Genomic DNA, 1,153,433 nt, shown 5'->3' on the forward strand with positions numbered 1-1,153,433 from the left:
GCTACAGAGGCTCCTCATCAGTTTTCAAACTTATTGTGACGCAAATGACCTAACAACAAATGAATAAAAGACAGATTCGGACAATCGGCAAGGTGTTTACTAAGAAAGACTCTGCATTTAAATGGTCCATTGGTCACGAGAATATAGAAAAGGTCTCTTCTATTTGTTACTTAGGAATACTTTTTAACAATTCAATAAGAGAGTCAGACTGGTTGTCAGATCTAAAAAAAATCGCACGGACAGCTTTGCCTTACAGGGAGCCCGCATACATGCAGAATACGGCAAATTCACAACAATTCCAGTGTTGACATTCTACAAACAGAAAGTCGTCCCGGCGATCAGCTTCGGTTCTGAAGCGGGGTGGAATTTGAGCTTTCACTGCTGGGAAACATTAGAAGGCAAGTTCTGGAGACGTGATCTTAAGCTTCCGGTACATGTCTCAATAAAATTGATCAGACACAAGCTAGGCCTTGATTCCTTATATGCTTACGGTGCTATGGAGATCAATCTTAACTGTAAGGAAAATAAATTTGAACGAAGCTGCACCGGCGTATAGAATTCTGTCAGCATCTACGCAAAGACCCCATGAAGGACTGCTGAACTGTTGGGTCAACAAAATAAAGTTAATTGTTGACTCTGCCGACATTAAGTGGAAAACTGTCATGGCTACCCCACAATTAGCCATAAAGAAATTACGTCAGTGGAGTTGGATACAGAACTCAGAAATTTGTGCTGTTTTGAAGACTTCATTGGACTTAGGACTAGCGGCAAATAGCTTAGATCATCTACCAAAATATCTAAAGCAATTTCCTTCCAGATATCACCACAATACATTCCTGAGACTACAGCTAAATATTTACCACAAAAAAAAATGTGCTTTGGACTAGACACCGTGTCAAAACAATGGATAACATCTGTAGATTCTGTCAGGCCTCAGAAGAATCCTTGAAACATTTAATAACGGAATGCGACGAGATAGTTCATGAACGTTCCCTGTTCCTAGGAAAATATGCACCTATAAACGACAATGTTGATGAGTGGTGGTTCATGATGCTATCAAGCAACAATGTCCATCTAACCTGTGTGGTGATTAATTTTTTAGAAAAGATTGTACCAAATGAAGAAATGAAATGAATAACCACAGGGACAGGATGGATAGTGCTTTCTTGTGTTTCTGTCTCTTGTTTCTGCGTTCTGTAATAAAAGTTTGAATAAACTAAAAATTACAATAAAACAAATAAAATAAACAATGTATCCAAAAGTGCTTGAGATTTAAAACACCAAAGGGGGGGGGGGTCGTCTTTGAAGCAACACCTCCAAACAAGGGAGGAGTGGTCCAAAATCCTCCATGGAAGAATAATGCAACCTTGAGTTGTGTAGTATTTCCCCCCAGTTTAGAAGATTGTCAATCTGTGAGTGCATTTTGTGAACCAACAAGTAATATGTAAATTCCTCATCGCCTTGGTGGACTGTCCTACACAAGTCAACTAGTTTGAGATCCTCCATTCCCTGACAAACTGTCATTGTGCAAGCCGATAGGGCACTGGAACCATTATAGGAACTGTCCAATGTGGTATCTAAGACAGTATGGAGGTCCCCGGCCCAAATTCTTCAAAGGGCAAAGGTACTTAGCACATTTAACCAAAAGGAGACACTGTAATACTGTCTCATCTATATTTGGGGCATGTGTTGATTGTAAGAGTAGAATGGGCTTTAGTGCCAGTGACTATCACATAATGGCCCTCTGGATCTCATTTTAACCCCTGCACCTAAAATCAGAGAGATTTGTGAATTAGGGTAAGGACCCAACACAAGTTGGTAGATAATTATGTATAAAACCTAGAGGAGATCCAGGATTTAGCAAAGGACTCCATGGCGAGACCCGTTAGGTGAGTTTCTTGTAAAATTAATTATTTTTGCCTGCGTGCCTTTCACAATAGGCTTGAACTCTATGTGCCACATACGTAAGACTGAAATGGGAGTGATATGAGCTCTTGTTAAAGAGGTAGGAGCCATAATATTAAGTCAAAATCAACTATGGGAAACCTTGTGCTGAACAGTGACATGTATGGATACAAAATAGTTTTACATTTCACCCTGCTCACCAAGTAGGACCACCCCTTCCTACCCACAATGCCAACCCCCAACATGCAGTGACATTACCCACCCAAAATTCCAAATAATCTGCCTCTAACCTTGGGCACCCATGCAGCTTCATACTGAGTGGGAGGACACACAACTTCTCACACTTACTAAAGTTGACATTTGCAGGGGGCATTTCCCCATTTGACTCCACCTCAAAAAGAAAAGCAAAACGAAAACCCACACATCATACAGGGCCTACAGGTAGCATCATAGTAAATTTCAACTAGGGCAGGTCATCCCGGTGAGTGTTGTGACCCAATTCACACATACTGCTCATCCCATCCCATGGGACATCAGAATGACTGTTGATTCAGCAGGGTGGGAGGGAGTCGACTAAAGAGTGAGCCTGCTTAGGGTTGGTGAAGTATGTTTTGTGGCCTCGAAGCACACAAAGCTTATATGGTTGCAACATAGCATATTTCAGACCTGCGTCTCTTCATTTTAGCTTCAAGGCAGAGAACGACAGACGGGCCATCTGGATGGAAGAGGTAAAGTCTGGTTAGAAGGATCTCCTGGCCTCTTGGTATTGCAAGTCAGCAAGTTCTCTAGCATGACAAAAAAAAAATAACGAGCCGAAGAGCTCAACAACCAAACTATCACCGGACAGGATATCTGACCCGGTTGAGATTAGGGCAGGCCACTCTGTGCACACTATCCACCAGGAATTGCGTAGACAGCGGAGTTATGAAGGACGTCCCTGATAAAGGGCTGTAAAAGATTCCATGTTGCTTGTTAAAAGTGATTTGAGTATGCAGACCATCCAAAAAATTATGTCTTCACGATCTTGCCTCTAAATCTTCATTCTTGGCCTGGCTCCCCCAACCTCTTATTGCAGCGCTCAAATGACCTGGCTCATCTCAGAGTAAGTATTTTAGGATCCCAACTCTATGTTCCCCCTCCGATATGCACCCATTTTCCTTCTCAGTTCTTTGCTGCCTCCTGTAAACTTTGAACACCATTTTGCCCAATTTGCTGTTGACTGAATCAAATCTAGATTTCATTTGAGCAAGTATGATGGCTAGCGTGGATTGAACCTCATGTGGCTAAGGAGGCATCGAGGAGCAGGAAGATCCAGGCCACCACAGTCTTGATTATGCAGAGGTGCCTGTCTGGGGCTTGGGGCTATGAAAAACAAAGTGTGTCTCACTCGCTAGTCCTCTGGGACTTGTCATCCAGGTGGCCAGGACGCAGCCAATGCTTTTAGATCCAGTTCATAGGGATGGCCCAGTAGGGGAGAATCACCTGGGTGAAGGGTCTTTGGGTAGTGGGGGTGAGACAGTGATGCTGAGACAGTATTCCCCCCCGTTTTGTTTATCCAACCAATCCTATCCTATGTTTTAGGGTGCTCCAAAGTCCCAACTCCCTCACCATTTCTTCACAAACAATGGGCTGAGGAAAGAGGATGACAGAGCAACCACACTAACTCACCTCGTACTGGACATGTCCTTTTAATCGGGTCAGGCAAAATCAGGCACTTTACACCAAGTACATACACCTGATACCAAATAGTTCCTCACACAAATAAAAGGCAACAAGACACACTAAGCAAGGCAAAACACGAGCAGAACTTCACGGATGAGGGCACACCTACTGGAGCAGAGTAATGGGCCAAGGGATGAGAGCAGTGGGCCGAAAATTCCAACGGTTCCTTACTAGAGGTCATTGCCTCAGACCGACCGTGAAAGACAAGTGGAGAAGGCCAGATCCCATAAGTGAAGATTGCTGTTCACCCGGGAGGGTCGCTGGCATCCTTGGAACACAATGCAGAGTAGGGGCAGCAAGGCCATGCCTGTGGTACTAATCTGGACTCGTGAATTGAAAATAGCCAAACAAAAAAAAGGCGCACAAAGCCGGTGAGTTGGCAAGCAACCCGAGAGACTGGTGTGTGTTAAAGCAAATGACATAGCAACTTTATATCACAAGTGAAGGCTGCAGGCATGTGGCTGAGATGCAAAGAAAGGCAGACAGATGAATGAACTTTGAAATAAAAAGCAGCTGTGAGATCAGCAATACCAAGTAATGGAGTCGGCCGACAAAAGGAATTAGCCCATTTGAAAGTCTCTATAAGAGGTACATTGTTTGAAGTTACAAAGCAGACAGCAAAAGCAAATTAAGGCGAAATGGTCCTGCAGTGGTCTGGTAAATGCGCCACGCACATTCATACGTTTTCGAAAGGGGTCAGAGCCCTATTGAGGGAGACCCGAAATATAATAAACTTGGGGAGCCCCTTGCAATTTGGGTTGAACTGTGACGCGAGATGTCTGAGCCCGGCAGAGGGCGACCTTTGTGAACTTTTTGTTGGAAATACAATTTTGGAAAGTAAAAAAAAGAAAAAAAGGACTTTAACGTGGAAGGCCAGGCAGGCCTCAATCCACGGTTTTGGATTGCTTAGAAACCAAGCCAGAGTGCATCATCCTGCCTACAGGGACAGCCTTACTCTGTAAGGTGTAACGCGAGGACAAGAGCTGGTTCAACTACCATTATTCTTTTGAACACAGATTTGTACGTTTGCATACATTTCTCCCTTTACACTTTTTATATAAGAGATAGGGCAGGCATTAGGTTTTGTTAGCACAGGGCATTTTGATTTGACTGATGCCACTAGGATTGTTTTTTTTATCGTTTGATGGTCGAGACTACTCCCATCTTCTTTATAGAGCAAATTAGGAGCTTCTCCGACCAACATTTTCAATAAAGATTTTACTAATTGTACCCATTGTGTCAGTGTCATACTTGTGATACCATGCCTTCCCTACAGGTCCTCTTTCTAAGTGTATTGGACAAGTCCTTATTTGAAAAGGATAGTTTATACTGCTTTTTCGTGCCTTTGTTCATGGGAGGAGACTTGGAACACCAGCTTCCAACACCAAGAGAGTAGTTTCTTACCTGTAACTCCATTTCTCCAGCGTTGGTATCTTTCATGGATTCACATCTGTGAATATTTCCCGTCAGGCTGGGAAACCTCAGTAACTTTAACTTAGCATTTTCATATGGAAAACATTGACACTTTAGTGTCCTATCAACATTCTTTTTTGGGTGCTTTAGGCTACACCAATAGGGCATCTGATATAAATAGCCCGACTACCATTCAGATTTTACCCTTCAAAGAAAAGGGAACTCAAATCAAGGTTTGCCTGCAGGAGTGGCCGGCGGACACGTGAATCCATGAAAGATACCAAGGCTGGAGAAATGGAGTTACAGGTAAGAAACCATTGCCTTCTCCAGCATTGGATCTTTCATGGATTCACATGCTGTGAATAGATTACATAGCAGTATGGCCAATGTGTGGCGGTGCATCACAGGAAAACCATATAATAACATCCATTAATATGCATGAGAACAAAAAGCAGCAATTGACAGAGTAAAATAGAAAACCCCCGAAGCTGCTGGGCTTACCTTGCTGAAACAGGCATTGGAGGACTGCCCGTCCCACCTGCACATCTTCCACCATGTTGCTGCTCCAGACAGTAGTGCCTGGTGAAGGTATCCTGCACCGCCAAGGAAGCTGCCTGGCAAATGTCCACGAGCGGTATACCAGACAATAGAGCCGCAGATGATGCTGTGGACCGTGTAGAATGGGCCTTAGGAGTGCCACTCAAAGGCTTGTCAGCCTTTGCGTGACAAAATGAAATTGTAGACGAGTCCCCAATGGGAAAGTCCTTGCTTGGAAATAGACCGCCCCTTTTGGAGGGACCAAATGCCACAAACAGCTGCTTCGACCTCCGGAAATCTGGAGTATGGTTTAGATAAAATTTCAGTGCCCTCTTAACGTCCAGAGAATGCAGGGCTTTTTTTCTGCTGGCATGGACACATTGGCAAAGAGTGAGGATAAGGCAATAGAAGCCTGTTTGTGAAATGCTGACGGCACTTTTGGGATAAAGTGCAGATTAGCAGCCAGGAGAACCTTGTCCCTCAAATCTCAGATAAAGCGAGTCAACGACCAATGTCTGTAATTCAGACACCCGTCTGGTCGTGGTAATCTCAACCAGAAATGCAACTTTCCATGAGAGGAACTTCAAGGAAGCCGTCGACATGGGTTCAAAATGAGGCTTCATCAGAGCAGAGAGAACCACATTGAGGCTTCACACTGATGCAAACCTCATCTCCGGGGGGGAATGTCAGAAACAGTCCTTTCAGAAAATGTTTAACCAAGCGATCACTAAACTGTGGAGCAGCATGGCGCTGTCTCGTGAACCTAGAAATCACCACCAAATGTACCTTGATGGATGAGAACGCCAGGCCCCCTTGCGCAAGACGTAACAAGTACAGGAGAACCTGGGCTGGAGAGATGTCCAATAGCTGTATCTCTGGGTGACACCAGGCACAGAATCTTGCCCATTTATGACCATACCATACATTGATAGAAGGGGCCCTTGATGCCCCCAAGATCCAGCGACACTCCTGGGAGATACCTAGATGACCGAACTCGGAGTGGTCAGGAGCCACGCAGCCAGGCTGAGAGATACCAGATTGTGATGCCACACTAGGCAGTCGTCCTGAGACGGGAGATCATGGTCCGCTCCTGGACGAAATGGCTCTTCCACCACTAGGTGAAGGGAATCTGAAAACCACGTTTGTCTGGGCCTGAACGGGGCTACCAAAATCATCCTGCACCGGTACTTGCGCACCCACTGGATAGTTCTCCGAATCAGTAGAAATGGCAGAAATACATACGTGAAGAGGCCCATCCATGGGAACAAGAACACGTCCCCCATTGACTCTGGATCAGCCCCTCTGCTGGCAAACTCTGGACACTGTTTTCCATTGTGGCGATCAAGTCTATTGGGGCAGACCCCCATTTTCGGAAGATTTTTCCCACCTGCTGCGTCTTCAGTCGCCACTCATGAAGCTGACTGGCATCTCTGCTGAGCTTGTCTGCCTGAACATTCAGAACTCCCGGCAAGTGGAAAGCTACAATATGGATCCCTTGAGCCAGAGACCAATCCCAGATGACCTGAGATTCCTTTGACAGAACCTGGGAATGTATGCCGCCCTGCTTCCTGAAATAGAATATCATGGTGGTATTGTCCATCAACACCTCACCACTGTTCCTCGAATGTGAGTGAGCAACTACTTCAGAGTCCAGAGCACCGCTCTCAACTCGAGCACATTGATATGCACCAATGTCTCCTCCCGAGACCATAGGCCCTGTACCTGTGACTTGTTGAGGTGCAACCCCCCAACCCATCGGGGAAGCATCTGCCACGATCATGAACTGAAACTCCGGATCCAGCAGGGGCATGCCCCATACGAGATTGTCTGAGCAAGTACACCACCAAACTGCTTCCACCAACCCCTCATCAGCAACCATTTCGTCTTACCACAACCCTCGGCCCTGCGACCACCTGTCTGCAAGGAATTCCTGCCCTAGTATCATGAACAGGCAACAATTTGGAATGAGCAGAATACACAACCCCATGGTTCCCAACAGCGACATTTAACTTTGGACCGAGACCACTGTACCACCGCCCCACTCGCCAGCTTTGGAACGCAACTTCACCACTCTTCACTGGATGGTTTCACCAGATTGTCCTGGGTAAGAAACGGCGCCCGAGAAACACCAATTCCCTGGATGGAGTCAAACAGGATTTTTTGAAGTTGACAGCGAATCCCAGCCGTTGCAACAGGCCCGTGGTCGCCAGGAGAGACTACCTTGTCCGTATCAGTGACATAACCCTTACCAACCAATCTTCCAGGTAGGGGTACACAGGATGGCCTTCGATGCAGAGGAAGGCAGCCACCGGAACAAGACACTTTGTAAATTACTTCAGGCCAAACAGGAGGACACAGAACTGGTAATGATTCTCCCTGACCACAAAACACAGAAACTTGGTGTTTTTGCCTCATCAGGATGTGAAAATAGGCATCTTGCAGATCTAACGACAGCAGGAACTCACCCGGTTGCCCCGAGCGGATGAACTCCTGAAGTGTGAGCATCTTGAACTTCAGGCCTTGCGTATTCTTGTTTAGTAACCGAAGATCTAGGATAGGCCTCCACTTGCCATTTTTTTTTTTTACGACAAAATACTGGGAGTACACCCCCTAGCCCTGTTCCAAGACCGCAACTGGTTCTAGCGCCCCTTTCACTAGCATGAGTACCACCTCTTCCCACAAGACTGGAAGATGCAGTTGTGCCACATAAAAGGGCGGAATAGTGACCGGAGGACGCCGAAACTCCAAGTGGTCGAGACGTACTGTATCCAGCACCCAGTGCTCTGAAGTTATAGGTTGCCACTCGCCAACGTGGTTCGCCAACCAGCCCCCCCCCCACAGCAGATTGCCCATATGACAGTCATTGTTGAGACTTCGACTGCCTCCCTTTAGCAGCCGAGGCTTGTGAACCTTTCTTGCACTCAGCTTGAAAGTCTCTGCTCTTCTGAGCAGACTTTAATGAGTGCCTGTAGCCTTGAGACAAGAAGCTGGAGTGCCCGTAACTCATCACGGGAGGAGGCAAACCGGGCATTACCAGAGGTTCCACGAAAAGCCTGAAAGGAGCAAAAAGACTGGCCACTCTGCAGGGAACCTAAACACTTTCCCGTCTCAGTATCCTCTTTCATCCCCTTCAGGGCCTCCCCCAACAACTGGAGCGTATTCAACACCTGCAAGGATAGCAGGGACTGAGGATTCACCAACGGGTAAAGGGGCAGCCCAGCCCCTACCCCACTGGATTTCAACGGCCGTGCACCTTGCAGACCCAGAGCCGACAGATTGAAAAGCGGCTCTTGTTCCTCTTCCATTCCAGAGGAAACCGTATATGCAGCCGGTTCCTGTTGCAGAATGTCCACCGGAAGCATGAGCCCAAAGCCGGCAGACTGTCACGGTCCTCCCGTCTACAACAAGCCTTCCGAATCCATCTGCGTCAACAACAGCGGACCACTGTCGGTCACAGTCATGGACAGAGACGATGACACCACCGACGGAAAAGCAGAATGTACCACCACAGTGGACGAGAGAACATCAGTCGATGCCACTCTCATCATCGGAACCGCAGCCTCCATGGTCTTAGCCTTCTCTGATGACAGACATTTTGGAAGAAGAACCTAAAAGGTGCTTCGAAGAGTCCCGGGTGGACGAGGACCTATGATGATCTTTAGATGAGTGCTAAGAGAAAGACTCCTTCAGCTTTGCCGCTCCTTTGTCAGACATCTTCGACTTCTCGGGCCTACCACCAGACCTCTTGGACTGGTCAGGCTGATCCGACTTGGACAGCAAGGAGCTACTTTCCCCTTGCAAATGATGCAACCTGGACCTAGGTGACTTGCTAGGCAACTCAGTCCGTTGCTTCTTAGCAGGGGGTTCCGCCGACGCCACCCGTCGTTCAGAGTCCTTCACTGCCATCACCAAAGACTGGCTCCCCCAAGCCGAACACACCTCCGAAGACGGGTAAGTGCCCTCCTTCAGCCAACAGATAAGCCGATGGTTACAGTCCTTCAAAGTCTTTTGCGAAATCCCTTGGCATATCTCACAGGCATCCACTGAATGATGGGGAGACAGAGTCTGTATGCCCATCCCCTTCGAAGACCAGTGCCACAGATGACACACTGGCCCGATGCGAAAAGCATGTGCAAAACATGAGAAACACAAGGTGATTCCAACAGTTTGGAGACAGCTGAAATCTGAAGTGAAGCTGTGGGGGCAGGGTTGTTTATATCAGACGTCCTATTGGTGTAGCCTAAAGCATCCAAAAAGAACGTCGATAGGACACTAAAGTGTCAAAGTTGACGACGGGAAATATTCACAGCATGTGAATCCATCAACGATCCAAAGCTAGAGAAATACAGACTACCCTTGACAGCACAGCTCCCCTGGTTTGCCTATATTCGTGGCAAAGACCTTAATAACCTGAAAGTGAGATTATGTAACCAAATGGGGCAAATAAACAGGGCAGATTTAGGAGAAGCAGGGACCACGGATAGATCTGCAGTTAGTGGGCATCGTCTTGAAGACAGAATGCAGTTACAGCCAGCAAGGTTTCTACCACTGAAATACTGAAAGACAACCCACACACCCCAGTTTGATCTTACCTCTCCAGCGCTTAAAAGGAAGTAGGCCGGCCGGCGTATACCACCACAATTTGTGGTGCTTTGACTGACTGAAAAAGCACAGAGCAGGACTGTCTAGCTGCGCCGCTCTCTCTCTGAAATCCTCCTCCGAACCTGTGGCTCGAGGAGAGCTCCCCAGCAAATGTGCAGCAGCATATCGGTGGGGGACAGCAGGCAAATTAACCAGGCTCACCAAATGCCTGAGCGAGACAACTGAGCCTCTGGTGTGCGCCAGTGTGCACGTCGGGGTAATCAGCGTGTCTAGCCAATCAAGTCTAGAAATCATTGAGGGATCAGAGCAGTCTGCTCCAGCCATACATATGGTTACAAACAGGCGATAGTGCGATCATGCCATAGAACTGTCCTGGTTTCCCCTGGTTCGGAGCTGAGAGTCAGGCAGCCATCTGGTGCACATGCTTGTGAGCACCACTCCACCCATAAGATTAATGGCGTTAGTATTGAAAAGCTAAGGCCACAAATAGGTTGCGAGAAATGGTAGGAAAAATTGAAATGGCTTTTTCTGCACCATTCAAAGCTTAAAGTTCAACTGATTCCTCATGGGGTGAGCACATTTAACTGTAATCTTAAGAGAAAATGAATTTCATCAGATGCTGCAAAGGGACTGGAAATCCATTTGTAACACTCAATTGCAGGTTCCTCAAAATCAAGAACAAATTCATGGATCACAAAATGGTTCATGCTCCGTCTTATTTTTCCACCTTCTGCATGTCTTCAAACAGTAATCCAAAAGTCTTCCTGCTATAACTACACATTTATTTTAACTGCATTTTATGTATCCAAATACTTTGTATGTTTTTATTGGGTCCTTGTCGTTAGGAAAGATTTCTATTTATGGGTAATTTTCCCTTCAGTTGTGTACCCCCAAATTTTTGCTGTTGTCTGACCATCCTAGCCTGACTTACCCGTAAAGCCCAGCCATTTGCTGTGCTCTGCTGGGCTTTTGCTCATTTTGTAATGGGGAAACCCACATGCCCTGAAGACTGCCAGTACTGGGAGACTTTGTTTGCCTTAGTCTTTTACTTTGTTGCCATTCTTTAGTAACATTTTATCGGCACACCAAGTACCTTACAGTGCAGTGCGATGGGGCCCCCTTTTCATTTTTAAGTCCCTAGACAGCCTCTAAGGATCTGTGGTGAATGTAAAAGTGTGCCCTGGACAGAGCTGGTGTCAGCTGTTACTTTGGCCGAGGACCCTGCCTAAAATGGCCATGCCACTCAGTCCTTGTTGTGTCCTTTGGCTATCTTGTCCCTTTGCCTTCCTCAGGTCGGGCAGACCTGAGAAATTCCTCATTTGGTCATGCAGACCCCCACACAAACAGAAGCTTTTGCAGGCTTCTGCATGCCTTGTGTGTGCCTCCATAATGTGGGCTGGAGCTGTCTAGTTCCAATACACATCCTGGGTGCCAGGATGTCTGGTGTGCTGGTAATGACTGGTATCATTGTGGTCCGGGATTAATCAAATTCTGGAATGGCTGTATGTGAGCAGATCTCTTATTGGCTCTTATTGGCTTTTCTTTGTTTTGGCACAAAGGGGATTTTGCCTAAGAAGACATTTTACACCCATTCCAGGGCGATCTTCTGAGTTCACAGCAAACTTAGTAAAGGAGCCAAGTATCCTGAAATGAAGAAGCAGCTCAGTGGAACCACTGGTGACCTGCTGTAAGTTTTGGCACCCTAACCCGGCTGTCCCGTCAGACCCCCCTGTTTCTGATCGAACCTAGAAGGCCTGGAAGGGTGCTTTGACCCATTGGAATAATTTGACCAACTATTCTCGGCACCTCCTGCTTAACCTGCAAACAAGCCTGCTTGGACGTGTTCCTGGACCACCGGGTGGACCGACCAGCTCATACGGGAACTTTGGCCTGGAACCGCTGCCGTCTTGCGTTTCAACTTGAGTCTTTGGATCCTGTAAACTCTGGGTATAAGGCATTCTCCATCGAGTTCTGTACACCCAGCATTCCCAGGTCTGGAATTAGGAGATTACGCCTGAATCCAAGCATACGCGGTCACCGTGTCGCTCACCTGTGGTGACGACCTAGTGGGTGCCTTGCTGCTGTGCCCCCCTGTGCACTCAGACTCGCTGCAGTGGAACTGGCCTGATCCCTTTACCAGGAGCAGAGAAATCACTCCTGTTATGCCACAGAATCGATTTTGGATGCAGCCCCTGAAAGTCGCAGAACCGTGCAACTGGAGCATTTGAACCGGGACTGGAGTGGGCTTGACTGCAGAAGTTTGGTTCAAAGTGCACCGAGAGTCTATAAGTACGTGCAACCCTTACCGGTGGCCCCTGGCGCATCCATAGACTTACACATGTGTGGCCACTCTTCTTTATCATGGTAGCATATGCTACTGAGCTACTCCCAATCAATTCTTGGATCCTGTTCTGCCCACTTGGGGAGAACCTCCTCGAAAAGTGGGAATTTATTCTTCACTGCCTCACCCACCTTCCTGGGTCCCTTGAAGAGACGCAGTTTTGAACTTAACTGCACAACGGCGTGCACCAGCACCGAATGTATATTTGAGCTCAAGGCTCCACTGATCTTAGGGACTGGACTGCCTCTTAGATAGGGTTTGAATTGTGAAGGAATGCCTAAAAGATAGTTGCGCTGTGTGACCCCCCCTTTCTTCAGCTATTTACTTTGTGTTTGACTTAAAAGGCCTTTAATAAATGTATATGTATTTTAAGAAATACACATGGCTGAGTGCAATTTGTAGTGTTTGCTGTGTTCTCATTGTGGGCATTCAATGACTCTCACCCCTCCAAAGACCTAGTCTTGACAGCCACTGATGCTACCTTAATTGGTTTGGCTTGTCCAGAAGGTTACCCTGCTACAAGAAACTAGGCTGGCCTTATGAACCTCTGCCACCAGGTCAGAGTTCAGAAATCCATCTTAACACTTGCCTCTTTAAGGCTTGAACCATTGGTGTTTTTAAACATCTGCCATAAAAGTAAGTTCAGACAAAAGTGATTATCAGTCACTTTTGAAATCATCAAGAATTATGGAATGTTACACAGTTACAATATCCTCGCTAAAAAGTATTGTAAAAAATTGCTTGTTAATCTCAATATTAAGTAAGGTTTACTTACCTTTAACTATTGTTCTCCATCATGGGTCTGACATGGATTCACATGCTCATGAATATTCCCGGTCATCAGGCTGGAAATCCTCAGTGAAAAAAAATAAAAATAAAAATAAAAATGTTGCACTTTAAAACTGCATTCCTCCTCTAAACCAATCACTGTCCTTTGGGTCATATTTCCCACATCCAATTATTGGCCTCTCCCTAAGACCCGCCCTCTGACAACCATCTTCAGATTTGGTAAGCACGTAAAGTGGCAGTATGACGAAAAGGGGCAGAGGGAGGGTTTTCCTGTAAATCCATGCCAGACCCATGCTGGAGAACAATACTTACAGGTAACTAACTTAAACCTTCCCCAGCAAGGGGTCTGGAATGGATTCACATTCTCACGAACAACAAATACACAGCAGTACACTACACAACCCCAGGAGGTGGCAAGACTCAACCAGAAGCAATTAACACTTCCCCCTGGAACAGACTCACCTCAAGCAAACAGGTTACATAACACTGCCACAAGTCCTGGTCCTCCTTGGAGTGCCGGGGATCGATTGCCCCCTGCTTCCTGATGTAGAACATGGTGGTGGTGGTGTTGTCCAATAAGATCCACACCACCTTGCCTGTCAGACATGGTAGGAACTACTTGAGGGCCCAGAATAGCACTAGTAGCTCCAGGATGTTGATATGCAGATCCTTCTCCTCCAGTAGCCACAGGCCTCTGGCATGTAGACGTCCAGTGTGTGCTACCCAAACTTCTAGGGAGCCATCCATGGTGACCGTCTCATGGTATGGGGGGTTGAAATCTCGTGCCTTGGGCGATGTGGGAGTGGACCCCCACCACTATCACCCGTCGGAACTCGTTGAAAGGGATTTTGTCTGTGAAACTTGTGGACACCTGTAAACGGGCCTACAGAATTTATGTAGGGCATCCTGTAGAGGATAGGCAAGGTAGATGCAGGTTGACTTGCCCAGTAATGATGACCTGCACTGTGGTCATCTTCGGCGATAACAGTTGTTGAACCTTTCCTTGAATGGCTGTTAGCCTCTCCTCTGAGGGCGTTGCCAAGGAAGACACTGTTGAGTCTGTCGCCGAGGAACAGCGCGTTCTGTTAAGGACGTTGAGCAGCACTATGGTTAGTTGACAGAGAAACCCAGATCTGTCAATATTCAGACGGTCACCTTCGTGTGTTTGTCGGCCTGCTCCCATGAGTGGGCGCGTATCAGACAGTCATCCTGGTACAGATATATGTACACTGGTAGGGCCTTGAACAACCTCAAGAAATCCCCTTTCTCCAGTTGGCTGAGCATGTGCTGCAATGTGACCATTCTGAATTTGTGGGACTTTCAGACGTCATAAGTCCAGCCCCGTAGATGTTGGGGAACTAGATCCATCACCCCTTTTTGTAGCATGGCTCATACCTCATCCAAAAGCTGGGGGGATTTGCTGCTCATGGTGGAGACCTGGCACAATATGAGGACACCTGCATTGGAACTCCAAGGTATGCCCGTAGGCGAGAGCGTCCAGCACCCATCTGTCAGTGGTGATCCTTCTCCCCTCACTGATGAACCTCATCTGCTGGTCTCCCACTGGGTTGCCTGAGTGGGTTCCTGATGTCTTGGATGGTTCAAGCTTGTTGGGCACTGGCGTCCTGCCCTGTGGGCAACGCTGTCCTCTGCTACCATAGGCCTGGGATCAGTCTCTGTAGGCTTCTTGAAATGAGGACTGGGAAGGCTGGCTGTAAGACTGAGAAACCTTTCAATAACCTGCTTGATTTTCCCCTAGAGGAGCGAAAAGACGAGCCATGCTGCTGGAAAGTGCAGAGGGAACAGGCCGTCTCTGTATCTGTCTGGATAGCCTGGAGGGTCTCATCAACTGACTTCCCAAACAGAATCTCCCTGTCAACAGGGCATGTCCAGTGCCTTCGCCTGGACTTCCAGACAGAAGTTAGTGGCCTTCATCCATCCCTGTTGAAGGCACACTGTTCCCCATCTGATGGAACCCTGTGTCGGCGAGATGGCATGACGGATGCCACTTCTACTTCGTGGAAGAGGGTAAGGGCTTCCATCTTCTTATCAGGGAGGAACTCCAGAATCGGTCCTAACTTGTACCACAATTCCCAGAGTATTGGTTGCCTTGATTGTGGATGCTGCCATGTAAATCACTTTCTTCCCCATGGCCTCCATCCTTTACCACTCGCTGTCTGGAGGGATTGATGACGAAGACGGGTTAGCCAACCGTTTTCTTGCAGAAGGCGACACCACCAAGTCCGTTGATGGCTGGGAGTCTGGCACCCTATACTTCTGATCCAGCCTGTCCCTCTTTGCTGGAGCAGTGGAAGGGTTCTTCATGAGGGACAGGCCCTATTCCCAAATATCATCCAGAAAGGTCACTGCCATGATAGCTTTCCTTTTGGCCTCTCACCTTTGATACAAGAATCCCTCCTCCTTGGTTTCCTCAGGTACCAGCTGGAAGAGCTTGGATGCTCTGGTGATCATGGAGTGGAATGATTCCCACCTCCTCCAGTCATGAAATCCCTATAATGAGCATCCAAATGTGGCGATTCACTGTCCAGCGGGACAATGCCTGCATCCTCATCTGTCGTCATGGCCATATCCATCCCCGTACCTGCGTCAGGGTCTGCGGAGAGGGGGGTGTTGGGGCCCGCCATGGTAGAGATTGATATGAGGGTGTCAAATTACACTCTTCATCAGTGGTTGGCCGGGGACCTGGGGCACTGCCGGTACCGGAGCCAGGGTCATCCTCATCTGGATCTCGTGCACCAAAGTGTGGAGAGTCGATAGAATGTCCAAGGGAATGTCCCTCAGCTGAGATGTTAGAGAAGGAAAACTAAGCCTTATGCATGGACTCTTGTTCCTCATCACCCATGGACTGGTAGGACCGTTTCAGGGCCTCCTCCCCCTTTTTCTCCCTGCTTCTCCTCCATCTCCCACTCCTCCCCCAAGGGGCCTGCACCAGGAGCTGGGTCGGTGTCTTAAAAGCTTCTGGGGAGCATCCAGCCTTCACCAAGGCTTCTGCGGCAGTGTTGTGCTGTGGGGGCAGGGACACTTTCTGCACCACGGGAGACCCTCATAGGATCAGTGCCTACAGCTACCGCGGTAGCCAGAGTGGAAGACTGTCGGTTGAGCCTGCTTGGGCTGTGCGGCCTTAGTCTCCTCCACCCTTGGTTTATCGGATCTCTCCCATAGCTGTGTTAGGCAGAGGGTGATGTTGATTGCACCTTATCCACTTTGGGACCCGCATTAGCGGTGAACCCTGTGGATGTTGGCCTCATCTTGGACCCCCATGTATGGGGCGCCCTCAAAGGACTTAGACTGATCCTGGGACTGGCCGGTGCTGGGCAAGGCATGACCCTGCTCGGAGAATGTACAAAAGGCCTTGTTCGAACTGAGCCATGCGTCCAGCCCGTCTTCTTGGAAAAATCTGGGCATATCTCGCACTCTACCTCCTTATGCATTGTAGGTGTTTGTCTTCTACAAACACATTCCGTAGGCCGTTTTTGGTGCAGGGCCTGACTAGGGACTATCCCTCCTCAGAAATGGTGGGAGGGGGCAATGTAGGTCCAAGAGGACCTTTTAGGGTCTTCGATGAAACTTCACCCTTGAAGGGTGCCGAAATTCACAGACAACGGATCCCTGTTGCCGGCAGATGAGGAAAATAGCACACAGGCTCTCTGGAACAAAAATTGAACTTTTCTAAAAAAAAAAAGCAAACAATCGAACAAATAGCTCGAAAAGCAAACACGAGGACTCAACAATGAAGCGTGCGGTACACATCTGAAGATGTCTGCCAGAGGCGGTGTTTGGGGAGAGGACTGTCATTGGATTGAGGTAGTATGACCCACAGGACAGTGATTGATTTAGAGGAGAAATACAGCTTTAAAGTGAGAGTGAAACATGTTTTTCTTTTACAGAGGATTCCCAGCCTTGACGACGGGGAATATTCATGAGCATGTGAATCCATGCCAGACCTCATGCTGGAAAAGTGAGAAGGCTATTCAGCTCTCATTTCTTCACAAATAATTTTAAATATCTGACAATGTGCAGTTTTTGATTTTCTTAAGTAAATTATTTTGACACATTCACTTAGTACTCATTTGAATTTCTATGGCAAATTCCTACCCAACATGATTTCACTGTGGTACAACAAGGACACTTTTCTTTGCATTTCACTTTTTGACTTGAGCTGACAACTTTGGTGCATCGAGTCAGCGTGTTCATTCTGGTATTTGCAAAGAACAATGTTTTTATGGAGCACCCATCCACAGAACACAAAGTAGCTATTAGTTGGATGTGGTTGGTGATTTCCGTTCATTCAATAACTTGTCAAGAAGTATCTGTCAATGTGGGGAGGAAGGAGGGCTCAGGGCCAAGGCTTTGTCTTGGAAGCAAGACAACGCGGTGCAACACAGGTTTGAATCCAAATCCAATGCTTAGAAAACATGCGTTGGTATTAAGTGCTTTATAAATGAATAAAATAAATGTTCAGGATACGGGTGGCACTGCACACACCTAGCACCATCTTAAGGCACACCAATGTGCTTAAGCGCAGAGTAGGGGGGGAGCACCGCACTATACTACATGGATAGTGTGGGATACTAAGAATGGTTTCTCAGTAGAAGTATCAGTAGAGGAACAGGCTTTCTGTTTGTAAATTCGTACTTGCTCTCCCTGCATTATGTCATTCTAGCTACACCTGAAAGCACGTCCACCCACTTGGTACGATTAGTTACTCCAGTCTTTAAGCAATCAGGGGAGATAGAAATATTTAGTTGTACAACTGTCACATGATTGTATTTATTTAATTTGTGTGTTTAACTGTAGCACAACTTCTGATTATGGTTTAGATATGCAGAGCAAGTAAAGAGTGAATACAAGTCTTTATTTCACGATATTAATATAACAGCCACTTTGATTGACTTTGAGAAGGCAATGTTTAATTGGGGGGGGAACAAGAGGGGAGGGTTTTGACTTTGATTGTGTTCTTGCGGTCCACTATATTTAAACATGGTACCTCCAGTTTCACCTTTGGAGACTAAGATATGAACAATAAAAACAAACCATTCATGTGCCCAGATTTCTCAAAACAGGCAATAATGCACAGCTTCTCCCAGTGCCACAATTTAAGATAGAAGGAATTTCGCAGACAGGTGTGTTTGATGTATTTAAAATGTTTGCCATTAAAATTGTTGCCTAAACAGTAGTCAGAGGCTAGTGTGCTGTGCATAGTAGATATCGGTTAGTCTCTCCTACAAGGCATTAAAAGTGGGACTTGTCTTGCACCAATTTTGGAAAAGGTAAATCTGAGCTAGCTGCTTTTACATTTCTCCTGAAAAATAGAGAAACATGCACCTATCGTGCTAAAAATAGAAAAACACTTTCCAGTCAATTAGTTAATTAATTTAACAGTGCTTAAATATTATGCTAATCTAACACAATAGTGATTACAACATTTAACCTTGTGAAAGGAGGAACAAAATGTCAAATAGGAAAATTATGCTTTGTTTAATCCCTTTTGCCAATATGGGATTATTTCATTGCATAGCTAGTGGAATTTTTTGGATTGGTCAATGTAGCATTACTTTCACTTCCCCATTGGAATGGAAGAGTTTTTAGAATATTTGAGTAATACAAGCTGCAATACAGTGTATTAATATGGACATTCTATAACAGTATGACTATATTTAAATTTCTGAAGCAATACCAAGTAGTGTCATGTTGATCACATCATAGCAGAACTCCATAACTTGACTCATTGACCAGATGTAATTTGGGTACAATTGTTTTTTTCTGCTCAATGACTTTCCCTCCACAACAAACCTAAATCAAACTAAAAGTCTGGCACGTAAAAATACACGCTATAAAACCAATACCAACCATTTAGGAAGCAGTTAGGAGTGACAATATTTATCGGTTTAGGCTACACAGAGCTTGCTCCATTGAGCAATGAACATTTAGTAGATGCAATTGGTGGCATAGCCTTGATGAAGTTGAATGCTGTAAATAGGACTTTCAGAAGATGCAAATGGAGAATGTGACTAGGTCCAGTCTGTTGATCGAAATATAAATGATTTACTCTATGTATAACCAAGCAATACAACTGAGTAGTGTCCCTAATATAAACAATTTGAAGATGATTTACTAGGAATCTTTAACCATACACACCATGCAAACCGCTCCATTTACATTATATGTAATTAAGTAACCATGGATTCATCAAGGATTTTGAGAATTATTTGTGCTGCAGTTTGATTAAACCCAAGTGTGATCTTCCTTAATAAAGAAATCAAATTGATGAAACGGGATGTGTAAAAGCATGCAGGAAATCATTGGGTATATGAGTGCCATTACATTTTAAATCTCCAATATCAAAACAAACTGCGTATTGAGGTATTACAGGTTGACTTCATAAGACAATTTGCGTTAAGTTGATATGTAGTTTTTATTCATAGTTATGAAAATAGAAAATATTTAAATAATTTTAGTTTCACATAAGTGCCTTTCAATTTAATGTTCTATTCTCATTTTTCGAAAGAAACAGAACATAGAAAAGTGTTATTAATCGTAGTATGTCTTAGTTTCAAACTTCAACAGACAGGTAGAAAAACTGAACATGTCAAACATGCACAGACAGTACTATTGGCATTAATTAATCCCTTTTCTTCTTAACATCTCAATCCTCAATTGAATAATTTGGGTTGACGACAAGGAATGGATCATCTTCTTGAACTGCCTCATCGACACCGGATTTAAGTGCTTTTAGACCAGTTTTGTTGAGCTCCAGCAAAATATTGTCCTGAAAGTAAAGTAATTTCACAATCTTAACAGAGTTCAAGAAATTAAATTTTCTAAACATTAATGGCAAAAATGAACAACATGTTTTTGTATTTCTTTTAGTTAATACAATGCCTCTTAAATATTCTGAATACACACCAAAACTTAATGTGCCCTAAAACAACAAAAAAATAATATTACATGTATACCATCTGAAGCAGGCAAATATCAGAAATATCTATAACGTATATATGGAATCTAAAATATTCACTGACAGGAGTTTGCACCTTGTAGTGAACCTATACATTTGCTTGAATAGTAGCTTGTCAGAACTTCATTTATAAGTTCATATATAAAGTTGAATTGAAGATGGCAGGCACAATTGTAAAATAAATGCATTTTGTATTTGATATATAATGGTGCTGTGGAAGCCTTGAATTAAGTTTACTTTTATGTTAAGCGCAGTTTAGATGCTCATTCCCTGTGCATGCACAGAAATTACATTTTGCAAACACAAAGCACAGCAGTGGTTTCTATATTATTCAGGTCACAGATAGATTTCAGAGTAACAACTCTGAAAGAGATGGGACAACTTTCTTAAACAGTCACCTTTTGCCCAAGCACTTTGCATGCACGCTATAGGGCGAACATCACAATCCTCCCTGTATACGAGGGAGGATAACTAAGAAGTAGCCCTAACTAAGATAGAACATGTTGGCAACATACTCTGAGGGGGTTTAATCATTTGTCCCAAACACACTTTGCACATGCAATTTAAACAGATTTACAAAATACAAATATAGGAAAGACCAAACCAGAAATTTAAACCGGAGATTAAGTGTCTTCTTTTTAACCAAAAATGAAAACAAATTAAGATGCATGAACAACATCCAGACATGAGCCTGCTGTTTTATCCAGGCCCCACAATCAGACAAACACTACATTGGAAGTGGGGCACACTGTTACAGGAACAAGTGAACAGGCTAATCCATTTGCTTGTGAAGGTATCAATATTGGGCAAAACTATTTGGATAAACTGAAACACCCAACACATCTCTTTGGGCAATAATACAAATAGGATTTCTTTGAATTTTGGCCTCCATCCATCTTGTTTGGTTGAAGCAGGAGGTGGCTTGAACAGTTTGAAGTAGGATTTTGTTTTAGGGCAGATTGCGAAATGAACAGTACTGAGTTAAGGAAGGGTTTCGAAAATTAAGCCTTTAAGTAACTGGTGTAGATAAACAAATATGATGGGCCATTTTTGTCACAACAGCTGACTATCCATGCCTAGAGGTGTATTTAGGCTTTCTGCTGCCTTAGGCCCAACAACGTGCATTCCACCACCCCCCACAAACACTCCAATACTGCCCTTTTGGAGACTCTTACCCCTCTTAAGGGCTTCACCCCTTTCTTGAATTATGAAATACAGATAGGACCAAATATACCCAATAGTCAGAGAGGGACTCGGAGATGGGTTACCTTCTCCGACTTCAGTAATTACTCTCCCGGGGAGGACCCATACGATTACGCCTATGAGCAAAATCAGCGGTCAAGAGGTCAGATGGCTTTTTTAGGCAGATGTTTCCCCTTGAGACGGATCATGGAACTCCTTCAACCCAGACTATCCCTGTGAGGGGGGCAGGAGGCGACAGAGGTCCTGCAGTAGGACATACAACATATAGACATTGGGGCTTCACACAGAAAGAGAACGAGCAGTGTAGGGAACAATATTCAACCTTTCAGGTACAACCCTGGCACCAGCCCAACTACAAGTATTTTCCAAGGGGTTGCCATTTTTTCCAGATGAACCAAACAGATTGGTTTGCATTGGAGATAGAACTTTAGTTTTTCAGAAAATCAAGGCTCAAATGTTTCTTTCAAGATCAGGAACTAAGACAACATGGACAACAATAGTCTACACATACAGTCTTCCTCTACCTCTATGGACAACCCAATTCCCAAGGTGTTAATTCTTTTTGAGAATTGTCTCTCTGGTGATTGAGAACCCAAAAACAAAATTTCAGGCATAATCTCTCAAATACCTAGAGAAAGGCCCGCAAAACACTCATGGCAGACCTAGGACGGACTATAAAACCAGCGGATAAGGGAGGAGTAGTATTGGTTTTAGCAATGCCCAGTATAACATGGTCTTAGAACTATTGGAGGATGACGAGATGAAGAAATATTAGAAACTCCCCAATTTGCGGTAGACAGGGGATGGATCACAAAATAATTCACATTTCTTTACCACTACGAACAAAGAACTATCACATTCTATGCCATCACCAAAATGCATAAGGATGCAGCCAAACCCATGTGCAGACCGATTTCTGGTTGTGGCTCCATTTTGGAGCTGCTGTGCACATTTGTGGATATGTTTATGCAACCTATTAGCAAGGACACCCTGACTTACATCAAGGACACAATTGCAACAAACTCTTTGAGGGCCTGGAGTTCAATTTGAATTCCTGTCTATTTGTTACCATGTACATCAAATCAATCTATACAAACATAACGCAAGAACAAGCAATTGATACAATCAGTGAGCATCAAGTCCATGGGGGCCACACAACAAAGGATACCAGGAGAATTAATCATTTATTTGATAAGCCTAGCATTACAAACACTTTAAATATGCCAATCAATTCTACCGGCAGTCACAAGGGCTGGTCATGGGCACATCGGTCTTGCAAAAATATTTATGGCATCATTTGAACAAGAATTTGTCCTCTCAGCCAACCCGTTGAGGTCCCAAATCACGGACTGGTTCCAGTATATAAATGACATCTTCATCTGAACAGGGAGTCGGGAATCTCTTTTCAACTTTTTCAACTGTTTGAAAGTATAACATCCAACTATTACATTTAAAATGGCGACTGACCATTATCAAATACACTTCCTGGACCCGATCATAAAGATGGGAGGCGGCCACCCGAGGTGCTAGTTGTATAAAAAGATGACAAATATCAAACTCCACTTCTCCAGCTCCCACCCTAGAACCCTCAAGGAGAACCTGCCTATCGCCCAGTTCTTGCACCCAAGACGCAACTGTACATTATTAGAGGACTATTATGAGCATGAAAATAATCTTCGAACCAATCTAAAAGAAAGGGGTTACCCTAAGAAGAGAATCTACAATTCCATGAAAATGGCATGGTTCGTACCGAGGGAAACCCCGCTGGAAACGAAAGATCGGAGAGACACAAAACAATTTAACCTGTGTTACAGGATATAATACCAACTCCTATCATATTCAAAAAATGATTAGGAAATACTGGCCAATGGTGGGAACATGTATGTCTAAATATATGGATACCCCTTTTTGCTTTCAAGCAATCACACAATTTGAAGGATAAATTAGTCTACTTGAGGCCCAAAAAAGAGGGCCGCAAACTCTAACTGGGACCTACTCCCTTTAAGGGGTCTCTTCCCCTGTGGAAACTGCAAGGTGTGTAGGTACACCAAGATTATGCAATCTCAAGATCAAGGACAGGTTGTGAGAACTCAAGGTACTTTAAAAGTTCAAAAAATCCAATGTGGTGTACTGCATACAGTGCCAATGTGAGCTCTGGCATGTTGGCCAGACCACCAGAGCAGTCCACATCCAGATCAATGATCATTCAAGGATTTTGTGCAGAAGCATATCTGCCCAATAGTTCCCCACTTCATGGAACCCCAACACTCTGCAGAAGACCTGCTATGGTGCATGATGGATATTGTAAAACATGTGACAAAACCACATAGAATTTGCCTGAATAAGGAGGCCCGGTGGTTACCCTGCCTCAATACCTTAGAAACAGTTCTCAATGAAGAAATGCCACTTTATTGGTAATTCCATTATTAAACTATCTTTGATAATACACAGGTCACCCCTTACCCCCATCGCCATCAGGGAGTGCTTTTTGTAATTCTACCACACCCATGATAGGATACCTGCAATGAACCCCTGTCTTGGGACTTGGTTCTCCCTCTATCATTTAGTGGCTAATTGTGGTAGAGGTTCCCCACAATGGCAATTTGTCATGCAGGTCTCCACTACTGACATTAGAGGGCCTCACATTACCCTCACATGCCATTAAGCTCTCAGTAGCCCTCCTTACAGGGGATAGTACGGGCATGCAGCATGGCAAATACTGTGTGAGCACGCACCAGTTACTGCTCTTTTCATAGTTTGCTAGCATGCCTTACATTGTGGAAGATACATACTCATATTTTAACATGGCATCCCTTGTTTGTTCTCTTGATAGGTGATGTGCACACACAATCCAGGCTGTGCCATGCAAGACGTTAAGGGTTGTGTGTCTCGCTACCACATCGTTGTTACCAAGCCAACTGGCACGCAGCGGTTGCAGACATTTGGAAGACTTACCCAATCCAGAAGGATAGTGTTACTCAGATTTAGCATCGGCGCTTGCAAAATTCAGGCTGCAATGATTATACATGTGGCAGCAGCTTTCGTCTTCACTCCCCCTTTTCTTTACTCTGGTCTCAAAGGAGGCAGTCCGACACACGCGGCTGGGAGCGGTTACCATGGGATTTTGACGCTGAGACGTTGATCAACCATGAGTTTACTTCTAATATATCAGTGATTCTCGTGTTATACAGTTGCCATCTATTGCTACTGTAGAGTCTGCAGAGCATACGAATATAACCTAGTGGCCACTGTTGTGTGTCGGTCTCCCTCTCCCATAGCGAATGCTTGGGAACGTAGTCTCTGCAACATGTGCATTCTGGACACGACAGAGGTCACAGTTTCTAATATTGTGAGATTCGCTCCATACGGCCATTTTGGTCAACTACATGATAGGTATGTTCTGCACCTTCCAGGTAGAATTAAGGATGTCGGTTCACAATGCATCAGTCTTTTCATGTATAAGTTCCCGTAATGTATCCCCTCCCATTGTAGGAACCCAGATTTGTCTCACTTGCACCTTGGGTGCCTTCTTTGCATATGTGAACACTACGAAAAAGGACTTTTGTTTTCAATTTTGAAACAGCCCTGGAGACACTTCCCCCTTACAATAGAGGGCGAGTCCACTAGATCTGCGTGGTACCTCACTTACTTGATAGAGAAACTAGCCACGAGATTACGATTTGATTTTGGTAATGTGTCCTATTTTTTTTGGTGCAAGTGTCACAAGGTTGTTTCCTTGGTATAAAATTGAGGTGTACAAACTATCAGATGTCACAGTTTTTTCACCCAGTTAAGTCAAGAACACTTTTCTTACCATTTGATTTTATCCTTCGGTTCTCAGGGGTTCCTTTTTGGTCCCGAGGAAGGCAGACCATTACTACCTTTGCCGTCAAAACATATAGCCCCCTGTGAATCACACACTGGTGGGGCTGCACAGCCATAATGACTGGAACGTAGCTCTATGTAGACCCCTGAGCCCATGATTAGATCGATGTGTTGAATTTATGTTTAGTCAAATAGTGAGGCGATTGTCCAAATAATGGTCTGTAAAATATCACCAAATTGTTCCGGGCCCCCTCTGACACCAGACTTACATATTTCCATTTTGTGAAGAAATGATTTTTACTGCTGAATATTCACTTTTTTGAATTTCCATTGGATTATACGTAAAATATATACATATATGTGTGTCTAACTATTTAACGAGATTGTGCATCAATGAAATAAGTCTTGAATCCCATAAGGTTCCTGTGTCCAGGGCTTTTGATTTAGACTGCCAGGAACTAGAACAACCTACCAAGCACTCTGCCACCATCAACACCAACAAGTTATCAGGAATGTGCTTCCATTGAGAAATAGTTTCCTGGCGACACATTTCTGGTATTGCGTCACACCTTTCTATTCATCTTAAAGTCATAGAAGCGAGAAAAAAAATAACCCATTCACAGGTTATGATTTATCACCACTATGCTGAGCAAGTCTTGACAAATTACTTTTGGTCCAGTTTTATGCAAGTTATGGGTTCTCAGATTTTGGGAGGAAAATATTAAGTAAATGATTATGCACAGTCACAATTTTGATGTTGTTTCAACCAGCGTTGATGTGCAGGCAACTGGTTGATTTAATTAGAAAATGGGTTAGCCCATGTAAGCAGTAACCTCGCAGCAACGTTTTAACTTTTTACTGAACAATACTCATGATTAATAAGGCCTTTAACATACATACCACAATTCACTTTATAGTTTGGTTTTGTAACTAAATGCCTTTTTTGGAAGTAGTTGTTAGCGCTTTATTCAATATTAAAACGTAGTGACCCTGGAGCAGAGGCTTACACTCACCATTATAACTGTATATTTACATTTTACCAGTATCACACCATGTTGCACATGTGGGGATGCTGATATTAGAACACATGTGGTCCCATTACTAAATTCTAGATCTGGAGACAATATGCGGACATTTCCAGTCAGTGCTCTATGTTGTGTTGTGCCTGCAAAGCCCCTAGTGCCTTGTGTGAATGGCTAACGCCCTTGGAGGTAACAGTCTGGCCACTGGTTGGCAATAGGTTTGAGAATGTTGCCTTGTTTGGGTCTGTTACTATACCCATACGTTCCTGTAGTCAGGAAAGCTACGTGGCCACATGTTCCCATGCATGGCTCTATTGCATTATATAGTGGGTGTGTCCAAGGACTAGCCTCTTGGGCGCCTGGGCAGAGGCCGTAGGACATTATGGGTTCCCATTGTGTTGTGGCGGTGGGAAGGGGTGTCAATGGCCCGAGTACGTTTGTATGGTGTGGCGCCATGTGGCGGCATGATCCCATGCATGCCTCCATTGTCTTGTAGTGGTTGTGGGCAAGGCCTAGGTTTTTGGGTGCATGGGCGGAGGTTAGGGCTTGGCCACAGGCTTGCTTCAGGAAGGACAGTAAGACATTGGAACATGAAAGGATTTTTTTACCGTCAAACTTTTGTGACATGGACCATGTACGCAGCTACTGACATAATTCATTGTCGGGTAGCTGCACAGGTGACTACCTTCAGAGCCCATTGGGGATGGAGAGAATATTGCAGATATTGGGATTTTCAAATTAGTGTACTATGTTATGCTGGGAGTGGGAAGCCCCTCCTGCCTTGTGTGCATGGCTAGGGCCCTTTGAACCAACAGTCTTAACACTGGTAGGAAGTAGGTTTCAGAATGTTGCCTTCATTGGGTCGTTCCTATACTAATATGTAACTCCAGCGTACACTCGGAAATATGCATGTCTCCTTTGGGTGCTCACCATTACAGAATGGGTGTGGAGGACATTTTGCAGTTGGTACACCATCTGAGGTGGCGTGAAGTGCCTGCACTTGCAAATGGTGTACTTCATTGGACTTGTTTCCATTCACAGACTGACATGCGACTATTTGTGTTTTGTATGGTGTGCCCCTGATAATACCCTGTGCTTTGAGAGTGAAGGAAGATATTGCGACATGACACGAGTTACTAAGCATTACACATTTAAAGTGTGCATAATGTACAGACCGATCCACATACATTTGCACCAGACAAAATCATCAACGCTGTTAAGTCCTGCCATATACAGAATTGCAGGCTATCTGACTTGACTTCCTTTTGCATACTTGTTGAGATGGCCAACGAACGCGGTTGGCGCTCCCCCTGTGTGCAATTGTAAATCACTTCCATTACCTATACATGTGGGTGGCATAGACCATTGCAACAGTCACTGGCATAACCGACTTTTAATTGTGGAGAGTCGTTGCTCATGGCGTGCATTCCAGGTATTTTCGATAGGTGCATGGCAAGTGTAGTGCACTCTGTCATGTGAGCACCTAGCTCCGAAAGGAACATAAACAAAAGCAAAAGCAGACATGCACACAAAGAGCGTACAGTTCCAGACTATTCCCATACTTTACGAACACTGAATTGTTGCAAGTGCTTTATTTTGCTACAGAATGTTCATGAAAACGTGTAATGTGGCTGAAATCACCGCTCTAATTTTGCAAACAAAATCCACTGTGAAATGCAGTGTGTACTTTTGTTGTCTAGCCAAGTTGGAAAAGGATTTGTTTGTGGTCCTTGGTGGCCCATGTGGAAAAACACATTTTCTTTGCAAGGTAGACAAGGTAGCAGCTGTTGCCTCTGGGATGCTTTACATCATAAAGGTTTGCAAGATGGTTCGTATTGTCGGAACCGAAAACTGACATACAGGTCCATATCGGTCAGCCCTGATAACGATGGAAAACACATTGCTTATGGTAATCTTGCAATGCTTGGTCCACCACCCGCCTGTTGGAATGTGGAAGGTGCAGTAAGGTGTATGGTATCTGAGAAGAAAGAGGAATAAGAACAGATGTATGTAGCCGTTATTAGTGGCAGCGTACCGGACAAGACTTTGCAAGGAGGATGTCGTAATAGGTGGCTGCCTCATGGACCATGTACTGTGTGTTATTGAGTAGTGACGTCTGCTAACCCACTGACCTGCTCTCGGTTTTGTACAGGATACAGTCATTGTGCCACTCCACACAAGCAAAATGTCTGAAATGTTGGCACAATATGCTCCTTTCATGTGTTGTCTTTTAACAAAAAATGACAGTGCTAGCAAGTGTTAGACCCACGGCACAATGTGCGTGTCCAAAGAAAACAAACAAATAACCCTCATGGGGTTCCCCTTGGTGTGCAGGAGAATGCAGGAGTGGGTTTGCTAAACAAAGCAACATTGAAATGTGAGCTGTCAATGTTTGTGTGCCAGTCCGACTGCTGCGTTAACCTGTGGCCGTTATTACTTTCAATACAATGAGGGTGTGTCGAACCGATAATTGTTTGAATGGGCATAGTAAGGGCAAAACGGGGAATGTAGCACTACATGAGTGAGCATAAGGTGTGCTGTTTCAGTACACAAATGTGTTCCCTTTTCTTGTCCTTTAGGTCTACATTTGCAGGAGCTGGGGAAGAATGCCAACAAAACTAAGTACGATCATAGTTGCAATTTACGGGGAATGGTGGAGACATGGCACTGAAACGGCATGTTAACGGCGCGTGATTACTGCTGTCACAAACCTCCGTACAATGCACACAGAGAAAGTGTGCAGTAAAGCAAAAGTATAATTATGCATACAGAACTGCAGTTTAATACTTTTTAATCTTAATACACGTGATGTTAAATTGTACTTGCATAACTTCAGCAAATTTCATGCTTGTATTGGGTGGGCGACAAATTGCAGTGCACGGCATATGGAATCATTGCAGACTACCTTTGGGGAACATGGGCAGAGCAACAGCACTGTAAGTTATGTATCATTTTTTTCTACAATTCCATACAATGTCTGACCTTGGAGCTAACAGTCACTAAGGAACATTTATATGTGCAGGGTGTAATGAGGGAATGGTGGACAATGGTAGACTGTGTTCACTGCCTCAGCATACATGTGTGGCTGGGTCATTGTACACAGTTTGGTGTCTTGCAGCATGAACATGTTTGGGGCTGTAGATCAAACAAAAGGAATTACTGTGTACGTCCTACAAACTTTGTAAGGGGGTTGCGGTGTTCAAATAGGGTTTCCATTATACAATAATAAAGGGAAACAAGTTTAAAAATGTAAGGAGCAACACAGTGTTTGAAATATGGCTGCCGAGCTATGTACCATGTGCTGCAGTGAAATGTGTTGGATACCTTCTTTTGAAATGGTGTGCATAACAATGAAGGTGACCTAATGGCCTAAACGTTGCCAGTGGAATGAGAGGAAGGAAATGTGGCAGCAGTTAGGACAGTTACGCAAGATATATGGATGCACTGATAAATTTGCATTTGTGTGATTGTGCAGATTATCAGGGAGGTTACTGTAGTGCATTTAGTGTCCACTTATAGGCTTAGGTGAACAGTGTACATAGGAAATTGTGTGTACTAAATGGCAGGCAATGTCAACTGCAGTGGCAAAGGGGTAGGTGGCTGTGTTTTGTGTGGGGTTAATGGTACGTGGATAGATGTGTATGCATAGTTGTATAATGTAGCGGCTGTTGTGAGCAGGAACAATATGGAGTACATGGTTGGAGCACCTACACTGTACTGGTTGTAGTGAAAGGTGTAGGGGTAGGCACAAGCTGAGTAGTGTAATCTAGGTGTGAATTGCAAATTGTCTCATTGCTATGTGAATTGCACATTGCACTGTGGACATAGAGAAGTACGATACCAATAATTGCATACTTACGGTTTGGATTGGGGGCTGTGCTGTTTTTTTGTGTATGGAATGTGAAATGTAGTAATCATTGCTGCATTGTCTGTGGGAACAGAGAACAGAACATGTTAGAGTAGGTATTACGTTACTTTTCAGTCCACTACATTGCATATATTTATTTACTTTGTGGACCCTAATAACTAGTACTTCATAAGTACTATGCATTGAACCAGTGTACTGTGCATATGAGCGCAGTTCCTGCATTTCTTTGCATAATCATTGGGTCTGTGGGGAAACAAAATCCATGCTGGGTCAAACAAAATTAAAATTTCTTTGCCTATGGTGCACAATGAATTACAGTAGCGTTTGGAGTGGTTACAGCACTTTTTAAGGTGTACTCTGGAAGTAGGAGGACATGTAATAGTTTACGTTTTTTGGCCTATATATGTTGGTAGGATGGGTGGGTATAGCAGTTGGTGTTTTGTAAAGGTTTACCTGCTTCCTTTTTGTAGAACTGTTTCTTTATGAGTTTGGCTACTGTTGCTGGTTTGCAAGTAGTGTGGCATTGCACTATGCTTCTGCAGAATTGTGACGTAGTTACATACCTGTTGGTGTACTGTAACTGGTTATACTTTGGAAGTGTTTGAGGATATTTGGTAGCACAGTCATCGAAGGTTGAGTTGGGTTGTTTTAATGCTGCAAATAACATTGTAATATTCTGGTTGCAGTTAGATACCAGGTGGCATATTCTACCTTTTTACAGTATCCCATTCGTAAAGGGTACGTTTACAAGCTTGAGAATTCCTGTTGCTACTTTCACATCTGTGTACATTCTGAAGTGGTAGTCTACCATTATGGGTTTACGCAGTGATAGTTCCATATGTCTTGCAGTTGTACGAGTACTCTTAGAGAGCTGGTGACTCATTTACATACTTTGTGGTTTCAGAGGTTACTGAGGATAGTTTTGAACCCTCACACTTAGTACTATCCCTTTTAAGTATACTGTGGGAAATACTGCTTCTGTGATTTGTTTACACTCATTTGTGTGAGTGTACTCCTTGGGTTCAATGGGGAAAAATTGTCCAACACACTTTAATGCATTTCTTCAATGCGTGCTGTATGCTAATTTGCTTTAGGTCGACAGTGTGGAAGGACATGTGTTCTGTGTGCAATTACAAAGGTACTGGTTGGTGCTGAGGAGTAAGGTATAGTACGTTTGTACATCAATTACTAAATTTTGGGTTCAAAAATATTAAGTAGGCATTTGCAAGATTTCTCTGCTTTGAAATGATGGAAATATCATTGCATTCCTACCATGACCATTGCTTTCTAATGTATGCAGTATACTGGCCTGCATTGGTTGTGTCGCCTGTGTGGTAGATTATAGCTACTGTTGAAGGTTTTCTTCCCAAGTGATACCTGTCTGTGTGTGAAGGCAGTAAGTTTGCATTTGTTTTTGGTTCAATCAGCATTTTATCTTAAGAGCATTAATATTACACATTGACTATGTGAATGTATATGTAGCGTCAAACTATTATCAGCGGTGTACAATGGGCTATAGTTCGCATTTTGCACCAGTTGCTGAAATGGAATGGAGTCAGTTCGGTATTGCTACATACATGAAACATTTGTTAGGGACTTGTTACTGAATGACATGGTTGCAGAGACTGCATGTATGTTTCTACATGTAGGAAAAGTGAAAGATTTAATTTATGAGTATGTTTTTCCTTTCCAGTACTTGTTGTAAGTACATTAAAAATTCCTACGGATCTTCTTGTCGGCTTCAAGTGAATTTCACCATTCCAGCACAGTAGTCCAATTCTTGCCTTATTCCGGAGACACAGCAAATGTTGTCAGGATTACATACTGCATCTCTGTGAAGGACGAGCATTTGCAAACACAACTGGTCTGTGCCATTTAAATAAATGTTTTCAACAATTGCTGGCATTTGGAATAGAACATTCATTGTTACATTTGCATAGCAATTAACACCTGTTGTATTGGAAAATTTGAATGGATCAGGTACTTCTGTGTCCGATTACTTTGATGGAACAGTACATGGTTTCTTTGAAGAGGCAGTGTGTGTGGAGTTGGGTATGTCTTGTATTTTTTACTCCTTTTGTCTGTGCTTTTGGTAGTTGATGTAGTATGAGTTGATTTCAATTTCTTTGGTGGTACTGTTGCCAAATCGTTTACAACTTCTGATTGAATGAGCCTTCTTTTCATACCTTTGGGTTTGTGAGGAACAGGTTACATTTTCAGATGGGGTGTTTACAGTGCACATAATCTATGATGCAAGGAATGTCTGTGCTGAATGCAGTTGAATCAAAATTCACTAGATACAGTCCTTCCAGTGAACGTAGCCACAACAGTGCTACGTAACTCATGCTTTCTTTAAATATTGTGCTGCCAATATCAATAAATGCTTGATCTAAGGTTATACCTTGCGATTTATGAAGAGTTACTGCATAGGCTGGCGACAGAGAAAACTGTTCTCTGCATACAAATATTTCTTTGAAAATAAGGAATTAAGCTGTTTTGCATCCTATCTTTTTAACTTCTGAAAGTTTGTCAAACTGGATGATCACAAACTGAATGCTGTTGTACCATGGTTATGTCTGGAAGCCAACACTGTACCAAGTGCTCCATTAACTAAACCTTGCTCAGCGCCAATGTTCTGCTTTAGCATCATTCTACAGTTCCCACATAATGTTACAATTTACTCCAAACCAGCTGTGTTGGAGATAGTTTTCAAAGGTATTTAGCCGTGCTTTGGCTTGTTGACACATAGGTATTGTCATACCGTGAACGTCCAATTGGTCTGTGGCATGAATTTCCGCTAGTGGTTGTTTCTCTTTTTTCAGCATTGTTGCATTGAATTGTGCACAGCTTACTAGAGTTGGCATTAAGGACATAAAGGCACATTTTTGTGAGCCAATTGTTCCATGACATCAGCAGCACATGTGTTACGTCCGTACAGCTCATGGATACATCTAGTATTGAGGGTAGACTGTGCCTCCTTTGATAGTACACCAATCCGTATGTTTTTTTAAAAAGTTGGCATAGGTGAGGTCTGCAGACTGACACATGTTTTGAGTTAATTCTCTGTATTGGAAATGTTGCCAGAGATTTACATTCCTGATGCTTCCAAGACTTTTACGACACACTGTGTCCTAAGGTTTTGAAGATCGGTTCACCTTTCACTGGTGTTAATTGAAGGAGATCTCCAAAAACAATGATGAGCAAGTTACTTACCAACTGTAACGTTCTTTCGATTTGATGTTCCTCCCATATATTCCTCATCTTAGATATTCGTAAAATGCGTAAAGTGTGCTCGAGGTCGTAGTGTCTATGTCCCTTGAGGATGTCATCCATAGTATAAAGGGCTCGAGCCGCGCTCGGCTTCAGTTTGGTTTTTCCGATATGTTGAAGTGCATCAGGTGACCAGGCATTCATTGACCTCCAGCTCTTAAGGAATTTAGAGAGCAACTAGCGTAAACTGGACAGCGGGGTAGGCTGGGAGAGTCGATGAGGAATACGTGGGAGGAACATCCAATCGAAAGAATGTTACAGTTGGTAAGTAACTTTTTCTTCGAAGGGATAGTGTCCTCCCACGTACTCATCTTGGATAGGCTCCCAAAGCAGTATGAACTCGGAGGAGGGAGTACCAGAAATATTGTTAATGAACAGTGGGAAGGACGGTTTTGCAAAAATTCCGACTTGAGATGATGTTGAGTCCAAGCAATAGTGCTTCACGAAGGTGTGCATTGACGACCACGTGGCGGCTGCACAAATATCTTGCACCGGGACACCCCTCTGAAGAGCAGTTGAAGTCGCCATGCCCCTAGTTGAATGGGTCCTTAGCCCCCCTGGAGGCTCTTTACCAGCCAATTTATAGCATTCCGTAATTGCCAAGATAATCCATCTGGACAGTGTTCGCTTTGTTACTGCCAAATCCAATTTGTGTCCAGTAAACCTGACAAAGAGTTGGTCACTTTTTTTTAAATTTAGCCAATCTGGAGATATAGAAACTAAGAGCCCTTTTCGGGTCCAGTCTGTGTAGCCTTTCTTCCTCCTTATTTGCATACAGAGGAGGATGGACATAAGCTAAAGTAATTTTCTGTGACAGGTGGAAGTCAGACTATTTTTGTTCAAAAAGGAGGTCTGACCCCAACAGTAACTTTGTCCCTATGGAAAATGGTGTGAGGCGGCTTACAAGAGAGCGCCTGCAACTCACTCACCCTGCAGGCTGATGTAAGTTCCACTAGCATAATGGTCTTTAAAGTGAGGAGCCTTAATGGTCAAGAAAGTAATGGCTCAAAAGGGAAACATGTGAGAAATTTTAGAACAAAATTTAAATCCCAAATAGGAACCTGAAAGGGTGTTAGTGCGTACACATTTGTGAGCCCTTTCAGAAATTGAATAACTGAGGGAATTTTGAAATAACATACTTCTTCTGAGGAGCGCTCAAAAATAGATAGCGCTGCTAAGTATCCTTTTATTGTACCAACTTGGAGCCCCAAATTGGCCAAGAATAAAAGGAAGGAAAGTACTGTAAGAGTATTACAAAAGAAAGCATCCACATTCTTATCCCTGCACCAGTTACTGAATTTGTTCCCGGCCTTCTGACCGAAAGCAAAATCTATTACCTCATCTGAGAGGTCCCAATCCTTCTATCTCAGCCTCTCAAACCATGCGTGAAGGCTTAGTGCCTTCACTACTGGATGGAGAACCTGATCTTCCTCTTGCGAGAGAAGATACTCTCTTTGTGGAAGACTTATTGGAGGGCAGATGGACATGTCCAGAAGGTCCGGGTACCACGTCATCATGGCCCAACCCACAGCAGTTAGGATCATGGATTTCCTGAACTTTCTCAACCTCCTGATTACATGAGGAATCACGGGGACTGGAGGAAATGTGTATAGGAGTGGAAATTCCCAGTCCATGAACACATCCCCTAGAGCACCTCTCAGAGGAAATTCTCTTGAGCAGTACAGTTAGCACTTCCTGTTGACACTGGTCGCTAAAACATCCACTTGAGGGGGTCGCCAAAGGCCAAAGATCTCTTGAAAGACTTCCTGAGCTAGTTCCCACTCATGGGAAACTGTGCTCTGCCTGCTCAGAGCGTCCACTGCTATGTTCTGCTATCCAGCTAGGTGAACTGCTGACAGATTCCTTCTTGCATTGCCCAGAACCAGAGCTGCATTGCCTCTCTGCACAGTGGTAGTGACCCTACGCCTCCTCTCTTGTTGAGGTAGTACATGACCACTGTGCTGTCCGTCATTATCAGGACATTCTTTCACCATACAGAGGGCAGAGGCCTTCAGCGCTTTTCTGATTGCCCTCGGCTCCAAAAAGGTTGATGTGTATTTTGAACTCCGATGGAGACCAATGACTGCTGATTGTCAGATCATTGGTATGAGCTCCCCAACCCGTGAGTGAGGCGTCCGCCACTACTGTCATCTCCGGCCATGGTTGCCAAAAGGATTCTCCCTTGAGGATATTTTCCTTGCAAGCCCACAATAGAAGATCCTGGCCAGAGTGGCTCAAGGCTTGCAGAATATCTGAAATATCCCCTGAGAATTGTGACCATTGAGTCCTGAGGGCTCATTGAAGGGATCTCATTCTCAATCTGGCACCAGAAAAATGCAGGATGCCATGAGGCTGAGCAATATCAGAAAATTGAAGGCCGGTAGATGTTGACCATTTGAAACCCTGTTACAATCTGTAGAATGTGGTGAGCTCTCTTCTTGGGAGGCGAGGCTTTGCCCAAGGAAGTATCCAGGACTGCTGCAATGAATTGGAGCTTTTAGAGTGGAATCATTTGCAACGTTCTTGTAGTTGAGGGAGATGCCCAATCTGTGCAAGAAGTGGCAGGTCATGGTCAGATGTTCCTGGGCTTGTTCGGGTGAACTTGCCCTGATTAGCCAATCGTCCAGGTAAGAGTAGATGTGAATCCCCCCCTCTCCTGAGACTCGCTGCCACCCTTGGTGAAAACCCTCTTACAGAGGTCAGCCCAAAAGGTAGAACTCGAAACTGATAATGAGAACTGCCAATCGCGAACCTCAGGTACTTTCTGTTCTTGAGATGGATCAGCACATGAAGGTAAGCATCCTGAGGTCCAATGAATGAACCAGTCTGAGTTGGAGAGCCTGAAGGATCTGAGAAAGGGTCACCATCTTGAACTTGTCCTTCCTGGGGAATTTGTCCAAGATGGGCCTCAATCTGTTCTTCTTGGGAATAAGAAAATAAGGGGAGTACCAACCCTTGTTCATCTCTGCTACAGGTGCATGTTCTATTGCACCTTTCTCTAACAGGGTTACAATCTCCTGCACAAGGAGCGGGTCTGGAATTTTGATAGAGCTGGCTCCCGGTAGATGGTCCTGAGGCCTTTGTTGAAAAGGAAGACGGGAACCATGGGCCACTGTTTCTAGTGCCCAGGCATCTGAGGTAATGCCCCGCCATTCACCATTCATTCAGATACTGAGTGATGCTTCCTCCCACCGGGGACTTGTGGGTCAAGGCCTCAAAGTGGCTTTGCAGGGGCTACAACAGTGGCTGAAGGGACAGATGCCGCTGCTGGGGCTGATCTAACATGCTTTCCTCTTCCACCATGAGAACATTTTCTTTGTGGTCCCTTTTGATTGGCCTGTCCTTTCCCTCTCCCAAATGAGGAATAGAATCAAAAAGTTAGTTACCTCCAGGAAGATGACCCCGAGTAGGAGTGTTGTTGAGGCGGTTTTATAGAGACGCTAAGTGGTTTAGCTGCTGCTTTCGAGGTCTGCAGCTTTTCTAAACTTTCATCCGCCTTGCTGCCAAACAACCTCAAGCCATCAAAAGGCATACTGAGTAATCTGGATTGCACATCCGGTGCAAAACCAGATTTCCTCAGCCATGCAAATCTGTGCAGGACTGTGCTAGACGCCATGGACCTGCTTATGCTGTCAGCAGTGTCCAAACCTGATTGGAGGCATTACCCCATAGCCTAATTTCCATCTCTGATGGTTGGAAGGAAACCTTCCCATTCCTCGGCTTCAAGAATTTGCTCAGCCGCTGCGGTCATACAATCCCACAGGGTGTGGGTGAACCTTGCAAGGGTGCAAGTCACATTCATCGATTTTAAGGCCATACCGCCCGAAGAAAAGACCTTCCGGTGCCCGGGCATCAATCCTTTTGTCGTCCCTATCTGGGGGGTTGGGAAATCGAAGGGCAGGCCGAATGCCTAGTAGAGGTAGCCACCTGCACCACTAAACTCTCAGGCAAAGGATGTTTTGCTAGGTATTCTGGGTCAGAAATCGAAAGGGCTGTACTTCCCCATCAATTTTTTATTTATAGCTGGGCCAGAATCTGGGGTTTCCCATGACACTTTTTTGTAATGCTTTATGAAAGGGGAGGACAGGGTCCTTTTGCGGGCCCTCATTAAGGATGTCCGTCATGTCATCTTGATCAAAATTAGGGCAACTAGATTTCCATCCCATAAACTCAATGACTATTTATCAAATTTCTGTACCCAGTGTCTGCATGGTCTGCAGGGTCGGGTCTATCAAAAACTACTTCAGGAGAAGTATCCAGGTCACTGGCTGTTTGTAGGCATTCATACAGTTCAGCCATGTTAGATCTAGGGTCTATTAATTCTTCAGGGACATCTCTAGTGCCAAATTTAACTCCAGCTGGAGTAATGTCCTCTTCAGAGGAATGCTCCTCATAAATGGATGAAAAACCTGAAAAAGTCTCGCCTAGGTTGTGGCTGGTAGATCTATCTGGGTGACTCAATAGGCATCAACCTCGGCTTCGACAAAGGTGTCGATTTTGGCACTGGAACTAAAGTTAGCCTCGACAATGGCATCGAAGGGATCGATGTCATGGTCACTGGCTTTGACAACATCGAAGGTGCCTTCGATACCGTCGAGGAAGGCGTAGACGCCACCTTCGAAGTTGGCTTCGAGAGTGCTTTCGACAGGTACGAAGTATCCTTCGACATCGACCTCGATGGCAGATGGATTCCCGGCACCATCTTGTTAGTCCCTTCAGATTTATGCACCGGTAGGTCTGATCTTTCTTTACAAGGTGTCCGGGAAATTTCTTCCGACTACACCTTTGGTCACTTGTCATCGGATTTCATGCATCTGGTCTTTCACCTCCCCCGTCACTTTTGGAGTGAGATGGGGCATGGTCTCCACATGGCTTTTTCGAGGGGGTCTGGGGCGCGTTCTCAAAAATGTTCATCGAAGCCCTAAAGGCCTCCCATTTTTTGGGGGAAATCATGTTTTGAAGGCTATGGGATGACCTTGCGCCAGCCGATGAGGAAGCAGACGAAGGAGATCAGTATTGTCTTTTCTTTGATTTCCTCGACCTACACTGGGATTTTTCACTCTATTCTCTAGATTCTTTTTCCTTTCTCGAAGACGACTTCAAGGACTCCTCCCCCACCGCTATTTTACCTCTACATTCCTTAAGAGTCTTGCTGGTCATAGCCTGACAGGAGCCGCACTTGTCAACCTGATGGTCAAGGCCTAAACACCAGAGGCAATTTCGATGGGGGTCGGTGAATGCCATTTTCTTCCCACACTTCTGACATTTCTTAAAGCCAGACCTCTTGCAATCTGAGGTGAATCAAAGCCAACATTAGGTTGGAGACCATGCTCACCTCATCGATAATCAGCATTTTAATTTGTTTCAAAACTCTGCGTAGCTTCATAGCAGATTCTGCTGAAGGTTTACAGTACTCTAATTTGTTTTGGTGTTCTACTGAAAGTAGCAATCACTGTAGAGTGACTCCACCCATGTTGTAGGCAGCCAAACCTGTGGGGGTGGTTGCAACAGCTGAAATGTTGTTTGTTAATTGTTGGAGGTAGTTTGATAGTTTTTATTAAGAATGTTTTCCCTTATCAAGCTTCACCACTTGCATACAGCAGTACAGGTTTGTAGTTGTCACAGGTGCAATTTTTACTTCTGTGGTGTATACCATGTTCAATTATTTCTAGAAAAATGGTATGCTGCTCATTGTTTAGCTGGGATTTGAGTACACCCAACTCTTCTGCAGACTGCTCGTACTGAAGCATGGTGGTGGTTACTTCGGTCATAGCCAATTCTGCCTCATTTGCTATGAGTGGCTTGCCAAGTGGTTCTTGGCTGCCTGTTACAGAAGGTTCACTGCTCTCAGAAGGGTCTACATTTAGTTGTGCTTGAAGTTCTTGTTGGCGTTCATTGTCCAATATGGTTTTGTACCGTGTAAAGTTTATCTGTAATTGTACTTTCACTTGCATCCAAAGCATTTTCATAGGAGGCATGGGTGGCTAATAAATCTTTTCTCCATGGTTTGAAATGTTGCAGTAAAGCCATTGTAGTACAGTTCTTTGTGTTGATTATTTAATGACAATTTCATAAGACAAATTAGGTTGCGTTTGATAAGTTTCACCAGGCTGACTTCACAGCTTTCCACTCTGTATCTACCTTTTTCTCATCTGGTTTAATGTAATTTTTGTATGCAAAGTTTTGAGGAGATCTGGTACAGGCACAAGGCTTCTAAAGCAATATTCCTGTTAGGGTAGTATGTGTCCAATAAGTTGTTCTTCAAAAACGTCCTGGCTGCTGGGATCGTTTTTGGCTATTGTTTGTATGTCTTCGTACGATTTCAGTACTCTCTCTCAATGCAGCAGGACCAAGGCTTAGCCACACTATGTTTTCAGATTTCCCAAACAAGGCAGTGCCGGTTAAACGTTATGCGGCTGCGTAGGAGCTACATTCTCTATGAGACAGCATTTTTATGCCAAAGCTGTACAATTTTTGTGCCAGTGTTTTGTCAGATGATCTGTCATCCCAGAGGTCTTTGAGCTCGGTTTTCTCTGCTTTGGTTAAGTAGGCTGTGGCATAGCATGCAACTCTAGTGGAAATGTCTGCAATGTACTGTACATCAACATTAGCATTCCATAGGAGGTCAATGATTGCATTGTAATCATTGATGTACCATGATGCTTCGCTCCTTTTTATGCAGTATGTGTTCTTAGGAGATTTCCCTTTCACACTGTCGAACTGAAGACATGAAGCCGTTTACTTACCCTGTTGAAACTGGTTTAGGGAAACCAAAGTGGCATTTGGTGTAGTATTTGCCTCTGTTCTTATATTTGCACCAACAATACTTGCAACACTTGTGTATTGTGGCAGCTGGGGAGCAGGTGTAAGTGGATCTAGGTCACCTGGCCTAAGCACCACCTACCTTCTTAGCCCTGCTTCTTCCTTCCTGGTCTTAACTCTTAGACCAAGGGCATCCAAATTGAAGGGCAGTCAAAGAAATGGGCAAATCCTGTTTGGACCTTTTCGGACCAGGAGGATCCAGGTGTCACGACCCTCGGCCAAAACCCCCTCTGGCAAACCCATTGGCCAGGTGGAGTCAAACTCAGGCCTCTAGAGCCTGGCATCCTCTTCAAAGGCCCTCATGGGGCCAGTCCTGGCACCAATGGCGCCAGACTCATACACCGTGAAAAACAATGTGCTTGGGAACTACTTTATTGTATTGTCAGCCAACATGGAGGCATCCACATAGCTTGGTTCCCAAAAACCAAGCTATGCGGTCTAGTGTTTTGGGTGTCGTAGCCTAGGGACTACTTTACCTGGACTATTTTGTTGGGGCTATTTAAACCACACCCGAGCAAGACAACATGCTTCGTGCTACTTTGCAGCTTGCAACGTGACATGCACCGTGTCCAGCTATTCCCTCGAACCTCGGTGAAGCAGAACCTGCAAGGAGACAAAAGGAACTTCATTAGCAGCAGCATCTTACCTGCAGTCTTCATCTTTAAACACTCGCAGCTACTGAGAACAGCTTCCTCGAATCTGCACGCCTCCCGGACAGAACAACCTGAAAGAGGAAGATCGAGGCAACATTAAAGAAAGCAGTAGAAACATTTACAAATTACAAACTGCTCAAAAGGCTTACCTGGCTGGTCGCCACTTGGCTGGCACCACTCCGGACATTCCACTCACGCTGAAGAACACCGCAACCTACAAGGAAGGAAAACGCAAGTTAGCAAAGGCAAGACCTCGCAGTGCTGTGCATAGCGCTTACTTACCGCATCATAGCGCTCTTAATGCGCCATCATTTACCAGCAGGGCTCAACTAAGCCAGTTCGCCGTGCTGAAGCTCTGCATACCTAAGGGAGAAAAAAAAAACATTTTAAACAAAGAAAGGCATGCAGGATAGCAACAAAACTTAAGAACAGCAATAAGACCTACCTGAACAATATCAAACGGGCCGGCGTCAGTGAAGTAACTGGACCGCACTCTCCCATGAAAGACAACGCACCCCTGCAAAGAAGGCCCTTCCCTGCAGAACACATCAGGGCAAAGCTGAGAAGCATACCAGCGAGTAACCCGGCTGGGTGGTGTCCCTGTGGATACCAGGTGAGCGTAACACCAGGGCCCGAACCCCTGCTCAGACAGCAGGCAAGCATGCACCAACATGTGTTTACACCCTCTGTCCCCACAGGCCATCCCCACCTCTCTGGTCCCCCCGTGTTGTTCCCTTGTGCCCCCCTTCGTCCACACAGGAGTCTGTCCTGATACATTCTGGTTTCACCATCACCGCCTTGTGGCCAATGCTGGATTTTACTTTTATGGACTTCATTGATTCATGGTGTGTCACCCTTTCTCATGGTGGCCCTGAATCATGTTGTTCCCATCTGCATCTTGTATCCTGGATTGCAACATTGTGTGTTACTTGCGACTTTTGCAATTGTATTCACTCTCTCCTCTTGCTTCTCCACTCTTTTTGACTGCTTACTCTGTTCTCTCCTCCCCTCCCCACTTCCTTTTCCTATCTCCTCCCCTCACTTTCTTCTATGCACTTACTCTATCAGAATTGTCCCTGAACCTAGTATGTTAGCAACCTAGTCTGTCGCTCCCCCATCCTTTTATTGTTCTCCCCCCTCCAGCACTATCTGAAACATTGTCAGGCCTAGTACAATAGTCGCTTGTTTTGTTCCTCCCCTCCCTTTCTGCACCCCTCTACCTCACCTTTTGTTTTTGTTCGGCTCTACCAGAAATGTCATCAGGCCTAGTATGGTACTCGCCTGTCTGTTTCCATTTCCTTCCCACTCTCCCCCTCCCTTCCTCATCTATGTCTTAGCTCTTGCACTATCTGAAATGTCGTCAGGCCGAGTACGATCGTGAATTCCACATCCTTACAGTTCATGACCTGTAAGAAGGTCGTATTTTCCCCTTGTTCCCTTCCTTGCCTTGAAGCGCTTTGAAACACTGTGTATAGGCGCTATATAAATAAACTCACATATCATTTGGAACTGCAAAATTTGTGCACATAGGTCACTATGTGTACTTTCCGAAGGGATTTCGCAAGCAATATAGTTGTGAATGAACTGCAAAACAGTTTCATCACTCTCCTCACCAAATTTAGGAGCATTTTTAATCCACAAAAGCATGTGGATGTGTGGTGCTCCTCTGGCTTGATATTCTGTTCTCCAAAAGAAGTGTTCCACTTCTCAGAGGGGAGGAAGTTCTTTATTGCAAATGAAGTGCAGCATGGCAAGGAAGCGATGATGGAAGAACCGTGAAACATTTACTGGATCAAGAGAGCAAAGTTCTCCTGGTGTTTTCATGTCTACACCGGATTTGTTTGTTTGCTATGCGTAGGAAAGTGTGCAAGTCTTCACATGCATACTCTGCACAACTTAAAAGGGACAAATCATGTGGGTAGGCCAAGGTTGCATAGCATACACTGTACATCTGCATGCCATTGGAACCAGTACTCTTTCGTACCATGCATGTTTGCCAAGAGATTTGGAATACTTGACTGCAAAACTTAATCCTTCTCTTGCACCTTTCGAAGAAGCTGTGTAGCAGACATTTTTTTTTAAATCGGAACCTGTTTTCAATGAGTGGGCAACTCCATAACATAGCGTTGCTAGTTCACTTTCAGAGGGTAGGTGGAATATGTACTCCACGTTCTGTCTAAATCTAGGGTCTTCAGAATGCATTTGTAAACAGTGGTATTCCGATGCTGTTATTTGTGTGCATCTTTCATCGTATCTTGCACCTTTTCCTGTTGAGAAGAGTAGAGGAAAGGCTTGTGCTTCTACACTTTTTTCCCATACACTGATTGCGCTCATTTGGCTTGCCACATTTGATATGTTTCTAGTGCATTGTCTATGGTGTCTTTGGAGTGCAGCGGGTGAATTGTATTGTGGTCTAAAATATTGGAGGCTGCACTAGGATCTAGAAATTCAAATTGGCCAGTTGTTGACGAGTCCTGAATTATTTTGGTTGTTTCTCAGGTTTTCTTCAACATTTACTTTTGTAGTATTCATCGTTTTATGTTTTTGCAAGGCTTCCCTAACTTTGCTTAAGTCCACTAGTTGCTGCCATTTTTTTTTTCTTTTGTAGGTACACCATTTACCAGGATAATCAAAGATTCTTCTATTGGCCTTTGCATCCGTAGAGTGTCTACATTTTCTTTGAGATATAATGGTAAATAAACTGCTTTCGCATGAATGCCTCTCAGTAATTCGGTGGGAGGCAATTTTGCAGTTTTCGGTTGAAGTCGTATTACTGTTTGAAATGGGTGCACTGTTTGTATTATAATGCTCTCATAAAAATGAAGCTGCTGTAGTGTATTTGGCATTGGAAATACTTCCAAATGATTACTGATTGCCCATGAAGGCCTTTGATTATTGTCAAGTTTTGCAGTGCAGTATGTGCACAGTATGGAGGTGTTCATAGGTTTGTATTTGTTTTCAGAGATAAGGTACAGAGCTAATTAAAACCATTGGGATTCCTCATTGCCTTCTATTTTCTGTATTATATCTATAATTTTGGTGCTCTTTCTATAGAAAGTTCTACAACAACTTATTAGGTATTTCAGCAGATGTGCTTTTGAACTTTTGTATTTTTTTTCGGTATGTGTTATATAAAAAGTTGATCGCTGCAATGATGTCAGTACTGTTGTCTGAAAATGCTGGAGTTTGTAAGTGCTCTTCAGTTCCACAATATTTCTTTTGGACGTGCTCTATTTCTTTGAGCACTTGTTTGGCTGTACCGTGTAGGAGAATATCATTTAAATGTTGCAGTGCTAAAGCTGGACTTTTTGAATAGTACAGTTTGTAAACTAGATTTCTGACTGATGAATTGTGGGTTGCTAAAATGTTGATATGGTGGAAGGCACAAGCAGGCCCAGAGGTACAGGCTAAGGAATGTCCTTGTATTCCTGTGTAGTTCTGCACTGGGCAGGAGTCCATAGTTTGTAGCATTTTTCTTTTTCTCTTCTCGTTGCCTTTGACATACTGATTGAGGAATTGCTACAAAGATTTGATTAAGCATTGTCGAACGATACACATTGATGTGCAAAGCCATTTGTAGGGGAGGCGTGTTGGTTTGTTGGAAAGGAGAGTTGCATCTAAGTTTGATGTGGATATTTCTGAAAGCAGTGTTTCTTCTTCCATTCATACCCTCGTCCACTCCGATGTAAGGAAATTTGGTTTGTTTGCTCTTGTTTGATTCTTCATTGAAGTATAGCTCTGTGTTGGTGTGCGACTCCACTCACCTGTACAGATGTGGCCAAAGGTATCTATGCTGATATTGTTTGTTTCAAAGTAGTGCTTGCAGTATACCAATAAATGTTGTTAGTGGTTTCATTCTGTTCAAAACTACTATAAATAATTGCCATTTCACAATCATTGCACTGTCTATAAGAGCTTCCAAGATTACTTTTCTAAGGTAGGTTATGAGGGTTGAGCGGGATTGCTGTCCTCTATTTATAAGGTTCTGAATGACTGTGGTGGAACATTTTTTGTAAAAAAAAAAAAAAAAAAAATTGGAATGCTTGCTTGTGGTTACAGTACCATTTGTATGTGCTCTGTTAGCAGTAGTGTGCGTTGCACTGTTATTAGTGCTTCTTTCATTTTCAGATAATCTACACTGTCTTCACTGGTAGATGCATCAGTTTTCCTTAATGACTGGATTAGCTCTTCGCCTTCAACTTTCTGTAGAAGTTCTGCTTACAGTGGATGGCTACTTTCTATGTTTTTAGGTTGCATGGCTCTATATCTGCGTTGCTTTCTACGTAGCTGCAGTTTGGTAGACATTGTGTAGTAGCTGTTGAGAAGAAAGGGAAGTGTGGGTGTGCAGATTTTCAAATGTATACGAGTGCAATGTGCATGAGTGGGTCAATAGGAGGGTAGGCATATAAATGGAAGTGTGTCACTGTGTAATGACCTAACTTTCAGTTGGGGACAGTATCTTACTATGTGGAGATTAGCCTAATGGCGCAGAGGTGTCATGAATAATAATGAAGTACATACTGGTAGATTGCCTCAAATCTATATGCTACAATATAACAATAGTGCACTCTTCTAGTAAGACGTACAACATTATGATGGTATTTTACTTCCTGTTTTGCTTGTTGAGAGTAGGTTTATTGCAGGTTGTATTTTGAAGTGCATACGGCAGTGGCTTTCGGAGAGAGGTGGGTACTGCACCTGTATAACAAGATGGTAGGAAAATATGTTGGCTAACGGCACAGTGCTTACATTTGTACAATGCATTCTTTAAAACTATAGGGCGATGTCTTGGCAGGAAGAGAAAGTGTGTGTGTTTGTAAATGGATGGTTTACGATATTTTTAAGGGGGTAGGTGAGTCATTTGGGATTGTATTGTATTACGTCCTATCAAACACATATTAATGTAGGACTATTTACTTTCAAAATGGAATACTTCGCATTGTGGAAGGATGACAAAAAAGTGTGAAACAATGTACAGAGTGCAAAGCAGAATGTTTTTCTGTGTGCATTTGCAAGTTCTTCTCTGCAGAAATATGCTTGTTACATGAGTGAAGCCATTGTTTCCAGTCTTTAATTTCCTTATGTGCATTTATGAATGTTACTGTTGTCAATGCACACATACTTTTTTTTCTTTTTTAAGTAATGTTGCAATCTATGAAGTGTGAAAGGTAAGTGGTAGGAAACTGGTTATGCATGCAATGTATGCACTTGGCTTAATTTGGTGGTATACGCTGACTGATCCTTGTGTGCAATTTTTACAGATTTGATAGGAGGTGCATTAATGAAAGCATCATAAAATTGATGAAACAAAAGAGCAGAGTAACGGTTTGCATATAACAATGGCTGCTATGGGCCAGCACCTACCACTGTATGAGCCATTTCATGGTAGGTGATGGGAGAAATAACAGTATGAATTTTGAGTATGTTATGGACAATCAGTGCCAGGTACCCTGTTGCAACTAACTTAACAGTTGCAAGTGTACTGTACGAAAAGTAGTGATACCTATGAGGTGTGGTGATGGGTAGCAATGCCAATGTATGTGGATGCAGAACTCGTAGATTGTTTTACAGTACTTTCCTGTGCAGGTGCTTTTGATTTACAGGACACTTAAAATCTGCATTTGGTATGGACTGTTCAACAGAGATGATAGCGTTAGATGCAGAATTCTTCTATGTAATTGGTTGATACATTAGTGGCCGTTTAACAGTAGCCAATGAGGTAGTGCTGGAAAAAGACTGCTAGAAAGCGAAGGACTGGCCCGGATTTACAGGGGCTTAGCCCTTGCAGTAATTGGGGAAAAGTGCACATGCTACATGCTGTCCTTAATATGTTTGCCATGGAAATGGGACTACGGATTATCGAATCGGGTGTATGTCTAGTTTTCTGTTCCATGCTAGGATGTTCTTCTGTGCCCATGCAAACCTTAGTGCTTCTAGTGTGACGGTGGAGCGGATGTATTTTTCCCCCTATTAAAATTAGTCTTCCATTCCACAATGTAAAATGTAGGTTGCAGAAACTTGTGTAATAATGTAAGGAATAAAAGCAGAGAGCAATCCCCAACAACTACCACACAAAAAGGTGTTTCTTTACACCTCACTTTACAAAAATAAAAAATAAACACTTATCACAACTACCAACAAAACAGCCATTCTCTAAGATGCTTCAAATGGGTTTGCGCAACCCCCCACACAGGACAATATGTTTGCGAAAGCTGCGGCCTATGGAGGTGTGCACATGCTACATACGGGTCTTTTCAGGGTGGCTGCAATGGGACTGTGCAGGAGTTGGAATGGCTCAATTCGATTTCTTGGGTGTGGTGTGTAGCAACAGATTCTGCCAGAACGTGCGTTTGCAAATAGGAGTGGATATGGCTACGGGTATGGTTGTGCCGTTCAGTAGGCAGGCTATTTGGCTTTTCAGCAACTCCGGGATAAATTGGGTACAAGTGTACGCAGAACGCTGTGCACGGGCAGCATAATGTCGATGTGCACTGATACGGGCTACATGGGATGAAGTGGGTCCTCTTTTTGGCAGTTTGGTAACACTCGCTCATACAGACATTATTATTGTTCATTGTGGAGGGAACAGTTTAGGATATGTTAGCGGCATCTCACTGCAGTTTGCGATGAATGTGACATTTCGGCAACTCATGGAAAGGTTACCAAAATCACACATCATTTTTTCTTGCATTGCCCAGAGACAGATGTGGCTGCATTCTTCCTCGTGTGGGCCACAAATGGAGAAAGCGCAGCGCAATGTGAACAAGGCTGTTTGTGTTTTTTTGCAAGACATTTTTCATTCAGATGGAGTTCACCTGACAGATTGCTGGCAATGAGCTGTTTCTGTGTAACATCCAAAATGCAGTGCAGCACTTCAAGCAAGTTTAGCAAGCATTTTCCCTGTGGGTTTCACCACTTCGAACGTTGCAAACAAAAACAGCACAAAAAGGCTCTTTTCAGAGGCACCACTTTGTTTTGCGAATGTAGACAATGTTTTTGCATATCGCCACCCATTGTTAACGATGTATGTGGTGCTTATAGGCGGCGCCACCACCTGCATGCTTTCATTCTAATTCTATTTTTGTACGTGCAAGGTGGCTCTAAAGGAGCCTTTCTCTTCCACCCACCCGTTCTGGTTCTGTTGCATTTTTCCTGTTATAAAATGGACAGGAATGCAAGGGAGGTTTGCCAAAGGGTACCAACCACAGGGATAAGAAATTGCATGTGGTGAGCAGAGGAGGTTGGGTGGATCTTATTTGGGTTGGGGGAATTCTTTGTCATGCTCCTGGACCAAAGCCTCAAAAGCACTTAGAAATTGTTCCCCCCTGCACAGTACCGCGTCCCAGTACATGCACAAGACAGTGACCTTTGAAAGGTATGGGTATGTTGCAGTGCATATGGCCTGCAAGGCAGGTTGTGGGACGTGCTGGCCCAATGGAGTGTCCCTAGTGGTAGCAGGAGCAGATGTGGAGGATGCTATAGAGGAAAGTAACCCTACTGCCTTCTTGGAAGTGGACAACCCTCCGAACAGCTGCCTTGTGGTTCGCTTTCAGGTGCCGCCGCTTGGAGGTGGTGGCGTAGCTGTACAATCCAGGTTTTCCGCGACTGAGTGCACTCAGAGCATTTTACCTGGTTTGCATGAGATTTGGGCACATCGCCAATGGTCGTAAATAGTTTCTACACCCACGACTCACTCTGGTTGCAGGCAATGGGGATTCCCTCTACTTTATATCCTCGTTTTTCTTTTTGATGTCTATCCACATTAACACGCCTGTTCCCTTGCTCAGGCCCTTCAGGTAATACTGCTGTTTTTTTTCCTTACTTTATTTTCCGTGTATATTTGCTCATATTTGAATGTATTATGCGCTCTTTAGGTTGTGTCAAGTAGTACAATTATGTAGTAAGTGAGGCATTATTACGTACTTACTGGTTTATAGTGACTTTTTAGAATGTCACATTTTCGAATGCCTTTCTCTCGACACAAATATGGCACACAAAATGGAATTATTTTTTATTTTATTTGGGGGGTTCCACCCAACCCCGTTTCTTTTTATTTACAATTTTTTACTAACTAACTAAAATAATCATTTTACCATCGAACTTGCCAAGATTTTGTAAATGTATCCTCTATGGTGCATGCTGCAGACAATTCCTATGCTTCTACATGAGTAGGTTCATGTAATGGAAAGAACTCTGTAATGCAATGGTGTTTATAGCAAAGCACTGCTTAATAAACTATGCATGTCAAAATAGTTCTATGAACTCTGATAGGTTTCTGCCAACATAATGACAATCGCGTGTGGAGGCTTTTCATGAAATTAACTGCACATGTGATGTCATCAGTGATGTTATCAATGACATTTGTTATGGCATCTTTCATGTCATGGGTATTAGTGTTAGCAGTGCACAGTGGTGGTGCAAGTTATGGTTGCTTAGCTTACCATATCTGGCAAATGTCTGGTGTTTTTCAGTTTTTCTTGTAACCATAATATGGATAAGTTATTAGTGAAAAGTATGTATAATGTTACTTTCATGTTCTTGTTGCACTGAATTTCACAGGTTCTTTCCTAGGACAACTGAAACATAAGGTTCCTTTTTGTCAGTGAATTTCAGTGTTTTTTAGTAGGTCACTTTAACCAGAATGTTCCTTTGGCATAGTTTTTCAATAAAGGTTATATGGTTAAGTTGCCACTAAAAACCTAACGTTACTAAGAATGTTTTTGTAAGTTAATATAAAAAATATATATATGTCCATAAATATTCCCTGAAAAAAACTTTGGTAAAGGGATATTATGGTTACAAGTAAACTTGAAAAATCCCAGAAATTTGCCATTTATGGTAAGGTAAGCAACCACAACTCACACCACCACCATGCATGGCTAAGACTACCACCCAGTGTATTCAAAGATGACATCACAATTTTCATTAATGACATCACTGATCACCTCAGAAATCTGGCCCTTTGGTTTTGTTCACTGACATGAAAGTCATTGACTAAGAATGTTTAAAATAGAAAAGTTGTTATATATGTAGAACACAACCTTTGTATAGATTGTAGGAGTATTTTCTTTAGGGTTTGGCATCAGCTCATGGTGCACAGATATGGGCCAATAAGCAGGCCGCCCACACAAATCGTTTGAGTACTTCATGATGAAGTACAATGTTATTGACATTTTGTATTGATGCGGTTTCGGTCTTCTATGCAGTAGTTTGCCTGTATGTGCCTCCAACGTGATGCATTGTGGGTCTTTATATGTATTGTTTGTACTAACACACATATGTAGTAAGTCTTGACTTATTACCTATGTATTCCATGCTTACCATTACTGAAAACTCTGCGAGGATAGGTTTCATTATTGTACAAAGCAAAATTACCAGAATATACTTCTACAGTGTATGCTGCACCCATTTCTTACGTGTATGTTTGATTACCTTCCTGTAGTAATAACACTAATATAAAATTTAGTTTACATAAGTACATTTGTTCATACATTGAGTAGTTTTTCATAGCTCTCCCAATCACCACCAATACCTTTTTTTCCAACATTATAAACAGAACCTCTTGTAAGGACTTGAAAATTGTGATGTCCTGGGTGTTAGTTTTAGCAGTGCATGGTAGTGGTGCGAGTGATGGTTGCTTACCTTACCATAACTGGTGAATTTCTGGGTTTTTTCGATTTTACTTGTAACCATAATATCCCTTTAACAAACTTTTCCACTGAATTTGTTAACTTTTTAATAGTGCAACTTCACCAGAATGTCCCTTTAACATGTCCCTGACATCATACTGCTCCCTTGCCCCCAACAGAATAGCCAGAGTCCGGAGACTGTGCGACTGTCCACAGACTTCAGATAGCATTCACACTGCCCAAAAGCACACGGGTTACCTTACATTGTTATATCCTCCAACAGGCAAAAACATGTACATGAAACTTTAAGAGATATTTGTACCACATCCAAAATGAATATGTATAGAAAGGTTGTACTTGAAAAACCAGAAGTATGTTGTTGGAGGTTGCACAACCTAATGGAACAGACCAAGCACAAAGGTTTACTGTAGACCTAACAGTACCACCTCAGTGGAACCTTCCTTAAACACAGAGAAACAGCTGGCAATTATTATAGAAGAAACACTTAGAGAAATAGTAAGTGTACTATATTTCTTTCTGTGCCATTACAATTTATTATATATACTAAACTCGTAAGAAGTAGCAGTATTGTTTTCTTTCAACAGAAAATGGCAAGCACCGTGGAGTGGTTGGAGAAACATTTTCCCCTATGACTAAATGAGTGAAGGAAACAGCTCTAATGGTACAGAATACATTTTTAAACCAGAAAAAGTGATGTAAAATATTTGACATGTCACTAAAACATGGTTTTCTTTTTTAACAGTACATAATGCAAATGAAGAGTGGCCGTCTATTGTTAAATGGCACAGAAGATGGCCACAGACAGGCCTTAACCCCAAATGTAGAAAATGAACTACCAAACCCATCTACAAAAATGGATGAATTCAATAATTTTACAGTTAATGACATTTGTTAAAAAGCATGTCAAAGAATATATTCGCTACCATTGCCCGACTCAACCAATCACCCCATCAAATTCCCTAAATGAAAGATGCTATGATGAAACCTCAATCCCAACCTCCCCTCATGAACAGTGCATAGAAAACCCCAATTCCCACATATATGTTTCTGATTCTGCTACCCCATCTCTTTCCCAATTGATTTTATGTGCTTGTTTTAATAATATGTATGTATGCACTGTTGGTACATGCGTTTTTATTTTATTTTTAAAACCCAATTTGGATTTGCAGACAGTGCGACTGTCCGTAACTGTAAAAAGGTGCCCCCAGACATTGGGCCTGTCTGAAGATGTCCGCCAGGTTGTGTCGCACTTTTAATTAATGCAGGGACTCCACCCCTGTCCTGTGGATACTTGCACGCTTGCGTACCTGATCTCGCTGTGCCCCTGAACACAGCACCTGTCCGGACTGGTCTGCTCGCACATGTCGCACTTTTAATTAGTTCAAGGACCCCACCCCTGTCTGACAGACACTGGCATGCATGCATGCATGCATGGTCTGCCGAGCAATAGGTGTCCGCAGGACAGCCATCCTATCCGCGGTGATCCGGGGACATGTGACCATACCCATGCTGCGCATAGGAAGTATCCCCAAACAGTTTTAAACTGTATTTTTGGCCAATCCACAGTGTTTAAAGCTGAAACTTCAACCTTGCAGAGGTCCTAGACCATGTCTTAGTGGACTTTTGGAATCCCATCTGTGGATCGAACTGTGCGTGACTAGTTGCGCAGTCCATGGACATTCCCTCCAAAATGGGACTCGCCCACTACTCCTCATTTTGTTTTTGGCTGTCCAGGAGAGAGCACCTGCTGGTTCTGCTGTCTGTTGGCTATCACTGCTTCTGTACATCTTGACAGAATGGCTTCCATGGCTACTGCAGCTGCCCCTCCACCATCATCATCATCATCTGGAGGGCCTAGAGTTGGGAACAGGCATGGTGATGCAGAGGTGGATCAGGATGACGTAGTGTGGAAGCTTTTTACCAATAATTGGGGGGTACCTAAAGCTTGTGCACACAAGGTTAGATGCACTGAGTGTATCTGTATATCTACGGGACCAGAGCAATGCAGCGGCGCTGCCGGTCGAATCACAAGGGAGCAGTGAGAAAGGTTGTACCTTTCAAAGGGGCGAGTAGGTTGACTGCCACTATCGCACCCTAATCATCCGCTCCTGCCACCACACGAGACACTTCTGTGGGGCAGAGGGTCCCAGAGGAAGCCTTGCAGGCCACACATGACAGTCTACCCTTATCTTTTGAGGGCGACAGTGCTCTGTATGTACTGTGACACACCGTTCTTTAGGGGAGCATAGTTTCAAAGTGCTTTCTAGGCTACCATCAGGGACCATGAAAAACACTGTCCCCAACCTAATTAAGGCACACCCAACATCTTCCTCTCTCTACCTGCTTCTTCGTCCCTGTGGTTTGTGCCCCTTCCCCTCCCTTGTGTCGCCTGTGAAAAAACCCAAACAAATATAAAAACACAACAAATTAAAAAAAAAAAAAGGTTCTTTTCAGAGCCCCCTTTCACAGTTCAAAAATAGAAGTATCCAAACAAGTTACAGGCCCCTTCGCAGCCTGGGAAGTTCACGGACAGCCCGGTAGTCTGGGCACATCTTAAAAAAAATGTAGGTGGTGGTGGCATTAATAACATTAAACTCTTTTGCATGGGAACGTGAAGGCTCTGAAAAGACCTTTTTGTATTTAAAATTATTTTGCAAGTTTTTAAGTAAACTAAGCAAAATTCTAGTGAACTAAATTTTTTCTTTCAACTTCAAAAAACGTAGGCATTCTACTTTCGCTGTGCTTCCATGCAATTTGTTCTCTTCTACCAGAAAAGGCTTTCTATATTTACATAAAGTGCTTCAAAGCATTTTGAATATTTTGAAAAAAAAAAAATGATTACGAGCATCAGTCAGATGTACTCCATCTCTGTGGAAAATATTGGCAGTATCAAATGTAATATTTTCATTATGAAAGAAGTCATGCCAACATCTCCCAAAAACGCACACAGCATTGTAGACATTGCACCTTGCTTTCTCCAGTTGCGGACCAAAATAACTACAGCGCATCCACATCCGTCTCTTGGCAATGCAAGAAAAACATTGAGAGTTCGACAACATTTCCTTCATTTTGCCAAACATCTCCTTCATTACACACTGCATTGAAATTCCAGTTACATACCCTAAACTGTTCCCTCCACAAAGAACAATGATAATGTCTGGATTTTGCAGTGTGTGCAAATTGATATAAAATGGGAGAAAGTCCACCCACTTTGTGCATCGCAATCCATACCACTTCACATGAACATGATGAAATACAAGATGTTCAACCACTCCACACTGCGCTACATACACCTGCAACCAATAGAGCCATGAGTCCCCCAAAATTCACACACTCTGCCTCTTGAAATACACAGCCATAGCCATCTGCAAACACCTTCTGCCACACTTTCTCCTTGCATACCAGACCCAGGAAACCTGATTGGCTAATCCACTGGACTAGACAGTCCCATTTCCGTGCCTGGCATCATTAAAAGACCCGAATGTGGCACATGCTGTCTGCGAACTACTGCAATGTCTGCAAACAGATCGTCCAATTCAAGGGGGTGGGGAGGGAAATTAAAACACAAGTTAAGTTATGTACTCTTTAGTGGTGTATTTTGATTTTTGGGAGGGGCTTTTCAGATTTGATTTGCTACACCTACTCACATGCACTCTACATTTTCAGAATAACTTTGCGAGTGCATTCTGAATATAGGCAAGAAAGATTGCATTGCCACAATCTGTAATCACAAAACAAAGTATGTCCACCATCCTTCAAAATGTTCTCATTTGGGAAGGATAACATCCCAACACTGTACAAAAATGAACACACCCCTTTGTTGACACGACACCTTCCTGAGTCTTGTTGCTAGTGAAAGACATTGGGGTATCTCCATAGTGCCCTGGGAGGTAAATGCAAACATACTACCTTTCCACATTGAAACAGCTCCATTAGTGCCTTCAGGAATTCTTTCAACGCACACTGCAAACTTATTGCACTAATACACCCCACACCCTGTCCTCCACAATGCACCACAATGACATCTGGAGTTTGGAAAACAGACATTTTTCTAGAGTGCAAATAAACTCTTCAAGTTTTGGCCAGGCACATCACACCAAAAAGATCTCCAATCCAAGGTTAGCAGAAATTCCACATATTTCTGTGTACAGTTGCAAATTAACCAGGTAACAATCTCCCACCATCCACACAGTAAGCCTTTTCATCTCTGCAGCCATCGTCCCTACACACAGCAATGAAAAAAAAACTATTACCCCCCTCTTCCTATAAAGCACAACCTGAACACCCGATTGGCTAATACCCACAGTTCCCTTTCCATGCCAGACATCCTGAAAAGACCCGGATGCGGCACGCCCTGTCCGCCGACTACCACAGTGTCTGCGGACCCCATAACACAGGACAGCCCTTCTTCCCTTTCTTTCAAACTTTGCAGCACTTCCTCATTGGTTACTGTCAAGCAGTCACACCCCCATCTACCAATCACATTCAAAAACCCTACATCTAACTCCGTCATCTCAGTTCCACATTTCACATGTACTCTTGAACACCCAGAGTACATGTCTCGTGCATCAAAAACTATTAAAATCTCGATGTTTTCCATTTGCAGATTCAACCACATCTGCATCCTTCAACACAAAGTACAGGTATGCATACATTTTGAAAAGTACATTTCCAACATACAAATGCAAATAAACAGGGTTCCTGCCACTTACCCTGCACAACCTATTCAATAATCATACTCTCGTTTGTCCCATCTCCTGACATCAAGTGGCAGTTATTTACAATGCTGTGTGCTTGGAAAGAACCTTTAATAAGCATTTTCATTAGTTTCAAAACACATTTCCAATTTCAGCAGCACTTTTTATGTCTTTTGTGAAAAAAAGAACCATGTTTAAAATATTTTCCACAGCATGTTTAAGTGCCAGATCCTGTGTGAAAGATAAACATATTACCAGGACATTGTAACCCTCCCCTGGAATCCACAGGGACGCCACCCAATCTGGCTGGACTGCTTCTGACCTGGATCCACCTCCCCCGGGATCTCGTTCTGCCGAGGATCTAATCTGGAATACAGGGTTTCGATTTAGCCCACAATCTCTTCCTCTCTGGGACCACCTCCCTTGAGAACCCAACGACCCCCTTAGAGCTTTCCTCATCTTGGATTTCGATATGGTGTGCTCTCTGTCCTGCAGTTCAGTGCAGGGGTGCGTAGTGGATGGGCGCTTCGCCGCTGAGTTTGCTTCACTGACACAGGCCCGTGAGTCCAGACCTGCTGCGACTCAGTTCTTCATGTAAGTCTATGGTTTTGATAGTTTTTTTGTACTTGTTATTGCCCCCGTTAATGTCTTTCCTTCTCTCTTAGGTGTGGGAGGAATGATGATGCACCAAGCTGGCTGGGGCTGTGCTCGAGATGGTAAGTGAAAGCGCGGAGCGCAGCACTATGTGCACTTTTTTAGTGTGCTAACCTGTGTTATCCTTCTCTTGCAGGCCACTGTGATGTTCTGGATGGTAAGCTGCCGGGAGGATGTGGAGCGATGAGTAGATGTTGTCCGACTCGCCGTCAAGTATGCATATTAATCAGCCTTGCCTTTGTTGCCGGTTGATGGAAGGCCGGAACGAGAATAAACCAACAGCGAGTTCCGCTCAGGTAAGCGTGCTTCCGAATGTTGTTTAAATGAGAGATGCGAACGCTTACTAATGCAGTCTTTCTATTTCTTTCCCCAGGTTGCGGCTTCAAGGAGAGAGAGAGAGCATCCACCTAGATGCTGGAGGTTCGGGTCCCTGGAGCGAATGACAGGAGCTGGAATAACTAGCAGGTAAGGATGGCTAATGACGTTCTTCTTGCAGGTGCAAGCCTTGAATGCAGAGGACAGACCGCGGTGAACGTCACGCCGCGAGTGCAGAGCAACGCGAAGCGTGTTCTGCAGCTCGAGTGTGGCTTAAATAGTCTGCAGGTATCCTAGGTGCCTTCAGGCCTGACCACACCTTAAATGCTAGACTGCATGGTTCAGTTCTGGAACTGAACGATGTGGGGGCATCCATGTTGTGCTATTGCCATTGAAAGCTCCAGGCCTCCCTTTTGCCATATGAGCCTGGCACCAAAGGCGCCAGGACTGACTCCAAGAGAGTCTTGGGGGGCATGATTGGGCCCATGTAGGGACACTAATGCGGCCGAGAGGCCCCGAGTGCAGGGGCCAGGGGCAATGGTCATGAAAGAAAAGCATACTTGCCCATATCACCATTATAATGTACAAACTGTCACTTAACACCACTTCTCCCACTAACAAAGTTACACTAAAACTCACAAACTGCAAACTCCTAATGGAAACTGCATGTATGTATATTACTAAAGCATGGCATATACATGGAATGAAAAATAGCAAAATGCAATATGTTTAAAACTATTCATTTCAGCACCATTTCAAGTAAAACAAATATGCATGTATACATTTACAACAGCGCTGTGTGTAATTTATAATAAAGAAAGAAAGCGGTAAAAGAAATTCCAGCATATTGCAATAACACTCAGGTGTGTCCAATTTCATTAGCTTTCTCACACATGCATACTTGCTAACATTCTCCTTTCTAATATGTACATGCCTTCTCAATTTTTCTGTGCATTCTGGGACTTGCAGTGCACCTTTTCTAATGCAAATAGTGCAACACAACTCCCACAATACAAACAAAAGCACTATCATTTACTGCCCAATACTACTTCATCAGGCCTTACACTGCTGAGAAACTCTCGGCTTGGTGCTAGATTTTCACATACACAGATTCCTAAAACTAATATAACAGCTACCACTCCCAATGACTTCCACCTCGAGACCAATGAAAATTGATAATTGTAAATTACAAACACTATCACCTAGTAACATCACTAATACCATCAAAAGCAGGACTCATCAACGCCAAATCCCTTCAAGCACATGCCTTTGACATAGTTGACATTTTAACTCTCCACAACCTTGATTTCATTGCTATAACGGAAACCTGGCTAAATTCCACATCTGGGCCTTCACTAGCACTGGCCATTCCAGACAATTACACCATTTTACATGCAGATAGAGGGGCCAACGCTGAAGGGTGGTGGGACTGCGTTCATTTATAAAACAGTACTTAACCTAAGAAGGATCAATAAGCAACAAATCCCATCTGCTGAGCTATTCTCTATTAAACTATCCACCTCGACCACTTCCACCATCACCATGCATTGGATATACAGACCCCCTGGCGCTACCTCCACCTTTGAAAATGATGCATCACATCTACTGTCCGCCAACACCAAACGTAAATCCCAAGTTATTATCCTAGGAGACTTCAATCTAGGACTCAATGACCTAAAGACCCCAAAGCCTCTGCTCTTAAGGATACAATCACAGAGCTAGGATTTACACATTGAATAAAAGACCCTACACACAAAGGTAGAATACTAGATTGGCTAGCTGACCTTAACTGTAGCATCAATGTACTGTCCAATACGCCATATGCATGGACTGACCATTTAATGTTCACCATTAACAAGACAGTACGCCTCAATACACAAACTCAAGCACCAGCTATGATGACCAGAAGTGAACCTCACTTTAGATAACCTAATACCTCTACTCCGTCCTCAGACACATCCAAGTACCTTACATTCAAACCCATCTGAATTAGTGAACCTATATAATGACACTAGCCTCAAGGATATCAACACTATAGCACCCCTTAAATTGCAGATTTAGGAAAGGGAAACTATCAGCGGAAACCGCCTGGAAAAATTCCTCGTCAGAGGTCAACAAAGATAATTTCACTGCGGCTTCACTTACCTATAAATTAGCCATTGTTCAAGCCAAAAAAGATAATTTCAATGACCGCATTGCCAAAGCTAATTCCAGCACCAGGGAGTTATTCAACATCTTGAAAGAACTTTAATCGCCTGCCCCTATACCCGACACCTGTACGACAATGCCATCCCATTAAATGTGCCCTCTCCCCCTCTTCTAACTTTCCTCAATTCAACTTTAAGCCCCTTTCTACTAAAGAAGTATAACTAATTATACTTCAACTTGAACCCTCTAACTGTAAGGGTGATGTCTGCCCGGCCTCGCTTATCAAGGAGGTGGTTAATGTACCCACCCCTTTCATTACATCATTTATTAATGCATCATTTGACTCCAGTACCGTACCAACTAATCTGAAAGATGCCCGAGTACTTCCATTATTTAAAAAAAAAAACACATCTCTAGATCCAAATAACCCCTCCAACTACAGAACTATCATTACTGTCCCTTTCCTGTTAAAATACTTGATCGTGCAGCACACATCCAGATACCACAGTACCTGGAAACAAATAACCTCAGACAATCAGGATTTAGACCCAGACATAGGACTGAAACAGCACTCATTGACTTGGACACAAATTCAGATTTTAAATAACAAGGGTAAATCTGCCTTACTATTATTACTCGACCCATCAGCGGATTTTGATTTGGTGAATCATGACATTTTATGGAACCACCTGTCATCTGCTGCACATTTCACGGACCATGCCAACACTTGGATTAAATCCTTGCTCAGTAACATATCTATGAGGGTCTTTGCACCTTCTGCCTCAGACTTACCACCACCAGTCACCTGCGGAGTCCCACAATGTTCATGCGTGTCCCCACCCTCTACATTGTATTCACCAAAAATCTATTTGATATACTTGATTATCTGGGTGTCACATATACCAACTACGTGGATGACAGTAAAACTCTTAACATCTACAGCACCATACAGCTATGGATGGCTAAGCATGGTTTATGTCTAAACAACGCCAAAACCAAACTACTCCTCTTGGGCTCTCCCAACAAATTGAATAAACTATGGACCCTCTGCAAATCCTTTAACATTGACGGTCATATCATTAAAAAAAAAATTGACGTTTTACTCTTTCCCTCCAACTCTCTTCCCCCTTCCCCCTCCTCCACCATTCATTCACTTTCCTCCTTCCAATCTCCCCATCTCTCTTCAAGCTCGTAATTTAGGCATTTTCTTTGACTCCTCTCACTCCTTCTCCCAACATATTTCCCTCACCTGTCGCTACCACCTCTTCAATTTTGGCAAAATCCGTCCTTCTCTCACTTTCCACGCTACCTAACTCTAAATCTACTCCCTCATCTTCTCCCGCCTTTTCTATTGCTCTTCCCTACTCTTTGGACTTCCTACTTCTCATCTTGCCCTGCTTAAATCCATCTACCACTCTGCTGTTCGTACCCTATGTCTACTTACCTCCAGTGACTCCATCTCTACCTCTCTCTTACCTTGGCTGGCTTCCTTTTCACTCCCAACTTAAATTTCAATTTCTCTGCCTTGTCTTCAAATCTCTCCATGGTCTCGCCTCCCCTTATCTCTCTTCCCTTCTCTCCTTCTACTCCCCCCTCCCATTGCCTTTGGTCCGCTGACCATTTCCTTCTTACTGTACCTCCGTCCCCTTGTACCTCCTCCCGTTTCTGCTCCTTCCAACTCCTAGCGCCTCTACACTGAAACTCCCTTCCTCTTGCTACTCGTTCTACCCCCACCTTCACCTCATTCCCCACTTACCTTAAATCTCTCCTCCTCCATTCTCCTCCTTGAAACTCCTTCCCCCTTCTGCTTCCCCCTCCTTATTCTTCCCCAGACTATCTCCCCCCTCCTCCCTCCCTCCCGCCTCCCACCCTTCCCCCCCTGCTACCATTCTCCACCACTCCACCCATCCACTCCCCTTTTCTCCCTATCCCCATCAGTTAATTGCGCTTCTCACGGTTTTGTTGTTTGATTCATAATGTAATTGTGTGAACCGTTTTATTGGTTGTTTTATGTATTATGTTGTTCCATTGTACAGCGCTTTGGTGTAAGGCGCTTTATAAATCAAATACAAATAAAGTAGCCAATGATGTGAAAACATTAAGAATGTACACTGACTCAACACTCTCACTCAAGACAAACTAATGCCCTAGCCTCATCCACTGCCTATACTTGCAAGCTTATCACAGCTTGCCGTCCCTTCCTGACTACTTCCAACTGCATCTCAGTAGCAAGAGCTCTAGTTTCATCCAAACTGGACTATTGCAATGCACTCTACCTGGGCACATCTCAACAAAATATCAATAAATTGCAAGTTATGCAAAATAATCGGCCTGCAATATTCTGAGGCATTCTGAGGCAACAACATATCACTGCAACCAGACACAGCATAACTTGGCTTACATTAAGCACAGAATAGACCTTAAGTCACTTACTCACAAGTGCCTTAATAACCAGGCACCTATATATCTGATACCTTCACATGTCGCAGTACAACGTGACCAACTAGAACACTGCGTTAACATCCCTCGATTCAACCAGCAACGCACGGGTGGAGCTAGCATTCCAGTCTTGGCTGCAAATAAAATTGAAAGCTCTTCCTGTCTCCATAAGAGAGGAACCATCATTTTCGCTATTCCGTAATAAGATCAAAGCCTGGTTCTCTGAGCAGGAACAGAACCCACTAACCATCTAAAAGTATCCACACTATACCAGATTGTTACGCCAATAGCTTCACTTGTTGTATATGGTTTATAGTCATTCCATCGACAGCCAAAGCATCTAATGCCATAACATCTAAAAAAAAAACATCTTAAAAAAAAAAAAGCATCTAATGCATTTATTTTCCACTTTTTTAATGGGGGGGTGCCCCTCAACCCCCCCATTTTTTACCTTTTTAGATGGTGTGGCTGTCGATGCTTCGGTTGTCAATGCAATGACCTGATACAGTTGTACATATGCATTGAATTTGTATATTGCCTTTTTGTTGTCAAATTGCCTAATACTTTCGGCAACATTATACATAGTGCATTGTAATTGTTATGTGTTTGTTGAAATTTACATGTTGTTAATTGTGATGTAAATTATCCCATTAGGTTGCTGTTATACCCACCATGTGGGTCTAAATCTTGGGTCATATTGTATGTGTTTTAAACAAGTTTTTTAGTAGTGTTTTACCAATTTTGGAGAATTAAAATGGTCAAATTTATAAGAAAGCTTTGTGTATCAAGTCCATTTTTTCAGGACCAATGGTTATAGATCATAATTAACATCCTCCGTTAGACATTTGAGACCTATTAGATTAATTGTTATGCACCCCCTTTCTCCTTTTTGTATAAATAAGGATGGTAAACCCTGAACTGTGGAGTTAGGTTCTCTATGGGGTATTGGATTAACCTTAAGTATAGTGAATGGCAGGTCGTGATCCATTTCATGGTTTTATTCGGTTTCCAAATTGCCCAGATGGTTCCGAGTATAGGATGATTTCGAATGGTGTACCGCATTTGGTGCCCCGGGACCCATAGCCATTCACCAACAGCGTACGGACAAAGGTGGAAATTGTCCAGGGCTATCCAGTGTAAATCCGCTTGCTGTCTCAGGTGTGGGATTATTATACGCAACTCGGCTGCTTTGTAATATGCTTCCAGATTGGGAAGACCCACTCCTGCGTCGTCTTTGAGGTAAAGAAGGGATTTGAGGACTCTTGTTTTTTTTTGCCTTGCCATAGGAAGGCCATCATGGACTTCGTTATTTCAGTAAAAAATTCTTTGGGTATCTTTATGGGGAGCATCTGAAACCGGTACAAAATTTTGGGGAGAATCACCATTTTGATGGTGTAGGCGCCCCATCCATGAGATCGTGAGTTTAGCCCATTTTGCCATATTGTTTCGCAGTGTCAATAACATGGGGGGGGGGGGGTTGGCATTATACAGGGTGTCGAGGTCTCGTGTAATGTTGATGCCCAGATATCGCAGGGTAGTCAGGCTCACTTTCATTCCTAGTGGGGTGAATCTCTCCACCTCATTGTCTCTGCTTTTGTCGAGCGGGAGGAGGATTGATTTTCCGGTATTGATTTTCAGGCCCGCCATCTGCCCATATTCCTCAATGATATTCAGAGCTGCCGGGATGGATTCAAGTGGGTGAGTGAGATGTAGCAGTATATCATCGCCATAAAGGCATAGTTTGTATTCCTCGTCTCCCACCCTGATCCCCCGGACACCGGTGTCTAGTCTCAGTCGCTGCGCTAAGGGTTCAAGAGACAGGACAAACAAACAAAATGGCAGACAGCGAGCATCCCTGCCTTGTTCCTCTTTCCAGGGGGAACCATCTGGAGTAGCCTCCGTTGACTGAGACTGATGTTCGCGGGGATGTATAGAGTGCCTTTATGGCAAGGTGCAGCTTTGGGCCGAGGCCAACCTCGGCGAGGACCTTTTCCAGGAAGTCCCAGTCCACCCTGTCGAAGGCTTTCTCAGCGTCCAAAGACAGAAGGGCTGGGTCCCCCGGCATGATCCGAGCCTCGTGAATCAGGTGGAGCGTTTTCCTCATGGTGTCAGCACCTTGTCTTCCCATCACAAAACCCACTTGGTCTGTGTTCACCAATTGTGGTAAGTGGACTTCTATACAGGCTGCTATGACTCTTGCGTATATCTTGGCATCAATATTGAGGAGCGATATGGGGCGATACAATCCACATAGTTTCGGGTCTCTGCCTTCTTTGGGTATGACAGTAAGTAGAGCTTGTTCGAAGGAAGGGGGTGCTTTGCCTGTTTCAAAGATATCATTGAAGAGTGTTGTTAGGAACGGAACAATATATGAGGAGAACGATTTATAGAAGCCTGGGGTGAATCCGTCATCTCTGTGGAACTTCCCTGATTTGAACCGCTTGATAGCGTCGGCGACTTCCTCCTCACTGACAGGAACGTCGAGAGCTTCAGATTCTGCGCATGTTAGCGATGGTAGTTTGACGTTTTTGAGGTATGCATCTATGGAATTTGGCGGTGAGGGCGGGTCACACGTGTATAGATCTTCATAGAAGAATGTGAAAGCTTACTGAATCCCCTGGGGAGAGGTTTCTGTGGTGTCCAGGAGTGTGCCGTCCATCCTTTCTATGGTTTCCACCCATCTCTCGGCTCTGTGCGCGCAGCCTTGCCGCTAGGAGGGCGTCTGCCTTATCACCCTTTTCATAGAATTGTTGTTTTAGGTATTGTAGGGTTTGGGTTATTTTGACCAATGGCGTAGCTCAGGGGGAGTCAGATCCCCACCGGGGCCCCAGGTCTCAGGGGGATATTATGTACTCTACTCACGGCTGCGTCTCTAGGGGGTCCAGGGCTCCGCCGGGCTTCGGTGCCGTATTACTTTGGCAGGCCAGATGTGTGTTCAGGGCAGCGAGTGTGTCCTTCCACTCTAATGGTGAGCCTGAACCCCGAGGCCCCCACCGCCAGTCCGGGGACGAAGTTGATGTGCGCATGGGGGGGTGCCAGTTCCACGCCGTGCCTCAGAACTCCTCCGCTGTGCGAGGCCGCTCCCGGTTCGATGCAGGACTGTAGCGGAGCTCCGGCTGGGCGGGACTCGAGTTGCGCGCAAAGCTTGGATTCAGGCACGGGGACGGGGGCCACCTCAGTTGGTCGTTTTGAAGCAAAATCTTCACCGATTCGCTCCGGGATTTTGCCACTGGTGGGGAGAACGTTCATAGAGTTTCATGCTTGATGTCAGCCATGGGGGGGTCCTTAAAGCGGGGGCTCAGACCTACTATGGGACTGTTGTGGCATGGGTTCAAGCGGAGTACGACATCATCCGCGCGCCCCTGGTGGTCCTCCGACAAAACCACTTACCTTTCATGTTCAGCCTCGCATATATGATAGCTTTTTAAACACTCAGCAATTTCCATTTCAATTGTTTAAATGTCACTTTTTTGCTACGGCCCAGTGTGGCATACTCATCACGGAGCCACCAGCCATATTAGCAACGCTGCCAGTGCTCCCATATCCCCATTTCCATACAGTGCTATGCAACTCCACAGAAATAGGGACTTGCATTTTCCACCACCTGACTTTCCAGGCCAACATGGCCTGTGATGTCCTGGTGCCACTGGGAAGCTAGCTGCCGACCAATTATTAGGAATCTGGTGGCAACACGTCTGCAGCAATGGCAGGGTTACCAGGATACACTTAATCACGTCCAATGTTACTAACTCTTCTTCCCAACAACTCCTACATTGCAAAATAATGTCTTGCACTAAAACTTTGCCATAACCATGCATAACCACTAATTTTCTTCTTTCCTAATTGCAGTGAAGAACAACATCCTGGAAGACAACAACCTACCTCCTTAGAAGACAACCTTAAGAAATCTACTATTCACATCCTACAAAGTATACTAGTGTAGTAGTATTCTGTTACTCATACAGTACAGTGTAGCCGCATATTAGCTTACAAAATTCCTTTCAAACCAACATTTATTTCACTCTTATTCATTGCACCTCAGCAGGTACACTCTTTGTATTCTCATCTGAACACCATTAGGGTAACACCCACTATTATTGTGAAAAAATCGTAATATCCTTACCTGTTCTTGTACACTAGCACTCTTATGCACTAACCCAAGCCCTTCACACATCTACACAGAGCTACTTTTACAACCTTTGCAACCAGAACTACCAGCCCATTGCATAATCACACAGCCCTCTATGTAAGTCTGCCCTCATATTCACACATGCATTCACTATGCAGAGCCGCCTCCACCTGACACTATCACTGGCTCACCCAGACTTATATGAGAATATATAAATGCTATTCACTCTTACTTAACAGCTGCTCTGTGTCCTGCCTTGCGATTTGTAAATCGCAATGTAATGCACACTATGTCAGTCTAGCCCTTCCAGAAACTGCCTAGTGTAAATTACCCTATGCTGAAAGCCTATTTGATGACTACTGTGAACTGCCTAACACTGAAATAGCCTGTTTCTCGACTGCTTAGTGTAAACTGCATTATGCTGAAATATCCCGTTTTCTCCTCTTAAATGGCCCCATGCTAGAACAGCCTAGTGTATACAGTGTATAGAAACAGCACAGATAGTCCCATACTAGTACTATACACTATACTGCCACAAATGTATCCTCCCATGTCCTACATATTGGCACAACCACACCAGCGCACCTTACCTCACTCCACCCACCGTGCCAAGTCCCTCATCACACTCGCCCTTTGGTCCGTATGCACCATGCCACTTATGCACACAGAAGTCGCACCATCACTAGACCACAGCCATGCCACCTCATGCCCCTTACAGAAATCCCAGCCCAGCCCTCACACCATCAAGCTATACAACCACAAAATCCTCAACCGTAGGCTCTGCAGACTTAGGTCCCGGACCAAACTACTTGCCACCCTCCACAGCACTCCACCCACCACCACCTCAGAAACACTAGACTTCGCTCCTGCACTCCAATTACACGCAAACAACTCTCACAACACAAACTGCCCAACACCCAACCCCCTCCCTTTGGCACCTTGCCCAACCCCATCCCCTCACATCCACACACTCACTCAACCACACCCCTTAGCCCCGACCTCAGCACCCATGCCAAACATCCACCCACACCACCCCACCCAGAACTGAAATGTGCGCTTATCAACACCTGATCCCCTTCCAGCACATGCACTGGAGATCAACAGCCTCATCACTACCCTCTAACTCGATTTAATAGCCATCTATGAAACATCAGGTTCCTCCCTCTTCCTTGCGATACCCCAAGGATACACTATCTCGAGACAAGATCGAAAATCATCCAAAGGTGGAGTAGCCCTCATTTTCAAAGATATCCTATCCATTAGACTTTGCAACCAACAGTGGGAAAGCAACTCTGACCTTCTCACTGCTAAACTCTCCATCTCTCCCAACTGCACCATAAACATTGTATTCACCTATAGACCACCTGGCCCACCGCAAGACTACCAAAAGCACCTCCTCCAAATCATATGTAATAACCTAAAAAGTTCCACCAAAACGATCCTTCTCGGTGACCTTAACTTAAGCCTCACCCACATTGGGTTTGAACATAAAGTCACGGCAGCCACTCACTGCAAAGGCCGATCCATTGACTGGATCGCAGACCACAACTGTGCCTTGTCCATCACTAACATCTCAGCTCTCCCAAGGACAGACCACCACCTCATCCAATTTGCTATTCCCACTACCCCTAAATACAAGATACTTGCATATGCCCCACCTGCCAAAGTCAGAAGCTCTAAAAAAACTAACCAAAACCAACCTAGCTCCGCTTCTCGATATCCCTGAACTCAAAACTCCTTTCAACAACAACCCCATCTCTTTGGCCAACACATATGCATGCGTGCTCACCCAAGCTATCAAAACCATAGCTCCTCTTGAAGACAACAAAAAGAGGAAAAAAAATCAATGCACTACAATTCCTGGTTCACTGAAGAACTCTCTGCCATATGCATTAAAAAGCGTCTTGCACTAGCCAAATGGCAATCATCACCCGACCAATCCTCCCTAAATGAAAGATCTCATCCACATATAAAAAAGCCATATTCCTAGCCAAATCTGAATCATTCAACCAAAAAATCGCCAAAGCCAACTCCAAATCTAGGGAAATGGTCACTATTTTCAAGGATCTTACCACCCTTGCTACTATCCCGGATGAAATAAAAAAAAGACAAAGCCTGGTGCATTCTGAACGCCCTCCTCAAAGTCAAAATGCTCCAAGAAAAAGTAACAGCACAGCGTAAAGCCCTTCCTAAACAGGACTCTCTGTCCCTGCCCACCTTATCTAATCATCTCTCTCAAATACCCCTCTTTGTCTTCAGAGACATCACCGAAACAGAAGTGACCAACCTTCTCAAAAACATTAAACTGTCCACTTGTAAAGGAGACATTTGTCCCCCCCCACCATTATCAAAGAATGCAGACACTCGCTCACCCCCATCATCACAGCATTCATTAATGCTTCCTTCTCCACTGGAATAGTTCCATAAAGCCTAAAAGAAGCATGGATTCGCCCACATATTAACAAAATCTTCTCAGACCTCGCCTACCCCAACAACTATTACCCTATCACTACTGTTCCATTCCTCCTTAAAATCCTGGACAAAGCCGCCCACATCCAGATCTAACAATATCTGGAATCTAATGCCATCCTATGCAGAAGACAATCAGGCTTCCGCAAGGGTCACAGCACTGAAACCACCCTTGTAGATCTTAAGAACCAAATCACTAAAATAATGGATACAGGCAAACCTGCCCTCCTACTCCTCCTCCTCGATCTCTCCGCAGCGTTCGATCTTGTGGACCACGACATCCTCACCTCCCACCTGCCTAACGCCGCCCACTTCTCTGACAAAGCCACCTCTTAGATTTCATCCTTTTTAGAAGGAAGGGCCATGAAGGTTTACTCTGACCTAGCCCATGCAGCCCCTACCACCATTAATTGTGGAGTCCCCCAGCGTTCATGTACTGCAACTACCCTCTACAGCCTGTTCACCAAACCTCTTTGACATGTTGGATGTGCTCGGTATAGCATACACTAACGACACCCAAGTCCTCCTCCCCCGCACTGGAGACTATGACAACGATTTAGAAGCTCGCCTCCAAATATTTGCCACCATCCAAACATGGATGGCAATCAACAGTCTCTGCCTAAACGAGGATAAAACTGAGATCATCATTCTAGGCCCCAAAGAAATCTTCTCCAAACTCAACAAATACACCCACTTCACCATCAACCACACTACTATACCAGTCTCCACGTCTGTAAAGACCATTGGTGTCTACTTAGACCCCACACTCAATGACAAGACAGGTCAGTGCCATCTCCTCCACCTCTGTGCACAAAACTAAACTCATAACTACCACCAGACCTTTCCTAACCACTCAAAACTGCCTATTCAAAGCTAGAGCTACAACAGGAGCCAGACTCTATTATTGCAATGCCCTTCTGGCAGGCACCGCCACAAAAAAATCAATAGACTACAAATAACACAAAACTATGTGCTCCACGTAGCACTTCACATTCCCAGAAATTACCACATCTCCCAGGCCAGACGTGAAGCCCACTGGCTCCCAGTCAAGGAAAGAATCAACTTCAAAATCCTCACCCTCACATATAAGTGCATCAATCTCTCCGCGCCATCCTACTTATCAGAAACGATATCCAAAAACATCTCTGCCCGCCCCACAAGAAGTCACCTTGCTAATCAACTCCACGTAGCCAACATAAAAAAGATTCAACGCCGGTGGCATTGGTTTCCCACACATAGCGCCAAAACTTTGGAATGCCCTGCCCAACGCACTAAGGGCAGAACCCTCCCTACTTGCCTTTCGCAATCCCTTCAAGAGCACACTATTCATATAACCCTCTCTGCACCAGAGCTCCCGGACAACCCACTAGCTGCAACCCACCATGCTAGTTGGATCCTCAAGATGAACCGTAACGCAAATTTATGTGCCTGCTTTGTACTTTGTAACTCCAAGATGAACCGTAAATGCAAATACCAATGTAACCACTAAAACCTTTTTGTAACCAGCTACACATATTTGTAAAAGCGCCACAATGCCTTTGGGCTGCTGTGCACTTTAAAAATATAAATAAATGAATTCACAATGCATGCAAATATATTCCACAACTTTGAAACCCACACTTTCCTTTTTTCTCCAACAGACAGAATGTCTAGTAAAAAGCAACTCTGAAGAAAACAAAGAAAAAAATAGAGCAGATAAAAATAAAAGCATACTCATCCACCTCTAGCATAATTTATAGCAAATGTTCAAACAAAACTAATACAGTCAGTCAACAAAACTGAACCAGCTAGAAGTAAAAAAAACTAGGGCCCCTCTTCCAAAAAGTAAAAATGAACAAACATATATATATATAAAGAAGAATAAAACTGCTAATAACGCTACCACTTTATCTACCAATGTTAGCATAGCCACAGTTCGGCATTCCAAAATATAAATTTTACAAAAAATGTTCAACCATACAGTACTTCAAAATCTTAGAAAAAACTGAAGACCAGTAACACTCAACCCTTAGAAATGACCGCAGACTAATCCTGGAAGCTCTCATTGACAGCACACTGCTCAGCAAAAGAAAATTGTTTATATTAATTTTAAACAGAATGAAACCACTAACAAAATTAATCCAAACACGTGCAAGGTCAACAGATACATTTGCAAACTTCTGTGCAGGTTAATCTATCCAGACAAACAGCACAGAATAACAAGTTACTCTCTTACCTGGTAACGTTCTTTCGATGGGATGGTCCACCGACGTATTCCATATCTATGACAGGTAATCACCACAGCTGTGCTGCTCCGGAAACTTTTTTCGGCGTCTGTGTCCTGCGTCGATGCGCCGTCGTCGAGGACCTCCTCCGACGTCCGACGTCATCCGATGTGATAAGTAGGACGCACAACGCCCGTAGCCTCAGTTGTAGTTTTTCCCCCAGAACGTGTGACATTAGTCTACTGCCAGTCAGACACAAAGCCTTGTGGAACGTAAGCTGCAATCGCATAAGAAATTCTGCAGCGGGGAAGGTAGGGAGGGAGCGATATGGAATACGTCGTCGGACCATCCCATCGAAAGAACGTTACCAGGTAAGAGAGTAACTTGTTCTTCTAGGGGATTGGGTCCTCCAACGTATTCCATATCTATGACAGACTCCTAAAGCAGTACCAGAGCAAGGAGGAGGGAAAGAATTTAGAACTAAAATTTAGAATTGCCAAATAGCAGAGCAAAGGACCGCCTTGCCAAAGGCCAGATCCTGTCCTCGGATGGAATCGAGGGAATAGTGACGTACAAATGTATGTACAGAAGCCCAGGTGGCTGCATCACAGATGTTGCGAATAGGAACACCCCTCTGCAGGGCAGTAGATGCAGCCATACACCTGGTAGAAAGGGCCCGCAAGCCAGCCGGTGGGTCCTTACCCGCCAAGCGGTAACACTCCGAGATGGCCAAAATAATCCAGCGAGACAAAATCTGTTTCATCACAGCTTGTCCCAAACGCTTTCCAGCGTAACCAATAAAGAGTTGATCGTCCACTCTGACCCGGGACATGCGTGAAACATAAAAGCTTAAAGCTCTCCTAGGATCAAGCCTATGGAGCCTCTCCTCTTCCTTACCAGGATGCGGAGGAGGATAGAATGCCGGAAGAACAACCTTCTGGGCCAAATGAAATTCCGTCACTGCCTTCAGAAGAAAAGAAGAACAGACTCTAAGGACAACCCTGTCCTTATGGAAAACAGTGAAGGGAGGCTTAACTGAAAGTGCCTGTAACTCACTCACTCTGCGAGCGGAAGTGACCGCAACTAAAACTACAGTTTTAAGAGTCAACAGTCTCAAAGGACAAGAGTGCAAAGGCTCAAAGGGAGCACCCGTTAGTAACCTGAGAACAAGGTTCAAATCCCAACCGGGCACCAGGAAAGGTGACGGAGGGAACACATTAGTGAGCCCTTTCAGAAACTGTGAAATTAAAGGGATTTTAAAGTAGGAACACTCTTCAGACGAGCGCTTATAGATGGACATCGCCGCCAGGTAACCTTTAATGGTACCCACTTGCAAGCCCCTGTGGGCCAAAGAAAGTAAAAAGGACAGAACCATGGGGATGTCACATGAAAAAGGATCCACATTCTGAACTCTGCACCAGTCGCTGAATTTACGGCAACGGTACAGAGACTTTGTTGCTGGCCGTCGGGCCGAGAGCAACACCTCCATCAAGTCTTCAGGGAGGTCCCAATCCTTATACCTCAATCTTTCAGAAGCCAAGCGTGAAGGTTGAGGGATGTGACCTCTGGATGGAGAACCTGACCCCCCTCCCGTGAGAGCAGATCGTCTCGGTAGGGAAGACGACGTGGAGGGCAGATGGACAAGTCGAGAAGGTCCGGGTACCACGTCCTCCGAGCCCACGCCGGAGCAATGAGGATCATCCGAGAACCGAACTTCCGTAACCTGCGCAACACTTGCAGGATGACGGGGTCTGGAGGAAACCCGCACAGCAGTGGGAATGACCACTCCACCACGAACGCGTCTCCTAAGGCTCCTTTTGGAGGAAATTCCCACGAGCAGAACCTCTCGCACTTCCGGTTGACACTGGAGGCGTCCCCCAAAGGGCGAAGATCTCCAGGAGAATCTCCTGAGCCAACTCCCATTTGTGAGAGATCGTGCTCTGCCTGCTCAGAGCGTCCGCCGTCACGTTTCTGTCTCCGGCCAGCTGAACTGCCGAGATCGAAACTTCCTGCTGGATGGCCCAGAACTCGAGCTGCATCACCTCCCTGCACAGAGGAAGTGACCCTGCCCCCCCCCCCCTTTTTGTTGAGGTAGTGCATGGCCACTGTGTTGTCCGTCAGGATCAGGACATTCTTTCCTCGCACAGTCGGCAGAAAAGCCTTCAGGGCTAGCCTGACGGCCCTCAGCTCCAACAGATTGATATGGAGTCTGGACTCCGACAGAGACCAGCGACCGCTGACTGTCAGCTCGTTGGCATGAGCTCCCCATCCCGTGAGGGATGCATCCGTCACGATCGTAACCTCCGGCCAGGGAAGCCAAAACGGAGCCCCCTTCATCAAGTTGCCTTCGACGGCCCACCACAGAAGGTCCTGGGCGACCGAGGGCGGCACCTGAACCGGGTCCGACATCCTGCCGTAGGACTGCGACCATTGCATCTTGAGTGCCCACTGCAAAGATCTCATCCGCAGGCGAGCCTCTGGCACCAGAAGAATGCAGGATGCCATGAAGCCGAGCAACCTCAAGAACTCGAACGCTGGGAGAGTCTGGGCATGCTGAAACTTGTGCACCATCTGCTGAATGTGAAGAGCCCTCACCTGGGGAGGAAAACACTGCCCCAGGGAAGTGTCGAGCACTGCTCCGATGTACTGGAGCCGCTGTGTTGGCATCAAATGGGACTTCTTTAAATTGAGGGAGAAGCCCAGCCTGTGAAGGGAGTGGCAGGTGACTGACAGATGATCCAGGACCTGCTCAGGAGAGCGCGCCCTGATCAACCAATTGTCCAGGTAGGGGTAGACGTGAATCCCCCCCTTGCCTGAGATGTGCTGCCACCACCACCATGAGCTTGGTGAAAACCCTCGGGGCGGAGGTCAATCCGAACGGCAGGACCCGAAACTGAAAGTGTGACTCGCCAACCGCGAACCTCAGGTACTTCTTGTGCTTGGGATGGATCGGCACATGGAAGTAAGCATCCTTGAGGTCGAGAGACACCAACCAGTCGTGAAGCTGAAGGGCCTGGAGAACTTGAGAGAGAGTAACCATCTTGAACTTGTCCTTCCTGAGGAGTTTGTTCAAACCGCGCAAGTCCATGATGGGTCTCAATCCCCAGTCTTTCTTCAAAATCAAAAAATAAGGGGAATACCATCCCTTGTTCCTTTCCGCTACAGGCACCAGTTCTATGGTGCCTTTCTCCAGCAGGCCTTGAATTTCCTGCGCAAGGAGCGGATCCGGACTCTTCAAAGAGAGATTCCCTGGTTGATTGTCATGAGGCCTCTGCCAGAAAGGGAAGACAGTAGCTGTGGGTTATGATCTCCAGAACCCACACATCTGAAGTAATGGCACGCTACTCTACAAGATGCTGCGCCAGCCTTCCCCCCAACCGGCGAACCATGGGACATGGCCTCATGACTGAGTGGTAGCGGCTGCGGCTTTACCTGAGGGCAAAGAGGCAACTGCCCGAGCGGCCTTGGCACCACGGGTACCCTGTCGTCCACCTCTGGTACCCCTGCGTTGGCCTCTTTGACTGCCAGCTCCTCTCATTTTATCAAAGGAGGACTAATAACGAAAGGAACCACTCCTCTATTGCTGTCCCCTAGGACGAAAAAGCTGAGGTTGCCTGACTGCAGCACCTAACGATTTGGCTGCAGCTTTAGAGGTCTGCAACCTCTCAAGGCTCTCATCAGCCTTGCTGCCAAAAAGGTGTTCACCGTCAAAGGGCATATTGAGGAGCCGGGATTGCACATCAGGAGCAAACCCCGACTTCCGCAACCACACAAACCTGCGTATCACAGTGCTCGCTGCCATGGACCTGCTGACGCATTCAGCCATGTCCAAACCTGACTGAACAGACTCACACATGGCGTCCTTAACATCCTGGACCATAGCAAGGAAACCATCCCGTTCGTCCCCTTCGGGAATATGTTCAGCCGCTAACCCAGCACAGTTCCACAGAGTGTGTGTGAAACGAGACAAGGCACATATGGAGTTGGCCGCCTGAAGCGCCATACCACCCGAAGAAAACACTCTTTGCCCAGCCATCAAAACGTTTGTCGTCCCCATCAGGAGGGATGGTAGGGTCCGACGCCTGCTTTGCCGGGGCCGTGGCCGCCTGCACCACCAAACTCTCCGGAGTGGGGTGCCTGGTCAAGTAGCAGGGTTCGCTACTGGCTGGACGGTATTTTCGCGACAAGGACCTGCCCACCGCCGGGAGACTCTCCGGAGCAGTCCAAGCCACTGCCACCCTACTCTGTAGAGCCATATGAAATGGCAGTACCGGGTCAGTTGGGGGACCAACATCAAGGATGTCCGCAAGATCATCCTGCACAAACTCCCCTGGGGGAGCAGACCATCCCAAGTACTCGGAGACCCTAGCCATAAGGCGCCGTTACGAGGAATCGGCATGAGAGCCAGGCTCAGGCCTACAAAACTCCACCTCCGGAGAGGTGTCCAGTCCACTGGCATCATGCAGTGGCTGCCTCAAATCGTCAAATTGGCTAGGTCCAAGACCATCTCATCTGGAACCTGACTAGGAACCAGGCCATCAGAGTCCTCATCCACCTCCGAAATATATTCCAGGTGGTGAAAAGAAGGCACTCGAGAGTGCTTACTCTTAGCCAGAGCCTTTCTAGGGGGTTCCCCCGTGCCACGGGGTACCTCCGACACCCCGGCCTCGAAAGGCGTCGAGGGTGTCGAGCGAAACGACACCAGCGTCGAGAAGATCGGCGTCAGATGCAGCGCCGCCAGCGTCGACACAGTCCTCGAAGCCGGAGCTCCGAGGGTGTCCTTAGACTACCTGAGCGTCGACGGCTTCAACGACTTCCTCGGAGCCGGAGCCTCGAGAAAGCCTGTCGACGCCCTCGACGCCTTAGGCGTCGATGTCTTCCTCGAAGACATCACAGGTGCACACGGTCTCGAGCGTGTCGAGGACCGGGATCTGGAACGGGTACGTTGAGAACGAGTCCCCTTGTCCGAACAGGACCTCTCCCGTGACTCGTGCCGACCACTCTTGCGAGCGTTGTCTCTCGACCTTTCACGGCCGACCACACTCGGGGGCGCAGACGGCTTAGTACCCTGCGACTCGAGAATCGGCAGCATTTTCTTCCCGAAGGAAGCCCATTCCTCTGGCATCGCACGGCTGGTGGGGTAAGTGACGTGCCGGGTAGAGTCCTCAGAAGAGGACCTGGAAGACGACCGGTGTCGGCGCTTCCGGGAATGAGGCCAAGGAGTGGCGAGACCGACTCCTAGAAGGAGACCCACGAGACTGCCGACGACGACGCGGAGAGTCACCTCTCGAATCATCCGTCGAAAGCCCCGCAGACTTCGACTTCTGGGGCTTGGACACCCGACTTACCGACAACAACTTTTTACGTTCCCGTAAGGCTTTGGACGTGAGCGACTGCCAGTCGATACAATCATCCTTGTCGTGGGCCTCCCAGAGGCACCAGAGGCAGGCGTCGTGCAAGTCCGTCACCGACATCTTGGACCCACACTCCCCGCACTTCTTGAAGCCTGGACCCAGACATCTAACGAAGGATTTTCTCACAAAACCGAACAGGTTCGAAGAACCGAGAAGAACAGAACTCCAAAGAGTCGAGGCGCAACCGAGATTCACGAAGCAACACGTTTGCGGAAAAAACGGAACTGAGGCTACGGGCGTCGTGCGTCCCACTTATCACATCGGATGACGTCGGAGGAGGTCCTCGACGACGGCGCATCGACGTCATCGGCGCAGGACGCAGACACCGAAAAAAGTTTCCGAAGCAGCACAGCTGTGGTGATTACCTGTCATAGATATGGAATACGTCGGAGGACCCAATCCCCTCGAACCATATTTCAATTAAGATGCTATAAACAAGAACATAGAAACCCATTTGCCATACATAGTATTGGCCGAGGCAAAGAAATGCTAGACAACACCATAATGGCACAAGACACCCTTATTGAAAAAATCGTCCACTTGCAATCAACTGTTCCTTCCACCCAACCAATCGTCCAGTCTACAAATGGTCATGCACCTCCATGTATAACATACAGAAACAATCCTTCAAATCTTTACAATTCCTCAATCACTATGTGAAAGTTAAAGACAAAATTAGAAAAGACATTTTAGAAGCCATGGACTCATGTCTAGTGCGCGATTAAACTGGACTGCAAGGACATTAGCCTGCATTTTGGGACCTGCTTGAAAAAGCACCTTCCGCCACATCAAAATGTTAGCAACACACCATTCCACTATACAGAATCTTCCCCAAAAACTGTACTATGTAAAAAGTCCTGCTTTACAACTGCCGCATTTTAATAACATTCTCCTAAATGGGCCTGCCAAAGAGCTCCTTCAGCAAATAGACCACATCCAAAGTACATACTTTAGAAGTGAAGATCACTTAGAAAATGCATTAACTGTAGTGAACATTGGCCAAAACCTTACAAATTCCAATCTTCTAATAAACACGTACAAAAAAGAAAAAGCAAATTTTAAAACCACATCTGCTGAAGTACCAAAACAAAGTATGTGTGTTGTCACAGAACTTTTTATATAAAGAACACAACAACTGTAGATATAATGTACACATTAGAAGACAATGAGGAATCCCAAAGGTTCCAATTAGCTCTATATCTTAAAACAGAAAACAAAAAACAAATACAAAATAACTGACCCATCAGTACTTGGCACATACTGCAATACAAACCTTGATCATAACCAAATACTTTAGTCCTATGGCCACATACTTGTTTCCAGTCTGTTTCACCCGCAGAGTGAAGGGTTTAACTGCGAGAGGGAGCGGAGCCTTGAAGAGGTGCTTTCTATTCAAAAGGACTTTCCAACACGGAGCGCGCAAATTCCTTTTAGTCCATTTAGTCCTTTGTGCTCTGTGTGCCCCATTTATTTACAGACCAGGCAGCTGTTGCAACCGGCTAGGAGGGACACCTCGTCCTCAATGTACTGCGAGAGCCACATTAGTTACTGCAGTGGGGCAGGGGGAGAGTTGGACTATGGTGAGTTGGACTATGGTGAGTTGGACTATGGTGGCTCCTTGAGCAGTTGGGCGTTCTCCGTCCACTTTGATCTTCTGATTTGGTGACAACGTGGCCATACTTTTACTGGGAATCGACCCCTCCCCCACCTTTACATTCTGTATTTGCTCTGCATCTGTTCTGTTCAGTTCAGTGACTGCCCAGTGTAAATCAAGAACATTAAGGACACAAGTAAACACAATTTAATAAGCGTTGGAGCATTTTCTATTTTTGATCCAAAGCCTGAGGCTGTGGGGTTGTGAGGCTGGGGGGCATTGTGATTGCCTCCTTCCGTCTTCTACACAGATACACTCTGGTGGACAAATTCGTTTTTTTTCGTATTTAGTTGGTTCATTCATCTGTTTAACTGTTTATTTGAACTATCTGGTCAAAATGTGTGATTGTAGTAGGGGTTTTAAGTATTATATCTCCCTTCTGGTCTGAGAAAAGTGAAAGGAGGGCTGCAAGATTTTATTTCTCTCCCTCCTTTCCTTTTTACTCCCTCTTAAATGTGCCAAATGTGTTTACTTTGAGTGCACCACTTGCCTACCCAGTGCCTTATGCTATGTTTTTGATTTTTGTTTTTGCACTGCACGGATTGCGGGGCTGCGAGCCTAGCACTGTCCCCACTTGTGGAGTGCAGTCATATGAGCATATTGTTCTCTGCATTTGTTTTTGGGGAGATATGCACTTTTTCATTTGTCCTTGGGCATAATGTGTGTGGTGCAACATATTTTCATACTCCTTACTGCTTTTATCATTAGTGCTAGTACATTTTTTTAGTCCAAGTACGCCTTCTTAAACTGACACCTGGCACTGACCCCCCGAGAGCAATCTTTTGCATATTTGCACATCTACGCCCCGCACTTTGGCGGTTTGGTTTTCCCCATTTGCCAGCAACACCGGTTGGCATGCCTGGAAGTCATGCTGTTCATTTTTCTACTCTTGTTTTCTCTCGGCTAGCTCCTTGTGAAGCATTACAGGGGAGTCTGTGTAAGCTGAGGTGATAGGTTTGTAAAATGGTAAAGCGAAAATTGAGAGAGGAAGGGACTATGGCTACCAGTGCCAAAAAATTAAACACAATAGATCCTCCAAGACCATCATAAAGCCAGCAGCTAGGGCTTTTAAACCTAGACAAAACGTCAGTCAACTCTCATTGGACTCCCACTTAAAAAACCATGGCAGGTAGAATTCAGGTGACAGAGAAAGCCATTTGGAAAGCTGCCTCCACAAAAGGGGTGACAAACCCTATCGCAGTAGGGGAGTTGGTAGTAAGGCTTCCTGTATCTAGTACCCTGCTTCTTTAGAGTTCAATAGTGATCGCCAGGGGGCATCCAGAGGTGCTGGCAATAGACAGGGATATTGAAACATTTAATATTCCCAGTGCAAGTGCTTTACTCCCAGCTTCTCCTATGAAGGTCGTTGAGCACCAATGCACTCAGGGGACAATATTGCTATCTAGGGATGACTCTTGCATCGCATCATCCTCAAAAGATGACAAAACATAGCTGAGGCGTTTCTAGATAGTAAATTGAAACTCCTGTTCTTTGTTAAATGCAAATCAGGGTTCTTTGTTGGGGATTCCTCCCCCGGATGTCTAAGGGCAAAATAGTTTGGAGGACATCTTTTCATTATTGGAATCATTGAAAAAGGGGTTATGAAACCTTGACAATAATGGATGATTCTATAAGAGATCAAAAAACCAAAGTTAATATCTCCCTAAACGCCAACGGCCTGTGTGCAGAGCAAGCCGTAACCAGTGTAGGTAACCCACTGGGGCAGAGGGAAGGGGAGGGCATTCTTGCTGGCCATTCCCATATGGGGTCCATTTCTACAGCAACACCATTAAATCACATAAGAACAGGGCTACCTACAGCAAGGACTACTCATCCTCAGGGTGCTCAGCCCAACACCTTGCGCAGAGAAGGGAAAGAGGGGCTGGTGTCGTGCTCAACCTTCCTCCGCAGGCAGCCCCCTTGGTGGGTATGATAATGGGGGTCCAGTGTCTTTCTGAAGGTGCGACTGAAACTACTCCATCACTGATGAATAAGGCAACACATTGGATTAATTCAAACCTAAGGGGGCCAAGTATTAATCCAAAATCTGTTTTAATGGCTAGAAGAGTGGGCTGGGTGGGTCCCATCAGGAAATTTATTTAGGGTGATTGCATAGTGGTTTCTTTTTCAAATTCTATATTAGTCAACCATTTGGGCTCAAACTAGAGAGTAGACTGGTGGGCTTGAACCATTTTTCCCACCAAGGGAGGGGGGGTGTCAGCCCAACCGGAGGGTAGAAAGAATTGGCCTTCACAGGCAGTGCTATACCAAGGCGAGGCCGTCTCCCCTGGTATACCCAGTGCGGATCCTGTGTCTTCATGGGTTACCGTCGGGACCAGTGGCCGTGAACAATTGGGTCGGGCTGTTGTAGTTGAGAATTGTGCGGTAATGAATTGCTTTGAGCCTCTGTCTATGAATGCCCAGGATTAACAGGCGGCAGTTCACTGCCCCTCCCCGGCGGGGGATGTGGGTACCATCGTAGGACTCGCCCAGATGGGAACTTTGGCGGGGGACTCTAGCATTCCCATTAGCCCTAGATTTAGTGGGGCCGAGAAGGCACTTCAATTTCTTTCATGGAATATAGCGGAGAAAAAGGAATAAATTGCAATTATTGAGAACGTGGAGTTTTTGAAGCTTCACAAGATCATACTACTGCAAGAAACATGGGACTTGGAGCTGCCCCGCCTTGATTGTTATGCATCATATGGTATCCCTGCTAAAAAGAACAAGAGAGGGCAGAATTTGGGGGGTCTGGTAGTGATTGTCAAAGCCTCCCTACCCTGTCGGGTGGAGGTGGAAGAGACCAGGTATGAATTCTTGCAACTACTTAGGTTTAAGTTTCCTAGCACAAAGGGGTTCACTCTATTGAATTTGTACAATAGCCCAACAGGGCAGAGGGGGTGGTCCGGTGCAAACTAAAGAAATGTGTAGATCCGTATATGGACAATCCCAAGAACTTGAAGAGAAGACTTATCTGGGGAAGGGATTTTAATGTTAAGATGGGCTGTGGTCTCTCCAAGGACCTGTATGAACCGACTGAAGACGAAATGTCTATGGTCTTCGAACCAGAAATGGTAGATAAAAACATCTGTTCCAGAGGCCTCCAGCTGAGTTCTTGGCTCATTGAGCGGGGCCTGCACTCAGTGAATTGGTGCATTAACCCCAACATCGCTGGAAAACACATTCAGTAATTATGTGGGTTCCTCCACCATAGACTTTTTTTGTCTTTTGTTAGATCTATGGAAACATCAAGAATTTTGATGTACCCAGAGTGAGGAATAGTGACATCTACCCTTTGGTTTTAACTCTGAAAGGCATTATTGTTGTTGGCGCTTGTGCATCTAGCCTTTCGTGTCTGGTCAAGGGTGATGTGGTTTCTCGCAGAAGAATCAAATGGGGGGAATATGGGATTCCGGCTTGCACCAGGAAATATTGGCCAGTCAACAAATGTTGGGCATTTTGGATGAATCAAGTGATGAACTGGAAGTAGTGGGTTTCCTTTTGGGTATTCTGGAGGCACTTACGGAGGGATTTACCATGTTCTATAGACCATTGGGTTCAGCAGGAAAACTGTTTGGTTTGATAAAAAGTGTAGGCTGGCAAAACTGGCTCTTTTGGATGCCCTAAAGTCCCCTGTGGTGGATAGGTGCAGTTTTGTTCAGGCGCACACTGCCTATCGTAGGATGATTGAGAAAAGGAAATTGGAACTGGAGGCTTTGGCCTGGGAGGAATTTCTGGAAGCAATTAGGGTCAATGATGCTAAGGATTTTTGGGACTTTGTATCAAAGGGATCTTGTGACAAGGCAACTCAAGGCCTCTCAGGAACTCATGTGGGGGCATCAGAGTATCTCTTATTTTGGAACCTTGTATTATGATGGTCAACCCAGAGAGGCCAATCAGTGTGGGGGTGTGGCTTTACGATTCTCTCTAGAGGAGGTGACCAAGGCAATTGAGGCACAGTCCCGCAATCGAGTTCCCGGCCCAGATGCTATACCTGCTGACCTCTTTATGAGCCAGATTGAACTATGGGCTCCATTGCTGACCATGGCCTGTAATGCCTGTTTAAGCTCAGGGCATTATCCACCGTCATGGAAGACCGCAACAATTTTTCCCATTTTTTAAAAAAGGGGATATTTCGCATCGCCCCATTTCTCTGCTGGATAAAGGTTTTAAAATATTTGGCTGAGTTCTGCTGGGCCATTTGGAGTGCTGGCTCACTGAGAACAACATTCTAACTGAAACACAATTTGGCTTTCGCCCTGGTTTGGGCACCATGGAGCAGGTGCTCAATTTGTATTTAATGATATCCAATTTTGTTTTGTGTAAGGGCGAAGTGGTTTATCTTGCCTTCATGGACCCAAGCACGACCTTCGACAAGGTAACTCATTTAAAGTTGTGGGCTGTGCTCGAGTCCATGGGGTGTCATGCAGATATAGTGAAAGTCTTGTTGGCGGTCCATTCGAATGCTAAAGGCAATGTTCGGTTTGGACCAGGGCGTAGGTGTACTGAATGGTTTGATATTTTAGGTGTACATCAGGGGTGTGTACTGGCCCCTTTACTTTTCACCTTATACATTAATGGGTTGTTGCAGGCATTGTTGAACACTGTGGTGGACTTTCTGCGAGTGGGGGGCAGGCAATTCCTGGTCCTGGCCTACGCGGACGACAGGGCTCATGGCCAGAATGCAGACACTTCAGGCGTTGGTGGATGCTTATGCCTCCTTCATGACTAACTTAGGTCTTAAAATCAATTCTGTGAAATCAGCATTCATGAGTTGTAGTGAGGACAGGAAGTCAATTAATATGTGCCCTATTAATTGTAAAGGTGATATAATTCGGAGGGTAATGGAGTATGACTATTTGGGTGTCAGATTTTCTGAGTCTTTGACAAGCAAGGCACGTGTAACCAAACCGTCTTTGAAACTGAGCCAATACCTGGGGGGCCTCACCAGTTTTTCCGCAAGGTCCAAGGGTCAACACTTGGAATCGACTCTTAAAGTATACTCCATGCAAGCCAAGGCGGCCTCTCTATGGAGCAGCACTCTGGCGGCACCGAAAGCCTGGTGACATGAAGGCTAAGGAAAATCGTTATTTTAAGAGGCTATTGGGACTCCCTAGTTCTTCCTCCTATGCATAAAACACTTCTGGAGGCCCACTGTATTGACGTGGGATTACTTTTTTTCGATTAGTGTATTACATCAATACATTAATCGAAAACTAACGAGTAATCCCACATCGATACAGTGGGCCTCCAGAAGTGTTGTATGTGCAAAAAAAAAAGTGTACTTTATCTAACACTTCAGGCCGAATGATAAACTGTCAATCATTCTCTCCCTGATTAATCTTGTATCTTCCTCCTATGCATTAGTACCCAGAGAATTGGGGATGACTTTTTTGGAGGACGAGTGGGCTGCTGCACCTAGCCTGTTATAGCTTACAATTTGGGGCAATTAGAATGCTCTGTTGTGCCACTTTATTATTAAGGCAACCTTGACTAAGGACCTGTGGCACAAAATACCCTGGATGAAATGTGTTAGAGAGCACATGTCTATGGTACATTTCGTGGCAGTGCCTCCAGCCACCAGGGTGCTTCAACCGAGGGAGGCAACATCCTCTAAGCAGGAGGTTACCAGGGTATATGCGGGTATTCACTTTAATGCAGCACAGGCTTCTAACACTGATGGCAACCACCAGCAGATAAGTGGGATCCACGCCATTCAGCCATATCTGACTTGGGCCAGGGTGGGACACCAGAGTTGGCTCATTACAAGGGCCAGGTTCAATTATCTGCATCAGAGGGGTAACAGCAAATTGGACAGGGTATTCTGATGATCCCTGTTTAGTTTGTGGAGCACCTGTTGAAGACCTGGCCCACTTCATTTTGTTTTGCCCGGGCTATGGTATCATTAGAGATTGGACCATACTGCACATTTTAAGATGTACTGACCTGCGTCAATATAGGCCAACACTGTCGTCCTTACTAAAAGCTGAAACAAAACTAACTGCTTGGGCTTTGAAACCTTCAAATATGTTAACAATGTGTTTAAGAATGGGTTTTCTGAAAGGGCTGGTAACCGTATCGTAACTGTGTTGTAATGTGTATGCATAATGTGTTGAATATATGTATCTTATTCGTTTAAGTATTATTGTATGTGATATTTTATATGCACTTGTTTAATTCATATTTTTATTAATTGAATAAACATTTCAACAAATGCCTTCACTGGCTATCACTAAACTTGGAAATATTCCCCCTTCCCAAACCTCTCCAGCAGCTTAAGTTGTATGAGAGCATTATAATTCAAACAGTACACCCATTCCAAGCTATATGCTTTGAACCCAAAACAGCCTTCTTAATTACTTAAAGACATTAGTGCCAACGTAGGTTATTTGCAATTAGATCTGAACAAAAAACTCTAGGAGTGCAACGACCACTAGATCACTACGATTACCCGGGGTAATGGTGTACCAACGAAAGCCAAAAAGATTTGGCAACAACTAGTATACTTAAAATTAGAAAATCCCTACAATATGTAAAACTAAACAACAACTACTACAAATATATAAACATTGAACAAACTTAAGGGAAACCATCTAAATAATTAAGGATTCCTCACCAACTGGCCAAGTTGAACTTGGGGATCCTATTACAGCATCCAATATTTTAGACCAGTATACAATTCACTGACTGCACTCCAAAGACAGCATAGACTATGCATTAGAAACATATGAAACGCGTCAAGCCAAAGTATCTCCAATCAGCATATGGGAGAAAAGTGTAGAAGCACAATCCTTTCCTCTACTCTTTCCTACAGGAAAAAGGGGAAAGCTATGATGAAAGTTGCACATAAATAACAGCATCAGAATACCGCTCCTTACAAAAGTATTCTGAAGACCCCAGATTCAGACATGTCTAATACATATTCCACCTCCTGTTCAAAAGTGATCTAGCAACTGTATGTTACAGAGTTGCGCACACATTGAAAACAGGCTCCAATTGTTTACACATGTCTGCTACAGAACTACTTCCAAAGATAAAAGACAAAGATGAAGTTTTACAGTGAAGTATCACAAATCTCTTGGAAAACATGCATGGTACAAAAGAATACTGGTTCCAATGTCACACTGATGTACTGTGTATGCTAAGGAACCTTGGCCCATCCAAATGATCTTCACTTTAAGTTAGAATAGAATATGCATGGGAGGACTTGCATGACTTCCTGCGCATGGCAAACCAAAACGAAGAAGGGAAAGACCTAAGATAACCAGGAGAACTCTTCTCTCTTGACCTTGTAAATGTACCAAGATACATTCAACACCACTGTATTGCGATGCTGCACATCTGTAATAAAAATATTCCTCCCCTCAGAGAAGTGGAACACTTCTTTTGGAGAAAAGAATATAAATCCAGAGGAGCACCACACATCCACATGCTTGTGTGGGTAAAAGATAATCTAAATTTGGACATGACAGTGATGCCACTGTTTTGCAGTTTATTCATAAATACATAATCTGTGACATCCCTTCCGAAACCACACAGTGAGCTACATACACACATTTTATGCTTCGAAAAATGTAAGGGTTGCAAATACTGCAGACGCAGATATAAAAACAAAGGTAAATACTACACCAAATGCTGCTTTGGTTTCCCTAGACCAGTTTCAGCAAAAGGACACGTAAACCACTTCAAATCTTCTCTTAGACACAGTGTGAAAGGCAAATCACCTAAAAACAGTGCATAAAAGAAATGAAGCTTCAAAGTACATCAATGATACAATGCAATCATTTATCTCTTGTGGAATGCAAACAGACATACAATACATTGCGGACAATTCCACTGCTTTTGTAAGATATGTCACAGCATACCTAATCAAAGCTGAGAAAACAGAACTAAAAGACCTCTGGCATGAGACATCTTGCAAAACAATGTCACAAAAATTGTACAGCATTGGCATAAACATTCTCCCGTCGAGAATGTGGATGCTAAGGAGCTGCAGACAGTTTAACAGGCACAGTCTTATATGGCAAATCTTAAAACAGTCTGGCTAAGCCTTGGTCCAGCTGCATCAAGAAAAAAAGAGTGCTGAAATAGTACAAAGACATAGAAACAATAGCCAAAAATGATCTCAAAGCCTTTTGAAAAACAATTACACGCATACTACCCAACAAGAAGTACAGCTTTGTAAAACATATGCCTGTACCAAATAGCCCAATATTTCTCATACAAGAATAATGTTACACCAGATGAAAACAGTGGAAAATATGTGGTCTCGGCTTGTGAAGGGAGCCTCGTCAAATTTACAAAACCCAGCCTAATTAATCATATGAAGTTATTTAAAACTCCTCAACATAGAGAACTTTACTATATGGACTAACTGCAATTTTTTAAACCATGGTGAAAAGAAGATTTATTAGGCACGCATGACTCATTTGAAGCCACATTCAATGCAAATGAAAGCAGTATAACTAATGTCAATTTCAAGCAATACAAAAACATGTTGGACAATGAATGCCAATGAATGCCAGAGGAAGAAGTTCAAGCACAACTAAATGAAGAGACCCCTGAGGGCAGTCAAACTTCTCTTACAGGAAGCCAAGAAACACTTGGACAGCCACTCACAGTAAATGAAGCAGAATTAGCCATGACTGAAGTAGAGAACACCATGTATCAATATGAGTAATCAGAAGAAAACTTGCCACTGCGGAAATGGCAAATAAATGAGCAACTTAGAATTTTCCTAGAAGTGACTAAAGAAATTGAACATGGTTTGCAGTATGAAAGTACAACTTGTAGCTGTCCAAATGATAAACCTGTACTCCTCTGTGTAAATAGTGAAGCTGGTTATGGAAAAACATTCTTAATAAAAATCACCAAATTTCTAAAAAGTTAACAGCCCCCCACAGGTGTAGCTGCCTACAACAGAGGAGCTGTTACTTTACACTGACTACTGCTCCTTCCAGTAGAACACCAAAACAAATTACAGTACTATAAACTATCAATTTAGTTTGTAGTACTGTGCTGAAGTATGTAGAATTCTGAAACAAATGAAAATGCTCCTAACAGAGGAGGTGAGCATCGTCTCCAACCTGATGTTGGCTTTAATTCACCTCAGATTAGAAGCAGTCCTTAAAACAGACTACAAAGAACTCTTTGGAGGAAAACATGTTATTTTTGGAGATCTCCTACAATTAACACCAGTGGAAGGTGAACCTATTTTTAAAACCTTAGGACACAAAAGGTGCCATAACACACTTGGCAGCACAGGGAATGTAAATCTATGGCAACATTTCCAATAAAGAGGACTAACTCGAAACATGAGTCAGTCTGCAGACCTCACCTATGCTAACATTTTAAAAAACATTAGGACTGGTCTTCTTTTGAAATATGCACAATCTTAAATAGTAGACCCATCCATTAGCTATATAGGCATAACACATCTGCTCCCGATGTCATGGAACAATTAGCACAAACAATGTATGTTCTTAATGCCAACCATAGCAAGCTGTATGCAATACAATGAGATTGTTAAAAAAAAGAAATGCAACCAATAGTGTATTTTAGCTCAACAGACAAACTGTACGTGCATGCCATGACACTCCCTATGAGTCAACAAGCAACAGCACGACTAAACTCCAACACAGCTGATTTGGAGAAAATGTTAACTTCGTGTTTTAACTGCAGAGTAATTCTGAAACGTAACCTTGACGTGGAGCAAGGTTTAGTCAATGGAGCAATTGGTATAGTCGTTTTGCTTCCAGACATATCCACAGGACAATATTCAGTTTGTCAATATCTACTTTGACAAACTTTCAGAAGTTAAAAGGATAGGAAGCTCAACAGCGCAATTCCTTTTCAGACATGCATGTTTGCAGAAATCAATTCTCTATCTCTTGCATATGCAGTCACTATTCACAAATCACAAGTTCTAAACCTAGAGAAAGAATTGGTTGACATTGGCAGCACAGTCCTTAAAGAAGATACGAGTTATGTAGTACTGTCATGTCTACGTAGACTGGAAGGAATATTTCTAGTCAATTTTGATGCAAATCAAGTCAAGGCTGACATACCTTGCATCCCAGAATACAAAAGACTGTGCACTCTACACACCCCATCTCAATATGGACCCTGTTCCTGAAAAAAGAAGACTTTTAAAAAGAAAATGAATGCAAACAGAACTTTTAAGAATTCTCCAAACAATACCACCAAAGAAACTAAAAATAACTGCTACCCAGTCAAGTAGTACAACCACAAAACTATGTAGTACAAACGCAAGTGCACATTCATCAGCATAAATAAAGAGGAATATGTCTTCTAAAAAAACAAGTGGAGGGCCAGCAAATGACTGACAGAACTCTCCGGTCCATTTACATTTTCCAATACAACTGGTGTAAATTGCTATGCAAATGTAGTAATCAATCTTCTGTTCCAATTACCGCTAATTGTTCAAAACATTACTTGACAGCTCAGACCAGTTGTGTTTGCAAATGCTCGTCTTTCATAGAAATATGACAAATAATCCTGACAACACTTAATGTGTCAGGAATAAGGCAATAATTGGACTACTGTGCAATGGTAAAATTCACCATAAACACACAGGAAGATCCACAAGAATTTACCATCGTCTAACCTAGTTGCACTCAGTATCCCGCACACCACATCCATGGCCTCCACTTACAGACTTGCGGATACCTACCCAAGCACTGCACCACAAAACCACAACATCTACCTCAACGACCCGGCCTTATGGCTTGACCATTTCGCCAAAAAACCCTCACCCAACCAACTGTGCACCGTCGCTCCAAGAAACAAAAGTCTAGGCTCTAGACTCATGGGCAAGAAGGGTCACCCCATGTACCTGAGCCCACATCTGAAAACATTAACGCTCAGCCCGCCCCCACAAACACCCACCTCACCCACGCCCCATCGCCTCCAGACCAACACAGCTTCAACAAGCAACGTTGGTTTAATCAAAGCCTCCCTGATCAACCCAAGGTCCTTAGCTGCCCACGCTTTGGACATCGCTGACCTCATCAAGACTCAGGAACTTCACTTCATCGCCATTTCTGAGACCTGGCTACATCCAGCATCAGGCCCTGCACTCTCTCTGGCCATCCCCACAAATGACTCCATTATCAGATATGACCGCACCTCGAGAGGTGGAGGAATCACATTTATCTCTAGAAACTCATTAGGACTCAGAACCATCCCAAGCACTAAGATGGAATACACAGAGCTACTCTCCGTCAAACAAACTCTCAGCCAACCAAACAGTCAGCATCCACCTTTTATACAGACCCCCCTGGTCCACCCACTTCCTTTGTGGATGACATCTCTGCCTTAGTACTTGACAATGCTAAATCCAGCTCTCAAACCATAATTCTTGGTGACCTTAATGTAGGACACCAAGACCCTAATGATCTTGCGGCCCTCAACCTCGCTAATACCTTAACAGATTTAGGATTCTCACACCACCTACAGGACTCCACCCACATTAAAGGGCGGTCCCTTGACTGGCTCAGTGACCCCAACTGCAATATTAGGGTACTATCCAATGCCCCTTGCATTTGGTCGGACCACCACGTCATCACCTTCAGTATTGAAGCTGCCTCACCACCCACGCCTCCGGTCGCCCCAGCCACCCTCACTAGAAATAAAAAGAACATTACCACTGAAAAACTACTCCCCCTCATCCTTACCACCTTAAATAATCCTACGAACACTTGTTCAGACCCTACCATCCTAGCTGACATGTACAACCAGCCAGTGCTAGCAGCCATGAACTGCATTGCCCCACTCAAACTGAGGAAACCCAAACACGGTCACCTCAACTCGTGTTTCACTCCCCAGCTCAGAGTGTTACGTAAAGAGAAACGTACCGCAGAGTCATGTTGGAGAAGTCACCACTCTGACGTCCACAAGGACGGTCTTCTGATAGCCACCCTTAACTACAAAGAAGCTCTACTCCAGGCTAAAAAAAGATTCCTACAACAACCACATTATGTCAGCCCAGTCTAACACCAAGGAACTCTTTAATATTCTTAAGGAACTTGAGACACCTGCAGCACCCCCCTGACTCTTGTACCAAAGATGGCACTTGGTTCACGAATATTCAGTCAACACTCCTGGGTAAAATTGCCACCCTCCAATCTAAAATCAGAGACAAACAGAAATCCTTACAGTCTGACCAACCACTGATCACACCCACATCTAATACTCACCAAGTTAATCCCTCTCATAAACCTTTCTCTTTCTCCCTGCTCACCACCCTAGAAGTAGAAGGAATCATAAACAACTTAAAACTATCCAATTGTCAAGGTGACCCCCTGCCCAGCACCTATTATCAAGGAAGCAACTCACGAGTTAGCCCCGTTCATCACAGCATTGATAAATGCTTCTTTCAAGACGGGTATTGTCCCGGATAACCTAAAGGATGCATGGGTTATCCCACACCTCAAAAAACATTCCCTTGACCCTAACATCCCAACTAACTTCAGACCAATCACTACAGTCCCATTCCTGCTTAAGATCCTGGATCGCGCAGCTTACCTGCAGATTCAGGACTACCTTGAACTCAACAATCTCCTGGGCGTAAGACAATCAGGATTCCGTCCTAAACACGGCACGAAATCAGCCTTGATTGACCTGAAAACTCAGATGGACACTAAAGGACAATGGGAAGTTAGCGCTTCTTCTCGACCTCTCCGCGGCTTTTGATTTGGTCAACCACCAAATACTCTATCAGCATCTTAAATCTGCAGCCCACTTCTCTGACTCGGCCAATGTCTGGATCCACTCATTCCTGAGCAACAGATCTATGAGGGTCTTCTCACCTACGGCATCAGCTGACCCCTCTCCTATTCACTGTGGCATCCCCCAAGGCTCGTGTGTATCCCCTACATTGTATAACGTATTCACTTAGCCCCTCTTCAATGTGCTTGACTATCTGGTGTCTCATACACCAACTATGCGGATGACACCCAGATACTCATCCCTATCAAGGGAGATTACACAGCTGACACTAATGCCCTTAACGATGTCTACTTGGTCATTCAGGCCTGGATGGCACATCACAAACGTTGCCTTAACGATGATAAGACCAAGCTCCTACTTCTAGGATCAAACGATCGGCTTAAACTAGATCATACCTACAAATCCTTCATTATCAATGGCAACGTTATTAAGGTCTCCAAAGACACTAAGAATCTAGGCGTCTATCTCGACTCCACGCTTTCCCTGAACAGACAAACTAATGCAGTCAGGTCGGCATCCACCTACACTTGTAAACTTATCACCGCCTGTAGACCCTTCCTAAACTATACCAACTGCATCACCCTCACAATTGTCATGGCCAAAATTGATTACTGCAGTGCTCTCTACTTAGGGACCAGCCAGTCTAACCTCAATAAATTGCAAACTGTACAAAATAATGGCGTAAGGGCAGCCTTAAACATCCAGAGACGCTCCCATATCTCCTCTGTCAGATCGGACCTACGCTGGCTCCCAGTAAAACAAAGAATCGCCCTGAAAACACTAGCCTTGACTCACAAATGCCTGAACAACAATGCCCCACCTTACCTGTCCGCTCGCCTTACACTCCACATATCCTCTTGACCCATCAGATCAGCCCAAACTCACAGCCTCACCTTGCCTAGATTCAAACTCCAAAAAGCAGGCGGGGAAAGTTTCCCTGTCCTAGCTTCCAAACTTTGGAACACTCTGCCCACGCCTACCAGAACTGAACCATCGTTCCAATCCTTCAAGAACAACGTTTGAACATGGCTGTTTTCCCATGATTTATGAGACCCTCACTCAGTCCAGTGCCCTTGTGTATTATAGGTCATGTATTTACACCTGCACTGTACTTGTACCATTATCTGCTAAGGGTACCCTTCTTGTATATTGCTGTATATTTGTGTACATTTACTGTGTACTTACTGTTTTGTAACATGTCCTCAAGAGTATGCGCCCGGTTGCCCCAGGGCCTGCTTTCTGCTCTTTATAAATACACTAAACTCTGCTAGAGATGGATGCTTATTTTGGACATTTTTATTTTCATTTGCTCCATTTCTGCGTTGCCTTCTATAGACTTGGTTTCTGGTAGGCATTCTGTGTGGTCTGTTGAAAAAAAATAAATAAAAGGTATGGGTTGGGCTGTTGTGAAATGTGTGTGCTGTATGCATGAGTGACTGAGAATGATAAAGATGTATGTGGTCTTGTGGAATTGTGCACTGGGCAGCTACAATTAGTTGGGAAGGCTATTCTTCTATTTGTGTGCTACTATGCTGCGGTTCAGATGACAGTAGAAAGTGAGCTAGAGGTGAGGAGAAGCACTAACAGTAAATCTAATGGTATACAATTTAAACAGTTCTTTGTTTTGTAATACTAACATTCTAGGTGTTGAGTTATGTCATTTGCGTTAAAAAAAAAACGGGGATTTGTGTGTCATTCTGCCTGCTAATCCCTGTTTAATAAATGGTGATTTTATGAGCAGAATGGTGCACAAATCTGTTTTTTTGGTGCACAAATTACATGAATCAACCGCATAACAAAACAGTAAGTATAGCAATTAAAATGAAGCGGAGAAGGTGAGTAGTGCAGTAGAACTGAGAGCGAGAGGAAGGGATGGCGAAGAGGGTGAGGGTGGAAACAGATGGGGTGAAAGGTGAGAATGGGGGCGGGGAGGGAGATGATCAAGGAGATAAGGCAAGGGTGGGGGGTTTCATAGCAGGAAATTGAGAAGGAGAGATTTGAGGAAAAGTTAGAAATAGAGCGGAGTGAGAGTGGTAAGGAGTGCCAGTATAGAAGGGCTAGGAGATGGAAGGAGCGGAAACGGGATGTGGCACGAAGGGAAGGAGGAACAGTGAGAAGGAAGTGGTCAGCAGACTGAAGGGAGTGGGAGGGAGTGTAGAAAGAGAGGAGGGAGGAGAGATAAGGGGGAGCAAGACTGTGGAGATATTTAATGACTAGGCAGAGAAATGAAGGTCATATTGTACTTATGGTTTTTTTTTGTGGAATGAGCAGGTTTCTTTGGAGTCGTTTGTAGTTCAGATGCTGCCGTTTTCCAGGAGAGGGGTCTTCAATGCAATTGTTAAAGAAAGTTAGTAATTTTATGTGTTTATAGCACTGATGTTAATTGAGATGTTGATTTTTATGTTTTTGTAATAGTATTCTTGTTTGATATCTGAACATAGTGTATGCATGTAGTTTCATTCGACTATGTGCAGCATTTATATATTATTTACAATATCTTAGTTCAACATGCTTTGCAAATTAGTAGAATATTAACTGTATGAAACTCACTTCGTTTTGTACAGCTGTTTTATAGGATGTTAGGAGAATAGAAATAATTATATATTTATTTTGCAATTTTTATAAGATAAATGGCAGACATTGTATAGAAAAGCATGGAACGTAGGCATTTGTAAAGGTGGGGTAATAAAGCACAAGTATGTGATTTACAGATTGTGGTGTTATTGCAGCAGGGAGGTTTTCAATGATAGTGTCTATGTGTGTGAGTATATGAAGATGCATGACCTTTTACTGGCTGTGTGTAATTATACAATACACTACTAAGTGTTTTTCCACAATTATATTGTTATTTCTCCCATCTTCTAATAATATCATTTTTTAGAAAGGTGTGTGTGTAAAAAAAAATAATTAGACACACAGGTTTGGAAGTGACAGTTGATTATAGCAGATGGGAAAAATGACAGTAATACAGGTTAAGTTGCAGTTACTCCGTTGATATGCATTTATAAGAGTTGTACATGTACTGTGCAGAAAATATTCATACCTGTAGTTTGCATTCATGCATGTGGATATGCATGCAGCTACAAGTAGAAATCTTGGAGACTTGTACAGTAGTTTTTGCAGTAGGTGCTTTCCAATGATATGAGACTTGTACTCAGAGTGATCAACAGTACATTTGAAGTGCTGAACTCTGATGATGGAGTTCGATGTAGAGGTCTTGGGTGTGATTGGTGGATGGTTGTGTGACTGGTTAGCTGTATCCAATTAGGGAGTTACCATATGTCCGCAGACATCGTGTATTACATACAGGGATTTTGGGGTGGAGAGGCATGGATATGGAGCAGAACAAGGGATTGGTCAGTAAAATGTACTGGGTGTGTTGTGTAAGGAGATAGTTTGTCAGAAAGACTTTTTCCTGAGAGAAGAACAGCTAGCTATGGCTGTGTGTTTCAGAAAACAGATTATCTGGATTTTGGGAGATTCATGGATACATTGGTTGGAGGTGCATGCAGAACGCTGTGGAGTAGCTGCAGATCTTGGATTCCCTCATGTGGAAGTGCACTGGCATGGAGTGCGTGGAATGAAGTGGTTGGACTTGGTACCTGTCTGTGCTACTTTGGAGTCAGTGTCATCCAGACATAATTATAATTCATTGTGGAGGGAACACTGGGACATGTGTCAGGAATGTATTTACAATTTGCAATGAAAGAAGGACTTGGGAAGGTCATAGACATGTTTACAAATTCCCAAGTAAATTTTTAGCTGCGTTCTTCATTTGGTCCACAAATGGAGAAAGTGAGGCGGAATGTTAATAATGCTGGTTGTGCCTTTCTAAGAGATGTTGGCATGTCTTCTTTCCACAATGAAAATATGTTTCGTAGCACATACATTTTTCGCAGAGATGGAGTCCATCTTACTTATGCTGGTAATCAGATTTTTCTGAGAAATGTACAAAATGCATTGCAACCTTTTGTGGAATTACAGCCATCCAGTTTGCAGTAGGTGTTGACTATTTCAAGTTTTTCAAACACAAAAAACCACCACCAAAAGGCTCTTTTGAGAGCCACCACTTCCCCCCCAGAGTAAAGTGCAATGGTTTTGATAGGGCAGCACCCCAAAATTTTAGATGTCTGCCGACTTCTAAAAAATGCACAGGGCCCTACTTCATTTAATGGTCACTTCTATTTTTAGACTGTCAAAAACTGCTCTGAAAAGTGCCTTTTTTTTGATTTTTGTTGTATATTTTTTCGTTTTTTTACACACGACACTAGGAGAGGAGCAGAAAGGAGGATAAGGGGGACACCGAAACACAGGGATAAAAAAGGGCAGGTGGAGAGAGGAAGAAGTAGGGTGGGCCTTACTTAGGTAGTGGGAAGGTCTTCTGGTGCTCCTTGACTGCAGTCTCGAAAGCACTTCAAAGTCTCTACTCCCTGCAGAGTACTGCGTCCCAGTACATACACAAAACTGTGACCCTCGAAAGGTAATGGTCATCAGCATCATGGATGGCCTGTGAGGCAGCTGGAGGGATGCGCTGTCCCACAGGAGCGTCTCTTGTGGTGACAGGAGCGGAAACAGAGGATGTGGTAGAGGAACTCAACCTACTACGTTCCTCACAAGGTACAACCTTCCGAACGGCCCCACCGTGGAACGACCTTAGGTGTCACTTCATAGATGTTGTACCAAAGCTGTACGAACCAGGCCTCCCACGTCTCAGCACCATTTTGCACTGGTTGCAGGTGACCTTGTTCGCACATGCTTTTGGTACGTCACATTGAATTTTAAATAACTGCCACACCCAAGACTCACGGTGAGTGCCGATAGTAGGGACTTCCACTACCTCATCCTCGACATCCTCTTCATCCTCCTCCTCTACATCCTCACGCACGTTCCCCTCTTCAGGCCCTTGGGGAGGTGCTGGTGGTGGAGGGGGTGGAGGTGGTGCTGAGACAGATATAGCACCAGTTGGAGCAGCAAGTATTAATGCCATCAGATCTGATGGAAAGCAGCAGCAAGAGCAGCACAATCTGGAAGATTACCAGCAAAGTAGACAATGCTCTGTCAGATAGCCAGAAGCACAATGAGGATGAGCTCTGGAGTGTGGCCTTTTATAGGGGTGCCTGTGCGCACTTCACGGACACCCGTGCTGTCCACGGACAGATCGAATGCCCCAAAAAGGCTCAAAGAGTTTCAAAAAGTATGTAGAAAGTCAGGGTCATTGTCTGGGATATGTGCTATGGTGATTTTGTACTAGAACATACTTTAGATTGCCTGAAAAAGTACTTTTTAAATGTTCGGTGACTCGGACAGTGTCCGCGATTCAGGACACATGCTCAGCGTGGGTGCGGACACATGATGACATCACAAACACGTCCGCAAAGGGAACAGGTGTCCGCAGGACACCAAATGTACGGGAACATATGTGCGCATGCGCATGGGTGTTCTACAGTGTTCGGGTCCTGAAACTAATTAAAAGTGCGACTCAAGTGAGACGGACAGTTACGGACAGGCGCGATGTTCGTAGGACTTATGGATGTGGTGCGCATGTGCGTAGATTTTCTACAGGCAGTACGGACGGGTATAGTGTCCTTAGGACACCTCCATTTTGGTTAATGGAAAACCAGGACACTGCATGTTCTTAGAACAGTTTCAACTTGCTTGCAGACAGTACGGACGGGTATAGTGTCCTTAGGACTCTCCATTTCGGTTAATTGCGGACATTCCGGACACCCGCGCTGTCCGCGGACATCTTAACTGACTTTTAAAAAAAAATAAGACACAAAGGACTGAAATAAAGCACATCTAATATTCTTTTGATTATATACGGATATAAAATGTATGCAAGGGAGGGGGAAGCAGAAACTGACACGCAGGACTTGGGGGTTTGGAGAGGATGGATGGGAGGAGATAAAGGGATGAAGTCTCATTGTAACGTTTTTTCTTGGTGGGGAAGGTTTGGGGATAGTTGCCTGGACATGGAGAAGGGGAACAGGACCATGTGGGACAATGATATTTATTGATTTCTTTTACGTGGTCCTCCACAAAATGTTTCAAAACATTGAAATTTTCCATTAGCATGTCCATTGTTTCTTCCATGCGGTGCAGAGTATGTTCTAATATGTCTTTAGGTGTATTATTCTCAATGTTTGTATGTCTGTGAAAAAAAAAATGTTAAGTACACAAAGTTATGATGATTAATGTGGTTATATAGAGAAGTGTCTACCATTAGTAGAACTATCTTCAGTCATTTCCTCACGTGGAAAATTTTCCTCAAGCCATTTTTTAAGTGTACCTAATACAGAAAGTTTAGAAATATATAAGAAAAATGAAGTTTACTTACTAGCTTCTGGTAAGTTGTGTTCTTACTATTGTGTACGCCTGCTGTTGCTCCTAGCTGTGCAGTTTCTGTGAGGTAATTATGTTGGAGGCATATCTTTTTTGTTTTCGTATATTCTATTTTAGCACATATGGTATTTAAATGGATGGTTGATGTGTTACATATATAGGTTCCACTTCTTATTTATTATTACATATGTGTTTATATGCTGCTTTTTGAACTTGTGCAGTGTTTATATGACTTGATAGAACAATTTAAGAAACCCCTGAGTTTTTGGGTAGTGTTGCTGCTGTCAGTGTCCGTCGACTGACATACGCACAGTCCGCGGACATTAAAATCACTAGCAGGGGGTTCAGTATGTTATATGTTAAATGTATATAAAGTCAGGGAATCCTAGTAAACATCTATCAAATTCACAAAATGAATATATATATTCAATAAAATACAATTTGATAAATGAAGGTTATGGTTCAGTTGCGCTACTAAAAACCTATGAAATTCAGTAAAAGAAATCTGTTTAAGGGACATTATGGTTCCAAGTAAAACTGAAAAACCCCTGAAGTTCGCCAGTTATAGTAAACTAAGCAACCATAACTCATGTCACCATTGTGCACTGCTAAGACTAACACCCAGGACATCAAAGATGACATCATAAATGTCATTGATGACATCACTGATGACATCACATGTCTGGCTCACTCTTTTTTCCTTTACTGATATATCTAGGCCAGTAACAGGCCGGAACTAAAAATTCACTATAGTATAAAGTACTATATTTGGAGACATAATTCAAATATGTTTTTACAGTAATTCACGTAGGGTCCACTCAAAGCATATGAAACATATACAAAGGGGAAAACACAGACTTGGAAGATAGAAAACATTGCTATGTATGAAGATGATTAGTAAGGTTATCAACACTGTCTTATAGTTCTGTTTTTTTACTACTGCACTTTCCCTGGATATGCTCATATTTGTACACATTGCTCTTACACTACTTTCCTTGGGGTCTAGTCACGATATGCGATAGTTATACATAGGGAAGTAGTAGCTTTGAAGCAGAGCAATCATTTCTGTGCATGAAGATAATCAGTTAGGTTCTGAAGATTGTCGGGTAATACTGCTGTTTTTTGTTTACTTCACTTTCCCTGCATATGCTCCATTTGTATGTGTTGTTTTTATGTGTTGTTGTCTGTTTGTGTTTTGTGTGCAGTCATGCAATAATGTAGTAAGTGGGTTTGATTAGGTACTCAGTATATATATATATATATATATATATATATATATATATATATATATATATATATATATATATATATATTTTTTTTTTTTTTTTCCACTGACAAAACTTTGTTAAAGGGATGTTATGGTTAAGTTGCACTAATAAAAACCTATGAAATTCAATGGAAAAAAACGTTGTTGAAGGGACGTTATGGTTTCAAGTAAAACCAAAAAACAGCAGAAATTCGCCAGCAGAGATCTTATTTTGAAGTGCGGACGGGTTCTCGGACATGTCATCATGCCGCGTGTCAGCGTATGGTCATGTGGCACTGTCCGAAAGGTCCGCTATGAAATCAGATATTCGGAGACTTCTACGGATGAAGAACTAGCTGAAATAGTTGCAAAAAGTGTATGGAAGTGTTAAAAATGATTCCAGAAGGTGGGAAATGGCAGAGTTTTAAGGTGACACTTTGTAAATTGGACACACACATAGCTATATTGAGTAAGTAGGATATTAGTAAGTTGTAGGAACGTAAAATGCACTGGTAAAAACCTATGAAATTCACTGAAAAAGACTTTCTTAAAAGGGGCTTTATAGTTAAGTTGGACTAATAAACCAGTGAAATAAAATGCAGCACCACCCTAGGATGGATGTTCTAACCTTGTCCTTCACAGGGTTCCGAGTTTGTGGATGCAGAGTGTGGTGCTGCAGGGTCGGGATCAAGATCACTGGATGTCAGGAGATGAGCCTGCAGAAGAAGCAGCAATGAAACACCGGTTTCCTGGAGGCGAGTATGCAGGAGAACGCCTGGTTTCAATCGTAAGTAAACTGGTCCAAGCGGCGGTCAGCGTAACGTTTCAGTTGAGTGCACAGTAACGTGAAGAACCAGACTTAAGGATGGCCCAGCTTACATAGCTGAGCTTCTGAAGCCCCGCCCACCAGGTTCAGCCTGCCTGCCACACAGGATGAGTCAGCTCTTGAAGACCAGGCCTAGGGAGCCACACCCAATGAGACAGCACATGAGGATGTTCTCTGGAATAAAGGCTTTCAGCTCCTGGAAAGTTCTTGTAAAATAAAAGCACTCCTGCACTGAAATAAAGTGTTCCTGCTCACATCTCTATATGAGCCTGGCGCCAAAGGCACCAGGACTGAGTCCAGCCAGGTCCCCTTTGTTTATGGGTCCCAAAAGGGACATAAGTGAGTCAAGTGACCCATTGCCCCATCACTACATGGAGTGGTTAATGTGTTCTGGGGCCTGTGGCTATGACAAACATATGTAACCTATTGCTCACGTCCAGTGTTCCTAAAGGGCGTTACTACATAAAATGTATAAAACTACAATAAACATGCCCTTATGCAAATCGACTTAAAAATGAAACATTAGGTACCTCTAAGATTATAATCACTCTCAGATAAAATGTCACTGCAAAACATATTTTAGTGACCTAATTCGTCAGCCAACAGTTTACCCATAAATCACCTCCCTCCTCCTTTAAATAATAGTTTACATTATTTAACCCCATGTGCTATAAATGCAATGCTATTTGACAATAACAATGTGACTCGCTGATCATTTTAACATGACTTTATGAAAACCCTTCATTCCTTAACCACCAAGCTCTACCCAGGCAGTTTATCACACTAAGAACAGTGTTCAAAGTTGGCGGGAGCGGTTGTAAGTGGCGCTCCTCTACTTTTTTAAATTAAGTTTTACCATTCCTATACTTTTATTTTAAAAATAAACCGATCCAGAATGTTTTTGTTTTAAAATAAAAGCATAGGAAGAAGTTGGAACGTGCACTTTCAGTGCACTGAACATTCCCTTAAACAGCAGGCGCATGTGTTTGGGGATTTGTATTTTGCGTGGGAGGGGGTGTAGTGATGGGTTTGGTAGGGAGAGGGGGAAGCAGTAGGGAACATAGTTCCACAACTTCTATTCGTACACTTCAACCACTGACAAAGTATCAGGCTTGTTGTTCCTACACAGAAAATATATACAAGGCTTCCTTGACAGTTCCAGTATTTAATAATTTGAACAAGCTATATTCTTTTAGGAGCAGTGTATTTAGGGCATAATATTGCAAGGTTTTCCCCATTTTCAATTGTACATGGGAACAATGTGCAGCAGTCATCTGAATAGGGTGCTGGTAAATCATCTTACATCTTCACCGTTTCTGTTATGCTAGTGAAATCGGCCTGTAAGGTTGAAAGAATAAATATAAGGATGAACCTACTGTTATTTTACACTTCCAGAAAGGTTCTTGTGATAAAAACCCAGGTAACTCTTGAACCATTGGTACTACACCATGACTTTCATTATCCACATATGGGTTGCTATAAGAAAGAACACAGGTAATTATGAGATGAAAATGAATGACAGATATAAAACAAGAAAATGTAAATGTAATGTAACAGATGAGTGACAATACTCTATTTACCTATTTGTTGTAGATGTGATAACTGCACATGAAAAAGGATAGACAACTCCTGAAGAAGGGGATAGAATACCCCGAAACGCGTAGAGACACAATCTAATATTGGATGTTCAATAAGAAGTATTATTGAAAGGAATGAAAAACTATCTGATATTAATGATTTGAATGTGTTTATCCATACTATGTTGGAACAAAACATATGTCAAAAGCTAATACCAATTTCGAAATGCACTTTGTTTGAATAGTAATGAAGATTGGAAAAGAATGTTCTTTTTACTATAAATTGATTGATGAAATACATCACAAGATTGTTTGACACTATTTTTTTGAAATTTACGTTTATAATAAGGTTTGAACCTATAAAAAATATATTACCTTTTGGTTGCATTTACAATAAACATTGGGTGTGCAGGGGACGGGAGAGATCCACAAGGTTGTGGACATCTGTTGTATTGTATCTTAGTACCACAACCCAGTGCCAGGGTTGTTTTTGTCTCCCCCGCACCCCATTACAGTACATATAGACAATTTAAAGATTGAAAGTCACTGAATGTATTGGGAGTGCACTAGGACTATCTAGATTTGGTATTTTTAAATATATTTGTCCAAGCACACCGTCCATGGACGATGGCCATACTTCATGCCAGTTACTGTTGTAATTTAATTAGTGATGTCACAGTGATGTGATAGGCTGTGGAACAGGGGGCGCAAAGTTAAGGTGCCTTTAGCTGGATTTAATGGGTTTTGTTGCATTAAGTTCACACCTTAACGTCCCTGCAACAACAGTTTTTTCCTTGAAAATAAATAAATAAATATATATATATATATATTCAATGAAAACACAAGTTGCACTAATAAAAAACCTTTGAAATTCAGTGAAAAACACGTTGTTAAATGGATGTTATGGTTATGTTGGACTAATAACCTATGAAATTTGAAATTCAAAGAAAGAAAACTTTGTTACAGGGATGTTGTGGTTTCAAGTAAAATCGAAAAACCCCAGAAATTCGCCAGTTATGGTAAGCTAAACAACCATAACTCGTGCCACCACTGTGCACTGCTAAAACTAACACCCAGGACATCAAAGAGGACATCACAAATGTCATTGATGACATCACAAACCAGTTCATGCTATTTTCCTACAACTTACTAATATCATACTTACCCAAAATGGCAATCTTTGTGTCCAATTTACAAAGTGTCACCTTAAAACTCTGCCATTTCCCACATTCTGGAATCATTTTTAACACTTCCATACACTTTTTGCAACTATTTCAACTAGGTTTGCATCCGTAGACATCTACGAACATCAGACTTCATAGCGTACCTTCCATTGCACTTTTCTCTAGGAGGAAGTGGTGGCTCTGAAGAGAGCCTTTTGGTGGTGATTTTTGGGTTTGAAAAACTTCAAATGGTGAACGCCTACTGCAAAATGGATTGCTGTAATTCCAAAAAAGGTTGCAATGCATTTTGTATATTTCTCAGAAAAATCTGATTGCCAGCATAAGTAAGATGGACTCCATCTCTGCGAATAAATGTATGCATTACGAAACATAATATATTCATTGTGAAAAGAGGACATGCCAACATTTCTTAGAAAGGCACAAACAGCCTTATTGACATTGTGCCACGCTTTCTCAATTTGTGTCTGCGCAATACGAGAAAAAATTACTTGGGAATTTGGAAACATGTCCATGACCTGCCCAAGTCATTCTTTCATTGCAAATTGCAAAGAAATTCCAGACACATGTCCTAAACTGTTCCCTCCACAATGAATTATAATTATGTCTGTATGATGCCGTCTCCCCAAAGTAGGACAGAGAGGTATCAAGTCCAGCCACTTCCTTCCACGCACTCCATGCCAGTGCACTTCCACATGAGGGAATCCAAGATCTGCAGCTACTCCACAACGTTCTGCATGCAGGTCCAACCAATGTATTCATGAGTCTCCCCAAATCCAGATAATCTGTTTTCTAAAACACAGAGCCATAGCTATCTGTTCTTCTCTCAGGAAAAAGACTGACATCTCTCCTTACACAACACACCCAATAAACTTTATTGACCAATCCCTTGCTCTACTCTCATTTCCATACCTTGCCACCCCAAAATCCTCAAATGTAATATGGGGTTTCAGCGGACTACCGCCATGTCTGCGGACATATCGAAAATCTGAGCGTGGTGAATTTAAACTTAAATTGTGTGCCCTATTTCCCCTTTTAGGTTGGCTCTGAAAAGAGCCTTTTTTTTGTTTTTTTGCAGATGTTTGAGAAACACCTGTTATTATGTATTTTTTTGTTTTTTTTCTTACTTTACTCCTAAAATCTTCACAATCTTCTCCAAAGCAACCCTTACATTCAAGAACAGAATGACATTTCCCATAAAAGATAAAGAAATGTCAGCTTCTTTAAAATAAACAGCATTACTGGAATCAATATTCTCATTATTACAGAAGAACATACCAGCTCCAAGCAAGAAAGCACACATGCCTCGCTTGACTGCACATCTAGCAATGCGTTGCTGAGGACAAAAAACAGAACTATTGTCCTAGGTACTAATCCAGAAAAAAATTACTTTGGCATTTGGAAGGATGTTCATTACTGCTTGAACCAAGTGTTTCAAATCTGCCAACAAAGTAGGAGCACTGACATAGCCCAAATGGAAAGCACCATAGTGCAAAACTACCACATGGGGACTGCTCATCCTGCCCATATCTTCACAAACTTGTACAATTCCCTGTACATTGTAATCAGGCAGAGTGCTCCACACCACCTCCACTCCTTTAACATCAAAATTGTTTGCCACATGCCGTAACTCTTAAAACAGCCCTTCTACCCTTTCCACTTCACTCTGCGCCATTCCCTCATTGGATACAGCTAAGCAGTCACACAACCATCCACCACCACATCCAAGACCTCTACATCTAACTCCATCATCAGAGTTCAGCTCTTCAAATGTACTGTCGATCACTCCGAGTACAAGCCTCATATCATTGGAAAGCACGACTACAAACACTACTGTACAAGTCTCCAAGATTTCTACTTGCAGCTGCATGCATATCCAAATGTATGAATACAGACCACAGGTATGCATATTTTATGCACAGTACATGCACAACTCTCATAAAAGCATATACACAGTAACTGCCACTTAACCTGTATAACCTATAAAATGAACTTACTATTATTTTTCCCATCTGCTATAATCAACTGTCACTTCCAAACCTGTCTGCTATCTAAATTATTTTTTTTTTTACACACACACACATCTAAAAAATTATATTATAATATTAAAAGATGGGACAAATGACAGTATAATTGTAGAAAAACACTTAGTAGTGTATTATAAAATTACTCACAGCCAGGATAAGTTTATGTATCTTTATACACTCACAGAGATGTATCCCAGCTCCCAGCTGAAATAACACCATTGCCTGTACATCACACCCTTCTGCTTTATTACCCACACCTTCACAAATTCCATGCTTTTCTACACAGTTTCTGCCATTTACCCTACAAAAATTGCAAAACAAGTACATCATTATTTATTCTATCTCCTAACATGCAACAAAACAGCCTTAAGAATCCAAGTGAGTTTCATATACTTATTCTACTCATTTGCAAAGGATGTTGAACATATTGTAAATAAAATATAAAGGCTGCACATAGTCAATGAAAACTGCATGCACACACTATGTTCAGTTATCAAACAATACTACTACAAAAACAAAAATCAACGTCTAAATTAACATCAGTGCTATAAACACACAACATTACTAACTTCTTTCTTTTACAATTGCAGTGAAGACCACTCTCCTGAAAGGCAACAGCATCTGAAGTACAAACAAAAACTCACAAGAAACCTGCTCATTCCAAACAAAAAAGTAAGTACAATACTACCATAAAATTCTTACTGTTACTGAAACACAGTGGGGTAGATTCATGGAATGTGTGCACCGAAAAACAGGGATTTGTGTGCCATTCTGCCCACAAACCCCCATTTGTTATGATTTGCAGGGAAATTGGCGCACAAATCCCCATTTTTTGGCACACAAATTCCAAAAATCAGCCGCTAGAATGTTAGTATTGCAGAACAAGATTTAGTATTAGTGCTTCTCCTCACCACTAGCTTACTTTGTACTGTCATCTGAACCCCAGTATAGTAATGCACAAATCGAAGAATAGCCTTCCCAACTAGTTGTAGCTGCCCAATGCACAATCATACACCACCACATACATCCTTACCATCATACTCAGACACTCATGCACACAGCACACATGCAGTGCAGAACAGCCCAAACCATACCTTCTTTTTTCAACAGACTCCAAAGAATGCCCACCAAAAAGAAAGTCCGTAGAAAGCAACGCAGAAGTAGAGTAGAAAATAAAAGTGTCCAAAATAAGCATCCTTCTCTAGCAGAATGTGTACGAAAAGTTCAAACAAAAGATCTAATCGAGTCATTAAGCGAAACAAAACAAGCTTCCAATACAAAAACTTTGCCTCCTCTTTCAAAATGTAAAACAAAACAGAAATGGAGTAACAAGAATTCAGCTACCACTCCACTACTGCTAACACTACTCCTATAAATCTTGATGTAGTGGCAAGTAAACATACAAAAAAAAGTATTTTACAAAAAATGTTCCGCCACAAAGTCCTTCAGAATCTTATAAAAACAAGAGAAATCATGCACAACCCTCAAAACCTACCGTAGAAAATTAATCTTAGAAGCTCTCATAGACAGTGCAATCCTTCTCAAAAGGAAGTTAATTATTTTAGTGTTAAACAGAATGAAACCACTAACAAAACTAACTACTAAATTATAAAAAAGACTTCTCAATAAATGGAATGTCAACAAAAATAACTTCTTAATTATCTGTGGAGGTGAATGGAGTCACACCACGAGCACAGAACCATATTTCAATGAAAAAGCATATAAACAAAAGCAAACAAACAATTGCCATATATAGCAGCGAACAAGGGTATGAAAAACGTAATACCATTATGGAACAAGAAACGCTGCTCATTAAAATATCCCCAGAAAATTCAGTATCACCTCTCCATCAGACTGAACCAAACGTCCAGTGTACAAATGGACGTGCACGTCAATGTGTAACATTGACAAAAAATATTTCAAATCTTTACACCGGTTCCTCAATTAATATGTAAAATGCAAAGAAATTCAAAATGAAACCTCTGCAAAATATGGATACCTGTCCAGTGTGTAAACACACAGGACAACAAGGACATTCATTAACCTGCATTTCAGGACCTAATTGCAAAAGCACCTTCGATCATATCAAAATGATATCAACACATCATTCAACTATAAGAAATCTAGTGCATAAATTGTACTATGCTAAAAGTCTGGCTTTCGGATTAGAGAATTTAAATAATCTTCTACATGGTACAGCTAAAGACCTACACGAAGAAATAGAGAAAATACAGAGAAAATATTTTGGAAGTGAAAACCACTTACAAAATGCAATAGCTTTACAACAGACTAGCAACAATTGTACAGATGGCAACCTTCTACTACACACAAACAAAAATGAACTACTAAAATTTAAAAGTGCATCTGCTGAAGTACCAAACCATGTGTGTGTTGCAGCAGAACTTTTAGCACAAAAACTGTAGACATAACATACAACATAGAAGACAATGAAGATTCCAAATGGTTTGAATTAGCTCTCTACCTTATAGCAGAAAACAAATATGAAATAAATGACTCCTTAATACTTAATTACTACACTGCAAAACGTGACAACCACCAAACTCCTTCACGTGCTATCACAAATAACTTGGAATTATTCCCACTACCAAAACCCTTGCAACAACTCAATTTATATGAGAGCATCATAATTCAAACAGTGCATCCATTTCAAGCAATAATACGCCTTCAACCAAAAACATTAAAAATTACCTCCCTCAGAATTAGTGAAAGGCATATGTGGCAAAGTAGTTTATTTACCATTAGATCTGAAAGAAAATGCACACACTGTAGGAGTGCAATGTCTAATAGAGCAATATTTAATTGTCTTAGTAAATGGTGTACCTACAAAAGAAATAAATGTATAAACTACTCGTAGACTTGCATCAAGTTAGACCAGCCTTGCAATAGCTAAAAGACAAATACTACAAAGAAATTAATATTGAAGAAAATCTGAGGGAAACTACTGAAATAATTCAGGAGTCACCAGAAATTGGTCAATTTGAACTTCTTGATCCTGCTACAGTATCAATATTTTAGACCATTATACTATATATCTATTACACTCTAAAGACACCATAGATGATGCACTAGAAACGTACCAAATGTGACAAACCAAAGGATCACCAATCAGCATATGGGAAAAAAGTGTAGAAGCACGTGCTTTTCCTCTACTCTTTCCTAGTGGGAAAGGAAGAAGGTACAATGATCGACCCACTCAGATATCAGCATCAGAATACCGCTCTTTACGAATGTATTCTGAAGATCCACATTTTGTCCAAATCTGGGAATACATATTCCACCTACTCTTTGAAAGTGAACTAGCAACTCTATGCTACGGAGTTGCACACAAATTGAAATCAGGTACCCATTTTCAATATATGTCAACTACGCAATTACTAAAAAAAGGGCAAGAAAAAGATGAGGTTTTCCAAATCAAGCATTACAAATCTGTTAGCAAACATGCGTGGTACTAAAGAATACCGGTTCCGACGTCATGGAGATGTACATTGTATGATACGGAACCTTGGCCCACCCACTTGGTTTGTTACATTAAGTTGTGAAGAACATGCATAGGAAGATTTACATGATTTCCTTTGCATATCAAACAAAAACAAAACAAACAGATATACTAACACTTTGAGAACTTTGATCTCTAGATCATGTGAATGTTTCAAGATATTTCCATCATCACTTCATTGCTATGCTGTTCCTCCCCCTCGGAAAACTGCAACACTTCTTTTGGAGAAAATATTACCAAGTCAGAGGAGCACCACATATCCACATGCTTTTATGGATTAAAGATGCTCCTAAATTTGATCAAGACAGTGATGCCACTGTTTTACAGTTTATCGAAAAATATGTCACTTGTGAAATTCCTTCAGAAGCAACAAACCGTGATCTTCATGCACAAATTTCAAAGACACAAATGTGGGAAATATTGTTGTCGCAAATACAAAAACAAAGGGAAATACTACACCAAATGCCGCTTTGGTTTCCCTAGACCAGTTACAGCAACAGGTCAAGTAAATAACTTCATGTCTTCAGTTAGACAGTGTTAAAAGGTAAATCACCTAAGAACACATTACATAAAAAGAACAGAAGAAGCAAACTATATCAATGATTGCATTCCATAAGAAGGCAATAATTGTATTTTAAACATAGATGTGGAATACATTGCAGACAATTCCACTGCAGTTGCAGGATATGTTACAGCCTACTTAACAAAAGCAGAAAAAAAGAGCTTCAAGCGCTCTGGGATGACTTATCATCAGACAAAACACTATCTTAGAAATTGTACAGTTTAGGCATAAAAACGCTCTCTCATAGATAATGTGGCTCCTATGAAGCTGCATACCATTTAATTGGTACTGCTTTGTATGGAAAATCTGAAAATATAGTATGGATAAGTCTTGGTCCTGCTAAATCTAGAAAAAGTTCTCAAATCATATGAGGACATAGAAACAATAGTCAAAAATGATCCCAACAGCCAAGAAATTTTGAGAAACAATTTACTAGACGCATGCTACCCAAACAGGAGTACCACTTTGGAAACCATGTGTGTATACCACATAGCCCAAAACTTCACATACAAAAGTAATACCAGATGAAAACAAAGGTAGATACACAGTGACACATTTCATTTTGAAGGCAGCTTAGTGAAATTTACCAAACAAAGCTTAATCATATCAAATAATCATCAAAAACTCCTCAACATAAAGAACTGTATTATATGTCCCTGCTACAACTTTGTAAACCGTGGAGAAAGGAAGAAGAGTTACTATGACTTATGAAGATGCTTTCAAAGCAAATGAAAGCACTATAACTGATGTAAACTGTACGCAGTACAAAACAATGTTGCACAATGAACAGCAACACGAAGAACTCCAGGCCCACCTGGATAAGGACACTCCTGACAGTAGTCAACCTTCTGTAACAGGAAGCCAAGAACCACTGGGACAGCCGCTAATAGCAAATGAGGCAGAATTAGCAATGACATAAGTAGAAAACATGATGTGTCACTATGAAGAAGATACAGAGACTTTAACTGTACTGCAATTAAAACTGAACAATGAGCAGCATAGCATTTTTCAAGAACAAAAGAAATTGCGCATGTTGTAAAACATGAAAATAAAGAATGTAGCTGCTAGAATTACAAACCTATACTACTATACGTCAGTGGTCAAGCTGGTTCAGTCAAAACATTCTTAATCAAAATCAGCAAGTTCCTTCAACAATTGACAAACAACAAACTGTCAGCTGCTGTAACTGCCCCCACCGGTTTAGCTGCCTACAACATACAGTGTCACTTTACACCGATTACTACTTCCAGTAGAACACCAAAACAAATTAGTATATTACAAACTTTCTACAAAAGCTGCAATGGAACTACGCAGTGTGTTAAAACAAATGAAAATGCTACTAATAGATGAAGTGAGCATGTCTCCAACCTAATGTTGACTTTGATTCACCTCAGATTACAAGAAGTACTTAAACCAAACTACAAAGAGCTCTTTGGATGAAAACACATTGTTTTTGGAGATCTTCAATTGACACCAGTGAAAGGTGAACCTATTTTTAAAACCTTAGGACACAAACTCTGCCGTAAAACTGTTGGCAGCATAGGAAATGTCAACCTTTGGCCACATTTCCAATACAGAGAATTAACAGAAAACATGTGCCAGTCTGCAGACCTCACATACGCCAACATTCTGAAAAGTATTAGCGTTGGTGTACTTTCTCAAGAAGCACAAGCAATATTAAAAACCTGGCACATCCATGCACTCTATGGCCATAACTCTGCTACTGATGTCATGGAACAATTAGCACACAAAAATGTCAATTGTGTGTCCTTGATGCCAACTCTTGCAAGCTGTTCCAAGTTCAATGAAACAATGTTGAAAAAAGAAATGCAACCAATAATTGTAAATTGCTCCAAACTGGATGTACATCATATGACACTACAACAAGACTACATACCTTAGAAAACTGTCTCCAACACAGCTGCTTTTGGAGAAAATATTAAAATTATCTTTAAACTGTAGAGTAATGATCCACGTCAATGTTACGTTTAAGCAAGGATGAGTTAATGGAGCACTTGGTATAGTTGTCTTTCAAACATACCCACGTGACAACATTCAGTTTAGCAATATTCTCTTTGACAAATTATCAGAAGTAAAAAGGATCGGACGCTCAACAGCTGGATTCCTTCTTTTCAAAGGCATGTATGTACTAGGAGAACAATTTTCTCTAACGCTAGCATACGCAGTCACCATTCACAAATCACAATGTCTTACACTAGATAAAGCATTTATAGATATTGGGAACACAGTATTTAAAGAAGGCATGAGCTACGTAGCACTATCACGCTTACGTACACTTGATGGTCCATTTCTAATCAACTTTGATGCAAGTAAAGTAAACACTGATATTCCATCCATTTCAGAATACAATAGACTACGTTCACTATACACCCCCATCTAAAAACCTATCCTGTTCCACAAAAAGCAAAATGTTGTAAAGAAAATAAACTACTTCAAACAGAAATGCAACAGGATCTCACTGCAAATCCTCCAAAGAGAGTAAAAGATGATAATACTTCATCAATTACTACAAACAAAGCATCTACTACTCAAAGTAACTCAGGTACTTCTTCAAAGAAGCAACACACACTCCAAAGAAATGACTGGACACAGAACTATCTGGTTCATTCAACTATAACTGGTGTAAATTGCCACGCAAATGTAGCAATACATATTCTATTCCAATTGCCACCAATTATTAAGAACATTTACTTACACAAAGACCAATTGTGTTTGCAAATGTTAGTCCTTCATAGAAATGCAGCAACAATCCTGACAACACATACAGTGTTCATGGAATAAGACAAGAATTGGACTACTGTGCTGGACTGGTGAAATTCACTATAAACTCACAAGAAGATCCTCAAGAAATTCTAGTGTACTTACTACAAGTACTGGAAAACAAAAGCATACCTATAAATAAAATCTTCCAGATTTCATACATGTGGAAACATACATGCACTCTGCACCAATATGACACAGGAACAAATCCCTAATGTACACTTTGTGTATGTATCCATACCTAACTCTGAATATGATCCATTTCAGCAATTTGTACAAAATGCAAACCATGGCAGATTATGTACTACCTGCAATTCAGATAATCGCTCCACCTTACAAATGCAACCACATAGTAACTACGTAATATTAATGCTTCTACGTTACAAGGCAGATGGTACCAAATACAACTGCAAGCTGACTGGATTCACACATTGTCAAGTATAACTTGGTAAGAAAACCGTCACAACAATAGGTATAATCTACCACACAGGAGCCACAACCAATGCAGGTCACTACACTGCATGTATACAGAAGAATTGTGGATGGTTCGAATGTAATAATACCATTACTCTAAAGCAGAGATTACGAGAAAATCTTATAAATGATTTAATATTCTTAAAACCAAAATTGAATAACTAATCTGTACATAAACAATATAAACAGTTAGAATATGCCATCAGATAGCTAACTGCCCCAAGATTCTGCAACAACGAAACAGATAAATCAAGAAGAACTAAACAGTTAGAATATGCCAACAGCTATCCAACTGCCCCAAAAATCTTAAACAAACCAATAGATAAATGAGCAACTTGAAAACATAAATAAAAATAAAAAAAAGAATACGCCAACAGGTATCTAAAAATCTGCAACAAGCCAACAGATAGAACATTAGCCAGAAACAACAAACACTGAAAAGAAAGAAATGCATTGTACCATGACAAAAAAGGTTTTTATTTAATCCAGCATGGATTTTTTTCCCACTGACCCAATGAATTAAGAAAAACACAGAACCTGAGCAAATTGCACACTACACTGGTTTTTAAACTACTAAATGAGGGCAGAAAAAATGCAGAAATGCCTATTATGCAATGCAATAACTCAAACTACCTACACTAACATGAATTTTTTTATCACAGAAAAAAAGGGAACGGAGTGGACAGAGTGTTTCCTGTGTGGGGCAGTCTGTCATCCATTGCTATACTGGAGAGGAGGAGCCAGCCATTAAAATCCCCCAGCAAAACGAAGCGGAGCGCAGCAGAGTGGACAGAGTGTTTCCTGTGTTCCCTGGTGGTCCGTGGAGGTCCGGAGAGGTTTGGATACTCTCACCAGCAGAAGGCAGAAGGTGACACGATCGCAGTAAAGAACTGGTAAGAGCAGCTGCACGTGCACCTTCCCCCTATTTTTCTGCCCGCTGTGCCGCGTTTACCGTGAGTGATCTCTGACAAGAAAAGAGAAGTGCGCTCTGTGTGAGGAGCGTTTGGAGAGATCCGGAAGCCTCAAGGATGAGGACCGGAGACACTGCTCCACCCAATACGCGAGCACACGCAAAGCGAGGGAAATTAATGTCAAATGCCCCGATGAGGGACTTACATACCCCTATCATAGCGACGCGTAGAAAGTCATCAACGGAGGTGAGAGGAAAGAGGCCCAACATGCAACGAGCACGATCTCGCCGTACCACCTCGCTGCATGTTCTGAGCCCCACGCTGAATCATTGAGAGCAAGAAATGTGAGGAATGACCTCTCAATTTTAACCCGAGCGGTAGAAGTCGCTAGCTCAGCTAGTGATGAGTTGAGCATTGCAAGTGATTGCGAGGGGATAAGTGAATCAGAGCACACCGATGGCGCTGATGAATCTATGGAGGGGGATACTGGTGGCTCAGGGGAGTGGGCTTACTTGAGCGAGGGATGTGAGAGTGATTCAAAAGAAGGGACCCCCCCCCTCCTTCTCTCCGATGCAAATTGAGGAAACCAATGACATGATAAGGGCTGAAACAGAAGAGTTGCAAACACAATCGGAGATAAAAATGGGGGTTGAGTCGAGTGAATATTTGCACTGCTATGGTACATTGCGGCTCTGCAGCGACAACGTCAGGTGTCGGAAATCCATTCTTCCGACCCACGAGCGAAACAATCGCAACTACGACTGAGAGGAGAAGGTCTGTGAACGTTACCCCAAATCCTATCCACATGGATGCCCAGACCGGACTCAGAGACCACTGACAAAATCAAGGAGAGCGTGGATTTACCTAAAGACGAATCACACAACAATAAGCAGAGGAAAGAACTGAATAAAACGACTTGTGCGTCAGAAGAGGATACAGCAGCAGAGACGTTTGATCTAACAAAAGAGTCATCTCCAAGGAGTGTGAGAGGACAAAGTGTGTCCCCAGCAGGCCACGCGGCTATCCCCTCAGAGACTTTATCAAAACCAATACACACAGGCTCTTCTTTAAAGATACTGGCATGGACAAGAGTGGCTACAATGCACAAGGAGGATCACAAAATATTAAATCTACAAACTCAAAAGGGGAAAGAACACGTATTAACAAGCAACAAAGGAAGAATATCGGATTCTGACTCCTGCCTCTTAGAGTCAAGCGAGAAAACCAGCATCGCTGTGACAGAAGGAGATTCCAATGAGGAGTGGTCTCGCGCTGCGAGATGGAAAGAAAGACTTACAAAGGAAAGAACTGTTGAGGCTCCACGTAGAAGGGACTCAGTAGGGCTTGCTGGCCAAGTCCTGAGAGACCTAGTGGAAATGAATTCCAACCTATCGAAACGACGAAGGAATTCAGTAACACATTCATGTGGAAGGACATCTCCACAAGCAGACTGGCAAGGAGCTAAAGAAAAGAGCCTACACCATGTGATGACGCTAGAAGCGAACACTCCATCCTTCGAGTCTAGAAACTAAGAGATTGTAGTTTCACAAAAAAGGAGCCGAAGAAAATTAAGCTCTGACTTAGAACTCAAAGGTGGACACAAAAGATTTACAAGTAACACTAGACGGAGTCTGACTCCCATACCGAAGAGACTAAGTGAGCAAGCAATGAGTCAGGCATCATCTGAGTCTGAGGACGAAGCAAAGTCTCTCCCTCCAAGAAAGGTGAGACAACAGTCTGAGCAACCCCCATCTCCGATGGCTCCTCAAAATCCTTATGAAGTCACGACACTCGTAGAGACAATTGGAAGGTTGAGCCCCATTTTAATGTCTGCAACGACGATAGCGGTGGCCCCGTTGTTGAAACTTTATGAAAATCTAAACGAGAGCCTTCGCGACCAAACAACATTGGTCGCCCTTCTGAACTCGAAAATTGTAAAACTCGAACTAGATCTGATAGACATGACGGCCCAGGTCATTGAAACTAGAAGAGGCAATGACATATCTTTAACAGTGCTAAGAGAGTCCTTAAAAGCAACAATCCAAGACAAAAGACTCTTGGCAGAAGTGACGAAACAAGCTCTGACGCTCTTACAAAAAGATCGCGAATATAGAGTGGATGCAATTGAGAATTGACTTCCATTAAAAATCCAACTGAACTCAAACACATGCCACGACCTTAACAGACAGTGACGTTGTATCACTAACAAATGAGAAAACGTCAAAACAAAAATCTGTGTCTATAAGAGCAAAGAAGAATAAGAACTGCTGTTCTGAAGCAGACCTGGAAATGTCAATTGTGACGAGGGTCAGTCCAGAGAAAACAAATAAGATAAAGTACTCCTCTGACGAAGTGAGTGATAGAAACAGCAAGGAGTAAAACAATAAAAAAAAGGAACCCACTAAAGAGACCAAAGAAAGTGTCAAGGTCACGAGGGAAAATACCCTCAAAACTCGAACAAAAAAAAAAAGAGGGCCAAAGAAATGGACCTAATTGAGATTGTACAAATTGAAAATGACGAGGGAGGAAGTGAGAGTGAAGTTTTAGATGGTCCAAGGCTGAGTATGAAAGAAAAAGATGCGAGACAGACGCCACTAAACAGCAAAGTCGACGCTATAACTGAAAAGAAGAACGAAACTGAATGGTTTGACATTTGAGTCTAGAAAATCAAAAGGGAGCGTGGGTCAAAGTGTGAAAGGCAGGTCTGCCGACACAAATCAGAGTAAACAAAAAGAAATCTAAAAACCAGCAAGTGCAGAAGAACAATAATCTACGAAGTTCTGCAAACTTCTTCCGAAACATTAAAGCGTTAACCATCACAGTAAACAATACGGAGCCCACGGGCGCAATTAACAAAAAATGTAGCACAGACTCCAGTGAGGCCGCAAGAACAACAGCCACAGAAGATCCAGCTAAGAGCAAGACCAGACAGATGGAGACAAACGAAAAAGGAAAAACAAAAACATCACTGGCAATTGAGGATGAAGTTGAGGATGACGAAAATGTACTGAATATGTCAACCTATAGCTCACCGATTTGAGGTAGACAACGCCACTGAGACAGTTGATGAATGCGAAGTGAAAACCCAACAAGATAAGACGAGAGGAGTGCCAACTTCAACATGCAAGACCCCTATCGAACCTGAAGAGAGAGCGACAGGTCAACTAGGAAAAACAGCCTTCTTATGGCCTGTTACTCCAAAAAAAAGCAGAATCAATGTTAAAGAATAAAGAGCCCAAAGAGGGAAACGCTAAAAGCTTTTGCAAGTTGGAGGAGAAACGTGTAAGAATTATACAACAACAAAATAAAAATGTTGTCTGTAGTCCAAGTGGGTTATCAACTAAACCAATAAGCAATGACTTGAAGTACCAACCGATGGTGGGGGTACAATCAGTAACAGCACTTTCTCCGAAAATTCAAAGAAAAACAGCTAAACCCATTGATCACAGCTACAAATCTAAGAAACATGACAATTCCACCCGATACAGGGTACTGGTGGAAAAAAAAAAATCGATCTCAAAAAGAGTGACCCCGCTTTAAACAGATACACGATATTGCAGATATTCCAAAAGATCCCGGTGCTAAGAACTCTAAAGAGCCCACAAATTGACAGGGTTGAAATTTTAGCAGATTCAAACCAGAAATTTGTACTGCTTCACATTGCTGAGAAAAAAGTTGTGGAACTGATGATGTTGAGCGAGAGGCAATTGTTGAACGCAGGTTACCAAGTGTATGAGGCAGATAATGCACTGGGAGGAAACGACTGATAATTCAATAGATAAAGGTACTCAGTTGAGAATCGAAAAGGAAATGCAATTGAAAAGCCATCAGGAGAAAGCCTAATAAATGAAGACCAAGAACTAGACAAAAATGGCCGGGATGAAGAAGATGGGGGTACACAACACTCGCTGGAGGAGATAAAGCAGAAAAAAAATCAGAACAGTAGAGAACACTCAGGATTTAAAGAGGGTGAAGCGCAAAAACACACTGAATATTGAAGACGAGTCCCAATCATGGGGATGGATAGCAAAATCTTTAAATGGGTCACAAATGAGCTAATGCCAAAGGGGAAAGCTGGTGATAACCTCTTGGAACACGAGGGGGTTCAACCATTTATTGAGTTCAACACCAGAGTTCTTGAGAAAAGCCGATATTGTCTGCATGCAAGAAACATGGTTAACATGTACACCGTACAAAGTAGTTTTCAATCCAGCGATTAGCAAAGGAAAAGGTCGCCCAATGTCGGGACAATTAACCCTGATCAAAAGAAAAAGCGGTCTGAGAATCAAAGAAGCTTGGAATCTATCGTCCCATCTGCAAAAGATTTGCATTGAACCAGTGTGTCTGTCAACAACTAACAATCAGACCATCTACATTTTAAACGTGTATTGGAATATAACAGCGAAATTACATCTAAAATTTGAGGATGACATCTTAGATGCAATCGACAGCATACTAGAAGGAGAACCATATGCACTAATAATACTGTGTGGATACCTTAATATGAAACTGATCGAGATCTCTCAATTTAAGGCAATAGCGAATCACAGAGAAAAAATAAACTGTGATCGCTGGCTTGATGAAATGTCTCTAAGAAACCTAGTAATGCTGAACGGAGCGATAATGGGTGATACTCCAGCCAAACCAACCTGGATACGTGGAAGTCAAAAGTCAATATTAGATTACATTTTTGTCTGACAATCTATTCCAGGAAATTGACTCTTTCTACGTGGTTATGACTAACCACAGCGACCATAACATGGTGGCAGCTGAATGGAATAAGAGCAACTCGGTGGAGCGTAGGCAATGGAGACAAGATCCATCTGTGGTTCCTGGTCGTAATAGACTGCATTTGAAACAACGCGACATTGTGTCAATCACTGAATCAGTAAAGAAATCTGAAGAACAGAACCTCCCGAGGTCAATGGAATACCAACAACTCCTTGAGATCTATAAAGTCAAAAAGAGAACGTCTTTGACGAGATCGGAGCACCGAAAACACCAGTATGACCCGGAAGTAGCACGAAGAAAAAGAGAATTAAGGAAATTAATACAGAAAATTAGTCCCCAACACGCAGTGGACATGGAAATGCAGATAAAAAAGGTGAAAACCCAATACAACAACTGGTATAAACAGCGTAGAGCAATATTTGAACAAAGACACAGAGTCAATGCTGAAGGCGCTAAATCGAAAGAACACCAGAGGCTTTTGGGACATTATTAACGACACACAGAACTCCGACAAGGCATTGCTATCAAGCATGGTGCACAAAAAAGAGTGGGTAAATCACTACACAATGTTATTCAAAAGGAGAAAAACGTTTGATCCATCAAATGAAGATACTAGACAGCCGTGGGAAATTCACATGGAAAGAGAATACATCCGAGCGACCATCAGGAGATGCAACACCTCCCGTGCAGCGGGACCGGATGGCCTGTCAAATGCAGACCTAAAAGAAAATATTGAAGAATGGTCAAATTTCTGTCATACACTTTTCAACACAATAAAAAAGGAAGGGAAAATCCCTGAGACATGGAAATCTGGGATTATCGTTCCGATCTACAAGAAGGGCATCCGCTCAGATCCTTCGAACTACCACCCAAAAGCCCTATACGATGTAGTGGGGAAAGTGTTTGCATCGATGCTGTTAGCTCAACTGACCACGTGGATCAACCAAAACAAAGTATATGACTAACGTCAGTCGGGCTTTGTCAAAGGTGTAGGCTGTAGTGTAAACTTGTTGATATTGAACCTGCTAAAAATCGATGCCATCAGATCAGGATGAAAAATATATCTGGCGTTTATTGACATGGCGAATGCCTTCAACGGTGTAGACAGAGAAACTTTATGGGAAAAACTCAAAGAAAGAGGATGCAACGCGAGCCTTATACATGCTATTAAAGATCTATACTCCGACACCTATATACAGGTGAGACTAGATCGTGAAGGAAATCTAACTAATCCTGTACCAATGGAGAGGGGTGTGAAACAAGGGTGCCCGTCAGGAGCTACCTTGTTTAACTTTTATATATCGGAAGTTGGAACATCACTGTCATCCGTTGTCTCATTTCCGCCGCTCATAAATGGAGTGCCAATAAATCATATCATGTATGCGGATGACATGGTAATTATAGACCAGACCCCCATAGGGCTCCAAAGAAAACTCACAGCACTAAGAACTTTCGCTGAAGACTTGGGTCTTGAGATCAATGTGGCCAAATCAGAGATTTTAGTATTAGAAAATCAAAGGGGAAGAACTGCAAGTAAAAAAAAACAACTTGGTCAATAGGACCAAATAAATTAAACAAGGTGCCGCACACAAGATATTTAGGAACCATGATTAACTCCAGCATAAATGACACCCCAATGATAAAAAAAACTCCTAAATAGCTGCAAACTATTAACAGCACAGGGTACCATTCTACAGCAAAAATATGGCAAATGTTCCTATGAACCGGTAAGAAGATTTCACCAAAGTAAAGTAAGCCCAATTCTCAACTATGGTGCCGAGAATATGTTTGGGTGTGATCACAAAATATGGGCCCGTTGTGAAAGCATCTTTTGGAAAAGGATTCTACAGATCCCACTAAGCACACCTATAGCATGTGTACTGTTTGAGATAGGAATCTCTACTCTTAACGCGAGAATCACCTGGAACAAACTGGCTCTGTTCAGGAAAACACACTTAGTAGCAAACCTACCCTCCGTTAAATTCTTGATAGATTACAAAGGACAAGGAAAATCAGCATTGTGTGAGTGGAAGCGCCAGTGCAAAGAGATTCTAGTACAATTGGGTTCAGACGAAGATACTTTATGGCAGAATCCAGATCTAGTAAAACGAAAACTATTAGACTGGGACTGGATAGAAATCAATGAAAAAAGATCTTCTCAAAAATGTATGCTAAACACTCCACCTGAAGCCAAAAGACGCAATACACTTGCCAAATATCTAACGCTATCACCATGCAAACTATTACAAAGACTGTACTTAAAATTTCGCCTAAACATCTATGAAACCAAAGAGATCCTAATCCATCGGAGGAAGATTGCGGCTGGAAACTCTAAATGTAGGTTCTGCTCAGAGGAAGACGAAAATTTAAAACATCTGGTCCTGCGTTGCCCCGAACTTAAAGGTCAATGAGAAAATTGCTTAAGGAAGGAGAGGAGTCGAGTCCTGTCGTATGGTTCGGAAGAATGGTGGTTACATCTTCACATTGGGAAAGTAAATGCCTGCTGATTGCAATTATGCGATTCCTTGATCAAATGCAAATTCGGTTGGAGGAGACATCTCCATATTGCGAGGGTAAGACAACCGCAAACGATCGACTTGGTCAAGAGTGAAGACACTGAACAAGAAAGCCATTTATTATATACACATAGATCCGAAGACGGAAGGTGTAAAGAGTACAGAAATAAACGAGAATTAGATGAATCTCCCGAATGGAGACATACCATGGTCCATTTGTGCTAAGCTAAGAGAAAGTTCGTCATCTAGTCGTACTTCCTATTCTTGTTTTTTGGACTTTATTTTATGTATTCTAAAAGTGTTTTTTTAATAAGTTAAAGTTTTCAAAATGTTTTCAAAAAGTTTGTAAAAAGTGATCGAAAATAAAAAAAGAATAAAAAAAAAGAAAATGAAAAAATATCTACTCCAGTTACCCAAGTCATGAAAAAAATATATCCAATCACAAAAAAATCAAACAGTAAGTATATTATAATTCAACTCACAATACTGCTCCATAACACAACCACTGAAGCAAACATCTAACCATACACCACAATTCAAAATGTTTACTTCCATGGATATGTTATATTGCAGTGCTTGTTCGGCCATGCACCCAAGAATCTAGGCCCTGGCCACAACCACCACAGCATAACACACCCATAGAATCAAACATTTTAACTGTGCTATATGGGCATTATTTATGTCCACGGACAGCTGCGGTGACCGCGGACATGACAAACATCAGGGGCGCCTGCCACCTAAACAAATACAGCATTTGACCCATGTCTTACTCCCCCACCCTCCCAAGCACTCTTACACACTACCACACTCCCCAAAGTTGTATTTTTCCCCTGTTAGTTGCCGCGATGTCCTCAGATCCAAGATGGCAGACGCATCAAAACAATATGACGCACCACATGCTTGATACCAGCCAATCAGCGAACGCTTTGTATGTCTGCGGACATGAAGCAAGTCGATTAGCTAATCGGTGTCCTGTCTGCGGAGCGAACAGAGAAATGTGTCCGCGGAGCGGACATGGATATCACATTTTTGACACCTACTTTTTGGTCATTTTTATAAGAAACTACTGGACAGATTTCCACCTAATTTACAAAAGCATGCTTTCGGACCACGCCGCTGCTCCAGCCGCAAATTTGGTGAAAATCCATCCATCAGTTTGGGCTGTAGGCCTGAGCAAAGTTTTTTCCCCATTCACTCTATGGGAAAAAAGGAAACTTTGAGACCCCCCTATAACGTTGCCCCCGCTGGACAAAACCTCACCAAACTTTGCAAATAAATTCAGAGTGGGACATATACTTTTTTTTGCAAAAATGTTTGTGGATCGTCCACGGGGAGCGAAGTTGTATGCCGCCCAAAATGTGCTCTTCCTATGGGATTAGAAACTTAACCATAACTACATGGCCACTACTGTGGGATAGATAGATATATATATATATATATATTCAGGCAGGACCATGATAGTGATGTTCACCTTCTTACGTTTTTTTGCTGTGGCCCATGTCCCGACTCACTTGAGAGGAGGTGACCGAACCCTGAAACTTAGACAATTGGAAACCAGTTCAATTTTAGACTTTGATACTAAATACCCCAACGGTAACAACGTGGATGAGGAGTTGCATACTTTTATGGGAATCTGATGCTTAGTTCCTTTCGCTCCAGTTCTTCATGTTCTTGCCTGTCTGATTTTGGTTACCTAATATTGCTTCTCTTAGGTACTAATAAGACATATTGCTCTGGCCTGGAAATGCCTTGTTTATTTTAATTTTTTGGTTTCACGGCTGTCTTGCCATTCTGACACATTAGGGGAACTTTATGATTATGATATAAGTTTATTTTAAATCTATCTTTTCTATGGATATTGCTTTTTTTCTTTCCATGTTTTGCCTTCTCTCCTTGTCTGTTATTCTATAAGGCTGAGTACAATGTGGATTTCTTGTTCTCATATTTGCTTTTGACTGTGTGGGCACCTGATCAACAAAAAACCAACTACTTTTTAAAGAATTTAGTGTATATAGTGTTTTTATTTAAACCCTAGCTTGCAGCCATATGTATTTCGATATGGAATTTTATCAGAATATACTTGTACTTGAACTTCATGAGTACCAAAAAAGTTTGCTTGTTTGTCCACTGCTGCTAGGTCGGTATGTTTACATAGAAATGCACTTGCACTTTATGCTGTAGCTGTGGGCTGCCCCACTTATCAGATCTTTCGTTATTGCACTTGCACTTTATGGCCCATTTTTAGAAACATGTTTTATTTTGATGGTCGCATTTTTCTGATAGTGATGCATTTATTTTTAACAAGCCACCAGCGGCCTCATATCTATATTGTTATTCTATATATGGATTTCTTTAACTCTAAACTGCTGCTATGTTAATATGTTTACATAATATTGCACTTGCACTTTGTTATAGCTATTGGCTGCACGTTTCGGAAAGTGATGTTTTCATTTCCCAAAAATAGATATCTTCATGTATGCATCCATATCCATAATCCTTAATTTTTAATTATGGGACATATTTCAGTATTATGCTTACCTCCTATTTTGTGACATTTTAAACATGTTTCACGATTTATTTTACTGTTCAATGTGCTATACTGATATATCAAACTTTTTATATCATTGATATGTATTGGACTTTACTCCAGTGTAATATGGCCGCCGTGGTTTTTACGGCATAGTGGCTGACTTGTGGAGACAGACAAAATGGAAGAGGGACAACTGTGCAATATGTATTTAGTTTTTCACTCTGGTTCCCCAACGTGTCCAAGCGCTCAGGGAAGCGAGAAAGGCGTCTGGTGAGGATTCGTCCAGGGGGGGCAAAGTTATAGGGGGGGTCCCAAAACCTTTTTTTTTCCCCAAAGACTGAATGGGAAATTTTTTTTGCTCGAGCCTACAGCCCAAACCGCTGTACGGATTTCCACCAAATTTGGACCAGGAGCAGTGGCTTGGTCCCGAAAGCGTGCTTTTGCAAATTTGGTGAAAATCCAACCAGTAGTTTTTTTAAAATGACCAAAAAGTAGGTAAAAAAAAAATTGTGATATCTGTGTTCGGTTCGTGGACACACTTCCCTGTTCGGTCCGCGGACAGTGTCCTGATTGGCCAATCGTCTTGCGTGATGTTCGCGGACATGCAACATGTTCGCTGATTGGACGGCGTGGAGCGTGAAGCGCGTCAGATTTTTCGGTAGCGCCTGCCATCTTGGATTCGCGGACGTCCGCAGACAGCGCAGTGAAACTTTGTTCAAAATGTGTATTTTGTACAGTGTGTTGGTGTGTTGGAGTGTTTGGGGAGGGTGGGAGTGTATGAGATAGGATGAAAGTTGTGTTTTTTATGTGTTAGACGTTCTTTTTGTGTTCGATTTGTTTGCAGACATCACGGGTGTTCTGAAATGTTCTAAATAAACAAAATGAGGGTGTTCTGAAGACGCTTCACTCGCGGTGTCCGGGGAGTGTTCGCAGGGGGTGTCCTGAGGACGCTGTCCGTATTGTTCTCTGTCAAGTTGAATGTGTTCTAAAAACACCCGCAGTGTCCTGAAATGTTTGCAAATAAACAAATGGGGGTGTTCTGAAGACGTTTTTGAGAACACTCCCGGTGTCCTGGAATGTTCGTAGGGGGTGTCCTTTGGACGCTGTCCGTATTGTTCGTTGTTAAGTTGAAAGTGTTCTAGGAACTATCGCATTGTTCTGAAATGTTCGTAGGGGGTGTCCTGAAAACGGAGTCCGTATTGTTCGCTGGCAAGTTCAAAGTGTTGTAAGAACACTCACATTGTTCGCGGACATTAAAAGTTTCCCATAGATCATAGTTGAAATGTTTGACTCTATGGATGTGATATGCTGCTATGGTTGTCCTTATTGTATACTTACTGTTTGGTCTAGTAATGGGAGTCCATGTTTTTCTTCTTCATTTCTGTGATAAAAGAAAATAGCATGTTAGTATCAGTATTTTGCAATGACTTATTACATTGCATAAGCAATATACTTTTATTTTTTTTCGACCCTCATATTTAGTAGAGTACAAATCAGAGTACTGTGCAATTTGCTCAGTTTCTGTATTTGTTACTAAAATCATTGGGTCTGGGAGAAAAAAAAATCCATGTTGGATTAAAAAAAAACCTTTTTCTGTTATGCTACAGTTTCTTTGTTTGTTTGTTTTCAATGTTCACTTTTTGTTTCTGGCTAATGCTTTATACTTTGCTTTGTTGTTTTTTTTTTGGAGCAGTAACAGATTCTTCATTTGTTTTGATATTATAAAATTTTGGAGCAGTTAGATACCAATTGGCGTATTCTAACTGTGTATTTTTTGGTCTAATTTAGTGCTATTCATTTATCTGATTAGTTGTTGTAGAATCTTTGAGCAGTTAGATAGCTTTTGGAGTATTCTAACAGTTTATATTTTTTTTAACACAAATTGACTTAAAGGTTTAAATACAGTTTATTTATCAAATTTTGGTTTTAAGAACATCAAATAAGCGTTTGTAAGATTTGCTGGTAATCTCTGCTTCAGAGTAATGGTACAATCATTACATTCAAACCATCCACATTTCTTTTTTATATATGCCGTGTAGTGCCCTGAATTGGTTGTGGCTCCTGCGTGGTAGATTATACTTATTGTTGTGAAGGTTTTCTTACCAAGTGATATTTGACCATGTGTGAATCCAGTCAGCTTGCAGTTGTTTTTGGTACCATCTGCATTGTAACGTAGAAGCATTAGTATTACGTATTTACTATGTGTTTGTATTACTAATGTGGAGCAATTATCTGAATTGCAGGTAGAGCATAATCTACCATGGTTTGCATTTTGTACAAGTTGCTGAAATGGAATGGATTCACAATTTGGTATTGATATATATATATATGAAGCGTTCATTGGGAATTTCTTGTGTCACATTGTTGCACAGAGTGCATGTATGTTTCCACATGTATGAAATCTGGAAGATTTCATTTATAGGTATGTTTTTGTTTTCCAGTACTAATAGTAAGTACATTAGAAATTCTTGTGGATCTTCCTGCGAGTTTATAGTGAATTTCACCATTCCAGCACAGTAGTCCAATTGTCGTCTTATTCCAAAAACACTATATGTGTTGTCAGGATTGTTTGCTGCATTTCTGTGAAGTACTAACATTTGCAAACACAAAGGGTCTGTACTGTGTAAGTAAATGTTGTCAACAATTGGTGGTAATTGAAATAGAATATTCATTGCAACATTTGCATAGCAACTTACACCAACTATATTTGAGAATTTAAATGGTCCAGGTAGTTCTGTATCTAACTGCTTTTTTTGGAGTGTGTCTTCCTTCTTTAAAGAAGTACCTGGTTCACTTTCTCTAATTGATTCTTTTTTGTTTGTGGTACTTGATGAAGTATTAGTTTCTTTTACTCTCTTTGTGTAACGCTCACCTGATTCCCATAGAGGCGCCGGTCTTGACTGGGCGTATACCGTATCTTCAAAGGTGATGTGTAACACACGGCTGGCTCTTTGGGCTGGACCTCTGTGCACTGTATGTCTGACTCGAAGGGTAAGATGTCTGCAGATAGAAAATATGGGATTAATGAACTGGGTTATTGAATGTCTCTCTCTTCTTCCCTTTCTCTTCTCCTGTAGAACCCCAAAGGTTAACGCTCTCACCAAAGGTAAGTGAACGCCGTGCTCTCCATCTGCCTTGGGGCAGGGTGCAGTAACCAGTTTCTTCGCTGGATAAGGGGAGCAGGCCTCTTGACTTCAGAGGACTGCTGTCCGTCGTTTACTGCACGAACGGTAAGTTTCGAGTAATTCTAATGTCTTTAAAAGTCTTTAGTAATGATGTCTCTTGTTTTTGCAGGGTTCCGGCGATGGCGGATGACGGGCTGAAGTGAGTTGAAGATGGAGCCCGTGTGATGAATGGAAGCGCCTGGAAGCACGTAAGTAAGCGCTTGTTGCCTGCTTCACAATGCGCTCTAACTGTCTTTTTATTTTGCAGGTACAAGTTCGGAGCGGCTGCAAGGTGCCGGAATACCCACTGGGTTAGATGTGGAAAGGAGTAATGGCACGTGAGTATTAAAGTTCTCCAATGTCTTTAAACGCACCTTGTTTTGTCTTTCAGATGCGGGATGCAGCGCCGAAGGCCTCCGGAGCGTGCGAAGAGCTGGTAAGCTTTTGTCTTTCAGATGCCGGAATGCAGTGCGAAGACCTCCGGAGGGCACGAAGAGTAGGTAAGCCTTTGTCTTTCAGATGCCGGAATGCAGCGCGAGGCGTTGGTGACAGCCGATGGACCAGGTAAGTGAAGAGCTGTCACTGAAGACCGTAATGCTAACCTGTTCTTTCTTGTCTTTTTAGGTGTTGCTGAAGACTGGATTCAGGATGGTAAGCCTTTTTCCTTAGGCCCAGGATCAGATGCAGAAGACACGATGAGCGTTCTGCTGCAGAGGATGCAGAATAACGCAAAGCAAGATTCATCCATCGGGTGTGGTTTAAATAGCCTCCTGTAGTGCTTAGGTGTCTCCTTCCACAGCCACGCCTAGGTAAGAAAAGAGTTCATGCTTTCCAGAAGGGTTCCAGTGTTCTGAACCTAGGGAGTGGCTCCTGCCCCACCCAACAGGAAAAGTAGTTCCAAACAGAAGAGGATCAGAGGCTCAACTGGCAGGCAAGTAAGCAGAATGGTCTGCTGCAGGAAAGTCCACCCAAGCATTATGAGCCCGGCGCTTCCAGCGCTGGGACTGGGCATATTTATGAGCCTGGTGCCACTGGCGCCAGGACTGGGTCGAAAAGGTCCCAATTGGGACTGGTTGGCACTCGGAACCTGGGTTATGGATCTGCTTCCAAGGGAGTTGGGAAAACCCTGACCTTTTGGAAGCAGAGATCATGACACTTTGGAGGATTTGCAGTGACGTCCTGTTGCATTTCTGTTTGATTTAGTTTTCTTTTACAACGTTTTAGTGGAACAGAATATGTGTTTAGATGGGGAGTGTATAGTGAGCGAAGTCTATTATATTCTAAAATGCAAGGAATATCAGCGTTTACTTTACTTGCATCAAAGTTGATTAGAACTAGACCGTCAAGTGTACGTAAGCGTGATAGTGCTACGTAGCTCATGCCTTCTTTAAAGACTGTGTTACCAATATCTATCATTGCTTTGTCTAGGGTAAGATCTTGTGATTTATGAATCGTGACTGCGTATGCAAGAGTTAGAGAAAATTGTTCTCTGCGTACATACATATCTTTGAAGAGAAGGAATCTAGCTGTTGAGCGTCCTATCCGTTTTACTTCTGAAAGTTTGTCAAAGAGTATATTGACAAACTGAATTTTGTTGTCACGTGGGTATGTTTGAAAGCCAACAACTGTACCTAGTGCTCCATTAACTAGTCCTTGGTCCACGTCAAGGTTACGTTTAAGCAATACTCTGCAATTTAAGGATAATTTTAACATCTTTTCTAAGCCTGCTGTGTTTGAGATTGATTTTTCTAAATTATTTAGTCTTGTTGTGGCTTGGTCACACATGGCTAGTGTCATACACCATGTACATCTAGTTTGTCCGTGGCGCTAATTTCCATTATTGGTTGCATTTCTTTACTTAACATTATTTCATTGAATTTGAGACAGCTTGCAAGAGTTGGCATTAAGGCCATACAATTGACATTTTTTGTGGGCTAATTGTTCCATAACATCTGTAGCACATGCATTATCGCCATAAAGTGCATTAATGTGCCGGGTTTTCAATGTTGCTTCTGCTTCTTTAGAAAGTATACCAACTCTCAAACTTTTTAAAATGTTGGCATAAGTTAGATCTGCAGATTGTCGCATGTTTTCTGTTAATTCTCTGTATTGGAAATGTTGCCAAAGGTTGACATTTCCAATGCTGCCAACAGTTTTACGGCAGAGTTTGTGCCCTAATGTTTTAAAAATAGGTTCACCTTTTGCTGGTGTTAATTGAAGCAGATCTCCAAAAACAATAATGTGTTTTCCTGCAAAGAGCGCTTCATAGTCTGTTTTGAGTACTTCTTGAAATCTGAGGTGAATCAAAGCTAACATCAGGTTGGAGACCATGCTCACTTCATCTATTAGTAGCATTTTCATTTGTTTCAATACTCTGCGTAATTCCATTGCAGCTTCTGCAGAAAGTTTGTAATAGTCTAATTTGTTCTGGTGTTCTACTGGTAATAGTAGTAATCGGTGTAATGTAACACCACCTATGTTGTAGGCAGCTAAACATGTGGGGGCAGTGAACAGCTGACAGTTTGTTGTTTGTCAATTGTTGAAGGAACTTACTAATGATTTTGATTAGGAATGTTTTGCCAGAACGAGCTTCACCACTGACGTACAGTAGTATAGGTTTATAATTATGGCAGGAACATTCTTTATTTTCCTGTTTTACACCATGTGCAATTTGTTTTGTTACTTCTTGAAAAATGCTATTTTGCTCATTGTTTAGTTTTGATTGTAGTATAGTTAAGTCTTCCTTATCTTCATACTGACACATGGTGTTTTCTACTTCTATCATAGCTAATTCTGCCTCATTTGTTATTAGTGGTTCTCCCAGTGGTTCTTGGCTTCCTGTTACAGAAGGTTGACTACTGTCAGGAGTATCCTTATCTAGTTGGGCTTGGAGTTCTTCTTCATAGTGCTGTTCATTGTGCAACATTGTTTTCTACTGTGTAAAGTTTACATCAGTTATAGTGCTTTCATTTGCTTTGAAAGCATCCTCATATGAGTCATAGTTATCTAGTAATTGTTCTTCTTTTCTCCATGGTTTGAAGAGTTGTAGCAGGGACATGTAATATACTTCTTTATGTTGAGGAGTCTTCAATGACAATTTGATATGATTAATTAAATTTGGTTTAGTGAGTTTAACTAAGCTGCCTTCACACTCTGTCACTCTATATTTACCTTTTTTTTCATCAGGTTTCATATTATTTTTGTATGTGTAGTTTTGGGCTATTTGGTATAGACACATGTTTTCCAAAGTATTACTTCTGTTTGGGTAGTATGGGTCCAATAAATTGTTTTTTTTAAATGTCTTGGCTGTTGGGATCATGTTTGGCTATTGTTTCTATATCTTCATATGATTTTAGAACTCTTTTTCTAGATTTAGCTGGACCAAGACTTAGCCATATTATATTTTCAGATTTACCATATAATGAAGTACCAGTTAAACGATCAGCTGCTTCATAAGATCCACATTCTCTATGGGTGAGCATTTTTATGCCCAAGCTGTATAATTTCTGAGATACTGTTTTATCTGATGACAGGTCATTCCAGAGGTCTTGGAGCTCTGTCTTTTCTGCTTTAGTTAAGTATGCTGTGACATATCGTGCAACTGCAGTAGAATTGTCTGCAATGTACTGCACATCTATGTTTGCATTCCATAAGTGGGCAATGATTGCATTATAATCATCGATATATTTTTCTTCTTCTTTTCTTTTTATGTAATATGTATTTTTAGGTGACTTACCTTTAACACTATGTCTAACTGAAGACATGAGGTTGTTTACTTGACCTGTATTTGTAACTGGTCTAGGGAAACCAAATCGGCATTTGGTGTAGTATTTGCCTTTGTTTTTGTATTTGCGACGACAATATTTTCCACATTTGTGTCTTTGAAATTGTAAAATGTGTGCATGAAGATCACCATTTGTGGCTTCTGATGGAATTTCATAAGTGACATATTTTTCAATAAACTGTAAAACAATGGCATCACTGTCTTGACCAAATTTAGGAGCATCTTTAATCCATAAAAGCATGTGGATATGTGGTGCTCCTCTGGCTTGGTATTCTTTTCTCCAAAAGAAGTGTTGCGCTTCTCCAAGGGGAGAAACAGTTTTATTACAAATAAAATGTAGCATAGCAATGAAGCTATGGTGAAAATATCTTGAAACATTAACAGGATCCAAAGAACAAAGTTCTCCAGGTGTTAGAATATCTATGTTTGTTTTGTTTTTATTTGATATGCGTAGGAAATCATGTAAATCTTCCCATGCATATTCTGCACAACTTAATGTAACAAACCAAGTGGGTGGGCCAAGGTTTCTGATCATACAACGTACATCTCCATGACGTCGAAACCAGTACTCTTTAGTACCACGCATATTTGCTAATAGATTTGTAATATTTGATTGTAAAACCTCATCCTTTTGTTGCACTTTCTCTAATAATTGTGTAGCTGTCATATTTTGAAAGTGTGATCCTGATTTTAATATGTGTGCAACTCAGTAACATAAAGTTGCTAGTTCACTTTCAAAGTGTAGGTGGAATATGTATTCCACATTTTGTCTAAATCTGGGATCTTCAGAATACATCCGTAATGAGCGGTATTCTGAAGCTGATATTTGAATAGGTCTATCATCATACCTTCCTCCTTTGCCAGTAGGAAAGAGTAGAGGAAAAGCACGTGCTTCTATACTTTTTTCCCATATACTGATTGGCGATCCTTTTGTTTGGCGCATTTGGTAAGTTTCCAGTACATCTTGTATGGTGTCATTACAGTGCAAAGGATAAATTGTATAATGGTCTAAAGTATTTGATATTGTAGCAGGATCTAGTAGCTCAAATTGACCAGCTTCTTGTGTTTCTTGAATTATTTCAGTTGTATCTTTCAAGTTTTCTTCAATATTAATTTCTTTGTAATATTCATTATTCTCTTTAAGATATTGGAAGGCTTGTCTAACTTTATATAAATCTACCAGCTGTTGCCATATCTTTTTGTCTTTTGTAGTTACTCCATTTACTAACATAATTAAAGATTGCTGCATTGGATGTTGCACTCCTAGAGTATGCACATTTTCTTTTAGATTTAATGGTAAATAAACTACTTTTCCACGAATGCCTTTTACCAATTCAGAGGGAGGTAATTTTGCTGTTTTTGGTTGAAGGCGTATTATTGCTTGAAATGGGTGTATTGTTTGAATTATGATCCTCTCATATAAATTAAGTTGTTGTAGAGGTTTTGGTACTGGGTATAATTCCAAATTATTTGTGATAGAACGTGAAGGAGTTTGGTTGTTGTCAAGTTTTGTAGTGCAATAACTGCAAAGTATTAAGGGCTCAGTTATTTCATATTTGTTTTCTGCTACAAGGTAGAGAGCTAATTCAAACCATTTAGAATCTTCATTGTCTTTTATTTTGTATGATAGGTCCACAGTTTTTGTGTTACTTTTTAAAAAAATTCTACGGCAACATACACATACATGGTTTGGTACTTCAGCTGATGTACTTTTAAATTTTAGTATTTCTTTTTTGTATGTGTTTAGCAAAAGGTTGCCATGTGTGGAATTGTTGCTTAATTGGTTTAAAGCTATTTCATTCTGTAAATGGCTTTCACTTCCAAAATATTTTTTCTGGATATAGTGAATTTCTTCAAGTAGGTCTTTTGCTGTACCATGTAGAAGGATGTTATTTAACTTTGCTAGTGCTAAAGCAGGACTTTTAGCATAGTACAGTTTATAGACTAGATTTCTTATAGTTTAATGATGTGTTGATATCCTTTTGATATCATGGAAAGTGGTTTTACAAGTAGGTCCTGTAATGCAGGCCAATGAATGTCCTTGTAGTCCTGTGTACTTGCTCACTGGACAGGTATCTATATTTTGCAGTAATTTAATTTTGATTTTGTCTTTGCTTTTTACATATTTATTGAGGAATTGGCGTAAAGATTTGAAACATTGTTTGGGAATGTTACACATTGACGTGCATGGCCATTTGTACACTAGACGTTCTGATTCAGTTGAATGGAGGGGTAATTCTAAGTTTTCAGGGCATATTTTTGTAAGGAGTACTTCTTGTTCCATTATGGTATTATTCACTTTTTCATAACCTCGACCACTGCTATTTATGGCAATTGTATTTGTTTGCTTTTGTTTGTACGCTTCTTCATTAAAATATGGTTCTGTGCTCGTAGTGTGATTCCATTCACCTCCGCAGATACAGAAGTTCTTTCTGTTGACATTTCGCTTATTGAGAAGTCTTTTTTGTAATTTAGTTATTAGTTTTGTTAGTGGTTTCATTTTGTTTAACAGTAAAATAAATACATTTCTTTTGAGAAGAATTGCACTGTCCATCAATGCTTCTAAGATTAATTTCCTACGTTAGGTTTTAAGCTTTGAACCTGATTTCTCTGCTGTTTTTATAAGATTTTGAAGGACTTTGTGACAGTATATTTTGGCTAAAATACTTTTCTTGGTATGCTTACTTTGCACTATATTAATATTTGAAGAAGTAGTTTTATCTGTACTGATAGCTGATTTTCTGTTAATTGTTTTTTGGTTTGTTTTACATTTTGATAGAGGAAGCGAAGTTGTTGTACTTGAAACTTCTTGTGTTTCACTAAATGATTGTATTAGCTGTTTTGTTTCAACTTTTTTTACAAATTTTGCTAGAGATGGATGCTTATGTTGGACACCTTTATTTTCATTTGCTCTACTTTTGCGTTGCTTTCTACGGACTTGACTTTTGGTAGGCATTCTTTAGGGTCTGTTGAAAAAAATAAAGAAGATATGGGTTGGGGTGTTCTGGACTGTATGTGTGCATGAGTGTTTGAGTAAGATGATAAAGATGTATATAATGGTGTGTGATTGTGCATTGGGAACTAAAACTAGTAGGGATAGGTATTCTTGAATTTATGTGTTACTAAACTGGGGTTCAGATGACAAAAAAAAGTAAGCTAGTGGTGTGGAAAAGTACAAATAGTAAATCGAAAGTATACAATTAAAACAGTGGTTTGTTCTATAATATGAAAATTGTAGTGGTTCAGTTGGGTAATTTGTGTGTCCAAAAATAGAAATTTGTGGGCCATTCTGGCTGTAAATCGCTGTTTAAGACAAAATGGTACAAAATCTCTATTTTTAGAAACCGAAATAGCTTGTATTAACGTTATAGTATATTTGATTAATAATACAAATATTATGGTGATATTTTACTTACTTTTTTTTAAATTAACAGGTAACAACTTAGTTTTTCTTTCTTCTTCGAATTCGGCTGCTTCTTTTCAGGAAACTGGTCTTCACTGCAATTGTAAAAGCTTCAAATTAGTAACTGTTTGTATATAGCACTGTTTTTAATTTAGATATTGATTTTTTAATTGAAATCCTCAGTTCCCTCTGTAAAACCATTAAACTAATTTATTTACATAAGATACATTGCATCAGTTCAGTACATATGATATGTTCTTAATGAACAAATTGTATTGAATGACTAACTGTAGCAAAAAAAAAATATCTTTACTATGTCTTGTGAAATTTATAATATATTGGTGAATACCACTATTTCTGTAAGTAAACTGTTCTAGGTAATAGCACCTCAATGTCATGTCTAATTTAAAGTAATTAAGTAAATAAATAAATAAAAACAAAAAATATGAAATTGTATAAGTATTTTTATAAAGGTTTAAACAGATTGTGTTTGCATGCAATTTTGTTTGAATAGATGTAGTCTATATATTTCATTTAAAAAATGTTAGTTTAACATGATTTGAGTGTGTGTGTATAAAGAAAGTAAATAGTATAAAGGTTTATAAGTGATAGTTCATTTTAGGAAATTGAAAAAAGTACAGTAAATTCATTTTACAGATTTTACAAGGTAAAAGTCTGTTTGAAAATGTGTTCATCTACTATACAGAAAATATGCATACCTGAAGTTTGTGTTCATGCATATGGATATGCATGGAGCTGCAAGTAGAAATCTTGAAGACTTGTATAGTATTTCTGGTAGATGGTGCTTGCCAATGATATGACACTTGTACTCAGAGAGATTACGAGTACATTTGCAATGCTGATCTATGATGATGCAGTTAGATGTAGAGGTCTTGAATGTGATTGGTGCATGGTCATGTGATTTTTGAGGTACATCCAATGAGGGAATGGCAGAGAGAGTGTAGTGGAAATGGTAGAAGGGCTGTTCATGTTACGATATGTCCGCGGACATGGCGGTAGTTCGCGGACATCGGGAGTTACATCCGGGGATTTTTGGGTTCAGAAGTCATGCAAATGAGAATAAGCACTGAAAGGGATTGGTCAGGAAAGTTTGGTGGGTGTGTTGTGCCAGGAGAGATTTTCTCAGATACTCTTTTTGCTGAGAGAACAAAAGATAGCTATGGCTGTGTGTTTCAGAAAACAGATTGTTTGGATTTTAGGAGATTCGTGGATACATTGGTTGAAGGTGCATGCAGAAAGCTGTGGAGTAGCTGTAGATCTTGGATTCCCACATGTGGAAGTACACTGGCATGGAGTACGTGGAATGAAGTGGTTGGACTTGTTACCTCTCTGTGCTACTTTGGAGACAGAGCAACATCCAGACATAATTGTAATTCATTGTGGAGGGAATAGTTTAGGACATATGACTGGAATTTTTTTGCAATTTGCTATGAAAGAAGGACTTAGGAAGGTTATCGACATGTTTCCTAATTCTCAAGTGATATTTTCACGGATTGCGCAGAGACAAATGTGGCTTCGTTCTTCTTCATTTGGTCCACAAATGGAAAAAGCAAGGCGCAATGTTAATAAGGCAGTTTGTGCCTTTCTAAGAGATTTTGGCATGTCTTCTTTTCACAATGAAAATATTATGTTTTGTAGTACATACATTTTTCGCAGAGATGGAGTCCATCTTACTTATGCTGGCAATCAGATTTTTCTGAGAAATGTACAAAATGCATTGCGACCTTTTTTGGAATTACAACAACGATTTTGAAGTAGATGTTAAGCATTTACAATTTTTGACTTACAAACACCATCCAAAGGCTCTTTTCAGAGCCACCACTTCTTTCCAGAGAAAATTACAATGTTTGTGATGGAGTAGCAACCCAATTTTTTTAATGTTCGCGAACTGTCCGCGGACTTCTAAAAAATACAAAGAGCCCTGCTTCATTTATTTTCACTTCTATTTTTTAACTGGGAATGGCGGCTCTGAAAAGAGCCTCATTTTTTTTTGATTTTTGTAATTTTGTATTTCTTTGGGTTTTTCAGACACGACACTAGGAGAGGAGGGTAAAGGAGGGTAAAGGGGGGGGACACCAACCAAAGGGATAAGAAAGGGCGAGCTGAGAGAGGAAGATGTAGAGTGGGTTTTATTTGGGTAGTGAGCAGGTCTTCTCGTGCTCTGAGACGATAGTCTCAAAAGCACTCCGAAGTCGCTCCCCCCTGCAGAGTACTGTGTCACAGTACATACATACAACTGTGACCCTCGAAAGGTAAGGGTCATCAGAATTCTGTATGGCCTGTGAGGCAGCTTGAGGAAGACACTGTCCTACAGAGGTGGTCCTTGTGGTGACCGGATCAGAAACAGAGTGTGAAGTAGAGGAAATCAACCTGCTACGTTCTTCGCAAGATACAACCCTGCGAATAGCCCCAGAGTGAAATGACCTCAGGTGTCTCTTCATAGTAGTGGTCCCAAAGCTGTACTTACCGTGCTTCCCGCGACTGAGTATCATTTTGCACTCATTTCAGGTAAGACGGTTCGCACGAGCCTTAGGAACATTACCATGAATGGTAAATAACCGCCACACCCAAGACTAACGCCTAGTGCGGGTAGTAGGGTTTTCCTCTACCTCATTCTCATCCCTCTCTTCCTCCTCCGCATCCTCACTCCTGTTCCCCTCTTCAGGCCCTTGGGGAGGTGGTGGTGGTGGAGGGGGTGGGGGTGGTGCTGAAGCAGGAGCAGCACCAAGTGGCAGTTCAGCAGCCAAGGATGCCATCTCGATGATGGTGTAGTCTGCAGGTGGCTGCAAAAATCACTGTGTTCTGAAGAATAGCCAGAAACACAATGGGAATAAGCTCTTGGGCGTGGTCTTTTATAGGGGTGCTTGTACGCGGTTCGCAGACATGCGCACTGTCCGCGGACAGATCGAACACAAAAAAAAGGATCAGAAAGTTTCAAAAGGTATATAGAAACTCAAGATTGCTATGTGGGACTTGTGCCATGGTGAGATTTTATTGAAAAATATTATGGATTAACTGAAAATGTACTTTTAAATTGTTCGGGGACATGAACAGTGTCCGCATTTCAGGACACACGATGAGCGTGGGCGCGGTCATATGATCCGTTTGCGAACTAGTCCGCGAAGGAAGCGCCTGTCCGCAGGACACCAAGTGCACGGAGATTGGTTAGCGCATGCGCATTGATGTCCTACGGACACTGTTCGGGTTCTGAAGTAATTAAAAGTGCGTCACACGTGAATCGAACATTTCAGGACACCGCGTGTGTTCTTAGAACAGTTTCAATTGGGTAGCGAGCACTACGAACAGGTATAGTGTTCTTCAGGACACCTCCATTTTCGTTTAGGTACGAACATTTCAGGACACCAATAGCGTTCTTAGAACAGTTTGAACTTGCTAGCGAACAGTACCGGACAGGTATAGTGTTCTTTAGGACACTATAATTTTTGTTTGTTTACGAACAATTCAGGACACCTTGTGCATTCTTAGTACAGTTTCAACTTGCTACCGAACAGGTGTGGTGTTCTTCAGGACACCTCCATTTTCGTTTATGTACGAACATTTCAGAACACTCGCACTGTCCGCGGACACTTATTGTTTTTAAAAAAAAAAAACGGAAACTATTCACAATACAATATAAAAATTAAACTTTATTTAACATATATTAATAATTTATGACAGAGAAGGTGAGGCAGAAACAGAAACAAAAACAGGAGAATTTGGGGTTTCAACATGATTGGTATTAGGTGAAGAAGGGATGGAAATCTCATCAAAACGTTTTGGATTATGGAGAGGGTTTGGGGATAATTGACTGGGATATGGTGAGGAGGGACAAGTACATGTGGGGCAATGGTACGAGGTTTTTGGTTTGAAATGATTTTCTACAAAAGTTTTTAAATTATTAAAATTAGCCAACAATACATCCATTTTTTCTTCTATATTGTGAAGACTGTTCTCCATAACAGGGTTTTCTGAAGTTTTTTCTATTTTGGTATGCTCTGTACAAAAAAATAATATATATGTTAAATATATATAAAAAAAATAATAAATGGTTTATATTATAAAGTGTTTACCATTAGTTTCACTATCTTGTGACATTTCTTCATGTGGGAAATTGTCCTCTAGCCATTCCAGAGTACTAGACATTTCTGTGAGAAAAAAAAAAAGATAATATATTTTTTAATCTAATACAGAAAGTTTATAAATATATGAGTAAAATGAAGTACACTTACTATTTCTGGTAAGATAAGTCCTATGTATTCAGTGGGTCTGGTCTTGTTCTCAGTTCTGTTGTGTCTGTGAGGTAATTATGTTGGAAGCCAATTTATCTTCTTGTGGTATATTCCATTTCAGAACATATTGTATTTAAATGAATGGTTAGTGTGTTACATATATGGGTTACATTTCTTATGTATTACTAAATATAATGTGTGTGTGCGCTACTTTTTGAATTTGTTAAATGTTCCTATATTATGATATAACAATCAAACATACCCCACCACCCCCCCACAGTTTTTAGGTAGTGGTACTGTTCTCCGAACATGTCCGCGAACATTAAATAAGTTTGCGGACATCAAGTTCATAAGAAGAGATCTAGTCAGTTCCATATTACATGTATATAAAGTCAAAGTCATTGTTGTTAAGTTGTGCTACTAAAAACCTATGAAATTCAGTGAAAAAAACTTTGTTAAAGGGACGTTATGGTTAATTTGCGCTACTAAAAACCTATGAAATTCAGTGAAAAAAACTTTGTTAAAGGGACGTTATGGTTATAAGTAAAACCTAAAAACCCTTGAAATTCGCCAGTTATGGTAAGCTAAGCAACCATAACTCGCGCCACCACCGTGCACTGCTAAGACTAACACCCAGGACATCAAAGATGACATCACAAATGTCATTGATGACATCACTGATGACATCACATGTGTATGTACTGCTCATGAAATATGTGTAGAAGGGATTCTTATTATGTTGCGAAAAAAGTGTCAAGAATCATTGCAAGAAATATACCCTAATAAGTGCATTGAACGATGCATTGATATAAATAGCATCCTATTATGGGGTTCTATCTAGTATACTAAGCTACTCATACAGAAACATAACATGGTGTGCAGCGTACAAGATGAAGGTATGATATTCGTAATGTTAATATGTTGAATAATGAAATGATAATTGTTTTCTTAATAGATTTTTGTGTACTGTGAAATATGTAATAAGTAGCTAATAAAACCCATGTATTACATAATTGCATTACTATATACAAAACACAAAGACACAAGAACACATACCAATATGGGTATATACAGGGAAAGTGAACTTAGCAAAAAAGCACATGTAGTAGCAGAAACAATTCATAACTTAACTGATTAGTTTCATGCAAATAAATGATTCCTCGGTTTCAAAGCTGATATTTACTCTATGTATATGTATCACTTGATGTGATTGGACCCTAAGGAAAGTAGTGTGAGTACAATGTATACAAATATGACCATATACAGGGAAAGTACAGCCATAAAAAAAACAACAGAACTATCAGAAAGTGCTCATAAGTCTAGTGATTATCTTTATGCACAAAAAGGATTGCTGTCTTTCAAGCTTGTGTTTTCCCATATGTATATGTTTCATATGATGTGACTGTACTCTAAGGGAATTACTGTAAGAACCTACTAGAAGGATATGTCTACAAATAAAATAAAATTCTTAGTTTCTGACTGTTACTGAAGAAAACCATGTGGCCTAGATATGTCAGCAAAAGAAAAAATAGTGAGCCAGACATGTGATGTCATCAGTGATGTCATCAATTACATTTGTGATGTCATCTTTGATGTCCTGGGTGTTAGTCTTAGCAGTGCATGGTGGTGGCGCGAGTTATGGTTGCTTAGCTTACCATAACTGGCGAATTTCAAGGGTTTTTCGGTTTCACTTGGAACTATAACGTCCCTTTAACAAAGTTTTTTCACTGAATTTCATACGTTTTAGTAGCGCAACTTAACCATAACGTCCCTTTAACAAAGTTTTTTTCACTGATATATATGTATATCAGTGAAAAAAACTTTGTTAAAAAGGGGCGCTATGGCTAAGTTGCACTAGTAAAAACCTATGAAATTCAATGAAAAACTTGTTAGAGACTTTATGGTTACAGGTTAAACTGAAAAAACCCAGAAATTCACCATTTATGGTAAATTAAGCAACCATAATTCACAATACCACTGTGCACTGCAAGGACTAACACCCATGACATCAAAGATGACATCACAAATGCCATTGATGACATCACATGTGTATTTCGATTTCATGAAGTTTCCACAAGGGATTGTAATGTTGGCAGAAACCTATCAGCGATCATTGGAAAAACATGTGTCACACTATTAATCTGTCCAGAGATCCCAACGGTGTGCATAGGACACCTATGCACATGTGCACAAAGTTTTTCACCCAAAACATGTCCTGTGGACAGCCGTCCCAATCAGGAACATTTACGATGTCACCATGCGACGGCACCCAAACTGCGTGTAGGCCCTTATTTCGTGGACACGATCTGGACCCTCGGACAGCGGAAAAGTAGAGTGTTCTGCAATCTACGGAGTGTACTTGGGAAAGTACACAGTTACAAACACCCCACAATGTGCCAATGCACATGTATGTTTGAATGATGTAGGCCTGTTTCCTGGGTGCAAGGTCTTCACAGCAGCCCTACAAAAGGTCGCACCCCAGAGCTGCTCTGAAATCTTTTTGTAGCTTTTCAGAACAGAGTAGCGGCCCATATAGCTTTGAGCTGTAATTGATGTCGGACCACATCTGCTGTGCTAGATTACTTTTGCAAGCAATGGCAACCAAGTCAGGCCGGCTCACGACGCACAGTAATGGAGAAAAGTATTAACGCCCCTTCCTGTGAACCACACCCTCAGTACCGATAATCCCCACTGTCCCATTCCCATGGGCAGCATGCTGTAAACGGTAGTATGTGGCATGTGTGCTTCCCCAACTACTGCGAGGGCCGTACCCCACTAAAGCAGAAACAGTCCTTCCCCTTCCACTATTTTCTTTCCAGCATGCCCTCATTGGGTACTGTTAAATAGTCACACACGCATGCACCAAGCACATTGAAGAGCTTTCCATGTTACACTATCAGTTCTGTACAACAGTCCTCTGCATACACACCACACCCACAAAAGTTATTGAGCAATCCCTTAGCCTCCACAGTCCAATTTACTTGCCTGCCATTATCAAAAGCCCCGGATGTGGCTTTCATGCGGGCATGGGGGAATACACTGCAATCAGGGTTGGGGATTTCATCTGTAGTGGTGTCTCTGAAAACCTTTTGTTTTTGTTTTTTAGGTGCTTCTAGATAAACACCTTTTTAAAGTTTTTTATAGGATGTTGTGTTTTCTTCCCCTCACATTCTTAAAGTAAACTCTTCAATGCATTCTGTAGATGGGCAAACAAAACAGCATTACCAATGAGCGACAAATAAATGTAATTTGCATGGAAAAACTCTGCATTTCGAGAATTAATGATATCAGTGCTGCAGAAGAATATCCCACGAGCGGACAAAAAACACACATGCTTCTGTTGACCCCCTTCCAGCCTCTGGCTAGGAATAACCTACATTAGGATAGTCCCATTGTAATGCTCACCTGGTCTCTGCAGAGGCGTTGGGGCACGGTTGCAGCCCTCCTTGGTGTGAGGTTGCTCAGGTCCGACTTTGCCCTCTGTGCTTATGTGGTGATTGGTGGCAATAGGTGATGCTGCTCGGAACTGCTCCTGTGTAGAGAATAGGGAGTGCGAGTATGCCAGCTTGTGCGCCTGATCCCATTACAGACCCCTTCTCCCAAACTGTGGTACCGATTGGATGCACTGTCCCTCGAAAGCTCACCTGTAGATTAGTTTTGGCAATCACTCCGTCCTGCTGCTTCTGGCAGGGGCGCTCATATGATCTGGACATAGTTCCTTCACTAGTCCCTTGCACGTGGTAGTCCAGTCCTGCTACAGATGCGCCACGATACTTCAGGTAAGTGTTCCCATTTGCCTTTGTCTTTCCTCATCTGTTGTTGTATTGTAAAGTTAGTCGTCTTGTATTGCTGTCTGTTACACTTTTGATGTTTGCTCTTTTGCCTTCTTTGCTTACAGGTGATGTTGCCAGCCTGGCAAAAGCTGCAGCGCTTGAGGCGGCAGCCGGAGGGAATGAGGAACAATGCTGCAGCAGTACAGTGACTGGTAAGTTGTTACTAGGGGGCACGCGGGGTTCAAATGCGGCACAGCTCTAGTAAGATTTTCAAACCTTGTCTTTCTTCTTCTTCACAGTGTCCGAGTACGTGGATGCGGAGTATGGTGCTGCAGCATCAAGATCACCGGATGTCAGGAGATGAGTCTGCAATGAAGCGATGAAGCACCAGTTTCCTGGAGGGGAGTATGCAGGGAACACCTGGTTTCAAAGGGAAGTAAACTGGTTCAAGCTGCGGTGAGCATCGCGTTGCACACGAGTGCACAGTAACACCAAGCACTGGCCTTAAGGATGGAGCAGCTTATATAGCTGAGCTTTTGAAGCCACGCCCACCAGGTTCAGCCTGCCTGCCACACCCAATGAGTCAGCACATGAGGATGTTCTCTGGAATAAAGGCTTTCAGCTCCTGGAAAATTCTTGTTGGGCAGTGGGAAAAAGCCTCTTCACTGCATTCATCAACCTCTTCAGATCATGGAACAAACGTGAACAGCCATGTAACCCAAATGCATGCCGCCATAGTGCACAACAAGAACATTAACAGTAGCGAACTGGCCACTTGTCTGCAAGGTGCAATCAGAGCGCCGAAACTGCTGACATGAACAGTGCACCACAATGCTTCCACTCCATCCAAACTGAAGTAGCCATCAAAGTGTCTTTCCTGCACATACTTGTGCAGATCCATCACAAAGGCATCACCCAAAATCTAAACAAAGCGTCTCTCAATGTCAGCCCGCCTCATTATGCAGAGTAATGAAACAGTATTACCGCCCCTTCCTGTGAACCACACCCTCAGTACCTGATTTAACTCCCCACAGTCTCATTTCCATTGGCCAGCATGGTGAGAAGTGAAGAATGTGGCACGTATGCGTCCACAAGTACCACGAGGGCCATGCCCCAGTAAAGCAGGAACAGTCCTCTTTCCCTTTCCACTATTTGTCCAGCACTACCTCATTGGGTACTGTTAAATAGTCACACACGCATCTACCAATCACATCCAAGACGTCAGCATTTAACACTGTCAGTTCTGTAGAACACTCCAGATGTATCGTTACACATTCAGACTGCAAGTGTTGTGTCATTCGAAAGCACATTCAGTAGAAAGTTCAGTAAAACTATGCAAGATTTCTGCATCCATATGGCCACCCATCACCACAAAGTAGAGGTATGAATACTTATTCTACAGTATGTTTACAACTCTGTTTAAAGTGCCTCTGTACACGGTATCTGCCACTGAACGTCGATTACGTACTTCAAAAACACTTTCTCCCATCACCTACCATCAAGTGGCACTTCAATGGTATATGCCTTCAACATTTTCAATTACCCATATCACCCATTGTAATATCTAAACAGGAATTCTCTTCTTTCCTTCCAACAATGCTACCAATTTGTTGCCGCACTAACCCCATCGCCTACATAATTGATATATATTGATATATATATAGCACAAAAGTAGCACTAAATGCATCATTGCAACCTAAACCAAGCACACATTGCAAGCATAAAAACAGGATGCCTGCCACTTTCCTTGCACACTTCAACCATAGGTTTCGGCCTGTCTCTGTACAAATACACCTTCTGCCACAGTTTTTGCATACACACCACACCCAGAAACCTTATTGCGCTATGGCTTAGCCTTCAGTCCCATTTCCATGCCTGCCATCCTAAAAAGGCCTGGATGTGGCAATTGTAATCCTGAAACTATCGCAGAGTCTGCAGAGTTATCGTGCTACGAAAGGGAGGGCGTGGAGGGAGTGACATTTGAAACAGGGTAGGGGATTTTGTTTTTAGTGGTGGCTTTGAAAAGAGTTATTTTTTTTACGTCCTTGCAAAGACCCTTTTTTGTTTTTTTTTCTCCTTGTAGGACTTTCGGTTTTATTGTCCTTACATGTTTTCTGAATTCTAGTCAACGCTTCTGGCACAGTGTTAAAGAAAATAGCATTATCAATGGTGGACAAAGAAATGTCATTTGCGTGGAAACAGTGCATATGTTGTGAATTCATGATCTCATAGTGGGTGGAGAACAGCCCATCAGTGCACATAAATGCACACAAGCTTCTGTTTATAAGACACCTTTTCGAGCTCTGGCTGGGGACAAATTACACCAGCATGGTCCCATAATCCTCTTGGTGGTATGCATGAGAAAACCACCTTCACAGTAGGAAAAAATCTGCATCACTGCATTCATCAACTTGTTCAGGTGACAGAGCAAACGTCCACATGACATGTAAACCAAATGTTGATACCCATAATGCACCAGGACAACTTACCTGTAACTGTTCTCCAGCATGGGTCTGGCATGGATTCACATGCTCATGAATATTCCCCGTCAGGCTGGGAATCCTTGGTAAAGAAAAAATCAGTATCAGTTTTGTTTCTGATCTGTCTTCCTTAGTAGTAACAAATCACTGGTCTCTGGGTCATACTGCCCACAGCCAATGACTGCCCTCTCCCTAAGCCCCGCCTCTGGCAGACATCTTCAGATTTGGTAGCACGTAAAGTGGCAGTATGACCAAGTGAAGAGCCGAAGAGGGGTAGGAGGGAGGGTTTGCATGTGAATCCATGCCAGACCCATGCTGGAGAACAACAGTTACAGGTAAGTAACTTGTTCCTTCACCAGGATGGGGTCTGGCATGGATTCACATGCTCATGAATATAAGAATACATATCAGTACACACATGCACAACCACGGGAGGTGGCAAAAGGCTCAACATTAAGCATTACATAAACTCAACATTAAGCAACTCTTACCTCCCCACCAGGCCCACCTTCAGGCGAACAAGTTGCGCAGCACTGCTGGGCCGACTCTGGACTCCTCCCTGGAATCCTGGTCGACGCAGTAGAATCTTGTGAAGGTGTGCATCGACCTCCACGTAGCAGCCCTGCAGATGTCCAGCAGGGGCACACCAGACAAGAATGCCGTGGTAGCAGCGATCGCTCTGGTCGAATGGACTCTCGGATGGCCGGGCAACGGTCGGTTTGCCAACCGGTGACATCTGGAAATAGAAACCTTTGAGAGAGCCTTCCCTTGGTTCCAGGTCCAAAGTCCACAAACAGCTGTGACATCTTCCGAAAACTCTTTGTGCGGTCCACGTAGAACTTCAGCGCTCTAGCCACATCCAGCGAGTGCAAAGTCCTCTCGGCTGGCGACAAAGGCTACGGGAAGAAAACTGGTAACACCAAGGGCTCATTGAGGTGGAAGTCTGTTAGGCAGAAACCTGTGCAGTTCCCTTAGGGACCACTGCAAAAGATTTAAGACTAGAGGTGTTGGCAGTAAACCCACTTGGTAGCAGTCTGCACCACCCAGATTTACCTGGTAGATGTGGCTGAGCAGTCAGACTTCCCTCAATAAGAGTTAGGCAATATGCAAAGTATACACAATAGGCACTCAGATACAATAATACAAGCAAACACTGACCAGAGCTTTGGTATCAAAGCATATCATTATTTATTTAAAAACACACAGTTGAAACACTCCAGCACTCTTATTGTAAAATATTCTAAACACAGTTACTATTGTAATATATACACCCCTTTTTCCTTTTCAGATATGTCACAGTAAAACCACTTATTTTCATACAGAGGTGAGCGCTTAACTAGATTGCACTCCAATAAGTTTGTGAGAAAGGGAGGGGAAAAAGACAGAATATGGAAAGGTACACCACTCTAAGATTCAGGAACACTGTTTGCAAGGCAGAAGAGCAAAAGTCACTGGTGAGCCAAAGTCCAAAGGCTGGGCCCACTCAGAGAGAGCAGAGCACAAATGCGCCCAAGATCACACAGTTACACTAGGCTTAGAAAGTCTTGCAGAGGGTTCAAAAAGAGTAGAGAGGCTTTAGGAAAGTTTAGCCAGGGTGTCCCAGACTAACCCAGGTTCGAAAGCGGGGGGCTAAATCTACCCCGTACAGTCGGTAGCAAGGGAAGCCAGGCGGGACACAGTAACTTAAGTGGGAAGGATCCTCCAGCGGTGGCAGTTGTTCCTGGTAGTGGGTGCAAGTTGCGTCGTCATGCAGGGGAAGAGAATATCTCGAATTGGAGGAAAGATGAAGGTCGTTGCACTACCAGGGAAGAAACCAGCCGCAGAGTTTTCCGGTTAAAGGTGGTACCTTTGTTTCGCGGTCGTGGTAAAATGTGGTATCCCGGTTGCCGGGGTGCTTGGCACGGGCAAGGCGGCCACGAGGTACATCGGGAAAGTGAAAAGACGGTGAAACTGGTTATCCCCACCAGTCAAAGGAAGAAGACTCTCCGGCGGGAGATCTCCGTCATTGGGAAAAGTGGTGAGGCAGTCCAGCAGGGCTCCACCGGTGGTGGTGTCATGGCAGGTCGGCTCAGCTTCTCCCTCGTCGGATTCTTAGGTCCTGTGGCGACTTCTGAAGTTCCAGTCCCCAAAGCCCTGCTTTTATGCAGCAAACCCCCATTCACTCAGCCTAGCTGTCACTCAAACATGCTAAGTGGTGAGCCGGCCGGCTCACCACTTGGGCCAATCAGGATGGAGTGCAACTTGAGTTGCCTAGGCAACTCAGTCAAGGGTGCCTAAATTTCCCTCCCCCCATCCTAAGTACCCCAGACAGAGTGGCACCACTTTGGAGGGCTTCTGTGGAGAAGCCCGCCAAAAAGTGGAACAAAGGGCTCGACTTGGGTTGGAGTCACAGAAGAGAACACAAACGCCATTTTAGAATCAAGTTTCGGCAAAAAATACCAACCAGAGAATTAATATTAATTAAATAAACCGGCGGTATGTTCGAGGCTACCGTAAATAATTAAATAAAGGTAGTAGCCTAAAACAATGGGAAATCCCATAGGAAAAAATTTGCGGTAGAATATAAAAAGTAGTATCCACTGCCACCAGTGACGGAGACGTGCCCCCTCGACTAACAGACCCCGGGGCAATTGAATTGCCCCAGCCAGTACGTCCACAATATGATGGTTTGTACTGGTTCTGTTCAGAATTTAAGACTAGTAAAGTCAATGGTGACTTTACATGCACTGGGAGACAGTAGTCAGTCCCAGGGTATGGAGTCTGTACTGGGGGGAGTCACTATGACACCCCTGTGTCACTGCACTGAGGGTGCTGTGTAACACACATCACAAAAACACATGAAGCCCTATGGAGTAAAAGACCCCATAGCCCATTAAACACATCTAGATTCAAAGAAACGCACTCAAATCATGCCCAAGAGTGAGGGTAAAAGAGTCTCACTATTGGCAGGAGAAAAAAATAAACCCCAAAAATCCAGCAAAGCTGCTGGGGGACTCACTAGGTTAGGAAATTCAGCCTAAACAGAGAATTCGCCCTAACAAAGTCCGCCGGCCCCTTGGGCATAAAGGAGGGGTGCATCCTCAGCACCATCCTCGTGTCGTGAAAAGTCAAGTATGGAGGCTTGCAGGATAGGGCCTGGATCTCTACCATTCGTCGTGCGGAGGTGATGGCCACAAGAAAAGCTGTCTTCCACGACAGGAACTTCAACAGTGCCGAATGCAGAGGCTCGAATGGTGCCTCCATGAGCCTACACAGCACCACGTTGAGTTCCCATGCCGGGGCAGGAGCCGTCACCGGCGGGAACGATCGGAACAGTCCCTTCATAAATTCCTTCACCAGGCGATGAGACCACAAGGACACCCGTCCTGTAGCTCTGGTGTATCGGGAGATCGCAGCCAGATGTATCTTGATGGAAGCGTGAGCTAGTCCAGCCTTGGCCAGCGACAGTAGGTACGGCAGTACTTGAGGGGCTGTAATCCGCAGAGGGTTAAACTGTGCACGGCACCAGACAGAACCTCTTCCACTTATGTCCGTAGCACTTGAGAGTTGGACGCCCTGGCCTTTGCAAGAACCTCTCTGCAGTCAGCCCGGATATCGTACCCTCCAAACTAGTGCTGCAGGAGCCAGGCCTGCAAGTTCAGCGACTCCGGGGCGTGATGAAGGATGGCGCCTCCTTCTCTGGAAAGAAGATCTGTGTCCATCGGTAGCTTGATCGGTAGGGATGCCGACAAGGCCAAAAGGTCCAGGAACCAGATCTGCCTCGGCCACATCGGTGCAACGAGGATCATCCTGCACCAGGACCTCTTGAGCTGGTTGATGAGTTGGAGCAGCAACGGCAACGGAGGGAACGCATATAGGAAATGGCCGTCCCAGGGGAACGAGAAAGCATCGCCCATGCTCCTCGGTTGGGGAAACCTGCTGGCGAACCTCTGGCACATGGAGTTCGTCGCCATCGCAAACAGGTCGATCTGGGGTTTGCCCCATCGCTGAAAGAGTCGGTCCACTTGAACCTGGCGTAGTTCCCACTCGTGGCACGAGCGCAACTCTCTGCTGATAGCGTCGGCGATGGTTTTTATCGCTGCCAGATGAAACGGCACCAGAAACATCCCTTGGGAAACGGCCCAATGCCACAGATCCTGTGCTTCCTTGGATAGGGCTGGGGATCTGGTTCAGCCCTGCTTCCGGATGTAGAACATCGTGGTGGTGTTGTCGGTGAAGATCCTCACCACCTTGCCCTTGAGGGACGGGAGAAAGGACCCGAGGGCCCAGAACACTGCTCGGAGCTCCAGGGTGTTGATGTGGAGTGGCTTCTCCTCCGGGAGCAAAAGGCCTCTCGCATGAAGGTCTCCGGTGTGTACTCCCCACCCCTCCAGGGAGGCATCTGTCCTCACCGTCGCCTGGTGGGCCGGGGTCTGAAAGTCTGTCCCTGCTGCTAGATGAGCACGGGTGCCCCACCACCAGATCGCTCGTCGGAAGGTCTCGTTGAGAGGGATCCTGTCCTCAAAGCTGCCCGTCTCTTGAATCCAGTGGGCGTTGAACTCCTGTAGAGGGCGCATCCGCAGCCTGCACACGCGCATGAGATAAATGCAAGAGGACATCATCCCGAGGAGGGACTTGATGGACCTCACCCTGGCCACATCCGTGGCCAGCAGACGCTGCACCTTGCCTAGGATGGCCTTTGTCCTTTCCGCTGACGGCGAGTCCAGATGCAGTGTGACGAGAGGGGACCAGGTGGGACTTGGGGAAGTTGGAGAACCCCAGGTCCGTGAGCAGCTGGACGGTCTTCGCTGTGTGTTCTACGGCGAGCTCCCTTGTCCTTGCGTGGATGTCCAGGTAGGGGTAGACGTGGATCCCCTGCAGGCGCGGCCGTGCCGCCACTGGGGCGAGGCACTTGGTGAAAACACCCTGGGTGCCGACTTCAATCCGAACGGGAGGGCCTTGAACTGGTAGTGCCGCCCTTGGACCACAAACCTGAGGAACTTCCGGTGTCCTTTTTGAACGGGAATGTGAAAGTATGCATCCTGCAAATCCAACGACGGCAGGAAATCGCCCTCCTCCAGCTGTCCCAGCACGTGCTGAGGGTGACCATCCGGAACTTCTGTGCCTTGATGTACTTGTTCAGTCATCGCAGGTCCAGGATGGGTCGCCACCCTCCTGTCTTCTTTTTCATGAGAAAGTACCTAGAGTATAATCCAGAGCCCCGGAGCCTCTTTGGGACGAGCTTGATGGCACTCTTGAGCATCGCCCTTACCTCCAACAGTAGTTGAGGGATGTGGTTTTACTTCCTGGAATGCGGGGGCCCTTTTTTAGAAATTCGAGGGCGTGCCCATGGGCCAGGGCGTCCAGCACCCAACGGTAGGTGGAGATGGACTCCCACACGCTGACGAACTTCGCCAGCCGGCCTCCCACCGGGGTGCCTCGGTGGGGGCCCGACACCATGGTCGGTTCAATCTTGCTTGGAGGCCGCCTTGCCGCCTTGGCCTCCCTGGCGACGACGGCGGGATCCACCCGACTTGCCTCGTCCTCTATAGGCTTCCTGCGACGAGGAGCGGGCCGCTTGGCGGTACGTAGAGGAGCCACCGCCGAATCCCTTGGAGGCACCCTGCTTGCCTCAGAGCTCCGAAAGGACAGCCTTCGTTGCTGGAGAACTCCTAGGGCCTTAGCTGTGTCTGTGTGTGCCTATATGGCTTTTAGGGACTCATCCACTGTTTTCCCAAACAGGTTGCTCCCGTCGAACGGCATGTCCAAAACCTTGGCTTGTATGACCTGGCGGAAATCCGTTGCCTTGAGCAACCCTCATCGTCTGAGGCAAACGCTGTTGCCTAGCTGGCGGAAACCGGTGTCGGCAATGTCCGTTTGCACCGTTATGGCGTGATCCGATGCCACCTCACCTTCCTGCAAGATAACCAGGGCCTCAGCCCTCTTGTCATCCGGTAGGAAGTCCAACAGGGTGGCGCGCTTGTACCATAACTCCCTGTTGTAGCGGGCCACGATCGCGAGGGCGTTGGCTGCCTTAATCATTGTTGCCGCCGACGAGATAACTCATCGTCCCATTGCATCCAGCTTCTTTCCTTCGCCGTCTGGCGGGGAAGTTGACGTTGAGGCTGATGCCCCCCCGCTTTCTTCTTGGCCGCCGCTGAGATGACCGAGTCAGGGGTCAGTTGCGCCCTAAGGCACAAAAGGGTTGCGTCGGGGACCCGGTACTTCTCGTACTGATCCCTCTTGGCAGGCATCGTAGACGGGTTCTTGAGAAGGGTGAGATCCTTCCAGACCGACCGGGGCCTCTCCAGAAGCTTTGCCGGGTTCTCGGCTTTCTTCTTCCCTGAGCGAGAGAGCGTTGGCTCGTGGTTGATGGTGCTGGAGAGGATGTGCCCTGCCTGGCAGCCGAGGAGCCCGACTGTTCAGCGCTCCTGGTGCCCGCGGTGCTTTGCCTTATGTTGGGCCCCCGTCACTATGGCGCCCTCACATGACTTAGAAGGCCGCTCAGACGACTTCTTCTCACCTGATGGGCTCTTTCCTTCCAGCCAGTTGGAGAGACGAAGATGTCGATCCTTGATGGTCCGTTCCGACATGTTGCCGCAAAACGCATAGTCCTTCTCCACGTGTGTTTTGTCTTCATGAAGGCAGTAGAGGCACTTCGAATGCTCGTCCTCTTTGAACACATTCTGCAGCTGGCATCCAGGGTAAACCAGCTTTCCGGGCGTCGAGCTTCCTTTCTCCTGGGCCATGTCCGGGGTAGGCCACAGAAACTTCTGGACTCCTCCGATGAAAACTTCACCCTTGAGGGGTGTAGAAAAATCTGAAACGGGTCCCCGTTGATCGGATGTAGAAACAGTGGAGCTTGAGGCTCTATTTGACCGAAAAATTAGAAAATCTCTTTGAAAAGTGCAAAAACGCAGCAAAAAAAGCTTGAGAGCTAAACACGAGGACTCCCAACACTTGAGCGTGTGGTAAAAATCTGAAGATGGCTGCCAGAGGTGGGGCTTAGGGAGAGGGCAGTCATTGGCTGGGGGCAGTATGACCCAGAGACCAGTGATTGGTTACTACTAAGGAAGACCGATCAGAAACGAAACGGATACTGATTTTTTCTTTACCGAGGATTCCCAGCCTGACAAAGGGGAATATTCATGAGCATGTGAATCCATGCCAGACCCCATGCTGGAGAACAGTAGCATCAGACACCACATATCTGCAAAGGTGAACCATACTGCCGCAACTGCACTCATATGCTCGACAAAGCCTGCACTCATTTCAACCCGAAATTAGCAGCAATGCCTCTTTGCATGGCATACCTATGCAGATCTTGCATAAAGGTATCACCCACGACCAGAACTGACCGTTTCTCCATCTCTGCCAACATCAGTACACAGCAGATTGGGGAAGAATAGTAGTCCCTTCCTGTGAACCACACCCTGAACGCCTGATTGGATAATCCCCACAGATCCATATCCATGGCAACCATGCTCAGAAGCACTGGATGTGGCATGTGCCCTTTTACCAGGTACAGCGAGGGTCGCGCCCCAGTAAAGCAGAGTGTCCTTCCATTTCCACTGTTCTGTTTGCAGCACTCCCTCAGTGGGTACTATGAAATATTCATACACGCATGCACCAATCACATCGAGACCTCTGCACCCAACACTATAATTTCTATACAGCACTCCATAAGTACCGTGAAACATTCAGAGTGCAAGTCCCAGGTGATTCGCAAGCACCTCCGGTAGAAAGTTCTGTGAAACTATCCATGACTTCTGCATCGAGATTCATCCACATGGCCATGAGTGGGGGAAAACATTTGAAGCAGGGAAGGCGATTTTGCCTTTAGAGGTGGCTCTGAAAAGAGTTTTTTTATTATTTATTTGTTTACATGCTTGCACAGAACCTGGTTTGTTTTTGCTCTTTAACTCAGTTGCTATTTTCTTTTCCTCCTTACATTTTTACAGGGTTCTCTTCAACACTTCTTGCACAGTGTAAAACAAAACAGCATTGCCAATGGCGATCAAAGAAATGCCATTTGCATGGAAACAGTGCAAATTTCGCTCATTAATGAGGTCATAGTCGGTGGAGAACATCCCAGCACTGCACATAAATTGACAACATGCTTCTGTTTATGAAACACCTTTCCGAGCTCTGGCTGGGGACAAATTACACCAGCATGGTCCCATACTCCTCTTGGTGGTATGGATTAGAAAACCACCTTGACAGTGGGAACAATTTGCATCACTGCCGTCATCAACTGCTTTAGGTGACTGAGTAAACATCTACACAACATCTACCCCAAATGTAGTGCACCATAATGCACCACAGCAACATCAACATTACCGACGGAGGCCACACATCTGCAAAGATCCACCATAGTGCCGAACCTGCACTCATACACAGTGCCCCATAAAGCCTCCACTCCTTCCCAACACAAAATTAGCAGCAATGCCTCTTTGCACGCCATACATGTGCAGATCTTGCACAAAGCTATCACCCACGATCAGCACTCTGTGTAGTGAGGTTGGCAGAAATGAGACAGAGTATTGGGAATTTCTTTATTTTAATGCCCCTTCCTGTGAAGCACACATCCAATACCTGATTGGATAATGCCCACAGTTCCATGTCTATTCCCACCATGCTTGGAAGGCGCTGGATGTGACACTTGTGCATTCCCATCTACAGTTCGGGGCACGCCCCAGTAAAGCAGGGACAGTTCTTCTCTTTCCACTATTGTATTTGCAGCACTCCCTCATTAGGTACTATTAAAAAGTCACACAGGCATGCTGCAATCACATCCAAGGACTCTGCATCGAACACTGTCATTTCTGTACAGCACTCCATATGTACCGTTACACACTCAAAGTACACGTCTTGTGTCATTTGAAAGCACCTCCAGTTAAAAGTTCTCTAAAAGTATCCACACTTTCAGCATTCAGATTCACCCAGACAGGCACCCATCACCACTAACTACAGGTAATAATATTTGTTTTTCCTCCCAGCACTGTAGCAAGAGCAAAGAAGCAATACTCTAAAGTGCAGTACAGTAGTCAGTAATCTGCTCAATGCACACTCCCAAGGACATAAATGATCCAATTGAACCCTATCCACTTCTGTACAAACAGTTTTTCAACACAGCAGTCAGTGGACACACTGCAGAAGTGTTCACTCCATAAGCTCCAGCCATGCACTAAAAACTGTAGGACGTGCTAACAATCAGCAAACCCATGGAACCAACAATGTATGAAATGCTCACAAACCACACAGAACACAATATGAAGCCAACTTTTAAGCAGGCCACATAGTTGTCTGTGCAAGGGATCCAGCCATGCATCCAAGATGCTAGAGCCTCACAACACACCATAGTACACCCCATGTTTAAATGATCATGTCATGTGCAATGCACTCTCCATCTGCAATTGGTCCTGCAAACTTTTACCCTGGCCACATCTTTGCATGCATGGCTGCATGACGTTGCGTTGGGTGTGGTGATAGTCATGTGGGTGGCTGTGTACATAGTTCATATTTTAAATGTGTCATGCAGAGGACTTCCTTTCATGGGGCAATATGTTAAAGCACTTCCTAAAGCAAGGGTCTCATGAGGGGCAAAACATAGGAAACAGAAATGGTCACATGTGGCTCCCTAATGTGCAACACGTGCAATGACCTACAACATATGGTAATGAAAGCATGTCTCCTCACATTGGGTGTTCTACCAAGTCTAAAATGTTCTCCACAACCATTCTTCAAAGGTCACCACCCTCAGAGATGCAGTGTTAAACCTTTGGCCATGCACCCAAGAGTCGAGGCATTGCCGACACTCAGAACAACATAATAGAGCCATGAATGCAAACATGTGGCCACGTACCATAATCCACAAAAGTAACATAGCAAGGGTGTTACAAAGGGCAAACAATAGCAAATGCAAATGGTCACATGTGGCTCCCTAACATGCAACACGTGCAATGACCTACACCACATGGTAATGTATGCGTATCAGCTCACTTCTGCTGTTCTACCACGTCTAAAATGTCCTCCACAACCATTCTTTAAAGGTCACCACCCTCGGCGAGATGCATACTTAAAACTGCATGGCTGCATTATGGTGTGGTGGCTGTGGTGAAGGACTAGGAGCTTGGGTGCATGGCCTACGGTCTATGGCCTTTCAACATGCACCCAGCAGTGTATGCCTTGCCGACACAGCACAACATAACAGCCATGCATGCAAACATGTGGCCAGGTACCACAAACGTAACATGGGCAGTGACACTTCTACCCAACTCCCGCACCATAATACAGCGATTCATGCAAACATTTAACAGTTAGCAGAATCCACAACATACCAGTCTCTGGCACCCCTACCCAATTCTATGCACATAGCTTTGTATTACTGGCAACCCAACCACAAAATCTTCACAACAGCAGCCCTGTTCCCAGCACTCTATTAAATGCACAAAACCAATACTTCATAGTGAAGTGTAGTAGTCAACATTATGCATTTCAACCCTATTCACTTCTATGCACACAGTACTTCAACACTGCACCCAGTGGACACACTGCAGGACTGGTCACTCCATCAGGTCCAGGCATGGACTAAACACTGTAGGATTTGCCAACAATCCCCAAACCCATGGAACCAACAATGTATGCAATGTTGACAAACCACACACAAGGCAACAAAGGTAAACCTACTTGCAACCAGGGTACATATTTGATGCAAGGCCTCCACCCATGCATTGAAGGTGCTACGGGTTTACCACATGCATCACACCACAGTACACTGTATGTTAAAATGTTCATGTCATGTGCAATGCACCCCTTCAGTGATTGATCTGCCATCAGTCGCCACAGAAAGATGTCGCTGCATCAGCTATCATGCCGTAATGCAGGCTGCCTGCATTCACCACACAAGGTAGTCGCCTGTGGACATACCCACGAATTGGCGTAATACGCATGGATACTGCAAGCACACCACTGTCTTCTTCCACCTAATCAGATATATCAGATGAAACACTTCTCACTCCCCCACCCTTTCCATCCCCTCTTCCCACCACCACATGGTGTAAAGTAGGTTTTCCAGGCCCTTCCAGTGCTGCACTGTCCTCCGATAAACCATGGCGGCATTTCCCAAAAAAGTTGACGTACAGCATACTTCCCTCCATCCAACCACTGGCTATGGCCAATGTTTGCCAGCATCACGGCATACTGCAAGCCAATGAGACTTTTGTCCGGGGAGCGAACAGGGAAATGCGTTTGCAGAGCCAGATAAAACATTTTTTTAGACATACATTTCAGTGCTTTCCAACAAAAGTACTGGTCAGATTTTCACCGAACACACAAAAGCAAGCTTACGGAACCAAGCCCCCGCCGCAAATTTGGTTACAATCCATCCAGCCATTAGGCTTGTAGGCATGCGCAAAGTTTTTGCCCATTCAGTCTATGGGGGGAAAAAAATGTGGGACCCCATATAACTTTGCCCCCCCCCCCCCTGCAAGAAACCTCGCCAAACTTGCTAATGAAATTTAGAGTGGGCCATATACTTTTTGTGCAAACTTTGGTGAGGATTCTTCCAGGGGGAGCAAAGTTATAAGCCACCCTATAAGTGGTCTTCCTATGGGTTTAGCAACTTAACCATAGCTACACGGCCAGCTATATCAGAACAAACCATTGGTGCTCAATGTTCAACCTTATACTGCCTGTATGTAAATACAGGTAGTGCAGGATAGGCAGCAAACAAAAAAAATAGGACACTATCTGCACTGCAATTCACTCGTGATTTATTTCCAAAACACCAATGTGTAAAAAGTACAAAGACATGGACTTAATAAGGATTATAAAGTCCTGGAGTAAAACACTCCTAGTTCATTAGTTCACTACACATTCAATCCTCAAAAGCTGGGACTTTGTCAAGTGCAGTTCCATTCCCAATTTTCAGGTGTTTTGTTAAAAAGTAGTCTGGAAGTGTAGAGGCAGTCACGTTACTCTGACTCAGAACATGATTGTTAAAGGTGCTGTGTCCTACGTAAAGCACAGCCCCATATTGGAACACAATATTCTAGTATTGTCTGTGCCTCTTGTAGCTTAGGGTCCAGTGAACATTCCATATTGATGACATCAATTCAGGTGTGACTGAATAATACACATACCGTGCCTACATGAAAATCAACCTGAAGGTTGTAAAAAAAATAAAAAAAAAAATCTACCCAACTTTTATAGTTAAAAGTAACGTGCCAGTGTACTAAAAAAAGGTTATCCAATTCCAGGTCTTAAGAGGCAAAACGCTTGACAATCTAGCCTTATTTATGCACCTTCATTCGATTAACTTAATGTCAAGGTGTTCTTCGTAATCCACTTTTAATTGTGGATAACCATTGAGGTTCTGCCCCAGTGGGCTAAACATTTCATCCCATTGGTTTCCCATAATACGTTTTTCTGAGTCTTCATAGCCATAAATAGAAAGACTAGATGTTCTTGTAAATGTTCCCAATCCGCAACCACTCTGGTGTACATCTTGGCTTACTGGATGGAGGAGATGCATGCATATAATCAAGAAAAGGGGGGGATTGGTATTAATTATTCAGCAGATGTACAACTATTTCTTCATCTGTGTTGTGTCCTAACCGTTTTAGCCTATTACACTTCATAAGTTTGGACCCCAATTGTCTGAGCCGTCTTTCTCTGTTGCCCTTTCTTCTATGTCCAGGGATATGGGCCAGCGATGTGTATTTCAGTAATATGGGATTACTGGAGTGTTTTTCCTCAAAATGTACTGCCAATGGGTAATGTGTGTCCTTATTCTTTATAACTCTAATGGTGGAGGATACTCATTTTAGAGGACATATCACTGATCCAATGTACATTAAGTTGAAAGGACATAAAATTCCATAACGACAAATCTGGTAGTACAAGTGATGTGTTGATTAATCTGCCATTTGGATTGTTTGTCTTTCCCATACTGGACTGTGGTACCAGTTTCCGCCAAGTCACATCTTATTTGTTACTCAGCCAATTGCCTTGTTTGTTCTTATAAGAATCACTGTGGGCAATGTATTTTTTTTATGGATTTGTCTTTGGAAAAGGTAATGCTTGGTTGTGGTCCAATGTAGTTTAGCAGATCCTTATCTGATTGTAGTATGGGCCAGTGGTTTTTTTTAAATGAATCTCAATTCTCCTGCTCTTTGGGAGAAAGGGCTGATAATTTTCTGTAAAGCCAATCCTAGGTCTTGTGCATTGTATCCTCTGGCTTTGAACCTTGCATTGATGTTTTTGATTTGTCGTCTTAGTCTTCTCTTGAGAAATTCCTCTTTGTTCTTACAAATCCACCATAGGGTATGCCTTTGATTAATGCCTTTGGGTGATGGCTCTTGGCATGCAATATAAAATTAGAGGCACAGGGCTGCCTGTAAAGTTTACTTTGTAATTGACCCTTCTATGGAAACACCACATCTAGGAATATTATATTCTTTTTACTATTGGTCACATAGTTAAGTGTAGGTTCAATTAATTGGTGTTCAGTTGTATGTATTCATCCAGTACTTGTTCTGAGCCTTTCCAGACTATGAAGAGATCATCAATAAAACGATACCAACATAGGTGTTCAATATAGCCTTCATATTTTTCAGACCATGCTTCTGTAAGCTCCCACCATCCCATGTATAGATCGGCGTAGGTTGGGGCCATGCATGAGCCCATTGCAGTTCCGCGTTTCTGTCTGTAGATGTCATTTTCAACAAGAAATATATTATGTTCAAGACAAAAGCATAGCAAATTTATGATAATTTCATTGTTTGTAGCTGATAGATTTATATTTCATGTCCAGAAAATATTTGCAGGCTGTCAGACCACCTTGATGCTTTATGCTGGTATAAAGTGTGGTTTCGTTAAACACCAGGATGGAATCTTCCTCCCATACAAAACCTTCAATTTTGTTTTACAGGTCTCCTGTGTGTCCGATATATGATCTCTAACAAAGGGTTGTAGGAATAAGTATGTATTTTGAGGTGTTCTCTAGTAGCAGTCCCTTTGAAGAGTGTTAGGTAAGAAATAGTGCAGTGCAAATGGTGTGGGACTACACAAAACATCTCTTGGTATTAGGTAACCCACCTTTTAATATAGGCCTGTACTACACAAGTTGGTAGTGTGACCGAGCAGCCAGGCTTATCTAAAGATGGGTAATGTGAGCTGTAAAGCTGTACAATGAAATCAGTAAATACATGTATCCAATTAAACTCTTACAAAGTTAAAGTTTCAAAGTCCCTCCTTTGGAATAGCTACCCTCTCTACCTGCACCTTGAGCAGGATCTTCTCAAATTCCAGAAGCTTCTTAGTACTTTCCCTCTTTTACTCCTTCCCTCCTTCTCTCCTCTGCTAATCTCACAGGTGTTTTATTGGTGTCCTTGGTCCCTATGAATCTTCGAGGCCTTGACCTCCCACAACAATTTCCTCCAGCTCCCGTCTTCCACAACACTTTGCATCTGCACACCTACCGCCCTAGAGACTCGTACTTACACCTCCTGCAGCCCAGGCTGTGTAGCCCTCAATCATTCCTAGCACGTTGTCCATGTCGCTCCTGCGAGCTCGGACCTCCTAGCACTTACCCCCTCTTCCTTTTTACTTTCTGCAGTGCACATTGTGAATACTCACAAGGCATAGTAGGTTCGTCCCACCCCCTTAATAGTGTGTTGTAATTGTATTTCCATTTACTTCCTCGCCCTGCCCTGTGGGCGCTTTGAAACCATATATTCTTATTGTACAAGCGCCATACAAGCAAACAAAAAGTTATATATTACATTTATTTATACACAAAGATATTTAAAGCATTTAAAAAAAACTAATTCATTGTAACAATAATTCCAAGTTCGGATTCAATTCAAAAAAGTGAACAATAAAGCAGGTGAGTAATTCATTCATATTTTACACATGTTCCAGCACCCGAGGTCAGTATAATATTTATATAGCATCACCTTTACAATATTTTGTTTTCAAGGAATGAAAGGTTAGGGTTATATCAGAAGAGACTGATATATTAAGAACTGTTAGATTCTCCCAAAGAGATAAAGGCAGTCTATTATACCAGCATTAAAAGTGTTCAACATTTATAGCCTGTAAGGGAACACGCCTTAAAGCCAATAGGTTGAGAAGGAGGCTTTAGGGGTGGGAGGGCTTCACAACAGCCAAAGTTATTGTACAAAGTCAAAGCTCCGATGCTCTTCTTAGAAATAGGTTCGTAAATAGTCAGTGCTGAAAAGGAAAATCACAGCAACTCAAGGAGTTACCTTTGGAAAGCACACGCTGCAAGGCCAATGCAGGTAAGTTGAGATCAACTTAGTGTAGGGTTAAATTGCACTCCCAAAGATTTGAAGTACCCCAAATGGTAAAAGGATAAAGCACCCAAGGCCCACAGTACCTTTGAAACAAAGTGGTTGTTCCAGCTGGTTGCCTTTATGATGCAAGACAGTAGACACTCGTTCCTAGTCCTTGGTCGTGGTGACAAAAGCGAGGACGTCTGGTGGGCTCCTGTGGCAGCACGAGAGAGGCACTCGGTAGCAATGTAATTCCATCGATTCAGCAGCTCTGTGTGAATTTGGTGCCTTTTTCTCAGTGCCAACTAAGAACGAAAAGCTCTGGTTAGGATTTCTTTGATCCCTCAGTCCTGCACTCTGGCGAGGGGACTTTGGGTGCAGGTTTCATGCTTCTGTAGAGACCTCTGGATGCCCATGAAGATCTAGCCGGATTCAGACTATGGAAGACAATTCACTCACAAGTGGTTGAGGTACCCCGGGTATTGGGCTTCTGTAACCTTGGAAAGTCACAGCAAGTCAGGCGTTGCACCGAAATAGTGTCTCGAGGCTAGTTGGTCCCACCAGTCTAAGGGAGGAATTGGTGCATTACGGGTCTTCCCTGTCAACTCGAAAACTGGGTCAGCACAGCTGCAGGGCTTCACCGGGCACTTTGCAGTCCAGGAGGGTGCTGCTGGCGTATTCTCTCGTCTTCTGCTTTGGATGTGGTCCTCCAGTGGTCAAACTCTGCTCTTAGTCCCATAAACCTCACTTTTTATGCACGTTCCCATTCATTCACAGCCCTAGGGGCACCAGCAAAAGGTTTCCAATGCAGCAGATCCATATACTTATATCACATAGTGGCATTTACTAGCGCACTGCTACTTCACAACCTCCAGGTTTTCCTTTTACTTTCTCAATAAGCTTCCCGATGAATAGAGGCTTGTGATGAATCTGTAGTTTGCTAGGTCCTCTGGGTCACTGTGAAGGGGCTGTATGGGACCTACCTTCAACATATCTGGAAATGAACCTTCATTGAGTGCGGCTTGTACAATGTTGAGCAGTGCAATGCCCTGAAAGATTACAGCACTGACAGCAGACCCTAAGATTGGGTCATTTGGCACATTGCCATTGATAGCACATAACCAATAATACCTGCTACAACATTAATCAATAGCTTTCGACATCTCAGTGAAGTTCTCCATCTGCTGAACATGTCCAATATGGTGAGGGCCCGGGCTCAGGCAGGTGATAAAACCCAGCTGGTGAAGGAACTACTTTCAAACTGGAGATGTTATTCACTGGCACTTTGCCTTAAAAGGCAGCCTTGGGTACCTGCTGGCTTCCTTTATAGAACCATGGTTTTTAAGGTTAAAGTAGCCCTTATTCAGCCAGATTTGTCAGAGGTGTAGCAAACATCAGAAGGAAGAACTACTTTGCAAGTGTGCAAGGATGAGTTCCTGCAACAGTTGCAACATAAACTGCACATAACGCAGATCACGGGAGGAACACCCATCCCATTTGTTGATAACTACCTCTGGAATAGAAGGTAAAGCAGGTGAACCACACTCATCGAACGTGTTGTAGCAAAGACAGAATTGCACGTCTGTCCTGTCCTTTAAAGCAACATCAATCCATACAAGAAAAATGTTAGTCTTAAATGTCGTATAAAATAATGTGTTACATTGAAGTCTCTCAATCTGAACCATGTTTTCAACACAATTATGCTCATGATTCAACGTAAAGATTACATATTTCAAAACTATTCAGAATTTCATTTTTCTTAAAGAATATCCTAGGTCACAAACATATTTGTAATCTTATAAATCACATGATCATTAGCAATCAAAATAAATGTTCACACTAAAAAATAAAGTTTATAATGGCAAAAATAATTGTTTGAAAATAAATCACGTTTTGACTAGAACCCTTTTTTCACCCTTGTTGAACACTCTAGCTCCAAAAGTTTTGGGAGACAAAATTACAGGTGGGATCAGTTTCTTTTGGCATAGCAGATGTGAGCAGATACTCTTCCCGGCTCTGTTGCATGCCAAACATACCAGTTCAAAGGCAAACATATTTATAATCTAAAAATAAACTATATATGTTCATTTGTTAATGTTTCACCCCTCAATGTGCCTGTTCTTTAAGCTCTACCACCCCCATTCCTATTATTACCAAACATGCATATATTCAATAACTGGTCCATACTGATTAACCAGTTTTGCCACCATGCTGCTTCACTGTGGCCAATCCTACTCCATTTCTGTGCTGTTTGAAAGAATTCCCCAAAGTATCATTTTCAATTGAGTCTTGAAAACATGAAACGTTGTTAACACCGGACCATAAAATACATGTACATCCCTTACTGTATTTTCTGAATTGGCCAGGTTTTGAGATTTAGTGTTACGCGAGGTGCCAGGTGTGAATAATATTGCGCATGCTGTGCTGAAATTGCAAATTCCCCCCACCATTGCATCATCAGTAGTAGAATTCAATTAATTTGGAAGTTCATTCACCACACACAGCAACATTGTCCTGCACATTTCCACAACCCAACCTTCCAGCACACAGAAAGCAAAGTAGGTGGAAGAAAATAAAAACGAAAGGATCAATATTCTGTAAAACTTGCCCTGAAAGCTCCCCCCATTTCTTCTGCAAAATTGAAGCTTGCTGTTGTCATTTAAACTCACCTTTTACATTTGTGATATTTTAACTCAATTTCACATCGCAAAATATAATTCAGGTCGTCTTTGGTTCCTCCACCTCGACACAGAATTATTTGATCAACATATTATTAATTGCAATTGATGAACTTTACATTGACTTACATAATGAACAAGCCGATGGATTATTTTCTCAATAAGACTTTTCTTCAATATGAGTTCTACTTCAGTGTCAATTTCACCCTCCATTTCTTTCAGATACCAATTTACCAGGTCACTTTTCCTTAAAAAGCATTCCTCTTCCACTGTAAAAAAAAAAAAAAAAAAAAAAAAAAAAAATCAAACAAGTCGATGTTACCCTAAATGGATGCAACCATATTGAAAAAGAAAAGGTGTACACCAAGCACCTATATGTAAAGAACATTAATAGCATAGAATCTTTATAAACTTACTTCTCTCAATGCCAAGGCAAAATACGATTTAATTTTAACATTTCTACAGCTTGGATACAGACAAGGAAATGGTCAAACATTGGAGGAAGAGAAGAAAAAAAATGAGGTGTCCAAAGAATTTGAGAGGAAGAAAAGAGAAAGAGGGGGCAAGATGGAAAGGGGGTGTTAGGCAAGATTGTACTTAGTAACCCTGTGGGAGACTAAGCCAGCCGTGCCCTCTTGGCAATAGGTAACCCAACCTTTGGTATAGGCCTGTACTACACAAGTTGGTAGAGTGACTGAGCAGCCAGTCTCATCTCAAGATGGGTCAATGTGAGATTTAGGGTTGTAACAGAGATTCACAGTGACAGGTATTCAAACAGCACATACTCAAGGTTTCTTGATAAAATGGTTATTAATTTGTCAGTTTTAAAATCAGCTTTTTTTGGAAGGGGAGCAATACGCAACACTTAAATACACTTCAACAATACACTCCTTCAGTTAAATAAAGTAGATACCCTTTTGGGATGGCACACAGATACTTCCTACACCCCGATGTGACTTCAATAGTTAGGGCACTGTGGACATTAATGTCTCACCTTTCACACTAAAATGGTAGCACAGAGGTTATTGCAAAAAGGAAAAGGTAAGGGAAGGAAACAAAGGTCAACAAGTTTTTCAAACACGTAAGCACTTTTCAATCCCTCAATGAAATATTGGTTAACCCTTTCCCAGCTATACAAGTAAGATATGTATACAATTGTGGAGGGACAGATCAACAAATAGTCAGAGGGTAAGAAGAGTCTTCAGGGAGCTAGGACAGCCAATGACAATTGAGCAAAGTCTAGGGGAGCTGAGGCACTTCTTGAAGCTAGCACAACAGTCTTGCACAATGTTAAAGAGTTTTGTTGTAAAAAGAAATCATTGATGGGCCATAAACTGGGAGGCTTGTGAAGGGCAAATCTGCAAGCAACTCTGCAAAGGGCATCCAATGCAAGTCTCCATTGAGAGCAAGCAAGCTGCACACAGGAGGTAAGCACCAACACTTTCACAGTACCTTGAGTCTGAAGAAAAGGTTCCAACTGGCTTCTGTTCCTGTTGTAGTGCTACAGATCCTGTTCCTGGGCCGCCGTTGTGGGGACAAGAGGGAGGATGTCTGGGGACTCCCGCACTATGGTTTTAAGGTCAGCAGCGGCAATGGACTTGCTTCAATCAACGGCACTTCGCGTTTCAGCTACTCATAAATAGCACCACAGTGGTTCTTGGACACATTGCAGTCTTTCCTTGCTTCTGGCGTCTAGCACTCTGTTGAGGTGGCTCAGAATTGGTTAGTCCTGCTTCAAGGGAGGCCAGAGAATCTTCCTGAGATCATGCACGGCATAAAGGTAATGCACGCGATTCAGGTGTTCCTGTATCCTGGCACTCGGTTCCTGCAGCAGCAAAGAAGTACAGCCAGCAGAGAGAGGGGGGTTCCAGTCGAATTAGTCTTGGGGCTGATCGGTCCCACCAACCCAAGGGGAGATGTCCTTTCCAAGCTTCTCTAGTCCATTAGAACTTCAGAGATTCAGCACTGCAGCATGGCTTCACTGGGCAAACCAACGGTCCAGGAGGGTGCAGCAAGCTTTTCTTTGTTTCTTCTTTGGTTCCTTCATCCAGTGGACTGCCTTCCTTGCCATTGACCTTGCCTTTTATGCAAGTTTCTCCCATTCATTCGCAGCCAAGCTGTCACACACAGCAGGGTGGCTGCCCTCCAAGCACAGCCAGCTGGCCAATTACCTTTGGGTGCTTTCCTGTAACTAAGGAAACTAAGCACAGGGCGTTTTGGGAACCTCCCTCGCTTCCTGCCCTGCCAGGCATGCTTGAGCCAGAGTTCACCAGCAAATCTCTCCAAAGGCAAAACTAACAAAGCGATCAAACCTGGTTTGGCGCACAGTAAATTGAAAGAAGGGACTTTCCAACAAGAAATGGCGAAAAAAAGCAATTTTTACAAAATGGGCACCCATGGGTGCAATACTGCAGCTGTGGATTCTGCCTGCGGTAAAAACGCACAATGGTAGGAAAAAATAAACCACAACCACCAGAGAGAAAATAGTGAAAATGGTAAGTAAAGTCAACTTCGCTTTACTACTCTTGGAAGCAGTAGTTTATCCAGGAGAAGGTATTTAAACCTTAGCAGAAATCCAAATGACTTCTCTGGGCCTCCGCACTGAAGTTGCTGTGTGTCACAAGATAAACAGATGATGCATATGGAGTTTGTCAGACTCCAAAACCAAACGAAACAGGGTCCAATTTAAAGAAAAATACATGGGAGAGTGGGGAAAAGGTATCACTCTCTCCAGGATAAAAATGAAGTCTCAAAGTCCAGCAAAAGAGCTGGGGTTTCCAAGGTAGACGAGAATTAGCAGAGAACTGAAAATTCTCCCTAACAGGGGGAATGCGAGGAAAAGTGAGAAAGAGCACAAGAGAAAGCACGAAGGAGAAAAGCTAAAAAGGAAACGAAAAAAGAAAAAAAATGTCAGGGGCCCAGCCATATCATAAATAGGGCAAGGAAGGGTGAAGAACTAAAATCCATTATAATAAACAAAAGTGCAGGCTTGTGTGAAAAGCGCCCACTCGTTTTCATTAGCCCTATAACCGTGTGTCAACAAGATTTTGGAAATGTGAGCTCTATATTGGGTTCAATCCATTTGCTGATCCCTCAGCTGTTGCAGGAGCTAGATACCCAGACGTAGGGTATGTGGAAAGGTTTTATTTTTTGTGTCATGAAATATTGTTCCAATTCCTATTTCGCAACATATGTTGAATAGACGCCAGAGGCAGCCAACACATGGATCAGAGATGGGCATTAGGTCGCACATTTATGGTCATTCATGAAGTCTGAGATTAGGAAAATCTGTCCTCACACCGCTTAAAGTAGGTCTACATAATAAAGAAAAGTTTAACAGCAGTTTAAGGATTATGCAACGCAGTCTTCAGAAAACTAACATATTAGCCATTACCGAAAGATTTAAGGTGAGTACCATACCCATTTTGACTGTAATGAACATTAACTATTTAAATGCAACATTTTGAAATTAAAATAGGATCTTGAAACTGTACTGTATTAAAAGCATTCATAAACACTGTGTTCTCCCCAAAATGTATGTAAAGAGTTAAAAATATAGGGCCTCATTAGGAGGTTGGCGGTAACCCGCTGGTACGACCGGCAGGGTTACTGCCGACCCCGTAACACTGGATCCGCTGCCAACATTACAAGTCCGGCAGAGCCGGAAGTCATGCGGCAGATCTTGTAAATTCCCATTTCCATGGAGTGCCATAGGACTCCTGTGCTGGTGCTTCCATTGCACCTCTGCCTGCCTGGGCTGCTGCCCCCGGCAGGGTCATACATGCCGGGCGCAGCAGCCCCGGCAGGCAGACTCTTAGTGTGGCATAGTGTGTGGTCCGGAAATAAGGGTGCCGGTAAGCTTGTTTCCGGACCGCCACACTTTTAATGAGGCCCATAGTAATCCCAGTTTGAATACCAATTGAGCAGCCAAAAATAACTATGCGACTGCTTACTACTGCTGGTAGATTCAGCTGTGTAAACAGACTTGCTCTACCGATCATTCACCGTTCTATGGTTTGCCTGTCAAAGGGAAAGTAAGGTCACAACTAAGGAGCCTTAAGCACAAAGACAGTAAGAAATTTAGAAAGGGCAATAATCCCATTCTGATGTATAGCAAATACTCAAGAGTATACTTCTCCTTCTGAGATTGCATGTATCTAGAGGGAACATAACATCAATTTGTAATTCAATAGCACCCTTGCGCTGCCAACTTGGAGACAGAAGAATGTTAAATGGCAGCTTCTGATAGACATCAGAACACTACAGATATTGACGTGAAAGGTGAATAACTACCACACACCTCATCTCACTAAACATTTCTCCTAGACTTGGCTTCTAATAGTTCAAGCAGCTCAAGCAACTTTGCTCACAATATTCTAGAAATCAGAGCGAGTTACTCCTTATATACGAGAATCATGTTCCTATAACATTAAGATAACAATGAAAAGGGTTTCTGGGGATGCAATCAAGTCGCACCCCATTTCGAGCATTAGCCCAGATAATTTCAGGGGGTACCAGTCTATGCTAAAGGTCTCCATACCAACAACATTCCACTGAAAGCATTTACAATGCACACCTTTGGTAGGTATTCTCCTTGGCCAAACTGTTTCATATATTTTTGTGAGCATGTGAAGCCAAAATATTGGATCCTCAAACAACTTCTGCAGAAAAACCTACCCCATTTTAGCATTAGTTATGATCCTGAGATAGACTAGAAACTTGGAACCAGAACCACTCCTTAATCATTAGCAAACCAGGTGCATATTGCAAGAGGGCAGTGAGCCAACAGAGTATGGAGGAATGTTTTATGAAAATTGGCAAAATATAATTTGCAACAATACGTTCAGAATAAAAGGTCAGAGCTCAATCATGGTCACGTAGTGCATTTGAATGCCCTTAAGTACTGGGAATAACAAGAGCAAAGAATAAACTAGTTCTTTAAAACCTTGTAGTACAGACATGCCAGTTTGCCTTGGCATGAATTGATGTTTAATGTTGGCTTCCTGAAACAGCAATCGGAATCCTTCATTCTGCATTTAGTAAATATGCTCCCATATGTATGATCTGGTAGGAATTTAAGAGGCAGTTGTGGCATCACCCACTGCGCTCCAACAAATTCACTCATGACTTGCATCCTTAAAGGGAAGAAGGCTTCCTAAAAAGGGTGGAAAGGTTAGGAAGATGTAACACATAAATGTGAGAGCAGGGGAGTGGGTTAACCGAGGGTCCAAAATACTATGAAATGTGAAAGGACGGACCTCAGAAATGTGAGGCAATAACAGAAGGCAAAGCTAAGAACTAGAGATTAAGGGAGAAAGAATAATGAAGATTAAATTTAAGAGGGCGAAAAGAGGGGGTTCTGGAATGAGCTGAAGAAAGAAGGATAATCAAGAACAGTGAATGAGAAGAGCAGCTAATAGGTACCAGTTGAGGATGTAGTCCCAGCTAAAGGAAAGAGATGAAGAATATTAATGCATTGAGATGGTGTAGGTGGGGTGCACATGAGTGCAGAGGTAGAAAGTGGGCGACAGCTGTTCAGGGTAGAAGAGGGCAGTTTTGGAACATAATATGAAGCTAAGGTGAGGTTTCTAGGTAGCTATGATGACGAGGAAAAGTAGGTAGTGGTAAGAGACCGAGAAGGAATTACACACATGGAGAACGTCGCACAAAATAGTTCTGCTGAGACACGTACGCAGCTGCACGTTCCGTCTTCAGAAGTTGCTTCAAATTTTGGGGAGAATTTTGAGATTAATCAACACGTGAAGGCTCAAACCTGATCGGGGAATACCCATGAAAATATTTAGGGTGCATTAATTCAATAAGAGAAATGAGAAATATTACTCATCCAATGAGTCAGATTACATAAACTGGGCTGGGCAGTACAATTTAAGATTCTTGTATTGGGTTGTAGATCTGCTTTACTCCAGGCGAGGTCATTTCTGAGGAGAAATATTGCACATCAACGTGCCAAATCGTGCATGCTAATACAAAATCATGCATGTTGCTTGCAAAGTGGTTGAGGGAGCATTTCTCTCGGTGGAGGAGGGGGTTCCTCATCAGTGAATGATACTTCTGCATGGCACTCTCGGAATAGATGTTCAAAACTAAAGTGTGAGCTTTTTGTGGGTGTGGGGCGGCGGGGCTGCATCTCTGAAACCACCATAGCCAACGATCGTCCCTAGCAGCCAATCAGGTAAAATAAATCTCTCAAAAGGAAAATCAATCACTATTTCTATCATTTTAGGATTACAATTTGTTTGTAAAAACTGTACAGGTCTCAGAAATAGTAGGAGGTTCTCCAGAATGACTCATCAATTCTGCATAAGTTCATCATGCCCAATCCAGAAAATAAGCAAATAATGCTGGTCTGAATCTGAAGCAGAATTGGAGGACTGCATAACAAATCACTTGGGTAGTTGCTTACTTTCAAACAGAAATGCATCCATTGTAGCTAGCCTTTAATATTATGGCTAGTATGAAATGTTAATGTAACTATACAGATACCATGTTACATACTTACAAGCTTCAGTCTTCTGCACATAAAACACGAGAAGGTTGGATATTTGCTTATATTCAGCAAAGGACAACTTGAGCGACGGCTGTGCAGCAACGGCTCTCGCAGGTTTGGCTCCTTCTTGATCAATTTCCATGGCAGCCTCCCCATTCATCTGACTGGGCTCCATAGCCTGGTCATTTTCACCACCTGAAATCACAACACAACTGGACATTGTGCTTTTAAATTTAAAAGCGATTGCAACAGTTGTCACAAGTATGCTTTAATAGACTAAACACCTTTGGTATTTATCTGAAAGTCTCTAATCTGGCTCCATTTAAATTAAAGGGGTTCATAATAGCTAGCAACCCTTTACTCATACATCCTTTTCATTAACTGTAAAGCATGTTTAAACTAGAAGATGCTACTTTCACGGCGGGTTCTAGGAGTTATGCTACTCTATATGTAGGGTCATGTTGGTGCCTCTCCCGACCAAGGCAGAACATGTTTCTATGTTTAGGGACAAAATGGCGCCTCTTGACGTCCTACTTCATACCTCCCAATTGGCGTCGTACACGGCCAACTACAAATACCTTATTGGAGCCTCAGCCCCGGCTGCTTTACTCAGTTAACTTTTAAAGAATTTGTGAATTGTAAAGTTGATCTCGACTTCGGGTCAAAGAGAGGCACGTGTGTGTTAAGAATCAGGGCCAGGCCACAAATGTACACTTCTAGATATTTATTAGATTAAGCATAAGGTGACAGCAGGCACTGCCTGAAGCAGCAGGCACCAACTGACTTGATACGGAATGCTCTCAAAGAGCAACACTCTGAAAGGAATACATTACGTCACAGCAAACGAAGCAATATACAAAAGATTACATGTGTAGATGCATATTAAACCATTAAGAACTGATGCTTAACTCAAGTGAGAAAACAATATCTCAACACACATCTCCTCCCCCACAATGTTGAAATTATTCAAGATAATAATCTCTTAACCAAAGGTTTACTCCTCACTCTCTCCAAATTCACATTCACATTGTTATCCTCTAATACATTTTTGTTCACCCTTTTGTTTGCATTTGAACTAAATGACAAATCATCATCATTTTCCTCTTCAGTGCCTTCACAGTCCTCAACCGGACCATTGTTACATTTCACCAACCTTGACATGGACCAGCACTCCCCTCCCTCCATGATGGCTACATTTCCCCTCACTACTGAAATTCTTTTTGGCCCAATGAATTTGCTCTCAATACACTTAGGAGACAATCTAGGGTTTTTGATATAAACCATATGTCCTTTCCTCCAAACTATGGCTTTAGATTTCCTTTCTGCATTCGCCCTCTCCATGTACTCATCTTGAGCCTCTCTTATCAGTGACAATCTTAGTTCTGTCCACATAAGTACTCTTCGCCAAATCCAACCATCCCGGACACAGTTTGGCCCCTGGTTGCCTACCTTTGAGGGACATAAAAGGAGAAATTCTAGTAACAATGCGGGGTCGTGCATTAATTCCACACCATTTCCCTCAAAACAGTCTGCCATTTTAGACCTGATGCCATGGCTAACTGTAACCCTCCTTTTATAAATCTGTTCGGCCTCTCCACCAAACCATTTGCCCTAGGTTGGTAGAGGGCCGTTCTGTAATGTCTGATACCAAACCTCCTAAAGCAGTCTACCATTCTGTTAGAGCAGAAATGAACTCCATCGTCTTATACCAGCTCTGTGGGGAATCCCTCACTATAAAATACCTCTTCAAAAAATGTGATCATTTGAGCAGTGGTAGCCTCTCTTATCACCTTCCATTCAATCCACTTTGAGTGGTAATCCACAAGCCCAATCCAGTACTTAAAGTCATCTCCCAAATCTTGAAGTCTACTGCAACCTTTTTCCATGGCTCGCTTGGAACACTCACGGGTCTTATGGGAGTCTCCCTAATGACCTTACTCTTGTCACTCTCTTCACATTCTCTGCAACCTCTCACACATTTCTCAACCTCGCTGTCGATTCCCGGCCACCAAAAACATTGTCTAATATGTCTTTTCGTGCCATTTATGCCCAGATGACCTTGATGTGCAATATTCACCAACTTGGATCTAATATTACACAGGGGAACCACTCTCACTCCCTTCCTGAGCTGAAAGCCATCCTCTGATGAGCTCAATTCCTCCTTTATACCATGGTAACACTCCTATTTCTTCTCAATGAGATCCTTCCTGGGCCAACCTGTTTTGGTCCACACTTTTACCTGTTTTAGCATTCCATCCATATCATCGGCAAGCTTCCAGTCATCTCTTCCTATGGCTTCATATTCAACCTCATAAATGCCTAAACCCCGTTCAATACTCACTTCCCTAGAGTCCTTGTCTTGTACAGGCAACCTTGACAAACAGTCTGCCACAATGTTGTCTTTACCAGGTATATACACAACCCTAAAATCATAAGCTAGCAAATCAACCATCCATCTGGATATTCTGGGAGAGCCTTTGGCCCATTCCACACTCCCCAATAATTGAACTAGTGGTTTGTGATCCGTTCTCACAGTAAAAGTCTGACCCCAGAGGTAAAACTTGAAATGCGCAACAGCCCACGAGACTGCTAAAGCCTCTCTTTCTACAACAGAATAATTTTTTTCAGCCCCCCTCAAAGGTCGAGAGGCAAAAGCAATGACATTTTCCACCTTGCCAGCATCAAACTGAGAAAGAGCAGCAACCAGGCCCAGGGTACTCGCATCCACTGCTAACACAGTTTTCCTATTAGCAACAAACCCCCCCAAAGAGGGCACACTCACAATACAATCTTTGATTCTTAGAAAAGCATTCTGACGCTCATTAGTCCACACATACTTTGCACCTTTCTTTAACAATTCTCTCAAAGGAGAGGACACGGTGGCAGAACCATCAACAAACTTGTGATAGTACTCCACCAACCCCATGAATGAGCGCAACTGCTCCTTATCTTGGGGTTGGGGAGCACATCTAATACTGTCCACCAGAGATTTCTTAGGGGAAATTCCATCACATGAAATTCTGTGGCCTAAATAATCCACTTCTTTTACAGCAATTTTACATTTCCCCCTCTGAACTGTCAAACCAGCTTCTTTGAGTCTAACAGCTCTCAACATCTCATGTTCGATTTCATTCTCCACAAAAATAAGAATGTCATCTTGAAAGACAGTGACTTTTCTTAAACCTTTGAGAACTTCCTCCATGACCCTCTGAAAAACAGATGCCGCGGAGGCCAAACCAAATGGCATGCGGTTGTACTGGAACACACCCTCGGGAGTGATGAAAGCGGTGAGGTGCTGGCAATCCTTGGATAACGGAACCTGATGATAGGCTGACGAAAGATCAATGACGGAGAATAACTTTGGTCACCCAAGGTCGACAGTTTCAGAAATGTTCGGCAGTGGATGTCTCTCAATGACCATGTTCTGGTTCAGGCTGCGCAAGTCAACGCACAATCTCAGTTTCCCATTGGCTTTAGCTACCAGAACAATAGGCGACAACCATTCGGTGCCCATCACCGGTTCAATAACACCCTTACTGACCAAGTTATTCAACTCCTCCTTGAGTTGATCTCTCACTTTCAATGGTACTTGCCACACTTTGTGCACAGCAGGCTGCGCATTACTTTTAAGTTTTATATGATGCTCAAATTTCTTGAGCTTGCCCAATCTTTCAGAAAACACTTCTGGAAATTCCTTGGTCCAAATATCTTCAACTTCTGCTATAGTTACCGGATTAGGAGCACTGGCCTGTACTCACACCCCTAAATTCTTCTGTTCCTCCCAACCTAATAAGGAGGTGCCTTTCTTTGCCACAAGTACAATAGCTTGACAACTTCTTTCCTTATAAAGTATCTTTGCCGGAAATTCACCCAGAATGTCTATGGCAGATTCTCCGTAGCCACAGGCCCTGACACTGGTGAGGCGAATTATCGCATCACTCTTCTTCAAAACACCAACTAAGGTGTCTCAGGATATAATAGTCCAAGGAGAGCAGGTGTCTACCTTCATGACAAGCTCACATCCATCAATAAGGAAAGTGTCCACTGGGCCCTTCGTCTCCCCAGATGGGGCTGAAATTTCAAAAAGATACTTGGTGCTTGATTCCCGCACATCCGACACTTCCTGTTTGTCATATCCCCTCCTAATATTTTCTTCTTTGTTGTCTTCTGCCCGGAGTTCCACGAGGTTGACAGAAGTGGCTTTACAGGCGTTGGCAAAATGTCCCTTGCCCCTGCATTTGAAGCATTCACCAAACCTAGCAGGACAAGATGGGAAATTTGCGCCGTGCCTGGAGCTCCCACAGCGAGGACAAGAACTTCTCATGTTCCATTTCCCTTTTTTTTCCAGTGAAAAGATTAGACTTCTTCCTTTGATCTACGGCGCACACAGCCACTGATGGAACAGGATTATCTACCCTGAGTTCTTTGACATACTGCGACGTTTGCTCAATACTCCTGGCCAGCTTCACCGCCTCATCCAGACTCATATCTTTGGCAAGGAGTTTCTCTTGAACTCTGACATTGTTGGTGCACCTGAGTAATTGATCTCTGATTAATGAGTCAGCCAACTGTTCAAACTGGCAGGAATTACTCAGGGACCTCAGGAAGGCAATGTATGATTCAACAGGTTCCGACTTTTCCTGTACCCTCTGAAAAAATGTGTGTCTCTCAAAACTGACATTCTTTGGTTCAAAATGTTCTCGCAGCCGACCAAGAGCCAACTCATACTCATCCAAAAAACTGGTCACACACTCCAAACTTTTTCTGGGCCAACGTACACAGTTCCTTATTGTTTTTCCTTAGGCACCTCCTTTTCAAGCGTCCAAAAGGGCATCACTGTAGTGAGACAGCTCAAGGACACAGAGAGGCAGAGATACAATGTGTCAGCTCCAAAGCAGAATGAATGTTCATCAACAAAGGCAAGAGTGCACCGGCGTGCGGAATGAAGTTGCTGCTAGGCAACGTGCGCCACAATGGCAGGGCCCGGCACACTCCTGAAGTTGCAACTCCTCTGGCATCCAACAAAGGGGAAAACAAATTGTGCGTGGGCGTAGCTCGCGCACAGTGCGGCTCGAGAGCTGCAAAGCCTGATCTGGCGCTCGCGCTCGCGCTCCCAGCACGGCTTGAGGGCTGCGAAGCCTGAGCTGTTGCTCGCGCGCTCTCCCTTTGGGGATTGGCGCACCCTGCCGCCTGGGCCCATACCCCACTCGCCTGGATACTGGCAGCGTCTGTGTCCGTCTTCCTCCTCCTGCGGTTTCCTCCGCCTGCTGTCACACTCGCAGAGAGGATGGGGCTCCGACACGGGCAGAGGGCAAAACACGTACGCAGAGGCAGCAACGCAGTGGATCCTTTAAAGTCCTCGTCGCCAATGTTAAGAATCAAGGCCAGGCCACAAATGTACACTTCTAGATATTTATTAGATTAAGCATAAGGTGACAGCAGGCACTGCCTGAAGCAGCAGGCACCAACTGACTTGATACGGAATGCTCTCAAAGAGCAACACTCCGAAAGGAATACATTACGTCACAGTGGAACAGAATGGAAACGAAGCATGTGTAGATGCATATTAAACCATTAAGAACTGATGTTTAAGTCAAGTAAGAAAACAATATCTCAACAGTGTGCCATTAATGCAATTAATCTGTAAGTTAGCAGAGTTTGTGTTCGATTTTGGTTGGGTCTTGTGTTTTTATTTAGAACAGGTTATTTTTTATTTGACAAAGTAGAGCAGAGAAAGTCTTGAAACTATGCCTATGTGACAAGGCGGTGGAAAGGAAGGAAGATCAGAGCCAGGACAAGACCTCTAGCAAGAAGCCAATCAGACCTTGGGGGATGAGGTCATAATGGAGGGAGGCTACAACCTGGGAGACCTTGGGGGATGAGGTCATAATGGAGGGAGGCTACAACCTGGGAGAGACAGACAATTGGACCAATGGTAATGCTCTAGAACAAGAAAGATTCCAAGGATGTCATACTGATACAGGTCTCTGGTGTTTGTCTTTTGAATTAGAGAGAAGAGTTGGAGGAGGGCCCGTGGCATGAGGAGGAGGTAGCCTATGAGTGGGCCTATTGAAGTCCAACCATAAGGAAACAGTAGTCCAAGTTGCACCCGTTGTGCCCTATCCTGTTATAACCCGTTTATAGAGACTTAGTAAGACATTTATCCCCAAAGAAGAAGTTAGCCATAGGAGAGTTGCTGCTGACGACCCTAACGGCACTTGAGACCCAGCTGGAGGCCTCTGTCATCCGGAAACAAAGGTGAGCGTCAAGTGAATAAGAGGAAGACTGAATGAACAGAGAGGCAGAGGACCGTGCTAACAGTTGTCCAGAAAGCCTTCCCAACAAGGGGAGGGGCTAGGCCAAGGAGGCTGGAGTACAACCAAGACCAGTGAAGGTGTGAGCTGGAGACCTCATCTCTGCAGAAAAATAGAGAAATTAATAGGGTGGCTTGAGAGACAATACGAGACTTTAAGGAATTGATGATGAATGATACCTAGGAAAACAGTTTCCAGAGAATAAAAGGCAATAGAGTCTCATCTCCTGGAGAAGACTCCCGAACATTGTTAGCCTCAACAGAATGATTCGTGAACAGTAGCTTCACCTTTTTGAGAAAGAAAAGCAAACGGCATGTCACCCATTTTCCCCAGGATTAAAGAAGCTTGTTGTTTCTGCAAATAAAAGTCAGTAGGTCTAAAGTGTTGAAGGCTGGTCTTCTCATTTCCAAATACCTACAGCCTACAATTAGAAAATGATGCAAGATTGCTTTAACAAGAGCTCATTGTTCACCTTGACCATTTTACTAATTACTAACCATTCCTCCAATTATGTCAAGAATTATTTGGAGTATTTTGATCATGTTTCCACATACAATTGTAGTACAATTGAAACATGCAATTGTGTCAAATATTCACAATAAACCCTTTACTAAATTGACTGAGTGGTTTTGGTCTCCTTTAATAACCAAGGATCACTACTTTGGCTGGACAGATGATTAATGTATGGTTACCAAGTTTGAGCATGAGCAGAAACCAGCTTTCCTGCTGCCTGCAGAAGGTGCCCCTCCAAGCCAGTGAATTGTGACATTGGTGCATCTTGGTCAGAGGGTCTTATGCAGGGCCCCATACACCCTATCTCCCCCAGGAGCCTAGGCTAGATGTGACAAATTCACTAAACAGCCCCCCATACCCTCCAAAAAATGAACTTAACAGGTCACCCAGATAGCTCTAATGACCTAACTTCTAGACTCATTCTAGCAGGTGGTCTACGCTAGCCAGAGACCGACTTCACTGAATCTTGATCACAATTTCATGCTACTTATGCATTTCATGCTTAAAGAGATGTCGGAGGTCAAGAAAAGCAGAAAGGAGCAACAGGTTTCACGGATGTAGGACTTAGTTGGCTCCACCAGAATGGAGTACATGATGGTAGAGCAATGACAGCACCTTTCTCTAGTATATGTACTCATTGGAGACTTTTTGGTCTTGCATCTAGTAAGATCAGTTTGCCTTGTCCTCCTTGCGTCTTCCTCTCCCATGCATGGTTGCACTTTAAAACACTTGTCTATATGCACATAATACATAATCAAGTTCATTCAGGTCTTTCTTGACAAGGCCTTTACAATACATTGGCAAATGGGTAAATAAATCACTCTGATTTGTCGAGTAGCTGCAAATGAAGACCCACTTATTGGAATAGTGCAAACATGCACATTTTTCAAAAGCAAACAATTTACTGCTGGCTGTGACTTTGCCTCCTGCCTATCCATTATGGTGTTGGGATACAAATCAAGGAGCTGAGCCGGTTCTGTGATATTTTCTGCATTTTAAAGGGCGAACACAAAAAATGTGACCTTTTTTATGTGGCCTTAAAAATGTAGAAATATCATATACGCCACCCCCTCCCGCATTGCACAAGGTGATCTCGTCCCCACCCACTCCCCTGCTGGTTGTCCTGTAAATCGGGGGGTTTAACTCCCCTAAATCTCCAATTTCCTAACCCACCACCCCTTCCCAACTTACCAACACACACACAGACTTACTCCCTCAATCACATATGCATGCACACACACACACACACACACACACCTTAGTACCCTCAATGCACATTTCCTCTCCTGCCCGCACTCGTCAGCCCCTGCATGCACTGTGTGGTCACAGAGCAGTCTTTCTAAATCAATCTTTTTTTCCCCGATTAAGTGAAAAGTTTTAAGTTACTTACCTGTAACTATTGTTCTCCAGCATGGGTCTGGCATGAATTCACAGGCTCATGAATATACCCTGTCGTTAGGCTGGGAATTCTTGGTACAAAAATAATAACAATAAGTTTCACTTTCACTATAAATCTGTATTCCTCCTCTAAACCAATCACTGTGCCCTGGGTCATATTGCTCTCATCCAATGACAGTCTTCCTCCTGTGCTCCACCCCTTGTGGCTATCTTCAGAGTTGGTAAGCACGTAAAGTTGCAGTATGAACCAAGAACCACCACAGAGGGGAAGGAGGGAGGGTTTGCATGTGAATGCCAGACCCATGCTCGAGAACAATAGTTACAGGTAAGTAACTTCAACCTTCTCCAGCATGGTGTCTGGCATGGATTCACATGCTCATGAATAACAATTACACAGCAGTACATATACAGAACCACAGCAGGTGGCAAGGCTCAACAGAAGCAATAAACACCTCTGGAAAAGACTCACCTCAAACAAACAGGTTGTGCAGCACTGCATGGCTGACGCAGGACTCTTCCCTGGAATCCCTGTCGACACAGTAGAGCCTCATGATGGTGTGCATGGACCTCCGCATAGCAGACCTGCATATGTCAAGCAGGGGCACACCAGAGAGAAACTCTATAGCTGCAATTGCTCTGGTGTTGTGGGCTCTCAGACGGACTGGCAGCAGCCTGCTAGTCAGTCGATGACGGTGCATGATGCAGTCAAGAGCCAGCTGCAGATGGAAGTCTTCAACACAGCCTTTCCCCAATTTCCAGGTCCAAAGTTGACAAAAAAACAAAGTCTTCCAAAAGTCCTTTGTACGTGCCTTGTTGAATTTCAATGCACAAGTAACGTCCTGCGTATGCAAGGCAATCTCCACCAGCTGCGACTGATTCGGAAAGACCACCGGTAACACCAAAGGTTTGTTGAGGTGGAATTCCGATGGTACATTTGGCATAAAGGTGGGGTGTGTATGCAGTACCACCCTTGAAGCATGGAAAGGCAAATAAGGCTGCTAGCAAGATGGGGCCTGGATCTCCCTGACCCACCTGGCCAAGGTGATAGCCATGAGAAAAGCAGTCTCCCACAAGAGAAACATGAGTGCAGCCTGATGCATAGGTTCAAAGGGCACTTCCATGAGCTTAGTTAGCACAACATTGTGCTCTTCCAAGCCGCGGCCGGAGCCTTCACCGGCAGAAAGTCCTGAAGAGCCCCTTGAGGAGCTCCTCGACGAGCCTGTGAGACTACAGTGAAGGTCTGCCAGGAGACCTGGTGTACCTGGATATGGCGGTAAGATTTAACTTGAGAGGCATGAGCCAGTCCCCCCCCTTGGCAAAGGATAGCAAGTATAGTAGAAGTTGCAGGGCTGTGACACGCAGAGGAGTAATCTTCCAATTCCAGCACAACACGGAGAAGTGTTTCCATATATGTCCGTAGCACTTTAACATTGACGAGGCTCTGTCCCTGGTGAAGATGTTCTTACATTCCGCAGGTAAAGCCCAACCTCCAAACTCTAGGGCTGCAGGACACATGGCCTCAGGTCCTGTGACTCTGGGTTGTGATACAGAATGCCCCCCTCAGACCCCCTCCTCTCTGGCGATAAGGTCTGGAGACAGCAGCAGCTTGATGGACAGGACCACTGACAGATGTAGGTCGGAATACCAGATTTGCCGGGGTAACTAGTATCCTGCAGTGACACTGGGTGTGTCGAGCACACTTAAGGAGTGGAATCAGAGGGAAAGCATACAGGAACCGTCCCTCTCCACGTGAACGTGCCCCACCGCCCCCCCCCCCCGTCAAGCTGCTCAGCTGAGGGAACCTGCTGGTGAACCTCTGCCACTTGGCGTTTGCTGCCATCATGAAAAGATTGATCTGGGGCTTGACCCATTTGCTGAATTGAAAATTCACCTGGTCCTGGTGAAGTTCCCACTTGTGGCAAGAACGTAGCTCCCCACTGAGTGAGTCCACAATGGTGTTCTTGACTCCCGCTAGATGAAACGGGATGAGGAACATGCCTTCACAAATGTCCCAGCGCCACAGGACCTGGGCCTCCTTGGTAAAGGATTGTGAGCAGTCCCCCAAAACCCCTTGCTTCCAGATGGAGAAAATGGTGGTGGTGCTGTTTGTAAAGACCCTCACCACCGTGCCATTCAATGAAGAAAAAAAATAAATTGAGGGCCCAGAATACGGCCCAAAGTTCCAGGACGTTGATGTGGGGGTCTTTCTCCTCCGGTTGCCAGAGGTGTTATGTTGTTGTTTGAACTTTTACAGAACAGGCTCAAAGGTATTTTGGGAGATAGAAAGAGAACCAACTATCTGCCACCGTTTGTTAAAATAAAGTCTTTAGGGGCCTTCTAAAGGCCAAATGATTTGATAAGTCCTTAACTGATGGAGGCTGGGCTTTCCCCTAATATGCTCACAGTGATTAGGGGCACTACCGATGCAGAGCACAATGAACGGGGAGAGCAGTAGCAAACAAACTTGGAGTGAAGGTATTCTGCCCCCGATCCATGGAGTGGTCAATGCACAATACAGAGTGCCTTGAACTCAATTCTATGTCTAATAGAGAGCCAGTGAAGAGCACGCAGCACCAGGGAGATATGAGCTCCATACAGTGACCTTGAGGCTACCCGGGTGGCCATATTTTGTAGGTGCTGAAGCTATTGGATCAGACCTTTAGGCTGTGCAAGATATAACGATTTGCAATAATCCAGCCGGCTGAGCACAAAGGCAGCAACAACCGGTTTATGGAGAGAAGCCAAGAACAAAGCAACCCTCTTCAATGTCTTAAGATGGAAGTGACCCACTTTGCACATGGCAGAGACTTGGTCTTTCATAGACAGAGAGGGTCACACCAAGATTCTTCACCTGCATCACTGGAACAGGAACAGGACCCAAGAAAGAGGGCCAGAAAGAAGACACCCAAAGTGAAGGATCGGGGGAGGGGGGCGCCTACCACCATCACTTCTGTCTTGTCCCCATTCAGCTTCAACCAGTTCTGGCCCGTCCATCAACCTAGGGCAGCCAGGACTTGGAGACGCGATGACACCTCAGCCGGATCAAGACAGATCAAAAACTGGGTGTCGTCGGCATAAGAGTAGCACCTGATGCAGAGGGAGTGGATGAGACAAATTAGGGACCAGATGTATATGTTAAAGAGAATGGGCGACAAGGCAGAGCCCTGTGGAATGCCACAGGTGTGGTGGCAGGAGAGCGAAAAGAAAGGAGGAAGACAGCACCAAGTGCGATCAGCCAGGAATGAAGAGTACCAGGCTAGAACTGACCCACAATCCCAATCTGAGACAAACGGGTCAGCAGGGTGGGGAGGTCAACGGTGTCAAAGGCTGCTGATTGATCTAAAAGAATCCGGTCCCCACCCCACCTGCAACAACCAGCCTGGCCATGTCATCCTGAACTGACACTTTCGGTGCCCCGACCAGGCCTAAAGCCTAATTGGGCAGAGTCAAGCAGTGTAGAAGATTCCAAGAAAGAAGGAGATACCAAAGACTCCAACAGCTTCATAGAAAAAGGAAGGAGAGAGATGGGACAGAAATTAGAAAGAAGAGAAGGGTTCAGTGAAGGTTTCTTCAGAAGGGGAATCACTGTGGCAATCTTAAGTTCTGCCGGAATGACCCCATCTGACAGGAGGTATTTACCGTGATAATAAGTTCAATAAGTACATCAGAGATCTTTTCATGACTGCTAGTGGAACCACAACAGACGGTGAGCCTGATTTAATGCGCTATATGGCCTCCATAACCATTTCCTCAGTAAAAAGGTGGAAAAGTAGACCACTCTCTCACTTCAGTCGGTTCACCTATAACATATAGTCCTCCATTCAGAGCGGTAGCCAAGGACGACGCTTGGATCGCAGTGCGAATAGCCTCAGTCTTTGAGATAAAGAACTGGGCCAAAGAATCACAGCGACCCTGAGAAGGACTAATCTTAGGAGTAATTTTCTCAGAAGAAGAGATACAACCACTCCTCATCCATCTAGAGCAGCGTTTTTGGTGTCCGTCTCCCGGTAAGGGGGGGGGGGCCTGCTACGGTGCTCCCTGGTCAAGATGTGGCCGTACTTCCCACCACTGTATTGCCCGATGAAACTCCTTGTTGAGCTAGATCTTGTCCCCAAAGTTCCGACACCTGCATCCACCTCGCATCCAGGAACTCATGGAGAGGTCTCATGTGAAGTCTGCACAGACAAACGAGGCTGATTCAGGACATCATGCAGCGCAACAACTTTATTAACCAAACCACAGCAGTCTCCATTAATGACAAGCACTGTACACCTTGCCCTGTATGGCGGTTGTACTCTCCTTCATGGGCGACACCAAACAAGTCACTGTGTTGAGTCGGGTACCTAGAAACAGCGTATCCTGAGATGGCATCAATCAAGACTTTGGATAGTTTATGGAGAACCCCAACTCTGTCAACGGATGCATGTCTTCGATGTGTGTTCTCCGACCAGGGCGCATGAGCCCGAACGCTCCAGCCAGGCGTCCTGTAGGGGTAAACATGGATAGATGTAGATTCAGATGTGCTGCCACCTGGGCCAGGCACTTTGTAAACCCCTTATGTCATTGTCCAGCACCCATCTGTCTGTGATCTTTTCCCACGTGCCGACGAACTTCGCGAGCCAGCCTCCCACTGGTTGCCTAGGTGGGGGCCCCGAGGCCATGACAGATTCAGGCCCGATTGGGGTGGGGGTGGGGTGGGAGTCAGAGTGGCACAGTCACGGTCCTCCACTGCCTTGCGAGTGACCCCTGTATGCTTCCTTAGAGGAGGATAGAGGATGGAGGTACATTGTATATCCCTTGGAGGATCTTCCTGGTTTACCTCTGGAAGAAAAGGATGGCGGCCATCGCTGCTGTAATGTTCCCAAGGAGCGTGCCATCTCCTGATCGGTCTTTATTGCTAGCAAAGACTCGTTGACCGCCTTGCTGAAGAGGTTCTCACCGACGAACGGCATATCCCCTACCTTAGTCTGAACGTCCAGGGGAAAGATAGCCGTCTTCAACCAATCTTGATGCAGGGACAAACGGTTCCCCATCTAGTAGAAACCAGTGTCTGCGATGCCCACTGCCACTGATGTCATGATCCAAGGCCACCTACCCCTCCTGAAAGAGCTCCAGTGACTCAACCTTCTTGTCTTTGGTCGTAACGGTACAAGATGGCTAGTGCTTCCAGCTTCTTCCCCTCCTGGTCTGTAGGTACCATGGCTGCAGATGATTGGTTCACCGAGCAGTTCCTGGCTGCTGCCAAGAACAGTGTCATACAAGGGCTAAAACCTTAAGCTCCTGGGGGTTTAATCCGGAACCCTGTACTTCTCCAGCCTGTTCCATTTGGTTGGGGGCACACTGATTTTTTTTTTCTTTTCCAATCAGCACCAAGCCCTCCTCCCAGATGCAGTTCAGGAAGGGAAGAGACACGATTGTCTTTCTTCCCGACTCACGTGGTTGATTATAGCAAGCCACCTTGGTCTCCTCTGGGTTAACTGAAACAGCTCAGCGGCCCTTGATATGACAAAGATAGGATACAACTTCTCTGGATGGGGAGGCCTTATGGGGCTTATCCAGGTGCAGTCTCTGCGCGATTAAGTCGTCCTCGCTGGTGGCTATCCAGGGCTTTGGGTGGGCTCTTTTCACAAAGAGGTGGTGGAGAAGTCGGATGATGGCTAGGACCAGCGCCCCCTTTGGTCGCCTTCTTTCGTGGGGGTGAGCTTAGCCTCGGACTCCTGCGTATCCCTGTGAAGGCATAGGTCCTGGAGGCATCCTCTCCTGGATTTCGATTACCGGTGTGTGCAAGGTCATTAGAATATCCAGCGGCATGTCCCTATGTCTCCATGTCTCCGGGTGAATGGTGCCAGCGGTCCGGTCAGATGGGACACGCCTCCTATTGTGACCAGGTGACTCCTCGTGATCAGTGTAGCAATTTTCCAGGAGATCATTGTCCTCATTGGTACTGGAGTAGATCTGCTCTGGTCTGTCTGGAACAGCTCCCTGATCCAGGTAACGGGAAAGCTCCACCGGAGGGAGTGTCTCTCTCCCTCCTTTTCAGGTGGGAGTTGGGTCTGTGCGGCCACTGGGTCCATCCGCGGACACAGTTCTGCCAGGTTAGGAGACTTCCTCTTTGTTAGGGAGAATTCTCAGAAATGTGCCAATTCCCTTCTACCTTAGAGACCCCCAGCTCTTTTGCTGGACTGGAGGACTTTTCATTTTTATCCTGGAGAGAGTGAAACCTTTTTCCCACTCTCTCTCATATATTTCTGTGATTTGAGCTCTGTGTTTCCTTTGGTTTTGGAGTCTGACAAACTCCATAGACATCTTTTTACATTGTGACACACAGCACCTTCAGTGCAGTAGCACAGGGAAGTTTTTCATATTTGGTGGAGCTTAGGGGAAGACTGTCATTGGATGGGGGCAGTATGACCAAGAAGACACTGATTGATTTAGAGGAGAAATACAGTTTCAAGTCAAACGGTTTTTGCTTTTACAGAGGATTCCCAGCCTGACGATGGGGAATATTCATTTGGATGTGAATCCATGCTGGAGAACTATTTTTTCACTTAATACTGCTGAGTCACATACAACATGATGACATGGGGCCCAGGCACATCATGGGGAAGATCCTCTCATCTCCGCCCACAATGTGGGCTTGGGCTGAAGGGGATCACATTGGCTTCCCTACCCCTTTCAGAGTGACCTTTGGAAGAACAACTTACTTACCTCTGTTTTATAATGGATTTTACTCCCATGTATTCCTCATCTATAATTGCATCTATGATATTCCTATCCCCAGTGCAGCTGTTCTTGCCATTGGTGCAGCACAGTGACGCAACAGCTACATCTGACGCTCTACCCATCAAGCACTGTGGGTGGAGCAAGAGGTAGGTAATTTTTTCTTCTAATAGATTCTTTCTTCCTACAGATTCCTAATCTATGATAAGACTCCCAAAGCAGTAGGTAAATCTTAAGGAGGGAGGAAGCATGGACACCATCTACATCAGTAAACTCTGGAGACTGCCCTAACAAAACAGGCACCCTGTCCTGCAAGGAAATCCAAGCATTAACTCTTGGAAAACATGTGCCAAGACGTCACCATTGCTGCCTGGCAAATATCCATAACAGACTTCCCACTGCATGTCAGAGGTGGAAGCCTCTCCCTAGGTAGGAGCGCAGAGACCTGCAGGTACATTCTTCCCAGACATATTGTAGCATTCTGAAATGCATAGAAGGATCCACCTTGACAGGGTCTGTTTCGGGACAGCCCTTTCAGGACGAGCACAAGTGTACCCCAAGAAAAAATCCTCAGCCTTCGTAGCCTTTGATGTCAGACATGATAGCAAAGGGCTTGCACCAGGTCCAGCTGATGGAAACGCTCCTCTGCCTTCGAAGGACGAGGTGGAAGAAAAAACACAAGATGATTTATCTTATTTTAGGAGAGAGATGAAAATCGGACCACTTTTGGGTGAAAAAAGGGCCTCACTCTCAAAGTCATCTGTTTGGAGAAAACCAAATGGGGAGGTTTAACAGACAAGGATTGGAGCTCACTCGTCCATCTCACGGAAGTGATGGCAACCACGAATATCATTTAAAAAGGTGAGCAATCTAATAAAACAGTCATGAGGGGTGCAAATGGAGTCAAAGCCAAATTTAAATCCCACCCCGGAGCAAACTGGCATGGAGGAAAATGGTACACAACCCTGCAGAACAGTAGGGATTGTGTAGAAAAAAGTTCTGTTCTGGGGACCTCTTTAAAACCAAAATAGCAGTGAGCTAGCCCTTTACATTTCCCTTCTGCAGGCCCGCTTGGGCCAAAGACAGCAGAAAATCAAACATGGAAAAAAGGACAGGATAAAGGGTCCAAGTCTCTGAACTGAAAATGTATGCATAAAGTGACTGTGTGGTGGACCACTGAGCTGAAATTAGTACATTGTACATAGAACATTGAGGACATTGTCCGATGTAGCGCAGCCTCTCAGGCCAAGTATGAAGGTTCAAGCTACTGAGGTTCAGGTGGAGCACCCCACCCCCTCCGACTGGGAGATCAAGTCCGCTCTCCTCAGAAGGCGCCATGTAGGGTAGACAGCCATGGCCAGCAACTCTGGATACCATGTTTCCACGGCCAGTCCAGAGCTATAAGAATCAGCGTGGTTAAATACAAGCACAATCTTGGAACCAGCATAATGACTGGGATCAGTGGCAACAAATAAATACGTTGTCGAATGTCCACTCGACCGTCAGTGCGTCCCCCAGAGCGCCCAAATGTGGTAATTCTTCCCTAGAGAAGAACTTGCACTTCCTTTTGACATTGGTAGGGAAGGAGGTCCACTTGGAGTCCCAGCAAGAGAAAATTGCCTCCAGAACCTCCTTACGTAGCTCCCACTTGTGGGAGGCACATGTCTGTATGCTCAAGTCATCTGTGATGACATGCCCTCTTCCCTGCAAGATGGGCTGCCATCAGAGATGCTGTGCTCCAGAGCTCAAAGCCACATTGCTTCCCTGCACAGAGGCAAAGACCACACACCACACTGTTTATTGAGACAGCTCCAGCAAGTTAATGTGTTACTGGTGACACAAGTCTGCTCACAGCCAGATCCAACAGGTGATCAACTCCACCAGTCGGACTACTCTGACTACCATCCCTTAAGGCCAAGTTTGGCAAAACAATTAGTCCTTCTGCATGTTTTCTCTCACAGCCCACCAGGCTAGCTACTATTCTACCTGGTCCGAGACATGAAAAGAAAAAAAAAACGCCTGCATGTGGTACTGAGACTGACCATTGTCAAGGGAGAAGCCACTGAAATGATGGCATGGACAGTCTTGCCCCCAACACCACTAGGATGCAGGTAGCCATGAGTCACAGAAGGCGCAAAAAGGCTGAGGCTGGAACTCTTTCCTGGGGCTGCAAAACATGGACCATCTGAAAAAGGTTCACCACTCAGACCTGAGGTGGGAATGCCCTGACCAGGTAAGTGTCCAAGACTGCTTCGCTTCGATGAATTGGATGGCCAAACCTGCAACTTTTTGTAGGTTAGGTAAAAAGTACAGGATTTCCAAAAGGGTGCGTGTGAAGAGAAGACAGATACCACTCGTGAGCCATTTCGGAAAGGAGTGTAATCCAGGTAGGGAAAGACATGGATGCCCTCTTTCCTGAGGCGAGCCGCCACCACTACCACCACCACCTTGGTGAAAACCCTGGGCACCGAGGCAAGACTGAACAGCAGGACTTTGAATTGATAATGCGGTTGGCCCACCATGAACCTCAGGTACTTCCTGTGTCTCTAATGAATCAGAACATGGAAGTATGCACACTGAAGGTCCAGTGACACCAGTTCTGCAGGTCGAGGCCACAAACCCTGATGTCCTCAAACAAGAGTCATATCTGACAACCATCCCTATGGCCGTGGACCTGCCCAAACAATCTGCAGTATCCAAACTGGACTGCAGAATCATGTGAGGCATACCTGCCATCAACCACTAGAGCCTGGAAACCAGCCCCCATCATTCACGTAGGTATGTGCGCAGTCGCTCCTCCCACTCAGGGATGTCCTCAGCCACTGCTTCCACAGCAGACCATATGCAAAAAAGAACTTTGCTACAGCATTAAAAAAAAAAAAGTGTTCACCGCACAAAGGGCAAGGCTGCCCAACGAGAACACCTTGCGTCAAGCCTCAGGCTCTCACTGTCAGGAGGGAGGGAAGGCAAAGTGGAGGCTATTAAGTTTGCAATCGCCGGATGAGCCACCAAACCTTAATAGGGGGGACAAACATCAAATATGATGGTGCAGGGTGGTGTTTCCTCACCAGTTCTCAATTTTATTTCATTTTGTTGCTTATATAGCACGCTTAACCCTAAAGGCATCTGGGCGCTTTCTTACAAGTAATGTTACAAATGTTTACATGGTTACGTATATACAAAGTCCTCAACAATAATAAATACAGTTAGTTGAAGGGTGATACATTATTTACAAAGTTACATAAAACAGTCAACAGAGCACTTGTGAAGGTATACTATAAACAATAGACATGTGTGCAGAAGATTACCCATGATTTGTGTAAAGATGTAGGTTTTCAATTGTTTGCGAAAGAGCCAAAAGGATTCTTGGGCCCTAAGTTGCACAGGCAGGGTATTCCACTGCTTGCTAGCAATCGTACGAAAACTGCTGCCACTGCTGTCTGGAGTTTGAATATAGGCGTGGCGAGAAGGTGCATGTAAGCTGCTCTTGTAGGCCTTGCAGAATGGGGTTTTGGTATTTTGTCTGATAGGTATGAAGGGGCCGCTCGGTTAAGACATGTGTGTGTCAAGGTGAGTGTTTTGAACATGATCCAATCTTGTACTGGGTGCCAATGGAGCTTCTGTCTAGTTGAGGAGATCTGTGCGGATCTGGGGGTGATAAGGGCAGCTCTAAGGGCGTTCATTTGCAGAACATGGAGTTTTCTGATGTTGTGGATCTTACTGCCAGCATATAAGGGATTGCAGTAGTCTAGTCGAGTCAGGACTAAGGCTCTGGTCAGAGTGATACAGCTGTTGGGTGACAAGAATGGTCTGCAGGCATTAATAAGTTTGCAAGTGTAAGTTGTAGCTGATATGGTGGCATTTACTTGTTTTGAGAGGGTGAGTGATGAGTCCAGTAAAATCCAAGGGTTTTTACCTCGGAGACTTTGATTGTGTTACCATCGATGTTAAAGAATTTGAAGGCATCATTTAGTTTGGCAAGCCGAAGTTGTGAGCCTATCAGGAGCAACTCGGTCTTGTCGTTGTTCAGGCATAACCCATGATGAGGCATCCATGCTTGGATAGTTAGGTAGATGGCATGGAGTGTGGCGATGTCAGTAGCATGGTCCCCAGCGATAGGTATGACGATTTGGGCGGCATCTACATAATTAGTGTAGGTGACACACAAGTCGTCAAGGCGGATGAAAAGATGTTTAGTAATAATGTTGGAGATGCACACGATGTTGTATAATGTTGGAGATGCACACGATCCTAGATGTGAGACAACAGTGGGTGGTGCTTCAGCCTTAGGGGAGAAGACCCTCATTGTTCTGTCTGTTAGGAATAATTTTATCCATTTGGTGGCGTGAGGAGAAAAATGTGCTGCTAGGGCCAAGTGTTTGCAAAGGATATTATGGTCAACGAGATTGAATACAGCCGAGAGGTCAAGGAGGAGAAGTAGGGCTATCTTCCCTCTGTCTTTTGGATTTTAAGTCCAGTAGTGCCGTTTCATCCCATGTCTCAGGTGGAATCCTGACAGTCGTAATCCAAGGATATTATCGGCTTCCAGATATTTCTGTATTTGGAGGTAAGCTACTCTGTCTACAATTTTCAATAGAAAGGGAACTGTAGTTATTGGGTGGTAGTTGCTAGGTATGTTTCGGTCGAGGGTGTTTATTTTTTTAGCAGGGGTAACACCCATGCATTCTTTAATATGGTAGGGACGCAATTGTTTTTGAACAAAGTATTGATAAGATTTGTGATGAAAGGAGTGATTTGAGGGGCTTAGTCTGATGACTTGCCAGGCATGGGTCACCTTTGCACCTTGAGGATTTCAGACTTGAAATGATTTGGAGGACTTTAGAGTTTGTGACCTTGGTAAATTCAAATTGTGGCACTTCATGGTCCAGCGAGATGAACTATGTATTTTTGTGGTTTAATTTTCAAATGAAGTAGTGTGATTTTGTCTTGGCGAGCATTCTGGATGTTCAGACACCAGATTGCGTCCTTGTTGCAGCTTTCCACTGGGGATTCTAATTCTCTAAGGATTGAGAAGAGTTCCTTTGTTTTTGAGTTAGCCTTGGTGATTCTTTCATTGTACATAGTACTTTTTGTTAGGAGGATGTTTGGATTCAAGGGCGACTGGCGAATTCTCATTCATTTGGTTCAGAAGGACATTTTTACCAGCAAGATTCAGCTTTTCTCTTAGCACTTAGTGCTTTTAAGGTAGGATTGAACTACCCATTTAGGTGGGCTGGTTGTTTAGCTTTGCGTAAGGCAAGAGGAGCTAGTTTGTCTATGGCTGCCAGTATAGTTTCATTGTACTGGTTGGTCATTTTTGTCGGGTCAGAATTACCAGAGTTTTGTAGTACTAAAAAAGGTCGCATCAGGGGTAGTACATTGTTAGCTGGGATGTTTTGTTTGTTACTCGACAGGGCAGGCTAGGCCAGTTGTAGGGAGGTTGGAGCAGCTCATCTTCGTATCGATATTGAATGTTATAAGATGGTGGGCCGACCATGGACAGGGAGAGTTCAAGGTAATGGGAAAATTGCAGTTGAGATCTGCAAGCCAGACAAGGATATAGCCTTTGGCATATCTAGGGTTCTGGATACGGTGCGAGAAGCAGAGTGCGGACATAGTGTTGGCAAGTGATAGGATTTAATCTCCCAGTAAACAAAAACTCTAAGCTGAAGTCACCCAATATAATAGTTTGTGATTTAGGTTTGGACGATAGAATTTGTTTTACATATTTTTCAAAGGTATGTACAGGCCCAGGAGGTCCGTAGATGAGGTGGATATTCAATTTACCAGTAAGGGACTAACATTGTGACTGAAATTAGTGCTCCCGATGTCATAGGAGCGATAGGCGTTTCTCTCATGTTCAAGGTGTTTTTTGTAATGATGGCTAAACCTCTGCCTTTGGTCGAGGGTCTGTCCATCCTACATAGTAGTTATCTGGCACACCAAGGGCAAGGGCTGGGCCAGCTGCCACGTGGAGCTAGGATTCTGTGATGGCTAGGAACTCAAGATTGTGCGTTGTGATGATATGATAGTTTATTTATATAGCGCCTATACACAATGTGTTTCAAAACACTTTAAGGCAAGGGAGTCAACAAGGGAAAATACAACATTCTTTCAGGCCATGAACAGTAAGGAACAGTAAGGATGTGAAGCGAAGACATAGATAAGGAAATGGAAACCGACAGGCGACTACCATACTAGGCCCAACAACATTTCAGATAGTGCTGGAAGGGGGGGTGAACAAGTATGGGGAGGAGGGCGGAGACAGACTAGGTTGCCATCATACTAGGTCCAGCGACAATTCTGAGTAAGTGCATAGAAGAAAGTTAAGGGAGGAGAGAAGGAGATGGGAAAAGGGAGAGGAGAGAACAGAGTAAGCAGTCAAAGTGGAGAAGCAAGAGGGGAGAGTGAATTGAAGTCAGTAGTAACACAATGTTGCAAGCCTGGATACAAGATGAAGATGGGAACAGCATGATTCTGGGCCACCATGACAAAAGAGTGATGCACCGTGAATCAATTGCTGTTTCTAAGTATTATTGGACATTGGCGACTGGCATGGGGTGGTTAGCAAGATGGCAGCTCGTTTTATCATTTGTTTGGAGAGTTTTGAGGTAGTGGATGAGAGCTGCGGGAAGGAAGAGTTGACAGGATGGATCAACTGCTGTAACAGACAGGTTTCTCCCAGACTTCCATCACAGGTGTCTCCATTGCTATATTAAAGGGCAGCAGCGTCCTTCTTTGGGGCATCTTCCAGGATATCACAAAGCTTGTATTGGATCTTTGGTCTGGATGGAGCAAAAAGACCCAAAACATCAGCTACTTTGGCCAACATTTACTGAAAATCAGCGTGAGGTTGGCCTGGAGTGGGAACTGGCAAGATGTCCATCTCTGGAGATGTGCCAAGGCCAATGGTCACCTGCAGGTACTCAGCCAGTCCCATCACATCCTCAATTTCCTTATAGAACTCTTCAGGGATAACTCTCTCCCCACTGGAAACCATAGGTTCCAAACCGTATGGTATTTGATCCCTTTGTCATAGATTGAGTCCATCTTGGACATGAAGGATTCTCTTGGGAGGGCAGCATGCTTCTGAGGAGCTTTGACTTCAACGTCGATAGTGCTGATGGCGTGTACATCGAGGTCAGACCTCAACGCTGGGACAACCTTTCCTGTAGTTGGGGTCATCCAGTGCCTAGACCCTATGGTCGTTGGTGGATCCAGGCCCAAACTCAAAGGAGATTTCTCCAGAGGGTGCCCTGCTGATCACAACAGGTGTGGGATCCATCAGCGCACCGGACAAAGCCAAAGGTGCATGCGCAGAGGCGGAACCCTTCAAAGCCTTGCCAAAGAAGTCCAGCATCTTAACGGAAAAGGTCTCCCATTCCTCTTCAGTGGAAGCATATCTGCATTTCCAGGCCCCCCCACCCCTCGAGCGGTGGCTCCTCTTCTTAGAGGATAAAGAAGAGTGACAGTGGAAAAAACTAATGGGAGAGCAGTACCTCTTCCGGTGCTGCTCCTTTTACTCTTTGCATGAAGCTGGTATTTCGGGACAACACTCCGTCGTGTGACCTCAAACGAGAGTGCTTCGCTTTATGGATAAATGTGAAGAGTTTCACTGCTCTTTCCTGGAGGGCCTTCGGGCGCCTGAACTGTAATGAACCACAATCCTGGGTGTTGTGATACTCGACCAAGCATTAAAGACAGATCTGGTGCAGATACGAAAACATCTGACTGCCACAATCCACACTTGGTTTAAATCCTGAGGCCTTTGACGGAGTTGGCATGGCTTATAGAAATGTTATTTATGTATTTATTTCATTTGTATAGGGCACATACAACCCGTAGGCATTGAGACGCTGTTGCAGGTACAAAGTATTGTTAAGGCTTATTATGATACAGGCATAGTTTCATACAGGCACATGGTGAAGAGGTATAACCAAATGGCAGTTATCCTCGAAAACATACATAAGCATACATTACATAGGTATACAACCAGATGGCTGTGCTCTTCAGAGCAGGCAATTGGGTAATGGGACAGGGAGGTTTCCTAGGGTTGAGGGTGGGAATTATTGAAGAGAATATGTTCCAATCAGCAAACAGTGTGCAGAAAAAAGGAACTGAGGTTACAGGGCGCGACGCTTCAATATATACTGGCCCAGACGTCATGTCCGGGGCGTGGTGTGTGTAAAGGCATCAGACTGAGCTGATGCAGAGTCGCACCGCTCTCCCTGGCAGTGGAAAATTTGAGTACTGCTGCACTGGGGATAGGATTATCATGGATTCTTTCCTCACATGGATTATGTAATAGAAATAAATGTTAATTCTATAGCCCTTTGCATATGGATCTGCTGTGTGGTTCTCATTTTTCAGACTGACAACATTGCCCTCGAAATGACTGCTTCAAATATGATAACTGCATACATGAGTGTGCGCAGAGATGAGCAAAGCCATGTTAGCAATGCCCCTCCTTGCCAGTGTGTAGACTAGGAAACAAGAGGGCAGACCAGCCAGATTTAAGCTTGGCCACTACTGCCTTGAAAAACCCAGAAATAACCCATTCACAACACTTGATCCCATTGCAGGGACGTGAAGGTGAAAATGTAACAAAACTCCTGAAATTCGGCATATAATTCAGGCAAAGCCACTGTTTGGTAAGATTGTATGCAGTACCCCTTTGGTGCACTACAACAACCCTGACCTCCTGGCAATAGGAACTCAACCTTTGGTATATGTTTGTACTACACAGGTTGGTAGTGTGGTTGAGCAGCCAGGCTTATCTCAAGAGGGGTCAATATGAGCTGTAGGGGAGTTACACAAATTCACAATGACAAGTCTCCAAATAAACTCTTGCACACAAGGTTTGATTAAACAATTATGAATATATTTAACAGTCAGTTTGAATAAGACTTCTTCAGAAGGGAGCAATACAAAGCAACACAGAAATACACTTCAAAGATGCACACTCTTAGTTTTCTAAATCAGCAAAGGCCCATTTGGGATGACCCAAAGGCACTACCTACGCCCTCAGGTGAGTTCAAAAGCTAGGGTGTTGTAGACATTAATATATCACTGTTGCATTTAGAATATTCTTGAGGAATGCCAAAGAAAAGATGTTTCAAAATAAGGTAAGAATTTACACAATTTTTCTTCACCAAGTTAAATAAAAAACAATGCAAAGCCAGTCAATCCTTTCCTGGAAGTCAAAACACATAAGAGGAGAGAAGTCATTCAGGGAGCTAGGCCAGCCAATGTTAAGTTAGCAAAAGTCAAGGTGAAGTGAAGCACTTCTTGCAGGTAGCATCAAATGTAGGGCCACAAGCTGTTAGACCTGTGAGTAGTAGCAGCTGCGAGCAACTCTTCAAGAGCAACGGAGAAAAGTCTCAACTGAGATCAAGTAAGGTGGCACAACAAGAGGTACGTTCTTAGACTGTACAGTACCTTTAGTTTGAAGAACAGTGCAGCAGATGGCTTCTGTTCCTTTGCAGCTCTGCAGATCCCGGTGTTCTTGTACCTCAGTCATGGGGATAAGAGGGAGGACTTCTGGGGACTCCTGCACTGCAATGGGATGGTCCCCGATCGCAACCGGCAATCTTCAAACAAGTGGCACTTTGGTGTTTCAGCTGGTCGCGTCTACCGCAAATAGCAACATAGCGGTTCCTGGCTGTCGAGATGGGCTTTCATTGCATCTGGGGTCCAGCACCCTGTTGAGGTGGCTCAGGCTCGGTCAGTCCTGCTTCCTGGGAGTCCAGAGGATCTTCCTGGAGCTCTTGTTCATTTTATAAGCAACGCACATGATTATGGTGTTCCTCTCCCTGGCTATTCGGTTCTAGCAGCGCCTGCAGTGAAAATTTCAACCAGCTTTCGAGAGGATGTCCAGGTGGCTTACTTCGAAGTTGATTGGTCCCACCAATTCAAGGGTAGAAGTCGTCCTTGCGGGACTTCTGTCGATACGAATTCAGAGCTTCAGCACAGCAGCAGGGCTTCACCGGGCAAACCAACGGTCCTAGAGTTGCAGCAGGCATCTCTTCCAAGTTCCTCTTCGGATTCCTTCGTCCAGTGGTCGATTGCCTTAAAAGCCAAAAAGACTAGACTTTTACACAGGTTTCTCCCATTCATCCCAGCCTAGCTGTCATTCACGCTGCAGGGTGGCTGTCCTTGCCGGAGAGCCAGCTGGCCTATCACCTAAGAGTGCATTCCTGTCTCCTAGAAGATCAAGCACAGAGTTTCGAGCACTTCCCTCTTTTTCTGCCCCTGCCAGACACCCTGTAGCCAGAGGCAGGCTTCACTCATGAATCCCGCCAAAGACAAATCGAACAAAGGGACCAAACCTGGTTTAGCATGTGGAGTAAATCTCAAGAAGGACCTTTCCACAAAGAAATGGTGAAAAAAGAAGACAGGGCCATTTTGACAAAAATGCCACCCTTGGGTGCTTTACTGCAGCTGCGAATGCAGCCCGCGGTAAAAGCACACCACGGTAGTAAAAAAAAAAAAAAAATAAAAAAAAAACTATGCCACCAGCCATTCGTCGAGGAAAGGGTAACATAAAAATGTTACATGAGAAGCTAGACAAAGGGGATACTAAGTAACGCCTCCAGCACCAGTGGTCAAAGTGTACGAAAAGAAGTAGTGGAACTATGTTCCCTACTGGCCTGCACCTTTCCCCACAGACCCCATCGCCACACACCCTCCCATGCACAAAAAACGTGCCTGCTCTTTAAGGAAAACGTCCTGTACAGTGCACTGAAAGTGTACGTTTCAACTTATTCCTACACTTATTTTAAAACTAAACTGTTCTGGAATGGTTTCTTTTAAAAATAAATGTATAGGAACGGTAAAACATAATAAGTAGAGGAGCACCGCTCCCGCCCACTTTGAATACTGTCCAGCACCCTTTTGTAAGATAGTGTGTGCTGGGTCTAGAAAGTTACAAATGTAAGTAAAGTCAATTTCACTTTACTGCTCTTGGAAACAGTAATTTATCCAAGAGAAGGTATTTAAACCTTGGGAAAATCTGAAAGACTTCCCTGTGCCACTGCACTGAAGGTGCAGTGTGAATGTAAAAGATGAGGCGTATGGAGTTCGTCCGACTGCACAACCAAAAGAAAAAGTATTCAAATTCACATTAAAATACATCATGAGTGGGAAAAAGGTTCTCGCTCTCTGCGGGTTAAAAATTCAAGTCCTCAAAATCTAGCAAAGTTTCTGGGGGTCTGTAAGGTAGAGAGAAATTAGCACATTTCTGAGAATTCTCCCCAACAGCCACCTTAACGTCATGCCCCATGTTGTGCAGTGTATTAAAATGACAGATGACATCACTAATTAGATCATATCTGACATCACTTATTAAACATTGAAAGGTTTTGTTACAATGTATTGCACACCTTAATGCCCCTGCAACTAAAGTTTCTTCAGTGACTTTCAAGGGTTTTGCATAGCACAGCTTTTTACGGACCACTAGCCATTGCCTTTGGCCGTATCCACCATACATTTTCCCGCAATAGGTTTATTTTGGAACCACTAGGTGGCTACGGCCTTTGGCTGTGACCACTATACATGTCTTTCAGGTTCACTAACCAGGGTGTTCGTAATCTCTGTCATTGTGTTCTTACACTGCACAACAGGAGGTGTGAAGTTAAGGTGTCTGCCTGAATTTTGTGCGGGATTTCAGGGCTTTTGTTACGTTAGATATTCACCTTAACATCCCAGCAACTAAAGTTTTTCTTCAGTAAATTTCAAGATTATTCAAAGCCATCTTTTATTCTTTTTATTTTTTATAGTCCACTATCCATGGTTTTTGGCCACTGTACAGGTACTCCTGACACGCTTCCTTTGGGCCCACTAGGTGGCTATGGCATTCAGTCAAGACCACTATACTTGTCTTTCAGGTCCACTAACCAGGCCCAAAGGCCCTTGCTATGGAGCACAGCATTTGGCCGTCCCCACTGTATCTTGTCAACTATCCATGCTCTCCCAACCCAATAGGTGGCAATGGTATTCAGCCGTGACCACTGTACATGTCTTTCAGGCCCACTAGCCAGGCCCTTCGCCCCTGGCCAGTGAGCAATGCCTTTGGCTGTGTCCGCTATCTTTTACATCTCTACCATGTCACTAGTCATGGCTTTCAGCCGTGTCCACCATAAATATTCCCACGCTCGGTTTTCTTTGGCCGTGACCATTGTACATGTCTTTCAGGTCCACAGTACATGTTCCCCCACGCCTCACTGTAGCTGTAAAATTCCACCATTTTGTATTAGCCATTTTTTAACTTCCAAAAAAATGTTCCCCATACCCACAGTTATATTAGCAACTTACCACAAGATCAAGCATGCACCCCATACCAAACCATTCTACATGATCCATTCCATACGAGCATAACGGAACGTGGACACTTATGATTAAACCATCCCAAAGAAGGTTTGCATGTTGGAGGGTATAATTTCATGTGGCAACATTCATTACCACGTACACACACCAACAACTTCCCTTTCTCTCTATTGGAAAACAAATGGGAGTAGACTGAAAACTGTGCATATGTGTTTTCTTGGTAACTAATTATTTGACTAATTGTTCCCACCATTTCCAGTTGGGGGTTTACGGGGGCCTTTCAAAAAACGCTTTCCTTCGAAAAAAAATATCAAAATTCATTCAGCAAGTCAAAAGTTATTCGCCTTGCTGCTGTAAAAAGCATCAAAGCTGATCAAAAGGTTTCAAGGAGAAGGGTGCAACCCCTTCTCTGTCGAATATGTTCACACTGGATGGATTTACACCAAACCAGTCAATAAATGTAAGTCCATGCTTTGTGTCCAAGTCGTTTTTTATTTGGTCCAAATCTGCTAAGGGGTTCACATGTTACAGCTGTTCAAAAACAGTACTTTTTCTCCATGGGAAAATTAATGGGCCGATTACTGAATATGGTGTTTTGTTTTCTAATAACTTTTTTCATTTTCTCACGTTTTGTTCACCAAATTTGCAGTCTGAGGTCCAGGGGGACTTGACAAACCTCGTTTTAAAAATGTCATTCAAATCAATCCAGCAGTTCAAAAGTTATTAGCAATATAATTTTGGGACAATGGCAGCTTTTTCATTTCTGAAAAATGCCCGTCAGTCTACCTGCTGCAAATCACCATGAGCTATATCTATAATTTTGGGAGAAGGGGGCACCCACTTCTCAAACATTTTAAAAAGTGTTGGACGCAATAACCCCCAAGCCCCCCCCTCCGGATAATGAGTAAACGCTTCTTGCCCAACTGGTTTTGTACCTGGTCCATTTCCGTCCAGCGGTTTCTTCGGTGTGCGCGAGCGGGGCAGGAAAGCTTTTATTTTAGACTGTTCCAATATTAGGTGATATAATAGGACTACAGATAGCTGAGGGGATCTGTAGTTCTATAGAACAAAATGTTTTTTAAAAAAATGATCACAGCTACAGTGGATTTAGGTGTGAAAAGTAATCGCTGACCACGGCCAGTGGCAATAGGCATCCTTGGTCTCCCATCCATGCAGTAACCGGGACCAACTCTACTAAGCATCAAAGCAAAGAAGGGGACTGAGGGGAACAGCCCCTTCCTCATTCTGATGCTTACCAGAGATGTGGTCTTTGTCATTGTGATTCTGCCTCCTCTTTGGTGTTCTCTGTTTGCTTGTAATAGTTTTAAGTTGTCTGGTTTGGCTTTGTGGGTGATTGTCTTGTAGTTGTTCAATAGCCATGTTTCAGTGAAGAAGTGTGTTGGTGCCGCCCTTGCTTAGGAGATCATACATTTTTGTTTTGCCATGGATCTTCCATCAACTAGGCTGCAGTGCCAAGTGTGCGTTTTTCCTTGCATCTCAGATGGGGTGACGTTTGTTGGGTTTTCATTTCTTGTGGTGTTCTCTTGGGTAAGGTTGTTTGCTGAGATTGTGGTTGGGGCCTCTGTCTCTTCATGGAGAAGTTCAAGTAGGTTGACAGAAGGATTTCTTTGTTCTAGTTCATGGAGGCTAGTTGTCGGTACATGTAGGCCTTTCCATTCTTTGGTTATGTAGGGGTTGTGGATGTTTAAGGATTCAAGATTGGCTCTGTTTCTTAGTGGGGTCTTCTCATGGGTGTTTTTCAAGCTGCTGTGTTCTGTGTGTTGATGTATTTGGTTTGGCATCCTGTTGGGGTCCTGGTTTGCTCGGGTCCTTGCTGGTAGGTTGTTCATCAGTTGTTTTATGTTGAGTTACAGTTGTAAGTGGAGAGGTAGCATGAGATTTACTCCATGTTTGATATTTTCTTGGTCCGTATCATTAGTCCGTTTAGTGGTGTCTGTAAGGGGACTGTGTGGTGTTGTGAATTCTGTTTCCGGTTCACAGGGGGTGCAGTTTCCTTCCCGTTTTCCTTACTTTTTGCTTTGTATTTCTTGTATTGCGGCATGTTGGAGGTCTATGTTCAACGTTTTGGTATTGGGTATTCAAGTAACATGTGCCCTCCTGGGTGTATTTCTTTACTTGGAATAAGAAGTGCAACCTTCTGCAGTGTACAGTGGTGTCTGCCTCACTATGGCTGTTGGTAATAGCCTCCGTTTTGGGGACAGGTTTGGACTGTGATAAGTTGTAGTATATTTCCATGGGTGGTGCCCACCTGGGTCATTTTTTTCCTGGTCTCCAGTTAGATTGGTGTATTTCAACACTTTCCTGGTTTCCTTTTAAATCGGTGTGCTCCGATGTGCAGTGGCATTGGCCTCACTGTGATCGTTGTGTTGTGCATCTGTTTAAGGTTAATGTATATATTTGTATGTGGCGATTGTATCTCACTCTCGAAATCTCATAGGGTCTGGGTTCTCCAGTTGCTTGGGGTTTAGTCGTAAATGCCTCTTTGTGGTGGATGCATTATCTTCTTGGAGTTTCTTTTTTATGGCTCTTGAGCCTCCTATGTTGATGAGTGACTTGGATACGGTTTTCTCGCTGGTTTGGTCCGTTAGTGTGTTCAAGGATGGCTTGGCTATGTTCTCCCACTGGTTTGGTCTTAACTTCAGGGATTCTGTATGGTTTTTCTTGTGCGGTGGCGTAGTTCTCCCAGAGGGGGTTTTGTTTCAGTCTTTTGCAGTCTCGTGGGGCTTTGGCTCCTCAGGTCGCTGGGGTCTTAGTATCGAAGCCTCTGTGGTGGTTGCATTTCTGTCTCAGAGTCCGTTAAGGGTTCTGATCCCTCATGTTGATGAGCAACTTTGGTTGGTTTTTATTCTTCTCATTAGAAGACCGCTTTTTGTACCAGGGTAATGTAAGTGATTTAAATCCGGCACTTCACCTAAGTCAATGCCTAGCGTGCAAAGCACGACCGAAATCCTTATTTGTATCTAAAAGTTATTTTATTCTGAACGACGATGTGCCACTTATATCACGCCCCTCTCTTGGAACCCCCCCGGTCACACTGAATCAGGCTGGTTTGCAAAGTTAAAATATTTATTTATATATTCACAATATAATCGCACTTTTTTTAATGGGGATACAAAGAACACCAATGGGGTGATGTCACACTAAGCAACCTCTTTAATCACAAGGAGTAATAATGAGCAATAACAATGCAGCATAGCAATAATACCTTTGTGAGTGTGTGTTCAAATCAAATAGCAATGTGGTTACTATTTGCCCCTGCACACCCCTCAACCCCCCCAATATCCCCCAGCAAACACAAGAAAGCGAATTGATTAGCAAACTGTCCAATGGTTTTAAAGTGGTCTTTGAAGGGAATAGGCTTAAATCACTGAAATTGTTTAAATTCTAACGGAGCAGCTTTATATGGTTGCAGACAAACACTAGCAATGATTTGAGAGTCATAAGCAATGTGAAAACTTAAATTTGAGGTCGGGGAAATTGAAAGCTGTTTTACACGCGATAGATTTTGCCAAAAGGAAAATGCGCTGCAAACTTTTCTACACGCAGTAATCTGTTCTATACTCTGGATACTCACTATATATATTTGAACAGAACCGTCAGAAATTCTGGTCAGTCAAGATTTCTGGACAGGAATTCTGCTGGGCACACTGGACTGGACAGGCTGCTGGGCACACCGGACTAGGACAGCAAGGCACTCTGGTCTGCACGGCATGACTGGACTGGGTCTGCAATGGCTCTCTGGTCACAGCATGGCATGGCACAGGATTGAGTTTAATCTGCCCGTCTCAGTTTTGAAGATCATTTTTTAGCAGGAATGCGGTTACAGCACAGCCTGGAAGTTCTTTGGTTCCAGTTAGAGGTCTGGGGTAAATTCTGGTTTCTGGAAAATTAAGGCCTAGCTGCGAATGGTTCAGCTATAAAGTGGGCCTTTCTGCTTTGCCAAGTTTCTGGAGTCTGGAGCAAGGAATATAGATGGATCTTCTTCAGGGTGTTTCACCAGCGATTGGTTAGTGGGTGAATCTGTGTGTCCTAAGTCCTCAGCTATCTCTATGTATGCATTTGATATAGGGGTGTGTATGCTGAATTATCCTAAGCACACCCCCCTTGACAAGCTATAGGTTAGAATCTCCCCTCTCACTTGATTGGAGGAGAAACCAGGGTGTCACCATGATGATGTGGGTTTATGATTCAGAGAACCCTCCCCTTGGCTTTTGAACATGAAATCTACTTTTAATATAATACATATTTACAATTTTGCAGACCTTATAACAATAACATATCTAGATCAGATATTTTGTGGAGCAAATGCTCTTCAAAGCCCCGTCGCTGTAGGATCTTGGGTCTGGATTTGACAGAATTTTGCACTTTTTGTCCAGGACACTATCTAATTTATCAAAAATGTGTACATGAGTGCATTGAATATGGGCATAAGCGTGTGAAGTTTCATGCTTCTGACAAATGCATTTGCTGCAAAAACAGAATTATCACTGTGCCTTCCCAGAACATCGCACAGAGTTCTGGCATCTCTTGAAATGTGCACACAAAAATCACATTAACAATGCTGTTAATTCTATAATTTTTACAAATTTGCACAGTCATTTATCAGTCTTTTGAAAAATATGCTTTCTGTGCTTGTGAATCCACAAATGGTTGTCTGTCCCCGCCTCCTTTTCCTCCTGGCAGGTCTGAAGCAATCTGCCCCCTTCCCTTCCTTCTGGGAGAGGCCATTTTTGACACTTCACAGTCTGCATATGGTTTCAGCCAGAGAAAGTCCATTGTCCCCTTCTGCTGCAGCCCAAGATCTCCTCCCCTAATCTAATTCTCACAAAGGTGCGATTTCCTGGCCTTGGTGGGAAGCAGAAGGGAGGTGCCTTTTGTTCGGGGAAGTTGTGGAACTGGTTTGATGGCTCCGAGTTCAGCTTAAATTCAATGTCATTGTATTACATTTTTCTTGGTTTAAAACAAAACTTACAATTTACAAACAAGCGGCTACAACTCCTATTCCAGCTTCTAAACCATGGAAATTAAATAGTTACAACCTACGTTACTCCTGATAACACGTCACTTAGTTTCCATACATTTGATTTCAATTGCACAAGTTTAAACTTCTGATGCAAACTACTGCCCGCTGACCTACAGGTGGCCACTGGTACTGCGCCCATATTTGACAGATTTCACAGGCAGGCAAACTTGTGCTGTGGGTGTTTTGATGACCAATTCAGCTTTCCAGGATATTGCATTTTCACAATGATTTCTTGAATTCAGTAAAATGTGACACCCAGCAAGAAGATTGGATGTTTGTGGGTGTTTTGGACCAGCATTCTGTATCTTCAGCAACCAACAAAAAGGTTTTAAATGCAAGAATTTGGATTTCTTTCAGTAAAGCGCTGCTTTTCATCTGTGCTCCACTTTTACTAGTTGGGCAGCCCAATTACATGTTTTAGAAGTGAGGTCTCTGTTCCACCACTGACAACATGCATGGTAGATTTGGCAGCCATCTTTTTGTGCTTTGTAGAGCGCAATTTCCATGGGTTTTGCGGCCATTTTGATGATTCTGGTACAACCAAGACACAGGGGTGCCGCAGGGCAGAGCATAAGTGGGTTAATCCATCCCACAAAGCCCCCCCCCCCTCGCAAATTGACTTTTGACCACCCATCAAGGGGAAGTCGGGAGATTGGGATGTTCAGTTTTTCTTTTTGGTCCAAGTGGAAAAATGTGTCTGCTTCTCCCATCTGTGGTGGATCAACAGGTTTTCCTCGCCGGTTCCGGATGAGAGTATGGAGTGATACCCGGGCCCTTTGGGTCTTGCCTTCTGGTCCCCGAGTGGTCCTCCTTGGTGCTTAGCATCCTTGGTTTCAGTCCTATGATGACAAAACTCAGCATATTTCTGGACATTTCCCCACCACTATTCATGTAGTGGGGCAGACGCATACATTTGACATATAAATGACAATCTTTCCCGCTTATAATTATACTGATTATAACAGATGGAATGGTTTTTACAGTCAGAATTTTCTAGGGAGCTGGAATGCCCCCCTCTGCGTTTCCAGATGAATCCTCTACTTGCTGCAGAGTATGCCTAGGATGGCAACACTTCAGCTGGTTGATGTGGAGCAACTTATCTTCCCCTTCTGCCAAACTGCCTTTGGGGATACGGATTTTGTAGGCGACTGGTGAGATTCTGTCTACAATTTCAAAAGGACCCCACCAGCTAGGAAGGAATGTGCGCTGTTTGGCCTGGTTCCTTTGGATATTGTTCAAGTAGACCCGGTCTCCTACTTGGTATTCTTTTCTAGTTGTCTTAAGGTCATAGTGGGTCTTCATACAGTCTGCAGATCTTTCTAGATTCCGCTGAGCATAGGCAAAAGCATGTTGAAGGTGTTTTCTCAGATTCTCAACATACTCATGAGTTGTGGAGACATTGATCAAAGTCTGCTCTTGGGTTCTGCAGAGCAGATGCTGGGGAAGCACCATCCTTTGTCCCGTCATCAGCTCAAACTGATGTTTTTGTTGCAGAAGGGGTAGATATGATGGCCATCAGGACAAGAGGTAATCGAATGTCCCAACTTGGCCCAGAATCTGATCTGCCACAAACTTTTTTAATATGCTCACAATTGTCTTGTTGTATCTCTCAACTCCACCACTAGAGGCTACCCGGTAGGCAATGTATAGTTTCCTTTTGACCCCAAGTATCTCCCACATCTTTGTCATCACTTTGCTAGTGAAGTGGCTACCTAGGTCTGACTCAATCCTTTGGGGTAGTCCAAAATGTGAAAAGATATGGTTGATCATCAGGGAAGCTGCTGTTTCTGCCTTGCAATTTGGGGCCGGGAGACATTCCACCCATTTAGTGAACAAGCGTGTCACGGTCAACATGTACTTGTTCCCCCTAGAGGAGCGAATCACGGGCCTGATAAAATTGACTTGTAAATCTGACCAAGGCAGAGTCATCCCCCTCTTTTGGAGAGGTGCACGGTATGTGAGTGATGTTTGCTGAAATTGTGCACATACAAGACACCCTTTCAATTATTGGTCGAGGTCCTGCCCCATGTGTGGCCAGTATGCTCTCAAGATTTCTAGTGTCGTATGAAACCCCCGATGACCGGCTGTGGCTGCATCATGGGCATGACTTAGCATCAGGCTTCGGAATGAGGTAGGGACCACCCACTGGTCATGGCCAGCTACGGATCTCCTCACCAACAAACAGTCTTGGATTCGGAACATTTTTGGGCAGGTCATCAACACTCGGAGGTCCTCTTTCCCTATGTAATCTGCTACTGCTTCACAAGTGCTTTTATTACTGGAACCTATTCCCGTGCCACACGTGTTCTTTCATTTGCAGCACTGCGAGCCTCTGCTCTTGCTGCAGGCCGCTTCCCCAAGGAGGAGGAGCTTGTTTTGCCACATGACGCATCACGTGACACGGACTGCCCTGAAAAGCATCGCACAGCCACCCTTGCGGCGTTAAGCCCTGGAAGCTGTAAGGGCTGGAGCCGCTGTTGTGCTGTTTGGCTGTGTCTGTGTCCTTGTGCGGTGAATACTCCAGTTTGGAGGTTCTTTGTTCTAACAGCTGCACAATCCCCCAATTGTCACAAGGGTAAGGGGGGAGAGACAGACTCTGGCAGCTCCTTAAGCTGTCAGGCGTTCCTTACCCTGTGGCTGGATAAGTCGTGAACTCATGCTTGTATTATGAGAACCAAGTGCCTGTTGTATTCTATTTACAAGCGTTCTATTCTAACTTCGAAGGTACCTAATTCAACCGCTGTGTGTCTATTGTTGTGGTACCATTGAGAAAAATTCAGTTTTGTATTTTATCTAATTTTACAAATTTGAATTGTTGGGCATTTCTTACTTTGTTTCACATGGCCTATTTATTAACTTCTGGTATGCCTCAAAATTTACGTCAGAAGGGCTTGACAATACCTGCGGCACGACTCCCTAGTCTCTCGTAGGATTTTTTCCTTCTGTTACTATGTTAGCCAGCTCCCATTGCACAAAGATTCCATCAACCCTTGAGCACATTAGTGAAGCTCTTCCAAGTTTTGACACTCTGTCTCCTTATGAGCCCATAACGAAAGAACACACTAAAAGTGACGCTATGAGAGCGGCACTCCCACTCTCAGACAACACAATGTTGCATACACCCTTGCCAAGTTTGACTACTAAAAGAAGAGGCGCTAAGCACTTAGATAGACCTTTAATGTCCTCTCCATGTTTTGAGCCTGAACTCTCACTACATGCAAGACACTCTGGTTCGAACAATTCAATACTGCAGGACTCTCAGAGCGTAATTAATCTTATTTCAGCCAGTTTACGCTCGGAGTGTTCACCAAGTTCCCCCTCAATCTCCTTTGTCTATCCGACTCCCCGCAGAGTCCAAATACAAGTCCCACAGGAACTTTCTTTTCAAAGTGCTGTGGGTAAACTCACTTTTCAGAATCCATCTGATACTTCATTATCTAATAAGGTGGTCAAAATAAACGTGCCGTCTAAGAGCCTATCTTTTGTTGCAACAACATCACCAGTGCGGACTGTATTACCAGTTGACTCACATCTCCCTCCAGCTATCTTTCCAATAGAGGCCAGGGTAGCTCTTTCAACATCCGACATTACTTTGGCCGCTATGCAGCTAAATCTACAAAGTCTGTTCAAACTAGTTGAATGTTTAGTTGCCAAAGTTACTGCTCATTCAGTAGAAGCACACGAAACCCTAGTACTACTCAAGACTTTAGCTGATAATCTGTCATCAATTCCCTGCGATCCTTGTCCAACTAACACTGCTCATGATGACGATATTTCAATCGTGACCATCGGATCAACAAGTCCCCAGTCCCTTAATTTTCCACCTCCCCAGATTATACCTGCATTTGCGGATATTATTACTTCTGAAGGATGACAATCCTACCACCACTCATGATCCTGTGAATGACACACACACTATTCTCCCAACTGATCCTTCTACCCTAGTGTTCTCACCCCCCTCAGTCCCCATGTCTGCTGCGATTACTGTTGAGAAAGGAAATGATATTCCGTCCCCAACAGCAAGAAGAAACAGAAAAAAGACCTCCAAAAAATTTCTTACAATACCCAGAAAAAAAACAAGAAAAACTCTAACCTGTTTACTCTGACATTACAGAAGCAAACCATGAAAAGTTTCTTTCAAACTTTGATCCCGGTACCTGAGTCTTTGGTAGCTAGACAAGCCTCTCAAGATTCAATACAAATGCCAGTGTCTAAACAACTTTCACCTATGCTGGCTCTCGATTCAGCTTCTACTATTAGTAGTGTAAATTCTTGTCCTTTGTCCCAAGCCCCAATTGCTGCTTTGGCACTAAGCCAGTACAACCTCTCGATTCTACACGACCGATAGCAATATCTACTTCTTTAGTGCCTTCTACCTCTGGTCTGCAGAATCCTAATTCCATTTTGGGACTTACTACTGTACCCATAACTAATACTGTAGTGCCCTCTCCAAACCTCATTTTAATTGCCCCACCTCTGTGTCAGAGCCCTTTACAGTCCAATATTGGGTCTATTATCCCAGTGTTGCCTCCAGTGCCTATTACTACCATGGCCTCTAGCCATCCTCCTTTAGATGCTTTGATTCGTGAACTTGAGTTAGCCTCCTCTTGCCAATTTCCAAACAATTACAAAGGCCAAACAAATCTAGTTAGTGACAAAATTGTGTCTTCAGTCACCAAAAAGAGCATCGACTCTTCCACCACAATCTCGGCAGAACAAATACGTGAGGCTGTAGATGCTTATTTGGCCTCCTGCTCTCAGCCTATCCCTTCTAAGCTTCCTCAAAAATCAAGTGGTCCAACTTCGTCTCTGAGTCAGTGGCTCTTACCGAGTTCTATGCCAACATCCATAGTAACTCAACAATCTTCTTTGCGTACTGACAATCACCCTCATGCTATCTCATCTCACGTTTCAGATCTATCTAAACCTAATCTAAACGATCCTTTTCATTCTGTTAGCCACAAATCCCGAAATAATCCCCTAGCGGTACCCACTTCTCATTCCCTTGGCACGGCGTAAATGTCATTCTTTAATTTTGAAGTGTCGAGGAGGAAATTTTGGCACCTACGATTTGAACCGTCGTAGTGTGCTCAACATTTTCTCTGAAGTGGTGGAGCTTGAAGACATAAGTTCGAGTGACATTGAGCAGATTGAATTTATTTCTGAGAATACTCGTTCAGTGGTGCATTTGTGGATACCTTCGGGTATCATTCTAAATACCATCTGGAAATCAAAAATGCAATTATATTCGATGGGTTTCTTATTAGAACAAGACCCAGCATTTATGAATGAGGACTCTAATGTAAAGCAACCATCGAATCAATCTAGCACAAGCTTCCCTTTGATTCAGAATATTGGTCATGCCGAGTCGTTTATGTCATAACCATTAGAAACATCTAGAGACCATCTCATTAATGTTGCTAGTTGGAACACTAGAGGTCATACACATCTACAAACCTCCATTGCTAACTTTCCAGCTGTTATGGACATAATAGCATTACAGGAAACCTGGCTCCTGCAAACACCTTTCTGGAACAATTTTGAGATTGTTCTCCTTCCAGCCATTGCGAGTCAAAGAGGTCGACCATCATCAGTATTATTGACAGGAGTGAACATATCCAGTGGTTTCACCATTGAAGCCTCGGATTCTGTTTCTGCCTTTATCCAACTTGTCAAGATTACATGTCCAGCACATACTATTGCATTGATTAATATTTATCGCAATCCTTTAGGGTGACTGATACTGCCTTTTATGCAGGTTTGTCCAGACTTTTAGATTTGGTACTCCTTTCCCAAGATATTACGGATACCCTTATCGTAGGTGATCTTAACTTGGACTGTATCAATCCTAAAGGAAAAATCACAATGGAGAAGGTTAAGCGATGGACCTCCTTTATGTCAAATCGCCATTTTCACATGACCAATGGTGAAATTCAAGGCAATATTCCGGCTCAGCCCACATGGCATAGGGGTTCCATATCTACTACAATAGACTATATGTATACACATACCAACTTAACTGGACAAATAAGCACTTTTAAAATATTTCCACAAGTACATAGTGATCACCTACTTGTGCTTACAATTAAGTGGAATTATTTAACTATCAAAAAGTCATAAATAGTCAATAATGCTAAAATGCGCTTTCGTTGGTCAAATAGTAATTTGTCATCTCTAGCTTGTCTAGTTATCTCAAATGATAGCTCTATTTATCCAAAACAGTATACCCACCTTCTCCTTACTTTTGATTTCTGTATGAAACCATATAAAAAAAAAAGAGCTTCATCTACACAAACATACCTTCAATCCACTAATCAAGGCTAAAAAGACTGAATATCATCGTGAAAAAAGAATGATTTTCAAAATGAATTTGCCTAATTCCATTCAACAGTTGCGAATCGTTAAAAACAAATTCCACAATTGGATGAAACATTGTGCACACATTTTACAAGTAGATGGTGAACATATGCTTAAATTAATAGCAAACAAGAATACGGCCGAAACTTGGGCAATTTTCAACCAATGTGCTAATAAATCTCAAGGTACTTTACAGGCCTCCAGTGTTACTGAGACCCAATGGATCAAACACTATTCTAGCCTATATGCAGACTCGTCGTTTGTGCCTCTGGTCAAGCTACCCAGTGATTCCGAGCGTTGGTCTCTTGCTTGTTCCCCACTTATACTTGAAGAATACATCAGACATATTAGCTCTTCTCGGGCCAAAGGCCCGGATGGCCTTAGTAATCATATGTTTAAATTGAACCCTACAAAGTGGACTGAAATATTAAATCTCTTCCAATCTATCATCAGGACTCGCGAGATTCCCAACTCATGGAAAACATCTATTATAGTTCCTATTCACAAAAAGGGCGACCGCACTTTACCGTGCAATTATAGACCCATTGCCCTTCTTGATGCCCCCGGAAAGCTTTTCTCCAAACTTATTTTGAGGGACTTTAACATCTGGACCAAAGTAGCTCATGCAAGAGACCCGTTTCAAACGGGTTTTCTTGCGGGTCTAGGAACAAATATTAACTTGTTCTGTCTTAACGCTCTTAAATCTCAAGCGCAAAATACCAAACAAGCACTTTATTTTGCCTTTGTGGATCTCCACACGGCATTTGATGCCATCTCTCATCCGATTCTTTTTGCAAAACTTACCAGAGATAAGTGTCCGTCCACTCTACAACAAATTATTCAGTTGTTGCATGGGGAAACCTCAGTGCGCATTAGACTGAACCTAGAAGGTCTTCTATCCAGAGCCATTCCTACTGCTCGCGGCCTTAAACAAGGCTGCCTTCTTGCGTCAGCAATTTTCAATTACTTTATGTATGATGTGCGAAAGGTCTTTGAGGAAATAACATCGGACTCCCCCAAGATAAACAATTGCCAGATTCAAACTTTAATGTATGCCGACGACTTGGTGTTAGTTTCCAAAACTCCAGTTGGACTACAAAAACCTCTTGATGGCTTTAATAGCTATATATTGGCCAATGATTTACGTGTGAATACAACCAAAACCCAGGTTGTTGTCTATAGAGCACGTAACACAATGAGATCTCTTTCATCTTGGTCCATCAATCACATAAATCTGGAGATAGTATCAAGCTATGTTTATCTTGGTATGGTCTTTGATGTTAGTGTCTCGACTAATGCTCACCTCAAGGCTATTCAGTGTAAGCTTAATTCGGCTATCTCCCAAACAAAAATTATAATGCATCAATATGGTGCTTTTTCGATGCAACCAGCTGTGCTCTTTTGGAAACAAAAAGCCACCCCATGTATTCTATATGGTTTGGAGTCTCAATCACCATGGCTACCAAAAGTCTTTGATAAGCTCGAAGGCAAATTCTGGAAAGCCATTCTTCAGCTACCTCAATGTATCCCGATAGCCTGGATACGGTATGAATTAGGTCTCGCTTCTCTTTATGCTCAGTATCAGTGGAGAATATGTGCCTTATTGCGGAAAACTCTTCTACCTCACTGTGAGCACAATATTCTACAATTTGTCGAATTACATTTTCCATACTGAACACTCTTTTGTCAAACAGTGGTTGCGGGCAATTTATCGCACTTTGGTAGAGGCAGATGCGTCGCTTAAATTGCTTTTGACCAATCCAAACAAAGTAAAACAATTTACCGCCATGATTGGATTAATACTCGTAACAAATGCTTGCAATATAAGTCCGCAATCCCTGAAAAATTTCGACACAAGAGGTTGGGATGTATTGAACCTGATCTCTTAAAATTTCCCTGTAAGAGAATACGCTCAGCCATCCTCAGAATGCGCCTGAACTTATGGCACACTCGTGAACTTTTGGCCAAACGGAAGGGCTGTGAAGAGGTGGCCTCTTTCTGTAGATTTTGTGGTGATACTAAAGCCATAGAAACCTTAGAGCATATACTCTCGCTATGCCCTTCGCTAGTTCAAGAGCGCTTGAAATTTCTCTCATGGCACTGTAGCTACTTAGGGAACTTAGAATCAGTGGAAAGATGGTCCACATTACTGCTGACGACCAATGTTTCCCTTCAAATTGCCATTGTCAATTTTCTTTATGGAGTGAACTTAACTTGTTAAACAATTGTTGCTGTTTACTTGAGCTCTCTGTCGTTTATCTAGGAATGGCATGTTGAATCCTCGTTCTCAGTATTTCTGGTGAGACTTGTTTTATATGAACTAAATTGAATAACTTCTTCTCCTTTATTGTTAATGAGAATTGTACATCATCCTTATGTATCAATTTTAATGCTTCAATCTATCATAATGAATTCTTTCTTAATCTTGTGTACTTTTTAAGCTCAATTGTATGTGATGTTTTGTATTGAAAAGTTGATTTATTTCAACGATATCAATAATAAAAAAAAATTAAAAAAATAAGTAATCGGTATCAATCAGGGGAAAACTCTCAGGGTCCTCAATGTGTTGATACAATTTACCAGTTATTGGATCCCCTTTTTGAGCCATAATCTAATCAGCATCTGGGGTCTCCTTACTCTATGGTGCAGTTGAGTTCATTGTGAGCATTTGTTTGGGACATAGTGATAGCAGTGACCTGGATTTCGCCCAACGGGGTCTCGATCTCAAGTAGATCCCCTTGGATGGCTCCAGTTTTTGCCAGCTGATCAGCCAGGTCATTTCCAGTTTTGTCTGGTCTCTCTACTTTGGAATGACCCTTGATCTTTTTCCAGTAGATGGTCATCCCATTCGAGGTGACCAGATCATCAATATTTTGGATTTATTTCCCATGTTTCAATGGTTTATTAGTACATAGCATGCCTCTGGTTTTCCAGTTAACCAGGTGCTCCACGAACCCGTTCTGTACATAATCCGAATCTGTGATTATGACCAGTTCGTAGAGTTGGTGTTGGACAGCAGTGAAGATGGCTTGATGCACAGCCATCAACTCTGCCACTTGACTACTTCGGGGACAGATCTTGTACACAGCGGAGGCTTCTGGGGCATCATTCACCCACGCATTCCCTACGCCAGCCACAAGTTTTTTCCCCCCGTTGTCTTCAACATGGTAGGAGCATCCATCCACATAGACCGTGGGCAATCCCTCACACTGGTCTTCTTCAAAGGTTTTGTGTGGGGAATTAAGGTATGCCTCCATGTTGTCATTGATTTTAAGACTTTCGTTCTCGAGACAGTTTTCTCTGGCACAATCATTCAAGTCAGCCAGACCTTGCACGAGGGGACTCTTCTTGTTTTGGCCATATCTGACCCTCACAGGAAAGCCTTGCATTGACAGAATCCAGGAAGTAATTTGGGAATTACTAACATTTCCGGCCGGGATTCTGCCACTTTGGAGATATTGCAGAGGCTGGTGTGGCGTCTCCACTATAATGTGATCCCCCAGGATAAACGGGCGGCAATTCTTCAATGCCCACACCGTTGCCAGGAGTGCCTTTTCACAATCATTGAATTTTTCCTCCACAGAGGATAAAGTCTTATTTGCATAGGAGATTACTTTATTGACCTTGTGCTGCTTTTGATATAATACTGCAGTCAAGCATGTATTTGAGAACCCTGTCTCCAAGAAGAACTCCTTGTTTCTTATCGGGAAAGCTAGACAAGGCGTGTGTGAGGCTTCTTTTGAGTTTTCCTTCTGCCTCAGCTTGTTCTGGGCCCCACTCCCACTTGACCCCCCCTTCAAAAGATAGATCAGGGGTCTTGTGATCTCTGCGTAATCCTCAATGAACTTTCTGCTATAATTAGTTAGTCCAAGGACGCTCCTTAGTTCCCGCAGAGTTGTGTGGTCTTAATTTCTGGAGTGCTTCCACTTTCTTTTCCTGGGGACAGAGACCCTGAGGAGTAATCCCATGCCCCAAGAATTTGACACTGGTTCTGCACCACTGTGCCTTTTGAAAGGAGAGTTTTGCTACGGCAGCCCTCAACTGTCAGAACATAACGGATCTCTGCTATGTGTTCCTCCACAGTTGAGCTTTTGACTAGATCATCTACATAGGCCAGGTTACCCCTTTCTCCCAGGTCAGGCATGGCCTTGTGTTGAAAAATGTTAAATTCATTGCCGGAGTTGATGTATCCAAAGGGAGTCCGGGTCCATGTGTAATGCTGCCCCCCAAAGGTAAAGGCCAGCTTGTATTGGTCATCCCTACTGACCGGTACAGTCCAGTACCCATTGGTCAAGTCAATGGCGGTGAATACCTGTGACCCCTGGACCTGTAGGGAAGAGGCCATCGGGAAATATGCACCAGTTTGTTGAGCTCCCTAAGGTCAGCACAGAGTCTCCATTGGCCGTTTGGTTTCAAAATCCCCAGCACCGGATTATTGAAGGTGCTGTGGACTGGGCGAAATATCCCACGGGACTCAATGTTCTTAATTATTTCAGTAAGGGACTCCCAAAGATGAGAGGCAAGCGATATTGCTTCTCAAACACTGGAGTCATGCCAGGGTCCGTGGGAATTGTTGTGTGGATGTCAGTCCACCACAAAGATCTTAAAAATCTAAAAACTCATTTCAATTTTTGCTTTTGCTCCAGAGTCTCTCAGGCATCAGCTAGGTTGGCTCTCTCTTCAACCATCTGCCTGAAGCCTGGAAAGACTTCCGGTTTTACTATCTCAGCAGCCTCCTCCAACTGGGTGGAGAAGTCCCTGGTCAACGTGCTGATTTGGACTGGTGGCTTTAGGTGGGGAAGGCAGCCCTTGTGGACTTGGAAGATCACCTCATCCCTCCTGAAGTCACAGGTCATATGCTTCTTACCATAAGGGCAGGAAGTGTACACCGGGAAATTCGCCCCCATGCCAGGTGAAGATCCTGTCTGGTGTTGTGTCATCATCGCTATCACTGTCAAAACAGTCCTTGGGGATTGGGACAGTTCATTACCTAAATCTATGGAAAAATGTCAGTCATCAACAGCCATTCCAATAATGGTGCCTGCGGCCAGAGTGATACTCTTTAGGTCACTGCTATCCACCTCTATTGGAATGGTGTCATGTTCAATGTTGACTAGTGGTGTTGGGTTTACCCCCAATCCCTGCTGTTGGAAATGAGCATTCAAATGCACATAGGCTTCAGGGTTTTCAGTTTCTGTCCTCTTAACTTTCACAGAGAATTGTCGGGTCCGTTCTTGGATGATGACTTGCTCTCCAATCTCAATTTCAACTGCATTAGGCAGCAGTTTAGCTGACCTAAATGCTTCCTCTGGGCCATCAACGTCCATGGGATTACCCGCTAATCGGGACCAGGCTTTGAAGTTTATTAGGTCCAAACTAATGGCAAAGCAATTGAGAATGTCACTGCCTAAGTAAAATGCAGCAGGGACATCTCGCACGACCCAACAATTATGGACAATGCTCTTGTTGTCTATGGAAATTTTGAGAATACACCTGCTAGGCAGGAGATGTTTAGAATTCGGTGTTTCCAGGTCCATTTCCCATTTGTCTAACAGTTTAAAAGTGGGAATGGCTGGATTTTTTGGGAGTTTGCGGAACATGGCTTCACTGATGAAGCTCTTAACGTTGTTCACACATACTAAGGTGAGAACAGAGTCCTTCCCTTCATTTAACTGAATAGGGATGAACAACTGCTCTCCAATTTTCTGAATATCAGCAAGGCTTTGAGCCGATTTTCATCTTTCTGGACTATAGGAGTGCGATTTTCTGATTGTGAATTTGTAAAGAATTTCAGAGTATTTCCTGCCAGTGTGTAATGCCACCTTAGACTGGAAGGAAGTTTGATTTTCAGAAATAGAGAGGACTCCTCCCCCATCACCAGTTTGTGGTCCTACTGCAATTACTGTCACGTCTGGGATTTGATTGTTCTGGAAATGAAATTCTATTTGGTCAAATTTTTGTTCAACCATGTGGCATGTGCCGTTTAAACTAACATGGTTGACACTCTGTTTCAATTTTATTGGTCGGCTAGTCTGTGTCCAGAGGACCTGGTTTCAACAATCTATGAGGGGTGACAATCCAGGCAGGATGTCATTTCCTAGTAACAAGGGGTGCCCTCTGGAGTCACAACTACGACAGGGTGCTTCACCTTGTGTCGCCCAATTTTAATGTCCAAATCTGCAGTCCCCTCGACGGGAATTTCCTTCCCGTCAAAGTTCTGAACTTGTCCAGGAAGAGGGGTGAGAGGAATTTCGTATTTCTCCCCCATTCCTGAATTCAGTTGATCAAAGGCCCTTTTTGACAGAAGGGTAGCTTGGGATCCAGTGTCCATCAGTGCCAAAATTGTACATTGCTCCTGTATTTGGACCGGGGCATAGAATCTTCCCTCCTCCTCCTCCTCCTCCTCCTCAAGGGGGCAAAGATAATGTACATTTTTGGACAACTGGTGGGTTAGTTTCTTGGTTTTGGATACTGAAAGAAAGGTAATTTGGAAGGATTCTGTTTGGAGTCTTGAGAATCTGGAAGAAAAAAGGTGACAGATATGGGGGGAAGTTTTGGGTTCCCCTGGTTCTGGGCTGCCCCTCCCTTTTTGGAGGCAGTCACCAGGATGGCTTTGAACCAGGGGATTTTCATGCTGATGATTCTGGGCTTTGATGATGGGCGGTGCTAACTCAGTCCCCACATCTACCCAGTCTGGATTTCGATCCTTGGGTCCCATTTTTATTTGGGAGGAATTCCACCATCCCTGAAGGAGAAGATCCTTTTTTCCCCACGATCCTCTTAGGATCCCTCTCCTTCAAACTGGAAGATTTGTACCTCCTCCACAAAATGGGTCCTTTTGGGCTCTTATTCCTCCTACCCCCTCTCTGCTCCTTGGGTTGCAGACTTTCGGGGGCAGGAGATTTGGTTCTGGTTCCTAGGTTTCCAGGGGCTTTTTACAAGAGGCCAAGGATGCTTCTTTCAAGGCTTTACACCCCCTTCCCTTTGTGCTTCCTCCTTGGGAACCGGTGGGCTGTCGGGGTTCTTCCCCCGTCAATGCTCTGGAACACATGGTCCAGGATTTGAGGCATTCTGAGCCACCATGCTCATCTGAGGGTTCTGTTGAGCCATCAGCATGCGACCCAGATTGTGAGTCATGTTCTGGACCTGGCGCTCTAGTTGTGACACCCGCTCTGACTGGTACGGGGTCCTCATGTCTCCCCTGGGTTGATCCCGGGAAGGATAGCTATCCCTTCTCCCGAAATACCCCAGGTTAGGAAAGTTTGGGTACCCCTCCACCCTTGGCCTCCCCTCTCCCGGATCGGGCTGTCTGGGCTCAGGATAGTGGGGAAAGAAGGATGGGTTGTTTTGGGGGTTGAAATTTGGCAGGTACCTAGGAAGGACATTTTGTCCAGTATTTGGGGGGTTACTGCACTCCTGGGGGAAGTGAGGAGGGAAGTTCCCTGGGTTTCCAGGTGGCAGGTTGGACCCCCCCTTGGGCTGGAGGAGCCCACACAACCCAGGATGGGTCTATTGCCCTTGTAGCGTGGGCTGATGTAGTCAGGGGAGTTAGGGGGCCCATTTGTGGGATTAACTCCCTGGCTCCCTGTTTGTGATTAGCCCAAGGGCCTTATGGGTTTGGGGTTGCTTTGATTCTGTGCAGGCAGGTTTTTAGCCCCCCCGCCCCTCATCTCTAAATCTAAAATGGGGGCAACCTTAACTTCGGCCACTTTAGCAGCAGCAGCAGGGGTGTTGCTTGTTGTGGGGCTTTTTCCATTATTTTTATTTTCCACCGGCTTTTGCACCTCATAAATGCACGTGGCTTGTTCAATGACCCAGTCTAGCGATCTTTTCTCGTGAAAGTCCCTCACTAGCTGGGTCATGATATACTTAGGGAGAGCATGAAAAAGTGTTTACAAATTCTTTGCCGTCAGTGCACACCCTTCTAGTGGTCTGCTCAAAGGCACGTTTTAACTCTTGAACAAATTCTTGTGGGACCTGATCTTCCCCGCATTGCAAGTTGTAGGCTGCCTTGCGAGCCTCCTGAGGATTCCTGTGAATAGAAAAGTGTTTCAGGATGGCCGCCCTATAGGTGGACCATCTGGAATGATTCTGATCCTCCAGCCCCGCAAAGAAGCTGGAGTACTCTGGAGAAAATGTCCACTTAACATATTGAATACAGCTTTGGCTGTCCTTCACATGGAAAGTTTCCATCATTTGTTCAAATAGCTCAAGGTGCTCCCAAACCGAATATTTTGCATTCTTGTGATAATGAGTGATGATGCTCCTAATGGCTTTTATTTGTTCCAGGGGGTCCTTGAGCAAGGTCCTTTTGACCTTGTTGGCTTTTTTAGTTTGGGTGACCCTGGTCCACTCATCCTCTGACTCAGAGGCACTACTACCAGAGGTGCCTGTCTTGTCTTCTAGGCTCTCCCGGATTCTGCGATCTTGGGAATGGCTGGCAGAATGTGGGGGCCTAGTTTGAGTCCTGTGGTGCTCAGAAGAGTCTTCTGATTCTTCCTTGCTCCCAGGATTGGCTGAGTACCCCCCACCACTGTCCTAGCTTGGAAGAGGTTTTCAGGATGCCCTTAGTGGGCCTACTCTCATGGAGGTCCCCACCAAATGTTACCATCGGATCTCTGGGTAAATTATATTTTTGAGGATCCATTTCTCGGATCCTCCCCTCATTGGAGTCTCCCTGATCAGAGAAGATGATCCTAGCACTTGGGAACCCATACACAGATGCCCGCCCATCCATTCCTGGGAGGCGCTGATCTATGAGCCCCATATTCCCCATTGGGTTGAAGTCTGCCATCCCTGTGGCCCTTGGCTCATGTCCGCCAGTGGACATGGGGGTGGCAGAGTCCCTGGAGTTGAAGAGATGAAAGTCTCTGGTACCAGGGTTCCTGAGGTTATGCTCAGGTGTTTCCGTCTCCCAGCGGACCTCATCTCGCTCAGCCCCTACTCCCCGTTTCCATGCAAGAACCTGGCCCTTTTGTTCTTCTATCAAGGCCTTACTAGTGTCTATTAGTCGTTCCTGCATAGCTACCTGTTTATGGAGCCTGTCATTTTTCTCAGAGAGCCTCATTGTCTCTCTGTGCTTCCTGTGTAATTTTGGAGTATTGGGCCAATTTTTGCTGCAGGAGGGTTACCTCCCGAGTCCTGTCCTTACTGGCCTGGTCATTCTTTGCTAGAGCATCTTCCATCCTCCTGGTGTGCTCTGTTTTTCACAGTCTTTTTGAAGCTCACCCAGTCCTTGAAGGGCCATGTGATTTTCTTCCATCTTGGTTTTTAAATAACTGACCACCTGGCTTAAGGTGTCCCTTTACTAAATTAGAGTACCCCTCTGTACAGCCAGGTTGTCCCTTTGTTTTTAGAGTGCACAAGCTTTCTGGCACTCTTCATCAAATTCAGTTTGGGAGTCAAGGTCTTTCAGAATTAATTTATTATGTTCCTCTTTTGAGGATTCTAGGCGATTTTGCAGGGTGACTATCTGCTTTCCCCAGACTCGATTATAGTTCAATTGCTGCTTCAGCTTTTGTTGGCTCCGTAGTAGGGAGTCCAAACTTTCTTGGCACTCTTTTTGCAGCGCCAGTACTTTGGTATCCTGTTCTACCTTCTCTTGCTGCAGGATATCCAGATCTCCTTTTACTTTCATCAAGTACTGTCTGGTTTCATTTTCTGGTTCTAGGCTCTTTTGTAACCTTTGCTCTGCACAGTCCAAATCAGTTTTTTTTTCCAATGATTGTAGTTGCCCATTTGCCGGATCTAGGTTTTCGGCATGTTTTTCCTGTTTTGCTCCAATGTGGAGGTGCAGATATGTCGCTATTTTGGCAATTTTACTATGCTCTTCTTTCACCTTAGGGGCCATGCTCAATTCACCAAGTTCCATGTGCAATGGACCCTGATCCTGCCATGTATCTAATCCGGGGGCAGTGGCTTGTTCTTTGATTTCCTGCAACCAAACATTCTGATCCTGCTCTGTCCATTCACCCTTGACAAATAATTTGTGCAGTAGTAGTTCTTTTGTAATATAAATTTCTACTGGGGTTGCCATTACGGAATATTAATTTCCTTTCTGACTTACAGGAGTTATTTTATTTTTACAAAACAGGCCAACTCCTTAGAGCGTTCCTATTGAAGGGTGCTTTTACAGTGTAGCACAGTGTGGTAGCCCAACAGCGTTTATGTACCAAATCAGTTAGCACGCTGTATTAGACTGTCACAAGTGGTATGTCTAATTCAGAAATCGCGAGACGAGCCCCCAATCTAAGTGATTTCAATCCGGCACTTCACCTAAGTCAATCCCTAGCATGTAATGCACGACTGAAATCCTTATTTATTTATATCTAAAAGAGCTTTTATTATGAACGATGTACCACTTATATCACACCCCTCTCTTGGAACACCCCCCCCTCCCCGGTCACACTGAACCAGGAATCGGGCTGGTTTGCAAAGTTAAAATATTTATTTATATATTCACAATATAATCACACTATTTTTAATGGGGATAAAATGATTACCAATGGGGTAATGTCACACTAAGCAACCCGTTTAATCACAAGGAGTAATAATGAGGAAAAACAATGCAGCACAGCAATAATACCTTTGTGGTTGTGTGTTCAAATCAAATAGCAATGTGGTTACTATTTCCCCCTGCACACCCCTCAACCCCCAAATATGCAATGTAGAGAGATAGGAGAGAGAACAGGTTTCAGGAATGCAGAATTCAAATACTATGTCAATCTGAATTTCCCCCAGCAAACACAAGAGAGACACAGAATCGATTGGCAAACTGTCCAATGGTTTTAAACTGGTCTTTGAACGGATTATGTAAAACACTAAATATGGCTTAAATCACTGAAATTGTTTAAATTCTAACGGGAGCCACTTTATATGCTTTCAGACAAACACTAGCAATGATTTGAGAGTCATAAGCAATGTGAAAACTTAAATTTGAGGTCGGGGCAATAGAAAGCTGTTTTACACGCGATAGATTTTGCCAAAATGAAAATTTGCAGCAAATGTTTACACACGTGGTAATCGCGATTGCGGGAGAAATATAAGGATTTGGAATGCGGTTTTGGATTCTATATAAAGAGAATGTTAGTTACAAGCAGACATTTAAATTCCGTTTCTAGCATAACATTTGAAGAAGTTATGGACATTTTAGTGGAGGTAGTTTTTCTGAGATAGGCGAATGAATGGGGAAAACAGAAGAGCTTTTAAAAGACACAGGATTTCTTTACACTATGGAATGACTATGAAGAAGAAAATACTACATGCAAGCTCAGACACTAGACCAGGGCGACTGCCTGCCGAGAAGCTTGCCTTCTTCAAATGAAATATATCAGTACAAAGATATGTTTGACAATACTATTACAGAACGAAGATAGTAGGGATGAGATAGAGGGTTCAGGCAATTCAAATAATTCGAACAATGCAGTTCTGGATATAAGAGGATGGATTTGAGATGGGGATTTACTATTGATAGTACATGGGCTAGTGACAGTTTTATACTCTGAGATACTCACTATATATATTTGAACAGAACCATCAGGAATTCTGGTCAGTCAAGCTTTCTGCACAGGAATTTTGCTGGGCACACCGGACTGGGACAGCAAGGTGCTCTGGTCTGCACGGCACAGCATGACTGGACTGGGTCTGCAATGGCTCTCTGGTCACAGCACGGCACAGGATTGGGTTTAATCTGCCCTTCTCGGTTCTGAAGATAATTATTTAACAGGAAAGCAGTTACAACACAGCCTGGCTGTTCTTTGGTTCCCCTTAGAGGTCTGGGGTAAATTCCCGTTTCTGGAATTTTAAGGCCTAGCTGAGAATGATTCAGCAATAGAGTGGGCCTTTCTGCTTTGCCAAGTTTCTAGAGTCTGGGGCAAAGAATATGGATGGATCTTCAAGGTGCTTCGCCAGAAATTGGATAGTGGGTGAATCTGTGTGTCCTAAGTCCTCAGCTGTCTCTATTTATGCATTTAATAAAGAGGTATGTATGCTGAATTATCCTAAGCACACCCCCTTGGCAGGCTATAGGTTAGAATCTCCCTTCTCCCTTGATTGGAGGAAAAAACAGGGTGTCACCATGATGATGTGGGTTATGAGTCAGAGAATCCTCCCCTTGGCTTTTGAACATGAAATCTACTTTTAGCAGAATACATATTTAAAATGCTGCAGAATTTATAACAACATATCTAGATCACATTTTGTGGAGCAAATCCTCTTCAAAGCCCCGTCGCTGTAGGATCTTGGGTCTGGATTTGACAGAATTTCACACTTTTTGTCTGGGACACTATCTTATTTATCCAAAATATGTACACATGTGCGCATTGCATATGGGCATAAGCGTGTGAAGTTTCATGCTTCTGACAAATACATTTGCTGCAAAACCAGAATTTTGACTGCCTTCCCAGAACATCGCACAGAGTTCTGGCATCTCTTAAAATGTGCACCCAAAAATCACATTAACAATGCTGTTAATTCTATAATTTTTTTTACAAATTTGCACATTTATCAGTCTTTCTAAAAATATGCTTTGTGTGCTTGTGAATCCACAAATGGTTGTCTGTCCCCGCCTCCTTTTCCTCCTGGCAGGTCTGAAGCCATCTGCCTCCTTCCTTCAGGGAGAGGCCATTTTTGACACTTCACAATCTGCATATCCTTTCAGCCAGAGAAAGTCCATTGTCCCCTTCTGCCCGCAGCCCAAGATCTCCTCCCTTGATCTAATTCTCACAAAGGTGTGATTTCCTGGCCTTGGTGGGAGGCAGAAGGGAGGTGCCTTTTGTTGGGAGAAGCTGTGGAACTGGTATGAATTTAAGCTGACTCAAAGCCACCAATGTCATTTTATTACATTGTTCTTGGTTTAAAACAACACTTGCAATTTTCAAACAAGCGGCTAGAACTCTTATTCCAGCTCCTAAACCATGGAAATTAAATATTTACAACCTAGGTTACTCCCAATAACAGGTCACTTAGTTTCCAGACATTTGATTTCAATTGCACAAGTTTAAACTTCTGATGCAAACTACTGACAGCTGTCATTCATGCAGCCGCTGGTACAGCACCCATACTTTGACAGATTTCACAGGCAGGCAAACTTGTGCCGTGGGTGTTTTGATGACCAATTCAGCTTTCCAGGATATTGTTGATAAGTTCACAATGATTTCTTGAATTCAGTAAAATGTGACACCCAGCAAGAAGATTGGATGTTTGTGTGTGTTTTGGACCAGCATTCTGCATTTTCAGCAAGCAAGAAAAAGGATTTAAATGCAAGATTTCGGATTTCTTTCAGCAAAGCACTGCTTTTCATCTGTGCTCCATTTTTACTGGTTGGGCAGCCCAATGACATGTTTTAGAAGTGAGGTCTCCGTTCCACCACTGACAACATGCATGATAGATTTGGCCGCCATCTTTTTGTGCTTTTTAGAGTGCAATTTCCATGGGTTTTGGCGCGCATATGAGTTTTTGTGGCCCTTTTGATGATTCTGGTACCACCAGGACACAGGGATGCTGCAGGGCAGAGCATAAGTGGGTTAATGACTCCCACAGTAACCTTTGCCCTAGTGCTCTTTGCACTTGCACCATACCAACAGTCCTATAACATCAGCCTCTGTGACTAATTTGCAAAGTTGTACATAAGTTGTGTAACAATTAAAGTAGGCAAATATAAAAGTAAAACCTATTAATTTCTCCACCACACACATGATGTTCATGTTCAAATGTTCGCTAGTCTTACCTTCTATATTGTTTCCTTCATCTGGATCGAAACTAACGTCTGGTGTATCCACGCGAATGATCGATTTATTTAGCAATCTGAAGGCTTCCTTCACATGTTTTGGATGAACCTTAATAACCAAAGCATTACATTTCATTAGTTTCATTTTTCAAAGATTGGAGAAGAAAAACATCTTTATACATAATGGTCTGAAGCGCTGCAGGGCTGCCAATAGTTTCAGACATACGCTATGCAAGAACACTTTCCATTGCATTATCATTTAAGATTTAAGATGTGGTAGTCTAGAATTGGATTGAACCGAGGGACATTTTGCCTGTGCCCAAAGCAGCACACGAGCTGTAAAATCATGTGTAAACTGTTAAAGTATGGCTTTATGCCTCGTGTACTGCTCCAGGTGATTTTAAAGTATGAGGTGTTTGGGGGGCGGGTAGGAGGCACAGAACAAATTGATCAACCCCGTCTGATAAATATGGGAGTATCTCTTCCTGCATGCAATTTTGACGCTGGCAGATTAGTTATGGATTCTGATGCAATGCGGGGCTGGCTCTAGGTGTGTGCAGCATGTGCGGCTGCACTGGACGATGTGCCTGCAAGTGCCCCGCATCCAGGGAGCCATTGACTTCCTCTTGCAGGCTGCAGCATGTATCGCATGCTCAGAGTCCATAAGCTTGTTGCAGTCCACAGCGCACGGGCGGCACGCGCTGCAGCCTGCATGATGGGGAAGCTTGCCGGCAAATCTTTTTCAAGAGCTGATGTCCGTCAAGGTTTTTGATTCTTTTGGTGAGGTAACTTGTCAACTGTCAACCTCCTGCTGCGACTCAAATGACACACCCCTCCCAGTGGCCCAATAGACTGTGGGGGCCTCATAAGCACAGCGGATCACTTTCTTTATTAAAGCAGAGTGTTTAAAGAGGGTGCAATTTGCTATTGGTGGCCTATTTAAGAGAACATTGTTGTGTTAGGAACTGCAAAGGGGCATTTATATATTGAAAGCACATGCAAAGCAGCAGTTAGCCATCTACAATTTGTGCCTTCTTCCAGCACAATTAAATATATTGCACAAAAACGTTTTAGCCAGTTGCTTTATTTCCAGACGTTTATATTTACCAAGCCAAAAAGCGTTGAAGTAGAATGTGACATTTTCCTTACATTGTATATGAAGCATGCAAGTGAGCCATGCATATTTACCAAGGATGTGACAAGAGGTTGTCATCCTGGAGGGGATATTTTCTCTGGTTCTGGCCCTGTACTGATTTTCAGGGCACAAGTCAATAAATGTGGGTCGACATCGTCCGCCCACTTTAACGAGTAGACGCTACCCCGGTTCTGTGTTTTTGAGGGCAGCATTAAAAAAATAAAGTCTGATTGCTTAAGTGTTCAGCTATTAGTATTTCACTCCCGGTCGTCATGTTTCCAATGCAGACACTTACCCACAAGACCACATAAAAGTGCCATTAATGCACACTTCTCATGTTTGGATTTTGTTCTCTTTGGAATATTTCATTGTACATTGTTGGACTTTAAAGTTGGGCACCTTTTACACTTTGCTAGTGTAGTTATTGGAAATTCTCCTCTCAGATTACTATGTTTTTGCAGCTGCCTACACACAGTGGTTATTATCTTGTGACAGCAGATCTTGTGATGTCACTTCCTGTGAGGTTATTAAATGCTAATTAAGGGGCCCTGCAATTCATTTGTCTCACTTGGGCCCACAAATCCTTGGGCCCGCCTTGATGCAATGCACGGAATTTCTGCATCTGCAAAAGCAGACCGATTACAGGATCTCTCTACATTCCATCCACCACGAGTGCACACACGCACGAGGCAGTAGGCATTTACGATTGCCTTCATCACACAAGGTGCAAAAAGAAAAAAACGTGTATGGCAAGTCCAGGCCCTCACGGATTGCCATGCAATATTTCCACCTTGTGATGCAAACAATCAACACTTCACATCGGGGATTTAATGCTCACTTGTGCAAACAAATGTTGTCTTGTCAATGCACCATGTAGAAGTTCTCCAAATGTCGCAGCTTTTTAGTGGAGCTATGTTCCAGTAAGTCCTGGCCTCCGTTCAATTACATTGTCAGTGCAAGGATGCAATATGTGTTCTAAACGCGCAATCACAGATACAAAGTAATCGTAGCAACACGTGTGTTAGTTGTGGTGACATTGCTTCAGACAATTAATTTAAACAAAAGCTTCCGTAATTACAGAGAAAGAATTCCAAAAGTTTCTATCCGAGCCAAGGGTTAGTACTTCCAAGTAAACCTGCTTGCTTAAAATGACCTTCAAACATAAGACATATATATGCATGTTGCCAACTTGTAAATGTAAAACATGCACACTGACAACATTATAAATGCAGTTCCAGCGGGCAGTTTCTAGCCAACTTAGTGCCCAGGTCGAAACACCAAAATCCGCCCCCTCACCCCCAGGCACACGTCACTCCCAAACACCTCAACTCCACAAACAAGTAAAGTAAAAGTAAAACTATGTGTTGTGGGACAAAACCCCTCTGCAACATGAATAAATAATTGCTATATAAATGAAGCTTGTTTCCTTACATTGTAATGCAAGTACTTTACAGAAGAATTCTAATTTATTTATTTGGATTTATAGAGTGCCCAGCGGCCGGGAGGCATTGTGGCGATGCTACATAATCTCTTAATACAGGTTAGGACAGATATTTCAGAGGCAGCAATACAAATTCAATGACAGTGTTGAAGGGCTGTTCCGCGGTTAGAGAGGAACACTGTCCGAGACTGTACAGTGTGGTAACGGTCTAGTTAAATAACTTTGTTTTTAGCACCGTTCTGAACACCGAGGGACTTTATTTCTTAAGCTGTGCGGAAGCGCGTTCCAAGCTTTTAGGGCTAGTACTTCAAAGCTGGTGCTGCCAGCTTTGGCTCTGTTGAATGCTGGGACTGAGAGTAAGTGAGAGTATTTGTCACGTTTTGGTCTGTAGGCCGGAGACTGGTGAATTCTTTCCGATAGGTATGCTGGGGCAGTCAGAGAGGCATCTGTGTGTGATCGTGAGGTCCTTGAATGTTATGAATTCTTTGATCGGGTGCCAGTGGGCATCTTTTCTTGCCTGGGAGATGTGCTCTTTTCTTGATACTAAAGGCGACTAAGGGTGCTGCTTTGCGCAATTTGCAATCTGTTAATGTTATTGTCGGAAGTGCCTAGGAGTAGAATGTTACAGTTGTCAACTTTGCGCCAATGGTGGCTCTAACCATGTTAAGGCAGTTATTTGGCGACAGGTGGGGTATCACTAAATTTATGATTTTTCTTCGAAGTGCAGCCAATGATGAAGTGGCGCTGACTTGCCTTTCCATTTATCAAGTGGAGTCCAAGTATACACCAAGTGTTTTCACTGCAGCAGAGTCTGTAATAGCAGTGTTCTTAATACTGAAAGAGCTGTATTTGTAGTGTGTTTTTTTTTTTTTTAAGGACTCTTTGGGACCTACCAGTAGGATTTCTGTTTTTTTCCCAGTTTAGACATAGGCCATTGTCTGCCATCCAGGCCTGGATGCGCACGTGTCTTCTGGAGGGTGTTGAGGTCTTGCTCATAGTCACCTGTTAAGGGAGAAGAATTTGTGCATCATCGGCATAGTTGGTAAAGGATATGTCGAATTCTTCTAGGTCGCGGAACAGAGGAAGAGTGAATAGATTATAGAGAGTGGGGGAGGTACAGTGTCCTTGTGGGTCTCCACACCCAATGGGGATGGCGAGGCTGAGGCCTGGTCAGAAAAGACCCTCATAGCGCAGCCCTCCAGGAAGGTGATCCAGGCGGTAGCTCCTTGGGAGAAGTGAGCAGTGTCAGTGAGGTGTGGTCAACCAAGTCAAAGGCAGCCGAAAGATCCAAGAGTAGGAGGAGTGAAAATTTGCATTTGTCCATGGCTTCGAGTAGTTGATTAAGGTCCAGTAGGGCTGATTGTGCCGTGACGAGGGCGGAAGCCAGATTGTCATCTACCGAGGATGTTGTGAGCTTCCAAGTAAGACTGAATCTGTAGATATGCTGCCTTGTCAAGAATTTTCAGCAGGAATGGCACGGTGGCAATTGGACAGTAGTTTGGGGAGTCAGGGTCAAGGGTAGGTTTCTTTAATAATGGCTGAACCCAGGCTTCCTTAAGGGCGAGTGGGACCATGCTCGTGGTGAAGGAGGCATTGATGAAGGTGGTGACAAGTGGGACCAGGGCTGCCGCACAATCTTGGACTAGGTTGGCTGGGCATGTGTCACCTTTACATGGCGATGGTTTGGTACGGTTCATGATCAATAGGACTTCAGGAATTGTTACTCCCAGAATGCAAATGGTTTGGGTGTTTTTGTGCCATGTAGAATGCCTGCGGCTGGCAGGGTGGCAGAGCGCTTTGATGTGAGTGAAGTGGCTTTAGGCAGTTTGTCGAATGGAGTCTTAATTTTGTTCTGGAGTGTTAATCTTGTCTAACATGGCGTGCTGAATGTGGTTACACCATGTTTCGTTTTTCTCGGTGGGTTGTGCGACGATGGGGGGATAGACAGCTCATTATAAATGGCGAACAACTCTTTGGATTGGAAGTTAGCTTTCTCAGTTCTGGAGTTGTACGTGTCAGCTTTAGCTTTTGAAATGGCCTTTTTATATTGTTTAGCAACTGCAAGGTAGGTATCTCTTGTGGTCGTGGAGGGGTTCATTTGCCATGCGGTTAGGGCATCCAGGAGTTCTTGTGTGATCCATGAGTTCACATGAAGTATATGCTGGTCTTTTTTTTCTTTTCCAGTCGGGCTACATCGTCGAATACCTCTTTAAGTGGTATTGTAGATCTCTACTAGTTCTGTGGGGATGTTAGATGTGGGATGAGCCAGCACTGAGGTTTCAAGGAGGGAGGATTCTGTCCACGTTGAGTAGTTTTCTTGACCTGGCCATAGTAGCTGGCACAGGTGGGCTTGGGTTCCCTCCTATTTTTGAGGGTATAATGAAGTGCAGTAGATGGTGGTCAGTCAATGGGCATGGAGTGTTAGAGCTGCCGTCGGCCACACAGTTGTGATCCGCTATCCAGTCTAATATGCAACCTTTGGCGTGGGTCGGGTTGTTGACTAGTTGGGTGAAGCCTAAATCTTGGAGAGCTTTAGCGAGGGCTTTGCCTTTCTTATCTTTGGGGTCTATGAAACCCAGGTTGAGGTCTCCTAGGAGAATGGCTCTTGAGTTCGTTTTGAGGTTGTGCCCTAAGATATGAGCGATGTTAGATTGGAAAGCGAGAGCTGGGCCTGGAGGGCAGTAGACGATGTGAAGTGTTATGGTGTCATTTGGCGAAGGAGATATTTTTACTAATAGTGTGTCAAAGTTGTCAGCCTCAGCGGCTTTCAGTTGCCTAGTGTTAAGAGTTTCCTTGAGAATTAGGGCGGCCCCTCCTCCTTTACTAGAGGTTCTGTCTTGGCGAAGAATGATGTAGCCTGGTGGTAAGGTTTGGTAGACGGCTGGACCGGAGGCTTCATGTAGTCAGGTCTCGGTAATGGCTAATATGTCTAGGTCCAGTGAATCTCTGTGACATGAGCTGGCAGGGAGCGTGCGTTTATAAGTGCACATTGGAATTGTGTTTTCTGGTTGTTCCCCGATTTGGTTTTGGTAAGGATGAGATGAGGAGTGGCAGTTTTACTGAAGGTTTTTGCCATGGGGTTGGCGGTCGGTGATGGCGGGTGGTGGGGTTGCTTTTCTGAGTGTGTTTTAGGAGTGGCTGAGAAGCGGGCAGAGCGGGAGCCTAGCCTTTGATTTCTCAGGTGGAGAGGCATGGGGTGAATGTTAGCTTGTGTACTGTGGAGTGGTTTGGGCAAGGTGGTGGTGCAGTTAGACAAGGGAGCTGGGAAGGCAGGCTTCAAACTTAGGTTAGATATGCCTGTGGGAAGTGCCGGTAGGAATGGTGTAGGTGGTACATTGTGGGAGCATGGGAGTGTGGGTGACATGTTTCAGAATGGGTGCCCCTGAATGTTCCGGGGGTGATTCAGTCAGTTACCATGAACTAGTGTTTAAATGGGCTGTCGTATAGTTCTATACGGTGGTGAAGTACTGATAAAAGTTGAATTGGTGCAATGTGCAGCAATAATTTTCGTAAATTGGCAGCAGTATTTCAAAGGTGGGCAATAGGCATTTCAAAAAATGGGCAACATACATTTCAGAGTGGGCAGCAGCATTTCAAGGTGGGCAACATGAATTTCCAAATGAGCAGGAAGTGTTTTATAGGTGTATTCCGTGGAGGGGGCCGAGAGCGATCTTCAGCTATCAAAAGAAGAGGCTAATTACTAGGTTGAAAGGTAGATTTAATGGCGAACATTTAACGATCACAGAGGCCGTCAGGTAGGAATGCATTAGTGGTTAATAAGCAGTGCAGAGATGGGCACCAAACATTTTTTGCATATATTTGTAGTAAGAGGGGGCTCAATGTGCTGCTCAATTCTAATGGTAAAGCACAGCTGTTGATGTCCAAGTTAAGAGTTTTTCTGTCACCTGCCCTTAGGAAAGGCCTTGCCTGAATGCAGTTTCAAACTGTCCATACTGGCACACTGCAGTGTGACCAGCCTATCGGGGTCTTAGGGCCCACTGGCCCTGTATTGCAGGTGTTCTGTTTGTACCACCTCACTTGTATTTCGCAAGGGGCAATACTAAACTAAACATATGAATCATTTTCTGATGAAAGGTTATCCTTCCAAGATGGACAGTCTGGTACACTCTTATTGTACTTTTTCAAAATACCTCTGAACGCGGTAAAGTGGACAAATGGCACCAGTGAGGGTTCCTGTATGCTTTGCATTAAATCGCAGAGCCTTTCAGGACTATAACCATGATCCGAGATCTCTATGATGGATAAACAAGTCTGTGATAAATGGATTCTATGTGTGATTCTCTAAATTCATAACAGATGCATGGCTTGGTGCTCGCATCACTGTTCACAACACTAACCCCAACAATAAAATGTTCATAACCATAAACCATACATACTCATTTCGACAGTAAGTTTTTGGAGGAGTATAAAATGGCTGCAACATCAGGCACTCAAATGGGGTACAAGGGCTTTTTTTCTTCTCGTTTCTGAAGAATTTTAGATGAGTAAGAGCTGGGACTCAGTGGGAGCATGCACAATACAGAAACATTTTGTAAATGATATCTATAGACACAACAGGATACCATACAAGATATGATATGGCATTTATAACGCGCCTATACACAAGTGTTTCAAGGCGGGACGAGGCAAGGGACGGGGAACAAAGGGAAGACCGCAACAACCTTACTAGGCCAGGTGACATTGAGATTGCACAAGTGCAGAGGTGGGCGGGGAGGGGAGTGCGAAGAGAAAGGGGAGGGGGCAGTGCAGTACATGGGATCAAACAGTAAAAATAAAAAGTGAGGCCAACTGGTGGCAAGTGCAAGACCTAGGCCCGAGATCGGAGGGTAGCCAGGTGACAAGTGCAGTTTCAGTTTTAATCCAGGAATTCAGCAAGGGAGAGTAAGTGAAAGCAGAAGAAAAGAGTAAGGCCGTGAAGTGCTTCCAGAACCAGAGATGGTTCACCTAAACTTTCAGAGAGGCAGGGAGGCCCCAGCCAAAGAAAGATCTACAACCAATTCGCTGGTTGGAGAAGCCACTGACCCTGAGGGAGTTGGAGGAGCGAAGAGCTTGAGAAGGAAGATATTCACGAAGAGCGAGTTGGAGGTATCGAGGCCCCAGGCCCCAGAATGGCTTGTGGACAATGCAGAGGGTTTTGGACATAGTCCTCGCAGCCAGTGGGAGCCAGTGCAGAGATGCCAGTGCTGTAGAGAAATGATCCCAGGGCTTGAGGCCAAGGACAAGTCTTGCAGTTCACTTTTAGATGAGTTGCAGAGGACAGAGTGTAGAAGCAGGCAGATTTAGCAAGAGGCTGTTGCAGTAGTCCAGCCTAGAGAGTACCAGAGCAGAGCTATGGAGACTGAGTTTCTGGGGGAAGGAGAGGAAAGGAAGAATACCTCTGAGGAGGTGTGGTTGGTAGTTTGACTTCTTAGAGTCGTCAGATGTGAGGAGAGCAGGAGAATGTGGAGTTGAAGATGATCCCAAGGTTTTTAGCCTTACTGGTGGGAGCAGGAAGAGGGCCAAGGGAGGCCAGCCAGAGTGAATGGAAAGGAGGGAGCAGGTGTGCCGATGATGAGAATCTCTGTCTTACTGGCATCAAGGCAGAGATCGTTGGTGGCACACCACTCCTGTATAGCAGACAGTCAGAAATGAGAGAAGAGGTGGCGGAAGGGAGCTTAAAACAAGCCGAGTATCTGCAAATCGCTGAAAGTTGGGGCAAAGAGCATGCAGTGGGAAAGAATTGCCAGGTATTGGTTGAACAGGCAGGGAGAGAGGTTAGACCCCTAGGGAACACCACAGGTAGAGAGAGAGATAGAGGGAGGAAGGACCCTAGTTGGACGTGGGAGGGTCGATCAGAGAGGAAAGAGGTCAGCCATGCCAGGGCCTGATCGGTGATACCCAGGTTATCACGGAGACTGTTAAGCACGATGGCTTGGTTGACTGTCAATGGCAGGAGAGATCAAGTAGGATGAGGACACAGGCAGGGTATTAGAATCTAGGTTGGAGAGCAGGTCTTCATGGAAGTTCAGGAGAGCAGTTTGTCCTTCTGGCTGCTCTGAGGCCAGCCCAAAAGATGGTCATGGAGACAACCAACAGATTTAGTGTGAAGATTAAGTTGGGAGATGGCCAGCTTTTCCAGGAGTTTGCCCAGGAAAGGAGTGATGGAGATCGGGCGATAGTTAGCCGAGCAGGAGGGGGTCGGCTGAGGGTTTTAGGGTGTAAGAGAAGACTCCAGCGGCGAAGGAGTAGCTGCAGAAGTCAGCCAGAGCAGGGGCAAGGGTGTCAATTTGATCGATGGCTTTGGAGGCACAGGGGAGAACCTGTTTTGACAAGACTTTCATAGTTCACACTCGTCTAGAAACCTCATCGGGGGAGAACAGGGGAAAGGCAGAGAAGGAGGGTGGAAAGGTGGCCACAGGGGGGAAGAGCAGAGAGTAGAGCAGGGAGCAGGAGAGGAAACGAAAGAGGACAGGATGTTCGAGTTTTAGAAATGAGAAACCAGTGCCGTGGGAGGGGAAAGGAGAGGTAGAGACTGCAGCAGGATTGGCCAGCTCCTTACGGAAGAGACCCAATAAACGATGTACAGAAAGGATTGGACCTCTTACAAACTTTAGTCTTACAATGAATATGCAGATGTATCGCTTTAAACAAAACCAGCTTCTAAAGCATGGTAAAGGGTCCACAGCTCCTCAGCCACAACCTCCTCACCATTGCGCAGCCTCAAGGGTTATTTCTACAAAATCTAGCAGGCCCATGTTTTATCTAACAGAGCTGGCAATAGTATCTCATTAGTGCTGGCCTACAGCTAGTGTAAATATTCGTGTGGCAGTGTAGAAATGGTGTTTGTCCGAGTGGATATACAATTTTAGGCAACTTCTTTGTTTGCGTTAAAGTGTGGTCACAATATTGCATGCTTGTCAGAGCCACATACACAAAACGGTCCATTATGCTACTGTGTGGAAATTGGACACAGAAAAACAGGCATATGTGCGGTTACATACGACAGCACCACAGACGCCATTAACCAACAGGGTGGTGGCTTGTGCAGCGCTAAACATTGCTGCACACATCACTGCATTGATTTGCCATGGACTGAGTGCATGGTGACTTAAACATTAAGTTGCCATCTGGTGTGCACACTAGCAGTCACTGGCTTGTTTAGAAAACGAAAAGACCTATGATGCTAAGTGCACACATTTATTCCATGTCCCAAAGCAGCCACTAGAATACTTAAGCAAGAAAATGACAGTTAACCTTCCCAAGCATGCGCTATATGTAACCAAAAAGTAATATACAAAAAAAAACATTTTGCTATGTCAAATGGAGACATGAAAATAAATAAAATAGTTTTAGAAACGCTCTGTGGCATTTTAATTCTCTTTGAAGACTGCGTAGGTTTGGTCAGCTAACTGACTATTTATGCTGGCCTGGTGAATAAAAATGCTCCATGTTCAGTTCTCAACACTGAAATGTTAAGCACATACTGTGTAAAAACAATGACTTGTTAAATGAGCCAACACTTGAAAGGCTGTCAACATGAAGAATGAGGGGCACTGGATGTGTGACTCCAGAGCATCTACACGCTGCGTTTGGAATATGCTTTCCTTTGTTTGCATTTTCTGAACGCATCGCAGTAATCCACAAGTCAGCAGAGAGCAGCCAGCTGAACAACTCTGAGGCGCAACCACGGCACAGCAGGCTGCTTAATCTGGCAAAATCAGACTCCGCTTTCTGGTTGGGCTCCTTAATGCACACCCTCCTGAGCTTTTTAGCTCTGCTCCCAAGCCCGTCGCCCGCTTTGCCCGGTCAAGAAACGGGGCCGAGTTCCAGTTATAGAATGTAATCGGACACAGCTCTTTAGACATACCAGTTTCCTACCTCATCTGAGCAATGCATCCGCGCCATGCTTTCAGACAGCCTGATCATGCTCTCGAGTTGTCGGACAGTGATCCTCCAAGCAGACTTGGTTATGCCACTGCCGTCCCGCTGCCTCAGGTGCCGATACTTGTCAACAATAAATTCCTCAGCCTCCTTGGTTATCTGCAAGAGGGAAAAACAATGTGGCGGGCACACAGTCAAATGATTTAGACTACAATAACATACGTCAATTAAAAGAAAGAATATGGACTAATTAGATGAAACATTGGATCTACACAAAAGGAAGGGGCCTAATCACTATAAAGAAGACTTTCCTCATTTTGGAGTGAAATGAAAAGGCACTAAAAATGTTGGTCACGTTCAAAATTCTTGAATTTTTATTCGGCCATCGATCAGTTTTCAATAAACCATTAGACTGCAATGTCAAATAATGAAAATACAAGGATGCCAATATGAGATCACCAATATCTATTAAATTAAGGATCATGAAGCTAAGCAAAAACAGATTTTCTTAATGTAGCTATGATTAATATCCAAATTTTAAAATTTCAAATGAACAAAGTATTCAAATTTAGTTTTCAACAATTCAGTGAAAAATGTGTTAAGTGTCACGAAATGACACCCATCCTCTCCCAAGAACCTATAAAGTCATTAGTTCATTGTCTATTCTGTGTTCAGAAATGTTAAAATAAATAGTACTAATCTGAGGGATACAATGCCAAGACAATTCAGGGTTCTGTCACCATTGACACTCCATGGCCCTCATTACGACCCTTGCGGAAATCAACTGACATGACCGCCATAGCGTAAATAGCGTTTCCGCCACTGCACGATGGAGGAAAGTGCGGCTAATTCTGACCCATCGGGCACGAGCATTACGCCATGGCGGAAGTGCAAAGTCCGCGATGGCGGAAATGACCCCAAAACGCCCCTTACCGCTGTCGTACGTCGCCCTAGGTGCAATTCCGCCACCCATCTTAGCCGTCACCGTAATGAGCGGTCAGCGCTAAATACGGTCACCGTAAATATACGGAAACGGAAGTAAAAACATGGGGCCGGAACGGGAAACAGCACGCCGTACACCTATAAGAGCAGAATCCCAACACAACCATTAAAAATCCGACCCTGAGACACATCCCAACCAGTTAGCCACCCCAGTTAAAAAAATAAATATGGGAAAAGTTGCTAAAAAAGCGTGCGACCGCAAGCGGCAGGTCCACTTCTCCCACGAGGAACTCACCGTGCTCACAGAGACCCTCCAGGAGAACGCTGCCGTCGTCTTCTCGATGCAAATGACCAGGACGGCACTTGCGAACAAGAAGGCCATATGGGCGCTGGTGGCACAGCGGGTAAGTGCGGTGGGGACCGCACCCCGCAACCCACAGCAATGCAGAAAGCGATGGGACGACCTACGGATACGCGTCCGGAGCATACTCTCTGCCAACCGGAACATTGCCACAGCTACCGGGGGAGGATCGGAATCACCCATCAAGTTGACCCCCTGGGAAGAAATCTGTGCCTCCACCATTGGAATGGAGAGCATAGAGGGAGTCGGAGGGATGGAGAAAGGAGTGCCGACATCAGAAGAATCAGGTAGGTGGCCCAAATAAAACCATGCCAAATCCATAATTACCAACCATGTGAAGAACCATGTGTCCCCATAGTGCACTAGAAACACATGTCCAGGAGAACGACCACATACATTGCCATGACAGCGCCCCTTAAAAGTCAGATTAAATAAATAAATATTAAAAAATCCAAAAAACACACTCTACATGTGCAGCATGCACACCCTAACTGCAGACTGCAAAACAACTGCATCCCCAATGCACACAAAAATGAGACCACCTCCAAGGCCCTGACCCAAATCACCCCCAGGTACCACCCCAATGCATGCGATACAATTGCCATTACAATTACCACAGACCCATGAATAACGCTCGCCCTCCTTTACTCCACCACAGGGTCAGATTCCAACGACGAGCTTCAGGACACCCCCACCAGCACACCTGCAAAGAGGGCCAAGACCAACGGCCAAAGACCCTCCACCTCAGCTGCACGGATCAAGACACGGCAGCAGCACAAATCGAGTGGCAGCACACTGGAGGGGACATCAACAGGCACCCCAGCAGCCAGCATGTCCACAACAGCAGCACCACAGGTCCCCCCAATGGATGCCACAGAAGGCACTGCTTCTGGTGGCAGCAGCACCATAGGTGACACTGCTTTCATGCCAGCATGCTCCGACACAGAAAACGGTGCTGTAGATGTAGGATCCATCCATGACCTGTCCCAATCCCCCTGTATGTTTCATCCCATACACCATGAGGACACCACGCAGGGGCACCCACAAGACGACAACTGGCCAACCCCCGCAAGGCCTGTTGCAAGGCAACATGAGGCGTCCAGCCCCTCTGTGACACCACCGCAAATGGGCATGGCCCAGCAGAGGCAACAGTCCCTCGAGCAGGTGATAGTGCAACAGCAGCAAATGGCCACGCTCCTCAAGGAGCATGCTGATGAATGTGGGGGTTCTAAGGCAGCCATTGAAACATCTACTGAGACACTTAGGGCAGAAATGGAGCGTAGTACAGAGACACTAAGGGCACAAATGGAGAGAAGCACCGAGAGCCTGAGGGGACAAATGGAGAGAAGCACCGAGAGCCTGAGGGGGGAACTGCATGCGACGTCCAAAGACGTATGTGGTGAACTTGCCGCTGTGCGCCGTGTGCTCACTGAGCTCTCACAAACCCTTGGGGACATGCATGGACGTGAACAGGCAGAGACATCATCCGTTGCAAGTTCCGTCCAGGGCAGCCCCCAATGTAGATCTGGGAGGAACCGGCACTCCACAGGCAGGGGTGCCCCTGATACCCGGAGAGGGGGCTTGCAATAGCGTCTGCCCACTGACGATGAGCGTCTTCGGACACTGGTGTTCGGGGGGGAGGTGGGAGGGTGTAGGGGGTGTGTTGGGCTTCATTGGGTGGCGGGTCGATTGGGTGTGTAATGTCATTTCACATATGCAATACAACTCTTCACAATCATCCAATGAGATGTGTGGACATTGATCATTGTGCACGAGGCCTATCTATGCGTACAGTCCACATTGTGCATGTTCCAGACACACACAGTGCCACAAGTCCCGTGTCCATGTAACAGCCACCAGGCGTGAGTGCTAGAAGCATGCATCTATGAGATTCTGACGTAATTCACGGGCCTCCTGTGCCTCGCGGACCCCTTCAGGTGCTGCCACATCCCCACCCTCATCATGACCATCTTCAGGTGCTAGCAGTTCTGCGTCGGGGGGCATGGCCACATTCCTACGTACGCACATGTTGTGTAGCATGACACATGCCATGACCATCTTTGCCACCTTCTCATGGCGGTACAGGAGTGCCCCGCCAGACCTGCTGAGGCAGCGGAAACGAGCCTTCAGTAGGCCGAATGCCTGTTCTATGACCACACGGGTACGTGAGTGGGCATGGTTGTAGTCCTCCTCATGCTGGTCCTGTGGGTTCCGGATTGGTGTGAGGAGCCATCTCTTCAGTGGATACCTGCAATCACCTGTATGTGGACAAGAAAGGATGTTTGTGGAATGTCATTGCTACGTACGCACCCCCCCCTTCCTGCCAGGTCATTCACGCATCACCTACCCCACATACTCATGCATTAAATGAGACTCACCGAGTAGCCAGGATCGGCGCCCTGCGTGTCGCTCCATGTAGCGTGGTATTCTAGAGTTCCGCAAGACCATTGAATCATGTGTTGATCCTGGAAATCGGGCAGAACAATGTGTAAAGAGCCTGTTGGAGTCACACACCATTTGTACATTGATAGAATGATATTGTTTCCGGTTGCGGTACTGGGCCTCCATGGCATGTGGGACAACCAATTCCACATGGGTGCAGTCGATGGCACCAATGCAACCCGGTATGCCGCCAAGTGCATGGAATCCCACTTTTGTGTTTGTAAGCTCCTGCTCCGAGCGTGGTAAAGTGATGTAGTCGTCTGAGTGCTTCAGGAGGGCATCAAGCACTTGGAATAGTGTCCGTGAGAATAGGGGCTGTGAAATGCCATGCAACTGTCCGACTGTGTGCTGGTAGGTGCCTGTGGCCAGGAAGTGGAGTACAGACACCACCTTCAGTAGGGGTGGGATGGCGGTTGGGCTATCTATCATGCTGATTAAGTCATCGCGTGTCATGTCAACTATGGCGGTTATGGTGTCCCGGTCCAAACGGTAGAGGGTGTGGATCTGCTCAGCTGTGAGGTTGAACGGATTAGCTCGGAGGCGTGGGATTGCGGGCTGCCTGCGTGGTGGTAGTGGCTGTGCTGGTGGGGCTTGCTGGCCATGCCTTGCCCTCCTCCTCCTCCTCCTGCGTCTCCTCTGTGCGGCCGGTTGTTGCAGTCGTTGGCGTTTGTCTTCTTCTTGAAGTTGGAGTACTTGCAGTGCAATCAGGTCCCCCAGGCCCAACATCGCTAGTCCTGCCGGTAGCATTCTGGAGTGGTTGTGGGAGGGGTTTGGGTATGCAATTTATGTGTCTTCAGGCTGTATAGCCTTCACCTGTGGTGATTCATTCCACCTGTGTCAGCTGCAATGCCTTTCGTGCGAGCACGTCCCGCACACGACGCTGCAAATCGACGCATGGCATCTTGCATTCGCATTCATGTTCTTAATCCCGAAGGCTGTGGAATATTGGTTTATATGTTGATTCTGCTATGGTCCCATTGTTGCACATACGATATTTGCATTCGCGAGCAGACTTGTGAAGAGTCAGCGGAATGTAGTGCTCGATCAACGGTGGACCCTCATGCAGCACTGTACCGAGGTTCACCGACGGCGGGGAGTCCCATCAGTGATTGAGGGCAGTTGCCATTTTCACACACAGACGCACTGCATAGATGTATTTGTGAATACTAGCGTTCACAGATGCCTTTTCAACGTGATGTTGCAAATTAGGAATTCGAAGGACAGCGCCTTCGGTTTTCAAGTAGCGGCGTGGAGACGCCCACAGGTCTGACTGGAAATGTAACGTTCTATTGTTGAATGTCCTTGGGACAGGGCCCATGACGGGAATGCAATGTATGATATGATTTGAATGGGATGCGCTATAGCGTAGTGGACGATAAGGCAGGACGTTCCGTAATACATGTGACTTCACTACACAAGGAATCCGGGCAGGAGCACAGTGGATTTTGAAGGCTGCATTACGCACAGACTCAATGGAAATTTCGAATGTGATGTGAGTGAATATTCAGGCGTTTTCATTACGGGATGAGGGAATGATGAATGGATGCATGGGAAGATGTTTTAATTGGGAGTCGGCCATGTACATGGCTATTTGGAATGTATCCCCTTCCCCTGCGCTATGTGATGCAAGGCTGCCATAGTGGGACCATCGTCTGTCTGCCCTTGTTGAACCCTCCCTGTCTCGGCGCGCCTTCAATCACTTGTGTCTATGCACGTTGATGATCCCATCTGATGGATCCTGTTCTGACAGGCGCATGCACACAGACACTCGTTTGAAATAGTGCATTTACCTCGATTTGTGTCGTAATGATTCGCAAGTGAATTTTGAGTGCAATTGATCCTTATGAGTGGGCTAGCATGCATATGGTTGTAGGTTTGGTGTGTTGGATGTAGTGAGTAATACATATGAAGTTCGGATGCCCATGCTGTATTTTTTTTCATTTGGGTGACAGGTATCTCCTCCCCTTCTGCCGCTGCCATCTGTACGCCACTCCTGCAGATGGCTTCTACAGTCGACACCTGCAGCTTCGAGTTAATCAGTGGAGCACCATTACGATCTTATGGGACGATCGGCAATGGCCCACATGCCCTTACGCAGTACTAGTGGCTAGGTGCAGCATACCTAGCTTCCAGCCGGACTAGTGCCTACTTCATGGGACGGGCCTGCGGTCCTAGGCGCTTCCATGTTGCCTTTTTGGACGTGGATGTAGCCCCTGTGTGCCATGGAGGTACAGGGCGTCACACATGGGGAAGCTGGTCATTTATTGCGGATGCAGCCCACAGTAATGCTGATCATTTGTGAGTTTATGCTCAAATGGCTGTATGGCCTTGGTGATTTTGATGTGCATTAAATTTATATTCAGATATTAACCGTGTAGCGTTATTCTTTGCTAGTAATGTGGCATATTCCGATTTGTGGCGCGATGTATAGTGAGGTGTTCTGCATTGGGTTCTGGCTTCTGGGTACAGTTGTGTGGTACGTGCTTATGCTGATGGTTGGATTGACTACTGCCATGTGTACAGGGCTGGTGCAGTCTCCCTCAGGTTACTGCTTTGACTGTTGGTTTACACTGGTGGCAAGCGATGGGGGACTGTTGTTTTGTGTCATGGAATTTTCAGTTCATTTTGATGTACTTGCACCTTCAGATGCCTGTGCTGCATCAGTACGGCAATGGTGTGTTGCCAATTGTGGATGGCCACTCACAGGGCACTTGGGGCCCCTGCATGCATTTGTTCGTTGGCATGCATGGGTGACTTGTACATTTCACTGGTTGCATGGTGTGACTGCATTGCGCCTACGAGGAGTTGTGCAATGTGGCCAGGGAGTGGAGTACAGGCACTCAGTAGGGCCATTACGGTTGGTTCGCGATGCCGTAGTTCTCGCCATGGCGGAATGGTACTTTCCGCCATGCTTGATGGCGTTAGGTGAATGTCCGCTGGGGTCAGCATTCGCGTACCGTTGCGCCATGGCGGATATTGCGGTTTTGCAAGGCGCGCGTGCGCGTACTTGGTGCAGTTAGCGTTGGCGTTCATTACGGTGTCGCTAATCGCATCGTACTTTACGGTGACGGGTCATAATCGCAACGGGCGGTATTCGATGGCGGTATTACATTTCCGCCATCGTTTTTCGTATTCCGCAAGGGTCGTAATGAGGGCCCATATGTTTTAGACAACAGCTCACATTAGGCTATAGAACATAATGCATTGCGAGGGACGATGGGAGCCATAGTCCAAGCCCTCTGGAGAGCACCAGGTTGCAGACCCCCGAGACAGCAAAATAGCCTGTAGTTGCCGGTGAACATTGATTTTCTTTGCTTATTACAGCAATCACAATATTAACGTGCCTACATTGGCATATCTCCATTTTTATGGAGTGTTGTGTTAATAAATATGATCGATCATACCAAAGGCATCTTAACACTACACTGGAAGCTCCTCACAGAATTTTCTCAGAGGCAACTACATTTTCCAAAAAGAACGTTCTAAAAAAACTTCCTAAAATGAAAATTGTCATTTAAAAAGGCAGAGCTTTTCTGGAAGAGTTTGGCAACTTGTCCACTTTGACAGAAAACACATCTATCTGTTCCAGTGTGGTTGTCAAGCGGAACAAAACATCCACCATCTCATGTTGGATAGCAATTTAGAAGGTATTGACTATATATATATATATATATATATATATACATATATACATAAAAAAGAACTCTTGAAAGGAGCTCTGTACGTGGCACAGGACCTTCCTTCCCTTCTTCTTGGCCACTGGAAATCAATGGAAGGCCTTCATCACCAAGGAAAATAATTCAAATAGCACAATGTAAAAGCAGTAGCATTCACCATTTGAATGACTGAGGACATATTAAGGAATACATAAACATATCTTATGTGAGCACTTATTTTGATACAAAATAAAATACAATTTCTCAAGATGGTCCATAAATCAATAGATTCACATCAGATTGCATTTCCACTATTCTGGTCCACAGAGGTTCAAAAGATATGCACACTTGATGCACAATTGACAGGATATTGTTTTAGGAATTGTGACAAATCCAGGAAATTCATGCCACCTCCTTTGTGACTAGGGAGGGGAGCCAGTTAAGCTAGACCACCCCTGAGGGGAAGGGCATGCAGGATCCCACCAGGGGTGACACCCCTTAGATCACAGACAATCCCTAGATCGGGTCTCAATAATTCTATAGTTTTGTGGATTCTATGTCAAGACCAGAGGCGAGCATTATGCTCAACTTCTTTAATTACTGCTTCCAACAGCACTTTACATTTTGTTTAAACTTTTTTTTACATCAGCTACTGGCTGTAAGACAACTGTGTATAACCAAATTCATCATGAACCTCTCCTGTATGGTAGTCCTGAGCCTCAGTCCCAGTACTCCAATCAGGGCTCATCCATAGCTACATAGCCTTGTCTCCCCAGGTCCTTGCCTCTTCTTTTTTGCTGCTCATTGACATTTAAGTGACCATTATATTTCTTTCCACATGATACATATTTCAATAGGCTAATTGCGTTCGTTTAGCGCGAGAGCATGTATGCAGAGCGCATGCTTACTTATCCGAAGGGCGCAGCAGTAGATCTGTTAAGCAGACTGGGCCTGCCTGCGAACACGCTCGCCTCAGGGCTCCAGTATTCATATGCATTGGACAAAGGCCCTCCCCATTCTACTAGGCCATGTAACGGTTGCTTTCTACGCGCCTTGCCACAGTTAAGGAGCCTACCAGTACAAGCAAACACTTGGCTCGATTGCAGCAGCTGGTGGAACAGTTTTAAAGAAAGGAAAGATTCTAGTGACACGCTAGCATTACGCTTCAGGAGGCACCAGAGACACCATTTAAAAAAAAATAGAGGCAGGAAAGATTCTTAGGGCCCAGGCACTGGTATAATTTAAAGTGAAGGTGTATTTTCTCCCTTTAGCCTACACATCACTGCCAGGGAGCTACTATGGCACATGGAGCGAGGACAGTGAACAGGACATGGGAGAAGCAGCAGACCTCTCACTGAGCTTCAAAAGGGTTTTGGGAGACGCCTTAGTAAGAGCAGACACCCAAGGAGTGAAGCCTCTATAAGACAGACTACAGGTCCTGGAGAACTTATTGGGCAAAGGAGCCGGCAACATAGAAGACCAAGGTGAGGAACCTTCCACAGATCAACCCCCAAGGGAGGGTGTTAAGGGGAGCAAAGCAGCCAGAAGAGAAAGGACTCTTCTACTTCCCTGGGTACGTTGATGGGTATAATAAAGAAGCCCCAGGAGGCAGCAGACTACTTTAATAGGCTTAAGAATGCATTTCTATTCAAATCAGCCATGCCAGCCTCTTACCGCCCTACCCCAGGAGTGAAAAATACAGGGGAAGCACAGTAATCATCCAAATGGATTGATCAGTATGAGGAAGATGATGACAATGTGAGCACTGACACGCAAAGGAGGTCTAACTGCAAGCCTAAAGCCAGCATTGTGTAGGTACACCCGGAAGAGGACAGGTGGGTCATGTTCGAACCAGACTATTAGACACCCCAGATCTACTGATTGGGCCCCGTCACCAAGGGTGGCACTTCACATGGCGCAGAAAATGCACAAGCCTCTGGAGAAAGAGACCAGATTTTGTCTAAAATCGGAGTGCCCAAGACCACAGCTAGCAGGGAAGGTGGCAGATATGCCAGAACTCGATCCTTAAACGCTCATGTTTGTGAACAAGGTGGGAAAAGACACCAAGAAAGGCATGATCGAGCTTGGAGATCCTGTCAAGACAAGATCCTAGGCTTAGCCAGCCCCATTGCAAAGATTATGGGCCTAGCAGAGAGTGCCAAGGATACATGAGAACCAGTTGACCCTCAAGTGCTAGCAAACTGCAATCAGCGAGCTGTATGCATGCTAGGGAGTGCAAATTATGCAATCTCTCCCGAGAGGCGCAGGACCATGCTCCTGAAAGCAGATAAGCTGGGAGACCTAACCTTCTATGAAGAAGGGGATGAAGCCCAAGTATTGCTCTTTGGCTGCCACAGCACTGGAAAAATCCCAAGCCCCCATCCAGAAGGTTTTCCCCGGGAGAGATTTTGCAGGGGCCGTCCGAAACTGGGGCCGTTCGACTCGCCATTTTAATTCCCAGAGAAGGCCCCAAGGTCCTAGAGCACAATATTGGGAATCAAGGCAGCAAGATGCTTTCCTCTCCAGAGGTTGATGATTTTTCAGACTGCAAGGAAGTAAAGCAGGTGAGTGTGTGCTGCACAGACTGTCCTCCAGTGGGAGGGAGAATAAAACCTTTTGTAAGCTACTTGCGTGAGCCGTCTTCCGACATGTGGGTCTTGCAAACTATAGAGGGGTTCAGACTAGACTTCCTGGAGATTCCCAGACAATCTCATCCTCCCCCACACATACGCATTGCACAAGCAGAGGGAATCCTATTAGATGCAAAGCTACAGCTGCTAGTGCAGAAGAAAGCTATAGGAAGGCAGACTTTCACACCTGTTTTCAGAGCAACATGTTCTTAGTACACCGCAGAGGAAAGGTGCGCCAGTAATACATTTTGAAAGAACTAAACAGTTGGCTAGTGTACAGACATTTCAAGATGAAGGAATCCATCTGCTAAGAGACAGGCTGAGGAAGGATGACTGGTTAGCACGTCTAGACCTGAAAGATGTATACCTTACAATACACATGGCGATGGAGGACTGTATCCTTGAGGTTCACCTGGAAGAGAATGACCTGGCAGTTCAAAAGTAGCCCATTCGGCCTCGCCTCAGTCCCCTGGGCCTTTACGAAGCTGATGAGGCCAGTAGCGACAGCGCTATGAGAATATGGTATCCGGAAGACCATCCATCTAGACTACATGCTATTCATGGAAATAGACAGAGAAAGGCAGGTGCGGTGGGTGATTGACAAATCAGGGTTAGGTTTCCTAGTAAACAAGGAGAAATACGCTCCAAAGCCGAGCAGGAGAACAAAGTTCTTAGGTTTCACGATAGACACCCGGAAGGCAACCTTAGAGCTGCCCTCTCCCAAGATGAGTGATTAAAAAAGGATCCGGGAGTCCTGTTATATCGCTTCAGAATCTAGCCAGAGGCTGGCCCTACTCGCAGCATCTATCCAAGCAATCTTTCCCGATCCCATTCACAATCAAGCCCTACAGAGGCTAAAAATCCCATTCACAATCAAGCCCGACAGAGGCTAAAAATCCAATCTCTTCAGAAGGGTATGAGACACCAGTTAGTGCTGCTAGATGAGGACAGCAAGGCAGAACTCCTTTGGTGGCTTCACAATATGGAAGCGTGGAACAGCAGAGCCATTTTTGGAGACGTTCCAGAACTACTCAGAGTCCGACACCATCAGATCAGGGTGGAGGGCCAGGTGTGGCCAGACAGAAATAGGAGGAAACTGGTCTCAAGAAGAATTCAATCTACATATCAAGTGCCTGGAGCATCTGGCAGGCTCTTTTGCAGTGAAAGCGTTCATCAAGGACAAAGCGCAGTATTGTATACTTCTGCATATGGACAACATCTCAGCAGTGAGAACAAGTTACTCTCTTACCTGGTAATGTTCATTCGATGGGATGGTCCGACGACGTATTCCATATCTATAACAGTAATCACCGCAGCACAGCTGTGGTGATTACTGTCAGATATGGAATATGTCGGAGGACCCAATCCCCTCGAAATATAAAGTTAGGGGGGATGAAATCCAAGATGCTAGCAGAGCTGGCAACAGACTTCTGGCATTTTTGCCTGGAGAAAAAGATCTCAGTCACAGAGGAGTATCTGCTGGGAGTTCAGAATACAGTAGCGGACTGGAACTCCCGCCATCTCCTAGACTCGAGCGACTGGAGACTACACAGATCAGTTTGAGAAATTACAGCAGTTATGGGGTCCCTTCCATGCAGAGCGTTTCGCCTCAAGGCTCAACACCCAGCCGCCAAAGAACTTCACTTGGAGACTAGATCCCAAAGCCCTTGGGACGCACGCCTTCCTACATAGTTGGGAGGAGCATCCACTATGCGTTATTCCCATTTGTGATGTTTGCGACGGTACTAGCATATGTTCACAGGGACAAAGTTAGTGATAGTGACACCAGACGAAAATCACAAGCCTGGTTTCCAGTTCTGATGGAACTTGCTTCGGATTTACCCCAGTGGATTCCGCAGAGGGCGGATCTCCTAACAGATACAGCACTCGCTAGTCCAGGGTCAGACGCTAACATTAATAGCATGGAGAGTTTCCTTCCACCTTTTGGATCTATAGTTCTGTTTGGCAAGACTGGGAGTTATGGTGCAGGGGGAAGAGTCTTCCTCCAGTTTCAACCCCTATATAGTGCGTGCTAGTAATAAACATTCTAGCGAGCCTGCCCAGTCAGAGGAGAACATTCAGAACAGTAGGGATTTATAGATCAGGCATCTCAGCCGGGCACAAGCTAGTAGACGGAGCACCAGTAGGAGAGCATCCGGCCATAGCCAGATTGATAAAATGAGTGAAAGTGAGCAGACCCCCTCAGCCGAAATGTTATTCTTTGTGGGATGCTAACAGGGTTCCAGGTTTGTTGTAACAATGGGATAGTAACAACCTCCTGTTGGGGAAACAGTGATCAGGGAAGTTGGCCACTTTACTTTGCCTAGTATCCTGCAGAAGAGTTTCGGATATAAAGGCTAGAGATTGACAGAAAAGTGTTTTATCCAAAAGGGGTAGCATTCAATATTGCACAGCACAAAAACACAGGCTCCTCTGTAATCTCCTACCCATACTTTCTGAACAGCAATTTGTGTGTAGCCCAGTTTATTGAGTTATGAAAGAGCAATAGCAGCCGTAAGGCCACAAAGCGTGGAGCAGTTATTGATAGCGTGCAGGAAACCATATCACGCAGTAGCATCAGCTACCATAGCAAGATGGGCGAAAGAAATGATGGCCTTAGCAGGAATTGATATTTCTTTATTCAGAGGTAATTCAGCTAGAGGAACTATGGCTTCCAAGACTTTTGCAGCAGGGTTTAGCTGCAAGAGATAATGAAAGCAGCAGATTGGTCTAATGACTTTCAGAACTTTCTACTTTAAGCCGGTTTCCACTATTAACACGGCTGTGTTAGAGAGCTTTGAACAAGCATAAGGCTCTCCTCCGGTCTTGACACAGAATGAAGATTACCCAAGTGCACAGTCCAGGAAGTCTTAATTCTATTAAAAAGACAGAGGCGAGAATTATCCCACCCAGAGGCTACACTAGTTTGGTTCATTGGACAGTATGTTTATCTAGGATTTTAGGATAGGATCTAGGATTTTAGAAGTAGCGTATTCCCCTAACTGTATCTCTCTATTAATGCAGCAGATGACTAGAAGAGCATTCGAGAATAGCCGCCCACAGGGACAGCAGGAAGGATTACCCGTTGCCCGAAGACATGAGCACATGAGTGGTTTCAGACGACTCATAAGAAGTTACCTGTTCTTGTTACTAGACCTTTAACCAGAGGTTCTGGGGGATGCATCTAAAAAGAAGAGGAAAGGACCTTGGGAGACAGTTGTCTTACGGCCAGTAGCTGATGTAAAAAAAAATGAAAAGTTGAAAACAATGTGAAGTGCTGTTGGAAGCAGTAATTAAAGAATTTAAGCATAATGTTTGCCACTGTGTCTTTAATAGAATCTAGACTTCCTGCGCTGTGCGCTTGGGTAATCTTCATTATATGGGAAATGGCAAGTGTAAGGCGTTTAGCAAATTACCCACTATTTTAGTAGACTTGAGATGATCAAGGAAACTTAAATTAAATTTGGGTGCAGGGGAGGAATACCGACCTTGACAAGGTCGTAATATCAGAAAAATTCAAAATATTCCAGTGGGGAGTGGGGTACCTAAAAATGACTATTACATCTTATTGATAATTAACAGATCTGGTACCGTTGGCCACTTTGTAGGTTTATTGTGACAGAAACTAGGCCAGGTAGTTTAAATACTCCCTCACAGAACACTAGTAGTTGAGTATTTATTACATTAGACTATCTTTTCATTGGTTGGACAGTGCCTTTCACATCACTTTTGGTTCACCATTATACCGTATAAATATCCTGTACACCCCTTGGCATGTTGTCACGGGTTTCAGTGGATACTTTGGGAGCTCTCTAAGAACAACTATGTGTTCAGATTTTATATGGATACTGATTGTTTCTTATTTTCTCTTCCCGTTTCTTCTGCAATTATTTTGTTTTTCTTCTCCCTTAGTGTGAATTGCTCTTGCAGGGGAGGGTCCTTCACGAAACGCGTTTAGCACACATTTCATTCATTGCCCCCCCCCCTTAATAAATTCCAAATGCATAAAATATGCTTTGAATATTATAGTAAAACTTTATTATATGCATCAAGAACTGTTTGTACAGAATATAAGTTGAACCTTTTGACTGTTCAGTACCCGAGTGTGCAGGGGACGGGAGGGTCCAAAGGTTTGTGTTATCAGTGCAAAGATCCATGGTTCGTAAGGTTTCTGACCCTCTGAAACCGTGGTCAAATCAAACTAGAGAAGAAGATAACCCTGCACCCTCCTCACTACCACAGAGAACAACCCATCCACTTTGTTAGAAGGCCAGAGAAAGCACCAGTGAGCCGTATGGGAGAACCCTCCTCATGGGAGCAGTGGCTTGGAGAGCGATGCCGGTATGAGACCAAGCTCAGGCCCGTGGTGGAGCATGTGGAAGGCTCCGCCAAAGAGCTACAGAGGAAAATAAGGTCCAGCACAGGACAGCCCGGTGAAGGGAGCTGGACACTGTTAGGGAGAATTCTCCAGAATGGCTAATTTTCCTTACCTAGTGGGCCCCTCAGCAGCTTTGCTGGATTTCTGAGATTTATTTTTTCACCTGGTAAGAGTGTGAGCTTTTTTTTTCCCCCACTCTTACATCTGTTTTGCTGTGTGTGTTTAACATTTTTGTGTTCACAGACTGGAGCCTCACCTACTCCATAGGCATCATCTTTTTACTGTGTGTTACACAGCACCTTCAGTGCAATAAAACAAGGTTGTCTTTCAGACTTTGCAACCGAAACTCCATTTTCTGGGACCGACTACTGTCTCCCAGAACATGTAAAGTTGCCATTGACTATTAGTCGTTTTAAACTCACAGATCCAGTACAAACTAATTCCCAGAGATCTGGAAAGGGTTAATATTTATCCCTTTTTGTCTGTGTCTCATGGAACATTGCTTCATTCCCTTTTCATAAAAATTTGGCTGGTGGAGGTGGTAACTACCCTATTTTTCCCACTGCGGTTATTTTAAATAGCCTTGGTATTGTTTTAGGCTTTCTTAGTAGCTTCAAACTTAAACCCGCTGGACAAGGTTTACTTTTATACCGTTCTGACTGGGTTTATTCACCATTTCTTTATGTAAAAGTCTTGTGTTTTACTCTGTGCGCCAAACCAGGTTTGATTCCTTTGTTCACAGACCTTTGGTGGGCTTCTCCACAGAAGCCCTCCTTAGGCGACTGAATGTCTGATGGGGACAGGAGGTGAGTGAGGGGTTTCAGACTCCCTGCACAGGGTCTCCTTGGAGATCCATGTCACACTCTGGTATGATTGGCTGTGGTGGCTGTCCGGCGGGACAGCCACCCTGCTGTGTGATTGACAGCCAGGCTATGTGAATGGGGGAAAAATGCAGGTCTCTAGGACAGAGAAGGCAGAGTCGCCACTGGATCGAGAGAACAGAACAGAAGCGGACATAAGAGCACCTCTACCATGACTGAACCTCCTGGTGAATCCCTGCTGCAGGTCCAAATATCCAAACAGGTAAGATCTGCAAGGTAGCTTCTCCCCTTGAGCTAGTGGGAACAACCAGTTCGCCAAACTGCAAGCCAGGCCTCCCTACCTCTGGTCGAATTTGCTGTGCACAACTACAGTGAACCAGATAGCAAGGAAGGTCGAACCTTGCTTGGGTTTTAAGGAGCGCACCTTTTATTTGTCGCTTTGCTCCGCTGCTGGTTTCTTCCATGGGTAGTGCAGGACCCTCCAGCCTTCCTCCTCTTTGTCAGTCCAACAGTTGCTTCAGGAACCGTGAGCCTGCAGGACCTGCCAGGAACGTCTGCCTCAGCTACAGCATTCTTCTGCTTTAAAGGTACTGTGCTAACCCGGTTGTTCATTTCGTCCAGCTGCTGTGAAAGTGTGTGAAATCTTTTGCCAATCCGAGGGCTTCTACTTCTCTACTCTTTAAAGTTAATTTTCGTCTGACCAACTTCGTTCTGAACTCTTGGCAAAGACTTAACCGCAAACTACCCTGAACTGCGTGATCCTCTGCAAAGACTTTGGTCCATTGGCTTTGGCCCTGGCCTCTTGATTTCCTCACTGAAGTTCTTTCTTCTAGATTGTCCTGCGTATTTGTTGGTGCTGCTCAACTTCTGTCTAACTTTGTCTTTCCCTACCTTTTAAATTACTGGAGTGCCATTTTGCTCACACTTCATTTTCAGCCTAACTTGTCCAGAATCTATTGGTTGTGGTGTAGTGTATTAGAATCGTGATTTTTTGACTGCTTAATAGTGAAATGTTTAATAACTGATGTGTAAATACATGTATATTCTTTTACTCAGAAACCTTGAGTCAGTGTTTGTTTGAATCATAGTATTTGCTGTCCTTTGTGCAACTATTGATACTGCTCACTTTAGTCTGGCTGCTCAGACATCACTACCACTTTACTGTGTAGTACAGGCTTGTGCCAAAGGTGAATGTGTACTGTCACTTGTAGTCCTAATTGTGTGTGGTGTTCCCAAAGGGTACTGCATATAATTATGCCAAACAACATAGTGTGAAGAGGACCACAACTAAACGTTGAGTCAATACCAAAACCCTGCTAGGAGTTAGTTGGAAGGGAGTCCGGGGACAACTGCTACTTTCTGCAATGTTGCATCTCCCTTAAACACCAAGGTAAGCAGTATTTTTTAGGGTAAACTTCAGAATCGGCATTGACGCAGGTGATTTTTACAGCCTCTTCAAAATCTATTTTCTCTGTGTAAATGAAGTCCGAGTGGATGTCTGTATGTCTGCTGATGGAGTCAAACAGGGCATTGGCCCTGGTTTGGTTTACTCTGACCTGTTTGCAGGTCCGAAAGGGACTGGTTGTCGGGGGTGGACTGGGAACTGAAAGTGGCCCTGGATATGTTTGTGGGAGTTCTCCTGGAAGAAAACCAATATTTTAACATCAAATTGCATTTCACTATGCTGGTCCACAGATCTTGAGAAGGCACAAACACTTGAAGTAACATTGACCAATGATATTGTGATGAATCCAGAGCATTCATCTACTCTCCAAGGGGGAGCCACACATCCGGGCCTTGCCTAGCTACATGCACAGATGAAATACTTATTATGTCTATAGGTACAATATTCTGAGTGATATACCATTCATATCACACCCATTTCAAAATTCCCCCCCAGGTCACTGTGGACCAGGAATCAGGCTGGTTGGTAATGGTAATTATTTATTTAAAATTCAAATCAAACAGCAATTTTAATAGATATATATATATATATTCAGTGAAAAAACTTTGTTAAAGGGACGTTATGGTTCAAAGTAAAACCGAAAAACCCCTGAAATTCGGCAGTTATGGTAAGATAAGCAACCATATCTCGCGCCACCGTGCACTAACACCCAGGACATCAAAGATGACATCACAAATTGGAAACGACTGTGCGCATTTGGCTATGCACCCTGTAACGTCAAGGAGAGAGACAGGGAATATAAATGCTTTGATAATGTCAGGCTTAGAGGTGGGAGATATGATTTAGTGTCGCACAAACAGGTCAGCCAGGTCGATGGGGCAAGTGATAGGATTATCACATAATATCGGTGCACAGCAGCCTGATTTCTCGTTTGTTTAGTGGACAAAAAGTCAGGTAAGGCCCATAGGAAATTGTAATGTCAACAGACATATGGATGGTTCTTAGAACACTTTCAACCTGACAGCGAACAATACGAACAGCGTACTCAGAACACCCCCATTTTGTTTAATTGCAAACATTTCAGCACCGCGAGTGTTCTTAGAACACATTCAACTTGCCAGAGTATAATACGGACAGCGTCCTCAGGACACCCCCGTTTTGTTTATGTACCCACATTTAAGGACACCGCGAGTGTTCTTAGCTCAATTTTAGCTTGCTTACGAACAAAACGGACCCATACTCCGTCCTCGGAACACCCCACCATTTAGTTTATATAGAAAATTTCAGAATAGCCGTGTTGTCCGCAGACAAATCGAACACAACAAAAGTGTCTAGCACATAAAAAAACAGAACATTGAACCTCTCTCATACTCCCCCACCGTCCCCAAACACTTACACACCAACAAACTCCACTAAATACAATTTTTAATCCAAGTACCACTGCGCTGTCCGCGGTCGTCGGCGAATGCAAGATGGCGGGCACCACAAAAAATCTGAAGCGCTTCACGCACCACGCCGTCCAATCAGCGAACACGTTGCATTTCCGCGGACATCAATGTCAAGGGTTTTGACCCATGTTGAATTATTAGGCGACAACAAAAACTGAATCAATAGACTGGGTAGATGTGGGGATGAGCTGTTGCCGCCCATCATTCTATTCCAGAACCAGGAGAACCGCGCAGTTTTGCGCACACCAAAATGGTCACCTAACCTGCCACCCACCAGTGCAAGCGTGATGGACCGGAAGCACCAGGGGTGGAAGGTGGTGCCAAAGGAAAAATAGCTGTGCCTGTTAGATCAAAAGCGCCTTGAAATCACTGCCGTTTCTCTGAAGTGCAAGCTCAAAATGTCCATTTCAATTTGTTCAAAATCCGTTTTTAATTGATGTCAAAAAGTTGCTAAAATCATGGGCACAAGACCACTCTAAAGATTCAACCTTCTTGTGGGGGGTTCCACATCACCACTCTACTGTAAGGATGCCCATCAAAACAATGGCAGCAAGGATTAGAGCTGTCAAGCAAAATCCTCCTGTCAAATTCAAGACAACTCCTCAAAAAAAATGGGTGCAGTACCAGCTTTGGACACAAGCTGGCGCTAGTGGTCTAAACTGACAGTAGAACTGTATCTCAGGAATGCAAGAGGATCCTGAGCTAACTGGGACTTCAAAGGTTTGTTCCCAGGAGGCAGGCTGATTCAATTAACAGTTCAAAGGGCCCCTGTCCATGAGAAGCATTCACACCAGCCCTTACCAGCAACAGCCCAGGAGATCACATGGACATGCTAACCAAATGCAGAGTGGCCCCCTGGCCTGCTGACCTAAGCCGACACAGTAGACTCTTTCCATTGAATAGGATATGCCGATTTCAGTGTTGACTGTAAACAGAGCTCTGCCTGGTAGGAGACACATGTGATCCCTGACTCTCCCAGTTCCTAAGGGCGGGCCAGACTGGAGTGTGAATTCATATTGCAGAAAATGTATGTTTGATTAAATTGCTTATAAAATCTTGTGTTAAGCTCACAGAAATGTGCAATTTGGGGGTCCACAAAATGGACAATGTACCTACAATTTAAGTCTAAACTCAATTCCGTACGATGCTCTAGGACCGAACCCCGCTAATTATTAATACTGCAGACACTGTGCTTATGCTAGAGACCTAGTAAATTACTGGAATATGTGGTGAAGGGGGTGTACATTTGTGTAATTTTGGGTAAAGATTTAACATTGGTAAACCAACTAAATACGAAAATAAGTTGCCATTTTTGAATGCAAGCCCCCAGGAAGATCAGAGTTGGGCCAGAATGTACCTTAAGTCATCTGCAATCTGTACGTGTAATGTCAACCACTTGTGTGTTTGGGAAATATGTTTAGTTATGAGAATTAATTCTAAAGCAAAAGCAAAGGGGCGTTTCTTCAATAGATTGTAAATGGCAGCATCACCCTGACTCATAACTCAGTTCCCCCAATCAAGGGAGAGAGGAGGAACTGGCCAATGATAAGTTGAGAGGGTTGGGCATGCAGAATGAGCCGACCCACCCACTTTCTAAACACATAAAAGGAGACTGTGCAGGACAGGTAGGGACATTCCATTTCCATTTCCTTGCGGAGCACGCCGACAGACGACTTCCCCATCCAGAGATCCGGACTGACTCCAGCAAGACAGAGACCAGAACTTAGAACTCTGACTCCAGAACTTAAAGCAAAGGCCTAACCCACAGGCCGAGTTCTCTTCAGCATGCCTCCAAATCATTTGCAACTATTCAACAGCCGGGCGAGCTGTTTGAATTCTTTGCCAAGAACTTTTGCCAGAACCGGTAGCAGACCCAGAGGCAGAATTATCCAGAGAGACCAGAGTTCCAGAGAGACCAGACCCAGACCAGATTGCTGAGAGCGGACCCAAATCGCTGTGCGCAGAACCAGTACCCAGTGGCGAGAGAACCGCAGCCAATCCTGACCCGATCCGTGACGAAGTCGCATTCCTGTCCAAAATATAGTGTGAGTACTCGGCCAGAACTGTGCAAAACCAATCTCTTAGTTTAAAATAATCTAATTCAAACTATTGTAACCTATCTAGAACTACACCATAGCATTGTATGTCCTTCTGTGACTTTAAAGCTGCAAAACTGTCATCTGTCATTCTGAAAGTTTAAATTTTAATTTCGAGAATCTACCTTCACGAAATCGTCCGTATCTCCGGAACTGTTTGTCCTAGGAACGAAATTTAACTTTCATTTTAAAGCTGAGATTCTAAGTTTCCAAAGAGCATCTTTCCACTCCTTATACTTCCTCCATAATTGCGCTCGGCGCACGCAACTAAGTTTCTACGATTTGACATTTTGCTTCATTCCACCCACGTGTAAAAACATTTGTCTTTTGCTTCTGTCACGGAATTTTGTTTTCAACTTGATAACAATCCCTGAATCATTGATAGGGCTGGCCTGAACTGATTTAAAGTAGCTATCGCCCACCCTGAATCTCTTATAGGGAATTAAAATCATCTTTAGCATATTTTTCCCTTCTTTGCCTACCATCTTTAAAGTACTTAGCCTGTGTTTACAATCATCCCTGTTTCTCCAAGCTTGCTGGGGGGGGGGGGGACTGAATTCGTATTGTACTGTGATTGTATTCCTGAAGACTGTGTGTTACTTCCATCTCCTTACATTGCATGGGGGGAGAGTGAATTGTCAAAGAAAAAGTGATCACATTATCTTTTGCTGAAATCATATCAAGTTTATTTCTGTACTGCCTTTTATTCATCTTTGCATCTCCTTGAAACCATAAAGCATTCTCTGATACCTTATTCCCCTGTTCCTAGTCATAAGTCACCAGAACTGTGCTATTGTAGGATTACCTATTGCTGATTACTGTTCATATTCACAAGTGTGATATCAATTATTAATTTATTATAAAAGTGCGATATATATATACATCTTGTTTAATTCTCAAATAAACCTTTTAAATTTGCAAAACAAACTTACTTCTTGGCTCAGTGGGGTCAGGGGGATTCTAAGAGAGGGGTGTTATATAAGGGTTGTCATCCAGAGTACACGAACTGGACATAAAAATATATAAATAAGGGCTTCCCTTGGGCATCCCAGACCAGGCACTGACTTGGTGGGATTGCTTGATTGGAGTCTTTAACAGAGTGGGGGCTCGTAGCCGGGGATTCTGGATTAGATCTATCACTTGTGCAGATTAATACAGTGTGCTAACTGACAGAATATATAAATTCTGTCGGATCACCACGTCGTGTTACACTGTAAAAACACCCCTCAAAGGAACGCTCTAAGGAAACTGTCTCTTTTGCAAAATAAAATACAAACTTCTGTAAGTCAGGAAGGAAATCAAGTTCCAGAATGACGACCTTGGTAGATATGAAGATAGCTAGGGAGCACCTCTTACATAAACTGTTTGTGAGAGGTGAATGGTCTGAACAGGACCAAAATGTATGGTTGCAGGCGATCACACAACAGGTCACTACAACTGGGTCAGATATGTGGAGAGATCAGGGTCCCTTACATGTGGCCCTGAGTGAACTATATATGGCTCCTAAAGCCAAAGATGAACACAATAAGATTGCCAGGATAGCGGCATATTTGTATCTATATATGGGAGCCATGCAGGAGTAATGTGCTGAAAGCCAAGATCTGGCAAATAGGCAACAGATGGAATTAGAAAAGGCCCGATCTGACCTGGACTCTTCTGAGCAGAGGCTGCACAGGAGCCAGGAGTCAGAAAATGATAGACAGTACATCATTAAAATAAAGGAGGATATGGATATCCTGCAACAGGAAAAGGCTGACCAGGATACCAGAATTCTGGCTTTGCAGAAGGAGCACCAAGACCGTTTGGACTCCTTACTGCAGCGCCAGAAAAAGCTGGAGCAACAGATCCATTTCAACAGGGCATGCACAGAGCAGGTAGCCACCCTGCAAATCCAACTAGACAGAGAGAAAGAGGAAAGCAATAAAATGATTTTGAAAGACCTGGATACCCAGGGCGAGTTTGATGGAGTGCCAGAAAGCTGGTGCCCTTCAATGGCAGAGGGACGACCTGGCGGCACAAATGCAGGCTCTTACTCAGGAAAGGGATACCTTAGGCCAGGAAGTCTGCCACTTAAAAAGGAAAATGGAAGAAAATCACCTGGCCCTCCAGGGGCTGGGTGACCTCCAAAAAGAGCAGCAGAACTTGTTAGAGCACACCAGGAGGGTGGAAACTGCTCTGGCAAGAAAGGAGCAGGCCAGTAGGGATGGGACTCAGGAGGTAACCCTCCTGCAGCAAAGACTGGCCCAGTATTCCAGGACCAATCAGGAGGCACAGAGAGAGAATGAGGCTCTCTGTCAGCACAAGGATAGGCTCCAGCAACTGGTAGCCATGCAGGAGAGACTGCTAGAGTCTAGTAAGGCCTTAACTGAGGAACTGAAAGCGCAGGCTCTTGCATTGCAACAGGGAGTAGGGGCTGATAGAGATGAAGTTTGCTGGGAAAGGGAAACACCTGAGCATAACCTCAGGAGCCCTAGTACCAGAGGCCTTCATCTTTCCCAGTCCTTGGACTCTGCCACCTCCATGTCACCTGGCGCACATGAGCACAGGGAGGGCAGATTACTATCCGGACAAAAGTATGGGTTTCATAGGCCAGTACCTCCCAAGAATGGATGGGCAGGCATCCGGACATGGGCACCTAAGCACAGTGCAATTTAGTGGGGAACCCCAGGAGAGTAGGCCCACTAAGGGCATCCTGAAAACCTCTGCTCAGTTAGGTCAGTGGGGGGTGGGGGGGGAGGGAGAGTACCCATCAAATCCTGGCAGCAAGGAGGGATCTGAAGACTCCTCTGAGCGGCCCAGGACACAGGAGACCAGGTCCCCACATTCTGCCAGCCATTCCCAGGCTCGCAGAATCCGGGAGAGCCTAGAAGATCAGACGGGCACCTCTGGGAGCAGTGCTTCTGAGTCAGAGGATGAGTGGACCAGGGTTACCCGAACCAAAAAGGCCAATAAGGCAAAAAGGGCCTTGCTTAAGGACCCCTTAAAGCAGATCAAGGCAATAAGGAGTGTCATCACGCCTTATCACAAGAACAACAAGTATTCTGTTTGGGAACACTTGGAGCTCTATGAGCAAATGATGGACTTTCCATTTGAAGGAGAGCAGTAGCTGCATTCAGTATGTCAAATGGACATTCTCCCCAGAATACTCCAGTTTCTTTGCAGGGCTAGAGGACCAAAACCATTCAAGTTGATCCACGTATAGGGCGGCCATCTTGAAACATTTTTCTGTTCACCGGAATCCCCAAGAGGCTCGCAAGGCAGCCTACAATTTGCAATGTGGGGAGGATCAGGCCCCACAAGAATTTGTGCAAGAAATGAAGCGTGCCTTTGCGCAGACCACCAGAAGGGTGCGCACGGACAGCAGAGAATTCATCAACACATTTTTCCATGCTCTCCGCAAATACATAATGACCATCTCGTGAGAGATTTTCACGAGAAAAGATCTTTAGACTGGGTCATTGAGCAAGCCACCCGCATCTATGAGGTGCAGAAACCGGTGGAAAATAAGAGTCAGCCCAAAAACCCCAAAACCAACAGCACCCCTGCTGCTGCCAAGGTGGCAGAGGTAAAGGTTGCCCTCGTTTTAGATTTGGAGATGGGGGGGCCTAAAAACCTGCCTGACCGAACATTTCACAGCCCAGAAGGCCCTCTGGCCAGTCACAGACAGGGAGTCAAGGAGGTAATCCCACGAATGGGGTCCCGCGCTCCGCTGACTATGTAAGTCCCCGCTACAAGGGAAACAGACCTATCCTGGGTTATGTGTGTACTCCTGCAGCCCAAGGGGGGATCCAGCCAAGCACCTGACCCAGGGAACTTCCCTCCCAACTTCCCAGAGAAGGGCAGAAATTCCCCAAACACTGGGCAGACCTTTTTTCCCCAGGTATCCACCCAATTTCCAACCCCAAAACCATCCATCCTTCTTTCCCCAATTCCCTGAGCCCAGACAACCTAATCCGGGAGAGGGGAGGCCAAGGGTGGAGGGGTACCCAAATCTTCCCAACCCAGGGTATTACCAGAGAAGGGATAGCTACCCTTCCCGGGATCAGCCCAGGGGAGAAAACAGGACCCTGTATCAGCCAGATCGGGTTTCCCAGTTAGAGCGCCAGGTTCAGAACATGGCACAGGATTTGGGCCGCATGCTGAGGGCCCAACAGAACCCTCAGATGGGCATGCCGGCACAGAATGCCCCAAACTCTGGACCTAGTGCTCCAGAACAATGACGGGGGCAGCACCCCGATAACCCACTGGTTCCCAGGGAGGAGGCACAAGGGGATGGGGGGGGGGTGTAAAGCCTTGGAGGAAGTTTCCTTCCCCACTTGTAAACAGTCCCTGGAAACCCAGGAACCGGAAACAAAATCTCCTACCCCTGGAAGTCTGCCGCCCAAGGAGCAGAGAGGAGGTAGGAGAAACAAAGTACCCAAACAGACCCATTTTGTGGAGGAGGTACAGGTCTTCCAATTTGAGGGCGGGGATCCTCAAAGGATCCTGGGAAAAGGATCTTCTCCTTCAGAGATGGGGGAACTCCTCCCAAGGAAAAATGGGTCCCAAGGGATTCCAACCCAGACTGGCTAGATGTGGGGATTGAGCTGTCGCCGCCCATCATTCTATCCCAGAACCAACAATACCAAAAACCCCTGGTTCAAACCTATCCTGATGACTGCCTCCAAAAAGAGGGGGGGGGGGGCCGCCCAGAACCGGAACCAGGGGAACCCAAAACCATTTCCAGTTGCCAACTTTTTCTTTCAGATTCCCAAGGCTCTCAACAGAACTCTGCCCAAATTTCTTTTCTCTCAATGTCCTAAACCAGAAAATTAGCCCACCAGTTGTCCAAAAATGTGCATTATCTGTGCCCCCTTGAGGAGAAGGAGGGAAGATAATAAGCCTGGTACAAGTACAGGGGCAGGGTACAATTTTGGCACTAGTGGACACTGGATCCCAAGCTACTCTTCTGTCCAAAAGGGCCTTTGATAAACTAAATGCAGGAAGGGGGGAGAATTACCGCATTCCTCTCACCTCTTCCTGGACAACTCCAGAACTTTGACGGGAAGGAAATTCCCATCGAGGCTACTGTATATTTGGACATCAAAATTGGGCGACACAAGGTGAAACACCTAGTCATAGTAGTGACTCTAGAGGGCACCCCTTGTTTACTACGGAATTACCTCCTGAGAAAGTTGTCACCCCTAATAGATTGCATAAACAAGGTCCTCTGGACCCAGACTAGCCAACCAATAAAATTAAAGCAGAGTGTCAACCATGTTAGTTTAAATGGCACCTGCCACATGGTTGTACAAAAATCTGACCAAGTAGAATTTCACTTCCAGAACAACCAAATTCCAGACGTGACAGAAATAGCAGTAGGACAACAGACTGGTGGAGGGGGGTCCTCTCTATTTCTGAAAATCAACCTTCCTTCCAGTTTAAGGTGGTATTCCACACTGGAAAGAAACACTCTGAAATTCTTTACCAATCCACAATCAGACACTCCCACTCCTATAGTCCAGAAAGATGTGAAATCAGCTCAGAGCCTGGCTGATATTCAGCAAATTGGAGAGCAGTTGTTCATCCTTGTTCAGTTAAATGATGGGAAGGACTCGCTCGAGTGTGTGTGAACAACGGTAAGAGCTTCATCAGCGAAGCCATGTTCCGCCAACTCCCAAAAGATCCAGCCATTCCCACATTCAAACTGATCGACAAATGGGAAATGGATCTGGAAACATCCAATTCGAAACATCTCCTGCCAAGCAGGTGTATGCTCAAAATCTCCATTGGCAACAAGAGCATAGTCCATAATTGTTGGGTCGTGCGAGACGTCACTGCCGCCTTTTACTTAGGCAGTGACATTCTCAATCGCTTTGCCATTAGTTTGGACCTTAATAAACTTCAAAGCTTGGTCCCGATTAGCGAATAATCCCATGGGCTTTGATGATCCAGAAAAAGCATTTAGGTCAGCTCAATTGATACCTTATGCAGTTGAAATTCAGATTAAAGAGGAAATCACCATCCCAGAAAGGACCCGACAATTCTCCCTGGAAGTGAAAGTTAAGAGGACAAAAATTGAAAAACCCTGATGCTTATATTCATCTAAATGCTTTTCTCCAACAGCAAGAGTTAGGGGTAAACCCAACACCATTAGTCAACATAGAACATGACACCATTGCAATAGAGGTGGATAACAGCGACTTAAAGAGTATTACTCTAGCCGCGGGCACCATTATTGGAATGGCGGTTGATGACCGACATTTCTCCATTGATTTAGGAAATGAACTGTTAGGACCAATCCCCAAGGACTGTTTTGACAGTGACGACAATACAACACCAGACAGGATCTTCACCCGGCATGGGGGGGAACTTCCTGGTGTACACTTCCTGCCCTTATGGCAAGGAAGACGTGACTTGTGACTTCAGAAGGGATGAGGTGATTTTCCAGGTCCCCGAGGGCTGCCCTTGCCACCTGAAGCCTCCAGTCCAAATCAACACTCTGAAAAGGGACTTCTCCACCCAGCTGGAGGAGGCCGCTGAGATAGCAAAACCAGAAGTCTTTCCAGGCTTCAGGCAGATGGTGGAAGAGAGAGTCAACCTAGCTGATGCCTGTGTGACTCTGGAACAGAAGCAAAAGTTGAAACAAGTTTTCTTGGATTTCCAAGATCTCTTTGCAGTAAACTCATATGACTGTGGTCGCACCGACATCCACACAACAACAATTCCCACAGACCCTGGTATGACTCCAGTGTTTGTGAAGCAATATCGCTTGCCTCTCGCATCAATGGAGTCCCTTACTGAAATAATTAAGAACCTTGAGTCCAGGGGAATAATCTGTCCAGTACACAGCACCTTCAATAATCCGGTGCTGGGAATATTGAAGCCAAACGGCCAGTGGAGACTATGCGCCAACCGTGGGGAGCGCAACAAACGGGTCCATACTTCCCGATGGCCTCTGCCCTACATTGACCAAGGGCTGGCCCAGATTCAGGGCCAGGGGTCACAGGTATTCACTGCAATAGACCGGACCAATGGATACTGGACCGTGCCTGTCAGTAGGGAGGACCAATACAAACTGGCTTTTACCTTTGGGGGCCAGCAGTACACAGGGACCCGAACTCCCTTCGGATACCTCAACTCCGGCAAAGAGTTCAACATTTTCCTACATAAGGCCATGCCCGACCTGGGTGCGAGGGGTAACCTGTCATATGTAGATGTCCTCATTAAAAGCTCAACTGTTGAGGAACACATAGCATGAGATTACTCCTCAGGGTCTCTGTCCCCAGGAAAAGAAGGTGGAAGCACTCCAGAAACTAAAAAAACCCACAACTCTGCGGGAACTAAGGAGCCTCCTTGGAATGACTAATTACAGCAGAAAGTTCATTGAGGGCTACGCAGAGATCACCAGACCCCTGATTCATATCTTGAAGGGGGGGGGGGTCAAGTGGGATTGGGGTCCAGAACAATCCGAGGCAGTAAGACAACCCTCACAAGCGCCTTGCCTAGCTTACCCTGTCAGAAACAAGGATTTTCTCCTGGAGACAGGGTTCTCCAATACGTGCCTGACGGCAGTATTATACCAAAAGCATGACAAGGTCAATAAAGTAATCTCCTATGCGAGCAAAACTTTATCCTCTGTGGAGGAACAATTCAACGATTGTGAGAAGGCACTCCTGGCAACAGTGTGGGCATTGAAGAATTACCGCCCGTTCATCCAGGGGGAACACATCATAGTGGAGACTCTACACCAGCCTCTGCAATACCTCCAAAGTGACAGAATCCGGGTCGGAAATGTGAGTAATTCCCGAATTACTTCCTGGATTCTGTCAATGCAAGGCTTTCCTGTGGAGGTCAGATATGGCCAAAACAAGAAGAGTCCCCTTGCGCAAGGTCTGGCTGACTTGCATGATTGTGCCAGAGAAAACGAGGACGAAAGTCTAAAAATCAAGGACAACATGGAGGCATACCTTAATTCCCCACACAAAGTCTTTGAAGAGGACAAGTGTGAGGGAATGCCCACTGTCTATGTGGATGGATGCTCTTACCATGTTAACAACGGGGAAAAAGAACTGGTGGCCGGCGTAGGGAATGCATGGGTGAATGAGTCCCCAGAACCCTCCGCTGGGTACAAAACTGGTCCCCGAAGTAGTCAGGATGCATCAAGCCATCCTCACTGCTGTCCAACATCAACTCCACGAACTGGTCATAATCACGGATTCGGATTATGTACGGAACGGGTTTGTGGAGCACCTGGTTAATTGGAAAACCAGAGGCATGCTATGTGCTAACAAACACTTGAAACATGGGAAGTTGATCCAAAACATTGACGATCTGGTCACCTTGAATGGGATGACCCTTTATTGGAAGAAGATCAAGGGTCATTCCAAAGTAGAGAGACCAGATAAAACTGGAAATTACTTAGCTGATCAGCTGGCCAAAACCGGGGCCATCCAAGGGGATCTAATAGAAATAGAGTCCCTCTTGGGGGAAATCCAGGTCACTGCTATCAATAGGTCCCAGACAAATTCTCACAATGATCTTTCAACTGCACAATGGACTAAGGAGACCCCAGGTGCCGATTTGATTATGGCTCAGAAGGGGGATCCAATAATTGGTAAGTTTTACCAACACATTGAGGACCCTGAGAACTTTCCCCTGACGGATACCGACTACGTTGGGAAAGAGGACCTAAGAGTGTTGATGAAATGTCCAAAAATGTTCCCAATCCAAGACGGTTTGTTGGTAAGGAAATCCCAAGCTGGCCATGATCAGTGGCTGGCCCCTACCTCATTCCGAAGCCTGATGTTAAGTCACGCCCATGATGCGGCCACAGCCGGTCATAGAGGGTTTCACACAACACTGGAAATCTTAAGAGATGTTGAATACTGGCCATACATGGGGCATGACCTCGACCAATACTTGAAGGGGTGTCTGGTGTGTGCACAATTTCAGCCATCATCCCTCACACACTGTGCACCTCTCCAAAAGAGGGGGATGACACTGCCCTGGTCAGATTTGCAAATCGACTTCGTAGGCCCTGTGATTCGCTCGTCTAGAGGAAACAAGTACATGTTGACGGTCACATGCTTCTTTACCAAGTGGGTGGAATGTCTCCCGGCCCCAAACTGCAAGGCAGAAACAGCAGCTGCCCTGATGATTAACCACATCTTTTCCCATTTTGGACTACCCCAAAGGATTGAGTCTGACAGAGGTAGCCATTTCACCAGCGAGGTAATGACAAAGATGTGGGAGATACTGGGCGGTCAAAAGGAAGCTACATATTGCTTACCGGCCAGCTTCTTCTGGGGCAGTAGAACGCTACAACCGGACCATTGTGAGCATATTAAAAAAGTTTGTGGCAGATTATGGGCCAAGTTGGGATATCCGATTACCTCTGGTCCTAATGGCCATCAGATCTACCCCTTCATCTGCAACCAAAATGTCACCGTTTGAGCTGATGACTGGACGCAAGATGGTGCTTCCCCAGCATTTGCTCTACAGGACCCAAGAGCAGACGTTTATCAATGCCTCCACAACTCATGAGTATGTGGAGAATTTGAGGAAACACCTCCAACATGCTTTTGCCTATGCTCAGCGGAATCTAGAAAGATCAGCTGATAGCATGAAGACCCATTACGATTTGAAAACTTCCAGGAAAGTATATAATGTGGGAGACCGGGTCTATCTATAAAATTTCCAAAGAAACCAGGCCAAACAGCGAACATGTTTGCTTACATGGAAGGGGCCCTTTGAAATTATAGACAAGGTCTCCCCAGTAGCTTATAAGATCTGCATCCCCAAAGGTAGCCTGGCGAAAGGGGAAGACAAGTGGGTCCATATAAATCAGCTAAAGTGTTGCCATCCCAGGCACACTCTGCAGCAACTGGAGGAGTCCTCTGCAATACCAGAGGGGACCACTCCAGATTAATTCAGTTCCACCCTAAAATATTCGACATATAGCCTATAAAATTCTATGATTCTTTAATATGTTCTTGCCTCCTGATTTAAAAAAATGTACATGTTCATGTGTTTGACTATAAAATGTATATGCCGCCCAACTATATCAATAGTGGGGGAGAAATGTCTACAAATAGGTATTGCCGCTTTTGTTTTATCATCCTAGGAGAGATAAAACCATGGAGACTGACCAAGGAAACGACCCAGGGACCGGGAGCCAAGATCCGAGGGGCCCGGGGTACCACCCAATATTCCCATCAGGACTGGCGAGGAGAACCAATCGATCCAACTGGAGGGAGGAAAAGATGCTGAACTGTGCCATCTACGGAATTGGAAGAAGATGATGAGGACATACCAGCGCGTGGATCAAAACATCCTTTGCACCAGACTCCCCCTCGACTCGAAATCAAAGCACAGTCGGGCGGGGGGGCTTGTCAAGGGTTTTGTCATGAGCACTGCTCCCGAGAAGCCAAGCCCAGCATCCCCGGAAGCAGGCTCACGACCCTCGTCCCCGGCTCCAGCAAAACCCTATTGGGGCCCTTTGGACCATGTCCTGGCGCCTCTGGCGCCAGGCTCATAAGGAACCTCAGTCCCGGCGCCAGGGGCACCGGGCTCATAATTCTTGCAAAGGTGCTTGGGTGGACCTACCTGTAGCAGACCATGCTGCATACTCACCTTTGCAAATGCTGGCAGGATGAAGTCCCCAGCCTTCTGCTGGGAGGAACTATTCCCTGAACTGGGACTACTTTCTTACCTGCGTGGGGCTGGTGCCACTCCTTAGCTCTGGAACACAGGAACTCTTTTACCTGGGCGAGGCTGAGGAAGAAGACACCCAATCACCCCAACTCTATTTAAACCACACCCGATAGGGAAAACGTGCTTCGTGTTATTCTGCATCTGCAGCAGGACGCTCACAGAGTCAGCTCCAGCATTCCAGTGACATCTCCAGCTTCAGCTCAGCAACCTGTGGAAGAAAGACACGAGAACTATACTTACCATCCAGGAATCCAGACACCGGCAGAACCTGCAAGCAAAAGAAACATAAGGTTAGTAAGTTGCAACACGTTCGCAGCCATGCTCGCTTACCTGATCCATCTGTGCTTTCACGGATTCTTCGCGGCCTTCTCTTCAGCAGCCTAACGTCACCTGTAAAGACAAAGAACATTGTTAAGTAGGAATCGGGTGAAGGCGGCCGCATTTATTTTTCTTACCTGCTTTTGTGCGCGTATTACGATCTCTTCAACCGCAGCAGCCCGGCACCTGAAAACAAGAAAAGACATTATTTAAGTGCCATTAAAGACTGCAAGAAAGCCTAACACTTACGTGTTTCCCCACGTGCATCCGCGACTGGGAAAACGCCCGCAACATCTCAAGACCTGAAAACAGAAAACCAGGGACATTATTGAGGTGTCATTGAAATTCCCATGCCTACATACAACCGCACGTGTCGCGCTCTCAGTGACCACGCCCTCAGCATCCAGCACCTGAAAAAGACCATGCAAAGACTTCATTAAAGGTGCCCATCTCTTCAAGACTATAAACTCTTTATACCTACTGGCATCCGCTTGTGCAGTAACGGCGGCATCACCTTTTGGCATCTCAGCACCTGTGCCACTTCTAAGGCCGCAAAAGACTTTGAGGATCTCCAGTGACGTAACTGGAACCCACGCACCCCTGCATAAGTCGCAGGATGGAGAGCCCAGCATTTATACACCTAAGGTGAGAGCTCACCAGGACATTGGACTTTAGGAGAGTTGGCGATTAGTGAGGAGGAAGTCCAGCCAAACGGTCATTAACCCTTTTTTCTTCCGCCTGCAGAAACCTTACCCTGCAAGCCAGACGGTCAATAAGAGGAAGCCCAGTCCAGAGAGTCATCCGAGCTCTACGCTTCTCAATTGAAGAGACTAACAGTTCAGCCGGGACCAGCGCCTCCGTGGGAATCAGGTGAGCGTTACAGGTTTTGACCCATGTTGAATTATTAGGCGACAACAAAAACTGAATCAATAGACTGGGTAGATGTGGCAATGAGCTGTCGCCGCCTATCATTCAGATTTTCAAATCGTAATGGGTCTTCATGCTATCAGCTGATCTTTCTGGATTCCGCTGAGGATAGGCAAAAGCATGTTGGAGGTGTTTCCTCAAATTCTCCACATACTCATGAGTTGTGGAGGCATTTATCAACGTCTGCTCTTGGGTCCTGTTGAGCAAATGCTGGGGAAGCACACCAAAATGGTCGCCTAACCTGCCACCCACTAGTGCAAGCGTGATGGACCGGAAGCGCCAGGGATGGAAGGTGGTGCCAAAGGAAAAATAGCAGTGCCTGTTAGATCAAAAGCACCTTGAAATCACTGCTGTTTCTCTCAAGTGCAAGCTCAAAATGTCCATTTCAATTTGTTCAAAATCCGTTTTTAATTGATGTCAAAAAGTTGCTAAAATCATGGGCACAAGACCACTCTAAAGATTCAACCTTCTTGTAGGGGGTTCCACATCACCACTCTACTGTAAGGATGCCCATTAAAACAATGGCAGCAAGGATTAGAGCTGTCAAGCAAAATCCTCCTGTCAAATTCAAGACAACTCCTAAAAAAAAAGTGGGTGTAGTACCAGCTTTGGACACAAGCCGGCACTAGCGGTCTAAACTGACAGTAGAACTGTATCTCTGGAATGCAAGACGATCCTGAGCTAACTGGGACTTCAAAGGTTTGTTCCCAGGAGGCAGGCTGATTCAATTAACAGTTCAAAGGGCCTCTGTCCATGAGAAGCATTCACACCAGCCCTTACCAGCAACAGCCCAGGAGATCACATGGACATGCTAACCAAATGCAGAGTGGCCCCCTGGCCTGCTGACCTCAGCCGACACAATAGACTCTTTCCATTGAATAGGATATACTGATTTGAGTGTTGACTGTAAACAGAGCTCTGCCTGATGGGAGAGACATGTGATCCCTGACTCTCCCAGTTCCTAGGGGCGGGCCAGACTGGAGTGTGAATTCATATTGCAGCAAATGTATGTTTGATTAAATTGCTTATAAAATCTTGTATTAAGCTCACAGAAATGTGCAATTTGGGGTCCACAAAATGGAAAATATACCTACAATTTAAGTCTAAACTCAATTATGTACGATGCTCTAGGACCGAACCCCGCTAAATATTAATACTGCAGACACTGTGCTTATGCTAGAGACCTAGTAAATTACTGGAATATGTGGTGAAGGGGGGTGTACATTTGTGTAATTTTGGGTAAAGATTTAACATTGGTAAACCAACTAAAAAAAAAATAAGTTGCCATTTTTTAATGCAAGCCCCCAGGAAGATCAGAGTTGGGCCAGAATGTACCATAAGTCATCTGCAATCTGTACATGTAATGTCAACCACGTGTGCGTTTGGGAAATATGTTTAGTTATGAGAATTAATTCTAAAGCAAAAGCAAAGGGGCGTTTCTTCAATAGATTGTAAATGGCAGCATCACCCTGACTCATAACTCAGTTCCCCCAATCAAGGGAGAGAGGAGGAACTGGCCAATGATAAGTTGAGGGTTGGGCATGCAGAATGAGCCGACCCACCCACTTTCTAAACACATAAAAGGAGACTGTGCAGGACAGGTAGGGACATTCAATTTCCATTTCCTTGCGGAGCACGCTGACAGATGACTTCACATCCAGAGATCCGGACTGACTCCAGCAAGACAGAGTACAGAACTTAGAACTCTGACTCCAGAACTTAAAGCAAAGGCCTAACCCACAGGCTGAGTTCTCTTCAGCAGGCCTCCAAATCATTTGCAACTATTCAACAGCCGGGCAAGCGGTTTGAATTCTTTGCCAAGAACTTTTGCCAGAACCGGTATAGTCAAGCTTATTTGAACTCCCATCAAACCTCAATCCAGTGAAGTAACTGGGTTTCAACGCGCCCCTGCATCAGAAGCATTATGGAGAACTCATCCTTCCAGACCCTAAGGTGAGACTTCACGGGGAATCGAGGAAGGGTATTGTGGAGGGTTGGAAGGGAGTGGGAGGCTTGAGTGTTATTCCGTCAGTAGGTAATGCTCCCTTTTCACGCACAGGGGAATATTCCTGCGAGCCAGTGAGTCCATCTTCAGAGTCCTGCTCTTCACCATAGAAGAAGCATCAGCACTCGAAGCCAGACCTGCGCCTCCGTGGGAATCAGGTGAGCGTGACAGAACGCGAAGACTACCCACAATTTCCCACCCGGGCGCTATGGAGACTTCCGAGACAGATCAGCTGGCCCAGCTTTTGGGGGAATTACGAGCAGAAGTGCACTCAGCCCGCCAGGAGACTAACGCTCTCAAAAGAGAACTGATCCTATCCAAGGAAAGAACAGATGACCGGGCCAAAGGGTTATTGCAGGCCCAGGCAGGGCACACTCCTTTACATAATTCCGGAGATACTTCCACATCAATGGGTTTGAATAACCCGGTACAAATCAATCTACCTGGACACATGCCTTTGACCCCGCCTGAACGTTTTGCGGAGTATCCCAAGAAATATGCCGTCTTTATGAACCAATGTCGTTTACACTTTCTATGCAGACCCGGGGCCTTCCCTAACGACCAGCCCAAGGTAGCCTTTATACTATCTTACCTCAGTGGCAGTGCTGCCGATTGGTCTATTCCATTGGTAAATCAGGATGATCCCATTCTCCAGAATTTTCAGGGTTTCCAGGCCAGCATGGAAAGATTGTTTGCTCGACACTCTCAAGGACAGGCCCTTGATAACAAACTGCTATCCTTACGACAAGGTAATCAGGATCTTCTGTCCTACGTTGCCACCTTTAATAGACTGGTTGTGGAAACTGGATGGCCAGAAAACAAAAGGATCACATTGTTTCATCGAGGCCTGCGCGGAGAGCTTAAGGATGTTCTAGCTCAGATATTAGATCCACCCCAGGTCTGCGCAGACTACATAGACTTGGTGGTTCAACTTGATCACAGACTTCAAAATAGAAAAGCAGATCGGTTCAAGTACGAAACCAGAGTACCGATCAAAACCCACGCTAACTCCAAGAGTACGACGTATCCGAACCTATGCAAATCGGCAGTGTTAAAGGACCATTAACACAGAAGGAACGAGAGAGAAGGCGGCAAATGCAACTTTGCCTGTATTGCAGGACTTCCGGTCACTTTCTTCGAAATTGTCCGGTTAAACCACCTAAGAAGGTGGTTGGAGCCACTGATAATGATTTATTGACACCTGATTCGGGAAACGACCTAGCCCGACAAGCTTATGGGTCTGCTTGCTGAGCTTGAAAACAAACTCTTTGACCTCGCATTTTGTCATGCCAATGGTGCTCGTGGACCCAAAACAGCCTCAGCTGTTGCATGCTATAAAAGCATACATTGACAGTGGAGCTATTGGAAATTACATAGACCGTGAATTGGCTTCCAGGATTAAGCTCCCTCTCCGCCCGAAAGTAACCCAGGATGTCATTACTACAGTAGATGGAACCGAAAATAGCCTCCGGGCCTGTAACGCATTCCACTGTTGAAATGACACTGGTGGGTCAGGATGGACATCGGGAAGCAATCGTGTTTGATGTGATCAAGGCCCCACAATTTCAAGTAATTCTTGGAATTCCTTGGTTAGAAACACAATCCCAGAATTGACTGGCGAGAAAAGATGATAAGTTTTCCTGATTGTGAACCAACTTGTTACCCAAGAAATCCAGTTATGGGTCTAGCCTCAGCAACTTCCACCCCTGTACAGCTACCATCAGAATACCAAGAATTCCAAGACGTTTTTCAGAAGGAACAGGCTAACACGTTACCTCCCCATCGGTCTTATGATTGCTAAATCGATCTGGTACCCAATGCTCAACTACCTTGTAGTTGGATTTATGCTCTTACGGAACCTGAGAACCTACATTTGCGTCAGTATTTAGATCAGTACCTAGTCAATGGTTTTATTCGCCCGTCCAAGTCTCCTGTCTCCTCAGCTCTGTTCTTCGTGCCGAAAAAAGAGGGCAACCTTAGAACATGTATAGACTATCGCGCCCTAAATCAATTAACGATTAAGAATCGTTATCCTCTGCCCCTGATCCCTGAGCTTATCGACCAGGTGAAAGACGCTTGTGTGTACACCAAGTTAGATCTCCGAGGAGCTTATCACCTGGTGCGTATAAAAGAAGGCGACGAATGGAAGACTGCATTCCGCACCAAATTTGGGCTCTTCGAATATCAGGTGATGCCCTTCGGTTTGTGCAATGCACCTGCCGCCTTTCAGTACTTTATGAATGATGTTCTTCGGGAACTTATCGACGTCTGTGTCATTCTTTATATTGACGACATCCTGGTGTACTCCTCTTCAGAATCCGATCACAGAAAACATGTTAGGGCAGTTCTTGAGAAATTGCGCCAGCACAGACTATTTGCAAAGCTCGAAAAATGTGTTTTTCATACCACAGAAGTGGAGTTTCTCGGATTCATCCTGACACCTCAAGGAGTCCGAATGGACTCGCGAAAGGTGGACGCCATCCTCAAATGGCCATCTCCTAGCTCGGTGAAGGGAGTTCAGAGCATGCTCGGCTTCGCCAATTTCTATCAAAGATTCATCCCGGAATTTTCCCGAACAGTTCAACCCATCACAGCTCTCCTAAAGAAAAACAAACGCTTTGAATGGACTCTTGAGGCCGAACAAGCCTTTCAGGACCTGAAAACCAAATTCACCTCTGCACCTATATTGAAGCACTCGCACCCAGATCTCCCTTACATTGTGGAAACCGACACATCCAGTTCGGCCATGGGAGCTGTCCTGTCGCAAAGAGACCCAGAAACTAATCAACTACACCCTGTGGCCTTTTGGTCCAGGAAATGTTCTCCTCCTGAAATCAACTACGCAATTACCGACAAAGAGTTACTGGCTATTAAATCTGCTTTCAAGGCTTGGCATCACTACCTTCTTGGGGCAAGACACACCATCACCGTAATTACGGACCACAGAAATATACAGTATTTAAAGACGGCCAAGGCTCAATCTTCACTACAACTCCGATGGGCTCTATTCTTTGCGGAATTTGATTTTGTAATTACCTATCGCATTGGCTGCAAGAATGGTAAAGCGGACGCCTTATCCCGGATTGGCATGGAAGAACCCAATTCGAGTTTAGAACCTGTGCCAATCATACCGGAACAAAGAATCTTAGGCCTAACTTCATTGCAAACTATTGGAGGACATCCAAACGCAAGTAAAACAACTTCTAGACTCTTCAGCCTTACTGGAATGGAGTCAAAAGGGTCCTCATTACACCGTTAAGGATGACTTACCCTACTTCCAGGAGCGGTTGTTTCTGCCTAGTAAAGAATTGCAAGAACTTGTTATTGCCCATCATCATGAATCATTAATGGAAAGACACCCTGGCATCGCTAAAACGGAGGAAAAAATCAAAAGCCACTTCTGGTGGCCTTCTTGGAGAAAAGACAGTCTTTTGTATTGTCTTGCGGAATTTGCGCCCAAAAGAAGGGTCAAAAGAAAAGGCCAGCCGGCCTACTTCAACCCTTGGATATTCCACCGGCACCATGGCACACCTTGTCAATGGACTTCATAACTAACCTGCCTCCTTGTGCTGGTTACAACACTATCCTTGTAATTGTGGATCTATTCTCCAAAATGGCCCACTTTATCCCTTTAAAAGGTTTGCCTTCAGCTTCCACCTTGGCCAAGGAATTTCTGGAGAATATAGTTCGCATACATGGTTTCCCTTCCATAGTAGTCTCGGATTGTGGAAGTCAATTTATCTCCCATTTTTGGAAGAAGTGTTGCCAACTAGCACAAATAGATGTGCGGCTATCCACCAGCCACCACCCCCAGACCGACGGACAAACCGAGAGAACCAATCAGACTCTCGAGCAATATCTTCGGTGCATGTTACACCAATCTGAGTTAAATTGGAAAGACATCCTTTGGATCGCAGAATATGCATACAACAATTCAGTGCATTCTGGAACCGGACAAACTCCTTTTTATACTTTGTATGGTCACCATCCTCAGACCTCTGATCTAGATCCACCTCTGACCCTGGAAATGCCCGCAGTAAATCATCTGCATTCCACAATAACCCGAGCCTTCAAAGAAGCTGCAACTCATTAACAGCAAGCAAGAAAAAGTATAAAGAAAACGCTGATTTGCACCGAAGTAAAACTCCTCCTTACCAAGTAGGAGATCAGGTATGGCTAGCAACAAAACATTTACCCCTCAAGGGCCCGCGAACCTTCAATCCCAGATTCATAGGACCTTATCCCATCAAGGCTATAATCAATCCCATGGCCTTTAAACTGGATTTACCGTCTAACATGCGTATTCATCCAGTTTTTCATGCATCACTTTTGAAGCCAGTACAACCAGGGACCCGACTGTCCAAGCCTCCAGACCCAGTTCAAATTGAAGGGGATTTAGAATTCAAAGTTAAAGACATTTTAGACTCCAAGGTGTTAAAGTCCAAACTCTTCTATCTTGTTGACTGGAAGGGATATGGACCTCAGGAGAGATCGTGGGAGCCGAGTAACCATGTTCACGCACCTCGATTAATACAAAGGTTCCACCGGAGATTTCCGAACAAGCCAAAACCCCCGGAGGGAACAACCTTGGGAGGGGCCTTGAGGGGGGGTACTGTCATGATGCCTACCTCCAAGGAGCCAGGTCCGACCCAGCAACCCCAGAGGCAGGCATCATTTCCCCCCAGGGAAGTGCCAGCGGGCCCAAGCTGGGGCCCTTTGGACACAGTCCTGGCGCCTTAGGCGCCAGGCTCATGAAGCTAGACATGTGTTCAAGTGTTTTAAGGTGCACTTACCTGATGCAGACCATGCTGCTGGGTGTGGTCGGGGAAGGATACATAACTGATCGGTGGAAGGATACATACCTGGAACTTCTTCCAAAGCCATTTAAACCACGCCCAATCAGCAACTCACGCTTCGCGTTGTTCTGCTCCTCGCAGCTGGACGCTTACCGTGTCAACTCCTGCATCTGGACTTCAGCCACGCCTGTCAGCACCCTGGGTCACCTGCTAAGAGAGAATTGGAGAGAAAGAAGACCTTACCTGCTAAAGCTGCATCACGGAGAGTTCACACCGACGATCCTGAAAGGGAAGACATCATTTTAAAAGCATTTCGTTTCGATCGCTGCAGCACTGCATTTCACTCACCTTTCCTGGGCACCTCCATCTTCAGCAGCGATCATCCGGATCTGCAGCCACTTCCCAGAGACTAGAGAGAAAAAGACAAGAACACAAGGTGAGAGAAGGAAGGGAATAGGAAAAGCTCAGTTTCCTTCTAAGACTTACGTGTTGGGTCATTCCCATTTCATTTTGGGTCCTGTCGCTTCCTGGCATTCCGGACCCCGGCCCCTATGGGGAAAAAAGACAAAGACATTGAATGAGCGAATGCAAAGACATTACCCGAACGCTCATCCAGAACTTACCTGTCATTTACTGGAACTGCACGTTTCACTTCGGGTCGGCGCCATATCTCTGGCATTCCGAACCCCGGCCCCTAAGGGGAAAAAGACATAAGCGTTAGCGCTTGCAGCAATAAGACAATGTACATTTTTATTAAGCTTGAACTTTTGAACTTGCTACAGAACTCTTACAGCGCCTTACCTGAATAGTCAAGCTTATTTGAACTCCCATCAAACCTCAATCCAGTGAAGTAACTGGGTTTTGACGCGCCCCTGCATCAGAAGCAGGATGGAGAACTCATCCTTCCAGACCCTAAGGTGAGACTTCACGGGGAATCGAGGAAGGGTATCGTGGAGGGTTGGAAGGGAATGGGAGGCTTGAGCATTATTCCGTCAGTAGGTAATGCTCCCTTTTCACACACAGAGGAATATTCCTGCGAGCCAGTGAGTCCATCTTCAGAGTCCTGCGCTTCACCATAGAAGAAGCATCAGCACACGAAGCCAGACCTGCGCCTCCGTGGGAATCAGGTGAGCGTGACAATAGCATTGTGTGTCCTTCTGTGACTTTAAAGCTGCAAAACTGTCATCTGTCATTCTGAAACTTTACATTTTAATTTCGAGAATCTACGTTCACAAAATCGTCCATATCTCCGGAATCGTTTGTCCTAGGAACAAAATGTAACTTTTGCTTCATTCCAGCCACTTGTATAAACATTTGTCTTTTGCTTCTGTCACGGAATTCTGTTTTCAACTTGATAACCATCCCTGAATCATTGATAGGGCTGGCCTGAACTGATTTAAAGTAGCTATCACCCACCCTGAATCTCTTATAGGGAATTAAAATCATCTTTAGCATATTTTTCCTTTCTTTGCCTACCACCTTTAAAGTACTTTGCCTGTGTTTAAAATCATCCCTGTTTCGCTAAGCTTGCTAGGGGGGAACTGAATTCGTATTGTACTGTGATTGTATTCCTGAAGACTGTATGTTACTTCCATCTCCTTACATTGCATAGCGGGGGAGAGTGAATCGTCAAAGAAAAAGTGATCACATTATCTTTTGCAGAAATCATATCAAGTTTATTTCTGTACTGCCTTTTATTCATCTTTGCATCTCCTTGAAACCATAAAGCATTCTCTGATGCCTTATTCCCCTGTTCCTAGTCATAAGTCACCAGAACTGTGCTATTGTAGGATTAGCTATTGCTGATTACTGCTCATTCACAAGTGTGATATCAATTATTAATTTATTATAAAAGTGCGATATATATATATATCGTTTAATTCTCAAATAAACCTTTTAAATTTGCAAAACAAGCTTACTTCTTGGGTCAGGGGGATTCTAAGAGAGGGGTGTTATATAAGGGTTGTCATCCAGAGTACACGAACTGGACATAAAAATATATAAATAAGGGCTTCCCTTGGGCATCCCAGACCAGGCACTGACTTAGTGGGATTGCTTGACTGGAGTCTTTATCACGCAAGCCGCTTGGCCAATCGGGGCGCTGTCCGCGGAGCGAACAGGGAAGTCCGTCCGCGGAGCGAACAGAGATGACACTAATTTTTTTGCCTTACATTTTGGTCATTTAAAAAAGTCGACTGGACCCCCCCTTATAACTTTGCCCCCCCTGGACCAAACCTCTCCAAACTTTGCAAAAACAATTCAGAGTGGGCCATATACTTTTTTGCAAAGTTTGGTGAGGATTCGTCCAGATGAGCGAAGTTATAAGCCACCCAAGAAATGCTCTTCCTACGGAAACACCAACTTAACCATAACTACATGGACGCTACCGCGTCCATTTAATATATATATATATATATATATATATATATATATATATATACACACACACACACACACACACATGGGGCAACAGTCACCAATGTGGTGACAATACCAATCAGAAAATAAGTAAGACAATTGAATTCACTTTTAAGCAGCACAGAAGATACAACACAGGAACACGAGTTTGGTTTGTGAACAGATAGCGCTTAGGTTAATATTTCCCCATGCAAAGTTCTTAATTCACACATGAGCAATTCTACAAAGATGTAAGTGAGCAGCAGGTATTCAGGAATGAACAGCAGAATACAGTGTTGGAATATTATATTCCCTCCCAAAACAAGTGAGAAAACATTTTGGAACCTGCACACTTAAACATTGACAGTTGGAAATAGCTCTGTGAACAAAGAAAAGTGTGCAAAAATGTTTAAATTGACAAGAAATTCCTCTGAGAGCAACACTAAACAGGTCCTAACAAACATGAGCTACAAGACAAACAGTACACACTTTAGATCAGAATGGAAGTGAACACACATTTTAGTTGTGGATGTAGCTAAGGGTCTTGGGTTTAAATGAGAGTTGAAATTACGTTTCTATTTATACAATTGAACAAGTTAGGTAAGTTTTAGTGAAAGGCGTTTTTGAAAAAATAGACCAGAGAAAAGCAAAAATTAAATTTTGAAAATGACATGTCGGTTTTATTTAAACTATATTAAAGGACTAAGAAAAAGCGAATGCCAGCCGTGAATCTCCACAGTTACGCATGGACGATTGTAACTTCACGTGTGATACTCCGGTTTCAGTTCTGGGAATTACCTTATTTAATCCAAATCACTAATGGGTTATGGTTTAATGAAACAAGCCCACCATTTCTGGTCTTTTGGGCTGTGCAATGTAATGTTGTACTAGAGGGGAGGTGAGGTTCTTGCATTGGGTCCTTGAGAGGTGTTCTGAGATCCGCGTGCCGACACTCTGCATCGTCTGGCCCACATACCGCAAGTGGCATGGGCACTCGATGCAATATACAACTTGGTTGGTTTTGCAATTTGAGATATCCATCAGGGAATTACAAGCCATTGATTCTCCGTCTCTGCGCAGGACAAATCTCTTCCGTGTATTTTGTCACAGCCAATCAGGGCACCAGAAATCCAGGACCCTGATTGGACGACAGACACCTATGGGACTGGCATAGGCTCCACCAGCAGACAAGCTGTAAACTGCTTTGCCGCACTGTATGCAGATTCCCTGCAACACAGCTCTCCAGCACAAAGATACTGTGGAGAACATCGAGGCAGCCCTACGCTCGGGAAAAGCATGAATTACCGATTCTCTGCCAACACCCCACGCAACAGCACCCACTTCCGTGTCTACCACAGGTATCCCAGAACACTGATTGGATGACGGAGACACCTACAGGCCTATGGAGGCTCGAAGACTGCACGCTCAGTATCCCGCTTTGCCGCACTGAACGTGGACTCTCCCGACACGGGTCTCCAGACTGAGGACAGCGATGAGCCCTACGAGGATACCCTACATTCGGGAACGTCATTGAGGACAGAATTCCCCCCCCGGTTACCTGCAGACACAGGATCTCGGGTAAACCTGGCAGACGCATTGACAATAGCATGCCTTTCTTGCTATATGGACGGCAGTTCTCACAGCTGGTTTCTTTAATATTTTATATACAGCCAGAGGACCCAGAATGTCTTCAGACAAGAGGACCTCACAATGCACTACCATATAGATGTAAGGGGCCACGTGCTACGCCTTTAAAGATTTAATTATTGCAAGGGACACAACACACGTGCCCAATTTATGAAGGTACTTTTCCATGATTATATGTAAGAAGCCCACTCAGAACAGTTTAAGATAGGATTTTGTTAACTTCTTGCGGGTTTCCCCAAAAGATGGGTGAAATGCGGAGAAAGGAGTACGAGATTACATGTATCCCCTTTCTTTTTCTCTCCCTACAGGGGAACTTTGGATGAATTAGAAATCTTTGTCGTCCGCCCCCTCGACATATGCTTATCCTACAACTGTGGCGTTAAGCAGTTCAGTGGTGCTTACATCAATTTGGTGTCCTGATTTGTATGCAGCCTCCCAGATGAAGTGCAGGCCTCAAAGAGAAAACCTTTAGGAGATCCGGGGTGAGTCAACATACTTAGGATGTACGTCAACCACGGAAGGCCAGAAGTAGCATTTTCTACCCTGACCTACTCCAACCCCATTTAAACCATTAGTTCCTACATTATTTCTCTATTGCATTAAATGCATGTTATTACTAATTGCCTTAAAATGTCCTGGAAGGAAACCCGCAATACTCAGAGGATATACTATTTATTCTTTCCTCTTTGTTTTTTTTTGTTACAGGGGCCGTTTATTCGCCCTGAAGAAGGCAGCCACCAGGAACAACTAGGAATCACTGATTCGGTTGAAATGAGTATGCAATTGCCGCCGAAACGTACATTCTCTGCAAGGGGGGGATCACTAAGCCCAACACTAGGGTTTACACATCTACGTTTACCTGTTGGTTGCACTAGAATCCTACCACCTGCAGCGTTGGCATGTGTTTATCAGAATTTTCACTGTAAAAGATACTTGGCATCTGTTTATGGCATATGCATATCAGAAGTTTCTATGCACTAGACACTTGGTATCTATTTATCTAAGTTTTGGCATCTGTTTATTAGAATTTTCACTGCCACAGATACAGCATCTGTCTATCAGAATTTTGGTATATGTTTAGTAGATTTTCCACTGCAATAGAGACTTGCCATCTGTTTATCAGAATTTTCATTGCAATAGATATATTGAGTGCGATTTATGTGGCACTATTTTCTCAAAACATAGGATTTAAATTGCCATGAATATATAGGTGTAATCAATGTTTTCTGCTTTTTATGTTTCTATTCGGATTCCCCAGAGAAAGCAATCAGTTTGGGAACCATTGTATTTTTTATGCTCCTCTGTTTATGACAATATATTGTCCTGTTTCAAGCAAAAACTGTTATATGTGCAAGTGTATATAAAAGAACCTTTTGTTTCATTACGATTAATTATATTCACTATGCAGTCCCTGTGTGTTTCTTTCTGGACAATACTATGGGCTATATACTTTGGGATGTGTTCCACCAGTAATAAAAAGGGTTCCCCAAATTAAAACACTTTCTTCGAACATAATTTACATGGGAAGAACCCTTGTGTAGCAGTACTTCCTTCCTTTGATTTATGGTTATGATTGCCCAAGTCTGCTACTAGTCACCATGGGCAAACTGAACTTTTGTTGCTAATTAAGATTGGACCAGCAGGGTTCTGGTCATCACGGGTCAGGTCTACCAGTAGCAGGATGGTCAGCGGGGCGGTTCTGGTCAATTTGGACTGCACCTCAGACTGGATCTGGATTGGCCCTTCTGGTCACTGGACACGGTAGATTAGCGGGATGGCGAGTTCAATAGGCAAGCAGGAATGGTAGCAAGCCAGACTGGATCAGAATGAATTCCTGAAGTACTTTAGGGATGGTTCCGGATTTGGGCCTAGCTGAAAAGAGTTCAGAAAAAAATTGCTGGGCCTTGGTTTTTGCAAAGAAGTCTGGAACCAGGACAATATGAAAAGTCCTGGACAGGGTGAAGAAGTCAGGAACAAAGCACTGCGTGGAAATCAGGAGGTAGTCAGAAATCAGTGTGCCTGTGTGTGGTGAAGTTCCTATATCTATCATGGCAAGTGACATCACAAAGTTTATGGTATGGGCAGAATTTTAAACCACAACCCCACGGTTGTGAGTGGTCAAAGGCACTTGCCTTGTTCTGGTAGGAAGTCAGAAAAGAGCAGTCATCTTTATGATGTGATTTAGGAACTCCCACATTGATTTGAACCACAATTTAACTTTTGCTCAAGTGCACATTTCTATAACTATGCCCCCCAATAAAATTTAACACATACATTGTATATTTTGGGAGTTATCCTTGCGTCCAATTACGATCTCTGCAAGAGCTGTCTGTGGAATTTTGTCCATTTTAATCATAACGGTTTGGCCTTACAATTTCTAATTCAATACATATCTTGGCGAATACCCCTAGAACGTGGGCTTACAATATCATATTTGCAGCATCTATAGTTTTGCCACAATTAGGGTTTTGGTGTAACTTTGGTTCCTTATGTAATACAGTGTTCATCAACGTATCCCACAGGAGTGACATCAGACGACAGGAAATCCCTAGCTATGACACCCTTTCTTGGCTTAAGAATCCATTAGGATTTTTCGTTATGTGATAATTGACATCTGTAAGGAGTTACCAGTGCATATATCTGAGGTTGCTCTGGGTTCTGACCCTCCTCAAGCACCATATGTAAATTGATTTGGAGAACGAGATATAACCCTCACCTTGGCTACAACAGAGACAAATAATCCATCCATGTTTTTAGAAGGCCTGAGAAAAGCCCAAACAGCCACAATGGAGAACCCTCCTCCTGGGAGATGTGGCCTGGAGAGTTATCTGCACGAGAGATGGTATTCAGGCCCACAGTGGAGCCTGCAGATTTGACTGCTGTCAAGCTGCTGTGATGCTGGAAATTCATTGGAGGGAGAGGGACAGGGCCCCCATGTCCTTGTCCTGTTCTCCTTTTATCATGTGTGTTCTTTTATTTTCTGCACAGGAGTCCATATGGGACTCCTGGCAGTGAAGCTCTTCCTCTTTTTGGTTTGGAGAACAGACCCTTGTTATACACTTATGGCACCAATGGGTGGGGGTACCCCTAGTGTATGTGTTTGGGCACCTGTGTGTGGCCCACAGTGCTGGGTATGGGCTGGTGGCAGCTCCATGCTGAATTTGACAGGTGCTCCGAGTATCCTCTATTTTGGGATACCCAGGCCCTGCTATTGGAATCAGTCGATTCCTGAGAGAAGACAGTATGGCCCCTGTGGCATCTTGCTTTCCATTGCCCATTACATTTTTTTCCCAAAGTCCTGGGAAGCCCTGACTCTGTCGCTCCCCCCGACTGGATGTTGCGTGGAAGTTCCACATATGGTATTTTGGGGAAGTCCAGGCCAGACTGGCTGGAGCCTTCCCAGTGACTAAGTTGTGGGTACACCCTTGGAGGGGACATGGGTGAATGGAGTGTGTGACCAATATGCATTTCATGTTATGGGTGCCTGAGTTCTAGTATGAAACAATACTAGAGACAGCTCTGCCAGAATCAGGTATGAATGCAGTGTGGAGTGCTGAATAGCAGGGTACTTATCCCAATACACATTCCTTGTTTTGAGTGTCTGGAGAGAAGTGAATGGCCTGAATGCACAGTGATCCTGATTGGCTGTCTGCCTGCATGAATGCCCTGAATGACTGGTTGCCTGAATGTGACCCAGCAGAGTGAATGAGAGACCAAACTGTATATCTGGAGACCTCTCACTGATGGAAATCGTTCAGAAGTTAAAGTCGAAACTTGATACTTACTCTCAAAGCCCAGCTGGAACAAGGTGGTTAGCGCCGTTTCCATTTGATGCAATCTGAAAGCTGATGTGCCTTCATGAAACTAATCCAGAGAGGACCTGGCTAGGAGACCGCTTCCTGAGCTTCGAGGGACCATCGTGCACCAGCTAACCTTCACCAAAGCGTCCTGAAGTCAGCCTTCGAAAGACTATCTACTGGAGACAGGGACTGCCGAGGAAACTGAAGAAGCGCCCAGACATCAGTCCACCAGGGTTCGGAGAATCACCATAGCCGCTGGAGGCCCGTCAAAGCCGCGTTGCCCAGAAGCAGGAACAGCTTGACACTGTGCCACCAATGATCAGAGCCACAATGGACTCCCTTGCTCATCACCATCGACCGCTTTGTCCCACCGGAGAAAGTCAAGGTTGCCGTCAAACCGAGGAGAATCCGCCGGTTGGTTTCCTGCCACCCAAAGACGCCGACGACCCGATGCCCTCACTGGGCCAAAGTTCTTCATTGACTCTTTGCAGCAAAGAACTATCGTCAGGGTGCCCCGCATGCCTCCTCTTTGCAGGACGTCCATGACCAATCGTCTATGAGCAATGGCAGGACCGAATCTGCAGCCTCAACGCCTTTGTTCACCTTTTCTTTGAGGCCTTAAAGGGAGTTCACTCCAGAAGGATCCGTCAACGACTGGATGTCAAACTACGGAAAACTAAGTAGATTGGGATATAATCAAACCTTTTTAGAGGGAACCAAGACTATTTTGAACAATATATGGACTGGGCTTGTTAAATTGCATTATTTACAGGTTGCCCGGGTGGGGGGGGATCCTAACAGAACTGTGCCTAGTTGTAGGGGCCCAGTATTCTGCCAATTGTAACCAACTTGTTGTCCTTCCCAAGTCTATTGTTGGTTCACTTTATTAATTGATTTGTCTGTCATTTGAAACGGTCTACAGGTGATGCATTTTAATGGAATCCAAGGAGTAATTGTGGTACCACAGAGACTGTATATATTTATTTGTTTAGAATTGCCTGAGAACAACATGTGTTACTGTGATTGTGTATATAACTTGAGCCTTATTTATATAAAGAACTGTGTTATCACCAAGCTAGTGTGTGGATATTCCTTTGTGGGTGCTTGGGGACTACATTATACTCAAGAACCTGCCTGCATCACCGAATAAAAGATTTGATTGCTCATCCAATGAAGAATCTTGGCTGGAGTGCTCTGTGCTTTTACTCTGCCATATAGAGAGCAGGAGTACAGATACACCAATCCAGTCTTTACAGCCACAGCAGAGGAGAATGAGTTCCAGTGCAGGCAGTCCAGCGAAGGGAGGTGAAGACATCGGACTGCAAAGAAGACCACAAGGAAATGGGGAGCTACTGCCAGAACAGAGCTAGGATTTTGTGGGAACAGAGCACCGGCTTCATTCTCGCTTAAGGAATGTGACAAAAGGAGACCCCGACCAACCAGAAGAGCACCACCTGGAGGCAACAGGTATGTGGTTGCTCAGGGTAGTTGGGAAGTTGTCGGCATGGTCAATCCAAATGACACAAAAGTGAGGTGAAAGACTAATGACCCTCAGGGTGGGGTGAGAAGCAAGACCACCACAAGATGAGGTAAGCAGCAACCGACCGAAAGGTGAAGTAAAATTAAAATCAACCCTCAGGTGGGCTAGAAAGAGGAAGACCCCTAACATGGAGAGGGAAACCTGAGACCACAGGGTGGAGCAAACAAGGGGAAGAGTAGAGAGGACATTATTGGAATCCTACAAATAGAAGCCCATGGATGGTTGGATACAAGAATTACACATTCCAAGGTAATCAGATGCCCTGGGCAGCTACAAACTGTACGATAGAGATAAAATGAGAAAAAGGAAAGCAAGAACAGGATTTGCTAATCCAAAAACATGGTAATCAGGAAGGAGTTTTTTTGAAATTAAGGAAAACTAATCGCACCACAAAACATCTACAGCCTTTGTGGAATACGCTCCTTCAACAACAATAGAATTTACCTGCAACACTTTTAGAGGAAGAGAAGGTTCCTAGTGATCTTCCCCATTTAAAAGGAAATCGCCCATCCCATCACCAATTTGTTTGGTGTTCATAGGCTGTGGATTCTTTTACCACATTCTAGAAGGATTCAACATTGTTGAGGAACTGACAGAAAGAATGCGATAGGAAAGAAGAACTATCACTAGAAATACACAAGCAATTTTTCCCCTGATGAATGTCCTACATTTGTCAGTGATTTAAGGACAGAAACTTGTACAAGTTGGGTTTGAGAAATGTACTAATTGCACTTTAGAATTTGACAAACTACTCCAGTGTGAATTTTCATGCGGAGAAACGTTACAATTACTACAACAATTAACCCACAGTATGTTTTCCTTGCGTCTTGCAAAGTGTGTTTTACATGTTTTATACATTGTGTTTGATATGGAGTTATGTAAATTGATCATTCTAGGAGTTTTTACTCTACTCATTTAATAAATAAAAGATTCCTTTTAACGTGATAATTTGATATATCATTGGTTCTTTGTCCTGTTTTGTGGTGTAGACACCTGTTAAATACACCTTTTTGAATATCGTATAAGGAAGAATAAGTTACATTATCGGGTGGTGTGCTCCGAATTTTGTCCAGAGAAGCAAGGGATGAACTGAAAAATGCTAGAAGGCACCAGAAGTTTTTCGAAGATTATGTTACATTTAAGGACAGGGAGAGACACCTGAAATGAGCTGGAACTGAAGGCAATTACATCAAGAGATAGGTGGGTAAAATGCCTATGATCCATATGAGATATAGGAGGAAGGGATGGTTTCTGAAAAGGGTTTATAAGTGACTGTCTGCAGGAAGGAAGGGTCTTTGGCCCTTGCCTAGGGTTTTGCAGCCTGGTAAGTAGCTGTTTTGGGCCATTACAACACCCTAGCGGGTGTTTCACAATCCTGATTGGTCAATCTGCGGGCTATACAAACTGGTATAGCCCGCAGATTGAATACAGCCCGCAAGTAGTGTTTTAATTACTTACCTGTTGCAGCTGCCGGCACTCACGTAAGCCTGGAAAGTTGCTGCGTTGCTCTCAGTTTAATGCCGGAACAGAAAGAGTAAACTTTCTGTTCCGAAGTTCACATTGCAAGACCAACGTGCACAGCCACTGCAATCAAGGCGAAAGAAATACTTTTAAACAAGTGTCAAATTGCAGAGGAAGAGTGGCACGTTTGTTTGAAAGGAAACTTGGCATGTATGATTGTTCAGCAGAATGAAGTGAGGGGGAACTTTGCCCTCAATTCTTCACAAGATTTGGTGGTTTCCTGAACCTTACAATAGGATGGCCAATGGAAAAGCAGAGGAGAGAAATGCAAGTTAATTAGATGCTGAGTAAATATACACGCTGTGTTTGTTTGGGATTGTTTTGTTAGTGAGTTGAAGTGTGCATTAAATGAAAATGTAAGTGTGTCAGGGAAAAAGAAAAAAAAAAACAAAGAATTTACCTTAAGTAAAACACTGGCCAGGCATACACTCACCTGATTTCTTTGAATAGCATACTCCTCCCCACCCAAACATCTTTCACCACCCAATAATAATAAAAAAAATGACATGTTTAATTGAAGTGCAAAAAATTGCTAAATGGTATGTCTGCAACATTTACCAGTTTGCAATGTTCTGCACTTCAATTGAACATGTCTCATTTATTCTAATTTAATTAAACTCCTGAGGGTGTTCTAATAGCTTTATAGACCTGCAGCTCGGGCCGTACCAGGCGTTATCGTCAGTCATACCTCGTTAAAGGCCCTTGCTTCGCTCGGGCCATTAACTCGGTCTTCAGGGCCCATAACGCCTAGTACGGCCCTCACTGCAGGTCTATAAAACGATATTACGGAGTCTGTGGCTGGGTACTGGGTGAATGAACTTTGAAAGTTGGCGGGGATTTAGCAATCCTCAGACTTCTAGCAACTCATGGGTTCTTATTTCCGAATTTGAAAGACCTGGGGCTTATCAGGAAGTGTTTGAAAGCCTTTCTTACATTGAGTGAGAAAGCTGGGACGGTCATGCCGATTGATTATGGACATATTTATGTTATGCAAGAGATTCCGTTATTGCTAGCAGACTAACCTGACATTTGGCTAAAAGGGCAAAGGGTAGATCGGTGGGGCTGGTTCCTAAAGTGCAACTGCTTCAATAACCACTGAACTGTATGCCAAGGCGTGTGCCCATTTCATCCTCAATCATCTAATTGTATACAGGGAAGTGGTTAGGAATGTTAATCTATGGTACACACATCAGAATGATACGAAATTGCTCTTAGAAGCCAAATAAAACGGTTAGTGTGAAATTGGATAACACAATGCATTTTTTATGTACAGCTTTCTTTTTCTCTTGTGCTAAATGAGAGAACCCTATTGTGTATGTGTGCCCATGTGAGATACATATTCCTTAAGTGTTGGCTGCTTTGTTTGATGAAACATAATATAAAAATTAAAACCCCAAATGCAGAATGTTGTGCTCATCATTGCTTCTGAATTTTATTTTGGTTTCTAAGAAAGGTTGGAGTGTTTTTTCCTGCTGCCTGGCATGATGACGAGCTTTTCAGATGTTCTGCCCAGCATTGCACAAAGCCTATCTGACATTTAGCTAAGAAGCTCTTGATAAAAGAATAGCAGCAGAGGCATTGATGAGCAATGTTCTTACGTAAGCCAATGAAGCTAGGCTAATACGATTTAAGACTGCATAACACACGGGGAGCCAGTATCAAGGCAGGCTGTCACATTCTCAATTACCTAAAAGCACTGTAGAACACCGACATGGACCTAAATGGAGGCACCTGCCACAGTCCAGATGCGAGGTTAGCAGAAGCAAAGACCGTGGCAGTAACTGATCTCAAATTCAGAGGCAAACGAGGCAACATTTTCTTCATGGTTTTAGAAGCCTTCAAAAACGGTTACTCGAAACTGAACCAATTTTGGAAATAAGGAAGACATCCGGATCAAACTGTAACCTTACATTACACACTTAGGACTGCTCAGCTAAGTGTTGCAAAAATGTTGGCCCCATAAAATTGCATTGCTTACAACTAACCCTTCAGTTTCTCCATGCACAGCTCAAAGACACTTGGCAAAATGAGGTTCATAGGTACCAAAAACTGGTTGGACCCGACTGGTATCTGGTTTGTGTTTGCATAGGAGTAAAAATGAAAGCCACGCTGCGGATCAACAGTATGGGCGCTAGGGCAGACAACTGACGGACACCACAGACGAGGGGAACTGGAGGGCAAGAAAAAGGGACTATACAGATTTATCAATAATGTCGAAGGGAGCAGAGAAGTAAAGGTACTAGTGAGGGATGTTTTCAACATCTGCAGGAAGGTTTGGTCATCAATCATGGGTAGCAGCACGCACCGATCTTCTACAAGAGAGGCAGAATCTGGGCTTGAGTTAAGAGCCAAGAAGTCACAGTCAGGATGAAGAAGTTTGCCCTACCTCGGTGTTAGAGCGAATACCAGTACCTTTTCCAAAACTGGGAGTAAACTAAAAGGTCTATAATTGGCCATAACAGAGGACTGCAAAGAAGGTTTCTTTGGCAAAGATATACTATTATCACCTTCACAGGTTCGATCCCCGGGTCCACACTTAGAAACCACTGGGTATTAGGCGCATTATAAATGACCTATCATATCATACACTGGAGGAAATTAAAGAAGTGGGGGCCTCCCAGACAACCTCCTAAATATTTTGATCTATTTATATCAAGGCACAACGTTAAGAGTAAGGCTGGGGAAATCAGGGCTACTTTCTAGACCGATTGCCACAGAGAAGGGAGTACGTCAGGGGTGTTTAATGGCTCCTTTCCTTCTAATTCTGTTTATGGCAGATTTGGGTGAGTGGTTGGTAGGAAAGAGGTCGTTAGCCCCAAAACTAGGAGGAAACAAGGTAATGTGGTTGACCTATGCTGATAGTGGTCATGGACCATTCTCAGGTCGGCTTACAGAGATTACTCAATGCACTTGCAGACTACGCAGCTTTGAAATATCTGCTAATTAATCCAAACAAATTGTTTATTGTGAGCTTAAAACATCCCCTAAAATGAACTAAACCGTATGTATGGGCACTTAATATGACAATTACAGTTGTAAAGGAAGTGACATATGCAGGCTCCCAGTTTGTGGCTTCTTGTACCCAGATACACTTCTTAGACAGGTTGAGGCCAGAATCAGAAAACTGGGTGCACATATGAAGAATCTTTTCTAAACATTTCGGTTTCTAAATGCTGCCATTAATAAAGTACTATGTGGGAAAGGTGGTGCCTAGTGTTACGTATGGTCTAAAATCTTAGTCTTTCAATGTAAATTAGGACAGATTGGAAGGTAAATTGTGGAAAGATGTATCATTTCCTGCCTCAATTCCCATTGTAAGTGTGAGATATGAGTTAGGCCTGGGTTCATTATTCATCAGTGGTGTGGAAATGGCTTTGTCAATTTAGGCTCATTTTGGAGCCTTCTCAAAAGTCACTGTACGAAGAGATATCTGTGCAAAATGAATGGAACAATAATTTGTTCTTGACAACACTCTGATAATTTTAGGAAAATTGTAGAGCAAGCTCACTGTTCTTTGGAGAATCTGATCCAAAACCCGGCTAAAGCTAAAGCGCAACTAAAAAGAATGGATTGGATCACGACGATCTCAAAGATGAGAGAGTTAAAAGTATCCTCGCTTGTCCGAGCTGGATAAGCCTAGAGCAAATATGCCAGCTTATTTGCAAAAAGGTATTAGCCCAAAGGTTAGATCGGAGTTTGAGATTTTGTCTGAACTTTGTTCGTACCTGACAAATTCTGCATATTAGAGATCCTATTGCTTTTCCAACCAATATATGAGATCTATGTGACGAAGGGGTAAAACAAACTGTGGCCCACGTATTATGAAATTGCCCCGGGACCTGGGTGATCCGACAGAAAAGGCTAAAGAGATTTGTTCAAGATCCAGGAATGTTAAACCCGAAATTGTTCTGGCAAAGGCTGAGTCAGGGGCAGGAATCCTTCCTGACTGCAGAAATGGTAGCAGTGTTAAAGTAACTAAAGCTAATGGGTAATTGATTGTGGTCAAATTTGAGTATGCGGTTAAAAGTTTTAAGATTTAGGTGATTAAATGTTCTGGATCACTATATTTTTTTCTCTTTGTTTTCTTACTTTGTTCTTTATGTGTTTTAGCTGTTTTTATTGAGAACATTTTTTTAAGATTTCCTTTATTTGTGTAAAAAGTCGAACATGTTGACTAATATGCACAATAAAAAAAATATCTATATAATGAGAGAACTTACTGGAGCACTGCATAGGTGGGGATGGATACAGAGATATAAGAGGGTTAGGTCCAACGTCTGGCATCCACTAAGAAATGGGTGAAGGCCTTTGAAAATGAGTTTTCTCAATTTCCTTCTGATTTACAGGTATGTATAAATGGGTAATCCCTATTTTTTTTGTTTACGGGGGGTCAAAACTGTAGGAAGGGATTCTCTGTGACGGAAAAATTTTACGAAAAAAACAGATCGACTACCCCTCTCTTTAAGTCCTGTATGGGTCACGGGTGAAGATAAAGGTTGACCTGTACACTTTGTTAGTAAGGTTATCGCCTTTTGAGAGGGGTAGTCGATCTGTTTTTTCATAAAATTCTTCTGATTTACATGACAGCAGAAAGATTGGGGAGGATTTGCAGTGTGAGTTTAAGTTGTTGCTTCAGCTCAGGACAGTTTGTTTTCTAGCTTTCTCCTCCTTGTTCCAGTCGAGAACGATTTTGGCTTCTGCTGCTGTGCCAACAGGGATAAAGTTTCATCTTTGGCTAGGTTGATGGCTGTCACCTTTATGGCCATTCTTTAGTGATGGTTTAGAAGAGTAGCACTCTGAACTCCTTAAGGGCAGGTATGATGTGTTTAAATGTTCTCAGTCCAATTATTGACTTAACTTCAGCATACTGGAGAGTCCTCAGACTGGGGTGGAAGCAGAGAAATCAACACGAAGGCAATGTCAAAATACAGGTGGCACAGGATCAACCTTTGGATGACCTATGACGTTTAGGTGGGATGTATGTGTTTATTCACAGGAGTGTGAGCTAGGACTTTAGGTTTTGTAAAGCACAACATGCCTGGAACATACCTCCGGGCCTCAGTGTGCGAGGGGTGTGGGCGGCAGAAAAGGTCAAGACAGGGGATCACTGAAGAGACCCGAGGTAATCACAGAGGAGAGTCTTATAAAGAACCAAGCAAGGGTCCCAAGAATATATGAAAGGTCAGAGCCAGGAGGACATGCCAGGACTCAGACAGGACCGAGATCAGTTATTGGAATTAAACAAAAAAGTCTTCAAAGATTTTTTAAAGTGGGTGAGGTCTGAGCAATTTTGAAGTTCACTAGCAATAGTATTCCTCAGCGTTGGAGCAACAGTGTCAAAACGTGTACCGATAAAACTTTCCATTTTATAGCATGGCTGAAACGGTTTAGTAGAGCAGTTTGAACAAAGGCAGTGGCTAGATGGAACGTACAGAACCCATTTGATCAATAAGCCAGGAGCCTTAGTCGGCAAACATGTTTGTCAAAGTTACCAACTTGTAGATACGTTGTTTAACAGGGAGCCAATGCAGAGATCTATGAGAGTTAGCGAAATGGTCTCTTCTGGTGAGAACACGAACTGCCGCAGTGTTATTTTGAGCTACTTGCAAAACTGCAAGGTTAGATTTAGAGGTATTAGCAAGAAGGCTATTGCATTAATCTAATCTGGAATTCACAAAGGCCGTGGTAAGAGAAGCTGTGTTAGGTTTAGACAAATAGGACTTTATTGGCCTTATTAGCCTAGTAGTGTCGGCACAAGAAGCCTTGACCTGTCCCACATGTTTCTTCATTTTAAGATTAGTGTGCAAATAGACACCCATGGTTTTGACCCAAGTGCTGACTTTAATGAGACAGTCTGCAATTATAAATGGAGAATCTCTCTGGTCAAGTTTGACTAGACATTGGCTGGATCCTATAAGCAGAACTTCAGTCTCGCTCCTATTAGGGCCAAGGAATTAGCATTCATCCATCTTTCAATTAGATTATGTGTGTAGATGATAGTTTGTTGGTCCTAGTCATAGTCACCAGTCAATTTAAAAAACACCAGAGTGCAATTTGTACAGGTTGAAAAGTGTGGGGCAGAAACAAGCTCCATGCCGGCCACCGCAATTAAGGGTTTCAGGCAATGAGTGAATATTTACAGAGGAAACGCGAGCAGTTCTGGGTCCTAGGAAAGAGGCAAAACAAAAATTGAGGATTTAGATTAGCAATAGTACCCTGCCACTTGAGCAGTAATGAGTGATCAATCAAATCAAAAGCTGCCGAGAGGTTGAGCAGCATGAGAAGTGCAATTACCCGGAATCCACAACATGGGAACGATTATCCTGCAAGTCAAGCATGGCAGTCTCTGTACCGTGCTAAGCTAGAAAACCAGACTGTCAAGTCCCCCACAACTGGCAATCTTCAATAGGACTCTGCAACTGAAGTTACGCAACACTCTGCAGAATTTTCAGGAGAAAAGAACCATTCATAATATGGCGAGAATTATTTGCAGAAGAGGGATCAAAAGTTTCTTTTTTTTGTTTTTTTTAATGGGGAAATCCAAAATTTTTCAATGACATGGGAACCAGCAAAATAATGCAGGAGGTATTGATGATTCTAGTAATGAGAGGTGCCAAACAGCCAATATTCCCCTTAGCAATACTTGGGGGCTGTGTAAATAGGGCAAGAAGAGGGTTTAAGAAGTTAAACACCATGGATAAAATCAGTCTCTAATTTCTCTAAAGCCAAATTGCGGCCATCAAGTACAAATATCCTCAGTATTAGTGCTGTTATGGTTGGAAGATACCAAATTATGTTGGAAAGCTTCAATCTTGGCCCAATGAGTATTCATCTTAGTACTGAAACTAGATTGAATGTCAGAGCACCAATCATCACTTTTGACAATAGCAGGATAAGAATTACTTTTCCCGTCAAATTCGCAATATGCTAAAATGTTCTTTGGGAGGAATTAGCGATGCAGATCCCATTTCCATAACACTAGAGCTTAGCAATGACAGTTTTATAGTCGGCACCTGCAATGCGGTAAAAAAGGTTATCCGTGGACGGGGCTTTCCGAGACACACACACACACACTATTTATCGTTTCTGCTTTCCCAGTTCCAATATATCATCTGAAAACCAGGTAATACCCTGGGTTTCTGTTTTAAAAGACCTAGTGATCGGAGGAGCCAGGGTATTAACAATGCCAGAAATAAAACACTGATAATGTTCCACAAGGACAGCAGTCGAATTGGTAGGACTGAGATTGTTCAGCAGAGGGCGGGCAAATTCACAGAAAACCTCTGATGTAATATTACAGATATTTCTGGAGATGGTATTTAAGCATGGATTGGAATTCACCTTGGATAATTTCATGGGTAAGTCAGGGTGAAGGTGATCTGAAGGCATAAAGCAATGTGCAAGGACTCTGTGGAACCTTTGTGTGTAAGAATACAATCCAAAATATGTCCATCTCTATGAGTATCCTTGTTAACCGTGAGCCTGGATGGTGTCAAGAAGAGACTTCACCTCAAAGTCATCTTTGTGACATCCCCACAGGTTGAAGTCGCCCATGATGATCATATGTGGAGATACCTTCATAAAGTCACCAATAAGCATCATGAGCTGTTCTTCAAACAGGGGGGTAGTTATAGGAGGACGGTAAATCACAGGATTACTAATAGTGATGTTCAAATACATAGCAATCTTGATAAGGGTGCATTTACAATCAATGAAAGATGGAGACCTCATGTGAATGGCAAAAATATCACTAACAATAACGGCAATGGCACCACCCCACCCTCGCGGGCGATCAGATCTAAAAATCCAGTAACCACTAGGCAATGCAAGGGATGCTGCAAGCCTGAAAGACAGGTTTCAATGATGCAAGCTATGTCTAAATGCTCTGGTCTGTATAAGGTATGCTACTTCTAGAGTATGTTTGGCAAGTGACCGAGTATTTAAGAATGCAATATTAAGTGATCGTGACACAGAAGAAGTATTCTTGAGAAGGTGATCAGCCTTCTTAATGTTATATGCAAGTTGTACCATGGCATGGTCAGAATGACTAATAGTTTTGGTGGCGGCGTCACATGCTGAAAGGGCTAACATCTCTGCAGAGTTAGCACTCTTCCACTAATCCCCCCCTTCCATGCACTTTCCACTTTTCCCTTCCATGCACTTGCGCTTTCTTAAATGTCACTGGGCCTAGTAAGATTGCGGTTCTCTTTGTTGTTTCTCCCTTGACCCCCCTTCCTTTTTTGCCTGGTCGCGCTCTGAAACACTTGTGTACGAGCGTGATATAAATAAATCATATCACGCAAGGTCACTCCAATGGGGGAGCCAATAGTGTTCAGACCTACAACAAGGTGGCCTTGTGGGTCAGTATCCTCAGTATCGATTACACCATCAGTACCAATACCGGAATCTGCATCAGGAGTGCAATGTATGGTCTGCACAGAGGAACAATCATTGATAGAAAAACTGAGATGCTTAAGTGCAGCATTGATACAAGACTGTTTCAGGAACTCACTAACTGGAGGCACTGTCTTACCGAGATTATTTCTGGCACTACTGATAAACATGCACCGCCGCTCACTTGCCTGAAAAGCAAATAAATGGTGGAAAAAACAGCATAGATGGGCAATGTAGTTCAAGCAAGAAAAAGATTCCAGAATGAAATAGGCAGCTTCAGAGTTCTAAAGGATACAATCATACAGCACGTTTCGAATTTCAAATTCAGAGGCACAGTAAAGGGACAATAGTAATAGATCACAAAACCAAAAGTAAAGTTAATTTCAAATATGTTTAAAATATTTAAAAACAAAGCCTATGTGTGCAAATTAGCAAAAATAGCAGCATAAGATAAAGGAGCAACCAGGAAGGCGAGAGCGACGTGGGGTTTTCATAAAAACCTGTACAGACTAGCTAAACCCTCATATGCCGGAAATATATAAATGGGATGTATTGAACTGTTAATATCTGAATTGAGAGTTAGAAGTTGCCACAAGGCGTTTGTATGTGGATGTGTGACTCTTCAACATGCCAGACTGGGCAACTCATTAATATTCCATGTATTTAAGTGGACATTCTCTAACATTGGAATAGTAATTATGTTCACTTGGGGTGATACTGCTTCTCATTGTTATTGGGCAGGAAGTATTGGTTGTCTATTAATATGTTCTTAATAGTGCATTTTGGGAAATGTGTAAAGAACGAACAATTGTCTATTGGTAATTAATGTCGGTATGGCACATGTAATGCAATGATTAACTCTGTATGTCAGGGTCATTGACAGTGTACCAAGTTATGTTAGATTTACAAAGTATAAGATATAAACCTATATCAAAAATGCAAATGTCATCGCGTCTAAAGTGTACTATGTGGTCATATTGTATACACAAAAGTGATATTAAGAGAATACTGCAGGGGCTGTGTCAGACAGGTTTGTCATACATGTACATTTTTTCTTTGTACATATAAATGCTGAGAAATAAAGCACTAGAGTGATAGAGCTACATCTTTTGAGGGTGTTTCAAACGGATCATTTTTTATTTATTGTACTAAAATGATATGGGTAATTCTGCCTTAAAGCAAGCTCTGTTAATGAAGCTTGATTTCATAGTTCTCCATGCAAAAAAAAAAAAAATCACATACCTTGCTTTGTCTGTCAACATCAACTGCCATTCAGTGGCAACAAGGCAAGCAGGTTCAAAAGGTTGTGTGTGCATTCCTGAACAAAGCTGTTTAAATGCAAATATTCAACAGGCAGGTTTGGCTTCTTAACTGTTAGCACCTCCGATTCAATGGATCAATTAGTCATTTGTCTCAATGAACATCAGTCTGGCTTCAGAGCTGCCAGAGGCACCGAAACCGCTCTCCTGAACACCTGTGAAGATCGGCTCTCTAACCTTGATTCCAGCATTCCCCTCTGTCCTCATCCTCCTAGATCTTTCCTCTGCTTTCGACACAGTCAACTACGCCATCCTGATCAATCAATTCCGAGACCCTGCGCAACACTACTCAGGCCCTGGAGTGGCTGACCTTACTCTTGGACCACCCCTCCCAGGTCCAACTTGGTCCCCCTCACCCTTTGGCCTGCCTGATGTTTACTTTCTCCCCTAACTTCCAGTGTTATGCGGATGCCACTCAGTTTTACTTCAGGATCCCCTCAGCCTCCCCTCTTCTCTCATTCCCGACTGTCCACGATTCATTATTGGTGCGCCTCCAACAATCTCTGCCTTAATGCTAGTAAGACGGAGATCCTTCACATTGGGACCCCTGCCTCTGCTTTCCCCCTCACTCTGGTCGCCCGCCTTGGGCCCTCCTCATTCGCCTTCCTGCGAGGCAAAAAACCTTGGGGTCATCTTCGACTCCACTCTCCCTTTCTCTCCACAGATCTCAGACGTCACCAAGAAGTCCCACTACTAGCTACACCTCCTCAAAAAGGTACTCTTTCCTTTCTCACTTTCCCCCAGAAGCTCAGTGTCTCCACAGCCATGGTTCCTAGGCTGGACTACTGCAACAGCCTCTTTCTCAATCCTCCTCCTCTTCTCTCCACCCTCTGCAATTAATCCAGAACAGGACTGAAAGACTTATCCTTTCCTCAAGCCATCTCTCCAGCCCTGAAATCTCTCCACTGGCTGCAAGGATCAAGTTCAAGACCCTTCGCATTGTCAACAAGTCTTTCTGGGGCCAGGGCCTGCACTACATCCAATGCCCCCTTCCAAAATACCTTCCTTCGAGACCTTAGCTCAGCTATCTCCAACTCTCTAAGGGTTAGACACTTCTCCAGGCAGAGAGTTGGGGGGGTATATCTCTCCTCTGCAGGTGCCTCCCTCTGGTCTGGCCTCCGTGCCCCTCTCAAACTTGAGCTAGACTTCCTGAAGTTCCAGAAGCAATTATTTACTGTTCTCCTCTGCTTTCTCTCTCACTCCCCCCCCCTGCTGACCTACCTGTCTACTGTACCAACTGGTTGTTTGACTACACTCAGTCTCACTGGGTACCAGGCTCTTTCTTCATCAGTCATCCTTGCACTGCCTCTGGGTCTACCATTCACTTAGGGGCTGTAACTAAACCTACAGTCCATTGTTCTCATTGCACTAACCATAGCTGTGCAGCCCTGGCTGCACTTACTCAGAGCATTGCTGCCCTGTTTTGCCCTCCCTTTGTACCCGCCTCCCTTCCCCTTGCACTTCTCATTCTCACACGACCTGAATGACAAGGCCTAGTAAGATCGTTTGCCTTATACTGCCTCCGTCTTCCCTCCCTTGTCTTGACGCACCTAGAACCACTTGTATACAGGCGCATTCTAAATGACCCATCATAATTGTGTGCCCCAGAAATCTGGTGGCAGTTGGTCAAATCTAAATATAAGCCATAAATATCTATGAAGAACTCTCACAAATCGGCTGCACCACTTAAGCAAAAACGCTCTCAATCTCTGGTTTAGTAAATCATAAAGGCTTTTTAAATCGAGAAACGTGTTTCGGCACAGTACATGTTGAACCACGTGTCTCGAATAAAGGGCCTGAAAGTCTTTTTGCTTAAGTGCCGCAGCCGATTTGCGAGTTCTTCATAGATATTTTTTTTAATACCATGGAGCAGGGGCACTTCTCCGTACTCTCATGGTTAAGCGACATACGCTTTAGTCGGGCACAGAGCATTCATAAATTGATATTCCAAGAGCCGACTGAAATCTAAATATAAGCCAGGCCTGTTTTTGACATGGTGACTACATGGATTACACAATATGCAGCCACAACCGTTTGCTTGTCAGGCTGGTGGGCAGTCGCTCATTAATGACAGGGCCTCTTGTGAGTTCAGTTTGTTTGGGCAGCCCCACAGCATCTATGTAGGGCCATCTCAGGAATCCCATCCCCTTTTGTGCCCCTCCAAACCCCTCACTGGACCCGAGACCTCCACACTACTCCACCACTCTCCCTAATCCCCACCACCTCCCCCCACCAGTGTAAGCATGTCACAGGAAACGGGAACACTCCAAGGGGTTCACATGGGAACCAGTGCTTTAAAGACAGTCCTTTCACTACAATGGCCAACTCTCACCAGGATGTGGATTACTTTAGCCCATTCAATGTAGGCAGAGTTAGGAGAGTTATATTAGCCCAGGAATACACTTCAGTCCACACAAGGGTCTCAAACGGCAGTCTGACATGGTCCCCTTACATAACTCAAGAAGGGAACCAATTTGCTGTAGTATTTTCTTCCTATGGAAGGGGTCTGGGTGGGTAATAACCCATTAGTGGATTCATTTCTGGACAATTCTTGAAGGATTAATCTAGATCCTGAGTTGGAGCAAACTCCAAAATCTTCAGCAAGGGCTGTGGAGACCAGGAGATTCAAAGAGCAGCACAGAGGAAAGGACTTCCCTTGGCATCAAAACTTGTTTTGAGCCTCCAGCAATGTGGAAGCCCAGTCAGCCCAAATTGGGGACGCTGGGGTTGAAGGATTGCCATCCAGCAACGTGTATAATCCATGCTTTTTAAAAAATGTGTATTAATAAAATGAAGCATGTAATTCACTCACAGAAAGGGTGAGCTGTTAACCAGTTCTCAATCCCTATTAGCCAACTCTATTCCAGAAGCACAGTGGAAACCTGTGCCCTACTGAATTAGTATACTCTTGCAGTGGCACGGTAGGTCGAGATCAAAGAAGCCCATTGACAGCTGCAGTAACAGCCAAGTCACTTCAATACAGAGGTTGCATTAAATATATACCTCTGTTCCCAAACCAGATAAGTTACCTTATTGGTTGCAGCTGTAAACTTTAAATGCAAAGGGGGCACTTTGCTTGTGGTAAGTGTAAAGTAGTGTATGTACTCACCATGCATACTACAGCGATAGAGATGAATATCGGGCTACCCAATATGTGGATACAAAAAGTTCACCAATTGTGAATTTAAGAATTTGATACATCTCATGTCCTTGTGTCCTCAAACACTTGGAAAAACTGTGCATATAGTCTTAACGAGAATGACGGAACACAGAAGCTGCATAAAATGAAGATTGTGACCACCCAATTAGTGAAACAATTTGCTGAAACATCTCTCAAACATACCGACTTTAAATGGCCAGCAGTACAGAAAGTAATAGGTAATAGTGGCAGATTGAAAAGAAATTGATTCAACTAGAACAAAAATAAATGCTTTGGACCAGTAGTCATAGAAAGGGTCACAATGAACGTATTGAATGGTATTAGCTAAAGTAACCAGTATTTGAACCATTCCTGAACACCATTGCTCCAGTTTGGTGCAATGCATCATATATACAAAATATTACTCACATGTGAGACTATGTTTTGGAGTTCAGGTAGTCCTTGATACAGACAGGCTGGCTATAGACATTGATGGTTGATCAGAAGAAAAACTAGCATGGCCAGTTACCATGTTTAACCACGCAGATGAGTCACGCGAAGACAGTCCTCTGAGATTCATGCCAAACAGTGCTGGGGATTGTCCTAGTTTAAAGTACTAGCATGCCAACCTTGGGAGAGGTAAATAAATCACTGTAGTAAGAAACGCAGAAACTCTCATCCCATGTTTCAGTTCAGCTAAACCGTATTGCTCAGGTGGGCGCAGAGGGAGTGCAGTGCCATTTTGGCACTCTGTACCAGAAGCATAGTCTTAGTGTCTAGAATGCTGTTGAGGTAAACTTGGTTGTTAATGATAATCTACTGTCTGATTCAGGAGTATTGTTCAAACTACCATACAGGTTGTTCAAATTAATCAATCCACTATGATGGTGTGATGTCTACCTGAAGTTTCTATAACTAGAACCTCTATCAAGTAAGTGATTTTTTTTGTATTTGCCATTACCAGATCAGACTAAAGCATATAGAGCATAGGAGGATGCAGAGTATTTTGTTTAAGTTACATTGTTACTCATGTTTTGTGTGAATATTATTGTTTGGGATTGTTCTTTTGGACTTTGAGTTTTACTGCATTCTGTACAGTAGTAGCTTTTGTTAGATGTATTAATTGATACCATTGTTAGTTCATTTGAGAGCTTTCCACATCTGTTGGATGGCCAGGTCGCCTCTTCCGATTTATTTCAAAACAGAGACTTTCAGAAGTACCCCTGTAAAAAAAGCACTCCAATTGTGAAACACTTATCCTAGTGGCAATAAGTTTCAGAATATCAAATAGTTTATCCCTGAAGAATGCCATTATTCAGTTAGATATGACAAACATGTTGGATATATGAGCAATACATGTGACTAATGGCACGTTATTAAAGCCTTGTAATTTGAACGTGAATTGCACATTTAATAGGTACAATGCAGATGGTTTTGGAATGATGCACTATGGTGGTTATCAAGAGTGTAATCTGTGTTGATTTCTATGTGATAAAGGTGATTTTCTAGAGATGTATTATGTCTTGAAGTGTAAACACATGAAATATGCAGGTACATAAACAGATTGCTATGATGGAAACATTTGTAATAAAATTCAGTTGTGATGAATCTCTTTCTAAAGGGGTTTTGATCAAGAATCCTACTAACGTTATGTGGATACTATCTCACAATTATGAAAGCCAAAGCAAATTGATATAACGTGAGCCCAGTCCAACCATGAACAGGCAATATGTATTCTCCCTAGACTTGTGGTCTTGCTGCACCAAGCAGGACAAGAGCCAGCAGCAGCAGTTTCACTTTTTATCCTTTGAGTGTGGAAGGTAATACCGCTCTACAGCAAGACCACCACTCGGCAGGTGATGCCCTGTGAAACAGGGACCAAATGTCATGCCCTAAACAAAAGGCCAAGCCTCACACCAGGGTGCTGCATTCCAAAATACATTTGATGCTGCGGACAAGGGAGGGGGGGTGAGGTTAGTATAGACCTAGGAGTCTCATCATAGGTTGCAACAATCTGGTTTCATGTTGTGCCACTCGTTCCTTACTGTCCCCTCCACTTCCTTTAGCACAAAGCACTTTGGGTATGATGCAAGCAGGGAAAGCCTCATCAAGAACAGGAATTGGACCCTTAAAGCAGCCTTGCATTAGTCAAATCACCTGTGCACTTTTGCCTATAAAAAGGGGGCTCCTACTCGTCCTTTTGATTCACATTTGGATTTCAAGACTTCCGGAATAATTCATTTTAATTTCTTTTGGGAAATGTGATCTTTCTAAAGCCCCCAGTCATTCAAGTGAAGGAGCAGTCCAAAGGAGATGGAAGCTTTGCTTCCTACCCCCTGTGTACATTGGTGTCTCTCTTGCAGAGGACTAGAACCTACCACGACGACGCAAACCTCCCTAGGCAGGGAGAGCAGAACATGGACAGTCTGTCCTATGGTGTTTGGAGTGGTTCTCAGCATCTGGATCGCCAGAGTGAGTCCCAGCATCTGGATGGTCAGATGAGCTTAAGCTCCTTGTTCTGCTGCATCAAACCACAATCAAACTGCTCACCACACTTGAACGAGGAGGGATGGATACATCACACCTGTCAAACTGACTCGCTGCCACAGCGTGACAAGTGGAGACCAGCCTGCTCACGGTGGTGAGCACCTCAAGGCAATGCCAATTCAAACTCTGCACTGAATCACCAAGGTCATCTAATCAATGGACCTCAACTTGAACTGCTGAATTTCACGTCATATGCCAACCTGAAACCACGCTTTGCATTATCTCAAACTATACTGCTGATCTGACCCGAACCACATGGCCCGATTGCGGCACTCAAGCCACAATGAGCACCCACTTTGAAGCAACTGGATGCCATCTCAACACATCACCCAGAACGACAATCCACACCCAAATCTGTCTGGAAACACACTGAACAGCTCAAAGCTTGTTTGAAATAGGTCTTCAATTGTATACAAATATTTTCTAATGATGAAGTGATTCAAGTATCTAGACAGATTAAACACCAGCCATCCGAGGAATTCCCTACAAATACAACCATGGAAAAAGAAATTACATTTGAATGAATCTTCAAAATTATATGGAATCGCTGAAAAAGGACTTAAAACACTGAAACTCAAAATGGACAGTACAAATGCCGACAATTGGGCTTATGAACACAATCTATCATGTGTAAATATTAAAATAAAAAGAAATCACAATCACTTCCCCAAATAAATAATTTACAAAAATCGTTCAGTACGTATTTAATTACATTGTTTACGGTTATATATGTTACTGATGAAAAGAAAGTCATTACATTGTTAATTTAAGTTTGCACAAATACCACACTCAATATATCTCAAAATAGAACTTTCCAGAATTACATACCACAAAAGTAAATATGGATTTTATTTTGTTGTAAAACACATTTTCATAACCGCGGCTATGGAACAGGCTCACAAGACCCATAGACATTCATTATAGCAGTGGCTACTGTTATTGTAAAATGGATGTGTGTAGAGCTGCACTCAATAGGGCTCCTGATTTGGCAAGAGGTAACAAAACATTTAAAGGTATTTCAGGTGCTCCCAGTCGGATCTTGGCTTGAAGATCATTAAAGGCAATATGTGGAAGGTTCTCCGAAGACAGAGGAAGACAAAACCAAGGCACACTTTTCGGAAATTGACTGATTTAAATGATTTTGCAATTAAACAAATGTAATTGTCGAGTATGGCAATTTACTATTACATATAGTAAATGCAATGGTAAAAGATGCACATAAATAAGCATGAATCAAATAAATGTGTGAACTTTACAATGAATTTCACACAACATTTGTTAACTAAATAACATTTCAATGTCAGCACAAATTAGACAATATTATGCGGACCACCGGATGGGAGTTTCCCTTTGTGGCCAGTCAAGTAGGTACATTACATACAAGTATTAAAAAAACATGTTCTAAAACATAATCAAAGAACATTCATTAGCACAGATATCAAATTGAGGAGTTTGACTGTGGTGAAATATATCTCTGCAAGTTTCCTCCTTTTTATTTACAACACGTTTCACCTCTTCCCTCCCATGCCCTCTGCTGGCCATACACTTCACTGCAAAAACGCAGGACATCCTGTGCACGCTTCCATCCCTCTACACCTCCCCTGCCTCCAATGACACCCATCCTCCCTCCCTCTCTCCCATCACACCGGATGAGGTCACCAGAGTTGTCCGCTCCATGAAGGTCTCTGCCAAACAAGTTTCCCCAGCTCTTCAAGAACCATTAAGGCCAATATTGGTTCTCTCACCCCTGCACTTGCTGATTTCTGCAACCACTCTTTGGCTACTGGCTCTTTCCCCTCCTCCCTCATGCACTCTTGCCTGAATAAACCCAGTGAAGACCCCTCATGCCCAGCCAAAAACTGCCCCATATCTATCACCTCCTTTCTGGAGAAACTCTTGGAGAAGCTGGCCCTCCCTCAACTTACCCAGCACACTGAACGTGTTGGTCGCCTCCACGAACATCAATCTTTGTTTGAGCCTCCAGATGCATGGAAACTGCTCTTCTGAACACCCATGAGGAACTGCTCACATCTCTTGATGCCAACTCTCCAACTGTTCTCATTCTACTCAATCTCTCCTCTGCATTTGATACAGTCAACCATTCCAACCTCAAAACGGCTCCATGACACCTTAAGTAATGAGGAACATCCCCTGGGCGACGGCCCAGTTCCACAACTCCTGTGCCTCTGGAGAGTGCCGGGTATCTGGTGCTCCCCTGCTTCTGGCTGTAAAACATTGTGGTGGTATTGTCCGTGAAGAGCCTCACCACTTTGCACTTTAAGGACGGAAGTAAGGACTTGAGGGCCCAAAACACAGCCCTTATTTCCAGTACGTTGATGTGTAGCATCTCCTGCGGCTGCAACAGGCCTCTGGCGTGGAGATGTCCAATGTGGGCTCCCCACCCCTCCAGGGAAGCATCCATCGTGACTGTCTCCTGGTATGGAGGCCTCTGGAAGTCTGTGCCCCCAGCGATGTTGGAGCGCATGCCCCACCACATTATCACTCGACAGAACTCCTCTAGCACGATCCGGTCTTTGAAACTTCCAGACACTTGGATCCAACGGGTGTCCAGGAACTCGAGGAGCAGACCTATCTATACAGAACTCAATAGCCAGAGACACCATAGGTGCAAAACTTGACTACTGCAATGTTCTCTTTGCTGGTACCTCTGCTAGAATTCTCAGACTGCAAATGATTTCAAATAATGAGCTCCAAGCAGCCCTGAACATTCTGAAGAGGGAGCATATCTTCAATGCTAGGCACGCTGCACACTGGCTCCCCAACAAAGGACACATCTCTAAGACCCTAGCTATAACCCACAAATGCCTCTCCCTCACAGCCCCCCCCCCAAAGACCTAAACGATCACACTACTCCAAAAATTGAACATCTGCACCATCAAACCGGCGACACCAGCTTCCCTTTCATAGCTCCAAAACAATGGAATGCCCTAAGGAATGAGACTTTGCACATGTCCTTCTGCAAAGCCCTCAAAACCACACCCCTAAACTCTCCCCTTTGATAACTGTGTTCATGAACGTATTAGTTGTATTTGGTTCTCATGTAACCCTGGAACCATAGATCCACCCCATCCTCTAAGAGTTTATGTTTAACTGCTACCTACATCTCTCTCTCTCTATCCCTTTTGTGCACTTTATGCATGTAAAAAAATGAATAAAAAAAAAAACCGAGAGTCGATTCCGAACCAGCTCTAGCCTCCCTTTCCTTAACATGGCCCGAACTTCGAGCAGCAACTGAGGGATGTGTTCCTGCCGTGCCACCAGTGGTATTCACTGATACTTTGGTTGAAACTCCAAAGTGTGTCCGTGGGCAAGAGCATCCAGCAATCTGTGGAGAGGTTTTCCCACATGCTGAGTAAGTTCGCTAGCCGGCCTCCCACTGGGGTGAATGGGTGGGGGCCTGACGTCTCGGTCAGTTGGTTCAGTCCTGCTTGGTGGCTGGCATGCCGCCCTGGGAACCTCGACAACGGCTACCTCCGAATGCCTTGGAACGACCCTTGTAGGCTTCCTGGGTAATGGACCGGGAGGGTAAGATGACGATCCACCACTAAAACTATAAGACCTCCCAGACTTGCCTCCTTGAGGGACGAAAGGATCGACAGTGTTGCTGCAGCTTTCCCAGGGCACGGGCAGTCTCCGTGTCGGCTTTGATGGCCTGAAGAGATTCTTCGACCGTCTTGTCGAAAAGATCGTCTCTGAACGGCATGTCCAGGACCCTTGTCTGGACCTCTTGCCTGAAGTTGGTGGCCATAAACCAGCCACACAGAGGCAAACCCTGTTTCCCATCTGGCGGCACACCGTGTCCACAATGTTCAGGGCCGTGATGTTGGCGTGGTTCAACGCCTCCTTGTCTTCCTGAAGGATCTACATTGCCTCTACACACTTGTCCTCAAGGAGGAAATCCAGGATTGGAGCCATCTTGTACCATAGCTCCTGGTCGTACCTGGCCAGGATCACTAAGGAGTTGGCCGCCTTGACCGTTGTAGCCACCATCAAATTTCTTCCTCTTGCCATCCGGGATAACAGAGGTTAAGGACGGGTTGGACAACTTCTTCCTTGCCACAGCAGAGACCAGAGTCCAGCGATAGTTAAAACCGCAGACATTGGGGCACAGACTCCGGCACTCGATTCGTCTTCTCTAGCCGGTCCCTCTTCACTGGGGCTGAGAAGGGGGGTTCTACAGGAGTGCCAGCACCTCAAAGATGTACACGAGCAGTACCGACAGAATGATCTTCCTCTTCCAATCCCAGCGTTTTTACAGGAAGCCTTCCTTTTGCTTCTCTTCAGGGGCGAGCTGAAAAAGTTCTGACACAAAGGCGATCGTGGAATGATCCCTCTTTGAGCAGTGGAGAAGCCCTTGGTGGCGGAGAGAGTCCACCGTTGTCTGTGTCCGTCATAGCAGTGTCCATCCCTGTGTCCCTAGGGGGCAAGAGGGCAGTGACTGTTGGAGCGGAGGCATATGGTGCAGAAGCATATGGTGCTTCCTCCTTTTCTTAGGCAGTGGTGGCCCCAGTGTCAACAGGGTTGTCGCCGGTGGAGTCGCTGGTAGTGCCATCAGCATCGTCTTCTGAATCTCAGACAACAGTGTGTGGTGGGTCGATCCTGCAAGGGATCTCTGGGGGGTGCATGGGGGAAAGGTTTGCTGGACCCAGCTCCTGTGTCATCACCCCTTACCTCATCGTTGCTGCTTCTGGCGGGCGACTCCTTGACATTCTTGTCATCACCAACCTCCTCCGGGCTGGTGTGGACAGAAACAATGTCTTCCTCATTAGACAAAAATATCCGCGCCCTGTAGCTGTTCCACACCCCCACCTTTCTTCAGATACGGAGGGGACGGCCTCAGGCTGAAGTCCGGCATCCTCTTCTCCAGAGTCTTCTCCACTGGTCAGGCCGAGGCCTCCCATCTGGGGGGGGGAGTGCCACCCTGGAAGCCACTGGGGTACCATGGACTGGGTCAGCCCCTTTCGCCTTAGATAGGGCAGCAGCAAAAAAACAATAGAGGAGGTTTTGGCCTAGATCACCTGGGCCTTAGCTGGCAGGACAGCCACCTTTTCCTGCTTGGCCTTAACCCTTTTCTCCCGCAGCTTCCCTGGTGTAGCCAACTTTCCCTTTGACGAAGAGCTGGAGGGATGGCTGGAGATTGAGGCCGATGGAGGTTGAACGCGCCCTGACTGTCTCGGGACCCGCTTGCGCAGTGAGCCCGGCATAAGCGCACTCGCAGTGCTTGGCCTTGTCTTGGGCCCCACCAAATGGAGCGCCCTCAAAGGACTTAGAAGCCTGCTCTGGTTGGCTGAAACCTATCGAGGCATGCCCCTGTGGACCACACGCGGTAGAGGCCTTGAGCCACGACACTAGTCAGACATGCCTGTCTTTCAGCGTGCACTTGGAGAAGCCACATCAGATCGCACAATCTTCTTCCTTGCCGGGTGTAGACACAGGCACTGGGAATGCTGGTCATCAGTGAAAACATTCTACAAACCGCAGCTGGTGCAGAGCATGAAGAGGGAAGCTCCGTCCTTCTCCGACATGATCTGGCAAGGTGTAGACCTGATGGACTTCTGGAAACTTCCATGAAGAAAACACTTGACGATGTATGCCCTTGAGGGGTGCTGAAAGATGCCAAAAAACAGATGCCCGTTAATCGGATGGATAAACTATAGAGCACACAAACTCGATTGAACAAAATCGCAAAAAAACAGAGTGAAATGTGAGGACTCCCAACACTTCAACGTGCAGTAGAAATCCAAAGATGGCCACCAGGAGAGGGGCTTAGGGTGAGGGCAGTCATTGGCTGGGGGCAGTATGACCCAGAGCTCAGTGATTGGTTTCTAGGAGAAAGACAGTTAATAAGCGAAAGCAAGACGGTTTTCTTTTACAGAGGATTTCCAGCCCGACGGGGAATATTCAGGAGCATGTGAATCCATGCCAGACCCCATGCTGGAGAATAGAAATTCTATGTGTGTTCGCCTTTCTACAGCACTCCATGGTTGCATGTGTTAATGGGTGCTGCATTAATGCCAGATTGCTTAGTTCCCAGTGGCTGGGAGTCTGACTTAACCCAGCATGTAGCTGTGCGTTAAACAAAGCATTGACCATCAGGGATTAGTTCTCCACTGTCTACCACAGTACAGACAAAACAATGGACCGAGAGCAGGAGGATGGCAGACAACTGTTCAACAGAGTTCAGAACAAAATATATTTCAAATATTCAATTAAAAATAATGATCAGAATTATCCATAATTACTCGCACTACCGTCAATTTACTCCAACAAGCGTACTCATTCATACATACATTTGCAATAGTCATTCACGGTACATTTTATACATTGATATATGATACGATAGGTTATTTATAACGCGCTTAACACCCAGAGGTTTCTAAGCGCGGACCTGGGGATCGAACCTATGTTGCTCATGTGGTCTTGCTTCCAAGGGGAGCACGTTGCCACTGAGCTATCCTCCCGAGGCTTGTCACATTGGCCTTGTGACATACCAGGCCTCAAACACTTATTCACAAAATTCGCCCTACACCCATATGTATATTGGTGCGTCTCTATTATGCAACACATGTCAGATGCCGACACATGTTTCAGTCAGAAAAGGCAGCCTCGAATACTGTGGTCCTGAACTTCTCCAACCTTCTTCAGGACGGACGAGGATACCTTGCTGTGCACCCCTTCTACACTTAAGGAGTTGAAAACAAGAACCCCAGAGGGTTCTGGATGGAAGCTCACTACTGTGGGGAAAACTCCCAAATGCTTACGCGGCTGGATCACCTCTGGTGGAGCTCTAATATTTTTCAATTGGAGCACACAGCTGAACAGTGATCCCTGTTATTTCCTTTTGTTCGCTCACCATCAGTACCAATAGTAATCCCTGCAGTGTGACATTTTTCGTCATCTCTGTACCACTTTTTGATATCTTGTGCTTCCTTTTCTCCTGCAGATTTAGATCTGCAAAGGCTTTACTTTCAGTGCCTCTCTTCACTCTGGGCGTTCATTTGCTGCCACAGTCCAAGGAAAGGGCTCGTGGTACTTGTAGCCTTGTTGCGATGTTCACAAATGGAGCCACATTGGATCAGGCAGAACCACCCCAGTCCAGTGTGGCTCTGCTTACCTCATAGTTAGGGGTGGGGAGTGTCTCCAATTCCTCACACTACTTCCATGACAGACCAAATAAAAGCAATCATTGATATCATTACCTTTGGCTGGAACTGGCGAGCAAACAGCAAGTATCTCTGAATGTCTTCGATGGAATATTTACGTTCAATAGATTCTTCATTTCTTGTATGAAGATCGACTATTCTCCTTGCTATTGCATAATCGGTTACCTATTTAAAAAATAAATGTAGAATACGATATTAAAAATTGTACATTAATCTTTTTCAGCAATTGTGTTTTAGAAAAATCAAAAAAGTAAATCCTATTATAATCAGAGGTGGGGTGCAAGAGCAATTTGTTTGCAAGGAGTGTGGCTATCCTTTTGGTAATCAACACTAGTGGCGCGGATTGACAGGATTAGACAGAACGCTTTTCAGCACAACATTAAAATTACCTGTTTCGGTTCTACCATAACAGCTATGTTTTGGTTAATTGTATATATGTATGAATGTGCTCGCCCAGGCTTACTCAGTGGTAGTTACAAATATCACATGATAGGAGCTGAGATTTCAGCTCAAGTATACGAGTACATCTTTGTATGAAATAAAATAGCCCTAAGCACCATGCATGTATGCATACATGCATGCACAATGTAATTTGCCCAACAAAACCTGAATTAGTTTGCATTAACCAAATATCAAGACGGTAATTTCAACAGCTAACCTTTAAAGACAGCCAAAATAGCACTGAAAACGTGACTAAAAGGGGGTAATTTGCAGCTTGCAATGAAGACGGCAAATTCCTATATTTTTTACCACAACATTCGCAATCATGCTTTCAAGTAAGATGCGTCCATGTGTGGAGTCCCATTTTCCACTGTCTGCCACGGGGACTTCAATTAACCTTGCACATGTTTGCTCGTCTTCTCTGGGAGCAGTTTATTTTAAAAAGGATAATGTTTAACAAATCTGTACGCATCATAAAAATATGTTGGCATCATTTGAACACGTGCAATCGTTACTGTCAAAGAGTATGGTTGGTGGTTATTTGAGATCAATATTAAAGTGTTGAAAAAGTAAGGACAAGTAGTGTGTAGTTGTGTCATAAGAATCAATGTTCATGATGCTGGAGTGTGTAGGCCTGGTTTTCAAGTGACCACCATGGTGACAGGAAAATCATCTTTATTTTTGTGTTTGTGTTTATAGAGTAGCAGCCTAGCTCGGAAGCAGAAGCAAGCTACAAACCTTGTTTGGGGAAACAGAGGTTGGTGGAAGTGGAGGTTACATATTATAGTAGCTTAGATATCACATGGTGCCAAAGTAGTGGGTGGGGAGCTAGTTCCTGAACTGCAGGAGCATTGGAGCGATCCTTACATCAAGGGATATGTTGTTCCAGTATAGTGTAGCATAGCAAGAGAGGCACGTTTCCTGGTTCTCTACATGCCAGTTTAGCATTGCATTTTTCTTTGAGGAGCATGTCCCATGTGAGATCGAGCAGTTTGTGGCTAAATCGGCTTCTGTTCTGGCAGTGGTAGTCTTATGGGATAGAAGCAATTTTGGCAGACTATTGCATACTTTTTCCAGGATCAAAAATATTCCAAATGACTAGTGCCAACACATTCATTAAACCTATGCTACCAGTCAGTAAATGACAAGGCCACTTGGAGAAATTGTTCGAAATGGTTTAAATAAACAAGCTGCTTGGTGAACCAGTACTACAGGGGAAGATCACCTTTTGTCAGCTGAACTATGTTTTGATAAGGACATCACAGTTGTAGCCACAGACCAACTGAAGTTCAGGCTATACTCTTACGTTCCATCACCTTTCCTCCATACTGTATGGGCGTCCCTCACGAGGGACGGGAGACGGAACCTTTTTCACCTGAAAAATCTTCTTCCCCCTTTATATTTAAAGGGGCGCATCCCTGGGAGCATGCATTCGCCTGACTTTGCCCACCGACGCCTCTCCTCAATCCCCTTTTCCACATCGATGGGAACGGGCCGATTTCACCAGTGCTCCTGGATTTGGCTTTGGCCATGTAAAACCATGCGCTCTTCTCTGTATATTCTTCTAGCTTTGTCTTTTTTGGTACTTGGTCCTCCAACACCATGCTCCTTCCCGGAGCATGTCGACTTCAACAGGCTTCAGCCTGTGAGGGGCTCCTCCCTACATCCGACCCCCATGCCCTTTGCCTCCGCTGCCTTGTCCCAGACCACAGCTGGGAAGGTTGTTTCGCGAGTGACACACTGACTCCATGGGCACTGAAGAACAGGCTAGCTAGGTGGAGGGAGCTCTTCCAGAAGTCCCTGCCGGAGGACCTAAAGAACTTCGTCAAACATTGCTCGAGGCTGAAGGAAAGGCCTCTATTCACCATCGCACCCCATAAAGGCGACTCCTTGCAAAGGAAGCGCCTGACCGGGAGGAACCTTTTGGGTTCTAGAACCAGCAAACGTACCGAGGCTAGTCCAGGTCTCCGGATCCTTCCAGGGGCAGTGCTGAGGGACCGCAAGGTTCTTTTACCGGGGTTACTCCCGAGGGGCAATGCCCCAATGGTGGCATATCCGAGGGGGCACCTTAACGCAGCCCTGTCGCCAGCTCTGCCAAGGGCAATACACCTTACAGGTCACGGCCTGAGGTGCAGGATAGATAAGCCTTTTGTTCCAACACCAAGCGTCTTGGACGGGGCTTGTTCCAGCGAGCCAGGCACCAAGACTTCGGCATGTGGTACGCAGCTCGACAAAATGGCCACTCACCCGATACACCCTCTTGCGGAGCAGTTGGAGGAAAGTCACAAGGTGGGACTGGTGTCAACCAGGTGCGTGGCCTACAGTTTATCAGCAGCGCATGTTTCCTCTGCAACCCAGCCCCAGTTGCCCTTAGCCACTCTACCACCTCTACAGCATCCGAAGACAGGTTCTTCGAAAGGTTCATAGGACTGATGCAGACTCCCCAGATGAGGGCCATCCTCTGGGATGCCATTAGGGACATGCTCCCCCAGGTCACCCCACCAGCACTCAGTCAATCCTACTATGGCTCCGGTGCCACAGGCCCGAGCGCAGCCACCTCTGCCCCAGCTGGCTCCTCCTATTATGGCTTCCCTGCCTCCTACATTCCAGGTGGCTCCACAAAAGCCCAAGCAGGCACTGGCTCCGGTATCCACACTGCAGCCCCTTCAGCCCAGCACCCCTCCTCCAATTCCGGACCCTCCAAGCACTCTGGTGGACACCGACGAGGACAACAACCTCGACACGGCATCTTCAGCCAGGGCCTTCCATGAATGTTTGGCAGAATATTTAGTATGTAGTGGAGGTATATCTTCAAAATGGATGTCTGCCTGGTGTTACTATCATCCTGATTTGTCGGGACGACAAGAAAAGTGAAAAGGAGAAACAATCTATGCAGATTTATTTGGATCCTAGGAAAAAATGGCAAACTGAAATAGATTAAAATACATTGCGCCTTTCACCTAAAGGAGAAGTGCAAGCAGAATACTATCCCTTAGGCAAACACAGAAAAACCTATCACAAACCTTGCTGAAATACACATGGAAAATGAGCAGCCAGGGATTCATATTGGTATAAATGGCCATTCTGAAATGATAAAAGCTACGTTAGCATTTAAACAGGAAAGGAGTTTTGTTAATGAGAAATTACTTCAGAGAATAATGGAAAGGGAGGGGATCCCAAAATTCAGAATTAAAATCCAGTATATTTCTGGGTTGGACAATCCAGACTATGAAAATAGAATTGCAGGAAGGTGCATGCTAAAGATTACCATTGGCCAGAAAACCATCTACCACAATGTGTGGATAGTGAGTGGGACAAAAAATGATTTTCATCTGGGCAATGACATTATGCACAGCATTTGTATGGTGTTAGATTTCCTTAACCAAAAAGTATGGTCCCGGTTAGGTGGGCCTGCTCCCCGGGTTTGAAGACAAAAGAAAGTCTTATTGTGCACAGTTGGTGCCATATGCAATGGAGTTACAGGTGAAAAAGGAGGTTACCGTTCCTGCATTCACCAGACAGGTCACTAACACTAAAGCATAGAAATGGACAGGAGATGAAGGATTCGGAAGCATTTGTGTGCTTAAATAAATCCATGAAGCAGCAAGGGCAGGAATGTGAATATACACCATTTGTGGAGATTGGGGATGGGCCCATCAAAATAATGGTGGATAACAAAGGGTGCCAAGACATTTATTTTGAGGCAAATTCTGTTTTAGTAATAGCAATACATAAATCACATTACCCTGCAGATTTCAGCAATACAGTAATTGGGAACATCCCTGAGATATATGTAGATGCACAGGGCATGTTGCCAGAGTCAATGTCCTCCCGACCTAAAGGGATATTCAAAGTTCAGTCTGCGTATCCCTATGATTACAATGAGACAGTGTGCGGTCACCAGGAGAAGTTTAAATGAAGGTGAAACAGAAAATCAGCCTATTGAAGTGGAGGCTAATATTCCAAAATATTTAAAAGTGGAAACTTTGCAAAGGGATACAGCCACACAATTAAAATAAAGCACATAGGTTCCTCCATTAGAGGATTTTCAAGAATGGTAGAGGAGCAGATTCTGTCAGCAGATTCATGTGATAGTGAAGAGCACAGGAATTGAGAAAAATATTTATGGAATTTAAGGAGGTTTTTGCCAAGGATGCATATGATTGTGGCTTAACTGATTTGCATGTTGAAACATTACCAGAAGGATGTGGTAGAAATCCGGTCTTCATGCACCAATATCGGTTGCCACTGGCATGCTTGGAGTCACTGGCAGAGATATAGAATCCAGAGGAAGTATCAGACCCATTCATAGTACCTCAAACACCCCCATTTTAGGCATATTGAAGCCAAATAGTGAATGGCATTTGTGTGCAGTTTTGAGAGAACTAAATAAATGAGTACCAGTGTCTAGATGGCCACTTCCATTTATTGATCAAGGCCTCGCTCAGGTGTATGGGTCGCAGGTGTTTACCACGTTAGACCTTACATCAAGACTTCTTTGTAGAAATAGGATTCACTGAACAGTATATGTCAGCTGTGTTATCTCAAAAGCATGATTCAAATCATAAAGCTATCACCTATGCGAGCAAGTCGTTCAGGCTGAAACTACATTCAGTGAAAGTGAAAAGGCTCCCCTGACCACTGTCTGGGCGTTGCCGCACTTTCGTGTCATTATTTAGGGAGAAAATGTGATAATTGAAACAAAGCATCAATCGTTCCAATTTTTACAAAGTAAAAGGATTAGATCAGGTAACCTAGTGCAGTCCAGAATTACTTTCTGGACACTGGCATTGCAGGGATTCCCTGTGGAGGTAAGATACAAAAAGAGCCTGATTGCTAAAGGGATGGCAGATCTACACGACTGCAGCTGAATGTAATTCAGATGAAACTGAGGTAGAGCCCAGTTTGGAAGAATTTGAACAAACACCACACAAAGCATTTAATGAAAATGTATGCAAAGATTTGCCAACCGTGTATGTAGATGTGTGTGCTTATCATACTGAAAATGATAGTGATAAACAGCTGGTGGCAGGAATAGGAAATGTCTGGTTGAGGTGCAAGGACATTCCTAGTGTAGGAATGAGAATTGGGCCTGAGTAGCAAAATAGAGTTAGCTGCCATTTATCAGGCAATTACTACTGCAGTTGATAACAAATTCAAAGAAATTGTCCTGGGTACGGACTCCGATTATGCACGAAATAGCTGGAAAGCGAGATGCATGTTCACATATAAGAAAAAGCCCCTTAAACATGGGAAAATAATTCAACTATAAATTAGTGTGAGAGAATGATTTAATAATCCATTGGAGGAAAATTCGGGGGCATTTAAAGGCACCAGGTGAGGATAAGGAGGGAAATGATAAAGCAGATAAGTTGGCCAAGATTGGGGCTGTCATGGAAGAATTATTGCCCGTTTAGCACCTACATGGTGAGATGCATGTGGATGCAGTTACAAGCTTCAAATCTCCAAAAGAAGTTGACTAACCTGTAGTGCAATGGAGTTATGATACGCCAGATCAGGATCTGGTTAAGGCACAAAAAGAGGACCCAGTATTGGGGGTTCATTAGTCCTGCTTTTAAACCTAAGACACAGAATTATTCATTTGAACGTAAAGGGGGAAAAGACTCCCATATTATTGCATTATCTTGTGGTTCTAGTATATGTCCACTGTATGAGAATGCCAACATTATTTAGGTTTCAGTTCTCAATTGAATTTCGATGGGTCAGGGAAATGGTGCAGTGGGTCCTTTGTTGTTTGCCAACCATGATTTCAGTTTAAAAAAAATATATATAGTTTTAGGTTACTGTTGACCATGCAGAGGTTTATCTTGTTGATGCAGCTACTGAGTGAGTTGTGCGAGTAGTTTTGTGGTGACGGGGGTGTGCAGATGTTAATTAAAAAAGGTGTGTTGCCGCATTTGATATTTTTCTCATTTTTTAGGTAAAAGGGAGATAGATTGCCTGGTTTTGGGTCAGTGATGAAGGGTTTTATCCACTTTAGTGCAGTGCTCTGTATGCAGTGTTCTGAATACCAGAGTCTTGTAGTCTTTTGGTTTTAGTTGTTTGGTTGATTGTGTTGTGGCACGTTTAAGCAAAGTGCGTGCAAAGTACTAGCTGTCCACGCAGCTGAAAGACTTACAGCTGGAGATCCATTGCTTTTTCCTGCTGGATCGGACTAGAATGGACGCCCTTACCTGAACACTCAGACCACAGGCATGCGCGTTATCGCGTGTTCAAGTCTGCTAGCAAAGTACTAGCAGTCTATGTGGTTCGCAGGTAAGGAGGTTTTGGAGGCTTTGTCTGTTTCAAGTCATAGTTCGACTTACGGTTTCTGGTCATCTCTTAGAGCATATTACTTTGGTGGCTTGCAAGTTAAACAGGCAATGTGAGTTGTAAGCACACCGTCTGCAGTGATACCCACTTGACCTGCTAATAGTGTGAAAACTGAGCACTTATAAGTGAAATTCAATTTTCCCTCTCCCGAACCTCCCCCGATGACCGGATAACTCTAGCACTGTGGGGAAAAGGTGAACATTGCGTGTGGTAATCAAGAAGGGTGAAACTGCATTTGTCTAATTAATTGGGTCTGCCTTCCCCTCTTAGTTTACTTGGAAACATGCCAGGAAAGGTTATGGGGAAGGTTAACAATTACAATCTGCGTAGACAATGTCAGCTCTAGGAAAAGAAACGTACCGGCAGCGTCATAAGTCACTGGATAAGGCTGAGGTTTGGAACAGTGACGAGAATCCTGTATTAGTCATCAGCATGGAACACGAGAGCTCAAACCGATCCTTCATAGATAATAACTGATTATTACCCGCAAAGTATAGCAGCATCTGTGGAAATTGAATGCATAGAAGAAACTAAACCCACACAAGTGGCAGAAGAACCTCATCTCTGTGCTTGCGCCATCATCGAGGCCTAATCAAAGACTTTCGACATCCCCAAACTTTACGTGGAAAGCGATCAGAATGAAAGTTTCATCAACAGAAATGATGCCTACCATGAGATCTTATTGTTTGTAACAACCATACAGTTTGCAGTGAAAATACTTTTTAAAATACTGCAGTACTAAACGAGGATGTAAACGTACTGAGTAATACATCATATAACCTAGTGCATCATGCTGAAAGGAATTCTAGCGAGTTGGCTGTTCAAGTGGAGGATAATATACAAGAGCCGGCCATTAACCTAGCTTAAACAGAACCAGACAGCTCACATGCCAGCACATCCGCAGAGTTATATTTAACACGTAAGCAGCGACGGAAATTAAAACAACTGAATAAGCAAGCTGTACGAAGTAAGGAGCCTAGGAAAGTAAATGAGCTGGTGTATTCAGTGAGCTCTGATAAGACCCTAGTCACAAATAAAGTCACCAGGAAGGCAGAGAAAAGCTATTTGTAATAAGAGGGAATATTGACAATCTGGATACTTAAAGAAAAAACATTGAAGCCCAGTGATGAGCCCGAAATTATTCAAAATGTGGACCTTGAGGACGTACTGTATGGAAGTAACCCTCTCTCCAAGGACAGATGCTATACCCCAGATTGGAGCAAAAGCCCATCAGAATGTACTAAGGCCACTGATCACCAATGAACGAAATCGGGCGGGAAACCACAAGACATCGTTGAATCGATCAGACCCATTTCGTGTGCTGGAATGATTCCGCCACTTAGAGTTCAGGACACCAGAGACTGACTGAGCTTTTTGACAGTGGAAATAATGTTACACCTAGTATGCGTTACATTGCTGATACAGCTACTATGATGCACTCCCATGCAAACAAGTTTTCAGATTTAGGTTATGAGCTAGATTCTAAAACTGTTCATTTGTTTGCCAGGGGTGTTTCCGAGATATCCAAGTCAGAGAATCTAGAGATAGTGAAGAATATAGGGGATAAAACGGTAACTAAAGAGTTCTCGTGCTGAGGCACCCGATGTACTGAAATGGTTCGAGGGGCTTTTGCCAGCTAAATCTCTCTCACAATCAGGATCATTATGACGTGGAATACTAGAGGATGCAGTCATCTACTGAGCCCATTGGTTCACTAGAAACACTTATTTTTCTATTGCAAGAGTTTTGGCTCACTTCACAATGATATGCTGAAGGTTACCAGATATACTAAGTTTTTGCAAGAAGGGAACCATTGGTTGACCATATGGGCCTATAGATTGGCACTAGGTACTCAGTGAAAACAACGAGGATTAAGGTATCTTACGATATGGGAATGTTATGGTGGTAGAAATTGAGCTGTGTGAGATAAGTCAGGCAGTTTGATTTTAAACATATATGATCCACTAGGTTGTGGTTCTACAGATGATATATATGAAAGTATATCAGATTTACTGAGTTAATGGATAACGGGAGATGATGGGACTATGTTGGCCAGAGACCTTAATGCTCGCCTTTGTAAAGAAGGGTGTTCAGAAACAAAATATTTACAAGGCAAAACCAGTATGATGAAAAATAATGGGAATAAGCAGGTAAGACTATGGGTTGAGTTTTGAAAGGAATGGCAACTTATGTTAAATGGATGAACACAAGGGGACTGCCCCAGTAATTACACCTGGACCTGGACAAGTGGTAAAAAAAAAAAAGCAACCTTACATTTATTTGATGTCAGCCCTGGTCTCCTGCCACTGGTCCATTGTTTGAGGGTTGAAAAAAAGCCCCCATAGTGGCCATGCAGAATTTAACAGGTGTACTGGGCTGGACTGCTGGATTGAAAAAGACGATTGGGGAGGTTAATGTGAATAGTGAAGGCAATTGAATTGATCAGTTGCCTAAAAGTATGCATAAGGTGATGAAATACTTGGAATTTTCCTGATGTGACCTTCAAGGGCTAGAAGAAATGTTGGCTAATGAAACAGAGGGATGGTTGTCCCAATTAGCAGTTGGAATTGTATCTACTAAAGGAACAGGCAATATGGGCATAGCGTATTTGACATGAAGACGAGTGATGCGAAGCAAACTTTGCGAAGGGATACAGGGCATGTAAAGAATGTTTTGAATCCCCATTAAAGATTGGCATTATTAGGGTTATTAAGAACAGATCTAGTAACTGGATCTAATGGTGGAGGTGGTCTAGACTTCACACCAGATGGCAAAGGACGATATCCACAATACAAAGGGGACATTCTAGAAGTCTGAAACGTTGGGTATGGTGAAAGGGCTCAAGATAAACAAATTGAACAACCCTATTGGTGCGGTCCAGTGGGGTAAATATATTAGGCAAAGCTGTGCTGAGGGTAGGCGTGTATACACAGGAGGGTATAGCAGTGAGAAATTAGATCTAGACTTTGATAGCTGGTCTACTGAAGCAAAGATTTACGAACTGAATGGATCAAGGGCCTCTGGACCCAATGGTCTGGCAAACCTAGATCCTAAAAGCAGTCCAGAGATCTGGGCCAAAATAGACATTTTATTGTGGAAAATGTGTGAAAATGGAACCATTCCATCTTCCTGGCAGAATGCTATATTGATTCAGATTTACAAAAAAGGGTCATGCACTCTTCCTTCAATCTATACGTAATTAACCATGCAAAGGACCACTGGGAACATTTTTGCCTTATTTGTATTTAAATGGCTACAAGGTTAAGGTGATGGTGTATGCTTTTTGGATAGATTACAGATGGTTTTAAAGCTGGTTCCACTACTACAGCCAACCTATGGCTGATGGACTGACAGAAAGCCAAGTGCAGGGATCAGCCGGTATTGTACACAGTCTTAGTCGACTTTAGGGCAGCATTTTACTCGGTAGACAGGGATAGGTTGTGGATGAATTTGAAGTCTTGCCTGCCCGGAGGGATTGTTGCGGAAGATACAATTACTGCATGACAACAGTTATATGCATGTGAAGTTGGAACCGGGGTGGGGCCACCAGCCCTCTGATTCCTACAATTAAAGGGGTAAAGCAGGGATGTGCTATTGTCCCCCCTGTTATTTGCCATTCTTAGCAGATCTTCCAACCAGCTTGAAAGAAATCAAGAATTGTTGTCCCAAACTTAAACTATTCTATGTAGTCTGTAAACTTATGTGGACGATTTAGCTGTATTCGACCACACCTTTACTGGTATGTTTAGGAATGTTACAGAATTATGGAAATATGGCAAGGAACACTTTTTGGTAATTAACCTGGACAAAACAAAAATGATGCCATTCGCAAATAAACTTTCCATGCGCCCAAAGCCGTCCCACGCCAAGGGTCCATGGAGTTATGTGGAAAGCAACATGCATCTTGCGGTGAACTGAGGCTCAGGTAAGGGTTATGATGAGATGATCAGCACCAAGAAAATGAAAGCAATAAATGTTACTGTGCTGATCACTAAGTATGCTAAACAAATGGTGGGCTATTCCTTCGATGACATGATTACGCTGTACAAATAATGCTTCTGAAATTCAATACTATATGGCTTTGACTTTAAACAATGGTTAAACGGTCTTTGAGTCATATCTTTGGGTTAGCCCAAGCTGTGCCCGATAAAAAGATTGTGGTTGGTATTGGGACTAATATCAGTGCCTGCTCTCGTTCTCAAAAAGGGATCCTCAATATTGGAGCAATGACTAATCCGAAATGCACTTTGCTTGATCTATTTGGGGGAACTATGTCACAAAAAGCTGTGGATATATATACATTCCACAGAGAGATTGCTTGATGCAGTAGGCCAGAAGCCTGAATGGGAGAGAATTTTTATTAAACTAAAAAAGATTGTTGCTTTAAAAAAAAAAAATTAAATAAAAACATTTAAAAAAAAAAATCGAACTTTGGGGCTGTAATTGGCAAAAAAGTATAATGGCAAAATGTTCATTGCTCATTGTTACATGGGCCAACAGCTTAATTATTGTTGCTACGCATAGATCAACTTCCGGTAATGATAAACATGGGTCCTAAATTGAAACTTCCAGAGTCTAAAAGGTACTGTAGACTCTAAAGTTGATAGCACAATGGAAACAGCTAGGCATGTCCTCACTGAAAGTTAAGTTATGGCGACAGCATATGTGCCTGTCGGAGAAATTTTGTCTGGGATTATGATACAATAATATACTCAAAATAAGTAATTGAATTTAGCTTTGTACAGGTTTGGTTGGGGGTTTCTAAAGAAATTTAACTCTGCATCTCAAGTTTTTAAAGTGAATTAATTCTATTTTTGAATGTTTATAGTTTTTAGGTTTTGTATTGACATAGATAAGTGTCTTTATACATGATATTGTATGGATGTATCTATTTGATATGCTGTATGTGTGAAAGGTTTATTTTTAAACTAATCACATTATATTAATGATTGGGTTGAAAGCTTCCCAATATATCCAGTGGAATAAGGGCTGTGATAATTGGTCTGAAATTATGGAGTTCTGTTGGTACAGTCTTGTTTTCTGCATTAGGAATGTTGAATATTGTATCTGATGTGTGTCAATTGCCAGTTGTTGATTTTATTTCTGAAATCTGTGAAACACAACCACGTCTGAGAACTCCCATGTGGAGAACACAACAGAGCACTGCCCATGTCTGAGAGCACCAAGCTCGAGAACAGTACAGAGCAGTGCCATGCACTTATGGCTGAGAACAGGTGTCGCAAATTGATGCAACTGTGTTGGACAGTGGACGGTTTTTCATTTTAGACATTCACTGACAGCGCACAAGTACTTTAGCTAGGGAAGCCTCGTAGAATGGTGAAGGAACGGCTTTACCGTATACTTTAATAAAAAAAAAATAATAATAATAATAATTTGGCATTTATATAGCGCTACGAACCCTCAGGTATCTGAGCGCTCCTTATTATTACCCACGGTGTGTGGTGCTCATTTATCGAGGTCGGAAGGATGAAAGGCTGAGTTTGGCCCCGCCGGGATTCGAACCTGCGTTAGCAGGCTCTGCACGGATGTCAAAGCGAGTGCTCTACTCGCTGTGCCACTTGACCAGCTTAGTGGAATATCTAATCCTAGTCCGTGTCCTCCTTCTGACCTACTGGACTAGGCAAGGCTGCTATCAGAGGACCTCTTTTAAGCATCTTCCCCATCATGTGACCCGTTTAATGGCCAATCAAGGTTTTCTAGGGTGGGCAAAAGGAAAACAAAACACAAGCCTTGTAAAGAAAACAAAACAACAAAAAAAAGAAAAAAAAGGCATTAGTTAGGCATGAGGGCAACTACAGATTTTCTTCCAGGAGGTTGGATGCAGAGAAATGCACCCGCTTTTTTGTGAAGGGAATATGGGTTTATTTTATTATGTCCCACTTTGTCACGTCACTGATCAGGGAACTCCGATATTACGGGGTCTCACCACAGCCTGGGTGCCCTTGCCTCACAATGGGAAAGGACTCCCACAGACGTATCAGTGTTCTCCTTGCCTGTTCTGCTGGGTCCTTGCTGCTGCAGACAGGGTAGGTCTGCCGGCTGGTATCAGGTCCGCTATATTGCAGCTCGGCATGGGGTTGGAAGCTTCTGCAGGTCAGGGACTGGGAGGGTAGTGAGAGGGGTCGGGGAAGCAGAAAGTTCACTACTACACAGTGTCTGTAATACCTTCCCCTCCACTACATTTGTATGCCATGTCTCCCCTCCTGAGAGAATCACCCGACTCCAAAATGTCTTAGGACTCCTGTACAGCATTGCCAACCCTTCATACCAGTGATACCCTTTATCCTTCGAAGTGGGTGGGGCTACACAAGAGTAAGTCTCCAGACTGGGAGATTCCCGTTTCTATTCTATTTAAGAAAAATGTGTCCCAACTTAGGTGCAACCCAAGTTCTGGTTTCTTTGTGCTACTTGCTTGACCCTTTGTTTTGTTCAGGTTTGATGTGCAGAGGTTTTTTGTCCATGTCATCTCCTGCAAGGTTTTCTTCCGTCTTGAACTCTTGTTTGGCACTTGTCTCTATTTCTCAATCCTAGACCAGTCTTGTCTGGAGGAGCAGAGCTTGGGTCCCAGTTATCCTGAAGCCTGGCGATGGCTATTCCAAATTATTCTTGTGACAAAGACGAGGAAGGAGCTGGAGAACTAGTGAGACCCATAGCCGGGCGATCAGCTTGCGAAACGTTACCTTTCATTCTCTCACATAGGGTTACTTACACTTCAGCTCTTAAGACTGAAACACACTTCCATAATACTTGTTTAAGGACGAAGCATCCAAAATTACCCAAGTTGAGTGAATTGCAAACTATTTCTGTCCAAGTACTAATTTTGAGAATACATTTGGTCTACCAGAGATCGAACAAAGCATAGATTTCAAGAAAAGCATATACATTTGAATGCATTATTTTCTTGCATATTGACCCATTTCAGTATTGTATTCAAGGCAGGCTAGAATACGAGATTGAGAAATTATTTGTTAGCAAGATACTTAAAGGCATGGTCTAGTAAAAAATGTTATTGTCCCTACGGGTCGGCCATGTTTTTTTAAGCCTAAGTGGCTCGATTTTAGAAAACTTTCCTATGGACCTTACCCGAGTTTTCGTCCATTAAACGCACGTGAAAACAAGCACCAGGGAGCCGCCATTTTCTGATAATCCTATCTTTTCCCCCATCGCCCTGGCTGACCTGCTTTTGCGGCACTAAATCAATTCCCCCGCCCCTGAGCCTGTCATCAGCAGACTCGTACCGCCCATTTCCCAACGCCAAAGCACGTCTCGTGTCAACATTCACTGCGCTTCAGCTAATGACGTGTCGCCATGGAAATGGCAGGACGCCTCTTTGCTCAATAAGTATAAACAGACCGTTCCACAAGACAGCAGCAGATTTTCGATTCCATTCCTCTCTCTGTGTTACTTTGAGTATTCTGTGACTCGTTTCAGTGCTCTGGTCAGCTACCTTCGCCGCTTGTAGCCCGTGTGAACACCTGTACCATCTCGGTAAATTATTTTACTCTGTTTACCACACAATGGCTACAATAATGCCCTACATGTACGAGCCCGAGTATACCGAGGAGGAACTACTGGAAAGGGAAGCACGCGAAAACGATGGGGATTCGGACAGCAGTTGGCAGGACGAATCAACAGATGAAGAGCCTGGGCCTAGTCGAATGGACGGCGTCTCCACCTGGTGCACATGCAATCGGTGCAAGCTAATGCCAACTGAGGACAAGAACTGCTGCTGCCGAGAAAACTCGGGATGCCTGGTCTACATTTCCGAAGCGAGCCACGAACGCAATGCATCACCGAGCTGCCAGACTTCAGGGCAGCCTGCCTCACACGGGCCGTGTTGAGAATAATGATGGTGCTTATGCACATACTTCGCGCAACTGTTCGTCCTCGTAATCCGAGTAACGAGTAAGTATACTCTGCTGGTCATGCCACTCCTATTTCATGATCTTCTACTGTATCCAAAATTACATCTACATATCATTGTAACGCATGTAAGTCGTTCAATAGTGTGCATTGTCTAGATAGCATTTGTCCGTGCAGAATGCCATTAGTTACAAGAATTGTCATTGACAACAAATGTTTATTAAACTTATCTTGGTCATTTAAAAACAGTTTGTTTCATTCCTTTTCACAGGTGGTACAGGCTGGTGGCCTATCGTTCCTTTACATGGTGGCTCCACGGGAGGCTTGGACACCGCGTTCGAAGAGTGATACCCGCCTTTGCCGTTCGTGCCATTAGAGAAACGTTCGAGTGACAGCGGTCAGTACAGGGGATTTTCTCTCGCTGTGCTGCAACCTGACCTTTATAATCTTTAAAGTCTTGTATTTTTTTGTCATGAAAATAAACCACCACATATATTTTAACAACGTTTGTTTCGATTTTTTAAATGAATCAAGTGTGTCTCCATTCAAGGATGGACGTCAGACATCTGTGCTCCGAATGGGTGAAGGTCTGGTCGCTGTGAAGCAGGGTGGTCACTATCTATCTAAGCTAACATAACATTCTCGATTATGCATGCACTAAATAACACTTGTTCAAAGTCTTTCAGTAGGTTATGTCTCTATAAAAGTCACACATATCTATACTAACAATTACCATTGGATTATACAGGCCTTAGGGTCTTGACCACTATAATACACCGGTTGAAGTGTGGGTCTGTGCTCACAAGAATCTCCGGTATGTGGCATTTGTTATTGATAAGCAACGATATACTATCATTGATATAAATGCGATATACTATATATTGATATAAAGGTGGTTCGCGCCGGTGGATGCGCGCTGGCATGGGGGGCTGTCAGGGGCGCGAAAGGCCAAGGTGCCAAAGTACATGTACACTTCAAAAGGTGTCCCACGCCAAGGGGCCATTGTTCACATGGCCTCCTCAGACCCCGTGTCTCCAGCCAGGCCTCCCCTTGAAGCAGGCCGCCCCCCTGCAATCCACATAAGTGTGTCTCAATTCAGCAGTCTTCGTGTGCCTTATCTGCACGCCCCAGGCCCATTTCCCCCCCCCCTGTATCAAAAGCGGTTCGCGCCGGTGGATGCACGCTGGCATGGGGGGCTGTCAGGGGCGCGAAAGTCCAAGGTGCCAAACAGCATGTACACTTCAAAAGGTGTCCCACGCCAAGGGGCCATCGGTCACATGGCCTCCTCAGACCCCGTGTCTCCAGCCAGGCCTACCCTTGAAGCAGGCCGCCTACCTAATACCACGACATACATATGTCATTCATTCACAAACACACCCCAGTTTCTAATACTTTAAAAACCACTCCATATGTCTCATGAGAACATCTTTGTGCTTTGCATGTCAACTCCTGAACGTGCTACCTGGGAACCACTGAGATCTATGCTAATCTGCTCGTCGTCGTGCTATCCGTGAACTTCTGTGACCGCTTCCAGCATACCCATCAGTGCGCTACCTGTGGCCATCCACCTTTTCTCCCGCAACATACTGCTCTGCTTGCTGAATCCAACTGTTTGTTGGTCAAGGTAAGGTCATGTATCCTGGTCATATTTCGCAGATTTTTAAATTTCTATCTATTTGCGAGTAGAGTACCCAATAGTGCTATGTTCATTGGTCTCATTGCTATGACTTGAATTTCCATTGCTATGCTAACAATAGATCTATTTATTTTCATCCGTGTAAATTGTCATCGAATTGCATCCTTCGGGGGTCTAGTCTATGATGTAAGCACGTTTCCTTCTCGTGCAATACAGAACATCCAAGGGATGAGTCACATGTTCAGTTTTTAGTCACATCATTTATACATTTCTGCAATTTATGCAAATACTAAGCCGCACATAATGAACTGGTATAGTTCCTGCGACCAAAACAATCCTTGCATTGATCATTGTATGATTCATTTACTTTTGTATCAAATCTTTATTCTTGAAGATTGTATAATAATGTCGATATTTACTTTTCAGATTTATCAACAATGCCTGCCTGTTCGATTAGCGGTTGCCCTTCGAAGACCCATGCGAAATCTGAAGGCACTACAATGCATGTTTTCCCGAAAACTGTTGATCGAATAAGAGAATGGGTCAGACATTGCGGATATCCACTGGATGAGCTGGAAAGTAGAGTCCAACAAGTCTTACAGGACAAGAGGGGTGATCGATACCGCATCTGCAGCCGGCACTTTTCCTTGGACATGTACACAACATCTTGGGTAACAAAGAAGAATAAACGGCGAACGACACGGAAATTGCTCGAAAACGCTATTCCCATTCTATTCGTCCACATTCCGCCACCGGTGAGTCAAGTGTCCGGATTTAGCTTTAGGCCTTGCGGTAGTGTGTAGTTATCCGAACGGATTAATTGATATTGTAGGTGTTCTATCCCTTGTAATAATTTCGATATTGATATGATTGTATAGTTTTTTGAATAATGACATTTACCAATATATTCTTTTTCGATTTCATAATCCACAAACGCAATGTATATATATGGGAACAGGGAACTGTGCTGTATTGAGCATTTTACAAGTATTCTGTCGCCTTACATGGCTATTTTTAATATTGGCATTTCATTATCAATCATTAATTTACCTTTACAACTTCTTGACTATCCCTTGAATCTGAAGCAAGAACATTCTACATCCTTGACGTGGTCGCAGTTATCAACCACTTCTAGCACGTATCAGGTAATCTTACTAGGCTAATCCGCTACAGACCTGTTTTATGCATGTCAAGTAATATTTTTATTTTATCGTGTAATCATTTTACCGAATGTTTGGTTAGTGCTTTCCAATTGATATACACCTTAGTTATCGTCCACTGGTGTGTTTTCGGTTATAATTAGTGTTATCCATACTAATGCAAGTACTGTCTTTCAGGGAGATGCTGAAGCGTCCGCCACATCAACATTTCTAGATGTTCTTCAACAGCAGGAGGTATGGATACTGACAGCTCCATCGAGCGTCATCATCAGAGCTGGAATTCTTGTCGTTTGATTGTTCTACACAATGTTTCATTCGTGGTTAGCCGTTGATATGTACCTGTGCTGTCGACCCCAGGTGTGCGTTATGTTTTCACTATTGTAATCCTCACTAATGCAAGTACTATGTTTCAGGCAGTTGATGGAGCGTCAACCCCTGCACTTGATGTAGAGCCTGACATTCAAGTAATTCCAGGGGAAGTGGAAGCGGGGCCATGCGTATACGAATCGGCTCAACAGCTTTCGGAAGTGCGCACTAAATTTGCAACATCCATAGATATTCTTCAGCAGCACGAGGTATGGATAATGACAGCTCCATCATGCGTGATCATATAACGTGATTCCATTTGCTATACTTTCTTCCCCATTAACGCAAGTGCTGTGTTTCAGGGAGACGACGAAGCTTCCACTACAATCACAACATCCAATTTAGATGATGCAGATGTAAATAAATCGGAGAAATAACTCGATGAAATGTGATCATATTTAGATTTTCCTCGATTCTTTTGGACAATGCATCATTTGCGGTTATCTCTTTATATGTACCTGTGCCGTCGACCCCAAGTGTGTGTTGTGTTTCCAATTTTGAAAACCATACTAATGCAAGTACTGTGTTTCAGGGAGATGCGGATGCCTCCTCTCCAATACAACCATTCATGGCAGTCCATGCAGAGCCAGAGGTATGGATACTGACAGTTCCATCGAAATAGATCACTGGTCGAATACTTGTCGTTTGATTGTTGCACACAATGTTTAAATCATGTTTGGCTATTGAGATGTACCTGTGTGGTCGTCCTCACGTGTGTTTTATGCTAACAATATTTTGATACATAGTAATGAAAGTACTATGTTTCAGGGAGACGATGGAGCCTCATTCCGTGCTGTCTATGCGGATACAGAAAATATAGTCGTTGCAGCGCAAAAGGAAGGGAGGACATGCGGAAACGAATCGGAGCTACAGCGTGCAGATGTTGAAGGTCGGGTCAAAAAAGTTGCAAAGAAAAAAAAACAAAAAAGGTTACAAACCGTTCATAACTTTAAAAAAAATGTTGTGCTGGGGACTATTTTATGTTATTTTCCAGTCAATTCTACTACACTCCATCTTGTGTTTAAACTGAACATCCCTTTTCCAATCTCTCCTCCAGTTACCCGTGGGTGTCAGAATTATACACACACAGACAGTGAAGCGAATGAGAGATGTGGCTTGCCAGATCATGTACACTATGGAGGAACTATTAATTGAGGCGAGGCGTGTTCAGGCTCGAGATGCTCATGTCCAATGGCCAGAACATGAATTAACTGTGTTTGGAGACTACAGCAAAGTTGCATTGGACCATAGCTACAGTGCGACCGCACAACCACAAGATGATGTTATTGAATGTATTGAAGATAGCTCTGAAGTAGTTGCAGATCAATTTACACAATCTACACCCGCCAAAAATTTGCCACCAAAAAACCTGTCGACATTGTTGTGTTCTCCCATCAATGTTGAAGTAATAGATGTCGAAATGACAGAGAATGAACCAGCCGCAGCATCCATAGATGCATCAGAACTTGATATCATCGATATTACTTTCCAATGTGTTGAAATCTCCACAACGTCACAGGCCAAAACAACGTTGACGCAGGATGACAGTCTAATGAAAGAGCAAATACATTGTATTCAACAGTTGTTTGATGGAAATTATAAGTATGCTGAAATGTGTGCATTCCATTAGAGGGAAAGTATGTGGGAAGCCATTGATTAATGTGACTCGTCAAATAAAAGGCAGTAACATCAAAATAAATGCCGCCTGTAGATTAAATCATAGGTTCTCATGGTCTGCACAACCGATGCTGGGGAAACTGCCAGCAGGCAATCTACTGTGTGCAGCTGCATCACTTTTTAGTGGCTCCAGTTTTAGAAAGTTAGAGGCTTTCTTTCAGTTTGTGGGACTCCATTTCATTTCTAAAGCGCTGTACTACATATACCAACGTGATTATCTGTTTCCGGCCATTAGTGATGCTTGGAAAATTGAACAATTGTCTCTAGCAAGTACATTCGAAGGCAAACGATTCAGGCTAGCCAGCGATGGACAGTGCAACAGCCCTGGATTTTCTGCCAAGTACTGCACCTACCACTTTCAGGACATGGCTAGTAAGAAAATTGTGAGTTCAGTGGTCGTGCAGGTAACACAATGTACATCGTCAGTGGCCATGGAGAAACTAGGATTTATAAAATCAGTGGAATATCTACAATCAAGGGGAATGCACATCAACCTCATAGCCACGGATAGAAACGTTTCAATTGCCAAGACAATGAGAGAGCAGTTCCCACATATTAAACATCAATTTGACGTATGGCATCTTGCTAAATCAATCAATAAGAAAATCTCGGCTGCAGGGAAAAAAAAGGTTTTCGAAGTATTTTACAGTGGTCACATTCTATCACCAACCATCTTTGGTGGAGCTCAAAAACTTGTGAGGGGTCAGTGGAAATACTACTTGAAAAATGGCGGTCACTGATGCACCACTGTACCAACGTTCACCGCTGGACAGCAAATGAACATTTCCACCAATGTGAACATGGCCCTTTGTCCCCAGAGGAGGCACGGAAGAAGAAGTGGTTGATTCCATCTTCACCAACACACAAAGCCATTGAGAAGATTGTTTTCGACAAAACTATCAAGAGATTTGAGAGGACTGACAGAATTCTGTCACACGAGATTTGGAGGTGTTCCACAATATGTTCCTAAAGTACAGGCCAAAGCGCTTGCATTTTAGCTTTCAGGGCATGAAACATCGCACTCTACTAGCGGTCTTGGCCCATAACAGCAATGTCGGACGTGAACAATCTAGGACTAGGGGTAAAGTAAGGATGCCTCGCTACACTAAGGTGTTTTCAAAACGAAGTAAGCAATGGGTGATCAAACCAGTCTATGATGAAATGCAGTTCGACTTTGTGAAAGGCCTTATTGTTGCTGTGTTAGAGAAGCACAGATATGGAATTTTGGACGTTTCTGTGCAGAGCAGTGATCCATTGCCACCGAACATTGCGACTGTCATGCCCACCCGAAGCACAGCTGATTGTGAAGTACAAATCCCGGTTTAAATAATTGCAATACGATTGTCTTTTTGTAAATAAATGTTCTTGTACAGTGTACCTGTAAACCTAACCCCTACCTTCACCATCATGGGTGGCGAACAAGCTGGGTGTCATCTTTAAATTCTCTCTATTCACCTCACATATGTGTATGTATATATTTTTCTCATGTCTCATCTCATGTAAATGTAAATGCTGCGCACTGTTAAAGGAGGGGAGGCTTGCGTATTGCAAATAATAAAACAAACAATAAGTCTCACTTTTAACTGGACTCCTGTGGTACTTTATACTTTCCCTGACCTTCCGCAAAAAATTAAATGTCTCAATTTGGGCTGCAAAGCTCGCAGACAACAGGGACAAAATTGGGGCACTTAGAACGCGCCAGCCAAGCGGGCCGTGGCATTTGGGAGAGAAGCCAGTTCGCATTTTCACATTGAGGCGCACTACATAGACGGATTCTAAACTTCAAGTTCTCACAGATGCCTATACTACGTGATGTTGCAAATAAAGAATGCGAAGGACAGCGCCCAGATGAGGCCCACAAGTCGCACTGGAAGTATAAGGGTCTATTGTTTTTTGACCTTGAGACAGGGACCATGCCGAAAGAACTACATTTGAAGGGAGTGCGCAATAACGTAAGACGATAAGGCAGAAAATTCAGAAACTAGACCGAGTTTCATTTTAGTTCAGTATACGAAAAATCGTTGTCAAGAGCACGGTCCGACTGCATTACGAAGAGACACAATGGAAATTTCAAATATAATGTAAGTAAATCTTTACACGCTTTTATACCGGAATGAAGATTTAATGAATGGATGCATGAATAAATGAATTAATGAAGAGCTAGGAAAAGCAAGTAAAACGTGTTTGTAGTGGGCACATGGGCATGCAGGTCCACTGGTCTCACCGATCTCGGTCCTTGGCCCAGCCACTTTTCCCTGCACTGCCTACCTGCACTACGGGACTGTCTCTGTATCCTTCAGCCCCTTCTCCCGGCATTTACCTTGCACTTGCCACCAGCTGGCCCTATTATTTAATTTGTATTCAACTAACCATGTACAGCCCTTCCCCATGCGCGATCAGAAAGACACCTGGCCTAGTAGGATCGTTGTCTGTCTGCCCTTGTTCCCCACCTGCCTCGTCACGCCTAGAAACACTTGAGTATAGGCGCGTTACAAATGCCATATCATATCATTCCTCACGCATGTAGACTGTCGTTTATCATTGTGTGTTTGCCTCGATTTATCTCGTTACTTTTCGCATTGATTTTAGAGACGAACATACTCCATTGAACTATCCTTGCAAGCAAATAGTTTCTGATCGGCCGTAATAAATAAAATGAGTAATATTAATGAAGTTCGGCTAGCGAGACTAATTATAATTTTTTTGTTTTCATAACAGGTATTTGATCCCATTCTGCCACTGCCATCTGTTTGAGACACCGGCGGATGGATTCTTCAGCAGACACCTGCAGCTTCTTGTCAACAACTGGAGCATGATCACCATTTTATGGGACGATCGCCAAGGGCCCACATGCCCTTACGCTGTACTAGTGGCTAGAAGCAACATATAACCTATAGGCTGGACTAGTGCCTAGTTGATGGGACAGCCTTGCGGTTCACCGTGCTTCCAAAGTGATTCTTTTTACGAAAATGAACACCCTGTGTACCATAAAGGAACAGCGCGTGACTCAAGATGAAACGGAACAGTTATTGCGGATACAGATAAGAAAATAAATGGCTTCCGGAGTTCATATGGCAATTGCTGAATATTCTCTAAACATTGAATGTCAAATAAATGTACTTTACCAAATGTACCTGTTGCCGTTTCATTTTAAAGTACAGTTTCATATTCCGAATTGTGGCGCGCTGTGTTGTGAGTTGATGTGTGTTGGTTTCCGGGTTCTGTGTGGAGTCGCGCAGAAGATGACTGGGCGCGTTTGCCTACGCAGCACAGTAACGTCACGGAGAGAGGCGGGGAATATGAATGTTTTGATAATGTCAGGCTGAGGGGCGGGGGAATTGATTTAGTGCCGCAAAAGCAGGTCAGCCAGGCCGATGGGGGAAAAGATAGGATTATCAGAAAATGGCGGCTCCCTGGTGCTTGTTTTCGCGTGCGTTTAATGGACGAAAACTCGGGTAAGGTCCATAGGAAAGTTTTCTAAAATCGAGCCACTTAGGCCGTAGGGACAATACAAAATTTTACTAGACCATGCCTTTAACTAAACAGTCGATCCCACTTGTGCTGACCTCCACCAAATACATTTTTAGCAATTTATTTCCACTATTTTTGCAGCAAAAATGCATATGATAAGTGAGGGCAAGGTATATATGGGGTAGTGTGGAGGGGCGGGGGGGGGGAATCTCCCGCCACATTTTTGCTGCATCCATTGGTAAAAAACAAAAGGCTAAAATGTAGGTCTGCATTAAAAAAATGCAGCCACCGCTCAAAGAATCAACTAATCCAAGGTGTCTTAAATATGTTAGCGTCATTCATTACATCCCACTTAGGTTATTAGCTAAATTCGAAACACATTTTATTTTTGTAGCTAAAGTTCGAAATGTAAATTTATTTTTCCTCAAGGATGTCAAAATAGCACGCAAGACAAGCTAGAAAATAATATTTATAAACTTGGTTTAAAGTTACCTCATTGCATTCATCCACTAAAATGAAGAAGAGGTCAAATCTTGACATAATTGGAGCGGAAAGGTTAACATTGTGCTTTAATGACTTTGCACGATCATATCTGCCACCAACCGGATTTGCAGCTGCCAAGATCGACGTTCGCGCATTCAACGTAGCCTAAATGGGAAAAAACATGTTTAACATACAAATGCACATTCAATTCCATTGCCACAAACTTGTTTTGTTAATAAAAATGCAATTTTAAAATTGTGCCATTCCAAAATATTTGAAAGCTGTACATTTTAAAATCGATAATTAGATCCCTGACAAGTCCAAGGAATACTTCAAAATGCAAATTCAATGTACATTATTACATTGCTACTGATTGGTAGTATTTTCAGTTTTCAATGTGCGTACAAAGTCCATCGGACACATTAAGCAAAAAACACAATGGGGGGGAACAAAAATACACTAGTAAAATCACTTCTGAAGCAAGTTTATTGTAAAAATCAAATACATGAAACCATTTTTTTTTTTTTAAAGTAACGTGAAAACAGTTGCCTAAATTAAAGTCATTGTACATAGAAGATAACTTCACACTTAAGCACAGCAAAATCAGAAAGAGTACAAAAGATGACGCATTTACAAAAGAATTATGGACATTGATCGAAGTACAACTTTTTCGTCCAGGGCTTCCATTTTAAATCGTGTTTAGAGGAGTGTTTTTAAAAGGCACAGTTCCTTCTAGGACAAACATAGTTAACATAATGCAACAGGCGCGGCCACTAAAGGTGAATATCGTGCGACCAGTGCATCTGAAGCATTAGAAATCATGGTTGCCTCTTGTGGAAGGTTCCCCAGTCTTTAAAACTGGAAAAAAAGTAAATAGAGCTATTTAAATAAAACGGATGCTCGCAAAGGCAGCACTAGAATTCACAAGCCTCTGAGATGTACATCTCCCAACAACAAAATCAACACTTGTGGTTTTTCATTTGCGCTTTGCAGGTTTACAATCACAATGGCTTTTACATACATTTTTATCGGTTTCAATATTATGCCTAAATCAGTTACTGAGAAATGGTTTACGGAATACAGATGTGTAATCCGAAATGTACATTAAAATGGAAAACGAATGTGCTTACGACTTTGATGCCACTTATTTTTGACCCATGAATCTGTGTGGATGTACAGCCATAAGCAAACCTAATCCAAAGACAATTGAAAGCCATTAGCGCAATGGAGGTAATATTTATCAAATGTTCAGCAAAATCCAGATGTGGTTGGTGTGCTATTATTCAGATTTCTCCATTGGTTGGCCAGTACCTTGCTGAGTGCTACTAGGGCTATGTTAACATTACTTGTGCAGTAGTGGATGATACATTGTAGAAGAACAGGCTGCAGCCTGTACCATTTGCCATGTACTTTAAAATCTGTGTTACTTTGAAGGAGCAGAATTGGTTGCTTGGTAACTACATCAAAGCATGCATATTGCTCGATTGGAGAGATTGCTGGCAACCTAGAGTCTACATGTTCATAGTTCTCACCTGGGTTTAAAAGCAGCGAGTTGGGCCACTGAGTGCCATGGAGGCGGCTCTTGTAAGTGCACTACTTTCTGTGATTTTAATACAAGTTCTTGTTTCTGGCAATGTTGAAGGTTAAGGCATTTGGAACAAGCTCATGAGTCATTGCCAGTGCCTCTCTTCTCCCTTTATTTTGAAGTGTTTGATGTTCGAGAGACACAAATGATGGCCTTAAATCACTCTTATCCAAATGTTAAACGGGAAATCCTATTGTGCCTCCTAATATATATTGGCCTAAGCCCAGTTCTGTGAAGAAAACCGTGTTGCAATGTTCCAATTTTAGATCGACTTCACCGACATTTTAGAATCATCCGCCATTTTGATTTCTGTTCATGTGTAATTCTTGTTCTAAAATGGTGGACTGTGTTTCCAACTTGTAACCAAGCCTTGCCAACCTTTACACCAAGTTAATGGTCAGACTGTCCGCGGGCCGAATGTTTAGACTGGGTAAAGAGACCTTGTCCCATACATGACTTGTGGTTTTAGGATTGTCTGCACCAATAAGCCTCATCCACGAACATACATATAAGACAATACAAAGCAAATGTCGCGCGTGGACACTGGCTGAACTGCATTGTGAAGGGATATGTGCTAAGGCTTACTGCTAAGTCCTGGAATACACTTTGCCATTGCAACTTTTTTGAATGTAAACCAAATGTAATCCGTGTGCATATTGTTGTATAAGCCATAAGTGAACTCGGCACAAACTCTAGACCACTGATTATTAACCTGCAGAGGGGCTGGACATTATTACTGAATTGTATAAATGTACGAATGTCCAGATGTCCAGTACCTCACTCCTCACACTGAAGGGCTGGTATTCGTTGTCATGTACTGAGGGCCAGATAGCTATCTGATTTTGTTCTTTGTAAACTGTAGAATAAAGATCTGTGAATCTTTATAAGCCCACGTTTGGTGCATTTCCTTTTGTGGTACTCTGCCTCGATATTTCCCCTTTCTTTTACACAAAGTTAAGGACAAATTACCCACCGTCACCTTTCCACGAAGGCAAATTGATAAATGCTCACCATTGATGCTTGTGCTGACCAAAAACAGCAGATGCACTATAAATAAGCAAGAGTGGAAATGGTTTGCTTAGGCACTTCTGATAGTCTTGGTGGCTAAAAGAACCCTGCAAGGGGTTACAAATGTGAGAGACACAAAGTAATTGTTTTCTCAATGTTTGCCAATTATTAAATGAAAAAAAGGGTGAGAAACGCCTCTTTCCCCATCCTAACAAAAATGCCACTACAGAGCAAACTAAAACTAAACAAAATTGACCTAGTGTCCAAAAAGTCTCTGAATCTCACACAAGTACAAAGAAAATTATAAAAAGGAATATTTGTCGGTCTTCAGTTTGCCAAAACAATATAGAAGTCCAAATGCAGATAGTGACCAGGGTTGGACTCCCTTCCTCTGGATCAATGCAGGAATACCCTTGGAAAAGTTCAGATTTGATGAAATTCTGTTCAGTTTAACAGAACATGTCTTTTCCCTTCACTGCATCTGTCCACTTCGTAAAGTAAATGTCTCTTTCACAAACACTTGCTCAGACTCACAGCACTTACCGTCTTCCACAATATCAGTCTTAGTAAGGCAAATATTTTTCTAACAAAAAAAAAAGTTCATAACCCAAGGCAATTGCTCTCTTCAGAATATAAAGCAATTACTAGCATTAGACTATTATTCTTCCAACTGAATACTGCCAGGATAGCACAGCAACTACCTCTGGTAATGCAAATCAGAATACTACTAGCATTATTCTACCACACCATTTGTCACAAATACACTGCTTCAAAAAATCTTTCCTGGTCCACTCACCTGCCAGAAAGAAAACTGTTACAACTGCAATTGGTCTTCGCAGCAATATCTGTTCCAGGATTCTCCTCACAAGCATCCTAGCTGAGGAGGGCTGAACAATGGCGGCTATTTTTAATAATATCTTGGCAATGTGGGTTACAAGTTTCCCTCGGTTGGTGTTCCATAGAAGTGGAGTTGCGCACTTGTCACCTCTTGACTTTACATGTTCGATATTCAAAATGGCTCTTTACTATTAAATGTCCTGCTCAGAGCACCCCAAGGTCACTTTTAGTGTAGGGCCAATTCACTGGTCTTCTTTGGTGTCTCCCCTTCTTAGGTTGCTGTGGTGGCGGACCTCCTTTGTCCGTCCTGCCTGCCTGCTCTGCTGCCAGCTCTCGCGCAACTTCCGTAGAATGCCTGGCTCTTCTTCAGAGCTCTGCCAGCTCCATTGGTCCTCCACGTCCTTTCACTCACCAAAGTGCTACACATCTGGATGGGAGCACGTCTCCGCTTCAGCTGGCCTTCTCTTCCTGATGCCGCTTACAGCTGTGCACACTCTGCAGTGTTGCACGCTTTGGTCTCTCACGTCAGCATAAACTGGCGGTCCTCCTACTGCTACTGAAATCCCAGCACTCCAGGCTACCTATGCCTGATCTTCTCCTTCCACATATGTGTCCTCCTGCTGCAACTCATTCCTGAGTTCAATTGCCTCGCTCAGGTGTTTTCCTCTGCAACAAATAGAACGTGTATTCTGGTCAACAGCACCTTAGATCCTTATGAATTCTGGGCCCTTCCTAATCCCAGTACCACAGGCATAGATCTTGAAGTCCATGGTAGTTTTGGTCCTTGAATATTTAGTTCGTTTTGATTGTGTTGTGTACTGAAAGTTAGGGAAGGTGATGGAAAAAGTGTTGTGATGCTCTATTGGGGTGAGGACTTGTACCCAAGACAATCATGGCAATTAGAGGATGTTATGTTTAATTCCTAAACTTTTGATAACTTCATAGCATGTTCTTTGGGTAGTTTCATGGGAGGGTCTTATGCACTGACAACATACCATTAGATATTTGGGAATTATGAGACCCTCATCCTCAGAAGAGGATGAATACCGCATCTCCCCTAAAGGAGTTGAAGCTTCCCCATGAGAGCCATCACTTCCCATGTGATCCTCACTCCAGAGACCACCCCAGGGTTAGTATCAGGTAGCCGCTGCCTTCCCCTGGCCACATGGGGGGAGACTTTAGGCTAGGGGTCCAGTGATGACTGCTCAGACTTTATCACAACCCTGCAGTTGAAAACACCCTCTGAAAAAGAGGAGTAATTTTTCCAAGATGATGTAAATGCTGGCGGCTCACTTCAACCAACTATATTGAAGCAAGAAGATGCAGAAAATTGTTCATGATGAAACATCAGAATACAAGTCATCCCTAGACATCTGTCAGTCAGGAACCTCAGAATTTTTCCAAGGTCTTTTCAAGAACCTGCTGCAACACTCAGAACCACATTACTGGTCTGGGCTCACAGATTATAATTATGTTCAGAGTAGTAACCTTATCACATACATGATAACCCAGGTGCATATCTACCCACAGAAACGCTGTGGAGAGGAAACAAGTGCAAGTCAGAGATTCAGCTATAATCCGGTACCAGTACTTAAACCAATATATATTGATATTTTATGTTTTCCTGCTCATAACAAATTAAATAGGGTTTTCCATGTAAATTATTGTTGACAGCCAGAAATACACTATATTTAGTGAAAATAACCTTGGTTAAGAGTGTTAAAGTGATCAGATATAATGCAACAAAACCCATGAAATTCAGCAATCGCGTTTCAAGCAAGTCCACCTTAACTAGGAGCCCCATTGCACAGCTTATTACCACAAAAATGACATCACTGATGTGACATTTGACGATTTTTGACTTCTTGATACATATTTTATTTTATAACACTTAACAGGGCATGTAACAATACACGGATACATAGGTATGATATGATTATGTGTGGAGCATTAATATGTAGTGCTTACTAACTTACAAAGTTAAAAATACAAACATGTAAAGTTATAGAAATGGTTTGCATTTCAAATATTAATAAACAATTGCAATACTTTTTTTCCAGGGAATGTATCCGATTCTTGTAAGTCTGTTGCAGTTGCAAGTGTATGTTGTAGTGAAAAGAAATAGAAACATATGAAAATAGTCAATGTTCACATGTAAATTTAATAGCATTACCTGAAAGCATTCTTTTCTAAACGACAAACCTATTTACATGCAAAAGTAAATGTGTGCATTGCAATAACATTCTAAGAATTTAAAAAAATCAATTACATAGCAATGAAATTACTAATATTTGTAATCATTTCTTTTGAAAATAAATTGTTATTCCAATATAACAGATTACCTTCCAATGTGAATAAAGGCTTCCATAGTATTCTTCTTTCTAATGTCAATGTATTTACAATTGCACACCTAACCTTATATTAAGAAATAAGGGCATAATGCATTCTACTGTTGAAGTATGACATATGTACACGTTATGTTAAAAAAAAGTTGTCATATCAAAATGTAATTATTGAAACCAGTGATGTCATGCATGAAGCCAGCAGTGATGCCACTGTTTACATCCCCTGCACAACAGGGGGTGCACAGTTCAGGTGGACTTGCTCGAAATGGGATTGATCAATTTCAGGGATTGTTGCATTAAATCTGATCACCTTAACACTCTTAACCAAGGGTTTTTTCCACCGAATTTCAGGCTTTTGGTAAATTAGCATTTCTTCAGGGCACACTATCCATGGTCTTTGGCCGTGGCCACTGTACATGTTGCACCAATAGGTTTCTCTGGGGCCCACTAGACATGCCCTTCAGCCATGGGCAGTGGTCCTGGCCTTCGGCTGTAGAACTGTACATGTTGCACTTTGTTGTGTTTTGCTTTTCCCTGCCCCCAGCCCTGTATGCATGGAATGCTAGGGGTGACTGAAATAGAATGATATGTGCAATAATGTTAAGTACTGAATGGTTCTGGGAGGGTCAGTTGGAAGATGGGTTAACAGAGGATGCGGGTGGATTGCATGTAACTTACCGGATGTTCCCTAAATGTATACCTCTACCTTGTACCGGAGACTCTAACTTCAATAAAGAGGTTTCCTGTTTCCACACCGTTCTCAGGGCCATCTCTGGCCACATCTTTGTTATTACACGGACAACGAGCTGGAGGAACCTATGTGGGGTTTGCTGGGCTACAGCACCTAGAAGGTGCATTAGGAGAGGGACATCCACCGCTCCCACAAACCAAGAGAAGACCCTTGCTCGAGGAAGGAGTGCTGCCAGGAGTAGTGGGGCCTGTGAGGCCCAGCCATTGAAGTATGGATCAGCGCCAGAGCCAAGGGCCAGCTGGGTTTGTGAGGGGCTGACAAAGCAGTGCTGCAAGAGGCAGCAGAGTGAATTTGGTGCCTGTTAGAGGTGAAGCGCGAACAGAGGCATTTATCCAAGTGCCAGCCGGAGTGCCTAATGATATTAGGCACTCCGGCTGGCACATGATTGCTGCTGAAGGGAGACTGGAGTGGCTGCTGCTGGTAGGGCTGAGGGTGCTGTTGCTGTGATTGGCAGTCATGTGCATCACCAGTGGAGCCATTGCTCTGTGGGGCAGAGGTGGCTGCAGGTGGCCATCAGGGGAAAGGGTACAACTGGTCTTTGTTCTGTGCTTGCTCCAGGAAAGTTGCTGCATTTGTCCATACAGTGAGGGCCAGTGTGCAGTCCGGCAGAGTTCGACTGTGCAGCAGTATCCTTGTTTGCATCCTCTCAATGCTGAAGACCATAGGGTAGCAGAGCTTGACTGGTGTTAAGACTGGGGCAGGAAGTCCTGTGTGGGGTAGCAGCGGGTCTACTGGTGCCCCAGTGATTTTGAATGCAGTGAACGGTGGTCGTTGAGGTCAGTGCTCTGTGTGGCTCAAAGTACAGAGCTGTTTTGATGACTTGCTAGAAAGTTGGCTGTTTTCTCAAAACAGATGCAGGCAGAGTGGACCGTGCCTACGTACTCTGGTTCTTTCTTCTGTTGGTGTTGTGAGAAGACATCAGTTCTGATGGATCAGAAGCAGGAGGTCCTTTGGACAGAGAGCGATGGGGCTAAGAAGAGAACTATGATCTGTGGAGAAAGGCAGATTGGAGCAAATCATTGGCCCATGTGAGTGTCTGGCTAAACAGGCTAAGCATGCTGAAAGGATGCTGTATGGTGTTGATCCCAATGAGGGAAAGGGGGTCTCAGGTGAAATCGGACCCCCAATCAGACTACAGTCATCCCAGAGGTACTGTGAAGGGAAAACAAGGCTATGTGGTGGCCATTCTGGAACTTTCCAGGAGACAGTGATTGAGGAAGGAGTGACATAATTCAGGTGTTTCCCTAACGTGTGGCACTGTTTTGACAGTGCCTGGAAACAGTCACTGTTTGACATTGCAGGAATTGGATCCAGATTTTTAAACTCTTTTAAAGAGAATTTGTTAGGGTCAAGGAAGGCATAGCTCTCCATTGCTTTAAGATTAAGTGAGTTTAATGTAGTTTTCTGATTAGGTAGGAGTTGTAATATGAGGCCTATACATCTTGAACGGTTGGCGTGCACTGAATGGGTAAGTAGTCTGTCGTGGCCTCATTTTAGTGGGATCAGAATTCCCCCAAGTAGAAGGTTAAAATGTACAGGTTTAACCACAGTTTTCTCCGCAGTTTGGACATTTTGGAAAATTAGTTAGGGAATTGACTTGTAAAGAATAGTAGGAAACATTCATGCTGTTGGTGGGTTTTGTTTAACCTTTTGTGGTTACAGGGTGGACTCTCATTGGACAACTTTAGTGAGGGCATGGACCTTTTGAGTGCCATGGTTTCAGTGCATTATTGAAGATAAAATGTTACATTTCTAGGTGCTCAGAGAACAGTTAGAAACATATGCAGTTTCAAAAGGTTTTTTAGGGGTGTTGGACACCGAGTGCCTGGAGTGTCCTGTTCCGATGGGTATTGGATGCTTGGTATGGTGTGGCCAGTGAGGTGTAGTTGCTCCAATTGGAAATCTTGAGTGTGTTCAAAGGTTTGTGTTGGGAGATTATTCTCCTTGCCCACCGGGGTGTGTGTGACATATCTGTACAGCATGTTGTTGTCGGAGTCATGTGGTTTGGATCTGGAAGCCTGAAGGCAGAGATTTGATGTGGTAACCTTTCTTAAATTGTTTGGTGTATATCCCTTATTTGGTAGAAAAAGGGGGAGGCATTGTGTGGTGGAGATTTGTCCAAGTAAGTGAGGACAGTTTTGTGGTTTGTGTGGCTACATGTTGGGAGGATTTGCTCTAGAGGTTGAGGAATGTACATGTGTTGGGAGTGTGTGTCTATGTCTTTCACTTCGTGTGTGGTGTTGTGTGTTGTTAAAAGGGAGAACATGTGTTGCGTCTTGCCTTTCCCTGCGCCCTGCCCTGTATGCATGGAAAGCTAGGAGTGACTGGCATGGAATGCTCTGCGTGAGAATGTTGTGTTCTGAATGGTTCTGTGTCAGTTGGAAGATGGCTTGACAAGGGATGCTGGTGGATATTATCCCCATGCAACTTACCTGATGTTCCCTAAATGTATACATGTGTTGTACCCGAGACTGAAACTTTAGTAAAGAGGTTTCCTGTTTCCACACCAGTCTGTCAACTCTGGCCAAGACCTCGTTATTACACACATGTTCTGAACTTAGGATGGAGGTCACCCCTTGGAGTGACCACTGTATGTTGAGCGGTTTGATGGGTTTTCAATCCGAGATGTCTCAGAACTTTTGATTACGACATTGTGGCTAGCTCGAGGAGTAATAGCGTGAATTGGAACATGGGAACTATTAAGAGATTAAACAGGATCACACATTTAATGGACTTTACAGACCTAAAACATAAAATGGGTTGGCTTTCAATAGATTGTCTTGAGAAAGTGTTATCCTCGAACCTGGTCTCTGTCCTGCCAGGAATAACGGGAAGGAAAGCTCCACTGGTAAGGGTAAGGATAAGGTAAACGCACATGTCCGTGACTAGAGTGTGGTCCAAAGGAAGCAAGAAATCAGAGCCGCAATCAGGTCCATTAGGACTTCAAGCCACTCTAGATCAGAAAAAAAAAAAACCAAAGGATTTCCAAAATAGTATTAACATAAAAAAACTGCAATAAAGGTACTAAAAAGCAAGGTCACAACATCAGTGCAACTACCTTGGAGGTAATAATATAGTTAATTACGGGTCCCTTGTCAATTCAGCAAATAATTTGAAAAAGAGTTCAACTAAATGCAGTGGCAGATAAGGTATGGGTCACCCATTTTGAATCTTGGTATAAGACAAGGTTGACGAGTTCAAATGTAATCATTCAAAGCACAAGGAGAGTGAGCAATTTCAAATAGACTTCTCTCCACAAATAGTTTTTGATATTAAAAGGGGCTCGTGATTTTAGGGCCCCCGGCCTGAACAAGCCATCAAACACTGTTGGGCAAGCATCACGTCACCATCAGGTCTTCCATTTTTCTGAATACAGGGAAAAAAGGAACGTGTTCCCACTAGATGAAAAAAAAAAGTCCTACATAATCCCTATATACAAACATGGCCCACGCTCAGACACTAAGAATTACTTGCCCATTTCAATAATCGATGCAGTCAGTAAGATCTATGCTGCAGTGCTATTAAAAAACATCGCTAGCAACGGTAGGTAAGCACTGGCCGGAGTAAACAGCAAACGGGATTCATGAAGTCAAACAGAACCACTCATAATGGGCACATTCTAAAACACTGCCAAGATCTGCTTCTGAAGGACACTACAAGTCTATTTGCATTACAACAATACATCTCAGCTCTGCATTTGATCTAGTAAGCAGAAACCTACCATGGTCCAAATTGAGTATTTGGGGACTCCATCCATGGGTCTTGAAGCTTATAGGAAGTCTCTACGAATCAGTGGTACAGGGCAGGTTAAATAAGGCTGGCGACTTGACAAAAGAACTCTGTCGGGATTTTAGCCCCCCCGCTCGTCTATTTAATCTACATGTCTCTGACGTGGGGGAAGTTAGTGCGCATGCTCCCTTTATTTCACCTAAAATAGGCCACTTACAGGCTTCATGGTTGGCCTACGCCAATAACTGATTCTGGAGTGCACTGCAGTAGGACTGCAGTGTCTGCTAACTGCTTTAAAAACTTATGCCAACCAGAAATTCTTAAAAATGAATGCAGTGAAAGCAAAAAGGTACTGACTATTTCAGCAAAAAGGAATACAATAAAAAGGAAAGTGGGCGCTAAACGAAGTTCAGCTGGAAAAAGTATCAGACATGATTGTTAGGGAGAATTCTCGTTTATGTGTTAATTCCCTTATACCTTAGAGATCCCCAGCTCTTTTGCTGGACTTTAGGACTTAATTTTTATCTTGGAGTGAGTGAGAACTTTTTCTCACCAAGTATTTGTCTCTGATTTGAATCCTGTGGGCTGGATTCCTGGAAACGTTTTATAATGGCGCAATCCCATAGGAAAATGTTCTGTGAATCAGGCCCCGTTTTTCTTTTGCTTTTGTAGTCTGACAAACTCCATAGGCATCATCTTTCTGTATTGCGACGCACAACACCTTCAGTCCTAGCCTTACTAGAATTAATGGCTGATGGCAGTGTTTTAATTTTCCTACTGTTAGGTAGGCAATATTGTATGCAATAGCCTGTGGAAGACTGCACCAACCTTGTCCTCTTGGGAATAGTTAACCCAACCTCTGGTATAAGCATGTAGTACACAAGTTGGTAGAATGACTGAGCAGGCAGGCTTATCTCAAGAGGGGTTAATGTGAGCTGAGGGTTGCAACAGAGTTTCACAGTGAAAAGTATCCAAATAACACTTATACTCAATGTTTGTGATTAAATCATGATTTATTCAACAGTCAGTTTGAATAAGCCGTCTTTAGAAGGGAGAAAATATTCAACACTTAAATATACTTCAATAAAATACACCCAGTTTCAATAAATCAATAGATACCCTTTTGGGATGGCACACAGACACTTCCTACACCCTGAGGGGACTTCAATAACTAGGACACTGGACATTGATATATCACTGGTACATTTAGAGCAATACTGAGTTACGTGTAAATAAAAAGGTTGGAGGAAGAAACAAAGGTTAACAAGTTCCTCAAACAGGTAAGCACTTTTGAAACACCGAATGCAATGTAGATTAACCCTTTCCCAGCTATAAAGAATGTATGACTTTTTGGAGGGATAGTTAAAACACAAAGTCAGAGGTTAGAAGAGTCTTCGGGGAGCCAGGACAGCCAATGTCACTTGAGCACAGAGCTGAGGCACTTCTTGAAGATCAGCAAAAAGACTTGCACAATGTTAAAGTTTTTATTAAAAAGAAATCACCATTGGGCCATAAACTGGGAGGCTTGTGAAAGGCAGAGCTGCAAGCAACTCTACAAGAGGCAGTAAATGCAAGTCTCAACTAAGAGCAAGCAAACTACAGAGCAAGAGGCCTGATACTGGGTGTAATACTGAGACAAAAAGGTGATTGGCTGGCTGTCCTTGGAGGACAGCCATCCTGCTGTGTGAGTGAGAGCTATGCTACAAATGAATTGAAGAAACCTACATAAAAGGCGAGGTCTTTTAGACCGAAGGCAGAGTTGAATACTGGACAAAGGAATCCGAAGATGATCTTGGAAGAGAAGCTTGCTGCAACCCCTGGGCCATTGGTTTGCCCGCTGAAGCCCTGCTGCAGTGCTAAGGCTCCGAATTCGCCTCGACTAGAGAAGCCCTGCAAAGGATGACACCTCCCCTTGTGTTGGAGGGACCAATCGACCTCAAGATGAACTCATCTGGAAATCCTTTCGAGGCTGGCTGTACTACTTTGCTGCTGCAGGAACAGAGTGCCAGGGGACAGGAACACCAAATTCGAGTGCATTGTTTTTAAGCCGAACCTTAGCTCCAGGAAGATCCTAAGGCCTCCCTAGAAGCTGCGCTATCCAAGCCTGAGCCACCTCAACAGAGTGCTGGTCCCCAGGAGCAAGGAGAGCCCACAAGGTGTCCAAGAACCGCAGTGGTGCCATTTGCGAGTAGCTGAAACTGCAAAGTGCCACTGATCTGGAGTAAGTCCATTGCGGCCGCCGACCTTCAAACCGTAGTGTAGGAGTCCCCAGACATACTCCCACTTGTCCCCATGACGGAGGCCCAGGAACAACAGGATCTGCAGGACTACAACAGTAACAGAAGCCAGCTGGAACTTTTTTTTCAGTCTCAAGGTACTGTGTAACTAGGAGTACTTACCTCGTGTGTAGCTTGCTTGCTCTCATGGGAGACTTGCATTTGCGGCCCTTTGCAGCATTGCTTGCATCTTTGCTAGTCACAAGCCTCCTAGCTTGTGGCCCAACAGTGATTTCTTTTACCACAAACTCTTCAACATTGTGCAATACATTTGTGCAATCTTCAAGAAGTGACTCCGCTCCCTTAGACTTTTCTCAATTGACATTGGATATCCTGGCCCCCTGAAGACTCTTCTTACCTGCCGACTGTTTATCTGTCCCTCAAAAAGTCATACCCAAGTTATTTTTATAGTTCGGAAAGGGTTAACCAATATTTCATTGGGGGATTGAAAAGTGCTTACCTGTTTGGAGAAGCTTGGAAGGTTGCCCAGAGCAATTGCCAGTGGTTTAGATTCATTCGAAACCTTCCACCCATCACTTTCGTGGTCAGTTTGTTTCTCCTTGTGAGAGGGTATGCCCAGACGTGGGTCCCTTGCTCGCTGCGCCACAAGTAACCAGGCTGCACCTCACTGAGGAGGTCCAACAATGCCGAAACATTTCTGGGGTTGCTTGGTTTTCTGTGCAGAAGGGACCTGGCCTAGCAATTTGGGCTGGGCTGCTACCTTCAGTGGCGGCAGCTGCTGACTGATTTGCACATGGCTGGTCCCCTTTTGCAATGGCGCAGACTGGCTAAAAAACGGTGGTGTGGAAGGTTGCCCACAGCAATTGCCAGTGGTTTAAATTCATTTGAAACCTTCCACCCATCACTTTCGTGGTCAGTGGAGAAGCTTGTTATCCTTTGTTTCCTTCCCCAACTTAATCCTTTTTCCACAACCTTAGTACTGCATTAAGTGTTAAAGTGATATATCAATGTCCACAGTGTCCTAGCAATTGAAGTCACCTCAGGGTGTAGGAAGTGTGTGTGTGTGAGACATCCCAAAAGGGTATCTACTTAACTGAAACTGAAGGGGTATATCTTTGAAGTATATATTGTTTCATATTGCCCTTTCTAAGCAGGCTTATTTTAAAACTGTTTAATAAATAATGATTTTAATAAGAAACATTATTGGAATACATGTCACTGTGAATCTCTAGGTTACACCTCTACAACTCACATTGAACCCTCTTGAGATAAGACTGGAAGCTCAGTCACTGTACCAACTTGTATAGTACATGCCTATAACAAAAGGCTGGGTTACCTATTGCCAAGAAGAAAAGGCTGGTGTAGTCTCCAACAGGGTTAGTACATACAATCCTGCCCAACACTGGTAGCAGGCAATGAGGATATTGTGTAGAGTTGTTACATTCAGTACTTTGATTTGCTTGTGCTCAACTACACCCCCACAAAGCTAAGCTCCATCAGAAAGTAAAACTCAATTGTAACATGCCAAATATGGATAACGTCAGTCAGGAAAACCTGATCATTACAGTAGATCAGCTATAAGAAAGTTGTAAAGTCTGGGATCTTACTGTAAAAGGAAATACAAATGAGTGGATTACAAGGTTGTTGAAACACCAAAGTTTGGGTAGTAGGCCTGTAACACCTACTAAACCAAGAAATGTAGTCTAGCTCCAATCTGGAAGTGTAGTCAGGAGAGGTAGAGGAGTCTCAGGATAGAAACGCCTTGTTGCCACAGCCTGCCCTTTTGCCTCAAGCCATGTCCACTGGGACCCCACGAGGTCCAACATTGAGCCCAGAAGTTGTTTTTCCTTGAGATGAAGAGAACTGAGTTGGAAGCCAAAAGATTAGATGCTCAAAGAGAAACCAAACATCAAGATATCAGAATCAGGGAAATATAAATGCAGCATGCAGTGGATATGAAAAGATTGTCTCTTGAATCTGCTTCCCTCCCAGGGTCCTCTAGGTCTTCCAGCCCCAAGATGCCTTGCCTGCCCAAAGAAGCTTTAAATATGTATGATGTGAAACTTGATATTTTTGATTGGTTGGATGCTTTAGAGTACAATCATCGTTTTCTGGGTTGCAAGGGGAATGTGTTAATTCCCTGGCTTTTGTCTAGGCTCCCCCAGGATGCAAGTGATGCTGTAAGGGATTGAGTGAGCCTGAGAAAAAGTGTCAAAATATGAAGCTGGCCAAATTTGGGAAGACTCCTTCTCAGTACCTTAAGAGGTTTAGTACCCTCAAAAAGACTGATGGTACCCCTTGGGCTACCTGGGTGTGAATGTTTGTAACCCTTAACCCAACCATCTAGGTTTTTCAAAGTGAACACCTTTGAAGGAATGAGTGTTTATTAGAATCTATTTTTGATGCCTGCTTTCCTGATCTGAGACATCACTTGGCTGATTCAAATGAGATTGATCCCAAAAAGCTAGCAAAGGCTGCAGACTTGTGGGTTGCCAACAGGGGCACTCGAGGATTCTGAGGCTACTCACAAAAAGGATGAGGGGAAGCAGGACAAGAAATAGCGAAAAGAGAATTCTAAATAAAACCATCCAAAATAGGGCCACAAACATAATGGAAAGTCCCATGGGAAACCTGGTCAATCTCATGAAACATCTAGTTCTAAACCAGAGGGAGGTCAGCAGAAGCCCCCATTCCAAATAATTTGGTAAATGATATGCATGTGGGTTAACTGAACAGGTGAAGGGGATCCCAGATGTAATGGTAGATCTTCAGGGGTCCACACTGCCTCGTTAGTCTTCATCCCTGAGGGAGAAGTTCATATGGCAAGTAGTAACTTTCAACTATCGGATGAAGACCCCATTGGAGTCTGTCAGGGTGTCTTTAGTGTCACTGGGTCTGTGGGAACAGCATAATGTGGATGTGTACAACTCCATTCCAGATAAAACAAACTAACATTACAAGGACAGTGTACTTGTGAATGGTCAGGAGACCCCTGCCATTAGAGACACTGGGGGCAAGCATTAAAGTGGTTGAGGAACACATTTTCAAACCTTAGGATGTTGCTACGGCACCCAAAGGTTCCACTAAACTTGCTGGAAGCCCAATCCAGATGGTTCCAATATTGCCAGCTCTCATCCAGTGCAACAATCTGACTTTTAGAATACCAGTCAGTGTACAAAATGAGGTGCGTGGGAGGGGCGTGTTGTGGAATGACAAAGATGATTGGAGTTGTATCAAGCACCTCCAGGCCTCTCAGTGAAATGAAACAGGAGCAAACTAGATTGGCCCGAGAGGAAACTTTGGTTAACTCAATAGAATGTTACAGAAGTGCCTATAACTCCCAGTCCACAAGAAGGACACCCTTCTAATTCCAAGCCAAAGAAAGAGACCAAGGGAAAACCCCACGTCTCAGGAAGAAAGAACGGTATAATACCTAAACATGTTCAAATGACTAGGACATCCCAGAGAGGACAGTCCAAGGTCACACCAGTGACCCCTTTCCCAGCTGAGGAGGAGTGGGAAAACCAACCAGAAAGTGGTGAAACAGCTGCTGATGAAACAGAGCTGGATGAAGCCCTTCCCTATTTTGGAGATCCGGATCCTAAAGACCATCCTGAGCTACAGTCTTTACTGGCAGAAGGTGGACCCTTTAGGGAAGACTTCAGCAGAGGTCAAAGAGTGTCCTACTCTTGAAGGTCTTCGGCAACAGGCAGCTTCCCAGCTAGCAAGGTAAAACAAGGAAAATATAGGCTGTACTGGGGCAATGGCCTATTCTACAGTGAGCCTATGGAGTTTACCCCAGGGGACTACAGAGGCCTTGTAGTTCCCAAGGTGGAGAGACCCCAATTCCTACAGTCGGCTCATGGGATCCCTCTGGCTGGTCACTTAAACTTCAAGAAGACCAAATAGAGGATCTCTATTTCTACTGGCCCAAGATGGTGTCTGATGTAGATAGATTCTGTAGGAGCTGTAACACTTGTCAGACTTCTGGCAAGAGTAGAGCCAAGAATGTGGCACCCTTGGTGCCCATCCCCGTGGTGGGATTTCCTTTTGAGAGGGTAGGGATTGACATTGCTGGTCCCTTTGACCCTCCCACTTCAAGCAACCGATTTATATTGGTTGCGGCAGACCATGCTACCAGGTATTCTGAAGCCATACCTATGAGGACTGTTACTGCCCAGGCAGTGGTTAAGGGCCTCTTTGGTATTTTCACCAGGGTTGATTTTCCTAAGGAGTTAATCTCAGACAGGAGGTCAAATTTTATTTCCCACTACATGCAGCGTATGTGGAAAAACTGTGGTGTGACATAAAAGTTCTTAACAGTGTATCATCTCCAAATCAATGTGTTTGTGGAGAGGTTTAACAGAACTATGAAGAGCATGATAAGTGCTTTAGAAGAGCCCCTTAGATGAAAGTGGCCCCTTCTACTGCCATGCCTTCTCTTTGCTTATAGAAGTCCCTAAAGAAGGGGTTGGTTTCAGCCCCTTTGAGCTGTTCTATGGCCATCCGGTAAGAGGTCCATTTACTCTAATCAAGGAAGGGCTGGAGATTGCTCCTGCCCTCAAGCCAGTTAGAGTCACTGACTGTGTGCTAGGTATCTGGAGGAGCATAGCAAAAAATGATAGAACCAGAGCCTGAAGAGAAGGCCAACATGGTGGAGTTTACTCCAGACGAGCTTGTTCTAGTTATGGTACCTACAAGGCAGAGGGCCTTACGGGACAAATGGATTGGACCCTTCAAGGTTGCGGGCAAACTTCGAGAGGTCAATTTAGTGGACTTGGGCAATCCCAAGGAGGCCCCTACGCTCTATCACACTAACCGCCTAAAGGCATAGGTTTCCAGACCATAACTAGGTTTGCTTTTAGCCTCTGATCAAGAGGAGAGTGAAACTCTACCTGTCCTCCTCAGGGGACATCTTTAGATGGAAAAATTGAAGGAGTGAATCGCTGTCTCTAAAACAACAAGAGGAGTGAAAATCTCTGTTGAATCAGCTTTACTCCCTGTTTTCAGACACCAGGCTTGACCCCTTGCGGACTGCATGATATTCTTACTGGTGACTGTCTCCCTGTCAAAAGCAGGGGTTACAGGATGTCTGACCATGTAAGAACCCACATAAAGGAAGTGGTCAAAAAGATACTTGATCTTGGGGTAATAGAGCCATTTACAAGCCCATGGCCTAGTCCAGTTGTACTAGTACCAAAGGCAGGATTGGAGAAGTTGAGATTCTGTGAGGACTATGTAGCTCTTAATGCAGTCACCACGACTGATGGCCATCCTTTACCTAAGACAGAAGAGCTGGTGGACAAACTTGGCTCAGCCAGGTTACGGAGTACATTTGACCATACATCAGGCTATTGGCAAATCGTTCTGACAGACCATGCCAAGGAGAAAACTGCATTTTCTACAGCAGGAAGCCTCCCACCAGTTAAAGTGATGCCTTTTGGATTCAAACATGCACCTGCTACATTCCAAAAGATGGTGAATCAAGTTCTGAATGGGATGGAAGACTTCTGCATAGCATACTTGGATGACATTGCAGTGTTCAGCCCCACTTGGAAAGAGCATCTTGACCACCTTGGATATGTTTTGCAGGCTCTTGAACAGGCCCATCTGACCATAAAGGCTAGCAAATGTAAAATTGGTCAGAGAAAAGTGGTCTACCTTGGACATGAGGTAGGAGGTGGTGAAATAAGGCCATTACCTAGCAAATTACACGTTGTACAAGACTGGGCCGCCTGTACTACTAAAACCCAAGTGAGAGCCTGCCTAGGTCTCCGTTGTTACTATAGGAACTTCATTGAGAGCTAGGGGACCATAGCTTCTCCTTTGAATGTGATCTCCTCACCAAATACCCCAAGGAGGTCAGGTGGAATGAGGAGTGCGTTCAAGCCTTTGAAGGACTTAAAGTCCTTAGTCAGGAGCTCTCAAGACTGGAGCTTGACAACAACCAATCCTTTATTGTACAGACAGATGTTTCTAATACAGGGATAGGTGCAGTTCTGAGTCAGCTGGATGGGAAAGGCATGGAACACCCCATCTGTTTCATCAGTAGGAAACAGGACAGTGAAACAAGGTGGGCAACTATTGAACGCAAGTGCTATGCCATTGTGTTGTCTCTGAAGAAGTTTGGCCATACTTGTATGGATCTACTTTTGTAATTCAGACAGACCACCAACACTTGAGAGGCCAGACTATAATCCCCAACATGCTGATCTCTCCAGAAAGCATGACTGGATTAGGAGATTTATCCAGAAATGGATTAAATTCTCTTGTCCCTTAATCGGGGGGTCGGGGTGAGGGGGTCGGGGGGTCGCTGTTAGGGAGAATTCTCATTTCTGTGTTAATTCCCCTTCTACCTTAGAGAACCTCAGCTCTTTTGCTGGACTTTAGGACTTTAATTATTTATTCTGGAGCGAGAACTTTTTCTCACTTTCCCAATAATTTTTCTCTGATTTGAACCTTGTGCTTTTTGGTTTTGGAGTCTGACAAACTCCATAGGCATCATCTTTTTGTATTGTGACACACAACACCTTCAGCGTAGTGTCACAGAGAAGTCCTTTGGATTTCTGTTAATGTTTAAATACCTTCTATTGGATAAACTACTGTTTCTAAGAGTAGTAAAGTGAAATTGACTTACTTACCTTTTTCTCTTTGTAGACCCAGCATCCTATGTGGAGTGATGGGGGGTTACTTAGTATCCCCTTTGTCTACCTTCTCATGTTAACATTTTGATGTTACCCTTCCTACAATTAATGGCTGGTGCCAGTGGTTTAAGTTTTCCTACCATTTTGCGTTTTTACTGCAGGCTGAATCCTCAGCTGCAGTATCGCACTGTTACTCACCGGGCTGGTGACTACTAGAAGCAAGAAGACGGGACTTGGAATCTAGACTCTGGATTTTGATTGTAGAGCTTGGGCTAAATAACACCTGATTCGCCTCTCTTTGAGGGAAGAACTCTTTTCAGTGATATGACCCTTTGCAGAACCAGTAGGCAGACAAAGGGACTGATCACCTAAAAGGGCGGGAGAGCACATCGCCACAGAACCAGCTGAAAAGAAAAATTAACAGGTCATTAAGGTGGTGGATGTCAAGAGACAATTTGACAGAGTGTAGCATTATAGATCTAACTGGGTCAACAGTTCCATTCCTTCCTAGCAGACAGTTATGTTCCTTCCTAGCAGATGTTATCAAAGAGTCCCCCTACAAGAACAAGGAAGATTGCTAACCTGGCATAGGTTAATCACAAGACAACAACTCAACAGGGGGGTTTGTTACTCATTTAGCAGGAATTGGGCGTGCCAAAGAAGAGTCAGGTAGAAGAACAACGACAGGAGAAAATAACCAAGATGGAGATTAGTAAGGGCATTCTTGACCCAGGTGGCACAAGGGGCGCGCTAGGTACGAGGAGATGCACTTAACTGTCAAGCGTCCTATAGTGCACAGAGGTAAAATCCAGAAGTAAGCAGGCAGTCCAAGTAAGCACTGGAGGTTTACAGTACAGAGCAGTTCAATGTAACCCGAGGCACGAGGCTGGCGATGACTGTATAGAAGAAGCTGGTTTTGGGATGTTGGTGTCACAAAAAGCGGTTTTCAAAAGAAGGCAGTCCATGTAGACAGAGGAGGTAGAGTTCAAATACACGGGCGGTGATGCAAATGTAGAGTAGAATCTGTCCGGGCGCACAAAGACAAGGTTCAGTACAAGGAAGGTCCTAGCATACAAAAAGGCACAAGCAATGAAGATGGAACTTCGATTTGCCGAACAACTTTAAACAGAACCAGCGTTTCACGGGGTGAGGAGGCTTAAAACCTTTTGATGAGTGAGGCTCTGAGCGCTCATTGGTGGGTCTAGTCATGTGTTTGTTCCGAGACTGATGGGAAACTTAGGAAGTCTGAGGGCAGTAAGCGGCCACTGTAGTCCATCTCCATGGAAAACTCCAATGCCGGAGGAATGGAAAGTGCTGTATGCCTTTTCGAATAGCTGGGAATGACAGAATCGAGTGCTGTGGTGTGACATACACCCATGGGTGCCCGTTTTGTCAAAATGGCCCTGGATGTCTTTTTTCACTATTTCTTGTTCGTAAGGTCCTTCTTTAGATTTAGTATATACGTAATTAGACTCCTTTAAGAGACTACTCTGCCAGGCGACACTTTTGGTAATTTTAGGTTTGTTTGTTTTAAGAGTTTCTGGTATTGCTGGTCTGTCGCATCCAGTCTGAGATGGGTGGTAGGAAGTCTATAAAACCACCTGGAAATTTAGGCAATGTTTATACACTCAGATCAAGGAATGCGCCATATATTTTTTAATTTTGCGCCCCTTGTAAGGACACGTGTTTCGGCTACTGAAAGCCTTTTTCAAATCAGGGCTATTCATACTAATAGTCCATTTAAATATACATTATATGGTTTACACAGAAAAAATATAAATGAACATAAAAATAAAAAATTCTCCGAAATTGGGGGTTGGAATAGGGGAGGATTGTTGGGTAATTTAACAAAAATAACAAGGGAGAGATGAACAAAAACAGTCAGATTTGCAGGAATGTTTCAACAGAAAACAGTAGTACAGCCGTACCATATTGTTCTCATATGTTTAGTTTTCTTGAAATCTCGTTTAGTTTCACATTACCTTCACAGCATAATATCATTTAAAGTCCTTGTGGGTTAGTTTGAGTTCCTTTTTTAAGTGTCCAATCCCTGTGAACAAATATTAACGGTAACTTTCTCAGTTCGAGATAGTATAGACACTATATCTACGAAACATGTATGGATTCTCTTTTGATTGTGCACATTATGTGTGAACTCAATCTGCATTAAATTGGCACATTGCCTCTTTCTAGTGTCCCTGTAGCGGAGATAGTTCAATCCCTGCATGTTCAATTTCAAAAAAGTTAGTGTCTTATTTCAAAATTACCATTAACTGTATTGCGGAAATTGTATCCGCATGTACCCTTGCCCGGGCACTCTTATTGATACTCTAAATGCGATTTATGTTCGCCATTGCAGTTGTGACCACATTGTATTTGTTGCTTTCACGCATCTGCATTTTACATTCGCGTTACAAAAAATAGCTCCGCTATCTTCTGTTTACATTAATTTCAAAAATTATGCTTAGAGTGTACATTACTTTCACTTCAGAGTGCCCGCTGACTTAAAGCTACTCTATCCGCTTTATGCGTATTTCGCTACTATTCTGAAAATGTTGATAGTCTCTTACCTCGAGTACAGGCCCTCCAGCGTCTCTCGCATTTGCGCTGCTGCTTACACTCCCCATTTTGGAGTGTTTTTTGTATGTTGCCTCGGCAACAAACAAAGCTCGAGTCCCTCCTTTTTTCCTACTAGGTCGTCCTGCATATTGCAGGCGCCATACTTTGGGAGTTCTAATAGCTCGCAACTGATGTTAACCTATTACTCACTGCCCTTACCTGAACAGTATTGTTAGACTTACTTGGAATTAATGCTTATATACAAAGTTACTAAAAAGCCTCCCTGCTGAATACAATTCATTTGGTGTTGCATACGCATTCTCCATATTCACATGTACCTGATCTGTATGTAGCACAATTAACTGCCATTTCTATTAGTTGGAAACTACAAGAAATGGCTATTAGTGTGTGTTAATTAATCATTTCAACTCATTTCAAGCATTGTATTTCTTTGAAGAATCAGATCATTTAGTTCAGTTCCAAAGACCTTATTGTAACCTTCTTGCACCGGATATTGCTTAGATTGGGCGTTTAAAGGAAAGACGCCATCTCATTATCCGAATTCAAACCAGTTATTGTACTGTTCAATTTACATATGATTTTGGCTTCTGCCTGACTTAGCGCCTTTTCTCCGTCTCCACCTCTTCTGCCCAATTGCACATGTTGAAGACCCACAAATTTAAAATCTTTCTTTTCCATTTGGTGTTCTTCCTGCCAGTGCGCTGCTAGAGGTAGTCTCTGCTCCTGGCTGCCTATTTTCGCCAAATGTTCCCCGATTCTTATGCGCAATTCTCGAATGGTGCTGCCTATGTATATTTTCTTGCATGCGCATATTATGCCGTATACTATGAAGTTCGTGCAGCAGTTGATCACTTGTTTGATTTTGATTTCTTTCCCATTGATGTCCTTTATAGAGTCGGTCGGTTTGCTTGCAAATTTGCGCATAGTGCACATCCCACATTTTCAGAAACCTCTGATGGGTGATAAAGTCCATGTGTTGGTATTGTTTATCTTGGCTTCTGGTAGGAGCGATTGGCTCAATTTTGTCTTCAAAGTATCTGCTTTTTTGAAAATTATTTGTGGTTTGTCCCCCACTTGAGTTCGAATATGTTCATCAAGTTTGAGCAGATGCCAGCGTTTCTGCAGTATTTTGTTGATCTTGTGATTTTCCTTATTGTATTTGGTTACAAATCCCAGTTTCCAATCTTGGCCAGTGCTTTATGGCCCAATATCACCCAACCTGTGTTGGTACTCATTTATTGACCTCAGAAGGATGAAAGGCTGAGTGGAGGTGTTTAAGAACAGACTAAATCAATGAGGGGCCTGAACAAGAAAGCCAGCCACTCCAGAAGTAAAGAGCCACATGGTGCTGGCCAGAGCCCAAGAGCTTGCATTAAATTTTTTTTTTTTTTTTTTTTAGAGGTCGCAAGGGAGACCATAGAGGTCACAAGGGAGTCCTCAGAGGTCGCAGTTCAGTCCTCAGAGGTCGCAGTTGCGACCTCTGGCAACCGCTAAATGACGTCCCTGCCCCCCACCACCCAAACACGGATTGTTACATGTGACACATTCCTGTTCTCCGAGATGATTGATTGAAATGAGAGTGCTGAATTTCAGGGGTTTTGTTGCATTAAATATGATCACCTTAAATGGTTTTCGACTGTCATGAGTGTTGCTATACATTCGGTTCCTCAGGGCCCACTAGTCACGTCCTCAGTCATGGACAGTGGCCACAGCCAAACAGGTTGCATAGTTTGAGGTCCCACTAGCTATGGCTGTCGGCGGTGGATTCTGTGGGTGTTGCACAAATTTCTTTTTTTTGGGCCAGCTATCTATTGTCCCCTGCCCAGTAGATGTGGGCACTGCCGATGTTAATCCTTTTTTTCTTATGCCTTTATTTCTGCAATAATTTCACAGTATTAATTTCCAATAACAAATTCCTGCAGTAGAGTAGCGGTTTGCAGATGCCAGCAATAATGGGAAAAACTGCAAAGAATTAAATGTATTCCACATTCCCACAACCACACAACACATGCCCACCTTGTTTCCCTCACTCCACTGCTTTTTCCCCCCCTTTAATGCTTCATGTGACACTTTTTTTCTAAGTGAGTTTTGCAGCATTGCCACTGTAATGTTGAGATTCCCACTGTCGTCTCCTGATGAACCAAAATTGTTCTACCTGTAACTGTATCCTCAGCCCCAAATCCCTAACTTCATATGGTGTCTTTCCCTACTTCTAGCCTGATGTGCTAACTACTGGTATTGATATAGCACCCACGGACAGGCCATCTAAGTTCTGTGGTTCAAAACAATCAAGTGATCCAAAAGGAGTGACTACATAGAGTTTGGAGTGTTTCTGAAGTCAAGAACATTATTGGACTCTGCAAGGTTGTGGGGGACTGTATTCCAAAGTTTGATGGCATCCTTTTTCCTCCTCCACATATCGTTTTGAGTTACACCATTTGTGGCCTCTCCTGGTAATATTGCGGGAATCAATTGCATCGAGGAATAAGGCAGCAGTCACATTTTTTGGAAAGCCTCTTCTGCAAAGCACCAAGGCAGTGTGCATGCCCAAACGGTTTTCACGCTACGGTCGTTAAAATAATTGCACTTTTTCCTCTATGGGGAAATGAATGAGTGTAGGCTGAAACGTTTTAATGTTTTCTTAACCATTTCATTTTCTAACAAAACATTACTAAAATTTCCAATTTAGCAATACTCTTGACAAACATTGTTTGGAACATTTCATCCAAATCCATCCAGCAAATCAAAGGTTATTAGCCTCACTCAGCCTCTCTGCTGTAAAAAGCAGCTCAGCTGGTATACAGTTTAAGAACGGGGGCACTCCATTCTCTGTTAAATATTCTAAAATGTCCTGGAGGGGTTTCTTCCAAGAATGATATAAGCACACAATAATCAGGGTGAGTGAGAGAACACACTTTCATAGTTATACCCCTATGTGCAAGACGACATTGTTTTCAAGAGTTGTGTGGGTCGAAAATGATAGTTTTTGCCACAATATTTTAATTCACATTTGTCACAATCAAAAAAACACAACAGGGACAAATTGATTCTTACAGTTTTGTACATTCCGGTCACATTGACTGGAGTTGATGAGCATTAGGTATGTCTCTTCCTGTTGAAATCTACAGAAGTCAATTTACAGATAACATGCAAGCACAAAGACAAATTTACAGTGCACAACAGTGTTAGCGATAGATAATAATAAAAAGACACTGATAAAAAGAGTCAACACTATTGTGTTTTGGCTAAAATGGGAAAGCAGTTTAGTTTAAAAGGCCAAGCACTTGTTAGCTTCACTAAACAGCTTTCCCGTTTTGGCCAAAACAGTCGTGTCGACGGCTCTTTATCAGTGCCTATCGCTAACACTATTAATTGTGCACTGTGACCCTGTCTTTGTGCTTACATGTTATCTGTAAATTGAATTCTGTAGATTTCAAACAGGAAGAAAAATGCCAAATGCTTATCAACTCCAGTCAATGTGACTGGATCGTACCTGTGTGTATTTTGTACAAAACTGTGAAAATCAATTGTGTCCCTGTTGTGTTTTTTGATTGTGATAAATATGAATTCAAAACTAGGGGCAAAAACTGTCTTTTCGACCCACACAACTCTTGAAAACAAGGTCTTCTTGCACGTAGGGGTATAGCTATGAAAGTGTGTTCCCTCACTCAACCCGATTATTGTGTTCCCTATAAAATTCACGTACCCACCTGGGTAAATCGGAGCCTAGCCAGGAGCCCTCTTTTTGAGTGGGATTAACTCTAAGCCATTCAAGAAATATAAGTCCACACTTTGTGCACAAGTAGTTTCTTATTTGGGTCAAACCTGCCCAGCGGTTTTCGTACTGCGACCGTTTAAAAAACTGTACTGTATGGGAAAATAAATGGGATAAATACTGAAACTGGCGTTTTCTTTTCTTAACTTTCATTTGATTAAATGATTTGTTCCCAAAATGTGCAGTTTGAGTGAGGCCTGGGGGGGTTCGACACAGTTTTGAACATTTCATCCGATTCCATCAAGCAAGTCAAAGGTTATAAGCTACAGAATTTAGGAGAAAAAAGGGCTGCTTTCTTATTTCTGAAAATTCTCTCTGCTGCAGTCCACCATCGGAGTTAGATATTTTTGGAGACGAGGGTACCTCTTCCGTCAAATATTTTATCTACTGGACGGAATAACCCCAAACCCTTGCCGGAAATCAGATCAATGCTTCATGTCCAAGTTGTTTCGTACACGGTCCAATTCCGTACATCAGTTTCGGCTGTGCGCTGGAGCAACATTTGGAGTATGGGAAAACCAATAGGGACCAGGATCTTCCAGTCTGGGCTGGCCATTGACAAACATTCTGTTAGCAGAATTTCTTAACCAAATCAGTCATGCTAGTCAAAAGTTATTGGCAATAATTTGTCGGTTTTACTATGCATCTCAATACTCACCCTATAGTGCAGAAACCAAATCATGATAATTAAAAGAAGTCGTCACAGATTTCATGTCTTTAATGAACTACCTGAGCCCAGACTTGCCTTGAGCATTCAGGATCCTAACCACTATGGTAGACATAGAAGATCCTGAAAGATGAAGGAAAGGTAAAAGGGAAGTGTTCAATTGGCCGAAGGAGAAGTTCAAGCCCTTCTAAGGCCGAGATTTTGCCTCATGCTTAAGCAAATGTATCAATATGCTAACATGCATGTTTTGTGTGAAAGGGTGCCTACTAGGTCTTGTGTTAAAATTATAGTGGTGGAGGTTTTTGGTGGTTCTTGGGTACACCCACGGATGTGGTGGGTCTTGGGGTGTGTTGGTCATTTCCTTCTGAATGAAGACCCTTTAGGGAAGGGTACTTAATTAGTGGCAGATCACACTGTTTCAAGGTGTTACAATTCAGGCACAATCTTTATAGTATAACAATCAACAAAGAAAGACTCGCCAGAGACACGGAATGACTCTAGTTGACAAGGCCTTCTCAGTGATGTACCTCACTAGCCGTTGCGATTGCAGGCTAGGGAATTCAATTACTTGAAAGGGGGATGAAATCCACAAAGCAATGGAGAACAGTATTCAATACTCAGCCTTCAGATAGGTTTCTATCCAGTCTAAAAGGTTGTCGACTAACCTGGATAAATGAAGAGCCAGACCCTTCATTGGACCACTGGAGGAACCCTTCAAGAATTAGACTAGGAATGGAAGTAAAAAATAGGAATTCTGTAATGTTCACCTACCTATTCCCCCTACAGCCCATGTACTCCAAGTGTTCATATCCAAAAGGAGATTGCAAGCTATCAGTTATGTTTGTCCAAACAGAATGCTTGGAAACAATGCAATTAGGATGGAATGTTAGTAGGGGAACTAACCCGTATGGCACGAGGGACGCACTAGAGCTGGGTCAGTGCACTGGATCAAGAAATCAGCACAGTGTCCATAGTTCGGTGCACTATACTGCGTGGAATGAGCCCTGGTTGTATTTCCTCGTGATCAAGACAAGATGGTGTTCTTATATGGTCTGGAGAATTTAGTAGGAGCAGTGTGGACAGTTAACCCCCAATAGGAAGCGAAGTTAACTGGTAATTAGAAGACAAACGGAAATGCCAAGTAAAGTTCCACGTGAAACACTGTAAACAGCTGGGGACGGAGAGCCTCGATACAGGTAGCAAGACCAGGTATAATCAGCAGTAGTCTCGGAGCACAACTTACTTGCAAAGGAATAGGCTATATGCCAGGAGAGCCCTTGCTAGAGAGATAGGTTAAGATACGCTGTCCTCAGCGTTCCGTGTACGAGGAGAGGAGCGTTTTCTAGAAGTCAGGAAACTGTGGGTGGAGCCCAAAATGGTTTGTGGGGATATACAAATTGAGATAGAACGTTCACCAGATGCTGTAAAGCAGATATGTGAACTAAGCTTCAGAATTACAAATAATCAGAAGCGCCCGTTCGTCCGTGCGGTTTCTTTAAATAGAAACGCAGAGCTCGGTAGCAGAGCTGGCATGTGAAACGACGTCAGCTGACACGTGACGCCGGATAGCATTGGCCATTCAATGACCCTACAACATTGCCACGGCAACAGTGCCGGCATCTTCCAGCGAGTAAAGAACGGCCTGGCAGCTGTTCTGAAAGCCCAAGCTGTGTGCCCCTTTACAGGAGCCGGAAAAACCATGTGCATGTACACGATCAGCAGGCATGACAAGGTTTTCTTACCATATTTAGATTTCCCATCCTCCAAACTTAGTCTAGGATTTATCCCACTGAGCATTATTTTAGTTTGGAAACATTTTGGGCGATCCTTCTAGTGCAGGGATCAAAATGAAGGTAGGATAAGCAAGAGCTAAACGCAGCTCCTGGGAATCAAGCATTGACCAGGAGTTACCACTGGAGAAAGAGGAGCTAGTAAACCGCGTTCCTCAAACCTGTCTTTCACATAAAATGCAAACATATCACTTGCTCCATTATTCATAACCTCTTTGAATGGTGTATAGACGTGCCCTAATGTTTATAGAATGATGCAAATGCACAGAGTTAAATTCACATAGTTGTGCTTCTTTGGCATCAGTTGGCCTGGGGAGCCAAAGGTTGCTCCTGGTAGCTGTTGGTATGCAGCTAGCCAGGCTCGTCTAAGCAGGTGCTAAATAGCTCACAGCTGCCCTCAAATTGTAACCCTGTAATGTGTTGCATGAACTGCAACCCCCTTGGGCCTCATAGCATTAGTAAAAGTTATCAGCTGAGAAGCATTAGTGATCACGGCTTTAAAATCCAACCAGGCAGACACCAGTACAGATGCAGGTCCTAGACATTGATCACACTGTAGTGATTATTTCATGAAACACCTTTCCCATTACGATTAGTCAAGATTCTCTAATATAAATTGTCCATCCAATTCATGTTATGAAAGAGTTGTAGAACATAGGGTACATTTGTCACAAAGTGGTGTTTTGAAGGATTCAGAGGGCAGATTCCTCATGCTAAGGAGATTTCATAGACTTTTTTTTCTCTTACATGGTGCTTTATGTCACGAAACAGTGGCAGGTTTTCTCAGTAGCTCCTTCCTATTAGATCATCTTTTGAAGAGCGAGTTAGTGGCAGATGATTAATAATGTGTACTTAAAAAAAGTGGATACGACCCTCCCCCACAACTGGCACATTACTCTCCATTCGGATGAAAAAGCATTGAGAGATCTTTCAATGACAGAAGCATGGAAATGTAATGACCAGAAGGAAAGGGACTGCACACCTATTCCCACATCCAGAAGCAATACAATCAAAAATATATGTTCTTAATAGCTATAAATATGCTATTCCTAAATTATGTGAATAGTACAGATGTGTAGGACAATGCTCTGGTCTTAATAGTTGCATCAGTGTCATTAAAACCCCATCATGCAAGCCATCAACCTTTAAATTGAGAGAGATCCAGCAATTACAGCAGATCGCGCCAATACAATATCCCAATATTTCCAGGAAAATGATAGAGACACAATTTGGGATGCAGCAACAAATGTCATTAGAGGGGAAATCAGGACTGTCAACTTTGTAGTAGCTAGAGAAACCCACAGAAGGGAATCAGAGGTGACATTTGACAAGGGCAAAATGGAACAACCCAAAGGGATCCCTGAGCCATGATTGGATTTTGAAATTGGTAACCTCATTGAATCAAGAGCAACACTGGATTTAGGTGCAGAGGTTCATTGAAGGAGTTGAATAGCCCAACAGCATCTGGAATCACATCATGTGTATCTTTTGACTACTCACAATGCAGACCTTTTATAATACAGGTAATAAAGCAAATAGACTAACTGCAAACAAACATTGAAAACTGAAATCTTACAATTCCATTCCTTGTCTTAAGGTTTTATAGTAAAACCTTTGCAGGAGCAAAGAGAAAACAAATGAAGACTATTTAAAGTTCTTCACAGGAATTAAGCTAGCGATCCTTATGTGCAGCAAACATTTCAGAAATCCATTTTTCTTCCTAGTATACAACAATCTGCATGTGATGCATATGAAACACCTGTTCATTCTGACGTTAAGGACAGGGCTATTGCTTCCTTTAACAATATTTTCAAGATGTCCAAAGCACAGATCAAGTTTGCCTGCTTTCTCCACTTCTCTGCTTTCTCTAGTCATTGCTTTTTTCTCAAATCTATTTTATTTATATACAGGAGGAACACTGATCTTTTGAACACAAAAGAAAGCGGAATAGATAAGAAATTATTGAAATCAGATTTGAAGAAAAGCAATGGGGTGAGTTTGAGGGACGTTCTGACCAGGTTGTGGAGGGGAGTAAATGGAATTGGTACAAGGGACAATACATCAGTAGACATACATAGATTAATGATATTAAACATTTGTCAGTGCTGGTAGGCTTTACGGCCTGCTTTGCTCAGGAGGAGACCATGATGGGTGAAGTGCTAGAGTGGAGGCAGAGGAAGCGAGACACAGGCAGGTTAGAAGTGAGGGAACAATGTAGCTAGCAGGCAAATGAGAGATTAAGAGGGTAACTGAGGCGAGGTAGGCTTTTAGCTTGGTTTTGAACAAATCAGAGTGGACAGTTTCTCAGATGTGCAGGGGAAGAGAATTCCATGCAAGTGGAGCAAGACGAACCAAGGAGTGAGAGGAAGCACGGGGAGGGCGAGGAGCCACAAAGGTAGTCGAGGAGGAAGCGTTGAGATTGAGAAGGCTTGATGAGTTGGATATCAGAGGATACAGTTGTGCCTTACCATGGATAGATTAGTGAACCAGAAAATTACATTTTAATCTGGCCCGGTTTTGCATCATCAGCCATCCAGCCTGATGGCGGTACGAGAACGTAGTTGTGAAGTGAGGGAATACAAAGAGTCTTGGTAAAGAAGTTAATGATCTTGTCGAGAGGACAGAAAGCATAGTTGGGTAAACCAATGTAAAGAAGCAATTACCCAAAAACCAAACACAAATAAATTGTCCAAAGGGCTAAATAACTACTGCACCATTTTGCAAAAGAAAATCAGGTTTATTACATGCAAAAGGTCCAAGACGGTCCCATAGAACTAAAATGACATGGAGTTTCACATCCCAAAGAGGTACAGGTTATATAGTTGGAAATTAACACATTTGGTTGTTTAGGATACAATGGTATCCCACCACTCTCATTGACTAACGCCTATATAACATGCAAATGCACCTCTATAATCCCTGAACTGATTGGCCACACATTATCTAACCCCACTCCCCCAACACATTGTCCCTCTAAAATGTCACTGACGGATCAATGTATTGGATTGGTTACTGAAGCATAATGGCATATTGATAAATCAAGACTGCCACGTGATGTGCACCCCTGCATTCCAGACATGCCTGAAGTAAACTGGTGGGGCCAACTCCACTTTGATAAGACAATACCAGATGCTGCAGCGCACACAAGCTACTCCTCAACCTTGAACTTAAATTTACTGGCAACACCTCTGTGCCTCCTATCCCAAATCGCAAGACGTTTTGAGACACACTGCCCCCCCCCCTTCTCTTTCAAAACCCCAGTGGCCAGTAAAGACATGACTGGAGCACCGCTTTTGGATCCGACTTTCATAGATTTATTAGCTTTGGTGGTGTATCTTGGTGTAATTCATATGGGATGACCACTCTTGGGAAGGCAGTAGTGCTTTTAAATCTTGGTTTAGCCTCTTGGCATCACAAAACTTTATGCCCGGTTCTCATTAATTAACCCTTTACAGGGCGCATCACTACCCACATACATGCGATAACATCCCCTGATGCCACTGTGTCTCCGCCTGCCCCCTCTCCCGACCCTTCCACCAACTGGTCCACATTCCCTCTGTTCACTGAGGCAGAGGTCTTAGAAGCTATTTAAAAGATTGAATCATCCTCTTCTGAGGATGCCATTCCGGCCACCATTATGAAGCAGATTGCCCCTGACATTCTAGCACATATTACAGCAGCGATAAATAACTCCTGCCAGTCAGGCCAAGTTCCTTCGGAGCTGAAATCAGCAAGGGTCATCGCCCTTTTGAAAAATCCCTCACTTGATCCCACTGTCCCGGCTAACTTTCGTCCCATTTCTTTGCTTCCTTTTCTGTCAAAACTTTTGGAATCTCTCATCACACCTCTTACCTTCTTTCCTGGAATCTTCTCAAATCGTCAACCCTGCCCAGGCTGGTTTTAGACCGGGGAGGGGCACGGAAAGCGTGCTCGTCTCCGTACAAGATGACATGTCTAGGCTAGTCGATGTGGGAGGTGCTGGATTTGTCAGCCGCGTTTGACATGGTTGACCATCCCATCTTCCTTTCGCGTTTGGCGCAGATTGGGATATCTGGCTCTGTTCTTGCATGGTCCACCTCCTTTCTCTCGGACCACACACAAACCCTTGCTATGCCCCCTTTTCTCTCCTTCTCATGCCCCCTCACTTGCGGTGTCCCACAGGGATCCTCCTTCCCCAATCCTGTTCAATATCTATATTTGGGCACTAGTTTGCCTTATTCGCTCATACGGACTGAACTGTTATTCATATGCTAATGACACCCAAATCCTGATGCGTTTAGGTCAGGATCAGGCAGAAGTCTCGTCTTGTCTTCATGACTGCCTTAGAGCAGTCGGTGTCTGGATGGACCAGAACTGGCTCAAACTTAATGGAGATAAGACGGAGGTGATGGTGGTGGGCTGTCCTTCCGACCCCTCACTGTGGACCTCTGCCTTTTGGCCTACTTCTCTAGGTCATTTACCTAGCCCAGTTAGTAAGGTAAAAAATCTGGGAGTTATCCTCTCTGCATCCCTCTCTATGGCCAACCAGGTTACTGCTGCATGCCAGTCTGCCCACCACCAGATTAGAGTTCTTAAGAAGGTCCTTCCTATGATACCGGAAGCCTGCCGCTCCCCTGTGGTGGCGGCGGCGCTAGTGCTCCCGCGGTTGGACTACTGCAACTATTTGCATCTGTCTCAACCAATGGGTTTGATACAACTGCTCCAGCGCATGCAGAATCTGGCGTCTAGGCTAGCCACTGGCTCTCCCTGTGGTGCTCATATTTCGCCAGTACTTTAACGTCTTCACTGGCTTCCGGTAGCCCAGTGCATTCATTTTAAGTCGCTATGTATGGTTCACTGGGCAATCCATGGCCAAGGAGACGAGTTTTTGCAGTCCAAATTTTCTTGGTACATCCCGGAACGTGACCTACACTCCTCCACCACCAATCTACTTCTGGTTCCAAGATTTATCCGTGAAAGGATCGGTGGCCGGGCCTTCTCCATTGCAGCCGCTAAGCTCTGGAACAACCTTCCACTGTCACTCAGCGGCACCTCAAACCATCTTGGCTTTAGAAAAGCTCTTAAACCCACTCTATTTTAGTCCTTCTCTCCACTGTTTTTTTCCTCTTGAGTAGGCAGTTTTCCTCTCTAGCACCATGATGCCCCTGGGCGACCGTGCGCTTTACAAGTTCATTTAACATAACATTACATTACATTGCAACCACCTTCAGGCCCCACAGCTGGATAGAATTAGCAGTTATCTGTGCACTCTGGGTGCCTCAGACCTAGGCTTTTATCCTGGGGAACAACAAAAGAGAATGTGTTATTCAAGCTAACTACACAGTCACGGCTCCACATCACGGCCTGCGTTCTATTCTGTTAATATTCTTGTGCATCCACTACCAAAATGGCGTTACCTTTCCAACACCATCTTCCACCTACCTCAACTCTTCACCACAATATATCAGCCCCTACCATTACCAACATCAATTAGATGAAGGGCCTAGAATACTGCCCAGTCTATAACCTCAGCAACTGCAACAGTAGTACATGTGTTGCTCGTTCTGTGCTGCTATTTGTGAGAATCTAATATTTGTCAAACCTAACCGAAATAAGTGCTCCTTCTCCTGTGTGAACCTCAATTTGTTCGCACAATGGTTCAAGCTAATGGGTTTTTCGGAATCTATACCTTTTTGCCGTGCTGGAAATCTGGTTGTGTATCGCAACGCCAAAGCGGATGCTGGCACAGGAGTCTAGTGTAGAGAACACAAGAGTGGTTAAGAGTTACTTGGCGGTGTTGAAAGGAAGGAGACGCTTGATTTTTCTAATATTTAGAAGGTTGAGGTGAGCGGCTGTTCCAGATGAAAGTAGAGACGGTGTGAGATGGTTCATACAGAACACCAAGGTTTCTAGCTGAAGAGTAGGGGAGAATGTAAGGTGGGGACTAGGTAAGTGGAGGAAGAGAGGGGAGAACTTTTGGCAGGGAAGAGCACCTCTGTTTTGGTAGAGTTTGACTTTAGAGTGCAATGCCATCCCATATTTAATGGCAGAAAGATGAGGAGAATTCAGGAAAAGAGAATATTTGGGTGTTGTCCCCGAAGAGCTGGTACGAGAACCCAAATAAGGAGATTAATCCCCCAAGAGAAGAAGTGTAGAGTGTAAAAAGGAGTTGACCCAAGTCAGAGCCTTGTGGAACACAAACATTTAGAGGTGTTGTTGCTTACAGGGACAGAATTGGCATGGTAGGATTCAATCCAGCCAAGTCCTCGACCATGAATCTCAAGAAGAAAGTATCTAGGAGATCAGAGTGATTGACAGTGTCTAAGGCAGCAGACAGGTTAAGGAGAATTAGGATGGAGGTTAAGTTGGAGTGCTTAGCAGAGGCAATGAAGTAAGATGCATTCATGAGAGCAATTTCCATTGACTGATGTGAGTGTAAACCTGCTTGTATGGGGTGGGGGGGTTGCAAAGGTTGTGGATGTCTAATAAATTGGTAAGATGGTTGAACACAACCCGAAGGTCAGTAGAGACACTCATTTTGGACACGTTTGCATAGAAATATACTAGGTCATTAGCTTCAAGAGTGGAGTTGATAGTCCTATACTTAGGAGTGAGTTTACCTGTCGCCACCAAGGATGGCTGAAGTGGGTCAATGAGGGTTAGGTAGAATTCCTTTTTCTACCTATCAAGTGCGGACTTCGGTGAGTTCAGGGCAGAGAGGTAGAGTTGCCGGTTTTCCTGCGAGTGAGTACACCTCCATTTGCTCAACAGCCGAACCATGTCTGCAGAGAGGATATGAATGCGATGAGCCATGGCGGAGGACAATGAGACTTAGGGGTAAAAGTAAGTAGTGGGAAGTCAGAGGAGAAGGCGCCATAGTAAGGATTGGCAACTGGAGAAGGCAGAGTTGGTGGGTCGAAGAGGCATTTGGTGTGAAGGAGGAGAGTGATAACTGTAGGTCAGAGAGAAAGGGAGTGGTATGGCAGAAGGTTTAATTTTCCTTTTAGTAGTAGGTGAAGCAAGTGGTGAGGAAAGGTCAGAGGGTGGAAAGGAGATGGTGGTGGAAACAACTGAGTGAGTAATAGTATTATTGGCAGAGGGAGAGGGAGAGGTGGAGATGAAAAAGCGATCCAAAGATCTACCCCTGTGTGGGTAGGTGGGTTATGGATAGAATGGAGCACACGTTCATTAAGAAAAGATTGAAGTTCACATTTCTGAGAGTTGGTTGGAGAGGGAAGGTCACCTAGGAGAATGAGGTGATGTTTAGTGGAAAGAGAATTAAGGAGTTGCCCACGATCAAATAATGGCCCAGTGGTACCAGGAGACCGATAGATGGAGATGTGAACCACACAAGGGAGAGCAATAGTGGAGATGGTGATTTTAAAAAGAGGTAGAAGAGGACGTGGCATTTGAGAATTGCGAGGCAATTAGGCAGGAGAGAGTAGGTGTCCAACGCCTACACCTCTGCTCATCAGTCAAGGAGAGTGAATGAGGGATAGCTTGGAGTTGTGTAAGGCGACAAAAGTCGCAGTGTTGGATGGATAAATCTAGGTTTCAGTGATAGCAATTCGGTCTAGGGGAGGAGAGCTGCAGTGAAAGTCAGTGAAAAAGGAGGTTTTCTTGCAGACAGACAGCTTTCCAGAGTGTAATGTTAAGTTGATGAAGTAAGGAAGAGTTTTTTTTAGAGCCTCTTACTCTATATAATTATTCTGAAAGCCCAACTAGATCATCCCACGAACCCCAATATAAAGAATGCTCAGATGGAGGAGTGGTTGCACAGAGGAGTAAGGAACAAGTTACTTACCTGTAACTGTTGTTCTCCAGCATGGGTCTGGCATGGATTCACATGCTCATGAATATTCCCCGTCGTCAGGCTGGGAATCCTCGGTAAAGAAAAATCAGTATCAGTTTCGTTTCTGATCTGTCTTTCGTAGTAGTAACCAATCACTGATCTCTGCGTCATACTGACCAAGCCAATGACTACCATCTCCCTAAGCCCCGCCTCTGGCAGCCATCTTCAGATTTGGTAGCACATGAAGTGGCAGTATGACCAAGTGAAGAGCCGCAGAGGGGTAGGCGGGAGGGTTCGCAGGTGAATCCATGCCAGACCCATGCTGGAGAACAACAGTTACAGGTAAATAACTTGTTCCTTCTCCAGCATGGGGTCTGGCATGGATTCACATGCTCATGAATATAAGAATACATAGCAGTACACACATGCACAACCACGGGAGGTGGCAAAAAGCTCAACATTAAGCAATACAACAACTCAACATTAAGCATCTCTTACCTCCTCACCAGGCTCACCTTAAGCGAACAGGTTGCGCAGCATTGCTTGCCCGACCCTGGACTCCTCCCTGGAATCCCGATCGACGCAGTAGAATCTCGTGAAGGTGTGCGTCGACCTCCACGTAGCAGCCCTGCAGATGTCCAGCAGGGGCACACCAGATAGGAACGCCGTAGTAGCAGCGATCGCTCTGGTCGAATGGGCTCTCGGACGGCCTGGCAGCGGTCGGTTAGCCAACCGGTGGCAGTGCATGATGCAGCCGGAGAGCCATCTGGAAATAGAAGACTTCAAGAGAGCCTTTCCTTGATTCATAGGTCCAAAGTTCACAAACAGCTGTGATGTCCTCTGAAAACTCTTTGTGCGGTCCACGTAGAACTTCAGCGCTCTAGCCACATCCAGCGAGTGCAAAGTCCTCTCAGCCGGCGACAAAGGAGACGGGAAGAAAACAGGTAACACCAGGGGCTTGTTAAGATGGAAGTCCGACGGCACCTTGGGCATAAAGGAGGGGTGCGTCCTAAGCACCACCCTCGAGGCATGGAAAGTCAAGTACAGTGCTTTGCAGGATAGGGCCTGGATCTCTCCCACTCGTTGTGCGGAGGTAATGGCCACCAGGAATGCAGTCTTCCACGACACAAACTTTGTCGGTGCGGAGTGCATCGGCTCGAATGGGGGCCCCATGAGCCTGGTCAGCACCACATTAAGTTCCCACGCCGGGGCCTTCACCGGCGGGAACGACCGGAACAGTCCTTTCATAAACTCTTTTACCAGTCGATGGGACCACAGGGACGTCCGTCCTGTGGTTCTGGTATATCTGGAGATCGCCACCAGATGAATCTTAATGGAGGCTTGGGCTAGCCCAGCCTTTGCCAGCGATAGCAGGTACGGCAGCACTTGAGGGGCCGTAATCCGTAGGGGGTTGATCTTCTGTGCTCGGCACCAGATAGAGAACCTCTTCCACTTGTGACCGTAGCATTTGAGAGTCGAGGACGCCCTGGCCTTTGCAAGAACCTCTCTGCAGTCGGCCGGTATATCGTACCCTCCAAACTCTAGCGCTGCAGGAGCCAAGCCTGCAGGTTCAGCGATGTGGTGGAAGATGGTGCCTCCTTCTCTGGAGAGAAGATCCGCGTCCGCCGACAGCTTGATGGATGGGGACTTTGACAAGTCCAGAAGGTCCGGAAACCAGATCTGCCTCGGCCGCGCGACGAGGATCATCCTGCACCGGGACCTCTTGAGCTGGTTGATGAGTCGAAGCAGCAACGGCAACGGAGGGAACGCATACAGGTATAGGCCGTCCTAGGGGAACGAGAACGCATCGCCCATGCTTCTCGGCTGGGGAAACCTGCTGGCGAACCTCTGGCACTTTGCATTAGTCGCTGTTGCGAACAGGTCGATTTGGGGTTTGCCCCATCGTCGGAAGAGTTGATCCACCTGATCCTGGCGCAGCTCCCACTCGTGACACACGCGATGGTGTTTCTTTCTCCTGCCAGGTGGAAGGGAACCAGGAACATCCCCTGGGAGACCGCCCAGTGCCACAGATCCTGTGCCTCCTTGGATAGGGCTGGGGATCTGGTGCCTCCCTGCTTCCATATGTAAAACATTGTCGTGGTGTTGTCAGTGAAGATCCGCACCACCTTGCCCTTGAGCGATGGGAGGAACGATTTGAGAGCCCAGAACACGGCTCAGAGTTCCAGGATGTTGATGTGCAGGAGCTTCTCCTCCGGGAGCCAGAGGCCTCTTGCGTGGAGATCTCCGGTGTGGGCGCCCCAACCTTCCAGGGAAGCGTCCGTCGTCACCGTCTCCTGGTACGCCAGCGTCTGAAAGTCCTTGCCCGCCGTGAAGTGCGCTCGAATGCCCCACCACTGAATCGCCCACCGGAACCCCTCGTTGAGGGGGACCCTGTCTTCGAAGGTGCCCGTCGCCTGCATCCAACGGGCGTCGAGAAATTCTTGAAGAGGGCGCATCCGTAGTCTGCAGAGGCGCACCAGGTAGATGCAAGAGGACATCATACCCAGGAGGGACTTGATGGACCTCACCCTGGCCACGTCCGTGGCTAGCAGGCGCTGCACTTTGCCCAGAATGGTCTTCGTCCGTTCTTCCGACGGTGCCGCCAGGCGCCTCACTGTATCTAGCTTCGCTCCCAGAAACAGGGCCACCTGCGACAGCACCAGGTGGGACTTTGGGTAATTTATGGCGAATCCCAGGTCTGAGTAGGTGGATGGTCCTCGTAGTGTGTTCGACGGCGAGTTCCCTCGTCCTTGAGCGGATGAGCCAGTCATCCAGGTATGGGTAGACGTGAATCCCCTGCAGGCGCAGCCGCGCCGCCACAGGTGCTAGGCACTTGGTAAAGACCCTGGGGGCCGACTTCAATCTGAACGGCAGTGCTCTGAATTGGTAGTAGCGTCCCCGGACGACGAACCTGAGGAACTTTCGGTGACTTTTGAGGATGGGAACGTGGAAGTATGCATCCTCCAGGTCCAGCGACGGTAGAAAGTCGCCTTCCTCCAGCTGTCCCAGCACGTGCTGGAGGGTGACCATCCTGAACTTTTGTGACCTGATGTATTTGTTCAAACGACGAAGTTCCAGGATGGGGCGCCAGCCGCCTGTCTTCTTCCTGACGAGGAAGTACCTTGAGTACGCCCCGGAGCCTCTTCGGGACGAGCTCGATGTCGCCTTTTCTGAGCATCGCCCGTACTTCCAACAGTTGCGGGATGTGATTTTCCTTCCCGGCCACAGGTGGAACGTGAGGGCACTTCTTCAGGAATTCGATAGAGTGTCCTCTTGCCAGGGTATCCAGCACCCAACGGTCTGTGGAGATGGACTTCCACACGCTGACGAACTTCGTCAGCTGGCCTCCCACCGGGGTGCTTCGGTGGGGGCCCGAGGCCACGGCCGGTTCAGTCCTGCTTGGAGGTGGTGGCCTTGCCACCCTGGCCACCTTGCCGACGGCGGCGAGGCGCTCCCTGCTTGCCACGACCCCTGTAGGCCTCCTGAGACGAGGAGCGTGCTGCCTGGCGGTAGGATGATGAGCCACCGCTGGATCCCTTGGAGGCCCCCTCTCTGCCTCCGGAGCTCCGAAAGGGCCGTCGTTGCTGAAGGGCTCCTAGGGTGCGGGCCGTCTCCGTCTTTATGGCTTGGTGGGATTCGTCCACCGCCTTCCTGAACAAGTTGCTCCCGTCGAACGGCATGTCCAACACCCTGGTCTGGACATCCTGACGGAAGTCGGTCGCCCGGAGCCAACCCCGTCGTCGTAGGCAAACTCTGTTGCCCAGCTGGTGGAACCCGGTATCGGCAATATCGGTTGCCACCGTTATGGCGTGGCCGACACCACCTCGCCTTCTTGAAGTATTTCCAGGGCCTCGGACCTCTTGTCATTCGGTAGGAAGTCCAATATGGGGGCCAGCTTAAACCAGAGCTCCCTGTCGTAACGGGCCACGATCGCCAGGGCGTTGGCCACTTTGATCGTCGTCGCCGCCGACGAAATGACCCGTCGCCCCATGGCGTCCAACTTCTTTCCCTCGCTGTCCGGAGGGGAATTCGATGTTGAGGCTCCTGGCCCCGCCGCTTTCTTCTTCACCGCCGCAGAGACGACCGAGTCTGGCGTTGGCTGGGCCCTGAGGCACAGGGGACCGGTCTCGGGGACCTGGTACTTCTTCTCGTACCGGTCCCATTTGGCTGGTGCGGTGGAGGGGTTCTTGAGTACCGACAGGCCCTCCTCCCAGATGTCATCGATTAGAGGCACCGCGATGACAGTCTTCCTCTTGGCCTCCCGGCACTGATAGAGGAAACCTTCCTTTTTCTGCTCCTCCGGGCAGAGCTGGAACAATTCGGACACCCTAGCGATCATGGCGTGGAATGAGCCAATCTCGCCGGGCGGAGAGGCCCGTGCGACGGGAGACCCGTTCCGTCGTCGTCGCCCTCAGAACCCGTCGTCGAGCCCACCGCACCGTCATCTCCTGACTCGTGGGAGGATGAGGAGGGAACTACAGGACTTACGGGGGCGAGTGGAGGCGAGTGGAGGAGAGGGTTGGGTCCTCCGTCGTTTGGTCTGAGGACTTCCCGACGGGCCAGGTTGCGGGTCCTCCGGCCTGGGCCGTGGTAATCTCGTCCTTATCTCAGAGCACAAGGACTGGATCGCAAACAAAATGGCTGCCGAGCTATCCTGAGGCCTAGGTTCCGGCTGCGCCGGAAGGGAAGGCTGCTCTTCCTCACCATCGTCGTCTTCCTCGGTTATCTCCCGAGGATCTTCCTTGCGGGATCAAACCTTCTCGAATTGGACTTCCAGATTCCTCACGACCTCGGTCAGTTCCCCCTCCGAGGCTGACTCCGAGCTCGAGGAGGCTACCGTGCCCCCCCTTTTTCCATCACGGGGGCCATGACGATGGGCTGAAAAGAGGATTCCTTCCTTGGTGGCAGGGAAACTCTAGTCCCGGAGGCAGTCTCCACTGGCGGGGTCTCTGCCGGCTTGGCCAGAGTCGCCGCGATCGCCTCGATAGAGGCCTTTGCCTGCTGGGTAGGGGCCTTCACCACCTTGGTTGCGTCCTGGGCCTTCTCCTTCGGGGGAGGGGCGATGCCTCGCTCCCCCTCTCACGGGATCGGACGTGGCTTCTCCCGAAGCTTACCCGGGGTCTCGGACTTACTCTTCCCCGAACCGGAGCGCTGGCTCGTGGTTGACGGTGCCGGTGTTGGACTCGCTGCGCTTGGCCTGGTGTTGGGCCCCCGTCACCGGGGCGCCCGCGCAGGACTTAGAAGCCCACTCGGACCCTTTCTTCTTCTTCTCACCCGTTGAGCCCTTCTCCAACCAGCTGGAGAGACGGGATCGACGGTCCCTCATGGTCCGCTCCGACAAGTTCTTGCAGAACTGGCAGTCCTTCTCTACAGGAGTCTTGTCCCCATGAAGACAGTAGAGGCATTGCGAATGTTCGTCCTCAAACACATGCTGCAGCCCACATCCAGGGCAGCTGCGAAACAGCTTGGGTCCGGGTGACGAACACGCGTCCTGGGCCATCTCGAAGTAGGCCGCAAATCTTCTGGAATCCTCCAAGAGGTTGATTTTCGACGAAATCTTCGCCCTTGAGGGGCTTAGGAAAATCCTGCAACGGGTACCCGTTAACGGAAGTAGAAACGGTGGAGCTTGAGGCTCGATTAACCGAAAAAAAATGTGAAAATTCACCTGAAAAAGCGCGAAACACGGAGCAAAAGCTTGAGAGCTAAGCACAAGGACTCCCAACACTTGAACGTGCGGTAAAAATCTGAAGATGGCTGCCAGAGGCGGGGCTTAGGGAGATGGAAGTCATTGGCTTGGTCAGTATGACGCAGAGATCAGTGATTGGTTACTACTACGAAAGACAGAACAGAAACGAAACGGATACTGATTTTTCTTTACCGAGGATTCCCAGCTTGACGGGGAATATTCATGAGCATGTGAATCCATGCCAGACCCCATGCTGGAGAAATATCATTGGTTCTAAGAAGGAGCTGTACTGCTGGAAAAGTGGGGGCTGAGCAACCTAGAGCATTTAAGAACACTGTCCAAAATGCAGCATGTAAGGCTGATTTTAGAGCAGGCTGATACACAAGCACAGGCCAACGTCAAGAAGAATATCTTGAGACTTCCATCTTTGTAAATGTACATGAACACTGCTATGGAGGTCCCTTGTAATGTTATCACAAAGATAAACTCACATGAGTGCAGGAAAAATATTTGAATTATTAGGTTAAACATTTGTTCTGGTGTGCACACAAACCCCTTCGAAGGGACTGGATAGTGTACGCAAAAAAAAAACTGGCGAGGGAGATATATGTTTATTGAAAATAATGATATCTTAATCAGGATCACACTTATTTGTTGTAGACAGTTTAAGCTTTGCTGTTTTCATTGTAATTTTCAATTGATTGTGTATGCCATTTTAATGGTGAAAACTGAATAAACTTTGACTTGCTCAGGTTATATGGGGCAGATATTTGGGATCAGATGGGTTTAATATGGGGTTCCTGCCGTGTAGGCAGGCAGATTACATTTTACTTATCAAGGAGCCAAGATCCTCATCAGAGGCCTTTCCAAATCTGTAATAGTTTTTGGAACCTTCAGAATTTACCATTCATTTATCAAAATCTAAAAAGGTTTGAACATCACCAACCACCCCTTCCCCAAAAACTGACAGATGTTAGAAGCACATTTCCTTTTGCTTATTTCGATGAGTATTTAAGTATAACGCCATTTTTTAAAAAAAGTATAAAGCATCTAAACTCCATTGAGAGACTACTAAAGCCAATGTCCTGACATTTTAAAAAAAATGCGAAGGACCTGGAGGATTGGCATCTGAAGAAGCTCTCCTGTCTTGGCCAAGTCACAGAGGACAATCAATACAGTAAATATCATATGTGTTTGAAGCCTTGCCAGTGTTCTCATCCAATATAAAAAGACCATCTAACAATGTAGCTTTGTCTCCATTTTGGGTAAAGAAAAAACACAGGATCTGCCGGAAGGTCATGCACTGATCCACAACACAGTGGGGTCAAATTGACCCTCGTATTAGAATATACCTCTGTGACTCTCACTGTGGCAGTAACAGCAAGTTGAAATTCACTTTGACCTCCCCAGATAATACAAATAATGACTTACCTTGCAGGATAACTACCAAAGAATTTTGAAGATATCAGCACATAAAATAACCATTAGAATAAAGCTACAGGAAGACTACATCCAACAGGTACTTTTTGCCAAAGAAAATATACATAAATGTCACATTAAAAAGCAGAGGTACTAAAAAAAGACTTGTACTTCCATTTTCTTATAGGATTGGAAGGAACAAGTGGAAGGAACAAGTTAAGAATTAACAGGAACTCAATGGACCATTTGGTGGACCATTTTATGTTACAACAAGTATACCCTGATGCATTACTGTTAAATGAAATGTGTTACCTGAAGTGTAAGCCAAGTTAGAATGAAGTAGATACTAAAACATATTCAATGTTTTTTCAGACAATCACACAAGAGGATTATAAACACACAGGTATAATATACCAGAGGAATATAAGCAATAGAAGCATTCACCTTTCGAGGTTTCACATAAAATAATTAACTATAGCTAAGACTATTTACAAATCATTTGGATAACATGCCTATTTAACTTCAAAGATAGGAATGGTATTTGACCTTTCTTAATTGCTTGTTGTCATCTTCGCCACAATTCGATACAAATGAGTATACTTACTCATTGTGAACAAACAATGACAGGAGGTGTAAAAATAGGCACACAGCTTCATAACTAAGTGTGATGGAACAAATGTAGAAATGTGACAAAATAAGGATCATATAAATGAGTATGTACATTAATGATATACTCTATATTTTGACATAACATACTTGGAAAAAGATGTTTGTAATAAGCTGCTGTGCCTTGAGAACGCTCAGGTTTGGGAGAAACATAAGCATGTGCCCCAAATAAACAACAGACATTAGTCAACTGATGTTTTATTCTAAAGTTGAGCATTGGTGCAGAATATTCACCTACCTGCAATATAGACTGAACCTGTTTGGACTCTCACCTTTAGAGTAACAAGGAAGAATAAAAGTCGGTACTGGCACATTTATCTGCACCATTACACCTTTGTGTTCAACATATCCTAAATAAGAATAATTGTACAATTTGAACACGGTCAATAAAATAGTGATGGTGCATGGTGATGCCTCATTTTGAGAACAAATCAACATCTTAATTTATAAAAAAAGGAAAGGGGTTTGCTTTTATAAATGCAATTAAATGTGCAGTTTCATTCTCAGTTATAGAAGCCCCTTTCAGTAACGCAAAGTAAGTTTTATTCATAGCTCATCAGTATGTGGCATGCTTCTTTGTGCAACAAAATGTTCAAGCTTCTATGTTTGACTTGCAATTCAGTAAAGTTCCAGATGTGTGGGAAAATCTGTGCCATTTGTCATGTGCAGTCTCACAATGGATGACAATACCTGCACCGTGCATGTTCTCCACATTTGTAAATGAAGCATTCTGGTGCATCTTCATTTTAAATTGAGGCAGTTTCAATGTTCCTAGCATCCCCCCCCCCATCTATTGGAATAGACAATGTGCATTGGGTTGCAACTATCTTGCAGTTGCAGACACACTTCCAGGTTGTAACTAGAGTTCCTGTTATAAAATAGCACAGCAACATTGAACCGACAATTGAGCATCTAGTTGGACTTTTCTGATCACCTGTTCATGCAAGTTCAAGAGGGTAATTATGGTTACTTAAATTAAAAGTGCATAACCATATTAGTCTGATGTTTCCACTTGGGAAAGAGTTCCCCTTCCGAAATCCAACATGTCCACCAGATCTCGACACTCAATTAAACAGAAAGTAGCAGCTCCTATTCTATGCACAGATCGGGTTGGAGGTGAAGTCTCGTCTGGTACATTGCTAAGACATTCGGATGAGAACATCCTTCAGTGTCCTCCAATGTCAGGGGAGCTGCCATCTGCCAGGTTCGACCAAGAGACTGGGTACAGTGAAACCATGCTGGCATAGATCTGCCCTCCTTAAGTGCTCCTGGCACCCCATCACGAAGATCAGTGAAATACTGTGGGTCACTCACATTCCCTGCTTCAGCTCTCTCTCTTCAGAGGGATGTGGGGAGCAGAGTGCTGTGCAACGACAGAGGGTATATGCTGTCCTACCATAATGGAAAATCAAGCTTTACCATTTCGACTGCCTGAGAATAGCTGCATTGACCTACTCTTCCCCCATGAATGTAGATTAAGATGTAGTTACTTTTGAGGGATGTGCTGGGACACCAGCACACCCAAATGTGGTGGCATGGCATAGCTTTGCAATAGCCCTGCTAACTGCCAGCCATCTTGGCTCCACCCCTAGGAGTTACTTTGGTCAGAAACGAATGCTGGGACATTAAAAAATGGTGGAATTTGTCTTCCATGAATAAGGGCTCCAAAGCTGCTTAACTCACATTTTGCACCTAGAAAACAATTAATGACTGCAAATACCTTGTCTAATCACCCTTTTTCTATGTGTTCTAGTAGTCTGCTGTGGTTCCAGCACAGCCCTCTGTAGTATCCCTTTCACTTTGGAACAAAGTGAGATAATTGTTCTCAAGAAGACTTCCCTAGGTTGGGCATCCACAAACTGGTGCATTTTCTGTAATAAAAGTCATCTGTGTGACTTCAAGCTAACTTTGCACCGTTTACAGCCAGCTAGGTTTTTGTACATTCAAAATATGTACATGCAAAAGGCCAAGGAAGGTAAATTCTATTCACACCACAGCAAAATGTCATCATAGCTCTTCAGTATTTGACAAAATTGTTTAAAGAAAATCATGTTAATTTGTTGTGGCAGCTACAACAGCATCACCACATTGGACATAAAAAAGCCCCATTCTGATGTAGAATGGGTTTGGGCTTAGGAGTGGTGGCAATGTTGCCCAATATGTACTGGTGTAACAGACTGCACATGAATAGCAGACGTGTATGTGGATGGCAGATATTAAATTACACCCTATGGACTAGCAGGTCTACCCAGGTAGAAACCACAAACCAATTCTAGGGCACAGAGTATTTAGTGAAAGTGAAGCTGCTACAGACCCAACGTTCCTGTAGAATCCATTCTGCTGAGCTCCTAAAATCAGAATAAACACTGAAGGTGTCACTTAGCAGGAGGAACCCCTAAAACCAGTAATCCTCAAAAGACCAAAGTTACCATAATAACATTGATTTGTAAGTCTGTTTGGTCATCATGGCAATTTCCGTTAACAGGTGACAATTTGACAAAGTTTGAGTGTGTCCAAATTTGTGTGGTTCCAAAAGCCTATATTTAACGCAATACAGAACTATTGGCATGTCTTTCTGCAGACAGACATCTGTTTAGCTGGTTGTTGGGCTTTACCAAACTTCTGAAGACAAAAGAAATGTTTTCAAGAATAGGATGCTTACAAGTGTTTGAGCAGCATTTGCCAATATCTGGATGTAAAGTCCAGCAACTACATCACTCTTGCATTATATTCATGCATCCCTAGCCTAAAATAAATCTTGTGGATGGTAGACTTACTCTTGCATCCCGTTTCTTCTATACTGTATGGGCGTCCCTCGCAAGGGATGGGAGACGGAACCCTTTTCACCAGAAAAATCTTCCTCCCCTTTAAATTTAAAGGGGCGTAGCCCTGGGAGCATGTGCTCGCCTGTCTGCGCCCACCAGCGCCACTCCTGACCCCTTTTCCGCGTCGACGGGAACAGGCTGATTTCACCAGTGCTCCTGGGTTTGGCTTCGGCCATGTAATACCACATGCTCTTCACCGGATATTCTTCTATTTTTTTCTTTTAGATACTTGGTCCTCTGACACCACGCTCCTCCCCGGCGCTGGCCGACTTCAGCGGGCTTAAGCAGGTGTTCAGCCTGCAAGGGGCTCCTCCTCACTTCAGACCCCCACGCCGTTTACCTCTGCTGCCTTGGCCCCGACCACGGCTGGGCGGGTTGTTCCACATGCGACGCCTTGATACCATGGGCACTGAAGAACAGGTTAGCTCGGTGGAGGGAGGTCTTTCAGAAGTCACCATCGGAGGACCTAAAAGGACTTTGTCAAACACACATTGCTCAAGGCCAAAGGCAAGGCCCTATTCACCATTGCACCCCACAAGGGCTACTACTTTCCAAGGAAGCGCACGACCGGGAGGAACCTCCCGGGTTCCAACACTGGCACATGTACCGAGGCTAGTCCAGCTACCGGCCTCACAGCCAAGGGTTCTCTGGATCCTTCTGGTATCAGTGCTGAGGGACCACAAGGTTCTTCTACCGGGGTTACTCCTGAGGGGCAACGCCCTAGTACCGTCATGTCCAAGGGGGCACCTTCACGCAGCACTACCGGCAGCTCTGCCGAGGGCAATATACCTTCCGGGTGCGGGATAGGCCTTATGTTCCAACACCAAGCATCTTCAACAGGGCTGGTTCCAGCGAGCCAGGCACCATGACTTTTGGCACATGGCACGCAGCTCAACAAAATGGCCATCACGCCAGACAATATTGCTGCTTGTCCAATACCTCCTCTAGCAGAATTGGTGGAGGAACGAGTCACAAAGTGGGACTGGTGTCCACCAGGTACATGGCCTACAGCTTATCCATCAGCAGCACAGGGCTGGTTCCCCTTATACCCCAGGTGGAGTGTGCCCCCAGCCGCAGCAGCCTGCAGCCACTCCGTCATTATCTCTTGCCACCTCTGCAGCCTCCGAAGACGGGTTCTTTGAAAGGTTTCTGGCACTGATGCGAACAACCCAGATGGGGTCCATCCTTCGGGATACTATCAGGGACATGCTCCCTCAGGTCACCCCATCGGTGCCCATGGTCATTCCTCCAATGGCTCCGGTGCTACAGGCCCGAGCGCTGCCCTTGCTGGCTCCTGTTCTGGCCCCTCTGCCCGTGGCAGTACAGGCGGTTCCCGCAACAGCCTCCGGCTCTGGTCTCCATATCGCAGCCCGAGGCGCCCAGTATCCCTTCACCAGTTCTGGACACTCCCAGCACTCAGGTGGATACAGACAAGGAGGAGGACCCCGACATGCCATCTTCAGCGAAGGCCTTCCAAGAATGCCTTGCAGCCCTGGCAGAATACCTGGGCCTTCCTCAGCCCAAGGTCGAACAACCCGAGGAGGGGGTCTTGGCAGAAGTCATCACCCTAAGGGCCCCCCTCCGAGACGGGAATCCCGATGCAGAAGGACATTGTTGCCCTGACCAAGAAGGGATGGATCAAGCCGCACTCGGCATAACCTGTCAATAGGTGCCTCAACGCAATGTACAGGCAGTTAGAGGGGGATACACTCTTGCTTTCGGTTCCTCCTCAGCCGCACTCCTCAGTGATTGCTGCAGAGTCACTCTATTCTAAGCCTTAGTCATACTCGGCACCTCGTCCTCAGCACTGTTAGGCAAGGAGAAGATCTTTGAGGCATACGGGAAAAAGCTGTACTCCGATGCCTCCCTGCACTTGCGTCAGGCCGATGCCATGCTGGCAGCCGTTAACCAAAGGCTCTGGTAGGAAATTGCAGAGCTTCCGCCGCAAAGCCAGGCTCACTTCAAAGCGGGATTTGGAGAAGTCAGGCTGGTAGCGCAGGACATCATGGAGTCCGCAGTGGCCCATATTGATACCTCTGGCCGGGCCATCTGCATTGCCACGTACATAAGGATGGCCTGGCTCCAGGCTACCAAGTTTAACCCGGGTGTCCAGGAACGCATATTGGACCTAAAATTCGAGGGTAGTGACCGCATTCACTCCATTACAGATGAATTAGATAAAAAGAGCAACAGCTCACAAACTGCTAAGTCTTTATTCTTACGAAGGGCACGGCCAATGCGTACACCGAATCCAAGAAACGCCACGACAAGGTCCACATGTCTTTTTGGGGGCAGGCTTGCTTCCCATGTGCAATTTTGGCGCCAAAACTTTTTGGAACCCTGGATGATCCTCCTCCTCCTCCTCCTCCTCCTCCTCCTCCTCCTGGGACCTATCTGGCCAGAGAATTGTGTTGGACCCTTCCACCCTGAACCTTACCCTTCTGCTACAAAAATGCAAGATGGTTATGCCAGTTCTCATTGCAGAGCTACTGAACAGGGGAGACTGGATGTTCCCCCTGGATCTGAAGGATGCATATTTACACGTCCCGAGCTGGCAGCCGCATTGGTCCTTTCTGCACTTCAGGATCATGGGCTGCCATTTCCAATACAAGGTGCTACTCTTCGGCCTCAATTCAGCTCCCAGAGTATTTACCAGACAGATTAACATAGTGGCTGCTCTCCTCAGGGCCCAGGGCCACCACGCCTACCCATACCTGGACGACTGACTCGTCCAGGTCACATGTCCAGAGGCGGTTCTCCACACCTCCTGCGCACTTATGAACACACTCCACGACCTGGGGTTTAACCGTCAACCTCAAGAAGTCTCAGCTGCAGCCCACGCAGAAGCTGACCTTCCTGGGCCTCATCTGGGACACCGGCTCAGAGGATTTTCCCTTCGGAGGACAAGATCACGGCCACCAGGAGAACTACTACTTGCTTCCTCTCCAGGTCTAGGACCTCGGCCTGGTGGTACCAGCACCTACTAGGTATAATGGCGGCTGTCCTTTTAGCTATCCCCCACACAAGACTCAGGATGAGGAGACTGCACTTCGTAGCTTCCTTAAATAAGGAGAGAGCCTCACAATCAGAGCCAGTGGACATTCCCACTTCACTCCACCCAGACCTCACCTGGTGGTCCACAGACTTCAACCTACGGCGGGGCAAGCCCTTCCGGCAGCCTCTCCCTCAGGTCACGACAGACTCCTCCCTAGAGGGCTGGGGTGCCACTCTGGATGGTCACAGCGTCCATGGATTCTGGACCCGGCAGGAGCCACACATCAATTGGCTAGAGTTGAAGGCCATATGGCTGGCCCTCAAGGCCTTCCTCCATCTCATCGAGGGCAAGACGGTCCGTATCCAGACGGACAACTCCACCAGCATGTACTAGGTCATTAAGCAAGGGGGTACCAGGTATGCCCCACTATGCAACCTCGCCATCAGCATGTGGGAATGGGATCTGGAGAACGACTGCTACCTCATATCTGTCCACCTCCTGGGGGAAAAAAAAAGTGTGTTTTCCTATTAGGAAAGCTTCGTCCCCTGCACACTATCTAAAAGGCCAAAGCCTAATGGTAATTAGAGAATCGTTAAAGATGAAGTCTTTTAGAGGCATTTTAGATATATATTCAAAATTTCACTGAATGATTAAAGTTTGACAACTTGAAGGATAAATTCAAAAGCAAAATGATTTATTATTCATACAGGATGGTAGGCCCAACGCGTTTTGAGTAGCAAACAACTCTTCATCAGGGGCATTTTTTCTTTAAGAATAACATTTCTATAAAGAAAAGAAACATTTTTAATTTAAACAATATAATAATTTTAGACAAAAAATTATTTCGAAAGCAACAATTTCAAAACAACCTCACTTCAAGGACATCTCTGGTTACATGTCAACACTAAGATCCTGGACTTAAAGTGTACAGTGCATAGTTCAAATGAACTTTAATTGTTTTAAAGTGTCTAACCGCCTTTAGAGTGAAACCATTATCAAACCATTATCAAAAATTGAGAAAGACTTAAAACTCTTAATTTGAATCAAAACAGGTAAATTTTTTCATATAACCAGGTTATTTGCCTAAATGCTAAATGCCTATATATGCTATTCACGGAGAGAATAATTTAATGCTTGAATAAAAATAGATAAACTGAAGTTTGTCACAAAAAGAACAATTACAGCAAGTTGTTCTTACCCATTTAAAATAGGCCAAAAAAGGTGGAGTATCTTGTATGGCCATAGATGAAAGTGTTCCTGGGATGATTTCTCAAAGTTTGTTCTTGACCTGGTGTGAGATCTGGTCTAAGAAGCAATATTTGAATAAGGAAAAAAGACGCTGTCTTATTGGCAAGAATATAGGTATCTGGTTGTCATGTTTATACATAAGTGAAAAATACACTTACAAGTCTTTGGTTGAACAATTGGTCCAATGGTAGAGCTGACCAGTCACAGGTCACTGGGTATCTTAATCTGGTAAACGGTTAATCGATGAAAACTAATCCAAATCAACTGTTTTCAAGAAGAGTAACCTAAAAGAACCAAGGTGCTAGAGGCAATTATAGGTTGAAGCGGGGTATTTTATAGAGAAGCTGTCACGGATCAAGTAAAGGCTATGTGGCCAGAATGGAAATGGTTAGTCTCTTATTACGATTCTACATAAAAGTATTTGGAAGAAGCAAAGCTTTAATCCCAAAGTACCTGGCATACGACAAGTTAAGGCTATGTGGCCAGATTGAAAATAGTAAGTATCTTATTTCAATCCTACATAACTAAGTGATATCAGGAAAGTGATAGAGTCCAAGTCAACTTACTTCTCTTACTTTTTTACAGGTCCCAAAATGAAGCAACATCCAGACCGGCGATTTTGTGATGGAACTCGTCTTTATGTACCTTTCGGACAAGCCGACGTCATTCGCGCATGCGCGAGTGACGTCATTGTTGTTCATGTATAGACTGAGTGACGTTGTTCGCGCGTGCAACGTGTAAATAATGGTGTCTATGAAATCAACTTGAAATATTAGGCGATCAGGTGTTCCAGGGGGCATGTCGTCTTGTTACAGCTAGAAAAATAAGTCGGAAAAGATACCATTGAAGGTGGGAGAAGGTTCATGTCACATTATAGGTAATGACTCTAACTTAGTGACGTCAATCGCTCGTACGCATTGTACGGCGACCAAGTTAAATCTCTATATGTGTGTAAAAACACTAAGAGGGGAGAATGAAGAAGATAAGCCAGTGATAGGTTTAGTGCAAATGGCTGTCTGTATTATGACTAACATCATGGTTTTCACGTGTAATTAAAAATAAATTAAATTTTATCGGATGTAAATGTGAGGTCTTATTGACTGCTTTTCAAAGGTCCACAGGACATGCTTGGGTAAATGCTTTTTTATCATACTGTGAACCTTTTTTGACAAATATAGGCCATTGTGTTAACACTACCCCAATTGTATGGGTGTACAATCTAAAGCAAAAGCATCACAAAAAGCAATTTCTTGAAGATAAAAAACACAAGTAAATTGACAGTAGATAATGTAACTAAAACACACATAGGCGGAGAAAATAAAGATTTTAGTTCTAATATTCGATACCTCAGTAATGCTAGGGTATGGATGGGAAAATCTATTTCAAAACAAAGAAGCAATAGTGACCTATGAGGTTTAAACTGGTAGCAGCTATTGGTTTACTTTCATAGATGTTTAGATTTTAGAGGAATGGTCCAAGATAATAGTCCTCATTCATGCCTAGTGGTGTCATTGCGTCAAGCTGTTGGATCCAAAAAAGTTCTCTTTGTGAAAGTTGTCTTTATAAATCACCACCCCTCGGGAGTGGGTGCATCACTTCCAATATGATCATTTTCATCTGTGAGATGTTGTGGTTATGGTCTCGGAAATGTCTAAATACAGGAGATTTGATATTTTTTGTTCTTATGGAAGACTTGTGCTCTGTCCATCTTTCTTTGGCTTTTCTGTTCGTTTTTCCTATATAGTAGACTCCACAGGGGCAACGAATGGCACAGATGACGTTTTTACTGTCACATGTGGCATAGTGTCTCAGACTGATTTTTTTACCTGTATTGGGATGTCGTACATATTCTCCTTTGATGATGATGTTGCAATGTTGGCAGTGGAGACACGGAAATGTGCCTGTTTTTTGTTTGGAGAATGTTGTTTGTAGTTGTTTTTTTGGCCTTTCCGCTTTAATGAGTTGGTCCCGCAGATTTCTACCTCGTTTGTATGCCATCATAGGGGGATCTGGAAACAATTCTTGTAAGGTTTTATCGGACTTAATCAGGTCCCAGTTTTTGTGTATTATTCTTTTGACTTGAAAGCTTTGTCTAGAGTATTTCAATGAGTGAATCAAATTTTTGGGAACTGGTATACTGTTGCTTGCTAGGAGTTCTTTTCTTTACTGTGATTCGGTTCTTGTTATGGCTTTCTGTATTGTTTCTCCTGGGTAACCTCTTTCAATGAAACGATTCCGCATTCCCATTCCTGGGGGAATCCAACCTGGAGGCGGACAGGCTCAGCAGACTGGGGGCGAACAAATAAGAGTGGCAATTGAACGACCTGGTACTGGAAGAGATATTCCTCAGGTACGGGCACCCGCGAGAGGTTTTGTTTGCCTCTCAAGACAACAAGAAATGCCAGCAGGTTGCCTCCTGGCAGGGACAGGGCCCCAGCTCCCTGGGTGATGCATTCCAGATACAATGGAACTATACGACTGCATACGCCTTTCCACCCACACCCCTGGTGCACGGGTGATCTGCAGGATAAAACAATTGTGTCACATCAGCATCATCCGGATAGCTTCCTGGTGGCCAGCGAGACTGTGGTTCTCCGAGCTTCTCAGCCTATTGGACAGACCACCCCATTCACATAACACTGGGCCCGGCTCTGCTCCTGACCCAGCAGGGGGGGGGGGCAGGATTCTCCACCCTGCTGTAAACAAACTAGCCCTCACAGCGTGGTTCCTGAGCAGGTCACGCTGAAACACCTCAACCTATCACAGGCTAACCTGGAGATTATCCAGGGTGCCAGAAGCAAGGCTACCAGGAGCCAATATAAGAGCAAATGGTCTATATTCTGTCATTGGGCCAACTCTAAGGATTGGATGACTTACCCTCCTTCTCGGCACACCTCACCCACTCGAGTGCAGGTCGACATGCCGCACTTATCTGGCAGCCATTGGTGCATACAGGAATATGGAAGACTTTTCCTCCACCAACCCGGTAGTCAAGCAGCATCTGGCGGCCCGCCACAGACTCTACCCCGCCCATAAAGAAACCACACCCAGTGTGGGACCTCAATGTGGTGTTGGGCACCTTAGCGCACAAACCGCTCGAGTCAATGGCATCTGCATACATCAGGCTGATCACTCTAAAGACAGCCCTACTCGTGGGCCTCACCTCCGCTTGCAGGGTCAGCAAAATCCAGGCCCTCGTGGCATCAGAGCCCTACACTACCTTTCACAGGGATAAGGTGGTCCTCCGGACGCATCCGGCATTCCTACCCAAGGTCTCATTCTCCTTCCACCTGAACGAGGAGATTGTATTTCCAACCTTCTTTGCCGACCTCAAGGATGAGCCTCCGGGGGTCTTGCATCGTCTGGATGTCAAATGTGCTCTGAAGTACTACCTGGACAGGACCAAGAAATTCTGCAAGTCGGATGCACTCTTCGTCATCTTTGGTGGCTCAAGGCCAGGTTATCAGGCTTCCAGGCCTCCATCACGAGGTGGATGTTCGCGGCCATCAAGGAGGCCTATGAGGGGCAGCACAGACCAGTTCCGGCCAATTTCCATGCCCATGTGGGTCAGGGCCAAAGCCACGGCCATTGCATTCCAACTGCATGTACCGTGGCAAGTAATCAGCAGGGCGGCCACCTGGGCCACCCCTTTGGCTTTTTGCAAGCACTACTGTCTAGACGCTGCCTCTAGGTTAGACGCGGCTTTTGGGCAGGCAGTTCTGAGAAGCCCGTTTTCTTAAGGATGGGCTCCTCTCCACCCTAGCGCTACACTCGGTTGTAATCACCCATACAGTATGAAGGGGACGGGACGTAAGAGTAATTAATACTCACCATAGTGTCTAGTCTTGGATCACTGCTCCCCAATTGGGATAGGGTTTGGAGTGCGCTGTATACAGCAGAAAGCATGTTCACTCAGCCTAGTCACACTATTCGCACTGCTTTGTTTTTTTCAGAATTATCCAGAAGCCCTTTTCAGAGCATTGTGGGAATTGAATAGGTCTGATCTATGTAGCAATTTCCATTATAAACTTCCAGGGTAACTGGCTTTTTTTTGGCAGAATTGGAGTTATACGTGTTCAAAAGACTAGTTGGCTCTCTTGAGATTTAGCCAGGATCTATGAAGTGTTTCCAAAGAGCCCTCCATTAGGCTGTAATTCCTGGACAAGAGGCTTACCCAGCGACCAATGCACAGAAACCGTGTGAACCTACTCTACAGTGAAAATGAGCCAAAGCTTCTGCACACAGTCTGCCATCTTTAAAAGCAACTTCCAGCATCTCTATGGCACCTAGCCCCTTTGGAAGATGGGATGTGTCAGCCAAGAGGATCTGTTGAGTACCACTTAATTGTATTGCTGCTAAGAGCACGCTGAAGAGATTGAGATGTCAGACTTTAAATCACTACCAAATCACTAAGGAGGAGAGGCAAATTGGACTTGTTTTTCCTCCAACTTGAGACCTCAATGTTAGCTCTAGATTGAGTAAATCAGAGGATGCCAAGACTTCTGACATCACAAGTGACAAGTTGCGATAAAACATACCTCAAAAACAAATTCCCAAGAGGACATTCATCAGGACGACGCCTACCGCAGCACAGTCACCTTCAATACTTTGACTGGCACTAGCCTTCGACTCTGGAGCTCAACAAAACAAAAGCATAAACACAACCCCAACTGTTGCCATCAACACTGACTTTAATTAGTCTTGCTACATATTGTAGTGACCGTGCCTTAAACCACTGGTTAGGCTTAAAGAATTCCATCATTGCCCCGCCCCTCCTCCCCCACCCGCCCAGATTTCAGGATTTTCTTTTGTTACACCATTTACATGTTTTTACAGTGCGCTTCCTGTTTTTAATCTATCCCTTTCTCCGAGTACCGGATCGCAGGGTTTATCAAAATCACAGCAAAGTAAAATAGCAGGAGGGGCCATAGAATGCCTTGGCAAACCTCTCTGAACAGCTTGTTTGGGTGTTGTGGAGACAGCGATACATTTCATGGAAACGGCATCGCCTCCATTTAGTCACAGAATTGTAAATCATTATAGGCCCCTTTGAGACCGTGCACTTGCTCAGGTTAAACAAATTCAGCCAAGTGATGTTTTCAATATTTTAAAAGGGTAGCAAACAGTTTTTTGAATGGGTAACGCAAGTATTGTATTTTGTTATTTATATAGCGCTCTTTCCCCACTTGTGTTGCCTCAATGCACTTTTTCCTTGGTTTAACTCCCTTGGTGACCGTAGTCTGTCGTTGGAGAATTCTAGGGGATGCGTGTGTGCATGTTGCTGTTCTACGACTTCAGTGGCTGGCAAGGCTTGACTAAGCAGCCCGTGAGAAATCTGACACATGGGTGGGGTGCTGTTGAGGGTTGGAGAAAGATTGTTATTGTTGAGAGTTTGTGGGTCAGCTATACCAGTTTCCTTTCGGGTGGTGGTCGCCGCATGCTAGTGAGTAGAGGTGTTGAGGTATGTCAGGATTTTGTCTGGACGGCTATGTGTACACTAGGCGGGATGTGCTTAGGCGTATTATATCATGCATGGGTGCTTGGCCGTGCCTGCGGCCTATGTCCACGCTAGTGGTGTGAGATATACGTACCCTAAAATCGTGGGCCCCGTATAGTGGGATAGAGGCCTACACCAACAGTGCAATTTGAGAACAAGGCCATGCATAGTTAGAATCAAGAGTCCTGTATAATGGGAGAAGAGGTCTACACCTGACCATGCAATTGGGTACAAGGCTACGTAAAGGTGGAGCCTGCACTAACAGTGCAATTTGAGCAGATGGCTAGGCAGAGAGTCCTTCATTCGGGAGTCCCGGGTTTACACCTGCAGTAAGTTTAGTCATAAAATGAGCCTAGATCGAGAATCCTCTATGGTCGGCAGAAGGCCCCCGTTTCACGGTGTGGGGGGTCTCAACATAAAACGAACAATTCCGGGGGGGGGGGCTACCTCAATTCGCGTAGGTGGGGGTGGGGCTAGGCATGAAAAGTTGTAGGTTGCAGCCTATTGTGTAGTAAATATCCGTAAAGTTACATTCATCGGGGGCTTGTTGGAACTAGCTTGGGGAACAGGGAGGTGAAGGGGCGGGGGGTTGCTAGTGGTGGTTTCCAGTGTGAGCGTGGCAAGTTAACAGTGGCAGTGGGTAGTTAATGAAGTGCATGTGCTAGCCAGGGTCCTTACTTATCTCATAGTTAGTTGTCTGTCATGTGGACCAGTGGGCAGGGTTTTGCAGCGAGTGTGATGCGAGTGCAGCCACAGCGAAGGCTGTTGGCTTAGCTCGGGTGCATTGTTGTTGTGGGTGTGATGCTGGTGGATGTAAGTGCTAATAACAAGCAGCAGATGACGTTTTCTGCTGGGGCCCAGTCCACATCGTAGCGTCCTATCACTCTGAAGCAGCGCTGCGAACACTGTCAGGCTGGGACAAAAAATAGGCCCGGGCACCTAAAAAAAAAAAAAAAAAAAAAAAAAGAGAAACAGAAAAGTGCCACTCAAACCATTAGTGAATCGTGTCAATGCACTACTCTATAGAAAATGCTACTTATGGAGGGTTAATGGTGTTTAGAAAGGGATAACACTCCTTTTGTTCTTTTTAAAAAAACACCACATAGCAAAGGCTGGCACGCCACACAGTCCTCCAACATCACAACCATGTCGAAATTTCCATTTCTGTAAACAGTCCGCTAATGACAGGTCGTCACTTTGCACACAGCCAACAGTTTGGGTTTTTGCTATTAGGCATGGGAAATGCATTTGCAAGGCACTGCCATAATTCTAAGTGGCCATCAATGGTAGCAGCTGCAGAATGGTGCAAGTGTCTGGCCATATAATAGCAGTGCCTGGCAAAATACCTAATACACTCATAGTGCTTATAAATAGAGTGGCTGAAGGCAGACCTGGTCAAAACATTCCTTATCACAACAGTAGCAACTCCAATTAAGTAATCAACTCTCAGAACACTGCTTTGAAAAGAACTGGCAGGCACTTTGATGGTAGGCTTGATAAAGCAGCTCAATGAGATGCCACAAGGATGTGTTTTGGGTTGGGGAGGGTCAGGAAATGGGTGGGATTGGTTGTAAGGATTAGCATGGCCATGGCCAGTATGGGTGGGTAAAACCCGAACAAGACCTACAAGGTTTATGTCCCTCCTCACATGCCATTTCTCACCACAGTGGGGGTCAATGTTTGCCCTGTCCCCCGGTTTGGCAAATAAGAAGCCAAAACAGATAATGGAATGCTATCGGGGCGGGTCATATCAGTGGATAACACTGTCTCAAGAATTTCCACCATTCGCTTTTGTGCCACTATGATTTCAAGGGACAGCTTTCCTTGTTTCCATTCTGAGGGTGCAAACCGAGCATTCAAATATTAAAGTCCTTGTTGTCCAGAGGGAAAGTAAGGACATATTCCCATGCCACAGACTCTTAAATTCTCCCAGCAAGACTCGGACGGAATGCTCTCAATTTTAATGAAGCATTTATCAGACATAAGACCTTTATGGACCAAGATAAAAAACAACGTCTTGGTGTTTGCCAAATGGCAGATTTGCTGCTCCATCACGTATGGTTCCTCTTTCTATTCAGCCAGATGGTGGTTTAGCTATATAACCCATTTATAGCTTCACTGCACCCAGTGTCCCTCCAATTCCATCGTCCACTTTACTCGCACTGTTCAACATTTAACTATTCAAATAAATAAAATAATTAATTAATATCGGGCCCTAGACCGCCTGCATGGGAGCAGAAAGCAGTAGCCCCGCCTAGCCTCAACCTGGGACTACCTAAAATGTGTTACCTGATACGTGTTTCTCTCTTCCTACACACATGCTTGCAAATCACCAATTGGTGCACTTGTGGAAACTCACTAAACTATGCAAACACACATCGCTTGAGTGTCTAAGTGTACAAAGAAGTGCGCCTGGAGTAGACCATGCCTTCGTCTGTGAATGCAAACCCAATGTAGGGCTGTGTCGACTTTCACCGACATGATGCTGACCCAGTCTATCCTGGACACTTCCATGGCAACAGTACACCAACGTATATACTTGCCTACAAACGAAATTGCACATACGTAATTATCGTATTTGTGCGGTCACCACAAGCATTAGATATGGGTATGTCAAATTTGGTTGTGCGCAACTTATGACTCACTTTTCTTTCAGAAGCAGGTCATACCACCCAATAACTGTTTTGTGAACCATCACATAAAGAAAAAAGGGAATTAAACACAACACACCCCTCCCCCTCCTAGTGTTAAACAAGCAAGCGGTTGTGATTTTTCTCAGACGATTTGCTTTTAAATTTGTAACCCGAACTGCGAAATTATCTATAGTGTTTGCTAATGCAGGTTTCATAGATTTGGATACCCTAATTCAAGGGAAAAGCTGGCGCCTGCCTGAAACAACCCAATATATCAGTGAATTTGATTGCGTCCAATTACAATCGCATCAAATAAGAAACCATCTGTACAGCATGAAAGATGTCGCTCTGCAAGATGAAAAGGCACCGTTCTTTTAAAACAAGGACTTGACATCAATTTAGCACCATTTAGCAATATAAACAATTCATTTGTTCCGACATTTGTTAACAAGCTTCAAATATGGTTTCACGTTATGGTTTCCTGCAGCGCACAATGAGACAATGGAACGCACGCCCGTGTGTTGTTCCCTGGCAGTCAGGGAGGGGTACATTGATCTAATTTGGCACTATTTGCATAGAGAACATTTTCAAAGCCCTTCTCCTATAGTTCATGTTTTTATGTTTCCCTGCACCCCAGCAAAAGACAGTCCAGCATACTGTGTTTTCAAGGTAGCATTTATTTTAAAGAAAACTGCTTGGAAGCTTTCTTCGAAGCACATACATACATACATGCATGCATCCCATACAACACATACGTTACTCTACAGAGGGCGGATAACAATTGGCCTCGGTTTCATAGCTTTCTCTACTGTCCCGTGCCATGCCACTTCATAAAGTACAGAGGGGTCCATCTTGAAAAACACTACCTCTATACCTTGTAAACACTATGAGAACACCTCAGAAACCACTGATGGAGTGTGCAATGTGTGCGACACTGGAGCGGAACTAAACCGAGGAAAAAGCAAGTGCAGACTAAATCACAAGCTATATATATATATATATATATATATATATATATATATATATATATATATATATATATATATATATATATATATATATATATATATATATATATATATATATATATATATATATATATATATATATATACACACATTATGCAAGTCATAGTTCAAGGAATAGCCATTTAAATTAAGGAGGGGCTTGGCTGCGCCTTTTACCTAAATCATATTTTTTCAGAGGAACAATGAGCAAAAAAACACCCCCACAGAGCCCGCCCCCCCCCCACCAATCCAGGCAATCGTATACCTTTAATTAACGTATTAAGCATGCACATACAGCAGCATAGCCTAACATAACTAGTGTTTTTGGTGCATTCTCTCATCAAAGCAAAGTTAATACTTAGGAACGAATTGTTAACTCGCTTTGATGAAACCGCACAGAAGCAGAGCACATGTAATGATGTTTTAATTAATCCGCCGGCGGGAGCCTGAGCCAGGGAAAAATATAAACCGGCCGCCGCCACTAATGATAAATATTATAATGCTATGCGACTATGAAACCAGCCACCAGGGTGGCTCATAAAACCATCCCAGGCCAATCCCAAGGTCAATTGCATTCGGCCTGTGACTGAACACACGATAGGCCCAGTCTGACCCTGGCTCCGAACTATAAAATTGGTTATGGTAGGTGAACCCACTGCGATGGATGGGGCGGGGAGGTTGCCAGGTTTAACTTTTCTCCTCTGAAACCACTGGAGGCTGCGTCTCAAACCAATACGCGATGGCGAAAGATTTAGAAGACTGTGATAACAATAAAATGTCCTTAATACCGATATTATCGATTTTCTATATAGCTTAACCTTTATCAACTTGGCTAACAAAATTAAATACCTGAAAACGTGACACGAGAAGATTACGTTTTAAAATGGTATACCTTTTCTGTACGCTCTGTATCAGGTACTTTTTTTCAGGCTGGCTTAATAAGTAAAGCTGTAAAGGGATGCTTGGCGTATACACGTGCTTTGAAATATTTAAGCTAGGTTAGCCGCCCACTTATATTTTAGGATAGCTACTAGATCAAGGGATCGTTTTATCCCGCAACTTACGTTGCTGCAAGAATTTGTATTTTCAGCTGAACTGAAATTTCCAAATTGTCGGTTTTCATTATACAAACATAGCCACTTGATGGCAGCATTCGCCAAGTATTAAGCGTTTTAGATTTCAGTCTAATGTTTCACGACCATCAACCGAACACAATGAGAACTCTGGATACAGTCAACGCAAAAATGCTCCCATTAACGCAAAAAAGTACGAAAAAAACCTTCAAGGAAATACCGTATTGAAAGTCCAAGACAATTTCACATAACCTTAATTGTGTGTGCTAATCAGTTGGAACAATTAAGCATTTAATATTGTTGAATCTTAAAAATACGGGTACTATATATTTACACTCGAGGTTCGTTAAGTTCCACACCAAACTGGAGCCAGCAGGTACGTTCATTCCAAGTATACTACTTGCTACAGACACACGGCCACATCCCATCCAGCCAGCTTCTAGATCTTAACTGACTCCTGGAACCCTCTGAGCCACTCACACATCAACACTCCAAAATGACATGGGTACATTCCACACACCTTGCTGTCCATGACATGACCCATAACTTACATTACATCACCTTTCCCTCCGTACTACCTAAAACAAAGGAAAACCCACCAACAAGCATCTCCTCCTCAAATACTGTTTGGGCAGCCCGCAGATCAAATAAGAAACCACAAGCACCACTAATCCAGATGGATACGCGGGCCAATACTCAAGCACCCCCGATGCAACAACACCCCAAAAAAAACACATGAAGATGGAATACACATGGAAAGGGAAACCGCCCTGTAAACCAACCGTCACACCACCCACTATGCCTTGACTGTAACCAACAGTCACCACGCTACGCCTTACCAACAGACATCAACTATGCCTTGTCCGATAGCCGTTTCACAACTCACTACGCAGTGACTAACAGTCCCACAACTGCTCCTTGACTGTAAATAGCCACATCATACTACGCCTTACTAACAGTCACCAGACTACTCCTCCACTACAACCAACAGTCGCAACAAACTACCCTATGCACTTTTGGATGCTGCCAGTTCCTGCCAGAGATTCCGGCAACAGATAAGGCCGAAACAGCAAAAGTCCCATTACAGACAATGGTGCAACATAACTGGTAGGGAGGAGGAATAGAGTGAGGAGGCAGTTGCTCGTGGTGTGGTGGAGAGTTCAAGTAATAATGAGCATGCCCCTTATTTGTACTGTGACAGTGGGGGTGTATGAGCAGCGTTTTGGTCCACGAGTGTGGAAACACTAAATTTAATAGTTAATGTGTTGGGTGAGATCAGTAATTTCCGCTGTGCATGTGTAGTGACCTCTGGGTTAGAAGATGAATAAAGGGGTGGCCATGGGAAAATGTTGTTCTGGGTCTGTTGCACTAGTGGTGAAGGTTTGTGTTGTAGCCCTTTTAGGAAAGACAGTTGAATTTAACATCTATGCATTCTTCCAAGACAATTTCAGATAACTTTAATTGTGTGTGCCAATCAGTTGGAACAATTAAGCCATCTACTTTTGCTGAAACTTAACAATAAGGAATACTATATATTTATACTCTAGTGTGTCACAAATCTTAACTCAATTAAACTTCTGCATACACCTACTACTGTAGGTAGTATCAGGAACATTTTGTCTCCAGTGCGTGTGGCGAGAGCATAACCTAGGTCCCCACCCAGCTAGACAAACCTATCACAGAACAGTTAATTGAGAATTTCAAAACATAAAACCACCAAAACCAAAAATTGATCATATACATTCATGGGTAACATTCTCACAAACATGTATAAGTGTGGTTTAAACAACCAACATTTCCTAAAGTGAAAAGCATCTGTTCATAAATGTTTTTATATGTATTACATACATTCGACAACATTCCTAATGATCATAAAAATAACCTGAGACCCATAGTCCACATCCCTAGTATAGCGGACACCACTAGACTACCACAAAATGAGATGTGCCTTTAGATATTAATTCAGTGGTTGCATCCAAGCACTAAAAATGAGACCTCCATTGAAATGCCCCATCTGGCAAGTTTGAAAACTCCTGGCTTTTCTTTGTAATTTGTATTGAATAATAAAATATGCGGGTAGTTGCATTACAGAAAGGGTCACCCTACCAGATTCAGCTCCCTGCCAGAAGCAAGGCACGCATCAGTGGCATGCTGCATCAGTATCCCGAGTCGCATCGCCTGCTCTACCCATGGCACAGAGCAGGTACAGAGGTTCCAGATGCCCATGTGACTGTGGCAGTAACAGAAAAGTCTCTGCTGTGCAGGGGCAGCATTTAAGATATAAACCCCTGTACCCTAATGACAATGATCATACGTAGCCTCCGATGGTGGCAGGCTAAACTCCAAAATAAAGCTAGGCCCGGGTTTAGATATAGTGCATGGCACTACTTAGGATCACAGCCACCACATTAACATTGATTGTGCAAGATGGGTCAGATTCTGTGAAGTCAGGGTATATCCAGGTCAGCTGTTTGTAGCCTGCCAAATGGCAGGACAGTAACCTGGAGGTCCAGGCCTCCTCTGATCTGTGAGGTCAGGTAACCCCCCCCCCTGCCCAAGACAGCTGCACAGCAGGAGCACACTCATTCAAAAGTAGTAACCTCACACCAGGGTGCTGCATCTCCAAAGACCTTTGTTATAAGTGAGCAGGGAAGGCAGGGTTATGAGACGGGAGGTCTCTGGTCAATGGAAGACTTCCACCATCTTGATTCTCATTGCCCCGCTAGAATGGTGTCCCACACCACCACAAGCACCAAATCACACATGTCCAACACCATTACAACCAGATGACCTGAGGTGTCCTTCACCTCCCAAAAGGCACAGTTGTCCAGTATCCTCGGCTGCACTAGCATTCAACACCCCACACAAAAATATACTCAGAACTAGATACGAATAAGAGGTCCCACATCTTTATGTCAGCTTCAACACCTCTAAATAAATGGTGTTCAACTCAAATTTGCAAATATTTTCAAACCCCAACTTTAGCCTGAGAGTACAGCACTCTGCAGGCAGTTCTGTTAAAATGGAAATCACATTATGCCTCCTTTTGATTTATATTGGCCTAAGCCTAGTTGCTCCATGGGTAAAACCACGTTGCAAAGTTCTGAATTAGAATTGACTTCAAGTGCCATCTTGGAAAAAAGTCCTCCATCTTGGTTCTCATTTCTGCTCACTCTTCAGTAATGATTAGCTGTGTTTTCAGCTGTTAGAGCAGAATCGACCTTTGAGCCTATGTCAACACTAGGGCTGGCAAAGCAGACTATTGTCCTGTGCAAACTAGACCTTGTAGTCAGAACAAACGCTCATTCAAAGTGTTAACTATATCTACAAAACTCATCTTCCAACAGTGTTATACAATGAATGTAAACTAATGCTGCATGTTTTTGAAGGAATCCTGTGTACATTTCTGGAAATAGAATTACTTTAGAAAGCTAAACATCCACACAGCTGACGGCAAAAAAAATGTGTCAGTATGTTTAAGGAACCTTGGAGCTAAAGTGAACTCCAATTTAGTGTTTTCTGTATCAATAGCCTCAGCCATATTCAAACATAACTGAATGTTTAGACAAACTAGAACTGTGTACCTTAACAATAAGCTATTGAATTTGTTTCTTGAAACTAGGATCAGCCTAAGCTGGATAACCAACATGACCAGACGGAACAAAGTTGTAACCATTGTATTTTGAAGACTGGAAAACACTTCAAGTATGTAAAGACAATATTGTTGTATTTGCCATGTGAACTGGGCACAATGGTCCTGGGAAGCCCTGACTCTGTCCCTTCCCCCTGACTGGCTGTTGGGTGGAAATGCCATATATGGTGTTGTTGTGAAGGCTTGGCCAGACTAGCTGGAGCATTCCCGGTGATGTATGTTGTGGGTACCTCCTGTGGGTGGGACCTGGGTGAATAGAGTGTGCGACGAATATGCATTCTGTGTTGTGGATGTCTAGTATCTGGTGGTTGACAATGACTGAGACAGCCCTGCCCGAAACCAGTATGAATGCAGCTTGGAGTGTTGAATGGCTCGGTACTTGTCCCAATACACATAACTTGTTTCGAGTGTCTGGAGAGAAGTGAATGGCCCAAATACCTTGTGTGCCTGATTGGCTGCCTGCCGGCATGAATGCCCTTAGTCGTGATTGGATGCTTGAGTGTGACCCAGCGGAATGAATGGGAGATCAACAGTATATCTGGGGACCTCTCACTGCTAGGAATCGTGTTCAGAAGCTGAAGTCCACTACGGCGAGTAACTGGAGTAACTGAAGCTTGACCTTGAAGCCCCGCTGGACGAGAAGAAGTGCTGTTGCTCTCCTTCCCAATCTAAAAGCTGCAGTGCCTCCAAGGACTGACCCAGAGAGCACCCGGTAAGGCACCCACTTCCTGAGCTACGAGGGACCATCGTGCACAGCTGATCTTTGCCAACTCTCCCTGGTAGACAGACGTTAGACAGGCTGCCGACCCGAGACGGGGAACACCGTGGAATCTCAAAGAGAAGCACTCGGACTGTTGTCCGCCACTGTCGATGACCGCCGTCACCGACCGAAGCCGCAGTGCTCCCGTTTGCCTAAGAACTTCAATTGATCATCGGACGCTCTCGTCTGCATCGTCACCCGCTTTTCTCCCGCTGGAGAAGGCCCAACCGTCGACGCGCCGAGGAGCATCCACTGGTGGTTTTCCCGCCACGTAAAGACCACAGAGACGCCGACGTCTCAACGGCCTTGCTGGGCCACAGTTCTTCATCTCTTTGCGGTCCAGAACTATCGTCACCGAGGTGCCCCGCACGCCTCTTCCTTGCAGGACGCCAACGCGCTGTCGACGAGCACTGCTAGGAACGAAGCTGCCACTTCACTGCCGTAGTTCAACCTGTTCTCCGTCGGATGTTTGACGACCCGTGACTCCTGCCTTAAAGGGAGGGCACTCAAGAAGGGCTGTCAATTTCCCCTCAACGCCTCTCAATGATCCGTGGCTCCTGGTTTAATGGGAGTCACTCAAGAAGGATCGGTCAACGCATCTTCAGAGAACTCTACTCTACCAGGTACATTGGGGGGGTAAAACCTTAATAGGAGGAAGTAAGACTATTGAACATATGGACTGGGCTTGTGCTATATATCTTTATTTACAGGTTGCCCAGGTTGGGGGGGGGGGGAATCTCCACACAGAACTGTGCCTAGTGGTAGGGGTCAGCATTCTGCCTATTGTTTCAACCATCTTACGTTCCTTCCTATCTCTATTGCTGGTTTCCTCGTTCTTGATCTGTGTGACATTTTAACCGTACAGTTGATGCACTTTAATGAGATTTGATAACATTGGTGGTACCACTTTAGAATTGTACATATTTATCATTATTGACTTCCAAGTACAAAGTGCGTTATTGTGATCGTGTACATACCTTTGAATATTAATTATATAAAGACACCGTTTTCAGTAATACAGTGTGTGGACATTCCTTTGTGGGGGTTCGGGGACTACACTGTACTTAAGAACCAGCCTGCATCACCTCCTGAGAAGCTAGGCCTTGATTGCTCATCCACTGCTACCTCAGAGAATCTTGGCTGGGGTCTTCTGTGCCTCTCCTCTACCATATAGAGAGCAGAAGTACAGACACCCCCTACCAGTCTTTACATTTCCCCCTCAAGCACTTATGCCCTTCTCCAAGAGCATCGACTCCTGCTTCGCTTCTACAGAAAGGCACATCCAACTGCTCAAATGCGTACAGGTGGATACTTTGGAATGCACAATCCAATGTCAAAATGAAGCCTGCAACTTAGCCACAGCCTGGGCCAAACTGGCCTATTTGCTCAGAGCGCTCGGCCATGTGACGTTCCAACACGTCATCATAATGCTCATTATTCTGCAGTGAGCGGAGCTCCACTGCCTTCCCTGGCTCCATCCAGTCAGAGCCCAGCAGGAATGGGCGTAGGAAATAGAGGGTACAAGGGGGATACACCCCCCCACAATTGTAGGCGGGGGGGGATACAATATGATGTATCCCCCCCTCACAATTTAGAGCAAGGGAAAGAAGGGCTATTTATTTTTCCAATTGAGGCGCAGAGCATTTTTAAAAAAAAGAAATGTGCCTTCATCATTCCAAATGCTTGAAATATATACAGACACTGTTTACCTTCCAATGAAGGCTCAGTGAGGTCATTGGGCCGTATAAGTTTGCCAGTCCGGGAACTACGGTACCGGTAAGCTTGCCGGTAGCGTAGTTCCTGGACCGCAAAATAAGAGTTTTGTGGTCCAGTGGAGGTGAGGTGTGTAGGTGTACCAGTTTGGTGGGGTTGGTTGTTTATTGGTGTTTGTCTAGCTCCTCTGTGCCTTTGTTGAGGAGTCCCAGGGGCTTTGGCACTCAAAATAAAAAATCATGACTGAGGGAGACAGGACCCAGTCATGACTTGCGCCTCTTCCCTGCACCTTTTTCCAAAGGCACAGGTGGATGACCCTCATTTCAAGGCATTTAAATTCCCTGAAACTTATTTGCTCAAATGCGCAAAGGGCATTTGAATGAGTGCATCGAGGCTGCACTCATTCAGGTGACCTTTGCGAATTGGGATTCTTTTTTGGCTCAAGTGAGGAGATGTGCTAGCACATCTCACTTGCACCAAAAATGTTTTGGGAATCTGACATTGAATTTTTCTAATGACCCACCCATGGCCTTGTGCCACCTATAAACCAAAACTATTGCACTCGAATACAGCTAGGGAGAAATTGCATGAGGAGGGACAACGTTTGTAGGTTTTTTTGCCCATCCATTGACTGCCTATGGCCATGCTAATCTCTATGGCTATTTCCACCCAGTTCCAGCCCCTCCCCATCTGAAACGGCCTCCTCAGGGGAACTCTTTCAGCTTTCTTTAATTAAGACTTACCATAAAAACGTTGCCCTCAAAGTGCCTGCCAATGTTTTTTTCAAAGCAATTGAGAGTTAATTACTTAAATGAAGCTGTAAACATGCAACTGGTGTAATAATGCAATTTCGAATCTAGCTGTGATTTTATCCTAGTGTGCAATTTCGAATCTAACTGTGCTTTTAACCTAGTGTGCAATTTTGAATCTAGTTGTGTTTTTAACCTAGTTACTATAGCCCAAGGGTGTACTCTGCCCAATTCTACCCAGCCCAAACTAGCCACCAACTATCATAGCCTAGCCTGCTCCCCACTAGTGCCACTAGCCTCCAGTAGTATGCACCGTTACCACCAGACCATGATCTTCTGGCTTGCCCTAATCATGTTCCCTTTCTGCATAACGATGGACACCATAGCATGTAGCAGCAATAGCCCACCAGGACGGCCTGGCTAAACTAGGGTGCCCAAGACACCACCCCATCCCCTGCCCCACTCCGTTCCTACCCTACACATACCCCTTCCCTCCCACTCACCACCACCGTCTCACCTCTATTGTCAACCAAGGCCCACCTACCAACACTACACGCAGCCACCCCAGTCCCATTGCTAAGTCCAACCAAATTAAACTGACTACCAAACCTCCCACCCACTCTAGGCCTAACCCCCCCGCTCCCTTACCCCAAACCTCACAGCCCACAATGACAGATTAGGCTCCAGGTTCCCCACCACAACTACTAGACCCAACCCAACTCCAAACCTAAAACCAATACAAAGCACAATGCGCCAAATAAGCCCAAACCTCCCCCACTAAAAGGCGCCCTACTCAACGTCCGATCCCTGGCTGCCCACCCCACAGAAAATGCAGACATCATCCTTACCAACCACCTCGACTTTCTAGCCCTAACAGAAACCTGGCTTCATGAGGCGTCTGGACCACATTTATCACTAGCCATCCCAGACAAATACTCTATCCTCAGAGCTGATAGACCTAACGCCAGAGATGGAGGTGTAGCGATCATTTCCAAATCCTCCCTAGACCTCGACTAGCTGCTACAGTCTCGCTCACATTCTGTGAGATACTCACAGCCAAACTACAAACCTTCCCCACAACCACAATCACCTTCCACCTCATATATAGACCCCCCCCCCCAGGCCCTCCTGGGACCTTTGAAGACGACATCACATCCCTCATCACTGAATATTCCAAACCATCAGCACAAATCATGATCCTCGGGGACTTCAACCTCGGTTACCAAGACCTGAACAATGCACATGCTGCATCCCTAGCCAATGTCCTAACCGATCATGATCTCACTCAACTCATTGTACTCCCCCACCCACCAAAAAAGCAGAACCCTTGATTGGGTAGCAACCTACAATTGCAATAGAACCTGTAAAGACCCCCAACCTCTGGCATGGACCGATCACCACATGATCCCTCTTCAGGTCAACACCAATCAGGTACTGCCCAATAAACACCCCCTGGGACTAGCCTGTCCCACCAGGAATAAACGCAACATTACTGCTGAAGCCCTACCACCCCTGGTCCTACCCACCCCCAATGCTCTCCCAGCCAACGCGGACCTAAACCTGCTGATCGACACCTTCAATGATTCCATGGCTAGAGCAATGGACACCGTTTCCCCCCTGAAAATACGCAAAGTCAAACCCAAAGCTCATCTGAACCCGTTGTACAGCCCTGAGATCAAACTACTCAGAAAAGAGAAAGCCAAGGCACAACACACTTGGAAGGCTAACCCCACCGCAGAAAACAAATCCAACCTCACAAACCTATCCTCACTTTACAAAAAGCGAGATAATCTGCACCAAAAAAGATTTATACAACTCCAGGATTGTTCAGGCAGGTTCCTCCACCAAAGAGTTATTTAAAATTCTGAAGGAAATAGTAAACCTTATTTCACCTCCGGACACCTGCCTGAAAGACAAATCCTGGTGCACCAGCATCCAAAATGCCCTCAACAAAATTTCAGGACTCCAAACTAAAATTGAGGACAAACGCCAACAACTCTCCAATAACAAGGTCACAAACCCTAGCCTACCCACGCCTAACAATACTAGTTCAGGCTTCTCGTTTAAGAAAGTCACCATCCCGTAAATTCAAAAAATCATCACCTCCTTGAAACCCTCAAACTGCAAAGGAGACAGCTGCCCAGCACAGACCATAAAAGATGCAGCCAGAGAGCTCTCCCCCTTCATCACCAAACTCATCAACCTATCCTTCACCAATAGCTCGATCCCTAGCAACTTAAAACAATCATGGGTTCTCCCACTCCTAAAAAAAACAATCTCTCGACCCAGCCATACCCACCAACTACAGGCCCATCAACAAAGTCCCCTTCCTACTAAAAATCCTGGACAGAGTCGCCTACATCCAAATTCAGGAATACTTGCAATCCAACCAACTGTTAAGAATACGTCAATCTGGCTTCAGACCTCAACATGGAACAGAAACAGCCCTTGTTGATTTCAAAAGCCAGATTGATGAAATTAAAGATAAAGGCAATGCCGCAATCCTACTCCTACTGGACCCCTCAGTGGCATTTGACCTGGTCAGCCATGAAATCCTTTGCAATCACCTTGCCACCGCAGCCCACTTCTCCTACTCTGCCATCACATGGATACAATCCTTCCTGGCCAACAGAACCATGCGGGTCTTCTCCACAACAGCTGCAGCAGACCCCATCACATGCAGGGTCCCACAAGGATCCTGTGTGTCCCCCACTTTGTACAATATATTTACAAAGCCTCTATTTGACCAACTGGACTGTCTGGGTATCGCCTACACAAATTACGCAGATGACACCCAAATACTCCTCACCATCACAGGTAATTACCAAGCAGACTGTGCCCGGATCAACAAAATATTCTCCATCATTCAGGCATGGATGGCCTCGCATGGTCTCTGTCTGAATGAGAAGACATAGCTCCTCATCGTCGGCTCCCCCAACACCCTAACTAAACTTAATCCTAGCTATAACATCACCATTGATGGCCACACCATCCCTATAGCCAAAAGCGTGAAAACCCTTGGCTTCTATCTAGATGCCAACACCAACCTCACCAAACACACCAATATGACCGCCTCAGCCGCCGCCTACACTGGCAAGCTCATTAGGGCCAGCAGACCATTCCCATCACCCAACAACTGCCTCACCCTTGCCAGGGCCCTCATACAATCCAAACTGGATGACTGCAACAGCCTGTACCTAGGTGTTAACAAATCCGTACTCAACAAGCAGCAGGTAATACAAAATAACGCCCTGCGCGCAGCCCTCAACATTCCTAGACGAGAGCATATCTCCGCTACTAGGAAAGCCTGCAAATGGCTATCCATACACCAAAAAATTGATTTAAAAACCATCTGTCTCACGTAGAAGTCCCTTAATCATCTAGCACCACCATATCTAGCTAATAAATTCAGCATGAAATCTGGTGGATCTGGAGGATCCACCAGATCCTCCAGATCCTCCAACACTCTATGATTGACAGTGCCCAGGTTCCACCTAAAAAGAGCTGGAGGGGCAAGCTTCACGGTACTTGCCCCCCAACTCTGGAACACCCTTCCTCTCAACATCAGAACTATCAAATCCTTCCAGATCTTCAGGAAGCAGGTCATCAGCTGGCTCCTAAACAAAGAATAGCCCCACTAACACCAGACCTTACACCCCCGTGTGGCAACTGGTTTAGGTACTGTATTCACATTGAAAATTGTATATTGTGTGTATTGTATGTGCACTGTATATTGATAACTGTATGTATATTTTATAAGTATGTACGAAGTATGTAACAAAGATACTTCTCAACGCTGTAACCATATTTTAAGCACCCTTCTACCCCTGGGTTTGGAGCGCTATACAAATAAAACAAATAAATAAAAAGGTCTTAACCAAGTCTGCCTTCAGCCATTCAATTTATAAGCACTATGTATGTCCTTCATTGAAGTCCAATGAAAAACAAGCATTGGCAACGCGAATAATTCTGCCTTCTGTATAGTTATTTGGCATTTGTCAAGCACTGCTTTAGATGCCCAGGTCATCACACAATTGTGCATCTGCTGCCATCAATGATCAGTTAATACCATTACGGCAGTGCCTGGCAAGTGCCTTTCCCATGCCTACAGAAATGCCCAAATTGTTGCAATTGCCAGTGCTTGTTTTTAATTTTGGCTGAAAGTTGGCAAAGCTGAACTTCTTTAAAAGTGAAAACCACACTTGAATGCATTTCTTTCCGATGAATTAGGTACATTAAAAGGACATGCATGCTGATATGCGGAGAACATTAAGAAACTCCTTTAATTGTAAAGTATGAAGCAGGACAGCATATGCCCAAGTACTTTTTGCCAATAAACATGCCAGAACTGCATAGGCAGCACTGCCCATCACTGCGTATATACTCCATGCAGCACTGCACATACACACCACTGCACACCTACACCAAACAGCACTGAGTATACACCCAATGCAGCATTGTACATACACGACCCAACTGCACTGTAGGCCCCCACCCAACCATGCAGATACACATCACCACACTGCACACACACATACACACACACAGCATTCCAAAACAGAACTTCACACTGCCTGCAGCATAGCATTATACACACTTCACAGCATCGTGCATACAGTGCCTGCACACTGCACTGCACACTCCCACTGCCCCCAGCACCACACATATACATCCAACTGCACCACACACATACATCCCCCTAGAGAATATGTAAGTGCAGTGCTATCCAAGCATGCTGACATCTGGGCTTTCTATGCTGGTGTTCATAATGCCATCTTGCTCTACTGTGAAAACTACAAATAATGTAACGTGACATCACTGTGCATGTTTGGCATATTTGATTCTGCCATTGCATATGATAACTTGGCATATTAGTATCTAGCCTTTTTGTGCTACGTAGATATAATGGAACCTTGCATTAACATCATAATTGAGTGAAACCGAATCTTACACTGCTATTCTAAATGGGCATAACAAAGCCAGGATCCTCTTTACTGGACATCGTGGACACTGGCTCTACTATGCTAATGTTGCATAGCCTCGATAATCGATTGAGTACCTGGGCATTGGATGGTAGTTGTGTTAGAACCTGATGTATTGAAGGAAATGCCTGTGATGGTACGAGTAACTTGGATTTTGATAATAAAACTTTCAAATTGTAAGTACTTGGGCGTTTGATTGTGTTACTTGGTATGAGGGCGCAATATATGGTGCATGGTGCTAGTACAAGAGCACATCATGCCCATACCTGACAAATTGTGGTACTTTCTGGGCCTATGATGGACATAGTTGGTAATTAGCATGGATACCTGGAGATTAACACCAATGAAAATAAAATGCTTTTACGTTAGACTAACACCATTTGCTTTGTCAGTGCATGTTCTATGTGGAGTCTAAAATGCAACAGGCATGGTAATAGTCAAATTACTAATTGGATCTATAAATCTTTTTTGGGACATTATCTATACTGCACTCTCCCTCTTAAATGCTCCAACATCCTGATCATTTTTTTTCCACCACTCTCACACTCATTTGTTAGCAACTATCCTGCTTTCCACTTCTCCCTTCTTTCACTCTCCCCTGGTCCCCCTTCTGAACTATTCCATTCACACACTACTCAGGAAGAAGCTCTGAAATGATTAACTATCTAGAAATCAAATATGTTCTCTCTACACAATTGACAACCTTATCAAGCATCCACAAGTATTCTTCAGTCCCAAAACTAAGATATTTTTCTAAGGAATCTTCCCAGACAAAGACTGTTCTTTGCACAGGGGAAGCTACTGCATATCCTCTCAACTGTTCCAATTTCTTCCTGTCAGGCTGCGAGAAGCTTTAGTGTTTTGCAACGACTGAAACCCCAACTGCATTCAAGTACATCTCAGAAAAGACAATCATATTACTCTGCAATAGACAAAGACATCATGAATCTGGTAGCAATACAAGCAATAGCAAAATAATTTGCTTTGGATTCTAAAGGATGCAAAAAATTACAAAACTTCAAAGCCTCATTACAATTACATTTTTGAGAGCTTCAAAAAGATGAATAGTACTTTGTTTGATTAAAATCCCTGTTGTAAGATCTCGAATGTTTGAAGGTTAGTTTTAATAGTCCACAAATACTTTATTTCTAACACTGCTTTGCTGAAAATGTGTATGAGCTTTAAGAATTGTGCTGTTGATGAGAAATCTGCAACTTATTGGAAGTGTGATTGTGTTTTTAAAACAGTCATTTGTTTTTCTTTTTTGAAATAAATATAAGAACACATATTTAAAGGTCTTTAAGGATTGTCACTCGGCCCTCTGGCGGTTTGGATTGGGTTATGTTGTGTCTGTAGCCAAGTCCCAAAAGTGTCCCTTGTCCTCCCCCAGATTTTGTGTGCATCCTACGCACCTGCTGGCAGGGTCACGCCATGGGCAGGGTCCATGAATCCTCCAGCAAACAGAGCACACCTGCTTCCTATTCTCATATGGCTCGCTCCTGGACCTCTGCAGACACTTGACATGCGCCCCTTCGGCGCCGCCAGAGAGGAACCCTTCCAGGACAGCCACACAATGTCATCCAATGACAGTACTCCAACAGATCCCTCATCAAACCGTACACCTTGGTAAGCTCAGTATGCTGTTCACAGCACCACCTTTGCCACATTTTAAATGTACAGGTCACTTCCGGCAGCCCTAGCTGATATCCATCCAGTCTTCAAAGACGATTCCAGGCAGTAAAGTCACCAACAGATACTTCAGGTAAGGAACCCTGGAGGTTGTCAGCACAACTTCAGAGAGGCTCTCCTGGGGCTAAAGGGGTAATGGATGTGCCCGACCATCCGGCTGTCCTCCTGGCACGCACTATAGCTTGCATAGATCCTTTAAAATAGTCACCATTGTGGTGTGGTGGTCCCACAGATGCACATGAGCAGCACATGAGCAGCTCGTAGAAAAGGAAGCTTGCTTTACTGCAGTTACAGGTAAGTAGACAAGCAGTAGGAAAAGGACACAGGTACACAAGGAACACATCCACCGGCCACCCCCTCTCATATCCACCGTCACTCCTAGAACCATACAGCAGGGAACTCTTACAGCATTCTAATCTTGGAACACTGGTACATCACATTCATGCATTGCAGAAATGTAAATGCACAATACGACACAAGACAACCACTGGTGTACAAGCAGAAGGACCACGATACAGCAGGGGGTTTACTTACGGTAAATTCTTCCGAAATTCATCACTAAGGTCACTAAAGGTAAAACTGTAGGTCTTTCTTTGACCTCCTGGATCACATGCTCAATAGTTTCAAACACAACTACGAGTGTGTCTACTAGGCACAACCAGCATAGTGTGCAGTCAATCAATTTGTGACAGTTTGACTAAACTGTCTCCATTTGGACTCTCAGCAAATACATTTTCAGTAATTTGTGCCAGAATTTTTGTTCAGTGTAAGGGAAAACCTCCACATTATCGTGCAATACTAATATATGACAAGCACGATTGTATACACGTCTGCTACTGCATGGCCTTTCTGATGCACATTCTTAGCTTTCTGCTTAAGGAGTAACTTAAATACATGACTTCACAGAAGACAGCAGCAAGGCATACCTCATGGTTGTGGGATTTTAAACGTATTTTTGTTTGGCTTTGACATATCCCTTCTTCGTTGCTTTCGGTTTCATTAAAACTTGAAGACATGAGCACTTTTTTAAAAAAAAATATACCAAATTTCTGAGACAACTTGCAGTCAAATTTGGTTTACAGCTTATTGAGATGAATCCAATGCGAGTAATCACTGACTTTGATGATACTTTCAAAAGCAGGGTCACCCTTTTTTTAAGAGCAGAGTTAAGTGGAACCTTTGTAAAGGGAGAGCGAACATTTGCATAGGTTACTTCTACACAATCTCAAAGTTGGATGCCTGCCCAGATGAGACCTTTTGAAAGACATGTCAGCTGGTCAGACATAACAAAAGAGTAAAGTTCCCAATAACAAAAAAGTACATTTCTCAATAATGGAGAACTGCCATCCCCTGCACACTTTCACTAACTAACTACCCAAGAACTCAACACCGTTTTCATGGATACAGTCTGTATGGTTGTTAGTGACTCAATGTCTTCAGTAATAATAATCTTTATATATAAAGCTGAATGTATGTGTGCATGTTTGTCCGGATATACAAATCCACACTGTTGAACCCACTGCTACCAAATTTTGCATGGATTCCTCATTTGTCTGGGGCGAGATTTTAGTCTATGTTTGGATGCAAAAAAACATGTGCTCCATAGACACCCTTATTTACTGATGCTCACCCCAATTCACTACAGTAGGTACTAGGAGGCAACATTTGGAAAAAAGTGTCTGAAGCAAAAGGTTGGTTATTGTTTTAAAATGTATTACTACTGTATACAGTTTGAAAATGTTAATTAAAACATTTGTAAAGGGAATACAAAAAAATCTATTTTTTATCACACCACACCAAATATGGGAAATGGCAAGGTCGCAGTTTACATAAGTTAATTCATGAGATGAGAGCACAATCTGACATTTTCGCAAATGTGTTGAAACAATTAAGTGACTGAAACAGGCCGCACAAAAAAACTATCACTTGGAAAAGCTCCACCTGATGCAATGCAAAAATCAATATGAAGAGCTTCTGAAACAACAAACAGCAGCACAACTTGCCGACCAGAGGACAAGAGCAAAATCATCCAGAGCACAAGAGACAGCACTCAATCACGACACCGGCTCAAAGCAGAAGAATACATTAATTTATGTGACCCAACGTGTTGCAAGCTTTCTACTCTTTCAGGGGTCTTGACAAGTTGATACTTCTACAAACAATGAAAGACATAGTCTTACCCAGGTGTGGTCCTTATTGGTCCTTTAAACAATTAACATAGTGGCTTCATTTACAGGTACATACGATCATAGAATCTTCAAAAATACAGAATTCCAACCTATCATCTCATTATATAGATAAAAGCATTTACCTTAATTCCATGGTTCCAATGGTACAATTGTTAAAATTAGTAGAATTGTGGGGGCTTGCAAATTCAAATATAGGACATTGCGTTCTGAATAACAAAATATAAGATAGCTCACCATTATGGTGGCCAAATGAAATTACATATCTTAAATCTGTTAAAGTAAAGAAAAAGAGATCTTCCACCTCTGGTATGACCTATAGGCACTGCCAGTTTCTTCTAAAATACAATATGAATAGGTAGAAGACTTTACTGTCATGCGTTATTTGTCAAATGTTCTCCTCCAATCAATAACATGTATTTAGTAAACTATTGAGTGCTGTATCACCAAAACATTTCAACTAATTAAGAACTTGGCGGGTCCTAAAAAAAGTTTAATTTAGTAACTCACCCAGTCTTCTGTGTGGAATGTTGTAAACAGTGGTATTCACTGGACTGAATATTGGTAATATTGGTCTCGGGAGGATAGCTCAGGGGCAACACGCTCCCCTTGGAAGCAAGACAATGCAGAGCATCACAGGTTCGATCCCCGGGTCCGCGCTTAGAAACCTCTTGGTTATTATAACACGCTTAATACTCATTCAAATAAATTAAAATAAAGTCAGGGAGATAAAATGTGACCTGTGAAGCAAAAGGTCACTGTATGGGCTCCAAACATTGTTTTGGGTATCAGTATAGACAAGGTTCCTAAATAGTTTACATGTGTATATAAATAAATTGTATCGTAGACTCACCCCATTATAGGAGGTATACGTGAAGTACAGTCCAATGTATCATTTGTCACTGTTAATTAGATGAGATGGTCACAAACTTCATCCCCTGTAATCTGTCAACAATATTATGTTGTATTAGATTAGCCTTAAATTCAATATCAGTACAACTTAACTGCAGGTTGTATAATGGTAGAATAAATACAGATTGAGTATCTACTGGAATGTAGTGGATTCCTAATCGAACGGGAGAACCTGTCCTCCACAAGCAAGCCTACGGGAGGTGAAGAAACCAAAATAGCCACAATGTAAAGCGGCGTGCAATTAATACGCGATTACATCATCGAGGAATGGCAGCAATAATGTCATCAATATAAACATACGGTTTGGGTTGAATTAGAGCACAGATATAAATGAAGGCATCATATACATACTATGTTAGTCTCAAAAGGATACAGTATTATATGCGTCCTAGAATGGCTGGTTGTAAAAAAAAGTTTACTGTATATAGGATCCAGTATGGCCCACCCATATTGTTAAGTGGTTCCATATGATCTTGAGAGACCAGAACAGTCCATGAGAAATAAATTAATGATAAAGAAAGTTGGTAAAGCGAAATGGGTAATTTTGAAGGAATGTGGGATACATGCTCCCCAAGTTGTTGTATTTAGCATGCTCCTCCTCCCGCTTTCCGTGGAGCTGGAACAAGACATTAATACATTTAGAACATTTCTTAGGGAAGCAGGAGAGAGACTGAAGATTCTGAAATATATCATTTTGGGACCGGCGCACTTGGGTGGCTTTGGATTTCCTATAATTAGGTAGTTTCACACAGCCGTCATGTTGCATACTCTTCGTAGTGGTTTCTTGGACCATGTGGATTCTCCGAAATGGACTATCATTGAGAGAGATTATGTTTCTCATACCCCACCCCCCTTGACAGTTTACTTTGCATGGGCTCCGAATTGCTCGACTGCGCCATTTATTAAACATGTCATACAGGTTTGTAATGTGGCACATGGCGATAAGTTCTTACTTTGTGCAGAATATTTTTTATGGAAGAACCCAGCTGTGCAGATCAATAACTGCACTATTAGATTTTCAGGCAATGGGCGGGTATTTGGAAAATAGGTCCATGATGGCCAAACTCTCCTTGATTGAGTTTTGCATGTTAAATACAAATTGCGATTGAGTGATCGTCATGTGGCCTTGCAGAACCTTTTTGATGGGCTGTTCATGCCCCTTAATCCTAGTTTGTCCACTATGTCATACTTGGCTAAATGTATGCCACTTTTTGTTCTATAAGCTTCTTATACTTCGTGAATTTAACTTAGCTTCTTCATGTAGCAGGGATCGCTTGGATTGGTGCCTAGGTTGTAAACTGATATTGAATTCTCTCCTATATGTGCGGGTCCCTGCAGATTCAAGATTGACTTGGATTTGTGCTTCACACAGAAAAGGATCAATCATTACATCTACTGGTACCCAGGGAAGCTGTTGTCCTACAAGTTGAGTCTAGATGGGTTATGTTGGAATTGTAAAAGTGTTGCAGGTACCACTTTACACATGATCTGTCTTGTCAAAAGGTCCAGTCATTCTGTGGATATATCCTCCAGCGTATAGACCTTGTGCTTGGTCTTTCCCTTGCAAGCACACCTATGCTATGTGTAATGGGTTTATTTCTGGCTGACATTGATTTGCCACTCTGCTGGGTCTACAGAGCTCTTGTGGCGGCTAAGAAACATTCTTTGCATTGGAAGAGTGATGTTAGGCTGTGAAGCCAGTCCTCAAAAGTGGTTCTGTTGCTACTCTTCAGCAGAGTGTCCTTCCAGTGTAAGCAAGAACTTGATAGGTACACAGCCATTTGGAATGCATTTAATTTGTACATGGAGCCCTCCCTACCCCATTTTAAAATGTGCTTTTTATCATACCGATAGGCCTGTTGACATTGTGCTATAGATGTGTTCCAAATTGCCTATTGTGTATAGACTACTGTTCATCTTTTTGAGAAAAAATAAAATCAATAAACTGTTTTAAAAAATAAAATGTTGGCACATTGAGACAAGTGGCCATTAGGTGAGGAAGTTTAATAGAATGCAGACAGACCCCCATCAGGAACGAATGAGGCAGAATATTCCTGTACTTGGCTGTTTTTTCTCTCAACCTCTTGAGAAGATCTTCCATAGCCACCATCTTGACTTTGTCAAGCAAGACAGACTTAAATGACTGCATGTCACTCTGCCCCTCCTCATAACAAACAGTTCAATTTCACTCATGGAATGAGGAATCATCCTGTAATCATTCAATGACTAAGTGCATCTCTCCATGGTAAAGAGGTTGCCACTGGCCATTGAATCATCCCCTTAATGAAGCCATTCATGCGCTCCACAAGTCCATTTGCCATAGGATGATAGAATCATGTAGTCAATCCCATGATCTCTCAAACCTTTGCATGTCCTTGGAGATTAACTCCACCCCATTATTGGTGACTATTTCCTCTGGTCCCCCTCACTGTTGCAATATATTCCCGGTGTTAAGTTATCGTCCATGATACACGTTTCTACCCATTTGAAAGAGTAGTCAATCAAAACCATGGTGTCAACTTTGCAGGTCTCCAACCTCCCAAAAGGTCCTGCAATATCCATTGCATGTCATTCCATATTGAACCTGGGATTTTTACTGGTTGAAGAGGTTCAACATTTGTCTTTTTAGATCTGTCACTGATGGCACAATCTCACCAGATCTTCAGCATGCAACAACCCAGGCCACCAGTATTTTCCCTCAATCTTTGAGAGATTCCTTCCTAAATGTCCCTCATTTGCCAAGCTAAGACTCTTGCTCCCCAGGGACTTTGTGGTATTTCCAAATACACATGGGACTTCAAGTACACACTCTGCAGCACAATTTCATCTCAAATTTGGGTATACTCAGGAAGAGTGTTTCCCAGTCCCCCATCCATCATGGATAGCTTGTCTGAGTAAGCACTATTCAGGTTCCGCTGCATACACCTTGATCCATCCTTTCTCAATTCCAAATTCCAGGCTGAATGTGTGCAACAATGCTTTCCTCAACATCTCACAGCTATGAATGCACCACTCTGCCAGCCCGCAGCAACCCAGAGACACAATTTGCTATGAGGTTTACTTTGCCTCAGGTATATACCAACTTGGCATTGCATTGCATGATCTCCAACATACACCTATGAATCCTTGGTGAAGCCAAATGCTTGCTTTTGGAATTCATAATATGGATCAGGGGATTGGGATCCATCCTAACCACAGGCAGGCACCAAGTGAGTTCTGAAGTGCTTCAATGGCCACTTTACACCTAGAGCGGCTTTCTCGATGGTGGAGTAGTTTCTATCTGCCGGTCTCAAAACTGAGAGGCAAAAGCAACAGTTACCTCTCCCTTTCTGGAATCTGTTCCAACACTCAACCCAGACCTATGTTGCTGGCACCCACTGATATTGGTAGCTGTGATCTTTAACATTAAGAGTCAGCACTCTGTTGACATTTAGGTGTATGTCTTCCCATTCCTTCTGGCAATGCTCCAACCAGTCAAATCTCACATTTTAAATCAATTCGCTCATGTACTTAGTTGTATCTGTAAAATGTGGAACACATTTAGAATATTCTGCCAGTCCCAAATTTTGGTAGAGGCAGGCATACCTGTTCCTTTTTGTGCTTGACCCCCTCACTGTTAATTACATGGCCCAAATATGGCCCAATATATAACAACCTGGATTTTGAACTTGCACGTCTCAATTATTTGCGCGAGTCCCTTCTCTTGTATCACTTGCAAGAGATTTAACAGTTTCACATCGTGCTCTTTTTCTGTGTGGGGCTATAAGACCATCGTCCTGGAAATAGTAAACCGCTTCAACAGCACCAAAAAGTTGTTGCATCAGTCTTTGGAAAATGACAGCCGCCAGTTCAAAAGGCATGCAGGTATATCTGAATTCTCCAAGAGGTGTAACAAAGGATGTCAAGTGTTTCAAATCATCATCAAGAATGCCCGACAGTAGGCGGATGACAGATCCAATGTTGTGAAAATCTTTGCCGGTTTCATTGATGTCAATAGCTCATTGATATTTGGAAGGGGATGTCTGTCAACCCAAATGTTTGCATTAGGGTCCCTAAAATCCACACATTTTTATTGAGCTATCTCTCTTGCATGATTACTATGGGGGACAGCCATTTGGACAACTCACTAGGCTCTTTGTCTTCCGTGCACAACTTATCTAGCTCCTTTTGTAATTTATTATTGTACACAGTGGGGAAAATATACCCATCAGCACTGCCACGGCTTCCCTTCTCAATGCAATACAGTGATTAAATCCCATAGGCATCCCAATACTATCATTGAACATCTGTGGGAATGCCTTCACTAGACCTTCTTTAGAGGATAGGTCTTGGGTTATGACACACTGTACTGGCTGTCTTCACCTGTATGTATTTAGAGTTGTAGGGCAGTCTGCTCATCCCACCCTATATCAGATTATCCATTCTTAGCTACATCTAGTTTGCAATGGGTTTCTCTATTCCTTAACTAGGTGTACTTAAATTAGTAATACATACTACTTAAAGGCAATGAGGCCACCAGATCACTCTCCCTTCCCCCGTCCATCCCCCCACCTCAAATCATACACCGTAAATCCCTTCTCCTACCCCCTCCTCTACCCTATCCCCACCCCCCCTGTAATTAGTTCTGCTTATTGTTCCAATTACCTGTTCATGCCTGCATATAGGTTTCTCTCACTTTTGTACCTGTTATATTGTAAAGCGCTTTGGCTTAAAGCACTATATAAATTCAATAAACAAACATGTGTATCCTAAAATGCAGATAAATATGAAAATGTAATTTATAACGTGTCTGTACACAAGTGCTTCTAGGCGACAAGGGCGAGAAGACAGAGGGACCACAAGACAAATAATCTTACTGGGCCTTTTAATTCAGATTGTGCAAGTGCTACATACAACGTAAAGTGAAGGGGCAAGGGGGTGCCAGGGAGAGGGAAAGTGGGATGCAATCAGGGCAGCACGGCTCTGGGTAAATGCAAGGAGGCAGGGGACTGGATTACAGTTACAGCCCCTAAGTGCACAGTAGGCCCAAAGGCAGTGCAGGGGAGACTGATTATGGAGGAACCATTATGGAGGAACCTGGTACCCAGTAGACTGAGGGTAGCCAAGCAACCAGTCAGCGCAGTAGACGGGTAGGTCAGCAGGGGAGCGAGAGAAAGCAAAGGAGAAAAGGTAGATCTTGTGCTGCTTCCGGAACTTCAGGTGGTATGAAGTTTGAGAGGGGAAGGGAGACCATTCCAGAGTGAGGCACCTGCAGAGGAGAGGGACTCCACCCATTCCTTGCCTGGAAAAGCGTCTGACCCTCGGAGTTTGAGGTGCCAGGAGAAGGGCTCGAGATGGAAGGTATTTAGGAAGAGGAAGTTGGATGTAGTCCGGGCACCGGCCCCAGAATACCCTGTGGACGATGCAAAGGGTACTGAACCTGATCCTTGCAGCCACCGGGAGCCAGCGGAGCGATTTCATGGCTGGAGGGATACAGTCTCTGCTTGAGGCCAAAGACCAGTCTTACAGTCCTGTTGTGTATTAGTTGCAGAGGGTGGAGAGTAGAGGAGGCAGATTGAGAAAGAGGCTGTTGCAGTAGTCCAGCCTACAGAGAACCAGGGCTCTGTCGACCGTGAGCTTCTGGGTGAAAGTGAGAGCAGGAAGAATATCTGAGGAGATGCAGCTTGTAGTGCCCAGGTTTTCACAGTCGTTTGACCAGGATGATGTGATTGACCATGTCAAAGGCAGAGGAAAGGTCAAGGAGGATGAAGACAGAAGGAAGGCTAGAGTCAAGATTAGTGAGCATATCTTCATGGGTGTTCAGGAGAGCAGTTTCCATGCCTCTGGCTGCTCTGAAGCCAAACTGATGGTCATGGAGAACACCAACAGATTCAGTGTGGAGTGTAGGCTGGGCGATGACCAGCATTTCCATGAGTTTTCCCAGGAAAAGAGAGATTGGACGATAGTTTTCTGGGCAGTCAGGATCAGCAGGCTTTTTAAGGAGGAGGTGCACAAGGGAGTGCTTGAGGAGAAAGGGGAAGGATCCAGTGGCGAGAGAGTGATTGTAGAAAATCGGCCAAGGCTGGAGCGAGCGCATCAATGTAGTCCTTGATGGTTCTGGAGGAGCAGGGAAGCACCTGTATGGACAACAGTTTCATAGATTGGACTAGTATTAGAAACATCATCGGGTGTTTTCTGAGAAAAAGAGGAGAAAGGAGGAGACGAGGGAGCAGCAGCCAGAGGGTGGCAGAGGAAGATGGAGAAGAAGAGGAGAGGGACGGCAGGATGTCCCGAGTCTTAGTGGTGAAGTGAGAAGACAGAGCCCTACAGAGGGTCTGGGAGGGAACAGGAGAGGTGGAAACTGCAGAAGGATTGGCCAGCTCGATGCATATTTTAAAGATGTCAGCTGTACTGTCAAAGGCCACAGAGATTGGATAGGACAGAGAATCGGTATTGCCTTTGGAGCAGGAAGCAGGCCAGTTTGTCAGAAGATGCACCCAAAGTCCTCCACTTCCTCTCAGCCAGCCTGCACTTGCGTTTCAGGGCATTGAGGTCGGAGTCATACCAAGAGTTGAGGTAGGCTTCAGATGGATTCTGATTACATGGGCAAGGACGTCCAGAGTGTTGGAGATGGAAAAATGAAGTTTAGAGAGGGCTGTGTCAGAGTGTGAGCCCAGCGTAGGAGGAGCAGAGAAAGTAGCGGCAAAGGTCATCACTGACTTACTTAATGGGCTGAATGACCAAGAAGGTAGGTAGCAATGCAGGGGTAGGCTTAGCCAGAGGGAGTTTCAGGTGAGAGAAGACCAGAAAGTAGTCAGTGCAAGAAAGGAGTGGTGAGAAGGTTAGAGAGGGGGATGTCTGAATAGATGAGAACATCCAGGGTGTGATCAACAGAGTGTTGGACCTGAGGGTAGAATTGAAAGTGTCACAGAAGTTGTGGAAGACCCCAGAGGAGGATTTAGAAACATCCAGGTGGATGTTGAGGTCTCTGAGGAGGAAACATTTAATGGTAGAGTCAAGGAGAAAAGAGGAGAGGTAATCCCACTGAGAGGAATAGGGCAACCTGGCTGGGTGGCCTGTAGATTGTGGCAACAGTGAGAGGCCAGGGGAGATTGAGAGCTTGCAGACCAGGCATTCAAAGGAGGAGTAGGCCTGCATAGTAATGGCAGAAGCAGGGACCCACTCCAGAAAGATCAGGACTACTCCACCTCTGGGTCGGTTGGTTCTGGAGTCGGAGAGGAGCTTGTAGCAATCAGGGAGGAGTGTCTCAAAACTCATGACAGAGCTGGCTGTAAACCATGTCTTGGTGAGAGCGCAACCATCTAGGTCAAGCTCTTCAAGGAGGTGGAAGATGTCAGGAGAGTTTGACAGCAGAGCAAGAGTTAACAAATAGTGACATGGAGCAGGTTGCCACATTTCAATGACTTCCAGGGTGGGGTACATGCTTGAGGTACACACAGCTGAGGAGGTGGGAGTCTCCCATCGAAGAGGAGGAGATTGGGCCGAGGGTCCTGGACGAAGACAGTGCCATTCAAATACACATTAATGATGATCTTGGAGGACGACAAGTTCCTTCAGAGGAATGCAGAGTAAACCAAACTACCATTAAAAACCAAAAGGCGGCAAACCCACTGATGACCTAAAGTTCCTTCCTCTAATGTACATGCCGGGATGGCTGCCCGGACACTCTCGATGCAAGGTGCATTCCTCTAGTACCCCAACGTGGTTGCAACCTCTCGTGCCCCCTTCAAATGGTGCAGCACACAGTGCGCCTTGCACAAACAGTGCCCCCTCCAACCTTGGCAATGTACCTGGACTGCCCAGCCATCCCCAGCACATCAGGGCATGCAGCAGGATCACAGGATGCAGCTGCTCAACCGGGACAGCCTCTGCTGCCGTCGCTCTCACCACTTCGACGCCGTACCGCACAGTGATCTTGTTGACAATTTAAGAATAATGCCACATGGAGACAAGCGTCTATCAGGTGAAGAAGTTTAATAGAAAGCACAGATGCCCTTCGAGGGCAAAGGAGGCACAACACTTAACTTCCCCTGATTGGCACTTCTCAACAGCACTGTTGTGCCGTTCCAGAATTCATGCAGTTAACTCCAGAACATCACAGATGAGCCTTCATAACAGCAGTATAACAAACATGAAATAAGACTAGTAAGGCACATACAATGGTATAGGAGCTAGATTATCAAGTATACAGTGATCATTAGTCACACAAAATCTGATCCCATTCAAAAGGTTAAAATGTGTCCCTGTAGTTAAGGTGCTTTCCTTGTGTGGAAAGCCTGTAAACATGCAAGTGCTTTACTACTGATCTTACCTTTACACCAGCCTTTGTGATCGAGATGGTTTGCTGTTCCATTGCTTCATGGATTGCTACTTGATCCTTAAGATCCATCTTATCGAATTCATCAATGCAACACACTCCCTACAAAAGGCATCCAGAGGTCATTTTAGAATAATAAGGCAAGCATTCTTCTTAAAATGTATCTATTTTAAGAGAATAAAGAAATAGGTTATATTGTGCCATTCATTACATGCAAGTCTGCAAAAACAATCCCATCATATATGGCTGTTTACAACTATTCCTTTGTTCAAGTTTTACACAGATGGCATCAGCATTGTGAGGTCACAATCCAATTAGTTATTACAGGCATTTGAGGTGGGCAGTGATGTCACAAGTAAACTAAGAACACGTACAGGTTTTTATATACTCAATTGTGAGAAACCAGATTGTGTCTCACCCGCTAGTCCCGGGTGATGTCATCCAGGGGGCCAGGACACGGCCATCACTTTTGGATCCAGTTCCTGGGGCTGGACCAGTGCGGTAGGATCACCTGGATGAGGGGTCTTTGGGGAGTGGGACATGGGATGGTGAGAAGCGGTATCCCCTTTCTATAACACCTTTTCCCCATCCTACCAGGTAGGACACCTAGGAATTCAACCCCCCCCCCACGCTCTCCCCTTTCCCAACATGAACACCTTCTCACAGACAGCTCACCATGAGCGAAAACTGACTAACACCAGAGCCGTATACCTGATGTGTCCCATTACAATGGTCCGGCAAGGTTGGGCAATTACTGATCATTACACACCTGTCTTCCATCATACTTCACCACACAGATAAAAGGCGGAGCACAAAAGCACACTGAGCAAAGCACATGAGGAAGCAGCAGTTCCAAGATGGCAATTTAATAAGAGGAGAAAGATGGCAGGAAAGAGTTGAAAGGACGGAAGTGCCCTTGACCTTTTCAGACCGTTGCTTTTGTGAACCTTGGAAAAAAAGGAACCTAAGACAAGGGACTAACCTGCATTGTGTGTCGGAGATACACTCGCTCTCCCGTGTCGATAATCAAAGCAGGGAGGAGCGTTTGCCACTGTGGTACCTACAACAAAGCAGCGCCAGTAAAGCAAGCACAGCCAACAGCCAATGAGTCTGAGAGACGGATACCAGACCAGCATGTGTTCGAACCAAGGTTACAAATGGCAACATTGTATGAAGAAATATAAAGGGAACAGTGTGTGAAACATATGTAGCAAGCAATGTGAATAGGATTTAAAACCAGAGGAGTCACTGAAGGGAGGCCAAGAAAGATCCCATAGACTGAGGGGTCCAGAGTCACGTGGGTGCTCATTCCAAGGTCTCTGTTAGGTATCCAACTGGTTGGCAACTGTGAAAGGGGAATTTTGAGATCGAAGAGATTATCTTTTACACAAAAAATATTTTACAGTGCTGCTAGAAATGCACAGGCATTTTGTAACTAATGAAAACGCCCCTAAAAATAAACTGTTTTAAACACTAACCCATTGCCCATTCCATATAAATGTCACTTTCCAACCTCACTCATTACATCCCTTATACTGTCACCATTCACCTGCTCACACGTGTATACCGCCAAAGTATCTATGTACAACACTTAACCTTACCTATAAAGTGCCCTTCTTGCCAAACCTCTACTATAAGATACCAAACACTGCTGCAACCACCACACCACAGTTCCCCTATTCTTTAAAAACACTGCAAGACATTACAAATGCACTGCACCACAAATACAACACTTCTTTCATTAAAATAACCTAGACTGGCACATTTTTCTCACACTCATGTTTGTCATGTTCCTTTTAATATCTCAAACACTAGTCATACTCCGATTGCGCCAACAACAAAGTTAAGTTGTGATATGGGAGGTGTATCAAAGTATGTCAAGTAACTCCCCCCCGCCCCCAATAACTCCTACTTTCATAAATAACCAGTTACTAAAATCACATATAATCTCTAACTTTATTTTACAATTACAGGAAAGAAGATTGCCGAACACAGCTACAAAAAAAAAAGAACACTTCACATCCTACAAAGTATGTACATTAACATAGCATGTATAACTTTAATTGCAACAATGTACTTTCACTATATACTAGCCTAGGGTATTCTTTTTGAATAAACATTTATTTCACTTACTCATATTGCAACATTCACTCTTTCTATTCCCATTTAAAAACCACCATTTATAACACCCACTGTTTTCTTCAAAACATCATAATGTCCCTACTTATTCAATCACACCCCCACTCCCTTACTCACTAACCCAAGTACCACTACATCCCCTGCTCCCTCCCAGGCACAGGACGATATCTAACATCTTGACATCAATGGGTGAGGTGGGACTGTCCAATCCACAGCCAGATGTAGTACCAGCGAATTGGGGGACTAAGGAGAGCTTTAGGTTTCATCCTGACAGAAAAATTGATATATTCCCTCATTTTACAACCAACACCAACTAATATTCCTGCATTTTTTATGCCTGCCTGTACTGCTAGACAGCTAGCCAAAAGATCACACCCTTCATGGCTACTTTCGTGAACAAATCTGACCCAGGGCCGGGTCCCAGGCACACAAAAAAAAGGAATGGTGACGCCACTTTAAAACAAAACACAGTTTAGACACAGCCGCTTTAGAAAACTACTGGCCAGTTGCCGGCCTGATTTGGCCAGCGTAAGTGCTGGAGAAAGTAGTCACTTCCCAATTTCAAGTGGTTGTGAATAAAGAGGGATTGCTGGACGAATTCCAATCAAGATTTCAGCCAAGACATGGGACCGGGACCACTCTGTTGGCAGTGCATGACTATCTGTTGGAGGTGGTGGAACAACACTTTTGTTGATGCTGGACCTTTCCGCAGCCTTCAAAACAGTTGACCATGGAATCTTGCTGGATCGTCTTACGAGTGGGAACGGTCTCTGAACAGGCCCTGGAGTGGTATAGATCTTTCTTAGTGGACAGGTCCGAGTAAGTACTATTCGGGAGTTTTACCTCCGAAGCCATACCTCTGAGGTGCGGGGTCCTTCAGGGATCATCGCTGTCTCCTCTGATATTTAATCTCTGAATGCATCCAGTCTTGAATATAGTGAGGTGTCACGGTTTGAGCTTTCACTCTCATGCCAATGACACTTGCATCTATATTGAGACTAAGAATATTGGGGATTTGTTTACCAGAGTTAACCAGTGTCTGGTAGTCATCGATATATGGATGGCCAACAACCAGTTGCAGCTTAATGCAGCAAAAATCAAAACTATTCCGTTTGGTCCCAAGCAGCGAGTAGTAAATGCAAGGAATCTTTCTCCCATCATATCCTTGGCGAGTAGCTACAATTCGGCCCAAACAATTAAGAACATGGGTTGCATTTGGCAGGAGATGCTCGGCAGTGAAGCCCAAGTGGTGACAAAGATCAAAGCAGTGTATTATTCGCTGCAGATGATTAGGAATGTATTGCCATTCTCATCAACGGCAGACCATGCAGTTGTCGGGGGAGCTTTTACAAACACCCACCTGGCTTACAGCAACAGTGTGATGGAGGGTATACCCGCCAACCAGATATACAGACTGCAGAAGGCCCAGAATGCAGTGGTGCAGTTGGGGAAAAAAGGACCAGGTCTCACTGCTTCGTAGAACTCTGCATTGGTTGGCGGTCGAGGACCAAATTCAATTTGCAGGAGCCTGCTTAATTTTTAAATGTGTCACTGAGCTGGCCCCAGAGTATGTCAGTGCCAAAGTCTGTCAATATCAGCCTATTCGAGCATTACGCTCAGAAGATAAGCTGTTGAATATCCCACACACAAAGCTAGTCTCCAGAGGCAATAGGAGATGGAGTCTACAGACCCAAACTATGGAAAACCTCCCTCTGGAGGAGATCAGATCCTGCCAGTCACTTTCCCAGAAAGGCTCTGAAAACCCACTTGTTTAAATAGCTCGGCCCAATTTGGGGATAGTATTTGTATGCAAACTGTTCTGAGCAGATAAGAATAAAACCAAGCCATAGCCATAGCCATATAGCCATCCACCTCAAACTATTTATTAGAAAACTAAAAGTAAAGAAAAATGTACGAACAAAAGCAAATCTACTAATGAACCTAACGCTATATCAATCAATGTTAACGTTGCCACAGTAAAGCATTCCAAAAATGTGCAATGTTCCACCATAGAGTTTCAAAATCTTATAAAGACAGCTGAAAAGTCACAATTTAGCCTTAATTCCCGCAGAAGACTAATCCTCGAATCTCTAATTGACAGCACATTTCTATTAGCTAGAAAGTTAATATTGATTTTATACAGAACTAAACCACTAACTAAATTAATCAATACATTAGAAAAAGTGCTTCTAAACATGTGCATTGTAAAAATAGACCCCTTTTCAAACTTCTGTGACAGTCAATGGATTCACACAAACAGCACAGCACCATATGTCAATGAAGATGCCTATAAACAAGAACACAAAAATAATTGCCAAAGGCTGTAATGGCTGAGGGTATGAAATGGTGACAGGCAGCATGTGTAACCAACAATCCTTCAAATCTTTAGGACAACTCCTCAACTATGTGGACTAAAAGACAAAAGTATAATGAAAACTCGACAAACCATGGACTCCTGTCCAGTACGCAGCCACACTGGACTGCAAGGACATTCATTAGCCTGCATTTCAGGAACCGTTTGCAAAAGCACCTTCCACCATATCAAAATGTTAGCAACACAGAATTCCTCTATACAGTATCTTGTGCATAGACTATACTATGCAAAGTCCTGCTCTAGAACTGTAAAATTTAAATAACTTTATCTTACATGGAACAGCCAAATCACTCCTTCGAGAACTAGAACACATTCAAAGTAAATATTTTGGAACTGAAGTTGACTCAGAAAATTTAGTAACTTCTGAAAACATTAGCGAAAGCCTCACAAACACCAACCTTTTAACAAGCACATACAAAAAAGAAATGGCTACATTTCAAAACACATCAGCTGAAATACCAGAACAAGCAGGCTTTGTCGCATAACTTATTAAAAAGAGCACAAAAATAGTTGATATAGCCTACAAAATAGAGGACAATGAGAAATCCCCAATGGTTCCAATTAGCCTTATATCTAACAGCAGAAAATACAAAATAACTGACCCTCAATAGTTTGAACGTACAGGAATACAAAGCTTGACAACCAAATGCCATCATGTGCCATCACCAATACATTAGAAATATTCCCACTTACAAAGGTTCAACAACTTAACTTACATGAAAGCATAATCCAAGCAGTACACCCATTTCAAGATGTAATACGCCTTCAACCGAAAAGGACCAACCGGCCTCCAACTGAGTTACTAAAAGGCATCGGTGGCAAAGTAGTATATTTGCCATTAGTTCTTTTGTTGAAACTCTTGGAGTACACAGCCAATAGATCAATCTTTGATTGTACTAGTTAATGGTGTACCAACAAAAGATATGAATTTGGCAACTAATGAACTTAAACAAAGTTAGACAAACCCTACAAAATGTGAAGGCAAACAATGAATGCTACAAAAATATAAACAGAGGAAAACGTAAGAGAAAGCACCCAAATAATTCATGATTCACCAGCAACTGGCTAATTTGAATGTGTAGATCATGTTACTGCAGCCAACATTTTAGACCAATATACAATTCACCCGCTACACTCCAAAGACACTATTGAAGATGCATTAGAAACATCAAATGCGTCAAGCTGCAGGATCCCTCAATGAGTATATGAGAAAAAAGTGTAGAAACACATTCTTTTCCTCTACTCTTTCCTACAGGAAAAGGAGGAAGATATGATGATAAATGGACACACATTACTGCATCAGAATATCACTCTTTAGAATACATACGTAAAAACCCAGATTAAGACAAAATGTACAATATATTTTCCTCCTCCTGTTCGAAAGTGAACTAGCAACTCTGTTATGGAGTTGCACACACATTTAAAACAGGCTTTAATTATTTTGAACATGTCCGCTACCAAACTGCTTCAAAAGATAAAAGGCAAAGATTGTTTTTTTTTAATCAAGTATCAATTCTCTTGGCAAACATGCCTGGTACAAAAGAGTGCTGGTTCCGTAGTAACGCTGATGTACATTGTATGCTAAGGAACGTAGGCCAACCCACATGGTTGGTTACTTTAAGTTGTGCAGAATACGCATGAGATGACTTGCACGACTTCCTACGCACTACAAACCAAAATAAAGAGGGAATAGATATAAAAACATTGGCCAAACAATTTATCAAGGTACTTTCACCCTCACTTAATTTTCATGCTGCACTTTATCGGCAATAAAGCTAGCCCTCTGCTAGGAGAAGTGGAACAATTCTTATGGAGAAAAAAATATCAATCCTTAGGAGCACCACACATCCACATGCTTTTGTAGATAAAATGCTGCCCAATTTGCCCATGACACCACTGTTTTACAGTTAAATGAAAAATACATTACCTGCAGCATCACTGTAGAAAGCACAGTGACCCACAGACACATTGTATGCTTCCAAAAACATTAGTGTGGCAAATACTGCAGACATAGCTATAAAAACAAAGGTAAATACTATACCAAATGTCACTTTGGCTTCCCTAGACCAGTTTGCAAAAAGGACAAGTAAATAGCTTGACATCTTCTGTTAGACACAGTCTACATGGCAAATCCCCTAAAGAAAAGCATCCAAGTACATCAATGATTACAATGCAATCATTGCCCTCTTGTGGAATGCAAATATAGACATACAATACATTGCAGACAACTTCACTGCAGTTGCAAGATATGTCACAGCCACCAAAGCGGAGTACTAAAACCCTACCTAGAGAAAGAAACAATAGCCACAAATGATCCCATCCACCAGGACATTTTAAAAACCATTTCATTGGCACATGCTATGCAAACAGAAGTACTGTTTTGGAAAATATTAGCCTGTACGCCCAAAACTACTCGTACAAAAACAATGTCATCCCAGATGACAACTGGCAGATAGTCTCAAATTCTGGAGGACGCCTGGTGAAACTTCACAAACCCTGCATAATTAATCATGTAAACTTATCAATTAAATCTCCCCAACAGAGACATGTATTACATGGCCCTACTGCAACTTTTTTTAAACTTGGAGAAAATAAGAATTATTAGGTGACTGACTCATTTGAAGCTGGATTCAAGGCAAATGAAAACAGTATACCAAATGTCAATTTCAAACAATAGAAAGAAATGTTGGACAATGGAAGGCAACAAGAAAAAGAAACAAGCTCTACTATGTCGTCAGCCCTAGTATGCTAGTCGCTTGTTTTATTCCTCCCCTCCCTTTCTGCACCCCTCTCCCTCACCTTTTGTTTTTCTCCAGCTCTACCAGAAATGTCGTCAGGCCTAGTACGGTAGTCGCCTGTCTGTTTCCATTTCCTTCTCACTCTCCCCCTCCCTTCCTTATCTAGGTCTTAGCTCTTGCACTATCTGAAATGTTGTCAGGCCGAGTATGATAGTTAATTTCACATCCTTACTGTTCATGGCCTGTAAGAATGTCATTGTATTTTCCCTTGTTCCCTCCCTTGCCTTGAAGTGCTTTGAAACACATTGTGTATAGGCGCTATATAAATAAACTACCATATCATATAGTACACTACTCAGGGCAGTCAACCTTCCCTTACAGGAAGCCAGGAACCACTGACTGAGATAGAAAATTCTGTGTATCAATATGAACAATCTGAAGAAGACTCGTCAGCTAAAATTAACAACTCACAATTTTTCTAGAAGTCACTGAAGAAATTGAACATAGTTTTAAACATGAAACTAAAACTTGTAGCTGTAAAAATGATAAACCTCTGCTCCTGTATATAAGTGGTAAAGCTGGTTCTGGCAAAACGGTAATTAAAATAATCAGCACATTTCTACAAGACTTAACCTTTTAGCTGTTTTAACAGCCCACACAGATTTAGCTGCCAGCTATATTGGAAATATAACTTTACACCAACTACTGCTCCTCACAGTAGATCACCAAAACAAATTAGACTACAAACTATCAGCAGAAGCTGCTACTGAAGTAGGCAGAATTCTGAAACACAATGAAAGTGCTCCTGAAAGATCAAGTAAGCATGGTTTCCAACCTCATGTTGGCTTTTATTCATATCAGAATGCAAGAAGTCCTAAAAAATGACTATGAAGAACTATTTCCAGGAACACACATTCTTGTTTTTGTAGACATCCTACCAGTAAAACGCAGATCTATTTTCAAAACATTAGGACACAAACAATGCTGTAACATATTCAGCAGGATAGGAAATTTAAATATCTGGCAACATTTTCTCTACAGAGAACCAACTCAAAACATGCATCAGTCTGCAAATCTCACATAAACTAACATTTTAAAAAGCATTAGAACTGGCCCGTTTACTAAAAATGCAAAATCCATCTTAAATAGTGGACTAATCCATGAGTTATATGGGTAAAACACATCTGCTCCTGATGTCATGAACAAATAACGCCACAAAATATAAAATGCATATCCTTAATGCCAACCCTTGCAAGCTGTAGTCAATTCAACGATACAATGTTGAAAAAAAAGGAATGCAACCCATACTGCAGATAAGCTGCACAGAAACTAAAAATGCACAGCATGACACTCCATGTGTGTCATCAAGCAACAGCATGACTAAATAGCTAATAAAATCGCCAACGCAGATGGATTAGAAAAAGTATTCCCTCTGTCTAAACAGCAGAGTAATTTGAAGACGTAACCTTGACGTAGAACAACCTTCAGGCAATTGAGCAATTGGTACAGTTGTTGGCTTTCAAACATATCCATATGACAACAAGATTCTGTTAACATCCACTTTTGACACTTGCAGAAGTAAAAAAAAATATAGGCTGCACAATAGCACAATTCCTTCTTTTCAAAGATGAAAACTAATACAAACGGAACCTATAACAGATCTCTCAAGAATACTGCTAAAGAAAAAAGACTAACTGCTGCTAATAATGCAACCACAAAACTGTCTAGTACAAACTCAACTGCACATCCATCAGAAGACAGAAATGTCCTCTCAAAAAGAAGAATAGGCCCATCAAAGGATGCAGAGGCACAACTCTCTGGTCCATTTAAATTCAGCAACACAACTGTAGTAAATTGCTATGCAAATGTAACCATCAATCTTCTCTTCCAGTTGCCACCAATTGTTTACAACATTTACTTAAACGGCTCAGATGACCAGTTGTTTGCAAATGCTCGTCCTTCATAGAAATGCCACAAATAATCCTAACAGCACTTAGTGTCTCAGGTGTAAGTCAAGAATTGGACTACTGTACAGGAATGGTAACATTTACCACAAACACACAGGAAGATCCAAAAGAATTCCTAATGTACTTACTAGAAACCAAAAACATCCCTATGAATAAAATCTACCAGATTTCAAACACGTGGACACATACATGCATTCTGCAACCATGTTTCACTAGAGCACATCCCAAATGAACGATGTGTATGCTTCCATACCAAATTCTGAACCCATGCTGTGTCATCTTCTGCAGAATGCAACTCATAGCATATGATGCCCTTTTTGTAATACAATCATTCCAGCATACAAATAAAAGCACATGGCCAGTATTCAATACTAATGCTTCTAAGGTGCAATGCAGATGGTACTATTGTGACTAAGGCCCATCCTAGGCTGAGGCACAGTCACGTGTTGTGCACATGTGGGAAACTATGTGCTCATCCTAAGAGGCTAGTGGCTTGCCGCTCACCAGTCAAACTACCACCACTGACTACTGCCCGATAGGTTTTCCTGCAGCGGGAGCCAGCACAGCACAACTGGGCAGAGGCCCTGACAGCAGTGCCTTTACACACAATGCCCAGCAATATAGCTGGTACCAAAAAGAACTGGAAGCTTATCAGCTTCACACATGAGCAAGTATCTCTTGGCAAGAAAAGCTTAATGGGCATAATTTACCACATTGGCGCCACAACCACTTCAGGCCACTATACTGCATATGTCAAAAAAGAATGGCTGGTTTGAATATAATGACACCTCCGTTACTCCAAAACATAAGATACCAGCAAATCTAACAAATGCCTAATTAATATTCCTTCAACCCAAATGTAGTCACTAAATTGTAGCACAATAAACAGTTTGAATACAACGGGTATCGAACTACATCCATAATACTACAACTGTACTTTTAAACACCAAGATAGTTAGAAGCTACTTCAATACCCTTCTTTGCAATACACTTCAAATATTCCATCACAGTTCTTGTTACTACAATACTTTAATATAAAATCCAAATAATTAGAATACGCCATTACCACCAAATATAACAAATTCCTACTTAATGTTCCTTCAACCCAAATGTACTCACTAGAGTATAAATAGTTAGATTACGCCAACTGGTATCCAACTACTTCAAAAGTACCCTTCATTACAATATGTTAGGGAGAATTCTCTGTTTAGGCTGAATTTCCTAACCTAGTGAGTCCCCCAGCAGCTTTGCCTCCCACTCTTGGACATGAATGTGTGTAATTCCTTTGAATGTCAATGTGTTCTATGGGCTATGGGGTCTTTTACTCCATAGGGTCTCATATGTTTTTCTATGTGTGTGACGCCGCACCCTACGTGCCGTAACACGGGGGCGTCCTAGCGGATTCCCCACCATAGACTCCATACCCGGGGACTGACTACTGTCTCCCCGGGCATGTAAAGTCACCATTGGCTTTACTAGACCTAAATTTACTAACAGGACTAGTACCAACCATCTTATTGTGGACGTACTAGTAGGGGTAATTCGATTACTCCTGGATCTGTTACTCGAGGGGGCACTGTCCCGTCCCCCCTCGTCGAGTTTTGGCTGGTGGCAGTGGAAACTACTTGTTATGTTCGACCCGGACATAACCCTATGGGATTCGTCCCATTGTTGGAGATTGATACTTTTTCTCGTTAATCTCCAACGTACCACCGATCTACTTATCTTAAATAAGTTTATCGGATGGTATTTTCTGCCAGAACTCGGTTTGTAAAATGGCGTCTGTGTTCATCTCTGTGACTCCTAAACCTGTACAGAGACCCTCCAAAGTGGTGCCATTCTGTCTGGGTTACCACAGGGGTGTGGGAGGGGGTTTAGGCACCCTGGACTGAGTTGCCTTGCCAACTCCGGTCGCACTCTGGAGTGATTGGCCCAGGTGGTGAGCCTTCCCGCTCACCACTTAGCATGTGTTGATTGACAGCTAGGCTGAGTAGCTACAATGAATGGGGGTTTTCTGCATAAAAGCAGGGCTTTTGGGACTGGATCTTCAGACGTCGCCACAGGACCTAAGAATCCGACGAGGGTAACGCTGAGCCGACCTGCACGACGACACCTCCGGTGGAGCCCTGCGGAACCGACTCACCACTTCCCGACGACAGAGGAGATCTCCCTGCCGGAGAGTCTCTTCCCCTGACTGGTGGGAACAACCAGTCCCCTTTGCTTTTTATTCACCTCAGGACGCAGTGGTCGAATTGCCTGTGCAGAGCACCTCGGCAACCGGATAGCCACTACCCCTGAACCGCGACCAAAAGGTGGTGCCTTGTGACGGAGCACTCCGCGGCTGGTCTCTTCCCTGGTGGAGCACCGGACTTCACTTTCTTCGACGACAAGAACCTCTCTACTCTTGGGAAAGACCCGACGTACATCCACCACCAGGAACAACTGCCCCCGCCGGAGCTGCCCTCCACAACAAGGTACCGTGTCCGCCTGGCTTCCCTTTCTATCGGTTCGAGTGAGGTGTCTTAAGCCTCTCCGTTCTGTTGGGTCGCCTCCAAGCTTTTCTCATTCTTTGTTCTGAACTGGTTCAATCTGCCGATAACAATTTGCTATAAAGACTTGAATGCATCTCCACTAGAGACTTTTTGGGACATCGCGCCTTGCCTCTCTCCGAGTGGGCCTGGCCTCTGAACTTTATGATCTATTGTGATTCTTGCCTTCCTGCCTTGCATTTTATCCGCGTAGGATTGAACTGTGTTGATGTCATAACCTGCCTATCTTTTTCTCTCCCGTCCTAACTAATATTCGAGTGTCATCTAGGTTGAGGTATACACCTCTGTCTGAAAATAAGTGGTACCGGTAGAACCTAGACTTGTCGATATATATTGCTAGGGGGATTGATCGTTTTCTACTTCATAGAGTAATTGTGTTTGATTTGTTTGCCGTGATTTGCCTTAGTGTTTTCCATAGATGTTTCATTATAAATAAATACCGTAATATCTTTACACTAAGCCTCGTTGCTTGTTTGCTTGTCTTGCTCGGAAGAATTGCCCTATTTTGTATACTCCACATACTGCTCAACTCTTCTTGAGGGAAGTCTGACTGCTCAGCCACAGCTACCAAGTGAATCTGTGTGGTACAGACTGCTACCAAGTGGGTTCACCGCCAAACACCTGTAGTCCTAAATCTTTTGCAGTGGTCCCAGAGGGAACTGCACAGGTTTCCGCCTAACACAATACACTTCAAAATATGCCATCACAGTTATTCTTATTGCAACACATCTTCTAAAGTACAATATAGTTAGATATGCAAACAGGCATCTACCCCTTTTAAACATTCTCTTAGAACACATTTCAAACATAATATCACACTTATACTCACAATTAGAATTGGGTTTGTTTAATCATCTATGGATTTTTTTGCCAATGATTTCATGTCAATACAACAGTGTAGCAAACACTGATGTTGTACCAGACATAGTACACAGAAGGTACTGTTTATGAGGGTCAAAAAAGTATCTTTTTAAAATATTATGTAATTAAAGCTTTTAAACTATCCTGTTTAACATATGATACTGTTTTTTTACACAATAGCCAGACATTCCAGCTTTATTACTGTATGCAAAGTAACCTGACCAAGTATAATCTTATTTGTTATCACAAACAAATACATATTCCATAAGCACTATTCTCAATCGTACTACAATCATAAATACCATATACAGTTCAATTGTACCATTCCATCATATTACAAATATTGTATACTCCCCTATGGTACCTATAATTGCTATACACATTACTGTAGTATGTGTGGCCAGTGGCCAGATTCTTGGGGGCACAGCCATACCCATATATTGTATTTCATTTATTTATAATATAGTGGGCAACCCAATAAGCGATATACAAATCCTTTACAAAAAATCAATAAAAACAAAAACACAAATACATCACAGGATAAAATATAGTAGCCAATTCAAACATTAAAATAACCACACACTAAGCCCAAAGCTAAAAATGATCAAACCATCAATAACTCACCAGAGTAATTCACTTTCCCTCCACAAAATAGGGGATAGCCTTGTGATTTCCATTCATGAACAGGGAACAAAATTCAACAGAGTGATAACCCATGAGCCCAGCAGCTAACATGGCATGTCCCTGTAACTTGCTGTGGAATCATAGGAGAACAAAACATGGTAGGTAGACTCCAATTTCAAATCCCCACACAGCCGCCTGTGCCTGTTACTCTGTATTTAAGCCAATCACCCTCCATCAAGTCTTCACAGTATTACATTATACATTTAGGGTAGTCCTATACCAAATTATTACACACAATCTTAAATACCATATACACTTACATTTTATCATTTCATTTTATTACTAATACTGTATACTTGTTTTAAAGTACCTATAATTACTATACTCATTACTATAGTATGTGTGGTTGTTGCCAGACTCTTGAGCGCACAGCAGTAGGCCATGCCCCCAATAATATGGCCACAACCACCACAATAGTACAATACACCTTCAAATAACACTCACCCAGAACCCCCTGCCTGCCAAATGATGTCCGCGGACAGCAAAAGTGACTGCGGACTCAGCATCACATGCAAACCCTTTTTTCACCTGCAAAAAAGTTGCATAGCAACTTTATTCCACCCCCCCATCCTTTCCTGGCCCTCTTGCATACAACCAAATAACCCCAGAAGTGTTCTCCAGACCATTTCTTCACCAGCACTGTCCTACGATCCAACATGGCGACCGTTACAAATGTTTTGACCTACCTCACATTTTTAAATTGACCCATCAGTGGCACGTACGATGTCAGCAGACATCACACGGCACCCGATTGCTCCAGAAGTGTACATGGACCCCGAATCAAGAAGTGGGACCCAGACCATAGTTTTTATTTTTACTACTTTTTGCACTTTATTTATTTTTTTTTTTTAAAACCACTGGACGGATTTACATCAAATTTACAAAATCACACATTTGGAACCAAGCCACTGCTCCTGGCGCACATTTCGTGAAAATCTGTCCAGCGGTTTGGGCTGTAGGAACAAGCACATTTATTTTCTCCATTAAGTCTAAGAATTTCCACAAATTCTGGGACCCCATATATAGCTTGGCGCCCCAGAAAGAAACCAAACTACACAGAATCATTCTGAGAGGCCATATTGCAAGGTTTGGTGAGAATTCGTCCGGAGGGGGTCGGGGGGGGATCGGGGGTCAGAGTTGAGCAACTTAACCATAACACTATATATAACATTCCTATACACATACGATAATAACATAAAAACAATCCAACAAACACCAATACATTTTTTTTATAAAATATACAACCAATCATGTAGCAGCACTTGATAACTGTAAATCCATTACATTTCCACCCCAATCAGTCTTCTTTGAAAACCCCCCTGCGTTTTGTAGGAACAATTCAGTCATTTCTCCTTTTGATTTTTTATATTCGATCATTTCATGGTATACCCTACTCCTATACAGATCACAATCTTGTACACAAGGTTAGAATATTTTGTACAGATTCAAGAATATTGGACATTCTACATAATCACCAAGTCCTCAAATCATGTGGGATATTCAGCTGCGGGCCTCTTGCGGTCAAGCTCGGTATATGATCCAACCGCATGAATATAAATCTACTAATTGCCAAAGACTAGCATTTGATTAGGTACCACTGAGGTTTCAAATTACAGTATTTCATGATTTTATAGCTTGGGCACCTCTTCAGTGATTCAACATGAGAAAAGTCTCCAGTCCCATTGGTCCAATTTACGAATGAATTCTACTTTCAACAAGGGAAAGTCCAAGGACCAATTTGGAGTCAAATCAATCTGTTCAAACAGGTCACGTACTGACCCATGCAGATTGCCTGCCACTATTGGTGTGACTTTGCATTGCCTTACCCACACAATTAGAAGAGGACGTTAAGTACAGTGCCCCCTTATTAATACCATACCTCCCAATTTACCTCGGCCCAGCTCAATCCTTATCAGCTCTATTGGCACAGTCTGCAGGAGATTTAAAAACGGTCTACCAAAACTTGGCCTCTACAGTTTAACATTAGTTAAAAACTAATATAGTAACTTCTGAAATTGGGCGATCCTGGCCAGAAAATCTGACCCACACTAGAATCTTGAGCTGGCACTTTAGGCATTTCTCAATTGCCATTTAGGCCAGTCCGAGCCTGCTAAATATATATATATATATATACACCCGTCTCAGAAACAGATTTAGTGATGAGAATTGGAATAAGTAACAAGCTGCATGCAGACATGGGCCACATACACCATTGGAGACACCTAGTTGATTGACTTCCAGAATGAATGAATCCTTTATGATACATCCAATGCCAGAGACCAATCTCTAAGCACAGGACCAGGATTCAAACCTGTGTTGCTCTACTTGGTCTTGCTTGCAAGATAAACACGTTGACCCAGAGGTATCCGCCAGGCAGATGTTTGCTCGCACCACAGGAAGGAAAAAACAAAGGCCCCATTCATACCAGCTTCAATGAAGTTGCACATTTTGTGGTATCTGTAAGACATTCTTTGTGCCCTCATGTTTAGTGGCTTGTAGCACACCCGGTCACTACTGATTATTTCTGTTGCCCTGTAGGAATCCAGGCTTGTGTTTACCGCAATTGCTAGTTGTGTGTCATCTGTGTGCATTCTAATTAGAACAGAAGCTCAAGCAACACTTGAAATCAATTAGGAAGATTTAACCATGATGCAAGTTGAGGGAGAGTCTGTTGTCCCAGGAAGGCATCTCACAATCTTGATAAAAAACTTCATACCAATTGGTTGACTTTGTTTATAGTGTCCTTTCCACTAACTGGTTCAGTTGCTGCACAGGGTCTTCTTGCTGCTGGATTTAGGATGGATAGATCAGTAACTATCAGTGCTTTTAACTAGTTATTTTAGCACAGTGTATGATTGTATTTTGGTCCTCAGTTTTTTCCTTTGGTCCTGATGAAGGCCGCGTTAAACTACATATCTGCCAAAATCTATAACCTCTTTGAATTACCAGTGGACACAGCTGAAAGGCCGAACAGCAATAGTGAATGCAACTGTACTTCAGGTAGACCAATTCGCCTGTGATTAGGTCTATGTGGCTTCTGTCAAGTTATGTGTTTAGCTAGACAGTTAGGCTTACTGTGAAAAATTGGTTTCCTTTTGTTAGACATTATCGGTTTTCTTCCCCGGTCTGTCTGAGACACATTTAATTGGTTCACAAGTTATTTCTATGTTTTTGATGTTCACTGGAATATGTTTAGTATGTTCATGATGTCGTATTGAATAACTTACTTTAGTACACAGGTTTACATTTTCTACAAACTGAAAGAGTAAATCAATTCAATATTGAAAATAAATGCTTGCACGATGCAAGGCATACAACAATGATTTGTCTAGTCCAATACTTTCATTTTGCCATATTTCTTGTCTTTGATTCAGACTGGCAGGAATGTGTGAACTGTACCTTGCACAATGCAATTAGAAACACAAATGAACCTGTGTGAATTTTTTTCTGTGTAAAGTTACTTCCTGGAGGGCCTCCTTTTCTTTCTAGCTGCATTGGTGAAATAGCAGCTTTGGGACTAGAAAACAAAGGATATCGTCCGGACTTCCTGACCAAGCCACAACACATGGGGCTTGCTTTCCCATGGAAAGTGTGAGAACACTGGCCTTAGAATGCCACCAAAAAACCTTATGACTGCTTGGATCCTGGTTCACAGAGACATGCCCAGTAATACAAACCAAGGCAACCCATTTGCAACTAAAATCTGCCATTGGGTCAACCAGACCGATGCAGGACGCCCTCTGCTGAAAAGGTTTCCAAAATGCACAGCTGTGGACATTACATGTCAAAGATGTGGAATACGTTGGAGGACACAATCCATTCCAATGATCGTTTATTGGAGTATGAGATTCCTAGAGCCTCTCACCAAGAGGGTGGAAGGATTTTTGCCATCCCCATAGAGGTTCATTCTCTGAGTGGTACAGCAGGGATTTCTGCAACTCAATGACATTTGAAATTGCTGATATCAGTACAGCCGATAGACTTCTACCTCTAGCATTAGAGGATGTTTTGGTTACTGATATCATGGGTGATCTTAAGTAAGGGATACATGTAACCCATCCATGTGTAAGGTTAAATGTCATGAATAATCCATGCATAGAGGGAGAAAAAGACATCACTATCAAACATTGTTTTTCCTTCCACACTTCAGTCAAAGATCTTATTAAAAAGAGGTGGCGTAATTGACTGATGAATTATCAAACCCTTCAGCTAGCTATAGGATTTTGTGTAATATCTTTAATGCTTTGCCGCAGGGGGGAAGTAAGCTGAATGTTGGGAATACTACACATCTCTCAAGGGGCCTGCTGATTTAGCTAGTACTCTTAAGACTAGATCTCCAAGTGAATATGAAGCACGGCCTAGGACATAGAAGTGCTGTAATCCCTGGCCTAACCAAATGCATACTAATTAATTACTGAAGATTATGAACAAGAAAGGATGCACTAGGATGCACTAGTAAACCCTCTACCCTTCACAGACTAAGCATGTAGTTCGAGGAAAGTTTTTCTGGAAACCTGAAAAGAACAGAAGGCTTAATTCCTTTACACCTTTGGATTAGGGGTCGGAGTCCAAGTCTCAAATCACTGAGTCAGTCTAATATAATTCATGTGTATGTTGTTCAGAGGGTAAAGATCGGCTTTTTTGAAATGAAGACTCACTTAAGAAGAACAAATCATTGGTTGTGGCATGTTAAAGGATGTTTAGCAGCTAATCGTTCTGATATGGTCTATGCAATATACAGATAGGGATGGTTTGGACATTGTTTACATGTTAAAATCAAAGGAAATCACCTCACTGACCACACTGCTATAAGGGACTTCCCTTCCTAAACAAAATGAAACCAAGGTCTCATCGATAGTCCAACATTTAAATGGTCCTCAGTCCAAAAATTAAATGGTCCTCAGTCAAAACCCATTTCACTAAACTGGCCCTGCCACTTAGAAAAACATAGGAGAAAATAGGCTGAGTGCCCTGCACTCTAGGGTTTTTACAACCATCTCTCAGGCGTCCCAGGAATCCCTCCTGGGTCAGGATGTAATCATTTAATAACAGTTCCCTTCCAAGAAACAGTTCTTGGCAGTCTAAACTAAAGGTTCCTCAAAAGTCTCCCAAAGTCTGAACAAAGTCTAAAATCTCAGAAAAAAATCAAAATGTCCACATTTTGTTTGGTGGAGGGATTTTTCCCCGAAACACATCCACCACCTTGATGGATCTCTCACCACTTTGATCAACTGTTGGGGTGCCTGTGTGATTCCCCTAACATCTGCTCTTCACTTTGCGTATTGGGCCCCTGTGGCTCCTTTGGGTTATTCTGTCCCACTGTCATTTATCTCTCTGGGGTATCGGTGACCCCTTTCCATCTAGCTCTTAGCTGTCGTGGGTCTCTATGGCCCTTCTATAGCTTTGCAATGCTTGCGTTTCTCAGGCTCCTGTAACCCTTTTTTCTGATCTTGTGTTCTCCCTCTTCTCAGGTCCCGGTGCCTTTGGAGGGGGTTAGTGTAGTCCTTCCCTCTCCCACACTTGTTCTTTCCACTCCTCCCTCTGACTTGGGCAACCTACATACCTGCAGTGTTGTGGGGTTTGCTCCAGTGATTGCCCATCTCTCCAGCGGCATTAGCGTTCTGCATGGCTTTCCACTCTTCCACAATGGATAACAGCGGTTTCACATTACACTCATCTCAGCAATCTCTCATTGGTTGGCTGGTGGGTTGAGAGTGGATGACCCAGTCCTGACTTAGTTCCCAGGCTCTGCGTCTGTTTGCGGGCTCTGGGCCCACTACATCCGGTCTGTGGTTGTGCCTCCAGGTATGGTTAGCCTTGCTTGGCCTCTGCCTCTCAGGCACCATGCTCTGCTTTGCTGGGCAGATGGAGTCTCCCTCAGGCATCCACTTCCTTCCGTGCTACAGCCTGCCCTTTTGGTCGGCGTGGGACTGCCCCCAATGTTCTCAGGATGCTCTCATCAGCATCTGGTTTCTTCTCCTTCATTTAAGGGTTGTTGGCACATTATTTTCATTCAGAAATTCAAACGGGGCAGATTGTTCACCATTGGCTGTCCAGCCTCAGGAATGTTCAGAATTACGTTGAGCAAAACAGAAGTATTGTCATTGTTACCTTGAGTCTAACAGATGTGATGTCAGTCTTTCTTGCTCCCATGTAGGCAGATAATACTTTAGGTACAGGAAGTTCTCCATGGGAATGGGAGTCCTTGTCCCCTGAAGGGGAGTCACTCCCAGTTCGGTTCTGCTTTTCCAAACTCCTAAGGAGGGGTTTGTTGAGCAGGCTCACATACCAAGCTCCAAAAGTGGGTGGCTCTCCCTAGGGAAGATAATTCATCACATTCTGTGTAAAGATTGTATTTCATCAAGTGGAGGGGCTGTTATCAATTGATGTTTCAACATAGGTAGCAGGCGCCCTTTTCCAGAAAGAACATGGCATGATAACCTGTTCTGTGTTTCCCCCCCCCCCCCCAACTTTGGGAGTTCGCAGCCATCGCTTTTTGCTGACTGCAAATGGATATTTCCCACCTGTGAAAGGTACAGTGAGCAAGAAGCGATGGCTGCGAACTGGAGAGGGGTGCCTGCTACCTTTTTGAAACCTAGCAATCGAGTATCATGCTTTCACCTCGTTGAAATCTACAAAGACTAAGCCAGTTTTTCAGTCTATCCTTGGATCATTTTGCTCTGGCAGGATTAAAAATATCGATCAACCAATTTCTGAGGTCAATCCGATTTCCTTTTAGCTACAGGTGGACTAATCACCTCTTTGCTCGACTGAGCCCCGAGCCATTTCTAGGATTATAGCGACAAGGAGAGGGGCAGTTGTAGACGCGGATAACATGGATGTACAGAGTGTTTTATAAAATTCTGTATTGCCAGACAGTGTACGTGTGGAGACTGCAATAGAGAGGGTTACTTTGATTGCGGCTCATAATTAGGGGTTTGTTTGTGGACTGCTGATGCAAGTAATGAGGCATTTGAAAAAAAAATAAAGTGTAAATTTGGTGTAAATCAGTCCAATGGGTTTTTTTAAAAACTTTTTTTTTTTTAAACGGGTCAATGTAGGTAAAACAAATGAGTGATATCTGGGTTCGGTGACTTACTTCCCTGTTAGGTCCGCGGACGGGCCTCCGATTGGTCTAGTGGGCAGCGTGATGTCCACAGACATCGGATGCACACTCTGATTGGATGGTGAAAAGCGTGAGGTGCATCAGATTTTTGGAAACGCCCAAAATGATGGATTCCCAGACAGTCACCGTTGTCCGTGAACACTGCAGTGAAAACATTAAAAAAAACACAACATTGCACTTGTCAAACTAATGAAGCAATCTCTGGGAAGGTGAGGAGGATGGGATATGGCATGGCATTTAAAAGCCAGAAAAACAGGTGGTTTTTCAACTCCGACATCTGCGAACAGTCCGGATGTCCAGGGCAGTCATGTGATGTTCGGGGGCATCTATACCTATTTCTGTATTACAAGGTTGGTGAAAAGCAGTTTTTGGTTGGCTTATAACTTTGGCGCCACTGAATGAAACTGCATGCAATTTTGGAATTTCATTTTAGACATGATTCTGAATGGTTCTGCAAAGTGTGGTGGTGTTTTGCCAAGAGGGAACTAAATTAGAGGGGGAGGTCCCAAACTACTTTAAAGGCTTACACATTTGGCTTATCTGCACAAACGTTTGCTAAATGATTTTAGACCTTGATATGAATGTTTTTGCAAAGTTTGGTGGGATTTTGTCAAGAGGGGTTAAATTTAGAGGGGGGGTTGCAACATTTTTAGATGGCTTATAACTTTAATGCCGTTTTATGAATGTGGACAAACATCTTCAGAAAGATTATAGACCCAACCTTGAAAGTTTGGGTAAAGACTGAATGGATTTTGTCAAGTGGGGGCCAAGTTATATGACTATTTTATGTACATACATTTTCTTTTTTATTGTATTTATCCACTTTATAAGCTTTTTACAAAGACAAAAGGGATTAAAATATGCATTTTAAAAAACTCATTGTCTTGACAATACTTTGATTTAACATTTCGCAATTCCTTGTTAAATAGAAGGAAAAAGAAAAAAAATAGAAGCCTTTAAAGAATTAAGAGAAAAATAAGAAAAAAATCCTAGAAAAAAAATACAAACAACCATCTAACTGCCAAAGACAGCTACATCAACGCAACAGATAACAAATGTAAGACCCCCATAGGTAATTTATTGTTGAGCCCAGAGGCAGCCCTTTCCCAGAAAATAGGAGTAGCGAGCCAGTCTTCATCTAGTTCTCGATTCCTTCAGGGCCAGGCAGTTAATCGCAATATATCTTAAAGTTTGTTTCTGCCCGGTATCTCACTCCAAGCAAAGACCAACCTCTGTGCCAGAGTTGTTTCTAGCAGCTCTCACCTCGCCAGTTAGCATGACATTCAGGCGCAACCGGAAAAAACTAGATCTTTCCCTCTGGCTCGGGAATTAGATTATATATCCCAGTAGCATGCCTCTAGTTTTATCAAGAAGCAAGAGTTGCTTAGCCCACTTTTGATGGTTTAAATACGATCTCGATCTAAGAGCTTTTTTCAAGCTCTCAGGCTTCCCTGCCAGATCAAGAGGACTTTTGCCCAACTCGCCTAGAAAATTCAAGGCAATTGCTTTCGGTCTCATCAATACCGTGGACTTTGCCTGCCCAAAATGGTCAGCCATATCTTCATATAGATTGTAAGTATTCAAATTGAAGGTGAATCAGATGCGCTGATCCTGAGTGATCAGGTTTGACATAAATCAATGATGCCTATAGCACAAAAGAATGCTTCTTGGACTTCAAATCTTGAAACAATACAAGTCTTTATTGTGAAATCAAAAAGAAGAGTCTGAAAATCAGCCGACACGCATTTCGACCCTCACGGTCGTTGTCAAGGCTGTATGATTAATAATACATACGTTCAAAGTTAAAGTGAATACATCAACATGTCAGATAGGACAAAAAATTTTAAAATAGGAAAATAGCGTTGTAGACAAAATCAAGGAAAATAATGTCGGAAACATTGTCATACCATAATTCAGTAGAGTAGATGAAACGAGCAGGTTCATGATGAAAGTAAACAACCATATGGCAACACAGAATAAAATGAATACGTTGTTGCATTAACTTTATGGTCACAGAGATGTTTAAAATTGACCAATTTTAAGTAAAATATTAGCATGATTGAGACCCCAGATTCCCATAGTGGTCAGAAGTAAAAATAGTTGAGTCACCCGTGCTCGAAAGATGCTTTTAGTAAAAGGATGTAGAACAAAACCAGGTAATTAGGGGGGGGAAAGGCATGTATAGCATACCATATAATGTGATGCTGCTGATGCAGAGCTGAGAGAAGTATAGTTGGCTGAAGAAATTACAGCGTCACCTAGAGAATTAAACAAGGGGTTTGAAATGCACTAAATTTGACACTATATGTGGACGGTTTTAAGTCATAGGTTAGTAACTAAGGGACAGGATATGGTCTTCTTACCCTTTGTGTTGAATCACAGAATAATTATAGTGTAGCATGAATGCTAGACATGTTGTCAGTCCTTATGCTGAAATAGCCAAGAAAAAAGAGAAAATAAATCTGTTTTAGTTCGGTCAGGGTGCCTTTTGGCCAAGGTATACTGTAAGTTAAATTTAAATTGAGTGCAGGCCCAGTTTATGGTAAAGATATTAGGTAATGGGGAGCAAGAGTAAGCACTTAGAAGAGCAAGATGTCTCAAAATTACCTGTACTGTCAGTGTTGAAGGGGTCCAATCCCCATTTGTTGAAGGCGTGACAGGTGCATCCGCCTCTGAAGACTGAATATAATGACCATCTAGTTTGTTGTGATGTAACGTGGGTGCCGTACTCGTGACGTCATACACACGTAGTGCACATGACGTCACACGCACGACGCTGCACGTTGAGAAAGGTAAACAGATGAGGCCAAATACATCACAATGTGATGGGTGAAACCCTTGAAACAGTAATATGATTTAAATGTAAGTGCACACTGGAGTGCCAGGAATATCTTGGTAAGGATGTAAGAATGTTATTGAAACAAAATGGAAGGGAAATAATAGCAGCAGATATACTTACAAGTGTATGCAAAATGCAGTGTCAGGAAAATCATGTTAATAATAGCGATTTGTGAATAGAGAATGTAAGGAAAAATATGTAAGAAAAATAAAACAGAAGATGGTACTTGTTTATGAGCATAATCCAAGAAAAGCTTGTTAGTAATAGAAGCATGTTATGCTTGAACAGTGCAGGAAAATTAGATAAGTGTACCGAAAATGCAAATGAACAGATAAAATAAAAGAAGGTCAAAGGAAGTAGATTATCATCATTGGTCAATTTGAACATTGTAAGAACAGTAAAGATTGAAGAACTTGAAAGCACGGTTTTGCAAATATGTCATGCGTTTTATTTTTTTGAAAGTGTGAAACTTCAAGTACACAATACAGTAATATAGCATTGATGTCTGGCAATGTGCCTGGCCATCAGCAAGCAGTAATGTGTACTGACGTTTGCTTATTGGGGTGTGCGGCATGGCTGAAGCGGTAGGTTTGAATGGGAAAAAAGATTCTGCTTGCGGTTACAGCCTGAAGCATTGGACTACATTTCAACACACTTGAACGTCTAGCATTAGCAAGGACCTGAAAACATGTTTTGGAAATATTTGTGTTTTATTTTTACAAACAGTTAGTAAAAAAAAAAACTAGTGATATACATTTGGTGTCTGGGTAGTGGGCCTGGCCCTCTGCAAATGCAAATGTGTACTCTGATTTGCTCAATGGGGAATGTGGCATGGCCTAATGCCACGCCCCATGGCTGCAAGCCAGGACCACTGGCTATTGATTACATTATTAGGGTATAGTGGACAATGAGCTAGGATGCAGGGTAGGTGCAGTGAATAATGGGGGTGGTTTGGTTTGGCTGGGGTCATGGGAGAGCCTTATGCCATAAGGAATTGAACGATTTGCATCCCCAGCATGCACTGCCGATACACGCATGTGTTGCAAAAAAAAAAAAAGGTTTATTAAAGGAGGTTTATAGTTTTCATATATATGAAAAGAGGAATTAATAACTTATATACAGTGATGTAACACCATGAAACATTGTTAAATCGATGTTACGGTTAAGATGCATCCCACCTTTAGGACTCCTCTGCCATAGTTAGCCAGTAGCGTCCCACCTTGGCATCCCTTGGCATTTCCCTCCTGGGTTATGATGAGCACTTTCCCATCCGTACCGCCTCCTCTATTTGTGACCTTCGCTCACTGCACAATGTGTCCATTTATAGGAGCACTTTTTACAAGGGAAATGCAGATGCAAAAGATTTGTAGAAGATTTTTTAAGTGGCAGTTGTTTGTGGAAGCTTAATATGGTCATAGGGTTATATGTACAGTTTTTGAAAGTGATTGGTGGATGATCTGTGACTGTTTGAAAGCATGTATTGAGGGAGTGTTACAAAAATAAAATTAAAACGGGCAGAAGGGCTGCCCTTTGCGATGCTATGCACGTGCCATTCAGGTCTTAATGATCCATGGCCTGGAAAGGGGACTGTGGAGACCATGGATAGTTATAAAAAGGTCCACTACCTTAGAAGTAACAAGCACAACATCTTCCCCTGTCCACCTGCCCCTCCATATTAGCGCTTGGTGCCTCTTCCCTCATTTCCCTTCTCACCTTACATTCTAACTTCTCCTGCAAACCTTTTTAAAAAAAAAAAAAAACAAAGAAAGATTCCTTTAGGAAACATCTTTCACACTTCAAAAATAGAACAAAAAAATAAAATCTTAGACTCCATCTACTTTGCATTTCTCAGTAAAATAGATCGACACAAAGTTTTTCCAACATTTCCATTAGCATTTTGTGTTATGCTAATGGGAATGATGTGACGTTCATCCCCCGTTCCAGGGACCAGAACAGGGGATAACAGTCCGGCAGACCAAGTTATCGACCCAAGCTAAGTATGTCTGTGTGTGCGCCCTGATGTCTGCGGGCTTTGGTGCATAAATAAATAACGAGGGCTCCGGACCATTATCCTCCATTGCAGCACCTGCAATGGGGGGAAAAAGGCGAGAACCGGGGTGCTAAAAAATCCTTTTCCAAGATGGCCACCATGGAAAGAGAAGGCGGGGCTCCTTACAAAGTCCCTCTTTCCTTTCCTTGGCAACCTGCAGAACACTATGACCATATTACCACAAGCACATTTTGTTTCCCTTTCAAACCTATCCTACCTTCGAATAACTTTAACACATAGCCGGTCCCAGGTAGACATGGCCCCTTTAACAAAAATGTTTGTCCCTCGCGGTCATGGCCAGTAGCCAGATTGTCCGCATCATGACCTTATACCATGACCCGGACAATCTGGCCACAGGCTATACTCAGTCACCAAAATGTAGATCACTAATTCTTGTACCTACATCACACCGGTCAAAAAATAAATCATGGGCACGCAAAACCATGCTTAAATGTCCTTGCCAATGCTCCTTGCATGAGTTTGCCTGAAATCCAACCATGTTTTTTGATTTTTTTGCAAAAGTGTCAAAATATATGTACATACAATAGTCATTTAACTTAGCCCCCACTTTACAAAGTCCATTGAGTCTTTACACAAACATTGAAGGTTGGGTTTTATAATCTCAAAACCTTTGTCCACATTTGTCAAATGGCAACAAAGTTATAACCCATCTAAAAATGTTGAGACCCCCCTCTAATTTCACCCCCTCTTGAGAAAATCCCAAACTTTAGCAAAACATTTATATCTTGATCTAAAATCTTTTTGCAAACTTGTGTAGATTCGTCAAATAGCACCACATTTATAAGCCTTTACAATATTTTGGGCCCCCCTTAACAGAATCCCACAAAACTTTGCAGAACCATTCAGAATTAGGTCTAGAATAACATTCCCAAATTACATGCAGTTTCATTGAGTGGCACCAAAGTTATAAGCCATCCAAAAACTGCTTTTCACCAACCCTGTAATACAGAAATGGGCACGGATGTCCTAAGACATCCAAAGTGTCCGTGAACACCACAGGACTGTCCCAGGACACCTGGAGTGTTTGCAGACTTTCAGGGATTAAAACCACCCTTTGTTTGGCTTCTTATGGCCAAATGCAATCCAATCCCCATCCTCATCCTCATCCTCATCCCCACCCCCCCCAGAGATTGTTTGTGGACTTTGACAAGTGCGATGTTGCGTTTTGTTTTCTTTTTTTCACTGCAGTGTCCATGGACACCAGCAAAAGTCACCGAATCCAACATGGCGGGAGTTTCAGGAAAACTGGTGTATTTCACGTATTTCTCCATCCAATCAGCAGCCGCGTCCGATGTCTGCGGACTTCAGTCCCCACGATTAACCAATCAGATGACAGTCCGTGGACCAAACAGGGAAATGGGTCAGCGGAGCAGAGCCAGATATCACTATTGTTTTACTTACATTTAGCCCGTTTTAAAGAAAACTACTGGACAGATTTACAGCTAATTTACAAAAGCACGCTTTCGGGTCCAATCCGCCGCTCGTGCTGCAAATTTGGTGAAAATCCGTCCAGTGGTTTGGGCTGTAGGCGTGAGCAAAGGTTTTTCCCCCATTAGGTCTATGGAATTTTGGGACACCCTACAACTTTGCCCCCCCTTAACGACCCCTCACCCTACTTAGCAAAAGAATTCAGAGCGGGCCATATACTGTTTTTGCAAAGTTTGGTGAGGATTCGTCCAGGGGGAGCGAAGTTATAAGCCACCCAAAAAGTGCTCTTCCTATGGGTTTAGCAACTTAACCATAACTACTGGGCCGCGAGCGCAGGCCCAGTATTGTGTGTTGGTGCAGATTCTCATTCTATAGTCATGGACACTTGTCTATATGACCAAATGGTAACCCCTTACAAATACAAATTAATGCAGATGTGTGTATTATTGGAGGCAATTTTAATGTGCAGATTGTTCATGGGGGATTTTGGAATAATTTTGATTTGAATTAATTTGTTGCATGGGTATCCCTCATTTTCTGGAGTAATTCAGATGCGATTAATAACTTCCGCTAAATTTATTTACAGATTTTAATTTGGGTTGCATCAATTGCATCGGATCCTACTGTGATGGGTACTTTTAATAAAACGTATTGCTTCAATTGACTTTATTACCTGTTTGTGTGATTAGCGGTAGGTAGTCGACTTAGGGGTCATCAACAGAGCGGAAAGTTATCATTTGGTATACTCCACTTTTGCTGAATGGCAACTTTACTGACAGCATTTTTGCTGAATTTTGTACCACTTTCTAATCACAGAACATGTAGAAAAGTGGCTTCTGTACACTTTAGTATGTTCAACACATAAGCTCTATTGTCAATCTCTTTAAACTGTTATGATAGAGGAACTCACTGAGTCCCATCACCCAGGCTGTCTTCACTTCAACAGTCACTGGTCGGAACCTTAAAATACACGCTCACATACCACATTAGCACTCCAACATTCTCTCAGCTCATGCACACACTGACAATACAACAGATCATAAGTTAAGGTAAGCTAGATAGAAGGGGGGTTTGGGTGGAACAGGGATTGCCTGGGTTCTACCAGACACAACTATTTTGCATTTTTTAAAAATATGGCACGACTGGCATAAAATAATTCAGTATAGTTACAATTCGGGAAAAAAAACTCTGCAAACCTTCATAGAACTGATCATTTAGCTCAGTCCATAATCATAAATGTGTTCATATGCGACTGAAGATCCTAAAAGGATAGTTCCATTGAATTCAGTCGCTAATAGGAGAAGTATAAAATGGTCCTCCTAAAATGAAGTGCATCTATCTAGGAAAGTGATAGAGGAAGGGCAAACATCATTATGGGGTGTTTATCCAATGAGGTTGAAAAGAAATGGATTGTGGATTTTAATGCACTAAAATCATAAAAAATTAACTGGGGGCACTGTTGAGCAGCAACCGCAGGAGGACGTGATCCGTGTAAGCTCCATCGCAGCCTTCAGGATCCTGTCCATTAAAATCCTGTTCATCTAGTTCTAACTTAAGACTATTGGCTCTGGTAAATTGCAAGGCGATCCCAGGGAAATTGGTCTTGGCCTGATGACAAGCTGTGCCACGAGTCTGGAGAGAAGACGTCGCCATAGAGTGCAGGGCACCATCTTGATTCTGATACCAGCCGTCAGAGCCATCACAAGGGTCCGGATCACACTATATTCTCCCCACAGCCCCAGGACGCAGAGGGAGCATCCATGTGAGAACCAAAATGGGCCCGGAGCTGCGGTAGGAGAGAGGTGAGGATAGGGCATAGAGAGCGAGATGTCGCAGAGGCGCTTGGGGACGCTCCTGGAAATTGTGAGGTGAACAGGGTGTCTACACCATATTCAACCCTGGCAGCTGTGATTGCCGCTATATGTGGAGTAGTGCAGCACTTTTCCTTCAACAAGGACGGAAATCAGTCACTGAAACATGACAACTTATAGATCTCATACCAGCTTGACTATTCTTTGAAGTCTGGCTTCTTCTCGACAGCCAGCCCATAATCATGGTGAAAGACGAAATAAAGCATCATGGAACACAAAACAGGAAGCAACAATATACTGTAAGCACACTGATCCAATCTAAACCATCCACACCCATTGGTATGGGGCCAGACAGAGCCTACGCCAGGCACCCGCTCCCAGTCAAACATGAGTGCATTACGGATTCCTGAACATCCGTGGAAGGGAATATAGATGGGTTCAGGTCAGAAATCCCTCCTGCGCCATGACATGGATACAATGGCCTCAAGAATGGGAGCGGGTGAGCAGCACTTCTCAGATTCAGAGAACAGCATCCAAGCAATGGAACACCAGATTTCAATGGCAACACAACAAATTAGGGCACTAGAGGGCCAGGTCTGGGAGAGTGAGGGCTGCTCCTGATGGAACATCAGCATCCTCGGGCACCCAGGAAAAGTTGGAAGGCCCGAGCACGAACTCTTCCTGGAGCAATGGCTGGCAGACATGATGAAATCGGAAAAAGCTCTCCAATTTCTTCTCTGTCGAAAGAGCACATTGAATGCCTGCCGGTCAGCCTACACCAGGAGCCTCGCCTAGAACAGTAATCACTAAATTCCTAAACTACTACGACCGAGAACCTTTACTGCAGATGGCATGCACAAAGCGGCCAATCACATACGCTGGCTCAAATATCTTTCTTCCCAGACTACACAAGAGCAGTACAAAAGGCCTGCCAATCTTTCGATTCAATCAAAAAAAGACTTCAAACACATGGAATCAAATATGCCCTTTATGGTACAACTAAAAATATCAATGGAATCACTCAAGGCTTTAATGATGCTCTTGAAGCATGGACTTTGAATTAAACATTGGGGAAGAAGCAGATACAGCAGATCAAGGGGATAACATCCCACCACTATGAGACTGCGCACCGCCACTGCAACCTGCCCAGCCTCGAGAACATGTCCATGCCCCCTACGATGACTAGGCACAAGCATCCTAGGACATGGGTTGAAGGCCATTGAACCTCATGCACTCAATTTCTCAATGGACGAACGGACAAGCGACCCATCTGTTGGTTTTGATATGAAGGCCGAAAATGCAGGGCTTTGGCTGAGGTGTTGCTCCTCCCCACTACTTATCTTTCATAGGTTTTAACTGTTAGTTGTACGTGCAAGTTAGGTACAGTGCACATATTCATTGATTAATTACAAGTTCGGACAACAGGTACTTCTAATTGGGAGGAGTTTGTGGAGTGTGGAGGTGTTAGTTTTTACATGTTTGGATTGATACACTTCACTGGACAGAACACAAAGCATGGGCACAACATTCCCTCGTGGGACAACAGATTACAAAGGTAATTCCTGTCAAAAGTTCGAAAGCACGCTTGAATGGTGGTAACTTTACAGAGAGACACCTCAAGTGCCTAACATGGAACATGAACGGGGTGGGCACCAGTTTTAAAAGTAGGCTCATCTCAAAATTCCTTAACAGGTACACCCCAGAAACACACCTGGCTGGCTTGAAATGTAAATAAGACATCAGTGCATGGCAAATTTATTATATTTCCAGGGACGTTCTAGTTCTAATTCATAACGGTTTGCCTCTCAGACTAACAGCACAGCAAGACACGAGGTAAATGTGTGTTTCTGATAAAACTATGGGGCGTCTCTCTAGGCACAATAGTGGTTTATGCCCCTCCACCGCCGTCAATGGAACTTCTAGATGATATTCAGATGTTGCTTTTAAACCATCATGCTGACCTCTGGGTTTCAGGGGGGGAAATTTAACAATGTTATGGACTTAACCCATGATTTAACACCTCTTCGGGGTAGGAATCCCAACGTATCCACAAAATGGTACACTTTTGCAGCAGTACTTTGTTTACATGGAGGGCACTACACGCAATAGTGTGTGGCTTCTGGTTTCACTCTGGGGCTCATGCAGTGCGATTATTTCTTTCTTCCCAACAAGATGCACACACATTGGTCTCAGTAAGGTTTCTACCCAGGGAAATATCCGACCACTCACCACTTCTTATAGAACTAAACATCAGTACCGTAAAACAAAACAACCTCAGTGGCGATTAAGTTGTTAATATTTCTACTTTCCCAAATTTGAGGGCATCACATCCAAAACAGAATATTTTACTCTTAATGGGATGGTAGACCGCCCGGTAACGCAATGTGGGAAGGATACAAAACAGTACTCAGAGGGGAAATAGTCTTGTGGATTTCAGCAAAGGGTAAACAACATTTGCAAGTGTTAAAAGACAAGGAGACTGAACTGCAAGGGTTGGAGAGGAATTCCTTGGAAAGGATTCTCTTACTGCACATTGTTTTCAACTGCCAGGAAAGTACTTTGGAATGTCTCGCTGGACAATGCGCATCAGGCCCACTGGGGAAAACAACCACATTTATGAAGCAGGCTGTAGGGCAGGGAACATGCCAGCATGGTTGGAAAGGAGTGAGGAGGAAAAACGGATGTGTCATGTAATTACCAGACAGAAGGTGCAGCAATCCAGGATGAGGTAATAGCAGAGCCTTTGCAGTCTACTAGGAGATGCTCCATCAGGACCTGCAGGGATCTCTCGGGCATAGGGGAACTAACATCTTACATAGCATCACTCTTCCTTGCTCGTCTAACGAACAGAAATAGGAAATGGAAGTTGAAATTACAAAGGAAAAAAATTGCCAAGGCCATTTCCCCCCCAACTCCACTCTGGGAAAATTCTGGGTCCAAATGGATTCCCTACAGAAGTATGGAGAAACTGAGCACCAAAGTCACTACCCCCTTATTTAATCTCTTCTCTCACAGCAAAGCAACTGTCACTCTGCCCTCAGATCTTCGGCAGACCGGTATTGTGGTTCTCCCAAAGAAAAATACCTACGACCCCCACCCCAAGAGTTGTACTCCCCTTCCTATAGACCTTTTTCACATATAAATGGCGAAACTAAAATATTTGCTAAGGTGTTCGCTAACCTCTTGATAAAACATTGTCTCCTTTTTGGTCCATCCATACCAATGTGGATTCATGCCTGCCAATTCCATCTGTATGACCATTCGGCACCTACACCTAGTGATTGACCAAGCTTCCACCCTGCAGGAACTGCTGGCTCTACTCGGTTGCTTTAGAAAAAAAGGCATTTGAGGGGACTGGGAGCATGGGGGGGTTGTTTCTCGGCAATAGGTATGGTTGCTCTTGTGTAGAGGTCATGCCTCTGGTGCCTTCTTTCGGTCCTGCTGCACCTTCCACATACCTTGGACATTGTAAACATTACAGCCCACTGAAACCAGGCACTCCTCGATGTTCTGGTTGCTTCACAGTCACGAACTGAGGCCTGCAGGCGGAGCTCTGGGAAGCAACGTTTCCCGCAGAGAGGAAATCTGCTGGCAAGCCACGCTTGGCTCTGCCTCCATTACCACGCTACCTCGCCCCTCTGGCTCCTCTGCGGCCCGTGCAGACTGTTGCGGGGGGGGGGATGCTGGTGGCAATTACTGAACGGCGAGGAGGAGGGGTAGAGATACACCCCCCCCACACCCAGGCACACCAGTCTATAACTGCAGTGGATCGCGCTGCAGACTGCTACACGCAGGGAGGAAACCTTGTGGGAGATCAGCCTCCCAATACATACAGAGTGGGAGAGGGCACAGCACCATCACCCCCAACAAGACAACTCCTGCAGCTGGTAGGGGAGGGCCATCTCGCTGGGTTGCCGCGTACCTGCAACATACTCCACCTTGGAGTCACCACTTCTGAATACCAGGCGAGACCAGCATCTGATCACCGGACCCCACCCTTCTCTGGACAGGCCGGTCCAGCCACAACATTGTGCCCTGATCGGTGCAGATTCCTGCAGCTTCCCCTCTAGGACCCTCCGCCGCGGCCCAATGAACACCACTGAGATCTACTACTGACGCAGGGGACTGAGGCAGGCTTGTAATACCTTGCCCAATAACGGTCAGACCGGAAGGCTCTGGGAGGACACCCCTGCCCGCAGTCTGCAACAAGCGCGAACAGCTCCTCATTACTGGCAGTCCAGGCGCACATGCCCCGGCTCTCTGCTTCTCCTGGTGACACATTCAAAACCCATAATTCTTGTGAGACAGACACTGCGAAAGGTGCGCACTCCCACTGGTGGGGACCCAATGGTTGCCTTACAAGGATGACAAAGGGAAGCGCAAATAAACAGAGTTCCATGAGCCAGTACAGTAAGTCTGAACTTAAGAAACCAGTAGAGGCAGCTGGCAACATGGAGCAAGAACCCCCTCCCGTCTAACCCTCTGAAACACAACACAGTGCATGTTGGCATGCATGGAGGAAGGGTTTGCTAAAGTACATAGCAAACTAGATGACACGACCAGCACCATTGACTCCATTAAAACGCGCCTCGACAGAACAGATCAGTGCTTGGATGATGCCGAAACTAGGGTGGGCAGAGTGGAGGATGAGGCATCTAGCCTCTGAGCTTATCTTACTACAGTCTAAGCGGGTACTGCTGGTAGAGAAGAAAAGTTACTTGCGACCACGCCTAAATAATATGTGGATTATTGGGGTTCCAGAGAGCAACTCTGAAGCCTCCATGGAGCAATGGATCGATACCCTGCTGCCACTCTTAGAAGTCTGCTTTGTCACCACAATTCGCAATTGAACGAGCTCACAGATCCCTAGCACCCAAGATTAAACATGGTGCTACTCCATGCCCAATTATCGCCTGTATCCTCAACTACCGTGACCAAGATGCCATTCTGCGCCCAGCCTGTGAGCAGGGGGGTCCTCATGATGGGCTCAAATAGGATCTACATATATCCTGACTTTTCAGTGGCTGTGCAACAAGAAAGAAAATCCTTTTTGCCAGTCAAAAAACGACTCCACGAGGAACACTAGAAATAAACCATGCTATTCCTGGCTAAGCTGTGTGTGTGGAATGGAATGACAAGACCCATTTCCTCACACTGCCAGGAGAGGCTATGAAGTTCCTGGACGGAATCCTGTTGGCGCCCTAACTCTACAATCAACAGTCAAAAAGTACTTGTTCAGTGCCTTTATACAGCTGACGCCTACAAAGCTCATGGGAACTCCCAACGCTGATCAACTAGAGACCCGTGGTCCATGCTTCTTTGCCAATCGACTTCTTAGGAGGTGGAGGTTACCCTCTACCACAACAATGCGACAGGGCGAAGTGGCACCCATATGGGTGAAGATTGACTTGAAGGAAGGTATGTCTGGAAAGCTTGCCAGCCCCCCATGCAAGGTTGTGCTCCGAGGCTGGGGTTTTGGTTTTGTTGCTTTTTCTTATCGTTGGGTTGGTTATTGGAAGGGCTTAACCTCCCAAGTTGGGTGGGAAATGTGGGTGGGGGTAGAAATGGGAAGTTAAAAGAGGAAGAAAAAAGAAAAAAAAAAAACAAACACATGGAAAGCATGAGGTTAAAGACTGGCAATATGGTGGGTTCTGCCCAGATTCTGGAGGAGGGCGTTGGAGGTGTGGGGGGTGAGGGGTGCCACTGGGAATGAACCACTGCTGTTAATAGTGAACTGGCGAAAGATACACTTATATGCAGATCGGCACAAAGCCAAAATTCTATATTTACAGGAGACTCATGCCCTCTCTGCAACATGTGAGGGATTTGCTAAACAATGGGGAGGAAAGAGATTCTACAATTCATACTCGACCCAGGCGAGAGGGGTAATTATCCTAACACAAGTCAGCAGGGAGGTAGACAACGACCCATTGGGGAGGTAAGTCATAGTGTACAGGGCCTTGGCGGGTCAGGAAATTCTGCAAATGAATTTCTATGGCCCTAACATTGATCCCTAGTTTTACATGGAAATCATAGATAAGCTGACCCGCTACCCCATGGTCCCCATAACATGGGGGGGGCATTTTAACACCATCTTAGATCTCCGTCTAGACAGGTCCACATCCTCTCAGAGGACGCCGACACGAGCTGCAACCCACAAAAAGTCAAGGGATGCACTCCCTTGGCCTGGTTGATGCCTGGAGAGCGACCCATGGCGACGAACAATCCTTCTCATTCTACTCATCCATCTAGGACTCTTCCTCCCGCATTGATATGTGGCTCATCTCTATTGTGCTGATGGCAGGAGTCAGGGAGACCTGCATGCTCCCCAGAACCTACTCCGATCTCTCCCCCATCTGTCTCTTCCTGACATTATCCACGCTCCCTAGACCCCAAAACAGCTGGTGCTTTAAATCACAGGCACTGCTGGATGTAGCGTTTTTTTAAACTAACGTGGGCTCAGTGATGAAAATTAGCACCTTGTGGGAAACCTTTAAAGTTTACATATATGGGATTGCAATGTTGACAGAGTTCAGTGTCCTCAAAATGATTCGGCGGGAGATTGTGAAAAGTGATCAATTACGTGAGCTTGAAAGAGACCCGTCAACCGTTTCTCCCTTCCGCCACATACACGCCGATTAAAGAGACAGACTTTCAGAAGACATGCAGAGCCGAGAAGTGAAGTTCTTTGATACCCACATGGCAGCACAAAGGTACTGCGAGGGGGATAGGCCTGGTAAATTACTTGCCCAAATATCTCGCCAGAAGAGGGGTGGTGGGAGTATCCCAGTGATTACAGGCAACTCGGGTAACCTGGTACACAGTCTGGCAGCTGTCAACTATGTGTGTGCCGAGTTCTAAACAGATCTCTATGCGAATGCTGATACACGCACATCTGATGACATAGATAGGTTTCTAAATGTACTACCACTCAGCCAACTCTTCCCTGAGATGCCACAACCATCTTTGATCAGCCAATTTCCCTGACTGATATTCAAGCTATTGAACACTTACCCACTGGGAAGTACCCTGGCACTGATGACCTCACAGCTGATTTCTATAAAAGATATAAGACCCAACTCACCCCACATCTGCTGCTATTAAGGCACGAGTCCCTCAAGTCACAGTCCCTACCAGCCACCATGCATGAAGCGATCATCACAATTCTGCTTAAAACCAGTAAGCCGGCTGAACAGTGCAGTTCGAACAGGCACCTTTCTCCAATTAACAAAGACGTTAAAATATTTTCAAAAATTATGGCCACACGACTGATGTCCTACATGTCACCCAATACACCCGGATCAGTCAGGTTCATCCCTGGTAGATCCATGGCATTGAATTTATGGTCCTCTAATATACTGGCCAAAATGCACCTGGAAACCCAGGTGGTGGCAGCCTCGCTGGATGTCCAAAAGGTGTTTGATTCAGTATCCTGGCAGTTCATGTACGCTGTGTTAACGAAATGTGGGTTTGGGCCGGGTATCCTTGCCACTTCACGTCTCCTATTCACGTCCCCTGTTGCCTGGGTCAATACTATTGGGACACTGTCTGCGCCCTTTGCTATAGATAGGGGCACCCAACAAGGTTGCCTGCTATCGCCCCCAATATTTTTGATCATCATTGAACACTTTGCAGACCCAATGCGCCATAAACATAGGCATCAGGATGACAGGGGAACCTGAAATTATTTTTTTACATATAGCAGTCATCTGAATATAAAGGATCCCTCTGTCCATCTGGGACTCATCATGTCAGATGTATCAGACGTCAGCGAAATATTGGAACTCAGGTTCAACTGTCCTAAGTTGGAACTCTTCCCTCTCACGGATGTCAGAGTCCCACCCCAGAGACCTACAGGGATTCAGATGGGCCATACATTATTTGGGGATAGCTATTGCCAGACACTTACCTGAACTATATGAACTCAATTATGCTGCGTAAACTAGGCTACTATGGGACAAACTCAGAAGATGGGCTACTCTCCTACAATTGGGGGCAAACTGGCACTCCTTAAGATCACTGCTTCCCAAACTGTTAATTTATTTCTCAACATACTGATGTGACCTGGGCAAACCTTCTTCCAGGATTTAGAAGCCAACATATGTAAATACGTGTGGATCTCTGGAGCAGTGTGCCTGAAAAAAAACAGAACAAAACAAAAAAAAAAAAAGTACACTGTGGCAACCACATGACTGGGGAGGGTTCGCTGCTCCGGACTTTGGCCTGTACTGGATAGTTACGCAGGTGTAATTTGCTAGTCTTTATTACTCTGAAGAACCACCCCTCCCTCACACACACAGAGAAACTCAGCAAGGGGCAAAGACTTGCACTTCTTGATCTTTCCCACTCGATTGGCTGACAGCTGCGGATTCGACCCTGCTATCACCACTGCACTTGCCTGGCGTAAACTATGGCAAATGGTTGGCTCAACCGCTCCATATCATAGAAATCTCCCACTGTGGGATTGCATACCTGATCCACCACTAAATGACTCAGGCTCACGTAGAATCTGGTTACGGCATGGATTCAATACACTGGGGTCTCTATACAAAGGGGGCAGCTTCTTCCAGCTTAGTGACAACCCAATGATCTCTTGCCACACATCACAATGGTTACAATATGCCGTCCTGCATAAAGCATGTAAACAAAAGGTCGGGGGCGGGGGGAATTCCCAGTGGAGTCAGCTGATGACACTATTAGAATACGTCCTGACTGCACATGGCAATCGGAGCCTGGTGTAGTCACTATATTGGATTGTTCAGGACCACCGGCAGCACCAGAGTATAATGCCCGCTCCAGATTGGCATCCGATCTGGAGATCAACATCACTGATGACCTCTGGTCAAGCATGTGCGCACAGACAGTCTCACATAATTAAAAATTTCAATTGATACAACTGAAAGAGTTACACAGGTCTCACTACACGCCATCTAGACTATTAGACTATGCCCATTTCCAAATGAAGGCACTGGGGTGTGCCCTCGATGCAATTTTCTTGATGCCAAATACTTTCACATGTTGTGGGACTGCTCGAAATTACAACCTTTGGGGGGGTGGGGAGATGATGTACCGTTGTGTGAGAAATGGGGTGCGGGGCGGGGGGTCGAGAAGCCCTGTTGTATGTGTTTGATTCTCCCCTGGGCAGCATTAACAGTAAAACTGCCTCCTCCTGGCTAAAAGATGCATATTAATATGGACAAGCGCAAATCCTCCCAACAAGGACCACTGATTGAAAGACGTTAAAATGGGCCCATGACATGGAGGAACATGGGGCGCTGATGCAACAGACTGGCCTCCATCCAAGAAATATTTGGGGGCCACTCATGGCATATCTCTTGCGTGCAACTTCAACTGTTGATAGGACTTCAGTCCTTTGATTGAGTTGCTTTATGTATCCACCTGCTGTTAAGACTGGTTGAATCCATGTCCGGGGTTGCCCCTGCGGATCCCCTCTCCCACCCATGGCCCTGGCCCCTGTTGCGCCCCACTCTGGTCCTTGTTGACTCAACAGTTACACCACCAAAATATACTGTCCTGTGCTGTATGTATTGCCATGTGTTAATAAAGAAAGGCATTTGATTCAGTGCTGTGGGATTGCCTGTGGGAAATTATGGGACACATGGGTTTTGGAGAACATTTTATTCACTGGTCCGCCTGCTCTATGAATCACGGATTCCAGAAGTCGGCGTGGATGGAAGATCCTCTAGCTCCTTCCCACTGGGAAGAGGAAGACCGGGGGTACACACTTTCTCCCCCATTGTTCACTCTGGCCATTGAACCACTAGCAACACAACTAAGAATGGATCCACCATGGTCAACAGATTGGGAAAAAAAGGTCTTGCTATATGCCGATGACCTACTCATATCTGGGACACACCATACATTCCTGTTCAAATGTGACAAACATACTTCGGAAATATGAAACATTCAGTGAACTCAGGGTGAACTGGAACAATTCTGTTTTTTCCAATACAATGGGATGATCGGGCTCTCCCTACGGTCTGCCCATGCCACGTAAGAGATGGCTTCAAATATTTAGGCATGCACAAAGTAGCAGATCACTGAGTTTTCCACTCTTAACTTTACCTTATTACTGAACGTTTTTTGCAGGATGTGACACGAGAAATCTCTTGCATAAACCCCATTAGAAAAGGCTGGGTCTCTCGGATACTGATTCATGTTGGGGCGGTGGATGTGGTGTGGGCTCTTTGATACATATGTTGTGGATGTGCCCTAGAGTTTCCGACTTCTGGACTGGGGTATTGGATAGACTGGACCTTGTGTTGGAAGAAAATCTTCCTCGCTCTTTCCTTTCAATCATCTTGTTATCCAACAGGGGTAGAGGAGATGGAGCTAGGGACTGTATGGAATGGATAAATAAAGGGTTGATTTTGGCAATGAAACAAATCCTACGGGTCTGGAAGTCTAGGAAGAAACCGAGCGTGGATGGGTGGTTATCAGATATGCAGGTCTTGTCGAACTTTGATAAAATTCTGCTCGTCGGACAAGGTAGAGAAGGTCGTTACTCTCGACTTTGGGGGCCCTTTAATGACTTATTTGGCTGAAGGTTGGGTTCCAGATCTAGGGGGGACATTCCCTGCCTTGGGTTGGGGATGCTTAGATACTTCTGGAGTTGGGGAGCTGTTCTGTTTGGGTGTTAGTTGTGTGTTTTGGTTTCTTGTTGTTTTGTCTTCATGGTTGTATGTCAGGAATTTTTGTTCAAATTGTATTTGTTTTTGCAACTGTTATCCATGTCCATGTATTCAGTATCGTTTTGTTTAATTCTAAAGTTACTTTTGGATTTGTAATCTGAACGCGATGCAATGTACTGGAGATTGTTTTTCTTTGTTTGTTGTTGAAACCTTTAAATAAAGTGATTAAAAAAAAAAAAAGAAAAGGCTGCAATTTTTAAAAAAAATAACGTTTCCCAGGTACACTTCCATTCTTCAAAATGCCCCTCAAATGATGCCTAAGCAAGAATTCGATAAGATTGACAGCTCTCAGGAAAGATCTGTGGGGCAGAAAACCACACTTTACAGGATCACACTGCAACACTCGGGGATGGGAGGGAAGCATCGGATTGCCTCCTGTGAATCGCTACTACTGGGCAAGCCAGCTGATGAATCAATAATTGGCTGCATGGCAATCGCCAAGGGCCTCACATTAAAGCCGAGATCGAAGGGACTGTGCCAACCCAAATCCTATATAGCAAAACTGGGGAACTTACCCTCCTTGATAGGATTCTGCACACTACACAGATATGGAAAGAGGTACACAAACATTTAAGTGGGGAAACCAATTGACACTAGTACAACCATTGTGGGACAATGCGTGGATACCTGAAGTGAAAAAGGTGGGCATATTCAAGATGTGGGTTAAAACTAGTGTCCTTACGCTTAAAAATGGGATAGAAGGAACTCTTGTACCCTTTGATGAGCTTCAACGCACACATGGGATGCCAATTATACAGCTCTCCAACGCCCTGTGCACAAAAATAACAGTGGGTTCTCCTGGAGGTCTATGTTCCCCGCTTGCAGTGAATATCCTGCTGGAGAATATTGCAACCAAGGTCACCTCCACACTGTACCATGCCATAGCATTACAATATGAGAGCTCACCAGCATCAAAACAAGATGGAAGGGGGACGTGTACCCAATCGAACCTGCTGGGTCGAGGCACCAATGTTCCTAAGGGAAATTTTGATAGAGTCTAGACTTTAACTAGTGCAATTTAAAATACTGTACAGGGTGGACTACCCTGTAACTTGCGCTTTAAATGGGGGCAATCCGAGCACCCAAAACGTTTAAGATGTGGGGGTATGGCAGGTAAATGTTTTCATCATATGTGGGCATGTCCGCATACTATCAATATTTGGGGAGTATGCCTCGATAGGCGGACCACAGTCAGGGGCACAAAGATACAACATGAACCCAAGCTGCTGCTGGGAGTCTGGGGTGCAGCTTCTTTCAACATATATGAAAAAATATTTCTATTGCAGTAATTAGTCTAATAAAGTGCAACATAGCTATGAAGTGGGGAGCACCAGAACATCCCAAATGTAGTACATGGGTGTCAGATGTAGACATTTATATGTCCCTCAAAAAAAGAATTACAACGGAAGGGGATGCCCTGCAAATGTGCACAAAAACTGCAGAAAATACTAGGAGGAAGGCTCAATATCCACTCAGGTGCTGTAATTTTGATATGCATGTTTTTAGGAATATTGCGGGGTGGTCCACCCAAAGTGTGTGTTTTTTAAATGCTTCTTGATGAAATGTACTAAGTAATTTTACTGCTTTAAAAAACGTGTATTAAAAAATAAAGACGTCACCCCCTCACGCCCACAAAAAAAAAATGGAACTACAAATGCTCATAGGAATGGAAAGCATGCCCAATCAATGTTGTATTTGAAGGATTGCAGAATTCACTGATGGCCAATACAAATAAACAGTTAAATAAGGCAGTGTTGAAAGGCACACAACACAAACATGTCCTGAACCAGACAAATCACTCTTATTAAAAAGGATAGATATAACAATTTATTACCCTGACTAAGACTATGTTGGCGTCTGACTGCGAAATCCAATGACAATGCTACTGAGGCAATCAATATATTTCTCAAAATTATAGCCATTGCATTTTAGTACTTTATCTTGCTCAACTGGTAGCAGTGATGTGGACAGTAATAAACATTAGGCATGTCTCGAGAAACTGGCTGAAAAATCTAGGTTACCCCTTGTAATTGAGAGTATTAAACGACTTGCCTCCTTATAGGGCTCTTCGGTCAGATCCCAGGGACCTTTGCAAATCAAATATTGATAGGTGGAGGCAATCAATTTGGAACATGAGAGCCATTTCAATTACCCACAAGTTACAAGATACTGGACATCTCAATACCATTATCGCAATTTTAAAGAAAGGATCTTGCGTTGTTCCCCCTCGATACCATCCCATTTTGTGGTGTGATTTCTATGGGCAAACTTAAGGGAAATTTGATTGATTATCTCTTTTTTTATTATACCAAATTCCCAACTGGGTTTACGCTTAGGACTGGGCATGATAGAGCAATGCTTAAATCGGTCTACTTCTAGAGAAAGATCATGGTAATAAAACAGGGCCAATGTATTTGGCATTCATGGATTTATCAATGGCTTCTGATAAAGTGGATCGAGTTGTATTGCAGAATACAATACTTGCTGAAAATTGTCATTGATTTAAATCTTGAGCATTTTCAGCCTACTCACGCAATGAAACCGTTATTTTGTTTGGCCTTGCTGGTGGATGTACATCTACATACCATATTGATCGGGGAGTCTGTCAGTGATGTGCTCTTTCTCCAGTATGTTTTTACATTTTGAGGGAGCTGTATTCAGTTTTAAAGGTTGCTACAGTGGATGTTCTGGTAGATAAAAATAAGCGTAGACCATATTTAATGTATGCGGATGATGTGGTGCCATTAGGTAAAACATCTATTGCTTTACAAAAGTTATTGAATGTGTACAAGGAATTTACGAATTTGAAAAGTAAGGTAGTTAAAAGAAAATCTCATGTGCAGATTTATCATATAAAGAACTGTAAAAGAAACCAGAATTTCTATGTAGACATGTTAACCCTTAATAAAAAACCTGGGAATATCTAAATTACATTTTCTGGGTCAAAGTCATGGTGACATCAGATCAAGTTTTATGCCGGATTAAACAAAGCAATATGGGTATTGTTCACTTTTTTCCCCTTTCAATATGGTGGTCAAGCTGCAATAACAGCTCTAAAGGTTTACTAGGCGAAATCCATAGGATTACCTGCATATGGCACAGGAGTATGGGCTGTTAAATTAAAAGAAAGGTTTTGAAAACTATTTTATTATTGTGTTTTTAAACCAATCTCATCCAAATATCTGTTAAACTTCAATATGCCCAAGCGAGTATATGGTTATTGATATGTGGCAGTGAGCATACTTACTTGAATACATTGATTTTAGAAGTTGTTTGGAGAAAGTACAAAACAGCCTATGGTTGCACTTCGTAAAAAGAACAGTCAGATGTTGGTTTAGATCATTTATATCTACAACCCAGGTTCATTAAGAATTCAACGAAAGTTGAATAAAGTGTTGCCGGCCAAACAGAGGAGGATAGTAAGGAAATTGTGAAACCCAATTTACTGCATCAGTACAGCGCTGATACAAGCATGGACAAATAGCTTACATTAGTATCTAAAAGCTATGCTAGAAAGGTCATTACTAAACTGTGGTTTGATTGTCCTCTTTCACCAAACACACATGCATGGAAAGAAAAAAAAAAAAAGAAAAACACGTTTTTTGGGAAATGCAATATCCATAAAACAAATGTACCCGTAATGTAAGCATAAAAACATCAGCATAGGCCTGGAATCAATCTAGGAGTAGTGTTGGCATATGTGATATTTCACATATTTTTGTAAATTACCATGCAAACCTTTTCCGATACCTCTTAAGATTTCTGAATTTTAGGCAATGTCGAGCTGCTTATTTCTTTTACTTATGCAAGCCAAAGAATGAGAGTTTGTCTGGCACAGGAACATTTTTGGGTACTAAAGGAAAAACTATTACTTGATGTGTAGGTTCTCTCCTCGGAATTGAATTTTTGTGAGATATTCTTTTTGAATTTTATATTCAAAATGGATTGAGCTCAATTGCAGGCCTTGTAAATTCTTAAAAAAACCACTTGACCTACAGGGCAAGTTACTTAGTTTACATACTCTAACCAAGAGAAATGCACTTGCCTCAAAAAAACACATTTACTGTGTCTAAATCTATGGAAACTACAACTTTCACAAGCATGTGGTGGTCTAGGCAGTCCCGGATTTTGAAAATCATTTGGCATTTGGTGCTCGCGACTTTCATAGAAGATTCTTCCGACGTCTGGACAATGGCGGAATCAAGTAGGTCTTCACCTCTTTCCCCCAGGGCAATTCTATCAACATTGGATGGAACGGGATATAAATCATCTCCACTAACAGCTTTTGTGAGATCATGCTGGAAGAATCTCTGGAACAAGAGCGGAAAGAATGTTTCAGAGGATGGATTTACTTCGCTCTGGTTGAATCCAGCCATTACGTTAAATGGAAAACCTCTTTTCTGATCAAACTGGCTATCGGGTGGTGTGCAGTGGCTCGAAGATCTTGTTGAGGAAAGAAAATGGATCAGCTTTAAAAGACTGAAGCAAGTTAAATATCTCAGGGATTGCACAATGGGAGAGTATAGGAAACTGAAAAAAGCTCTGGTGAACAAGATTCCGGATGGGTGCAAGAGGTGGCATGTTTGGCTAAAAGATCATAAATCAGAAGGTGGCATGGCCGCAAAAGTGTACAAGAATCTTGAACAGTATAATGAACTAAACTATGACTTACTATAAAAATGGTCAGACATAATAGACTCAGAGGTCAGAAGGCAAATGGAGAAAACTGTGCAAGAATGTGGCTCTAACATCCTTGAATCTCGGAGAAAGGTGTAGACAGATCAAAATAAAGTTGCACGTTAAGATCATGTGCAGATATCTTGATCCCTGGAATTAAGTGTACATGATCCAGAGTAGACCCTAGTACATACCTGGACTTTACAAGAAACTGGGACAGTGGAACACTACAGGAGGAAGTATGCAAGTGAGGGTGCAGCGCATGACACATTAAACAAAACAAGGAAACTGTACATTTTTAAAGTTTAAATTTAAACAGTAATACCCTGTATCTTCAACACCACCTAACATTGGTAACAGTGCTATATGTGAGAGGTCTGCCAGATGTGAACAGATGCATTAGTGCATGACCACGCCACAGAAGGTTTATTGCGAGCAAGCGTGACACCGATCAATTGCTCCCTCAGCCAAGTTTACACTATCTGGTTGGCTACAGGTCACCATCACCATAAACTGCCATTTCATCAACACATAAAGTACTGTGTCACCCATATATTGCCACAAATATTCCATGAGACCTTGCCTCTCGGTCCAGTTGTGTGTCTGGTTGCCTCCATTTTACAGAGTTGAGTGTACATTATTTCTGGATTCAGTTGGCACCGTTTCATGGGACACTCGATGTGTGGGATGCTATTAATGAACACGTAATACACAGTTTACCAATAACTGAAGAAAACTCTGTTTGGGCAAATGGGATAATACAATGTCCCGATGCCCATGGGCTGCTTGTTCGCTCTATAAAATGTAAAAAAATAAAAAATAATGTTAACGTTTGAACAGAGGCTTGGATGTGCTTAGAAGCAATATAGAACAAGTTACTTATCTGTAACTATTGTTCTCCAGCATGGGTCTGGAATGGATTGACATGCTCATGAAAATTCCCCGTCAGGCCAGGATTACTCAGTAAAAGAAAAAGCAGTTTCACTTCACTTAACCTGTATTTCTCCTCTAAACCAATCGCTGTACTCTGGGTCATACTGCCCCAGCCAGTTGTCTCCGTAAACCTCTCCTCTGGCAGCAATCTTCAGATTTGGAAAGCATGTAAAGTGGCAGTATGACTAAGAAGAGGGGCAGGAGGGAGGGTTCGCATGTGAATCCAAGCCTGACCCATGCTGGAGAAGAACAAGTTACTTTCTTACCTGGTAACGTTCTTTCGATGGGATGGTCCGACGACGTATTCCATATCTATGACATGTAATCATCACAGCTGTGCTGCTTTGGAAACATTTTTCGGCGTCTGCGTCCTGCGTCGATGACGTTGATGCGCCGTCGTCGAGGACCTCCTCCGACGTCCAACGTCATCCGATGTGATAAGTAGGACGCACAACGCCTGTAGCCTCAGTTGTAGTTTTTTCCCCCAGAACCTGACACATTAGACAACTGCCAGTCAGACACAAAGCCTTGCGGAACAAAAGCTGCAATCGCAAAAGAAATTCTGCAGCGGGGAAGGCAGGGCGGGAGCGATATGGAATAAGTCGTCGGACCATCCCATCGAAAGAAAGTTACCAGGTAAGAAAGTACCTTGTTCTTCGAGGGGATTGGGTCCTCCGACGTATTCCATATCTATGACAGACTCCCAAAGCAGTACCAGAGCAAGGAGGAGGGAAAGAATTTAGAATCAAAATTTAGAATAGCCAATCAAATAGCAGAGCAAAGGACTGCCTTGCCAAAGGCTAGATCCTGTCCTCGGATGGAATCGAGGGAATAGTGACGTAAAAATGTATGTACTGAAGCCCAGGTGGCTGCATCACAGATGTTGCAAACAGGAACACCCCTCTGCAGGGCAGTAGATGCAGCCATACCCCTGGTAGAATGGGCCCGCAAGCCAGCCGGTGGGTCCTTACCCGCCAAGCGGTAACACTCCGAGATGGCCAAAATAATCCAGCGAGACAAAGTCTGTTTCGTCACAGCTTGCCCCAAACGCTTTCCACCGTAACCAATAAAGAGTTGATCGTCCACTCTGACCCGGGACATGCGCGAAACATAAAAGCTTAAAGCTCTTCTAGGATCAAGCCTATGGAGCCTCTCCTCTTCCTTACCAGGATGCGGTGGAGGGTAGAACTCCGGAAGAACAACCTTCTGGGCCAAATGAAATTCCGTCACTACCTTCGGAAGAAAAGAAGGACGAACTCTAAGGACAACCTTGTCCTTCTGAAATACAGTGAAGGGTGGCTTAACTGAAAGTGCCTGCAACTCACTCACTCTGCGAGCGGAAGTAACCGCAACTTAAAACACAGTTTTCAGAGTTAACAGCCTCAAAGGGCAAGAATGTAAAGGCTCAAACGGAGCACCCATAAGAAACTTAAGAACAAGGTTTAAATCCCAACCGGGCACCAGGAAAGGTGACCGAGGCAACACATTAGTGAGCCCTTTCAGAAACTGTGAAATTAAAGGGATTTTAAAGTAAGAACACTCTTCAGACAAGCGCTTAAAGATGGACAGCGCCGCCAGGTAACCTTTAATGGTACCCACTTGCAAGCCCCTGTGGGCCAAAGAAAGTAAAAAGGACAGAACCATGGGGATGTCACATGCAAAAGGATCCACTTTCTGAACTCGGCACCAGTCGCAGAACTTACGCCAACGGCAACGGCAACGGTACAGAGACTTTGTTGCTGGCCTTCGGGCCGAAAGCAACACCTCCATCATGTCTTCAGGGAGGTCCCAATCCATATACCTCAACCTTTCAGAAGCCAAGCGTGAAGGTTGAGGGATCTGACCTCTGGATGGAGAACCTGACCCCCCTCCCGTGAGAGCAGATCGTCTCGGTAGGGAAGACGACGCGGAGGGCAGATGGACAAGTCGAGAAGGTCCGGGTACCACGTCCTCCGAGCCCACGCCGGAGCAATGAGGATCATCCGGGAACCGAACTTCCGTAACCTCCGCAGCACTTGCGGGATGACGGGGACTGGAGAAAACGCATACAACAGCGGGAACGACCACTCCACCAGGAACGCGTCTCCCAAGGCTCCTTTTGGAGGAAATTCCCGCGAGCAAAACCTTTCGCACTTCCGGTTGACACTGGAGGCGAAGAGATCCACTTGAGGGGTTCCCCAAAGGGCGAAGATCTCCAGGAGAATCTCCTGAGCCAACTCCCACTCGTGAGAGATCGTGCTCTGCCTGCTCAGAGCGTCCGCCGTCACGTTTTCGTCTCCGGCCAGATGAACTGCCGAGATCGAAACTTCCTGCTGGATGGCCCAGAACTCGAGCTGCATCGCCTCCCTGCACAGAGGAAGTGACCCTGCCCCCCCCTTTTTGTTGAGGTAGTGCATGGCCACTGTGTTGTCCGTCAGGATCAGGACACTCTTTCCTCGCACAGTCGGCAGAAAGGCCTTCAGGGCTAGCCTGACGGCCCTCAGCTCCAACAGATTGATATGGAGTCTGGACTCCGACGGAGACCAACGACCGCTGACTGTCAGCCCGTTGGCATGAGCTCCCCAACCCGTGAGGGATGCATCCGTCACGATCGTCACCTCCGGCCAGGGAAGCCAAAAAGGAGCCCCCTTCATCAAGTTACCTTCGACGGCCCACCACAGAAGGTCCCGGGCGACCGAGGGCGGCACCTGAACCGCCGACATCCTGCCGGAGGACTGCGACCATTGCGTCTTGAGCGCCCACTGCAAAGATCTCATCCGCAGGCGAGCCTCTGGCACCAGAAGAATAGAAGAATGCAGGATGCCATGAGGCCGAGCAGCCTCAAGAACTCGAACGCAGGGAGCGTCTGGGCATGCTGAAACTTGTGCACCATCTGCTGAATGTGAAGAGCCCTCACCTGGGGAGGAAAACACTGCCCAAGGGAAGTGTCGAGCACTGCTCCGATGTACTGGAGCCGCTGTGTTGGCGTCAAATGGGACTTCTTTAAATTGAGGGAGAAGCCCAGCCTGTGAAGGGAGTGGCAGGTGACGGACAGATGATCCAGGACTTGCTCGGGAGAGCTCCCCCTGATCAACCAATCGTCCAGGTAGGGGTAGACGTGAATCCCCCCCCTTGCCTGAGATGCGCTGCCACCACCACCATGAGCTTGGTGAAAACCCTCGGGGCGGAGGTCAATCCGAACGGCAGGACCCGAAACTGAAAGTGCGAGTCGCCAACCGCGAACCTCAGGTACTTCTTGTGCTTGGGATGGATTGGCACATGGAAGTAAGCATCCTTGAGGTCGAGTGACACCAACCAGTCCTGAAGCTGAAGGGCCTGGAGGACTTGAGAGAGAGTAACCATCTTGAACTTGTCCTTCCTGAGGAGTTTGTTCAAACCGCGCAAGTCCATGATGGGTCTCAATCCCCCGTCTTTCTTCGAAATCAAAAAATAAGGAGAATACCATCCCATGTTCCTCTCCGCTACAGGCACCAGTTCTATGGCGCCTTTCTCCAGCAGGGCTTGAATTTCCTGCGCAAGGAGCGGATCCAGACTCTGCAAAGAGAGGTTCCCCGGTGGATTGTCGCGAGGCCTGTGCCTAAAGGGAAGACAGTAGCCGTGGGTTATGATCTCCAGAACCCACACATCTGAAGTAATGGCTTGCCACTCTACAAAATGCTGCGCCAGCCTTCCCCCAACCGGCAAACCATGGGACATGGCCTCATGACTGAGTGGGAGCGGCCGCGGCGTTACCTGAGGGCAAAGAGGCAACTGCCCGAGCGGCCTTGGCACCACGGGTACCCTGTCGTCCACCTCTGGTACCCCTGCGTTGGCCTCTTTGACTGCCAGCTCCTCTCGCTTTACTGAAGGAGTAATAGCGAAAGGAAGCACCCCTCCACTGCTGTCCCCTAGGACGAAAAGGCGGAGGTTGGCGAACTGCAGCGCCCAACGACTTCGCTGCAGCTTTCGAGGTCTGCAACCTCTCAAGGCTCTCGTCAGCCTTGCTGCCAAAAAGGTGTTCACCGTCAAAGGGCATGTTGAGGAGCCGAGACTGCACATCAGGAGCAAACCCCGACTTCCGCAACAACGCAAACCTGCGTATCACGGTGCTCGCCGCCATGGACCTACTGACGCATTCAGCTAGGTCCAAACCCGACGGAACGGACTCACACATGGCATCCTTACCATCCTGGACCATAGCAAGGAAACCATCCCGTTCGTCCCCTTCGGGAATATGTGCAGCCTCTAACGCAACACAGTTCCACAGAGTGTGTGTGAAATGAGACAAGGCACAAATGGAGTTGGCCGCCTGAAGCGCCATACCACCAGAAGAAAACACTTTCTTCGCCCAGCCATCAAAACGTTTGTCATCCCTATCAGGAGGGATGGTAGGGTACGACGCCTGCTTTGCCGGGGCCGTGGCCGCCTGCACCACCAAACTCTCCGGAGTAGGGTGCCTGGTCAAGTAGCAGGGGTCGCTACTGGCTGGACGGTATTTTCGCGACAAGGTTTTCCCCACGCTGGGAGACTCTCCGGAGCAGTCCAAGCCGCCGCCACCCTTCTCTGTAAAGCCATATGGAACGGCAGTACCGGATCAGTTGGGGGACCAACATCAAGGATGTCCGTCAGATCATCCTGCACAAACTCCCCTGGGGGAGCAGACCATCCCAAGTACTCAGAAACCCTAGCCATAAGGCGCCGGTACGAGGAATCGGCATGAGAGCCAGGCTCAGGCCTACAAAACTCCACCTCCGGAGAGGTGTCCAGTCCACTGGCATCATGCAGTGACTGTCTCAAATCGTCAAACTGACTATGGCCCGAGACAATTTCATGTGGAACCTGACTAGGAACCAGGCCATCAGAATCCTCATCCGCCTCTGAAATATAGTCCAGGTGGTGAAAAGAAGGCACCCGAGAGTGCTTGCTCTTAACCAGAGCCTTCCTAGGGGGTTCTCCCGTGCCACGGGGTACCTCCAACACGAAAGGCGTCGATGGCGTCGAGCGAATCGGCGCCGGCGTCGAGAGAACCGGCATCGGTGCTGAGAGGACCGGCATCGGTGCCGAGAGGATCTGCGTCGAGGAAATCGGCGTTGACGTCAGATGCAGCGCCTCCAGCAACGGCGGCGTCGACACAGCCCTCGAAGCCGGAGCCCCGAGCGTGTCCCTCGACGACCCGAGCGTCGACGGCTTCGACTCGAGAAGCCTGTCGACGCCCTCGACGCCTCAGACATTGATGTCTTCCTCGAAGACCTCACAGGTGCATGCGGTCTCGAACGCGTCGAGGACCGGGACCTGGAACGGGTACGTCGAGAACGAGTCTCCTTGTCCGAACGGGACCTCTCCCGTGACTCGTGCCGACCACTCTTGCGAGCGATGTCTCTCGACCTCTCACGACCGATCCCACTCGGGGGCGCGGACGGCATAGTACCTTGCGACTCAAGAATCGCCAGCATTTTCTTCCCGAAGGAAGCCCATTCCTCCGGCGTCGCATGGCTGGTGGGGTAAGCGACGTGCCGGGCAGAGTCCTCCGAAGAGGACCTGGAAGACGACCGGTGTCGGCGCTTCCGAGAATGCCTCGAAGAGGCTGAGGAGTGGCGAGACCGACTCCTAGAAGGAGACCCACGAGACTTCCGACGATGACGCGGAGAGTCACCCCTCGAATCATCCGTCGAAAGCCCCGCAGACTTCGACTTCCTGGGCTTGGAGACCCGACCTACCGACAACTTCTTCATACGTTCGCATAAGGCTTTGGACGTGAGCGACTGGCAGTCGATACAGTCATCCGTGTCGTGGGCCTCCCCGAGGCACCAGAGGCAGGTGTCGTGCGAGTCCGTCACCGACATCTTGGACCCACACTCCCCGCACTTCTTGAAACCCGGACGCGGGGTCGAAGACGAAGTAGAAGACCTCTTCACACAAAGGATTTTCACAAAACGAACAGGTTCGAAGAACCGAGAAGAACAGAACTCTAAAGAGTCGAGGCGTGAACCGAGAATCACGAAGCAACACGTTCGCGGAAAAAACGGAACTGAGGCTACGGGCGTTGTGCGTCCTACTTATCACATCGGATGACGTCGGAGGAGGTCCTCGACGACGGCGCATCAACGTCATCGACGCAGGAGCCGAAAAAAGTTTCCGAAGCAGCACAGCTGTGATGATTACATGTCATAGATATGGAATACGTCGGAGGACCCAATCCCCTCGAACAACAGTTACAGCTAATTAACTTGTTCTTTCTCCAGCATGGGGTCTGGCATGGATTCACATGGTCATGAATAAAGAATACATAGCAGTACAACATTACACAACCACGGGAGGTGGCAAGGCTCAACAGAAGCAATCACCCTTACCTATGGAACAGGTTCACCTCAAGCAAACAGGTTGCACAGCACTGCTTGGCCGACTCTAGACTCCTCCCTGGAATCCCAGTCAATGTATTACAATCTCGTGAAGGTGTGTGTGGACCTCGACATAGCAGCATGCAGATGTCCAGCAGGGACACACCAGACAGGAACACAATTGCAGCGATCACTCTGGTGGAGTGGGCTCTCAGACGGCTGGGCAGTGGTTGGTTTGCCAACCGATGACAGTGCATGATGTAGCCGGAGTGCCACTTGGAGATGAAGCCTTGGACAAGGCCTTCCCATAGTTCACAGGACCAAAGATCACAAACAGTTGAAACGTGTTCCCAAAACACTTTGTGCGTGCCACGTAGAACGTCAGGGCATGAGCAATGTCATGCTCATGCCCTTTCAGCCGTGACCAAGGCTTCAGAAAAAACACTGGGAAGACCAAAGGTTTGAGGTGGAATTCCGTTGGAACCTTCGGCATAAAAAGGGGGGTGCATCTGCAGAAACACCCTAGACTCATGGAAAATCAGATAAAGCTGTTTGCAGGCTAGTGCCAGGATCTCACCTACCCTCCTGGCAAAGGAGATGGGCACAAGGAAAGCAGTCTTCCACAAGAGGTACTTGCGAGGGGCATGATGCATAGGCTCAAAGGGGCCCCCAACCCCCCATGAACCTCATCAGCAAAACGGTAAGTTCCCATTCTGATGCAGAAACCTTCACCAGCGGGAAAGATCAGAGCAGTCCTTTGAGGAACTCCTTGAGATGGTGGGACCAAGGAGATCTTCCTGAGACCTGGTGTAGCAGGCGATAGCCGTCAGATGCACCTTGATGGAGGTGTGCGCCAGTCCTGCCAAGGACAAGTATGGAAGAGTTTGGGGGCCGTGATCTCCTGCGACTGGCACTACTTAGTGAAACGCTTCCACTTGTGACCGTAGCACTTTGAGTCGACAATGCTCTGGCCTTGGCAAGGACCTCTTTGCAGCCCATTGGCAACTCCTATCCTCCAAACTCTAGGGCTGCAGTAGTCGAGCCCTAAGGTTCAGTAATCCTGGGTCGAAATGCAGGATTGCACCTCCTTCTCTGGTGAGCAGATCTGCAACCTCCGGCAGCTTGACCCGAGTCAGCGCTGAAAAGCTGAGAAGGTGCGGATACCAAATCTGCCTTGGCCACGCCTGGGGGACGATTATCATCCTGCATAAGCACGGTTTGAGTTGATTGATGATTCGCAGCAGGAGAGGCAATGGAGGAATGCATACAGAAATGGGCCTTCCCACAGGAAGGAGCACACGTCCCCCATGCTCCCCGGTTGGTGGAACCTACTGGCAATCTTCTGGCATTTGGAGGTTGCAGCCGTTAGAAACAGATCGATGTGGGGCCTGCCACACTTGATGAAGTTGTGGTCCACCTGGTCCTGCTGAAGTTCCCACTCGTGGAAGGAGAGCAACCCCCTGCCAAGGGAGTTGGCGATGGTGTTCTCTACTCCTGCTGGGTGAAACAGGACAAGGAACATCTCTTGTCTGAAGGCCCAGTGCCAAAAGTCATGCGCCTCTTTGAAGACTGCTGCGGACTGAGTGCCCCCCTGCTTCCTGATGTAGAACATCGTGGTGGTGTTGTCCGTGAAGATCCTCACTACCTTGCCCTTCAGAGCCTCTGCCTGCCACAGGCCTCTGGCATGCAGACATCCAGTGTGGGCTCCCCAGCCTTCCAGGGGTGCATTGTGGTGACTGTCTCTTGGTATGGGTGGTGGGCTCTGGAAGCCTGTGCACCGGGCGATGGCGTGAACGCCTGACCACTGAATCACCCGATGGAACTACTCAGCGAGCAGGATCTTGTCCGGACACCTGAATCCAGCGAAAGTCCAGGAACTCCTGAAGAGGCAACAGCCATAATCTGCAGAGCCGTATAAGGTAGACGCAAGACATCATGCAGAGTAGTGACCTGATGGTCCGCACTGTGGAGGGGTTCAGTGACAGTCATTGCACCTTCCTCCGAATGGCCGCTACCCTCTCCTCCGAGGGTGATGCTAGGCAGGAGACTATCGAGTCTGGCTCCTAGGAACAGTGCGTCCTGCGATGGCATCAAGCAGGACTTCAGATAATTGATGGAGAATCCCAGATCTGTCAGCAGCCGGACTCTGTCTCAGTGTGTCAGACGGCCAACTCTCGTGAACTGGCCAGTCATTCAGATACGTGTACATGTGTAGTCCCCGCAAATGGGCCGCCACCTGTCCCAGGCACCTCATGAACACTCTAGGGGCATTGCTTCAGGCTGAAGGGGAGGGCCTTGAACTGGTAGTGCCCTTCCTGCACCATGAAGCATAGTAACTTTTGATGATTTTTGTGATTGTGGACGTGGCAGTAGGTGTCCTCTAGGTCCAGACGCGTCAAGAAGTCTCCTTCCTCCAGTTGGCCGAGCACGTGCTGCAACGTGACCAGTCTGCATTTTTGGGACTTGAGGTATTTGTCAGGTTCAAGATGGGCCTCCAGCCCCAGTCATTTTTACTAAACAGAGTAGACTCTGGAGCCCCGGAGTTGTTGTGGTGTCAGCTCCATCGCCCCTTTTCGCAGCATGGCCCATACTTCCTCCAAGAGTTGAGGGATGTACTGCTCCTGCAGGGGCACCGGAGGGATCCACAGACACCTGTTCTGAAACTCCAGGGTATGTACGTGGGCAAGAGTGTTGGTGGGGAGAGTAGCAAGGACGTGAGTCCCGAGAGCTCCCTCTGGCGGCCCGCAATATCCTTATAAAACATCCTGCGAAGGCCCGAATTCGCCTGTAAATACACCCGAGGCGAGATAAAGCAGTGAGGCACGCTGGTGCGAAATTTCAGCCTTCGGATTCCACTCGTTCCGAAAGCTGTCCGGGGAAGAACCGGACGCTCCCCGAGTGCGAGAGGGAGCCCGCCAAGATGGCTGCCACAGGCCACCCGTGTTGAGAGCCGGGACCGCTATGCCTAGAACACCCGACGTGGGACCCCTGAACACCTGCCTCTGAGCAGAAGCTGATCGACCCGGAGCGTGGGGCGGCACGCCAGACTCTAGCCAGCCCGGCAGGGTACTGGGTGGGGCAGGAGAGGACACGGACCGCCGCGGCGGCAGAAGGTAGGACAAGCGCTGTTTGTGTCCTGCTGCCCTGCGGTCCGGTGGGGTGTCTTCTCCCTCCTCCCCGTGCTGGGTCTGTAGACCCGGGCAACCCCCCCCCTCCTCCTGAAGCACTGAACACTGAGGACCGGGGAGTGAGGGGAAAAATGCGGAGAACAGCTTCCTGCTCCTGCAACGGCTGGACCTTCCCCCCACGGCCGTCAACATGGGATTGCAGCGGTGAGGGAGGCAGAATACCAGGGCAGTGGGAAGTGAGGTGCCCAGATTGCTGGCACCCCCGGCAGGGCCTCCCCTCTTCAGAGTACCACACCACCAGCAGTGGGGCCGCGAGGGACAGAGGGCCACTACAGTCCCTGGCACCAATCCAGCACAGCGCCTCCGAGACAACCCCCAATCTGCACTGAAGAGTGGCATGATCCTGCTGCCCAACATTGAGGGCCTACAATCTTGCCATGGCCCTGAGGCCACCTGAAGCTACACTCGGGAGAAAGGCCGAGACCTGCCTTGATATACACCTGCCCAGCGCCCACACACAAGTGAGGCCCCAGAGGTGCACCACACACTGGCGGATCAGAAGACAAGCAAATACGGCCATACTCACGGCATAAACATAGCCAGGTGCCCTGTACCAGAAAGGGGGGGCACAGTTGCGTTGGGACACCAAACACGCAGCAGACTGGCCGAGAGGGGAAGTGGCTGCCATCAGTCCAGTACAAAAAGCAAGTCACAACACAACTCACACCTGCAGCAAGCCTATTGCCCCGGGTGCTCCACTAATTTACAGCATGGGCAAAGACAAACGAAAAGGGTGACCACGCAAAGCACCATGGACCAGTTTGCGACTAGCACCCCAGTCGGGATGACGGATGGCGGACTGCCAGCAGCCTCCTCTCCTGCGGTGGAGGCCTTATTAAAAAACGTGATGGCAGAGTTAGAACAGTGGATCTCGATCGTGGAGGACGATCTTGGCGGGGTCCACCAGCAGCTATCACAGGTGATGATGCACCTAAAATCCTTGGAGGCACAGGTGGAGGAGGGTGAGGGGAGATCATGCCGCAAAAACATTTGCATCCTGGGCCTGCGAGAAAACACAGAAGGTCCCAGCATGGAGCTCTTCCTGGAGCAATGGCTGGCGGATCTTAATGGCACCAAAATCCTTCTCAAATCTTTTCTCGATAGAAAGAATCCACCAAGTACCAACAGGACGCCCAGTGCCGGGCGCCCCTCCAAGTACTGTTTATTGCAAAACTGTAAAATTACCGGGACAGGGATGCAATACTACAGATGGCTCGAGCGAAAAGATCGATTACATAGAACGGCTCCAAAATCGCCTTTTTCCCTGATTACACCCGTGAAGTGCAAAAAGCCAGGCAATTTGAACATCTAAAAAGGAAACGCCACTCCATGAATGTCAAATATGGACTTTTTCCAGCACAGCTCAAGATCAAACACAATGGCACAACAGTGCACTTTACAGATCCGAGAGAGGCCTGGAAATGGGCTGAAACACATCACCAGGAACTGGGATCCAAAGAACCCGGACCCTGAAGGCAGACCCAGACCCCAGAGAAACCGAGACAGACGTGCGCGACTCCCACCACTACCAGAACAGAACTACCCAGCTCAAGAGATGGACAACTAACGCGCTGGATCAGGTATGACAACTGCAAGACCCTGAAGGGGTTCACGAATGAGCAGGTGCACCATGCCTACATAGAGGCTATAGGACTTCACCAACGCGCTGCTTTAAGCCCGTCAAGCAACATTATGCAATCAGCGGCCCCCAGAGCCATCACCCAAGACCCCAAACCCTGTGAGGACTTGGGGACAGCTCAAGTTATTTTTTTCCTGGTTTGTTCCGAATAGTATTAAAGAGTAAAGCTGACCTAAGTTTTTGAAGATCAGCAATGTTCAGGTGACAGGTACTTCAGGTTGGGGTGGAGTATAGGGAGGGGGATGGAAGGGAAAGTTTATACAGGTTTTTTGTTCAGTTGGGGCCACAGCATGTTCACATTACAATCCAATCACAAACTTTTCAATATGCTACTTGACATTACCATACAGGGAACCCCTAACCCTGCAACAAACAACAAGGAGAAGCCGCTCTCCCCCCCCCGACCAATCATCCTGTGGACCCTGCAAAATGCGCTCTAAATGGCACTAACAATCCCACTCCTCATCGGCTGAACGCCCCAAGTCTCTCAAACTGCTCACCTGGAACGTGAACGGGATGGGCTCTGGGATCAAAAGACGCCCCATCACGCAGTTGTTGAACAGACACCTCCCCCCCCACCCCCGATATGGCCCTGTTAACCAAGACATCTAGCAGGGTCACATTGTACCCTCTTCCGGAGAACCAACTACCTGTCAGCATTTCATGCGGGATACACAATGGATCCAGGGGAGTGCTCATCCTCATACATAAATGTGTCCCATTAGCCTTACAGAGCGTAAAACAGGATCCCTGGGGTCGATATGTGCTAATCCTAGGAACACTCTGGGGAGAGAAACTGGCTGTGGTGTCAATGTACTCCCCAACCAGCCTGGGGCAAGAACTGCTAGACGAACTGATCACTCTCATGGGGAAACATCAACCCGATGGATGGATCCTGGGGGTGGTCCGGGGGGGGAAACCTTAACAATGACATGTGCAACAGTATTGACCGCACCCATCTCAGACAGTGCAACCCAGACACCCCCACGAAACTGGCCAATTTTGTATCTGCCTTAGGCCTCCGAGATGTGTGGCGGAACTACACCCGGGAACCAGAGGCGACTCGTTCCACTCGGGATCCCACGGCTCCCTGTCCAGGCTGGACTACCTTTTTCTCCCAAACACAGACCTACATAGGGTGATGTCTGTGGACCTGCTTCCTCGTGGTGTCACAGACGGTGGAATTGCAGATGCACGCACAACGCCTCCCAGAACATGGAGACTGAACAATTACTATCTTGGGTTCCCCGAGCTAGTTGATCGCCTTACCGAAGTACCCACTGAATGCTTAGAAATCAACGAAGCCGCAGTGAACAACCCAGTAATATGGGAGGCCTATAAAACGGTGCTGCGGGGAGAGAATCTCCTGGACAGCATACACAAAGAAAGATTCCAAAAGATAATAGAAGCCGAAAAAGAGATATGACTCAGTGGGAAAACAAATACGCTCTCGCCCCAACCCCCGAGACTAAAGTGTCCCTCAAACAAGCCAATGAGCTCCTCTGAAACATGGTGCTGGACAATGCTAAGCGACCCCATTGGGACTCCAGAGCGAGAATATATGAATTTGGGGATAAGGCGGCCAAAATGCTATCCTGGCTGGAAGAGATGAGGGGCAACGCCATGTCTGGGAAATGGTCACCTCACGAAACGAGAAGTGCCAGTAGGACGCCCGAAATAGCGGAAGCCTTTGCCCAATTCTACACCGAACTATACCAAGCTCCAACTTCTTCACTAGACCCAACCCTGCTAGACGGTATAATGCTCCCATCTCTGTCATCACAACAGAAAGAGTAGTTAGACTCCGATCTCTCGGAGACAGAAGTAGCTGAAGCCCTAACACAACTCCAGGTAGGGAAAACACCAGGCCAGAATGGATTCCCAGCTGAAACCTGGCAAAAACTAGGCGGGAACAAAATTGTGCCCCTCTCCATAAAATGCTGCTTCACGCCCGTGAACAGGGGACCCATCCACCAGATCTGTGCAAGGCTACGATCGCAGTTATTCCCAAAACAGATAAACCTCAGGAGAGATGCGCCTCCTATAGGCCCATCTCGCTAATTAACAGTGAAGCCAAAATCCTTGGCAATCTCTTAGCTAACCCACTACAATTGGTTGTTCACACCCTGGTCCATCCGGACCAATATGGCTTTATGCCACACAAGTCAACCCAAATGAATCTGCGGCGGGTCCACCTGGCATTAAAACACGCTCCCATCATAGACACACCACTTGCCCTATTGGCAATTGGACTTTGAAAAGGCCTTCAACTCGATCCGATGGGACAGCCTTTGGGAAATTATGAGCCGCATGGGGTTTGGGGACAACTTCCTAAAATTGGTACAACTAGTCTATACGAACACCCAGGCAGAGGTCAGGGTAAATGGGTGGCCCTCTTGGTCCTTTCCTCTCGGCAAGGGTACGTGGCAGGGATGCCCCCTCTATCCCCGCCTCTTCGCCCTCGCGATTGAGCCACTCGCCCTATGGCTCCGCCAGTGCGCAGCCTGGACGGGATTTGGATGGCCTGAGGGGCATGAGGATAAGGTCTCTATATGCTGATCTGTTGATATACCTGGGCGACCCAGCTTGGACTTTCCCTATAGTAACAGAGGCTCATCCGCTTTGGTGAGTTCAGCGGACTGAGGATTAACTGGGAAATCCATGCTCTTTCCAGTGAAGGGCAGAGTGCTGGCTAACCCCCAGGACTGCCCATACTGAATGGAGCAAAGCGGCTTTCGATACCTGGGAATCTGGATATCCGGGGACCACACAAATTATGTAACAATTTCCAGCCGATTACTGACCACTTTGTCAGTGATGTCCACCACTGGAAACTTCTCCCCCTGACACTCCTGGGTAGGGCCGCACTCTTTAAAATGATGATCCTCCCAAGATTTCTATACGTTTTACAGAACGCCCCACTCAAGATACCAGACTCCGAATTTGACTGGGTGGAGACCCTCCTCAGGGAACTCATAGGGGGTGGAGGCCAACCATGCAAAGCATTGACCACCTTTCAAAGATCAATCTGGGAGGGCGATATAGGGGTGCCCGACCTCCAAACCTACTATTGGGCCTCACAACTTGCAGAGGTCAACGATGGGGACCGGGGACTACCCCACATAAGGGCAGAAATTGCTGCCATGAACGACCCAGACCCCACTTCATTTATTATACCAAACTCCCACGAGAGGCCCCCCCACCTACAACCGCAGCACACATGGTTAGTGTTTGGAGACAAGCGCACGTGTTTGTAGGATGGAAAAATAAAATGACCCCTATGGCAAAAACAACAACTTAATGGAAATAGGGAAACTCGAGCCATAGCCTCGATGGGTGGGAGCTGAGATTTTGAGAGTCAAAGACTTCCTGGAAGCGGGGGAAGATAACCTTGTTTGAAGATATGCAATTAAAGTTCCAACTCCCGGGTACGGAACAGTACCACTACATGCAATTGGCCCATGCCCTGAAAACTCATACCTGCAGATGCTACTATCCCGGACTATACACCGATTGAACGTAATATTCTGCCAGCATACATCCCCACCAGATGCACTTCCATTCTATACAATGCCATCTCATCCTTTGCCACTCCCGAACTGACAAGCTTAAAGGCTAAGTGGGAAAGGGATGTAGGAGTGATAAACCCAGAAGACTGGATTCAGGTACTAATACACCCACGGGAGGTCGCTATCTCCTCTAGACTCCGGCTGGTTCAGCTAAAAATCCTGCATAGAGTGTATTACCCAAGAACGACCCTATACGGTTGGAAGCGGGCTTCGAATCCGAACCGTCTCTGATGTGGAGAGGAAGAAGGGACTCTTTCACATTTTATGGACATGCCCCCAGATGCAAACCTTCTGGAACACATGCTGCAACAAACTCACTAGAATCCTCACCCGTACCATACCACTGGACCCAAAGGTCCTACTCCTGGGCATACCAGAGGAGAATGACCTTAATAAGTGGGAAAAGCTGCTTCTGACCACGGCAGCAGGATTGATGAAGTGCAACAAAAGTGGGGAGCCCCAGAGTCCCCGACGCTGGAACAATGGGTAATGGACATGGACACATGTGCTATGATAGAGTGTAGAATATATAAAATGCAAGAGGCTGCCCTACCAAGGCTTCCAAAATATGGGGGAGATGGGAAGAAGGGCCCTAAAACCCACGGACACAGGTGGCAAGACTCTGAACAAATAGGTAGATGGTTATGGGCAATGATTTTTGGTAATTAGTGATACATCAGCCGGCCTCCCACCGGTGTGCAGGGTGGGAGCCTGACATCTTGACCGATTAAGTCCTGCTTCAGTCCCTTGTCTTGAAGGTGACCCCGACCACATACATTGTAGGCCTTGGAACAGCTTCTGTAGCCCTCCTGATCCATGGACCTGGAGGGCTGGCAATATGAGTAGAAACCCTTCGACAACCTGTGGGGCTTTCTTCTGGAGGAATAAAAGGAATAGAAGGGTTGCTGGTGCAGGCCCAGGGCACGGGCCATCTCTGTAGCCACCTTGATGGTCTGCAGGGTTTTGTCAACTACCTTCTCCAAAAAGGTTATCCCCGTCGAAAGGCATGTCCAACACCCTCGATGGTCCTCCTGGCGGAAATGTTTGGCCTTCAGCCAGCCTTGACAACGGAGGCAGACAGTTACCCATATGCGGGAAACCTGTGTCGGGGATGACCAGTGCCACCGTGATGGCATGGTCCGAAGCTACCTCTCCCTCCTGGAAGATGGTCATCGCTTCCACCCTCTTGTCGGGCTGGAACTCAAGAATCGGGCCCATCTTGTGCCACAGCTCCCTGCTATACCAGGGCACGGTCGCCAGCGCGTTGGCTGCCTTGATGGTGGACGCCCCGTTGTAGATAACCTTCCTTCCCATGCCATCCAACGTATTCCCCTCACTGTGCAGAGGGACCAATGATGAAGGATTTAGCTACCTTTTCCTCACAGTCGACACCACCAAATCCGGCAATGGTGACAACCATAGGCAATTGGGTGCCGACTTCCGACACCCAGTACTTTTTCTCCAGCCCATCCCGCTTGGCCGGGGCCGTGCAGGGGTTCTTCAAGAGAGCCCAGCCCTCCTCCCACACGTTGTCCAGCTGGGGTACCGCCATGCTAGTCTTCCTTTGGTACAGGAAACCCTCCTTGGTCTTCTCAGGCAGGAGCTGGAAAAGTTCTGAAGCTTTGGTTACCATGGACTGGAACGACTCCACCTCATCCGGTGGGGATGCTCTTGGCTGTGGAGATCCGCCTGCCGTGACTATGTTGTCACCTGTAGTCACTGTGGCAGTGTCCGTTCGCGTATCCTGGTCCACTGGGGGGGGGGGGGTAGGGGGCACCCGAAAAAGGCTGAAAAAGGGGCGCCTGATGACGCTTCCTCTTCTTAGACGTAGACTGGTCGGGGGCTGCCTGAACTGGGGCCTACGGCATCCTTCTCTGGATTTAAGCCACCAAAGTGTGCAGGGTCATTAGGATGTCCAGGAATACATCCCATGGCATAACCAAAGTGCTAGGCCCTGCGCCCTCGTGGACCGTGTGTAGGGGACTCTCATGGCCTGGGGCACGGCATGGGGCTTCGACCCTGCCCCCCTTTTTGGACCCCGCAGGGTCAGGCTCAGACTGCATCCTCTTCTCCGGCATGCCAGCCAGCCTTGCCAGTCACAGTGGAGGCTTCCCACCTCAGGAGGCAGGGACACCTTAGGCGCAATAGGGGTTACCTTCACTGGGTCAGCCCCTTTCACCTTCGTAAGAGCAGCCTCCACCCACTCAATCATCAAGGACCACTTCTCCTGTGCCGCCTGGGCCTTCTTGGGCAGGTCAGCCACCTTTTTCTCAGCTCCTGGGTTGTCGGGCTTCTCCTGCAACTTAGCAGGCTTGTGCGATTTCCTCTTCGAGAAGGAGCTCTATAGCTGGCTGGTGATGGAGGCAGATGGTGATGTTGAACGCGGCCGCCCCACTGCGGGTCCAGCTTATGCTGCCCCCTGTGGAGCTTGACTTTTAGTGCTTGGCCTTGTCTTGGGCCCCCACAGATGGGGTGCCCTCAAAGGATTTAGAAGCCTACTGCTCGCACCGGCCGGTCCTGGGCGAGGCATGACCCTGCTCGGGGCATGGGGCAAAGGCCTTGCTGTTCAGCCATGCCGCCAGTGTCAGTCCATCTTTTTCTTGGAGTAGCCGAGGCAAATCTCGCACTCCATCCTTGTGGTCCAGGTGAAGGAAGTAGAGGCATTGGAGGCATTTGTCCTTTACAAACTAGTACCGTAGCTTGCATTTTGTGCAGGGCCTGAAAAGGGACCTTCGTTCCTTCTCCTCCTCCTGTCCCCATCATGGCTGGGGGTGCAGAGTCGGACTGATGGCCTTCTGGAAACTTTGACAAGCCTCGCCTTCAAATTCACTGACAAACGGATACCCGCTGTCAGCAGATGGAGAAAAGCGCACACAGGCTCTTTGTGGGACAAAACCAGAAACTTTTAATCGTAAAACAGAAAAAACGTAAAAGTAGCTCAGAGCAAAACTGGAAGACTGCCAACACTGAAATGTGCTGTAAAAATCTGAATATGGATGCCAGAGGAGGGGCTTAGGTAGAGGACTGTCATTGGCTTGAGCACTATGATCCAGAGTACAGTGATTTGTTTAGAGGAGAAATACAGTTTGTAAGTGAAAGTGAAACTGTTTTCTTTTACAGAAGATTCTCGGCCTAACGATGGGGAATATTCATTAACATGTGAATCCATGCCAGACCCCATGCTCAAGAATATGCTGTAACACAGAAAGCACATATCCAATTGTCCAGCAGTATGTGTTTGTATACTGTATCTGAACAAAACCTTTTGGACCCCTAAAAGAGCTCAACTGTGTTCTCGGTTTTTATAAACCCTTCAAAATATCCCCTAAACTGCACTTCGACCAATTTCTATCAGATTAAGGTATGGAGGTTCCTGACCCCAAAGAAAGGCCCTGGCTCTCTTTGAATGAGAAGATGAGGAAGGTTCCAGGTTCAGCATAGTAATCTGTTGTCTCGAGTGTCCTAGTCATGACATTTTCCAAATGCTGAGTCAGCAGCAATGCAATGTTGCCCTCTGGGTCTCTGTTCATTATGCCTTCAAACAGGGCTATTAGGCCAGGGCCATGCTTGCATATACCACCAAAACATGGGCTTTTCCACTAGATATTTTGGCTGTGTATGATTTGAAAGGTACCACTCTTCCAAACACACACCCATTGCTCTTTCAGGTCATACACCATGCACAGACATTGTACAGGTTACAGCCCCATAACAGTTCCTGCTCACAACTGGTGCGCTGGGCCATTACCAAAGGCAGAATAAATACTCTACTGGACAGAACAAAGTACCACACAGCGTTATAGAGCAGGCCATAGACAGACATTAACAAGGTTATCCCCACAGCCCCCTGCTATGGAGTGTACGTGGCTTTCACAAGGTTTTTGGGCCTATAACTCCCATGATCCTGCACCAATGACTACACTGGGTATGACATGAATTGAAACATAAGCCAACTAGAAAGGCACGTGTTGCCAAGCTCCGTCTTGTTCTCGCCAACAAAACTATGTGCAAGCAATACTACTTCGCAGCAAGACACCATTACTGCCCAGTACATAACAGCACAGAGAAAGGAAATTTGTTTTGGCCTTTTAAGTTCTAACTAGCCACATGTGTCTGCAAGGATATCTAATCATGCACCACAAAATAAATAACACTAAGTCTACATTCTGTTGAAGTTCTCCATTTCCAAATCTAAGCTTACCAATCACAGTACAGTTTGTATCTTCAATAACATGAAATGATGACACATTTCAACATCATCCTGGATCAGGCAGCACACCTCACAAAAAGTACTGCGTATTTAAGGGAATGCTCATGTTCAGGACATCCAACATTTGATTTCTCATAGCAAGTGCAGCACAGCCCTCCAATGCCCTATACAACACGCTACAGCAGTTACTTATTCTGGTGCACAATTTTCCTCCGTTGACGGACTCCCACCTCGAGCCATGATGTGGTAGTACATGAAAGGCTTTATCATAGTTGGATCTTTTGTACGATACACCGAGTTGCTAGATGGTTCCTCAAATTGACACATCGCTAGCCTGCTAGAAGGTCCTTCAATTAAACAAAGTGCTTATCCCCTACCTTCCCACGACACTAGAAAAAACAATTCCTTATTTTCTCTAACTCCTGCTTTTTAACCATCCACCCGACAATACAACCAGATGGGTTTCTCTATCTTTGAGACCAAACAAAAGAAAGTTCTCACCCATTTCACCTTGAAGATTGGGCAATCGGGTAATGAAGAGGCTTCCCAATAGCTAAGTTAATTATTCTTTTTATAACTCGCTTAAGCTTAATAACAGACTAGTTTCTAAGCGCAAGACCAGGATTCGAAGATGTGTTGCTATGCATGGTCTTGCTTCCAAGACAAACAAGTTGCCTCCAAGCTATCCTCCCAGCTGGTTTCTCCCAAAAGACTAATACGGGTAGAGAAGTCAGCCACATCAGGAACTGCCAGATATGTAAATGACTCTTATACACCACACAACATTCAAGAGGAACTTCGGTTGAAAAGTCAAAACATTTCCAAACATCCAAATTCAACTCTGCTCACCTCTACGACCAATTTCACCAACAGAGCATAGCTGACTGTGGCCCACAAAAAGTATAATCCTTACTGCCATCTTTGCTTTCCCTCCAGGACATGCTGGCCCAAAAGGGATCTGGGGAGGTTGTCCTTGCATGGGGGACTGCCACTAGGATATAGAACGGATTTTAACCCAGCCTGGTCTCCACTAACTTTTATGAATAAAGTTTCCACATAAGCATGGACCACAGGAAATTACCCCAATTGCCCTCTTAGTACTCCCTTTCGAGTCAACACCAAACTGTGCTAAATATGATCATCAAAAAAGCCCCCAGGAACTGTTTAGCTCCCTTTACTTCTGCACCATTGCCTTTGAGCTGTTGCAGATTCTTCAAATAAGAATTTAAAGTATTTCTCTCGAGTTGAACAACAAGATTTTTTTTTGGCTACAGTGGAATAGAGAATTTAACCAGAACCCGTCATAATCCCTACTCAAAGCCATAGTTTAGACCATCATAACCACTTATGATGTTATGACTGTTTTGAGGCAAACAATGTTTACCAGTCATCCGAGTTATTAAAAATAAAATTAAATATAACTCCTTTAGTTTGCAGATTAACCTCATCCAGAACTTGCTGTAGCTTCACAACTTTTAGAACAGAATCTTATCATTGAATTCCACATTTGATGGTCACACATCACAGATTCATGGTGAAGACTCAAATTAATTTACAAAAAATAAAACTTACATTGTCAGCCAGCATTAAAGCTCCAGCCTCGATCACAAACTCGTGAGATTCTTCATCCCTCACCACTGCTGCAGTTAGACCTGCAGCACTGCTTGCTTTACCACTTGTGTAAATCGCACGGGGACTAAATTCTTCAACATGCCTGATGAAAGAAAACATATTGAAGGTAAAAACGACTCCCAGAACATGCTATACTTATGTTATCTAAAAGGATCTGATTCACATACATGTTCAACCTATTTAAAACATCTTACAAAAAATTGTCTTGCGGTATTTCTTTGGCAATTATATCATTCCTTAGTCGCCAAGTAGAAATTGGGTATCATGAGAAGTTAGAAAGTACATCACTTATTTTAAGTTAGGAGAATTTTCGCGGTCCATGCAATGGTTTTCAAAGCCCATTTTAGATGCAGGAAAAAGTCTTTAAAACAAGCTTTAAAATTTGGGTCAACTAAATAAAAAAACAATGATTTCTGCCATAATGGAAAATAGTTTGTGGATGCTTGGATTGCCAAAACTTCATGGTGGGTTTATAGGAAAATATTCATCGAATTAGAAACTACGGGATGCAGTTTTGTGGCAGATGGAGCCCTCCCTTTTCCAGGAAAACCTACAACTGTAAGCTATACGCAGCGAACTGTCAGAAAAGAAAGACTCCTTGCCCTGCAACTGTAATTGTCCCACATGGCAGGCATACACTTGCAAAGAGCAGAGACAGGCCTCTCTGATTTAATGTAGGTGTTGCACGCACACTACAGTAAACAAAACAAAAAATGCACATGATTAAGTGCCTATTTTAGCAAGTGCTCAGTTTCCCAATAGTGTCTCCTCATAACGCATGCTCTTAATCAATACTTCACCACAGGTCTTGGAGTAAAAGCAGTTAAATGTTGCTCTGCATCAGAGCAAGTAAGGACCAGGTCCTGGTTATTGGTGACTTGACCAATGCCTTTCCTTTGACCCAACAATTTGATTCACTAGATGCACTGACCAGACCTAGTGGTTGCTTATTCCATCTTGTGTGTTCTTTACTATGTCTGCAGCTATAGATCTGCTAAATTCTTCTGCACAGCATTCAATCTTCAATATCAACAGCGCAGCGGGCTTGCCTGATGTGTGCCAAAGTCGTGCAAAGTTAAGCCGCCTGGGCCCGTCCGGGTTCTGGACAAAAACCTCCTACTTGTAATAAAAGCATTGTTTGGAACTTTACCTTTGCTGCTGCTGTTCCTTACCTGCATTCCCTCCAAAATGACTCTAAATAACAACCAACTAGCTACGATGGACGGCTAAAGACCCGAGGTCATTGTAAAGTCTTACAAGCCTATGAAAGTATTGAACCTCTATTGCTGGTGCTGAATAACCCTATTTATTTCTAAATCAGAACATGTTCTGAGTGACTATAACAGGTGATTTTACTTACCTTTGAACTGTGTATTTACTTACTAATGGTTTACTCGCCTATAGTATTGCTTATGTTCTCTAGTGTGTTGATTAGTTGAAAAAGTTCTTACTACCTGAATTTAACTGCCATGTGTATACAAATTAAATGTGTTTTACTATACCAAGTGTGAGTTTCTTTGGGTCCATCTATTTACTGAGTTCATTGTACTTATCTACAGCTCACATCCGCCTCCTAAAAAAAAGCCTGGCTGCTCTGCCATTCTACCAAACCTTTGGGAAGTACAGACTTGTACTAGAGTTGGGGCCTGAATACCAAGGGATAGTTTTGTAGAGTCTCACCTGTTAGGAGACTTTAGGAAAACGTCCCCAACAGTTCAACGGATGCACGTTTCAGTAGAGTACGTACTGTACGTGGTATTTTTAAATGGCACATTGATGTTTCGGTAAACCGGTTTTATATCGCTCAAATAAACTACATGTCCGACAATGATATGTAAATCTTGTTCACAACTGATGTCAGTGTTTAATCACAAATAATTGTATAGTGCAACACATTATGGGGTACCATTTGGTGGCCTATCACATGCGTTGGATAACAGCTCAATGCTTTCCCCCTCCTTGTTTATAGCGGACAGCCACTTGTCTGAATATAGTGCCTCTCGTGAGTAGATTTATGATGTCCTGCAACTCCGATACCCGGGTAACATGAGAAAGGACCACCACCAGGTAGTAATTTTGCAGCTGTAGCCTCACAGGGGTTTTGTCCACTGTCAAGTGCCCTGCCTCTACATGGTTAGCAATGGACTCTTAAATATCCTGCTCCTTGTGGCCATGAGATCTGGTAAGTGCCATTTCATGGCGGATCACTCGCGTGACCTGCAGGATGAATAAATGGTTGGGTTTTAAAATTACCTACCAGTAAAAGTTCCCCTCTTAAAATTTACCAGCAATTTGAGAAACTGTTCTTAGCTTTTTAAAGTACATCATGAACAGCCAAACCAAATAAGTAAGACTGCTTAACCGTAAGTAGCCAGTTAGTTATGTTTAAAACCCTAAAAGAAGTACGTTTCTTTATATAATGGTAGATTATTCTACCTTAACCATGTATCAGATGCATTCAGTGAATGAATGGCATTTGCTAAATGTTTGCCCTCTGTAATCACTTTAACTGTGGTAGCTTTAAGCGGTTTGGGCAATTCCGTGAGATGCTAAACTTCATTGCACGGGTTCCTGCTATACTATGCCAGAAGGACTGCTCATTAGCCATTTGCAGTTCAGATGCTGCTGATGTGGCCAATTTTCTCCTGAGTGAAAGGGGGGGTACTTACTGGTTGATCGAGGAGTCCCTCCCCTCTTCCTTGATGTAGTAGCCATTAGTGAGTACCTTCACATTTATTTTATGTAAAGGATGGTCACTAGGGGCCAGTTTGTAGTCATTTTCTACACAGTGACGGATCATAGTTTGGGTTTACCAAGGTCTCCTGGGATTCATAGTGCCTGCCACACCTCAGGAAGGAAAAACCTTCTCCTGAGAGATAACAGCTGGAAGTTGATCGCTGTCTGGGGCAGAGGCATCTTTTACAATAAGCCTTTTTCATAAATAATATTTATTATTAATTTGATAGTTTAAATTTAAACTTGACATAGTAAATACATTATAGATATTGAAAAGAAAAATAGAAATACACAATTTTAAACTCACATACAAATGCAGTCAGAACAAGTATAATAACAGTTGAAGTAAAATAAAATAATAAAATAAAGTATACTTAATCCAATCTGTCATTTGTTAAGAATGTTTTAACATATCTACAATCAGTGAAAACATCTAAATTCATTTTAAAAGAAAAATCTCAAATAAAATGTAGGTGTAATAGCCCATCCTCTGTTCTGACTAACCCGACAAGATTCAAAACAAGTCCTTCTCAGCATATTAGTAAGAATCCCTACCGTCCAACTTTTAGGATATATTACAAAATTAAACTCTAGAGATTGTCCTAGGAGCAAAGAGTTTCTCAATTCTTGCTTCTCATTAAATTCTCAATGGCCTTCTAGGAGACTTTCATCCTCAGTCACATTGTCAATCAGAGTTGTTCCAGGTCTTAAATTTGATCAATATTTTAGATGTTAATGCCCAACAGACTTTCAATCTTCATCCAGACTTCATGTAAGGAAAAATACATTTTGATATTGGTGGTATTGATTTAGTTATACCAAAATAGCTTCTACCCAATACTTTCCAGATTATGTACACATTTTCCATAATGTAATCGGTATGTACTTTGCATATCGGGACAAATGGTCAAAAGGCGCTCCGTGTTTCCAATTCATCCTTATTTTTACATATTCTACAATGACGGTCCTGTAAAGAGATTTTATCAATTATACCCGTCACTGAAAGAACAGGAAGGTGGGCCAATCTTAATAGGAGAATAAAATCAACGATGTTTCATGGTTGGGCACAGATTCAAGTATGGGGACTTTTGAACGTATATAGGACAAATGTTACAAACTGATAGTTTTCAGACTACTGAGGTAGGCGTAATTTGAGCCAATCCCAATGTTCAATACATTTTATCAATGAGGGTTGCATTTCTGCAGTTTTATTGCCCCATCTTGGGGTCCAGAAAATGTCTTTATAGAACATTTCGATTGACTCCTTCATACGGCAGGATATACTTTCCTTCTGCGTCTCCTGTAACATGGCAGCCAACCGACCATTTTTGGTGTTATTCTGCATTTTAAGATAGATTTCAGCACTTTTCTTCAAGACGATGGCCTTCAAGGATATTAATCCTAGTTCCAACCGGATAATTGCCATTGAAATACATACTGGGAGGCCCAGGATTCTCCGCCAAAATGTGCCTTCTATGACTTGAAGCCAATGTAAGTCTATTGTAAGGAGGGATTCAAGTCCATATGTGATCATGGGGACAAATACCCGTATGTATAATTGGCGTGCCCCCCATAAGGTAAAGCCACCGTATTTAATTGAGAATCACTTCATCAAAGCAGTAACCTGTGCTGCTCTCGTTTTACGTACACCTTTACAAGTAAAATAGTCTCCTTTTGTATCTATTTCGACCCCCAGATATTTATATTGTGGTGTATATAGGATCTCCACACCCGCCACCTGCAGTTTCAAGCATCTTGTTTTTTAAATAATACCAATAAATAATATTGGTACCACGGATCATGATCTGGAGTGCTAATAAATAAAAAAAGACAGGTAAGGAAGATCATAGGAAGCAACTAGAGTGGGATTTGGCGGCTCTCTCCTTCCCAAGTAGGTCATACCAGTCTTTCCCCCAGAGTCCATCTATAACCACTCTATAGGATTTTTTTCTCTGTTGCCGTTATTGACATAATGATAGAGCGTTAGAGAATAGGAACGCTATGAACGAAAAAGAGGCACATAAGGAAGATTCCTTTAGGAAGAAGGTCATGCTTCTGGGTTGAATGTAGCTCAGAGTAGATTTGTCAGAACTAAAGTCTCCCAAAACAGACTCTAGGAAAGCAAAAGGGCACATTTGCTAAAACCTTGAGGCTCCCTCTACATGTTCAACATGAATAGGTTTGCGAGATGCTGTGATCACCTGGTAGAGGCATTTTAAAGGAAGAAAGGTGTCCCCCTTTTCCTGATAGGAACACACTCGAGGCTGTAAGGCTGGTCCGACAGCACTAGACGAAAGGACCTTTCTGCATTCCTGACACCCGACATTGTTGCATGCCAGGCGGACATCTTGGGATGGGCACCACTGTTCCTATTTGGACTATGGCTGCCATACAGAGGCACGTCCAGCATGGCTTTCAGGGAGAGGAACCTGTATCCATATATGTGGGTTACTAACAGTGGCAGATTTTAGAGTAGGAGTAACACTCTTTTGCATACACTTACATAGAGGTAATGTTTCAGAGACTAACTTATTCGCTTTTAAAAATCCCTATAACATCCGTGTCGTCAGACTCGAGTTTGATGTTAAACTTTGAAGCTGCTCTCTTTAGAAGATTGGTGTAAAGTACTGGATCTTCCATTGGTGAGGAAGTAATGGAGGTTCTACAATATCTGGTGATGGAATTGAATATTCATTAGGGTCAAAGTTGTCCTGGTCATCTAAAATGGCAGTCTCCTCTATATAATTGTTTTTACAATTAGGCCCTTTCTCTTCTATGGGTTGCTCTACTTGCTCTGGGGACTGAAGGCATCATGAAGACAGACACAGAAAACAGATTCACTTTTAAAAAATAAATGGTTTATTTTTCTAATATGTCAGGATGGAGTAAGTCCTATATTAAGGTGGCATTTCCCTACCCAAAGAAACTAAGGATAGTCTGTGTCATTAAGTTCAACTCAAAACTCTGTGTCCAAAACCTATACTTGCCCTCACAACTCTGTGTAGGGATGTCAGCAACAAAAAGAAACCGTGTTTCAAATAAGTTCAGAGGTTCTTCTAGCCCCTGGCTTGCTTTCCAGCTTACCCTTCCCCCAGGAGTTCAACACAGTTCAAATGCTCTTGGTTCCTTTCACCAAGAAGTCAGCTCTTCCAGCTTCACAACTACAATCAGTTCAAATATCTTGTCTTTCAATAACAATTCCAGTTCAACTTTCACCATCCAGGCTTTTCAATAGTTCACACAGATTGTTCTTTTCTTCAATCACTAACTCGTGTTATACAATACAGCATCTACATGTTGACTTTACTTGGTTCTTGGGGTTACTTGTTCTAGGGACAGTTGTCATACCACCCCCATTACAGGTCACAAAACCGATACCGATAACCCATGGCACTTTGTTATACTTTTATGTTCTCTTCTGAGTTTCTTGCCAACACAGGCTCTCTGAACCTGTATCATTAGTCCATATTAAATTCTGTTTCTCCTTTGCAGTCTCTTGGCTTTGCCACAACGTGCATTGCACACAATTCACTCTGTGGTGTACATCCTTTTCTACCACCTTGCTTTCACATTGCCCATTAGTGCTCATCACTTGTTTTCCACTTGATTCATAAGAGCTCCTTATTTACTTTACACTTTCTTCATAAATGTGCATTCATAAACGCAGTGAAAACAATTAATGAGCATCACTTGCTTTTCACTAGTTTTGTGTTTTCATATGCTTTTCATATCTTTTCTTTAGTTCGGTTTAATATTCCCATGTCCAGCCCCTGCAGTGCCTCAGTATTCCCTTTCTTACACTCATTGATGTGTGTCCGCTCCTCTGGGCATCCTCGTTCTCCTCTCCGGCTTCTTCTCACTCAGATTGTGCTCTTTGGGAGCTCTGGAGTGTATCGCTCACTGCCTTCAAACCTTGCTGCATCGGCCTGCAGCAATCTTGAGTCTTCAGGGGCCCAAAGCTCCCGCTGTGGACACACTGCAGGTGTCACGACCCTGTAGCGGCCAGTTCGGGCCCCACCATCTCGCTCACCCTTCTGCAATAAACAGCGCCCTTCCTGCTGGCCCATCGCCAGCCTGTTTGACGTCTGGCAGCAGCTTCCTTCTCGCCAGGTGAGTTTCTTCCCTCTCTGTCGGTCTCCCTTTTTATTTACCTGTGGCCTCTTAACTGGTTGCAGTTGAGAGTCCTTTGCCTGACCATAGTTGAATCTATCAGTGGGACAAACCTGGCCATTGCACTGGGACTCCTCCACAGTCCTCGTCTTCATCTCAGTCCCAAAGTGGTGTGAATAAATGGAAGTGTGCACAACTCCCTGCTGCCTCCTCCTCCTTGTCCCAGTCTTAAAGGGATATGATTGTGGGACAGTGCGTGTGCAGGAAAGAGGTTAAGTGACAAACTACGAAGGCAGGGGGAGAGTAGGGTTCATTCTGACAAGGGAAACGGGGATACCATGTCTCACCCAGACATCCTCTCCCCAAAGTCCCTCCACCCCAATGGTCGGGATACAAGAGCAATGGCCTTTCCCTGGCCACCTGAGAGGAAGATACAAGGATAGTAGATTGGAGGATGCCCTCAGATTCCTCACAGGACGTGTCCTTCCCTTCTTCATATGGAGTGACATCCAATAATGTTTCCAGTTTTTTTTTAGGGAGTTCATAACAATCCAAGAATTACTTATTTTTCCCTAAAATATAACCATTCTGTTGACCAAGGTTTCCTTGGTCTACTGCCTTGCTGTCTTTTCTTAAGAGACACCTCTTCCTCCAACTTGGCCTTGGACTCCAAAGAAACAATACTGGATTTCTGCATAGCGGCCAAAAGGGCATCTCTACACTCCACATACTTCGAAGACGTCTTTTGTTGTGTCTTAGGAACGATTTTTCATCAGGCTTTAAACTGTGTTAATGTATTTCAGCTTTGTTTTCAACTAATGCATCAACAGTCGGCTTGGGACTCAAAACAAAATGATTGGACGCATGTGTTGGTAGTGCAATGTCAGTGTTTGTTTCATGCATGTGTTTGTCATAAGCAGCCTTATGGATGTTGGAATGTCTAAGCACAACTTGACATTGGCCTTATGGAATTGAACGACGGCTTTGAGGACACGTCTGAAGTGTGCTACTTAATCTGCTCCTCTGTGTCGCTCTCAAAGCCGATGCTCGCTTCTTCAGCTTGGAGTTCTTCCACAGTAGCCTCACCCAATATTCTTTCTGCATGCATAGCGTAGGATGCCCAGGGTTTGGTTTCATGCTCCTTAAGTGTTTTCAGTTTAAGAGTTTACACTCTCACTGAGAATGGTCGTGGACCTTTGAGAGCCATTGTGCGTCCTTCCAAAGGAACTTGGGTTGCACAACAGGCAGAATATTCTCATGGGGGTTGGAAGAAAGTGAGCAAGTTTAATCGGGTTAATGTATGAGGGATTAAGAGGCATTCTATTTAACAAGGGACTAAAATACACAGCTTTATCGCCCCCTCCGACTCTCAATACTGCAGCTCCTTTTGACGTGATGTTGTTCCTGGCCACTGCTACCCTCGCTGATCATACTGAAGTCGACAAAATATGGCCTTGGACTCCATTTCACCTTGACGGACTGTAGCGTTCATGCTTAAGAAATGAAGGAGACTGCATTTTGCATTCTGTGAAGTAAGCGGCTGTTCCTGCAGAAGAGGAACTGCACTTCTCACTTTCTTGATTCACTAGTTTCGGTTCTTCATCCTGGCGCCGTCATTCGTGCACGCCAGTATGCCAACTTGTTATAGCAGGGAGAAGAGATCTCTTGCAAATGTCTCAAGTGTAAAGTAGAGAAAGAAATTGTGGTTGTGGGAATAATTCTCTGAGGGGCTTTGTTAATAATGCAGGAGGGGAGGTTTGGAGTGAAATGTGTGGATATGTTTTGCGCATGTTGGATGACAGAATTCTGAGAGAGAAAGTTTGCTGGCTTTTTGGAAACAAATAGAATTTAATAGGAATGTGTCCCAAAGTGTTTACATTATTCGCAATTCTTTAAATGCTTGGTTTTCATTAATCCAGCTGGCTTGGGATGTCCTGGAGTGAGCAGATTGTATTGGGGCGATTGGGTCAATGAAGGATTTGGATTGGAGCTTGCTATGTGGTATATGTGGACAGGTTCTTGGGAAGGTGGGGGAAGAGTTTTGAGTTTGTGAGAAGTATGCTCCATTATCCTTCGCATAGTATTGTTATGCTAGGGGCATTTATAAGCATCTTGCAAGGAGGCCACCTCGTGTAGGACAGGACATACGATTTGAAGAGTATAATAAAGAAGAACAGCTACAGTTCCATATTTTATTAATGCCACATAAAAGGATGCTTTTGATTTCATTTGGAAGAGAGTTTCCTAGTTGGATCAAGTGCTGAGAGAGTTACCTCAGAGTTCCTTCTTGCGTTAGGGCTTTAGCAATGTCAACTGGGAAAAGTTCAGATAGGATCGTCAGAGTGTACATGTCTACCGTTTAGGCTGTACAAATCGATGACCGGCCTCGTGTATAGACTAATGTGATGCAACGATTTAAAATGTATTCTAGGATCCACTGGAAAACAATGTAGAGGTAGGCAGACTGGTGACATTTGTTCATTAAATCCCAATTTCAGAAGGGCTCATACTACAACATTCTACAGTCTGTAGTATTGCCATTTGTTTAAGTAATCAAATCTAGGAGCTCACAATACCAATAATGTCTTCATAATTTTGGAGTAAAGCAAAGGAGGGGAGAATTCTTTTTATAGATTTCGAAGATCTGAAGAACATGCTCTTCAAGAAATGCATCAATGAATATTGAGGCACTTAGAGTAATAAGAGGATACTCTCACCCCTCTATGTCCCATTCCCTTTATTGTACTACTCTTTGTTGCTTTGTAGCTACGTGTGTGCTATCAGAATTACTTCCATGCATATGTTTTTGGACCCCATACATGAACAGTGTTGCATTGTGCAAAGAACCTGGTTGAGGCAGGGAAATCTGGGGACTAAGGCGGGATTCTTAGTGAACTAAATGTCTATATTTTCTTGAGTTCATGATGGTTTTGGAAGCCATCCAGGTGTCAGATGTCAGAATGCAGTAAGATTTTGGACATTGTTAGATCAATGCTCAAGGTCTTGAAGATTTGGCGAGTGGCAAACATTTTGGCAGGATTAGTTAAGTGCTCCAATACAAGTTGGCAGAAGGATAAGGAACAGGTTTAAGAGGATAGTGAGGAGACTTGACATATCCCAAAAATGCAGTTCTAGAAATCCAATAAAAGGAGATTGCTAATTGAGGAACACCACAGCTCAGTCAAGATCAAAATCCCAGCTACCAAGCTCAAAAGAGATGGAACTGCAAGATGAGATCTTCCAAGACAAATATGGTGGATGGGTTATTCAGGATCAGAATGGCTGCGTGGTCTTGGTACCAGAGTGTATAGGTCATCCTAAATAAAGAGAAGCTATTTTTTTAAATGTTTAAATGTATTTTACATTTATATAGCGCTCATATAGCCCGCAGGCATCGAGGCGCTGTTACAGGAATTAGTTGCGTAATTGTGCTTTTTTTTGTCTTAGTTATGTATTTATAACGCGCTTAAACACCCAGATATCGAACGTTGTTGCTTCGTGTCGTCTTGCTTCCAAGACGCGCACGCTGCCGCTCAGCTTTCCTCCCGGGACAATTCTACTATTCTTCAGTGTTCTGTCCAAGTCTTGAGTCTTCCTGGACAAAGCGCAGCAGAAAGCACAAAAGAGATTACTTTATGGATGTATTTGCCAGTTTTGCCAAGAAATTACATTTGGAAATTATTTGAATTCCAAAAGTATTGAAATGTTTTACATAAAAAAACATAAAAGCTTAAACAACCATTTTCATGTGTATCATTTGTGAAGTATTTTTACTCCAACATATCATCCTGAAACAAATTGTCAAGAGGAATGCTTTCCTTACTTCCATCTCACCATCCAAACAAATGTCACCATCCAAATTATAGCACCTTTTCAATTGTAAGTTTCATGTGCCACCCTTATTTTTATTCAGTTAGGATTTCAGTTTTCTTGCAAACACATTTGGAGTCTTCTTGCAGTCTTCATATATTTTTTAATCGACAGTGGATTATAAAATCGAGAATGTACGTTTTGCCTGAACCATGTCGACACACGACGATTAGCAATCTTTGAAAGTTCAAACATGGCTCATTTAAATGTTTTACATTATTTCAGAAACCATGAAAACAAAAACTTACTTCAGAAATTGGCTTTTGGATGTACTTGGATCTCCAACAATGCAAACATTAATATCACCCCTGAGAGATGTTCGCTCCATTGTAGTTTTGGGAACCCCGCCGAAAAGCATCAGTAAAACACCCCTCTTTATTTCATCATTACCTATAAACAAACCAAAATAGTCACAACAGCATTTCTTAAATGCAAACTTAAGGACTTCGCAAAATGTATATTTACTAATGCACGTCAACATAGAAATCCATACACAAATGCAAAAAGATAAACACTTGGTTATCAATACCGAACAAATGAAAACTTGTACTAAATTAACTTTTTAGCCATACGGACATTGCATGAAAATTCAAGGAAAATAGCTTGTGAAGACTAATGCTCGAGCATTCTCAGTTTTAGCAAAATGTAATACAAGGAGGGATCATATGATGGGGAGTAGATGTAAATTATCAGTGTTTAAATATTTCACTTTGACAACCTTAGCTTTTGGATGATCAGTAACATCTGGATAACCACAGGAACTATTTTGCAAATGCTCACACAAACACTAAAAACAAACTCATTTTCTCTTCTCCAGTTCACACAGTCCTATTGTTAACCTGCAGTCAACAGCAGAAGCGTTTGCAGAATGGCAAGTTGGGAGATCTAGTTTTTGTTGTGGATAGTTATTATTCTCTTCCCAAAGGTGAAGATGTTTTTGGAGATTATGTCCATAGGATAGGTCTAGTCATGCTTGCACATGTATGCAGAGTCTTTAAAGTGATTTTACCACACAGTGCATAGACCAGATTCCCTAAACCCTGCCATGGTACTTTTTGCAGGTGGTTTTCCAGGGTTGGATTTGATGGATGAGCTATGACTCTTCCCCTCATTCTGTAATGGTTGTTCAATGTTCATATTCTGAAATGTAATTGCCATCATACCTTACCCACTTGAGGGTAAGAAGATTTTGATCAGAAGTACTTTGTTTTGCTAGTCATGTTTGTGGTATTTTTAACTCATCCCTTGTCCTGCTTTCAACAAAGAAATTTACGTTTGGGAACAAAAACGCCTAAATATATATTTTTTTTGTATAACTTGTATGCTTTTTGATGCAGTGGTCTTTCTTGAGGAGGATATTTTCGTGAATGTTATAGGGTAAGGCAAGGTTGTAATGAGAAGGCAATTAGAGCTTCCCGGTTTCACATTATAATTTGGATACTCTTTGCTGCGCTTTCAATATTGCCATTACAAGTGTGTTCCAACACATCTCCGAATAAAGAGCGGGGATGCTTAGTGAAAATTCTTCTTCACCCTCGTCTCAAGAGATTCTGCTCCTTTGACTTCAAGGTGTTGCCCAGTTGAATATCATGGGTTTTAGCATCTGGTGTAGTTGCCACGCAAATTCAGTGGCTTGTTCTTTCCACACATTCATGAATTATTAGCAGTTAATAGTTAACCATACTGGATCCATTATCCATCCCCAGGGTCACACCCTCCCTTTCTCACCTGCTGGGTATTACTTAACTGATATTGACCATTACTCTGAGGGAACCTAGAACATGTGTGTAAGTACCTCAAGTGCATTATATTAATATGTCCCTGCGTCACTGTAAATTCTCACCCAAAGCTGCGTTGTATTGCTTTATCTTCAATGCACCCTTCAATGTAAGGACTTCTGTTCCTGGCAGAATTAATAGGACTATGCATCCTTATTTAAATATAATGTAGAGACCATGTTAATGTAATATTTAGTTGCATTTACTGTTTGGATCAGTGGTGTGTTCCATTAGACATTGGGCAATTCGATGTCAATTTCTAGCCAGGGATTGTATGCTGAAAGTAAGTAATTAACGAAGACATTTTGCAGTGTCATCTGAAACAGTTTATTTCAAGTTGTACATATTTAACAAAAATAAAATGTGCATCAAAAAAATTAAATCACATTGGACTTTGCTAATCTTTGATAATCTTTAGCGAACATGCAGCATTAGGGCTGCAGGACACCCATAAACCGTCACTTGAGGTACAGTGGAAGATGGAGGGTTCACACAGCTAACCAATAATTCAGGCAGAACATAACGTTCAAACAAAAATGTTTATACACGACTGTGTTCCTTCTCACTGTTTCAGTTAATTACTTTGAGGTCAAGTTTTCAGGAAAGCCTAGGTTACTGAACTACCCCCTCCCCAATACAGTACTTGACAATTTTCCCCCAGTACAGTCTGTATCAGGACAGATGTATACAATATTTGATTGATAACACTGAATTGAGAAGAGATCATTGAAACTAAAATTCCCTTAACATATGCTATATATGCTATGTATATACTTAACACTGAACCCCTTTCTACGACCAGAATCTGTCCCATAGAATGATGCGTTCCTGTTGACTCGCAGTCAAGGGCAGTGGAGGTCGGGAATATTTCTCCTCAGCAGTGCAATGAAAATTGTACGTTGTCACAGGGTGATGGAAGCACAATCTCTCAACACAAAAATTACTTACTTAATACATTGACAAACTAACTTAATCTTTCTAACACCATCCACTTCCCACCAAAATGCATGCAGGGCTCTTATTAAAGCCAAAAGGAGGCCTGATCTGTTCCATTAAGACAACTGTATCCAACATAAGGGCACACAACCAAATTAGGCCCCCCGACATTTATTTTGCACCCCCTCTCCGCCCTTCTCCCCACCCCCACCCCGTTCGTGTTGCTGAAAAATGTGATCCGGCTGATCAAAGATTAGGCTACTCTGCTGCAGAGTCTTCAGTTTCATTAACATGAGTCAGTGTCACCAGAAGCTGATTATCTGCACAGGAATCTAAAGCAAAGTACACAATGTAATGACTAACAAATACGTAGCCAAATAAACAGTTTTTGCAATAAACAGCTGTTTCAGCAACATACGAATAGTAGTTCTTTCTGTAGACACCCAAAACGGTTTTGCCATTCTTCATACAGAATATAGTATAACAAGTTACACAAAAATTAATAGCAAATCCTTGCTGCTGCCCTGGACATACTATTACCAGGAAGCCATGCCAGAAACTATTACATATCTGAAAACAAAGATGAATCTACAATTATTAAAATAACAGATCAAGTTCCTTTAGAGCACCCAATTGTGCAGCAGTGCCTCAAGGAAAGTGGTTTCAGTTGATCATGCATGAAAAATTACATTTGTAAACTTGCATCACAAAATGAAATTGAAATCGCAGTCTGAGATACAGCTCTTCCAACATCTGATGTTTTAAACTGCTGCCATTTTTGCCAAGTAATTGTATTTTTGGGTGATTTTCAGTGTATGTCAAACTTACAGAGTGGGGTAAAAAAGTGTTGTGAGCAAAAAAAGGGTTCCTCATTTTTTTGTAAAGGGGGCTATGGTATGGGAGGAAAGATACATCAAAGAAAAGAGTACACTAACCACTAGCAACCCACCTCTATCACACCATAGGGGCTATTTCACGGAAATTTTCCTCAAAGTGGAAGTTTCATGAGCTTATATCTACCACCATGGTCAAGGTAATACATTCAGCATATTTTAATCATTTTTCTCAAATAATAACACTAAAAAGCATAAAACAACCATTTTAAATGTTCGTCATATGTGAATTACCACAAGAGAGAGAGAACACCAATTTACATTTCTGGCTGTTGTCAACACCAATGTATTTACAGTTTATAGGCAATCATTGGTTTGCGTGATGTTAGTAATGATGTGTGTTGATCACATTAAAATTATACACAAACATAGTATAATAGCGTCATTGAGATAATTATACATAGAAGTCAAGATTTATTAGAAGCAGGGTTTATGGCAATGTGTTGTTCCACACTCAATCTGCACCAAATGTTGCATGGTCAGCTGTTAAAACTCTCCGAACTTTACTAGCTATATGACATGTGGATACCCCACATCTTTTCCCTGGATTTCAGCACTTTCACACGAGACAGTTGCTTTAAATCAGCAAAACAGTGTGGTCGTAGAAGGACTGGTCCCGGCACGAGGAACAAAAACTCTAGGTTCAAGCCCTTGGATGCACGGTTGCCAAGATATGTACACTGGAATTAACTGCACAACACCAGTGTGAGGCAACAGGTTGTGAGAGAGGTCAGACGGTCCCAGTATGCAGCAACATGCAACTCTCGCTCCCCTCCCCACCACCCTCACAACATCTGCTCTGGGATATGTCAGCCAGCCACACGCGCCCATTTTCAGTGCAGTTTACTTCAGAGTGCAAAGCACATCAAGTGAATCAAACAGCGACCTACAACATAGGTCATGTCCGTCAAGAGAACCCATTGGGATAACGGGTACTTCTGCCAGTCCATTATGAAAAATAACTAAGAATTTTAATATTGGAAGCTTACTTTCTCGTTCACACAAATACAATCATACTCCACTGTGCTTGTAACAAATCAATCTTCATCCAAAAGTGAATGAATGCAACAGTCAAGGATATCTGTTGTCCACCAAGGCAATGCCTCGTCCATTAAGATGCTTTCATTGAATATAAATCATCTGTGGTGATGTATTCTTAGCCCATCTTAATTTTCCCAACGGCGTTTCAGTTTTTTGTATGTTCCTGGCTTGCAACTAATATAAACCCTCTAGATCAAACATTGATATGCTGCTTGCTTAGGACGTTCCATCAAGCAGACCAGTTTTAACCCGAACACAATACAGTTGTTAAAGGTTTTTGCCTGGAAAATGTAATCACACACCGAAATCCTATGGGTGTGATTACTCAACAAGTCCCAAAGGTTTAAACTGGGATCAAAATGTACCAATTGCCATGTTTTCCCCAGTGTGGTAATATCAGGGTCATAATATCCAAAACTATCCTGTGTCCAAAGTACTATTCGGACACTAACATTCTAAGGAAATAAATCGTAAATAAATCTTAAGGGGTAATGGAAGTCTCTAGCCTTTTAATTGTTTATTTGTAAAGCGCCTATACACAAGTGAAGTGTTTCACAGAACTTAATGGTGGGAAGGGAACAAGGGGATGTAATAGTCATTGTTAGGCCTTGAAGATCCAACAGTAATAACTAGCATACTATGCCGGGGAATTTCTACTAGTATAAGTGCGTGACAAAGAATGGGGAAGGTAAGGGGGGACGGGAGAGAACATACAGGACAAAAACAGTAGGTCAGCAGTGCGCCTATGCATGTAGTCATAACCAGCTAGGGAGGGGAGATAGATTAGGACAAACATACCAAGCCTAGCCTCAGTGTTTCAAAGATGTTTAAAGGTGAAAATAAACTCCATCAAAAAGTCCCTCAAGGCTTTTGATCCTTAAACCAGAGGGCATTGCCCTTCCCCTGGATTCCTTTTCACAATTTGACAAGAGTTTATCATTCCTCTTGTTCAATATCAAAGTGTCATATTTATGTTTTGGAGTTGTCAGCATACCTGGTATACGTTCCTGCCAGGCTTTGTCAGTTTCCTGATATTCACACACTTGCGATTGCCTACTATACTGTCCTGCCAGGGCTTTTTATGATTGCACACTTGCAATGGCCTGGTATACTCTCCTCCCAGGGCTTCTTGTAGTTGCCTGTCTCTGAAACTCCACCTTTGAAAGTTTAGTACATTAGCCATTTTGGTCAATTCCTTTAGTAAATTGCCTCAGTGTTTTGCTCACACTTCCAATCATTCACCACCTGAGCTTTGTGGGTTAATTTACATTGTCCTTTAAAGATTGCTTTCTGGAGAAAATTAGTTTTTTTTACTTCTTAAGAAACAATGTTCTCTCTTTATCAAACTTCGATTGTACAACGTTAAACATACAGCATGTTTGCCAACATGCCCTGGTGCTCCCTTTAACCCAAAAAAAAGCACACAAACACTATCGGAGCTGGCACCCCTCATTCTACACAACTTCTAAGTTGCTAGATGTGTGTGAACATTGCCCACAGAAGCCCCCAATGATAAAAATGTATGTGTGTGGCAGCCTTAAGCAACCTGATAAAAGCACAGTAAAGAAACACTGGCACATGATAAAGAATGTGGGAAGCCTCGATTTATCAATTTATTTTAAAATGTTTTTATTGGTATTTATATTGTACATCCACAATGCTCTATTCTCATTACATCACTGATCAACATGTACTTAGGAGAGATTGACATTAACAACAACTTATTAAAAAAAAAAAATAAAAAAAAAAAGTGTAAAGTACTTTCGTGGGGGCTCCCAGCCCCATCCTCCGAACAGTTCGGGCACCTCTGATATCGGGGTGGTTTTCCTGACCAGGTCCGGCAGACCAGGATGCCTCGTTGTGAGAGCCCGATCCCAGATAATTGGCCACCCTACCAGTGAACTCAAATCCTTCACAGGGGTTTATCGTCTGATGGGTGGAAAATATCCCAGATCAAGGTCTTCCAGGCCTCGTAAGTAGTGCTTGGCTCTCCTCCTGCCCTGGCTACTCCATCTCCCCACACCTGCCCAGTCTTCCAGTTTGCTGTGCCATTTGGCAAACTGTGGGCCCCTGGCTGTTTTCCATGTCATTGCAATGGCCCTTTTGGCCAGCACACATACCATGTCCATGAATTTAATAACATGCCTTACTTTGCTTATTCGTGGGTAGGCCCCCAGGAGGCACTCTTTTGGTGACCATTCATATCTCACCACCCCTGCCCTTCTACAGGCTTGTTCTATCCTGACCCAAATATTCTGTATCTTGGGGCACCGCCAAACCATGTGCAACATTCCTGCCCCTTCCGAGCTACACCTGGGGCACAACGGGTTTGTGTTTTTGCTAAATTTGGCTATCCTATCGGGTGTCATATGTTCTAAACACGACATTCAGTTGGATAAGCCTAAACTGGGCATATCTGGACACTTTGCAGGGATATAGCAGGAGCCTTTCCCACTCCTTTTCAGTTATGCTGATTCACAGGTCCGCCTCCCACCTCTACTTTAGTATATCGCTTTGAGGGTTGGGTCTGTCTGCGAGTTGAGCATAAAGCCTCGACATAGGTTTCCACCCATCCCTGAAATTATATAGGAGTGTCAGGGTTGGGTCCGAAACTGGCTCTTCCGGCCACCACTTCCATTTCTCTCATGGATTCAAAATCTCTAAAGACACCTTCCTCTTACGTGTCTCCCCAAGTGTAAATGCTGTGTCCTTCCCATTGTCTCACGGGTGCCACATCTGCTCTCCCTATGCAAAGCCCCGGCAGCAATCGGGATCTCAGTGAAATAGGGGTGGGCACCTCCCGCCAGTTTCAAGGCCCTGTCCCAAACTCTCCTGCTGAGTCGTACGATCATCGGGTTTCCCCTAAGCATCCCAGCGGAACCCATAACACTTTTCAGGTGCGCCAGTTCTACTAGCAATCTTAGTAGCCTTGTTTCTGAAGTAGCCTCAGCCGTGAGCCATTTGGCCACATGACCGAGCTGGGCGGCCAGGAAGTACCTATCCAGGTCTGGTAGTTCGACCCCGTCCACTTTGTGAGGTAGCATTAGTGTGTGTGTGTGTAGGGATAGTCTGTGTCCGTTAGTACCCCATAGCAGCTCCCTCAATAGTTTTTCAAGTAACCAGAAGAAGGAGACCGGCATACAATAGGGAATATTAGGAATAAAGTATAAGAGCCTTGGAGTACTATCATTTTAATCACTGCCACCCTACCCATTACAGATAGTGGCAATTTGGACCAGAACTTTGTGTACTTTGAGCCCCTGCAATGCCAGTGAGTGTTACCCCCATGCATCTGTTCGGGTGTGTGCCAGATATTTACCCCTAGGTCTCTGGACGTGTGTAGCTTCCACCGGATTCCTACATTCGGGAAGTCTTCCTCCTTTTTCCTTGCTAACTCCACCAGTGGGAATATGCACAATTTCTCTGTGCTAAAGGAGATCCCAGACACTTGCGCAAACTTCTCCAACACCCTCTAATAGTACTGGTACATTCAGGTGGGGGTCTCTTCGGTACAACATCAGCGTATAAGGAGACAACGTGATACTCTCCCCCTACCCTGATGCCAGCGCCAAAGAATTGTTTTCTAATATATATATATAGCAATCGGTTCCAGTCCCAAGACAGAGCATTGGAGATAGCGGGCAGCCCTGCTGGTTCCTCTCTATGTCCCAGAGCCCTGACACCATCCTCCCAGTTTTTACCCTGGCCACCAGTGATTTATAAAGGATCTTGACCCACCGAATAAAGTGGTCACCCAACCCAAATTGTCCCAGGATGGCTAGGAGCCATTCCCAGTAAATAGAGTCAAACGTGTTTATGGCGTCCAAGGAGACTATTGCGTAAGACTCCTGCGAATTTGCTGTCTGCGCCACAATGTGTGGTAACCTACAGAGTTTTTCCGCAGTGTTCTGACCCGGTATGAACAAATTTTGATCTTCATGCACCAAGACCCCCTATAACCTTTGATAATCTCTTTTTGGTTGTCAGTATCTGTATGTCGTAGTTGAGCATTGCTATTGGCCTGAACGAACCGTATTCGTCTGTCAGTTTCCCGGGCTTAGGTATTGGGTGGGAAGCCTTGATAAACTTTTTTCACTTTTAAAACAAAAAAAATAAATTTAAGGAATCCGTTGTTCACAGTTTTATAGAACCATCTGGGTAGTCCAACACACTTTGGGACTTGCCACCAGTCAAAGAACATTTCAAGTGCGGACAATGTCTAGCCTATAATTTTACAGAGAAAAGATTTTTGAATACAAAAACATCTCATGGCAACTGAAAGACCCCACGAATTGCAACAGCAAACAAAGTCATCTACATCATTGAATATCCATGTGGACTTCTATATGTCGGCAAGACCATCCGAGCCATCAAGACAAGAATCTCAGAACATTGATCTTGTTTTAAGAACAAAGTACCGGACAAGCTGCTGGTTGATCACTATAACCGGGAAAAAACACAAATGGATTTGAAATGGTTTGTGCTTCAAAAACTATTCTCGCCAAGAAGAGGTGACATTGACAAAACACTGACCCAACTCGAACAGAAGTGAGTACACAAATTGAATACAGTAAAAGTACTCAAATGATGGGAGAGCTCCCGTATGACTAGAGTACAGACTTCTCAATGTGGTTGGGCAAACTTTGCCCCAACAGAGAAAAAAATAGTCAATATTCTATATGTGTGTGGGACATCTGGACTAAGAAGAATTATTGATGGCATTTCAGACATTGTTACCCGATTTACCAAGGACATTGTGTCTATGTAGGAGCCACCAGATATGTATGCCAAGCTTAAAAGGTTGCAGAATATTTTCTAACCAATACCAAAACTTTTGATCATATCTGAATTTGTTTGCAATGGCGGACATGTTCAAATGCATATGCACCATCCTAAAGATAAAGGAACCACAGGCTTCAACAATACCCAAAAATGTGAAAGTTCATGTTTTAGTGATTGTCATTTTTGTATTAGGCCTCGTTTCTGCCACATTCAAATGCATATGCACCATTCTCAGCCTTCTGGTCACTTGTGACGGATTGACCTCCCTGCCATTAATTACATGCATTAAAGTGCTGTATTTCTGCAACTTGTGCACCGCTTTGTTTCCTGGATTGATTTGAGTCAGACTATGGTGAACAAGGTAATGTTTAAATCTCCAAACCCTGATCATAGCCATGAAGGATTCTGGACTTCACTTCCTCCAAGTTAAAATAATTCTGCATAGCCTGGAAAGATCTGCCAGATCCAATAGAGGAAAGACTGCCATAATACCCAATTACATAAAAAAAGATACAAGCATGTACCTCTTTTTGTCAAGCCCCAGTAGTCAGGAATGTTCTCGCATTACGTGTTGGAGACTGAACCAAAACTTATTTAGGAAAGCCCCCCCCCCGCCCCCCCCCCCCCCCCCAACACCTTTAACAATCCTGATACACAAACAGGAAGCCACATCAAAACCATGAAGCAGTACTGCAAGTAGTATCATGCTTAAGAAGTAATTAACACAAAAAACATTTACACAGCATTTATAAAGGAACCAAGGACATATGTACTTCTAAATTCTGAAAACACAGACCTGGATAAGACTAACATTAAAGGGTAACAAGAACATGCAGATCAATGCAAATGAAGAGACTTTACAATCTACACCAATGTACATAGTTCATGATTTAAGCAGATCAATCTATGAAGATGCAACAGGCATGGGACAATACTAACATTCAAATTGGGTACATTAATACATTGTAATTGTGACAGTACTGAATGACTGCATATATTAACAGACCATGCATAGGCAGCGCAAAGAAATTTGGTTCTAGGTATAGCTACCAAAAGAATTGGGAAAACATGGGGTGTGCTCACTATGAAGAGCTAAAGTCCTAACATTGTGTACAGTTCCTCAAAGAGTGCGCATGTATGAGAGGATATAGTGAGCAGGCAGTCAGTGGTGAGGTGTATGGAAGCATCTTGTCTGGCTTAAGAGCCATAGTTTTGATCATGCATCAGGGAAAGGTGGCAATTTAGCTTGGACGAGGAAGTCCAGTCCCTCCAACATGAACGATCCGTATGATAATGTCAAAAGGAAGATCAGCTTATTTAGCTTCCTAACTGTCTGGAGGAGTGATGATCAGAGCTACCCAGTGAGCTAAACCTTGCTCTTGCAAGGTTTAGCTCTAAACCTTGCTCTTGCAAGGTTTAGCTCACTGGGTAGCTCTGATCATCACTCCTCCAGACAGTTTGGAAGCTACTCCTCCAGACCGTTGGAAGCTAAATAAGCTGATCTTCCTTTTGACATATCATACGGATCATTCATGTTGGGAGGGACTGGCACTTCCTCGTCCAAGCTATATGGTATAGTACATATAGACCTATATGTAAACCTGCACATGGGAAATGTTTCATTTAAACCCATACAGATGTGGTTTAAATGAAACATTTCCCATGTGCAGGTTTACATATAGGTCTATATGTACTATACCATGTTGTGCTGCAGATATTCCGACTTACAAATCTTGGAGTCAATTTTGGCAAGTAAACTATGGGAATACCAAATAAGAAGAAATTGCATCATCCCACCAACACCAGGGACAAAATCTGAAAGAGTAACCATCTGAACTCCCTAGGGACATGCATCCTGGGGTGTCCCAGTAAAGGGTGAATAGTCAGTCATTAGCCATCCTACTGGCCTATGAACATTTGCGTTCCACCCTGCTGCACCTGCGAGTATCCCAGGCTTGCCAATTACTGTGTTGTCTCTACTCTGTGGCACTCATCTATAATGCACTAGCTTCTTTGCTCCTCCCACCCACCTCACCCAATCTTTTCTCCAATCACACAACATTCTCCTTTCCTATCACCATCATAAAACTCATGTCTCAAAACTCCATCCATCTCTCTTGCACCTCCTACTTCCCAACAAACAAAGCCAATGAGCAAGCCCCTCCTGCCCCAACAGCTCTCCACCATGCCCCTCTCTCCATGAGACTCATTCTCTACTCTTCCTTACGCATCAGCTGAAAGGTCAGTCTGTATGCAACAACGCGTCCTTTATCACCGATTTTCATACCAGCTCTACTCTCCAAGATCAATTTTCTATTACTTGATCCTGGATTACTGCAACCGATACATACATCTTGGCGGCAAACACCTACTCTACCTCAAATCTCCAATGCCACATCCACTACCACCTCATGGATTCATCAGCTCTACTATTACTCGATCTCACTTAGTTCACATCTGCATGTATCTGCTACCTGGTGACCATTCTTTGATTAATTTGGGCAACTCCTTGATTCACTTTCCACTAAAATGTCACCTCATTCTCTTAGGTGACTAACCTTCCCTCCCCAACCACTTTTCGGAAATCTGACCTTCAGTCTTTTCTTAGTGACCACACTGTCCACTCCATCCATAACCTACCAACCTACACCGGGAAAACTCTTTGGATTGCTTATTCATATTGACCTCTCGCTCAGCCAATAATACAGTCACAATCCCAATCTGATCACTCCATTGTTTACACCAATCTCCTTCCCACCCTCGGACCCCCTCCTAACCACTTGCCTCTCCTATTACTAAAAGGAAATGTAAACCTGTAATTCCTCCCTTTCTCTTTGACCTACAGTGCTCACTCTCCTTTACACCTGAAGTCTCTCGCACAATCAATGCCTTCTCCAGCTTCCAATTCCTTTCAAAAGACTCATTCTCCTTCCACTTACCACTGCCAACTTCCATTCCAAAGTCTTAGCCTCCCCATGCATGGGTAATGCCACTCATACGCTGTTTCCGCACATACATGAGTCAGATGCACCGCAAATTGAGGCGTACCCACTTGCATGAGAACCTGCAACTCCACCTCTCAGTCCAGAACTCAGTCATATTGATAGAGCAAAAAGGGGAATCTACCTGACCCGATTAAATCAATTTTCCAAAATGACACTCCCTGCTACATTCTACACTCTGCCTACTCTACCATCATCCTCCATCTCCCCCTTTAGTCACACTAATACTGAAGATGTCCCATCTCCACGGAAGGCTAACCCTGCATGTGCTTCATCAGATCCTCCTGCTCCTCAGCTAGTCAAGCCTATTGCCCCATTTGGAGCCTCTCGCATCTCTGAGCTCTTCAACCTGTCCTTCCTAGCTGCTTGCTTTCCCTCCATTTATAAAATGGTCAGGTCATCCCTCTCCTAAAATAGCAATGTGCTGCCCCAAACCTGCCAGCAAACCATCACCCTGTGTCTCTCCTTCCGCACTACTCTAAAGTGCTGGAAAAGGCTGTGTTCAACCGTCTTACCAAATCCTTAGAAATCCACAACCTTCAAGACCACCTACAAGCAGTTTCCCCACTCCTGTCGCTCCAGGAAAAGTTCTCTCATTAATGTATCCAGCTTCATCACCTCAGTTAAGCACTCCAAATATTCCTCTTTTGAAATTCTCCTTGATATGGTTGATGACTTTGATCTCTTTAATACTAGCTCTCCTTGTGGTTCATGGTCAAGTCCTTGCCTGGATTGCATTCTAGCTAGCACCTCACCAAGCTCCATCATCCGGAACAGCAACACCCCTCAAACTCACTCCTCTGATGTTCCACAAGTCTGTCCTGGGTACTCTCCTCTTTGCACTCTTGGGGCACCCATTTCCTCCTTTGGGTTCTCGTAAAACACTGAGAATGACACCCAAATCAGCTTCACTTTTCCTGAGCTCTCCTCCGATCTCTTTTCAAAATGTCCAAATGTCTATGCCATCAAATAGTGTATGGCTGTGCACCCTCTTCTGGTATGCTCTTCATAAACAGAGGTTTCCTTCTCGGCCAAATAATCTAATTTCCTCCCCCAACTATCCAAGTCACACCTTCCACTGTCCCATTCTCTCCATCTAGAAACATTGGTATCATCTGACCTAATACTGTATGTAAGCACTCCAAGTTCTGGACATTAAGAACGATGCTGCAAAGAGTGAGAAAACAAGATTAAGTGGATGAAAAAAACAAATGTGCCTCTTAAAATAAATACCAGAGTAAGAGTGGAATTGAAGAATTACAATAGGCATACATTGGTACAAGAAATGTGTAGTCATCACTGAAAATAAAAAGCTACAATAAGTGAAAGGATGTAAAGTGGAGGTGGGAGTTGGCGATAGCCATCCTTCGTTAATTTTGTTATTAAGCAGGAGAACGTATTTGGCACAGTAGAAAGTCTGTCTTTGAAAAAGGGGAAATGAAGAAACGATTGCGTCATTTAAAGAAAAGCCAAAGTAAACATAGCTCAGAAGGAATTACCTAGCCAATTCTGCAAAATTTACATTAAAAAAAGACAAGTATTCCACTGTTGCTTTTGATGGATGAAAACACATTCAACCCACAGTGGGTCTGATGTTAGGACAAAACATCTGGTTTGGATTTGAAGAAGAAATTAAAGATATTCTGGTGGCCAAATATTTAATGCCTGGATAACAAATTATACATTTCGGAAACTTAAGGAGAAAAGAAAATAACTTTGCCTAGGTAAAGGAGTAGAGGAATGGTTAAATACATTTTAAAAGATTAATGTGGGCCAGGTTTCAGTCTCGACAGTGTATAAACTGGCTTGCAGGAACGCGCCCAGCAACAGCTGTCTGCACAGATTTCTACTCATGTTCAAAATCAGTCAAGCGTTCAGAGATAATAATGCTGTTGATAATGGAAGTTACCAGGGCCATTAGAATCACACTGGTTTAAAACATTTGCATTTTCATCATATGCTTTGTAATTCTTCGAAGGGAAAATATTGTACAGCAAACATTGAGGCTTGCAAGGTCCTAATGTGTTGCAATTAGAATTACATGCAATACATATTACACATGTATTTCCTTCTAAAGAATTGGGGGATTAAAATGTCCATATCAATATTAAAATTTTTCATTTCAAAATGTAAACGTTTTAGTCAGTTTGGCTGCTGTTTAAATTGTGTGCACCACCTTTTGAAACATGTACAGAACTCAATACAGATAACCACACATGCATCATTCAACATACTGGAAGTTGTTCAACAAGTTAACTGCTCTCTAGAGGCCTGTATGTAGCCTTAAAGAGTATGTTTGCATACACAGAACTCAGGAACTCACCTTTGGAGGTACATTAAAAAAGAAAATTATTAGGACAATCGTTTATTTGAAGCACTAAAAAAGGGGACACTATCAATTCCTGCAGCACAACACTGGTTAGGGCACAATTAATCATGTGCATTACACCCTACCATCTTTGATCAGAACAATGTTTAATGAGGTCCACACTTTGATTCAAAGGTTGCATATTTCAAGCACATTTGATAGAAAGGTGATGTTGACTTGCATTGTTACTTACCATGTATAGTAGGAAAAAGGCTGGTACATAAATTGTGATACAGATTTTTGTCTTGGCTCATTTCAAACACCTTCTCCCATTCCTGGGAAGTCATGTGGTTTTTGATATTCTCTGCAGTTATATCTTCTTCCTGCATATCCTTTCCTCCAAACTAGAACCAACAAATTACCAATAAATAATATTTTGTCATCATCACAAGGTCGTCATTACAGAATCTTTGCAACGGTGGTAGTGCAATTTCGCATAGTGCTCTCATCCATGTTAAAGTGAGTTTTGTAAAGCAGTGGTGTAATCTGAGCTGTAGATCAATTTGTACTCTCGGGCTATTAGAAAAATACTTTGCAGAGAAACCTATGCAAAAGAAAAGGACGCATAACAAAACTTTATATTTAAATACCAACATGTGACCTCCAGCCTGTGCACAGCTTTGAGGAAAGACCAGTTCTAGTAAACATGCAATATTGTCAGCCCATCTGCAGCAAGAGTATATGTCCGAAGTAAATGAGAAAGATAGAAAACAAGTCATACTAGTAACAGAAAGCATCCAGCAACCTTTTGTTAAATGGAACTAGTCCAATCGGGGAAGAAAAAAAAAAAACAGCATTTCACACAAAAGTAAAAATCTATTTTGGGCCTGCATTTTTCTGTTTTTTATTTCCTTACAGGATGAAGACTCAGCCATAGCACCAAGGGTAGGGGAGCCAGCCAAACCGGGGGCTAGAACGCGGACTTCAACCACTGGTACAAGCCAGTGTTACAAGCCACCTGACGGCAAGCTCTCCCCGCCGCCATCTTACCCCACTCTTCGTCCCAGTTTTCTTTTCTTTATTAACCCCTGCATCCCCACTTACCTTATTTCGGCTGCAGCGGCCCTCATGGCTGCAGCCACACCCTCCTCTCAGCTTTCTACGGCCGCCATGGAAAGGGAAGAGGGGCTCCCATTCCATGGCAGTTACGCTGGTAAATTATTTTCCTTCCTACAACGGTACGTGCGCGGTATCCCGTTGTAGGAAGGAAAATACTTAGCACCCTGGGTTGCCGCTTAGGTAACCTGGGTGCTAATGGCCTTATGTACCTGGTCCGCAGGCAAGGCCAGGGAGGGTGGGGGGGGGGGGGGAGGACATGGCCTGGCCTACGTTAATGGCCCTCGCTTCGCTCGGGTCATTAACTGGGGCCGCAGGCCATTAACCTCCAGTGTCAGTGTTGCCCATGGAAGGGGTACATAACGCCACAGTACAAAACCTATGGATACAAATTTAAACTGCTGACAGGATTTTTATTCCAGCGAACTGTCATGTGTGGTTTAAAGTGACAAATACAGCATGGAAAAGAAAATGACAAATTTAAGGATCTGCCAACAAGCTACAAGACATGGGAATGCGTTCCCATGAGAAAATTGTAAACACTGGCTTTGAAGCTCGACCATAAAAGTTCAGATGACTATTGTTGCCCGTCATCAGAAACAGACCTGGGTAATATCAAATACCTCCCCTTACAGCTTCTATCTGCCACAAGCCTTAGGCTAAAAATACTTAAAAATAATATTAATTTGCTCTGGGAAGTTGTGCGTAGAGGTCTGTTGATGTAAATCAGTTATGTATTCATAGGACAAAGCGATTCACACCTTCAATAGGAGTCTGACTAAAGTGACAGAATGTGGCTGTTCTCACTAAAGGGGTGGGGAGCTGGAATGAATAGCTATGAGCAACTGGATTTCAAAGGCGCTCCCTCTCCCTCTCTCCCCTCTTCTTCGCACCCCCTCCCCCCAACTCCCCCTGCTCAGGGATCTTAACATCCATCTTGACTCTCCAGACTCCTCAGGATCTTTTCGCAACCTGTCCGGCTCCCTTGCGCTTTCCATTTTACCCTCTGGTCCACCGCACACTGCTGGCCACACCTTGGATGCGCTCATCTCCACAGACATCCATCTCTCTATTCCGCTCACTACCTCACTCATGGACTGATCACTCCTCACTTGAAGCTCTCCTCTCTAACACTGGCACACCCTACACCACATCGTGCCTTCAAGGTCATCCAACCCATACTATGAGTGTCAGTGGTTGCCTTTACCTCCATCTACTCTCCTCCTGCGGCGGACTCCCACCCAATACAGCCCTAATGCTCACTGTTCCTTCTTAAAATTCGTACCCCTGTCATGAGGGTCTGACTGAAGAGGATCAGTAAACTATGTGATTTACTAGTGTACACGAACCCAGATAAGAACCCAGGTCAGTCGTGTCTGAACAGGAAATTATGCTGGTTTACATTGTTGCAATTTCAACAACATAATTAAAAGTATTGCATCATCCAACACTTAGTGAGAAAATCCTGTTGAGATATGCTACTTGTAACAAAAGAAACAGATGGAATGAGCATCACTCCAATATCAGACTTCATAATCCCAACTCATCTTTAGCAAACACATTATTGCAAAAGTAGAGATCAAATCACACAGATTCAATATTGAAGGTTATGGATACCAAAAAATGTGGCCATGAATGTCAGTAAATATTGTGATAGTGAGATACATACTGGATAGAAATTTGTAACTCGGTTATTCCCAATGGAATGAATGAGGAATTAAATATAACTGTTTAAAAGAGTTTAAATGTAGATTTATGGAAAAAATGTGTAGTAGGATTCCGCATGCAATACTGAACAGTTAATTAATATTTCGCTCAAGAATTGTCCAAAACGTTCAAATTGTTATTGATATACATGAAATGGACTGGTAATTACAATAACAGATAGACCAAAAAAGTGTACATTATTTAATTACTGTTACATATGAAATAGTTTAGTATCTATTTATGTACCTTTATGCAAAACAAATTCTAGACATGTAAACCTAATGCACTTTTTGGTTTGGATAGTGTGGTAGGTCAGAAAAAAGCAGAGGCATAGTTGAACACTACTGAAGAAAAAAAATGTCTAATGTCTAGGACTAAAATTAATTCCCTACCCTGTAAAACAACCAACTCATTTTGCAAGATATCCTCAAGAGCACCAGTCTTCTGTCCCAAAACCTATGCTACCCTAGAAAAAAAATAATAAGAGTATAAGAAGCTAAGCTAGTGATTAGTCTAGGATTACTTCACCCGGGAATAATGGTGGATGGTTTCTGACCCCCACCGAATAGCTCGTAGAGTGAATGATCCAAAACCTGATTGACGTAAACAATCGCAAATAGGCCAAAAAGAATCAATACACCATTTGCAAAAATGTTTTATTACATGCAGAATTATCAGACATACCCATAGAACATAACTAAGGGTTCGCCCCACCCAAAGAAGTTTTTTGTATAGCGGAAAACGACAAATGTACAGAACTATGCATACAAAAAGAGGACAGCCTGGTCCCACACTCCCCATTGGCCAACATGTATCCACAATCCTAATTATCACCTATAGTCCATTACCCAATTGGTCACACATTACCTAAACACATTCCCATAAACACATGACTTACTACATCACTATGAAACTTGGGATTGATTAACTGCAAGGTGCATTGTTACCAGAATATATTTCTTTAATGAGTTAAATATTCTAGCCTCGCGCGATATGCCCCCCCCTCTGTCAGATCCTGATAAAAGTGTGACTAGTAAGGTCAACTCTGCTTTGATAATACAACAGCCTTCATACCAGACACTGTGGCACGCACAAACAGCTCCCTGGCATTGTAGATACATTTATTGGCATCACCTCTGCTTCTCCCATCCCAAATCATCGTACAGCCCTAACCTTTCTCTGACTTATCTCAGGGAAAACAGGTGCACAAATGAGAGTATAAAGTCAAGGGGACATAATGGAAGGGAATTCTGCTCTAATGGGTCCATAGATTAAATCCCAGCAATTTTTTTTTTTTTTTTTTTTTAAAAAGGTACTGAGTGGGATATATATAATGACTGCAAATGCTGGGAAATTAGTAATTATTTCAAAGGTTCATGTGCGTCTGGAAACTGTAGATTTCATAGAATCAAATTAAATGATGTTTGCTTTGGAGATCCAAAATGTCTTCTGTGTAATGGCCCAGTGCGGACTAAGCGCTCAATGACCACACTTTGTACAGGCCTGCACATGTAATGTAATTAATTCCCTGGTTACACCATAAAGCAGAGTTCTGTTACTGGTGCTGAACCATTCAAGAATAACATGAAAGGATTAATAATGTTTACCCATATTCCTACCTTTAATTTGCTCATTGAAAATGACGTGATGATGTGATTGGGGCACTACTGTCTGGATTTAGCTTATTTTTTCCATCCCTAGAATGCGGTGCCTGAAGTTCAAATAGCAGGACCGCTCTTTGGGTGAGGGCAGTAGTGCTCTAAATCTTCACCAAGCATCTTGGCATCACAGAACCCCATGCCCTGCTTACATGAATGTAACCGTCAAAAAGGCTCAGCTCTACTCTTCCTCCCTCAAACCCAACATTCCCTTCCCAAATCCTCTGAGCTCTGCAACTTGACTCAATTATCTATTGACATAGCACAGCTACCTTTGACCTTGCCATAACTGCTGTGGGAGGGACTATTCTCAGGATTGATGGGGCAGAGTGCAGTTCCATGTTGTGCTGGTTTCTCATACTATGAAAAAAGCATTCTGCAACACCGTAAAATGCAACATGGCAGAAGTCCTGCTACCTTATCCTCCGGACCTCACCTTTACTGCAGCTTTTCCTCTGACTCCACCTCATACGCCTACCTACGTCAGCTACCTATGGTCACAACCCTGTAAACATAACACTGTACACTACCACAAAATGTAAGATACATCACCTTATCTTTGACCTCTGCAACCACAGCATGAATACATTCTTGCTCTTCCTGCATGGCTACATGGTGTTTGTAATAGGTCTCAAAGCCAAATAAAAATGGGTAATGCGCATTCAGCTACACAACCATAACTGCTAGCACTAGGACGCCTGCCAATATGTTAAAATCTCTTTGCCTGACTAGTATGCTGCATTTGCATCTTGCATCCCAACAAGTTTCTTGTAGCGCAAAAGAAAAGAAATGGTTTCTCCAAAAGAAAAAATGGCTCAACGTCCCTATTTATTTCAAAAGAGTTCTGGTCAAACACTCTGGTTTTAGCCAGTCTCCAGGGATACGTGGATTAGACCCGGGAAAGTCAATATTTCAAAGTCCAGGAATGTTTGCTCTTGGGCACTCCCGGTTGCCTCGAATAGGTGTCGGGCATCTCCAGCCAGCTTGCTCTCCCTCTTCTTTTTCATGGCTTGGTCCATGGGCATCTCAAGCCCTGCTGGATTCCTGGCTTGGTTGAGGTGGTCCTTTAGTTAACCCATCACAGGTTTAGGGCTTCTCTAGCCCTGTCAGTTGCTGCATGTTATGCACGGTTCCCAGCAATTGTCCCTTACTAGCATTCCCTTCAACTATTTACAGTTGGTAACATTCACACATGTATATAGATATCTCTAGACAAGTTTGTCTGTGGGCCAACAGAGACTCTGCCCATCTCCACAGTCCAGCCATTCACATATGATCACGCACTACATACACCCATTGGTATCAAGTAATATTATCCCCAAATAATGTCGCCGGGAAATGGAAGAGGTGACATTTAGGGGGATAATATGTGGTAATGGGAGCGGGGGTTGCAGCGGTGTCCCCCAAACAATTTAAAACAATGTGGGAGTTGCAGGGGTGTCCCCCGCAGGTTCCATGGGGTAATAGTGCCGCAAAAAAAGGCGCCATTCTTATATGGAAACATTTTTGCAGGGATATTATCACATGGAACCCACCCACCCATTATAAAGAACCTGGGAGATTATGTATTACAGTGTACCGAGAATGTCTACTCTGTACTATTCCAGATGCAGTTTGGATTGTGCCCTTAGATTTCTTTTTTTTTGTTTAAAAGAATAACCACCATTCAAGGCGTAACAGGATTGTAATAGAGGTCATCAACTAATTAGAGCATATAAATTAGCAAATGAAAAATCCCAAACTATCAGTTGAAATACATAGGTCTTGCATGGATATGAGATTAATGGATATGAAAATCCAAATTTTGGATATATAGGGTGGGGGGTTAAGCACATCAAGGACAAGACAGAACAGGTAAAAGAAGGAGGGTGGGAATAAACAGGGAGAAAGTAGCATAAGGATGATGTGCATACATCTGTCATAGCGCGTCAGTTAAGCAGAAGTAACAGGCTGAAAATTCTATACGAGGTTTCCATTTCAGGTCAAGCTTTAGTAGTAGTGAAGGAGTATATGCATTGCATTTTTCTAATCTATGAATGTTACATATTGAATTCCACCACATCTTGTGATGAAGGCTGCCTAAATTTTTACAGTTGGACGTTACAGTTTTGATGGCCACCAACATGAAACGATTAAACAGATAAAAATTACTTTTATGCATAACAAATGATGGCATAACATTTCCAGTAAAGAGAAGCCGAAGACAAAAGTCATGTTGTGAATTAAAGATTTTTATTAAGTGTATTCCACACACTAAGCCAGAAAGGTTTAACATTAATAGTCCAGACTCATATGCTTAAAGGTCCCTGAAGGTTGGAGGCAACTCCAACAGTGGTCATGTTGTGAAGAGCCAGACCCGAGAAGTAACGAAGGAGTGTGTGGGATGCATCAACCCCCTCATCCAAGCCCTGCAACAGTACTGTGCATTGCTGGCAGCAGAAACATCAGAATGGCCACTGGAAAGCATGCTGCTTGCTCAAAATCATCCAAAAATGCACAGTAAAAATCTGAAAGATAGGCAAAAGTGGATGGCAGCCTATCTTAGTGAGCACAGGAGATCACTGGCCAAAACCACCATTGAGCTATCCACCAAGTAGCCTGAAACCACTTGGAAATAGCAATACTGATTGCAAAAAGAAATACAGAGCTGGTTGGGAATCTGTTTTCATGATTGTCAAAATGTGCTAAAATCATGGCTCACAAATCACCAAAAAGATCCAACCTTCTTGTTGGGTGTTCCACATTATTCTACTGCAAGAATCCACATCAACACAATGTCAGCAAGAATCGTATGCCATCAAGTTAAATCCCATTTTAAAAGATACTGATGTAAAGCCAGCTGTCAAAAATGGGTGCAATACCGGTACTCACCACTACCAGAAGCCGGCGTTTTAAAACCATATTCTTTGAAAAACTGAACTAAACCCAAAGAGAATTCTATCAAAATGCCAGAGTGCCACACAGCGATTTCATTGTTGAAAGACTTGATTTAAAGATATGTTGCTTATTGCGAGTTTATAAATGTATTTTTTTTTTTACAAGGAACTATGTTGCAATTGACTAGAAGGCAATCTGATTTAGTTAAAACTTCAAGAGGCCTTCTGTCCATGGGAACCCTTCACACCTGGCCTTCCCACCAACAGGAGAGGATGTTGCATGGACATGTTATTCAAAAGGGAGGAGATTCCTCTACTGGCAGGAGGAAAGAGACAATAGAGTCTTTCAACTGAATAGAATATGCTGATTTGGGTGTGCCGGTCAACAACTGCTCTAGCAGGAAGGCAGGCCATGTGACCATCTGACTCACCCAGCTCTGGGGGCGGACCAGACAGATATGGATTTAACATTGCACCAAATATATGTTTAAGGAAAATGGTTCTAAAATATTGTATGTAACAAGCTGACAAAAATATGAAACTTTGGGATTCTTAAAATGAAAAATTCACTCAGTTCAAGACTAAGCTGGACGTCGTGCGATGTTCTGAGACCAAATTCAGAGATTTATTAATATTGCAGCTGTAGTGTTTTTGCTATGAACATAAGAAATTACAGTAATATGCCCAGGGAGGATCTGGATGCACGTATCAAATTTGGTGCAGAACCAATATTGCGAAACCCACCAAAAGCACAAATAAGTTGTCATTTCTGAACCCAAGCTCGTAGGAACATAGGACTTGAATAGAATGTACCTTAAGTAATATGTGATGTACATATGGATTATAAACAACTTGTGTATCCGGGAAATATGTTATGAAAAATTGATTTTCAAGGTAAAAGCAGAGGGGAGGGATTTCAGCTAAGCCATAAAAACAGCATCATGATGACACCTCATGACACGCGGATCATTTTCTATAGTCAGGGGACAGGAGATTCTCTGACCTATCAAATACTTATGGGGTTGGGCATGTAGAATCAGCCTCCACACCCACTTTGAAAACACATAAAAAGAGACTGTTTAGGACAGATAACACATACTTTCCACTCTTCAACCTATTTCTTGGTGCAGCACCCTCCCGGAAGACTCCAGATCCAGATAATATCCAGACAGACTCCAGATAGATCCAGAGAGCAGACTCTAGAACCAAGCTCTAGAACCCGAAGCAGAGGCCTAACCCAAAAGCTGAACTCTTCTCAGCATGCCTGTAGAATCTAGCAACCTGATTCTCACATTCAACAGCCGGGCTGAGCTGTTCTATTCTAGCCAAGAACCCTGTGCAAGAACCAAGATCCAGAGAAAGCAGAGCTGTATGCAGGACCCGCTTGATCCAGTCTAAGAGGCCGTGCAGTGCTGATCGCAGACCTGGGTGCTTGACCTGTCCGGTGGCGAGAGAACCGCTGCCCAATCCCTTGACCAGATCTTGACGAGGCCCATTTCCATTCCATTCCAAAACTAGGAGCGAGTATCTAGTCTAGAATTGTACAGAACCAATCTTAGTTTAAAGTAATCCTCTCATTCATTTCAACCTATCCAGAACTGTATTATAGAATCCTGTTTTCATCCTGTTGATTCCAAATCTGTAAAGCGCCATCTGTCATTCTGAAATCTTGACTTTATGTCTGAAAATCTACCTTCACAAAAACATCCGTATCCTTTGAACCACACGTCCTAGAAGCGAAATGTAACTGTCATTTTAAAGCTAAGATCCTAAGATTTCCAACAAACATTCCAATTTATTATAGTTTTTCCATAATCGCAATTTTTGCACACAGAAAAATTGCCACGAATTGCAATTTAGCTCAATTTCATCACTTGTAAAAAATAGCTGCTTCTTGCTTTCCACTGATGAATTTCGTTTCCAATTTAATAATCATTCATGAATCATTGCTAGTGTTGACCTGAACCAATCTAAAGTAATTATCACTCATCCTGAATCTCTTTAGTGAATTAAAATAATTTTTGCATATGTTCCCATCCATTGCAATCACATTCAAAAGCATTTTGACCTGTGTTTTAAAATCATTCCTGTGTCTCTCTAAGCTTGCTGGGGAAACTGGAATTGAGCTGCATTCTTGATTGCATTCCTGAAACCTGTGTGCCCTCATTTCCATCTCTTCATATTGCATAGGGGGGGAGTGAGTAGTCACAGGGGAAAAAGTGATCATATTATCTTTTGTTGAAATCATATCAAGTTTATTCCTGTGTTGCATTCTTTCCATCTTGCATTTCCTTGAACCATAAAAGTATTTGCTGCTACCTTATCCTTACTATTCCTACTCCTAAGTGATTAAAGAGATTGTCAATTTCGTAATATTACCCATTGTCGATTACCGTCCATATTCATAAGTGTGCTATTCAGATATTATTTTGTTCATAAAAGTGATATATTGTTTAATACTTCAAATAAATCTTTTAATTTGCAAAACAAACCTACTTCTTGGCTCAGTGAGGTCAGGGGGATTCAAAGAGAGGGGCGTTAGATAAGGGTTCATCATCCAGATTGAAAGAACTTTGAAGTAAAACATATCAATAAGGGCTTCCATTGGGCATCCCAGACTAGGCATTGACTTATTTGGAGTGCTGCATTAAAGTCACTTACAAGTGATACAAGCTCTGTGGTGAAGAAATATAGGCTTTGTAGTAGGCTCGCTGATGTGGGGACTTTTGATTCCATGCTCGAGGCCATAGTAGCTGATTGTCTTGTTGAGAGGGATCTTGCTGCCATGCCTGATAACAGTATGCAAAGTGTCCATGGAAGGGGTTCCTATAAGGGTTGTATAGAACAGTGAGGCAGTTGTAATGGAGCTATGGATTGATTGTAGCATATCTACATTAACATTAAATCCTCCTGACCATCAAACATTGCCTTCAGTGATTGTGGATATTGACTCAGACACCCTGGCCATGGCTGAAGGCACCGAAGTTGTCACTATTTTGGTACTTCTGGTTTGCCTTTTTTTTTTTTAAAATACATGGGACAGATTAACCCCAGATTTTCAAAGGCATGCTTTCCAGACCAGGCTGAAGCTCATTGTGCAGGATTTGTGCAACATTCAGGCAGCTGTTCGTGTTGTAGGTGCAACCAATTGTTTTGCCATGACAGTCCATCAGTACTTTGAAAATGTTGGGGACTCCCCTCCCTTTAGCTCTTGTCAAAATAAAGCACTAAACGTTCCAAAAAGATTCTGTACAAAATAAGTTTTGCAAAGATTCATGCTTATTCGTCACAGTGCTGAAGTTAATAGTCCCCAGAAAAGCTGCTCTTCCTTTGCAGTTTGCAACAAACCATAACTATCTACCAAACGTTGGATAGGATATGGCATCACTTCTCCAGCATCATTCCAACTATATGTATGTCATGATTGACTCGTTTCAAACTCAAAGGCTTCTTCAGAATTGTTTGTTTTATAACACAACCCATTTTAAAACCTCCCAGTGCATCATCACAATGATAATTTGATCAATGAGATCAAATTGATCGCACTTCTCTCACTAAATTCATCGATCTCACTGCCCATTTGATGTTCAGTGTTGTTGGTTTACTTATCACATCTTGGAGTGTACTGCAATCCACTATGTGTACACAATTCCACCCCATTCTAAAATATTGTTCATACAATTGCTTTTTTTAAATCTGTTGTTTTTGCAATACACCTTTGCAAATTACGAATATGGCACATTTAAAAATGCCAATATCAGTATCATCATGCTTTCCATATATATATGGATCTATATAAGCGCTAGTGTACGTTAATCTAACTTCATCATTAATCACGTGTCCCCAAACAATGTGCAAGATGGCCTTAGTCTTCATTCTTAACATACCATACTTGGAAATATTCAGTGGGTTACTAAATGAGTCTTAGACCTTTGTGTTCGAGGAGTTCGAATTTTTGCCCAGCTAGATTGGACTATCCACAAGTGTGAATTTCCTTGCTTTCATTTTTATGATAAACGAGACGTGCTCCATCGCCAGGGGAGTTGCTAGGTCTGGAAAAGACCCGGGGCTAAGCTGATGTCAGAACTGTTGGGACTGGGGGCTAGCAAGCCTTTTGGCTGTAGCTCCTGAGATTCTATCCGGGGCTACAACCAAAAGATCAGGGGCTATAGCCCCCTTAGCCCCCCCCCTAGCAACGCCCCTGTCCATCGCATTTCCAGCAAGGGCATTCTAGTAAGTGAATGACACTAGAGTGAAGCGCATCTAACTTATGAACTTACTGTCATAGCCAGCACCGGGTGATCATGGAAGTCATAATCACTCAATGTGGCGCCTTGAAACACGTGTACAGGGCATTATAAACATGCAATAAATACCCGACAAATGGTCAAAAACGCTGTGAATTGCAGGTTCAAATCTATGGATTAAAAGCATTGCAACTGTTGTCCATTCAGTAAATCACTACCTTAGTGTGTATAACACCATGCCCTCATGTTTTTTTCAGGTGGTTGACCTTTGCAGACCAACTGCCTACCTTCTCGTTTGTTATACTGACAGTACTCCAAGATGGGGAAACCTCACTAGCCACCCAAGAAGTCCAACATACATGAGAAGAAATAAAGTCATACTTTTACTGTGGCAAGTGTCTACTTGCATAGGTGACTTTTTAGAACAGTGAGATACAGATGCTTGGTTATCTCCTCATGGTAAATGCTCCTTCAATACTGCACAACTGACGTGCCGGAAAACAATGGTTCTACATGGACAGCATTTAAAATGTGAACATATGCAGAAACGTGCTTTTCAAATGTTGCATCACCTGTGTTCCATTGATGTCAATGTTCTCTGCAATTTCACAGCAATTTATTTTGTAATGACAGTGTGCTTAGGGGGCTGCACAATGGCGGCCTCTGTCAGGTGACCCAGCTGAATTTCAGGGGTTTTGCTGCTCAAAATTGGCACCTTTACATCACTTCAAGTAAAGATCTATATATAAATGCACACATTTATATTTTAAAGGAAACAACTTTAGTTGTAAGGACGTTAAGGGGAGAGCACCGCAAGAAAAACCTAAAAATTCATCTAGTCACCTTAATTTTGCGACCCCTGTTGCGCAGCGTTTGACCACAATGGCACCACAGATGATATCCCCGATGACATCTATGACCTCATTCTTGACATCACAAATCACATTACAACACTAACCGGTCATGACGAGACCTTTAGCTGTACCCAATATATATTTTACAACACTAAATGGACAGTAGCCATGGCAATGCCCATTGTATATTTTAACATGGCCAGTGGTCACGGTCTTTGGACGCATCCACTGTATATTTCACAACATTAACCAGTCCCTAGCCATGGCCTTCAGCTGTATCCCCCTTTATATTTTAACACTGTAGGACCCTTCGTCCATGACCACAGAACACATTAAAGGGCCATCATCTGTGTCCTTTAGCCATGGCCAGTGGCCACTGTATACTGTATACCACTAACTAGCCACTTGCCATAGCCAAGGCCACAGCTAAGGCCATGACCTAAATTGTTATTTAGTTAATCAAAGCTTAGCCATAAATGATGTTATGTCTGATGCAATCACAGACGTAATCAGTGGCATCAGATGAAATTATTGATATCGGGGATGTCCTCATTGTGGTCAAAGGCTGACCAACAGGGGGTGCAAAGTTAAGGTGTCTTTAGCTGAATTTCAGGTTTTTGTGTGTTAAGTTCTCACCTTAATGTCCCTGCAAATAAAGTTGTTTTAATTGGGTTTTGTTATTCCATAGATTTTTCAGCGCCACTGGCCACGGCCTTCAGCCGTGCCCACTGTATATTTGAGAACCCTACCAGACCACTAGCCATGGCCCAGCCACTGTACATTTTAAAATACTACTAGGATGACTAGCCATGGCCAATGATTGTTCACCACGACCTCCCCATCTGTTAAAATTACTAAAAACGTTTTTTGTATTACTTTTTTGCAATAGTTGTGGGTGTACTTAAGGTTTCCTGTTTGCAGGGTTTCTTTTTCCTCCAGGGGGTTTCTTTCCAGCATTTTCAGACACTTTGGAATCCGTTCGCGTTTTCCCGTGTACCTCCTTCAAACAATTAGCCATTTTTTTTCCAGTGCAAACACAAATATTCTTTTGTTTCATTGCATGCAAAAATAAGGTATTCCATCTCATGACCGGCGGCAAGAATAAGATATGCCCAGGTTTCAGAAGTTAATCTCCAAATCCACCCTAATGCAACCAATGCTCAAAGACTTTCATCAATCACAGACAGATTGACCTTTTATGAAAAAGTGGTACTACGTATAAAAGATGGCAGGCTTTGTAAACTCCCCTTTTTCTGGCAATTTGACAAGGATCTCACATTTTGGTTAAGCAGAATGCTACAAGCCTCTTGTTTTATGGGCGGTCTCTTGGTGACGGTTGTGATACATTGCACAACCCCATCCAAGCACATTCAAGTAGCACGGTAAAGGAAACGACCGGCTGCAAGAACATATGCCCAGGTAGTTTTGCCCCAATAGTGAAAATCAAATGCTGGCACCTATGTATAAAAACACAGTAAGTGAACATATATCGTAAAAGTGAATCGACAAATGTAGTTCGATTGACCTTCCCTTAGATTAAAGTGTTCAAGACAAAATAGCATTGGACTTTTAAAAAAAGTTATGTACACCAAATAACCAGAGGGAGGAAATGTTCCAATACATATGCTGACAAAGCATAAAAGGTGCTCATCTTTTAAACCCAGCAATCTGTAATGAAATCTATCCTGGGAAACAAAATCCCAATATGCATGACACCCTGAGTACATTCCTGGTAGCATAATGCGTGAGCAAGCTTGAAAACCTCAAAACCCAAGGGGTTGTGCCTGCCCTCTGAAAATAGTTACGCCGTCCACCCACAGGTACTTGTGCTGTGAAAAGCAGCCACAATCAGGGGGAAATAACTATACCAGCGTCCAGGATTGGAACCTTGCTTGCCACATCCTAGGCCCTCATCGTTCCCGTTCTCACCCCCATATCTGGCTTTCAACAATACTTTATTTTATAAAGAAAACCTGAAACTTACACATATATGTGTGTATATATATATATATATATATATATATATATACACATATATATATATATATATATCCTTATAGAAACCATGTTATGCTAAAAGTGTATAATTATGGCATTACTCCCCTCTCACCCCCTCCTTGACTGGGATTCTACAAATACCAGAATGTAATTCAGCAAAAGGCAACAATTGTCTCACAGAGCACTGGCAGCATAGAAGATCTTTAAAACCATATAGGGGATGATATCTATACATCTATATTTAATGGAAGAGAAGGGACGTTATGGTTAAGTTGCACTAATAAAAACCTAACATTCATTGGGAAAACTTGGTTAGAGGGATATTATGGTTACAAGTAAAACGAAAAACCTCAGAAATTCGCCAGTTATGGTAAGCTAAGCAACCATAACTCGTGCCACCACTGTGCACTGCTAGCACTAACACCTAGGACAAAGATGACATAAATGTCATTGATGACATCACTGATAACATCACTTGTGAAATATTTTGATGAAGTCCTTACAAGGGTTTGTGTTTATAATGTTGGTAACCAGATGTCTGGGGTGATCAGGAGACCCATCATGAACTACTTAATCTATCAAAGAATGTACTCATCTAAACAAAACATTGGAGTGTTGTAAATACAGGAACCTAATCATACATAAACATATGCAATGGATGCAGCATGCACCGTAGAAGTACAATATTTTTAATTATATCATTTTGGATAAACATGTAATGAATAGCTAACAATTCAAGATGTACTACACATGTATGTCAGTGAACAAAAATGAGTGGTCCAGATATGTGATGTCATCAATGACATTTGTTATGTCATCTTTGATGTCCTGGTTGTTAGTTGTAGCCGGGCACAGTGGTGGCGCGAGTTATGGTTGCTTAGCTTACCATTAATGGCGAATTTCTGGGGTTTTTGCCTGCAACAATAATATCCCTTTAACAAAGTTTTCCCATTGAACTTGTTAGCTTTTATTAGTGCAACTTAACCATAATGTCCCTTTAACAAAGTTTTTATTCAGTGAATTTCATGGGGTTTTTACCAGGATACACTTAATTTGTCTACATGTCCCTTCCATCATAATGACCCCCCTACCCCAACAGGATAGCCACAGACTCCGCAGACTGAGCTACTGTCGGCGGACTTCGGACAACAGTCACACTGCCCAAGAGTACAGGGGTCACCTTACATTATATTGTGCATCAAACAAAGACATGTACTTTAAACTAAAACAGATATATGCAGCATATTCAAAAATGTAATATGTTCACAAATTCTGTACTTATGAAACCAGAAGTACAATATCATAGGTTGTGCAACATAATTGAATGCACCAAGCACAAAAGCGAACTGTACATCTAACAGCATTACCTCAGTGCAACCTTGCATATACAGAAGCAACTCCAAGCTACTCAGAAGAAAACCTTACAAAAAGTAACAAGTACACTATATTTCTTCCTGTAACATAATAAACAAACACTCTCTGCAATCATGTTACACAGGAGAAGGTCCATAATGAATGTGTATGCATCTGTACCCAATTGTGAATCCATTCTATTTCATCACCTGGTGCAAAATGCAAATCATGGCATATTATGCACTGTTTGCAATTCAGACAATTGTTCAACCTTACACAAACTCACATAACCAATATGTAATAGTAATGCTTTTAAAAAGGTACAACGTAGATGCTACCAAAACTACAAGCTTACTAGCTTCACACACGGCAAGTACATCTTGGCAAGATGACCTTCACAACAGCTTAATCTACCACACTGGTGCAACAACCACTGCAGGTCACTATACAGCACACAAAAAAAAAAGTTTGAATGCAATGACACTTCCATTGCACTAAAACAGATTACCAGCAAATGTAACAAATGCCTACCTAATATTCCTGAAATCTAAACGTAGTCACTGACCTGTAAAACTATAGTAAGTTAGTGCTCTTTAGAAACCAACAGGTATCTAACTGCTTCAACTAAATACCCTTCTCAACTGTAACACTACAAACAGTTATAAATTACCATGTTATCTAACTGCGCCCATAGTCCTGCAATATTAGCTTCCAATAGTAAAATACTTTGAATCCACCAACATGTATCAAACTGCATCAAAGCATACTCTTCAAAACTGCAAAATTATAAACAGTTAAAATACGCCAACTGGTGTCTAACTACAGTCATAGCACCAGCACCTGAAAGCAAAACACGTACACCATTACAATTCTTCCTACTGCAACCCTGCTTGTAACAGCAAATACACTTATCTGTGCACCTTAAACATTCCTTTAAGCACGCCACACTTCAAAAAAAGGTATATGTACTATTTTTTAATCCTACATGGATTTTTTTCCCCCACAGACCCAATGATTATGCAACCAAACAACAACTGTGCAAAATTCACAGTAATGTTTGAAGCATAGTACTTGCAATGTACCAATTATGAGGCCTATGGCCACCGGCCATTCACCCAGGAATCTAGTCACTGGCCAGAACCACCACAGCAGAATGTGCCCATGCACACAAGAATCTGGTTGCTGGCCACAACCAACACACCACAACTTGCCCTTAACTTCCCAATTCAAACTCCAATTCCAGAGATCAAAATAGACAGCAAACCATATTTTTCACCAATGGTAATAATGCCATATCATTTAGAATCCACTCTCCTACTGTAACAAGGCCTCTTGTACTCACCAAACAACCCCAAACGTGTGTTCCTAACTGCCTACCAGACACTTCGACAATGGTTGTGACAGATTCTTGGTTGCATGGCCGTATTATACTGTGGTAGTTGTGCCAGTGCCTAGATTCCCGGGTGCAGGGCCTATTTTTAACCCATGAAAACATTCTCTTATCTACATTCCACTCCCCTACCCTAATAAAGCCTACCTGCAGTCACCAGATAAACTGCCCGCCCAAGTCACTTTACATGGATGGCCGCAGTGTCTGCGGACTGCTGCTCCCAGCCCACTCTCGCACCTAAAGCCCACTCTTTGTGCACCTAAACAAATAGCCCCATATCTTTACTTCACTCTCCCACCCCTCCTAGCCCCTCTTTCCAACACCAAATGACCCAAAACAGGTTTACCAGCCCTGTACCCCACCACACTGTCCGCTGACAGCCGTGGCTAGAACATTGAAGGCGTGTTAGAAAAATATGACGCACATTACGCTTTACACCAGTCAGCAGGCGCATCGGAAGCCTGTCCGGACCAGAGCCAGAAACTGATTTTATTTTGACCTACATTCAGCCCATTTTAAAGAAATCTACTGGATGGATTGACAGCAAATGTACAAAAGCACGCGTTGGAGACCAAGCTGCCACCCCTGCCGCACATTTGGTGAAAATCCATCCAGCGGTTTAGGCTGTAGGCGTGAGCAAAATGTTTTTTCCATTGTGTACGGAAAAAAAAAAAGAAATTTTGGGAGCACCTCTATAACTTTGCCCCCTCCCCCCCTGGTGAAATAAACTTACCCAAAAAACTGGCCATATACTTTTTTGCAAAGTTTGGAAGGTATTCGTCCAGGGAGAGCAAAGTTAGAAGCCACCCAAAAAGTGTTCTTCCTATGAGTTGAGCAAATCTACCATAACTGCAGGGCTGCTGCTACAGGCCCATATAATATATATCTTATTTTGGGGGGGGGTTTCAGTGGAAAAGGGACGTTATGGTTACACGTAAAATCAGAAAACCTCAGAAATTCACCAGTTATGATAAGCAAAGCAACCATAACTCACACCACCACCATGCACTGCTAAGACCAATACCCAGGACATCAATAATGACATCACATATCTAGGCCTCTTGTTGTTTTTCACCAATATATTTAGGCCAGTTTGTTCCCTGACTGACATTTTTAAAATTCAAAAAAGTGTTATATCAAGACGTTCACCTTCTCCTATGTTCTTAGAATACTGTTCTTAGGGTTTGGTCTCCGCTCATGGTGTACATATATGGGGCAATATGCTGGCCTCAAACACAATTCATTTGTATACATGATGAAGTTTAATGTCATGGACGTTTACTGGTGATGTTTTTCTTTCTTTAGTTTGTCTGTATGTGCCTCTGATTGTTATGCATTGTGGGTCTTCAGATGTATCGTTTGTACTAACAAGTATGTGTTAGCCATTTATTCCATGTTTAATGGTAGCATTCATTATTTTACTGGCCAAAATTACCAGATTAAAAAAAGCTGTACTTCTGTGGTGCATGCTGCAGCCATTGACGATGTGTATGTAGGATTAGATTCCAGCATTAACATCAATACTCCAATATAATAGGAGTACATTTAATACATTAAGTAGTTCATGATATGTCTCATGATCACCCCAGACACTTGTTACTAATATAGTAAAAATATTTCTTATGTGAGGTCATCAATGATATTTGTGACGTCATCTGATGTCCTGGGTGATAGTTGACAGTGAAAGTGGTGGCGCGAGTTATGGTTGCTTAGCGTACCATAACTGGACAATGTCAGTGGGTTTTCAACTTTAATTGTAAACATAACCTCCCTTTAACAGTTGTGGCTGCATTTTATAGCTTTTTACCAGACCCCTGCTTAATTTGCTACAAGTTCCTTATATTATACTCACCCCAGTGTAGCAACTGTGGAGTCAGCGGACCGTACGAAAGTCTACGGACAGCAGGTAGCATCAACAAAATGAAGCAGCACAGAGGACAAAAGAAAATGTTGTACCCTTCAACCAACAAAAATATACATAAAACAGTACTTCTGTTTACTACACCCAAATATACCATTTCGTACAATTCAACATTTCAAAAGGTTAAAACTATTTTTTAATTTAGCACACAATATCATGGAATACACCAAGCACAAACCATAACTGTATACTTCATTCACAGTTCAGTAACCCTCTTCATACAGACGGAGATTCACCAGCAGCTCATTGCAAAACCACTCAAATATTAACTACAGTGTATATCTCTGAATACCATTCATTATATAAACATTTCTCATAAGCCAATAATTATTGTTGTTAGAAATGAAAAACACATTTCACTGGCTAGAAGAAAACATCCACAAAGAAGAAACGAGTGATGAAATCTCTAATGGTAAACAGTACATCCTTCAATATAAACAAATAATGTAATGTATACAGAGCTCATTGAAATAATAAGGTCTTCTTTTCCTATAGTACATGCTTTACTTGAAGAAACTACACCACAAATTAATTATGGAGAATCCCAACCCCCCCCCCCCCCCCAACTGTTCATATGCAGAAGCCCTTTGTGTAGTCAGAGTAGATTTAGATCACTCAAAAATTGCAAACACTGCATGCTCAAAGTACAATGTTACTGAGCAGTGCATGGGAATTGTGGAGGGCTTTTCAATTGAAAGGCTGCAACGGCCAGTGTCTGTTCACAAGGAACTTGACCCTGCATCACGAAATCTAGTATGCCACTGTAGTATGCCAAGAGCCCGTGTCCCATGGATGTTAGCTGGGTCAACACTGGAGTTGCTAGTACTGGTGCATTGCTTATGGCATCGAGTTCCTGTAAACATGAAACCATATCTCCTGTCGATGCAAGTTCCTTTGCTTTTCTGTACTTCCTTGAGTCCCTGCAGCAGAAGCCTTGTGTAACTAGAACATCCATGCTCTACAATAGTTACACATCCCAAAAACTGCTGCATTTCTTTAGCTGTGATTGTCTGTGGTGTGTTTTGTACTTCAACTTCTCTCTCTGGGGGTCACACTTTCCTGCAGATGATATAATCTGTCCCAAATGCACCACTTCCTTCTGATAGTATTGCATTTTGTCTTGATCTACTTTGTATCCTTTCTCCGAAAGCAGTGTCACCAAATTCTTCTCTACGCTGGCCTTCAGTCATGCTGCACACTAGGTCATCTAAATACTGATTAGTGCTCTGTACATATGTTATCCAAGTCTATATGGAGTACTGTATTGAAGATTCTGTGGGACTCACCGTATGGCAGTACCCCCCCACCTTTTTGACAGGATTATATTGTCGTATTGCATGGGGACTCTGAAAGTACTAGGATACCCGGTTTCCATAATGCCACAATTGTGTCATGTATTGCCTTATCTGCTTCTCTAGATCATGGATACAGTCATACTGTAGGAAAAAACTACCCTGCTTCAATTTGACATAGGCTGCTCCTATGCTCCAGAGCCTTAAATCATGGGGATTGTCGGTCCATAAAGTGCTGGAACCTTCTACATATCTTCCGGTAGATATGGGTGCAACGGTCTAGGAAAGGGTACTCATCTATTCTGAACCATTTTTGGACAGAATGAATATTTTAAAAATCATCATCTCTCCATCATTAATCAACTGTCCTTCTGATTATCCCTGCAGTGGTTCTAATAGGTCAATGCACAAAATGGCCACTCCCTCCATCTTGGTCAGTCCCTATTGACACAACTTAGTCACTGGCAATCATCACTGCTTCAAAATCAAGAGTGATAATGGTACCTGGACCATGGTCTTGGGGAGCTGTTGGCCTGAACAAAAATTCTGACCGTACCCTCCATGGTTTGTTTCTGATACCAGGTACCAAACTCAATACTGTCGCTCCATACATGAACAGGTCTGGGTGCAAGTGTATTCCTGATTCCTGTAGTAGCTCCATCACTATACAATGCTTGTGTTACTGGCACAACCCTACCATAACCAATTCCTGGTGTTGAACACACTACCCCTTCTGTGAAAGAAGTCATCATATTGAGCTTGCTTAACAGATCCCTACCCAATAAGTTCACTGTTGTCTGCTGAAACCAATAACTGGGCCAACACCTCTTGAGTACCTACCTTGATGGGTAAATCTTGCCGCATAGAACCTCTCTATGTCCATTACCTTTCCTGATGAGGGAAAGAACCAGTCGTTTATGCATGATTGTCTTGCAACTGTATGGAACCATAAAAACACATTTTGTTACCCATCTTTACGCCTAGCTGGGGTTCCTATTTGACGCCTAGCAGGAGTTCCTCTTTCGGATCAGCAGTGATTGACAGGACATGGAACGTCAGGGCTCTGTGGGCTGTCCTAATCTGGATAAATGTTCCAACCTGGAAATAGGAAGGGTTTACACCTCCCACCACACTTGCCCCTGTTTAATGCGTGATGGTGCAGTGTGACAGTGTGTTTTTGTCCCATATTCTGGGTACGGACTGTTGCTTGCTGCTGTACATACACTTGTGTGGTATTTGGGGCTGGAGGTACATTTGTTGAGTTGATCGTGCCCGGTACTTTGACTGCTGCCCTGCTGGAGCACCCTGATGCAGGATATGTAATCAGGACCACTGGTCCATTGGGGTAGGCAAAGTAATCATAAGAATGTGCTGTCTACTTTTATATTCTTGCACAAAATGCCCCATTGTCCCACATGACCAATATGATACTGGCTCTCCAAATCTCAGCTCGGTCTGTCCAAATCCTCCTAGTCTTCCTTGAAACCCTCCTCTGCATTGTTGGTCACCTCCCCGATTCTGTTCTCTAGATAATTTTGGTACCCGTCTGTCGATTCCATTGCCATCCTGCCCTACAGGCTCGTAATCACGGTTCCTTCTATGCTCAATTTTGCTAATTTCTTCTGCACTAACTTAGCTTCAGCCTTCTTTGCATTATCCACTGCCTTTGCCTACAATTTGTATTTTGCATTTGTATTTATTAAATTTATAGAGTGCTTTACTCCAAAGTGCTTTACATGACAACAGGATACAAAGAATTTGAAGATTAAATGCAAAACATGAAACAAACCATCAAAACAATATGTAGAACAATTTTCCTAGGTCTGTGGAGAGAAACAGAACAGAGGACGAGAGAAGAGATGGGGTTAACAGGACGGGGGATGAAGAAGGTGGGATTTCAAGGAAGAACGGAAGGAGGGGTAAGAGGAAATGGAGCGGATAGAGAGGGAGAGAGTTCTAGTGTAGGGGGGCAAGGAGTTGAAAGGTACAGAAACGGGAAGGGGCACAAGGAGGCGGGGGGGACAGTGAGTAGGAAGAGGTCAGCAGATTGAAGTGGCGAGAGGCATAGTAGAATGAGAGGAGGGAGGAACGGTAGGGGGGCGAGAGCATGAAGAGATTTAAAGACGAGACAAAGGAAGTAAACTTAAGTAGATAATAGAAGGGAAGCCAGCCAAGATAAGGGCAAAGAAGAAATGGAGTCGTGAGGAGAGAGACTGCACAGGACTGCAGGGTTTACATACGCTGGATTAGTGTAACCTGTGGCTGCTTGCATGGGGTAATAGCCCTGTGGGGGTTGTAGTGGAATGACAGGATTCAGGGGTACACAAGGTGCAGGGGTAACAAAGCTCAAGAATGCCCTGCCTATTCTTCAACTTCTTCCCTTTGTATTGCAGCTAAATGTGTACATATGACCCAACACATCCTTATTGTTCATTCTTTCTTTTGGCCAAAGTTTATATATACCTCATCTCGCATCAGCAACCACTCACAATGGTACTTAACTATCATTTCCCAATACCGAGGAAGCGCAGTACACATTCTAGTGAGATAGTAGTACCCTAATGCTCTGATTATGCAGTCTAACTTTTCGTTTCCCCAAACACTGATCCAGCAGTGATCTTCTACCTCAACCTCCCAACACTACACAGACACCAGAGCCCCAATACCCTACCTCCTCACCCCACACACTTATTACTCTACACCTCTCTTCACACAACTCAACCACCACGCCACAATTCAATAAAACAATGGGTCAGAGTGACACTTCCTCAGCCTCCTCTTGAAGATGAGGGACTTGACCTAATTGCGCCTACTTATGCCTACCATATAATGGACCTACACAACAAAATCACGCTTTACACAATATTTTTGACCCTTCCTCACACTCCCTTTTGTCGAGTGGAGAGATCCCAGGTCCTTCATAAGCCGGACCTCTACTGTGGTTGCAGTGCTGCCTCCCCCCCACCCCCCGAAGGGAGGCGATCCTGTTTTCACTATCCTCTTTCTCACACTACCGGGATGTCTCCTTTCCTCTCGACAGAGGAGATCATCTGGCCACCTCTATATGAAAAAACAATATTGCCACATGGTATTTTACAATCAACACAGTCCACACACACTCGCCCCTTGTTGTTTTCTCGCATAAAGGTGCACTTACATCTAGGTGTCCGATACAGGGTCCCTGTCAATTCACCTGCACAACTCGGTGCAGCACCCCAATTCAAAGAGCAGGCAGGCCTTTCAGCAACAGTGCCTGTGGACCTCTTCAAGTTGTGCACAGGGTACTGGTAACTGCAGATGCGCACCGCAAACCAGGATGCCCAGCTGGGACACTCCCAATCTCCCGGAGAGTCTGGTATTACATCGGGGTCAGCAATTTTGTATAGAGACGCAACCCAAAACCAGTATGATGAAAATAATCCAAGAAGGCCAAATAACCATTGCATCACTTTGCAAGGGAAAACTACATGAAAAAGGGTCTCAGACGGTCCTGTAGAACCGAACAGACAGTCACGCCCCCAAACAGTTACAGGTTATATAGCAGAGAACTACATATTAGCATACATAGGTTAGAAAGTCATCCCATCACCCTTATTGGCTACCATCTATGTAAGAGCATACTACCCACCCTCTAGTCCCTGCACCAATTGGCCACACTTATCAAAGACCATTCCCTTATTCACATGGCCAACTACATAGTCACTATTGTTGCCCATAGGGTCACTTGGAATGTGGCTTGTGGAACAATATGCAGGCTATACCGTTTTGATCTGCTATGGTGTGAGTCATCTTAAGTGAACCATAACCTGAATATAGTTTCAAGGGGTCAAACTGAAAGATAGCAACAAAAGGTGGTTTATTAGTTTGCCTTGATATAAGATATAAATCAGTGCATGAAACTGCATTGCTATATAGGCCCTGAGGAATATTTTGGGCGATTAGAAAACAGAACTGGTGATTGGGGGAAAGCGAGGGGGGCGGGGTGTAAGGGTGGCAGTGGGCCATCACTTTGAAGAGACAGCAAGTACCTGAGACAGCTGAAAATGGAATACCGTAGTAAAGTACTCTTATGACTGATGGATTATATTCAGTCATAGATGGTTATTTGAAGCACATCTAAATCTTCATGCAATCCTGAAACAGTCACCTACCCTGGTTTAAAGGAAATGCATATTGTTGGATTCATGTTGGAATGCACGTACAGCGTCCCACCCAGGAAAAAAGGTTTAGGCTGAGGAAAGCCTATTAGTGTCGGTGTGAGCAGTTTGCGTTTTGCACGGCAGTGTGCGATTATATCACTTCAGAGAGTTTTGACACATAATAGATACATCATATAACAACCCAGAATGAGCAACAAATGTATCAATGTTGTGGCTGCAGAGGTTATAGATGGGGAAGTGTTATAAGCCCTTTGTTTAGAAGTAGTACATTTAATTTGGTTTCCAGTGCCGTTTGTGAAGGGAGCAGAAGTAGGTGGAGTCAGAGCTATTGTGGTAGAAGAGAGGTCAGCGGGTCGACATCCCAAGAGTGCTGACATATTGGATTTTGAGGCCTAGTACAGAATGAAGGTCTTGATGTGTAGCTGTAGCTCTGTTTATTTCAGTCCCAAGACAAATCCCTTTCCCTAATGGAAGCAGAGGTCAAGTACCTGCGTTGCACAGAAACGCTAATTGTATCCAGCTGCAAGAGCCTGAATGTGCTGGGGATGGAATGTTAGCTGTGAGGAGGGTAGGTAGGGATGCACCCTTTTGAAGGACAAATTCATGAGAACTGCCATCAGCCACTGCAAGGAATTCATGTGGGTATAACAATAATAGAGGTTCTACTTTTAAGAGCAGCAACCTTTCTAACAGCTAAAACAAAGGTGATGGCTTGAAGGTTTAGAATGAATCTTAACCTCGGGCATTGCTCTGGGCAACCTTCCAGACCATCGTTCTTCGCCTACCAAGCCATTACACAAGGGTGAATACCATATGCAAATCAGGCCTGCTCCCACCCCAAAAGGGGCAGTCTGTCCAAATTGCCATGTCACATCCCTTCTGCACGATACCACATCAGTGAGGACTAGCTTGGGTCTCGAGGTCCAGCTATCATCCCGTTTTTGCTTTCATCATAGAAATAGAAAGGGACGCTGTCCCTTTCATGTTTTCTTTGTTGGCGGTTTTACTTGTGCGAATATTGATGAAGCGCTATTCCCCTGAAAAAAGAAAAACTATTTGCAAAAGTCCCCCCAGCAGACACTGCCCTTGGGTGCAAACAGCCATCATCCCTTTGTTGGGGGAGGATGTCCAGGCCTGTTAACAGTGCTGGGCCCTTACTTGGCTCTGACCTACATGGTCTAGGGCTGCCAGGCCATTACTGGCAATGTACGCCCCCAAAATAGGGCGAGCAAAGCATTTGAAAGAAACATGAAAGGAACTATTGTGCTATGAGCAGCCCATCTACAATTAAAGTATACTAGTCCCTAGTAAAGGTAAAGCCCAAAAAGGATTATTTTCAGTTCCATGGAAATCAGCAGTCTGTCGTTAAATGGAGAAAAGTCAGTAACATTGGGATGAAACCCACAGCATTTTATAGAAAAAGGAAACAAAACAAATTGAAGCCTACATTATTTCAGCTTTCTTTGCAGGATTTACAATCTGCATTATAACAATCTACAGAGACTTGAAGTGTACATGTGATGTTGCCCCTGTTTAAATAAGAAGTTATAATGATGGCATTTATAAGAGGGAGGACAAAAACGATCTTACTAGGCCTAGTGACATTGAGCAGGTGCAGGGGAGAGGGGATGGGATAAGTGCCAGGGGGGATATGGACAAGATCACAAACAAGTAGTGCAGCAAACAGGTGTCAATAAGTGCAGGTAAAGGGACTGTTTTTTGGCATCGCCCACGATGGATCAAAACCGCATAGCACACAATTGAGAGTGGAGAGGAGAACGTGAAGCGAGGCAAGATTAAAAAAAACAGGAACTGCATGTAGCGGTCTACAAGGAGCAGAGTACAGAATACAAGACTGATAGTCATTTAATTGACTCAGCAGCCAAGTAATATAGAAGTCCATGAGGCTGATAGGCATTTAATACCTGGAAAAGAAATTTGCAGCTGGACCACTGATAGTGATGTGATGATCAGAAATTGTGTATTGCTTAAGACAAGTGGTGTGGCTCACCCCAGAAACAGGAATGATGTTTTTTCCTGTTCTTGTCCAGATTAAGGTTGCGTGATTGAAATGGACATTATGGTTATTGTCCAATATAGATAACCGAAACACGTGTCGACCAAGAATCTGAAGAAACAGACAAATTGAGTCACCTTAAAATGGCCATAGGGAACTGGAATTCTTTTAATAGAATTGTTGGGAGTGACCCATTTTACAGTGTCATTGATGTATAGAATGAAGAAAGTGTGTGAAGTTTGAATGAGAGTGTATGGAAGGTGGGGAAATGTACATGAGCCCAAGTTTGGCTAAATTAAATTGTATGTAGAAAATGATGTACATAATTTGTGTTTAAAAAAAAAAAGAATATTCATAAATAAAAAGGAAATTTGTTCTGAAAAAACTTTGATCTATATATGTGAAACAATAAAATGTGTGCGGTCCGTTATCCTCCATCCTTGGGTCCATATTTCGCGTTGGTTATGATGTTTTGCCTGAGGGACCAAGGATTATAATCAGGCAGCCCTTATTGTTGAAATTGAGGTTGCAGATACAGAACACAAGAGCAGGGGATGCCAGGAGGCAGTGCAGAAGTGCAACTGGGCGGGCAGGGACCTGGGCCCAAATTCAGAAGGTTGTCAGGTGACCAGTGCAGTATCAGAGATCAGCAGGGGAGACGAAGAAAGACGGCAGAAGCAAAGAGGAACATCTTGAAGTGCTTCCGGAAAAGCAGATGGTTCTGCTCAAGTTTCAGAGAGGCAGGGAGGCTGTTCAAGAAGGAGGCAGCAGCTGAAGCAACTGGTTGCTTGGAGAAGCGACAGACCCTCAAGGAGTTGGAGGAGCGAAGAGCTCAAGTTGGAAGGCATTTACAAGTAGAGATTTTGAGGTATTGCGGTCCAGGCCCCAGAAGGCCTTGTGGACAATGCAGAGGGTCTTGAAAATTGCAATGTGGAAATAAAAAGGATTTTAAAAGCTACATTTATGAATAAACAACCCCTTTGGCTGGACAGCAACACAGCAATTCCTCTGGCCAAAACAGTGCTGAAAGGCTGTTCTCCCAAAAGGAGCTGTAAACTCAGGGCTTTGCGGCTGGGCTATAAACGTTAAGACACTGCCTAGATTGATCCACAGCCCAAATGTTGCATTTGTTCTCCAAACATGACTTGTGAGGAAACCAATGCTACTCCTTCACAAACTCCATTTTTCAGTGGGTCTAACCAACTATTTCCTACAAATACAAATATATTCTCAAAACCTTGAACCCGCCACCAACTCCACAAAGTAATCAGAAACTTTCAAACAAGGACTTCTAGTGGAGAATACTATTCAAGTTTACAGAGACCTGAAGTCTGGCATCAGTGATCGCCAGATGATGGCCTTCAAAGAACTCTCCAACAAATGACAACCACAACTCAAGGGTCATACATCGATAAGCTCTGAGCTTCAAAGGGACCAACACCTTATTTTTTGTGCAAAGAGCAGATCATCACATTAATATGTTGTGAACTTGTCACATGAGAAGGAAAATAATTTCAGGTTTAAGTTGTACATATGTGATCACATTGAACGTTCAGGGTGAAAAACTTAAATATTTGATAAATATGCAAATTAGCATGTCAGTGATTGCCAGCTAGGGAGATTTTGACATTGGAACAAAATGTTTGAATGAATCGGATAATAAAGGAGAATCTGATAATAAAAATAAAATCTGTCACATGCAAATCCCTTTTCGTGCCAAGAGGACCATTATTTGATTTACCCAACTGAGATTAATCTGACAAAATATATTGTGTGAACATAATGTTTTAGAAAATCATTGTTTATTGTAGAAATCTCCAAGATGACAGCCCAAACTGGGAGAGAAAGTGGGTTTAGAAGTTACTCCCATTAGAGTACCCCCATTAATATTGCCATTGAGCACCTAGGCTAGTTTAGTGTGATGCCATTTTTGAAACCGTGTCCTATCACACAGCATGACCAACAACTGAAAAAGTACACACCTCTAAAGTGAGTGGGTTCTAATCTATAAATATCCAAATCCGTAGATGAAGGACTCAGACTTACTCCCTGGGATGGACTGGCTGGAAGGATATAGGAACATGTAATAACAGGAAGGAGAATGGTATATCCAATTTTCCCCTTCTACTCCTTTTAGATTACTGGCAGATAACGGTGAGAGGGTCACATGGAATTTAATCCCAGACCTTTCTCAGTGGAAAATGTACCAGACAGGACCAAAGGAGAGAAACAAGGCAGTCGAAGCAGACCCATTTTGCCAATTTATGCCCTGCTGTTACTAGAATGGGAGCATTCCATCATATCCTTACGAGGGTACCCACCAGTCTGAGACCGGAAAACATGTTTGAAGTGTAATGCCAAAGGGAAATCTAAATCTATGAAGATATACAATAAAGGGAAATATATGAAATACCGGTCATTTTGTGAAGGTACTGAGGGGTGGGGATATATCAACTGACTGTACATTCTGGGAAATGTGTAAATATTTCTGAAATGCAAGTGCTTCCAGAAACCTTAAATTTGATAATAGAAAAAAATGGTGTGTATATTGGGAGATCCGACTCAGTCTCTGTAATGGCCAAGTACACAATGGGAGCCATATAATCTCACTTTGCACAGGTCTAGAAAATGAATGTAATTGAAGTAATTCCATGATAATCGCATTGAGCGGTCCTGTTACTAGATCTGAATTACTCAAGGAAATATGGAGAGGGTAATTAACTGCCGCCCGTTTTCCCACTTTAAATTGCCATTGAAAAATGACAAATGTACACCGTTTACATAGTAATGCAAAATAAACACCCTTGAAGGGAACCTAGCAAACCTACACATTAAAAAAACATTTTTGTAAATGAGTTCTCGAATGCAGTTTGAAATACTCATGTCTATTGAGTAAGGGGGGGGGGTTATTTTCAATAAATGAAAATAAGCAATTTAAGTGGGCAAGGGTGTTACAATAGGAGTTTGAGAAAAAATGAAAGCTTCATCCCGAAACCTCATTCACTTTGCCATGTATCGTGATGGTGAATGTGCCGTCAGGGTAAACCAAGTGTGCATATGGTGATGTGTGCTTTCAAAAAAGGTTTTCATTCAAGATGAATGCAGCTTTGAAATTAATTTCAATTTACCAGTGTATTGATCGTTCATTATGGCACTAGTGTTGCAATCTCATTGAAAATGTATATTTTGCTTACATTTTAATTTGGTTTTATTTATATATTTTTTCATAAATGGACAAGTGCAATAGTACATTTCACAATAAGGGAGGGAGGCTGTAGGGAATCGACACTTTTAAACTGGTATGTCCCTGGTTAATACAAGTAACTGTTTGGGGTGGGTAGACATTACAATGACACCCAATTAAAACATTCTACTGTATGTCCCAATATTCCAATCTACTTTGTCTTTCCTTGTTTCAAAAGAGAATATTCTAACCACATTGGGTGAATGTTTTCATAGCAATAATAATCACTTAATAAACATCCTGGTAATTGCCCTCAGAAGGTGGCAGGTTTTCTGAAGTTGCAAACTTGATTTGAGTTGCTACTAGGTCTTCTATAAGAACAATTGCATGAATCCAGGGTAAACTCAGATTCACAATTCCCCAATAATACTTACTTTTCTAGCTATCTTTAATCTACTACAGTACATGGATACTACATTAGGTTTATGCTACAGGGTCAGGATCATCCGAACAGGGTCTGCGACATCCCCAAATGTCCTGCATTTTAATGGTCCCCTAGGTCTCACAATGCCACCGAACACTTACTGCCCAGCGTTTTTTCTTTTTTAGAACCTCAACTCCCTGGGTGTAACCAAGAACCAGAACCAAAAGGGGAACATGAACACTTCAACTAAACAAGAACTATGAAGACTATGAACTTCACCACAACCCAAGAACATCCAGCATTTCAGGAAGGCAAACAGTCACAATAAAATATGAAATTGCAGACCCACGGCATGCCCAAGAAAAGGTGGGGCAACACTCAGACTGCTGACAAAACCATGCTGAAAAGTGGGGAGGGGCTTATTTAAAAGCTTTTCAGCTGTTTAGCCTGGCCCCTGGGAAAAAGACAGACAGATTTGCCATTAGGGTACGGGACACCAACAATGACGGGGGGCAGGTCAGAAGCAGGTGAGCCAACATATAAAGAATGAAAGGCAAAAATTGGATTGCAGGGGTGAGGTCAGGTGGTGTGGATGTAGACCAACAAGGCGGACGACTGGTGACAGACTGGACGGCATACGAGCTGGTACAGGGGAGGGAGTCTCATATCAATTTGAGAGGGAGTGTAACAGTTAATGGACATGATGTGAAGGTGAGGGCAGTGACTAAGTGTTGTAGATAGTAGGCAAGTACATGTAGGTAGCGTGAGAAGGAGCGGGTGGTGTTGGGTGAGTAAGGATATTAGCGAGGGGAGTGGGTTGCAAGGAGAAGAGTGCATGAGTAGTGAGGGGATGAGAATAGTGAGAGAATGCAATGAGAGTGTAAGCTAAGCACTCTATCCCTCGAAGTGTGAACAGGGCACTATATCCCAGAGAAGAGTGAGAGAGATTCATCTTTTATTACATGCTTCAAACCGGAGACCAGTCTCTAAGAGCGGGATTCAAACCTATGTTGCTCTGCATGGTCTTACTTCCAAGACAAATGAGTTCCCCCTGAGCTATTCTCCCAGCCCTTAGATGTAGTGAAAGGAGAGGAGCATAGCGAGAGGCGAGGAGAGGGGTAGGAGAAAGATGAGAGAAAGAATCTGCAATGTTGAGAGATAGATGGTAGGCGAGAAGGAGATAAATGGAGGAAACATTGGAATAGCACAGGAGAGGAAAGGAATACCAATAAGATCAAGGAAAAGGAGAAACCAAAATGCAGTGGAAGAGTGTAATAAAGGACCAGGCTGTCTGCAATTGGCACAAAGAAGCCATTTATTTTGATTACACAGGTGATGGGTACTCTTAGTAGAAGCACGGAGGGAGATTGGCAGAGGAGGCATTTGCCTGTACGCCCTCATCTAAGCCAATATTAGATTGTAGGTGTTACCGATCAGCAGTGGGGAACACAGATTTAGGGACACCTGGGCACGGGAGATGAGGGATGCCCATCAGCATATTCCACCCCCACTCCCCTTTTCCGGACTGGTGCACCATATTTAGAAAATCACTAGACTGAACAATATGTTCATATTCAGACTAAATGAGCTTCATTGCAAGTTTGGCGGTCCGGAAAAAAGGGTGCCGGTATTTCCGGACCACCAAACTAAGTCTGCCGGTAGTGGCACGAAAGTTCCGGCAGGCTTTTCACTGAAGCAACAGCCCCATTACCAACGGTGCCGGTGCTTCAGGTTTCCCATGGAGTCCTACAGGGCTCAATGAGGAAAAAACTGTTCCGCCGCCTAGGATATCCCAGTGGCACCAGGATGTCAGACGGCAGAAACTGTTACAGGGTCGGCGGTAGCCCACCGCTGACCCCTTTTATTTTTGGCCCAATGTGCCTGGTTTAAGACAAATAAAAATCCTTTGACTGTTCTCTTCTTTCTGTGAATTAAGGCCAACTGTGATATTTAGTGTACGTAGATGGCAACTTCTTTTGGAATAGTGCAATTTTGAATCATTACCTGAACTGTAATGTACCTGCTAATTGTAAGGGTGCAGAAGTAAGGATCGGACACAAAGGTGGCATAGTTTTGATTATAAATGTGCATTAACCAGTAAAAGGGTTGGAAAAACAACCTCTGTCCTGAAAGATAAGAGGCTTCTTCTGACCCAAACACTTAACCTAAACCTAATGTGCAAGGATGCTATATTCACAACTAAAGTGGTGATGACAAAGTTACCAATGTCTCAGGTTCTCAAAACATGAAACAAATGTTCATTTTACACAGTGCAATATTTCATTGACCAGGGATTAGCTCCTTTCCCCTGGATTCCCTCTTGTTCCACTTCATAAGTTAGGAGCTCAGCTCCTCCTTAGGTTTCCTTGACTTTGCAAGGTATGTTGCGCAATAGTGTTCACTCAGCCAGGGGCCTTGTCCATTTCCATGGACTTTCCAAGTTATCACAAAGATGAACAAAAAATCCCAGTTCTCCTGTGAAAATGTTCTCTGTACAGATGGGGTCTGTTTGGTTCACTATCCTGCCAAACATATCCCCATGAAATAATAACCGATAACTCTAATCCGGTGTTTCTCCTGGGGTCCCCAAACTCGTTCTTTGTTGGATGAGCTTCACCTTATTCTTACTTTCAAATGGGTTTGGGGGTCCTAGCATATGTTACTCTTGCTGGTTTATTTTGCTCTCAGGGTCTCAGACCCTCTTATTCGTGGGTTCAAGGCTCGCAATGTGTTGCCCGCTTGATTTACTCTCCTGCCAAGCAAATAATTGTCTGTTACTCTCAGGATGCCATACCCTCCCCCCGCACCCTCAAGTGCTCTGTAGCTGTTCCGATTCCTTCCAGATCTCTAGCACGTCTCGGGCTGCCTGCTTACCAGTTTGTGGTTTTCATCTACCGAGCAGCAGAGCTCTGCTGCAAGGCTCCGGTAGTGTTTGAGTTTCACTGGAGGATGGCTGTTAGTTTCCTTCTGCTATTTTGTATTGCCTCTGACAAAGTGCCATGCAAAACTAGACAGTTCACTCTGGTTCTCTGGAGTGATCCTCTTCACGGTACTTGCATTACAACTGTCTGGAAAGCTACATCGGGTTCTCTGGTGCCTTAGTCAGGTCTAACGTAGTCGGTTGGCTAGCTTTACAGAAAAAAAAATTGATTTTGGCATTAGTTGGGAAGGATGATTTGGCTTTGAAAAAAAAGAGGGAGGTTATACGAAAGCGTAGGTATACCACTTTCCCAGTGGAAGGTCATCCCTAATTCCATAAGAGGAACCCTATCCCATGTGATCCTCCCCCTGTGCACCACCCCCAGGGGGACTATTGTACTGTGGATGCCCTACCCTGGAACGAGAGGAAAGGTCTCTCCTTGCTAGGGAAGATGAGACGACAGCCACATTCTTCACACAGGTTTCTCTAGTTATCCAAGATGTGCGTCTTTCACATTGTAATGAATAATTTGATTTGCTTATACATTCAAAATGTGATTGTTTTCCATTATAATTGCACTATTGATATATATATATATACATACATACTACCTAGGACCCAGAATCGTGGCCATAATCTGTGTTTAACCCCCACTTGTATCAATGTGTGTAAACACCACCGTGACCCATAATTAAATAGGACATTGCAGAAACCCCATAGGAAATAATGACATGCAGTATTATGGCATTGGGGAATTTTGGCAACTTTGATCCCGATATACATCAGAAAGTTACTGATAAATTAAACCCATCCTTCAGAACAAATACTTTAACTTGGAATCCAAAGTAAATGAAGATTTCTACTTAAATTGGTAGGTCTGCCAGAGTACCCCTACATGAAATATAACTGGCAAGAACTATGATTGTATTACTATATTATTTTCTATCTAAACATTCCTATGGAGTTAAAAACACACCATGGCATAGAGTTAAATTGTATACTTCGAGAAAGCAGGTGTACAATACGTTTGGCCAGACAATTTGGAATTCTTAACAACATTAAAATGAAATACAATCTTACACGAGGATTTGTGGAGGTCACGTGACATGCCAGAAAAGACAACCTGTACGATAAGTCTCTGACGCCCAATGCCTTCAAACCTTGTATCCCATCAGCATTGGCACCTTCAGGGCCACTCCCTCTTGATGCAGTCTCTGCTCTTGCACCTTACAAAAAAGAACAAAATTCTTCATGATTAAGTTACAGCCATAAAGGAATTAAACAGTAAAAGCCGAAGGCAAAACAATTTTAACTGGAAAGGGATTCGAACAATGGCACAATCCGAATGCATGTAGGACTGCAATCTGTAGAATGCAAGAGAGCATGGGTGCTATTCCTGAGAGTAGAATGGGACACCCTTACCATGATTAGCAGCAGTATATCCTCAGAGGATTTCGAAACGGACATTTGGCAATTCCCACACCAGTTGAGTGAGCAAATACAAACGACACGTTACTTGCAAGAAAGATTAGGAGGAACTGTGGGATATTGTGGGACTTGTGTTCTTGCCCAGAGGGCACCAAGTACTAGCTCAGTGTCAACCATGCCCAAGTTGCTCACCAGTCTACATGAGAAGGATTGACAGGCAATATGGTCATAACCAAGGTTCTTGCATGCAGAGGTTTCAGATTATGGGTTCTACAGGTAGACTGAATGACAATTGCTAAATCATCCAAACACAAAAGTAGGGCATTGACGACCTTCAACAACTTACTATGAAGCAGCATTTTATTTTGGTGGGTTAGAGGGGAGTACAAGAAGTGCGAAACTGTGCTAATCTTCAAGTCGTGGAAAAGGACATTGGTGAATGTTTTGGCTAACATGCATGTTGCAGAGGCTCTCATTTATAGGCCCAAGAACGAGGATTTGAATGCCCTTCATCAATATCTTGGGACTTTTGCATAGTAAACTCAATTTGATCAACAAGACTGACAGCTCAGGAGACTATTGCATGCATGGGTGTTCTGAATGTGTCCTTTGAGGGCTTAGGGGGGGGGGATTGAGGATTGGCCGTGGTTGGTTGCTATGTACATACTTAATAGTAACTGGAACCCTGAAGAACTTTGTAAAAATGTACACGTATCTTCAGTTTAAATATGTAAATAGGCTCACTGTCTTGTATGGGGGGACACAGTTAACTTTATTGCATGGATTCTTGGTTTTGGGAAATGCAGGCTTTTTCTTCCACACCAAGCATATTTCAATAGTACTTGGTCTTGAAAGTCATTTTGTGCCCCTATGATGAGCATTTTTTGGGAACTCCCTTTAGTACAGTTCTGAACAGGCTTAGTCCTGTTTGTGATGTATTAAAATGTCTCAAGTGCCAACAGAAAAAGGCTTTTTCTGTAGATAAATTAGCTTGTGCTTGATTGAGAGCAGCTGGCATGTACAAGCACAGAGGGAAACTACACCAGTAATTACGTGAAAATTCTAGCACATGCAACATGCCGTTGATAACCTCTTCTAAAATAAACAGATTGTCTAAAATTATTTCAATATAAAAGTAAAGCGGAACCGCAGTTTGCAACAGGGGTGGATGGGACGTCATTTCACCAAAATGCCTGGGGTAGCGGAAGTGACATCACATGACCCTTTATGATGACAACGGAAGTTATGTCATTGAACCCATCCCCGAAGTGATATCACAGGAAGTGTTGGAACATGACCTTTCACCCATTGACAAAACAGGAAGTAGCATCACAATTGTTCCCAAGTACACTACGTAAAATATGGCTACAATATCATTAATGTGATATACATTTCATACAAGAATGTATCACCATATGTATCGTTAATATCATTGTGTATAGGCCCATATTACCAAATTACTGTGAATGCAAGCAGACATCCAAGGCCAAATAAGGAGTTTTTATAAAGCACTAACACTTAACCGCTTTACATAGAACACGTATGCATACAATATCACCCAACCTGTGTTGGTACTCATTTATGAACCTCAGAAGGATGAAAGGCTGGGTTGGCCTTGCCGTGATTCAAACCGGCAGATCACACATCGCATCAGCGAGCACTCAACCCACTGAACTATCTTACAGGCTATAGTAAAAATGAGCAATTACATGTAGTCAGAAAGCAAATTACACTCTAGTGGATACCATCAAACTGGCAACAGATTCAACAGGCCAGTTCATCTGCAGGTCTGGTGCAAAGTTGGCCACATGCAAAGACTGCATGGATCTACTTTTCAGCTTTCAGAGGTGGGCAAAATGCATACCGTTGGGAGGGTTCATAACTGTATTAAAGAATTTAGAGTAGCGAAGTGAAAGCAGCACACCCCCACGGCATTGCATACTCTGGGCACTCGTTACCTCATGCATGCAAACAAACATCCTGAACAACATGCCTGGGAGATAGGAAAGATAGGCCCATTACAACAAAGCATTAATTGTGGCAGAATGAAATCAAAAGCCACTTTATCTGCTATGGTCAAACATTTCTAAATTGTACACAAGCTTTTAGGCACAAGGATTTCGTCAAGTGACTGAGGATACCGAAATGGTATCATCTTGTGATGATAACAGACAACGGCAGAAAAAATACTATAACTGCAACTTGCAAAAAGCAAAATACATAGTCCGAAATAGATGCTTATTCTACTCTAAATGCTTTTTGGAAGTGTGTCTGAATTGTGAATTTGAGGTATTTAATAACAGACTAAATCAATTGGGCCTTTTTTGAGTCTAGAAATTATTGTATAGAATTCCAGAATGACTATTCGTTATTCCTATTCTTTCTTGTTTAGGGCCACTGCTCACTTGTGGAACCCCTATTTTTTTCTTCTTCAGAGGCCTGAACAAAAAAGCCAGCCACTCCAGGAACAAAGTGTTAGGGAGAATTATCTGTTTAGGCTGAATTTCCTAACCTAGTGAGTCCCCCAGGAGCTTTGCTGGATTTCTGGAGTTTGTTTTTTCCATCCTGCCAAGAGTGAGACTCTTTTTCTCCCACTCTTGGACATGAATGTGTGTAATTCCTGTGAATGTCAATGTGTTCGATGGGCTATGGGGTCTTTTACTCCATAGGGTCTCATATGTTTTGCTATGTGTGTTACACCGCACCCTACGTGCCGTAACACTGGGGCGTCCTAGCGGACCTCCATCATAGACTCCATACCCGGGGACTGACTACTGTCTCCCCGGGCATGTAAAGTCACCATTGGCTTTACTAGACCTAAATTTACTAACAGAACTAGTACAAACCATCCTATTGTGGGCGTACTAGTAGGGGTAATCCGATTACTCCTAGGTCTGTTATTCGAGGGGGCACTGTCCCGTCCCCCCTCGTCGAGTTTTGGCTGGTGGCAGTGGAAACTACTTGTTATATTCGACCCCGAATATAACCCTATGGGATTCTTCCCATTGTTAGAGATTAACGAGAAACAGTATCAATCTCTAACATACCACCGGTCTACTTATCTTAAATAAGTCTATCGGATGGTATTTTCTGCCAGAACTCGGTTTTTAAAATGGCGTCTGTGTTCGTCTCTGTGACTTCTAAACCAAAGGTCGAGCCCTTTGTTCCACTTTTGGAGGGCCTCTGTACAGAGACCCTCCAAAGTGGTGCCATTCTGTCTGGGTTACCACAGGGGTGTGGGAGGGGGTTTAGGCACCCTGGACCGAGTTGCCTTGCCAACTCCGGTCGCACTCTGGTGTGATTGGCCCAAGTGGTGAGCCTCCCCGCTCACCACTTAGCGTGTGTTGATTGACAGCTAGGCTGAATGAATGGGGGTTTTCTGCATAAAAGCAGGGCTTTTGGGACTGTATCTTCAGAAGTCGCCACAGTACCTAAGAATCCGACGAGGGTAAAGCTGAGCTGACCTGCAACGACGACACCTCCGGTGGAGCCCTGCTGAACCGACTCACCACTTCCCGATGACAGAGGAGATCTCCCTGCCAGAGAGTCTCTTCCCCTGACTGGTGGGAACAACCAGTCCCCTTTGCTTTTTATTCGCCTCAGGACGCAGTGGTCGAATTGCCCGTGCAGAGCACCTCGGCAACCGGATAGCCACTACCCCTGTACCGCGACCAAAAGGTGGTGCCTTGTGACGGAGCACTCCGCGGCTGGTCTCTTCCCTGGTGGTGCACCGGACTTCACTTTTCTTCGACGACGAGATCATCTCATCTCTTGGCAAAGACCCGACGTGCATCCACCACCAGGAACAACTGCCCCCGCCGGAGCTGTCTCTCCACAAACAAGGTACCGTGTCCGCCTGGCTTCCCTTTCGATCGGTTCGAGTGAGGGGTCTTAATCCTCTCCTTTCCGTTGGGTCGCCTCCAAGCTTTCTCACGTATTGTTCTGAACTAGTTCAATCTGCCGATAACAATTTGCTACAAAGACTCGAACGCATTTCCACTAGAGACTTTTTGGGACATATCGCCTTGCCTCTCTCCGAGTGGGCCTGGCCTCTGAACTTTATGATCTATTGTGGTTCTTGCCTTCTTGCCTTGCATTTTTCCCGTGAAGTATTGAACTGTGTTGATTTCATAACCTGCTTATTTTTCTCTCCCGTCCTAACTAATATTAGAGTGCCATCTAGGTTGAGGCATACACCTCTGTCTGCAAATAAGTGGTGCCGGTAGAACCTAGACTTGTCGAAATATTGTCAGGGGGATTGATCGTTTCTTCTTCGTACAGTAATTGTATTTGACTTGTTTGCCGTGATTGTGCCAGAGTGTTTTTGATAGATGTTTCGTTATAAATAAATACCTTAATATCTTTACACTGAGCCTTGTTGCGCGTTAGCTTGTCTTACTGTGAGGAATTGCCCTATGTTGTATACTCCACATACTGCTTAACTCTTCTTGAGGGAAGTCTGACTGCTCAGCCACAGCTACCAAGTGAATCTGTGTGGTACAGACTGCTACCAAGTGGGTTTACTGCCAAACACCTGTAGTCCTAAATCTTTTGCAGTGGTCCCAGAGGGAACTGCACAGGTTTCCGCCTAACACAAAGCCACATGGCAATGGCCCAGGAGATCAGGTTTAAAAAAAAAAATAAAAAAAAAAATTAAAAAAAACTTCGGGGTAGCACGGGAGACCACTGGGATAGCCATGGAAACAGGGGTCGCAAGCTGCAGCCCCCACGTGACATCACTGCGGTGGACTGTGGCCATTCACCCCCGATACCTTTATCTTAATGTACTTCATGTGCCCCTTGTTAGTGCACAAGGTGGAGCCTACCAACTTTCATACTCCAAACAAGGCATCTCCAATTTAGTGTTTTTGTATTGTGCAAGCACTCTTGTACTTCAGATCTTTAAATAAAAAGGGGGTTCAATGTAATAAATCCACTTTTACATTTTAGGACTGTTCATACTGGTACCCCTTTGCTAAGGTGGTTCAGAGTAGAACCTTATATTTTGCCAAATGAATGTTCATGATCTGGCTTCCATGATCTGCCTTCCTTTTTCGCGCACTTACACCATCTTTAAGTCTTCGAAACATCCACTGCGCGTGCCTGGTAATTATTTTAAACCATTGCTTGCCTCCTGATATTTTTGGTTATTCAGAGCTCTACTTTTCATTTGCAAGAACAAAAGACACGTAGGCAACGCTCATGCTATTTTGCAATATTTTATGAACTGAATATACATCTGCCCAGGTCCACCTACACCTACTGGTCAAGGTAATGACAGCACGGTTTTCTCTTCAACACATTTTGTTTACTCCAATAAATGGACTATTTTCTTACGGATTTATCAACTGCTTCCATCTTCTAATAAAAGGTGATTAGCATGCACTACTAAAGGGGCAGTTATCTCTGCCCTATAACATCAACTATTGGGTACCTGCCTCCCAACTAGCTTCTTGTTAGCAGGCAGAACCTTTGAGATCGCAGAAGGCAGGTCTGGGCACGTGGTGCCAAGCACCCAGCAATTTCTAACAAGCATTGGCAATGGAAACAGTTTGGGCTTTTGTGTAGGCATGTAAAAAGGCATTTGCCAGGCACAGCCGTAGTGGTATTAACAGCCCATTGATAGTATGAAGTGCAAAATAGTGCAATTACATGGGTAACCAATAGCAGTGCCTTGCAAGACCAAACTGTTGGCTTTGCCAATGTCATTTATAACAGGGCTTCAGTGAAGGACACCCACGGTGCTTATAAAGTGGCTGACGGCAACCAAGTTACATTTACATTACACCACTTGGGGGATTATAACTCCAATTAAGTCACTAACTCTCAGAAGTCTACTTTGAAAAAACACTTGCAGGCACTGCTAAATTGGATGGCAAGGCTTGATTAAAGCGAGCTTAAACCGTTCCCGTGAGGAGGTTTTTGAAAGGGAGGGGCAGGATCTGGGCGGGAATAGCTGTAGGGATTAGCACGATCTTTGACAGTCAAACACCCACAAACTATGTGTCACGCATATGCCATTTCTACCCAGCTGTACTCTAATGCAACAGTTTAAGCTTCCAGGTGTCGCAAGCAACACAGAATATCCCAAACAAAACATGTCCTCTAGCAGTCCTCCTCTGCCTTTCAGGTTCCTCATCAGTTGTGACCAGCCCTACTACCAATCATGTTTAATTAGCATTTTTACTTGTGAAACATGGATTCAATACTTTTAATCACCCTCTATTTTTGGGGGATTGATTACGCTCTGTAGTTTGGAGGTGGTTTGCAGCGATTTGTAATGGTTAGAGCACGGTAAGAAGAAGCCCCACACAGGTTTTGTTTTAAATCTTTTTCTAATCCACATCACCTGGTCCCACAATGCAGAAGACTGAAATGCATGGGTGTTGGAATGAGCCTTCAAGACGTCAAAATCATTTTCACTAGGGACGAAAATGTCTGTGCTTACACATTGCTCTGGGGACACAGCGACTCTAAGCATCTCCCTAGCATTTGGATTACCGTGGTTCTAATTAGTGCCATCTAGTAAAGCACACTTTTAAATAAATTCAGTCCAGCTCATTCGCAGCAGAATAAGCTCGTTATTTGAATGGGTGAATCTTAATAGCCTTTAATGCATACATAAATGGGCTACTGTTAACACAAATCGTGATTATCTGGTCAGTAACATCAATGAAAGGTCGGCTGCACTGTTACTAGAACATTAGTTCACTGCACTGACAAGGTCCACATCACCAAGAACAGAAATTAAATGCGTCTCACCATGACAACAGCCAACTGCTACGTTGCATCTGTGGTACATGTAATTAACCACAATATAAGTTGGAGGGGGTAGAGAATATTGTCCTAAATTGGGGGGCACCTGTGCCGTTTTGGTCTCCAACCAAACGTCAAAGTAGTTGGTCTATGTACAAATGTGCATCATCGGTGTGGGTGACCCTCACAAAGCTTTTCATGGCATCTTCGATGCCTACTTGAACAGGTGGAATGATTATTAACATTAATGTACTCTATGCTAAACCGAGACCTATAATCGTCTTTATCAAGCTGTCCAGCAGCAAAGACAGCAATTACACATTAAGAACTTTTACATGAAGACCTCCAAGAAAAACAAAATGCCACTCCTTAATGAGTTGGGCCCATCACCTCTGAACCAGCCAATCACAGCAACCCATACGCCATTAAAAGGCTGTGTAATTAGTCCATCGTTGCACGACTCAGCAAATTACTTCGCAGTAATTCATTCTATGCAGCATTCATTCTATGCAGTTCTAATTTTTCATTTTTAACCTTGCAGTGCGTTTTGTTGTAGTTGTCTTACCCGTGTGCTTATACTGTTGAAGCACTAGTGACCTGTGTTTCAGCCATTTCTCCTGTGGGTTGAGAGTGGGTCATGTATGGGCTAAAGAGGAGTGCTCCGCTCTTCGGATCAGGCAGCCATTGAGCTCCGCTTTTCTGTACGCAGCTCACAGTGAACAGGGGCACATTCAGGGGAAGACTGGCAAGTGGGGCAAAGGGGCAGTTGACCCCCAGAGATACAAAATGTAAAATTAATCAAAACATACGAAGTCCTTCAGAGACTAACCTGCCACACAAAGGAACAGAATGCAGCAAATGCTGCTCAGATTCTGTGTAAATGGGGTAAGGCATTAATTACCAGCCCCGACAGTGGCATTTCTGGATATCCAGCCTTCTCAAAGTTTACCACTAGCAGGGTGTTAACTCCAGTACTATTTCGGAAATACTAACTTCAAATGGCGGTAATGTAAAGTTCAACATTTTTTTCAGAATCAAGGTGAAGGGAGAAATGGATCAAATCACTTGATTTTGCACAAATGGGTAAATTCTGATCCTTCTATGCATCATATGGGTAAGATGGTGAAAGGAGGCACATTAGAGATGCCTACCTTGTTACCACATCAACATGGGCAGTTAAACAAAATATGTTTCACTCCATTGAAGGAAAGCACCTGTTTTGATTTTTTTTTTACCTCCACCTTTTTGGTGCAGAAAAAAAAGAAAGTATTTCTGCAAACTGCAAAATGTCCAACTTAATCATAATCGCCAATACTTCTTTGGAATAGCACTGATGGTATTTGATTAAAACCTCAATTGAGTAGTTGGTAAAATCAACAGTATTTGGCAAACATTTTTCTGTTACCATCCATCCAACTCTGAAAGGCCCCCCCCAGTCCGATTGTATTTCATCATCTTGTCCAAAACACTACTTGCTTATGTGACCAACCAAAAAAACATGCAAATCAGCACCACAATCACATATATAGGTACAAAGTCACATGAACTAAGATACATCCTTCACCTATACTTTTCACGGTCAAAAATACACTCAAAAACATTAACTTGTGGGAGAAACAGAATCACAGACCCATATAGTAGGCCGCTCTTGACAAACATTAGACCACCTTCATTTGCCAAACTAAGCCAGGGCAACGGAAGATAGTGAGGGGCAAGGAATGGGCTGGTGTGATGGGAAATTAAAGGGTGTGAGTGGCAAGGAATTGCTCACCGAGCAATGTGGGCAAGGGAAGGAGTCCGTGCAAGTTAAGGGAAAGTGATAAGGATGGAGCAAAAAAGGGGAACAGAGGTCTGAAAGTTAATTGTAAGAAACAGGGGGTCATAGAGAATGTAGTGCAATGGAAGGACACCAGAGGATAATGGATAAAAAAAAAAAAAGAATATGGTAAAAGACAGAGGTAGACCTCTGGACAAATAGGTTGGCAGGTTGACTGTTGCTGAGATCAAGGTCTGACTTGCATGCTGGCTTGAGCCCCTTTCTTTTTTCTGACTAAATGATGGATTATTGCTTTATGCACATAGGTTTCAATTACTACTTCCCTCATTTTTCAGGTTCCTTTATCATTTGATTTGGTGCTTCGAGAATACACACAATTGTACAAACTAAGATTATATTTATTTGAAATCTGCTTTAGAATTATCTTGGTCTGTATTTCAGATACATTTGCCTCAAGATAGACTAAGAATAGGTTTCCCCTTTGTAGAAACATTGGTGCTTCAAAACCCGATTTATTGAACCCTACAGTTTAGTCCTTGAATAGCAACTTTGCAGAAGGCATGTTTTGTTGTTTCTAATATTGAAGATGAAATAGAAGATTAAACCTGTCCACCCCCACTTTATACATTTGAAACCAGGAAGAATGGGATCAAATCCTCACCTTCCACACTTTATACCTTGTGTTTTTCCTTAACTATCTGAAGAGAAAGCCTCACTTATATGGGTTTATACTCTAAGGGGTGGGCGGGAGAGGACATGTTCAAAAGAGCCGTAACATTAATGAAAGGAGTAAAAGCCTTGCACGAGGCTTTCACTACGTCACAGCTCATTTTCAAAGCTTTGTATGGTGGAATGGGGAGGTGGAGCACAACTTGCATTTCGGTCTTCCTCTCTGCCATACCAATGATCCAGCACTTGCCCAGATAGATTGTCATCCTGTCACAAATGCTGGAAATCCATATGTGGTCCATCAGCTTTTGCACTAGCAGGGGGACGCCAATGCTGTCGGCATGCTCATTCTGCACTGCAGAGTGCAAATGTGCAGGGAAAAGGCGGCATACACGCGTGTATGCCACCTGTTGCCCTTTACGCATGCACCTCCCCGATTCACATTACCAAAATTTGGTGGTCCCAACTTGCGTTAGTGTAAACTTAACGGATCCCTACTGCCAATTACAGAGAACGCGAAGTTGAGTCCATATAGTGTTACTCTAACAGTTTATGTTAAGCATACTGGGGCGAGGATGCAGGATGACAAGAGACTGTCTTGTATTTTGGGGGTGGGTACACAGGATGCAGGTATGGGTTTTGTGTTGTGGGCTATGGGGCAGTTAGCCAGGCAGGTGTCTCTTACCAAGACAGCAAATGTTTTGAGAGTAAACCAGGATCCCCTAGTTCAGCAATGGCTCTGCTCTACCATTAAATTCTTTAGCTTCGCCACCTCTTTACATTGTTCTAAACTACTTCAAGGCATAAAATAAGTGGTATTGCATAGAAATGGAAAATTAGTAAATTGCTTTTCATTGTATTGAATATGTCGCTGCGACATAAATGCCAAAGTAGCAATATGCTGCTAATAAGGTTTTAATAGATGTGTGTTGGAAGACTTTTGCAGTAAGACTGTGCTTGCAGGTGCGGCAGGGCCCCCAGGCCGGGCTCTAAAACATAATTACAGAATAAAACAAACATTTTTCCCCGAAGATTGCAACATGTTGATTACTGCGCCTTTGTGCAGTAATAACATGCCGACCCCCATTACACTGACTAATGGGAGCAGGGGTTGCAGGGGCGTCCCCTCGCTTGCATTAGATTTCCTTGCGACGCCAGGTCAGATCTACGGTGGTGGGCAAGGGCTGACGCTGCAGGGACGGAGGAGAGATGTCACTTCACGGTGTGCCACTGAAAAGGTAAGTGGGTTGGGGGGCGGGGGGAGAGGATATGGGGATGCAGGGCACAGTGATCTATGAACGCTGCACCATAATGGAAGTCAGCAATTTAGTTGTCTATTATGGGCAGTGCCGTGATCACAGAATCCATCGTTATAACCAGTGTTAAATAACATTTAAGCTCTAATCACCCCTATGCTGGGTAGGGGGCTGGTCTGTTTTTCGTCACTGGTGCGTTTTAGCACTCGAAAAGAGAAGAGGCAGGCTGGCATTGTGTGTGATTGCAAAACATTAGGCAGCACTGATATTTTACCACAGCTTCCTGAAAACACACATATTCTTAAAGGTAAAATCTGTTTTATTGGGTGGGTGAGGGGTGGTGGTTTATTTGCCAAAGTAACCACGGATTTTGATCCGCAAGCTCAAGTGAAAAAGAAAGGCAACACGATTCGTTCAATAAAATGATATGAAAAAACGAATGCAAGCATGCATTTTAAAGTCGGCCTATTTTGAAGGGAACATTTTGGGTGAATGGTGTTGTATAGCATACTAGCTGGGCCTGTGTTGCTAGTCCCCTCGCTGGGGTGAGGATACCTGCTCCGTTAGTATATTGGTTTTAAGGGTAGTACACTCCTCAAATGAATGGGTGGGTGGGATGGGGCAAGGGTGTTTGGTGAACATGCTGGGCCTGCAGTCCGTCAGGTTTTTAAAGCACGTTTATCTGCATAGTTTCAGAGGGAAAAGCTCACACAGCTTAGTTGGCTGCTCAATCTATACCTCCATAATTAAAAATAATAATAATAAAAAAAAACTAAATGAAATATTATCCTGTCTATTCCAGTCCCATTGTGACTGCTTGCACACTGGGCTCACGAGTCACGCCCTTAATAAAAGTGGAAAGTGTCTAACGTACGCAATGGGAAGTTCCTTCACAGGAGGGGAACATACATCCTAAAGTAAACTATACACGTTTCCAAATTTTCTTTTCCAAATAAGCAATGTACACAGGACAAAATGAGCATTTGACAAACTTAACAGTTTTCCTAAAATCTTGTTGGCAGAATAGAAAAGGTGTGCACCTATTAAGTCTAAGAATTTGTAGCGCGTGTGGTTTTGCGGCTCAGTGACCTCCTGGCAGTGAAACATGGGTTTAAATCCTGGTTACGGCACAGTTTACTTCATATGAGACCGCAAAGTATATCTTTATTCTTCCAAAAGTACACTGGGGTGGTTGTAGGCCATGCGCACATTTCCACGAATGTTCCATTTTTGTTGAACTGTAACTTGAATGCAATGCATAACTGCAAGCTGACTGCCAGTGTAGTAGGACTAATAGTATCTTTGAGAGGGTCTGGGGTCTCTAAGCGAGAAAGTGTGTTTGGAGATCTAAGTGGTCTTTTGTCAATTATGACTTGTACAGCAAGTCCTGACTTTTAAGATCGACCTCCCTATGCATTCTGGTATTTGTGGTCCTATATTTAAAAGGGAAAAACACCACTAGTTCATGACAGAAATCAAAATGAACTGAGGCAAGATATTCCAAGCATGATATGGAGAATTGCTTATGTGAAACAAAGAATAAGTAATATGAAAAAAACAGTTTCACAGTCATTGATTGCAATGAAATCTCCATTCAATTGAAAATAACGACCGAACAAAATTGCTAATCATATACGTTCAATTGCCAAAACATTCTTATTTAGCAAACGGACTAATCAATTTTGCAAAACGAATTCAGGTCTTTTACTTGTTCTGGAAGTTGAGGCTACGGCACTGTGGGCTTGAGCCATGGCACCATAGGACAGAAAACTAACGTACAGCAGCGCCCCCTCCACCCCCAGCGCCCCAAGGCCAAATATCAATCCTCTCCTCGGGACATTTCTCTTCCTAGCAGGTAAAGCATATGATGAACAGTGGCACAAGGCTCAAGTGCTTGGTCTTTCAAGTAGTTGAGCAGGGTTCATATTTTTCTTTGGTCAAATATTTGGTTGCATCATTTAAACGGTTATCATCTGCGCTCCAAGACACAGTTAAAGACTGAGCTGGGTAAGGGGGTTTGGCATGCAATTTCTGCTGTTTGCCTTTATTAGAAATCTCCTTTTCCTCACAGAACATGGCTGCAATGTCGCAATATGCACGTGCTTGGGGTTCAGGTTATATTGAATTAGAGGCATACACATTACATTATTTACGTGGAGTTTGTGTGTGATGCAGTCCACTTGCAGGTCAGCACCACGTTTCAGTGCACAGTATATAATGGTTATCTGCACAGCATTACCAATAAAACCCTGCGGGTATAGCATGCAAATACAAGACGTATAAACTGGGAGTTCAAATGTTGCTTTCAGTATAGAAAAAGTTGCATAAAACGATCCCACTGTTTCCGCACCTTCAATTGCCGGTTTAAGAATGTGCTTGTTTTGAACGGTCCCTTTCAAATTCTACAAGCCAGGATGAGGACTAGGAGTGATGTCTATGTTGAGCTGTAGGTGCTTTATTGTAACCAAATCCAACATCAAGACCTGAACGAATTTGCAAGTAACTCAAAGAAAATTTAAGTATGCGTTTGCTTTAACTGTACAGCTCACTTTCTGCAACTGTAAGGTCTAGGAGCATTGTGGTAACCAGTCCCCAGCATACGACCTGCATACACCCTGTATTTTGGGCAGCTAACAAAAGTATATATATCGGTTATTAAAACACAGCACAATTTCGTCTGAGCAGATGCTTTGCAGAAAAGAACATTTGTGAGAGCCATGTAGTGCGATTAAAAACTCATTTTTGCCTCATAAAACATGTCCCACTCAGCAATTGTTTGTACCCCCATGTAGAGAAACCAGGGGCTAGTGAGCTGCTTGCGCCTTCTTACATACAACTTCAATGATTTGTGGCCTTAACATTGCCAAAGGCAAATTCTACCTAGTAGAAAAGCTGCACTAATATAGCAACACACGATTGTTGGTGGTTTATACTTCCGATTGGGTTAGCAGTCACTGTGAAATAGCGTTTGGAGTCCCCCTCTCCTCTAAACACCATCTTGGGCAATTGGTCACTAGAAAATTGAATGCTCGGCAATCGGCCGCTGAAGCAATGCCTGTTGGACATTGCTTTCTGACGGGACTAGCATGCAGCATATGCATTTAACTCTGCAGGCCCTTTAGACTGGTCTCCTTCAAATGCCCATTTATCAAGCTTTAAATAGGAGGCTATGAGCATGCTTTAAATATACTCCCTCTAATTGCTTGTGTCCCCTAGATCCAGTTTGGACATATTGCTTTGCCGCAGTGGGTAGCAATATACCGTTCCAGAGCTCATACTCTAGACAGATCAGGTGTAGACATGTTTCTTGGTGTGGCGATCGACTGCTGGTCCTCCTGCTGAACCATCAATTATTTTCTTTGCAGAAGGATATGGGTAGAAGACCCATCATTTTCCTTCTTGTATCATTGATCTTTACCTTCGAAGTGTTTGAAGAATATATTCCCTAGTTTTCAATTTCCTAATGCAGCATTTCGTATGGTTAAAGGAGGGGTTATCCCCGAGGGCTTTGGCAGTAAGCCCCTGAGGTGCAGTGTGTAAACTAAAGATTTTGAGATTCAAGTTCTTGGGTTCAAATCAAACCTCTGCCTTCACTAATCCATTTAAACCCTTGCAGTGTCTACCGATTGCAGCCCACAGTTCAGAGTCCCCCCTGCTATATTTCCCCTCATTTGCACCTTGCTTTATCAGCAGTTTTTAGTCTGTGAATGGGTGTTCCAAGGTCTTGCGTTTTCTCCCTATATGGATTTCTGTTTCCATCTAGCGAGAGGATGACTTTCTGGATTTTTCTTTTCAAATCTGTTATCTAGATTATGGCAGCCTGGGTTGGATGGGACATGAGGCTTCCAGTTTTAAACATATGATGGACATTTACATGAAGTTTGGGAACACCTACACATTTAGTGTTGGATGGTGTTCCAAGGTCTAGTCAGTCTAACTGATGCAGGAGCAATGTATACTGCTTTGAACTACAGTCTTCACATGGAATGGCTAATACCGCACACTATCGCAAGTGGGGGTTGAGATTATTTTAAAGGACACTGAGGCGAGTATTCTCCCTTCCACCATCTCAGGGAGGTAATTCAGCTCCCAACTTCTTCCTGCCTTTGTAGGGGGATCACAATTTAATTTTAAATTTGCTTTCAGTTTTTACATTGCACAACATCACCAAAGAAAAAATATATAACAACGATTTTACTGCACGGCAAACTGTCATACTGTTTTACAATTCAAGATCCTTGTAAGAGAATAGAAATGTAGTAATACATCTCTTCCGGGGGAAGAGGGTTATTTTGGTAATAAAGGTGCAAATTAACACTTTCTTTCCCCGCCCCAGTATTCCTCTTGAAGCGCCTCAGTATTCCCCTTAATCATCAAGTGGGTTGCAAATGAGGTTGCCTCAAATATAGCATTTCCTATCCTCTACTTTACTGGCTTTACATACAGCTGTCAATGCACACAGCAAATTTAGCTTGCTGTTTACAAGGGCCAAGTAATACCCAACTGCAAATGATCTGGCCATGGTGGTCAAGACGTTTCTGTAATTGTTGAAGTCTAAATTACTCCGAGTACTTGTAGGAATAGTTCATGTTTAAGATTGTTCTTCTGTTTTCACCAGATATGCCAGGCCTCCTTATGGGTGTGTCCAAATCCTTAACCTATTATGGCCTTTTGCTTCCAGATGTCCCAGCTTAATGATTGCTTCTATTAAGGTTGGTTTCTGCCACTTCCTTGGTTTCCTGGTAGGACTCGTACAGATATATCCTTCACTGGCAGCCCATTTTAGCATTTCTCACTACATCATTTCCCTTCCAGGTTTTCAACAGATAGGTCCCTGAAGCTACACCGGATAATACTGTTAGCCGGCACACTTTGAAAGGGTTTTATTTTGACCTGTTTTATGTCATTGAGGAGCTTCTATTCACTCAAACCATCGAGTTTATGCTTCCCTTGCACTATTTCTTTAAAAGTTCATTACTATACATATTCTTGGCCATTTGCTTTCCTGTAGTTACCCAATACTTAAGGTCTAACTGGCTCACCGACTACGGAGGCATAATACACCATTGGTTGAGATTCCCATGGTCCCCCTAAAGATAACTGCATATATGCAGACTTACTGACCGGTTACAGGAATGTTTCCTAAACCTCAAGGTGATTTGCAACTATTGCTCCAGAACTTACTATTTTACTAAACAAAGTTGACAAGTCATGTACTCCTTTTCCCCACAGCACGTGAACATTCTTATTTCATAGTACCATATGTTTTGTATATGTGTCATTCTAAGTTTGTCTTGGCTTTCACTGCATTATAATTTGCGGGCCATTTCACTTGTCCATTAATTTAAACGTTTAAGTTAATTTCTTGTATAGCTCCTTCTGTGGATGCTCCGTCCTGTGATAATCTAAACAATAATTTTATTGTGAAAGGGTGGCAGGTGTTGGACAACATGCAAAGGGTCACAATTTGTCAATGGCAAATCTATTATAGTAGATAATCATTTAAATAGGATTTATATAATTGATTCCTCCCACCCACTGTAAGGCAGAATCATATGCAGTACCCTTTGGAACACCACACACAATTAAGACTGCAAGTACAAATTCACCTTTGGTACAAGCCTGTACTACACAGTAAAGTGGTAGCGATGGCTGAGCAGCCAGACTTATCTCAAGAGTAAAGTGAGCAGTATCAGAAGTTACACAAAGTACAGAAATTGCTATGGTTCAAACAAACACTGACTCAAGGTTTCTGAGTAAAAGTATACATTTATTTAAACATCAGTTGTGAAACATTTCATTAATATAAAGCAGCGGAAAATCACAATCTTAATACACTACACACCACCCAATGCATTCTGGACAAGTTAAACTTAAAATGAAGTGTGAGCAAAATGGCACTCCAGCAATTTAAAAAGGGAGGGAAAGACAAGGTTATTCAAAAATCAAGAAGCACCAACAAGTAGGTAGGCACGGCAATCTAGAAAAGGCTTTCTACAACTAGGATTCAAATCAGTAGGCCTGGGCCAATGTTAATTGTTCAGATTCTTTGCAGAGGATCACACTCTTCAGAGCAGTTTGCGGTTAAGTCTTTGCCAAGAGTTCGAAACGAAGTTGGTGGGAAGAAAAGTTATTTAAAAGAGTAGAGAAGGACAAGCCCTCGGATTAGCAAAAGATTTCAAACACTTTCACTGTGGTCGGACTGAACGAACGACTGGATTTGACCAGTACCTAAGTAGAAGAAGAATGATGCAGCTGAGGCAGAAGTTCCTGGCAGTCGTGCAGGCTCACGGTTCCTGAAGCGACTGTCGGACTGACAAGGAGGAAGACTGGAGGGTCCTGCACTGCCCAGCGAAGAAACCAGCAGCAGAGCAAAGAGACAAATAAAACGTGCGCTCCTTAAAACCCAAACAGGGTCCGGTCCTCCTGGCTATCCGGTTCACTTCAGCGATGCAGAGCAAATTCGACCAGGGGAGGGAGGCCTTGCTTGGCGTTTGGCAAACTGGTCAGTCCCACCAGCTCAAGGGAAGAAGATTCCTTGCAGATCTTCTCCGTTGTCGAAGTTTAGGAGATTCAGACCCGCAGTAGGGCTTCACCAGGAGGGTCAGTAGTTGCAGTAGTCCTCTTCCTTCAGCTTCTCTTTGGTTCTCTCAATCCAGCGGCGACTCCACCTTGCAAGTCCCAGGGACCTGCTTTTTATGCACTTTCCCCCATTCATACAGCCTGGCTGTCAGTCACACAGCAGGGTTGCTGTCCTGGCAGGACATTCACCTAGCCAATCAAACAAGAGTGACTGGGGTCCCCAAAGAGACCCTTTGCAGGGGGCCTAAAACCCCTCCCTCACATCCTGTCCACCCAGACACTTGGGTGCCTAAGGAGGGCTTCTGTGCAGAAGCCCGCCAAAGGACAGCAAACAAAGGAACCAAACCTGGTTTGGTGCGCAGAGTAAAACACGAGAAAGACCTTTACGAAAAGAAATGACGAATAAACCCAGCCAGAACCAAATAAAATTAAAAGGGGTCCAGCGGATTAAAGTTCGAGGCTACTAACATAGCCTAAAACAGTACCACGGCTATTTCCATGGTCCGCTGTAGGAATAAAATGGTAGATACCACTGCCACCAGCCAAATCTTAAAGAAAGGGGAAAGAAATAATGTTCCATGAGAAGCCAAAAAAAAAAGGGATAACTATTAACCCTTTCCAGTAATCTATGGAATATAGTTTGTACTGGGTCTGTGAATTTAAAAAGACTAACAAAGTCAATGGCGACTTTACATGCTTTGGGAGACAGTATTCAGTGCCAGAAAATTGAGTTTTAAGTGGGAAGCCTGAAAAGACAACCCTGTGTCACTGCACTAAAGGTGCTGTGTGACACAGTAAAAAGATGCCTATGGAGTAGGTGAGACTCCACAGTCTATGAACTCAAAAATGTAAAACACAGCAAAAGACATGTAAGAGTGGGAAAAAAGGCTCACACTCTTACCAGATGAAAAAAAAAATCCTTGAAATCCAGCAAAGCTGCTGAGGGACTCAGTAAGGGAATGTAGCCATTCTGGAGAATTCTCCCCAACACCCACCCAGTTTGTTTTTTCTCTTTCCTCAGTCATCAGTGACTGACAAGATGGTAAAGGATTTTGGCAAACACTTCATGGGTTCCATAATCAATGTTTCAATGACAGCAGCTGGCACAATATAAGCAAGGCTCTGAATTGCTCTTGTTCCTGGTCCAAGGGCAAGATGATGTCATCAAGTGAGATGGAGAAGAATATTTATGAACGCTTGTGGATTTTCATCATGAGTGATGGTATGCAATGGCCAATGTGATGTGGACAGGAATTAAGGTTCACCTACCGTCTTCGATGGAGAGATTCTATCAAAGGAAAAGGATACTACTGTTCTGAGCACTAAAGGACTAATTACACAGCCATTTATTTACTGTGGCTTGCTACGATTGGCTGGTTCAGGAGTGCCAAGTTATTTTTTCTAAAAGCCGTTTTCACTTTATTTAAAAAAAGATGATTAAAGTGTAATTTGTCCTTTGCTGCTGGATCAGTAGATAAATAAGCTTCATGCATAATACTCGTCTCCATGTAGTATAAAATCTAACCCCCTCCCCCCACTCACGATAGTAAGGAGATTAGCCATTGTGCTCCTTACCTGCCATGGCCAATGCAGCTACATCCGGTACTACGATCAGTGTACCTGTGAAGTCACTACGATCACCTGCGTTAGCAGTTTCTACAGCCTCTGCTCGAAGAATGATTTCCACACTCCGTGGGATTGCACCACGGGGTAACTCTGCCTGAGTCTCCTGAATTCTCACCTGAAAAGAAAAAAAAAAAAAATGAAAAAACGTGTACCTTTTAAGAAAACATGTTTTGCCCTATTGAACGAGTGCCCTTTCTCTGCTTTGGAATTCTGTAACGTACAGAGTCGTATCTGAAGCAACGAACAGACCAGACAATACTTTACAGTCCGGTTAGGTAAATGAATTTACCCAGGAGCTCAACTTCACTGGTGGACTTTTGAGGAGCAAATTAGTTAAATTCTATGTCAAGACCGGAGGCTCTGATTATGCTTACTCTTCAACTTTACTGTTCAGCAGCAAAGAAAAAATTTCCAAATTGGTTCATCCCCGGACCTGATCATAGAATCAGACGCCAGCAGATGGGGCTGGGGAGCCCGTTGCGGGAATCTATCGACAGGGGGCAGATGGTCGGATCAGGAGACGAAGCTCCATATAAACTGTCTAGAATTACTGGCAGGATGGTTTGCAGTCAAATGCTGGACACAAGAGAGAGTACAATGTTGTGTCCTTCTAAAGATGGACAATATCTCAGCAGTCAGATACATCAACAGGCTGGGAGGGACAAAATCCAGAATTCTTGCGGAACTAGCGAAGGAATTTTGGGAACTTTGTCTGGAAAGAAGAATTTCAGTAAGAGCAGAATATCTGCCGGGCCAACAGAATGTAGTGGCCGACTGGAATTCCAGATACCTCAGGGACTCCAGCGATTGGAAACTGGACGAGAGGGTGTTCCAGGAAATAATGTCTCGGTGGGGTCCATGCCAGATCGATCTTTTTGCATCGAGGTTGAACAGACAATTACCCCGATTTTTCAGCTGGAGACCAGACCCGGAGGCAGAGGCGATAGACGCTTTCCTGCAATTCTGGGGCCATCAGAGGAATTATGCATTTCCCCCGTTCTCCATGATAATGAGGACCCTTGCTCAGGTGAGACGTCAGAGGGCATCACTAATCCTAGTAACGCCAGATTGGAGAGGTCAAGTATGGTTTCCCAGTCTTCTGGAGATGTCTTATCAAAACCCACTGACCTTACCCAAGGGAGAATTAATAATACGAGATCCCAGAGGTCTCAGTCACCCTTTGGTGAGGTCAGGAGGAATCAACCTGGTAGCGTGGGCGATTTCAGGGGATCTTGGATTAGGCCAGGACTATCGAATGAGGCTGAGAACATTATCAACGAATCCTGGGCCCCCGGAACACACTAGGCTTATAGATCAGCATGGGCTAGATGGTGTAGCTGGTGTTTGGAGAGGAACATACATCCCGATGGAACGGATGTAGTACATGTAGCAAATTTTTTAGCTCAGATGGCAGCACAAGGTAAAGCTTATAGAACCATTAACACGGCCAGGTCTGCGATATCGGCTGGACATCCTAGAGTTGATGGTCTAGCGATTGGGGAACACCCATTAGTTTGTAGACTATTAAGAGGAGTAAAAATGATTAAACCTCCTAACGAGAAATATAGTGAATTATGGGATGTTGATAAGGTCCTGAGACTATTTTTGACATGGCCAGATAATCAAGATTTGACACGTAAAGCAATTTCAGGTAAATTAGCTATGATTTTATGTCTGTTAGCATGTAAAAGATCGTCTGATATCAGAGCACTGGAGATTAATAGGCAGAGTATGTCCCCCAATGGAGTGACTTTCCTCATTTCGAAGAGGACTAAGACAGGTTTGAAATCTATTTCATATGAAGCTTTTCCAAATCAACCAAAATTATGTCCAGTTAGATGCTTAAAGGCATACGAAGATATGACGGGGGAAATAAGACCCCAAGGGGTAACTCAACTATTAATAGCGATTTGTAAACCTTTTAAAGCGGTTAGACCGGCGACCATAGCCAGATGGCTTAGGTGGGTGATGGCAGAAGCAGGCATAAATATTGAGAAATATGGCGCGCATTCAGTCAGAGGAGCGATAGCTACTAAGGCATATAACATAGGGGCTAGAGTAGAAGACATCATGAAATCGGCGGATTGGTCGATTTTTAAGACTTTCTATTTTAAACCTTTAGAAAGTGCAACATCGTTAGTGGTAAGTAAGCTTTGAACAAGCATAATCAGAGCCTCCGGTCTTGACATAGAATTCAGATTTTCCACACATTCGTTACAGAAAGTCATAATTCTATTAAAGACACGGAGGCGAAGGATTATCCCACCCGATCAATCGTAAGAATGAGATGTTTACATAACATGTTTTCTGATATTATTATGCAAAGTCGTTTAAGAAGTATAATGAATATGATGATGTTGCTAATGTTCAATGTTTATACAAGTTATTACTAGATGTGATACTATACGATTGACCCACCCTGTACTCGATTTATAGTCACTGTTATAAATTATGTTTTTCTCTAGGGACGATGTCAGATGGCAAACAAATAGGAAATTGAGAAGGGAAGAGAATATCAAAGATGTACAGAACTCATCCTCGCAGAAAAGAAAGAGGAAGAAGGGAAAGAGGACAAGAGTTTCCGTTCATTGAGGACTGTCTTATTGGTTTAGAGTTTGTCACGTGGTCAGTTAGAGACCAATAGAAATGAACTACAAATGTTCAAAAAACATGGTTATTGTAGTTTTTTATAAATTTGTATTCATGTTCTTTGGAAATTTTTTCTTTGCTGCTGAACAGTAAAGTTGAAGAGTAAGCATAATCCTTCGCCTCCGTGTCTTTAATAGAATTATGACTTTCTGTAACGAATGTGTGGAAAATCTGAATTATCAGCATATTTCTGAAGCTAAATGGACAAGACAAGGGGAATTTGAGATTATACATTTATAAAAATATCGATTCTTGGAGAGCTGTAACCAGAGGATTAAGGTTAATTGCAAGGATCCTTTAAACATTATAGAACGGCAAGGTAGCTTTCAAATCGTTTAACATTCTAGAGGGGTTCCATTAGTTGGAATATAGAGGACAAGGACCTCTTAAACATACAATTCTTGTATTCAGATGGAACCTCTGGCTACAGGCTTATAGTGAGCATGGCGAGGGTTGAGACATAAAAGCAAGGAGGAAAGGTAGTGATGAGGTGCCAACATATCTTAAGCACAAAGGGCATCAGAGAAGTGGGGAAGAATTTTGAGTTAGAACCAATAGGAGACAGTGATGCGTGTGGGGAAGAGTTGAAAGGGGCCCCGAAGGAGAGCATCAAAGGAGGTAGTGGGAGAGCCCAAAGGAAAGCACAATGGGAAGGGGTGAGTAACCCAAGAAGAGCACTAAGGGAGGGCTCGGAAAAAACACTTTTCACCACTAAGAGGATGTGAGCAAAGGGGAGTGAGGACCAGAGTGGTAGATCCCAACAGAAAGAAAAAAAAAGAAGCCCGCGGGTTAACTAAGCATGTTTACTTTTTTTTTATTTTTTAACATAAAGGTGCAATATTTAAACGTTAATTTAATGCTGGCTAGTTAGGTCAGCCAGACAGTGCCCTGGCTTGGCATGATAGTGGTTCTATTCCACCTGAATTGCTGCATTTTTGTTGCATCATGGATTCCTGCAGTGGTGATTGGTGGGAATAAGTGAGCCGGTTAGCAGAGTAGTTCCATTGTTCATGTGAACGATAGAGTTTGGTTAGTGGAATGAAAGCCATTATTTGGCATGTATGAATAGATTTAAAGTTGATGTTCAAACAATATTGACTTCATTGGATGTGGCTGTAATTATGACCCATGATTACCTCAAATCTAATACAGAAATTAAATGGGCTTAACTGTGGATTTTCTTATTGGTATTGCATTATATACCAATTTGCTATACATACAATTATATGGAGTCTGTCGGAAAGGTCCAGTGACAAATCCAATGAGAAGTGAATTTAAGGAATGTCTGAAAAAGTCCACTTGTGAATTTCCATTGGGGTGGATCTGGAGATTTGGCAGGTGAGGCACAGACTGCTGGGTGCAAGCTGGGAGGGAACCCCATGGACTCTCCCCATCTCTGATCATGCCGGAAGTGACCACAATGATTTCTATGGACACAGTATGGACAGTGTAAAAGAATTGATAAATTATGTTAAAATCAAACAAGGCTAATGTTATATTACAACGTTAATTAGCTGTGCCTCAGTCTCATGATGCAACGCCACAATAAGTAGAGCCCCTGGTGATGCCTCAAACAGTCAGCATAAGATTTGCAGGGTGTAACGAATATGGTTTCATTTGCAGGGAATGGATAGTACAGAGAGGACTATTATAAACGGTAGTTGGATGAGTTACATATTACTGAAGACATATCCATGTACCGTAACTGCTGAATATTTAACAGCAATGACAACAATAATGGGGAAGTGGCCTAGTCTTGGGCCCTCTTCGAGGAGAGGGTCCAGGTCTCAGAGGGTGAACAGATGAGCCAGGTAGGGCACAATCTGGACAATTTCTAGCTGTCTTGATTTAGGCAAGTTGAAGGTTTGTGCAGACAATGTAGGAGGGATTAACGGTAAAACAGCGCAAGATGACTCTGCCGACAATATGGCTTTAAGGATAACTCCGTGCAAGCCGGCACTATGGATAGACTCAAGTGGATAAATGGTAACTCAGCACAGAATATGGCCGGTATAGAAATCCCGCTCGTCCCGCTCTACATCAAGTTTTGAAGTGCTGAATTGGGAAACAGCACCGTACTGGCTACATAGCTACTGATGTTGGTTGACAGCAAACAGTAGTTAAGGATATGTTGACAGGGCACCTTCGGTCCCCTGATGAAATTCAAGAAGTGAAAGCTAATTAATCTATGTATGAAACATGTTGGGTTTTGTAAGGCACCAGAAATAGTAGTGGTACCAGACAATCTATGTTGTATTCACCCTAGTAGCATGAATTGGGCTAGAAATTACTTAGGCTAAACCAAGATTAGTATTCCTGGAGCAACTCCTGATTAAAGGATTCCAAGATGCTACTTACCATTGCTTTGTTTTGCACATTGTTTGGGATGATGTCTGTCACAAATTCTATGTATTAGATTTGTATAGGCAGTGAAGTTTCTGTGGGGTGTTAAGGGTACATCTATACAGTTTTTTAAACACTTTTTGTACTCTTGGCTTTTAGAAATGTGCACGAGATTACACATTTGTTATATTGTATGTATGATTAGGAGATGAAAGTAAATGTTTTGATATGTTAATAAATTGGATAATATTTTTTCATCATCTTTTGACTCGGTACCTATTTGGCCCATGGACCGAGCTTTGTAGGGAATAAGAAAGGTGACATAGGAGAGAGACGGCTGTATTCCATAGTTGTAGATGGTCTATAATGTTGGAGATGGAGTAGAATCCAGACATTGGTAAACTACTCCACTTAGCTCTTATTGTCAGGTGTTGTGGTATAGAAATCTCATGCACAAGATTCAGCATTCACTTCAGTAGCACATGCTTCAGATTCTTGTGCTTTAAATGGCACCGCTAGTAAACAGATAAAATGTGTGGGGGGAGTTGCTTTTATTTGTAAGTCTGATCTCCATATTTGGTGGGAAGTAGAAATGTAAGGACCAGATGGATACGAGACCATTCACATTAAGGTCCGTACGGATCTCAACAAGTTAGTACTACTATATAGGCCACAAATTCCCATTAGCGAGTTCTCTAATCAGTTGTTTACAATTATACTTCCTATACAAAAGACTATTGCAAGACTTATTCTGCTAGGAGACTTCAACCTGTGGTGGTCTTATAAGGGGGACCCAGTTGCATCCATGGGTGAATCATTGCTCACTGAAATTGGTTTTATACAACAGGTACATATCAAAGGGAACATATACTGGACTGCATCAGTGGTCTGATAGTGTCACTATGTCCCGGGTCTGATCACAACTTAATTTCTTTTGATCTAGAATTACCTAGACATGTGTAAAGAACCAAACCCAATATCTCCAGTATTGCTGCAAGAAATGTGCTTACATGATCTGCAGAAGCTTTGGAGCCTTTACTGGAACCTTTAACTTCGACTTATCACTGCTGAAACGGCAGAGGGTGGGCAGTAACATCTCTAGACTAGAGCAGTGCCGCCTACAATCAAATTAATGGTATTCCTCAGAACTGCACAAAACTAAAGTATATAAAAGGAATGCTTTTCGTCATGGGTTACATCTAGAGCACCTACAGATAAATAGGATTACCCTAAAGACACCAAAGATTTTAAATTGCATTCATTAACCTCATCACATGCATTCCTTTTAGCCTCAATAATTGTCAAAGTCAGACTTTCATGAGCTTTGTAAAATCTGGAAAGAGCTTGAAGATCCTTTCCTAAAAAAGTAGTACCTGTCCAAAAGGATAACACATGGTGCACGTTGGTTCGAGAGGCCATGTGTACAGGTGCATTATAAATTACTTATGATATATGTTTGATAAGTTGAAGATAATTAGAGATCCAAGGTTAAAAGCAGTATGATGGCCATCCCCAAAGAGTGATGGCACCGGATAATCAGCAACAGCATTTCAAGGGGAGGGTAAATTCCAACCAGTAACCAATCTCAAATGACAGCCATTGTAAAATCTGGAAATGGCTGCCATCAACGCAGGTAAATAGGCTTGAATTCTAACTGCTGTGTAAACATCACCCCGACAGTACGTAGGCTTGAGCTTCTTTTTAATCTCGTGTTTAAGAAGGGTAAGGTTTCAGAGGGTATCAAGAATGCCTGGATTACTCCATTGTTGATAAACACGAGCATGGATCCTCTGAATCAGCCAATCACCTATGTGCCATTCCTGTTAAGAATACTTGATCAGGTTGCCTATAATACATTTTTAGAACATCTTTCCAACAATAATAATCTGAATAAATAGGGATTTCAGGCCGGCACATGGGACAGAGTCAGCCCTGCTAGACTTGATATCAAGGGTATTACAGAATATGGATTATTGACATACTGTACTATTATTGCTGCTGGACATGTCAACAGCTTTCGAGTTGGTGGGCCATGCCTTGCTGGTTGAGGGTCTTCAACAGGCTGCTGTGCTGTGTTTTCTACCTCATTAGCAATTTGGGTTAAGTCCTTCCTAGAAAATCGCAAGGTAAGTCTGCTGGGGTAGTGCTGCAGCAGATTCTATAGAGAACCAATATGGTGTCCTGCAAGGCTCATGCCCGGCTCCTTCCTTGTAGAACCTATTCACCCTCACGCTATTCCCCCTGCTAGAAGACAAGGTAGTGATGTTCACGAATTACGCATAAGACACCCAATGGCTTATTCCTTTGACAAGGGTTTATAAAGTGGACTTGCAAACAGTTAGAGTTTACGCCGTAATTCAATCCTGAATGATGGAGACTGGTCTTGCTCTCACAGATGAGACAGTTTATGATTATTGGCAGAGCAGACGGAAGTGGAGTCTGGAATATTAGTGGTTTGAGATTGCTGGCTGTACACTTAGCGTGCAAGGCAAGGTGTCATTCTTGATCAAACCATGAGTGTGCATGCTCAGGTAGATAGCCTTACGTCTAGATCAGCATATTGCATCAAATTGCTGTCGCTGTTTCATCAGTTTCTATCAAAAAAGAACTGTGGTGATGTGACAGGGGTCATCGAAATTTAGAAATTAGATTATTGTAGTATTCTACTTGTGGGCATCAGTAAAAGAGACTACAGTAAACTGCAAGTAATTCAGAATAGTGCAATTAGGGTAGTGGAGTGTCTGAACAGGTTTCTCTGGCTAGAAAAAATAACCTACATTGACTAGCAATTGAGTCTAAGATCTCTGTTCGAATATTCAAGATCACTCAAGTGTCTGCCGGTCCAAATCCTGAATACATAGCAGAACGGCTAGTGACGGAGGTCCAATCTGAGAACATTAAGATTGAATGATATGAATTTGTTGTATTCCAAGAACTAAACAAATGAAGGTCAGTAGAGGAGCATTTTTCGCAGCTGCTCCTACTGCTTGGAACGTATTGGCGCCCAATTTAAGAGGTATCCAATCTCAGGAAGAGTTTAAACAGAGTTTGAAAACATACCTCTTTGCTGGATAGTGTTTTGCCTTAATTCGTGCTCATGCTAGCTTGTTGAATTTATTCCCGTTCTGCTGCTCTAGTGCCCTTATGCCTTTGGGCCAGTATGGTGCGCTTTAAGAATTCATTAATAAATACACTTCATCTGCATGCAAGGTTACAATTTTAAGCCCCTTTAGCACAATTCTTTATGCATGCACCCCCGAAAAGACAATGTGTGAGCAGACTTTACATTTGGCATCCCGACTGCTTGTTTGCTTTCCCCATCTGCAGGCAGGTTTAAGATTAACGCCCAACATCCTCCAAAAGAGAAGTTACCTTCCCGGCACACAACTGGTCTGTGTAACAAAATAAATGTCTATCTCTTTAAATCGAGAAATTGAAACATGGCAGGGGGACAAAGCCGTACCTAGCAATTTCACCACACTTTCCAAACCAACCGCGGCTTCGCCAGTGTTCAAGTCTCTGGGTACACTGAACATGTACCGTTCGTAGTCTCTTTTGGGCTCAATAACAAGTCTCTTATTGAGGGTTGTGAGCAGGGATCCAAGTGCTAGGCCGTTGGGATGTTCTTGGTTAGTGTCTTGACTGTATGCTGGCAACACTGAGAAGCATTCTGCGTAGTTTCAGGGAGTTTTCTTCCCCCGCTGCTGCAATAAAGTTATTAAATGCCTCCAACCATTCTACCCACCGCGGGCCCTTGTCATCTTGTGGGATAATCGAGAATGGGGCGGCAAGCGCCACGCAGTGGCTGTGGACCTCATGGGAGGGACCTGGATAGATTGTAGTTGTACAGCATAGCCAGGGGGGCGAGCTCATGTTGGCCGTTGGTGGCAATCAATGGATATGCTACTGGGTTGGTGAGGTCAACTGTGCCACATGCTTTGCGCCACTTTAAAGTCAGTGGTGGGCAACCTGCCCTCTGAAGGCTGCAGGCGGGTAGTGGTGTCTGAATGAGCCACTGAGTTGGTGACTTCAACTGTGCAGCGGAATTGACGCCTTTTTTTTAAAGTTAATGGAGGGCACTCACCCCTGGTGGCTGCTGACAGGTGGTGATGCTTTTGTGCCCTGCACAGTGTGGTTGGGGCCCAGGCGAGGGAACCAGAGCAGCAGGATTAACTCTGGAGGCCCTAGGAGAGGGGGCTGGCTTCGTCCAGCTGAGGTGATGGGCTGGACCATGTGTAAGTGAGCGGCTTTGGCACTGCGTCGAGAACGGTGGGGAGGTGGCCAACCACCTGTGTTCACACGTGTTCCGTGTAAGCAGGCACTGGAACTGCTGGTGGACTGACGCGTGGTGAGGGGACGGCGCGCTCCTCAAATGCAAAGTCCTGCCGGTGTTCGTAGTGCGTCCTGCTGGTGTTCGTAGTGCGTCAGCAGGAGGAGGCAGGGACCGGGATCAGGGTTTTCAAATGCCAGCGTAGGAAAAAGACAGCCGAGGATGCGGCCAGGATGTGGCCACTGAGCATGCACGGCAGGATCACTTGCGTGCTGGAGGAGGAAATTTGGTGCGTGAGCAACAGCCTCATAGCCAGTTGTTAAGGGCCTATGGCCCAAGGAAATGAACGATGCACACCAAGTATGGATAAAGACGTCTTCTTTATTCTCTTTCCAATCGCAAACTGAATCTAACTCCCCATGCCACCTCCCTCCTCCCACGTCATGGCCCATGTGCTCCAGTCACGTGGGCCTGTCTGTTTTAGAGACATGCCCTCTAACAGCCAGGCTAGTGATTAAAATTACATGTACAGTGTTCCACATTTAAAAACAAACAGCTTGGTCTGCAGGTAGTCATGAACATAGAAAACAGACTGTAGAAACTATCAATTCAATGCTATTGCGGCATAGAGTGCCATGTTGGAATAATAAACTTATGATAGCACTCAGAGTAAACAACCAAAATGGTTGTAAAAGACAGTGCTTCATGCCTGCAGAAGTTGCTCCATACAATTCCAATATACATTAATGCTTTAACTCGCACAACATAATGCAATACCCATAAGTGTATAGTTGACAAACTGCGTAGAATACACAGCTACTTATTCTATCTACGAAATCACTAAGGAAAACACAGGCAGCTGCAGCAGCACACCCATGATAAATCATGAATGGAAAAAGTAGGGTAGGGGGAGGGAAGCAGTGGAGATTTGTATAGAAGAGAATCAATTAGGCAGTACCAGGCACAAAAGAGGAAAAAACAAAAAAAGAAATCGATGTCGTTCCAATTGGCACCCATGACTGAACTGCTAGATTATTAAATGGCAGTTAGTGAAACAGAAACATGGGGGGGGGGGGCTGAAATAAATCCCAAAAGGGTGCATGAGCCAGTGCACAAGGCTATAAAAAGCGCCAATCAAATCCCAGCCCATGTCAGATATGGAACAATGGCAGACCACAAGTGTGCCTGCTACATATGCCCATACTGCACACAGCCGTCCTATCCAGAACAAACACCCAATATTTAATACAACAGGCATGAAAATGCCTAGTGCATTCAAGATTTACCAATGGCACAGATGCACAGATTCAATTGTCCCATTGGGCAGAAACTGCATTGTGCATACAGATAACATGTTCAGGTTGTTAAAACCATATTTCAGAATTGCACATATGGATGCTACATCCAATCTTTGATACACCAGGCATTCAAGTGTATTCTAAAATGATTAATGGTCCAGATTTAATTGTCCCAATCAGCAGAAAGTGCATTGTGCATACAAGTCATAGCATTTGCAGATTGTCTAAACCCCCATTTCGAAATTGCACAGTTGGTGACTAAAAGTGCAAAGTGCTTCTAGAATGTGCCCATTTAGTGCAAATCATGCCAAATAAAAACTATGAATAAAAGATTGTTACCCCTTCAAATGTTCCAGCCTTAGGCAAATAGAAAATTCCACGATCATAATCATGAATACATCTCGACAATATACATAAACCTTATCTGACCTCTGATGTAAGTGCATGGTTGAAGAAAGAGGGAAAGAAGAGGAGGAAGAAACAGAAAAACCAGTAAACATGTTAAATGTTGGGCACATTTAAAATTTTGCAGAACAAGGAAAATCACATTTCTGTTCTAAAAAATACATGTAGTTCACTGTCCACATTATGCCCATGTGTCTAACATATTGAACAGAATATCCATACATACACACCTACCCGCCTCACCTCGATTGCAACAGCTTACTTGCATCTTCTGTTCCTAAGCCTAATCCAGTGAAAAAGAGAACTGGAACGTAAATCCCCACTTCCTGTTGGAGTATTTCCAGATTAATGTGGGATTTCAGCACATTTACTTGGGCTTCATACACCTAGGCATTCAGAACACAGAGCCAAAGGTTCCATGTAATAATGTCGCCACAAAAATCTCGCCATGCAAAAATATCGTCGAAAAATGGCCATTTTTTGTGGCGACATTATTGCATGGAACATGCGGGGGACACCCCCGCAACCCCTAACTTTTTTTTTCTTTTTTTTTTTCTATTTTTTTGCCCCTGTCCCCATATGGTCACCCAAATAATATCGCCACGACATTTTCCCGGCAATATTATTTACGGCGACCATATATATGGGGATATTATTACCTGATACCGAGCAAACACTGTTTTCAGTCTGTGCTCCCATTAGCCATGATTTCTCCAGAGTGGACCAAATATACGACAAAGCACACAAAAACTACCATGCATACACACTCCAGCAGAACACTTAATTGTAACAATTGTAAACAGTCACGTGAAATCTCAACTGCCACTCTACACCAGTGCATGCGCACACACATGAAATAAGTTACCTTATGACCACACACTCCCTTGCTATGCTCTTCTCAGAGACATGACTAAAACCCCACCAAAGAGCTGCCATCCCAGACATGCTCTTACCACAGGAATCTCGCACACAAAGCAGGTGGTGGCATTTCCATCATTTACAAAGAATCACTACACTTGGCAACCATACCGACCCACCATGCACATCCTTTGAAACCCTCAATTGCTCACCTCCATCACACCCCTCCCCCACAATTGATCAACCTCATCTGCCCCCACCAAAGCAATACTCCACGCCCTCCTGATTAATTGCAAAACTAGCTATGCGATCAAGTCAGTGTATTGCAATTTCATCACTTTGCGATACGCTTCACTCTGACGCACACATCCTACTTGACACATGTCACCCAGTAAGACAATTCAAACTATGTAGACACATCCTTGGTACCACTCAGATCAACCTCCTCATCTCAAACATAGCACTCCATACTCAATTACACCACCAGTCATCCTGGCACTCTAACGAACAGACCTCAAAACAAACTTCACAAACACCAACCATGGTTCAACAATTGCCTCCTCTGCCCTAAACGGGAAGACAGATGCCTTAAAAGAGCTTGAAATAAAAAATAAAAACTCCTATACATTCACCAGGAAGGCCATTCATAACAGCACAGCTGGTCACCATCTTCAAGAGCTTCAATCTGCTACAAATCACACACAAACTTTCCAATATCATCCAGTCACACTCCAAAACTGCATCCATGCCTACCACACCTCGCACATGTAACTAGGTATGCAACTCCCTCAGACTACTTAAATTCTAAAATGCACATCAGACAAGCCCACCCCTTTCCCACTTCCACAGACTACACCCAACAATCCAATGCATGGGGCACATTACACCTCATCGACTCAGATAGCTAAATCCCCTTTGCAGCCAAATCAAAACCAACACTTCCTAGATGACATGCCCACCCCACGCAGCATCAATTTGCATTGGATAACTCTCAACACCAGTCCTGCATGTCACCATCCTCTGCATATCTGCATACTAAACAGGACAAATTCTTTCCTCACTGACCAAACACTCTCCATGCCCCTTCATGAATTCCACCCCGGTCAAGTACCAAGGTTTAGTAAGCATCTTCCCAACCTCTCTACCTCTTCAACCTATATGCTGAATGCCTGACACACCTTTACCCACAAAGTCAATTTTCACAATAAACGGACACAAGTCTGCTTTCAAATTACATTCCCTGAACAACCCCCACACCCTGCAAAGTGGCCTTTACCACCACATGGACGGCCACCCATTTCTAAAAGTCAAACACATGCACACCACCTGTCAGCCCGCACACACCGTGATTAATCGAAGTTCTCACAAGAGATAAACCAAACAAATCAACCACCATCTGTTAAATTGCTATGCTTAATCATCAAACCCCCTTGTCTATTCTTCACACACCATATGCTATAAATCATGCAAACTACAATTAGACCAGCCTGCAAAAGACGAGACCCCTTCTGTGAGAAACCGGAAGGTGTTTCACCAACTAGTCCCCAGGGATCTGTCATCCAGGTGGCCAGGACACGGTCATTGCTTTTGGATCCAGTTCTAGGGAAGTGGGACACTGGATACCCATGGTATTCCCTTCCCTTTAACACATTTACCCAATCCTACCAGTAGGGTACTTATGAACCCCCCCCACCTTTCCAACATGAACACTCGCACAGACAGCTAACGGTGAGAGAAAACAGACGAACACCCGAATCTTATACCCGACATGTCACAACACAATGGTCAGGCAATCACTGACAATTACATATACACACCTAACTTCCATAACACTTATCCACATGGATAAAAGGCAGAGCACAAAAGCACACTGAGCAAGGCAAAGCACACAAGGAAGTAACAGTTCCTAGATGGCAGTTTAATACAAGGTGAAAGACAGCAAGACCAAAGACGATTGCAAGCAGGGAAGTTCCCTTGACCTTTTCAACGAAAGACTCAAGAACCTTTCAGAAAAGGAAACCTAAGACCATCGAGGTTGAAAAACACTGCATCATGTGCTGGAAGTACCCAGGGCTCTCCCATGACAATAGTCAAGGCGGGGAGAATAGTGCCCTTGGCTCCTACAACAAAGCAGCGCCAGTGAAGTCAGCGCAGCCAGTGAGCGGGGAGACAAATTCCAGACCGGTATGTGTTGAAGCCAAGGTTGCAAGCAGCAACATTACATAATGAGAACTGAAGAGAACAGTCTATGAAGCATATGTGGCAAGCAACGCAAACACAGTTAATCAGCAGATGAGTGATTCAACTTTGAAGTCAAGATACAACACCATAAACAGTGTGGTCCAGCACCACATGGGTGCTCATTCGAAGGTGGCAAATGTGAAGGGTGGTAAAGAATTGTGAAATCAAAGTGGTCCTGCAACAGGTCAACAAAAACCACATGCACATTTGGAAGTCTTAAGATAGTTTATTAAACCCTATAGAAAGTTGGTCCAAGTCTGACGGTGGGAGATCAGCTAAAAGCTTTTGGTTAAAGCAAGTTTGTGTGAAGTTATGAACATTGTGTTAAAAGGAATGCGAGCTCAACTGAGGGGTATCGGGGGTGAACCACGAGTCACTGGTGAAAGAATACCCTATGAGGAATTAGATGCATAAATAATGTATGAGCATTGTGGGTGAAAGGATCTGAGGTCGGGTGAGGGGGATCGGAGTTGAATAGCGAATCGCCCAAGAACTTGAGTACTTGTGAAAATCTGAATGAGGAAAATAATGCATCATTTGTCGCATCAGGCCCTCTGAATGAAGAGACTTTGAAAGAGAAATACTTGGGCACAAAAGGCCCTGATGCTAATGATTGAACTGTATCATGCTAGAGTAGCAAGAGAGTGCGCTAAGGTAGAGTGTACCACCTTGTCCTGTGCTGAAAACACGGGGAACACTTTTTTGCCTACATGGTTTCCCACACTATTTGTATTTAGAGGTAAGGAGTAGCAATAGGTTTATTAGTATAGGCCCTTTTATTTTCACATGACATGATGACTGCGTTATTTGATGGTCGTAGTTTGCTCGCATTTGTAGATTTATGATTAAATAGGCGTTTTTCAATCCCTTTTTGAAGTTCATTAAAAACCCTTGAACTGCAGTAACTCATGTCTGTCTTACTGTTCATTCCATGCCTTCCTTACACTTTTCTAGACTACTTCAGCACAACAGTCCAAACATTAGGTATGTCCAAGTTAGACTCCAGAATTGCTAACCTTGCTGGGCACCCAAACAGTACTGATGCTGCCTCCAAGCAATGCAAAATGCATCGACAAGACCCATACTGTACCTAGACAAACACACAATTGTAGCTCTCTCAGCTGCACTGGGGAAAAACCCCACAGCGCAGAGAATTGCTTTCAAATGCCACTGCATCATATACAAAGCCATCCACCCCAAAAGCCCCATCCTACCTCAACACAAAACTAAAACCCATGATAAAGAGCAAAAAAGCCAACCAACCTCCTAGAGATTCCACTCTGCAATCCAACCTGGACACATACTAGTATTCAATAAAGAACCCCGAGTCAGGAACACCTTACCACCCCACACCAGCACTGCCCTCCCCAGCATCAGAATAAAACCTTCAATACATACCTCTTTCCCCACACCTTATCCAGGCTTGCCACCTCCCTTGCCATCATCCGTCAATCCTCACCTTCCCATTTGGTCCTACACATGTGTTCTCTTTGTTTTCAACTCTTCCCTTTTGAACTTTGAAAAGTGCTCCAAGACCATAAAAGGTAGGGATGGCAATGGGCAAACATTCAAATAAAATACTTGTATTGTAGTAAGAGGAGAGAAGGAATATTGGATACACCTCAATAGTGAAGGATCAGCCCACAAAAACCGGCTTGCATTATGGTTTTATAACCTAAGGAGAATAAGAGTGGCAGCCTTCCGTTTCACCCGTATGCTTCAGTGCCTGAGATGCGAGTGTTGTAACATTACGTAAACTGCTCCCCTAAACAGGCATCATATCACCCCCACTTCAAAGGTCTTAAGCTTCTGCCTCGCTCACTTGATCAATCAGGCAATCAAGCAACATAACAGAAATGAAAACAGTAGGGGAATGCAGAGGAGTTGCCGACGACCATTAAAAGTTGTTGCCCTCCCAGCCTAGGGAGGTTTGGTGCAGAGTGGCAGGTCCTACCAGGTCCCAGTTCCTGCTGGGAGGAGGTCCTGCTGGAGAGAGCCATCATCGGATCTCAAAGAAGCCCATCCTTTCAGTCTCCTGCCCTGCATTCTGGAAGGGCCAGGCTGTCTGACTAGAATGCACATAATCATTCCACACCTGGACTTTGCTCACCAGTGCAGACACAGTTATATCATCAATCTGATGCGACCTCTTATAGATATGCGACTTACTGTCCAAGATACCCTAAACTCAGGTATGGTCTTACAGCCACCATAATGGCAATTACCCATGAATGATTTTGGACTAAAGACGCAGATTTTAAATGCAACCTCTGTGCTGAAGCAATTTGGCCGTCACATCAGCTTTCAAACAGGCACCTGTGACCTTTAGCCCATCATGCCACTGAATAGCAGACGGCAGATCAAATTACTGATCCAGCAGGGCACAAGTGTACACTATGCTTATGGCATGGAACTTCAGAAACTGGGTCCTGATTAGCAGGTCATCCTTTTAGGAACTAGCTAAATGTTTTTATGGAATAAAATCAAAGAAAAAAAAAAGCAAGCAAGTGCTTCTACACCCTTGGTAGATTTCAATTCCTCACAGAAATGGTTAACAGTCAAAAAATAAAAAACAGGCGTTATCACCTGCACCCATTAGATTTGCCTAGTTTTCATAAAGCAGCCGTCTGTAAGGACCCCTTCTTTCTGTGGGGGCTTTATTCCAGCCAACCCTCAATTTCTAACCAATGCATTCCCAATCACCTCACCCAAAACGAATCTCTGTGCCAATTAAACCTTTGCTATAGACCATCCACCCCTGGGTCAGCTAGTCTTGTTTAAGACGTGCTGGGTATTTATCTGGGGTCAGAAGCACTTTGTCATGCAAAGTTGGTGGTTTGTTTTGGGTGACCAAACCATCTTGTGTAATGAGCCTGAGGAAGCTGATTGCAAAAATGTGCTAGATATTCTTGAGTCCCATAATCTTAGCATCTTATCCCTGCTAAAAACACATAGAAGTGGGCATTATTTAGATCCCATATTGTCCAGAGGCCTACATTTATGTCATAAAGACCATATGCCGGTTAGCTGGTCAGACCGTTTTATGGTGCACTTTGTCATGAACACTAACCATTTTTCAAGCATACAGAAGCCAACTATAAGTTCAGAACTGCATTGGCGAAAAAAGGCTTTGGATTGTATTTCGGGCAACGAGTTACTGGGCAACATAACAGAACAAACTGACATTATTTGTGCAGTGTTATATTCAAAATTAATACCATAGCTGCAGTGACATTGTCCCCTTAAACTTTACAGCAGCGCCTAAGAAAAATAACCAGTGGTATAATGGAAAGTTGAAAATCCTCAAAGGATATCGGAGGGCTGAGAATAAATGGCTCAAGACTAGAGCCGATATCGACCATGTTAGGGGTAAGCTCGCATTGAAGACATAAGGAAGCGATCCTACTAGCTAAAGCCCAATGTTTTCAAAAAGAGATTGACCTTGCGGATAATCGACCTAAGGCCCCGTTTAGGGTTATTAGACATTTCTCTAACCCCATCTGTATACAAGCTCAAAAGATGGTCAATGACTTCAATTTTTTTCTGAAAAAAATACATTAACCTAGTTATTTGGACATCAATATTACTTCTAAAGACCACTTGTACTGAGGCTGCTACTGAATACAGGTTCTGATAAGTGACTGTGCCAGAGTTTAATTTTTCTTTGGTCACAGTTGAAATGATCGAGTCACTGATTGTTCAGTTAATGTCATGGGCATCAGGCAAATAGTTGGGGCAAGCTGGGTGGAGGCTTGGCAGGCCTGGCATAGGCACACAAAGAACCCATAGCAGATCCATCCTTTACTTCCTTCCTAGTGTTTGTAGTAACTACCTGGTTACCACTTCCTGTTAAACAGGAAGTGCATGACAATCCATGAGCTCTCTAATGTTTGGGTGTGGCTGGCTATATAAGCCACACCCAAGAATCTTCCAGTGCTTCCTGTTGCTTACTGTGAGCTGCATCAGCAACACACTTGCCGTGCTCTGGATCAGCAAGCTTCTGCTTACCTGCTCCGGATCATCCTGCTCCGGATCATCCTGCTCCAGCTTACCTGCTCCGGATCATCCTGCTTCAGCTTACAGGTACTCTGTTTTCTCCATGCCGCGGCCATCTCAGGTCAAGAGAGGACTTCAACAGCGGCATCTGTAAGAACACAGAACAGCGTTAGCGCGCGCACGGCAATAACGCTGCACATACTCACCGAATCTTCCCGCGATGCTGGTATCCAGGTCAGTTGTGCGAGTACGCAGTATATACTTACCAAGATCTCTGTGCAGACTTACCAGACCACCAAGTCTTCGGTAGCGCTGAACCCAGACTCGAGGTGCTAATATCACGTAATCCACTCCAGCAGGGGAAGAAAAAGGAGAGACATTACCAGGCGCGCTCGGATTTAAAGGTGCTGCGCTTACCTACCAGCAGCTGACTTCAGCACGCAGCGCTACTCACCCACAAAATACCTAGGCAAACAAGGACAATACGAACAATTCAGGACACTGAACGGTCTCTGCACAACGTTCACTTGGAAAAGACTTTCTAGCGAGTGAAGAAAACTGGCGTCTTGAACACCCGGCCTCGCTGTGAAGGCATATAACTGTGAGGCATCGGAACTCAGCCAACAGACATTGGCATCATCCATATGAGCGAATCGTGCCCCTGCGAATGCAGGATGGAGTTCACACCTTACTAAAGATCAAGGTAAGCCCTTAGGGGACATCCCAGCACACCGTAAAGGGAAGGGACCAGGGGAATCAGGTGAATTCAGGTCTGAGTGTTTACCTTGTATTTGACAGGAATCCCTCTGGGTGAAAACAGGGGAAGTGAGAACTTGGGGGTCAAGGGAGGCTCATCCATCGCTCCTGCAGAGACACAGGTGAGTGTGACAGTTAAACACACCAATCACAAGTACGCCACTATTCCAGCCTACCTGGCTAAATGGTATGCTTATGCCCTTAGCAAGCCTGTTCAGAACTTGGTGAATGCCTCATTTTCCTAAGGCTGTACCCTGCTGAATTAAAATTGTACCAGACTCCACTGTTAAAAAGCTCACGTTGGACTATAATATGTAGTCATTGTCCCATTGCAGGCCTCCAAAAGCCTGCAAAAATCCCGGAGCACATGGTTACCACCCAGTTACAGGGTTTTCTGGAGGAAAACTGCATCATCGATTCCCACCAATCGGCATTTAGAGCAGGTCACAAGACCAAGACTGCCCTACTTGTCATTTGGGATGATCTGCTCGAGACTGCAGTCAATGGTGTGTGGGATGTTTTTACCCATGCATCCAAGCCCTACCATAAAACTGTGCAGTACTGGCATGGAAAACATCATGATGGCCAGAACTCCCCAGAGAGTGCACAGGGAAAACATGAAGAATAGGCTGACACCCATTTTTGCCTATGTTGTGAGCACAGGAGGGCACTGCCTAAAACCACCATTGGGCTACACACGCAGTAGCCTGAAACCATTGGGAATGGCAATGCTGATTGCCAAAAGCAACCCAGAACTGTGGGGAATTTATTTTCTTAATGTCAAAAATGGATGCAGTACCGGTGCTCACCACTCTCAGAAAGCCAGCGTTTTAAAACCACCAGACTTTTGTGTAAAACTGAACAAATGAACCGAAACCAGGCCAAGGAAAGACTTGCTAAGAGGTGGATACAATGTAAAACTATATTCTGAAATGACTTGAAGGAAGTAATTATTTAATGTATATATAAAAAATAGCTGCATGTAAGTTGGATTTGAATGTAGAAAACTGGGAACTAAAGTGACATTTAGCTGAATTATGCCTGACAACTACCCCCGACAGGAGTTGAACTGGCTCAACAACTCTTCCCAGGCCTGGCTGCATCCTGCTGGCCCCACCAAAAGGAGATCACATGGCCCTGTTGATTGAAAGGGGAGTGGCAACTGGGGACTGCAGGGAAGCGAACAATGGCCCGCCTTTGGCTCAGGCAAATGTTATATTGGGGGGGGGGGGGGTCGTAAAGTGGCTTCCTCTTGGGAGAAACCGGGAGGGGCAGTGCCTCTGCTAGCAAACTGAGCTTGGGGGAAGTGGATAAACCAGTTATTCCACCATGTGATGTGGGAAGCCACACCCCTTTTTGACCAGGGCATAATTTTAAAAGGATAGATAACTCATAGTGCGGACTGGTCAAAAGTATATAAATATTATTCTTGTGATTTTTCTGTGCACATTTTAAGAGGTGTTAGGACCCTGTGGTATGTTCCTGGGGATAGTAGCGGAAAAAAGGTTGTTACTCCAAATGTATGCATGTTAAAAATCTGACACTTTATCATCTTTAACCCATATCCCTGGTGCACATTTGTGTAAAATCTGGAAAGGTTTAGAGGTCGTTATCTGGATGAAAAGGGGAGAATTCTGTCATCAGGGGACACAACATCGTACAAAGACAGGGATCGGATGGTTTGGTGCTACAGAAAATATGTTAACTGGACCTATAATATTAGAAAAATGGTACATAGATAAATATGTGTTTGGGTCAGGAATAGATTTGTGTGCAAATTGACCAGGGGAGGATCCTCTGACCCATAAACAGACCTCATCATGACAACAATCCATTTCCTTCCCCCAATCATGGGAGAGGGGAGAATTGGGCCAATGACAAGTAGAGAGGGGCAGGCTTAGCTAGGCCCAGGCACACACCCATTTTCAAAACACATAAAAAGAGACTGCTGGGACAGGTAGAGATATTCAATTCCATTTCCTGCGGGACGCTCTGCCGGGAGACTCCAGACTTCACATCCATCAATCTCCAAAGCCCAGAACTTTACTTCAGAACTTAAAGCAAGGGCCTTAACCCACAAACTGAGAACTCTTCTCAGCAGGCCTCAGCATCCTTAAAATCATCTGCAAACTATTCCACAGCCGGGCGAGCTGTTTGAATTCTGTGCCAAGAACTTTTTCCGGAACTGCAGACCAGACCCAGACCGCTGTGAGCAGAACCAGAGATCCGGATCGCTGTGAGCAGAACCGGTGCCTGATTGACCCGCCGAGCCGACAGAACCGCCGCTGGACGTGTTGACTGGATCCGTGACGAGGCCCATTCATTTCAAAATTAGGAGTGAGTATCCGCCAGAACTGTGCAGAACCCAATCTCTTAGTTAAAATAATCTAATCCAAACTATTTTAACCTAATTAGAACAGCCTCCTAGAAATCGTTTCATCTGTCATTTGTAAAGGTGTACAACTGTCACCTGTCAACTCTGCAGCTACAAGCTGTCACCTGTCAGCTGTTACTTTGAGTTTTACTTTAAATCCGAAAATTGACCTTTATTAAATCGTCCGTATCTCTGGAACCGTTTGGGCTAGGAACGAAATTGAACTTTCATTTTAAAGCTGTGAGTCTAGGCTTTCCAACGAACCTAGAACTTCCCTATACTTTTTCCGCAATCGCGATTTACGGACTCGCGAAATTTACCGCGATTTGGGCTCAATTTCTCCACTTGTCAAAAAGCTGCTCCATTCTTTCCTTTGTTAAAAATCAGTTTGCAACCTGGTAATAACTCAGAGCATTGCTAAAGTGAGCCTGAACTAATACCAACAAGCATCCCTCACTCACCCTAAATCTCTAGAGGGAATTAAAATCAGTTAGCACATTTTCCCATCCATTGCCATCACATTTAAAAGCATTTTGGGCCTGTGTTTCAAACTTCTGCCTGTTTCCTCTAAGCTTGCTGGGGGGGGGGGGGGGGGAAAACAGCATTTCGTATTGCATTTTGTTGGGATTCTTGAAGACTGTGTGCCCTCCTTCCATTTCTTACATTGCATGGGTGGGGGGGGGGGGGGGAGTGAATTGTCAAGGAAAAGTTATTTTCTGTACTGCATTTCATTCATCATTGCGTTTCCTTGAACCAGATAAAGCATTCTTTCCCACCTTATTGTTCTGTTCCTATTCATAAGTTACCTCTTGCTGATTACTGCTCATATTCACAAGTGTAATATCCATTATCAATTTATTTATAGAAGTGTGATATATATATATATATATTGTTTAAATTTTCAAATAAACCTTTTAATTTGCAAATCAAACCTACTTCTTGGCTCAGTGGGGTCAGGGGGATTCTAAGAGGGGGGTGTTATACAAGGGTTGTCATCCAGAGTACTGAACTGGACATAAAAATACATAAATAAGGGTTTTCCTCAGCATCCCAGACTAGGCATTGACTTAGCTGTAGTGTTGATTGAATATCGCTTAACAGGTGAGACCAGCATGCTCGACCTGTCTTCCGCCTACAATAGTTTATTTGGGCATGCTTAAATCTAGATTATCACTGGCACATGTGTTTGAGAAGGCTATTTAGTGGTCTATTTTGTTTCTGACCAACCGGTTAAGGCAGGCTCATACCCGTCTGAAACTATGCCAGAGAATTGTGGAGTTGTGTAGGGCTCATCCCGGTCACCATTATTGTTCAATATATACATCCGCCCAATATATATTATAATATAATATATTTTCCCAATTCGATCTGTGTCATCACTCATATACGGACAACATGCAGAGATGTTTGTTTAAAGCAACCACTACATCGGATATTAAAAAGTGCTGACAAAAAGAAAAATAATCAATCCTGGATGCTCGACAACAGACTCCAATTAAATCCCTCTAAAACTGAGATTGTCCTTGGTCCAAATAAGAAATTGATCAATGTTGGAACTGGTGACCTGTCCAACCTTGTTTGGAGTAGCCACCAAATACACCCACAGTAACAAATCTGGGCTGCATCTGGCCGTCCAGTATGAGCGGTCACCTACAGCTCAAATTATTAAGGCCTGTTCCTTTCAATCAAACTCCTCAAACCTCTACTCAGGCTCATTTCTGAGAAAGATTGTTCAATGGTGGAAGGAGCTCTCACGAACACCAAATTGGACTATTGTAAAGCCCTGTTGACCAGTATACCTAAATACCAACTTCAGCGGCTTCAGGTTACACAGAACTCAGTGGTGCGATTTCTTCATTACCACGAAAAACACTGATCACAAGTTCCAAAAAGGTCTTCACTGGCTTCCAGTGAAGCAGCAGATACAATTTAAGATTCTAGGTCTTGATTTTCAGTGTTTCCATGGCTTTTCTCCAACCTACTCAATATCTAGGATTGTACCCCACCGTCCCAGTCGCACACTGCGATCTATGTGTTAGGAACTCCCCCCCCCCCCTCCTGATCTACTACATGGGACGACAGACGTTTCTCCTCTGTAGATTCCCATGCCTGCAACTCCCTTCCACTAGAGCTATGGCAAATTGATTAATTATTTTCAGGAAAAACTCAAAACCCATCTGTTCTGCTAATTCTCTGGGTCATCTGGTACATGTAATTTAGGTTCATCAGAATTAAAATGTACTCTGCGCCCAGATGCAGTTCACCGTCAGGCTCCCCCTCTGGATATGCATGGTATAAATATAAAAATCAAAACTCAAATCATGAAGGTGGACTGGTCACTCACCTTCCAAGCCTGGAGAGCAGTCACAACGTTTGCCTTTTTGTTTGGAATGCAGTTGCCATTCCTGACTGAATCACAATGGGGTTGGGCCTTGCCTCTGAGGTAAGTGCACATTTCAATCATGACACATGCAGCACTTCAAAAGTTGCTCAGTGACTTATTCTTTGAATGATGGGGGCTTGCATTTCTGATTTTCTCATTTTAAATCCAAGACTACAATTCTGAGAATGTAAATAAAAAGTAGACTGATGTGCATCTCATATTACATGGGGCATGTTATTATTTGACTTTTTCATTATGGTCACATTTTAAGCAAATCGATGGAAAACGATGTTTTGGTCGTACCACTTATGTACAACTCCATATCATTGTGGGAACCAATCTCAAGCCCTGGGCTTTCGTATGTCAGTTGCATGGAAGGTTGCAACAATTAAATAAAAAGGATTAAAGTAAAAGAGTAGCCCCTGCAGGATACCATTGAAATTCCAAATGAACTCGTGTATCCTTAACACGAGGAAGCAGATAACCTGCGCTTCCCAGATTGAATTGGGAAAGCCCTTCCAAAAAGTTATGGGCAGATAAAGAGCAAGTTATGGAGTTTTGATGGGTGTTGGTGTTCAGTTACCTTTAGTCTGCTGCATGCATGTGGGTTAGGGCAGGGGTACAGTGAAGTGGTAAGGGGGTAATCTATTGAATAGTTGATTAAGTTATGCATTTTGACTAAAACAGTGAGGCAGGTGAAGGGTACTATAGTGGAGCATTGTGGAATTCAGGGTAAGAGATTGGGAATTAGATGTTAGCACACCAACAGTCGGACACTCAGTAGGCCATAACTACCGGCCTAACTGTTCCAACATCAGGTTGTCTTTTGGCACACAATCCTTAGAGAGTCCAGCTCTGTGGGAACCATCTTCCATCATGTGGACTTCATTTTCCTTATGTAAAAGGGTGGTCATTCCAGTTTCCACCCACAAGCAGACCTAGGCACATGTGCCATCCACCAATAACGTTCCATGTGTAGGTGGAGAGCTTCTGCGGCTGCTGCTACCCAAAAACAATGTCCCCTTTGCTGGGCTGGGAGGATGTGAGCATTAGCCTGGGTACAGGTGTCCTCAAACAGTTTGGGGTGGATGACCAGTCTAACCGGGGGGGGGGGAAAGTGTACGGAGGAAGAGTTGCAAGGGGAGCTACTAGTGGTCATTGAAGGGATGAAGTGAGTAGCAGGCATGACTTAGAATCTTGAGTTTCCAAGGTGGCAAAATCTAATATTTTTTAACTATTGATCTTATTAAAGTCAGTAGGAAGAAATAATCTGAGTCCTTGGGTTTATTAGGAAAAATAGCAGGAGAGTACACGCCAAAAACAAAAATGAAAGGGTAAATTAATAGGTATTTACATGAACCAACTGCTGGGGGGCATATGCAACAAATTTATCATCTCAGCCTTGCACAAATGAACCTCAAACCTTTAACCTCAGCACTCACCCATTCATTCATTGATTCACTCTCTACCTTTTACACCCTTAGTCCCTCAGAGGTTTAGACTTTGCTCCCATTTCCTTTAGTCCAGGATCCTCTGCCCTTTAACTGGGGTTATTTTGCCCTTGGGCCCTCTTCCCTTCACCCACTGTCTCCCCCCCACCCCATTTATCCTGACCTTCTGCCATGGAGTTGTATACCCCCCAGTATCCTCTTCCCCTTCACCCTCTGCCCAACTTTTTCCTTTCACGCTTGGCCCCATGCCAATCTGTCTTAGCTCATCATTCTATCCACAGATTTTCAATAATGACCTTATGTTCTTCAATCATATCCTGGCTCATCTCTATCGATCAACCCTTCACCCTTAGACCTCAACATTTAATCATTTTCTTCACAGCCATTCTCTCCCAACCAGGAGTCTTAAATCCTCTGGCATCAGGCCTTCCCTTCACCACTTCACAATAAGACCATAACCCACATCTCGCAGCTTCCACACCAAAAAACCATCAGTGGCCGCCTCTCAGCCTGTGTCTCAGCCCTTGAACACTTCATCCTCAGCCTACAGTTCTTAGTTCTCTGGAAAGAAATCATTACCTAGGATCTTAGGCCACTGATTGTTGGCCTCCACACAAACTCTTCCCCAACTTTGTGATTTACCCTCTGTAGTCAATAACCCATTATCCTATCCTTCTCTTATGGTACTCATCTCATGATCACATACCAAGGTTTTCTGTTCTTAGATAGCCAGGGATTTTTCACAGAGTTTTTTCCCTTAAAAGGTTTTAGCTGAAAGAGAAAAAGAAACATTGAGTTTTAACAAAATATTTGGGTGTCCACCCCAATCCCACTTCCCCGTTATCTAGACCCTATTCCTCACCCCTCTACCCCTTTACATCCTCTTCCCCCACCCGCAATATTTTTCAATGAGTTTTTTGGCAAAAAAAAACTCCAAAAGCCTGGCGATATAATAACTTCTTACCCATTCCACAATCCTCAGCTGCTTTTTGGAGGAATTCTTTGTGTTGCCGACTTGCTCGCCTGAGCCGCCATCGTCAAAAGTTGGGACATGTGCACCTAGCACAACTTGGCCGGGTGGCCCCAACTCAGTTGCCTCACCAGAGACCCAACGGTACAAGGGTTCACTGATCACAAACATATAGTTTTTACTAATGAATAAGCAGTAATTATTGCCAGGTGTTTTCCTGACTGCTGTAACAAAGTGCCTTTGTGACCCACAGGTGCTAATGAGCTCACTTGTAATCCCATTGAATGCACCAGGGAAGGAACTTCCTGGAATGATAGTGCTACTTTTTCTGCTGATGGAGCACTAACCGAGGTAGCAGCGTGCTCTTATGCTAGGTCAGATTTGGATGTGGTGCCATGCTAGCTGCTCAAATAAGGAGGCATGGATAGATTTTCCATAAAGTTTGAAGTGTGGTAATGTCTCACCTAGAATGCGCCAGTACACAGCAATGCTTGTTTTTTTTTTTAAAAGTTGATGCACTGCTTTCTTCATCGCTCTTCAATTTTAGTTACAGGAAAGTTAGAGAAGCACAAGCCTCAGCAGGCAAGACCTAACTGATTAACACTCACTTGGATTACACACTCCCAGTATTCAAAGCCTCAAAGAAACCTGTTCAACAACAGCTTCTCAAAGCACCATTCCAGCAGAACATGAAAGACCGGATTTAATTATCTTCATAGCAGCCCCATGACGAGTCTAAACAGTTCTGTTAAAAGACCAGGGCTTATCGGCAGGGGAGCCAAAAGCAGCTTTGCCATAAAGTGTGGTGCGGCGGGGCCAACCATGCATTAGGACCCAAGTAGGAGTAGAGCAGGCTGCTCCACCTCACAGCTGCACTGAGCACCTATGAAGATGACTGTTCTGCAGCAACTGGACAGGCAGCAAGACGTATGCACCCATGAGGCCCATATGCTCTAGAGTACAAGACTCCTAGGGCCAAGATGAATGTATCAGGCATTTTTGCTGAACGGAACACAAGAAAGTTCGTAGCAGGATAGCCTTAGATCTGTATACTGGGTAAGCCTTTACATAGGCAACAAGGAAACGCAAAAGACTAGGACAAAAAAAAAAAAAAAAACAATTCACAATACAACAGCGGTTTTTGTCTTGTAGGCCAATGATTGAGCCATGGCCCTGTTTTGACTATATGCGAGTTTTGCACAACTGCTGTTTTTGTGTTTGGGGTTGTATTGTGAATTGTATGAGGTTTTCTGCTGGTCTTTTGAGTCCTTGTCATGTTTTTGAACAGATACTGCTTCACGGCAGCACAATCATGTCTATGAATAAACGATCCATAAAATTGATTACACAATGTATTTCATCAATTTTGAACTGTCCGATTAATGGCATTTGTAGATTCAATGAAGAAATAATTGAATGCATTGAGCTTGCCTTTGAAATAAACCATGGAGGGTTATCCATAATAGAGATTTAAGGCTACCCTGCAAGGAACATTCTTTAGGTTATGTTCTATGTATGCCCCAATTCCTAGGGGAAAGGGGCCAGCCCTTCAGTAGTTGCGTCTTTGCCGTAAGAATCTGAGGTTTTGTGGCAGGTATGCCACTGGTTTACATACGCAAGCATACACAGTTACAATGCATACAGTGTGGTGGAGCAGGCGGTCCTGAAGCCTTGATAATGCTTTGAGTAAGCAGGTGTAGGACAGGCTTGATTGAAATATCTTCCATTTCTTGTGCAACTACGATGCTCTCTCGGGAAAGCTGGAGCCATGTCCTGCCAAAGAGCGATAGTTTAGTGAGCAATCTCAGGAAAAATCACTCATCACTGGTGTGTGTGTATATATAAGCAGGGGTAAACATTTCATGATACAAGCTACTTCACACACATTAAACAATGGCACACCCCGACATGCATATTCCACAGGATTATGGGCACAGATAATAAATATCCTGCTGCATGGGTTGGAAGGATATGTTTTACTTCTGCTTCTCAACCAGTCTCCAGGAACTTTTTCTTTTCAACTTGCCTTCACATCTACCAATTCTTGCTTTTCTATTACTCACGTTCAAATGAGATCATAAGACTTCCTCTGCAGGTTTTTTGGTCTGGCTTTGCAGCACAACTCCACACTAGAAGTAGAAATTACCTCTTTGCTAAATGTGCTCTCACGCATGGTGTTTGTGACTGAAAGAAGGCAGCCAAATCCATTCACCTGGGGATTTGTCATTGACCCATATTCCACGTACGTTACTTATTGTAACATAAGTGGCATGTTTGGGCCAGGGCTTTGCACACAGTATTCTGTCCAGTGTAATATCTCCATTTACAGCCTATTAGTTCATACCTTCAAGCATGTTGCAAACTATATAACCACCAGAAGAATGAAAAACGAACACTATACAAACTTTTTCTTTTTTTTTAATTCCGACTACACTACTGTAGCTACATTTACTACAGTATTGTGGATTTTCAAGCTGGGCAACACTTTGCGACTGTTCTTCAATGGCAAACATGCAAGACGGTAGAAATATTTTGTAAGGTTTGTACACTCCCTCATTGGCATTGTGATTTGCATCCAGTGCTAAATCGTGGGGTTAGTAGAGTCATAGTTAACTGCTATGTGCATACACGAGAGGAGCAAAGCAAACAAAAAAGAAAGTGAGAACAGGTGGCTTGCTGAAATGCAAGGTATAATATAGGGGGAGAGGGATTGTACGTCTCCATTACTCTATGATCACCCAGTGATTAATCCTCAAAGATATCAGATACGGAAACGAATGGCAGTCCCATGTACCTGTCCACTTCCCCTTTTCATAAACAAATGTTACTGTTGGACAGCGGTGGTCACATCCAAGTAAAATGGAGCGTTAGAGCTAAAGCGATTAAAAGCGGTTTAGCCTTAATTTTGCAAATGAAAACTGCATCTTTAGAAAGTTAACATTATGTCCAATTGACGTGTCTGCGCTCAAACCTAAACTATTATTTAATTACATAATATTTTAACTGCGGTAAGTGGACACAGACAGGTTTCAAAGTGTCCGTTTTATTAAATAAAATGTTTCGTTTATCCTTACATCTACAATGAAGGTTCCCTATTCATAACGACGTCTAATGCACATAAATCTTGTCCTCGGTTTCATCCTACGGACTAACACTGCTACTACCAAAAAGAACAACATGAATTTGGTATTTCAGACCTTGGCCTGCTTGTGCCAAGTGCCTTGGTTTTCTATACAAACGGTATCGACACCCTCACCAAAGTCTTGCTCAACTTTATTCCTTAAATGTAAGATGTCAATTTGTAAATCATCCAATTTTGTGACCGTTTTGTCTTGCTCACCCCTTCAGGGCCTTCTGGCAGTTTAGTTTAAAGGTAGTTTCCTACCCCGCATGAGTGGCTGGGGTCCTTGGCCTGACCGGTTTGCTGCTCCTTCAGAATATTTGATTCTCTGATGGCCCTTATCCCCCCCCCCCCCTCATGGGGTCTCGGTTTCAGGTTCTACTCCTCAATGGAGATTCTATTTCTCTTCTTGATAGCCCCACATGGGCCCTCCGACACTTCAGCCTGGCTCATATTGTCCATACTCCTCCTTGGCGTGCCTCTGAGCTCTACCACCATCATCTTTGTTAGATGTTACCTGTGCTTCAAAGGTGCACTTCTCGGGTAGTTGGCTTAATCACAGTGGTTCTTTGTCCGGTCTTTGTGCATGTCTGTGCATCACATCTTTAGGTCTCCCTCTTCCAGAGAGCTGTGTGCCTAGGGCTCTCTGCCCTCCTGGACGATGCAGCCTTCCGTGGGGTCCAAAATCCCTCGACCCACCACATATTCAATGTGCTCCTGACTTCTAGATGGGCCGGCTCTGGGCAGAGCCTTGCTCACACTATACATCTCAAAGTGATGGCTCATCTCATGCAGGTAAAGATCTCTGCCATTTATTTTCAACTCTGCAACAACAGATGCAAAGCCATTGGTTCTGTGTTTCTGGCAACACAGTTGGGACAGCAGCCAAACCAAGCAGAGTGAAAGGGCCCTGTACAAAATTATTGTTCTCAGCCACACCCCTCCCATCCCCAAGTATCCAACAAACAATTGTGACTCCTGTGGTAAGGGAGATGTTGCAGATTTCTCACCTGGAGATTCCTTGTCCTATAAGAGGGAGGGAGAGGGTTGGGGGTCAACCCCAGTAAGAGTCCCCTAGGGAGTGTTTTGCTTGGCAGGCTGTTATCCCTAGTATCCCTAATCCCCAACAAGGGGGGGGGGCTTCCCCTTGAGGTGAAGGGACAAATTCCCTGGATGTCCTCACATAACCTTTTTAGATTAACTCTGTTGTGTCACAGAACCCTTCATTTCATGAGCTTAAACTTCTCCAATGCCATCAGCAAACAGTTCACTGGTGTGATTAATTCTCCGAAAGGAGCTCCCAGAAGCCACACTCCTAGTTTGGAGGAAAATGTACATTTTCTTGACCTACTCCAAAGCAAGAGGTGATGATTCACTCACATATTACAGGTTCTTGTTTTACAACTCTTAATTTCGCTGATATCTTTTGGTACACCTGCATTTCCAGAATAAAGCAGTAGTTCCTTAAATCACATACCATTAGTTGGAAGCTTTGGTACTCATACTCCATTATCTCTAATTTAGCAGCAATATTTCCTTAAACAGAACGTATGTTCAGGGTTCGTTCATTTCGTTTTACAGAATTCATTGTCAGTAGTTTCTCAAATATCCACTTTTGGATGTGTTGGTACTGTAATTTGATGAAATTTAGCATAGAGATCTGTTAGACACTTTAGTATGTCGGTTTTCCATAGGACAATACAGCATCTTTTCAGTCTTGCATAATTCCTATGACTCTTATCCCCAGTAGGACATCCGTTTCCCACAATGCAGCATCAGTTTATTTCTTCCCTTCAGGTCCACTCCATCTTCGAGGTGTTGGTAGATTCCCTACCATTTACCAACATACATTGAGTTCTGATAACATCTCCTTTCCCCAATAAACGTTTGGCACAGTAAGACCTCCCATCTTCTCTGTACCACTGACAGCGGCGAATCACACCAAATGTGAAACCCACCTCCACACCTCTCACTCCACTATGGAATAAAGTAGTTTGCACCCCCAGATCTAGCAAACTCCCTCACCGATCTCCCAAAACTATCCCTACAGGAAGGGCCACCTCCCACCCCAACAAATTATTCAACCTCTCTCGAAAACCCTTGCACCCCTCACCCCAACAAAACAGACCTCTCCAATCAGGACCCACACCCAGGTGGTATACCGCCAACCTCAAATCACTAGAAACCCTCAAGCACCGTCTGGAACGGTCCTAGAGAACCATTCCTATGGGCCAGAATAAAACCGTCCTAACAAGACTAACCTGAGCATACAGACTGGAAATCAGAAAAACCGAGAAAGCATTCTATGGAAACAGAATCGTAAACACCTGCAACCCGAGCAAGAAACTGCATAGAATCATTTGAAATTAAACTCCCGGCCTGCTCTAACCCGGCCAGCACTCACCCATCTCCCTATCGTTGTGCAACACCTTATCAGAACACTTCCACAATGTCACTATTGGACCCCCTCTTACCCACCTAACCACCCACCGACAGCCTGACACCCATCAAACCCCCCCTTTGACACAATCGCCCCTTTCGCTCCAATCTCATACCAGTATTTCCTCTTGCTCCTAGCACAAAGCCACCCATCAGGTCCACCGAAGAGGACCCCGGTTCATCCACCCTCAAGAACATCCTAGCCTCAACCTGTGCAGGCAGCATTGCACGCTCAATCCTCGATCAATCCAAACATCGGGAACCTTCCCGGAAGCCCTACGAACCTCCTACATCTAACCCCTCCTAGGAAAAACCTACACTCTACCCACTCAATCAACACAGGCTTCATGGCCAAACACATGGACTGCACAGCGTACAACCAGTTTGGCCTTTTCACCAAAGCAAACAACCTTCAGGAACCCTTTGCAATTGATCTTCAGATCGCTCAGAGGAACATAATCTATAGTGTCCGTCTGGGACGGACTAAAAAGAACAGCTGATGCAGAAGGCGGCGCTGTAGTCATCCTTCTGGACCTCTCTGCTGCCTTCGATACAGTTGATCACACCATCCTCCTAGACAGGCTACACTCATTAGGAACCAGACACAGCCCTCATTTATTTCCTCTTTCATCTCCAATCGCTCACAAACTATGATCCTACACCTGTTCACTTACACCTCAGCCAATAACAAAAAGCGGCCTCACAAGGAGCATCGCCATCTCCCCAGCTCTTCAACATCCATCTAAACCCTTTGCTCCCACTCATCCGCTCCAACAATATTTCGCACAACAACCAGATCATCCTTAAAAATCCCAAATTTTCCAGGCCCCAACCATCCAATCAGTCATGCCTCTCGGACATCGACTACTGGACGACTACCAACTATCCCATCCTCAGAGGAAAACAAATCCTAGTCTGCGGGGGGAAAAGAAAGAGCAAAAGAAAGAATAAAAGCCACTCCCCAACCTATTCCCTGGCCGCAATCCCTAGGCCCATCACAACCGGCACCAACTCAGTGAAAAACCTTGGATACATACTGGACACAGACTTATCCCTCTCCCAACAAGTCAACTCTGTTTCCAGAACATGATTCATACACCTACGCATCTTCAGGTGCATCTTCCCTTCGCTCACCCATCCTCAGTTTCTCCGCCATTAGCTCCATCCTCTCCCATGTAGACTTTGCAAACTGCCTTTACCTAGGTGCACCAGTGTTTCATCTATGGAAACTGCAAAGAATCCAAAACACTGCAGCACCCCCCTTCTCATTAACCTACCTCCCAGAGAACACAACAGCCCCACACCAAGTCCTTCCTTGACTCTCTATTGGTCGTTGGACTACCTTTAAAGCCATGTGCATCATCCACAAGACTGGCCCAGAATTCCTTCAAGACAGTCACCCGCTACCGCCCCTCGAGGACTCTTGGGTCACGCACAGCGTCTCTCTTGGTGGTCTCACATTACAACTCCTCCAAACTGGGGGTATCCTCTTTCTCCATCTAAGTGCCGATCTGGCAGTCCCTACCCTGCACTTGCAATATCGAAAATCAGGGCTTTCAGAAAGTCCTTCAAAATGGGTCTTCCCTCATTCCTCTTGAAACCCTCCCCACTCTTCACTCTCAATAGGCACACAAAGGCTGACCAAATCCAACACTCCTATCCTCCCAATACCACACGAATGCGGACAGCATTCGCAGCGGCACACAGTGACAAACTTGTCCTCCCCATACAGAACACTGCTACCCACCAATACCCAACTAATGCTGGCAGCATTCACATAGGCACACCATAACAAACGTATTGTCCCCCCTAAAACACAAGAACACTCCTACCCACCAATAACCACAGATATCAGCAGCGTTTGCAGAGGGAAACTAACAAATTATCAACCTCCCCTCACCCACCACACCCTCACCCCACTCAGACTAGTTCATGACACCATGAATAGGGAGACCAGCCGATCGCATTGGACCAAGAAAAAGAACACTGCAGTTGAACTCCATCCAAGCCTACGGTATGTGTACCCGACACAGGCCACAGGCAGAGCCACCCATTCATGCACCCTAGAATGCAGCTATGGATATGCAATTCTGGTCTAGCAGCACACATAGCTGCCCATATTGAAACCCCTGATGTAGCTAGACACCTCTGCCACTATTATACAGTGAACAACAAAGAAAGATGGGTCTAGCAGGGCACACATCGCATCTTCAGCACTATAATTATCCTAAACCACCAACAGCACCCACGTGCCTGACCTCCAGGCTACTTTCTGGAGCCTAGTCAGCTCACCCAAGTCCCCAACCTGGCAAAAATGCACACAAGCATCGTAGAACATCCTACACAGACTGCGGTCACAGAGGGTGCTCCAACCACAAAACAGATGGAGGCCATGCAAATGGGGAAAGGGGCTATATAAATGACTAATAAATTCACAGCATGCCTTTTCCAGGTCTCTAATTCAATGTTTTCTCACAATGCATGTTCTTGGGTCTTTTGTGTAGCCATTACATATTTTAATTAGAGCATTTTATTCGCATGCAGGTCTCCCTAGGGTAGGTGCTCCGTTCCTAACTGGTGAGCTCCTTCATATTCCTTTCCCTTTGTACCAAGTGAAGCTGGTGTACTTTTAAACTGAATAAGCAGATGGAAGTGGAATGTCATCTTCTCGGATATATGAACTTAGAAACCTATGCTCAAAAACTATGGTGTAGCAACAGAACTCCAGACAAGCAATACAAGCTTTACTTCCTTCTTTCCAGTCAATCTGCATAATGTCAACCAACAATAGATTCACACCCTCTGGTTGGATTGGCACCATAAGCAAGGATCTGGTCCTCAGTCTCTCTTCAGCTCTTATATTTGCGTCTATTCGCTCACTTCTCCCTTGGAGCACTGTTGTCATCTGACACGATGCTCTTTGGCCTCTCCATTATTGGGAATGCTCAGCTATTTGTATTCCCCGAGGCTTAAGGTGGATCAACTTTCATAGATTTCGTGCTTGTTGGGCTTTACTTGCTTAGTCTTCAGATTGCTTGGGTCAGTAGCGTCTGGTTGAGCCACTCCTCTTCTAGGACGGTCTTAGATTTATATGGTCCCTCGGCTCTGTGGGCCTACTCTGAACTCTTGGGCCACTCCACCCACTTTGCCTTCTGAAAGCTCCTAGGCCATTCAACTCTTGGCTTACTGGGTTTTTCCACTCTGCTATTTCACTCCGATATTTCAGCCATTTACAACCTCTTCAGCCGCCCTGTTCACCGTGTTCTGCACTACAGCTCCTTTCCCTTGGTTCTGGGGTGTTCCTCCACAGAGTTTATGACAGCTGCCACCTTTGCTCGGCCTCGTTAATGCCATGCTCCAAAATGGTAATGCTTAAAATTGTCAATATTAAGGGAGGGGGAAGGATGCTGACGCACAGCTGCAAGGTGGTCGCTGCCTGAAAGGACTAGACGGGCAACGTTTATATCCCCCAGATTCATCCTGCTTCCTTGGTTGTGTGGCTGCATAGGAGTTATAAGATCGGAACTTAAGGGGCACCCGCAGAATTGTGTCCCGTCCTCAGGTCCCTTACTGAGTCGTGCTAAACTGTGCAGCTGGGGGCATGATGCAGCCATATCCTGATGCCGAGAGCCTGGGGAAGACTAGAGCAGAGACCGGGAGGAGTGCACCTATGCCATCCCAGGGTGGCACTAGCCCACATGCATCTAAATCTACCAGCAGGTTACTGCCGTGCCCAGTGTGTCCTCCGAGCCATGTGCGGCTCGGGCTGGGGGGGGGGAATTGAGGTGGGCTTGGTTCGCGCGCGGATCCAACTCAGCTGTGGGGGTGTGGAGACCTCACTCAGCGACATATTGGCCTCTTAGTCTACCTGCTCTGGCAGTCCCCTTGGAGGTGGACAGGAAGCCTGTTGGCGGGTAACCTGCAGTCCCTGATCAGGGACACAGAGCCTGCTGTTTAATCTTTGAAGCCGCTGTGCTTTGGGAGGGAGCTTCCTGGTTCACTGCTCTTCCCCTGGAGGCATTGAGCAGCCCAGCCTACATTGGACGCTGTGGTGGGGTCACTGGCGAGTACTGCCCCTTCAGTTGACCAGATCCTGCTGCTGGAGGGGTCCGGGCTCGCCACCCTAAATACTTCTCTGCCATCACCCCTTTGAAATTAACGGGCCTGTGGGGCAGTGTACAGCCCATTTCATCTATATGTCACTATACCTATGTAGTTCTCCTTATCTGGACTGCAGGGGGTATGTGTGTTCCCTACTAGTGTGGATCTGTGGTGATAAACCACACATGGAACGCCTGTTGGTGAGGGTCTGGGTCCCCCACGTATATTCTGAGTAGCGTGGAGGAAGGTGCACTGCGGGAGCGGTGATGATGCAGCCCACCCTCCGGAGGGATGGATTCCTGGGAGTGTGGCTCTGTGGTCGTCCAGGTCCGAGTTTCCGGCAGGATAGTAGTCAGATTATCTCTGGGGACTCTGCACTGTCCATTGAGTGTGTCGACAGAGTGAGCGGTCTGGTTCATCGATGGTGCATTGGATTGGACCACTATTGCAGTGGAGCCCCGTATGGCCAATCCCAAGGGACAATCTAAAATGGAGCAACTCGCAAAGGCTGTGACCCCGGGAACCTCTGCCATAGAGATGACTGCACTAATATTCTACTGGCGTTGACAGACAGTACCAATAATTTGGGTATAAAGATGGAGGCTCTTACGTGCAAAGTCGATCTATCAGCAGTGCAGATAGAGAAGCTATGTGGCCACATGTCCACTACAGAACATAGAATTAGAGGCGAGGAAGACAGGAATTTGGGATTGCAGAAAGTAGCCCTCCTCCAGCAGACAGTGAAACGAGTGGTGGTGAAGAATTAAGACCTCGAGGGACGTCAGGACATAACTACCTATGCCTTCTGGGTGTGTCGGAATGAACGACCATTGATCGCATGGAAAAGTTAGTCAAACAATTGCTCTTGGATGTTTTGGATGGCCCTCCGTTCTCCAATATGTTCCTGGTGGAAAGGACAGTGCCATGAACGTACGACACCCACTGGGTGCTCCGGAGAGGGCCATTGCCAGAATATTTAATTATAGGGACAGCACCGTGCTCCTGAAGGCAGCCAGGGAGAAAGGGTGGTCTGCAGCATGGTTCGGCAATAACTTTGATTTCCCCAATTTTAGTCCAAGAGAAGCAAATACATTCCAGGCGGTAAAAAACCAGAGAAAGAAAGGTTCAGTATGCAATGCTGTTTTTAGCAAAGCCGAGAGGGATTCACAATGGCAAGACTTTAATCATTACGTCCGAGTTGGTGGAGAGGTTCGCAGTTGGGATTACTAGACCTTGGTGGCTCCCTGCACCACTCACCCTGCTGACTGTGCTCTGACATTGTGTAGTTGGCTCCTTGATCAGGGTCTCCCTGATGTTTTATAAAGAGGGTGCCCACAATGTTCCAGATTGAACCTACACTTCTCGGCCATCATGAGAAGAGTGTTCCCTTGCTTCTTTGCCAGTTGCCACTCACTTGGAGCTACAGGGGCCGCACGTGGTTCCCTTGTTTTTTGCAGCAATTGCAAGTGGGAGCGATTTGTGAGGGTTAATGTTGGGGGGGGTGGGCAGGGATAGTTGCCAGTAGGTTTGCGTTTCTGTTGTGGGTGGGTTGGAAGGGGCTGGGTCTGGGGTAGGGGGGTTTCAGGTCCCTTAAGTACAGCACAACCATTTCAGTGTATCACCTCAACACTGCAGTCTGGTCAAGTTACCTCTAGGTGCCACAGAAAGGCTCCTTGTGGGGATGCCCATAGTAGACCCCCCTTAGGGTTTGGCACCCAGGCGGACGTGCCAGCATAAATCCTGGTGGTATGCAATATACTTTGATGGGTGATCATCTCACGTTGATGGCGTGGAACACTTGGGGGCTAGCCAATAGTAAGAGGTTACGTCTGATCGTGAACCAGGCAAAATGGTACCTAGTGAATGTTCTCCGTTTGCAGGAGACATAGGTATGGATGCAACTGACAGAGACCCCAGGGCGGGGAACCCATAGATTACAGTTCCCCATTCACATCACATTGGGTGGCAACATACATTCACAGGTCACTGTGCTTCCGCTTGCATGATCGGATTTTTGATGGGTAGGGGTGGTTTCTCCTTCTGGTGAGTGAATGTCTAAACATGCATGCCCCCAACGTTCAAAAGTGTGTGAATCATATGCATAGATTCCCTTGCGATCAGATTGTTTGGACAGGGGATTTCAATCTTGCCCCATCATTGGCCATGTATTGGTTGTCCACAGCATAACATATGCCTCGTAAAGACTGCTAGGACGTGGGGGTACTTGACGGAATACCATTGCCTATCTGAAGCCTGGCAGTTCGGTCACCCTAAGGCTAGAGAATACATGTTTATTCTGGAGTGCACAACAGTGTTTAAGGATAGATAACATGGTCTCTGCGGATATCACAAGAGCTTTGACCAAAGCTCAGATCCTGCCCCGGACCTTGCCTGACCATTCTATGGTGCAGATTTCCCTTAACAGACCAGTGTTGGTCCCCCCCCAGGGATCTGGTGGAGATTTTGGGGCTGTGAGAGGGGGGGCGGTTCTGCTCGAGGACTGTCTTCTGGGACATACATGAGCAAGATATAATCACCTATTTTTAAAGGTGGATGTGGGCTCTGTACCTGACCCGAGAACAGTTTGGGAGCCATTTAAAGCTTACATTGCTGTGCAGAACCATGACCTATTGGAGGGTGAAATCAAAGCACTGAAACAGCTGCAGGTGGTGGGTGATCACGAGATTGGGTGGCTGTTGCAGGAGACGTGGGGGGGGGATATGCATCTGAGGCTTGGAGGGAGGAGAGATTCTTGGGGGACCCAATAGCCACTGCCACTTATCGAGAGGGTGATTGGCCCAGCCACACCCTGGCTTAGGTGGTGAAACATCACGAGTGCCAACAAGGATCTATCCTTGAGGTTATGGATACATCTGGGATGCTGAAGACTCAAGAATATTAATTCCGACTGAATATTATGCACAGTAATATACCTCCCAGTTCCAGGTGACATGGGACGAGAACAGGCAGTATCTAGACAAGGTTGCCTTGGGTTGGCTGGACCCCACACTAACAGATGCCTTAAATGAGCCTCTGTCCAATAAAGAGGTAAACCGAGAGATACTATTGCTCCCTAATGGTAAGGCCCCAGGGTCGGATGGCATCACTGCAGAGATGTACAAAGAATATGTAGATTTCCTAGTACCTCATTTTGCACGGCATGTTCAAATCCTCACTGGCGTCAGGGGTTTTGACAGATCACCCGGACTGCCCTGGAGACAGGCTTGCTGAAGGCCAATAAAAACCCTGTGTGCCTCATACCAGCCATTGTCCTCAACATCGATAATATTCTTGTCAAGGTTCTGGCTGACAGGCTGCTGCCGCTTTTGCCTGCTTTGGTCCTGCCGGACCAGGCCAGCTTCATCCCGGGGTGCTCCATGCAGAATATATGGCGCCCATTTACCCTCATGCATAATCTAGATGTTGCAGTCAGTCTCATGCAGTAGACTCTGAGAAGGCTTTCAACTGCCGAGTGGCCTTTCATGTTTGATGTTCTTTGGAGGGCGGACTGGGTTTAGTTTGCCTACAATGGGTGAAGCTTCTTTACAGAGCACTGAGGGCCAGTATATTCATTAATCAATTGCTTTTATTATATTAGTACCCGGCGAGAGCGAAGCAGAATGCAGCACACATTCTGATTGGCTCTCACCGGGTCCTTACCCGGCCGGGAATCCCTCAGTCGGGATTCCACGGCCTTTGTCCCCAGCGGGGGGCGTGGCAGCCCCTCAGCCAATGAGGAGGCTCAAAGCAGGGCCATCCCTGCTCCGAGCCTCCCTGCGGCTGAGAGGCTGCCTTCGCCCCCCGCCGGGGACTCGGGTAAAATGTTTTTTTTTTTTTTTTATTCCCTTCCCTACCACCGCCCCTCCCCCCCCCAAACTTACCTTCTTGTTCCTGCATCCCCAGTGGGGGACGAGGGAAGCCTCCGGCCGTGGTGAGACTCGGAGCGGTGCCACCCCCGCTCGCGCCTCCATACGGCTGTAGGCTTCCCTCGTCCCCCACCGGGGATGCAGGAACAAGAAGGGTTTTTTTTCTCCCCCCATCCCGCTCCCGCCCTCCCAACCCCACTTACCTTCTTTTTGATCCCTTTTTTGGGAGCGGACGCGCTGGGACCACTTGTGTTCCCAGCGCGTCCGCTCCCAATGGCTGTCATGGAAAGGGAAATGGCGGCGGCCATTCTTTTTTTTTCTCCCAAAACGCTACAGTGTTTCGGGACCAAAAAAAAAACAAACTTTAGTGCCCCGGTCAATTTTTGCAGGCCGGGGTACTAATAGCAATATAACCCGAGCGTTGGGGGCATTACCAACTCAGGTAATGGGTCCAAGTCAGTTTTACCGCTGATGGCGGTGGCCTGTGGAGAAGATGTAGGCGAGGACTTTCCATGGTGTCCCTGGGGGATTTGATACTTGGGTATTATGGTAACTACAGCTCCAGACTCCCTGTATGTTGAGAACTACTTCAGTGTTGGAACCCCTGGAGCATAGGATTCAATCCTGGATCCTCCTCCCATTCACAGTCAGCCAGGATTGCCCCGGAAAAGAGGGTAGTACGTCTAAACTACCGTACGTCTTTTGTAATGTTCCAATTGTACCTCCGGCCACGTTCTGGACACACTTGAAGGGTATGATGCAGCATCTGGTTTGGGCTGGGACCTTACCCAACTGCTCGAGAAGGGAGGCTTGTAAGATCCAGATTCATAGGTTAACTATTTGGCTGCTCAAATACAATATGCTGTGTGACAGTGGCACCAGTCACCAGACTCCTCACTCATTTGCAAAAAAACAATGATGCATCCAGCCGCCTTAACGGGTGTAATGTGGGGGGGAAAAGATGTGCCACACTGAAGGCTGAGCTACAGTTAGTGGAAACCACGTGTAAGGTGCGGGTGATGCAGTTGACTGGTGCAGAGGCTCTGTATGCTCCCACATTTGCAATCTATGTGAACGGGGTGGGAATTACTCAAGAGAAGACCTTTCAGCTACAGTTTGAGAACATGGGTGTGCATACACTGGGGATATGGTACAGGATGGGAGACTCCTTACATGTGTCCCCTTCAGGGGGTACAGCAAGTGTTCTGCCGTAACCATGCTACTGTACTTCAGATTCCGTGAAGCGATACGGCCACCTGGCCCAATTACCCTGAGGCACCGCCAGTCTCTCCTGGTGCACTTGTTGTTGACCCACCTGGTCACACTAAGTCTGTACAATGTGGGCACTAACTTATCGATGGAGAGAAGGACCGCTTTGAGAGAAATGGGAAGCGATGTTGGGAAACACAGTGGAAACTTATGCATGCAGACCTGCAGACTGTCGCTGAACAACAGATTACGATTGATCCACTTCAAGTTCCTGCACCAGGTTTGTTACACCCAGGAACAATTGAAGGTATTATACACATTGATTGGCCATGTGCAATAGGTGCCCCGTGGACCATGCAGATTTTACAAACGTGGTGTGGCACTGCATGCATAACTGCCCCTTCTGCGAACAAGTTAACCAAGTCATGACCCAAATCTTTCCCAGCAGTCCACCGATTTCCGCTGGGTTGTGGCTGCTCTAATTGATACTGGTCCTAGGCATGTGAGGAATCTTCTGGGAGTGGCCTTCATTGTCGCACGCTTCTCGATTGCAAGAGTATGGGAGAAGCAGAGAGTGCAGAGTGTGCAGGAATGGATGTCTTGTCTTGTGAGCAACGCGAAACATTATGCATCGACGATGCCCAGCAAGAGTAGATCAAGAGACTATTGGGCCCTGTTACGGGTCTATATGCTTAAGAACACGGATGACTCGGCTGGTGCGGTGGGGTCCGTGACCCCGTGGAGCTGTTCATTGGGGGGGGGACTGGTTGTGTATAAAATGAAAAAATATATTAAATAATAAATGTCCCGTTTCAGTGCAAGATGGCCAACCCTCCATCGCAGAAAGATGGGGGCTGAAGATCCAATAGGTCGGTTGTTGTGCTCTAGCCCCATGTCTGGGTGTTAGCATGAGGTTCTTCATTAACAAGTATGTTTTAAATAGTTAACTACTCCCAAAACTTTTAAACATAAACGCAACTTCAAAAAGAATTCTCATGATTATGTACCATCTTGCCGTCTCCGTTCTCAGTCATCCTATGTTTTGGCAGTTCCCCATGTTAGACTCTTGTGTCGGTGGTTGGGCTTTTTCAGTGGCTGCCACTAAAGCATGGAATGCCCTTCTCACTGCCCTACGTTCCACTGTGGACCATTTGGACTTCCGCCGTCTTCTGAAGACCAAACTTTAACCCTTCTTGACAAGCTATAGATGCTAGCGCCACAAGGCCTCTGGCGAATGTATGCTCTACAAATTATAGCATAATATCTACACTAATCTTGAAGTGTTGGGATTTATGAGCAAGCCTAGTGTCACAGTGGATATAGGAGCTGAACGAGAAGGGAAGACCTTGGCCAATGGCAAAAATAGGGGTCTCTCCAAGCAGTAGTTATGGTATCAATGGATGGTTTGTGTTCCAGCTTCAGTTCCCAGCTTTAGTCTCTCGTCGCTCAAAACGTTTGTAAACAATGCCTATATGCCTTTCTTGTGGAGTTCACTCATACAGTACACCAAATGTTATTGTTTCGGTCCATACAATGCAGAGTGAGAAAAGCTGCAATCGGTAGGTTACGGGCTTGCAGGGGGTAAGCAAGGATTTTTTGTGGTGCTAGATTAGATAAGCAGGGTGCCAACTTTGCTGCTGGCGGTCAACGCTCGAACAATGTAGATTTTGTAAAACTCATTTTATTTTAAGAGCTTTTGTGTGAGGTGATGGCCATTTGGGTTAGTGTAACGTGTACACAAACCGTTGACTAGAGCTACACATTCTATATGAAATATCAGGCTCATTTCTCACCATTGACTTGCCACAAACTCACCTCAATATCCAGGCTGGCAGAACACTGGCTACCGTGGCAGTTAAATAGCAAGGTTTATTCAGGTGAGAAGAATCCATTCAATATTACTAAGTGACATTTAAACAATAAAAGAAAAAGGCAAGCAGCTAAAAACAGCCTTTTCCTAGTACTTCATTTAACACCGTTTATTGTGCTGTTACTATTTACCAGGCCCAAGACGTGTGCAGGCAGCGTATTAAAGTTAAGATTAGGCCAATACAAGATTAAGCTGATAATGGTTCAAATTCCACGGGCACACAGGTTAGGTGCCTAAGCAAGATAAAAAGTATTTACATGTATGGCAGAGCCATTTTTAGTATCTTGTTAGTACTAGAAAGCCAACATGAAATTGAGTTAGTGGTTAGTACAAGAAAGTCAGCATGTTTTTACGCAAAATCCCGTTTATGGAAATGGTAGGAGTCGACGAGTTCTCCGAGTGTCAGAGAGGTTACCTAGCCAAAATGTGATCCTTGGAGTTTGCCATCGTGGGATCCCCTCGTGTCGGCCTACCTGCCATCGCCAATACATTGTGACGGGCAAGGCCCGAAAACCCCGCACTCGAGGCCAGGGACACGGTTGACAGCAAGAACATGCTGCAGGTGTCTTTGATTGCGACAAGAGCACTGGAGAGGGCACACTGCAGTGCAGACTATCCGACATTTCTGGGCGACGTATACCCAGAGAAGTGACCGGTAGTTTACTGGCACAATGGGAGATGCAGTTTACACAAATGTTTTAACTAGTCACTGCACATAGAATCTTTAATTCATTTTCTGGCGTCCATCCTCTTTCCAGAAAAAAAGCCTCACCCAAACCCCCAACGTTAGCCACTAGAGGTCACCGTCACACCAGGCTTCCAATTTCCCCAACAGCTACATCCAAGTAAATATTACACTGCAGATTATAACATTGAATTCGTTTTCTGACATCTAGATTCTTTCAGAAACGAAGTCCCATATTATTCCAAAAGTGTCCACTCGTAGTCCGTTTTAAACCAATGTTATTTGTTTATTTGCCCATCGGCTATATTAAAGCAAACATGCATCCACTAATAAGTGGATGGTCTGGCGTCATGTCTTATTGCACACAGGTTTACTATACTTCTATCACTGAGTGACCACAGGAGCGCCGAGTAATAGTCGGATTTGTAACAGTTCATAATCCCGTGAAGTACACTGGACAGAGAATCTGACAGGTGGGAGAACATTCCTACTGTTTTGTCTGTATGTAAATTATTCAGATACACCTACATAATTTACATCCAATGCATCTGCCATTCATCCCCACACAGTCCCTGTACGATACAAAACGTCTGTCCCTTGAAGTTCCTTTGGAAGGAAACATGCTAGCTTACGGGAAAACACGGACGTTAAACGTTACAGCATTAGCGGGGTGGGCCGGGGAATTCTCCAGCTCTGCGGGACAGCAATGGAGAAGAGATTGTTGATCACTACATCAAGATGGAAGACAACCACTGACAACTTTGGTGTTTGGCTTTCTGCTGTGCCATGCATCTTGGGCGCTGTAAGATTCATCTAATTAATTATGACTCTTATGCATGTTTATTCATGTTCTTTCCAACGTGGCTTTTCGATGCATTTGATCCCAATAACGTGTTTGCAGTCAGCAGTTTCTAAATCGGAGGGGTATAGAGCATTATTTTATATTCTGTTGGTATGGTAATTAGTATGGAGTACATACATGGTTCACACTGCCTGCAAACCTATTCTTGGTGGTCATTACAAGCAGTTTTGTAAATGTGTTTATCAATATGGATTATATTCCATAACAAAGATAACTGTAGTATTATGATGGGGCGAATGGGCCGAGGTAAAAGTGAGTGAATGAAACGGGAACATGGCCCAGCCAATCTAGTGCAGGATTAGGCCCATTGGGCAACTTTGCAGAGTAAAAGTGGAGAAGTGTGAGGACAAGTGGTCCTTTGTGGTGCATTCGTGGTGCATTCTAAGTATTTTTGCAGTTCCCATCATTTGAAGGCGGAGCTTTGCACCCGTGAGCAGCAGCAGACTCTACAAAACACCATTTCCAGCGCGGAGCGCGCGCGGAGAAGTGGGAGGTCAAGTGGTCCTTTGTGGTCACTTGTGGACTGCGGTGGACTGCGGCGGACAATAACCTAGAACCTGGGCGTGGACTCGTCAAAGGGATATTTGAAGAGTGGTAAGGTAAACACTGTTTGTTGACACCGAGGCAGCGTCCCGGCTGGGAGAGGGGAGAGGGTATCCCACCCCTCTGATTCCGCCTGAGGCTTCACTACGCACTGTGGGTGGTTACTCTCTCTGACTATTCAGGGACACCTCATAAAGTATTTGTCTACGAGGTATCACTTACGGTATTCTTACTGTACACCAAGGTGAGCCCGGTAACAATGGTTAAACCTAAAACAGGGAACGCAAGATACAATCTATGTAAAGGCTATGGGGGAAAAGGGGAGAAACAACCTTTAAAGTCAACAAAAAAGGCTTCCACAAACAGAGACTGTGTCCCACCAGGGAAAGGAACCATCCCGGCCATGTTTGGGAATGGAGTACCCAAACCTATTATAGGGGGGGAATATGGTGGATCCTGAAAAAGAGACTCTCTCCTCCCACACAATGGCAGTGGGGTGCTAGACTCCACTAACTACCAAGACATCGACAACAACTCACTGTTGGATCTCTGTATATCGATTCAAAAATCAATGGCAACTTTAAATGAACAGCCTGCTCATGTTGGGAAAAGCCCAATTATGGTGGAAGCGCAGGTTATGAGACCCGCCCAAGAGGAACATCAAAAAGTCAGTGTGACTTCTAATTCTAAGCACACGGACAATTCGATCTCTGACTTATCTGGCATCCTCCCTATTCAGCCCATTCCTACATTTCCGGTAGAGCCAACATTGGGCCGATTATCGGCATCCCCTGGCCTCTTCATCGACCCAGAAGAGCTGGAGCATACGGATGAGGAGCGTAAGGGGGTGACGGAAGACCCCAATGGCATGGCAATAAGTGAGCTGCAGGCTTCTATGGCGTCAGTACAATTTGCGCTGAAAATTTTATTAAAGCTGTGTTGGAGGATCCACACAAACACAAATATTCAGCTTAGACTACCAAACCCCTCGGGGTGTTCAGATCTAGCCCCATCAACTCCGTCTGTAATAGAAGAAGTCTCAATCCCTACGGGCCCAAGGGACAAAGCAAATTCTGTAGAGCCTGAGGAAGTCGCTACGGTCGTCCCTTTGACCAAAAAGCAACGCAGACATCAGAAGCGGGGGGCGACTAAAAACGTCGTAGTAGAAATTGCCTCTCCCTTACCAGCCACTATCCCGCCGGTGGCTCGTACTAAAAAAAGCAAAAAAAGGGGGCGGAAAGCGAAGAAATGTGCCAGAAGAGGGGCGGGATCCCTATCTGGCTGGATTATCCCAGATCCAGTACAAGAAGCTGAGAATGCGGCCCAGGAAGATACGGACTCCGCAATGTCGATTAGCATTATTGGAGAATCCACTAAATGCTCGTCACCTGGGTGAAACGAGGAAAGTAAGGGGGAAGTGTTCTTTACATCCCCCCCATAGATGAATCTGAAGATCAAGAGGATATTCAAGCAAGTAAAATCTGCATAATTAAAAACCTGAACCAGAAAAAAGATTTATGGTTGACAAGAACTGAAGTTCTAGCCAAACTCCACTTAATTCCTCAGTTGCGTGTAATACGCTCGGAAGATTTCCTCTTTGTCGAACCATTGGAGGTGCGTAACCCTAATGTCTCGGCCCTTCATTGCGGTGTTCTAGCCTCGGCTCAGCTGATCCGGTCGCACAAGAAATCCCTAAAACAGATTGGTGTGGAGGTGGAAGATAAGGAAGATCCATCCCTCCCCAGCAAGGATTATGCGGTACCTAAAAACAAGGCTGGTATACCCCCTCAACCATCCACTGAGAAGGTCCAATTAGCTGATATCCAGAAGACTCTGAAATGGCTAGCGGACTCATTGCCCATGGTGTTGCAGCAGCCATGACATTTTACTATGCTGAGCTGGAACACTCATGGCTACCAACACCTCCTTTCTGATAAGGGCTCGTTGGCTCTTATAATCGAACACCCAATCATTCTACTGCAAGAAACTTGGCTGACATCTGTCATAGATATGGATGGATACAGGACATATCACACTCTGGCGAAGAAGGGAGAAAGGGGGCGTCCGTTTGGGGGCCTATCCATTGCAGTGAGGAACAAGATCTCGAGCAGACAGATTCCAGTTTTTAACTGCGACTATATTTGTGCTGTGGAAGTGACGCTCAATATAAGATCCCCAAGCGACAGAATGCTATTTGTTAACATTTATAACCCACCAGGAGCAAGGATAAGAGAACTTATTCAAGACACTCTCCATGATCTCCTTGCTAAATGGAGAACGACCAACGAAAAGTTTCTTGTTATTATTGCCGGGGACCTAAATTGCCATATAAATTGTGGTGGAGGTACCGGCAATAATCCCTATCTGTCCAGGAATAGTCTCTGGGACCTCCCGTCCACTGACAAGGAGGGGGAGGGCTGGTTGGGATTCTTTGGCTGCTGGGACCTAGAGATAATTAATGGTCGTACTCAAAGTGATAGGCCTGGCAAGAATACTTGGAATAACGGAAGATCGGGGAGTACTCTTGATTACATCTTCACTAGTGGGGAGGTTGCCTCAATTGTGTACAATATGTTGGTAAAAGAAAGTGAATGGAGTGACCACGACCCTCTGATCCGGACTATGGGAGTGTCTATCCCTAGGGGGGCAGAGGTAAACTTGGGACAACTGTCTTGTAATCACTCCTTAAATCGCATCTCTTGGTTCGATAAGAACATAGCAAATGCCTCTAGGGCCACTGCAAGACTGGGCCCTGAAATGATTGACCAACTTAATCGTATGTCACCAATGCAAATTGAAAAATGGATTAGTGATTTTTTGGGTGAGTATGGCGCCCGTAAATTGCAAACGGTGGCGGGGAAGATCCCGAAAGAGGCTAATTATGACAGGGCCATTAGAGATAGAAAGCGAAAATTGAGAAGAGATATACGTTGGACCAGAGACGGCCCGCTATCTAAAATGGCCGCTGCCATAATGACAAGGAAGTTGAAAAAGGAATACCGGTGGTGGCTGATAATACATAAGAGAGCGAGAAAGTTGGCTAATTGGCAACATAATGTTAGCACTATATGCAGTAGAAATACCCGAAATATCTGGTCAGTTTTGGGGGAGGCTAAGGGGCCGAAATCATCCAATATGGTCAATCCCATATCCCATAATGACTGGATTTCTTTTCTGGAAAACCGCAATGGTGAGGCTGATAATAACATTAGTAACACCATGAGGAGGAAACCTAGGGCTCCCCCTTTTGTGTCATCCACTAAAGAAATCCAAAGTAGAATTGAAGAACTTAATCCCTCCCGAGCGCCGGGACCGAACGGTCTCTCAAATGTGGTACTGAAGGAAAATCCCCCTTTCTGGGCATGCTTGCTTAATATACTGTTTAGGAAAATTTTCCAAGAGGGTCGAATACCAACATCTTGGCAGGCAGCAATCCTTATTCCGGTGTTCAAAAAAGGTAATAGAACGGAACCGGAAAACTACCGGCTATTATCCATGCTGGACTGCACTGGAAAGATGTTTGCTGCCCTTATACTCAGCGAACTCGTAAAATGGGTGGCAAGTGTTGGCATTCTGGACAAGTTCCAAAGCGGCTTTAGAGCAGGCTACTCTACCACCCACAATTTGTTCATAATGAATGCACTTAGAACTAAAGCCTTGAAACACCATAATCCGCCAATATATGCACTTTTCATAGATTTCAGGGCCGCTTTTGACTCAGTGAACCGATCTCTTCTGTGGGAGAAGCTAAGGAGACTTGGCTGCCCTGAAACTCTATTGTACTACCTAGAACTTCTTCATTCGGATAACACGGTGCAGGTGCGTCTGGATAACTGCGGGACAATGACCAATCCCATACCCCAGACCAGAGGGGTGAAGCAGGGGTGTGTCACAGCCCCTACTTTGTATAACTTATTTGTGTCCGATGCACCAGATTGCCTACAGGGAGTCAACAACTGCCCCCCCAAAATCGGCTCTAGCCATTGCCCCATGATTGCATATGCCGACGATCTGGTGATATTAGACCACACCTTTAGTGGACTGGTAAGATCGGCAAAGCAATTATGGATCTACGCTGAGACTAACGAACTTGTAATTAACATCAATAAAACAAATCTGATTCTGTTCTCGGCAGGGAGTCGCTAGACCTTGCATGATGATTGGGGTGACCGAAATCGACTATACCCTTAGTTATAAATATTTAGGTGTTGAGTTTGATCATAAGGGCAATTACCCCACCTGTATTCAACTGCGGAAAACTAAAGCGGCACAATTGACAGCACCTATCTATAAATTCACGCGAGAACGTAGTGGGTTCTCGATATGGGCGGCTCGCCAATTATATATCCAATGTCTAGTTCCGATGGTTACCTATGGTTTAGATACTCTCTATAATATGAATTTGGGATGGCTACAGCTTATAGAGGGTATCTTTTGGAAGAAAATGTTGGGTCTCCCCCAATGTATACCCATGGCTGTGATCAGACTTGAACTGGGAATCAGCTCTCTCAGGGCCATAGTGCTAAAAAAGCGGATGGAATTCTATATTCGCCTTAAGAACGAACCGACAAACGATCTTCTGAGATGCATTAGTAAGTATATGGAAATAGGCAAATTGGAAAGCTATGAACATCAGCTGACTAAATTATGCGAGGAAGTGGGATGGCAACCGGAGTGGGGTTGTGATAATGAATGTCTGTTCAATAAGTTTGGGCAGCGACTCAGGCTCTGGGACTGGCAATGTAACTATGTCCATCTTGAAGGCCTGAAAACCTACAACTTTATCACATATGTTCTATACACCTTTATGAAGCCACAGCCATATTTAAATCTATGCCCGTCGGATGAACCGAGGCGTTTTATCCTACTTCTTCGCATTAATCATCTACCATTATTGGCTGCCAGGGGTCAGGAGAAGGGTCTAGTTAAAAATGATAGGTTCTGTAGAGTATGTGATCTCCCTGAGGAACCTGAAACTGCACGACATGTTTTTACATTGTGTACGATGACGGGAGACAGCCGCATTAGACACCTGGGCGGATTTGTTCATAATAAAGAATACATTGAACAAACAGAATTCTGGACACAGTGTGTCAATACCAGCAACCCTAAATTACACATGGCACTATTTCAGGTCTGGCGGGATGTTGAGGTCTGTATAAAATGTAGTCCCAGAGGGTCCCTTGGATTAATGTAGTAGAGACCGTATGGGTGCTTGTGCTGTCTCGATTAATGGCTACAGTCACGATAAGAGTTGTTGTCCGAACACAACGACAATTATGCGTAGGGGGCTGTATGGTTTCTATTTATTTATTCATTATCCTATGTCATTCATTATTCATTTTCCTATGTCATTTTATTTATTTACGTTTTAGATTTGCACATAGAACATGGTATGTTTAGTGGATTTTAAGATGATCTTCTTCCTTGTATATCTATTTCTCCTTCCATTTGTATGGTTATTATGTGTAAAGTTTGTACTTGTGTACTAAACTATATCACATTAATAATAATAAATAAGTAAAGGGCCAGGAATACTAAAGGGATGGTGTTGAGATGACGGTTCAGAGAATTGGAGTAGGAGGAGAAGAGGTGCAAGGCAGCAGAGCTTGCAGGATGTTATACAAGCATCTATGGGGAAGAGAATGCACGGAGCATGGTGCAGCAACCTTACTGGGGCTACAGCCCAAACATGCCAAGTGCCAGAGACCATCCAGTGAAAGGAAATCAGCCCTCTGGTTCATTATCCAAGAGATCGTCAAGATCCTCTGAAGGGCAGAAAAGTAATTTTTAGTCGCCTGAAGATCTAATCCATAGCACGATGGAGTCGGAGATCCAGAGGAGAGCAGGTGAGCCTGTAGTTGGTTTTTACTGTTTTAATGTTATAAGGATATGCATTTATGTTCTTATGCTTTTAAAACTAAATAAAAATGCAAATAAAAATAAGGAGCAATCCAGTGGTCGTAGCACACTCAAGTCTTTCAAGCATCTATGCATGAGCAGGGAATTCCAACTGAAATCAGTTTTACGCAAAGGGAGATCCAGCTTTCTGATGGCAGTTAGTACCATCGCCTACACGTGCATTCGAAGGTGGCCTGATTAGACCCATATACAATCAGAGCAAGTGAAGGACAGCAGGAAGTACAATGCAAGGGACGAATGGGACTCATTCAGCCCTACGTCCACTGAACTTTAGCCACAGGGAAATGAAATCTACACACAGTTCTTGCATGGGTAACTTTGGGCGTGGTTAATCCTCCCGCCAAAACCTGTATACAGGAAGTCAATCTTAGAAGATGATGTGCTTAATCTTCTATGACTTAAGCCCATCCCAACGAAGTGTACAACTACCCTCTTGAGTCCAGCGGAAGGGGTTAGGCCCCAAGTGGCCAGAGATAAGGACAGGGTAAGATTTATTAGACCAGGTTTATTTTTCAGCTGTTTCTCATCAGTGATCTGGTGTTTAGAAATAGAGGTCCCATTCTTTTTTTCCCGATCCACATCCTTTACAGGTACTTCGCCTTCCACTCCTTGTGTGAAAACAGAAAGTTGGCTCGTTACAGGAGTTGCAACCTTAAAATGCAACTATTAGAGAGGTGTCAATGTATAACCTTCGCTAACCAGTGACAAGGTCCAGAGAGTGGGCTGCATCTGCGCAATATGGGGTTTTGATAGCAGATATTCGTGTTGAAGTTAAAGCCACTGAAGATTAAAGAAATCTGTAGTAACCCTGTTCTGCACCCAGTTAAAAGCACAGCACCCATGGTTACGTCTTAGTGCTCATCAATTAGACTCGAAAATACACTGCTAACAGCTGTATACAGAGGAACAGACATATCTGAAGGCACCGACCCCAATAGCGCCGTCTGCCATCTGAGGTTAACTGCTTGGTGGCACAACAGAAAAAGAAGCTCCACTGAACATTTGCAGAGGTGTCTTGGCAAATTCTACCAAACATGCACCAGTCTTCGGCTCATCCATGGGCCACTGCACTGAGTTCCCGTGTGCTGCAGGTTTAACTTATTTCTATGTGTTATGCCCATGTGGATATTGCGGCACCTGCTACTGGCATGCAAGCTCTCAGTTTGACAGGAATCACCCTTGGGCGAGAATGGAGGTACACTCAGTGGTAACATTGATGGGACTGTGGTCCCAGCAGAAGTGGGCTGATCGAGGGTCTGGAGCATTGAGTAGAACTTAAGAGGTGGGGTTTGACACAGGCAAGATTTACATATCCTGAGAATTGCAAAATAAGGGAATCCATGGGCATTTTGTTTTTGTTGTTTACTCTTTGTTCAAAACTAATTTCTGCACCTTCGATAAGCTTCAGGCGGTTTTGCTCTTGGAAGTTCACAATTCTATGAGTGATATGGGTGTGGGCATTTCGATTTATAAAGATATCCATAGTAAATAAATGTACTGCCAAATCTATCTGTTTCGGTTAAAAAAAAAAAAATAGTGGAAGCAGGAACATTAAACATTTTAATGTACCATAATTTGTCAAATGCAGCCTGCTCTACAACATCTATGGGGGATGCTGCAGAGATGCTAGACTGTGGCCCAATATTAGCTTTTATTTTAACAGTAAATTCGCACCTCGGAGTCACCAGAAAACAAGGGGAGTAGTGATATATGCAGAAGAATACATTTCGCTGAGAAATGGGATGTTTTTGTGCACCAAAGGTTTCCCTTGACTTTCAAGAACCAAGTAGATACATAATCTGAATATTGGCTTATACAGCATACTTCACAAAAAAAATATATATCGGCATAGCAAATTGTCCATCGGCCCATTCACACATATGCAGGCGCTAGGAAGGAGAAAGTTTCAAGTTACCACACATTTTTATTGCATACCAGCTGAACGGGGGCTACTAAGTAACATGAAGATATGCTTCATCTGGGAAAAGCGGTTCCGGAACACTGGTGGTTATAAAAAGTAGTGGAATTACTAACAGTCAAAATTGAAAGTAGTTCCCACAAAAAACAAACACTATTGCTTTAGGCTTCCAGAGCGCCTGTACCTTTTAATGAGATCTACATGTCATCCATTGAGCCGCAATGTGTTCTTGATCGCAGCCTTTGACTAATGTTACTGACCATCAGTGAAATAATGTTATTATATCGTGCTGCTGCCTTATAACGCGCCTATACCTGTGTATAGGCGCGTTATAAATGCCATATCATATCATACCCGTACCACCCTTCAGGAAGCAAAATCCTGCCATTATGGATTTTGGTGCATATGGCAAAGATTATATACAAGCAACAGCCAAAAGTTTGCACATTAAGTTCCCTTTATCATGCCAGTATTTCAGTGGAAATGTCAAGTAATGCAATTGGCAATGAGCCCATTCCAGTCTGGAACAGCTCTTCAACTGATACAAGTTTGGCTTTTTTTTTAGTTAATAATTTCCTACATATCTCCAGGGTTGGTTGTGAAGTTTCTTGAAAAACATTACTAAACGCATGGCATTTGGAATACACAAAAAAGTGACAGACTAATCTAGATCCTTATTTACAGACATTTTAGAACATCCAATAAAAACGGTAATCAACATTAGATCTGTAAGAAACTCACCTTTTGAAAATCAACAAAACGCGACTTGTTGGTATCCAGCATGAATCTACGACGATTGGCACACACTGGATTCTTACAGATGGTGGGTTGGGTGTATTTGAACTGCTGCTCAACATCTTTCACCACAGACTGGCAATCCATGCACAGAAAGGTCCCACTCACTAGTTCTGGATGAACTGGATGGGTCCGGACAACTTGCCCACTAATCCTCAAAAGTGTGCCAATCCTTGCAGATGTGAGCTCTCGGATTCTAGAAAGAAAATACATTGAATAAAAACAAATTAATCGCCAAAATCTGAGCAGTTGTTGCCCAGAATTACAATAATCTCTAAAAAGGCAACAACAAAAAATAAGTCAGCAACTGAATTGCACTACTATGATAATTAAGACCTGTGCCCCTTCCCTAATTACTTCCATATGCCAATTTGTTAATACTTCTATATCTACCGGCACAGTACCTCAGGATCTTAAGAAATCCTGGGTTATGCCAATTTTGAAAAAACCTGGCCTCTCAGTTGACATGCCAAATAATTATCACCCTATCACCAACACAGCATTCTTGCTTAAGATTCTGGACCGTGTGGCGTACATAAAAATTGCTGATCATCTAAAAACATACCCCATCCTTAATGACCATGAGTCGGGATTTCGAGTTGGATATGGCACCGAAACCGCGCTTCTTGGGCTCAAGTCCAAATTGATGGCACGTATGGATAATAAGGAGGCATCTCTACTTATGTTGCTAGATCTCTCCGCGGCTTTCGACCTGGTGGACCATGATATCATGGCCACCAGGTTGTCTGAAGTGGCCAACTTCTCCCCACTAGCTTGCAAATGGGTTTTGTCATTTCTCAACAATCGAGTTAGCAGAGTCTTCCAAGGCAATGCCGAATCTGAGTCTATTGTTACAACCTGTGGTGTTCCTCAGGGTGCCTGCACTTCCCCCTGTTTTTACAATATATTCACGGCTCCTTTGTTTGCAATGCTCGACCATGAGAACATTATATTTACCAACTACGTGGATGACACTCAATGTGTCATCCCGCTTCAATGGTGCCACAGACTGGATGAAATTGCCAATCAATAAAGTTTTTACTATAATTGAAACCTGGATGGTTCATAATAAGTTAGCACTGAACAAATCCAAAACTGAACTACTGGTAGTCGGCTCACCGCATACTATTATTAAACTTGGTCCACAGTATAACAACTTCCAGCTGGAAGAAGAATCCATCAAACCTCTAAAAAAAGTAAAAACCCTGGAAGTGACTTTCGACCAACACTTGTCTATGAAACAGCATGTCAGTAGTATTGTCTCATCATGTGCATACTACATTAATTTCTAACACATCTAAGGCCGATCATCTCACAGGACAATGCAGAAACTATCGCGAGAGCAATAGTAGGCTCTAAAATAGATTACTGCTCGAGCCTTCTTATGGGAATTAATAAATCTGAATGCAACAGGCTGCAAATCTGCCAAAATGGGGCTATTAAAGCTGTTATGAACTCAAACACAGAGACCATGTTACACCAGCGAGACGTGAGCTGCACTGGCTGCCTGTGGCCTCCAGATTTCTATTCCGCACCCTGACTATTAAGTGCAGATCTGGGAAGATGCCTGGATATTTACAGCAGCTATTATCCATAAGAACTAGCACAAGAGCACTTGGGTCAAATAACTTGTTTCTTCTATCTGAACCTAAGTGCCACACTGTCAGAACAACCAATTCAGCCTTCATCTCTGATGGACCTAGAGCCTGGACCGCTCTCCCGCTGGAGTTCAGATCCATGGACTCCTTAGAATTCTTTAAAAAAAGATTAAAGACCCACCTGTTCCACTAAACGACCGATATGCCAGTGATATAATCTCGTTCAGCCCTACATTATGAATATGTTTCCTGTTTTTGTTATCTGTGTTCTGTAGTGCCCTCATGCCTTCGGGTTCATGGTCGCGCTATACAAATGTATTAAAGTAAAAGTAAAGTTATTCAAACATCCATCATACTTGTGTTTGTAATAAGTGGTGGAATAATGCTGTGATGAGACTGCAGGCACAGCACGTTTGTTTTGGAAGCCTTTGGCCCTAGCTGGTGAGCACAGCCTGTTTATTTTAAAACACTACCTCAAGCCAGTCAATGCTTTTTGCCCAAAAATGGGACAACGACTGAGCTGAAATCAGGAACTGGCGATTTGTTTTCTTAATAACTTTTAGTTTATAATGTATGGTTCGCAAACTTTGCAGTTGGGGTTCAGGGGGCAGCTCGACAATCTGTTTTGAATATTTCATGCAAATCCAGTCAGCAAGGTGGAAGTATTAGCAATAGAATCATGGGGGAAAATGTCTGCCTTTTCATTTCTGAAAATCCAGTCAGTCTCTCTGCTGCAATGCATAATGGGAGATATTGCCATCATTTTGGCAGAGGAAGCACTCCCTTCGCCAAGTTGTTTCTTATCTAGTAGTCGCATAAGCCCAGACCCCTCATGGAAATAGAGTCAATGCTTCCGGCCCAAGTTATTTTGTACCTTGCCCAATTTGGTTCCGAGGTTTTGGCTGTGCGCTTCAGCAAAAATGGGACTCCATCAATGTTCACTCTAACGCTTTTTTTCTCCAAGTGCGGAACTGGTTTTCTTTCGTGCACACTTTATTTTCCATCTGCACAACTGACTAATGAGGTAAGCCACTTTGTGAACATGCGTAGTGAGCTACCATCTCTGAAGAGTTTTCCAAACCACTGCAATTCTCTACAATTCCTTACAAATCTGCGTAAAATGTGCATCTTACACTTTTTCCAAAAACAGAGGCTAAAAAACTTATATATGTATGTGATTATAAAGCAAACTCATCAACTAGTTCAAGACCTCTACATATGCCGCAGTAGCCAACAAAATGTACTCTTGTGCAGAGAAAAATGTGTGCTTTGTGCCACTGAAAAAACACTTGTATATTACAAAAAATATTGCTTTTTATAATTGAGGCGGCTATCAAAAATTCAGACTGGATAAAATAAAGGGCAGATGGAATAAAGGCAACTAAAAGGAATGTGTCAGAAAACATGCCAATAGGAGTTCATGTGCCACTTTAATGAAGTAACTCAAGGGCCAGGAGAATGTGCCTCTCAATTTGGGTAAGGATGATAACTGCATCAGAATGACAATTATAGAATATGATGATCAAAATTCCCTGACTTCTGCTGACTATCCACATGTTGTCCTGTGAGTTAATCAAAACCAGCCTTACAGCTAAGAGTCATACATACCATCCATTTGTAATCCATAAAAACAAACATTTGTCCAATAAAAATGGGAAACAATGAACACGTAGGAACCAACCGCTGGCTTCTGCCCACAAAGCTCTATTGATGATATTGGAGTTCCTTCCTATGCCACTGCTCGGCTGGTTACATTCAGAAAAAATATTTGAGTGATCTCACAAAGAATAAAAGCAAAGAACATATTTTAATAAACAAAGTAGCCCTGTTGGCAAAGCCAATTACTTTCTTTACTCCCTGAAAAGTCATGTCACTAAGTAGGAAGCAAATTCTCATCAGCGCCTTGCCTGTAACCCTGATGTAGGAAGTCAAATGACAGGGCACATAATACAGCCTATAGATTTGCTCACCCTTCTTCACCAGAGCCTAGACAACATTCAACAAGAGACTTACTGAGGTTTCTTATAGAGACCTGTTGTAGTAAATCACATATAAGCCTTTTGGGTTAATAGCATCAATGCTCAGAAGTACAACAGCTTCAGGATCTTCTTCTGTAACTAGGGATCCCTCTGTAATTCACTGTTATCAGTTAAACAAGATGCAGAGGGATGCTACAGTCAAACAAAACACGTTTGTATTGAAATACCCTCCGCAGCTGAGAATAGAAGGAAACAGAAAGTGCAGTTCTCTAGACTTTTACTAAAGTTTCCTTTCCTTCAGCAAACAAACATTTTCTACACCGTACTGCCGAAACAACGAACTTGTTTTTTTAAAGTTAATTATTTGTTCTTCACCCGCAAGGAGTGTTCTCCTGTGCCCTTTCACCCGTACCCCTCTCCGGCTCCTGTGCTTGGCTCCTATACTAGTTGACAGGGCACTGTAAAACATTAGATTGTATCAATGGAATACTCACTGGGTTATTTGCATACCCATAGTACTTAGCAAGCAAAATATTTAGTGCCTCATCGTGATACATGCATTTTAAGAAAATGTCATGAATCTGCAGGTACACAATTTGCAGTGCACATATGATAGTTTTCAACTTATTCCACCTTTATATTGTTGGGTAGGATTATACAACTGAAAAGTGCAATCGTTTTTGTATAGCAACGAGACAATATAATTTTTTTAAGTCTATTCCCAATGCAACTCTGAACACTTGGAAACAATGCAGATTGTGTGAAAAGCCTTCTACTGTCTGAATATCCATTGCCCTTATACTATACACAAGAAATATCTGGCATAGCCTATACCCACTAGCCCTTGCAGGCCAAGTAAATTATAGTGCAATGCTTTTCTCCACGTATACGGTAATGTTAGCAATGCTAAAGTGGGAGACTCTGAGTCAGACATTTGTCTACTCAATATACTTAGGGAGCAAATTAATATTTGAGTTGTATAATGTGTTAACTTGCAAGGGATCCCTTGAAAGTGCTTGTGTGACATGTACTAAGAAAAGGAAGCATCGGTTGAGGTTCCACATCCAAGTAGCCTGTTTACCTACAGTCAGTATCCGATATTTGAGATAATTGGGTTACATAGTGTGGTTGATGCTTTTATTATTAATATTATTAGTCTATTGAGCGTGGACCTGGCTTCAGGAATCCACTGAGTGCTTTACACTCGTAGGGGGGAGGAACACAGTGAGGGTAGCAGAGAAAAAAGGGAGTGGGAGCTAACGGGGGAGGGCAACGGCAGCCAATTTGCATCAAGGGATATACAAGCAACCAGGAGAGGAGACAGCGGGGGTGGGGGCAGATCCCAGAGTCTCGGGTACAGTGGGGAGTGAAGGGTGTGGATTAATGTGTTATGTAGGAGACATTCCTTGACGAGGAAGGTCTTGAGCTCTTTCCTGAATGGCAACAGCAATGGGGAAAAGTCTGATGTTGACAGGAGGTGGTTCCAGATTCTTGGAGCATAGACCGAGAAGGTGGTCTGTCTCGTTTTTTCCTTCCTGCACAATCTAGTCAATGCCGTGTTAGCCACTGCATTCTTTGTTTCTTGGAAGATCTTGTAGGCTGGTATATCATCGACATTGATCATTTTCCTATATAGCTCAATTTTTTTCAAATCAACTATAGATCGTAGAGATTGGAGCACAAGCTCATGTCCGACTCTTTATCGAAAATGAATTCAGGAGGGCCAATATTTTCCTCCAGAATAGGCCTTCCAGGAGATCCCATATATTCTGGTCTATGTTTATTCACGACTCACTTGCGTAGCCGAGATAACGGCGGACACTTTTTGTCGATAGAAGACGATTATAGGTTGTAGTGAAAATTTACCATACTTTCGATGTAGGATTAGTCCTTGTCTGGCCAGAGAGGATATTTTGGCTCTTAGGTAGGTTTGCGATTCTACTTCTACTGTGGACTGGTTCACCACGATTACCAGATATTTGATAGATGACTCTTGCATCAGTTTTGCCCCGTTCAGGTGGAATTGAACGGCTTGGTTTTTGAGTTGTCTCACCATCGTCAAAGCCATGATTATCGTTTTGGTGATGTTTATCTTCAGGTCATTTTGTAGCATAGGTTTCTAAATCCCTGAGACTTCGTTGAAACCCCAACTGAGTTTTGTCCAAGATGACGAGGTCATCTGCATACAAAAGATGGAAGATCTTTGAGTTGTTTAGTTTTGGCGGATTTGCTGCCTGGAAACGCAGGGGTTCGGGTATATCTGATACGTATGAGTATTGCTGTCAAGGGACATCCCTGTTTGTCTGCTTTTATGGGTTGGGATAGTTGTCCCTGTTGAGATAGTCTAAGTCTCAGTGTTGTGTTACTATAAAGTTGTTTGATTGGTTCAAGAATCCTCATGGGACATTTCCATTTTTCCCACAATGCAGCTCTGTTCACCAGGTCAAACGAAGGCCATGTGCAGGTCTATGAAGGCTGCATAGATGTTGCATTTGTTGATCAGCGCTTCAGGTTTTAATAAGTTCAGGATCATAAAGTTCACGTGAGTGCTAGTGTACTTGTGAATCCTGTCTGTCTTGTGTCAAATTATGTTTTTGCTGAACCGTGTATGGAGTTTATTGAGAAGAAGTGACGCCAAAATGTTTCCGAGTGGATCTAGTAGGGCGATAGGTCTGTAGTTCGCTGGAATTTGCCTATCGCCTGCCTTGTAAATTGGAATCAAAATGGCTTTAGTCCACGTTACGGGAATTTGTTAAAGTTTTTCAATGGAAGTAAACAGCTGGAGACATAGTTTGGCCCAATCCTCTGGGTGTTTTTTGATGAGTGCATTACTCAGGCCGTCAGGTCCAGGAGCTCTTGATGTATTAAGTTTCCTTATAGTAGCTAGGACGACATTGTAACTCCAAGAGTTGTTCCACGGGGCCTGTTAGGAAGAATTCTCATAAATGGCTAATTTCCCCCTTACCTAATGAGTCCCTCAGCAGATTTCTAGGATGTATTTTTTCCACCAGGTAAGAGTGTAAGAGTGTGAGCCTTTTTCCCCACTATAACATGTGTTTTGCTGTGTGTGTTTTCACTTTGTGTGATCTTGAGCACTGGAGCCTCACCTACTCCATGGCCTCATATTTTTGTGTATGTTACACAGCACCTTCAGTGCAGTGACACAGGGTTGTCTGAGACTTCCCACCGACTCCATTTTCTGGGGCTGAATACTGTCCCCCAGAAAAGGGTAAAGTTGCCATTAAATTTACATAGTCACTTTAAAACACAGACCCAGTACACCCCATCTCACAAGGAGTATTGGAAAGGGTCAACTCTTATCCCTTTTTGTCTGTGCCTCTTGAGCATCGTTTCGCTCCCTTTACATCAAGACTTGGCTGGTGGCAGTGGTATCTACCCTAACTTTTCTACCGCGATTATCTTATATAAACATGGTAATGTTTTAGGCTATTATATTAGCCTCGAACATAAACCCGCTTGTCCAAATACATTTTATTTTGGGTCCGGTTGGGTTTATTCGCCATTTATTTTTGTAAGAGTCTCTTGTGTTTTTCTCTGCGCGACAAACCAGGGATGATTCGTTTGTTCACTGTATTTTCGCGGGCTTCTGCACAGAAGCCCTCCTTAAGGCACCTGAAAGTCTAGGTAGGCAGGATGTGAGGGAGGGGTCTTCAGACCCCTGCCATGGGTTCCTTTGGTAACCCAAGTCGCACTCCTGTTCAATTAGCTGAGGGGACTGTCCTTGCCAGGACAGCCACCCTGCTGTGTGATTGCCAGCCAGGCTGTATGAATGGGGGAAAACTGCATAAAAAGCAGGTCTGTGGGACTGGAAAGGCAGAGTCGCCACTGGAACGAAAGAACCAATGAGGAACGATTGAACCGCCCGGTGAAGCCCCGCTGCAGGTCCGAATCTCCAGAATCCGATGACTGAGAAGATCCACCAGGAAACTTCTTCCCTTGAGCTGGTGGGACCAACCAGTTCATCCAAACAGCAAGCCAGGACCCCTCCTCTGGTCGAATTCACTGTACAGAGCTACAGTGGGCCGGATAGCCAGGAAGGTCAGACCCTGCTTGGATTTTAAGGAGCACACCTTTTATTTGTTGCTTTGCTCTGCTGCTGGCTTCTTCCCTGGGTAGTGCAGGACCCTCCAGTCTTCCTACTTCTGATCAGTCCGACTGCAGGAGCTACCAGGAACGTCCGCCTCCGCTACAGCTTCTCAGTTTCAAGGTACTGTGCAAATACGGTTGTCCGTTTTGTTCAACCGTGGTTAAAGTGTTTGAAATCTTTCTCCAATCTGAGGGCTTGTCCTACTCTTCAAACTAACTTTGTATCAATCAACCTCGTCCGGAAACCGTGCCATGAACTTTACCGCGAACTACCCTGAACTGTGTGATCTTGAGCAAAAGACTTTTGACCCATTGACTTTGGCCCCAAGCCTTTTCTATCTGATCTCCTAATTGAAGTTCCTCTTGTTCAACTGCCCCGAGTACTTACCTGTTGATTTGATCTAATTTCTAATAACTTTTGTTTTTCCCTCCCTTTTAAATTGCTGGAGTGCCATTTTGCTCCCACTTCATTTTGTGAGTTTAACTGGTCTGGAATGTAAGGGAAGTGGTGTGGTGTATTACGATTGTGATTTTTGACTTGCTTATAATAGTGTAATGTTATACAACTAAAGAGTGAATTAAATGTATATGTTTTTACTTGAAAACCTTGAGTCAGTGTTTGCCTAAAACATAGTAATTGCTGTCCTTTGTGTAACTATCTTTTACTGCTCACTTAATCTTGAGATAAGTCTGGCTGCTCCGCTACTGCTACCACTTTAACTGTGTAGTACAGGCTTGTACCAAAGGTGAAATTGTACTGTCACTTGTAGTCTCAATTGTGTGTGGTGTTCCCAAAGCATACTGCTTATAATTCTGCCCAACAGGGCCCAGTCGGTGATCGCTTCATTTAGAGGTCGTTCTCTCGTGGTTTGATTATAGATGGTCTCGTAAAGGGTTATCCAATCGGACTCAGGGATCCCTTGAATTTGTTTGTGTTGATTTTTGTTGAATTACTACTTTTAAATGAGTTTGCTGCTTGGGACAGCAAGTGCCCTAATCCCAGGAGTACTGAGACAAAGAAGGGGGCTGAAGAGCAGTGCAGGCCTGAAAGTCAGGCAATTAGGCTGAACATCCCACACCCAAGGGAGGCGGAGAGGCTTAATAAGCTCACTCAAGCTCAGGCCAATAGTAGCAGTTAGCAGCAGAAGTACTTGCTGGGGCAGAAGGAGGTAGCAGAAGAACACATTGCTGGTGAAATCCAAAGAAGCAGGAAGAATGAGGGATGCCAGGATTTACTATCCACTTATTCTAGTTTCCGTTTCATTGAGTTGGTCCTTTCTCCCCCCCAAAGTCTGGATTGCAGAGATTGCGTAGCAGTAAGCGTGAAGTCAGAGCTTTCCTGCAGGTGAACCCGATTGTAGTTTTTGTAGAGAGAAGCATGCAGCAGAACCGTGCCTGGAGGCTGTGTGCTCCATGGGGCCTTGGTGAGCCGACCTCAGTGCCTGTGTGGTGGAACCAAAGGCAGTTTGCAAAGAGGAGCATGCCTGGGCAAGAACACACCTTTGGTAGAAGCCTTGCAGCCTGTGACAGAGTTCTGCTGTGCGCCCTCAAGCCTTCAGGCAGTGAAGGCGCGCAACTGTAACTAGTTGCTTTTCACTCGTGAAAATGTTTAATTGAATCAAGCTGAAGGGAGCATGTCTGGAGTGCAACAAATGTAGCACTTGCGTATGAACACAGATGCTGTAGAAATCAGTTTAAACACAATACCTGTTCAAACATCTTAATGTTTAGAATGGTTGCATGCACTTAAAGGGGACTTTAAAACAAATACCAAGCCTTGTAAAGACCCGACAACATTGTATCTTGTTACCCATGTATTAAACCTCTATACATTAAATAAGAAAGAACAAACCAGCATTGCCTTAAGCCAAGAGGTGAACAAGTATTGCCCTCAGCCAAAAGAGACTGAAATAACTTGCTATTCCATAACCATTATTACCAGAGGAAAGGGGCCGCATATCACATCTTTAAAGGTAAAGCTTGTACATGATTGACTATGGTGTGGGCGTCCCAGATATTGGTCAAGAAATGATAAATTACAGTAGTGACTACCTTAGTCCTATCCCATAGTCCCCTTTCCTGCATACTGTATGGGCATCCCTCGATAGGGACAGGAATCACAACCTTTTTCACCAGAAATAATTATCTTCCCTTTAAATTTAGATGTGCGGGAGTGCGGCCCTGGGATCATGCACTCCCCGACTCTGCCCACAGGCACCACTCAGTCCCCTTTGAAGCGTTGACAATATTATGATTGCCTAATGACAGATTTTATGGGGAGGATGGCAGGACAGAGGAAAGGTGACTAGGAGTATGTAAGTCACTACAGTGAATAACTTATAACTACTCCTACATCCCATGCCCTTTCCCCCATACTGTTTGTGCAGTAACAACTGAATGCAGCCGTGGGGAGGAGAGTTGACCTAAGAAAACAAGTTCTTCAAAACTGCTTCGACAAATGCTGCGTCCGATCTAGCGCTGGCATCCAAGCTGTAGCGTTTGCAAAAGGCTGATGGGGAAACCCAAGTAGCCGCCTTGCTGATCGTCTGCCATGGGACATGTCTCTGGAATGCCTCTGCCATGACCTTGGGTCTGATGGTGTGGGCATGCAGGTTTGCTGGCAAAGGCCTGTGCTGCCCCTCATGTGCCTCCTTGATGGCCATAAACAAACTCCAGGAACTCAAGAATAATTCACTGAGAGCTGCACTTAGTCTCCCGAGGTCATGCTACATATCCACTCAGACATAATGCCAATTGGCTACCCATCCGAGATAGAAACACTCTTCGCACCTTGGCCATCACACACAAATGTCTAAAACTCTGTCCCAAATACATGGCAGAAAGAAATCTGGCTTCACCAACCCACACGTATTACCAGATCTTTGTATCTTGGGACCACTAGATTGTGGGACTGCAATCTAAAAACAGCAGGAGCTAGTTTCCCAATTCAAGCAGCCAAACGCTGGAACTCTTTACCCATCCCCCTCAGACACGAACCCTCATTCCATCACTTTTAAAGCCATTATAAAAAATTGGCCGAGTACCAAGCCCCCTCAGTAAGTAGCACTTACCATCACCTGAGACGCCTGGGCCCAGCCTCTGCAGCTCACCACTGTACATTCTACCTTACATCTTATTACTTGACCCACCTGTAACCAGGGTCCATTTGTTGATGATAATCTGTTTGCCTGACTGTCTAGGTCTGTAACCTTAAGTCTCTCAAGAGCCCTTTTACCGCAGGGCTTGGTTTGCGATACAATTAACAAATACAAATAACCACCCACCTTGCTATCGAAGCATTTGAGGATTGACAGCCAGGTTTTGATCTGCCAAAATTGATGAAGGCATACGATTTACAAACGCTTTGTCCTGTCCAGATAGAATCTTAGAGCATGCCCGACATCCAGACAATGCAATACTCTGAGCCTCATCCTTCGGGTCCGCAAAGAACACTGGGAGCACCATCTCCTCGTTAATGTGAAAGGAAGAAAAATTTAAAAAGGCAGGATGCGTCCTAGCACCACCTTGTCCTGGTGAAATGCGGTATAAGGCTCTGAATCCACCAGAGCCTGAATCTTGCAGATCACCATGCTTAAGTAAGGCCAACCAGCAGGGCAGTCTTAATAGTAACCAGCCTGAGGTTTGCTGATGCCATGGGTTTGAAGGGCTTGCGAGCCAGGGTGCCCAACACCATGTTAAGGTTCCAGACCAGATGTGGACGTTGGATAGGAGAATATAATCTGGTCAAATGCCTTTTAACACTGGATTGTAAGAGCAGAAAAGATGGTCTCTAATTCTTGTAGGCTCCTATAGCCGCCAGATGCATACAGCAGGTGTCTACGTGCACACCCAAGAGAGCCAGATGCACAGAGAAGGATAACATGGTCCAGTGATGAAGTCGGCAGCTCATTCTTGTTTGTCTTGGCCCAGTGGCAGAAACTGGTCCACTTGCTCCTGTACTGCCTCCTGTTGGAGTAGCTTCTTGCCCCTTGTACGATAGTCAGGTTGTCCTGTGACAAGTGTAGATGCTTCAGGGTGACCTGCTTAGGAACCAAGATGCCAGGGCTTACTTCTGCAGAGCTAGGTGAACCACTGCACCTCCCCCTGCTGGGAGAGTATGTGGGCTGGACCCAGCATGAAGTGCACTGGAGGTTGGTCCGACAGTCGGAGGAGCTCCAAGAACTAAGATCTTGTCAGCCACCATGGTGCTATCAAATTTAGTCGACTGCTCTGACTCCCCGACCCTGCACATGACTGTGAATCATCAGAGTGTGGGGGGAGGAACGCGTATGCATTCAAGGCATTCCACATGATCTGCAACGCTTCCCCCAGAGATCCCCTACCTTGCCCCAACAAGGAAGCAAACTACGGGTACCACCCGTTCATGTTGGTTGATAGGTCTACCTTGGGGTGGCCCCTCCTGTCGAAGATCCCCCTCAGGACTGCTTCGTTCAACTGCCACTCTTAGTTGTCGATCCCCAGTCGACTGAGCCTTTCCACCACCAGGTTGGACTTCGGCAGGTAGCCTACTGACAAATGATGTTCGACAGTGCCCACTCCCAATTGTCAATGGCCAGCAGGCAGAGCGGAGGGAGACCTGGTACCTCCCTGCTTGTTGATGTCATTCATGCAAGTGGAGCTGTGTTTGGATGCAGACAGACTTGATGTTGACAATGGGGAGGAAAGCGTTTAATGCAGGCCAGATGGCCATCATACAGAGTCAGTTGATGTGTTCCAGCTGCTTCTGTCTTGACCATATTCCATGGACACTGGTTGTCCAGTGTAGCCCCCCCACCCCATCCGTCTAGGGACGAATCCACGCAATGGCGATCTCCGGAGAAGGCTGCCCGTCTGCCCTCTAACAGGTTGGTCTCTGCACTCTACCACTCCGAGCCCGGGAGTAGGTGCTGTGGTATGCCGACTAGAGCTGCCTGCGAGCCTGTCTCCAGATTCCAAGAGTCTGAAAAATGCAATTGCAGTCTCCTCATTTGGAGTCATGTGTGGCACAGCCAGGAGACAAGCCACTATTTATTTCCAAGCAAGTGCTGGTACCACCATGCAGAGGTCACTGGTCTGATGGGACAGTGCCTGGTGGCCTTCCTGATTTCTTGTCTGCCGAGGGGGAAGATCCTCTCCACCCTCACATCCCAAATTAGCCCTAGGAATGTTAAGGACTTAGTGGGGAGTAACTGACTTCTTGAGGTTGATAGAGAACCCGAGAATATATAGCATGTGCATACATGCTGAAGCTGTGCTCTGGTACACAAGTGGGGTATGACCTTCCTGATTGGATTTATTAGCACACTTCTGATTTCGGTGTGATTATCTAAATGGAAGTGGAGGTTCTTATCAAAGTATCCTCCAGGACCAACAAATGTTGAAACCTAAAATAGCTCGGGATATTCAAAAATCTATACCCATGGCTGGCCTAATTGGAGCATGAAGCACCAATAAGGAGAAAAAACAACTCCGATGAGCCACTATTTAATCAAATTTTATTTTTTAAAGATGTAAATATGATTTCTTCAAAATAAACTACATTCATGCATACAAATTCATACAATCGTAAGTGCACAAAAACATGGCAAAAACAATGCCCCAAACTCAAATGGAGATTGCACTTATGAACAGGATTTTCTACAAATATGCAATAACAACAAATATGAAGTATAAATATTGGTCTGTAAACATAAGCAAGAAAGCATAGTTTTACCTATATCATGTAAAGTTCATGGAGAAAAGTGAAGTAACCACCCACGGGATTCCAACCTGCTGATGTCAGGTAGGGAAGTTCTCAATCCAAACGCCTGAGAAATTACTTTCTTGTGGTTCTAAACCAGTTCAAAGGGAATTATTTTCCTGGTGGGATGGGGGACTGATCAATGGTTACTGTGGATGTGTAGAGACCAATCCAAGGCCCTGTACAGCATAGGGAGACTCCACTCGGACTAGCCAGCCGTCGAGGTATGAATGAAGGTGGTGGCCCTGAGCCCGGAGGAGGGCTGCTACCGAGTTCATCAACCTTGTAAAGACCCTCGGGGCAGAATTGAGGCCAAAAGGGAGGACAATGTATTGAAAATGAAAGCCCATGAACCTGAACCTCAGGAAGGAACGATGGGGCTCTCAAATCGGGACATGCAGGTAAGCATTTTTCAGATCCAGGGAGCACATCCAGTCTCCCCTAAAGTGTCTCCACGATGAGTGCTGGAGTAATCATCTTGAACTTTTGAAGGGGTAGGGAAAGGTTCAAGGGAGAGGTTTAGAACTCTCGGGCCAGCCTGGTTCTTTTTCTGAATGGGGAATATCCAGGTATAGAAGCCCATGCCTCGCTGTGAAGCTGGAACCTCCTGCATCACCTGACTCACTATGAGCTAACAGATTTCCAGCCCAATCTGTGAGCGTGAGGGGAGGAAAGAGGACATTGAAGAATTGGCAGACGAAAGCCTGTGGAATCTACGGGGAGGATCCATGGGTCTGCAAACCTTGCCCAACCGGAAAAGGATGTGACTGGCAAGCCTGCCCCCACCAGAGACCTGTGGATCTGGATGGCATTGGCAGTCTTTTACCCTCTGAGACTGGTGCCCGAGGGGGAGTGGGGGTGGTCTGGAAAAAACCCTTGTAAGAGGATTTGTGCTGCTTGCGCCTGAGCTGGCTAGGATACCGGTCAGGCTATCCAACGCATCGCTCCTGAAAGCCCTGAAGCCACCGAAGGTACAGGTTCTGCCAGAGCATTGGTGACTTTGGCTATAGGCCTTAGGCACCAATTTTGTCAAGATTAGCAAAGACTTCACTGTTTGCAAGCAATTTTTCTTGTCAAGTTCATCATCTGTAGCCGAGTGAAACAAGTACCCCCCCTCAAATGGCAGGTGGAGAATGCACTCATGCACATCAGGGTTAGACTTAAGCCAAGCTGTCCTCATCAGTGGTGATCCAGATAGCTCTACCTGCGGTATCGATGCAAGCTACTGTAGACTCCACGATATCCTGGGCCACAATTTTCGCCTCTGCCAACCCAGCCCTGAACCGCACCAGACCATGCGCAGGGAGCTCTGGGAGGAAATCTGCAACCTCCCACCGAAGCTCTTCATTTACTGCTGCCAACATTGCAGCAGCATCGTGCTGACGCATGTGGAGCATGGCAGAGTAAATCTTTTTGCCATTGCACTCCAACAGCTTTTCCTCTTTCCCTAGGAGTGCTGAGGTGGGGCAGATGAACACAGCAGCTTGGAATAAAGGGAGGCTACAGCTAAAATGAGGAATGCGGTTGGGGGTGCACCGACAGTATGATTGAGCCCCCATCTGCCTGCCTATACCTGGCATCAAGGAGTTTATTGGTAGGCTGCGTGGAGTGCGGCTTCACCCATCCCTTCTTGGCCAGGATTATACATCCTTTTGCAGAGGGATGGCAGTTCTTGTGGTGGGGCAGATGGTCAGCACCTCGGCCAGGACCCCTGCCTCAGGTTTTTCAATGTGTGGCTTCGTGGTCCCCAGATATTTAGCCATACCTGCTAGCCTCTTGTGGAAAGCCATAGCTGACGAGGGAATATCTTGATCCTCATCCATGTCACCCGCTGTGTCCTGCAGATCAGGAGCTGTTGGAGGAGTGCTGGCTGCGGGCAGCTGTGGCATGATGACTGGCAGTGCAATGGGCTAAGGGCTGCACTGGAGGCGAAGCCACCATGACTGGTGTGAGTGCGGTAAACATCCTCGCATGCAGATGAAGGGCCTGGGGGTGTAGGATCCAGGCCCTGTGGCTGCTGAGGTCTTACCGGTCCTTGTCCACCAAGCTGGGAGCTGCGTACCACCCCTTTGATGATGTGGTCAGGTATGACGTGGACCATGTAATTGGCATTGTCCAGTCCCATCTAGCGCCTTTGTGCGCCCTCAGCGATGAGACCGGGAGGAGCTTGTGACCCCTCTGCCTGTTGGCCAGTAGCTCTAGGAGTCTCGGTCCCTTTACTGGTCTTAGGACCTGGAAGGCCCCTCCCACTTCGGCACTTCCCTGGGAAGGTGTCAACCTTGCGGGGTGCGGAAGAGAAAAGGGTTCCTGCCTTGGACCTAGTCTTCCTCCTCACGTAGGTCTTTGTCCTCGGGAAATGATCTTTCTAACAGCTCCCTCCACCTGGCCAAACGATTCTTCAGAGCTCACAGGATCAGTGCGTTGCACGCTGAACAGCTGTCTCAACCATGGTCGGGGCCAAGGCACCGGAGGTGCATGGGGATCCGACGTGGGGAAGGAACCCTCACAGGCCGAACACCTGCTAAAACATGCCGTCAACATGCACCGGGGAGGAACATGGCACCAGAGGACAGAGTATTCTCGGACAATTGCTATGAGACAAAAGACGAGGGAAAAAAAAAAAAAAAACAGTCTTCCAGCAAAGAGGGCATGGATTTACAAGGCCAGAGCCCTAACCCAGGTGCACTGGTGAAAGCAGTCCGTTTCGAGTAGTACTGGTGGGTAGAGTCAGGGCTGCATAGTCCCAGGGCCACGCCCCCAAGGGCATCTGAATTTAAAGGGAAGACAATTTTTTCTGGTGAAAAAGATAGTTTCCCATACCTAGCGAGGGACGCCATACTGTATGGAGGAAAAGGGACGGGACATAGAAGTACTTGCATTGTAAAAGGCAATATAGGTTGCATTGAAAAATATTTGGTTGGCGGCTGAACAAAAGACAAGACTGTTTAAAAGTAGCCCTACAAGGAAGGTGGCGTTTAAAAGAAGGCAAAGACATGGCTTGTCTGGTAGAGCTGAAAGGGTATTGGTGGAATTCTGGTCTAAATTATAACATTGTATAGAAATGTTAAAAGCGGTTTTAAGTGGAAGAATTTGTTTAAGTTTAAACACAGAAGAGCTTGTGGTACACACTTGTAGTTCGGTCTGGCAGGAGAGCTGAACAAGACAGAAGCGGAGGTAGACTGGGAGTGTATCACCCTGGAGGAAAGCAGAAGTTTTTATATTTCATGGTGCCAGGAAAAAAAAGCACTGGAAAAGACACATGCTTCATAGTGCCAAGAGTAGAGCACAGAGAGTAGGGGGTTGGAGTTGTGGTGTTTCATGGTGCCAAGAGAAAATCACTGAGAAAAGCCTCATGTTTCACGGTGCCAAGGGAAAACAGAATAAAACGGTTTCATGATGTCAAGAGGAAAGTGTGTGAAGCAAACCTTGCATGTCATGGTGCCAAAGAGGAAGAGTGACATTCTTCTAAAGAATCTGGAGTTCTTAATGGTGCCAAGGAAAATGCACCGATAGAGAAGTCAAGAAGTTATATTTTTACATATCACTGCAAGAGAAGCAGTACATTTTTGTTTAAATAACTTCTTGACCTCCATCTCCTGGATGAGAAGGATCTTCTCTGGCTTGATCTGTGAAGTGCCGAATGTTTAATTCAATCCAAATAGACTTTACCAGGAACTGTATTGGGAGTCTGATTTAACCTTGGATTTTCTTAATGCTTTGTGTTGAACCTGACAGACTTAAAACCTGGGGAAGGGTATTCACCTATGTTAAGAACATTACATTCCAAGATGTTGCACATACAAGTGTTCAATTGCCATATACTTTGTTTATATTTTTGTACAAGTGTGAGGGCCAGTAATTGTAATGCTCACCTGGTATCCATGGGGATGTCACTCAGCCTGTTCTGACCTCTATGACCTCAAACCCTTCCCTGGAGTCTACTCGACTGGAGACTGGGCCTGAAACAGAGAATTGGTAGAGTTTAACTCCCTATTGGCTGTGTGCTTGAACCCCTTCTTCCCCGGGGTCCAACCCTTCCCTTTGATCCACAGCTCACCTTGTTTTCTTGGAAAGTGTGCTCTCCGTCGTGCTTTTAGCGCAGGGGCATGTTGATTGATGCGGGGTCGTTGCTGCCTAGTTACTTCACTGGCAAGAGTCTGACAGGTAAGAATGAGTCTTTTGAACAGTTCTCCAACTTCATTCCTTTCCTTCCTTAGATGATGGCCAGCGTCCGGGGATGGCGACGTGCTGCTGAGATGAGTAGCGCTGAGGGTGAATGAGAGCGTGATGCGCGATGCAACCCTTTCGTATTTGTATTGAACAGAGTTCTTTTTCTGTGTCTTTTAGGTGCCGCAAAGTTTTCAGCATGGATGCCGGTTATGAAGAAGAAACACGGTGAGTAAGCGCAGTATGCGGCGCCTCTAGATGTTTCCATGCTAACCTGGAGTGTCTTTTCCCTCTTGCAGATGGATGAGAAGTTCTGGAGACAGAGTTCCCCCAGAGCGGCTGGGATTCAGTTAAGCGTTTGAAGCTAATACAGTCTTTAAAAATAAAAAAAGATTTGCTGAATGCTTACTAATGCCTTTTTTCTGTTCTTTTCCCTTTTCCTTAGGGAGCGGTGTGCCGGGATGGGAATGACACCACCCCAAGATGCCCGCAGAACAAAAGCAGGGATGAATGATGGGCAGAAGCGCCGCAAGGTAAGGCTGTTCCCAACGGTGTTCTTGTTCTTGCAGGAGCTGAGCGCAGAAGAAAGATGCAGGCCTACTGGAGACCGATCCGAACACAGTGAGTGTTACACTGCAGGTGCAGAAAACACAAAGCAAGTCTCTCAGCCTGGGCGTGGCTTAAATAGTCTCTGGGTATCCCAGGTGTCTCTGGGCTGAACCACACCCAAAAGACTAGACTGCACATGCAGTTCTGGGAACTGAAATATGTGGGGGCATCCATCTAGTCCCCATCAATGCACTACAAGTCCAATCCCCAATGTTATCCTATGGGAGTGAGTGAGTCTGGTGCCACAAGCGCCAAGTCTGACTCCAAGTGGGTCTTTGGAGGGATGGAGAGGCCCTTAAGGGCCATTTAGGTGATCGTGGCCTGGCTCCAGCCTGACATCTTGGAGGGCTGGGGACACGAGGGGCAGGAATCATGACAGAAATGTTGCATTAGAGTGTTTTTCCTTTGTTGGTCTAGCTAGGGAAATCCCTGTTAGATTAGGACAAGATAGGTGTTGGATTTATAATTGTAGTTTAATGAAGTGACATCGTTTGAAACACCCTCTAAAATGTACCCGCCTCACATTTCAGACCCCTCAAACCCCATAGAGAAAAAGTCCACATTCCTGTGCAGCACACAACTGCAACCACTGGAGTGAATTGGACCAGGTATGAAACAAGTTGGGCATGTAGCATGGACTATTTCCGGGAGGGGTCTAGGGTTATTCCATCCAATAGTAGTTAACATATTTGTTAGATGGGTGCCCAACCCCGCCGCCCCCCCCCCCCCCCTGCCAGAATTAAATCTATGCATGTGTGACACAATGCATCAGTAAGGCTTTTCAGAAATGAAATCTACATATTTATGGTGGCCCAATGCGAAAGATTACCACAGAAATTACTGAGGAAATGCAAAAATGGAAATGGGAAAAAAAGCTAATTGAAGATAAAAACCTGAATTGGCATCAGGATAAAGGTGGGGGTGGGAGAGGGGGAGCAGTGAAGGGGGGGGGGGGGAGAGAAGATTGGACACCATGCAAAATTGGGGAGTTGGAGGTGGTCTGGGAAGCCAGTTGCAGTTCAAACACTTTTGCATTATGGGGGTAATCCAGATGATCATATTAATTACTGCGGTAATGGTGGTGCAGTTATTTTACAATAAGGTGAGTACATTAATCTGCGGTAATTGTCGTTCGATTATCGCAATCATTATCAGGGTAAAGTAATCCAGAAAGAAATATATGGAGGACAATTATTGCGATTACATCTAAGCAGGGGGATAGCTCTTTGTGCCAGTAGCCCTGGGCAGTGGGCCCTAAAGAAGCCTATTGCTGCGCATGTACAGTGGCCACAACTAGAGGGCAATAGAGAAACCTATTGGTGCTACATTCACAGTGGCCCTGCCCTTGCGCCCCCCCCCAGGAAACCTGTAAGTGGAACATTTACAATGGCCACGGTCAAAGGCCATGGCTAGTGAGCCCTAAATAAATCCCATTAATGCAACATGTACAGTGGCCATGGCTAGTTGGCCCCAAGGAAACCTATAGGGGGAACATGTACAGTGTCCGCCATGTCCGGGCAACAGCCAAGTTAAGTGGGACCCTAAAGAAATCCTATTGGTGCAACAGGCACAGTGGTCATGGCTGAAGTCCACGTCTAGTGGCTTTGAATATACTATGGTATAACAAAACCTTTGAAATTCACTAGGAAGAAAACGATTTATTGCAACAAAACCCTTGAAATTCAGCAGGTGTGGAAAGTCATGGCTGCAAGCACACGAGCACATACATTATAAGAGAAGGAATGGGCGTAATTATAGGGGGAAAAGGGGGTTTTGTTCCCCCCCCAAACCTCTGTGGCATGCCTTTGTGTCCCCCCCCACCCCCATCTTTTGGAGGGAGGTCAAGGGGGCCAGAATCATCAATTATGTCATTGGACAGTGCAAGCCTTGCTGGGGTGCCCAGCAAGGCTTGCGCTGTCTCATTACATAATACTGAGATGCCCAACAGCCTGTATCTCACCCTGGCTGGGCTGACTCAAAGTCAGCAGCCAGGGTGCTGAACTGGGTGTTGCAGGGCATGGCGCTTGTGCTGCCACGCTAGCAGCAGCACTTCCAGGGGCCGTGGCTCAGAGAATCACTTTCTGGCTTTGTGTTCGTGCAACACACAGACAGGAACTAGGAATCTCATTCAGCTTTCTGGTTTCTGTCTGGAGGTGCGTGAGTGTGAAGAGGTTAGGTCGGTGTAACATGAGACATGACCCGGGCGGCATTTGAAAGCAGAGGTACTTTAAAAAAACATTATCATTTTTAATTATGTTTGTGTATGTTTGTTGGGGGGCTGGGCTGCTGGTTGACCCTAGTGAGGACGAGTGTCACATTTGGCAAATGTGAGCAGAGCTCACAGTACACATTAAGCCCCCAGGAATGAAGACACACTAACAATAACAAATGGTGCATTCTCTGTGGCAAGCCAAATCTATGTAACGCCTCTAAAATTAGTCTTGCCACTTTTCAGATGCTACTAAAGCACCACCATTCTAATTTCAAAATGAAGTTGGTGGAAGGCGCTCCTTCCCCAAGTAGAGTGGAAAGAGTCAAGCTGAGAAAACCTGTGACCCAAAACTGTCATACTCTGCAAATTCTGTGAAATGAAGCGGAGTGTGATACACCTTCCAAACCTGGTGAAATTTTGTTAAGTAGTTTTTGCTCGTGGTGCGCAGAAGGAACCGTATGGGATTTTGTGTTAAAAGCACACTTTTAGGAGCCCTGTATAACTTTTCCCACTGCCGCCAAAAATAATCTTCACCAAACTGGAAAAATGTATTTTGAGGTTTCCAGACACTTTTTTGGACGGTTCGGTGCAAATTAGTAAATGGGTTTCATGGTTCCGGTTTCAGGCTACCAATTTGGTAACATTAGTGGAAGATGGTATTTTAACACACAAAAAAAAAAAAACTGCAGGATCATTCCAGATGCAGGAAACTCATCTATTAGAGCTCTGCCCAGGCCCCCTGAGGCAAAATACATGCAAACATCCTAATTATTATATGGATTGCACCAACAGAAGTGAGTTCACAGAAAAGGACATTGCAAGGCGCATCATCAGTCTTTGATACTTGGAGGCAACATGGAAGTGACTTTAGAATAAGCTGCCATAAAGAAGACGAGTGACAAATAGCTTTGTTTTGCAAAATACCTAAATTGCACTATTGTTATATGTGGAAAAACTCTATATTCATTAGGCTTTTCCATTATAATACCATGCTACATTAACCTAAGCTTTGCAGTGAATCAGAGTCACTTGCAGAGCTACAGATAAGGGACAATGGGGATCATTATGACCATGGCAGTAGCCATGCTGGTAAATACCGGCACCACTGCTGCTGGAGTCATGAATTTCCCCATTGCCGGGTGCCGGTAATTATTACTCCCCATTCCCATTTGTGTCCCGTTGGAATCAATGGGAATGGGGAGGCCGGATGCAACGGCACCATACATGAATGGTGCCGGTGCATCCGTCAAGGTCTGCTAGCGGGTGCCGGTCTGCCCGCCAGGTCAGACCTAGCGGCCGGAAAGGCACTCGTCGTTTGCCAGTCCGGTAACATTCCCGTAGCTTATGGGCACCTTTGTTACCGGACTGGCAAACTTGTAATGAGGACCAATGTGATTAAATGATTTGCTCAGGATCACAAACTGGGTTAAATGGTGAAACTGGGATGTGGACAATTTAAGTGACCGCACACATCTTTCCAGGTTTAGTGGATATAGATATTTATAAAGGTTTTGCTTTGCATTTCATGTGCGTAAATAATTATTTATAGCGATGCCTTGGAAGCAAACCACATTACATAATAAACTAGCCTTTCATAGTAAACTAACCATACACTATATACATTGTCATAGAAATATGTTGAGCAATGGGAGTATGTCTTTAGTTTTATTCTCCCCATTCTGCATGCAAAGTCACAATAGCATCATGTAGATTAATGTGGGCCTAACAAATCCCCCTATAGTCATTTCATAAAGCATGCAACATTATGCACCCTTCTCACCTTTGATCACTCCCTCCCATTCACATTTCTAAAGGGACAAAAGTCCCTGATAATATTACCCCCATCCATCCCATCAGTGAGTAATGGCTCACTTTGTAATGCTCTGTTGATACAGAGCAACATGACGACCTTCTGCTGTCTGGAGCTCCTTGGGACATTGTCCTGCCAGCGGGACACCTTTGCCGTTGGGCACCTTCTTTGAGGAGCCGAACGGGAGAGGTGTCCCAATGACAAATGTCCCGTCTGGCCCTTAAAAGAGCCACAGGGGGCATCTTACCCCCCCGCCTCTCCCGCTTGGTACTCCACTGCTTGGAGCCATTTGAACACAGGAAATCATACCTTAATTTTAATCAGTCAGAATCTTGTAGAAAAAAATCTATCAGCAGGTACACATATAAGGTGCTGTGCAGAACCCGAGTTTGGAGATATATAGCATTTAAAAATTGATACCAAGTATACTTGGTCACCCACTGCACTGCATTAGCCGGTAGCTTCTGCCTTTGAATTAAAGGAAAAATCAAGGGAATTGGATTGCTGACATTGCAGTGAATCGGTTGCTTTCGGCCACAGCTTTATAGTTTAGCTAGGTCAAGTCAATTTAGCCCAAAATTTCAGGGATCAGGGGGCGATAAAGTCTGGTCTGCTCAATGGACGTTACGCCATTGTTTCCATGTGTTACTGTATATGTACATATACATGTTGTGTGCGCAAAGTGTATGTCAATGGATGCATTTGTGTGTGAGTATGCAAGCATGTGTGTTAACCTTTGTGTCTGAATGAATGATAAATAATGCATTGTTTGGATGTTCTATTGGAATTAAGTTGTGAATGTTATGTTGTGTCACTGGGTGCATGGCAGGCCGGATGAAGATGTGTGGGGGCCCAATTGAATTTTTAAAATATGCCACCAGTCTTATGAAAGTTATAACAATGCGCAAGCAATTGACTCTTGTGGTACAGTAGTCTAGTGTTATCCCTCAGGGATTTAGTTTGTTTGATCGAGGTACAAAATCACGGTGGAATTGACCGTAGTCATTTTCACTGCGAATAAGTTTTTACCTTGGTACAAAAAACCAAACCCATGTCCTCCTAAACTGCCAGTACACCGATTAACCCCTCCAACTTACCCTTTCTCCATCCGCCGCCTCTCCTGTGCCCTGCAGCATCAGATCCATCCATCTAACGCAGGCCAGATCTGATGCTGCAGGGTCCCATTTTCTTTTTTTTATTGGGTCCCCTACCACCAATGCTGAAGACACCTGCAACCACCAAAGTCAAAAATACCGAACATGGGGAGCGGGGAAAACCCCACAACCCCAGCTCTTCATGTTTGGTAGCTTTGGCCTCGAACTATTTGACCACATTTTTTCAAACAATTTGGCAGAAACGATCCCTAAGAGACACCATCCGCCCTCGCTCTACCCCACCCCTCCAACATTTTCAGCAAATTTACTCCACTGAGAGAAGGGATTCACAATGGGGGACATTAACGGGAACAGGCAGAAATAAGCTGGTCATTACTTCCCACATGTGCTGAATTTTAAAGGTTTTGTAGCGTTACATCTGTGCAACTTAACTGCACCTGAACTACGTTTTTTCAATGAATATATGGATTGCTGGTCAAATATGAAAGCAAGGAGTACTTTTTGAAAAGGAGCCGTGTGCCCTCCCATATCTGCTATGTACATTTCATTATCTGTGCATTGGTGGCTGGTAAACTTTAAAAGTGGTGGGGCGCACAAGCAAAGTCTGAGCTGATCTCAATCAGGGGCCTGCTGGGATGGGGTTCTTCTCCCAGGATTTGTTTTCATAAAATGATTGGAATGATGCATTTTGCAAATGTAATTCTCAGAAAAAAAAGGCAATAGGTTTACAGGCAGCTTTGTTAAAACGCGCAGCAAATTGCAATATTTGAGATACTAGGTCACCAGCAGTAGACCAGAGCACTTTGTAGTAGCATATCATGGATGACCCCATAATGAAATACTTCAGACTTTTTATAATAGATCGATGCATACTTGTTCCATATCACTGAGGCAAACACTGATGCAGTGTGCAACTACTACCACCCCTGAAATCCATAGGACTCGTATATTTTATACCATCATGATTATTGCAGTAGCATAAACCTGCAAATTGCTGAAATGCTCCTCCTTGATGCATCAGCATAACGGACAAACACGCGCTCACAAGGATCATGCTCTTGTCTAAGGCCCCACTAGAATGTCATCAGGACAGCCACACTACCTTTTAAGCTTGTTGGCGTTTACATTACTATTAGCTCACACTGAAAAACAAAATAGGGAAGGGGCTAATGAGTACATGGCACGTGGGAACCTACAGTGATGCCAGAGTATTTGAAGTCGCACCAAAGGCTTGCCAGACCAGCATCTTTACGGTACTGGCGTCGGGCTTGACCTCTGGGGGTGCATGGTGTTAGAGTAGGCTTCTCATTTGCCACATAACAGTAAACTGCACGGAGGAGGTAATGTTGATTTTCAGTTACACTATGAAAGTTCACACACTTTCAAATTCAACCATCTAATGTCGCTTCTTTAGCATTCACATCTGTTTAAGAAGTATACACCGCCCTTAAGTGATTAGCGTTTACCTCATATCGTTTGGAATGCCTTCAATGCACTTTAGTTTCAGGTTACTACTACCCCTTTGAGCCCCATGGCACGAACTCTACGGAAAACGATGGGCATGTTGGATTTTGTCATCACGTTATCGCATTAGGCCGTACAAGTGAAATACGGAGCAAGGATAGTGGATAGAGCTCCTTAGCAAGCTAGACACACCTGGTATATGTGAAGGGCACAGCGCCTAAGTAACAGCAGGGCATACAACAGCTGGGGCAAAGCAAACCACAGGCTCCACAGCCAACGTGACAACATAAACACAAGGAGCAACGTGAAAACGTGGGGTTTCAGTGAATTATCAGTGAATATCAGCCAGAGGCGCCCCCAAGGGGTGGCCAAGGGGGGCCATGGCCACCCTTATAAAAATGCTGGCCCCCCCACCGGCCACCCTGTGCAATTTGAAAAAAAAAAAACTTTTTTCTTTTTTCTTCGCACTGAACTGTGCATTGAAAATAGCATGCCCAGCAGTTCAGTGCGAACAAAAAAAGTATTTTATTTTTTTGCTTTTTCTTTTTTGCTGCGGTTTGCCAAAGCCCGCCGCCCACAGTGGACGGACATGGAAATAAATACAGCCTGAGCCTGGAGGCGCGCATTTCTGCTTTGGCAATTGGCTCGTGCTTCCCAGGCTGTATTTATTTCCAGGTTTCCAAAGTTCTGGTTGCATGTAGGTTGTTGTGCCATCTGCGCAGCACATACTGTGTTGTTTCACACCATGACCAGGCTGGCAACCCGAAGCTGCATCTGGAAACTCACAGGGACTGTAACTAGCCAGGTGCTTTTCGATGCATAGACACATTGCTGTAATTCTCGAGGTGAAGCATAATGCAAAACAGCCCTATTTTGGACAGCTGGAAGCTCGCCTTCTTGGAGATGTTTAGGAACATAGCAGAGCAGTATAAAACACAAGATAAAGGGACCGCCTGTAACTAGAATGTTCGATGCTGCCTACTTAACATCTGACATGGTGTACAGACAGACAGTGGGAGGATTTCACCAATCTCTGTACCTATGGTTGCAATGGCAGAAGCGTATCAAAAAGTAACCCTCCATGGCTAACCTGCTATACTGACTTGGGTGCGGTCACCAATGGAAGCAGAAAGAGAACTACTTAGCTGGCACCCTGATCTCTGTTCATAATAACAGTGCATCCAGGGCATTGCCGCCTCAATAATCCCCATCGCCCAGTCAAGGAGACTACTGTATGTATTCCACTGTGTCAAATGCTAATTATGTTGCGGATGACCTCTACCCCTAAAACATACTCATGTCCTATGCACATCCATAATGTAAGCTTCAGAACCATTACCTCTGAGTCAATAACTACAGCTGTGAAATGAAACATTGATATGAGCTTATAGTTTATGGGCCCTCAGGATGGATCTAAATTGTGTTTCTTTAATGATGGTAGGACTAGGCTTTCTTTCACAAGTTGTTGATAACTAAGCATTATTGCTCACAGCTACACAGGCTATTATGAGCCCAGAAGCCATGCAGGTCCATGGCAGTAAAGCTATTAGCAACTGGCCGCAGTGCCAGGTGCTAAGCTGAAGTGCCAGTTTGGGGGCAAAGTTAACATGCTGCCAATATTTTTGGATTGGTGGCACTGCAAAAGGAGATGGAGACCTGTGCTGCCCTGCGGCGCCGAGAGATTTATTTCCACCACACTTCACAGAGCTGAGGTAAGCAGAGTGTGTCTGTGTGGCACCCTGACCTTTTGTTACTTTATTGGATGATATATGTCCAACTGAGCCAGACTGCCGAGCCTTTTTTTCCCACAATAGAATCATAACTTAGTCAGTTGGGAATCTTTCCATTTATGGTTGTCAGCAGCCCTGTTTCTTGGCCCGGGCGCACAACAGACCAGATGGCAACTCAATGTCACTTGGCACCTTGATTAGGAAAGTGGAGTTCATTGTGTGTCACCATGCAGACAGTAGTCCATGGCAAATCAATGCAGTGATGTGTCCAGCAATAATTTGTGTGCTGCACAAGTCACCACCCTGACCCTGTTGGTTAATGGTGTCAATGTGGTGCTCCCTTATGCAACAGTACATATACCTGTTTTTGTCTGATGTGCCTAATGTCCATATAGGAGCACACCGGACTGTTTTGTGTATGTGACTCTGACGAGCATGCCATACTGTCCCCACACTTAAACAAGAAGCAAAAGAGCCCTTGTATGGTGTACCCCATTTGAGTGGCTGATGTTGCAGCCATTTTATACTCGCATCCAAAAACGTAAGCTGTCCAAATGAGCATGTATGGTTCAAGGTACAAACATTTTAATGTTAGGGTGAGTATTGTGAACCCTGATGTGAGCAACAAGACATCCATCAGTTATGCATTTAGAGATTCACACATACAATCCTTTTATCACAGAGTTGTTTATCAAATGTAGAGATCTCTGATCACTGTTATAGTCCTGAAAGGCTCTGTGATTTAATGCAAAGTATACAGGAATCCTCATTGGTGCTATTTGTCCCCTTTCCCACTCTCAGAGAGGTATTTTGAAAGAGCACAATAAGAGTGTACCAGACTGTCCATCTTGGAGTTATAACCTTCTATCAGAAAATAATTCATATGGTTAGTCTAGTATTGCCCCTTGCGAAAAATACAAGTGAGGTGATACGAACACAACACCTGCAACACAGGGCCAGGTCAGTGGGCCCTCAGACCCCTATAGGCTGTTCACACCGCAGTGTGCCAGTACGGACAGTTTAAAACTGCATTCAGGCAAGGCCTTCCCTAAGAGCAGGTGACAGAAAAACCATTTACTTGGGCAGCAACAGCTGTGTTTTCACATTAGAATTCTTCTGTAAAGTACTTGAATTACAATGTAATGAGACCAGCTTCATTAATATAGCATTTATTCATATTGAGGAGGGGTTTTGTCGCACAGCAGAGGTGTAGTTTGGGAGTGACGTGTGCCAGTCAGTGGGGTGGGGGCACATTCTGAGGTTTCGCCTTGGGCACCAAGTTTGCTAGAAACTACCCTTGCTGTCAGGCGAGGTGTCTCTTGAATGTGCATATGAAACGTGGCTCCCGTGTAAATGACTAGGGTATTTTCTATAATTTTTGCAGCTAGGCTGTAGCAGTTCTGTTTTTTTTTTCAAAATTACTTTTATTGATTGTTTTCAAAGCGTATGTAACTGCACCTCTCTAGAACAGTGCTCAAAAATTAATCTCGGCAAAAGTATCAGTTTGGGTAACATTTAAAATTTAACTTGATTTTAACTCCCACCTCCCTCCCTTATTCCCCCCTTACCCCGCAATGGAGACGAGACAGGCCGTGAGTTTTGGTCCTTGGGTCACGAGCAAGTTGTTCAATGAGTGTACTTGGGGCTCGGGCTATTCATTCATTCCTTTGTAGGCTTCGAGGAAGGGAGCCCATTCCCTTTCCCTGCTAGGGGATATATTGTGCATGGCCCCCGTAATGTTTTCCATTGTGTAGAGTTCTCTGGCTTTTCTGGCCCATGTTTTCTCTGTCGGAAGGTCCTTCTCTTTCCAGCCTATGGTGATACAGACCCTGGCGGCCAGCAGGAGGAAGTGAGTCATATGCAGAACTTTACCCTGCGCCCTTCTTGTTCCTCAAGTCTGAATAACACCAGCTTTGGGTCCCTGACCCTGGTAATCACTTCTATTTTCCTTATCCAGGCCAGAACTTCACTCCAATACGTTTGGGATTTGAGACAAGCCCACCACATATGCCAGTAATCGGCAGGGCTTCCACACTCCCTCCAGCACAAGGGGCTAGCATGACTGAACATCTTTGAGAGTCTGAGGGGGTCGTACTGCCACCAGTGCCTTCAGACCATGCAGTTTATATTGCGTTGAGATAGATATTTGTTGCACCATTTCACACATCTTTGACCACAGTTGGTCTGATAGTGGGGGACCTAGATCTTTTTCCCATCTCTTTTTTAGATTCTCCAGGTTGTTTTCCTGTTCCACTATCATGGATTCGAATAGACGGGAGGTGAGGCCTTTACTCGAGTGGGTGTCGCTAAGTATCCGTTCAAAATTGGTGAGGTCTCTTTGAAGCTCATCTTTCCACTCACTCTGATTTCGTGAGCATACCTTTCAGTTGCGGGTATTTGAACACATCAAAGGATCTCATATGCAGTCCTGCCTCCAGGTCCTTGATTGACATGCATCCATCTCGCTTTAGGATTTGCCCCACTCTTTCTAAGCCCACTTCATACGATTCCTGATACCGGTACTGTTCATGAATTCTGTCTCTGATGGGTGGAGCCCAGATACAGCTCAATGGGGCTAGGCCAGGTTGTAAGACTTTCGATCTCTTTTTTGTTCCACCATAGTTTCCATAGCCACTCACCCAGAGACACCGGTCTAAGTGGGTAGTTCTCGATGGCCAGCCACTGCTTAGCAGTTCTGTTTTTAATATTAAGGACCCGTACTTGAGAGACCTGATGGGGTAGAAAGTATCATACCCGTTACTCTTTTCTAACAGATTTGCAATTCTTAGTTTTTGACACATGGTGAAACTGTGACCAAAAAAAAAGGCCATGGAACCTGAAAAAAAACTGGACCACATTGTTCAATGACAGTTTGGGCCTTTTTTGCATCCATCTTAGATGCGTAATAGAGTACAGATGCTAGCGGTCAATGGTCGAAGTGTACCCAAAGAAGCCCCCACTGACCACAAACATCATTACCACGCCCCCTCCTATGTGCAGTTATGTGTTTGTATTTGTATTTTTTGATTTATAAAGCGCCTTACACCAAGGCGCTGTACAGTGGAACAACTTAATACATAAAAACAAACAATATAACGGTGGAAGCAAAATTACAATATGAATCATTCAACAAAACAGTGAAAAGAACAATTAACTGAAGGGGAAAGGGGGAATGGGGGAATGGGACTGGGTTGAGGGGGAGGGGTGATGATGAGTTGGAGGAGGGAAAGGGAAGGGAGAGAGAGGGGAGATGGGAGAGGGAGAGAGATAGTCAAGGGGAAAGAATAAGGAGGGAGGGGATGCAGAGGGGGGAGGGGGTTTCAAGGAGGAGAATAGAGGAGGAGCGATTTAAGGAAAGTGCGGAATGAGGAGAAGGTCGAGGTGGAGCGGATTGTGAGAGGAAGGGAGTTCCAGTGCAGAGGCGCTAGGAGTTGGAAGGAGCGGAAACTGGAGGAGGCACAGGGGGATGGAGGTACAGTGAGAAGGAAAAGGTCAGCGGATCGAAGGGAACGGGAGGAGGGGTAGAAAGAGAGAAGGGAGGAGAGATAAGGAGAGATTTGTGTGCCACCCCAAGATTTCCTATGGCCTCACCAGGCCACCCCTATAAAAATATTCTGGGGGCGCCACTGAGTGCAACATGCATTACCAGGGCAGCGGAAGTCAAAGTTAAACACATGCCTTCATTTGAAACCAAGTGTTACACATGAATGGCAGGATGAAACCTAGTGAGTGGCAAAAAGAAAAACAAAAAACTGACCGAAAGTCAGAGACATACATAAGTGCACAGCAGGAAACCGGAATCGTGATACCCACAACGTTCTAACACATGCAGCCGGCTGTGCGAGTCATAATGTACATGCGTCGCAAATATTGTGCCCCCTACTCTGCAGTCAAAAAATGCTGGCTCCGACTGCGTGCACTGCACTACAATGCACTGCTTTTATACGAAGCATTCTCTTTGGCAGAAATGGCTCCTATCAACGAAAAACGTTTTGATAACATCCAATAAGATTGGAGACGTCCGCGTTCATGATTAGTGAAGGAGTTTTAATCAATAAATAAGCATTTGTGAAACGAGTATTGCAAGCTAGTAGAATGTAGTATGGTAGCTCAACTGCTGGTTCACGTCTTAGGACGTGTCGTTTGTATTACACTTATAGAATGCAAACAGAAGGCTCATCAGATAAAAAATATACATGACACAAAATGGCCTTTCCAAACGTAATATGGTGAATGCACATGGTGTGTACGTCTTGATCGGTGTTAGACACTACAACTAAATAACAAATGTACAGTCATCCTTGCGCGTTTATATGCATCCAGTGACTTGCATTTCCTTTTTATGCATTTCCTTTTTATGGAAGGAATGGGGGAAATGGCAATGCAGTCGGAATTTTTGGTCATAGGAAATCTCAACTTCTCCTTGCAGGGGAGCGAGGCATGCAGACTTCGAAGCTGCGCCCGGGTGGGAGAGCAGCAAACTAGTGCTAATCGTGCAGTTTCTTGTCACAATGCGCAGGAAGTATTTTTAGCAGAGCAGACCTGTGAGGGCACAATATTACTTACCTCAGGTTCTGTAAACAGGCCTACCACCCCTTGTGTAAAACACCAGTGATGTCATTGTGGTCATAGGCTGCGCAACAGGGCGTGTGAATTTCAGGGGTTTTGTTGCCTTAAGTTCTCAACTTAACGTCCCTGCAACTAAATTGGTTTCCTTTAATTTCAAAGGTTTTGTTACAATGTATTCTTTAACGCAACATCCCAGCAAAACTTGAGGGTGTGCGCTGGAGGTTCCAGCTCCCCATCATGGCCGCGACCCATTGGAACTCCCTACAACCCCACCTAAGTATCATAGATTGACACCTAACGTTCCGTCGAGCTATAAAAACTCTGTTTAAAGGAGCCCTCGGTTGCTGCGTAGCTTAAGTCTATGCTGTATGCCACTATTTGTGGCAAAACTATCACCTTGACTATAATATACTGTAACTTGTAACCTCCCCATGTAACCCTCTATGTTTACACTAAGGTTATTCCCTCACTGTAACCATGAGCAAAGCATTTTTTCTGGGAACTATGACTTTCATGCAACAGCGCCTCGATGCCTCTGGGCTGCTAGTGCGCTATATTAAAAATTTAATAATAAAATACAGTTTTTTCCTTGAATTTCAAGAGTTTAGTTATTTCAAAGGTGTTTAGAACACTACCAGACCACTAGCCATGGCCTTTACAGGCTGTGCCCACTGTCCATTTTTAAACACCATCAGAACACTAGCCATGGCCTTCAGCCATGGCCTGTGGGCACGACTACTATTTTAAAACACGTGCAACCCATCGCAAAAAGACAGTCAGAAGCCGATTCTTACCGGTTTTGACAGTGGTATTGTTATGTATAAAAGATTGCAGGCTTTGAGATTTTTTTTTTTTTTAGGCAATGCGCAGTGAGATTACATTATTTGCCATGGACCACACTTCGGTTAAGCAGCGTACTACAAGCCCCTTGTTTTATGGCTGGTCACTTGGTGACTTCTGATACCTCGCACAACCCTAACTAAACTCATTTAAGCAGTATGGAAAAAAAAAAAAAAAAAAAGACTGGCTACAAGAAAAACATGCTCAGGTACTTTTGCCCCATAGCGAAAATCAAAAGCTGGCACCCATGAATGTACGCACAGAAATTGAACATATACCTTAAAGTGAAATATACAAAAGTAGTTAATTGGACCTTCCTCTGTGAAGGCATCATGAAGCAAGACAGACAACAGATTCCCTTTCTTAAAAAGAAGGACTTTTATTGTACATGTCAGGATGGATTAAGGCCTAATTTGCCCTATACAAAGGTTGGATTTTCCTACCTAAAGAAGCTAAGGATAGTCTGAGTCATTAAGTTAAACTTAAAAGTCTGTCCTGAACCTATACTTGCCCTAAACCCAAAGATGTTTAGGGATGGTAGCACCAAAAGGACCAGTGTTAAAAATAATGTTCTGAGCTCCTTCCAGCTCAGGCTTGGTTCAGCTTCCCCAAGTTCAAACAGTTCCAGAAAGAAAAAGAGCACTTTGTGATGCTCTGTGTTCATTTGAACACTGGTTTTCCACCTAGCACCAGTTTTAGCACTAACATCTGCTCTGGTTTCTCTTTAGTAGTTTTGGAGCTTAATCACCATTTGTATATAGACAGTCTTGCGTTGCCACAACACATTAACCTTGTTCGGTGGTGGATGCCTACTACCAAAACCTTGCATTAGCCTAGCCCCTCTGAGTTACCTCCCGTCTTTCACACTTGCTTTTCATTCACTACTTTCAACATCACATGTTATTCATTTTCCAATTGTGCCATCATTTAACACGATTTCCAGATCTTTGCTTTAGTTCGGTATTCAATACATGTCTTTGTATTTCCCCAAATACTTGGCATGTTTTTTCATGATTCATTAGTCCTTCGTTGTACTTCCCAAAACACTGGGCAACTTATTCACAATTCCTCAATTCTCCATTTGGGTTCCAAACCCCCGTTCTTGCAAGCTTTTTGTTAGCTGATCGCAAACCTTAAATGTCTTTGATTTGCCCATTGCATTCCAGAGAAGCATTCCTGTCTCACACTCACTGGAGCTGCTCTGCTTCGCCGAGTGCCTTCACGCCATTCTCCGTCCTGCTGTACACTTCTGGATACATGTTGGGAGCTCAGGCGAACAGCGCTCTTTTGGAAAACCTTTGGGCAGCATCCCACGGCAGTCAGGCCTTCTCTGTGATCCCCCGCCTCAGCTGGGAACATGTAGCGCAGGCAATTTGCTGTGGCTTCGGTCCGTGCTCAGGTCACAGCAACTCTGTCCTCCCCTGGGAACACAGCATCCTCTGCTGGTCCAGCGGCTGCCTGCTCCTTGCCACACGTCTGCCACCATCTCTTCAGGAAGGTTCTCTTTGCTCTGCTGCTTGGGTTTGCTTTTAAGCAGCTGTACCCTTGCAATAGGCTGCATATCTGAATATTTTGCCTGTCCCTCATTACACCAATTAAAGGCATGCCTGATCCCTTATAGGGATCTTCCTAGTCTCAGTACCACAGTGGTACAACTGTCTAGAAGTGTGCATTACTGCGTCGCCTCTTCCTCGTTGCAGTCTTAAAGGCATACACTTCAGGGTCATAGAGTGTGGAAAAGATCGGGACTGACCTTTATGAAGGGGGAGTGTAGGATTTGAAGGCAAGTCCCTTTTTACGCAAACTCCAGAGTGAATACAACCCTCTAGGGAAATAAGCCAGGAGATATCAGATAACAAGATTGAATATTACAGAATACAAATATCAGCAAAGGACTCTGCTGCATGAGAATGTTCTGGTTAACCCAAGTACAAGCAGAAGCTTAAAAAGCAGTCTATTGTCATCACATACAGTAAAAACTGGTGCCACTGATTGGCGAGACCACATACATAGGCCTGCTCCATAGGGGATGTCAGGCTACAATTGGTTGGTCTCTTCACCATCTATCAGGCTCCACGTGGGTCAGCTGGGCTCCTCCTGTTGCCTAGTGAAGGTCTATTCACTCGTAAAATAGGTTACATCTACACTAACACACTAAACCTACTACTACATCACTGTGGCATGCACCCGAGTAGCTCAGGAATTGGTGTCATGGGAAGAGAGGATGAATTACAGTCTTACTGACCCACACATTCTGGGCTTCGCTGATACTACACTTCTTGCACTCAAGGTCTCCACCTTGGGTTTGATCTTTAATTTATCCCTCCCTGTACCTTGTGTTAGAAAGGATGTATTTTATGCTGGGGGTGTCGCGCATGCTTGGATGTTTTATGGACACTTAATTTGCACTAGGACAGGGGGGGGTTGCTTGCTCATGAAATGCACGAGTGCAGGGTTGGGTTTGGGCTGGCTGGATGTTAGAGGCCTGCTGGCGGCCTAGTGGTGATGAATGGATGCTGTGCGGAGCCTGTGGGTGTCACACGCTCTTGCAGGGCGCATTCCTCTGAAAGATGCTAAATGTTTGCAACAGTGAAAGGACATGGGGGAAGTGGACTTCCATGGGAATTAGCGGTGTGCATTCATTCTGCCCCAACTATGTTGGGCCTAGTGAAATCTTTACATGGAGATCGGCATCTGCAGCTCAGTCATACAAACCTGTGTTTTCACCATAACTACAAAATGGTGTTTCTTTCCATCTGTCTCCTAATTCCATGCATCTGCTATTCACGCTATATTGCTTTCGCACAGTGTTTTATATTGTAGTTCTCTCCCCCATATACACTACCTCACAGGGGATTTGCCTGAAAGTCCTTAGGGGTGGAATACACTAATTTCCATCCCAAAAGATTAATTCTCGTGGGGAAAAGGGGGGGGGGTATCATGTCTCACCTGCAGACATCCTCTCCCCACTCACCAACATCCATCATTCAGGCGATCCTCCCTCGCATATCCACCATCAGGGTCAGGATCCAAAAGCCAAGGCCTTTCCTGGGGCGCCTGAGAGGAAGATCCAAAGGGAGCAGATGGGTGGACGGGCTCAGATTCCTCACACCACTTAGAAAAAAGTGTTCTTCACCAACATATCCTTCATTTGTGCCCTGAAAAGCAGCCATAATCGGGAGAGAATAACTGCACCAGTGTCCAGGATTACGGGGGCAAATACTTATGACTTTACTTGCCCTCATTTCCCCTCCTCACCCCATGTCTGGTTTTCAATATTCTGCTTTATAAAGATACATGAAAAGTACACGTACCATAGTCTCAACCAAATATTTAAATGCTTATAAAACTATTTTAGGCAAAAATTGTACAACTGTGGCGTTATTCCTCCCATCATGAGTTAAATACCAGAATGCAATTCACCGAAAGGCCAAAAAATTGTCACAGAGTGCAATACTTCCAGGGACTGGCAGTGGCACGGTTAAAAAAAAAGTGGATGCTGTGTGTTATGAGATAATTAAAACTATGAAAAAGCACAACATTTTGGAACACTGCATTGTCTCCTATCCATTCAGTAACTGGGTCCGACCCTGCTTAGCTTCAAAGCAAAAGGATCTGTCCTAGTCTGGCCATGTTGCTTCAAGTGGTCTTGTAACGTAGGTTCATTTATTAGGCAACATGTCCTGAGGGAGCTGGCTCCTTCCTCGCTTTGAAGCAAAGCAGGGCCAGTCCCGGTTACTGCATGCAAAATGCATTGTACCTGTAAATATCTTTGTTTATGCCTAAAAGATTGCAGGCTTTGAGAACTTACAATGTTTTTAGGCAAGCGCAGAAGGATTAAATTACTTGTCGAGGATCACACGCTGGTTAAGTTGCGTGCTACAAGCCCCTCATTTTATGGCTGGTCTTTTGGTGGCTTGTGATACATCACACAACCCCCTACTAACCGCACTTCAGCAACACGGAAAAGGTAAAGAAATTAACATATGCCCTAGTACTTTTGCCCCCATAGCGAAAATCAAAAACTTGCACCCATGAATATATGCACAGTAATTTAACATCAATTTTCAAGTGAAATATACAAATGTAGTTCAATTGACCTTCTCCTTAGAATTGCGCAAGACAACATAGCATTCCACTTTAAAACAAAAGTAATGAACACAAGACTAATAATCGAGATGAAATCTTCAAAATAAATATGCAAAATATAAAAAGGTGCTCACGTTTTAAACCCAGCAATCTGTCCTGAAATATTCCCTGTAAAACACAATATGAAAAAAGTGCTTATGGATAAGCATCTAGGTAAAGCAGAATCTGGCTGGCCACCAAGGAGCTATGAGGAGGAGAGTGCAATTTGATGCATTCCTGAGCTTGCAGAGTGACCGATGAATCAGAGGCAGTGGAGGAAAGGCATAAGGCTTTATGATGTGCCATGGAATCTCGAGAGCGTCTCCCAGGGAGGACACCTCGAGACCGTCTCTGGATGCATACAGAGGAAGTTTCCTGTTTTAAAGGTCGCGAAGTAGTCCACTTCTGGAGTGCCCGATTGGGCAAAAATGGGGCAGAGAACATCTGTTATATTCCCCACTCGTAGCTGGCTGCCGACTGAGTCTGCAGTTACATTCAAGAGACTCTGAATGTGTACAGCAAGCAGCCAAATGTTGTGCTGGATGGCCCATTCCCAAATCTGTATGGCTAGGTCCACAAGGAGGGGTGACTTGGTGCCACCCTGTTTGTAGATGTAAAACATCACCAGAGAATAGTCTGTGCGAATACGGACCACCTTGTTCATGGACGGTTCAGAAGCTTTGAGCGCTAGAAAAACAGCGAGGAGTTACAGATAATTGGTACGAAACTGCCTGTCCAGAGGGTTGCAAGGGTCGAATACTTTAAGGCACAGCATCGCGCCCCACACCAGAAGGGAGGAGTCTGTGGTAACCGTCACTTGTGGGCAAGGCTCCTGGAAGGAGGTCCCACAGAAAGGTTGTCTGTCGAAGACCACTATTGTAGATCAGCCACTATTGTATATCAGCCATCATAGAGGACAGAACTGGGATTATCATGGAATCTGGGTCCGAAGCCTGAGACCAAGAGCTCCGAAGAGCCATTTGAGTATGCCTCATCTTCAGACATGCAAGAGGAAGAGCTAGCACACAAGAAGCCATGAGGCCCAGAAGTTTCTGAAACCACCAAGCCGTCATGTACGAAGACTGGAGGAAGAGCCGACAGGTGGCGGATAGGTCCCCAATCATGTCCATCGTTGGGCTTGGCACTGACCGTATTCCAATGGAAAACCAGGAAAATCTGGTCTTGAACGACCGTCAGCGAAGATTTCTGCCAGTTGACCAACAGCCCGAGGTGGAACAGGAGCTGGAGGAGACTGGAGATTGCTCAATGCCGTCTGTGGGCAAGGACTGTGCAGAAACACATCCAAATAAGGAAATAGATTAACAACTTGTAGCCGGAGGAAAGCTGCAATGACCGGCATCTTCATAAAGTCACGCGGTGCCGAGCTGAAAACAAAAGGGAGCACACAAAACTGGAAGTGTTCCCCTCCCTGGGAGAACCACATATTTCCAATGCGGCCTCCATATTAGGATGTGATATAAGCGTCCTGAAGGTCCACAACACTGAGCCAGTCACCCTTTTGAAGAGAGGACTTTATTTGGCAAGGCGTGATCATATTGAATTTCGCTTGGGGAAGAGAAAGGTTGAGCTGGGAAAGAAGATAGTGCGCAGGCCAGTCTGGTTGGGTTTGGGCACTGAACAGACATGAGTAGAAGCCCTCCCCTTGCACCCCGTGGGGAACAGGCGCCGCTCTGAGGTCTAGAAGTTTCTGTACCTCGGCTCTGAGGGAGGGTGACCCGACCTGTTTAAAGGTAGGGTTGAATGGGCGGGTACGGGCAAGCGAAAGTCTGCCCGAGTGATGGACCCAACCCGCCAGTCTTCTGTGATTGTCTGCCACACCTCCAGATGAGACTATATTCTTCCTCCCACTGGCATCTGGCATGACCACCAATATCATTTTGAGGCAGTGTCGGCAGGGAGACTACCCTGTCCCTGGAGAAGAGGCTGATGGGGCGAGAGGAAAACCAACCACCTTGCTGCTGTTGCTTTCGGTGGGTTCCGCCAACCAGAGCTTCAGTTCGGCATGCACAGAAATGCTGAAACTCCCCTGATCACAGGACAGTCTGGGACCCTGACCTCTGTGTATAAGGGGCCTTAGCTGGAGTTTTCACCAGGAACGATAAAGATTTGGCGGTTTGGGTACTCTTTCATCTTTGAGAGTTCCTCATCTGAAGAATGAAACAATTTCTTGCCATCAAAAGGAAAGTTCAGTACTTTGTCTTGCACTTCCTTTGAAAAATGTGTCACGTCGAGCCATGTCTGGCGGGAGGGGTCAACCCAGACCATAAGGCCTTGCGCCGAGGTATCTACATTGTGTGCCACAGATTCCAGTAGATCCTGTGCCGAAACTCTGGCATCCGACAAACCGGCTTTCAAGTCATCCAACCAATGCGCAGGAATACACTCTTTCCACAGCCTCAGGATGAGCTCAGTCTTTGCCAATTCCGCTCTCCAACTTCATCAAGTGAAAATCATCTTGCCCAAGGCGTCCAGAAGCTTATCCTCTTTGGATAGGATTTGGCCTGCTGCCATTGACGATGCAGAGGCCGGCTTGGACTGGAGGATGGCTGCTGCCACCACAGTCGAGGAAGGGAGCGGACAATCCGATAAGGCCATCTCCTCAGAGGCATGACGCTTGTATCAAACATCAATTCTCTTGTTAAGGTGTATAACTTATCCTCAGGCGCAGGTTTTGGCGCTGGTACAGGCAGAGCCCGCTCGTCAGGGGCAAACCCCCATGAACGCAAGGAGGATGGTTGCCAGGAGAGCCCACCACAGGCCAGATCCACATAGATCAGCGGAGCGAGACTGTATGAGGCAGCGGTATCCGAGCACACCAGTCGAATGAAGGACAGAACAGATTTTTGTTGCCCACATAGCGTGGAAAAAGCTGCTCAGCCCCAAAAGGAATGCTCCCAGCACCAGACAATGTGAAAGTTGGTGTAAAGGAGGTATCCAAAATGGCCACCATTTTGTCAACACCCGAGGAGAACTGCGTCACATGTGGAGATGAGGCAATTGTCTCCTCAGGGGACGTAACACCTTAGCCTTGACACAAGGATCCTCATCAGAGCCGGTACTTGGGGGAATAGGGGGGCCCTCAGATGTTTAGTGAACATCTTAACTGCCCCAGAATTAGCTTCCAGTGGAGGAACCTCAGCAGAACTGGTAGCGGGGGGGAATATGGTCCTTGACCACCCTCTTTGCCCGCTCAACAGAACCCATATCACCATGAGTCTAATACGGTTGAGGGCTGAACCTCACCAACAAGACCTTCAAAGAGGATCTCTCAGTGCTGACTTTAGCCCAAACAAGGAGCATTGGGTTTTAACCTGGGGCTTACAGCTCCCTCAAGAGTGGCCTCGACCCGTGGCTCGGTATGAAAAGCTCCAGAAATGGTGACCTCAGGGCGAACCCCAGTATCTAGAGCCACAGACAAACTGGGCTGAATCTTCGCACCAAAATGGTGAAACTCGGAAAGACGTCCGGTTTTGGCAGGTCCGCTGCAGGGACCCCCAGAGAACACTCATGCACCGATTAGGCCGTTTAGGCACCCCAGAGGAATGCCTGGTGACAGAGCTACACAAGACCCTCCTGGACCTGGAAGACCCGCGAAGGAATCCCCTGGCTGGGTTGACCTAAAAAGTAAAGAACTTACTGGGCGTTTCTTCTTTTCGTCGATAAAAAGCTGGAAATGAGGTGGAGGAATGCGCTGAAACACTTCCTCCCACTGAAGAAGACTATGTTTGAGTGCCCGACGGAGAGGGAGTCACAGTAGAAGCAGCAATGTTCTGGGACTAGACACTCCAAGCAAAGAGAATGGGGATATGCCCTTGCTTGTATGAAGAACAGGACACAAATTCCAGACGCTTCGGCATTGACGGAGGACTAGATGACTGAGGAACCGGAACAGGAAGGACAAAGGGAATACAAATAAAAATTCCCAGTGATGCTAGTGCATCCAGCCTCGACCACGCAGAGAAAAGGACTGAAGGGCGATGTGCAGGGCAGAGCTCAGGAGGGCGGCGTTACGGCCACATGCGGTACCCCTCGTAAAAAATCCGAAATTATTTATGCTTTTAAAAAAAGTGCAACTCTTTCCCAGAATGTCCCACAAGTATGGAGGAAAGGGAATGGAACGTACGAGTAAAACGTTTTGGTGTTCAATGTGAAGGTTTTTTTAGTCTTAAGATTGCATGTGTTCGCACTAAACAGAGAACAACAAAAAGCTAGGCATGTGGTCTGAACGTTACCTCCATTTCTGACCACCCACCGCCAGCAGGTATAATGGATGCAGCTAGAAGCAGTGCATGTCATGGCACAATGCCAAATATTCACAGCAGGGTTGATTGCATCATGCCCACATTTAGCTGCTGTTAAAGCACAAACATGTGTTGGCATTTTCTACAGAAAGCTAAAGTACTTGGCAAGAACAGTGTCTGAGCCCCTCCCACAAACCTCTGACAGTGATAGATGGCATTGCTGTCATATACTTCAATCCCTTCTACTCGGTCTTGCACTTTTCAAAGCAACTGCTTCTCCCAGGTCAGATTACTGAGTCCCCACTGTTGGAGGTGCAACCACTAGCGACGCCCAAATGACGTCACCGAGTAAACCCCAGTTTTTAGCATGGGCAAGGTGTGTAATTTAGGATCAAACTTCCGAATCTCCTGCACATGCATTATACAGCAAATCTTTTCCTGATGAATGACCCGCTACAAAGACCAACCCTAAACTGCATTAAATATGTTGTACTTCTTGGTATTTTCATATGCACAGTGACATCAGTTCATGTAGCCGGTCCGATAGCACAGCGAGTAGAGCGCTCGCTTTGACATCCTTCCGAGGTCGATAAATTAGCACCACACACCGTGGGTAATAAGCAGCGCTCAGATACCCGAGTGTTCGTAGCGCCATATACATATTATGTGTACTTCGATGTTCCAAAACTGCAATATACCTTTTATGTTCATCAAGAAGAATACATTAGCTTTTAATTGTAAAATCCAACCCCATTTAAACAAAAATTAATATGGGGTTTTTACAGCAAACAGAACATACGAGGATCCTTTTAGTCTGCAGTGAGGTTTCTACGTCTCTGCACCGTACAATAGCTTTCAAAGTTACATTTTCAGCTCACGTCCGCCAACAGACACAGAACAGATGATTGCAGATCTGCCGTTATGTCAGTTTAATCAAGTTTTAAATTAGAGAATGAAAATGCAAGTTAACATATTGGAGAGAAAAAAAAAGTACCGTTCGAATGGCTTTCCATTGCTGATTTTTAATAAGATTTGAAACTACAAATTGCACTGGCACGGAAAAGTAGAATGTTTAATAAAGGATGGACACAAGTGACCTTTGATAAAGCAAATGCATTAGAGAAGGCATTGTACTTCAGCAGCAGGACGCCCATTGTAGAGCGGCACAACTGGATGTTCCGCCAGACGTGGGTGAGCGGCCCAGAAATGATCCAACATGAGCCATTGACTACCCAGCAATTTTATGAGAAATTGCAAAGGTGCAGTTATTTTTTGTTGCATTAAAGTGTTCCCTTGGTAAGTGAAGTCCCCACTTACAAAGCACTTCAATACTTTCTCTGTATGGTGAAATTCTTGGGTACCGGCGACCACTGGACCGGATTACGAAACAGATTGCATTTCACACAAAAAACAATAAGGCATTAAGTAACGTTTTTGATTTGCAAAGTAGTTGCATTTGTATCCGAAACATGTCTTGATTGGATTTGAAGTGCTGCCATTATAAAACTACAATGCAGAATGGGATGAGATTATTCTTTAATTATAGCTCAGCGAGTTTAATCACCGTAAGAGATTGGATTCCAATATATGTAGGCTACCCATTTGGTTGTAGGCCGTCAAGACCATCTTGCCCGCAAAAGGTACAATTTACTAATGCATGAGAATACAAAACGTTTAAAGTTGTAGCTACAGCATACACACATCGCAAATCAACACATATGGAAAATAGAGTGCAAAGTTTGGGCTAGCTACATGTGCCTCCATATTCAAGTAGAGAGTTGTGTATGGTTAAAATGCATCCAATTCTACAGAAGGGCCTCCAAAAATCCTGCAACACAAAATTCAAACTGGTAGATTATATTTTCTGGGATGGATTAGTATCTATGGGCAGGTCTTGCCAGGACAAGTACAAAATGGTCCAAAGCTGTTTATATGGCTCATGCTTTGCCCATATATTGCTGTCCTGGTGACTATACTGGCAGATGAAATGGGCACCAAGCCAAGCATCCATTGCATGCTCAGGAGGAATGCTCGTTTGGATTACTATTAGAAACATGTTTGATAGATTGGTGGCCATTCTTACGTTCCCAAAACGTACTTTGTTTTAGCAGCCAGAATCCTATATTCAGGGCACCCATATTATTCAGCACCTAGCTGCAACCCTCAGTTCTGCCCCACCACTGGAAATCGCCCCCATTACCTACTTCCCTCAACTGTGTGTGTTGCGTGAGTTGCCCAGTACATTCTGACCATTTCCAGTGCTGGTTTTATATCCCGATTCCCAAGCAGTCTATTGAAATAAAAATACCTATCCAGCACCTGCGAGATACACATTGAGATGTTACACTGGCTTGGTAATCCCTAGCAGTCAAAAAGCCAAGCTAGACAGGCAACTGTGTATGAATGCTGAATGTGACACCCGCATCTTACGTACTGTGACTTTCACACTGTGTTGCATCATTTGCCTTTGGACTCCTGGGTCTCTATCTTGCATATGGTTACTAACAATTAATGAGACTTTTGAAGTTACACTTTCCACATTGTGACCACTTACATCGTGTCTGTGCAGGCATGTGAAGTGGATGTGAGGCTCCATTTACATCAGAACATGTCATACAGGGGTTAGATTGGGCAAGGCTGGCACGGCACTGTTGGAACTAGCATTGACCGTGATTAAGTATTATGCTTGACAGGAAGGCTGGCACACTGTGCTGAAAACTGTTATGCAGTCTTTATAACAAATCTTTTATGAAGACATGCTTTTATACCAGAACATTTATAACGAAAACACATATTGAGAATAGATGTGTGGATGGGTTAAATCTTTTCAGAAAATGGTGGGGGTGAGTTTTTAGGGGTGGGAAACAGGGTTTTAGGGAGTGACCCCCACACATTTCTTTCATTATAAATGTTTCAGTATGAAAAGCATTCTATAAAAAAGAGGTAGTAAAGGCATATAACCAGAAAACTGTTTTTAAACATTACCTCAGGCAGGCTGGCACTTTTAGGAGTAACTCCCTGTAATGGTGAAACACGGGTCACTGTTAATTGACAGCACCCTGCAGCATTTGACCAACATTACATTGATGTAAAATGGAATTTGGCGTCAACACCTTTCAACTAATTTTATATTCTGTACTTCCGAAACCAATGCTGTGCAGTGCATGTTCTCCTGGGATCAACATTAAAACTAGTGCGATTCTACTGACCTATGGTTCATGACATTCTGCTTCCAAGTATGGGTTGCTGTATAAATGCACAATATTTATCTCCTCTGTGCCACTTTGGACTACTTTTCCCATTTCAATTTGGGAAAAAGTATACACATTGCCCTTTGATAGATGGGGCCCCTCCTACTTTTGTCTGCGGCCTCCTCTGTGCCCTCCCCAAATTGTATTTCTGGAGACTCCACTGGGTCGGAGGAGAGGCAGGGTGGTATGCTGCCATGGTACTGACCCCATATTAACCGTTGAAGCCAGCAAGCGCTGCACCAGAACATGTGCAAACCCCCCCCCCCATCTTTAAATGATTGAACCTGTGGGATGTCTTAACCCACTAATCCAAGCCCTGCAACATCACCTTGCATTGCTGGCAGCAGAAACATAATGGCTGCCGGAAAGCATGCTGCTTGCCAGAAATCAGCAGAAAGTGCGCAGTGAAAACCTGAAAAATAGGCCACCGTCTACTTATGCCTATATCAGTGAGCACAGGAGATCACTGCCAAAACCCACCATTGGGCTACCCACAAAGTAGCCTGAAAACACTTGAAAAAGCAATGCTGATTGCCAAAAGAAACAGAGCTGCATAAAAATCTGTTTTCCCTGGCTGTCAAATTTGCAAAAATGATGGCTCACAAACCATCCAAAAAGATCCAACCTCCTTGTGGGGTGGTCAACATCATTCTACTGCAAGAATCTACATACATATAAGGTCCACAGAAGTATGTGTTATCTGAACAAAGTCCACTTTTGAGGATTGCTTGCTGGAAGAAATCTGGCAAAAATGGTTGTAATACCGTTACTCACCTCTACCAGAAGCCAGCGTTTTAAAACCTTTTTGGGTAAAGTTGAACATGGAACCCAAACTATGCCAAAGAAATATTTGCAAAGAGGTGGATACAATCTAAAACTATATTCTGAAAAGGCTTGAAGCAAGAAATGGTTTAATGTATGTGTTAAAAATGTGGGTTATATTATAAGATAAGACCATTTTTTAGACATTGGGTTAAGAGTTAAAAGTTTCCTACACTGTGTTCAAACAAATTCCACACCGTCTTCCTGGACAAAGGGGACTTCCCCCTGTCCTTGGCTAAGAGATTGACAGGCTGGTGTCAAAAGGAACTGGGAGTGGAACCCTGGCCTGTTGCTCTCAGTGCAGACAAAGGAATCCTCGGGCTGAATAGAAAATGCTTATTCGGGTGGGACTGACAAACTGCTGCCAGGAAGGAGAGACATGTGACCTCTGAGTCAGCACAGCTCTGGGGGCGGACCAGACTGAAATGTGTAACATTGGGTTAAATATATGTTTTAGAAAAATGCTTATAACAAATTTTAACAAACGGACAAAAATGTGAAACTTGAGATTGTTAAAATGAAAAATTTGCTCACAGTTTAAGACTAAGCTGGACCCGTGTAATGTTCTGAGACCAAACCTCGAAATTATTCATATTGTAGCTACTATGTTTATGTCAGGATCCTGAGAAATTACAGAATTGTGCTCAGATGGGGTGTGCATACATGTCTAAAAAATGGTGCAGAAATAATATTGAGAAACCCACCAATGCGCAAAAAGTGGTACTTTCTGAACCCAAGCTCTTAGGAAGATGAGAGCTGAACAGAAATGCACCTTAGTTAATCTGTCATGTGATTTATGTAATATTAACAAGTTGTGTATATTGTAAATGTGTTTTATGAAAAATAAAATATGCTGTACAGAAACCAAGGGGAGTGTTTTTCCCCCAAGCCATAAAGATGACAGGATGACACGCTGATCCTTTCTCCAATCAGGGGGACAGGGAATCCTCCAACCTATCAGATCCTTAGAGGGTTGGGCATTGTAGAATCAGCCTCCCCACCCACTTTGGAAATACATAAATAGAGACTGCAGAGGACAGATAGGATACACACTTTCTACTTCTCAACCGATTTCTTTTGGCAAAGCACCTTGCAGGAAGACTCCAGACAGATCCAGAAACCAGGCTCCAGAACCAAGTTCTAGAACTTTGAAGCAGAAGAGGCCTAACCCAAAAGCTGAACCCTTCTCAACAGGCCTGCAGAATCTAGCAACCTGATTCTAACCCCTAAATTCCAAGGGGCTCTCACATTCAACAGCCGGACTGTGCTGTTTTGCTATTCTAGCCAAGAACCCCGTGCTAGAACCAAGATCCAGACCCAGAAAGCAGAGCTGTATCCAGAACCCGTCAGATCCAGACCAAGAAGCCACGCAGACTGCAGTGCCGAGACCAGAGCACCTGAGACCTGTCCGGTGGCGAGAGACTCCCAGCTAAACCCTTGACCAGATCTTTGACGGGGCCTACTCCATTCCAAAGCCATAGGAGTGAGTATCTAGTCTAGAACTGTCCATAACCAATCTCTTTGTTTAAAGTAATACTATTCCATCCATTTCAATCTGTTCAGAACTGCATAATAGAACCTCTTTTGTCCATCCCCAATTCTTCTCCCATCCACATAATTCTTGATAATTGTAGCAATAATCATCTTTGCGCTGATATTTTATGAAGAGGCACAAGTGTTTTGACTGACAGATCAGAGTGGAGGTGCCTCTGTTCTGGTGGCTGCCCGTCGAGTGTCTTGCTTCTTCATAGTTCCTTAGTATAAGCCTATCTATGTTGGTAAATCTTTAAAGCGCATCTGTCATTTTTAAAATCTTGACTGCTTCTGAAAAATCTACCTTAACAAAAACCTCTAACTTTGGAACCGCACGTCCTAGAACTGAAATTTAACTGTCATTTTGAAGCTAAGATCCTAAGCTTTACAATTCCTTATAGTTTGGCTGTAATTGCATTTCACGCACGCAGAAAACTTGCTGCAAATTGCAATTTAGCTCCACTTCACCACACGTCAAAATAGCTGCTTCTTGTTTTCAACTGCTGAAATTTGTTTTCAATCTGATAATCATTCATGAATCATTGCTAATGTTGACCTGAACCAATCCAAAGTAACTCACTTACCCTGAATCTCCTTTAGTGAATGAAAGTAATTTTTAGCATTTTTCCCATTCATTGCAAACCACATTTAAAAGCATGTTTGCCTGTTTTAAAATTATACCTGTTCTCTCTAAGTTTGCTGGGGGAACTGGGATTGAACTGCATTATTGATTGTATTCCTGAAACCTGTTTGCCCTCATTTTCATCTCTTCATATTGCATAGTGGGGGGAGTGAGTAGTCACAGGGGAAAAAGTGATTATATGGTCTTTTGATTGAAATCGTATCAAGTTTATTTCTGTGTTGCATTCTTTCCCCATCATTGCATTTCCTTGAACCATATAAAGTATTCTCTGCTACCTTATCCTTCCTATTCCTAAGTGATTAAAGAGATTGTTGATCTTGTAATATTACCCATTGCTGCGCATTGTTCATATTCATAAGTGCGCTATTCAGATATTATCCCATTCCTAAAAGTGTGATATATATATTGTTCAATTCTTCAAATAAACCTTTTAATTTGCAAAACAAACCTACTTCTTGGCTCAGTGAGGTCAGGGAAATCTAAAGATAGGGTTGTTATATAAGGGTTCATCATCCAGATTTAAAGAACTTTGACATAAAAATATATAAATAAGGGCTTCCATTGGGCATCCCATCCTAAGCATCGACTTAGTTGGAGTGCTAGATTGAAGTCACTTACAGACCAGGGTTCAAAGGTTGGGGGTTGCTTTTCATAGACTGCATAATGTGGAGCAGTCCAGAATAAACATGTAGTCATTAATGACTTCACTCCAATGATACAAAGCAGTTCTAATAGAAAAAAGGCAGAATCTTCACAAAATCCTTCGTAATTCAAGTCTATCATTGTGCTGGCACATCCGCACATTGCAGTCTTTTCTGTGCACCATTTCAAGAAGCTTGGTTGAGGTTGTTACCCCTTAGATTAAAATGAAAACTCTTCTGAGAAAGCAAAACCCTGACAATGTGGAAATTTACATTTCACTCTACAGGTGAGTACTTTTGAAGAACAGTACAGTGTAAACAACTGTTTTCTCCTGCACTTCCTTCCGTTTGCTTTCTCATGCAATCCAACGAAGCATGTTTTCTGAAAAATGTGTGAAGGCTGCGTACTGTTTGGATTACAGTTAAAACAGGTGTGGCAGAATTAATTTCGCAAGGTTTTTGCACAGTACTCAGAATTAGTTGAACAGCAGGCAGGGTATTTATCGCATAGCCTATATCTTGGTAGTACTTAAAGGTAGAAAGAGGCTAGGCATAGCATGGATGGTAGATTTGTAGATGGGTTGGTCCTTTGCTCATTTCGCTAGAGTAGTTTTCTCTGCATAGCTGAAGCCATATTTCCTATTTGGGAGGAATACATCAATTGGTGAACAATTTGAGCGCAAACGTTACAGACCAACACAATATCTCAATATCACAATATATACATGTAGCAAGGGTACATTTTCTTCTGGAGTTAGTCCGATTGCCAAACTCATTGAATGAGCCACGAAAGAATTTGCGCTCTCCCACTTAAAGTGCGATTCATTTGCAGTCACCTTTACAAGGATCCCACACCTGTACAAAACACTATTACAATCCAGAGGTAATGTTAGTGAGATTATGAAAAGTGACAGCTGACTATCGCAGATCGGTGCGAGAACAGTCAAGTGTACTAAAAGTAAAAAAAAATAAAAAAATAAATTTACAAAAATCGGTTCAGCATCACTAATAACACAGGGTAAGTAAAACGGAGTAAACTGGCAGGGCTGAGAAAACTAGTATATGGGCGTACATTTGGCTACTACCCCGCCCCCCCCCCATTAAACAAACCAAACATAACGCACACTAAGGTTTGCAGTGGGCAGAATTATTTGGTGCTTTTTTTTTAATGCTCCAGTTATAGGATGACCAATCACACACGGGCATAGACATTATGTATCCATTGTGTGTGAAACAGCTTAATCCGTCTGGCAGGATTTGGGCTTCAGTGCCTGAACTAGGAACCACAAGATGTTGCAGTACATATTTTTAGTTTATCAAATGTATTTGTGAATTCTGAAAGATCCCCACAAAGGGTCAGCCCACTAGGAGGTTATATTGATGAATACGACAACTCATCAAGAATTGCATGCATGATTTGAGTTCCTACCAGATGTGAAATCTTGGCCTATATTAGAAATAACCTGTGTGCCAAGAAGGACTAGGTAACATATTCAGACTGCTGCAACTTGCATCAAACGCGGTTTCAAAAATGAAGATTTTCAAAACAGAAAACAAAAAAAAAAAGCACGTTACCATCGCGCTTACACAATATGCACAATCGAATGATAAAGATTAAATGAAGCAGGAGAAACGGCCCACCAACAGGTGATTCCCCTGAAAACTAGTCAGGAAAGGCTTTGAAATGGGTTATTGAAGCATTGTTTAAACCAGGGTGTCAACAGCAGAAAACAAAAAGGTAGAGAACGGGATATAATCTGCCCCACCCGCCAGGTCTCTGGACAGGAATTTTTATAGGTTTGGACAAAGCTGAACCAGATGGAGGTTGATTACAATTTAGTATATCTCATAGCTTTAGTAAAGGAGATCTTTATTCAAATTCTAAACGGATGAATATGGCAACCTCTTTTTCACATCTTAAAGGATCAAGAGAGGTTTGCCTGGCTGCGGGGATCGATTACAGAAAAGTTACACTGATGCAATTTTGCAGGCTATTGGCACAATGATAAAAATTACATGTCACTGCAAAATGTACTAGGGTTTGCTCTAGTGCCATTATAGTAGGATGCAGGGGTCGCTGTTGAGCAGCTAAGAAATGGCCACCTGATAAGAGAGCACCAACAAAATCCTAAGAATAAAACATCCTTAATAGTGCATACTATTTGAATCTACCACACAAAGGAAGAAAGCCAGAGGTGAGTGGCAACTGCAAACCCGGGCTGGGGTAACCCGACCGCCTACATATCGTGCCGCAGCCACCTGAAGCCTTTGCGCTGTGGCGCGATCACCGAAGCCGGGCCAGCCTCCGAGGTAAGTAGGAGGAGCCACTATTATTATCCAGCACAGCAGAGGCCTCACCAAAGGAGGGACCATATACACTCCAACCCCGTCGAGTCTGTCCAACTATCCCACATCAGCGGCAGTGCAGCAACATCGGCACGAGGACCACGCTTATGCGGTGGCGGCCCACCTCTGATCCCGGGAGGTCAAGAACAAGGATCCAGCTCAGAAGACACAGCGGTGGGGTTTGAACGGGAAGAGCGGGACATGGCCAAAATCAGAGTGGGAGCCTTCAGCCCCCGACCTGGAGATAACATGGCCATGCCTGCAGCATAGACAAATTCAGCAAGGGAGATCCAAAGCCTGAACAGACTGGTAACGCATGCCCTCCTGGGATACACTGAGTGCGCCTTCTGGGTGTTCTGGATCCATTAAGTGAACGGGAGACCAGAACGTTGCTACTTCACGGGCACCAGCGCGGACAGCGCACCTACACTCACAGTGGCCACAGCTACATGCTGTTACAGTAGAGTGGGTAGACATGCATAGTGAGGGAGACGGAGACCCCGGCCTACTGACATGCCAGGGAATATTTGTTGCTGTGCGGATGGTGAGCCCATTGCACCCTGGCGACTCCAGCTAAGCCGGATAGACACTCAGGAATAACACAGCAAAGCAGCAGGCATGTGCACCAACAGACACGGCAGAGGATACACTTGGGAAAGAGTCAAATAGGTGCTGTGCACTAAGGGCCTGCCATTACACCGACTCTTTACTCCTGGGCCTGGCTGCGAGCCCTGGCACCTTGTACGGTCCCCTACTAAAATAGGAGGCAAAACAGGGAATGGTTGATCCAGTGTTAGGAGGGATAGACTGATTCCTCTGGAACATATCCCTCGAGGCACATAAGCAGCAAAAAGATTTGGCGTTCAACCACAGACTGTCATTCAAAGAAAGGCCACTGCAGCACATGTGGATAAAGACTTGCACTACAATAAATCCTGGCGCACTGCAACATTGATTTAGACAGATACCATGAGCACATTAGTACAGGTGGAGTGGACAGCTATAAGCTATAACTGCAACAGTTATAGACAGCACAAGATGGCAATAAGAAAAAAGGCCCAATGGACTCTTTTCACCGCCCCCCGGGCTCCTGCCCTGGGACCAGCTGCCCGTCTGAAGAGGGTGTGGGGGGGGGAGCAATGGAAGAAAACTCCCTGGCAGACTGCCTCCTAACTGTCATGCAAAGCGGCTTAGTGTCAATTAACGTGAAATTGGACGACCATGGAGACGAAAGGATCCCTCAAATCAAAACAGGAGAAAGAGCAGATGCATTAATGAAGAGAAACAAGGATTGGGGTAGTGGAAGACACAGCAGGCCAACACGACCGCAACATTGCGAATCTTACAACAGAACTTGCCAAAGTAAAGAATAAATGTGACGACCTGGAGTAACGATCGAGGCGAAACAATGTGCGCATTGTTGGAGTATTGAAATCAGCATGTAAAGGCCCAATGGAACAGTTTATCGAGGCACTCCTAAAGACACTGTTCGATACAACTACCTTCTGAACACACTAGAAAGTAGAGCGCACGTACCAAACTCTTGCCCCAATGCCACGACCTGGAGCACCGTCGTGCACGATCATTCCTAAAATGCTGAACTACAGAGACAGACACTATCCTGAAACGGTCCAGAGAGTTAGGAACACTTATGAAACAACCTTCCATATTTACCCAGATTTTGTTGACAGGTCCAGGCCCAGAGAAGAACATATGATTCAGCCGGTGAAGTGGCACAGAGAGTAGAGTGCTCGCTTTGACATCCGTGCAGAGCCTGCTAACGCAGGTTCGAATCCCGGCGGGGCCAAACTCAGCCTTTCATCCTTCCGAGGTCGATAAATGAGCACCACACCCCGTGGGTAATAGGCAGCGCTCAGATACCCGAGGGTTCGTAGCGCTATATAAATGCCAAATTATTATTATTTTTTATTTTTATGATCCAGTGAAATGGCTACTGAGAGAAGAACGAGTCCCCTATGCCGTAATATTTCCGGCAGAACTACTAATACAGCATGGTGGCAGGGCACTTTTCTGATGCAAAGTCCTATGTGAAGAAGTCTATTCATGTCCCACTGTTGATCCATGACAGATTTCAAAACCAGGCCCCAAGAGGGAGCGGCGACCAGGGGAACATTGGGGATTGAGCAGGAGTCACTGTTATGAATGTTTCATTCTTTAACACTGTAAGCAGGCATGAATGATAATTTAAATTGTACCCGGGTGAAGGGCACCATCATGGCAGACCAGGGTAGACATGGCCGCCAACAACGTGCCCCAGAGTTTGTTTAATCAGGGGCTACACCAAGTTGGGGTAGATGGTGTGGGGGGGAGATGTAGGGGTGGGGGCTGTGGGTGGGCCCTTGATTGAATGACCAAGAAGGGCCTGCAGAGCGTTTGGGAAGAAAAGTTGGAATAGAAAAAGCTTGCAGATGGGTAAACAGGCCGATGCTGCACTGTGAGGGAAATATTGGTGTTCAGATGGACACACAGACCGTATGCTCAACAACAAGAAAGAAATGGGTCTACCAATAGTACTGATGTCATGGATTGCACAAGGGCTTAACCCTTTGAAAGCTAGAACTTTTGTTTTATCTTGAAAGGCACTTCCCTAAAATCATGATGCTACAAGAAGCACACGCACTGGGCCCAGTACACGACAGTCGCACCCAAATGGGGGCAAAGATGCTATACCTCATATTTGTCACAAGCAAGAGGGGTAATCACCCTAATACATAAATCATTAATGTTTCAAGCCGAGGATCTTCAAATAGACGCTGGCGGGGGGAATATGTTATTGTTACTGGAGCGATCACAGGGGAAGAAATTATGTTAGTGAACACATATGGCCACACTAGTTTTTTTGCTCACATATCCAAATTATTAGGGAGGATGAGGATATCCCTGTAACGTGGGGTGGGGATTTTATAACAATCCTAGACATAACCAAGGAAAGATGAAGCATCAGACAGTGATCAAGGCCGCAGCCCAAATCAAGCAGATAATGACTCAACATGAGTTGGTGGACCTGTGGAGGGCGGAACATCCAAACACTGCCTATTATTCATGCTACTCCATGGTGCACGCTTTTTCCCCATTTGACTTTTGGTTGATATCAACATGGTTGTACAGACTACACAGGGGTATCAATTTTGCCACGGACCCCATTAGACCATTCCTGGTGGCAATGTCTCCATTACTAATTACTAGACCTTGACCACTATGGAGGATGGCAACAGGTGTCAACTCTAGACAAAGAAATAGAAGGGTTTTTCCCAACAAAGGATCAGTGACATGCTATGCAATGGTGTGGGAGCCATTTAAGGTATGATTGCGGGGCACAGTGATCTCCGCCACATCCGGGATACTCAAAAACACTAGGTAGGATTTGGGTAAGATGGAGCAGGAATTGTGGAGACTCCAAAATGAATATGGATTGACCAGTGACGGCATGCTCCTAGGGATTATGAAGGGAAACCTGTCGAGATTCTGCGAATGTGCTGACCAAGAGGTACGCTTTATGGCTAAACAGGTTCAGGCCAGCAGATTTGGTGAAGAGGACATTGCTTCCTGGCTGTAGAGGCGAGAGGGGGATGCAACTCATCACAGGCAAAGAGGTCAGTGGGACAGTTTATAAATGGAGACAGAAGAAATAAATTCAGTGTTTCTGAAGTAATATGAGGAACCCCCCCACCTGTCCCCCTAATATTCCCTTGCCATCCCTAGCCTCCCATTCTCAATCAGCTCCTCCTCCTCCTCCTCCTCCTCCTCCTCTCCCATCACACTGGATGAGGTCTCTAGGGTTTTCTGCTCTATGAAGTTCTCCACCAAACAAGGCCCCTCTGTTCTTCCAAAACTATTAAGGACAGCAGTGGCTCCCTTGTCCCTGCACATGCCGATTCCTGCAATCACTTGCTGATTTCTGCAATCGCCCTTACTACTGGTTCTTTCCTCTGTTCCCTGAAGCACTCACTTGTGTGGCCCCATCTATCACCACCTTCCCTGGAAAACTCCTTGAGAAATTGGTCCGCCCACAACTGACTCAGCATACGGAGCTGGTTGGTTGCCTACACAACCATCAGTCTGGATTCTGAGCATCCGGGAGCACAGACACTGCTCTCCTGAACACCCATGAAGAACTGCTTGCATCTCTTGACTACCTTACACTCGATCTCTCCTCTACATTTGATATGGTCAGCCACTCCATCCTCATAAAACAGCTCCAGGATACCTTTGGTATCTCAGAGCAGCCACAGGCCGACTTCCTCACTGACCGTGCCTCACAGGTTCTCTTGGGGCTCTTTCTCCTCTACCACCTCCATCTCTACCTGTGGTGTTCCCCAGGGCTCCAACCTCTGACCCTGGCTCTTTAACGTCTATCCCGCTCCACTTGCTCACCTCATTTCCACTTTCTCCCCCCACTGCCAGTGTTAAGCGGATGACACTTCTTTAAACTGCACTCCGACCCTCTTGCTACTTCCTCTACCATTCCTGAATGCCTTTCTGCCACACAGTCCTGGTGCATCCAACTATCTCTGCCTCAATGCCAGCAAGAGAGATCCTTCCCATCGGGATGCCTGTCCCCACTTTCTTACCTTCATCCTGGCCAATGTGCCCCCACCTGCATCTGAAGCTAGAACCCTCAGTCATCTTCGACTCCCATCTTTCTTTCCTCCCTTACATCATGGACCTTGCCAAGAAGGCCCACTTCCAACTTCGCCTACTCAGAGGCATGCTTCCTTTCCTCACCTTTGCCCAGAAGCTCAATGTCTCTAGAGCTCTGGTACTCTAGAGACTGGATTACTGCAACAGTCTCTTCCTAAAGCAACCCTCTTCCTCACTCTGCCCACTCCAGCTCATCCAGAATAGGGCTGCAAGACTTATCCTTGGCCTCAAACCCAGGGACCGTATCTCTCCAGCCCTAAAATCTCTCCACTGTCTCCTGGTTGCTGCAAGGATCAAGTTCAAATCCCTCTGCATCATCCAAAAGGCTGTCCTGGACCCACGATCATGCCATCTACAACTTGCTCTCCCTCCAGGTTTTTACGGTCCTCCGGGTCCAACTCTGTCAAGCACTTCTCTAAGCAGGGGGCCAATCTCTTTGCCTGGCTGGCTCCTTTCTCTGGAACAGCCTCCCCCTCGCTAAACCCCCCCGTCGAGAACACTGATGGCCTGGCCCATGTGTGTCCTTCAGTGTCCTGGTGTTCCTCCCAATCGCTTTCCGCCCCTTCCGTTTCCAGCACTTGCCCTTGGGCACCCACTGGCCCGTGTTCCCTCACAGGTCTGCACTTATTCTATCAGCAGATGACCACTCTTTACTATGTGACCTCTGCTAAGCACTCCGTTCCCAGCAGCTTACTCCCTGGCAATACCCCTGTGCCTCCTTTTTGGGAAATGTCTTAGCACTTAACCCCTGCCCTTCACTCTCTGTACTTGCACAATCCGAATGCTCACAAGCCTAGTAAGACCACCTCTATCCTGTTAATTATAGTATTCCATTACCTTTGTCCTACGTTCCCTCCCCTGCTTGGTGGGTGCTTTGAAACAATTTCTTGTTGTATAAGCACCTTACAAATGTAAATTAAAAACTGGAAATTCAATTAACATGAATATTTGGTTATTTTTAGTTTCAGCATTTGTCACAGCATTTCAGTGCATTTTCGCATTGAATTTAATTTTGCCACTTTCTACAGAGCACTAGGCTGCATAATATGTGGTGGAATGATGGGCAGTACAAATATTGTTACTGGTTTCCTTCAACCTAAGGGCCTCTTGACACATAGAGTCCTGCCATATTGAAGTAGACTTCTCAAAGTTTCAGATTTCTGCCATTCAGGGCACTAGGTTACAGATCTGAGCTATTAGCTCATTTAAATAAACTTTATTAATTCTTACCCCAGCAAGCATTCAGCATGCCAAGGTTCTTGGAGGAAGGGTGAGGTGCAGCACACAGTTTTGTTGCAGGGCCTAGCTGTTCTCAGGAGCTTTGAGTGAAATGTAGAATAACGGTTTCAATGATCGAGAAGTACAATAGTTGTGGAGGACAGATTTTGGTGTGAACAAAGCCTTGGGTTGAGACATTGCCGAAAGTGCCAAAGCAGACAATGGTTATACAGCCCCCTAGGGAGTGTTGGGACAACTGGATCAGCAACAGATTGGCCCGGAAGTACAAATAAATGTTTTAAAAGTGGGGCCTCAGACACGTTTTTTATGAAGCCACCTTGTTCCCAAGAGAGGGACAGAAAAATGTGTGCCAGGGATAGCAACAGGTTTCAAAATGGGAGTTGCAAAAAGTGTTGCAGAGTAAACCCCTACAAGGCCTGGGAACCAAAAGTGGCCCTTGAAAGGTTTTCAAAGTGGCCCCATATTTATATATTTATAAATATATTTATATCAGGTTGGCTTTTGTGTAGGTATGGGAAAGGAATTTTCCAGGCACTGCCATAGTGGCAATAACTGGATTGTAGCAGCTGCAAAGTGGCAAGTACCTGGCATATATTAGCACTTGTGGGGTGCATTTACAGGCCCTAAGACATCCCTGTCATCTGAAAAACTACATTAAAACAGTGCCACCAAAAACAGCTGTGCTTGGTTTCACTGGCACATGTGTTGTAAGCATTTGAACATTTCACCAAAAACAGCTCCGCATTTGCTTTTCTTTTATCTGAAAAAGAAGTTGTGCTATGCATTCAGAACGGCTCTGCATTTGCCTTTTCTTGCATCTGAATAACAAAAATTATTTTTTTTTTTTTTATGTTTTATTGGTTAATCGTAGGTAAACCTTTAACAGGCCTCAAATAGCCTCAAATAGGAGTCCGAGAAACAAGAGTTCAAAGTTCCTCTTCTAAAGTATTATTTGAGTTCCAATCGGTTTAGTTATCCTTCCAATGGAAGCCCTTTATCGTAACAGATGCATCCAGTAGTCTTTTGGGCTCCTATTTTCTCCTCCAATTCCGTTTCTTCCTGGTCCAGATTTAGGGATTCGACAAACTTTAGTGCGTCAATAGTACGACCCACCTTATCTGCTGTTAGAAGGCGTTCCCAGTATTCTTCTTCTGTTTCCATCGTGATGTTGTTTATATAGTTGCCCAAAAACGCTAATCGCTTTGGTATCAGAACCGGGCATGTTAGCATCACGTGTCGCACTGATTCAAGTTGGTCCTTCATTTTGCAGAACCTGCAGATTGCTGATGCTTTTCCAATGAGCCTTCTTCTCAGCTTAACCTCTCGGGAATGCCAGATATTTAATCTACATCGTAATAGCAGATCTCTGTAATGTTTAGATGGAAATTTCTGAAGATATGGTGGGAGAATATTTAATGCTTTGCGTTCCCAGACGATGTTGTGAGCCCAGTTTCCTGCTAATTTAGTGACCTGGGTTTCCTCCCAGTCTTTTTCCCGCAGGATTCTTTTGGCCTTGTCAGGATTGCACTTTAGAATTTCCAGTGAGATACCTAGATGTTCTAAGGTATCCTCACATCTCTTCTTCCATTCCTGGAAAATTATATCTTCATTGTGCAACCCAGGTCTTGCTAAAACATTAAATGGCTGTGCCGGATTGTCCAAAATACACTTCCGAAATAATGAAAGAGATTTCCACACCGTGATTGAAACCATAGATTGAAGTCTGAGTTCCGATCTTATCAGGACTAAGGGCAATGAATTCGGAAGATGTAGGATCCTTCGCCAAAAGTAGGCCTCGCACAGATTCCAACTTTCCCATCCCAAAGACAAAAGTGCCTCTGCTCCATATGTTAACACTGCAACCACCTTTTGCTTATAAAATGTGATAATTGGCTGCAGCGAAACTTTTCCATATTTATAGTGCAGTAGGATTCCTTGATTAGTTAACGCTGCGAGTTTCTCTCGAATAAGGGTGTATTGTGCTTGTTCATTGCAATTTTTATTTATCCTAATACCCAGGTAGATGGAAGTATCCACATCTTCAAGTTTCTCTTGATCCAGCATCCATATCTGTCGTTTCCCTGCAGGTTTTTTTCCACGACTCGATTTCATGCACAGTATCATTGATTTCTTTGCATTGATTTGCATGTCATTTTCTTTCAGATATTTGTTGAAAGCTTCAATTCTCCGTTGCAGACCAATAGGGGTCTGATCTGCAAATACTGCATCATCTGCGTATAACATCCACGGGACATCCATACCGTTCACTTTTGGAGGGAACGCACGGATCCTTTCTTGGGATGTCTTCATATCCGCCATATAGAGAACAAATAGAAAGGGAGCCAGAGCACATCCTTGTTTGATTGCCCGAGTGGTATAGATTTTTCTAGATAGCCCTCCATTAGTAGTAATTTGGACCTGGATTGAGGTATTGGAATATAGCGCTTGGATTGCTGCCAACAGGGCGTTCGGGCATCCCCAGTTTCTCAATTTCGACCATAGTCGCTCTCTGTTGATACTGTCAAATGCCTGTTGAAGATCAATGAAAGCCAGATAAGTTGTTACATTGTCTTTCAAGGCCTTAGCTTTCAAAAGGTTTAACAAGAACAGGTTTAGAGATGTCCCCACCCCGCTTATAAAGGCGGTTTGTCTTTCGTCTAGGATGTTGATTCTTGTGGCCCATTTTTTTAGGTTCATTAATAGGATGGCCGCAAAGAGTTTCCCAATAGAGTCTAACAAGGCTATTGGCCTATAATTTTTGGGGTTAGATCGATCCCCTTTTTTGAAGATGGGAACTATATACGCCTCCGTCCATGTTGTTGGAATTTGCTTTTTTTTTGCTATTCTTTTGAAAAGGGCATAGATCAAATCAGTCCAATCTCCGCAGTTCTCTTTTAGTTTTTTGTTGGAAATGCCATCCGGACCGGTTGCCCTGGAGCTGCTGAGCTTTTTAATAAGCATCCGTATATCTTCTTTGTCAAACTCGAAATCCCATGCTGAACTCGTATTACTTTTTTCTGCTGGTGTACCCATGGTTTTCCCCTTAAACAGTTCATTATAGTGCCGATACCAGTCTTCCTCTGAGACTTGATTTACACCAATTGCCGACTGATTTAGATCTCTATTATTAATTAAGTCCCAGGTACTTCTTGAGTTGTTGGTAGATAGTGCCGCCAGCATTTTTTCCGCGTCTCTTTGAGTTCTTAAGAAGCGGGTCGAGCGCAGCCAGTTTTTATAAGTTTGCCGGCATTTCCGCAGGAGAATCTCTTTCACCAGGGAATTTTCTTTTTTAATACGTTTAAGTTCTGCTCTATATTGCTTCCTTTTAGTGACCACAGAATCATCGTACGCATGTTTTCTTTCAATTTTATTCACTTTTGCTGGATCATACTTAACCACAAAAGCTTCCAGGAGCCATTTATATTCTACTGTCTCATCGCCTTTATTACCCGCTTCTTTAAAGTCTTTTACCAGCTTCGGTATAACTTGATTTCTAAGTCTCAGTCGGTTTCTTCCCCAGGATACTTCTGTTTCCTTCCATTTTTTCATCGATGGTGGTAATGTAGTATTCCATACTAGTTCAGTTCTCAAGAGGCTGTGATCGCTATTTGCTTGTTTGATTATTGTAAATGTTTTGATCCAGGGTAGCGTGTTGTTTCCGACAAAGCAGTAATCTAAACAGGCCCCTGTTTTACCGCTATGCCATGTATTCGCACCCATTAGATCACCTTGCGTCTGACTGTTTAACATCCTCATATCATGAGTAGACATTTCCTTTGTCCAGAGACTTTCTTTACCTCGTAGATTTTCTATCTCTCTTATTTTACCCTTCTTGTCAAGGAGTTTGATATTCAGATCCCCGTTCAGTAGAATTAGCCGTTCTTTGTCTTCCATCATAGATTTATCTATTGCATTCATGATGGTTTTTAGATAATTTTCCTGGTTCGGCATATTTTCACTCCAATAGGTATTGATTAGAGTCATCGTCGCCATTTTTTTCTTTTGTTGTTTATTTGTCATGTTCTCAAAGTTCTCCTTAGTGTCTTCTTTTAGGTTGATTGTTAATATCTGCACATAGGGATTTGGGATCACATGTTCCAAAACTTGTAGTGACGAGTCCAATTTCTTTAATACCATGAGGCCTGCATAAGGTCTACCTCTAGGGCCTTTCTTAGCCGGATTAAAGTAGACTTCATAGCCTTCACACATAGGTGCTTCACGCAGCCACGACTCCTGGATCGAAATTAGATCGTAGGCAGCCAGGAAATCACTTTCCTTAGAAAATAAGTGTTGAAAGCCTCGGGTATTCCATGAGGCACAAGCGACCGATCTTTGCCGGGCCTCCTCACTCTATTGCTTCTTCTTAGTGGTGCTCGTGTTCTTTGGTTCAGGCCGCTCATTCGCTTTCAGGCCTTTTTTATTCAATGTAGAATTACCCTTCTTTGGGTTATCCGAGTTGTCCACCGTAAATCTCAGGTTTTTCAAATTCTCATCTGAGAACTTCATCAAGGTGGAATTTGCTTTCTGAGATTTAGTATCACTCTTTATTTCCACCACCTTCACTTTGTCACTTAGTTTTCTGGACCTTTTCCCCAATTCCTCCATATCTCGTCCTTTATTATTATAGTCCTTCACCATATATTTTTTATTATTGCCGTCCTCCCTCTCCACTTCCCTGGGTCTCCCTTTGCCCCTTGTTGTTTCTTTTGGGTTCTTCAGTTGACTACTGCAATCTACGTCCTCCAGTCGATAGCCCTTTAGTTTAAGGCAATCTTCAGCTTTTAGGAATTTTTGTTTTACTTCCTTTGAGACGAGATGTAATATTACTTGATCCATCCTTCCTTCTTTTGGGAATTCCACAATTCTTATATCGTCAGCTGAAATCGCTCTGAGCGCTGGAGTTTGTTTGCATAGAGACATCACGTAGCATCTATTCAAAAGGGCCTTCCTCGGCCCCTTCGATGTAGTTCCCAGTTTCACAAGGTGGTCTTTGGTGGAGGGTGTTTGCTTATCAGTTAATAACTTTCTACTGGTCTTACTGCCCATACGATCTTTTTCTCTACTGTGACTTCTTTGTTTTAGATTATGCTTCCTTGGTTCAAAGTGGACGGTTTTTCCCTTATGCGCCAACTCTCTCCTTTTTTCTTCTAGTGTTTTAAACCTCGAATATTCTATTTCCATGTCATAATCATACCAAGGCGAAATCATACTTTTTTCTGTTTCTTCCCTAGGTTTACTAGATCGATCCTTTTTCTCAGTCTGCTTGTCCTTCAGGTGGCAGTTTAGCTCGTCCCTATCCCAGTTGTCAATTGTTTTCCATTCTGACGGCGTGATGTTTCCCCACCCCTCTTCATCACTGTTATTTGAGAGAAGTTCGATTAAATCACTCAAAACGGCTGATTGTTCCAAGTCCTCCATTTTTTCATCTACTGATCCCACAGATGTTTTTGACGCAATTTCCCCCTCGGCTTCTATGCAATCCAAGACACCCATCACGAGTTCTCTTCTTGGCTTCTTGGTACACTGTGGGTTTTCCCTTCTTGGTGGTGTTCTTAGATTCCTCAGGAAAGCTCTTGATCCATTCACCTTTCGTTTAAGTGTTTCGTTTTTGGTTTTTTTCCCCTTTTCCTTGAAATTATTTGCAGGCAAGGTTTCAGGTTGGTGTTCCTTGGATTTATTATCCGTACCTGCAAAGATAGCAAAGTTCAATTGCTCTTTTATGGGTGGCTTGTCTTGTTTTTGGCCCTCCTTACTGCTCGGTGAGATGAGAATTACATCTCCACATCGCTGTTCTGGTTCGATGGGCTTAGTGACTTTTCCTTGTTTCAATTTCATTGGCCCGTTACCTCGGTTTGGCTGTTCTGCAACTTGCTGGTCCAATTTACTTTGTTTGTGCTGGGATCTCATCCATTTACAGTCTTCTAATACTGCTTCCATAAGGAGTGATTTATCACTAGCGTCCCTTCTGGCCAAGTCACCCAGACGATTTTGCCAAGTCTGAGTTTGTTCTGCTTCTTTATCTACTCTTGAGTTTAAATTCTGTAGAGAGGCCCGTTTGCCGATTTGTTTCCTTAATTTGCAGAATCGTCGTGGTTACCTCTTGGACTGAATCTTTAATGACTTCATATAGTTTCAGAAAAGGAGCCAGCGAAATAATTAATGAGGTCATCACCACTTTTTGAATATGTTCACTGTCCTTAGCTCTCTCGATTGCACAGGCCTCACTGATAAGTTGTATTATTTGATCTTTTTGAAGGAAAGCTGGCGGTGTCATTATCTCATCCATTATCAAGGTCTGTGTCATTTCCGATGCCCTATTGTGATCGTTGGCCATTTGTTGTCCCTTAGGGTCTTGATGTCTCTTATCTGAAATGGATTTGATTTTCTCGAAGTTGGTCTCTAGCAGTTGATTGGTGGGTGACTGGGGGTTCAAAGTAGTCTTCGCGTCATCCATCATACAGGGTCCCCCTTTGGTTTGATCCCTGTCCAGAGCGGCCATCCTCTCATTTATTAGGGAAAAGCTTCTCCTTTTTTCCCTTTCGATTTTCCCCGTCAGTATCATGATATCATGCTTGATTTTATTTGCCAGGCTTAAGTTAGTCAATTTTATAGGTGATTGCATCAAGTTTCTGCTAGTCTCTGGAGTACCTGGGGGGGTCATCCCTTCCGTTTCCATTGGACCTTGCTTAACTAGGCAATTTTGTGGAGGGTAGTTCTCATTACAAACGGGAACTTCAAATGATAACTTTTCAAAGTGCCCGTATGTACAGCCACTCTCGGTGACTTTTTTTCGTTTTGGGTCTTGGTGGGCAACCTGGTTTCCCTCTTGTGTTTTCTGAGTGCTTTTGACCTTAGTTAAAGGAGCATAGTTATCTTCTCTATAGGGTTGAAAGTTTCTAAATTTGACCCCCTTGGGTTCAGTAGTGATATTTTCCCCTCCTTGACAGTTGTAGGATCGACGATGGCTTTTTCCCATTGGGCCATTTCATGGTCTTCCCAGTGACCTCCAGGGTCCTCTAGCACTTGAGGATCCTTGCTCATGTAATTGGGTGTTTCCCTCTCCACCTCCAGATTATTTGCTGTTTCTCTCGGTAGTTTAGGGGAAGTACTTATACATGGCTTTTCCCCAAACTCTTGTGAGCCTTCCATACTTACCTCAAGTTCAATGCCTGTTTGATTTGATCTATGTATCGGGTCTTCACCTAGTTCGTCCGAAGAGCGGATCTCTTCACTAGGAGACCCCAGTATCGCCTCTCTCACCTCTAGGTTACTTTCAGGAATCTGTCCTTCGATTATTTCCTCAAGTCCCATATTGTCGAGATTATCCCAAGTCTCCCCTGGTCGATCTTCCAGTGGGAGATGGGGCTCAGCTGGGTTCATAGTATAATCATTAGGAGGAGTGCCCCTCTCACAATGGTGGTTTCCATCTGGCTCCCCACTAAGGTGCGAACATCCCTTTACCTGATCTAATGATCTTTTGAGTTTTATTGGTTGAGCTTGACCTCCGATTGTCTGGGGTGTTGGCTCATCAAGTGAAGGAACCGTACAGGCCATTGGTTGAGTCGGCGTGTTTGGTACTAATAAGAGAGTGTCTAATTTTGATCTCATAGAGGGGCTAAAACTCCCCATGTCTGTAATATCCCCCACAGAACCGCTTTTTCGCTTTTTACAGAATGGTAAGCGAGTCTGTTTCATCATTTGCGATTTTTGGGGATAATCATTACTCTCAGTCACCCCTGGGAGTGACGCCAGTCTTTGCCTTACCTGCAGCCTTGTTCTCAAACCCGTCTCCGACTTATTTGGAGCCGCAAGGAATGATTTCATCCCGGCAGCTGTTTTGAGTGGGGGTCAGGTGTAGGGGTATGCGCACCACGCCACCGAACAGCCACACAACAGCCGGTGCCCTCTACTCCTATCGGGCTCAACGCCGCGAGGGTGCGCTGTCTCTGCTTTTGTGGCAGAGGATGTCACGTGATCGGTCACGTGATCCACAAAGCTCCGCCTCCTCCAGGAAGCGAATGCTAATCTGTGGCTGCCTGTGGGTGCGCGAGTGATGACGACTCCCAGCGCTTACTCCCGGCACAGGCACAGCGTCCAACAGCGTCCAACAGCTCCCAATGGTCGAGAAATGCCTGAAAAAAGGTTCGTTTTTCTCAAATGAAGAATGCCAAAAATTATGCACTACATCCAAAACGGCCTTGTCTTGCTGTTAATTCACATGAGGGGCAAGGATGTCATCATTGTAACCCAACACAGCTTTTGTTTTCCTTTTCATGTGAACCGCAGCGCACAAAACACTGCAAATAAAAAAAAAACTTGGTTTTTCCTTTTTATTCTGTGTCAAATCAAATAACCCTGTGCAGTGCCCCTACGTGTCAATGTACCAGCAGAAAATCAAAAAGAATCCCATGACCTACAGAATTACATTTCAATGTTAGATGAAAAATGGCATGCACGCGTGTTTAAATAAGGAAAAATTACTTGTTAAAACCACCATGAAAGGGAACCTTGCTCACATAAAAAATGTCAGTAAAATATGCTGTGGGTGGGTTGTTGAATACAGCCATTTACATTATGTTCTCACCACAAGACTTCCACCACTTTGAGGCCAAGAATACCAGCAAAACCAGTTTGTGGGCTCAGGCAAAGAACTCAATTCACAGCCTTGCCTCCCACTGGAAGTCGCACTAATAAGTGAACCATTCTGCAATGTCATGTGATGTGGCTTAGGGTGTGATGATTTTCTGCCCTGCCAGACTAGAAGGCAGTACTAGCGGGTAAAGCCCGAGTGTGTTAAGGGCGAGTGACTCTATACAGACGGTTTTCTGGGACGTTGAGTACTATGGTCGATACTCCAACGGCCGTCGCGGGCAGTGAGGCGCGCGGCCCACAGACTCGGCATAAGACACTCCAACAACGGCGAATGTTGAACCCTTGGATGGCCGCTCCTGTAAAGAGTACGACCGGTGGTAATGTAAGCAAGCAAGTGGTTGCACTAAATACATCTGCTGCCCCCACCAAGTAATTGTTCAAGTGCATCAAGTTGCGGCTTCTGTCGACACCGATGACACAGACCTTGACTCTTCCAAGCTAACATTATCCGTCACTGATTCTGACTCATTTATTATGCACAGCGGCACACTGCAGGAAAAGAAAATGCGTCCTACTGCGCTGCTCTCACTTGCAACTCTAATACCGGCGCCTCCTGCCGAGCATGTAATAGCTGACGCTTCTTTGTCAACACAAACTGACTCTACTGAATCTTATTTATTCCCGTTTGATTTAACGGATGCAGAAATTGTGTGCATCCACTGTGGCACAGGATCAATCCACAGATCATTCTGAATGTTTTATAGCTGCTAAAATCAACATTGAAGTTAATATGCATAAAGGTGCAAGTACAAAGGAGTCGGAGTTAGTTTGTATTTCTCTGATCTCGTCATTGAGACCGGTCGTTTGTTCTGAAAACGAACATGTAAATGGTTACTTGCCTCAGGTCCTGGCAAATCGGTTACCAGCGCCACTGAAAGCCCCTGCCCCAATCTCTCTTCAAATGCCATTGCATGAACTAAAATTAGCTTCGAACGTATTACAAAACTTTAATCCATTGGAATCGGTTGATGCCGCCTCATGTAAGACATGTACCATACAACATGATTTCATTTCTTAGGGTGGTGCCTTGCGTTTAGGCTGCATTCCGGATAATTCGGGAGATCGCCTTACAAAAGTAACTTCTGAGGTGACTTTGCAAGCGCTCTCTCAAAAGGACATCTGCAGTGCGCCACTACAGCATCTTCCTCCGAGTATGAGAAACCGGATGTCAGGCGTGGACAACATAGTGCTGTCAAATCCTTTAACTTTGACTCCTCAGTCCTTACTTCAGTGTGACCAACAAGGAAAATCCCTAAAAATCACAGAGTGGAGATAAACAGTTAGAAGGGAGACTAAGCACACGCACAAAAAGGAGTGTTTCGACGGCCCCAGCAACACCGTCAATGCTGCTTACTCCAAATAAGGATCCATCAAATGACACAAGTGTAGCTAATGAGTGCTTGAAGACTCCGAGCTCAAAATCCAGTTTGTCCATCGCTAACGCTATTCAAATTCACAACAATGTCCTTGCGGCCTCATCTCAAGCAATGATTCCTTTTGTGAAGTTGTATGAAGCTATGAATGAAACCATTTGAGATCAAGAGACGATGCTACTGAATTTATTTACAAAATTAGAAAAAATTGACAATTGTATTATGTTTACACAACAACAAAGGCAAACTGATGATGAATCAAGCTCACGCTGGCAATCGCGATTAAGTGACGCCACCTCAATACAGCAAGGAAAAAACGAAAATCTGATCTTTTGGACTCGGTAATAGAGTTGGTACAAAAGCTTCCTCGAGTCGACACCATAGAAAACTCTAATGTGGCTAAGTTGACTCCTGCAGGACCGAGAAGCCCAATACCGAATCTTTGTGCCCTTACAGTTGGCCCATCTATTGCAACAAGTGTAGAAGACTTGCCAGAGGCAAATTCACTGTCATTGTGTGATGTTGTTTGTCCCTCCACGAAAAATGATCCCGCTGCCTTGATGGAGGCTCGAGCACTGATTGATAGTGGCCCAACAATACACTCTGCGCCACAAATTAGCATTCTTGACAATCCATTCTCTTCATTTGGCATTTTTGCTGGTTCGGCAAAAAAAAAAAAAAAGCTCTTTGTGCACTGCAAAAAAATCAAAAGTAGCCACATTGAATGTGAAGTCTTCGGTACTTCAAGGAAAGAGAAAGCCTATAATGATAGGCACAAATCCAAAGCACTCGTCGACTAAAAGCTTTATAAGGAACTTAACTACTCAGCCCAGATTGGGCTTGTTCAAGCGGAGTACTGAAGCCCACAAAGGAGACCGTATCGATTAAAAAAAACTTGCAAACTGCCATCCTTGAAACCAGGAGTAAAACGGCACCGCATAATCTCCGGTGACGGCTCCTCTGCTGCTTCCGTGAAATCACCCTCGCCCGACTTATGTGATCCATCTATGTATTCTATCTCAGGTGATGATGAAATTTCCCAAATTTCTAGTGAGGCGGCCCTGCACTCTTCAGGTCCTCCTCATCGAATTCAACCCTCTACAAAGAGCACTTTGCCGAGGAGGCCTTTAGCAGCTCAGCATCCAAGTTTGGGTACGTTAGAAGAAGAATCTGTAAAATTTGATCAGAAGGGTTCAACTTTAAATCCTAAACTAACTTCTAACCAACGCAAACAGCTTACCGACGCTAAAGTTGTGAGACCCGAAGCAAGAGCTTTTCAAGCAGCCAAATGTAGCTACAAACTAAGACTACAAAATATCCTTGGAGACGATAATGAGCTGAATCTGAATCGCACAAACGTGTTGAAGCTGTTAAAAATATACCACCATTGCGTTTGATCAACACAGACGACATCAAAATTGTTGAATACGTAACTGAGCAATGCTCCGACACAGTCTTGCTCCATATCGAATCAACTGGAGTTCGCAACACTTTACTGAAAGCTGTAGACGACCTTCTGATGTTTGGTTTTGATATTTCTATCGAACCTGCGACTGCTATAACAAATAACACAGTGAAGAGGCTAGACAATCAACCTTTAGCAAAAAAAGCTTATAACGCATTTTCGTAAGCTGTTGAGTTCTTTTGGCAAACGCGGTCATACAGAGTATACAAATAGCAAATATGTAAGTCGCTCGAGAGTCCATGCACGGGAATAGCCATGATTGACGTCACTGGATGCCCCTTGTTCCTTCTCGTCATGGAATACCCGTGGGTTTAACCATCTATTCAATGATTTTGATGTCCCATTGGGAAATGTGTTCACTATTTGTCTTCAAGAGACATGGCTGCTTGAAGCTCCAATCAGAGATGGTTATAATATCAGTAAATCTGGCCATCAAAAACGCACAAGGCCGTCCAAGTGCAGGCCTTACAACTATGGTTCACCGGTCTCAATATTGGTCAACTCCGGAAGTTTCCAATCCGATCCCATTTGTTCAAGGCGTAATCATGCACTCAATGTGCGACAGTGCAACAGCAAAAAAAAAAGGTCACTGTTGATTATTAACTGTTATTGGAATTCGGCAAGTATTAACACAAAGGAATTTGTCAACGCTATATGTACCTTAACGGATGATGCAACTTTAAAATACAGCAACCTAACAATCCTATGCTGTGGTGATCTAAACTGTTCATGGTTTAAATATGACCCAAAAGACCAAATTTATAAGACGACCCCCAAAGAAGATCTTGGAGAGAGAGCTCAAAGATGGTCGAACGCAATGAAAATACGCGACTGCGTACTGCTAAATGGGGCGGTAAGAGGTTATACGCCCGCACAACCAACTTGGCATAGAGTCTCTACACAGTATTATTGATTACATCTGGATTTCGAGACCTTTTGAAGCAAAGATCAATACATTGCATGTTCAAAACATGAATAATAGTGATCATAGGCAATTAAATCTCGAATGTCTGCTGCCTGCATCTAACTCAATCTACCAGTAGAAACAAACATGAGCGGAACCCGACTGCGACTCAGTGAGAATCAGATTGGCTGCTTAACTGACAGATTCGAGGCTGCCCCTTGGGGTGGACTATATCCCCCTCTTATCGGTTTATGTAACAGACAAGAAAGATCAAAATAAACATAAAAGCCACAAACACCTGTTCTGCAAGCTTATGCATGAGAAAAAAAAAGAACCAAGAAGCGATTTGAGACAAATAAAAAAAAATATATCAAAACACAAATCGCAAGATGAATTAAAGGCAAGACGTGCATTGTACAGGAACTGGGCAATGTCTAATCGAATCATTCTTGAGCAACATCTTGCTCAACTAATGATTAAACTCGATTACCAGAAATACACGCGATATGTGGCAAATTTTGAATATGGGCCATATGAACATTCTGAACTCGACACAGAATACCATCTCTGGTGATATCTGGTGTGAGCATTTTGCTAAAGTGTTCTACATAGTGAACCTTGTAACAGAATCAAATTGCAAGAGTAAATTTGTGCCTTGGAATGTAGAAATGTCGTAAGTCGACATAATCCGCGCAATCAAGCTGCTATAGAATTCACGTGCTGCCGGCCCTGACATGATTAGCAATGTGACGCTTAAAAAAACATCCTGTCATGGGCTTCATTCATTGAGTGCTTGTTCAAGAAAATCGCCACATCTAAAACACTTCCTGAGTCATGGCTAACAGCAATTGTGGTTCCGATCCATAAGAAGGGACGCTGGGACATTCCGGAGAACTATCATCCAATTGCCTTACACGACTCAATTGGCAAAATCTTTGGTTCCAATCTAAGATCGAAGTTGGTGGCTTGGGCTCAAGAGGCCGGCATTCTTGATGACCGTCAAACTGGCTTTTCTAAGGGCATTGTGTTGATGTAAATCTTTCAATATTAACCATCTTGAAATTGGAAGCTATGAAAGCAAATTCCAAAGTACATCTAGCCTTCATTGATATGAAGCAAGCCTTTGACGGCATAAATCGCAATTTGCTTTGGACAAAGCTACAAAAATGGAAGTGTCCACCTAGCATTCTTAATCCAATAATGGCTCTTCATTCAAACACCTCGTTTAAGGTCTGCCTCAATAAGACAGGAGAATTGTCAGCCAAAATCTTAAGATGCATAAAGCAGGGATGCCCTTTGGCAGCCGATCTATTCAAATTATTCTTGGCGGACCTGCCTCCCCATTTAGAACAAGTACATTGTTTTTTCTCCCAAAATAAACCAAACTGCTGTAAGATATATTGCTTATGCAGATCTGGTCTTGATGGACCGCACCCAAGTCGGATTGCAGCGCCTTCTTTTAGGTCTCTATGATTACTTGTCCATCAATGAACTACAAATAAACACAGAAAAAACTAAAATTTTGTCTGTTGGACCAGTGACTAGTAGGAAGGACAAAGCCTTCAGGTGGGCGGTTGGAAGCCATCTCTTATATTCAGTTAAATCTATACGTTATTTGGGAGTTCAGTTTAACAACTCACTCTGAACACCAATGAGCAAAAGACCTGAAATTGAAATCTATAAGACTAGCTCTTCAAGCGGCTAAAATAAACGAAAGCTTTGGCAAATTCTCATTAACACCAATTCTAATTTTCTACCTACAAAAAGTAGTACCTATACTTTCTTTTGGTGCAGAAGCAAGTTGGAACATTAAAGAGCAAACCTGGAATCAGCTAGAGGGTTGCTTTTGGCGACGAGTTTTAAATCTTCTGCAATGGGTCTCTCATTGCCGTACGTCATGAATTGTCATTAAACTCGCTTTAGTCATATGATTTGGAAATCCATCGCACTGATGCAAAAGATGAAAGAAGAAAGCAAACCTGCGGCATACCGTATATTTTCAAGAAATGATGAGTGTACTCGAGGCTGTCTATTAGATCTATGGCGGTCAAGAGTGCAAGACTGGGTAGATGCCACGGAAATCAGTAATTATGATCGGTTTATTCGGGTACAACATGCAAAAAGAAAATTTGATTCTTGGGCATGGATTGTCAACTTGGAGGAATACGAAAAAATGGTTTCAACAAAATGGCTGAGTTTGGACCATAAAAAATTAAACTCCCAATCATCTTACCTGGTGCGATGTTACTCAATATTATCGTGAGCAATTCCTCAGATTTTGATTAAATATCATGAAAACAAAGGAAATCTTATGGCAAAGAAAAGACCTACTGATTAAAGACAACATATGTCGCTTCTGTCGAGGTCCGGTTGAAACTTTGAAACATCTGATTCTTGATTGCCAAGAAACCTTTGATATACATTCCAAGTACCTTGGTCAATTTGCAGCACTTGACGGAGATATGGTAGCTTGGTGGGATCTAATCTCCAGTGGCAACAATGTGAAACACGTTTGTTCCATTGTAAACTACTTAAATGTGCTGCTGCAACAACCTTGTTAATCTGTGCTATTGAAGTTCATGTAATCCCTATAGTATGGACTGGTGGACTCTGCACTTAACTATTGCTTAAATGCTGGTTCTTCAGTTTCTTAGTGGAACTGATGCATGATGATCAGTTGCTCGGATACTTGTGTTTGTGTCTGATCACATTATCTTGTTTTTTTTCTGGCTTCACTTGGTGCTCTGCTGGTTTGAAGCATGATTGGGTTTTGATTTTTCCTTTAGAAGGAGTAGTGGAACATTTGAGAGATTGCTTTGTTTGCTCTGTTGTCTTAATGAGTTTCCTTCCTTCGCTTATCATTTGAAACAAAGGTTTTTTTTCTTTATGTAAAAAAACTATTTTTTAAGTACTAGCTAGGAGGACAAAAAAAAGTGTGGTCAGAGTTTGACCAACAAGTGAGTTCCTCCAGCACCCACTTATAATTCATAAAGATGAATTGTTTGTTATCTATCTCTGTCCCCACTAAGGGTTCCTCTTCTGTGTTTAAAGTCATTGACAGGACTGGACACCCAAGTGCACTCTGTGGGCTGTCCCAGTCAGGATAGGTGTTTGTTCCTGGGAACGAAAAAGGGTCCTGTACCATTGAGCGTGCCACTGAAGGCATTGGTGTTCGCCGCTTGCTGCATGTTGAAGTGGGGTGGGTAGTGCTGTGCTGCCTGTTGGGGATATCGTGATGGAGTGCCCGGGGGTCTGTGGGGGTAGCCAAGTGTAAACTTGGTGGATCTCGTATGGTATCGAGGACATTCGGGGGAGGGGTGGTCCTAGGGCTAAGGGGCCATAGTTCTGCTCACCCCAGTCATAACCCATCCCTTTTCTACTTATGCATTCCCTTGACAAATGTCCCCACATATCAAACACTGCCTGTCCCCACCCTCCCCTGGGTCAAATTCCCCCAAATCCTCCCCCCTTGATCCTCTGAACCCACCTCATCCTCAATGCTGTCCTCCTTGCCACTGTGGCCCAGAGAATTACAGATTTCTGCCCCACTGTCCTTGTCCTCCTTCAGCGCACACTGCGCCTATTCTTGCATTTGTGAAAGTAGGGGTAGATCCTCTGTTGGCGTCGGTCCTGAGGCCACCACAGCCCCTTTGGCTAATTTAGTCTGTAACAGTTTCACATCCTCTGCCTGTCGTCTCTGAAGCATTTCTTTCGCTTGCTCTTTTAGTCTCCTACAATGATGTACTATAATGCTTTGAATTTCAGGCAACCCTTTCCCCTTAATTTTGTCGAGCGCCTTTTGCAATTCTTTTGGTAAGCCTTGGTTTACTATAAAATAGAAAAATGGTACCGACTGGTCCCAGGCGTTAAACGTTTCAACCCTCTAAATCTCGGACCGTAGGAAAAAATTGCGCGGCGTCTTCACCCATTGCAGATTTCATGATTGACTGTAAATCTGACGTGTCTGGGGACGCTCCCCGCAGCACATCTCAAAACTTTGCTCTGATCTTATTGAATGATGGCCCCATCATGAGCATCACTACTTGGCACTACGCTCCGGCATCCTGCCTTCGCACACACACAGGCAGTCTGATCCCCAACTACAGCCACCAATAATCTTTCAATGTCTTCTATTTCTAAGGGTATTCCTGCTGTGTTTTTCGAAAGACTATATCCATTTCCCTGTGGCCACAGTTAAGTGCCGGGAACGCCTTAAGTAGTTTTCCCTTTTCCATCTGTGCCCATGGTACGTATTGTGGCCTACCTGCCCCCTTGTGCATCAGGGGAATTTGCATTCTCATCTTGCTCTTTCCACCCTTAGTTGCACTTACCCTTTTTTCTTGCTTCTGCAATCCAGCCAAATCTCGCTCCCTCAACCTGCCTTCCCACAAACTTTCCACCCCCAGGGTGCATTGGGCCAACACCTCTGGCTCCCAGCTCACAGTCCTCAACCTAATCAAACCCGCCCCACTCCTCGTAGTCGCCCCTATAGGACAAAATATTCTCATAGCCCAAATAGACGCGGTCACACTCTACGTGAACAGTCTTTAAGGGCGTGTTGTCTATTCTGAATAAGAAAATCGCCCGATTTCCACTCTTTTCCCACTGCCTGTACCAGTGTCTGCCTTTGTTAAGTCCACAGTCTGGTTAACTGTTTCAGCTGATGCCAGTGCCATTTCTAAATCTTTAGGGCTCACACCGGTGTGTGCTGTGTGCACTGTTACCTCCAGAAGGGAAATGTGGGAGGTGGTGCCGTCGCTGGTGTCGATGGATTTGCACCAATCGACATATACGCTGGTTAAGTGCACCCCTCTACGAGACCGGCTGCTTAAGGATAGATTCCCTGCCAATCGCTTCCCATCTTCGCCTGTATTTTTGTTATGGTTGTGTGCCCCACCCCCCATTTTATGCTCCTCTGGAGCCTCGAACATTTTACAGAGGTTCAAAATTTCCCTTCTAGCCCGCTGTCAAAAAGGTAGACATGTGTTCCAATGCAATTTTGTCAAAGGAGCCATGCTCTGGGCAGGAGCGGGGCATATGCTTCTTTATCTTCTCACAGTACCACGGCAGAGCCTTGCACATGTGCTCTATGGGCGTGTCTCTCGTGCGCCTGCTTATTCGAGCTACACCTGTGCCAAGGCGCCACAGTTCTGAAGATGTTTAAAAAACGGTTCCATGTCTTAAAATCGCAGTAAAAAACCCTGCTCCCTTCAAATGGTATAATGGGGTACACCTTTACCGGATCCAACCACTGCAATTTCTTTTACTGGTGCAATTTTGTCATGATTCCTGCCCCTCATGTCCCCAGCCCTCCAAGATGTCAGGCTGGAGCCAGGCCACAATCACCTACATTGCCCTCTAGGGCCTCTCCATCCCTCCAAAGACCCACTTGGAGTCAGACTTGGCGCTTGTGGCACCAGACTCAGTCACTCCCATAGGATAACATTGGGATTGGACTTGTAGTGCATTGATGGGGACAAGATGGATGCCCCCACGTATTTCGGTTCCCAGAACTGCATGTGCAGTCTAGTCTTTTGGGTGTGGTTCAGCCCAGAGACACCTGGGATACCCATAGACTATTTAAGCCACGCCCAGGCTGAGAAACATGCGTTGTGTTTTCTGCACCTGCAGAGTGACACTCACCGTGTTTGTATCGGTCTCCATTAGGCCTGCATCTTTCTTCTGCGTTCAGCTCCTGCAATAACGAGAACACAGTTGGGAACAGCCTTACCTTGCGGCGCTTCTGCCCATCATTCATCGCTTCTTCTGTTCTGCAGGTATCTTCGGCGGGGTCATTCCCATCCCGGCACGCCGCTTCCTAAGGAAAATGGAAAAGAACAGAAAAATGGCATTAGTAAAAATTCAGCAAATCTTTGCTTCTTTTTAAAGACTGTACGAGCTTCTAACGCTTACCTGAATCCCAGCCGCTCTGGGGGAACTCTGTCTCTGGAACTTCTCATCCATCTGGAAGAGGGAAAAGACACTCCAGGTTAGCGTGGAAACATCTAGAGGCGCCGCATACCGCGCTTACTCACCGCATTTCTTTATAACCGGCATCCACGCTGAAAACGTTGTGGCACCTAAAAGACACAGAAAAAGAACTCAGTTCAATACAAATACGAAAGGGTTGCATCGCGCTCACTCACCTTCAGCGCTACTCATCTCAGCAGCATGTCGCCATCCCCGGACGCCGGCCTTCATCTAGGGAAGGAAAGGAACGAAGTTAGAGAACTGTTCATAAGACTCATTATACTTACCTGTCGGACTCTTGCCAGTGGAGTAATTAGGCAGCAACGAGCCCGCATCAATCAACTCGCCCCTGCACAAAAAGATGGAAGGACAGAACACTTTCCAAGAAAACAAGACCCAGTCTCCAGTCGAGTAAACTCCAGGGAAGGGTTCTAGGTCGTAAGAGGTCAGAACAGGCTGAGTGAGACCCTGTGGATACCAGGTGAGCGTTACACATTTTTGGCACAATTTTAGTACCCGATACTGTAAAAACAGTTCAATTCCCCTACCACTGTTTTACCAATACAAGAATCAAACAATACTTGACCTTTCTCGCCCCCAACCCAGTTCAAACTTTTAAAAAAAAAAAAAAAAAAAAAAAAAAAAACACCCCACTCTCCCCACATCCGCACACAGCCCACACAATGCCCCACCTGGGACTCCTCCCTACACAAAAAAAATACAAGAATGAAACACTAAAATAAAAAGGTAAAATAACAACCACTACTGTCTCCGAGCTCTCCAACTATATCAAGCTCCTATGTATTCCCTCTTTTCTCCTTTGTTAAAATGGTTGACACACCACCTTCCCCCCTCAATCAGGGAGGTTCCCCATCAGTTTACTTTGTTATTCTCCTTAAAAAATGTAATAAAACCAAACCATCATGATCCACAGGCATGCCACACTCCCAATTTCATTCACTGCATGTTCACACTTCCCTATACATCTGTCACAGACTTGTTATCCCTTGCAAGGCTATACTCTTCTCACTCTAAAGCACCTAATGGGGTGGGAAGGGTTAATTTTCTTCCCAGCAGAACCTCATTTTTTTGTTGTACATTTGCTTGGATATTTTATTTTCAGCATCCTCCCATTAGTTTAGATTGGGTGGGTACAGTTATTTATTACTGCACATGCTTATTTTTGTCCACCAAAATTGCCAGTATTGATTTTCATATAATAATACATGTGTTCTGCTCTTAGCAGGTATTTTAGCCCATCACAATATATGGTTGAAAAAGAATTCACTCGAGTGTTTTTTCATTAGTTATGGCTCATCCTAAAAGCCAATGTTTTCCTTTTACCATATGATAATTTGTGCATCCTTTGCAGCTGGTATGGTCCAAAGATAAAGAGTGGAACAATTAATTTGGTGCTATGAAAATCTATTTAACTGCTATGTTCTGGTTTTAACAGCACATATTTCTCTTACATTTGGTTTTGAATGTCGGTTTCGGTGATGAAGTCTCACTTTTGTATTGCTATGGCTGAAAATCAGGTATATATAGACTGCCATTTGCTTAACTATGTTTGGCATTGGTGGCCTCAATCAAATTGTCTTTAAAGGGGAATATCCTCTAAATTAAGTGTATTTTAATTAAGTGGCTCTTTAAATGTCAGGTGTGTAGTGACTAGGCTTTAGCGGACTCAGGTGTGTAGTTAGAGACCAGTTTTGATATGCACATCAAATAGAAGTATTAACTGGTAACTATATATTCTAGTGCAGCAGTAGCCACACTATAGTGGAGAATCAAGTTCCATAGGAAAAATGGTTAATCGTGTGACAGATTTGGCTGAAATTTCCACACAAAAAAAAGTGTACTTATGCACCTGCAACCCATAGACTGGAAATGCCTACAACATTCATTTTCGGCCTAGCCGCCTTTCATTTTCTCCTATAGGGAGTAAGTACAAAAAAACCTGCGCACAAATCGATTGCCAGGGGCATTCTGGGATTATTGTGTGCAGTTTAAAATGTTTTGATGGGGGCCCCCCTTCTCCCAAATGCATAGCTATGTCACAATGCTTTACAGAAAGTAAAAAGCCATATTTTCTTTTTTTCGATGCAAGAGATAACTGAAAATAAAAAAAGTCCGAAGAATTACATTTGGGGGAGGAAAAATGATGCAATGTGATGGACATGTCCGAAGGTCATGTCCAAAGGTCATTACCATCAATGGCCCAGTACTTTTTTTAAAATACAGAGTGGGCACTAGCCAAGGCCATAAGACATGGATACTGGCTAAGGCCGGAGATTGTGTCCACCTATTTGGTGTAAACAAACATTGGGGGAACATATACTGTGGTCATGGCCGAAAGGTGTGGTCCCTGGCTAGCGGCTTGGTAGTTTCGTAAAATATACAATGGGCATGGATTAGATAGAGGGCCCAAAAGGGGGGCATGTGCAGTGACCACCACCAACGGCCGTGGCCATTTGCCAGGTACAGTTTTAAAATCAAGTGGGCATGGACAAAGGCCCTGGCTATTCGACTTGAAAGACATGGAAAGTGGCCATGGCCTTCCTAGTCGGTGTAAACATATTGAGGGAACATATACAGTGGCCATGACCGAAGTCCATGGCTAGTGGCCCAGTACTGTTTTCAAACAGAGTTGGCCGTGGCCACATACAAAAACTTGGTAAAACTAAAACCATTGCTATTCACTGAAAAAAGGTCGACTAGATTTATTACAACAAAATCCTTGAAATCCAGCAGTAGGAAGTCATGACCTGCTTAACTCAGCTAGTTCCCATTTGCAAAGACCATAAGCACAAATATTATAAAAGAAAAATCACCCAAAAAAAATGGCATTATGGGAAACATAGCATTGAGGACATGGAAGAAGATGCATAGTTAAGCTGGTTCGGACTTCCCTCATGAACAGAATTGCAACGGTGCTATTGCGATAAATCTGGTCAACTAACTTTTTTTTCAGTGAATATATACTATTGACTCACTAGGTCTATGAATTAAGTCTTTAGACTTCAGCTCACCTTGGCCTTGTTGCCTTTAATGGTTACAAAATGTCTTCTATACTCGTTGTAGGTAATGTATATGGGGTTGTCAACGGTCATGTTGACAAACTTCTTTTTAAGAGATTCATATTAAATTGTGTTAGCCTATTACTGTGTAATGGGAATTACGTGTTTGAGTACAGTTATTTAGAACAGCACCAACCATTTTTAGAGCAGTTCTTTTGATTAATTTGTTCTGCCCCTTCTCTGGTTTAGAATAGGCAAGGCAGTATCTTTTGTAGGTATGCAGATATACATGGTTGCGGCCTCTTTTGGAATGTAAAGGCAGTGTTTTGTTAACCCCTTAAGTGCCAGGGGCGTGCATGTTCGTCCTAAATTCCCATAAGGAATTGGACACTCCACCCACAATATCAAAAATGCATAGAAGCGTGTTTCTAATCAGAAGTTCGGCTCTGAAAATATTAATATAAATTTAATGGAATTGTATTTTTCAATTATGCAGATTGTGCTTACCCTATGCTTACCATTCACTCTTTTCTCCAATTAAGAATGCTCACTTTTTCATGTGCATTTTGTGACACTTCAAATGAAGTACGCAAGCTTTAAGGCATTCTCAATTAAAATTATAACCCACTTTCTGCAGATGTGCCATAGTGTTAAAATATTAGTGGAATGGATTTTATTTTAACAATGCTATATTAATGTGCATTTCTCAATTTTGAGCATTACAATTTGCTTGCTGCTGTAGTGAGAGAAGGCTCAGAATGTTGGCAAAGGCTCCGATTCTTAGCCAGGGCTCCATATTTCAACAAGGATAAAGGCCAACACCATTTCTGAGACTCATGTGCGAGTCTCGGGTTGAATCTAGTAGATGTCAGTATTGTGCACAGAACACATGCCAGAAAAAAATTGATGGTATGGCATAATATGGTATCTTTTGCACCACTACACCACAGTAATAGGCAGAGGTGCACTGAAAAACATGAACATATACTAAGTTATACTAATATTCTCCAACCCAGAGTGTATTCTCTACTAACATTCAGGGCAAATTAGTCCATGACTTATATAAACTTGGTGCACAATGATAAACTGCATGTGCAAGGCATTTGAGGTGTGCAAGGTTAGTTTGGAAATGCACAAAAATAAAATGGGAATTAAGGCTGTTGCGTTTGAATTAAGATGTGACAAGTTAAACTTGTCGAATGAAGAATTGTGTAACGTGAATTATTGTTTAAAAGACTTTTAGAGCAGGAAACCAGTGCAGAGATTTATCTATTTGCATCCATTGCTGCAGCCTGGAACATGGTCAAAGGTGGCATGCAGAACACGTTTCTTGGGAGCTTTCCAAAGGGAGGTGGTTTTTGATAAGCACGTGATGTCACTATCGGAGGCAGGCTTTTCTTCCAAGGAACGTACATGAGGAGGCAGATCTCTAGGGTTGGTTTAAAAGGGTTGTGCAGTGATGTTGAAGGGGTTCTTCTTCCTGGTCTGTCATTTGGAACATGGTGCACGGGCTGGTGCTATGCAGGCTATCTCTGGGAAGAGTTTGCGCTGAGCTGTCCTAAACACAAAGGGGAGACGGTAGATAAAGGAAGACCCAGTGAGAGCGCTGTGGGCTGAGTTGGGGGTGTTCGCAACAGACGATCTGAAGGGGGAATCCAAACCTTGCTGTGTTCGGGCACACGCTGAATCAGACCTCTGTAACGCTCACCTGATTCCCGTAGAGGCGCCGGTCTTGACTGGGCGTATACCGTATCTTCAAAGGTGATGTGCAACACATGGCTGGCTCTTTGGGCTGGACCTCTGTGCACTGTATGTCTGACTTGAAGGGTAAGATGTCTGCAGATAGAAAATATGGGATTAAGGAACTGGGTTATTGAATGTCTCTCTCTTCTTCCCTTTCTCTTCTCCTGTAGAACCCCAAAGGTTAATGCTCTCACCTTAGGTAAGTGAACGCCGTGCTCTCCATCTGCCTCGGGGCAGGGTGCTGTAACCAGTTTCTTCACTGGATAAGGGGAGCAGGCCTCTTGACTTCAGAGGACTGCTGTCCGTAGTTTACTGCACGAACAGTAAGTTTCGAGTAACTCTAATGTCTTTAAAGTCTTTAGTAATGATGTTTCTTGTTTTGCAGGGTTCCGGCGATGGCGGATGACGGGCTGAAGTGAGTTGAAGATGGAGCCCGTGTGATGAATAGAAGCGCCTGGAAGCACGTAAGTAAGCGCTTGTTGCCTGCTTCAAGATGCGCTCTAACTGTCTTTTTATTTTGGAGGTACAAGTTCGGAGCGGCTGCAGGGTGCCGGAATACCCACTGGGTTAGATGTGGAAAGGAGTAATGGCACGTGAGTATTAAAGTTCCCCAGTGTCTTTAAACGCACCTTGTTTTGTCTTTCAGATGCGGGATGCAGCGCCGAAGGCCTCCGGAGCGTGCGAAGAGTTGGTAAGCTTTTGTCTTTCAGATGCCGGGATGCAGCGCCGAAGGCCTCCGGAGCGTGCGAAGAGTTGGTAAGCCTTTGTCTTTCAGATGCCGGAATGCACCGCGAGGCGTTGGTGACAGCCGATGGACCAGGTAAGTGAAGAGCTGTCACTGAAGACCGTAATGCTAACCTGTTCTTTCTTGTCTTTATAGGTGTTGCTGAAGACTGGATTCAGGATGGTAAGCCTTTTTCCTTAGGCCCAGGATCAGATGCAGAAGACACGATGAGCGTTCTGCTGCAGAGGATGCAGAATAACGCAAAGCAAGATTCATCCATCGGGTGTGGTTTAAATAGCCTCCTGTAGTGCTTAGATGTCTCCTTCCACAGCCACGCCTAGGTAAGAAAAGAGTTCCTGCTTTCCAGAAGAGTTCCAGTGTTCTGAATCTAGGGAGTGGCTCCTGCCCCACCCAACAGGAAAAGTAGTTCCAAACAGAAGAGGATCAGAGGCTCAACTGGCAGGCAAGTAAGCAGCATGGTCTGCTGCAGGTAAGTCCACCCAAGCATTATGAGCCCGGCGCTTCCAGCGCTGGGACTGGGCATATTTATGAGCCTGGTGCCACTGGCGCCAGGACTGGGTCCAAAAGGTCCCAATTGGGACTCGTTGCCACTCGGAACCTGGGTTATGGATCTGCTTCCAAGGGAGTTGGGAAAACCCTGACCTTTTGGAAGCAGAGATCATGACAACCTCCTCTAGGTGGACATACAAATTATAATTGAGTTGTGTGCAGTTTTAAAAATCACAAATTTAGCTATACATTTTGCATAGGTTTCTAGATATCAGGCAACCCCAAGTCTTGTTTGTTCCCAATTTACCAAAGTGAAGTGCATTTCCCAATGCAAAATCAGTTGCCAAAAAATAATAATGGCAAAGGATAGAAGTTATAGCTCTCAGGGCTAAGTGTCTCAAGGTTGATGCATAGTGTTCTCTGGCAAGTTAGGTGGGAGAGATGGCTACAGTAATACTCTGAACTTCAGGAGGGATAATCGCCTGGGACGGAGAGAGCCAAATCTGTTCCAAGTATTGCTGCTGGAATTGTAAATGCAAGTCATCATTTTAAACGATTGGAAAAATGAACAAAGGTACATATCTCTTCAGTGCGTTACATGTGCGGTTTTCTTTTATTCATGAGTCTCAATAACTTATAAAGTGCTTCCAAAAGGACCAAGTTAGCCCTGGTCTGTTCATTATGTGTCCTGGTTATTGTGGTAGCAGACAGATGTGAAGCAAGTGGTAATTGCATTTTACCGCAGGCAGTATTTCACTGTACATCATGTGGTAAAATGCAAAGCAAAATCGGTCACTAAATGGAGAGGCTCTGAATGAATGTTCATATTTGGTTTTCATGGTACATGTATTCTGAGATACCGCCAACATGGCATAATGTGGTATTGTAAATAAAACACTGCAAGGTCATGAAATTATGTCCTAGAGTGTACTAAGTCCAGTCTTGGCTTACCAAAACTTACTGTCAAGAAATATCACAGATTTATGGTGCGTTGGCAGGAAGCAGTAAAATAATTACTGGGCGTGGACATGCATCATAAAGCATAACTATATTGTGCACTCATTCTCCGAGTTAGAGCTGCGAGGTAGCAACTCTGCTCTGTGAACATTGATTTTTGTTATTATGTTATTGGAACTAGTCCCACCATATCTCAGATTGAGGCTGAGTTTTCAGAGTTAGCAGATTACCTTGAGGCAAAACATTTTGCATCTGCTACCTGGTCATCTGAAAACCTGGTAACATGGAAAGATAGGATTTGCAATGAAGTGGAAAAATAGGCCTGCAAAAGTATTTTTGATAAAGGAAGCATTCTGCAAACATGCATTCTTGGACTATTTCAAGCATATGAATGCAAAAAGCAGAAGGACTGCGTCGTCAGGTTGTACGCTAAGTTTAGTTTTCTGCTACACAGATCCATAAAGTTGCAAAGGGAAGACTGAGGTCATTAGCAAAATGCAATGTGATTTAGATGCAGAGCGAGAGTGATTGCTACAGATGGAAACAGATGGGGAAATGGACACAATTGCAGGTCAAATGTACCGAGCTTAGTGCCCGGCTGGCTCAGAGACAGTTTGCTGAAGTGAGCAATAAGCAACAGTATTGGATGATGTAAGACATGACTAAGGTAGCAATTTCAAGTGAAAAAGATGAGGAATTCCATGCTATGGAACAAGAAATATTTGAACTACTGGATGAGAATGAAGAAAAAAAAACTAAAGCAGGCGACAGTTGTCAGGCACAGATTGAAGAGATAATCACTAAAGTCAGGGATGAAAATTGTAATTTTTGGCATGAAGCAGAGCAGCTTCATGCGCAGTGCAGTGAATTGAAAAAGCAATTTTTAAATTTGAAAAAAAATCAAGAAAAGCGGTAGCGCACCACGTTCACTGAAGCAGAGTGCCATTGCCAGCAGCTGTCCACATGACCAGGCCTGGCTATGGTCCAATACTGAGGTCTGGATTACCCACAACTGCTCACATATTCTCACCCACAAGACAATAGGAGTGAGGGACAAACGGGCACATCCTAGAATTAACTAAGTAGTCCTTTAAAATTAGGAAGTCTTATCAAAACTTATACCATTCAAAACAAATTATAAATTACTAGCGTACTCCTAGTTCATAGTTCCCTTTCCTCCATACTGTATGGGCGATAACAACCAATGCAGCCCTGAAGAGGAGAGTTGCCAAGAAAACAAGTTCTTCAAAACTGCCTGGCCAAATGCTGCATCCGATTTGGTGCTAGCATCCAAGCAGTAGTGTTTGCAAAAAGCTGATGGAAAGCATCTCTGGAAAGCCACGGCCGTAGCCTTGGCTCTGATGGCGTCCGCATGCATGTTTGCTGGCAAAGGCCTGTGCTGCTCCTCATATGCCTTCTCGATGGATAGCATCATCCATCTTTCTATGGAAGCCTTGGAGGCTTGACGGCCTAGTTTTGAACCATCAAACGTGTTAAGGCATCCGATTTACAGAAGCTCCTTGTCCTGTCCAGATAGAATCTTAGAGCACTACTGACATCCAGACAGTGCAATACCGTCTGAGCCTCATCCTTTAGATCCAAAAAGAAAGTTGGGAGTACTATCTTCTAGTTAATGTGAAAGGAAGAAGCAACCGTAGAGAGATGCGTCCTGAGCACCACATTGTCCCGGTGAAACATGGTATAGGGCTCTGAAGCCACTAGAGCCTGAATCCTGCTGATCTGGCATGCTGAAGTAAGGCCAAGCAGAAGGGCAGTATTAATAGTAAGCAGCCTGTCTGCTGAGAAAGTGGGTTTTAAGGGTGTTTGTGCCAGGGCACCCAGCACCACGTTAAGGTCCCAGACCTGATGCGGGAGTTTGACAGGAGGATATAATCTGGTCAGACACGTTAAGGATCTTAACCACCGGATTGAAAGAGATGTAATCTCCAGAATTCTTGTAGGCCCCTATGGCCGCCAGATACATATGGCAGGTGTATACCTGCACAACCGAGTGAGCCAGATGTGCAGAGAAGGATAACATCACCCAGTGTGTATGTCAGAGGATCAATCTTGTTACTCCTGGCCCAGTGGCAGAACCTGGTCCACTTGCTTCTGCACAGACTCCTGTAGGCCCTTGTAGGATAGCCACGTTGACCTGTGACAAGTGTAGATGCTTAAGGGTGACCTGTTCAGGAACCAAGATGCCAAGGCTAACTTCTGCGGAAAGGGTGAACGACTGTGCCCCAACCCCCCTGCTGGGAGAGTAAGGGGACTGGCCCCAGCGGGCAGTGTACTTGAAGTTGGTCAGACAGCCAGAGGAGCTCCAAGAACCAACATCTTGCTGGCCACCATGACGCTATCAGGATGAGTCAAAGGGTTCCTGACTCCGACCTTGCAGATGACCCTGTTAATCAGTGGAGTGGGAGGAAACGCATATGCATACATGCTGTGCAATGCGATCTGCAATGAGTCCCGCAGAGATGGCCTGCCTTACCCCAGCCAGTAAGCAAACTGAGGGCACCTCCTGTTCATAGTGGCAAATACGTCTACCCAATGGTGACCCCACATGTGGCAGATCCCCCCCCTCATGACCTCTTTGTTCAACTGCCACTCATAGCTGTCAATCCCAACCTGCAGAGCATGTCCGACTCAGTTGGACTCCCCCAGAATATGGACTGCTAACTGAAAGTTGTTCATAGGGACCACTCCCAAATGTTCTCTCTGCCATTGTATCCCAGATTAGCCTCAGGAATGTTAAGGACTGAGTGCAGAGTAACTGACTTCTTGAGGTTGATGGAGAATCCCAGATCAAATAGCATATGCATCAGTGCTGAAGCTGTGCGCTATACAGCCTTGCGTGACTGAGCTCAGACTATCCAGTCATCGAGGTATGGATAAAGACGATAGCCCTGAGCAGCACTGCTACTGAGTTAATTAACCTGAGATGAATTGAGGCCAAACGAGAGGACCTTGTATTGGAAATTAAAGTCCATGTTCTTGAAACTCAGGAACAAACGATGGGGCTCCCAAATCGGGACATGTAGGTAAGCATCCTTCACATCCAGGGAGAACATCCAGTCTCCCCTACAGTGTCTCCGCAAGGAGTGCTGGAATAATCAGCTTCAACTTTTGAAGGGGTAGGGAAAGGTTTAAGGAAGATAGATCTAGAAAAACTCAGGCCAGCTTTTTCTGAATGGCAGGTCTAGAATGCACTCCCGCACATCGGAGTTAAACTTGGTCACCTTGAGACGATGACATCATCCTCATCTCTGTGGCGATACATCTACAGTGTCGATGTGAGCAACTGTGGATGCCAGAAAGTCTTGGGCCACAATTGTTCGTCTCTGCCAATCCAGACCTGAAGCATGCCTCCATGCGTGGGGAGCATTGGCCTGGCCAGATTCAGTGGCATTAGAGTAAATCTTTTTGTTGTAGGACACCAATAGCTGCTGAGGTGGGAGCCAATGACAGACTGGCTTGGAGTACAGGGAGGCCGCAGCTATAACCAATGAATGTGGTTGCGGGTACACCGCCAGAATGAGGGAGTCCGCCTGCCTATACTTGGCTTCAAGGCATGTACTGGTAGGCTGCATTGAGTGCGGATTCACCCATCCCTTCTTGCCCAGCGCTTCCTTTTGCAGAGGGATGCCAGTTCTTGTGGATGGGCGGATGGGCGGATGGTCAGCACCTCGACCAGAACCCCTGCTTCAGGTTGCTCAACATTTGACTGAGGAATACCAAGGTATTTTGCTCATCCGCCAGCCTCTCATGGAAGGCAGTTTATGAGGGAGCATCCCAGTTCTCGTTTGTGTCACCAGATGTGTCCTGCAGGTTGGGAGCTGTTGGAGGCATGCTGGGTGTGGCAGCTGTGGCGTGCTGAATGGCAGTGTCGGCTGTGAAGGCGAAGCCACCATGACTGGTGTGAGCATGGGGACCAAGGGCTGAACTGACCACGGTCGGAGCCTGGGGCGGTGCAGGAGGGACCATATCTTTGTTGACCCCCTTGAGGATGGTGCCCATCTGTGGTGATTTCCTGAGGGTAAGACCCATCCTCACATGCAGGGGAAGGGCCAGGAGGTGTAGGAGCTGGGCCCATTGGCGGTTCTTGCCGCCCTGCACTGGGAGTTGCGTACTACCCCTGTGAAGGTGTAGTCTGGTATGACATGGACCAGGTCACCGGATTGGTCCAGTCCCACCTAGACGTGCGTTCCAATGAGGCCCCGGGCTAACCGCCATCTTGTCACGCCCCGCGCTATGTGCCTGCTGCATGGTGCCTAAAGAGCCGGGCCCAGTCTCCACCTGCATGCTTAGAAGAAAAGGCTCGGACCTTCCCTGCACCTCAAGTAGAGACCAGGGAAGTGGAGTGCCCTCAGCCATGATGCCGGTAGCGCTGCATATAGGTGCCCGGAGGTAGAGCAAGGCCTCGGGGATGTCCCTGGTAGTAGAGCCGTGCGGCCCCTCGACGGTAGAACTGGAAGGATCTAGTGACCTCAAAGCCTATTTGCCAGTAGCTCCGAGAGCCTAGTTTTCTTTGCAGGTCCTTGAACCTTGAAGGATCTCTCCCAATCAGGCACTTCCCTGGGAAGAAGTTGCCCTTGTGGGGTGCGGAGGAGAACAGGGCACCTACCTTGGGCCTAGTCTTCCTCTTCACATAATTCTTGATGTCCTCTGGAAGTGATCTCTCAAACAGCTACCTCCCCTGGCCAAATGATGCTCGAGAGCTTGCAGGGTCAATGTGTCGCATGCAGAACAGCCATCTGTGTTCGGGGCCAAGACACTAGAGGCAGAGCACGTGGGGATTCAACGTGGGGAAGGAGACCTGCTATAGTCGATATGCACTGGGGAGGTGCGTGGCACCAGAGGACAGAGTGTTCTCTGACAATTGCTAGGAGAGACAATAGATAGAGAAAAAACAAAGCTTTGGGGAAGAGCATGTAGAACTACAAGGCCGGAGGCCCAACCCAGGAGCGCTGGTGAAGCAGTCCATTCCAGTCGACACAGAAAAGAGGGCTGGGAGCTGGTGAGTCAGGAAAGCACACGCTCACAGGGCTGCTCCCCTGCATGCATCTCCATTTAAAGGTGGGAGACCATTTTTTTCCTGGTGAAAAAGGTTCAGTTTTCCGTCCCTAGCGAGGGACGCCCATACAGTATGGAGGAAAGGGGACAGGATGTAGGCGTAAGGAGGTCATTGGGTATGTAGTGATTACAACGAAGAAAATATATAATGAAAAACGTCAAATTATTGGGTGGGGCAAGGGATTAAACAGGGTGGAGGGTTTGGGGTTAAACGATGTATTTGTTCATTATAAAGACAGGGAACAAGTAACAGATGTATAGAAGATCATTTGGAGGCGGTCCATGATATATTCAAAGCCCTTCAGATTCCTAGGGAACAATTGGGCGGCATTTTCACCTCCCTTTAGAAACCACATCTGCAAGTGTTATCCATAGTCTAAATGAACAGGAAAATGTGTCATGGGCAGACTGAGAAAGAAATTAGACACCAATTCTTGGTCTATACAGCAAGCCAAGAAAGTGTCTCACAGCATGCCCCTCACCAGTTCTTTCAAAATTTAAAAATGGTATTCTCATGTTTTAATGTGAGCTTTAACCATAACTCTGTAGAATGTAAAACTGCATTTCTATGGGCTCCAAAAAGAAATTGTCTCCCAATTAGTAAGTGAATTTCACAGGGAAAAAACATTAGAATGATTTATTGAACAGACAACCAAATTGTAGAAGGTAAGTGGAGAGGCCTAAAAATAAAGAGACCAAATCAAAGACTAAGGAATCGACACCAGTAATTTGGGAGGTAAAGTCTGTAAAGATGCTGCTAAAATCAGCCCAAACTCAGGCAAAGAATGGCATGATGCATAATCAAAGGGGTGTGACTCCACAGAGAACACCAGGGCAGACTCTTGGGTTTCAATCCATTGATCCCAGCTCATTGTGCTTTGCTACATTAGCTGTAGCTCGCTCATACTATACAGTGTGTGCTTAATAGCTCAGAGGAACAACATTACCTAGCACAACCAGTCCTCTCCATGTCGGCGGCGCATTGGCATCAGTGAGTTTTGAGGGACAGGTTGTTGCCGGTTTGCATGGACGCTCCGACAGATCACCTCACAACGAGCAGACTCCGCTCCGTTAAAGGTATTTAAATAGCCGATTTAGTGTGTTGCCACCTTCCTTTAGGTACTGCATTATCAGTTTTTCCTCTGTTAAAGATTCAGCAGCAACCACAGGGATGATGACTAAACCCCTTGCTTGTCTGCCAATTAATGCTAGATCACCGATTCGGCACGCAACAGAGATTGCGGACTACATACTTGAAAAGCACATTGACATTTGTTGCATAACAGATGTGGGTGGCTACATGAAGCCGCAGGTCCAGCACTAGTATTGGCAATACCCTCTGTATATGTGGCACTAAGGACAGACATCCTCTGGCAGAGGTAGCGTGGGGGCAGGGATTGCTTTAATCTATCGGTCCACTCTTCAGATCCACTTAATGTGTTTGGACGACCAAAAAGAGAGCAATATACTATACGCAAAAGTTTCGCTTTATCCAAATACAACTATTGGCCTCATCCTGGTCCATCAACCAGCCACCACCCCCTCCCCCCGCCCATGCCAGAGTTCCCACTACAACTGGGGGATATAATATAGCCCCGCCTTAAACCTTCAACCAAGGTTATTTTCCTGGGAGACATTAACCTTGGACTTCAGGATGACAGACACCCTGCCCTCTACTACTGATGCTACCTTAACCAATTTAAGATTTCAATAGAATGTCCCGACTACAACCCATGTCAAAGGCAGGATTTGTGACTGGGTTGCTAGTCTGATTCTCGACATCAATACAGTGGAGGAGATAACATGTCCATGGTCGGACTATATGCGGATACACTCAGGCCAATCGTCTCCCAAGTTAAGAAGGAATTGGTAAAAGGGACTTTGACATTTAGAAACATGCGTCAGCTCTCACCCATGATGCTGGCACCCGTTTTTGAAAGCACTCTTAATGAGCTGGCGAAACTTGATACCGTGAAAGAAATTGCAGAAGCATATCAAAATATGCTGGAAAAGGCAGTAAATACTAGAGCATCTGAAAAGACATGCTGTATGGCAAAAATATACAAAAGCTGGTACTCCAATGAAATTCAAAAACTTAGTCTTTGAGCATAATTGTTTTGAGCATTGGAAATCCTCTAATTTGGAAGTAAAAAAAATAAAAAAGTTAAATTCACAAGGGCAGCTAAAGCGCATAAAAATGCCAACATTAAGTCAAACAAATCTGCCTATGACAGGCAGATTAAGCTGGCTAATTCAGACACTAAATAATTGATTAAGATCTTCAAAGAACACTAGGCCCCATGCCCCAAATCCTCACTTGACTATTAAAGACAAAAACAAACCAAAAGAAAATGGGACTGGCCACCAGGGAGTGTGCAGATATCTGCTAGTACATCCATGACACTATGGGCCCCACTGGTATTGTAGCGAACTGACCTCTCCCCCCCCCCTGCACCCTCAAAGTGGTGAAACCAGAGAGCACCCACAGAGAAGTGAACCCCTCCCCCCGGCACCACAGGGTGAAAACGGTCAAGAGGACCAACACAAGTGAACCAACAGCCGTGTGAGGATGCTCTGATGCCCTGGCAGGAAGACGTTAATCAAGGCAGAGACTGAGCTGTGATTCGCCTGACCCAGAATCACACCCCAGAGTTCTTCTGGCACAAAACCGCAGTGGTGAGGCAACTCCGCTCCCCCCACCCCGCGTCAACAAATGGGCGTGTGGCCCCATCAGGAGAGGGTTCACGAGGGGTTGCAACACGGTCCGCTGGATCCTAAGGGGAGTATATGCGCTCACACCCTCCTAGACTGCAATGAGAGGTCCCCCACACTGAGATCAGCTGAAGACCTTAGTGGTGGCTGTCTCCCGCTTCCCCATAAAAGATGTGCCTGCAGCTCCTCCACAGGCAAGGGTGTTGTTACCAGGCCGTGGAGCCAGTTGGTCGCAAGGAGGTAAGCACTGAGCAGCAGAACAGTGGATGCTGAGGGTATTGAGTGGCCTGGTGCCTGCTGAGGGGTTTAAAGCGAAGAGGCACCAGGGAGAATTGTGCAGTCTGGGTACGGCCCTTGCTGGGGGAACCTACGGACTGGCACACCGGACTATCTACAAAGTGATAAGGGGTTAGAGCTGTGGAGTACAGTGGTTTCCCTGGTCTGGAAGCCCAGTTCTAGAAGGATGGAGACCGCTCACTCCATGTGGAAGGCACCAAAGAGGAATTAGCTGGGAGGTGTGGGCCCCCAGATCTGGGGCATGTGCCCTCCTCACCGTTGTTTGAACTTAGGAGATGTAGGTAGCTGAGAAAGGCTTGAAGAACCAGAGATGCAGAGACGGAGGTTCAGGACTGGCCCTGTTGAATATTACGCGTGGAGACCTATTAAAATCAGAGGGCCCTGGAGTAACAAATTGGAGATTACTAAGTGAGTTGAGGAAAGTGGGTCTCCAGAAACCCTTGTGAATATGCAGGTGACATCACAATGGGCCCGCTATAAGAAGGGGCAATAGGCGAGGTGTGGAGGTGCTTGTGAACGGTTTCACTTGGATGTTCTACTTTGGCACGGTCTTATATGGAATCTAGGCTGGCTGAATTAGCATACACAAGCAGGCCTGAAAAGAGACAATAACGGAGGCCAAAGGTCGGCCATGTTGGCGGGACACTTACCAAGACTGGTGCATTCCGAACAGGTTGGATTTCTCAGAGGGTCACAGGGGGCAAACACTATGAGGAAGACATTGCATTTGATAAATGAGGCTCACGGTTGGGTGGGTGATCACACTCTCCTCTGTTGATGGTGAGAAGGCCTTTGATAGGGTAGAGCAGGACTTTTTGGGGGCAGTGCTTGCCAAGAATGGGATGGGCAAGAGACTTGTACATGGTATAATGGCGATGTATTCCTCCCAAAGGGCATGCATGGCAGTAAACTAAGGATACTCCCATTGGTTTGATCTGGGCAGAGGGACGAGGCGGGGTTGCCCACTTTCTCCAGCTCAATTTGTGCTCTCCTTTGAACCCCTGGCCATAGGTTGAGAGAGGATCTCAGAGTGGAGGATTTGGGGTGGGCGGAACGATCTACAAAATTGGACTGTATGCAAACGACATGCTCCTGCATAGGGTAAACCCACTGACATCCGTACCAGTTGTGGTTAGTTTGATTGAACAATATGGTTACATGGCAGGGTTTAAAATTAAAACAGGAAAATCAGTCCTTTTCACCTTGAACAGAAAAAGGGATGATATGAGGCGTTTCTCATCTCTAGGCGTGAAAGTAAATTTGGGAACACTACATTACTTGGGTATTAATGTCACAAGAGAACTTAAGGGATTGTATAAAGCACATGCCCCCCTCCCCTTACATGTCTGAACTGGATAAACTAGAGGAATGGAACAAGCTTAATCTCTTGGTTGGGGCATTTGAATGAGATTAAAATGGTGGCTATCCTTAAGATTTTATGCTTGTTCCAGATGCTGCCCACGAGCTCAAAGTAACCAAGGGAACTCTTATGATTTCTGTGGTAGGTGGAAGACACCCAGGGTTTCTAGTGAGGTCCTGAGTCTTCCCAAGGACAGCAGTGGAGTGGGACTCCCGGACATGCATTTGTATTACAAGGCCACTCAGTTTAGGATCCCGATTCCACACCTTAGAGTGAAAGGAGACCTAAAATGGGTGGCAATGGACAACCATCATCCATCACAGGCTACGGTAGAGGAGTGGTTGTCGGTTCCTAGAGCAAATTTAACACATAGGATACAGGAACACCACATTCTTGGAACCATCTGGAGTATCCAATGACAAGGGGCAGGGTTGGGTGGCGTTATATGGCCTTAACCATTGGGGCAACTCTATACCAGGAGTTTGGGACGCTATTCCGAATCGGATAGGTTCCAAGCCTGGTTTGAAGCAGGACTAGAAAGGGTTGGACAAATGTGGAAGAACTGTAGTTTCATCACAAAAACAGAGCTAGAAGAGGACCTGGGAATAGATAATGCTCTTGGTTTTTTCATACTTTCGGTGAAAGGGGGTACTAATGAGCAGGACTTGGAGAGAAAAGGTACATAGGGAGCTCCGACCCTTTGAGAGGATCTTGTATACTGATTCCAAGGGTTTGATATAGGATTCCAAATGCACTATACAGGGCTCTAGTAGAAACAAGGAGGGGTTTCTCCGACAGGCTGAGGCAGCGATGGGAGGGGAGCCTGGGGATGGAACTTGATCCAACATGGCAAAGAACATGTAGGGCTGGCTTCCAAACTTCAATTTCCTGTCAGTACAAACTACATGCCATTAAGTTATTGCACAGATAGCAATATGATCCGGTTAGGCTCTCCAAAATGTATCCATGTTGGAATCAGAGTGTGGATCAAAGGCCAACTATTGGCACATGTGGTATGGATGTGTTATGGTTCAATTCTACTGGAATGGTCTTAAACTGCATTACAAGAACTTGAGGGGTAATATATTAGACTACCAAAAACGGTCCATGGCTTTCTACTTGTAGGAAGGGAAAATTGGAAGGGAGTTGCTGCCTGGGAAAAAACAGCTCGAAGCTTGTATATAATCGAACGCTTAACAGTGGCAGTGCATGGAGATCCTGGATCTGTCAAAACGGAATGGTCACACTTTTGTTGCAAATCTATTCCCTCAGGGATGAAGGGAAACCAACTAGACTTCTGGCTGAGGGGGGAGCCATGACGCTCCAAGTACTTTATGTTATGAAACTATTCTGAAACTGAAGATGGAATGTGTTTTCAAGAACAAAGCACCCTCAAAAAGGTAGACCAGTGAGACTTTATGGTGGTGGGGTCGGGTAGGGTGGCATAGGTAGAAACACTTTGTGTTTCTGTTGAAAATGTGTTTATCAGCGTTTAGCGGATCCTTTGTATTTGAAGTAAACTGTCTTTCTTGAAAATGTAATTTAATAAAGCAGATTTTTTTTTTTAAAACCAAACAATGGTGTACTTTCATTCAGGATGTCATGAAAAATAACATCAAAAAGATTCAAGTCGATATCTGAATCAAAAGGGACACTCATGGAAAACATTTCCATCCAGAAATTCCCCAGGAGGTAAATAAAAAACATCCCATCCTTTGATTTCACCCCAGTCTCAAATAAGGAGATGCTCACTCTGCTGAATTGGCTCAGACCTATGTTTTTTTAAGGGAGATTTGTGCCCATCGAGGATAGTGAAATCATGTGCCAGCCAATTCAAATGATTAAAAAATTGGTTAACTGTTCCTTCAAGGAATGCTCTGTTCCACTCTGCCAGAAGCAGACTTTGATATCACCTTTATTAAAAGCCCTCCCTCGACCACGATGTTCCAGCAAATTCTAGGCCAATTTCAAACTCTTTCTTGTTCAATATATAAGACCAAGTAGCACATATACAGGTTGAAGATTTTGTGGAGAAATTCTAGATCTTAGTTGAGACCCAGTCAGGTTTTCAAAAAGCATGAAGTACAGAACGTTCTTTGATTGACCTTAAGGCCAACATGTTGGACATTGTGGAAAAAGGAAGCAATGCCCTTCTTATGTGGATTGATCTTTCAGTGGTGTTTGATCTGGTGGACCACTCACGGCTGATCTCTAGATTTATGCACACTGCCAGCTTCTCACCAGCAGCAGCAAAATGGGTTTAATCTTTATCTGAGCACACTGCTAGGGTCTTTGCAGATTTCCTGGTGCACTGTGGAGTGTCCCAGGGTTTATGTCTGCCCAGTGTTTTGTTCAACTTATTTATACTGCTATTAATTAAACTTCTGGATGCCAATGGGTGTTGCATACCAACTATGCTGATGTCTCATCCCAATTTCAGGATATTATATCTGTGGCACAGAGTCCAACAACATGGTTTATTCGCCAATTAAATCTTGGATGATAGAGAACAATCTGGCACTTAACGATCAAAACACTGAAATGATTGTGGGTACAGCTTCACGCTTAAGGAATCTGACCAGAGACTATAACAAAGTGCTTAAAGCAGGATGTGTCATCACCACCCTCTTGAACGTTAAGACTTGGGGATGGTGATTGACCAGGAGCTCCGTATGAAGTCTCATGCAAGTTACCTGGTCTCATTCACCTCCTACTATCGCAAACTCCTTACACAGTTAAGGCCTTTGACAGCGAAATTGTGCCTCCATTGCAAGGACAATTATTGGTGCCATATTGGATTACAGGGCCAGCTTGCTGCAGTGCGCAAGTAAAGGAGAAATCATGTACCTTGAGGTAATTCAAAATAACACTGTTATATCACAGAAGCTAGGAGGGCGCTACACTGGCTTCCTATAGCCAGCAGAGTGACATTCCGCCTTATCTGTATTACACACAAGGGCTTATATGGAATAAGCCCAGTTTATCTCACCTATCGGTTCTCTTGCCTGCTGGTTCTAAGGACAGAGGTCAAATAATGTGGGGCTTTTTAAGTGCCCCATGGCCCAAGATTGATGGCGTCGGGGATCTTGGTCTATGCTGCCACGAAGAGCTGCAATGCACTGCCCCCGCATCTTAGATTATGCCAGTCTTTCTCAAAGTTTAAACAGGACCTGAAAAGAAATGTTCTGCTGATTTCTCAGCTAGGACAGGTTTCAGGAATCTCTCAGAATGTGGCTACAATGCACTAGCTTGTTCCAGCCTTTTTAGGAATCGTATGCCCCAAGCCCTAGGTGTTTAATGTGATGTTCTTGGTTTGTCTTCATCAGTGCGATGTCGACTCTGGGCCTGTGACATGCGCTTCACAAATAACTAGCCCAGACCACAAAGGGAGGAATTCAGAGACATGGACAGGTTCCAATGCTTAAAGGCCCAGGGAGCAAGTAGTTTCTCACCTGTAACTCAATTTCTCCAGCGTTGGGATCTCATGGATTCACATGCTGTGAACATTCCTTGTCATCAAGATGGGAATGCCCGGTTACTTTGATTTAGTAATTTTCATATGGAACAACCTGATACCTTGAGTGTCCCTTCAAGGTCGTTGCGGGGGCTCTTGGACCCCACCAATAGGACGCTTCTCCGCCCCTGCAGCTTCCCCTCAGATTTTAACCACTCCAGCTGGGGGATAACCCCCTGTAGAGGATGTTTGCATGGAGGGGGAGGCTGCAGGGCACAGGAATCGATGAAAGATACCAACGCTGGAGAAATTGGGTTACAGGTAAGAAACTACTCCCTTCTCCAGCATTGGATGTTTCCTCTGACTGAAGAAGAGCACTGCATAGGGAAAGTGGAATTGAGAGGGTTATTAAAAACAAGAAATAGTTTACTAGATGGGCTGATGATTAGGGAATCCATGTCATGCCAAATCCAATAGGTAGTGCCTTTGTCATTTCGGCGATGATGTAACTTCATGCCCAGAATGCCATAACTGCAGGCCATACAGGTTCCCAGAAAAAATGTGGACATTTTAAAAGCTTATGCCTATTAGCCACATATGTCACAGGATATAGAACTCTATACCAGCCTGCTTGCCCGACTCACAGAGCACCATTAATGAAGAGGTTCGACACTGTCATGGTCCGAACTACAAATTGATTGTGTGGGGCCCATGCAAAAGTCAGCAAGGGGAATCAGTTATTTGTTTAAAGTCCAAATGGGTGGAATGTATTCCAGCCCCAGACTGCAGTGCCCAAAATGCAGCCAATTTGTTAGTCATACCTTTTCAAGATTTGGTTTGCCTCAGAATAGAAGACCATGGAAGTCCTTTCACAGGAGAAGTAATGATAAAAATGTGGCAAATCTTGGGTATGAAGAGGAAGTTGCACATTTCGTAACAGCCCTCATCTTGAGGGGGGAGTGGAACAGGTCAGTATTTGACATGTTAACAACATTTTTAACTGAAGCAGGATCTAGCTGGATCTGAGACTCCCTTTGATGTTAATGGCCATCAGGTCAACACCACCTAGATCGGCAAATGTCAGCCCACATGAAAATTTGACAGGTAGGAAAATTGTTTGTCAACACATTTACAGAACAAATTAACAGGTCCTTGCATATGCATCCACAATCCATGAATATGTGGAAGAACCGATAAAGCATTTGTAACATGCTTTTGCACAGCAACATTTGGAAAACAGTCGGCCGTACAAAATCATTATGATAAGAAAACATCTGTGAGAATATGAGGTAGGCAACCAGGTATACACATTTAAAAACATAAAAACTATTACTTACCTCGGTTCCATGTGAAAATATTGCTGCAAAAATAATCGCCATACAAATATTTCGCCATATTTTTGCGGCGATATTACCCCATGGAACCTGCGGGGGACACCCCCGCAACCCCCATATATTTTAAAAGGGAGCAGGGGACACCCCCACAACCCCCCCATCCATTTACCCCATAAATTATCCCCACCAAAAATATCGCCTATGGCCGTTCCAGACGACCATATGTACAGTGATATTTTTGGTGGGGATAATATTACCCGATACTCTTACCTCATGGTGCAGCCCATTTGGTATTGTAGATGAGGTTGCACCTGTAGACTGCAGAAAGCAGAATTGCCAAAAAGGAGGGAGAGTTAACGGTGGAACCATTTGTCCATGTTAAACAGGTTAAGCCCTCTCATCCAAGGTATGAGGTGAGAAAGTTGGAGAAAATTGGAGAAAACATATAGTGAGAAATGTAATTTCATTCTGAAAATGAAACGGTTACATCTCAAAGATCCAACATAGCAGGTAGGTAGTTATGAATATATGTATTGTTCATTTGGAAAAAGAAGGGATGAAAGGAGAGGTACAGACAAGTTATTGTATATTTTATAAAGTTGAGGGAATAATACAGACGAGTACATAGATGGAAATATGGGCAGGTGGTGTTCAGGAAGTAAATAGATGAGAACAAGGTTTAAAGCAGTTAAGTAAGATGTACATATAAGAAAGGTGAAAAGTAGTATCACATGCGGAGTATGATTATATTCGCTGGGATTTGGAATGGAAGTGAATTTTGTAGCAATGTTTAATTAGTATTTTTTTCCATTAGCTACTGGGTTGAGCCTGGTTGTGTTGACATACATGCTTATTTATTGTCCAGTTAAAATTGCTGTATTTTGTGTTTGTGCTTAATTTGGGTGTTATTTAATGGTGATTGTGGAGACATCTTTGAGTCAAAGATCAACATTGTATATTTCATTCCCAATACTTTTGATTTTAGATGATGTCCAAGGAAGGTTCGAAGAAAAGGGAGAAATGAATGAATTGATGTACTTGATTCTTAAATTTGATTTTTCCCACTTTGCCCTAGAAAATAACTGATTCTCCCACCAGTGCTCCAAGTTGGAGGATGGCCTTGGAAGAACCCGAGACTCGTGTACATAAAAGGGGAGAGAAGATGGCGATGCCAAAAAGGACACCCCGCTTACAGAGGATGGAGTCCAGATTTTAAAGTATTTTGTGGACGAGAGCCCAATTACGAATACCCGAAACCGGAGAACACTTATTGAGGATAAAATTTTTAAACATTTCTTTTTTTTATATAAACTTTGATGTTAATGGTGCGATTTCAAGGATGGGACTGATGCAGTCACATGGGATGAACATTATTTTATTTTTGATGGAAATAAATTGTGTACATTGTAATGATTTATTTATAGAAATCAGATTACAAAAAAAAAAAAGAATAAAAAAAAAACACAGTAGTGATCCAAAAAGGAGATAACAAAAAAGAAAACTTAAAAATAGATATAAAAAATATACATTCAGAAATCTATGAAGGTTGTTTATCGATTGCGTAATGTTTAATTGTTGTAATTTATGGATTTGTCATATAACAGTTTGAAATCCAAACATGTGAAATTTTATTTTGAGCCCAAGATCATATGTCTGTAACCAGGATTTGTTTTTTCTGCAGTGACTTCTGTGGTTAGGGCCCAAAAGAAAAAACAGAGTGTAGGGAGAGAAGACTCAAAATCTTAGCTAGGGCCCCACACTTCAAAAAGGATAAAGATTGACCCCATGTGCGAGACTCTTGTGTGAGACTCTTGTTGAATCTATTCGATGTCCATATTATGAATGCATAGAACACATGCCAGAACAAAAGAAAAGAAGGTTTAGAATGTGGCATTGCATAACATGATATCTGTTGCACCACTACACCACAGTTATGGTGCAAGTTGCACTGAAACATACACCAAGTTATACTAATATTCTGTAACCCATAACATTTGCTAGTAACACTCGGGGCAGATCAGTCCATGACATATAAACGTGGATGCAGATTGATAAACTGAATGTGCAAGGCACATGGGCTGTGCAAGGTTAGCTTGGAAATTCAAGAAATAAAACATGCAGAATTAAGTCTGCACTGTGCTTCAATGAAGACTTCAGTTAAAATTGTGGAATGGGAAATCGTTTGGCTCAAAACTAATTTATTGTTTAAAAGACTTTCAGAGCAGGAAACTAGCACATACTAGCAACTAGCATCTGTAGCTATTTGCATCTGCTACTGCAGCCTGGATCACAGCCAAAGGTGGCAGGCACAATACCTCTTAGGAGCTTTCCAAAGGGGGGTGGTTTTTGATGAGCATATGTCACTATCAGAGGCAGGCTTTTCTTACATTTTCTTTAAAAAGGAATGCACATTAGGAGGCAGATCTCTGGGGTTGGTTTAAAAAGGTTGTGCAGTGATGTCAAAAGAGGTTCTGCCTGAGCTGCCGTTTGAAGCGTGGGGCACTTGCTGGTGGTGTGCAGGCTCTCTCTCGGAAGAGCTGTTCTGAGCACAAAGGGGAGAAGGAAGATCAAGGAAGACCCAGTGAGCGCCGTCTAGAGGGGATCCCAACTCTGCTGTGTCCGAGCACACGCTGAATCCTCTAGGCGAGCATAAAAAGTATAATTGAGTTGTGTAGTTTTAAAATCACAAATGTAGATATCGATTTTGGATGAGTTTCTACATATCAGGCATCCCAAAGTCTGGTGGCTCCCCATTTTATTGAAATTTAGTTTATTTCACAATGCAAAATCATTTGCCAAAAAATTATAGCAAAGTATATAAATTTCCGCTCTTGGGGCGAAGTGTCTCAAGTTTGTTGCACAGTGTTCTCTGCCAAGTTAGAGACGGCAGAGAGGGCTACAGTAATTCTTTGAACCTCTGGAGGGATCATCGCCTGGGGTGGGAGAGCAAAATATGTGCCAAGTATTGCTGATGGAAATGTAAATGATTTGTATCACCACCATGGGCAAATGAACACAGGTACATCTCTCTCCAATGCATTACATGCGCCGTTTTGTTTTATTCAGGAGTCAATTACTTATAACGTGCTTACAAAAGGAGCAAGTTATCCTCTGTCTGTTTATTATGGATCCTGCTTATTTGTGGTAGAATACAGACAGTTGTGGACCAAGTGGTAATTGCATTTTACCGCAGGCTGTATTTCACTGCATCACATGTGCTAAAATAAAAAACAAAGTTGGTTACTGTAAATTCTGTTCTAAAAGGCTCTGAATGAATGTTCATATTTGGTTTACATGGTAAATGTATTCTGAGATACCACCAAAAAGGGCATACCATGGTATTGTAAATAAAATACTGCAAGGTCATGAAATTATGTTCTAGAGTGTACCAAGTCCAGTCTTTGCTTACAGTTAGTCACCCCGGTATAAAAACAATTATCAGGCAGTACTCCATATTGTAGACTCCCCACTATACTACAGAAATACCACCAAAAAAATATCCAACACTGCATATATGAGTTTATATTTCATTGTTGAACCTAAGTACGTTTGTGTGACTTTTAGAATGGTCTTATTTTGTTTAATATATTTGAGAATTAGTCACTTATTTTTACATGAATGGATGCCCTTTTTCAAGGCTTGCTTCATTCTTAGATTGGTTTTCACATGAGAGCTGTGTTTTATAGGATTCCCCATGAGTCTGATCATCATATTTAATTTATAGCTTATGCTGTTAACAAGTGTCCTTGTGGGGATATTCTGCTATACCCTGCTGTTCTAGTAGCTTCTTTTGGACTAGAAGATTTGCAATCAACTCCCAACTTAATGTAGATTACAGGATATTCCTTCAGTTCTATGACCAAGTGGATGGAAATGCTGAAACTAGTGTGCAGTCTACTACCAAATCGGCCATGCCAGCATCAGAAACCCTGTCTGCTGTGTGGGAAGCTTTTGCCATTTTAGAGGCATTTGCCTTGTGTCACCAGTTTCATAATCGATTTAAAAGAGTTGGGAGTTCGCTCAAGCCCTACTTCATACTCGAATTAATCTTCATGTGTTTTTTCAAAAGGTCTTTATGGTCCATTCTGCTCCCAAAAGGACTATACACAGCATACCAGGCTAATTCAGAGCAGATTTACAACTCCTCTGCTACCTGCTGAAAGCAGGGATGCATCACAAGTATCCATATCTTGCTCAACTGCCAGAGATTCCAACTTGGATCCCTTTTAAAACAAATAAAAATAAAAACAAACAAACACTGGCAAAAATGCTGGCAGAGCATTGCATGATGGGTCCTTTGGATCAGGCATCCCTCATGGATTTTGGTGAGAATGAGAAGCTGTTGCAGATATCCAAATGCAGTATGGTCATGCTCTACAGTGGACTCGGACTGATGCCAATGGAAATATGGGCCTTACAAATAGCAAGATGCTGTCAGACCCATTTACTACTCGGGTTTCATTTTGGAGTGAAAAGGAGTAAAAGAGAAACACTGCATGACAAATACCAACACTGAGGAACTTCGCAAAAGTTAGAGAACGGTTTAAGAGGACCTTCCAGTACATCATGGATTAGTGTGTTATGTCTGGAAGCCAACATAACAGATGCAGAGCAATTTGGTGAGCTACATCCCCGATACCAGAGAGCACCAGCAGAGGTATGTGTGTGCTATATTCCAAAACTGCATTGCGAGTTGGCAGTTATCACTGGAGACCATGCAGTGAAGTTGGACTTGCCTACCATTGGAGGGGACAGGCTGTACATAGCAGAATTGTCACAACATCGCTGAAAACATGTTGCAGGCACACCGGATGAATCTGGATAGTGAACTGGGCATGAACTATGGGAGCTGAAGGCACAGTAAAATGGGGCACTGGATCCATGAATGCTAAGTCGAACAGCTGGTCAATTTATTGCTGGGACTGAATTCAGGAAGCATACTTGGGGTTCCAACCATGTGAGTGATGAGAGCTATTGTGCAAAGGCTTCTAGGGATCAAATTGATTTCCTGGCACCAGTAATATCCCAAAGGCTAATCTATTCTGGGTGCTGTATCCATGAGTATGGGACAGCCAGCACGATACTGCATCCCTGGGAGGAAACAAAGTTTGAAACCCATATGTTTCCAATACCTTAGGATCAAAAAATAGTCATGTTTACTGTGTGATTGTTTGAGAGAATTTCCAGAGAACCTTTAAAAGATCAAAAAATACCTTTTGCTATCCTTTGCATTTGTTGGCCACCACAATCTTAAATGAAGAATGAAAAAGGATCATGCAAGTTAGTTTAGAGAATTTATTTCACATCAGTTTGTTTCCAAGTTAGTGTTGTGCAGGGCTCCAAATAAGGTTTTTAAGTGAGAGAATCAATCCATATTTGAAGTTGGGAGTAAAATGATTTTTATGTTTGGTAATCCATATTTCTTTTTGCATAGTAATTCAAACACTATTTTCTTCAGATTAGGTGGTTACACTGAATTCCTTTTGTATTTTTTTTTTAAAGCACTCACAGTCCACAGGCCTCGAGCCGCTATTACAGGAATTTTCTTTTTTTTGCGTAATTGCGTATTTATAATGCACTTAAATACCCCGAGCTTTCTAAGCACGGACCCGTGGATCGAACCTCTGTTGCTTCGTTTCGTCTTGCTTCTAAGGCGAACATGTTGCCGCTGAGCTATCCTCCCGGATACTATTGGTACCAACATTGGTGGATCTGTGTGGGTGGATGCAAGGTGTAGGCATCTACTAGTTTTTTTAATTTTTTGTTGGAAGAATTAGCAGCCGATTTGTAGAGCTGGTTGCGCTGGTCCCCCCCCCGCCCTTCGACTTTGGGTTCAACCATTCCATACCTTAACCTTCTTCCTTTACCCTTCATTTAAGTCTTACTTTGGTTTTATTTGTTGCTGACAACCTCTTGAATTTCTTAGTCCTGGTTTAGGATTCCTACTCTTTGAGAATTCCATTTGTTGGGGAGATGTACAATAGCAATGTAGTAAGAACAAACAATCCCACCGACTATTGGTCCCCTTTTTGGGAAAATGATGTGGCTAAAGGGGCAGTATTTGGTTACGATTGAGGGTCTGAACAGAGTGGAGTAGACTACCATGCTGGTGTCCATTCCAGATTGAGAGCAATCTCTCCCTGCCTCCATCCATCCATCCATCCATCCATCCATCCATCCATCCATCCATCCATCCCTCCCTACCCCCTCAACATCCCCCAGGCAGTTTGACTCTTCTGCAAGGCAGCAACTCCATTATATAGCCTCTCTTCATGCAGCAGCACCAGGCACAAAGTATAGGGAACCCATCCCTGATTAAAACTGGTTCAGAATGCTCCTCCTCCCTAAAGATTGGAGGAAAGTTCTGCCTACAGGATTGGCTTGCAGCAAGTTTCCACTCTGGTCCTAATGTATTAGGCTCTCTTCGTATTTGCCAGATGGGTTTCTATTCATGCTTTTTGTCCTAGCATTTATTCTTGTATTGCCCTACGCCCCTTTAAAATGTGAGTTTACTTGTCGTTGGGCTCAGGATCCATTTCATTAATGTCGGTGCACCCTTACATTTACCAGAGTACCTGTATGGGGATTTGAAACCAGGTCTTTCCATAGGCTCTATGGTGTCCCAAACATCCAGAACTTCTCCAGGAACATAGGGCCTTCATCTGCAGTCCTGCAGGGTCTCTGCCATCTCTCATCAACTGCCATCCCAGATCCCTGTTCCAGCACATTCAAGCCAAAAGGTTGATGCCCATCCATTCCTCCTTGTGTTGTGAGCTGCGCTACTTTTGCAGCCATCCCGCTCCAGTGGGTGGCAATCACTACCTCCATCTGGCAGTTCTCGGTAAGTCTTGCGTGGATTGTGGCACCACAAAGCTTATAAGGATTCCCTAGGCTCCCCAGTTCATCACCCATAGAGCTACAGCACCTTCCTGGTGCAGGGGCATACCCCTGGCTGTCCACGTCCTGTCAGCCTAAGAAGTTCGCAAAACACTCAAAATGGGTCTCACTACGAAGAGGGAAGAGAATTCATCACTCTAGGACAACAGGTAGACCACAGATTCGGTATGCATTCTCCACATCCTTCAGAAGACATGTACACCCACTAGTATGGTTATTTCTTGTGTATTCCCAGGAGATGTAAAAGGTCTACGTTTCATACAGTAGTTCCTATGCACAGACAAGGAGTACTCCAAAAAATTACAAGGACTTTGGGTTTTTCCAGGTTTAAACTTCAAACAGCAATTTGGATTTGCTGCCTCAATTGGCTGCAGACCCACTAGTACAGAGTTCAGAATACCTTTGTGGTGGACTTGCTTTGGAGGTGGAGTTCTGCAACAGTCAGTGATTGTGCGTGGCAGTGCAAACCTGGACGGACAAACCTGGACGGACAAACATTTGCGAGGCCCCATCTGATGAGGAACCCTTGCATAGCCAATGCATGAGATTAGCTTCAATGCCTGCATTGTATTCGTGGAAGCCACAAAAAGGAATCCAGATCCCAAAGGGTGACCCACATTGAAGAAATAGGTCGTTTGAACTTGGCAGTAACTGCAGCGGAATCCATAGTTCCGTGTGAACACTCACACTACAATAATGCACCATTTTAATCATTCAAACAATTGATCAACCAATGTAAATCCTTCAAAAGGTATACACCGAGTGAAGCATTGAATGTTATGGGAGTCTCAAGTTGGAATTGCGAGTTGTAGTGGCAAGAAGGAGAGAAGGAGTGAAATAGCAGGATGAATGAAGAACATATGAAGGGTAGAACCAAAAGAGGCAAAGGAATCAGAAGCAGGAATGAGGGGGGAGGAGAGAAAAAAAATTAAATGGCAAAGTTGGAAAAGTTCAACAGAGCAAAACCAATGAGAATACAGGAGGAAGAGGAGCTGATGGAGCAGGTAAGGTTAGGAAAGCAGGTTAACGTGGATGATCATTAAGGACGAGAGGAAGAAAAGTAGATCAAGAGTTGTAAAAGGGGAGAGGAGGAAAGGAGGGTAAAAGGTGTTCTGAGCATGGCAAAACATCAAGATGGAGAAAAGCAGGTGTGGTGAAAGGTGAAGGCCATACAATGGGAGAAGAAAGCGAAACAGGGGAAGAATATGCAAAAGGGGACACAAGGACTTGTCAATACCAGAGCTACTTGAGAAGCATAGCTTGGTTCAAACAGGGAATCCAAAGAGTTGACAGCCTACCAAACGGTTATAGACTGACACCAGCATGCCCAAACACCATTGGCAACGGTTCTTAAAGAACATGTTGCTTAGCCCATGTTTAGATGGGCCAGGGCACCAGAGGAGCTGGTGTGAGTTGGACTTGCAAAGAAACAAAGAATCGTGACGTACCTGCAAAGAAATTAGCATCTACACAGCTATGAATACCAAGCAACTACGAACGCCAAGAATGGAATAATAAAAATGCACATACAACTGCAAATACTGTTAAATTCGTAATATCCGCACCAAAGGACGAGAAAAATGTAAAAGGATCTGAAAGCTCCAAACACCCAACATGATATGCCATTGACCACCTGTATTTTCAGACTCGAATCAAAGCCAGTACAAATATCAAATAACCTCAGTGCGATGTATAGTGATCACTTACTTTTGTCTTGAAGGAAAATCTGAAAATGCAACATAAAACTCTTTGGCTGCTGGAACATTCCCACAACTACGTGCAAAGTTACGAACAGCTCTGCAGAGAAATGGGTGAACTCTGAAAAATAAAGGAAAATCAGTCTGAAAACATGAAGTGGGTGTGAACTTGTGTTATGTTAATCCACATCTCATTTACACTTCGGGTACCAGTGGTGTAGCCTGATTTTTTGACAAGGGTGTGCATTCACTTAGTTTGTAACCACAGGGCTAGGGCTTCCAAAAATAAAGTACAGTTCTTTAACATGCTCCATCTATAATGGCCGAAATGTCAACTATTGTATACTTTTATCCAGTTAAAATTATTAACACGGTCAAATGACCACTCACACTTTAATGGTACTTTCAAGATTGAAAAAATCCGCGTTATGGACACCTGCATATATTCAGTAATTAATAAGGACCTGCAGCTTCTGTGATGACATCAATGATTTGAAGTCATGCAAAAAAAGCAAACTAAATATGGCAAATAGGCAGGCATATCAATCAATTATGCCGCTTTATTTGTGATTCAATAGGTTTCCTAAGAAGATTAGAATGAAACGTGCTCTGTGGGGGGCTTTGCGTACAGATGCACACACTGCAGTCTGACCCATACATTCACAATTCTTGTGAAGACTAGTCACAGGCAAATGAGCAACACTTACCATGTGTGTACTAGCGGCTTCACAGCATTTTAATTTAACACGCTAAGTTTACCAAACCCAATAATCTTCAGCTTCTCAAATGTGGAAGGGTCAGCATGTAGTCTATGTGTCTTCTCTTTTGGTGCCTGCTAAAGGTATTTAGGAAAAAAGGCTCTGATCCATCTCCAGTCTGGTTTCTCAAAAATATCCCAAAATGGAGCATACTCAATACCTGCTGAAATTATGGTTGCAAATAGTCTCACTCTTCAACAAAGGAGCAAGAGCATGTGTGTGTGTATGAGAGACTGAAGGGCACACGCTCTCTAGTTTGAGAATTTATGGGCAAAAATATGCACACACGAATCCAACTAAGGAGCATTGTTTCATGTGCCCTTGTTAATGTACTGGCAGTCAGGAATATTTTAGCTGAACTTGTCCAAACTTTATGCTTGGATATCAGAGCTCCAGTTTTTCGAACTGTATTGTGAGCATTGCTGTTAGTTATGCAGTTAAGAACTAGCATGTGGTCCTGCTTCATCTGTATCGAGAGCAAGCCAAGGCTGAACACACATTTAAAAAAAAACATGTTTGGTTGTAATGACTTTGCAGGCAACAGTTCCAACTCTGACTAGTCATTGGAAAGGTCTACCTTTCAGTATTCAACTCAACCGTATACTGGTTTTGTTGGCCAGCTTGCTTAAGGATGTACTGTGGATTCTAGAACTGTCCGCTCCAGAGATGGCAGCTTGAAGACCAATCAATCTACAATGACTGACCCAAGTGCAACTGAGACAACCCACCAGCGAAGAGGCAGCAGGGTGGAGGAGATTTCCCCCTGAAAGAAGAGGGCTTTCTACTGGAATTTAACTAAAGTGACCCTGGACATATCTGAAATCATCAAAGCAAAGATGTTCAATGTGGAGGAGAGTTATGTAGAGCTGACAACATGGATAAAGTTGAGGGACATCTCACTGGTGTGGATGAGAAAGTCCCGAGGTTGGCTGACCAGAATAAGAGACCTACAAACTCAAAAATGACAAATCTCTCAAACCGAGCAAGAAAATGTTTCCAGGAGAAACAAAGTTAGAATCGCTGGCGTTCCAGAAAATGTGGAGAGGGGCAAACCTATTGACTTCCTGGAGAAAATTCAGATTTCTTTGCTCAAGCTGGACAAAAAAAAAATAAAACTGGGAGTTGGAGCACGCAGAAGCTGGGGCCAAAACCTGCACTTGGCCAGAGACCTAGGCACTGTGTTGTGAAAATCCTGAGGTTACCCATCAAGGAGATAAGTTTGAGAAAAACACGTGATCTTTCTGGCAGGGGGTGGGGGGGGGATACAAATGATATTTGGAGAGATGAGCAGAGACATGCTCTCAAGGCAAAATCTCGATTAAGTCATCCGAGAGGTCCCAATCCTTGTACCCAAGGTCTCTAAATGAAGGGAAGGCAGTAACCTTGGCTATGGTTTCCAAAGCCCAAGCATCTGTAGTATTGTCCAACCATTCTTTCAGATACTGAGACAGCCTGCCTCCCACTGGTGTCTCTCTTTGAGGTGGCTGAAGCAGTGGCTGTTGGTAAGGATGACACTGCTTGAGCGGGCTTTGCACCACTCCCTCGTCCACCACGAGGTAATCTTCTTTGGCCTCTTTGAGCAGCCATTCATCTTGCTCTTCCAACTTAGTTGAAGGAAAGATCTACCCCTCAAAGGCAGTCCACTGTGGCAAAAAGGCCTGAGGCTGCCTAAATAGTGGCACTAAAAGATTTGTCTGCCTCCTTCGAGGTCTGAAACTTCAAGGCCTTCGTCAGCCTTGTTGCAAAAAAGATGAGACCCATCAAAAGGCATGTTAAGGAGTCTTGACTGCACATCCAGACTTCAACCACTTGTATCTGCATATTACAGTGCTTGTTGCCATGGCTCTGCTGATTCTGTCAGCAGAATCCAGAGCCGACAGAAGAGAATACCACATGGATTCTTTACAGTCTCCAACAACCAAAAATCTGCCTTTCATCCCCCTAAGGAATGTGCTTCGCCGCCATAGAAATACAGTCCCATAGAGTGAATGAGAACTTTGCTCAGGCACATGTGGAGTTGGCGGATTTAAGAGCCATGCTCCATGCAGAAAATACATTCCTTGCCCATGCATCTACTCTTGTCATCCCCATCTGGACGGATGGTTCGATAAGCTGCTTGCTTTGAAGTTGCCTTAGCTGCCTGCACCACCATACTTTCTGGAGTGGGGTGTTTAGGTAGGTAGGTAGGTAGGGTCACTTCTAGATGGGCCGTATTTTCTAGCCAGGTTTTTGTTCACTGGCGGATTAGATTGGCATTTCCCAATTTAAAAGCTACCCGTTTTTTGAGAGCGGGGTGAAATGTTAAAATGGGATCCATTTGAGAACCCTTATCAAGGATGTCTGTTAGATCATCCTGTTTAAAGGGGAGGGTAGGCCTACTCCATTTCAAGTAGTCTGCAACCTTAGCCATTAACTGTCTATATGATGCATCTGCATGCTCACCAGCTTCAGGTCTACCAAATTCTAGCTCTGGTTAAGTGCCTACCCCACTGGCTGTTTGCAAGTTGTCAAAGATCTTTTAATCTAGACACCTGAGAGATAAAGCTATCGGGCACATTTGGTGTACTATATTGGAGCCCAAATGGCACATTGTTTTCCAATGGCTAATTTTCCTCATAAATTGACGTGAGTGATTTGAAGTTATCTTTCCTTGGTTCAAAGTCGGCGCCCAAGTCAGCGATATTTTTTCCAAAGTAGTTTTCAGCTTTGAAGGGGTTGACTGTGCCATTGGCGTCGCTGGCATCAATGGCACAGCTGGCAGCCATGGTGCAGCCGGCGTCCATGGCGCAGCAGCTGGTGTCCAAGGTGTCAACCTCCATCTTGATTTATGCTTCGACTTACGGCTCAAAGGATCCTTAGATTTCTCATTGCAGCGAAGCCTTGGCGGCTCTCGTTGAGGATCTGGCCTTTGTCCCAGGCTCGAGGGTGCACTGGATTTGGCACAAATCCTTTCCTTTTTGGCTTTAGAGGTCACGGTAGGAGCATGGCTTGGTTTCTCAAATATGTTCAGCATTTTCTTTCCTAAATGCTTCCCATTCGGCAATAGTGGAGGCCATTGTGGGACAAGATACCCTCTCAGGGGAGGTGTGTGACAGTCGAAGGTGGTGACCTGTTGCGCCTTTTTTGACTTCCTAGAAGAGTGGCTGGAGTCCTTGACGGGACCTTTTAACCTTCTTCCTTCGAAGAGTCACCTGTCGGGTCGTCCGAAGGTTTCTTCAATGGGGCAGTCGATGGGGATTTTTTGGGGTTTCTACCTTCTACCAATTTCGCCTTACACTCCTTCAGAGCCTTTCTGGTCATTTACTGGCCTTTAGAGCAGACTGGGGTCTTGTGCTCCACACCGGGACACCACAGTCGGTTATGACTTTGGAGCCGCAATCCCGACACTTCTTAACCCAGTCTTCGGGGTAGTAGGTGTCGAGGAAGAAGACACTGCGAATTGAACAATTGAAGCGCACCGTAGTTTCGCAAAGCGTGAGCTTACTTAAAACTGAACTGTAGCCAACGGGCAGTGCGCGTGCTGTATATACTTTCAATGACATCCTCGAAGGACAGTCAACTGCATCGATGCACAGCACCCTCTGCCGAAAATAAATTCCACAGAAGATGAAGCTGGATATCGAATATCAAAGATTAATACATGGAGGATAATCCATTCGAAGAGTCTATACTTAATGTCTGTGGTTTGCTGAAGCCCCTCAGACACAGACTGTCCCACAAAATGGCAAGCTGGTATCCGGTCTGCTAGGTGTCCCATGGAAGCCAGACAGGAATTTTCTCCAAAGGTGGTTCCTGTTGACCTCTTCTCGTTTTCTCTATGCGTGGCATTGGGAGATTTCCACCGGTTGCCATGCAGCCCCTTTGGCATGTGGTGGGATGAGGCAACATACTTCTGAAAGGTCTTGGTGACCCATCCTCTGCTACCACTTGTTGTAGCATCAGGGGCTCTACAGCAGTCACCCCAATTACCAGCAAGAAAAATGTGGGGCCCATCAAAAACTCCCTGCCGCCAGAACAGAAGACTCAGCCATGGGGCAACATTTACTGTTATTTTCTAATAAACAACAGAGATCACACTAGAAAAAAAACATGAATTGTCCAGGGTCCTCATCTTCTGAGCATGTTTCACCCAGTTTTATCGAACTGTGACATCACAAAACCAAGCTCCGTCCACGAAAGCTATCAGGCATTCACATTGGTCAGTTTAGGTGAACTAGGTACATGTTCAATAGGGGCCAGTTGGACTATTTAATAGCCATATCTGGTGGCTATTCCTAGGACAACCTCTGCATGTTTCAATCTGCAGTGTTGCAGGGCCGCAGGGAGACAATTGGCTTCTGCAACATATATACTCATGTGAAAGGGGACTCTGTACGGGGCAGAATGTGTCCTCCCCCAGCCCTGGGACGCTAGACAGTTACCAGGCTGAGTGTACCTTCAATGCAATGAGAATGAACATGGATGGGCTGTGTGTTCTGTAATGTTGCCATCTCTGATCATCTAAGCCTGGGAGAGTGCATTCAGTTGGCAGTTTGTGAGCAACACTTCTCTTTCCAACTCTGATGTGGTGGGAACAGCTTCTCTCCACCGACCTCTATTGAATAAGGATTGTCCTGTTCTGCTGGGTCATGTGTGTTGAGACCACGAAATTGAGCTCTCTTGCCTGTAATAATGAGGATTTTAGTCAGAATGTCACGGGTGGCTTATTGTCTTGGTAAAGAAAATTCCGACTCCACTCGTCCTTGGCTGGGTCAATCATTCTGCTTGCATCTGGCTGCAGTCATGCCGGCCCTTCCATGTACTCCAAGCCTGTCCCCCCTTCCGCATTCACTATAGCTTCCAGATTTGTCCTTATGGCTTTTTCAGGTTAGTGGCAGTCAAGCATGTGCAAGCTTGGCATATGAATACTTTGGAATCTTGTGGCTCAGCTTTGGCAAAGAATGTGACTAGAGATATGTAGTGTGTCATCTACCTGCTAAAGTCATAAGCATGTGTGTTGTGTCTATATGCAATAGGCTAGTGCAGGTTCATGTAACTGTGTGAATGGATGGCTATGTACTTCAAGTGCAGATACATGTTCAATGACATCGATTACTTGATTTGTGGTCAGTCGACTTGTTCGTTTGATGCAGCTCCATTTCCTTCAGATCGACTCGGCATGGCCTGAATGTTTGTCTGAGAGATTAACGTCTCTCACATCTGCGATGCATCGATGGTGAAGGGCCTAAGAATGAAGTGCATCTGGCGTGTCTCAGTCTTAGGGCCGAGTCGTGTGAGGGTCATGAGAGCCATGCTTGGACCTCCGTCTTCACTAAATCCAAAGTGTCTGCTCCATGTGCTTGCCAAAGTTCACCGGGAATGTATTGCCATGTTTTCTCCGTCATTGGGGTATAGAAGGTTTTATCATAGACCACAGAATGTTCACACCACACATACTGCTCATTTGCAGGATGCGATGGCGGGAAATCTATAGTAATTCAGCTCTACAACTTCACCTATCAAGGGGAGTGGTAGTCTGTGAGAATTGTGTCTTACACTCCTCACAGGATCTGGTCACTTCTCCCTGGGGCGAGGAGGGGCTTCCTTGCGAGTCTAGGAAGGCAAGGCCACTAACCAATAGTACCCCTTAAGGGTGGCAGAAAGCAGGCATTCACAGGGAGCGTCACCCCTCCTGAGGATAACGATTCCTGTTCCATGAATGAAGTCCAACTCTTTTTCCCTTGGGACCAAGTAGCAGTCATAAATTCCCAATAACACTGTTATGGTAATGCCTCTTCAGTCATTGATCTACAAAGTAATATGACCCAACAAAGAAGAGCCAAAGAAACCTGCAGAGTAATAACAGGTTGCCTTACAATAGTACTGAGAAGACTTGGCCCCGAGGAGGCATACAGATTATCCCAACAAAGAAGGACTGACTTTACACTAAAGGGGGTCCAGCCACAGGAAATAAAGAGCAGCCAGCACAAATCCAGGCCAGCCCCGGGTATTCGAACCTTAGAATGAGAAACTGCAGGAACACAGAGGACCAGTGGCAGGGACATAAAGGAATGGTTGGTTGAATTCTGTGGTGGAAGCCAAGCTCCTGACCAGTGGGAGAGTGGGAAGGAAGCCAGTGGTGGCACGACCTCAGGTTAGTGGACCGTGTGGTCCAGCAAATACACAGGAGCATTGTGGCCCAAGTCTCTGCAGAGCCACAAGGACAACGTGGGGAGTGGAATGAAGAAAGCAGGAAGTGCTAATGCAACACAAGTCGTCCCATCATCCCAGGAAGAACCTGCAACATGTTACGGGTAATAGAACAGGAGACCTGGTAGGGGTTTGGGGCAGCTCAAAAGTCCAGAGTAATTTCCTTCACAGTGATAAACCAAGTGGTATTAAAGAGTATTAGACAACATGAGCTGTCTCGAGGGAATCTTCATAAGGTCATGAAGCGAAGAGAATGTTGGGGATGATTGCCAAAGACTATTCCATAACAACCCTCAAAGCTGTGCAAAGTCCTTTAGTAACTGAAATGACAGGTTTGATTCCTTACTCTTTTTTGGGTGTATTGTGTCTCAGCCAAATGGGACATCGAGTGAAAAGCCCCCACCCAGGAAGCCATCTTCAGATTCTAACCCCAGAGAGATTAAAGTTGGCAAAATGTAGCCTTTCTCCCATCGGTGTGGTAGGTGGGCGCATGTTAATCCATGAAAGATACCAATGCTGGAGAACGGGAGTTACAGGTAAGCAACATACTCCTTCTCCAGCATTGAATTTTCATGGATTCACATGCTTTGAATAGATTGCAACAGCAGTAAACGCCTTGTAATAGGAGGTGTCATGGGAGAAGGTATACCTTCTTGAAACTAGCGTTGCAGGACATCTCTTCCGACCTTTGCTTCAGCCTCTCCTTGTCCTTCCATGCAGTAATTCTTGACAAATGTGTTCAGAACTGCCCAGGTTGCTACCCGGCATATGTCCGACAGGTGAATCCCTGCCCACAGCATTGCTGAAGATCCATCTAGCAATACCTAGTTTTCAAATAGGTCAACCTTTGTTAGGGGCCCCAAACAGTTTAGATGTGCAGTTTTGTTATTGTTATGTCTATGTAGAACTTTAACGGTTTGAAGGCCTAGCGAGTGTAGATCATGTTCTGCTGGTGTGGATGGATGTGCAAAGAAAACTGGTCGAGTAACCTCAGTTTGTAAGTGGAAAATTGATAGTACACCTTGGGATGGAGCGTAGGGTTTGTTCTCAGGATGACCGTGTCCCTTTCAAACCGGAGGTATGGAGGTTTAACAGATCGCGCATGTATTATTGACATCGGTCTGAAAAACGTGACTGCCACCAGAAAAGCAGTCTCCCAAGACCAAAACTTTAGGTCTGTGGTAGCCATTGGTACGAACTGAGGTTTAATTAGAGCAGACAGCACAGTGTTTAAGCTCCACTGGGGTGGTGCTTTATTCTGAGGGGGTATGAGCAGAATAGGCCTCATGAAATGTTTCACGATGCAGGCCCCGAAAATTGGATCTTTTTCTTGCTTTCTGTTGTATCTAGAAATTGCTGCTTAATGTACCTTGATGGATGAGTGTGATAAACCATCTTTGGCTAATTTTAACAAGTACAGTAGAATTTGGTCAGGCTCCACACTCAACGGATCCAATTGTTCTTGAGAACACCAAGTGCAAAACCGATCTCACTTGTATTTGTTTGTGGATTCCGCCCTGGCAGCCTTTAGGATGTTTGTGCACTCCTGTGAGAGTTGCCCGAACTTGTTGAGGTCAGGAGCCAGGCCTTTAAATTGAGCGCTCCTGGATTGCGGTGCCACAAGTGTTGGTCGCACATGGTTAATAGATCAGGATTTTGACCTAGAGGAATTGAACAGTCCTGGGACAGGTGAACAAACTCTGAAAACCAGGGTTGCCTCACCCATGTTGGAACTATGACAATGATTGTGCACCTGTAGATTGCAATCATTTGTAGGACCCTGAGTATGACTGACATTGGAGCGAATGTCTACGCAAAGATTCCATACCATGACATTGCACACTCATCGCCTAGTGATTGATGGTGTGGATATCCGCTTGCGAACAGAGGGCATTTCTTGTTCTCCCATGTGGCATATAAATCGATGGTCGGTTTTCACCATCTGAAGATCTGAGTTTCTTGTCCGCCAGCTGCCACTCGTGACACTGGCTTTTGGCCCTACTCAGCTGATCTGCAGTTTGCTTTACCTGGAAGGAGAAATGCTTGTAATTGCATGTTCTCAATGGCCCAGTGCCACAGCAGTTGGGCTGCTCTCGAGAGGGTGCTTGATCTCGTGCCTCCCTGTTTTCGTACATAATACATTGTGGTCATGTTGTCTGAACACTTGTACCATTTTGCCTTTGAACACTGGCTGGAATGAGTGGAAGGTGCGAGCCACTATTTCAGCTCCAGTCTGTTGATGGGGAGTTGTGCCTCGGTCAGTGAACAATGGCCCTTCACGGACAGTTTTGTGTGCGTGTGTGAGCCCCATCCCATTAGTGAGGCATCTCAGGGTTTCTTGAACAGGCAGATCCCTGCATGGGACGGTATGACCATCACGGCAAGCTGTCTGAGGAGCGACTGTTACGGTCAGCTTCTCGCTCTGTGTTCTCTTTACCTAGGACCACAGATCCACTAAGAGTGCTTGTAGCAGCCTCATATTAGGGTAATGCATGACGACATGGTGCCTAAGAGTTGCATGACGGATCTGACCGACCTTGGCACCCGGGCAGAACTTCCGGATTAGACTGGGTATTGATGCTGCCCTCTATCGAGGGATGTAGTCGGCCCTCAGTGTTGAACTGCGCCCCTAGGAACACTAGCGCGTTTGATGGCTTGAAGCAGGACTTGCTTGATTTATTGTGAAGTTGAGGCGTAAAAAGGTGTTGGACACCTGCTGGAAAGCTCCTCCCTCCACTCTGCAATGGGGGTGAATAATAAACCATCCAGATATGGATATATAGGGTACCTTTTTCCCTCAGCAATGCAGCTATAGGAGCAAGGCATTTGGGAAAGTTCTCGTGCTGAACGAAGGCCAAATGGGAGGACTTTGAATTGGTTGTGGTCATTTCCTGAGATTTCTGCAAATGGCAATGTGGAAGTATCCATCCGAGATCCAGTGACGGTAGGAAGTCCTTCTCCCTTACTGACTTGACATCTGCTAGGGTGACCATCTTGAATTTTTGACATCTTTGGTGAGATTTCTTAGGTCCAGAACTGGTCAGCATGAGAGTTTTTTGACGAAGAATCTGCGGTAGGTTCCTTTGCCCCTTTGATGTTGCAGGACTTTTTTTATTGCTTTTTTCATGAGCAGTTTCTCCACTTCACCCTTTAAGATGTTTAGGTGTCGCTGATATCCAACACCCGCCTGTCTGGTTAACTGTTGCCACTGCTATAGATGGTGTTGCAAGTTTCCCTCTACTTGCTGCAGTTGGACCGGGGGTGCGTGTCTGACTGATGTCAGACTTGCTTTTGCTGCCTTCCCCTAGAGGCGGAGGTTTGCCTTCTTGGAGCTTGCCTGTAGTCTTTTTGCTTATATGGGTATGACCAGAGATATCCTTGGTAGTACCCTTGTGAATATGAGGATGTCCTTTGGTATGCGCCTTTCCGCCTCTACTTTTTGCTGTAGAACAACAAGATGCCCCTCGAAAGGAGCAAAAATTGTGCCTCCCAGTCAGTGTGGAGAGTGATCTCGCTGCATCAGTGTCTTGTGGAGAGTGATCTCGCAGCTTCAGTGTCTTGTGGAGAGTGATCTCGCAGCTTCAGTGTCTGCTTTTAGGGCGTCATCAATTTTGAGACCGAAGAGTTGGTCTCCCTCAAAAGGCATATCTATCACCTTTGAAGCACACCTTTTCTGACGTCTGAAAACAGGAATGATTAAAATGCACAAAGTACTACTCAATTACTAATTTGTTTTAAGCCCCCCATTTTTCTGCTATGTCAACTGCTTTGTTGATAGCATGATGTGAGGAGTCTTCACCATCTCCGAGGATGTCCAGGGCCCGTTTTCTTTCATCTTCTGGCAGGTATTCTAACAGCGGTGTCAGGCGGTTCCACATCGCGGTCATTATCGAGATTGCAAGTGAGTTAGCCGCTTTAACTGTCGTGGCTCCTGTGGCTAGGACGTTCTTACCGAAAGCATCTTGCTTCTTACTCATTGTCAAGTGGTACTGCGCATTTTTGACCTTGCACGTTTGACTTTCTACATGTGGAGGCTGCTACCACCAAGTTAGGTGTTGGCAGGAATGTAAGACATATAGGGGATACCTCCGGTGCCTTAAATCTATTCTCCAAGCGGCCTTTCAATGCTGGTTCTGAAAAGGTTTTCTCATGAGCAATAGCCCTCGATAACGTGTCGTGGCTGGGAGTGGATATTACTGCCTTCCTGCGCTTAAGCATTAAATCCAAAAGGAAGCAATCCTTTTTCCAGTCCGATGGCATTAGGCCACATTTTTTACAATCTGTACATTGTGGAAAGCAGTTATGTCATCTGATTGAGACGGATGCAATGGTTCTTAAGAATCTTGGCTCAGACCCAAGTCTGTCCTCCCAGTTATGCGGGTGTGTAGATTTTGAGGTATCTGTGTCGGTTACCTTCCTCATCGTTGGGTGTAGAGGATTGGAGCTCTCCTTCCTTTTGACTGTACAGGGAATGATGTGGTCCTGGAGCGGCCCCTCATGTTCCAGTGGGGCTGCTGGTCCTGTTGTGTCGTCTGTGCCTCATGGCCCTGAAAGGCTGTCCAGTTTTTTTTCCCCCCGGTTTCTGTCAGGCCTGCTGGGTTCCCCCAAAGGGCCTGGCACGTCATCGGGCGTTTGCGGGAGGGGCTTGATTACTGGTAGCATGGTCACTAGTTGTTGAAGTAGGTTGTGAAGAATAGATAGAACTTGTAAAGATAGCGGTTCGGTTTGTGGAAGAGCAGCCAGGGTTGGCAAGGTCTGTTGCGGTAACTCTTGTAGGCTGGGTTCGACTGGTGTTCGCCTTGGTGAATATTGGCTTTCTTCAGATGACTGGGTTGAGAACCCTGTTCAAACTCTGAATCAATGTGGTGCACCAGTATCTGGTCTGGAAGAATTGACGAGACCGGCAACAGAGTTGGACCATTGGTCGGTACTGGGTCAGTGTTCTCTTCAAGTGAGGTGAAGAATGTTCCGCAACTTCTGTTAAGTCATGCTTGTCCAGGATGCTAGGCGAGAGCAAGTGCTTGATAGGCAGTTTTATCAGAACTTGTTCAGCTGGTGCAGAGGCCTGCATTTGATCTTGCTCCTTCTGATTTGGCACAGGTTTATCATCCGACTTGTGTTTGTGGTTTTTATTTTCTAAACCTAAGGTTTTCTCAGTTGTTGATATTTTGTGTGTACCCATAGACACCTTAACGTCCTTTTTCACCCCCCCACACCTTCGACGGCACAAACTGCAAAAGGTGTTGGTGACCTTCCATGCACTGTTAGTGATGCCACATTGTTTCCTGTAGATGGGAAGGAAGTGGTCATAGACCGGGCAAGTGTCGACAGGCGTGTGGACAGTATCGTTGTCAACAAAGATCTGCTTACCTGTTGATGGCATGGACGATGAGGCCACCCACAATGGTTTTGCGGCCGTCAGTGGTTGTGGTTTGATGGTTGTCTGATGTGACTACGGTTTTGCTGTCTATTTTGTCGTGGATGGTCAGAGTGCCATCAGCAGTGGTTTCTTGGTGACCTTTGTTGATGGAGAGCCTATTGCAGACTTATCTCGCCGGAGAGGTCGTTGGACGGACCTTTTTTTCATCCTTTATACTTTTTGGGTTTGCAGATTAGGAGTAAGATTTTCTCCTAGAATTTGGCGCTTTTATAGGCTTTTGGCCTATATGATTTGCCTTCAACCACTCTTTTAGAGGATTCCGTCTCTGAAGGGGGCAAGGGTAACTGCCTTCACTCGGCCAAAGGGTCAATCTTCTCTTCCCATCATTGAGGGTTTTTGTGCTAAAGTTAGCAAAGATTACACAATCCTCCTGAATGCAATTAGGATAGAGGCACTTTATGCATTCAGAATGCTCATCACCCTCATAAACCTTAAATTCCACATGACTGGCATGCCTTGACTAGAGCCTTCAGTTTTTTTTTCCATATTTAAAAAAATGCCTCGACAACACATCAGCACAATGTGTGGTTAGAATCTGAAGATGGTCTCCTGGGTGGGGCTTGTCACTCAAAGTCCCATTGGCCGAGGCACAATACAGCCAAACAACAGATGGGCTAGTAAAGTGAGCTGAAGGACATTATAAAGCTATAATAAAATGTTAAAGATGATTCCTAGCCTGTCGGCAGGGAATATTCTATGCATGTGAATCCCTGAAAGATCGAATGCTGGAGAATAGCGGCTCACCCTGGTGGCAGAGTTACTTTTCTACACACATTTTACATTCAGTGTGACTGCATAGATATCCCTCCATGGGTATAGAATGCCCCTTTATTAGGTTCTATGTGATGATCTAGAATATTAAAGGTTGCACACACAAAAGAGACAATTTTCCAGCTGATTTGGTACAGCCTTTAATATTCAAAATACATCAATCCCTCCACAGCCTTTGAAATCAGGGTTTTCATCCCCAAAATCCCCTTCATCCTCTGACCCCGCACCAAGCCCGCCTCTCATACAAATACTCACATGCAGACACTATTCCTTCCCCTGCCCCATCCCCACTGCAAACACCGCCCCCGCCCCAATCATAGACACAAGCACGCAAACGCTTACCTCAAACCAGTCTTCTTCCCCCTTCCAGTCTCAGTCAGCCCGTCAGCCCCTGCACGCATGTCTGCAGCAGGGCCATGACAGTAAAGATTAAGAAAGACCGCTTTGAGCTTGCTCAGCTGAGTCTTTCTAAATCTGTCTTTTCAATCTTTGGAAAAATGAAAAAGGCCATTTCACTGAATACCGTTATTAGAGTGACCATTTCTCCCATACAGACTGTCTACGTTTTAATTATATACAGTTGTCCTCGGTAAAGTTCTACTGTGCATTTTGTACGGCCTTGAACTACATCTATTTGATTTGTAAAACATTTTTTATGTTGGAAGGTAAAATCTGGAAGGAATATTTGGGCTTACCTGCATACCTGCCTTTTGTACTAAGCGCAAACACTCACAAGAATGGCAATTGTACATCCGGTGGAAAAGTCGAACTTGTTTAGGAAATTTGACTCCGACTCCCCCTTTAGATTTAACTATTTCATTGAAATTAAACAATCCACTGTTTAACAGTATTGTTAATGATTGCGATAAACGTTCTGGCACGTATTTATAGAGGGAACTCCTAATTGAAAGTCCCAGCACTCTAAAGAAAAAATAAAAATGAGACTAGGGACCAAGGTATTATTGCTAAATATAAAGATGTCCTCGAGTATGGGAAACGCCACGTGCTTCTAAAGTTCTACCCAGATACTGGCTTACATTCCCAAGTCCCACTTTCCGCAGTATCCAGCTGTAACTTACTTAGTAATTTACAGAGATGGGGGCCCATCAGAAACCTACTAGACCTCCTTTCACGTGAGATTGTACAAGGATGAGCACCAATTGGAAACTTTAAATCTCTATTAGTTGCAGTGCATCTTTTAAATTGCGTAGTAGATTTGGAAGAGGTCTATACTCTGATAAGGCCTTAACCCGTGAGGATTTTTGGTTAAGGTTACCGACAACCCCTAACCACCCCCCCCAGATCACCCGAGGTTGGAAATTGGGGAACAATTTGTTTAATAAAAAAAAATGTTTAGGCCCATTGACTATTCATTTGCCCATAGGGGACAGTCAATTTTTGCTTGAGGTCAGTGTATACCGCTCAATGGAATTGGACCAGGTACATAACTTGGGCACACAGCGTTGACCATTTCTGGTGAGAGGTTTGGGGGGGGAAGAGGTGGGTTCTGGAATTATTGTAGCTGATAGTTCCATTTTTTATTTTTTTTAATTTTTTTAAGGGGGCGCCCCATTCTCCCAAAATTTGTGATTTGCAGCAGAGAAACTTACAGGATTTTCAGGAATGAAAAAAGTCTTCCCAAAACTAAAAAATTTGTTTCCAAATCCAAAAAAAAAATAAAAGCACACAAAAACAAATACATAAACACAACACCTTAGTTAAGTTGTGCAGATTTTACGCAGCAACACCCTTGACTTTCAACATCCGCTGAATTTCAGGACCAACTTAACTCAGCGAGTTCCCGTTTCAAAGCCAATAAGCACAAATATAAGAGAAGGGATTCACAATGACATACAAAATGGTAGTATCAGGGACATAACACTATGGTGGGCATCAACTGGAGCATGCGGAGTTAAAGCTGAACATGACTTCCCCCAATCGCCAAATTTCAAGTGTTTTGTTGCTTTAAATCTGCTCAACTTGACTGCACCTTAACGCAAGTGTTTTCAATGAATGAATATATATATATATATATATATATATATATATATATATATTTTTTTTTTTTTTTTTTTTTTTAAAGTATCACTATATATTTTCTGTAAATTAATCTGTGCGTCAATGTTTTAATAAACGAAATAAAGAATTAAAAACAAAAATGGTATCAATCTGTCGTAGGATACATGACTCACTGGTGTATGACCCCATTACTACCCCTGCACACCCCCGCCCACCTCAACGAGCAGAAACTGTTTTTACATCTAATCATCATCTTCTTGTGGGTCAGAATATCTACAAAAATTACAAACATAAGATCAAGGCAGCTTACCCTTACATTTGACTTGTAAGTGTGAGAAACCTGAGGGTTGTAGCACAATTTAGCGTGTTTTGGAGTGCAGCGCCACTGCAGGAGATCACGTTATTACTGTGAATCGGTACAGCAAGCCATTTGTTGCCAGGGTAGCATGTATATGAAGACAGGCTATCTATTTTAAAAGCACACCATTTTTTTTTCTCAATACCTATTTAAAAGCACACTTTATCACTTGAAATGCCTCACCTACAGGAGACACATTAGATACTTGATTAATTAACTTAACTAACAAATACTAACATGATTCTAACTCCTTAACATTATAATGTGTTCTCCATGTGCAAAATGAGGCAGGCTGAGATTCATTGTTTAAACGTGGAATTTTTCGTTGCCCTGTTCACTGTCTTTGCAGGAAGCAAAATTCAAATGCCAGGAAATCAGTTAGGTACAGTTACTTTCTGTAAAAGTGAGCTATTGTTGAGGAAGGAGGAGGCAATACTCTACGTAAACTTAGGGGAGGGAACAGAGGTTTTTTGGAATAGCTCTGACAGAATTACAGGGAGAAGACATTTTGCGGAGTTGCAGTGAGGTCGCCTTCGTTCTGCTGCTGTGAGGAGCTGGACTACTGACCTTCAGAGACTGGGGTTCCCTAGTCACTTGGCACCAGCTTGAGAACTGCAGATGCAGATTGAACTGCATGTTCTCGCTGGGTGCTTTAAAGAAAAAAAAAAAAAAAAAGAGCCCTGGGTCACTGCTCGGAGACGACAAGCCAGGAGATTTCACATGCTGAAAAGCTACAAATAGCTGGTAAATATACAAAAATGGAGTGAGATTGGTGTGACTGCCGACCAATTATCTACTATTAGGCAGGCAGTGTAGCGATAGGGAATTCTCCTGTGTTCAACTGCCACGTTATAATGTGCAAGACAAATTATGTAATCTTTCTTTTTCGTGTTGAAAATGTAAAATGAAATTCATGGTATTATTGCATTTGTTTCTCTTATGTTTATTTCAGAAAGGATTGTCTCACCAGAGTGGTAATGTATCATTTTGAAATGAAATTGTGATAACACACAGTCTGCCTAAGAGTGTTCTTGCTTCTGTTCTTCATTTGGTGCCTCTAAAAAAAATACTCTGCAAGAGAGGGAATGATGTTTAATGTGCCAAGTTTCCTATACAGATGAAGCAATGTCATGAGCCATTATAAATAGTTGTGCGCATGATTCCACTCAGGGTATGTGTGTGTGGCTTCTAAGTGGAACATAAAGCAATAGTCTGCTGAGCATATATGAATCAGCAGAGAGGCCTATGGAAACATAGTCTCACTAATGTAAATAAATTAGTGATAATGCCACATGTTATTGTGAATAATTTATGGAAACATGGCTCACTGGTGTAGATAAATCAGTGATAACAGCCATAGGTGGGACTCCATATGAAAATGGGGTGTTTCTGAATAATGTAGATGTCCGAGGCCTCTAGAGATCACAAGAACAGTCCAAGCAAGGAGGTTTTGTATATTAGGGCCACATATAAAAAGAAAGCTCTGCTCATCACTATACCACAACGAAATGCATACCAAGAAAATGTATTTGTGTACTGAAATAATGCATCACCACTATACCACCATAAAGCCAAAACCAATCTAAATGCAAGGAGTAGTTATTGCTAAATTACCTTTGTTTTTGGTGGTAAGAAAATACCGCTAGGCCCCCAATTTACACAAAATACCCTACAGGGTATTCTCCCAAGTAGACCTCTGGAATCCATTATTCAGGTGGCCAGGTAAGGGCTAGCGCTCTCAGATGCAAACCCTGGGAGTGACGAGCGAGGATCACCAGGGTAGGGAAACCCAGGGTTATGCTCGGGGGGAGCGCCCCAGATGAGATGTCGTATTTTTCCAGGGAAGAAGGCGAGGAGGACAAAGTCCCTGAGGCTTGTATAGGCTGCTCTACATCTACCTCCCTTGCACCCAATGAATTTCCCTTACCAGACTCGAAAAACCATCTGGCAAGCCTATTAAGAACCCAACCCCATTACTGTAGGAAAAGACCAGAATTCCTGTTTTCCTGTTGCCTACCTAAGTACTCCCAGTCATTCTTCTCCACGTCCCTCTGATTATTTCCTGAACCCCCCCCAGTCTGCTTTGACAAAACGCTACCTTTCCCACAATCCCACCTGTTCATTTCACAACAATCCCGGTTGTTTCCGTTCATTTCACAAACCCTACAAATCTTAATATTCTGAGTTTACCAACCCCCCCCTAGTACGAGGACTATAATTCTGTATAACACCTTTTCCAACACAAACATTTTCTTACATCGTGACAAACAATGGACTAACACCAGAGCCGTTTAACTAACGTTTCCCAACAATAGGGTCAGGCAGAATATAATTATACACACCTGATGGCCCTTTCTCTTCCCCATAGGGATAAAAGGCAGAGCATGAGAGCACACGACGAGCAAAGCCAAAAGCATGAGGTAGCAGCTATTCCGAACCGGCAGTTCAAACGGAAGATGTACAATCGAAAGTCTGACGGATTGACAAGAAGGAAAGTAAAGGCAAGTGAATTGGATCAATTGAACTGTGCGAAGCCTGACTGGGGGCTTTAAGGAAATCCTGACTGAGGGCTTAGACCCCAGACTTCAGTAAGGGGAAGAACCCAAGTGGTCTAGAGTGACTTCTGTGAGCTGTTTCAAGTGTGAACCAGACAGTGATGCCAAGAGAAAGCTAGGGCAAGGGAACCCCTGCTTTCTGATGTGATTGTGAACAGTGTGAACTAAGGCAAGGGTGAACCCGGCAGAGGGAGGTCAAAAGAAAGCTAGAGTAAGAAAACCCTGCTTTTCTGAGGAGATGCATGAACTGTGTTAGAATGGCCGTGTGACCCGACAGAGGGATGTCAAGAGAAAACCAAGGGAACTGAATACTGCATTGTGAGAAAGCAAAGTGAACTGTGTATTTGGCAAAAGAAAACCCAGCTGAGGGATGCCTGCGAATTGGGGTGAAGCATGATACACCCATGAACACTGTTGACAAGAGTGAATCTGGGTGACGGATGTCGACAGTGAAGGATTGTTAAAGACACAGACTCTTGAATGAAAGGCCCAGGTGAACCGGACTGAGGCAGGCCAACATTGCAGGAAGGGTCGGAGCCCAGTTGAGGGGATCCAAAGGCAAGAATAATCGCCCAACGTGAAGATTTACTGAAGGAACTTTTGTTGTTAATGGTACATCAGGTCCTCTGAGGATAGAGACTGAAAGACCTGTCCACAGAAGGCCCTGTTATTTTTGGAAAATGTGAGCTTGTGCTGGAGAAGCCCAGAAGTGTGCTGTGCTCAAGAGTGCCACCTTGTCCCGTGCTAAAAATAAAAATTTAAAAATATTTAAATATTTAAAAATAAACGTGGGTAAGGTAGATCCCAGCTATACCATCCCGACTTACTTTGATTACACTTCTTTCTTTACTTGTGATTCTTGTGAAGGTTATCCCACACTATTTTGTAACATAGCGGTAAAGACTGGCAATAGATCTTTTTTTAGGGCCTTTTTTTTACTAACACACCAGTAGGACTCTTATTATTTGATGGTCGTAGCTCGCTCCCATCTTAGATTTAGATGGTATGCATCTCACCCATTGCACAGTTTAATAAACACTACTCAACTGTGATCACTTGTTTCAGTCTTTACTGTTGCCACCATGAGATCCTTACATGAGACAGCATCCTTCACAAATCCCACCCACCCCGTGCGCACATTTTCTAGAATTGCACATTATGAATGGGGGATCCAATTAGCTAACATTCTCAGAGTTATCCACATCATAACATTAATAAGAACCAAAACACACAGCATATTCTGCCCTCACAGACTACATAGTCGCTCTCCCATATGTTTTGGTCCCTTTGATAGAACGGAATACTGAAATAAAAAATAGACAAGAGAATTTTCATTTGCAATTATCATGCAATTCTCTTGAAGGGCGGTAACGTAATAGTGGTGGTGCCAAGTTTCATTTCTAATGCAAAGACATCAAGGGAAATATTGCTCTCATGTACAATAAAAACCACTGCATTGAGCTGCATCAAACAGTCATCAGCAGCTAGAGTAGTGACTCACTCACAATCAACTTGCTCTGGTGGAAATCTGGCCAGTTTAACAAAACATGGCCAAAAGCAAGTTGGATATATGTCGTGCACACACAATCATGTGTAGACAGTCATGGGTTTTTCTGGGCCCAGATTTCCTTTTACTTAAGTTATCAGACCTTAACAGGGCCAATCTGATGGGACAGTCATTCTGATATGATGAATGGTAAAATAGCCCATTGCAGCTGCGAAAGAGGAAAATGTGGCAAACATCAAAAAACAATAGCCCCTTTCAACCTCCCAACCCAAGTTCATCTCTGCGGATCTAGACCCAATACATAACTTTGGTTGGTACATATATTGTGATCCCCCAAGCCTTAAGATCCTAAAATAAAAGGGAGGAGTAACATCAGAGTCCCCGAAGATTGACTGTATACTCCCCCCCCCCACCCCCCATCTGCTTCTCAGTTATTTGTGGCCAACACTCCTTTGTGGTTGATACACCAATGAATGTATAACATGGCAAACCGCATTGCCATTTATGCACCGGTGGGGGGGGGGGGGGGTTTGGGTTGTAGATTGGAACCAAACTTGCTGAGCTCTGAAATGAGATTCCTTGTTTTATCTTGTTGCGGCAAGGTCACAGGTTGTGGTTGAGGTGTGGCCACACCTCTTTAGTTTGGTAGAAAGTTTGAGGATAACCTGGATACCTTGCCTTAATTGATGAAAAAAGTTTGTATTTTCCACATAGGTGTGTGTTTTTGTTGTATAACACTGCTTGGCAGCAGCCCCGTTTATTCACTTGAAATTCACCCAGACAGTGTGAGGGTGGCGCTCTTGAAGTCCCATGTGGTCAGCCAACACGTGTTTCGAACTCGAAGGTCTTTCTCAAGGCTAGGTCTGTTCAGTCCGGTGCCCTCTGTGGGGTCCCGTTTTCTAATCTTGGTTCTGTATATACAGCAGCTCCTTTTGGGCCCTGTGAGCCTGCAGTATTCTGTCCGCGTTCGGACAAAAACACACTTTTTTCACCAATTAAGGCAAGGTGTCCAGGTTATCCTCAAACTTGCTATTTATGCACTCTTAATGTTTTTCATTTTTCTAACGCACAGATTGAAAAAATTGGACACTTACAAATATTTATTTTAATCGAGTAACAGGTTTGCAACGCCACCAAAACAATTTTTAAAAAGTGTTAGGCTTTAAATATTCTTTTGAAAAACTGAACTATTCGCAGCATCCGTACTATGAATAGATTTGAAAATGGCACTTCAGCAATACCTTTTACATGGCACATTAATCGATGTAGAAATATTTAGTAGGCCAGAGTAGTACATTTCGGCAATAATCAATTCTGATGAAAATATCCAAACACATTCTGGGCACATCTATCTCCGTATCTCAGAATACTGAAAAGGTGTTCAAGGCAATAAAGTCAACAAAAGCAACATCTGTTAAAGAAATTCCTTCAAAACATGAATGCCGAAATCCCATAAATAAAAATGTTTAAAAAAAACGCACTTTCAATAACCAAAATTCTATATAAAATGGTAATTGTGTGAAGAAATCCTAGTAAATTGGTTTCAATTTATGTAGTTCAATATTCACATTTTACTGAACTGCATAACCTGTCTTCTACAACATGACGTGTGCTGTCAAATTGAGAATTGTTCGTTGTTAAAAATGTTTAGGAAACTTAGTCAGCAGAACACTACTTCTAGAAGATGTGAAAGCAACATATAGAACAAAAAAAAAATAGTTTACCTGTAATATTCCTCTTGGATAGTTGTAGCGAGCTGCTGATTGTAAAACTCCACATCTGTAAAGTTTACTACTAACGTGTTTCTCTCTGGTCGGATGAGCTCTTCTGCCGGATGGAGATATAAAACCTCACCATCTTTGCCTTTGAACCTAAAAACATGAGCAGGACAAAGAACGATTAATGTGTTCACCATTCGGAGCATTGACATATTTGGTTCAACCTCAAATGTAATTGTACATTATGGTTCATAATAAATGAGCTAGTCTTTTTATAGAAGCTCAGTTGCAAGCATAATTTGAATAGGCAAAAAAAGAACGAGATGGCAAGATTGTACTGCTTTTTAACAAGGTGTTTAAGATTAAATAAAAATGCAAAGGGTAGGCTCAATTCACAACACCATTATGCACAGCATTGCTTTAAAAAATGTGATTGATTTCTAGCTTGGGATAGCTCCCCTTTAGGTTTGCCTAATAGAATTCACTGTATGCAGTTAATTTAGGGTCGCAGTAGCGTAAAGCGAGTAGAAAAGATCACTGGCATTAAAATATGCTTCATGCCAGTGCTTTGCCCAGATCCCCTCCCCCTGCTTCTTATTTAGCAGCACTTGCCAGTCATTTCATATATGTGCTTTAAACCTTCAATTTCTGATGCATGTACTCATGAGTACGATACAAGTATAGTCAGGACGTCTGAACACAGAACAAGAGAATTTACATCAGACAAGCACAATGCCTTAATACACGCGTACATATCGTAACTGTGGCTCCCATACTTTCACTGTTATGCCATTGTGTGCAAGAAAATCGATCCATATATCCTTGGGTCGGTACATGACTGGTTGAAGTGAAATTAAACATCTTGGTTGTCATTAGCCCACGTCAGAGCGGACCAACAGGTTCTCAAGTGATAAGATTGCGGTTTTCCAACGGATGTACGTTACAAGAACGTATTCAAAAAGATAGCATTACAAAATCATGGAGCACACTTGCCCGCAGTTTGTATTTCGATCTCCTGGCATTTTGCCAGTTTGTCACTCGTACTGCTTTCAATGTATGCAGGGGAAACCCCGCAACCCCTGCTAGGTATTCAGGGATTCTATCTAATCTATGTCGAAAGCACACTAAACGTGCATTCGGCGTTTTAGTTCGATCTTTTTGTCCATTTCTATTGCAAAGCAATAATATTTCCCCAATGAGCAGTAAAAAATGCAATATTAAAACCATTTGTTTTCACCCATTCCATTTTACAGTAACAAATGAGAACCCATCAAGGTTCAATAGCAACATTCAGGTCCACTAATAACGATACTTTGGTACATATTTCCAAAGAATATGCATGGGGTGTCCTAACAGTTGTAAGTGATCAGTATCTGGGAAACTTGCATGTCAGGCAACCAACTACTGCCCTATTAAATGTGCCCAGCATCAAAGGTTTATAGTGCACTTGTTGGGATGCACTTACAGTGTCCGATGCCCAGCAAAAAAGTTCTGGCAGAAAAAAAAACATTAGTAAGTGCAGGGTCAAACTGTGGCATACAATTGTCTCATGCACCAATGTAAAAGTGGCCCACAGCTGCAAATGGCAATTCATTCCTTTTGTGACAGACTTAAAGTAGTACCCAAAGGGGAGATTTTCGATAAAATGTGAAGCAAATTGTGCATTTTAAATAATGTTTATTCAGTAACACTGGTCAAAACTACTAGTTGCATGGTGAAGTAACTTATCCCACTTTGACCAGAAAAACTGGCTCACACTAGCATTGTGGTTTTTATTTTGTGCATTGCCCTATAGGCCAGTCTGAGCCTCGGTTCATGCCACAGTGTGAGCAGGCCGAGTATTGTGCAGAAAAAGGTGCACATCTCAAGTAGTTAGTTGTGATACATCATATAGCAACACAGATTGAGCAACAAATATATTAGTGCTGAAAATGCAGAGGGGCAGTGTTATAGGCCCTGTGTTTCGAAGTAGTACGCAAAGTTATGTTTTTAAATAAGGTGTAAGGAGAGAGCTGAAGAAGGTGGAAGATAGAGTCAGAAAGGTACTGTGGTAAGAGCACGGTCAGTGTATCAACATGACAAAAGTGCAGCAATATTGGATTTAAAGACCTAGATGTGCAGCTCCGCATCTGAAGGCCCAGATCCCTTTTCCACCCTCCCCCGACCCCCAAGAGAAATTGAGTTTAGATGCATTTGCATTGTACAGATAAACGCTAATTGTACACAGCATGAAAGCAAACAGAATGTTAGCTGTCGGGGAAGACAGGGTTTTCTCCACCTTAGTGGTATTAGATTGGTGGTAGGGGCTCAGAATAGATCGACCTAGCAGGTTACCTGGAAACTAATATGGGGAATCAGCTCCGTTAACTGGGTCAAAATCATAGTGTTTTGGTTTACCTTACTTTTTACTGTTGCCGGTAGTAAAAGTACCTCCTTAGCTTTGTATCTGTGCCATCACAAGTAACTAAAACACAAAATAAATAAACCAAAGCTGAGCTAATTCTTTTCAGGTACTTTAGGAGCAATACAAAACTACATTGGCAATGCAATGAGTTTTTCTGCAATACAGAAGTAAGCGCACATCGCTATTTCATATTTTCCTTTTTCAGTGATCGAATCCACACTTCAGGCCAAAACAGAGCTATGGCACACTTCACAATAACGGCCTTCCGTGTGATAAAACCCCTGCTCCCATAATAGATTCCAATTACATTTCTAGTGCTGCAATTCAAAACCCTGCTATCCAATGGCCTTGAAAAGTATCATTCACTTTAGCAGAGCCTTGAGCTTTCAGTTATATATGTGAAATCTGCTTCTTTAATGGAATAGAAACGCATACAAATATAGATAGCCAATTGTAAAAAGACACACACACACACACACACTTGTACTTCATGCTCACCTAAAGAACGCTTGAAATAGTTACACCAGCAGATTCAGCGAGGAATATTTTGCATGCCCTCACTCTCAGCATGGCTATCTCCCCTTAGCGCACCCTCCTTCCTCTTCAGCAGGGCAAACACTTGCCAGACCCTCAGTCAGCAAAGATAGCAGGTCCTCCATGAGACACTCCAAGCCCCCTTCTCTCTGAAGCTGCCCCCGGTTTCCTACTGCTGATAGTGTAAGAATTGCCTGCCCCAGACTGATGTCACATGCCAATCAGACACTACCTCTGACCAAATCTCTTCCAGAGAACACGTGTTTAGTATGTCACCTGTCCACAGAGATTCAGGGCAGCAGACTGATGCCAAAAGTAAAATTTCCCTATGCTGGCTTCCTGCAGCAGAACATGAACAATGGAGCTGCTTGAGCAACGTGGATATTCAAATCCCACATCTCCATTGCAGAAACAGCTTTACTTCTTGCATTTTTCAAGCAATTTCAAACTCATGAATTGGGCCAATTTGTCCCAATGATCTGTACCAATTAGCTATGGTCTGAGCTGCAAATATTATCAAGAGATTAGTAGGTTAAGATTGCCAATCTTCTGCTTCATTGCAACTCAGTCCATACTATACCATGGTGTGGTGCACTGTGCTACAGTATAGCTACCTTGCAAAGCTCGGTTGAAATATTTTTGGATGAATTCAAAGTACTGACTCACACCAGATCAGAGTCTCAGACCTCTTGCCGTCGAGTCAGTGTGATAAAACTCTGCTCCCGCTGAAATTTGGAGCCTCACTTACCCTACAGCAGGTAGGGATGTGGCCTTTGAAGGACCAATTCATGAGAAGAGTGCAAGAGGTTGGTTTTGTGATGCAAATAAGCAGGTGAAGATTTAGAGCACTACTGTCCTGCCCCAGGGAGCAGTCATCCCATTTGAACTACAAGTGGACTCATAACCAAAGAAAACAAATGCCTGAAATTTAGACTCAATACTGGTGCCCTAGGCACAACGGGCTTGAAGGAGATAAGGGGAGAGGCATGTCTTGAATGTTTAGCGATTGGGATAGGAGGAGCAGAGGTGATGCCAGTAAATTTAATATATGCTCGGCGGTGAAACTTGTGTGCACTGCAGTATCTGGTATAATGAGAATACCTATTGTTTATCAAAGCAGAGTTGGCCTCATCAGTCCTACTTTGGATGTGTCTGAGGGGTGCACATCACGTGACAGTCACGATTAGTGCACCTATCGGCCAATCATGTATATTAATTGAAAAGGGATGATATAGTGGGCCACGTGGCTAGGGGAATGGGTTGATAGGTGTGGCCAATCAGTCCAGGGAAAATGGGTGGAGGCGGGGTTGCATGTTCTATAGATGGTAGCCAACGAGGGTGGTTGGATGATATTTTAACCCATGTATGCCAATATGTGGTTTTCTGTTATATAATCTGTAACTCCTTGGGGCTCGACAAGCTCTGGGTCAGTTCAATTCCACGGGACTGTCCGAGACCTTTTTGCATGTAATAAACCTGGTTTCCCTTGCAAATCGGTGCAGTGGTTATTTGGCATTTGGATTATTTCTATTGTATGGTTTTTGGGCAACTTTCACATACGTTATGCAGGATTTTAAAATCGTATTAATCTAAACTTTAAGTTAAACAACACTTCCTTAGTTGGCAAGTACTCCGTACGCCATATCTAATCTATATCCATGCCCATAAAGCCCGTCCATCCACTACGAGCTCTACCTGGGTTTCCGATTCAACAAGGACACAACAGACTGAACCTTAGAGTCCATTTTACTTAATGTAAAATCATACTATGGATGGGGCAGAGAATAACTTCTCAAACTTAATAATAAGACACTCAGGAAGTTGGCAAATAACTTTAATTAACAATTGTCTAAAACAGGGAGCACAACGAACATCAACGGACGTCGCATAGCATAATCTCACAGCATCTCAAAATACAACACTTATATACTAAAAGGTTTGTCATAATACGTGGCAAACTAAGGAAACCTACAAGAGATTGTGGTTGGCTCAAGGAGAACATCAAAGTATACTTTCTACATGCCATAGGATTGCGATTGGGTCTCTAATCAGGTGGACACTCACGCCTTCCGAGTGCAAGTCATCTTCGACAGGAATTAGAAACACAGCAATTCATTGGCTCTCAAACTAGAAGGCTTCTTCGTTATACATCCTTCTATAATTGGTTGTCACACTTGTACCCTTCTGGAAAATGTGATGCTCTAACAGCATGCAAGTTGGTTCCCCAGGTGCTGGTGGGTGAACTTTACATGTCACCCTACCCAATTAGCCCAACATCTCTCATCACTCATGCCGTCTGCCATTCACATGGTCTTTGAACTCTGCCTTGTAGTAGCTTCTCGCTTCTGGGAATATAAGGGAGTGTACTTCAATCTGGTGCACCATGCTGGTCTATTTTCATCCTCACAAGCAAAATCAGTCTCTGATCACTTGAGCCATTATGGCCTTTAATTGTTTTTAATAAAGAAACTGGACTCTTGTGTTTTATCTTCACAACTTAAGGGATACCTCGGCTTCTCACGAATACTGTTCTTTGCAGCAGATAACCAGGCCTCAACTGCTTCTAGTCTTTGACATCAAGCCAGACAGCCTCCTTGGTCTCGCTTCAAATTTGAGCCCATTCTTTGCTGCAACACACAGCTTCCAATCAGTCTTCCTTCAGAATCGGTTACTAAAATGGTACCATCGAATGTCCAGAACTCTATAGATATATGTTGGTGGTATCGTTCACAGTCTACATACTACGTATAGCCAGCTTTACAAGTAGTCTACTTGCATCACAGCATCTGTACAATTGTAAAACGACTTGTGTTTTTTCTAGTGTTCTTCACACATGCAATCTTCATTCCACACATGAAAGTACTCAATTCTTTACTTCGCCATCAGATTCTATATCATCTATGCATTATCTTCTCTGGTCATCCTTACCAATGTGTCGCTCATCTTTCCTGACATCACCATATTCTCCTTTGCACATCTTAACACTTTTTCCAGGTGCTTCTCCTTGGAGACCATCAATCTTTCAGGGATACTTCACATAGGGTTTTCTGAACAGATATCTTGTCTCAAAGTCGCTTTTTGGCATGGGTACCATTACTGGCATTGCACATGTCGCAATTTCCGGTTTACAGCATGTAGGTAAAACACAGGGGTGGGACTTCCTGTAGAGGCACTCGTCTATTCCTCTAAACTCCCACTCTGGCCGACCACTACTTCGCCCGCTTCCACATCTCAGCATCCTTTCTTTAAAAAGTGCTTCTTTTGAGTCAAAAATTGTCATTGCTCCTTTTAAAGAACATGCTGATTTTATATCATCACTCCAAGTCATCTGCATCAGCCATTCGGATTACATTAAATCATTCTCCCACATACTTGTGGTGGTTCCTTGGATGCAGGAACTTCATTCCCTCTGGTGCTAGGATACTGGCCTTCATGTAGTCTGATCTTTTCATCCCTCAACTCCTTGGGTCCGAATCCTGACTCAACATCCATCATGATTTTAATTCCTACTGCTTTCTTTACTGTCTTTTTGTACTGTGTAATTATTATCCTGATTACACAGAATTGCAAACATAACCATCACAAGTACAGCTCCCAAGAGATTGAAAATTCTTGACATCCATTGTGGAACCCATGAGAAGATGCATGCGAACCAGCCATCATCTGCAATATCTTCTGTCTTATCTTCTATCTTGTTGTGCAGGTTTATCAGCAACATTAGGGCCTCTGTCAAGGTCACAGTCTCGTCATGATAACGTATGAACGTACACCATGATGGCCCGATTTTGGCACAAACATCTCCATCTATTCTGGAGGGTCAGCCATATGGCCCTCAATTCTTCCTTGATAGCATTGAATCCCTTCATGGTAGTATTGATCGTCTGCAGGAGTTCCCATCTGGTAATCTGTAGCCATTTGGCATTGGCCATCGTCTGGATCCCAGGCATAAAGATAGTCGTGAAGACTGCTGCAGCAGTCTGGCTGAACAACCTGTGCTCATATGGAATGGCATCAAAGGCTTCTATTGATTTTGATGAAAAGTAAATATCTCTCCAGCTTCGGTTGAGGAATCCTAGTGATCTTGTCCTCTAATGGGCATCTGCCTTTGGAAATTCTCCAATGTTCAAGTCATTTTTAGGAATCCCTAATGCTGCAACATTTATGACTACCAAGGAACGGGTCCCTCCACAATCTTTGGGCAGCTTCAGGTAAGCTCTGGATCCAAAAGCCCAATATCAGTCCATCAGGACTGCTGTCCCTGCTCCCATTCCAATAACGTTGATTGTAGCCTTTATTTCTTCACACAATTCTTCCCCTTTCCTTGGAAGCAAAATGTTGCATTTATCAATGGAGCCACCGTCATCGGGCCGGACTCATCTTCTACCCAGGTCAGTCTGCGGTGGTTGGCCCAGGACTTTAAACATGCATCATTCACCCTCTGTACTTCTGTCATATTCAGGTTACAATAGAGGAGCTTTGCAGGACATTAGGCCTGCTTTCCATCCTTTCGTGGATTTCACTTGTCCATAAACTAAGACTTGTGTTTGTGCCCAACATCCAGGCCATCTTGCTACTTCTGCTTTATTGGGGCAATTTAGCCCCTTCATCTGTGCACCTACCACCTCTTCATGTTTTCCCAGGATTTGTAAGCATCTTACATTTCCATGCAGGTTCCTTTTCCATCTGTGTAGTCTTGATAAAATCACTGTGGAACGGAAATGGCAATTGCGACCTCCATTGCAAGGTGGCCCAGCTTCCTTTAAATTGGCCTCTTGTCATGCATGCTGCAAGATGAACGAGACATCTGGCATTGTATTATGGAATGTCTCTAGAAAGGAAAATTCATGTTGCATCCATGGCATAGGGTAGGCGTGCCCAGACATAGCAACTCCCCTTCGAGGTCTTCTCTCCCACCTTTTTCATGTGCTGCTACCATATGTTATTACCCAAATGTGCTGTAGTGTTTAGATGTGTTAATCCCATCATTCTCTTCCTCTGCATTTCTCTCATCACCACTTTCAAATCAGTGCTAAGGGAATACATCAAGAGCAGTACTTTTAGTTGGAGGAATCACAGTAGGAGCATTAGTAAAAAGCATTAGTAAAATAGGGAATGCTAAACATAAGAACCACAAAGGCACCGAGTATGGCGACACATACGTATATCATAAACCAACATATCAAACTCCACCATTTTCTCTTGGCCTTGCTCATTCTCTGAAATTGTACCATTTAAGATTCCTCAGTATGCCTGCATACCTCCTTAAGGAAGGAAAAAACCTTGTTAAGCAGACAGTTCGTGTAAATCAGGTAGCTACAGAATATGTTCAATTATCGCCTTATCACAGGGCAATTTTTAGGATCATGCAAAGTACGCATGTTGACACTACACCCAACAAGAGCAGGATAAGCTACAAGAATATATATGAAAAAAGCAAGTAAGAGCCTATGGGCATCGTCGTTTGTCAGAAACGTAGATTCAATACTCAGTAAGGAATGAATCTGAATATTGCTCCCTTTTCCAGTTGTTGAAATTAAATTCAAAATCTAGCTCACACATTTTATGCTGAATTGACAATTTTCTAAAGTTAATTTTCAAAGAAGTCTTTAGCTCAAGAAATAGATTTGCATGCCTGCTATAATATCTAAGGGGTTTTCAAGGGAGCCACAGTCCAAGCGCAAATATGCATTTTTCAATCAATCCACTGGATTATCGTCCTTCCTCATCATTGATAGAGTCTGCATATGCTGACATTTTTCTCCTAGTCTTGCTACCAAATCGATTGCTAGGAGTAAGTCAGCCTCTCCAATGCAGGTTTTAACGTCACCGAGATAGATCCATGCTCTTCTGCCTAGAATCTTCACTGCAGAGGGAATAATATCTTCCATGATATATTGCCCAACATATCTAGGTCCGTGCCACTTTCTAGTAAACAGTAGTGTATCACCAATAAACAATCTAGGTGCTAATAATAGTTCAGAGACTCTAGCTGCTATGGTCTTCATTTGTGTTCCAAGAGCGATCCCCCTGCGCTTGAGTTGATCTGAAATGAGAGATAGTAGTGGTCATGCATGTCAAGAACTCATTTAATTCATTCCCTAACAGTGTTGCAGAAGGCTGGGCATCACTTCTGTTACTCGATGGAGGAGTCAAAGGCATTCTCATTCGTTGTGGGGTGTGAGGTGATGGTCCGAACCAGGCATATAACGGTAAGAGCCGGCCATCCCTTCTTCAGTGTCAACTTTAGCTCATCGACTCTCTTTAAGAGGCCGTTGAGTCTCTCAAATAATCTGTTTGCTTTCAGGTGATAAGCAGATGAAAACGTATGCTTAATATTCAATGAGTCCTATTTGCTCAAATACTTCATTAACAAAATGTAGCCAGTTAGCAGATCTCAGCATATCACACACTCCCCATCTTGGAAAGACTTCACATTAAAAACTTTGTTGCACAGGTGGCTTCAGGGTGTGTACAAGGACCTGCTTCGATCCACCTGTAGAAGGGACACACCACCACTATCAAATACTTATATCCATTACATACTTGCAGCATCTCAACATAATCAATATGTAAATGCTGAAAAGGACCATACGGCAGAGGAATCACTCCTTTGATTGTTCGCAGTGTATGCCCAGCAGTAAACTTGACATACGATGCAATTTACTACATAAAATGTGACGTGTTGTAACAGATTCGGTACAAACAATTCTTCTGCAATAGCTGCAGGGAGACGCTCTCTAGATACATGCCTAGGGTAGTGCAGCTGTTCTAGCGCTACCCTGAATAATGCTGGCATCACTGGGTTTCTGGTACTGTCCTGTCGCCATTGTGCTTCTTTGGGGGATAATGAACACCCCCTTCATTTCCATAATGCTTGCTCTTCCTGTGGTGCACTGCCTTGGATTTCCATTAACTGAGCTCTTGATAAATGGTTAAACCCTTCTTTAACCATCATAATCTTTACCACCTTTTCCTTAACTTCTAGAACATCAAAACTTGAAATATCTGTTGAATATGCAACCCTTTTGACTGCTACGTCTGCAGCTTCAAACCCACAAGAAATACAGTCAGTTTGCTTAGTATGTGCTGCACATTTAGCTATCACTATGGCTACTGGGAGTTGTAGTGTCTTAATAAGCCTGTCCAATAATGATAGGTGCAGGATTAGTGAATATACATAAAAGCTACCATTCACAGTTTCTCTCCCTACCTCACTCCTATCCATATACTAACTGTTGGTCATCTTGAGGTGTTGCATATCTTCAACAGCATCTGGTCCTTCATGCCAGACTTTTCATTCTCTAATGTGGCCTTTTGCATATGGTTTTGGTCCTCTGTTCATTGAATTCAATCCACACCCTGGTTTGATCTTCCCGGCCCTCCGAGCACAGCTAGGCAGTGTGCACCTCGTTGTACCTGAAATCCGACAAATCAGGTTTTCCTTGCACACTCCATTTGTTTGAGCTGATATTAATAATATGCATTTTTGGATCAACATACTAGGTCCTGCTAACATCGAACTCCGCTTAGTTCGGTAAAACCTTTAGGCACTTGGAGTCAAACCAGGTTACTGAACAACCTTTGCTAAAATTTAGGGACCAAATATTTGTCCCCTATACCTCTCTAACTATGCTGTGCAAATGTCGAATAACTATTGCTATATAGTGTAAATACTTGTTATTGTTCTTTATCTTTTTCTATATGTTGTATAATGTAACTTGCATCACCCAAATGATACTAACTCACTAAATGTGATTTTTGGACAACAAAAACATTTTTTGTACGATGTCCTTGTCAAAAAAAGTCTGATACGGTGTACGATTTCTGTTTTTATAAAAAAAAAATGTACAATCAATAAATAGAATTAAATAACTATTACTACACTAATAAGGGATTTGTGCCTAATTAGTTATACTAAGTAATGTGATTATGTACTCATTAAGATACTAGGCTTACTATCTGAAGCTCAACTTGTAAAAAAAAAAATGTTTGAACAAAATCATTCAGGCACCCCAACCTAAGGGTGGTGTCAATAAGTATATCTGGTTGGAACGCCCCATTTCTATTGCCTCTTATGCATTTGCCAACATTTACAATGATATCATTCAGGCTTATATTATGAAACATTTAAAAAAAATTGGGAAAAATATTCTAATCTTCTCATACGTACGTATGTGTTGGTTTGCTATAGTTATTAAGCTCAGTGCTATTGTTCTATACATTTACAGTAATGTTGTTGACGTTTGTGTATGCACCACCCCCCTCTAATATATATGACCACCCCATATAAAAAGATGATTCTCCAATAAATTCCCAATACAAACATTGGAATGGTGAATATTCCTGCAATAAAATGCATGCCACACAAATAATATGAGCATTTAGAACAGTCTCCTAGCTAACACCTTTCCTAATATAAACTGGTGTATTCTGCTGGTTTCATCGTCTCCTCACCTAATGCGGAAAAAAGAATGCACACAAAAAGATAAAATTAAAAAACCTGATGTCTGCTGTTCATTCTAGTTTGTCATCACATATTTGTGCTTATTTGAGAGCCTGCAGGAGCGGCCTAGTATATGCTGCATAGTCTAAAATCCATGCTCTGCAGTAGTTACATAACCCTAAAATTGTTTGCATGTCTTTCATGGTGGTGGGTTGGGGGGTGGCGCGCACAGACGCCGTTCGATGTGGTATGCTCCTTTTGCTGCTATTAACAGCCCTAGGTACAGCACTTTCTGCTGGAAGTACTATACCCCTTACGGACCAATAGTTTCAGGAGTGTGTAGACTCTCTCCAGAATAGCTGCTCACCATCACTAGATACAAGCAAATCATCCACGTCCTGAATACCTGAATGTTCCCTAGGTCAGCATGCAATATTCTGTGAAAAACGCTTGGGCTGTCGCAATAACACTGAGGCAAACAAGTATGTTCAAAGCACATTCTGCCATGGGTAAACCCTGTAAGATACCTTTGCTCCCCGATTCGCAGTATCGAAAAGAAGGCATTTAGAACCACCACTGAAGCGGGTCTCCTCAGGGAAACTACATAGAATAGTGGCAGGGTTAGTGACCACAGAAAATTCCTTCTGTACCATATTGTTTAGGGGGCGCAAATCATGCATCATCCTCCAATTGCCTTTTCACAGTGTAGATAGCCGTGTTGCATACAGATGAACAAGTTACTTATCTTACCTGGTAACATTCTTTCGATGGGATGTTCAGACATATTCCACATCTTTGACAGTAATTACCACAGCTGTTCTGCTTCAGAAAACTTTTTCGGCGGTCTTGCATCGATACGCTGCCCCTCGAGGCCCTCCGTTGATGGTCGACGTCACTGGATGTTAGATCTAGGACGCCCGTAGCCTCAGTTGTAGTTCCCCTCCCCCCCCAGAATGTGTGTCACCAATCTTCTGCCAGTATGACTACAGAAAGGCTTGTGGAAACATAAGCTGCAATCGCATAAGAAATTCTGTAGCTGGGCAGGTAGGGAGGGTACGATGTGGAATGCGTCACAGGAACATCCCATCGAAAGAACGTTACCAGGTAAGAAAAGTAACTTGTTCTTCAAAGGGATTGTGTCTTTGACGTATACCACATCTTTGACAGACTCCCAAAGCAGTACCAATTTATGGAGGTGGGAAAAGAATTTACAAATGCATCAATTTAGAATGCCCAATCAAATTGCAGAATAGAGGACTGCCTTACCAAAGGCCAAATCTTGCCCATGGACAGAGTCCAGGGAATAGTGTCTCACAAAAGTGTGGACAGAGGCCCATGTGGCTGCTTCACAAATATTACGAATGGGAACACCCCTCTGCAGAGCAGTGGAGGCAGTCACACCCCTAGTAGAATGAGCCCGTAAACCAACTGGAGGGTCCTTGCCCACAAAACGGTAACATTCAGAGATCGTCAAAATTATCCATCTGGACAAGGTCTGCTTGGAAACAGCTGGACCTAAACGCCTTCCAGCGTATTCAACAAAGAGCTGATTGTTCACTCTGACCTAGTACATCCGTGCGAAATAGAAACTTAAAGCTCTCCTAGGATCCAACCTATGGAGCCTCTCTTCTTCCTTACCAGGATGTGGAGGAGGATAGAATGCCGATGCCGGAAGAATTACCTTCTGGCTCAGATGGAATTCCGACACAACCTTCGGAAGAAAGGAAGGATGCACCCCAAGGACAACCATGTCCTTATGGAACACAGTGAAGGGTGGTTTGGCGGAAAGTGCCTGCAACTCACTCACTCTGCGTGCGGAAGTAACCACAACTAAAAATACAGTTTTAAAAAGGACAATAGTTGCAACGGACAAGAATTTAAGGGCTCAAACGGAGCTCCCATTAGGAACTTTAAAACCAAATTAAAATCCCATCCCGGCACTGGAAAGGCAATGGTGGAAACACATTAGTTAGCCCTTTTAGAAACTGAGATATCAAAGGGAATTTAAAATAAGAACATTCCTCAGACAAGCGCTTAAATAGGGACAGCGCCACAAGGTACCCTTTAAATGGTACCCACTTGCAGGCCCTTGTGGGCTAAAGAAAGCAAAAGAGACAAAACCAAAAGGAATGGAGCATTGGAAGGATCCACATTCTGTACTCTGCACCAGTCGCAGAACTTTCTCCAACGGCACAGGGTTTTCGTTGCTGACCTCCTGGCCGAAAGCAACACCTCCATCACGTCTTCGGGGAGGTCCCAATCCTTATACCTCAACCTTTCAGATATCAAGCATGAGTGCTGAGGGACTTGACCTCTGGATGGAGAACCCACCCCCCCTCCCGTGAGAGCAGATTAGGGAAGATGGCGTGGAGGGTAGATGGACATGTCGAGAAGGTCCGGGTACCACGCTCTCCTGGCCCATGCTGGAGCAATGAGGATCATCCAGGAACCGAACCCCCGTAACCTCTGCAACACCTGCGGAAGGGCGGGAACTGGAGGAAACACGTACAGCAGTGGAAAGGACCACTCCACCATGAATGCATCGCCTAAGGCTCCTCTTGGAGGAAATTCCCGCAAGCAGAATCTTTCGCACTTTTGGTTGACACTGGTCGTGAAAAGATCCACTTGTGGGGTTCCCCAAAGGGCAAAGGTCTCAAACAGAACTTCCTGAGCCAGTTCCCACTCGTGACCGACCATGCTCTGCCTGCTCAGAGCGTCCGCCGCCACGTTTTAGTCTCCGGCCAGATTAACTGCTGAGCTCAAAATTTCCTGCTGAATGGCCCAGAACCAGAGCTGCATTGCCTCCCTGCATAACGGGAGTGACTCCGCCCCCCCCCTTTTTGTTGAGGTAGTGCATGGCCACTGTATTGTCCGTCATAATCTGGACATTCTTCCCACGCACAGATGGCAGAAAAGCCTTCAGGGCTAGCCTGACAGCCCGCAGCTCTAACAGACTGATGTGAAGTCTGGACTCCGACAGAGACCAACGGCCGCTGGCCATCAACTCGTTGGCATGAGCTCCCCAACCCATGAGTGATGCGGCCGTCACGATCGTTATCGCTGGCTACGGTTGCCAAAATGGAGAACCCTTCATCAGATTGCCTTCGACGGCCCACCACAGAAGATCCTGTGCGACCGAGGGCGGAATCTGAACAGTATATGACATCCTGCCGGAGAACTGCCACCACTGCATCTTGAAAGCCCACTGCAGAGATCTCAGCCTGGCCTCTGGCACCAGGAAAATGCAGGATTCCATGAGGCCGAGCAACCACAAGAACTCGAATGGCGGGAGACTCTGGGCACGTTGACATTTTTCCACCATCTGCAGAATGTGATGAGCCCTCACCTGGGGGAGGCGAACACAACCTCAGGGATGTACTGGAGCCGCTGGGTAGGTGTCAAATGGGACTTTCTTAAATTGAGGGAGAAGCCCAGCTTGTGAAGGGAGTGGCAGGTGACAGACAGATGATCCAGGACTTGCTTGGGAGAACGCACCCTGATCAACCAATCGTCCAGGTAGGGGTAGACGTGAATCCCCCTTTCCTGAGATATGCTGCCACCACCACCAGCTTGGTGAAGACCCTTGCGGCGGAGGTCAATCCTAATGGCAGGACCCTAAACTGAAAATGCGAGTGGCCAACCGCAAACCTCTGGTACTTCCAGTGCTATGGATGAATCAGCACATGAAGGTAAGCATCCTTGAGGTCTAGAGAAACCAACCAATCTTGTAGTTGAAGGGCCTGGAGGACTTCAGAGTAACCATCTTGAACTTGTCTTTCCCGAGGAGCGTGTTCAAACCATGCAAGTCCATGATGGGTCTCAATCCTCTGTCTTTTTTTGGGATGAAAAAATATGGGGAATACCATCCCTGGTTCCTCTCTGCTACAAGCACCAGTTCTAGCGCCTTCCTCCAGCAGGGATAGGATTTCTTGCGCAAGGAGCGGATCCGGATGCTTCAAAGAGCTTCCCTGGTGGATTGTCGGGAGGCCTCTAATGGAAAGGAAGACAGTAGCCGTGGGCTATCATCTCCAGAACCCACACATCTGAAGTAACGGCACGCCATTCTACAAGATGCGCGCCAGCCTTCTCCCAACCAGAGAACCATGGGCTATGGCCTCATGTGTGAGCGGAAGCGGCTGCGGCAATGCCTGAGAGCAAGGAGGCAACTGCCCTAGTGGCTTTGGCACCTCGAGTACCTTGTTTTCCACCTCTGGTACTCCCAAGTTGGCCCCTTTGACTGGCAGCTCCTCTCGATCTACCAAAGGAAGTAGTATTGAAAGGAACCTCCCCATCATTGCTGCCCTAGGACGGAAAGGCGGAGGTTGACGTACTGCAGCACTCAAGGACTTCGCTGCAGCTTTGGAGGTCTGCAACCTCTCAAGGCTCTTGTCAGCCTTGCTGCCAAAAAGACGGACACCATAAAAGGCCATGTTGAGAAGCTGGGACTGTACATCAGGAACAAACCCTGACTTCCACAACCACGCTAACCTGCGCATCACAGTGCTCCCTGCCATGGACTGGCTGACACAGTCCGTCACGTCCAGACCCGACTGAAGGGATTCACACATGGCATCCTTGACATCTTGAACGAGTGCTAGAAAACCATCCCGTTCCTCCCCTTCAGGAATATGTTCAGCCACCAAAGATGCACAATTCCACAGAGTGGGAGTGAATCTTGCCAAGGCACAAACTGAGTTGGCTGCCTTTAAAGCCATCCCCCAGAGGAAAATACTTTCTTCGCCCAACCATCAAAGCGCTTGTCCCCATCAGGAGGGATGGTAGGGTACGCAGTCTGCTTTGCTGGGGCCATAGCCGCCTGCACCACCACACTTTCCAGAGTGGGGTGCGTAGACAAGTAGCAGGGGTCACCACTGGCTGGACAGTATTTTTTCGGAAGCGACTTATTCACTGCCGGGAGACTCTCGGAGCAGTCCAAGCCACGCCACCCTTCTTTGTAAGGCCATATGAAATGGCAACACCGGGTCAGTGGGTGGACCTTGGACCAATATATCAGTCAGGTCATCCAGCAGAAAATCCACAGGTGGAGCAGACCACCCCAAGTACTCAGTCAGCCTCGACATGAGACGCCTGTACGAGGACTCGGCATGTGTACCAGGCTCAGGCCTGCCAAACTCAACCTCCGGAGAGGTGTCCAGACCACGTAATGTAAGTCATGTAAGGACTGACATAGGTCTTCCATTTGGCTACGACTAGACAACAGGTCATCAGGAACCTCAGGAAGCACAACCCCCTCCTCATCCGACCCGTCTTCAACCTCTGAAATGTAGTCCAAAGGCTGGAATAAATGAAGCCCGGGGGGGGGGGGGGGTGGGTATGACCAGAGAAGGGCTCAAAGACAGGCCTCACCGACTTACTGAGGGCCTTCCTCAGAGTTTGCACAGCCCTCCTGGGCTCCTCCAGTAAATCATCCTCAAAAGGAGTTGAGGGCACCGATGGAATTGGCATCGACCGAGGCACAGACGACTTCGACAACGGCTTCGAGGCCGGAGCCTCGAGCATGTCCGACAGCCTCGGGGCTGATGGCATCGACTACTTCCTCAAAGCCTCGAGAGAGTCCCTCGATGGACATGGCACCAACGGCGTTGATGCCTTCTTGCTCAACGACCTGGACCTGGCACCGCTATGGTGAAAAACCTTGTCCGATCGGTACCTCGACGGCTCCCAATGATCGCGCCTGCCGCCCGAGCCTGAAGGCTTGCAAGCGGTGGCTCTAGTTCGTTCCTTGCCAGCTTCTCTCGAAGGCGTGGATGGAACGGTGCCCTGCGATTCGGGAATCGCCATCATCTGCTGGTGGAATGCATCACATTCGGCCGGTGACTAGTGTTTATTTGGACAAGATACCTGCCGTCTGGCAGAGTCCTCCGACGACAGGGAAAGCGACCGATGACTGCGCTTCCTTGAATGCCTCGAAGAGGCAGAGGAATGGCGAGACCCACTCCGCGAGCGAGAACCCCCTGGATTTACGCCAACGCGGCGAGTCACCCCTCGAATTGTCAGTCGAAAGACCAGTAGATTTCGGCTTATGGGTTTTAGAAACCCTACCTACCGACAACTACTTCTGCTCCCGCAAGGCCTTCGAAGTCAGGGACTGGCAGTCATCGCAATCGGCGGTGGCATGGCTTTCACCGAGGCACCAAAGACAAATGTTGTGTGGGTCCGTAATGGACATTTTGGAAAAGCAGTCCGGACACTTTTTGAAGCCCGACTTTGGGGTAGAAGATGAAGACATCATGAATTTTTCAAGTTAGAAGAAGCGAGGCGTGCCGAGATTCAGCAGTGAACACGTTCGTGGAGAAAAAAAATGGAACTGAGGCTACGGGTGTCCTACATATAACATCCGGTGACATCGACCATCAACGGAGGCCCTCGAGGGACAGCATATCGCCGAAAAAGTTTTCTGAAGCAGTACAGCTGTGGTAATTACTGTCAAAGATGTGGGATATGTTGGAGGACACGATCCCTTCGAAATGGATGGCACTATTAGACTTTGATCGAGCAGGGCCTGTATTGTGAGTCCAATTTCCTCCTCTGCTTCTATTGATAGTGGGTACCATTTCACCTGGGGTAGAACTGCCCCTACTTTTACTGATGTGTACTGGGGTTACTACCTGTAAAAGCATGACATCATATAGATTGGTGGTCCACAACCGCTCAAGTACATACTTTAGGTCTGCTTCAATGAAGGGGCTGGGGCCACAACAGTCATCAGGGGGGATTGGATGCTTCAATACTGCACCATAATTTCGCAGGGGATACAAATCTCTCCATCACGGGCATCATATTTAAACAATTCTGCATCAGTCACATCTTTCAGAGGTACAGTGGGTCAATGCAAAGTACTGTACGCCACTCACACCCATCCTGGTCTGTCCACTCTTCACAGACACCAACAACCCATGCTGGTCTAGGGACAATATTGTGCCCACCACCAACTCTGGGGACACCACAGGGCAAAACAAATCTGTCGGCACTCTCCAACAGTTCTTGGAATTTTGCAGAAATGCCTCCACAAGTACGATTATTCCAAATATGAAGATATCCAGGTCCACAGGTATCCCGTAGAGCACTACCTCCACTGCCATTGCATGGATTACATGCACTGCTCTTATTGCGCACATTCCTGGCGTGGCATAAACAATACCATGATACGTGAATGAGATTGTCATGTTCAACCTCCTGAGCAGGTCCCTAGCCAAACAGGTCGACAGGAGAACTTTCAGAATACAATAAGGGAGCATGCACCACTTTCAGTCCCACCTTTACGTCCAGCTCTTCAGTGTATGGAACTGTGAAGATAGCCCCAGAGAATCCCTGCATGTCAAGAGTTTTGCCTGATCGTGGGGAGTCCCTCACTGATGCATGATTTTATTGCACCGGAATCAACCAATTTGACATTTGTAGAGTCCATCGAACCAGGGGGCACATACAAGACAAACAATTCAGTTATTTACAACAGTGGCTGGATGCTGGTTACAGATGAGAAGTGCCATCATTGTTGTCGATCTGTGATTAGCATACTTTGTGTGGTGTAGTGGTGTTCTGAGATTAAATGGCTTACATGAAAAACTGTATTTTTAGGCTTAGATGGATCGGACTTTAGCGATGGCAGCAGTGCGTTCCAATGTTGCACTACCACCACAGGGAAGCTGCATCCCCCCCAGCCTTTTTCCATTTGAATCTGCAGATGGTAAGTAGGTGCGCGTATGCGGATCGAGTAGGTCAGTTAGATTGCGTTTTATAATGTTGCTAGATAAGTATTTGGGAATAGTGCTAAAATAACATGTGTGCTCGTGATAGAGTTTTTAACACAATGCGCTCGCGAACCGGCAGCCAGTGGGCATTCTGTCTGGCAGCAGAGATGTGCTTTTTTCAGAAATGATCAGTGCTGCTCCAAGTGCATTTTTGTGTACGATATTGAGTTTTAGTGGTTGAGCCTGTGAAGAGGGTGTTGCAATAGTCTATCCTGGATAGAATAAGTGCTCTGGAAATTGTGATGCAGTTCTCCAATGTCAGGAAGTTCCTGCAGGCCTGGACGAGTTTGGACGTGTATGCTGCTGCAAATGCAATGGTGTTTACATCTCTAGTTAAAGAGAGCGACTAGTTCAGATAGACATGCAGGCTTTTTACTGTGATGGGGTTCCAGTCTATAACGAAATATTCGTAGTCGATGTGGAGTTTTAGGCATGTTTGGGCTCCCACAAGAAGTATCTCCGTTTTGACATTCAAGCATAGTCTGCATCTTGGATGATTTGGTAGATTTTGTTCAGTACATCCATGTAGGTTCTGTAATTGCCAGAGACAGGAAGGAGGATTTGGGTGTCATCAATGCAGTTGGTGTAGGAGACACCCATCTTGGCCAAGAAGTTGAAAAGGGGATTTATAAAGATATTATAAAGTGTCAGGGAGAGGAGAGCTTTGTGGGGTGGCTCCACAAGTGACTGGTGGTGTGGGATGTTTTACCCACTTAGGCTCTGCTATGCTGCAGCACTTTGTTTTGATATTTCTGGCACCATCATAAGGGCTGCCAAACCCTTGTGCGCGCCAAAACCTCTGAAAATCACGCTTTGCAATGCACAAAAAGATGGCTGCCCAATCTGCCACGCATGTGGTCAGTGGTGGAACAGAGATCTCACTCCTGGAATATGTCACTGGGCTCCACAACAAGTAAAAATGGAGTACAGAAGGAATAAGCAGTGTTGCTAAATGAAACCCCAAAATCTTGCTTTAAATCCTTTTTTCTTTGTTACTGAAACCACAGAATGCCGGTGCAAAACACCCTCAAACACCCAAAATTCTTGCAAGGTGATACAATTCACTTAGTTTAAGAAATCATTGTAAACTTGCAAGGTCCTGAAAAGCTGAGAGCATAAAGAAAATTCCACAGCTAAACTGGCCCGTCTGTGGATCTGTCAAAAATCTGGGTGCAGTACCCTGGGCCGCCTGAATGACCGCTGTCAGGAGCCAGCCTGATTAAACTTTAAACATGTATATAAACTTAAATCAAATGTTTGCAATCTAAAAGGCCCGTTACTGAGAGTAACGTATGTTGTAATTGTATTGATCCCATGGCTTAAAACCTTGAATAAGTATTCTAGCTACTATTTTGAAATCACAAGTTAGTTTTAAGCTAAGGGAAAATGTAACAGAATTAACAATTAAATCAAGCCTGGCTAGAAGCTATCAAACTGGAATATCAGGTTTCTCCACAGAAGGATGGCCTTTCCCCCCACCAGGAAATCACACCAAAGTGATAATTATAGGGTTTGGAAAGAATCTGGTATAGAGAAGCAAAAGGGAACAATGAACAGCTACCACTAAGGAAATGCGGGGTGCGAGGACAGTCGTAAATAACCATCTGTGGCTGAACCTTTACAAATAACACATTTTAAAAGACGTCTAATTTGCCAGTAAAAATTGTGTAAAATATAGCAGTAACATATTTGTGAATCTAAATTTTGGCTGCACGTTTCAAGATAGTTAAATCGTCTGACATGTCACATGTTCTGGAAAGAAATCGCAGAAAATGTGAATTTACACAATGTATTGCTGCTAGAAGTATGAAACTTTATACATGTATGCCCATGTTAAACACGCACACTTGTAGAAATTTGCTTATAAAAATTGGACATTGTGTTCCTGATGAAAAGGGCAAAATTCTGTGAAAAAAGATCCCACCGCTGCAGGGTTTGGAGGGATAGCTGCTATATAAAATATGTAATAAGTATGTAATTATTATAGAGGTTGCACATGTGTAAATATGTATGGTACCAAAAGTAGATTGCGTTCAAGGGGCCAGGGGTGGATCCTCAGCCTCATAAAATCACACCAAAAAGGGGACACGCTACTTTTCTCCTCCTATCAAAGAGGAGAGGAGACTCTGACCCAATCAACTGTCAAAGGGGCGAGCTTAGGATAAACCAGCCCACACACCCCTTTATCATAGAATAAATAGAGACAGCTCACCACTCAGAAGGAGAGACAGATTCACTCACTATCCCATTGCTGGCGGAGCACCATACTAATGAACTTTACATCTTCCTTGCTCCAGACTCCCAAAACTTGGCAAAACAGAAATCCATTGCATAGCTGAACCATTCAGCTAGGCCTCAAATTCCAGAACCAGATCCCCACAAACCTAAGGGAAAGCATCAAAATACAGCCGTCTGTGCTGTACTGCTTGCCTGCCTGCCAAAATAATTGTCATCAGAACCAGGGCAGATCCAATCCAGTTCTGTGCCATGCTGTGACCAGAGCCATTGCAGATCCAGTCCAGTCATGTGCCGTGCTGTGCCCAGAGCGCCTTGCTGATTGCAGACCCAATCCGATGTGCCAAGGTGTCTGTCCTAGGACCAGATCCCATTCCCTGACCAGAATCTTCATGAACCAGAATCCTGACGGTTCAGTTTAAAAACATACCAAGTGAGTATCTATAGATAGAACCATGTCACTAGCATATGTACTGTGCATAGTCAATCCCTAGCTTAAACCCATCCTATATTGTATTCAGAACCTGTGTTAGGAGTATTTTGGAATCGTCTCAACTCTATCCAATCCATTCTATCTTCCTCTGTACTAGTATTGCTAAAACTATCTCTGCGCTGATCTTTTTCTCATCTGAAGAGGGCAAGTTCCTCTGCAGGCAGTCACCCTGATCAAGTGGCTGTGTTCCTGTGGGGTATTTGTTTATTCATAGTCATCCTCTATTGTAAGAAATCCTTTGTCATTTTAAAAGTGCATTCCTGGTTCCCTTCATGCGCCTATCTCGAAAAAACGACCTCCTTTCAACTTCTGCTTGTAGCAAACATTCACAGCTTTAAATCGCATCCAAAACCACATCACAAATCCATACGGTTTTCCCGATATTGCGATTATTGTGCAGTAACAGTTTGCTGTGAATTTCGTTTTTGGGAAATTCCGTCACGTGTAAAATTGATTGCTCCCGACTTGAATTTTAAGATTTCAAATTGTTTCTTGGCATCAAATCATTGCTTGCGTTTGGGTGCAACCATCCAAAGTGGCTCCCATAAGAATTTATAGCAATTTCAGCAATTTTGACCATATTAGTGTTTTTTGCCCAGTCCATTCTAAGATAACTTTAAAAGCCATTCTGACAGCTTGACAGTCAATTCCATTTTTCTCTTGTGATTGCCGGGGGAAAGTGGGATTGATATTTTGTGTGAATTCTGCCATTCCTGAATACCTGCTCTCTCCTCTTTACATTGCCTATTGGGGGCTGAGGGGTGTGCAGGGGGAACCTTTACCCACAGTGTTATCTGATCTGCACACACACAAATTATTTCTGTGCTAAATTGTTTGCTCACTATTACACCTTGTGTATTAAAGAGATTATTCAGCGTTCCATCACCCCATTGGTGATGGAACGCTGAATTGGTGATTGTGTACCCATTAAAACAGTGTGAATAAATTGTAAAAACATAAATATTGTAACTTTGCAAACCAGCCCGATTTCTGGTTCAGTGTGACCAGGGGGGTGGGGGGGGGTTCCAGGAGAGGGGCGTGATATGAATGGTACATCATTCAGAATAAAGAACTTTTAGACAAAATAAGGATTTCAGTTGTGCATTACACGCTAGGTGTTGACGTGGGTGTGTGCCCCCGGAGTGAAATCACTTACAGTGGGGCAGAGGCTAAATTGGAGGAAACCCTCACTGTCCGGTGGATAGGAAGGGCTCTATCCAGGCCATGGCCTTGGAGGAGAAGTGAGCTGATGAGGTGGCATCATAGTATTTTATGGTTCACCAGTCAAAGGCCGCAGAGCGGTGGAGTTTGAGGAGGAGTTCACTTTGTCAATGATCTTGCCCATTTGGATTTCTAAATCCAGGAGTGCCGATTCCATGTCGTGACCTGGGCGGAAGCCATATTGGCACAGGCCAGAGGTTGTTGGATTGAAGATATTATTGTATTTGCAGGCAAGTTTCTCTGTCCAGTATTTTCAGTAGGAAGGGGACTGTTGTGATAGGGCGATAGTTGGAAGAGGTGTTTGGGTCTAGTGTAGGCTTCTTTAGGAGTAGCAGGACCCATGAGTCTTTTTTGGCAGGTATGTTGCCAGCAGTGATGTCTTTAATGAAAGATGCTGGGCATATATTACCTTGGCATCTGGACAGCTTCAGGCCTTTGATAATTTTGGTGACATCCAATATAGGTACTGGTCTGAATTCAAAAGTCATCAGGATCAAGAGGTGGTGGTCATGAGAGGGAAGGAGGAGTGTTAGTAAAAGCATGTTTTTCTGCCGCTGCAGTTTTTGTTTGGAGTAGGGAGATTTTGTCCATTAGTGACTTTTGGATATGGAAACACCAGGGGAAGGTCTTCCAGGCAGCTGTCTGGGGAAAGGACTGGTATTTTGAGTTCTCAGATTAGGGCGAAGAGCTAGAGTCGGCCTTTTCTATTCGTTCATAAAAATGAAGCGCTTGTTCTCTATCACTCTTCCCCCCCCCCCCCCAAACCCGTCTGTGCCTTGAAAGGCAGCAACCGTGCCATTTAGTGCTCCGATTAGCGCGTTTGTGCCACTTCCCTGCTGGAAGGTGTGCTGAGATATGTGCTGCTGTAATGTCTGATGCTGTTGACTTGGTCGACCAGGTAAATGCAGGGGTAACGGAGTGTAGGCCTGGTGTATATCATAGGTATCAGTGTGTCAGCCCTTGTAAGGGGAGTCCCTGGGGCAATTTGTTGTAGTTCTACCCCACCCCTGGTCTGCTCCTGCATGCTCTTGAAAAATGCCCCCACTTTCCACAGTTCCAACATTGTAAAGGTCCCATTCCTCCCCCTCTGGGCTCCATTCCTAAACGCCCCCCACTTGCTGCTTGGAACCCACCTCTTCCTCACTGTTGTCCTTGTTGCCATGTTGGGCCAGGGTACCAAGGACCCTTGCCCTCCTTCTGACCAAACAGCAGCTGTGGCGTTTGAACTCTCGGGCATTTTCTGCCACCTACGTCTGTATGGACAACTCTACTGCAATTTTAGCTAATTAGTTTTGTACTAGTTTGCTTCCTCTGCTTGCAGCCTCTGGGCAGTATCCTTGTTGTGCTTTTATCCTCTTACAATGGTGTATTATGCTCTGAATTCCAGCCCAACCCTTTGCATCAATGCCCATGATTTTGTCTAGTGCTTTTTGCACCCGTTTACAGTAAAGTAGAAAAAAGGGTATTGACCTCCGAGCCACCAGTCTCTGCTCTCCATATCTCCTGAACCTTAAGTATAAACTGAGCAGCGTCTTCATCATAACCCATAGTACATTTGATTATCGTCAGGTGTCTCATGGAACGCCCACCTGAGTGCGTCCCATAACTGCCCGAATCTTGTTAAATGATGCTTCATCGTGTGCATCATTCCCCAAATTCACTCTTGGGTATACTGCTTTCCCACACATTCCCAGCCTGGTCTCCAATAGTCACTAGCAATACGCTGTTCATGTCGCCAACTGCCAGGTAACTTAGCTGTCTGTTTTTCGAATATATAAATCCACTTGCCCGTAACCGCTGTGATGGGCCGGAGTACATTTATCAAATTGTTTTTATCCATCTGCGACCATGGCACATACTGCAGCCTGCCAGGGTCATTATGTATAAAAGGCATCTGCAGCTTTGCCCTACCAACATCAATCCTCTTTCCACTTCCTTGTTTCTTTGCTACTGCTATCCGGCCAAACCTGCTCCTTAACCTACCATCCCACAAACTCTACACCCAGGAGTTTGTTCAGGCACTTGCTCTGCCTTCTCTTCCACATCCTTTAACCCAATCATATTCCACCAGTCGTCCTCTCCGTCCCGGCGAGATCTAAAATTCTCAGAGTCTAAGCCGTCAGTCAATTCGCCTCCTTCTTTCTCCATTATTTATGTTTTTTATGGCTGTGCTACTTATTGCTACCTATTGTGCTACCAGAACAAAAATGTTTTCCACCCATCCAACCCTGGTTCTGTTGGTTTGTCGGACTTCACGCTGTGCTGCCCGCAATCTGCTCAATTCTGTTCATACCGATGCCAAGGCCACTTCTAGGTCTCTTATGGTTATCAGCATGTGCTGGGACATCGAGGGGATGCATATGGGGGTAAAGGGGCTGTCGCCATGATGGATACACAAGTCTGGTTAGTAGAACCTACTGCGGGGCGAGCTGTCAAGAGATACATTTCCTGCGATCCACTGGTGCCCTGCACTGCTTTCCCAGACAGACACCCCTGCTATCATTTTGCGCTCTTCCTTTAGAATCTTCTGCATCTTTGAACATTTTCCAGAGTTCCAATATTTCTCTCCTCTTCCCCTTAACCGTTTCCCCTTCTATTTCAGAAATATGTGCATGTGTGCCTGAGTACCCTTATTATGGGAGCCCTTTTTTGGCCACGAGCGGGGCATCCCCTTTGTGAAACGTTTCTATTCTGTCACGATATAGTGGCAGGACTTCTACATATACTCAATGGGTGTTTCGACTCCCATTATTAGGGTCCTTGTGCCTTTACTGCCTATTCCTTTGCTAGCCCGCTGCACATCAAAAAGGTCAGAGCTTCATCCCCTCCTTGTAACCCCCAAACCTCCTTTCTCCCCACACACCCATCAAAAAACACTACCAACAACTCCCCTCCTAGGGCCTCCACCCTACACTAAAAAAATGCTAAAAAAATGCTAATGTTCCTGAGCTCACTAATTATGCGGGCTCCTACTGGTTTTCTTTTTCCTCTGTTTCACAATATAAGTGGTATCACCTTCTCCCCTCACTAGGGAAGGCTCCCTAACATTCAGTTTTCCTTTCCTTAAAATTCTCCTTAAATAAAATAAAACAAACCACATCCATAGCCTTACTTTGTGTACTCACAACCTTCACATACAGCAGTCCCCTACTTATCACTTGCAAGGGTATACTCACATGTGCGTGTTCACCCAAACTATTCCATCATGGTGTCCCAATAACACCTGCCTGCACTCTCCTCAGAGCCGCACCCTGCGCCAAAGAGCAGGCACAAATGACTGCTCCTGTAAAACCACTTGAGAATATGCATTTTTTTGGGACAGGTCCGTTTAGGTGGGTGCAGCCCCTCTGAAGAAGCGGCCTGAAAGCCCCCGGTAGCACGGGGAAACAATGTGATCACATAGCGGTCACCAAATGGAGGCATGCCCCTGTACACTCACAAAAGAAAAAGTACAACCTGTTACAGTAAAAAGCCCAAGAAACTCTTGCAAGGATAACACATTTCTTTCATTACAAAAAGGAAAAGCAGAACGTTCTGCCAAAAAGTATACAATCAGAATCTTACAGGGAAACAAAGCATTATAGGTGATATCATAAACAGTGAAAATCTGCATGGATGTTTGGTGCAACCCCATACATGGTCGGTCTGCTCCATAGGCGATGCCAGGTCATTGGTCCCAGTCCAGTCTGTTCGTCACATAGGTTCTGGTGGGCTCATCGTCTCCACGGAACCAAGACCGAAGAAGCAATTGGCTACATTTGTGAACAATGCAACCATCATTATACAGTACACTTGGCAGGCTCAGGGACTTGCAAAGGTAGTCTCGAGCTCACACCAACCTACACATACTTTACTGATTCCCCAAACACGTCATTAGCTCCCAAGGCTTACAGCCTCTCTTTGAACTATAATTTATCGCTCCCTGTACCTAGACTATAATCCATGTCATAAAATAAAGGTGGGATGACCATACTCTTAGATCTTTATGGTTGATTAGTTTATGGTCTGTATTATGGGGTCAACTGGTATCTTGGAATTCAGGGGTCTCAGGACTAGTGCGCTTGTATGGGCCATAGCTCGTATTTCGCTGGGTGGAGTAGGAGGGCTGGTTTGGCCCGTTTGTGATAACACGTACACCAAGGCACCCAGTACTGTCTTGTGGACTTGCAGGGCACATTCCTTTAGAAGAAACATATTTGCAACAACTTTAAAACAAAGAAGGCCTTCTATGGAAGTCTGTGGCGTGGTCATCTCATCAGCGCTTGGTCCTATCCAGATTCCCCCTTCAGGCATGCGGTCTGTGCCCACCACTAAACACTGCATGGTCATGCAGGCCCCATTCTTTGACTATGGCTACTAATCTCTACAAAAGTGGCCATTGCTTGTATGTGCACTATTTGTTAATGTCGAAGTCACATGACCATGTGGGGACTTTTAGGATACCACCTCTCCTCCTGGTGTATTTTATTTCAACGGGGCTCGTCTCACCTTAAAAGCACCTAGTGGCGTGGGATTGCTCCCTTCCCAGCATTACATTGAACAGAGGGGTGCAAAAAAAAAAAGTGGGGCAAAATTTGGCCGGATACTTGAAAGGTCTAAGCAGTATGTGAGATAGTAGGTACAGATATTTTTTCTAATATAATCCCAAACCAAGGCTGATTCAATTGCTGTGCTTCAAATCAATTGACATGTGATTCAAACCAATAGATGAAAATGTTCAAACTAGATCCCTCCACAAATAATGCTCATCAGACATTAAGACTTGGTTTGCATCTCCTGCTCAGTAATATGTGTTCGGATCAAGTCTCAACCCATTTCCATATTCATTTGAAACCCATGATTGAATTTAAACACTTCAAGACTCACTGACCTTCACTGTTTTGTTTGGAAAACTGGCAGTTCAAGCATGACATGAGTGATATAAAGACAATTTGTTTGGAGCACAAAACAAAAATGAAAACCAAACTGAAAAATGTCTTGGCTACTAAGCAGCTTTTAAACTGCAAAATTCTGCGAGAGAATCAAGAACGTGATTAAAAGATATGTTTTATAAACAGGGTAGAAAGCAAAGCTCACATCCTGCTGGTGCCCGGAGCAGAGAAGCATCGATACACTCTAGGGAGCAGACAATTTATCCTAAATGCACTCCAGTGTTCAGGATGGATTTGTTAATGAGAATGCGCCTCTTCCAGGATTTGACACAAGGATCATTGCAGGCTGTGTTACATTCATTGCAACGGTGTACATGCCTTGTTGGCCCTCTGCACTACCAAACTAGTGGCATATGTACTTTTGGGGCCGCAAAATGAGTTGGGGAATGTAGTATTTTAGATACACATATACGTGTAGCCTCTAATGTGGACGATGTGTGGCTGGTATAGAAACGGACATTTCCTAATATATTTGAATTTTGGAAGTGGGGTTTGGTGAACTCTTCCCTCATATCCACGCCTTGCTCTCTTCCTTCAAACCACCTTCCATATGAATATACTGTCGGCAGGAGGTTTTAGGGGCGAAAGAGAATGCAGAGTCATTCAGCAATCCTAAATTGCTAACACGCCAACACTTCACAATGGTTTTTCACTGCAGCAGTGTCGTCCAGAGGTGTACTGACTTGTTTGTGATTAATTAGTTATTGCCTACATTGAAGCAAGTGCACCTCTGAGCCAACCCAAAAACCGGGAACAGCACATGCAACAAAGACTGCTTGGGTCTCGGGACGATAGCTCAGGGGCAACGCGCTTGCCTTGGAAGCAACATGGCGTGGAGCAACACAGGCTCAATTCCCGGGTCAGTGCTTAGAAACCTCTGGGTATTAAGCGTGTTATAAATAACCAATTGTGCAGCACTGATAAATGGAAAATCTGGTCCTGAATAAGATTTGCCAAAGAGTATATGGCCACAAAATGGATTTAACTTTTCTGACAAATTGTGTCCATTATTTTACCTTAAGAAAAAAGTAATTTTAATACAAAATCACTTTTTAAAAAAAATTACAAAACAGATTTGTCTTTAAAAGGAAGAGATTCTTAAAATTAACTCGTGTTGAGAAACAAGTCAATTTTCTAAATCGAATAAGAAATCAATGCCCAATTCACAAATCAATCAGGTTTATAATACTAAGCATTTTGCTTTGCAAAAAAATTGTTAAATAAACCTCTGGTAGTGCCAATTTAAATAAAAACATGTTGCCAAAATCATGCTTTGCATTAATAGTTGGGATCGAAACAGTTTAAAGTTAATTTAAATACGAGTTCGTTAAATTTGCCATGTCCAGAATAAATGAAATGAACTAGTGCCTTTTTAAGGATGTACGTTCCTATTTTTTCATAATTTTGAACATGTAATGGAGCAATGTAAATTAAGCAATTGAGCTGCTGCATTTATGTGAAGGTCTAACTGTATGGTTACGAAGGCTGCTCAAAATTCCCAAAGTGTGCACCGGATGAAGGTAGATTTTTCCAGGCAGCTGAACCAGCTCTGTGCCTCTGGTATCAATTGAGCTTCGAGGCTTGCAGCCTGATAGGTCCCGAGGATAGAGATGGTAGTCCAACCAGCCAATCATTGGACTCGAGACATAGCAATCCAGGGTTTGAGGGCCGTTACAACTCCAAGCTTACTTCCTGCTTCCTTCCATTGTGGGCTTGGTTTGCCCTATTCAGAAGCAGACAGGACAGGTTCACAAATGGGTGGTTTTGGGACATTAAGGCGGTTTGTGCAATTTCCTGATCCCCATTTCATATCTTTGTCGGTTCTATAGATTTAAACAATCATTTTTATTTTTACAAGAAAGTAAGGGGAAAAAACAAGTCATTTCCCCATTCTAAATTCCCTTTATGTCACCCCAAAAATAGAAATGCATAAAAGGAAAAAAAATATATCTAAGTTTGATCTCACCTTTCCGGTCTGCGGAGAGAAGCCTGTGTGAGGACTGCTGAGTCACCTTCGATTGTGTTCCCAGAACCCCTTCTCCCCCATCACCAATGCAAGCCTTGCATGTAGCCCTTTGTTTTTGCCACTTTATTCACATTTGTGTCTTGGGAAACAAAATGCATTTTTGGGTCTTGCACATTGACACAGATGGCAACGTTTTTAGTGCCGGGGTCAGAAGAAAAGATGAGGAGCCTCACTACTACCAGCTTCCGTGTCAGAAGCTGAGGTAGTCATCCAGGTGGGAGACAGCCTGAGGGGGCAGTGAAAGTTTATATGGAGCATGAATAATGGGAGACTGCTTAAGGGGGTTTGGGGGGGCATAGTTCAGGGGGTGCCAGAGTATGAAAATAAGATGGGGTTACAAAACGAGCTGAAGGTAACCCTACTTGCTGAAGGTTGACAATGCCTTCCCCTTGGACATGCACAGAGAAGGACTAAGTTCAGGAGCTCTAGGAAAGGTGGACACCAAAATTCCAAAAAGGAACAAAGGGGTGGGGAGGTAGGTTTCGAATAACTACAGCTGCGAGACAATTCCCCCATTCCCAGCGCTCCATCGCTTACCCACCCCCCACCCTTTTCCAAGTCGGATGATAACAGCAACCCAGCTCTGCACACTTAGGTTAGGAATGCATTAATCACACCAGGTACTCTTCGCTGCAACACAGCCATACAGCGATACCTCATGCCTATACCAGAATGGCCCTTAATCTTTCCTCGCACACAGCACCTCATCTGACCTCTCCACGGTTTATCACACCCCCTTTCTTTCGACACTCTATGTACATTGTCCCCCTGCAAGGACACACCCTCGAAGTTCACCAAGCCTCGACTTTACATGGACAATTTCCATTCCTGTGTCGTGGAATATCCTTGATCCCACTGCCTAGCGCCGACTTGCCCTTGCCAACAGCAATGGCAGATGCTCATCCCCACAGACCCACTCCACAGGTTATTCAATTGGCCCCTGATCCTGAGCTCACTATCCTGATCAATACACCGTAAAGCCTTAAATCTCCTTACGGTTTCAAGCCCTGTGCATAATAGCCCAGCTTCCTTCCGCCACATCCATTTATGACTAATCTACCCTGCTCTCTTTCCCCTTCCCAACTTGTTCTCCATTTTAGCATGACCTCACTGCCAATACACACACACTGTCACTTATTGCATTCATGTACTGGATTCAGGATGGTGAGCATGTTGAAATATATTCTTACTATCAGATTAAAACACACCGTAAATAATAATTTGTTAAAATCATGAACTCTTGCGGTCACACTCCTTGCCAAGCATGGCACCCTTGGTTTACACTCCACTGTTTATTTCACTATATGTGGATTCACTCAATTCTCACAAAACCATCCGACTTGTAACATGTTTACTTGGGCTCCTTCACATGGGGCAATGATACATTATCGAATATCTATTACATTGCACAACCACCACATCCTTCAAAAAGACCCCTGTTGGGTCGAAACATGGGTCGGTTAAAGTGTATAATAAATTCACCTGGAATATTAGGCACAAGTGTCTAATTAAAGCACAATCTAACCACTACACAAGACCCGGCTCATAAGAGCACAGATACCGATGGTCCCAGCGCCTTGTTCAAGTACAGTTCCGCTAAATAAGTGGAAGTTCAAGGAAAAAACATTTACTTTTGAAATGCAATCAACTGCTAGCATCCGAGGAAGACCCCACTAACTTTCCCTGTGCTCCCATCTGCATCTCTGTAGCTGGGTTGTACACAAAATTATATATATATATATATATATATATATATATATATATATATATTTATTAAGCCCTCATGTGCATCTCGGAGATATCTTCAGTCAGACCACAGCACTAAAAACCAGTTTACACTGCACACTACTCAAGGGCCGTTCAGGTTTTCTACAGAAAAGTGAACAAGCAGCCCCAACTCGTAGTGCATGCATTTCAACTAAGTGCAGCTTAAGGTTTGGTTGGCCAGGTACGGTGTGCTCGTTTGTCACTGCAAAAGTGTGTGTGGAGAGGAACTGAGCAATAAGGCATATGGTGGACCACAGCTTGCACCCACTTGTACCATGCCTATGCTTTAGCTGAGCAGCAACATTGAATGGGATTACTTCCAGGTGGTAAGGAGTTGAATACGTTAGAATTTGAGCCTCTTTAACAACTGGGCTGTCGGTGGTCCCTGCTATCTGTTACAGTTTGCTGACCAGTTGACATAGCTTCAACCACCATGTGCAGGCTGGAAGAGTTTATCATTTTAGCACCTCAACTCTTCTTTCTATTTTCTAATCTAATGAGCTAAATCATAGTTTGGAATATTCAGTGAACCAGCTTTACACAGATCACAGCTATACAGCCTTATTTTACTAAATTGACAAACTATGGTATCTCCCCTCTATAATCAGACCCTCGATAGACAAACTAATAGCGATTGTGTGCTTCGAAACAAGTGGAGCTGTAAAGGTAAAAGGAAAGGCTGTGATTACTTTCATCCCCTAGGGAAAAAGGGCAACATGGAATAGTCTACTTGTGGCAAGAATCCAGACTATGTGAGAACTGGGAGGTGTGCTAGTGCACCAATACTTATTCAGGTGGCCCTCTAGCTGAACATTAGTTTAGTAGTAACGTTCCTTCTGTTGACTGCGAATGTCCAGCCATGATCTAGTGAAGGCAACATCCCAGGCTCATTTACTGGAGATATTAAATCAGTTAGACACCAAGCAGCTAGGTGTGATGTCATGGATGAATCCTGAAGAACTATTCAGGGTGGCACATCAATAAGGTGATCACACCATTAGTCACAGTGGAGACTTATGGTATCCACAGAGAAATCCCTACACTACATTCTGCTGCCTTGTGGTAGGACTGGAATTTGGATTGATGAAAGGGCCACCAAGTGGCACTGAAAGCAGTTTTGCTGCAGTAATAGTCATTGGTACCAGCTTCATCTCTCCCATTGGTCTCAGTTGGGCTCCCACCCCTTGCAACAAGGCTGGGTAAATCTACAGGTCAGTCAAAAGGATTGTGCCATACAATTCAGGTGGGGAACTAAGCCCTACTGCATCGCCAGAGGAGTTTGGTCCTTCCCGTTTACCAGGTCTATTAATGCACACAATGGATCTCCAAGGCCTAAGCAAAAATAAGTGGCGTACCTAGCTCTATTTAGTCACAATTTGCGGGCTTTTTGCAAAGCAGCTCACCATAAGGACAGTAGTTACTGACCTAATCATGGAGCCTCTGGAAAAGGCCACCTCAAAAATAGACAAAAGTCCTGTGTAGAAAATGTGGGGTAATGGGGGAGAGATTTTCTACCCAATCTTAATAATGGAGTAGACACCGTTCCTCCGAGTAGGAAGGACACTGAAATGGTGGGGTAGACTACATGATGGGCATTCCAGCCTAAGCTAACTGAACCAGAGTGGGTGGATTGCCATTGAGCCAGCTTATCCACAGCAAATGGCCAAAAAGCTTCGCCAACTCACCTCAAACAGCAGCCAAAAATATAGATGCTGGTGTACCATCTACAGATCATGTAAATTGTGATAATCAACTTAAAGTGCAAGAAGCTACAATGGTATTGGACAACTCCAACCTTATGCTTAAAATGGTGCTAGCTACCCATGTAGCCTTAGGCAGAACCTTTGGTGTTGATATTTCCACAGGTCCTGGATCGTAGTATTTGACAAGTAGGATTAACTTATTTTTAAAACATTCACAATCTTGACCTGAACACCAGATTCTCATTTGAGCCTGGTTAGGAAATACTAAAGACAAAGAAAGGGCTGGGGGTGGACTACTTGTAGGCACTCATTTGGCAGAAGAATTCCAAGATTACTGCAAGGTTCCCCGACCTATGATCTGGCCCTTTGTTTCCTCTTAAAAGCCAAAACGCATCCAAAAGGGCTTTGGAGGCAACCATGAAACCCTAGTATTCAACAATGGATGACTTTGCCGGGAGGGATTATTGACCAGCCAGCTCCTCAAGAAACTGCCCATGCTAAACCTTATCGAGGGGACATTCATAGTAATTTAATTGCTGGATTCATAACCAACCATCTGAACAGATTTTATGTGCTTAATCATGTGGGTGAACTGAAGCAATTTGAGAGGAGTTCTTTAGAGAATACGTTAAGTCTGTAGACCGTTTTACTAGCAATATCCATATGTACGTCATGAGGCCCTTTACTTTTCCAATGGGTGTTGTGCCTGAAAGGCTGAAATTGTTGGGTGGTCTTGTGTGACTGCTGCTGATCAAAGTATTCATATTTTTATTGGAATAAAGCTGTATATTTCAAACAAAATAAAGGCCTCCCTAATGAACTGGTGATTTACCAGCAAGTAATCTTAAGAGCAGAAATTTGGGCAGTCGATTTCTAAAGGCATCTACAGCTATTTTTACTACTTTTAGTACTTCTGTAACTCGAGTGTAGACTTTTTTTTTTAAAAACATACAAAATCGTCTCAAAGTTACAACTGACGAATAATATATTTTTCTCCACAGGCAAAGCAAGAGATATTCTTTTCTGCATGCTTAATTTAATAATCTACTGGTGGAAAGGGCATGCAATTCACAACAGTTTATTCTCTGTGTGGATAACATTGACATTGGGGAGAATTATTTGGATTTGTGGTTGACGCAGCAATAAGTATACCCAAAACTATTTTAGTGGATGTTGGATCAAAACAGTGATGGCCTTACTTAACGTCGCCTATGCTAGGGTTGTTCGATAAAGAAATGATAGAACCTCATCTGAAAAACCTGGTGAGGCTACCTTTTTGAGCCATTGGAGGGTGGGGGGTGGGGGGGCTCTTTTTTAACCACCAATTTGTTTATACTTTCACCTCTTGTATGTGTGCGTTCGATACAAACCTAGTCATGACAGTGACGTCTGGAACCCTTTCCCTAGCAATAACATCAGCAGACTTAATCTTATTCCTCGGCTGCAGACTGCAATCTTGCCAGTTGCTCCATACAGATTAGAAATGGTACGTTGTCCTAAAACAATAGGATATTAATTCTAGATTTAATCATCAATTCAGATTAACAGTGCCTGGATCAGGATGATACTCCGAAACTCCCTTATGTTCTCGATCAAATATAGAGTAAGCCTGTCGTCACGTGACCCTCAGGAAATCTGAGTTGGATAGGTCCTGCAAGAAACCTAAACAGGACTTCACTGCCCTGAAAAACACTAAATTGGTTAGTTCTGTAAACTATGAAACAAGTAGGACCACCAACCTGCAGGGTATAAGCAAGGGCTTTTAGAGTAAGACTAGAAGAGTTAATCACAGCAGCCACAACACAGTCATTTTGGGGAGTTGGTTGTCCAGAGCCCCATGTACAATCAATTTGTGCCTAGAGTATAATGTTCTGATAGGACATTGGCTGGCCTCATTCACGGCTCTTTCCGATGAAAATTGTGCCAGCCTTATGGGATGGAAGGACATAAGCACGTGGTGCACAAGAGGGCATGCCACAATGAGGCTTTCACTACCTTGAAATTGTTGCAACATTATCCTCCCTCAAGCCGAATAGAGGTCTGGTCTAGATAACATTCCATCTGGTTTTTACAAGCTAAACATCCAGTCAGGTGCTCCTTTATTCTTCAATGACTAACTTCATGATTCAGCTAATGGCTTTTCCGATAGTCTGCAAATTAGACAGCTTGCAATGTACAAAAAGTATTTGCTATTTAGCTACCCTTCAAAAGAACTTCTTGACTGTGCCTTTAAAATATTTGGAAAGGTGCTGTTGAGTAGAACAGATTGGGTGGTTGGACTCGATTGATATTCTTGCATTGAATTGGATTTTCGTGAAGGAATACAACTACAGTATCAAGGCTTTAATTTGTATTTGCAAATATTCAAGTCTTATGTAAAGCAAGAGGATAAATGTAGATTGTGGCCTTGGCTACTCGGTTTCTGAGAATGGAGCAGATTATTTTCCATCTAAAAGTAACAATCACTGATGTATGCTACTGTGGTCCAAGCTAGTTCACCCCTTTTTATCCTGGGTCATACAAGAAGTACAGCAAAGAAGTGTTTTATCAATATATCATCATCTCATAAACCAATTGTTTAAAATACTGAGTGACATGAAAACAAATCCATCTACAGTAGAAGGCATGTGGAATACATCATCCCAGGCTGACAAGTCTGTTGCAGGCCTATAGGCCATACTTGGCAGTCTTGCTATTGATTTTGCCACGAGAGACTTGGGTCTACAGATCAATGAAACAAAATCTGAGATCATGGTATTTACCAAAAGGAGGATGATAAATCCTCGTGTTGAAGACTTGTGATTAATTCACAGCACGTATGGATGAATACAATTATTTTATTCTGATATTTAGCAGTTTATTGTCCAACATTAGCCGCCTATAAAGCAGGTATGCCAGCTGAAAAAACGTAAAGACCAGACTAGCCAAGGTGCAAATAGTTCGATTAAATATTGTACACCCATTTTGTAAAAGATTTGTGTCTTCCCAACTTTGCTAAATGTATCATATGCAGGGTACTATTTTTATTAAATGCCATTTAGAGTCCTAAAACTGGCTTAACACATTTGAAAGGGAGTACTACAAACATTAATTGGATAGAGTACTCCGTAAAAGAATCGGTCAGCTTTAATGTTCAGACCTAGAGGTCAGACTGTAGTTTAGTGTGTTCTGCAAGCCAACTAAGGAAACCATTAAAAGTGAACTGGAGGTGCAGCTACATCTTTAACTGGTCACACTAAATTTGTATGCAGCCAGTCACTAGGTTTCGTTTCATCTTTGATTGAAACTATTGTGACATATAACAAAATTGGTGTCAGCAAATTGCTACTTTTTTGCAAGGTAGCAGAGCCTAGACTACATATTGTAGTAGTTAAAACATTTGTGGCAACATTCCACAAGACTATTACACACCATCATCCTCTAGCCTCGCAAAATCTACAAGCCCACTAGCATTGGTAGTTTTTATGAAGGGAGAGTACCATTTTCAGGTCGAGTATGGGGATGTTAGAAACTTCGTATTTAGTGCAAACACGATTTGTTTGCAGTAAATGGCAAGTATACGTTTCCCTGTGAATGCTTGACAGCATTGCACCAAATATGAAGTGTACTTATGGCAACATGCACCATTTTACAAAACGCACTGGTAAATGTTTTGTCACCAGTCACCTTGGGGCAAGTGCATTTCTCTTCTCTTAGGTCGAGTATGTAAAGTAAAGAACTCGCCCTGCAGGTCTAGTGGGATTTTTAAGAATTTGCAAGGCCTGATCCTGCGTTTTTATTTCTCCTGTGGGCAGAATTCCCAGTGTATACCTAGCCTACAAGTAAATTTGTCTAGGCTACATTAATACTATTAAACCGTCTCAGAGGATGCTTGAAGAGCCCTGCAGGTTCTTCATTTAGAAGCTATAGCTGGCACTTTATTATGGTTGTTTAAAGTGACCGTCCGTTTATATTTGTAGTGTTTTAAAATCAGACCGGTCTCTAATATTGTGTAATTATGAACCTCCCATGCATCGATTCCTGAATAAAGCAGAATTGAAATTGACAGCATGCCACTCAATCTCTGTGGATGGTCATCTCTGCCCAGTTGCATTGCTTTGAGATAGGCAGACCTGTGCAATGCAGATGGACTGCTGGAATCTCAGTAAGACCCAGATGCATATAGAAAGCCACACTGAATGAGGAATCTGTCCCAGAGTCCATCATTTCATTTTTTGGAAGCTCATTGAAGTGCCACCTGTAGTAGTGAGCAATGTTCCCTCTAAGCTGTGCGCATGTGCGCTTGCCCAGCTTCCTTCCGGGTGCCGCTCAGAAGATTTTTAGCAGCGCACACAGACAATTCTCACCTATTCACAAAGATTTAATAAGGCAGAAGCCACAGCAATTACCTGAAATTGTCTTTCTTTTAAATTAAGCAACTAGTCTTGATAGTCTGCTCATTTGCATTATACTACTATGCAAGGGTGACTGTAAACACCTAAAATCCCTAACAGCAAAATACACATACAAGAGGTTAAAAACGAATATGAAAAACTGGCTGCATGAACAGAAGAATCCTATCAAGATATGCCTGCACACATTAATCAAATAATGTTCCCTCCCCACCCATGACTCCCAAACCTGACTCTGCCACACTTTTACCTTATGACTCTATCTTCGGCCCCAGAACATATTAAGATACTAGCGGACAACCTTGACTCTTTCTCTCATGGATCTGCGAAAGGTTAGCAGACTTGTACCTACATCCACTTGTTTTATGTTTGTTGTAACATGAATTATGTTCATGCGCCAACATATCTGTGACTCATTGCACCTTACCAAAAGCGTCACCCACACTATATAATCGAACTACCAGCTCAAATATTGGATACTGGCTGTAAGTAAGCAGGCTACTTTGATGTGTAACCTTATCCCATATTTCCTCTTCTTTTTACATATGTCACACAATTGCTTTGAAGCAGCCCCCTTGCAAGTTAACACTTTATAAAACTCAAATATTAATTTGCCCTCTACAGATTTAGCGAAGACAAATGTGATGCTCAGCATCTCCTATTTTAGAATTACAACATTACCCTTTAACTGGAGAGCAACATTGCAATATCATTTACTTAGCTAACAAGGGATAATGGGTATGGAGTATGCCATCTGTATTGTTTCCAAGCTTTCAGAGTTCCTTTGGGCATAGACCTTCACACATTATATGGTAACTCGCTTCTATACAAAAACTGTTTTGCTGAGCACTTGTGTAATCCTACACAATGATATAAGGGTGGGGTATGTTGCAAACAATCTAGTATGCACTGCAGAAGAATTGCGTGCATGCAGAGTCATGACATTCTCAAAATGCACAGAATATGTTGAGGCATTAAATATGCCTGGCTTGCAAAGTATTGTGGGTCTCCTAATATACCAGTGAATGTTTACTTCTACAATCCCTCACTTTTTACAGTGCTCTATCATCTAGTATTGGAGGCTAGCACATGGGCCGGGGAAGGCTATGGGTGGAAGACCACATGTCAACACTCCTTGCGGGTGATGAACAAAGCAACACATTTCAGAAACCAACACAGACGTTTCGGCAGTACACTGCAAGCAATGTGTTGCTTGTTTGGAAATTCTAGTACCCGTCTAGACAACAGCACCTTCTTTTTCTTTCTATGCTCAGCTGCTGAGGGCTTTTCTATATAACCATGTGTTCTGTGTGTATAGTCTCCAGCAGCTTCCTGCATCTCATTTAACTGATCACAAAGAATTACCGAAGAGGGATCCATAATTACAGAAGGTGTCACTCAATCAGTTGTATCTGTGATAAATTGATGCTATTAAATTAAAAGGATGTGATTTTCTTCAGTAAGGCTCTTGTTTAATGGTATCTAGGCTGTGGTGCGGAAGGGCGGAAAACTATACACTTTATTATGTTCCCTGTCATTTCACTTCCTATGTAGGGGTACAATCAGGGCTCTAATCAGATTCTGCTCCCTAAATGATTTTTCAGGGCGCAAAATGTATCTTTGCCAATAGGGTTACTTTCTGCTTATTAAAAGATGTTCTTTCCCCTTAAACATCCTCTTGAGATTGAGCATTAATATTATTAGAGTTCCTTCCTATGCCACTGCTCTATTGGGGTCACTCATTTTTGATCCTCATATTTTGAGGGGCAGTTATTCACCCTTACACAAATGATTAAAATAATGTACACCTGGCCCTTCAATTACTTCATTAAAGTGGCACTTGAACTCCTATCAGCATGTTTTTTGACACATTGCTTTAATTGCCATTAATCCATCGGTAAATACTGTATTCTGTCTGAATTTCTTGACAGCCACACCAGTTATGCCAAGAGATATTTGTGTTTTGTAATACACATGCATGATTTTCCAGTGGCATAAAACATACATTTTTCTCTGCACATAAATATGTTTGCCAGGTACTGTGGCAGAGGTTGAAGTCTTGGACTGGTTGGTGAGTTTACTCTATAATCGCATATGACATTTTATTTTAGCCTATGTGTTTGGAAAAAGTGTTCTGAGGTTTGCAAAGAATTGCAGTGGCTTGGAAGAGGAAATTCCTTTCCAAACTCTCTTCTGCAACGGTAGCTCACAAAGTGGCTTACCTCATTAGTCAGTTGCGCACAAGGAAAATAATGTGCGTACAACAGCCAACCAGTTCCGCACATAGAGAAAAATAATTAGATGGAACATTGGTAGTGAGAGACTGTCGACAAAAGTCCAATAAACGTCTCTGCAGTAGTAGCATCTCACACTGGGGTGATCCGACAACGTGTTCACATCAGTTTTTTTTTTTTTTTTTTTTTTTTTTTTTTTAAAGACGCCTCTTTAGTGCATTCATACACATGGCTTGTGAATGTCACACCAACTGCATTTTACTACCCACACAGTTTAACAGTTGCCACCTGGGCTTTAAAAGATGGGCCAAGTAAAGATATTAGGAGATACTGCTTTAATGTAGGGGGGGGGAGGGTTCATGGCAAGCATACCTTAAACAGATCTGACGGGTGATCAAGATTATGAATAACAATGGAAAAATGCAATTCAAACATATAGCCAACTGGTTGCACATTTCTAAGTTGCATACCATACAGGTTGGTGGCCTCCTGGAAAGGCTGCAGTAAATCATTTTGCTCAAAATGTTCAAGTGATTGTTAGGTAGGCACAGTCCAGTTTACTGCTCTGGCTATTGCAGTAACAATTCACTGTGATGCACTATCGCTCATATGTTCTTCTTCAGCATATAGGGAATTGAATCCACAGTCTGCATTGCGATTTCAATCTGGTTGTACGCAGGGTGACGTGTGACTGCAGTTTTCATAGCACATTCCTGGGATTGTAGAAGACTGAAAATGTATGCAGATCTCCCTAGCCACAATCACCTGCTGTTCCATTGGTGGCCACTGGTTAATGAAGCAACTACAAGGATGAGAGTTTGGGGGGCATGGGCAAAACAGTGCATGCATTTACCCATCATCAAGGCAGATGCAATATTAACCTGGTTAACAGCCGCCACAAAGGTCATTTCTAATCCACGTGGAATGTGCCAATGTCCAACAACCTCCATTATTGTCACCTAGAGATTAACTCCCCTGATGGTTCCTACTGTCAGACATTTGCAAAAACAAGGAGGCCCGCTGGTAATCAACATTAGGCAGCTTCTTTCCTGAGCTTTACTGTAGAAAGGAACCTGGGGAGATATTCGGGAGGATAGCTCAGGGGCAACGAGCTCGCCTTGAAAGCAAGACAACGCAGAGCAACCGGTTCGATCCCCGGGTCCGCGCTTCGAAACCTCTGGGTATTAAGCACGTTATAAATAACATCATATCATGAGGCCAGGGGGGGGGATGCATCCCAAGTGGACTAGTGTCATTAACAGAATCCAGAATGGTCATGAGGCATGCAAATTGAATTAGAGTGACATTGTGCCAAAACAGAATTGTGCAGCAGGGTTCAACAAGGTCAACAACATGATTCCAAGCCTTTTTACAAAGAAATAGGGCAGTAAATGCTCCTGAACCCATTCTTTTTTGCATACATGCAGTGGATGCCATCTCAGAGAGAGAGATAACTTTTCAGTGAATTATGTGTGCTTGCTGTTGATTAGGGAGCAAATGCTATTGATGCTACTCACTGCAAATGTGTACTTTTTGTTTTTGGAGAAAGTGTACACTAGCAAATTGCTCAAGAAAAAAAAAAAAAAAAAAAAAAAAGGGTCCTGTTCAATGTCTTTCCCTACCGGATGTGGTTGGGATACAGAACAAAGCACCTAGAAGATACTTGTTTCTCCGTGTGATGCATTCACTCGTCACCATATTCATAACTTGCAGTGCGGTCCCGATTAGCACTATTCAACCTGTCATATTCCAAAAATACATCAATTTATCCACGTATCACAAAAAATACATAAACATATCCCTCTCATATAGTTCGAGATTTAAAAGCAGACAGAAGATGGTCTTGGAACACCAAATTTAGTTAACACTCCCAAAAAATGTTTTTTTCAAACAAGTAGTAAGGGGGTGGGGAGGTTAAAAAAAAAAAATAATCTGAGTGCTATATTTTCAAACCACTTTACATCAATTTCTTAGCACGATATAAACATTTGGAATCAATGCACCAGTCTCAATGTACCTTTGTCTTGCTTAACACGTTGGTATGGTCATTTTCCTTCTTGTTTCAGCTTACTACATGCTGTACTTGGCCAGACTTCTTTGGCCCTAGTTCTGTTTGTGCTACAAGAACACCCCAGTCTAAGTTTCTAACATCTCAGACCTTTGTTTTCTAAAGTGCAGTACGATTCCAAAAAAAGAACAAACATGTTGACACTTGGGCTTTTTGGCCTTTCAACACAGGGTCAGCGTGTAATCCACTGAGCACTCATTCTTTTCAATTAGGCCTTCAACAGGACAGATATCCATATAACGCCCCAAATCACACAGGGTTTTTCTCAAACACTAAAAAGTCTGGACCAAGATCCAACAAGCCTCGTTTCTACCCCTGAACCCCCCTCCCACCATTTTCAGCTCTTCGGATTTTTTTTTTTTTTTTAATTTAGATCCCTTCTCATGCCTTCTATGCTGCTGTCACAACTGAACGGGTGTTCTTTAGTCTGTTACCGTCCTTCATTGGTGGAAGTCCTACTCTTGGTGTGCCTTTCTTGGCATTTCCACTGAGAGTATTTTGGAAGAGTATGCTCTGGTCTTCAGATCCCAAGTAGACAGAGTAACTCTGCAAGTGCTTGCGCTCTGCCTGCTGGCTTCCTACTGCCACAGGTTACCAGACTGCAGCTGTAGGAAGCCAGCAGACAGAACATGAGCACCTGCGTGGAACACAGAGGGGTGTATATTCATACAAAACACTCCCAGCAGAAATGAGGCACACTGAGGAGCCAAGAGTAATGACTCCCACCAATGAAGGATGTTAATGGACTGAAAAACATCCTCTCAGTTGTAACATTAGCATGGAATGCATGATAAGGGATCTACATTAAAAACATACCCAAGAGCTGGGGGGGGGGGGGGGGGGGAATAAATAAAAGAAATTGGATCTCTGTACAGATGTTTTAGTGTTTAAGAAAAACACTTTGGTTTGGGGCTTTACATATTGAGATCTGTCCCGATGAAGGCCTAATTGAAAAGGAGCGCTCAGCGGATTACGAGCTGACCCTTTGGTGAAAGGCTGAAACACACAAGTGTCAACATTTTTGTTGTTGTAATCATACTGCACTTAGATCAAAATAAAGGTGAGAGATGTTAAAAATTTAGACTAGGGAGTTCTTTCACCGTAGTCCTGTTTGTATAAGTCTGGCCAACTAGAGTCTGTAATAAAGTGAAACAAGATGGAAAAGGACCAGAAAGTGTTAAGCAAGACATAGGAAAATCGAGACCGGTGTATTGGGATTCTAAATTTTAATATTGTGCCAATAAATTGGTATAACTTGTGTGAAAATATGAAATTCTTTACGCACCCCACAACTGGAGCATCTTTTGAGTGTTAACCTCATTTGGTGTTCAAACGCCATCTTCCGTCTGCTTTTGGATCTGGAACTATACAAAATGACTATGTTTATATATATTTTGTGATATGTGGATAAATTGATATAATTTTGGAATACGTCAGGCTGAATAGTGCTCCTGATCGACGACTGCAATATGAGGTATAAATATGGTGCCGAGTGAACGAGAGGGCCATCTCAAGGAGCAATGAGTGTCTCTTCCAAGTGCTTTGTTCACTAGCATATTGCTGTCAGAAGCATGCTTCCTGTGCAGTTCTTGCTCTTGACCAAGTGCAGTTGTTTCAATTACTTGCACCCTCTTGTTCTGCCCCCTTGTTCTGCCTGGCCTCACAGGACATGTGGGACATCAAAACACTGCTGTAAGAGTAGCTCTTGAATAAGGTTGCAGCTCTTGAATCAAGTAGCTCTGGAACTATCATAGCTTGTGTCACGTTCTTCAGTATCAATGCAATCAGAAGTGGTGCAGGCTCAGGACTGGAATCTTGCTCCTAATGCATGAATTGCTCTTTGAACCTTAAGTGATGTCATCTCAATTCCCTCTTGTGCCTCAGTTGGTGTGGCCTCAATTTACTCCACTCAGACAGATTCTTTGGACAAATGCACCTCTCTGCAAGATCTGAAGTCCATGATTGATGGGTGTAGCCAGTGCAAGGTACCACATACCATCTGGTCTTGGCCTTATTCAACGCAAACAGCCAAAACACAAAATAGGTTGCATCTGCAACTCCCACCTCCATTCCCTTACCACATTTGTGTAGTGCAGCACACTCAGACATCCATCAATAAACTAAGTTGTTAACACTGAGCTTCTCAGCCTACAGAGCAAACAGCGGCTCTTCCTTGTTTTGCCCTTGCCTGCTAAATCCACATGGGATTCTCAGTGTTCTGCCTTTCTCCTGTGCCTAAAAATGCATGCAGCATGTACTTCCCCATCACCCACAAACCAAGTGCCACTTCCCCAAAAAAAAAAAAGTAATTTCCCCCCCCCCCCCCCCAACTCTACCTAGGCCTGTTAATTCTACTCAGCTCTGTACTGCCATTGCTACAATTTCCTACTCCAAGCCGGAGCCAATCATGCCTCTTCAAAAGGTCAGCCAACTCTTGAGAGTGGATTTTCTTGCCTTGTTGAATGCAGAAAGGAGGTGCGGGAAATCTGCCCAATAGACAAAAACCAATAAAGTTACACCTGGTGAAGCCACTACAAATTATAGGGTTTCAGTTTAAGAACATGTGCACCCACGTTTATCGTTTTATATTGCTGAAAGTGTGCTGATCTATCCAATGGGATTCAGATCAGACCCCCCCATTATTGCACCATTAGTTTTCATCGGTTAGAAAGAAACCTAGGAAAAACATTTGTGCCTCTGAAATGTCAAACCCTTTCAGAGGCAACATTTGCTGTCGTGACAATAAGCAATTTCCCCAAGTTTATTTATTTATTTATTTTTTTTAAAGCCAAAAGAAATGGCACAAACTTTACAATAAGTAAGTAAAACTCCAGATTGACTCACTCTTCCAAGAATTCTACGAAAAGCTTCTGGCATTTCTCAGCGAGAGCGTCCTTTACAGCCTGTCCAGTTTCCATCGAAGCCTCATTCCCGATCTCCATGATGACAATGTAGAGACCACAACAGAAGACAATTCTAAAAGTAAAAGAAGAAGTACTACTTAGGAATTAGCACTAGACTCTTATTCTGCATTATGCTTAATTATACACTGCTCCCAGCTTTTGACCAATGCAGGAATTTCCCTGGAAACTTTGATTGCTAATCCAAATAAAGTGAAAAAAAATACAGTGCAATGACTGATCAGCATGAAAGAAACCTTACTAAAGTCTCCTCTTTATTCCCATATACATCATAAATGTATGGGGACCACCAAATTATAACAGTCTGCTCCCAACAAGGCATACTATGCGTTTCAGACTAAAATGTCCTTCTTACTAATGAGATCATTGGTATCCGAGGAACCCTCCCACCGGGTCAGTCTAGAAATACGGATACCTCTACTTTGAGACCGCAAACGCATTTTGGTGGCCGTGGGCCAACCGTCTCATGCACGATATGACAAAACATAGGTTTTCGAGTTTGCCAATGAACGGCCATTTTGATGTAACAAGAATCGGCATTTTGTTTTCTAACCATTGCTCATTGCTTTCTGTTCCCATGGCTTCGCAGTATATTTTCCGCTTACACTGCTCGACTGTGAAACATTGTTGTCTGTATGTGAAAATAACAAGGCCGCAGGGCCATGAGGATAACAAGAGTTCGCTGAAACACAAACGTAGGCAGCACCAGGAAGAATGCCCGGCTCTCTCCCGAATGTAGCCTTGAAGCAGAGCTGCAGGGCATTTAATCATTTCACAGCTGCCAGCCAGTCTCGTTATATGGTAGAATATGTTAGAATAATACTGCTAAAGGCTTGAATTATGCTTTTCTTACGGCCCCCCTTTGCTGAGCCCGCTAGAGCATGTCGGCTCCCAGGACGCGAATAGCACCTGATAGATAGCAAGGTCCGGAATGCAACTTCCCCCCCGTATGTAGTTCGCTTCCAAGAACAGAAGCGCCGTGTTCTATTCAATAACCGAAAGATGCCTTCGCACTCACAAATTGCAAATTGTTACTAGAATAGATGTTTGAAGGTGTCATAGTGGTCGGAGATATCCATCACACCAAGTTCAAAGAAACCCAATAAAGGGGGGTGTTAAACATGTCATAGCTGATTGTTTGATATGCATTTTGTATATATGTAACTGATGTACGTAATTCGCTCTCTTGCGTCCCTCGAGGTCGAGAGATAGACGTTGCGGGGCGTGAGACCGAATTGGCCAACTGAGACTTTTGCTTTGCAATAAACCCTAGCTTTGGGAATATAACCTTGTGTCTGCCGTCTCCATCGTGTGTGGTGACTCGCCTTATTTCCATAGACGTCAGGGTCCCCTAGGGGCCCCTTTCAACTGGAAGCAGCTTGTAGATTTTATTAATACTAGGGTAAAGGAGTAATTGTCAAACTTGCTTCTTTCCTGCTCTGCTCTAAGAGCTCAGTGTATGGACTTCTCTGTAAATATATAACTAGACAATGGGTTCTAACTGACCCATCAGCAGCCAACAACATACTCTGCAGACACCTTACCCAAGCAGCTTCCTTCTTAAAGGAAGCAACAGCATGGATAGCCTCCTTCCTGGAACGTAGGAGGATGAACGTCCTCAGAGAATGCTAGCGCTACACCTTCACCAATCAACTTCAGTGTCCCCAAGGCTCTTGCGTCTCCCTCACATGCCAACATTCATGAAGCCCCTCTTAGACTCCCTTGACATTGCGTATACAAATTATGCAGTTGAAACCCCAAATTCTACTCCCCCCCACCCCCCACGAGCACCTATTCAGAAGATGCAACTGTACTAAACTCAACCTTCACCAACATTCAAGCACGGATGGCCTCCCACGGCCTCTGCTTGAATGATGACAAAACAGAACTCCTTATCCTAAGACACCCAACAGCTTTGAACAAAATGAATACTCTACTATTATCAATGGCATCCCTATCCCAGTCTCGCCGAGAGTAAAAACCCTGGGAGTCTACTTGAATGCATCGCTCACACTCACCAGACAAGTTGTTAGGCAGAATTATATGCAGTACCCTTTGGGAACACCACTCACAATTAAGACTACAAGTGACAGTACAAATTCACCTTTGGTACAAGCCTGTACTACACAGTAAAAGTGGTAGCGATGGCTGAGTAGCCAGACTTCTCTCAAGAGCAAGTGAGCAGTATCAAATAGTTACACAAAGGACAGCAATTACTATGATTCAAACAAACACTGACTCAAGGTTTCTGAGTAAAAGAATATACATTTATTTACACATCAGTTGTATAAACACATCACTAAAGTAAAGCAGTTGAAAAATTGTTACTTGTACATCACACCACTCCCAATAGATTCCGGACAAGTTTAAACTTAAAACGAAGTGTGAGCAAAATGGCACTCCAGCAATTTAAAAAGGGAGGGAAAGAAAAAGTTAGGCTAAAATTGAGCAGCACTAACAGTTAAGGAAGCAGGGCAATCTAGAAAGAGGAACTACAGTGATTGGCCCCAAGCCTATTTGATTTGATTCAAAGTCAATAGGACAAAAGTCTTTTGCTCAAGATCACACAGTTCAGGGTAATTCACGGTTAAGTCTTTGCCAAAGAGTTCCGGACGAAGTTGGTCTGCAGAAAAGTTAGTTTAAAGAGTAGAGAAGGACAAGCCCTTCACCGCGGCTGGACGAAACGAACACCCAGATTTGCACAGTACCTTTAAATGGAGAAAAAGCTGTAGCGGAGGCAGACGTTCCGGTAGTTCCTGCAGGCTCCCAGTTCCTGCAGGGACTGTTGGACTGACACAAAGTAGGAAGACTGGAGGGTCCTGCACTACCCAGGGAACTAGCAGCAGAGCAAAGCAACGAATAACCGGTGTGCTCCTTAAAACCAAAGCAGGGTCCGACTTTCCTGGCTATCCGGCCCACTGTAGCTCTGTACAGCGAATTCGACCAGAGGAAGGAGTCCTGGCTTGCAGTTTGGGCAAACTGGTTGGTTCCACCAGCTCAGGGGAAGAAGATTCCTGGAGGATCTTCTCTGTCGTTGGAGTTCGAGGATTCTGACCTGCAGCAGGGCTTCACCAGGCAGTTCAGTCATGGTAGGGGTCCTCTTCCGTCAGCTCCTCATCAGTTCTTTCGTTCCAGTGGAGACTCTGCCTTTCCAGACTCAGAGACCTGCTTTTTATGCAGTTTCCCCCCATGCACAAAGCCTGGCTGTCAATCACACAGCAGGGTGGCTGTCCCACCGGGACAGTCACCACAGCCAATCATTTCAGAGTGTGACATGGGTCTCCAAGGAGACACTGTGCAGGGAGTCCTAAACCCCTCCCTCACATCCTGTCCCCTCCCAGACATACAGGTGCCTAAGGAGGGCTTCTGCATAGAAGCCCGCAAAAAGACAGCGAAAAAAGGAATCAAACCTCGTTTGGCACACAGAGTAAAACACCATAAAGACTTACAAAATGAAATGGCAAATTAACCCACCCGGAACCGCAATAAAACATATGGTCTAGCGGGTTTAAATTCGAGGCTACCAAGATAGCCTAAAACAATACCAAAGGTTATTTAAGATAACCGTGGTAGAAAAAATAGCCAAGTCTTGATGAAAAGGGAATGAAACAATGCTCCAAGAGAAACAGACAAAAAGGGATAAGTATTAACCCTTTCCAGTACTCCATGTAAGATGGTTTGTACCTGGACTGTGGTTTTACATAGTCTAATAAAGTTAATGGCAACTCTATGTTCTGGGAGACAGTAGTCAGTCCCAGAAAATGGAGTCTGAGTTGGGAAGTCTAAACAACCCTGTGCCACTGAACTGAAGGTGCAGTGTAACACAGTAAAAAAAAAATGCCTGTGGAGTAGGTGAGGCTCCACAGTCTATGAACACAAAAATGTTACACACAGCAAAAACACAGAAAAAAACACATGCAAGAGTGGGGAAAAAAAAAAAAGGGGCTCACACTCTTACCCTCTTACCAGTTGAAAGAAAGAAATCCAGCAAAGCTGCTGAGGGACTCAGTAGGTAAGGGAAATTAGCCATTTGCGTCAAGACCCTTCCATGCGCCAGATAGCTTCCTGACAAATCACTCGCACCGTGGTGGGCGCTAGACTATAGTAACGCTCTATTCGCCAGCACCTCACCCCACAATAACTGCAAGTCATACAAAATAATGCCTTAAGAGCTGCCCTCAACCTCCCCAAAGCCAAACACATCAGCTGCCTGCAGTAAAGTACAATGGCTCCTCATATGGGAAATAATTCTCTCAAGACCCTAACCATTACACATAGATGCATTTCCATGTCAGCGCCACCATACCGGTCCCAGAGATGTTCCAAACTGCAATCAACCAGCCTGTCAGAACACCCTATGCACAAAGTGCAACCCACCTTCAAACGTGCAAAAGCAGGTGGCTCAAGCTTCCCAGTCATTGCAGCCAAGCAATGGAACTCCCTTGCACTAATCTCAGATCAGAAAGCTCATACTGGGCTTTGTGTAAAGGCCTCAAAACCTGGCTCTTCAATTAACTTTGTATGTCCTTGGCCGCCTTCCATTTCCAGACCCTTCCAGCAATATGTATACACGGTTTATATTTTATTTGACTAGATGTAACAATGTAATCCATGCTTACATGTAACCTACTACCACTTGCTGGGCCCAAGTGGCCTCGTTTAACATGTTCTCCACTGCGCCCTGATGCCCGAGGGCTTGCACACGCTATACAAAATGCAAAATAAAATGTGGTGGTAAAACAGTATCCCTGACACTAGTAGTCTTAAGGTTTTTAAAAAAACAATTGTAAATTGAATGATTACAGTATTATTTTAATCCACGTTATTACTAAATGTTGGATTTTAATCAAGATTCTTAAAGAAATACATCTTAGATTGATCGTAGTTGCTTTCTGAATTTTTACTTTGTAGGGTCTAAATTTATACATTGTATCAAGTATCTAAAACTGCATTGAAGGTATGGTTTTTTGCGAGTACATTTTATATTGTGTTGTATCATTAGTACTTTTTATTTATTTTTAAACCATATACAAGTTTAACTTTTTAAAGGTGATACACATGTCGGAGGAAAGCTTAGTCAAATCATGCGGCCAGGTGTCCTTGGTTTAAATCTTGATAAACTAGAACCGCACTGCAATCCCTACATTTGCACCTGAGTGATGGGTCATGTTTCAAACTTTGGGATAAAAAGAAATAAAATAAAAGAAATACTTGGCTAAGATACCCAAATACTGATGTGTTCTACAACCTGTCTCAGAATCTGAAGTCCAGCTTGAAAGGCAAGTCACATCTTTGTGGGTTGGCTCTATGAAAGAAAACATTTGCTAATTGACATTAAAATAGTGGTGGGTGTGGAAGGTCAGAGAGAGGGCTAGAAGGGGATAAATGTATGACATCCCCTATTCATGTCTTTAAATGTTAAGTGGTGGCAGCAGAAGCCTATAGGACAAACATGGGGCTTGAAATGTAGTGATTAGTGGAAAAACTCAAATTTATTCAGAACTGATTATCTGTTCTGGCCAACACCACTTGTGCAACCCCTTTATTGGAATCTAGAAATAAATCAATGAATTAAATAGCTAAATGCAAACTGTTTTGTATTGGTTAAAGTTTGAGTTCACCAAAAATTCTAGGGGGGTTTGCTTGGTGCATTAGCAACTCAGGATTCAGACCTGCTCCCTTGGTTTAAAGAAGTCATGCCCCGATTAGGAAAACTGCATTTCATCCTGGAGTAAACCCTATGGGAAATTTGGACCTCAATGAGTGGAGGGGAGTTGAGGGGTGGAAGTGCAGTGAAATAAGCCTTGGAGTAATTGCACTTGAGACTGGTCATAAAAAAACAGTAGCCTATACGCATGATATTTAACAAATAGTGTGGTGTACACCCAATCTGGCAGGCTGGATCAGGTTTATCAACCTTGGCAGAGATGGCTCGATCAGTGCAAGGGCCTTTAAACAGGGTCCCCCAGCCGATCGGCAGAGTGTTTTAAGGCCACTAGCACCACCCTGGAGCGGTAACGCGCATGTTAATTATTATTTTTTTAAAGGCTTTATTCATTGAACGCGGTACCATGCGCATTCCTTTCAATAAATAAAAACTGTCCCAAGATGGCCAGCATGGATATGGAAGAGCCCCTCTTCCATTTCCATGGCAGACACAGATCCTGAGCAGAAGCGCGGCAGCAGAGGGGCAGTCGCTGCCAAAGAAAACAGTAAGTGTGGCAGGAGCCAGTCGGAACAAACTAATAAAATTAAAGGGAGGGTGAGGGAAAGATGGTGCTGAGGAGAGGGAATCAGCCTCCAGGTTCCATGGAACACCGGCTGAGATGAACGGGTTAAGCCCTCAATCCAAGGAACCCGATTGGCTGTTACCCCCGTTTCCCCAACCCCGGGTGCCAATATGGATTTTGAATCTTATTTGGATTGTACCAATCCACCATTTTCACATTTCATTTTTGTAATCTTTTGACATGAAACTATGCAACAGGCATCGGTTACAACTCGATGGAATATCCATGATTATTCTTCCTGCATGTTTTGCCCTGCCATTAAAGAACATGAAATGCACTCTTTATCTTGGTCAGGTTTATCGGTAGGACCTTAGTAGATGGATGCCACAAATGAAGCTGTATCCATCTGTAAATCAACACATGATTGTGTTGTGTGCAGTGGCTGAATATCTGGTTTGGAAGAAGGATGGGTGATTATTAAATATATATATATAAAGTTGTTAGATATATTCGTCCTTATAGGATATGTGGTCCTGTAGCCAACAAACCTCACATGTACTATGAGGTATGGAAATACAAGTTGAGTAATGGATCTTAGGGTCCTTCCAACCTCGTTGGGTTTCTTACCTGTGTGTATAAACCAGTTACATGTACTAACAATTTTACCAACAATCACATTTCAACAAAGTTTCATTGCATTAGTCTTTTCTTGTGTACATTCCTCTCGACAGTGAAAAATCCAAAAGAAAGGTTGATTTCAAAGACCCAAGCCGTTCACTGTCGTCCAATGCATTTCGGTCTACTGACCATCTTCAGGGAGCCATGTCTAAAAAAAAAAGTGAACATTTTCTGTAACTCAACTCCAAGTCTGCATTGAGTACATGCTTTTCATTTTTATTTTTTTTTAAATAAATGTATCCAATGGTCAGATTTTTACCCGTCTGCTGTGTCTATATATCTGGAGTACCCAAGAGGGAAAGTCTCCCATTGGGTACTTGAAGATGGCATAACATTCGTGCCCTGTGAACAAGAGTGGAGGAGAAGAAACTGAGCGCAAATGTGAACGCTGAGGCGCCGAGCAGGAGAACACAGCGCCATTGGTAAGTAAATGCTTGTGCATGAAATTTCTGAACCCTTCAGAATCAATCACATAACAGCGACAGACAAATTTGAGAAGTACTAGATGTTTAACGTAGTTGCAAAAGATGTTTGGCAAATTGCCTGAGAACAGTGTCATAAATAAAGATGGCTAAGCAACACTAAGAGCATTTTCTGCACACACACGTTTTAGTACAGACAAAAACTGACAAACTTGTCAAACAAAGGAAGCATGACACAATGAGGCCCAAAGAATGCTAGAGGCGATAGCATTGTTCAATTAACAAATATGTATACACAAATTACAGACTAACATGGGTATTTCTATGGAACAGCAAGCAACAAATCGTAAAATTAGAGAAGTTACATAAACAAGAAATGTAAATGGTGGGTGGTAACCTCACTACAGAACTATTGATCCAAAGAATTCCAAGGGGTTTGAGGAAACGTAATATTCCCTCTTACAAGAATCAAGACAGAGATGCTACTAATCTGTGCGCCTTAAAATTTCGGGAAATTGGTACGATTTGCCAAGAAAGATAGGGACCAGATTATGATATAGATTAAAGAAATAAGACATACAGGAGCACAGGCCAAGGAGGCAGTAGCATTACAACTGCAAATGGAAACAAAGCTGAAAATACATGAGAAAGATGTTCAAGAACAAACAAGAAATTCCTTTGAGATAAAGATTTCAAAGTAGGCAGAATATACACATTTGCTTAAAGGACCAGGCATGCAAAGCAAGTCAAATAAACTGACCCCAGTAATACAACAATCCAATGATGAATGTGCATCCAGCTCCTCAATTGAAGCATCGGAAAGTGATGATGCACAAACTCCAATACAGCTCAATTTGAAATGAAACTGGTACACTTCGACCACACTGACCCCGAACCATTCAAAGCTTCAACTGACCAGTGTCACATTCGATAACAAGAGAACAGATAGTACCAACCCAGCTCCACACCCGGAGTAAAGGTTCAATACAATCCTCGCTATGATACAGCTGGATCCGTGCAACATCACCACAGCGAGACGGCCCACAAGAAACCAGCAACATCCCTACCCACAGGGTTACAGCTCAAATGGAACCATAAGTATCAGGATGCAGACCCCACTAAGCCAACCCTCAATTTTCTGCACACAGGACCCACACAAAACTCACAATTTCTCTGCCAGCAATCCGCACGCACTTTACCACACCGACAACACATAAACAGCACCTACAGCACACAAGGTCTCGCCTGATCCTATACTTGCACCAAAGCCCATCACTCGGTGAATACCGAGCTGAAGCGACCAACAGCACACCACCTCCCCTTCTCCAGACTAAGCCTACCCACCCTCCTTCCTGTTTACAGAACCACCAGAGCGCCTGGGGACCAATTCCGTTGGTGAATGTGCGCTATATTAGTACCTTTAACATAACACTTGGATGGCAAAAAAACAAATCTGAGAGGCCGATCTGCCACAAGAGCACTAACACCAAGGAAAGCGAGACAAGGAAAAAGGCAATTTAGAACAGCCATGGGAACCAACACCTCAGGGGAGACAGGCTTGCTTTGTAAATAATTAACACCATGCAAATCAAACTTATCAGAAAGCAAACTGACTAAATCAGAGTTGTTATTGTGGTCATCAAAAGGACTACATTTCTGCCCTAAAGTAACCACTGACTGTGCTCTGACGGATAGGTCTATAAAAATTGCAGGAAGTTGAAATGTATGAAATACTTTGCGACACATACACCGGAGAGAAGACCAGAATGGAGGCCAGAAGAGCCACGTCACCATCAAGGAAGTCTACACGATTTGGCCATGTACAATTATGAGGACAGTCCAAAGAGAAAGTGATGGGGGACAGTCATGACCTTTCGGAATGTGGGATCAACACAAATATAATCAGATAATAGTGGTTTCAAAATTAAGTCTAAATGCAATACTAACCTATCAAACTGTGCATACCTGGAGAAATATATAATCTATTTTATGATCTAGTTACAGAAGTTTACAAACTGGCCAAGGTAGAGTCCAGAAGAGTCCAATAAAATCATCAGATGGAAACAGAAGTTAGATTGGCAACATAAAACCTTACGCACCTCAAAGACCCTACAATAATCATTAAAAACTCAGATAAAAAAAAAAGGTAGTAATATAGTGATTATGAATCAAGAGGACTACATTAAGCAAGCCAAATGACACTTGAACAACAGATCATACGCTCTACCTTAGAAGATAATCCCACTGGTTAACAAAAAATATGAATCAAAAACTGGAAAATTGGTATGAAATGTGTCTCTTGGATTGGGAAGAGAAAGTACCTCAAAGTTAAGCATCCCATAAGACCTACAATTTAAAATCGCTGCAGAAGTGCATACAAAGCTACACAAACCTCCATGTAGACATTGCTGCATCCATAGGGTCCCTTTTGGAGAATAAAAAAAGCACACATCTTTTTGACCACCATCTGTTCCATTTTGTAGAGACATTCCATCGTACACCAAAGACTAGAGATTTATTTTATAAAATTGTTGATCTTCAATGGGAGGAATAGTTTCTCCTCACAACATTGGATGTAATATCGCTATACAAAAGCAGTCAATACAAAGATAGCATACAAGCAGTGAAGTATGAAATCAGAAAGTCGTAGGGAACACTCAAATGCTTATTGAGTTGCTTATTTTTTGTCTAGAAAATAATGTCCATGTTCGACAAAAAGTATTTCTAACAAAAAATGTGGGCCTGCCATGGGCACTACATTTGCCCCCACCATCTGCAAATCTCAGGATAGGGTTGTGGGAGAAACAGAAGACGATCTAGAAAATAATACCCGAAACATTGTCTTGTGGACCAAATATATTGAGGACTTTTAAAAAAAAAAAATATATATATATATTTAGAGTTTATATACATAAGAAAAAAAATGGTGTCAAATTAAGAGGCAATGTACAAGAAAACAGGAAACAGCATGTACATATAATACATCAACTGAGCCCACCTCCCCCCACCCCCAGGAATAAAAAAAACACTTCATATTATAGGAAATCATAAAATGTTCCCCAGATAGTCATAAAAGGTCAATTTGTTCTTTAATTTATAAATCATCTTTTCCATTTTAGGAAGTCTGTGCAACTCCTTGATCCATTCGTTAAGTGCAGGAGCCATCTTGGTTTTCCATCCTCGAATAACCAGGCACTTGCCCACAATTGCACCCTTGAAAAGCAATTTTTTATGAGCAGAACTGAGTTCAATTAACTCAGAATCATCTCCCAATATCACAGTTTTGAAAACTAAATTTAGTCGTGTAATTGTCACACAGGACACACACACACACACACACACACACACACACACATCTGCCCAAAAACCATACACGTACACAGCTCCACAACATGTGTTACAAGGAGCCAATATCTTTTACACAGCCCCAACACTATCACAATTTGAAAGATTTTTTCAAATTCTCTGGACACTAAAACTCTTTTCAGTATTTTAATTGTCGAGATCTCTCTTCCAAATTCACTGAACAAAGAGATACATTCCTGCATATATTATGCCAAAACTCAAGAGAAATATCAAAATCAATACTCCTACTCCATTCCTCCCACAGTTTGATATTGCCATGAAAATTTGTCACAATCAGTTTATATATTCTTCTAGCCAGTCCTCTTTTAGGTTTAACGAGAAAAATTTCCCAACTCCATAGTATTGGTCCAATCAACATCAACTGACTTCCTCAAATGCCTATAGGCAGAATCTGACAAGCTTCCCAAGTCCCACTTTTCCCTCATTTCATTTGATGGCAGCCATCAGCCATCCTTACCTAGATCACTAATCTTTGTAATATTGTTAAGAAACCAATCAGGCCAAAAAAATTGATTTAGCGTTGTCTCTAATGTTTGGGTTCAGCCAAATGTAAGCCCCTTGACACTTCAAGCATATTTGCCCAATCATTCTAACAACTCACACCATGTAGTGTGCATAGATCCCGTTACAAATGATCTACAACCATTATCTTTTGCATTTGTAGTAAGCAGAGCCTCCGGACCAAGCGGCCCAAAGGCATTAGATTCTGAAACCGGCCAAGGTTATGGAACCGCACTGAGAAACGGAATGAATGATTGTGATGAAAAGGCCAAGTGCTATGCTTTAAAATTTGGAAACCTCCCCCTCCCCCCCCCGTCCACCTTCATCAACCGAGAGTTGTAATTTCCAATTTTAAGCCTTGAGGTTTCCGGTCCCAGATAAATTCTTGTATCATACGGTCCAGATCTCTCCAGAATTGCCTTTTAATTGTCAAAGGTAGCATACCGATTATATAATTAACTTTGGGAGCCCAATTCATTTTAAGGGTGTTGACCTTGCACCAGAGTGACAGGTTAAGGTGTTACCACCTTTCTAGATCCATTCTGCAAACATTACAAATATCACGCTTTACTCAACCATATTAGATACAAAAGACGTCAACCAGATACCCAAATAATGCAATCTTGCATCACACCATCTAAAACCAAATCCAGTGACTAGATTTTTATCACATCTATGAATAAGTGGCAAGACATCAGATTTTAGCCAATTAACTTTGTAACCCAATGTTTGGAAAAATTAGGCAAAATCTGCATCAGGCTTGGGAGAGTACCAGATTTTCTGCATTACTCCCAAACAGCTGACACCAAACAACCCAGGATCTATTTTTAGAGCAATAGCCAGTGGCTCAATCGCCACTATAAACAAAAGCGGTGAAAAAGGACACCCCCCCTCTCTGGTACCACGTTCCAAACAAAATGGCTCCGACTTGACTCCATTTGATTTAACATCCGCCGTTGGTTTGTAATACAACAGCTGAACCCATGAGATGAACTCATTACCAAGATTCATCTCCCTCAAAACTGTATATAGGTAATCCCAGTTCACTCTATCACTCACTTTTCTGCATCAAGGGAAAAGACAGCAGCATCACAATCACCTTCATTCGCCTTTTCCATAGTATGTAATAGCTTCTGAATATTGCTATAAGTGTCCGTTTGTCATAAAGCCTGATTGCTCCTCACCAATCAATTTAGTAAGTAATTTTTCCATTCTTAAAGTCAAAACTTTAGACAGGATTTTATTGTCTGTGTTAGTAAGGCTAATAGGGCGATAACTTGATGGAAGATTTCTGTCCTTTCCCTTTTTCAAGAAAGCAGAGACTGATGCGTGACAAGTACTTAAGGGCAACACCTTATCCATTTTCCTAGCAAGAAACATATCTTTCAAAAGTTCAAGGGCCGAATTAGGAAGGATTTTATCAAATTCAACTGGAAGCCCATCTGGACCAGGGGATTTACCAGTGTTCAGCTTGGAGATAGCAGTTTTCAACTAAGCAATTTTCAACTCATCAATTGACAGCTCAATTGCTTAGATGCAGACTCTCAGCGTCAGAAATCCTAGCGATTGTAAGATTCCCAAAGAATTTCTTCCCTTTTCCTGTAATTCCTGCCTCATTGCGATATAAATCCATATAATATTCATGGAACACCAAATTTATCTGTTTTGGGTCAAATGTGACCCTGCCATCGGAATCAATGATAGAGGTGATAGAGTCAGAAACGTTCTCTCAATCTGTACGCAAGCCATCAGTCGCATTTCTCACTCCTTTCGAAGTAAGCACACTGAGAATAGAACAGACTACGCTCTGACTTCAACAATAGGATTTCATCCATCTCTTTAGTTTTTTTAATGTACCCATTTTTGTAGACCCAGTCGGGTCATGCATCAAATCCGAGAGAGATCTCCAATTTTCTGTTCAAGTTCCTGTCTAACTTTATCTTCCTTTTTCCGTCTGCCACTAGACAATCCAAGACAAATTCCATGCATAGAACATTAGAAAGCCTTCATAATATTTCGTAAACTAACCTCACCGGTACAATTCTCTGACAAAAAAAAAAATGAAACTAGTCTAATATTTCATCATCCATCAAAATAGAATGATTTAATTTACATGAAAAGGATCTGCAACATTCTAATTTTAGTTTTAGATTCATAATTAGTGGAGCATGATCGCTCACTAGAATATATCCAATTTCACAAGAAATAAAAGTTTCCGTCAAAGCCCCACCAGTGAAAAGCATGTCTAGCCTAGAGTACATTCCATGTGCTCCTGAGTAAAAAAGTATACTCACGCCTGTCGGGGTGCGCAAGGCGCCAATTATCTTTTAAATTATGATCATTTATGAGCAACATAAGTGCTTGATAATGTGGGTCACTCCGACCAGCCCTTGTAAATAAGCTTCCATCAAGTACAGGGTCTACAATAGTATTAAAATCACACACACAAGAGGAGGTTTGGCGAATTCAAGTCTTGTAGAGTCTGGGTCACCATTCTAAAAAATGTACCATTATCCAAAGAGGGTGTGTACACATTGCACAGAATCATTTGCACCGATACTTGTACATAGGGAATTAGTAGCTTGGAAGCAGAGCAATCATTTCTGTGCATGAAGATAATCAGTTAGGTTATGAAGATTATCTGGCAATACTGCTGCTTGTTTACTTCATTTTCCCTGTATATGCTCATATTTGTATGTGTTGTCTGTTTCGTTTGCAATAATGCAATTATGTAGTAACTGGGTTTTATTAGCTACTTATTCAAATGTTTCACAGTACACACAACTCTAATAAGAAAGCATCATTTTACTATTCAACATCGCACGATTATTAATATTGTACCTCCATCATGTATGCTCCACACAATGCCTATGTTGCTACATGAATAGCTTAGTATATTGGAAAGGACTTCATAATAGAATGTTTTATATCAATGCATTGCCTAATACACTACGTACCTCATGATATTTATTCCAATGATCCTTGACACTTTATCAACATGACAATAAGAACCCCTTGTACAGACTTTTCATGAAAAGTAAATGCACATGTGATATTAATGACATTTGTGATGTCATATTTCATGTCCTGGGTGTTAGTCTTAGCAGTGCACGGTGGTGGCGCAAGTTATGGTCGCTTACCTTACCATAACTGGTGAATTTCAGGGGTTTTACTTGGAACCATAACGTCGCTGTAACAGATTTTTTTCACTGAATTTCATAGGTTTTTAGTAGCGAAACTTAACGACAACGTTCCTGTAACAAAGTTTTTTTTCACTGAATATAGATAATGTAAATTTGATAAATGTTTACTAGGTTGCCCTTAGTTTATATACATAGAACATACTGAATCCCCCTACCTGCACTACTGGGTCCGATATCTGCAGACCATGCGCCGGTTCGTGGACGGACTCTGACAACATCAACACTTTCCAAAAACTCAGGGGGTATCTTACATTGTTATATCATCCAAAAAAAATTTTTAAAAAAAAACTTTTAACATGTTCAAAAAGCAGCACATACATAAATTACATTCAATAATAAACAAGAAGTGAAACTGTAAGACACTAACAGTCCAATTACATAGCATATGCATCATAGTGGAATATACCAAAACACAATAAATATGCCTCCAACAGAATTACCTCACAGAAATTGCACAGCAAAAATCAACAGGACACCTACGCAGCAGTAACAGCAAAACCTATCAAGAAACTAGTGAGTACACTACATTTATTGTATATATTTATAAACTCTGTATTAGTTACACTAAAACTAATATATATTTTTTTTTTTTTTTTTTTTTTACACAGAAAGGTCTAGCACTTTGGAATGGCTGGAAGATAATTTTCCTCGGGATGAAATGAGTGAAGTCAATGATACTAATGGTAGACACTACACTTCTCTATATAAGCCAATTAATAACCATTACTAAGTGTAAAACAGTTTTTTTTAACAGACCATACAGACATTAAACATAATATACCAAGAGAGATGTTAGAAAATCCTCTAACGAATGGCTGTTAATGAAAAATGTCATTTAAAACAAAACTTTGTGGAGGACAATATAAGAGAACAAATTAAACATCACTGTCCCACATGTACCTGCACCCCCTCTCCATGTCCCACCCAACTATCCCCAAAAACTCCCCAGCAAGAAAAACGTTAAGATGAGACTTTGCAAGAGGATGAGGTGGGTACAGGGGATAGAGAGGAGGATTTGGTCGGGGATGGCAAACAGAGGGTTTGGAGGACAAGGAATGAGGGGAGGACCCCAAGGGTCATGCTGGAACTGTGGGAGATGGGGGCATTTTTCAAGAGAATGTTGAATGCGACCAATGGGATTTACCAAGGGCCCCCTCTCATGGGAAACAAGCAGCAATTTGGTCACCCCCACATCCAGGAAGCTTGTACGGGTTACCAATGGGTGGGGATGGACAACATGGAACAGTATTGTAATGAGCCCCATCAGAGAGTCTAAACATGGTACCTAGACAGCAACACCAGCAAGACATGCAGCAACAAGTAGCACGTCAAAACACAATGGGAAACGCGAATACAAACATTTTTTGCAACAACTGCAAATGGCGCACCGGCACCTTTTCACGGCGTAGCTATAGTGGGAGACAATGTATTTTCAGTCCCCGGAACAGAAACATAACCAGACTAGGAAAGCACTTACGTGTACAGTCCCATCAACTACCCTATGTGGAGAAGAGGAACCTCTGGTGGGTGGGGAGATAGGAAACCAACAGTTCATCTTTATGGTGGATTCAGGAGCTGAAAAATCGTGCCTCATGTAAGGCCAGTTCCCGCTCTCGGGGCGGGGGGTACATTTTTGGGAAACGCAGGGGTTCTCTGGGGCCATTTTAAAAAGTTCCTTACACAAAGGATCTTGACATAACAGTGGGTGGGGTGGGAAGACAGTGCGAGCACCCCTACTGTACAATGAAGGCTTGCCAATAAATTTGTTGGGAAGGGACCTGAGCAAATTGAATATGGACAACTCCTTTACAGAAAGGGGGATAGTATGCTCCACCCCAGTAAGGGACATGTTAATGATCAGCACTATGACAAATGAAATAGCAGTACGAGGGGTGCCCACAGATATTGAGATGTTCATTTATGGAATACGTGTACTTGCTAGAGTGGTGCCCGAGATAACATGCAAGGAATGGAGAGTGCCATCAGATTTTGTTTTCCGACCCATTGTAAACTCAGATATTGTGCAGTGTACAATAATATCTATTGATTTGGAAGGGGTACAAGCGTCAAGCAAATGTATTGCAGGGATAGGACTGGACACACATGGATGCAAGTGGAGAACAGTGCTGTGTATAGAGCCAAACATAACTTATTTAATGAATAAAGAATTGTTTACTGACAGTGAAAGTGATAGGGAAATTATAATGGAGACCAGTGTACCATGTGACAATGATTCAACACAAGGAAATACATATCACCCTCATGGCTAGTGTCAGTGCACCATACACTATATTTGAGGATGATATGGAAAAAGTAATGCCAGAATTATAGACAACAGGACCACACTATGTAGGGCTTTTGCAAGAGGTCACACCCATAAAAACAAAATTGAAACCAGGTGCAATCCCACCTAGAGTGAAGCAGTGTCCCTGATCAAGGGAAGCAGAGGAGGGAATAAAAAACTATAAATTCTTTATTACAACAGGGCATAATAGTACCATCAAATTCACCCTGTAACACAATTTTTCTGATCAAAAAAGGCAAGGGGCGGGACTTGGAGGATGATACAGAACCTCCACCCACTTAATGTCATACAGAAAGAATTCCCTCAGTGCTTAACCCAGCATTCATTCTGTGTACAGCATCTCAAAGGAGGTAACCTGTTTTACAGTTGTAGATTTGAAAAACACCTTTTTCTCAGTGCCACTCGACCCCAGTATCTCACAGCCTTTACTCAGGGGTAGGGGATGGGGGATGGGGGGAGGGGGGGCAACGACCAAAATGAACACTTTAGATTGCCACAACAGTACTGGGAGAGCCCCAGCATTTTCAATAGAATTCTGCACAAAGACCTTTGTAACTTGGATGTAGAGAGTACGACAATTCAATATGTGGATGATCTCATCTGCAGCAAGAGTGAGAACAGTGCAGGGCATACTCTTCTACATTGCTAAATTTACTATCTACAAAAGGGTACAAAGTGGACAAGGGCAAGCTTCAATACTGCATAGCAGAAGTGTTGTACCTGGGACAGTTGATTTCAAAAGGTGGTAAAAGAATTATAACAGACAGAGCGGCTGCAATACACCATGCAATAATCCCCAAGACAGTGAAAGACATGCAAACATTTCTCGGCATATGCAATTACTGCCGTGCATGGATTCTGGATTATGCGGCCTACACACGCCCATTATTAGAGGCATTGAAAGAAGCACTAAAGAACAGCGCAGCAATAAAATTGACTGAGGGAATGATGACAATACTTCAAACTAAAATGTCTCATCACACATGCCCCAGTATTAGCGAACCCCGATTATGACTGGGAATTCTACCTCTTTTCACACTGCAATGGAATATTGATGACAGCAGTGCTAACACAAAAGACATCATTAGGCCACAAGCCATTGGCCAACTACAGCAGCACATTAGACAGTGATGCAAGCTCTCGCAGCAGCGGCTTCCGCAATAGAGAAAAGCGCCACAATTGTAATGGGATGCTCAGTGACACTGTATGCAGAACATTCACTATTTGCAATTCTGTAAAGATCAAAATCAACTCAACACAAAGATCAACAGCTTACGAGATCATAATATCCAGCCCAAACGTCATTGTAGTTATATGTAAAAGTGTGAACCCTGCTACATTCATTATAGAGCCCTGTGCTGTAGAAGATATGCAATAACACGATTGTGCCACATACAAGGGGGAGGGAGATGATATCCCAAAAGCAAGCGAAAACACCCTCGAGGAAGGAGAAATATATTTTGTAGATGGGTCAGCGTCAATCGACAGTGAGACAGGAGAAAAACATGTAGGAGCAGCAGTGGTAAGAATAGAAGGGGAGGAGTATGAAGTTATAGTGCAGAAACGCCTCCCATCACACTACTAAGCACAAGCAGCAAAGTTTATTACACTAATTTAAGCACTACATACAGCCAAAGGATGTGCAGTGACCATTTATTCTGACTCAGCATACATGACACTGGTACATTCTGGGTTGTCGCGATGGCGAAGAAGAGGGTTTAGGAGAGCAGATGGTTCACCTGTACAACATGCAGCACTGTGGAATGATTTAATTGAAGCACTAGCAGAACCGTCGGTGTGTGCCTGGCATTTTACCAATGCTAGCACAAAGACACGGACGCAATCTCACTCGGGAACGCGGCAGCAGACACTGCCGCAAAAGAAGCAGCCTACTTTAATGTCCCCCAACAGCTAAAGTGCATTGTAAAGACACAGAACCAAGAAGGGCAAGAGGAGGGGTACACCTGCACCCCCATACTGCAGATAATTGAGTTACAAAGACGTGCACCCCCAAAGAGCAAGGATTATAGGAAGAAAAAGGATGTAAACAGTCATCCACAGATTTAATATGGCGGCAGGAAATGTCAGGACAGGTAGTGATGCCTGTAGAATTATTACAAATAGCATTTCAACAGCTACATTTTCCAACACATGTAACAAAACATATTGCAGCAGATAATCAGGAAGAATGGTTCATCCACAACTTACAGGAGCACTTCAAAATTAATAGAATGCACTACATGCCAGACATACAATTCAGGTATGACCCTCAGGACATTACGGGAAACACTGCCACACCCTGTAGGTCCTTTCACAGAGCTCCATATTGACTATGCCCATATGGGAGAAAGATGTAATCGGGCAAGATACCTCATTGTAATACTATTCCCCTTATCCAGGTGGGTCGAGGCTGGGCCATGCGCCCACCCCAATGCCAAGTGTGCAGCAAAGGTTTTAGTGTTTGAAGTATTCTCCAGGTGGGGCATATGCAATGTGATCAGGTCAGATAACGGCACCCATTTTGTAAATGACCTCTTCAAGGAAGGGATCACATTGTTAGGGTTAAAGCATCAATTATGTCCGATTTACCACCTGCAGGCGAACAGGATGGTAGAAAAAAAAAAATCAACGGCCTACTGAAAAGTAAACAGTCCAAGCTATGCAACACACTTAAGAACTGCGTGAATCGCTTGCCCCTAGCACTGTTCCAACTCAGAACGCAGCCAAGTAAGGACCAGCATGTGAGCCCGCACAAAATAGTGATGTGACAGCACATACATATGCCCCTATCCGCAGTAAGAAGAGCATCAGACACTCACAGAGCTGCCAAAGTGCTAGGGGATAAATGTAAGGAATACCTCACCCAACTGCAGTACAAAGTATAGCAAGGCAAATCGCTCCTGCATTCACACAGAATAATGAGACAGATACAACAATGCCAGCACAAGACAGCCCCACAGGACAGCTAATGCCAGGAGAAAATGTATATGTTCGCAGTTTCGTGTGGAGATGGAACTCCCACGATTTCACGGCCCTTATGAATATATTGCACGCCCGCCGCAGTAAAAGTGAAGGGGTTGAAGTACTGGGTGCATCTCAGTAGTGATGAGAGCACACAATAGTGCCACGCCCCCAAGAGAACAACAGCAGAACACAGATGCTGGAACACGTTAAATTAGAGAAGAAAAACCATGACAATTAAAATGGGAAAGTACAAAGGGGAAACATGAAAATAACTAAGGAAAAAGAGTGCATGAAGGAAAAAGGGGTGAAAAAATGACCAATGTATATAAAAGAGTTTGAGAAGAAAATTAATAAGTGTATAGCATATCTCTCCCTTCCAGTCTCCTCCTATTTTTCTGTGTCTTCCTATTGGTTAACTTTTTTCGATTATTTTGCTGTGCTTCTAATACAAATTAATGGAATGAAAAGTTGAAAAGTGAATGTGAAAAAAGTTGCTATAACTTATGAAAAAGTTTTTTTTGATCACGTAAAGTAACTAGAAAAGTATTAATAAATATATGTTAATGTCAATAGAAAAAAATATATAAATGTATATTCTGGTGTACATAACCTTTTATATCGCCCCTTCAGATGGAAATATGACAGAGGAGGGCCCTCACTATCAACGACTCAAATATAGATAGTGATCGTGTAGAGAATAGAGTGAATACATATTACAACTACGAGCGTGGTTTTTCGTTTACAGCAATAGTATTTTCTGTGATGTTATTTTGCCTTGGTTTGTACAGGCCATTCACTTTAATAATTGGGGATATGAAGGGGGGGAGGGGTGAAACTGATACGAGAAGGCGCAAGCCTTATATGGGCTGAAGTTAAGACAGTATATAGACACATAATGGCTCTTCAAAATGATAATCTCACAATGTTGTATAAAAACCGAACTGCCAAAACCCCTGTTTTTCCACTTGCTGCTATGGGTTTTGATAATGAAACTAACGAATATAATGGTGATTATTCCCTGTTCGGTGAGTCTGACCCGACATATACAAATGTACATACAACCACAGAACCTACCTCATACGGCACCATAATGCACTTTAGCCGCAATGCCACAAGCATCCAAGGCTCTCCAGTAGCACAGTATTGGCAAGCTGCTAATTAACTAAGCGATGCAACGTGGGCAAACATTTTTCCTAAAGTATGAGAGTAAAACTGATATAGTAAATGGGGGTGGAGGAGGTGGAAAAAGGGGGCGGGAGGGAAGCACTATGATGCATACCATGGCCTGGGATTAGAGGAGATTGAAGACCCACGCCACCTTGATCAATCCAACAAATGGTACTCGACATGAGTGCAACAGCCGAACAAGCAACGAATGAGAGCCGTTATGTTTGCTCTCTCATTCCTCATGCCTCCGGCACATCCAAAGTTCTTATACCTCAAGAAGTGCCCTTGTCGGATGCCCAATGTTTAGTTCATCTTGTATTGTGCAGGATTAAAAGCACCTTCCAGTCACTCACAGTTACAATAGAAATGCTGCAGCATGAAAAAACTGCACGAGTAAGCCGCAAGAAGTGATTTGCATCAAAGAAATATTTTTTGTTATCAGAGGGACACGGTTCACAGAAAACAAATGGCATGGCGAGACAATCACGTGCAAAGCAGAGGCGTTGCAAGGCCTCACTGAAGAGAACTTTCAATGGGTCAAAGAGACATGCACTCCAATATGGTCCCAACATATCGCAAAGCTCATGTGGGTTACAGCTCTCAAGAAACCCATCAAAACACAGAAAGAAATTGAACATGAACTTTGAGCCCATCGGTAACTTCCTTTGACCTTGGAAACAGACAATGTAACAAAACAATTATCATCCCAGACATGAAAAAGGGTACAGCAATGGATGTGTATTGGATATGTGGCAAACATATCCTGCATCTCCTGCCCTCGTGGAGGGGTACCCGTGCCATGGCCACACTGCATTCGCCATTAATGGCGATTCCAGAAAGTCATATCCGGGGGGAGGGGTTCAACTGTAATATCGACAGCACCTCAGCCAGCAACAACAGAGCCCTCCGCATACAACGGTCTGTCTGAAAACTAACTACAGGATTGAGTGTCCCGCAAAAGAAGGTCATCTAACTACATCTCCAGGCAGTCATCAGAGGTCCTGGCCGAAATTCCGGACAAACTCTACAATTCCACCGAGACATTTTTTTGCTTCCCTCCTGGCACCAGGACTCCAGGTGCTGGCAAACGCCAAATGGCTGCAGATCATCCGTAGGGAGCTAATCCAACTGGCCAACAACATTGAAGAGGGATTCAATGTGATCAAAGTGGAACTCCGCGCCATGCAGTTAATGAAAATGCATAACCGTTATGTACTAGATCTCCTCGCAGAAATGGACGGAAGTGTTTGTGTCTTCAGAAGGTACGACTGTGCAGCAGGCACTCCCGATTTTTCGGCAAACAATGGGGACCCTTTCCCAAGTCATCTCGGCCATGTATAATTTGGGGGAAAGAATGCAGAAAGAAGGAGGAATAGAACCAAGCAACTGGTTTGATGACATTTTCAATTGGATACCATCCTGGTTCAGTGTGATGAACATTTTTGTTCCACTCATCGTTTTTGAGCTACTATTTTTCTTTGTTTGCCAGGTGGGCATTCTATGTTGTGCAAAATCAATGCCTGGTTCTGCTACGACGATAGTAACAATGGGCAAACCGACAATGGTAGCAATAATGCAAGATGCACAGATCCAAACTGGGGAGTCAGGTGTTTCTCCCCCCCTGCCCCCCTCCCTCTACCCCACCCCCCTCCCCCCCCCTCCCCCTCTCATACAACAATTAAGGAACAGGTCTGGGTAGAGCTGGATGGGGGAATATATATATATGACCTGTACACCCGATGAATATGCTAGAAGAGTTTGGCGCCTAAAAAGTTTTTGTAGGGCTTGGATGCCAATTAAAGGGACACCGTCATGGGATTAGGCAGTGCAAGAAGCAGAGTACTATCGGAATGAACATAACCATAAGGATTAGTTTGTTACTTTAGATGTAACGAAAGGGGGGAATGTGTGGGAGTAAGAGGTCATTTGGACCCCCCCGCACATTCTGCATGATATGGACCACTTGCTCACGCATTAGCGGGGGACGCCTCCATTGCCCTTGTGCTAACATTAGCATAATTGGGGCTATTGCAGGATACACTTGGCTTCCATTTTGTGTGCCTTCGACTCTATCTTTGGACTAGGCCTCACTCCGACTATATGAAATTACTTCTCTCCCCTCTGCAGCGCCGTGCACAGCGCGCTCATGGGCCCCACCTTTTCTTCCCCTGTCTGAAAGTTTCACAAATCCCCTTCTTACGGATAAGCCGAGAATAATTGCAACACAGTAAACTGCATCATCTCACCCTTCCTCTGTGATCACTGGCCTGTGTGTGAACAGGCCTGCACCATGCCTTGTAGCTCATCCATCTCCACAAACCTGCTCCTACTCCTTTGCACCCGCTGTTGGAAAATTACTGCCAATGTAACCCTGTGCCCTCCTAAGGTATTCCCTTGATGTACCAGAAGTGTGACCCCGCTGTGCAGACCACCCCAGAGTGCCCCCACAAAATCGAGACCTCTGTTGCAGTATATTGTGCCCTAAAACTAACACATCATACTCCCACTTGCCTTGATGTGCCAAGACCCGCCCAGTTTATCACAAGGGACAAGCCCCCTAAGCCCTGAACCCCATAAAAGTCCCAATGAAAGATGATATAATCATGTGTTTGCAATTTATAGGTTCACAAGATTAACTGAAAGGTATACTAATGATTTTTTATTATATGTATAGTGGTAGTTTCTCATGCAAGCTTAGTGTCAACTCTACCTCGCTGGGACCTAGCCGTGACCTAACCCTGACATCTCCCGGACACAGGCAGCTGGACCTCGTAACGCTCACCCTCCCGCCAACTGGGCAGCCTATCCGGAGAAAGCAGCGCCTAAAGAAACATACGTGACATCACTCCCCAACCAATCCTGTACTAATGTAATACCCTAGGTTAATGACATCACCGATGATGCTTGCTTTATATTTCCATGTAACTATTGTTTACCAGAGCGCTCGAGGCAGCAGAGTTCTCTGGATGGCACCTTTACATAATGTTTTTGAAATCTTGCATCTCTTAGTCTCATTCCCTACTGGGATGTGTTAAATTTTATGAGGCTGTATTGGCAAGTCAGGGAGTGAGCCACACACCTTCCACCATATCAAAATGATATCAACACCCCATGCAACTATAAAATCTGGTCCATAAACTGTACTATGCCAATAGTTCTGCTTTAGCACTAGCCAACTTAAATAACAATATTCTACATGGTACAGCCAAACAACTACTCAAGAAATGGAGCATATCCAGAGAAAATATTTTAGAATTGAAAGCCACTTACAAAAAATTTACAACAGACTACCAGCAACTGTACAGATGGCAACCTTCCATTACACATACAAAAAAAGAAATAAAGTTTAAAAGCACATCTGCTGAAGTACCCAACCATTTGTGTGTATGTTGCTGCAGGAATTTTTATAAAAATAGCACAAAAAATGTAGACATACCGTACAAAATAGCAGACAATGAACATTCCACATGTTTCCAATTAGCTCTCTATCTTGTAGCAGAAAACATACAAAATTACTGACCCCATTAATACTTTGCAGTTACTGCTCAAACACCTTCAAGTGCCATCACAAATAACTTGGAATTATTCCCATGACCAATACCCCTGCAACAACTCCACTTATATGAGAGCATCATAATTCAAAGAGTGCACCCATTTCAAGCAATAATACGCCTTCAACCAAAAACAACAAAACTGCCTCCCTCTGAATTAGTGAAAGGCATGCAAAGTAGTTTGCCATTAGATCACACTCTGGAGGTGCAACATCCAATAGATCAATCTTTAATTATGTTAGTAAACGGTGTACCTACAAAAGACAAAAATTTGGCAACGACTTGTGGACTTGCATAACGTTAGACAAGCCCTGCAATATCTAAAAGACAATGAATACTACAGAGAAATTAAGAAAACCCGAGGGAAACCACTGAACTAATTGAAGGGTCATCAGAAACTGGTCAATTTCAACTTCTAGATCCTGCTACAGAATCCAATATTTTAGACCATTATACAATTCACCCATTACATTCTAAAGATGCACTGGAAAAGTACCAAATGCGACAAGTCAAAGGATCCCCAATAAGCATATGGGAAATAAAGTATAGAAGCACGTGCCTTCCCTCTACAATTTCCCACTGGAAAAGGAAGAAGGTACGGTCATAGACCACACAAATAACAGCATCAGAATACAGCTCTTTACGAATGTATTCTGAAGACCCCAGATTCCGACAAAAGTTGGAATACATATTCCACCTTCTCTTTGAAAGTAAACTAGCAACTCTATGCTACGGAGTTGCACGCGCATTGAAATCAGGTACCCATTTTCAAAATATGTCAGCTACGGAATTACTACAAAAAGTGCAAGAAAAAGATGAGGTTTTACAATCAAGTATTACAAATCTATTAGCAAACATGCATTGTACAAAAGAATACTGGTTCCGACGTCACATAGATGTACGCTGTATGATAAGAAACCTTTGCCCACCCAATTAGTTTGTGACATTAAGTTGTCCAGAATATGCATGGAAAGATTTACACGATTTCCTATGCAGAGCAAACAAGAACAAACAGATATCCAGGAAGTGCACCGGAAGTGCACGTTTACGGTTTGACTGACTGTACCATACGCTGCTCAAGTTGGTGTTTTGATTGTTGGACTGTTGGAATACTGGAGATTTCAAGCGGCTTGGAGGACGAGTCAGCAAGGATTGCTGTTATTGGTTGCCTACCTGTCTGCCCCCATCCAGGGTCCGCCCCTCGAACAGCATCACTAAGTGTTAGGGAGAATTGTCTGTTTAGGCTGAATTTCCTAACCTAGTGAGTCCACCAGCAGCTTTGCTGGATTTCTGGAGTTTGTTTTTTTCCATCCTGCCAAGAGTGAGACTCTTTTCCTCCCACTCTTGGACATGAATGTGTGTAATTCCTTTGAATGTCAATGTGTTCTATGGGCTATGGGGTCTTTTACTCCATAGGGTCTCATATGTTTTTCTATGTGCGTTACACCGCACCCTCCGTGCCGTAACACTGGGGCATCCTAGCGGACCTCCATCATAGACTCCATACCCGGGGACTGACTACTGTCTCCCCGGGCATGTAAAGTCACCATTGGCTTTACTAGACCTAAATTTACTAACAGAACTAGTACAAATATTGTGGACGTGCTAGTAGGGGTAATTCGATTACTCCTGGGTCTGTTACTCGAGGGGGCACTGTCCCGTCCCCCCCTCGTCGAGTTTTGGCTGGTGGCAGTGGAAACTACTTGTTATGTTCGACCCCGAACATAACCTTATGGGATGCGTCCCGTTGTTGGAGATCGATACTTTTTCTCGTTAATCTCTAACGTACCACCGGTCTACTTATCTTAAATAAGTTTCTCGGATGGTATTTTCTGCCAGAACTCGGTTTGTAAAATGGCGTCTGTGTTCGTCTCTGTGACTCCTAAACCAAAGGTTGAGCCCTTTGTTCCACTTTTGGTGGGCCTCTGTACAGAGACCCTCCAAAGTGGTGCCATTCTGTCTGGGTTACCACAGGGGTGTGGGAGGGGGTTTAGGCACCCTGGACCGAGTTGCCTTGCCAACTCCGGTCGCCCTCTGGAGTGATTGGCCCAAGAGGTGAGCCTCCCCGCTCCCCACTTAGCATGCATTGATTGACAGCTAGGCTGAATGAATGGGGGTTTTCTGCATAAAAGCAAGGCTTTTGGGACTGGATCTTTAGAAGTCACCACAGGACCTAAGAATCCGACGTAACGCTGAGCCGACCTGCAACGACGACACCTCCGGTGGAGCCCTGCTGAACCGACTCACCACTTCCCGACGACAGAGTAGATCTCCCTGCCGGAGAGTCTCTTCCCCTGACTGGTGGGAACAACCAGTCCCCTTTACTTTTTCTTCGCCTCAGGACGCGGTGGTCGAATTGCCAGTGCAGAGCACCATGGCAACCGGATAGCCACTACCCCTGTACCGCGACCAAAAGGTGGTGCCTTGTGACGGAGCACTCCGCGGCTGGTCTCTTCCCTGGTGGTGCACCGGACTTCACTTTTCTTCGACGACGAGAACATCTCTACTCTTGGCAAAGACCCGACGTGCATCCACCACCAGGAACAACTGCCCCCGCCGGAGCTGCCCTCCACAACAAGGTACCGTGTCGGCCTGGCTTCCCTTTCGATTGGTTCGAGTGAGGTGTCTTAATCCTCTCCTTTCCGTTGGGTCACCTCCAAGCTTTCTCACGTATTGTTCTGAACTGGTTTAATCTGCCGATAACAATTTGCTACAAAGACTCAAATGCATTTCCACTAGAGACTTTTGGGACATATCGCCTTGCCTCTCTCCGAGTGGGCCTGGCCTCTGAACTTTATGATCTATTGTGGTTCTTGCCTTCTTGCCTTGCATTTTACCCATGAAGTATTGAACTGTGTTGATTTCATAACCAACCTATTTTTCTCTCCCGTCCTAACGAATACTAGAGTGCCATCTAGGTTGAGGCATACACCTCTGTCTGTAAATAAGTGGTGCCGGTAGAACCTAGACTTGTCGAAATATTGTTAAGGGGTTTGATCGTTTCTTCTTCGTAGAGTAATTGTGATTGATTTGTTTGCCGTGATAGTGCCATAGTGTTTTTGATGGATGTTTTGTTATAAATAAATACCTTAACATCTTTACACTGAGCCTCGTTGCGCGTTTGCTTGTCTTACTGCGAAGAATAGCCCTATTTTGTATACTCCACATACTGCTCAACTCTTCTTGAGGGAAGTCTGACTGCTCAGCCACAGCTACCAAGTGAATCTGTGTGGTGCAGACTGCTACCAAGTGGGTTCACCGCCAAACACCTGTAGTCCTAAATCTTTTGCAGTGGTCCCAGAGGGAACTGCACAGGTTTCCGCCTAACACTAAGCTTCATAGTCCGGCTGCACGCGCATCCAGGAAGTGCACCGGAAGTGCACGTTTACTGTTCGACTGTTGGACGGGTCACAGATTTACGGATTGAGGAGGCTTTATTGTCTGGCTGTACTCAGTGTTGGAAACAGGGCTTCATACAAAGTTGGTAAAAAGTGTACGCGGGTACACAGGTGTCTGTGGCTCTATCAAAAACAAGCAGTTTGCTCATTAGAGCAATTAGGACTAGGGGGTGGCCCCTGAAATTCTGTGTACTGTTGGACTGTGATTTGTGCTGCAGCATTTGTTTATTGGGCTCTACCTATTGTGGGCAAAGTAATCCTCCTACTGGCTACCATATTCTCATTCTCCTTTTTTTCTCCCTTTCCTCTGTATAGTAGATTGAGTGCTTTGATTTAAGTAGAGGTAAGCACATAAAGTGCACGGCAGTAGTTTAAGAAGTGGTAGGAAATAACTAAAGTGCACAGTCCTACCATGCTTAGCAAAGAAAGGCTCAACGTAACGTCCTCTACAGAGATGGGGTCGCAAACAAATCCACAGGGTGCGATTGTCAACTTGGAGTGCAATGAATACAAGTCCGTTTTTCAGCATCACATATTAGTGATGTTATTGTTGATCAAGCAGATATGGTAGATATAGAGGTGGGTTGTATGCATACGAAGTTAAAACAATCACCCCCTCATCAAGTTTAATGAAAAAGAAGTCAACGACACACTTATGGATATGACCAACAAAACCATGACAGAAGAGGTGGGGCGGGTGAATGTCAAAGTATCTAAAAGTGCAAACATCCAATTTGCCAACATTGAGCTAAATGATTGTTCTATACTTGGTGCTACTATTGAAGTGGAAGTAAGAGAATGAGATTCTCCCTAGGACCTTCCATGGCTGTGTCGAAGCGCTCATGTGGAAGAGAGGAAGTACATATTTTCCGTCTTCCACCACAACAGAAACAGGGCACATACACCTGTGTATGTGACTTGAATGTTTATGTTTAGGTTTAACATTTATATAGCGCACCGGGTACCCTAGGGCTTAAGGGCGCTTCGAAACGAAACATTCACAATACACAAACGGACAGGCGGGTAAAACCCAAATAGAAGCAGAGGGTTTGTAAACAGAAAACACAGATGGGAATCCAACCTACGAAAAGAGAGCAGTTTTCAGCCTTTTTTTTTTTAAAGATTTCTACGGAGGTAATAGTCCTCAACGTAACAGACAATGTGTTCCAATTGAGAGGGGCTGCTGAGATGAAGGCTGAGTCTCTGGATTTTTTGGTTTTCACACGTGGCATGGCCAGAGTGTTTGTTTCATCGGAACGCAGGGAGCGGATGTTATTTTTTACTAAGACTAGTTATTTTAGCTATAGTGGCATAACTCCATGTATGCATTTCTGGGTGACGAGAAGCAATCTAAACATAATCCTCGCTTTTACCGGTAACCAATGGAGGCTACGCTGGGCCTCCGACACATGGTCTCCTTTTGATAAGCCTTTCACAACCCTGACTGCTCCATTCTGAATAACTTGCAACCGGTGGATGTCAGAAACCGTCAACCCTATGAGTAGGCTGCCGCAGTAGTCAATCTTAGAGCCGATTATGGCCCTTGCCAATGTTTCCGCATTGGATTCTGATATGAAGGGTCTCAAACAACGAAACAATTTGAGAAAATATGAGGCAGAGGAGACCAAATTGTTCACTTGGGCGTTCATGTTAAGGTTTTTGTCCAAGTAAATGCCCAAGGTTTTCACTTTGCTCATAACCTCAATGTAACAGTCATCAATAATGAATGATTTATAGCTAGGACCTAATTTGTCTAGCTTGGTCTCCGAGCCAGTAATTAAAAGCTCCGTTTTTGAGCTATTTAGAGCCAAGCCATTCAATACCATCCAATCCTGGATTTTCTTGTATATTTCGTTAATCCTTGCTTCATCTTCTGCATGGGAACCTGATATGGGGATGACACATTGGGTGTCATCCGCATAGTTCGCAAATATGATCCCCTCGTTCGAGCATCTGAAAAAAGGGAATCAAATATATTATAGAAGCAAGGCTACACGCAAGCACCTTGGGGAACCCCATACGCAAGTATGGTCGGTTCTGCTTCTGCAATGTCGCTGGCCACTCTATTTAGTCTATTCTTCAAAAAAGAGATGACCCAATCAACTGCTTCATCAGAAAAATTGGCATTCTGCCTTAGCCTGGTGGACAGAATGTTATGGTCCACCAGGTCGAAAGCAGCTGACAAATCTAAAATCATGAGAAGGGAAATATGACCACCATCCTGCAGGAGATGAGATTTGAGTGCCAACAAAGCTGTTTCGGTGCCCTGATTCAACGGAATCCTGATTGAAATTTATGATAGATTTGGTTTTGTTCCAAATAGCTGGCGATCTGATTATAGGCCACCCCGTCGAGGATCTTTAAAAGAACGGGGTGTTAGTGATAGGCCTATAGTTCGAGGCGGTGAGAGGGCAGAGGTTGGGTTTTTTTTTTAACAAGGGAGTGATCCATGCTTTTTTTATATTGTTAGGAACTTTATTTGCTAAAAGGGAGGCATTGACGAACTTGGTAAGGGCTGGAATGAGGACCGGAGAACACTCTTTAATTATGAGCGAGGAGCAAGGATCCCCTTTACAACTTGTGGTTTTTAGATTAGAAATTATCTTGGACAAGTCTTGCTCTGAGATGGGTTGAAAGCTGAACGCAGCTTGATCCTCTGGATTACTAATGGGGGCCAGGGAGCTCTTTTCTAAAACCTGAGTCGAAAAGCCAAGTTTCTTCACCTCGATACCTTCTCTAATTTTAGTCAATTTGTTGGATAGGGCGGATTGAATCTCCGTACACCATGCCTCATCTTTACTGAAAGTAGCTTGAGCAGGTCTGGGTGCATGAGCCTGTTCTTTTAAGATTTTGAACAGTTCACGGCTGTTAGACTTAGTCTCTGCAATCCTGGTGTCAAAGGGTTCCTTCTTAGCAGAGTAGATTGCTGTTTTATAGACCTTTGCAGCTTTTTTATAAGCGACAAGGTCTATGCAGTTATTTTTGCGCCAGGTGTGTAACAGCTTGATTTTCTTACATTTAAGTAACTGAAGCTCCTTGCTGAACCATGAGTTGCGTACCTCTACAGGTATTGATTTAGTTTACAATGGGGCTATAGTCCGTTATAGAGCCCAGCGCCTCAGAGAAAGTACGAGACATTTCATCTAAATTGTCTGTGCTGCTAATCTGTTCGTTAAGAGAATAATGCTGAGCTCTGTAAAAAAGAATGGCCGAGGGAGCAGGCTCAAGCGAAGTATCGGCTTTCAAATGGCAACATGCCTCTGGGTCAGTGTAAATCCCTTACTAATTCTAGGGAACAAATAGATATGTTTGATCTGACGACAGGGCTGCTTCCCGGGGGGAGACTCCATGAGCATGGAGACAATGCAGAAGAGGCTGACTCTCCCCAGTGATATGGATAAGTTTGGTATGAACTTCCCAGTGTTATCTAGGATTTTGGATCTTCTGGACAAGGGCCATGAGTTGACGCACCTTGAGTTGGGGAATGTAAAAACTACTATGACAAAGTGGAGGGTATGCTATTCACATGTCAAGCTGTATCTTCTTTAGTTGGTGATCTCAAAGAACTTGCCAAGTTGGTTAATAAGAGCAAGCAAACTCCAGCAGATGTTAGAATGGTTGATGCTGAAATGAAATCCTTTGCACAAATGGCAGCCCTACCAGTAGCTGATTATTTTTAGCTACAAAGCCTCCACCTCGCTATTGGGGTGGCAAGGAGGGTATTTAGCTACAAAGCCTCCACCTCGCTATTGGGGTGGCAAGGAGGGTATTTAGCTACAAAGCCTCCACCTCACTAGTTGGTATTGGGTAGGAGGGTATTGCATCTACAATTGAGCAAATAAAAAGATGATATTGTGGATATAAAACTCTCCATTACTAATGGGCAATGTGAAACCTTGAGAACTCCTATCATACTAAATCATATGCCTATCACCATTGAGGATGGAGTAGATAGCCCGTCAGCTTTGCTAGATTTAAATGACCTTTCAGAAAGTGATATAAAAGAACTGGGAGAAGTGATGGACATTCCAGTTTTGGATGAGCAGATGGAAAAAAAGTGCGTGGTAGTAACCCGTAGAGAAAAAAAAGTAATTGCCAGAGCACATAAAAGAAACGCTCGTAATAAAAAAAATGGTTATTGCATAAAAAAAAAAAAAAAAAATAAAAATAATTGTTGGAACTGGTGTTCCGTTGAATGAAGCCCTTAATAGCCAGAATGATGAACAGCTTTGATCCTCAGCAACTTGATGAATCAAAAGAACATCTGAATATGATGCCAGATGGTGCTGCAAGCACATCTAAAATGGCAAAAAATGCCTAAAGAAATCACATTTGACTACATCAGTTAATTGGGTCTGAGGTGAGAAGTTGCCAATCCAAAGAAAAGAGGCGTACAGCATTCACTGGAATAGGTTCTCCAGGGGCACAAACTGCACTTTCACCATTTTATAAAACAAATAAGAGAACACCAATAGCAGTAACAATTCGATCAAGGGGGTGTTTATGGGTCACACGAAATACAGAGGAAAGAAGGGATGCATTTGTTATGCATTTCCAAAGTGGGTGGGGAGGCTGATTCTACTATGCCCAACTCTTCAAGGATCTTATAGGTCAGCGAATGTCCCCTCTCCTGATTTGAGACAGGAGCAGTGTGTCATCAGGTGTCAGAGTGATGCTGTGTTTATGGCCCAAAGGAAATCCCTGCCCTTTGCTTTTACTTAGGAAATCTATTTTCCCCAAAAACATATTTCCAAGATCCACAAGTTGTTCATAATACATAATTACATGACAGATTGCCTAAGGTACATTTTTGTTCAACTCCCATCTTCTTGCAAGCTATGGTTCATAAATGACAACTTTTTCGCGCTTTTGGTGGGTTTCTCAATGTTAGTTCTGCACCAATTTGTATACATGCATGCATGTCCCCTCTGGGCACATTCCTGTAATTTTTCATGTTCCTAACATAAACACCATGGCTACAATATGAATAATTTCTGGGGATCAGTCTCAAAACATCGCAGATTCTAACTTAGTCTTAAACTGTGAGCAAATTTTTCATTTTAACAATCTCTAAGTTTAATATTTTTGTCAGTTCAGTACACTTTGCTATAAGCATTTTAGAAAACATACATTTACACCAACTTCAATCAACAATTTCAGTCTGGCCCGCCTCTAGGGCTGGGCTGAGTCAGAGGGTCACATGGCCTGCCTTCCTGCCAGAGCAGTTTGTTTTCAGTCACACCCGAATTAGCATTCCTATTCAGCCCAAGGAATCCATTGTTTGTTTCTCCAGGCAGCAGAGGAAATCTCCTCCCCTCGTGATTAACATGCCAATGCAAAATGATCTCCTTTTGGTGGGAATGAACTAGGTGCGAGTTTCCCAGGGGAAGAAGGCCTCTTGGAAGTTTTAACTGAATCAGGTTACCTTCTGGTCAATTGTAACAGTTCCTTGTGAAAAAAAAATGCATTTATAAATTTAAAATAAGAAAACCATCTTTACTTCCAGTCCTTTTTCAACATGAAACTTGATGTGTGGCACTCTTATATGGCATTTTGATGGACATCTCTTCTTTGGCATAGTTTGAGTTCAATGTTCAACTTTACACATACGTTTTAAATCGCCGGCTTCTGACATGGGTGCAGTACCGTTACTCACCTATTGTTGAAAGATTTCTTTCAGCAAGCAATCTTTAAAGAGGATTTTGTTCTGATAAGATACGATTCTTGCTGACATTGTATTTATGTGGATTCTTGCAGTAGAATAATGTGGAACACCCAACAAGGAGGTTGGATCTTTTAGGTGGTTTGTGAGCCATGATTTTTACACATTTTTGACAATCAAGAAGACGGATTTCCAAACAGCTCTGTCTTTTTGGCAATCAGCATTGCTTTTTCAAGTGATCTCAGGCTACTTTGTGGGTAGCCCAATGGTGGGCTTTGGCAGTGGTCTCCTGTGTTACCACTGACATAGTCAAAAGTGGATGGCGGCCTATTTTTCAGATTTTTACTGCGCAATTTTGGGTGATTTTTAGCGAGTAGCATGCTTTCCAGTGGCCATTTCTGAGGTTTCTGCGGTTAGCAATGCACCATAATGTTGCAGGGCCTGGACCAGTGGGTTGAGACATCCCACAGCTACAAAATAAAATAACACCAAACGCAAAGAGTACCAACGCGAATAAAAATGAACCTGAAATAGGGAATCCAATGTTATAGGAGAACATAGTAACAGGGATTCCAATTATAATGGGTTGGGAGAGTGATGTAGCGATCAATGGCAGAACCAGCCTTAATAGAACATTTATGCTAAAAGCCTTTCAGGCAATCACTTCCTTAAGAACGCTACGTTCTGACGAGAGTGGATTCGGTTGGCCACTAACTACAATCATCGTATGATCCGTGGATTTCAAACAACAATAATTGCTAGGATGGTTTTGGATCAGAGAGAACTTCTCGGTGATTGGCTTGGTACCATTTCTATTTCAGAATGAAAGAGATACGGAGACCTTCCTTGTAACACCGCTCAAAAAGGAGGGTGTGAATAAGGAGCTATTACAATCTGGGCCACTAGCTAATCTCAATGAAGAAACTTTAAAACAAATCCTTGCTTTAGCAGCATCTCTCAACAGTTTACATCAGCTGCACAAAGTAATGATTTCCGGCCCACAAAAGGTAAAGTAGAATTCTAGCACAAAGAAAAACTCCTGCGCATAATGTCATGGAATAGCTGCAGCTTGGCCAATTTCCTAAGGTGGTTTAATAAAAATGAGGTAACTGATCCTCCTGAAAATTATCCTACTTCAGGAAACTATGTATACTGAATTATTTGATGTAGCAGGCTATGGGTATTATTCATATCCAGTGTCTAAATGATTGAAGGGACTGCCTTCAGGGGGTATATCGTTACTGGTGAAGAATATGTGTAGATTTGAAGTTGAACTTATTCACCAGGATACTGACGTGTTGGCATTTCAATTAAATCCTTACCATCTTGCAGATACTAAGATCGCCATTGTATGTATTTATTGGAACAGAGCAACAACTGTTTGGGAAGTTATTGAAAATTCTCGATGTAATTCTTGAAGGAATCTTTGTTAGAAGCAACAATGTGGTGGTGAGATTAGGTGGAGATCTCAACTCTACATGTTTTACCACCAATTTGGAAATTGATGGCATGAACAAAGAAAAGTTATTTCCCTCCATAAAGTATGGACAGCAATGGGTAATGTTTCTATTAGGTTGGGACATGGAATTGGTGCCCCCCCCCTTGGTGGAGCGTAATCCTGTCACATGGAGGTGTGGAGAATTGAAGTCCTATATCAATCATTTTTTTTATTTCCTCTTCCCTGTTGCATTGGTGTCAAAAAGTACATATCTCTGACATAGGGCTGGGTGACCACGCTGCAATTTCTATAGGATTAGGAATGGCAAACTGGCTCTACCCCTCCGATATCACTTTGCAACTTATTGAGATGGATAGACATGGTAGAACTTTAAGATGGAATCATCTTACTTGTAGGAAATGACTTAAAATGATTACAGAGGATCCAGTCTTCATTAGGTATGCTCACCGCCCTATTGGAGTGGATAAAGAGATGGAAAGAGAATTGCACAATTCAATCAGTAACCACATCAAAACCATCTCTTTATGTGTCAACTTGGTTCGTACTCCGATACAGCATAGACATGCATTTAACCTACATATTCACCAACTTAAAATAAGGAAAAATGCAAATCTATGACAGTTTGCAAAACTGTTAAGTCCAGATCTTTCTAAAACAACAAAAAAAACAAAAAAAAATATTGCTTTATTCTAAAACACAAAAACCAAATTAAGGACCTAAAGTATGCTATTGCATTACAAGATAAACATATGATGTACAATATCCTAAGAAATTACACACGTAAATTTGGGACTCTAAGAACGATTACTAGTCCCAAGCAATATATGCAGGAACCACCAATTTTAGCTGCTACTTGGGAAGATTATCTCACAGCTAAATTTAAATTACCCCCTTCTTTTAGAACGGTAGGTTTGCAGGATTATTCTGAACATATCCTTGAGTGCTGTCCTTGGTCGACTGAAAACATAGTTGTGGCTATATCCAGACTAAAAGATTCAAAGGCATCGAGGCCGGATGGGATCCCACCGTGTTTGATCAAGTTGGATCCACATCTATGGTCGTTCATTTAGAAAAATAAAGTTGACAACATTTTTGCAACCAAACAGATTCCTACTTCCTGGGGTTCAGTAATTATTGTTCCTATATATAAAAAAGGGAGTACCAAGGAACCTGAAAATTATAGGCCAATTGTGCTCACAGATGCTTCTTACAAGGCATTTACACAACTGGTCCTCAATGACCTTCAGGACTTTTTAGCAAAGAATAATATACTTTCAAAATTCCAAATTGGCTTCAGAAAGTTTATGGGGACGTTAACTCAATGCTACACGTATCTCTTCTACAGTGTCAAACTAAGGATAAACACACAGGGGCAATCTATATGGTGGCACTGGACCTGTGTGCAGCGTTTGATACTATTAGAGAAATACTGTGGGGGGAAAATGACCCTTTTGGGAATCCCAACACATATAATTTCCCTTATTGCATTCCTTCATACACGTACGACCTATAGGGTCTCGGTAAACAATACTGGTACCCTTTCTGGCCCTATCGACACTGCTATTGGGCTTAAACAAGGCTGCTCTTTAGCAGCAGTCTTATTTAATTTACATCTCATAGATCTTGAGTGGAATTGGAGGGATATAATTAGGTATCCAGCTAGATTGAATCATCTCAAAATAAATGCTATTAGCTTTGCGGATGATATATTATTGATAGACAGAACTCCTTTTGGACTCCAGAACAAACGTAACAGTATTCGAGTATGCCCAAACTAATAACCTGAAGATAAATGAATCTAAATCTCAGATTATCATCTTCGCTGATGGGAAGGTGAGGACACAGATTTAACTTGGCGATTGGTACGGTCAGCTTACAAGAGGTGAAGAAAGTAAGGTATTTGGGTTACTCTTAACTGACCAGAACTCAATTAAATGGTGGAAAGAATTGCTTAATGAAAAGTTTAAACCCTTAACTTCACAGATTTGTATCATTCGTAAAAAATATTTTCTCTTTATTTCTGTTGGTTCAATTCTATTTATTAAAAATTGAACCTATCATTCTTTACTGCCTTGATATTTGCACAGTCGAGATTGATGATCTACTCGACACAGTTCAAGGCAAAGTATGGAAAAAGACGCTGGGGTTAGCTACATCTATCCCGAAATTATTCGGCACAAATTTGGTTTATTACCTCTCAGTGAAAAGGAACTGGAGAATACTCAATTATAAAAATGTTATCCCCCTCCAAAAAACTCATTGCACGAGGATTTACTAATTATGCTGGTCTCAGGGTCTTCAAATTTGTAAAGAAAATGGAGATGATCCTAGAATTAATCAATGTTACCAAAGAGGAGCTCATAGCATGTCTTTCAGCCAACAAGAGGAAATGTCAAAGCTTTTATTGGTGTATGCAGTCTGACAGGATTGGGAACTATAAAGCTTACTACGAATATGCCTTCTATAGAAGAAAACTGGGTTACCTACCAAGTTATATTCTAAATTTTCCAGGACTAACAGAAAGAAAGTTGTATTTACATTTTAGGCTAAATCAATTCCCTACATTTGAACGTGTGCAACACTGGCCAGCATAATATAAATTAAAATTTTTGGACAAAGCCATCCAATGTCAGTTCTGCGGTATGGCAAACATGGTCCCTAAAACATCTAGTAATTTTCTGTCCAAAATTTGAAGTACTTAGAATTTACGAATTTGGAAAGTATTGGTATTCAGAATCATAATTCTAGAATTTTATTGTGGAATAGATGTATGTGGGGAAAGAGCACTAATCTGATTATTAGGTTGACCAAAATTCTTGAGGTACTTAATGGGCAATTATTGCAAGTTGGTATATAATAGAAACACGGCATGTCAGCATTTCAGTTGATTTATAAAAATGTATTTATAGATAGCACTTGGCCCCTAGTATCAACAACAAAATGAAATTGCAAGATATTGAGTTCAAGATACTTATTAGAGAAAAGATGATTTAGTGATTTTGTTTTATGCATTTATATATGTTTTGTAATCTTAAGTGTATTTTAAGAGTTTTGAATTTCAATTTTACATGAAACTGTTTGGAATTCTCTAAACTGTGGTGTATGTACTTGGATTGTATCGTGATGTAAAATGTGTATTGATTAAGTTGTAAAGGTCATTTGACAAACCAAAAAAAAAAACGGATATAAAAACAGGAGAACTCTGCTCGCTAGATCCTGTGAATGTATCAAGATATTTCCATCATTGCTATTCTACACTTCATTTGTAATAAAACTGTTCCTCGCCACGGAGAAGGGCAACACTTCTTTTGGAGAAAAGAATACCAAGCCAGAAAAGCACCACAAATCACCATGCGTTTGTGGATTAAAGATGCTCCTAAATTTGGTCAGGATAGTGATGCCACTGTTTTTCAGTTCATCCAAAAATATGTCACTTGTGAAATCGCTTCATAAACGGTGACCTTCATGCACACATTTTACAATTTCGAAGACACAAATGTGGGAAATATTGCTGTCGCAAATAAAAAAGGAAAATACTACGCCAAAAGCTGCTTTGGTTTCCCTAGACCAGTTTCAACAACAGGTCAAGTAAACAACTTCATGTCTTTAGTTAGACATATTGTCAAAAGGTAAAACACCCAAGAACACATTACATAAAAAGAACAGAATAATCAATATACATCAATGATTACAATGCAATCATTGCCCTCCTATGGAATGCAAACATAGATGTACAGTACATTGCAGACGATTCCACTGCAGATGCACAATATGTCACAGCATACTTAACCAAAGCAGAGAAAACAGAGCTTCAGGACCGCTGGGATGACAGATCATCCGACAAAACACTGCCACAGAAATTGTACAGCTTAGGCATAAAAATGCTCTCTCAGAGAATGTTGCTGCTATGAAGCTACAGACCATTTAAGCGGTACTGCCTTGTATGGAAAATCTGACAATGTAGTATTGCCAAGACTTGGTCCTGCTAAATCTAGAGTTCTCAAATCATATGAGGACATGGAAAAATGATCCCAACAGCCAAGACATTTTGAAAAACAATTCACTAGACACATACTACCCAAACAGGAGTACCACGGAAACCATGTGTCTACCACATTTTCACATACAAATATAATATTAAACCAGATGAAAAGGAAGGTAGATACAGAGTAGCAAATTGTGAAGGCAGCTTAGTGAAACTTATCAAATGTAGCTTAATATCAAATTGTCATTAGACACTCAACATAAAGAACTGTATTACATGTCCCTGCTACAACTTTTTAAACCATGGAGAAAAGAAGAAGCGTTTCTGGATATGTACGACTACTATGAAGATGCTTTCAAAGCAAATGAAAGCACTATAAACAGACGTAAACTTTACACGGTACCAAACAATGTTGCACAATGAACAGAAACATGAAGAAGAACTCCAGGCCCAACTAGATGTGGGCACTCCTGACAGTAGTCAACCTTCTGTGACAGGAAGCTAAGAACCACTTGGACAGCCACTAATAGCAAAGGAGGCAGAATTAGCCCCGACAGAAGTAGAAAACACCATGTGTCAGTATGAGCAATCTACAGAAGACTTTCCTGTACTGAAATCACAACTAAACACTGAGCAGCGTAGAATTTTCCAAGTAGTAAAACAAATTGAACATGGTGTGCAACATGCAAATAAAAACTACCTGCCAAGACCACAAACCTATACTCCTATATGTGAGTGTCAAGCTGGTTCAGGCAAAACATTCTTAATCAAAATCAGCAAGTTCCTCCAACAATTGACAAAAAACCGTCAGCTGCTGTAACTGCCCCCACAGGTTTAGCTGCCTACAACATAGTTGGTGTCTCTTTACACCGATTACTACTCCTGCCAGTAGAACACCAAAAAAATAGACTATTACAAACCTTCTCCAGAAGCTGCAATGAAAATATGCATAGTTTCCAAACACATGAAAATTCTGCCAATAGATGAGGTGAGCATGGTCTCCAACCTAATTTTGGCTTTGATTCACCTCAGCCTACAAGAGGTCCTCAAAACAGACTACCAATAGCTCTTTGGAGGAAAAGACATTGTTTTCAGAGATCTTCTTCAGTTAAACACCAACTGACCCTATTTTTAAAACCTTAGGGCACAAACTGTGCCGTAAAACTGTTGGCAGCATAGGAAATGTAGGTCAACCTTTAGCAAAATTTCCAATGCAGAGACTTAAAAGAAAACATGCGCAAGTCTGCACACCTCACATATGCCAACATTTTAAGTATTGTTGGTGTACTATCTCAAGAAGCACAATCTATAAAAAAAACAGGCACATCCATGCACTCCATGGCCAAAACGCATGTGCTACTGATGTCATGGAACAATTAGCACACTAAAAATGTCAATTGTATGTCATTGATGCAAACTCTTGCAAGCTGTTCAAAGTTTAACAAAACCAAGTTAATAAAAAAGAAATGCAACCAATAGTTCAAATTGCCTCCACAGACAAACTGGACATACATGGTATGATACTACCCATGGGTCAACAAGCCACAACAAGGCTAACCACCTTGAAAAACTATCTCCAACACAGCTGGTTTGGAGAAAATATTAAAATTATCTTTAAACTTGAGAGTAACCTTGACGTGGGCTTGTTAATGGAGCACTTGGTACAGTTGTTGGCTTTCAAACATACCCACATGACAAGTTTGTCAATATTTTCTTTGACAAACTATCCAAAGTTAAAAGGATAGGACGCTCAACAGCCCGCTTCCTTCTTTTCAAAGACATGTATGTACGCAGAGAACAATTTTCTTTAACTCTAGCAAACACAGTCACCATTCACAAATCACAAGGTCTTACCCTAGATAAAGCAGAGAAAGAGATTGGTAGCACAGTCTTTAAAGAAGGCATGAGCTATGTAGCACTGTCACGCTTACGTACACTTGACGGTCTATTTCTAATCAACTTTGATGCAAGTAAAGTAAATGCTGATATTTATTGCATTCTAGAATGCAATAGACTACATTCACTCTACACCCCCCCCTCTAAAAACCTAACCTGGTCTTGAAAAAATGTAACAGAAAAAAAAAACTACTTCAGACTCAATCTATGCAGGATCTCACAGAAATTCCTCCAAAGAAAGTAAAAGAATCTAATACTTCATCAAGGACCACAACCAAAGAAGAATCTACTGCTCTAAGTAACTCAACTACCTCTTCATAGAAGCAACGCACATTCCGAACAAATGACTCGACACAGAACTGTCAGGTCCATTAAAATGTTCAAATACAGCTGCTGTAAATTGCTACACAAATGTAGCAATCAATATTCTATTCCAATTGCCACCAATTGACATTTACTTACACTGTACAGACCAATAGTGTTTGTGTGTTGTCAGGATTGTTGGTTGCATTTCTATGAAGGACTAACATTTGCAGTGTTTCTGGAATAAGGCAGGAATTGGACTATTGTGCTGGAATGGTCAAATTCACTATAAACTCACAAGAAGATCCGCAAGAATTTCTAATGTACTTGCTACAAGTACTAGAAAACAAATATTCTTGTACAAAATGCAAGCCATGGCAGATTATGTACTACCTGCAATTCCGATAATCGTTCCACCTTACAAATACAGACATGTAGTAAATAAAATAGTTAAGCGTTTACGTTATATTGCGGATGGTACCAAAAACAAGTGTAAACTAACTGGATTCACACATTGTCAAGTATCACTTGGTAAGAAAACCTTCACAACAATAGGTATAATCTACCACACAGGATCCACAACCAATGCAGGTCACTACACTGCATACATAAAAAGAATTCTGGATGGTTCGAATGTATTGATAGTACCATTACTCTAAAGCAGATACCAGCAAATCTTGAAAACGCTTACTTAATATTCTTAAAACCAACATTTTAATAACCAATCGGTATGAACATAAACAAAACTTTAACTTCAAAAGTACGACCAAGCCCACAGATAGATTAACACCACTAAAAATGAAAACAAACGAATAGAATACACCAACTGCTATCTAATTGCAACAGTACTACCACCACTTCCAAAAGAAAAAGCATACACCTATACACCTATTCAATTCCTCCTATTGAAATCAATGAAAGAAATATATCGTACCACAATGTACAAAGTATTTTTTTGTTATTATTATTTTTTTTTTTAAACCAGCATGGATTCCCCCCCCCCCCACAGACCCAATGATTTAATCAACAAACGTCGGAATTGAGCGAATTGCTCAGTACACTGGTTTGAACTATTGTACTTCTAAAGTATTAACTATGAGGGTTGACAAAAAACAAATGTCTACTATGCAATGCAATACTCAAACTACCTACACTAGCATGTGATTTTTTCTTTTATCACAGTGATTGAAAAATAATGTGTGCTCTTAATACCCACGTCATGAAAAAAACTGCATACAACCACAAAAAGTCAAACAGTAAGTATATAATGATTGGACTCAAACACACCACAGCATAACACACCCATAGACACAAACACCGACCAAATGACCACAACCCAAAAACATAATACATCCACCTCAAATCTATGCACTTCAATTAACATTCTAAAAATAATGACAACCAACGTACAAACTCTTCAATACATAACCTCTTCATCCAATGCTCTTCCAACGACTAAAACCAACATCATACTAAACTAAAATAGCCAGTAGTGCTCCCAGTGTCTAGTATGGCTGCGGACAACACAAACATCACAGCCTTCTCCCATCTAAACAAATCCAGCATTTGACCCACCTCCTACTCCCCCACCGTCTAAGCACTCACACACCAACACTCCCCAAAACTGGATTTATGCTCACTTCCAGCGCATGTCTGTGCATCCAATATGGCGGGTGCATCGAAACAATGTGAAGCACCTCACGGCTCATCCCAGCCAATCAGACGGTTTGGGCTGTAGGCGCAACAGCAGTTTTTTCTTCATTCAGTCTATGGGGAAAAAAGAGAAATGTTGGGACCCCTCCTTTAATGCCCCCCCCCCCACCCCGGACCAAACCTCAAACTTTGTAGTGGGAGATTATATATATTCTTATTCGAAGAGCACTTTTTGGGCGGCTTATAACTTCGCTCTCCCTGGACGGATCCTCACCAAACTTTGCAAAAAAAGTCACACTGAATTTCTTTGCAAAGTTTGGTGAGGATTCGTCCAGGGGGGGGGGGGGGCAAAGTTATAGGGGGGTCCGAAAACTTTTTTTTTTCCCCCATAGACTGAATGGGAAAATAATTTTGCTCGCGCCTACAGCCCAAACCGCTGGACGGATTTCCACCAAATTTGGACCAGGAGCAGCGGCTTGGTCCCGAAAGCGTGCTTTTGCAAATTTGGTGAAAATCCATCCAGTAGTTTTTTTTTTTTTAAATGACCAAAAAGTAGGGAAAAAAAAAAAAAAATTGCGATATCTGTTCGGTTCGCGGACACACTTCCCTGTTCGCTCCGCGGACAGTGTCCTGATTGGCCAATCGTATTGCGTGATGTTCGCGGACATGCAACGTGTTCGCTGATTGGACGGCGTGGACGTGAAGCGCGTCAGATTTTTCGGTAATGCCCGCCATCTTGGATTCGCGGACAGCGCAGTGAAACTTTGTTCAAAATGTGTATTTAGTAGTGTGTGTTGGTATGTAGGAGTGTTTGGGGAGGGTGGGAGTGTATGAGATAGGATGAAAGTTGTGTTTTTTATGTGTTGAACGTTCTTTTTGTGTTCGATTTGTTTGCGGACATCACGGGTGTTCTGAAATGTTCTAAATAAACTGACTGGGGGGTGTTCTAAGGACTCAATATATGTCCGTTTTGTTCACAAGCAAAGTGAAACTGTTCTAAGAACACTCGCGGTGTCCGGGGAGTGTTCGTAGGGGGTGTCCTGAGGACGCTGTCCGTATTGTTCTCTGTCAAGTTGAATGGGTTCTAAGAACACCCGCAGTGTCCTGAAATGTTTGCAAATAAACAAAATGGGGGTGTTCTGAAGACGTTTTTGAGAACACTCCCGTTCTGAAATGTTCGTAGGGGGTGTCCTGAAAACGGTGTCCGTATTGTTCGCTGGCAAGTTCAAAGTGTGTTCGCGGACATTAAAAGTTTCCCATAGATCATAGTTGAAATGTTTGACTCAATGGATGTGATATGCTGCGGTGGTTGTTGCCAGGGCATAGAGTCTTGGCCATTTGGCCATGCACCCAAGACTGTATGCCTTGGCAACAACCACCGCAGCATATCACATTCATATTAGCTTATAACTTTGGGTAAAAAACAAATGTATAAGGAACAAAGGTATTAGATACTATGGATGTGATATGCTGCTATGGTTGTCATTATTGTATACTTACTGTTTGGTCTAGTAATGGGAGTCCATGTTTTTCTTCTTCATTTCTGTGATAAAAGAAAATAGCATGTTAGTATTAGTATTTTGTAATGACTTATTACATTGTATAAGCAATATACTTTTATTTTTTTTCGACCCTCATATTTAGTAGAGTACAAATCAGAGTACTGTGCAATTTGCTCAGTTTCTGTATTTGTTGCTAAAATCATTGGGTCTGTGGGAGAAAAAAAAATCCATGTTGGATTAAAAAAAAAACCTTTTTCTGTTATGCTACAGTTTGTTTGTTTTCAGTGTTCACTTGTTGTTTCTGGCTAATGCTTTATACTTTGCTTTGTTGTATTTTTTTTGGAGCAGTTAACAGATTCTTCATTTGTTTTGATATTATAAAATTTTGGAGCAGTTAGATACCAATTGGCGTATTCTAACTATTTTTTGGTCTAATTTAGTGGTATTCATTTATCTGATTAGTTGTTGTAGAATCTTTGAGCAGTTAGATAGCTTTTGGAGTATTCTAACAGTTTATATTTTTTTAACACAAATTCACTTAAAGGTTTAAATACAGTTTATTTATCAAATTTTGGTTTTAAGAACATCAAATAAGCGTTTGTAAGATTTGCTGGTAATCTCCGCTTTAGAGTAATGGTACTAGCATTACATTCAAACCATCCACATTTCTTTTTTATATATGCCGTGTAGTGCCCTGAATTGGTTGTGGCTCCTGCGTGGTAGATAATACCTATTGTTGTGAAGGTTTTCTTACCAAGTGATATTTGACTATGTGTGAATCCAGTCAGCTTGCAGTTGTTTTTGGTACCATCTGCATTGTAACGTAGAAGCATTAGTATTACGTATTTACTATGTGTTTGTATTACTAACGTGGAGCGATTATCTGAATTGCAGGTAGAGCATAATCTACCATGGTTTGCATTTTGTACAAGTTGCTGAAATGGAATGGATTCACAATTTGGTATTGATATATATATGAAGCGTTCATTGGGAATTTCTTCTTGTGTCACATTGTTGCACAGAGTGCATGTATGTTTCCACATGTATGAAATCTGGAAGATTTCCTTTATAGGTATGTTTTTGTTTTCCAGTACTTGTAGTAAGTACATTAGAAATTCTTGTGGATCTTCCTGTAAGTTTATAGTCAATTTCACCATTCCAGCACAGTAGTCCAATTGTTGCCTTATTCCATAAACACTATATGTGTTGTCAGGATTGTTTTTTGCGTTTCTATGAAGTACTAACATTTGCATACACAATGGGTCTCTAAAGTGTAAGTAAATGTTGTCAACAATTGGTGGTCATTGAAATAGAATATTCATTGCTACATTTGCATAGCAATTTACACCAACTATATTTGAGAATTTAAATGGTCCAGGTAGTTCTGTATCTAACTGCTTTTTTTTGGAGTTTGTCTTCCTTCTTTAAAGAAGTACCTGGTTTACTTTCTCCAATTGATTCTTTTTTGTTTGTGGTACTTGATGAAGTATTAGTTTCTTTTACTCTCTTTGGAGGATTTGCAGCGACGTCCTGTTGCATTTCTGTTTGATTTAGTTTTCTTTTACAACGTTTTAGTTTTTGTGGAACAGAATATGTGTTTAGATGGGGAGTGTATAGTGAGCGAAGTCTATTATATTCTAAAATGCAAGGAATATCAGCGTTTACTTTACTTGCATCAAAGTTGATTAGAAATAGACCGTCAAGTGTACGTAAGCGTGATAGTGCTACGTAGCTCATGCCTTCTTTAAAGACTGTTACCAATATCTATCATTGCTTTGTCTAGGGTAAGACCTTGTGATTTATGAATCGTGACTGCATATGCAAGAGTTAGAGAAAATTGTTCTCCGTGTACATACATATCTTTGAAGAGAAGGAATCTAGCTGTTGAGCGTCCTATCCGTTTTACTTGTGAAAGTTTGTCAAAGAGTATATTGACAAACTGAATTTTGTTGTCACGTGGGTATGTTTGAAAGCCAACAACTGTACCCAGTGCCCCATTAACTAGTCCTTGGTCCACGTCAAGGTTACGTTTAAGCATTACTCTGCAATTTAAGGATCATTTTAACATCTTTGCTAGGCCTGCTGTGTTTGAGATTGATTTTTCTAAATTAGTCTTGTTGTGGCTTGGTCACACATGGGTAGTGTCATACCATGTACATCTAGTTTGTCTGTGGCGCTAATTTCCATTATTGGTTGCATTTCTTTACTTAACATTATTTCATTGAATTTGAGACAGCTTGCAAGAGTTGGCATTAAGGCCATACAATTGACATTTTTGTGGGCTAATTGTTCCATAACATCTGTAGCACATGCATTATCGCCATAAAGTGCATTAATGTGCCGGGTTTTCAATGTTGCTTCTGCTTCTTTAGAAAGTATACCAACTCTCAAACTTTTTAAAATGTTGGCATAAGTTAGATCTGCAGATTGGCGCATGTTTTCTGGTAATTCTCTGTATTGGAAATGTTGCCAAAGGTTGACATTTCCAATGATGCCAACAGTTTTACGGCAGAGTTTGTGCCCTAATGTTTTAAAAATAGGTTCACCTTTTACTGGTGTTAATTGAAGCAGACCTCCAAAAACAATAATGTGTTTTCCTGCAAAGAGCTCTTCATAGTCTGTTTTGAGTACTTCTTGTAATCTGAGGTGAATCAAAGCTAACATCAGGTTGGAGACAATGCTCACTTCATCTATTAGTAGCATTTTCTTTTGTTTCAACACTCTGCGTAATTCCATTGCAGCTTCTGCAGAAAGTTTGTAATAGTCTTATTTGTTCTGGTGTTCTACTGGTAATAGTAGTAATCGGTGTAATGTAACACCACCTATGTTGTAGGCAGCTAAACATGTGGGGGCAGTGACAACAGCTGACAGTTGTTTGTCAATTGTTGAAGGAACTTACTAATGATTTTGATTAGGAATGTTTTGCCAGAACCAGCTTCACCACTGACGTACAGTAGTATAGGTTTATAATTATGGCAGGAACATTCTTTATTTTCATGTTTTACACCATGTGCAATTTGTTTTGTTACTTCTTGAAAAATGCTACTTTGCTCATTGTTCAGTTTTGATTGTAGTATAGTTAAGTCTTCCTTATCTTCATACTGACACATGGTGTTTTCTACTTCTATCATAGCTATTTCTGCCTCATTTGTTAATAGTGGTTCTCCCAGCGGTTCTTGGCTTCCTGTTACAGAAGGTTGACTACTGTCAGGAATATCCTTATCTAGTTGGGCTTGGAGTTCTTCTTCATGTTGCTGTTCATTGTGCAACATTGTTTTGTACTGTGTAAAGTTTACATCAGTTATAGTGCTTTCATTTGCTTTGAAAGCATCCTCATATGAGTCATAGTTATCTAGTAATTGTTCTTCTTTTCTCCATGGTTTGAAGAGTTGTAACAGGGACATGTAAATTACTTCTTTATGTTGAGGAGTCTTCAATGACAATTTGATATGATTAATTAAATGTGGTTTAGTGAGTTTAACTAAGCTGCCTTCACAGTCTGTCACTCTATATTTACCTTTTTTTTCATCAGGTTTCATATTATTTTTGTATGTGTAATTTTGGGCTATTTGGTATAGACACATGTTTTTCAAAGTATTACTTCTGTTTGGGTAGTATGTGTCCAATAAATTGTTTTTTAAAATGTGTGACATATCGTGCAACTGCAGTAGAATTGTCTGCAATGTACTGCACATCTATGTTTGCATTCCATAAGTGGGCAATGATTGCATTATAATCATTGATATATTTTTCTTCTTTTCTTTTTATGTAATATGTATTTTTAGGTGACCTACCTTTAACACTATGTCTAAATGAAGACATGAGGTCGTTTACTTGATCTGTATTTGTAACTGGTCTAGGGAAACCAAATCGACATTTGGTGTAGCATTTGCCTTTGTTTTTGTATTTGCGACGACAATATTTTCCACATTTGTGTTTTTGAAATTATAAAATTTGTGCATGAAGATCACTATTTGTGGCTTCTGATGGAATTTCACAAGTGACATATTTTTCAATAAACTGTAAAACAGTGGCATCACTGTCTTGACCAAATTTAGGAGCATCTTTAATCCATAAAAGCATGTGGATATGTGGTGCTCCTCTGGCTTGGTATTCTTTTCTCCAAAAGAAGTGTTGCACTTCTCCAAGGGGAGAAACAGTTTTATTACAAATAAAATGTAGCATAGCAATGAAGCGATGGTGAAAATATCTTGAAACATTAACAGGATCCAAAGAACAAAGTTCTCCAGGTGTTAGAATATCTATGTTTGTTTTGTTTTTTATTTGATATGCATAGGAAATCATGTAAATCTTCCCATGCATATTCTGCACAACTTAATGTAACAAACCAAGTGGGTGGGCCAAGGTTTCTGATCATACAACGTACATCTCCATGACGTCGAAACCGGTACTCTTTAGTACCACACATATTTGCTAATAGATTTGTAATATTTGATTGTAAAACCTCATCCTTTTGTTGCACTTTCTCTAATAATTGTGTAGCTGTCATATTTTGAAAGTGTGATCCTGATTTTAGTTCACTTTCAAAGAGTAGGTGGAATATGTATTCCACATTTTGTCTAAATCTGGGATCTTCAGAATACATCCGTAATGAGCGGTATTTTGAAGCTGATATTTGAATAGGTCTATCATCATACCTTCCTCCTTTGCCAGTAGGAAAGAGTAGAGGAAAAGCACGTGCTTCTATACTTTTTTCCCATATACTGATTGGCGATCCTTTTGTTTGACGCATTTGGTAAGTTTCCAGTACATCTTGTACGGTGTCATTACAGTGCAAAGGATGAATGTATAATGGTCTAAAGTATTTGATATTGTAGCAGGCTCTAGTAGCTCAAATTGACCAGCTTCTTGTGTTTCTTGAATTATGTCAGTTGTATCTTTCAAGTTTTCTTCAATATTAATTTATTTGTAATATTCATTATTCTCTTTAAGATATTGGAAGGCGTGTCTAACTTTATATAAATCTACCAGCTGTTGCCATATTTTTTTGTCTTTTGTAGGTACTCCATTTACTAATATAATTAAAGATTGCTGCATTGGACGTTGCACTCCTAGAGTATGCACATTTTCTTTTAGATTTAATGGTAAATAAACTACTTTTCCACAAATGCCTTTTACCAATTCAGAGGGAGGTAATTTTGCTGTTTTTGGTTGAAGGCGTATTATTGCTTGAATGGGTGTACTGTTTGAATTATGATGCTCTCATATAAATTAAGTTGTTGTAGAGGTTTTGGTACTGGGTATAATTCCAAATTATTTGTGATAGAACGTGAAGGAGTTTGGTTGTTGTCAAGTTTTGTAGTGCAATAACTGCAAAGTATGAAGGGCTCAGTTATTTCATATTTGTTTTCTGCTACAAGGTAGAGAGCTAATTCAAACCATTTAGAATCTTCATTGTCTTCTATTTTGTATGATAGGTCCACAGTTTTTGTGTTACTTTTATAAAAAATTCTACGGCAACATACACATACATGGTTTGGTACTTCAGCTGATGTACTTTTAAAATTTAGTATTTCATTTTTGTATGTGTTTAGCAAAAGGTTGCCATGTATAGAATTGTTGCATTATTGGTCTAAAGCTATTTCATTCTGTAAATGGCTTTCACTTCCAAAATATTTTTTCTGGATATAGTGAATTTCTTCAAGTAGGTCTTTTGCTGTACCATGTAGAAGGATGTTATTTAACTTTGCTAGTGCTAAAGCAGGACTTTTAGCATAGTACAGTTTATAGACTAGATTTCTTACAGTTGAATGATGTGTTGATATCCTTTTGTTATCATGGAAAGTGGTTTTACAAGTAGGTCCTGTAATGCAGGCCAATGAATGTCCTTGTAGTCCTGTGTACTTGCGCACTGGACAGGTATCTATATTTTGCAGTAATTTAATTTTGATTTTGTCTTTGCTTTTTACATATTTATTGAGGAATTGGCGTAAAGATTTGAAACATTGTTTGGGAATGTTACACATTGACGTGCATGGCGATTTGTACACTAGACGTTCTGATTCAGTTGAATGGAGGGGTAATTCTAAGTTTTCAGGGCATATTTTTGTAAGAAGTACTTCTTGTTCCATTATGGTATTATTTACTTTTTCATAACCTCAACCACTGCTATGTATGGCAATTGTATTCGTTTGCTTTTGTTTGTATGCTTCTTCATTAAAATATGGTTCTGTGCTTGTAGTGTGATTCCATTCACCTCCGCTGATACTTAAGAAGTTATTTCTGTTGATATTTCGCTTATTGAGAAGTCTTTTTTGTAATTTAGTTATTAGTGGTTTCATTTTGTTTAACAGTAAAATAAATAAATTTCTTTTGAGAAGAATTACACTGTCCATCAATGCTTTTAAGATTAATTTCCTAGGATAGGTTTTAAGCTTTGAACCTGATTTCTCTCCTGTTGTTATAAGATTTTGAAGGACTTTGTGACGGTATATTTTGGCTAAAATACTTTTCTTGGTATGCTTACTTTGCACTATATTAAAATTTGAAGAAGTAGTTTTATCTGTACTGATAGATGATTTTCTGTTAATTGTTTTTTGTTTTTTTTTACATTTTGATAGAGGAAGCGAAGTTGTTGTACTTGAAACTTCTTGTGTTTCAATAAATGATTGTATTAGCTGTTTTGTTTCAACTTTTTATTACAAATTCTGCTAGAGATGGATGCTTATGTTGGACACCTTTATTTTCATTTGCTCTACTTTTGCGTTGCTTTCTACGGATTTGACTTTTGGTAGGCATTCTTTAGGGTCTGTTGAAAAAAATAAAGAGGATATGGGTTGGGGTGTTGGAATGTATGTGTGCTGTGTGCATGAGTGTTTGAGTATGATGATAAAGATGTATGTAATGGTGTGTGATTGTGCATTGGGAACTAAAACTAGTAGGGATAGGTATTCTTGAATTTATGTGTTACTAAACTGGGGTTCAGATGACAAAAAAAAAAGTAAGCTAGTGGTGTGGAAAAGTACAAATAGTAAATCTAATGTATACAATTAAAACAGTTGTTTGTTCTATAATATGAAAATTGTAGTGGTTCAGTTGGGTAATTTGTGTGTCCAAAAATAGAAATTTGTGGGCCATTCTGGCTGTAAATCGCTGTTTAAGACATGGACATTTTTGGACAAAAATGGTACAAAATCTCTATTTTTAGAAACCGAAATAGCTCGTATTAACGTTATAGTATATTTGATTAATAATACAAATATTATGGTGATATTTTACTTACTTTTTTTAAATTAACAGGTAACTTCTTAGTTTTTCTTCCTTCTTTGAATTCGGCTGCTTCTTTTCAGGAAACTTGTCTTCACTGCAATTGTAAAAGCTTCAAATGAATAACTTTGTTTGTATATAGCACTGTTTTTAATTTAGATATTGATTTGTTTAATTGAAATCCTCAGTGCCTTCTGTAAAACCATTAAACTAATTTATTTACATAAGATACATTGCATCAGTTCAGTACATATGATATGTTCTTAATGAACAAATTGTAGTGAATGACTAACTGTAGCAAAAACAAATATCTTTACTAGGTCTTCTGAAATGTATAATATATTAGTGAATACCACTATTTCTGTAAGTAAACTGTTCTAGGTAATAGCGCCTCAATGTCATGTCTAATTTAAAGTAATTAAGTAAATAAATTAATAAAAACAAAACATGAAATTGTATAAGTATTTTTATAAAGGTTTAATCATAGATTGTGTTTGCATGCAATTTTGTTTGAATATATGTAGTCTATATATTTCATTTAAAAATGTTAGTTTAACATGATTTGAGTGTGTGTATAAAGAAAGTAAATAGTATAAAGGCTTATAAGTGATAGTTGATTTTAGGAAATTGAAAAAAGTACAGTAAATTAATTTTACAGATTTTACAAGGTAAAAGTCTGTTTGAAAATGTGTTCATCTACTATACAGAAAATATGCATACCTGAAGTTTGTGTTCATGCATATGGATATGCATGGAGCTGCAAGTAGAAATCTTGAAGACGTGTACAGTATTTCTGGTAGATGCTGCTTGCCAATGATATGACACTTGTACTCAGAGAGATTCAGAGTACATTTGCAGTGCTGATCTATGATGATGGTTAGATCTAGAGGTCTTGAATGTGATTGGTGCATGGTCATGTGATTTTTGAGGTACATCCAATGAGGGAATGGCAGAGAGAGTGTAGTGGAAATGGTAGGAGGGCTGTTCATGTTACGATATGTCCGCGGACATGGCGGTAGTTCGCGGACATCGGGAGTTACATCCGGGGATTTTTGGGTTCAGAAGTCATGCAAATGAGAATAAGCACTGAAAGGGATTGGTCAGGAAAGTTTGGTGGGTGTGTTGTGCCAGGAGAGATTTTCTCAGATACTCTTTTTGCTGAGAGAACAAAAGATAGCTATGGCTGTGTGTTTCAGAAAACAGATTGTTTGGATTTTAGGAGATTCGTGGATACATTGGTTGAAGGTGCATGCAGAAAGCTGTGGAGTAGCTGTAGATCTTGGATTCCCACATGTGGAAGTACACTGGCATTGAGTATGTGGAATGAAGTGGTTGGACTTGCTACCTCTCTGTGCTACTTTGGAGACAGAGCAACATCCAGACATAATTGTAATTCATTGTGGAGGGAACAGTTTAGGACATGTGACTGGAATTTTTTTGCAATTTGCTATGAAAGAAGGACTTAGGAAGGTTATGGACATGTTTCCTAATTCTCAAGTGATATTTTCACGGATTGCGCAGAGACAAATGTGGCTTCGTTCTTCTTCATTTGGTCCACAAATGGAAAAAGCAAGGCGCAATGTTAATAAGGCTGTTTGTACCTTTCTAAGAGATTTTGGCAGGTCTTCTTTTCACAATGAAAATATTATGTTTTGTAGTACATACATTTTTCGCAGAGATGGAGTCCATCTTACTTATGCTGGCAATCAGATTTTTCTGAGAAATGTACAAAATGCATTGCGACCTTTTTTGGAATTACAACGATTTTGAAGTAGATGTTAAGCATTTACAATTTTTGACTTACAAACACCACCCAAAGGCTCTTTTCAGAGCCACCACTTCTTTCCAGAGAAAATTACAATGTTTGTGATGGAGTAGCAACCCAATTTTTTTAATGTTCGCGAACTGTCCGCAGACTTCTAAAAAATACAAAGAGCCCTGCTTCATTTATTTTCACTTCTATTTTTTAACTGGGAAAGGCGGCTCTGAAAAGAGCCTTATTTTTTTTGATTTTTGTAATTTTGTTTTTTTTTGGGTTTTTCAGACACAACACACTAGGAGAGGAGGGTAAAGGAGGTTAAGGGGGGGGACATTAACCACAGGGATAAGAAAGGGCGAGCTGAGAGGAAGATGTAGAGTGGGTTTTATTTGGGTAGTGAGCAGGTCTTCTCATGCTCTGAGACGATAGTCTCAAAAGCACTCTGAAGTCACTCCCCCCTGCAGAGTACTGTGTCACAGTACATACATACAACTGTGACCCTCGAAAGGTAAGGGTCATCAGCATTCTGTATGGCCTGTGAGGCAGCTTGAGGAAGACGCTGTCCCACAGAGGTGGTCCTTGTGGTGACAGGATCAGAAATAGAGGATGAAGTAGAGGAAATCAACCTGCTACGTTCTTCGCAAGGTACAACCCTGCGAATAGCCCCAAAGTGAAATGACCTCAGGTGTCGCTTCATAGTAGTGGTCTCAAAGCTGTACTTACCGTGCTTCCCGTGACTGAGTATCATTTTGCACTCATTGCAGGTAACGCGGTTCGCACGAGCCTTAGGAACATTACCATGAATGGTAAATAACCGCCACACCCAAGACTCACGCCTAGTGCGGGTAGTAGGGTTTTCCTCTACCTCATCCTCATCATCCTCTTCTTCCTCCTCCGCATCCTCACTCCTGTTCCCCTCTTCAGGCCCTTGGGGAGGTGGTGGAGGGGGTGGGGGTGGTGCTGAAGCAGGTGCAGCACCAAGTGGTAGTTCAGCAGCCAAGGATGCCATCTCGATGATGGTGTAGTCTGCAGGTGGCAGCAAAAATCACTGTTCTGAAGAATAGCCAGAAACACAATGGGAATAAGCTCTTGGGCGTGGTCTTTTATAGGGGTGCTTGTGCGCGGTTCGCGGACATGCGCACTGTCCGCGGACAGATCGAACACAAAAAAAAGGATCGGAAAGTTTCAAAAGGTATATAGAAACTCAAGATTGCCATTTGGGACTTGTGCCATGGTGAGGATTTTATTGAAAAATATTATGGATTAACTGAAAATGTACTTTTAAATTGTTCGGGGACACGAACAGTGTCCGCATTTCAGGACACACGATTAGCGTGGGCATATGATCCGTTCGCGAACTAGTCCGCGAAGGAAGCGCCTGTCCGCAGGACACCAAGTGCACGGAGATTGGTTAGCGCATGCGCATTGATGTCCTACGGACACTGTTCGGGTTCTGAAGTAATTAAAAGTGTGTCACACGTGAAACTTAGAACAGTTTAAACTTGGTAGCGAACAGTAAGGACATATAGTGTTCTTCAGGACACCTCCATTTTCGTTTATGTACGAACATTTCAGAACACTCGCACTGTCCGCGGACACTTATTGTTTTTTTTAAAAAAAAAAAAAAAACACGGAAACTATTCACAATACAATATAAAAATTAAACTTTATTTAACATAATTTATGACAGAGAAGGTGAGGCAGAAACAAACAAAAACAGGAGAATTTGGGGTTTCAACATGATTGGTATTCGGTGAAGAAGGGATGGAAGCCTCATCAAAACGTTTTGGATTATGGAGAGGGTTTGGGGATAATTGACTGGGATATGGTGAGGAGGGACTAGTACATGTGGGGCAATGGTACGAGGTTTTTGGTTTGAAATGATTTTCTTCTATATTGTGAAGACTTATCCATAACAGGGTTTTCTGAAGTTCTATTTTGGTATTCTCTGTACAAAAAAATAATATATGTTAAATGTATATAAAAAAAATAATAAATAAATGGGTTATATTATAAAGTGTTTACCATTAGTTTCACTATCTTGTGACATTTCTTCATGTGGGAAATTGTCCTCTAGCCATTCCAGAGTACTAGACATTTCTGTGAGAAAAAAAAAAAAAGATAATATATTTTTTAATCTAATACAGAAGGTTTATAAATATATGAGTAAAATGACGTACACTTACTATTTCTGGTAAGATAAGTCCTATGTATTCAGTGGGTCTGGTCTTGTTCTCAGTTCTGTTGTGTCTGTGAGGTAATTATGTTGGAAGCCAATTTATCTTCTTGTGGTATATTCCATTTCAGAACATATTGTATTTAAATGAATGGTTAGCGTGTTACATATATGGGTTACATTTCTTATGTATTACTATATATAATGTGTTTGTTTGCTGCTTTTTGAATTTGTTAAATGTTCCTATATTATGATATAACAATCAAACATACCCCACGACCCCCCTCCCCCCACAGTTTTCAGGTAGTGGTACTGTTCTCCGAACATGTCCGCGAACATTAAATAAGTTCGCAGACATCAAGTTCATAAGAAGAGATCTAGTCAGTTCCATATGACATGTATATAAAGTCAAAGTCATTATTGTTAAGTTGTGCTACCAAAAACCTATGAAATTCAGTGAAAAAACTTTGTTAAAAGGGACGTTATGGTTCCAAGTAAAACCGAAAAACCCTTGAAATTCGCCAGTTATGGTAAGCTAAGCAACCATACCTCGCGCCACCACCGTGCACTGCTAAGACAACACCCAGGACATCAAACATGACATCACAAATGTCATTGATGACATCACTGATGACATCACATGTGTATATACTTCTCATGAAATATGTGTAGAAGGGATTCTTATTATAGTGCGAAAAAAGTATCAAGAATCATTGCAAGAAATATACCCTAATAAGTGCATTGAACGATGCATTGATATAAATAGCATCCTATTATGGGGTTCTATCTAGTATACTAAGCTACTCATACAGAAACATAACTGTGTGCAGCGTGCAAGATGAAGGTATGATATTCGTAATGTTAATATGTTGAATAATGAAATGATAATTGTTTTCTTAATAGATTTTTGGGTACTGTGAAATATGTAATAAGTAGCTAATAAAACCCATGTATTACATAATTGCATTACTATAGACAAAACACAAAGACACAAGAACACATACCAACATGGGTATATACAGGGAAAGTAAAGTTAGCAAAAAAGCTCAAGTAGTAGCAGAAACAATTCATAACTTAACGGATTAGTTTCATGCAAATAAATGATGGCTCTGTTTCAAAGCTGCTATTTACCCTATGTATATGTATCACTTGATGTGATTGGACCCTAAGGAAAGTAGTGCGAGTACAATGTATACAAATATGACCATATACAGGGAAAGTACAGCCATTAAAAAAAACAGAACTATCAGAAAGTGCTCATAAGTCTAGTGATTATCTTTATGCACAAAAGGGATTGCTGTCTTTCAAGCTTGTGTTTTCCCATATGTATATGTTTCATATGATGTGACTGTACTCTAAGGGAATTACTGTAAGAACCTACTAGAAGGATATGTCTACAAATAAAATAAAATTCTTAGTTTCTGACTGTTACTGAAGAAAACCATGTGGCCGAGATATGTCAGCAAAAGAAAATAGTGAGCCAGACTGTGATGTCATCAGTGATGTCATCAATGACATTTGTGATGTCATCTTTGATGTCCTGGGTGTTAGTCTTAGCAGTGCACGGTGGTGGTGCGAGTTATGGTTGCTTAGCTTACCATAACTGGCGAATTTCAAGGGTTTTCCGGTTTTACTTGGAACCATAACGTCCCTTTAACAAAGTTTTTTTCACTGAATATATATATTCATGATATATCATCATTTTTGCTATATTGAATGAAACTCTGATCCCCATGTATTTCCCTTTCTTTCCTCCCTTTCTCCCTTACCTGTACCCTGTCTACCTATACCCTCCAGATTATTGCTGCTATGTATTTTGCACTTTATTTTCAGCACTTTGCAGCTCACACTACTGTGCATGCACTAAGCACTTTATCCTTGGTTTAATATTGCTATACATCAGCGGCAATACTTAAATTTGTAAATCACCATTTATAGCGTAGCATTTTATGTAATGGTTTTATTTCAGACTATTATGGTTAGTATGAGGGAACACTTGGTCACTACAAAATGGCCGATTGTTTTCTCTCTACTTTTGAGCTATGTGGTGTGTGAGACACTCTATACATTGTAACCAGAGAGTTTGTATTGTGTTTATAAGAGTCCTTTTACTGTGTTTACCCTACTATCGTGAACAAGCGGTCAGTTGATCGCAAAACGTGTTGATGTAAACTTTTTCTCCCTTGCCATGCACCTTTTATGAATAAAGAACATTTGGTGCTATCTGACTCTTGCCGTGCAGCCCCTTATTGCCAAGCCCTGGATTTACTGGACCTGGCTGCTCTTGGGAGTGCATTCAGCTGATTTGGCCCTCTTTTGGGCTTAATTTTCGTTTGAAAATATTTTCGCGCCGTGGGATCTACGATGCTGGATTTTGCACCCATCGATTGATGAGAAGCGCACGAGGAGTTTCCCTCTTGGATCCTGTAAAGGGCTCGCTCGAGTGCTCCGGTATATCCATTTTTGACTTCAACTCGTGTGGATACAGAATTGCAGTGCTCTAGCGTGCCTTGCCTGGGACACGGAGTGGACTTTTCTCTGCGTCGGAGGACGCGTGAAATTTGCATTTACCCAGGTAGGACTACGTTCTGTTACTGCTTCTGCCTTTCCACCTTACCTGCGCTTATTGATATACCGTTTAACGACTTATAGCACACACTGTATTTCATTCGTGTGCTCGAGAGCTAACACTGCTTAAAGTTTAAGGGCTTCTACGTGCACACAGATAGCATAGTGCACCTACATTATGGCATCACAAGTTGAAAGGGAGAATCTTAGAAAAACCAAAGCGGCCACACTTTTTTGTGAAATGCAACCCGTCAACAAACCTTTACCACAGGTGTCTATTTTAGATCCTAAGTCTAATACTGAAATCAAACTACTCAAGGAATTGGAGAAATACAGACGACGTGAGATCAGCAAGTGGTGGGAAGAACACTCCTTACAAAATTACATTGATGTTGGACGCATTCCAAGAGGTCTGCGAATACTTACCACACCCTCCTTTGAGGAACAAGATCCAGCTATGCTGCAGGAATGGGGTGAATCCAGTAACACTTGTTCAATTACATTTCTCAATATCTTGATTAAATATGCTCGTATTGATCGCCAAAAGATTCTAGTTAAAATTCAGGATATTGAGAATGAGCTGGAACAATTTGAACAGAGTGATGAAGGAAAGAGCCTCCGTACCAGCATTGAGAACGGATACAAAACCTATGAGGAGGAAATTCAATTGCATAAACAAAGGAAATTTATTAGAGACAAACAAGATTATGAACAGGGAAGAGTATTGAATTTTGCCAAACGGTTTGACAATCTACGCAAAAACCTTCCCAAACCTACTGTAAGTGCAACTGAAGATTCTCCTACCGATGTTTCCTCTTCGGACGTTGATACCGTTGAAAGTGAGGGTGAACAACATCCCTCTAGGAAGCTTAATTTTTTAGAGGAGATGAGACTATTGGGAATGGAGGGCAGGTTAAACAGTGGAAAGAAATCCAGAGGTCGAGGAAGAGGAAAACCTCCGGGCCAAAGAGACCGAAAAAAACTAGGAGGAGAAGGCGTGGCCTCCACATCCAAAGTGGACAAGCCGGAGCGACTAACATGCTCTGGAACCAAGAAATAACACTTGCAGAAAATAACACGTTAGATATGTCCATTGTAAACCTGTCCACACACTCCCTTACTGAAGATGAAACCAACATACTACAAAAAAGTCTCAACTTTTGTCCCTCATCACGCTACAATTATGCTGAAAACAGGATTGATTTTGACAAATACATGCGTAAAGTTAGACTAAAGAAATTCTTCGCTATGTATCCACCGAAACCCAAACTCATATCAATCTCCAGGGCGGCACTGATGTTTCTATCCAAGATGCGCTCATCCTCAGAGATTTAGAACACCTATACTCGGACAGCAATCCGGACACTGATGTTTGGGACCATGAATCTGCCTCCATGTACGTTGATACTTCCTGGCCAGGGAAGACCCTGCTTAAAGTGCAGTCACGTTTTAATCCAGTATTTAATCCTGGAGGACATGTTGAGGCTTTTCAGGACTTGGTCATTGATGACCTTAAGAAGATTAGGAAACAACGAGAGACTTACAAATCTAATCTCACAGCACCACAACAAGCCACCATGGAGTGCTTGAGTATGATGACGGATCTTATCATTAAACCATCGGATAAAGGCACGAACATTGTCCTCATGAATCGTGTAGACTATGTCAAAGAGGCACATAGACAATTGTTAAATAAGGATTGTTACGCTATTTTGCCTGGTGATCCATCAGAAAATATGAGTAACACACTAGGTCATCTTTTACAAACTTGGAGGGAGAAGGATTTATTAGACGAGGACATTTGTCTATACTTTCATCCCAAATTCCCAGTGATAGCGACAATTTACTTTTTGCCAAAAATCCACACGAGTCTTATTAGGCCTCCTGGTAGACCTATTGTCACACTATGTGGGGCCTTATTAGAACACACCTCTAGGTTTATAGATGAGACTCTGGCATTATTTGTTACCTCTCTGCCCTCCTACGTGAGGGACACCAAAGATTTCTTGAGTCGTATAGATGGTATTCCATGGGAATCTACCTTCCTTCTTACAACACTGGACGTGGTTTCTTTATACACGTCTATAAGACATAGTGATGGCCTGAAGGCGTGTGAATATTTCTTACATACACGCTCTCTCAATTATCTTCAACATTCCCAGATGATTCTTGAAATGATTAATTTGTGTCTAACCAATAATTGTTTCCTCTTTGACAAACAGTTCTATATGCAACTTCAGGGGACTGCGATGGGTTCCACCTTTGCGCCCTCTTATGCCAACTTGCTGATGGGTTGGTGGGAGAAATTCGTAGTTTGGAATCCTAGCAACAGTGAATTCACATTTAAAATTGCCCTTTGGCTTAGATATATTGATGATCTGTTTATAGTCTGGGAGGGTACTAGTGCTGACTGGCTAAAATTTGTCGATGTTCTCAGCATGAATGATTTGAATTTGCAGTTCACTGAGAGCCACAGCAAGACTGCGATCACGTTTCTTGATATTCTTGTTACTGTGGCCCAGGGTGAACTCATCACTAGCCTATACAGAAAGCCCACCAGCTCTAATATTCCACTACATGCTTTGAGTAATCACCCCACCGCCCTCAAATGGAGTATCCCCTATGGTGAGTTCATTCGTATACGCAGAAATTGTACAAAGATTGAAACCTTCGATTACGAATGCGCTCTCATAGCTAATAATTTCAAACAACGTGGTTATCCTAAAAAAATTCTGGAGAGATCCTTCCTGAAAGCAAGAAGCATGGATCGCTCTCAGCTATTGTTGCAGGAAACTACTGAACATATTACCACTGATTTGAATCAGACACGTCTCATTTTAACATTTGGAGCCAAATCACATAGTATACGTAAAGTCATGCAACGCCATTGGCATATTTTGAAATCTGATGAACACTTAAACACCATTTTGGACGATCATATTAATATTACTTTTCGACTGTCGATCTCAGTCAAAGACACCTTAGTTCCTAGTTTTATGAAGCCCATTGAGAATGTCACAACTAATGCCTGGCTTAACACTAAACCTTGCGGCTTTTACAAGTGCTCCAAATGTAAAGCATGACATATGCTGCTAATAAGACCCATTATACACATCCCATTTTGGGTACAAACACTAAGATCGCATCCAGAATTACTTGCGATACGGATCATGTGGTATATGTTCTTAGTTGTCCTTGCAACAAGTGGTATGTGGGCAGTACCAAAGGCAAATTGAAACTTACTTCAGCATATTCGGGCCATCAGAAATACTGACTCCAATTATCCGATGGCTTTGCACTTTCAATCCCAACATGAAAATAAACTTGAGGGCTTTTCTTTCTTTGGGATTCTTACGGTGCCTAAGTCGCCAAGAGGAGGCAATCGAGAATTACTGCTAAGGCAACTGGAGACTAGATCTATTTTGGACCTTGAGACCAAGAAACCCAGGGGTCACAACCTGGATGAAGAATTATATACTTTTCTGGGAACCTAAGGGCACACATTGTGATGTATTATTATTATCTTTTTGCATGTATTCCTGCTCTTTTACTGGTTCCCTTGACACTACACTCTCCTTTTGCCCCATGATAATACGATTATTTCATCACTCTACTTTGCCTCGGACAGTCCCCTGATACTTTATCTGGTACCTTTGTGATACTTTTATGACATCTGTTTGTTGGTGATTTTTTCATTAATTATGTGTGGCCTGCTCTATATTTACATTTCTATTTGGTTTTAACACGCATTTTAGTAGGGAGTATATCTATCTTTTTAGATTGATAACTATGTGTTATATTGACTTTTACACAGTGTTCTTTGGACTCTTTTTAGACACAGTCTACTCATAGTGCATCTGCCTCGTATTTTGAAATCATTTGTTTAGGGTACAATGGATAAAATAGGTACACTGCATTCTCATGAGCAAACGGGCCTATATAAGATGTTTGCCCTTTTTAGGTGATTTTTAAGGAAGATCAGGAAAGTTATGTGCCCCTTAAGTTGGAGCATTTTATAGTCTATGCACTTTGCACTTTACAGAGGATCTATATATGTTTTTATCATTCTTTAGCTGTCCATGGCTGCACGTTTTTTTGCCACCTTCCTTGTTTTACATGGGAGGTTAGGCTGTTTTTTTTAAACCTGTCACTACACGAACCATGCACCCATGGACATAGAGCACTATGCTCATCATTTTTGCTATATTGAATGAAACTCTGATCCCCATGTATTTCCCTTTCTTTCCTCCCTTTCTCACTTACCTGTACCCTGTCTACCTATACCCTCCAGATTATTGCTGCTATGTACTTTGCACTTTATTTTCAGCACTTTGCAGCTCGCACTACTGTGCATGCACTAAGCACTTTATCCTTGGTTTAATATTGCTATACATCAGCGGCAATACTTAAATTTGTAAATCACCATTTATAGCGTAGCATTTTATGTAATGGTTGTATTTCAGACTATTATGGTTAGTATGAGGGAACACTTGGTCACTACAAAATGGCCGATTGTTTTCTCTCTACTTTTGAGCTATGTGGTGTATGAGACACTCTATACATTGTAACCTGAGAGTTTGTATTTTGTTTATAAGAGTCCTTTTACTGTGTTTACCCTACTATCGTGAACAAGCGGTCAGTTGATCGCGAAACGCGTCGATGTAAACTTTTTCTCCCTTGCCATGCACCTTTTATGAATAAAGAACATTTGGTGCTATCTGACTCTTGCCGTGCAGCCCCTTATTGCCAAGCCCTGGATTTACTGGACCTGGCTGCTCTTGGGAGTGCATTCCGCTGATTTGGCCCCCTTTTGGGCTTAATTTTCGTTTGAAAATTATATAATTTTCTATATATATATATATATATATATATATATATACAGTCACTGAAAAGAACTTGGTTAAAAGGGACATCATGGTTGCAAGTAAAACTGAAAAACCCCGGAACTTTGAAGGTTATGGTAAGCTAAGCAACCATAACTTGTGCCACCACCGTGCACTGCTAAGACTAATCCAGGAAATCAAAGATGACCTCACAATTTTTCCATTGAGTCTATGGAAAAAAGAAATGTTCGGACCCCGTCTCCCTGTGCAACTTCCCCCCACCCCTGATGAAACCTCACAAAACTGGTCACAATTATTTCGCGGAGGCCAGATACTTTTGCAAAGTTTGCCAAGGATTCGTCCAGGGGGACGAAAGTTATAAGCTTCCCAAAAATTGCTCTTCCTACGAGTTGAGCAATTTACCAATAACTACAGGGCCACTTCTGCAGGACACACACACACACACACGTGTCATCATGGACTTCTTGTAAGCTTCTTGCCATTTACTTCTTAATTATTTCGTTAAGGATACTTGGTTCAATTTGCATACATTTCACAAAATATCCTAATTGGTCTCCTTCTGTCTTGAATATCTTCCCGAATAATGTTCTAAAGGCCTGTAATGAGGCGCATTTTCAGTTAGTGACTGGTTCCCTGTGTTATGCTAGACATCTTGGTTATCCTCTTATTGATCCGTTTATCTGAACCGTCTGACACCACAGGAGTCACTTGAGCAAGCTGATTTACCACCCCCCGCACCCCTTTGTAAATACAGTATTGACTGAAAATGCCACCAGCTGGCATTTGTCTGATGAGTCATCATGACATCACGTGCCAGCAGCCATTTTGGATGCAATGTTTTCTTATCTGGCAATAGCATATTCTTTTTTAAAATATGAGAGCATGATAGTGCAACATGTTAATGTCATGTCACATAACATGTATGCAATGTGTAGGTTGTCACATAACATTTACACTATGTGATGGGCCATTTGCTCTGTTAAAATGCATCATCATTGAAACATTTGCATTGGGTAGTTATTTATTCATTATTTTGCGAAAGATCAAATGTAGCCAATTTTAGGAATATGTTGGAAATGTGAAATCAAATGTTTGTATGTTTTTATGTAATTGACAAATAGGGAACTTGAGCCAACTCTCAACTCCACATAAGCTATCCACATGGTCCATCATCCTCCGCTTTCCTTTGAAGAGATCCTACACCTCGTCTCGAATGGTAAACCCTCATCCAAAATGCTACTCCTTGGTGATCCCAATCTGGTACTCTTGAACGAGACTGACACCAATGCTCAATCCCTAGCCAGCTCTCTTAAAGCTCTAGGCTTCGCTCAGCGTATCCTCAACTAACATGCAATAGGCTGCATCCTGTATTGATATCGGACCTAAGCTGCAATGTTGAAATCACCACCACCATACAAATAATCCTTTGCCCCTGGCCTTGCCGCCAACGCTTACACAAAGCTCAGAACTAAAACTAGAATCCTACCATTTCTAGACAAATTGGCCTCAGAGCAGATATCTGTTAACACTGCTTCAAGGTTGACTTAAAAGCAAAAAATCCAACTATGGCCATCAACACTGTGGTTCCCCCTCCCACAATGCATAGTGAAGCCTGCTGCACATATTAATGCCTGGTTCACTGCAGACTTCAAAACCCTCCGCTTGAAAAAAGAACCATCGGGAGGAATAGTCCCCTTGGAACACAAAAAAGCCAGCTTCTCCTCTTCAGTGAGGGAAGGCAAACAGGCACTACTTCAAGTGAAAAGCACCACCTATAATACCAAAATCCCCAATGCTAGATCTAGCGCATGCAAGCTCTTTGCCATACTGTGTGAGCCTACATCCCCTACAGTTAACTGTACCAAGGACATGAAATCAAGCCCCTCCCCATTCCCACTTCAGGATCTCAAAACTCTCCACTAAACTTCACATTCAACTTCAAGCCATTCTCTGAATCTGAGGTCATACATATTAAAGTCCTTAAACCATCCTGCTTCCAATGGGACATCTGCACCAAACCCACTGGCTCCTTCACCATTACTGCCCTAATCAAAGCTTCATTCTCCACATGCTCTGGCCATCATCTCTAAAGGGTCATTCCTCTGAAGAAAAAAAATAAAAACCTACACTAGACCCAGCCATCACCTTGGAATACCATTCAAATTACTACCGTCCCTTCCCCAAAATCTTGTATTGGGCAGTGTACCTACAAAAACCCAGCAAATCTTACAATCCAATAATCTTAGGCCTGCAACAATCCTGATTCCAATCAGGCTATGGCACAGAATCAGTACAGTTGGATTTCAAAAACCAACTGGACGAGATTAAGGATGCCGGTATCTCAGCTCTCTTGCTCGATTTATCGGCAGCTTTTGACCTTGTAGACCACCAAATGTCAACACTTCGCTTCCACAGCCCACTTCTCTACCGAAGCCATATTCTTGGTTCTCCTCCTTCCTAATGGGATTCATGAGAGCCTGCTGCCCAGTTAGCTGTGATGTCCCCAAATGTTCATGCATCTCCCCGACTCCCTACAATATCTTTACTAAAACGTTTTGACCCCTTGGATAGCCAGGGTCTCTTATGCAAACTATGCTGACAACACTCAGATCCTCCTTCTCTGGAAAAAACTCTGGATGCTACACTACAACTCCAATTCTCCGCATGCAGTCTACCTATGCATCTAAGCCTGGATGGCCTTCCATCTCCTATGACTCAATGATAAGATGGAAATTCTCCTGCTCAGCTCGCAAGAGTCACTCAGGAAACTCGATCAAACTTATGACTACACCAATAATGGTATCAATATACTGTATCCAAAGATGTCAACACACTACCTAGATACCACCCAGTCCATTTGAGGCAGTTCATCACAATTGCTTCTTCTGGAGCACACAAAGTTATTCAACGCCGGCAGCTGCCTCACTACTGCACAAGCTCTTCTGGATCCAGACTGGATTGCTGTTACACCCTATTTGCAGGCACTTCCATGTATAACATCTGGATGGTAATCCAGAACAATGCCCACAGAGCCACACTAAATATCCTGGAGGGTGAAACATTTCAGCCGCAAGATAAGCACATTGGTTCCCGATTCGCAAGCGCATTACCTTTGAAACACTTGCCATCACCCACAAACGTCTTGCAAATACTGCCCCCAAATACCACTCAAAATTCAGCAAATCTTCCAGACCCATCAACTCCTCCCATACTCACCAACTGATCACCCTGAGATTGTCTGAAAGTACGGCTGCTGAGTTTCCCACCTCCAAAAACAGGCTCTACCCATAACCCTAAGGTCTGTGTAATCTTATTAGGTCCTCTGGAAATAGCCTAAGACTGCTTTTCTCCCAATGCCCGACCTTTTCCTAGCCCAATTGGTCAATGCGGTCTGTATACCAGAATGCAGTAAGCCTCAATTGTTGTGTAATCATCTTACATATCTCCAGGTTTAGAGCCGTTCATTAATGCAAAAATAAAATATGCATTTGATTTAAATCAATGTGAAGGTTTGGGAATAATCAATTGCAGAGTTGTATGCACATGTATATGTCGCATATATTTTAATTTGAAATAAACTAATTAACCAGTCAGGCAGGAGCCAACTCAAATTGAACCAGAGCATCATACTTCATTAACTTCCGAAGCCAGAAATGAACTAATGCATTTTGGCAAGTGCAGGAATCAAGGGAATAGGAGAGTAATTAGCTGGCAACAGGGGATCCAACAAAGGCTTATTTGGCAGAAAAGAACTGACACTTAAAACTGTACAAATTAGTATAGATGAGAAAAAGTTAAGCAAATTTGGTTTTATGGCCCCCAATTGCTCAATGCAATTAGCAAAGCCCTTCACTAGCCTAAAATGTAAAGGGGAGCTTAATGTACACTACAACAACAGAGCATCTCCTTTGCATGTGCAGAGAATAAGGTCCAGGTCGCTAAAGAATTTGCAATGGCTTGCGCACGAGAAAGGGGGGGTGGAGGGATTTCATTAATGTTTTTTTTGGGAGGCAATTGCCTCATATCAGTTACAGCCATTTACAAGTTGCTGAATAAACGTGAAGGAAGCTTGGTATGCCAGAAGAGTAGCGTGATATTTTGAATGGTTTTGGCAACTAAGGAGATGTACTTATTTCCGCGTTTTTGTTAAGGAAAAGCATAGCAAATTCATGAGCTCTTAATAGGGATGAAAAGTCAACCCGAAATACAAGCATTCTGACTGTACAGTAAGGAAAAACACAAAAATACACATAATCCTTGTTCTAAAGTTCTAAACAAGCTACAAGGAAAACCAATGCAACATTTTTAATAAAACTACTCTAAAGACACGATCAACAATTTTTCAAAACGCATGAATAGTCTAACGAAGGTCAGGTCAGAGGGCAACAAGAAACGGATGCTCCAGAGGACCATCTCTTCAGCATGAAGTCTGCTTAAATGAGTAGATCTCAAAACACAGCATGTCCCAGCTTCCAAGACGTGCATTTCCACCAGATATTACCAAATTGTAGGAAATGCATTGGATCAGGAAGTTGAATGAACTTACGAGTCTTCCAAGCAACTTTAAAACAAACTAATCATCAACAAAGTGCCATTTAAATAACTTTGGAATTGGGGAAGTTTTAACGAAAATCCAGGCTCCTACAATTAACCTGGCTGCAACATGAAGTCACCAGGGGGAAAATTGAGAGACACTGCACTGCCCATACCAGTGGTCGAAGTGTACGAAAAGAAGTAGTGGAACTATGTTTCCTGCTGGCCTGCAGCCACACCCCATAAACCCCATCACCACGTCCCCTCCCACACACAATACATACCCCCAAACACTTGCAACTGCTGCTTAAGGGAACGTTCAGTGCATTGCACTGAAAGTGCAAGTTTCAACTTATTCCTACACTGTTATTTTTAAAACGAAACCATTCCGGAACAGTTTCTTTTTTAAATAAAAGTATAGGAGCTGTAAAATGTCATTTATAAAAGTAGAGGAGCACCGCTCCCGACCGCTCCCTCTCACTTCGACCACTGGCCCATACACAAAGTTGTGCCGGAGAGGAGTGCAAAGCAACATTTGCGTTTTTTTTTTCCAGGATAATCTACAATTCCGGGGGCTTCAATCTTGGTGGTGGATAGGCAACTGTATACAAGATGGGCCTAAAAATGTGAACCAGTTGGGGGAACTAGGTTGGAAAATCATGACCACCTTCTTGGAATTGGCTTTTTATTTCGTATTTTACAGAGCCAAAGAATTAAAATAGACAGACTTCATTAAGCTATTGGCTTTAGTGAGGCATTGTGCCCGTTGCTGCAAATTAAGGCAGCCTTTAACTTGGCCCAGAATCCTCATCAAAATCATAAGCTAATGGCTGCACTAAAATACACTTATAACAAGGAGGACAAATCCATTTATCATCAACAAAGCGTGCACTTAAGTATCCCATGGTTACAATAGGAATCATCACGTTTTACCAACCCACCCAACAGGTCGTCAAAAAGATAGTGTGGTTTCGACATAAATATTTCAAATACCAATAGGAAATTGAAGTAATAATTTTTTTTTACAATTGTGCGAGGTGCCTGCACCTCACCCATACTTCATTAAAATGCGCTGTGGACATCCAAATATAGTATTGGTGTTATAGATAATACAGTAGAAGAATTAAGCATAAGTATATTCAGTGAAAAAAAACTTTGTTAAAGGAACAGTATGGTTCCAAGTAAAACCGAAAAACCCTTGAATTTCGCCAGTTATGGTAAGGTAAGCAACCATAACTCGCGCCACCACTGTGCAATGCTAAGACCAACACCCAGGACAAAGATGACATCACAAATGTCACTGATGACATCACATGTGCATTTACTTTTCGTCAAGTCTGTACTAGGGATTCTTATAGTAATGTTGATAAAAAAATGTGAAGAATTATTGGACTAAATATCATGGTGTGTAGTGCATTAAGTAATGCATTAATACAAATACCTTTCTATTATCAGGTTCTTTCCAGTATACTAAGCTACTCATGCAGAAACATAGGCATTGCGTGCAGCATACATGATGTATGTACAATATTAATCTTCCCATGTTGCATAGTAAAATGATAAATGTTTTTTTAATACAGTTTTGTCCACTGTGCAACATTTAATAACTAGCTAATAAAACCCACTTACTACATAAATTGCATTATTCGAAACGAAACACAAATAACACCACATAACACCATATGTCCGCCTGTCTAATTAACCAAAATGGGGGTGTCCTAAGGACAATATACCCCTTTGTACTGTGTGTAATTAAAATGGCGGTGTCCTTGGAACACACAAGATGTCCACCTGTCTGCAATCACCCAAAATGGGGGCGTCCTAAGAACAGCCCCCTGTTCGTAATGTCCGGAACCAGAATGAACATTTCCATAGAACACATATCCCGTCCGCAAAGTTTCGTCGCACATTTATTTCATTCAGGGACTTCAACACTGTTCGTAGAACACCCGCGCACATGCGTTTCACACTTGGGACCTACGAACATCGCACCTGTCTGAAACTGGCCGCCGCAGATGTGTTGCACTTTTAATTCAGGGATTCGAACACTGTCTGTAGAACACCGGCAAGCATGCGCACAACCGTCCCCACGCATTTGGTGTCCTGCGGACAGCCGTCCCATATGCAAAATTGTCCATGATGTCATGTGACTGCATCCATGCTGAGCAGGTCCTTCATTGCAGACACTGTCCAGGCCCCCGAACATTTAAAAAGTGTTTTTTCTGAGCAATCCAAGGTATTTTACAGTAAAGTAACCATTGCACATGTGCCAGACAATGTCCCTGCCGATCTACATACTTTTGGAACTTTTAGCCCTTTCTTGGTGTTCGATGCGTCCGTGGATAGCGCGGGTGTCCGCGAAGGGCGCACCTGCACCCCTATAAAAGACCACACCCCAGAGCTGATCCCCATTCTGCTTTTGGATTTCCAAGATCTACAACAGGACAATTGTGCAGGTTGCGGTTCTTGGTTCCTGGTTATTAACCTTCCACATGGCATTCCAAATTGCTTCTGCTACTACTGCCTCAGCATCAGCACCCCCACCCCCACCACCACATCCCCAAGGGCCTGCAGAGGGGAACAGGCGTGAGGATGCAGAGGAGAGGGATGAAGAGGATGAGGTAGTGGAAGTCCCTACTACTAGCACTCATTGTGAGTCTTTGGTATGGCGGTCATTTACCACCATTGATGGAAAGGCAAAAGCTCATGTGAACAAGGTGATCTGCACTCAGTGCCACATGGTGTGGAGTCACGGCAAGCCTGGTTCGTATTCTATGGTACTACATCAATGAAGCGACACCTAAAGTCGTTCCACAGTGGGGCTATTCGTAAGGTTGTACCTTGCAATAAACGTAGTAGGTTGAATTCCTCTGCAGCATCCTCCGTTTCGGCTCCCGTCACCACAAAAGACACTCCTGTGGAATAGGGCATCCCTTCAGCTGCCTCGCAGGCCATTCATGATGCCGTTGACCCTTACCTTTCATGGATCACAATATTGTGCATGTACTGCGAGGCAGTACTCTTCGGGGGGGGAACCTTCAGAGTGCTTTTGAGACTGCGGTCAAGGAGCATGAGAAGGTCTGTGACCTACCTCACAAGGCCCCACCCTACATCTTCCTCTCTCCACCTGCCCTTTCTTATCCCCGTGGTTGGTGTCACTTCCTTACCCTCCTTTTCTTGTGTGTAGTGTTTAAAAAATAATAATTTTCAGAGCCGCCTTTCACAGTTTAAAATTAGAAGTGAAATAGTGCAGGGCCCTGTGCATTTTTTAGAAGGCCGGACAGTCTGGGGACTTTTTTTGGGGTGCTGCCCTATCTGTACCATTGCAGTTTTCTATGGCAGGAGGTGGTGGCTCTGAAAAGAGCCTTTTTGTGGTGTTTTTTGTGTTTCAAAAACTTCAAATGTTCAACTCCTACTGCAAAATGGATTGCTATACTTCCAAAAGAGGTTGCAATGCATTTTGTATATTTCGCAGAAAAATCTGATGCCGGCATAAGATGTACTCCATCTCTGCGAAAAATGTGCGTGCTACGAAACAATGTTTTCATTCTGAAAAGAGGAGATACCAACATCTCCCAAAAAGGCACAAACAGCCTTGTTAACATTGAGCCTTGCTTTCTCCATTTGTGGACCAAATGAAAAAGAACGCAGCCACATATGTCTCTGCACAAAAGAACGCAGCCACATATGTCTCTGCACAATACGGGAAAAAATTACTCTGGATTTTGGATACATGTCCATGACTTTCCCCAAGTCCTTCTTTCATTGCAAATTGCAAAGAGATTCCAGACACATGTCCTAAACTGTTCCCTCCACAATGAATAATAATAATGTTGGATGATGCTGTGTCACCAAAGTAGCACAGAGAGGTAACAAATCCAGCCACTTCATTCCACGCACTCCATGCCAGTGCACTTCCACGAGAGAATCCAAGATATGCAGCCACTCCACAGTGATCTGCATGCAGCTCAAACCAATTTATCCATGAATCTCCCAAAATCCAAACAATCTGCTTTCTGAAACACACAGCCATAGCGATCTACTCTTCTCTGAGGAAAGAGACCGACTGACAAACTCTCTCCTTACACAACACACCCAGTAAACCTTATTAATCAATCCCTTGCTCTGCTCAGTCTCATTTGCATGCCTCAACCACAAAGTCCCTGTATGTAATACACTGTCAGCGGACAAATAGAAAAATCTGAACGTGGGGAATGAAAAATAGTGTGCCCCATTACCCTTTGTGGTTGGCTCTGAAGAGCCTTTTTTTAAAAGCTGCTTCAGAAACACTTATTGTGTATTTATTTTTGGTTTTTCTCCAAAAATCTTGACATTAGCTTCTCCAAAGCAACCCTTGTTCCAAAACAGCACGGCATTTCCCATAAAAGGTAAAGAAATGCCATCTTCTTTAAAAAAAAACATTACCAGAATCAATGTTCTCATTATTACAAAACATACTAGCTCTAAGCCTGAAAGCAAACATACCTTGGTTGTGCACACCTAGCAATATTTTGTGGAAGACAAAAAATATTGTCCCATATTGCCCCAAGTACTAACCAGAAAAAATAACCTCGGCATTTGGAAATATTTTCATTACTGCCTGAACCAAGTGTTCCAAATCTGCCAACAAAGTAGGGGCACTGTCATAGCCCAAATGCAAAGCATCACAGTGCAAAACAACTACATGTGGACTGTTCACCCTGCCCATATCTCCACAAACCTGTACAATTCCCTGCACATTGAAACCAGGCACAGTGCTCCACACCACCTCCACTCCTTTAACATCAACATTGTTTGTCACATTCCTGCATTTAGCATACTGCACCAAACCATGCACAAACAATCTCCAACCACAAACATGCTGACTTGCTCCACCTCTGCCATCTTCACTACACACAGCCTCTTTCAACACAAACCACAACCTCAACATTCGATTGGCTGATCCCTAAAGTCCACTTTCCATGCTGGCTTTGCTGAGATACCCCGGCTGTTGCATGCCCTGTCTGCAGACAGCCACGGAGTGCATAACACTGGGGCAGCCCTTCTACCCTTTCCACTTCATGCTCTGCACCATTTCCTCATTGGCTACTGTTTAGCAGTCACACAATCATCCACCAATCACATCCAAGAACTCTTCATCTAACTATCATCACAGATCAGCACTTTAGATGTACTATTGATCACTCTCAGTACAAATCGGCTGCGATTGCAAAGGACCTACAGCAACATGTTTATTTATTTAGTATGGCGCGCACAACCCATAGGTAACAGGGCGCAACAGAGACCAGGAAGATAAGATTACATAAAAGCTTAGTTGCATGATAAGGCACATATGAGTATAAAGCATAGCATTACATTAGGTAGAATCTGGTGAAAGGACATTTACACACATGCACACAGTTAATTACATTTTGGCAGGTCAGTTAAGGAATGTACATATATACAGTCAGGTTGGCTATAGTTTGTTGGTGTTAGAGGGCACAGATCAGTCATGGGGATCATTGGATTGTAACCAGGTGAGAGTGTCTCACCTAAGGCTGTAGTACGATTGGTCTGATCTTGAGTGGGAGGGCGTTCCAATGTTGAGCTGCCATGACAGGGAAGCTACTGCCACCTGTTTTCTTTTGTCTGAATTTGGGTACCTGCAGGCAGTAAGAGTTAATCATTCTGGTGGGGCGGGTGGACACTTTTTTTTTACTATTCTGGCTGCGAGATGCATTGTTTAAATATTTGAAAGTGAGTGATGCCATTTTGAGTGAGATGCGGTCACAGATTTTGAGCCATGTGTGTTCTTTTGTTGGAGATGTGTTCCTTGGAGGGTAAGTTAAGGGCTGTTCTGAGTGCATTGTTTTGCAGGGTTTGAAGTTTGTCGGTTATATATTTGTAGGCCCCTAGGTGCATGGCATTACAATAATCAAGTCTGGAGAGTATTAGGGCATTAGCGACGATGATGCAGCTATCTTGGGAAAGGAATGCTCTACTTGCCCCGATTAGCTTGCACGTGTGGCAGTAGAGGATGGTAGTGAGTTTACTTGTTTTTTTAGTGACAAGGCTGAATCTAGATGAAAGCCTAGAGTTTTCACGGTATTTGGTAATAATATCGCCATATATATGGTCGTTGTAAATAATATCGTCGGAAAAATGTTGTGGCGATATGATTTAGGTGACCATATATATGGGGACAGGAACAAAAAAAATTATTTAAAAAAAAAAATACAAACACATGTGGGGGTTGCGGATGTGTCTCCCGCATGTTCCATGAAATAATGTCACCACAAAAAAACTGCCATTTTTCGCTGATATTTTTGCATGGCGATATTTTTGTGGCGACATTATTACATGGAACCGTTTTCACTGTTTTGGCAACTGATGGTGTTGCCATCGATGTTGAAAGCCTTGTAGTTGGGGCTGAGTTTCTTTAGATTGGCGTTGGAGCCAAGGAGCAGGATTTCGGTTTTCTCATCACTCAGGCATAAGCCGTGTGTGGCCATCGATGCCTGAATGATGAGATATATTTTGTTTACCAAGGCAGTATCTGAGTCGAAGTTGCCCAAAAGGGGTAGGAGGATCTGGATGTCATCTGCATAATTAGTGTATGAGACACCCAGTCTGTCCAACTTGTCAAATAAAGGCTTGGTAAATATGTTGTAGATGGTTGGGGAGACGCAGGAGCCCTGGCGTACATCGCAGGTTATTTTGATGGAGTCTGCTTAGGCAAGTGAGGAGAATACTCATAGTTCGATTGTCCAAGAATGATTGGATCCAGGCTCTGGCCTCTTTCAAGAAGTGGGCAGCGAAGGCCAGGTGTACACACAGGACTTTATGATCCACCAGGTCGAAGGCCGCCGACAGGTCTAGGAGGAGTAGCATGGCAGTTTTTCCTTTGTCGTTAATCTGGGTTTTAAGATTGATTAGGGCTGTCTCAGTACCGTGCTGTGGTCTGAATCCAGATTGGCGGGCACCTTGGAGTTTCTAGATATTGCTGGATTTGTAGGTATGCTACTCTATTATCTTTAACAGGAACTGTACTGTGGTGATGGGCCTGTAGTTACTGGGAATAGCGGTGTCTAGGGTTCGCTTCTTGAGGAGAGGCAGAACCCAGGATTCTTTGAGATTACTTGGTATGGTATTGGAGGAGAAGGATGCGTTGGTTATAAAGGGAGCTAGGTCCCTGGCAGCATCTTTGATTATCTGGGGTGGGCAGTTGTCGCCTTTGCAGTTGGATGGTTTAAGTGAGGCTATAATCCCTTCTGTTTCTAGGATGGATATTTTAGTGAATCTGAAAAGACTCAGGCCTGATGGGTTGGTTATTTTGGCATGATTGCTAGGAGATGATACGTTAGGGGTTAGGGAGTCTTTTTTCAGTGCGATTTTAGTTTGAAGAGTTTTGATTTTGTTGGTTAGAGTGTGGGACGCTGGTACACCATTGTTTGTCTTTAATTATGTTATATGGTGGGTGTATGGTGGATTCTAGTTCCCTTAGTATAGCAAATAGTTCTCTGGTATTGGAGCTGGATTTTTTGATTCTTTCATTAAATTGTTTTTTTTGTGAGAAAGATTTCTCTTTTGTAATTATTAGCGAAGAGTTTAAGTTGTAATTTGTTCTCTTCTGTTGGGGTATTGCGCCATTGGGTTTCTAGTTTCCTTTTGCAAATTTAGTTCTTTCAAATGGGGGGTGAACCAGGTGAGCTAGTTTGCTTTTTTGCATTTTTTTTGAGGGGCAATGATGTCTAGTCCTTTTTTCATAGCCTTGTTGTAGCTTTCTACTAGGCATTCTGGATTTAGGTTGTCGGGGAAGAGCATTGAGGGTTGGAAGTAGAAGTGGTAGGAGGTTGTCAGGAGTTTTTTCTTTTTGCTCTAGTGGGCAGTGGTGGTGCCATGATCTTTTCTTTGAGGACTTCTTTATTGAGTCATCTTTATTGAATCATCTATTATAAAACTCCCAAAGATTTCTACTTGCGCATTCATCCACAAGCATGAACAGACTACAGGTATGAATATTTTCGACACAGTACATGTACAGCTATCCTAGGAATACTTATAAACAGAGCAACTGCCACTTACCCTGCATAAACTGTCAAATGAACTTACTGTCATTTCTCCCCTCTGCTATGATGAAGTGTCAATTGCAAACCTGTCTGTTCTCCAAATTTGTTAACACAGCTATCTAAAAAAAATGTTATTTCATATGAAAAGATGGGAGAAATAACAGTATAATTATGAAAAAGGCTGTCCTTTGTGTTATAAAATTACACACAGCCAGGATGAGAACATATATCTTCATTCATGCACACACAGACAATATCATTAGAAAGGCTCCCAGCTGAAACACCACTGCCTCTATATGAAATCCTTCTGCTTTATTTCCCACACCTTCACATATGCATACATTGCATGCTTTTCTGTGCAAGCTCTGCCATTTACCCTGTAAAAATAGCAAAAAATGCACATTATTATTTCTTCTCTTAACATCCATTAACCTAACAAAAAACAAAACAAGTGTGCTCTATACGTTTACTATTATACTCATTTGTAAAACATTCAACTAACAGATTCTAAATAAAATATACAGGATGCACATAGGCAAAGGAGGTACATGTACATACTATGCTCAGTTATAAGAAAACACTACTACAAAAACAAAGTCTACATTAACAAAAGTGCTATAAACACACATTCACTAATTTTTTCCAATTGCAGTGAAGACCACACTCCTGAAAAGCGGCAGCATCTGAATTACGAACAAGAACTTAGAAGAAACCTTTCCATACAAAAAAGTAAGTACAATACTAATATAGTATTCTGTTACTCAAACACACTAACATTTTAGTATTGTAGAACAAACAAGTGCATTAACCCTCTACCATTAGATTTAGTATTACTGCTTCCCCTTAACAGTTGCATACTTTATATGTTCATCTGAAGCCCAATATAGTAAAACACAAATACAAGAACCGCCTTCCCAACTTGATGTAGCTGCCCATTGCACAATCACACACCTCCACAATCATCCTGATCATACTCAGACACTCATGCACAAAGCACACATACACTGCACAACAGCCCAACAAACACTTAGTTTATCCAACAGACCCCAAAGAATGCCTACCAAAAAGCAACTCCGAAGAAATCTGAAAAACAATTTACTAGACACATACTACCCAAACAGGATTACCACTTTGGAAACCATGTGCCTCTACAACGTAGACCAAAACTTCACATACGGAAATCCTATGAAACCAGATGAAAAGAAAGGTAGATACAGAGTTGTAAATTGTAAAGGCAGCTTAGTGAAACTTACCAAACACAGCTTTATCATATCAAATTGTCATTAAAAACTTCTCAATCTAAAGAAGTGTATAACATGTCCCTGCTACAACTTTTTAAACCATGGAGAAAAGAAGAAGAATAGTTACTGGATACATATGACTCCTATGAATACCATTTCAAAGCAAAAGAAAGCACTATAACAGACGTAAACTTTACACAGTACCAATCAATGTTGCACAATGAACAGCATCATGAAGAAGAACTCTAGGCCCAACTAGAAGTGGACACTCTCGATAGTAGTCAACCTTCTGTAACAGGAAGCCAAGAACCACTTGGACAGCCACTAATAGCAAATGAGGCAGAATTAGCCATGGCAGAAGTAGAAAACTCCATGCGTCAGTATGAACAAGCTACAGAAGACTTTGCTGTACTGAAACAACAACTGAACAGGGTAGCATTTTCCAAGAAATAAAACAAATTGAACATGGTGCGCAACATGATAATAAAAACTATCTGCCAAGACTACAAACCTATACTGCTAGATTCCAGTGTCAAGCAAAACATTCTTAATCAAAATCATGAGCAAGTTCCTCCAACAATTGACAAACCGTCAGCTGTTGTAACTGCCCCCACAGGTATAGCTGCCTGCAATATAGGCAGTGTCACTTTACACCGATTACTACTCCTTCCAGTAGAACACCAAAACAAATTTGACTATTGCAAACTTTCCAGAGAAGCTGCAATGGAACTACGCAGAGTTTTCAAACAAATGAAAATGCTGCTAATAGATGAGGTGAGCATGGTCTCCAACCTAATGTTGGCTTTGATTCACCTCAGATTACAAGAGGGCCTCAAAACAGACTACGAATAGCTCTTTGGAGGAAAACACATTGTTTTCACAGATCTTCAATTAACACCAGTGAAAGGTGAACCGATGTTTAAAACCTTGGGGCACAAACAGTCTTGGCAGCATAGGAAATGTCAACCTTTCCAATACAGAATTAACAGAAAACATGCGCCAGTCTGCAGACCTCACATACGCCAACATTTTAAAAAGTATTAGAGTTGGTGTACTATCTCAAGAAGCACAATCAATATTAAAGTCCAGACACATCCATGCACTCTATGGTCATAACTCATGTGCTACTGATGTCATGGAACAATTAGCACACAAAAATGTCAATTGTATGTCCTTGATGTCAACTCTTGCAAGCTTTTCAAAATTCAATGAAACAATGTTGAAAAAAGAAATGCAACCAATAATTGAAATTTGCTCCACAGATAAACTGGACGTACATGGTATGCCACTACCCATGTGTCCACAAACCACAACAAGACTAAATACCTTAGAAAACTCCATCTCCACAGCTGGTTTGGAGAAAATATTTATCTTTAAACTGTAGAGCAATGCTTAAACGTAACCTTGATGTGGAGCAAGGACTAGTTAATGGAGTACTTGGTACAGTTGTTGGCATACCCACGTGACAAAATTGAATTTATCAATATTCTCTTTGACAAACTATAAGAAGTTAGGACGCTCAACAGCCCGCTTCCTTCTTTTCAAAGACATGTATGTACGCAGAGAATAATTTTCACTAACATATGCAGTTACCATTCACAAAGTCTTACCCTATATAAAGCATTGATAGATATTGGTAGCACAGTCCTTAAAGAAGGCAACTTTGAAGCAAGTAGAGTAAATGCCGATATTCCTTGAATTCTAGAATACAATAGACTGCATTCTGCGTTGAGTCTACTCCCCCACCCCATCTAAAAACCTACCCTGTTCCACAAAAAGCAAAAAAAGGTTGCAAAGAAAACTACGCCAAACTGAAACAATACAGGATCTCACTGCAATTTCTCCAAAGAAACTAATACTTTATCAAGTACCACAACCAAAGAAGAATCTACTGCTCAAAGTAACTCAACTACTTCTTCAAAGAAGCAACACACACACACCAAACAAATGACTGACACAGAACTGTAAGGTCCACCATTCAAATTTTCTAATACAACTGGTTTAAGTGCTAAGCAAATGTAGCAATAAATATTCTATTCCAATAGCCACAAATTATTGACAGCATTTACTTACACAGTACAGACCAATGGTGTTTGCAAATGTTAGTCCTTCATAGAAATGCAACCAACAATCCTGACAACACTCAGTGTTCATGGAATAAGTCAAGAATTGGACTACGGTGTGTGAAATGGTCAAATTCACTATAAAATCACAAGAAGATCCACAAGAATGTCTAATGTACTTACTACAAGTACTGGAAAACAAAAACATACCTATAAATGAAATCTTCCAGATTTCATACATGTGGAAACATACATGCAATCTCTGCAGCCATGTGGCACAGGAACAATTCCCTTATGAACGATTTGTGTATGTATCCATACCCAACTGTAAATCTGTTCCATTTCAGCAACTTGTACAAAATGCAAACTATGGCAGATTATGTACTACCTGCAATTCAGATAAGCGCTCCACCTTACAAATACAGACACATAGTAAATACGTAATACTAATGCTTTTACGTTACAGTGCAGATGGTACCAAAAACTATAAACTGACTGGATTCACACATGGTCAAGTATCACTTGGTAAGAAAACCTTCACAACAATAGGTATAATCTACCACGCAGGAGCCACAACCAATGCAGGTCAGTAAAATGCATATATAAAAAAGAATTCTGGATGGTTCGAATGTAATGATAGTACCATTATTCTAAATCAGAGATTACCAGAAAATCTTGTAAACACTTACTCAATATTCTTAAAACCAAAATTTAAAATGTAATCTGTGTATGAACAGAAGCAAAACTACAACTTCAAATCTGTACACAATTAGAGTATGCCAACATGCATCTAACTGCCCCAAAAAATCTGCAACAATCCAACAGATAGAAGATTAGCAAGAAACAAGAAATAAGAAATAAACAGTAAAACAATGATAGAAATAAATTGTTCCACAGCATAAAAGTTTTTTTTTTTTTTTTTAATCCAACATGGATTTTTCCCCCCCACAAACCCAATGATTTAGAAAACACAGAAACTGAGCAAATTGTGAAGTACACTGGTATGAACTATAGCACTTGTAAAGTACTAAATATGAGGGTAAAAAAATACAGAAATGTCTATTATGCAATGCAATAACTCATTATGAACTACCTATTCTAACATATGATCTTTTCTTTTATCAGAGATCAAAAAAGTATTTCTTACATTTACCAATGTTATGAAAAAACTGCATACAACCACAAAAAAACAACAACCAGTAAGCATAAAATAAATGGACCCACAAACACTGCTGTATAACAGACCCATTCAAGCAAACATCTAACCATACACCACAAGTTGAAATGTTAACTTACATGGGTATCTTATGATGCAGTCCTTGTTACAAACTACAATCTACACTGCATAGCCTAGCCAAAACTTCATACAAACTCTACAAATGAAACAGTACACAACTTTTGGGTTGTGGATATTTGATTCTATGGTTGTGTTATGCTGTGGTGGTTGTGACCAGGGACTAGAGGTTGGCCACAACCACCACAGCATAACACACCTATGCTACCAAACATTTTGACTGTGGTATGTGGGCTGCTTATATGGGATATTCATTACAATCAATGCTCTACTAACAACCCAAAACCAACATCATACTATATTAAAATAGTTAGTAATGCAATGTCCACGGACAGCCACAAAGATCACGGACATGGCAAACACATCAGGGACACCTGCCACCTAAACAAATACAGTAGTGGACCCATCTCTTAGTCCCCATCCCTCCCCAAGCACTCCTGCACACCAACACACTCCCCAAAATTGTATTTTGCCTCTGTCCGCGCAGCCAAGATGGCAGACACATTGAAACAATGTGATGCGCCTCACTCCAGCCAATCAGCAAACACGTTGCGGGTCCGCAGACATGACGCAAGTCGATTAACCAATAAGTGTCCTGTCCGTGGAGCGAACAGGGAAATGTGTCCACGGAGCGGACATAGATATCACAAATGTTTTTGCCTTACATTTTGGAAAAAAAAAAAAAAAAAAAAAAAAAAAAAAAATGAAACACACACACACACACACACACAAGATGGATTTATACCAAATTGACAAAAGCACGCTTTCAGGACTAAGCCCCTGCTCCTGCCGCAAATTTGGTGGAAATCCGTCCAGCAGTTTGAAATGTAGGCGTGAGCAAATTTTTTCCCATTAGGTCTATTGGAAAAAAAGACATTTTGGGTCCCCCCCTTAACTTTACCCCCCCCCCCGGAACAAACCTCGCCAAACTTTGCAAAAGAATTCAGAGTGGGCCATATACTTTTGCAAAGTTTGGTGAGGACTCGTACAGGGGGAGCAAAGTTATAAGACGCCCAAAAAGTGCTCTTCCTATGGGATTAGCAATTTAACCATAATTACATGGCCGCCATCGCAGTTAATGCAATTTGACATGTGAAGGGATCAAGGGGAACAATTCATGACCTTTGCCACAGTTTAAGCATGGCCAATAAACTGTTTTTAATTGCAGGCACTAGTGCCATACATTTGCATGCAATGCCTCTTGTATTAATCTGGTTAATCTGCAAACTGCATGAATACCAACAGACATTCAGCCTTGCATACAGTGCAGTATTGTCATTAAGTGCAACATTGAAAGCATTTAAAAATATATATATATATATATATATATATATATTTACACAACTGTCACTCACGTCATCTCCCCATTACTTCTTCACTCACCTCACACATCTCATGACGATATTGGTTTTGGGTTGCTGTATGGGTGTTAAGATAAATGTATTTGTAATTTATACTTTTACTTGAATTTTGTAGAGCACTTTACATAGCATCAGGCAGCACATAAAATACATGATAAAACTTAACCATTTAACCAGAGTGAATTAAGTGGGACTTAAGAGAGTGCCAAAAAACAGAGAAAGCACTGTGATAGAACAAAGAGAAGGAGGAAGAGTGTTACAGTGAAGGGGAGCGAGCAGAGAAAATAATAAAATAATAAAAAACAACACAGAAACCTGACTGCACATAAAGGGTGACATGGCAAAATGGAGAGCAGGAGCATGGATGTGAGTGGGGATTTAGAATGAGACGGTAATCAGGCACAAGAATATTAAGAGATTTAAAATGTTTAAGAGGATTTGAAAAGGAAGCCAGCCAAGGATGGAGACTGATGAAAATAGAATCACGAGGGGCCAAAAGAAAAAAGTAAATGAATAGATGCATTAACAATAGATTTAAGAGGAGCCAGAAGGGTAATAGGGAGGCCAAAGGACAGGAACAATAAAAAAGGCGAGAAACGATAAAAAAAAGATAATGAGAAGTTAGTGCCATAGAAACCGGCAAGTTTTCCGAAAATGATAAAAATGGAAACAAACATGTGCAGATAGTGAAACGTGGGTGGGTGTTTAAAGGAAAGCTCTGAGTCAAAGTACAGATCTAGATTACGGGCCATGATGGAAATAGATAGCTGAGAAGGAGGAAAGGAAATGAAGGAGGGAGACGAGGCCGAATAGTACTTGCTGGAAAGCAAAGTACCTCAGTTTAGTGGCATTGAGACCCAGGAAGTGAGCAGACATCCAAGATTGGATGGCAAGAAGACAAGCAGAAAGTTCTGCATGAATATCAGTGGAGAATGAAGAAAACAAGCAGAGTATCATCTACATAGAAGTGATGGAGAGCCCAGAAGAGGAGATCAGCCAAGGGAGAAGTATAAAGAGAAAAGAAAAGGACCAAGGACTGAGCCTTGAAGGACACCATGAATGAGTAGGAGTGAGTCAGAAGATACACCAGACCAAGAGACTGAGGAGGTGTCACAGTGCCTGCCCCTAGACATCAAGAGCAGACCAGTTGGCCCAGAGTACTGGCACCCATGGGGACCTTTAAGGCCCCAAAGGATTGCCTAAGGGCTTCTTGGACTCATTCCTGGTGCTGTTGGTGCCAGGCTCATACTGCCTTTTCAGGCAAGACAGGTTATCAAATAACAGAACCATTTACAGCCCAGTCTGAGGTTGGTTGAAGGGACTACTTTATCTGGGGACCATTTAATGAGGTGTGGTGCAGGGACTACTTTACTTGGGAACTACTTCTGGGAAGCAATTTAAACCATGCCCAAAGAACAAAAAACGCTTTGCGTTATTCTGCACTCCTGCAGTGTAACGCTCACCGTGCCTGCAGCTCCAGACCTGTCTTCAGCCACGCCTGTCCTGGTCATCGCGATTCGCGCCTGGAAAGGAAGGAGAGATCACAGATTAGAACAAGAGCTTACCCGATACTCCATCGCCATCACTCAGGAGTCTCTGCATCTGCAGAAAAAGGATCATCAGTTAACCACGCTACGTAAGAACCAGCTTAAAGACAATTAGCATAGCGCAGCACGATACTCACCTAAGCGATGTATGTCCATGCGATCCAACAAGGCATTCTCACACGATCGCCATCCCGGTACAACCGCATCTGCAGAACAAGGAAAGAACACAACAACAGGTGAGCTGTGCTTCGCTAAAGGACATTCAAATCTCGCGCAGCATATTACTCACCAGAAGCTGTATTCCCTTGCGGTTCCTCGAGTCACCATTACACAACCTTCACTCCGGCGGCACCGCACCTGCAGAAATAAAAGGGGACAGAAAATTAATAGCACGAAAGAATAATATCACTTGTTAGACATTTTTGAATCGTGCAAGTATTGAAACTTACCTTGGCATTACCTCATTTTATCCGAAGGGCGTTGCCTTTCTTCGGGTGTACCTCAAAGGTGAATCTGCAAAGAAAGGTACAGGAGTGAACTTTAAGACAACCAGAACTCTAAAGCATTTCACGCTATTTAGGATTGGCATAAAGACTTACCACAGTCATGGTTGTCTGGAACTCTGCCATAAGGCTACAGGATCAGTGAAGTTAGCTGGATCCCTGAATCTCGATGCACCCCTGCATATAGTCGCAGGATGTAGAGCCCATCCTTCATTACATGAAGGTGAGACACAGTGAAAGGACATTGGGAGGTCACGGAGGTGGAAGTTGGCCCTTCTCCTTACGGCTAGTTAATTTATCACTTTCACCATTTTAGGCAAATCTTCCTTCGTGCCAGACAGATAAAACTAAAGGGGGCAGGTGCAGTCACGTATCACTTTGCTACGAGTCACACTGGTGGAGACCGCCGCAGTCCAGCTTCGTTCGGCGCCCCTGTGGAAACCAGGTGAGCCTACCAGGATGTCCTTTGGGACAGAAATGATCCAGTAAAACCAAAGTAAGAATGAAGTTAGGAGCAATCAAATGGTGTCAAAAGCAGCAGATAAGTCAAGAAGAATAAGAGGAGACTAGTGTTTAGAATAACCAGCCGATAAGAGTCAAGATCGCACAGCGAGTAGAATGCTCGCTTTGACATCCATGCAGAGCCTGCCGACGCAGGTTTGAATCCTGGCAGGGCCAAAATCATCCTTTCATCCTTCCGAGGTCAATAAATGAGAACCACACACTGTGGGTAATAAAGAGCGCTGAGATACCTGAGGGTTTGCCGCGCCACAGAAGTGCAAATTATTAAGAACAGAAAGAAGAGCAGTTTTGGTAGAAGGAAAATAACAAAAACCAGATTGAAAACTAGAATAGCATTATCAGAAATGAAAGTAGAAACCTGGGAATAAACATGCTACAGTATTTTAGACAGATAAGGCAGCAAAGAAATTAGAAGTCAAAGGGTCAGTAGAGGGTTTCTTCAAGATAAGGAAGACAGTTGCACGTTTAAAGGAAGTTGGAAAAGTAGAGGATTGCAGACAGATGCTAAAGAAAGTGAGATAAGAAACAAGGGAAGGATAAACCTTAGGAATAAGTGCAGAGTGTAAAGGATAAACTGGAGAAGTAGGATGGGTGCAAGCCAACAAAAGTTTCCTGGTTAGTGATAAAGGAACAACAGGAAACAGTACTCTTAAAAATTGAGATGGGACACTTCAAAGAAGACAGGAGTGAAAGACTCAATAACAGAGCACATAGAAGCCACTTTAGAAGAAATTAATTGTGCCACAATCAGTGGTTAATAAGGGAGAGTGGTCAGGGGTTGGAGGAGAAAAAAAGACGAGAGAGTTTGGAAAAGAAACCTAGGGCGAGTTGACTGAGCATGGATAAGATCAGAAAATAGGACCGTTTAGCAAAGAAGAGAATCATAAAGAGCAGGATAGGAGGTGTAGGAATTATAATTATCTGCAGTCTTTTAATTAAGCCAGCGTTGCTAAAGACGAAGAGCACGATGCATGGCGTGAAGATGCTAAGAGAACCAAGGTTGCAGAGGTTTACAGGAGGGGTAAAAGGTAGAAGCAGGATAGAGACTATTAAGTGACAGAGAAAGAGAAGAGGAAAGAGTAGATGCAGCGAGTGGCGAAGGACAAATGAGAGGGAATAACAGATATACAGGAACAACAAAAATAAAAGGAGTGTTAAAACAAGCGCAGATCATGACCGAGAGAAGATTGAGAAGCAAGAGAGGGAACAATAATGACAGGAGGTTGGGAAAATAGAAACAGAAAAGATGGTGATAAGAAAGAAAGACTGAGTGAAGAAATAGAAGTAGAGATAGTAGATGTAAACATGAGATATGAGAGGGAGGGGTAGAAGAGAAGTGAGGAAGTAAGAATCCAATAGTGGAAGCAGAGGGATTGTAGATGGAGGAGAAGAAAGATGGAGATTGAAGTCGCCCAAGAGTAGAAAAAGGGGTACCACCCCGAAGAATTGAGGAAAGAAGTGTGCCAATATCCTCCAAAAATGGGCCAATTGGCCCAGGTGGACGATAGATAAGTAGAAAAGAAACTGGGCAGGGATTAGATAAATAAATAAAAATAAAAGTGTATGAGAATTAGGGTTTCGAGAAAGTAGATGAGAATTCAAGTGAAGTAAAGGAAGGAAGAATAAGAGTATAAGGAGTAAGTAAAAATAAGTGAAAAAGAATGCCTGTACCACCATCGCGAGTAGCAATACGGGGGGGTATGACAAAATAAAGCAAGCGAGGTTGAGAGCCGAGGCAGAAACAGTATTAAAAAGAGAGCATCCATGCCTCAGTAATACAAAGAAAGTGTAAATGGAATCCAAGTATGCCACTAAAGCAAACTAATGTCGAAAAGTTGCACTGCTTTTCAAATTTGCCTAGGTTTCGATTGCCAGGAGAAATTTTGTGCAGATAAATCAAGCGGATGTGTCGCCTAGTAATGGACAGCACTTAAACATGGAGATTACCTCAATTTAAATAAAGTGACAAGGTACTAGAAGAACTAGTTGTGTTCGCATGCAGGTTTTTTTTTTTTCCAATTACCATGAAAGGAGTAGCTGCTGGATGCTTTTAATTACATTATTTCATTAAAGGGGTAGTTCACGCAAGAATTTTATTGTTTAAAAAGATTGTGCACAATGAAAAATATATATAAAACATATTTTATTTAAAGTTCCTATGTAATATTTTTGGGAAATCAGCCTCAAAGTCTGGATTTGTATTCCCCTGGAGATATTCATGTTGTAGAATACAGCTGCCTCCTGTGTTAATGTTAAACTCAGCTCTCGCTGCACTAATCAAGCAAAAGCCCTGGGAGCTTTTGCTTAGGACTGCCAGAGAGCAGAGAATGCTGACAGGGTGCAGCTGGAGGCTTGTTCCTGTGCACCAGCCAGGTGAGTGCTGCTGCCAACCCTATTTTCATTCACTCCGCCCAAGACAATCCTATATTAATGAACTCTGTTTCACAGAGTTCATTAATATAGGATTGTGGCGTGCAGCCAAGTCTTCATAATTGCTGCCATTTTCGTTGCAAGTTTCTTGAGCTTCCCCAAAAAACGTAAATGAAAGTGCCAGCAATTATGAAGACTCACTGCCTGCCGGGTGGAGGAGTCTTCATAACTGACGTGGCGTTAAGTTTTCTATGCTTAACATTAACACAGGAGACAGCTGTGATCTACAAAATGGATGCCTTAATGAAAACTTGAGGCCGATTTCCCAAAAATTTGACAATATATTTTATTATGCCTAATATTTTTAAACATTTGATTGAACTAACCCTTTAAAGACTACACCTGACAAATGGCACAAAATTTACCACAAACATTTTAACTAAATATTTAATCCACAACCAAAAGTGTGGACAACCTTCGTAAAGTAAAACCGTCACAAGTAACTCAAAGTGGTGTCTGGCTGCACAGGAAGTGTATTGACAGCTAATGAAGGAAACCCTGCGGCAGTTTGATATTTGTTCAAAAAGAAGCATCACAGCATAACATCTTCATATTTTATTGCCAGTGTTTAAATTGCAAAATGATTCTGTTCCAATATCTTTAATACAAAAAGGAGTAAAGTCATTGAAACGTATTTGATATCAATAGCTCAACATGCCCTTTAGGCATACAAAAACAAAAAAAAATATAGTAATTCCTATGATGTTCTGAGTTAAATTAGTCAATGCTGGGTTTGCGGTTTTATTGTTGAAATGACCATTTGTTAAATAGCACTTGCCATGAATACAAGGAGGTCGAGTGTCCAGGGAGATGCCTTGGTTATCTGTAAAAAGGTGTTTGCCCCCAATCGTGAAAGCCCAGAAGGTTCACAGACCACAGGGGGCGTGGCTTGCAGCCAATGGAGTGAGGCAACTCGTGTCTGCTCCCATCGGATCCTGCAAGATTTGTCGTAAACAGACGCTCTAATAAGCATATTCTGTCTTAAAAGTATCAGCGTTTGTAGCCCAACTGCCCAGGAACACCCAGCTGGGAGAGCGAAAGGAGAGTCCTGCTGGAGCGCTGGAAATGGGAAGGAGACCGCAGCTTCCGGGTGCCCGGAAATAAAATGGCAACAGAGACAGTGAAGCAACTGCGAAGTGTGTGCAGCCTAGAAGGGGATCGAGGACTAAGGACGCAAGGCGAGGCAGTCGTTCGCAGAAGCTGGTGACCACAACAGCAGCAACCCATATAGGAGCAGAAAATTGATGCAAGAGGGGGCACCGGTGAAGGAAAAGTTGATGAGGAAAGGGTTTGCAGACTCCTCCCAGTAGGGGGTGATCTGACTCCCTGGCCCAAACCACCCTGTAGAGAGGAGTCAATGTCGGGGTAGGGAACCCTCCTGGTGTGCTGAGGATTGGGCGTCTACAAGCTTAGAGTCACTGTGCATCTATAGACTAGGGCTGCATGGTGAGGCATAGTAGCAACGTGTCTCTTCAAAGGGCACTACGCCGAAGCACAGCTACAACGGTAGCATATCCGGAGGTGCACAGGCAATGCAAGGGGGCACCCTGCAACAATAAACCTGCAGTGGAGGGCAATACCGGGGGTGGGGGGTACAGGAGTGTACCAAGATGAACACGTACGGCTGGGGTGGGTGTGGACGAGGGGGGTGGCGCAACATGAGAATCCAGCTTGAAGTGTTCCCCCCCTCCCGGAGGACAGAATGGTATAAAATGGCTAATCAGCCAATTGTTTAATTACATGACTGCAACACCTGAAAACATGCCCGAAGAGGTCATTGCAGCAACCTAGGGATGTCAATGGTGCCCAGTTGCAAATAGAGGTGTATAGTGTGGTCCCCTCTCGGAGTGCAGATGTGAAAGTGGTGACAAGAAATAAGAGGCATTACCCCACCTGGGAACCTGGGCTTGTGGCGTGTTATGGCGGTTGAGAGTGTCGGTTCCAGTAGGAGCTGCAGCGAAGGGGCTACAAAGGCAGAAGCATCCAAGGGCCGCAGGAGGGTACCTCCCACGAAAGGGCCAGCCACAAAGACTGACACCAAAGCAGAGGTTCAGCACAAGCCTGGCACATAAGGCTGAGCCAACGCTAGCATAGGCATCCAGCTACCAAGGACTGCTTCGGAGGGTCAGTAAACAATTACAAGCTCACACTGCCTGGCGAATAACACTCAACACTGAACCCAAAAACATCATTGCATCATTCTGAGAATGTAACAATTGTGACCCGCTGAGGGTCAGAAGGAACAAGGTGGATGCCTCCCAAGCCAGCTAAAATGAAGGCAAACCAACCGACTTTGGACAATTTTGCCAAAACCACGTGACAGGGCAGCAGGGTTAACAGAACCCACAAATTGAAGCAGTTAAATCAATGTTGGATTGTTACAACAGGATGTTCTTAAATTGGTGGAGCGCACCACTATCCTGGAAGCCCAGGTCAAGGAATACACTGACACTCCAGGAGACACACAACAACGTCCATGTCCTACAACAGATGGTTAGCCTGCTGGAAAACAGGGTGGAAGAGGTGGAAGGTTGTGCACGCAGAAATACCATTCGCATAGTGGGCCTGTCTGAGGGGGGGGGGGGAGAAGGCACGGATCCTACCAAAACATGCTACTCCAAGAAATAGGGCCTGGAAACCTCATGTAGGGCTTTGCAATTGAGAGGTCACACAGGGCGCTAACAAGACAACCTGCCCCCGGGGCTCCTCCCAGACCAATAATTGCGAAAGTCTTGAATTCTAGAGACAGGGAACAAAGACACGCTTAAGAGGGCCTCGGCGGACCTGGCGGTCTACCCAGATTACACCTTCCAGGTACAGAAGACTCAGACAATTCTCAACATCTAAAGCTAGGCTTCGGCGAGCGGCTTAAAATACATGCCAATCTAAGCAGCACGACAGTCATACAAAACTTGGTTCTTCGACTTTCCGGAAGAGGCACAAGCATGGATGGACAGGGAGAAAAACCAGAGAAGACGATGCAGCTGTCCGAGAAACATAAGGGAAGATAGACATAGTTGGTTGGCATGAAGGACTGAAGATCATCTTGCTGTTTGTTTATCCTACAGGTTTTGCAACAGTAAGACTGCGGTGCTGGTAAGGGCCCCTGGGCTGTGGGGCCATTGTTGAGTGGATAGTTGGTTTCAAATGGGGCATCGGAGCGTACACTACTTTCTTACCATGGCGGGAAGCATCACTCATCCACACAGTCTACACAGGAGAAGGCCATGCTTATGGCTGTGACCACCAAGACCTCAGAGAGAGTTCTATTTTTTTTGGGGGCACTTGATTTTGTGCCCCGCACCTCCCCTGCTGTGCACTTGCCTCGTATGTACACCTAGAGCGAGTGTGGGAAGAAATACACCAGAGCATGTTTTTTTTTTACGATGCTGGGCAGTTCTTAATGGGGAAAGTTGGGGGGAGTTCATGAGGCAAGGGGGTGTTTGCCAATGATGTCTAGCTACACACTAATTTTAACTGGACCACCGTACTGCGAACAGAAAGCGTACTCCGATAAGACTGGAGTGGGACGGCCCTATAAGCCAGTGCATTAGATTACTGTAAATATACTTGAGTGAGAATTCATATGTAAAGCGTAAAAGGGTTTACTCATATTTAAAGAGATGCAAAATAGACATTGCCTTGTTACAAGAAACACATCTGACTGCGGAGAAACAATGTCGGCAGGCAAATGGAGGAGATGAGTGATTGGTTCCCTGTACTCCTGCCTATGCCCGATGGGTCCCGATATGGATAGCGCCCACAGTGCCTTTCAAATGTAACCCATATCAAAACAGACGAGGGTAGAATGGCGTTAGAGCAGGGACTTCTTGAACAGGTAGATACTTGCCTTCTTAACACGTATGCCCACAACCACAGCGCTACTGCGTATTTCCAGGCATTGTACCCGCGACTTGCCCCCTTTTGCAGTAGCAATATTATATGGGGAGGGGACTTTAATTGCACACTGAACCTGGCCCGGGATAAGTCAGATGCAAAGTATACCCGATGCGGTGCACACCAGGATAGACTACTTTGTAGGCCAGGAGCTGACGCATCTTATGTTTGCGCAGTATTAAAAAAAAGTGTAGGGTCCTGATACACCATGCCCCGCTTACTTTGCGGGTGCAGTATGCATCAGCTAGAGCTCCGATACCTACATGGCAGCCTAGAGGGGGATCCTTCAGAGACTCCTTTTTTAGGATCAGATCCAGCAGACCATCATAGACTACCAAGTTACCTAGCATGGAACATTTTGGGAAGCACTCAAGGTGGCGATTAGAGGGGCAACTATTGTGGACTCTGTGTTCATGCAACCATACACAAGGAATGGTCAGTGGCTGAGGAAGCTAGAGCAAATCCTGGCAAAGCATACGGGCGGGCAGGAGGGACTGGCAAACCTAAAGAGAATATGTATAGAGAGCTGGGAGAGAGGGGGGTAAACAATTTTTCAAAATATATAGAGGGCAGCACAAAGAGGGCAACAAATCGGGCTGCTTACTGGCTTTATAAAATAGAGGAAAATAGAGGCCCCATCTATTTCAATATGTACAAGGAGGGGGGGGGGCGTCACACCCAAATGGCATCAATGAAGCCTTCCAAGACTTTTATGGATCCCTTTATCAAGGGAAACACCAGACACTTAGGTCCCACTTGCAGGACATGTTAAATGAGATAGGTGGGTTCAGTTTGGGAAGCCCCATCACGGTGGAGCAAATTCAAAGTACAATCAAGGCCTTGCCTACGATAAAGACTCTGGGCTTGGACGGGCTTCCTAGTGAGTTCTACAAAGAATACACTGGGAAGCTGGCTCCACATCTGCTTGACACTTCACTGACTCTTATAAAACCTGCATGCTTCCATGCAGTCCGAGGGAATCCATAATCCTACCACTTCTCAAACCTCATAAACCCCCGACAGAGTGTGGATCATATAGGCCCCTGTCAATGCTCAATCAAGATATTAAGATACTAATGTCCAAGTTGGTGGATAGAATGAAAAAGGGGATACATGCTCCTGTCCAACCAGGTTATGTCCAGGCCGAAGCAGGTCTTGGAATTTAAGGCGATTACATCATGCGATAGCCTGCACAGCATCCTGGGATATACCGTGCACTATAGCCACGTTAGAATGAGAATGGCTAAATGCAACATTACACAGATTTGGGTTCGGGCAGGCATATGGATCAGTTGGTATATACCAGCCCGATAGCTAGGGTTAAAATGGGCGATACACATCTGAAGCATGGGAACCTGGAAGAGGAACTAGACAGGGATGCCCGCTGTCCCCTTTGCTCTTGCCCTTGACATGGAGTCCATAACTCAATCTCAGAGCAGAATATATGGAGGCAGACATAGAATTTAACGGGGTTCCAGCTGATATCGATGTACGCTGATGATACCCTATTATGTATACAGAACCCTGAAGATAATGTTGGAGGCATTAGCGCCATTTGCGAAACTGTCAGGGATCACAATAAGCACGGATATTCAGCCCTGCTCCCAATCGCTGGATTGCAGAAGATCGAACGAGAAGCACTGCCAGTTCTAGTACTGCAATGGACAAAATCCACCTTTACGTATCTAGGGGTTAATATATACCAGGCCCCTGAGACAGAACACAAATAACACATTGAAAGCACTGGCGGGCATCAGGAGCTCCATGAGATTTTGGGTGAAGCTGCCCCTTTCATTGATGGGGAGAGCACCATTGCCTAGATTGCTGCATTTCCTTGTAAATGTCCCATTTTACATACCCAAATCTGTTTTCAGGATATTAGATGGCATTTGCAGGGGATTTATGTGGCAAAACGGTAGCAATAGAGTAGCGTTATCCACATTACAAAGGCCATTTGAGGATGGAGGTGTCAGGGGCCAAAATTTTGAGCTATACTACATTTCAGGACAGCTGCAATTTGTGGTGGATTGGCTTGCACATGACCCAACTCCAGACACATTAATGCTGCAGACTAATGGAGCACGATATTACCTGAAGGTCTTGGTGTGGAATAGAAGACTAGGAGGGCCTTGATCGTACCTAGTGACTTTAGGGTAGAGGATATGGGACAGGGTTCTTGCAGAGATACGGCACGCAGATATGTTTGTCACAGATCCTTGTCTTGTTGGTAGCACCCATGGCACAAGCCAGATTGGAGATACATAGGAATTGAGAATCGCATGGGGTGGTCATGATACGAGAATTGCTGCAGAATACCTACTTTGTACCCTTTTTGGAGCTTTAAGCACACAGGTTTACGCAGTGCCCAATATTTACTGTACTGCACCATTATGCAAGATAATCTGCAGATGGCCTGCTTACAGGGAACTGAAAGAGAAACATTCTATAGTGGACACTATATGACATATCAGAGGGTGGGCCCACTAAATCTAGACTATTGATTTCCTATTAACAAATGGTCCCACCACTCCCTCGGCTACGAGAAGTAAATGGGAAGAGGACCTAGGAGCCCCCATTACAGATGCACGCTGGGCTGTGATACTGGGGTACCATAAAAGGTTGTCGCGGATGCCAAGACTGCAACTGATACAACTGTTGATAACACACAGGGCATACATGACACCCCAGAGGATCTCGAAGTTCCCGGGCGCCGCACCAGAGGTGTACCCCATGATCAAAAAAACAAACACTGATATTACATATGTTTTGGGTGTGTCGGTGGTAGGGCATACTGGCAGGAAGTGGCGAGCTGAAGGAATAGGGGCAGGCTGGCACTGGATACACTTTCCCAGAGTGCATGTTTTTGAGCCCTTTTCCATGCCCCAAAAATGCCAAGCATAGTAGCAAGATGCAGGATCTGGCATAAATACTGGCCAAACGCAGAACTGCTATGGCATGGAAGTCCCCTAAAGGTCTGGAAGTAGAGGAATGGTGGAGGGATCTGAGGAAATGGGTGGTGGCAGAAACAAGCATGGCGGGGAGCGGTGCAGCTTAGTCATGAGGATACCAATGTTGGAATTATTGAGTGGGGGGCCCTGCCGGAGGCATGGTTTGCCACTACAGCTAAAGACCTGAATAAACCGGAGGCATCCCACTATAAGCTAGGGGAGGTCCAGACAAACAGGCGATTGTATGCTAGTGTTTCAAGCGGGTGGAGGGGGGGGGTGTAGGGAGGTGGATAGTACATGTGTTGCGTTTTATTGAAATAAGCAGTTGCTGCACACGTCAGTGCTGTGAAATGTTCTGTGATTATGCATAAACAAATATCAATACATTTTTTTTTTTTTTTTTTTTTTAAGAAATAAGGTTCACAGAACAAAAGTCCCCTCTGGAGTAGTTTTCTGAGTCAAGATATTCCCTTGAAACGAGATCACAAAAGGTAGGGCGTTCCTAATAAAAACTAAACTAAATTCCACAGAGGCCAAATATGAGGTGTGCTGAACTAATCAGAACTTTACACGTGGCCATCTAACCTGTGTAAAGCCAGGCCTGATTTCAATAGGTTGAGATACACTTAAGAGTACACCTTTGACATCACTGAAGGAAATACACAGCAAGATTGTCAGGCTAACGGAAACTCAAAGGAAGCACCTTAGTTTATTCAGCTTGGAATGTAGACAAGTCGGGTCAGGTCTGTCGATCCCATTTGAAAGCACAAAGGCAAATTTCAAATGCCATTTCAGATCCAAAACACTATTTTGCCCATTTATTATTTGTTTTAAAGGTGCATATTTATTAGACTATTCACATACAAAACAACCATAAAACCATCCGTCGATAAAAATTAGTACATACATTATCCATGCATCGCAAATTAAATAACAGGCGATTGCACCGCAAAATTCCTAACCTTCTCACGATCCATCCCCTAATGTTAAGATTTCCAAAATATGTGCGTTTTCCTTTAATAAAATGGTGGAAAAAAAATAGAACAAGCCTGGTTTTCACCTCATGGATTCTTCCCACAACAGATCTGTGGGTAGGTTTACCATCAGTCCCGCTGAGAGTAGTGCACCAACCCTCAGAGCTGAGAGAGACACATTCACATAAAAGATCTCTTACTGATTCCAATATATCCCCTCTCCACATTACGGCATTCCCTTCTTAATCTTGATACCTGATGCCAGGGCCCCTCAATTTCCCCTTGTTCTTAGTGTTAATTTGCTATTTTCAAAATAGTCCCACACCAGGTATTTTACCTATGCATCTACAACGATATCACAGTAAAAAGGGGAAAAAAGTGCTCCAACCATTGGGGTCCCCTCTATCAAATTACTCAAATACTAAAATATACATGTAGGAAAGTTCATTTAAGCAAAGTCACATTCCACAACGCCACTTAAAAGCCATCGCTCGAAGTACACCTCCACTGCTGAGTCACAACAGCAAGGAATTGCGGTTATGCAAATGAACTCAAATGCAAACCTTTTTCTCCAGGAAATGGTTTTAGCCTCTGAGGGTAGTGCTTTAACCCAAGACAGACATTTTTCTAGGCTGTCAGGACAACTACATACCTGGTTTCACCCTTAGGGATCATCGGTGCAGTATAGTCATGACAGCCCTGTAGTTGGAGCATTTGGCCAAGTTTTCATAACACCAAGGGTGAGTTTTAAAAAAAGTTTGAAAAAAAACCCTTCACCTGAAATGTGAAAGTTCATTTGAACTGGAGCTGAATTTCCAGCGATGACTGCTAGGTGGCGTTGTGGAATGTGCGACTTGGCTGAAATGAACTTTCCTACTTTACAAGCGTTTTAGCTACCGGTGTTCGCGGTCGGGAAAAATCATGGTAGTTTGTTCTATAACCACACCACTGCCACAGCCATTTCAAGAGGAAAGGCTAACATGTGACAGTTACATGCATGTTTAGACACAGGGGTTGCTAGGCAACCCCTCCAGCACTCTATAAGAAGATAGTGTGATCTGGGTCTAAGTCAATTTAATTTTACATGCTCTGGGAGACAGTCAGTACCAGAGAAGGTATTTAAACCTTGGGGTGTCTGAAAGACACACCTGTGCCACTGCACTGAAGTGTGACACACAAGAAAAAGATATTACCTATGGAGTTTAAGACTCCATATCCAAACAACACAAAAAGTAAAACAAATCAAAATACATTAAAAAGTGGGAAAAAAGGCTCAAACTCTTTCCAGTTAAAAAATGTACAACCTAGAAATCCAGCAAAGTTGCTTGGGGTCTCAAAAGGTAAGGGAAATTAAAACATTCTTGAGAATTCTCCCCAACAGGTTTTCCTCCTTCTCGGAAAGTAGGTCTGCTCTAGGTAATAACCTCTTCATGGATAAAGCAAAAACCTTGTAGTAATATCCAGGCTCAGTTCTCATCCATTTGAAGAGTGAGCAATGCCCATTTCCTGTGTGTCCCCCTTTTTATTATGGGCAATCATGCTTCATTGATGGTACACTTTGATCGGTCAAATCTTTACATTGGCTTAAATCAATCAGACACTCCTTAAGCACACACCAGTCTTCAAAGGTTGATCATAACTCCGAAATGAAAGGGCGGAGGCCAATATGACTGAAAAATCATTTTTATTCCAAACTTCATTGCAGCAACATTCCACCTCAATGAAATATAGATTTCTGAGTCCTCAGCACTCAAGCATTGGGGCGGACAACTTTAGTTTGCACAAACATTTTACATGAAGTTGAATATGTAGAAATGATATTGAAATTATATTTTATTCATATCACGCGTTTCAGAGCATGACCAAGAAAATGGAGGGGAACAGGGGAGGGAAAAAAAAAAAAAACATTTTCCTAGGTCCAGTGACATTAAGAGGGTGCAACTTCATGAGGAAGGGAAAAGGAGGAACGTGCATCGAAGTGGGGGGGGGGGGAAATCAGAGGGGAGATGTGGAAAGTGCGGAACAGAGGAGAGAAGAGAATTTTAGTAAGAATAATGAATAAATAAAACGCGATAAACAGTGGTAGTACAGCCAGCAAGTGGCAAGTGCTAGGTTTGTCAGATAAGGTATATCAGATAAGTGCAGAGGAAAAGTGGGTGGGGGCTGTATGGGTACAGATACAGACCCAGTGCAAAGTGGTGGCCCATAGGCAGTGCAGGAGGGTGGAAGGGTGAGCAGGTACCTGGGCCCAAATGACAGAGGGTGGTCAGGTGCACAGTGCTGAGAAAGGAGATAGGATCAACAGGGGAGAAGAGGGAGGTCTTGAGGAGTTTCCAGAACTGGAAATGGTTCTCCTCAAGTTTCAAGATGGCAGGGAGGCGGCTTCAAAGGGAGTCCCCAGCTGAAGACAAATCTACCCCAGGCACGTTTATTTGAAAAACGACTGACCCTGAGGGAGAAGTAGAAGACTGAAGGGCTCGAGAGGGGAAGTATTTATGGACAGATAGTTTAAGGTATTTTGGACCCAGGCCCCAGAAAGCCTTTCGGACAATACAGAGGATTTTAAATTTAATCCTTGCATCCACTGGGAGCCAGTTGAGGAATTTCAGCACTGGAGACGTACGATCCTAGGGCTTGAGGAGAATGACAAGTCTTGCAGTCCCGTTCTGGATTAGTTGTAAAGTGCAGAAAGTGGAGGCAAGCACCTCTTTAGAAAGAGGCTGTTACAATAGTCAAATATGGAGAGAACCAGTGATTTGGAGACAGCAAGCGTCTGAGGGAAGGAGAGGAAAGGAAACTTCTGAGGAGGTTAAAATAAGACATTGAATTTCTAGAGACGACAGATGTGAGAGGAGAAGGACAGTGTAGAGTCAAAGATGACCCCAAGGTCCTTAGCCACGCAGGTGGGGGTAGGAGGAGGGCCAAGGGAGGCCAGCCAGAGAGTGAGGGGAAAGGATGGTGAAGGTGTACCAATGAGGAGAATCTTGGTTTTGTTGGCATTTAGACAAAGATCATTGGCGACACCAATTTTGAATGGTGATTAGCCAATCAGAGATGAGGGAAGGAAAGGAGGTGGCTGAAGGAAGCCTGAAAATGAGTTGGGGGTCATCAGCACAACACTGGGAATTTGAGCAGAAAATGAAAATACAGTAGACTAGAGTTGCCAGGTATTGGGTAAAAAGCCAGGGCAAGAGGGTAGACCCCTGGGGAACACCGCAGGTAGAGAGGGAGATAGAAGGTGTACCTGGGAGGGTCGATAAGGTTGAAAATTAGTCAGCCAGGCCAGAGCCTGATCGGTGATACCCAGGTTGTCACAGACGGTTGAATAGGGTGGTATGGTTGATTGTGTCGAAAGCAGAGGAGAGAGAGTAAGGAGGAGGACAGAAGGAATATTAGAGTCAAGGTTGTAGAGCAGGTCTTAATGGATGTTCAGGAGAGCAGTTTCCGTGCGTCTGCAGCTCTGAAGCCAGATTGGTGGTCATGGAGAGAGCCAACAGTATCAGAATGAAAGTTAAGCTGAGAGATCGCTACCTTTTCCAGGAGTTTACCCAAAAGGAGTAATGGAAATTGGGTGGTAGTTAGCCGGACAAGAATTATCGGCTGTGGGTATCTTGAGGAGAGGAAGAACAAGGGAGTGCTTCAGAGGGCAGGGGAAGATCTAGAGGCAACGGCGATGTTGCATAAATCAGCAAGGGCATCAATGTGGTCGTTAATGGTTTTAGAGGATCAGCGATGGACCCGAGGCTTTCATATAGATTGGACTGGTTACCTCATCAGGGGAGAAAAGAGGAAAGGAGGAGAAAGATGGCAAGCGATAGCTGAAGGAGGGTCAGCAAGCAGAGGAGGAGAGGCGAGGGGGAACTAGATTACCTGGGTTTTAGAGATAAAGTGAGAGGCAAGGGCATTGCAAGGAGCCTGGGAGGCGAGAGGAGGGGTGGAGACTGCAGCAGAGTTGGCCAGCTCCTTATAGATTTTAAAGAGTTCGGCCGAGTTGTTAGACGCCGCAGAGACATGGGCTTGAATGTGAACTCTTCTTGGTGTGGACAGAGAGTCAGTGTTGCCTTTGAAGCAGGTGGCAGGCCAGTCAGAGGATGAGCAAGAAGCCCTCCATTTACTCTCAGCCACTCTACACTTACATTTGAGTGTAGCTAGGTTGGAGTCATACCAAGAATTGCACTTGGCCTCGGACTTCAAACGGATTCTCACTGGTGCAAGAGCATCAAGAGTAGCAGAAATAGGATTAAAGCGGGGACAGGGCTGTGTCATCGGGTGGGTCAGCTAGGGGTCAGGGGGAGTGGACGAGAGGTGGCAGCATGAGTGTTAACTTTCAAAAACAGGCAATTTGGATTAGGACTCTTTTGATAAAGCAGAACATCAGTTATAGCACATCTCTGTTGGCTCCAGGTTGTATGGTTTGATAAGCAATTTGAAATGTAAAGCTGCTAAATATTAGTTGCTCTCAGATTAAGGAAAGACTGGCATAACCAGTTGTGCCCTCAGTTAATGATTAGCGTGGATCTGGCAGACCAGCTGATTGACTTCATGGGGAGCCACGTTTTAAAGGTGACCGTGAAGTCCAAGTAGGTCTTGGCATTTTAAATGCATTTATAATAGGTTTTTAACTAGAAATAAGCACAAAACGGTGGCGTCAACTCTGGGGTCAGATAGCCCTGGTTCCATGATTTTCCAGCATTAAAAGCAAACGATTCTTATTCACACAATTTTGCTGGCCCACTTAAACCTCCCTCATTTGAACATGTAACCGGTGCTAAAGTGCAGTGTTATTGCTGGTCAAGACCGCAGAAATAAACATTGGCCAAGCAAGCTCAGGACACTACATTATTCGGCTTACAATAAATGCCTAGTCACCTCTACTGCATTGATGTGGATTATTTACAAACATACAATGAATTAATTCCTCTGTGTTGAACATATCCTAAACAAGAATCATACTGCAATTTAAACATGGGCAATACAATTTTGCACTTCTGCACTTCCTTTGGAAACCCATAACATGTTGGGTTATGAAACCAATGGGTTTGCTTTCACTAGGGCAGTTACATATGTACCCCCTTTCAATTATGCAAGTTGTGCTTTTCAACATCTCACATTTATTTTCGCAATGAAGTATTAACGTTGTGATCTGCATTTTCTTCTCTTCATGTGAAGCAGAAAGCAGAGCCTTAAAGCTACTGAAAGCCAGTCTGAGCCTTGAGGAACTGTTAACCTTACAATACGGTAATGTTGCTGATATGTCGCAAACTCTGCAACGTTTGTTGGCTTTTATCTTACTGGAGCAGATAAATCCCTCCAAAAGGTCCACCCTTTTCGAAAAACATTAATGAACTGGCACAACACTTCGGCTCCTCTTTACTTTAAATTAAGGCAGTCTCCAGGTCTCTTAATTGGTTTCCACACTTCGCAACGTATGTATGGAATTTTGAAAAACACATACTCTAATGCAAAAAAGCACCATTCCAACACCTAGTGTTTAAGTTCAATAGTAAAGTAGTGCATGTGCAAGAGCAGGAAACCTCTGGACCCTACACCAAATCACGGTACATATTCTGTGAACAAGAGCATTTCCTTGGAGGGACAGGACATGCATTGGTTCTTTACGCAAGGAGCTTTTGGAGAGGAGAAACCAAATTAACAGCACAAAATCCATGTAAAACATTGATTTGGATTCTATGGAATCCATTTGTTTATACTCCACAATCCATACCATCATCTCACCCTAATTTGGAGGGGGCAGCAACTTTGGTCTCATGTCCACTCTCCCAAGTACGCCTACCACAGACGTCAGCAGAACCACACTTTAAGCAATTTTGTTTTATCATGTACTACAAATTAGAACCCTGTCCAAACCATTTGATCCCAACCTCTTCAGAGATACAGATTGAAAGGGTTATCATGGACTACTGGCAGATCCAATAATGGAGTTTTTCTATAATGAATCTGTGCCATAACAGTGCTGGTCCTCTTTGGGGTGAAGTCTAGTCTGGGTCTAACTCACGTTAGAACCTCTAAAGCTGGAGGAGAGAATCGAAGAACATGTTTGTACTTACTCCAAGTCTGAGGTGAGCTTAGGGTCGCTTGGGCAATGCAAAAGTACTTCACTAATGCCCCTGTACTTAAGCCAAATTGAGAAAACCCTTGTCATGGCTGGTACAAGCAAGTAAAAAGGGCAGGGAATCAAGAGCCTAATTTAAGAAACCATTCTCCTTGCAGGCTGATGAATATGCAATTTAATGGTCTTTAATTAGCGGAGGCTGAAAATCAAGGATTTGATCTCCAGATCACAAACATGTCTGTAGGAATTGTAAAATATATTTTAGAGGGATGAGAAAATCCGATTTGCCTAGGCAAGGTTAAACAAGCATCATCAAGGGACTGTCCATCTTTTGGTGACTGAAAAACATTGCATGTGCATTTACGGAAGTTGGCAACGCAACACAGGCGAGAGAAATGTACATTTATTAAGGGAGACCCATTGTTTTTGCCAGTGCGTGTTACTAGTTTCCACCTCTAAGAACAAATTGCTTTGCTTTTCACAATCAACGCCATTTCTTTTGAGCTCTCATGACAGCGTGTGAGAAGGCGAGCCAGCGTTTACGCCCTTTTTTGGATTCTTAGAGTTAACCCTCCCTCCCCCTTTTTGCAAATTAGGAAAACAATTCAAAGCAAGACCCTCGCATGCATGGCCATGGAAAACCAGAGCGCTTTTTTTGTAAGAAAGGATTAATAGTTTGGTTTGGGGGGGCCCGACTGGTGACCCACGTCTCTAAACACAAGTGGTGGTAGAAGGGACTCAACCCAAAAAGTGCGGCTTCCATTTGTAAGTACTGATAACGGTTGGACGAGGATAGAACATTACCATAGGCACCAAAGGAACAGCGAATCACAAATCAGAAATTGCTTTCCATTACTGTTTGCTGCAAAATACTCGGTTTGTACCTGCAGGGGAATTTGTGGTAACATGCACAGAAAATGTGTATCTCATACCGTGTCATTAAAATTGGTCAAAACACCAACCAACACTGTGCGTGATTTTACAAAAGTGGCCCCAATACCCCAGAAAAGTGGCCCACACTTGCCAGAGGCGCTGCTGCTTTGGGCATTGTCCTAAAAGCCACAGCAAGCCTGCCGAAAATGTTGTGCTTGTTATGGACCGCATTTCACAGGATGCAAGATTTAACTCCGTATGCAGTTTTTTTGTTGTTACTTTTGTGGGCGCGGTGATCTCGCTGCACGTGCAAACAAGGGATGCTTCCTTCAGCCAACTCGAATAATTGGTTGAAATCGTGCACTGCACTAATATCCCAATTTGTTAATTACGTATTCTGGTCTGTAGCAGCATTACAAGTAGAAAATAAATTCATGTCGGCATAACAACATACAACCACCCTACATAAACAAAACCCCGCAGGTGAAATGCTCGATTAACTTCAGGCCCGCTCAGTTTGTGAGATTAGGTTCAAGACACGGTCAGCGAAACACATCACCCATGTTACTCAAATTCAAGCAGCCACATTAACTAAACTAAACAGCCCAATTGCTTTATAATATGTAAAGCGATTTCAAAGGTAGTGAAGTCAATATGCTACCTGTACGTCAGGAAGATTAGACCTTAGACAGATTTAAAAAAAACGCACAACCTTACTGAGCGCACCGCAGTGACCCTTCCTTTAAGCAGATCTCCTCACTCACTCCAACGTGCATCAAGTACGCATTTTGAGCCGTTAATCTACTAGAGGCCCTCTAAACGGCTGGTTTCCTTCCGGATCAAATATGCGTCACTGCCCAGCTGGCTTTCTAACCTGCTAACGTTGCAGCTACTCCCATTCTCTGACAATGCCTTTTTGTGTATTGTATAACGTTCCCGTGTTCATTATTACCCAATTGTTTATTCAAAACATGTGAGGAATAGATACAATTGCGCAGAATATCTCCACATATTTTATTCCCAGGTGAGTTTGTGTTCTGAACAAATCACCACTATGTTCACTCTTGAAGTAAGAGGAGCTTAAAAGGTAGCGCTTTCAAAAGCTTGCTTTTGGGTCCTCATCAGCTCGTGGGAGTTAATTTGCGTTGTTTTGGTAAAACGCACAAGTTGCTCTGGCGAAGCAGCAGTCGTATAATATAGAGACACATGTACAATGTTCTCGTTTACAGTTGTATTCGACTAACAAAAGGACTTTGAAAATCAGCAAGAAAGCGTACCATATTCGATTTTTGTGTGGCAGAAAGACGGTTATTGGTATGATCCTGCAAACATAGATTAGTACATCCAGGAAGGGTTTTCAACTCGAAACACATTGCATTCTGGAAGATGTAGTTTTTATTCAATTTGAAATGTTGACACCTGTCTTTTTTATATTTTAATTTGGAACCTGTAATGTCTGGGTCCCTCCCATGGTTCGTGCCGTGTCACATATACAAACACACATGACACATGTCATTAAAATAAAAGGGCAGCACGGCTCACCAGCCCTACTGTGACAAGTCCACACAGACCAAGAAGAATCCTAACCCACGACTATACACTCAACCCGAAAAGATGGGTATCCAAAAATCACTGCTGATGGATAAAATATATAAGCAAGAAGAAGACAGACAACTGTGTGGCAGTTGAACACCCGATTCACTGACTCCCGTGTTCATCCAGACCAAGAGTGCATGAGGGGGCCTCGCCCTATCTGGGGCCCCATAACAATGGAGATGAGCGTCCAAGAAGCTTGCAAGGGACCTGACCATAAGCTTATGGCTGAGAGCTCCCGCCATATGAAACTCCCAACTCCTGTGTCTGATCTAGTCCGACGACCGTTAGCCATGCTGACAAGGTCCTGAGATGCTCGGGTGCCCGCCACTGGAGTCCCCAGTGTGGGCTTGCAAGCACCACCCATAATAGGTCAGGGGCAATCCTGACGACCGTCGTTGAGCACAGCAAGGTCCGTGCACCTGCATCTGGAGCACCTAGTGCAGACTCAAAACCAATGGTTGGCTGGCATGAGATAGCTCCCAGCTAAGGGGCATGTGTAGCCGTGAAGAGGCCTCTGCCGCAGAGACATTGCTAGGGGGGGGCTTAGGGGAGTATAGCCCCGGGTCTTTTGGTAGTAGCCCCGGATAGAATCTCAGGGGCTACAACCAAAAGGCTAGCTAGCCCCCAGTCCCTACAGACCTGACATTAGCTTAGCCCCAGATCTTTTCCAGACCTAGCAACACCCCTGCGTCTGAGGCATCGGAGAGGGAGAGCGTGATGCTGGTGGCACTGTTGTGCTAAGTTTGATCTCCAGCCTGGGAGAGCACCATGCAGCACGGTTGCTGCTCGATAATGAAAGTGCTCACAGCAGGGTGAGAAAAGGAACAATCTGATCACCATTGTTCAGTGAAGAGGGTTTGACAGCGCTATAGCGCTGCAGCCCGGCATCCCTTGCTCCAGAGGGTGCCTGTGAGCCTGGGCACATAAAGTAGCTGCAAAAGAAAACTCCCTCCAAATGTGAGAGAACCTTTTATCACCTGGCCGCGCTACCGCAGGGTTTGGCCTCAAAGTCCTGTAGCGGAAGTGGCCCCGCTGCCTCTCCAGAACAGTACATCAGATTTTATCCAGCTACTAATGTATGAAGAGCTACCGCACGTGTTGCATTTAGCCCAGTCACTGACGTACGTTTCGTGGAGAGGTGTTCCTGCGTATGGGTGGCACATTTAAAGTGTACACGGTGAAGTGTCAACCAGAAGCTGTGAACTGCCTGTAGGCTTAATTCGGCCTCGTAAAAGGGCAAGTCAGTTACATAACATGTTCCTGGAATAATAAAATGGTTCTTGTCTGTGTGCTATGCCCAGTGCCCACTGGTGAAGTTTTTTGAATGTATGTGTTTTTGTACTTTTTGCCCAATCCTAAATGTGATCAAAGAATGAAAATACATTTTTGAGTGTTTGCACTGCTATATGTACTTTTGCACCATGTCATTTTGTTTAACTTAAACTTGGCATCGGAGGTAAAGTCTAGGTCCCTCCAAAGGTTCATGCTGTGTCACGTGTACAAATACACGTGACACATGTCATTAAACTAATAACCTCTCTCCCTGGCTCTTCAACCACTACCTGGCACCTATTGCTCACTGCATCGCTACTTTCTGTTCCAATGTTCAATGTTATGCGGATGACACTTGACTCTCTTTCAGGCTCTCCTCAGCCACCTCGGCTTCTTCTCTCATACCAGACAGTCTGGTGCAATGCCGCCAATGATCTCTGCCTTAATGCCAGTAAGGCTGAGATCCTCCTCATTGGGACACCCACTCTCTCCTTTCCTCTCTCTCTCTGGCCACCCACTCTGGGCCCTCTTCCTGCTCCTTGCTGTGAAGCTAAGAACCTTGGTGTCACCTTCTACTCCACCCTCTCCTCCTTCTCTCCTACATCTCTGACGTCTCTAAGACGCCAAACTATCAGCTGCACCTCCTCAGAGGCATTCTTCCTTTTCTCACTTTTCCCTAGAAGCTCACTGTCTCCACAGCTCTGGTCCGCTCTAGGCTGGACTATTGCAACAGCCTCTTTCTAAATCTTCCTGCCCCTACTCTTCGCCCTTTACAGCTTATCCAGAACAGGATTGCGAGACTTGTCCTTGGCCTCAAGACCAGGGATCGTATCTCTCTAACTCTGAAATCTCTCCACTGGCTCCCTGCAGCTGCAATGATCAAATTCCAGACCCTCTGCATTGTCCGCAAGGCTTTCTGGGGCATGGGACCACTCTACCTCCAACGTCTCTTCCAAAACATCTTCCAACTTGAGTGTCAGACGCTTCTCCAAGCAGAGAGTTGGGGGCAGAGCTATCTCCTCAGGTAGGGCCTCCCTCTGGAACGGCCTCCCTGTCTCTCTCAAACTTGAGCAGAACCACCTCCGGTTCCAGAAGCAACTCAAGACGTCCCTTTTCACTTCCTCTTTATCTTCCTCTCCCTGCTGATGCACCTGACAGGTCTGCGCACTGGTCACCTGGTTACCCTCTGAACTCAGGCCCAGGCTCCTGCAGGTCCATTTGCCCTCGCACTGCCTTCAGGCTCCTTAGCACTTTAGGGTCTGTATCTGCAACTCTACAATCCCCTTCTCTCTGCACTTATGAGCCACGCGCTGGCTGCACTTGTGAGTTAACTGCACTTCCCCCTTCCGCTCCCCCCAGCACTTCTCCCCTTCCCCCTACTAAGATCGTTATTTTGTCCTCCCTTGTTTCCCCCCTCTTTGTCTTGTTGTGCCTAGAAACACTTGTGTACAGGCGCATTATAAAGGCCACATCATATCATAAAAGGGCCGCAAGGCTGCCCGTGTGGCAGTTGAATGCCCAAGTCACAGACTCCTGTGTTCTTCCAGACCGAGAGTGCAGGAGGGGCCCGGCCCTATCCGGAGCCCCATAACAGTGCCGTCTGCTCCAAGCCTGCAAAATGTTGTTGACTAAAGAGCTGGAACTGGTGACAGGTAAACAAAGATGCTGTGAATGGCAGCCTGACTTATCAATCGAGGCAGGCCCCCTTCACAAAACGGTTTCCAAGAACACATTAGACACTGAGGCACACCAGAAGTAGTCTATGATGTATACGTTTATGTATTCTCTGTTTTATTAAATATTAGTGGAAAAGGGCCCTGTAGTCTTCATTGCTCTAGTCCTACTCTTGCTTGCCATAGTTCTTAGTTGTGAGGTCCCCACCTATATCTCAGAAATTCATTCCATCTTTTTACTAATAGCTATACCTGCCCCAACCCTCCACCGAGAGTACAATACTCTCACACCCCCACAATATGTTAGTTCATTACCTACCAACTCATGGAAGGTTTTTCACAGTGAACCAGGACAGGGACCGGCACACCCGGCCTGAGTCCTCTACCAGAGGAGGGAGCTGCAGCAGCCATGCCCTCCTCCAGCCTCAGCCATATGCCAAAAATGAGCAAAGAACCCAGAATGCCATCCAAGGTCATGGCACCGCTCCAGCTCCAAAGCCGTCTGGTTGTCCCTCTGCAATGACGAGGAAAACCGAAGGCCCCGCACACAGCCCCACTCACCTATGCCCGGGCGCAGAGTGATTCCTCGACCCAGGAAGAAGAAAGCAGAGGGCATCCTGGTTGACCCACTCAGCAGGACTGGAAGCTCAACCAGGCCCCTGCCCTGCAAAAGGGCCTGGAAGACCAAACACCCCAACCCCTATGCACCAATAAGCCCAACACGGAGTGCATCGGTAAGGGGAACCTACAGGTGGCCCTCAAAACCATCCAGAGAAAGGAAATGGCTGCAGCAGGTGGCCCAGCCACCCACCCAAGATCCTGACACGTAGGCAGGAATATTAAACATGTTGTCGGGGTTGGGAGAGTATTGCACTCTCAGGTGAGGGGTGGGCCAGATAGGCATCAGTAAAAAGAGGCAGTGGATTACTGACGTACTGGGATGAGGAAGAGGGACGTCCAGGCAGATGGCCAGAGCAGAATTTTCCATTTGTCCAGATGGATCTTGCACAGGTCTGTATTTCACCTGCTCTGACCTAGGTTTGGGATTCCAGTATTGGACCTGTTTTTTTGCCAATAGATGCTCAACTGGCCTGATTATGCTCCAGGTTACCATCTCCAGGGGCTTGGGGAGTAGATGCCTTGAGGCTGGACTGGCCCAAAGGGTCTTCTTCATGCATTTCTGCCATTTCTGCTGATTCCCAAGGTGCTGCTGAAAATTGAAGACTCTGGGTCCGCGATCCTTCTGGTGGCAATGGTGTGGCCAATGCGCTCCTGGTATCCCCTTCTACTCGACCTAGCAGTGGCTCCGGGATGGTTCCTGCCCTCATCTCCCATGCTCACTCTGAATGGGTTTGGATCCTTCCGTCTCTCAGATTCCAAATTGTGGGTTTTGAAGGTTTAAGTGCAGACAGGACACAATGCTTGACTCCACAGTTGGTGATGGCAATTGATATGTCCAGGCGACCCTCAATTCTGAAGGTACATTGGAGGTACTTTGCACAGTGTTGCGCAAGGAGGTCTGTGCAGACTCTTGACTGCTCAGTGCCCATGATTTTGCAGTTCCTGCAAGACGACTGGGACACAGGTTTGACTGTAGCATCTCTTAAGACACAATGGGTGTCGATACAGGCTTTCAGCGAGCACCAAATTCTCAGGTATGGCTCTGAGCCGTTGGTCTCCCGGCTGTGGAAGTGTCCTATTGTCCAAGCGAATATTGAGTGACTTTGTGCATTCTTGACACTTCAGGCTGTCATTTTCATAGGGATGAGGGGGGCATTCCTGGGAACCTCTCTTCACTGGGAACTTTAAATCGAGGACTGAATGCAAAGAGAGAGACTTCTGTTCACCTGTGGGAACACAGCAGGACGTGAGAGGAGAAGCGGAGACCTCCAGAGGCTGCAGAAGCAGAGGAGCGGGAACCAGAGAGAAGCCAGGTTGAGACTTGCATACAAGTAGGTAGAAGTGGAAACAGCATTTCCGGAACACTGCAGAGATGCTGGGAGTGGAGATAAGCTCCCTAGATGTTCCAAGCTGCAGGACTGCGAGGACAGTGCTTACAGTGCTCCAGGGAAGGCAGCAGAGTGAAGCAAAGTCCTTTGTAGAGGAACCTGATGCAGTGAAAAGGTGGCGCGAGGCAACAAGAACCAAAGGAGATTTTCCAGCACCATACAGAAGCCGACAGACACTCCACCAGAAACAGGTGAGTCTGCCCAGAAGGCAGGGGGAGCCCGGGGTGTGTCAAATGAACAGCAAAAGCTGGGAAAGTGTGTAACAATTGAAGGTCACAGAATAAGGGAAGAGAAACTGTTAAAGAGGCAAAGAGGCATTTCCAATATTCAAGAGAGCATTATCAAAAGCCAAGTTATCAATGAAGGGAATGCATGGTTGTAATGAACATTGTCAATAGGAAAACAAGCAAGTCAAGCAAGCATTGTCAAGAGTCAATATGATATGAACCTGACAAAAGGTGGCAGAGGTATTGATCAAACGAGATGAAACAGTAGATGAGTTTCCTAGCAGGAGAGTGTACTGGGAAGCTTATACTGGCTTGTGTGAAATAACAATAACAGAGACTGGGCCTCATTACACGGAATGCAGTAAAATACTGCCCTTACCGGCATGGCGCTATTAACGTGTCTGCCTTGGCAAGAGGCCGCTAATTGCATGCCATTATGAGTACACGGACACAAGCACAGCGCCATGCCGGTAATGACCCTACCGCCATGCCGCTAAAGACGCGAAAAGACACTTAGCGGCACCGACAAAAGTGCTGATAGCACTTCCGACCTCCAGCAACAGGCAAATAGCGGTGACCGCTATTAGCGGCCACCTTAAAATTGCGGAAACGGAAATAGCGTCATCGCACAGGAACGGGAAAGAGCACGGCGGCCATCTTTAAAAACACAATTCATTGCCATCCTCTGCCCTCAAGATGTGCTTCCACACCAGTGCCATACCAAACCATCAAGGATCCTCTCACAATGCCCAAGGCGATTAAGAAAGGTGCGGATCGGCAGCGGAAAGAAAAAAGTACAAATGAGGAGCTCATCATGCTTACGGAGACACTTGCTGCAAATGCGAATGTGGTCTTCGTGAATGACATGCGGCGGGAGACCCTGATAAAAAAAAAGGCCATCTGGGCAGAGGGATCCCAGAAAGTCAGTGCGGTGGGCAACACCACCCGCACTGTGATAGACTGCAGGAAGTGGTGGGACGATCTCCGCCTCCGGGTCCGCAGCATAGTGGCTGCAAATCGGAACCTGGCCATTGCCACAGGAGGAGGTGGCGGAGATTCACCAATCAAACTCAGGGAGTGGGAAGAGGCCTGCTCTAGCACAATTGGTGTTGAATGCATAGAGTGAGTTGGCGACATGGAGCGTGGTGTGCCCAAAACATCAGATGGAGGTGAGTGTCCACATGAAAATATGCACTGTGAAAGGTGAGGCACCCCCCAAATGTGAGCCCAGAATGAGCTCATGGATGCGGCCACAAACATACATGCACACAACCCTGCCCATGTGAGTGTCACACCCCAACACACACCCATGCACGCATCACCACAGACACGTGCCACCCAGACCCATGCATGAATGACCCACCCGACAGTCCCATGACCTGAATGCCCACTAATGAAGTCCCAATGCATAGAACAGCATGATGAATAACATCTGCATGAAGCACGTTGATCCATCACCAATGCCATCCCCCTCTTTGTCCCACACAGGTTCACAGACCAACAGCGATGAGCCTGACACTGCAACACACAAGAAACAAGCCAGGGCACAGGAGGCAGGGAACACCGCCGGCACATCAAGGGGCACAGGGAGGAGTGCGCTCCTGCAGAGGCGCAATCAAAGCAAGCCAACCACGTCAACAAGACGTGAAGCTACGGCTGCAACAATTGCTGCACCCACTGCAGTGATCCCCCCAACACAGGAAACACCCATGAAGGGCCCACTGTCTGCTGCCAACAGTTCGACCGGTGAGGCAGCAGCCACCGCGCCGATGTCCGACGTGGAGGAGACCTGTGACTTGCCCATGCAAATGCACACCTCCAGCCCCACCCAATCCAGGGAAGCAAGCCCACGTCCAACGTCACGATCCAGCAGCCATGGCCGGTCTGGCGACGAGGCCATGGCAGGGTGCTGGAGCCCACAGCTGCACTCACCTGATGGCCGAGCCATAGATCATGTTGCGGCACCCACCCCACGAGCAGGACACAGTGGCCATGACCTGGCCACCATCAGACAGTGGCAGGAGGAGATCACAGGGCTAGTTGGCCAGCATGTAGATGAGGCAGCCCGTCTGAGGGAGGAGTTAATGGAGAATGCAAGGCAGACGAGACAGGGCATGGAAGCCTGACCAACAGGCTCTGTGAGGAGATGGCACAACTGAGGCAGGTCCTCACCCACATAGCGGACGCTATGGACTGACAGTATCCCCCACCACCACAGGAACAACCAGACACCTCCTCCTCTGCAAGCTCGAGAGAGATGAGCCCCCACCGCCGCTCCTTGCGCACCACGTGGCGCACACCCTCCCAACCTCCTAATGGTGGTGATGATGATGGGAAGTAGGGCCAGCAAGATGTAGCTGGCACATGTACAGCAGGACATCAATGCTGTACCAGCCACACATGGGGGTGTTGTGGGGGGAGGGGGGAAAGGGTGTTTTGGGAGTGTTGTGGGGGAGGGGGAAAGGGTGTTTTGGGAGTGTTGTGGGGGGAGGGGGAAAGGGTGTTTTGGGAGTGTTGTGGGGGAGGGGGCAAAGGGTGTTTTGGGAGTGTTGTGGGGGGGGAAGGGTGGTTGCATAGTTGGGGCCATGCACTTTTCCTTCTCAATATATGTTTAATACACTAGTGACAAGTTAAAACACAGGCTTGGACTTCATCATTGTGTATGTGAACTTTATTGGGGGACAGGGCCCATTGTCCGCTTCACCACAAACACCAGTGCACTAATATCCACTTCCATCCAACAGAGTTGAACCATGTGATTCAGAATATTTGGTTGATCAGATGCTGACGCACACCGCGTTCCTCCTGGGCATCGCCTCTTGCATGACCTGCAGCCCCATCCCTTCCCTCCTCATCCCCATCATCATCCTCATCAGGTGGTTGCATTTCAACGTCAGGGGGCAGTGGCACATTCCGTCTGATACACATATTGTGCAGCGTGACACATGCCATGGTGATCTTGGCCACCTTCTCATGGCCGTACAGGAGAGCCCCACCCGCCCTGCTTAGGCACCGGAACCGTGTCTTCAATAGGCCAAATGTCTGCTCAATCACGACGCGGGTACGGGTATGTGCACTTTTGTATTCCTCTTCGTGCCTGTTCTGTGGGTTCCGTACAGGGGTAAGGAGCCACCTCTTCAGGGGATAGCCAGCATCACCTGCATGGGTGGAACAATGGGGACTTGTTACTGTTCACCTCAAGTGCAACCTGTACATATCACACTAATCAACTTTGCATTGTGATTTGGCATCCACGAATCCCAGCATGCATGGAGACGATCTGTGTAACTGCAATGTGAGAAGGTGAGGTAGTCCCTGCAAGTGGACATGCACCATGCATGCCTCCAGCAGTTACTGCCATGTCCTGGGTGAGGACAGGTCTTAGGTGTTCCTGGGCCGAGTCAAATTTGGTACCACACTGCTAGTGTACTGCCATTCTGAAATCGATGTCGCCATGCTGTGAAGCGTAAATTCAGTAGTGGTGTCGGGGTGTGGTTCAGTACAATGGCTACAGGTGATCCCTTTGCATGCACTCAAGGGCGCATAGCTGTAGTGATGTTGTGCAGTGCACATTTTCTATTTGCATATTGGTTCCATGTCGCGGATTTGTGTCATATGGGGTGTGGTATGATGTGCAATGTGCATGTAGATGGATGTGTCATGTTTGGCATCTTGGATTGTTTTCAATGTTGTGCAGCTTCAAATTGCATGTGGTTTTGTGTCTGGTCAATTGTGGCCTGCCTTGGTGGACATTGGCGTACATCTGTATGTCCATTTGTTCTACGGACGACAGTCCACAACCAGTTGGAGTATGCACCCCCCCTTCACACCTAGTTGGAGTATGCATCTCTCCCCCCCCTTCACACCCAGTTGGAGTATGCATCTCTTCCCCCCTCCTTCACACCCAGTTGGAGTATGTATCTCTCCCCCCCTTCACACCCAGTTGGAGTATGCATCTCTTCCCACCTTCACACCCAGTTGGAGTATGCATCTTTCTCCCCCCCTTCACACCCAGTTGGAGTATGCATCTTTCCCCCATTCACACACAGTTGGAGTATGCATCTCTTCCCCCCCCTTCACACCCCACATCACACTGCCATGTGGCTTGCCCTGCTACTCACCAAGTAGCCACAAACGTTGTCCGGCTTGTTGCTCCATGTAGCGTGGTATCGTTGAGTTCCGCAGGACCATTGAATCATGGGTTGATCCGGAAAATCGGGCACAACAATGTGTGATTATCTTGTGTGAGTCACATACCATTTGGACATGATGGAGTGGAATTGTTTTCTGTTTCGGTAGACAGCTTCATTGTGATGTGGGACCACCAATTCCACATGGGTACAGTCGATGGCCCCGATGCAACTTGGGATGCCTGCCAGTGAATAGAAGCCAACTTTGGTGTGGGAGATCTCCTGGGCAGTCTGTGGCAGGGATATGTTTTCACTTGTGTGCTTCAGGAGGGCATCGAGCACCTGGGTCAACGTGTGTGAGAATACTGGTTGTGAGATGCCATGCATCTGCCCTATTGTATGCTCGTAGGTGGATGTGGCCAGGAAGTGGAGCACAGTTACCACCTTCAGTAGAGGGGGGATGGCAGTTCCGATGTCTATGAGGCTCACAATGTCATCATGTATCATGTCCACGATGCTGGTGATGGTATCCCGGTCGAGACGGTACAGAGTGTGTATCTGCTCAGGGGTTAGGTTGAATGGACTGGCTCGGATCCTGGGGATTGGTGGCTGCCTCTGTGGTATTACTAGGTGACCTGGTGGTGCTTGCTGCACCTGTCTCGCCCTCCTCCTCCTCCTGCGTCTCCTCTGTGCTGCCTGTTGTTGTTGGTGCTGTAATGCAATCATGTCCTCCAGCCCATGTAATGCTGTTATTATTGGAACCATCTTGGTGTAGGAAGGGGTGTGGGAAGGGGTGTGGTGTGCTCCTTTTGTGCTGCCACAGTCTCCATTGCCTCCACCTGTGTTAATTGTGTCCACCTGTGGCAGGTGGGAACACTGCTCATGTCTCTTAACGGGTGGTTCGCGATGCCGGTATTTACGCCATGCCGGTATGGGCTTTATGGGGCTATTCCATGCCGCTATTAGCATGTCCGCATGACTTGTGATGGTGTGCTAATAGCGCCATGCCGCTATTAACGGGACGAGGGGTCGCGCACATGCAGCCTAGCCGCTATTAGTGGCACCGTTCTTAGTGGTGCCGCTAATAGCGGTTGGTCGGGTCGTAATTGGCAAGGGTTTTTAACAATACCAGTATTCCCTTAACGGTATTGTTATTCCCTTACCGCATTCTGTGTAATGAGGCCCCCTGAGTTTCCTAGCAGGAGAGTGTACTGGGAAGCTTATGCCTGTCTTTGCAAGTAAGAGCTACACGTGAATGGTGATAAAGCAAGATATAATAAAGTATCAAGGATATGTGAATGAAGTCAAGCCACACTGAAAAGCTGAAACTGTCAGATGATTCCTATGAAGCAAATACAAGTGAGGTGTGTTGGTTGCATGACCTGTAATGGGTGGACCGTGTGGTCTGACAACTGCTCCTTGACCAATTACACCCACCTAAGGAAAAGCCACTTTTGTGATTGAACCAAGGAAGATATATGTGAACTGCAATTAAGGAACTAAACTCTATACATTTGTGAAAGGTGTCTAAACCAGAAGAGATGCAGAGTATCACAGGGATTTGTGTTATTGGGAACATTGAGAGATCTGGAAGATTGTGTTATTCGAGTACATTGAGAGACTTGAAAGCATGGGGAAGGGAACCCCTATTTGATAACGTGAGCTATTTGAACCTTGGGGAAGGGAAAAGTCTTTAACATCCAAGAGGTGGAAGAAACTCTGAACTTTTAATTGAACACTTCTTATTTGATGCTGACATACCTACTCATTGTATAGAGATAGATGTGAGGACAAATATAGGTTTTGGGCGCAGACAGACATTTGACAGACATTTCTTTGGACTTCCTGACACAGACTATCATTAGTTTAATTTAGGAAATCCCATCTTAGCATAGGGCAAGTTAAGCATTTTTTCCAAACCCTATTTTTAGTTTGTGTCGTAAAACTCTACTCGTTGTCTGTGTATACTTCATGATGCCTTCACAAATGGTGTCAGGAGAGGGATGTGGCTCAACCGAAACAAGTTGAGGAACCCTAACATCTGAAAAGTTAAGTCCCAAACTGTCAGACCCTTAAATAGCCACAGAAGGCTCTACTGGGTTTTATATATGCAGCAGTATTGAAGAAATCATTCTCCCAGTTGAAAGAAGACTAATACCTACTGATCTAGTCTTAATTTCACCCCCAGATACATACTCCCAAGAAAGGGTTAACATGGAGATTTGGAAATGATGTTTTAGCCAGAGGCATAGACCCAGACTTCAGAGGTGATATAAATGTTTTACTACAGAACCATGTGAAATATACCTTTGCAATCCATTGGGGGAGATAACATTGCACAGGGGGAGCTCGAAAGAACCGTGTTTCCCAGGGTAAAGGAGGAGGCAAGGAAAGAAGTAACAGAACAGGGCACCAGAGGCTCAAAGAAGCTGACGAAACACCTCATACCCCACAAAAACATGAACACAGTAGCGTTATAGAAGAAGAACCTGAAACTCTTCCCGACCTAGCCTTTGCCCAAAGGACTGTTTAGCTGAAGCCTTCTTAAAAGTACTACCAGAACGAGACACAGCAAAATACACATTATATCGACAGTACCTGTTTTGGTCTTTTATGTAGCTCACTTTGAAGCGAATTGCTTTCATTGTTTAAAAAGAAAACAAGCATTGACAAAGTTAATATTTAATGTTTTTATATTGGCGTGGTAAAGTTAAAGTTTACTGGTGGTGGTGATGCTGTATTAACTTGGTTCAAGACTCTTCATTTAAAAAAGAAAACACGCATTGACAAAGCCAATAGCATGGGGTCTTTTATATTAGCACTGTGAACCATAAGGGATCACCAACTCGCTATGGGCTAGAGAAACCGTTTCTATGTTTGTAATCACACGGTATAAGTTAAGACACAAAGTAGAACTCTGTTGTTGAGTCAAATGTTGGCTTTTTTCCCACAGTTTATGCTACAAAATCTTGACACCCTCCATACCCACCAATTCCCCTTTGTCATAATATATTTCTGACTGTGTCATGCCCGAGCATGTTTGCCCTATAAGCGCTAAACATTCAGATGCAACCAGATGTTATAAACCACATTTTTTTATTAACATTTAAAACAGCAATTTTCTTTCAGATTTTATTTGCATTAAAATACTTGAACAGTCCCAGACGTATTTATAGGTTTATAATTTTATATTAAAGCTATATCCATCTATACACGCTAACTCCCTAGTCTGAGTAATTAAAATTATAACATCATGACATCATCTATAGTACTATCTATTAAATGTATATATGCTTAATATAACATTAAAGGCCAAACCCCTCTCCTGCGTCATTGCCAGGTCACTCTGCAAAAACCCTAAGTTCACAGTCCCTGTCTTCAGAGCTCACTTTGCCCTCCATAGTCCGTCAAGCAGCACAACATCCTGCTGTTCCAATGTTTACATCCTTTTCATATTAAATTTATATTTACTTTATATCAAATTGAATGATGCCCACTTTATATCAAATATACATTTCATATCAATACGATATCAAAACAGTTTTATATCATTTTTATATAAAATGTATATACATTTAATATCAAACCCCTATCAAAAGGAAGGTGGTACTTAGGCCAGAAGTAGGGTGCTTTCCCACCTGTAAAATTTAACATCATGAGAAAAGGGGGCCCCATTAACCACTTTCCCCAATAACGAAGATCCCTTGGGAGTGTAACTCAAACAAACACCAGACTATGGGAATAGAATAGGAATATTGATCATCTGCAATCGTTGAAATATAATACTGAATTTCAATAACAACTCACATGTTTCTTTTGTTTACCACATTACATGTGACTATTTAGTGAAAAACTTTGAGTTGTCCTTGAATTTTAGTTAGAAATCACTGGACCTATCCTTGAACATTTTCAGATGCACTTTATGGGCCGAATTTAAAAAAGCATTTTTCAATGTCGCAATCCCATTGAAAAATACTATATAAATCAGGCTCCATGCCTTCCTTGTTCATTATTTTTCCCTCACACTGTCACAATTCCTAATAGACCATTCTAAGTTTCAGTTTTCTGTTTTGATCTGTTTATTGATGCCCAGCTGTATGCAGTGCCTTAAGTGGCACTACAAATCGAGCTTGGGCTCATTAAGGGGGCGTGGCCTAACAGCGGGGGTCTTGATGGCCCGTTAGGCCACGCCCCCTTGACGAGCCCCGGCTCAATGGGCTACTGGCACCCCTGCCAGGCAGCCTTTTGTAGAGATTAGCACCCTCTCCCCTATGGGGGAGAGGGTGCTGATCTCTGTATTTATTTTGTATAGGCTTGCCTGGCAGGGGACAGCGCCTGCCTATTCAGCCTTAATGGTGGTGCTGCCCCTCGCCAGCTGGGGAGGGGCAGCACCACCATTAAGGCTGAAAGGGTGAGGCCACTGGAAGCAGAGGCCTTTTTCCTAAATACTGAAACTCCCGCAAATCCGCGGGAGCTCCAGTATTTAGAAAGCAAGGCCTCTGCTTCCAGCGGCCTCACATTTCTCCATAATGGTGGCGCGGGCCGACGGGAATCTCTTGATTAAAGGGATGCCTCGCAGGTGCGGCGCCACCATTATGGCTGAAAGGCATTTTTTTCTGTAGGCTGAAGCTCTCGCACACGAGCGAGAGCTTCAGGCTGTAGAAAAAAATGCCTTTTCGTGTAGTGGCCGGGGCTGTCAGGGGAGATTACTGGGCCCCGGCAGGGCCCCGCCTCAAAACGAAATTTCGGAGACTGCCGGGGCTCAGCCCCGGCAGGCCCCGGCCCACTTAAAGCCCTGGCTGTATGACTTAGACATTGGAAACATTTTCATTTTTATGAACATTGTGGATGATTTGTTCAACTGTTCTCTTGGCTCACTTTTCATCCTCTAAGTGCATCATTAATGTCTACCACAATGGCACTGTCATGGCTCAGGGATCTCAACCCAACCTCTTCCTTTTTGACCGGCACCTACGGACCCTCATCAACTTCCTTCCTACTCCTGCTACTCCTCCTTCCTCTCTATCTCTGCACCTCCTTCTCCTCCTCTTCCGATGGGTTTACCACCCCCTGCACTCCTCCTCGGAAAACCTTCAAAAGGTGGTGACTGCCTTCACTTAGCTACTCTGACTGCTCGTTCTGCTGTCAAACATTCCTCAGATATCTGCTTCCTTCTTCAAGACTTTGAGCCTCATTACGAGTAGCGCGGTAAAAACGGGGTCATTACCAGCATGGCGGAATGAGCAGGTCCGTACTCGTATGACGCTGCTAATAGCGGGTGATTACGAGTGCGCAAGCAAGCGAGAACCCCCATACCGGCATGCCGCAAAAGGCCCTCCAACCCCCCGATAGCGCCATCACGGGACCCGCCGATACCGGCACCACCTAGGAGTAACCCCTAAATACCGACCCGGTAATACCAACAGGCTAATACCGGGCTCGTAAAACCGGACCCGGAAATAACGTCATCGCGTCGGAACGGGAAATGGGCCGGCGGCTATCTTTAAAAACACAATCCATTGCAATCCTCCCAAACTACCAGTTGATTCCTGTTGAGCTCTGTGGCAATACTCTGAGGATGTCCAAGGCTACCCGGAAGACCAACCCCCGGCTGCGGAAACAGCGTTTCTCTGACGCTGAATTGAACATGTTAGCGGACACTCTTGCTGCACATGCAGACCTCAATAAATTGCATGACATGAAGCATGAGGTCCAGCAGAAGAAAAAGGACATCTGGCAGGAGGTAGCCCGCAAGGTGTCGACCACCCCACGTACTGTCAGGGACTGCCGGAAGAGGTGAGACGACATCCGCTTGAGGGTCCGCAACATCATGGCAAGCAACAGGAGGGCGGCCATGGCCACTGGTGGGTGTCCCCACTCTCCTGCAAAAATGATGCCCTGGGAGGAGACCGCAAGCAGCTTCATAGATCCAGAGTCAATCGAGGGATTCGGGGAGATGGAGATGGGTGTGGTATCATCCCCAGAAGGAGGTGAGTGACCCTGCAGATCCCTGTAGGGGAAACCGTGACATAGCACAAGTGATGTGGAAGAGAGTCTAGGCAAGGCAATGCATGTCCCAACACCCACATTAACATATCCAAGTCCAGATTGCGGGTCAAACCCTGCGAGACAGAAATGCATGCTGAGTGCCAATCCCATAACCAACACACGGCCATCACACCTGGACCATGCCCATGTAACACATCACACAAACCCCAAATCAATGGCATGCCACCTGCCATGCAGTGAATGCCAAAATGCCCCCTCAGAACACCCTGTGTGACAAACCTGTAAGACATGAATGCATGATTGAATTAATATAGAACAGCACACTTGTATGCTTCTGGCATATAACACCATCACTGATGCCCTGCATCTCTTTTACCTCCCAGGCAACGATGAGGAAGATGCCAGGCAAGACAACACCACAAGGGCATCCACGTCCCACCCCAAGAAAAGGGCTACCGCCACCACCATCTCCGTGGCAGCCAAGCAGGCCACACCCACAGCCAGCGTGCCTGACCGAGCCGACACACAGACAACAACACCTGCTGCCAGTGTGCCGGACACACTACAGACCCATCAGCCCACACCAGTTGAAGGGGAGTCCCTAGATGCACCGGCCACCACTGAGGAAGACTTGGATGGCAATGTGGACCAGGAGTGAGTCACAGAAGTGACATGTCCACCCAGCTCAAGCCCCGTGTCCACCCCCCGCCCCATATCGAGCACTCACCCACCTACAGCAGTGCCGATCCCTGCCTCGATGACTCGGACCTGAGCACCATCGAGGAGGACAGCACCCAAAATGCAGGCCCCATGACTGCACCACCCACCACTCCAACTCCCACCAACACCCTCGAGTCACGTCTGTCGAGGGTGGAGGCCCGACAGGAGGCTATGTTGGATCTCCTGCGGCAGTACATTGCCGATGGAGAAGACACCAGGCGGGGAATCGCCACTGCCATTGAGGGGACCACAGCAGCCATTACAGCAAACACAGCCGCTGTGACTGCGTCGGCTGTGCTGATGAGGGACTGTCTGGGGGCAGTAACACAAGTCCTTACTTCAATCGTGCTCCACATGCAGCGGCCACGCCTTTGGGGCAGGCGTGGAACCTGCCACCGACTCATCATCAGCCACCACACCTGCTTCCTCAGTCCCCACCAGCCCTGTGCGCCAGACCCGAAGGAGTGCACGGCACTCCGAAATGCCACCCCCGGACAGCAAAAAATCCCACAAGTAGTGTGGGCGGACAAGGGGAGTGGGACACATGGTTGGGGGTGAAGGGGAGCACTTTGTGGAGTATATTGGGGGGGTTTGGAGTTTGTTGGGTGTGTATGGGAGTTCACTGGGGGTTCTTGGAGTTTGTTGGGTGGGTATGGGAGTTCACTGGGTGTTCCTGGAGTTTGTTGGGTGGGTTTGGGAGTTTACTGGGGGTAGGGGGGGAGTGGTCACATTTTTGCTGTTTGGACTAATATACCCGTTGTGTGAAAAAAACATTCAATGGCTGGACATTGTTCATTTTGTGTGTATCCATTTAATGTGTGACGGTGTTCAGTGGCCAACTCCCAACAATCCCTGTGTGCATGTCCATATGGACCCAGTGTGTCCCTGACACATGTCTATCCTAGTCCCTGTGGTTCAGAAATATTTGTGAATCAGTGCTTGGTGTACTGAATGGCCATCCCGTGCATCACGTACTGGCAGGGGGGCTACTTCACCTCCGTCTCCATCCTCATCATCCTCACCCGGTGCATGCATGTCAATGTCAGGTGGCAGTGGTACATTTCTCCGGACGCACATGTTGTGCAGCATGACACAGGCCATGGTGATCTTTGCCACCTTCTCAGGCCTATAAAGGAGTGCCCCACCAGACCTGCTTAGGCAGCAGAAACACGCCTTCAACAGGCCAAAGGTCTGCTCAATCACAACACGGGTACGGGTGTGAACACGATTGTACTCCTCTTCATGGCTGTTCTGCGGGTTCCGCACAGGGGTAAGTAGCAACGGCCGCAAGGGATATCCTCCATCACCTGCAAGCACATACAAATAGGTGTGTGTCACTCTGAGCGGCCACCTTCAGGGGGCACAGTCATGGCCACAGCTATTTGGTGTGGACATGCACATGTCCCTGTACGTATGCAAGAATGTTAACTAGTTGCATACTATACTGCTATGAGGTGTGGTAGTCTGGATATCATTCAATAGATGATGCAGGGTGAAAGAATGCATGCTCAGGCGGATGTACTGTGGTTGTACAACAATGTTTAGCCTCCCATTTATGCTGTGTATTATAACTGTGCATGGTCACACCAGCCATATTGCCACAGTTGCAATCCTGTTCAGTCATGCATTGCTTGACATAACCATGGTGGTGTGGTTGTGCTTCTTACTTGTTGTCATCGATATGCATAATGTTTAAAATGTTTGCCAGTGATGTGTCATTTTGGGTTTGGGAGATTCAGGTCAGGAGTGTCTAGCTCTCCATGCATTCTCCAATCACCGTCAATTGCCACCCAGGTGGAGTATGCACCCCCCCTTTCCCACACATGTGGAGTATGCATTCAACCCCCTTTCCCACCCAGGTGGAGTATGCATCCCCCCCCTTTCCCACCCAGGTGGGGTATGCATTCCCCCCTTTCCCACCCAGATGTAGTATGCACCCCCCCTTTCCCACCCAGGTGGAGTATGCATCCCTACACATCAGTAGCCCATTGCACTGCCATGGCCCACTCAGGCAACTCACCAAGCAGCCAGGCACGTGGTCCAGCATGTCGCTCCATGTGACGGGGTAGCGTGGAGTTACGCAGCACCATTGCATCATGTGTTGATCCGGGAAATCGGGCGCAGCATTGTGTGATGATCTTGTCAGAGTCACATGCCATTTGCACATTGATGGAATGGTATTGCTTGCGATTGCGGTACACCGCCTCTATGGCTGGGAGGACTACCAATTCCACATGGGTGCAGTCCAGGGCACCAACACAATTGGGCATGCCTGCCAGTGCATGGAAAGCTACTTTGGTGTCGGCTATCTCCTGGGCAGTCCGTGGTAGGGATATGTGGGGGCTTGCGTGCTTCAGGAGGGCATCCGGCACTTGGTTCAGCATTCGTGAAAATAGTGGTTGCGAAATTCCATGCAGCTGCCCCACTGTATGTTGATAGGTTCCTGTGGCCAGGAAGTGGCGCACAGACACCACCTTTAGCAGCGGGGGGATGGCAGTGCATATTTCTATGAGGCTGGCAATGTCGTTGTGTGTCATGTCCACTATGGTGGTGATGGTGTCCCGGTCCAACCGGTACAGGGTGTGGATCTGCTCAGGGGTTAGGTTGAATGCCCTGGGCCTGATGCGAGGGATTGGTGGCTGCCTACGAGGCACTGCTGGCTGTGCAGTTGGTAATTGCTGACCCTGTATCGCCCTCCTTCTCCTCCTGCGTCTCCTCTGTAGTGCCTGTTGTTGCTGCTGTACTTGTTGTAGTTGGTGTTGTTGCTGTTGTTGTAGCAGTATAGGCATGTCCTCCAGCGCCATGATTGCAACAGCTGGTGGTATCATTTTGGTGTAGGAAGGGGTGTGGTGTGTCAGTGTACTCATTTTATACTGGTCCAGGCTCCATTGACTCCACCTGTGGTGATTGTGTGCACCTGTGGCAGTTGGCTTGATTGCTGATTGCTGTTGTGGGTGGTCTGCGATGCCTGTATGGCCGGCATCGTGCAGCCCCTGATTACCGCCTTCAGGATGCCGCTATTTGCATGTCCGCGTGGGTTGTGATGTCCTCCTGTTACCGGCATGCCGGTATTTGCTCTCCGAAGGGGTGCGTGTACGCGCCCATGTCGGTATGAGGGGGCACGGTATGGAAGGTGCCGATATCGGCGGGTTGTCGGGTCGGAATGCCTCGGACCCGTTAACGATGTCGCTATTACCATTCCGCCTTCATTTTTCCATTGCCTCCATTCTCTTAATGAGGCCCTTTGATCTTGACTGGAAAACAATTGGTTACAATTAAACCCCAAAAAAACAGAAGTGATTTTATTCGGACCCAAACACTTGTTGGAGGGAAGTAGCTGTCCCCCACCACCTTATTTCTTGGGGACCGGCCTTAAGTATGCTACCAAGGGGAAACATCTTGGCTGCATCTGGCAGCGTGATCTGGGTTGTAGTGGCCAGGTCTCAGCCAAAATGCAGTCAATTTTCTATAATATCCGCCTCCTCTCCAGGCATTACCTTACGTACCTGACACTGATCGTGCGGTGGTCGTGGGAGCCCTGGTCAATTCTAAAGTAGATTATAGTAACAGACTTTTGGCCAATGCCCTGGCCAAACAGATTCAGAGCCTACAAAAAGCCCAAAATGCTGGAGTAAGACTGGTCTTCGGTGTTGCCAAGAATATGCTAACTTCAGGCTTACTTTGATACTTGCACTGGCTAGCGGTGGAAGATTGCATAAAATTTAAAATCGGATGCCTGGTGTACAAATGTTTGAATGGCTTGGCGCCAGTCTATCTAACAAACAAACTGAAACATTATCGCCCGACTGGGGCACTAAGGTCGGAAGATCAATGTTTACTTATTATCCCTAGGATCAAGTGTGTTTCTCAAGGAGACTGTAGTTTTTGAGGTGCCGGACTGAGACTCTGGAAAAGTCTTCCACTTACTTTAAGAAGGGCAGTCTCTCTACAAATCTTCAGGGCAGGATTAAAAACGACGTACCTGTTTAAGTAGGTTCTGGTTATGCCACAACCCTCTTGGCTCTTTTTGGGTAGCAATAGCTAATCACTCTATTTATTCTGTTGTTCTTGTCTCTCATTTCGGGATACCATCTGTGCCAGGATACAATTCAGTTTGTTGTGTGCATATTATAAATACAAAATAAAAAAGATAATCTCCAAACATCAACCGAACCAATCAGGGGGTGGGGTGGCCCGGATCGTCCCTTAGTGGGTACCCACCTCTCTCATACCCACCCAACCTTACTCCTCCTTTGAAAGCCTTGTCTGCAAGATTGGTGTCTTTCCTACTCTCTCTCAAACATTTGCCACAATCTTTAGGCCCCCTGGCCCTGTCTCTCCCTTCCTATCGGAATTAGCCAAATTCTCTTCCGCTTTCCTGACTTCTACCTCTAAACTCCTCTTCTTTGGAGACTTCAACATCCACCTCGACTCTACTGTTTCTGCCTCCACACTATCTCTGCACCTCTCTTTCCCTCACTATTCTCCCTTCTGGCCCTACCCACTCTGCCGGACGCATTCTTGATGCCTTTATTCACGCTGATTTTCTCTTCTCCAACCCTCTCTCTACCCCTCTCTCCTGGTCTGACCAACCTCTCCTCTCTTCCCACCTTGGATCTCTCGGCCCCATGACTGAACCTCCCCCAGCACTGCCAGCCTCCTTTGCGGTCATCCAACCGATGAATCGAGCATCATTTGCTGCGTTTGCCTCTACCTTCATCCCCCCTCCATCCCCCCATATTGACTCTCCGACTGACTCTGTCCTTGACAATCTTCATCTCACTATTCCTAACACTCTTGACATTCTTGCTCATGTCATGAGCATCCGCCTGAAACCTGTCTCCAAGCGTAACAGTTGGTATGACTCTGATCTAGCCGCTCTGAAATGCAAATACAGAGTTGCTGAACGGAATTGGCAGACTTCGGGCTCATTCTCTGATAAACTGGCCTGTTGCCTTCTCCAACGGCAATAGCGTCTCTAGATCCACTCCAAAAAGAGGGTCATCATTCAAGCCCACATCTTTGGAGCCACTAACAGCATGGCTGAACTCTTCAAAATCTGAAAGGAATTAGCCAATCCTTCTGCAGTCTCTACCTCACCTCTTCCTTCTCTGACCATCTGTACTTCACTGGCCACCTACTTTACCTCTAAAACTCAGGACATTCTGACCTCTCGCTCTTCCTCCCCCTCCTCCACTCCCCTCCATGACCTCTTGCCTCCCTTGGACTCTCCCCCTTCACCAACCACTTTCTCTTCCTTCTCTCCAATCACAAAGGATGAGGTCACTAGATTAGTCTGCTTTTTAAAGGTCTCATCCAAACAGGTGTCACCCTGTTCATCCAGAACCATCAAGGACAATATCTCCACCCTTGCACCGGCTCTTGCTGACATCTGCTACCACTGTCTGGCCTCTGGCTCTTCCCTCCTCTATCATGCACTCCCTTGTGAACCCACTTCTAAAAAGTCCTCTGCCGACCTCTCGTGTCCGGTGTTAAGACTGATTTCCTATACTCTGGCCTGGTGGACAGATGTATAGAAGGCCAACCTATATTGTGACAGGGGCAACTCTGGGAAGCTGTAGCCAAACCAGTTTAAGGAAACAGTGACAGGCGGTCTAGGCTAAGATCTTCAGAGAGGTGAGATTGTAAAGGGTCAACAGTGAGGTCACACAATGGGAGTCACAAATTACCCTTAGACAGGATGTATAAAAATACAGTTATTTAATTATGGGCAAATACACTATAAGAAAAATTAACACAAGCAAGTAGACTTTTCAACCAATACGATCAAACTAAAATACATATATACAATCACAGGTTCAAGTGCATAATACAACTCAAGATAGTCCTGCAAGGGAATGAACAGGTGAGTATTAAACACAAAAAGGTCCACAGAGAATTTACCCCTAAATAATATTGTCCAACCCTAAATTGCCTGGGGCCTTGTGCCCTATTGTTCAGGATACAAAGATACAGCACTCAGGAGGCAGGAGAAAATGTAGGTAGGGTCTCTGGGGTCCAGTCATGGATTCTTAGAGCCATGGTTCAAGATAGACAGAGTCCAAAATTCCCCCCATCAGATAAAAGTCTTGCCAAGGCAAGTATTGGCAAAGCCAAAAGGTTTTAGTTAAGGAATATTATAAGTCCACTGACTTACAATGGGAGTGTAGGGGTATGTTAAAGCTCAATAACTTACCCCCCTCACTCTGAATCTTCCCAAGACTTTCCAAAACAAAGGAAGGGTGTCCTTGCTTGCTTTTCCCACCGAATTCTGCGGTCCTCGATTTTCACGGGTTGCAGGTTCGAGTGATTCTCCGGTTAGGATCTTTTGCTGGTGCAAGGACTCTTGATGAAGAAATGCAGAAACAAATGATGCACCACCCTTCTCGGGACTGGATGCAGGTCATAAAAGCAGGGTCCGGACCGTGCACGCTGCGCACAGCGATGCAGCAGGACTCAGTAGCCGCGGTCGGACTATCCGGTCTTTCTCGGGTCCCCTTGGTGCTAGGACGCCGAAATTCGCAGAGGGTGTCGTTGCAGTGGTAGCTGAGGGTGTACCGAGTTTCAGGCGGAAACTTGGAACAGCAACGAAGATAACCCAGTAGCCCAAAAACAAAGCTGGTCAGCCACAGGATGATTCCCGGGCACTTCCTAAGGTGGTTATTGCGCTGGGCACCGAGTAGGCTTCGGGATGGATGGTGCCTCCACTCCTGGGGTCGTAGCACCTTTGCAGGCCTACTGGAGATCAAGAGACAAACAGGGCTCCACCAGGACTGCAGCAGAAGTTGTTTGCCAGGCCTCCTTCAGACAGGTTACAGGTTTCTTTGCGGGTCTTCTCAGCTGGACGGATTCTTGGCTCTTCAGGTTCTTCCAGGATCTCTGAGAATTGCATGCAGGGGCCCTCTTCGTATCCTAAAAGCCAGGTAGGAGTTGAAACTCCCACTAGCCAATGGCAGAACTAGCCCCCACACACACCCCAAAGTGGTCCAATCAGGATCACTTGCAGGAACACTCATGCATACCACTCAAACACACAGAAACCAGGATGTGTATTGGGGTCAGACTGACCCAGCCCACATCCTGCCTGCCTGCAAACACACAAAGCTCCTGCTTTCCCGGGTACTGGAAGTCCTTATAAGGATCTTCCTGACCTCTGAGGGAAGGAAGAAGGCTAAACAACAAGATGCAAAAAGAATGGGCGAAAAACCTCGTGGCACGGCCATGATTGGCCAGTAGCCACAGTAAGTAGCCAAACGTGGTTAAGCTAAAACGAAATTCCCCAAAAAGTGGGGAAAAGTCACTGCTGCCCAGCCCATCTTTTAAGCACCTCAGAATAACAAAAAAATCCTTTGAGTGTTAGTCTAGGGCAAAACAAAAATGAACCCCATTGTACTGCAGTGTAAGCTGCTGTGTGCAATGATAAAAAGTTACCACATGTGATACCAAAGTAACCACAAGTAGCAACATAGTCACAAGACTAAGGGAAATACTGTTTTTCCAGTACTGATAGCCTTAAGGACACATCAGTTCCCCATAACATGTGAGCAAAGGCCAGTACAGTGAAGCGTAAGGCTTCACTGTACTGCAAAAAGTACAGGTCAGATTGAAAAATAAAAGCAAAAAGTTTTGGGGTTCCATAAAGATGGAAGGAAAGGTGCAGTAAAGAGAATCTTTCCTAACACACACCCCACCCAGATTAAGGGACAGGGGGAACTAATCCACCCCTGGATGGGTCCTCTGTTCCAGTCGGTTAATCCTTTTGGACAGCCCATCAAGATTGCTACATTTGGGATCTGGCCTATGCCCAATAGTGAAGTTCAAGGCCTGAAGACTCATGAACCCCCTGAGCCACTTTGGACTCTCTCCCTTAACATCAATAACCCACTTCAAGGTTTGAGGGGGAGCATAAACAGTGAGGTGAGTCCCAAAGAGGTAGGACCTCAACTTCTTAAGGCACCATGCAATGGAAAAGCAATTCTTTTCCACCTGGAGCCAACTGAGTTCTCCACTCCTAAACTGGTAGCTGACTAGACATGCAGGGTGTTCCTCACCTTTGTCATTAAGCTGTGAAAGTTTCCCAACTAACCCAGTGTCATAGGCATCTGTCTGCACTATGAAAGGTCTCTTTAAATCAGGTGCCCTTAAACCAGGGGCCTGACCTAAGGATTCTTTTAGACAAGTGAAGGCCTTCTCACACTCAGGAGTCCATAAGAACTCTTTAGGTCCCCTATGAGTAGTGAGGGCAGTCAGAGGGACAGCTATATTTATATAGACTGCCACCTTAGTCCTGTATTTCCCAGTGTGGCCCAGGAAAGTCTTCACTTGGGCTTGGGTAGTGGGGGTTGCCCAGTTCTGTACATGAAATACTTGACTGACAAGTGGTTGCATCTTGTCCCCACATACACCAACTTCATGCATGAGGAAGGCCAATGGCTCCTGTTCATTTTGACACTTGGCTGTCTTTCTGAACAAGTTGGCCTGAAGAAGGTCCTGACACCGAGTCTCTTGAGTCAGACCCAGTTCCTCCCAAGTGGGGGTTGAATCTGCCATGTTATCAAGACATCTATTGCTGAGATCCATTTTCCCATTCAGAACAGGGGCTAAGCTCAGTTGACAGGTGTCAGTTGCAGCCACCAATCCAGAAGACCTTACACTGTAGTAGGGATCTGAAAAGGCCGAAACTGCTGTCTACTCCCCAGCACACACTAACAGGGATATGTTGCCATACCCAGCAGAGAGATCATAACAGCCTTTGTACTTTTCAATACAAAGCTGACCGACTAAGGTGTTACCCTTTAGTGAAGAGTGTGCTTTTGTCTTGGGGACAGAACCCAGAGCTATAGTGTCCATATATAATCACAAACTGGCTTTACATGTATATCCCTCCAGTTCCTCAGAACTGAACTCTTGACAGCTAGAATCCTCAGACACTCTTTGTTCCAACACAGGGTTGATCTCACACCAACTGTCAGAACTTCGTCTTGTTTCTGAACCACCACAATACCCAATCTTGGTGTGTTCACTTATTCCCAGTATACAGTCTGGTTCCCACCATCCTGTTATAAAGGGTGTCAGTGACAACAAGGGGGGAGATTGCCTCAGCAAACTCTCCAGCTCACCTTGCTGATGTGGGATCAGGTGAGGAGACACTAGGCCATCCTCACTGAAGCCATTTGTTTGAAAGGCTGCTTTGACACAGGGTAGGGTGACACACAGATTTCTCTGGCTCCCACTCTATAGCCATAAGCAGGGCTGCAATTTTATCTCTCAAGATAAAATCCAGCATACTATTCACTGGAAACTGTATGGCAACCTGTCCAGGATCACCAAAGCCTTGAGAATAGTTTACCTTGCCAAGCTGTGAAACATGACAAGGCCCAGACCACTGACAGGTAGTCAGGGATTTGTAGAACAGATTTGACAGGAGAAGGTCCCACCTCCTTCTTTGGAGCTCACAGAGAGCTCCAATCAAACTCCTGAGAGATCTGACAGATCTCTCTCTCAGACCATCCTGTGGATGACAGCTCAGTGACACTTGACAGGTCACTTCACCATCCCTCCACTGGGTCTGACCACTACTGATGACAGCATAGGCGCCACCTCTGTAGCTATCATTCAGCATGGTGTCAATGACTGACTTGGCAGTCATTTCCTGTGGGTTGGCATAAGGGCATATGGGACTATGATCAGTAATCCCTGATTGCAACTTATTACCTGAGGCATCCAGAGTCAAAGGGATATTAAAATTAGGTCTTGTTTCTGGTAACAATGAGTTTAATCCTAAAAGTGAACTCTGGAGTAACTGAATTCCTGCCCCACTTCTGTCAATCTGGTGACAGAGAGTGAGACCCCTACATTGCTTTTCCTCTGGGACCCCCATCATGGGCCAGCAGGAATGTGTGTAAGACCACACAGGTGATATCCTGACACTAGTATGCATCACAAGGGGAATGTCACACACCAACTGTAGGAGGAAGGGCCTCACAACCTGAGTAACCTCCAACCTCTCAAGGTTTGCTCTGGTGGGCTCTGTGGGCTTACTTTGCAGTAACCCACCTTCCTGGTGAATACTTTGCTTCACTGGAGGAGAATCCTCTAAGTGGAAGCAGGTCTTTCTCCATGGGCCTAACCATGATGGCTTCCTTTTCTGTTGGCCCATACCTCTTGTTCTCCTAGGACTCTCCCTATACCTGTATACTAGGCAGCTGAGGAGGCCCATAGGATTCAAGGTTTTCTGGGGGTCCCTCTTCTAAACTAGGAGTGGGGACACTTCCAACTACCTCAACATCAGTTGTAGGTAAGGCAGGAGGAATATTCTCCTTTCCTCTGCCTGTTTTTCTGTCTCCACTGGCCATGGGTTTCCACTTAGGCCTAGGCTTTCTCTTAAGCTTGGCTAAAACAGACTGATTTTGAGACATAGTGCTTGAAGGGTCTGGTGAGGGCCTATCAGGACCTAAGTCTTGAAGACTCAACTCAGCTAGCACTCTTCTAGGAAACACTCTCCTGACATTGACAGATGCCCTGACCATTTCTCTATTCACAGCTTGAATGACAGGTGCTACTGGAACATTAAGAGAGGGCCTACCAGCCAACTGAGTATCCCCCACAGGAACTCTGGCAAGAACCGGTGGGTTTACCATGAAGGAAGCTTCTTCAGTAGGACTGGGCCCAGTGTTCCTAACAGTAGAGCTACTTACACCTACTACCTGAACACTATCCTCAACATAATTATTACTATACAATAGGACAGGAATGGGAGCCAAGGCTCCAGCACTGCTAGTTTCCAAGGAACCTAGACAAACCTCAGACTTTTCCTCTGAGGGAATGGAGTCTAAAGGGAAGGACATCCCTGCTATCCCTTCTTCCTCATACTGAGAGAAGGCCAGATTAGCAGAGTGGACCCCCAAGGTCTTACCCTTACAGTTGGGATCCCCCTTCCTGTGGTCACTTGCTCCACAAGTGTAACAAGCCCCACTGGCACTTGACACATAGGGAGGCTTAGAGTAGCCACTTACTTGTTTGGGAGGCTTAGTCCCACTACCCTGACCTGATTCTGATGACTTTCCCTTATTAAACTTTTTGTGGGCCTTCTTGGACATAGTTTTATCAGTATCCCCACCCTCTTTCTCTTTCTGCTTCTTTCCCTCCTCCTGCTTCCCTGAAGCAGGCTTGTCCGTATGGGACACTCTATGTGAAACCCATAAGTCAGCAGCAATGGCTAGCCTCTTTGGATTTAACTCCTTTGAGTCAGCCAAATGCTGCTTACGCTCTGGGGAACAAGAGGCAAACATATGTTCAAGCATGACCAAATTGACCATGCCCTCAAAGGTGGTTACCTGATAGCCTTCTATCCAGACACTCAGGTTTTTCAGAGAATCTGCAACAAAACTTACATAGGTCATACATTCTTTCTTTCTATATTCTCTAAACCTCCTCAAGTATTGGGCAGGAGTCTTCCCAAACTTGAGGATAAGAGATTGCTTAAATTTTACAAAGTCTAACCTATCAGCCTTTGACAGTTCCATAATGGCACCACAGCCAGAATGGGGCAGTCTGCTGATCAACCATGCAATGCTGTCAGCATCACTCACTCCTTGTACCTCACAAGCATATTCAAAAGTTACAAACCAGTCAATTATATCATTATTTTCCTCATACATACTCAGGAGATCTTTAGGAAACTTGGGATGTGAAGAGGACCCAGAACCATCGCCAGATCCTCTGGAAGAACCTTGTGAAGCCTGAATCTTGGCAAGTTCCAGCTGGTGATCCCTATCTTTCTGCTTCACAACCCTCTCCAGTTCCAATTTGGCCATGGCAAACTGAAGTTCTTTTTCCTTGAACGTGAGGGTGTCTTTCTCCAAATTGAACAATGCATAAGCATTAGAGTAGGCCTCAACCAGAAGTTCAGAGGATGTACTTTCCCCCTCCTCATCTACAACACCAGTCACTGGAGTGACAGTAATGACATTACTGGTGCTGGGTCTACCCCCAGCTCCACTATCAGGACCATTAGTTAAGATAGGCACAACTTTGTTTCTTTCAAAATCCAGAATTTTTACAATTAACTCAGCTTTTAAAAGAGAGACTGCCAAGCCTCTTTCAACACATAACTTTCTCAATTGCTCCACTTTTAAGTCACTAAAAGTGGTGAAAGTGATTGTTTACATGATACTTAGTTTAGTAGGTGACTTATATCCAAAAGGCAATCAAATATTATAGTGTCTTGTGTAAGTGTAATCCGGACACACCACCAGTGATCTACACAGTGGCACCCAATACTGATCCTGTTCAGAAAACACCAAGATGTTATGTGGAGAGGGTCATCACACCACTGCCACCAATTTGTTAAGACTGATTTCCTATACTCTGGCCTGGTGGACAGATGTATAGAAGGCCAACCTATATTGTGACAGGGGCAACTCTGGGAAGCTGTAGCCAAACCAGTTTAAGGTAGCAGTGACAGGCGGTCTAGGCTAAGATCTTCAGAGGGGTGAGATTGTAAAGGGTCCACAATGAGGTCACACAATGGGAGTCACAAATGACCCTTAGACAGGATGTATAAAAATACAGTTATTTAATTATGGCCAAATACACTATAAGAAAAATGAGCACAAGCAAGTATACTTATCAACCAATACCATCAAAGTAAAATACATATATACAATTGCGGGTTCAAGTGCACAATACAACTCAAGATACTCCTGCAAGGGAATGAACAGGTGAGTATTAAACACAAAAAGGTCCACAGAGAATTTACCCCTAAATAATATTGTCCAACCCTAAATTGCCTGGGGCCTTGTGCCCTATTGTTCAGGATACAAAGATACAGCACTCAGGAGGCAGGAGAAAATGTAGGTAGGGTCTCTGGGGTCCAGTCATGGATTCTTAGAGCCATGGTTCAAGATAGACAGAGTCCAAAATTCCCCCCATCAGATAAAAGTCTTGCCAAGGCAAGTATTGGCAAAGTCCTCTGCCGACCTCTCGTGTCCGGTGTTAAGACTGATTTCCTATACTCAGGCCTGGTGGACAGATGTATAGAAGGCCAACCTATATTGTGACAGGGGCAACTCTGGGAAGCTGTAGCCAAACCAGTTTAAGGAAACAGTGACAGGCGGTCTAGGCTAAGATCTTCAGAGAGGTGAGATTGTAAAGGGTCAACAGTGAGGTCACACAATGGGAGTCACAAATTACCCTTAGACAGGATGTATAAAAATACAGTTATTTAATTATGGCCGAATACACTATAAGAAAAATGAACACAAGCAAGTAGACTTTTCAACCAATACCATCAAACTAAAATACATATATACAATCACAGGTTCAAGTGCATAATACAACTCAAGATAGTCCTGCAAGGGAATGAACAAGTGAGTATTAAACAAAAAAAGGTCCACAGAGAATTTACCCCTAACTAATATTGTCCAACCCTAAATTGCCTGGGGCCTTGTTGTTCAGGATACAAAGATACAGCACTCAGGAGGCAGGAGAAATGTAGGTAGGGTCTCTGGGGTCCAGTCATGGATTCTTAGAGCCAGGGTTCAAGATAGACAGAGTCCAAAATTCCCCCCAACAGTTTGAAGTCTTGCGAAGGCACGTATTGGCAAAGCCAATAGGTTTTAGATAAAGAATATTAGAAGTCTATTGACTTACAATGGGAGTGTAGGAGTATGTTAAAAGCTCAATAACTTAACCCACTCACTCCGAATCTTCCCAAGACGTTCCAGAACAAAGGAAGGGTGTCCTGGCTTGCTTTTCCCACTGAATTCCGTGGTCCTCGATGTTCACGGGTTGCAGGTTCGAGTGATTCTCCGGTTAAGATCTTTTGCTGGTGCAAGGACTCTTGATGAAGAAATGCAGAACCAAAGGATGCAGCACCCTTCTCGGGACTGGAGGCGGGTCAGAAAAGCAGGTTTTGGACCGTGCATGCCGCGCACAATGATGCAGCAGGACTCAGTAGCCGCGGTCGGACTTTCCAGTCTTTCTCAGGTCCCCTTGGTGCTAGGATGCCAACTTTTCGCAGAGGGTGTCGTTGCAGTGGCTGCTGAGGGTGTGTCAAGATGCAGGCAGAAACTCGGAACGGCAACGAAGATAACCTGGTAGCCAAAAAACGAAGCTGGTCAGCCACAGGATGATTCCCGGGCACTTCCGAAGGAGGATTTTGCACTGGGCACTGAGTAGGCTTCGGGAATGGATGGTCCCTCCACTCCTGGGGTCGTAGCACCTTCGCAGGCCTACTGGAGATCAAGAGACAGACAGGGCTCCACCAGGACTGCAGCAGAGGTTGGTTGCCAGGTCTCCTTCAGACAGGTTACAGGTTTCTTTGTGGGTCTTCTCAGCTGGACAGATCTTGGCTCCTTCAGGTTCTTCGAGGATCTCTGAGAATTACATGCAGGGGCCCTCTTCTTATTCTAAAAGCCAGGTAGGAGTCTAAACTCCCACTAGCCAATGGCAGAACTAGCCCACACACACACCCCACAGTGGTCCAATCAGGATCACTGGCGGGAACACTCCTGCATACCACTCAGACACAGAGAAACCAGGATGTGGATTGGGGTCAGACTGACCCAGCCCACATCCTGCCTACAAACACACAAAGCCCTCCAGTAGCCCGCCAAAAGCTCCTGCTTTCCCGGGCACTGCAAGTCCTTATAAGGATCTTCCTGACCTCTGAGGGCAGGAAGAAGGCCAAATAACAAGATGCAAAAAGAATGGGCGAAAAACCTTGTGACACGGCCATGATTGGCCGTTAGCCACAGTAAGTAGCCAAACGCTGTAAATGCGGTTAAGCTAAAACAAAATTCCCCAGAAAGTGGGGAAAAGTCACTGCTGCCACCAGCCCATCTTTTAAGCAGCTCAGAATAACCAAAAAATCCTTTGAGTGTTAGTCTAGGGCAAAACAAAAATGAACCCCATTGTACTGCAGTGTAAACTGCTGTGTACAATGATAAAAAGTTACCACATGTGATACAAAAGTAACCACAAGTAGCAACATAGTCACAAGACTAAGGGAAACACTTTTTCCCAGTACTGATAGCCTTAAGGACATATCCGTTTCCCCATAACATGACCCAAAGGCCAGTACAGCGAAGCTTAAGGCTTCACTGTACTGCAAAAAGTACAGGTCAGATTGAAAAATAAAAGCAAAAAGTTTGGGGGTTCCATAAGGATGGAAGGAAAGGTGCAGTAAAGAGAATCTTTCCTAACATCCGGGCCTCTACCGCCTTATATCTACTACACCCTACCTTGTGAAACTCCTGGAGAAATTGGTCTTCTCCCAACTGACCCAACACACTGAGCTCGTTGGTTGTTTACATGGCCATCAATATGGATTCTGAGCATCCAGTGGCACTGTGATGCTGGAAATGGATTGGAGGGACAGGGCCTCCATGTCTTTGTCATGTACTCCCTTATCATGTGTGTTCTGTGGTGTGTTCTGTGTTGTTTTCTGCACAGGAGTCCATGTGGGACTCCTGCCAGTGCAGCTCTTCCTCTTTTTGGTTGTGGTGAACAGAGACCCTTAGGATACCCTTATGGCACCCATGGGTGTGGGTACAACCCTGTTCCCCTACTGTGTTGATTTTGGGCACCTGTGTGTGGCCCACAGAGCAGCGTTTGGGCTGGTGGCAGCTCCATGCTGAATTTGACAAGGTGCTCTGGGTATCCTCCATATTGGGATACCCAGGCCCTGCCAAAGGAATCAGTGGGTTCCTGATAGGAGATAAGATGTCCCCTGTGGCCTCTTGGTTTCTATTACCTATTACCTTGTTTTCCCAAAGTCCTCAGAAGCCCTGACTATGTCCCTTCCCCTGACTGGCTGTTGGGTGGAAGAACCATATATGGTATTGTGGGGAAGTCAAGACCAGACTGGCTGGAGCCTTCCCGGTGACTGTGTGTTGTGGGTAAACCCTTGGGGCGGGACCTATGTGAATGGAGTGAGTGACCAATATGCACTTCATGTTAAGGTGTCTGGTTTCCGTGTGTGTGACACAATGAATGAGACAGCCCTGCCTGAAATTGACATCAATGCAGTGTGGTGTGCTGAAAGACTGGGTGCTTGCCCCAATCACATTCCTTGTTATGGGTGTCTGGGTGGAAGAGAATGGCCTGAATGCACGGTGAGCCTGATTGGCTGCCTGTCTGCATGAATGCCCTTCTGAATAATTAGCTACCTGAGCTTGGCTCAGCAGTGTGAATGAGGAAAAGAACAGTATATCTCAGGCCCTCTCACTGTCCAAATTGTTCAGAAGTTGAAGTTGAAACTTGAAGCTGCTTATCCTTGAAGCCAAGTTGGAAGAAGAAGCTTTGCTGCTTTTTTCCTTCAACCCAATCCGATAGCTCTCAAGTCTGCTGGGGACTGATCCGAGAGAGGACCTGGCTAGGAGACCTCTCCCTGAGCTACGAGGGAATATCATGCAGAAAGCTGATCTTCACAGAGGCACCCTGGAAGCCAATCCCAAAAGGCTGTCGACCGGAGACGGGGTGCGCTGAGGAATTTCAAAGTGAAGCACCCGGACAACAAGGCCATTGAAGTCCATTGCCATCCACCGGGGTTCGAAGGATTTCCGTAACCACTGGAAGCCTGTTGAGTTGTGTTGCCCAGAAGCGGGGACAGCTTGATGCTGTGCTGCTCGATGACCGGAGCCGCAACGCTCCACCCTTACCTAAGAACATTGAAACAAAGGACTCCCTTACCTTCACCGTCGACCGCTTTGTCCCTCCAGAGAAAGTCGGGGTCGTTGATGAATTGAGGAGAATTCGCCGGTGGGTTTTCCGCCACACGATGTCCACAACGACACAGACCAATGAAGATCCGAAAGCCAGCCTTGGTTGAGTCCCGATCGTTGACACCAATGCCAACAACCGCCGCCCGCTGCCGGGCCTATGTATTTAATCGAGTACTCTTTGTGGCACCACATGCCTCCTCTATGCGAGACATCCCCGATCTATCGTCGACAAGCTCTGCGAAGGTCGAAGCTGATGTCTCAATGACAGTGTTCACATTTTCTTCGAGGAATCTTGATGCCCTGTGGCTCCTGCTTTAAAGGGAGTCCACCCTCAAGGGATCCGTCAATGAACCGTTGAAGAAACTCTGCTAAACTGAGGTATATTGGGGCTAGTGGAACATTTTAGCAGGAATCAAGACTATTTAAACATTAATGAACTGGGCTTGTTGATACACTTTATTTACAGGTTACCCAGGTGTGGACTCCTCACACAGAATTGTGTTTTAGTAGCTAAAGTACTATTCAGCCATTGTTTAACCAAACTTGTCTTCCTTCCTATGTCCTATGCTGATACACATTACTGTTTGATTTGTATGCCATTAGAACTGTCAGCAGTTGGTGCATTTTAAAGCAGTCAAGAGTTAAGTGTGGTACCACATAGACATTGTAAATATTTGCCATATTAGATTTGCCCAAACACAAAGTATGTTATTAATTGTGTATATACATTGAACCTTTGTTATATAAAGAACTGTGTTATCACATAACATGTTGTATGGATATTACATTGTGGGGGGCTTGGGGACTACACCGTACTTAAGAACCACCCTGCATCACCTCTTGAGAGCTTAAGCCTTGGTTGCTCGTCCATTGCTACCACAATAGAGAACCTTGGCTGGGGTGCTCTGTGCTTCTACTCTGCCATATGGTGGGCAGGAGTATAGATAACCCCCCTCCCGTCTTTACAGGCACAGAAACTGCTCTCCTGAACACCCATGAACAATTGCTTGCAAATCTTGACTCTAACGCTCCCGCTGTTCTCATTCTCCTTGACCTCTCTGCCACCTTTGACACGGTCAACCACTCTATCCTCATAAAGCGGATCCAAGATACCCTTGGTATCTAAGACCGGGCACTGGATTGGTCGACTTCCTTCCTCACTGACCGTCCCTCCCAGGTGATCCTGGGCTCTTTCTCCTCCATCTCTCTCTCACCCTGTGGCATTCTCCAGGACTTTATCCCCTCGACTCGGCTCTTCAACATCTACCTTGCTCCTCTTGCTCACCTGATCTCTGCCTTCTCTCCTCACTTCCAGTGTTACACAGATAACACTCAACTCTACTTCAAGCTCCCCTCCTCCTCTTCTTCTTCCTCCATTATTATCCCTGATTGCCTGTCTGCCATCCAGTCATGGTGCATCACCAGCGATCTCTTTCTCAACGCCAGCAAGATTGAGATTCCCTGCTTCCTTGCTTCCCCCTTGCACTCTGGCCACCTTCTATGGGCTTCTATGTGCTCTCCTCCTTCTCCCTCCACTGAAGCCAGAAACCTCAGGGTCATCTTTGACTCCTCTCTCTCCTTCACTCATCACAAGTGACCACAGTTCAAGGGTGTTTATTGGACTTTAATTGGGTTTGAAAAACACCTATCTAATCCTAAATATAAAGATGGGAGCAAGCTAAGACCATCAAATAATAATAGTGCAGTCCTAATGGTGTCTTGTCAACATAAAAGGGCCTATACTAATAAACATATTGCTAATCCTTACATCTAAATACAAATAGTGTGAGAAACAATATTATGCAAAATAAAAGTGTTCAAAAAATGATATGTCAGGATAATCAAGCCGTTGGTTTCGCTTCCACACATTTTCAGCACGGGATAAGGTGGCACACTTGAACATAGCACAGTCTCTGGCTTCTTTAGCAAGAGGGTACAGTTCAAAACTCCAACATCATGGCCTTCTGTACCAAAGTCTCTTTGCCAGTCAAAAGTCTCTTCTTTGAGAGGGCCTGATGCAACAAACAAATAACAAAGTTCCTTTACTATCAGGATTCTCATACCTATTATTTTCTTCTTTTATCTTTTTTTATGTGTATATAGTTACAATGAACCTTTACAAAAAAAGTATAACACAACAGTCATAAAATAAACATATAAAATTATTCATAACACATTTCGTTTCTTACTTTTAAAATTCTTAAACCCAAGATTTCTCTATGCCCTTAGAAAGATAAACATAATCAACCTACAACTATTAAAGAGAACAACAGAAAACAAGATAGAAAAAAGAAAATAAGAGAGTAAAGAATAATCAGCAACCAAAAACATATCACAGTTAGATCGAATACCATTTCAGCTAACTCACCAATAAAATAGATCATGCACCAATTACATTGAGGACCAAGAATTCACAGGCTAATACAATGTATCCCAGAAAATTCAATATTAGATCTTAAACAAAAATATTGATAGTTTCTAGCACCTGTATTACTTTTATTGTCAAGCTTGTTTCTTGTCCTGATATCAATCTCTCCCAGAACATATATGTCAGGAGGCCCTCCAGTTTGTCCACACATTTTTGAAAAAGGTCTGCTCTTATAAACCTGGTGCCCTCACATTACATTAAAAGATGTTTTACATTTTGCTTCTCTGGATTTATACATGTTGTACTCAATGTTTGGCAGCATCCCCCTTGCCCCATTTGGAGAGGACTTTGCCAGTATGCGCCAGATTTAGTCGCAGTCTTAGAACGTTTTGTCTGATTTTTCCATCAGGGAACTTCTCGAGGTATCTTGGAACAGAACCCAGTTTCTTTTCTCTCAACACAAATGAGTTGAATTGAGCAGTGTCCTGCATAACTTAAATGGTATCGATCCAATCCATTCATTCGCTCTATCGCTTTCTTTGATTTCATTGGATTTATAACCAGAGTTTCAAAGTCTGTGTCAGATCTCATTAACACTTCATTAACTCTCAAGTTCAAATACTATAGCATAGTTGACTTGAGGTGCACAAGATTTTAGTTAATATCCCCATATAGAATCTGGGGTTTAGCTGTTTTGATTTAGCGAAGCAGGGGGATCAACTTCCAATCTGCTAGCGAGCCTAACGATTTAAGCCCTAATTTACATCTTAGATATATGGTCGAAACAATATTTGGAAGGCAGAGAGCCCTTTTCCATATTATGCCCTCCCATTTACGCCAATTTTTTTTCCACAAGAGGGGCTTTGTCTGTAGGCCGTACAAGATTATGGAAACGACTTTAGCTACGTAGAATTTAATTAGAGGAGTTATTGAGAATTTACAATATTTTACATATACTTTTTTCAATTGGGGTATCAGCTTCATAATCTTGTTCCCCACTTCTGAGTTTACCCAATCCAATGGTGGTACAGCATACAGAACAAACCCCAAATAGACTACCTCCTCCACCCTTGGAATTATATGTTTGTCCAAGGACCATTTCCGGGTGTGTGCCCTTTTCCTTGCCCTTCTAAAAAACTGTATTTTTCGATTTCTCTGCCTTAACAGAAAGTCCATTAAAATGTGCATATTCCCCCAATGTATCTAACAGGCATTACAGTTCCACTGCTGTCTTGTCCAATAGGACAATATCATCGGCAGAGGCCAGCCAACACATTTTGGTGTCATTAATTTTAGGGCTGGCCAATGCCGACGGTTTTAATGCTCTGCCCATGTCTGCCAAGTAGAGGTTGAAGAATAAAGGGGCACCCAAACATCCCTGTCTAACCCCTCTTTTTACTTTAATAGGTATAAGTGACCTTGATCGTCAAGCCTTACTCTCATTAGAGTGTCTTTATGTAGTTCTATCAGCATTGACAGGAGATGTTTTGGAATACCCCAACTTCTGAGCTTACTCCATAGGCGATCTCTATTAACCTGGTCAGATACCTTCGAGAGATTGATCCATGCCCCATATAGTGGTGAGTCATCCTTGCCTCTAGTTTGGTCACTAATAATATTAAGGTCTAGCCCATTTAGTGCGGTAGAGAGGCCCTTCCTAAAGCCCATTTGCAATTTGGATAGAATATGTGCCTCTTCCACTCATGTTTCCAGCTCTTTTAGTAACAGCTTCATAAATAGTTTACTCTCCACATAAAGATTTTTCTTACTGACTGCACTTAACATCAATTCACCATCCCTCTGAAGGCGCAGTAAGTTTCGCCCTTTCAACCATTACTTAAATTCATTTCTTAGTTGTTTCCTCACAGTTTTCAAAGTGTCTCCATTTCTTATGGTCTTCCCCAACTTTCTGAGTGCTCGTCTTAAGGATCTCTTTTTCTCACAGGTTTGCTCGTCAAATTCATGACGATGAGGAGTTGGTTTCCCAGTTTTCACGAAACCTGGTGAATTAGCAGAAAACATAAAATCTATGAATTTGCCCGATTGGCAGTTTTCCTCAAGTACCATTCCGGACATGGAGGAAAGATATTCATTCAAATGAAGTCCTTCTTTTCCATATTTTATCAATCTAGTTTTCCCTTATCTGGATATCAGATCTTGCCTTTGTCTTTCCATTGATATGGAAAATGCATCTTGGAGGACCATTTCCAATCGGGCATGGTCACTAGCTCCCCCTTGCTTGATTCTAAATGAAGAGCAACACAGGAAGAGGGCTGATGAAAGAAAAATATAGTTTATCGTAGAGTGGTGGATGATCCACCTCATTGCCACGTTCTTGCCAGTGGAACGTCACCCACTACCAACCCATTTGTCATTTCAAGGCCCCATTCCTTCAAGAAATCCTGCCATCTATGTCCCCAAAGAGAGAGCTTTTCAACTTTCGTCCCTTCTTCCCTAATTGCGTTCCCAAGGCAAAAGGTATTTAAATCACCTGCCAAGATTACATGAGCATCTCCATATTCCAATTTAATCTTTTCCAACAAAGAAGACAGAATCATTGAAAAGGCATGGAGCTAGACACACGAAGGGTTGCAATAGATATTGATAACTATGACACTAAAGGCTGAGTCAGTTGCTCGTAATCACATCTTGCATCCCTGAATGCACATTTTACTATTCAAAATTAGCTCTGCTTCTTTATATATGGCGTTTTTAAAATCTGTCATGATGTCTCCTGATGGCCTCCCGTTTGCTTTTTGTTGTGCTGCTTGATGGAATATTATAAACCCCTCAGTTCTGATGGGGTTAACCAGCCATGTTTCTTGAAAAAGTGTAATGTAATTCTTACCAAATATCTGTTGCTTCATCTCTCTGGTTCTTTTCTTGCTTGATTCCTTTCAGGGCTTTCCTTCAAACTTTCCCTTGATAGACTTCTTCTAATTGCTCTATCTGTTGTATATTGGAGTTGGCTGACGACTTCCCTACGTGTAGTGCCTGTAGTTCTTATATTATCATTTAGTGGAACATCTTCACTCATTACCTCAACTCTCCCAAGGGAGTCAGAGACCAGCTCCTCATGAAGATATCTAGAGAAAGGGGTTATTTCAGCCGAGGTCACCTGTGCTCTGTCACCTTGACGTCTGTGTCTCTTTGTTTTATTAAAAAGAACTTCAATTTTCTTATGGATTTTGGATGTAGTGATAGTGTATTCCAGGCAACGTCTCAGCAGACTCTCCGCTTCTGGTTGACCTGCGTTGTTTTTTTTTTTCCCCAAAAACTGGGCTTGACTCGAATCTTGTGCATGTATTTGCACAATTGTTCTGACTTTTGTGGTAGATGGTGGGTTATTTTCTTTCATGTTGTGGCTTGGCTTGAATTATTTCTACATATGAGCCATCCCATTCTGGTGTTCTAGTATCATCATAGAGAAGTCTGCTTCATAGGTTATACTTCATTTTATTTATTTATTTGTCTCCCTTTTTCCTTGTCCCCTTGACCTTTTTGTTTGTCTCATTCCTCTTTCCTGGCTTTACCTAGTCCTCTTATCTTTTAATTAGTCTTCTTCTTTCTTCTTCCTTATATTTGGAGTATGTTACTACTATCTGCAGGAGATCAAGATTTTATAACCATTCAGTTTTACTACGTCTCAAGGTGCAAGTGATTACATCTTGTAAACCAGTCGAGAGGTTCAAAGGCCTACTGACCACACTCACCTTGCAATTGGTAGTTGTAGTCAGAAGCCCTTGCCTTTGACAGCAGAATATGGAAGTTCAAAGGCTCAAAGCCCAAAGTCACTTCCACATATACCCCTTTAAATATAGTTAGCAGGCTTCACTAGGACACTGGGTGGAAACCTTTTCCAATGAGAATTATTTAAACAATGTTCCACTAGTCCCAGGAAATGCAGACTAGCTTGCACGTTCCCTTAGGTAGAGATAACAATCTCACCTTATATGAATGCTCAAATATGGGCAAAGGACAGCCGGCACCAAACATCAGACACACTAGACTGTGCATTATTCACTTAACAACACACTTAACCACATATATTCACACGTTCTTGCTGGTAAAAGTTAGCACAGATAACACGCAAATCTCAGTATTAAAGAATAACTGTCTGAGAGGCGTGTAAATGTTTATGAGTGCGTGCGGGTGCTGTGGGTACCGTGGGTACAACAATAACAGAACAGTAACAGTGCCGTTGTAGAGGCAATGACTGTGAGGGTTGTTTCAAGATTGTTTTGATTGTTTAAAAATATTAAGTCTAGGGGTCAGTTCCCCATTTTCCCTGCTTACCGACCACCAGAATATCAGTATGTCAGCCGCTACCAGCTGCTGACAGCCGCTGAATTCCAACAGAAGGTGCAGCAAAGTACAATAATTAGATCTCGTGGTCTTCTGCCCGGCAGGCTTATTATCCCGTGAGTCTTCCTGTTTAATGTTCCTGGGCGTTCCTCCACACTACCCGACTCCCTGACAGTGTAACAGCGTAACAGCGTACCAACTGGAGAGCAAAACCACCAAAAATGTGTCGGCAGCCGACAAAGCTTCATTCCTCTGTTTAGCCCGTTTAGCCTAGGGGAAAGGACCTAGAATCTCTGAGCGCTAAGCCACAACATGTGACCGAGACACTGTCTGACATATCTCATTACACACACTGCCTCCGACACTCTCACACCGCATATGCACACTTTTCTCAGACGATTTACTGTTTGCCTTGATTCCCTTCTGCCGGGCTCTGATCCACATTAACACAAAGTTTGTTTTTCACATATACCCAATTTTCTTAGGATTTACAAGTATCCAATTTCTCTGCCGGGCTCAGATCCATGCTAACACAAAATCTTCATCAGTTTCACTCTGCCAAGCTTGGAACAATGTATCTAGTGTAAGACAAACTTGCTTTAACACAAAGCTTTCAATCGATCTCCCTCTACAGGGCTCGGACCAACTTTACCTACTTTGCCATCAACTTTGTTTACTGTATCAATATCAAAAACATTTGATTGTGCACAGGATTTTGCTTGACCTGTTGCAGGACCACTTTCGTTTATAATCCTTTGCCACTCTTTCACTTTTGTCAACTCTCAGCTGGGCACCTAACAGAGACCTTCGATTGAACAACCACGCAGTGTCGGACAACTCTGTCAAAGGTATCGTATATTTTGGCTTCAAAGTTCAATCACTCTTTTGCAGTATATCTTTACTTGCGTTGGTTATCACATGCCTTTCACTCAATGTTCTCAGATCCAGCGCTTGCCATACAATGATGTCGCTTGCAACCTTGGCTTTAACACAGAACAGTCTTCTATTGGTCTCCCCAACTCACCAACCCACCTGCTGTGTTGATTTCACCAACACTGCTTTCTTGTTGGAGCCAAGGACAGTACCACGGCAGCTGGTGATTCTACTCGCCTTGATTATCGACACAGGAGGGCCCCGGGCACCTCCAACACACAATACAGGATTCCTCAGACTGGTTTCCTGGTCTTAGGCTTTCTATTCTTGAGGTTTCGTGAAAGTAACAGTTCCTTGTCGAAAATGTCAAGGGAATCTCTCTCCTTGTGATCCCCTTCGGTTTTGCTGTCTTCCTCCTCATATTCAACTGCCATCTTGGAAACGCTATTTTCTCATGTGCTTTGTCTTGCTCAGAGTGTGCGCTCATGCTCTGTCTTTTGTCCATGTGGGGAAGTGTAATGGAAGTCAGGTGTGGGTGATGATTAGTAATTGCCTGACCTCCCCTGACCATTGTATTGGGACACGTCAGGTACACGGCTCGGGTGTTAGTCTGTTTCCCTTAGAGCGGGCTTCAAGTGATAAAGTGTTCATTTTGTAAAGGGTGGGGTACAGTTCCTAATTATCCTACGTGGTAAGATGGGTTAAAGGTGTTATTAGAAAAGGGATTCCACTCCCACTTCCCGAAGACCCCTCACCCAGGTGATCCTACCGCACAGTCCACCCCCAGGAACTGGATCCAAAGCGATGGCTGTATCTTAGCCACCTGAATGAATGATCTCTGTCATTCCGCCATCTGCCCAATCGCCACCAACATCCGCCCCACTGCACTGGCCATCGGCCCACGGATGCCTTTTGAGTGTTGTCTCAGGCCTGCACTTACCTGGTGGGTGGTTGACCTCCCTCTTCACTTGGGACGTATCTACCCTTGAACTTACCTGTTGCCTCTGCAACTGGCACCATTGGCAATTCCCCCACTGGGGGACCCTCCAGCACACCCCCTTCTCTTTCTCTGCAGTTGCAGACTGCTGATTTATGATGTATTCTTTGTAATTTTTATTATTTGTTCCCTTGCTTCCTTTCCCCTTTGCCTTGTGGCACTTGGAAATACTGTCTTGTTGTATAAGTGCCTTATAAATGCCCATTAAAATAAATAAAATAAGTGAAAATATGTTTTTTGTCTTTTCTTGACATGGCAAGTTGTTATTTCTGTGTTTAGTGCAATGAATCATTCTTCCAATATACCCTGTTTAATGCTTTGTTTTTGTTTATTTTGTATGCATTGATTTGTTGGTTGTAGTGACACAGTGTCAGTGAGTTGTGTGTTTGGAGAGGAGGGGTTGACTGTGTGTGTTTCTGAGGCTTTGGATGTTGTGGGACCGACTCAATGGTGTCTGTGTCAGTTGGTGGAAGACGTAGGGCTATAGATGTTGTGAGTGAGTCTGTTTGTGTCTGCGGTTACTTTTGTGCACTGTCGTTTATTTTATTTATCTTGTTTTGTTTGTCTGACCCTACTATATGTAGATCCATAAAAATAGTTTAACTAACGTGAATATCTGGCGTTTGAATGATTTTATGTTCGAAACATTTTTCTCGTGCACACGTTCAAATTTAGGGCTAGATATTTGGCAAAATTCTCAAAACAATAAGGTGGCCTATTTTAAGAACGGCAACAGAAAAGCATAATTATTCAGCCATTATGGAGAGCACAGTTCAAAAAACATGTTTTACTCAGCAATAATTATGGCCAGGAAAACATTGATGAAGCATATTAATATTTGGCATGAGTGTTTGAATCTGGACACATCAGCTGAAGGTCAAAGCTGTAAACTTACATGGATCAGAAAAAACTTTACGAAATGCAGAGGGAAACTTGTTTTTCATTTTCCCATGTAAATTGTCATCTAACATTAAATGAAGAGTCGTGACTGTGAATCTATAATATGCATAAACATATATAAATATATTTGGACATATTTTGGATTATAATTTCTGTTACTCTTTACTCAAGTGAACTAACTGCTCTCTGTTCTGCTCTTCGATCTATTTTTAACTGGTATCACAGTGTTCAGACATTAGCAGAAGCGTTCTGTTCTTCTTTTTATATATTTTAACACAATATGATGGTATACCCACAAAAGGTGAGGAGAGGTGTGAGCAGTCTACAGCAGCCCCCAGCAGGAGCCGGATGGAGCCCGCTGATAACATAGATCTGCTTCCACCCAAATATCCCCCTGCGGATTTGGATCTGAGTGCTCAGCGACTAAGGAGCCATCAAAATCTACACAAACCAAAATCACCAACAAGAAAGGGCAAAGAGGTAAGATCCAGCAATACCTCCCTCATGACCAAAAACATACTGTTTGTGCCTGCAGCGTTTCCTGGCAATAATCAACCCCAAGCTAGCGCAGTTACCACGCTAACCATGCTAACTGAAAATGACACTAAAAGCGACACAAAGGACATTGTTTTCGAGATGGTCCACCCTCCCGTAATTGAGGACTCCATGGACCATAACATCCTGAACAACAATGGGACTAATGGAGCCCTTTTCGCAACGGCTGATTTACCAACGATTCCGCAGTCGCCTACACGGAGCCCAGACCTGGAAGTGCTTCCTCCGCCGTTTCCATCTTGTATGGATGCCTCGAAAACAAGGAACTTTCTTTCTCCAACACAAGCTTTGTCTGCCGTTCTGCCCAGCCACCAGACCTCTGCTGTAGCGAGGGGTGTCCGGCCACGGCCATCGGAGGATGGACAGGCACGGCCCCTGCTCTGGTGGCGAGCGAAACCGGCGAGACGGAACCCAAGACTCCGAGGACTCCGACGGACAATACTGGGGGCAACTCCGGCAAGAAGAGGGAAACATAAAAACAACCGCTGCAATCTAACCAACTCCGTCCAACTGCGATCAATCACAAGCCCCATTCCCTGATATCAGAACAGCCTCAGATGAACGAGAGCCCAGCAAGGGGGGGTTTGAGAGGGTATTGAGACAGGCCCGGAAACAGTGACCAACTGTATCACGGGCCAAATTCATGCTGAGCTGGGGGAAGCCACTCCGGACTGTGTCCCCACCACTCTGCCCTCATTGGAAAAAAAATGGCTTTCTCCGAAAAGCACCCTGATTCTGCTAGCAACTCGGCAAAAGACATGATATGTCGGGAAAACTCTGAAGAGGCCCCATATATCATTAAAAGCCACACGGGCAATACGGGCAAAATACGTCCGAAACAGGCGAACCCTGTGCTCCAGCCCCCTGAACAGACACATGTGGAGTGTGAAACCTTAATGATTCCAACACGACCGATTGATGACTTAAAAAATACTCATAAAACAACTAAAACCAAAAGGTCTGTGCCGTCTGAAAAAGAATCAAGAAATGGCCTGCGAAAATCACCAAACTAACTAAGAAAGCCACTCCGTAGAAACCAATTGGGGCAGTATAGAAAAAAAGAAGTAGGCAAGAAAGCCATGCCTCGTTCGCTTCTATCAAATGCACTTAAGGACTTCTTTAAGAAGCAATCCAAACGGAAGCTAGACCAGGAATTAGAACTCTCGGATGCTGAAATTCTGGAGGCTATTCAAGACTCTCCTCCAGCCAATAAAGCAAGAAAAATGGACGCAAGGATCGACAAGCAAACCAATTACTTGCCAACATAAAAAAAAACAATTTCCACACAAAACACTGCAGAAACAGTTTTCCCACTGGACGACCACCATGAAGATCCCAGGCGAGCACAACTAATGACACTCTCCCATTTCTCCCGATGGCCAATCAAGAGAGGCTACTCAAATCTGGGCGATTTTGCTTAGATGCAGGAAAGCGCCTGAAGGAAACTGAGAAGAATCTCAAACTTGATAAGCAAACGGACAGTGGGACTTACTCATTAACCAATACCCTGGATAAACCAGGAACAAAGCCACCAATGCTGATACCCACGGCGACTTTGGCTGCTCCCAGACAGCCCGACACTCAAGCCATCATTTTGGAAAACTCATCAGAAAGCAAAGTGCCCTTGCTACAAGCTAAGAGCCCGGACGAGACCAATCAAATGGGAGAGAGCCTTTTCACCTCACCTACACCTCATCCTGCTACGCCAAGAGGTCATTCAGCATTAAAAATCAGGCGGCTAAGTGAAATCGCCTTAACAAGTATGAAAGAATCTCCATCTAAAAAGCCAGATCTTCTAACTATCATTTCGGCTATAACGATTGCGCTGGCTCCCTTTGGAAAGCTGTATGAGGCTCTTCATGAGTCTATGAAAGACAGCGTCACAGTGACCGCGATGATGAACACCAAGTTAATATTTGTTGAAGGTTTTATCACAGCACTCGATCAAAGAAACAAAGAGCATAGAGACTTTTGGGAATCAAAGATAACTGGAAGAGAAATTAAAACTTCTCAATCCACCTATGCCCTGTGAAAGTGCGACCTCAGATAAGGAAACCCAAATGACGTTCGAGCCTCATACCCGAGAATGGGTGCCTTTGTTCACAAGACCAAGTGACAAAGCTGTCCGACTCCCGAGCTCACCCACCAAACCAACGGTATTAAGAGGAATCCAACAAAAAGACACCCACAGTAATAAAAAGCAAATACTGCTGAAATTAGCAGGATCTACCCAATCATTGGAGAATCATTCTAGCGCTGTGACTGCCCTAGACCCACTGTTTGCTGCTAAAAAATTGACGTTAGACAAACAAAGTGTTAGACAAGACAAACAGTGCATCAATAACGGAGTGGAAGAGACAAACACTTCACCCAAGACACCGGATGAATTTATGGTCAGAAGCTCTCTGATTGATTTAACCCAACATTGGGACCCGGTGGAAGGAGCAGAGCTGCAATTAGAAACTATGCACAGGACTGATACACAAGAACCAAGCCTGACTGCCCCCCCTCTGGGGGGGAAAACAAAACAACAACATCAACACCAAAAGTAGATCAAAGGATACCTGTTCGAAAATACAATCATCTGAGACGAATCAACACTCCAAGAGATTCCAACCCTGGCTACGAAGTTTGAAAAAACGGACAAGTCTAAAGAGCCAATAACAAAGAATTACAGATTTAAATCAAGAACGGAGGATTTATACAGAACAAATAGAAGGCTAAGAAGGTCAACCTCTCCAGAAGAATCTCACGATAGACACAGCAGGCGAAACTCTGACTGGACAAACTCTAACAAGCAACATAGGAATGCCCCAATTGAAAACAAAGGAGACTCACCGTATGGAGGTGTCAGAAATCAGAGGCACCCAAGGCAACATCACGACAACTCAAAACCGCTTTGCGCTCAATTTTACAAATCTACAAGAACTCCGCAATCAGTAGAAACCAGGAAAAAAACATCAGAACCTGATCAGATCCGTACGGATGGAAACTTAAAGAAGGGCCCATGGTCATGGATTCGGGATGCCATAACCTCTAGTTCTAAGAGATAGCAACCACCCGGGGGTGTTGTTACTACTTTCCAGTCACCTCAACTAGACTACCACGATCCTCCAAAGACCATCCTGAACATAGCATTATGGAACACCAGCGGCCATGTTCATTTAACCAAACCTGACAGCCACAACCTGAGAGCATATGATGTTCTGTGTCTACAGGAGACTTGGCTAATGGAAAAACCTGCCCTTGACGGCTTCACAATTGAAATCTCGCCGGCATCCAAAGGGCTGCTAGGTCGCGCCCATCATTGGACTTGCTGATAGCCATCCGTGCGGGATCAGGAATAAACCTTATAAAGAAAATAGCAGAGAGCTACGGGCTTCTGGCTGTCCTTTCTATTTGGACCCATTTAGCTCTGGCTGCAAACTTGTGGTCTGTTGACACCCTGGCTATCGTCAACATTTACTGGAATCCTCAAAGAACCTCGATAGTGAACTTTTGTGACACAGTAGCAAACATCATTGATGAAATCTTCATAAAGTATGAGACATCAAATATTCTAATCTGTGTAGATTTGAACACCAAGTGTATCGCACCCAACATGCCCTCGACTAAATCACTCCTCTCCAGCTCGACTGAAGTTAGGGGTCTGGCATGGATGGACTTAATGAAATCTAGGAACTTCTTCAATGTGGCAACTATAAAAAACCAAAAAACAACCAACCGATGATTCCAACGTGGGAGCGCGGTACCTCATCGGCCATGCTTGACTACATCTTTGCATCCCAATCCGTGCTTCCACGAATAGAGATGTTTGTGATAATCAGAACCACTGAGAATGACCATAACTTGCTCAAATTAACCTGCATCTCAATCGGGCCTCCCCACCTAACATACAGAAGAAACATCGAGCTTACCACTCAGCAAACTCGCCTTCGTATGACAGGAGGCGACATTCGAGAGCTTTCGGAAAAATACAAAACCCTAATGTCAGGAAATGACACTCAAGATGGAATCTATTGGGCAAGGTATGTACCCCTTCTGCTACCCTTTAAAAAGGCTACCAAGGGAGCACACAAAATACTGCAAAACCAAACCATACATATAACGCCATCTTAGTAAGCAAGCGACAGGGTTTGAGAAAATTGAAGAGACAAGCAGCCACTCTCAACAGCGAAAAGGTGTGGGCAATTTTCCATCTGGAGTCAAAGAAATATAAGATCAGCACTATATCAGAGCGATGCAGAGGAGATGCTCAAAGCACTGACCAATAAGAAATCACGCGAGTTCCGGTCATTAGTGAATAAAACAGACCAATGACCTAACAGCCAAATGATCAATGTAGTTTCAGAAACAAACTGGATTACTCATTTTTCCCAACTATTTGAGCCTCCGAAACAGCTAACAAATACAACCAACCTCACAACAGAAGGAAACTGGTGGATTTATCAGACCAAGAAGATATTAAGAGAGTAATATTGAATCTTAAATTATCAAGAGCCCCGGGACCTGATGGCTTTGCAGACACGGACTTAAAACAGTACCCGGAAGACTGGTCAACTCTAAGCAGTATGATTTTATCTGATTGCAAATAAAGAAAAATAACCCGGACTCATGGTCCCAAGCAGTAATCGTTCCCATCTTCAAAGAGGGCAATCGAGAAGACCCTTTCCACTACCGGCCCATAGCCCTTTTAGATATCATCAGGAATATTTTTGCAACGTTGCTGTTGGGTCAATTTAAAAAATTGGCATATGTGTCTCCATGTGCTGACCCCTTTCAAATAGGTTTCCAGAAGAACGCCAGCACGGCCGTAAACATACTGCTACTGAATATAATCAAGGCCAAGGTATTGTCTGGAGCTCCACGGGTCTTTTTTGCCTTTGTTGACCTGTCACAAGCCTTTGACAGAGTCAACAGATAACAAACTCTGGGCTAAACTCAAGGCATGGAACTGCCCCGAGGCCATTCTGGAGCCAATAATGGCTCTACACTCCGAAACCACCGTAAGAGTCTGTTTAAACCAACATGGACTACTCTCTGAAGTCATACCATCGGAATGCGGAGTGAAGCAAGGTTGTCCTTTGGCTCCCGCTCTCTTCATATCTTTTCTTGGTGACTACAAAGAATCGCAAGCCAGGATCAGGTCCTTCACTCCAAAAGTAGGGAAAGAGACTATCTCAAGACTACTATACGCAGACAACCTGATTTTTTTGGATCATACTCAGATTGGTCTTCAGTGTCAACTTGATAATCTTACTCAATACATCAAAGAGAATAACTTGGAGATCAACAAAACAAAAACTAAAATACTGATCTTACAAAATCCTCGGAGAAAAAAAGGAGAACCTGCAGTGGTATCTGGACAAGACCAAAATTGAAATTGTTCCCTCTTTTAAGTACTTGGGGGTACAAATCGACAGCCCTAATAAAGCGCTAAAAATACAACAGACACTATGGGAAAAGACAAAAAACTTTATAGCTCAGACGAGAGCAGTCGATACAAAATATGGCAAATTGTCCCTATTGCCACCAATCCAGTTTTATAAGACATAAATCGTCACCTTGTTGACCTATGGGATGGACGCAACGCTGACAATTCCGTTGTCATTGTGGCAGAAGTTGGAGGGTCTATCTGGAAATCAGTACTAGGACTTCCAAAATCTACATCTATTGCGGCAATAAGAAGAGAATTAGGCCTACTCTCTCTGAGCGCAGCAGTTGAACAAAGCACTATGCAATTGTTCAGAAAAACCTCTCAGAAGAGCCTCTCAATTTATCAAATGATCGTGGAAGAAATCTGCAGAGGCAACAATAACTTTCTAAAAGATTAGGCAAAAGCTCAAAGGGAACAATTATGTGAGATTGCCTACACAGAGGAGGACTTGCTATACAATCCACTTAGAGTAAAGTCAAAAATGGAATGTCAAGACTGGATCGAAACGAACACCAAAGCAGTCTCTAACAAACTTCTAACCCACCCACCAATGGCTTTCAACAAAGTAAAGGAACCTATGGCATATTGTGTAAAGTACCCGGATAAATTGTTAAGGAAAACCTTCATGAAAGCTCACCTTAATTTGCTCCCTACACGAGAAATCCTAGCAATAAGGGCAGCCAATGATGATAAGACTTGTAGACTTTGCGACGATCCTCATCAGACAGAGACAATTAGACACCTTTTGATGATATGCCCGGAAATGAACCAAGAAAGAAAAGCTTTCTTCAACCCCCTGCTTGCAAATTCTTTTCTGAATGATGAAGAAACATGGTGGCACCGTCTTATCACTGGAGCGCAAACCAGATGGACAATTGCGACGGCCAAACTCTTGACCATCGCTTTGGATAAGAACCAGAGCTCATCGATGTTGCTGCACTGGGCGGCAAGCCAGTAATGCCACCGGGGATACAATGCTGCAACTCTGAGAAGAACAGAGAGATTACTTAGTGAGTTGAGCACCCAGTCTATTGGTTTGCTAATGAAACAATGAGTTTCAAACTGATCCCATTTTCTTTCTAATGTCATTAATATGAGCATGGCTGCAGTGCACAAAACTCACACAACAGAATGCCTTATTTGAGCTGCTTCATCTATCAAACCAGCAAATAAATGAGTTATTGCACACTCAGCTGACATGGATCCACAAAATTTAAGACCATTTCCCAAAGTGACCTTTATGCTCAGTATGATATTTCTGCCTGCAACATCCCATATTCTCTAAACTCACAAACTGATTTGTCCTTAATCTAAATTTTTGGTTGTAATGATCAACTGCTTTAAACAGAGACAGTGGGTCTCATACTGAGGTTGACGATAACCCAGCAGTGCCACCAGCGAATTGCAACCGACCTATAAACACTGAATCCACCGCCTGACTTCCCAGTGCCACCGGAACATATCAAGTCCCGGGAGTGCGGGAAGTCAGGCAGCAGATTATGTAACTCCCGATTGGGGAGACGGAAGAACCAGCACTGTTGCTAACGGTGCCGGTGCTTCTGTGAAAGGTCTGCCTAAAGGGGCCATTGTGCCCAGAAGATCGGACCCCGCCAGAGCAACGGCCCCTGAATGCAGACTTGCATTTTAGCGGTCCGGAAACAAAAGGGTGCCGGTAATCATACCGGCATCCTTATTTCCGGACCACCACACTCAGAATGAGGCCCAGTAACTTGCAAGCAATGATCTGGGCTCCAGTGGGCATAACAACAATTGGCAGGGGTTACGGCACACTCCAGACCAGGACTCTTTACACTGGCCATGGATGCTGCGAACAATTATAACGCTTTTATATTTATGAATTTGGATTCAGCTTTGGGAAGGCAGCTAACCAGTCTCACACTGCCCTTAACGTACACCTCGTGTCGCAATGGACCATGAACAAGGCCAGTGTGTAATGATAGAATATTTATTTATTTTAATTATGAATAACAATCAAAAATATTCAATATAGGGCAGCAATTACACCTGAAAATGATAGAATGCACTTAGTTTAACCTTCTAGCACAGGAACAGGATACACAATGCACAAATGAAAGAAAGCAAAATTACTTTTGGGTAGTATTTTCAGATAGCACCACAGTTAGTATTTCACCCGGCAACTCTCCTTCAACTTTGTGTGGATAAAAAGGAGTTGCAAAGAGTCAGGTATACTATGCAATAATCGGATTGTAAATCCGACCTACCACCGTACTACCCCTGAATGGAGACAAGCATCGGATTGAGCTCCCTTGAAAAATGAGCAAAATGACACTTGGAATTACTAAACAGTTGTTTTACATGTGCAGTTAAATGAAGAAGGAAAGAATGTGTATGGTATATCAAGAAAGCAAGAAAATTCACAAACTACAAGGCAAGGTACTAAGAAACGGGCATACAGTTTAGAAAATCAAGTTTAGAAGGAAACACAGTGCAGCAAAATCACAGGCAGGATTGCATTGTCTTGACTTTTTACGGGTTGTAAATAGCAAAACGGCTGGGAAAATGAACTAAACAGACAGAATCGGAGTGCGGTTTTAATGTTAAGGTACAAAAGCACATCATAGGTATGATGTGAAAGTGAAAGGTTAAGTCTGGATGGATAATGGTATGGGATTCTTAAAGGGAAAGGAAAAATCAGCCTTTTAAAATACAAGCAGTTGCACAGGGAAAATTGGTTTTACAAGAAAATGACAAGTTTTACTGATACTATATTTTAGTGGTTAGAAAAGAGGAATGCCACCCGCGACAAAGGTTAATTTGCAATGTTAATCCCTACACGCTGTGTGTCTCTTTGTATGGGAATTAATTAATGTATTCCAAATATTACCAAGGACTTATACAACAAACGGAATCGATTTTGAAAGAATGGTGCTAACACATGAGATGACTATGGATTTTCCTAAGGACAGGACACATAGTGGATTCTGACAATTTTAATAATTTTGCTAAGGCAGGATTTCTATGGGATTGGACATAATACAAGGTAACAAAGCAAGGCATGCAGTTTTTGGTTACTGGGAAGGGTGATACTTACAAAGAGCCTTGAATGGGGTAGCATGGACAGCGAACAAGGTTTCTGGGCAGCAAAGCAAAATCTGATCACTGCGCAGCAGCAGGCTCTCCTGGAAGGGACAGCTGGGCCTAGCCTGGTCACTGGTAACAAGGTGCATCAGCTGGGCTCTCCTTAAAGCATTGGGATTTTGTAGGGTTTTAATTCTGCATCAGTCGTTCAGCATGGGTAAGAGGTTCTGCCTGGATCTACTATCAGCTACCTGTGGCCTGGCACTGGATTCAGAAATCTTGCATGGTGAATGTGGAATGCCTGGATCTCTGGATGTTGATTTATGAATGCTGGATTTTCTTGAATGAATGAATCTCCTGAGCTTTGAATGTCTCCCCCTTTATATGCTGGATGACATTAGAGGATTTTTACTATGTGGGCAGACCTAAGCTAGACATACCTCTAAATTGGGAGGGTCAGCCTATGGAAGTCACCCGCTGCCTGTAAGCAGATTGGAATGAAGGAGGTGACTCCATTTTATGGTGGGTGTTCTTTACAATTTGGTTTGTTCTACCAAAGTTACTTTTGCCAAAATCAGTTATGGAACAAAACACTCATATTTACAAATGTCATCATCACGAAAATAATACAGGCAGATTTAATATTTTACAAGAAACATGCGGATCCAACTCTCAAGATGGTGCGATGTGATGCTGTTTGGTCATTCTGGCAATCTTTCGCAATTTACACCGAAAATATTTTATCAAACATCCTGCAAACAGATATACATAAGCCTAACAATATCAGACACATTCGCATTTAAGTTCAAAAACTGTAGCATGGTCTTAGCATCCCCAACATGTCAGAGAAACCTACAACGTCTTATTTAATGGCACCAACATTACTTTAAAACCATCTTAATTTCCCATTACTGTGCCTTTAGGTTACTGAAATAAATACTTTAATGTGAACAGTCTCTGAAATCAAATGGGCTGGCTTTATTTCCAAATATGGGCAGTCTTTCCAACCCCCAGCCAAATGTTGGGCTCTGGTCAGCTTAGCCCAGGGTTGCCATGGATCCACCTTTGATCTTAGGCAGTTGAAGCTGAGGAGAGGTGTCAGAGAATTTCACACCTCTGTGTCAGGGCCGTCCATTGTCTCATGTTGCCTCAATGCCGCTCTGTCAGACGAGGTCGCTAGATTCTCCACCTTGGTCCGTTTCATGTGCCCAGGGGGGCTGGTCCACTTGGGGAAGGTAATTCTGTTGCCTGGGGAGGCAGGGCCCTTTGAATTCAGGGCCTGCCAAACCTGTTCTGCTGGCCTCAAAGTACTTTTATTTATGTATTTATTTATTTATTTCAATTTCTTTAAACAGAAACCATGTCTTTTGGGAATAAATATCATGTATATATTTATAACAAAGCCCCACCTCCCATCACATGTCTGTGAAAGCACAGGGCATCATTCTAACATTGCACTTTCAAAAAGGCCTGTTCTTGCTTGGCAAAAGCACCATTTTACACGTGGGTTAATTTTTCTTGAATGTCACTTTACAAATGCATTTTTTTCTCACATCTTTATTGTGAACAGTTCCATGGCCCTAGTTAATTTCTAATACACAGGAATCTGATCAACACAAGGGTTCTATGAAACTGACATAAGCAAAGAGAGAGAGAGAGGGCTTCTTTTGAAGAGTTTGCCTGTGCTATTTTGTTGCAAAAAGTAAAACGCATGACATACGGCCTGGAGTGTAGTTCTCTGCTCTTTCACAGATTTTGCCTGACACAACATGCCATTCAGCGAGGAATGCCCCCATTTGCTGGTGCACAACTTGAATATGGATGAACATGGATGTGTTTTACTGGAACGAAAAAGTGTAATGTTGAAAAGATGGAAAGGGCATCAGTGCACAGTCATTTTAAACACAGAACATTTTCTTTTTCAGTGGGAAGTTTTGAGCTGGCAGCATAGCAGCGCTGCCTTTGAATTATTCTTCTTTGGTGCACATGAAGAAAACACTGGCAGCCATTCTCAGGGTGTTCCAGGTTCCATCTCGCCCCGTATGTGCTCGGCAAAGACAGTGCAGATATTATTTTTGTAGCTGCAAAATGCAGTTTTAATGCAAGGGAATAGCGCTGAGCAGAGCCAGCACAGCCATTCTTCTTGTAACTGCTGAAAATGCACTTTGGTGGTGCAGGGGAGTTCTGCTGGGCTGGTAAATGTACCCCACAAGATGTATGCACAGCTGGGACAAATAGGGAAGGAGGGATGCGGTGCCCTCATGTTTCCACAGGTTGAGCCTCCTGGTTTACTTTTTAAGAATGATGCAGAGTTCTCAGCCCTTTATCCAGTTTATGAAACATTGAAACAGTGATTGGTTCACTGTGTTATTCCAGTGAAACATCTGGTATAATCATCCACTCCACTACACTTCCCCAATTTACAGTGATATCAATATTTGAAAAAGGACACTATTAATTGTACCAATTTCTGTGGCTGCGTTTTGGTGGTCAGGCTTAATCTTGTTCAGGGTCCTGCAATAAAAATTTCTTGAAGCAGTCACTAGATATGAGCAGCGGTGTCCTCTAATGGGTCAAAATGTGAACAAATTTAAAGCGCTTCTCTCCAGTGCACCCCTCAACTTTTTCACCATTACCCCCACAGCAAAAGCTAGTCCCTCTGCAGCCATCGCTGCTGCAAGAGGTTACCCCCGAGCCCATGGAATGTTGCTGGAGCTAGGTGCTCCATTACGTCAGATAAGGCTCTCTCGCGGCCCAAACCTCCGGCTCTGTAAAACAATCACAGTTACACACCTCACATGTTGCACTATCACACAAAATGCTCACTCAGACACTTACAAACATACATGCAGGCATTCTGACTTAAACTTTGTGGGGTCCTGTCACGTGAGATCTTGTCACAGCAAGATCTGGCGAGAGTTTGCAAGAATTTGCAAGAGTGCGTGCGCGAAGCTCGAATGAACAAGGAAACATGTCAGAGCCAGGGACCAGAAGACGGTTGGTCCTCGGCGCTCCTGCTTATTGAGGGAAATCAGCCCTCTCATGCAAGCCTGCCCCATCTACAGGCCCCTAGAAATCTGAGCGTAATACCATGGTTGAGAGCAGCCTTGTTGGAGCTCAAGCTGGCAGGGGATATTAATACCCCAGTGCATGTACCAGGCAGTGAAGTCAACTGCATGAGTCAAAGAGACTGAACTGTGAGTACTGCCCCCTCCCTTTCATCTTGGACTCAAGTACCCCTGTTACTCCTCATTTGTCAGATGGCAGAATAAAAACCTCTTCATATCACACCAGTGTCCTGTAATCATTGAAGGCCACTACATAATTGGCGACGAGGACCTGAAAACACCTGCGCTTAACCATGCAGGGCGCCACGCCACCTCCCGCTTTCCTCCAGTCTGCAGTCCCTTGGCAGCAATGGGAATTGCTTTTCTCCATGTATCTGGAGGCACTGGAAGGTACGGGCTATTCGCCAACCATTTTGAAGCCCATGCTACTTAATGCCACGGCGGTCGAAGGACAGCACATCTTCGCAGGTTTGAAGACGGTGCCCACAGCGAACGAAGAGGATGACGTCTACAAGGAGGCAGTTCACCGCATAATCAAAAGCTTCTTCAACTAAGGAAACGTGGTCCTCCACAGACTCAAGTTTTACACGAGGAAACAAGAAGGTCACAAACCGGTCACTGACTACATCACCAGGATGAGAGAATTAGCAGCCTTGTGCAGATTCGGGGAAAATGTGGAACAAGTCATCTGCGACATGTTGGTGGCCCACGCTAATTCCTGCAAAGTCCAGGATAAGTTCATACAAGAGAAAGAACTGGACCTTGATAAAGCCATTCAAATTGCAAGGACCGAAGAGGAGACCTAGAGCAGACGCAGAGAGGTAAGTGGTCCGTCGCAGGCACCCGGCACGTTCTCTATCTCCAGTTAGCACCTCCAAGCTTCTGGAAGCTGCTGGAATGCAGCACAGTGAGCAATTGTGGATACAGGCCTCATGATCCGAGTATACCAGGATTGAGAGCTGGGTCATTGTCAGGGTGCAAAGTTCAGCAAGGCACATACAGTGCTTATTGACTCAATGGGTGGGAAAAGAGGCTAGAAAGCAAATAGAGCTTGGCACATATAAACTCACTTTGTGCTAGCCCGGAATATGAAAACACACTCCCTAATTTCATAATCTGTTTTAACACATTCATTGGTTTTAACGGCATAAAGCCACACAAAATAACAAAAGAAAACTTTCTTAAACTAGAAAAGTGGCAGTCTATTAAGTAATACTGGCAATGTCACTGGAGCACGTTTCCCCAGAACGTGTGATTTTAGCAGCTTTTGCTGCTGTGACGACATCTCCACTCCAATATTTCCACCCATCTCAGAATGATGGTGCTGGAAATTGGAGGGGAGAATGTCGTATATCCACACACTTTTTACAACAAGCTAGGAATCAGGCCCTCAGTCAATCAACAACTAGTAAAATATATGTTGCTTTTTGGTCTTAGCTTGAAGTACAGAAAGTTGACACTTGGGGTCCTCGTTGATCAAAACCCAATGTCATTTCGTCCACATCTGAACCGCAAATGAATAACTTTAATGCAAACCAATGCATTTGTAATTTACTGTGCCTCTCAAAAGTGAAGAGATGAAATATAAATATATTTTCAGTGAAAGACATTGGATGCATGTGTCTTGTTACTTTAATAAACCTTTACGAACCGAGACCACGCGTTTAATATTTACGTTCAGATTTAATCCCCGCACAGAGCTATTTTGCAAGGAGGTTCGTGCTACAAATGGCTAGCGATTGTCCGAAAATACTTTACATTTAAAAGTTATTCAAGTTTTTTTGTTCCTTGTACTTGCAGAGTTGGCCCCATCCTAAAGACAATACTAACTCGCTCAGTTGATGCTCGGTACTTTCGTTTTTGTTTTCCCCTACAGTAAAGCGGAAGTCTTTGGCTTCCCTTTCTCACCTAAACTATGTTCTTATTTTAAGGAGGCCTATTCAGACAAATCTTTATTTCATATTTGATGCACGCCATTTCGAAACCGAAAGGGCAACTTAATAAGTATATCAATGTAGCTAGATTTGTGGGCAAAGGATGTATGTGACCCATGTTTATACTAGGTTACCATTTTAACAACACATTCTTCATACAATGAATGTATTGTCATTTGCACCCGACCTTTAATACTCTATAACATTTCAATTTGAATGCAATAGCAAATCGTTGTAATTGGGGCCTGCCTTGCAGATGCAACGCCCAGTGCTATTGGCATTTTGTGAGCTGTTCACAAATGTATAATTTCTAACTGTATATGTGATGAATAAAAAAAAAGAATCTTAGAAGTATGTTTTTTCATCCTTTAGGGATACTCTCTGATACAAGTCCCTCAGGCAACCCACTTCTCAATATTGTATATTTTAGGAGATTTATCTACAGTTGTTTAAAAATCTGATAAGTGTCTCTTTGAAGCTCAATCAACCTTCTTTCGATTATTCTTCCCTTGCACCTCTGTACTCCTGCGTGCGCACACGCACACATTCCCAACCACGTGTGTGTATTAACCGTTTCGCCAGTCGCAACTCTTTCTGGTACTTTTAACGACAGATATATACACTGTCTATTTTCTGAAATGTCTGCCACCTCTCTTTTCTCATCTCTCTTTTATGAAACTTGGGTAATTATGAACTTGTTATGGAGAGTTTATAATTGCAATCATTCTCTCGCCAATTAGTGACTTTTAGTGTTCTACACTTTAGATTACAGGTTTGTGAATGATATATGTCAAGGGTATGCAGAATATTAAGATAACATGCAATACCAGCATGTGTGTGTGCATGTATTTTATTGGTATGGACGGACAATGCACATTAATTCATAGGGGTCACTGCAATTGTTGTGTGCTGACTAGTGAACATGAACTTGAATTTGGGTAGGACTGCCTCTGTATAATTTGGTGTAGGTATACAGGGGTGTGGTCAAGCCTGGCCTTGTCTGTGCGATTGGGTGTTGGTGATGTCATTTATAGAAACATGCTGTGTGTTGTTTTATGTTTTGCTAGCGAAGCGTTTCACATGAACATTTGTGTTCTGCAAATCATGTGTTTGTGTGTTGTAGCACGGATACTTTGGGATGTGCCATGATGATGGGCGTGTGGATTTGTGTTGCTGCATAGTTTATAGTTTACTAAGCTTTTGCTTGTGCTGTTCTCCTATGGGCTTTTAAAGTGTGTCTTCATTTAAGTCACATTGGTGCATTTTTATTTTGTTTTTCATATTGATGATATGTCCCGCAACTTGTGGATTTTTGTTTATTTATTTTGGATCCACTGATTCCAGGGTTTTGTGTTGATCATGAATCTCAACTAGGCGGAACCTCTTGGCTGCAAAATCCAGTGAAATGACTATCATGGTACTAAACGGGCTAAGGTAATGGACTATTTGCTGTCTTGTGATTGTGAATCTGACGGTGTGCCTGGTGGTATTTTCATATATGTACGCAGGAATGATCTAGGTCTCACAAAGGGGTACTGACCTTGAGTGTCAGATAAGTGTTGACATGGATGGTTTGTGTCTCCATTTTCAATCATTCAACATCCTCTTTTTTTAAATATTGTTGGCCATACATCCTGGATGAGATGCGCAACACTTAAGTGTAAGTTTGACACAGCTTTCCATATCATGAATAAGTGCATTTGGTCTGTGACAGAGGTCCCTGTGCCACTGTGAGGACTTTCAGTGGAGTGGCCAAAGGGATTGGGTGCCTCCCTAAACTAGCAGCTGATGCACCTGGAGACTGCATATGGAGATTCCACTCATCATCTACACCTACTCCCCATCTCAGGGCAGAGAATGGTACTGGTAATGTTTTTTTGTAAAACGCCTATACACAAGGCAAGTGTTTCAAAGCGCTCAAGGAGGGTTGGAACATGGGGGAAAAAACAACAGTCATTCAGGGCCCTTGAAATTCTGAACAATAATAGTCTGCACAGGCAGAGCAATTGCAAATAGTCCAATTAACAGTTGTGACAACAGCAAATAGGTCTGATGACGATTCTGCAGTTTTTCCAAGTGCAAATAGGAGTGAGGACAGGAGGGAACAGACAGACGATCAGAGGCTAGTGCGGGAGGACTGGCGGGGGTGCCAGGGATGTGTGAGACTCTGAGGTACACCAGGCGGCCCGTCAGCAAGCTGTAAGGAAAAAGGGCGGAGATAGAGAAAGGGCAAAATGATAGGTTAGCAGAGTAGGGTAGGGGGAGAGAGAAGGATGGGGGGAAGAGGAAGGTCTTGAGGAGGTTCCGGAATTTAAGGAGATCAGGCTCAAGACGGAGGGCAGCAAGGAGGCTTTTCCAGAGGGAGGCTCCTGCTGAGGATAAAGATCTCCCTCCAAATCTCTGCTTGGAGAACCTGCTCACTTGCAGAAAGTTGGAGGTAGAAAAGCGGAGAGCTCAGGAGGGATAGTCTTTAGGTAGGCATCATTGCAGATAGGTAGGTCCTAGGCCCCAGAAAGCCTTGTGATAAATGCAGAGGGTCTTGAACTTGATCCCTGCAGCCACAGGTAGCCAGTGTAGAGATTTCAGCGCCCGAGAGATAGGGTCCCTAGGCTTGAGGCCAAGGATAAGTGTTGCTGTTCTGTTCTGGATAAGTTGCAGAGACAGGGAGGTTGATTAAGAGGCTGTTGCAGTAGTCCAGCCTAGATAGAACCAGGGCTCTGGAGACAGTGACCCGCTGGGGGAAAGTGAGAAAAGGTAGAGTAGTTAGACTTTTTAGAGATGTCCGAAATGTGGGAGGAGAAGGAGAGAGTGGAGTCGAAGATGACGCCAAGGTTTTTAGCCTCGCAGGATGGTGCGGGCGCAGGGCAAGGGAGGCCGGCCAGAGGAAAAGTGGGAAAGCGGGAGCATGTGTCCCATTGGGAACGATCTGAGTCTCACTGGCGTTGAGGCATGGGTCGTTTGCAGCACACGATGACTGAATAGCAGATATGGAAGTTAGAGGTGAAAGTGGCAATCAAATGTGCCAAGGCAGCCATATAGATATTGAAAAACAAGAGAGATAGGTTATATTCTTGGGCAACGCCACAGGTTGAAAGAGAGAAAGGCTCCAAGTTCCACCTGGGATGGCCGGTCAGATAGAAAGGAGGTTAACCATGCTAGAGCCTGACCTGTGATTCTCAGGGTGTCACGAAGCTGTGCAATCAGGATGTGGTGTTTAACCATGTCAAAGGCAGAGGAGAGGTCAAGGAGAAGGAGGACAGAGGGAGTTTTAGTGTCAAAGTTTGAGAGCAGGTCTTCACGGGTGTTCAGGAGAGCAGTTTCTGTGCCTTTGGGTGCTCTAAAGCCAGACTGATAGTCGTAAAAGCAACCAATAGATTCAGTGTGGAGGGTCAGTTGAGAGATAGCCAACTTCTCCAGGAGTTTGCCAGGGAAAGTAATGCTAGAGATAGGCCAGTAGTTTGCTGGAATGGAGGGGTTGGCAGAGGGTTTCTTGAGCTGAGGGTGCACAAGGCAGCTCTTGAGAGAAGTTGGGAAAACTCTGGTGGAAATTAAGAGATTGCAGAGATCAGCCAAGGCTGGGACGAGGGAGTCAAGGTTGTCCTTAATGGTTTTGAAGAGGCCGGGGATCATCTGTTTGGATGAAGCCTTCAAAGACCGGTCTTGTCTGGTGACCTCATCGGGTGTGACGGGTGAGAGAGAAGAGAGGGGAATATGAGGGGGGGGTAAGGGAGGCTCTGGTGTTGGTGTATGCTGTTGTGTGGAAGGGAGGGAGGAAAGGATGTCTTGGTTTTTTGTGATGAAATGTGTGGCCAGGGCCGATCAAAGGTCCTGGCAGGGTGTGACAGAAGATTGCAGGATTGGCCAGTTCCTTACAGACTTCAAAAAGTTCAACCATGTTGTTAGATGCCATGGAGATACGGGTTTGAATAAATAATCTTTTCTTGGAATGTATGCAGAGTTGATGTTGCCTTTGAGGGAAGTGGCAGGCCAGTTTGTCAGTGGGTCCGCCCGAATAATTTCATTTCTGCTCAGCTACCATGCACTTGCGTTTAAGGGCAGCCAGATCGGAGTCGTACCAAGAGTTGAACTTTTTGGAAGGTTTCAGTCAGACCCTCATGACAGGGGCATGAGTGTCTAGAGTGTTGAAGGTAGAGAGATTCAGGTTGGCGAGGGCTGTGTCAGGGTGGGAGTAAGCTGCAGGAATGGGAGGAGGAGAGTAGATGGAGGCAAAGGCAGACACTGTCACTTTTTTCATGCGTCTGGTGACTTTGAAGCTGTGTGGCTGTGCTGGGTGTGTCGCTGCAAGAGGAGAGGAGAGCTTCAGGTATGTTGACAGAAGAGACTGGTCAGTGCAAGAGAGAGAGAGAGAGATGGATGGAGATAGGGATGTCAGTAGAGATGAGAGCATCCAAAGCGTGGCTCGTGGTATGCCTGGAGCCACAGGGTAGGATAGATAGGAAGAGAGAGTTGCATAGGTTGTGGAAAGGTCATGGGGAGTCAGAAGAGTCCAGCTGGATGTTTAGGTCACCCATCAGGAGGAGTTGAGAGGAGGAGGAAAGTAGAGCGAAGGCCAGGTCAGCCCATTCCGAGAGGAAGAGATTGGACTACCCTGGTGGCCCATAGAAGGTGGCCAGAAGGAGAGAAGATTTAGGGGAGAGTGATAGCTTGCAAACTAGGCACTCAAAGGAGGAGTAGGCCTGAGTAGGGATAATGGACACAGGTATACATTCTGGGAAGATCACCGCCTCTCCCCCACCTGTCTTCTTTGGCATGGGTGCAGAGAGGATTCTGTAGCCATCAGGGAGGAGTGTGTCAAAGCTCATAAAAAAGCTATCCTTGAACCATGTCTGCGTGATGGCGAGAACATCAATATGCATGAGTTTGAGGAGGTTGAAGATGTCATATGAGTGTTTGACAGCGGAGAGAGTGTTGAGCGTGGCAATGAGGAGAAATTTGCCATCTTTGAAGGACTTCCCCGGGGACGCAGGGCATGGTGGTCCCCATCAGGGTGGCAAGAGGGCCAGAGGGATAGTGGAGGATGGCGGAGGAGCCAAGGCTGACAAGGCAGCTGGGGTAGTATGGCAAGGCAAGGGCACCTGTGCAGAGGAGGAGGAAGGCACAGTGACCAAGGGAGCCTGTGCAGAGGAGGAGGAGGAGACAGTGTGCAAGGGAGCATGTTCCGGGGAGGAGGAAGGCACAGTGGGCAAGGGAGCCTGTGCAGAGTAGGAATAATGCACAGTGGGAAGGGGAGCCTGTGCAGGGAGGAGGAAGGCACAGAAGGCAGGGTAGCCTGGCAGAGGGGGAGGTCAGGTTAGAGAGGTGTGGTAGGAGCCTGTCAAAGAGAAGACGGTTGGGGTGAGGACACTGAACCATGATGGTTCCATTGAAATAGACATTAATGATGACTCTGGAAATGATAAAGAGGTCAAGGAGAACCTCACAGCGAGTGCCACCATTAATGGGGGAAGAGACGAGAGGAGAGCGAAAGTGACCATGTAGCAAGTCCATAGGTCAGGTGCTCTAACAAAGAAGAGGATGCTAGTGAGAGTCTCTCTGGCAGAAGCAGAACCATCAAATGGTTCAGTTTAATGACCTGGATACTTTAAGGGTCATAGACCATACACCTGGGAAGATTAGACTATATGAAACCGGGAAATCAGGCCCTCGTCAAACCCCAGAGCATTCACCCGTTGCATCGACTGAAGTTGCAAACTCTCTAGCTATTGGCCGTTAAAGGGACTCAAGAAACGTCCCTATAAAAACAGCAGCAGTGAAGGAATTCCATCTAAACAAAGAGAGAAAGAGGGAACCCTAAATTAGGAAGAGAAATGTGACAGTCAACCAGCCATCCATGTTAAAAGGCATCCACTGTCATACAGTTAAGAACAGACACATTCCTGGAATCCTCCCAGGGGGCACACCTAGAGGTTGACAGTCAGAAAGTGAACTACCAAAATGGATGGACAAGCCAATCCCAAATCCCACATCAGAATTTGAAGCCATCCTCTGGGCCAAGGCCCATCAGGCAATGATTATACCAGCACCCTGAGGCAAGATGCATGAGTTCACCTTCCCCTGAAAGTGGCTGGAAGGTATGGCAAGGGTTTGTTTGGCAGAGATAGGGCCTCCTGAATCAAAGGAAGTGGGAAGTGGGTCTAAAGCCCAATTAAAGCCCAAGTTCTCAGACTGAGATTGGAAATGGTTGGGGTAGCTGGTGATCAAAGCAGAAGATAGGAGCTGTTTTGAGAAGTCTGCAGGAGAGAAGAAGTGGACCTGGAGAGGGAGCAGAACCCTGGAGGCTTGATGAGAGGTCCAGATTCCTGAGCCACACTGGACACAGCATGTCATGAGCAGGACAGAGCCATGAAACCAAATTAGGGAGCAAAAGGAACTGCATCTCCTATTAAGGGGTTGAGCAGTGGCGGTCAATGATTGAAAAGGTGACCAAGGAGAAAGTTATTCTGAAAGGGTTGAAGTAGGTAGGTGGAAGAGAGGACAGGAAAATGGTGACACATCCACCTGAATGGGTGAAGTAGGTGATAATGGGAGAGATCTAAAGAGTTGGTATAGTTGTGCCTAAAATGTGAAGGTGGAGACAGTACTGGCCAAAAGGGTGAATGAGGTGATTGGGAGAAACATCTGCAAAGTGGAGACAGTCATACCCAAAGGGGCAACTAATGTAATAGGAGGAGCGAAGACAATGATCTGGGAAGTAGAAATGGTTATGCCTGAAAGGGAGAAGAAGGTGATAGGAAGAGAGATAGATGTAAGGGGGTGAAATTTGCACCCACAATTGAAAAGAAGGTGATAGTAGTGAAATCTGGAGAGGGGAGATAACTGTGCTCTAAAGTATATAGAATGAGAGGGTGAATGTCAAGGTTCTGAGTGGGGGGGGGCAGATGCAGTGAACCACGGCAGATAGTAAAGAGAGGGAGAACAAGTACACTGTTGAGAGCTGGTAATAAAAGGATAGAATTCTGGAAAGGAGAAACTGGGAGTTTGTAAGAAATCTGATTACACAGATGTTCACCTTAAAGGTGCAGTTCTCCTAACAACACATATAGGGAGGGGGGGGGGTCTAGAAGTTGTATAACACATGGGTCTGGGACATAAACAATAGTAAGAAACTGCTAAAAAAAAAAAAAAAACTTCTGGGGGTACAATATATTAGCCAGAGTGAAAAGAGGATATTGTGTCCAAGAGGAGGTGTAACTTAATCTATTAGAATCGGCTAGAAAATCATAAAATGAATTTGATAAGGTAAGAGGTGGAAGATACTAAACTCCATTCCAACAAAAGATTCTCAGTATTTTTGGGACATAATTAACAAAAGTAATCAGACTCGTAATTCAGATAAATTCAATCTCAGCAGTGCTATGAAGTGGAATAAAAACATACAGTCTTATTTCCAGAAGAGTAACTGTTTTTACCCTTAAGCTGAGATGTCAAGAATCTCGATGTTTGGTTGCGTAGAATTACCCAATTATGCGTAAGTTTGGTGAGATATTTAATCCCTGAAAAGATCAAAAGCCCCTTGACCAGATGGTCTTTGTAATGGGATTGTAAAAGCTAACCCAGAATTATGGGTAGAATTCCTAATTCTAATTTACACAAAATGTATAACAGATAAAATCATAGTAGAATCCTGGAGAACAGCAATGCTAATCCCAATGTTTAAAAGGGCTTGAGAACTGAACCCAAACATTATAGACTGATTGACCACTTGAGAGCATCAGTAAAAACGTTGCTACTATAATAAAAAACTGAAATAATGGGCAAGAGAAACAAACCTGTTCTCTATGAACCGGATAGGCTTTTGAGAAAATTGTTCCACTGCTAACAAGTGATCTTTAATACATTGTCAAAATAAGTTGTGCCTAAAAACAACTCCATTGATGTGGGATATGTAGATTTTACTGCAGTTTTCAACACTGTTTGCTGCAACCGTCTATGAAGCAGTCTTTGTAAAGTTGTTCTGGATGATATATCAGTAGAATGCATTTAAATTCTGTATACTGATACTTCATCACATTTCGACAGGATAGATAACGTACGCAATGCATAGCACCAAATAACGGAATAACACAAGGCTGTATCTTCACCCCTTTTTTGTTTAATGCATGCTTGGCCGATCTGAAAGGTGATCTGGATAAAGCCAAATTGTTATGTTTAGTAAGAAGAACCGGGGGATTTTCAGTAGCCCCTTTAAAGGGGCTTTATGCCCACAATTTTGTCACAGCCATTCAGGAGTCAAGTCCTAAAACTTAAAGTGGGGGGACTCATCCACAAACGAATTGGGATGTGACGTCACCAGAAATTTGAATATTAAGGTGAAATATGCAAATGTCATTAAATTGGTTTTGGATAACCACGCAAATTGAACAGGACGAATGGCATTTGTCTTTCATAAATCAACACACACACAAAACCAAGAGAGGATAGTTTCTTCGAATAGTGTTTTTGAAAACTTTAAAAAGATGTGCATGTTTTAAACTCCAAGAACAAACAAAAATGTTTTCACTAGAACCTGCAGTACCGAAATTGGACATTTCACCTTTAGTTGTTTGCTATTCCTCATCAGGTTATATAGTGTAGTGGTGAAGTGTCTGGCCTTCAAATATGCCAATATGTTTAGGCATTGAACAATGGCTCAATTTAGATGAGAACTGGGACTGTTTTCATTCACCATAGAACTATATTGATTTGCAAAGGCTCGCTGAGAACGAGAGTACTTGAATCAAATGAGAGCACCCTCTTTGGTTTGTTTAACAAAGCTTACAATAGGGCAAATAATGTGAAAATAAAACATTTTAAAAACAGAGAAACTGAATAGCCAATTTTTGGAAAAGATCTATTTGTTCCCCAGTAGTTATTGGGGTCCCCTTTTCTCATCATGTTAAATTTGACAGGTGGGAATCCCCCCCTGTTTCCAGCCTTAGTCCCGCCTTCATTTTGATAAGGTTTTGACATAAAGTTCATATACATTTTATATAATAATTATATACAATGTTTTTGATATCGTTTTGTTATAAAATGTATATTCAATGTACAGTGGGTATCATTTGTATATCAATTTGATAAATAGTGAACATACATTTTATAAAGAAATTATGGAAATATTGGAGCAGTGGGTTGTTGTGTTGCTTGATAGAATATGGGGGGGCAAAGTGAGCTCTGAAGATAGGGTCTGTGAATTTACGCTTTTGCAGAGGGATATGGCGATGACGCGAGAGAGGCGTTTGGCCTTTAATATTATATGAAGCCTATACATTTTATAGGGGTACGAACTGGTGGGGGCAGGCGAGGGTTTCACAACCCTAGATTTGCCCACAACTCATCATCCTTTCCCTATTTCCTAGGAGCAGTTCCCAGGGAGGTTATCCAGAGCTACCAAGACAGGGAAGGGAATCCAAAGAAGACCGTCCATCTAAGTGAAGAGGCCCAGCGCCCAACTCTCCCGCAGAGACAAGGTCAGCGTAACAACCCATAGGAAGAGCATTTTTTGGGAGTCATATAACTTCGCTCCCCTGGACAAATCCACACCAAACTTTGCAAAAAATGTATATGGCCGACTCATCAGGTTATATAGTGTAGTGGTGAAGTGTCTGGACTTCAAATATGCCGACTGCTGAGGATGGCTTTACTTCATAAATTCAAAGAGGAAATTCAATGTTCCTCATTTTAGCTGGGGGGACCAAGTCCACCCTCGCCTTGAGCCCTGCAGCCATTTAATATGATTTAGATAGATTGGCAATCCACTCAGAAATATATATAAATCACTTGGAGCCCCGTTGTTTAGGCGTTGAACAATGGCTCAACTTAGATGAACACTGGGACTGTTCTCATTCAGCACAGAAATATATTGATTTGAAAAGGCTCGCTGAGAACGAGAGTACTTGAATCAAATTATAGCACCCTCTTTGGTGTGTTTAAAGAAGCTTACAATAGGGCAAATATGGTGAAAATAAAAAAAAATTAAAACGGAGAAACTGAATAGCCAATTTTTGGAAAAGATTTATTTGTTCCCCAGTAGTTAATGGGGCCCCCTTTTCTCATCATGTTAAATTTGACAGGTGGGAATGCTCCTCTGCTTCCAGCCTTAGTCCCACCTTCATTTTGATAAGGTTTTGATATAAAGTTCATATACATTTTATATAAAAATGATATACAATTTTTTGATATCGTTTTGTTATAAAATGTATATTCAATGTACAGTGGGTATCATTTGTATATCAATTTGATAAAAAGTGAATATACATTTTATATAAAAATTATGTAAATATTGGAGCAGTGGGTTGTTGTGTTGCTTGATAGAATATGGGGGGGCAAAGTGAGCTCTGAAGACAGGGACTGTGAATTTACGGTTTTGCAGAGGGACATGGCGATGACGTGAGAGAGGCGCTTGGCCTTTAATATTATATGAAGCCTATACATTTTATAGATAGTATAGATGACATCATGACATGTTATCATTTAAATGACACTGGATAGGCAGTTAGCGACTATGGATGGATATATCTTTGATATAAAATGATCCTGCTATGAATAGGTCTGGGACTGTTCTAGTTTTTTAATGTGAATAAAATCTGAATAAAAATTATATATCTGGTTGCGTCTGTATTTTTAGCGGTTATGGGGTAAACATGCCTGGGTGTGAAGTGGTCGGAAATATACTATGACAAAGGGGCTTTGGTAAGTCTTGTAAGGAAGGCATGGTATCAAACAGTAAGACATTCACAAGTGATCTGAGTTCAAGGGTGTTTATTGAACTTCAATAGGGTTTGAAAAACGCCTATCTAATCCTAAATCTAAAGATGGGAGCAAGCGCTACAACCATCAAATAATAATGATGCAGTCCCAGTGGTGTCTTATTTCTCTGCCGGGCTCAGATCCGTTCTAACACAAATTCTTCAATCAGTCTCCCTCTGTCGAGCTTGGACCAATTGATTTATTGTAACACAAACTTGCTTTAACACAAAGCTTTCAATTGATCTCCCTCTGCCCAGCTCGGACCAACTTTACCTACTTTGCTATCAACTTCTTTTACTGTATCAATATCGAAGAATTTCAATTGTGCACAGGATTTTGCTTGGCTTCAACACAGACTGGTCTTGTATTGGTCTCCCCAACTCACCGGTTGTGTTGATTTCACAGATGCTGCTTTCTTGTTGGAGCCAAGGACAGTACCCCTGCAGCAGGCGATTCTCCCTGCCTTGATTATCGACGCCGGAGGGCCCGGGAACCTCCGACACATAATGTGGGATTCCTCAGCCTGGTTTCCTGGTCTTATGCTTTCTATTCTTGAGGTTTCAGGAAAGTAATGGTTCCTTGTTGAAATGTCAAAGGAACTTCCCTCCTTGTGATCCCCTTCGGTTTTGCTGTCTTCCTCCTTGTGTGAAAGTGCCATCTTGGAACTGCTGTTTCCTCGTGTGCTTTGCTGTGCTCAGAGTGTACGCTGGTGCTCCGTCTTTTATATGTGTGGGGAAATGTAGTGGAAGTCAGGTGTGTGTGATGATTAGTAATTGCTTGACCTCCTCTGACCATTGTATAGGTACACAGCTCGGGTGATAGTCTGTTTCCCTTACTGCAGGCTGTCAGTGAGAAGGTGTTCATGTTGCAAAAGGGGGAGTAGAGTTCCTATATATCCTACTGGGTAGGATGGGATAAAGGTGTTATAAGGAAGAGGATACCACATCTCATTGTCCAGTGTCCCACTCCCCAAATAGCCCTCACCTAGGTGATCCTCCTGCACTGGTCAACCCCCATGATACCTTCTGATTTCTCAGAGGAATTCTCCCTTTCCTCACCTTACCCCAGTAGCTCAATGTCTCTAGAGCTCTGGAACTCTCCCGGCTGGACTACTGCAACAGCCTCTTCCTTGACCTACTTCTTTCTTGTCTCTGTCCTCTTCAACTAATCCAGAATAGGGCTGCATGCCTTATCCTTGACCTCAAGCCAATGGACCGTATCTGGCTAGCCCTAATATGTCTCCACTGGTTCCTGGTTGCTGCAAGGATCAAATTCAAGTCCCTCTGCATCATCCATAAGGTTGTCTGGGGTGTGGGGCCGTGCTATCTGCAGCTCTCTCTTACTTAATATCCTCCTTGAAGGTCCCTTCGATCCTCTTGCTCTGACTCTCTGCTGGTGAAACGCTTCTCCAAGCAGGGAGCAGGAGGCAAATCTCTCTCCTCGGCTGGCTCCTTCCTCTGGAACAGTCTCCCTCTCTCTCTCCCTCTCTCTCTCCGTCTTTAATTGGATCTCCTCAAGTTCTAAAAACAACTCATGACTTTTCTCTTCTCCTCCTCCTTCCCTCTCTCCCTCCCCTGCTAACCGTCCCCACAGTTGTTGTGATTTGCAGCATGGTCCATCATGAGTCCAATAGGGTCCTAGCCATCTGCACAATCGCCACCAGCATCCGCCCCCCTGCACTGGCCATCTGCCCACAGATGCCTGTTGGGTGTTGTCTCAGGCCTGCACTTACCTGGTGGGTGGTTGACATCCCTCTTCACTTAGGCCGTAACCACCCTTGCACTTACCTGTTGCCTCTGCAACTGGCACCTCTGTCAATTTCTCCACTGGGGGACCCTCCAGCACTTACCTTTTCCCTCCACCCCCTTCTCTTTCTCTGCACTTGCACGTTCCGAATGTCACAAGGACTATGATTTATTCTTTGAAATTTGTATTATTTGTTCCCTTGCTCCCTTTCCCTTTTGCCTTGTGGCGCTTTGAAACACAGTCTTGTATAAGCACCTTATAAATGCCCAATAAAATAAATACATGCCAAATTGTTAATTCCGTGTTTAGTGCAATGGAGCATTCTTCCAATATACCTTGTTTAATGCTTTTTTTGGGGTTTATTTTGTGTGCATTGATTTCTGGGTTAGAGTGACACGGTGTCAGTGAGTTGTGTGTGTGGAGGGAAGGGGTTGAGTGTGTATGTGTGTGTGTGTGTTTTGGGGCTGTGGATCTTGTGGCACTGACCCAATGATCTGTGTCAGTTGGTCGAAGATGTAGGGCTATAGATGATGTGAGTGAGTCTGTTGGTGTCTGCGGTTACTTTTGTGCACTGCCCTTTATTTTATTTATCTTGTTTTGTCTGTCCGACCCTACTAGTTATGTAGATCCATATAGATGTTTTAACCAAAGTGAATATCTGGAGATTAAGTGATTTGTTGTTTAAAACATTTTTCTCGTGCACACGTTCAGATTAAGGGCTAGATGTTTGGCAAAATTCTCAAAAGAGTAAAGTGCCCTATTTTAAGAACTACAACAGGAAAGCATAATGATTCAGCCATTATGGAGAGCACGGTTCAAAAAACATGTTTTACTCAGCAATAATTATGGCCAGGAAAACATTCATGAAGCACATTAATATTTGGAAAGAGTGGAAAGATGAATTGCATGGATCAGAACAAAATTTCGAAATGCAGAGGTTTTTCATTTTCCCATGTAAATTGTCATCTAACATTAAATGAAGAGTCGTGACTGTGAATAACATGGCTTGCGGTAGCGGCCATGTAGTTATGGTTAAGTTGCTAAACCCTGTCATGGCTACCCAATCAAGGGCACGCATCCCCAGTCACCCCTATACAAGGGGCTCTTTGAAGGGATCCAGGACCCCTCATGGAGCCCGCTGGGTGCTGTTCTGGTGCCTCTGTGGCACCAGGCTCATGAGAAGGGTCCAACCATGTGGAGCAGCAAGTCTAGCGAGACCAGACCAGACCTGCACGTTTCTTGAACATTAGGTGTGGCAGGACCTGCTTAGCACCTTCTATCGGGTGTGGCAGGGTGTGTCCATGGGTGGGCTAAACAGCCCAAGGCTATTTAAACCCTGCCCATACATGGATCGGGGCTTTGCGTTACTCTGCTTTACAGCAATGTGACGCTCACCGTGATACTCGCCTACTAGAGAACCTGATGAGCAGCAGCTTACCTTCTGACACAGAGCCAACCCCTTCTGCAAGACCGAAGAACCTGGAAACCAGCAAATACTCACCATCAGATCTGACAACTAGCCGCTACCCTATGCTGCAAAGAGAGAAAAGGAGACAGGTTAGCACATCGAAGCCACACGCAGCACTCAAATCTCTCACACACTCGCGTGCAGCTCTACATGCCTGTACTTGTGTCTTCTCCATACCGCAACATCATCATCTGCCTACTGCAGTATCACTCCTCTTCATCGCGGCGACCCCCTGCACACTGCACAGCGATCTCGAAGATGCAGCAACACTTGGTGAAGGAAAGAAAGACAATATTAACACACAGACAGTACCCAATCACAATGAACAACACAAAAGAAGACTAGGGGAATAAAAGTACAAGGGACAATCAATTAAACTGCTAAAGAAAGGAAGCAGAGACTGACAGGACTAAGCCACAACTGCCTGAGCAGTCATCATCAACAACCAGTGAGGTAACTGGTCCAACAAAGATTTGCGCCCCTGCATGAACAGCAAGACGGAGAGTTCATCCTCACGAAATATCAGGTAAGCCATCTGGCCAATCCATCCTTAAAAGGGTATGAACTGGTGGGGGCAGGAGAGGGTGTCACAACCCTAGATTTGCCCACAACTCATCATCCTTTCCCTATTTCCTAGGAACAGTTCCCAGTGAAGTTATCCAGAGCTACCAGGGTAGGGAAGGGAATCCGGAGAAGACGGTCCATCTGAGTGAAGAGGCCCAGCGCCCAACTCCCCCGCAGAGACAAGGTGAGCGTAACAGAATACAAAGCCTCCTACGAACCTCTGCCTGGGCGTTGTGGTTATGGTAATGTCGGACATGGATCAGTTAGCCCAGTTGCTAGGAGAACTCCGGGCCGAGGTGCTTGCCGCCCAACTGGAAACTAACGCACTACAGAGAGAGTTAATTGTGAACAAGGAATGCACTGATGAACTGGCAAAACAAGTACTTCAGACTCAAGCTGGCTAGACCCCACTACCCAGAATGGATCCACCTGCTGTCTCCTCACAAACCATGCCTTTACATGTGGTTCTTCCAGGAGCCATTCCATTGGCACCATCCCAACATTATACAGGTGATCCTAACAAATTTGCTATATTTATGAACCAGTGCCGCTTGCCCTTTTTGTGCAGACCAGGAGCCTTCTCCAATGATCAGTCCATGGTAGCATTCATACTCTACTACCTGGGTGTCAGTGCAGCTGATTGGTCTATACCGCTGGTCAATAGGGATGATCAACTGCTCTTTGGGGGATTCCGACAGGAATTAGATAAGCTATTTTCTCGCCCCACCCGAGGGCAGGCCCTAGATAACAAACTAGTATGCCTCTGGCAGGGTAACCAAGATCTCCTAACATACATAGCCACCTTCAACAGATTGGCAGCTAAGACAAATTGGCCCGAAGTAAAAAGAAAAACATTGTTCTGCCAGGGTCTCAGAGGTGAATTAAAGGATGTACTGGCCCAGGTAGTGAACCCACCAGAAGGATGCACAGAGTACATCGATACGCTTTGCAGCTAGATCACAGGCTGCAAGACAGAAAGACTGACTGAGCACGGTCCGAGGGGCGACCGGTTTACGTACAGCCCAGGGAAAGGTCATCAATCAAACAATCTGAACCCCCTGAATCAATGCAGATGGGGGGGGGGGTGCGAAGTCCACTCACCAAGGCGGGGAGAGAAAAGAGAAGGCAACAGCAACTCTGTCTGTATTGTGGCAAGGCAGGCCATTTCCTCTGCGATTGTCCAGTATAACCACCTAAGAAAATTGTAGGACCAACAGACAGGGAAAAGGCAGGGCCTTAGTTGGAAAACTTCAACGCCCGGCAAGTGTAGGGGTCCACTTGTCGAGCAATGAGAAGGAACCATTACAGACCTTGCACCTAGTCATTCCAGTGGTTTTGAACAGCGACAAACAACCATTTAAGCTGCATACCCTAGAAGCATACATAGACAGTGGAGCAGTTGGCAACTATATTGATCAAGACCTGGCTAGAAGGATAGGCCTCCCCCTTCGCCAGAAGCGAGCTTCGGAAAATGTCAAGGCAGTGAATGGCTCTCAGTTATCCTCGGGTCCGGTAACGCATTATAATGAACAGGTTACACTTCTGTGCCAAGATGGCCACCAGGAAGTTATTACCTTCAACCTCATTGGAGCTCCTCAGTTCCAGATTGTCTTGGGAATGCCCTGGCTGGAGACCCACAATCCTAGAATCGACTGGCGTACAAGAGTTCTAACCTTCTCCAAGGATTGTGATGACACCTGCTACAACGTGGGGTCTCCCTTGGCAGGATCATTGAGATCAATACAGAAAGAATGGTCATGTAAAGTTTAACCGGCTCTCTGCCATCAGAATACATGGACTACATGGACGTCTTCCAGAAGGAACAGGCCAATACGCTGCTTCCACAAAGGCCATATGACTGCCAGATAGATCTAGTGCCTGGAGCCCAAGTCCCTTGATGTCGGATCTATGACTTGACCAAGCAAGAAAACCTCCACTTACAAACTTATCTTGACCAATTCCTGGCAAATGGCTTTATTCGTCCATCCAAGTCACCTGCGGTCTCGCCCCTCTTCTTCGTGCCTAAGAAGGAGAGGGACCTGAGGACTTGCATCGATTACCGCTCACTTAACCAAATAACGGTATAAAACCGGTACCCTCTACCACTCATTCCGAAACTCCTAGACCAAGTCAAGGACACACAGATTTATACGAAACTGGATCTGAGAGGAGACTATCACCCAGTAAGCGTTTAAAAAGGGGACGAGTGGAAGACTGCTTTTCACACGAAGTATGGTCTCTTCAAGTACCAGGTCATGCCCTTTGGGCTTTGTAACGCTCCTGCAGCATTTCAGTTTCTTATGAACAACGTACTTCGGGAACTGCTAGATGTCTGTGCCCTAGTATATATTGACAAAATCTTAATATACTCGGCCAATGAAAAAGACCATGTTACTCATGTTCCTGCTGTTTTGGACAAACTACGGCAACACCGATTATATGCCAAACTAGAAAAAAAAATGTCCACGTGACGGAGGTAGAATTCCTAGGTTTCATCCTTAAACCGCAAAGAGTTCGAATGGACACGCAAAAAGTCCTTAACTGGCCCTCACCAACATCCATAAAAGGAGTCCAGAGCATGCTAGGATTCGCTAACTTCTTTCGCTGATTCATCCCAGGATACTCCCAGATTGTCCACCCAATAACATCTTTATTACAATTTTTTTTTTTACTGGTCTACAGAAGCTGAAGAAGCCTTTCAGAAATTAAAAATAATAACTCATCATGGCGCCAATTCTACAACACCCTATGCCAGACCTCCATATGTGGTTGAAACAGATATCCTCCAACATTGCGATGGGAGCGATCTTATCTCAACGGAACCCAGATACAGGACTATTGCACCCAGTGGTGTTCTGGTCACGCAAGTTCACTCCGCCAGAATTAAATTATGCAGTCACCGAACAAGAGTTGTTAGCAATCAAGGCAGTGTTTAAGGTCTGGAGACACAATATACTAGGAGCTTGACATACGATCACCGTAATAACCTACAATACCTGAAAACAGCTAAGGCTCAATCAGCCTGCCAGCTCAGGTGAGCACTCTTTTTCGCCAAGTATGATTACTTCCTGGACCATACAGACCTGAGGTGTGTAATGGCAAGGGCGACGCCCTATCTCATATGGGTGAGGGAGAAGAAGAGTATGCTACACAGGACCCTGCAGCTATCACAGCACCTTCAGCCTTGGACAACCTGAAGACCGAACTTCAAGATTTTATGAGCAAGAAGACACAACAAGAATGGATAACAAGAGGAAAGGATAACACTGTTATTGATGGGCTACCTTATTATCAACAGCGCCTCTATGTCCCAAATAGGCATCTAACATGTGGATCCAGCCAGTATTTCACATCTCTCTTCTGAAACCAGTTCAGCCTGACACACAAATGGACACACCACCAAACTCAGTGATCATAAACAATGAGACAGAATTTGAAGTTCAAGACATTCTGGATTCTAAGATTGTCTGATCTAAACTATTTTACCTTGTGGATTGGAAGTGATACGGACCTCAAGATAGAACCTGGGAACCCAGCAATAACATTCATGCACCCGCGGTTAGTCAGAAAGTTCCATCTCAACCATCAATCCAATCCGGGACCGGAAGGAGGACCACCCTTGAGAGGGTCCTTGGGGGGGAGTGCTGTCATGGCTACCCAATCAAGGGCACACATGCCCATTCACCCCTATACAAGGGGCTCTTTGAAGGGATTCAGGACCCCTCATGGAGCCCGGTGGGTGCTGTCCTGGTGCCTCTGGGCGCCAGGCTCATGAGAAGGGTCCAACCATGTGGAGCAGCAAGTCTGGCCTGTTACCAGGCCAGACCTGCACGTGCCTTGTACATTAGGTGTGGCAGGACTTGCCTAGCACCTTCTATTGGGTGTGGCAGGGTGTGACCAATGGGCAGGGCTAAACAGCCCAAGGCTATTTAAACCCTGCCCATACATGGATCGGGGCTTTGCATTACTTTGCTTTACCGCAATGTGGCACTCACCCTGATCCTCGCCCACTAGAGAACCTGATGAGCGGCAGTTTACCTTCTGACACAGAGCCAACCCCTTCTGCAAGACAGAAGAACCTGGAAACCTGCAAATACTCACCTTCAGATCTGACAACTAGCCGCTACGCTACGTTGCAAAGAGAGAAAAGGAGACAGGTTAGCACATCGAAGACACGCGCAGAACTCAAACCTCTCGCACACTCGCGTGCAGCTCTACATACCTGTACTCGTGTCTTCTCCATACCGCAACACCATAATCTGCCTTATGCAGTGTCACTCCTCCTCATCGCGGCGACCGCCTGCACATTGCACAGCCATCTCGAAGATGCAGCAACACCTGGTGAAGGAAAGAAAGACAATATTAACACACGGACAATAGCCAATCACAATGAACAACACAAAGGAAGACTAGGGGAATGAAAGTACAAGGGACAATCAACGAAACTGCTAAAGAAAAGAAGCAGAAACCGACAGGACTAAGCCACAACTGGCCTGGGCAGTCATCCTCAATGACCAGTGAGGTAACTGGTCCAATGAAGAATTGTGCCCCTGCATGAACAGCAGGACAGAGGGTTCATCCTTACGAAATATCAGGTAAGCCATCTGGCCAATCCATCCATAAAGGGGTACGAACTGGTGGGGGCAGGCGAGGGTTTCACAACCCTAGATTTGCCCACAACTCATCATCCTTTCCCTATTTCCTAGGAGCAGTTCCCAGGGAGGTTACCCAGAGCTACCAAGACAGGGAAGGGAATCCAAAGAAGTCCGTCCATCTAAGTGAAGAGGCCAAGCGCCCAACTCTCCCGCAGAGACAAGGTCAGCGTAACAACCCATAGGAAGAGCATTTTTTGGGAGTCATATAACTTCGCTCCCCTGGACAAATCCACACCAAACTTTGCAAAAAATGTATATGGCCGACTCATCAGGTTATATAGTGTAGTGGTGAAGTGTCTGGACTTCAAATATGCCGACTGCTGAGGATGGCTTTACTTCATAAATTCAAAGAGGAAATTCAATGTTCCTCATTTTAGCTGGGGGGACCAAGTCCACCCTCGACTTGAGCCCTGCAGCCATTTAATATGATTTAGATAGATTGGCAATCCACTCAGAAATAGATATAAATCACTTGGAGCCCCGATGTTTAGGCGTTGAACAATGGCTCAACTTAGATGAACACTGGGACTGTTCTCATTCAGCACAGAACTATATTGATTTGAAAAGGCTCGCTGAGAACGAGAGTACTTGAATCAAATTATAGCACCCTCTTTGGTGTGTTTAAAGAAGCTTACAATAGGGCAAATATGGTGAAAATAAAAAAAATTTAAAACGGAGAAACTGAATAGCTAATTTTTGGAAAAGATTTATTTGTTCCCCAGTAGTTAATGGGGCCCCCTTTTCTCATCATGTTAAATTTGACAGGTGGGAATGCTCCCCTGCTTCCAGCCTTAGTCCCACCTTCATTTTGATAAGGTTTTGATATTAAGTTCATATACATTTTATATAAAAAATGATATACAATTTTTTGATATCGTTTTGTTATAAAATGTATATTCAATGTACAGTGGGTATCATTTGTATATCAATTTGATAAAAAGTGAATATACATTTTATATAAAAATTATGTAAATATTGGAGCAGTGGGTTGTTGTGTTGCTTGATAGAATATGGGGGGGGGCAAAGTGAGCTCTGAAGACAGGGACTGTGAATTTACGGTTTTGCAGAGGGACATGGCGATGACGTGAGAGAGGCGCTTGGCCTTTAATATTATATGAAGCCTATACATTTTATAGATAGTATAGATGACATCATGACATGTTATCATTTAAATAACACTGGCTAGGCAGTTAGTGACTATAGATGGATATATCTTTGATATAAAATGATCCTGCTATGAATAGGTCTGGGATCGTTCTAGTATTTTAATGTGAATAAAATGTGAATGAAAATTATATATCTGGTTGCGTCTGTATGTTTAGCGGTTATGGGGTAAACATGCCTGGGTGTGAAGTGGTCGGAAATATATTATGACAAAGGGACGTTGTTAGGTCTTGTAAGGAAGGCATGGTATCAAAAAGTAAAACATTCACAAGTGATCACAGTTCAAGGGTGTTTATTGAACTTCAATAGGGTTTGAAAAACGCCTATCTAATCCTAAATCTAAAGATGGGAGCAAGCGCTACAACCATCAAATAATAATGATGCAGTCCCAGTGGTGTCTTGTCAAAAAAAAAATGGCCTATACTAATAAACCTATTGACAATCCTTACTTCTAAATACAAATAGCGCAGGAAACAATGTTATGTAAAAGAAAAGTGTTGAAGAAATTATATGTCAGGATATTCAAGCCATTGGTTTCCCTTCCCCACATTTTCAGCACGGGATAAGGTGGCACACTTGAACATAGCACATTCGCTGGCTTCTCTAGCTTGAGGGTACAGTTCAAAACTTCAACATCATGGCCTTCTGTACCAAAATCGCTTTGCCATACAAAAATGTCTTCTTTGAGAGGGCCTGATGCAACAAACAAATAACAAAGTTCCTTTACTTTCAGGATTCTCATACGCACTCTTTTCTCAGATGATTTACTGTTCACCTTGGATCCTCCTCCGCCGGGCTCAGATCCACTTTAACACAAAGTTCGTTTTCACATTTACACAATTTTGTTTAGGATTTCCATGTATCCAATTTCTCTGCCAGGCTCAGATCCGTTCTAACACAAATTCTTCAATCAGTTTCCCTCTGTCTAGCTTGGACTAATTTATCTATTGTAACACAAACTTGCTTTAACACAAAGCTTTCAATTGATCTCCCTCTGCCCGGATCGGATCAACTTTACGTACTTTGCTATCAACTTCCTTTACTATATCAATATCGAAGAATTTCAATTGTGCACAGGATTTTGCTAGACTCATTGCAGGACCACTTTGATTCATAATCCTTTGCCCCTCTTTCACTTTTGTGAACTCTCAGCTGGACACCTTACAGAGACCTTCGATTGAGCATGCACACGGAGCAAGACCACTCTGTCAAAGGTCTTGTATATTTTGGCTTCAAAGTTCAATCACTCATCGGCAGTTTAACTTTACTTGCGTTGGTTATCACATGCATTTCACTCAATGTTCTCAGATCCAGCACTCGCCAAACAATGTTGCCGCTTGCAACCTTGGCTTCAACACAGACCAGTCTTGTATTGGTCTCTCCAACTCACAGGTTGTGTTGATTTCACAGACGCTGCATTCTTGTTGGAGCCAAGGACAGTACCCCTGCAGCAGGCGATTCTCCCTGCCTTGATTATCGACACCGGAGGGCCCCGGGAACCTCTGACACATAATGTGGGATTCCTCAGCCTAGTTTCCTGGTCTTACGCTTTCTATTCTTGAGATTTCATGAAAGTAATGGTTCCTTGTTGAAAATGTCAAGGGAACTTCCCTCCTTGTGATCTTCTTCGGTTTTGCTCTCTTCCTCCTTGTGTGAAACTGCCATCTTGGAACTGCTGTTTCCTCGTGTGCTTTGCTGCGCTCAAAGTGTACGCTCGTGCTCCATCTTTTATCTGTGTGGGGAAATGTAGTGGAAGTCAGGTGTGTGTGATGATTAGTAATTGCTTGACCTCCTCTGACCATTGTATAGGTACACGGCTCGGGTGATAGTCTGTTTCCCTTACTGCAGGCTGTCAGTGAGAAGGTGTTCATGTTGTAAAAGGGGGAGTAGAGTTCCTATATATCCTACTCGGTAGGATGGGATAAAGGTGTTATAAGGAAGGGGATACCGCATCTCATCGTCCAGTGTCCCACTCCCCGAATACCCCTCACCTAGGTGATCCTCCTGGACTGGTCAACCCCCATGATACCTTCTGATTTCTCACACTCCTCCGAGAATTCTCCTTTTCCTCACCTTTCCCCAGAAGCTCAATGTCTCTAGAGCTCTGGTACTCTCCCGCTTGGACTACTGCAACAGCCTCTTCCTTAACCTACTTCTTTCTTGCCTCTGTCCTCTTCAACTAATCCAGAATAGGGCTGCAGGCCTTATCCTTGACCTCAAGCCAATGGACCGTATCTCGCTAGCCCTAATATCTCTCCACTGGTTCCTGGTTGCTGCAAGTATCAAATTTAAGTCCCTCTGCATTATCCATAAGGCTGTCTGGGGTGTGGGGCCGTGCTATCTGCAGCTCTCTCTTACTAAATATCCTCCTTGAAGGTCCCTTCGATCCTCTTGCTCCAACTCTCTGCTGGTGAAACGCTTCTCCAAGCAGAGAGCAGGAGGCAAATCTCTCTCCTCAGCTGGCTCCTTCCTCTTAAACAGTCTCCCTCTCTCTCTCCGTATTTAATTGGATCTCCTCAGGTTCTGAAAACAACTCATGACTTTTCTCTTCTCCTCCTCCTTCCCTCTCTCCCTCCCCTGCTAACCATCCCCACAGTTGTTGTCATTTGCAGCATGGTCCATCATGAGTCCAATAGGGTCCTAGCCATCTGCCCAATCGCCACCAGCATCCACCCCCATGCACTGGCCATCTGCCCACAGATGTATGTTGGGTGTTGTCTCAGGCCTGCATGTACCTGGTGGCTGGTTGACATCTCTCTTCACTTGGGACGTAACCACACTTGCACTTACCTGCTGCCTCTGCAACTGGCACCTTTGTCAATTTCTCCACTGGGGGACCCTCCAGCACTTACCTTTTCCCTCCACCCCCTTCTCTTTCTCTGCACTTGCACGTTTCGAATGTCACAAGGACTATGATTTATTCTTTGAAATTTGTATTATTTGTTCCCTTGCTCCCTTTCCCTTTTGCCTTGTGGCGCTTTGAAACACTGTCTTGTATAAGCACCTTATAAATGCCCAATAAAATAAATAAATAAATAAATAAAATACGTTTTTTTTACATGGCAAGTTGTTAATTCTGTGTTTAGTGCAATGTAGCATTCTTCCAATATACCTTGTTTAATGCTTTATTTGGGGTTTATTTAGTGTGCATTGATTTCTGGGTTAGAGTGACACGGTGTCAGTGAGTTGTGTGTGTGGAGGGAAGGGGTTGAGTGTGTGTGTGTGTGTGTGTTTTAGGGCTGTGGATCTTGTGGGACCGACCCAATGGTCTGTGTGAGTTGGTGGAAGATGTAGGGCTATAGATGATGTGATTGAGTCTGTTGGTGTCTGCGGTTACATTTGTGCACTGCCCTTTATTTTATTTATCTTGTTTTGTCTGTCTGACCCTACTGGTTACTTTGTCCTACAGGACAAAGGCTGATATGCGGGGAAATTTCTTCTCTGTGAAAAGGACAGTGAGCTAAAGACTTGGTTGAGTCTCTCCCAGGGGTTATTCACCCAAGAACAAGTCATTGTGCTGTGTTCGTGCTGGTAGAGAGATTCCCAGACCCCCTCTTTGTTTGCATACATTAACTTTGGGTTTCACCCTAAGTTAACAGGGCAATCCAGACGTGGACCCCTTGCTCACTGATCTTAGAGAGGCAACAGTTTCACCTCACTGATGATGCCCAACAAGGCTGAAACATGTGTATGGGGTTACTGATGGTACTCTTGTTCAGAGGAGAATTGCCTAGCATTTCGGCGCTGGACTGCCCCTGGGCAGGACAAAGGCTGATATGCGGGGAAATTTCTTCTCTGTGAAAAGGACAGTGAGCTAAAGACTTGGTTGAGTCTCTCCCAGGGGTTATTCACCCAAGAACAAGTCATTGGGCTGTGTTTGTGCTGGTAGAGAGATTCCCAGACTCCCCCTTTGTTTGCATACATTAACTTTGGGTTTCACCCTAAGTTAACAGGGCAATCCAGACGTGGACCCCTTGCTCACTGTTCTTAGAGAGGCAACAGTTTCACCTCACTGATGATGCCCAACAAGGCTGAAACACGTGTATGGGGTTACTGATGGTACTCTTGTTCAGAGGAGAATTGCCTAGCATTTCGGCGCTGGACTGCCCCTGGGCAGGACAAAGGCTGATATGCGGGGAAATTTCTTCTCTGTGAAAAGGACAGTGAGCTAAAGACTTGGTTGAGTCTCTCCCAGGGGTTATTCACCCAAGAACAAGTCATTGGGCTGTGTTCGTGCTGGTAGAGAGATTCCCAGACCCCCCCTTTGTTTGCATACATTAACTTTGGGTTTCACCCTAAGTTAACAGGGCAATCCAGACGTGGACCCCTTGCTCACTGTTCTTAGAGAGGCAACAGTTTCACCTCACTGACGATGCCCAACAAGGCTGAAACACGTGTATGGGGTTACTGATGGTACTCTTGTTCAGAGGAGAATTGCCTAGCATTTCGGCGCTGGACTGCCCCTGGGCAAAACAAAGGCTGATATGCGGGGAAATTTCTTCTCTGTGAAAAGGACAGTGAGCTAAAGACTTGGTTGAGTCTCTCCCAGGGGTTATTCACCCAAGAACAAGTCTATGGGCTGTGTTTGTGCTGGTAGAGAGATTCCCAGACCCCCCTTTGTTTGCATACATTAACTTTGGGTTTCACCCTAAGTTAACAGGGCAATCCAGACGTGGACCCCTTGCTCACTGTTCTTAGAGAGGCAACAGTTTCACCTCACTGATGATGCCCAACAAGGCTGAAACACGTGTATGGGGTTACTGATGGTACTCTTGTTCAGGGGAGAATTGCCTAGCATTTCGGCGCTGGACTGCCCCTGGGCAGGACAAAGGCTGATATGCGGGGAAATTTCTTCTCTGTGAAAAGGGCAGTGAGCTAAAGACTTGGTTGAGTCTCTCCCAGGGGTTATTCACCCAAGAACAAGTCATTGGGCTGTGTTCGTGCTGGTAGAGAGATTCCCAGACCCCCCCTTTGTTTGCATACATTAACTTTGGGTTTCACCCTAAGTTAACAGGGCAATCCAGACGTGGACCCCTTGCTCACTGTTCTTAGAGAGGCAACAGTTTCACCTCACTGATGATGCCCAACAAGGCTGAAACACGTGTATGGGGTTAAAGATGGTACTCTTGTTCAGAGGAGAATTGCCTAGCATTTCGGCGCTGGACTGCCCCTGGGCAGGACAAAGGCTGATATGCAGGGAAATTTCTTCTCTGTGAAAAGGACAGTGAGCTAAAGACTTGGTTGAGTCTCTCCCAGGGGTTATTCACCCAAGAACAAGTCATTGGGCTGTGTTCGTGCTGGTAGAGAGATTCCCAGACCCCCCCTTTGTTGACCCTACTGGTTATGTAGATCCATATAGATGTTTTAGCCAAAGTGAATATCTGGAGATTGAGTGATTTGATGTTTAAAACATTTTTCTCGTGCACACGTTCAGATTTAGGGCTAGATGTTTGGCAAAATTCTCAAAAGAATAAAGTGCCCTATTTTAAGAATTACAACAGGAAAGCATAATTATTCAGCCATTATGGAGAACACAGTTCAAAAACATGTATACTCAGCAATAATTATGCACAGGAAAACATTGATGAAGCACTTTAATATTTGGCATGAGTGTTTGAATCTGGACACATCAGCTGAAGGTCAAAGATGATTTGCATGGATCAGAACAAACTTTACGAAATGCAGAGGTTTTTCATTTTCCCATGTAAATTGTCATCTAACATTAAATGAAGAGTCGCAACTGTGAATTACATGGCCTGCGGTAGCGGCCATGTAGTTATGGTTAAGTTGCTAAACCCTGTCATGGCTACCCAATCAAGGGCACGCATGCCCATTCACCCCTATACAAGGGGCTCATTGAAGGGATCCAGGACTCCTTATGGAGCTCGGTCGGTGCTGTCCTGGCACCTCTGGGGCACCAGGCTCATGAGAAGGGTCCAACCATGTGGAGCAGCTAGTCTGGCAAGACCAGCCGAGACCTGCACATGTCTTTTACATTAGGTGTGGCAGGACCTGCCTAGCACCTTCTATCGGGTGTGGCAGGGTGTGTCCAATGGATGGGGCTAAACAGCCCAAGGCTATTTAAACCCTGCCCATACATGAATCGGGGCTTTGCGTTACTTTGCTTTACAGAAATGTGACTCTCACCCTGATCCTTGCCTACTAGAGAACCTGATGAGCAGCATCTTACCTTCTGACATGGATCCAACCCCTTCTGCAAGACCGAAGAACCTGGAAACCAGCAAATACTCACCATCAGATCTGACAACTAGCCACTACGCCACGCTGCAAAGAGAGAAAAGGAGACAGGTTAGCACATCGAAGACACGCGCAGCACTCAAACCTCTCATACACTTGCGTGCAGCTCTACATACCTGTACTCGTGTCTTCTCCATACCGCAACACCATCATCTGCCTACTGCGGTGTCACTCATCTTCATGGAGGCGACCCCCTGCACACTGCACAGCAATCTCGAAGATGCAGCAACACTTGGTGAAGGAAAGAAAGACAATATTAACACACGGACAATAGCCAATCACAATGAACAACACGAAAGAAGACTAGGGGAATAAAAGTACAAGGGACAATCAACAAAACTGCTAAAGAAAAGGACCAGAAACCGACAGGACTAAGCCACAACTGGCCTGGGCAGTCATCATCAATGACCAGTGAGGTAACTGGTCCAATGAAGAATTGCGCCCCTGCATGAACAGCAGGACGGAGAGTTCATCCTTACGAAATATCAGGTAAGTCATCTGGCCAATCCATCCATAAAGGGGTATGAACTGGTGGGGGCAGGAGAGGGTGTCACAACCCTGGATTTGCCCACAACTCATCATCCTTTCCCTATTTCCTAGGAGCAGTTCCCAGGGAGGTTATCTAGAGCTACCAGGACAGAGAAGGGAATCCAAAGAAGACCGTCCATCTAAGTGAAGAGGCCCAGCGCCCAAAGCCCCCACAGAGACAAGGTGAGCGTAACAACCCATAGGAAGAGCTTTTATTGGGAGTCATATAACTTCTCTCCCTGGACAAATCCTCACCAAACTTTGCAAAAAATGTATATGGCCCACTCCGAAAAGTTTGGTGAGATTTGGTCCAGGGGGTGCAAAGTTATAGGGGGGTCCCAAAATTCATTTTTTTCCCATAGACTGAATGGAGAAAAAGTTTCTGTCGTGCCTACAGCCCAAACCACTCAACAGATTTTCACCACATCTGGTGAAAATCCATCCAGTTGTTTTTTTAAGACAACCAAAAAGTAGGTCTAAAAAAATTAGTGATATCTATGTCTGCTCCGCGGACACACTTCCCTGTTCGCTCTGCGGACAGGACACAGATTGGCTAATTGGCTTGCGTCATGTCCGCGTACATGCAACATGTTCTATGATTGGCTGGGATGAGGCGTGAGGTGCGTCACATTGTTTCAATGCGCCCACCATATTTGACCCGCGGACTTCCGCGGACAACACGGTATGGAAGTGAGCATACATCTAATTTTGGGGAGTGTGATGTTGTGTAGGAGTGCTTGGAGAGGGTGGGGGAGTAAGATATGGGTCAAATGCTGTATTTGTTTAGGTGGTAGGAGGCCTTGATGTGGTCACGGTGCCGTGGTCACTGCGGTTCTCCGCGGACATACTAAATACTGGGCACCCTACTGGCTATTTTACTTTAGTATGATGTTGGTTTTGGGTTGTTAGTAGAGCATTGATTGTAATTATTTTTAGAATGTTAATTGAAGTGGATAGGTTTTGAGGTGGATGTGTTATGAATTTGGGTTGTGGATATTTGGTAGGTGTTTGATTCTATCAGTGTGTTATACTGCGATGGTTGTGGCGTTCTCCCATGCACCCAAGACTCTAGGCCCTGGCCACAACCATTGCAGCATAACACACCCATGCTACCAAACATTTTGACTGTGGTATGTGGGATGCTTAGGGGATATATGTTTTCAAAGGTTTGTGTACTGTTTCATTTGTTGAGGCTGTATGTAGAGTTTTGGTCAGGCCATACAGTCAAGATTGTAGGGTTTGGCAACACGCACTGCAGCGTAAGATCCCCATGGAAGCAAACATGTTGGATTGTGGTCTATGGTTATGTGTTTGCTTGAATGGGTGTGTTATGCTGTGGTTTTTGTGAGTCCATTCATGATATACTTACTGTTTGACTGGTTGTGGGTGTATGTAGTTCTTGCATGACATGGGTAATTGGGGCAGACATTCTTTTTCAATCTCTGTGATAAAAGAAAAGATCATATGTTAGTGTAGGTAGTTCATAATGATTTATTGCATTGGATAATAGATATTTCTGTATTTTTTTTACCCTCATAGTTAGTACGTTAGAAGTACTAAAGTTCAAACCAGTGTACTGTACAATTTGCTCAGTTCCTGTGTTTGTTTATTAAATCATTGGATCTGTGGGAAAGAAATCCATGCTGGATTAAAAAATAAAAAACGTTCTACGTTGTGGTTCAATATAGTTAGTTCATTAATTTCTGTAGGAGAAATTGAATAGGTGTATGGTTTTGATTTGGAAGTGGTGGTAGTATTGTTGCAATTAGATAGCAGTTGTATTATATTTGTTTATTTCTTTCTCCATCTGTTGGTTTGTTTCAGATTTTTGGCGTATTCTAACTGTTTATTTTTTGTTTCATGCTATTCAACTATCTGTTGGCTTGTTGCAGATTTTTGAGGCAGTTAGATACCTGTTGGCATATTCTAACTGTTTATTTCTTGTTTCATGCTATTCATCTATCTGTTGGCTATTGCAGTTTTTTGAGGCAGTTAGATACCTGTTGGTGTATTCTAACTGTATATTTCTTGTTTGATTTTAGTGGTATTTATTGGTTTGCTTGTTGCAGAATTTTGGGGCTTTTTTATACCTGTTGGTGTATTCTAACTGTTTATTTCATTCACATTTAGTGGTATTCAATTGTCTGTTTACTTGTTGCTGAATCTTGGGGCAGTTAGATACCTGTTGGCGTATTATAACAGTTCATAATTTTGACATTGAAGTTTTGTTAATGTACAGATTAGTTATTACATTTTGGTTTTAAGACTATTACAAGATTTTCTGGTAATCTCTGTTTTAGAGATATGGTAATATCATTACATTCAAACCATCCACATTTCTTTTTTTATATAAACAGTGTAGTGACTTACATTGGTTGTGGATCCTGCATGGTTGTGGATCCTGCATGGTATATTATTCCTATTTTTGTGAAGGTTTTCTTACCAAGTGACACTTGACCATGTGTGAATCCTGTCAACTTGCAGTTGATTTTGGTACCATCTGCATTGTAAAGTAAAAGCATTACTATTGCGTATTCACTATGTGACTGTATTATTTGAATTGCAGGTAGAAAAATCTGCTATGGTTTGCATTTACAAGTTGCTGAAATGGAATGGATTCACAGTTAGGTATGGATACATATACGAAGCGTTCATTAGGAACCTCTTCTTGTACTACATGCCTGCAAAGATTGCATCAATCTGGAAGATTTCATTTACAGTTATGATTTTGTTTTCAAGTACTTGTACCAAGTACATTAGACATTCTTGTGGATCTTCTTGTAAGTTTATAATGAATTTGACAATTCCAGCACAGTAGTCCAATTCCTGTCTAATTTTACAAACACTCTAAGGGGGTAATTCATAGAAATCAGTGCACAAGTGGCACACGCGGCTGCCGCACAGTGTGCGCGTGTGACAGTCTGCGCCAGCCGCGTGCGCCAAAATCCATTTCCACGCACAGCATATTCATGAATTTCAACATCCATAACCAGCCGAGGCGCAGAGTAGCGCAGCGACCCTGCAGCAGTGCCACTTATGCCCCCATCCCCTCCCCGTGCGCCATGAACAGCGCACAAATCCGTACATGGCGAACGACTGGCGCATAGTCTCCACAGAGGAGGAGAGGTCCGCCAGAGTGCGCGACACATGTAGGAACCTACCAACCAGGCCCCTCCCAACTGTGCCACATCGTGACCCGGCTGTTCGAGATGGCGTGTGTGCTCCCCCCAGGAAGCACGCACGTCATCACAAATGACACGTGTGCGCAACGCAACACCAATCAGGACAGAGCCCATATGGTCATGGGACTCCTCGTCCGCAGGTAGTGGAGAGGCAGATTACGTGGGCCTCCCCCCTACCTGCGGATGGGCCTGGACAGGGCATCCCTGCTGGTGCATGGTGGTGCAGTCAAAGGATCAGGTACAGCGACATGCACAGGCACCTCCGCGGTGACCTGTGCTGCCTCCTGACCCTGGCCCTGGACTGCACCACTTGCACCAGTGGTACTACCCCCACCAGGCCCCATGTGCGGCTCAGTAGCGGGCTCCTCCTCCTTTGTGCAGACCACCAACCTGGATGTCTCTGCACTGTCTTCTGCCATTGCAAGCCCCTGCGGGGGCTCACACGGCCCTTCCACTACAGCCGTAGTGGCAGATGCGGCACCAGTCCTCTCTCTCCCGGATGATGGCAATTCCTGGGAGGGCGGCTGGGGCTTGCGTCGCCACCCGGTGGAGGCATCCCCACCACTTAGCTCCACAGCGCAGTCTCCGCCCTCTTCTTCACTCGACGCTGCGTATAGGGAGACATAGAACACAAGCGTCAGGGTACTGTACAATAGTCCCCTAGACAGGAAGCAATAATACATGAGTGGCACTGTCAAACGTCACTTCCATCCTGTCTCTCCACAACACATGGGTGAATGCACGCAACATACATGCAGAAACAGGCACGGCGCATGCAATCAACATCAGCATCCATGTACAAGGGCTTCTGTTAACCAAAATGTTGCCTTAAAACTCACATGCATCATGGCTCATACTGATCCCATGCACACACATCACCGGAGGGTCATGCATCATGGCTCGTACACCACAGACACAGTGGATACAACGGTGACCGCACTGCATGAGTGAATATACACATCGTCACGGACAGGTGTCATGCATCCATGGCGTTTCAAAGTCACACACACACTTCTCAGACGCACACACATGTGCACCATACATGTACATGAGAGCAGCACCCATCGCTCACCACCCTCCATGTCCAAGAACATAGACTGGCATGCATTCCGCATACAGCTCCCCGTGTTGCATTGGAACACATGCACCATCCATGTGGTTCACACATTACTGGCCTCACATGCATGACCATGATGTCCCTGCACACACACATCCATACATGACCTATGTCACACATACAGGCAAGTATCAGACTACCAGCACACTGCAACATGCCCTGTCTCACACAGCAATGCTTGGCCACTTATCGCTCAACTCCAGACAGGTCTGCCTCCGAAGGATCTGGGCGTGGAGCGCTGGGCCTATGCATTCCAGGACCCTCATCTGGATATTGCTCATGCTGACCCAGCACCCCTCTGCATCCTCTGCCTTCACGAGGCGCCGGGTCTTGTAGAGGGTCCTGGACTTGAAGTCCGCCCAGCGATTCCGGACGTGCTTGATTTCACGGGTTGCCACACCCTCTGCGTTGATGGCAACCACTACATCCACCTAGATCCTCTCCGGTCCTTCCTTGTTGGCGCGTGTAGATCCAAAGAGGGCATCATAATGCCCCAGGACATGCTCCACCAGGACACCAACTTCCTTCTCACTGAAGCTGGTGGCCCTCTGCCTCTCTGGCTGGGGGTCGCCAGTGGTCTCAGATGGTGTTTGCCCCGACATGGCGACCCCCGGGGCAGGCGTGGGTGGGCAACTGGGTCCTGGGGCTGGGCTGTGGAGCGATGGTATCCCAGTCGGGAGTCTTCTGTTCCAGCAGGGGTGGACACAGCAACTGGACCCCTGCAGATGGCTGACGTGCAAGCACCAAATAGCAGCGGACGTGGGCAGCAGGCAGCAGGCAGCAGCAGATGGCTGGTGGAAGCATGCTCGGGGCTCTTGGGGGTAGGAAAATGGCCTTTTGGGCAGGAGAGTGGTCTTCCGTGTGTTTTCGCGTGGCCAGCTTGATACAGAGCGTCAGCATGTAATTCGAGGAAAGGCCCTTAGCGCGTAAGCGCATAAGTGACGTTACGCGCATGGGCGTTCCCCACAACACGGGTGCATAGTGAAACAGCACGTGAGAAAACTGCACGTCATCGTGCTATTGGAGGAAAGTGCCTTAGCGCGTAAGCGCGTAAGTGACATTGCATGATGAGGGCTGGCTTAAAAGGTCCGAGTATGACACTATTTTATTGTACATGCTTTTTGTGGAGAACGAGCGGTTGATTCTTGTACTTCTTGTCGGTTCACACGCGATTACTTCACAACGTTTCCAGTTCGTACTCCCTGTTTCCTCAGACTGCATTCTTTTCTTCTTTTGGCGGGGGTGTTGCCAACACGCACATGCACGTCTTTTTCACATTTTTTTTCAAGGCAGATGATGAGTCACGCACGTATTTTCCAACTGTGGTTGCCCCCATGTGTCGCATACCCTTTCAGAGGTCATTGTAGGCTGCGTGTAACACGCGTACGCTTATTTTTGTGTTTCTGGGTGCCAAAGCGTAGTGTATGTTCATTTTTCCATGCACGTGGTCTACCAGGGGTTGGTGCATGTGTACTTTTGTATTTGGGGTGCCTGTGCATTGCGTGACCCGTCATCTTCCCCCAGGTGTCACAGACAGCCTTGCTAGAGCACTAGGGTATGAATTCCATCTAGTACGCTACCCCTTTCACCCCAATTGCCCAGGACAATTGTTTACTGCAACTCCCATACGCACAACAACATCAGTGCCATGGTTGAGAAGCGACCAAGGAGTAAGGGAGGCAAAGGTGTCCGAGCTCAAAGAAGTGGGTGTGGTGGGCTTGGTACGGGACATGGCCAGGATTTGCAGGGTGCCCCTAGAGCCCAGTGTGTGGAGGACCAATCGGTACCACCTATAACCGCCCCCATGGTTGTGGGAATTGTAGCTGACACCATCCCAGCTCAGCCCTAGTTGGACCGGCCCATTTTGTCGACTGTACCGGCACAGGATGACTCCCAGGCTGACTTTCAGGTCACCAAGTCTAAGCCACATGTGGCGGTGAAAGTTGCTGTCACCAGGCCACGTGGATCTGGGGCAGCAATGTCATCTGCTGCCCCATGTTTCCAGGGTGAGGAGGCTGCAGGGGCAGCTGCAGCTCAATCCACCCCAGCTCCGAGTCTCCCAGCCAGGACAATGTCGGTCCAGGTCCATCACACCGACATTGGCCCTGCCAACAACACCCTGTAGCCAATGCCTGCACCAAGACCTTTGGTCATTGTGCATTCGCAAACTTCAAGTGCCCGGTCCACCTGCACTTCACCCCATACTGACCAGAGCAGCGTAAGCCACTCAGGATCCGCACCACCTTACAAGAAGAAGAAGAAGGTTGCTCTTGCACTACAAGCTGAGACCCCAGACACGGCTGCACACTCCGGCACGTCAAGGAAGCCTAGCTTCAATGATGACGAACTTGATGCACTTGTGGCCTATGTGTTGGCACATAGCCGCAAAATGGTGGTGACTGCAGGCTGCAAGACTACGCCTGCTCAACATAGGGCCCACTGGCAGACCATTGTGGACCACATTAGTGCCCTTGGATTTGTGAGGCACACAGCTGATGATTGCTACAAGTGGTGGAAGACCTGAAACGCAGAGAAAAGAACAAGCTGGCTTCCAATCATGCCTCAACTCTGGTGACTGGTGGTGGGTCTCCACCAGAGGATGACCAACTCACTGAACATGAGTCTGTTGCTGGAACCTTCATCACAGAGGAACAGATCCAAGGTGTGGGAGACCTACCAGATTACGAAGCATTGTTCGGTGAGTGCCCATGCATATGTGTGTAATCCATGTGTATGTTGCTTGGGTGATGTGTTCTGATTGAGTGCCAGGTGAGGGTGTGTACTCCTGAGTGGTATGGGTCACCCATGTGATTCCTCCAAACCATTCACCGGCCTTGGATTTGGGTATGACAGTATCCCTTCTGACCACAGTAGCCAATTAGCACCACATTACTGCAGTTGCCCTTGAACTGTCATCTTGCAACAACGTTGTTCAGAATTTTCAGTGTTCTGTTCAGCCTGATGGTTTCAATCCTCCCATTTTTGCAACGCATTTTTCTGCCCTAATGCCACATATGTGACATGCATCTGTCATAGATTACACCCCACAATGGCCCACATTTATTACCTTGTTATGGGAATGATTTGTCCATTCAAGCTGATTAAGTAAGGGCCTGCTCACATTAATTTTTGGGGCCTGTTTGAATGTGGAACATGACTGTTGTTTCCTATCATGTTGAAGTGAGCAACCATTGATGTGTCCATCTGCCTGCCATCACTGTATGATTGTACACTGGATGGGTTGCTGTGTGTGGCACATGCGTATTTTGTCACACTATTTTGCATTTTTCATCTCATCATAATAATAATAATAATAATTTGGCATTTATATAGCGCTACGAAACCTCAGGTATCTGAGCGCTGCTTATTATTACCCACGGTGTGTGGTGCTCATTTATCAACCTCGGAAGGATGAAAGGCTGAGTTTGGCCCCGCCGGGATTCGAACCTGGGTTAGCAAGCTCTGCACGGATGTCAAAGCGAGCGCTCTACTCGCTGTGCCACTTGACCGGCTTGTCTCACATGGATGGGTGACTGTACTCATTCACTACCATATGGCTGTACTTGTCAAATGTACCATGGCCATGCTACGTGCCATCTGTGTGCTGGCATGTGTCATGTATGTGTATTGGACATGGCACTCACAGGCTAATGTGTGATGCCAGTGCTATCCAGCATGCAGCAAATGTGTTGCTTTTCCATCTTGGAGTCCTCAGTGTCTGCTTTTTGCCTCCCCTTCCAACTCATTGCCAGTGCATGCATGCCAGGTTTATAGTCATGTGGGACATATGTAATTCATGTACTGGATCTCTGGCTTGTCAGGCCTATGTGTGTGCTATGGTGATCATGCCTGTTTCCATTTGTTGTCTTTCATGTTTATGTGATGACGCACTTGATACTGTTGAGGTGGAGGAGATGGTGCAAACCCAGGAGGAATCTCAGGCACAACCGGGCACCAGTGGAGGATGTGGGGTGGTGGTGGGTGAAAACCCAATCCTCCTGCAGACCTTGCTGTCCACGGGTGTCTCTGGGTACACCTCCGCAGACTGATTCAGGTGCTGAATCGGACAGTGAGACATATGTGGCGTCGCAGGTGAGTGTTACTGGGAGGGATGCTGTTCTGTCCAACCCACCTGCACCGGGGTAGACCCCTCTATGGGGATGTCAGTGTTGGTAATTCCGCCTTTGGCGGTTACGGATGCAGGGTCACACTCCACAACATCTGATCCTGTTCCTGGGCCAGCAGATCAGAAGGGGAATGCAGTCCTGCAGCCTCAGGCAGTGCCAGCACAGCAAGGTGCAGATCACCTTGCCCCAAACAGGTGTGGTGAACTCCATGTACAGTATAGCAGCACAACAGGGAGCATCGGTTGAAATGATGGCTCAGGCAATGGAGAAGGTGGCCACTTCCATTCTCCCCCCTGAAAGGCAGATGAAGCTCCAACAGCAGGCAACAGACTCCATTTGCCAATCACACAGGGAAGACATGTTGGCGTCCAACAGGGACAGACGGGCGGATCTGGAGACTCTGCGCGAAGCCATATCTGTAGAGTCACAGGGCCACAGGGAATCCCTGAGGTTAGAACTCCATTTCCTCAGGGAGACTCTGGTGAACCTGAGGCTTCCCGAAATTTTAGGTCAGAACAGCAGCTGGAGCAGCTCACACGTTCACTCTCAGCAGAGCTCCAGGCAACCCCTGCGGAGATCCGGGCATAATGTGAGGCCATGCAGGGAGAAATGCGGGCTACCCGTGAGGTGCTGCATGGGGATCTCCGCACCATCATCCTCCAGAACGAAAACATCCACTCCTGCATGCGTGCCATGAGCCCATGGAGGTATTTTTTTTTCGCAACATCCACCATGTGGGTGTTGCCGTGCACCCTGACCCTGAACCTCCTGGGTGCCCCCCCCGGCCAAGTGTGTTGCCTTGTGTGGCTCCCGTGGGCATCCGCTGTGTATTACAGCTGGGCACATGCAGGCTTGTCCTGTCTTTGGGTTAGATGCTTGGGTTCCTGACACACACACCCCTCCTGCTTCCGCTTTCCATGGGCTTGCAAAGGGTGCGACCAAGTGACAGTAACTTACACAGTGACATTGGGCTCCCATGAGCTGTGTGGGCAGTCTGTAGTCAAAACTGTGTGTACATCCCTAGTGGGGATTGTTGTTGGATTGAACACTGCATGGTGTATTGATGTGTGCTTGTACATCCATGTCTTTCTCCTTATTCACATGTACCTTCTTCATGTCTTCACAAGGCCGTCTCCTTTGCAGATGCAGTTCTTGTTGTATGCAGTACACTGACACATTTGCCTGACAGCAACACTCTGCAGTTGAAAGGGGTCAATGTGCTGGCTTAGTCAGGTTGTGAGAATTGCACTACTTTGATTTTGTACTGTCGTATTTTGACACTGTTTCATCCTGTGTTGCTGTTCTGTGTTGCTTGTAAGTATTTGTTCATGTGTGCTGTTTCTTATTGATTACTGGGAACATATTGTCTGTGCCTGTTTACATTTGCAACAGTGCACTTTGTGACACTTTTGTCATGTGTTGTGCATTCATTTTGTTGCTTTCACATTGCTTGACATGCCATGGTGTGTTGGGTAGCTGAGATGGGCAGGGGTTGGGTGACATGGCACTATTTTCATGTTGTATTTTTCAAGGGGATAGTCATTCATGCAGCATGAATGTGTGTCTTTTTGTCACACAGCATTGGTTGTATTTAAGTAGGTAGGGATGCACAAAATGTAACACTTCCAGGTGACCAATATCAGGCTGGTATGGTTGTGACAGTTGACTGTCCCTTATGTCATCATCATTGATTATCAACTGGTATGTGCCAGGGCTGTGTGCACCCCACAGGGGTAGGATTTTAGGTGAAGTAATTAGCCACCAGCTGTCTACGGGCTGCCTCACCACATGCCCTTTCACCTCCCATGATCAGCGGCCGTGCATGTGGTTGGGGATATGGAGGCACCACCATGTCCACCGGCAGGCCCCGGCGGGTTGCAACGTTGTGCAGGGCACATGCTGCCCTATGATCCTGCACACTACTGGGGGCGTTTATAGCAGCTGCCCACCAGAGCGGTCAAGGGAGCGAAAGCGTGACTTGAGCACTCCGAAGTGATGATGGGTATCATTAGTGGGGTTGTGACATTACTCAGTATCTGACATGCATGCATGTGCAGAGGCATTTATACTCACCAAGCAGCCATGTATCGCCATGCCTCCCAGCTTCTAGGTCCTGGTTTAGGGGTGACATTCTGAAAATGAAACTATCATGGGTGGACCCTGTATAGTTGGCATAAACTGAGGTGATGATTCCCTTGGCATCACATACTACCTGCACGTTGATGGAATGCCAGTGCTTGTGGTTTCTATAGATGTGCTCAGTTGCCCTGGGTGGACGTAGAGCCACATGGGTGCAATCAATGGCACCTAGCACCTAGGAAAAGTGTGCCACCCCATAAAAGTCCTGGATGGCAGCCTGCCTTTCTGCAGGTGTTCTGGGCATGTATATGTGCCTGCGGACTGAGGAGCGTGCAATCATGATGGCCAACACCTGGTGAAGGCAGCGTTACTGCGTGGCCTGTGACACCCCCCACACTATGGCACTTGTCAGCTGAAATGAACCAGTGGCCAAGAAGTGCAGTACATTGAGCACCTTTTCCAAGGGGCTCAGTGCTTGGGAGCACAGGGTGGGTGATGTGAGGTCATCCTCCCACTCACTCACCAGGTCGAGTATTATGTGTGGTGGAAACCTGTACCTCCCATACCTGGTCATCAGGCATCCCAAAAAGGCTGGTCCTGGGTGTAAAAATTCAGGGCCTGGCTATCCTCCTCCTCATGTGGTGTCCCATGACCACTGCTGCGAGGAACGGTATATTCATGGTAGCATCTGAACTTGTTTGTTGTTTGCGTGCACTTTTATGCTGCGCGGGGCACGTACGCCTGCTTCCTGCTGGCGTACGTGATTCCGGATTAGCGCGTCTTTTTTGGTGCACGCGTTTCCCCTATTCGGTTCCATGAATACATGTTGTAGGTGCGCGTGTGGGCGTTGCAAGCATTTACCTCCTGTACTTCCCCCGTAGCGCCCACATTTTCAGGCGTTGTTCCCCATTCCGCGTGTTACGCCCCGTGTTCCGCCAATTTTGTTGTGTGTGCTGCGCTAAGTGTGTTTTCGCTGTGCGTGTAGCGCACGCCGTTTAATGACGTGTGAGCCCGCGTGCGCCACCCACAATTTTAGCGCACATCCCAGGATTTACACGGGCACTGACTTCCATGAATCGATGTGCACGGCTTTGGCACACTTGCGCTGCGATTTTCACGCTTGTGCTGCAATTTTCCGCGCACATTCATTCCATGAATTGGCCTGTAAATGTTGTCAGGATTGTTGGTTGCATTTCTATGAAGGACTAACATTTGCAAACACAATTGGCCTTTACCGTGTAAGTAAATGTTGTCAATAATTAGTGTCAATTTGTAATAGAATATTTATGACTACATTTGCATAGTAATTCTATTATTTGAAAATTTGAATGGACCTGACAGTTCTGTGTCCAAGTCATTTGTTCGTAGTGTGCGTTGCTTCTTTAAAGAGGTAGTTGAGTTACTTTGAGCAGTAGATCCTTCTTTGGTTTTGGTCCTTGATGAAGTATTAGCTTCTTCAACTTTCTTTGGTTTTGCTTTTTGCAGAACAGGATAGGTTTTTAGATGGGGGGTGTATAGTGAATGCAGTCTATTGTATTCTAGAAAGCAAGGAATATCAGCATTTACTTTACTTGCATCAAAGTTGATTAGAAATAGTCTGTCAAGTGTACATAAGCGTGATAGTGCTACATAGCTCATGCCTTCTTTAAATACTGAGCTACCAATATCTATCAATGTTTTATCTAGGGTAAGACCTTGTGATTTGTGAATGGTGACTGTGTATGCTAGAGTTAGAGAACATTTTTCTCTGTGTACATACATGTTTTTGAAAAGAAGGAAACAGGCTGTTGAGCATCCCATCCTTTTAACTTCGGATAGTTTGTCAATAAGAATATTGTCAAATTAAATGTTGCTGCCACGTGGGTGTGTTTGAAAGCCAACAACTGTACCAAGTGCTCCATTAACTAGTCCTTGCTCCACGTCAAGGTTACGTTTAAGCATTACTCTACAGTTTAAAGATAATTTTAATATTTTCTCCAAACCAGCTGTATTTTCCAAGGTGTTTTGCCTTGTTGTGGCTTGTTGACACATGGGTACGTCCAGTTTGTCTGTGGAGCCAATTTGAACTATTGGTTGCATTTCTTTTTTTTAACATTGTTTCATAACATTTTGAACAGTTTGCAAGAGTTGGCATGACGGACATACAATTGACATTTTTGTGTGCTAATTGTTCCATGACATCACTAGCACATGAGTTATGTCCATATAATGCATGGATGTGACTGGTTTTTAATATAGATTGGGGGTCATTACGACCCGGCGCAAAGGGATACCGGGCACCGGTAATGACACCGGTGCCAGTAATCCCTTTGTGCCCTGTTCCGAGGTCCCTTTGCGGGTCCTTCCCTTAATGCCTGGTTTTAGCAGGTGTTAAGGACGGGACCCGCAAAGGGATACCGGGGTCAATAACGGTACCGCAATTTGCGGTACCGTTATTGCCGTCTTCCCATTGAGCCCTATGTGGGCTCAAATGGGAATGGGGAATGGCTTTTAAAATGGGGACTTACCAGTCCCGCAAAGCTCGGAATGGACCGGTAAGTCCCCATACCGCCACGTCAGTGGCAGTACCGGTATTGGTGGTAGTCATAACGCTAATAGCACCATGACTAGCACCAACCTCAGAGTGAGGGCCATTGTGCTTCTTGAGATAGTACACCAACTTTAATACTGTTAAAATGTTGGCGTATGTGAGGTCTGAAGACTGACGCATGTTTTCAGTTAATTCTCTGTATTGGAAAGGTTGCCAAAGGTTGAAATTTCCTATGCTGCCAAGAGTTTTACAGCACACTTTGTGCCCTAAGGTTTTAAACATAAGTTCATCTTTCACTGGTGTTAATTGAAGTACTGCGAAAACAATAATGTGTTTTGAAGATCTGTGAAAACAATGTGTTTTCCTCCAAAGAGCTATTCGTAGTCTGTTTTGAGGACCTCTTGTAATCTGAGGTGAATCAAAGCCAACATTAGGTTGGAGACCATGCTCACCTCCTCAATTAGCAGCATTTTAATTTGTTTGAAAACTCTGCATAGTTCCATTGCAGCTTCTGGAGAAAGTTTGCAGTAGTCTAATTTGTTTTGGTTTTCTAATGGAAGGAGTAGTAATCGGTGTAAAGTAACACCGCCTATGTTGTAGGCAGCTAAACCTGTGGGGGCAGTTACAACAGCTGACAGTTTTTTGTTTGTCAATTGTTGGAGGTACCATTTTTGCTTTCATGTTGCACACCATGCTCAATTTTTATTTTATTAAAATGCTACTCTGCTCATTGTTTAGTTGTCATTTCAGCACAGCAAAGTCTTCTGTAGATTGCTCACACTGACACATGGTGTTTTCTACTGCTGTCATGGCTAATTCTGCCTCATTTGCTATGAGTGGCTGTCCAAGTGGTTCTTGGCTTCCTGTTACAGAAGGTTGGCTACTGTAGGGAGTGTCCACATCTAGTTGCGCCTGGAGTTCTTCTTTGTGTTGCTGTTCATTGTGCAACATTGTTTGGTACTGTGTAAAGTTTACATCTGTTATAGTGCTTTCATTTGCTTGAAAACGTCTTCATAGGAGTCATAGGTATCTAGTAACTCTTCTTCTTTTCTCCATGGTTAACAAGTTGTAGCAGGGACATGTAATACAGATCTTTATGTTTAGGGGTTTTTAATGACACTTTGATATGATTAATTAAGCTGCGTTTGGTAAGTTTCAATAAACTGCCTTCACAATTTGCTACTCTGTATCTATCTTTCTTTTCATCTGGTTATTTTTTTTTTATATGTGAAGTTTTGGGCTACGTGTTGTAGACACATGGTTTCCAAAGTTATACACCTGTTAGGGTAGTATGTGTCTAGTAAATTGTTAATCAATATAATATGTCTTGGCTGTTGGGGTCATTTTTGGCTAGTGTTTCTATATCCTCATATGATTTGAGAACTCTTTTTCTAGATTTTGCAAGACCATGACTTAACCATACTATATTTTCAGATTTTCCATACAGGGCAGTACCGGTTAAACGGTCTGCAGCTTTGTAGCAGCCACATTCTCTTTGGGACAGCATTTGTATGCCTAAGCTGTACAATTTCTGTGATAGTGTTTTGTCAGATGATATGTCATCCCAGAGCTCTGTTTTTTTCTGCTTTGGTTAAGTAGGCTGTGACATATCGTGCAACTGCAGTGGAATTGTCTGCAATGTACTGCACATCAATGCTTGCATTCCATAGGAGGGAAATGATTGCATTGTAATCATTGACGAATCTTGATTCTTTAGCTCTTTTGATATAATATGTGTTCTTAGGGGATTTACCTTTGACACTATAGGCCTCATTACGACCTCGGCGGTAGTCATGCCGCTATTGGTGGCATGGCTGCCGCCGAAATCGCGTCCGGGTCCTCAGAATGAGGAATAACCGGGCCATTCTGAGTTCGGAAGGCCCGGTAATTCCTCCCTCCAAGGACCCGGATCCAGTCCTTCCCCATTCCCATTTCAGCACCCATAGGGCTGAATGGGAATGGGAGAGGGAGCAAACAACGGGCCATTACAAGTTAGCCCATTGTTTGCTCCCTCTTCCCCTTGCGGGGCCCGGTAAGCACACCTGGTTTGACCAGGCGCTGCTTCCTGGGTCCCGCGAGGGGACCTCGTAATGAGGCGGTACGGGGTAAACGGCGCCGGCACCTTTTACGGCACTGTTTACCCTGTACCACCAGGGTCGTAATGAAGCCCAATGTCTGACTGAAGACATGAAGTTGTTTACTTGACCTGTTGTTGAAACTGGTCTAGGGAATCAAAGTGGCATTTGGTGTTTGGTGTAGTATTTCCCTTTGTTTTTATATTTGTGACAACAATATTTACCACTTTTGTGTCTTTGAAATTGTAAAGTTTGTGCATGAAGGTCACTATGTGTTGTTTCTGAAGGGATTTCACAAGTGACACATTTTTGGATAAACTGCAAAACAGTGGCATCACTGTCCTGACCAAATTTAGGAGCATCTTTAATCCACAAAAGCATGTGGATGTGTGGTGCTCCTCTGGCTTGGTATTCTTTTCTCCAAAAGAAGTGTTGCATTTCTCCTAGGGGAGGAATAGTATTATTACAAATGAAGTGTAGCATAGAAATGAAGCGATGATGGAAATATCTTGATACATTTACAGGATCTAGAGAGCAGAGTTCTCCTGGTGTTTTTATATCTATGTTTGTTTTGTTTTTGTTTGCTATGCATAGGAAATTGTGTAAATCTTCCCATGCATATTCTGCACAACTTAATGTCACAAACAAAGTGGGTGGGCCAAGGTTTCTTAGCATACAGCATACATCTCCATGACATCGGTATCAGTATTCTTTTGTACCACACATGTTTGCTAAAAGATTTGTAATGCTTGACTGTAAAGCCTCATCTTTTTCTTGCACTTTTTGTAGAAATTGCATAGCTGACACATTTTGAAAATGGGTACCTGATTTTAATGTGTGTGCAACTCCGTAGCATAGAGCTGCTAGTTCACTTTCAAAGAGAAGGTGGAATATGTATTCCACATTTTGTCTGAATCTGGGGTCTTCAGAATACATTCGTAAAGAGCGGTATTCTGATGCTGTTATTTGTGTGGGTCTATCATCGTACCTTCCTTCTTTTCCAGTAGGAAAGAGTAGAGGAAAGGCAAGTGCTTCTATACTTTTTTCCCATATGCTGATTGGAGATCCTTTGGCTTGTTGCATTTGGAACGTTTCCAGTGCATCATCTATGATGTCTTTAGAGTGTAATGGATGAATTGTATAATGGTCTAAAATATTGGATTCTGTAGCAAGATCTAGAAGTTGAAATTCACCAGTTTCTGATGACTCTTGAATTATTTCAGTGGTTTCCCTCAGGTTTTCTTCAATGTTAATTTCTTTGTAGTAATCATTGTTGTCTTTTAGATATAGCGGGGATTGATCTATTGGATGTTGCATTCCCAACTTGTTTACATTTTGTTTTTAGATCTAATGGCAGATAAACTACTTTGCCACGAATGCCTTTCACTAATTCAGAGGGAGGTAATTTTGCTGTTTTTGGTTGAAGGCGTATTATTGCTTGTAATGGATGCACAGTTTCAATTATGATAGTCTTTTATAAGCTGAGTTGTTTGTTTGTTTGTTTGTTTATTATTTATAGCGCGCGCCAGACCCGAAGGTAACCGGGAGCGTTGTTCAAGGATACTTTAAACTTTACAGGTTACGCATGTTTACAAGTAGTGGTTATACATGGTAGACATTACATAATGCAGGACAGTAAGGAGAATATACATTGTGCATAATATATACATATAACATAATATATACAGGAAATATGCAGTAGGAAGATAGAGAGTATATAATTATGTACATAGTACGTCTGTAGAACAGTGGTTTGTTGGTGTAGGGCAGGACTATCGGTCATTTTCTTTGATCCAATTGATACAGTTAGATCTGAAGAGAGCGTAGGATTGGGGAGATCTCAAGCCGGGCGGGAGGGAGTTCCAAAGCTGGGCAGCTTTGACCGGGAAGCTGTTTCCTCCGGCCTTACTTAGTTTAAATGGGGGTATCACTAACTGGTTGGAGTATGCTTCTCTGGTGGGTCTAGTGGAGATTTTTCTGTTGAATCTAACAGCTAGGTATTTGGGTGCTAGATGGTTGATACTTTTGAAAGTTAGAGAAGCTGTCTTGAGTTTGATTTTGTCCGCTGTGGAGAGCCAGTTGGATTGTCTTCTAGCCTCTGAAATATGCTCCCTTCTTGGAATTCCTAAGGCAGCTCTAAGAGCATTGTTCTGTAGTGTTTGAATCTTTTGCAACGTATGTTTATTGGCCCCTATATATAGTGCGTTGCAGTAGTCCAATTTCGACAGCACTAATGCTCGAGCAAGGGTTAAGCAGTTGGCAGTGGATAGGTATGGTTTTGCGGCTCTAATCAGCTTGCAGGTATATGCGGTGCTGGATGCCATTGCGCTCACCTGTTTGGTTAGGGAGAGGTGGGAATCAAGGTAAAACCCTAATGTTTTTACCTCTTTTGCTACCTTGATAGTGTTACCGTCTATGACGAAGGAGGAGTATTCTTCTTTTAATCTTTTGATGTTTTGTGTGTTCCCCAGTATGATGAGTTCCGTTTTGTCATCATTCAGGCATAGCCCGTGGGTGGCCATCCATGCCTGAATGATGAGATAAATCTTATTCACCAAGGCCAAATCTTGTTCATAATCCCCTGAGAGTGGTATGAGAATCTGAGTGTCATCCGCATAGTTAGTGTAGGTGACACCCAGATTATCTAGATCATCGAACAAGGGCTTCGTGAAGATGTTGTACATAGTGGGGGAGACACAGGAACCTTGTGGGACTCCACATGTGATGGATACAGGGTCAGCAGCAGCAGAAGTAGAGAAGACTCTCATAGTTCTACCGGTTAGGAATGATTTGATCCATGCGATGGCATGTGTGGAGAAGTGGGCAGCTGTTTCTAGGTGGGTGCAAAGCACATCATGATCCACCAGGTCGAAGGCTGCAGAGAGGTCCAGTAAGAGGAGTAGGGCCATCTTTCCGGAGTCTCTCAGCTCATCGACCTGAGTTTTAAGATCGATGAGCGCGGTTTCAGTTCCATGCTGAGGTCTGAAACCTGATTGTCTTGTGCCTAGAAGGTGGTGCAGCTCCAGATGTTTTTGGATCTGCAGGTAGGCTACCCTGTCTAGGATTTTTAATAGGAAGGGTACCGTTGTGATAGACCTGTAGTTAGTCGGGATGGATGGGTCCAATGTTTGTTTTTTTAGGAGGGGGAGGACCCAAGATTGCTTGAGGTTATCTGGTATAGTGCCTGAAGCAAAGGAGGCATTAATAAGCTTAGAAATGAATGGGGAGAGGTCTCTGGCCACGTCTTTTATTAGTTGGGCTGGGCATAGGTCGCCTCGGCAATTGGATGGCTTGAGTGAAAGTATTATCTTTTCGGTTTCAAGTATAGTTACTTTCGAGAAGTTAAATTTATGGTCTGGTTTAGTGCTGGTTGGTGGTTTGCCTCTTAGGTTAGTTGAGGGTGGAATATTCTGTTTCTTTATCTCAATTTTTGTTTGGATTGTGGCAATTTTGTCATTTAGTGCTTTTTGGATGTTCGAGCACCATATTTTATTTTTGTCACAGTTATCCTGGACAGGAATGGGGTTTTCTAGTTCCTTTAGTATAAGGAATAGTTCTTTCGTTCCAGATTTGGCCTGCAGTATTCTGTTGTTGAAGTTCTCTCTTTTTGCTTTCTTTATTTCATTTTTGTAAATCTTGGAGGCATTGATGAGTGCAATTTTATTTGTCTCTGATGGGGTTAGTCGCCAGGCAGATTCGCATTTGCGTTTTTCAAGTCTTAGAGATTTGAGGTGAGGAGTAAACCAGGTGTTTAGGTGGGCTCTGGGCTTACTCTTTCTCAGTTTCAGTGGGGCAATAGTATCTAGAGCTGTAGCCATGGAAGAGTTGAATTCATTTACTAGTGATGAGGTGTCCAATAAGTCAGGTAGAGAGTTTAGTCTGGGGAGGATGAGTGGTAGCAGTTTTTCTGTAGTTATAAGTTTTTTGTTTCTGGTTGGCAAGGGGGGAGCCAGAGCAATTTCAATAGGTAGGGTCAAGTTAACATTTAGGAGGAAAGTTATCAGTGCATGATCTGTCCAGATTTGTGGGGTGATATCGACAATTGTTGTATTGCAGTTATAGTCAGCAACCCAGTCAAGTATACGGCCTTTTTCGTGTGTGGGTTGTAGGATTTTTTGGGAGAAGCCTAGTTCTGAGATGACATTAGTGACATTAGTTGCGTGCAGGTCTTTAGGGTCATTGTAGCCTAGGTTTAGGTCTCCTAGAAGGATAGCTTGGGATGAAGTTTTTAGGTTGTTTGAGAGGATCGTGGAAATGTCCTCCTCGAACGTGCCAATAGGGCCTGGTGGTCTATAGATAAGGTGAATAGTAATAGTTTGAGAGGGAGATGCGAGGAGTTTAGCAGTTAATGATTCGCAGGAGTTAGTCGTTGAACTTGGTTCAATTTTTAGGGTGAGATTATTTTTAGCAATAATAGCTAGGCCACCTCCTCGAGAGTTGACTCTATCTTCTCTAAGTATGGTGTAATTATGGGGTAAGGCAAGCATTAGGGCAGGTCCTGCAGCTTGGTGCAGCCAAGTTTCTGTTATGGCGAGGATGTCATAGTCTCCTATTTGAATGAGATCCGCAATTTCAGTAGCGTGTGCTACTAGTGACCTGGCATTAATAAGGGCGCACTTCAGTTGGATGTTCGGCTTTGCTGTGGCCTGTGTGGCATTACTTTTCTTTTTAGGTATGCTATTATTAGCATTGGGCTGCTTATTTGGGCGGTTATTGCGATGGAGGTCAATCTTTATAGGAGGAGTGTTTCGGATGTTAGTGTTACTTCTATTGCAAGAGGTATTGAGTCTAGCTAATGGTTCGTAAATTCTAGGTAATCTTGAACGTAGTTTTGCGTTTCTACTTGCAATGTCACAGGGGAGGTATGTTAGCAATTGGTGGGTAATAAGTGAGTGTGAGGATTGATGGCTGGGCTCTAAGGGGGGAGTTAAGAGTCCTTCATCCACGGGCGGTATGCCCTGTAGTGTAGGCCTCGGTTGGTGGTTTACTTTTGGCATTGTGGTCCAAAAGGCTGACAGGTAAATAAAAGTTAGTATCATTGTGACCTGGTTTTAGGCGCGAGCAGTTGGTTTGCAAGAGTCAGGTACCTCTAGGCTAGACAGGGCAATCATATGTAGGCTAAGTGCAATCAGTGACAGGCTAGATGCAATCAGAGACAGGCTAAATGCAGTCAGAGACAGGCTAAATGCAATCAGAGACAGGCTAAATGCAATCAGAGATAGGCTAAATGCAGTCAGAGACGGGCTAAATGCAGTCAGAGACAGGCTAAATGCAGTCAGAGACAGGCTAAATGCAATCAGAGACAGGCTAAATGCAATCAGAGACAGGCTAAATGCAGTCAGAGACAGGCTAAATGCAATCAGAGATAGGCTAAATGCAGTCAGAGACAGGCTAAATGCAGTCAGAGACAGGCTAAATGCAATCAGAGACAGGCTAAATGCAATCAGAGACAGGCTAAATGCAATCAGAGACAGGCTATATGCAGTCAGAGACAGGCTAAATACAATCAGAGACAGGCTAAATGCAGTCAGAGACAGGCTAAATACAATCAGAGACAGGCTAAATGCAGTCAGAGACAGGCTAAATACAATCAGAGACAGGCTAAATGCAATCAGAGACAGGCTAAATACAATCAGAGATAGGCTAAATGCAGTCAGAGACAGGCTAAATGCAAATCTGGGTGCAGGGTGCCTCTAGGCTAGTCAGAGCAACCATATGTAGGCTAAATGCGATTATAGATAGGCAAAAGCAATCAAAGGAGAGGCTAAATGCAGAACTTGTACTGCGCGTGGCTCTGTAAAGGCATGGTTGTGGTGGTCAGGCTGTGTGGGCATAAGCAGGACCATAATGTATGTGGAGAGGGCCTTGGTCACATATTAATGCGTATGGGCAGAATCAGACTGCTGTGGCTGTCAAGAGGAGTAAAAGTACCTTGTGTGAAGAGAGCCAGGGGGTCTGGCAGATGGCAGCCACGGCACCGAACAGGCACAAAACAGGTGCTGGCCTTGCCTCTCATGGGCCTTGGAATGAGGGGGCCGGCTTCGCCTGCCGGCGGCCAATGGGCCAAGAGGTAGGCCCGGCAGCCAGTCAGCTGGCTGCTGGGGGCCTGGATCAGTCGGCTGTGGATGCTGCTTTCAGGGGGCGGCCATCTTGGAGTTGTTGCAGGGGTTTTGGTAGTGGGAATGATTCCAAGTTATTTGTGATAGCACGTGAAGGTGTTTGGTTGTTGTCAAGTTTTGCAGTGCAGTAACTGCAAAGTATTATGGGGTCAGTGATTTTGTATTTGTTTTCTGCTATAAGATAGAGAGCTAAATGGAACCATTTGAAATCTTCATTGTCTTCTATTTTGTATGCTATGTCTACAGTTTTTATGCTATTTTTATTAAAAGTCCTGCAGCAACCCACACACACATGGTAAGGTACTTCAACAGATCTACTTTTAAACTTCGGTATTTCTTTTTTTTATGTGTGTAGTAGAAGGGTACCATTTGTACAGTTGTTGCTAGTTTGTTATAAAGCTATTGCATTTTGTAAGTGGCTTTTTTATCTTTGGATATCCTCTATTTCTTTGAGTAGTTGTTTGGCTGTACCATGTACAAGATTGTTATTTAAATTGGCTAGTGCTAAAGCAGGACCTTTGGTGCAGTACAGTTTATGGACCAGATTTCATATAGTTGAATGATGTGTTGATATAATTTTGTTATGATGGAAGGTGCTTTTGCAAATAGGTCCAGAAATGCAGGCTATTGAATTTGAATTACTCTTTGCCTTTCACATACTGGATGAGGAACTGGTGTAAAGATTTGAAAGATTTTTTGGCAATGTTACACATTGATGTGCACGGCCATTTGTAGACTGGACATATTGGTTCAGTGGAATGGAGAGGTGATAATGACTTTTCTGGGGATATTTTTGTGAGCAGCGTTTCTTGTTCTATAATGGTATTAAGTTTTTCATACACTCGTCCTCTGCTATGTATGGCAATTGGGTTTGTTTGCTTTTGTTTGTATGCTTCTTCATTGAAATATGGTTCTGTGTTTGTGGTGTGGCTCCATTCACCTCCACAGATGTTTGAGAAGCTATTTTTGTTGATATTCTGTTCATTGTGAAGTCTTTTTTGTAGTTTAGTACTTAGTTTTGTTAGTGGTTTAATTTTGTTTAAAACTAAAATAAATAACTTCCTTTTGAGAAGGATTGCACTTTCTATGAGAGCTTCTAGGTTTAATTTTCTATGGTAGGTTTTAAGGGTTGTGTGTGATTTCTCTCCTGTTTTATAAGGTTCTGAAGGACTCTGTGGCAGAACATTTTTTGTAAAATTATTTTTTTGGTATGCTTACTTGTGGCTACATCAAGATTTATAGGTGCAGTGTTAGCACTAGTGGTAACTGCAGTCTTGTTAATCACTTTTTGTTTTGTTTTACATTTAGAAAAAGGAGGCAAAGTTTCTGTACTGGAAGCTTTTTTTGTTTTACTTAATGACTGAATTACCTGTTTTGTTTGAGCTTTTTGTACAAATTCTGCTAGAGGTGGATGCTTATTTTGGAGAGTTTGATTGTGACATTGTTTACTTTTGCATTGCTTTCTATGGAGTTTCTTTTTGGTAGGCATTCTTTGGGTTCTGTTGGAGAAAAAGAAAGTGTTGGTTGGACTGTTGTGCAGTGTATGTGTGCTTTGTGCATGAGTGTCTGAGTATGATGGTAAGGATGTATGTGGTGGTGTGTGATTGTGCAATGGGCAGCTACATCAGGTTGGGAAGGCTATTCTTGTATTTGTGTGTTACTATACTGGGGTTCAGATGACAATACAAAGTATGCAGCTGGTGAGGGGAAACACTAATACTAAATCTAATGTTACAGGGTTAATACAATTGTCTGTTCTGCAATACTAGAATTCTATTGTGTTTGAGTAACAGAATATAATGGCTGTATTGCACTTACTTTTTTGTATGGAAAGAGTAGGTTTCTTCTGAATTCTTGTTCGTACTTCAGACGCTGCTGATTTTCAGGAGAGTGGTCTTCACTGCAATTGTAAAAGAAATAAGTTAGTAAATGTGTGTGTTAATAGCACGGTTGTTAATGTAGACATTGATTTCTTTGTTTTTGCAGTAGTAGTGCTTTCTGATAACTGAACATTGTACGTACATACACTTTCATTTGCCTATGTGCATCCTGTATATTTTACTTAGAATCTGTTAGTTGAACGTGCTTTACTAATGAGTACAATAGTATGCACACAGAGCACACTTGGCTTTTTAAGGCAGTGTTATTGGATGTTAGGAGATAGAACAAATAATCATATGCTTTTTTTGCTATTTTTACATGGTAAATGGCAGAAAAGCATGCAATGTATGCATTTGTGAAGGTTTGGGAAATAAACCAGAAGGATTTGATGTAGAGGCAGTGGTGTTGTTTCAACTGGGAGCCTTTTAAATGATATTGCTTATCTGTGTGCATGAATAAAGATGCATGTACTGATCCCGGCTGTGTGTCATTTTATAACACACTACAAAACCTTTTTCCACAATTATACTGTTGTTTCTCTAATTTGTAAACATGCAATGACACTTTCTTAGATAGCTGTGTCTGTAAATAACAATTTGGAGAGCAGACAGGTTTGCAAGTGACACTTGATCATATCAGATGGGAGAAATGACAGTAAGTTTGTTTTACAGGTTAAACAGGGTAAGTGGCAGTTACTCTGTTTATATGCATTCAAACAAGAGCTATACATGTACTGTGCAGAAAATATTCATACCTGTAGTTTGTGTTCATGCATGTTAATGTGCTTGAATTTGCAAGTAGAAATCTTGGGGAGTTTTATAGTAGCTGTTGCTATAGGTCCTTTGCAGACACAGCCCAATTGTACTGAGAGTGATCAATAGTACATCTAAAGTGCTGATCTGTCATGATGGTGTTAGATGTAGAGTCTTTGCATGTGATTGGTGGATGGTTGTGTGACTGCTTAACAGTAGCCAATGAGGAAACGGTGCAGAGAGTGAAGTGGAAAGGGTAGAAGGGCTGCCCCAATGTTACATGCTCCGCAGACACAGCGGCTGTTCGCGGACAGGGCGTGCCACATCCAGGGATTCTCAGCAAATCCAACATGGAAAGGGGACTGTAGGGATTAGCCAATCAGGTTTGCTTTTATGACTAGAGCTGGCATGGTCTTTTGCAATGACAACATTGACTCTGGTAATGTTGATTACTTTAAGGAAGATGCCATGTCTTTATCTTTTATGGGAAATGCCATGTTGTTTCGGAACCTACGGAGTGCTTTGGAGAAGCTAATGTGAACATTTTTGGAGGAAAATATGGAAAAAACCAAAAAATACTAAATAAAAGGTGTTTCTGAAGTATCTGCAAAAAAACAAAAAAAAGGCTCTTTTGAGTGGCAATGGGGCACACTATTTGAATTTTCATTCCCCACTCTCAGATTTTTCGATTCATCTGCGGACACCGCGGTTGTCTGTGGACAGCGTGTATTACATACAGGAATTTTGGGGTTGAGAGGCATGAAAATGAGATTTAGCAGAGCAAAGGATTGGTCAATAAGGTTTATTGGGTGTGATGTGTAAGGAGAGACTTTGTCAGAAAGTCTTTTTCCTGAGAGAAGAGCAGATAGCTATGGCTGTGTGTTTCAGAAAGCAGATTCTCTGGATTTTGGGAGACTCATGGATAAATTGGTTGGAGGTGCATGCAGATCGCTGCGGAGCGGCTGTACATCTTGGATTCCCTCATGTGTAATGTGCACTGTCATGGAGTGCGTGGAATGAAGTGGCTGGATTTGGTACCTCTTTTTGCTACTTTGGTGACACAGCGTCATGCAGACATTATTATTATTATTATTATTATCATTCATTGTGGATGGAACAGTTTAGGACATGTCTCTGGAATATCTTTGCAATTTGCAATGAAAGAAGGACTTGGGAAAGTCATGGACATGTTTCCAAATTCCAGAGTAATTTTTTTTCTCGTATTGCGCAGAGCCAAATGTGGCTGCATTCTTCTTCATTTGGTCCACAAATGGAGAAAGCGAGGCACAATGTCAACAAGGCTGTTTGTGCCTTTTTGAGAGATGTTGGCATGTCCTCTTTTCACAATGAATATATTATGTTTCATAGAACACACATTGTTCGCAGAAATGGAGTACATCTTACTTATGCTGGAAATCAGATTTTTCTGTGAAATATACAAAAGGCATTGCAACCCTTTTTGGAATTATAGCAATCCATTTTGCCGTAGGTGTTGACCATTTAAAGTTTTTGAAACACAAAAAAACACCACAAAAAGCCTCTTTTCAGAGCCACCACTTCCTCCCAGAGAAAAGTGTCATGGTTCTGACAGGGCAACACTGTAAAGAGTTTAGAGGTCCGCAGACTTCTAAAACATGCACAGGACCCTGCAGCATTTCATTGACACTTCTATTTTTAAACTGTGAAAGGCGGCTTTGAAAAGAGCCTTTTTTTTGTTTTTTGTTGTTTTATATTTTCTTGTTTTTTTAACACGACACACAAGCAAAGGAGAGGAAAGGAAGGTAAGGAAGGGACACCAACCATGGGGATAAGAAAGGGCAGGTGGAGAAAAGAAGATGTAGAGTGGGCCTTATTCAGGTAGTGGGCAGTCCTTCTCATGCTCCTTGACAGCAGCCTCAAAAGCACTTTGAAGGTTCTCTCCCATGCAGAGTACTGTGTCACAGTACATGCACAATACTGTGACCCTCAAAAGGTAAAGGTCAACAGCGTCACTTATGGCCTGCGAGGCAGCTGGAGGGATGCGCTGTCCCACAGGAGTGTCTCTTGTGTTGGCAGGAGTGGAAATAGAGGATGCTGCATCGGAATTCAACCTACTACGTTTATCGCAAGGTACAACCTTACAAATAGCCCCAACATGGAATGACCTTAGGTGTCACTTCATTGATGTAGTACCATAGCTATACAAACCAGGCTTGCCATAACTCAGCACCACCTGGCACTGAGTGCAGCACATCTTGTTTGCACATGCTTTTGGTACTCCATCAAGAATGCTAAATAACCTCCACACCCAAGTTTCACGATGAGTGCTAATAGAAGGGACTTCCACTACCTCATCCTCTTCATCACTCTGCTCTGCTGCCTCACACCTGTTCTCCTCTGCAGGCCCTTGGGGAGGTGGTGGTGGAGGGGGTGGGGTGGTGGTGTTGAGGCAGAAGTAGCATCAGTATTAGCAGCAGCAGCCATGGTTTTCATCTTCAATGGTTTCATGAGGCACAGCAAAGGTAGCAATTTGCAGAATATGAAATTCAGCAGTGTCTGTTCTCGAACTCCAAAAACAGAATGAAGAGCAGTTCTGTGGTGTGGCCTTTTATAGGGGTGCTGGGGCGTGCTGTCCGTGAACACTTCGAACACGACAAAAGAGTTCAAAAAGTTTCAAAAAGTATGCAGATCTCCAGGGACTTGGTCTGGGACATGTGCAAGGGTGAACTTTTCCAGAAAAATACCTTGGCTTGCTCAACAAATCACTTATTAGGTCTCAGGGGGCCCGGACAGTGTACGTTTCACATTGCGCGGATGCGGCCACATGATGACGTTGCGGACACGTTCGCGAATGGGGCGGCTGTCCATAGAACACCAAACACGCGGGGTCAGTTGTGCGAATGCGTGTGGGTGTTCTACGGACAGTGTTCCAGTCCCTGAACTAAATAAAAGTGCAACACAAGTGCGGCAGACAATTACGGACAGCTGCGCTGTTCGTAGGACCCAAGAGTGTGATACGCATGCGCATGGGTGTTCTACGGACAGTGTTCAGGTTCCCGACTAAAATAAATGTGCATCACAACTTTGCAGACAGGCGGACGGGATATGTGGTCTACGGACATTGCAACCAGGGGGAATGGGGAATGTCCTTAGGACACCTTAATTTGAATAGTTACGGACATGCAGATGGATTTAGTGTCCTGCGGACACCCCATTTTTCCTACGGACAGTGCGAACAGGTATAGAGTTCTTAGGACATCCCCTTTTTGGTTAATTGCGGACAGGCGGACATCTTGTGTGTCCTAAGGACACCTCCTTTTTAATTACGAACAGTTCGAACAGGTATAGTGTCCGTAGGACACTCCCATTTTGGTTATTTATGGACAGGGGGACATCTTGTATGTCCTAAGGACACCTCCATTTTAATTTCGGACAGCACGAACAGGTATAGTGTCTTTAGGACACCCCCATTTTGGTCAATTACGGACATCCCAGACATCTTGTGTGTTCTAACGACGCCTCCATTTTAATTGCGAACAGTACGAACAGGTATAGTGTCCTTAGGACACCCCCCTTTTGGTTAATTGCGGACAGGCAGACATCTTGTGTGTCCCAAGGACACCTCCTTTTTAATTACGAACAGTTCGAACAGGTATAGTGTCCGTAGGACACTCCCATTTTGATTATTTACGGACAGGGGGACATCTTGTGTGTCCTAAGGGCACCTCCATTTTAATTACGAACAGTACGAACAGGTATAGTGTCTTTAGGACACCCCCATTTTGGATAATTGCGGACGTGCCAGACAGCGCGGCTGTCCGCAGACAGCCCAGCTGCCTTTCTAGAAAAATTAGACACAGGAATATACTAACAACACACTTAATATTTTATTATTGTATAACAGTATAACAATTACGAAAGAGAGGGGGAAGCAGAAACTCAAACAAATACAGGGGAATTAGGGGTTTGGACATCATGGATGGGAGGGGAGGAAGGGATGGAAGTCTCATGGTAACGTTTTTCTTGCTGGGGAGGGTTTGGGGATATTTTGCTGGGACATGGAGAGGGGGAACAGGTACATGTGGGACAGTGATGTATACAGGCCGATTCATGGAATTAATGTGCGGTGAAATTTTCAGCGCAAGTGTGCGAAAGCGTGCGAATCGCAGTGCCAGTGCGAACATCGCAGCGAAACCCATGCACAGCGATTCATGGAGGTCCGTGTGCGTGTAAATCCCAGGATGTGCGCCAAAATTCTTTGTGGCGCATGCTTGCGCACACGTCTCCAAACAGCATGCGCTATGCGCACAGCGAAATCGCACATAGCGCGGCACACACAACAAAAGTAGGAGGAACAGAGGGCGTGACACGCGGAATGGGGAACAACGCGTGAAAATGTGGGCGTCACGGGGGAAGTACAGGAGGCAAATGCGCAGAACGCCCACACTCACGTTCAAAACACGTATTCATGGATTCGAACGGGGCTAACGCGTGCACCAAAAAAGACGTGCTAATCCTGAAACACGTACGCCAGCAGAAAGCAGGCGTATGTGGACCCGCGCAGCATAAAAGTGCACGCAAACAACAAACAAGCTCAGACGCCAGGATGAATATACCGTTCCTAGCAGCAGTGGTCATGGGATACCGCAGGAGGAGGAGGAGGATAGTCAGGCCCAGAATTTTCACACCCAGAACCAGCCTTTTTGGGATGCTTGATGACCAGGTGTATGGGAGGTACAGGTTTCCACCTCACATAATATTCGACCTGGTGAGTGAGTGCGAGGATGACCTCACATCACCCACCCTGTGCTCCCAAGCACTTTGCCCCCTGGAGAAGGTCCTCAATGTACTGCACCTCTTGGCCACTAGATCATTTTAGCGGACAAGTGCTATAGTGGGGGGGGTGTCACAGGCCACGCAGTCACGCTGCCTACACCAGGTCTTGGCCATCATGACTGCACGCCCATCAGTCTGCAGGCACATATACCTGCCAAGAACACCTTCAGAAAGGCAGGCTGCCGTCCAGGATTTCTACAGGGTGGCACAATTCCCCAAAGTCCTAGGTGCCATTGATTGCACCCATGTGGCTCTACATCCCCCCAGGGCATCAGAGCACATCTATAGAAACCGCAAGCACTGGCATTCCATCAACGTCCAGGTAGTATGTGATGCCAAGGGAATCATCACCTCAGTATATGCCAACTATCCAGGGTCCACCCATGACAGTTTTATTTACAGAATGTCAACCCTAAACCGGGACCTAGAAGCTGGGCGGCATGGCGATACATGGCTGCTCGCGAGTATAAATGCCACAGCACATGCATTAATGTCAGATACTGAGTAATGTCACAACCCCACTAATGATAGCCATCACCACCTCCCCAGGGGACAGTGCCTACCCTCTGAGCACCCACATGATGACGCCAATTCAGAAACCCAACACGCCACCGGAGGTAAGATACAACACAGCCCACATTGCAACCCTGGGCATAGTGGAGCGCACATTCAGAGTGCTCAAGTCACGCTTTCGCTACCTTGACCGTTCTGGCGGGCAGCTGTTATACGCTCCCCCAGTAGTGTGCAGGATCATAGTGGCAGCATGTGTCCTGCACAACGTTGCAACATGCCGGGGCCTGCCCGTGGACATGGTGGTGCCCCCACATCCCCAACCACATGCACGCCCGCTGCGCATGGGAGGGGAAAGGGCACGGGGTGAGGCAGCCCATACGCAGCTTGTGGCTTATTACTTCACCTAAAATCACACCCCTGTGGAGTGCACACAGCCCTGGTACATACCATCTGACAATCAATGATGATGACATAAGAGACAGTGAACTGTCACAACCATACCAGCCTGAGATTGGTCACCTGGAAGTGTTACATTGTGTGCATCCCTACCTACACAAACACCACCAATACTGTGTCATCAAAAGACACACTTCTATGCTGCTAAATTCATTACCCTCTCACAAAATACAACATGACAACAGTGCCATGTCACCCAACCCATCCCCAGCACCGCCACCCAACACACCATGGCATGTCATGCTATGTGAGAGCAAACAAAGCAATCCCCAAAACATGACACAAGTGTCACCAAGTACCGTGTCCCTAATGGAAACTGGCCACACACAATATGCTCCCAGTAATGTGGAACTAACAACACACATGACCAAATACTTACCAACAATACAATGCAGCTACACAACCTCAAACATAGCATACACATGACAGTACTAATTTAAAGTAGTGGTAGTCTTACAACCTGATTATGCCAGCACATTGTCCACTTCCAACTGTACAGTGCTGCTGCCACGCACGTGTAAGTCACTGTCACTTGGACACCCCTTTGAAAGCCCATGGAAACGGGAAGCAGGAGGGGGGGTGTTTCACGAACCCAAGCATCTAACCCAAACTCAGGACAAGCCTGCATGTGCCCAGCCGGAATACAGTGGATGCCCACTAGAGCCACACAAGGCAACACACTGTAAAAAGAAAAAAAATCAAAAATCAAAAATCAAAAATGGCCATGTGGGGGCTGGGGGGGGCACCCAGGAGGTCCGAGGTCAGGGTGCGCACCAACAGCCACCTGTGTGGATGTTGGGGAAAAAAAAACACCTCCATGGGCTCATGGCCTGCACGGCTATGCCAATGTGGGAGAACTGCTGCTGTCACTCTCATCACCCTCTGCTGCTGCCACAAGAGGCGGTGGTGCTATGGGAGGTAGCCCACGCAAAGCTCTGGTATGGTCCTCCATGGCAGCAAACATGCAAGTGTGGAAGGTCTCATTCTGGAGGATTGTAGTGCGGAGATCCCCGTGCACCACCTGACGTGATGCCCGGATCTCCTCCCGAGTTGCCTGCATCTCAGCTGAGAGCGAACGTGTGAGCCACTCCAGCTGCTGTTCTGTCCTCAAGTTAGTGGAAGCCTCAAGGTCAACAAGAGTCTACCTGAGGTGATGGAGTTCTACCCTCAGGGCTTCCCTGTGGCCCTGGGACTCTATTGATATCGATTGGCGTAGAGTCTCCAGTGCCGCCCATCTGTAACTGTTGGATGCCAACATGTCCTCCCTGTGTGATTGGCAAATGGAGTCTGTTGCCTGCTGTAGTTGATCCATCTGCCTTTCAAGGGGGACAATGGAAGTGGCCACCCTCTCCATTGCTTGAGCCATCATCTCAACTGATGCTGCCTGTTGGGTTGCCATACCATACATGGATTGTTCCCATGCGGTATTGCCTGGTGGCGTATGGCCACCGCGTCAGTGGGCACCATACCTGTTTGGGGCAAGGCGATCTGCGCCTTGCTGTGCTGGCACTGCATGAGGCTGCATGACTGCATTCCCCTCTGATCTGCTGGCCCAGGAACAGGATCAGATGTTGTGGAGTGTGACCCTGCATCGTAACCACCAAAGGCGGATTTACTAACACTGACATTCCCATAGAGGGTTCTACCCATGGTGCAGGTGGGTTGGGCAGAACAGAATACCTGCCAGAAACACTTACCTGCGACGCCACATAGGTCTCATCATCCAAATCAGCACCTGAATAGAGGTCTGGGGAGGTGCACCCAGATACACCCCTGGACAGAATGGTCTGCAGCAAGATTGGGTTCTCACCCACCACCATACCAGGTACCCCACTGATGCCCAGTCATGCCTGAGATCCCTCCTGGGTCTGCACCATATCCTCAACCTCAACAGCATCAAGTGCATCATCCCCTGCAAAAACATGAAAGACAAAAAATGAAAACAGGCATTAGCACCATAGCACCAAAATAGGCCTGACAAGCTACAGAACCAGTACATGATTTACACATGTCCCACATGACTATAGCCCTCCCACGCATGCACTGTCACTGAGTTGGAAGGGGAGGCAAAAGGCAGACACTGATGGCACCAAGATGGAAGAGCAACACATTTGCTGCATGCTGGGTAGCACTGCCATCACACATTGGCCTGTGAGTGGCATGTCCAAAACACATACATAGCCATGGTACATTCCACAAGTACATCCATATGTCAGTGAATGAATACTAAAGGGTTGTCTAAGAACTAGTCGACCAATACAAGGATGACGGAGTACGCAAGTAGTTTGAGCTCGGTTTACAGTTCCCAAGCTTATTTTATTTTATTCAAGCAAATATGCTGTATCAAAAAATATATATTAAACAGTTCATATAACTCTATGGCCCATACTCTTGATTCATTCGTTCACATTCATACTTTCATCATCAGGCTCTCATTCTACACTTCATTCTTTGAAAAAATGGTCTGTATATAAAAAAACAGTAAAAACATCTGTTATCTCTCAATGTGTTTACAATTCATTGTGAAACATCCCCACCAATTTGGGGTATCACACAAGTCTGTGTTCTGTTATTCCCACAGTTCTCACGTCGACACGTGTTTCAGTTGCTCTCTGCGAGCATCATCATTAATACTCTCTCTGTACGGCAACCTTCTTCAGGACAAAACAACCCATTTTTCAGGCACATATATTGACATGGGCCACACCATCTAAAAAAATACATAAAACACTACATGAGTATTGTGTATCTCCGTCACTCCTTTTCAAGTTATTTGATTGCATATTAATATGATGTGCTCTATAATTAATAGAACAACAACCAACTCACCTCCTATCCAATGGGGTCAGGAGGGACAGTTGGAATCTGGAGGCAAATTGTCCTCTGATCTAAGGGGTTAAAAAATGGTCTAAGATTGTCTCCATTTCACTTGATCGCAAAAGCCAACATTATTTTTGTAACTTTACAGATCACGAAGGGTACCCATCAATGGATGGGACCCAAGTTAAAAAGGGCTACATCACTTGCTCAGGGTAGCAACAGCCACAGCTTCCAATGTGGATTCGTTGAAGACGTAATGTTCGGTAGACGAAATGTGTGTAAGGAAGGCTTATAATTCCAAAGCTACCCTTCTTTCATCACCTTCCTTCTGGTTCATATAGTGGTTGGTACATGAATCTGTAAACAATATACAAACACCGTTGGTTGATTATATACGTTCCACCTAACTTGATATTATTCAATATGGGGTTGTATTGCTTCGTATTTGTACATTTTTCCTTTTTCGTTTTAATTGTCAAAACAATGGGGGTATCTTACTTCCTATTCGGGTATTTACCCTTTTTATTATCTAAAGTTGATACACGTCCGCTTATTTAAAAGTATTGCGGTACATGAGCCTAAGCTAGATAGTTTGGATACCCACCAAATAATGCTTTTTGTAACACGCAGAAGTCTCTTGTGTTTCAAAAACAGGCATGGATCAATTCGCAGAGACACGCATTTATACCCTTATTTGTTGATTACAGAGCCACTGCCTCCCGTTTTTGTTTATAACGGTGACACCATCTTGTGTCCCAAAGAGGCTTCATTTATACTTTCACTCTATTGGAGTGTACTTACCTGATTATCGCGTCTCCGATTTTTCTTTCCTGCCTACACCACAGCAACGCGCAATGCAGCCGGCGGGGTCGCGGATACCGTCAACGCGAATCCTCGTGTTAATGCTCATAGAAAGCGGACTATAAAGTATACGCGAGCGCAGGGGGACGTCTCCTCGCGTTGCAAGCTTTATTTCACATCCTTATTTTTTATTTTATATTTTATTTCATTCGCAAGTAATCTCATTGTGGCACTTGGGTTAGCGATGAGTATCAGTAATAGCCAAGCACCTCCCAACTTGTAAAGGCACTGCTTCTATGTTAATAAAAACAAAAAACAGACTATTCAGAGGTCTGTTGCCAGATAATTTTTGTTAAAAAGCGATGGAGCTCTAATTCAGTCGTAAAAAGATCTGCCTTTGTAGTGGGGACGAAAGATGAACCTTTTGACAGAATTTTCAGTTCATTGGAATTAGAGCTCCATCGCTTTTTCCGAAATATACGACTAAAACATTATTTCGAGACTTTCTTACCTAATTTAGACAGGTTCAACAAGGAACCTCTGGGGGGAACAAAGATACACCTAACAGAACTGGTCTCAAGAATAAGTCTACTTTTAACCCTTCCCCACATGCATGCCCGCCTGAGATCCTGGCTTTTGAACATAAGGTTACAAAAGAAGTGAAGGAAGCCATCAAGAAGAAACATTTTCAACCAGACAATTTGACTAGAGCTGAAAGAAACAGCCTAAAAAAACTTTGTGACACAGAGGGCATTACCATCAAGCCCGCAGACAAGGGGGGCGGGATAGTGATTATGAAAACTAGTAACTATGAAAAAGAATGCCTAAGACTCCTGGGAGATATACACTCCTATAAAACCCTCGGACAAGATCCCACCTCGAGATTGAAAGAGGAAATAAAAAGCCTCACTGACCATGCCACGAGAGAGGAATGGATCAGTGAGGGAGAAAGATGTTTCTTGAACAAAAGTCATCCCAAAACGGCAGCATTTTACATACTGCCGAAAATCCACAAGGATAAAATGAATCCCTCTGGAAGACCCATTGTCTCTGCCATAAACTCTCTACTCGAGCCATTGTCAGTGTATGTAGAATTTTTCCTAAAACCTTTTGTTGAAATGATGCCTAGTTATGTCGAGGACTCAACAAGTATGATCAAAATTACACAAGAAATCGAGTGCCCTCCGGGATTGATCCTCGCAACAATGGATGTAGAATCATTGTATACATCTAACCCGCAACTTGAATGCTTGGATGTCCTGGGTAAATTCTTGAACACCCGTACTATACCTCACGAACCACCCACACCTTTTATACTTGAATGTGCTAGGTTGGCGATAACTGAAAACTTCTTCTTACACAAGCAACAGTTGTACAAACAATGCAGGGGTGTCAGCATGGGGGCCACATTTGCCCCTGATGTGGTGAACCTGTATATGGCAGATTTTGAGGACAAGTTTGTATCAGGACATCTAAATGCACTTGAAACCATTCCAGACCTATGCCAACACTTGAAGGGGTGGCATAGGTATATTGACGACATTTTTATAACATGGACAGGCAATGCAGAATCTCTGAAATCATTCCATCAATGGTTAAACAGACAAGATACCCACATCAGGTTTACTATGGAATCAAGCACTGTTGAGGTAAGTTTTCTTGATCTAATTATCAGAAAAGCAGGAGCCAAATTGGAGACAACACTCTATAGAAAGCCAACAGACCGTAACACCCTGCTTCATTATACCAGCTTTCTTCCTGCAGGCCTGCGGTATAACTTACCATATGGGCAATTTCTAAGGATACGCCACAACTGTAGCACTAATCAAGAATTTATGGAACACTCAAAACAGTTGCAGGATAGACTGGTGGAGAGGGGCTATCCCACACAACTGGTCAAAAACAATCTGAAGAGGACAAAAAATACTAGTAGAGACATATGTTTAACCCATCAGCCAAAGATAAAAAAGAGCGATTGGTCTGTGTTACTACCTTTAGTCCAATAAGTAACCAGATTAAAAAGATAGTCAATAACAATTGGGTCCTTGTAAAGCAGGATGGGTCTCTACACCAGAGACCAATGTTTGCCTTTAAAAGAAACCAAAACCTGGGGAAAAAACTAGTACATACATAGGTGGAGCCAAAAAACAACCAGACAATACTCAATCAATGGGGGCTGCCCCCTGTGATTGGTCACCACAAATGTGGAGGATGTGTAGCTTGCCCTCTGGTAGAGGTAAGAACCGATTTTGAGTATAGACAAGTTAAATGGCAACTCAGAATGCATACTAATTGCCAAACCAAGATGCCATTTATGTAATAAGTTGCCTGTGTGATCTTCTATATATAGGAAAGACCACTAGGGAAGTACGGCAGCGCATCTCAGAACACAGATATTGTATAAGGAATAAAGTGCCAGACAAGCCGCTTGTGGAACATTTTGGGAGATACGGTCACAAAGACACAGACCTAACGTGGTTCGTATGACAAGTAATAAAACCTTCAAAGAGAGGTGGCGACATGGGTACTCTCTTACATCAGAAGGAACAAAGTTGGATACACACTTTAGACACAGTGAAACGGGGTCTGAATCTATCCGTGGAATGGAATCACCTGATTGCCAATATGTAAAACAGGTGTTTTTCCCTGCAGCGAATAAGAATTTTACATCTAGAGGCTTTATCAAAGATCACCAAAACAAGTGACAATATCCACTACCTCTGCAACAAAAACGCCTGAAAAATGCGTGGTGCAGTTTATGTTGCATTCATGAACATCTGAACCCTGCAGAAATATATGCCAACGAAAGAAGGGTGCTTGAATAAATTACACTTCCCGAATAGGAGGCCCCCACCGCGTTTCTACAATAAATGGGTTAACACAAATTATCTGGCAACAGACCTCTGAATAGTCTGTTTTTTGTTTTTATTAACATAGAAGCAGTGCCTTTACAAGTTGGGAGGTGCTTGGCTATTACTGATACTCATCACTAACCCAAGTGCCACGATGAGATTACTTGCGAATGAAATAAAATATAAAATAAAAAATAAGGATATGAAATAAAGCTCGCAACGCGAGGAGACGTCCCCCTGCGCTCGCGTATAATTTATAGTCCGCTTTCTATGAGCATTAACACGAGGATTCGCGTTGACGGTATCCGCGACCCCGCCGGCTGCATTGCACGTTGCTTTGGTGTAGGCAGGAAAGAAAAATCGGAGACGGCGATAATCAGGTAAGTACACTCCAATAGAGTGAAAGTATAAATGAAGCCTCTTTGGGGCACCAGACGGTGTCACCGTTATAAACAAAAACGGGAGGCAGTGGCTCTGTAATCAACAAATAAGGGTATAAATGCGTGTCTCTGCAAATTGATCCACGCCTGTTTTTGAAACACAAGAGACTTCTGCGTGTTACAAAAAGCATTATTTGGTGGGTATCCAAACTAACTAGCTTAGGCTCATGTACCGCAATACTTTTAAATAAGCGGACCAGTACCAACTTTAGATAATAAAAAGGGTATACACCCGAATAGGAAGCAAGATACCCCCATTGTTTTGACAATTAAAACGAAAAAGGAAAAATGTACAAATACGAAGCAATACAACCCCATATTGAATAATATCAAGTTAGGTGGAACGTATATAATCAACCAACGGTGTTTGTATATTGTTTACAGATTCATGTACCAACCACTATATGAACCAGAAGGAAGGTGATGAAAGAAGGGTAGCTTTGCAATTATAAGCCTTCCTTACACACATTTCGTCTACCGAACATTACGTCTTCCACGAATCCACATTGGAAGCTGTGGCTGTTGCTACCCTGAGCAAGTGATGTAGCCCTTTTTAACTTGGGTCCCATCCATTGATGGGTACCCTTCGTGATCTGTAAAGTTACAAAAATAATTGGCTTTTGCGATCAAGTGAAATGGAGACAATCTTAGGTAATGGATACAATGTTTTAACCCCTTAAATCAGAGGACAGTTTTGCCTCCAGATTCCAACTGTCCCTCCTGACCCCATTGGATAGGAGGTGAGTTGGTTGTTGTTCTATTAATTATAGAGCACATCATATTAATATGCAATCAAATAACTTGAAAAGGAGTGACGGGGATACACAATACTCATGTAGTGTTTGATGTATTTTTTTAGATGGTGTAGCCCATGTCAATATATGTGCCTGAAAATGGGTTGTTTTGTCCTGAAGAAGGTTGCCGTACAGAGAGAGTATTAATGATGATGCTCGCAGAGAGCAACTGAAACACGTGTCGACGTGAGAACTGTGGGAATAACAGAACACAGACTTGTGTGATACCCCAAATTGGTGGGGATGTTTCACAATGAATTGTAAACACATTGAGAGATAACAGATGTTTTTACTGTTTTTTTATATACAGACCATTTTTTCAAAGAATGAAGTGTAGAATGAGAGACTGATGAGGAAAGTATGAATGTGAACGAATGAATTAAGAGTATGGGCCATAGAGTTATATGAACTGTTTAATATATATTTTTTGATACAGCATATTTGCTTGAATAAAATAAAATAAGCTTGGGCTCAAACTACTTGTGTACTCCGTCATCCTTGTATTGGTCGACTAGTTCAAACCCTTTGGTATTTCTGTCAGATTGTCCTGTAGAACTAGGGACGTTAAAACAGGTACCCCTTCTCTTTTTTGCAGTGAATGAATACTGTCAGCCATCCATGTGAGATGGACATGATGAGATGAAAAATGCTACATAGTGTGACAAAATAGGCATGTGCCACACACTGCAACACATCCAGTGTACAAAAATACAGTGATTGCAGGCCGATGTACACATCAATGGTTGTGCACTTCAACATGACAGGAAACAACTATCATGTTCCACATTCAAACAGGCCCCAAAAATGTATGTGATCAGGCCAATACTCAATCAGCCTGAATGGTCAAATCATTCATATAACAAGGTAACACATGTGGGCCAATGTGGGGTTCGTCAATGACAGAAGCATGTCACAAATGTGACAATAGGGCTGAGGAATGTGTAGCAAAAGTGGGAAAATTGAAACAATCAGCCTGAACGAACACTGAAAAATACAAACAATGTTGTTGCAAGATGCCACTTCAAGGGCAACTGCCGTAATGTTGAGCTAAATTACTACTGTGGGCAGAAGGGACACTGTCACCCCCAAATCCAAGGCCGCTGAATGTTTTGGATGAAGCACATTGGTGACCCATACCACTCAGGCACACACACCCTCACCTGGCACTCAATCAGAACCCGTCACCCAAACAACATACACATGCATTACACACACATGCATGGGCACTCACTGGACAATGCATCATAATCAGGTAGTTCTCCCACACCTTGGATATGTCCCTCTGTGACAAAGGCCCCAGCAACAGACTCATGTTCAGTGAGTTTGTTGTCCTCTTGTGGAGACCCACCACCAGTTACCAGAGAAGCGGCATGATTTGAGGCCAGCTTGTTCTTTGCTCTGCGTTTCAGGTCATTCCACCGCCTGTAGCAATCATCAGCTGTGCGCATCACAAATCCAAGGGCATTTATGCGGTCCGCGATGGTCTGCCAGTGTGCCCTACATTGACCAGGTGTGGTCTTGCACCCTGCAGTCACCACCATTTTGCGGCTATGTGCTGACACATAGGCCACACGTGTATCAAGTTCCGGATCATTAAAGCAAGGCTTCCTTGAGGTACCGGAGTGTGTAGCTGTGTCTGGGGTCTGAGCCTGTCATGCCAGAGCACCCTTCTTCCTCTTCTTTAAAGGTGGAGCAGAGCCAGAGTAGCTTACGCCGCTCTGGTCAGTAGGGGCAGAATCACCGGTGGACTGGGTAGTAGGAGTGTGAGAATGCACAATGACCATAGGTCTTGATGCAGGCATTGGTTGCAGGGTAATGTCGGCAGGGGGAACGTCAGTTTGATGGACCTGGACTGACACTGTCCTGGCTGGGAGAGTCAGAGCTGGGGCAGATGGAGCTGCAGCTGCCCCTGCAGCCTCCCCACCCTGCATACTTGGGGCAGCAGATGACATAGCTGCCCCAGATCCACGTGGCTTGGTGACAACAACTTGCACTGCCACACGTGGCCTAGACTTGCTGACCTGGAAGTCAGCCAGGGAGTCATCCTGTGCCAGGTCAGGTGCCACAATGGGCTGGTCCAACAGGGGCTGAGCTGGGATGGTGTCAGCCACGTTTCCCTCAACCATGGGGGGGGCATGGGTGTCCCTGATTGTTCCTCCACACATGGGGGTATAGGGGCACCCTGCAAATCCCGACCACGTCTCCTAACGTGCCCACCACGCCCACCTTTTGAAGGTTGGCCACCTTTGCCTCCCTTACCGATTGGTCACCTCCCAACCATGGCACTGATGTTGTTATGCGTATGGGAGTTGCAGTTAACTATTGTCCTGGGCAATTGGGGGTGAAAGGGGGAGGATACCAGATGGAATTCGTACCCTAGTGCTCTAACAAAATCAAAAATTAACGTGCATGCAACCCCTCATAGACCACGTGCGTGAAAAAATGAACCCGCACTACGCTGTGGCACCCAAAAACACAAAACTAAGCATACACGTAATACACGCAGCCTACAATGACCTCTGAAGGGGAACGCGACACACGGGGCAAGCACAGTTGCTAAGTACGTGTGGAACTCACCGTCTGCCTGGAAAAAGAACGTGAAAAATATGCGTGTGTGCACGTTGGCAACACCCCCGCCAAAAGAAGAATTGTATGCTGTCTGAGGAGACAGGACAAAAGGAGAAGTGAACTATGTTTGAGGAAACAGGCCCAACAAAAATTCCGAAAAGAGCTGTCAGAGGTAACATGGAGTACAAACTAGAAACGTTGTGAAGTAATCGCGTGTGAACCGACAAGAAGTACAGATTTCACCCACTCGCTCTCCACGAAAAGCACGTACAAGGAAATGGCGTCCTACACTTAGCTTTTAAACCGGCCCACACGTACACGTCAGATACGCATGTACGCGGGCGCTTTCCTCCAATTACACGCGATGACACTTGGACGTGCAGTTTTTCCACGTGTGCTCTGTCATCACGTGCTATGAGGGAAACGCCTGTGCGCGTAATGTAATTTACGCGCTTATGCGCTAAGGGCCTTTGGTCCAAAGAAATCGCATGCGTGTGCTCACACGCTTACGCGCTAAGGCCCTTTCCTCGAATTACACGCTGACGTGCAATTTTTTCACATGCCAAATCACTCCGTATCAAGTTGGCCACGCGAAAACACACGGAAGGCCATGCTCCTGCCCAGAAGGCCGAATTACTGCCCCCAGAGCCCCGAGCACGCTCCCACCTGCCATCTGCTGCTGCCTGACTGCCTGCTGCCCACGTGCCCTGCCATTTGCTGCCTGCACGTCAGCCAGGGGTATAGTTGCTGTGACCAGCCCTGCTGGAACGAAGACTTCCGACTGGATTTCCATCGCTCTACAGCCCAGCCCCAGGACCCAGTTGCCCACCCACTCCTGCCACTGGGGTTGCCATGTCCAGCACAACACCATCTGGCAGCACTGGCAACCCTCAGCCAGAGAGGCAGAGGGCCACCAGCTTCACTGCCACCGAAGTTGGTGTACTGGTGGAGGTAGTCCTGGGGCAGTATCATTCCCTCTTTGGAAGTTTGCGCGCCGACAATGAAGGATGGACCAGGATCTGGATGGACATCGTTACTGCCATCAACGCGGAGGGGGTGGCAGTCCACGACTTACATTATGTCAGGAAGCGCTGGGAGGACTTCAGGTCCAGGACCCTCAACAAGGCCCGGCGCCTCGCTAAGGCAGCGGATGCCAAGGGGTGCCGGGGCCAGCTGTCGAACCATCAAATGAGGGTCCTGGAACGCATATGCCCAGCGCTCTACGTCCAGATCCTTGAGAGGCAGACCTATCTGGAGTCGAGCGGTAAGTGTACATGCATGTTGATAGTACACTGTGCGTGTCGTGGTGTGCCAGTAGTGTGCAGGTTGCACATGTGTTTATGTAGGGCCATGTAGGGATGTGTATGAACATGGGCGTGAGGCTGCCACATGCGAGTCCTCTCAGTTGTGAGACACATTGATGGTGTATGTGTTGGTAAGCATGCTGGGCAAATGCAGGTGTGGGAGCACACATGTTTGAATTTCTGTGTATGTACATTGGCATGGTTGTGGCATGGATGGTTGTTCATAATGCATGTATCTGCACTGTGTACATGTGCATGTATGTGTATCTGACAAGTGTGCAACTGTGATGCAACATGGATGCATGTGACACTGATATGTAGAAGGATGAATGGCAGATGTGACATGTATGGCGATCTCATCACTGCAACAGGTGGAGGAGATGTAGACATGCATGTAAATGTGGTGGCGTGTGTGCATGTCTAGTGCACTCCTTGTGTTTCATGTGATGTCAGGCTCACCTTTGGCTGTTCATGCTGTTGTATGTGTATGGATGGTGCTGCCTGGTGCAATATTGCTGTTGAAATGTTCATGTGTGTGAGTTAAAATGACATGTGTCTCATGGACTGTCATGTGTGTATCAGTCCATTGTACAGTGCCCTGATGCCTGTGTTTTATCTCTCCCTGTCAGCAGTGTCAACTGAAGAAGAGGGCGGAGAGGGTGCTGTGGAGCACAGCGGCAGGGATCGTCCCGCCAGCCGGAGACGCAAGGCTGGGCTCCTCTCCCAGATTGTCATCTCGTCGGGGAGTGAAGAGTCTGGTGCCGTGTCCCAGGCCGCAGCTGCCGAGGGTAGGTCCAAGAGACGTAGGTTGGAGGTGGACTCCTCGGCAGCAGAATGGGCAGCTGAGATCCCACAGGGTCCGACGGAGGAAGATGGCATGGAGTCATCCAGGTTGGTGGGGGGTTTGGTGGAGGAGGAGGCCGTGGAAGGGACACACACGTGGTCTGGAGGTGGGAATTCCACTGGTGCTAGTGGTGCAGTGCAGGACCAGGGACAGGAGGCAGCACAGGCCGCCGCGGAGGTGCCTGTGTGCAATCCTGTCCCTGATCCTGTCACTGCATCATCTGGCACCAGCAGGGATGCCTACTTCCAGACCCGTTTTCAGGGAGGGGATGAGCGCACAACAACTGTGCTTCCTCTCCCTGCGGACGTGGCTATCCGGGACCGTGTTGAGCCTGTCCAGGCCAGGATAGCATTGCGTCAACGGGGCATGCAAGGTGACGTGCAGTTTTTTCGTGAAGAGACTGCACGTCATCTCGGGTGCCACTTTGACCGCGTTGACCTGCTGAGACGGGTCACCAGTGCCTGATTCTTCCGTGTGCTGGACCTCCTTGCAAACCCCTCCTCACCTGAACCCCCTATGCGCCAGTCGTCCTCCATGCCATCTTCCCACCCATGTATCACCTGGGTACCCTGTGGAGCTGCCTCTGAGCCTGCGACCAGGCTGATGGAGGACACATCCCTGCCACAGTCGGGAGTTGGACATCCAGCAGGGGTGGCCACCTCAACAACTGCACCCCAGCTGGAGGAGGATGTGCAGGCAGCAGGCGCCAGGGCACAGGCAGAGGCACAGCAGCAGCAGCAACAAGGTGGGAGCCATCATGGCTTGGGGCCTTCGACATCGGAGGGGCAGGCATCGGCCAGAGGGCAGGAGGACCCAGGACTGGAAGTGTCTTCCGTGTGGCAGCGGTTAGGCCATGCTATAGATGCGGAGCGGCAGCGGGCAGAAGAGGCATGCTCACGATGGTCAGGGTGCAGAACTCCATGTGGAGGGCCCTGAGGTGGGCCGAGTGCCTCGAGGCAATTCACAGGGAGTTGGAGGAGAACATGTCGTCGTCCCTGTGAACCCTCGGGGCCATGGAAGAAGACCGCCTCCAGGACATTGAGCAGGAGTTCGATGATGCCCTGGCCCGGGACATCCAAAAGTGAGCCGTCGGACTAGCCTGCTGCCCTTGTAAATAGTTTTTAGAGTTAGGTTTCCTTTTCATTTTCCTTTTATTTGTGGTCAATGGACAATGCCACACAAATTTGTAAATAGTTATATTTTTAGGTAGTTTGTTAGGTAGGTTTCATTTGTTTGGTTGGGATCATGGACCCTTTACATCCTTGGACAATGGATTGTATATAGTTTCATCATGTATTCATTTTTTTTTTTTTGCATTATGGACATGGAGCAATGGATTTATTTTTTCCGGACAATGGATTGTAAATAGTTGGACTACGAATTGATTTCTCTTCTTTTTTTATTATGAACATGAAGCAATGGAGATTTTGGGTTGTTTTTCTTTCTAATTTTTTTGGATTGGTTATCATTTTCATTCAATCATCTTTTTCACATGCTTTTCATTTCATGTTTCATATTTTGGTTTGCTTTCATTTCATTTTTGATTTTATGTACATAATACATTTTCATTTTTTAGTTCCATGTGTGGGATTCACTCATTGGGTTGATGCATGTGAAAATGTGGGTTTACACAAGCAATGCCAACCAGTGTACATGTGCGACGGACATGTGTTGATGTACATAGTGGACTTTTGGTTTGTGTCATGAGATCAGCATTTCACTGCTGGGGGGTGGGGGTGTAGGGGGACATGAGTGGGACATGAGTGGGGGCCTGCTGGCAGGTGCTCCTCAGTGCTAGGGGGTGGGGGCGCAGGGGGACATGAGTGGGACATGAGTGGGGGTCTGCTGGCAGGTGCCACTCAGTGCTGGGGGGTGGGGGTGTAGGGGGACATGAGTGGGACATGAGTGGGGGCCTGCTGGCAGGTGCCCCTCAGTGCTGGGGGATAGGGGTGCAGGGGGACATGAGTGGGGGCCTGCTGGCAGGTGCCCCGCAGTGCTGTGGGGGTGGGGGTGCAAAGGGACATGAGTGGGGGCTTGCTGGCAGGTGCCCCTCCGTGCTGGGGGGTGGGGGTGCAAGGGGACATGAGTGGGGGCCTGCTGGCAGGTGCCCCACAGTGCTGGGGGGTGGGGGTGCAGGGAGACATGATTGGGACATGAGTGGGGGCCTGCTGGCAGGTGCCACTCAGTGCTGGGGGGTGGGGGTGTAGGGGGACATGAGTGGGACATGAGTGGGGGCCTGCTGGCAGGTGCCCCTCAGTGCTGGGGGATAGGGGTGCAGGGGGACATGAGTGGGGGCCTGCTGGCAGGTGCCCCTCAGTGCTGTGGGGGTGGGGGTGCAAAGGGACATGAGTGGGGGCTTGCTGGCAGGTGCCCCTCCGTGCTGGGGGGTGGGGGTACAAGGGGACATGAGTGGGGGCCTGCTGGCAGGTGCCCCTCAGTGCTGGGGGTGGGGGTGCAAGGGGACATGAGTGGGGGCCTGCTGGCAGGTGCCCCTCAGTGCTGGCGCGTGGGGGTGCAAGGGGACATGAGTTGGTGATCAGTAGTGCAAGGTGACATGTGGCTTGGCTGGGGGGCACGCCCATGGTGGATGGGCTGCCTGCAGGACATGACCAGGGGTGCTGGGTAGTCCACTGTGGTGTGGGCTGCCTGCAGGGGCCGTGGAGGGTGTAGAGGGAACACCTGGGAGGACCCACACTGCCAATTCACGTGTAGGACTCCCCGCGCACCCCCGAAATTCACGTACCCCGCTCTGACAGCAAAATCGTGTGTGAAACTTCCCGCGCACTCCCGAAATACACGTACCCTGCTCCAATCGCGTGTGAAACTTCCTGCGAACCCCAGTAATACACGTACCCCACTCGCACAGGGCCAATCGCATGTGAAACATCCTGCGCACCTCCAAAATACACGTGCCATGCTCCAATTGCGTGTGAAACTTCCCGCAAACCCCAGTAATACACGTACCCCACTCACACAGAGCCAATAGTGTGTGAAACTTCCAGCGCACCCCTGAAATACACGTGCCCTGCTCCAATCGCGTGTGAAACTTCCCGCGAACCCAGTAATACATGTACCCCACTCGCACAGGGCCTATTGCGTGTGAAACTTCCCGTGCACCCCCGAAATACATGTACCCTGCTCCAATCGTGTGTGAAACTTCCCCTGAACCCCAGTAATACACGTACCCCACTCGCACAGGGCCAATCGCGTGTGAAACTTCCCGCACACCCCCAAAATACACGTACCCTGCTCCAATCGCGTGTGAAAATTCCCGCGAACCCCAGTAATACACGTACCCCACTCGCACAGGGCCTATCGCGTGTGAAACTTCCCGCGCATCCCTGAAATACATGTACCCTGCTCCAATCGCGTGTGAAACTTCCCGCGAACCCCAGTAATACACATACCCACTCACACAGGGCCTATCGTGTGTGAAACTTCCCGCGCACCCCCGGAATACACGTACCCTGATCCAATCGCATGTGAAACTTCCCACGAACCCCAGTAATACAAGTACCACACTCGCGCAGGGCCTATCGCGTGTGAAACTTCCTGCGAACCCCAATAATCCACGTTCCCCGCTTGCCATGCTGGTACAGGGTTAGCGCAGCCCTTTGCGCTGGATTGGGGATTTTGATGTCTTTTCCCTGCGTGAGGGGCGTTCTTGGGGGCGTAACTGGCGATGTTGCAGGGTCGCTGCGCAACTGTGCGCCATGGCTGGTTTTGGTACCTTAAATCCATGAATACGCTGTGCGTGGAAATGGATTTTAGCGCACGCGGTTGGCACAGGCGCGTGCGCCACTTGTGCGCGAATTGCTATGAATTACCCTGTTAATGTTTTCTTTTATGTGGTCCTCCACAAAGTGTTTTAAAAGAATGTCATTTTTCATTAACATATCCATTTTTAGCTCCATTCCTTGTAGAGTATTTTCTAACGTCTCTCTTAGTATATTATTTTTAGTGTCTGCATGGTCTGTTAAAAATATTAAGTACACGTAAAGTAATGGTTATTAATTGGCTTATATAGAGAAGTGTAGTGTCTACTATTAGTATCACTGTCTTCACTCATTTCATCCCGAGGGAAATTTTCTTCCAGCCATTCCGAAGTACTGGACATTTCTGTGTAAAAAAAATAATATAGATTTAGTGTACCTAATACAGAAAGTTTATAAATATATAAAATAAATGTAGTGTACTGACTAGTTTCTTGGTAGGTTTTGCTGTTACTGCTGCGTAGGTATGCTATTGCTTTTTGCTGTTCAGTTTCTGTGAGGTAATTATGTTGAAGGCATATTTATTTTGTTTTGGTATATTCCATTCTGTTGCATATGCTATTTAAATGGACGGTTGATGTCTTACATATACAGTTTCCACTTCTTATTTATTACTACATGTAATATGTTTAAGTGCTGCTTTTTGAACTTGTTCAGTGTTTCTATTGCATGATACATCAATAACTGTAAGAAACCCCCTACGTTTTTGGATAGTGTTCATGTTGCCCGAGTCTGTCCGCGGACATGCGCGTAGTCCGCAGACATCAAAGCCACTAGTGCAGGTAGAGAGTTCAGTATGTTCTATGTTGTATGTATATAAACTAAGGGAATCCTAGTAAACATTTATCAAAATTATATTATCTATATCTATATTCAGTGAACTTTGTTAAAGAGGTTTTATGGTTAGGTTGCGCTACTAAAAACCTATGAAATTCAGTGAAAAAACTTTGTTAAGGGGATGTTATGGTTAAGTTGTGCTACTAAAAACCTATGAAATTCAGTAAAAAATCTTTGTGAAAGGAACGTTATGGTTCCAAGTAAAACTGAAAAACCCCTAAAATTCACCAAATATGGTAAGCTAAGCTCCCTTAACTTGCGCTACCTCCGTGCACTGCTAAGACTAACACCCAGGATTTATTTAGACTGAATGAATGAATGTTTGGATGCATGTTTTATAGAATGCTTTTATAACCAAATTGATTAAAATGTGTAATGTTTTTGTATTCAAATCAAAATAAAATGAAATAATGATTTGATTTGTTTAGCTTTCTGCCCTCCGTCTCTTAGTTAGTCCTGCTCCCCTGGCACCACTTTGTATTTCATTTTATGTTTCTACCTCAAGGTGGCAGTGACTGCTGAGGTTCCCACCTTGGGTTTTGTATATTAGTTGCAGCACTTTGCTGTGTGGGAGATAGTGTTCTATGGAGTAGGGCAGTTTGAGATACCCCTTTTTGGCTAGAGGGCTCTCCGCTGACCCTTTTGAGCCCACTTGACCTTGTTTTTAGTTGGGCTGTTTTGCTTTTGTGCCATCCCTGTTTCAGAATGTCGGCCTCTAACTCAGTTTCTTTCAGTGAAGAGCAGTTAGCTGAGATTGTTAAAATTCCATCTTTTTCTGATAAATTACAGTTGGATAATGTGACTGGTGACTATTTAAACATTACCAGTGACAGTATATTACGACTCAAAAAAAAGAAGTTTGGAACTGAAATGCACAGCTATCTGCTCACTGAGTACCTGAAGAAAAATAATATCCCTATCGGGTTACTGGTCCACAATGAACCATGTCTCTTCGTAGACGATGTTGAATATAAAAATGGCTTCTCTGGGGTAGGCACTAAGTGTAGCAGAGACTGGATGCTCCTCACTATAAATACAGCACTGAAAAAAAGTGTGGCAGTGGGCGAAGAGATTGAAAAAGCTGAATCGGCCTTTAAAGCAGAGACCACTATTCTTAATATTAAAGAAAAATGAGAAATGAGAAATGATTGAAAATCAAGTGATTGATTTCATAAAAATCACTACTGACAAGAAAATAGAGAAGCTCATTAAGGATGTCAAAATGTTTTCGAGAGAGACTGCATACCCTTATCTAAAGGCGGACTATCAGGGCCCAATGAACTGGAGAGATACAGATGACAGTACAGTGGGGGTACCCACTCGCAAAAAAGTGACTTTTTAAGATACTTCATCTGATGACAGCGATGGCTATCAAAAAAATAAGAGAGGTAACCAACAACGCTATAGGCAAAGAAACAGAGGGTCTCAAAGAGGAGGGAGAAGAGGGAGACAAAATATGTTTTTCCAGTATCCACCATATTTTTAGCCTCAAGGGTTTGCATCTCCAGGACAGATGCAACCGTACCCCCCACAGGAACTCCATTTTCCGCCCCAGCAAATAGGCCCACCGCCATCAGGGAATGTATTCGAGACCAGGAGAAGGGCATACAGAAGATAAGCACCCCCTCTGCCGTCTATAATTTGTCGGAAAAAGTATTGACACCCAAAGAGACTTCTATACTTGAAAGGGGTTTCTCATCCATACCCATGAAGGATCCTAACAAAATGGACATGGAAGTAGAATTGAGAAATTTCTTTCGTAAAATTAGACTTAAGGACTTTTTTGGTAATATAGAGAAGGACTCTGCTCACACTAGGGCCAACACTGCTTTTAAACCTCCATCTACGTTTACCCCTTCTTTGAATATGATATCAAAAGAAACAGTTATATTTGAAAAGGCAGTACTTCGAGACTTTCATGCTATCTATGACAGTAAAAACAAAAACAAAGACGAAAATTGCTTTAATTTTTCGAAAGAAGACTGGGCAGGCCTCAAAAACTTACAATCAGATAAGTCCGTTGTGATCAAAAAAGCGGACAAGGGCGGTGGAGTGGTAGTGTGGGATGCCTGCATATATGACCTCGAAGTCATGAGACAACTTAGTAATTGGGAAGTATATGTCAAATTTCAGGGAGACCCTACTCAGAGCATGTTGAAAGAAATTGAAAGATTGGGGAAGCATGCTTTAGAAAAGGAAATTATTACTCCAAAAGAACTTAGTTTCCTGGTTCCCAGTAACACCAGGACTCCCCTAATCTACATGTTACCCAAAATACATAAAAGCTTGACTACGCCACCGGGTAGGCCTATAGTGTCTCTAAGTGGTTCCATTTTGGAACCTGTGGGCCAATACTTGGACTTTTTTCTGAAGCCCTTGGCTAAAAAAACTCCTACTTATCTTTTGGATTCCTCAGACGTCATTAGGTGGGTTGAATCTTTTCCATTTAACAAGAACCAGGATCTGCTTATCACTTTGGATGTGGAGTCTCTATACTCCAACATTCCACAGGCAGACTCTTTGGGCATTATGAAAACATTTTTACAAACCAGGACAGACACCATCTCTGTTCCCAGTGATTTTCTGGTGGAGTTATTAGAAATTGCACTTACAAAAAATGTCTTCAGGTTCAAGAACACGTATTACATGCAAATTAAGGGGACGGCTATGGGGGCGTCTTTCGCTCCTAATTACGCCACCCTATACATGTGGGATTTTGAGGAATCTAACATTATGACAGACTCTAATCCCTTCAAATCTGCTCTCAAACTATATAAGAATTACATAGACGACATTCTCATTATTTGGGACAGCTCTAGGGGGGATTATAATGCTTTTTTCCTATGGATCAACAATTTGAATCCTAATTTGCGATTTACAATTCAGACCAGCAAGAGGAAATTGCGTTTTTGGATCTGTTAATCAAGGTGGACAAAAACGCCTTGGTAGTGTTACACCCCGACGTTCGCCTCATCACACTCCCCGGTGTCTGCCCCGTGCCTCTTCAGTTTCCCGCGTTAACAAGGACAGTTGGGGAGCTCTATGTAAGGCCAGAAAGAGGGACAAGAAAGTGGTTGCTCTTCACAAGGGGCTACGGCACTGTCATGCACTTTTTTTCTCACGGTGGCAGCTGCCATGGAGAATAGCTGCAACAAACTACATTTCCCAGAAAACCTGCCATGGGTTGTAGTTCCCGGCATTAATACGAGAGCCTCGTTTTTGATTATGTTCCGCTTCCTTGTTGTATTTAAACCACAGCGGTTTTCAGAACACCGCTTCTGTTTATAGTTACAAACGGCATTTTCTGAAGTGCTACTTTCTGTACCTTAATTCCGGAATTCTCCTGTTTTCTCCATGTACCGAGCTTGCCTGCACACGTACTCCTAAATGTTGATTCTACCTTGGTATTGTTTGCTGTCTGCTCGTGTACCGACCTTGCCTGCACACTGACTTCTAATTCCTGATCCTGTCTTGGTTTTGTTTGCTGACCGTCCGTGTACCAGACCCCTTGCCTGCTCCTGGACTCCTGGATTGTGATTTTTTTGTGTTTGCTGACTGCCCGTGTACCAGACCTTTTGCCTGCTCCTGGACCCGTGGTTTAAGACTTTGCTACTGCTACTTCCTGTATGAATACCATCTCTCACTTGGCCACCGACTCTTGAATCCATTCCTCACAATGCTTGCGTTCTTCTGGGGAATAACACTGGTAAGAACAATTCTTCATTTTGGAATCCTGTCTTCATCAAACTATTACCTCATCTTTGGATAACATTGCTTAATTTCTAAAGTGCATTTTGGAACGCTTTGCTGTGGTGCACCATCCCGAAACCAGTGCGACCCTCGTTCCGTCCGGGGATAGCTACCCTACTAACCTTCCCTTTTTTTTTGTTTTATACTTTCATTGTTGCCCAGGATTCTTTGCACTATTCCTACCTCCACCAGTGGTAAAGTATATTTCCTTGATTACCATCATTGGGCAGTTTTCACATTTAGCTAGTATCTAAATTCTCTTCTGCTTTATAGGTTGCTCCAGGTCCTTTTTTGTGGCTTAAGGGGAACTCACTCAGTTACTCTATTAAGGGTAACAGTCTTTGGGAAGCCAGGGTTGAATCCGATAGAATATTCATCTCTTGTCTTTTCTTTACAGCTGGGTCTGTGGCGGTGTGTTCTCCCCGCTCTTTTGATTGATCGGTCCCCTTGTCTGTATAGTTCAGCAGGTGGTCATATCAGTTTAAAGAGTTCATTCCTTCACAGAGAGGAGGCTCGGGTGGAGGCTCCAACCCGAGCTCTTCAAGCAAATCCCCAGCACAAGAGGACCGGTCTGTTTTTTACGCACTCCCCATACCGGTGGGTAACAGGTAGTGGACCTCTATCGAAAAGAGTCTGATAGGAACACAATATTTCACCACCAGAGTTTTCATGCCCAATCCTTAAAGTCTAACATCCCATATGCACAGTTCCTAAGGGCCCGGAGAAACTGTACCAAAATGGAAGATTTCATTAAGCAAGCGTCTGCCATTGAAGAAAGATTAACTGAAAGAGGTTACCCCAGAAAACTGCTGAAACACTCAAAAAACGAGCTTGATAACAGCATAGGGAAAAGAAACCAAAGAAAGAAAGCTGGGGGATGACCAATTGGTCTGTGCTCTGACTTATAATACTCAACACAATACGATCAAGAAGGTTATATCTAATCACTGGCATCTATTACAGCTAAATATGGTTGATTTACCTAAACATATTTATGCATTTAAAAGAGGCAGGAACATCAAAAATTGGGTTTCTAAGGCAGATAGAAACCATGTGCAAGACAGTCAACCGACCTTAATTGCGACCTGGGGCATGCCCCCTATTATGGGACATTACCCCTGCAGGAATTGCTGTAATTGTGCAAGCACCACAGCCATTTCTACCATCAAAATCCATGAAAGGGACTGGAAGCGGAGGCATCATACCACCTGCCTCAGCCTTAATGTAACATATGCAATAATATGCCCTTGCAAAAAAGCGTATATTGGTAAAATATCCAGAGCAATAAAATTGCGCATAAGTGAGCATAAGTCCAAAATCAGGAATGGTCAGTTAAATGCACCTTTGACTATGCACTTTTTTGAGTTGAAACATAGCCCAGAAGATCTCAAATGGTGGGCGATTGAAAAAGTGCTTGGTACTGATGCAGCAAATATGGCTGCATGCCTGTCCCAGAAGGAACAATGGTGGATATACCACACTAATAGTCTAGACAAGGAACTGAATCAACAGGAAGAGTGGAAATGATGGCAGAATTTATGTGAGTTTCTTTCCCTTAGTTTGGGTGTATTCGCTGAATTGGATATAGAGTGCCGGTTTCGCCGCCTCTTTTTCCTTCTTTTTCCTTCTTTAGCCTGCACCCACTGCTATCAGTGGTTTTCCCCTAACACTTATTGGGATTAGTCTCTTGTTTACCTTTACCATGCTGCTCCCTTAGCCGTTGGACCAGCATTGAGTAATTAAGCAAGTCATTTAAGGGTCCATCTTTTGTGTTCACTATTCTTTGAAGTGAAATAAAAGACGGCCTTTATTTCCCAGAATCCGTTGGCCGCCACTATCTGAACGCCGACGCCACCGCGATCGAGTTCAAGATCGATTCATGCACTTTGTTTGAAAGGTAAGCCTTTTTAGATCAGGCGGGCTTGCACGTCCTTTTGAGCGATAGCACAGCCTATTTACGTTTGCTTTTCCTATTGTTTGTTTTCACACAGATTCTGAACAGAATGTGTATGCGTGACGACTCGTGAAGAGCCCAGCGCTCCCGTCCTGCTCGGTACGAATAGTTCCGCTGTTTGTAGATGCCTACACAGGAGGCGGTGTGCCTAACAAAACAGAGACTCTTTTCTGATGAGTTTCGCCGTGTGGACTAACCAGTGGTTACAAATGAAGGTATTTGTCTGCCGTTAACTAACTCTATGACGTTTTCCATGTAAAACCTTTGCGGGCATTCTCATACCATTGAAATTATTGTTTGCTTTCCCATTAGACCATTTTCCAAAGAGTGAACAACTTTGACATATATTAGATGTGAATGGAGCTCAAGTTACCAAGCCATTGGAACACAAGCTATTATGCGAACCCAATGGTTTTGTAGATATGCCTATAATTATTTTTATATTCTCTTTTTTATTTCTATTTTTCATTGAGTCACGACAGATTTGGAACAGGGATGATCATAAAGTTTGAAATATGACACTAAATACATGAATTTAAGATTCTGTGTTTCATACCTTTAACCATTAAACATATAAAGGGCCCACATGGATTGCCTACAGTTTGCCTACAGTTTTGAGGCATGTGTATGAGGTATTTGCCTACATGGAGGTAGTTAGCCAATATTTAGACCTTAATTATGGGATGCCAGATATAATTGATGGGAGAGAGATAGATTAGATTGATCTCTTTGTTGATATAATTGCGAGTACTACTGAGTGAAGGGAGACAGTAAGCTATTTTAATTATTTTTAATTATATGTGTATTTGTTTCACTTTTAGAATCTGTTAATGTTCATCCGATCCTGATGAAGACTTATATATTTTGTCAATAGAAACTATTTACCAACTGGAAAGCCCGTGTTTTAAAGAAGATCTGCATTTATGGGCACCAATAGACGATACTTTATTTGGAATGAACTATTGTTAGATGTATATGTGAAGAGATTTGGAAATTAATTGTACATTTCTCTTTTGTATCTTAAAATAATTGAAACATTTTTTTTAGGGATTTATTTAGACTGAATGAATGAATGTTTGGATGCATATTTTATAGAATGCTTTTATAACCAACTTGATTAAAATGTGTAATGTTTTTGTATTCAAACCAAAATAAAATGAAATAATGATTTGATTCGATTAGCTTTCTGCCCTCCGTCTCTTAGTTAGTCCTGCTCTCCTGGCACCACTTTGTATTTCATTGTATGTTTGTACCTCAAGGTGCAAGTGACTGCTGAGGTTCTCCCCTTGGGTTTTGCACACCCTTTGCAAGCCCATGGAAATGGAGGAGGACAAGCCTGCATGTGCCAAGCTGGAATACACAGTGGATGCCAAAGGGAGCCACACAAAGCAACACACTGTAAAAAAAAATAATAAAAAATGGCCATGTGTGGGCCGGGGGGTGGGAGGCCACCCAGGAGGTTCGAGGACAGGGTGCAAACCAACACCCACCTGTGTGGATAAAATACCTCCATGGGCTCATGGCCTGTATGGCTATGCCAATGTGGGAGAACTGCTGTCGCTCGCTTCACCCTCTGCTGCTATATCAGGAGGTGGCGGTGCTATGGGAGGCAGCCCAAGCAAAGCCCAGGTATGGTCCTCCATGGCAGCAAGCATGCGGGTGTGGAAGGTCTCGTTCTGTAGGATGATAGTACGGAGATCCCATGCAGCACCTCACGGGTTGCCTGCATTTCTGCAAGCATGGCCTCACGTGATGCCCGGATCTCCTCACGAGTTGCCTGCAGCTCAGCTGAGAGCGAATGTGTGAGCTGTTCCAGCTGCTGTTCTGCCCTAAAATTTCGGGAAGCCTCAAGTTCTACCATATTCTCCCTGAGGAATTGGAGTTCTAACCTCAGGGCTTCCCTGTGGCCCTGGGACTCTACAGATATGGCTTTGCGCAGAGTCTCCAGTGCCGCCCGTCGGTCCCTGTTGGACGCCAACATGTCCTCCCTGTGTGATTGGCAAATGGACTCTGCTGCCTGCTGTTGGAGCTCCATCTGCCTTTCAGGGGGGAGAATGGAAGTAGCCAACCTCTCCATTCCATGAGCCATCATGTCAACCGATGTTCCCTGTTGTGCTGCTATACCGTACATGGAGTTTTCCCATACAGTATTGCCTGGTGGTGCATGGCCACTGCGTCGGCTGGCACCACACCTGTTTGGGGCAAGGTGATCTGCACCTTGCTCTGCTAGCACTGCCTGAGGCTGCAGGACTGCATTCCCCCTCTGATCTGCTGGCCCAGGAACAGGATCAGATGTTGTGGAGTGTGACCCTGCATCCGTTACAGCCAAAGGCGGAGTTACCAACACTGACATCCCCATAGAGGGGTCTACCCCTGGTGCAGGTGGGTTGGACAGAACAGCATCCCTGCAGAAACACTCACCTGCTACAGCACATAAGTCTCATCATCCGATTCAGCACCTGAATCGTAGAGGTCTGGGGAGGTGCACCAAGAGACACCCCTGGACAGTATGGTCTGCAGGAGGATTGGGTTTTCACCCACCACCACACCACGTCCTCCACTGGTGCCTGGTTGTGCCTGAGATTCCTCCTGGGTCTGCACCATCTCATCCACCTCTACAGCATCAAGTGCATCATCACCTGCAAAAACATGAAAGACAACAAATGGAAACAGGCATGAGCACCATAGCACACACATAGGCCTGACAAGCCAGAGATCCAGTACATGAACAACACATGTCCCACATGACCATAACCTTGGTATGCATGCACTGGCAATGATTTGGAAGGGGAGGCAAAAAGCAGACACTGAGGACTCCAAGATGGAAAATGAACACATGTGCTGCATGCTGGATAGCACTGTCATCACATATTAGCCTGTGAGTGGCATGGTCAATCCACATACATGGCACATGCCAGCACACAGATGGCACGTAGCATAGCCATGGTACATTTGACAGGTACAGCCATATGTCAGTGAATGAGTACTGTCACCCATCCATGTGAGATGGACATGATGAGAAGAAAAATGCAACATAGTGTGCCAAAATATGCATGTGCCACACACTGCAACACAGCCAGTGTGCAATAATACATTTATGGCAGGCAGATGTATACATCAATGGTTGGTCACTTCAACATGACAGAATACAACAGTCATGTTCAACATTCAAACAGGGACCACAAATTAATGTGAGCAGGCCCTTACTCAATCAGCCTGAATGGTCAAATCATTCCCATAACAAGGTAATAAATGTGGGCCAATGTGGGTTGTAATCTATGACAGAAGCATGTCACATATGTGGCATTAGAGCAGAAACATGTATTGCAAAAATGGGAGGATTGAAACAATCAGGCTGAATGAACACTGAAACATCAGAACAATGTTGTTGCAAGATGACAGTTCAAGGGCAACTGCAGTAATTTGGCGCTAATTGGCTACTGTGGTCAGAAGGGATACTGTCATACCCAAACCCAATGCTGGTGAATGGTTTGAAGGAAGCACATGGGTGACCCATACCACTCAGGAGTACACACCCTCACCTGGCACTCAATCATTAAACATCACCCAAGAAACATACAAATGCATTACACACACTTGCATGGGCAGTCACCGGACAATGCATCATAATCTGGTAGGTCTCCCATGCCTTGGATCTGTTCCTCTGTGATGAAGGTTCCAGCAACAGACTCATGTTCAGTGAGTTGGTCGTCCTCTGGTGGAGACCCACCGCCAGTTACCAGAGTAGAGGCATGATTTGAAGCCAGCTTGTTCTTTGCTCTGCGTTTCAGGTCATTCCACCGCTTGTAGCAATCATCAGCTGTGCGCCTCACAAATTCAAGGGCACTAATGTGGTCCGAGACGGTCTGCCAGTGGGCCCTACGTTGAGCAGGCGTAGTCTTACACCCTGCAGTCAACAACATTCTGCGGCTATGTACCGACACATAGGCCACAAGTGCATCAAGTTCGGCGTCATTGAAGCTAGGCTTCCTTGATGTGCCGGAGTGTGTAGCCATGTCTGGGGTCTCAGCATGTAGTGCAAGAGCACCCTTCTTCTTCCTCTTGTAAGGTGGTGCGGATCCTGATTGGCTTACACCGCTCTTGTCAGTAATGGCAGATGCGCAGGTGGACTGGGTACTAGAAGCCTGTAAAGGCACAATGACCATAGGTCTTGGTGCACGCATTGGCTGCAGGGTGATGTCAGCAGGGTCAACATCGGTGTGATGGACCTGGGCCGACACTGTCCCAGCAGGGAGACTCGGAGCAGGGGGTGGATTGAGCTGCAGCTTCGCCTGCAGCCTCCCCACCCTGCCTACTTGGTGCAGCAGATGACATTGCTGCCCCAGATCCACGTGGCCTGGTGACAGCAACTTTCACCGGCACACGTGGATTAGACTTGCTGACCTGGAAGTCAGCCTGGGAGTCATCCTGTGCCGGTTCAGGTGACAAATGGGCCGGTCCAACAAGGGCTGAGCTGGGATGGTGTCAGCTACGTTTCCCACAACCATTTGGAGGAGGCATAGGTGTCCCCGATTGGTCCTCCAAACACGGGGCTCTAGGGGCACCCTGCAAATTCTGCCCACATCCCCTACCGCGCCCACCACGCCCACCTTTTGGAGGTTGGCCACCTTTGCCTCCCTTACTGCTTGGTCGCCTCCCAGCCATGGCACTGATGTTGTTGTGCATATGGGAGTTGCAGTAAACAAATGTCCTGGGCAATTGGGTTGAAAGGGGTAGGATACTAGATGGAATTCGTACCCTAGTGCTCTAGCAAGGCTGGATGTGACCCCTGGGGGAAGATGACTGGTCACGCAATGCACAGGCACCCCAAAAAGAAAAGTACACGTGCATGCAACCCCTGGTAGACCACGTGCGTGGAAAAATGAACCAGCATTACGCTGTGGCACCCAGAAACACAAAAATAAGTGTATGCGTGTTACACGCAGCCTGGGCTACGCGACACACAGGGGCAACCACAGTTGGAAAATATGTGTGCGTCTCACCGACTGCCTTGAAAAAGAACGTGAAAAAGACGCGCGTGTGCGCATTGGCAACACCCTCGCCAAAAGAAGAAAAGAACGCAGTCTGAGGAAACAGGGAGTACGAACTGGAAACATTGTGAAGTAATCGCTTGTGAACTGTGATACTCGTATCTTTTAAGCCAGCCCACACGTGCAACGTCACTTTCGCGCTTACGCCCTAAGGCCCTTTCCTCCAATAGCATGGGTTGCGTATAGTTTTCTCACGTGCTGAATCACAATGCACCCGTGTTTTGGGGAACGCCCGCGCATGTAACGTTACTTACGTGCTTACACGCTAAGGGTCTTTCCTCAGATTTCACGCAGACGTGCACTTTTTTCACATACCAAATCACTCTGTATCAAGCTGGCCACGCGAAAACACACGGAAGACCATGCTCCTGCCCAGAAGGCCATTTTTCTGCCCCCAAGAGCCCCGAGCACGCTCGCACCAGCCATCTGCTGCTGCCTGCTTGCTGCCCACGTGTCCTGCTATTTGGTGCCTGCACATCAGCCATCTGCAGGGGTTCAGTTGCTGTTTCCTCCCCTGCTGGAACAAAAGACTCCCAACTGGGATACCATCGCTCCACAGCCTAGCCCCAGGACCCAGTTGCCACCCACGCCTGCCTCGGGGTCGCCATGTTGGGGCAAACACCATCTGAGACCACTGGCGAGCCCCAGCCAGAGAGGCATAGGGCCACCAGCTTCAGTGAGAAGGAAGTTGGTGTCCTGGTGGAGCATGTCCTGGGGCATTATGATGCCCTCTTCGGAACATCACGCGCCAACAAGGAAGGACAGGAGAGGATCTGGAGGACGCAGTGGTTGCCATCAACGCGGAGGGTGTGGCAACCCACGAGATCAAGCACGTCCGGATGCGCTTGGAGGACTTCAGGTCCAAGACCCTCTACAAGGCCCGGCGCCTCGCGGAGGGGGGCCGGGTCAGCATGAGCATCATCCAGATGAGGGTCCTGGAACACGTAGGCCCAGCGCTCCATGCCCAGATCCTTCGGAGGAAGACACATCTGGAGTTGAGCGGTAAGTGGCCAAGCATTGCTGTGTGAGGCATGGCATGTTGCAGTGTGCTGGTAGTCTGATACTTGCCTGTATGTGTGACATAGGCCATGTATGGATGTGCGTGTGCAGGGACATCATGGTCATGCATGTGAGACCAGTAATGTGTGAACCACATGGATGGTGCATGTGTTCCAATGCAACATGGGGAGCTGTATGCGGATTGCACACATGAATGCATGCCAGTCTCTGTTCTTGGACATGGAGGGGGGGTGAGGGATGGGTGCTGCTCTCATGTAAATGTATGGTGCACATGTGTGTGTGTCTGAGAAGTGTGTGTGTGACTTTGAAACACCATGGATGCATGACACATGTCCGTGATGATGTGTAGATTCACTCATGAAGTGCGGTCACCGTTGTATCCACTGTGTCTATCCACTGTGTCTGTGGTGTACAAGCCATGGTGCATGACCCTCCGGTGATGTGTGTGCATGGGATCAGTATGAGCCATGATGCATGTGAGGAATATTGTACTGTACCCTGATGCTTGTGTTCTATGTCTCCCTCTACGCAGCGTCAAGTGACGAAGAGGGCGGAGACGGCGCTGTGGAGCCAAGCGGTGGGGATGCCTCCACCGGGCAGCGACGCAAGGCCCAGCCACCCTCCCAGGAATTGCCATCATCTGGGAGCGAGGGGCCTGGTGCTGCGTCTGCCACTACGGCTGTAGCGGAAGGGCCAGCTGAGCCCCCACAGGGGCTTGCAATGGCAGAAGACGGTGTGGAGACATCCAGGTTGGTGGTCTCCACAGAGGAGGAGGAGCCCGCTACTGAGCCGCACATGGAGCCTGGTGGGGGTAGTACCACTGGTGCAAGTGATGCAGTCCAGGGCCAGGGTCAGGAGGCAGCAGAGGTCACCGCGGAGGGGCCTGTGCATGTCGCTGTCCATGACCCTGTGACTGCACCACCACGCACCAGCAGGGATGTCCCGTCCCAGGCCCGTCCGCGGGTAGGGGGGAGTGCCACGTCATCTGCCTCTCCACTACCTGCGGACGAGGGGTCCCACGACCGTATGGGCTCCGTCCTGGTTGGTGTCGCGTTGCGCATGCGTGACATTCGTGATGACGTGCGTGCCTCCTCGGCGGAGCACACACGCCATCACGAACAGCAGCATTACAATGTGGCACTGTTGGGAGGGGCCCTGGTCGGTGGGTTCCTACATGTGTCACGCACTCTGGTGGACCTCTCCTCCTCTGTGGAGACTATGTGCCAGTCGGTCTCCCTGCCGTCTTCCGGCCCAGATTCCACCACTGCCCCCTGTGGACCTGGCCTGACCAACAGAGCCAGCTTGGCAGAGATCGCATCCCTGCCAAAGTTGGGAATCGGTGGTCCAGCAGGGGTGGACACCACAATAACTGGAGACCAGCTGATGAAGAATGTGCAGGCATCATCAGACAGGGCACATGGACAGCAGCAGCAGCAGGCTCTAGGTGGGAGCAATGATGGCTCGGGCCATTGACATCAGAGGGGCAGGCATCGGGCAGAGTGCAGGAGAACCCTGGAATGAGTGTGTCTTCCGTGTGGCTGCGCTTGGGCCGGCATATAGATGTGTAGTGGCGGCGGGATGAAGAAGCACGGCTCACGATGGTAAGGGCGGAGAACTCCATGCGGAGGGCACTGAGGCCGGCCGAGTGCCTCGAGGCCATTCGCAGGGAGTTGGAGTCCAACATGGCATTGTCCCTGCGAACCCTTGGGGCCATGGAAGAGGACCGCCTCCAGGACATCGAGCAGGAGTTCGATGATGCCCTGGCCCGGGACATCGGAAAGTGAGCCGTGGGACTAGCCTGCCACCATTGTAAATAGTTTTTAGTGTTAGGTTTCATTTTCGTTTTCATTTCTTTTGGGGTGATTGGACTATGCCCCACACTTTTGTATATAGTTCTTTTCTTATGTCGTTTTTTAGATAGGTTATATTCCTTTCGTTGGGCTCATGGACCCTTTCAAAATTGATTGTACATAGTTGGACTTTGGATTTATGTGTGCATTTTATTTGGATTTCACCATGGGGCAATGGATTTTTGATTTTACGTTTCCTTTGGATTTCTTTTTGTGGACAATGATTTTGGACCATTTTTCTTCAGGTTTTTTTTGGATTTCATCTACATTTCATTTTTCATATTGTTGGACATGCATTTCATTTCATGTTTGTTTGATTTTTTGGCCTTTCATTTCATTAGATTGATTTTTGTTAATAATACATAGTGATATTTTAATTCCATGTGTGGGATTCGCTCATTGGGTTCATGTATGTGAAATTGTGGTTTTACACAATCTATGGCAAACAGTGTGTGTGTGTGACGTACATGTGTTGATTTACACGGTTGACCTTTGATTTGTGTCCTGACATAGGCATGTCGGTGTGGGGTGGATTGGTGAAATCATTGCGAGTCAAGACTGGGGTGGGTTGCAGTGGTATTTTGGTGCACATGAGGGCCATGATTGTGCATCTTCCTTTCGTGTTGCAAGGGGACATGAGTCGGCCCTGCTGGCAGGTGACCCTCACTGATGGGGGTTGGGGGTGCTGGGGGGACATGAGTCGGGCCTTGCTGGCAGGTGACCCTCACTGATGAGGGGGTGGGGGTGCTGCGGGCCATGAGTCTGGCCCTGCTGGCAGGTGATCCTCACTGATGGGGGGTGGGGGTGCTGGGGGACATGAGTCAGGCCCTGCTGGCAGGTTACCCTCACTGATGGGGGTGGGGGTGCTGGGGGACATGAGTCGGGCCCTGCTGGCAGGTGACCCTCACTGATGGGGTTGAGGGTGCTGGGGGACATGAGTCAGGCCCTGACACTCACTGATGGGGGTGGGGGTTCTGGGGGACATGAGTCTTGCCCTGCTGGCAGGTGCCCGTCAATGCTGCGTGGGTGGGGGTGCTGGTGGGACATGAGTCAGGTCCTGCTGGCAGGTGACCCTCACTGATGGGGGTTGGGGGTGCTTGGGGACATGAGTTGGTGATCACTAGTGCAAGGTGACATGTGAGCTGGCTGGGGGGCATGCCCATGGTGGATGGGCTGCCTGCAGGACATGACCAGGGGTTCAGGGTAGTCCACTCTGGTGTGGGCTGCCTGCAGGGGCCGTGGAGGGGGTAGAGGGCACACCTGGGAGGACCCACACTGCCAATTCACGTGTAAAACTTCCCACCTACCCCCGAAATACACGTACCCCGCTTGCACAGGGCCAACCGCGTATGAAACTTCCCACGCACCCCCGAAATATACGTACCCCGCTCACACAGGGCCAATCGCGTGTGAAACATCCCACACACCCCCGGAATCCACGTACCGCGCTTGCGCAGGGCCAATCACGTGTGAAACCTCCCGTGCACCCCCGAAATCCACGTACCACGCTCGCACAGGGCCAATCGCGTGTGAAACTTCCCGCGTACACCCAGAATCCACGTACCCCGCTCACACAGGGACAATCACGTCTGAAACTTCCCACGCACCCCCGAAATATACATACCCCACTCGCACAGGGCCAATCACGTGTGAAACTTCCCACGCACCCTAGTAATACACGTACCCCGCTCGCACAGGGCCAATCGCGTGTGAATCTTCCCGCGCACCCCAGAAATCCACGTACCCCGCTCGCACAGGGCCAATCGCGTGTGAATCTTCCCACGCACCCTAGTAATACACGTACCCCGCTCGCACAGGGCCAATCGCGTGTGAATCTTCCCGCACACCCCAGAAATCCACGTACCCCGCTCGCACAGGGCCAATCGCGTGTGAATCTTCCCACGCACCCCAGAAATACACGTACCCCGCTCGCACAGGGCCCATCGCATGTGAAACTTCCCGCACACTCCCGAAATACACGTACCCCGCTCGCACAGGGCCATTCGCGTGTGAAACTTCCCGCGCACCCCCGAAATGCATGTACCCCACTCACACAGGGACAATCGCGTGTGAAACTCCACGTGCAGGGGTGTACGTGTATTCGGAAATGGATTTTGGCGCACGCGGCTGGCGCAGACTGACGCACGCGCACACTGTGCGCCAGCTGCGTGCGCCACTTGTGCGCTTAATTCTATGAATTACCCCCTAAATATTCACACCCATATATATATATAGGCTTCCCTACCACAAATGAGATTTTAACTCATGTCTCAACACACACATTAAATGTAAGGTAGCAGGTGTCAGGGGTATACCATAGTTAAAGTGAGTGTTGTAAAGTAGTGGCTTGGTTAGAGTTAAGGTTTCAGTTATAGTGGGGGAGTCTATACTTAAGTACATGAATCTCAGCGACCAGTTTGAAGGATGTAAATGCAAGTAACATTTCTGTCAATGTTTTGACAATAATACTGTATAATTGCTGAAAGGCCGGAAGGACATTAGATAACATACAGTGGCTGCAAATGAGTGTGCAATTTTTAGTTGCCAGAGAGAGCACTTATTGCATTTGAAGTTTGATTAACAAAACTCAGAATTCTTTTGAGGCAAGTGTGTCCATACAGTGTCTATAATTGACTTAGTTATAATTTTGTGGTTGGGCCAATCACCAGCTGTAAAGAAAACAAATGATATTTCTTGATAGGCTTGGTGAAATTATAATCACCTGGGTTATGCGACCATGCTCTCTTTCTGTGACCACACTCAATACTAGTTGCCGAGAAAATGTCTTACTATATTAGGAAAGCGAGTTTCCCAGTGGAGTGACTGACAACCTTGCTTGAGATAAATACACATGACGTTTCTTGTGAATGGAGAAAACTGTAAAACAGTTTGGAGGCAGGAAGGAGATCAACAAACATTCAGTGGCTGTACATGTGCGTGCTATTTGTTGGTGGCTACACAAATTATTTTTTGCTTGGGAAGTTAAATTAACCAATTTTAGAATTCTTTTGAGTCAGTGGGCCTCATTATAAGGGTGGTGGCCCCCTCCTCTCTTTGCTGGGCTCTTTCCCCAACTCGTAGACAGGATTGACATTTATGTTTCCTCTTGCACGCAACACGTTGTGCATGCAATGCCCCTTTAAGATCTAGGCCTTTCTGCTGTGATCACGTGACTAATTGCTATAGTCCTGTGTGGTGATGACACAGTATTTCAGGAAGTGAGGGTGTTTCCTACTTTGGCTTCCTATTCATCCCTGGAGCCGCCCGAGGAACGTACGCACACGGCAGCATTTCTGGAAGCTGGCTGTGCAGCGGCCGCTGCGTGTTAGTCGGCAAGGAACACGCTCAGCGTTCAGACGCAGGTAAGAACGGGCCCAATTCTTTCTTTTCCTTATTCCCACTCGTCCACACTTTGAGTGCTGCTTCCCATTCATTCATTTTTATCTTTTGCCCGTTGGGCTCGTGACAGTTTCACAGTGTTTTCTCTTTCTCTTTTTGCTATGGGATTACTATACTATGGACAAGGGGCACCGCCACTTTGGAGGGGATCTGCCTAGTGGTATCTGCTTAATGCAGTACTGTCCACAGCATATCCGTGTAGTCCTGAGTAATGATACCCAGGGACCTTAATTCCATATAATTAACAGGGCTTTTTCTCGAATACAACACACCCTGTGACATAGGTCTAGAGCTCGTCAGGGTATGGCATTTTGAGCAATACCAAACCATTTAATGGCTTTCTTATCTGCTTCTTTCCCCCTGTTTTCTTCTGTTTTCTTTTTTCCAGGACGCGGTTCACATTAAGACACTAGGCAATTGGTTTTTTCCTCACCTAGGTTGGATTCATACTGCACCCTCATAAGATTCTGAGGTCGCATTACTAAGAGATTCCCTTCCTTCTTTGACTGTTTCCCCTGGGATACACTCAAGAGGAGTGTCTTCCTTTGATTTGAAGGTATGGTTTTGTGATTTACAATATATTGAACTGTTCAGGATGCTTTCCACTCTGTATTTTAGTTTTTTTGCCACTGGGATGGTAGTGAATGCCGAGATTGATTTAGGCTTTCCTCTCCCCATGTTCCTGGTTGGATTAACTTAATTGTATATTCACGGCACAGATGCAGGGGGCGACATGTCCCTTTGACATTATCCTTCCAATCAATTTGGGATTCCCTACCTCTGACTTCTTTCGAGAGTAGATTATGGGAATATTTCCTGATCATTACTATTGGGAAAAATATTTTTCTAAACTGCCTGTGTGGAGTTATGTTTGGGGTTGCTAGATCAGGTCAAGGTATGTTTTTAACTATGCTGTTTTAACTTTTATTGATGTATTGTCTCACACTAGTCTTTTTCTCTTCTTTCTTATGTTCTTCCCCTATTTGATGTAACCTTAACTTTGAGTAGCACTAAGTGTTAGGGAGAATTCTCTCTTTAGGCTGAATTTCCTAACCTAGTGAGTCCCCCAGCAGCTTTGCTGGATTTCTGGAGTTTTTTTTTTTTTCTCCTGCCAAGAGTGAGACTCTTTTCCTCCCACTTTTGGACATGATTCATGGTGTTCCTTTGACTGTTTATGTGTTTTATGGGCTATGGGGTCCTTCACTCCATAGGGTCTCATGTGTTTTTTCTATGTGTGTTACACAGCACCCTCCGTGCAGTAACACAGGGGTGTCATAGTGACACCCCACCATATACTCCATACCCTGGGACTGACTACTGTCTCCCTGGGCATGTAAAGTCACCATTGGCTTTACTAGTCCCAAATTATTAACAGAAACCAGTAAGAACCATCATATTGTGGATGTACTGGTCGGGGCAATTCGATTGCCCCGGAGTCTGTTAGTCGAGGGGGCACCTCTCCGTCCCCCCTGATCGAGTTTTGGCTGGTGGCAGTGGATACTACTTTTTATATTCGACCGCAAATATTTCCCTATGGGATTTTCCCATTGTTCTAGGCTACCAACTTTAATTATTTAATTCTCATAGCCTCAAACATACCGTCGGTTTATTTAATTAATATTAATTCGCCAGTTGGTATTTTTTGTTAGGACTCGATTCTAAAATGGTGTTTGTGTTCTCTTCTGTGACTCCAACCCAAGTCAAGCCCTTTGTTCCACTTTTTGGCGGGCTTCTCCACAGAAGCCTCCAAAAGTGGTGCCACTCTGTATGGGTACCACAGGGGGTGTGGGAGGGGGTTTAGGCACCCTGGACTGAGTTACCTTGGTAACTCAAGTCACACTCTTGTGTGATTGGCCCAAGTGGTGAGCCGGCCGGCTCACCACTTAGCATGTTTGATTGACAGCTAGGCTGAGTGAATGGGGGTGTGCTGCATAAAAGCAGGGCTTTGGGGACTGGAACTTCAGAAGTCGCCACAGCACCTGAGAATCCGATGAGGGAGAGGCTGAGCCGACCTACCACGACGACACCACCGGTGGAGCCCTGCGGAACCGACTCACCACTTCCCGACGACAGAGAAGATCTCCTGGCTGGAGAGGCTTCGTCCCCTGACTGGTGGCACAACCAGTTTACCTTCTTTTCTTCGTACCCCAGACCGGTTTGTGGTCGAACTGCCCGTGCCAAGCACCCCGGCAGCCGGATAGCCTCTTACCACTGAACCGCGAATCAACAGACCACTCCTTGTACCTGAGAAACTCCGTGGCTGGTTTCTTCCCTGGCAGTGCTACGGACTCCTGTCTTCCTCCCTGATGAGATCCTCTCTTCCCCCGGACGAAGCACTTTCTTGCATCCGCTGCCAGGAACAACTGCCCCCGCTGGAGTGTTCTCATCACTTTAAGGTACCGTGTCCGCCAGGCCTCCCTTTCTAAAGATTGCTACAAAGTAATAATAACCCCTTAACCTTCTGGACTGGGCTGGCCGCCTTGACCCTCTAACTGGTCCCTTTCTTTGGTCCAACTCTTTTTTGAACCATTACAAGACTTTTGTGCACTGCAAGCGTGTGACCTTGGACACATTCCGTTTGGATCCTCTTAAAGCGGATCCGGCCTACTGACTCTGAATTCACTGTGTTACTTTGTCTTCCTCTCTTGTTGTGTTCGTGAAAAAGTGTTGGGATCTGTTTCAATTTATTCCCTGCTTTTCGCTCCCTTTTTAAAACAAATTATTAGAGTGCCATCTACGTTAAGCGCTCACCGCTGTCTGAAAATAAGTGGGGCTTTACTGAAGACTTGTCTAATATTCTTTTAAGGGAGTGTATATCTTGTAGTGGCTGTGTTTTTGAATTGCTTACTATTAGTGCCTGTGTGTTTTTCTAGATGTGGTTTTAAATAAATAATTATATCTCTTTTACACCAAGCCCTGGTCAGTGTTTACTTGTTCTAGTGTGTTCTCTTGACCTATTGTGAATACTCTGTATACTGCCTAACTCTTCTTGAGGGAAGTCTGACTGCTCAGCCACAGCTACCAAGTGAATCTGTGATGTACAGACTGCTACCAAGTGGGTTTACTGCCAAACACCTGTAGTCCTAAATCTTTTGCAGTGGTCTCAGAGGGAACTACACAGGTTTCTGCCTAACACTAAGATGGAACGCATTGACCATCGTCACAAATTAAGGAAGAACCGCATGAAGAAGGGGCAAATGGAATAATATCAAGACATTTTTATTGTCTGTTAACAAGTGCCTTTTGAAAAAATAATGTGTGGAGAAATTACATGTATTTTGCACAATTGATTGCCTAATCTGTCCTGTCCTGAGGAAGACGACTGTCAAGCCTTCTCTCTCCTGCTAGGTTAAGAGACAGACGGCTTAGACACTGTTAACTAGTCGTCGAAACTACCTGTGTTAGATACCAGTACAGCCCATGAGATTGTTGGTAGCTGTACCAGGTACTGATCGTTGACTATTGTGGTCAGATTGGAGACAAGTATTGCATCCATTTTAGTTTATACTGATGCAATTCTTACTTGTCTGCTTATAATAAAATTGATTTTTGATTGGGGACAACCTATTTACCTCGCAGGAAACATTGATTGTCTTGACCTGCGTGGGATGGTGCCCTCTATATACATATATATAATTGTTTGTTTATTTCCTTTTTATCTTTTTTCTATTTTTCTATCTTTCTTTCTCTTTTTTCTGCCTTTATTTGGTCATACAACTTTGATTTTGAATATAGATTGGGCATTAATTTGAGATTGAAGCTGTCCTCTGATGCAATATGTTTCCGAATGATTTTATGCACAGTGTGTAATCTTTACACTTTAGGACGCTCATTAGACCAATATGCACCTTAATTGGAGATGTTCATTATTGATTGTGTGTTTTTATGCTGTTTTTACTGTGATTTCAGCACCATGTGTAATGTAATTGAATATGTGTCTATTAAAGATTGAATGATTTTTTACTTTCCTTGACCTGGCCTAGCTCCTCATTTAGCTCTCACTCAGTGAGCAATGTATCCTGTTGATTCGCTCAATGGATTGATCCACGTGACCCCCCCTTTTCTCTTTTGCTTATTGTGCCACTAATAACCAGCACGGCTGCAGCCGGAGTCCGTTTTTTACTGGCACCCGGCAATGGGGATGTACCGGGGCATTCCAGCCCTGGTGGACCCGGTAATTGCCCTTTGCAGGGTGCTGGTAAAAATGACTCCCAATTCCCTATTGAGTCCCTTAGGATTCAATGGGAATGGGGAGGCCGGTAGCTCCGGCACCATTAATAACGGTGCCAGTGCTTCCGTGTAGGTCTGCTCATGGGTGCCGTTCCGGCCGGCAGGTTAGATCTTGTAGGTCGCTGGTCCAGTAACAACGGTACCGGCAAGCTTACCAGTACCATTGTTACCGGACCAGAAACCTTGTAATGAGGCCCAGTGTCTACAAATTTATTTATTTATTTATTTAAATTTGTATAGCGCGCAAGCAGCCCAGGGGCATTGAGGCGCTGTTACTTGCATGAGCTTAGTTACAGGCATGGTATCAGTAAGAGGCATATTACAGATAGGAACAAGCAAGGTTATCATTACAGCTTATGCGGTTGGTCAATACAACTTAAGCAGTGGGTCATATGGTTGGTATTATGCTGCTGCGAGGGACCTTATGAGAAGAGGGTGGTTTTCAGTGCTTTGCGGAAGGCTAGGAGGGAGGGCTCACTGCGGATGGTGGGAGGTAGGGCATTCCAGTGAGTGGGTGCGAGATAGGGGAAGCTGGATCCACCTGCTCTGGATCTTTTTACTAGTGGCACAGAGAGCATGTTGGTGTAGGGTGATCTTGTTGGTCTTGTAGAGGCGACGGAGTGGATTCTTTGTGAGAGGTAATCGGGGGCAGTGAGAAGGATGCATTTGTGTGTCAGTGTGAGCGCTTTGAAAATTATTCTCTCCTTTATTGGGAGCCAGTGGGCTAGTTTTCTGGCTTCCGAGATGTGGTCCCTTTTGGCAATACCTTGGGCTGCTCGGAGAGCATTATTCTGGATGACTTGTAGCCTCTCCAAGTTTCTTTTTGAGGTTCCTAGGAAGAGTATGTTGCAGTAGTCTAGCCTGGAGCCGGTGATGGCTCTGGCTATGTTTGTGCAGTTCTCTTTGGAGAGGAAAGGCCTGACTGCGTTGATCAGTTTAGCATGATATGTGGCTGAGGAGGCAATGGCGTTAACTTGTCTGTCCATGGAGAGGTTAGAGTCTAGATAGACTCCAAGAGTTTTGACTGAGTATGAAACAGGTATTTTGATGGTGTCGATGGTGAAGTGACTGAATTGGGAGTCAAGTTTTTTTAGCGTTTCGGGGGAACCTACCAGTAGGAGTTCTGTCTTGTCAGAGTTGAGGCATAGTCCATTGTCTGCCATCCAGGCTTGGATGGTGTTGTAGAGGTTGTTAAGGGTCGAGAGTCAGTGTCGTAGTTGCCTGTGAGGGTAAGGAGGATCTGGGTATCGTCCGCGTAGTTAGTGTAGGATATACCCATAGCGTCGAGGATGAGGAAGAGGGGTCATGTGAAGATGTTGTAGAGTGTGGGGGAGAGGCATGAGCCTTGGGGCACGCCAAAGAGTATGGTAGTGGGTGAGGCAGAGGCTAGGTCGGAGAATACTTGCATGGTTCTGTCTTGTAGGAAGGATTTGATCCATGCTGTGGCGTCAGGGGAGAACTTGGCAGTGGAGGAGAGATGATGGCAAAGGACGTCATGATCTATGAGATCGAACGCTGCAGATAAGTCAAGGAGTAGGAGAAGAGCTGATTTGCCCATGTCTCTGGCATCGTCCATTTGGTTTTTCAGGTCAAGTAGGGCGGTTTCAGTCCCATGTCTAGGGCGGAAGCCAGATTGGCGGAGTCCCAGGAGTTTGTTTTCTTCGATGTAGTGCTGGACCTGCAGATAGGCTGCTTTGTCGAGTATTTTGAGGAGGAAAGGGACAGTGGTGATGGGTCTATAGTTGTTGGGGGAGGTGGGATCGAGAGTTGGTTTTTTTAAGAGGGGGCGGACCCATGCTTCCTTGAGGGAGGTGGCGACTTTCCCTGTTGCGAAGAAGGCATTAACAAATGCTGTCAGGAAGGGAGCAAGTGCTCCAGTGCAGTCCTTGACGAGAGTGGCTGGGCAGGCATCACCTTTACAGTTGGATGCTTTGATGTTCTTCATTATGTTAATGATGTCCTTTTCCTGTATGGATTTGAAGGAGAAGGGTTGGGGAGGGTCTTGGGCTGGTGGTGGGACAGGGATATGAGTATTGGGCAGGGCTTGTTTGGTAGCTAGTATTTTGCTTTGGAGGCGGCTCAGTTTTGTTAGCATTGCCGACTGCTCCAGTTTTATGTTGCCTGATCGCATGTCATTTACAAAATAAATCTTACAATTGTTGATAGAGAAGAGATTGTCTTCCTTTGCGGTATGTGAATGTGCTCTTTTTAATAGCCAGACCAAATATTATATTCACACAAAAGGTTCTGGAATTTTTGGAAGGCAGGACACAATTACATTCTTATAAATGTACTCCAAAGCGGTACACAACTGCTCAATTTTAGTACATTGGGAAAATAATCACATTAGCATTATAATCCTCTCCTGTTTTCCTAGTATTATACGACATTTTCTTTGCAGCTGGAATTTTTTTCTATCCACTAAAAGCCCATCATATTAATTCCAGTGCAGTGACAGATAACCCTGCACAATATCATTTGTATATATATTTTAGTTTAATGTGCTTAGCTCGCAATGGACTTTTCACATAAAATATAATGAACACAAGACTTAAAACACAATACAATGCATCCAAAAATAAGAATACATATATACAATGCCAAGTAAAACAATCATAATCCATATTATAGTCTACGCAACTAAGCTAACATCCAAATGTGTGGCCACGGTTTTCCAAATTCGATATAAAGACATCTGCAAATGAACCAGACCAGATTTAAAAAAATGAAACCAAAATTCCTCATTTTTGATTTCATTATAGTCACAACAAACAATACAAGAATACCCACATATACGCTACCAAGCTGCTGTCATTACATGTCTAGGTGACTCGAGCATATGTCACAGCTTAGAGGTCCTACAGTTTTTTTTTTTCAGTGGGTACGCCCAACCTTGGCCCTGTAATAGACAGGGCCCAGAGCCGGTTAGTTTGTAATATTAATAACAATCTTCTCACTTCCAAATCAGGAGATTCCATAAAACACTTTTGAGGGATTAAAAATATGTAAGACATCCGCAAAACCATTTTATAGGATGTTAATTTCTCCAGATGGGAGAAGTTGAGGTTCCAATCCCGCAACAGTATTTTCTTTTATCAAAGGAGTGTCTTAACTTGAAGTAAGCCCCTCTATTGTCAACATTACATGTTTCGGGAGATCAATAAATAGATTCAAATAGTCTGTTAGTCAGTAACCTAAAATTGACCCAATTCTTCCTACGCTCCTTGTCAGAATGCCCTATAACATGCCCCAAAAGGCGACATTTACGGAAAGTAACAGACTTCAAGTAAAGCTCTTTGCGATATTTCAGGGACAGAGTCTTCAAAGATGTTGAACCCAATTCTAGCCTTAAGATTTAAATCAGGACCAACTTAGAAAGATGCAACAAACATTTCCCAAAATGGCCCTCTAAGATGTTAAAATGTTAAGTCAGTGCAAGTCCAGGAGAGTTAATGCTTCCAATCCATAGAGAATGGATAGGCAAAAATATTGGATCTAAAGTTTCCAGAGGCTATATCCAGCTCTGTGTTTGGCAAAATTATGAAATCAACCTGTCAACCCAGTTACTTTCCTGGACTTTATCGAGATCAATTCAGAATATTGCTCAGATAATCCCAATTCAAGACCCAAATAAGTATAGCCCGTCACATATTGTATAGTGTTCTGATGTAGAACCAAGTACAGCTTTCAGACAGTGCAAATAGAGTACAACATAGCCTTAGTTTTGCCATAGTTGATCTCTAAATAATTCTTAGACACCCAATTCTTTTATAGATCTAAGTATTCCCAAGAATGTGTGATCAAGGATGACTAAATCATCCACAAGCATATGGGTAGTAATGTGCACTTTATCAAATTTAGGACGACAATGAGCAACTGCTCTTAGTCTTTGAGGGCAATCAGTCAGATACAGATTGAATAAAAGGAGGGCCAGCAGACAACCCTGCTTAACCCCCCTAATAGTAGTTCTCCAATCTGTGAAATGGCCGGCTCTGTCTAACCTAAGCTGCACCTTCATGCCTGAATGTAATAATATAATAATTTGGAAAAGATAAATTGGACAACACATTACTTCTAGTTTATGCCAGAGTCTGTCCCAAATTACTTTATCAAATGTGACCCAAAAATCAACAAAGGTGTCATAGAGGACCAGCTCCCTGTCGCATTAGCTCTTAATATCAGACTATCAACTAGGCATAAGTTATGTGAGGTGCAACAACCTGGAAGAAAGCCAGTTTGAAAGCCATACATAATATGAGAGGCCTCCACCCACTGCTGTAGCTCTAGTACAACAAAGGATGCAAAAATCTTCCCTGTCACATCTAGCATGGAGAGTTGTCGGTAATTTGCTGGTATAGTACATGGACGTTTCTTAGGGACAGGGATGAAGCGGGCACTTCTCTGGGATACAGGGATGGTAAGAGGCAAACAGACCTTATGAAATGAAATCTCCAAAAAAGAAGCCCATATTTCTGGGTCTTTCTTTAAAACAATGTTAGCCAGCCTCTTGGGACCAGGCACTTAGGAATTTTATAATTTCCTGATCTCCATTAAAATATTATCACAGTGCCAGTCTAAACTCCAGTCCATGTACAGCACAAACATCCCCACAAGTCTCCCCTTCGGCCTCCACTAAGGAAGAGTGGATATGTTTGAACCAGCATTCAGCACTAATAGGATTTAAGACTTGAGAGTCCTTCTGGTCCCTTGCTACTCAGAGGGCCTGCCATATGGATCTGGTGGAACCGCTCTTCAAGATCTTAAACATTTGTTGCCATTGCACATTTTTTATGGAACGTTTCCACCATTTCACCCTGTTTCTATACCTGGACTTGATCTTAATAATCATATTGTCTCCAGAGGTTCTACTATTCAAAGTGAACAACTCCCAATCCTTGCAAAAGGCCAACCAACAAATACATTGATTGTTAGATGTTTTATGACACATTTACTTGTGACATGGGAAGAGGACGCAATTATGCTTTTGTCTAGGCATCTATTGTTAAAGTCCCCACCCCAACAGAACCACAGGTTCCATTAATGTCAGTGAAGAACATAATGGAATTAAGTGGTGTCAGCCAGGAGATTAGATTACATTCAGTGGCTGTGAATCAGAGTTTACAATTTTACTGCCCACACTACATACTTGTTGCTTGCAAAGATGTAAACAATACATCTAAGGGTTTATTTGAGGTAGGAGAAAGAATTCAGTGTCATTAACCGAGGCTTGTATGTTTGTGTGGCTTGACCAAATACTTCATACAGTGCAATGCTCTTAGATTTCTTGATAAGCAGGCAATATTGTTCACTGTCTGTGAGTGGCAGTGTCATTAGTTAGTGGATACACCAAAATCAGTTGCTGAGATAAAAGTCTTATCATTCTTAGTATGTAACTGTGTTCAGTGGCTGTAAGTGATTGTGCAATCATTTAGTGGCTAAAAGAAATCCTATCTACAGAGAAACATTTCCTATAATTCTTGTGAGGTAGTAGCACATAATATTCAGCGTTTGTAAGTGACTGCAACATTCTTTAATGGCAAGTGCAACTATTCCTGGCATAGGAATTGTTTTATCATTCTGGTAGGTCAGAATAGATAATATTCAGTAGAATTTTAGTACTCAGGAGGAGAGAAACCTAGTGCCGCGACAGATGACCATGCATTACATAAATGCATGTGACTTTTCTAGTCAGTTAAAAACAGCAGAACATTCATTAGAGGCAGGTAAGGAATCGGATCGTAGTAAGTGGCTATGAATCAGTGTGCCACCTTTAAGTGGAAGACCAAATACCTGTGGCCTTTGAAGATGGAAGTAATACATCTTAGAATCCTTTTGAGTCAAGAGACTGCATCCTCGGTCTACAATAGATGATGCAATCCTGTTATGGCCATATCAAATACTAGCCAAAAAGAAACATACTTCTATATCTTGCTAGACAGGAGAATGTTATATTCAGTGGTGGTATCTGATGATGCATGTATTGGTGCCCAGATCAAATACTAAATTCTAGGCAGGCAGGTAGAGATTGTATTGAATGGCTTACGTACCTGCCCATCTTTGAGTGGTCAGAACAGCAGAACAGATACAATTTTGTATGAAAAAGGCTTTATTTAGTCTTTATGCAGATTATATTTAGTAGATGTAAAGGTCTGGGCCATCTTTTATTAGCAATAATCAAATACTAGTAGAAGACAAACATTCTTTTATTTCTTGGAAGTATGAATGAAACTAAATTCTGTATATGCCTGTATAAAAATTAGGTCTTTTGGAGGCCAGTCCAAATATTAATTGAAGAAAATATATTGTGTAAGTATTGGTAGACATTATGAGATTATACTTGAAAGCTGTACATGACTGCACCTTTTTATAATGGCCAGGCCAAATACTAGCCGCAGAAAAAAGGCTCATGATTCTTGGTAGGAAGTGAGACATTAACAGGGTAATTCATAGAATTTCGCAGAAAAGTGTCGCAAGCGGCTGGCGCAGAGTGTCCGCGTGCGATTGTCTGCGCCAGGCACGTGCGCTAAAACCGATTTCCGCGCACAGCGTATTCATGGATTTTAGGCTCCCAAACCAGCCGTGGCGCAGAGTATCGCAGCGACCCTGCAGCAGCGCCAGTAACGCCCCCAAGAACGCCCTCGCGCAAGGAAAAGCCATCAAAATCGCTAAATCATCGCAAAGGGCTGCGCTAACCCTGGACCAGTATACAGGGCTGCCAAACAAGGAACGCAAAGCGGGTAACGTGCATATCAGGGGTACGCGTGAAGTTATACACGCGATTAGCCAGGCTGCCAGGGTACGTGTATTTCAGGGGTGCGCGGGAAGTTCAACACGCGATAGTCCAGGGAACGTGTATTACAGGGGTACGCGGGAAGTTCAACACGCGATTGTCCAGGGAACGTGTATTACAGGGGTACGCGGGAGGTTCAACACGCGATTGACCAGGGTACGTGTATTACTGGGGTACGTGGGAATTATCACACGCGATTTGGCTGGGTACGTGTATTACAGGGGTACACGGGAAGTTCTACACGCGATTCGGCTGGGTACGTGTATTACAGGGGTGCGCGGGAATTCTCACATGCGATTTGGCCAGGTACGTGTATTACAGGGGTGTGCGGGAATTATCACACGCAATTAGGCTGGGTGGGTCCTCACAGGTGTTCCCTGTACACCCTCCACGGCCCCAGCAGGCAGCCCACAAAACAGGGGACTACCCTGCACACCTGCTCATGTCCCCCTGCACCCCCAGCCCCCAGCAGTGCAGGGGCACCCTCCACCAGGCCCCCACTCATGTCTCCCACCACCCCCACCCCCCTGCCACCATGGGCAGCCCCCACCAGGCCCCCACTCATGTCTCCCACCACCCCCACCCCCCTGCCACCATGGGCAGCCCCCACCAGGCCCCCACTCATGTCTCCCACCACCCCCACCCCCCAGCAGTGCAGGGTCAACCTCCACCAGGCCCCCACTCATGTCCCCCTGCACCCCCACCCCCCAGCAGTGCAGGGTCACCCTCCACCAGGCCCCCACTCATGTCTCCCACCACCCCCACCCCCCAGCAGTGCAGGGGCACCCTCCACCAGGCCCCCACTCATGTCTCCCACCACCCCCACCCCCCAGCAGTGCAGGGTCACCCTCCACCAGGCCCCCACTCATGTCTCCCACCACCCCCACCCCCCAGCAGTGCAGGGTCACCCTCCACCAGGCCCCCACTCATGTCTCCCACCACCCCCACCCCCCAGCAGTGCAGGGTCACCCTCCACCAGGCCCCCACTCATGTCCCCCTGCACCCCCACCCCCCAGCAATGCAGGGTCACCCTCCACCAGGCCCCCACTCATGTCTCCCACCACCCGCACCCCCCAGCAGTGCAGGGTCACCCTCCACCAGGCCCCCACTCATGTCTCCCACCACCCCCACCCCCCAGCAGTGCAGGGTCACTCAGGGGGTGGGGGTGGTGGGAGACATGAGTGGGGGTCACCCTCCACCAGGCCCCCACTCATGTCTCCCACCACCCCCACCCCCCAGCAGTGCAGGGTCACCCTCCACCAGGCCCCCACTCATGTCTCCCACCACCCCCACCCCCCAGCAGTGCAGGGTCACCCTCCACCAGGCCCCCACTCATGTCTCCCACCACCCCCACCCCCCAGCAGTGCAGGGTCAACCTCCACCAGGCCCCCACTCATGTCCCCCTGCACCCCCACCCCCCAGCAGTGCAGGGTCACCCTCCACCAGGCCCCCACTCATGTCTCCCACCACCCCCACCCCCCAGCAGTGCAGGGTCACCCTCCACCAGGCCCCCACCCATGTCTCCCACCACCCCCACCCCCCTGCCACCATGTGCAGCCCCCACCAGGTCCTCACAATCCCCAATCATGTGCGTAATGGTCAGCCTCCACAGCCAAAAAGCCCTACCAAGTAACCCATTCACCCACATGGAAATGAAAACACATGTTACACCCCCAATGTTCATGAAGCAAATGAACCCATGTCCGTCACACACAGATTTTCAAATTGAATGGGAAAACACACAACATGACATGCATGAAACCAATGAGATGAAACCACACAGTGAACAATGGAAAAAAAATGTATTGGACAAAAATACGAATGGTAAAGAAAGAAAAATAACTACAATGTAAATGTGAAAAAATAAGCTGCATGTCCGCATAAAAACACAAAAGTAGAAAATCAAATCCATAAAATTTTGTCCAAAGTGAAATGTAAAAACTCTCCATGCAACAAAGAACTATGTACAAAAATAACAAGGGTCCATCATCACAACTGAACTAAGGAAACCTCCTAAAAAACCTACCTAAATATCAACTATATACAAAAAGTGGAGCAGTGTCCGTCGACTCCAAATCATAAGAAAAAACAAAGGAAACCTAAAACTAAAGAACTATATACAAAGGCGGCGGGCAAGTCCAGCGGCTCACTCCGTGGTGTTCCGGGCCAGGGCATCATCGAACTCCTGTTCGATGTCCCGGAGGCGGTCCAGTTCCATGGCCCCGAGGGTCCGCAGGGACGACGCCGTGTCCTCCTCCAACCCCCTGCGGATTGCCTCGAGGCACTCGGCCCGCCTCAGGGCCCTCCGCATGGAGTTCTCCGCCCTGACCATTGTGAGCCGCGCCTCTTCCGCCCGCCGCCGCTCCGCACCTATGGCGTGGCCCAACCGCTGCCACACGGAAGACACTCTCTGTCCTGGGTCCTCCTGCCCTCCGGCCGATGCCTGCCCCTCCGATGTCGAAGGCCCCGAGCCTTCATGGCTCCCACCATGTTGCTGCTGCTGCTCTGCCTCTGCCCGTGCACTGCCTCCTGCTGCCTGCACATCCTCCGCCAGCTGGGGTGCAGTTTTTGATGTGGCCACCCCTGCTGGACGTCCGACTCCCGACTGTGGCAGGGATGCCTCCTCCACCAGCCTGGCTGCACTGTCAGAGGCAGCTCCACAGGGCACCTAGGTGACTGATGGGTGGGAAGATGGCACAGAGGACGACTGGCGCGTAGGGGGTCCAGTTGAGGAGGGGGTCGGAACAAGCCCCATCAGACGGAGGAATCCGGTCTGGGTGACCTGTCCCAGCAGGCTGACATGGTCAACGAGCCATTCGAGATGACGTGCAGTCTCTCCATGAAAAGACTGCAGGTCACCTCGCATGGCCCGTTGACGCAACGCCACACCAGCCAGGACAGGCTCAACCCGGACCTGGATAGCCACGTCCGCAGGCAGAGGAAGGCCAGTTGACGTCAGCTCATCCCCTGCCTGGAAACGGGTCTGGACGTAGGCATCCCTGCTGGTGCAAGATGATGCAGGGACAGGATCGGGGACAGGATTGCACACAGGCACCTCTGCGGCGGCCTGTGCTGCCTCCTGTCCCTGGTCCTGGACTGCACCACTAGCACCAGTGGGATCCCCACCTCCAGACCCTGTCTCTGGTGCTTGCAAGGCCTCCTCCTCCACCAGACCCCCCACCAACCTGGATGACTCCGTGCCATCTTCCCCTGTTGGGCCCTGTGGGGTCCCAGCTGCCCCTTCTGCTGCTGAGGAGTCCAACTCCAACCTCCGCCTCTTGGACCTCCCCCCGGCAGCTGCGGCCTGGGACGCGGCACCGGACTCCTCACTCCCCGACGAGATGACAACACGGGAGGGGAGCCGGGCCTTGCGTCTCCGGCTGGCGGTCGGATCCCCGCCGCTGTGCTCCACAGCACCTTCTCCGCCCTCTTCATCAGTTGACGCTGCAGACAGGGAGAAACAAAACACAGGCATCAGGGCACTGTACAATGGACACATACACACATGACAGTTGCACATGAGTGGCATTGGCAAACCTCAGACATGTCATCACAATCCCCAACACACATGTCATTGCAACTCGCACACATGAGCCATACCACAGCCATATCGCAACTGCCACCACCATCCATACACATACAACAGCATGAGCAGCCAAAGGTGACCCAGACATCACATGCAACACAGGAAGTGCACCACACATGTACACACACCACCACACTTGCATGCATGTGTACACCTCTGCCAAGTGTCGCACTGTTCAGACGGGCATCCATGTCACATCTGCCAATCAGGCTTACACATACCGCAGTCACATGCATCCATGTTGCATCACTGTTGCACCCTTGTCAAATACACACACATGCACATGTACACAGTGCTCATACATGCAGCCCAATACAACATACATGCGTGACATCACGGACATGTCTACTTACATACACATACATACAAACATGTGTGCACGCACAACTGCATTTGCCATGCAAGCCTACACACACAAGCACCATCCATGTCTCACACATTACAGCCCTCGCATGTGTCAGCCCCACGGCCATGTACACCCCCACCCATACTCGACCCCATACAAACAGATGTGCAACCTGCACAATACCGAATAATCACCACACGCACTGCTCACAATCAGGATGCATGTACACTCACCGCTCGACTCCAGACGGGTCTGCTTCTCCAGGACCTGGACGTGGAGCGCTGGGGATATGCGTTCCAGGACCCCCATCTGTTCTTCCGACAAGTGGCCCCGGCGCCCCTTGGCATCCGCTGCCTTCAAGAGGCGCCGGGCCTTGTTCAGGGTCCTGGACCTGAAGTCCTCCCACCGCTTCCTGACATGTTGTAAGTCCCGGACTGCCACCCCCTCCGCGTTGATGGCAGTCACAATGTCAGTCCAGATCCGAGTCCGTCCTTCCTTGTCGGCGCGGGAACTTCCGAAGAGGGCATCATACTGCCCCAGGACTTGCTCCACCAGGACACCAACTTCGGTGGCACTGAAGCTGGTGCCCCTCTGCCTCTCTGGCCGGGGGTTGTCAGTGGTCACAGATGGTGTTTGCCCCGACATGACAACCCCAGAGGAAGGAGTGGGTGGGCAACTGGGTCCTGGGGCTGGGCTGTGGAGCGATGGAATTCCAGTCGGGAGTCTTCGGTACCAGCAGGGGTGGTCACAGCAATAGCACCCCTGGCTGATGTGCAGGCAGCAAATGGCAGTGCACGTGGGCAGCAGGCAGTCAGGCAGCAGCAGATGGTAGGTGGGAGCGTGCTCGGGGCTCTGGGGGGCAGTAGTTCGGCCTTCTGGGCAGGAGCGTGGTCTTCCGTGTGCTTACGCGTGGCCAGCTTGGTACGGAGTGATTTGGCACGTGAAAATCCTGCACGTCAGCATGAAAATCGAGGAAAGGCCCTTAGCGCGTAAGCGCGTCAGCACGCATACGCGATTCTATTGGACCAAAGGCCCTCAGCGCGTAAGCGCGTCTGTGACGTGACCCGCACGGGTGTTTCCCACACAGCACGTGATGACAGAGCACACGTGGAAAGACTGCACGTCAGAGTCTCATTGCGTGTGATTGGTGGAAATGGCCCTACACGCAGAAGTGACAAAGCGTGTAATTGGTGGAAATGGCCCTACACGCAGAAGTGACAAAGCGTGTAATTGGAGTAAATGTCCCTACACGCAGAAGTGACAAAGCATGTAATTGGTGGAAATGGCCCTAGCGCGTACACGCCGCGTAAGTGACGCTGGACGTGTGGGCCTGTATAAAAGGTACGCGTAGAACACCACTTCCTTGTACGTGCTTTTCGTGGAGAGCGAGTGGGTGAATTCTGTACTTCTTGTCGTTTCACACGCGATTTACTTCACGGCGTTTCAAGTTCGTATTCCCTGTTACCTCTGAGAGCTTTTTCTCTTCTTTCGCTTTTACTGGTTTACCTGGGCCTGTTCCCTCAAACAGTGTTCCCTTCTACTGTTGTCCTGTCTCCTCAGACAGCGTACAAATCTTCTTTTGGCGGGGGTGATGCCAACCAAACGTGCTCCTTTTACACGCTCGTTTACCAGGCAGACGGTGAGTCACGCACGTATCTAACATCTGTGCTTGCCCCGTGTGTAGCCTACCCCTTCAGAGGTCATTCTAGGCTGCGTGTGACACGCATACGTTCATTCTTGTTTTACTGGGTGCCACAGCGTAGTGCAGGTTTTTCTTTCTGCACACGTGGTCTAGGAGGGGTTGCGTGCACGTCATCTCCCTTTTTTGGGCCTCCTGTGCGTTGCGTGACCCGTCATCTTTCCCCAGGGGTTACATTCAGCCTTGCTAGAGCACTAGGGTACAATTACCATCTGGTACCCAACCCCTTTGACCCCCAATTGCCCAGGACAATAGTCTACATCCACTCCCATACGCACATTAACATCAGTGCCATGGCTGGGAGGCGAGGATTCCGTAAGGGTGGCAAAGGTGGAAGAGCCACAAGTGGTGGCCGTGGTGGATCCGGTATGGGACGTGGTCGTAACTTGCAGGGTGAGCCTGTCCCCCCATGTGTGGAGGACCAGTCACGGGCACCCATAATCCCCCCCCTCCCCCCTCCCATTGAGGCTGATGTGGCTGACACCATCCATGCTCAGCCCTTGTTGGACCAGCCCATTGTGGCACCAGACCTGGCTGACTCCATGGCTGACTTCCAGGTCAGCAGGGCTACGACACGTGCGCTGGTGCACGTTGATGCCATCATGCCACGTGGATCTGGGGCAGCAAGGTCATCTGCTGCACCAAGGAGGCAGGGCGGAGAGGCTGCAGGGGCAGCTGCGGCTCCATCCACCCCAGCCCTCACACACCCAGCCAGGACAGTGTTGGTCCTAGTCCATGCTGCTGACATTCCCCCTGACACCATCACACTAGAGCCAATGCCTGCACCAACTCCCATGCTGAGTGTGCAATCCCACACTCCTGATACAGAGTCCACCAGGGCTCCTGCCCCTAGTGTCCAGAGCGGCGCAGGACACTCAGGATCACCACCACCTTCCAAGCGGAAGAGGAAGAGTGCTCGTCCGGCACAGGCTGATGCCCCAGACACGGCTACACAGTCCGGCCCGTCCAGGAAGCCCAGCTTCACGGATGACGAACTGAATGCACTTGTCGAGTATGTGTCCGGACATGACAACGAGATGGTCATTGTTGCAGGATCCAAGACCACACCTGCACAACGCCAGGCACACTGGCAGACCGTTGCGGACATCATAAGTGCCCTTGGAATTGTGAGGCGCACAGCCAATGATTGCTATAAGCGCTGGAATGACCTAACGCAGGGCAAAGAGTAAGCTGGCCTCAAGTCATGCCGCAACTCTAGTGACTGGAGGTGGGTCTCCAGTAGTAGACATGGAACTCACTCCACATGAGTCAGTCGCTGGGACCTACATCACGGAGGAACAGATCCAAGGCGTGGGAGATCTGGCTGATTACGAGGCATTGTCCGGTGAGTGCACATGCATGTGTGTGTCATCCATGTGCATGGTGTGTGTGTGAGGGCTTCTGTTTGTGTGCCAGGTGAGAGTGTGTGCGCCTGAGTCGTATGGGTCAGCCATGTGCTTCATGCAATACTTCCTGCGCAGCTGCATTTGGCCATAGCAGTATCCCTTCTGCCAACAGTAGACATCTAGCCCAACTGCACGCCAGTTGCCCTTGAAGTGTCACCTTGCCACAACATATTTGCTTATTTTTCACTGTTCATTCAGTCAGTTTGTTTGCATTCCACCACTTTCACTAGGCATGTCGCTGTCCACTAGTCACATGTCTGACATGGGTATGGTAAAGTGGAGTGACTTTGTTACCTGGATATCATTTGTACACACATGTCCCTGTGCAATTGGACCATTTCAGACTGGCAGCTCCAGGTGAAAAATCTGACCTGTTAGAATTAGAAAAGCAATTACATGCGGGAACTGGACTGAATGAATAGGTGCTGCCCTCCTCTCCATCTTCACTCAATAGCAATGGTACATGCCATCTGTGTGATGGCATGTGTGTTTCACCTGGCAATCACAGGCCAATGTGTGATGCCACTGCCAGGCAGCATGCAGAAAATGTGTTCATCTTCCATCTTGGTGTCATCAGTGTGTGCCATTTGCCTGCACTTCATACGCAGTGAGGGTGCATGCATGGGAGGGTTTTAGTCATGTGGGACATGTGTCAATCAAGTACTGTTTCTCTTGCTTCTCAGCCCTCATTGTGTGCCATGGTGCTAATGCCTGTTTCCATTTCTTTGTTTTCATGTCTTTGCAGGGGAAGACGCACCTGATACTGCTGGGGTTGTGGAGATGGTGCAGACCCAGGAGGGGTCCGAGGGCCGACCAACCACCAGTGAGGGACGTGGTGTGGTGGTGGGGGAGAACCCACAAGTGCTGCAGGTCGTGCTCTCAAGGGGTGTCTCTTGCTGCACCTCCCCCGAGCTGTACTCAGGTGTTGATTCGGATGAGACCTACGTGCCGTCACAGGTGAGTGTTCCAGGGAGGGATTCTGTTCTGTCTCACCCACCTGCACCAGGGTCAGAACCCTCCATGGGGATGTCAGTGTTGGCAGCTACGCCTTCGGTGGTTACGGATGCAGGGTCACACTCCGCGACATCTGATCCTGTTCCTGGGCCAGCAGATCAGAGGGGGAATGCAGTCCTGCAGCCTCAGGCAGTGCCGGCACAGCAAGGCGCAGTTCGCCTTGCCCCAGACAGGTGTGGTGCCCGCCGACGTGGTGGCCGTACGCCACCCGGCAATACCACATGGGAGCAATCCATTTACGGTATGGCAACCCAACAGGCTGCATCATCCGAGATGATGGCTCAGGCCATGGATAGGGTGGCCACTTCCATTGTCCCCCCAGAAAGGCTGATGGAGCGACTAGAGCAGGCAACCGACTCCATCTGCCAGTCACACAGGGAGGACATGTTGGGGTCCAACAGGGACAGGCGGGCGGCACTGGCGACTCTGCAGGAGGCCATCTCCATTGAGTCCCAGGGCCACAGGGAAGCCCTGAGGCAGGAGCTCCTTCACCTCAGGACGACTCTTGTTGAGCTTGAGGCTTCAACACACCAAAGGACAGAACAGCAGCTGGAGCGTCTCACCCGTACGCTCTCAGCTGAGATGCAGGCAATGAGGGCGGAGGTCCGGGCATCCCGTGAGTTGTTGCATGGGGACCTCCGCACACTCATCCTCCAGAACCAGACCTACCACACCCGCATGCTTGCAGCCATGGAGGAGCAGACTAGGGCCTTGCGTGGGCTGCCTCCCATAGTGCAACCACCTCCGGATGCAGCTGCACAGGGTGATAATAGCGACAGCAGTGATACTCCCACAATAGGGTAGCCGTGTGGGCCATGAGACCATGGAGGTGTTTTATCTTCCCAGGATCAACGCAGGTGGGTTCTGGTGTGCATCCTGTCCTCGGACCTCCTGGGTGGCCTCCCCAACCCCCCCGGGCCCATCAATGGCCATTTTTGATTGTTTCTTATTTTTATTTTTATTTTGATTTCTTTTATTCCCAATTTTTTTGGGACGATCGGTTGGCTTCCGTGGTTCCTGTGGGCATACGCTGCATTGTGGCTGGGCACATGCAGGCTTGTAATGTATTTGGTTCAGATGCTTGGGTTTGAGTCACACACACCCCTCCTGCTTCCCGTTTCCATGGGCTTGCAAAGGGTGTGCCCAAGTGACAGTGAATTACACAGTGACGTTGGACTCCCATGAGCTGTGTGGCCAGTCTGTAGTCAATACTGTGTATACATTCCTAGTGCATATTGCTGTTGTGTTGTACACTGCATGTTGTATTGATGTGTAACTCTTCTTCTGTGTCTACCTCCCAACTTGCAGGTCCCTTCCTCATGTCCACACAAGGACCTCTAGTCTGGAGATGGGGTCCATGTTGGCAGCAGTGCACCTACAACTCTACATGGCGACAACACTGCACAGTTGGTAGTGGTGGGAGTGCAGGCATTTCCAGGTGGTGAGACTACTAATATGTAACATTTGGGCTGTCATGTTAATGGTAGTACGTGCTCAAGTATGTTGTTGGTCCGGCATTGCTGTGAGCATTTCAGGTGTTGCAGGTTTCTAATAGGGACACTGTACATAGTGAGACTGATGTCATGTTGTGGGGATTACTTTGTTTACCTGCAATTAGCACGACATGGCACGGTGTGTCGTGTGGCGGTGCTGGGGTTGGGTTGGCTGACATGGCACTGTCCTCTTGTTGCATTTTGCAAGTGGGTATTCATTTTAGCTGCTTCAATGTGTAACTTCACAAAACTGCATTGGTGGTGTCTGTGTGGGTAGGGATGCACACATTGTGACACTTCCAGGTGAACAATCTCAGGCTGACATGGTATTCCCGGTTCATTCTCCAGACATTCAGGATCAGTGTCAGGTTGAGTCATCATTGATTGTCAGATGGAATGTGCCAGGGCAGTGTGCACTCCACAGGGGTGTGATTTCTGTGTGAAGTAATTAGCCACTAGCTGTGTACGGGCTGCCTCCCCCCGTGCCCTTTCCCCTCCCATGCGCAGCGGCTGTGCATGTGGTTGGGGATGTGGGGCCACCACCATGTCCACGGCCAGGCCCTGGCGTGTTGCAACGTTGTGCAGGACACATGCTGCCACTATGATCCTGCACACTACTGGGGGAGTGTATAACAGCTGCCCGCCAGAACGGTCAAGGGAGCGAAAGCGTGACTTTAGCACTCCGAATGTGCGCTCCACTATGCCCCTGGTTGTAATGTGGGCTGTGTTATATCTTACCTGGGGTGGCGTGGTGGGGTTCCGAATTGGCGTCATCATGTGTGGGCTGAGAGGATAGGCACTGTCCCCTGTGGAGGTGGTGATTGGTATCATTGGTGGGGTTGTGACCTTGCTCAGTATCCAACATGCATGCATGTGCAGTGGCATACATACTCACCAAGCAGCCATGTATCGCCATGCCGCCCAGCTTCTAGGTCCCGGCTTAGGGTGGACATTCGGTAAATGAAGCTGTCGTGGGTGGAGCCGGGATAGTTGGCATATACTGAGGTGATGATTCCCTTGGCATTACATGCTACCTGCACGTTGATGGAATGCCAGTGCTTGCGGTTCCTATAGATGTGCTCAGATGCCCTGGGGGGACGTAGAGCCACATGGGTGCAGTCGATGGCACCTAGCACTTTGGGGAATCGTGCCACAGCGTAAAAATCCAGGGCGGCAGCATGCCTTTCTGCAGGTGTTCTGGGCAGGTATATGTGCCTGCGGACTGATGGGCGTGCAGTGATGATGTTCAAGACCTGGTGTAGGCAGCGTGACTGGGTGGCCTGTGACACCCCACCCACTATGGCACTTGTCCGCTGAAATGATCCAGTGGCTAAGAAGTGCAGTACATTGAGGACCTTCTCCAGGGGGCTGAGTGCTTGGGAGCACAGGGTGGGTGATGTGAGGTCATCCTCCCACTCACTCACCAGGTCCAGTATAATGTGTGGTGGAAACCTGTACCTCCCATACACCTGGTCATCAGGCATCCCGAAAAGGCTGGTTCTGGGTGTGAATATTCTGGCCCTGACTATCCTCCTCCTCCTCCTTTGGTAGCCCACTGCCACTGCTGCTAGGAACGGTATGTTCATCCTGGCGTCTGAGCTTGTTATTGTTAAAGTCCGCAAATTTATGCTTTGACCGTGTTCTAGGCGAGCGTGTGACCCGCGCACCCCTGGAATCCAGTTCCCAGTCCAATAGCGTGTGGAAATTCACACGCACCACGGGATACAGCGTGTGACCCGCGCACCCCTGGAATCCAGTTCCCAGTCCAATAGCGTGTGGAAATTCACACGCACCACGGGATACAGGTTCGCTGACGTACTTGCGTGTGTAAGTGCCCGCGCACCCATTAAATACACGTACATAGGCCAATCGCGTGTACGCGCACTTTTGTCCAATTACACGCGATGACACTCTGACGTGCAGTATTTCCACGTGTGCCCCGTCATCACGTGCTGAGTGGGGAACACCCGTGCGGGTCACGTCACAGACGCGCTTACGCGCTGAGGGACTCTGGTCCAATAGAATCGCGTATGCGTGCTGACGCGCTTACGCGCTAAGGGCCTTTCCTCGGATTTCACGCTGACGTGCAGGATTTTCACGTGCCAAATCACTCCGTATCAAGCTGGCCACGCGAAAACACACGGAAGACCACGCTCCTGCCCAGAAGGCCGAGTTACTGCCCCCCAGTGCCCCGAGCAGCCTCCCACGTGCCATCTGCTGCTGGCTGCCTGCCTGCCTGCTGCCACCGTGCCCTGCCATTTGGTGCCTGCACATCAGCCATCTGCAGGGGTCCAGTTGCTGTGTCCACCCCTGCTGGAACTGAAGACTCCCGACTGGGATTACATCGCTCCACAGCCCAGCCCCAGGACCCAGTTGCCCACCCACACCTGCCTCTGGGGTTGCCATGTCGGGCACTTCCACATCTGGCACCAGTGGCAACCCCAGGCCAGAGGGGCAGAGGGGCACCAGCTTCACTGTCACCGAAGTTGGTGTCCTGGTGGAGCATGTCCTGGGGCAGTATGATGCCCTCTTTGGATCGTCCCGCGCCAGCAAGGAAGGACGGCAGAGGATCTGGGCCGACTGTGTGGTTGCCATCAACGCGGAGGGGGTGGCAACCCGCGACGTCCTGAAGATCAAGAAGCGCTGGGAGGACTTGAGGTCCAGGACCCTTGTGAAGGCCCGGCGCCTCGTGGAGGGGGGCCGGGGCCGCATGAGTTCCATCGAGATGAGGGTCCTGGAACGCGTACGCCCAGCGCTCCACGCCCAGATCCTTGAGAGGGAGGCCCGTCTGGAGTTGAGCGGTAAGTGTCCAAGCATTACTGTGTGAGACAGGGCATGTTGCGGTGTGCGGGTTCTATGATACTTGCCTGTATGTGTGCCATAGGCCATGTATGCATGTATGTGTGCAGGGACATCATGGTAATGCATGTGCGACCAGTGATGTGTGATCCACATGGTTGTTGCATGTGTTGAAATGCCGCATGGGGAGCCCTATGCAGATTTTGAACATGAGAGCATGCCAGTCTCTGTACCTGGACATGGGTTGGGGTGAGGGATGGGTGCTGATGCCAGGTACATATATGGTAGCCATGTCTGTGTGCCTGACCTGCGTGTCTGTGACTTGTGCATGCCATGGATGCATGACACATGTGTGTGACAATGCACAGATTCAGTGAAGCAGCCAAATTACCCTTGTATCCGCTGTGTTTGGTGTGTTTGGGGCCAGATGGATGTGACTGAGGTGAAGTGTGTGCATGTGATAGGCATGAGCCATGATGCATGTGAGTTACATATCATTGAATGTTTCAAGAGTCCATTGGACATGCATGGAAATGTCCATGGCATGCACCATGCCTGTTACTGTGTGTGTTTTGCCTGGACTGACCCATGTGTTGTGGAGGGACATGATGGAAGTGTACTTTGACAGTGGTGCTCATCTGCTATTGCTTCCTGTCTAGGGGACCATTGTAAAGTGCCCTGATGCTTGTGTTCTTTGTCTCCCTCTACGCAGCGGCTAGTGAAGAAGAGGGCGGAGACGGCGCTGTGGAGCAAGGCGGCGGGGATGCCCCCACGGCTGCAGCCGAAGGGGTGGGTGAGCCCCCACAGGGGCCTGCTACGGTGGGAGACGGTGAGGAGCCATCCAGGTTGGTGGTTGCACAGAGGAGGAGGAGGCCGCCACTGGGGCACACATGGGGCCTGGTGGGGGCATCCCTGCTGGTGCAAGTGGTGCAGTCCAGGGCCAGGGGCAGGAGGCAGCACAGGTCACCGTGGAGGGGCCTGTGCATGTCGCTGTCCCTGACCCTGTGAGTGCACCACCATGCACCAGCAGGGATGCCCCGTCCCAGGCCTGTCCGCAGGTAGAGGGGATGTCCATGTCACCTGACTCCCCTCCACCTGCGGACGTGGGAACCCATGGCCGTGCGGAGAAGGTCCTGATTGGTGTCGCGATGCGCACGGCTGTGATTCGTGATGCCGTGCGTGCTTCCCGGGAGGAGCACGCACGTCATCACGAAGTGCACCGTGCCGACGTGGCCCAATTGGGATCGGCCATGTTCGGGGGTTTCCTGCATGTGTTGGCCAATGTGGCGGGCCTCTCCTCCTCTGTGCAGGCTATCCACCAGTCGTTCCCCTTGCCGTCTTCCAGCCCAGATGCCACCAGGGCCCCCTGTGGACCTGCCCCGACCAATGCAGCCAGCTCGGTGGGGATCCCATCCCTGCCACAGTTGGGAGTCGGAGGTCCAGCAGGGGTGGACAAAACAGCAACTGGACCCCAGCAGATGGAAGATGTGACAGCATCATCAGGCAGGGCACGTGCACGACGGCGTCAGTGGTTTCCATCAGCCTGGATGCCGTCGTGCTGGCAGAGGCAGTGGCGTCGGAGGCAGCAGCGGGCTCGACGTGGGAGGCATCATGGCTCGGGGCCATCAAGATCAGAGGGGCAGGCATCGGCCGGAGGGCAGGGCAACCCTGGGATGGTGGTGTCTTCCGTGTGGGAGCAGTTGGTCCAGCGGATAGGTGCAGAGCGGCAGCGGGCGGAAGAGGAGCGGCTCGCCATGGTCAGGGCGGAGTTCTCCATGCGTCGGGCGTTGAGGCGGGCTGAGTGCCTCGAGGAAGCTCGCAGGGAGTTTGAGTTGAACATGGGGTTATCCCTGCGAGACCTCGGGGCCAGGACAGAGTCCCACCTCCAGGACATCGACATGGAGTTCGATGATGCCCTGGCCAGCAACATCAACAAGTGAGCCGCAGGACTTGCCCGCTGCCTTTGTATATAGTTATATAGTTAGTTAGTGTTAGGTTTCCTTTATTTGTTTTTATTATTTTGGACCGCTCGGACAATGGCCACTTTTTTGTATATATTTTTTTCATTAGGTAGTAGTAGGTTTCCTTTATGGTGTTGGGCTCATGGACCCTGGTACATTCCTGTATTTAGTTTGTTTTTTGAAGGAAAATTTTCTTTTTTTCATTATTGTGTTCACCATGTGGAAATGGTTTTTCATTCTTTTGCTTCTACTTGATATTGCTTTGGTCAACATTTGTTTTTTTATTCCTTTTTCGTTTTTTGATTTTTACTTTTGTTCTCCAACATGGACCATTTATTTTGTTATCCACATAGTTGTATGTTTGATTTGTTTACTTATTTTTAATCTTTAATACATTTTTTATTTTTACTTCCACTTGTCTTATTTTGTCTTTGGTTTCATACATGTCATGATATGGGTTTTGACATTCACTTGCAGCCATTGTGTATGTGTGTGTGACGGACATGTGTTCATTTACATACTTGCCATTGGGGTTGTGTCATGTAATTGTATTCACTATGTGGGTGGATGCAATCCTTGCCTGGGTGTTTGTGCTGGGTATGCTGCCCATTACTGCCATGATTGTGTATCGTCAGGACCTGGGGGCAGGGGGACATGGGTGGGGGCCTGGTGGAGGGTGACCCTGCACTGCTGGGGTGTGGGGGTGGTGGGAGACATGAGTGGGGGCCTGGTGGAGGGTGACCCTGCACTGCTGGGGGGTGGGGGTGGTGGGAGACATGAGTGGGGGCCTGGTGGAGGGTGCCCCTGGTGGCTGGGGTGTGGGGGTGGTGGGAGACATGAGTGGGGGCCTGGTGGAGGGTGCCCCTGGTGGCTGGGGGGTGGGGGTGGTGGGAGACATGAGTGGGGGCCTGGTGGAGGGTGACCCTGCACTGCTGGGGGGTGGGGGTGCAGGGGGACATGAGTGGGGGCCTGGTGGAGGGTGACCCTGCACTGCTGGGGGTGGGGGTGGTGGGAGACATGAGTGGGGGCCTGGTGGAGGGTGCCCCTGGTGGCTGGGGTGTGGGGGTGGTGGGAGACATGAGTGGGGGCCTGGTGGAGGGTGCCCCTGGTGGCTGGGGGGTGGGGGTGGTGGGAGACATGAGTGGGGGCCTGGTGGAGGGTGACCCTGCACTGCTGGGGGGTGGGGGTGCAGGGGGACATGAGTGGGGGCCTGGTGGAGGGTGACCCTGCACTGCTGGGGGGTGGGGGTGGTGGGAGACATGAGTGGGGGCCTGGTGGAGGGTGCCCCTGCACTGCTGGGAGATGGGGGTGGTGGGAGACATGAGTGGGGGCCTGGTGGAGGGTGACCCTGCACTGCTGGGGGGTGGGGGTGGTGGGAGACATGAGTGGGGGCCTGGTGGAGGGTGCCCCTGCACTGCTGGGGTGTGGGGGTGGTGGGAGACATGAGTGGGGGCCTGGTGGAGGGTGCCCCTGGTGGCTGGGGTGTGGGGGTGGTGGGAGACATGAGTGGGGGCCTGGTGGAGGGTGCCCCTGGTGGCTGGGGGGTGGGGGTGGTGGGTGACATGAGTGGGGGCCTGGTGGAGGCTGCCCCTGCACTGCTGGGGTGTGGGGGTGGTGGGAGACATGAGTTGGACATGTGTGGGGGCCTGCTGGCAGGTGCCCCACAGTGCTGGGGGGTGGGGGTGGTGGGTGACATGAGTGGGGGCCTGGTGGAGGCTGCCCCTGCACTGCTGGGGTGTGGGGGTGCTGGGAGACATGAGTTGGACATGGGTGGGGGCCTGCTGGCAGGTGCCCCACAGTGCTGGGTCGTGGGGGTGGTGGGTGACATGAGTGGGGGCCTGGTGGAGGCTGCCCCTGCACTGCTGGGGTGTGGGGGTGGTGGGAGACATGAGTGGGGGCCTGGTGGAGGCTGCCCCTGGTGGCTGGGGGGTGGGGGTGGTGTATTTAGTTTGTTTTTTGAAGGAAAATTTTCTTTTTTTCATTATTGTGTTCACCATGTGGAAATGGTTTTTCATTCTTTTGCTTCTACTTGATATTGCTTTGGTCAACATTTGTTTTTTTATTCCTTTTTCGTTTTTTGATTTTTACTTTTGTTCTCCAACATGGACCATTTATTTTGTTATCCACATAGTTGTATGTTTGATTTGTTTACTTATTTTTAATCTTTAATACATTTTTTATTTTTACTTCCACTTGTCTTATTTTGTCTTTGGTTTCATACATGTCATGATATGGGTTTTGACATTCACTTGCAGCCATTGTGTATGTGTGTGTGACGGACATGTGTTCATTTACATACTTGCCATTGGGGTTGTGTCATGTAATTGCATTCACTATGTGGGTGGATGCAATCCTTGCCTGGGTGTTTGTGCTGGGTATGCTGCCCATTACTGCCATGATTGTGTATCGTCAGGACCTGGGGGCAGGGGGACATGGGTGGGGGCCTGGTGGAGGGTGACCCTGCACTGCTGGGGTGTGGGGGTGGTGGGAGACATGAGTGGGGGCCTGGTGGAGGGTGACCCTGCACTGCTGGGGGGTGGGGGTGGTGGGAGACATGAGTGGGGGCCTGGTGGAGGGTGCCCCTGGTGGCTGGGGTGTGGGGGTGGTGGGAGACATGAGTGGGGGCCTGGTGGAGGGTGCCCCTGGTGGCTGGGGTGTGGGGGTGGTGGGAGACATGAGTGGGGGCCTGGTGGAGGGTGACCCTGCACTGCTGGGGGGTGGGGGTGCAGGGGGACATGAGTGGGGGCCTGGTGGAGGGTGACCCTGCACTGCTGGGGGTGGGGGTGGTGGGAGACATGAGTGGGGGCCTGGTGGAGGGTGCCCCTGGTGGCTGGGGTGTGGGGGTGGTGGGAATTGCATTCACTATGTGGGTGGATGCAATCCTTGCCTGGGTGTTTGTGCTGGGTATGCTGCCCATTACTGCCATGATTGTGTATCGTCAGGACCTGGGGGCAGGGGGACATGAGTGGGGGCCTGGTGGAGGGTGCCCCTGGTGGCTGGGGGGTGGGGGTGGTGGGAGACATGAGTGGGGGCCTGGTGGAGGGTGACCCTGCACTGCTGGGGGGTGGGGGTGGTGGGAGACATGAGTGGGGGCCTGGTGGAGGGTGCCCCTGGTGGCTGGGGTGTGGGGGTGGTGGGAGACATGAGTGGTGGGAGACATGAGTGGGGGCCTGCTGGAGGGTGCCCCTGGTGGCTGGGGGGTGGGGGTGGTGGGAGACATGAGTGGGGGCCTGGTGGAGGGTGCCCCTGCACTGCTGGGGTGTGGGGGTGGTGGGAGACATGAGTGGGGGCCTGGTGGAGGGTGCCCCTGGTGGCTGGGGTGTGGGGGTGGTGGGAGACATGAGTGGGGGCCTGGTGGAAGGTGCCCCTGGTGGCTGGGGGGTGGGGGTGGTGGGTGACATGAGTGGGGGCCTGGTGGAGGCTGCCCCTGCACTGCTGGGGTGTGGGGGTGGTGGGAGACATGAGTTGGACATGTGTGGGGGCCTGCTGGCAGGTGCCCCACAGTGCTGGGGGGTGGGGGTGGTGGGTGACATGAGTGGGGGCCTGGTGGAGGCTGCCCCTGCACTGCTGGGGTGTGGGGGTGCTGGGAGACATGAGTGGGGGCCTGGTGGAGGCTGCCCCTGGTGGCTGGGGGGTGGGGGTGGTGGGTGACATGAGTGGGGGCCTGGTGGAGGCTGCCCCTGCACTGCTGGGGTGTGGGGGTGGTGGGAGACATGAGTGGGGGCCTGGTGGAGGCTGCCCCTGGTGGCTGGGGGGTGGGGGTGGTGGGTGACATGAGTGGGGGCCTGGTGGAGGCTGCCCCTGCACTGCTGGGGTGTGGGGGTGGTGGGAGACATGAGTTGGACATGTGTGGGGGCCTCCTGGCAGGTGCCCCACAGTGCTGGGGGGTGGGGGTGGTGGGTGACATGAGTGGGGGCCTGGTGGAGGCTGCCCCTGCACTGCTGGGGTGTGGGGGTGGTGGGAGACATGAGTTGGACATGGGTGGGGGCCTGCTGGCAGGTGCCCCACAGTGCTGGGGGGTGGGGGTGCAAGGGGACATGAGTTGGTGTTCATTAGTTCAAGGAGACATGTGCCTTTGCTGGGGGGCATGCCCATGTTGGGTGGGCTGCCTGCGGGACATGACCAGGGATGCAGGGTAGTCCCCTGTGGTGTGGGCTGCCTGCAGGGGCCGTGGAGGGTGTACAGGGTACACCTGGGAGGACCCACACTGTCAAATCACATGTGGAACTTCCCGCGCACCCCTGAAATACACGCGCCCAGGCTATTCGCGTGTGGAACTTCCCGCGCACCCCTGAAATACACGCACCCAGGCTATTCGCGTGTGGAACTTCCCGCGCACCCCTGAAATACACGCGCCCAGGCTATTCGCGTGTGGAACTTCCCGCGCAGCCCTGAAATAAACGCGCCCATGCTATTCGCGTGTGGAACTTCCCGCGCACCCCTGAAATACACGCACCCAGGCTATTCACGTGTGGAATTCCCCGCGCACCCCTGAAATACCCGCGCACCCAGGCTATTCGCGTGTGGAACTTCCCGCGCGCCCCTGAAATACACGCGCCCAGGCTATTCGCGTGTGGAACTTCCCGCGCACCCCTGAAATACACGCACCCAGGCTATTCGCTTGTGGCACTCCCTGCGCACCCCTGAAATACACGCGCACCCAGGCTATTCGCGTGTGGAACTTCCCGCGCACCCCTGTAATACACGCGCCCAGGCTATTCGCGTGTGGAACTTCCCGCGCACCCCTCAAATACACACGCCCAGGCTATTCGCGTGTGGAACTTCCCACGCACCCCTCAAATACACGTGCCCAGGCTATTCGCGTGTGGAACTTCCCGCGCACCCCTGGAATACACGTAGCCCGCTCCCCCAGGCCCGATCGCGTGAGGAACTTCACGCGAACCCCTGTAATACACGTAGCCCGCTCCCCCAGGCCCGATCACGTGTGAAACTTCACGCGAACCCCTGAAATACACGTAGCACGCTCCCCCAGGCCCGATCGCGTGAGGGACTTCACGCGAACCCCTGTAATACACGTAGCCCGCTCCCCCAGACCCGATCGCATGTGAAACTTCACGCGAACCCCTGAAATACACGTAGCACGCTCCCCCAGGCCCGATCGCGTGAGAAACTTCACGCGAACCCCTGAAATACACGTAGCCCGCTCCCCCAGGCCCGATCGCGTGAATAACTTCACGCGAACCCCTGTGATGCACGTACCCTGCTGAAATCACGTGTTAGACTTCCCGCGCACCCCGGTATACACGCACACGTATTTTTTGTCATCGGGTGTCCGTGTTTGTGGGTACCCCTTTGCACGTCATTTTTCCTGGAGGGCCACAGTATGGGACATTCATCATGGCAGTATATAGGTGCTATTTGTTGGCGCACATTTCTTACAGCCGCAGAGACGCTACCGCCTGCTTTCTTGTGGCGGTCGTGTTTGTGCCTGTGCGCTGGTTTGAGCGTGCGCTTTTTTGCCCTATTCTATTCCATGAATACGTGTTGTAGGTGAGCGTGTGGGCGTTCCGCGCACTTGTGCTCTGTACTTCCCCTGTGACGCCCACGTTTTGGCAAGTTGTTCCCCATTCCGAGTGTTACGCCCGTGTTCCGCCTACTTTTGTTGCGTGCGCTGCGCTATGTGCGAATTTCGCTGTGGCCTGTGCGATTTTCGCTGTGACCTGGCGCACGCTGTTAGATGGCCTGTGCGCCAACGTGCGCCGCGCACTTTTTTATCGCACATGCGCTGGTTTTCTCGCACACGGCCTTCCATGAATCGATGTGCGCTGCTTTTCGTGCGATTTTCGCAATTGCACTGCGATTTTCGCTATTCCACTGCGATTCGCACTTTTTTGCCCACTTGCGCCGCGCTAATTATTCCATGAATCGGCCTGTCAGTTCATTGGCTGCAAGCTACTGTGCCATTTTAGTACTTGGAAGGAGAGAATCCAGGCCAGTGGCTGACTACCTATATGACATAAGCTCACATGACTTTTAGTTTCAGTGAAGAACACCACAGACTTGTTTTAATGCTGGCAGGAGATTAGCTATCATTTGATGTCTGTAAATCAGTGTGCCATCTTTTACTGGCCAGACGCAATACTTGTTTCTTGTGAAGTTGAGAATAAGAAATCTATACATTATTTTGAGGAAAAGACAGTGTCAGTAGCTGAGTGAACTTCTTTTTTGGGGTCAGGACAAAGGCTAGTGGATCTTATATTTCTTAGTAGACTGGAAGAGATTATATTTAGTGGCTGTGATTGACTGCAACATTTTGCTTGAACAGAATACATATGTGTTGAGGAGAAAGAATCATGTAATAGTTAGAACGAGGAGACTATATTCAGTGGCAAATACCTATAGATTTTGAAGTTGGGAGCCATCTCTTCATGGCTAGGCCAAGTACTTATTCTGAGAACATAACGTGTAATTCTTGTTAGGGAAGAAGAGACTACAATCAGGGTTAAGATCGCTGAACAAATACTATTTGTTGACGTGTGTTTCTCAGTGATTAAGAGAAGAATATATTATGTTTTTTTAAGTGACTGTAATGTATTTTAATAAACAGTCCAAATTCTTATTCAGATAATGACTTGTGCAATCTTAATAGGAAAGAAGAGGAGATTCTGGTCAGTGGCTGAAAAGAACGTTGCCATTTTATTACTAGTTAGGTTGCAATCCCAGCACATGGACTGATTACCTAGCATGACATAAACAAACGTGACATTGCTTACCAGTAAAGAACATTAGAGAATTGTTCGGAGGCAGTCAGGAAATTAAATTACTTTCAGTGTGTAAATCAATGCATGGGGCCTCATTACGACCCAGGAGGTCTGGAAATAACGGTGGCGGTAAACCCGCCGCCACCGTTGTTTCCGGACCGCCTGAGTCCGACCCCTGCAGGCGGGTTTTACCGCCTCGGTTAACGCCGGACTCGTAATGAGGCCCACAGTAATTTAGTAGCACAATACAATATACATGTTGTTTTAAAAGTTGAAAATAGCACATCATAGACATCTTCTCAGGCTAGAGAGTGCATTCAGAGTAAGTGAGAGAGTCATCTTTGAGTGGACAGATGAAAGTCTTATACTTTTTGATTGACAAGAGGAGATTGTGTCAAGTGGCTGTAAGTGAATGAGTAATTATTTTAGTGGCCAGTGAAGCTGGCATTCCCCACAATTACAATAAAATAACCAAATAATAGACACTAATGGACACACCCCAGTAGGCAATGAGACCAGGACCAAGTGCAAGTGAGATAAAAGATAAGTCTTTATATAAAATCAAAATGGGGCATGCAGAGGACTCTGCTACTCCGAGAGCGCTCTGCCAAAAACCCCCAGAAAATACACACTATATTACAAAAGCACGCCATCTATGACGTGTACTATAGGGGATACAATAAGTAGTGTTCATTGGGCAAAGGGGACTGGATGGTATGTTTTGTGTAGGGTTGTTGCTCCAGGATTGGTCAGCTCCAGTTTTGTAACTTCTTGGACCACGCGGGTCAGCTGGGCACATCTGGGAGGGGTGCTGGGTCATGCGATGTCCGTGTCGCTGTATTCCATTCCATCTAACTCTTTGGCTGGTAGCCACATGCATTTTAGTATCATACATACATTTCAATACACAATATATATCACATCTAAGCATTTGACCTGAGCCGCCAACAGTGAGGGTACATTGGCCCTTCATTTTTGAGAAGAGTGGCGAAACCCTGGCTAGAGCTATGATTCTATCCAGAACCGACTACTGTAATGCCCTCCTTAGTGGGGCATCTACGAATTGTATCCATGAACTCCATGTTGTCCAGGAAGATGCTATGCGCATCATAAAAAAGGAGCCCCTTGGGAAGCATATCGCAGAGCATAAAAAAAAGGCTACACTGGCTTCCAGTCAAGGCCTGCGTGCAGTTTAAAATCCTTGTCCTGGTCCACAAGTTGATTTATGGTTCAGCACCTGAGTACCTCAAAGACAGATTAATTATTCACCAATCTAAAAGAGCATTTTGTTCAAGTAACAGTCAGTTGCTGGTTTGACCAAGACCTATTTGAGTCAGGGGTAATGACAGGTCCTTCCCATTCCTGGCGACCACTGCTTGTGATCTTCTTCCTCTGACCTTACGGTTAGTGAAGGATTTCCCATCCTTCCCACAAAAAATATAAAACATTTTTGAGGAGTTGAAATTGCTGGTCTGTTATTAACATAAGCGGTCTTGTGCTTTATGTGTTGTCTTGAGTGTTTTTGTTGTGCCCTGATGCCTATCGGGTTTTCAGCACGTAATAAAAAAATACATTAAATAAATAAATAAATAATGAGTTCAGGAGAGATGAGAATACCATGCCAATTATTGACAAACTTGCATGACATAAACGCATGGGAAATTATTTTCAATGAAGAGCACCAGTCAATTGCTTGGAGGCATGCATGAAATTAAATCACATTTACTAGCTGTAAATCAGTGTGCTATCATGTAGTGGCAAGACTTAATGCTGTTTGCCCTTGACGTTGCGAGAAACACATCTCAGAATTCATTTGAGATAATAAACTGAATGCAGTATCTGCAACCTAGAACACTTAGTTATGTGGCTAGGACAGATGCTAGTTGTATTGAAGGTGTCTTACATTTCTTGGTAGGTAGGGGGACATTACATTCAGTGGATATAATTGACTGTACCATTTTGAGTGGCAGACCTAATTTATATTGCAGAGAAAAATATGTTTAATTCTTGGTAGGCAGTACACAAGTATTTTTTGGCAGCAGTAAGGGACAGTGGGCCTCATCACGAGTTGGGTGGTAGCACTTAAATCTGGCAGTAACGGTATTAGCGCCACCGATACCGCTCCGCTGGATCGCGACTGTAATCCAGCCGGTGCAATTACAGCCTGCACCATTACAGCCGGCTGTAATAGTGACTGCTGTAGTAGTGCCAACAACACACAACACTAGCACATACCTATCACAAGTACAGTATCAGTGTTAATAGCACCAGAAAAACGGTGCTAATACCGCTGGATATACACCCAACACACAAGAGGGCTAGAGAAGACCCACCCAGGCCCCAAACACACTTCCCAACACCATGAAGCCATTTGCAGCAGGGAGCTTTGAAATGGATTTCCACATGCTGCACCTGGAGCTACAGCGGCTTGACAACCAGGCCAGGGCACAGGGAGCACGGGGGGAGGAGGGTTTAGGAGTAGGAGGAGACCAGCCCCAGCAAGGCGTGCACCCATCCCCAGGGTCAGGCCATCACACTGGGCCCTGACTGATGACCAATTGGTAGCAGAGTACGGGATGGACAGGGCTACCATCACACAGTTGCTTGTTACAATTCAAGAGGACATTGGGAGCAGGATTGCCAACAGCACAGATGTGCCCCCACTCGTCAAGCTAGTTTCAGTCTTGCAATACCTTGGGATGGGCAGCATTCAGCACTCAGTAGCAATGATGCATGGCATGGCCCAGTCCACATTTAGTGCAATTCTGGGCCAGGTGCTGGATGCACTGCTGCACCACGTGAACCAGCATATGGCATTGCTCTCCACCCATGCACAAGTGACTGAACTGATGGCACAATTCTATGGGATTGCACAAGTGCCCAACGTAATTGCAGCCCTGGACTGCACACATGTTGCACCGGTTGCGCCCCGGCACCATGAGGCAACGTACTAGAATAGGAAACATTTCCATTCACTGAATGTCCAGATGACCTGTGTCCCTGACCTCACCACCAGCCACTGCTGCACTTGATACGCTGGATCAAGCCACGAATCCATGGTGCTGTGCAACAGTGGATGCCAAAGCACACTAAATGAAGAGGGGGCATAGCCACATAAAGCATTGCATTCCACCGTGTGCCAGAGCCAGCACCATCAAAGCACCAGTACCATGTACGGGCGACACACACAGAAACCTGCACACGGCCACCACACATGGACCCAATCAAGGTGATGGCCACACACTGCTCCAAGCACCATAGCACATGGGACAACGACAACCACAATGCAGCTTGTCTGTACTTCACTGCTGCTTAACACCCTGACACCCAAGAGCAACTCCACCCAGGGCACCACACAGGAATGCAAAGTGAGAGGAATCCACTCCCCATCCCCTAAACCACTGTAGATGATCAGGGTCAGACCTGGACATAAACATCCCGGAGAGAGTGACCCAAGAGTGCACATTAACATGCTTGATAACCAAAATGAAAACTGAGGACATGTTGCGAATTCTCATCCATCCACTGAGACAGCCACATCCAAATACAAATGACCACTCCCCATGAACAGGCAGTCATGACGAAATCCCCATCCTGAGGGTGTAGATGCACCACTGTGCCAATCACACACAAGGAGCAGTGCAGGTGGAAAGTGGGCTACAAGGGTCATGACGCCCATTGCAGAGAAAACCCATGGAACATGACTACACCCTATTCCAGGTAGAAGTGGATCCATGATGGTACTTGTTGAGTAGGAGTGGCGCACACAACCCATTCACATAGTGCAGCATCCACCAGCGCCACTTCGGTCATCTATGTGCAGCCAACTGTCAGCCGCCACAGGACAGGCCACTCAACCACAGAGGGTGCATGTATGGGTCAGATGATGTATAGCATGAAACATGATGGATGTACACCAATCAGCCAATCTGCATGTCCCTTTTGCACACAAGGAGTACCACAGTGCATAGTGTATTTATGCTTTGTCCTTGCAAACATAGTGAAGGGACGTAGGCCTCATGTACCCATTTCATCCCATGCCTGATGACCCCGGTGCAGTATCCCCAAACACCTGCAGATGAAGCATACAACCCTGCCCACAGTAGGACACGCATCTGTATTGAACAGACATTTGTACCTTTGAAGGCATGATTCAGGTGCCTGGAACGTACTGGAGGGGAACAAATGTATGCACCGGAAAAAGTTGGGAAGATAGCCCTCGCTTGTGCCATGTTGCACAACATCTGCTGCCGAAGGAATGTGCCACTAGCCCCCCACCCCTGATGCAGATGGCCAAACCCCAGGGGATGAGAGTGATGTTGAGCATGTGGCTGGGGCCAGGGCTCTTGCACACAGGGATAGAGTGAGGAAGGGGAGGTTGGTCAGACAGGCGGTGATTGACAATTATTTTTAACATGGTGAATGCCCACATACCACGACCATCAGGTGTAAAAGAAAGAGCACTTGTACACAATCATCATTGTCCTTGCATTATCTCAGGTTTCAACAGGCTTTAATGAATGTGAAACTAACCCCCCCACCAACTCCCCAGCACACAGACCCCCTCCCCACCAACTCTCCAGAACACAGATCCCCCTGCCCCCAGAAACTCCCCAGCACACAGACCCCCCTCAACCCACCAACTCCCCAGCACACAGACCCCCCTACCCCCACACACTGCCAATGGGTCCATGTGTCTGGCCCTCAGACCAAAAGAGCAGTGTCCATCTAACGGGGACATGGACACTTCCCACATGCACCGGCATCAGGTGAGCGGTATTGCAAATGCCGCTGTGACCTCTGCCTGGGTGACCCCTGTAGGGGCCCCTCTTGGGGGTGGTGGAGATAGATGGCACTGATGCAGCCAAATACAACATCCAGGCTTGCCACGACGGTGTCTGCAGGACCTGTTGCTGTGACCGGGGCAGGGTTGCGCTGTGTTGTGGGGCTGCTGTCCCAGGCAAAGATGTGCTGTGTTGTGGAGCTGCTGTCGCTGGAGGGGCTCAGCTGTCTGGTGGGCTGCTGTGGATGGAGGGGCTGCCAGTAGATGAGACATACGATGGAATGTACTCATCTGCTACTGGTGTGCATGCATGGCGGTGGCGTGCACAGACCTGTGTACTTTGGTTGTGCATCTCCCCATGGTCAGGGGTCCCTTCTGGAGTGACAAACTGCTGCACCAGACTGTGTACTGGTGTCAGGGCGGGGGAAGGGTTTGCAAAGGGCCGTTTCACTCATGCTTGGGCGTGGCCTGTTTGAATTTTGCAATGGATTGATATTAATGGTGCCTGTTAGGTGAGGGGGAACACACTTTAGAATTGTTGGTCTAGCCATTTCAAGCATATGATGCAAATGGAAAGCTTGCATGCTACATTCAGTGAGGGGGGCTGGTACTACACATGCCCACCTGGCAATGGTATGCTGCTGTGCCCCTTCCATAGTTATGTGTTGCATGGTGCTTGCATGTGTCCATAGGCGCCCTACCCACGACGCTGGCTCACAAGGGTTGCCTGGGTGCACTGAAACATGGGAGCTGTCTTGGGTGCCTGTGGTGGCTCACACACACTGCACCCACTCACAATGCCTGGGTCTTGGGTATTCACACTGGGTAAGGTATTGGTGGTCTCTTCACAATGCAATTTGCCATGGAGGGGTGACTCACCTTCAGCCTGCTGGGGGCCGGTGCCTGCCTCCGCCCCTCCCACTCCTTCGATGGAGATGTCAATGAGGGTGGTGCACTGCTCTTTCCACGGTGCCTGCTCCGGTGGTGTTGGTGGACCTCCCCCGGTCACCATGCTCAAACTGCTGTGCTGTGCCAGGAGGCCCGGAACACAGAATCCCCTGGGGACCCAGTCTGCCACAGTGACCTTCTCACTGATATCTGCGCAGATTCTGTTACAGCGCTGGGACCCTGTCTTCTTTTCTTGCGGCCCATATAGTCAATCCTGGTGTGAAATCACCTCCTCCACAAGTATTGTCAGTTCTCTGTCAGAGAACTTGAGCTTGTGCAGCCTATCCAGGGCAGATGTGCCCCTCACACGCTCCTGGGCCATTTTCAGAACTTTTTTGGAGTGGATGTCTTCCAGGGGCTACGATTTTCAGTGGATTATGATTTCCAAAATGGCCACCACTTTGTTTCCCGTTCCAGAAGTAATGTATTTTCTATGGAGGTATTTGGGTATGCTATTGGTGTGCCCCAGTAGTGCTCACTATGTAGTTACCCCGACGCTAACACAATGTTCGCAGGGTTTTTGCATTTCCAGCCTCTATTCACTCCAAAAAGTATTAGCGTTAACGCCCGGGCCGTGTGAGCTTTCCCCCCGGACTCGTGATAGGGCGTTGTTTGCGCCACGACTCCCGGCGTTAATGCAAATACTGCTCAACGGTAACTATGCCCGGATACTGCCCAACTCGTGATTAGGCCCAGTGTCATATTCTAGTGCCCCAAACAAATATGAGTTACGAGAACATGTCTTATAATTTTTGGCAGGTAATATGTGATTACAGTCAGTGGCTTTATGCAAATGTTCTGTGTTTGATTGGCCACAATAAATAGTAGTTGTAGAGTTATAATTCTTGGTAGGCTAAAGGACAATATTGCATATGTTCTTAAGTGACTGCAACAAAGTTTAATGGCCAGAATAAATGTGAATTTCAGTGAACAAAGGCATACACTTTTTCCAAGGTAGGAGGCGACTATATTTAATGGCTATAGTTGACTACGCCATTTTCGTACTGCAGGGGAGCGAATTCCTTGGACTGGCCTGCCGTCTTGCAAGAAAAAAATGGATGCCACTGCTCTTGTCAATTAAGAACTGTGGATGAAGTGTCTGTGGATCAACCCTCACCAAATTGCAAAGTTTGCCACTCGCTTGTGCATTTGGTGCAGACAATGAAATGTTCTCCAAAAGCACACACATTATTACTGACTGGAGCAAGCAAAGTGTAAAACTAACAGACTGTGAGGCCATCTTGAATCTGAATAGCTTTTTGAAATCTTCAGAATAAAACACATTCTAAGCTGGTTTTGGAGCCAGTGCGGCACGTTTCTGTCCATAGCCAGTTGCTAATCTTCAGATCACTTTGCAAACTAGTAATGCAACAACATCGAAATCCAGTTCTATGGGAAGTGTATAGTTGTAATCTTTTCAAATGTGCATCATATCACAATATAAGCACACATGGAAGAACACAGCATAGTCAATCAGTTATTATGACTAACACACTACTGAGCAAATGATGGTCAACTGACTACTTTAATGGTTATGGAAATCAAAAATAGCGAAGCCTTCCCAAAAATGCCAACATCTTGTGGCACAAGTTATCCTTCATTTCTTGCGGTTACTAGAGAAAATAGGCATGTTGACACCACTCTTCTTATTATAATATATTGCATGCCTCAGTAGAGGTGAACTTTCATAGCATTGTTTTTGCTTGTTATGTATGTTTTCTGTGGGCTTACACATTCAACTGCTTTATGCCTTGTGACAAATTGAGGGAACTCGTCACTCCCTCCAGAGATCCACACTTTGGCCTACATGGGATGCTTCAGAACACCAGATTCCATCAAGTACCAAGACTGAGATGAGGGAACAATAAAACCAGTAACTGTGAATTATGCATAGTGGGACAAGGAAGCAATAATATCAGTAACTGTGAATTATTCATACTGGGACGAGGAAACCATGATACCCAAGACAATGATTTATCCCTCCTGGGACGAGGAGAATCCTAAAGGACGTTATTATCCAAGAGAAATCGAACATATCTCTTTAAAGCCCAAGCTCTGACGGGACTCAATTGGGGAATGACGAGAAACGAGAGAGATAGCCAGAAGCACCCTGACGTCAGCTGGGAAGGTCCCAGGCTGTGTGACGCAAACCAAAGAGAGCTACAGAGGACATAAACCATTAGGGAGTTCCCCGGGTCATGTACACTAAACCAGTGAGAGAGACTCCAGAGCCCACGAGTTTCAAACTTGTGTAGCGTTTGAGGCAATACCTCAAAGCCAGGGCCAACAAATAGCCTAAGAAACCAAAAGAGCAAGAGTCCATCCAAAGGTGGTGGGTAGACTAGTGATAGGAATCATTGGTGGCCCTGGTGTCCATCAATGTCATCAATACCATGGATTACCTTAAGCACCAGTCATTGCGGTCGCATGCAGGATGACTGCAGCACGGTGCCGAGCCAAGAAACCACGAGAAAGGAGATGCCAAAGCAGGAGAGGTGCTGGCAGTCTGGACAACAAATAAGGAAATGCTATGACGAAGGATCCCACAGAGGATTTCCTATCATCAGGAAGGTAACGGGAGAACAGAAGCCCTGGGGTGACCCCAGAGGATCATTATAACAATCAGCCAACTCGTCCGAGTACCAAATCTGAAAAAGAGTTGAGTTGGAGAAAAAGGGACCCGAAGAGCAATCATTGTATAAAACAAACTGGTGAATGGTTGAATAACAAAGGAAAAATAGAAGAGCAAAAGCTAGCCTGGGAAAGGGGGAAGTTAACTTGACATCCTGTACACAGTCAGTCAAAATACATTTAGAGAGGTAACAAGATATTAGCAAAAGTCTAAAGAATGCTAGCAATTGAATCACAATTTAAATAAAGTATATCAAGAGACTGTAAAAGCCCATGCAGAGAATGCCAGATCAGAAACATGTAATAAGAAGAGAATCCCTAGACGGGTAAAATGTGAGGAAAGAAAACCAAGTTATCCAATTAAGGAATCAAAAAGTTTAATGAGAAGAATTACAATAGATTATTCATAATACATCTGAGAAGAATTACAAAAGATTATTCATAATACATCTATTGAAATTAAGTACTAGAAGCAGCCCAGAAGATTGACCTCAGAATCTTTTTCAAGAAACAATTTTTTTGATTCACATACCCAACTTCTGGTACTAGGAGTACCTCAGGAGAAGGCAGTCATTCTTCTGATTTAAGTTAGTCTTGCATAGTGGTAGAGTAAGTGAGAGTAGTTTGGACAGAGGATTTATATTGGTTGGACAGTCATGACTGACTGACAAGCACCTTAGTTATTAAAGTACACAGGGAACACCTCTAGTGATAGGGAAAGATACACACTATTCATTTAGTTTAATAAAACACTGACTGCAATGCCAACAATGATCCTGCAGCCTTCTTCTGACTCGTCACAGTTTCCTCACATCCGTAGGTCAGCATCTGTTTCTTTTGCAGCATGGACATTTGGCTTAGAATCACATTTTCACTAATATATAATATTCTGAGACTGCTTCTGTTAGGGTTGCTGATAGATTTATTTGACACTGCAGTTATTAGAGCTTATGATACATTGCTTTATGGTCAGCATGGCATTAGGCAGCTGGAATGATGGACAGCTGACTTTGCCCATAAACGCCTTGTCACTGGGAAGCATCCTGAAGCTCGAACGCTTAAACTATGGAAGACTTTTGTAAGGATGTGGGATGATGGAAATGTACTTGCACGTAAGAAAGACAGCATGTAACGAAAGTGCCCGCCAATTCAGGACACTTCAAGAATGTTCCTAGAAGGATGATGGACTAATGGAGAAATGGTAGAGGGAATTAGTGAGACTCATTCCTGGAAATGGTGCAAGGAATCTGTGTGTCATCATATTGTTTCTTATCAATATAAGGGATAACGAGTGGGCTCAGGTTGTAAGTGCAAGGGCAAAAGGGGACATGCAGTTAGCTTGTTTCTGATTACATTGCAATGTAATAAAGTATCACTGTCCCGTGCTACTCTTCAAAACAATATTGTGTGGGCTCTTTTCCGTCCACACCTCTTAGTAGGTATGGGAAAATATCCCAAACCAAACACAAACCTCAATATTTGGAGTTTCTACAGGGTCCCATGAGATTCACAGGTAGCCAATAAATGGCCCTGCACCGGCCCATTGGGTTTGGGTACAAGGGGCTCTGTTTGGTATGCCAATAAGAATTGCTAAATCCCCCATAGAGCTGTTGTCTGCTCGGGAAGGTTCAGGATCCCTGGAAACACTTTTGCTTTCTCTTTGTGGATTTTGTTAAGCTGAAGGAACAGAGGTTTACAGGAGAAGCCGACAATTTGTGTTTTAAAGAAGTGTCAGTAAATTACTGATCTGTTTTCACAGAACATCACATTTTAGCGTTTTCTTTCTTTGTTTGCTTCTTTTCTTGTTTTATTTGTATTCAGTCTCGTTTGTCATCTTTCCTTTTTACACTTACTTTCCCTCATGCCAAGAATATTTCCCTGTCCTTTCAGTGGTTCCTTTTCACCTTGGTGCCTTCCCAAAACAGTGTAAAAACCAAAAACATAAATTTTGTACACCTAACCCCATTTGGCTGTGTGTTTTTCCTATTACACCTTAAGTAACTTGTTCATCTGGAGGCATGCAATGGTGAGGTCGTGAAAACAGATCACTGCAGGCAGTACCTATGTCAAAGGTGTTGGATATGTCGGAGGACAGGCAGATAATATTTGTCATGATGAAGTAGATGGGAATATTAGTTGTAGATTCTTTAAATCAACATAACCAACATTTGAGCTGTAGAGATGATGGGGGGCGTAGGGCTGCCCAGAGACAGATAATGAGCGGGTGAAGGTGGTGGTTCAAAAGGGGAGACAGATTAGTCAGAAGTGGAGGTGACGTAGGCGGTCCCCCAGAAAAAAGCCTTACAAGGAGGGAGAAGCTGGGTCATATACATCTGTGACCGCTTACAAATACGGCAATGAAAACACATGCATTTGTTCTTAAATATCATGCAGAACCATAACAGTGTCATCCTGATCCAGGGCCTGGCAGAACTTCAGATTGCCAGAGGTGAAGGCAGCAAGGAGGCAGGCAGTCACTGCCCTATACTAACTATGCAACACGCCAGTGATGTGGAATACAACAAATAATGTGTGATCCTTGGAGAACACTGCTTTGTAGAGAAATCTGGAATAGAACCAGGCATTAGTAGTCATGCTTGTAGGCCGCCTCCAGTGACCCTTCATCCACCTTCACCCTTCAATGAAACACCAGCATTTTCCCAGTCTTGTGAATGGTGTTTCATCATAGAGGAGTGCACATTAGTGGTAACAGACTTTTTGCAACACACAGTTTAATTGCACGGGATGTAGGTAGCGAGAATGTGTTGCCTTTGTCCTGTAGCTGGAGGAACCTCCACACTTTGACTTTCTTGATGAGAAAGAAGGCATTTGTTCCTATGTTCTTCTGGCCATGATGGTGCTTATGTAGAGGGTGAAGATGATTCTTTGGCTGGCACACACTAACATTGTGCACTTTTGGACGCGATAGGCTGTCTTTTAAGGATGCTGTGCAAACAGAAAAATAGCTTTATTAACTACTAGCTCTATAACTTTGGCATTGTTCTCCTCCTTCTCATCATCTGTATGAATGGCTTACAAAAACGTGTTGTGGGGGTCTAGACTCAGATGTGTATCCACGTTTATCTTAGTTGCCATCTCTGTCATCATCACCATACTCATCATCATAATCAATCGCTGTCAGTGGTGGTGGAGCACAATAGGAGCATCCATTTGCATTCGTCCCTCCTAGCTTGTCAATAAATACAATCGTTAAGTATGCCTCCTCTTCTGCACCAGAAACAGTGAACTGGAGCTACATTGCATGCAGGGCACCCAATTCATGTTTCTCTGGCACTTTAACATGCTTCAGAACATCTTGACACTCAACAGGGTAACTTGTGTGTAGCCACAAGAAGATGGCATGCTGTGGACTCAGTTACAGCCACTGAATATAATCTCTTCAATATGATCACCTCTTGCCCACAAAGAATTATAAGACTTTTTCTCTTCTAGTAGTGCTTTGAATGGCCACTCAAATAGCAACTCATTCACAGACACTGAACACATTCAGTTGGCTCTAATGAATGCTAGACATTTCTTATTTGCAACCTCTCAAATTCAAAACTTGAGAAATGTAGTGTCGGTTTAGCTACTTAAAGACTGGGCAATAAATTACAGCCACTGCATAAAATTACATCCAGCCTGCCAATATATATAGCATGTTTTCTCTGCAGCTAGCTTTGTGTATGGCCACTAGAAGAATGCATTCTGTTGCCTAAAATGAATTCTAACGTTTGTGATTTGCAAGCTCGCCACTTTCAATAAATACATTGGGGCTCATTACGAGCATGCCAGTCCTGAAAAAGGTGCCACTAACAATGGTTACCAACACCTTTTTTGGACCAGCATGCTCACAGACTGCCCCTAAGGGCAATGAACTATTGGCAGGCCTGACCTGCCAGTAGGTCAGGCACCTACCGGCAGATAAATCACTGAAGCCCTGGCCCCGTTAACAAAGGTGCTTCAGTGATTCCCATCTGATGCCGTATTATGGGACTCCATGGGAATGGGAACTTACCGTTCCTTTGCTGCCTGTAATATCGCGGTAATGCTGGGATATTGTGCAGTGGAAGCGGTAAACCGAGGTTTCCGGTAAGCTACTGCTACTACCGGTGGCTGACCAGCAACCTCGTAATGACCCCGTTTGGTTGTGAAAATGTGGTGCAGTCAGACACAGTCCCTGAATATTATTTCCTCATGCCTACCAATACATATAAATCATTGTCTCTGCAATAAGTAATTGGCATGGGCACTGAAACGTGACACAGTTGGGGTCATTAGGCGTTTGGAGATAGCCATGGTGCTATTGGTGCCATGGCTACCTCAAAAACCGTGTCCGGGTCCAGGTTGTCGGAATGGGGACTTACCGGGTCATTCCAACCTTGGAGGACCCGGTAAATCCCCATTCTGTAAAACTATTCCCCATTCCCATTCGAGTCCCCTTAGCGCCAAATGTGAATGGGGAAGGAGCTAATAACGGGCCTGCAAATAGCAGGCCCGTTATTAGCTCCCTGGCCCCTTAGTAGCTCCCGCTAAGGGCGGCTGGTAAAACCAGCCGGCCTTAGTGGGACTCGCTAAGGGACCTCGGAATGCGGCGGTAAGGGGTTAACGGCACCGGCATCCTTACCGGTGCCGTTAACCCCTTACCGCCGCACTTGTAATGAGGCCTAGTGTGACTTACATACACTCAATATATTCCCCTTTTGCCTCCCAAGAATTATAAATCTAAAAAAATCTAGAAAGAATTATGAGGCATTTTCTCTGCAACTACTGTCTATCATTTGATCTTGACATTAAAAGATGGTGCTTTCACGTGCAGCCACTGAAACTAATGTCCTCCCTCCTACAAAGAATTATGATACTTGTTCTCTGCGTTTAATATTCGGAATGACCTCTAAAGCACAACAACACACTCAGTTACATCTACTGAATATAATCTTATCCTGAATACAATATCATCCCTAATAAATAGAGAACCATGTTTGGCTCAAAATAATTGTAAGATGTATTAATATCACACGTCAGCCATGTTCGCTACTAAGAAGTGGCACAGTCACTTACAGCCAGTAAACATAATCTCCTTCTGCCTACCAAAACATGTAAGACTTGTAACAGAGACCATTAAAATGTACGTTTGAGAAGTTCTACTGCCCAAACAACATGACTTCTACCCATATTTAACAATGTTTCAAGGGCTCTCATTGGTGCCTGCAATACTGTGTGTTTGGGGATTTTTGTCAACCCCATTGGAAAATGGGATAGGGCTATCAGGAATAGCCTTGACATGGAGTATCCACATTCTATCTGAAAAGATCCAATGGTTTAGAATTCACAGTACGGCATCCCCTGTGTAATCCCTGTCATAATACAGGCCCTTTCAGGTAGAGGACGAGGGGGTGTTATTTATATAGGTGATGTGAGAACAGTATAGGCAAAAAAACACAGGACACAGACACAAACGTTTTAAACAACTGTATTGAATGTGTATGTGTTGTCTTTATTGACTGTAAAGACTTACCTGACTGTACCATCTTACCCCCACCATGGGGGAGACATGGGACACTGAGACTGTGGACAATGGTCAGGACTACCCTACCAACAACAATGGACTAACTTTATGACATTCCAGGAGATGAGTTGAATGAAAAGAGAGGAAGAGAAAAGAGAAATGTGTGTACCCTGGGGGCCTGTGGCCTCGAGCGGGCCCCCAGAACTCTACGAATCCAGGAGTCAGCAATGTTACAGCACTGCCCAGAGGCCATGATGAATTTGGAAGGCAGCACGGGCTCCAGCATGGCCTGAGAAGCTGTTTGGCCACCCAGGGCTAGTCTGGATGGGCCTAATGATTGAGGGAAAGTCCCAGGCTGCATGTGCTAGGTGGCCTGGGTGAAGAGGTGCCCCAGCCTGGGACCACGTCAGCCGGACAACACATGGCAGCTTACATGGACTGGGAGGAAACACCCTACCTGGTATATAGTCCAGATGGGTCTGGAAGAAGAAAAGTCCTGGGCTGCTTGGCTTGCGGAAGCCCAGGTAAAAAAGCGTGTTGCCTTTGGGGAAGACAACCCGCTTCGGGCGTGACAGGGTCGGTGATGAAGCACCAGTAGCACGAGCGGGCCATCAGCACCACTGACGGGCTTGTGTGGTCTGTTCCCTCCCTGGGCCACATGGGGAAGGGACACAGTGCAGGACTTGCATGGAGCCCGGACAATGTTTTCTACACAGCCAGGGCTCAGCACTGCTAGTGTGTGTGGTTGTTGACAGGTTTTCAGTGCCTCACCTCCCCAGCCAGATTGGGATCGTGGGTGGTTCCAGTGTGGCCCATTACTGACCCTGGATAAGTGAGCGCACCGGGGGCACAGGCAGAAAATCCAGGGGCTACACTAGTGAAGAAGACCTCATGCAGAGTCCCCAAAGGGTCTATCCATAATGTGATTTTGATTTAGCTAAGGCCTCTGATACAGCTTATCTCATGAAACCAACTCCATTTGTGCATTTCTCATTCACAATAATTTGCAATTTCACTGGGTATTTAAGAACTATGACATTTTCTCTGACTTTTCATAAAGATAACTTTTTTCTGGACACTGGAAAGCTTCCTGTGCCCTAAACAATGCAACATCATAGGGATATATTAAGACATACATATGACCTTTGTCCCTTTATAATGGCCCTAAATCCTACGTGCAATCCCCTCCCCATTGCACAACATTAAGAAAGCTGGTATCTGGGTTTAATTCAGTTATTTACCTTGGAACAGAAATTAATGTTGATGGCAGTACCTCAACGTCTAGCTTATGCATGTGTGTAATGCCCTGGTATTTCTACTTGTCAAACAGCAAGATGAAGTTACCAGAGTTTTGGATTACTGTCTCCTCATCTTCGTATGCTTTTAGGATAAAATAACTGTAGAAAATCCAGAACCAAGCTGCCAGAATCTGCCTAGAAAATAGGAAATTACCATCTTGATTGTTTCATATGTACACTGGCTCCCAGTAACATAGTGTGCCATGTTCAAGGCATTGTGCACTATTAGAAGTGGCTGAAAAGCAGGATCTGGTAAGACTAAGTTCCTGTATGGTATCTTGGTGCCATCTGGTGCCACGATCAAAGGAGATTTTCCAAAGAAGCATTATAGGTTCCCAGTTTCAGTAGAATGTTCTGGATAAAGTACAATTGGGTACCATTCTGGCTGTGCAGCAACACAGGTTTCCAGCATGCATGCTGTTTTTGCTGGCTGGGAACATGCGAAGGTACAAGCGGTATCCTGATGCCCCCCACACCTCCTTAGTGTAATCAGAACTACTATTCCTGGCAATGTCTGCCTTATCAGGATGTTTTCATCCACATTCACTATTTAAGTAATTGGCTACCTTGTATTCAAAGCTACTCAACCCTACTGTTTGATGAATGTTTTCCTTGGTTGCTCAATCTGCTAAACTGAATATGTATTTGCTTCCTGACTAGTTTCTTGTTTCCCCATTTGTACCATCTATCTTTGTGAGGAATTGCCATCTGGCAAGTGGATAGAAGACCTGGCCTTTTTTTTAATAATTAATAAAATAATGTGGGAAATTCCTTCTCTGAAAGGGAAATCTGCTGATCAGATTCCCCTTTCATAAAGCTCCATGCCTAAATCCTAGTGTGTATCTGGGTCCTATTGAATCGGTATCCTGATCTGCACCGCCTGGTCTACAAGTGGCAGAGAGCAGGTTTAGAGGTCACAGGTGCCCATTTTACAGCTGCAGTGACAATCAAGACTCTTCAGGGCCAGGACTGCGTTTAAGACAAGTTCCCCTGTACCAAAACCCAATAATGATGAGTGTAACCTCTTGGTGGCAGAGCCACTTTAAATATAAGCTATACTCGAGTTATAGTATGCTCGATGGTGCTTCTTGTAATTATTACAGCCACAGCAAATTAATATCACACATGCCAGCCATGAGAATCTAATTAAGCTGTGAAGAGATATTTTGTATTCTCCCCAGACAGGCTGTACATTGCCACTGCTGGCAGGAAGGTAGCGTGGGGGCTTGCTTCTCTTTGTTAGTTTGTGAGGGCAGGTAACCCCTCCCCAGAGAGACAGCCACTCCACATAAATCTGGAATGGGAACAAGTATCATTGGCCATACCCATTCACAAAAGGCTAGGCCTCACACCAAGGTGCTCCATATGTAAAGGCCTTTTAATCAACTGAATGAAAGGGAGTGGAATTTCTGTAGACAGCTAGAGCTCTTTTCAGCTGGAAGGAGGTTGCACCAGATTGTTTCTATTTGCCTCTTTCTTCCCCTCATGTTTTCACCACTTCCCATAGAACAAAGCAATTTGGTTGGGATGTCAGGAGGTAAGGTCTACTTGCTTCAAGAACAGGGTTTGCCCCTTAAAACAGGGTAGCTTTAGTCCAATGCATGTGGGCCTTTTCCTTTAAAAGAAGGGGTCTCCCACTCCTTCTTTGATTGAATATAGCACAACACATTGAGAAATAATTATTTGGACCTTTGTTGGGAGAGTTGATCTTTTCAAAGTCCTCCACCAGTGAGGTATTGAGTAATAGTCCAAGGCAAAGGAAAGGTCTGTCCCCTAATCATCCGCAAGGACCAGTGGTGGTGAACTGCTGCTGGGACAAGAAGTGCCACTCTGTCAGTCACAATGGTATCCAATACCTCAACAAGTTGAAGGAATCCTGCAGTTGTGTGCATGCCTCTGTCATATTTGGTAGCCTGCAAACAAAAGACCAATCTTACCCTGAATGCCTGGATTGGGATTCACAGAATCCAGCAGGACAAGACAGCCAGGACCTGTGTTTCACTCCACCAAACCAGTCAAACTGTTTTCAAACTGGGTTCACTGCATCTCAGATTGCATGACCTGCAAGTGCTTCCTTTGGCACTCAATCGAACTCTTCGAACCAGTGTGCCTGCTCCTCGAACAAGCTTGATGCTGCACCATTCCTCACAGATCCCATCACCTGCCCAGCTTGAATCAACTGCTTAACTATGGACACCAACTCAAACTGCTGAAGTGTCACTCGCTGACTTCAACAAGCTGTTTCAAAAAAAATTTCCTTCAGATTGACCTTGAACTGCAGCTTCCTGGAACTGCACACTGGAGCATCAGGATCACTGCTTCGAACTGTCATCGACCATAGATTCAAAAAACGTGTCACTTGCCGACCCTACACAGAGGTTCCAGACCTGGCTCCAACCAGATCGACCCTAACCAATCCTAGTACACACTTCAACCTGCGTCGTTCAAAGGTTGCCTTAGAAACCACCCCAAGCTTCAGATTTGCCACAGCTGGATACCAACTCACCGCTTAGATCAACATGACTCGCTGCACCTAAATTTGGCTGGATCTGCCTGCACAACCACAACTGCTCCAGGCCTGGTTAGACACTGTCGAACCACCAAGAACCACAGGGAGGTATGACTGTTAATTGCCCCATTGGTCAAATTGTTGGCCCTAGAGACTGGTTAGGTCACTTGTATATGTTTTCCACTCAAGAAAATATGCTATAAAAAGTAGCTTTTTGTTGCCTTACACTCCTTACTCAGAGTGCTAAAAATGTCTATCTTTGCTGATTCTGTGTTCTTTCTTCAGGGGTGGGTTTTGGGGAGTTTTCAATTAGTTATTGTTGCATATCGTGTGTTTAATCAAAGTATATATTTTCACAGATTCTTAACTGTAACGCTCACCTGGTATCCACGGGGACGTCACTCAGCCTGTTCTGACCTCTTATGACCTCGAACCCTTCCCTGGAGTCTACTCGACTGGAGACTGGGCCTGAAACACAGGATTGATAGACTTTAACTCCCTATTGTCTTTGTGTGCTTGAACCCTTCTTCCCCGGGGTCCAACCCTTCCCTTTGATCCACAGCTCACCTTGTTTTCTTGGAAAGTGTGCTCTCCGTCGTGCTTTCAGCGCAGGGGCGCGTTGATTGATGCGGGCTCATTGCTGCCTAGTTACTTCACTGGAAAGAGTCCAACAGGTAAGTATAATGAGTCTTTTGAACAGTTCTTTAACTTCGTTCCTTTCCTTCCTTAGTTGATGGCCGGGGTCCGGGGATGGCGACCTGCTGCTGAGATGAGTAGCGCTGAAGGTGAGTGAGAGCTCGATACGCGAGTAAGCGCGGTATGAGGCGCCTCTAGATGTTTCCACGCTAACCTGGAGTGTCTTTTCCCTCTTGCAGATGGATGAGAAGTTCCAGAGACAGAGTTCCCCCAGAGCGGCTGGGATTCAAGTAAGCGTTTGAAGCTCGTAGAGTCTTTAAAAATAAGCGAAGATTTGCTGCATGCTTACTAATGCCTTTTTTCTGTTCTTTTCCCTTTTCCTAAGGAAGCGGCGTGCCGGGATGGGAATGACACCACCGAAGATGCCCGCAGAACAGAAGAAGCAAAGAATGATGGGCAGAAGTGCCGCAAGGTAAGGCTGTTTGTAACGGTGTTCTTGTTCTTGCAGGAGCTGAGCGCAGAAGAAAGATGCAGGCCTACTGGAGACCGATCCGAACACGGTGAGTGTCACGCTGCAGGTGCAGAAAACACAAAACATTTTTCTCAGCCTGGGCATGGCTTAAATAGTCTCTGGGTATCCCAGGTGTCTCTGGGCTGAACCACACCCAAAAGACCAGACTGCACATGCAGTTCTGAGAACCAAAATATGTAAGGGGAACCAACTTGTCCCCATCAAATCACTACAAGTCCAATCCCCAATGTTATCCTATGGGAGTGAGTGAGTCTGGTGCCACAAGCGCCAAGTCTGACTCCAAGTGGGTCTTTGGAGGGATGGAGAGGCCCTTGAGGGCTATGTAGGTGATTGTGGCCTGCCTCCAGCCTGACATTTTGGAGGGCTGGGGACATGAGGGGCAGGAATCATGACATTAACTGAACAGCCCTTTATTTTGGGTCACCACTGAATCACATTCACACACTTCTTGAGAGTATAGCCTTCTTTGGCCCACGTTACCACAAAAGGCGAAGTAGGTATGTCTTTTAACAGTGCCTGTTTCACCTTTATAATTGTGTTGGCTCTTGGTTTGTCGAAGTGTGAGGCTGAGTGGGTGATTTAGCCTCTACTCCTCTTTGTAGTCCTGCAGAGTAGAAGTCAATTTGTCAAAATATGTTTTTGTCATAACCTTTTATTTGGATTGATGGTGTAAACTGTGACAGTTGTATTTCATTAGGAATTTTCATTCCATACCTGTCTCCCTCTGATTCTCTAGACCTTCTTATATCCCTGTGACTCCCATGCCTTGCCTGTTGCTCTGGGTATTTGCTCTGTTTCTGTTTTTTTTCTCCATTTTGGATGACATTTCTGAAATTCAATCTGTTGGTGTTGGGTTATACTTTTTTCAATTTAGTAATTGTAGAATGAAAATATTCTGTCTGTTGGTGCTAACTTTATTTGAATATTTTTCTGGAACTTATTTTCTGCTATGAATTCACAGAGAGTCCTCAGTATTATCTTCTAGGCTCCTTGGTGTATATGATAATACTTAGTGTTGATTTTTATTCTTGTGTAATATCTTAATATTTCGTCATTTGCCCTGGCAGTCTTTTATTTGGGATTGACCAAGTACTTGCATAATTCCCCACCTGATTCTTAGGGAACATCAGTTTAGGGCACTCCTACTCTGTGTGCCATGATTTGGGATTCCGTGGGCAGGAGGGTTTGACCTTCATTCAGTGAACAGCGAGTCTGAAATATCGCCTACATGTACAAGCTTATCAAGGATCTCATATCACGTGATACAAGATAAGAGCCCTTGTCGAGTTTGTGGCAACACAAACATAGAGGCAAAGTCATTAGGGTGCAAGGACTTTACCACTTGAACGGCCTGTACAATACCATTGGTGCAGCAGCATGCTGTGCACACTCATTAAGCAACCAGACTTGCTCAGTCTTTGCCCCATGTTGAGACCAGCCTCGAGTCGAGCCTTAATTCTCAAGTGACCAAGCACCAGTTACATTCTGCCTTCTTGTTTTGCCTTCTCTAGAGACCAACGCACTGTCACATTCCAAATACACGTGGAGGGACAATGGGCATGATGAGAACCAAGCTCTGCACCATGGCCACTCGTAGACATATGCTTGCTGAACAAACACCTAATTAAATAAACAGATCATTTATTGGACACGTGGTCAAATAAAGTCAATGGGGGTCATTACGACCCAGGCGGTAAGTACGCCAACTTTACCACCATGGTGTAAACTATGTTTACACCATGGTGGATGCCGGATTTACCGCCCCATTCCAAGGTGAGTGGGGCGGTAAATCCCCATTTCCCATTTTACCCTTCCCCATTCCCATTTTTGCCCCATAGGGCATAATGGGAGTGGGGAAGGTGCTAATTATGCCACCGTAAATTATGGTGGCGTAATTAGCACCAAGGCGGTTTAGCGCCATGGATTTTAACGGCTGCTAAAAGCAGCCGTTAAAATCGGAATCAGGCGTTAGGGGTTAACGACGGCGTTAACCCTTAACGCCTGAGTTGTATTGAGGCCCAATAGCTTGCAGCTGCTAGCATTTGATGGGAATACATTATACATGGTGAGGATCTCTGGGCCATTGATAGTGATTCCGGGGAAATGGTATAAGAACGTTGCTATATGCAGCTAATATATAGAAAATGTGATAAGTTGTGGGCATATGATAGAAAAAGCCATGCAACTAGTGTGAGTACATGGGACAATTATGAATGTAATTGATAGATTGTTTTGTACCTAGGAATAGAATGGTAATGCATTGGCTGCTCTGCGAGTACCTGGGCATATGATGACAAAATATGTCATATTATGTCAGAACCTATCAAAGTTGGTAATAAGTCCGCAAGCAATGTTCTGCTACGTAATGACAATTCCTGATGAATCGTGTGTTTACCTGGTGCATGATGCAATTACCAGGCAGCAGTGACAGTAGTGTCACCATACAAGTGCCACACCTAAGTCTTTCCCCTGCATGATTGCCACGTTCTAAAATATGTTCACATTCAGTGGTATTCCGAATATCACAGATTGCCTCAGAGAGGCAAATATAAACTACAAATATAGTTGAAATGAAACAAAGACATCTTCAAGCTTTCGTTCAGGTTTGCACCTTTAACCGACACATATTTCTTCGGTCATTAGGTTGCTTAGCCCATTTTTCCACCAGCAAATTACCTATTTATAGGCATGACTCTATTGTTGATTTGCTCAATCTAGACCTAATTCAATCACGTGTGTTTCCTGCTCGCAGAATGGAGGATGTTCCAAAGGCTGCAGACTTTCTTGTATGAGAGAAGAGACCGAAATGCGGAATGCCAGACATGCATTGATAGCAATATTGTAAACACCATTCTGTTTCAGGACTTGGGTATTTCTTACAATAACCATATAATGCCCTTTAATCCATTTTCGATCACAGTTTACCAGGACACAATGATAAATAAATCCAGCATCAAAGCTCACAAGCCCACAGTAAAGAGTACAAGGCTTTGCTCCTGGTGTACCATATCTGCAAGACGTAAATACTTGGAAGGAGGGAGCTTGAAATGCCTTTGCAGCCCTAACAGACACCTGCAATAAATAATGATTTCTGTTAGGTGGTAATAAAGCCCTAACTTGTTTTTAAATGACTTTGACAATCGAATATGTTGCTGATGCATCCATGGTAAAATAATAAACACAACTTTAATCCTGAAAATAGAAATATAGAACATATTGAAATAGCAATAAAATGAAATGAAGGCTTTCAGAGATGATTGGTCTTTTGTGAGAGAAATCGAATGTGGTAATAGTTATGATTTAATTGTGCTCCTGCTGCCTAGGTCTGAAATCTAGTGTTCTTCACAGAGAGTACAAGTACAGCTTGTTCATATTAGCGTCGGTTGCTGCTTCTTAAACTCATAAGACAAACTTATCACCTATGTTCAGCACATCCCTTACATTCAGGAACATGTGCTACACCTCTGGAGGGGGCAAGCTTTGCACAGCAGCTGCTGAACAACGAGATTCGTAATGCAATTTCAGGAGGGCCCATTGAGAACCTGCTTTGTGGAAATAAGGTACGGAGGTTGTGAGGATACCTTTACTAATCACATTTCAAGGACTTGTATTCATGATAAACTTGAAAAAAAGCTACAGTGTATCTTATCAACAGTGACCAGCATGCTTATCTGAAAACCAAACAAATTGACTTGTCACTCTAAGGCGATGAAAGTCTAAATGTATAAAATTAGTAAATCAATTATATATGGCTGCCAGCATAAGGCTTTGACCAGATTGAGTACATCTCTCTTGATGGGCCTTTCATCTGCACTTGCTCTCAAAGCAGACCTACAGACCTGCAAAAATTGCTTGCCCATTTTTGGGCATTGCCCTTGACCTACCTCGCCCCACATGCATTATTCAGCAAGTGTGACATAATGAACTCTAGTCAGTGCTCTCAATAATTTAGCCATGTTCTGATGGGATATGTGTGTGACTCAAGAGCCAGGGGACACAATACCAGGCGCTGAACTCAGTCATTCATTTCTCTGTGGATGGGACCATGTGATCAATTGATTTTTATTCTATCAGTTCATCAATCTCCCACCTGATCTACAGACTCAATAGGGCAAATTCTCAAAAAAAAAAAAAAACGACCACAAATAAAAAAGGGCAGAGGATGTGTTTTTCTATTTGCACTTTTTTCAACTTGATTCGGAAATGCTCATATCACTTTACTCTCAAGATTAACCTGCACATTTCAGGGCAGGGGATGGGCGGCATCCCAAAAGAGGTGCTGGCCAGTTGCCTTGCGCACATTAGTCTCGTGAGTACGCTCATGTACTACTGGCTGGCCGGGGGCATGCCCTTAAAAGCACCGACATTGTCTAATAAATCAAAAAAGAGCGTGTCTGTTCCTGTTTGATGGATCTCAATGCAACTGTGATAGCAGTGTTTCAAACAGCTACTGTCACACTTAATGCAAATATAGATGGCAGTGTCAGGAATGATTATGTCATGCATTGCACATCCCCTCCAGCCAGCTCCCAACAAGTGCTGGGGAATCGTGCTTGTTTCCTGCCTATTCCAATGAACATCATGTTTTTGATTTTTTGGGATGCAAGTTGACAAGTGCAGAAATTCCCTCTTATTTCTGCAAATGCGCAAGGTGGCGAAAAAGGGCATATGAATGGGCTAATCAAGTTGCACTTCTGCGTATGCAAGGGATGAGATGTGTAGCTGTGTATAACAATGCCATGTTAATTTAATGTAATCCCCATGCTCGTACTGATGTTCTTAGTATGTTATTCTATAGAAGTTAAAACGTGTTATCCATCTAAGTTCAAAATAGATATTTTGTAGTCTAAAGAACATACAATAAACTAACCTCTCCTGTTCAGTTGATTGTTCCTGTCATCATGGACAGAGAAATGGAAAATAATACTTTTAAAGTGTTCTGTTTTTTAACAGTGTAAATTTGGCAGGTGGCATTATCATGCACATGCGTGTGTTGTCATTGCTGTCTTTTCTATAAACCCATGAACCAGTCTACTGGTGAGATCTACATCATTAAAGAGATCTGACCTAAATTTAGTTAAGTAAGTATTCTAAAAACAGTCATGGATGATTCTGCAAAACCTATGTTTTTATTAACACATTTTAGAATGGTACATAGAGGATCACTCAACACAGAATTATAACAAAGGCATAAGCACAAGAACAGTGTATTGAACACACGAAAATGCACCATCTACTCAATGTAGATATTATTTTATGAGCGTGACCCACATATGGACAGAAGATTATTATTAGTAGTATAATGATTAAGCAGTAAATCAGTCCAGATATATTTATTTTGGTAAAAGCTAGAAAACATTTCAGAATTCAATAACATTGAAACCATGTAATAAATAGAACGTTAGATGCAATAAAAATGCTTGACATATAAACAGACAATACATTGAACAATTAATAAAAAACAGCCATTTAAAATTCACAGACATACATTCTAGAGTTCAAATCTGTCAACTGCAGACCAATGCGCGTGAGTTGATATCCCTAATCCATATCAAGGATCATAAGGATTATATACATATTAGTGAATGAGTACATGAAACTTGATCAAGAGGCTCCTATAATACAGGTGATTTTGCATCCATTCCAGAAGCAATCTACAGGGTATACATACCCAAATGTCATTCCCAGTATGTTTTCCTTTCAACCATCTTATGTGGCATCTACTGCTTCACTGCATTTATCTTCAAAGAAGCCTATGCTATGTTTTTATCCTCTGAGATTTGAAAAGTGATTGACAGATCTATCATCTGTTCCTCAGCATCAAGGTTTGGAACAAATACATGCTGGTCCTGTGAGAATCCTGAGGGTATTCTCACTCCTAGACCCCTTGGATCATCTGTGACGGTGGCCAGGGAAAGGCCATCACTATTGATTCTCGACCCTGGGGGCGGAGAAACGAGGTAGGATCACCTGTGTGGAGGGTCTGGGACTGGGGTGCCCTTAGGTGAGACATGGTACCCCCCTTTTTTCTAATGACAAACAACCAAACCCTTCCCCAACCCTTATGGGCTATTCAAAGCCAGTTCCCCTTATGTCTCCAACATTGACAATGGATAGTACTGGGACAAAGAATAGGCAACTAAGAGCAATGAGGACTATGCTCTTTTACCACTTTAGCACTGGGACCAGGAAAATGCCTGCTAAGAGCAGTGAAGTCAGACATGTCCCTTTTATTGTGGTCAGGCAAGGCTGGTCATCCACACCTGCAGCCTGTCAAGGGGCTTCAGGCATATAAATGGAGCCAAGCCCAGTGGCAGAGGGGAGCCACAGGAGAAGGACCAGGAGGCTGGTGCATTCAGCTTAGAGCACTACAGCATGGCGTGGGAGTTGGGATTAGCATGCTTTTGAAAGTCTCTGATCCTTTTAGTGTCAGTTATCAAACAGATAGTAATACTTTGTATCAGAGTGGTCGCATGTATCAAGAAACGTGTTTTTGAAGGTCTCCGATAATCGTGCCATTCAAGTGAAACAAACAAATATTGAACTACAGATGAAGTGAACATGAACTATACGCAAAACATGCAATTATTGAATATTGAACTGAATTAAAACCTTTCTACCAAACAGAACTAAAACCTTTGCAACCCAAAAAGGAGAAATCAACTTTAAATCCAAGCAAACTATTATATGTTGAAGTGCTAAAATGTATGTAACTGTAAACAAACCACAGTGTGTTGACTTTAAATAACATGTTAACAAAAGATCCTGAAGCCTGATTTACGGTGGCATTTTCAACCTGTGAAGGCTGCAAATTATCTGAACAAATATTTGAAACAACATTAACTGAACTTTGGAGACAAGGATACTTTGTGGTTTTTTATACTGTGTCACTTGGAGCTTGGGGAAGGGAACCCTGAGTTCTGACCAGGAGCATTTCATTTTAAGGTTGTTTGAACTTTGTGAATTGGAACTTGGGGATGGGAACCCTTAGTCCTGATTTGGGAAAGGAAACCCCGAGACCTAAATAAGACTATTGCATCCTAAATCCAAGAAAGGGGATTTTGAGACTTTTCTATGTGCAACTATTATTTACCTGGGGAAGGGAGATGAAAGTAAACTGTGAGTTGGAAGAAGCTCAGAACGTTTTGTTAAACAAGGCTTTCATTTGGTTGATGACATCCCTACACATTGTACAGATATAGTTGTTAGGGAGAATTCCCCAGAATTGCTAATTTCCCTTACCTACTGAGTGTCTCAGCAGCTTTTCTGGATTTCTAGGATTTTTTCTTTCACCTGGTAAGAGTGTGAGCCTTTTTTCCCACTCTTACATGTGTTTTGCTGTGTGTATTTAACATGTCTGTGTTCATAGACTGCAGAGCTTCACCTACTTCACATGCATCATCTTTTTACTGTGTGTTACACAGCACCTTTAGTGCAGTGACACAGGGTTGTCTTTTTCAGACTTCCCACTTTAAACTCCATTTTCTGGGACTGACTACTGTCTCCCAGAAAATGTAAAGTTGCCATTGACTTTATTAGTCTTTTTAAATTCACAGACCCAGTACAAACTATCTTACATAGAGTACTGTAAAGGGCTAATATTTATCTCTTTTTGTCTGTCTCTCTTGGAACATTATTTTGTTCCCCTTTCTTTAAGATTTGGCTGGTGGCAGTGGTATCTACCCTATTTCTCCTACCGCAGTCTATTTAAATAGCCTTGGTACTGTTTTAGGCTAAGTTAGTGGCCTCGAACTTAAATCCGCTGGACCCCATTTACTTTTATTTGGTTCCGGCTGGGTTTATTCGCCATTTCTTTTTGTAAAGGTCTTTCTCGTGTTTTACTCTGCGCGCCAAACCAGGTTTGGTTCCTTTGTTCGCCGTCCTTTGGTGGGCTTCTGCACAGAAGCCCTCCTTAGGCGCCTGAAAGTTTGAGGGGGACAGGATGTGAGGGAGGGGATTGAGACTCCCTGCACAGGGTCTCCTTGGAGACCCATGTTGCACTCTGTGTGATTGGCTGTGGTGACTGTCCTGTGAGGACAGCCACCCTGCTGTGTGATTGACAGCAAGGCTGTGTGAATGGGGGAAAACTGCATAAAAAGCAGGTCTCTGGGACTAGGAAGGCAGAGTCACCACTGGATTGAGAGAACTGCAGAGAAGCTGAAGGAAGAGCACCACTACCACGACTGAACCTCCCGGTGAAGCCCTGCTGCGGGTCCGAATCTCCAAACATCGACGACAGAGAAGATCTGCAAGGAATCTTCTTCCCTTGAGCTGGTGGGACCAACCAGTTCGCCAAACACCAAGCAAGGCCTCCCTCCCATGGTCTAATTTACTGTGCATTGCTGCAGTAAACCGGATAGCCAGGAGGCTCGGAACCTGTTTGGGTTTTAAGAAGCACACCTTTTATTTATTGCTTTGCTCTGCTGCTGGTTTCTTCGCTGGGCAGTGCAGGATCCTACTTCATGTCAGTCTGACAGTTGCTTCAGGAACCGTGAGCCTGCAGGACCTACCAGGAACTTCCTCCTTAGCTCCTCATGGTAGAAAGCCTTTTCTAGATTGCTCTGCCTACTTACGTTGTTGGTGCTGCTTAGTTTTGTATAACCTTGTCTTTCCCTCCATTTTTAATTGCTGGAGTGCCATTTTGCTCACACTTCATTTTGCGCTTAACTTGTCCAGAATTCATTGGGTATTGTGTAATATATTAAGAGTGTGATTTTTCTGCTGCTTTACTTAGTGAATTGTTTTACAACTGATGTGTAAATGAATGTATATTCTTTTACTCAGAAACCTTGAGTCAGTGGGGGTCATTATGAGTATGGTGGTAGGGGCTTAACGGCACTGTTAAGGATGGAGATGCCGTTAAGCCCCTACCGCCATATTCCGAGGTCCCTTAGTGGGCCCCAGCAGGAATGGCTGGTCTGACCATCCATTCTTTGCGGGACCCATTAAGGGACCTTGGAGCTAATAACGGGCCCGCAATTTGCAGACCCGTTATTAGCGCCTTCCCCTTTCCCATTTGAGCCCTATGGGGGCTCAAACGGGAATGGGGAATGGTTCACTGAATGGGGATTTACTGGGTCCGCATAGGTCGGAATGTCCCGGTAAGTCCCCCTTCAGTGAGACCGGACCCGGACCCGGACCCAGACCCGGACCTGGACCCGGGTTTGGAGGCAGCCATGGCACTAACAGCGCCATGGCTGCCTCCAAACTCGTAATGACCCCCAGTGTTTGTTTGAACCATAGTCATTGCTATCCTTTGTGTAACTATTGATACTGCTCACTTTACTTTTGAGGTAAGTCTGGCTGCTCAGCCATCGCTACCACTTTACTGTGTAGTACAGGCTTGTACCAAAGGTGAATTTGTACTGTCACTTGGAGTCTTAATTGTGTGTGGTGTTCCCAAAGGGTACTGCATATGATTCTGCCTAACACTAGTTGAGAGAGCAAGTATAGGATTTGGGCACAGACAGATTCCTAAATTGAAAACCCACCTTATCATAGGACAAGTTAGGCCTTTTTCCATCCTGACATTTAAGTTAATAAAATTGATTGTTTTGAATTTGGAATCTGTTGTCTGTGTCCTTCTTCATGATGCCTTCACAGTCCTTAAAATATTCCTATCTAGAATAACCTGAATTTATTTTGGTCTTAATTGTTGATTACATTTTGGATTTTTGTTAACCAATACATAACAATGAAAGACAAACAGTCCAAAGTCTGCCTTTTTTTGTGATGAAATAGATTATTGCTGGATAGAAAATCAGTTCCTCATTCCATGATCTCATACGAAATGCAAACAATTCGCAGGAGTAGTATTGAGATTACCTATTTGTAAATCACATTGCTAAGGCTGTATTTTTGAATTTCATGTACTGACCCTTCAGTCTCAGTGATTGGGAAAGTTTGTTACAAAGGTCTGGTCCCGTGATGACAATTTATTTATTACAATATCTAATTTTGAAGTGGTTTGGTTGGGTCAGATGGTAAGTGAGGAATTCATATTTGGACCTGTGAGGGCCTGGAAAGGGTCAAAGGCTAGATACTCTGCCTGTTGTACACCAGGCATTCATCATGTGTCTCATATCACCATAACCCAATCCACTCCTCTACAGGGATTGCAGAGCCAAATGCTGAAAGCAGCCCTGAAAGGCTACACTGGTGAAATTCGTCAATATCCATAAGACACGGCTGCATCACAGGCATACTATTCACAGCCACCATGTCATGATGGTTTACACCAGCTCAACAGTTGCACACACTGCCAACTTCATAACCAAAAATGATCTCGACACTCTTTTAATTATCAAAACATAGTTTACACCCTCCTCCACCTACACATTTGATGTCCTCTTGCCTCATGGCTACAGTATCCAACATGCTGATCACTCAGTAAAATCTGAAGCTGTGGTGACAGCCATCCATAAGATCAACTGACTCTGCACGGTTAACCTGCCCCCCCCCTTCAAATGTGTCTTATTCTGGTTCCCCACTGCAAAAAATGACTCAATTATATTCCACTGTATTTACTGGCCACCTCACGAGAGTTGTATGTTCATTGATGATCTCTCAATACTTGTCCCCTCGACATGCTCCTGTTCTGATAACATCATCTTCAGAGACTTCAATGTCCCTGAGTCCCAACCAGCAAAACAACTATGTGACTTTCTATTCTACCTTACCAAGATCATGGACTGAACATAGCCGCTCTTCCAATAATGTCCTACTAGACAGAGCAGAGGCAACCTTTGCAATGTTGCCACCAGAGAGAATGCCTCAGCCCTTATCCATGCATTCAAATAATCATTGAAAGTACTAGTGGATGCCCACATGCCCCTAAAGTCCATTTGTGCCAAAGTCAAAATTTCAGAAACCTGGTATACACCTCTAATCACTAAAAACATTCAATCAGATCCTGTGAAAAGCAAATGTCCAAAGCAGCATTTAAGAGGATCTGTCATCCCTCAAATCCTTGCACACCCAACATAGACACATGCCCACGAAGATAAAGTTGTCTTGCTACACCTCTGCCATTGAGGTAGTCCCTAACAGAAGCAAAGCCTTATGCAAAGTAATACATCACTGTGCCAAGCCCACAGCGGCCCTTAAGAGGCCGGCTTCAGAAGAGAAATGTCACTGAATTAATCACTTCTTCATTACCAAAATTGAGAAGATTAGAGATCTCATTGATATCTCAAAACCAGATGGATCCCTGCTATTAATCTTTCTCCAGGCACGCCCTTTTGGACTGACTTCAACATACTCTATGAAGGATCTCTCAGACATACTCACTTCCTGTAAATCTTATTGTTTCCACAGTGTGGGGGGTTGGAAGAAGCAGTCGGAAACATTGAGGACATGTTACGCCTTCTTTAATGAAAATATAAGACAAAGGGCCTCATTACACGGAAGGCGGTAATCCAGGGTGCTATTAGCACCCTGGACCATGCCGGTAAATTACCGGCACCGCCTTGGTGGAAAGGGGAATTACGCCCTATTCCAAGGTTGGCAGGGCGTTAATTCCCCCTTCCACCATTGCCCTTCCCCATTCCCATTTTTGCCCCATAGGGCATAATGGGAATGGGGAAGGAGCTAATTACAGCACCGCAATTTTGCGGTGCCGTAATTAGCACCAAGGTCCCTTAGCGGGTTGGTTTTTAACGCCTGCATAAGGCAGGCGTTAAAGCACCAACCCGCTAAGGGACCTCGTAGTAAGACGGTAATGGTTAACGGTCACTGTTACCATTAACGGTGGCCGTTAACCATTACCCCCTTCTGTGTAATGAGGCCCAAAGTGTTAGAACTGATACAATATTGTTTCGTCCTCATTGTATAATTTGGCCTATGCCCAGTCGCTTTGCGAGGAAATCCGTATTACAAGGTCGTGACCTCAAATGAATCAAGCCTCCATTTTAGGTTAGAGCCGCCATTTTAGTTTATCGTACAAAGTCACCCTGTAGTCTAAAATGGCCGTCTTGTGTGCTCTTGTTCTTGCTTTAACCTCTCCAACCTCTGTAGGGGAGTTAATGTCAAACCTGTCTTCAGGCTACATGTTAGGGTCATGTAGACCTTGTCCTTCGTTGACTTCGGGATCAGGGGATTACTTGAATCGGCGATGTTAACCTACAAGTATACAAGAACAATAACGCTATTCAAATACAACATGTGAAACATTTGTTTGATCTGGATCAAAGCAATGTGTAAAGAGTGTAACGTTAAAACTAAAGAATAATAGTGTGTGGAGTAAATATGTTGAAAAAGTAAACCGCATGCACAAGATATGTAAATTAGGAAACAAACCTGGCGCGACCCTAGCCCAGTATATAATTAACTTGTAAGAGGCTGGACATCATTATAACAAACTGAATAAATACGCTGATGTCCAGCTAGCAAATCCTGCTCACTGCTCACATTGAACCCTGCTTGTGGTCTCTGTGATGTATTGACGGCCAAATAGTGCTGCCTAGGTCTGAAATCTAGTGTTCTTCACAGAGAGTACAAGTACAGCTTGTTCATATTAGCATCGGTTGCTGCTTCTTAAACTCATAAAACAAACTTATCACCTGTGTTCAGCACATCCCTTACATTCAGGAACATGTGCTACACCTCTGGAGGGGGCAAGCTTTGCACAGCAGCTGTTGAACAACGAGATTCGTAATGCAATTTCAGGAGGGCCCATTGAGACCCTGCTTTGTGGAAATAAGGTACGGAGGTTGTGAGGATACCTTTACTAATCACATTTCAAGGACTTGTATTCTATTATAAACTTGAAAAAAAGCTACAGTGTATCTAATCAACAGTGACCAGCATGCTTATCTGGAAACCAAACAAATTGACTTGTCACTCTAAGGCGATGAAAGTCTAAATGTATAAAATTAGTAAATCAATTATATATGGCTGGCAGCATAAGGCTTTGACCAGATTGAGTACATCTCTCTTGATGGGCCTTTCATCTGCACTTGCTCTCAAAGCAGACCTACAGACCTGCAAAAATTGCTTGCCCATTTTTGGGCATTGCCCTTGACCTACCTCGCCCCACATGCATTATTCAGCAAGTGTGACATAATGAACTCTAGTCAGTGCTCTCAATAATTTAGCCATGTTCTGATGGGATATGTGTGTGACTCAAGAGCCAGGGGACACAATACCAGGCGCTGAACTCAGTCATTCATTTCTCTGTGGATGGGACCATGTGATCAATTGATTTTTATTCTATCAGTTCATCAATCTCCCACCTGATCTACAGACTCAATAGGGCAAATTCTCAAAAAAAAAAAAAAAACGACCACAAATAAAAAAGGGCAGAGGGTGTGTTTTTCTATTTGCACTTTTTTCAACTTGATTCGGAAATGCTCATATCACTTTACTCTCAAGATTAACCTGCACATTTCAGGGCAGGGGATGGGCGGCATCCCAAAAGAGGTGCTGGCCAGTTGCCTTGCGCACATTAGTCTCGTGAGTACGCTCATGTACTACTGGCTGGCCGGGGGCATGCCCTTAAAAGCACCGACATTGTCTAAAAAATCAAAAAAGAGCGTGTCTGTTCCTGTTTGATGGATCTCAATGCAACTGTGATAGCAGTGTTTCAAACAGCTACTGTCACACTTAATGCAAATATAGATGGCAGTGTCAGGAATGATTATGTCATGCATTGCACATCCCCTCCAGCCAGCTCCCAACAAGTGCTGGGGAATCGTGCTTGTTTCCTGCCTATTCCAATGAACATCATGTTTTTGATTTTTTGGGATGCAAGTTGACAAGTGCAGAAATTCCCTCTTATTTCTGCAAATGCGCAAGGTGGCGAAAAAGGGCATATGAATGGGCTAATCAAGTTGCACTTCTGCGTATGCAAGGGATGAGATGTGTAGCTGTGTATAACAATGCCATGTTAATTTAATGTAATCCCCATGCTCGTACTGATGTTCTTAGTATGTTATTCTATAGAAGTTAAAACGTGTTATCCATCTAAGTTCAAAATAGATATTTTGTAGTCTAAAGAACATACAATAAACTAACCTCTCCTGTTCAGTTGATTGTTCCTGTCATCATGGACAGAGAACTGGAAAATAATACTTTTAAAGTGTTCTGTTTTTTAACAGTGTGAATTTGGCAGGTGGCATTATCATGCACATGCGTGTGTTGTCATTGCTGTCTTTTCTATAAACCCATGAACCAGTCTACTGGTGAGATCTACATCATTAAAGAGATCTGACCTAAATTTAGTTAAGTAAGTATTCTAAAAACAGTCATGGATGATTCCGCAAAACCTATGTTTTTATTAACACATTTTAGAATGGTACATAGAGGATCACTCAACACAGAATTATAACAAAGGCATCAGCACAAGAACAGTGTATTGAACACACGAAAATGCACCATCTACTCAATGTAGATATTATTTTATGAGCGTGACCCACATATGGACAGAAGATTATTATTAGTAGTATAATGATTAAGCAGTAAATCAGTCCAGATATATTTATTTTGGTAAAAGCTAGAAAACATTTCAGAATTCAATAACATTGAAACCATGTAATAAATAGAACGTTAGATGCAATAAAAATGCTTGACATATAAACAGACAATACATTGAACAATTAATAAAAAACAGCCATTTAAAATTCACAGACATACATTCTAGAGTTCAAATCTGTCAACTGCAGACCAATGCGCGTGAGTTGATATCCCTAATCCATATCAAGGATCATAAGGATTATATACATATTAGTGAATGAGTACATGAAACTTGATCAAGAGGCTCCTATAATACAGGTGATTTTGCATCCATTCCAGAAGCAATCTACAGGGTATACATACCCAAATGTCATTCCCAGTATGTTTTCCTTTCAACCATCTTATGTGGCATCTACTGCTTCACTGCATTTATCTTCAAAGAAGCCTATGCTATGTTTTTATCCTCTGAGATTTGAAAAGTGATTGACAGATCTATCATCTGTTCCTCAGCATCAAGGTTTGGAACAAATTCATGCTGGTCCTGTGAGAATCCTGAGGGTATTCTCACTCCTAGACCCCTTGGATCATCTGTGACGGTGGCCAGGGAAAGGCCATCACTATTGATTCTCGACCCTGGGGGCGGAGAAACGAGGTAGGATCACCTGGGTGGAGGGTCTGGGACTGGGGTGCCCTTAGGTGAGACATGGTACCCCCCTTTTTTCTAATGACAAACAACCAAACCCTTCCCCAACCCTTATGGGCTGTTCAAAGCCAGTTCCCCTTATGTCTCCACAATTGACAATGGATAGTACTGGGACAAAGAATAGGCAACTAAGAGCAATGAGGACTATGCTCTTTTACCACTTTAGCACTGGGACCAGGAAAATGCCTGCTAAGAGCAGTGAAGTCAGACATGTCCCTTTTATTGTGGTCAGGCAAGGCTGGTCATCCACACCTGCAGCCTGTCAAGGGGCTTCAGGCATATAAATGGAGCCAAGCCCAGTGGCAGAGGGGAGCCACAGGAGAAGGACCAGGAGGCTGGTGCATTCAGCTTAGAACACTACAGCATGGCGTGGGAGTTGGGATTAGCATGCTTTTGAAAGTCTCTGATCCTTTTAGTGTCAGTTATCAAACAGATAGTAATACTTTGTATCAGAGTGGTCGCATGTATCAAGAAACGTGTTTTTGAAGGTCTCCGATAATCGTGCCATTCAAGTGAAACAAACAAATATTGAACTGCAGATGAAGTGAACATGAACTATACGCAAAACATGCAATTATTGAATATTGAACTGAATTAAAACCTTTCTACCAAACAGAACTAAAACCTTTACAACCCAAAAAGGAGAAATCAACTTTAAATCCAAGCAAACTATTATATGTTGAAGTGCTAAAATGTATGTAACTGTAAACAAACCACAGTGTGTTGACTTTAAATAACATGTTAACAAAAGATCCTGAAGCCTGATTTACGGTGGCATTTTCAACCTGTGAAGGCTGCAAATTATCTGAACAAATATTTGAAACAACATTAACTGAACTTTGGAGACAAGGATACTTTGTGGTTTTTTATACTGTGTCACTTGGAGCTTGGGGAAGGGAACCCTGAGTTCTGACCAGGAACATTTCATTTTAAGGTTGTTTGAACTTTGTGAATTGGAACTTGGGGATGGGAACCCTTAGTCCTGATTTGGGAAAGGAAACCCCAAGACCTAAATAAGACTATTGCATCCTAAATCCAAGAAAGGGGATTTTGAGACTTTTCTATGTGCAACTATTATTTACCTGGGGAAGGGAGATGAAAGTAAACTGTGAGTTGGAAGAAGCTAGAACGTTTTGTTAAACATGGCTTTCATTTGGTTGATGACATCCCTACACATTGTACAGATATAGTTGTTAGGGAGAATTCTCCAGAATTGCTAATTTCCCTTACCTACTGAGTGTATCAGCAGCTTTGCTGGATTTCTAGGATTTTATCTTTCACCTGGTAAGAGTCTGAGCCTTTTTTCCCACTCTTACATGTGTTTTGCTGTGTGTATTTAACATTTCTGTGTTCATAGACTGCAGAGCTTCACCTACTTCACAGGCATCATCTTTTTACTGTGTGTTACACAGCACCTTTAGTGAAGTGACACCGGGTTGTCTTTTTCAGACTTCCCACTTTAAACTCCATTTTCTGGGACTGACTACTGTCTCCAAGAAAATGTAAAGTTGCCATTGACTTTATTAGTCTTTTTAAATTCACAGACCCAGTACAAACTATCTTACATAGAGTACTGTAAAGGGTTAATATGTATCCCTTTTTGTCTGTCTCTCATGGAACATTATTTTGTTCCCCTTTCTTTAAGATTTGGCTGGTGGCAGTGGTATCTACCCTATTTTTCCTATCGCAGTCTATTTAAATAGCCTTGGTACTGTTTTAGGCTAAGTTAGTGGCCTCGAACTTAAATCCGCTGGACCCCATTTACTTTTATTTGGTTCCGGCTGGGTTTATTCGCCATTTCTTTTTGTAAAGGTCTTTCTCGTGTTTTACTCTGCGCGCCAAACCAGGTTTGGTTCCTTTGTTCGCCGTCCTTTGGTGGGCTTCTGCACAGAAGCCCTCCTTAGGCGCCTGAAAGTTTGAGGGGGACAGGATGTGAGGGAGGGGATTGAGACTCCCTGCACAGGGTCTCCTTGGAGACCCATGTTGCACTCTGTGTGATTGGCTGTGGTGACTGTCCTGTGAGGACAGCCACCCTGCTGTGTGATTGACAGCCACGCTGTGTGAATGGGGGAAAACTGCATAAAAAGCAGGTCTCTGGGACTAGGAAGGTAGAGTCACCACTGGATTGAGAGAACCGCAGAGAAGCTCAAGGAAGAGCACCACTACCACGACTGAACCTCCCGGTGAAGCCCTGCTGAGGGTCCGAATCTCCAAACATCGACGACAGAGAAGATCTGCAAGGAATCTTCTTCCCTTGAGCTGGTGGGACCAACCAGTTCGCAAACACCAAGCAAGGCCTCCCTCCCATGGTCTAATTTACTGTGCATTGCTGCAGTAAACCGGATAGCCAGGAGGCCCGGAACCTGTTTGGGTTTTAAGAAGCACACCTTTTATTTATTGCTTTGCTCTGCTGCTGGTTTCTTTGCTGGGCAGTGCAGGATCCTACTTCATGTCAGTCTGACAGTTGCTTCAGGAACGGTGAGCCTGCAGGACCTACCAGGAACTTCCTCCTTAGCTCCTCATGGTAGAAAGCCTTTTCTAGATTGCTCTGCCTACTTACTTTGTTGATGCTGCTTAGTTTTGTATAACCTTGTCTTTCCCTCCATTTTTAATTGCTGGAGTGCCATTTTGCTCACACTTCATTTTGAGCTTAACTTGTCCAGAATTCATTGGGTGTTGTGTAATATATTAAGAGTGTGATTTTTCTGCTGCTTTACTTAGTGAATTGTTTTACAACTGTTGTGTAAATGAATGTATATTCTTTTACTCAGAAACCTTGAGTCAGTGGGGGTCATTATGAGTATGGTGGTAGGGGCTTAACGGCACTGTTAAGGATGGCGATGCCGTTAAGCCCCTACCGCCATATTCCGAGGTCCCTTAGTGGGCCCCAGCAGGAATGGCTGGTCTGACCATCCATTCTTTGCGGGACCCATTAAGGGAGCTTGGAGCTAATAACGGGCCCGCAATTTGCAGACCCGTTATTAGCGCCTTCCCCATTCCCGTTTGAGCCCTATGGGGGCTCAAACGGGAATGGGGAATGGTTCACTGAATGGGGATTTACTGGGTCCGCATAGGTCGGAATGTCCCGGTAAGTCCCCATTCAGTGAGACCGGACCCGGACCCGGACCCAGACCCGGACCCGGACCCGGACCCGGGTTTGGAGGCAGCCATAGCGCTAACAGCGCCATGGCTGCCTCCAAACTCATAATAACCCCCAGTGTTTGTTTGAACCATAGTCATTGCTATCCTTTGTGTAACTATTGATACTGCTCACTTTACTCTTGAGGTAAGTCTGGCTGCTCAGCCATCGCTACCACTTTACTGTGTAGTACAGGCTTGTACCAAAGGTGAATTTGTACTGTCACTTGGAGTCTTAATTGTGTGTGGTATTCCCACAGTGTACTGCATATGATTCTGCCTAACACTAGTTGAGAGAGCAAGTATAGGATTTGGACACAGACAGATTCCTAAATTGAAAACCCACCTTATCATAGGACAAGTTAGGCCTTTTTCCATCCTGACATTTAAGTTAATAAAATCGATTGTTTTGAATTTGGAATCTGTTGTCTGTGTCCTTCTTCATGATGCCTTCACAGTCCTTAAAATATTCCTATCTAGAATAACCTGAATTTATTTTGGTCTTAATTGTTGATTACATTTTGGATTTTTGTTAACCAATACATAACAATGAAAGACAAACAGTCCAAAGTCTGCCTTTTTTTGGGATGAAATAGATTATTGCTGGATAGAAAATCAGTTCCTCATTCCATGATCTCATACGAAATGCAAACAATTCGCAGGAGTAGTATTGAGATTACCTATTTGTAAATCACATTGCTAAGGCCAAATAGTATTGTATTTTTGAATTTCATGTACTGACCCTTCAGTCTCAGTGGTTGGGAAAGTTTGTTACAAAGGTCTGGTCCCGTGATGACAATTTATTTATTACAATATCTAATTTTGAAGTGGTTTGGTTGGGTCAGATGGTAAGTGAGGAATTCATATTTGGACCTGTGAGGGCCTGGAAAGGGTCAAAGGCTAGATACTCTGCCTGTTGTACACCAGGCATTCATCATGTGTCTCATATCACCATAACCCAATCCACTCCTCTACAGGGATTGCAGAGCCAAATGCTGAAAGCAGCCCTGAAAGGCTACACTGGTGAAATTCGTCAATATCCATAAGACACGGCTGCATCACAGGCATACTATTCACAGCCACCTTGTCATGATGGTTTACACCAGCTCAACAGTTGCACACACTGCCAACTTCATAACCAAAAATGATCTCGACACTCTTTTAATTATCAAAACATAGTTTACACCCTCCTCCACCTACACATTTGATGTCCTCTTGCCTCATGGCTACACTATCCAACATGCTGATCACTCAGTAAAATCTGAAGCTGTGGTGACAGCCATCCATAAGATCAACTGACTCTGCACGGTTAACCTGCCCCCCCCCCCCTTCAAATGTGTCTTATTCTGGTTCCCCACTGCAAAAAATGACTCAATTATATTCCACTGTATTTACTGGCCACCTCACGAGAGTTGTATGTTCATTGATGATCTCTCAATACTTGTCCCCTCGACATGCTCCTGTTCTGATAACATCATCTTCAGAGACTTCAATGTCCCTGAGTCCCAACCAGCAAAACAACTATGTGACTTTCTATTCTACCTTACCAAGATCATGGACTGAACATAGCCGCTGTTCCAATAATGTCCTACTAGACAGAGCAGAGGCAACCTTTGCAATGTTGCCACCAGAGAGAATGCCTCAGCCCTTATCCATGCATTCAAATAATCATTGAAAGTACTAGTGGATGCCCACATGCCCCTAAAGTCCATTTGTGCCAAAGTCAAAATTTCAGAAACCTGGTATACACCTCTAATCACTAAAAAAATTCAATCAGATCCTGTGAAAAGCAAATGTCCAAAGCAGCATTTAAGAGGATCTGTCATCCCTCAAATCCTTGCACACCCAACATAGACACATGCCCACGAAGATAAAGTTGTCTTGCTACACCTCTGCCATTGAGGTAGTCCCTAACAGAAGCAAAGCCTTATGCAAAGTAATACATCACTGTGCCAAGCCCACAGCGGCCCTTAAGAGGCCGGCTTCAGAAGAGAAATGTCACTGAATTAATCACTTCTTCATTACCAAAATTGAGAAGATTAGAGATCTCATTGATATCTCAAAACCAGATGGATCCCTGCTATTAATCTTTCTCCAGGCACGGCCCTATTGGACTGACTTCAACATACTCTATGAAGGATCTCTCAGACATACTCACTTCCTGTAAATCTTATTGTTTCCACAGTGTGGCGGGTTGGAAGAAGGAGTCGGAAACATTGAGGACATGTTACGTCTTCTTTAATGAAAATATAAGACAAAGGGCCTCATTACACGGAAGGCGGTAATCCAGGGTGCTATTAGCACCCTGGACCATGCCGGTAAATTACCGGCACCGCCTTTATGGAAAGGGGAATTACCGCCCTATTCCAAGGTTGGCAGGGCGTTAATTCCCCCTTCCACCATTGCCCTTCCCCATTCCCATTTTTGCCCCATAGGGCATAATGGGAATGGGGAAGGAGCTAATTACAGCACCGCAATTTTGCGATGCCGTAATTAGCACCAAGGTCCCTTAGCGGGTTGGTTTTTAACGCCTGCATAAGGCAGGCGTTAAAGCACCAACCCGCTAAGGGACCTCGTAGTAAGACGGTAATGGTTAACGGTCACTGTTACCATTAACGGTGGCTGTTAACCATTACCGCCTTCTGTGTAATTAGGCCCAAAGTGTTAGAACTGATACAATATTGTTTCGTCCTCATTGTATAATTTGGCCTATGCCCAGTCGCTTTGCGAGGAAATCAGTATTACAAGGTCGTGACCTCAAATGAATCAAGCCTCCATTTTAAGTTAGAGCCGCCATTTTAGTTTATCGTACAAAGTCACCCTGTAGTCTAAAATGGCCGTCTTGTGTGCTCTTGTTCTTGCTTTAACCTCTCCAACCTCTGTAGGGGAGTTAATGTCAAACCTGTCTTCAGGCTACATGTTAGGGTCATGTAGACCTTGTCCTTCGTTGACTTCGGGATCAGGGGATTACTTGAATCGGCGATGTTAACCTACAAGTATACAAGAACAATAACGCTATTCAAATACGACATGTGAAACATTTGTTTGATCTGTATTAAAGCAATGTGTAAAGAGTGTAACGTTAAAACTAAAGAATAATAGTGTGTGGAGTAAATATGTTGAAAAAGTAAAGCGCATGCACAAGATATGTAAATTAGGAAACAAACCTGGCGCGACCCTGTATATAATTAACTTGTAAGAGGCTGGACATCATTATAACAAACTGAATAAATACGCTGATGTCCAGCTAGCAAATCCTGCTCACTGCTCACATTGAACCCTGCTTGTGGTCTCTGTGATGTATTGACGGCCAAATAGCTATTTGTGTACTTTGTTCGATACTGTTCAGTTTTGTAATAAAGATTCTGGGAATCTTTACAAGCCTGTGTCGGTGTATTTTCCTTTGCATGGTGTAAAATCCTTAATATTGTATTTTTCTGATTTCACAAAAGGCCTATCTTTCCCTGTTGCTAAAGGAATCACCCTGCCTTTTCAAATTAACTAACGGTGCTTGCCTGTCATCGGGAAGTAAAAAAGTGTAAGTCTTCAGTCCCAAATCTAACTCTACTTGACCCTACCACTAATCTGAATAACTCAGAATAGGGAAATATAAGGTTTCTCCCGGTTGTCTCTCCTCTTGCCTTCTTCCCAGCAGCTTTCTATGTAAGGCTGTATCTTCTCCCCTGTGGTTCTTGATACACAAATGTCTCTGTTTTGAGTATAGGATTCTTTAAGTTATCTTCTCTGATAGTCTTTTGATGTTTCCTTCATAAGCTCATGTAGCTCTTTGCATATACTTGTGGGCCTTTACCCTCTATTTAATGCCTGATAATCTCTTGGTGTTTTCTGTATGAGCTCCTGTACCATACTGTCACCCCTCACAAGAAATTGCAACCATCCAGTCATGTTTGGGTCCTCCAAAGTTCCATCCCCTCACCAATCATGTTCTATATATTCATGAGTCATCAGCAATTTCATGCCTCTTTTTTATTTATTTATTTATTTATTTTACTTATTTGTTACACGCCCAGACCCTCGGGTGTCACGGCGTGGTTATAAGACAGCTTAGAGATTAATAAAAAACAACATTACATTGGTTACATTACATCATTAGTGGACAGTTGGTGCAAAGATACAATTTACAAATATTCACAACAATATACAGTGGAACGGAATCCTATCTTTAGGTGCTAATATTGGTTGAATAACCAGGTTTTTATCAGTTTCTTATAAACCGTTGTCGGGGGGGAAATTCTGCCGGGGTCGGCCGGGCCGTCCGCAGACCTCCGGGCAGGGAGGCCCCAACTCCTCCCGTTTATCCCAAAAGAGATAGAGTATGAGACACACGCAAGAAGCAAGGTGACTCTGCTGTTTATTAGACAAAAACGGCAGGGATGGGTCAAGGATCGTACGCGTCCGTCCTGACACACTGTTCCCAGCTCTCGGTGCACCTGTCATTTGCAACAATGTTTCACTATGAGTACGCGCAGACAATGTGAGGACTTATTCATAAGCTGGAAGGCCGGTCCAGGCGCCTTTTCTGGCCTCGGCTTGGTCACGTGAGGTGGGACCGTGTTTGAGGCAGAATTCTGCACAATTAATATTGTTTTTCCACTGTGTGCCTGGTTTAATTTGCAGGTGTGACTTTGACGTTGATGTGCGGCGTGCGAGGTTGCAACATCGTGCCCTTGATGGTCTGCTTTTAGAATGTGGGTTTGCAACATTGCGACCTTGGCTGTCTGCTTTCGCCGGGCTCATTCTGCAGGATCAGCAACCTGACTCTTGTTCTTTTAACGTCCATGGAAGCTCTTGCTTGCGGCCTACTTAGGCCTGGTGTATAGGTGGAACCGTTTGGTGCACAGGCGCTTTAGGTTATAGTATCATATTGTCTTATGACCGGTATCGTGTCTTCGTTATATTTCTCATTATGGCACCTGGTTTTAGGAGAAGCGTAAGCAAGCTCTTTAGATGGGTTCATGATGCGTCTTGCGTTTCTGCATTTTGAGAGCCTATGTGGAAAATAATAAAGATGCACGTCCGTGAGTATATCTGTCGCCTACGTCATAGTACTGAGTATATTCTTCGTGTAGATTGGTGCGGGAGTGACCGGTGTGTATATTTGCACAGGTGTGCTGACCGTTGGCTAGGTCGTCATGGCATCTCTAACGACGTGTAGGTTTTAGTCTAGTTGATCCGAGCCGCAGGTGTCGGCATGGACAGGGCGGACTGCTGGGCAGGCAGATGGACACATCCGTATGTTCTTGTACCAGGGTATTTGGTAGTCTGGTAGATGGGCAAACTCTTCTCGTGGCGGGTGCCTGGGCCATGATCCTTTAGGCCAGACGCGAGAGGGGAAGGACGGGAGCCTGGTCTTCCATTCTCCCACTTCAGTCCCCCCTCTGGTCAACTTGTCGACCACAAACATATCCTTTTCGTTATCTCCTCTTACTCTCCATATCTTGGTTATTCCTCCTAAATGTCCATAGTGGTTAACATGATCTTCAAATGACCAATACATGTATTCACAGGTTCCTCCAGGAGTACAGTATACCCATTTCCCTATGTAGCTCCTGGGGTTTCTTGGGTTCTCGACCTTCACAGATGGTGGGTCCAGGTGGTTGGTAATGATCTGGTTGCGCAACTTCTCTCTCTCTTGTATGATTGTGCCTGTGTGTTGGCCATCATCTGCTGGCATCAAGGGGTGCATACCGACCATTTCAAGCAACTCGTCAGTGGTGCGTGCCTTCCGGGCCTTCCAAAATCTTATTATGATCAGTGTAGCTCCAGCCAAAATAGTACACCCAACTATAATTTTCAGTCCATCTGACAGCCAAGATGGCATCCATGACCATAATATTGAAAACCAGCTCTCATCCTTTCTCACACCTTTACTTTCATCCATCATTTTGGAGTGCATCTGGGCCAATTGTGAAACTGCTTCTGTCAGTGTACCATTGTCAGCATCATTGGCAGGAATGAACGTGCAGCATGATTGTCCTATCTTTGCGCAGACTCCTCCTTCCATGGCTGTGAGGAGATCCAATACATATCTGTTCTGAAGTGCTACCATCCTTATAGCTCGCAGCTCCTCTTTTATTGCGTTGAATCCATTTACTGTAGAATTGATGGTCATCATTAGTTCCCATCTAGTTATCTGGAGCCCTTTTGCGTTTGCGTAAGCCTGCAGTCCCGGATGTATTATTGAGGAGAAGAACATTGCTGCTCTGCTGAATAGTCTGTGTTCTGGCGGAATTGAAGTGAGTGCCGTTTCCGACCTTCCCCATAGGTAATTTCCTGTCAGAGGTTCTCCTTGTCTTTTCCTTCGATTTAGGACAGTATCATTGCCGTTGTTCCTGTTCCCTGGCCCTTCCTGAGGTGGTGCAGATCTCTTCTTCCTCTTGTCCCCTTCATCCATTTTGGGAAAGTTCGCCACCTTCACATGCTTCTGGGGTACCACTAGTGATGGTACATTGACGTGCACCATCGTGCATACACCATTCCACAGAGGGGGCAGTGTATGGTATGCCTTTTCTCCACAGGCCCAGTAATGGTCCATTATCACTGCTGTTCCTGCTCCCCCCTCAGGTAACTCCATCACGCTTGCACAGTTGGTGTTGTATCCTACGTCCACCTCTCCTTTATGTTGGTAGCATACCTTAGGCGCAGTCAGCGGCAGTATTGTTATTGGGTCTTCATCCGTCTCTATCCACGTGAGCATGGGCACGTACTTGATCCAAGTCGTCCAACATCTGTGGTTGTGTGCATCGATAGTTGAAATAGTTTCTTTTGTCACCATGTTGCTGCCAATCACTCCTATCTCCCATTTGTTGTCCAGGTACACCTTCCCCGTTATCGTCACCAGTGGCCTCTCCCAACATCCTGGTTTACCAGGAACTTCAGTGCGTACCAATCACATGGTAAATACTGCAGTGTTACTTTCTTTGTTTTCCCTTTTTCAGGACCACTTGTTATGTATCTGAATGCTTCAGTATGTAAACTGCTCTTGTGGTAACTCAAATAAGTCTTGAGGAAGTTGTTTTCATATGGGTATGAATCTCCTGTTTTCCACACCATATGCACCACTGTCCCTTGAAATTTTCCTTTCGTTTGGAACAGTGCCAAGTATATTATGCATTGTGCTGTCTTTTCATCTATTTCTGTGGCAACGAATGTTCGAGAAGCGCTCATGGCGTATGGTATTAATGAGCAAACGTAGCAGCTGTCTTCTGTTGTCTGCTTACCGATGCGGGTCATGTGTTGGTACCATATGTTGTTTGAGACGTGTGCTGAATCTTGTATATAATTGTCAATACCTTTATTATCTGAGTATGTGCTGCGTTGAACTCTATTTTGCTTGTGTGCAATTTTACTAGTATCACCTGACGTAACACCTGTTGCAGCTGGGGATGGGGGTGTATTAGGTTTGGGTACAGCAATAAGATTGATAGCATAGCTGTACTGCCATACAGAGGCAGCCAAGAACCCGGTGATCATCAAAATCCTTATTATTTTTATTACAAATGCTAATTTCACCGGCATTTTGCTCTTACCTTGCTGCAGTCCGGCAGCGTATTCTTGCGACGTTAAAGTTGCCCGCCTGAAAATTCTCAATATGCTGGTTATTAAATGTTAGTTGTTGTTTTTTAAGCTCTCCCTATCAAATAGTCATTCAGTGCCCAGGCGAAGAGCTGTTCCCACGCTAATCTAAGCGATCTATCTCTTAGGACAGGCAAGTATGGGTGGAGGTGGGGCATTGAATATTCTATGGCCAAGAGGAATGCTGTGTAGTAGACACGTACCCTTCTTCTTTTCAGGTACGTTGGCCTTTTTATTTCATATACAAATTGGTGTGACAATTCTTCTGGGTAGTTATCGTCTGAGGGTACCATCTACTCCTGGGCAGTGAATTTGTTAGTTATCTATTTTCTTAGCAGTACAATAATACGCAGTTCCTGCATGTGCGAGAGAAAAGAAAAGAGAGCATTCACGTGTTTACATGTGTACGTGTGCAAGACAATGTCCTTCAGTTCAGTTATTACTGCAGTGGGGGTAGGGGTCAATGGGAAGGGGGTTTGGGCTCAACTGGCGGAAGTATCTTTACTCTTTGAGCGTGTGACCATGGGGTGGGCAGTATGGGGATCACCCCTTTCTTCTTCAGTTGTTGTCTCTGGGGAATCTGGGGAGTGACAGGGTATGGGAACACTTAGGCCATTAGCTGTGGTAGAACTCTCTTCCTCCGTTGGTGATGTTGTTGTTGTTCTCCCAATGGACCTGTCGGTGGCGCTGGGGCGGGTCTGGAGTTTGTAGATCTTTACATCGTGTAGGTGGTTCCAGGCACGCTTGTCCTGTAGCTTTACTGCTCTCGTTGATACCTCCTCTACTAGATGGGGGCCAGTAAATCGTGGACTGTTCCACTTCCTGTTGAAATTGCGAAGTAGTACGTGGTCACCTTTAGCAACTTTACACAGTCTTTCCTTTTCCAATTCTTTATCCACGTCTTCTTGTTGATTGCTGTTTGACCCGCCCCGCGTGCGCTCGAGCTGTTGAGACACAAACACTACACTAGTAATCAAAGAAGACACATATTGGTACATTTCATCACCAAGAACACTCGCAGTACTCTCATGGTCGGTAAATGCTCTTGATGTTGGCATTAGGGGAAGGCGCATTTGACGTCCGGTAACCACCTCGTGAGGGGTGAGGTGGTGGTCGGACCCTGGTCTATTCCTTAGCTCAAATAGGGCCAATGGAAGGCAATATAACCAACTCTTTTTTGTTGTTTGCTGTATCTTTGCAATTGCTTCCTTTAATAGGCCATTCAGGCGTTCACATACACCGTTGGCCTGTGGGTGGTATGCACATGCAAATTTATGCTTGATGTTCAGCAAGGATGTGATGTGCTGGAACATTTCGTTTGCGAAATGTGGGCCATTGTCTGACCTTAACACCTCGCACACTCCCCACCTGGGGAAGACCTCCCTCACTAGGAATTTAGCTGCTCTAAATGCATCTGGGTGTGAACAGGGCCCTGCTTCAATCCACCTAGAGAATGGGCATACTACTACAATCATATACCTATTTCCTTGACATATGTTGATCATATCAACATAGTCAATATGGAGATGCCGGAAAGGTCCCTCTGGCCGGGGTATAGTACCTCTTATCACCTTTAGAGTATGGCCGGCCGTAAACTGTTGACATGTGAGACAATTGCTGATAAAATTTGACACATGAGAATTTAACTCGGGGCAGAACCAGTCTTCCCTAATTCGTGCTGCAATTACTTCCTTTCCTGTATGGGCTGGATGATGTAGTTGGCTCAGGGCGGTGTTCAAAAGTGCCAATGGTATTACAACCTTTCCAGTGCCACCCTGGTGCCATAGTGCGTCGGTTGGTGACATTGTGCATCCTCTTTTTACCCATATTTCTTTTTCGGCCATTGGTGCAGCCGCTTGTAGCTCCATAATCTGTGTGGCTGGGAGATGGGTGTACCCTTCTCTTATCAACATCTCCTTAGCCATTCCCCTCCCTCTCCCTCTCTGTGACTCTGGGGGGTTCCATATCTCACCAAAGTATGCAGCATACTTCGCATGTGCGTCTGCTGCTGCATTCCCTTTTGAGACGTGGTCTTCACCATTGGTGTGTGCGGTGCATTTTACTAAAGCTAATTCTTGGGGGTCATTTATTACTTCAATTAGTTCAGCCAATAAGAGGGCATGTTGCACTGGAGTGCCATCAGCTCTCCTAAACCCTCTTCTTCTCCATTTCGATAGCCCTGAGTGGACAGTGGATGTAACATATGCGCTGTCGGAGTATATGGTCACTCGTTTGTCAAAGCTTTCCTTCAACGCCAAGATCAGTGCAACTAATTCCGCTGCTTGAGCGGAGTAATGCTGTGGTAATTGTACACATTTCATTGCCACACACACCGGTACCTCCATCATTTTTACCACTGCTGCCCCAGTCCTCCTTATACCATCCCTTTGGTCGATAGTTGATGACCCATCAATAAACAGGAGCTCACCTCCCTCTAGTGCGTTTTCTTCAACCTTTCTAGTACATGAGTACATTTCAGTTATTTGCGTACAATCGTGGGCATAACCTCCTTCCTCAAGTACTTCTGCCAGGAACCTTGCAGGGTTGACCGTGCTACATCTAACAATTGATAGTTCAGCTCTGGATAGGATGATCTCATAACCTGATGCCCTCTGCGTGGTTAGGGTGGACTTAGGTTTATTCAATATTGCAAATAGTGCATGCTCCACAAACAGTGTAGTTGGGCACCCCATGGTTATTGCTGATGCTTTTTCTACCGCAAAAGCAGCTGCGGCGAGACCTTGTTCACAAGGGAAATGACCTAGCATCACAGGATCTAAGTGGCAGCTGTAAAATGCTACTGGTTTGTAGCCCATGCTTGTTTTTTGGGCCAACACTGCTTTCATTACTGCTGAGTCGCAATGTGAAAATATAAAAAATTGTCACTCATAGTCTGGGGATGCCAGTACCGGAGCATTTGATATCGCATCTTTGAACTCATCAAAAGCCTCTTTCATTTCCATTGTCCACCCCAACTTTTTCTCCCCTTTATTAGCTTCCTTTAACCCCTCAAGCAGGGGCCCTATGTATGAACTGTAATCAAATACTCATGCTCTACAGTAGTTGCATAGACCCAGGAACTGCTGCAGTTCCCTCACTGTTTGTGGCACTGGTGTGTTTGAAATGGCCTGTGCTCTTTGTGGTGCAATCTTTCTTCCATGTTGGGATATGAGCTGACCAATGTAAAGTACCTGTTCTTGACAGTACTGTATCTTTTCCATGTCTACCTTGTAACCTTTTTCAGCCAATATTGTCAACATCTTTAAGGAGTCCTCTCTGCACGTTCTTTCGTTTGTACTGCAAATTATTATGTCATCCACATACTGCAACACTGTGCTTTCCACTTCAATGTTACCCAAATCCATCTGTATTACTCTGTTGAAAATTGAGGGTGATTCGCAATACCCTTGTGGCAATCTGGTGTGCTTCCATTTTGTGTTTCTGTAAGTGAAGCTTGTCAGATCTTGTGAGTCTGGGTGCAATGGTATTGAGAAAAAAGCATTTTTAAGGTCGATCACTGTAAATCGTGATGCTTCTGCTGGAATGCCACACAATATTATGGCCGGGTTTGCTGCTATGGGATATTCTGCTTCTACTATGTTGTTCAAGGGCCTGAGATCCTGTATGAAGCGCCAAGACCCCCCTTTAGCCTTGCGCACTGGGTATACGGCCGTGTTACATGGTGATTCTGAGGGGACCAATATGCCATTATTTATAAGGGCCGTTATGGTTTCATATATGCCCTCATCTGCCTCCTTTGATAGTGGGTACTGTTTCACTCTGGGGAGTATTGCACCTTTTTTCAATTTTATTCTTACTCCCCCTATACTTTTATGCACCCCACGTCATAGGGGCTAGTAGTCCACAATGATTTGGGTACCTTTGACATATCCTCCTTAAAGAAGGGGACTGGGGTGCATGCGGGTGCCTCAAGTGCCATTGCAATTTTCTGTGCTACTTGTTTGTAAGCCACTCTTAGCCATATTTCCACACTCATCATGAACACCATTTCACCTTCCTCCTTTTCTTCTGAGAACACCTCCTCATCTGACACCTGGGTGAGCCTACATCCTTCTGCTAGTGCTATCACTGCCCTCCATGCTCTTCCTTCTCTGTCTTGGGCATGTACAGCAATGTAATCAGCTGTTGCAATAATGCTCTCAATGTCCATTAGAACCACCTTCCCCTCTGGTTCATTAACAGGTGCTTCTGGTCTGAACAGATAGGCTGCTGGCCTGCTCCATATTTTCCCTTCTATCCCTGGCATCCATGCAAATGCCATATCTGTCCCATACTGGAATAGTTCGCCATCTACTGGCTCCGCCCTAATCGCTGTCTGTCCGCAGTATGCTTGCATAATCTGTCGTGCTGTGAGCATGTTAATCCCTGGAGTAGAGCAAATTATGCCGTCCTCAGTAAAGGAGATCGTCATATTCAACCTGTTCATTATGTCTCTCCCCAGTATATTTACTGGTGAGGCACTATAATATAGAAGTGGAACTGACAGGTCAAAATCTCCAATAGATAAGGGAATGTTATCAGTAAAGGGAACCAACCCTTTAGCCCCAGAGAATCCTTGGGTGTTCATGGCTTCGCCTGACATCTTAAATTTACCTTCCCTTATGCAAGACCGGGTCGCCCCGGTGTCAACAAGGAATGATCATTTTTTGTCACCTATCGTTACCTCTATGCGTGGTTCCTCCGCACTATTTTCCCACTACTTTCTTTAGTTGTTTCTGAACTCCTTCTGGGAGCCCTTGTACTAGTATATGATAAAATATTGCTGGTGTTTTCATTTTTTGTCACCTATCATTACCTCTATGCGTGGTTCCTCCGCACTATTAGGTGTTACTGACAGGATGGGACACACCAAGGCCGTCTGTGGGCTGTCCTATTGAGGGTACAACGATTGGCCATTTCCTGTGTAAGGGTTGTGTCCCAAGACCGTCACCCTACCCAGTTGTGTTTGTTGTGCTTGGGGTTGGTGTGTCATCGCTACCTGTTGTTGTGGCAGTGAATATGTCTGTGGCTGTTGTTGTGTTATTAGTTGTTGTTGTTCATTTCCCTGTTGCAACGTCTGCTGTTGCTGTATGCCCTGCTGTTCCTGTGAGGCCCTTGGTTGTCCCTGTTCACTCCATGATGGTGTTCCTGGTCTAACTCTACACGTGCGTGACATGTGCCCTAATAGTCCACAACTCCAACACACCGGTGGTTCCCTACTCTGCCATGGGAAGCTCCCTGTGTTGTCCTGGTATACTGGTTGCCCTGTGGGGTAGGAATTTCTAAGTCCTCCCACCTGCTGTTGGGTGTTATATCCGTATCCTCTCCCTCTCATAATTCCTCCTCTCCCCCTGTTATAATTATAATACCCAGCTCCTGGCATTGGGTGTCCTCCTCCCATGCTGGTTGTGTATGGTTGGAGTGGCGGCACCTGTTGTGTTATAGTCTGTGAAGGTGGTATTTAGGATGAATCTTGTGCAGCCACTACTTGTGTGGGGCTTTGGGTCATTGTTGTAGGCGTAGTTATTAGTGCCCCTTCCATTGTGTATTTAGTAAGCTTTTTCTGTACTAGTTTAGCCTCTTCCGTTTCCCTGTCCTCTTCCTTTTGTTTCATTTTTCCTTGCCATGTCCTGCAATGATGCACTATAGTCAGTTGTATTTCTGGCCATGGTTTTGCTTCCATTCCCACTACTTTCTTTAGTTGTTTCTGAACTCCTTCTGGGAGCCCTTGTACTAGTATATGATAAAATATTGCTGGTGTTTTATCCCATTGCTCTTTAGTTTCCATGCGCCACTTCTCTTGAATTTCCTGGATATAATCAACAGGATCTTCGTTCTCACGCATCTTGCGGGAGGTAATTGCTCCTATGTCTGATGTGTCTGGGTACTGTACCCTCAGTGCCTGCCATAGTGCATGCCTGCAGTTTGCGAATGGTGCCCCATCATGCGATGTGTTTGTTATTGTTACCCCAGGGAATCCCGCTCTCTTCCAAATGTCATCCGCTGTATCCCCTAATATCGATATTAGAAGGCCCTTTACATCCCCTACTGCCAGTTTCTGTCCTGCGGTGTGTTTTTCCATTTCATATATCCACTTACCCGCATCTCCACTTAATGATGGGAGTCTGCATTTTATATTTTCTTTATCTGTATGCTTCCAAGGGACATACTGTGGTCTAACCCCTCCTCTCTCCAGAAGTGGCATTAAGTTATGTCTTGTTTTACCCTTTGTGTTCCATAATATCAAGTCCTCACACCCTTCCTCCTCTTCCCTTTCTTCTACATCGTCAATTTCGTCCGTATTTCCCCTGCTCGTATCTCTTTCTTCTCCATCTTTTCCCCTTCTTCCATCATTTCCTGTATTTAATGTGGGCATGTGTATTCGTCTTTCCTGCCTGCGTCTAGGGAGGTCCCTAAGCCGACATGCATAGGGTTTCAGTTCGTCTGTGAAGGGCGCGAGTTTTATTGTGCGTAACGAGCGTGAGGTGGTTGAGCATGTAGGGTGTGATGGGGGAGGGCGTGATGGGGATGGTGCGGCCTCATGTGTCTGTCTTTCCGCTATTCCTTGCTCTCCCTCCTCACTTCTCTCCAGCTCATCCTTTCTCCTACTGATCCATGGTGAGTCTGTGTTGGTCCGGGTGATGTATAGTTTATCTAAGCTTTCCCTTTCACTTTTTCTTCCTTCCTTCTCCACTCCTTCTTCTTCCTCACTACAAAAGTCAGTCATAAACGGCACCCCCCACTCGGTCTTTTTCCCCTTGATTGTTACTGTTTGTAAGTCTATTAGGTCCAGTTCTCCTTTTTCTCCTCTATCAACCGCTCCCCTTTGTGCTGATGTCGTTGCTACTTCTGTGTTTCTATATACATCCCCCCATGCTTCACTCTTCCTTCTCCTATCTTCTCTTTCTCCTTCATTTCTCTCCTCCATCTCCCTACTATTTTCCTCCCTTTTCCTTTTTAATTCCTCCATCACTTCACTACTCATCTGTTCCAATATTCTTTCATCCTCTTTCTTCCTTTCCCATTTCACCCTTTCTCTTTCTACTATACTCTCTATCACCCTCCCTTCTTCGTATTTTTTAGTTGTTTCTGAAAGTAATCTCCTCTTCCACATTGCCATTTCTTTTTCTTCTTCTTCCCTTTTCTTTTCTCGCAGCACTACTCTTGATACCCTTTCTGCTGCTGCTTTTACCCTTTCAGCTTCTCTCCTTTGCTCCTCATTTCGTTCCCTTATTTTTTCCAATTCGTTCTTACCTTCTTTCCTTTTCCTCGCTCTCTCTCTCTCTCCTCCCTCTCCAGCTGTTTTATCAATTCATTCTGCTCATCCCTTAACTTTGCTAGTCGTTCCTCCAAAATCTCTTCCTTTTGTCGTAACAGCTCTTCCCCCCTCATTTCACTCTCCCTGGTAATATCCTCGTCTGTTTTCTTTACTACCTCCTTCTCTTCTCCTGTTAATGAACCTCGTAATTTTAATAATATCTGTGCAGCTACCCACTCATCATTTCCTATTTCCACAGTTTGTTCTTCTCCAGTCCTCCCCTCCCCTGCTGGCATCTTCCTATGAGCCACATATGGTGGAGGGCTGTATGCCGGGTTCGAGTATCCCTCAGCCGCCCTTAACTGTCCTCTTTCTATTTCTCCTAATTCTCTTAAAGGGTACAACCCCCCTCCCTCTGTTTTCACTCTCTTTGCTAGTGGTATATCGTTGCTCTGTTCCTTTTTTATTTCATCTGATGTATTATTCTTTTCTCCTCCCTCTCGTCCATTCCCCGTGTTCTTTGGGTCTTCACTCCCCTTTTTCCCATCCTCTCCTTCCTCCTTAATCTCTTTTTCTTCCGGTATTTCCCCCACAGTGAACATTCCATTTGGTCCTGGTCGGGACCCTTGGAACATCCTCCATAAGTTAAACACCTTCACGTGGTTTGCCAACTTCTTCCCTTTGTATGTATTATGCAGATGGTTTAATAGTGAATGTTGGGAATATGGATCGAAGCTACCATTAGGCGGCCACGGTGTTATCATTTTGTTATCGGTCCCCTGGGTCCATTCTATGCTATACTTAATCAGTTTCTCCCTATGGGGTGGCAGTGTTGTACATATGTGTTGTAGTGGGGTAGTGAGGGTGTTCCCCCACCCTCCCGATCCTGTCCCATGTGACATAGTAGCGCTCCACTTGTTACCCTTCCCCCTATTTGGTAGCGGTTATCTCACTAGCAGTTTACAATATACATCCTTATACCTTTACCTGGCCCCGTAAGGTTGGGGACTTGCGATAGTCCGCTTAGGAAAATTAATAAAATATGGTATTTACATTTGTATATGTTCTTCGTTCTGTTCTTCCTTTACACAACACCCTTACGGCCCCCTGCGGCCGAGGCGCACGTAGCCCCCTGCGGCTGCGTACCCCTTGTGACGTTCTTATACAGTCGTCCTATTTTCATTGCTCCTCCTCCTTCTTCTACACTTGCCGTGGCCGGCGTTCTCCGTGCGCAGCCACGTCCCCCGTTTCACCTTTCCCCGATCAACTCATTTACCGTTTATCTCCGTTTCCACTCCCTTACCACAGTTCTCTTCCCCACCACTCTCAAAAACGAAGATGCCTTGTGCTCGCGATATCCTATGAAAACCCTACTGGTGACGTCACCGATCTCTTCGAGCTACTGGTAAGTTCTTCATATATTCTTTAAGTTCAAAATACACTTGCAATCTACCCCCGTTAACCTTACAGCTGTCTTCCTGTCACTCCTGGAACAAGGTAATCAATAATATAATCGGACTGCGCACGCTGCGTCGCCTCGCGTGTGATACGCCCCTCGACAGGAGGGCTTAACCAGCCAATTATCTTCCGTATTGGGCAACTAACTAGCTACCGCCTACAGGGGATCTACCTATCGAGTTTCTTGCTCGAACAATAGGGATCCTCATCTACTCATTGATCAATAAATGCCAAATCGTAGGAAACCACACACACCCACCCTTACACGTAGTCGCGACCTAGGCCAATCAGTTTCTACGAGCGGCCGCACGTGATGTTTTCGTGCTCCGCCCCCCCCTCGCGTAACGTAGCCGACTGCTCTCGCACTCGTTCGCCTACCATTCATTCCATTGCCAACACTAAATTGTCAAACCTTCGCCGCACACCTGTGCAACACCTCCCACCTCCCGTACTTAATTCCTCCCCCCTCCCTCACAATCTCACATTGCTTGTTGTGCGTGGCATGCTCACCAAGTTCTCTTGATGCGGGGCCGCTCGACTGCGTGCACCCCTCCAAGCGGCTCGCCACCTCCCTTCGTCTGGACCACGTCTGGACACTCGCCAACCGCGGGCGGGATACTTCTCAACCGGCTCCCGAGGGCCAATATCCGGATTGCGCTGTCCGGTCTTCTCGCAGCTCCGCGATGGTCCTGTAGTCCTCAGAAGGGGGCAACGGCAGAGGGGGCCGCGCCGCCGGGCCTCCTCGCAACGGGAGTACCTGGAAAAAGTAAAAATAAAAAAGCAGATCTTAAACAGATCTCAGCAGTGCCTCCAACTTGTCGGGGGGGAAATTCTGCCGGGGTCGGCCGGGCCGTCCGCAGACCTCCGGGCAGGGAGGCCCCAACTCCTCCCGTATATCCCAAAAGAGATAGAGTATGAGACACACGCAAAAAGCAAGGTGACTCTGCTGTTTATTAGACAAAAACGTCAGGGATGGGTCAAGGATCGTACGCGTCCGTCCTGACACACACACAATCGCGGGGCTCGCAGGCCCTTTTCACCTTAGTATGACGCGCTACTTGCGTCACCTTGGAAAGTTAGCAAAAAACCTATCGCCACTCTTAATTGGTTGCTCGAGTGGTAGGGTTAGTATAGCATACGAATGGAGAACAATGTTAGTGGTCTAGGGTTAGTCAGGTGATATATCTGGGTTGTCCCTACAATTAGATACATGAGAATTGTTACATGAAGACCCCTGATGATTGGTTAATGTTAATGGCGTCAGTAATAAGAGCCCCATGTTCTGATTGGTGCGCTCGCGAGCTTCCCAGTCTGGGACCATCGCTGTTCCCAGCTCTCGGTGCACCTGTCATTTGCAACAATGTTTCACTATGAGTACGCGCAGACAATGTGAGGACTTATTCATAAGCTGGAAGGCCAGTCCAGACGCCTTTTCTGGCCTTGGCATCCTGTCAGGTTCGGCTTGGTCACGTGAGGTGGGACCGTGTTTGAGGCAGAATTCTGCACAATTAATATTGTTTTTCCACTGTGTGCCTGGTTTAATTTGCAGGTGTGACTTTGACGTTGATGTGCGCCGTGCGAGGTTGAAACATCGTGCCCTTGATGGTCTGCTTTTGGAATGTGGGTTTGCAACATTGCGACCTTGGCTGTCTGCTTTCGCCGGGCTCATTCTGCAGGATCAGCAACCTGACTCTTGTTCTTTTAACGTCTATGGAAGCTCTTGCTTGCGGCCTACTTTGGCCTGGTGTATAGGTGGAACCGTTTGGTGCACAGGCGCTTTCGGTTATAGTATCATATTGTCTTATGACCAGTATCGTGTCTTCGTTATATTTCTCATTATGGCACCTGGTTTTAGGAGAAGCGTAAGCAAGCTCTTTAGATGGGTTCATGATGCGTCTTGCGTTTCTGCATTTTGAGAGCCTATGTGGAAAATAATAAAGATGCACGTCCGTGAGTATGTCTGTCGCCTACGTCATAGTACTGAGTATATTCTTCGTGTAGATTGGTGCGGGAGTGACCGGTGTGTATATTTGCACAGGTGTGCTGACCGTTGGCTAGGTCGTCATGGCATCTCTAACGACGTGTAGGTTTTAGTCTAGTTGATCCGTGCCGCAGGTGTCGGCATGGACAGGGCGGGCTGCTGGGCAGGCAGATGGACACATCCGTATGTTCTTGTACCAGGGTATTTGGTCGTCTGGTAGATGGGCAAACTCTTCTCGTGGCGGGTGCCTGGGCCGTGATCCTTTAGGCCAGACGCGAGAGGGGAAGGACGGGAGCCTGGTCTTCCATTCTCCCACTTCACCGTGAAGGAAGATTCTTTTTTTATATTAATGGGTAGGGTGTTCCAGTGTTTGGGGCTAGAGTGGTGAAACTGCTACCCCCCGCTCTGGTGGTTTTGAAGCGAGGGGGGTCCAGGAGGAATTTGTTATTAGATCTTAGTGATCTCCTGTCAACTTTGGGGTGTAGAGTATTGTTGAGATAGATAGGTCCTTTTTTGGTCAGGCATTTGTATGTGATGCATAATGTTTTGAAGATAATTCTGGCTTTGATGGGGAGCCAGTGGGCGTCTTTCCTAGTCTTGGAGATATGGTCTGATTTTATATGCCTAGAGCTGCCCTCAAGACTTTGTTTTGCAAGAGTTGCATTTTGGCTAAATTAACGTTGGAGGTGCCTAGTAGTAATACATTGCAATAATCCAATTTCGATAGGACCAGTTCTCTGGCTAGGGTGAGGCAGTTAACTGGGGTCAGAAATTGTCGGCTGAGAGCAATTAGTTTGATGGAAGCCGTGGAAGAGGCGAGCACGTTGATCTCTTTACTCATGGTCAGGCTGGCGTCAATGTACACGCCCAGTGTTTTGAGTTGCTTCAGCACGGGAATATTGGTACCATCGATATTGATGGTTGAGTATTCTGGGTGAAGGGTTGCTATTTTGGCTGGAGATCCTACGATGAGGATTTCTGTCTTCTCATCGTTAAGACATAGGCTGTTTAGCGCCATCCAATTTTGTATGATGATGTAAATTTCATTGATTGTTACGGTGTCCTGGTTAAAGTTGCCTGTGAGAGGTATAAGGATCTGGGTTTCATCCGCAAAACTTGTGTATATGACATCCATATCATCAAGTGCTGAGAACAAGAGTTTGGTGTATGCGTTGTACAACGTAGGAGAGAGGCAAGAGTCTTGGGGCACTCCTATGGGGACTAGGTTGGGGTTGGCTGCTTCTTTGCCTATGGACACTCTGGACGTGCGATCGATTAAGAAGGATTTCACCCAAGCAGTGGCTTCACTAGAGAAGTTAAACTCACGGGCAAGTGAGTTGCATAGTTTGTCATGGTCCACCAGGTCAAACACGGCTGAGGGGTCCAACAGCAGGAGAATGCAGAGTTTCCCAGAATCTCTGATGGCATCCATCTGGATTTTGAGGTCCAAGAGAGCTGTTTCAGTGCTGTGGTTATGCCTGAAGCCTGATTGACTAGTGCCATGGAGCTGGTTAGATTCCAGGTGTGTTTGATGTGGGGTCTAGATTTGTTTTTTTTAGAAGCGTGGTAACCCAGGCTTCTTTAATGCAGGTAGGAACTGTGTTGGAATTAAATGAGGCATTGACAAATTTGGTGATGATGGGGGTCAGGGTAGAAGCACAGGCTTTGACTAGTTTGGCTGGGACAGTATCTCCTTTGCAGTTGGACGCTTTTAGTTTGGAGATTGTGTCAAATACAAGATCTTGGGTGACGGGTGTGAATTGGAAGGGGGTGTTAGAGTTGTCACTAGAAGATGCACTGGGATTAGGGGTGGTTTTTTTTTTAACTGCTAGGAGTAGTCTTTTAGAGTTGATTTTATTTTGCAGCACAGCAATTTTGGAGGCAAGTGCATCTTGTATGGTGGTACACGATTCTTTGCTTGCGTTGGTTGGTGTGTCAGTCGGCAGTGGATTTTCAAGTTCCCTGAGGATGGAGAAGAGCTCTTTGGAGTCTGATGCTGCATTGCTGATGCGAGCATTGTAGGCGTTTGCTTTATGGGTGATGATAGCTGTTTTGTAGATGGTATTGGCATCTTTGAATGCTTTTGCCGAGTCAGGGGAGGGGTGTTTATTATGGACATGCTCAAGAGAGCGTTTTTTTCCTTCTAAGGGTGATTAGGTCCTCGTTGAACCAGAAGTTAGATTTTTTATTGATACATCTTAGTTTGGTGGTGACTGGTGCTATAGTGTCAATCGGTGTGGAGAGGCATTTGTGGTAGTACTCAGCGATGGTAGTAGGATAGTTGCTGAGGATAGAGTGGGTATCTAGCATTTTGTTCAAAGTGGGGTCAAGGTTCTCCAGTGTGAGCTTTTTAGGATTTCTACTTTCAGTGGTGTCCATGGTTTTGTTCTTAGGCGGGCAGGGATCGTCACTAGTGATAGTTAATTCTATGCAGTAGTGGTCTGTCCAGCTAAGTAGGGTAATTGGGCCTATAGTGATTTTGGTGTTGAGGGTGAGGATCCAGTCTAGGGTTCTGCCCTTGGTATGGGTGGGGACATTGACGTGTTGGCAGAAGTTCATGTCATTAAGTGCCAAGAGAAGGGAGGTTGCTTTGGTGTCTTGGTCACTTTGAAGCCGAGATTCAAAACACCAATGATGATACATTTTGTTTAGGGTTTAAGGATGGGTGCCAGTATTAGTGGGACGTCTGTTTCTGGGTGGCTGTCTGTGCTAGGGGATCTATAGATGACCATTAAACTGTGGTGTTTTCATTCAAAGTTAGTTTAGCGAGCAGTAGTTTGTATCCTGCGATTATTTCGATGGAGCTTGATCTTAATTTGATGATGTTTTTTGTTATGAAGGCATCACCGCCTCCTGGGGTGGTGGTTCTATCAGATCTGAGAATAGTTTAGTCTGGTGGGATGGCCAATGCTAGAAAAGGACCTGAGGCTTGATGTAGCCAGGTTTCTGTGATTACTAACAGGTCTAGGTCAAGTTCGATGATGAGGTCATGAATTTCGATGGCATGAGCTCCTAGGGAGAGGGCGTTGATAAGTGCATTTTTGAGACTAATGGGAGGCTTGGTATCCTTTGTGGGAGCATTCATAATTGGTGGACTACTGGGTTCTGTGTGTTTCCTTGAAGTTTTAGTTGCTATAAACAGAGTTAGCTTGTTGTTTGTTCTGGGGGCCATAGGTTTGGGTGATCTAGGTGGCTGGGCTCTGGTAGTGGGGTTGTGGTGTGGTAATTTGGTGCGTGCTCTTAGTCGGGACATTCTCTCATATCCTGAGATGGGGTGTGTTTTTCCGTTGCCTGAGAGTTTGGGGAGTGCGAGTAGATCGTTAGGGAGGGTTGGGGTCGAACGGTGTTCCTCATTGGTTGTGCAAGGGTCCTTGGGTCTGAGAGTGAGATTGGAGAAGGACGGGAAGGGAGGTGTGGTTGGGAGGAAGTGGGTAGGACAAGGCATAGGGTGGTGTCTTGGGCAGGCCAGTTTGGTGAGCCTGTTACTGAGGGTGAGGAAGTGGTTGCCAGTGCAAGGGGTGAATGCTTGGACAAGGCAGAAGGGGAACATGATGAACAATATCCAACCTATCATAGCTAAGAACATGGGAGTGGGGTGAGGCGAGGCTGGGCTCACTTTGTCTACACAAGTTAGGCTAGATACAGTTATCAACAGTAAAGTACCAGCAGGCTAGAGTCAATTGTCCTAGGAGGGGCGCAATTTAGGATAAATACCATTATCACACATAAGACAACATTAGGCTAAAAGCAATAGTCCTAGGATAAAGGGAGCCGGCACGTGTGTGCGCTGGCCTTGTGCTAGTAATCTAATGCATACTGGGTCATTGCAGTAGTGTATAGACTCCAATAATTCTAGGGCAGTGAGGTAGGGCGCAGAAGGCGCTAGCTGTAAATCAATGAGGCAATTGGGCATAAACGGCAATTAGACACCAATAAATCAATAAGGCGATTAGGCATAAGCGGCACAGGAGGGCACTAGCTGTAAATTAAGGTACAGTGCTGCAATAAAATGAACAAGGCAATTGGCAGTATGGACTCCGGTAATTCACGGGCAATGAAGTGGGGCACAGAAAGGCACTAGCTATAAGTGAAAGTACGGTGCTAGCAAAAAGTTAGCAGGGTAGTTAGGCAAGGCGGTGCAGGCTGCTGATGTGGCCGTGAGATGATCAGGAGTAGGAACCAAAGTCCGCACCCAGGTAGGCAGTGGAGAACAGTACAGTTTGGATGCAGGTAGGATGATAATTTATGCATATACAGACGAGATTAGGCAGGCTTGCCGGAAAGCGGCACTAGTATTACGCTAGTAGTGAGGAGCGGATGGGTTGAAGCCCCGGTTAGTTGCAGTAAATACAAGGATGCAGTACAGTATCAAGAATCAATAACAGGTGGGTATGTCACAAACACTGATCTTGTAATGCCTAGGTGGTTTTGGCAGAGTGAGTAGCGTGGCACACCAAACAGAGGGGCTTGCATGCACGCGCGCAATGAGGTACAATGAACAAATTAGCACTTGTGGTTTGGCAGAGTAATATGTGCGTGGCACTTACACAATAGTCATTAATAGGCTAGCACATACGGCATAGCGGGAGCCGTTAGTTGCAGTACAGGTAGAGGAAGTGAAGCACTCGTTTGCTGAGTTTGTGGAGGGCTGAGCTCTGGGAATAATCACAGGTGCCCTTATGAGATGGAAGAATGGTCCTTGTAGTAGAGGGGGAGCCGTGACGAATCAGGATGTTGGTGCCGTGAGCTAGCGATTTTCATGCACTCAATGGGCGGAGTGGGCGGCAGGAGTAACCATAGTTCAGTGATTGCAGGATCAGACGTTAGTAGCAGTGATCATGTGGGAGGCGATAGGGGAGCCGTGATGGGCGTGAGGGTTGCGAGTGAGGAAAGGTGAGAGAGGGGCTGGGTAGAGATTAACGTGCAAATAGGGTCCTCACCTTTCGCAATGCAGCATCTGGGAAATCGGTCACACGAGCACGGCTGAGCTCGGTCAGGCTCAGTCAGGAATCCGCCTTTTTCCGTAGCCTTCGCCGGGGGCCGGCTCTTGCTTGCCGATGCTCCCCGATAGGCTAAGAAGCTGCAGGCCAACAATCACAGGCAGGCAGGCTTCTGGGCTTGTGGATCAGTTTAAAAAGAATAGCGAAAAGCGGTGGCGGCCATCTTTGAGTGACAAAAACCTTGTGTTTTTGCCATTTCAAATTTAGGTGGATTATGCTTCGTTTTCGGTTTCCAGCAGGCGCAGATGGCTACAGTAGGTTGGAAGGCAGCACTAAGACAATGCTTTAAATACGGTGTGAGAATACCGATTTCTGAGATGAAGTTGGGGAAATAGCCTAAAAAACAAAGGTGTAGCATCCAGGCTTACCTTTGTCCAGCCAGCACTTGTGGCTGCATTTGGCTGCTCAAGCAGCTAGAAAGAGAGGGAGCTCCTGCTCCAACCTCTGCGAACCAGACTCACTCTGTCTACAACTCTGACCAACTACACATGCTTTAAACCCCCTGCAAAATCAAATCTCACCTAAACCACAACCCACCCAAACATCAAAGGGCATTAGAAAAAGTTCAGCCAGTCTGAATCTGTGGAAAATCTGGTGATTCTGTTTTTACTTGAATAAGTTCCCCGAATACTATTTTAAAAGTCAATGCATTTGTCAGCCACTTTCTAGTACGTTTATTTTCTTGCCTTTTTGGGTGCTACGGTACCTAGCACCTTGATATACCTTTGTGGCAAGCACTGAATAATTATTATGAGTCTACTGGGTTTGTAATGTGAATAAAGATAGTTTAGATAACTGATGAGGAAGAATTTTCTTCAATATCTTCCCTTCAGGTCTGACAAGGACAAGGTCCTGTGTGTGTGTTTTTCCAAGTATTGGCAATAGACCTTTTGGTTCAGGATATTGTCCAGTGTCAGGGAGAGGCTTGAGATGCAGCTTATTATGAATTAAAATATCTGCCTATTGAAGAGGAAAAACATTTCCAGATGTTGCTATGTTTATTGGTGGCCCCTTTTGATCCACTAAATGAACCCCAAATATGACATTAGATCTAACAACTATGACACAGGTTTCATAGTTTAATCATTATGTGCTCAGTTGTCATAGGGCCAGCACTCTGTGTGTAGAATTAGTCTAACCAATCTGCTTTTACTGTGGTATTGTGAACTGAAGGTCTGTGTACTACTACCACTGATAGTGGGTTGTTTCAGTCAAAGCTGTGTTTGAGAATTAGGAAGCAATTCTTGATCAATTAATTTCAGACAAGTAGATTGAGTCTACCTGACTTCATGGTAAACTGTTCCAGTTGTTCCAGTTGAATTAGTGAATCTTCAATCCAGACAGTGGTTCTCGTCCTCATTGGCCCGCCCACTAAAAACAACTTGTCCAACAATGGCTCAGTGATATGCACATAGAAAGATTTGATCCACCACTCTCGGACTAAGCAAAATCCTTAGGCTTCACCAATGATAGCAGGCTGTCCTCCCAGAAACACAAAACCAAGGAGTCTTGAATAGCCTCGCTCCAAATCTCTACCCTTTTCAAAATCACACCCTTTATCCCACTGCAGGACTTCTGGACTGTAGTGCAGGCCCTTGTGGTCTCGCACTTCGATTGGGGAAATGCCTGCCTGATGCAGATCCCAGTTGCTTCAGTTGGATCCTCTAAAAGCAGTCCACCATGATGCAGGACATCGTATTATGGGTGCATGGAAATTTGACTGATTCACCCCCATACTATGCAAACTACATTTGCTTCCTCTTCAGGCTAGGATACTATTCAAGACTGCATGTATCATCTGCAAAGCAGTCACAAGTAGCACAACAGCGTATCTCATATATTGGCTGGCACACGCTCCTTGTGCACCAATCAACCAACCGGCTTGAATCACAACTCATCCGCAAAGATAGGATCCGCAAACAATCCTTCTCTAGTCATGCACCCACCCTCTGGAACTCGGTCGCTCGGAATTCCACCACAATCCTCCAATTTCATAAATCTCTCAAAACATGGCTTTTCCAACAGCACCTGGCCATGGACTAATCACAATGGATGCACATGTCAATGCACAAACATCAACTCACCCTTCTGCGCTACTGTTAAAAGATGCCAGCCCATATGCTGGCTTCCCTCACTCTGCGCAGCACTCCTCTTCTCTCGAGCTAGGTCTGCACTTTAAACAATAAAATAAAAAATAAAAACACTGTTGTTTTGTCCTGAGCATTTTTCACACAATTAGTCCAATTTTCTAGACTAAAAAAGTAAATCATTGCATATTTGATTGTGCTTGTCACTCATCTTTTATTTCCTCATATTCTGAATCCTAGCTTCCTTTTTTCCAGATGCAGTGGAAAGATATACTCTCTCCTGGCAGCATGGTAGTCCAAATAGCTAAATCTGAAATGTAAACAATTGGCAAATATTCTTAATTTCAGACAAAAATGATAAAACCTACCAACTGCCCAGTTTCAGAACACATTTTTGCACTATGATCATGATAGTGGCAGGTGCTCTTAGTAAAACGAATAAAGTTATAATAAGTAAACTCAGAAATGTAGCCATCATTGAACGAAGCATCTACAATCAAAGTTGAGATGTTGGATTTTTTGCTTGCATCTGATATCTCATCGTAATATGACCAAAACACGTGTAAGCTGTAACAGATGACACAATAATTGCCCAAGAGACGGTTCAAGGATTCTTATTACATTTTCAATGGGACCATATGGACCATCTCATACTCTCTCCTCTTAAGAAGCACCTCCTCTCTAACCCAGGTGCCCCTGACCTCAGGTTAGTAAATAGTGAATATCGACCTTAACTTTCTAAATCTATCTTTCACTGGATATGAGGATCTGAAGGAAGCATGCCTTTTCTAAATATACTCCCTCATGGACTTCCTAAAACTCTCCCTACTCAATCAAAGTTACTAGTGTTCTAAAAGTGTATGAAGTGTACATTGGAGACACCCTACCTGATTTGTTCTTTCATCTACCACATTCATGTTCTCCTCACCGTCGTTCATCCTCCCTCTATACTTCTTCTCTAATTCCATCTGCCTCTGCTCTCTCCCCTCTTCTCTTTGTCCCTCCAATTTCTCTTGCAAGTTCTTGGACTCGCATCCACCCTTTGTTGTGTTGCCCTCCCACCTCTACAATACTAGTTCCACCCCCATACTACTGTTCACTCCTCCACACAACTTCTCCTTCCTCCACACTACTAATCCCTCCTGCACACTACTACCCCACCCCTAGACTACTACTGCCTCCTCCACAAAAATAGTATTGGAACTCCACCAACCTCCTACCCATACACCCTTGTTTCATTCAGTCCCAAACACTTCCCATTCACTCCTTAAACTACCTCCCCTAACCACATCCATCATTCTTTCTTGCACACTCGAAAAACAGTGCCACATCCACTCAGTAACCAATGGCTTACCTTTAATGGGAATTGCCTCCACACTCTGCTGCTTCTTTCCCCCACCTGCTGTTGTCATGGTCTGCCAAATCCACATCTTTTAACCTCACCTGAGCAACCCACAGCTTCCTGCTTAGTGCTGTTATTTTCATGCTCCCCATGCCCCTCAATTGTATCACTGGCCCCTGGCCAGTAGGGCCCTTCCTCCCTCCCCTGGAGATGTTAGAATCAGAAACAGTCACAAATAGCAGGTTACGCCCTGCCCACTTTCTCTGTGTGGGGCCTCTGAGGAGTTGCGGTGAAGGCCTGGGAAGCTTAAAGTTACAGTTCATGTCAGGGGGCTTTGGTCCCAACTCCACTATGGTGAGATATCTTTGAGGGTTTGTGTCCCTCAAGTTCTTATGTGATTTAGGGATGTTACGGCCAGCTTTGGGTATTCTCTGCCAGTGCGACAGTTTGTACTGGTGCTGTCGTATATGCAGTCTGATGCCATGGGCCTCATTACGAGGTTGGTGGTAGTCTACTAGTCCCACCAGAGGGCTTCCGCCAACCCCGTAAAACTGAATCTGCCACCTGACTTCCCAGTGCCACTGGGACATTACAAGTCCCGGCAACACGGGATGTTAGGTCCCGGATTTTCTATGTTCCCATTCAAGCACCGGAACCCTTGCTAACGATGCTGGTGCTTCCGTGACGACTCTGCCTACCGGGGCCAATGCGCCTGGCAAGGTCGGACGCATCAGGCGCAGCAGCCCCGGCAGGCAGACTCGTAGTGTGGTGGTTCAGAAACAAGGGTGCCGGTAAGTTTACTGACACCCTTGTTTCCGGACCGCCACATATGTAATGAGTCCCCAGGTCTCTCTCTCTCCCTTGGTCTTTGCCGAAACCACCTGGATAATGAAGGTCACTGGGGGGGTTGTTCTCTGCGTGTCGTGGCAGGTGCTTTCTTGATGTTTCACTGATAGCATGGGGCATGGGAGTGTTGATCTCCCCTTGTTGATGATCATCTCCATTAATTTTATATATGCTTACTATAACACAAACAGAAAGAGTCTGACAACCATTTTGTTTCTGTGACATGGCATGAGATAAAGCAGTATTGCTCAAATATAAGCTTGCATAATTGTGGGGGAGGCAGCAGGAATTGGGGCCCTCTCAAATGCCAGAGTCGTAGCCTGGGGTAAGACTAGCTCTGGATTGCTCCTTAGTAGGCCCCCTAACCCTGCCTGAGAAGGGTTCCCATCCCATCTTGACAAGGCCAGGCTATTGGCGTTGTCCCATTGCACAATGTTGACCATTTGTATTTGCCACCTTCCACCTTGGAATATGTTTAGATAGTTTTGTTTTATTTTTTATTTTGCATCCTTTCTTCTGCTTGTGTCATTTCAGATGTGTATTTATATTGATAGCTTTCAACTTTTGAATTGTTTATCATGTTTTACTCAGTGGGACAGTGTGTACTTCCCACCCACCAAACTCAATGGTCAGACAGAATCCTGTGTATCTATGTTTTTGCTGTGTTCAATATGTCACAGACGTCGCTGTGGGGTCATGTACCACTGAACAAGAAGGGGATTCAATTAAATGTAAAATATTATGGATACAATAAGAAAGATAGACTGTTAACAATACTATTGGAAGATCATGGGGAGAGGTGCTACAGAGGGTTATAGGCAAGCAGAACAGGTTAGGGAGGGAATTTGCCAGGGTTCACCAAAGATTTGCAAAGCCGAAAGATCACCTGCACCTGCATACAAGTTCAAGGCATGGGGTTTTAAGTTTGCTTTAATTGTTTCTCCTTCCATCAAATAAAATCTCTTGTGAATTCCTCATAGAAACCTTTTCGTGATAAACCCTTTCTAATCATTATTTTTTAGGCCAATTCCATTTAACCTTCCTCAATTCACCCAAAAGGCAAAAGAAAAACAATGAAAAAATGTGTTCATCTCTTTGTTGGAAACCTTTCTTGTAATACACTTTTCTTAGTGTCCCTCAAAAGTAACTATGGAAAAAGAAAGGTTCTGTTATATTCCTTTGAGAGTATGTCATCTTTAGGTGAGAAAATATTTTTTTCATAGTAGATGTAATCAGTATTGCATAGCCCATTGAGATTAAGACTGACAACTCATCTACAACATAGATGTAGAAGACTTGGAAGAACATAAGGGGAAGAGCTACCAAGTGGTGGACAGGAAGAGCAAGAGGTGGGTGTGGAAAGGAAGGAGGCATAGAAAAGTATCATGAAGTCATTTGGGGAGGTCACTGAACTTATGTGGGTTGAGGTGGCAACAAAGTCTGTTTTTCTGATGGTGGTGATGGTGGCTGTGATGCAAGAGGATGTGTCAGCAATTATTGAGTAGATGTGCCAGCGGGAGGTAGACAGTGGGGTACAGTAAACACAGTGAGTCAGATGTGGGATACAGAAAGGTAGAGATAGAGGGAATGGAGGTGAAGCAGTAGGGGACCATGAATAGATTATTGAGAAGGAGCAGGTGTGACACTTGTGGATGTGGGGCATCAGGTGGAAGGTGAGGAAGATGTTGAACCAAAGGAGGATGTGGAAAATAATGTTTATGTGTGGCAGCAGGTGGCCATAAAGACGAGTGGCATATGCAGTGTACACAGATACACAGAACAAAGAGGAAAGAGGAGCAGAAATAGGGGCTTCAGGAGTTGGAACATGAGGAGGATGCAGGGCAGACTCGGAAGGTGAGAATGAGGATATGGGTCAGGATGAAGAGGGTGTAGGACAACAAAGACTGGCAATCAGAGCAGAGAGGGTGACAACCTGTGGAGGGGTCCTCGGCATGCCAGAGGATGTGAGAAATGTCACTGTACTGCACTGCACTGCCACTTTCTAAAATGGCCTCTGACTGGTTTTGGCCCTGACTGACAGGTGCCAGCTAGAGGATTATATGGCTACTCTGATAAGTGCTGATGTCCTGATTACCGAACCACTACTGTATTGAAACATTATCCCTTCACATGTGACATGCATTGCAGTGGACAGATCCACTATCTGAGATGATGAAGGTCCACTATATGTTCTTGTTGGCATATCTGCTTTGAGGATTCTTTATAGATTGAAGAGTGAAATCCACAGATTCTGTTTCCAGCCTATCGCTATAACCAATAGTGTTCACAGAAAATGACTCATGCGGCTGACAAGAGAAATGTGCTTTCTGATGAGGAAGAAGACAATGATCTTAACATATCAGCTATTGTGTTGGGCCCAGGGGATGTTTCATTTCCCCCGTCTCTGTTCTTCATGACATTTCATTCACAGCCACTGTATCAGTAGGTTTTTTGCAGATTGTATCTGTGTCTCATTCGTCTGGGCTCGTCTCGACACTTTCAGTTGAAAAGTAGTAACTTTGATGTTAAAACATGGGTCAGTAAATGAAGCCAGGGGGGATTCTGTGTTATCTTTCATTGAGGATATGCGTGTATCACCATCCAAGGTTGAGAGCACACACTTCACCAATTGCACTGTATCCACATCACTAAACAAGTCATGGGAACTTATCATGTTGTATATGATGAGTTGTAACACTGACACCAGTGAAAGTAGCTCTCTGAGTGATGCACTGTGCAAGCTAACATGCTTGATGGTCACCTCAAAAGACAGTAGAACACAACAGACGTACGACATCAGGTAACACTGTCCTGGTTGGAATTATGGGATTTCTACTAACTGACTGTGATTTTTGCAATCATTTTTGAGGGTACTGTTTTTCTCTTAAATGGGCAAAGTTAAATTCTAGCAAGTGGCATTTGCGTGCTTCATGATTAGTTCTGGAAAGTTGTTGCACACATGTAATTAACTCAACACATTTGGTGCACCGTAGTCCCAGCTAATGTTTAAGCTGATTTTTGTGTCCCTTTAAATAATGATCTTGACAGACTGTACATTGCTTGTGATATGTGTCAATTCCATTTGAAGGAAGGACATAAACAATAGAGGAACATGTAAGGAAAAAAGTGGTCTGTGGACCTGGAGTCATCTGACCATCTTATGCTGTGTGCTGCAATATGGGAAAACAAATCTTTGCACAAGTTTTGGCAAATTAGTAATATTTTATTAAAAACTGTTCAACCACTTTCACTACTTTTATTACTATGCCTTGACCCTCTCCACACCCAAAATAATCCTCCTTCCCTCTGCATAAGGCCCTCTACCCTTCCTCTGTAAAAACAGTGTATTTCCTTTGGCCGTTCCCACTGAATACTTTAAAAGAATTGCAGCCGACCGTGCCCATTATATATTTTCTAACAAAAATAGGCCACTAGCCATGGCCTTCACCCATGACCACTATACATTTTCCCATTGATATTATTTTGCTGCTGCTTGTCAAGTTTTAGGGATTGGAGCTAGGGATGGGAACCTTTGGAGGGTAATGGATTTGCGCATAATAAGGTTGGAAGGCTGATGGGGGTACACTTGAGTTAATGTCACACTCGCTAAAATAAAACTCCTTATTTTTTCTTTACAAAAACGTATTACAAGTCAGTAATATTTCCCATGCTGTAAACATTTTCATAGAAAGTCTTAATAATTATATTGTTATAGATATTCCATAAATCAAAACAATTATTTGTGCTCTGCAATTAGTTCATTGCATAAACGTTAACCCTATTTCAAAACAATCTAAAAAAAACTAAACTATCAATTACCATTGCTCAAATTATTTTAATCAACACATACATTGAATTCACCAAAAGACATTCAATATGTGTCATATTCTAACAGCGATAGTACATGGAACATAATCTAAAGTCCACATATTTTGTGATGATCGTTTACAGTTGATGTGTTGCAATTATCAAATTAATCCATCTGAATTCTGCTAGAAAATATAGGAATAATGTTTCAATAAAATAAATTATTGAACTTAATTTGATACATCAATGATATAATTAAACAAGCGGAAAAAGGAGGAGAATACTATCAAACAACTAAGTGATGAGACGACATGGCTATTACGTTTCCAGGCACAGAATCACTATTCTCATCAATGACACACTAGAGAAAACTGAATTAAAGAGTTGGATAACTGAATAACTGAATGTTTGAAAGATTGTTCTATCAACAAACTTCCAATCATACCTATTTCCTATATACCAATGATCCACAAGTCTATATCTGAACCTCGAGGATGTCCCATTATGGCTGACACCAAATAATTTACTGGAACCGCTGGCTGAACATTTTGATGTGATTCTACAACCCTTTGTTCAAAATACAGAAACAACTTAAGAACTCTACACATTTTCGTTCATTACTTGATGCAATTGAATATTCTGATATGCATACATTAGTTACCATCAATGCCAACCACGTATATACTTCCATTCCTCATGTTGAAGGTTTATAGGCAGTGGAACGGTTTTTATTAAATCATGACATCCATGAAGCCAATCCTCTTTCTCTACTACTAACTGTAAATTAATCCAGAACAATAATTATTTCTGCTTTGAAGATCAGTGTATTCTGCAAATAACTGGTACCTCTATGGAAGAATGAATGGCATCAGTTTACATGAACATTTATATGTATTATTTTGAACACCAATACATCATCAATAATACCTGTTGGCATCCTCATATTTTTTTTATCAATGGTACATCAATGACATGTTCCTACTTTGGAATGGAACTGAATAATAATTACTGGCATTCTTTGAATATCTAAATTCAGTTAGTACACACATTAAATTTACAATGGAACATGGCACATATAAGATACATTTTTTGGATGCTCAAATCATTGTACAGTAATCAGTTGACTACAACAGTGTTTACAAAACCAATTTATATAAGTGATCTTCTATTTGTCACAAGGTTTCATCCACCTTCAATTATTGAACATTTGCCATACAGCCAGTGTTTGAGGATCAAGAGAATCCCTTCTGTCAATGAGCACCTGATTAGTGAGAATTCAAAGTTAAGGAATACATTCTTAAGTAGAGTGTTATGCAATACTCTTTTACATGATATTAAAATAAAAGTATGAACTAAGAGATCACTTGTTTTTAGAGAATTCCGAAGGTCAAAAATGGATATGCTTTTTTTACAGGAAACCAAGTATATGAGAGGAGAGGAAAGGCCAATCCTGGGTAAGAAAACTGGGCTGGAATTTTGGGGCTCTGGACCATTGAAAAAAGGGGGAGTGGGAATACTTATCAGAAAGGGGTTAGACTTTAGACCCACGAAAGTTTGGTCCGATGCAGAGGGTCGGACCCTCCTTGTGGTCGGGACCATTGGAAAGTTGTCCATCACAATCGCCACGATTTACTCCCCCAATGTGGGACAGCTCCGATTTCTCTCCAAAACAATCCCCAAAATAATGTTAGAGGCGACAGGTCACGTCATCCTCGGCGGTGACTTTAACACCTGGGCAGACCCTGACCTGGACTGGCACCCTGGTAACCCAGATACACGGGATACACTTGGTGGGGATCTCACCCGGTTCAAAACAATGATGGAATTATATGGTTTAGTTGATGTATGGCGTTGTATGCACCCCATGGAGAGAGAGTACACCTTTTTTTCGGCCCCGCACAATACACTCACTCGTATTGATTACCTTTACTCCTCAAGTGATCTATTTCGCACAGCCACACACTCCCAAATCACGACCATTTCAAGGTCCGACTACGACATGGTGTCTGCAGATTTAGTCTGGGAGTCCTTACCCGTCAGATGCGGACAGTGGAGGTGTAATGAGACCATGTGGAAAGATCCCCTTTTCAAGCTAGAGATGGAAACCGAAATTGAAGAATATTTTCGATTGAACGATAATGGTGAGGTCTCGAAACAGGGGGTCTGGGAGGCTGGTAAGGCAAAGTGGAGGGGAATCCTTATGCGGGAGGGAGCCAAAAAGAAAAGAGAGAGGGCCCTAATTGAAAACCGAATCCGTAAAGAAATCACCCAATTGGAGAGGAATGCGAAGAAAGGGGACACAGTTGACTCTGTCAAAGTTCTAGAAGCTAGGAAAAAACGGGAAGAGTTACGCCTCTTAGAACATGAACAAATAACCCGCAAGCTCCTCCTCTTGAAACAGAAATTTTATGAGAAAGGGGATAAGGCCGACGCGTTATTGGCGGCCAGACTCCGTGCCCAACAGGCAGAACGCAGGGTTCAGGAGATACTGAATGGAGGGTCTGGTTTGGGAACGCCCTGCCCCAGTATCCCAGAATCCTTCGCGGATTTCTATGAGACTCTGTATACTCCAGAAGATGACCCAGACACCCCTAGCATTAGATCCTATTTAGACAACGTCGCTATGCCCAAATTGACATGAGCTGAATCAGAAACGCTTGATACCCCTATTACGGGAGAGGAGATTCAAGAGGCCATTAAGAGACTCACGTTAGGCAAATCCCCGGGAGAGGATGGGTACACAGCCGGTTTTTACAAAACGTTCGCTCCGCAACTCACACCTTTCCTTGTTGGTTTATTCAATCGAATTCTAGAAACAGGAAATCCCCCAGACTCATTCGTCAAGGCACTCATAGCAGTTATCCCGAAAGAGGGGAGGGATCCCAAAAAGTGCGGATCGTATCGTCCCATCTCCTTACTCAACATAGACGCCAAAATATACTCCAGGGTCCTGGCGGCTAGGATTGAATCCTTCATGCCCCGCCTTATCCACCCCGACCAGGTGGGTTTCATACTTGGCCGTCAGGGTGCGGACACCATGCGCAAGACACTGCATTTGGTACACGCTTCCCACAACCTAAACACCAATCCTGCGCTGCTTTCCATCGACGCTGAAAAAGCATTTGACAGGGTGGATTGGGATTTCTTAATGGAGGTCCATAAGAAAATTGGACTAGGCCCAAATCTCATAAGGGGAATTCGAGCAATATACTCATCGCCCACTGCTTCGGTATTCGTGAATGGAGAGTATTCAAGGTGGTTTCAACTGAAGCGGGGCACTAGACAGGGATATACCCTTTCCCCCATTTTGTTCGCCCTGTCCCTCGAACCGCTTGCACATAAGATTAGGGGGAACGACGTTATAGAGGGGATCCATCTGGGACAAACGGAATACAAGTTGGCCTTGTATGCCGACGACATCCTCTTACATGTGGTAAATCCTGAGAGGTCCGTCCCCCGAGCCATTCTACTCCTGGAGGAATATGGTCGCCTTTCAGGCTTCAAGATTAATCGTGCCAAATCTACGCTCTTTCCCCTTCAAGGAGATGCTGACGCAATCATAGAGAAATACTCCTCCCTGGGGCTGTCGATCGAACATGACAAGATGCAATACTTAGGGGTTCAAATAACGAAACAATTAGGTTCCCTATTCGATGCAAATTTTCCACAGCTTCTTGCCAAGCTTCGTATGGACTTGACTAGGTGGGATAAACTGACGATTTCATGGCTTGGCCGGGTTAACGCCGTCAAAATGGCCTCTCTCCCGAGGTTTCTCTATCCCTTTCAGATGCTCCCAATCAAAATACCAGACCAATACTTTACAGAGATCAAGAGAGAAATTTTGAAATTCCTGTGGAAGGGGAAAAGGGCCAGGATAGCCTACTCTATATTGACACTGCCCAAAGATAAAGGCGGGGTAGGCCTCCCCGATCTCCGGAAATATTATACCGCTGCTCAATTACGTGTGTTTGTCCCCCATTTGCGCAATCATAAAGAGCCACAGTGGATAGCGATGGACAACCATTATCTGGCCCCGGCAACACTCGGGGAATGGTTATGGGCTCCACGAAACCGGGTATTGAGGAGGAGGACGAGAGACCACCCGCTCTTTGCTGCCATATGGGATATATGGCGAGAGGGTTCGGCGATGATGGGAATCACGACATGGCCGTCCCCATTGAGTCACCTATGGTCCCCGGGCATCAACAACCATATCCCCAATGTCGAAAGGTTCCAGGCGTGGTATGACGCAGGTCTAGAAAGGGTAGGCCAACTCCTCCGAAGTGACTCATTCATTACTCTTCCAGAGCTAACAGAGGCCCTAAATATTGGAGTCCTTTCCGCCTTTCATTTTTTACAAATCAAAGGAGTTTTGACCAAACCTGAGTGGAAAGAAAAACTAGGTAGAGATCTCACCCCCTTCGAAAAAATGCTCGACTCCAAGACAGATAGGAAGGGATTGATTTCCCTCATATACAAATTACTTCTGGAAGGGGGTAGTGGACCCATACCTAAACTCAGACGACGGTGGGAAACTGATATGGAAACGGAAATAGATGATGATGAGTGGGACAAAATGTGTATCATAGCCTCATGTACCTCAATATCATGCCAATACAAACTCCACTCCATAAAACTTCTACATCGCTGGCAATACGACCCGTATAGACTATCCAAGATGTACCAATCCTCCTCCCCCTCCTGCTGGCGTGAGTGTGGACAAGTTGCAGACTATTGGCATATGTGGTGGGGATGTCCGAAGATAAAGATTTTTTGGGATGAGGTTCTGGGATGGATCAGGCACACTGACGGTATCCATAGAACGGCTGATCCACACCTAGTCTTGTTTAGTCTTGAAAAAAATGAGGATGAATGGTTAAAGGTGCGTGGCCTAGCCCCCCACTTGTTGCTTGCGGCGCGAGCTTTACTTGCTGCAAAATGGAAATCGCCCACGACCCCGTCTAAACAAGAGTGGATCAATGTGGTGTTGAACATTTGTACCATGGAGAAAATCACTGCATCCCTTCACGGCAGAGCGACACAATCTGAGCTGCTATGGTCAGATTTTTTAAGAGCTCATACATCTACTGAATACCCAACATCAGATACTGACGACCCCCCATCATGAACGTTACGAACCTTTTTTCTTGATGAGAATGTACTGTTTTCCACCTCCCTGACACACGCCCGCCCCCCTGTCATCATCATTACATAAACACCACCCAAAAACCTGGGGCACTTCCCCCACACATGTTGAACCCTTAAACACAAAGCGCCTGATAAAGACCTAACCCTTGCAGATAACCATAACACCTCACTCCCTACACGACACGTCTCTCTTTCCCGGGGCAGGGGAGGGGGGATGGGGAAAGTTGTTAACATTTGTAAGGAACGTCCAAGGTCCTGCCCTTATTTCTGCTCTATTGTTTGCTTGCCATGTTTGTACATTCCTAGTTCTACAAATTGTATACTAATCTTACCGCACTGCGTGAAACAAACGATGACGATATTTTTTTCCTATATTCATGTATGTAACTGTTTCTTCGTTTTGCCTTAATGAAGATAAATGTTAACTTTGAAAATCCAATAAAATTGAATTTAAAAAAAAAAATTAAAGTATGAAACATAGATCATGCAACCTTACTTCAAAGGAAACTAGTGAAAGAGAATCAGAATTTAGTTTACATTATGACTTACATCAGTCGAGCTATGAAGCCAATAGTGAAATCCAGTTGGCAAATTGTGCAACCATTAACAGCACAGCTATTCTCAACCTCTCCTAATGTTTCATACAGGAATAACACCTCTTTGAGGAAATACTTTATAAGAGCAGAGAGAGGATAGGGATGTTTCATTGAACCCAAAGAAAGGCACACATCTGTGTCTAAACTGTCAACACTATCATAATATAATTAACAGTTCATCTATAAGACATCCATATTCAGACAAAACAATCTCTCTTAGATATGTGGTTCTTTAAATGTCATGTATGGTTTGAAATGCCCTTGTGGAATCATAGGCATGACCACTCGTCGAGCCAAATTGAGACGGACCGAACCTAAGTCCAATATAAAACTTCAGAATCGGACTTCATTAGCTGCTACACTTTTTTTTTTTTTTAGAACTGAAACATACAGTGGCACACATTCCATTTGTAATCTTAGAAGTAGTGAAGATGCCCAGAAGTGGGGGGAATGTCACCAAACTCCCTGCTCAGTTAGAAACCTTTTAGATTGATAACACGTCTGCAATGGAACCAAAAGGATTGAATTCAGACTGCGTTTGGAACTGTTGCATTTAAGATGCATGACACTTTACAGTTACAAATATCAGTTGCTATTGATTTTGCTTGCCAGATTTAGAGGGAAATGAGATAGAGATTATGTAGTAAATGTTGAATTTAGATATGGGCATTGTTACCTCTAGTCATATTGTTTAAGAGCATGCTAGGATCATTAAGAGAATGTATATATACCATAAAATTGCCAGGTATCATTGATTGGTACTGTGATTCAATGAATTATATACACAAATGTAGAAAATAATATTTCCTTTATTTACTGTTAATCTATTCAAATTCAACTTATTAATGAAATTATAAAAAAAATAATATTACACAGATGTGACAGGGCCGCTGTCAAAGCTCTGTCTAGGGTGGGAGGGAGCCCACACTCTAAAACCCAGGCACGTGCCAGGGTGTGGGAAGACCCTCTCCTTGCCCACTTTAACCTGAAATATCGGCATTGGGGCCATGGAGGACCCCGCTGCAACCAGGAAAGCATCAGCGCCACAAGTGGATGCCATGAAGGGACACTGACAGCAAGCCAGCAGAAACACTGCTGCTGCAGTGCCCCAGCAGGATCCAGGGGAGCCGTGCTGGGCGAGCAGGCCAGCACTGAAGTAGCCACCTGTGAGATTCCGGGAAGAACAAGGTGGCAGCAACAGCTTGCGCGCCGCTGTTGGTGATGGTGAGTGCAATAACACCGCCTGCCAGGCAAGAGAATGCGTGGTGGCTCTGGAAGTCAGTGCGGTGTCCTGGAACCAAGCACAGCTTCAGCAGATAGCATCTGCTGCAGCCTGCGCAGAGGGGAGCAACCCACTAAACCAACAGGGGTTATTTGTAATAAATAAAGACCTCCAGAAAGGCCTACACCAACACCACTACACCACCAGTGAAAATATCTTATAAATAAAGGCCTCTACAAAGGTATTTCTATTGATAAGCCCCTAGACCACCTGGGACACCTATTATTAAATGAAGGCCTCCAGGAAGGCCATATCATAGAAGCTCCCACAAGCCCATCAGGGAGCATTTCCAACAGTGCCCATGTTGGAAATGTAGTCAACTATATGGTGGAGAAGGGGAGGATTTACAAGCCCTTTTGAAGCACCTAAGTCCTACCCGTGTTACCCCCCTGGAAGCTGCGTAAGTGGAATGGGTAGGGTAAGTAACCAATTCTGGGAGGATGTGGGGTATTTAAGTAGGTGTGCATGAAAGGTTTAGTGTGGGTTAGTAGGGTGAGGACAGGAGGTAGTGGTAGATGTCTAAGATACCAGAGCGGGTGAGTGCAAAAGCAGGGTGGAGGCTATTGGAGAGAGAGGTTTTGTGGAGTGTTTGTGTGTGAGTGTAAGGAGTGAGTGAACTAACGGTAGGATAGGAAAAGCGAAAAGGTTGTGGTAGTTGGGAGTGGAGATAGTGGTAGCAAGAGTAGCAGAAAAGTAGTAAAAGGGAGAAGTAGTAAGTAGTAGTAGCAGTAGATTGCTGTAAAGAGTAAAAACTAGAGAGAGATGAGGTAGTAGAGAAGTAGTGATATTAACAGAGACTAGTCGTGTTCACCCTGCTGGCACTAATCTATGACGGGCTCCCATCACAAACGCAGGTGTTGGGAGCAGATTTCACAGTGATTGCTCCTTAGTGACTGTGAAATGTAAACGAAAAAATATTTCTGGGATATTTGTGAAATTGAGACGCACAATGAAATGCTCAGAAAATCCTGCTTCTGCACACACATGTACAAAGGGGGTGAGAAAAGGCATCTGCATGTCTGCATCTATGATACACACATTCAGAGAGTAGGGCATACTCTTTTTCTGCTCAATTGATGTGATGTTCTCATGCATCTGAGCCCTAAAATGTTTTTAGACTATGTCCCAATGTGTCCATCTATGTGATGATTTTATGTTCCCTCATGAATAATCAAGCAAATCCCTCTGTGAGATTTACATTTTCCTTTGGAAAAAATCTATTTGCCTCCTCTGTGATTTTCTGTTATCGCAGGAAAACAAAATCTGTTGCTCTCTGTGATTTTCTGGTCTCTCAAATATAAAAGTACATTTTTGCATTTTTTAGAAAAAAATCAAGTGTCCATCCTAAATTTCCATCTACACCGACTTTAATTGTAATTCTACTCTAAGATTAATCTAAACTCCCCTGCATATCTAAGCACCTTCCACGGACTGATCCTGAGCCTCAATGCATGTACCTCTATATACAGAGCAGGTTGAACTCACTCCAACTTCCTTTACCCGAACCGCAAAACATTTTTTTTTTAAAATGGACTGGGTCATACTCGTTTATACTAAGGAGATTCGAGTTGTGCTTTAATAATTTTCCACACAACTAACTTTCACCTGTTAGCTCATGCTAAAAAGATAATTGAAAGTATCTTCAAACTAGCCTCCTGGGAGGAGTTGAAAGATTGTTTCAGTGTCTAGACTGAGGCTGTCTTTAAGGTGTGATTTTTCAAAATGTGTTTTGTCCAAGGTTATTTGCTTATGCCCCCTGGCCCTTTGCATTTCACATGGAGTCATTTTGACCAGCTCAAGAAATCAACAGCTTATGAAGAACCAACGTGTATGAAATGTACATGGTTGAAAAAGCTGGCTTAAAAGGACGGCTGAAAATTGATTTTGTACAATCTTAAAACTTCGTTGAAAGCTCAAAAAATTCCAGTGTGTGTTTCATTCTTCTTTTGCAATCTAGTGCTCCCCGAAGGAAGTGCAACGCCATTCACACCGACATTGTAAAATAAAACCAGAGCCTTATCTGAAAATGTCAGAAAAAGCCCCCTGATTGCTTTCAGACTGACAGTAGTCAGCTCTTAGTCGTCTTTTATGTTTGCCCTACATCGGCAGGCAGATAGGATCTCATTTTGTACATTTCATTAGTGAAGAGGCTGGATAATATGTCAGAATGACCCGAAGTTGATTATACCTAACTGAGCAGGGTTTTAATGGGATGCAGAAGTTATAGAGTAGCGCGGTTGTATTATTCATGTGTGTGTGTATAGTTGACGCAAATGTGTGCGTATGTTAACCCTATTCGCTCCTGGGTGTGTGTCTGCCATGCTCCTCTGCATTGAAGGTGCTCTTTTCAGGCTTAAAAGTAAAAATGAGCATCTTTTGCATTCTTATTTAGGCCGCTTGTGGAAAGATTCTTAATGTTGATTAGGTGTAAATAGCTAGAAGCTTCCGTTCACTGATTGCTCTGGATGTACGGCCATGTTTTCTTACTGGAGCACTCCAGAGCATAATTATAATAATTATGCGTTTTGAGAGTTGTCTGCAAAACTCTTGATTAACAAAAGAAGATTGCGAATTAAACTGCACTGAAAGAACATGTAATTGAGAGTGTTAATGATACATGTCTTGGGAGCAATCTGAACACAGCATTTCCTAAATTGTTATGTTTACCTAATGGCTTCACAGTTCTATATGAAATAAAATGATATTTTATTTATATCGTGCTCGTACACAAGTGCGTGCTCGTACACAAGTCTTTCAGAAGGCGACCAGGCAAAAGGAGGAGAACAGGGGAGAACAAAAACAGATCTTACTAGGCCCAGTTAAATTGAGAATATGCAAGTGCATGGGGAAGGGAAAAGGAGGAAAGTGCATGAAAGGAGGGAGACATTTGGAAAGTGCAGAACAGTGGAGAGAACAGAATACATAATAATAAGTAAAATAAATAAATAAAGGCGATAAACAGTGATAGTGCAGCTGGCAAGTAGCAAAGTGCTAGGTTAGTCAGATAGGGTGTATCTGATAAGTGTAGAAGAAGAGTGGGTGGGGGCTGTATGGGTACAGATACAGGCCCCAGTGCAAGGTCTGGCCCGGAGACAGTACAGAAGGGTGGCAGGGTGAGGAGGTACCTGGGCCCGAAGGACAGAGGGTGGCCAGGTGCACAGTGCCGGGAGAGAAAGCAAATCAGCAGGGGAGAAGAGGGGCAAAGGCAGAAGCGAAGAGGAAGGTCTTGAGGTGCTTCTGGAACCATAGATGGCTCTCCTCAAGTTTCAATGTGGTAGGGAGGCTGTTCCAAAGCGAGTTCCGCAGCCGAAGACAAAGATCTACTCACAACTTGTTTCTTTGAAAAACGACTGACCCTGAGGGAGTTAGAAGTAAAGGAGTGAAGGGCTCGAGAGGGGAGGTATTTACAGAGTGATAGTTGAAGGTATTTTGGACCCAGGCACCTGAAAGCCTTGTAGACAATGCAGGGGGTTTTAAATGTAATCCTTGCATCCACTGGGATCCAATAAAGGGATTATTCAGAGCTGGAGAGATACGATCCCAGGGCTTGAGGCCAAGTACAAGTCTTGCAGTCCTGTTCTGGATTAGTTGTAGAGGGTGGAGAGTGGAGGCAGGTAGATTTAGAAAAAGGATGTTACAGTAGTCCAACCTAGAGAGAACCAGAGCTTGGGAGATAGTGAGCTTCTGAGGGAAGGAGAGGAAAGGCAGAGCACCTCTAAGGAGGGGCAGTAAGAGATCATGGTGTAGTTGTGGGAAAACAGATAATGGTACACAGTAGCCATTTTACAGGTTTTCTTTCAACAGAATTACATTAATATAATTTGCACATGTATATGTCTAGACATATAACTTTTACTGAACTGTTTATTAGCGTTTTGCTAGAATGCCTACATGTCAAGAATGTCTAACTTCCCCACACAACAGCCAGTCCTTTCCCTACATGATAATAAGAATCAGTAAACATACATGTAGATAATACAGCAAGCCTCCAAGTATGCATAACTGTGACGAAATGACTTCTGCTTTGCAGGAGTACAATTTTCAGTAGTGGTCAACACTATTACACAGCCCTCACACTTCTACAAAGCAACAGTGAACCAAATCATAAAGGTGAACCCCACACAATTAATAGATATACCTCCTTCGTGTTTTGTTGTAACGTGAGCCGAGGGAAGGCTATACTTGTAAGAGGAGTGTGAATGTGATTCTGAAGAAGCCCAAACAGCAAAGTAGACAAAGTCTAAAATAAAGGGAATGTCCAATCAAGGTTCTATTAAATATATATATATATATATATATATATATATATATATATATATATATATATATATATATATATATATATAAAACACATGTAAATTGAGGGTTGTAACACTACAAAAAAAACCCTACAAAACATGCCAAAAGTATTCCCAGCACTCAAGACCAAAACACCTTCTTACAAAATGCTTCGTTTTTATTCTTTATAAAAACAAACAACCAACTGTGTTAAAATGTGCAAAAAAGGGTAGGTATAAGTAAGAAACCTCCCCATGGCAAGCAGGTTAAACAACACTCACCCCCCAGGGTGGAAAAATCGCCACGCGTTCCGCCTGGATCTACCAAGCTTCCTCAGGCTGATCAAACTCCACATCCGTGTAAACACATCCCATTTAAAACTTAAGGAAAGCAACTCGAGCGGGCAGCTCCTCCCACCTCTCATTATCTCCGATCATGTGATCGCTTAATGCCGCATTGAAAAGTGTATAGAGCGGGCCGCCATGATGGAATGACTACATAGTCATTGTGTTCACTATGAACACAGCGCACTGGCCATAAACTAAATGCCATTTTGAAATGCGAGTAAATAGACAAAGAGCTCCTCGCTCCACGTTGCATCTCCTTATTTAAAAACATAAATTTCTTATACATATACTTGTGTTTAGTTGCGCTAGTGCGCCTTTCTATAACATGGGTAAACCTTATCTACATTGACAAGAGTTCACCCACTACGTCCCTGGGTTTGTAGTGTGTTTTTCTAAAAGCCAAGTACGGTAAAACACCAAATTCATTAAACACCAAAGCACTCCTTTGTGGATGTAGGACTTAGTGCCCTCTAGTGGATGAAAGCTGTATTTGTGTTGATTTTATCTTATATATAAAGCTTTCACATGCTTTGGAATAATTTCCACTGTGATTGCATATGTCTATAAAATGCATATCCATTTGGATGCTCAATCTTATTTACATTAAAACATGTATTTACCACTGCAGTTATAGTTACTGGACGTGACTCGTAAATGCTAAAAGGAACAATATTCAATTAATGATCTTATGCAGCAAGCCACAGTATATATACAGAAACTATTCAAAGTGCAAGTGCTTAAAGTCTTCAATTTTCAACATCATATTGGGCAATAAATTGTTAATGTAGTCAACCCTAAATTGTGATGTAATGCTCCTCACCTGTAGCTTAATGCTACACATTGGAATACATAAATCCCTTTTCCCAGCAGGGAGTATGCCAAGGTTACAACCCGGGGTTCTATAATTGCATGCACTTCCAACGATAATCATCCAATCTACTGGAGAAATACAAACATCTCTGAATCAATATTGAGTCCATTAGGTCTTAACGTATCAAATTTACAAATTAGAGATGCCTCTAATTGTCTGAGTTTCAGTTCTCGATTTCCCAATCTCTTGTGTTGTGGTACATGGGCAAGACCAACAAATGACATTTCCTCCACATTACCACCATGTTTCTCCATAAAGTGTCCTGTCAAAGGGTTGGTTGTATCTCCATTCTTAATGGCTCTGTAGTGTTGGAGAATCCTGAGCTTGAGCATACCTATGGTCGATCCAATATAGTGCAGACCACAGGTGCAAGTAATAGCATATACTATGAATTTAGTCAAGCATGTTATTCTATGTTTGTATCTCCATGATAAACCATTAGAACTGACAAATGGAGTTTTTGATACAAAACTACACATTTTGCAATTCGCACATTTACGAAAACCTCCCTGATCTTGTTTCAGAAAGTGGCCTGACTTGGTGACTTCTGTGACCACCATACTAGGAGACAGTATGTTTTTGAGAGCGGGCGCTTTACGGTATGTCACATTGGGAGCCGCATCTAGTACCTTCTTAAGATCGGGATCTGTCAGGAGCACATTCCAGTGTTTTTTCATAATTAATTTGACATTAGTGGCTTGGTGATTAAACCCTGTTATAAATCTTATCTTCTCTGATTTCTTTCTAGTTTGAATTCCAAATAGATCCATTCTTTTCGGAATTTCTGCTTTTTTAAAGCAGTTTATAATGTCAAATTAATTATGAAAAAACACTGGAATGTGCTCCTGACAGATCCCGATCTTAAGAAGGTACTAGATGCGGCTCCCAATGTGACATACCGTAAAGCGCCCACTCTCAAAAACATACTGTCTCCTAGTATGGTGGTCACAGAAGTCACCAAGTCAGGCCACTTTCTGAAACAAGATCAGGGAAGTTTTCGTAAATGTGCGAATTGCAAAATGTGTAGTTTTGTATCAAAAACTCCATTTGTCAGTTCTAATGGTTTAACATGGAGATACAAACATAGAATAACATGCTTGACTAAATTCATAGTATATGCTATTACTTGCACCTGTGGTCTGCACTATATTGGATCGACCATAGGTATGCTCAAGCTCAGGATTCTCCAACACTACAGAGCCATTAAGAATGGAGATACAACCAACCCTTTGACAGGACACTTTATGGAGAAACATGGTGGTAATGTGGAGGAAATGTCATTTGTTGGTCTTGCCCATGTACCACAACACAAGAGATTGGGAAATCGAGAACTGAAACTCAGACAATTAGAGGCATCTCTAATTTGTAAATTTGATACGTTAAGACCTAATGGACTCAATATTAATTCAGAGATGTTTGTATTTCTCCAGTAGATTGGATGATTATCGTTGGAAGTGCATGCAATTATAGAACCCCGGGTTGTAACCTTGGCATACTCCCTGCTGGGAAAAGGGATTTATGTATTCCAATGTGTAGCATTAAGCTACAGGTGAGGAGCATTACATCACAATTTAGGGTTGACTACATTAGCAATTTATTGCCCAATATGATGTTGAAAAGTGAAGACTTTAAGCACTTGCACTTTGAATAGTTTCTGTATATATACTGTGGCTTGCTGCATAAGATCATTAATTGAATATTGTTCCTTTTAGCATTTACGAGTCACGTCCAGTAACTATAACTGCAGTGGTAAATACATGTTTTAATGTAAATAAGATTGAGCATCCAAATGGATATGCATTTTATAGACATATGCAATCACAGTGGAAATTATTCCAAAGCATGTGAAAGCTTTATATATAAGATAAAATCAACACAAATACAGCTTTCATCCACTAGAGGGCACTAAGTCCTACATCCACAAAGGAGTGCTTTGGTGTTTAATGAATTTGGTGTTGTGCCGTACTTGGCTTTTAGAAAAACACACTACAAACCCAGGGACGTAGTGGGTGAACTCTTGTCAATGTAGATAAGGTTTACCCATGTTATAGAAAGGCGCACTAGTGCAACTAAACACAAGTATATGTATAAGAAATTTATGTTTTTAAATAAGGAGATGCAACGTGGAGCGAGGAGCTCTTTGCCTATTTACTCGCATTTCAAAATGGCATTTAGTTTATGGCCAGTGCGCTGTGTTCATAGTGAACACAATGACTATGTAGTCATTCCATCATGGCGGCCCACTCTATACACTTTTCAATGCGGCATTAAGCGATCACATGATCGGAGGTAATGAGAGGGGGGAGGAGCTGCCCGCTCGAGTTGCTTTCCTTAAGTTTTAAATGGGATGTGTTTACACGGATGTGGAGTTTGATCAGCCTGAGGAAGCTTGGTAGATCCAGGCGGAACGCGTGACGATTTTTCCACCCTGGGGGGTGAGTGTTGTTTAACCTGCTTGCCATGGGGAGGTTTCTGACTTATACCTACCCTTTTTTGCACATTTGCACAGTTGGTTGTTTGTTTTTATAAAGAATAAAAACGAAGCATTTTGTAAGAAGGTCTTTTGGTCTTGAGTGCTGGGAATACTTTTGGCATGTTTTGTAGGGTTTTTTTTGTAGTGTTACAACCCTCAATTTACATGTGTTTTTTATACGTTAAGGAGCCCAGCCAAAGCTTCTTTTCCCTAGCACCAGCTACGAGTTAGGCAGTGCACTAAATTTGGCTAATTTGTTTTTACATATATATATATATATATATATATATATATATATATATATATATATATATATATATATATATATATATTATATAGGGCAGCAGTTAAGATGAGTCAGAGTTCTATAGGAAATCGAAGAAATTAATGGCTTATAACCTTTGACCCGTAGGATGGATACGCTCAGGCACCACCAGACTGGGAAGTATGAGAAACAACCATTAAAAAATAAAAAAAAAGTTATTATGAAAATGATAAAAAGAGCATTCGGCCAACTCCCTATTTATTTTCCCATAGACAAAAAGGGTAAATTTAGCTTGACCTCACAGCCAAACTCACTGGACAGATCTGGATCAGGTTTGAAACAAGTTGGCCGCAAAGTGTTGACTCACAATAATTTTGTAGTTAAGGGTTATTCCGTCTGGGAACTTTTCAAATATTTGACTCAGAAGGAGGGTCCCCTTCGCAAATAGCTATATTGCCTCGATAAATTGAATGTCCGGGTATTTAGGGTGTTTATAAATGAAACAGCTGCCATCTTTTTTTTGTCGATGCCAGAGGTAGCTGTGGTTTATAGCCAAGGGTATCGGAACATAAAACGCAGAAAATGCCATTCACAGGTCAAAAAACATACAAATGTAATTAGACTAGGGCTGGGGGACTGGCTAAAACACCAAGTGAAATTTGGGATTTGGAGGGGGTTAGGGCTGAAGTTTGCAACATGAGGCTCAAGCATTTTTCACAGACCCTTTGCTATAACCACTGGTACGCGTTATTTGAACTGAAACTGCATCACAGAAACAACAAGTGTTGTGGGGGAATGGGAGAGGGCATGGGAGGTGAGGAAGCTACAAGGGGAGTGGAGGAAACTGACACAAATGTGGTGGGCACTTGGTGAGGGCCTGGGAGGGCAGGGAAGCATTTTTGTTTTTGCATAGTTTTTCTCGATAACCGTTGGTATAAAACTACAATACCCGAAGGTATGTAAGCTGTACTATAAATAGCAGTGGATGTTTGAAGAACTCTACAACTGTACCTGTGGCTATAGAAAAAAAGTTATTTAAAAAATAGTAATTGGGACATGTACAGTGAGGTTGGGGTGAAAAATCACTGGCCATTGCCAATAGCCGTGGCCAGTGTTTCGGTAAATAGTGGTCATGATATATAATGGCCATGGCTTTTGGCCGTGGCCAGTGGGCTACAAGTGTTTTCAAATATGCATTGTACACGGTGAATGGCTGTGGCCAGTCTCGTGGACAAAAGCTAGGGTATAACAAAACCCTTGAATTTCAATGAAAAATCTTTGGTTAAATATCAGTTAAGGTGAGAAACTTAACACAACAAAATCCCTGAAATTCAGCACATTGGGGAACTCCGGACCCGCTTAACTCAGCGTGTTCCTGTTCTAAAGCCCAAGAGCACAGATATATTATAAGAAAAATAATTCCCAATAACATGAAAAATAGCATTACGGGGATGTAGCATTAGAGTGGATATCAATGGGAAAATATATGGTGAAGGCCATCCCTAGTGGCTGATTTTTGTTCGAAAATATATAGTGGGTACGGTCGGCTGCAATTCTTTTACAATATACAGTGGGAACGGCTGATGGAAATACACTGTTCTTACAGAGGAAGGATAGTAGGCCTTATGTGGAGGGAGGGAGGATTCTTTTGGGTGTGGGTAGGGTCAAGACATAATAATAAAGGTAGTGAATGTGGATGAACAGTTTTTAATAAAATGTTATATAACCACGGCTATAGTAAAGCTGTAGCCGCGGCTTCAGACAATACGTTGTTGTAGCTGCGGTTATACAATGTTTTCTTAAAGTACTACTTTAGATGGGTTTACACACTGAAATGACTTCAGGGTAGATGTGTAGAGATGTAAAAAGGACTGTATGTGAAATGTGGGACTATGAGAATAAGCGAGTAATGATTTATAAACTAAGTAATTGGTCGATAATCGCAGCTTTACCCAAGGCTATAGCTGCAGCTATTGTGAATAAATATGATACATATTACTTTTTTTTAACACAAACTGTATAAAGTGATTCTCAAAATGCTTTTGGATCGATTTATACAACTTTGTATTTTTTGAATGGTCTCTAAAAAGTGCCGTTTTGGGGGGAGGAAGAAGGCGGGACAGAACTTGGAAGGAGAGTACATTGAGAAGGAATTTTCAGAGTACATTGGGATTTTTTGTATTTTGTATTTTTTTCAAAAAATGTGGGTGGGAATTGCCACTTAAGAAAAACAAATTCTAGGGATGGCAACTGGCCTGGTGTTGCGAAATGCCCAATACCCATCCTTCTAAAGTGGCATCTCCCACCAAAATCCAGCCATGGCAAATGCAGCACAAGATTTTGCATGGTTGTCGATTCGGTGTAGGTACTATGGGACATGGTTGGATTGCAGGTTAACTTGAACCTGCAGGTGGAATGGAGGAATGTCCAGCAAAGGTTGAGGTGGATGTAGAGGTCGTGAGGTAGCATTAGACTGATGCAGTTCCATGTGCATTGATTTTATGCTGGATTTGTGCCTTTTGGTATGTCTCAGCCACCTTGTTCGAGTGAACACGAACCAAGTGGTTAATCAGCGTGGATGTCTCAAGGCCGAATGACCTCTCCTTAGAGTCTTCATACAAAAAGTTCACTCTACTTCCTGTGTTTCCTTTCTAGAGTGGTGCTCTTTTATAAGGAAATATGGTCAGCTGTCTGCAATTGTATTCATCGCGCGCAGCTTCTTTCTCAGTGGCCATGCTGTGGAGACCCAAACCACGTCTTCATCACTACTTGTTCCAGACGTGTTGGAATGGGGAGTAAAATTGAAGAGCTGTAAAAAAAATCAATACAAAAAGGTCTATCTACTGAAAAGCAAACACGCTTAAATAAAATAAGCTAAAATAAAGAAAATGCACAAACTACAAATTACAGGACAAGGAAAAGAGGCACAGGAACCAGGGAGGCGATAAAACAGTGTTGGTAAAATGAGATTCTCAGGGCCTAAGACCCAATTGCACCATCCAAGAAGCAGAAAAGCAATGACGAAAACCTAGGTAAGTGTTTTTGGATGTGGTTTATAGCCACATCTATGTCAATCAGAAGCCGCATTTAGTAACCGTCTCTATGACGACATAATCGCTGAAAGCCAATTGGATTGCGCACTGTTTTAACATTGCTATGACAAATATACACACATGCGACATCAACAATCGGATTGCGCTCTGTGATTAAGGCAGCTACACACAGACATTATGGGCCTCATTCTGAGGTCGGCGGTAACCCATCAGTAACACCGGTGGGTTGTTGCCGACCTGGAAACACTGAATACACTGGCTGATTTCCCAGTGCCACCTGGACATTACATAGGACTCCACGGGAGTGGGGAGATGGAAGCACTGACACTGTTGCTAACCGTGCCGGTACTTCAGTGAAAACCCTGCCTGCAGGTGCTGTTGTGTCCGGCAGGTCTGACTCTGCCAGGCGCAATGGCCCCTGCAGGCAGGCTCAAAGTGTGGCGGTCTGGAAACAAGGGTGCCGGTACGCATACCACCACCCTTGTTTCCAGATGGCCACAATCGAAATGAGGCCCTGTGACGAATATCTGTGCATGCAACATCAACAAATTGGATCATGTGCTGTGTTACCATGGCTAGGTCCACTTCACCGAAGCTCGTCATTCCACTTGTTGGATTTGTACCTGTGGGAATGTGTTTATTTTGTGACCAAGCATACACGCATTTTATGATTCTTGACTGTTGGTTGAGTTTGGACGTACCCGTGGCTATCCACTATACCTTCAGGAATCCCCTTCACTAGTCCTCACTGATTTGGGAATTTTGGTTGGTAACACATCATTCGGAAACCTCCTGGACATTTCAAAAGGCAGAAAATGTATATTTCTTACTTATTTTGTTCTCTCTTGATCCTATATTTTTTCCCTATTCTTGTTGTTTGTTAGTGTCTGTCTTTTTTTTTTTTTAAACTTGTTTTGCTTGTTTGTGGCACAGTCCTGTTGTGTTTTTTGTTATTGTTTTTGATATATCCTCCCCTGTTGGATATCATCTCAGTTTGTATGGAGAGAGTAGTGGAGGCAATGATGATATCCAGGGTTTCATTGTTCTTGGTGATGACAATGATGTAATCTGAGTTCCAGTGCCGTCACCCCCCCCCATAAAACGTTGTGCACAATGAAGAGGAAGGCTGATAGCTGGAGATATTTTCTTCTTAAAGAACACCAGAGTTTGAAGGAGGTTGAAGAAGTGCAATGCATGTTTTGTCATAAGGTGATGTGCCAGGGGCCATCTAGCTTTAGAGAGCCTAGGGACATTGGTTCCAATACAACATTTAGTATGCATTCATTGGACGGATGTTGAAGATGCTTACCGGGAGGCTCATGTGCATCACAAGTCTCAACACATGGAGTTCAAAGTTTACATCATTCCGGCACCAGTGTTGCATCAACCTCTCCTTCTGTGGCTTTATATTTCATGTCACGTGCAAGAGTATTTATTGAGCGTATTGTTTCTTCCTCAAGTGGGCATCGACGGCTGTGTCATCTAGGACTCAGACTGATCTCATACAGCCGGCATCCAAATTAAACATATGCAATGTTATGTGCACTGTGTGCCACAATTGTATTGTCATGAGAGGTGCCACTCTAGCTACATTGGACATGGCTATTGGGGAAAAGCAGCAGAACTACCATAGCTAGATTTTCTTTTTTCTAAGTGGCAATTGATTTTCCCTCTTTCTTGAAAAAAGTTGTAAACAATACATAGAATAATATATATTTGTTTTCCTTTGTTACATGTTCTTTACCTACTGTTCTCTTCATCTGGTTCTTTTAAGAGCCGTTCTTTTAGTTTAAAAATATAATAATTTTAAAAACACTGACCGTTTAAATGGATGAATAAGTGTTATATCATCCCTTTAGTACAGTTTGTTTGAGAAAAGTGACACATCTGGAATATTTTTCATAACCATAGCTACAAAGAATTTCTATGGGTCCTGGTACATTTTCGGTGAGCCTATTCCATAGTGTTTGCAGCTGTGGGTATACACACATAAAAAAGTACCCTACCAATGTTTATGTAGTTTTATAATTTTCATTTTAATGTGCAACCCACCCACACCCCAGAGATCTTCCTTTCTTCTTTATTATATCCTCCTGTCCTGCCCTGTCAGAACGGTATATTTTTTGTGAAGCACTTATTTGAAATGGGCATTTAACTTCAAGTATATAGCCGCAGTTCTAAGGTCTGTGATAGCTGCATGTATTGAGACAGAAATCTCTGTGCCATTATGATAGTATTTTGTGAATGTTTGACCCCAGGATTTTGCATGCCATTCTTAGTTCATCTCCTCATCTCTAACCTGATGTCATTTGAACTTTTTTTTTAAAGAAAATTGTTTTTTATTGCTATTTGTTGAAACAAGAGCAGGGGGCCAATTGGCCAACAATATGGGGCAAAATACCCCGTAACATTTCAAACAACAATAAACCCCTCCATTATTCAACTCCCTTCCCTCTCCCCCTCTCCCCCTTGTCAGGGGAGCAGACCCAGGAAGGACAGACCTGGGAAATCTATAAGCAATAAAATCTCGTGGGGCAGTGTCTGGCCACTTCAACCAAAATTAACTCCAGTGTGCTCCGCGTATGAACACAGAGTCAAAATAAAATGTCTGATTGGGCCGGGTCGGAATGTCGATCCAAATCCTGCTTCAGGGTTCTGTTGTACTGAAGACCTCCAGAAATTGGGACCATTCCGCCTCCACGGGCAGGCTGCTACCCTGGATGGCTGCTGTAATTTTTTCCATCAAATATATTTCTTTGCCCATCCCCACCAACTCACTCAGAAATGGGAGCACCAATCGCTTCCAATGTCTGGCCCGGCGGGCTCTCACCGCTAGAAGAAATATGCCAGGGGTGGGAGCTTTCTCCATTGTTCCTCCCTTCTCTCTAGACCAAAGAGTACCAGGATCGGATCCAGACTATAGGACCCCCCCTGCGTCTCAGATCCACCCCAAAACCTCTGTCTAGTATACCTGTACCTTACGGCAGGACCACCACATATGCCAATAATTGGTTCTCTCCCCGCACCCGTGCCAACAATGGGCGTCAACTGCCGTAAACATCCTAGCAAGCGAGTCGGGATCGTGCTGCCATCTGTGCGTGCATCTCATATTGGCAGGCTATCGATGTCTTGAAGGCCCTCCCGCAAATCCGAGCCCAGAGTGCATCTCTCAAATCCAGGCCCAGGTCCCTTCCCCATTTCATTCTAAGACTTCTAGTTGCACCCTATCTCTGTACCAGTAATTCCCTATAAAGCACTGAAATAAGACCCATCATATCAGTGTGGGTGTCTAGGACTTTCTCCACTGGGGTGAGTTCTCTCCGAATCCGGGGTTTCAACTTTGCGGACATGAGTACCCCTTTGAGTCGAAGATAAAGTAGGGGGGAGAGGGTACCAATGCCCAATGCTTCCTCTAGGTCCTGGATGCCTATAAACTCATCACCCCAAAACAGTTGGGCCACTCTAGCGAGCTCCGCCTCGAGCCAAGCCTGATATTGCCCCACTTCATGGATAGCGTCTCTCACTGGTGGGGACCAGATATGGCTCAATTGTGTGGGTCAGGTCGTAATCTGACCCGTTCTACCTCCTTCCCCTAGGGCCTCCCACATAGTCCTCAGGTAAGGGTGTTCTCTGATGCGCTTCGGAAGCTTGGGGAGAGGGACTCACAGCCATTCCCCAACCGTAACAGGCCAGAGATGGACATTTTCAAGGTAGACCCATTGCTTGTCCTTGTCATCTCTAGGATGAGGGTTCAGTGCTCTGAGCTGTGAGTCCCTTTAGTATGCCTGTACGTCTGGGAGGCCTACACCGCCGTTTTCCTTAGGGAGCATTAGTATCTCGTAACCCACCCTGGGTTTCTTGCCCTGCTATATAAATCTCCCTATGCAGCGTTTGGCTTCTTTTAAATAGTCTATCGGGGCCCCAGTGGGAAGCATCTGGAAAAGGTAAAGCACTCTCAGGAGAAAGCTAATTTTGACTGCGTTGTCTACCCATCCACTATATCTGACCACTGACCCAGTTTTCCATCTCCAGAAATAATCTATGAAACAGCTGGGTGTTATTGGCTTGACCCATATCTCTATCGAGTCGTACTATATTCAGGCCCAGATACATTAACTCCTCTCTTGGATGCAAAGCCCCAGGGTACCAATTCCTCCAAATCCATGGCTGGATCTGGGGCTGTTAAGATGGATTTCTGAACTCTGTCCTGGAGAGGCAGAGGTTCAGAAGGCCAGCCTAGTTTCTTGAACAGGGTAACCTCTGGACAAGCCAGACCAATCAGGGTAGCGATGGCGGCGGTCAAGACTAGGTCTCAAGAGGGGTGAGGGTGACAGAAAGCCCGCAATGAGCACACAAAGCAAGGACGCTTACAAATTACTCCAGACAGGTGTTATATTAAAAATATAGACACATTTATTACAAGGCCTTTGTAACATCGACCATAGTAAAGAATCACGGTAAAACTCCAATAAACCAACACATCACAAGCAATACAATATATATACAAGACCAAGGGGTCTAAAGAGTTAGAAGCACGAAATATGCAGACCACCTAGAGGGGGAGGAAAACAGGCAGTGCAAGTAATCGTTAGACCCAGTTCGACATCAGAGGCCACCTAACTAGAAGGAAGTCCGAGCCCTACGAAGAGTGGAGCCTTGTGCTCAAAAGTACCTGCACATACGGGTGCCAACGGGCAAAGGAGAGTCTCTTCAGGGAAATCAGGCAGTTCAGAGAGGTGAACAAAACGATGAAGAACAGTTCCCCGCTACTCAAGCGCAGCCTCCACTTGTGGCAAGAAGGAGGGCGCGAGTGCAGAAAAGGGTTGCTCTTTACGACAGCGATGGAAAGCCACAGGCTCCTGCGGGAGGGAGACCGGTTAGGGTATTGACTACTCTCAGGCCCTGATGCAGGCAGACCCAGGCTTCTCCGGTTCCGTTTCGGTACTGGCAGGTTCAGATGCGATCAGCAGGATGTCTCAATGCCGTGTAGATTCTGTGACTGCAGGAGTCAGGGTCAAGGGTGTCCCAAATGCAGCGAACACGCACAGGTTTGTTACCAAGCAGGGCAACTCGGCAACCGCAGGTATTCCGGTCCCAAAGCACACGTCTCACTTCAGACCTGGGAATGCCAAGTGTACGAATCGTGTGAGAGTGCCGAGGACACGGGATTAGCAGTAAGCCAGACAGCGGTGACAGAGCAAGGTTCCTGTGTAGGCTGGTCAGTCCAGTGGATGGCCCAGGGACGTTTCTGAAGTGTTATGTACAGGATTTGGTGAAGATCCGAGAATAGTTGTTCCCACTATTCTAAAGGGGTGAAGCCCAGTACAGGCCTTCTCGTTCGATCAGAGGCAGAGGGGTCTCACAGGACGACAGCAGTGCAGGGTGCCAAACCTTCAGTGGGTCACCAGCGATTCCTCAACTCAGCTTCTTAGTTGCAAGATACTTGGCTCCTTATGCTTTGTTCGTGAGAACTCAGGAGATCGACATGGTAGTGGTGTTTCCAGTCTCCTCTTATCCAGAGTTCCCTTCGCGCCAAAACGGAGAGGACCCAATGGGAGATCTGCTCACAAAACACTCACACCATACGTGGACCTATCACGGACCACGGTGGTCCCAGGCATTCAAGACACCCTAGACTCTCTGGCACCCAGGATGTGTATTGGGAACAGACATCCCAGCCCACATTCTTGAGGCACACACAAGGCATGCAGAAGCCTGCGAAAGCGTTGTGTTTCGCGGGAAAGTGCATGACCAAATAAGGACTGCCCCGGGTCGGCTTGACCTGGGGAAGGTGAAGGGGCAAGACGGTCAGCAGACAGGACGAAGAACCTCGTGGCATGGCCATTTTGGAGGCCAGGCCACCCATTTGGGCCAAACGCAGGAAGCGTGGTTAACATGGCAAAAAGGGGTTAAAAACACAAAGAAACGATAGCTGCCACCAGTCCCGTCCGTGACACACTTTCACAGTTCATGATAAGTCCAGTGAGAGTTTCTAGGGCCATTGGAATGACTAGAGACCCAAGAGCACGGTAATGTAAGTTACGGTGCACTCTTGTTTCATGTTGCTCAAAAGCTGCAACATGAGGACAGGACTAAGGGAAACGAAGTCTCCCGGTACTGACTGTCGTAAGGGAATGTCAATTTCCCCATAAGAATGGAGCGAAAGCCCAGAGGAGTGCGGCGGAAGGCTGCGCTTCTCTGGCAAAGTTTAGATCAGGGTGTAAAATAACAGCAAAAAGTTTGGGGGTTGCCACATGGAAGGAACATTACCTACAATTCTGAAATCTTTCCTAACAGTGGCGAAGGGAAAAATCAATCATTTGCTCACATTGACCTTAAACCCAGAGGAACCACCAAATCTACTGATTACCTCGAGGGCAGCCGGGATGGACCGTGCCGGGTGGCGCAATTGGAGCATTATGTCATCCGCGTAAAGGCCAATTTTCACCTCTATCGCCCTCCTAAGTTCCTCCGCCAACAATCCCATGGTCAAGGCGAAAAGAATTGGGGACAGGGGACAGCTTTGTCTCGTCCCCCGGTGGAGTCGGAATGAACGGGAAAAGCAGGCCTGGCAAAGTCCCAACCCCAATCCAACTTTCTCAAGAACCTTATGCAGGAAGTCCCAGGCTACTCGATCGAATGCCTTCTTAGCGTCTATGGCCACCAGGACCGGGTTACCCCCGCCACTCGCCGACTACCTCATGAAATGCAGGGTCTTTCGCATTGTGTCGGCCCCTTGCCTCCCTCTTACAAAGCCAACC

At 44.4% G+C, this 1,153,433-nt stretch overlaps 1 protein-coding gene across 3 annotated transcripts; it reads right to left on the reverse strand.

Moving 5' to 3' along the window:
• Positions 1 to 19,725: 19,725 nt before the first annotated feature.
• Positions 19,726 to 879,955, reverse strand: LOC138481725 (maternal DNA replication licensing factor mcm6-like). Of its 3 annotated transcripts, none has more exons than XM_069613836.1 (18): positions 879,818 to 879,908; positions 777,903 to 778,034; positions 732,843 to 732,989; positions 711,532 to 711,642; positions 607,856 to 608,105; positions 554,534 to 554,699; positions 535,571 to 535,716; positions 501,627 to 501,777; positions 486,882 to 487,023; positions 475,858 to 475,999; positions 410,448 to 410,555; positions 324,735 to 324,890; positions 301,311 to 301,439; positions 228,864 to 229,025; positions 218,410 to 218,518; positions 166,026 to 166,208; positions 159,635 to 159,774; positions 19,726 to 20,099 (listed from the first exon to the last, which is right to left on the reverse strand). In XM_069613836.1, exons 2-18 carry the CDS (start codon positions 777,998 to 778,000, stop codon positions 19,977 to 19,979), a joined length of 2,463 nt encoding a protein of 820 aa, XP_069469937.1. In that variant the 5' UTR covers positions 778,001 to 778,034; positions 879,818 to 879,908; the 3' UTR covers positions 19,726 to 19,976. The 3 variants fall into 3 exon arrangements, with proteins under 3 accessions (XP_069469937.1, XP_069469936.1, XP_069469938.1); XM_069613835.1 differs by having other exon boundaries at positions 19,730 to 20,099; positions 879,823 to 879,955; XM_069613837.1 differs by lacking the exon at positions 879,818 to 879,908 and adding an exon at positions 879,767 to 879,810 and having other exon boundaries at positions 19,730 to 20,099.
• Between the last annotated feature and the right edge of the window lie 273,478 nt (positions 879,956 to 1,153,433).

The sequence above is a fragment of the Ambystoma mexicanum genome, chromosome 5p, assembly GCF_040938575.1.
Source record: "Ambystoma mexicanum isolate Mex_15411 chromosome 5p, UKY_AmexF1_1, whole genome shotgun sequence".
Classification (NCBI taxonomy): domain Eukaryota; kingdom Metazoa; phylum Chordata; class Amphibia; order Caudata; family Ambystomatidae; genus Ambystoma; species Ambystoma mexicanum.

Bases quoted from the DNA above. Each gene is read 5' to 3' on its own strand.
- LOC138481725 (XM_069613835.1), bottom strand. From the start codon at position 879,881: ATGCACGTTGGAGTGAGTGAGGAGATCTGCTTAAAGGAAGGGTCACTG. The intron at 410,556-475,857 runs GTAAGTTTTATT...TGCCTTTTGTAG, and splicing joins CTTTAATGCTGGCTGACAAT to GGAGTGTGTTGCATTGATGA. The intron at 166,209-218,409 runs GTAAGACTAGCG...TTGTGATTTCAG, and splicing joins TGAAGGAAACAATATAGAAG to GTGGTGAAAATGACCAGGCT.